Source organism: Phocoena sinus, chromosome 9 (genome assembly GCF_008692025.1).
Source record: "Phocoena sinus isolate mPhoSin1 chromosome 9, mPhoSin1.pri, whole genome shotgun sequence".
NCBI lineage: Eukaryota > Metazoa > Chordata > Mammalia > Artiodactyla > Phocoenidae > Phocoena > Phocoena sinus.
Genome location: NC_045771.1, coordinates 71431531 through 72584963, shown reverse-complemented (window position 1 = coordinate 72584963; position 1153433 = coordinate 71431531). Strand labels below are relative to the sequence as shown.

Genomic DNA, 1153433 nt, shown 5'->3' with positions numbered 1-1153433 from the left:
AACATTTTGAAGAACCATTGACCAAGAAATTCAAAGAACCATGAAATTTACATGCATGCTTTTAATCTTTATTAACTTCTAGTAAATGTTCATTATGTATTTTTATGTGTGTATACATTCATGAAACTGAGGTGGAAATTGATGTTAATTGCTTTAGTTTTTGTTTTCAATTTAAATGAGTAATTTTTTAAATTGAGATTTTAGTGACACCCTTGAAATTAATGGAGTTATTCTCCCATGACACAAAACTAGGATTCTGGGCTTCCCTGGTGGCGCAGTGGTTGAGAGTCTGCCTGCCGATGCAGGGGACACGGGTTCGTGCCCCGGTCTGGGAGGATCCCACATGCCGCGGAGCGGCTGGGCCCGTGAGCCATGGCCGCTGAGCCTGCGCGTCCGGAGCCTGTCCTCCGCAACGGGAGGGGCCACAGCAGTGAGAGGCCCGCGTAACGCATAAAAAAAAAAAAAAAAAAAAAAAAAAAAAAAAAAACTAGGATTCTAATTCTGTATCCTAAAGAGATGCAGATGATGTGGGCAACTCATACAGATTTCAGTGGCACCACCGGTTATACTGTTACATCATATCTCATAACATTCTAGTGATCTGTTATTTAATGCTCTATATATTAACTTAATTTTTATGTGTTTATGTGTTATATGCCCAAAGATACTATAATGTCCTTATGGGACTGTATCCCAGCAGCATTCAACACAATGCCTCACATACAGTAGCATCTTAAGGAAATGTCTGTGGTCTTGGTTTGACTTAACTCTTTTACTCAGAAGGTTCAATTAGGCTAAAAAGAGACAGGGAGATAGAGAGGGAGTGTCGGCAGTGGGGAGGGTTAGGGCTCAAACATCATGAGGAAGGGAATGGGGTAAGGCAAACACAAGTGAAGAATTAGCAGCTGTGTTTGAAGAAGAGGAGACTTATAAGGAGATAATGAAAGGTGAGGCAGAATATAGGTTCAGTGACCACTGCGGTGGAGCTTGGGTATAGGATGAAAGCACACATTTATCCTTTGGATGCATCAGTCAGAAAACCAATGTGACAGAGTTCCAGGGAGCAAAAGGTCATGAGTTAAGCTCACCTGGTGGAGACAGTAGTAGAGCAGAGGCAAAGTGGAGCACATGGTCCATGAAATGGGCACGCCAATACTCAGCTCTAGCAATGAGTGACATTTAGGAATCCAGGCACCGTGCTGTCAGACCTTCAAATCTTTTCAATAGCAGGCAGAAATCTATTATTTTCTGAAATATCCTAATTTTAATTATAACCTTTATTGACAAAAAACATTGTATAGGTCAAATAAAACATATATACAAGCTTGACATGACCCACAAACCATCAGCTTGTGACTTCTAGTACTCGCAAAGAGGAGTTATGGAAGATTTTTTTGTTTTTTAAAAGCACAAGAAGTGACATTTTTACTGCTGCTTTCCTATATAGTAAAAGACGTGATATGACATCACATGACACACTTGGGAATTCAGAAGTGGTGATGCTGGCTCAATGAACAACCAGCAATTTTAGCAATTTGTACAGAGCATTGCCCAAACTATAGGTGGGTCAGTAATCCTTGAATATGCTGAGAAAATGTAGCTCCTTTATTCAACCTATAATTAAGCTGATTCTCTCCTTAAACTCCTACCTAATAGGTGGCTGGGAGGGAGGGGGGAGATGAAACTCGGGCTTTAACTGGTTTAAAACTCAGTCTGATGCACACACATGTAAACAGTCTCTAGGCAGTAAAGTATCCTACCTTATATGACTCCTCAGCACGGCCCCTCCCAGCCCCTATGCCAACCCTCTCCCTAAACTGACATCCATACACACACTGGCTATATCTACTTGCTCCTAGTATAATGCCCCCAATCCACCTGGTTTCTGGGCACCCTGCTGGCTTCTGTTTCTAAACTCCACAGCTGACTAGCTCATTGCCCATTCTTTGGGCCAAGGGGATTTCCCCAGACCACATGGGCCACCTGATCTTTGCTGACCTTCCCCTCAGTTATAAAAGGTTTCATACTCAGGTCTCTGTGGGTCTCCAGCTGGCCCCTGGCTTGATGGCCCACTTCAGCCTCTGCTCTGGCTCACTCCACCCCACCCAACAGGCTCACTGGATCTCACCTCAGCAACCAGACCCATGGGTGGCTGGGAGGCACAGGTGGACCACCAGAACCGTCTATGTTGCACTGCCCTCTTATGAAGTTGCCCCATGCTGGTGTGTCTCTTGCCCAGTGATCTCTTCGAAAAGGGGAACTGGGTGACAGCCTACTCTTCTCAGTGTCCCAGCCCAATTATATAACACAACTCCTCTTCGGTCAGCAGACAGGTGAGAATTAGGGACACATATCTGACTACCTTTCTCTTCTCATTTTCCTCCATCTCCAATCCTTTCCACATTTCCCCGAGGCCAGAGGATATTTTCTTCTGCTCTCTACAAGTCATATCTGTTTTCTATCAGGAAAGTGCCTTGCTTGGACAAGCAGAAGGGACATCGTATCTACACCAAGGCCCAACTCTACGCATGGGTCCTCCAGGCTGGATCTTTGACATCTTAATGTTGAAGTGGAACAGAATACTACGGTCCTTGCCACCTCCTTGCCCCCATCCTCAGCCTGACTTTTGTCTGTGGAAAAACTTTAGTCAAAGAAAAGCTGAATCAGAGAAATGAGAAAATACAGAAACAAAGGAAAACAGTCCAACAAGACTAAATAATAATAGTTCAGTCCTTAAACCAAAGTCAAGGACCTTTATTTCCTCTTCGAGGGCTATCGATAATATCCTGAGCCATATCCTGTGAGCTGTCTTATAGATACTGAAACCCTCACAGGTTTAAGAAGTTAACTACATGATGACCAGACTGTAGCCATGACATAAGCTGCCACAATTCTGAAAATTAGCCTCAAAGAAATACAAACAAAGAGACCCTGGAAGTGAAGACTAACTGTACCTAAAACAATCAAGATGACGCTGGTCAGACCACTGAGGACCAATTTCAAGATGACTGCAGAGCTGACTGTGCTGTTTCTACATGTACCCCCCTCCCTCCATCCATAAGAACTCTTGATCACTGGTTTTCAGTGGGGGGGGTCGACCTTTGGACAGGAGTCTGTCCTCCCTGCGCCCCCTCCCCAACTGGTTGCCGACATCTAAAGTAAAGCAAACTTTCCTTTCCACCAACCTTGCCTCTTTAATGGCTTTTGAGCAGCAAGCAGCTGTACCCACACTTTTGGTTACAATGTGAGCTAAAGAAATCAGGACAATCTTCTTTTCCCCCAAACTCAGCTCTCAAGAGTATTATCTTTTTGCAAAAGTGTAGCTAAATATTGCTTAAAGTCTCTCTCTCTCTTTAGAAATGTGTCTAATCTACATACCACCCTCCACCTCAAGCCCAACCTCAGAGACAGAGAAATGCTCAAATGTAATATGCATAAAAGTCATGTATCCAGAAATACAAAAGGGAAAACCATATCATAAATTTTAAAATATGACCTGTGTTACCTAACTTTTGTGGAGAACAACAGAAATCAAAATTAAGTGAAGCTACATTATCTTCATCCCAAATTTACTAAACCTCTTTTGCAAATCCTGTTTCTCCACTTTAATTCCAAGGCAACTTTTAAACACTCAAGGCTTACACATTGCAGGTATGATATAAATATGCCATGAACTTTTTCTGATATGAGGAACATAGATTCTGAGGCTTTTAGACATATTGAACAATTTATCTTTTCACTCTAACTAATTTCTACTCTCTGAATCTAGAAGGCCCTCAAAACACAAAATGATTTAATACAAATGATGTAATGCCATATATATATTTTAGGCTTATCCTTGCCAAAGTTCCATTTAGAAAAAAAGGAAGAAGAAAGAAAAAGAAATTATTCTCAGAAGACACTGCACATGATGAAAGCTATTTATATCCCTCCACTCCTCCATTGCTCACAATGAAAACCTCCTCTTAAAAGCTTGTCAACAAATCTTTCAGTATGGCATAGTAAAGAATCCTTGTTTTTAATGTGTCACGGTTAATAACAATGCTTGAATTTATTGCCTTCATGAAAAACAAATATTCTTTGATTATGTAAACAAAATCAACATTTGAACCCCAGTGTTTTTATGTTGTTTCAGAAATATACTAGCAAACCAAGATTATATGTTGAAGGATTTGAAGTTAATGTACCTCATTCAAGTCCATTCACGTATAGATATTGATTAGGCAATTAGTGTGTAATCTATACTAATTTAAAGATGTAGATTTATCTTCACAGTGCTATGCAAAATCAATTTTATTTTTAAAGGAGAAAAGAAACCACAATTTCTCTCAATATTCATCCCCCCAGACCTAACAAACTGTTGTTGAAATGAAAACTGCGATGTTATGAAGAACTGTAACTACTGAATGAACATAAAAATAGAAAATAGCAATGTTTAAGACGTTTGCTGTTCTTATTTTAGAAGATGACTACACAAAGCCAGCCTAAAGAGGGGGATAAGATTTCACATTTTATTGGCGTTTAGGGAAACTTTATACCGTCTCTGGAAAATCAGAAAGGGAAGTGGTTATAAGGAATCCACATAATAACGTATGGGAAAGCCAACTAGAATTTACAAGGGAGGGGACTCTGCTGGTGAATCAAAGAGCTGCCAAGTCACATGTTGCACAATTTATTAATCATGAGCTGCTCCACCAGCCAGCAGTTTTCTCCATGTTCTCCTCCTTTATGACTCTATTCCCACTAAGCCACTAAATTATTTTTGGTGCAAAATATGTGTTATGAGTGAAAACACAACACAGGACAAAATGAGAAGAAAGTAAACATTTGGCAGCTTTCGAAAGCAGGTGGAATGGGTCCAGATTGTACATTGTCTACATTTTGAGACTTCGATTTTGTCCAGGGAGTATTATTTTGTTAAATGCTACACAAGTCTCGGTTTGGTCTTCAAGGAACATGGACTCAGCACCGTTTGAAGTCCAATTACTGGGGATCCACTGGCACTAAGAAATGGTATGTGCCCTTGACCCTGCTCCAGGTTCCCAGCTGTGACTCCAAGTAAAGGAAGTTATGGTAGTCACTGACAGAAAGGATTTTTCTAAAAGAGCTCTTAAAGACTTTACTCACTTTGAAAAAGGCTAAATGTTATATATTCTACCTGTGCATGAATTTCTAATTTTAAAAAGTATATAAAGTTACCTATATAATCTTCATCTTTGAGAAAAAAAATATCTTTATGTATGGCCAATATTTTAAGATATTTAATCTCTTAAATGCATGAGAGTCTATAAATCTGGATAACAGAAGAGGTTTGGCTTGGGGTGTCTCACCCTGCATATTAAGATGCTGCTGACTATGGTAATTTGGGCTAAGCTGATGGCGGTGAGGAAAATCCTAATAACTTATCTATACCTGTTCCTCTAAATGAAATGCAACGGATCAAAGAAACATCCTCTTCCTTCCAAGTGATATCAAACACCTTTTGCCCCATGACAAGCCTGCATGCCACTGTGTTTTTCAGTTTTAGTGAAGAGAGCTATGGAAAGAGATGTCCATCTCTCCCTACACTCACCAGAAAGAGTATTTTTTAAACATTCTGAATTATCATTGTCTGCCTAAGTAAACACAGAATATAGAGAGTTCATGAAGGCAAAGACAAATGTAGACACAAAGTAATCTATGCCCTCACTGCTGCTTGGCAATTTTCACTGCATCTCCTCTTGCCATCACATTCCTTAGCAGTACTTGCAGATGTTATTCAGACCCCTCTAGTTCCCTCTCCATGTCCCTTCATTCATGTCCCTTCATTCCCAGAAAGGAAACCTCACTTGTTAGTTTACTGCAGTGTCTGAGCCCAATCAAATATACTACCTCAAATACCTTCTAAAACCCTCCTTATCTTTATCCATCTTCTCTTTCCTCACTGCTAATTACCATGCCAACCTACCATAGCAAATGTCCCCATCTCTGGCTTAGCATGCATCCCTTCCTCCGTCTGGAGGAGTCCTGAACCATATCCACTTCTGTTTTGCTTCATCACTATCGCTACTTCTGCTGACCAACGTCCTTTATTCACAAATGTAATCAAGCCATCTTTGTACACAACACCTCTATATACCCACTCCCTAATCTCTTGAGTTTTTAAGATTCATAGAATCTTAGACTTCAAGAACATGAGAGTTGGAAAGAAACTTGAAAATATGTGTTCTTAACTAAATCATGTTACAAGTAAAGGGAAAAATCTCATGTCCTTTTTCAGTCTTTCCTCTATGCACACAATTTTAATATATCCATTCGTTCAAAGGTAATGAATGACTCAATTACTTTTTCTTAGTCTTTTATCTTTTCTGGCTTTGCTAGTTTGGGTAACTATTCCTTCTCAGAGAAGTTATTTCCTCCCAACCACCTACAGCCATAAACTCATTCCAACACACAGACATCTAGGAACATCCCAGATCCACACAGTCTTCCCATCAAGGGTTTAACCCAAACTCCTAGAACTATCCTTGACTCCGTCCTTCCTTTCATTTTTACTTTAAAAACAACCTGAAATTACATACGTCTTCTTCCTTTTTTCTATTGCCCTTTTGTGGCTTTCATTTTCTCTTCATGAATTGCTACAATAGGCTCCAAAACAGGATCCTCAGTCATTTTCTATCCTCCCCAGTGAAATTCTGATATGGTCAGTTCACCCTTAAAACCATTCTTAAGTTTAGAGCTCCAATCCCTAATGCAGTTGCCAACCAAATAAACTACAATGCCTAGCATTCAAAGCCCCTTGGAATCTGGTCCCAATCTTTATTGCAAGTTCATCATTCACTACTCTTTTTTGGAACCCTATACTGTAGTCAAAATGAGGGCCGGGATGCTCTCTAAATATATTCCATGCTTCCTGCCTGTATACCATGACACACTTTGTTACGTTCATCTCTAGTTTCCTATACTTCCCTCCTTCACCAACATCTCTGTCAACTAAAAGACTCATGATCTAGCAAGGTGAACCTCAAGGAACATCTCACTCATGCAGTCCATCCTGAACAAATAGAAAAGGATTTCTCTATTCACTGTGTATTCTTGTTCAATGTCACCTAGGATATTCTGTCTCACCTTAGACAGTCTTCAATCCTTGTATCATTCCTTCCCTGACAGTAAAATTTTGAGGCTCAGAAATGTTTAATTTTGATTCTTTCAGAACTCTGACCATAGTGGGTTTTTTTAAAGGTATTTAGCTATAGATTTAGGTGTTGTCTTACAGGTTCTAGAAAACTGAACATGTTTTAGACTAAACTCTCCCCCTATGCCCCAACCCCAACTCAGTCCCTCACTACACTTTCTCCATACAAAACATTCCCTACACTGGGCTAATGGTCCAACTAGTGACTCAGTAATCTAATTCAAAAAGCTGCAAGTCTTAAATTTCTCACCTTTCAGTATAATTCCCACCAATCATTTACACTGGTAAACAAGTCTTATTGATGTTCTCTTCAAAATTCCTTATTAATCTCTCACTTCTTTCCATCAACTTGCCTCTGTCTCTCCTCCACATTTCTTACCTGGACCACTGCCATAGCCTGGAAACTATGTCTGACTTCTTTGTAACCTGTCCTCCACACTACCAGAGTAATTTCTCTGAATGACAAAACTGATCATTTTCTTCTCCTTCTCCTGCTTTTTTTTTTTTTTTAAAAAAACCCACATTTGTTTATTTATTTATTTTTGGCTGTGCTGGGTCTTGGTTTCTGTGCGAGGGCTTTCTCTAGTTGTGGCAAGCAGGGGCCACTCTTCATCGTGGTGCACGGGCCTCTCACTATCACGGCCTCTCGTTGCGGAGCACAGGCTCCAGACGCGCAGGCTCAGTAGTTGTGGCTCATGGGCCTAGTTGCTCCACGGCATGTGGGATCTTCCCAAACCAGGGCTCAAACCCGCATTAGCAGGCAGATTCTCAACCACTGTGCCACCAGGGAAGCCCTCTCCTTCTTCTTTAAATCTTCCCAGACTCTCTAACCTACAGAGGCCCTAACCTACAGAGGAGTGTCCAAACTCTTTCTATGGCTTGCAAAGCCTTTCAAAATCTGGCCTCTAACTTCCTTTCCAGATTCATTTTATGCCACCAGTATACATAAATCACACAAACATAAAAAAAGCTTTGAATGCCATTCCCACTTGCTTAAGTAAAGCCTGTTCATTCTTCAAGGTTCAATTCAATCCTCCTCCTAGTACATATCATAAGGCATTTGGTGTCCTTTCTCTGTCAAATTATACAGTAACTATGAGTTTGTCTATTTTCAGGAAAGAATGAGAAATCCCTCCCCAAACTGAAATACTGTTAGATTTTGGTTCATATTCATAGAGCCTAATGAACTACATGGAATAATATAATAATTGTAGAATTAAAAATACATGAATTAATTACAAGCATACAATAATTTAGCTCTGATTTATATCAAAACACATGGTACTTACAATATCCCTTTTATAAATCCAAAAACAAATAAAGCTAAATAATATACTATTTAGGCTTACATATTTAAAAGTAAAAAATAAACAAGGATACATTAAACACAAATGTAAAGATAACTGTCAATTCCGGTGGGAGGACCAGGAGAGATGGGATAGAGGAGCAACACAGAAGTAGATATAACATACTGTTAACCTGCTTCTTTGGCTGCGTAGTAAGTTTACCAGTAAGTTTACCGATGTTCACTTCATGTTGATTAATTATGCTATTTAAAATGTGGCCATTCATAAATCAAGAATGACAGAGTGTCATTAACCAAGGATTGTGATTAATCTAATTTAATGGAGTGTCCAGAAACCACACTGGGCCTGATATTTATTTGGCTACTAATTAACAACAACAACAACAAAACCTGCAATTGTTATTACTTAGATCTTAGTAATCATACTTTTATAAAAAGAGGCAGCTGGATCTTTCCACTATATTCTTTTTGATCTATAGTGCCATGGGGAAAAATATAAAAATATAATAGAACATACAGACCACTACAAATGTGAACAAGTAGGCAAATATATCTACCCTAATATTCAAATTTGTGCGTGGAGCTTTAATTACAAAATGGATCATTTCCCTGAGGAAAAATAACTGCAGTAGAGAGAATAATCACAGAATACTCATTCTCCTTGATACACTGATAAGATTCACTCATTCAGTCATCAAGCATTTATTGAGAAACAACTTTATTCCAGGGTACACCAGACACGAGGGATACAGAGATAAATAAAACAAGGCTCCTGACAAGAAAAAACATACAGAGGCCAAGGCTTCCTCCTTGTGTCACACTTACACTTCGGAAAACTGACTTATCAGCAACTTGATAGAGTGCAATTCACAGAAATAATTTACTCCTGAATCTAGTTCAAGGGGAACTGTGGAAAATTTCAGAAATATTTCTTTATATCAATTTTTTATATCAATTTTTTAAATGTATTGTTTATGACACCTTAATTCCCAAGAGATGAAATTCTTTTTTTATTCTCTCACACAAAGTTTGATCATTTTTTTTTTTATGATTTTTTTTTTTTTTTTTTTTTGTGTGTGTGTGTGTGTGTGGTACGCGGGCCTCTCACTGCTGCGGCCTCTCCCGCCACGGAGCACAGGCTCCGGACGCGCAGGCCCAGCGGCCATGGGTCACGGGCCCAGCCGCTCTGCGGCATGTGGGATCCTCCCGGACCAGGGCACGAACCCGCGTCCCCTGCATCGGCAGGCGGACCCTCAACCACTGCGCCACCAGGGAAGCCCGATCATTTTTAATCTATAGGTTGACTTCTTGGAAAATGAATACTAATTGCAACAGGAGCAATTAGATTTTTAAAGTCTTATTATTCAGTAATTTATAAATGGGGTATTATATAATTTTATTTAAAATGAAATAATAACTTTGGTCCATTGTATAGTGATTTGGCAGATACTGTTTAATATCATGTGAATCAAATGTAAGTACTTACTCTTTGTTTCTGTAATTTTATAGTATATTTATAGACCTTTTAGAGATACGCACTTTACACATCAATTAGCTGTTTATGGGTCATACAGAAGAAATAAAAACAATTCAGATGACAGTGGCATAAAATATATGTACTTTTGAAGATCAGAAATGTGAAAAAGTATAAATAAAACTCATTATAGCTTTTATACAGAGCAATATTACCACTGGGTAATATGCATGTGGGAAAGGTTGTAAGTTGTGTCTAGTATACTGAAGATTCAGCTCAGCATTGTTTAATGGTAAGTAAAGAAATTGAAGGATACGGTGACAAAGTAGAAATTTGAGACTAAGGTAAATTTAAAATGCTGAGTCTTTTTACTTTCATTTTACTAGTATTCAACACATATTTCACAATTACCATATGATTCACAGGTGACATGTTTGGAGGGGGGAATCCATGCTTAATAGATGAAAAACCTCTATATATATAATACTTCAAAATCTACTTATATATAACATTACTCTTTGAAGTGGAAAGTGTGGTCTAAGTCATCTAAGTCATCAAAGCTTCATAGAAGGAGAAGAAAAAATAAAAAGAGGAAAGAAGGGAATGATAGTTTTGTTGTAAGGATAAGCTTATGAAATTTCAGTGATTTATCATAATGGAAAGGCAGTAAGTAAAGAGAGGAAAATGAGAGCTTTAGCAGAAAGTATTCAACATAAAACTTCAAAGAAACTTTCCATAATGTCTGTTATCCTACTTATAAAGAAAAAAGAACAGAAAATAGCCATCCACTTAAATCTAAAACAAATGGTCATTTATATGGCATGAGTACCCTTCGTCCAGGCAAGAGGGTCAAACCTTACAAAAGAAAGAGGATAACAATTCCCTCTTCAGGACGCAAGGAAAACTAGATTTCATGGTTACATTTTCTAATGTTAAAAATGGAATATCTGGGCTTCACTATTATAAATTCTCTGAATTCTCAGTTTTCTGTTTTTTGTTTTTTTGCAATACGCGGGCCTCTCGCTGTTGTGGCCTCTCCCGTTGCAGAGCACAGGCTCCTGATGCGCAGGCTCAGCGGCCATGGCTCCCGGGCCCAGCCGCTCCGCGGCATGTGGGATCTTCCCGAACCGGGGCACGAACCTGTATCTCCTGCATCGGCAGGCGGACTCTCAACCACTGCGCCACCAGGGAAGCCCCTGAATTCTCAGTTCTGAGAACTGAACAAGCCAAATCTATACACATCCTTATGATTTACATTTATACATTTATTTCTATTCCCAACCATAATGTATTGTTATTTCTTAAAACAACGGGAGGTAGTAAGAAAGGACAATTGTGTTTTCCCTCAATATCTTGATGGGTTTATGACCATGAAAAGCGACCTGTGATGATTTATAAGGTGTTGAATACTATTTTTTTAAGAGACACTCACTTTAAAATTTTTACTTGTTATTTATTGTTAGTCTATATCTTGACTGAGGTGATGGTTACAAGAGAGTGAATATTTTCTGAAGATCATCAAATCTGTATTTTCACTTTCAGATATGGTAGAATAACATGTTTGTCCATTTGCCTTAAACACTCAATAATGCAGGCAAACTATAAGAAGCATAATTTCCAGATTTGGACCAAATGTAGCATAAATTAACGATTATTGAGAAGACAAAATAAATAAGCACAAGAACGCAAATAGAGCCTGGCAGCCTCCCTAAATTGGTAATATACAATTTAAAATTTGAGGTAGCCAAAGCATCTATAATTCATAGGGCAGAGTACTGAAAAGAAGTAAGCTACATAAAGACAGAGATCTGGAAATCCACAGAGCATTTCCCTTGAGTCTTCACCTGTACAGTGATCAATGATGGACACAGGGTAACCATCCAAGGTCAGGAAAAGAACCACAAAACAGACAGCAGCAGTAAAATCAGTAGGGACACCATAGGGCCAACTATAATTTATGTTCTCATTAGCCAGAGTAGAAATACCTTCTCAACATATGTAGTAACAAGTAGAGTGCTTTAACAGGAACAGCCTCAAAAATGGGGCCATATATATGTGTTGGCATACGGTATTTGTTTTTCTCTTTCTGACTTACTTCACTCTGTATGACAGACTCTAGGTCCTTCCACCTCACTACAAATAACTCAATTACATTTCTTTTTATGGCTGAGTAATATTCCACTGCATATATGTGCCACATCGTCTTTATCCATTCATCTGTCGATGGATACTTGGGTTGCTTCCATGTGCTGGGTATTGTAAATAGTGCTGCAATGAACTCTGCGGTACATGTCTCTTTTTTTTTTTTTTTTTTTTTTTTTGCAGTACACGGGCCTCTCACTCTTGTGGCCTCTCCTGTTGCGGAGCACAGGCTCTGGACACGCAGGCTCAGCGGCCATGGCTCACGGGCACGTGGGATCTTCCCAGACCGGGGCACGAACCCGTGTCCCCTGCATCAGCAGGCAGACTCTCAACCACTGTGCCACCAGGGAAGCCCCCAATGTATGTAAATTATATGTCAATAAACCTGACTTTTAAATTTAGAAAAAAAAAAGGGGGGGGCCAAATTCGCTATAGATTAAAGGCTGCTCTGGTCCTGCCTAACAAAGCTTAAACACAATCCTTTGGAATATCAAATTATTTCTAAGTTCCTTAAATGAATCCCAGAACCAAGCCCATACATATTTTAAAAAATACAAAAAAAACCAAAATTAAGCTCTAATATAAAAGTATCAAAAATATAATGACTAGCATCCAATCAAAAATTTCTAAGCATTCTGATAAGCAGAAAAATATGACCAACAATAAAGGAGAAAACCAGTCAATAGTGGTAGATCAAGAAATGACAGAGATGATGGAATTAGCAGATAAGGATATTGAAACACCTGTTACAAATACATTCCATATCTTTAAGAAATTATGGTAGAGGAAAGCAAGAGCCTGATAAGGAAAGGTATGGACAATATAAAAATACCCAAATCAAACTTCTAGAGATAAAAATACAATGCCTCAGAAGAAAAATACACTGGATGGCATTAATAAAAAATTAAGTACTGTGCAAGAAAATGATAGTAAACTTGGAATTACAGTAAAAATACTAGAAGCTATCAAGATACATTTTATCTTATTTACTTCTCTTTGTGGGGAGGAATAAATTAGGAATTTGGGATTAATAAATACATAGTACTATATATAAAACAGAGAAACAACAAGGACCTACTATAGCACATGGAACTATACTCAATATCTTGTAATAACCTATAAAGGAAAAAAACCTAAAAAAGAATATATATACACACACACACACACACACACACATATACATATATATGCATGTATAATTGAATCATTTTGCTGCACAGCTGAAACACTGTAAATCAACTATACTTCAATAAAAATTTTAAAAAGAATATTATTTTAAATGTGAATTGGGCATTTTATGCATTGCTATTTCACCTTATTTTGCCAAAGCATATTATGCATATCAACTCATTTGATCATCTTGACAATGCAGTGATGTACTTTGTTATATTACAAATAAAAGCACAATGACAAAAACATTAAATAACTGACCTAAGAACCCAAACGTGTCAGAGACACAGCCTCTTCAATACTCCTGAAGGTCTTCTAACTGTTATTTTAAATCTTTTTTAAGAAATTAACTGTGCTGGTTTATGGAAGCTTAAGCTTTTGGAATCAGTAGACCCAAAAGTGTATGGCCATATGGAAGCCAGAATCTGGGCATCCCCACTTGCCACATTTTGAAAGGGCCTTAAAGTGTCTCCCATTACCATCAGGGAGAATTCAGATGAATTCATTCAGACTTTCATTACTAACACAGGACACTTGCCTTGGGAGGTCACCTCTATCTTCATCTTGTGATTCAGTGTCATGTAACATCCAGGTCAACCTCTTAGTATTTGTGTTCTCCCTCATGCTAGCATCAGATTGATCACACAACTACAAAAATTATGCAGACAGTACATACTGACTATGGAAAGATGAAAATCAAAATAGATCAATCATGATGCTTAGAACATACAGCTGACCTTTGAACAATATGGAGGTTAGGGGCACTGACCCTCCACACTGTTGAAAAACCGAGTATAACTTTACAATCAGTCCCAACCTTAGATCCTGTAGTCCTGTAATACTGTTGTACATATCTAATGAAAAAATCCATGTATTAAGTGGACTAGCCAGTTCAGACCTGTGTTGTTCAAGGATCAACTGTACCTTGAAAGCTTCACCATAAGCAAGGTGGTATAATGTGCAAGTATTACTTAAGTTAAGCCAACTTCCAAGTGCCCACCAAGAAAGCATTTGTGAAAAGTGGTCAACCGACATGCTAATCAAGAATACCCAGTCTAACTATAAAACTCTTAGCAGAAAACACAGGCGGAACACTCTATGACATCAATCACAGCAAGATCCTTTTGGACCCACCTCCTAGAGAAATGGAAGTAAAAACAATAAACAAATGGGACCTAATGAAACTTAAAAGCTTTTGCACAGCAAAGGAAACCATGAACAGGACAAAAAGACAACCCTCAGAATGGGAGAAAATATTTGCAAACGAAGCAACTGAAAAAGGATTAATCTCCAAAATATACAAGCAGCACATGCAGCTCAATATCAAAAAAACAAACAACCCAATCCAAAATTGGAAGACCTAAATAGACATTTCTCCAAAGAAGATATACAGATCGCCAACAAACACATGAAAGTATGCTCACCATCACTAATCATTACAGAAATGCAAATCAAAACTACAATGAGGTATCACCTCACACCAGTCAGAATGGCCATCATCAAAAAATCTAGAAACAATAAATGCTGGAGAGGGCGTGGAGAAAAAGGAACCCTCTTGCACTGTTGGTGGGAATGTAAATTGGTACAGCTACTATGGAGAACAGTATGGAGGTTCCTTAAAAAACTAAAAATATAACTACCATACGACCCAGCAATCCCACTACTGGGCATATACCCTGAGAAAACCACAATTCAAAAAGAGTCATGTACCACAGTTCACTGCAGCTCTATTAACAACAGCCAGGACATGGAAGCAACCTAAGTGTCCATCAACGGATGAATGGATAAAGAAGATGTGGCACATATATACAATGGAATATTACTCAGCCATATAAAGGAACAAAACTGAGTTATTTGTAGTGAGGTGGATGGACCTAGAGTCTGTCATACAGAGTGAAGTAAGTCAGAAAGAGAAAAACAAATACCGTGTGCTAACACATATATATGGAATCTAAAAAAACAAAAAACAAAAAAACAACGGTTCTGAAGAACCTAGGGGCAGGACAGGAATAAAGACGCAGACATAGAGAATGGACCTGAGGACACAGGGAGGGGGAAGGGGAAGCTGGGATGAAGTGAGAGAGTGGCATGGGCATATATACACTACCAAATGTTAAATAGATAGCTAGTGGGAAGCAGCCGCATAGCACAGGGAGATCAGCTCCGTGCTTTGTGACCACCTAGAGGGGTGGGATAGGGAGGGTGGGAGGGAGATGCAAGAGGCAGGGGATATGGGGACATATGTATATGTATAGCTGATTCACTTTGCTATAAAACAGAAATTAACACACCATTGTAAAGCAATTATATTCCAATAAAGATTTAAAAAAAAAAAAAAAGAAAACCCAGTCTAAATGCCTCAAAGATGCAGCATACTATCAGAATGGGCTAAACTTGAAAGGTGGCTACACAGCCTTCCTAAAATTTCTGTCTCTGACCAATAGCCAACATTTCACTAATTAGGTTACTGGATATTGAAAATGGGTTTTTATTGTTGAAACTAGTGACATAGCTTATTAATTTGATAAAATGAGCACTCACTGCTAAAATCAGAGGTAATCAAGATGTGTGAAGGTAAAAAAAAGATGTATGGAGACCGTAAAATAATTTACAACTCTGAGTAGCAAAGGTGTAAATTATTTTAGGGCCCAGCAACATCAACATCACCCAGAGGCTTATCAAAAATGTAAAATCTCAGGCTCAACTCCAGGTCTGCCATATCAGAATCTTCATTTTAACGAGATCTTCAGGTGATTCCCATGCACTACTTTAAAAACATTCCCCACCTTTTATGAGTCAGTTAAAAAGAACTCTAGTAAGGCCTGTAATTTATACCTTTAGGAATACTGTCTCAGGCTCAACTCTGTGGGGTCTGTCCAATCACAACTTTGGACTCTGTTGGCCAAAAGAATAACATAATTCTGCTCTGGAATTTTGCCTTTGCCTTAAGTAAATCTTTCATTCAAAATGCTGAACAGAGTACATAACAGGGCAAAAAGGTTTTATTATCCATCCAGGGCAGCCTTACTTTATGTCTATTGTCCCCGTGTAATTACTAATAATGCCCCATTTCACTCTCAAAGGTGATAACTTATATGGTCACTCTAAGAACAGGTCATGTGAATTTTCACTTTTGTGCTTGCTTGCTTGCTAATAATAAACTTCCACATTGATGGTTTTTATAAGGATAAGAGATGGGGAACTTTTCCTTTTGGGAACCTCTAACATCTATGATGTCTCAAGGTTACCAGCTTATTCTGCCATCTTGATACTTCATCCTATCTAAAAGAATTATCAAAAACGGTGAAAACAGTATTTGTGGATTAAAAGATACAAGAGAAATCAAATGACTTTCAAACTTACAGTCTGTTACCCATTACTCTTTAAGTCAGTTCCTCTACAAAACGTTGTGTAATTTAAAAAATAAGGTACGATGGAAGATACTCCAGTTCTAAACAAAGTATTGTTGATGTGGAAGTAAATCAATATTAAATTTTAGAATGCCTTAACCCAAAAACTTAATCCAAAAAATCTTAATCCCCCAAAATCCAAAACACCTCATTTTTATCCAGTCACATCTATGCAAGTATTAAATCAAACACCAGAATCATATACATTTTAGCCAATATTAAATCTTAATGTTCTGAATCCCATCACAATTTTTTACACAATGAAAGTTAAAATGAGGGAATTTTAATGCTTTCTAAGTGCCAAAAATTGAACCATATCATCTAAACCAAAATGCATTTGTAACAACACAATTCAAGGCCATCACTCAGTCCTAAGTTACTGTTTTCTAAAAGTAAATAAAACAGTTTGGAGCTCTCATTTAAACAGCTTCTAGATCTGTGGTACAGTTTTGGCAATGATGAGTTTTCTTGGTACATCAATGTTACTACCGTAATGGTTACGGAACTGATGAACATAGCATTTGTGGTAACCAGTTTACAACTGAGAATTGAAAGATGCATTTTCAGGATCATAAATAAAGCTAAATACCCTCTTATTCAAGAGAAGGAATATCCAAACCTAACCCATTGTACAAGGATCCCAATTAACTAAGACATTTCTTACTAGTGTGCAGGCCAGTATGTGATTACCCTACAATTATGGAAGAGGATCACTGTGGACTTACTGTCTTACACAATACCCTTTAAATCACAGGGAGTTTCAACTATTCGTGCTTTAAACGTGGCAAATCACTTGAACATTAAGAAATAACCCATAAATTTACGTATCAGGCAAGTCCAAGAACAAAATGTTAAACTGATTGAACTATTCGATTGATCACAGAAGTCTATTAAAAAGATGGAAGTTTCTGAGAGGCTAAGTAATTATATTTTTCAATTCTTTATTGTCCATATTCCTTTCTTCCTACATTTTGGTATGACTTCTGAGTTGCTTAGATGGGTTATTTTTGCAGTGTTTCATGGCCAAAAGTTTCTTTGCCTTCCCAGGAATTAAAGCACAGTTTAAGAGTTTAAAAATGCAATTATACTCCAATAAAGATGCTAAAAAAAGAAAGACAATTTAATTCTCACCATTCCCATCATAACAGCCATATCAAATATATTGAAGACTAAGTTGCAGGTAGGAGTGCCTTCCAAATCCCAAATCTGTGAAGTGCAAATGTTTTTTCTTTCCATTTAGCAAAATGAAAGTAATAGACATCAATAACCTATATGTGGTTTCCACAATAAATTAATACCCTGTAAAGAGCACTGAATCAGGAGTTAGGAGACATCCTAGGAGTCTCATCTCTATTTAACTATTCTTGTTTTATTCTTAACCCGTGAGAGCCCGTGATCTGAATATGTTCATATCCTAATTCAGCCACTTACTGGTCATGGTGAACTTGGGCAAGTTACTCACCCTTCCCTATCCCACAGCCTGCTCATCAGTTATATGGACATAACTTGTAAAGTTTTGTTTTTAATATTAGGCATGATCATTCATTCAAAGAGATTTAAAACAGTGTCCGGCACAGAAAGTATTCCATAAATACTTCAAGTGTTTTTTTACAAAGATTTTAAGACAAGTGCTTTTATAACAAGTTCTAGACTAAGTTTTCCCTTTTCCCTACATCCTCACTTGAATAGATTTGATGATTTCTAGGGTCCTTAGACTTCTAAGAATGTGTACATTCTCCTAAACTTCTAAAAAATATGAATAACATGGCAGTCATCTTCAAACCTTTTATCTTAATATTGCATTGCTCAAGCAATCAAAAAGTACTCTTATCTAAACTTGTATTTTTCAAACAGGATATGTATCTATAAGGAAATACCAAGGGAATATATGAAGCCACAAAATAGCTGTCACACATCTATCTAAAAGTATAATCATAGAAAAAATTGAGGAGAAATGGAAAACCAAATGAATAATTAAACAATTTGAACAGAGTTATGAAGCAGAAATTACTACATTTTATTTTTTCAACTTCTTTTTAAAAAATTTTTATTGGAGTATAGTTGCTTTACAATGTTTTTTTTAGTTTCTGCTGTACAGCAAAGTGAATCAGCTATATGTATACATACACCCCCTCCTTTTTGGATTTCCTTCCCATTTAGGTCACCACAGAGTATTTAGTAGAGTTCCCTGTGCTATACAGTAGGTTCTCAGCAGTTATCTATTTTATACATAGCAATGTATATATGTCAGTCCCAGTCTCCCAATCATCACACCCCCACACACACTTCACCGCTTGGTGTCCATATGTTTGTTCTCTACATCTGTGTCTCCATTTCTGCTTTGCAAATAGGTTCATCTGTGCCATTTTTCTGGATTCTACATATATGTGTTAATATGCTATATTTGTTTTTCTCTTTCTGGCTTAACTTCACTCTGTATGACAGACTCAAGGGTCCATCCACATCTCTGCAAATGGCACAATTTTGTTCCTTCTTATGGCTAATATTCCACTGTGTATATATACCACATCTTCTTTATCCATGCATCTGTACATGGACATTTAGGTTGCTTCCATGTCCTGGCTATTGCAAATAGTGCTGACACTGGGGTGCATGTGTCTTTTTGAATTATGGTTTTCTTAGGGTATATGCCCAGGAGTGGGACTGCTGGGTCATATAGTAGTTCTATTTTTAGTTTTTTAAGGAGCCCCTATACTGTTCTCCATAGTGGCTGTATCAATTTACATTCCCACCAACAGTGTAAGGGGTTCCCTTTTCTCCACACCCTCTCCAGCGTTTATTGTTTGTAGATTTTTTGATGATGGCCATTCTGATCAATGTGACGTGATACTTCATTGTAGTTTTGATTTGCGTTTCTCTAATAATTAGTGATGTTGAGCTTGGCCATCTGTATGTCTTCTTTGGAGAAATGTCTATTTAGGTCTTCCTCCCATTTTTTGACTGGGCTGTTTGTTTTTTTGATATTGAGCTGCATGAGCTGTTTGTATATTTTGGAGATTAACCCCTTGTCAGTTGCTTTGTTTGCAAATATTTTCTCCCATTCTGAGGGTTGTCACTACATTTTAAAGTAAAGCATGAAGAGAGATACTTCTGTAGAATAATTTGAGAATCTCTGCTCAAAATGATAAAGAAGTGTGCCTTTTTAAACATTTATATCTCTATGATTTGTGCAAATAAACTTAGACTATGGATTCTACCACTGACATGGCTGTTGACTTGATTTCAGCAACTCTGCCACTGGAGGCTGAGAAATTCCAGCTGTCATTCTTGACAAACTGCTTCTTTTGTTGACAGGTTCTTCTTTAAGGTTGCCTTTAGATACTGAAGACATACCAATTTATTATGACCAAAGACTCAAGCACACAGGTTTCTATAAAGCCATCTGAAAGTTGCATTTATAAGCTTTATTTTGTGAAAAAATTACTACTAAAACTATGTATTTTTATAAGTGCAGGGTGGTTCAAGGGAAAACACTGTTTTTGTCACCACACAAAGCAAAAGTACCTTTAAAAAAACTTGAAACAAAAAGTCATCCATCAAATTCATCTCACTTATACAGAAACCAGAGATAGTTGTTTGGCAGGGTGAAAGCCTGAACACAGATGAGTTTTTCTCATGCTATAACACATAAGAATTTTGTATAAAATGTAATCATATTAAAACAAACACATGGTGGGCCTTTTAAAAAAAAAAGGGAAATCCTGGTTTCCAGCATTATAGAGATAAATCAAACCTAGAGTGGTAAGCAGAAGAGAGAGCTCATGGGAGTTTCAAACCATGTGTACGTTCAAGGGTGTGATGCTTGGGATCCTACTGCTTATATAGATAAAGGAGATGAGAAACATGGCAAGCAGAGCATCTTTAATGGAGTCTGAAAATGTACTTTCTCCTTGAAAAGGAAACACGATCATTGACCCACAACTAGGGAGGGACTCTAAAAACTAAAGTAAACTAAAATAAAAAAACAGAGAAATCAAAATTCCAGGAAGGAGTCAAACAATTATAAAAGAATAGCAAATAACAGGGACAAATACTAAGCCACTTCAAGAGCAAAGGCTCTGGAACATGCAGAACAGTTCCACATAAAGCAAAAGAACACTAAAGTCAAGTTAATTTGTTATTTTCTACGAGGTTATTAAGATGACACAAAGCAGACAAAACTTTTCAGCATGATAAATCACTCAAGTGATTTTGTTAACAATAAAAGCAAAAAATCCTCCATATATACATACATATATATATATATTTACTTACTTACATTTATGTATGTGCATTTGGGTCAGAGTTGGTTTGTTTTGATCACCCTTGTAAACTCAGATCAGATATGTCTATCATTTGCCTATATGTATTCATAAATATTTGCTGAATGAAAAAATAAATACTTGCTATAATTTTTAAGAATAAGTAAATATAAGGGGGAACTAATATACTTGACAAAAATAATGGGAAAAATAAGATTGAGCAAAGCAGAGTTAAGGCATTCTTGAGTTATTTTATGGTTCCAGAGAAAGGATCAAAAGGGTAATTAAATTTAGGCTTCTTAATTCAAATACAAATGCTTAACTCCCATACCACTAGAGAGAAATTAAAGGCAGAAAGACATGACAAGAGGGGCAGGAAAATAGAGACTGCAAAATAAAATGGTTGAAACTATTCCAAATACAACAGTAATTAAAATAAGTATTAAAAAATCAATCTTACCTATTGAAATATACATAGTTTCAGCCTGGATTTCAAAAAGAAAGTAAAATCCACACATATCATGTTGAATAGAGTATTCCAAAAATGAATAGGAAACACTCATAATTAAACTAGGGCAAGGGAATTAAATAGAAACTATAAGAAAATGGAAAAGAAAAAACTAAATTGTTACTTTGCATAGAAAATAATTTTCTGAATAAATAATGCATAGCTATCTACACAAAAGGGCAAAGTTAACCAAGAAAGGCAAAAATAGCCAAGAAAAGTTTAAAGAAGTAAAATAAGAGTGACTTGCCCTACCAAGTATCAAATCTCATCGTGAAGCAAAAGTAAAATTTAAAAGCATGGTAATAATTCATGTTTTCAACAAACAGGTCAGAATAGGGAATGCAGAAAGATACACATACATTCATAAGAACTTGTTATGTCACAGAGGAAGCATTATAAATCAGCCAGAAAATGACAGGATAGAAAATAAATAACAGTGGGGAAGTTAACTAACTATAGGGAAAAAAGTTGGATCCCTACTGCATACCATCCATAAAAGTAAACTCCAGAGGATCTAAATACAAATGTAAATAAGAAACATAGAACATTAAAGAATTTTTAAGAAAATGTAAGAGAATACATTTATTACCTCAGTATGGAAAGTATTTCTTTAATGCCACAAAAATTAAAATTCATAAAGAAACATTTTGAAAATTATAATGTCTAACATATACTGGGCACCTTCTCCATACTGCTATACCAAAATCTTTGAAGTAGGTGTTATTGTTATACTCACTGTACAAATGAGGCCCAGGGAGGCTAATGGAGTCGCCCAAGGTCTTAGAACTTACATGTAACCAGGACTTGATCCAAAGCCCATGTTCTTGACAATCATTTTATTTTCCTCATTCGACTCCATAAAATGAACATCTTCAGTGTGTACCACAAACTGAATCTAAACACAAGCCAGAAACTGAGAAAATACTGTCAGCCCCAACCCACGTATGATTATTTTTGAAAAACACTAAAAATCAATCAAAAAAAACCTCCTGTAAATGTAGTAAGATAACAGCCATAGTAAACAAAGACACAAGAATTAAAGCTATAATGATATACCCATTTACATCCACTGGATTGGCAAAAATTTTAAAGTATGCAAACCTAAGCATTTGTGAAAAAGTAAAGAAACAGACACTTAAAATTCCATTTTCAACGTGTCAGTGGTAGAATAATGATTTTATCCTTCTCTGAAATAATCTATATGCCTAAATTATTTCATACTTAATTTAGTTTTTTTGTTTCTGGGGTGTTTTTAACTTTTTCTTTTATACTGGAGTATAGTTGATTAACAATGTTGTGTGGGGCCTTCCCTGGTGGCACAGTGGCTGGGAATCCACCTGTCAACGCAGGGGACACAGGTTCCAGCAAAAAAACAAAAACAATGTTGTGTTAGTTTCAGGTGTACAGCAAAGCGATTCAGTTATATATATACGTATACACGTATCTATTCTTTTTCAAATTCTTTTCCCATTTAGGTTGTTACATCATACTGAGCAGAGTTCCCGGTGCTATCCAGCAGGTCCTTGTTGGTTATCCATTTTAAACATAGCAGTGTGTACATGTCAATCCCAAACTACCAATTTAGTTTTAAAAGGAAAAGTCAGAAAGAAAAAGAGAAAACAGTAAGCTCCAGTAAGAGGGAATAAAATTGAAGCAACTCTTCTGAAGTAATGTGGCATGTAGTAACAGTGAAGATCCAGCTATTTACAGCCTTCAGAAATTTAGGGTATTTCTTACTCAAGGAGATGTATACAAGGATTTTTATTAGATCACTAATAATATCAAAAATTTTGAAAGTTAAAAGTCCATCAACACAAGAAAAGATTAAAAATTCGGTTTATTACACAAGGGAATGCTATATACATGACAGTTAAAAAGAATGCATAGGGACTTCCCTGGTGGCACAGTGGTTGACAGTCCGCCTGCCAATGCAGAGGACACGGGTTCGTGCCCCGGTCCGGGAAGATCCCACATGCCATGGAGCGGCTGGACCCATGAGCCATGGCCGCTGAGCCTGTGCGTCCAGAGCCTGTGCTCCGCCACGAGAGAGGCCACAACAGTGAGAGGCCCGCGTACCGCAAAAAAAAAAAAAAAAAAAAAAAAAAAGAATGCATAATTTGTCACCATAAGTTCATCTAGAGCATATAATGTTGAGTGAAAAGACTGCAGGAAAACAAGTACAGTATATCTGCATTAGTTTTTTGTAAAAATTAAAATACACTAAATATACTCCATATTTGTAAATACACACTTTTACGATAAAAAATATAAAAACTAAAGACACGGTTGGGAGAAAGACAAGCAACTTCAGGATGGTCATTACATCTGAGAAGACAGGGCAAGACATGGGTCCAAGACTCCTACTTTATCTCTGATGCTTATCCTTTAAGCACAAAAGGTCTGAAGCAAATATGACCCACAATGTTAGCATTTAAGAAATGTCTAGTAGTGGAATAATGATCTTGTCATTCTCTGAAATGTCTAAACTATTTCACAACTAATTAAACTTAGTTTTCAAAAAAAAGAGGTACAGAGGGAAAAGAGAAAATAGTAAGCTCCAATAAGAGCGCTGTATGAAATGATTTTTAAAAGTCACAAGAGGGCTTCCCTGGTGGCACAGTGGCTGAGAGTCTGACTGCCGATGCAGGGGACACGGGTTCGTGCCCCTGTCCGGGAAGATCCCACATGCCGCGGAGCGGCTGGACCCATGAGCCATGGCCGCTGAGCCTGCGCGTCCGGAGCCTGTGCTCCGCAACGGGAGAGGCCAAAACAGTGAGAAGCCCGCGTACCGCAAAAAAAAAAAGTCACAAGAAGGAGACATTTAAACAACCTAGGAAGTTAGTAAAGGAGAATGAACAAATGGCATGTCCTTCAGGTAATTCTCCATAAATGTAAGTTTTATTTTTCTTGAAAGGGAGCTTTTGATTAATATTAGACATCAGGGATCCCAGTTTTACTTTCTGACAAATAAGTATAGATGTTGCCAGTTAAAGGGAGATTCCTAATCTTAAAAGGAGAGCAAGTTGATATTCTCTCATAAAATAAGACTAAAAAAAGACTAAAAGGTACATAGCCTTCCATCCTCATCAAAGATAACACTCTCAGAAAATAATCTGAAGTTAATTTTAAGCCATGGAACAATGGAGAATAAAGTATCCAATGTTTTATCCCACAAAATATAGATAAATTAATTTTAGCATATATAATTCCATAGAAATCAATGTTATCAAACTATCATTGGAGCCATTCTTTTAAATTAGCAGTCTGAATAAAATTTCATTAAAGAAATCTGAAAGTAATAATTACTTTAAAATATTTTTTAAATATGGGAACAGAATTAGTATTTTATTCTAGAATATCTGCCTTTAAACAATTTTAAGTCCTCAGATACTCCTTCACACAAATTAACTGCAAAAATACGTTCTTAGATATAAAAAATATCTAGTAAGTCTATTAGTAGCCAATTAATTTTTTAAGGATATATACTATGATGGTTTATGTTTTAGAAAAGCTGATCTTAAGGTATCATTAATTTATTTTTTAAGTTACTCCAGGTTCATGTTAATAAATGCTTGTTATCAATGTATATTAGGAAAAGTCCCTCTTGGCTTCTAGATAGTGGAAAAGGAAGAGAGGAGGAAAGCTTGCATTCAGTTCAACTGCAAGCTGGAGCAAGTCATTTAGGCAAAAGAGAAGTGCAACTACAACACAGACATGTTTTATCCCACTGGAAAATACTGCCTTGTTCATCAAAGGACCCTTCCAACCTATATTGCCAATCACTGCAGCAGGATGGTGCAGGTTATTTTAAGAATCACTAACCATTGTCTGTAAAGCTCAGAAAGTCTAGCTTAGTGTTTCTTAAAGTGTCCTAGGACCACAAGCACCAGAAAGATCTGGGGAGCTTGTCAAAAATGCTGATTCTTTGGCATAACACCAAATCTATTGAATAAGAATCTCTACAGAGCTTGGGGGAACCTGCATTTTTAATATGCCTTTCAAATGAGTTTTATGGAAAAAAAAAACCACACCAGAATTTACTAAATGATTCTAACCTGTAATCAGTATCTTTTAAAATTTGACATTCACTACATTAACCAAAGTCCTCAAAGTAAGGTAAGACACAGAGTCTGTGTTAGGAGGACAGAAATTTCTCCATTTAAGAAACCCTTAATTTATTAAAGTATTGTTGCTTTTGTCTGAGCAATAAAGGTATTTTTCTACATGTAAATATAAGCATATTTTAAAAAACAAAATTCTTTATATTTGCAACTATGAAACCATTCCTCTAGGGTCCTATAAGATGACAATTTTGTAATTGTGAAGAGTATTTTGTATTATCACTTCTGTAATAATACAAGATAATTATTTTTACATTATGTGTCCCGACATAATTTAGATATTAGCATCAGAGGCTTCTAAGAGAAGAAAGAACTAATTAAGGTCTAGGCCAGTTATCTAAATCAGATTAGTAAAAGCAAAAGAAAAATGAAAGACAAACTCGCAGACCTGGACCCCTTACTTTGACCTGTGTCTTAAAAATACACTTCCCTGGTTGAAAAGTGATTTGGAAGAAGCTTGAATGGCTCAATATAAATACCAAGAAGTAAATTCAAACTGCACACTAGGCTAAAAGAATAATATAAGTATTAAAATTCAGTCAGTCTAGGAAAGAAAGTTATCAGAAACAGGACAGAGCTAAAAAATCATTAGCCTTTAAAATGTGAAGTTGTAGTACATGGAACTCCACGTGATCAGAGTGGTATAAAAGTAATGACATTTATTTTCAAAACATACAAACAACAAAACAAAACCTGCATATGTTTTTTGAACTTACTGAAATAATTTAACCACTATTCACAATGCTATGCTTCATATTTTCCATTTAGCAAACAATGGAATTTCATTCAAAGGCACAGTACCTTCAGATATGGGCAGAAAATAGAAACAGGAAGACATACTTTTATTAAAAGAAAAAATTTCATGGAACATCTCCCAATCTCATTATAAGAAAAAGAGGACAAACATAAAGATGGGAAATATGGAAGGAAATATGTAGCCACAGAAAACAGAACAAAGAAAAGAATAATACATCAAAGTAATGAGTAATAAAAAATTAGTAAATAGGTTATAAAGACACAGCATATCTTCTATCATTTTATATTTAAGGAAGGTTCTCTGGGAAAAGCATATACTTGTGTCTTGCTATATTATCCAATTTGGCAATCTCTGTCTTAAATGTAGTACTTAGAATATTTACATTTAGTGTGTTTATTGCTTTGTTTGGAATACTATTTGTTTTATATTTGTCCCACCTACTCTTTGTTCTTCTTTTCCTTCTTTTCCTGTATTCTTTTGGATTAACTGAAATTTTTAGGTGTGATTCCATTTTATCATCACCATTTGCTTATTATCTAAATTATTTTGGTTCTTTATTGGTTGCTTTAATGATTACATCACACACATTTAACTTGTCAAAGTCTTTCATTAAAAAATATAACACTTCACAACATTAAAAGAACCTTAAAACAATATACTTCATTTACTTCCTCCCATTCTTTGTGCTATTACTGCTATATATTTCACTTTTACATGTTATAATTTTTAAAATATATTATTACTAGTTTTGCTTTAAGTAGTCAGTTATATTTTAAAGACTTTTTAAAATATATGGCCAAAATCTTTTATATTTAATGACTCATTTATCATTTCCAGTGATCCTTAGTCCTATATGATGATCCAAATTTCAATCGGTTATCATATTTTGTCTGAAGAACTGCCTTAAACATCTCTTATAGTGCAGGACTGCTGACAATGAGTTCCCTCTTTTTTTATTTGACTGAGTTTTTACTTTTTCTTAATTTTTAGAAGATATTTTGCTGCATATACAATTCTAAGATGACAGATTTTTTGTTCATTCAATGCCTTAAGATGTTGCTCTACTGTCTTCTCACTTGCATAGTTCATGACAAGAAGTCTGCTGTCATATTGATATATATATATATATATATATATATTTAACAACTTTATTGGAGTATAATTGCTTTACAATGGTGTGTTAGTTTCTGCTTTATAACAAAGTGAATCAGCTATACATATACATATATCCCCATATCTCTTCCCTCTTGCATCTCCCTCCCACACTCCCTATCCAACCCCTCTAGGTAGTCACAAAGCACGGAGCTGATCTCCCTGTGCTATGCAGCTGCTTCCCACTAGCTATCTATTTAACATTTGGCAGTGTACATATGTCCATGACACTCTCTCACTTCGTCCCAGCTTACCCTTCTCCCTCCCCATGTCCTCAAGTCCATTCTCTATGTCTGCATCTTTATTCCTGTCCTGCACCTAGGTTTTTCAGAACCTTTTTTTTTTTTTTAGATTCCATATATATGTGTTAGCATATGGTATTTGTTTTTCCCTTTCTGACTTACTTCACTCTGTATGACAGACTCTAGGTCCATCCACCTCACTACAAATAACTCAATTTTGTTTCTTTTTATGGCTGAGTAATATTCCATTGCATATATGTGCCACATCATCTTGATCCATTCATCTGTCGATGGACACTTAGGTTGCTTCCATTTCCTGGCTATTGTAAACAGAGCTGCAATGAACATTTTGGTACATGACTCTTTTTGAATCATGGTTTTCTCAGGGTACATGACCAGTAGTAGGATTGCTGGGTTGTATGGTAGTTTTATTTTTAGTTTTTTAAGGAACCTCCATACTGTTCACCATAGTGGCTGTATCAATTTACATTCTTACCAACAGTGCAAGAGGGTTCCCTTTCCTCCACACCCTCTCCAGCATTTATTGTTTGTAGATTTTTTGATAATGGCCACCCTGACCGGTGTGAGGTGATACCTCATTGTAGTTTTGCTTTGCATTTCTCTAATGATTAGTGATGTTGAGCATCCTTTCATGTGTTTGTGGGCAATCTGTATATCTTCTTTGGAGAAATGTCTATTTATATCTTTGGCCTATTTTTGGATTGGGTTGGTTGTTATTTTGATATTGAGCTGCTTGTAAATTTTGGAGATTAATCCTTTATCCGTTGATTCATATGGGAGAAATATTTTCTCCCATTCTGAGGGTTGCCTATTCGTCTTATTTACGGTTTCCTTTGCTGTGCAAAAGCTTTTAAGTTTAGGTCCCATTTGTTTATTTTTGTTTTTATTTCCATTTCTCTAGGAGGTGGGTCCAAAAGGATCTTGCTGTGATTTATGTCATAGACTGTTCTGCCTATGTTTTCCTCTAAGAGTTTTACAGTGTCTGGCTTTACATTTAGGCCTTTAATCCATTTTGAGTTTATGTTTGTGTATTGTGTTAGGCAGTGTTCTACTTTCATTCTTTTACATGTAGCTGTCCAGTTTTCCCAGCACCACTTACTGAGGAAGCTGTCTTTTCTCCATTGTATATTCTTGCCTCCTTTATCAAAAATAAGGTGATCATATGTGCGTGGGTTTATCTCTGGGCTTTCTATCCTGTTCCATTGATCTATATTTCTGTTTTTGTGCCAGTACCATACTGTCTTGATTACCGTAGCTTTGTAGTATAGTCTGAAGTCATGTAGCCTGATTCCTCCAATTCCATTTTTCTTTCTCAAGATTGCTTTGGCTATTTGGGGTCTTCTGTGTTTCCATACAAACTGTGAAATTATTTTTCTAGTCCTGTGAAAAATGCCATTGGTAATTTCATACGGATTGCACTGAATCTGTAGATTGCTTGGGAAGTGTAGTCATTTTCACAATATTGATTCTTCCAATCCAAGAACATGGTATATCTCTCCATCTGTTTCATTCATCTTTAATTTCTTTCATCAGTGTCTTATAGCTTTTGACATCCAGGTTTTTGTCTCCTTAGGTAGGTTTGTTCCTAGGTATTTTATTATTTTTGTTGCAATGGTAAATGGGAGTGTTTCCTTAACTTCTCTTTCAGATTTTTCATCATTAGCGTATAGGAATGCAAGAGATTTCTGTGCATTAATTTTGTATCCTGCTACTTTACCAAAGTCATTGATTAGCTCTAGTAGTTTGCTGGTAGTATCTCTAGGATTCTCTATGTATAGTATCATGTCATCTGCAAACAGTGACAGCTTTATTTCTTCTTTTCCAATTTGGATTGCTTTTATTTCTTTTTCTTCTCTGATTGCTGTGGCTAAAACTTCCAAAACTTTGTTGAACAATAGTGGTGAGAAAAAAAAAAAACAGTGGTGAGAGAGGACCACCTTGTCTTGTTCCTGATCTTAGAGGAAATGCTTTCCGATTGTCACCAATGAAAATGATGCTGGCTGTGGGTTTGTCATATATGGCCTTTATTATGTTGAGGGAAGTTCCCTCTATGCCTACTTTCTGGAGCGTTTTTATCATAAATGGTGTTGAATATTGTTGAAAACTTTTTCTGCATCTATTCAGATGATCATATGGTTTTTCTCCTTCAATTTGTTAATGTGGTTTATCACACTGATTTGCGTATATTGAAGAATCTTTGCATCCCTGGGATAAACCCCATGTGATCACGCTGTATGATCCTTTTAATGTGTTGTTGGATTCTGTTTGCTAGTATTTTGTTGAGGATTTTTGCATCTATGTTCATCAGTGATATGGGCCTGTAGTTTTCTTTCTTTGTGATATCTTTGTCTGTTTTTGGTATCAGGGTGATGGTGGCCTCATAGAATGAACTTGGGAGTGTTCCTCCCTCTGCTGTATTTTGGAAGAGTTTGAGAAGGATAGGTGTTAGATCTTCTCTAAATGTTTGACAGAATTTGCCTGTGAAGCCATCTGGTCCTGGGCTTTTGTTTGTTGGAAGATTTTTCTTTTTTTTTTTTTTTTGCAGTACGCAGGCCTCTCACTGTTGTGGCCTCTCCCGCTGTGGAGCACAGGCTCCAGTTGCGCAGGCTCCGGATGCGCAGGCTCAGCGGCCATGGCTCACGGGCCTAGCTGCTCCGCGGCACGTGGGATCTTCCCGGACCGGGGCACGAACCCATGTCCCCTATATCAGCAGGCGGACTCTCAACCACTGCGCCACCAGGGAAGCCCTGTTGGAAGATGTTAAATCACAGTTTCAATTTCAGTGCTTGGTCTGTTCATATATTCTATTTCTTCCTGGTTCAGTCTTGGAAGGTTGTGCATTTCTAAGAATTTGTCCATTTCTTCCAGGTTGTCCATTTTATTGGCATATAGTTGCTTGTAGTAATCTCTCATGATCCTTTGCGTTTCTGCAATGTCAGCTGTTACTTCTCCTTTTCATTTCTAATTCTATTGATTTGAGTCTTCTACCTTTTTTTCTTGATGAGTCTGGCTAACGGTTTACCAACTTTGTTTATCTTCTCAAAGAACCAGCTTTTAGTTCTATTGATCTTTGCTATCATTTCCTTCATTTCTTTTTCTTTTATTTCTGATCTGATCTTTATGATTTCTATCCTTCTGCTAACTTTAGGGTTTTTTTACACTTCATTCTCTAATTGCTTTAGGTGTTAGGTTAGGTTGTTTGAGATGTTTCTTGTTCTTGAGGTAGGCTTGTATTGCTATAAATTTCCTTCTCAGAACTGCTTTTGCTGCATCCCATAGGTTTTGAGCTGTCGTGTTTTCATTGTCATTTGTTTCTAGGTATTTTTTGATTTCCTCTTTGATTTCTTCAGTGATCTCTTGGTTATTAAGTAGTGCATTGTTTAGCCTTCATGTGTTTGTATTTTTTACAGATTTTTCCTGTAATTGATATCTACTCTCATAGGATTGTGGTCGGAAAAGATACTTGATATGATTTCAATTTTTTTAATTTGCCACGGCTTGATTTGTGACCCAAGATACGATCTATCCTGCAGAATGTTCCATGAGCACTTGAGAAGAAAGTGTATTCTTTTGTTTTTGGATGGAATGTCCTACAAATATCAATTAAGTCCATCTTGTTTAATGTATCATTTAAAGCTTGTGTTTCCTTATTTATTTTCATTTTGGATGATCTGTCCATTGGTGAATGTGGGGTGTTAAAGTTCCCTACTATGATTGTGTTACTGTCGATTTTCCCTTTTATGGCTGTTAGCATTTCCCTTATGTATTGAGGTGCTCCTATGTTGGGTGCATAAATATTTACAATTGTTATATCTTCTTCTTGGATTGATCCCTTGATCATAATGTAGTGTCCTTCTTTGTCTCTTGTAATAGTCTTTATTTTAAAGTCTATTTTATCTAATATGAGAATTGCTACTCCAGCTTTCCTTTGATTTCCATTTGCATGGAATATCTTTTTCCATCCCCTCACTTTCAGTCTGTATGTGTCCCTAGGTCTGAAGTGGGTCTTTTGTAGACAGCATATATACGGGTCTTGTTTTTGTATCCATTCAGCCAGTCTATGTCTTTTGGTGGGAGCATTTAATCCATTTATATTTAAGGTAATTATTGATATGTATGTTCCTGTAACCATTTTCTTAATTGTTTTGCGTTTGTTTTTGTAGGTCTTTTCCTTCTCTTGTGTTTCCCGCCTAGAGACGTTCCTTTAGCATGTGTTGTAAAGCTGGTTTAGTGGTGCTGAATTCTCTTAGCTTTTGCTTGTCTGTAGAGGTTTTAATTTCTCTGTCAGATCTGAATGACATCCTTTCTGAGTAGAGTAGTCTTGGTTGTAGGTTTTTCCCTTTCATCACTTTAAGTATGTCTTGCCACTCCCTTCTTGCTTGCAGAGTTTCCGTTGAAAGGTCAGCTGTTAACCTTACGGGGATTCCCTTGTATGTTATTTGTCCTTTTTCCCTTGCTGCTTTTAATATTTTTTCTTTGTATTTAATTTTTTATAGCTTGATTAATATGTGTCTTGGTGTGTTTCTCCTTGGATTTATCCTGTATGGGACTCTCTATGCTTCTTGGACTTGATTAACTATTGACTTTCCCATATTAGGGAAGTTTTCAACTATAATCTCTTCAAATATTTTCTCAGTCCCTTTCTTTTTCTCTTCTTCTTTTGGGACTCCTATAATTCGAATGTTGGTGCATTTAATATTGTCCCAGAGGTCTCTATGACTGTCCTCAATTCTTTTCATTCTTTTTTCTTTATTCTGCTCTGCAGTAATTATTTCCACTATTTTATCTTCCAGTCACTTAACCATCCCTCTGCCTCAGTTAATCTGCTATTGATTCCTTCTAGAGAATTTTTAATTTCATTTATTGTGTTGTTCATCATTGTTTCTTTGCTCTTTAGTTCTTCTAGGTCCTTGTTAAACGTTTCTTGTATTTTCTCCATTCTATTTCCAAGATTTTGGATCATCTTTACTATCATTACTCTGAATTCTTATTTAGGTAGACTGCTTATTTCCTCTTCATTTGTTTGGTGTGGTTGGTTTTTATCTTGCTCCTTCATCTGCTGTGCTTCTCTGTCATCTCATTTTGCTTAACTTACTCTGTTTGGGGTCACCTTTTTGCAGCCTGCAGGTTCGTAGTTCCAGTTGTTTCTGGCGTCTGCCCCCAGTGGCTAAGGTTGGTTCAGTGGGTTGTGTAGGCTTCCTGGTGGAGGGGTCTAGTGCCTGTGTTCTGGTGGATGTGGCTGGTTCTTGTCTTTCTGGTGGGCAGGACCATGTCTGGTGGTGTATTTTGGGGTGTCTGTGGCCTTATTATGATTTTAGGCAGCCTCTCTGCTAATGGGTGGGGTTGTGTTCCTGTCTTGCTAGTTGTTTGGCATTGTTTTTCCAGCACTGTAGCTTGCTGGTTGTTGAGTGGAGCTGGGTCTTAGCATTGAGTTGGAAATCTCTGGGAGAGTTTTCGCCGTTTGATATTACATGGAGCCAGGAGGCCTCTGGTGGACCAATGTCCTGAACTCGGCTCTCCCACCTCAGAAGCACAGGCCTAACACCCGGCTGGAGCACCAAGACCCTGTCAGCCACACTGCTGTTATATCAAAGGCAACATGTGAATGCCACAGAGTCCAGTTTTTTTCCATAAGCTTCTTTGTCATGTCATATTTATATTTGTTTTATGTGTATAACACCTTTTCTTCTGCCTATTCATAAATTTTTCTCTTTATCACTGCTTTTTAGATATTTGTTTATAATATGATTTGATGTGATTTTCTTCATATGTTTTTTTCTTGGAGTTCATTGAGCTTTTTGGATCTATGGCTTTATAATTTTCAACAAGTTTGGAAAATTTTTGGCCATTATTTATTCCATTATCATTTATGTTCCCCTACTACTTCCTTCTGGGCCTTTAGAACACTTTAATACTACCCCACAAGTCAATTTGTACTATTTTTTTCAGGTGTTTTCTTCTTGTAATTTATTTTGTATATTTTCCATTCCTATATCTTCAATTTGAAAGGACTCTTCTGCAATTTTGAACCAGTTATTCATTAAGGCATTTGAGGGTATTTTTTATTTCAAATATAGCCTTCATCTCTAGAAATTCATTTCAGTCTTTTTCATATCTCTGTTTCTTGCTTCCTAATGTTTATTTTTCCTTCATCTTCTTGAACATATGGAATATATAATAGCTGTTTTTACATCCTTTTCTGCAATTTCTGTCACCTGGGTCATTTCTGGGTCTACTTCTATTGATCAACTCTTCTCTCTTTTTTTTTTTTTTTCCTTTTGTGGTACACAGGCCTCTCACTGTTATGGCCTCTCCCATTGTGGAGCACAGGCTCTGGATGCGCAGGCTCAGCGGCCATGCCTCACGGGCCCAGCTGCTCCGCGGCATGTGGGATCTTCCTGGACCGGGGCACGAACCCGTGTCCCCTGCATTGGCAGGCAGACTCTCAACCACTGCGCCACCAGAGAAGCCCCAACTCTTCTAATTCTTATGAACCATATTTCCCAGTTTATTTGCATACCTATTTTTTATTGGGTTCCAGGAATTATGGATTTTATTTATTGGGATTTTGTTTTATTCCTTTAAATATTATGTGGCTTTATTTGGGAATGCAGCTAACTTCAACAGAATTCTATCTTTTGAGGCTTGCTTTTCAACTTTTTTTAGGAACAAGTACAGTAAAGCCTTTTATTGAGTATAATTTTGTTCCACCACTAAGGCAATACACTTTTGAGGATTCTACTCAATGTCCTATACATTAGATGTTTCCACTTTGGCTGGTGCCAACGTGGATTATACCCAGCCTCATGTGAGCTCCAGAAATTGCTCTACCTACTCTTTTCTGTTGGTTCATTTCTTAGTTACATATACTTTCCTTATATGTATGTACAGAGCAGTACTCAGCTACAGCCTCAAGTGGATTCCTTGCAGATATTTAGAGCTCCATGCCCGTGCTGTGCCCTCATATCTGGAATTTTGCTCTCAAATCTAGGCGACTTGGTCTCCTCAAACTCTGTCTTCTCAACTTCACAAGGCTTCTGAGCATTGCTGAGGTTTCTTTTAACTACACCACCTCTTGGAAACTCCAGGCCACGAGCTGGGGCAGCTGTAGGAATCACATACTTTGTTTTCCTTCTCTCATGGATAAATGTCTGTGTAACCTTTTGGCCATTGCCTGAAATCTGGTGTTTCACAAATATCTTGTCTAGTTTTCTAGTAGTTTAACGTGAGACAGTAAATCTAGTTTCACTATTTTTCCATCACAGTGAAAAAAGGAAGTCTACACTGTTTCTTTTTCTATGAAGGTTACTGAAAGTTTAACCTTAAATTTTAATTACTTTATTTCTATTCTAAGTTCCTTTAATACACAATGAATTTTCAAATAAAATTTGCTAGAAAAATAAGTGTATTTTGAAGGTTGTTGTCATTGTATATTTTCATCATGTCTTAATATGTAATCAAATTGCTACATAAAATTAGTTTTCTTTTGGAGTCAAAAGTGTTAAGTTCAATCGCATTTTTCATTTCCAATGAAAACTGAAAATTCCTAAGATATTTTCATTAATTTTATTTTCGTAAAAAGCAAACAGAATTGGACATCATGCAGACTTTTACAAAAGGACTCCTCCATGTAGAATTACATTTTAAAAATTCCATAACTACTGGGGACTCTTCAAAGGTTTCATATTTGTTATTTCATTAATTATAGGACTTAAATAAACATGCAATGGCTCTATGTTGTGTCTCTCTGCTGTTGGTTCTTCATAAATAAGGGATAGTTTTCCATTCATCTCAGGGCTTGGGAGAAAGACAAGTTGAATGCCATGAAACGCAAGCCATAGCTTGAAAGGAGATGCTTTTGTGAAAATAGGTTTATTTCCAAATAAAACTATACATCTGCTTGGGACTTCTCTGTCAATAACCAGTGAGACTCAAGAGACAGCAACAGAATTGCCAATTTCTTTCAACAGAATATAAAATAAAAGCTACTTGTGGTACCCTATTCAAAAGAGGATCATCTAATCATGCTTGCTTATTTCATTTTTGTTTGTTTGTTTTCATTTGGGGTTTGTTTTTTTTTTTTTTTTTAAAGCAAGCATGAAAGATTTTCTTTGTCCAGAAAACTGGAATGAATCCACTGATTCATCCAAAAAAGAACTGAAATGAGGTAGACCCAAGATGACTGATCCCTGGATTTTAAATCCCCACAGCTCAATCTAGGTCAGCTAAGCCTTAATCTTTCATTTACAGAGTAAGTGCTTTTGAAACACATGTACTAAGAAAAGATTCTCTGGCAAAGAATGGCATGTTCAGTGGTTGGATAATATGCTATAATGACATTTTGATTGTGTGCTACACAAAACTGTTATGTCATTATGAAAACACTAAGTAATATTTGTCAAATCTAAGAGAAGCAGAAATTTCAAAGTTGCACCTATAATTAGTGTAGCATGAATTTTAAAATACTTTCATTTTTACTCCCAGAACCAGATTTTAGAAGTGGACAGAGTGTCTCTTCCAAGGTTTTGAATGAAATTACAGGGCACAAACATTTTTTTTCTTCCTCTTTAAATGAGAGAAAAGGGAACAACTTCTCAATTAGGACAGACCTTAGATATCGACTATTGACAACAGCTCCAAAACTGTTATTTATTACTCCCTGTGATTATCAAGTCCCTTGATATAGGTCTTAACTAAAATTATAATATGCTCATGGCATTTGAGTAATTGACATTTTAATTTAAACCATCACTAAGAAATCTTAAAAACAATTCCTAAAATTCTATGTAACTAAAGTATATTTTTCTGAGTTACAAATTTGAATCATGTGGATTTAGAGGCTGGTGTAACAGAGACTTGCTGTCCACCCAAAGTATCCATAGCTCACTTCAATGTGCTAACTTCAAAGTTTTGTTTGTCTCCTTCCCCCAATGTTTTAAATAAGTCTTGGGAAGTGAATAAAACATTGTCCCTGTGGAAAATCCCAAAGAATGCCAAGAGCTAGCCTTGTTGATAGAAATGAAAAGAAAATGGAACAGTTTTAAAAAGCAACAGTTCCTCAGCCAGAAAATAAAAGTTATAGATAAATTAGAGCACATAAATCAAATGTGATGGTTGTATAAATGAGTTCACCATACATTATGTATAAAAATAAGAAATTTTAATTAAGGAAACTACTTAGGCAATTACTTCTAGTACAAGAAGTGACTATTAAATTAGATAAAACTTTAAAACTCATGGTGTGAGGTTACACATAGGCCACACATAATTCTAAATGTAAATGTAATTGAGGAAAAAGCCAGAAGCCCATATAAGCACCCTATAAAATAACAGGTGCCACAGGCACTTCTATATTTCAGAGATAAAGAATTGGAGCCTGTTCAGTAAAGTCAAGATTAGCTGATGTAGAAATAAAATGTCTTTGCCACATGAATCTCTCCAGTGCTTCATCCATGAACCATCAACACCATTCAGAGTTACTGTGTAATTATGCATATTCAGGTACATTCATGGTTAATGTTTCATCAGAAATGATGTAGTGTGGGGTCTATTTTACTGACATTTATTATAAAAGCATTTATAAATGACTTCAGTACTTTATTTATAGAATCTTTATGCATGTGAGGAGGATCCTTATATTTTTCAACTTTATATTGCTACTTTTCATGGAGGCAGTTATATACTAGATACTTTCAGATTTTTATTTCCTAAGGATGATGGGATAAGTTTTGTAGAAATAGCTGTCTTATGGCACACTTTTCTTAAAGCTTAAAAGTAATTTTTAAATAAAACTGGCAAATAAGATTTGAATATTTACAGCTATGACATACATCATGTATTCAAGTACTAAACTTTATATGGAGAGTAAGAAAAAATAATGTACATCAAGATTTCATTTTTATGATTAAATAAGAAACAGTTTTGAAGAAATATAGTAACAATCAAAATAAAGACAATTCCATTCAAATATGATCAGTTTTACAGAAAGTTGGGGGGAAAATGCTACCTGAGTCTAAATAACCAGGATGCATTAACACCTAGACAGCCATTCACAGTAATGTTAAATAATAGCTTGTTGACGAGCATCAGTTGTGTAACACATGTAGGCCAGATGTCAACTGGCATCCACTTACATCTTAAGATCTCAACTACATTATCTGAACACTCACTCATTCCATGTCCTCTAGATGAGTAATACCTTCCCAAACCTCTGGGAAGTAATACCTTCCCAAACCTCCTATCTGAGTAGCTGCTTCCACTAAATGAACTCAGTTTGGCATTATCGAACATTGAGTTCTCTGTCCCTGTCTACACTGCATCAACCCAGATGGGGTATCAGAACATTCTGTAATTTCTAACAAATCAAAACAAAAACCACTCATTAAAAATAACCACTCATGTACTATAGATTTTCCTGAAGACAGTGAAGGAGCTGCCTCAGAGGAGGTAAAAGTTTCTACTACAACCACATAAATAACTTCAAATAGAAGATTAGACACAACTATTTTTCAAATGGCCTATTTCTCAGAAACCATCCCATCAAATGCCTCTCTTCTAAACCATGGGAGATCTTGAAATTTAGAAATGTGGAAAGCGTTCAGCGGAGTGATTCTGACGTGGGCTGTGGTTTCAATCACATAGTAAATGGAATTGCAACAGGTGGGGACTAGCCATACACTTATGTGTCTTCATGTAGTCTCAAGAGTTTCTCCATGGGGTCTGTCCACATAGGCTAATGTGGACTTCCTCATAGCATGGCAGCCTCTGGGAAATAGAGCTGCTTACACAGTAGCTCAGGGTTTCTTTGTGAGTGTTTGAGGCTGTACCTTTTAGGACTAGCCTCAGAAGTCACAGAGTGTTGCTTCAGTGTAGTCACAAGTCTAGGTAGGTTCAAGGTGAAGGAATATAGACTCACTTCTCAAAATCACAGTGTAAAGCTAGAATATGGAACGGGAGATGTCATGGCCATCTTTGGAAAATACAATCTGCCACATATGTTTATCATATTTTTACCCATTTTTTCTTAACATAAACATCAGAAAGTAATAGATATAAATGCATTAATTTCACATTTTACTATTATGAATACAGTTTTTTAGTCACTAATGGAATGTATAAAGATCTGTAAATCAAACACAGAAATGTATGTGTTTTACAAAATTAAGAGCATCATTAACCTGTCTACCAAGTAAGATTCATACAGCTGCTGCAGCTTTAGTTAAAGACATGTCAATGCCACTGAGGGTATAGAATCTAGAAGGGAATCTACTAGAAGAAGATGATGACCTGAGTTCTACTGTGAGCACTGTGTCCTAAGAAAGACATTTAAACCTTCTGGGCCTTTTGGTTTGATCCTCCATAAAATGTCTTTTTTAAATATTATAATGTTATAACGTTTTCTTTTCCTTTGACTGCATGGTAGGTAGCATTACCTCTTTTATGGATGAGACAATAAAACTCAAGGAGATAAAGTATACATCAAAAGACTAAAATCGGTGTCAAAGTTAAGAACAAAACTCAGCTCCAAGTTCACTACTCTCCACCACATAAACTACTTTGTCAATACAACAAAATACCAACAGGCGAATGCATTATTTTATCTAGAATACAATTAGAGTGGCTACAAAACTGAATGCAAATTTCCATCTGCTTTATTGATAATCACTGATTACTACATTTCAACCATACAGAAGATACAATCAATCCAAGGCCTATCCTGCTCACCTGAGTTTGCCAGGATTCCTGTCTGAAGAACGCCAGAGGGCCCCTCTAGAAAGTTACATCTGTCTCTGGTTTACACAGATATGCCAAACTAGACTGACACAGTCCGCCCTATTGTATATTTGGCACACTCCAGTAGGTGTTCTCCCTGAACATTTAATCTGTTCCCCATCACCCTGAAAATAAATGTACATATGGTTACAGAGTATGCTAACTGCACAGTTATTATGCTGACATATTTGGATGATAATATGCCAACAGGGACCTACCTCAATTATTATTGGCATTGTTTGTTTATTTTTTTAAAAAAATCAAGTTGCAATAACTTATAATGTAAAATTGTGCTCAAATGCCAAAAAGGTAACAAGGTTTGCACGCAGTTGGCAATTTTTGCATACATTGGCCTTCTTAAATCAAGAATGGAAAGGGAAATCCTTTGGCACATGATTTAACAATTGCATACTATTTCCTTTCTTCTCACCTAAAAAGAGAACTTTTGAGATTCATCTGTCACCTATGCACTTCACTCTAAGGGCAGAGCTATCTATTGAATACAATATCATGGCTCCTTCTTGAAATAAAAATTCAGAAGGACAATTCAATGTAATTACATAATTCTCAATTATATTGAGAATTTTGTAGGAGAAAAAAAGCAGTTATCAACATTAACCACCCCAAAAGCATTAGGAAACTTGAATAGGCCATTAACCATGGGGGAGGTTACAAAAATAATTAATTATTTTCACAAAAGACTCCAAAGACAGGGCTTCCCTGGTGGCACAGTGGTTAAGAGTCCGCCTGCCGATGCAGGGGATACGGGTTCGTACCCCGGTCTGGGAAGATCCCACATGCCGCGGAGCGGCTGGGCCCGTGAGCCATGGCCTCTGTGCCTGCGCGTCCGGAGCCTGTGCTCCGCAACGGGAGAGGCCACAACAGTGAGAGGCCTGCGTACCGCGAAAAAAAAAAAAAAAAAAAAAAAAACTCCAAAGACAGAGTTTTACCAGTGACCACTTTAGAACAGTAAAAATCATTTGTTTTGTTATAAAACTCTCTTGTTTTCTCAGTATATAACCATAACTTCAAATAATAAATTGGCTTTCCTTTTTTAAAGAAGGTAGTCTAAATAATCATTACAAAAATGATTACTGGAGTCAGATTGACCTGTTTTTGCATGTTAGTTCCACCATTCATGAGATATGTAACCTTGGTCAAGTAATCTGATCTCTCTAAGCTGCAGTTTCTTCTTCAGCAGCAAAATTAGAAAAATAATAATAGTAGATAAGATAATTCACACAAATTTCTAACAGCACTTGACACACGGTGTCAGTCAATATCAGTTTTTATTCTTGCTCATAACAACACCCATTAACATAATCATTGCTTTATTGGACATTCTGACTAATAATATAAGACATAAAGTGGAAATAAAAGGTATAATTAGAAGAAAAAAGATTAAATAACTATTATTATTAACAAGTATATAATTAATGTAACTCTAATTCTAAGAAAACCGCAAATTTCTTATAATACTATAGATTAGAAAAGTGGCCAGGTATAGACAAAAGAATAAAAATAATAGCTTTCTTTAAGAAGTTAGAAGAGGTACTATAAAAATATTTCATTCCCATATGCAACAAATTTTTCCTGGAAAAATAAACGGAAGAATGCATGTATAACAAATTTGAAAAGAAAAAGAAGGGAAATTTATCTTACCATAAAGAATTGAAACAAAAATTGTTGTAAGAACTGACAAAGAGACCAACATATCAGAAAATCTTAGTTCAGAAATATGAACATTCATGCACACATATGAGTTTACTACATGACAAAGCAAACATTATAAATCAATAATGAGGCATAGAGCACCAATATTTGTTGTTAGAAAAGCTATTTGGGAAATAATCAAGCTAGGCCTTTATCTCTGTAATGATCACTTGCCCTATCGTTTGTCTCCCCAGCTCAAAATATTTCCCCTTCCCTGGTAACTACCCTTCCCCTGATTCTTTGATATGGAATCCGATCCACAGAGAATGGACTCCTAGAAGCCAGAGTTCATCCAACGTGACCTTGTTTCAGGGCAACATGAAGCACCGTATCCAAATTAGAAAAACAGGGTCACTTTCCTGGGTATTTGGGTTGGGAGTGACAACCAGATTTAGTCTTTCTCTGGATGGTTAGATGGTTCCCACTGGGACAAGGAAGTAGGGAAAACAGATGAAAAGGATGAGGAAATGCACTGAGAGCAAAGGCGAGAGAAGAAAAACAGAGACACAGAATCCCAATGGCATGCCCACCCTAGTTCCCTGTCTCTCCCTGAAGCATGGCGGCATCCTGAATGTCCCACATTTCTTACCCACGTTCAGGGTAAGAAAGAGCCTACCTTTTAAGAGCTCCAGAATTCTTGTGACTAGCATTCAGAAAATTCCTAAATAAAATTACTTTATCTACCAAAATAAATTCCAAAAAAAGTACATGCTAAATTTTAAAATGAGGTAAAATGCAACTATTAAAATATTCATCCTGGGAAGGTAAAGAATATCCTAAAAGTAAAAACTCTATGACAAAGAAAGAAAACTACATACTTAGCATTTCATACATATGTAGCGTTAGTACCTTTCATAAACAAATAACAGAAAATATCCACAACAAATATGACACAAATATACGAAAGTTATTTGTATTTTTAATGCAAAAAGGGCTCTAAAAAAATGGAGAAATATGCTAACATCCCAAAGTACAGTAAAAGCAGGCAAATCACAGAAGAACAGAGAAATCTGAGAAGAAATACATAAGGTCATTAAACGTGTAAAAAATAGTCTAGAAATGTAAAGGAATGTTTTCAAATTTAAAATATTGATACATAGTACCTGTCCCAATATTGGTACATAGAAATAGGTACTAAATGGTTGGTAGCACTGTCAGAAATTAATTTTGCGACACAAATAAAGACCTTCGTATGTGGTCATACCTTTTTGAGCTACTGTACTAAATCAGCACTTCTGCTTACAAGTGCAGAAACACAATTCAAAATGCTGTAATGGGAAAAGGAATGGATTGGCTCAGAGAGGTGAAAATTCCAGCAGTGTTCATGTTGGATCCCAGTGCTCTAACTTGTGCTTATGCATCTCTCTCTCTCCATGTCAGGTCTGCTTTCAACTGTGATGGCTTTTTTTTCCCCTCAGGCAAGCTCTCCCTCAGGTGCACTTTAGGTTTCTGTTCTACCAACTTTACTAGCCAGCAGAATGACTAATAAGGACCTACTGTATAGCACAGGAAACTCTACTCAATACTCTGTAATGACCTATATAGGAAAAGAACCTAAAGAAGAGTGGATATATGTACATGTATAACTGATACACTTTGCTGTACAGCAGAAACTAACACAACACTGTAAATCAACTATACTCCAATAAAAATTTTAAAAAGAGGACGTCAAATTCCCAACGGCTTTTTCTAAAATCTAAGGATAACATCTCATTGTATCTTATTGGCATGACTTGGGTCACACTTGCTCCGCTCTGAAGCAATCACTATGGTCAGGGAATCGGTTCAGCTTCCTGGGATAGAAACAAGGTGTGGGGTTCATCATGCCTGAATCAGAGCTTAAAACATAGGAATGGAATTTAGGGTAAGTAGTTAACAAGAAAAAATCCAGGTGCTATTTCCAGGAGAAAGGAAATGGATGCTGTGCACTTAAAGATAACAGATGTCCATCACACCCCTAGACCTAGTAATTTAATTTCTAGGACTCTGGTCTAAAAAAACAATTAGAAGGAAAGAAAAGATTATGGTAAACATTTAAAAACTGTATTTCTTAGAGTACAAAAATGAAAACAATAGTAGGGAAATGACTAAATAAACTATAAATTTATTATTGTAACACTAGACACTGTTATATATATATTTATATATATAAATAAAATGTGACTATGGGGGTAAACACAATAGTATGTGAAAAAGTAGGATAAATATATAAAGTATAATCCCACTTGTGTACATATTTGTATTTGCCTAGAAAAATAAACTGAAAAAAGAAAAAACAGACCACAATGATAATCTAATGTGGTGGACTTTGGAGAGTTTTCTATAGGCATATGTATTAGTTTTTATCAGGTAAAAACTCTCTTAAAAAGTTACAAGAAGCAGAAATCTGGTAGATGATTATTACAGTGCTCAACACCTACTATGCCCAGGCAGCCTGAAGTCAGGAAACACCTCCATGCTGGCCGATGCCTTTACTCCATAAACCTGAACATCACTTGAAATCTCTGAACTTTAGTATATACATCAGTAAAATGGGAATAATAATGTTTGCTCTGCACACCACACATATAATTACTCTGAAAATCAAATAGCATAAGTAAAAAGACTATTTAAATTATAAAGTGCTATAAAACCTGACAGCATCTTGAAATAAAGACGCCAAAGCAATCCTGTGCACCCTTCCCGACTAGCATATTAAAGACCCAAACATGAGTAACATAATATCTAACTAATGCCTCAGTTTCTTAGCTTCCTTTGGACTTCACTTTTTAAGTTTATAAATGGAGGTAATAATACTTATTTGTTTGGTCTTATGTGAGGTAAACCTTGTTTATATGAGGTGACAATGAATACCTACGAGTACTTAACAAAGGTAGATTATCTGCTCACTTTTCTTCTTATACCCTACCTATTCCTTCGTCTGTAAAATGCGCATGGTATAAACGCTCAGGGCGGAGGAGAAGCAGGTAGCTGATGTCCAAAAATCCTTCCCACTTATAAGCTGGATTTTTCAATGAAAGCCAAATCTCTTTCACAGAGCAGGGTATTGAATTATGCAGTACAAATAGCCAAACCAGTGGCCTCACAGATTCAACAGCATCTCTACCTGGAGCCTGCTGGGCAGGTGTGAGAGCACACAGTACTGCTCCACCTGTGTGTTCAGGGGTAGTTATTTTTACATAAAGGACCAATGTGATTTCAGAGCCTCCAACATACCTCTGCCCAGCTTCCTCCTCTAAGAAAACTCGGAAACTTAAACATACATGGATTTCCTGTGGAGTCACAGTGAGGGTGTAAGTATCTGCTGCACTCCCCCAGTTTGCCCAATATCCAAGTTTAACTCAAAAAAGAGCGACTCAAGGAATGATAAAGGAAACTACTTGAGAAAGGCATAGGACCTTCTAAATTTAAGAACTGTGACTTTCCCTCTTCTCTCATAAAATTCAGACTAGCCCTACAACCCTGTCCCACTCCTCACCAGCTGAGCTCTGTCCCCTCCCTTCTCCTGCAGCCCCCAGGGAAAAGCATGCAGAATGCAAGTTCACCAGTGCCCACACTTCCCTTGCTCTGGCCTTGACCCTTTGGCAATTCTTCAAGACTCAAGACAAGAGCTGGTTTCTTTACCCAAATTACTAGAGCCTGCTTAAAATCTGGGGCAGCTGAGAATGTAGCCTGTCCCCACAGGGTAGGAATGTATTAACCACCCTATAAAAGTTATTTTTAAAGTTTTATTTAAGGAACAGCAGCTGGAGAATAAAGGAAAGAAAGGCAAAACACAATTCTTTTATACCCACGCTGCAATCCCCCTCATACCAATCTCCCATGACTCACTGTGGGAATTGCATCCATGTAAATGTTTTAAGTCTGACCTACAAAGCTGGAAACTGAAGAATACAGAAATAAACAGGAAATACAAAACAACCTTGTTCAATCAGACCCTTCTAGTTGCCTTGCTTAGTTATATTAGGGAAGTTTGACAACAGACTTGGAATTCATTCACCAGATTTATTTTTTTGGAGGGAATTACAAAAAAAAATTAAAGAGACATTAAAATACCATCACATATAATGAGCTCATTGCCATTTGGAACTTGTTTCCAATCAACAAACTGTAAATGTTAGCAATGGAAGGTTTTCCAGCAGTCCCTATCCTTTGGTTGGGAGAGTAATCAGAAAAGAAATTCAGCAAACTACAAAGCCATGACGTACATAAAAATTAATGTAGTCTACATGTTATTAATCTCTAAGTTATAATGAAAATTAGTTCTGCGTTTCATTGTTATCTTAGTAATACCACATTCGAAATATATGATTGCTATATTTGTTTATTTGTTTTTTTAAAAAAAGGCACTGCTCACTTGGAATTCACCTGAATTCAACAAGATTTATTGAGAGCACCTATTGTGTGTGCAAGACAATATCTACCTCAAGGAGCTTATACTGTTGTATGAAGAAAATAGATATGTGCACGCAGAAAACTGAATACATGAGATGCAATGTGCTATGAGGCTGGGAAAGGAGAACACATCACATCCAGTCAAGGAGTTTCAGGAACGGTCCACCAGAGATCACCTTGAGGAATGTGTAGAATTCTGACAAAATAGGAGGGAACATCATACGCAAGGCAGCAAGTGGGAAAGCAGTGTGCGTGTTCAGAAAACAGTCAGTAATCTCTCAGTAGCATGAGAAAGTGTGAAAAGATTTCAGGGGATAAGAGGCTCCAAACCTGGATCTATACTTTCTAGCTGTTTGACCTTTGGCAAGTTGCACAGCTTCTCTAAGCCTCTCTTTCCTCCTGTTTAAAACTGAGTTACTAACAAGTGTACAGTGAGAGTATGACCATGCACGTGAAGTACCTATCATGGTGACTAGCATATAGTGAATGCTCAGTGAATGTTTAAAACAAAAGAGAAAAGAAGAGAGGGAAGGAGGAAGAGCATAAAGAAAGGAGGGAGGGAGTGAGAGAAGAACGGAAGGAAAGAGATGGGAAGGGAGGGAGGGAAGTTGGGGGTTTTGACAGGTTTGGGCTTAAGATATATATTTTGGAGCCATTTGCATATAAGCCCAAGACATTGAGGACAAACATCACAAACTAAACAAGGCAGAGGACACAACTTCAGGGACACCTATATTTTGTGAGTGGGAAGAGGAAAAGGCATATGAGGTCACGATGCAATGGAATAAAGATAGGACATGGGTTCAGATTTGGGTTCCACCAAAGTCTGTGTGATTTTGAAAAAATTTCTGAAACTTCTTTAGTGGAAAAATATCTTCCTCACGGAAGTATTCTGAAAAGTAAAAGGGATGAGATATATAAAATCACATAACACCACGCCTTGTATATAGGTAACCATCAGTAATTATTAGGCCCCTCCTCACTTTCTTGCTTGTCTCCCTTAGAGAGAGGAAAAGGAGCAGCGAATGTAAAGGGAAAGAAACCTGATATAAGCACGTGACAGCAGCTATAACAGAATAGAAGAAGATAGGGAATAAGCCAGAAATTCTGTGAGCGTTGTTGTATAGAGTTATCATGCATCTTTTTTTTTTTTTTTTTTTTTTTTTTTGCGGTATGCGGGCCTCTCACTGTTGTGGCCTCTCCTGTTGCGGAGCACAGGCTCCGGACGCGCAGGCTCAGCAGCCATGGCTCACGGCCGCAGCCACTCCGCGGCATGTGGGATCTTCCCGGACCGGGGGCACGAACCCGTGTCCCCTGCATCGGCAGGCGGACTCTCAACCATTGCGCCACCAGGGAAGCCCTCATTCATCTTTAAGATTCAGTTTCAGCAGAAGGTTTGGTGGGAAAAGCCAGATTATAAATTGAAACTATTGAACAAGTAGTGAGGTTCTGGAGCAACCATTTAGTGTGTTCCTACCTGATATCTGGGCACGAAGTAAAGAATTAAGAAAAAATAGTAATATTCATGGATGGTGTTAAAAAAGGGACAACAGGCCCCAAGTGGAGTCACTTGTGCTAAGTCCATGTCATCAGCCCAAGGCTTAATACCTAACCTAATCACCGTTACAACCTCCCTCAGGAATGTAGTTTAAACCAGTCAGTCTGGAATTTTTTGGTCAGCACCAATGAGAGAATCTGCCACATACGTAGGCCCTTTCCATCCCCCAAAGGAAGATGTGGTAATCCTCTCTCTGCCTATAAAAGCCTTCCATTTTGTACAGTTCCTTGGAGTTTCTTTCTATTTGCTAGATGGGATGCTGCCTACTTCATGAATCGTTTAATAAAGCCAGTTAGATCTTCAGACTTCCTCAGTTGAACTTTTGTTATTCAACAGTGTTAGGGTTAAGTGAGTTTTATTTAAGTTATTTAGGTTATTTATTTTCAGGGCTTGGATAACATGAAACCAAAAAGAAAACAAAAGGAAAGAAGAGATTAAGAATGAAGGCAAACGAAAGGGCATGTCTTGGTAGAGATAAATTGAATCTAGAACCTGGGTAAACTTTAGTAAACAAAGAGATATAACTCCTTTTGAGTCAAAGGTATTTGTGGTTGGTAGAGATACCTAAATATCTTGAGAGGGAGAAGATAATGGCTGAGAGAGGTCATGCCAGAAAGCATCCATCTTCTGAGCAGGGTTCTATAAGTGATTCCTGTTAGTGGGAGTGTTGCCAATAGCTAAGGATTCCCAAGTACTAGTGAAAGCCCTGTGAAAATGGCTGATCACGTCATCTCAACAAAGCACATGGAGACAAAACAAGGGTGACAGACCAGGAGAATTTTAAGTATGTGGAATAAAGCCTTGAAAGATCCATGACTTTAACAGACAAGAACAAACCTGACTCCACATTGGATCTATTCCTTTAGCTCTAGCCTTTGTGCTCTGTTTAGGTAGACTGGCAAGTCAATGGGTCTAGAAAGTAAAAGATCCCACAAGAATATTACTAAAAAACAAGGTTGATGAGTTCTAATCCAATGGCAGAGATTATTTCCCTCTTGATCTGTTTTATCTTGTCATATAACAAGGTGGGGATGTAGCCACAAAGATACCAGAATACACAGGCAAAACCTGGCTCCAGTTTGGACATATTTCCAAGTAATATGAAGATATTCCCAGGCACCAACAGAATTCCAATATTCAAATCAATAGGAGGTCTCTTTTTGGGCCTCTTTCAACTTTAGGGGTACCACTCTCTACATTTCTTCACACTAGTCTGACCTATTTTTCAAATTCTCCTTCCCTGGTTCTTCTACTTTCGGCTCCAATTATACAGATAACCCCCATGTCTTGTCCATGTTTTCTCTTTTTATTCATTCAACACATTTATTAAGCTGCCATTATGTGACAGAAATTGGTGAAGGCACAAACATGAACAAAACATATTTAAGCGCTGTTGTCATTGACTTGACATTCTAATGGGGGAAGACTAAAAATTAACCAATAAATAAATTCATACTAAGTTAATGCAGTGGGTCAATATGTGTCCCCCCTCCGCAGAAAAAAAAGAAAAATGATATGTCCAAGTCCTAATCCCCAATATCTATGAATGTGACCTTATTTGAAAAAAAGAAAAAGCCTTTGCAGATATACTTAAGAATCTCGAGATGAAGTCATCATAGATTGTAGGGGAAGCTCTCAATCCAGTGACAGGTGTCTTTATAAAAGGGGAAGATACAGAGACACAGAAAGAAGGCCATGTAAAGAGGGAGGGAGAGATAGAGTTGTACAGCCCTAAACCAAGGAATGCCGACAGCTTGGAGGGAGGCTAGGAGAAGCTAGCCACCAAAAGCTAGAAGAGAGGCATGAAACAGATCCTCCCTCAGGGCCTCCAGAGGGAACTAATCTGGCAATACCTTGATTTTGGACTTACGGCTTCCAGATTTGTGAAAAAATAATTTTCTGTTGTTTCTAGGCATCAAATTTGTAGTAATTTGTTATGGCAGCCTAGAAAACTAATACAGTCAAAAGATGCTGAGAAGTACTATTGGAAGAAGTTAGAGATGTAAGGCTATGTTAAGAAATCACAAATTTAGACATGTGAGTGAGTATATGACATTTGGTCCAAGATCTGAAAGAAGTAGAAATCCATGTAGAAATCTAGGGGAAGACATTTTCAAATACAAAGAACAAGGGTACAGAACATGACTATGCGTTAAAGGAGCAGCAAAGACAGTGTGGGCAAGCTAGCACAAGTGAGGAAAGACAGAAGAAAATAGGTCAGGAATAGAGCCTGAGGCTGTTTCATAGGGTCTCTTGTAGGTAATGTTATATACAATGAAATGTAAGTTATTGAAAGGTTATGTGCAAAGAAGTGATGTGTTATGACTTAGGTGCTGTGTTGTGAATATTCTAGTTTGAAAGGGGGGGGTAAATACAGTAGTAGGAAAAATAGTTAAAAGGCTATTACGATCACCTAATGAGAATAATGGTGCCTTGGGACAGAGTGATAGGACCAGGATAGTAGCAGTGGAGGTGATGAGAGGGGTCAATTCTAAGATGTATTTCGTTTATTCAGTATTATTAAGGTGTATCTGACAAACAAAGCTGTGATATAAAGCAACGGTCCCCAACCTTTTTGGCACCAGGGACCAGTTTTGTGGAAGACAATTTTTCCACGGACAGGGCCGGGGCGGGGAGATGGTTCAGGCTGTAATGCGAGCGATGGGGAGCGGCAGATGAAGCTTTGCTCGCTCGCCTGCCGCTCACCTCCTGCTGTGCAGCCCGGTTCCTAACAGGCCGCAGACCAGTACTGGTCTGTGGACCGGGGGTTGGGGACCCCTGATATAAAGTGTACAACATGCTGATTTGATAAACAAATACATTATGAAAGAATTCCTACAATCAAGTTAATTAAATCCATCACCTCACATATTCCCCTATTCTTTTTTCTTTTTGGTGAGAACATTTAAGTTTTACTCTCTTAGCAAATTTCAATTATACAATACAGTGTTATCAACTATAGTCACCATGCTATATACATTAGATCCTAAGACCTATTCACCTTATAAGTGAAAGTTTGTATCCTTTTACCAGCCTCTCCCTATTTCCCCCAACCCCTGCCACCACCATTCTACTCTGTTTCTAGGTCCTCAATTTTTTTTTTAGGTTCCACATATAAATGATACCATGTAGTATTTGGTCTTTCTCTGCCTGGCTTATTTCACTTAGCATAATGCCCTCCAGATTCATCTGATTGCTTTTTAAATTGTCCTCATGTCTCTTCGTTTTTGATCACTCAAATTGCATATTACAAAAAGTGGCTCTTGACAGACATATATATTTGTTAGGTCGAATGTAATATTTACTAAAATCAATACTGAGAGCATAAATTTCAATCCACAATTCTGGTGTGCACAAAATGAAATTATTTTATTTCTCTATAATTTTATCATCTATTTTAAGCCCAATTCTACCTTAAAATATTTGCTCAGTTCCAGATAATCTCAGTTATTTCAAGTTCTTCCATCTCCCTTGCCACCTTCTACAAGGTTTTATATAAATATCAGAGATTTTTAAATACCTGGAGCTGGAGAAGCTTTATAGTGCAGCACACAGACAATGATGTGACAGCAACCTCGTTAGATCAATGAGTGAGCTGCCCTCTGTCTACCTTCTGTCCAAAGTTGTACTGTGCCTTATCTTGTCTTTAGTCTTATGCATCTATCACAAGTTCTCTTCAGGGCCTGATTTCCATCAGATACTTCTGAATCTCTCTTGGGCAAATTAAAAATATTTTTCTCTTCCCATTGTGTATTAGTTTGCTAGGGCTGCCATAATAAAGTACCACAAACTGGGAGGCTTGAACAATAGAAGTTGATTGTCTCACAGTTCTGGAGGCTAGACGTCCAAGATCAAGTTGTCAGCAGGGTTGGTCCTTCTGAAGGACCTTCTGAAGGTCCTTCTGAAGGCTATGAGGAAAAATCTGTTCCATGCATCTCCCCTAGCTTCTGGTGGTTTCTTGGAAAATTTTGGTGTTCTTTGGCTTGTAGACACATCACCCTGATCTCTGTCTTACTGTTCATATGGCATTCTCCCTGTGTGTATGTTTGTTGTCAAAGTTTCTCCTCATATAAGGACAGGAGTCATATTGGATTTGGGCCCACCCTAATGACCTCATTTTAACTTGATATCTCTGTAATGACTCTATTTCCAAAGAAAGCAAGTTACCCTGCTTAAATAAGAAGCTCAGGTACTTGGCGATTAGGACTTTAACATATGAATTTGGGGAGAAGGATGCACAATTCAACTCATAATACTTTGCCATATTGTACACAGAAAATTAGGAGGTCATTTCATGACCACATACCTAGAAATCCACCCAAAACCATATTTACTCTTCCACTCCCACCTCATTGCTGGATGTGAAGATTACTACAGGGCTTGGTTACTCCCTAGTGTCACCCCAGCAGTTCTTGCTACTTTCAAATCCCAAAATGCTTCTGGAGTTTATATCTCCCAATAGCACTCAATCAGGAAGCAGGTCCCCTTCTCACAGACATACACTGCATCAATCATTTTGCCTTCCAGGTAAGGAATCTTTATATACTCAGAGGAGGAAAAATTGACTATTAACAGCAATGTCCAGCCTTTCCAGCCTGCTATCATAGTATAAATCAGAAACACTGATGTTTTCAGGACTAAGCACTGCCAACTTAAAAGCTTTAACTTCTAAAATTGAAAAATCTTTGTCTTCATTTCTGACATTATCATCTCTCCCTGGTGGCAGTGAATAACTAGTTCAAATACAGGCAAATCCCTGGAATAAAAAGAACTACCAGGAATGAAACTCACACCATTTAACATATGAAAATATCATCCAACTGCATCAACATTCCCCAAAGTGTGATTCTCAAACACTTGTTTCTCAGGGTCAATATCAGGTTATCAGAAATTGAAAAAAAAATAGAAAAGGAAAAGTTTCACAGTCAAATAAATTTTGGAAATGCTGACTTAAACAAAAAAATAGATGTCTAGAAACATGGAAATGTAGATAGGAAAGGGACTTGAGGTTTGGTTTAATTCAATTTTTGATAGATGAAGAATCTAGTCCCACAGGAGAGAAATAACTTATCCAAGACTGCACAGCTACTAATCTAACTCAGTATTTGGACACTCAATGAAAAGTGTTTTTCATCTTTCTGTACTAAATTAACTATTTTATACAAGGAGGGTGGGGAACAGAGAGAAGAAGAGAGAAAAGATGTAATAGAAAAATAATAACCTAAGTAATCCAATTTAATTCCACTAACAACCTTGGGCACCTACCATGTACTAGTAATATTGTACGATAATAGCAAAGGAAAAAACATGATCATTGTGTTTAAGAAACTCAACAAGTGGATGCAGTTTAACCCTACATCCCATATGGGTGCCAACAGTAACCTCTGCACGTTAAAAGAAGGACACAGCTATGTTATAGGATAGAAAGCACTTTCCATTCTCTACACAATATCTATTATGATGAATCGCAACTCAAGCAAATTAAATACACTCTATAATGTGAAAGGAACATAATTCTGGTCAGTGGAAATTACACTTGATTAATCTACTAATGAGTTTATAAAAATTCTTAGAAAAGATGCCAATCCAAATGACATTTATAAGAAACTTCATTCTCACTGATATGGAATTGTTTTAAAAAAGAGGAAAAAAGGTCAGAATAAATAGGCATTTCTCTATTTAAATACATAGAAATAATTTTTCAGACAACTTACAATTCCAATTTTGAGGAAACCATACACTTTCAGGGCTGGATGGCATCTTAGGCATTAACTAGTCCACCCAACTCTTTTATTGAGGATAAAAAGAAGGTGAGAGGAATTAAACTACTTACACGTTTATAATTTTATTGAGAGAGAGCAAGAGTAAATAGTTAAGTAGCAAGAGTAAATCTCCAAGTCTGCAGATAAAACCGTATAGTAAAACAGAATAGCAGGAGGATGAGGAATAAACTCAAGGAAGGATTTAGTGATGCTGCAAGTAAGGCGAAGAGTAACAAACGTATTTCAATGTGATCACATTAGTGCGTTTAAGACCATTAACCCAAACTATTACTATAAAGTGTTTGATTGTAAAATACTGCTTGTGACTTGAAATAAAATCTAGAAGACATTCTAGTCTCTTCTTTACAGAAGTTAACAACATACCATTGCAGAAGAAAAGGCCTATTAAAGCCAATCAACAAGATGGGTGAAAAACAAAAGTTTATCATTCTTACGTAATCTTTTATCAACCCATATCAGACATCTTCACCTATATATTGTTTTATGCAATTCTGGGTGAAATTCAAGACAATTCAAAAAAAGATAAAAATCAACCCCAAAATTACATATGAAAAATAGAAGAAAAATCAAGAAAGGAAAAAACTGATAACAAATATCATGTAAGAGTATTTTTTCATTTGTATAATGGATCAGCATGTGTTGACCTGTTTAAATGGTGACATGACGAAAACAAAGAAACTCTGCAACTTGATCAATGTAATTATGAGATAAATAAAAGAAAGTTCTCTGTTCAGCAACTAGCAATATATGAGGTCAATTATTATAAGGTACAATCAGTATGATGATGCTCAGACTGACTCAGTAGATTGTTTAGGGGGAGAGTTAAAACATGATATTTTATGACATGACTATTAAAAAATGTTGACACCTAAATATTTGCCACTATGCCATGGCACTTAAAGCTTTTAACCACAAAGATGCAGTCCATGAGTAAGACATAGTAAAAAAAAAAAATCTCATACTACTTTATAAGATTTCAAAAAAATCTATCACACATAATTCAAAGGTTTAGAATACATGGATCTCTGAAAAGATAATAAAAGGACAAAATTCAAAAAACCTTGTTTTCCCTCATACGTACTAAATGAAGGGGCCATGGCCTGAAATGGCAGGGCAATCAAGACCACCACAGGATTGGTTTGAAGGCAACTTCTGCCACCATGAAAAAAGGAGGAATAACTCACCCTCTGTGCTGTGGTCTGCTTGGGCACACATCTAGATGTGGTAATAAGAGTCATTATTTCCAGGAACAACAGTCTTTAAAGTCGCACCAGAGGTTCTGGTAAATTCATAGTATAGCTAGATTTGTGGACACCATTTCTTTGTAATTGACTGAAAAACAGTGAGAGATTTTAATTTAAAAAAACCGTCTCCTCAGCCAAAATGAAATGAAAAGTACATTGATGATATGGAATTAGGCCACAAGTCAGATGCCATTATTTTTTAACTAAATAAGAGAAAATGAACATTCAAGAGAAATGAATATAAATAAGAGATACTACTGCCACAAAATCTCACCTTTGGCTCTAAAGCCACTGGCACAGAGTCCAAGAATTTAGGACTTTATCTTTCAGAGTGCTCTATTTTATGTCTTCAAGACTTCTATAACTGAATTTAGTTTTACTCTCAATCTCAAATGTTATTTTAAGAACTACTGAAATTAAAAATAGTGGAAAGCTGATGGAAACTCTCCATGGATAAAACATGTAGTTTTATTAAGCTACTTTACTCCTGGCAACTGTTTTCGTGGTACGGTGGTGGTAGCATTCTTTAAATGCCAACATTCCACTGGTGCTGAAAGTCGGCACTTTTTGCAAATAACTGAGACCTCTGAAGATTAATCCATGTGAATTTCCCACCTCATGCCTGGTAGATGCATAACATCAGGGTAAACTGAATAAAATGATAGGACTTCATAATGAATATTGATTTAGACGTAGATTATCCATTTTTAACAAGTTCCAGGGATGACTCTTACACACATTTGTGACTGGGACACTCTAAGATTTGGTTTCTCACAAAACGCTATGGAGATTTTCCCTTTTCTGGAAAATTTGCAAAAGCTGGAATTCTACCAATCTGTGCTGATTGAATTTTTGGTAGCTTGCTTGTCAGAGATTAGAGAAAAGAGATATATATTTTGGATTCTAAATAGTAATTGAAAGAACATTAAAAGGCAAATCTAATTATGTCTAAAAATCCCTGATTCATTGTCCCTTGGCATGCAGCAAATCTGTTATCACTAGTGAGTCATCACCTATGTAATTGTATTTCACTAATTATGAAGACTCTCCTTGAAGTTATTGATAATTTAAGACTTTATGAACATAAAATTTATCAAATTCATATGCTGACTGGCAAATAAAAGTATCTACTTGCATGTTTGCAGGTAAGAGAAGGCTTTAGCAACTTTACCTTAATTTTTGACATACCTGCCTGCACTCAGAACTAACTTACACATTTTTTGCCCTTACTCTTCATGCTTCCTCTACCATTTTTCAGTATACGAAGCTCTAGTTTAATTATTTACTTTTGACCTGAAAAGCCACCCATCAGCGTGTCTCCCCAGAATTAAGTTGTAATTTATTTACTCTTAGGAAGAAATATTTATTCCTTACTATTTACATTTCCCTAAGGTGGGATTTTCCCCTGAACATTTCTTTTTTTTTTGCAGTATGCGGGTCTCTCACTATTGTGGCCTCGCCCATTGCAGAGCACAGGCTCTGGACACGCAGGCTCAGTGGCCATGCCTCACGGGCCCAGCCGCTCCACGGCATGTGGGATCTTCCCGGACCGGGGCACAAACCCGTGTCCCCTGCATCGGCAGGCAGACTCTCAACCACTGCGCCACCAGGGAAGCCCTCCCCTGAACACTTCTGATTGACAAGATGTGGAACAAGAATCTGACCCTGCATAGTTCAGTTTACTAACTTTTCCTCCTTTTGAGAATGTCCTTGCCTGCAGTGAGTATGCACTTTGGTTTGCTCCTCCAAGCCATACATTTTACAAGAACTCCCATGTGGGAACATCTGTGACCATTTACAGTTGTCTGTAACTTGGTGGGTAAGCATAATTCTGAGGTTCAGTACTAGGTAACTTATCATTGCCACATCCTGTAATACATCATTTACCTGCATTAATCTTACACTTTGCTATCTAGCCACTTGAGTGTTTTTTTTTCCCTCTAAACTGGTTTCAAACTCAGAAGGAAAAGAAGAGCAACATTTATTGTACTCCTTCAAACCCCAACCCATTATATAAGTTAAGTAAATATATGTTTAATGCATAACATATGGCCACTCTCCTTGGATTTTCTTCATACTCCTCTTTATCAACCTTCAAAGTAGACTCTGTGTTTATATTTAAGAAAAGCAACGAGGGGTCTGCAAATAGTACCCAAAGTATTCCAGAATAAAAGGAATATAACAAATTGGAAGGTTAAATGAACAACATGATAAGATTTTTTTTTTAATCTTAGTGTAGTATTATTGGTAATAATCGTTAGGAGAGAATTCCCATTCCCCAGTCCTTCTGTTTCTCTGTGAAGGACTTTCCACTACAGTAAAATCCCTTCCTCTGTCTAGAGGATGGTGCTGGGAGGGGGAACCTGAGAATACACGGCCCAGCCTTCTGAATCCTCTCTTTGGGACATTCCTACCTCAGAGAACATATGTACTCGTGGTTCCCTGATAAGAAGCATTTTGGGGTGGTTGCCTGTGCCTTTCAAGAACTTCTTGTGCCCATGCAAATAATTTGGCTTAAGATTAAGTATAGTGATATAAAGTCCATCATTTCTACCAAACTGAGCCATATTCTCCAAAAGGTTTTGTCGGTAACTTAGGACACATTTTAACCTCAAGTTTTCTTGATTCCTGTGCCTTTCGGTTGTTTTCAAATCAATTAGGGTTGAAGGGGGTGTCATTTATTAAGTGCCCTCAGACCTCAACAATAATATACCTACCATTTGATGAGGGACTTTATTTTTTTCATTCCTATAGCATCAGCACCTAGAATACTGCTTATTGCATATTGCACACTCAACAAATATTTGCTGGATTTGTTGAAAGAATTGGAATTTTATCATTTTCATGCCTTACCTAAGGCAGTAACAGTGATATATGGCTTCAGTTTTTCAGGGAAGGACTCAGAAAACATGAGGAACTGAAATTCTGCTTTAGATATTTATATAACCCCTGCAACTTAAAGCCTTTTGAGGTTCCTTCCATCTCTAAAATCCTGTAAAACATAATGAACACCTATAAAAATGCCTGAAATAAAAATATAATGACCACACTAAATGCTAGTGAGGATGCAGAGAAACAAGATTACTCACATATTGCTGGTAAGAATGTAAAATAGTGCAACCTATCTGGAAAATGGCAGTTAAAAAAAAAAAACAGGCAACTAACATACAACCCAAAATTGGACTCCTGGGCATTCATCAGAGAAAAATGAAAATTTGCGTTCACACAGAAACTTACACATGAATGTACACAGATGCTTTACTCACACAGGCATGAACTGGAAACAACCCAGGAGTCCTTCAGTGGGTGAATGGTTAAAAAACTGGCAATATCCATACCATGGAATATGACTCAACAATACAAAGGACGGAATTATTGACACAATCAACAACTTTGATGAATCTCAAGGGACTAATACTGAGTAAAAAAGGCCAGTCCCAAAAGGTTGCATAATGTGTTATTCCATTTAAACAACATTCTTAAAATGACAAAACTACAGGAATAAATGACAGAATATTAGTTGCCGTGGATTAGAGGCAAGGTGGAGGAAGAAGGTAGATGTAGATATAAAAGAAGGATCCTTGTGGTGCTGGAACTGTTCTGTATCTTGACCACATTGGTGGCTACATAAACCTTCATAAGTGATAAAACTGCTTACAGCTAAATACACACACTCACACAGGAGTACATGTAAAGCTGGGAACTCTGAATAAGATCTGTGGTCTTAATATCTTGGTATAATACTGTACTACAGTTTTTATAAGATGTTATCAATGGAAGAAACAGGGTAAAGAGTTCACAGAATTTCGGAATTATTTCTTACAACTGCATGTGGATCTGTATTTATCTCAATTAAAAACTTGATTTAAAAAGTCTAATTCTTGGGCTTCCCTGGTGGCGCAGTGGTTGAGAGTCTGCCTGCCGATGCAGGGGCCGCGGGTTCGTGCCCCGGTCTGGGAGGATCCCACGTGCCGCGGAGCGGCTGGGCCCGTGAGCCATGGCCGCTGAGCCTGCGCGTCCGGAGCCTGTGCTCTGCAACGGGAGAGGCCACAACAGTGAGAGGCCCACGTACTGCAAAAAAAAAAAAAAAAAAAAGTCTAATTCTTGGGGAGGGGTAGTTAACAGCAACAATCAGATAATAAGCATTTTTTCCCTAAAATAAGTGATCCACACTAACTTCTTTATTTTTTCTTTACATTTTTTCAAGTTTTTTCTAATTACACAATCATGCACATATAAGTCAATAAAGAAGTGTGTAAAGACTATGTTTATAATCTCTTTCTCCCCATCTCACTGTCTGTGAAGTAACAGATGTTAACACTTTTACATATATCCTTCAACACAATTTTCTATGCTCATACAAGCACGGACACACATATGTATGTATATGTAGCTTTTTATGTACAGATTAGGTTATATAACACTTCATAATAGAGCTATATCATATTTTAATCAATCAGTAATAGAAATTCAAGTTTTTCCCACTTTCATGTGGGCTTTGGTATCAAAAATAAGCTGTAATAAATATCCTTTTATATTTATCTTTACATCCTAGATTGTTCAGTCAATATACACACTTTATTTTGATGAATACTGTCCATATTTTGAAAAGCTAGTTACTCAACACTGAACATTACTTAAGGGGATTTACCTCTTCTACTTGAGGTCTTTATAACTATCTAAAGAATTATGAGATGACCAACTACAGATTGGTAACTGTATGTGTAATTTTTCTCCACACAGAGGAAAACAACCAGAATTTCAGCATTTTAACTAGATATTTCTTTAAAAATACTTACACTTACTTTTTATTCTTTGCAAGGTTGCACTTTTTAAAATTATTGGTTTTCTTTACATCTTATATTTCAGGCTTCAATTTTTCTTATGAAAACTTACAAATTTAATATTTTGATAAAATTAAATTTTAAATTATAAGTGCTCCAAAAATCTAAGAAATCTGTGCATGGTACACTATTTCCATTATTATTATGTTTTCAAATATTATTAACTTGAAATGTCAATCTAAAATATCCTTACTGATAATATCCAGCACTTGTTAAACTGCAAGAAAATTCACTGCTTCATAAATCCTTCTGGAAAATAATTATTAAACATTAACAAATAGCTGTACAAATATTCATACCCTTTGAGCACCTGCACTTCTGAAAATTTTGATAAGCAAATAATCACAATGTAAAAATAAATTTTCAGAAAAAATATTTAATAAGATAGGAAAATGTCAATAATATATTGCTAAATGAAACAGCAGTTTGTAGAAATAATATACTAATTAAGGTTTTCTTGATATTAAAAAAAATGGAACACACCCCAGGTCAATTATGCAAAAAAGAAAATGCACCATGAAGACCAAAGACAGGAATTTAGCGAAACCTTGGAAATACACTAATCATGGCCTTCACAGTAATTAGCACCCTCTCCCCGCTTCTGGATCCTGCTCCTTTCTGTTGGCCTATCTTATTCTCTTATCCTGGTGCCACCTGACTTCCTCTGCCTTCTGGTCTATATGTCAGAAAACATTTGGTTTTCCTCTATTCAACAGACTAAGAAGTATGAGGATGGAATCTGTTCGTTCCAACTCCAGATCCCTTAGAGAAAGATTTTATTGGCCCTGATTGGGCCATTTACCCACCCTAGTCCAATCAGCTGTGTGATGTTGTTGGTAGTGGAAAGGAGAGGAACAGAGAAAAGTCATGTTATATGAATACAGACGCAGGTAGTCTTGCCTCAAGATTCATGTGAATAGGAAAAATATATGTATATATTTGTATAGTTAGATGTCTAGCAATTTCATACCCGTAATACATATAGATGAAAAGATATATATAATGCCATGTATATTAATAAGATTACCCTATTTATGAATATATGTAAAACACATCTAAATTCTAACCAAATATTATGTGGTAATTAAAGTGATAAATGATTTTTATTTATTCTTTATTCTTCTATACATTTTTTCATTTTATCAATAAATATTAACTACTTTTATAATAAAGGCAGATATATTAAAATAAATGTGTCAGATAAAATTGAATAATAAAAAATCATAGAATATTCACAATGCTAACCTTCACTTATTGTTTCATCAGTTGATCTTCTTAAGATGTGCATGCAAATTTTAAACTAAACCAATTCAAAATACAGAAGAATTTTTGGAGAAAATATTTGCAAACAAAGTGACCAACAAGAGATTAATCTACAAAATATACAAACAGCTCATGTAGCTCTATGTCAAAAAAACAAACAGCCCAATTAAAAATGGGTGGAAGATCTAAACAGACATTTGTCCAAAGAAGACATACAGACGGCCAAGAGGCACATGAAAAGATGCTCAACATTGCTAATTATTAGGGAAATGCAATTCAAAACTACAGTTGAGGTATCACCTCACACCAGTCAGAATGGCCATCATCAAAAAGTCTACAAACAACAAATGCTGGAGAGAGTGTGGAGAGAAGGGAACCCTCCTACACTGTTGGTGGGAATGTAAATTGGTACAGCCACTCTGGAGAACAGTATGAAGCTGCCTTAAAAAACTAAAAGTAGAACTAACATATGATCCAACAATCCCACTCCTGGGCATATATCCAGAGAAAACCATAATTCGAAAGGATACATGCATCCCAATGTTCACTGCAGCACGATTTACAATAGCCAAGACAGAGAAGCAACCTAAATGTCCATCGACAGAGGAATGGATAAAGAAGATGTGGTACATATATACAATGGAATATTACTCCACCATAAAAAAAGAATGAAATAATGCCATTTACATGGGTGGACCTAGAGATTATCACACCAAGTGAAGTAAGTTAGACAGAGAAAGACAAATATCATATGATGTCACTATATGAGGAATCGAAAAAAATTATACAAATGAACTTATTTACAAAACAGAAACCGACTCACAGACTTTGAAAACAAACCTATGGTTACCAAAGAGGAAACGTGGTGGGGAGGGATAAATAAGGAGGTTGGGCTTAACATATACACACTACTATATAAAAAACAGATAATCAATGGGGATCTACTATATAGCACAGGGAACTCTACTCAATATTCTGTAATGACCTATATGGGAAGGGAAATCTGAGGGAGAATGGATATGTGTATATGTATGACTGAATCACTCTGCTGTACACCTGAAACCAACACAACATTGTATCAACTATACTCCAAAATAAAATAACAACTAAATTAAAAAATATATAGGAGAATTTTTGCAAAGTGAGTGCAAATTCAGTGAAATATTAAGTTTGGTACATATAAAGGATTGACACATATTGCAGAACTAGAATATTAACATTCACTTTGCTACCTTGTGGTGATAAGACAGAGTTTTAATACTGAGAATAATTACTAAATCATGCTGAAAAAGAAACTTAGTGAATAAAGCATTTTACAGACATAAGTGCTAAATATTTTTCTAGAATTATAATAATTATAATGTCTAGAAAATTAATGGGATAATCATTTTTAGGCTTATTTTTATCAACATTTTTTAAACAAATTATAATATTGCCTTTAAAATCATTGAAAAGGGGCTTCCCTGGTGGCGCAGTGGTTGAGAATCTGCCTGCTAATGCAGGGGACACGGGTTCGAGCCCTGGTCTGGGAGGATCCCACATGCCACGGAGCAACTAGGCCCGTGAGCCACAACTACTGAGCCTGCGCGTCTGGAGCCTGTGCTCCGCAGCAAGAGAGGCCGCGACAGTGAGAGGCCCGTGCACCGCGATGAAGAGTGGCCCCCGCTTGCCACAACTAGAGAAAGCCCTCACACAGAAACGAAGACGCAACACAGCAAAAATCAATCAATCAATAAATAAACTCCTACCCCCAACATCTAAAAAAAAAAAAAAAAATCATTGAAAAGGTCTTAAAAGTCAGTAAAGGTACAGTAAATACAGATAATTATCTGAAAAATTTGTGCATGGCACTCTGGCTAGTTTTGTGCATTTTTAATAAATCTCCTTTAAGCTTGAACTAACTGTTCTGTGACTGAATATTAGTACATAGAATTGAGGCCAGAAGTCTGCTGAAATAAGAAGTCTATTCCCAAAATGGGAAACTAGTCAGGCTCTTTAGCTCCAGATAATTTCAGCTGTTTAACATTACTTTAATAATCTTTATTGATTTCAAAAATATAAAACATTATTTCATATATCCATACCAACATATTGCAACAAGAAATATAAATGTAAATTTGATTTCTTGATAGACAGAATCATAATTGAATTACATGCAGTGAATTTGCCATCTTGATACTAGTTATTGTGGCTTCCCTGTTGATAAAATGGAGATTCTACCTCTTGGTCATCCATGTAATTTTAACAATAAGTTGCTCCTAGAGCTTGTGATTGCATCCAGAACCTGTGCCAAGCAGATTTGATAAGGCTCCCACTATAAAGGGATAGGTTACGTTTTGCCAGGTATAACCTGCATCCCAGAGTAAAGAACTGCATAGTTAAGTCTTGGAGTCAGCAGGGATCATACAAATGTTTGAACAGTTTTGAGATCATCTAAGGACTGTGACCGTCTCAGAAAAGCACATCAGTTGTTTTGACTAAAGTAAATCCTATAAAATTTCTCCTGGGACACTTGAAGTTAGTGGCAGACTCTGAAAATACAACTCCCCCAGTGGAATACCATGTAGAGAATACAGAGAATTCCCCACTCCACCCTCCAGTCGCCATCACAGTGTGTACCCACTCTAGCATTCAAATATAACATCCCAAAGAAATGTGATAGAGCCTGGAGCAGGATAAAATCAGCTATGTACACTATGAAATATATGTCATGGTTCTATTTGTTATGTCTGTGCTATGTTGTTTGGTTTTCTTCAAATTAGAAACCAAAACAAATTACGAACTCTAGCTCATGGAAAGACATACTATTACCACATTCAATTGTGTTTTCTAAACTCTACTGCAACCATTTTTTTATGCTATACTATGTCTCTCCCCCAGAGACTTCTTTATTTCTGTAAACTAAAGAGCTGGAGAGCAGGGATGAGATAGATGTGTGATGGTCCTTATACCTTTATACCTCACTAATGGAGGGACCTAGAAGTGCCAAAAGCTGTCACTTTGAGATGTGAATGACAAGAAAAGCTGGAAAGTTATAGAGGGACATGTGAAGCTAGAGGAAGGGATTACACAGATGTTGAATTCAGATTTTTATTCCCTACTCCAAAAGACAGACTGATGGAAGAGGCCCAGGAATCACTGGCCTTGAGCCCAGAGCTGAGCTTAGTTAAAGGGTCCATCAGTGACCTTGAATATAGATCTAAAATCATGTGGGCTTGGGAATGGGAAAACAAGGAAATCTCCTCACCAAGGCCTTATTTTTTTCACAAACTCCTAATAGTTTCAGTTTCTTTTCCTGTCAGCTGCAAATTTCAGGCAGATGTGATTGTTAGACAATTTCTTTCAAGGAGTCTATCAAAGAAATAACATTATTTTATATGTCAATTCTGGTAAGAGAATAAATATATGTCATTACCCAACATCAGTTTAAAAATTAAAAATAACTCAATAAGATGGAAATGCTAGAAATATAAAACCCTTCTATGAAGTTTTATGCCTGCCATGTTTAAAATTACACATTAATCCAATTTGCAGAGTTGGTAATCTGATAAAAATAAACAAAGCTCATATTTAGATATGAACTAAAACTCCCCTATCTGCCAGAAAGCAACTACCATTTAAGCTGCTTTTTCACTGAAATGTGTCTATTTCAGGTCTTGTAACCACTAATGTGCTTGAATCATAAAATGAAAAAGCTTAAAATTTCATGTAAGATAACCTTTCCTCAACATTCAAAATACTTTGCAATGTGATCCTCTTCTTAGCTTAAAAATTAAACTTTGGTCTACATCAAAAGCAGTATGAATAATGAAATTGCTGTATGGTAAGCTTGGAAACAGGTCAGAACAGAAGTGGGAGAAGTGGATGGAGGGGTGCCCTAACTAGACTGCTTCAATCTTGTTTCACCGAGTTGAGCTTCATTAGTCTTATAGTCCTGTGCACCAAGACCACAGAAGGCATCCTTCCCTCCCCGACTCCTGGTCTTTACTTCTATCTTTTTCACCCAGATGCAGTAAAAATAACTAAAAATCACTTAGTGATTGTTTCATGCTAATTGTTATGTTAAATACTAATCAACTAATTTGATTTTCACAAAAAACTCATGAGGTAGGTGCAATATCTGGACTTTAAAGATCAGAAAACTGACAGAGCCAGGTTTCCCACAGCATTACTCACAACAGCCAAAAGGCAGAAGCAACCAGAGTCCACTCACAGATGAAATGGATAAACAAAATGTGGTATACACATACAACAGAGTATTATTCAGCTTAAAAAGGAAAGAAATTCTGACACGTGGTACAATGTATATGAGGCTTTAGAATACTCTGGGGAGTGAAATAAGCCAGTCACAAAAGATAAATACTGTATGATTCCACTTATATGAGGTGCCTAACATAGTCAAGTTCAAATAGATAGAAAGTAAAATGGTTGTCGGGGGCTGGGGAAAGGGGGAGAGGCAGAGTTGTTGTTCAGTGGTGTACAGTTTTAGTCTGGCAAGATGAAAAGAGTTCTGGAGACTGGCTGCATGACAACATGAAGGCACTCAACATCATTAAACTGTACACTTAAAATGGTTATGATGGTAAATTTTGTGTGTTTATTTTCTCATGATTTTTAAAACATTTTTAAAAGACAAGCAAACAGACACAGAGAGGTCAAATATACTCAGAAGTTTTGTTTCTGCAACTGCCATACTAAAATAATTTTAATATTTTAAAACATTAATTTTTTTTAAATGTAAAGGAAATATGTTTGAACAAAGAATCACTCCTGCAGGATATATACCCTTCCATTCAGATACCCAAGCCATAATCTGGGCATTATCCTAATGTCACACATTATTCCCTCTCCTTCTTGTCCAACATCCAGTCAGTCACTAAATCTTACCGATTCAACCAATAAAACATCCCTTATTTCTCTCTCTTCCTTCCTTATCACGACTGCCACTGCTTTATTCAAGGCTGTCATTACAGGGACCTTGCAATCACTTCCTGCCTCATATCCTTGTACCCAAGAAGACTGTTCATTCTGGACTGATCATTGGTGCCTAGACTAAAATCCTTCAAAACCAAACCCTTCAAAGCTTAAAGTCTTTCACATGACATACATGGTGCTGCCAAGCATTGCTTTCATCTCCTATCTCATCTCACACTATCTCTGATCCATAAGCTCTAGACATAACCACCGCTTTGGAGGTCCCTAATATGCCAGGTCACTATTAAACTCCTCTGCTCTGAAATATTTTGTTCTCGCTCTACCTGCAATTCCCTCCTTCCCTTCTCACTGAAAAACATTCCCATTCATCCATGAAGAATTATTTCACAAGTATCTACTCTGGGAAGGCATTCTTGATACCCAAGGCTGCAAAGGACGCCCTCAAAATGATTTATTAGTATTTAAAGAATGTCATAATTATTAGTTTATGTATTTGTCTCTTGAAATCAGGGCCTCTCTTCACAGTGGTCAAAATGTCTTTCTGTGATGACTGCCACCTTCTAGCACAGTGACTGCCTTATTGAAATATTCAGTGAATGTCTGAATGCATGAGTGAATAAGTGATGAATGAATCAGTAAATTGGTGCTTGTTAAGCATGAGTCCCAGCAATACAGCTGCCAAGAGAACCACGTCTTGCTGCTTGAAGATGGGTCCCTAATCACGTAGGCTGGTCTATGCATTGCAGAGGAAAGTAGATGAATTTGAAAAATGCTTCTATGTACTCCATCTCATTAAGGAGACTGAAGACTTGCTAAACAGCACAGAAGAATTACTTAGACAAAAAAACATTAAAGAAACAGATTCTAGAAAGAGATAATTCAAAGCCAGTCTCAAGCATTAGTCAACAGAGAAAATAATAGCTTGACACAGACTGGAAAAAGACAAACACATCTATCCTGTACTGTTGCAGCAGCACAACACATCTGAGACTCTTTCCATAGAAGCTACACTTAGATTTTTTGCAATAGGACAAATGACAACCCATTTTTCAAGAAATGATTAAAAAATGCTGAGCCTCTGAAAACTCTGAGGACCATTATCAGTCTCAAAAAGTAGAGATGTACATTAGCAATTGACAGCTTCCTGCTGAAAAACACAAGGTCAGCATGATGAAGAACTGCTATGGCTAATCAGATATGTTTCTAGACCATGTATACGAGATGTGAATAAAAGTCAATCTTTAGTTAATCAAACCTACCAACTGCTATCAATTGCTGCTGATGCCTGACCCACATAGGAAGGCTTAGCACAAAAGAAATGGGAGACACATTTCTGATGATTTTAAAGTCCTTGTTTAAAAAACTGGAGCACTTGAGGGCATAAGTGGCATCTTCTTATCTTTCAGTTGAAGGTCATGAATTTAGACAGAAAATAATAATGAGGTTGAGAAGTAGCTTGAGTCAGATCACAGAGCAAAGAATTCTGACAGATTTGGAATATACCCAATAAGCAATTAGGAGCCATTGAAGTTCTTTGCAGAGGGAAGTAAATTTACATTCTAACTCATAAGTTAGACTCATGTAAATTGAATTTATGGAATCAATTAAGTGTGACATAAATGCCTCTAGAATATACTAAAACTAAAACATTTTATAAGGCTTGAAAGACAGAGTACTAAATCTTAAGCGGCAATAACCCTACTAAGCTTTATCAGGCCTTGAAATCACTGGCCAAATATTCTTCAGTCCCCTATACATGACCTCTTTATTTTTTTAATCTGAAATGCCTAAGGGTACTTTTGAACAGTGTACATCAAATTACTTGTGTCTTGCAAGAGTGTGAGAATGGTACCCACCCCCCATCTATAGAGCTACATCCAAACCTCCAATCCATTGTTCCTGGCTTCCAGTGCCCATTGAAGCCAAGGAACCAGAAGGTCCAGGATTGTGGTATTAAATTAACTGTTTGGGGGACTTCCCTGGTGGTCCAGTGGTCAAGAATCCACCTTACAACGCAGGGGACACGGGTTCAATCCCTTGTTGGGGAACTAAGATCCCACATGCCGTGGGGCAACTAAACCCGCGTGCCACAACTAGAAAGAAGTCCCTGCACCACAACGAAAAACCCTGCATGCCGCAACAAAGATCCCGCATGCCTCAACAAAGACCCCATGCAGGGGCTTCCCTGGTGGTGCAGTGGTTGAGAGTCTGCCTGCCGATGGCAGGGGACACGGGTTCGTGCCCCGGTCCGGGAAGATCCCACATGCCGCGGAGCAGATGGGCCTGTGAGCCATGGCCGCTGAGCCTGCGTGTCCGGAGCCTGTGCTGCGCAACGGGAGAGGCCACAACAGTGAGAGGCCCACGTATAGAAAAAAAAAAAAAAAGACCCCATGCAGCCAAATAAATAAATAAATAAATAAATATTTTTTAAAGTAAATGAAAACATTATTAAAATAAACAAACTGTTATACTACTGGCCCAACTTTCATCATAATACCTCCTCAAACATATATAGCACTTGCTGTATGCCAGATACTATTCTAAAATATATATATATATATATATATATATATATATATATATATATATAAAGAGAGAAATAGACATATATTCACTTCATCTCCACTTACAGCAAACACACTCTTCATAACATCCTGTAAACTAGGTACTCATTATCCACGTTTTACAGAAAAGGAAACAGAGACACTAAATAACATAGCCAACATTGCTCAAGGAGGAAATGGCAAAATTGAGATTTAATCCTAGGAAGCCTGGCTCCAGAGTCTATTCTCAACCACCAAGCTTTCATACTGTTTCTATAAAGTTTTTATTCCATTTTACCCTCTTCTGTGCTTGTGTAGCACCCTATACATGCCTCTGTCGTGGTGCTTCTCAAATTATGCTAAAACAGTATTTTATTATTTATATATTAATTATTATTATATATTTTATATAGAGAAATGTTTTATTTATATATTACTATACATAGTAATACTATATTATTATTAATACATAGGAATATAATGTTATATTATTACTACTATATCATTTATAGTAATATAATCCAAAATCCTCTGTGATCCTAGCTTGGGCAGGAAGGGAAATTATTCTATGGTAAACACAATAAATATGTGATGAAAACCCACCAAACACCATGGCTGCTCACCACTCTCGGATACCCGTGTCTGCTCAACTGGCATTTGTACTGTCTTTATGACAGCTGACTATCACCTTCAACTTTTGAACCTTGACCCCTGAACTCCTTTCAGATCACTATCCCTGGAACAAAACCAATAACAATATAACATCTGCCACTACAAAAACAACAATGATAATAAGAACCACAATAAAGACAGGAGTTAGTATTTATTGAGCATCAGCTAAGATTTTAGTCTTTGTTACCCTGGGCTGTCATAATGGCTGGGCTCTATGCAATACAGAAAGAATTTTGCACTAAGACTGCTCTGCATGGACCATGCAATTGTCCAAAGAGCACTCTAAAATGGAACACCTATTCAGTAAAAAAAAAAAAAAAAACGAATCAAGAAACATCTGAGGAAAAACTGTAGTTTTTTGCTCTGTGAGGAAACCTACATCAACAACTTTTTTTTTAATCAAGCCACAAGTTTTTCTTCTGCATCACAGACTATCAGCTCTAGCCAGAGAATTCATTAAATCACATGCAAAATTCTACTGCTTAGAATTTTAGCTAAGGTTTCAACCTACCTTAGGAATGCAATTAGAGGCTGTAACAATGAGTCACAATTTATCTCAGTACAATGACTTCTGGCTCTTACATAAAATTTTAAAAACTACCAGAGAATGAGAGCAAGAGCCTTCTTCTTCACAATTAATATTTACTAAGTCTCCAGGGCCGCTGGAGATTTGGTCGAAATTACCTCAGTCTTTTTCTTCAAGTCTACAATCACAGCTGCAGTTTTTTTTCCATTACTATAGCAACCACAGGAATGCAAGCATTGTGTTTCCTTCTCTGTCCAAAACATATAAAAGAGGCAAAGCAGCAACAACCACCAGGAGACAGATAAATACCCTAAAAATGGTCATAATTAAGAATTTACATTTATGGGAGTATTTTGAAAGCACATCTGACTTCAGAGTACTTAGATCATTCAACTATGACAAAATACATATTCATTCAAGTTTATTGAATCAAGATTCATTAGTTTCATTTACAGAGACTTTCCACAAAGAAATCCTAAATTTACCAGTTGTCTTTTTGTCTAAACAAATGACAGAAAAAAAAATCTCCCCCATTAAGGTTATAGAGAACTCTGCAAACTACATAAAAACAATGTCTTATTTATACCCAAAAGGGAGCTAGAAAAGGACCAAAATGTAACAATTTAATGGTTTGATCCCCAGTTTTGTTGTTTATACTTCAAAATCATAGTAATAGTAAGGACATTCCTTCACGCCGACAGTTGTATCTTTACGTTCATTATAAAGTAACACAAGCACAGTATTTTAAAGAGAACTCAGCGGAACTTTCAAACATCTGACTCCTATTCTGTGTATCTATGGTTAGGTGACTTTAGAAGTCAGCCCAATTTTGCTGTAATAGAATGAATTTTAAGGTGAAAGATCTGTGGCATAAATAACAGCATTCTTCATTGTAAATACAGTGACTTAGGTTTTATACACAGACACATCTTCAAGGCTGGCTGATATATACTTATTCGTTGGGGGAAAAGTAGGAGGAAAAAAATTTTGAAGGATCTTCCTCCATCATCTATTCTGGCCTCTTTTTTCAGAAGAAAGAACTGATATAGAGATAAAATGATGTTAGACAGTTAGATAGCCCTCCCAGTTCTCACAAAAAAAGGTTCCTAACACTTAGTAACTTTTCTCTTTTACATTTACAAGGAAGATATGTATCTTAATAATTTTCTAAAGAAATACATATTAAATACTTGCACTAGCCCTGCCAGATTACGTAGAGCTCTTCCTGGGAAGTTGGACTCCTATGACAATACGTATAATTTGCAGAGATAGGTGCAATAATAGATGCATTTACAAAGCATAATGGAAACTCACAGGATGGGCCCTAGTTTCCTTGGAGCAGCTTCACAGAGGTAGGATCATTTTCTGTTGGGTGCTAAACACACTGCACATTCACCAGATGATGGCACAATTTTAGGCACAGGGAGCAACACAGAGGAAGTGTGCTGGAGTCTGGAAGCAGAAAGTGAGCATAAGGCCATTTTGCAAAGGGTCTTGGATGCCATCACAAAGAGTCTAGACTTGACCTTGTGAGGAACAGGAGAACTAGCTTTAAGAAAGTCAATGACAATGGAAAAAGAATAACTGGGGAGATGGACTGCGGTGAGGAGAGACTAAAACAAGAAAGCTGTGCCAGGAAACTAAGGACGAAGTTAAATAGACACGTTATGGTGAAATAGAGGAGACTGATTAGAAAGAGATTTAGAAGGAAGACTCCACATAACTTAATAACCTTGGATAAATCTAGGAGTCAGTAAAATAGACTTGTTGAAGATAACCATAACTTTTTTATTGAGAAATAACTGGTGTATAACATTTTATTAAATTCAGATATACAACATAATGGTTAGATATTTGTACATACAAGTATACCTCAAAGATATTGCAGGTTCAATTCCCAACCACTACACTAAAGCAAATGTCACAATAAAGTGAGTCACACAAATGTTTTGGTTTCCTGGTACGTATAAAAGTTATGTTTACAAAATATTATAGTCTATTCCGTGTGTAGTAGCATTACATCCCCCAAAAGTACTTTAATTGAAAATACTTTATGGCTAAAAAATGCTAACCATCATCTGAGCCTTCAGAGTCACACTTTTTTTCTGGTCTTGTTTCAATATTGATGGCTGCTGACTAATCAGGATGGTGGTTGCTGAAGGTTGGGGTGGTTGTGGCAATTTCTTAAAATAAAACAACAATGAAGTTTGCTGCATCATGGACTCTTCCTTTCACACGAATGATTCTCTGTAGCATGCAATGCTGTTTGATAGCATTTTACTCACAGAACTTCTTTCAAAATTGGAGTTAGTCCTCTGCCACTGCTTTATCAACTAAGTTTATGCAATATTCTAAGTCCTTTGTTGTCATTTCAAAAATCTTCATCCAGGAGTAGATTCCACCTCAGGAAACCACATTCTTTACTCAGCCATAAGAAGCAATTCCTCATCTGTTAAAGTTTTATCATGAGATTGCAGCAATTCAGTCACATCTTCAGGCTCCATTTCTAATTCTAGTGCTTTTGTTATTTCTACTACATCTGCAGTTGCTTCTTCCACTGAAATTTAAACCTCTCAAAGTCATCCATGAGGGTTAGAATCAACTTATCCAAATTCCTATTAATGTTGATATTCAGCTCTTTCCATGAATCATGAATGTTCTCATTGGCATCTAGAATGTAAATCCTTTTCAGAAGGATTTACTTTCAATTACTTTGCCCAGATCCATCAGAGGAATTACTATGGCAGCAATAGCCTTACGAAATGTATTTCTTAAACAGTAAGACTTAAAAGTCAAAACTTACTCCTGATCCATGGGTTGCAGATTGTATGTTGTGTTAGCAGGCATGAAAACACCATTAATCTCACTGTACATCTCCATCAGAGCTCTTGGGTAACGAGGCGCATTGTCAATGAACAGTAATATTTGGAAAGGAATTTTTTTCTCTGAGCTGTAGGTGGGCTCAACATATTCAGTAAACCATTTTGTAAACAGATGTGCTGTCATCCAGGTTTTATTATTCCTTTTATAGAGCACAGGCAGAGAAGATTTAGCATAATTCTTAAGGGCCCTAGGATTTTCAGAATGGTAAATGAAAAGTGGCTTCAACTTAGTCACCAGCTGCACTAGCATCTAACAAGAGAGTCAGTCTGTCCTTTGAAGCCAGGCATTGACTTCTCTTCTCTAGCTATGAAAATCACAGATAGCATTTTCTTCCACTACAAGGCTGTTTCATCTACACTGAAATTCTGTTGTTTAGTGTAGCCACCTTTATTAGTTATTTGAGCTAGATCTTCTAGATAACTTGCTGCAGCTTCTGCATCAGCATTTGCTGCTTCCCCTTGCAATTTTTATATTATGGAGATGGCTTCTTTCCTTAAATCTCATGAACCAAACTGCTAGCTTCAAACTTTTCTTCTGCAGCTTCCTCAACTCTCTCAGCCTTCACAGAACTGAAGAGAGTTAGGGCCTTGCTCTGGATTAGGCTTTGGCTTGAGAGGATGTCGTGGCTGGTTTGATCTTCTATCCAGACCACTAAAATTTTCTCTGTATCAGCAATAAGGCTATTGCACTTTCTTATCATTTCTGCGTTCACTGGAATAACACTTTTAATTTCCTTCAAGAACTTTTCCTTTGCATTCACAACTGGCTAATTGGTTGCAAGAGGCCTAGCTTTTAGTTTGTCTTGGCTTTCAACAGGCCTTCCTCACTAAGCTTAATCATCTCTAGCTTTTGATTTAAAGTGAGACACGCGTAACTCTTCCTTCCACGTGAATGCTTAGAGGCCATTATAGGGTTATTAATTGTCCTAATTTCAATACTACTGTTCCTCAGGGAGTAGAGAGGCCCAAGAACAGGCAAAGAGATAAGGGAACAGCCAGTTGGTGAAGCAGTCAGAACACACACATTTATTGATTAACTTTGATTAAGTCTTACATGGCTGTGGTTCATGGTGACCCAAAACAATTACAATAGAAAATAATACTTTGTTTTATTTTTATTAATTATTAAATTTATTATTAAATTAAATAAACAATTTATTAAAATAAATTTATTAATAATTTATTAAAATTAGATAAATTGTTTATTGATTGATATTAATTATTTGTTGTTAATAATTATTAATTGTTTATTATTTTAATACACAGAAAATAATGGAAAATTTTGAAATATTGTGAGAATTACAAAAAATGTGACACTAAGACACAAAGTGAGCAAATGTTGTTGGAAAAATGATGCCAATAGACTTGCTTGACACAGGGTGCCCTAAGCCTTCAATTTGTAAAAAACACATTATCTGCGAAGTGCAATAAAGTGAAGCATAATAAAACAAGGTATGCCTATATTGCAAAATAATCTCCACAGTAAGTCTAGTTAACATCTGTCACCACACATAAATGCATTTTTTTTTTTTTTTGGTGAGGAGAGCTTTTAAGATATACTCTCTTAGCAACTCTCAAATATACAATACGGTATTATTATAGTCGCCATGTTGTTTAGCATGTCCCCAGGACTTATTTATAACTGGACATTTATACCTTTTGACCACGTTCACCCATGATAACTTCCAACTGGAGCAAAGTGAAGGGCAGAAACAGTGAATCATATATAAACTTCTAGATTTGTCAACAAAATTAAATGTCAGCTTCTCTGCTTTGCGATCTCCTCTACTCTTTATGCTCTATCTTTGCCACCCAGTTTACCATTATAATAGTTAAAAACAGTTTAGGGCTTCCCTGGTGGCACAGTGGTTTAGAGTCCGCCTGCCGATGCAGGGGACAGGGGTTCGTGCCCCGGGTCCCGGAAGATCCTACATGCCGCGGAGCGGCTGGGCCCGTGAACCATGGCAGCTGAGCCCGTGCATCCGGAGCCTGTTCTCCGCAACGGGAGAGGCCACAACAGTGAGAGCCCCGCGTACCGCAAAAAAAAAAAAAAAAAACAGTTTAACAACTTCTCTAAATGACATTTTAACAGAAAGTGGAAAACATTTACCAAAGTAATCCACGTAAAAATACCATGAAAAAGAAAAGAATCGATCTCTTGGTTTCTTAAATAAATCAAGAAGTTAAAATATTTTATAATTATTTTTCCTTAATTCTTTGCCCTCCATATCTTCTCAGAGAGAAGAAAAATGCTTTAAAAATGTAGCAATCCAACAAATATAGTTTTAACTATTAAGAAAAGCTTTTCACAGTCATATACTGTAGGGGGGATATCTATCTTACTTTCTTTTAATAAACTTATTTTAATATCTAGCTCTTCAAGAAACAATTATAGCTTTGGAACATGTTACATAACAATGTAACACTACTACAGGAGCTTCCACTTTGCTAACAGGATAATATAAAACTGTAATCATATTACCTCACTGCCATTAAGCATGAGAAAGAAAAGGGCGTATTAGAAAGTGTAAGTATATATTGCATTCTATTTCTTACCTTTTTTTACTCAATATATGTTTTTATGATTTACTTATGTTGTTGTATGTCACTCAGTCCCTTTGCTTCTAACTGCTGCATTGTAATAATCTGCATCCATCCCATTTATTATATATTTTTATTTTTTATTTTTATATAATTTTTTATTATATAGTTTGCTTGCATTAGACATCTAGGCTTCCTTCGTCTCCCTGGTACCACAAATAATACTGTAAGAGGTAGACTTAATTTTGCTAAGTACTATAAGATTTCTTTCCAGAATGACCACTTTGGTCTACACTTGGACTAGCAGTGCACAAAAATTATGCCCTCCCACGTTCGCCAATAATTAATAATACCCTCTTTCTATAGCAGAGGGAACTCTGCTCAATATTATGTAACAACCTAAATGGGGAAAGAATTTGGAAAAGAATAGATACATATATATGTATACCTGAATCACTCTGCTGTACACCTGAAACTATCACAGCACTGTTAATCAACTATACTCCAATATAAAATAGTTAAAAAATACCCTCTTCCTTAATATTTGCCATTCTGATTGAAGTGAATGATGATTACTGATATAATAATTTGCATCTCTTACATTACTAGTGAGTTTGAGCATTTCTTCACACTTGAAAGCCACTCATAGTTCCCCTTCTGTGAACTGCCCAGTCATGCTAGTTACCCATTTTGCTATTTTGCTTCCTGTTTTACTCATTATATAAATTAAAGTCACATATGCACATAAATTTCATGTTTTACATGGATAACTAAGCATTTTAAGTATCTGACTATGTATATGTCTATACAAAGAAACTGCCTGAAAAATAGGCTTATAAAAGTATTTTTTTCTTTCTAATTTAACCTAACAATTGTAAAGCATTATTTATCAGAAACTCTATTTTTAAATATTCATATTGCCTGAGAATTTACCCTAAGTGAAAAATTCAACTGAAATGAGAATCTATATGCAGAATGATTGGTAATCTCCAAAATTTCCACAATAGGAGAATAGTAAAGCAAATTCTAGTAGAAGAATATGGTAGAATATAATGTTGCCCATGAAATTATACTTTAAAAGGTTGTATAATAATTCATTCCAGAAACATTTATTGAGTGCTTATGGAGTACCAAGGACCCCATTAGGTGCAAGGAATATAGGCATTACATTTCAGGCTCCACACAAAGAGCTCATCATCGAGTTAGGAAAAAAAAACACATGCAAACAATTATTACAGATTACTTGCGTACTGTATAGATATGCTTACAAGCAATGTGCTGTGAGAGCTCAAATAACAGGAAACCTCTGCCAGGTGAAAGGGAAATGCTTTGAAGAGGAGTCTAATGTTAAGCTGCACTGTAAGGGATAAACATTTGACAAATACCTCAGTGGGGGAGGGAGACTGCCTTCTAGGAAGACAAGGAGAGCATACTCAAAGGCACTGAGGTGTGAAAAAGCATTGGCCATTTGGGAAATACCCCACTGTTCTTTACTACTGCACTCCTGGATATGTGTTCAAGTCTTGCCAGAGTGAGTATGGAGGCTGGAGAGAGATGCAAGAGGCATGTGATAATAGATTTTTATGCCCTTCTTTGGAGGCCTCCAGATGCTTGATATACAACTACCAAAGGCACAGATATCAGGCACTGGTCTGGGGGTTGGGGATGTGAGGATGAACAAGACAGACAAGCCTCTGTTGAAGGGTGTGAAGTGAAGAACTGACAACCCTATCTTATGTTTTCAGTGGCTTAGTCTAGACGCAGTGTGGAATAAAGAGCAGGAATCAAGGCACACAGAGGCTAGTTACCTTGCTATTGCAATAACACAGACCTGAACTAAAGCAAAAAGTATTTATGGTATATTCATGAAAAGTAAAACACACAGATACAAAGTTATGATAATTAGCATAATCATCTTTTGAAGAATACTTCACAGTATAAAAACTTTCAAGAGCTGGTCTAATGAACTCTTTTGGTAGCCTCTAAGAATAATATCACTGCCTCCATTTTATAGATGGATACTCAGTATCATGCCAAAGGAAAACAGTCAGGGAATGGAAGAAAAAGGAATACTATCACGGTTCACTTGACTCGAAAGTCATTCATTTACTCACATTCAATGATTAACTTATATGTACCAGACATCATTCTGTGAGCTGGGGGTAAAAATTCCAACAAAATAAAGCCTTCTTCCTGCAAGAGTTTGCAGTCTAGAAGGAGAGACCAGTAAGCAAATAGCCAATTACAATGCAGTGCAACTGGTATTCTAATAAGGGCTAAGCCAGAACTGCCTGTCCACTCGTTAAGTGTACGAAGTACAATGAAGACAAAAAGTTAAACCAGAAAAGAAAACCCATTGTATGAAGGGTGGAAGGACGGAAATTTCTTAAAAGTCAGTTAATGTTATCATGGCACTTTTATAATTTAAAAGGCTAAAGGCAGATAAAGAAAAGAGAATAAGGGTCAAACACAGAGCACACATGACTTCAAGGCAGCCATTTCATTTCTTTCTATTAACATAACTCTTAGAAACAACACACGTGTTAATTCACAGGCAAATGTTTGAAAGGTATGAGATAGCTAAACAGAATCTACCCCAATTTAAAGAGCTCAAGTGTTTAATAGTCAATGCCAGCAAACAGAATGAAAAGGTGAAGCACAGTAAAATATCAAGAACTAAGGAAACTGGATCAGATAACATTGCTTGCACTGAATGATAAACATTGACTCAAATTAGACTTAATTACCAATGATGCTTACAGTTTTGCCAGCTGTATTATAATTCAAATCACTCCTCCACTTCTTTGCCAAAATGTGTTTGAGAATTTGTCTTGTTATATATGAGAACATCATGTAAAAAAGTACCAATTCTAGACTGAGTTAAAAATAAAAGCCACAAATTTATAATGCATGAGCAAATAAAAATGTTCAAGTAAATTAAGAACCGTGTTTGCCTATTAAAGATAAATAGAAAGTTTGGGGTTGGGGAAGTGGAGGTAGAGGTGGTTTGGGAAGACTGTCTGGAGATCAAATCATTATTTTATCATTAACTTCACTGTGTAGGTTTTGTGTTAGTATAATACATGTTGATCATAAGGCTCATCAGACAGAAGTCTGAGGGATAATGTCTTTTTGTCTTTGATGAAGCTGTGGTGGATTTTGGAAAGGGCACTGGATTTGAAGCTGGAATATTTTGATCTACCTCTTACCAGCTGTGCGTCCTTGGGCAAGACACTTAATCACTCTGAAATCCAAATTCCTCAAGAAATTTCACACAAAGTTTTTGTGATGTTTAAGTGCGATAACATGTGCTAGAATTTGCAAAATAATAAAATGCCACATAAATATCAGTTATTTATGACTCTAGGTATTTTAAAGAACATTATTAAACTCTAACCAAAACCAAAACAGAGTTAATGTTAAAAAATTCTTGACTAGAAGGCTTTATCTGCTTTTATTACCTTGTCACCTCATAATATTCATTTTGAAGTTTTTTATTATTTTTTTTTTTAAGATGTGGCGTCGGGCTTCCCTGGTGGCGCAGTGGTTGAGAGTCCACCTGCCAATGCAGGGGACACGGGTTCGTGCCCCGGTCCGGGAAGATCCCACATGCCGTGGAGCAGCTGGGCCCATGAGCCATGGCCACTGAGCCTGTGCGTCCGGAGCCTTTGCTCCGCAACGGGAGAGGCCACAACAGTGAGAGGCTCGCGTACCACAAAAAAGAAAAAAATGTGGCATCATAATTGATGGGGTCCACTAGAACACAATCCAGAACTTTGGAAAACAAGGAAAAGATTAACATTTTTTCAAATACTATGGGGGAAAAAATAAAGAATACATTTTCTGAGAATCTTGACACTCAAAATCCTTATATATCAACATTCCTCTGTCCCTTCTTGGTTTGGTTTAGTAATATTATCCTCTTCTTTACGGAGAAGAAACAAAGGTTAAGTGACAGATACAAAGCTCAAGCTAGTAGCAATCCTCAGATCTTCAGACTCTGAATCCAGGCCTGTGTTAGCTGTGTCACTAATAAACCTTTCAAGTTGCCACTGACTCAAATAAAACCTTCACACCATTGTTCCTTTATCTGTTGTACCTACTTGAAATATTACCTTCCTTTATAAAGCAGGCGCATATTCCTTACATTACCATTTCTGTACTTTGAGAGATACAATCCACATCTAAAAAGCCTCAATGAGAAAACTTCCTGTGAAGAAAAATGACAAAGTACTTCTAATCATCATATAGAAGAAAAAGTTTAGGTGAAAGTTTTTTTACAATTATATAGTCTTATAAATGGCAAGTGGAAGTTTTGGCAGTGGAAACACTAATTGCTTCCTTGAGTTCTTCTATGACAAGCCTATTTTACGGGAAAATACATTTTCTCTGGTTACTACATCAGTAGTTCCACTATACCTTCAAAGAGATTAAAAAGAGCAACAGTGATAATACCTGACAATTACACAGCACTTCCTGTGTATCACAGACTGTTCTATGTACTTTATATATTAACTCATTGTCCCTACATATTCCCAAAACTATTTCCAGGGGACAAAAATGTAGCCAATATTTATCCTGCTGTTACTCTTTAGGTAACAACAATAATCTTTAGGAAATTCTGAAGCAGTCTGTAATAAACAGCTTCCTGACAGTGATACTCACAAGCCCCACCCTCCTAGCAAAACTGCTGCCTAGAAAGCAAGTGAAACAATTTTAATCCCTTCTGCTGCAGCTTGGTGGATTTGGTAACAAGAGGTAGGAAACGTTCCAAGAAACAAAAATTTGCAAGGAATACAAGAAAAAAATTGTCATCCAGGTAACATGCAAGGTAGAACCAAACTTTTCTCTGCCTAAATTGAAGGAGGTCAACAAAGTCCCACTTACCCCAAGTGCAGAAGGCCTTTTTTTTTGAAGAACTGGATTTATTTATTTATTTATTTATTTATTTATTTATTTATGGCTGCACTGCGTCTTCGTTGATGCATGCAGGCTTTCTCTAGTTGCGTCGAGCGGGGGCTACTCTTCGTTGCGGTGTGCAGGCTTCTCATTGCGGTGGCTTCTCTTGTTGCAGACCACAGACTCTAGGTGCACAGGCTTCAGTAGTTGTGGCACATAGGCTCAGTAGTTGTGGCTCGTGGGCTCTAGAGCGCAGGCTCAGTAGTTGTGGCACACGGGCTTAGTTGCTCCGCAGCATGTGGGATCTTCCCGGACCAGGGACCGATCCCGGGTCTCCTGCACTGGCAGGCGGATTCTTAACCACTGCGCCACCAGGGAAGTCTCAGAAGGCCTTTTGTTGCAAGTAAATTTTTGCTAAGTGATCATGATTTTGTGATCAAAATCATTCACAATGCAAAAACGTCTGTTTCCCAAAAGTTACACATAGAAAATAGGAAGAGAAATAACTGGAGCCAGCAGAAATACAGGCACAACAGCTCGATGCTTCACAGATGGCATTTGAGCCAACTGCAGACATAAACAAAGCACTCTGCAATGAGGATATGGGCTGGGGTTCAAGGAAGTGATCAGTAGGATACAGGTCTGTGAGCTGTGTGGGCCAGTACAGATGGTGGAAGTGAAGACCCAAAGCCGGGCTGGTGACTGGAGAGGGTGTGGGACCATGTGTGCCACAAATATTCCAGTGAGTGCACAGGTAGTCAACACCAGACTGTTTGCTGTTTTGTTTGAATTCAGTTCATCTTAAACTAGTCTTTTTGTTCAATTTATAAAACCTACTATCGAGTGTTGCCTTCACGTCTTGTTAGGGAAAAGAATTCCTCAGCCTGTTGTAACCAACCAAAATTGTGGCCACTAACTTGAGATGCCCACACGGATGGGGCAGAGCAGGCAGCAGCCCTTTTGAAAAAATGCTTTCCTTGAATCAGCACACACCCTGCTTGTTTATATCCTAAGCACAGAGCATGAAGAGAGAGAGGGAAGGATTACATATACTAACCCCACAACCCTTTAGTGAGTAAGAAGCAGAAATTACTGCACAAAAACAAATGCACAATAGCTTGACCTAATTCTGAAGCAGTTTTAATTTTTAAAGTACTTATAAACTAAATTTGAAATAGCACCCAACCTTAACAGAATTATAACTCAATGCTTTTTTATCCCACAACACTGTGTTGAATCCAGAAATAAAAGGATAGAGGCACAGTTTGTCTTTTGACTCGCTAAATACTGATGATAAGAGAGTAAAATCATTCCAAAATAGTAATGATAAGTCTTTTGTAATTATTAAAGGCTGTATCAGAGCACAAAAGCCCCAGCTATTTAATCCTATTAAATATCTACTTCATAACGCTAAATGCAGGTGAAGCACATTACTGCTGCTGGATAAAATAAGATGAAATGTTAAGCTCTTTAGAGAATATAAAACAGTGGAGCCAGATTTTCATACTTACAACTCAGTATGACTATTTCTATAGAATAAGAATCTGGCTTAAGTTGTGTAATCATTTAAGAGGTCCCAAAGTCTCCTTCCTGGCTCTCTTCTCACCTCTCAAATGTCAAAAACACATTTCCTTGACACAGCTGAGATGCGTGCCAGCTCCCTGTCAATGAAAAGTAAGAATGAGAACTTTGACACAATGGCCATCAACAACTCTCTTCGGACCGCCACTGTTTGGAACCTGTATCTCTCTCTGGTGATGAAACATCTTCTTGGTCCAGCACCTCTACTCTCTGTTCTACATTATTTTCAAGCAATAGTTTCTTTGTGGGACTTTTTAAGACTCCTAATAAGCCATGCTATTGGTCTCCACTCTTGGCCAAACTTGGCTTTGGAACACAAAATCATTTCTTAAGATGATCAGGCACCAAAATAATCAAACCCTTAATTGTCTAGCATTCCTGTAATTCTCCAGTGACGAGAAACTTAAAAGAAAATACATACCCAAGACTGTGTAAATGTTAAGCTTAGTGGAAGTTTAGAAATACAATGAAAAATAATGGAAAAGTGTATTAGGAAAAAAATAATGTCAGAGATAAGTAGGGCTGTACCATTTTGCCTTGTCATTTTAGTTCGTGAACTCAATATTTATTTACGTATGATAACTAGCATATATGTATTCGATAAATACTTGCTGTTAGCCTTTATGATAATGATTGGGGGGGTTGTGTATCTATAAATAAGAGTGAAAACAGAAACAAAGAAAGGGAAAATATATAATATTAACTTAAATAATGAGGGCAGAATAATAGTTATTACCAGGAGACATTCCTAAGAAAAAAAATACAGTGTCAATGGAGAACACCATGTACAAGAGAATGCCATGGAGAACAGACTCTGCCTTCTTCTTCTCCGCTTAAGTCTGAATAAATGGGAACACTGCCTGCCATACTGAAGACACTAAAAAATATTTCTTGAATGAATGAATGAATGAATGCAATCACTCATACTATAACTCCTTTGTGGGAAACCACAACACACATGAACTAACCAAGGGCCCTGAGAAATCCTGAGGTAAAAGAAACCTACTTACTTTCTTTTTTAACCTAGGATTTTTTAAACTAAAGTTTTTAAAGAGTTTGTAAGTTTAGTCACCAGTTAGTATAGATCCCCACTCAAAAAAGGACAAAAAGCTGGTTAATTATTTTGTGTTTCTTTGCTCATGTTATACACAATATTGTTCCAAAAAATAATTCAGGAAAGCTTACAAAACACATATTCTCCATCATGAATAGCTGTTCAGAGGTGAAGCTGAGATTAAAAGTCAGAGGCATTCTAACTGCCAAGGACTCTTCTCATGCTTATAAAAAGATGTAGCATGTCCCAATCATATGCAATCTCTGAAAGTGTTACTCCATCTTTTTTTTTTTAATATCAGTTTTGAAAACCCTAATGGAACAGCATCTCACTCTATAAAAAGGAATCAGGGCTTAGACTTGGCTAGAGGTGTGAAGCCGAATTCTGGGCCTAGGAGAAGTAAACACATGAATGGGTAATAATGAAAAATGCCAATTATGAAGCCCATGCAGCTTACAAAATACGTCCTGTGTATTACCTCATATTGTCCTCAAAAAGTTCCCTACAAGATAGAAGAAAACTAACATTTGTTCATCTAATAAGCACCTATATTCTAGATGGAATGCTTGAACCTGTACATCCATGATATCATGTAGTCATCCAACAATATTTAGAAGTCCATATGATATCTTTATTAAAAATATAATCATGGGAGGCCTAGAGAACAGGGTGACCATTTCTGAATCTCCTCCTCACTCTTCCAAAACAATAAAATCAACAAGAATAAGAATAAACCCACACAGGACCTATGGCTTCAGCATTAGATAGACAAGACTCCAAACTCAAATTATCCATAAGTAGAAGAAAGAAAAAAACATTCCAACAGAGCTTCCACCACTTGTCTACTCTTGCAACCAGCCTGTGGATACAAAGAGCAATGGAGGGGGAATTGAAAAGGCTCTCTGAAAGAACACAGGGTATACAGTCTAGGGGAAATACAAGCAAAACACTCCCAGAAATAGAAAGTGAAACAATAAATGCAAAAGTGAGGTCAACAGGTCTGGACTTGGTAGTTCATAGCCCTGGCAACGGGAAAGGAGGTTGGAAAATGTGGGGGACCAGAAGTGGTGAAACTGTTATATAGTGACATTTCTGATAGTCTTTAGGTAGGAGATAAGAATGATATCGAAGGATGGCGAGTTTGAGCTTTGTTAAACTGAATAACATAATTTGTTTCATGAGACCATCCAAAGAAGGATGTAGTTTCACCTCTGGCCCCAATCAGGAGAAACAGAACATTCTGACTCCAGACTCTTTCCAATGACCAGAGGTGTTAAGCAGAGAACACTGATGCTCGGGTTAGAAAGTTGACCTATGGTGCTGAACAAACTGAGCAAAGTAAATGCTGGAGTAATAAATGACTCGGGATATTCTGCAGGATTTACTGAGGGGAGAACAAAAACACTTCCACAGTAATGGTATTAATCAATATTTAGAGATCTTAGAGCAATTACAGTAGTATAAAGAATTTTCTGCAGACAGAAACAGGGTCGATGAAACAAACAAACAAAAAATACAACCAAGCATACAAGAACAGAAGATAAGCAAGGTGGGAACACAGAGAAAAAGATCATAAATACCTGTGAAAGACCCAAACTGAACAATTAATTCTTTTCTCCATACTTTCTCTTAGTCGTACCCACTTTAACCAGTTACTGAATAAAATGATGTGAGATCTGCAGCATTTCCTCTGTAACTTGTTATATAATAATATTTAGGTTAACTGAATAGAAATCTATATCACTTATACTATAATGACAAATGGTCATTCTCACCAATTAAGCATACCACCTTCATCAATTCTGGATTAAAAAACACTTCCAAGTATTTATGTTCAGATGTCTGGAGTTGTATGAATGCTACCTAATTACTATAATCATATTTTGGAGCCCAAGGTAAGCAAAACCAGTTAATTTACATCCTTTAAAAATATACCTTAGCCACATTTATTTGTTTCCATGTGCTACATGTGACACCTTAACTTGTTAAGAATTTTAACTGAAATGGAGAGCAGCTAGTTTTGCAGAAAAACGAGTAATGATGTGAACAAATTCATTTCCCTGTATTTATTATGTATCCAATTACAGATACCTATATGAAGTTCATGAGATAAAGATATTCCTTTGTTTTCATCCAATAAAGTTTCATGCCAGGGACTGAATGAAGGGTCTCTTTCCAGGAGACTGTTTTTGCCATTGAAAACTCTGTCTTCTTCAGGCATTTGCTGAATGATGCATTAGCAGGAGCTACAAGGATCACATTGTTTCACACCAAATAGCCTCTACACTTTGATTCATATATCACACATGTTCTGTTTCTTACATTTCTGTTTTCACACCCACTACCTAAGTGTAAAGGGATTTGAAGACAAGTACCACAGTTTTCTAACTTTCAGCTGCTTTAGTTGTATTGATGGAGGAAGTTAAGGAACATGTAGAAAACAGAACCAAAATTAAGGAGATCATATTTCTGTTTTACGCCCTGTGATACAGTGAAGTTCACTAAGTAACAATTACTCAAAACATTCATTTTAGATCACTTAGCTTCACTGAAAATGCCTTAAATTGGCTAATACAATTTTAAAAGATTATTTAGTGTGGAGAAGAGAGAGCCAGAGGTGTGAATTCATAGAATGTGAAGAAGGCTATCAATAATAATAAATCATTGTTATATAAAAGAAATTGACATATAACTCTTCTCATCTTTTGAGAAATTCAAAAAACAAGTGAGTTTAAATGACTCTAAGAAAGTTTGTTTCTTGTAGATACTGAGATATAACAATGAGAACAATTTCATACTTTTCTCAATGGTGTTTAAAAACACATACATTCTATTAATGAGTCCTGGAATTTTCAGTAGTCATATTGCATGGCAATTCCAGGATTCTTAAAAATTAATTAAACAGATATCCTTAGGGAGTCCCGTCTGATAAATTAATTTACAAAATGTGAACTAACAGTAAGTTCCTAATCCACCAAATAATTACGTTAGTAGTAGATGTTCAACTCCCTAAGGTTGTATTCTAAAATAAAATAATAAATTTTACAATGGAAGGGACCCTACTGACCATTTAACTAAACCTTTACATTTTCTTTTTTATGTTTTTGTTTTTTTCTTTGGCTGTGTCGGTCTTCGTTGCGGCACATGGGCTCTTTTGTCGTGGCGCACGGGCTTATTTGCCCCGCAGCATGTGGGATCATAGTTCCCGGACCAGGGATCGAACAGTCATCCCCTGCATTGCAAGACCAATTCTTCACCACTGGACCACCAGGGAAGTCCCAACCTTTGCATTTTATAGAGGATGGAAGTGAGGCTAGAAAATATTACAGACTTTTTCAATACCACACAGTGGTAACTTCCAATTCTATACATCTCAGGAATCCCACTTTCCAAGTCAATGTTTTTGCCATTATATCTCATTGTCACTTTATCTGAAACTCTGCACATTTATTATATGGACATACTGCTATTCCTCAGGTCTACCTTCTAGACAACTTTCCTAACCTCCAGATTGCCTGAAAGGAGACTTAAGTACCTGTTCTCCCACCACCGCACAAAGTTTCTGCATAATTTCTTAATGACCACTATGGAGCAGGTTGAGTAAAACAACAAAAGCAGTACCATGTCAAAGTTAACAAAATGAGAATGAGGAGAATCGAACAAACGAATCAAGTGCGTGAAGGAAGAAGTGAGACAGTGATTGTTGCTGACCAGAGAGCACCATGCCTAAAGTATAGGAAGTTATTTTAAATAAATTAAGAGAGAGATACAGAGGTATCCATAAAGGATAAATGTGGATCCTTGTCAACCTCCTTTTATCCTTCTATCCTAATTTACAATTCCTCCTCAGCAACAGTTTGCCATCCACTAAATATTTATCTGCCTACCATGTATAACAGATGTTCTCTGCTCCAGAAGATTGTTTTCATTTCCCCTCCTTAGAAGAAATACCCATGGAATACAGCTTAGCACTATTATCCTTATCTAATTGCATTCTATTTTTCAACTTTATCAAAAGCCTAAAGAACCTCTTAGAAGCACTGTCTAGTAGACCCTAAGACAGTTAAGGTGTCCAATGGAAAAAATGTCTTGAAATCATACTTACTACAATGTAGAAAAACATTTACACACACACACACACACACACACACACACATCTAGCCAAGCAAAGTAGATGGAGAATAAATATAATATTATTTTGCACATAATACCACTTAACATATTTAAACATATATTAACATAAAAACAAAAATTCTGGGCTTCCCTGGTGGCGCAGTGGTTGAGAGTCCGCCTGCCTACGCAGGGGACACAGGTTCGTGCCCCGGTCCGGGAGGATCCCACATGCTGCGGAGCAGCTAGGCCCGTGAGTCATGGCCACTGAGCCTGTGCGTCCGGAGCTTGTGCTCCACAACGGAAGAGGTCGCAACAGTGAGAGGCCCACGTACCGCAAATAAATAAATAAATAAATAAATCTAATTTTTCCAAGCAAGGATTTAATTAAGAAAGAAATTTAGTTTTCAAAAGTCACTAGCAGTATACACCAGGGATTTTGAAGGCTGGAACATATTTCCTTTAAAGAAGTAGAAAGTCTACACAGAAACCTCAGTTTGTCAAAGATCCCACTATTATGATTCATGAAATCCTCAAAGCTTTTACTAGACTTTACAGGTATAGATACCCCTGGTGCTCTCCTCAAGTAATCACTGACCACTAAGCCACTTGAAAAAGGAGGAAGACAATCACTCTTAAAAAGTAAAAGACCTGGTTGCAAAGGGAAGGCAACTGAGAGCTCCAAAAGAAGGGAAAAGACTTGACATTAGCAAGGCTATGTCTAGAAGGCAACTCCATCAGTGTGGACCTGCCTAAGATAATCTGATTCAAATGAGTTACATTGTTGGCACCCTTCTTTGGCCTCTTATATATTATTAAAACAAAATTCTGAAATTGAATTTTAATGTTGTTCAGAAAAACAGAGCACAGTGTAGTGGTCTTTGGCACCTCCCCACAAACTCAGGGTCCAGAGCAGCCTCTGCAGTTGCCCAACACAAGAGTCGAACCTAGACATCAGCAACTACCTACAAAGAAAGGGTCTTCAATGTTAGGTCATCTTGGGTAACACATGTCTTTGGAGAGAATGAATATACCAATATCTGTATCTTCTCTTGTGAATAGTGACTGGGGAGTCTAAGCAAATCTTAAGCTGTCTAGCCTCTTTAGATTTATTTATTTTAATTAAGGGGAGATTTAGTGGCTTCTAAGTCATTTGTATTAATTCATATATACCTCTATATATTTATGTTTAACCAAAAAGGCACATAGGTACAAAGAAAATTCATTCCTGTCACTTGGAAAACCTAAAACCATTTGGTTAGGGCCATAAATTTACTTTATATGGGGCTCTATTCAAAATTAACATTTGATGAAGACTTATAAGGAGACATATTTAGTCTGAAAGGTAACTTTGCTGTGGTCTTTCCACATTTCATATGTCACCACCATTTTTCCTTATCATAAAATTCTTTTATTGATTTGGAAAAAAATGGTCCAATTCTCATTGAAAAAAAAAAAAGTAGTCCAACCTAAAACAATGTAGAGATTCCTTATATTAGAAGCTGTGTGATTCATTAGGTCCAAGTAACTTCCAACAAATACACATACCAGCTGAACATCTGATAGACAACATTACCTAGGCTCTATCAAGGGGATCCTAATTGATTTTTAAAAGGTATGTTCCCGAACCATCTCACAGGTAATCTCCTGCAAAACAGACACAGAAAATCTTGCTAAATCCTACCTTTAAATCAAATATTTGCATTTGGCACAGATGTTCTTGTCAATGAATTTTCGGTTCTAAGAAACATAATCTAAATGGAATTCAGACACCTGACGACATACGCTTATGAGGAAACCTGTGTAAATTCAGAGGACTTACAGCAACGCCCTAGAAACCACCTTAATGTGATCACTGGAATTAATATCCTTTTGCTTTAATAACACATATGAGTTTTTAAAAAATCAGACAGTGGAAGACAATTCATATACAAGATGTATTCTAATGTCCCTCAGTTGTGTGTGACAGCCAATCCTCAAGAGAGTTGACAAAATGAGAAGAACTGACAGAATCAAGAAAATATGAGGTCTTATTTCTTTCACTCTGGAATCTAGGATCTTATTTGGTTCCACATCCTCCAAAGGATGGATTTTCCAAAAAAAAGGAATTTGTATGTTGTCTCTATATCCAGGCAGAAAATTACGATGTTACCATGTGATTTAATTAGGTTTGCCCTTGATTTGAAGATATCTGGAATAAACTGCATAATACTAAAAACGTATATATGCTTTTGAATTTTCTACTGTATTTTTTAATAACAAGAAACTAACATTTTTGTTTTCTTATTCACATGTGAGGAGTTAGCTACAGCTACACAGACCTCACAGTCCCTCATAGCAGCAAACAGAGTTGAGGCACAAGCTGCACCTTTTAAAAAGAACAAGTGCCTCCTTAATCCACGATTTCAAAAATCTTGCTTAAAAATATATAATTACAAATAGGACATGTTTATCCTTTCCTCTTGGTCTTTAGTGTGTGACCTCAACAGACAGGCATTAGTGTGTGACCTCAACAGGAGGAAAATGAGTTTTTTAATAAAATAAAATAATCTAGATTCTAGCAGATACATAAGAAACTGGTGGGAGGATTGTAACCTAAAGGCAAGAGGGTAACATTTTATCATTGATGAACTCCCTGAAGCCACATCCAATTTTATATGCCTGCTTCTTCTCTACCCACCCTTATTCTATTATCGTAATTTTAATACCTTTAGGGAAAGCATATGGCATAGCTCCAACCATAGCTCAGTAGCCACCTCTCTTTTATTGGGTCTTTTAACCCCATTTTTTATCTCTATCCTGCTTTCTAATTTACTTGTGCTTTCATTCCCTACCTGCTCCCTCTTTACCAGTTTTCATTTATGTTTAAAGTGAATAAAAAGAATTACTCTAGAAAGAATGTGAAAAGTGATACTGGTGTAATGTTCATCCCTATTGCAATTTTGAATGTGCTGTGATGGTTTCCTTTATTTTAGCCATTTCACACACAAAGAAATTGTAAGTAACTACATGGAAGGATGCAAGGGAAAAAATGAACCCCAAAATATGACACAGAGCAATTTACACAAGACTTTATGCTAAAGCAAACAGAGAGTTATGTTCTCAACCCTTTAAAAAAAATAAAGAGTAATCAGATTCTGATGGAATACATATCTGAATGTGAAGTGCAAATAATATAAACTGGGAGGATCAACACATGTTGGGAACAGCATAAAATGCAGCTTGAACTAATAAGGGTTTGGATCTATTTAGTTATGCCAAATTGAAATATATCTACAAAGTGAACTCTGGTTTCCTAAGACTATGGTTTACATGCACTGAATTTTAAGCAGATCTCAAACTTTAATCACTTTAAATCATGCTTTTGTGGATTAAGGGTACTGATGCTCTTGTGCACATGCACAAAACATTGAAGTTAGGAATAATACATGCACATTTAAATTTTAAATCAGTTTAAACTTGTGAGGAGTAATTTTTCTGTTAATTTTTCCTGTAATTGTCTATCTTTTTCTGTTGTTGTTAGTCTCTCTCTCTAAATCATGTAACTTTCAGTGCATTTTGTGTGTACAATTCATTGCCAACTTAAGGCATAGAAGCAAACCTGATTATCAGACCAACAGTGTAGACTAAGGTCACCAAAATATTGTTTATAAATATGTATTATCCTAAGAGTGACTGAGTTTGCTTTTGTGCACATCACAACCCGTAACATGCTCACCTTTCTGGAGGCACGTGTTTGGGGTGGAAAGTCCTAACAGGTTATTTCCCCGAACAATCACTTATATTTTAGTTTACTTAAGAGCACTAACATTTGTTTTACTGACCTTTTCTTTTACCAGCTCAACTTCAAGCTGAATGTTTTTCTTTCAGAAAATGCTAAATTTCCTCAGTGAGACCCAGTGGTTACATATGAAGTTGTTCCTGCAGCCAGAATGATGTGTGGTGTGATTCTCTCGCATGCCACGTCACAGCACTACACAAGCAACCAGCACTCACTGTTGTCCCTAGAAAACCACAGCATTTGGAAGAACTGCCTTCGTGGCTGTGCCAGAATGAGTTCCTGTTATTGGTTCCTGCCTCAGATATTCATTCATGAGCCGTAACTTTACTCCTTGAATATAAGCTTCCTTGTAGTGTGCTAACTACAAAGAAGAAAGTAAGTGTCCCCAAATGAATGTCATCCTGAGCTTACATACAAACATTTCTCCAGTTATCAGAGCTTGTTATTCACACTGGGATAACTTCTCTTACCCCTAACATTTCACAAGCACTCGCTGAAAGGTTGATAAACTGAAAAGATGGCATCTCCTTCTCTGTGTAGTCCTTTGCCAGCCTCCCCAGGATTGCCATGCTATATTATATAATACTTCCTTAGCCAGATTCCAAGAATTCTATAGGCTGTAATTTAATCCTAGGAAAACCAGAGGATATTAAATGATCTAAACTGTCTTAGCCAGTAATCTCTGATTTGGCTGTCCTTTGAAGTTATATCTGAAACTTTTTGATGTCTTAATATTGTTTTAGAAATTAGGGGGGAGAGTTGACTTTGTAAATTATTTTAGGATTGCAAAAATGACATTATGATGATGAATGGCACAAGGCTTTAAAAAAATGTTTCTCTGAATATTAAATTAATCACAAACCAAGGCTGTCTAACATTAGCTCCTGATAACTTATAGATCCTGTAGCATTCCAGATGCTCTATGAAACAGAAATATTGTCTTTATTATAAGCACCTTTCCACATCTGCAATTTTGTTATACAATAAAGTCTTGTTCTTTTGTTGCAAGATTGCCCTGGTTCATTTTTTTATTATTAATTTAAACCATGTGGGCAAAGGGTAATCCAGTAAGCCATAGGATTTCAGATCAGAGCTTTCATACAATCACATGTAACATCAAACATCTGGATATGTAGATGAATAGGGATAGGAGGAAAGTTGACAAGACCTAAAGCATTACCTGAATGAATAGATTTTAATTGTATATAATATTATTCACTTTTAATATAATATTTTCTTAACATACCTTCTTTAAACAATGGCCAGGTTAGAATAGAAATAAAAATTAATAACCCAATTGCATCAGTCACATGTAAATGCATAATAACCAAACAGCTTTCAGTTAAAAAGACCTTAAAGTTATTACTATAAATTGCTTGAGTAACCTACAATCGCTCTTATTATATATAAGTTTAACAATCCATTTAAAGAGAACATGATCTACAAGTTTTCCTGAAGCACTGTCACAATGTTGTCTGTTTAACATAAAATGTGAACCAGAAACATTTTGCCTCTAAGGCACATTACTCATTTATACACAACAATTAATATTTGCCTTCCCCTGTTTTTGCCAGCCCCTGCACTTTTCTAACCCTACTTCCACTAAACTTTGGGGGGAAAAAAGTCATAATCGTATACAGTTGGGAAAAAAAATCTGCTGGCTTGTTTCAAATTTTTACATTTTTCCAAGGTACCTAAAACTTGCAGACAATAAATAAGGGGAATGTTTAAGTATCTTGCTAATGAATGGTTCTCTCTTGAGTTTTACAAACCTGTTTAAAGCAGAAATGGTACACAGAAACTTAAGCAAAACTCATCATTCTTACTAAATATGCTAGATTAGTATTGTTTAGTACTAAAATGATATTGAGAAGAGTAAAAGATGGTATTCAATACCAAGAAGGGAGACATAATAGGTCTGTCCAAAAAAAATGTTAGAAGTTGACCCCACAAATCATATAAAGTGCCTACTGCAGTCCAAATCAATTTATCTCTACTGCGTGAGGCAGATACCAAAGCATATATTCTTAAAGGTTTGCCTGAATGGATGTTATTTGCATTCTGTAATCCAGATGCTGTGTATTTTACTGCAGATGCCAGGTGTGGATATTCAAAAGTAAAAACCTAAAGATCAAAGAAACAAAGGTTGATCCTGTTGAAATATTTAGCCACAAGTCATTCACATGACTAGAGACTTTTTGTTTCATGAGGTGTTTACATCCTTTGTTGTTAAAGCTATTTATTACCTTTGAAAACAGTTCACCTTCCTTTTTGGAATACTATAGAGTGTGACATGGTCTTAATGTTTGTTAAGGGAACATCCATGTTTGAAATGAAAATCACCACCACTATTACTGCAAAAATAAATTCAATCATTTGAAAATATACGAATAGGCTGTGTTAAAATTTCACATATTCTGATAACATACACACAGTCCCAAATAGAGAAAGGAATAAAAATTAATCTGACAAAATAAAAACTTTACAAATCTACAGAGTCCCACAGAGAAATGGTGAATGCTCCCTGTAGGGTGATGACAGAATTTCTGGGAAATGTACTCTTCAACATTACAAGAATTAAGTCATTTTCAGGCTTATCAAATTTATCTACAAACACATTTGTCTCTTTTTCTTTCTAGTTTTCTTTGATCAATAGATCACTGAAATAATAAGTTTCAAGCTTTGTCCAGTCCTTACACTGAGAAACTACTCATTATCTCCTGCCACTTGTCCTAGTTATCATAGATAAAAGTAAATTATTTTAGTAAAAAGAGCACACATGACCCCACTGACACATTTCATTTTCACACAATTGCCATAACATCCCATAAGCCTGAGCAACAATTTGGAGATCAAGTGTTCCTGTTGTCTAATTCTGCATACCTATCGCCTCAAAAATTTAATGGCCTAAAACAGTTATTTATTTTACATTGTTCTGTGTGGGCTGACTGAGCTCAGCTGAAGTCGTTCTTGTTTGGGGTCTCTCACTGGATTACAAAGAGCATCTGAAGGCTTCTTCACCCACATGTGTGATGCCTGTGCTAAGGGAGCTGGAACAACTAGGGGCAAACTAAACATTCACTGGGCTCTCCATGTGGTCACCTGGGCTTCTTCTAAGCATGGTTCATGAAGCGCAATTAGTCTTCTTACATGGAAGCTGGCTGCCCTCAGAATGAGCATTTCAAGAAATTATAATTGGAAGCTGCCAGTTGCTTAAAAGCTAGGCTTGGAAACAGACGCAAGGTCACACTGTCACATTCTATTAACCAAAGAAATCACAGAGGTGCAGAAGAGACCTTACATCTCAATGGGAGAAAGGTCAAATAATCCATGACCACCTTCAGTCTACAATACTAAGCTCCCGCCTGGAAATAAATCCTTAATCTCAAATTTTATTTTGAAAACAAAAATTTACTTCCCAAATTTCTAAAAGAAGTAAAAAAGCAGTGAAATTCAATATGCTTAATCATGTCTATAGTTAGAAATTATTTGCCATTAGAAATTTAAGTTTTAATTAGCTAATCACTAGAGTACATAATGTTGACCAGTGTTCCAAGTGTACTTATTTATGTTAGCCTCTAGTACGAAAATCTAATGGATGGTGTTATTTATAGATCATAAATTCAACTCAGCCCAGGTGAATTGGCAAAGGTGCCCAGGTTCAAGATTATAGAAGGAAAAATGGCAATTCTTTCACAGTACTTAAAATTATTTTTTAAAGTTAGAAACTATGATAGACTGCATAGCAAAAATATGCTCCTTTCAAATAACTTTATAATGATAAACAATTTTCATACACTTCCATGGGAGAATTTTTCTTTCCATAAGTATTTTTTAATGACTATTTAAACAATACTCAATATTCACACAGAATTTAGACCACACCATAATAGTTTTGATTCACTTCATTAGTAAGTCTGTGGGAAAATCAGTGGCCCCTTAATTTGGGATTAAAAGGTTTCTTCCTATGGCCTTTAATTTAAATTCCCAGGGAGAAACATAGGATATGAGTCTTTAAAGTTACATATATGAATGTAGGCTATCTCAAATGTAGCATTAACAGTGCTGTTTTATGCTGAATAAAATTTATGACCCAGTCCATAAGGGAAGTACATGAGGATTGTTTGTGATGATAAGAAATAGGAGATTTCTGAGTCTGCCACTGGGAAATAAGACAGATAAAGTGTGTAAATGCATACTATAAACTACTGTGTGGCAAGAGGGAAAATCCTGAATAGATATAAAAGGAGTAACAGATCTTTTTTAAAGTGCTGAATAGAGAAAAACAAGAAACAAAATTAGATCTATATAACAGTACAATTTATGTAAACTAACAATCCACACAACAATATAGTTTTTAATAAGAATAAATACAAACAGAAGGATACACCTCAAACACGTTCTAAGGTTGCCCATAAGGGTGAGGATATAAGAGGGAAACTGCAGATAAAATGGAATAATTTTTAACAGAGAAACTTTTCACAGACCAATGGCAATAATCTGTCATAAACTGGGTAGTTATGTTTGACTTGGCCCTCTTCACGAAATCTAGAGATTGATAAATACAACCAGTTATTGGTTAAATGACATACTGGACAAATAAAACTATTAGAACATCATTGTACATAAAAATTAGTTATATTAGAATAATAATTTTTAGGATGGAATCAAAAGCGCCTGCTAGCCTTCCATGATTTATTCACCTTTCCAGCTCAAGTTAATGGATTCTTTAAAACATATTTTAAATGTTAGCCTATGTCCAAACAATCACTTCAAGAGACTGATCAAAAAGTCATATTAAGTTGGACAGGATTCTGCGAAGATGGTGGGGTAGGAAGCCCAAGAAATCTGTTTCCCTACCTAAACAATTGTGCTAGTAGATTCTGTCTGACATAACTACTCTGGCACTCCAGTCTACTGAGGGTTTGTAACTCCTAGGAGAAGGGTTGGAGAGTAAATCGCAGTTAATTTTGATCAGTTTCAGCTCTTAGCACAATAACAGCTACCCAATCCAACTCCCAGCTCCACAGCAGGCAGCCATGCAGACTTTCCAGAAGCAGCTTGGGCACAGTTTGCAAGACCCACAGTGGGTTAAAAGGACCTTTTCCTCCAAATGTTGGGGATCTGTGCTCTGACCACTGATTACTACTTCTAATCAAAGAGGTGCAAAAAGAGTCATTTTTATAGTATCTCTGCTCATTATTGCAAGCCCCAGATCTACAAAACTCTTTGAAGAAAACATAGGGCAAGCTTCATGGCACTGGATTTGGCAATGATTTCTTGGATTTGACACCAAAGGCACAGACAACAAAAGAAAAAACAGACAAACTGGACTTCATGAAAATTTTTAAACGGTGTACATCAAAAGAAACTATCATCAGACTAAAAGGGAAATTCACAGAATAGGATAAATTTGCAAATCACATATCTGATCATGTATTAACATCCAGAATATAGAGAAAAATCCTAAAACTCAAAACATACACGCCAATTTGAAAATAGGCAAAGGAGTTGAATAGACATTTCGCTAAAGAAGATATGCAAATGGTGAACAAGCACATGAAAAGATGCTCAACATCACTAAGCATTAGGGAAATACAAATCAAAACTACAATGAGATACGACCTCATATATGTTAGGATGGCTACCATCATAAAAAGAAAACATAACAACTATTGGCAAGGATGTAGGGAAATTGGAACCTTTTGTACCGCCATTGGGAATATAAAATAATATAGCTGCTGTGGGAAACCATATGGTGGTTCCTCAAAACAACTGAAAATTGAATTACCATTTGATCCAGCAATTCCACTTCTACATATATACCGAAAAGAACTGAAACCAAGGCCTTGAGGAGATATCCATACACACATATTCATAGCAGCATTGTTCGCAATAGCTTAAACAAGTATTCACTGGTGGATGAATGGATAAATAAAATGTGGTATATACATACAATGGAATATTATTCAGCCTTAAACGGGAAGGAAATTCTGACATATGCTAAAACATGAATGAACCTTGAGAACATTAAGTGAAGTGAAATAAGCCAGTCACTAAAGACAAATGCTGTACGATTCCACTTATATGAAGTACTTAGAGTAGTCAAAATCAAAGAGACACAAAGTAAAAAGGTGGTTACCACAGCTTGGGAGAGGAAGGCAATGGGGAATTACTGTTTAACGGGTACAGAGTTTCAGTTTTGCAAGATGGAAAGAGTTCTGGAGATGTTGGTGATGGTTGCACAACAACGTGAACATATTTAGTACCATTGAAGTGTACATTTAAAATGGTTTAAGATGGTAATTTTTATGTTATGTGTATTTTACCACAGTAAAAAAAATTGAGGAAAAAAAGGGAGGAAGGGTAAAGGAAGGCTCATATCAATCACAGATCTATTACAATTCTGAAATACAGCTAAATGCATATTTCCAATTCCTTGATTAAATCCAGACCAGTTGCCTAAGAGTGATTTACCATGACCACTGGCCCTGCTTTCTGGCTTGAGTTTACAGCTGAAGAACTTTCTCTGTCTGATTCACATCTGCAGAAGGTTGAAGACCCAGAGACCTCCTTTCATTATAAAATGACTCTGTTCCTTAAATTCAAGTTAGTATAGTTTCTTTAAAAGCCTAGTGGGTTTCTTGCTTATCAAGTTATAATCCATATCACATTGCATATGAATGAATGAGAGCTGAATCACCAAGTAAAGGAAAAGTTTATTTATGACATAACCAGACAGGTATGAGAATTTATGTTTTAAAACTGAAACTGCATAATACAATCACTAATTACACTTTTATATATTTTTCTATACAGATTTTAATTGTTTTTGACAGCATTATGTAAATTGGCTGCAAACCTATTAAAAATTTGAAGAAAACTTTGTTGATAGTGATAAATTCAGTTAATTTTCAATTCTGTAATACCCTTTTTTTTTTTTTTTTTTTTTTTTTTTTTTTGCGGTATGCGGGCCTCTCACTGTTGTGCCTCTCCCATTGCGGAGCACAGGCTCTGGACGCGCAGGCTCAGCAGCCATGGCTCACGGGCCCAGCCACTCCGCGGCATGTGGGATCTTCCTGGACCGGGGCACGTACCGTGTCCCCTGCATTGGCAGGCGGACTCTCAACCACTGCGCCACCAGGGAAGCCCTGTAATACCCTTTTGAATTCAATATTGATACTGAGTTAACACAACAATTAGTGAACTTTCTTAACTTAGACACAGGTTTGAAACTGGTATGTGTTCACGTCAATTCCTCTAAAATAGATGAGTTTCACAAATGTGAATTTTAAAGGAAAATGATTGGGGTTCTCAATTAAGTTTTTTTGAAAACTTTTGAGTATATCTGGAACAATTTGGTTATATGAACTTTCTTTTTAAACTGTAAATTTTATGAAATTTAAATATGGATCAAGTTCATCCGATGAAAATTGTGTCCAAACTGAGATGTCCTGTAAGTGCAAAATATACATTTGATTTTGAATACTTAGTACTAAAATAATGTAAAAAGCTCATTAATAATTTTTATATTAAGTGTTGAAATGGTAATATTTTGATATATCATAGTCAATACGTTATTAAAATTAATTTCACCGGCTTATTTTTATATGTGGCGATCTGTCAGTTATCAACTTATTGCCTCTGAGCTCCAAATACACTCTCAGGACTTGCTCTGTGATAACGGACTGCATTCCTAAAGCATTTTGCCTTTACTGTCCACATACTTTTAAGTTGAGGGTGTTAGAGGAACACTGCAGGATGAAGTGGACTCCCCTTGATTCTGACTGCTGAGCTTTTGTCTTTTATCTTGCTCTCACTGAACAGCCATCAGCAGTGTGGATGTTTGAGGACACCTGGTGACACTCTGCTCTAGATAGATATTCAGAGTGCACAGTCCCTCAGCAACCTCCCTTCAGATCACCTCCCTTCAGATCACCTTCCCTTCAGATAGAGACACTGCATGTTCCATTTCTCACACCCATAAGAGTGCCTCAACTCTTTCTGAGCATCTGCCTACCAACTGTGGCTCTGTAATAGTTCCAAGGATTGCTTCTTGCTGCTCAAAGACAATGGACCACCTCTGGCCCAGGAAACCCAGGAAACTTCTTGGCCATCCAGTGGGCTGAAACCACACTTTCTCCAAGGGAGTCTGAAATTCAGCCTTGGAGTAGCACTCCCTTCCCACCAAGGTTATCCTTCCTTGAGTACTCTCCCTCAGCTCTAGAGTACCTTGTAGAGTTCTCTTTATACCTTCATATTTACTCTCCTTTCTTAGCTTAACAATTCTTTATATTAAACATCCCCTGTTTAAATCACTATGTGATTTCTGTCTCCCAATTGGACTCAAACTGCTATAGGGTATAGGTATATATGTGGCTTGCGTTATGTTGATTTTATATGCTCTAGAGCATATAACCAGAAAAAACAAGGAGAGAGCAAGTAGTAAAAAAAAATCTTGAAAACAATAATTTAAATATTTAAACAAAATTAAGAATTAAAAATCTTTTCAAGCTACACGAGACAGAGTGCTTAAATTGGAAATTCAGAATGGTAGTGAAATATGATTTACCTACTGAATGGGAGTGAAACATGATTTACCTACTAAGATTCAAAGATTTTTGTTGGAAAATTCTGGAAAGTCTTACCTGATTGGTTAGAGTTTTTATTCCACTGAAAGATGGTTTACCTCCCACACCTGAACTAAAGAGAAGAATAGACATAAAGAGGTAGATATGACCCCCAGAAAAATTGAGAGTAAAACTGGCAAGCTAGTCTTCATACAAAATAAATATGTTTTTAAAGGCCAGTGTGATATTGAAAATGATACCAATTAGTACAAGTAAGCAGTCATGCTCAAAATATGAATATCTGGAGGGAAAAATGGTTTATTTGTTTACTCCTTACAAACTGCTAGCCCAGGATTCAAGTAGCATAAATGAGCACAAGTGAAACCATAAGACAAAATGGTATTTTAACTTTATAATGTGAATTCAGGTAAGTAACAAATATTCAGATATAAACAATCTCCTACTTAGAAATCTATTATACTTCTTAGAAAAAGGATTAATCATTATAGCCTATTAAGAATGGCCCCACCAGGGATGGGATAGAGAGGGTGGGAGGAAGATGCAAGAGGGAGGGGATATGGGGATATATGTACACATATAGCTGATTCACTTTGTTATACAGAAGAAACTAACACAACACTGTATAGCAATTATACTCCAATAAAGATGTTAAATTAACAAAATTTTAAAAAAAGAATGGCCCCACCAAATTAATAAAAGTTAGAGAGAATCTCATTATTGATTGTTAAGAAGACAACACCTAATACTGCCTATATGAGCAATGTTATAATAATATTGATTTCATGTTTGATGGGAAACATATCTAATACTATTTATGTCAAAAATACTAATTGATTTTGTTCTACGTGTCTAAAAATGCAATTACTTGCATTTTTCAATATCAATAATAATAATCTTCCTAACATGAAGCAGATTAAAGACCGTCATATTAATCATAAACAATACTCATTGAACAGAAAAGGAAGGGACTTTCACAGCAATGTAAATTTCAACGATCTCCAACTATAATTTCAGTCATGTAAGGACCAGAATATTAAACCATCAAAAAATAATCCATGAGAAAACTGCTGATTCCATGCTTTGGGGACTGAATATAGCCTGAAAAATATGTTTCAGAAAGTTTATTTAGTATTATATAACTACTTCGGTTATGTGGTTTTCATATTTTTTAGTCTACTTACTAAAACCACTGGTCCTACACTTAATTGCTTTCCACATAGAGAGGCTTTACAAGCTTTAAAAATAATAAAATCAACATTAAATTTCATCAAAGTTTAGGATAAGAATTGCATTAGGTTATATACTGAATATAAATGTAACCAAGACATTTCTAAAAGCATGCTCAACATGTGTGATCCACTAAAACAGCGATTTAAAATTATGATATGAAGGCCTTTTCCGGAGTTACTAAAAACAATTAAGGTCATTACAAATTGGATTCCACAACACTCTATCTGCATTAAGTGCTATATATATATATATATATATATATATATATATAAAATCTAAACAACAGGTATAATCTAAACAACAGGTATAATCTAAACAACAGGGTACAAAGCCATCTCACTGAATCGCCAGTGGCACAAAACAAGGAGACTGAATTCAAAAAATGCATAACTGGATCATGGACCAGAATTCTAACCTGATAACTTTTAAGGTTTTGAGAATTCCCACATCTGTACCTCAAGAACTCATCTGTACCCTCAAGCCACCAGAAGCCACACTCTTCCAATTTCCTGGTTTGTGATTCTCACTTTTGGCTGTGCACCACAGTCTTCTGAGTAATCACACCTCTCACCAATTCAGGAAAGCTAGAAAAATACTTCAAGGAAAGTTTTGCCTATTAGGAATACTCTTTTTTTTTTTTTTGGCAAAGCAGCTTTATTGATGTGTAACTGACATTTAATAAGCTGTACCTATTTAAATACAATTTGGTAACTTTTGACATAGGTATACATCTGTAAAAACCATCATGACAATCAAAGTAATGAGTGTACCCATCACCATCAAGTATCCAAATGTCCTTTTGTAATTCCTCCCTCCCAACTACATACTCTCATTCACTGGCAACCAGTTATTTTAGATTAGTTTGCATTTTCTAGAACTGTATATAAATGGAATCATAAAATATGTACTTGCTTTTGCTCAGTCTTCTTTAACCCAGCATAATCATTTTAAGATCCATCTACGTTGTAGTATGTATCAATAGTCCATTCTTTTTTATTACTGACTAGTAGTCCATTGCTGGGATATACCACTGATTATGCACATTTGGATAGTTTCTGACGATGCACATTTGGATAGTTTCAGTGTGGGGCTATTAAAGTAAAGGTGCTATGAACATTTATGTACAATACACATATTTTCATTTCTCTTGGGTAAATACCTAAGAATGAATGGCTAGATCATATGGTAAGTGTTATGTTTAAATTTCTAAGAAGGTGCTAAATTGTTTTCCAAAGTAGACATACCATTTTACATTCCAACTAGCAGAGCATAAGAGTTCTAGTTTCTCCACATATTCACCAAAACTTAGTACTGTCAGTCTTTTTAATTTATCCATTCTGATAGGTATGTAGTACTATCTTTTGGGTTTAATTTGTATTTCCGTACTGACTAATGATGTTGAGTTTCTTTTCATGTACTTACTGTCAAGAATACATTTTCTTTGTTAAAGAGTCCAAAAATTTGCCCAGCTTTTTATTTTTGTTTTCTTATAATGAGTTTTTAAAGTATTTTTAATATATTCTAAATACATTTCCCATGTATTCAGATATGCAATTTGCAAATAGTTTCTCCTAGCCTGCGGCTTCTCTTTTCTTTCTCTTAACAGTATCTTTCGAAACAAAAGTTTTAATTTTGATAAAGTCCAACTTATCAATTTAGTAATTTTATGAATCATACCTTTGGAGTCATATCTAAGAAACCTTTGCATAACTCAAGATCACAAAGATTTTTCTCTTACGTTTTGATACAGAAATCTTATAGTTTCAGGTTTTATGTTTAAGCCTAAGATCCATTTTGAGTAGCATTTGATTTTGTCTCAATATACATAAAATTAAACTTACTGAAGTGGTATCACTGAAGAAATGCATGGTGGTTAGTTAGGTGGCCAAAGTTACAATCACAGGTTGTATGATACAGAAAGACTTTGAGAATTGTTTTAAAATCCTATCTTTTTTTAGGGGCATTAGCTACACAATCTGTATTTATTTCCTACCTGGAGAACTGGGGAAAAAACCCAGAAGAATGTGGTATACCACTAGGGGTGCAGAGAATGCCCCATGTCAGAAGGCCTGGAGAGTAGCTGTGGCCTATCCCAGGAATTTTAAAAGCCCAAGCATGTCTAGAACAAGGTAAAAGGTGAGAGATGAAACTGGAGAGGTTGACAGAGATCAGATTACTGAAGACCTCATATATCACAGATTTCTAATTCCAGCCTAAGAATGGAATCAGAATGAAATGCAAGGTGTTACAGTGGGTTAAGACATTCAGAGACCAGTTAGGAAATGTGAAACATTTCGGGCAGATGCATGAGATAATGTAAGTCACGGGTGGAGGATGCGAGTTATACCATGACCAAAGGCAAATAATCATGAATGAGAAAGTATATTCTTGACATGGTTAAGAGAGAGCACGTGAGATTTAATGGTCAGTTAGAAGACAGAGAAAGTTGGGAAGGTCTTTAATGGTAATCAAAGAATTTCACATCATATGAATAACAGAATTAAGTATTGAGCAAATTTAAGGTTTTATGTGCAGAAATATCAGAGAAGTTATTTAGTTTGATAGTAATATGGTCCATGGATTAAAAGAGATGAAGATCAGTTTCAAGGACATTTGGAGATAACTGCTGAGACTGAAAGCAATACAAGACTGCGATAGATTTGTGAAAATGGGAATTGAAATCACAACAAAAATCTCCTTATCTGGTTTTAAAGCCTCAAAATTTATTCATAGGCACTCATTAAACTACCTAATTTCTCAATTCTGCCTTATTTATAGATGATTGTCTCTTATGAGCCTAAAATATTATTTAGCCCTCAGTATGTTTTATATATATATATTTTTTTTTTTTTTTTTTTTTTTTTTGCGTTACGCTGGCCTCTCACTGCTGTAGCCTCTCCCGCTGCGGAGCACAGGCTCCGGACGCGCAGGCTCAGCGGCCATGGCTCACGGGCCCAGCCACTCCGCGGCATGTGGGATCTTCCCGGATCGGGGCACGAACCCGTGTTCCCTGCATCGGCAGGTGGACTCTCAACGACTGCGCCACCAGGGCAGCCCTGTATGTTTTATATATTTTAAGTACTCTTTGTATAGCATTCTGTAATATTTTCTGTATTGTTCAAATAATTTCTGACTACATTTAGCATTATTTCAGCCCAGATAATTTTGATTAAGCTTAACATTTTAACTATAAGAACCATATCCAGCCACTAATTTATATACCAGCCTGTTTAAGCATTTAATAGATTAATGGCAATAAAAAGATTAATAGTCAAATTTAACAAATTAACATCTTCATGGTTATCATTATTTATCAATGAAGACAATGATAAGACTGATGCATGTACATTTCCCCTTCCCTTTATAGAAAAGATTCTTAGGAAATTGAGCTCTGTGATGAAGAAAATATATTCTATGTGCCATAATTTCAGATTTGGTTTTGGCCACTTGATCCAAAAGTTGTATTATAGAAATTACTATCGATTTTTCCCTCTAAATTATCTAAATTGTCTAAATTATCATTTCTATTGTTTTCAAAGCCAAAAGGCTAGGGACTTTCCTGGTGGTGCAGTGGTTAAGAATCCGCCTGCCAATGCAGGGGACATGGGTTCGATCCCTGGTCTGGGAAGAAGATCCCACATGCCGCGGAGCAGCTAAGCCGGGGTGCCACAACCACTGGGCCGGTGGTCTAGAGCCCGTGGGCCATAACTAATGAAGCCCGCAGGACTAGAGCCCGTGCTCCGCAACAAGAGAAGCCACGTGATGAGAGGCCCACGTGCTGCAGCGAAGAGTAGCCCCTACTCACCGCAACTAGAGAAAGCCGGTGGGCAGCAATGAAGACCCAACACTGCCAAAATTAATTAATTAAAAAAAAAAAAAGGCTACAACACATCAGTGAAATGAATACTCAGGTTCAATGAAATCATCATCACCACAGACTTAAAATTCATAAATGACAATTCAGTAACTATAATAGATAAATATACATCCTTCAGCACACTGTGTGTGGATGCGTGTGCATGTGCATATATGCATTTGAGATGACTGAAGCTAGAATCCATTAAGAAATGATGCGGCATACCTAAGAACCCCAGGAAGTCACTTAGGAGATCACCTGATACACAAACTTATTCAACAGAACATTGATCTGAGCATTGATTATATGCTGGCAATATAAGAGTGATAAGAAAACACTCAACATCAGCTGCAGTAACCAGGACTTTATGCATCAGATTTCCATCACTGACCACAATATGGATTTCCACAATATGGATAAGATGGCTGGAAAAGATTTTTCTTTTCAACTTAAGTGATACTTTAATCACTTTCTTTCAAAGCTCAGGGGGCAATCTTTGGTGAAATATGTCTAAAAACCTATTCCGTTTTTTAGCATAAAATCTATCTAACTTGACTTTAATATGATTGTATTTTTAGTTTTACAATTTATATAAAACAAAGTTTCACAGGCTAGTAGAGCAACACAAATATTCTACTTGTGTTATTATTGATTCTAAATGCAGTTCATCTTTCTTCCTGGAAGTGTTTACTGAACTGATTCTTTGGAATCTAAGTTTGATTAAACCATATACCATAAGGTCAGAAAGAAAGGAAAATCAAAGTAAAGACTTCACTATTTAGGCAATACCGCTCTCCTAATCAATAAATTTCAACTGTAATTGCATACGAGAATCACTTGGGGAATTCAATTTAAATGCTGATTTAGTTTTTCCATAATATTATCCCACTATCAATAGTTTTCAATTCACAGGTGATTCTAATACACAGCCAGGATTGAGAACCACTGTTAGACTTAAGCCATGAATCAAAGTCTTTAACATAAACAACAATGTCCCAGATAGGTCAACCTCCGTGTACCCTCAAACATTCTGATTCCATAACTCTAGGATAAGTCCAGGAATCTACCCTTTAGCTAGCAGGTCATTCTGAGATAGGTGGTCTACAGGTCAAATGAGAATTGTTGTCCTAAGTTCAAAACCAAGCTTTGTATTTTTCCAATTTCTGTTTATTAAGGTCTGTCTAGAGTACACCCCCCCAGCCCCCAGTACCAGAGGGGAAAAAAGACCCAGAGAGTCAGGAAGGAGAGCAAGATCAGAGAGGGCAGTTGACATGTGAGGGCTCCAGCACTCTCATAACTTTCATATAACCTAACGAAGATAAATAAGAAGAAAATACTCAGGTGAGAAGTTCCACCTGTGCAAGTTTTACCCACTAGGACTGTGTCCAATAAAATGTCCTAGAACCTGCACCAGAAATTACATCTAGGGAATGAAGAGGAAGACTAAAGAGAGGCCCTGTGCTCTTCCCAAAGGCCAGTGTAATTACTGTTACTACAAAAAATTTCAGTTGATTTGTTCAGGACTGTAGTAGCACATTATGAACTTTAATTCTTCATAACTTTAAATAAATTAAAACCCTAAAGGTGGCATATTTTAGGTTGTAAAATGTAAAACTTCACCCCGTAATGATTACGACATTCATCAAAATCAACCCACTCTCCTTAGAGAACCTTGAAATAGAACATTACAGGCCAATATTTCACTGAGGTAATAAAATAATCCACTGCTTTACTCAGGTATTAACTATAGCCACATCCTATTGGAAAAAAAGAACTGCTCCCTCTGGGTACTCATGATGAAAAGCAAAACTGATTATTTCAATGCAAGAAAATGCCTTGGTCTGGGCCGAGACATACTAAAGGAAATACCTGGTGTGAAATACATGCCTATAAGGAAAAGAACGAAGAAGTCAACAGTACTGTATCCCACAGTAACCACGCCCTCCCTGCCCACGGAGGGGGGCTCCCACACTCCGCGGAAGCGGACAGTCCTTCTCCACCTCCTTCCCGCAGGTGCTGCGCCACCTCCCACAGCCCCACAGAGGCCGAGCTGCACCTCCCTCTGCGCGGCCGACGCGCACGACGCACGACATAGACCTGTGCCTGGCGCAGCACCTCCGTTCCTCGGCAGCTCCAAAGACAACACTGCCAGGTCCCAGGAGCCGGCCGGTGCTCCGGGGGCCCAGAAGACGTCGCCCACGTCCGTCAGCGAGTCCCTACCACCCTGTCCGACTCAGACCCCGGCCGCCTGCCGCCCCCGGCACCGTGGACCCAACTGAAGACGTGGAGGGCTTCGTGGTCCCTCGCCGCGGCCCGCTGACAACCCCCTCAAGTCCCACCCCGCACTCCCGCTGCAACCCCACCCGGCATGTGCACGGTTAACACCGATATATTGCCAGTCCCACCGCCCAACCAGCAGGCCGGGCTAACAGAAGGCCTCGGCCGTACCCGGAAGTCCCAGGCCCACCTCAACCCCGGCGACGCCGCCCCCCAAAGCCACTCCAAAAACTGCGGCCAAAACCAAGGGACTAACCGGTGGGGCGGTGAGTCAGCCACTCAGCGCCTTGAGCCAGCCCGGTGACGAGGGACGTCAGGCGCCCCCGTTCTGAAACTCCTCAATCCCGAGACGGCCACTCGAGGCCCATCCTGGTCAGCCTGTACCGGGCCAGGTGGGTCGGCGTCCTGCCCGGCTCCCGCCCGCACCTGCAGCGACCTGGCCTACCTGTTCCGCCGGAGCAGCACACTCCTGGTGGACAAGGCGCTCTTCCGCTCTTCCCGTGGGTGCGTGCCTGCGCACGCACGGCTCTCATCTCGGGCCAAGACAAGCGCGAGGAAGGCTGCATGCGCAGGCGCGCAGAACGTGCTTCCGGCGCTCAAGCAGCAGCTGGGCTGTAACCTCCAGGTGACCCTTTTTAAGCTTCATATTATAGTACCAGTTAGGATACAGTGCATGTCCTAATGAAAGGGAGCAGTATGAGTGAGAAAAAAGGCCCAGTGTGGAACTCCAGAAGGGTCTAAGGCACCAGAGGCCCACTCTATTCTAATACTGTATGTGTTCGGGATGTTTATTCTAAGATGAGAGAAAGCAAATTGACAATGGCGAACAACATTATGGTGTTGCTTTCAATGTGGTTTACTTTATTAATAACAAGGGCAGCACTGAGCCAGCTCGTACTTTCCCTACACAGTTTTTCGTTTCCATAGCATGCCAAGTCCCAACCTGATATCCAAACAAGGTCAGAGTCACCAGACTGTGAGCTAGTGTTAGGACAAAACAAATCTTGCAAGTCTTGTTTTACCTATAAAGTACAAATAAATTCACAATAAATTTAATTTAATGATAAATTCAGAATAATAAAGACAGAAACTAAAAAACCATTTGACCATTCTGCTCCAGAATCTTAAAACTAAGTATAGTATCTAATCATTTCTGCTGTCTTCAATGTGTCTACCATATTGTAACTCCACCTTGTAATGAACTGAAAGAAATGTATCATGTTCTTCCTAGTGGATTCTGACTGAAGATAACCAATCTGGAGGTAATGGTCCCAAGAGCCACTTCAAAGGACCATGGAGAGGAATAACAGATCATATCCACAGAACGTAATCATAAATCCAGGTAGGAGTAAGAGAGACTACATTTTGAAGCCTGGAGAGATAGAGAAATAAAATGAGACTGCATACGTTTGTGGGAGAAGATGTAAGCAGACTTGAAAATAGTTCTATTGATGTGGCCACTGGTGGGTGTGGCAACTTGGTTTTAAACATCCTTTAAGTTAATGAGTGTGGGTGAGCCAATGTGGCTCTAAAGGACAGAAGCAGGAGAGGCTCAAATTTGGATCTGAGAACTATGTGATATCCTGAGGAAATATAGTGAAAGAAGTCTAAGAAGAGAGTAACAAAAGTGTGTAACAAACCACTTTGCCAAATACGATGACTGATATGACATAATTGCCACTTAGATGGGGTGAGGGGACACGTGTTTGAAAATTAGAATTTTCTCGTGGCATAGAGCGACACTTGTGAGAATGCTCTGGAGGGTCATCATCTTTCAGGACCCACAGAGATAATGACAGTAATGGCTTCCACCAAGATGATGGTTTTCTCCATCCATGATACTAACCAGTATGGAGAGTCCATAATCCTCAAATGATAGCCATAAGCAGCCACAAAAAGGCTAAAGACAGTGGTAGGATAACCGGAAAAACCCTGCCCAAGGAAGGTTGGTGAGTCAAGAAGCAGGAAAATGGTTAGGGAGCCTTTCACTTCAAAGTTGTTAGTTCTGATACAGCCAGCATTTTTAAGCTTAAGTAAATCACTTAAATTTAGAAGAGATAATATAGGACAGAAATAAATCTAAATGATACCCTTGGTATCCTTACTTTAAGAAAGTTATTTAATGAAAATATCTAGTGTGCTCAATACACTATGCTTCATTGAAGAAAAAGGTGACAAAAGCTTCCAAACAAAATGCAAATAAAATTGAAGGTGTAAATTTCATAGAAAGACTCTGAAAATTGTTGAGGAAATATTAAGTTAGACTCTGCTATGTACTGATATCAGAAAGGTTGCAATGTGAGTTAGTGGGAAATACTGTGACTTGATAATCAAACCCCTGGGCTCTGACCTCTGTTTGATCTTGATGTGAGCATTCACACATTTGTGATCACAACCATTTTAAGACTCATTTGGAAAATGGAAAAATGAGAGAATCTTCTGCATAAGGTTGTGGTATTAAATGAAATAATGCATGCATAGCACTTCACACATAGTAAGTATTCAACAACATTTATTATTAATTATTATTATGGTCTTGAAGAAGCCTACAGTCTAATGAAAAGGGAGATAATTATCATGTGTAATTCAGATTACAACTTTCAAAATCCTGCTTATTTAATGCCTACAACTTGAAAGATACTAGTCAAGGCCCTGGGGATTCAGCTAAGAATCAAAAAGATAAAATCCTGTCCTCATGGAATAAGTCAGTTTGGATCCTTCAGGAGCAGATGCTGAGGCCCAATTAAGAATGAAAAGGCTAATATGTGTGTGTGTGTGTGTGAGGGTAGGGGGTGGGTGGTGTATTGCCTGTGAAATATTAATATAAAGAGAGAGGAAGCAGAACTGGCAAGAAAGCTTTCAGACTGTGGCAGAGATAGGCACTCATGAAAGGAAAGAGCTGAGGAAGCAGAACTGAGTAGAGGGAACATTAGACTGTGATGCAGATGTGACAGTGTCTCAGTCCATAGAGTGGGGAGTTACAGTGCGATGGGAGACTGTCAGCTAACTGCACTCCTCAGAGTTGAATATGTTCTTTCTAGAAGGGAAATCTGAGCACTGCATCTCCATGGATACCACAGTTCACTCTGTGCCGCATGGATTCACCTCTCCATGCGTGTGTTGAGTGGTGGCTCCTCCAGGGTGTCAGTTGAACTCTTTTTGAGCAGAAATTTGGAAGAGAGAGATTAATAGAACCAACTATAACTCCATCACTGCAGTTCTTCTTGTGGTTGCAATGGGTACTCCTTTTCTTCCTCTTCCACTCTCCATTCTAAATTCCTCCCACCCTCAGCTACCATCTCTGCTAGTATTAGAGGCTTATCTAATGATGTAACTCAGACTCTCTTTCCAGGAGTCTGAGTCTGGTAATCTCCTCCTCACTCAAAATTAGATAAGGGATTGCTAAGAGGTACTGAAGTGGATCACCTGAGTTCCATACAATTTTCCTCCTGCTCATCAGAGGACAGTGACTGCGCTTCATATCTGCTGATCCCTGAGCACTCCAAAGGTCCACATGGCACCAAAGCTTGTAAATCAGCAAGACCTTTGCTGTCTTTGAAGATCAACAACTCTAAGAATTGAGTCCTAAATTTGGTTTCCAAATTTTTCTGCTCTCCCACTGATGGAGATAAGAACGTCTTGCCTTCCCACTTCATTTTAAGTCATCTGTAAACTGATTGAAATTTTTATTATCCTTTTTTCACTATGATATCATTGCAGCTTATTAACAGCCAGTCAATTTCATTGTCTTTCGATGCATTGCATCCTTCATACTTTTCAAAAGTCTGCATCATTACACTACCCAGGGTAATCCCTTCCACTAGAATATCCTTCCTAGTCTCTACCAGTGAAAGTTTTAGCAAATGGACCACCACTTTGTACAGGAACTGTGTCTCACATACCACTCAGGATGGCAAGTGATGCACTCCCCAAATTCCAATCCCACTTACCACTTGTTCAGAACACTCTTAGTAGCAACCGTCAGTTTAGATCCTCTAGAAAGGAGATACTGAGATTGAGTTTGAAGTGCAAGAGGGTAGTGGTGGTGGTAGTGGTGGTGGTTGGGTTTTGGGGGAGGAGGGTGGTAACTCCTGGGAAAGATTAAGCGGGCAAAACAGAATTATGCTGAGAAAAGCTTGAGACCATAATACTGATCTGACAGCTATGAAAAAAAAAAAAGATAAGAGGAATGAGGACTGCACAAGAAGAACCTCAAACTATGATGTGGAGCTGACAAAAGCTCAGCAAACACAGTTGGGAGTTCTGGAGCAAATATTCTCTATTGAAGAAGTCCCCCACTGGGCAGAAATGTCCAGGCCCTAGTATGCCTTATGTGCTGAGGCAGGCCAGAAGGAGTATGGCCTCACCTTGAATGCTGCCGTGGCCGAAGGCATTGCTTTTGGATAATATTGACTAATTGCAATCCCTACAGTTAAAAGAGAAATCCAAGCAGTTAATTGCCATGGTTACCACTTGGAGTTCATGTTCTAATGAGGGAAACTGAAAGTAAAACAAGTGAAAAAGTAGATATATACTGTGTCAGTTACTTTGTGCGCAATGGAGAAAGATAAAGCAAGGTGAGAAGGTTAGGGAGTGCAAGGCAGAGGAGGGGGAGTACTAGTTTATAACAGGGTGATCAGGGAGTGCTTCTCTGATAAGCTGGCATTATCCAAGGACCAGAAGGAAGAGATGGGGTGAGCTATGTGGATGTCTGAGAGAAGAGCATTGCAGTCAGAGGCAACAGAAATACAAAGGCACTGAGGCAGATAATGTGCCTGCATGTTTGAGGAGCAGCAAAGAGACCAGCATAGCTAACGCAGTGTGAGGGAGGAGGGAAAATAACAAGAGACAAGTTCTCACAGGTGTTGGGGTGAGACAATAGTGTATCATGTAAAATAGTGCCTTTTAAGACACAGTGATGACTTTTACCCTGAGAGAGGTAGAAACTTACTCAGTGTCTCCACTTGACTGTCTAATAAATACATTAAGTTTAAGATGTTCAAAGCTGATTTCCTGATCTTCACCCTCCCCCAGATCTGCTCTTGCTGGAGTCTTTCTCATTTCAGTTGTCACAACACTTTCCAATTGCTCAGGCTAAAACCTTGGGATCACCCTGGACTCTCTTCTTTCCTTCATACTCCATGTACAATTCATCAGCAAATCTTGTTGAATTTTCTCTAGCATATATCCTGAATATAACCACTGCACATTACAGAGACCACTATTAACCTGGGCTACTGTAAGAATCTCTGGTCAGGTCTCCCTATCTCCCTCTTGTTCCCTGTAGAATTTATCCTCAACACATTATCCAAAGGGATTCTTTTAAACAGTAAGTAAATCTTCGAAAGGCTCCAATGGATACCCATCTTACTCAAAGTAGAAACCAAGGTCCTTAAATAGTAGAAGCCAAGGGTCCTTAAACCCTGCCTCATACTACCACACTGACCTCATCTCCTAATTTTCTTCCTTCCCTCAATTCTGGCTAATGGCCTCTGTGATGTTCCTCCAATATCCCAGGCATTCTTCTAGCCTATCTTCTCTGAAATGTCAGTTCTCTCACTTGACGTGCACTTAACTAGCTCCTTAGTACCTTCAAGTATTTATTCCAATATCACCTTCCAATCAGACTTTTACATGATAACCGTGTTTAAAAGAGCAACCTGTCCCCAACTTTCAGCACTCACGATTCCACTTACACTAAGCAGTTTGTTTCCATAGCACTTACCACCCTCAACACAATAAAGAATTTTTTGTGTTTCCTATCTTGTTCACTGATGTATTCCAAACCCTTAGATTAGTGAGTGCTGCAAGGATCAGGCACATCATAGGCATTCAATAAGAATTTGTTGAAAAACATTATATATAAATTTAGTGTGCAGTTGGGACTTCCCTGGTGGTCCAGTGGTTAAGAATCCACCTGCCAGTGCAGGGGACATGGGTTTGATCCCTGGCCCAGGAAGATCCCACATGCCACAGGGCAACTAAGCCCCTAGTCCACAACTACTGAGGCCCATGTACTCTGGGGCCCACGTGCCACAACTACTGAGCCCGCATGCTGCCACTACTGAAGCCCTCATGCCTAGAGCCCCTGCTCCACAACAAGACAAGCCACCACAATGACAAGCCCGCGCACCACAACAGAGAGTAGCCCTCACTCGCTGCAACCTCTAGTTGAAGCCCGCGTGAAGCAACAAAGACCCAGCATGGCCAAATAAATTAATTAATTTAATTAATTTGGTGTGCAATAAAGTTTAGTATGCAATAGAATAACAGATTATAATTTGTATTGATGTGATTAGTACATTCATTATATTAATATATTTAATTTCATTTTCTTATTAAGTAGGAGTCTGAATATATTACATGGAACCAACTTAAATTGCTCACTTTCTTAGGTTAGAATATTGTTTGATTTTTGGCAGTTACATATGTTTCAATTTAATACTAATAAATACTAATATTTTCCCCATATCATAAATGAATAGTATAATGGCAAAAACTGAAAAATTACTAAATTGCAAAACTACACATATAGTATTAATCTCCAAATATACAGAGAACTTATGGACTTAAGGATGAGTGTCAAACTCCTAACATTTATTACAAAGGAAAGTTACTATTAAAATAACATGCAGGGCTTCCCTGGTGGCGCAGTGGTTGAGAGTCTGCCTGCCGATGCAGGGGACACCGGTTCCTGCCCCGGTCCGGGAAGATCCCACATGCCGCGGAGCGGCTAGGCCCGTGAGCCGTGGCCGCTGAGCCTGCGCGCCCGAAGCCTGTGCTCCGCAACGGGAGAGGCCACAACAGTGAGAGGCCCGCGTACCGCAAAAAAATAAATAAATAAATGACATGCAAAAATATAGTATAGGAAATGAGGAAAGAAAGGAATTTATTTAGGGGTAGTATTTTATAACATCCTGAGGGATATTTTTGCCTTCACACCTCTCTAATTTTCCACGTTTTTCAAAAAGAGGTGAAGAATTTGGAGAGCGTTCAAATGACAACTAATTTAAGAACTAATATATTCAAAAATCTGGAAAATACATTTATTCCAATCGCTAACTGAAATGGAATTATTTCCTATGAAGAGGGAAAACCTGGGGCAAAGAAACTAATAACCAATTTTAAGCAGTTTTTATGTATGATACTTTAAAAATAGATATAAAGTAACATATCTGTCTAATCTTTCAAATCATGGTCTAGTTTTTTAGGTGCCAGCAGAAAACACCACTATAAAAAAGAGATCTGAGATACACTGAAAATATATTTTTTTCTCACATGTTAATCTGTATTTAAGAGGTTCAGCTCTGCTTCATTGAATCATTTCAAGTCCCAGTTTCCTGTTGCTTTGCCATCCTCTAGGGCAGGAGTCAGCGAACTACAGCCTGAGAATCAAATTGTGCCTGGCATCTACTTTTGTAAATAAAATTCTGCTGAAATTCAGCTGCACCCATTCATTTGTGTATTATCTATGGTTGTTTTCACACTATAATGGTAGAGTTGAGTAGTTGTGACAGAGATCAGCAAAACCTAAAATATGTACTATCTGGCCTTCTGCAGAAAAAGTTTTCCAACCCCTGCCATAGGGTGATGTCCTTGTCTATATGGTCAACGCTAGCTCACCACCAAAGCACCCACATTCTAGGCTGTGGGAAGAAGGCAAAGGACAAAGTAGAATGCAAAGGTTTCAAGAGACCAACTTGAACTTGCATATATCACTTCTGGTTTAACCCATTGGCATAATTTTAGTGGGGCTCAGCTAAAATATGTGTGGGTGGGTCTATTACTAAAAGGAAAATGGTTAAGTAGATACTGGAGAACAATGAGCAATTTCTGCCACAAGTTATCTATGGCAAAAAGAGGGTATGTAGGTGGAAATAAGGATGGAAAGGTTAAGCCTCTTGAAACAGCTGCCCTCTTCATTGAATGAATGAATTTTGACAATGAGAAGCGATTCACAAAGTAGAAGCCTGCTCTGTCCAGGAACTTTATCTCTTCCTTACTTATTCCTAGTTAAATGTATTTCACCCACGGCCTAGCAATACTAATATTTTAAAGAGCAGATCATCAGCAGAGCATTTGTTTTCAGTGACTAGAGATAAGTCTTTAATCTCTGCAGTGGTAACTTTAACCTGGTATGTATGCTTCCCATCCAGCCTCTTCTTGTTACTCTATAGCACCTCAGTATAATTTCAAAGACACTAGTTACAGATTCAATTGCTTCAGGAGCATTTTTACACTCCCTGACACACACATATACACACATAAACAAGATATGTGCTCACCAATTTTATATTCACTTATATTTCTGAGTGCCTTATCTTAGCAAGTCTCCCTATTAGGAGTCACAGGGAATGTGGAGATAGGCTCATTAACCAGAGTGAGGATCAGCAAACTAAAGTCCAAGGGCTAAATCCAGCCCACTGCCAAATATTGTAAACAAAGTTTTAGAGAACACAACCATTCTTATTCATTTGCGTATTGTCTATGACGACTTTTATACTAGAAAGGCAAAGTTGACTAGTTCAACAGAGACTGTATGACCTATAAAAAGCCTAAATTGTTTATTATTTTTTCCATTAACAAGAAAGTTTGCCAATTTCTGAACTATGGCATTCTGGGGAGCCCTTGCTTTCATTTGAACTCAGGATTTTAATTAGAATGTTAGTTAAAGGTGTTAATTTGAATGTAAGTAAGAATTTCTTAACTCTAAATGTATTCAAATCATAGAATTGATTTTCTTTTACATTTCTTGAATTTTTTCCTAGAGCTTCTAAAGACAGAAAAGGCGCTCATTTTATTTGGAAATATTTTCATATAGTGAATAAGTTTAATGTGGAAAGGATGGGCTTTCCAATAATGTTGCTGTGTTAATTGGATATCCAATTGAAAACCAAATAAATCTTGGCCACCACCTCTGTTACTCATACCATAGAAAAATCACTTCTAGGTTGATTAGATTTCTAAATGTGAGAGGAAAAAAAAAAAAAGCTTTTAGATGAAAACAAAAAAGAATGTCTTCATCACTTTGGAATAGGTTAAGATTTCTTAAACATGACATAAAGAGTACTATGAAGGAAAAAAAATGATACTTTGGACTATATTCAAGCTAAAAACTTCCGACCAAAATCCACAATACTGACAACGCCAAATGCTGGTGAGGATATGGAGCAACAGGGACTTTCATTCATTGTTTTTGGGAATGCAAAATGGTACAGCCACTTAGGAAGACAGTTTAGTAGTTTCTTATAAAACTAAATATGCTTTTAGCATACAGTCCAATAGTCATGCTCCTTGTCATTTATCCAAAGAAGCTGAAAACTTAGCTCCACACAAAAACCTGCACGTGCATGTTTGTAGCAGCTATATTCATAATTACCAAGACTTGGAGGCGGCCAAGATGTCCTTCAGTAGGTTAATGGATAAATAAATACCCAGACAAGGGAATATTACTCAGTGCAAAAAAGAAATGAGCTATAAAGCCATGAAAAACATGGAGAAAACAAATATATATTACAAAGTGAAAGAAGCCAATATGAAAAAGCTATATACTGTGTGATGCCAACTATATAGCATTCTGGAAAAGACAAAACTATGGAGATAATAAAAAGATCAGTGATTGCTGGGGGGTAATGGGGGATAAATGGGCAGAACACAGAATTTCTAGGGCAGTGAAAATACTCTGTGTTATAATGTTTGCTATATGTTATACATTTATCCAAACCCATAAAATGTATAGCATCAAAAGTGAATCCTAAGATAGAACTATGGACTTTGCTCTAAAAAATTTGTCTTGGGCTTCCCTGGTGGCGCAGTGGTTGAGAGTCTGCCTGCCAGTGCAGGGGACATGGGTTCGGGCCCTGGTCTGGGAGGATCCCACATGCCGCAGAGCAGCTGGCCCCATGAGCCACAATTACTGAGCCTGCATGTCTGGAGCCTGTGCTCCGCAACAAGAGAGGCCGCGATAGTGAGAGGCCCACGTACCGCGATGAGGAGTGGCCCCCACTTGCCGCAACTAGAGAAAGCCCTCGCACAGAAACGAAGACCCAACACAGTCAAAAATAAATAAATAAAATTAAAAAAAAAAAATTTGTCTTAATAAAAATAGGGGCTTCCCTGGTGGCGCAGTGGTTGAGAATCTGCCTGCTAATGCAGGGGACACGGGTTCGAGCCCTGGTCTGGGAAGATCCCACATGCTGCGGAGCAACTAGGCCCGTGAGCCACAACTACTGAGCCTGTGCGTCTGGAGCCTGTGCTCCTCAACAAGAGAGAACTCAACAGTGAGAGGCCTGCGCATCGCGATGAAGAGTGGCCCCCGCTCGCTGCAACTGGAGAAAGCCCTCGCACAGAAACGAAGACCCAACACAGCCAAAACTAACTAAATAAATTTATAAAAAAATAAATAAATAAATAAAAATTTATTTTCATCAAAAGACAATCATTAAGAGTGAAAAAAAAGGCCACAGAGTAGGGAGAATATATTTGTAATACATATATATGACATAGGAGTCATAGCTGAATAGATATATAAATAAATAAATAATTATAAAAATTAGCAAAACAGTTGAGCAGGCACTTTACTAAGGAGCCAGTACCCAATTAGCCAATAAGAAATGGTTTTCAATTTCATTTGTCATGAGGGAAATGCAAGTCAAACCCACAATGTGATACACATGCACATCTTCAGAAAAGCTTGAAAATGCCAGCTGTTGACAAGGATGTGAAGAAACTAGAATTCTAGTACATCACTGGTGACAGTATAAATTGTTACAACCATTTTGGAAAATAATTTATCAATAACTACTAAAGCTGAACATATACATAACCTACTTTAGGTGTATACAAAAACAGGAATGCCTAAATGTTCTCACCTAAGTTATGTACAGAGATAACCATAGCACTGCTATTTGTAATGAATAAAAACTGGAAACTACCCAAATGCCCATAGACAGTAGAAGATATAGTCACACAATGAAATACTATTCAGCAATGAGAATAATATACATGAATCCCATTTTAAAATGTTGAATGAAAGACATGAAAGAGTACACATAGTTTATTTTTATATAATGCTCAAAAATTGGCAAAATTAATCTTGGAAGTCAAGAATAATACTTTGGAGAGTGTTCTGTGACACGATATAGGTACGATGTTGTGGGAGAGGTTGAAATAGTCTCAAGCCATATACTTAATATTTACCTGTTTTTACATAATCTCTAACTTCAGTGGTTCATTCTACTCCTCAATTTGGGCAGAGGTTTCATGAGTATGCTTACTTTATGAAAATTCATTAAGCTGCACATATATGACTGGTGAATTTTTAAGTATATGTATTAAACTTAAAAAAAATAGTTTACCTAAAATAGAAAAATAAAAGAGATGCATATACATTCTCCTAACTCTAAAATCAGCCAAGGTCATAAACCATGCATAATTTGAAATGGATTAAGAAGAGAATGCAGGCCCCTGTCTCTATGTCAGCTAAGGAAGTGTTTCTTAGACTTTTCTCCCTGCAATCATGACAAACATTTACCTTTGTTTTATTTTATCATTTTCCCGAAAATTGCTTAATGATCTGTAAGAATAAGAGAAGGGGCACGAAGAAGGGAAGGAAGGGAAAGAAGGGAAGGAAGGGAAGAAATTAATAAATTTGGGGGAGTTAGGTATTTGCTTTACTCGCTGGATACTTTTTTATCTACTTTTCTCTCCTTAACACTCTTAATCCCATGCTCCAGCCCCCTTAGCAGTTACTGCTCAGGTTATTCCTGGTCATTTGTTTTTTTCTGCTTTGATTCTGAATACAAGATAATAGTACAGCTCTTCTTCAACTTATGATGGGCTTACATCCAGATAAACCCATCATAAATTGAAAATATTGAAAGTCAAAGTGTGTTCAATACACCTAACCTACTGAACATCATAGTTTAGCCTAGCCTACCTTAAACATGCTCAGAATACTTACATTAGCCTACATTTGAGCAAAATCATCTAACACGAAGCTCACTTTATAATAAAGTATTGAATATCTTGTAATTTATTGAATACTGTCCTGAAAGTGAAAAACAGAATGGCTGTATGAGTACAGAGTGGTTTTAAGTGTATGGGTTGTATACCCTTGCCATAGCATGGCTGACTTGGAGCTGTGGATTGCATCCACTGCCCAGCATTGCAAGAGCCATATCATACAGCGTATCACTAGCCAGAGAAAAGATCAAAATTCAAAATTTGAAGTACAGTTCCTACTGAATGTGTATTGCTTTTGCACCATAGTAGTCAAAAAAACATTGAAGTCGAACCGCGGTAAATCAGGGACCATCTGTACACACAAAATGTTTAATGTTTAAGTGGGATGGCCAACAGAGATAAAGCAGGTAATAAACTAAGCAAAACTGTCATTTCGTAATCATTTCCTGAAACATCTTGATCAAAATTTGTTGAGGGCTTATCAAACTCTTTCCAAAAGCCTCCATGTAGGTCACTGAATAATTATAAAACATCTATAGGCCTGGAACCCAAAAGAATCAAGTTTGAATTTAATGTCCTTTAATCCTCAGTTGGGTTTTTAAAAAATGTTTCTCTCTTCTTTCAAATCTAGGAATGAAAATAATAGTTCCTTCCAGTGAAATGAACTGTTTTAAACCATATCGTACTTTACAAGTTTACTGCATTTACTATTTATATTTGCTGTGGAACCAAATATCCACAAAAACCTTTTTTTTAAATAATGTGGATGTTTCAAAATAAGCAGAGAAAGCAATTTTACTTATTTCTGTTCTATAATTAATTATACTTATAAACAAAAAGTAGATTCAATCACGATAACTTAGATTTTAACATTTTTCTCTGATTATGTCACCATGATTAGAACCTTGTAAGATAAACAAATTATTGTGGTACAAACAGAAATGTTTATCTTGGGATTTTGTGATAAAATTGAAGAGAAAGTATTTTTAAATAGTTGCTATATGCATGCCTATTAAACATTTTAATAAATTCTCTAATATTTTAATAGAGAATCTCAACCCAGTTTCAACCCAATCCTGTGTATTGGTTCCTTTAATTTTTCTACAGTTTCTTTTGTGATGTGATTGTTGAAAAATTCATTCCCTTAGATAAAATCATAAAGAATTTTAGTCCAAGAAAAGTGTCTCTTAGAGTCTCATGATAGCTGCTGACATTTATTTTATTAAAATTTAAATTTAAATTTCTACCATATTTCCCTTCATTAAATGTCCTAATGTATGTTTGATGTAGAACTAGATTCTCACTAGGTGAGGTATTTATTCCGCTTATGTATGCATTTAAAAGGAAACAATAAGTCATGAGAAACATTCAACAACTGCAAATCAGCTATAAAATTTATCCAAATGCTTAACAATGCATTAAGTTAAACAAGAGTTAGAAAGAATGTTACTGCTTGTCAAAACAAAAATTAATCTTCCCACTTACTTTTTCCTTAGCCACTGTTGAAATTCCAATTCTTTTTTAATTTTTCAGTCTTCTCTTTGAGAGAAGTTTAGTAAAAACCAAATAGGTAATCATAATCAAAGATCTCATTCTCATTAGGTCTTTCAGGAACATTAATTTTGTTTCTTTTCTGCCTGAGTTATCGCAATGCAAATTGGAGAGTGAAGAGTAAACACAAGCAAGAGAAAAGAAAACTAATTAAAGGACAAAAGAGCAAGGGAGAACCTAGACACAAATGGGTTAAAAAAAAAAAAAAAGAAGAAGAAGAAAGCAAAAAGAAGACTACAAGATGATATTGCTTTAATAGTATCTGGGAGTACTCACCAGAAGGCTAGGAAAAAGAAAAGGAATTGTGCTTACCTGTTAGAAATAAGCGGTTTCTGGGAGCTGTCCAATGTACTAACTTAACCATCATAGTCACAACTTACCTTGTTAACAGGAATTGATGTCCTAGGTATTTCTCCCTTGAACCAAGGCATCTCTGTACTCATCTTTTTAGGCTATTTCTTTTAACACATCTTTAAAATGATTTTCTACCATGTTGTTCTGCTGCCCCACCATGTCTTCTTAAAAATCCCTACACAGAATAATTAAAGATAGCTACTGGCAAAAAAAAAAAAGGAAGAAGAAGGAAAAATGAACCCTTCTTTGTTAGATATATATAATATGAAATCAGTAAAATTTTATTTATGCTATCCAAATTTTAAGTCTTTTTTCATCTCAAAAAAAAAAAGATAACCAAAATCTCTCTTAAATAAAATGCAGTATAGTTTCCACTCTTAAATCCTGTAGGCTGGTAATGAGGGAAACAAACCAGATAGAAGTGTCAGGATTATTCTTTGTTCACGAATACTGATCAGCAATTTGAAATTTGAAAGACTTCTCAACAGAGGGTGAGCTGATCGACCAATTGGTTTATCAAAGGGTGAATCGCAGTTTTGAAAAGAGACTGAAGTTGTTTTATTTGGGGGGGAGAGTTTACTTTGCCTCCCATGCTGGGATTATACAGTAAAGCACACTGGGTGGAAATATTCTGAGCTTCCCTTTTTCGTTTTATTGTCATAACTTTTGCACTCTAAGTAAAATCATTTACCGGGTTGGGAGATAGGGTTAGGAAAGGAAAGTCAAGTACCTCAATTGTTAGACCGATTACAGCAAAACAGATTTTAGAAGTCAGGGTTGGTAAAGCGAAAGGAGAGCTGTTTACGACCCAGTGGAAAGAGAAAGCCGGTTCCAACAGCGACTCTGGGGAATGCACTCTCGGCCCCCCTACCGTGCTTACTTAAGCTAATGGAAGATCTTGCCTTTCAGTAGCCGCTGCACTGGGATACCAGACAAACAGCTCCCCTCGACCCCTGGCAGACAGGGCCCCTCTTCAGGACATCATTAAAAGCACATGCAGTTGTTTCACACCCACTGGCAGCCTAGGGTGGCAAGATTCAGAACTCCTACTCTGAAGCCAAGGAGAAGCCAGAGCGGTGGAAAACATCCTTGCTTTGAAAATCCAAAGCTAAATTAAAGAACTACGTGAGATAAGGAGCCTGAAGAATATTAGTTGGCTGCGGGGGTGTGGAGAGACACAAAAAGCACAGCAGGTAAGGGCTGGGAGTTGTTGCCAAGAAGGAACTGTCCCAGGTGGCACAGCAAAAAGGATCGCAGAATTGGAGGCCTGTCCCTTTGAGTCTTCCATGCGTGCTCAAGCTTGTCTTCTTCCATCAGTTTCGAGAGGAGCGACGTTGTCAGAGCCTTCCCTGTCGGTGCAACTAATCCTGTTATCAGCTTGGTTATAAATATTAATGTCCCCTGGTCCTTCGGTGATGGTGACCCATCAGATTCAGGGCTATTAGGAAGCCCATCATCAACCTCGCCCCTCCCTTCGAGAAACCGATGAGACGCAGGGCCAAGACGACGCGATGGCAGCCTATCCCGAGAGCTGCGTGGACGCCAGCGTGCTGGACTTCGTCGCAGACCTGTCCCTAGCCTCCCCGGGGCACCCTCTTCTCTGCGACTTCGCACCCGGGGTCCCCTATGGAGACCACCAGGACCTTGTGCTCCGAGAGGAAGGACCCAGGAGTCTGGCGCGTTTTGAGGACGATCCAGAAGAAGAGGAGGGTGAAGTAGAAGAGGGGGGAAACGAGGAGGAAGAGGAGCACGGGAGAGGCGCCTCCCTGCTGGGCCGCCCCAAGAGGAAAAGAGTGATCACGTACGCCCAGCGCCAAGCCGCCAACATCCGAGAGAGGAAGCGGATGTTCAACCTCAACGAGGCCTTCGACCAGCTGCGGAGGAAGGTACCCACTTTTGCTTACGAGAAGAGGCTGTCTCGGATCGAGACCCTACGCCTGGCCATCGTCTACATTTCCTTCATGACCGAGCTCTTGGAGAGCTTCGAGAAGGAAACCGGCTGAGCCAGTGTGGGATGAAAGTGTCTGCCCCCTCCTCGCCTGGGCGCGCGCGGGTTTGGGGTGTTTCGGGACCCGGCAGTGGGTGTGGCTGAAAGGCCAGGAGGGACGCTCCAAGACAGAACGTCTGGCCTTCGGGAGCTTGGTTCTGGATTATAAAATTCCCACAGCCCTCGAGAAGCGTGGAAGCCGTAGAGTTAATATATACGCGATCGCTGTCAGCGGAGTGTGGGGCAGGAGCGGGCGGGGCAAGTTAGGACTGATTAAGAAGGAGTTGGGGCAGTCGAGGCCCACGCCCCAAAGCAGCTTTTGTCAGGCGGGTGAGACGCTAATCCTCTCCGAAAAGGAAGACTTCGGGGGCTTCTATGGAGTCCCATATCTCCCTCCTTCTTACGTGTGTGTGTGTGTGTGTGTGTGTGTGTGTGTGTGTGTGTGTGTTTTAATGTAAATATAAAAGAGGCATTACTACTTTTTTTTTTTTTTTTAAGCCTCAAGAATCGGTGCTCAGCCATCCCAGGCAGGCACTCCGCTCCGGCCGTGCTCTTAGGGAGGCCTTGGACCAGAAACCCGCGAGGAGTGCGGTACTGGGTCTTCTGAGAGGTCAAGGGGCTCCGGATCTCTCCTCCGGTCCTCTTAGGCTTGTCGACAGGCAGAATGAAGGAGATGAGAAAGGAAGGGGAGTCGAAGGGACGGGCGACCTCTAAAAAGGAACATTATCCCCCCCCACTTCCTTCCCTCCCCCTCCCTTTCCCTCCCCTTAGGCTCAGAACAGCAACCCTGTTATGGACGCTTGAACCCAGAGGTGACTGCTCCGGCCCACGAGCTGGAGGTGCACCTGGGTTTACAGGGTGTCTTGGGCGCCCCGAGCCTTTACCGCCTGCGGGTGCTTTCCCTTGTCGCCTACTATAGGGGGAAAAGGGCTGGGTCCTCCCAGAGGCAGCGACACCTGAGTGCGCACTTTCAAATTTTTAGCTGAAGGTAGGGAAAGATAGCTATTATTCTATTCGCATCTAGGGACAGGAGAGACAAAACGTCAGAGGAGGAGTTGCATTCTTCCACTTTGTCAAAATGTGTGCGATGGAGATGAGGTTGAAGCAGGACCATGCTGAGGGGCTCCCTCGAGTTTGGACGGTCTGCCATTCCACAGTTCTTCCTTCTGGGCAACCTGCTAACACCTGAACTGGGGTTCTTCAGACAGGAGTAGGTAAGTGAGGAGAGAAAGCGGAATGAATAATGCCCATCTAACTGTAAAGTCCGTAAACCTAAAAATAAATCCTGTTATTCCAACACTTTATTTTGCTCTCACTTCTCACATCCTTGCGCGGAGGCACACAGACACACACAAATCTCCCTATCATACTTTTGGAAATATAATTCATTTTATTAAGAAGTAATATATACTCATCCCAAAAAGTTTGGAAAATAAAAGTTTAAAAAAGAAATAAAATTTAAATCACTCCTCATTACCTCACAGTTAGCATTTTTATCTATTTCCTTCCAGTCTTTTTTTATGCAGAAATAAATTCAATGTGTTTAACAAATTTGGGATAGTTTTGGAATTTATCTTTTTCCACTCAGACTTATAGAATGAGCACTTTTCCCTTGACTTTAAATATTATTCAAACGTAATTCTAATCATTGTATTTTATTGTTATATCCGTGTATCACAACCTAACTCCAATCCTTTACAACTGGATAGCTAAGATATTTTCTTATTTAAAAAAATAAATGATGATGCAAGAGCATTCTTATAAATGTCTTCTCTGCCTTTGATAATTTCCGGATATTAGGTAACTAGAAGTAAAATTTTTTCATCAAGTGAACATTTAAGTTTGTGGCTACAAATGGCCAGATTGCCTTCCAAGCAGATCTGCCAGTTCACACTCCCTCCCACCAGAATTACAGCGATTTTCTTGTCTCTCATACACCTTCATTTAAAACTTTTCCTAGTTCTCCTATCTATAGGAACTGTATTAGCTCTGAAATGACTACCCTCGCAAAGATGATTTCTTATTTTGAGTATCTTTTCACCAGGACTGTTTCCACCTCTACCATAAGAACATCAGGATAAACAGGTAAAAGAAAAAAAGGTAACCAACTAAACCAAACAACAACAAAACCAGGGAGTGTATTTTTTTCTTTAATTCTCTAGCACCTTTACTAAAATAAACTGAAGTTTGGACAATGACCTCTGTATCAGTTTTATAAAATAAAATTACTCATTTTCTCCTCTTTTTCTAGACAACTTTTTGACTCCTCAGACTAGCATATGTGTATTTTTAAAGACACATTTAAAATTACTCATTTTAATGTGTCAAAGAAAAATAACTATTTCTCAACTCATCATCAAACAGTATTCTGCTCCCCAACTTCTTCTGTAGTGCAAGTGGCTCCATCAATCCCTCATGTTTATCCAGTTATTTATTCATTCAATTAAAAAGGTGTGTTGACGTTTTACATATAGGGTGAATGGGTTCAAAATTGAAAGAGGTTATAGAAGCTCCCTTCCTTTTCCCACTTAAAGTTCTCCTGAGAATTAAACATCATTTTTTTAAATCTGCAAGTGATGAATAAGTTTTTCTAAAAAGATTCAACTTTAGGAATCATTAATATTTTGTTGAAAGAGCCAATTTTGAAAATAAGAAATTTTTAAAAACTACATAGAGGACCTCAAAATCACCGGGTCCTGAAGAGTAAATACAACCATCCATCATCCTTAATGCTCTCCCTCATATTCTGAACCATTCTGTTATATTCTTAGTAATCTCATGGTATCCTACAGTGAATACTTCTTATTCAGTATAGTAAATAATACCCAAAGAAGCTCTAAATAAAAAGGTTTTTCCCATTATTATTAGAATTATGTCCATGATTCTTAAAACTGTTACAGCTCATAAATGCTTCGTTCTTTGTTTTTTTATATGCTTAGAAGCTGCTCTGAAATGTAGTCTCTTAAGATTTCTTCTTAATCATTGTACTAACTGAGTAATTTGAAACCAAATAAGGATCAGAAATACAGAGAAATGGGGACTTCCCTGGCAATCCACACTCCCAGTGCAGGGGGCATGGGTTCGATCCCTGGTCAGGGAACTAAGATCCCGCATGCTGCACGGAGTGACAAAAAAAAAAAAAAAAAAAAAAAAAATACAGAAAAAAATGGATTGACTTATTCCTTATACCAAATCATCCATAGAGATAAAGCAAAAGTATCTGCATTTCGAACATGAATCCACACACCTCGATGTCTTGACACTCAACTTTTCTAAACAATGTGATAATTTTAGTTTTCCCATGTTAGATCCATAAATTCAGTGCACTCTTTAATACAAGTGATTTTAGTATTTAACACATCCTATGTTAAAATTGTCTTATTCTTTATTACCTCCTAAACCAACACTGATAGAAATATTAGCGGACATAGTTTTTTCAGTACCTTCCAACAGTTAAAAAAATCCTAAGGGTATCAATTACTTCTGGAAAATTGTAATAATTGGTTTTTGAAATCTTAAAGTAATTTGGACGTTTGGAATGTAAATACCATTTTAGACATTGCTTGGAGGCGATTTATTTATACACTCTTTACTGACTGAAAACTGCCTTTTGGTCCCAAACTAAGTTCCCCATAACTATCAGGTTACTATTAGTATTCAGATATGTAAACCAAAAAAAAAGATCTAAATGAAATCATATTTGAAAGATAATCAGGCTTTCCAAGGAAAGTAAAAATAATCAAAAGCCTTTGCCATCAACAGGCAGCCATTCAGGCTGATCATCTTTTACAGTTACCCAATGTGAAAACAGATTTTGGCAAAATTAGCACTGGAAACTGAACCAAATTTGATGCTATTATGCATAATTCCTGCATGAACATAAATTAAGACCCTGGGATTCGTGTTTATTATTGCATTTGTCAGCATTTCCATTATAAAAACACTATTGTGAAAGGTTTATAACAGCTTCAAAAATTTGAAATGAAACTTGATAAAGCACAGTTTAGCATAACTTTTTTTGTAATTATAAATCTTCAAAGAAAATTTCAAAGTTAATGAAGACACTTAGGTATACTTCACGTGTGAGGTTCCCAAATGTACCTGCAACTTTAAAAACCAAGAGATTCTATTTAATACAAAATATAAATTAGATTATTTTTATTTAGATTTGTTTTTATCAAAAATAGCTGGCAGATTAATATTGAACTTTAAGTACTAACTTTACTTTTTGGGTGATATTACTTGATTAAATTATAGTTTAAATGTGTTAGAAACGTGTTGGTATATATCTATATCTTGGCCCAAGTTCAGTCAAAGGTTCCTGAACTTTCCCAACATTTTGGGTGAAGTTAGTCCCAGTTTCTGGTCAGCGCCCTCTCTTCCTGTGAATGCCTGACCAAAAAAGGTTACAAAACAAGAGTCAGCAGTTCTGACCATTTTGTTTTGACTTTGGGGTTTCTTTGAATCCAAAGCTTAAAACCAAACCTGGCGAAGGAAGAGAAGGAAAGGAAAGAAGCAATGCAAACTGACAGGAATAAAATACCAGGAAGATGGAAAAACTTCTTCAAGTGTCTATAAACCAAAGCCTATAAATTTCCACAATGTTCTCTGTGATACCAAATTTTAGTTCTGTGCCTAAAACACATTCCGTAAGGACATGTAAGGAAATGCAAATAGTATGAATGTATTTTTAAACATTCTTTACGGCTAATATTTGGTAGAATTCCACTCAGTTTTGCAGAAGGCAAAGAACTTTCAATATTCAGTAAAGTCAAGAGTTTGACAAATATGCTGCGAATTATCATAATAAAATGTCATAATTACCATAATAAAATGTTTACTTAGCACATTATTGTTTTCAAAGCACCCTTCGCATACTTTCTTTCATTTGACCCTCTGAATGGATTTCAACAAGATCTAGAGTCTCTCAAGTAAATTGAGGCATCGGTTTACCATCTTAAAAATTCATTCACCTATGGAAATCAGCATGATACTGAGATTCCTATAAAGGGCCAATGGTCACATGTAAGCAACACATTTCTTTGAAAGATATTGCCTTCAAGATCAAAAGCACCTTAACACACTCTATGGATGATAAATTATACAAAAGGCTGGTACAGTCTGGCTCCCTCAAAGGCCACATTTTACAACCTTCTATTTAAGGCTCTGTGAAGGAGATTTCCACCTGCAGCCAGCAAACGTAGATGATCTCAAAGCAGCTGTTATGGACAGCTTTTTATGATTTCCAGTCTTCAAAAAGGAGGAAAATATCTATGAGAATATGGAAATAGAACAAACAGTTGGCGAACAATAGAAGACAACAATGTCATGTAAACATATTTGAATGAATGAATGATGAATGTGATTACACAATTATTTTACTGCAGATAATTTTGTAACTTCTTCAAAACTTCACAGGCTGTATTTGTTACTGGTCAGATCTTAAACTGATTGTATTTAGTCCTAGAGTTTAGTAAAATGTTGGCTACATTTAATCCCATAGTTTAGTGAAATGTTGGAGAAACTAGAAATGGTCTAAAGGAGAACAAGAGAATAATTGGATTATTAGGTCTGAATGGAGTAATAATATCTATAATAATTAGTAATGTCTATAATTACTGTATTGCATGTACTTTAATTACTGTACTTACATGACAGCACACGTTGATAACTATTAAAGTTCTCACAATAATTTTAGGCTATAGACATGATTATTACTCTGTTAGTGATGAAATCACTTTGGAATAAAGAAGTTTAATAACTTTCCCAAAGTTAATCAGCTAATAAATAGTGAAGCCAAGATTTACACACAGTCAAGGATTTCAGAGACCAAACTCTCAGGGTCTGAGTTTATTTCTGAACGATTGTATGATTGTTGTATTTAAGTAGAAATAGTGTGGTAAAAATTAGTAAATGTTCTTCATCTTTACTGATGATCAGAAATGTAGGCATGGGCATATCATGCGGAGGGATTTAATTGCTGCAGTGGAATGGGGAAGGTGGACTACTGATGGAATTTTTTGAAGAGTCTCTGAACTAATCTTCTATGGATATTTTAAAGCCACGACTTTCCTCAGGTGGCTTCAGTGCAATCCTGCCAGAAGAGAAGAGAAAAACCTCTTGATGAACATAAACACAAGCTTTGGAATGTGACAGAGGTGGGTTTGAATCACAAGTACATAGCATAATGCTGTGAAAGCTAGTACAACTTACTTAACCTTGTTGACCCTCGGTTTCTTCATCTTTAAAGATAATAACACTCGTCTCATAGGGCTTTTATGAGAGTTGACTGAAATATGTATACAGACTAAATGGTGCAGGGTGAGCACTCAGTAAATGGTAACTACTATTAAAATACACGTCATCATCACTATAATTATTATTATATCCCTTCCAATTCTATGACAATGAAAACTCAAAGAATAAGACATCAACTTCACCACCAATGGTAATACATGAAAGCATAAAATATATAAAGAGCAGCGCTCATTGTATAATTCTTTAAAATAAGCTGAAAAAATGAATTTTTTTATCGTCCCAAATTTCTTATTCCTGGAATATTTAATTGTCAGCATTTAGTCCTAGTCTATGTATCCTTCTAAGTGGAGCAGTAAACCCTCAGTGTACCTCCAAAACTTCCTAATTTAATCTGCTACTGTAATAGAACCTATATAAAAAGGAAGTGACTTTAAATCTGAAAAAAATGAATGAACTAAATTCATTCAAAGGAGTTCTATTTTGTCAGCAGCCCAGACATTATATTAAATATATGCTTTCCAAATCAGTGTGGATTTATTCAAATCAGCTGATTCCTGATGGAATAGTTCTGTATCTTAATTGCAATGGTGGTTACACTAATACACATGTGATACAATGTTGAATGTGTATGCAGAGCAAAATGACAATTCAGCCTTTTAAGAAGGACTCATGAGAACACATATAAAAGCAACATTAAATAGTTGTCCTGTCTCTCCTAATGAATCAAAGTCTTTCAGACTTAGTCTTTTAGCATGGTATTTTGTGCCCAATTTGTTGCCCTAATAAACTGTTTTTGTTTAGTTTTGTTTTAAAAGCATAAAAATTTAAGGGTAAGGCTTCTGGTCCATGACATACATAATTATAATCTTTGGTCTGCCAGGAAGGTCACTGTAAATCCTACATTCCTAAAATAATCTCTGAATTTTGCATAAAAAGCTTTCATATGAAAAAGCAATAGCTCCATTGGTAAATCCTCTAGTAATTTTTTTTTCTGAGCAAATTCATCTTGAAAGCTGCTGTATTTGTGAAAGTAATTGAGAAGTAGGACTGCCTCATGTACTAAGCATTTATGCATGCCTCATTATGGCTGATGTGAAATCCGAAAACCTGGGACTCACTCAGCCTACTCAACTGGAATGAGGTAGCATGGCCATGCTTTGTGTTAGGTTTTCTGAGGGACATAGGAGTCCTTGTGCACCCAGGAAGGTTAAGTGGCTGCCACCTGCAACAGAGAGGAGTCAGGAAGAAAACAGAAAAGACCCCTATTTGGAGCAGCAGAGGGGGACGTCGGGTTCCAAAATGCATCCTTGGACATCCTGTGTTACTTCTGCCATTTACAGTCTTTGAAAATTTGGCACCTGGACTTATCTTCTATATTCACACGGGTTCCTTTTCACTCTGACACTAGTGGATTTATATAAAATCTCTGAAAAGCTTTGGCCTAGATTTACTTGCAGTTTAAACATCAGTTTTTGAAAAGATAAAGTTGGCCTTAACTTGCACATAATTTCTCAACATTTAAAAATAGGTAACTTTTTTTATATCTACTATTTTATATGAAAAATTTGCCTCCTTGCATAGAAAGTTAAAAGGATAATTATTAAATATCTTGTTCCTTTTAAGTGCTTTGATTCAACTTCAAGAGTCTTATTTGAAGGGCCCTCTGAACTTTACTAAAACTTTTCCGACTTGGGAAACATACCCAGTTTCAAATATTCTCACCATGGGTTCATATTTTTGACCAGAAAAAATGTGGTGACTGTAGTTAACAAGCATTTGACAAGTAGTGGTTTTGTTAATTGTAGATCTTATTGAACATGCCACACCATTTCTTTCATCACTATTCATTTGCCTAATCTCACTGAAGCCCATTAAAATTAGAGCAGATGAGCTCAGTTAAAATATATATATTGGGTGCCACTTTGTTTCAAGATGACACAACTACAAATTAAACTTTAGTGTACTATATTTCATCAAATTCAATCAACTACTTCTACAGTTAACATGAAGCAGGCTGAAAAATGTCCAGAACTCAAAGCATTACACAACAAAACGCAATAAAAATCTTCCCAAATTACATCCACATGAAAATATATACCATACCCCAGGGACCTTACCCTGGACAGCCTCAAAGTTTCTACTTCTGTACCTATAACCCCTCTCTCCATTGTATGATTCACATACATATGAACACGCATACATACAAAATTACTTCCATCAGAATAACTTCACGTGTATATTAGAATGGATGGTATATATGTAAAAATTTTTTACTCCCAGATCAAACCTCTAAAAAGGTTTTATTTTTCTTTCTTTTCCTCCATACGCTGGTAGATTTGCTCTTTTTTTACTAACTGGCATCGCTTTCTTGAATACTTCGTATGTTGTAATATTAATGATTGTTTAATGTTTCCATCACTTGTCACTAAAACAGGTATTTAAGTATCAGTGTCTTTGCATATATTGAAAACAAGCCCAAGAATTACTCCAGGTTTTGACTGAGCATTGGCCCCACGTAGGAATATCAGGCCTGAATATAATTACCAAGACCAGCTGCTAGCCAATTGTAGAAAACAAAGTGTCTGGAATTGCCATTCAGCAAACCTACTGAACATTCATTGATTAGATGAGGGTCATTGACTCAATGAGAAAAACAGAATTTTCCCTGGAAGCAGAGCTACTTCCTCTTGGAGTGATTCAAGAGTATCTGAAGTTCAGGTAATTTACCATATCAAGAAAGGAGTTAGAAAGGATTCAAGAATGCTCTCTGAACCTTGGCTCCTTGGTTAGGAAGATCTAAGCCATATTTTACAACATTAGGACATTTTGTGGATTCTTATGGCTTGCTTACAGAAATTTCACTGGTAGGAATTTAGCCTAAGGAAATAATCAAAATTATGTACAAAGATTAGACTACCAAATATGCATCTCAGTATTGTTTTTGATGTCAAAATATAGAAAACAGCCTAGATGTCTAAAAATGTGAGTACCTATTTTAAATTGTTGCAGTCATTAAAAGGATGATGTACAAAATAGTTTGTGCCATAGAAAGATTATTAACATAAATAAGTAGAAAAGTATTTTATAAAGAAAGTAATATGCGAGACATGATTTCATTTCTGTTTCATATGGGAATGTGTGTAAATATATAAGTTGTATGTAGCATACTTTTATCTATAAATATAAATGTTCTTTTTATACATGCTATAAAAGAACTGGTCATTTTTGTACTTGTTTGTATTTTTCCAGCTTTCTATCATCCTTTTGTAGACAGAAAAACAACAAAATTATTTTAAAACAAGTATGAATACATAAAACTAAAAAGCTTCTGTACAGCAAAAGAAACAATCAGCAAAATGAAAAGGCAATCCATGGAATGGGAGAAAATATTTGCAAACTATCTGTCTGTAAAGGGTTAATATCCAAACTATATAAGGAACTCATACAACTCCTTAGCAAAAACACAAATAATCCAATTTAAAAATGGGCAAAAGACCTGAATAGATATTTTTCCAAGAAGACACACGGATGGCCAACAGGTACATGAAAAGGTGGTTAACATCACTAATCATCAGGGAAATGCAAATCAAAACCATAATGAGTTATCACCTCCCACCTGTTAAATGGCAAGTGTTGACAAGGTTGTGGAGAAAAGGGAACCCTCATGAAGTTGGTAGAAATGTAAATTGGTGCGGCCACTATGGAAGACAGTATGAAGTTTCCTCCAAAAAATAAAAATCAAACTACAATATGATCCAGTAATCCCACTTCTGGGAATATATCTGAAGGAAACGAAATCATTATCTGGAACGGATGTTTGCATCCCCCATGTTCATTGCAGCATTATTCACAATAGCCAAGACATGGAAACAAACAAATTTCCATCAACAGATGAATAGTTGAAGAAGATGTGAATGGAATGTTATTCAGCCATAAAAAAGAAGGAAATCCTGCCTTTTGCAACAATATGCATGGACTTTGAGGGCATCATGCTAAGTGAAATAAGTCAGACAGAGAAAGGCAAATGTATGTTCTCACTTATACGTGTAATCTAAAAAAAAGCCAAACTCACAGAAATAGGGTAGAATGGTGGTTGCCAGGGGTTGTGGGGTGGAGGAAACGGGGAAATGTTGGTCAAAGGGTACAAATTTCCATTTATAAGATGGGTAGGTTCTGAGGATCGAATATACAGCATGGTGACTATAGTTTAAAATACTGTATTATATATTAGAAAAGTTGCTAAGAGAGTAAATCTTAACTTATCACCACAAAGAATGAAAAAAAGAGAAAAATAATAAAATTATTTTGAATTAAAAATAGCCACACAACAATACAATTTGTAAGCTTTACTCTTAGTTGAAGGGCAGGATGCTGTTACTTATGTGAGAACACTTGCCTTTTTAAGCTTAAAACCTTTAGACTAGGTATTTTACAAGCTTAGGAGTGATATTCTGTAATACTTTTCTTTAGATACTAGAGAACAAAACATTACTAGCATATTAGAGGTCCCCTCTCATGATTCCTTCCAGTTATTGCCCTTCTCTTCCTGCAGGAATACCCAGATCCCGATTTCAAACAACCTCAATTTGCTTCCCCATTTTTGTTTTCTTTTATATAAATGAAATCATTGGGTTTGGAGAAACGATCTTCATTTATAAGTCTTTCTTCAATAAAACAAGTATTCCCACAGTCGCCCCAAAAGAGAAGTTTAAGTTAATCAAATACAAAGTTAAAAGTTAAAAATACTTAGCAAATATGACTTTAATTTCATTGACACTGAAATGGGAAATTCAGTTAAAATGCTGAGGTGTTCCTTCTTTTAAACACAGTTGAATTCACCTGTAATTACACACACACACACACACACACACACACACACACACACACACACACACAAAGAGATACATCCAACTAAAATAGCTACAGTAAACTATATTAATGCTAAGACATTATTGATTAGTCAGGAATACACTTCAAATATCTAATGAAATTGCTGGCTTTTAAACAATTAGTATCATAGCTTTGCTCCTATTTAGCCCATGGGAACACAATGTGTGTACGTTTGTATGCATGAGTGTGCATGTGATCGTGTGAGTAAAGGTATATGCAGATTGTGTAATATTTAATATTTATTTTTTAAAGTGTACATTATAACCTGATCAATGTGATCCATAAAAGCTTTATATGATCATATTTGCATGCTCACACACATATTCATTTTCACATACTTTTTATCCTCATTGTTTGAAATCTCTACCATACATCTAAAGAAAAAAATTATACTTCTAACATAAATAATTTCAAAATATTTAAAACCTGCACTGCTTTTAATAACTTTTATTGTTTTTAACATGTGACATTTTATCCCCATTAGCAATAACAGATGTCTAATGCATTAAAAAGGAAAATCCTGCATGCATGTTGAAATAGAGGACTTTACTGAAAGGAAAGCATGTGCTTTGATTTATATTAGTCAAAATTTAGATACTGTACTTGGTGCTATTTCAGGAAATGAAAAGGTGAGGAAACAGTTATATACCAGTAAACCAGAGAAAAAGTCTCCATAGAAACCAAAACAGTTTTGGTGGGAGCCACTTAAGCTAAATTAATACCTAGAATATGATCGTATTAGCCCCTAGAGAGCTAATTCGAACAAAACAAAACCTATCCATTGATTCATGCATGTTACATAGTATTTACAATTTTTCTTTGTTCTCATTTAATTGTCAAAAATTAATCAGTCATCGAGACTGAAAATCTGGGTGAATTCTAAAGAGAAAAGACCACCCAAAACAACAATGTTTACTTACTCTTTTCCAACTCCGTTATCTTCACTACTAGTCAAAAGGAACACAAAGAGCAAATTGAAAAATAATAAGCAATAAGTCCAATTTGATTTGTTTGCCTGGTTTTTGGCCTCACCTTTCATAGGCACCTTCTCTCCTGTGGACTGCTCAGCTGAGTTATTGAACGCACTCCCAGGGCTAAGTGAGGAACCGCACACAAAGCCAGCTGAGACAGGAGTGAGTTAATTGAACAACTACTATGCACTAGCTGTTTACATAAGCTATGTCATCCAATCCTTACAAAATACTACAATGAGTATTTATATATCCACTTTATGAATAAGGAAACAAATTAGTTAAAATATCTTGTCCAAGCTTACACTTAACAATGGAGCCAAATATTGACCCAGTTGCCTCCTTCTCTAGAGGTAACAGTGACAAATGTTGCTATAATGTAGCTCCATGCCCATGTCAATTAGCGGAAGGCTTGCATATTCTCCTTGCAAAGGCAGCCCAGCATTGTTTGGGTGTTCAGCTCAGTAAGGCACTTTCTAAAGCATAAACTGAAGGGCTCCTTTAAGAGTTTCTGTTAGTTCCTATGGTTTCAATTTATACCATCTTTAAAATAAAATAGCTGTTGCTACTGGGATGATTTCTATTTCATGCCATCTGTATATGTACCACTAGTGTCATTTTCTGTATTATTATTGCTTTATGTTCATAGCGTGTGAAAGAAATAATTCCTTGCATCTGAATTGGGCTATTTTTCTAAATGCTTCAGAAATACACGTGTGTGTGTGTGAGATATACATATATAGCTTCCTACTGCCTGATACTATAATAAAAGGGCTACCACCTCAAGACTGCATAATCTTTGGTATTTCCTTCAGGTGCTGCATTTCATTAGAGTCTCTGTTTCATAATTAATCATAATGTATTCTGTCAGCTAAAGACCCTATATATGATATTTATCATATTTATGGTGCTTGGAGTAGCAAAAAAAAGTGGGGAGGCAAGAAAAATATATGACTATTAGATAAATCTATCCTGTGTTTTGGTCAGGTCCATCCCACTAGTCAAATTGGATATAACTATCCTTGTGCTACTGGTTAGAGTTACTTACAGGGTTTTTTCTCCTTTTATTCACTTTATTTTCCTGCTCTTTGACAAAATTAAAATTAAATTGAGATGAACTTCTAAATGTGAAACTTTAACATTAAAGCAGAGAAAATTTGTTTCTAAAGATGTTTATTTCATCATCTCAACAAAAGAAAAAACACAACTTCTGGATTGAAAACTAAGGCTGGTTCTTGTCTACATGCAATACTAGTATAATAAATAATTTGCTAAAGTTATAATGTCACAGCCACGGAACCCAAAACAACGTCAAAAGCAGCACCGAGGTCAGAGATTCTGAGTCTGAGCTTCAAAAGGACAGTGTAGACAAACTCCAAGGAAACATCTTTTAAGAGGAGAGAGTACTACTCACACTAACCTTAACTATGAATCTGAGGGTAGCTGGAAACTTTTCATGGAAGTTTACCATAAATTTATTACCAAACGGATCAAGTGACAAAAGTGAATACAATTCTCAGAGTTATGGCATTTAATTCAGAAATAGAGGTTCTCCTGAAATAAAATTCCAACCATTGGGAGAATTTCCAAGTCAGAAGATATGATTTATAACATTTTCTTCATCAGCTTAAAGTATAATGCCATTATTATGTCTCTGATTTTGCGGATGTTCTTTAGAGTACACTTCACTCTTTCAGAAATCTAATGTTTTTCCTTCATACTCTGATTTTCTACAATTTAGTTATAGTTGCTTTTTAACGTTCCTATATCATTAGTAATTGGCTTCCAATGTATTATACTGTATTACAGTTGTACTAGTTGCTCATTTATCATTCATGTTGCAAGGATAAGTGGCTTCATATAATAAAATAATAATAATAATCTAAAATCATTACAGATCTCTCCTGCTTCCCTTCTCCTCTCTTTCTTTCCCCGCACACAGTCTTTTTTCCTTTCGTGCTGTCACTGTCTGTTGGATTTACTGACTGTATTTTATATGCTAGCATATAAAATTAAAAGTTTATTTTCTTTTTAACATTCTTCTGTAAAAATGCATGCAAATTATATGTTTTCTACAGAAATTATAGAGAAAGAAAACATGAAGATATGTTTTATTACAGTTTAGTGAAGTTATTGGGCTACATAAATATCTCCTTTGGGAGAAAGGGGTTGACAAAATGATCAAGAAGGTGAACAGTTTCCTGACTCCCCTTCCCCAAGTCAAATGTTCATGGTCATTCTTATGTGTAGCCCTAAACTAAACAAGCACATAAATGTCATAGTGAGGAGAGGGTGAAAAGTAGTGATAATGTAGGCTCAGTTTACATTTAAATTGGGTTGGATCCAATTGAGTTTTCTTTCTCTGATCACCGTCCAGTTCTTGTGCTAACTTTCATTACCAATTCAACAAAAATCTATCAAATATTTATTGGATGCTTACTATGGACTTGGCTCTGTTCTCAACACAATTTTATAGTTTGGTTAAGATATTTTGCCTAATAAAGAGCTCATAGTAGAATGAGGGACATGCACTCAACCAACTCGTGCAGATATTGGATGTGGGAGCATTAGAAATAATAGATATTGGGATGGAATGGAAGAAATATAGTTAATATATTGCAAGTTCTGTGTTATTTTATACGTAAATGGCCCTAAGTTGAGGCTGCTGGGAAAAACAGCATTGGCAGGCTGGGTAAAATAGCTGTATACCTAGCGTGCAGACTATGACTACGTCTAGGTCTAAAGGAGGAAATTCTAAGCTCAGAGCCAGACTGAAGCCAAGGATCATGACTGTTTGGGTCACTACTTCATAAAGGACCTAGTTATCTAAAAACATCAATTCTCCCCTTCTTCCTTTAACAGTAGATCCCACGAAGACATGGCTATCCAGCTGACTACATTTCAGTTTCACTTGTAGTTAGTTGTGGCTATGTGACTAAGATCTAGGAATAGAATATGAGCAGAAGTCACACATAATTTCTAGATAGGTCCCTAAAAAGAGGGACATGTCTTCCCCTTGCTTTTCTTCCTTTCCCCTGGCTGGAATGCAAAATGGAAGTGAGACCTGGAGTAGCTATTTGGCCCATGAAATGCAAGGTCACATTTTGAGGATAGTAAAGTAAGAAGTTAAATCTCCAATTTGGCTGAGCCACTGAACCACACCTGTAACATCTAACCAAATTTTTCATAAAACAAACTGCCTTGTTTAATCCACTATATCTTTATTATAGTGCCATATCCCATTTAATATATCTCTTCCTCCCAGGTGCCTTGGGACAGCTCCTGACACATAATAAGGTCTCATTAATATTGTGGACCACAAAGGGACAGAATGACTTCACATTACACAAAAGGTTTTTAAGCCTAAGTCCAGAGTAGATAGGCAGGGGCCAAATTGAAATTGTTCTGAGCATGTTAGGCTGATATGAATGCTACACACTATGCCTTCTCCGCACTCCAGTTTAAAATATACCTCAATTCCACATACTCTAGCCTCATCTTACAAGGTACAATTCCAATGTTTCAGAGGGTAAAAACAGTCTAACTATACAAAATGAAAGAGAAAGTGAAATGTGATAGAATAAAAATCAGCTGTCTACATTATGAAACACAGCTCAAAGTTATTTTCATTCTATGACAGTATAAACAGTATAAATTTGAATGCAATAAAAGTTTTAAAAAAACATAGGTCAAATATATCTAATCTAAAATCACATTTTTAAATTATAAGAAATTTAGCATATTTTTAGTCCATCTGCTGCTGTGACTTTCTCTTTGACAATACAGGGCTAATAGTACTAACGTACAAAAGTTGGTAATTATTAATTGCTATACCCTTGCCTCCAAGTAACTAGGGATAACAAAGCTTTCAAGTTAAGCAAAAGTCTTCCACTTAAGATTTTGCTGGGCTCAATGGTTTTCTCAAGAAAATATCACTTCACTGGTAAACTGTATTACCACATTTTACTACCAAATTTCAGGGAGCACAACCTCAAAATCACTTCTTAATAACTTTCAATATCTCAGCTAAGACAGACAGTATTTACTGAAGTATATGTATCATTCAAGATCTCAAGGTTTAATCTGTAAGAAGATTAAACCACACAATCAGAAAAACATAAGCCTTTGCAAAAAATTACTTTTAGTAAATGACTTTTGCCACCATAATATCATAAAACCTATATGAAATGACATTTTTTAAAAAAGAACAGCCCTATGAAATTTATTGGGTTTAATGTACAGATGTTGTCAAGGATATTGTCCTTTATGATACCCAATGCTTCCTTCTCCAATGAACCTAAGTGGAAGAAACTTTTTTCAGGTCACAGTACCAGGAATAGTTGGACTTCTGGACTCTGTGTGTGTGTGTGTGTGTGTGTGTGTGTGTGTGTGTTTCCTCATGGACCCTGTGGATCTACAATCGTTTGTGATACCTGTTTACATTGTACACTAGTCTTAGAGCCAAGTGTCTAATCTGCCATTAAAAAATACATAGGACAGAAAGATAATTAGCTTCCTAGAGTCCCAGGACTCTTCAATATAAGCTATAAATCCTAAAAAAACATTGCATAGGACAGATATACATTCTTCTGCTAACTTAACTAAGTTTTACTTTATATACCCTGTGTTTTTATTCTTTTTGATTAATTTATCTTACTTATTTTTAATATATGTCTTCTTGCTGGCTTTTTAAAATTTATGTCATCTACCTCAAATATTTTTCTAGAATTAAGTGTATATTTATAAATACATAATATTTTATATGATGTTTTCCTTTAAAAATTTTTTTGTTTAGTTTGCACTCACTCTTGTTGCCTTTTTTATAATAACTGATTAGGCTTAAATTGCTGTGTTTCCTTATATCATTGCTCACCACAGTTCTTGTGTCATTCTCAGTAAGCTAAGAATATACTTGACCTTTCGTTGTTGTTAAGAAGACAAAATGGTATTTTCTGAGTGCTTCCATCCTTGTTCTTATGTGTAAATGTGACTTTGGCTGCGTATGTGAACTTCTTGGACTACAACATACTTCTGGCATGTGTTCGTATGGAGAAGATCTAAGTAGTCCAATTTTTACTCCTTTATAAGTAATCCATGTTCTCTATCTGGATGCCTATAGGATGGTTTCTGTATCTTCAATATTCAAAATTTTTCTAAGAATATTTATGGGTATGAATCTGTTTTTATTCACTTTGCCTGGAATACAATTTGCCATTCCAGTCTATGAACTCTGTTAATTTGTTTTCCTCTCTGGAGAATTATTTTCTTCATGTTTTTGATTATTGATTATTGCGTCTTCTCAATTTGTCCTAGTATCTTCTTAGGAGAATGAATTATCTCTAATTTCACAAATATTATACCCTTCCAATCAATCCCTAAACCCCTTCTCTGATTTATTTTTTCTCCAACACAGTGATCACCATCTTTTTTTCCCCTTTGGTTTTAGTTCTCATCTCTTCCTCTCACACTGTTACTCCCATAGCGATCTCCTTCAGTTACATACCTTAAAAGGCTGTCTATATGCTGATATATTCCAAATTTTATCTCCATCACAGACCTCTCTCACAAACTCCAGACTTGCATGTCCAACTGCCTACCCAACAGTTCCACTTGGATGTCTAACAGACACCTCAAATTCAACATGTCTGAAATTGAACTCTATATCCTCCCTGAAATGTGCCCCACCATGACCTTCTCCATCTCAGTGGTTGCCAACTCCCCCTTTATTTTTCTCAAATAAAAAGCCTTAGAGTCATTCTTGATTTCTTTCCTACACACCTTATATCTTATCTTTAGTGAATCCTGTTGGCTCTACCTTCAAAATATATCTAGAATATAACTGCTCATTTTCCACTTTAAACTCCACTGCCGCCACCCCAGGTTAGGTCACAGTCAGCTCTCACCTAGATTACTAGAGTAGTTTCCTTACTAGTCTCTCTTTCCCCAAAGAAAAGTCCATATGCCACTGACCTTGGCACATTACTGGGTCAGCACTATTCCTGCTACACAGAGATGTTGTCAAGTGAATACTTTTGAGTTCTGACACTTGTGGTGGAGTGATATCTTCATATGATAACCAGAATGGACCACTCCTTAAATGGTTGTGCCATCCTATGGAATCAAGAAAAGGACAGGGTTGACATTTCAGCAAAGAACTCACAACCCTTCCTATTCTAATTGCCACAGCCTCAGATTGGGCACTGTCCTTAGTACTTCCTCCCAACTATTTTATTACACATACCTCTGGCTCTTTGAAATTACATAGCTGTAAGGCATTCCTTCTTTTCCAGCTCAGGGTCAACTGCTTCAGCTTCTTAAAGAAAATAAAATGAGAATTTACAGATAATGTTTGCTTTATTATAGTTTTTTTCCCTCCTCACCAATATTTGTGCATGTCCCTCTGGTGCTCCTATACAAAATAAAATGTTGTCCTAACTATTAGCTACAGCATTTGGGTGAGCAAGACCAGATATGTTTACTGAATAATTTCAGAATCAAGTTAGTAGTAATACTTGATTGAATATTTGTGGGAGGAAACAGTCTCCAAATTAATATTTTCAACTGTTTTAAATCTCTGATCTCTGAGTAATAGATACTACTCGATTTCACTGTCGTTTGAGTTTATTGACTAAAATATACGTTCAGGGTAACACTGAGGTAAATTGAGGAATATTTGACCTATGATAGTACTTATAATTTTTATACTTTTTTAAAAGAATAACAATCAATAAACAATTATTTATGGAGTACTCATTTTGTACATTAAGGAGCCCATCAGGAATATGAGGAGAGCTTAGTTTCTTATGGAAATTAGGCTACTTGGGAAGAAAATACTAATACAAATGAAACACACTCCCATATGAGCCACTCAACACCAAACTGTGGTACAGATAGTCTCAATGCTATGGACTCTGGAAATGCCATCTCTGTTGGAGTTCTGAATGCACCACACCCAAACCAACTTCCTACTATTGCCTGAATACCCAGTCTGTCAGTCTTGGTGGGAGACTGTACTCCTCATGATCACCCGGGTGGAGGAGAGGGTGGGCTGAGGAAAACAGAGGGATTAATGATGGTTCCTAGATTTTTAGGCTAAACTATTAGAAAAATTACTGAAATGTACCAATTTGTAGGGGTGTGAGGAATAAGTTATTTGAGAGTGACGAATCAGTTTAAGATGTCTGTGAGAAACCCACATTGTAGCATCAAGTGGAGAACTGAATATGAGAGTCTCTAGCCACGCAGTACTGAAACTGAAGGGGTCATACACCTCCTCGTAGCATTTCTTGGCAGCTGGTGCATAGATAAATTATTGAACCTCCTCCAATTAGTGTCCCTACCCTGAACTTGGAGTCTTTAGGAGTGAGACAAGAATAAAGGAACAGTTGCTCTTCAAACAGAACTGGATCATCAATTCATTTCTTCATTTACCCTTTAAACCACTCCTTTTGTACTTAGAATTGAGTGCAAATGCTTCATCTCAGTCTGGAAGGTACTGCATAACTTAGTCCTCATTTAAAATAATAGTATAAAACACATATCAAGTGCCAGGCACCATTTAAAATTGTTAGGAGTGATGGCTTTATTTTATCATCACAACAACATAATGATGTGCATCTCCCTTTCACCAGAAACGAAGAAGGGTAAGTAACATATCTAAAGTATACAGGTGGTGAGAAGTTGAGCCATATTTGAGCCTAGGCTGACTGGCTCCAGAATCTGGGCCATCATTCACTACACTGTTCTCTTTGGCCACTCTATCTTGCCAGAAAAGGAAGAAGTGCTCTGGACTTATAAAACTTCTTTTAGCCCTAGTGGTCTGTGATTTTATTCAAGTGATTGAAGCCATTTCTCCAGTTCAGCAATTGTTACATTTTAAGAATTTTATGATATTAAATTAAAGTAAAATCATCAACGAATTTAATTTAATCTAGGGAAATTACCTAGATTCCTATTTTTATTCTGCTTTCATTCTATGAAATTACTCGATTATTTCTAATAATATGATCCTCTGCCATACCTATTAACTAACAGAAACGACAAAAACTAAAGCATACTTGTGATTTCAGCTTCTGTCATTGATGTATTCACATATAAAATCCAGTAGTCATTCTGTTTTACCAAAATTTGCCATGAAATTCTCTCTCTCCCATTTAAAATGTGTTAAACAAGGTACTGTAATGTAAAACAGTTTAATGAATTTCTGTAAATTACCTGAATCACTATAATGAAAATAATTTTCATATAAGAATCAATATAATGAAAATATAGCGAATAAATGTTACATAAATCTAGAAGTACAGTTTATTTTTCCTAATAATTATATCAGACTGTAGCCTATTTTGGAGAAAGGTCCAGTTAGAAAATAAATAAAATTAATTTGCTCTTCAGATAGTCCAAGCCTGCTGATATCTTCAGTATTAACAGCTTTGTCTTTCTCTTTAGTGTATTTTTAACAATTGTTTCTCCTCAGTCCAAACACTAGTCTGTGAAATTACAATTGCCATTAAGGGTGCTTATGACCATTACTCGATATTTTTGTTTTCTCAGTCACTACATATACTTCATGTTCCCTGGAAATGTTTCTACTCTTGAACACAACTACATCTAAATAGGCCAATTATATGTAGTTAAAACAAACAGATCATGGCTTATTGTTTGCTCTTAACGCATATCTGATAGTGAAATAGAAGAGTTCAAGGCCCTAAGACCTTTGATAGACACATTTCAAGGTTCTAAGACCTTGACAGAAATTGAGATGATGAGTCAAGGCCATTGGGCTCTGGTTTCCTCATTATCTCATTGTGCTCCATCTATCTAGAGTTGAGTCTGAAAGACAGAACTGGATAGCTTCAGCCACACTGAATAACAGGCATGGAATGCTCGGACAAGCCCATGGTGTCAGGCCAAGGCCCACACTTGGAAAAATCGCAAAGGCCCTATTACCACAACTTGCCTTTTTTCACAATTTCCCCTGCCTTTCAGTCCGTCCTCTTTAATATGTCCCACTGTCCTTCTGCTACCCTGAGCCACTCCCTTCTTGAGAAAAACATCATACAATATCATTCACTCGAAAGTGTTAGTGACCTAATGTGTTACCTCACTTTGGGGACTTTGCCATCTAAAAGAGGAGCCTGGAGAGGACAATGCCAGGCCCCAACTTAATGAGGAACCAGAGGCAGCCCCTTCTGCCCCCACCCCGAAACACTTCACCACCTCTTTTACTCATTTTTGGCACAACAGTTTAGGACCACAGCTGGCCACAAGTGGTTTCCAGAACTAGAAGGAAACTCATTCTCATCACGTTGGAAAATGCTTTCAGGTTCCAGATACTTAGAGTTATAAGCAGTCATAGAGAAAACTTCTTTATCTATAAAACTGACTAGTCAGACTAGATGATTTATAAAATCCTTTCTACATGTTTCAACTTTTTCAAATTATCTATCCAATTACTTAATTTTGCAGATGAGGAAACTGATGCCTCCAAATCTCCCTAAATCCAGTCATTTTCTCTCAGCTTTATATTATCCTGTCCATATCCCCATAGATACTACAATGGTGTAAGTTCTCATAAGTAAAACAATGTTATTTACATTGTGTACATGGTAGGTTGATGCAAGGACTTGCTAAATCTAATCACATTCCCTGCACTGTCTGTCCACAGACCAAAATACACATCTAAAATATACATCTGATCATGTCCTTTCCCTGCTTAACATTCTTCAGTTTTGGTTGCATTTAGAATAACACCCAAATTCCTTAGCACTGCACACAGTGTTACTGTGAGCTAAACTTTGTATCATTTCTGGCTGCTTCCACACCCATTCTACCTCCAACCATACAAAACTCTTTACAGGTCCCTGAAAAGGCCATGCACGCTCATGCCTCCGTGCTTTGCCCATGCCCCTCCCAGTGTCTCTCTTTCCTCCTACCCTTTCTACTCTCCTGGTTCACCTGTAGCCATCCTTCAAGACTAAAGCTGAGATAAAATGCATTTCAGGAAAACTGCAATTTATGCTTGCTGCATTACTTATGAATACCCAATTCTGCTAAACAGAAGAAGAGCAACAAGGAGAATTGATAATATTAAGTATCAAAATACATAACCTGAGAGACTTCTTAGACATCACTAAAGTAAGTAGGAAGGGACAGAAAGACTATGTAAGCATGAAGCTCTCAGGGAACCCCATATTCATGAGGCACCCATATCTATGAGGTCTTAAATAGGCTCCGTTTGGTGACATCCAATATGGTCCTGTTTTATTTCTCATTAGAATGTGACATGCTTGATGTTAGAGGCTAAATCTTCTAATTCAGAGCACCTAAAATAATGAGACTTTGATGCATTTTGGTTAAATTACAAAAGAATCAATAAATGTGTTGCAAGTAATTAGGGCCAGGTTAAACCAGAATTCAGGTCTCCCAAATGGATCATTAGGCAGAACCAGAACCTTACAATTTCTCAAGGTCTTGAGCAGTGGTGAGTGAAAATAAGACTTATCACTTACTGCTATATCTTTCCCAGAGGTATCTGAGGTGGGGAGGGCAAAGGCATTGATCCTGGATAACTACAGGGAAAAACACCCAGTTTGATATTCATCGTGGAGGTCAAATGGAAAACAAACAATGAGCTAGGAGCCTTAGAAACCACATAAGATTTCTGAAATCCAATATGGTTCATAGCATTTTTCATGGAATAACAGCATCAATATTCCCCCAAACATCTTCCTGCCGCCATCTTGAGATTCAGTGATCACAATATGTTACTATCTTTACTGTAATTCTAAATAACTATTAGATAAAATCAACTTTAATTAAAAGTTTCCTGGCCCTCCACCTTGTTCCTAACATTTTGTTATGATTGGGGTGAAAATGACAGGGATTTTTAAAATTAAATGCCTATACAGAGCAACACCCAGCTCTACCCACCACCAGTCCCTCCCAATAGGAAGCTTGCACAAGCCTCTTAGATAGCCTCATATACCAGAAGGCAGACAGGAGAAGCAAGAAGAACTACAATGCTGCAGCCTATGGAACGAAAACCACATTCACAGGAAGACAGACAAAATAAAGAGGCAGAAGACTATGTACCAGATGAAGGAAGAAGATAAAACCCCAGAAAAACAACTAAATGAAGTGCAGACAGGCAACTTTCCAGAAAAAGAACTCAGAATAATGATAAAGAAGATGATCCAGGACCTAGGAAAAAGAATGGAGGCAAAGATCAAGAAGATGCCCAAAATGTTTAACAAAGACCTAGGAGAATTAAAGAACAAACAAACAGAGATGAACAATACAATAACTGAAATGAAAAATACACTAGAAAGAATCAATAGCAGAATAACTGAGGCAGAAGAACGGATAAGTGACCTGGAAGACAAAATAGTGGAAATCACTGCCGTGGAACAGGATAAAGAAAAAAGAATGAAAAGAAATGAAGACAGCTTAAGAGACCTCTGGGACAACATTAAACACACCAACATTCGCATTATAGGGGTCCCAGAAGGAGAAGAGAGAGAGAAAGGACCCAAGAAAATATTTGAAGAGATTATAGTCGAAAACTTCCCTAACATGGGAAAGGAAATAGCCATCCAAGTCCAGGAAGTGCAGAGAGTACCAGACAGGATAAACCCAAGGAGAAACACGCTGAGACACATAGTAATCAAATTGACAAAAATTAAATACAAAGAAAAATTATTAAAAGCAACAAGGGAAAAAACAACAAATAACATACAAGGGAACTCCCAAAAGATTAACAGCTGATTTCTCAGCAGAAACTCTACAGGCCAGACGGGAGTGGCATAACATATTTAAAGTGATGAAAGGGAAGAACCTACAGCCAAGATTACTCTACCTGGCAAGGATCTCATTCAGATTCAACAGAGAAATCAAAAGCTTTACAGACAAGCAAAAGCTAAGAGAATTCAGCACCACCAAAACAGCTCTACAACAAATGATAAAGGAACTTCTCTAAGTGGGAAACAAAAGAGAAGAAAAGGACCTACAAAAACAAACCCAAAAGAATTAAGAAAATGGTAATAGGAACATACATATCAATAATTACCTTAAACGTGAATGGATTACATGCTCCAACCAAAAGACAGAGGCTCACTGAATTGATACAAAAACAAGACCCATATATATGCTGTCTACAAGAGACCCACTTCAGACCTAGGGACACATACAGACTGAAAGTGAGGGGACGGAAAAAGATATTCCATGCAACTGGAAATCAAAAGAAAGCTGGAGTAGCAATACTCATATCAGATAAAATAGACTTTAAAGTAAAGAATATTACAAGTGACAAGGAAGGACACTACATAATGATGAAGGGATCCATCCAAGAAGAAGAGGTAACAATTATAAATATATATGCACCCAACATAGGAGCACCTCAATACCTAGGGCAAATGCTAACAGCTATAAAAGAGGAAATCGACAGTAATATAATAATAGTGGGGGACTTTAACACCTCACTTACACCAATGGACAGATCATCCAGACAGAAAATTAATAAGGAAACAAAAGAGTTAAATGACACAATAGACCAAATATATTTAATTGATATTTCTAGAACATTCCATCTGAAAACAGCAGATTACACTTTCTTCTCAAGAACACATGGAGCATTCTCCAGGATAGATCACACCTTGGGTCAGTCACAAATCAAGCCTCAGTAAATTTAAGAAAACTGAAATCATATCAAGTGTCTTTTCCAACCACCACACTATGAGATTAGAAATATATAACAGGGGAAAAAAAACATAAAAAACACAAACACATGGAGGCTAAACAATACTAACTAACCAAGAGATCACTGAAGAAATCAAAGAGGAAATCAAAAAATACCTAGAGACAAATGACAATGAAAACATGATGATCCAAAACCTATGGGATGCAGCAAAAGCAGTTCTAAGAGGGAAGTTTATAGCAATACAATTCTACCTCAAGAAACAAGAAAAATCCCAAATAAACAATCTAAACTTACACCTAAAGAAACTAAAGAAAGAAGAACAAACAAAACCCAAATTTAGTACAAGGAAAGAAATCATAAAGATCAGAGCAGAAATAAACGAAATAGAAACAAAGAAAACAATAGCAAAGATCAATAAAACTAAAATCTCGTTCTTTGAGAAGATAAACAAAATTGATAAACCTTTAGCCAGACTCATCCAGAAAAAGAGGGAGAGGACTCGAATCAATAAAATTAGAAATGAAAAAGGAAAAGTTACAATGAACACGGCAGAAATACAAAGCATCCTAAGAGACTACTACAAGCAACTCTGTGCCAATAAAATGGACAACCTGGAAGAAATGGACAAATTCTTAGAAAGCTATAGCCTTCCAAGACTGAACCAGGAAGAAATAGAAAATATGAACAGACCAATCGCAAGTAATGAAATTGAAACTGTGATTAAAAATCTTCCAACAAACAAATGTCCAGGACCAGATGGCTTCACAGGTGAATTCAAATATTTAAAGAAGAGCTAACACCCATATTTGTCAAACTCTTCCAAAAAATTGCAGAGGAAGGAACACTCCCAAACTCATTCAACGAAGCTACCATCACCCTGATACCAAAACCAGACAAAGATACTACAAAAAAGAAAAGTACAGACCAATGTCACTGATGAATATAGATGCAAAAATCCTCAACAAAATACTAGCAAACAGAATCCAACAACACATTAAAAGGATCATACACCATGATCAAGTGGGATTTATCCCAAGGATGCAAGGATTCTTCAATATATGCAAATCAATCAATATGATACACCATATTAACAAACTGAAGAAGAGAAAACATATGATAATCTCAGTAGGTGCAGAAAAAGCTTTTGACAAAATTCAACACCCATCATAGATGTAACCTACCTCAACATAAAGAAGGCCATATACGACAAAGCCACAGCAAACATCATTCTCAATGGTGAAAAACCGAAAGCGTTTCCTCTAAGATCAGGAACAAGACAAGGATGTCCACTCTTGCCACTATTATTCAACATAGTTCTGGAAGTCCTATCCATGGCACTCAGAGAAGAAAAAGAAATAAAAGGAATACAAATTGGAAAAGAAGAAGTAAAACTGTCACTGTTTGCAGATGACATGATACTATATATAGAGAATCCTAAAGAAAACTACTAGATCTAATCAATGAATTTGGTAAAGTTGCAGGATAAAAAATTAATGCACAGAAATCTTTTGCATCCCTATACGCTAACAACGAAGGTTCAAAAAGAGAAATTAAGGAAAAAATCCCATTCACCGTTGCAGCAAAAAGAATAAAATACCTAGGAATAAACCTACCTAAGGAGGTAAAAGACCTGTACTCAGAAAACTGTAAGACACTGTTGAAAGAAATCAAAGATGACACAAACAGATGGAGAGATATACCATGTTCTTGGATTGGAAGAATCAATATTGTGAAAATGACTATACTACCCAAAGCAAACTACAGACTCAGTGCAATCCCTATCAAATTACCAATGGCATTTTTTACAGAACTAGAACAAAAAATCTTAAAATTTGTATGTAGACACAAAAGACCCCGAATAGCCAAAGCAATCTTGAGGGAAAAAAACGGAGCTGGAGGAATCAGCCTCCCTGACTTCAAACTATACTACAAAGCTACAGTAATCAAGACAATATGGTACTGGCACAAAAACAGAGATGTAGATCAATGGTACAGTATAGAAAGCCCAGAGATAAACCCACGCACCTATGATCAATTAATCTATGACAAAGGAGGCAAGGATATACAATGGAGAAAAGACAGTTTGTTCAATAAATGGTGCTGGGAAAACTGGACAGCTACATGTAAAAGAATGCAATGAGAACACTCCCTAACACTATACACAAAAATAAACTCAAAATGTATTAGAGACCTAAATGTAAGACCAGACACTATAAAACTCTTAGAGGAAAACATAGGAAGAACACTCTTTGACATAAATCACATCAAGATCTTTTTTGATCTACCTGCTAGAGAAATGGAAATAAAAACAAAAATAAACAAATGGCATCTAATGAAACTTAAAATCTTCTGCAAAGCAAAGGAAACTACAAACAAGACGAAAAGACAACCCTCAGAATGGGAGAAAATATTTGCAAATGAATCAATGGACAAAGGATTAATCTCCAAAATATATAAACAGCTCGTGCAGCTCAATATTAAAAAAACAAACAACCCAATCCAAAAATGGGCAGAAGACCTAGATAGACATTTCTCCAAAGAAGACATACCGATGGGCAAGAAGCACGTGAAAAGCTGCTCAACATCACTAATTATTAGAGAAATGCAAATCAAAACTACAATGAGGTATCACCTCACACCAGTTAGAATGGGCAACATCAGAAAATCTACAAACAACCAACGCTGGAGAGGGTGTGGAGAAAAGGGAATCCTCTTGCATTGTTGGTGGGAATGTAAATTCATACAGCCACTATGGAGAACAGTATGGAAGTTCCTTAAAAAACTAAAAATAGAATTACCATATGACCCAGCAATCCCACTACTGGGCATATACCCAGAGAAAACCATAATTCAAAAAGACACATGCACTCCAATGTTCATTGCAGCACTATTTACAATAGCCAGGTCATGGAAGCAAACTAAATGCCCATCAACAGACGTATGGATAAAGAAGATGTGGTATATTTATACAATGGAATATTACTCAACCATAAAAAGGAATGAAATTGGGTCATTTGTAGAGACGTGGATGGACCTAGAGACTGTCATACAGAGTGAAGTAAGTCAGAAAGAGAAAAACAAATATTGTATATTAACACATATATGTGGAATCTAGAAAAATGGTACAGATGAACTGGTTTGCAAGGCAGAAATAGAGACACAGATGTAAAGAACAAAAGTATGGACACCAAGGGGGGAAAGCCAGTGGGGAGGGTGGTGGTGGGATGAATTGGGAGATTGGGATTGACATATATACACTAATATGTATAAAATAGATAACTAATAAGAACCTGCTGTATAAAGAAACAAAACAAAAAAAACACTAAATGCCTATACCAAGGGACAGGCAACGACTTGCAATGGTCTCTTTGAGCAGAAACTGAGGCCAATAATCCCAGTGCTTTTCTATTTCCCACTAAGTGCATTAATTTCTTTCTTTCTCTTGTAATTTAAGCCTTTTATTCCCCCTACCTTCTAAGCCTCATTCTCTCTTTTTCCATATCAGTCTTCCTCACTTGGTCCAGCTACCTCTTTCACCTCTCTCCACACTCTGCTCTTTCTCTCTTGATCTCCTTATTTTTACTCTGCTCCTTCTCTCTAGTTTTTTTTTTTTTCTTCTTCTTTTTCCAGGTCTTTTGGTCCCTTCCTCAGTCCCTCCAGCAGGGTCTCAGAGAATGTGATTAGAAATGTATCTGCAAAGAGACACAAATGCAAAGCAAAAGCATTGAGTTCTAACTGAAGCAGGGATTTCCCAGGCTGGTTGTCATGGCACTCCACCAGAACTATAAAATTCTTCCAGATAAATATCAAAACATAATTTACTTTAATTTACCATAATTTATAAAGTAATCAAATACTCTGAAAACTTTTTTTGAGAAAAAGTAGTAAGAAAGAGGAAGGTGATCTTAAATCAAACATTGTATATTATAATTCTGGGGAAGTGTTAAGAGTCAATACGTTAAAAGTATCCTATTTTGCCATATCTTGGAAAAATAATTTTAGTTCTTATATAATTGACAGACCATAAAACGATTTCCATGTAATTTTTCATGTAAAGACATCCCAAGTGTGCCCAGGCAGAAAACTCAAACTTTCAAAGGCACTTTGGAATAGCAGTATATTTTTTAAATTGTTTTTCATTGTCAAACATGGCTCTAAAATTTAAAAAGAAGAATTCCGGGTCACTGAGAATTTTGTACAAAATTTGCTAATATAAAAAGATTTTTTTTCCTTTGAACAAAATGCTGTTTTTTAAAAACATTTGCTAATGTAAAATAAATATTTTGTTAAAATGGTATTTTCTTAAATGTATGCTTTTCTTGTATGCTCTACAATAAAGAAAAAAGACAAAGTCTTCCAAAAAATCTAAAGCCTGAATGCCAACTCATTTTTATGTTTTTAAAAATTAATAAAAGTAACATAAATCAAATAGACATTCCCCAAATGACATTCATTCATTGTGTAGTATTTTTGCTATTTTGTTAGCTTTCCTCTTCTGTGTCTTTTTCAACAAAGTTCTCTGGGAAATTGTGTCCTCTTGTGGTCACTGGCAAAAACAACATGTTTTTGCAGGAAGAATCAATCCAAACAATGGAAATAGGATTTAAGGCTTCAGGAAAAGCCACCTGTGAAAAAAGGAAATCCCTTGAAGTGAAGAGAGATGAAAGCTGTGAGTAATCAGAAAGAGAACTTTAGCTGGAAAAACACAGAATGTAAATCATTCAACTTATATTTAAATTGCTTGATCATCAGATGATTAAAAAGAAGAGAAAAAATGATTACTATGTAGGAAAATTGTGGCCATGATAAAAAGCCTCTATGAATAACTGTGTATTTCTTACATTATTTCTTCAGTCATTTCGGTAACTCTGATATAAGTGAGAGCGTATTTCAACAAGGTTAAGTGGCAGCAAAGCTGGGACACAAACTTTCTAGCATGCATACCCAATTAGGTAATAAAGGGGGTGGGGGGGAGACTCTTGAAGACTCTATACTTTTCCACACTCTGATTCTTCTCTCCCTACAAGTTTGGCATATTATGTCTCCTAATCCCATCCTAATTTTTACTGCAGAATGCCAGATACTTTAAAGATTAATATTTATTTGCATATTCGATTTGCTCATTTGAGGTGTTCTTGGCAACTCAAGTTCTTGTGCTTTATACTTTTCATTTTATTTCTGGATTGAAAGCTTCAAATTTCATAATTTTAGATCCCTATTCTTAAAGAAATTCAAAAAGAGAAAGGTAGAATCAGTTAAATTCATGAATTATACTGTCATTAAAAGAGAAGGAGAATGACCTCTTTAGGGCAAGGTGCACAAACATCCTTAAAGCTACCTGTGTCACTGAAAAAGAATCTGCTTTCACATAGAGTTATCCAAGTCACTCCTGCTGACAAAAATTTTATATTCCACTTTGATAAAATTCTCTCATTTAAATATCAAATTAAGTAATCCCTGTGAAGTGTTCAAAACAAGATGAAATCTGACATGTACAATCTCAACTGAGATGCACTCAAATGCAGCCTTTTCCAATCTGCGCCCCCTTCTGTGTGAATGTTCCAGTGCTTCATTCATGCAATCCAGAGAAATTATTTCACAGAACTCTAAGCCAATAAACAGGTGGTAAGTCATCCAAAAACTGAGGAGAAACAGTAGGAACAGATTCAAGTGCTCGCCTTTTGTGAAAATCCCAACTCCAAAATGTACCAGCTTGCTAACATTCTATAGTGTATGTGTTTTTTTTCCTTCTCTAAAAGTATTTATAAATGTTGCTAGGAGAATGCCAGTGCCTATTCCTACTATAAGAATACAGATATGTACATACTTTTTGCATATGCTGAGTATGAGATTCCTAACTCTGTTATTTCTAACAGTATTCTTTTTTTCATATTTTAACACAGCACACATTCCTCAGGAAGGACTGTGAACATGCCAAGTTTGCAGTTTGAAAACAAAGCTCGTTTTGAATTATCCAAGTGCAAAAGAAAGCTGTTTTGTTTTCAGTTAATTTTTTAGGGCATTTATTTTAGAAGTAGATGAAATTATTTAATTCCAATGAATCCAGTATTCCCAAAGAAGGTAGTCTCCCACTGATGTCCTTTAAGTCAGGCTGAGTTCAGCCCCAAAGGAAAATTCCTAAGACCCCTTTTAAAGAGCCTGAAATTAGGATTTTAGAACTAAGTAAGCTTTCATGTTAAACCAAATATTGTGGAAGGTGCCATTATCATTGCATATACGAAAGATCAAGAATTATACTTGGCTTTTCAGCACATTTAAAAGAGAGTTTGCCTTTATTCTTGCCCCAGCAAGTGTGGATAAGAAATTTGTTACATAAAATGTTAGGTAGAATACAGATGGGACAATCAGGCCAGGAAATGTTGAAGTTTGCAAAGTAGGGAGCATCAAGCCTCAGATGTTTTGAGAGGTAATTCATTTGGCAAGCTGCAACCTTCTGCTTCAATACTAACTTCTTTTTTTTTTCAATACTAACTTTTAAATACTCAAAACCCCTCATCCTCATTTTCCACTCCTTCGAAGAGTACAAGAGAAATTTTTTTTCCTCAGAACTAAAGTCATTCATTGTGACTCCATCAAGAAGATTCCGTGCCCGGGGTAGTTCTGCTTAGTTCATTCATTTTAAACCCTGTTTTAAGCATTCTTGCATCCATAGCATCGCCTCACTCCCGGGGATCCCTGTATTCAGTGGCCGGGAGCTCTTTATCCCCTAGAAGTTGAGTGCCCAGAGAAGGGCTGGGCTCACTTTAAACAGAACTAGTCTTAGAGATTGATGACTTTGCAAGTCGGGCTAACTAATGGCTGCTGCGCTGTTGTGGACTCGGTTTCTCCTCCAGCGTCTGTCCCGATTTCCATCCTCGTACCCCCCGCCCCCAACTCCAATTCCCCTTGGGCAGGTAAGGTTTCCTTTACACTTTGCCCACACTTTCCCGTCTTGCTTACCCATAGCCACAAAGGAAAGAGTCCAATTATTTGATCTCTTTATTTTTGAGTATTCAGCTGAAGGGAAAAAAAAACAAAACAAAATTAAGATTTGAGATTGATCTTTAAAAAAAAAAAACACAGACATAGGTAAAGGATGGAATTTTTCAAGAATCCTGCAGCGACGTTCAAATAAGAATAGTGGAATACTCCGCGATTCCGATTTACAAAAGATAAAAAGATGATTTCTGCCTATTCTCTAACTGCTTCCAAGAGATCAAATCCTATAGGCAGAAGATGCAATCACAGGAGTGAATTATCAGAGGGCGCTTTAAGAAGTGAATTATCAGAGGGCGCTTTAAGAAGTGAATTATCAGAGGGCGCTTTAAGAAGTGAATTATCAGAGGGCGCTTTAAGAAGACCTGACTGTAAACGATTAAGTGGAGGTCAAGTAGAATCTGATTTTCAGACAGGCATTCATTTTAAAATATGGCAGCGACTCAAAAAGCAGGCAAGTTGGCACGCTGTGGTCATTGTCTATGAATATTTGTAAGAATAGTGATAGACAAACTCTGCACGTCGCCCCTTCCATGAAAGCTTAGCCTTGTTCGCCCCCCGCGGAAGGGATCCTGCTTGCTCTCACTTCCCCTGGAAGGCTGAGCTCTTCAACCGGCCCCAGGCGCTCCAGACCCCGGGGTTTCCGGGACCGGGACCGAAGCTGCGAGCCTCAGTGGGGCACAGCCACGTGGCCTGCCCGCGCGTCGCCTGAGCTCCCGCCTCCTCCTCCGGACACCGTGGGCCTCGACCCTCGGTCGGGCCCAGAAAGGGAAGCTTAGCTAAGTTAATTCTCGGCTTAGAGTCCAAACCGTGGAGAGCGTGAGCGGACCTCGGCCTGAGCAGGGTACCCGAGCACAGGGCACGCAACTTCCGCACCCCCAAATCTGCCCCGAAAACTAACTACTGCGTTTGACCTCTGATTTGCTTTGCAACTTGAAGAATGAACATGAAACGGTTATTCTCTGCCAATTCGTTCCAAAAAGGAAAAAAAAAAAATAAAAAAGTCTAGCATTGAAAAGATGGGGTTCTCGTCCACGGTAGCGTCCCTTCCTTTCCAGCTCGCCAACTTTTCTTGCTTCCGACTTAACAGAATCTACATTAACACCCTCTTCGGGGCTCTTCATTGTGACTTATTAGATAGAAACGCTTAAAATGTCAGTGTCCAAACGATTGGAATGCGTTTGGGGAGCGCGGAACAGGCTCACTGGACCTCCTAGGAGTGGGGAGTGGAGTGGGGAAGGGGACTCTCGCAACCATCAGACCCGCGTGTCCAGGCAATGTTGAGCCCCCTTCTCACTCTCTCAGAGCCGACCTTTAGAGGTCACAATGCAGGGCCTTATCTGGGAGTGGGGTGGGGATGAAACGGCCACAGGAACTCCACCTTGGGCTAGCAGCACAGGCAATCAGGGCCGCGGCGAAGACCCCGCGTTGCCCCACTCCGGCCCTGCTGCCTTCTCCAAGGACAGGACTGCCTTCCGCGGGAGAATGAACGTCTGCCTCTTTCTAGCACCTTCGGAGGTGTAGTCCTTTGGGTGTTGGGAAACGTCAGATCGAGACACTGTGGAGGGAACAGAAAGGCCCAGATGCTTCTCGAGGAAGGGTGAGAGAATAGGCCGGGGCGCAGTTCTGCAGTCCCGTGCGCGGCCACGTCTTCAGAAACGCCCACGACCTCAGGACCAGCCACGGTGGTTTGGCCCTTGGGACTCGAGGGGCCCGTCTGGCTGACCATCGGGTGGGCTCCGCCGTTGCCGGTATTCTTGCCAGTCACCCCCGCCCCAGCAGTCCCAAATCGCGCCACGGACTTAGAGGGTACTGAGGCGAGATGAGACTTCACCCACTGCGTAGAAGCTGTTGCCGCCGCTGCTGTCACAGCCACTCCGGGAGGGGCCGACAAGGCGGCGGGAATGGTACCCTCCGGCCGCTTCCCCGGGCTGCGCTCGGGTGCGGGGGCGCGGCCCGCTTGCTCCGGCGCGGAAGGAAATTGCCCCGCGCCCGCGGGAAGAGGGTGGCGGGGAGGGAAGGGGGAGGGCAGCGAGGAGGCGGGCAGAGGGGCCGGCCGCCTGGGCCAGGTCGTTTTTGAATGGTTTGGGAGGACGAATTGTTAGACCCCGAGGAACGGGGGTGGGGAAGGAGAAGGGGGGCTGGAAAGCGGAAACTTTCCTATAAAACTTCGAAAAGTCCCTCCTCCCCACGTCAGGCCAATGACACTGCTGCCCCCAAACTTTCCGCCTGCACGGAGGTATAAGAGCCTCCAAGTCGGCAGCTTTCGTCCAACTCCCAGACACCTCGCGGGCTCGCCGGCACCGGCAGCGTTTCCAGAGGCAGAGCCGGGTGTGCGTGCGGCCGTTGGGCGCTTTCTTTTTGGACCTCGGGGCCATCCACACCGTCCCCTCCCCCTCCCGCCTCCCTCCCCGCCTCCCCCGCGCGCCCTCCCCGCGGAGATCCTCCCTGTACCTCCTCCCGCTCCCTCCTCCGCGGTCCGCACCGCCCGGGCCGGCGCCGTGCGCGAGGGAAGCTGGCGGGCTGAGGCGCCAGGCTCTCCTCCTCTTCCCCGGGCCGCCTTTCTGCCCCGGGCCTGCGAGGCCGCGCGTTGCCGCCCGAGAGATGATGCAGGACGTGTCCAGCTCGCCAGTCTCGCCGGCCGACGACAGCCTGAGCAACAGCGAGGAGGAGCCGGACCGGCAGCAGCCGCCGAGCGGCAAGCGCGGGGGGCGCAAGCGGCGCAGCAGCCGGCGCAGCGCTGGGGGCGGCGCGGGGCCCGGTGGGGCCGCGGGCGGGGGCGTCGGAGGCGGCGAGGAGCCTGGCAGCCCAGCCCAAGGCAAGCGCGGCAAGAAGTCTGCGGGCGGCGGCGGCGGCGGCGGCGGCGGCGCCGGTGGCGGCGGCGGCGGCAGCAGCAGCGGCGGCGGGAGTCCGCAATCCTACGAGGAGCTGCAGACGCAGCGGGTCATGGCTAACGTGCGGGAGCGCCAGCGCACGCAGTCGCTGAACGAGGCGTTCGCCGCGCTGCGGAAGATCATCCCCACGCTGCCTTCGGACAAGCTGAGCAAGATCCAGACCCTCAAGTTGGCGGCCAGGTATATCGACTTCCTCTACCAGGTCCTACAGAGCGACGAGCTGGACTCCAAGATGGCAAGCTGCAGCTATGTGGCCCACGAGCGGCTCAGTTACGCCTTCTCGGTCTGGAGGATGGAGGGGGCCTGGTCCATGTCCGCGTCCCACTAGCAGGCGGAGCTCCCCACCCCCTCGGCAGGGCCGGAGACCTAGGTAAGGACCCGGCGCCTCTGCGCCCCTTCGCCGCTCAGGTGGCAGACCGACTGACGGCCGGGCCGCGGCTCCCTGTCCGCCTCGCCTTCCTCCCCGTCTCCTACTCCCCTCTCAACCTTCCCACCCCACCTGGCACCGCCACCTCATCTCCCGAGCGTCCGTGGAAGGCAGCTTAGTCCCCGCTAGGGAGAGAGGGATGCGCCCTTGTGAGGGGTGTGCGTGTGCGTGAGTGCGCGTGACAGACAGGAGGGAAGACGGAGAAAGAGTCGAGGGTCATGGATAAGGACAGTCTTGCCAGCGCCTCCCTTTCTTTTGGCTTTAAGTTTTCGTTCTCCTTAAAACAAATGTTTCCAAATTCCACCTCCTCCTCCATTCCGCCCACCCACTTCCTCTTGCCCTTGGGCTGAAATCCTTCCAGGTTGTTCAGCGTAATTTCTCCGTGGTGGTGATAAGAACAGTGCTCACTAGTCTTAGAAAACAGCCACAGAGACCTAAACAATAACCAACTTTCCCCCCTCTGGGTTTTTGCAGATGTCATTGCTTCCAGAGAAGGAGAAAATGGACAGTCTAGAGACTCTGGAGCTGGATAATTAAAAATAAATATATATGCCAAAGGTTTTCTTGGAAATTAGAAGAGCAGAATCCAAATTCAAAGAAACAGGGCGTGGGGCGCACTTTTAAAAGAGAAAGCGAGACAGGCCCGTGGACAGTGATTCCCGGACGGGCAGCGGCACCATCCTCACACCTCTACATTCTGATAGAAGTCTGAACAGTTTGTTTGTGTTCCTTTTTTTTTTTTTTTTTTTTTTTACGAAGAATGTTTTTATTTTTATTTTTTCATGCATGCGTTCTCAAGAGGTCGTGCCAATCAGCCACTGAAAGGAAAGGCATCATTATGGACTTTCTCCATTTTAAAATGGTAACAATCAGAGGAATTTTAAGAACACCTTTAGAAATAAAAATACTGGGATCAGACTGACTTGCAAAATCACAGTCAGTTAATTCCTTTTTCATTCTTCCTCTGAGGGAAAAAAAAAAAACTTAAAATACAAAAACAACATTCTATTTATTTATTGATGACCCATGGTAAAATGCAAATAGATCCGGTGTCTAAATGCATTCATATTTTTATGATTGTTTTGTAAATATCTTTGTATATTATTTTTCTGCAATAAATAAATATGGTTGAAAATTGTCAGAACCTTAAAGTTTGGTCTATATTTTTAAAGGATTAAGTTGGAGGTAAAAACCTGCTTGTTTAACTCTGGAGACACCCAGGAGGGTGAGGGAGCACTAATATAAACAAAGCAGTGAAAACCTCAAAACTAGTTACTGACAGGTACAGGCATGTTATTTAGAAAGACAGCTTTATCGTTATTCCTGTTGGTGTTCAGTGGACTTAGCATCTCCCCTTCATCTCTTATCAGGTCCCCAGACAGCAAAAACTTAAGAGTTATTCACCTCTCTTGCTTATATTTTGAGAAGGCAGCTGTAAAACAGTTAAATGCAAATAAGCACTACGAAATCAGCACTATTTTCTCTTTGTTTTTGTCATGATTTCTACTCTTTATGAGGATTTTTAAATAATAGGTTTATTACAGTGAAGGGATGCATAAAGTGTTATCAAAATTACCTGTCTATACACACATATAAATGAACACAAATGTATAGAAAATAAAGTTTAATTTGGCATGACAGAGAATTCCATTTATAAAGTAATTCGCTTAACTCTTCTTTCATGAATGAGAATGACATTTAATGTCAAGTTTGCTAAGAAGACAAGCCAAAGTTAAGAATATTTTCCCATGTTGATGTTGTCCATTTGGGAAGCATGCTTCTTCTTTAAAAGTAAAGTACATACAGCTATGGAGTAGAACACAGTAAAGAACCTGAACTTTCAGTATCTTCGGTAACTATTGGAACAGTTACAATTTTAAATGCTATAGCTATTCATTTTCTAGTCAGTTCATTAGCAACTATATTTTATCCAAAATTACACAGAATTATTCCCTCGTTACTTAAATGTATACAAAATCTGATTTATTAGTTAAGTAAAGGAATAACAGGGACAAATGTTGCTTGATTTTTAATTTCATTCTGGTCATTTCTGGGTCAAAAAAAATACTGGGTTTTGTAATGAATAACATTAAAAATAGTGACTTTGTATCCCTAAGTTCTTAAGTTTTGAATCCAGTTTATTGCCTTCAAGTATAATTAGGGATGCTTTCAAACTGGCAAATAATTTTGCTGCCTAATTCAAATAATGACTGTGGCAAATAAGTGTATGAATCCAAACAGATAGTGTTTGCTCAGCCCAGGTTGAGGTTATTATATTGCCTGAAGGTTTTTTCCCCCTCTCCACACATCATAGAATGCTGACATAACAATATTGTAAATTTATTATTGTGAGTATTTTAGACCATGTTTTACAATAAGGAGCCTGTAGAATTTTACTTATATTAAAAGATTAGTGAAAGCTTAGGGAAATAAATTTTTAGATTTTGATAGTCCTTTACAAAATAACAAGACGGAAACATTATTTGTGGAGTGTGTGTGTGTGTGTGAATGTGTGTGTGTGTGTGTGTGTGTGTGTAGAGCAGAAGTGTAAAGAGGGTGCCCTAGAAGGATGAGGGAGATCATCAAGATGGTAATTCTCTCTTTTGTGTGTGTCATTGAACCACCTCCATTTTCTAAATTGTTCATGGAGGAATCTTGTTACTAGCTTGGCCTGACTATTTGATATTTCAGATTTCTTGATGTACATCAGAATGGAGCTGACCATCCTTGCTGAGAAGGTAATTTCTATCTTAACCTCTGATGATGTAGACACTAGAAGTTTCAAAAAAGGTAGCCTTCCTTTTGCCTTTTTTTTTCTTTGTGTGTGTTGCCTTTTTTTTTCTTTGTGTGTGTTTGTGTGTGTGTGTGTGTGTGTGTGTGTTGTTCTCTCCACTTTTCATATAAGAGAAAAGACTTGGAAGAAAATCAAATGCCACATTTATGTTGCATAATACTAAATACTAAACTGAAGGTAATATTTTCCCCGAGATTTTCAGATAAATAAATGAATGAAAGAAAGGTGGTGAATAGTTTTACTTTGAATGAGAAGGATTCATGGTGGAAAATATTAACTATTAGAATACAGTTTTCAGCTTGCCAGACTATATCTGTACTCCCAACCTTCCCCACCCCATACACACCACAGTGCCAATTCTTTTTAAGAATAGAAACGAAGCGCCTGTGTTTCTATCAATATTTCCTATTTTCATTTTATTTCATTTTATCTTTACTACCTATTCTTATTTAAAGGACATTTAGGATGAATTACCTCTGTTTCAGAAGTGAGAATTTAATACGATTTCTGGACCCAGGAATCTTTACCCTTTAGCCAGAGTGTATTCACTGAAGGGAAAGTATTGTATTAAATTGTCTTGGGTGAATTCTAAACAATTGAATGTTTACTGTGCACGTAATTTTTTAATCTTGCTTTTAATTTCGTTGGATTGACAGCCTTCAGTCATAAGAAAGCGGTAAATTTTTGTTCCCATTACACACATTTCCCCTCTTTGTGCACACACTTGCTAACAAGCACATGCACAGATGATAATTCATGCACAGTTGCAGGTACCCTCCCCAAAGTGGAACATATTAATAAAATAACGTCAAAGAGCAGAAACTCACACAACGTGTGTACTTTTCCCCCACACTCAGCAACCGACACAAGCTTCTTGCTCCTTCGGTCCTCAGGCTCATATTCATAATGGAGCTTTTTAAGGGACATTTGGCCTCTTGCAAAAAAGTAGAGCATTTTGCACATTCCATGGTTTGGCAGACTCAGAGCTGGTTATTTTCTCTAGACCGGTATCAAGTTCTTCTCAGGCATATGATTTCACTTGAAGTCCTGCCCAGGAATCCTTCAAAGTGAGCGTTTGTCCCGCTCTCATGATGTCAGGCGGTTTTCCCTGCATCTGTAATTTGAAGAAAAACAAACCAACCTGCGGGGAACAAACGCCACGGAAACCCAAACAGAACTCCGTGGGGAGCGGGAGTCTCACCTGCGGCGAGCGCGGGAGGGGGTGCGGGCCCGGACTCCCCTGCGTGGGTGGCGGGCGGCCGCACGGTGGGGAGAGTGACCGTGTCCGTGGCCTCCTGGGACAGCGCGGACGGCCCCAGCCCCGGGCCCAGCGTCAGGCCGCTGCGCGGAGGAGGCAGCTCCAACTGTCAGCAGTAGCAAGGGCAGCGGCAGCAAGAGAGTCAGGCAAAGGCCCAACCTCATATTTCCAAAGACAGGACCGCATTAGCGACAAACAGGGGTCGGGAGAGGGATCCACGCGGGCCACTTTTCCAGAATTTTCTACCGGTGTGTCGTAAAGCGTGTCCCACCCCCAGCACCGGCGACTGTGGAAAGAAAGGGTACCGGCAAAGTGGAAGGAGAAATAGGTTTCCTCATAATATCTGAAAGCGGATCACCCCACTATTTGCCAGGCACCTCGAAAATGCAAACAGGATTATGAATGATCCTTACTTACTTAACAGCAAAAGATAGACCTAGTAAACAGGGCATGGGATACATTTTTCCATTCGCTTTTGTCCCAAGGCCCCAGGAGGTGAGCCCACTTAATATTCTTAGCAAATCAAAGCACGTGTCCTTTGAAGAAGGTGTGTAATTGGAGTTTAAGGCATGTATGGAATTCCCAGATGTCCATAAAGTAAGAAGGACCATGTGGCAGGTCACTGGAAGCTGGGGCAGGTTAAAATCACTGGCACAAAATTCCGCCTTTTATATTCTCTTTTATAAGGGCCACGGAGATAAGCCTTGGGGAAAGGATGGGACGGGATCATAATGAATATCCAGCTTCTCGTATCAGAGTCACAGTAACCATGGTAAAAAGCACATGGTCAGAAAACCTCAAAGAAAACACTCAATTATAGCCGGGATTTCGTGGGCGCCCTGCAATGAGATCGTTTGGGGTTTGCTGCAGCGAGGGCCTCCAACTGCCTGCCTTCTTTCTTGTTTACGTGGACTATTTTCTTTTCCTTCTATTTTTTCCCCCCCTCTCAAGTTTGTGGATGTGTCTTCGTACTTATGCGTGCGATTTAGGCTGAAGCCAGAGGAACAAAATTCCAGAGTAGGAAAAGAAAAAGCAATTCTAAAAACATTCATCCTAGAAGGCAGCCTTCTTGGGGGAGGGGAGTTTGCGAGCAAGTGAAATTAAGTTTCTGTAAAAAACATGCAGTTTAAACATCTACCAGAGAGAGCGAAAAGACAATCATCAAAATCAGCTGTTCCCTATTACTCATTCCACTGAGGTATATATGGATGTGTATGAGACGGTCGAATCTAAGCGCGAGTTTGCCTGCTGCTTATTAGGCAGGTTTCTTTGTTTGTTTGTTTTGTTTTGTTTGTTTTTGGTCTAAAGCCAGAATCGAAGGAAATAGGAGTTTTCTCCTTGGGTTCAAGATGGTACCCTCTCTCACCTGCACAGTGGAACCAGAGGCGGGAGACGCAAGGATCGGGGGTCTGCGGAAGAGACTGGCCCTGGCAAAGGTTGGCGCTGGGAAGCGGGCGGTGTGGGACCACCTGGGGATGGGGGTCCCAGCGAAAGGGGCTGGAACAAAGCGTGCCACAGACCTCACCAGTGAGGCAGGCGGAGAGGGGGGGAAGGGACGCGCCTGGGGTGACGTGAGTGCGACAAGTGAAAAGTTAAGCAGGTACCTGAAGGAAGTTTATCTTGCCCAGATGTTAGGGCTTTTATGAAATGTCACGTGAAGAGAACAGATGTACAACTTGCAAATGGGGACACGCCTGTAAATACAAGGGAGGCAAATGCTTGGAGGGAAAATCCAGGCATAAATCATCAACCTCCTTCTCTAGATATCTATTTTCTCCTTTAAATATTTGCTTCCGGAAAGGGAAGACACATCCTAAGTGAGTCTTCCAGAAGTCACGATCCAATCTTCTGGGCGGCACTTCCCCCATTCCGCCCCCCCCCCGCCCCCCATCCTCTAGGTGTCTTGGGTGTGGACGGTTTGGATGGAGGGCAAATTTCTTTCCTGCTCGTGTTTTCTTTCTTCACATTCCCCACCCCCCACGTTACTCTCTTGGCTTCTCAAAGACGTTTGATCCTGAGAAACATATCGGATCTCGGTTTGGAAAACCTGAAACTAATCAATTGCCTTTTTGAAGGGGTAGAGAGTGATAAGAAGAGCGAAGGAATGCCAGGCCTGACAGACCCTAAACCTCCAAGATGCTTGGATGGGCTGAAAGATGAGCGGGTGATCCCTCCCTCCTGGGGTGGGATCCAGAGCTCTGGGGATCCCTGCTGCCGACAGGGTAGGGATTTCACCAAGTTAAATTATTGGTTTGGTTGAAAGGATTTTTTTTTTTAATGACTTGTACAGATAGGGATTTTTTTTTTTTTTACCCTACATGCAAGAAGGAAGTTCAGCTTATAAACAAAATTAAAATGAATTAGCATTTGCCCGGTTGTGGAACAGTCTAATTCCTTTCTCTGTATTTAAGAGAGATGTTCATAGATGTTATTATGAATATTACCATGTGGCACAGGCTTGGGTCTCTGCCCACGTTAAGGTTTTAAATATTTGTTGACAATAACTTTAAGGTTGTACATTAAATGAACTGTGCTGTTGCTCTTCATTTAAATGCAACACTATTCCTAAGTCTTTGTTAAATTAACATTGCACCTGGCTTACAGTTATTATATAGCCACCAATTCAGCTTTCTTCTTTAAACAAAATTTAAAAGTTGGAGTATTTTTTCCACAATATTAAATCTAAATTTACTGTCAGAATTTATCTTATTCCTTTTTGGATTTCCAAAGGTGTGGTCAGAATTGAAATAGATTCAGAGTGATCACATTAGCTTTAAGGGTTGACAGTTTTTAAAACACACAAGACCAGATAAACAGACATATCTTCTCTCTCTATAGCATTTAATCTAAATACCCATCTATCCATCCCTAGAGGAACTTAACCTTGACTTACCACCTTTGGGTGCATAACGTATCTGGTGATAGCCCCCCAAAGTGCCTTGGACAAAGATCTCAGATCCTGACCCTCTGGAATTTGCCCAGCCTAGATGAATGTTGGGTTGGACCCCAACTTGCTGACTCTGCTATGTAAAGCTTTCCTCTGAGGCTTCCAGAACTCTACTTCTAAACATAGTACTGGACAAAACAGTCCACATTTCTTTTCCTCTTTTGTTCCTGAAACTTTACACCAATCAAAGAATTGTTACTATTGTTGAAAGCCAACATGCAGCAAACACAGACCTTCTCAGTCCTGCAAGCTTAGCAATGACAATGAATCCTTCAGAGAGGTCTGCTGATGAACCCTTAAATCTGTGTTGCATTCCTGGGGCAGAACACTACCTTCCAGAGCAGCATTCTTTACAATGTTCTTAAAGCCCTTTTTCACATCATGGAAGAAGGAAATTTCAGTTAGCCTCTTGCTAAGGTTGCCTCTGGCCTCATTCCTCCCTGAGTCCTCTCGCTACCCACCCCATCAACACACACCTTTTACAACTTCTAACTTTGTAACGTATAAAAGAGACTTGGAGCAGAGAATCCTTCTTCCTCTTCCTTTCCTCCAGGCCCCGACTGAGTGAAACTTAAAACACATCTCACAGATCAGTTTTCCTTCTCTGAAGGCAAGTCCACGACCCGGATTTTCAAATGGCCCAGGCTGGAGTCTGCAATATTTAATCCAGTCAGCTATTAAATGTCCTCCGGCTAAATCAAGAGTATAAGGATCCTTACCGGGATAATGATACCAAGAGCATTTTGGTGAAGGAAAGGGGGTCTGGGAGGGGGCAGAAGACTCCAGGGATCCTTTGATTTGGAAAATCCTGTTCTTAGAACTCCTGTCAGAGTAATAACAAAGAAACATGAAAGAACAACTCTTTGTTCCAGAATATGGTTTTAATGAAATACTACTATCACGCGCGCGCACACACACACACACACACACACACACACACACAAATCTACTACTAATAACCGCTTCTGAGACTCCGCTTTTCCTTTACCTATTAGGAAGCAGGAGGCTCTGTAACGTGATACCCTCTCCCCCTTCTCCCGCTGCCTCCTTTCCTCCCCAATTAAGCCAAAGTGGTTGCTCTGGTGAGTACCGGCCCCCGCAGATAACCGTGGACTGCTGCCCTCTGCATCCCGACTCTGGTCCCTTCTCTCAGCAAAGCCAGGCCCCCGGGGAATTAACTACGAGGGCTTCGCCTTCTCCCTTCGAAAGCGGGCCGCCGCACTTTGGGAGCAAGTTCTCCTGGTCCCTGGCTGGAAGCCTTGCTAGGACCCCAACACTTGTGGCACCAAGGGGATGGCGTGCCCCAAATCTGCCTGCCTTGGCTCCCAGCTGACCCTGCCCGGAGCTTTTTTGTTGATTTAAAACACCCGGAGGGGCTGCAACTAATAGAGCAAATGGGGCTGGGGGTAGGGGAGGGGAGCGAAGAGGCAGGGGGTGTGGAATCGCCAGGGAAAAAGAAACAGCATTTGGGAAGTGGGGGGGGGGGCAAACTTTTAGGCAGCTGGGACGAGGCATTTTAGCAGCCGCGTCTATCGTAAGTAGTGGACAGATAAAACCGAGCCTGATCAAAGCGTTTCGTTCGTAAATCACGCGTAAGAAATGGATTGTGAGGAGTGAAAGACACGTGTCGAATAATCTCAACCCCGGTGTCCGCTCGCAGCCCGCGGGGTTCATGACGCCCCCTCTCGCGGAATCCGCGCGCCCAGCGCGTCTCCCACGAGGGAATGTATGTGGGGGGAGGTCTCTCCTGCCCGGTCCTCCCCACCCCCATCCCCACCCCACCCCACCCCCTAGCTTCCGCCGTAGACGCCGGGCCCGGCCATCCGTGCTCCATCCAGACTTGAGATTTCAGTACAATCGGTAGATTTTGGATTGACCAAGGAATTCGTGGGGAAAAGCTGGGGTCTTTTCATTTCCGAGGCGAGAAAATTGCTCTCTCCGAATCGAAGACATCTCCCTTCCAGGACCCCTCTTAGTGTTCTCGTCCCTCTGATGATCCCTCTTGCGAGATCTCGGAAATTTGCAAAGTGTTAGGTGCAAATGTAACGCAGCCCAGGGAGTTCAGCGAGAGCAGAAATTGCCTGGGCGGGTGTTTTCTGTTCGGAGTTTCGCTACGTTTCGAACAACTAGGTTTGCAGCGCTAGAGTTGTATGTAGCGAGTGGTTGCTGTCCTCTAAACTAGCACCAAGCGGATTTTTTTTCTCCGCGTCCCACGTCCCAAACCCCGGACTCTCCCGCACCTGCTCCTGCTGGTTGGAAAAACAAGCAAAAGTGAATGTCCAGTCCCGCGTGCAGAACGCTCCTGCCAGCTGTTCCGACTACTCCAGAAACGTGTATTGGGCGAGTTTAGAAGCGCTGTGGTTGGCTGTCTCCAAGAAAGCAGTTGACAATGTTAAGAAAAGATAGGTTTGTGAATTTCGTGCGGGGGATTCACAGCGGCAATGTCCCTTACCCCTTTTTGTTTCCTCGGTTTTAGCACCCTCCAGATAAGGAGGATTTTGCTTATAATAGGTGTTTATGGTTCCAGGAATTTCACTTTGATCTAGGATTTTGGGGGTGGAGTGTCTAAGGGGTCTCTAGACGCTTGTCTGATTTGAATGCTTTTCAGGATGATTTATGGCGAAAGGCTCCTTTCTGACACTTCCAGATGCCAGAGCTCTTACCTTCCAGGCAGGGGTGAGGGAAACCTGCCTTCATGAGCCGCGCGGACCGGGAGCCCGCGCGCCTACCGCGCCCGCCTGCCGGCCACGCTAAACTGACAGTGTGCACCAGCCTTCTTCTGGAGCAGCTGATAACCTTTCCCCGCCTTCCAACTAAGGAGGAGGGAGGGCCCTTCTTTTTATGATGACAAAGCTACGGAGGGAAACCAAGTCACCCGCCTGTAAAGTTAGTTTCTTGCAGTTAACTATTTTATGCAATTAACCACCTGCTCCCGCCCCGTTGGTGGTTTGGTGTTAATACGATTTGACCCCAAGTGTGAAGCGGAGCGGGAATAAGCCCTCCGTTGGGACCCCTGGTGGTTTCACCCTCCGGCCTCAGCCTCTGGCCGCGGCCGCGAGAATCGCTGTTCTGGTTCCCGCGGGGCGGAGGCCCGGGCGGCGCTCAGAAGCTGCCGGGGCGTCAGGAGGTAGGAGGCGATGTCTTCTCGAAAGCTCCCTGCCGTCTCTGGACGGCGAAGCGAGGCCAGGAAAAATAACCCTCCCGACTCAATTACTGTGAGCTCCACCGGGAAGCTGAAAAGCTGAAATGTGCGCCGCTGCAGGGGGGCAGGTCAGACAGGGCGGACGCTAGCGCGATTTTAGGGGACCCCTAAGGCCGACAGAACTGAGAACGCGCTAAAGACATTTGTCAACCTGAAGCTAAAGGTGGGCCCGACCCACAGTAGCCTCCAGCGGACGCTTTTCCCAGAGGAAACGAGAGAGGTTTTCCAGCCATTTCTTCTCCTTTCGAAGTGTAACAGATTGGGGATTGCGGAGGAGAAACTGTTTTCTTTCTTCTTTCCCAAGGTGAAGGCAAATTACGGAAGGAATTAGCCGCGCAGGCTTGAAGACCAGCGGTGAGGAGGCTCGAGGCCAGGGCACCGCTAGCAAATGTCTGCTTACAGAGGAAGGTTTGGGCCTGAGTGATAGTCTGGTTATTTGCTTAGAATCCCACAAGGCTGGGAATCTGTATATTTGGGGAACAGTGTCTGACCATTTCAGTATTTTTTTTGATGAATCTTTACCCCCCTTCCTCCCATGTCCCTTCGACGATAGTAACTTGAAGGTCAGAGGTTTGTTTTCCCAATGGAAAAGAAGGCTGATTTCCTGGGTGAAAGAGAATGGGTTAACTTGAGAGCCTTTTTAAAAACCTTATTTCCCAATACATAAGCTTTCTTCGTTCTTCATTACCGTCACCAAACAAGGAACCAGATCAGTTTATTGGCTTATGTAGAACCGATCCTGATTTGATAAGCTTAATCATATGACAGAAGGTGTACTGATTATCCCCTCCTCTCTCTCAAAGGGCAGCTTGAGAGTTTTTGAAAGTCACTGCTTTTTCCTTGAGTTCCCATCACCACATCAAAAGACTCAGGTCACCTCTTGCCTTTTCTGTATGTATATATTCAAGAGCATAAAAATATTAAATAAAAAACTTTCCCAACTTCAATCTTATCAAATGTTTAACAGCTGAAGGATATTCATCTTTAGGAGGCAGGCCAAAATGTCAATAAAAATTTAATTATTTCTGAAACATATGGGAGCACTTACAAGACCCAAAATGCGATACTAAGTATTGATATTGAGAGGAAACCAAACAATATATTTTCATATTTGCTGGTCAAGACCTTATACCACCCCCCCTCAAAAAAAGTTTCACAAGCCACAGAAATTTTTATTTTTTCTGACCAGGTTTCTAAAACTAGCATGAAAGACAGGTTGGTGGTCAAAGGGGTCATGTGCATTCTGTGTAAGGAGAAATTAGTGTTGAACTCCTATGTGTTTGGCATTTATTTTCTGTAGAAGACTGTCATGTCTACCATAGCAAATGTTATTTCATTGCGGGGAGGAGGGAAGGTGTACACTGGTGTGGCCATTTTAAATTTTTAATAGCTAACACAAATTGCCTTCTGAAATGTTTCATCCAAATATTCTTTCAACCTGTAATTCTGCCGTGTTGAGAGATGGCCCTTTACACTGGAAGGTGACATAGGTGGTGTCAGCTCTATGGTGACATAGGTTGGTTCTGTAGTTGGCTGTGATGAGCAAGACCCACGTGAGACTTGGAATAATCTCTTTTTCCACTTATGAGCTGCAGCTTCTTTCCCACTTATAGCTTACATAGGACTTTTGAGTTCTAAGAAATGACAGCAAACTTTCACTGCTGAATTGCAGGTTAATCTGCTGGTTGGCTACTGCTTTTGGACCAATCCTTCGATAAATCCTGATATTGGTAGTCGTTTTGACTTCATTGTCATTATTTCCAGTTTTCCCTGTGGTTCATTTCACAGTGCCTTCAAGAGTTGCTTTGGGTACCTGGTTATCTGCTTCCCTAGACAACAGGTTCCCAGGGTCAATTTTAGTCTGATGGTGATTTGCATATCTTCCTTGATTGGTTACCAGTGGGCTCTCTACCATGGCTATGAAGTCTCCATTTCTCTCAAGGTTTAGATTCATTTAATTCAACCATTTAATTTATGGCAAAGGACTCTGAAGTCCAGAGTGTTTAGGATATTTGTCCAAGACTAATTGGGCCTAGTCCAGTGCTTTTTTTCTCTACTTGGGGGTGTGATTTTAAGATTTTAAGCAGGTTAGTAAACTCCAGAATTGGCCTGTGTACTAGAACTACCCATTACTTCCAGCTGAGCAACTATCCTCCAACTATCCTGAGCAACTATCCTCCTCACTATCTTTCTCTTTTACTACAAAGTCTTGCATAAACAAAGTAGACAAGACCACGACTGATAAATGAGGCTGGACACTACTCGGCATAGACATAACACCTGGTAAATTGTAAAGGCCAGGATCCTTTTCCTTTCCTAAGAATGAAAATAAGTATGTCTTTATTTATACTAAAAATTCCAATAGTAATATTATGAATATGTGTACCTTTCAGAGTACTTTTTATTTTATTTTGATTTTTACAATTACTGATACAAAGCCTTGTTTGTGGAAAAATGCCCCAAGACCATTATTTTTGCCTTTTATAAGGATAATTACCACTAAGAATACTCTTATGAATTCAAGACTGTTGGAAAAAGAAAGATAATTTAACTAGCATGTGCAGAAACTGTTTGTTGGGTAGAAAAACCAGGAGTACAGTTTGCCCCATGGAGTGATTATGGAATGAGGCAAAACCAAAGGAAAGTGATCATAAGTGGGTTTTCCTACTCTGTACAAATGTTCCCAGAGGCCTTTTGAATTTGTGATCTGCAATGCTATTCTCATGTCTGACATGCTTTCCTAGTGGGTTTTGTTTTCCTGAGTTACTGATGCAAAGAACAACTTGAAATCAGATTATAGGTAGCACAATTCAGAAAAATAACAACCTAGGTAAAGAGTGTGTGAACTTATTCGAATATATGACCACAAGTGACTCTCACTTACTCCTAGGACATATCTGCCCAGTTGTTGGATTTTACAGCTAGAGTTAAACATCGGTAGATCTGCAGAAGCAATTTCGAAATGTTCACTCTTTCCCAAGCACTTTTCCCCAAGCGACAGGCTGTGTGGGTGGCCACTATGATACTGCGTTAAACAGATGCATGATTATTCAGTCAACAAACATTTCTTGAAGTTCTCTCTAACGTCTGAAGCCTATGTGGAAGTGACTGTGTCATGCCTATCATAAACAAACAAAGGCGCCTCTAATCACAGAAGGCTGGTCTCACCTGTGGCCATTTGCTGCGTGTGCACAGAGGCCCTTACAGTAGTTACTTCGCCCCCAGTTTTGTTTGCTATTCTGAAGCAGTGCAGAAAATTAGGACTTCTCCTAAGTGTGGAGTGGAGAGGCAAACATGGTCCCTCTCCATCTAGCATTCTAAAATTGGAAACTTGACAGAGTAGAGTGAGTCCAAGAACACTTTTTTTTTTGCCTTTGCTATTTTTATTTTTATTTCTTTTCAATGCACATTCATCAATCTGTAGCAAAATCCTATAGATCAATAGTTGCTTATTAGACTTTATACTTTTTGTAGGCAGGTGCCTATGCAGCTCACTATTATAATCCCAGCGCCTTGCTTAACACCTGTCAGATGGCATTTCTGTTGATTTGAACTAACATCACTGTTATACTAATAGGGAAACTGAGGGAGAGAAGCAGAATCCACACGTAAAAGAACCAAAAAAATGACAATATGACAGTCCCATACTCTTACAGCGGAGGAATTCATACACTTGTCTCTCAGGTTTATGTTTAGAATGAAAACCCAAGTAAGCACAAAATAAGACATTTATTAAAACACTGATATTCAGACATTTATTTCAACTCAAGTGTTTTAGAGTGTCTTTCTGTTTGGAGCACATAGCTGCCATTGTCCTATGTGATTTCTTTGTGTGAATAAGCAAAGGGGAGCTTTTATTTTTTTCCCCCACGGCGTATGGCTTGCCTGTAAAAGCAGTCAGAGTAGGGCTGATTTCAGGCCCTATTTCCCCATGGACAAGTGCCTTTGTTCAATGAACATCCCTCACAACTATATGTAGCAGTCTTGGCACCCCAAAAGCAATCATTGTCAAATTTAATAAGGAATCTGGCTAGCTTATTATCAGTGCATTTTCATGTCCCTGAAATTGATTCCACTTGATTTCTATGAAAGGTCCAAACTCAGGCTCTCCACATGTGCTTCTTAACCAAACTGGGGCAGTCTACCCAGAAGGGTATCATCTCCTACTCCAGCCAATTGGGGTTCCATTTTCCTATATTCCTGTGCCATAAACAGCTCTACATTGCCCTGTCACCTCCTAAAACAGCATAATCACTGATAACTAAACAATACATGTCAATCAGTATCTACTGAAAAACTGAAACTCCGAGTTACTTACTTATTGCATGTATGCACACATATTCCAAATCCAAGAGTGGCAGTTTAGAGATTGAAGTATAATTGATTGTGAATTGAAAAGAGGCATTTGAAAAATATTTAAAATTTGGTATGATTAGTATGAATGGAGAAAGCTGCTTCTCCACCCCCATTTTTCTCCTGCCTTCCCCCCTTCACTCCAGGGATGCGGTGAATTTGTGTAATTTAAGGCAGGTGGTCCACATAGTAGGCTGACCACAGAGGATGAGAGAGTGTGCATTTGATACCCTGACTGCTGCTCTTTAATAGACTTTAAATATACTTTGACTATTATTTGGCTTTTGGCTATTACATTTATTTTCACTTTCTTTCAAAGGCTTCTCTCTTTCATTTCGTCATTTTCCACATACTGAAATGTAACCCAGGTCCAATGGCACCAAATAGAGGATTTATCTATATTGTCATCAAACTAAATGCGAAGGAAATATCAAAGGGGAGCAAAGGGCACGGCTATATTTTGGCTTTTGAACACTGACAGAAAAACGCATGCATTTTTCTTTGCCTAGGTAATAACAATACTTTATTTTTATATAAAGCCTTTCATCTGAGAATCTCAAAGTCCTTCAAGATGTCATTTGGGTCTGGCATTCTTCAATTGGCTGCCCTTTGTCTCTTTCAGTAAGGAAACATTCCTGTTGGATGTAGTTTCATAACTGAGCTTGCACTTGGGTATGCACATTCAGAGGTCCAAGGGCATTGAGTGTTTCTTAAATAGATCAAACAAATGACCAGTTATGACATTCTCAAAACAACCCTGAGAGGAAGATGGGTGGCAAAGGTGATTATCTAATTTGCAGGTGGAGCAGTTGTGACACCGCAGGTTAAGTGACCTACCTGAGGGCACACAGTGGAGTCTTTGTTACTGCTGGAAACAGTCATAACATCTACCAGACCATTAGCATGGCTGTCTTTCTTTGATGTCCCACCTATCTGCTTCTTCTCCTTTCAGAATGAACACCTCTAAGAAATGGCACCCTTGTGCATATTAGACAAGATTCCAATGCAAGGGAGGAGAGTAGAGTAGCAACTTCGGAAATGTTGAACATAAAGAAGTGTGTGGGTCTTACATAGAAAGTGGAAGTGTGATCTTTAAGTTCCATTCCTTTTAAATAAGAGAGCGTGTGTTGATCTCAGCCAGGAAGCATAGGTATGATGTTTTATGTATTACATATAAATATATATGAATGAATATATATATATTCTTTAAGCCATGTGCACATTTTAAAACTTAAAAGCATTTTTCATTTATATCTTATTTATGACTATCTTTTTTCTTTCCTGGAATTTTGTTTTGCCTCATTGTCTCCAAACATAGTCATTTGCTTCAGCATCATGGTTATTAGTCTGAAGAGCCCTGGAGTCTGGATTATTCCTCTTTGGCATCACTATATGATTTACTGTTAACTCAGTGCTTGACAGTTCCAACTGTGATATTCTACTTAACGTTAATGTTTTAATATCCTCTTGGGACACCATATCATAATTTACTTTTAGTTTAAATACTCATTGTCATGTTTGGAGCAGGGATCCCAACTCTGCTTTTGCAAGTAAAGTAACTTCTGTATTTTATTCCATTAAGAAGAGCTAATAGAAGGAATATGTAAGTATTTTAATAGAGAGGACTTCATAATAAATGAGACTGTAGTTTTCATCTGAGAATAATTATACATTTGAAACAAAATAATTTATTAGTCAAAAAATTATTTGTTTTGTTTTTCTTTTCTTTATTTACTATTCAATTTCAGTTTCTAAAGTGAAACCTATCTTTCATAAAGGATTATCACAAAAAGTCAGAGCAAGATTCTAGAACAATTCTGATATCATATATCCTAAAGCTGTCATTGGTCCATCTTACTGGTAGCCATATATATATACATATATATATATATATAAATTTTGGGTCTGTGTCTTCCTATTTTTCTAGGTTTAGAAATTCTCAGATCCAAAATATGTAATTTAGACAGTTTGGAAAAAGCTGTTCTGTATATAACATTCGTTTTACCATATCAGGGGTAAAAATCTCTAAGTGATATGCCCATTTTCTTTATCTGTACATACCATCTAGGGTCTCAGCTTAGTTTTGATCTGCTCCAGAAGAAATATGCAGAAAAAAGCAGGAGCAATGATGGAAAAAAGTAAAAAACTTGATTATGTTACTTTGCCTGAGTTTGAGAGTCTAGAATCTGAACTGCATTTTGTCATTATTGATCTCTCTCTGCCACAAAATCTCTATTGCTTAGTGCTCTCTTTATGAATGAGGCCAAATTTGAGAAAGAAGGTGAAGGTTTAGCAATATGAAACAAGGAAAGGTGCTCAAAAAATCTTGCTGCTTTATCATGTAATCTAAGCATGCTTTTTTCTCTCCTCTTTATTGTATAGAGTAATGAAACCCCTAATGCTGTTCTTTTCGTTCACTTATGTATCTTTGTTTTGAAGTTATAACATCCTCTTGCATTATTAATTTACCCCAAATAAAAGTTACACTTGTTAATTTAGAATGTAAATGAAAAACAGAGCAAGTCTAAGCTCCTCCACTTATTAGCTGTGCTGTTTGCCAATTAACTGAATTTATCTGAGCATACGGTTCTCTAAAATTGGGGAGCATGGTAAATTATAACACAAGCATTATCCTTCTGTCATTCTATGATCTAATATCTCTAACGATGCTTCAATAAATACAGTTTTAAATTACCATTGTCAATTAGCTTGTCAAGAAATTTTCTCCGTCAGTTGCCAAACTTTAAATCTACAAGATCAATTAAAATATATTTTCTAAAAGTATCACTTAAAAATTGTGAAGTGGAGGCATTATTTTAAAATCCAGAAACTCTTTCTGAGCTTCAAATTATTTTAATTAAAAACAAAAATAATAATGAGATCTGGGAGCAAATACAATAGCAGTGATGAATCAGTAACATCTCATTGCTTTAAAAACTCATTTGCTACTAGTATTACTTTCTTGTTAAAAAAAATTATTTGTTATAAATCCCTTAAATTGAAGATTGAGTCTATCTTAAATCATAAGATATCTTTACTAGTCAATATGAATCATGCTCAGCAGCTCATAGCTATGCTATATGCCTATGAGAGACAACAACGAGTGTGTGTGTTTACCTAACAATTAGCATGCTTATTATTGGTAATGAAAATGATAGACATAGGAATGTATGTTAGCTTCAAGGCTTCTTTAACATAGCAGTTCGCAATTCTTTATCAAAATTTCCTTTTTCACATATGACATCAAAGTAAGAGTTTAAAACTTGAAACTTTTCTTAGGATTCGTGCTCTGAAGTATTTCTGTTTCTTGTTTTGTTTTGTGGTCACTAACCACAGAGAAATTTGTCTTTTTTACGTACACTGGAAATAATTTACTGCTTTTAGAAATATTAAACCACAAAAAAACCCAATGTTAAAGAGACATTATGAGCCTGCCGAAGCCCTGAAAGAGCCAGGAAATTGAGAGTTAATGTGGAAGTTCTGATCTGGCTCTATGTCCAAGGGACTCTAGGACCTCTGAAGAATGACAGGTAGTGCCTAGTGCACATAGATGTAAGAATTTTTAAAAGAAAGTATTGACAGGACTTCCCTGGTGGTGCAGTGATTAAGACTCTGCACTCCCAATGCAGGGGGCCCGGGTTCGATCCCTGGTCAAGGAACTAGATCCCACATGCATGCCACAACTAAGACCTGGCACAGCCAAAAAAAAAAAAAAAAAAGATAATAAATATTTTTAAAAATAATAAAATAAGAAAGTATTGGCAAGATGGTATGGTAGAGGGTACACATGGTTAGTACAATTCTCAGACACTAATCACATTTCCTTAATATGAAATAAGTCTTTGTAAACATCAATTCTTGTCTAACCTTAATATGTAGACAAAAGTCATAAATTCTAAAATGACAATGTACATTCTGATCTGTAGTATAGATGTATTCAACTATATGAACTTGACGAAAATGATATTCTCCAATGAGATTTTAGAAGTAATATTCACTTGCAGAATCTTTGCTTATAATGTATGGGGGAAGCAATACTTTCAAGTCCTTCTATCTTACTGATCTCACTTCAGAGGCCAGAGATTCAGGCTAGTCACACAGATTAGGTCTCAGGAAAAAAGTCTCCTTTATGTACACAACACAGAATGCAAAAGTTCAATGTTGTAGTGACATATTTTTATAGTTTTTTTCAAACATTATCTTACATATAATCATCTAAAACTGAAATTCATAAATCAGTCAAGAGAGCAAATTTTTATTGATGAAAACATTTCATCTGGTTTGTTATTCTATTGTATTAAATTGCATAGCAAGTTTCCTCAAATGCTTGTTTGCATTTTAAAATTTAATTATCATTTAGTTCAGAAAACATATTTTGAATTTTTAATAAGAATATCAATATCAAGAATATCAATATCAATAAATTATTAAATATACAATTTACTATCACGATTAAGCTTAATTTACAGCAAAATATCTTACTGGATTAAGTACAATGCTTTAAATTTTTAAAAACCACAAATATAGAAAGACTGGCAGTTCTTGACTTATAGGTATATCCTTGATGGCATTATCTAAGTGCATCGTCATATAATGGTAATAGTGCACTTTTAAAAGTATTTCTGTTGAGTTGGAGCTTTGTCAAAAGAATTAAACAATGATAATTAATTCATATATTGCTTCATATACAGGCATATTATCTGCCTTCTTTGTAAATGAAAAAGAAAGGCGGTGAAAACCAACTGAAATCAGTTATTTAAAGTAAACCCATTTGGAATCAGAAAAATAAAGATGAATTTACATAAGTTAGAAATCATAGATTACTTCCAATTTTATTTAAGAAAAATAATTTTTGCTTTTTGATATAAATATTACCTCCCCAAATACAATTTTTATTTTAGAGATCTGTGCTAAAAGCAAACTGACTGTAAGAATGAGACATAATCAATGATATATTTAAGAAATACTGATTTCTTAGTAAACAATTCAATTCATTGAAAACTGATAATTTGCCTCCCTATACTAGTGATTTCAGAAAATACTGGTAAAATAGCAAATAGTTAGTGAGAAATATTTAACAGCCTACTAAACTAGGAATTAAATTATTTTTATACTTTGGGAAGAATTGTTGCATCCTAAAAATACTTTCTATGTTGATTAAATCTTTATATATTAATTTAGATCTAAAATCTTGTTTTCTGTATTTGAATATGGAAATATTTAAAACACATTGTTGAATTAAGATTATACAATAAAGTATTTCCAGATTCAGGGGCATAATTATAATTTTTCATATTACATATTCCAAATCATAGATTTGATTGGGTTGCAGTTCATGTGTAAATAAATGAAATTATTCAACCTGCTTTTCAACATAATTTCCCTCATAAACACAGGAAGCACATCACCAGGGAGAAAAAAGAGTACATGGACAGAAGTTGTCATAATGCACTTCTAAAAATTAAACTTTGTAGGCTTAAAAAAATCACAGCTTTGCAAATAAGAAGCATTTTGCTTTTCTAGGTTTAAAGGAGGACATTTGACACATTTACATGGCAAACTTAGTCAATGTTTGGAAATGCTTTGTAGTGGCCAAAAGCTGTGCATTTCCTTCTGTTGACCTGATTTTTTTTTCTTCCAATAAAGTTAATTAATAGAAGATGCATCAAACAGGATTATTGCAGATGTGCACATACTGCAATGCTAATTGCTCTTATTTTTTACAATCCAGTCCTGCACATGCTTTAATTTATATTTGCCTGACTTAGCTTTTTAGTGAATTAGCGGCACTCTGCCACACACTGAATAGTAATGTGCTTGCATCACTCGATTATCTCAGATGCATTATTGTCTAGAATCCATGCTCCTAATTTCCTTACCACCCACACCCATCTCTTTCCTCTGTTTGGAAGGCTGATTTGTGTTAAGAAGGGACCACCAAGCTATTAACTCTAGGACATAACTAGCATTGTTCATAGAGAGTGGGTCTTATGATCATGTCACATTTTAACTCTTCCACCAGCATTATCCTTGTTTCCCCAATGCTTTCAAGAGGCAATAACTCGAAACGCCTCGCATGGAAATGATAAACTGCGTGTTGTGCCTTTTCTTTGAAGGAGTTCTCCTGCAGAGTATCATATTTAAATAAATTGCCATTGAGTTTAGCAAGCAGCACAATCATGCCCATTGAGGTGGAGTCTTTTGATCATATTTTGTAATGCAATCAAGGATCACATGAGGATTCTGGAACAGGCCAGCCTTGCTGTGTGCTAAATAGGCAACAGGAGAAAGAAAACATTAATTGCCCTGAATCCCCCTCACATAACAAAGCACACCTGTGTCCCAGATACTACAGCCCCCCAAGGCAATGGTTTTACATCTACAACCACAGTAACTCTTTTCACTTGATTGATCAGTAATTTCAATCAAACTACCAGCTTAAAAAATATTGCTGATATATTCACATTGTCTAAAAAGGTCAAATGTATGCACATAAGCACAGCTCTTACGTACTTTTACATGGTTGAATGTACTAGATGGGGAACAGTATACCTGGGTTCTAGGTGCACCTATTTTTTTATTGAGTCAGTTGACATCTCTGCCATTAGTCTACCCCTCTCTCACACCCTCTTAGAAGTCAGCAAGACCTGGACAATAACTACCTACTTACTGAAACAGTTGTCTTGAGGATGATATGAATGAATGGTTAAGAAGTTAGATATATAAAGCACTTCACAAATGTACTACTCTGATAACTGTATGTATATGTGTGGCACAGACTGTATATGATTAGTGTTCCATTCTCATTACCTCTTTGCAAATATTTTGACAGTATTAATCTTTTTGGCAAAAAGGATTTGCGGGTCTTTCATCTACCAAAAATATGGAGTCACTGGCAGGGAACTGCTAACTGCCAGATGAACTGGAGGAAACTTGGGGATACTGTTGAACTTCAGTCAGTGGATTTATTTATTTGTTTTTATTGGAGTATTGTTGCTTTACAATGTCATGTTAGTTTCTTCTGTACAGCAAAATGAATCAGTTATAGGTATACATATATCCCCTCTTTTTTTAGATTTCCTTCCCATTTAGGTCACTGCAGAGCATTGAGTAGAGTTCCCTGTGCTCAACAGTAGGTTCTCATTAGTTATCTATTTTATACATAGTAGTGTATATATGTCAATCCCAATCTCCGAATTCGTCCCACCCCCTCTTCCTCCCTTGGTAACCATAAGTTTGTTCTCTACAGTCAATGGATTTAAAAAGAGGTAGCAGATGTGGAAGGGGGGGCTTGTAAGGAATTTCCTGCTCTGCTGGTCCGGCATTCTCAACTTTCTGTTAAACTCCGAGGTATCCATGAAAAAGAACTAGCTGATACCATCCCAAATCATCACCTGCAGACAGATATAGTTTAGTAACCTGTTACCCTTGTTGCCTGTTTCGGTTTGTTTGTTTTTTGTGGCTAGTACAGGCGAGAGAAATGAGAGAGAAATGAAAATTAAGGAATAATTACTGGACAAAGTTTTTTTTCAATCTCCACTAGGATAGTTTTGCAGTTCAGATTTATCTCTTCCTCTGCAAAATAGAATGTAACTTTTATATTGCGTTCCAGTAAGACCTCGAAAAATCAAAATAGAAATGTCATTTTTTTTCTGAATGATTTTCCTCTTTTATAAAGAAGAAATGTAGAGGCCTAGTCCTAGTCTGATACCTTACCTTTCTGACAAAGGGGGGAAAAAAAAAACCCAAGGGAGTTGGAGTAGGAAAGCACATCTTTGGTTCTAGAGAGTGAAGACTGAGGCTTTTCATAACTTTTAAACAACACTTGTAATTCTATGTCTTTATTATGAGCTGAAGTCAGATAATCTGAAAAGTAAATGGCTGAGTAGGCAAATGGGGTAAATGGCTTTCATATTACTTTGAAGCTCATAATAGTTAGCTAGGGCTTCCATAACAGGGACCGCAGACTGAGATTAAACAACAGAAATTTATTTTCTCACAATTCTGGAGGCTAAAAGTACAAGATTCACTTGGGGTAGGGTTGGTTTCTTTTGAGGACTCTCTCCTCACCTTATAGATGGCCATCCTCTCCCTGTGTCTTCACATGGTCTGTCTTCTGTGTATTTCTATGTATTTCACTTATATTTGAGGCATAATTGACATATTAGTTTCAGGTACAGAACATTATGCTTCGATGTTTGTATACATTGCAAAATGATCACCATGCCATTTCTTGTTAACATCCTTCACCTTACATAGTTATGTTTTTTTGTGTGTGTGATGAGAACTTTTAAGATCTATTTGCAGCAACTTTCAAATACGCCATACAGTTTTATTAACAATAATCACCATACTGTACATTTATCTCATTGACATTTATTTTGTAACTGGAAGTTTATACCTTTTGACCCCCTTCACCCATTTCTCCCACCCTCCATCCCATCTCTGGCAACCACCAGTCTGTTCTCTGTATCTATGAGCTTGTCTTTTTGTTTTGTTTTTTTTTAAGATTCCACATATAAGTGGAATACATATTTTCTTTCTCTGTCTGACTTACTTCACTTAGCATAATGGCTTTGGGGTCCATCCCTGTTGTTGCAAATGGCAAGATTTCATTCTTTTTTATGGCTGAGTAATTTTCTAATATCTATCTACTTTCCTATCAATCTATATCTATATATACCACATTTCCTTTATCCATTTATCCATCGATGGACACTTAGGTCGTTGTTACTCTTCACTTCTTATAAGGACACTAGTTATATTGGATTAAGCTCCACCTTAATGACTTCATTTAATTTTACCTCTTTAAAAACCCCATCTCCAAATAGAGTCACATTCTGATGTACTGGAGGTTAGGACTTAAGCATATGAATTTTGGGAGGACACAACTCAGCCCGTCACAGAGCCCTTTTTTTTTTTTCCTAAAGTCTATTGAGGGCTTCCCTGGTGGCGCAGTGGTTGAGAGTCTGCCTGCCGATGCAGGGAACACGGGTTCGTGCCCCGGTCCGGGAAGATCCCACGTGCCGCGGAGCGGCTGGGCCCGTGAGCCATGGCCGCTGAGCCTGCGCGTCCGGAGCCTGTGCTCTGCAATGGGAGAGGCCACAACAGTGAGAGGCCCGCGTACCGCAAAAATACGAAAAAACAAAACAAAATAAAGTCTATTGAAAAATTCTGCCTCAAATACCTTGAAGAAGAAATCTCTTCCCTTAACTCCAGCTGGCATTGCAGAAAAGTTAAAATGTATTCAATTTACAATCCTGACAATTACAGATGGGATTCCTAGGGGATATCTTGACAAGACTTTTGGATTAAATAAACTAAGCAAAAACTGAAGTAAAATCAGAAGTGGACACCAAAGAAGATAAAATTTAAATAACCTAAAAAACATTTTTTTCATTGTATAAGGGGAGAGTTACTTCAAACATCTGTTCTTTCTTAGATCAAGCCACACAAATAATCCACAACCTCATCTATAACTTTGCCTTATATTTCCCTATAGCCTTTGTTTCTTGCCTCTCCAACCTGCTAGCTCTGACTCTCTCATCCCTATCCATTCCCCTTATGTAAATTTTATGTGGGTAGAGCATTGTCTGTTTTGGTCACCTGTGTAATCCTAGTGTTAGCCATAGAATGAAAGCTAAGTAAATATTTCATGAATAAGTAGCAAGGTTTTTGTTAGACATTAGAGGCTAGAAATTTAGAGTTCTAAGCTACTCTCTATTTCATCATGTATTCCGTATATATTGCAGGAGCAACAAAAAATATCTGGATCTCTCATAAGTCCATTGTTTAGCTAAAGCAGTTCATAATAAAAAAACTTAAAACTGGTAGCAGCCTCAATCAGATCAATGATCATCTTGACTAGCAGACATACCTGTGAGCCAATCAATTCATCAGATAAATGATCAGTTGTTAATATAAGTTAGAGCATATACTAGGCATATATACATTAATTCTTAAAGTAACTCACAGTGTGATATATATAATCCACATTTTACAAATAAGGTAATGTAGTTCAGAGAGATTGAGTAAACTTACCCAGGGTTTCACAGCCCTTAACTGACCGAGCCAGGATTTCAATTTAAGTTTGACAGGTTCAAAGCTCCATGACCTCACCTACACCCAACTTTGTCTCTAGTCAAAATGGCATTCTAATGGGGTTGGGGACACATGGCTAATTACAACCAAATCATATTTTTAAATATCTTGCTTTTTTGAAAAGGATAAAAAATTTGTCAAAATTCTGCTTTCCTTCTCAGTAAAGTCAAACAAAATATTGGCTTGTTGTTGTAAATACAGCATTTGTAATTAAAAGCTGGGTGGTATTTTCTGAAAAGAAAGAGAAATCATCCATCTTTTCTCAACTGATTTTTGCATAACTTGACTTCAGCTTACCTTATTAATCAGAACAATGAAGAAAAAATTCACAAGGTGCATGAGTCAGCCCATTTCAGATTCTCAGTGTTAGCATATGTCCTCAAAGCCCAAACACAGTATTTTCACAGGGTGCATCTTTGACTATTTATTACAGGAGAGGTAGGAGAAGAGGAAAACAGTCTGTTTTGTTATCCATCCAAAATCGCTATTAAGTGTCCTTACCCCCAAAGGCAACTTGGCAGTTCGGGACTTGGTACCTACATTGTGAAAGCTGCATTGTTCTCAAGTCTCTAGAAGGGTTTTTTTAATATTTTAAATGTTCCTGTTTCTTCATGTCCCCTTCCCATTCTCTAGAGGAATTGTTTAAATCATATGATTGACCTCATTTTGGGCAGCGACTCTGCTATGACGGTTCTTCAGCAGGAAGACTTGTTTTCTTTTAATTTTATATAGGACCTGTTAATCATTTTAATATAATTTCTATCAATCTGCAATTCCAGTCTCATCTGTTTTAAAAATGCTTTATAAACTAACTATTGTGTATATGACTGGAAGCCGTTCTTCCCAGCCAAAAGCATAATAAGATCTAAAAGTAAATCAAATAAATTTTTTTGCTCTCCATATTTAATTTTAGTGACTGGATTTTATTTAATTATTTTTATAAATTTATTTGTTTATTTTTGGCTGCGTTGGGTCTTCATTGCTGCACGCAGGTTTTCTCTAGTTGCCGTGAGCAGGGACTACTCTTTGTTGCGGTGCGTGGGCTTCTCATTGCGGTGGCTTCTCTTGTTGTGGAGCGCGGGCTCAAGGCGCTCGGGCTTCAGTAGCTACAGCACGGGGACTCAGTAGTTGTGGCTCATGGACTCTAGAGAGCAGGCTCAGTGGTTGTGGCACACTGGCTTAGTTGCTCCACGGCATGTGGGATCTTCCCGCACCAGGAATTGAACCCGTGTCCCCTTCATTGGCAGGCAGATTCTTAACCACTGCGCCACCAGGGAACTCCCTGACTGGATTTTAATATGGGGTAGAACAAATATATATTCAGGGTTCCATGTATGTAATATTGTATAGAGGAGGCTTTCACTAAGTGGTTGCTGATTTGAACTACTATGTGGCCATCCATATGTCTTGTTCACTTGCCCCAGATCCCCCTTTCACTGTCACGTACTGGTGAGACCCTTAGCCTCCAAAGTCTGTTCCTTCGATTCAAATCTCCCTTGTGGCTGCTCAGCAAGATGACGTTTTACAAGGCACTCGGTCTCTACATTCAGTTTGTTAAGTGGGCAATAATGGTATGTGTCTCAGGAGGTATTCAAATTAAATAGGAGTATCCATGTAAAGGACTTAAGCCAGTGTCTGTCCCATCATACTGCCTAATCACTATTCTATCTTGTTATTATTGTGGTTATTATTATCATCACAGAAGACATGAAAAAAAAATACTCTTAGCTTTTGAGGAAAGGAAGAAAAGCCCTATCTTTGAACTTTTCTTCTCTCAGTTCTACGCATGTTTGAAGTTGAGACTTTCTCGGCTTTCTAACGACAACATGGCTGCAGCACAGTTAACGGTACAAACTTGCTACCCCAAGTCTGAATTCATTATTAGCCTTTCCCACATTTTAAATCCTTTCCCAGCCACACTCACAGATTAAAAAGTGTAAGTGTGTATGTGTGTAGTGAGGGTAGGAGGTTGGACCTCCACTCCTAAATAATACTAGGTCACTGGGATGAATGGTTCTCCCCTGTACCTCTTCCCCTTCCCTTGGTAAATCTGATTCACTTGCAGTCCCTCAGGAGCAGGTGAGGTAAGGATGGCTAATCCTCAGCAATGAGAAGGATTGTAAAACTGTTTCTGACTTAATAATAATAGGAAGGTTTCTTTCTGTTGGGTCAGAGGGGGAGCTAGGCCAGGTCACCTATCTGACATCTAGGACCAAGCATTATCCTACAAATCTTTTATGTGATTCCTTATTTTCAAATATTTAAAACAAAACAAAAACCACCTTGCTGACTGCTTAAGATTTTAGGGCTAACAAAATAGAGCCCCCTGTTTTCTTGGTTACTGACCACACAGTCACTAACAAGTTAGTTTCTAGTTTGATTTAGAAATGAAACTCCCTGGCAAGTTTTTGCAAAGAGTTTTGAAATTGTTGCCGTTGGGTATAGACCTAGGAGAACAGAAAAATAGGAGGATATGAAATATATCTTGTATACCACTCTTTGCAAGCTGTACTACTTCTTTTGAGAATACTCCTGCCTCTTAAATGCATTCAAACACAATCAACAGGAAAAACCTAGTAAACTTTTCAGGTTGAGGGCGACTAGTACATCATTTTATGTCTTGAGGATAATACCATGCTTGCTATTCCAAGAAATGTTTGGAGGAGTGTGGAACGCTGCGGGATCTGAGGCCACTGGTGGCTCCTAAATACCCCTGAGTCAGTGTCTCTGCTTCACTTCGTTTCTACAATTAAACATGAGATTTATAACATCACATTTTTTCTCTTCCCCACTGAGCACCAAAATCACTGTCTCTTCTCCATAGTGCATTTTATTTTTATTACTCTCCCACAGACATAACTCATATAAGGGGGCCAGCAGAGAGTCAGAGTGAGACTAAGCTAACAGAAGCACACACTATGACTGTCCCTCTTGCCTCTTCTAGGAAGTGCCCATGTGGCATCCCTTCTCACCCCCCACCACTGCCCCAGCTACAGGAAAAAAAACTAGTGCAAAGCATGTTTTGGGTGCTATGTATTACTTTACATATGGCTAAAAACTCCAGGCATTTGAACTTGCTATCTTACTCATCAGTGTCACATGTAATCTTGCTTCATCATTCAAACCAAAGGAAATAACATGTTCTGCATTTTTACCAAATGTAGGACTCCCTTGCAATTCCTGAGATCTGAGTTTGGAACTAGAAGTGAACCTTTCCAGAACTAAGTTAAAACTAATGTCGTCAAGCACAACATCATGGTTCAGAGGGAAAAAAGAAAAGCATCCAACCAAGGTTCACCAAATTAAAATCTCATCAGTCCCCTTAGACATCAAATGCCTCCTTAGAAACCATGTTGATGAATTACATGTAAATGAGTCAGAACAGAGTTATTATTAACTCAAGACTTCAAGGGGAAAAATATTTGGCCATAGATTCTTTCAAATTTTCTAAATATTGTTCAGTTCTACAACTGGTATGTTGAAAAGTAGAATTTTTTTTACAGCTTTATTGAGCTATAGTTCACATACCATACAGTTCACCATTTAAAGTGCATACCTCAAAGATTTTTAGTATATTCGTAAATATATGCAAGGACTACAACAGTCAATTTTAGAATATTTTCATCATTTCAAAAATAAACCATCTAGGGCTTCCCTGGTGGCGCAGTGGTTGAGAGTCCGCCTGTCGATGCAGGGGACACGGGTTCGTGCCCCGGTTCGGGAGGATCCCACATGCCGTGGAGCTGCTGGGCCCGTGAGCCATGGCCGCTGAGCCTGCGCGTCCGGAGCCTGTGCTCCGCAACGGGAGAGGCCACAACAGTGAGAGGCCTGCATACCACAAAAAAAAACAAACACAAAAACCCATCTATTGTTTAACTACCATCTCCCTATGCCCCTATATTCCCCAGCCCTAAGCAACTACCAATCTACTTTGTCTTTATTGATTTGCCTATTCTGGACATTTCATGTAAATGGAATAATGTCATATGTAGTTTTCTGTGACTGGCTTCTTTCATTTAACATGTTTTTGGGGTTCATCAATGTCATCAGTGTTCATCAATGTAGCACATAACAGTATTTCACTCATTTTTATGGTCAAATGATATCCCATTGTATGGAAATGCCAGCTTGTGTTTATCAACTTATCACTGATGGAAATCTGGGTTTTTTCCACATTTTAGCTATTATAAGTGACGCTGCTATAGAGATTCATGTACAAGTCTTAGTTTGTAAATATATGTGTGTGTGTGTGTGTGTTCACTTCTCTTGGGCAAATTGCTAGGAGTGGGATTGCTGAGTCATATAAAAACTCTGTTTAATCATTTGAAGAACTGCATTTGTTTTCCAAAGTAGCCTCACCATTTTACATTCCCATCCGCACTGCATGAGGGTTCCAATTTTTCCACATTCTTGCCAATACGTTTTATAATTATGACTTTATGATTCTAGCCATTCTAGTGGGTGTGAAGTGGAATCTCTTGTGGTCTTGATTTGCATATCCCTGATGGCTAATGATAAGCATCTTTTCATGTTCTTACTGGCCATTGTAGTATATCTTCTTTGGAGAGCTGTGTATTCAGATCCTTTGCCCATTTTAAAATTAGGTGATTCGTCTTTCTGTTACTGAGTTGTATGAGTTCTTTGTATGTTGTAGATACAAGTCCCTTACCATGTATATGATTTGCAGATATTTTCTTCCATTCTGTGGGATATCTTTTCCTTTCTTGATAGTGTCCTCGAGGCACAAGAATTTTGAATTTTGATGAAGTCCAATTTATCTCTTTTTTTTCTTTTGTTGCTCAAGTTTTTAGTGTCGTATATAAGAAGTTATTGCCAAATCCCAGGTCATGAAGATTTATTCCTGTGTTTTCTTCTAAGAGTTTTATATTTTTAGCTTTTACATGAAGGTCTTTGATCTATTTTGAGTTAATTTTTATACATGTTATGGGTTAAGGGCCCAACTTCATTCTTTTACCTGTGGCTATCAAGTTGTGCTAGTACTGTCGGTCAAAACAACTCTTATTTCCCCTCTGAATGATCTTACAACCCTTGCTGAAAATCAGTTGACCGTAGACACATAGGTTTACTTCTGGACTCTCAGTTCTATTCATTTGATCTGTATGTCTATCCTATGACAGCACCACACTGCCTTGATTAATGTTACTTTGTACTAAGTTTTGAAATTGAGAAATGTGAATCCTCCTGCTTTGATCTTTTTTTCGAGATTGTTTTATCTATTCTGAATCCCTTGAATTTCCATATAAATTTTAGAATCAGCTTGTCAATTTCTGCAAAGAAGTTAGCTGGGATTCTATTTATTTATTTATTTGGTTGTGTTGGGTCTTCGTTGCTGTGCGTGGGCTTTCTCTAGTTGTGGCGAGAGGGGGCTACTCTTCATTGCGGTGCGCGGGCTTCTCACTGAGGTGGCTTCTCTCTCTCGCAGAGCACGGGCTCTGGGTGCGCAGGCTCAGTAGTTGTGGCACACGGGCTTAGCTGTTCTGCAGGATCATCCCGGACCAGGGATCTTCCTGGACCAGGGATCGAACCCGTATCCCCTACACTGGCAGGCGGATTCTTAACCACTGCGCCACCAGGGAAGTCCCTGGGATTCTGATAGGGAGGGCATAGTATCTATGTATCAATTCGGGGAGTATTGCCACATTAACTATTAAGTCTTCCAATACCTGAATGTGGACCTCCCCCCTCCCCATTTATGTAGATATGTTAAATTTCTTTCAACAGTGTTTTGTAGTTTTCAGAATAAGTTTTGGACTTTTGTTAAATTTATTCCTAACTGTTTTATTATTTTTGATGCTACTGTAAATTGAATTTTCCTTCATTCCACTTTCAGATTGTTCATTGCAAGTGTATGGAAACACTACTGATTTTTGTGTATTGATCTTGCAGTTTTGCTGAACTCATGTATTAGTTGTATTAGTTTTTTGTCTGTATGTTTATTGTTTTAAATTCCTTAGAATTTTCTACAGACAAGATCTGGATGCCTTTTATTTCCTTATAGTACGTAGTTTTCCTGGAGCCTCTGCTATAGTTTTAAATAGAAGTGGTGAGAGTCGACATCTTTGTCTTGTCCCTGATCTTAGGGGGGAAAGCATCCTGTCTTTCAGCATTAAACATTCTGTTAGCCATGGATTTTTTTGTAGATGCCCTTTTTCAGGTTCACAATATTCCCTTCTACTCCTACTTTGTTCAGTGTTTTTGTCATGAAATGGTGTTGGATTTTGTCAGATGCTTTTTCTGAGCCTATTGAGATGATAATGTGGCTTTTGTTTTTTATTCTGTTGACATGGTATATTACACTAATTGATTTTCAGATACTAAACTAACCTTTATTTCTGGGATAAATCCCATATTTCCATGGTGTATAATTCTTTTATATGTTGCTAGATGGCTAGTATTTTGTTGATGAGTTTATGTCCATATTCATAAGAGATATTGGTGTACAGTTTTCTCCTGATTGTCTGGTTTTGGTATCAGGATAAAAATAGCCTCACAGACTGAGTTGGGAAGTGTTCTGTCTATTTTTTGGAAGAGTTTGTGAAAATTAATATTAATTCCCCTTTAAATGCTTGGTAGAATTCAGCAGTGAAGACATCTGAGCCTGGACTTTTCATTGTGGGTAAGTGTTTGATTACTAATTAAATCTCTTCTTTTAGTTCTATTCAGATGGTGTATTCCTGAGTCAATTTTGGTAGTCTGTGTTTCTTTTAAGAATTTGTCCATTTCATCTATGTTATCTAATATATTTGCATACACCTGTTCATAGTATTCCTTTATAATTATTTTTTTCTTTCTGTAAATTTAGTAGGGATGTCCCTTCTGTCATTTCTGATTCTATAAATTTGAGCCCTCAAAATTTTTCTTGGTCAATATAGCTAAAGGTTGGTCAATCTTTTTGATCTTTTCAAAGAACCGGCTTTTGACTTCATTGATTATTTCTTCTCTATCTCATTAATTTCCACTGTAATCTTTCTTTCCTTTCTTCTTCTTACTTTAGGTTTATTTCACTCTTCTTTATCCAGCGTTTTAAAGTGGGAGTTTAGATTGTTAATTTCTTATTGTCCTTCTTTTTTAATACAAGAATTTACAGGTATAAATTTCCCTATAGGTACTGCTTTAGATTCAGCCCATAAGTTTTGATATGTGTGTCTTCATTTGCATTCATCTCAAAGTGTTTTTTAATTTCCCTTTTGATTTTTTCTTTGACCCATTGGTTATTTAAGAGTGTGCTATTTAATTTTCACATATTTTTGAGTTTTCTAAATTTCTCTCTATAATTGATCTCTGTTTTCATTCCACTGTGGTCAGAACACACATACAGATTATTTCTATCCTGTCAAATTTATTGAGGTATGTTCTATGGCCTAACATATAACATATAGTCTATCCTGAAGAATATTTCATATGAACTTGAAGAGAAGGAATATTCTGCTGTTTTTGGGTGGAAGGTTTTATAGATTTCTGTTTAGTCTACAGTGGTCCCTCTGTATCCTCAGGGGACTGGTTCCAGAACCCCCTGAGGATATTGAAATCCGAGGATGCTCAAGTCCCTCATATAAAATGGCATCATATTTGCATATAACCTATGCATATCCTCCTGTATACTTTAAATCATCTCTAGATTACTTATAATACCTAATATAACACAAACATTATGTAAATAGTTGTAATTACAATGTAAATACTATGTAATTAGTTGCCAGTGCATGACAAATCCAAGTTTTACATTTTGGAACTTTATGGAATTAAAAAAATATATTTTCGATCCACAGTTGGTCTAATCCACGATGCAAAACCCAAGGATATGTAGGTCCAATGGTGATTGGGTTATAGTTTTGCTCAAGTCTTTTATTTCCTTGTTCTGCCTAGTTGTTCTATCTGTTATTGAAAATGGGGTATTGAAGTCTTTATTATTGTTGAGTTTTCTATTTCTCCCTTCATTTCTGTCAAGTTTTATGTATTTTGCTACAATCTCACTAGGTGCATATATGTTTATAATTATTTCACCTTCCTGGTGATTTTGCCCTCTTGTGATTAAAAATTTTCTCTCATTATCTCTAGAAACATTTTTTGTCTTAAAGTATATTTTGCTTGATATTCTAGCCACTCCAGCTCTCTTGTGGTTGCTGTTGGATGATATATCCTTTTCCATTCTTTTACTTTCAATTTATCTGTATCTTTGAACCTAATGTGTGTATCCTGTAGACACTGTGTATTTGGGTTGGGAATTTTTAACAATCTAGTCTGACAATTTCTGCCTTTTGGTTGAGTTGCTTAATCCATTCACATGTAATGTTATTATTAATATAGTTGGATTTACATCTGCTGATTTACTTTTTGTTTCTATTATATCTCTTTTCTCTTTTGTTGTACTATTCTTCCTTCACTGCTTTCTTTTACGTGGAATATTTTCTAATGTGACATTTTAATTACTTTAATTTTTTTTCCATTATAGTTTTAATAATTATTTTCTGAGTGGTTGCTTAGGGCTTACTTTATACATCTTAACTCCTCAAAATCAGACTTATACTAACTTAATTTTGGTGAAACATTACTCCTATAGAGCTCTATTCTCTTTCCCCTTTTTGTGATATTATCGTTATAGATATTACATGTATAAATGTTACAAACTGAACAATATATTGTTATAAGTACTACTTCATATAATTTTATGACTCTAAAGAAGCTATGAGAAGGCTAAGAATGTGATGCTGTGATAATAAGGGTTTTAAAGCCTCTTTAGAGATGACTCTGTCTTACTTTGATGATGAACTGATTTTCAGGGTGCCAATTTATCCTTTGAGTAGCACTACTATGGTTGCCTCAATGTTGTTACCATGTAATTGCTTCATATCTCATATTGTGTGGCTTCCAATAGCAAAGACTTAGATGCCAAGAAGGACTTAAGCTATTTAAAAGCATCCTTATAATGATGGGTTCAGATCCCTAGTGAACCTAATCATCAAGATTAACTCAGTCACTCAACCAGTTAATTTTTGTGGATAAAAAAATATAATAGAAATTGAAATGTTAGAAGGAGCCTTGGATTTTTATTTATTTTTTACTTTGGATGGAAGGGAATGTCATGCAAAGTATGAAATCTACCTTGTGCCTTTATGAAGTAGTGTAAGAAGGTAACTGCATGTTCTGTTTTCTGATTTTACATTTTTCCCTCTTAATTACCTATACAATTTATGACACTTTCCAAATATTATTGTTTCGATCTTTCCTAACCTTGAGGGGTTATATCTTGTTTATCTTGGTTCCTCCAGAACCTAATAATCACTAGCACATAGTAGATGCTCAGAAATTGTGTTGAATATTATAAATATTTTAGGTATTGATTCTTTTTTTTTTTTTTTTTTTTTTTTTTAGGTATTGATTCTTAAAGATGTGGATCTGTTTCCCCTTAACAAGTTTTATGCACTCCCTAATTTAATGCTAAGGATGGTCTTATTTGAGAAAGTGCAAATACAATGCTTTTATTTTACAGCTTCTAGTAATCTCACTCATATGATGATTATAATCATAAAGAAGCCAAGTGTGCCTCCACAAAATTGATTCTGTTAATATCTGGTGTCTACATAAGCATATGGAACTGTCTGCTCAGGTATGAGTTTAGGATACATGTTTTAATCAGTACGTAGCATGTGTTTTGAAGACACAGGAGCATAAAGGAACATTTTACATTATAGATATCACAAAATTTTGCTTTTTGTATTTCTGATGCTTAATGAAATCATCTTGTTCCATAGTCAGTTTTGTTGGAAGGAGAATGAAAATCGACATTTAGATGCTTCTTCTAGATATGTTGATTAACATATTTAACTCAACGAGCAGAAGGGGCTAGTAGTTTAGGTATTTTTATGTCCATTTTACAGGTGAGGAAAAGGAAGTTCAACAAACTTAAATCAAGTGGTCAAAGTCACCTAGCTAGGCAGTAGTAAAATTGGGATTTACACCACTCTGTTACACTGTAGTTGACAGAAAATAGGAAATTCGGGGACTTTAGCTTTTTACCATGAAAAAGTAATCAGACCCAGTTGTGCTTTACTTCTATAATGTAAACAACTACAAAACTGGACAAAATATATGAAACCGTAATTTTCAGATGTTGGAGAGCAGACAGTACAGGACCGTGATCTTTAAGAGTAGGGGGAAAAAATGGACCTTAGACTGTACCATGTTTCTACCTGAAGAAATTTTCTGGAAGGGAGGAGGAACCCAGGGAAAGTCTTGCTGGGTAGAGGAAAAAGTTCAGAGTTCTAGGACACTGAGGCAACTGAAAGTACAAAATACCAGAGAGGAGGCGGCTAAATAGAAAAGGAGCATAAGAGTCTGCATTGGGGTGTCTGGAGTCTGTGACTGATTACTAAACCATGCATGTATATGATGAAACTTCATGAGGTCAGTCTCAAAACTACTGGAAGCTCTAAGCTGAGCGATTCCTAGAACTCACATGGGAATGGGGGATATTTGAGTTCCAACTAGCCAGAGACCTTGTTGAACACCTGGGACATTACTAGGTATTAAAATACACTGACTTAATAGTAAAACTAAGCTAGATGCAGAGTAAAGGATACCCTAGCCCTGCCCTAATATGACTTAAAACTAAGCTTTGAGATAATCAAGCTGATCTGCAAATAATTTAACTCCCAAACAAAACGAAGTTCAATACTCTTTAAAGGAAGGAACAAAATTCAGTCAACAACATAATATTTACAATGGGAGGGGATAGTAGAAGCATAAGGCTGTAAAGCTTTTACTTTTTACATGATGTGGTATAATATTACTTGATGGTAGATTGAACTATGTTAAAGATGCATGTTGTAAACTCTTGAGCGACCATTAAAAAAATCAAAACAAAACAAAAACCTTGGCACCAAATTTAAGCAACAAAACAAAACAAAACAAAACCCCAAACAAAAAATAAAAGTATAGCTATTGAGCCAAATGTACAGATTATTTTGAAAACTATAAGATATCACTTAATTTAAAACTAGGTAAGGAAAGAGATAAAAGTGAATAACTGAAAGATAGGAAAAATAGAAAAGATGGTAGACTTAAACAAAATCATATTGGAAAGCACATTAATTGGAAACAGTCTAACCATTCCAATCAGCTTTTGCTTGTCTGTAAAGCTTTTGATCTCTCCATCAAATCTGAACAAGAGCCTTGCTGGGTAGAGGATTCTTGGTTGTAGGCGTTTCCCTTTCATCACTTTAAATATCTTGCCACTCCCTTCTGGCCTGCAGAGTTTCTGCTGAAAAAATCAGCTGATAGCCTTATGGGAGTTACCTTGTATGTTACTTGTGGCTTTTTCTTTGCTGCTTTTAATTTCTCTCTTTATCTTTAATTTTTGTTGTTTTAATTACAGTGTGTCTTGGAGCATTCCTCTTTGGGTTCATCCTGTATGGGACTCTCTGTGCTTCCTGGACTTGGGCGACTGTTTCCTTTCTCAGGTTAGGGAATTTTTCAGCTATTGTGTTTTTCAAATATGTTCTCAGCCCCTTTTTCTCTCCCAGTCCCTCTGGGACTCCTACAATGGGAATAATACTATGCTTGATGCTGTCCCAGAAGTCTCTTAAACTGTCCTCATTTCTTTTCATTCTTTTTTCTATTCAGCAGCAGTGATTTCCACTACTCTATCTTCCAGCTCACTGATCCATTCCTCTGTATCATTTAGTGAACTGTTGATTCCTTCTAGTGTATTTTTCATTTCAGTTATTGCATTCTGCATCTCTGTTTGGTTGTTCTTTGTAATTTCTAGCTCTTTGTTTAAAAACTTCGAACTTTTTGCTCTGTGCATCCATTCTTCTCCTGAGTTCTTTCATCATCTTTATGATCATTACTCTGAACTCCTTCTCGGGTAGATTGCCTATCTCCACTTCACCTAGTTCTTCTGGGGTTTTATCTTATTCCTTCATCTGGAACATGTTCCTTTGCCTCCTCATTCTGTCTAAGTTGCTGTGTATATTTTTACGAATGTGGTAGGTTAGTTACATTTCTCGACCTTGGAGACGTGGCCTCTGTAGGAGATGTCCTATGAGTACCTGTAGTGTGCTCACCCAAGCAACGTGCTTTAGGGGTTTCCCCCTAAGAGGGCTGCGTGGGTCCTTCTGTTGTGGCAGGCTGAGTATGTGGGTGGTCTGGTAGGCTTGGTTGGCCCCAAGCCCAGTTGGTTGTCAGGCCTTGCCTTGTACAGATGCTGCTGGTGCTGGTTAGCAGGCCCTGGTCATGAGGTGGCTGATGCAGAACCCCAGGGGCCCCCAGGGCTAGTGCTGGCTCACTGGTGGGCAGAGTCAGGGTCCAAAAGACACTGGGGCTTTTAGCCCTGCAGTGGTGGGTGAAGCCAGGTTTTGGGGTTAGAGCTGGATTACTGGCAGGCAGAGCTGGGTCCTGGCTGCCAGGCCCAGGGATCCCAGAGCTGGTGTCAGAGGGGTTGGGGGGTCAGTTCCCGACACAGTTGGGCATAGAGTCCGGGGTATCCTGAAGCTTGTGTTGATCTGCTAGTGGGCAGGGCTGGGGCCCAGCTGGTCTCAGGGTAGGGTCTGGCCGGCTGGTGTGCAGGCTGGGTTCTCAGCGGGCAGGATTGTGGTTTTCTTGGGTCTGGTGTCTGCCCTCTGGTGGATGGAGGCTGGTCTAGAGGCTGGTGCAGCCTTCCTGGAGGGCGGGGCTGTGGTCTGCGCACTGGTGGGTGGAGCTAGTTGGCCCTGTGGTGGGCAGGGCCCTGTGGTGGGCAGGGCCCTGTGGTGGGCAGGGCCCTGTGGTGGGCAGGGCCCTGTGGTGGGCAGGGCCCTGTGGTGGGCAGGGCCCTGTGTAGAGGCAGCTATGAGCTCAGGAAGACCTTAGGCAGCCTGCCTTCTGATGGGTGGGGCTCTGTTCCCACCCCGTTAGTTGTTTGGCGTGAGGTGTCCCAGCACCAGCGCCTACAGGCTGTTGGGCGGGGCCCGGTCTCGTTGCAATGAGCGAGAGGGAGGGTCACCTGGTGCAGCCAACACGGCTTCCCACTTCCACACGTGTGTAGAACAAGCTCCCAAATATGGCTGCTCCCAGCGTCTGCGTCCCCAGCCGCCCACCCCAGCCTCTCTGGGAGACTCTCCAACACCAGCAGGTAGGTCTGTCCTAGGTTCCTATCAAATTACGGCTTTTTGCCTTGGGTCCCGGTGCGCGTGAGATTTTGTGTGAGGAAGTCTCTCTTGCCCACGGACTTGTGGGGCTCCTGAAATTAAGCCCCGCCAGATTTCAAAGCCAAATGGTCTGAGGACTCGTTTTCCCGGTGCAGGACGGCCGGCTGGGGAGCCTGACGTGGGACTCAGAATTCTCACTCCTGTGGGAGAACCAATGCACTATGATTATTCTCCAGTTTGTGATTTGCCCACCTGAGGGTGTGGGAGTTAAATATATCAGGAGTTTGCCTCTCCTGGCTGTCTTGTTGTGGTTTCTCCTCTATGTTTTTAGTGGTGGAAGATCTTTTCTGGTAGGTTTCGGCCTTTTTCATAAATCGTTGTTCTGTAGAAAGTTGTGATTTTGGTGAGCTCATGAGAGGAAGTGAGCTCAGGTTCGGCCTTTTTCATAAATGGTTGTTCTGTAGAAAGTTGTGATTTTGGTGAGCTCATGAGAGGAAGTGAGCTCAGGTTCTTTTTACTCCACCATCTTGGGCAATCTCCTAACCATTCCAATTACAAGGCAGAGATTATAAGAATGAATTAAATACATAAACCCAACTATAATGCAGACTATAAGAGATGTCATACAATATGTGAAAATAAAATATATGTATTATTGCAGGTACTATACATTGGATGTTAAAAGTAAAAGGATGGAAAAAGACAATGCAAACACTGAGAACTGTAGTGATTATATATATATCTAACAAAGTAGATTTAATGACAAGTAATATTATCAGGGATAAAGAGGGGCTAAAAAAAAACTGTCTAAAATCCATGATCCAAGCATTCACCTAAAGAAGACAAGAAAAAGAAGAGCAAATTAACTCCAAATTAAGCAGAAGAAGCTAGGGAAGAACAATTGTCAAGAATACGGAGAAGATCAGTGAACCAAAAAGCATGGTGTTTTTGATTTCTAGTATTTTCTTTTATTCTTTCTTAAATTCTCTGATAATTCAAAATCCATGTCATATCTGAGTTGGGTTCTGATGCTTGCTTTGTCGCTTCAGATTATGGATTTTTAGCCTTTTAGCATGCCCTGTGATTTTTTTATTGTTGTTGAAACCTGGGTATGACATATCCAGTAATAGGAACTAAGGTAAATAGGCCTTTGGTGTGAGGTTTTATGTTAACATTAAACAATAAACACATCCCAACTAGGGGTTGGCCTTTTTTCCTTTTCTTCCCTGTTGACTTTGGGCATCCTGAAGTACTCCTCCTTAGAGAGTCTGTCTTGCAGCTTGTTCAGCTGTAATCTACTATTATGCTGGAGCCCTGTTTTATGATGGCAAGGTGTAGATGGGGGGAAAGTGTTCTATAATTGTTTGATTAAATCCATCTGTTAGTGGGCCTGTGACCATAAGCTTTGATCTTCACAAGTGTTTCTTAGCTGTTCCCCTCTCCCTTAGGTTAGACAAGAAGTCTAGAGGGGGCTGGAGTGGGAGAAATGCCCTTTCCTCAGGTGAGATCTGGCTCTGGTAAAGTCTTTTCCCCTGGAGAGTATGGACAGCAAACTTTCTTATGGAGAACACTGAGAGGATATTTCACAATGATTATCCTTCACCTTCCCTGCCAGAGCCACAAAGGGATCTTTCTCAGCTCTTCACCATGAGGACTTAGTGGGGTTCCTGGAGGTAAGCCCATAAAAGTGTGAGAGACCCTCCCCGCCAAGACTGTAGCCCCCAAGGGTTTCTCACTCTCACACTAGTCCTCATTTAGCCCCCAGCAATTCGTTAAAATTGTCAGTGTTACCACCAGTTTATGGCTCCACCTGCTTCTGCTTCAGGCAAGTAGATCTTAGCTGTAATGTTCTGGATTCACCTGATTCTCATCGGATTCAGGATGGTGATTTGCTCTTAGAACTCGTTTCTCTAATGGGTCCAAGAAAACTCATTGCTTTTTGATTTGATTAGTTTATTTTTTCCTGGTTTAATGATGGGAGTGATGACTTCAAAACTCATTACATTTTGCACGTGAAACCAAATCCATCCATTGAGTTTTTTTTTTTTTACTTTGGTTATTGTCATTTTTATTTCTAAAATTTCCATTTGCTTCTTTATATATTCTGCTTCTTTTGAGACTTTCTGTATTTCATTTATTTCAAGTGTATTTGTAATTGCTCATGAAATATTTTAATGATGGCTGCTTGAAAATTCTTGTCAGATAATTCCAACATTTGTGTCATCTGGTGTTGGCATCTGTTGAATTGTCTTTGCTCGTTCAGTTTGAGATATTCCTGATTCTTTGCATGATACAAGTTTTGATTGAAATCTGGACAGTTTGGGTACTGTGTTACAAGACACTGTTCCATTTTGTTTAAATCTGGCGTTTTAGCAAGGTTTCTCTGATACCATTCCATTGAGTGATGAAGGGTGCCACATCATTACTGCCAGATGGCAGTGGGAGTACAGATTCTTCGCTTGGCTTCCACTGACCTCAATGATAGGGGTAGGTGCGTGCCCAGTAGGCGTCCACTTACACCACTCTGGCCATTCCCTGGGTCCTGATGTCACTAGTTGGTGTGCCTTCTCTCCACCTTCTTATGTTTGTTTTATATATAACACCCAGAGTTTTAAATTGTACTTGGTGTGAGGAAAAGTGCAATTATTACATATTCCTGAAAACAAATGTCTCTAAGTTTTTTTATGAGGCCAGTAATATCTTAATACCAGGAACACACAAAGGTATTTTAGGAAAAGATATTTTAGGAAAAGATATTTTAGGAAATATTCCTTCTGAACATAGATGGAAAAAGCTTTTAAAAAAATCCTAATCAATTTAGGAAATTGACTCCAGCAATATATAGAAAGTACAATATATACCATGACTGAGGGATGCACGGTTGGTTTACCATTTGAAAAATTAATCAATGTAACTCACTATATTACATATATAACTACAAAAGAAAAAAAGATCATCTCAAAATATGCAAAAATAAAAATCCACTTGAAAAAATTCAACACCATTGAAGGTAAAAAAGAAAAACTTCAGCAAACTAGAAATGGTCAGGAGCTTCTTCATTCTAATAAAGGGCATCTATTACAAAGCTATAGCTAATATCATACTTGCTGTTCAGTGACTGAATACTATCCCCCTTAAGATCAGGAACTAGAGGAGGATTTCTGTTCTCACCAAGTCTGTTCAGTATTATACTGGATGTCTTAAATATTTACACAAAGCAAGAAAAAGAAATAAAAGACATACCAATTAGAATAAAGAAACACCACCAAGAAAATTAAAAAGCAAGTCACAGACTGAGAGAGAACTTTCACTTTATGTATATCTTACTAACCACTTATATTTAGCATATGTTAAAAACTTACACAAATCAATAATAAAAAGAAAAATCAACCTGAAAAAATGGACAATAGACATTAAATAAATACTTCAAGAAAGAGTTACCAGTGATAAACAAGTGCATGAAAAGATGCTAAACTTCACAAGTTATCAAGGAAATGCAAATTAAAACCCCAATAAGACACCCTATTTACTCACTAGAATGGCTAAATGTAAAAAGACTGACAGTACAAAGTGCTGGTAAAAATGTGGAGCAACTGGAAGTCTCATATACTGTAATTGAGAATACAACTGATATAATTACCTTAGGAAATAGTTTGGTAGTTTCTTTCAGAGTTCATTGTTCTCCTACTATATGACTCATCAATTTTATTCCTAGTTCCCCCCCCCCCCACCGAGAGAATGTAAAAGCATATATAAACCCAAAGTTTTAAATGTAAATTTTTATAGCAGCTTTATTCAAAATACTACCCCCCCACCCACAAAGAAGCAACTTATTTTGGGCATTCCCATCAACAAGGTGGATCTCACACAAAATTGGGTTCAGGTGTTGAGACTGCCGATGCCACACACACAAAGAAGTTAGAAAAGGTTTATTCACGTAATGAGGCTTTTTGGGGCACATGAGTCAGGTGCTTCCTGAAAATGATATGTAAACACAGGAAAAATTTTTAGCCTTGCAAATTATAATAGCATTTGATATATATATAATATATATAGAGAGATAAAACTTAGAAAAAGAATATGGCTCGAAGTGCTTGGATTTAAATCCTGATGATCACTTTCTAGTTAGATTAATTTGGGCAAATTACTTTATCTCTCTGTACCTCTTTTTCTATTTCAGCAAATGGGTCAAATAACAATCAATACCTCAAGAGTTATTGTGAGAACTAAGTGTGTGAATATACTACAATACTTAGAACAGTTCCTGGGAAGAAATAAGCCATTGTTAAATATTAGCTTTATTTTTTCTTTTTTTTACAAGAATGTAGGGAGTTACTTTCATGCACAGTTTCTAGAAATATGAATTATTACATTCTTTTTGAGACCACTACATATGAAATGCCTTTAAAGTATGCATAAATTTGGCCAACATTTCTATCTCTGGGAATGCATATGCAAAATTAATTAGGTGTATGTGCAATGAATTCTCTCCAAGAATATATAATCACATCATTGTTTATACAGAAAGAAAAAAATGAAATAACACAAATACCCAAATTCCAATTATAAGGGATTAAATTATGGGACAATCATATATTATTTCCTTAAATTTCCATGACAACATGCAACAAAGCACACTTTAAACAGAATTCTGAAAAAAAGGGGGTGGGCAAAAGGATGGCATTAAAATATACTATAAAGCTATAATTATTAAAGCAGTGTGATTTCAGGGAAAAAATAGATAAGTAGAATGGAAAATTATAACAAATATATGTTTATCTACTCATATTGGTCTTGATATATATATGACATAAGAGTTTAATAAAAAAGGTAAAATTAAAAACCAATGATGGATTTATTACTAATCATATAATATCAGAAAAAATGAATAGATATTTGAAAAAAAAATAGTTCTTTACCTCATACCGTAGCCGAAAATTTTTTTCAAGGATTAAGGAAAGAATTAAATGATAAAAAGAAAAGGAATATGAATATCTATCTGATCTCTACAGACTTTCTTAACTCAAATGAATGGAAGTAATTACAAAAGAAAATATCAACAAACACAAGTATATGTGTTTGTCTGATATACAGAAATCAAAAGTAATGCATGTCTGATATACAGAAATCAAATGCATGTCTGATATACAGAAATGCATGTCTGATATACAGAAATCAAAAGTAAAATTAGGAAACAAAATTTGAGAAATATCTTTAGCAAATATGACATAAGCTTGAGGGTCTTACTGTGTGTAAATTTTTGCCTTAAAAATGATTCTTTTATAACTCTTCAAGCTGTCTTTATAACACATTATTCTTTCTTAAACATTTGTAGATTTTTAAAAAATAACATTGTTTATTTTATTTATTTATTTTTGGCTGCGTTGGGTCTTCGTTGCTGTGCGCAGGTTTTCTCTAGTTGCAGAGCACGGGCTCTAGGTGTGTAGGCTTCAGTAGTTGTGGCTCGTGGGCTCTAGAGCACAGGCTCAGTAGTGGTGGCACACTGGCTTAGTTGCTCCGCAGCACGTGGAATCTTCCCAGACCAGGGATCTATCACGTGTCCCCTGCATTGGCAGGCGGATTCTTAACCACTGCACCACCAGGGAAGTCCCAAACATTTGTAGATTTTGTAACTTTATAAGAACAAATAAATTAATGAACAATTAATAACAATATTTAGCCTTAGAAACAAGGTGATTTGGGAGAGGTGAAGAAAATCTAAACATATTCTTGACTTGAATAGCAGAACTTCTAAGTAGAGAATCACACATATAGATTGTTCTAAGTTTCTTACTCTGTGTATATAAGTATTTTTAAATTGAGATCAATTGAAAGGAAAAGGAAATCAAGGTCATAAGCAATGAATTGTTGATAAAATAAATACAACTGATAGTGAAAAAATTCAACCCCACTTGTAATCAAGGGAATGTAAACTTAAAAAGTTCCAACTCTCATGTCTTAGATTAGCAAAGCTATCATGATTGTTAAACAGTACTGAAGGGCATGTCAGCAATGTTCACTCTTTCCCTTTTGGGCCAGTAATGATAGTTACAAGACTTTTTTCAGAAAATGTGGATAAGAATTTACATGTAACAGTATTTGGTATATAATTAATTATAATATCAAGAATAGAATTATCTCTAATATTCTATAGTAGAAAATGTTAACATCCAGTCATATGTTGAAATGTTATATAACAAATTATTTTTTGAAAGAATTTTTAATGATATTGAAAGTGGTTATAAGTGAAGAAAAGCAGGATGCAAAATTTTTATTATATGTAATCTTAACTATGAATTTTTAAAGTATTCATAGAAAAAAGGCTAAAAAATATGGGTATGATTATGGGTATTTTTTTCATAATTTGTTTTTTCCAACTATATTACTTTGCATTGCAGTAAAATTTATTTTTATAGCAATGCAAAATATGCTCTATATAAAATTATTTTCTATGACCATCAAATTTTGAGTTAGTATTTTATAAAAATATTTTAGATGATTTGTATAAATTGTTCTGTTTGAGGCTTATAAAAAAGGATGAATTTCATGAATATATTAAATACCTGGTTAGTTGAAGAATTCCAATAATTTTTCATGCTACTTAAAAAATTTTTGGTTTGTATTTAGATGTACTTAACATTAAAAAACAAATTCCTGTTTGTCTCTTTTCTCCTACACTAAAGAAAACAAAGTCCTACAAAGTGGAGGAGACAGGAAACTCTGGAATTGTCTTCTCAAGATGACAGAATTTGTTGTTTAAAAAAAAATTTTTTTTTAATAAAACATTTCATTGGGTGGATACTGTTTAAATGCTAACACCTTGCCAACTGTCAATTTTTGACACTGTTTCTTGTCTTTTTTTATTTGTTTGTTTTATCATTGTACAGTCAGTTTGGATGGCACTTTCTGTTTAGTTTTTCTGTTATTACATGGATTTGCAGCATATTGGGAGCGTTTCCTAAAATGCCCTTAGCATGAGTGATTTTAAATAATATTAAATTTTCTAGTTGCTGAAAACATTTAGAACAACTGATAAGAAGGACTTAAAACAGCAGTCTCATAGCATCATCTTTAGGTATTACTATAAAAGAAATGCAAATTAAAAATAAAAATAATGGTGGGTCCTCTTTGAGCCACTCCCATGCCAAAGGCCCATAAATATTATCATCCATATATAAAACATTTAAAAAGCTAATTATAAGTTTGCATACCTTTTCATATTCGCTAGGGTGGGTACTTAAATCACTCTATGGGATCCCTATTACATTCCTCAATATTTTTCTCTACCTAGGTTTCTTCCCCCATTTTTTGCTTAGTTGGATTTTGGTTCCATGTATTTACCCAAACAGGAAAAATACTACCATAATCCTCTTCCTACGGAACAGAGCAGTTTCCAGTGAAAGAATCAAAGATGCAAAACTAGAAATTAGTAAACAAGAAATCTAGACCAGTAATAATGTATTTATTTAGCATTTATCACTTGCTTGTCACTGTTAACTGATTTATATGCATTCATTTATTTAATCTCAAATCAATTCCATGAAATAGAAAGTTGAAGAAACTGATGACCCACAGAGGTTATGAAATTGGTACAAGGTCATGTGGCCAGTAAATGGAATATCTGAGCCTGGAGTCTGACTCTCCTTGGCCTCAGAGCCCAAACTCTTAATCACTAAACTAACTATGTTAAGAGATTGGGAAGTAAGCTAAAAGCCTAGAAACTGCCCAGTGCTTTGATCTTCTTTTTGTCAGAGGTTGGACTTATCACAGACAGAATCACTTGTTCATTTGATAAGTATACTAGTATCACATCCCAGCTGGTAAACAGGATCCCTATAGTGAGGTCTTAGAACACACCCAGTTCCCATGCAGAAGAGGAAGTATTCATCATGTAGAAAACTCCTGAAATTAGCTGTGTCTCACTGGCTGTTGAATAGTGTAATTGAGTGGTATCTATCACAAATAACATGTGCAGCAAAATCATATTAAGGACGTGTGGACGTGTACAGGTTATGTCAGTCAATGTGGTTGGTGGAATGAGATGGTAGAAAGATAATGGCCTGTGGAGTACAAATCACAGTTGTTCTTTAAAGCTCACATTGTTTGACAAGATACTCTCAACAATCCTTAGTTTTTCATTCTATCGATAACATGGCCTCATAATGCCTGTTGGAAGAGTTATTATGAGGAATAGTGGCACTAGTTTGAAAGCACTCATCTGACAGAATAAATTTTGGCTAGTATTATTGTGTATACTATGAGTAATAATTTACAGAATGAAGAGGGCCTTTGTTCTGTGCGGAGTTCTAACATTAAGAAAACATGTTATGCGTTATATGAGGCAAAGATGCGCAAATGCAAATGCAGATCTAAGCATAAAATGTGAAGCTATGTATCTTGCAATTAAAAGACAATTTTCTCAGTATGGAAGGGTGTGCTGATAATGTGTATGTGAAAAATGACAGCATTGATTTCATCACTCATTCAACAAATAGTCATCCAGAGCCTAGTCTATTCTAGGTGGTAGAGATACATTCAGTGTCTTTACACATAGGACCTACACGTCAGAGTGTCTGAAGGAAAGTAATGTGGGCATATACCCCAATCAGGCCATTTGTAGTTGGCTTGTTCCCATTGCAAAGTGGCAGGCGAGTCCTGCTTGAGAAAATTGAAAACCTTACTTTAGGTCTTAAAAACAGTAAAGTAAAATGTGATATTCATGAATAAGAAAATGTTTAAAATTTAAACTTAATTTACTAAACCCTGACTTTTTTGAAAATGAGGTAATCATTAAAAAAGAGACAATTGTGAATTATTTCTGATTGAAAATCTTAACATCTAAACATTGCTGTATTATGCACTCCAGTAGTTGATGCTATTCTAGTTGTTATATAGATAATCTGCTCAATTTCAGTGATTTAACATAGTAGTAATTTTTATTTTGCACACATAAAGTTCAATATAAGTGTTTATGTGGGTTATTTAAGGGATCTAGGCTCTTTGCCTAACTACATCATCTTCAACCACACGGCTTCCAAAGTCACTGGATAATGGAGGGAACATGGGAGATTTATGTCTGCAGCCCTGGAAATGATGGACCTCTTCTCCAACCACATTGCAGTGGTTAGAAGTTACTGCGAGGGAGACTATAGTCTAGGTTAGTGGTATTCGGTTTGTGGTCCATGTACTGGCTGCCCATCTATAAACTATTTGTTACTAATCGTTGATAACATCAGAAACTTGTTCTGGATGTGAATTAACTATTTATGTCACTAAAGACACTGCTGAGTACAGTTACAACTTTCTTGGTGAAGTTTGTTGATTTACATTCTGGTACAAGCTTTTAGTAGTGGACCAGCACTTTGAGTAGCGCTGGCTTAGCTGTGTGCTCAGGAGAAAGAGGAAACAGATTTGATGACCAATTAGCCAGTCTTTGCTACATCCAACAGTATAATTCAGATAGATACACATGTGGGAGTGATAACTGAGTCTGGGTTTTAAGTATCTTTAAGGTCTTTTAATATTAAAATATATTACTTAAATGAAAAATTATTTGCAAGAGATTAGTTTTTATAATGTTCTTTGAAAATATGAAAGCATGGGCAAATTAAGAATGATTTAAGATAAACAATAAGTTAACTGTACTTGTCCTTACTGTAAATTTTCAGAAACAAATCTTACTGTAATTTTAACATGTAGCAGTTATGTTACACACATTCATATAACTTTTGTTAACTGAGATAACTCAGCTAATTCAAATGTAAAGAAGTGTGACTTTTGACACAAAAAGATGCTACAAAAAGCATTCCAGATTTGGAATGAGGAGTTTTGCATTCTAGACTTTGTTGTGTAGCTAACCGTGTGTTATCAGATAAGGAGTGAGCATTATTGGGAAAAGCATCATTGACTAGATCAGGAGTGTAAAATCGATTTGAATTCTTGTGTTAGTCCAGCACAGCTGTCTGGGAGTTGTGTGTTGAGAAGAATTCTGAAGCAGAATTTAGGCCCATTGGTTAAGAGTTCTGTGATCAATAAGACTACTGTGATCATTGGATAAGCACTAAGGGTGAAGGATAAGAAAATAGCTATATTTGAAGTAAATATTTGCTGTTATCTCAGCTATGTAATTTATCAGATACTTCATATTTCTAAAATAAGGATCCTTTTGAAGATTTTAGACATAACTATCATAAAGTATACCAAAGGGAGGATATGTGATAGGGTATGGATAATTAAACACCAAAAACAAGAAAAAGGAAAACATTTAGAGAGTGACTGGATTTTAGTCTAACTCTGCTATGATGTAGAAAAGTTATTTCACCGATCAAGATTTTGGTTTCTTCATTTGTTTGAAGAGAACTTTCACAAAATAATTATGTCCATATTTAATGTTAGCACAGGGCACATTACAAATTTAAATGTCTTTTGGGTTAGTCACCATTTTGAATTATCCACACCGTGTTTCTTTCTTTTAATGTGTAGCATCAAGTGTTTTCTGGATTGCATGTTGTACCATTATTGTGACTTATTAATTGGGGCATGGAAATGGACTGGCATTATAATACTTGAGAGAGTACTGCCACATCATAAACATGGGTGTATGCAGTACATTTAAGGGGGGAAAAAAGGTGACTTACACTATATAGGAAAAAGCAAAGGTGGCTGCAGATGGAATTAATGAAATAAGATTTAGGCTGCCCATGTAGATGATGTTTGACATTCCTCTCTAAAATATCTCATATGGAAAACCCAGTCTCTTCTGATTAATATAGCTTTGACATACCCAGTGAATTCAAATTTAGATTGCAGAACATTTACATTGCTCAAAGCTCTTTGGACGATTTAGGATGAAATGAATCTCTTGGTCTCTTTGGAATACAATTCTAAGGTGTAGTTTTTCTTTATATTCACACAAGCCACAGATTCAAGAGTGAGAAAACCTGGATTTTAGTCTAACTCTGCTATGATGTAGAAAAGTTATTTCACCGATCAAGATTTTGGTTTCTTCATTTGTTTAAAAAAAAAAAAGTTAAGCAGATGCTTTTTGATATTCATGCTATCCTATGTTTTAATCACAGAACACCAAGGACTTCTTGGTTTGTGATTTATAGGTAGAAATCTTGAGAATCACATGAAGGCAGAAAGCTAGAGCTTAATGGTAATATTATAGGGGTTTTTGGGTATCAATAATTCTTATACAATACACTCAGATATTAAGCCAGAAATCTCAGAGCCATCCTTTATATTCCTTCAAATGGAATTTATTTCCTCCTTTGAGTTCACGCCACTCCTAGCTTCAGTTTTATTATCAGGGTTTATTGAGGCTTCACCTGGAACAATAAGACCTCATTGCCTTTCCTTCAGGCCTCCCTCCTCTTTTCTACCTCCCACTATTAGTGCTTGCTCTTACTCTATCTCAGCAATGCATAATATAATTGCTTTGCTTTTCTCCCTGAAACAACACAAAAGTAGCAAGTTCATCTTCAGCCCCCTCTGCCTCTGGAACATTGGGATCAAAAATAACTGACAGAGTTTTAACAACCAGAGAGACAACTATCTCATGAATGGTCCACATTGACTTCTATCCTTTCTTCTTTTTTATGGTCTTTCTTGGATAGTCAGAATCTCTCGAAAGCTAGAGTTCTCAAACTCTTCGTCTCAGGAATCCTTTACAATCTTAGAAATTATTGAGCTCCCCAAAGAGTTTTTACTTATCTGGGTTATATGTATTAATGTTTACTTTATTAGATAGGAAAACTTAGAACATAGTTTCCTAAAGAATAACTGTATTTTCTAAGAGTAAGAAATGTAGTGGAAAAAAGTGACATGGTATGACAAGTTTTGCAAATCTCATGAGGTCTGATTTAAGAAAAGACAGCTAAAGTCTGCTTCTACATTCAGTTTGTTGCAATGTGTTGTTTTGATTGGCATATGTGGTAAAAATCTGGCTTCACAAAGAAATGTAGTTGGGCAAAGGAGGAGTATTTTACTAGCCTTTTTAGATAATTGGCAACATTCTTCTTTGGTACTATAACAAAACTGAACAATAGTCTTATCTTCAAGATTAGTTTCAGTGTGGAATTTGAAAGCACATCAGTGTACTTTTCCTTCTCTGTTACTGTACGTTAAAATCTATTAGTCTGTCTTGTACTTTGAATAGATCTTTTACCAATGTATGATTTTTTAACATTATGCATTGATCACTTGAAAAATATTGGTTCAAGTCATGCAGAACTTCCAAATGTTGACCCATTTCATTATACAAAATAAAAAACTCACATTCATTAATATCACCAATCTCATCCAGAAAGTCTTAAGTATTGGAAAGCTGTCAAACTCAGAGTGGTTAATGCAAGTTTTCTAGAATTCAGAATTTTTATTTGAAAGATTGAATTTTACCATTGACAAAAAACATTTTCAATTGTTTGGGAGTGACAAGGCCATTTTGGTAAATTTGGGGGAAAATGTCTGCTAAATATCCATGGCCGAAGAGCCAGTTTGTCTGGCAGTCGTTCTTTCAAGTAAAAAAATGGCCCCAACTCGCCCTTCCTATTTCCTCTTTTGCCCAGGACACTCATCAGCAAGAAAGAGTGTTCTTACACCCAGTATCTCACACAGAGGTTGGCACAAAAGAAATGTTGACTATATGGTTTTTAATAAATACTGCATAATGTTGTGATAGCATTGATATACCAGATGAAGTTAGTCAGTTGTCCTTTTGCCTAATGCTAAAGTATCCAACTCAGAAAGTAACCTACCCTCTATTTTAACGTACCTAAATGGATATGGATGCTTCTGTTTTGTATACATATTATTGTTTTTAGGCAACATTTATTTAAGGGAGTTAAATTGCTCAGAAAAATGTATTTCCTGTAAGAACCTGTATTTGCTCAAGTTCTTAATGTATCTCAAGTTTGCTAAGAGATGAAAGCTTAATTATCCCAACCACTAAAAGAAAGGTAATTACGTGATACAATATAGCTGTGAAATATCATGACAGCAGCAATCATATTACAATATACAAATATATCAAATTAACATATTGTCCACCTCAAATTTACACAATGTTATATGCCAAATATAGTCAATAAAAGAATAAATCCAGGAAAGACCAAGAGGAAACTAATTAAAAATTCTAGTGCCTTCTATTTAAATGTTTTCTAATTTTGGATAGAGAGATTTAACATTGTAATATGACTTTAATGATAATTTGTACTATATTAAAAACTATCATTATAAAAATAAATAAGCCTCAAGCATGACCCTGACATAAATATTTATGTTAAGCATTACAGAAGTTTGCTTCCTAATATTTAAGTCCCATAACTCCAGCAAAATCTTAGGGTTTCTTTCATATTTTTTTAATCAGAAAAGAAAAATCAGAAGAAATGATCACTTGGATAATGAGAAACTTAAGTAGTCCATTACTTATGAATTGGGATAATGGATAAATATAATAATTGGAGCCAATTTTTGTCCTTTCTTTGATTTAATTTACAGAAAACTACACGGACTTAGTTTCAAAAAATTTGTAGACGTATAATTACTATTATTGGCTTTATTCTAGATATGTCTGTACAGGTAAAGCAAAATGTAGAACTAAGCACTTAACAAGGGAATTTTATCAATGCAGACAGGCAAACTGAGTTTTGTTTTCCTAAACAGAAAATTTGGAGGTCCAATTTGGAAAATTGCCTCCACTCTTTTTACTTAATTCTGATAAATGGACAAATCATGAATGTCTAATAACAGCTATTTCTTTGGAATAACGGAGTGTAGAGTGATGTGTGTGTGTGTATGTGTGTGTGTGTGTGTGTGTATGTGTATGTGTATGTGTAATTTATCTGGAAGCCAACATAAAGACCTCCATTAGCATGGAAGAGTTGTAGGTATAACCTAGTGTATTATTTCTTATTTTCAGAAAGCTAGGCTGGGAGAAAGATTGCTGGCCTCAGTAAAACCTAAAAATACATTCCAGGTTAGGATTGTGCCTTCAGATCTTAGGTAAATAATATTTTTTACTCTACCCCATCTTTCTTAGAAAATACACTTTTAGTGGCGGTGGCAGTATAATTCTCAACCTAATTGTCATATTCTTCCATTTTCACTTTCACCGACCAGAATTGAGTTGAATGTGAGAAAATATGAACTGTGTCTACAAATAAATGAATCATTAAATAGACTTTGAAGTGACAAGTGAAAGAGTGTAGGAATAGCATACAACTTGTTATTTTTATTCATCAGGGGTGTTCAAAAATTGTGGATCCTAGCTAATACCATATTAACACTTGTTAAAACCCTAAGAACCCATATCTACAAGGAAGAATCAAATAGATTGAGGCTTGCAGTTCACTAGGACTTTTCTTTTTTGTGTGTGTGTGTGCTATGTAATCTCAAGCCAGTTAAGTTCTTTGAGCTTCAGATTCTCCATTAAAAAAAATTTTTTTTTTTGCTTGGTACGCGGGCCTCTCACTGTTGTGGCCTCTCCCGTTGCGGAGCACAGGCTCCGGACGCGCAGGCTCAGCGGCCATGGCTCACGGGCCCAGCCGCTCCGCAGCATGTGGGATCTTCCCGGACCAGGGCACGAATCCGTGTCCCCTGCGTCGGCCGGCGGACTCTCAACCACTGCGCCACCAGGGAAGCCCAGAGATTCTCCATTTTTAAAACATGAGTAATAATATCTTGTGAATATCAAAGGAGATATATGTTTAAATACTTAATATGGCCCCTGACACAGCATAGTTATTTGGTCATTTTCATCTTTTTCTCTTATATTTTCCAAGATAATATTCCAAGTAACAAATGTCTTAATTAAATTGATCGTCCCCTATTCACTGGCATTTCAGAATAGCAGTGGGGCTAAAATACTAGTACCTCAATATCACAGGAATTGAGGGTTTAGAAAAGTAAAAATAAAATTCCTGGTTTGGTTACTTTCAGATGTAGCAGAATCACTCTCCTAATTAAGTGGCAGTTACTGCCATTATACATCATTATGTTTAAATGGAGTATCTGGAAGGTGTCTCAATTAGACAGTCCTCCCAATTAAGTGTCCTATAGGTTAATAGGAATTACTTCCTCTCCCTCGGATAGGGTGGTTTGGGAAAAATACCTAAGGCCCAGTCTTTAAAAGGTCAAAATTACGTTTCTTAGTTAACGCTCCATAAAGTGGAACTGGGAGAATTTGCCATGACTGTCATGGTTTTTGTCAGTCTGGCTGCAAATCAATCAAGACAACTACATTCTGAGTTACAGTATGATATACACTTTGAGGTAAAATAATGCATAGAGAAAGATCAACAATACTCTTTAAAAGAGCCAAAATCTGTCAGTTGTTAGAATATTCACCATATTATTTTTCAGGTTTGGTACAATTTAAAAAATAATTTGTGGTTTTAAAAAATTAGACAAGATAGAGCACAGAGAACAAATGCTGAGGCTATGAATTCTAGAGACAAGAAAGAACAATTTACAGAAGAATGGTGAGCTCACAAAAAATCACACTATGTGCCACAGAAAGTATTTTGCCCTGTGGCATCTAGACACTGGAAAATATAATTTGGCCACGGCATAGAAGATACTGAACACTCCTTGACTGCTTCTCTGCCACTAACTTCTGCACATACTGGTGACTCTTAAGTCACTGGAATCCTGGGATTTGGCTTACAAAATTTATAGATTATAAAGTCTAAGCTAAACATTTTCGATGAATCTAAGACTTGGTATTTCATTCCACTTATCCTACCTCAAGCTATTTATAGTCTGGGAAGAAGTCACAGAAGGCAAACTCGTCTTGCTTTTCAGGGCACACACACACACAACAAGAAAATATAAGGGGAGAACATTTCCCGGGAACATTTATTAATGTAATCTTGCCATAGTCTAGAAATCATATGATATTTGCATCTTTGAAATATCAGCACACAGCAAGGAGTGGAAAATAGTGCAGAAATTTTAAAAAATATTCATTTATTAGATACTCATAAAACTAGGTTTTACATTATTAACAGGAACGTACTCAAATTACACGTGACAGTGGCATTCTTAACAATCCTCCTAACTTACCTCTCACAAGCTCAGTCTACTCCTTGGCCTTGTTTATATGCATCCTTAAAATGCTTGTGATAAAACTTCATGTATTTTATGTAATTTTCTTCTCTCAAAAAGCAGATGTCATTTTTCAGAGTTAAGGAATGTGAGAAAGTCTTTGTTTCCTCATTTGGCAATTTAACTTTTTCTAATTGACTATGTGATGGTGATTCTTTATTTGGCAATTTAACCTTTTCTAATTGACTAGCTGATGGTGATCCTTTATTGGCATTTACTTTCTTTGGCAGAATATACACGTGTACACTTGATAAGGAGAACCTAAATCATGAATAACACTGCAAAATTTGTCAGTAAGATAGGACTGATTTCCAGGGAATTGGGGATTTCAGTCTCTAGATCAGGGTGAATCTTGGCAATCAAGGTGAATCATTGTAGTGGAAGCTTCAGGGATATTAAAAATTGAACCAAAACTTATGTGCCCATCTTCTTAGACTGACATTCTAAAAAGCATGCCCAAGGGCACCTTTCATAGAGCCTAACATGATGTCAGGAATAAAGATGGAGTGCTGTGGTGGACAAGGACATGTGGGCCCAGACATCATTTCATGGGAAGACATATAACCTGTCTGTCAGCAGGCAAACTTCCACTGTCAGCCCCTTCGGGGTTTTCCTCAGCTACAGAGGATTGTCTGGGCCCTAGTCACACTTTTCCAGAGGCAACCCACATCTAGTGACTGGTCACAATGTGACATAAAAGCTTCACCATTTCAGCTCAGTGCTGGATAACTCTGAGGGGCTCTTCTAATTCCAGACCTCGTTATGGGGTTGGCTGAGGCTTTGTAGGACCTGCATGCCCAGTCTGACTTCCCCTCTGGCCCTTGCTGCTTCCTTCCTCTCCCTTCCACTGGTATTAATTCCCCAAAAGTTCATCTCAGCCTGTGCTCTCAGAGAACTTAACCTGCAGTAAGCACAATACAAATTTGTTGCATTTCTGGGTTTCCATATCTCTATTTGCTCCTTTGTTTGTTTGTTTTGGGTCTAATGGCTTCTATTAGATAATACCTTAATTCTCAGGGACTGTTTTGCCTGAAGATATCTGTCCTTCCCTTTGAATCGTGTAGCAAATCCTGTGTTCTCAGGCCAGACATTCTTTGGTTCTACAGAGTTATTATCAAAACTGCATGCAGTAGGATCTGTATGTATTTGCACTGATAAAAAAGTTATCCATAAAGTTACTTAACTCACTTTTTAAAGAGAGGGACTTAACTGGACTTTAAGGGGTAAATTTTTATGTACCAAAGAGAGCCAAAAATTAATGAGTTAAGTGTTCGGCTAGATAACCCAAGGAAATCACGGAAAACTCCCAAAGAAAGTATAAATAATTAAATAAGAGCAGAAATTAATGAAATAGAACAAAGGTCGGCAAACTGTAACCTGTAGGCCAGTTCGCTGTTTTTGTAAATAAAGTTTTATTGGAACACAGCCACATCAACTCATTTAGTATTGACCATGCTGCTTTCACGCCACAATGTCAGGGTTGAGTAGCTGTTAGAGAGGCCATATGGTCTCCATAACACACAGTTGAAAAGATTTACTATACGGCCGTTACAGAAATAGAAAAAACTCTGATTCAGGGAAATAAAAAACATAAAAGTTTAATCTCAGAAAAGACTCATAAATGGACAGACTTTTGCAGAGACTAAGAAAATGAAAGAAGGCATAAATAATCATTATTAAAATAATAAAAGGGATGTAAATATCATATAGTAAGAGAAAATTATCAAGAAATGTATATCATTAAATTTGAAAACTTAACAGCAGTGGTCAAATTCCTAGGAAGGTGTAACTAACTAAAAGTAATACTAAAATATATATGAATGATCTTGATAACCATATAAAAGAAACTAAATTAGTAGTTAAACATTTTCCCAAATAGAAAACATTAGGTCTAAATGGTTTTCACGGGCAAGTTCTGACAACACTCAAGAAACAAAAAGGCTGAGATTATACAAATTACTCCAGAGAAGAGAGAAATAGAAAACACTCCCTATTCATCTTAAGTGGCTTAAATAACTATATTTTCAAATGTAGATAAGGGTACAAGAAAGTAAATAATAGGTAAATCTCACTTAGATAAATGCAAAAATGTGATAAAATAATAGTCAAAAAACTGTTGAGTCGTGTATAAAAATAATTCATGAAGTAGGATTTATCATTAGAAAATCAATTACAGATCATCATACTAACATATGACAAGAGAAAGTCATGGGATCATCTCAGTAGATGAATGTGATGGTTAATTTTACATGTTAACTGGGCCATGGAGTGTTCAGATATTTGGTCAAACATTATTCTGGGTATTTCTGTATGGGTATTTTTGGATTAACCAAAATTAATTAACATTAACATTTAAATTGGTGGACTGAATAAAGCAGATTGCCCTTCATAATTTCAGTGGGCTTCATCTAATCTGTAGAAGGCCTGAATAAAACAAAAGGCTGGCCTTACCCTGAATAAGAGAGAATTCTCTGCCTGATCACCTTCAAACTGAGACATAGACTTTTCCTGGTTCTACAGCAGTCTGTCAACCTTCAGACTCAGACTTGAAGTGGGGCATTGACTGCATATTTTAGACTTGCCAGCCCCCATAAGTGAGTGAGCCAATTCTTATTCCCAACTAATTTAGTTTCCTCTCAATTATAATCCAAATTTCAACGAAATTTTTGTAGAACTTGACAAGTAGATACTAAAATTTAGATGAAAAAACAAATGGCCAAGAAATGCTAAGATAAAACTGAAGGACAAATTGGTACAACTTGCTTCATAAGATACTGAAAGTTATCATAAAGTTATAGTAATTAAGATAGTGTGATATTTGTGCAGGGCTAGAAAGAGACCAATGGAGCAGATATATAGCCAACAGGAGAAATGTACAAAAATGTTCATAACGGTATTTTTCACACTAGCAAAATCTGGCAACAATGCAAGGGTCCATCAATTCAGTAATGGATGAATGGATACAGCAGTCAAAATAAATAAACTACTCAAAGATAAAACAATGTATATGAAACTCAGCAATATGATATATGAAAAAGCCTCAAAATAGTAAACATTTTATACTTTTTATAAATTAAAGAGAACTAAGATAAAATAAGATATACTTTCAAAGGAATCCTTATATATGCACTAAATCTATAAAAAAAGTAATGCATGGGAAGGATGATAAACCTAAAATTCAAGAGGATGTTTATTTTGGGGAGAAGAAGCCAAAAGAATGGAATGGTAGGCAAGCAATATTGTTAGATCAAGTAATTTTCGAGGTCCTAACTTTTGTTTTGGGTGCTGAATTTTAGGTGGGGGCTTATGGGTGATAAATACAAATATATAAATAGCTATATAAATAAAAGCAGACCATGCAGTGCTAAAAGTTTGTTATGAACTAAGGATTATGATGAGTTCAATTTTGCATGCCCCCAAACATAAAAACAATGAAAATAAAATTCTGATTTAATAGTGGAATTCCTAATAAAAGATTTCAGATTCCTTTTGGAACGAAACGCAAATCAAGTTAAAATTGCTAAAATAGATGTTATTTCTTGATCATTGTTATAGTAAGTGGGTATTATCTCCAACTAAACATAATTTAATTAGAATATCTTATACGTTTAAATCCTAGATGCCACGTACTTAGGGTGAGCAAAAAAGTCATTCTGAAAAAAATGCACCTCAATAAGAAAAGATATTGAATCCGTATTTGACACATTTTCTTCACATAGATTCTAGGACACTACCCTCCCTTAATTTTTGTTCACTTTGTTACTCCTTTTCATTTTCCCTTTATGATTCCTTCTGTTCTCTCCAACCTGAGAGAACTCAAAGGCAAGCAGTAAAAACAGAATTTCTGATCTTTCCCCAGGAGTTTCCTCCACCCTTGGCCTTCTCCATCTAATTCAGGGGCAACTCCATCTTTCTAGTTCTCAGCTCCCAAACTTTGGAGTCATCCTTGACTCTTCTCCTTCTCCAGCACCATACATGCAATCCATTAGTAAAGTCCGTTAGTTCTCCTTTCAAAAGATAACTTCACCATCCGGATTAATGGCTTAGCTGCCAAACTGGTCTCCCTCCTTCCAAGTTGTTCTCCTAAAATCTATTCTCAATAAAGCAGCCAAACTGATCCTTTGAAAATGTGATCATGTCACTCTTCTACTCAGCACTCTGCACTGGATTCTCTTTTCGCACAGGGTGAAAATCAAAGTCCTTGGAAAGCTTATAAGGCCCTACAGAATCTGATCTCTCCCCCTTGTTACTTCTTTCCTGTGCTCCATCATACAGACCTACTTGACGTTCCTCAAGTCCTCTAGATTCTGCCTTGCTCTAGCTGCTCTCCCTGATGTAAGCTTGGCTCCTTCCCCAGATGTAAGCGAGCACCTTCAATTTCTTCAAGTCTTTGCTCAAATTTTCTTCTAGAGCCAGCTTTTACCAGTTCGTAAGTGCCAATTATTAAATATTCAGGAATTTACAAGCCAGTTTCAAACCTTTGGTAGCTTGAAGTTGACCATAGTGGGAGTATTTACACCATGGAAATAAGGCCTACCTTGATCACCCTATTTAAAATTGCAGTTTTCATACTCTTATTTGTTATCTCCTGATTCCCCTTGTCCTACTATACTTTTTCTTTTCCCCATAGTATATGCCACATAAGATCTTACCGTTTGATGTATATAAATATACACACACATATGTGTATGTACACCCACTGAAATAATTACATTTATCTAGCTACAAATGGCAAAATGATAAACATATCAAGTTCATTGTTCTTTGTTTGTGTTGACACTATGATATCTTCTTCAAGGTCAGAAAAACAAATGACATTTTGGCAATATTAAGAATTATATTTGTATATTTTATTTTGGGAAATTATAGTTTATATAAACTAGACGTTTTACACAAAAATATATCACACCAAATGGGAAGAAATTCTTTTAAAAAGATAAATCTCTGTGAATGTACCTTACCCTTGTTTCCAGGCACTTTGAAATTCAATTAAATACCTAACATGCCTTTCAAGAATTTTGAATATGTTTCTCAGAAATTGTTTTACTTTTTTAACTTTTCTAAATATAGAGAAGCTCCCCCAAATTCTTCTTTATTTGGCTTATTACAATGTCTGTGGGGAAATATTACAGATTAATAAAGTAAACCCTGGTGTGGGAAGGGATTCATGCAAATCAGATTGCATATCAGAAATAAAACTGAAAATGTTTTGTCATGAAGATACTAAAGTGGTGAACCCTCCCATAAATCTAACATTAAAAAATTTATAATCAGTAAGGTACCTGTCTTCAGTAAGTCTCATGCTTACAGAATTCTACCATTCTAAGTTATTTTTCAGATTACTCACAGTCATTTCTGCCAACATTAATATGGACTCTTTTCAAAATTCTAGGTATGTATTGTTCTAAACTATCTTAAAATCTTAAAGCAACCTGCTAGCCTAAAGTCTATGATATTTCATGACTTAAATGAATAACCCAGGGTTGCTACAAGTCATTTCTGCAGCCCCTCTTTCCTCTGAATCCAAAGGCACAGAGTCTAGCTCAGGATGAGAAAGAGCTTGCTGGTACCCAGGAGTGGGATCAGCAAAAGTTTGGGGGCTTGTGATTTTTAGTTTGATAAATATATCAACAAAGATTGCCTGCCAGCTACATGTTGTAAGGGTCATGTTTTGAGACCTTTTATCAGTCCGCAATATATTCTGCTCCAGATAAGTGAAAATCTACCTATGACAGCTTAAAAAATTAAGGGTGTTTTTTTCCCCCTCTTATAACATGAATGTCAGTGGTAAGCTGCTTAAGGCTGATGCAGACACTCAACGATAAATATCAGGAATCTAGGTCTTTCTGCATCCTTTGTTCATTGCTGTGCTTAGCATGTTGTCTTCATTCTCATGTTTGTCATTTCTTGGTCACAATACAACCTACATACCAACATGTCCACAGTCCAGGCAAGAAGAAAGGAAAAGGAGCAAAGATCTATGCCAGCCATGTCTGTTCCTTTTTTACTGAGAAAGAAAAAGCCTTTCTAGAGCTCAGTGCAGTAGACTTCCTCTTATATCTTATTGGCTAGAAGGAAGTCACATGACTACTTCCAGACTAATAACTGACCAAAGAAAATCAGATAACTACAATGGTTTCGAGCAATGGAGATTTACTCCCTGAGCTATGGTAAGAATCAAAATCTCTGAGGTCAAGGCACCGCAGGCACCATCTGAACAATCTAAGAGCTCTGTCAGTAGGGAAAGGTTATTGACTCTTGTGTAGAGAATGGGCAGATGCTTTCATATCTACAGTGTACCTCAATTCCTCTTCAAATTAAATCGTTAGTATTAGTAAATAGCACATAAAGCCAAAGTATAAAGTAGAGCAGTAGTTGGTTGAGAGCATGTTTTGGCCTCCACCTTCATTTGCAACCTAGGTTTTAGGTATGAAGTGTTCTAAATGACATTCAGACTTATTAATAACTTGATTTGTAAGTATACTTCAGTTCCATAGTAAAAATGAAGTATGATACTGAAGACTTTGGTTTAGATTCTAGATTCTAGTATTTACTAGCTGTGGGACTCTTCGAGGTATGTTAACTAAACCTCAGTGTTCTCATTTGTAAAACAGGAATATTATCATTTGTCTTGGGGACCTATGCCATAGTGTGGTTGAAAGGGTTAAATTCTTTACGTGCTTAACACAGAGCATGGCATTTTGTAAGCTCGCTATAAATGTTTGCAATTGAGATTGCTCAGTTACTACTATTCCTATGTCCATGATTTATTGAATGATTAAAGTGACCTCAACTTACTATTCACAGAGTAGTATAAAAGGTGGGACGAGGGGGAAGAAGCAATAATATGTCCAGTTCAGAAATTCTAACCTCATTTTAGCTAGTAACTAAACTTATTTATGCTTACCTATCATGTAACTACAAAATTTAGGATTAAATAAACAGTTCTTCCCAACAAATTGGGGACGTCATAGGAATCAGGGCTGTTCGAGGAGTTTTTAGAAGACTAGAGAGAAGTGGGATTTTCTTGGATACTCCATAAAGGCAATTGCAAAGTAACTGCATTTTAAAATTTAATGTAGGGGCTTCCCTGGTGGTGCAGTGGTTAAGAATCCGCCTGCCAGTGCAGGGGACACGGGTTCGAGCCCTGGTCTGGTAAGATCCCACATGCTGTGGAGCATCTAGGCCCGTGTGCCACGACTGCTGAGCCTGCGCTCTCGAGCCTGTGAGCCACAACTACTGAGCACACGTGCTGCAACTACTGAAGCCCACGTGCCTAGACCCCATGCTCCGCAACAAGAGAATCCATCGCCATGAGAATCCCACGCGCTGCAACGAAGAGTAGCCCCCCGCTCACCGCAACTAGAGAAAGAGGGCACGCAGCAACGAAGACCCAATGCAGCCAAAAATAAACTAATAAAATTTAATGTAAAACCAAACTTCTGGGCTTCCCTGGTGGCGCAGTGGTAGACAGTCCTCCTGCCGATGCAGGGGACACAGGTTCGTGCCCCGGTCCGGGAAGATCCCACGTGCTGCGGAGCGCCTGGGCCCGTGAGCCATGGCAGCTGAGCCTGCGCATCCGGAGCCTGTGCTCCACTACGGGAGAGGCCACAACAGTGAGAGGCCCACGTACCGCAAAAAAAAACCCACAAAAAACAAAAAAACAAACCAAACTTCTATAAATAAATGACAAATTCTGAGCTGTTGTCTATAAAGACAGATTTTTTTAAATTGAACTATAGTTGATTTGCAATATTGTGTTAGTTTTAGGTATACAGCAGAGTGGTTCAGTTATATATATATATTGTTTTCTGATTCTTTTCCATTATAGGTTATTATGAGATACTGAATATAGTTCCCTGTGCTATACAGTAAATCCTTGTTACTTATCTGTTTTATATATAGTGGTGTATAACTGTTAATCCCATACTCCTAATTTATCCCTACCCCCTCTCTTTCTTCTTTGGTCACCATAAGTTTGTTTTCTACGTCTGTGAGTCTGTTTCTGTTTTGTAAATAAGTTCATTTGTATTACTTTTTAGATTCCACATATAGGTGATATCATATAATATTTGTCTTTCTCTGGCTTATTTGACTCAACATGATAATCTCTAGGTCCATCCATGTTGCTATAAATGGCAATATTTCATTCTTTTTTATGACCAAGTAGAATTCCATTGTGTACATATATACCACATCTTCTTTATTAATCTGTTGATGGACACTTAGGTCACCTTCATGTCTTGGCTATTATAAATAATGCTTCTGTGAAAATTGGGGTGCATGTATCTTTTCAAATTAGAGTTTTAATCTTTTCTGAATATATGCCCAGGAGTGGGATTGCTGGATCATATGGTAACTCTATTTTTAGTTTTTTAAGGAACCTCCATACTGTTTTCCATAGTGGCTGCACCAAGACAGATTCCATTTTTAATGATATTTTAAAGGCAGTCCTGTTAAACATAGAGCAGACCCCACCCTTGGCCCATTAAAATAAGTCACCTGATAGCTTCATTTCTAAGTTGAGCACTGCAGAAATTAGGACTGTTCATCCTTCATAAAATCAAATCACATAAACTGACAGGTATAAGATAAAAAGAAAAATAAAATTCTTCAAAGAGCAAAAAGACATATGAAGCACAGAGATTCAGAGAGACTTGTAGTGATTTAAAGTGAGTGACCTAGGGTGGTACAAGCATACTCATGGCTCTGTCAGTTTCTCTTAGCCTGATTTTATGTTAAAATAACCCTCCTGACTAAACATGCCATGCCACAGGGATTTCACTCCATACCACCGAAAGGTCATTAAGTGGAGAGCCTAGGACAGCCAAGAGGCCATTCATCCAATAAACTTTTTTCAACATCTATTATATGTAAGACACTACGCAGATGTTGTGGAGGGTAACTTTTGGTCTTTTTTTTTAAAAGTTAGTGCTGTAAACTTGTAAGTTATTACCTTCTATTTTTGATGCTAGAATGTAAAATCTGTTATAGTTTTATACAAATTTTCCAAGGGATTAAAACAGGAAAACATTTGAAGCCACAGAACATTCCAAAGCGTGGAAGACAGCTTGCTGGGATTTTCTCTAGAACTTAAAAAATCTAATTACTACATTGGGTAAAGATATGCAGGACTATGACAAGGCCTCCCTATGTCCATTACTTAGACAAAATTTCATATAAAATTTGTTCGTTTCATTGTTTTCCCTAATGTTCATATAACTTCTGTGTCCCCAGTTGGAAAATCTTTCAACTTGTCTCCATCATTCTGGATGAGAGCTCTCCAGTTCAGAATCCAGTTCTTTGTATAGTTTTACTAGTGTTTATTATGTCAAGAAAATTTATTACCACTTTACTTTCTGTGATATTGTCCTTCTTCCAACTTGGCCTCTCTAAACCCACAGCATGCGAATCTTTTTGGGGTAAAGAGTGCCAACAATTTGGGCTTATTCTAGTCAAAAGTTGGTCTTATAAACCCTTCCATATCCAACAGTTATTGCCTTCCCCACCCAGCACCCTGAGTAACCAACTAATTCTGGCCACCCATGCCTGTCTACCATCCTGCTTTCTTACCTCCTCATTCTACCATCGTACCACAATATCAATTTTTTTTCCTCATCAGTATTAACAACCAAGACCTCAAAAAAAAAAAAATCTGTCTTTTATGCTAATACCCAAGAGCTCTGAGACCTTGAAGGTCTAATGGGGACATACTGGAGAAGGCTTCCCATAGCAGTATAGGCTTTTTACTCTGAGGTAACACAAAGGATATTTACAGTGGTTGTATAGAGACCTTGTCTCTGCCTTTGTCATCTAACCTGGGGAATAATTCCATATTAGGAAGTACTTAAATCCTATTAAGTAGTACATAATTTGATGAGTTCTTATTGACATATTCGTAAACTATAGCTTATTTTCTGTTTTCCGTATATGTAGTTTTATATAATTTGTTTTCATTTTCCTTTTATTGATTGGCCATAACTTAAACATGAATTATCTATGTTCTGGATCTTAGGAAGACATTGAGTTTTGCAATGGCAGTAGGACAAGTGATACCCTGTGGCCAAAAGTTATAATCCCACCTCGAAAACCTCTAAAAGAACAGCAAAGTCAACATTCAAGAAGGATGTGAATTATTTAGCTGTTTCCTACTCATATTCTAATTATTTTCAGATACTGTTTTTGCATTGACATGCATTTAATAAAGGTATTTTATAACATCGATTCTCACAACTAGGGCTAGACTGACATTGACATGCACTTAATAAAGGTGTTTTGTAACATCGATTCTCACATCTAGGGCTAGACTGACATTTTGGGTGTCCTAGACGAATTTTTTTTTAATTTATTTTTGGCTTTGTTGGGTTTTCGTTGCTGCACGCGGGCTTTCTCTAGTTGCGGCAAGCAGGGGCTACTCTTCGATGTGGTGCACGGGCTTCTCATTGTGGTGGCTTCTCTTGTTGCGGAGTACGGGCTCTAGGCACATGGGCTTCAGTAGTTGTGGTGCATGGGCTCAGTAGTTGGGGCTCACAGGCCCTAGAGCACAGGCTCAGTAGTTGTGGCGCACAGGCTTAGTTGCTCCGCGGCATGTGGGAACTTCCCCGACCAGGACTCGAACCCGTGTCCCCTGCACTGGCAGGCAGATTCTTAACCACTGCGCCACCAGGGAAGCCCTAGACTAATTGTTGAGAGCTACTTCAAAATGATTTAAAATGTTTCAATATTTTATTCAATTTAATATTTTATGATTTGCTTAATTTTGTATCTTATTTTTAATATTTTTATTTAAATATTTAAAAACATTTCTTTATTAGAGTTAGAGGTAAACAAATTTTCTATTAATACTTTTATCATCGTAATTAGAAATTTATTACTTGGACAGAATATATCATTTCAAATTATTTGGGATTATTTTTGTTCCACAAATTTTCCATTACTCATTATCATATAGCATCAGTCACTCATCATACTCACTAAAGATAGAATGTTTAAATTTTCTTTCCCACTATCTGCTCTACTTCCAGCTTCCACACAGGCAAGGTATTTCTGATTCTTTTCTTCTTTGCTTTTCTTTTATGATTTTCTGAACTAAATTTATTCTTTGGAGACAAATTAAATGGTTTCCATTTTTAAATGAAAATATAAATCACCTGTCCCTGGTAACCTGCCCTGAGGCTGCCAACTGCTGGAAATTGTGTCTTTGTTGGTCCTGGGAATTAAGCCCTATAGTATCACCGCCTAACCTACACATATCTGTGGCAAAAATGCTCAATAGAGACAGGCTAGTGAGGGTGATGAGTGTATGTTATTTCCACTCTGGGATGCTATCTGTTTCAGGGAAATCAGGGCCAATTGACCTCTTGCCAGTTATGTTAGAAGTCCCATGTGGAAATCTGCATTAGCTGGCATCATATTACTATTTTTTTCCAGTGATATTTTAGTACATTTTATAGTTGGCTTCCAAGGCAGCTGCCCAGTCAGACTACCCCTTGATATGATTTGGCTCACAACAATCATAGTTATTGAATTAACATTCCGGACAGTACTTCCTTCTAAACGCAGGAAAACCCCACTGTATCAACTGCCAAGGAGAGAAGGTCTTTGTAGAGAAATCCCCAGCTAATATGCAGTGGTGTTGTATCTATCATATATTAATCTGCACAGGCTTCACAACTTCTTAGAGTCTTGGAAAGTAAGACTGCTTCTTTTCAGTGTAGTTGGCTTCAAATGAAATCATTCAATAGACCATAGACTTTTTTCTTTTTTTTTTCTCTGTGATTAGATGGATATAGGACATTTTTTTCTACTAAAAATTCTTGATTCAGTACAGATGAACAGGAAGGAAAGAGATTCCATTTTTTACTAGAAGAAAAATTATTAATCATAGCAAAGGGTACTATGTAGCTCCTCATTTCAAAGATTTTTCTACAGTGATGGTATACAGAAGTTTATTCTTAGTTCTTTCAGTTTTCTAAAACTGCTGCTCTCCTGTTGCTTTTTCTTCAAACATTTTTAGGTATTTCTATCTTCTAAGTTCTACTTGCACACACTACCCTATAGATAAATGAGTTTAAATTTAATACATGGCTTTCTGTAAGGGTATTTGTACTGTTCCTTATGAAGTTAATAACTTTCCTCAGGTTAAATATATGTCTGCTATATGATTGGGAAGGTGATAATTTGGGGCAGAGGGCTCAATGGCTCTGATGATATAGTTTAGGAATTGCTTTGGCACAGAGTCCTATGTAATAGTCTATCAGACTTGCTGAGTAGATTCTCACAATAGCCTCTAAGGTAGAAATTGGGTCCAGAGAAATAATGAAGCAAAGCAAAAAATTTTTAAATATGGTGATATATTTGAGAATAGAAAACAAATCTTTTAGTCCTTCCTACCAGATACGCAAATGACTTTGATAAGGATTTTTGTGTGGGTCCTAGACTATGGATAGAGACGCTTTCAGCTAGGAATGCCTGTGGCACTACCTCTGGCCACTGTTACTTGTAGCAGGCCCCCACAGACATTTCTGCTAATGTGTGGCTGAAGTGGCCCTTGTCGTTCTTACTATGATTGCGGGATGTACTTCAGCAAAAACCATCAGGGAGGTTTGAGGAACAAGATTTATTACTCACCGGTCCTGGAGGGTACACAGCATGCCAGAGGGCACACAGCAAAGTTGTGAGTAGAGTACACAGACCTGGGGCTCTGCCTTTATTAGGGTCTGAGGTTGGGGTGTCTAGGGCTTTACGAGTTCATTCTTTATTGGCTAATTTAAAGCATAAGAGCAGGAATTAGGGTGCAGGAAGGGAGAAGCAGGGTCACTCAAGTAGTCTAGGTGACGCAGGGTTTTCTGAAAGAGGGAACTTTATGGGTGGGGTGGCTTAATTCTTTATCTGGTTGTTTTGTTTGTAGCTGTGTCATACAGCTGGCAATAAGTTTATTCAAGATGGATATCTTTTGAAATGGATGCCTCAGCAATCAAAAGCTCAATGTCAGGCACTGTTTACAACCAAAAAGTTTAATGTCAGGTATTTACGCTACAAGGATATTTGTTGTGTTAATTCTCATGCATTATTTATAAAGGCCTTTGTAATGTTTATATATATTGTTTGCAAAATAACAGTGCAATAAACAATAATATTAAAAGTATCTTGTGAATACTGGAAATAAAATATTTGCACTATCACCTTCAGAATGTTTAGTCCAGCATCTTACATTTATTTGGACATTAAATTCACTTGGGACAGTGAAGTCAAAAGTTAAATGAGTATTATATCAACGAGCTGCTGCCAACATTCTTTCCAATCTGCCCACCTACAGTTTCTCATTCACCTTGAGTACTCTAACTCTGAACATTTTCCAAAAGTTTTAGGAAAAATTGAGAATTTTTAAAAATTGTGGTAAAATATAGACAATATAAAATTTACCACTTTAACATTTAAGTGCACAGTTCTGTGGCATTAAATATATGCAGATTGTTATGCAACCATCACTACTGTCCATCTGCAAGTGAAACTGTACCCATTAAACGATAACTTCCCCCTCCCTCCAGCCCCTGGCAATTACCATTCTACTTTCTGTCTCTAAGAATTTGACTGCTCTAGGGACCGCATATACATGGGATCATGCATTTGTCTTTTTGTGACTGGCTTATTTCACTTAGCATAATGTCTACAAATTTCATCCATATTGTAGCATGTGTCAAAATTTCATTTATTGTTTTTTTAATAAATTTATTTATATTTTTGGCTGCGTTCGGTCTTTGTTGCTGTGTGCGGACTTTCTCTAGTTGCAGCGAGCAGGGGCTACTTTTTGTTGTGGTGCGCAGGCTTCTCATTGTGGCGGTTTCTCTTGTTGTGGAGCTTGGGCTCTAGGTGTGCGAGCTTCAGTAGTTGTGGCATGTGGGCTCAGTAGTTATGGCACGTGGGCTCAGTAGTTGTGGCTTGTGGGCTCTAGAGCGCAGGCTCAGTAGTTGTGGCACCCAGGCTTAGTTGCTTCACAGCAACTAAGGGCTAGGGCTTAGGGCTAGTGACTAGGGCTTGAACCTGTGTCCCCTGCATTGGCAGGTGGATTCTTAACGACTGCGCCACCAGGGAAGTCCCAAAATTTCATTTATTTTAAAGGCCGAATTATAGTCTATTGTATGTCTACACAAGATTTTGCTTATCCATTCATCTGTCGGTGGGTTTCTTCCACCTTTTGGCTATTATGAATAATGCTGCTATGAACATGGGTGTACCAATATCTCTTCAAGACCCTGCTTTCATCATGAAGAATCTAGGGGCAAGACAGGAATAAAGACTCTGACCTACTAGAGAATGGACTTGAGGACACGGGGAGGGGGAAGCGTAAGCTGAGAAAAAGTGAGAGAGTGGCATGGACATATATACACTACCAAATGTAAAATAGATAGCTAGTGGGAAGCAGCCGCATAACACAGGGAGATCAGCTCGGTGCTTTGTGACCACCTAGAGGGGTGGGACAGGGAGGGTGGGAGGGAGGGAGACACAAGAGGGAAGAGGTATGGGGATATATGTATAACTGATTCACTTTGTTATAAAACAGAAACTAACACACTATTGTAAAGCAATTATACTCCAATAAAAATGTTAAAAAAAAAAAGAGACCCTGCTTTCAGTCCTTTTGGGTATATATCCAGAAGTGGAATTATTAGATAATATGGTAATTCTATTTTTAATTCTTTGAGGAATCAACATACTCTTTTCCACAGTGGCTGCACTGTTTTATATTCCCACCAGCAATGCACAAGAGTTCTAGTTTTTCCTCATCCTTGTCAGCGCTTGTTATTTTCTGTTTTTTTTTGTTTTGTTTTTAATAATAGCCATACTAATGGGTATGAAGTGGTATCTCATTATAGTTTTGATTTGCATTTCTCTGATGACTAGTGATGTTGAACATCTTTCCATGTGCTTATTGGGCATTTGTATATCTTTGGAGAAGTATCTATTCAGGTCTTTTGCCCATTACTAAATCAGTTTCTTTTGGGGACTTCCCTGGCAGTCCAGTGGTTAAAACTCTTTGCTTCCAATGCAGGGGGCGCAGGTTTAATCCCTGGTTGGGGAACTTAGATCCTACATGCTGTGCAGCATGGCCAAAAAAAAAAAAAGGAAAAAAAAGAGGTTCTTTTGTTATTGAGTTGTAGGGTTCTTTATATATTCTGAGTATCAATTCCATATCAGATATATGATTTGCAATTATTTTCTCTCATTCCATTATTTGTGTTTTCACTCTGTTGATAGTGCCCTTCAATGCACAAAAGTTTTGAATTTTGATGAAATCTAACTTACCTATTTTTTCTTTAGTTGACTGTGCTTTAAGTACCATGTCCAAGACATCACTGACAAATTCAGTGTCATGGATTTTTTTCCCGTGTGTTTTCTTGTAAGACTTTTATAGTTTTAGCCCTTAAGTTTAGGTCTTTATCCATTTTTAGTTCGTTTTCACATATGGTGTAAATTAAGGGTACAACTTCAATTAAAAAATTTTTATTTTCTGCATGTGGATATCCAATTTTCCTAACACGATTTGTTAGAAAGATTGTCCTTTCCCCATTGAATGGTTTCATACCCTTGTAGAAAATCACTCATCCAAATACGTGAGGATTTATTTCTGGGCTGTCTATTCTTTTCCATTGGTCTCTATGTCTGTACTATGCCTGTACCACACTGTTTTGGTTACTTTAGCTTTGCAGTAAGTTTTGAAATCAGGAAGTGTGAGACCTCTAACATTTTTCTTTTTTAAGGTTGTTTTTGGCTAGTCAGGATCCCTTGAAATTGCATAAGAATTTTAGAATGTCTTTTTCTTTTCTGAAAAAAACAAAAAAAAATCACTGGGATTTAGATAGAAATTGCATTGAATCTGTAAATTGCTTTGGGTATTATTGACTTCTTAACAATATTAAGTTTTCCACCCCACTGGGTGTTTTTCCTTTTCTGTGTGTGTTCATTACTTTCTTTCAGAAAGTGCAGTTTTCAGTGTACAAAGCTTTCATTTCCTTGGTTAAATTTATTCCTATTTATTTTATTCTTTTTGATGCTCCCATAAGTAAAATTGTTTTAATTTCCTCTTGTATTATTCATTGTTACTATACAGAACACGACTAATTTTTGTGTATTAATTTGTATCTTGCAGCTGTGCTGAATTCATTCAATTAGGTCTAACAAATTTTGTGGAATCTTTAGTTTTCTGCATATAAGATCATGTCATCAGTAGCCAGAGATAATTTTATGTCTTCCTTTCCAATTTGGATCTCTTTTGTTTCTTTCTTTTGCCTAATTGCCCTGGCTAGGTCTTTCAGTACTATGTTGAATCGAAGTGATGAAAGTGGACAGTCTTTTTCCTGATTTTAGAGTAAAAGCTTTCCGACTTTAACCATTGAGTATTGTGATTATTACTTTTATGTGTCAACTTGACTGGGCCATGGGGTGCCCAAACATTTGGTCAGTCATTCTGGGTGTGTTTGTGGGGGTGTTTCTGGACAAGATTACACACAAGTTAGCAGACTGAGGAAAGCAGATTGCCCTCTCTAATGTTGGTGGATATCATCAAATCAGCTGAAGGTGTGAAGAGAACAAAAAGGCTGACCCAACCATGAGCAAGGGGCACTTCTTCTGCCTGAGTGCCTTCAAGTGGGGATATAAGTTTTTTTCCTGCCATCAGACTTGAGCTGAAACATTGGCCTTTTCTGGGTCTTGAGCCTACCACCCTTCAGGCTGGAACTACATCATCATCTCTCCTAGCACTCCAGCTTACCAACTACAGATCTTGAGGCTTGTCATCTTCCACAATCATGTCAATCAATCATCATAATAACAATAATAATAATACACAAATGTACATACATATATCTCCAATTGGGTCTGTTTTCTCTGGAGAACCGTGATTAATGCAAGTCTGATGTTGGCTGTGTATTTTCATATATGGCCTTATTATGTTGAGGTATTTTCCTTCTATTCCTAGTTTGTTAAATTTTTGTCATAAGGGTATTGGATTTTGTAAATGGCTTTTTCTGTATTAATGGAGAGGATCATGTAGGTTTTTTTCTGTTATTGTGTTAATGTCATACATTACATTGATTTATTTTTGTATGTTGATCCATCCTTGTTTTCTAGGAATAAATCCTGTTTGGTCATGGTATATAACCCTTTTAATGTCCTGTTGAATTCTGTTTGCTAATATTTTGCTGAAATTTTTTAAAACCAGTATTCAGAGAGGATTTTTGTCTATAATTTTCTTTCCTTTTAGTGTCTTTGGTTTTGATAGTAGGTTAATGCTGGCCTCATAGAATGAGTTAGGAAGTGCTCCCTCCCCTTCAGTTTTTCAGAAGACATGGAGAAGGATAAGGGTTCTTTAAATATTTGGTTGAATTCATCAGTGTAGCCATTTGTTCTTGGGTAGAAAACCTTTTTGTTAAAAGGTCTTTGATTATTTACTCTCCTTACTAATTATAGGCCTATTCAGATTTTCTGTTTCTTCATGATTCAGTCTTGGTACCGTTTATGTGTTTTTAAAAGCTCATCCATTACATCCAGGTTATCCAATTTGTTGGAGTACAGTTGTTCACAGTACTCTATTATAATCCTTCTTATTTCTATAAAATTTGTAGTAATAGACCCTCTTTCATTTCTGATTTTAGTTATTTTGGTCTTCTCTCTTCTTTTCCTTAGTCTCTCTAAAGGTTCATTAATTTCGTTGACCTTTTCAGAGAACCAACTCTTGGTTATGTTGATTTTCTCTATTTCTTTTCTACTCCCTGTTTTATTTATCACTCCTCTAATCTTCATTATTTCCTTCCTTCTGGTAGCTTTGGATTTAATATGTTCTTTTATTTTTTGTTTCTCAAGATGTAGTTAGATTATTGATTTCAATGAAAGTATTTAAGCTATAAATTTCCCTCTTGGCACTGCTTTCACTGTATCCTGTAGTTTTCATATGTTTTGTTGCTTTATATATTTAGGTGTTCTGATGTTCCATGCATGTATATTTATAACTGCTTTAACTTCCAGGTGAATTGATCATTTTATCATTATATAGTGTCCTTCTTTGTCTTGTGACAGTTTTTGACTTAAAGTGTATTTTGTGTGATGTAGGTATAGCCATCTCTGCTCTCTTTAGGTTGCTGTTTGCATGAGATATCTTCTATCATTGCACTTTCAACCTACGAGTGTCTTCCGGTCTAAAATATGTCTCATATAGATAGCTTGTAGTTGGATCCTGTTTTGTTTTTTTTTAAACCCATTTTATCAATCTACATCTTTTGATTGGGGAGTTTAATCCAGTTACATTTAAAGTAATTACTAATAGGGCAGCACTTTCTTTTGCCATTTCATGTTTTCTATATGTTTTAAAGCTTTTTGTCACTTAATCTATTATTGCCTTTATATGGTTGATTTTTTTAATGACACCTTTTGATCCCTTTCTTACTTCCTTTTATGTATATTCTATAGATATTTTCCTTGTGATTACGATGGGGTTTTCATATAATATCCTAAAGTAATGACCATCTATCATAAATTGTTGGCAGCTTAACTTCAAATGCATACAAAGCTCTACTTGTTTATAGCAACCCCCAGTTATGTTATTGATGTCACAAATTACATCTATATATTTTCTGTACCCATTAATCTAGATTTATCATTTTTTTATGCATTTGTCTTTTAAATCCTGTAGGAAACAAAAAGTAGAGTTACAAATCAAATTACAAATACTATTTTTTAATATTTGTACATTTATTTACCTTTACTGGAGAACTTATTTTCATATGACTTCAAGTTACTAATTTCTTTTCATTTCAACTTGAACAACTCCTTAGCATTTCTTGTAGCTTTAGTGGTAATGAGCTCTTTCAAATTTTCTTCATCTGGGAATGTCTTAGTTTCTCCCTCATTTTTAAAGGATAGTTCTGCCAGACTCTTGGTTGAAAGTTTTTTTTTTTTTCTTTTAGCAATTAACATATATCATTCCACTGCCCTGTGGGTCTATTTGAGTTTATTCTGCTTGGAGTTTACTCTGCTTCTTGGATTAGTGTATTTATGCCTTTCCTCAATTTGGGGATGTTTTCAGCCTTTCTTTCCTTCTTTCTTTCTTTCAAAATTGAAGTATAATTTAAAATGCTGTGTTAGTTTCTGGTGTACAACAAAGTGATTCAGTTATACATATATATACATATTCTTTTTTATATTTTTTTCCATTATGGTTTATTACACGATAGTGAATATACTTCTCTATGCTATATAGTAGGACCTTGTTGTTTATTTTATATATAGAAGTTTGTATCTGCTAATCCCAAACTCCTTATTTATTCCTCCCCCACCCCCTTTCCCCTTTGGTAACCATACATTTGTTTTCAATGTCTGTAAGTCTGTTACTCTTTCGTAAATAAGTTCATTTGTGTCAGATTTTAGATTCCACATAAAGTGATGTCATATGATAGTCATTATTTCTTCAAATAATCTCTCTGTCCTTTTCTTTCTTTCCCTGCTGGTACTCCCATAATGCATATATGGGTCCACTTGATAATATTCTGTAAGTCCTTTAGGCTCTGTTCACTTTTTTTCATTCTTTTTTCTTTTTGTTCCTCAGAACTGATAATTTCAAATGACCTGTTTTCAAGTTTGCTGTTTCTTTTTCTCCCTCTCTGAGTCTGCAGTTGAATCCCTCTAGTGAATTTTTCAATTCATTTTTTTGTATTTTTCAGCTCTAGAATTTCTTTTTGAATCTCTTATAATTTGTGTCTCTTTATTGATATTCTCATTTTGTTGTAATATCATTTTCCTAATTTCTTTTAGTTCTTTGTTCATGGTTTCGTTTAGCTCTTTGGGCATATTTAAGACATTGTTTTAAAGTCTTTTTCTAGTAACCCTGATGCATGTGTTTCTTCAGGGACTGTTTCTGGAGATTTATTTTGTTCCTTTACATTAGCCATGTTTTCCTCTATGTGCCTTGTAACGATTTTAAAAATTTGGGCATTTGAAAAAATTGCAGTCTCTCTCAGTCTTTGTAGACTAATGTGGAAGACCTTTACTAATTAGAGAACTCCTCACTCTTGAGATTAGCCTGTATTGAAGGCTTAAGGTCTTCTCAAACCTTTTCGGGACATGTGTTCTGTCTCTATGCTTTTCTCGCCCCCACCCTTTATTTCCTGGTTGATTTATTTTATTTTTTACAAGTTACAATCTAGTTTTTTATTTTACTTATTTATTTAAAATTTTTTAATTTTATATTGGAGCATAGTTGATTAACAGTGTTGTTAGTTTCAGGTGTATAGCAAAGTGATTGTTATGCATATATCTATTCTTTTTCAAATTCTTTTCCCATTTAGGTTATTATAGAATATTGAGCAGAGTTTGCTGTGGTATACAGTAGGTCCTTGTTTGTTATCTATTTTAAATATAGCAGGGTATACATGTAAATCTCAAACTCCCAATCTATCCCCCCAACCCCCACCTTCCCCCGGTGCCCATAAGTTTGTAGTCTAAGTCTGTGAGTCTGTTTCTGTTTTGTAAATAAGTTCATGTGTTCATTTTTTTTCAGATTGTGCATATAAGTGATATCATATGATATTTGTCTTTCTCTGTCTGACTTATTTCACTTAGTATGATAATCTCCAGGTCCATCCCTGTTGCTGCAAATGGCATTATTTCATTCTTTTTAATGGCTGAATAATATTCCATTGAGTATATGTACCACATCTTCTTTATCCATTCATCTGCCAATGGATATTTAGGTTCCTTCCATGTCTTGGCTACTGTAAATAGCACTGCAATCAATATTGGGGTGATGTATCCTTTTGAACCATGTTTTTCTGTGGATATATGACAAAGAGTGGGATTGCTGGATCTATTTATAGTAGCTCTATTTTTAGTTTCTTAAGGAACTTCCATACCATTCTCCAGAGTGGCTGCACCAGTTTACAGTCCCACCAACAGTACAGCAGGATTCCTTTTTCTCCACACGCCCTCCAGCATTTATTTGTACACTTTTTTTGATGATGGCCATTCTGACCTGTGTGAGGTGATATCTCATTGTAGTTTTGATTTGCATTTTTCCAATAATTAGTGACTGAGCATTTTTTCATGGGCCTCTTGCCCATCTGTATGTGTTCTTTGGAGAAATGTCTGTTTAGGTCTTCTGCCCATTTTTTGATTGGGTTTTTTGTTGTTGTTGATATTGAGTGCATGGGCTGTTTGTAAATTTTGGAGACTAATCTCTTGTTGGTCATATTGTTTGCAAATATTTTCTCCCATTCTGAGAGGTATCTTTTCGTTTTGTTTATGGTTACCTTTGCTGTGCAAAACCTGTTAAGATTAATTAGGTCCCATTTGTTTATTTTTTCTTTTTATTTCCATTACTCTAGGAGACAGCTCAGAAAAGATAATTGATGCCATTTATGTCAAAGAGTGTTCTGCCTATGTTTTTCTCTGTTTTATAGTATCCTGTCTTACATTTAGGTCTTTAATCCATTTTGAGTTTATTTTTGTGTATGGTGTTAAAGAATGTTCTAATTTCATTTTTTTACATGTAGCTGTCCAGTTTTCCCAGTACCACTTATTGAAGAAACTGTCTTTCCTCCATTGTATATTCTTGCCTCCTTTGTCATAGATTAATTGACCATAGATGCATGGGTTTATTTCTGAGCTTTCTATCCTGTTCCATTCATCTATATTTCTGTTTTTGTACCAGAACCATAGTGTTTTTATTTGTTTGTTTGTGTTTTTTGGGTTTTATTCCATGTCTAAATGAGTGTTTATTTTCTCTTGATTTTTTTTTTTTTGCGGTACGCGGGCCTCTCACTGTTGTGGCCTCTCCCATTGTGGAGCACAGGTTCCGGACGTGCAGGCCCAGTGGCCATGGCTCATGGGCCTAGCCACTCTGCAGCATGTGGGATCTTCCCGGACCGGGGCACGAACCCATGTCCCCTGCATGGGCAGGCAGACTCTCAACCACTGCGCCACCAGGGAAGCCCTCTCTTCATTTTTTTAAAAAAAAATTTTCTTGGAGTATAGTTGATTTACAATGTTGTGTTAGTTTCAGTTGTACAGCAAAGTGAATCAGTTATATATATACATATATCCTCTCATTTTCAGATTCTTTTCCCATATAGGCCATTACAGAGTATAGAGTTCCCTGTGCTATACAGTAGGTCCTTATTAGTTATCTTTTTTTTTTTTTTTTTTTTTGCGGTACGCGGGCCTGTCACCATTGTGGCCTCTCCCGCTGCGGAGCACAGGCTCCAGACGCGCGGGCTCAGTGGCCATGGCTCACAGGCCTAGCCACTCTGCAGCATGTGGGACCTTCCTGGACCGGGGCGTGAACCTGTGTCCCCTGCATCAGCAGGCGGACTCAACTACTGCGCCACCAGGGAAGCCCTAGTTATCTATTTTATATATAGTAGTGTGTATATGTCAATCCCAATCTCCCAGTTTATTGCTTCCTGCCCCACCCCCCGCCCCCCTGGTAACCATAAGTTTGTTTTCTACATTTGTAACTCTGTTTCTGTTTTGTAGACAAGTTCATTCTTTCCCTTATTTAGATTCCACATATAAGCGATATCATATGATATTTGTCTTCCTCTGACTTAACTTCACTCAGTATGACAATCTCTAGGTCCATTCATGTTGCTGCAAATGGCATTATTTCGTTCTTTTTTATGGCTGAGTAATATTCCATTGTATATATGTACCACACCTGCTTTATCCACTCCTCTGTTGATGGACATTTAGTTTGCTTCCATGTCCTGGCTATTGTAAATAGTGCTGCAGTAAACACTGGGGTGCATGTATCTTTTCGAATGATAGTTTTCTTCAGATATATGCCCAGGAGTGGGATTGCTGGATCATATGGTAGCTCTATTTTTAGTTTTTTAAGGAACCTCCATACTGTTCTCCAGAGTGACTGTACCAATTTACATTCCCACCAACAGTGTAGGAGGGTCTCCTTTCTCCACACCATCTCCAGCATTTATTGTTTGTAGATTTTTTTGATGATGGCCATTCTGACTGTGAGGTGATACCTCATTGTAGTTTTGATTTGCATTTCTCTAATAATTAGTGATGTTCAGTATCTTTTCATGTGCTTTTTAGCCATCTGTATGTCTCCTTTGGAGAAATGTCTGTTTAGATCTTCCACCCATTTTTTGATTTGATTGTTTTTTTTGATATTGAGCTGCATGAGCTATTTTTATATTTTGGAGATTAATCCCTTGTCATTTGCAAATATTTTCTCCCATTCTGAGGGTTGTATTTTCATCTTGTTTATGGTTTCCTTTGCTGTGAAAAGCCTTTACGTTTAATTACGTACCACTGTTTTATTGTTGTTTTTATTTTCATTACTCTAGGAGGTGGGTTGAAAAAGATCTTGCTGCAATTTATATCAAAGAGTGTTCTGCCTATGTTCTCCTCTAAGAGTTTTATAGTATCCTGTCTTACCTTTAGATCTTTAATCCATTTTGAGTTTATTTTTGTGTATGGTGTCAGGGAGTGTTCTAATTTCATTCTTTTACATGTAGCTGTCCAGTTTTCCCAGCACCACTTATTGAAGAGACTGTCTTTTCTCCATTATATATTCTTGCCTCCTTTGGCATGGATTAGGTGACCATAGGTGCATGGATTTATTTCTGGGCTTTCTATCCTGTACCATTGATCTATATTTCTGTTTTTGTGCCAGTATCATACTGTTTTGATGTCTGTAGCTTTGTATTATAGTCTGAAACCAGGGAACCTGATTCCTCCAGCTCCGCTTTTCTTTCTCAAGATTGCTTTGGCTATTCGGAGTCTTTTGTGTTTCCATACAAATTTTACAAAATTTTTGTACTAATTCTGTGAAAAATGCCATTGGTAATTTGATAGGGATTACACTGAATCTGTAGATTGCTTTGGGTAGTATAGTCATTTTCACAATATTGATTCTTCCAATCCAAGAACATGGTTTATCTCTCTATCTATTTATGTCATCTTTCTTTTCTTTCATCCGTATCTTATAGTTTCCTGAGTACAGGTCTTTTGCCTCCTTAGGTAGGTTTATTCCTAGGTATTATTTTTTTGATGTGATGGTAAATGGGATTGTTTCCTTGATTTCTCTTTCTGATCTTTTCTTCTTAGTGTATAGGAATGCAAGAGATTTCTGTACATTCGTTTTGCAGCCTGCAAGTTTATGAAATTCATTGATGAGCTCTAGTAGTTTTCTAGTAGCATCTTCAAGATCTTCTATGCATAGTATCATGTCATCTACAAACAGTGACCATTTTACTTCTTTTTCAGTTTGGATTGCTTTTATTTCTATTTTCTTCTCTGATTGCTGTGGCTAGGACTTCTGGAACTATGTTGAATAATAGTGGTGAGAGTGGACATCCTTGTGTTGTTCCTGATCTTAGAGGAAATGCTTTCAGTTTTTCACCATTGAGATGTTTGCTGTGGGTTTGTCATATATGGCCTTTATTATGTTGAGGTAGGTTCCCTCCATGCCCACTTTCTGGAGAGTTTTTATCATAAATGGATGTTGAATTTTGTCAGAAACCTTTTCTGCATCGATTAAGAGGATAATATGATTTTTGTCTTTTATTTCATTAATGTGGTGTATCACATTGATTGATTTGCAGATATTGAAGAATCCTTGCATCCTTGGGATAAATCCCACTTGATCATGGTGTATGATCTTTTTAATGTACTGTTGGATTCATTTTGCTAGTATTATGTTGAGGATTTTTGTGTCTATGTTCATCAGTGATATTGTCTGAATTTGATATCAGGGTGATGGTATCCTCGTAAAATGACTTTGGGAGTGTTCCTCTGCAATTTTTTGGAATAGTTTCAGAAGAATAGGTGTTAACTCTTCTGTAAATGTTTGATAGAATTCACTTGTGAAGCCATCAGATCCTGGACTTTCGTTCGTTGGGTGTTTTTTTCGTTGTTGCTGTTTTTGTTTTTGGCCATGTGGCACAGCATGCAGGATCTTGGTTCCCCAACCAGGGATTGAACCCCTTCCCCCCTGCAGTGAAAGTGCAGAGTCTTAACCACTGGACTGCCAGGAAAATCCCTGTTGGGAGTTTTTAAATCACAGTTTCAATTGCAGTACTTGTGATGAGTCTGTTCATGTTTTCTATTTCTTTTTGGTTCAGTCTTGGAAGACTGTACCTTTCCAAGAATTTGTCCATTTCTTCTAGGTTTTCCATTTTATTGGCATATAGTTTCTTGTCGTAGTCTGTTATGATCCTTTGTAATTTTGTGGTGCACGTTGTAACTTCTTTTTCATTTCTAATTCTGTTGATTTGAGCCTTCTCCCCTTTTTTCTTGATGAGTCTGGCTAAAATTTTATCAATTCTGTTTACTTTTTCAGAGAACCAGTTTTTAGTTTCATTGATCTTTTTTATTGTTTTCTTTGTTTCTCTTTCTGCCCTGATCTTTATGATTTATTTCCTTCTGCTAACTTTGGGTTTTGTTTGTTCTTTCTCTAGTTGCTTTAGGTATTAGATTAGGTTGTTTGAGATTTTTCTTGTTTCCTGAGGTAAGATTGTATTGCTATAAACTTCCCTCTTAGAACTGCTTTTGCTGTGTCCCATAGGTTTTGGATTGTTGTGCTTTTGTTTTCATTTGTCTAGGTATTTTTTGATTTGCTCTTTAATTTCTTTAGTGATCCATTGGTTGTGTAGTAGGATATTGTTTAGCCTGCATATATTTGTGTTTTTTACATTTTTTTCTTGTAATTTATTTCTAATTTTATTAATGGCATTGTGATCGGGAAAGTTGCTTGATATGATTGCAGTTTTCTTAAATTTACTGAGGGTTGCTTTGTGACCCAGCATGTGATCGATCCTGGAGAATGTTACCTGTGCACTTGAGAAGAAGGTGTATTCTGTTCCTTTCGGAGGGAATGCTCTATAAATATCAGTTAAGTCTATCTGGTCTAATGTGTCATTTAAGGCCTATATTTCCTTATTGATTTTCTGTCTGGATGATCTGTCCACTGATGAAATTGGGGTGTCAACTCATTATTGACCAGGGGATCTTTGCAGAAACTAATGCCTGTGGCCTGTGATTTTTATTTTGGCTGGCCAAAAAATTAATTCTGTTATTTCACTAACACTCTGTGGGTTAGTACATTCAATATTCACACCTTAGGGCTTCCCTGGTGGTGCAGTGGTTGAGAGTCCGCCTGCCAATGCAGGGGACACAGGTTCGTGCCCCGGTCCGGGAAGATCCCACATGCCGCGGAGCAGCTGGGCCCGTGAGCCATGGCTGCTGAGCCTGCGCATCTGGAGCCTGTGCTCTGCAACAGGAGAGGCCACAGCAGTGAGAGGCCCGCATACCGCCAAAAAAAAAAAAAAAAATTCACACCTGACACACCTGTAAAGTCTAATTTTTGTGAAATGTTGTCTTCAAACCACTCTTCTATAGAAGCAAAGGAGCATTCTCTAGCACCATGAGTTTCATTTTCACTTTCCATATCAGAATCAATCACTAAAGTTTTTTGTCTTTTTATTGGTCTAATATTCACATCATCTGAATCAGAACTATATTCTGAAGAGCTATAATCTTCTGAGACACTAGTATATATGTTGCTTGGACAATCAGAGCAAGTATCTGCATAAAATTCACCGAAAAATTCTTTTTTACTCAAAATTTTGCAATGCGTCGTTTTTGAAAATTTTATGTTTATAATACACACAGGCTTGGAACAAAAGCGTAACAGAGCAAAATGTGAATGATAATGACAATCATAAGTTGTCATTAACTCTTCATCAATTTTAAGCTCTAAGAACTTCACGGTGATGTTAATTGTATCACACTCTAAAAATGTATTGATACGTCTCTGGCCAATAACATTCGGGTATCAAAAGATGTATTAATATGTCTCTGGTCAATAATGTGTTAAAGTCCCCAGCTACTGTTGTAGTACTGTCTATTTCTCCTTTTATGGCTATTAGTGTTTGCCTTATATATTGGGTGCATATATATTTATAATTGTTATATGTTCTTCTTGGATTGATCCCTTGATCATTATGTGGTGTCTTTCTTTGTCTCTTGTAACAGTCTTTATTTTAAAGTTTATTTCATCTGATATGAATATTGCTACTCCAGCTTACTTTTTATTTTCATTTGCATGGAATACCTTTTTCCATCTCCTCAGTTTCAGTCTGTATGTGTTCCTTGGTCTGAAGTGAATCTCTTTTAGACAGCATATACCAGGGCTTTTTTTTTTTTCCCTCATATCCATTCAGGCAGTCTGTATCTTTTGGTTGGAACATTTAATCTGTTTACATTTATGGTAATTATCAATATGTATGTTCTTATTGCCATTTTATTTTTTTTTAAGATTTTTTTGATGTGGACAATCTTTAACGTCTTGAATTTGTTACAATATTGCTTCTGTTTATGTTTTGATTTTTTGGCTGTGAGACATGTGGGATCCCAGCTCCCCGACCAGGGATCAAACCTGTACCCCCTGCATTGGAAGGCAAAGTCTTAACCACTGGACCACCAGGGAAGTCCCCCTATTGTCATTTTCTTAATTGTTTTGGATTTGTTTTTGTAGGTCTCTTTTCCTTCCCTTCCTCTTTCATTCTCTTGTGATTTGATGACTAAAGGAACATCTATGAAAGAAAATTTTGTTTAGTGTTGTGTTTGGATTCCTTTTTCTTTTTTGTATGTGTACCTATTGTAGATTTTCAGTTTGTGGTTACCATGAGGTTTTGATATAACAGTCTCTATATAAACAAGATTGTTTAAGTTGCTCGTCTTTTAATTTCAAATGCATTTCTAATATCCTGCATTTGTGCTGTCCTCTTCTCACAGTTGCTGGTTTTGATATCATATTTGTGTGCAAATGATTTCCCACCTTTATTTTATGTTTGCCTTTACTGGTGAGCTTTTCCATTCATAATTTTCTTATTTCTAGTAGTGGCCTTTTGTTTTCTGCTTAGAGATGTTCCTTTAGTATTTGTTACAAAGCTGGTCTGGTGCAACTTAATTCTTTTAGCATCTGCTTGTCTGTAAACCTTTTGATTTCTCTGTAAAATCTGAATGAGAGCTTTGATGGGTAGAGTGTTCTTGGTTTTAGTTGCTTCCCTTTCATCATTTTAAATATGTCATGCCACTCCCTTCTGGCCTACAGTTTCTGCTGAGAAATCATCTGATAACCTTATGGGAGTACCCTTGTATGTTATTTGTTGCTTTTCTCTTGTTGTTTTTAATATTTTTTCTTTGTCTTTAATTTTTGTCAATTTGATTACTGTGTTTCGGTGTGTTCCTCCTTGGGTTTATCCTGCCTGGGAGAGTCTGTGCTTCCTGGACTTGGGTGACTGTTTCCTTTCCCATGTTAGGGAAGTTTACAGCTGTTATCTCTTCAAATATTTTCTGAGGCCCTTTCTCTCTCTTCACCCTCTAGGACCCCTGTAATGTGAATATTGGTGCATTTAATATTGTCTGAGAGGTCTCTTAGACTGTCTTCATTTACTTTCATTCTTTTTTTCTTTATTCTGTTCCAGGGCAATAATTTCCACCATTCTGTCTTTTAACTCACTTATCCATTCTTCTGCCTCAGTTACTCTGCTATTGATTCCTTCTAGTGTATTTTTCATTTCAGTTATTGTATTGTTCATCTCTGTTTGTTCTTTAGTTCTTCTTGGTCTTTGTTAAACATCTTTTGTATCTTCTCAATCTGTGCCTCCATTCTTTTTCTGAGATCTTTGATCATCTTTACTATCATTACTCTGAATTCTTTTTCTGGTAGATTGCTTATCTCCACTTCACTTAGTTGTTCTTCTGGGGTTTTATCTTGTTCCTTCATCTGGGATGTATTCCCCTGCTGTCTCATTTTGTCTAACTTTCTGTGATTGCAGTTTCTGTTCTGCAGGCTGCAGGATTTTAATTTTTCTTGCTTCTGCTGTCTGCTCCCTGGTGGATGAGGCTGTCTAAGAGGCTGTGCAGGCTTTCTGGTGGGATGGTCTGGTTCCTGCCCCCTGGTGGGTGGAGCTGGGTCTTGTCCCTCTGGTGGGCAGGGCTGTGCTCAGGAAGACATTAAGCAGCCTGTGTGTTGATAGGTGGGGCTGTGGTTCCACCCTGTTGGTTATTTAGCCTGAGGCACCCATCACTGGAGCCTACAGGCTTTTGGGTGGGGCTAGGTCTTGGGGAGGAAACCGCAGCCTCCAAGAGGGCTCATGCCAATGAGTACTCACCAGAATTTCCGCTGCCAGTGTCTTTGTCCCCACAGTGAGCCACAGCCACCCCCTGCCTCCACAGGAGACCCTCCAATTCTAGCAGGTAGGTCTGGCCCAGTCTCTTATGAGGTCACTGCTTTTTCCCCCTGGATGCTGGTGTGCATAGGACTTTGTTTGCACCTTCCAAGAGTTGAGTTTCTGTTTCCCCCTGTCCTGTGGAATTCTTGCAATCAAACCCCACTGGCCTTCAAAGCCATATGGTCTGCATGCTCCTCCTCCTATTGCCAGAACCCCAGGCTGGGAAGCCTAAGATGGGGCTCATGACTTTCACTCCTGTGGGTGTACTTCTGTGGTATAATTATTTTCAAATTTGTGGGTCGCCCACCCAAAGGATATGAGATTAGATTTTATCATGATTGTGCCCATTTTACCATCTTGTTGTGGCTTCTTCTCTGTCTTCAGATGTAGGGTATCTTTCTCGATAGATTCCAGAGTTATTTTTGTCAATGGTTGACCTAGAGGTCTCTTAGACCATCTTCCTTTTCATTCTTTTTTCTTTACTCTTTTCCAGCAGTTCGTTGTTTTTTTGTAGGAAGGTGTGAGCTCACATCCTTCTACTCCATCTTGATGGCCAGTCACCCCTGGTTGTTTTTAAATGGCTTAGTTTCCCAGTCACACATCAATTTCTTCTTGGGACCTTAGATATTCTATTGTATTCCTCTACCCATGATCAATCTCTTGTCTGTAGGTATCCACAAGTCTGCAATCCACCTGCAGTTTTTACACACCATAGTGCCCACCACTGACTTCTGTGGCTTCCAGTCTGATGTCCAAGCTATGCCACCATTTCCTGACTAAGGTTCAAGTCGGGCAAGATAGATTCCAGTTCCTTGGGAATCCCACAGACAGGCCTTAACTTTGCAAGCAAATTTCACTGTCAAGATAGATTCCAGTTCCTTGGGAATCCCACAGACAGGCCTAAACTTTGCAAGCAATTTTCACTCTGTTCTTTCCAGCCCAAGAGAGGGAACTGGGAATTGGGCCATGCCATGGACTGAATGTTTATTCCCTCCCACCCAGTTCAAATGTTGAAACCCTAATGCCCTACTGTGTTGGTATTAGGAGGTAGGGCCCTTGGAAGGTAATTAGGTTTAGATGATGCCATATTGTGAGTGCCCACAACACGAAAAGTGCCATTATAAGAAAAGGAAGAGACACGAGAGCTTCCTCTATCCACCATGTGAGGATACAGCAGGCATCTTCAAGTCAGGAAGAGGGCCCTCGCCAAAGCCCAACCATGCTGACAATATGATATCAGAGTTCCCAGCCTCCAAAACTATGAGAAACAAATGTCTGTTTTTTGAGTCAACCAGTCCATGGTATTTTTTTAAAAATTACTATTTATTTATTTTTGGCTGTGTTGGGTCTTCGTTGCTACACATGGGCTTTGTCTAGTTTGTGGCAAGTGGGGCCTACTCTTTGTTGTGTGTGTGCTTCTTACTGCGGTGGCTTCTCTTGTGTGGAGCATGGGCTCTAGGTGTGCAGGCTTCAGTAGTTGTGGCATGAGGGCTCAGGAGTTGTGGCTCGTGGGTTCTAGAGTGCAGGCTCAGTAGTTGTGGTGCAAGGGCTTAGTCACTCTGTGGCATGTGGGATCTTCCCAGAGCAGAGATCGAACCAATGTCCCCTGCATTGGCAGGAGGATTCTTTTTTTTTTTTTTTTGCGGTATGCAGGCCTCTCACTGTTGTGGCCTCTCGCGTTGCAGAGCACAGGCTCCAGATGCGCAGGCTCAGCAGCCATGGCTCACGGGCCCAGCTGCTGCACGGCATGTGGGATCTTCCCGGACCAGGGCACAAACCCGTGTCCCCTGCATCGGCAGGCGGACTCTCAACCACTGCGCCACCAGGGAAGCCCAGCAGGCGGATTCTTAACCACTTGGCCACCAGGGAAGTCCCCGTGGTATTTTTTTTTTTGGATGCTTGAGCAAACTAAGACAGTCCACTTCCTTCTGTCCTTGCTACAAGGACGTGGAGGGGATGGGGCAAAGGTGAGTAAAAGCCCTGGGAAATTTCGTATCATCTTGCTTGAATGTGGCTTTTTCTTGATTGGGCATTTTCTTGGCTGCTGTAGATTTTTAGCTAGTTTCCAAAGCTCCTGTGAAGTTATCTTAATCAGTGTATGGTTGTTTATTTGATAATTCTGTAGGGAAATGAGCGCCTGGAGCTTCCTAGTTTACCATCTTGCTGACATCAACCGTCCTTTTCATAATTTAGAATGTTTATTTTGGAAAGTAAGGGATAACATATAGTGAATCCAAGTATGATACATTAAAGTGAGTATATTGGTTTACCTGGGTGTTTTGAAAGTTGATATATTTAATGAATATTTAATGAATATATTTAATGAATATTTTAATATCATAATTTTATAAAAATGATAAATTTCTAGTAATTCACGTATTTGATTACATAGTTCACTGTGTTCACTGTCACATATCCTGAAGTGTACATGATAAACAGCCAAGTTTCATGCCTAAGTATATATACATACAGGGATAATCCTGAGCAGTTACAAAATATGGTTTTGTAACAAGCACAGCGTTTTTTCATATATAACAAATGCATTATTTCCTTGTGCGTGAAATGCAAATTTGCAAATTGCATCTAGGAGAACTCATCAGATCTGCTAGATGAATTATGTAATTCAATTTGGCAAAATTTTTGCTCACAGCACAAATAGTTTTCTTTGGTTTTCTTGGATTCTGTTCTAAGAAGGAGGTAGCTGGAAAAAAGTGCAAAATTACAGGATATGATTCATAAAAATCCCACATCTTTTTTGTGTGCTTGTACATTCTTTTTTGAGGGAAAATGTTTTTGTCCCACAGCAATGATTCCTCTTCCTTCTCAGTAAGTACTTTTTAGTTGGACAGATACCCACGAACAGTATATCCAAGGTATTCAAAGAATGGTAGCCAAAATGAGAGGAAGATGCATGTCATTTAGCATCTAGAACATGTAGCATATTCATTAAATCCCTTTTTCACCAGAAAGGAATGTGAAGCCTGAACTTTAACATGGCCACAGTATGTACTAGAGAGCAAAGAAATGAAACCTCAGCTATGTATGCTCCTGCCAAGCATTAGCCCAAATCTTTCACTCTCTGACATGTGATGGGTATCTGTTTCCCTGTCATGTTTTGAGAGAAAAGAAAATATTGCCCATGTAACCCTATCCTTATTTCTAAGGTTCAGGCAAGTGGTACTCACTACTATTTCTTCCTCTTTTCACTTGCAGCCAACAGTGAGATTAAGCATACACACCAAAGAAAGGACTACCAGCACTGCATTGTCAGAGGCAGTTTAATTATTAAGAGTAGTCACATCTCTGCTGATGGCCTATGTGCTTCTTTCTTTTCTCTCTTGAAGCAGCTGTCAAACCCTTTCATCATTTTAGTTTGTGAAAAACTCTTATGGTAGTAGCTACTCATTACCCAGAGTGAGGAGTTCTCTTAAGCAATGGAATGACCAGCAGATTCAGAAACTAAAGTATACATTTCATGCATGTAAATAATTCACACAGTATCCGAGCTAATGGGAACCACACAGATTAGATATCTGATGCTCTCATTTCATAGAAAGAGCCTGAGACCACTTCTAATGCTGTCAGTGTGAAGGACCAGTTAAGCTGCAACACTTCTGTCATAAAGATCAAGAAATGCTAAATGAAATTTCTGTTAAATGTATGGATAAGTTCACCAAAACTAAGGAAACCTCCAAGTACTAGGAATGAAGAAGGCACAGAAAATAAGAGCGGCAGGTGGGAGAGCTAATGCTGCCATTGGCTTGGGATGGGGTTGTGGGGAGTTGCCAGTACAAGTAACCCAAAGGCTTATGTTTTAATACGTATATAGAGATAGTTGAGTATTTGGAACTTCCTGAGGTAGAGAATTGGAACTGTGAAACCTATCCTGTACACACATGTTCACAGTTAACCTAGGATCCTTGAAAGGCTGCCCTCTAAGTGGTAGGGTAGACTAAAAAAAAAAAAAAAGAAAAAAAAGTGCCCACTGACAACAGAATGACAAGAAGGAAGCTGGTGTGGATACTTGGGAGGAAAGAAAATTTCTCCTGGGAAGTGGTAAGCCTGCACATAGATTTATTATTTATATTCTTGTTAGTCATATGGTCAAAGAACCCATAAGTAGCAAAATAAGCAGAAAAATTGTCCTAAGTGGTAAAAACCCCTGGGATCCCTGCCAGAAGAAAATATAATAATGCTAAAGAGGGATATGTCCTCAATTCAGATAACATGGAATTCCCACAGGTAAAAGCCTACTGAAGATGAATTCACAACAAAATTTTTTCAGAAGAGTAAATAAACTAATATGAGCAATGCCTAAGTACTTGAGGCCATAGAGAACTCTGATAGATACTATAAACTAAATGTGTAGAAGATGATTGAAACGTAAAACAGGAAGTGTAAGTAATAAGAAAATAAGACACCAGAATAGTGGAATATTGAAAAAGAAGTGCATGTATCTTTTTAAAATGAATAATATAGTCTTTTAAAGTTAAAATTCATAGTATAGAAATGCATAAAATTAGGCCTGAAAAGATTTGAGGAAATTATGCAGAGGGAAGTATAAAAAGACAATGCAATGGAAAATGTAAAAGGCAAGTTTATGGAGAAAAAGTACAGAGTGAGGCCTATCAATATATGTCTAATAAGAGTTGTATTAAATACTAGAGAAGAAGGGAATAGAATATAGGGGGAGCTATTACCAATATAAATAGCCTAGAATACCCAGAATAGAGGAAAGAATTTCATTTTCAGATTTAGAAAACTCATTAAGTCCCTTGCAGGATAAACACAAAGATCATACCTGCTCACAGAGAAGATCTTAAAAGATCTAGAGAGAAAAAATAGATTACTTTCAAAGGAATGATAATTAGGCAATTGCAGACATCTTGATAGTGAAAGTAGAGTTAGGAATACAATAAAATGATGCTATCACAGTGCAACCTAGAATTCTATACCCAGCCAACATATCATTTAAGAGTAAGGCCCCCAAAAATACATTTTAGACAGGGAAAATGGAAGCTGATCATCACTCCAAGCCTGAAAGAAGAAGGAAAATGGGTGCAAGCAAAATTGTTGTGCCAAGAAGTTGGCAAACATGATGAAACAATAATTATTGACTTGCTACTACTGTTGTTGTAAATGGAAAAATATTAATCACTGATATATAACAATTGTTTTAAATAAGTTTAAGGTTTCGAACAAGGTGAAAGTAAATACTAGACAATAATGAGACATAAGGTAAAACAGGGTATATAGGAATCAATGTAATTTAAGGCTCTTGTATTCTGAAAAGGGAAAGTAGAGATGTATGACTAAGGTAATTGACTTTAAGTCAATAATATGAGTAATCACTAAAATAGTAGAAACATCATGTATAACTTTCCTAAAAGAACAGAAGTAGAATGTTTAACTTTGAAAGCATTAAAGGATGAAAAAATGAAGGAATTAAGGCCATGAGAAATTTACCCATTGTCACAAGCTAGTTCTTTGTAGAAGTGGGTCTGGAAACTAAAAGTGTATATTTCCAGTTCTGCATTATCTTCTCTGGAAATACATCAACCAAATTTGAATTTTTGTAGAGTAAATAAGATTTATGTATTTGCCTGCTTTTAAAGGTTTGTTTTTTAAAGCTCTAAACACTTGACTCAACTTGCTCTCAACAGAGAGGACAATGATTTTGTAACACAGATTATAGTATGGGGCTCCATATACTTTCCCATTCACTTTCCATTGAGCTTAAAGGAGTAGTGACAAGAAGGAACTATTTCATAGCATCTAACAATCCTTTCATAAATATTCACCAACTGCAAATCTGTGTTTATGGCTGTGTCGGATTGCTGGGTTGAACTTAATAGTCTCTTGCAAGAGATGGACATATATGTAACCATAGAAAGAAGTTAGAATGCATTTAGTTAAGTATGGGCCAAATTTTAAACTGGGGAAATTATAACTTCAAAATGGCAGAATAGTTTTAATGGCACAGAGACCCCCTATAAATACATTCTGTCTGATGAGGGTGTTATAGTCTATCAGGGTTTGGGTTCTGATGAAAGAACTGAAAGTACTGCTTATTAAGATTAGTGCTTTGAAAAGTAAAAGAGGTTGAAAATTACGTTTCATTAAAGGGCAAATGAAATAAACCAGAAGTGGTTATTGAAAACTTGATTATCTGGGGCCTGATGTACCAAAAATTATAATTAACTGTTTTTTTTAAAAAAAGAAATACTGAGAGAAATGCAAATGACTGCAATTTAGTAAAGCAATTTCTAAGGGGATTTTTAGGATGTCTATAAATCTAATCTTCTATCTTTCTAATTCTTAACATTAGATATTGAATATTGACATTAAGGATGGTAGACATTAGGGATGAAAGGGACATTAACAACACCCTAAATTGTATCTACTCTCTTAATAGATCTTTGCCCAAATCTTCCTGTGAATATAATGATACATAATTTAGACAACAAATGTTTCTTGAATGTATTCTATGTCTGCCTCTATGTTATAATTCTATGGAGAAAAAAAACAGGTCACAACTTTTTTTAAAGCCTTAGTATCGTACTATTCTAAACTCAAATCTCTGATTAAATTTCTTTTGCAGTTATAGAAGGGGGAGCTTTAATGAATTTTTCATTTCTTTTATATAGTTATATTACCCATTTTCTTGCTATTCTCCATGCTATTACAAGAATACTACTGAATATATGTGACATAATAGGCATTCAGTGAATGTTGACTACATTGGCTAAAATATTTTGGGTAGCAGTAAAGTAGATGGGCTTTTTTTTCCTGGTATTTAAGCCTCAATTTCCTCATCTATTAATTTACTCACCTCACAAGAGTATTTTGAGATTTAAATGGGAACACAGGGTAAGTGTTTAATAAATATTAATTTTTTAAGAATAAAACAACTAAAACAAACGTTAAGCAAAGAGAAAAATTAAAAATAATGTACTAAAAGTATACATTTTTAAAAGAAACAACCACATTTAACATGGACATTAAAGTCTTCACATCCAATTAAGAATAAATCATAAATATATAATTTATTATTAAAATTATTTTTACAGACTTCCCTTGTGGCACAGTGGTTAAAAATCCACCTGCCAATGCAGGGGACATGGGTTCGAGCCCTGGTCCAGGAAGATCCCACATGCCGTGAAGCAACTAAGCCCGTGTGCCACAACTACTGAGCCTACACTCTAGAGCCCGTGAGCCACAACTACCGAGCCCACGTGCCATAACTACTGAAGCCCACACGCCTAGAACCTGTGCTCTGCAACAAGAGAAGCCACCGCAATGAGAAGCCCGTGCACTGCAACAAAGAGTAGCCCCTGCTTGCCACAACTAGAGAAAGCCCATGTGCAACAATGACCCAATGCAGCCAAAAATAAATAAATTTATAAAAAATTATTTTTACTACATCATTAAATTGATTTACTTTATCACATTTTAAGTCTTAAAATCATTTTTGGGAAAAATTCTTTTGAGGGAAAAGCAAAATATATATGTGGGACTATGTAAAATTTTAAATGTACTGTATAAGCTTTCAATACAGAATTAATAGTTCTTTTTTTAAAATTTTATTTTTATTTTTGGCTGTGTTGGGTCTTCATTGCTGTACACAGGCTTTCTCTAGTTGCGGCAAGCAGGGGCTACTCTTCGTTGTGGTGTGTGGGCTTCTCATTGCGGTGGCATCTCTTGTTGTGGAGCACGGGCTCTAGGCACGCAGTCTTCAGTAACTGCAGCACGCGGGCTCAGTAGTTGTGGCACGCGGGCCCTAGAGCACGCAGGCTTCCGTAATTGCGGTGCATGGGCTCTAGGGTGCGTGGGCTTCAGTAGTTGTGGCATGTGGGCTCTAGAGCGCAGGCTCAGTAGTTGTGGCACATGGGCTTAGTTGCTCTGGGGCATGTGGGATCTTCACGGACCAGGAATTGAACCCATGTCCCCTGCACTGGCAGGCGGATTCTTAACCACTGCACTACCAGGGAAGTCCCAAATAGTGGCTTTTCTAGATACACTAAGAACTTTAAATTTTACCTGATCTAAGGTAACTGCAGTCTTTCTTCTATTTATCTCCAGTTTTTAAAAGATTTTAAAAAGGGAATTCATTCATCTCTTTCCCTGAATCTTGTTTCCTGTTCTTACGACATTTGAAAGAAGAACAATCAGTTTTTTCCAAAGTACTTATTAGGATATGTGGGGAATTATCCATTTGTGGTCACCTGGGAGAATCACAGCAATTGATATTGATGTTAATATTACAAAGCTGAGAAGTAATTATAATATTTGGAAGTATTTTGACCTAACTCTAAAAGTGTTAGGTAGAGGAAGAAATTCTTTAGACTTCTATTTTTATTTACAAATCACTTTAAAAAAAGCTACAACATTCATTCTTATTTTTGCTTATACTCCACTTTTGCAATTGCTATCATTTCACCACTAAAACTTAAAAGAAACAAAGAACCATGAAGTAACATTTGCCATTTGACAAATCTGATTAAACCAAAGGTGTTTACCATTGAAACCGACTCTGCTCACCCACTCCATCTCAAGTTTACTTTCTGTTAGACAAAATATTACTGTCTTTTCCCAGAAGGAACCCAAACCATTGTCCATTGGAAACAGTTATGTTTTAGACTGTTAAACATTGCAGGGGGTTATAAAATACAAAAATAAGTATTGGTCGTTGGAATAGATTTCAAAAGTGTTTGGAATATGTATTCCAAAGACATCTTAGAGTTCTTGGCTAGATTAAAGAAAGATGTTGAAATAAGGAGAAAAAAAACTGTTTTGTAACTTGTACTTAGTGTACAAACCTAGCCGCAATTACCAGATCCATTTAAAATGATAATTTAATAAAATCATGAGGTTAGCAGAGAATGAGAGCACACAGTTTATTCTGAAGGTTAGTCATAGTTTTAAAAAGAATGCTTTTAGTATGCCATCTTTGACATGCCATGTTTGCCATTTGCAGAGAGGACAGACTGTAGAGCTAAACAGACACAGGGATTTAATCCTCTTACTATCTGTAACAATGGGCAAGTAAAGGAGTTAGCCTCTTCCTTGCTCCATGCTGTCATCTGTAAATGGGAATAATAATACGTGATGTAGAAGTCATGTGATGGATAATATAATTTTGGTACTCAGTAGAGTAACAGGCACATAGTTGGTGCTTAATCAGTGTTAGATCTTATTATTATTTATCCTGACCAGAAACATACATTCAAAAAGCAACTTGTTGTTTTTTTGTTTTGGCCACAACATGTGGCATGCAGCACTTTCCTGACCAGGGACCGAACCTGCACCCTCTGCAGTGTTAAGTGCAGAGTCTTAGCCACTGGACTACCAGGAAGTCCAAAACAGCAACTCTGTTTTACTTTTTCTTCTTTTGTGAATTCTTACATCACCATAAAGAGAGTTTACTTGCAAGTAACCTTTTAATTTTTTGAAAGTGGAACAGTGTCACACTAATTTATAATTAGTAATATTTATTCAACAAATTTTGTCAAATAACTAGTATTCAGAGTCTAATGGTAGGCACCAAAGAGGTAGAAAAATAAGAACACCTTTATTTCAAATAGCTTTTATTCACACTAGGACTAGAGGAAAGTCTAATTCAGTAGAAAACACAAGACAAAAGGAGATCTTTCACACTCTTAAGGAGAATCATGACATTAACAACATCAGCAATAATCTGGAACACGCCATTGAATTTTCCATTCGATATTTTCAAATACAAAAAAAGGAATCAGATAGAAGGTGAACAGTCCATGAGCATGTTCAACAATGGTATTGTTATTAGGTATTAATCCTTTATTGGATAATTATTTTTCACCTCTGGGAAAACATCACTGGCAGCACGATTTTAAGAAGTTTGGCAACACGTATTTTTTTCAGCAGCTCTGGATGATAGATTTTGGGGAATGCTAGCCAAAAAAATTAAGGGCAAAACCACTGGTGCACAGAGGACAACAAACTGATCTTATTACAGAAACAGATATCAGACCACAATATAAAAAACATTTTAATTTTACACTAAGCCAGAAACTCCAGATTATTGGCATATACATCAACAAGCCAGGTCTAGAGTGTTTAATCACAAGAGTGGTAAATATTGGTTTTCCGCCTGCTCTGCCCACCTTACTTAAAAATATCAGTATATTTGCTTTCAAATGACACAAACTGCCGAGGCTATAATCTACAAAATGATCACTCACTTCTAACAACATGCCTGTTATACCCAGTCACCACTGAAAGGACAGTTTCATAGAACCCAGCTCTGCTTACCCAGAAAGAGTTTAGGCAACTTACAATTTAGAAAGAGCATATGCAGATTTTTTATCTAAAAACAAATCTTTGCACACGTAAGGAAGTGCCATTCCTCCTCAGATTTTAGAATTCTTAATTCTTATGTTTTAAAAACTTGTTCCATTTCTACTTAAGTTAGTAAAAGCAACAGCCAGATATTGTTGCAAGATCTCTATCAAATGTCATAAAATGCCAACTCCAAGAAAGGGCACCACAATGAAGCCTAAAGGGCATGGCCACAATGTCCCACAACACATTTGACCCTCCTTATTTTATTTGATGTTGCAACATTTGGCTCTAATGTACCTAAGGCCCAAACAGAAAAATAAAAGCACTTCCATTTTCTTTGAATAGTCTGGAAATATCTTACTTCCAAATTATATTGATTTAAAAATTTCTCTTTTGTCATTTTTTTCTTATGGTTGGAATTTATGCTTGTGGGTTTGACTCATAAAACATCATCCAGAGGGCAGGAGAAGTCTACATACAATCTTCTATGTGATAACGCACAAGATAATTAGGTAGTACCAAGAACTGTGGAAAACTATATTTGAGACAAAAAAATTCTGTATTAATGAAACAAATGCCAGGTCCAAAACTGTAGGCCAAAACACATTAACCTGATTTATCTTTTAAGATAAGAGTAGCGAAAAGTCAAGTGGTTCTTGAAAGAAAGAGATAAAAAAGAAGATAAAAAGTATCTACTAGAGTGTTTATATAAAATGGCACAAAGAAAGCATACCTAGTGATGTCTCAGAAAATAAGTTGCCAAGGTTGCTTCAACTTAGGAAACATAAAGTAGAGATTTAAGAAATTATTCTGATAGTTTAGATACGGCAATTTTGTATTGGCAGTTGGATAAGGGAAGGAGAGAGGGGTGGAAAGGAAATTATTGGTTAGAAAGATTGGCACTGTACGGTGAATTCACCACATAGTTACTAAGTGTTCCAGTTTGAGAATTAAGATGGTTTGAGAAATTGTTTCAACCCTGTTACAACCCTATTACCCTGTCATTGAGGTCAAGTCGAAGCAGCCCCAGATCAAGAGTCTAAGGTTCAATTGTCTGACCCAACTATTTCCAGGATATTAATAACTGACTCAGGTGTTGCATAAACGATCACATAAAACCTGCCAGGTGTATCATAGAAAAAAACAACAAACTGCAGTTGATTTGGAGAAATCAAGTTCTACAGCCCTGTGTGAGTATACCGTGTTCATCTAAAAAATTTATACTCTGGGGCTTCCCTGGTGGCGCAGTGGTTGAGAGTCTGCCTGCTGATGCAGAGGACACGGGTTCGTGCCCCAGTCCGGGAAGACCCCACATGGCGCGGAGCGGCTGGGCCCGTGAGCCATGGCCGCTGGGCCTGCTCGTCCGGAGCCTGTGCTCCACAACGGAAGAGGCCACAACAGTGAGAGGCCCACTTATAGCAAAAAAAAAAAAAAAAAAAAAAAAAAAAATTTATACTCTGGTCACATGACAATCGTGCCGTGCTTCATGAAGCATTGATGGAGTAAAAGCAAGTTGGTAGGAGGCAGGGGCTATGATTTTCAATGTAAATATGACCAGGAAAGAAGCCACACATAGGCACTTACATATTTTAGTGAGGGTGTTGATGAAGGTGATGTAATACTTACGATCCTTCATTAAAAAGGCAGTGAATAGTACAAAATACTGCTGGAGACCAAAATATACTTGTGTCCTTTGTGAACACAAGACACATTTGATGATGATCGTGACCATGCTGATGATCAGTTTTGAAGACAACAATAAAATGCCTTCATTTCTTAGCATACATCATCTGGTTTTCATTTCTTTTGGAGGTGAAAATGCCCTCTTTATGGAATGGTTGAACAGGTGTGTTGCTTCCTACATCTTCTTTTCTTTTTTGTTTTCTTCTCTTTTCTCAGTAAGTCAAGTGATTTCATTCCTGAAGCAGGAAAAGAATGTTAAGATAGATGCTGCTAGAAGTGACAATGTCCAACTCTTGACAGAGTGATTATTTCAAGCTCCGAATGAATCACTTTTAAGACAGAAAACTTTGGCTTGTTTGTTTTTGTGGTTATTAGGCATTTAATACTTCCACTGAGACAAACTGAGAGTAAACTTTCTAAAGATCAACAGTAAAAAATATTTAAATAAATTGTCTTAAACATAAATGCTAGGACAAAAAATAAGTATAAAAGTGCTGATTGGAGAGAAAATTTCTCCCAGGAGAACTTCCACTGATCATTTTATTTTACTTCCATATGGAATCTGTAAAGAAACCTAGTAAATCCACAAAGCTATGAGAATGACCTTTGGAAATAGGACAGTACTGAATTGTTGGGCAAGACCAGCCCTATAGTTTCTGAAATGTTCCTGTGAGGAGATGTTGTCCTGCTTTTAAATCTACCATGTTGCCAGTGAGAGGTGTGGGAGAATTTTGCAAAGCGTTACAGTCAAAACTGAAGGCAAGATTTCAGTTCCTACAATTGATAATGGAAATGCGATTTACAATAGTTTTTCATAAGTATCTCTGTTTTCTCCAAAAGCTGACTTCTGTCTCCACTGTTGTTGTAAATTTGTTAAAATATTTTAAAATGTTTCATCTCAAGATGTTCTCATTTACTAAGCAATGATTAAATAGCCTCTATTACCATTTGAGGTCCATTTTACTTACTATTTAATAAAACTGTCTGGTTTTCAATGTAATATACAACCCCAGATTGTACTATATAACAGAAAATTTTCTTACGTTTTCTTTTTGGACTTATTATCCAATCTTATTAAAGTCCTGGCATTGTTTAGTTATAGAGTTCTCAAAAACCTTTATTTTTATTCCTCATATATGAGTTATTATGAGATTGTGAGAAAGCCTATGTGATTATCCTTCAAAGCATGGATCAGAAAGAGAGATATTATTGGTAATGCTTAAAGAGGAGTTTTTCTAACAGACTCTTACAGGGAACTATTGTGAGCAATAAAAATTAAATGTATAAGTGAAGAAAACTATACCAAGTGAAACTACCCTTTTAAAAAGTACTGTTCTATTTCAAAAGAAGTGTTGATATTCTCCAAAAGCCTCCATTCTGTCCCTGAGGGCCACATTACATCTTGTAACGATATAATCAAAAAGCGCTGGCATTCTGTTCTTACAACTACATTCAGCTGTGATTAATCCTCTCCATAGTTTATCTGTCTCTGTATGTATCCTAAAGACTCTAACTGCAACCAATTGGGTACCATATCACTTGGAAGGATGTGTGATTAACTCATTAATGTGTCATATTTTAAATCTAAATAACCTTGGAGATGTCCTACTGATTTGGCTTTATCAGATTGATGGCTATGCCTAAGTATGTGGTAAAATAACTGCAGGAAACTTCAGTAAATTAGTATGTTTGCATTATACTGTTTCATTTTCTTATTCAAAATCTAAAAACTATCTGGGAGGACTGAGAGGAATAATGGAGAATTGTAATTATTGATTTTAAATAATTAAATAAAAAGTTGATTTTAAAAAGTCACAATTATGTTTCCACTTACCGTATGTTATAGCTTTCCTTTTTAAAGGGTGGGGGTTGTCTTCTGTTTTTAAGCCTTTGGTTTCCTTAAGTAAAATCTCCTCAAGTAATTACAGCAAAAACAACAAGAGCTAGCAAATATGATTGGCATGAATTTCTCTAAAAATCTCATGGAAAAAATTCATTACTATTGTGAATCTAGATTGACCTTACCCTTATGCAATGAAAGTAATTTTTTAACTAATACTGAGTTACATTCCATTTCAGATTTCCTATTTCAAAGGGTGTCTCAAATTTCTAAGATGTTAAACCAAGTATTGAGCCATTTTTGTATATGTAATAAAAGTCTTTAAAATTAAAATGGTAATCCTAAAAAAACCAAATGCATGAAAAATATGGTCTGACTGTATAACAAAAGGGAGTTATATAATTGTACTTGAGTGAAATCTTTCATCTTTGATTTACAGGTTGGAGTCCTCTTTAACTAAAACCATATTGTCCCATATCTTTCATATCATGGCCTTCCCTAAAACCTTGTTTTAATTAAGGTTTCTTTCAGATTTTTGAATAAAAGCATGACAATCTTCACTTATGGCTTTAATATATCCTTTGAGTTAGGAAAATATATAAAAAGAAACATCAACTCTTTTGAAAGCATTGTCAGATATTAAATACTGCGAGGTATTCTATATCAATGTCTTTAGGTGTCTGAGTTATACATTGAAATAGAAGTTGGAGAGGTAAGGGGATAACCTACTTATATTTAGTAAGTTGCTTTTAATCTCAGAAATAAATGTCCTATATTTTTAGCCTTTAACACTAAGGCAACATGTGTAAAGGTTAAAGTTCGTGTTGTTTTTTTCACGTGAAGGCACAACTTCAAGGATAACTCAATTCAAGGTGACTTCAAATAAGCAATGCCTTCATTAACACATTTCAAAGATCTAGAAAATTCAGTAACATTGTTTAAGCCCTCAATGGTTTTACAGCTAAAAGAACACATCAGACCAAGCAGCTGTGTTAACCTGGGAAGCAAGAAAATAAACTGAGTCCTCAAAGCTCCTGAGTAATTGGGGAGATTATGGGTAATCCTCGTCTTTTTTTTTTGTAGGAAGGAAGGATGAAAGGCAAGAAGAAAGGAAGTGATGGAAAGCAGAAAAATAAAAGTGAGAGAATAAGTTCTTGATAGATTTGGAACAAATTAAGATGGCCTTTGAAAAGTTATGCACTTTTCAAAGACACTGAAAATCCTCCATGGAACATATGCTCAGAGCTACTGTCACCAGAGCAAGGGATGTATGAGGGAGGAAGGAGACTTCATCCTAAATCAACTGCAAATCTCCTGTGTGTGAGAACACAGAGAGGGATGTTAGGGAAACAGGGTAATTTTTCTCAAAAAATGTGATATAAAATATTGCACCATTACATAAAATGTGTGAGGTTACTTTGGCATTGGACTTTGAGATACACTGTGGTTTATTCCACTGAAAAAAGCCTCATCCTCGTTCCTCCATCTTGGACTCTTCCTAGCAAGAGTTGAACCATATGTTAAAACAAAGGCCAAAAACAAACAAAACAAAACAAAAAAAAAAACCCCGTGATCTGTCGGGAATTGCTATCCTTTCATAGCTGAAAGCAAATCCTGTAAACAATTTAAGACTGTGTGACGAAAAAGTTCCCAATAAAAAAACTGATCAGAATGTCAGGAATGAGATTTCTCAGGTTTTGCCCAAAATTTCGCTGGCTGTCATACCATCTGTAATTAACAGTATCTAACGTTGTACTGGGTGTTTCTAGTTCATACTTTGGGCCTGGGAGTGGGTCACCCAGCATATTAAAAGCACTCTGGGAGCAGTTTCTTCCAATCGTGGTTTATTGTAACTTTAGAATCATAGCGGTTACTTTTAAGGAATCTTTAATGCCCTTTCAAGTCCATCCAAAGAACAAGTGAAGCTGCTGTTCAGAATTTTGTGCCCAGTGTTTATGTTCCATGGAATCTGTGCCACCCAGGCAGCAGACAAGACATGTCTGAGGGTGCTGGGGTGGCGGGGGGATATGCAATGATGTCACACACAGGAAATATCGGGGGTGGGGAAGGCTGGGGAGGACTTGGCGCTTCACAAGGCTGGCTCCTCTTCCATAGGCTCGCCAGCAGTTCTGTAAAAATAAACAGGCAATCAGAATACAGCATAAGAGTACACAATGACATTGTAGATTTTCATGCATAATCAAAGCTGATTTTTCAGCTCTCTCTGATGTTTATTTGTGTTATTCCGTTATCCATAAATAGACTTTCTTTCCTAGGAAGTATAAACAAATGTCAAGTGGAAAAACATTTTCGATCCAAGCAATCATTGGAAATGTTCCTGTTTATATTAAAACATGTCAGAATATTTTATAACTCTAGATTCCAAAATGTACATGTTTTGTGTCTAGTACAGTCCAATAATTTATTGAAAAAATTAACTATGATATTTTATTTTAGGAGCAATTACAGTGATTTCCTATGGAACCAGTTTGCTAACGAGAGCAAAGGACCCAGCTAGCTTCTGGAGGAGACTCACCAGGGCTCTGGTTTTTTTGCTTCTGTTCTTTCATAACTGGATTGGCTGCCTGCCGGAGACATTTCAAATCAAATTCTGAATCTGATTAGCAAATCACTGCTACAGACCCAACGTTTTTACAAGAAACGCACTATGGTAGTGTGTAAATAGTTTTTATTCGGCATCATCTGAGGGGTGTTCTGCTCTGGCAAAACCAAAACTAATTGCTTGAAAATTTATACTTGAGATTTAGCCTTAATTTAGTAACACTCTGAGGGTGTTTTAAGGCAAACTTTTAGAATGATTTTTAATTTAGTCAAAAGGACAAATTGTAGCAGGAATCCAAATGCTTGAGGTAGCTGGATTGCTGATGGAAGAACGCTGGGGTTTGAGATGCCGGGAGAATTGAGTATGAGTCTGGGCTCTGCGATTTGCTAATGTTGCAACTGCGAATGTTGTAACTATACTTCTGTGAAGCTGTGGTTTCATGTTTAAAACCCGTGAGGAAAAAAGATGTTCCTTACAGAATTAGTGAAGGTTAAAAAAAATAAAGGAGATGAAATGGACTTCTAAACAATACACACTATGAGGCAGTAGTTATTTAACTCTGGATTTGTCCCCTCATCATCTAACATATGTATAAAACTGTGTTGAATGGTACACAGGTACAGAGTTATGCCTGTGCTACCATAAGGAAATGCAATATTGGGAAGATAGTTCTCTCTGGGTGGTGGAATAATAGGTAGGTGGTTTAAATTTTCTTTTTCATACTGTTTTTCTACTTGCCAGTATTCTATAATGAATTACTTTTCTCTTAGAACAAACTGCTATATCTAGAACACTGTTGTTAATGAAGAAAAATGAACAATTTAGCCATGTTATTTTATAGATATATAAAGAAAAAACCAAGACTTCTGTGTATCTACAAATAAGGTAGTTGCCATTTTAATTTAGCATTTTTATAATAAATTTAAAACACTGAAAGATTTTATCCATGGAACAGTAATAAAAAAGATTTTAATGCATCCTCTAAAGAATGAGAAATATTAGGTATTCATTATTTAACATTACTAAAAGGAGAGAGTTCCAAATGAGTCCATGTGGAATACTTAAAAAAAAATTCTTAGGAAGTTATAGCCTGTCCAACAGTATACTGGATAAGGAGGTTGTGAGAAAGTGTTTAGAGCTGCTATATAAGATAAAAGCTATTTAAATGAGTCATACTCTATTAAAATCTTTCCAAACTAAAATTATCAGCATTCCCACAAGAAAAATTTTAAATTAAGGAAAACATTTAAGTAACTAAACTGATTTATACGTAAACATGCAAACTTATTTACATTTGAGAATATGTGGATTATACAGGTATAGAATCCTCAAACTAGATACTCCAATGGAGACTGAATTCTCCTATTTACTTTTTCCAAACTTTATTGAGATACAATCGGCATATAACATTGTATAAGTTTAAGGCAATGTGACGATTTGATACACATATATATTGTGAAATGTTTACCACAATAATATATCCTTCACTTCCCGTAACTACCATTTTTGTTGTTACGATGAGAACATTTAAGATTTACTCTCATAGAAAATTTTGAGTATACAATACAGTATTGTTAGCTGTAGTAATCATGCTGTATATCAGATGGATATACATCTGGAAGCTTGTACCTTTTGACCAACATCATTCCATCTCCTCTATCTCCCAGCCCCTGTTAACCATCAATCTACTGTTTCTATGAGTTCAACAACTGTTTTTCCAGTTTTATTGTAAATAATTGACAAACCTCACTGTATCAGTTTAAGGTGTACAGCATGATAGTCTGACTTACATGTATTGTGAAATGATTACCACAATAGGTTTAGTTAACATCCATCATCTCATATAGAGAGTTCAATGTTTTTAGATTTCACGTATAAGTGAGATCATATTGTATTTCTCTTTCTCTGTCTCAGCATAATGCTCTCAAGTTTCACCCACGTTGAGCCTTCTTTTTCATGGCTGAATAATGTTCTGTTGTATGTATATACCACATTTTCTTTGTCGATTCATCTGTCACTGGACGCCGAGGTGGTTTCCTTGTCTTGGCTATTGTAACTAGTGCTGCAGTGCACATGAGCGTGCAGATACCTCTTCAAGATAGTGATTTTGTTTTCTTTGGATATATACCCAGAAGTGGGATTATTGGATCACATGGTAGTTCTGCTTTTACTTTCTTGAGGAACCTCCATACTGTTTTCCATAGCAGCTGCATCAATTCACATTCCCATCAACAGTGCAAATAGATCGCTTTCTCCGTACCCTCACTAATTTGTTATCTCTTGTCTTTTTGATGCAAGCTGTTTTAGCACATGTGAAGTGATATCTCGGTGTGGTTTTGCTTTGCATTTCCCTGATGATTAGTGATGTTGAGAACCTTCCCATGTACCTGTTGGCTATTTGTATGTCTTCTTTAGAAAAATATCTATTCTGGTCCTTTTCCTATTTTTTTTTTTTTTTTTTGCGGTATGCGGGCCTCTCACTGCTGTGGCCTGCCCCGCTGCGGAGCACAGGCTCCAGACGCGCAGGCCCAGCAGCCACGGCTCACGGGCCCAGCCGCTCTGCGGCATGTGGGATCCTCCCGAACCGGGGCACGAACCCGCATCCCCTGCATCGGCAGGCAGACTCCCAACCACTGCGCCACCAGGGAAGCCCCCCTTTTCCTATTTTTAAATTAAGTTAATTTATTCACTTATTTATTGCTATTGAATTGTATGAGCTCCATATATACTTTGGATATTAACCCCTTATCAGATATATGGTTTGCAAATATTTTCTTGTATTTCATAGGTTGCCTTTTCACTTTGTTGATTCTTTGGCTGTGCAAAAGTTTTTAGTTTGATGTCATTGCACTTGCTTTTATTTTTTAATAAATTTAGTTATTTATTATTATTTTTAATTTTTGGCCGTGTTGGGTCTTCGTTGCTGCACGCGGACCTTCTCCAGTTGCGGCAAGCAGGGGCTACTCTCTGTTGCGGTGCACGGGCCTCTCACTGTGGTGGCCTCCCCTGTTGCGGAGAGTGGGCTCCAGGCATGCGGGCCTCAGCAGTTGTGGCTCACGGGCTCCAGAGCGCAGGCTCAGCAGTTGAGGCGCACGGGCCCAGTTGCTCCACAGCATGTGGAATCGTCCCGGACCAGGGCTCGAACCTGTATCCCCTGCATTGGCAGGTGGATTCTTAACGACTGTGCCACCAGGGAAGCCGCAGCACTTGCTTATTTGTGCCTTTGTTGCTTTTTCTTTTGTTGTCATATCCAAAAAATTAATTGTGAAGACCAAAGTCAAGGAGCTTTTTTTCTTTGTTTTCTTCTAAGAGTTTTATAGTTTCAATTCTTACATTTAAGCTCTTAATACATTTCCAGTTAATTTTTGTGAGTGGTATAAGGTAGGGGTCCAGTTTCTTTCTTTTGCATATGAATAAATGTCCAGTTTTCCCAACACCATTTATCAAAGAGATTATTGTTAGCCCATTGAGTATTCTTGACTCCCTTGTCAAATATTAGTTGACAATATATGTGAGGGTTTATTTCTGGGCTCTCAATTCTGTTCCATTGGTCTATGTGTCTGTTTTTATGCCAATGCCATACTCTTGATTACTACAGCTTTGTAATATTTGAACTAAGGATGTGTGAAGCCTCCAGCTTTGTTCTTGCTCAAGATTGCTATGGCTATTCAGGGTCTTTGGTAATCCCACTGAATTTTAGGATTTTTTTTCTATTTCTGTGAAAAATGCCATTGGAATTCTGAGAGGGATTGCATTGAACCTATCAGTGACTTTGAATAGTGTGGATGTTTTAACAATATTAACTCTTCTGATACATGAATGTGGACTGTCTTTCCATTTATTTGTGTCTTCTTCAATTTGTTTCATCAGATCTTACTGTTTTTGGTATATAGATCTTAGTTTTTATCCTGAAAGTTTACTGAATTCATTTATTATTACTAGCCATTTTTTTTTTTTGGTGGAGTCTTTAGGATTTTTTACATACAAGTACAGGATCATGTTAAGAAACCCTTGTCTTATTTCTCATCTTACAGGGAAATCTTTCAGCTTCTTACTGTTGAGTATGAATGATGTTAGCTGTGGGTTTGTCATATATGGCTTCTATTATGTTGAAGTATGTTCCTTCTATACCCAATTTGGTTGAGAGTTTTTATTATGAAAGAATGTTGAATTTTGTCTGCTGCTTTTTATGCATCTATTGAAAAGACAATGATTTTTATCTTTTATTTCATTAATGTGGTGTATCACATTCATTGATTTGCATATGTTGAACCACCCTCGCTCCCAGGGATAAATCCCACTTGCTCATGGTGTATGATCCTTTTAATGTGCTGTTGAAATTGGTTTGCTAGTATTTTGCTGAGGATTATTGTATCTATGTTCATCAGGGATATTGGCCTATAGTTTTCTTTTCTTGCAGTATCCTTATCTAGCTTTGGTATCAGGGTAGTGGCTGCATAAAATGAGTTTAGGAGTGATAGATTCCCTAAATCAGTAAATCAGATATTCAGATACAAATGATGAGTCCCTGGTCAGGGAACTAAGATCCCACATGCTGTGGGACAACTAAGCCTGTGCGCCACAAGTGCCGCAACTACTGAGCCTGCACGCCACACCTAGAGAGCCTGTGTGCCACAAACTGCAGAGCTCAAGCGCTCTGGAACCCACGTGCCACAACTAGAGAGAAGCCCATGTGCTACAACTAGAGAAAAGCCCGCGCATCTCAATGAAGAGCCCATATGCCACAACTAAGACCTGATGCAGCCAAAAAAAAAAAGCAAACAGAAACAGATGACCAGAAAGCAGGATTGTCACTTGCCCCAAGTCCCATGGTGAGTCTGGGAGGTGGGACCTTGTGAAAAGGCAGCTATGACAGGTAATGTCTCTCAGATACCAGTTTTTGGGTGGGGAGTGAGGGCGGGCTTTCAATTTTTTGGATGAGTTTGAGAACTGGTGTTAATTCTTCTTTAAATGTTTCGAAGAATTCACCAGTGAAACCATCTGGGACTGGGCTTTTCTTTTTGGAGAGGTTTTGGTTTACTGATCCAATCTTCTTACTCATTATTGGTATGTTCAGATTTTCTATTTTTTCATGTTTAGTCTTGGTAGGTTGTATGCTTCTAGGAACTTACTCATTTCTTATAGGTTGTCCAATTTGTTGGCATATAATTGTTCATAGTAGTCTCTTGTGATGGTTTGTATTTGTGTGGTATCAGCTATAATGTCTTCTCTTTCATTTATAATTTTATTTATTTGAGTCCTCTCTCTTTTTTTCTTGGTAAGTCTAAAGGTTTGTCAATTTTTAAAATCTTTTTAAAAAACCAACTGTTAGTTTTGTTGATCTTTTCTATTGCTTTTCTATTATCTATTTCATTTCTTTCTGCTCTGATTTTTGTTATCCTAACTTTGGGGTTAGTTTGTTATTCATTTTCTAGTTCCTTAAGCTGTAAAGTTAGGTTGTTTATTAGAGGGTTTTTTTTAATGTATGCATTTATTGCTCTAAATTTGCCTCAGCACTGCTTTTGCTGCATCCCATGTTTTGTTATGCTGTGTGTCCATTTTTGTGTGTTTCAAGATAACTTTTGATTCTCTTTGATTTCCTCTTTGATCCATTAGTTATACAGGAATGTGTTGTTTAGTTTCCACACATTTGTGAATTTTCCAATTTTCCTTCTGTTACTGATTTCTAATTTCACACCACTGTGGTCATCAAAGATACTTAGTATGATTTCACTCTTTTAAAATTCGCTAAGACTTGTTCTGTGACCTAACATATGACCTATCCTAGAGAATGTTCTGTGTGCACTTGAGAGGAATAGGTATTTTCCTGCTGTTGCATGGAATGTTCTGTATATGCCTGTTAGGTCTATCTGATATAAAGTATAATCCAGTCCAATGTTTCCTTATTGATTTTCTGCCTGGATAATCTATCCATTGTAGAAAGTGTGGTATTCAAGTTCCCTACTATTATTGTACTATTATCTATATTATTCCCTTCAGATCTGTTAGTATTTGCTTAATGTATTTAGATGCTCGGATGTTGGGTGTATATGTGTTTAAAATTATCATATCCTCTTAATGAATTGATCCCTTTATCACCACATAATGACCTTCTTTGTTTCTTGTTACAGTTTAGACTTAAAGTCTATTTTTTTCCAGATATAAGTATAGCTACTCCTGCTCTATTTTGTTTTCTATTTGCATGGAATATCCATTTCCATACCTTCACTTGGAGCCATTTTCACTTAAAATAATTATTGATAGTTAGCAACTTACTATTGCCACTTTGTTAATTGTTTTCTTGCTGTTTTGTACTTACTTTGTTCATTTCTTCCTCTCTTAATGTCTTCCTTTTAAACTGATGACTTTCCATAGTGGTATGCTTTAATTCCCTTCTCTTTATCTCTACCTATCTACCATAGGTTCTTTTTTATTTTTTTAAATCAATTTATTTATTTAGTTTTGGCTGCATTGGGTCTTCATTGCTACTCGCGGGCTTTCTCCAGTTGCAGCGAGTGGGGGCCACTCTTTGTTGCAGTGCACGGGCTTCTCATCACAGTGGCTTCTCTTGTTGCAGAGCACAGGCTCTAGGCTCACGGGCTTCAGTAGTTGTAGCATGTGGGCTCAGTAGTTGTGGCTTGTGGGCTCTAGAGCCCAGGCTCAGTAGTTGTGGTGCATGGGCTTAGTTGCTCAGCAGCGTGTGGGATCTTCCCGGACCAGGGCTTGAACCCGTGTCCCCTGCATTTGCAGGGGGATTCTTAACCACTGCGCCACCAGGAAGTCCTACCATAGGTTTTTGCTTTGTGGTTACCCCGAGGCTTACTTGAAACATATAATAGATATAACAGTCTAATTTTAAGCTGACAACAACTTAACTTTAATTGCATACAAAACTCTACCCTTTTACTCCTCCTGTCTATAGTATTTTTTTTAACATCTTTATTGGGGTATAATTGCTTTACAATGGTGTGTTATAGTTTGTTTTTTTAAATTTTATTTATTTATTTATTTTTGGCTGTGTTGGGTCTTCGTTTCTGTGCGAGGGCTTTCTCTAGTTGTGGTGAGCGGGGGCCACTCTTCATTGCAGCGCACAGGTCTCTCACTGTCGCGGGCTCTCTTGTTGCGGAGCACAAGCTCCAGACACGCAGGCTCAGTAGTTGTGGCTCATGGGCCTAGTTGCTCCGCGGTATGTGGGATCTTCTCAGACCAGGGCTCGAACCTGTGTCCCCTGCATCGGCAGGCAGATTTTCAACCACTGCGCCACCAGGGAAGCCCTATAGTTTGTTTTTGATGTCATGATTTTTTTTTTAATATTGTGTATCCATGAACAAATTACTGTAGCTGTAGCTATTTAAAATACTTCTGTCCTTTAACCTTTATCCTAGAGTTAAGTGTTTAACACATCACCATATTATATACTATTAGAGTATTCTGAATCTGACTATATACTTACCTTTGCCAGTGTGTTGTACATTTTCATATGTTTTCATGTTAGTAGTTATCATACTTTCTTTTCAGCTTGAAGGACTCCTTTCAGCACTTATTGTAAGGAAAGTCTTGTGATGAACTACTTCAACTTTTTTTGTTTGTTTGGGAAAGTCTTTTTATCTCACCTTAATTTCTAAAGGAAAACCTTGCCAGGTAAAGTAGTCCGGTTGGCAGTTTTTTTCTTTCAGCACTTTGAATATATCATCCTACTCTCTTCTGGCAGGTCTTTGTGTGGGGATAGAGGCTCAGTTCTCCTGTTCTACCGTCTTGGTGTTGATACTCCCTCCATCTGAATTCTCCTACTTCTAACCCAAAGCCACAGCAAGATGATCTTCCTCCCACATCCAGGACTCAATTGTGGCTGGAATTTCAGAGGCAGTGGTAAGTGTCTGTGCATTCTCCAGACATCCATCTTAGGCTTTGAGGAGGTAAGCAGAGTGTCTTTAGCACAAACCATTCACTGCAAAATGGAACTTCTCTTCAAACATGGGGACTTTCAGGTACAATATAAAGCTTTCCATCAGATGCTTCTCTTTGCTTTCCTCCCCTCAAAGTCATTTCATATTAACCACTTCTTTGGAAAATAGTTAATTAACTGCTGCTACATTCTAATGAAACAAATACACATAACCAGCCAAATCTCTCAGTGTCTTGCAACACAGAAGTTTTATTACTAGTATAGCAAGTTGGAAAATATCCTGGATTTCAAGGTAGATTTCACAAGGTAGATGTATTTAGGTCCCAACTCTGCCATTTTTAAAATTTAACTTTGAGCAAGTCATCGTCCCTAGATTCTCAGTTTTCTCTTTAAAACTGAAATAATAATCCATGACCTGCTTTCTGGGTGTTCTCATATCCATAGTTCTCAGTGGATTTAGTATTATCTTTACTTAATCCCTGTCCCTAGGTAACTGTTAAATGTCTACATATTTTTTTAAGTTAATTTAAGAAGTTATCTTCATGAAACACTTAGAAAGTGAACTGGTCAGGGATGACCCTTTAATGGCTGTTTTGGGTGAAAGAGAAGCAGTACTCTTGAAATGTGGGGGGCTCCCCACTTCAATCATTTATAGACAGATACCAAGGTTATCTTGATTAACAAAAACACAGCTCTGGAAAGGGCGGGGTGAAGGGGAGAGATAATCTTCAATATTTGGATTTAATTCCTTTTGCAATTAGGTGAGGTAGAGACATAGGAAGGTCAGGAATAAATGTAAAATAAAACATTCAAAGATAAATAGTACAATAGTTCAGCTGACTGAAAGACACAAACTTCTACTATAGCAAGTAGAAGTGAACATAGATGGTCCTTTATTGATGAAGGGCAAAGATTTCATATATTAAGGGAAGGATCAGTTAGGTCCAGAAGTCATAGTAGTTTAGATAATTTGCAAAAATAAAAAGCAGAAAGAAAGAATTTGAGATAAGATATAACATAAAATTATATTCTTGTATTTTCCCTTAAAGGGATATTTCATTTCCTATGATTTTTAAAGCAGTATCTGTTAATTTATATTAATAATGCTATTATTATTTTTTATTTTATTTTTTTTGCGGTACGCCAGCCTCTCACTGTTGTGGACTCTCCCGTTGTGGAGCACAGGCTCCGGACGTGCAGGCTCAGCGGCCATGGCTCACGGGCCCAGCTGCTCTGCGGCACATGGGATCTTCCTGGACCGGGGCACGAACCCGTGTCCCCTGCATCGGCAGGCAGACTCTCAACCACTGAGCCACCAGGGAAGCCCAACAACATTATTTTTAAAGACACATTTCCTCTTGGTTTATTGATTTAATTTAATCCCTATACTTTCGCAAGCAATCTAATTCCTATTTGTTTGTTTTTTCAGTGAAAACATTTTAATTTTTAGTATTGATTATTTTCTAGTTTCATAGGTTCACAGAGGGGAATTTTTTTTGAATTTTATTTATTTTATTTTATACAGCAGGTTCTTTTATCCATTATATATATATTAGTGTATATATGTCAATCCAAATCTCCCAGTTCATCCCACCACCACCCCACACCCCCACTGCTTTCCCCCCTTGGTGTCCATACGTTTGTCCTCTACATCTGTATCTCAATTTCTGCCCTGCAAACCGGTTCATCTGTATCATTTTTCTAGGTTACACATATATGCATTAATATATGATATTTGTTTTTCACTTTCTTACTTCACTCTGTATGACAGTCTCTAGATTCATCCATGCCTCTATAAATGACCCAATTTCGTTCCTTTTTATGGCTGAGTAATAGTCCATTGTATATATGTACCACATCTTCTTTATCCAGTCATCTGTTGATGGGCATTTAGGTTGCTTCCATGACCTGGCTATTGTAAATAGTGCTGCAATGAATATTGGGGTGCATGTGTCTTTTTAAATTATGGTTTTCTCTGGATATATGACCAGGAGTGGGATTGCTGGGTCATATGGTAATTCTATTTTTAATTTTTTAAGGAATCTCCATACTCTCCTCCATAGTGGCTGTATCAATTTACATTCCCATCAACAGTGCAAGAGGGTTCCCTTTGGTCCACACCTTCTCCAACATTTGTTGTTTGTAGATTTTCTGATGATGCCCATTCTGACTGGTGTGAGGTGATACCTCATTGTAGTTTTGATTTGCATTTCTCTAATAGTGATGTTGAGCAGCTTTTCATGTGCTTCTTGGCCATCTGTATGTCTTCTTTGGAGAAATGTCTCTTTAGGTCTGCCCATTTTTGGATTGGCTTGTTTGTTTTTTTAATGTTGAGCCACATGAGCTGTTTATACATTTTGGAGATTAATCCTTTGTCCGTTGATTCATTTGCAAATATTTTCTCCCATTGTGAGGGTTGTCTTTTTGTCTTGTTTGTAGTTTCCTTTGCTTTGCAAAAGCTTTTAAGTTTCATTAGGTCCCATTTGTTTATTTTTGGTTTTACTTCCATTACTCTAGGAGGTGGATCAAAAAAGATCTTGCTGGGATTTATGTCAAAGAGTGTTCTTCCTATGTTTTCCTGTACGAGTTTGATAGTGTCCGGTCTTACGTTTCGGTCTCTAATCCATTTTGAGTTTATTTCTGTGTATGGTGTTAGGGCATGTTCTGATTTCATTCTTTTACATGTAGCTGTCCAGTTTTCCCAGCACCACTTATTGAAGAGACTGTCTTTTCTCCATTGTATATCCTTGCCTCCTTTGTCATAGATTAGTTGGCCATAGGTGTGTGGGTTTATCTCTGGGCTTTCTATCCTGTTCCATTGATCTATATTTCTGTTTTTGTGCCAGTATCATATTGTCTTGATTACTGTAGCTTTCTAGTATAGTCTGAAGTGAGGGAGTCTGATTCCTCCAGCTCCGTTTTTTTCCCTCAAGACTGCTTTGGCTATTCGGGTTCTTTTGTGTCTACATACAAATTTTAAGGTTTTTTTGTTCTAGTTCTGTAAACAATGCCGTTGGTAATTTGATAGGGATTGCATTGAATCTGTAGATTGCTTTGGGTAGTATAGTCATTTTCACAATATTGATTCTTCCAATCCAAGAACATGGTATATCTCTCCATCTGTTGGTATCACCTTTAATTTCTTTCATCAGTGTCTTATAGTTTTCTGCATACAGGTCTTTTGTCTCCCTAGGTAGGTTTATTCCTAGGTATTTTATTCTTTTTGTTGCAGTGGCAAATGGGAGTGTTTCCTTAATTTCTCTTTCAGATTTTTCATCATTAGTGTATAGGAATGCAAGAGATTTCTGTGCATTAATTTTGTATCCTGCAACTTTACCAAATTCATTGATTAGCTCTAGTAGTTTTCTGGTGGCATCTTTAGGATTCTGTATATATAGTATCATGTCATCTGCAAACAGTGACAGTTTTGCTTCTTCTTTTCCAATTTGTATTCCTTTTATTTCTTTTTCTTCTCTGACTGCCGTGGCTAGGACTTCCAAAACTATGTTGAATAATAGTGGTGAGAGTGGATATCCTTGTCTTGTTCCTGGTCTTAGAGGAAATGCTTTCAGTTTTTCACCATTGAGAATGATGTTTGCTGGGGGTTTGTTTTATATGGCCTTTATTATGTTGAGGTAGGTTCCCTCTATGCCCACTTTCTGGAGAGTTTTTATCATAAGTGGGTGTTGAATTTTGTCAACAGCTTTTTCTGCATCTATTGAGATGATCATATGGTTTTTATTCTTCAGTTTGTTAATATGGTGTATCACACTGATTGATTTGCATATATTGAAGAATCCTTGCATCCCTGGGATAAATCCCACTTGATCATGGTGTATGAGTCTTTTAATGTGTTGTTGGATTCTGTTTGCTAGTATTTTGTTGAGGATTTTTGCATCTATATTCATCAAGTGATACTGGTCTGTAATTTTCTTTTTTTGTAGTAACTTTGTCTGGTTTTGGTATCAGGGTGATGGTGGCCTCACAGAATGAGTTTTCCTCCACAATTTTTTGGAAGAGTTTGAGAAGGATAGGTGTTAGCTTGTGTCTAAATGTTTGATAGAATTCACCTGTGAAGCCATCTGGTCCTGGACTTTGTTGGAAGATTTTTAATCACAATTTCAATTTCATTACTTGTGATTGGTCTGTTCATATTTTCTATTTCTTCCTGGTTCAGTCTTGGAAGGTTATACCTTTCTAAGAATTTGTCCATTTCTTCCAGGTTGTCCATTTTATTGGCATAGAGTTGCTTGTAGTAATCTCTCATGATGCTTTGTATTTCTGTGGTGTCTGTTGTAACTTCTTTTTCATTTCTTATTTTATTGATGTGAGTCCTCTCCCTCTTTGTCTTGATGAGTCTGGCTAATGGTTTATCAATTTTGTTTATCTTCTCAAACAACCAGCTTTTAGTTTTAATGATCTTTGCCATTGTTTTCTTTGTTTCTATTTCATGTATTTCTACTCTGATCTTTATGATTTCTTTCCTTCTGCTAACATTGGGTTTTGTTTGTTCTACTTTCTCTAGTTCCTTTAGGTGTAAGGTTAGATTGTTTTAGATTTTTCTTGTTTCTTCAGGTAGGCTTGTATTGCTATAAACTTCCCTCTTAGAACTGCTTTTGTTGCATCCCATGGGTTTTGGATGGTCGTGTTTTCATTGTTATTTGTCTCTAGGTATTTTTTGATTTCCTCTTTGACTTTTTCTGTGATCTCTTGGTTATTTAGTAACGTGTTGTTTAGCCTCCATATGTTTGTGTTTTTTACGGTTTTTTTCCCGTAACTGATTTCTAATCTCATAGTGTTGTGGTCAGAAAAGGTGCTTGATACAATTTCAGTTTTCTTAAATTTACTGAGGCTTGATTTGTGACCCATGATGTGATCTACCCTGGAGAATGTTCCGTGCACACTTGAGAAGAAAGTGTAATCTGCTGTTTTTGGATGGAATGTCCTATAAGTATCAATTAAATCTATCTGGCCTATTGTGTCATTTAAAGCTTGTGTTTCCTTATTAATTTTCTGTTTGGATGATCTGTCCACTGGTGTAAGTGAGGTGTTAAATCCCCCACTATTATTGTGTTACTGTCGATTTCCTCTTTTATCGGTGTTAGCAGTTGCTTTGTGGATTTAGGTGCTATGTTGGGTGCATATATATTTATAATTGTTATATCTTCTTCTTGGATTAATCACTTGATCATTATGTAGTGTCCTTCCTTGTCTCTTGTAACATTCTTTAAAGTCTATTTTATCTGATATCAGTATTGCTACTCCAGCTTTCTTTTGATTTCCATTTGCATGGAATAACTTTTTCTGTCCCCTCACTTTCAGTCTGTATGTGTCCCTACAAGAGGTGGGTCTCTTGTAGACAGCATATATATGGGTCTTGTTTTTGTATCCATTCAGTGAGCCTGTGTCTTTTGGTTGGAGCATTTAATCCATTCACATTTAAGGTAATTATTGATATGTATGTTCCTATTACCATTTTCTTAATTGTTTTGGGTTTGTTTGTGTAGGTCCTTTTCTTCTCTTTTGTTTCCCACTTAGAGATGTTCCTTTAGCATTTGTTGTAGAGCTGTTTTGGTGGTGCTGAATTCTGTTAGCTTTTGCTTGTCTGTAAAGCTTTTGATTTCTCTGTCGAATCTGAATGAGCTCCTTGTGGGTGATCTTGGTTGTGGGTTCTTCCCTTTCATCACTTTAAATATGTCATGCCACTCCCTTCTGGCTTGTAGAGTTTCTGCTGAGAAATCAGCTGTTAACCTTATGGGTTTTCCTTTGTATGTTATTTGTTGTTTTTCTCTTGCTGCTTTTAGTAAGTTTTCTTTGCCTTTGATTTTTTTCAATTTGATTACTATGTGTCTCGGTGTGTTTCTCCTTGGGTTTATCCTGTATGGGACTCTCTGTGCTTTCTGGACTTGTGTGGCTATTTCCTTTCCCATGTTAGGGAAGTTTTCCAATATAATCTCTTCACATATTTTCTCGGGTCCTTTCTCTCTCTCTTCTCCTTCTGTGATCCCTATAATGCGAATGTTGTTGCATTTAATGTTGTCCCAGAGGTCTCTTAGGCTGTCTTCATTTCTTTTCATTCTTTTTTCTTCTGTTCTGCAGCAGTGAATTCAACCATTCTGTCTTCCAGGTCACTTATCCGTTCTTCTGCCTCAGTTATTCTGCTATTGGTTCCTTCTAGTGTAGTTTTCATTTCAGTTATTGTATTGTTCATTTCTGTTTGTTTGTTCTTTAATTCTTCTTAGGTCTTTGTTAAACATTTCTTGCATCTTCTCGATCTTTGCCTCCATTCTTTTTCCGAGGTCCTGGATCCTCTTCACTGTCATTATTCTGAATTCTTTTTCTGGAAGGTTGCCTATCTCCACTTCATTTAATTATTTTTCTGGGGTTTTACCTTGTTACTTCATCTGGTATATAGGCATCTGCGTTTTCATCTTGTCTGTCATTCTGTGAATGTGGTTTTTGTTCCACAGGCTGCAGGATTGTAGTTCTTCTTGCTTCTGCTGTCTGCTCTCTGGTGGATGAGACTATCTAAGAGGCTTGATGGGAGGGACTGGTGGTGGGTAGAGCTGGCTGTTGCTCTGGTGGGCAGAGCTCAGTAAAACTTAAATCTGTTTGTCTGCTGATGGGTGGGGCTGGGTTCCTTCCCTGTTGGTTGTTTGGCCTGAGGTTACCCAACACTGGAGCCTACCTGGGCTCTTTGGTGGGGCTAATGACAGACTCTGGGAGGGCTCACCCCAAGGAGTACTTCCCAGAACTTCTGATGCCAGTGTTCTTTTCCTCACGGTGAGAGACAGCCACCCCTGGCCTCTGCAGGAGACCCTCCAACGCTAGCAGGTACGTCTGGTTCAGTCTCCTATGGGGTCACTGCTCCTTCCCCTAGGTCCCGATGCACACACTACTTTGTGTGTGCCCTACAAGAGTGTAGTCTCTGTTTCCCCCAGTCCCGTCAAATTCTTGCAGTCAAATCCTGCTAGCCTTCAAGGTCTGATTCTCTAGGAATTCCTCCTCCTGTTGCTGGACCCCTAGGTTGGAAAGCCTAAAGTGGGCCTCAGAACCTTCAGTCCAGTGGGTGGACTTCTGTGGTACAAGTGTTCTCCAGTTTGTGAGTCACCCCCCCCAGCAGTTTTGGATTTGATTTTATTGTGATTGAGCCCCTCCTACTGTCTCATTGTGGCTTCTCCTTTGTCTTTGGATGTGGAGTATCTTTTTTGGTGAGTTCCAGTGTCTTCCTGTTGATGATTGTTCAGCAGTTAGATGTGATTCTGGTCCTCTCGCGAGAGGGAGGCAACAGAGAGCTAATTCCTGTTATGTATGTTATCTGTTCATAGGGTGTTCTTTAAAGCTATATGTTATTGTTTTATGAGCATGTATTTTTATTTTATCTTTATACACACATGTATCATTTCTGTTGCTTACTTCTCTCACCCAGTAGTGTAGTTAGTTATTACATAAACATCACTGTAAGCAGTTATGTTTATCTAGTCTGTAGTGGCCAAGTGCTACATGTCATCTCCTCCATGGTGTACCTTCACCCCATTGTAACCATTTGTTCTTCCCATAATGCACACTGGGTTTGACTCCTTCTCTCTACCCACCACGAAGAAGCGGTAGTGAACTTCTTAGTACATGTCTTCTAATTACTCTAGATGAGAATATCTTCAATATACATTCCTGGGAGCAAGATTACCAGGTTATATGTTTTGTGTATACTAAAAATGGTAGTAAACTGCTTTTCAGTTTGCTGCCATAGTTTACCTGCCCACAGTAAACTGTTTTTCAGAATGCTGCCATAGTTTACCTTCCCACAGCTATGAGAGCTCCAGAGCCCCACATCTCCACCAATGCTGGCATTCCCCGGATTACTGAAGTTTTCATTGATTGAAGAAATAATTACTGAGTGTCTGTGATGCACCCTGGCTGTGTTCTAGGTAGTTGAAATATAGGGAGACAGTATACAGTATAACAGATGGACCTGATCTAAGTTTGTCCAAGAAGAGGAAGTGTATTTGATATGAGATCTAAAAGGTAAGTTGGAAGACAATGGGAAGGCCAGTGAAGGGTCAGTGAGAAGAGAAGGAAGACAAGCTAAGTATTCCAAACAGAAGGAAGGGAGGGTATGTTCCAAGAAGACCTGATCTGGACATAAATATGGCTCTTTGGAGAAAATTCGAAAGCACAATGGACTATCACTACATACCCACTAGAAAGGCTAAATCTATAAGGACCAATTATACAAAGTGCAGGTGAGGATACAAAACTGTCATTCATTGATGGTGGGAATGAAAAATGGTATGGCCATTTTGGAAAGCAGTTTGGAATTTTTTTTTTTATAAAGTAAGACATACGACTTTCCTATAACTTGGCAACTCCACTCCTCGGTGTACATTAAAGAAAATTGAGTGCTTGTGTTCACAAAGTAAAAACCTGTATAAAAGAGTTAGGTTCCTCCAAAAATTAAAAATAGAATTACCATATGATCCAGAAATTCCACTTGTGGGTATATATGCAAGATAACTCAAAATAGGATCTTGAAGAGATAATTTCACATTTATAGTCATCGAAGCATCAATAGCCAAGAGGTGGAGGCAACCTAGATGTCCATTGTCAGAGGAATGGATAAAGAAATGCGGTATACACATACAATGAAATATTAGCCATAAAAAAGGTAGAAATTTTGTCACATGCTACAACAGGATAAGCCTTGACAAAAAACGTTCTACCAAATGAAGTAAGCCAGTCACAAAAAGGCAAATACTGTATGATTCCACTTATTTGATGTATCTGAAGTACTCAAACTCTTAGAAAGTAGAATGGTGGTTGCCAGGAGCTGGGGGGAGGGGAAAATGGAAGTTGTTTAATAGTGTGTCAGTTTTGCAAGACAAAGAAGTCCTAGAGATGTGTTGCATGACAATGGGCATATAGTTAACACTGCTGTACTGTACACTTAAAAATGGTTCAGATGGTAAATGTTATGTGTTTTTTCCACAATGACAAAACTTCATAGCAGCTTTATTCGCAATAGCCCTTAATGGTAGAAGATCTGAATAGCCATTTTTCCAAAGAAGACATATAGATGACCAAAAGGTACATGTAAAGATGCTCAACATCTCTAATCATCAGGGAAATGCAAGTCAGAACTATGTACCTATGGTCAATTAATCTACAACAAAGGAGGCAAGACTATATAATTGAGGAAAGACAGACTCTCCAATAAATGGTGCTGGGAAAAGTGTAAAAAAAAATGAAATTAGAACATTCTTTAACACCATACACAAAAATAAACTCAAAATGGATTAAAGACCTAAATGTAAGACTGAACACTATAAAACTCTTACAGGAAAACACAGGCAGAACACTCTGACATAAATCCCAGCAAGATCTTTTTTGATCCACCTACTAGAGTAATGGAAATGAAAACAAAAATAAACAAATGGGACCTAATTAAATTCAAAAGCTTTTGCACAGCAAAGGAAACCATAAACAAAAGACAACCCTCACAATGGGAGAAAATATTTGCAGACAATGTGACTGACAAGGGATTAGTCTCCAAAATTTACAAACAGCTCATGAGGCTCAATATCAAAAAAAACCTCCAAACAACCCAATCCAAAAATGGGCAGAAAACCTAAATAGACATTTCTCCAAAGAATACATACAGATGGCCAAGAGGCCCATGAAAAGATGCTCAACATCACGAATTATTAGAGCAATACAAATCAAAACTACAATAAGATATCACCTCACACCAGTCAGTACGGCCATTATCAAAAAGTCTACAAGGAATAAATGCTGGAGAGGGTGTGGAGAAAAGGGAACCTTCCTACACTGCTGTTGTTGGGAATGTAAATTGGTGCAGCCACTATGGAGAACAGTATGGAGGTTCCTTAAAAAACTAAAAATAGAGCTACCATGTTATCCAGCAATCCCACTCCTGGGGATATATCTGGAGAAAACCATACTTCGAAAAGATACATGCACCCCAATGTTCACTGCAGCACTATTTACAATAGCCAAGACATGGAAGCAACCGAATGTCCATCAACAAAAGAATGTATAAAGCAGATGTACATATATACAATGAAATGTTACTCAGCCATAAAAAAGAATGAAATAGTGCCATTTGCAGCAACATGGATGGACCTGGAGATTATCATAGTAAGTGAAGTAAGTCAGACAGAAAGACAAATATCATATGATATCACTTATAGTGGAATCTAAAAAATGATACAAATGAACTAATTTACAATACAGAAACAGACATACTTCAGGAATGAACTTATGGTTACTGGGGGGGGAAGCAGGGGCAGAGGGAGGGATAGACAGGGAGTTTGGGAATGACATGTACACACTGCTATATTTAAAATAAATAATCAACAAGGACCTACTGTATAGCACAGGGAACTCTACTCAATATTCTGTAATCACCTAAATGGGAAAAGAGCTTGAAAAGCAATAGATACATTTATATGTATAACTGAATCACTTTGCTGTGTATCTAAAACTAACACAATATTAACTATACTCCAATATAAAATTAAAAACAAATAGATCGTTTGCTCAAGCTATTTTTTGTATCTTGGATGCCTTTGTTCTTATTTACTGCTTGAAATCCTCCATTTTTCTACCCTGGCTCAGTGATCTGTTCCCCAGTTCTTGGCCTATGTTAGGTCTTCTTTTATTCTGGAGCTCGGTCTATCAAATGACCTATCATTTACACTTAGTTGGTCGTTCATGTCTGATCCTGTGGTAGGAAGAATGACAGCCCCCAAAGATGTCCATGTCCTAATCCCTGGAAATTGTGAACGTTACCTGGTGTAGCCAAACTGACTTTGTAGATATGATTAAGGTTAAGGACCTTGAGATAGAGAAATGATCCTGGTGAGTCCAATCTAATCATATGAGTCCTTACAAGCAGAGAAACTTTCCTGGTTTTAAGCCAGTTTTCCCAGCTTTTTTCTTTCAGTCAGAGAGAGATAAAGAGATGTGACTGAAGAAAGGTCAGAGAGATGTAAAGTTGCTGGCTTTGAAGACAGAGGAAGGGGGTCATGAACCAAGGAATGCAGGCAGCCTCTAGAAACTGGGAAAGGCAAGGAAACAGTTTCTTCCCTAGAGCCTCCAGAAAGGAAAAGATCTTGCCAACCTCTATATTTTAGCCCAGAGACTTGTCACCCTTCTGACCTTTTTTGTCATTTTGAGCCACGAAGTAATTTTTTGGTTAAGATAGCAATAGAAAACTAATACAATCAAGTATGTGGATATTTTGAAGATTCCACGGAAGCTTTGTGACCTTGACTCCCAACACTTTGTCTGGCACATAAAAACGAATCAGAAAATGTTTAAAGAATAAATGAACCGGAGTTTCTCCCTCCTCATTCTGCAAGTCGCGGAATAATCCTGTCATCTGTCAGCATCACTCCCATAGCCCCTCCACCTCACCCGAGGCAATTCCTTTCTCCATTCAGACACTTTGCTTTCCCTTCCCACCTTTATCACCTTTATCCTCAGTCAATCGATCTTTATGCTATGAGTACTATGGATTCTGGTTAGCCAACATATCTGAAAATGGACCCTGTCGATTAGTACTATGGAAGAAAAAATGTAAAATACACATTTTGAAAACTCTTATGAAAGATAAAAACACTGATTCCCTCAGAAAACATAGTACATAGAGACAAGGAGACAAAGAAACTTCAGGTATCATTACAAATTGTTCTGTTACCATTTTAACAATGTCTTGTTGTCTGTCTTGTACTCATTCATTCAATAAGTATTTGTTTATTACCTACAATGTATTAGGTATTGTGAAAGTTCTTTAAGTCAGCTAACCACAGCTTAGTTAACTGAATCAATTTATTGCTTAGTGATTATTTATCAATCTCTTATTTTTAATGACTATACTATTGATTTAACCTATGAACAGTTAAACATATAGCTGCCCAGGTACAGCCTCTCTATTTCTAATATTATAGATCCCTGGATGATGAACAATGTATTAATGGAGGGAAAGAAAAGAGCAAACTGAGGAAGCGGGAAAAAGATAGAAAAAAATAACAAAAGCCAACCTTAATATTGAGTACTTACTCTGTGTCAAGTGTTATGTTAAATTCTTAAGATGTATTGTCTCATTTCATCCTCAAAACTCTCTGAAATTTTCCCTTCATTTTAAAGACAAAGAAAGTAAAGCCCAGAGAGATAAGTAACTTGCCACTGATCAACAATTATTAAGATGGAGGTGGGATCTGAACCTCGGCAAGCTGATTCCAGAGTCACGACCTACTCTTCCTCTGTGGTGGTAAGAAGACAGGCCTGAAAGATGAGGATGATGGGAAGCTAAAGTTACCGTGCATCTCATTTTACTTATGCTTCTAGTCCATTGTGTTTCTTTTTTCAAATTAACCACCTGTTTGTAAACAATTCAGAAGGGAACCCTGAAATACATCACACACTGGATTTAATCCCTAACATACTAAGAGTTCACACATGCCCCAAGACCACATGTTAGGCATTGAACACAGGGATAAAATGATGGTCCCAGGAGGAAGAGGAAAAGAAGATAAAGGAGCTCCTTTTACCAGGAGCTTCCAAATCTCAGTCCACTTTTCAACTAAGGTATTGTTGACACTGGATGAAAATGAAGAATAAAACTTATATTGGAATGTTTGCCTGTTTAGATAAACAGGTGCTCACAATAACAGTATCAGAGAGAAAAATCAGAGACCTGAAAAATCAGTGCAACATTTAGCTTCCAGAAGCCTTGGAGAGACAGTCCTAAAGCATGGAAAACAAAGCTGTATTCCTATTAGACACGAATGTGTATTTAAGAGTGGTCTATATTTCTATATAAATCTCCAGACACAGGAAAATGGGGTTATCAATGTCCTTGGCACTACTGATAGACCATTCAAAGCTAAGGCAGATGATACTTAGGATTTTCTAGCTTTTATTATACTTTAAAAAAATATTCATGAATAAGACAGTTATTCAAAAAACAAAATAGCCAATGGGAATATACTGTACAGCACAGGGAACGCTACCTAATGCACTGTGGAAACCTAAATGGGAGGGCAGTTCAAAAGGGAGGGGATATCTACATGTGTATGGCTGATTCATTTTGTTGTGCAGTGGAGGCTAACACAACATTGTAAAGCAACCATACTCCAATAAAAATTAATTAAAGAAATAGCCAGATTCAGAATCATATATTTTTCTCATGCTTCTGTGTCATATAATGACTGAAACCATCTCATTCATGAGAAAAGTTGACAAAAGTTGAAGACGAAATGATTCAGAGACGACCAGATCCTCTTGTATTAAAGAAAATCTAATGTGACTCACACTATAATCAATAAACTGACATTTGAAAACCTAACTTTCAGTTTTTGTTTTGATTAAAAAATGAGAGAGTCAGAAATTCTAGAGTGTAAATATGCTCCCAGTAACTTAAGAGTTGATCATTCTGATGTCTTCATTGCCAGAGAAAACTTTTTCTTGATTTTCAGCAGAGCCCGAACTGGTATCCAAGAATAAACCTCAATATTGAACTGACCTTTTCAAAGTAGAAGCATTTGAAATAGATATCTGAACAATGCAAACTATAATCTTTTAAAGGTACAGTCTCCTGACAATCAAGTAAGAAACTAAGATCACAGTTCTGTCTTCTAAACAATATGCTATATGTGACTAGTCCTATCTGTTTTTTTTGAACATATAACTTGACCCCACTTAGTTTTTTGTCCTTTATTTTTGTTTTGTTGTTTTTTTAACTGAACCACCATTTTGTTCCTGCTCAAGTCTTCTGCCACCTGAAAATTATGTTTTGAAAACTGTACTTCAGTCAATCATCCCCAAAATGAATCCCGGGCCTTTTTCTAATAATTTATTCTTCATGGTCCATCAGTGAGTTATAAAAATGAAATGACTGTTTGCACTGTGTTGTCATCTCCCTCACACCCCCCCGAAAAATGAACAAAAAATACTTACAATGGTTCTTAGCCAGGAGCATTTTATCCCTTATTCACTAGTGGTAAATGAGTCAGATATGAGTTGGCCAGGAAAAGAGCTGCTTTACCCAAAATCTTAGTACAAAATGAGTCATCTCACTCCAAACACCAATATATTCTCCAAAATAACTGGCAAGAATTTCCTATAAAAAGAATCTTGCCTTCACCCTTTTCCATCCATTTAGTTCTCTGATTTTTCTAATTTTTCAATTTCCTGTGTACTTATAACACTGCATTCATAACAAAAGCCTAAGAACATTTCTACCTCTTTACCTCATTGTGAAAGCCATCTTTCCTATACGGAGTTGGGGGACAATTCTGATAGCATTCCCCTTTAAAGAATAAATGCTCTGTGGCTTTTAAGGGTTCTCCCTGTCTGACTCTCTGTGATGAAATTCATGCATGGTTCAATAGAAATGCAAAAGCCAGTTCTAGAAGAATTTTTCTTTTCCTCTGCTGAAAAAGTGAGTTCAAAGCCACCAAAAATATTTCAAGCAAAACCATTTTCCTTCCCATAAGAAAAATCAATCAAAATAGATACAATCTGTCTAAAACTGATAAAGAAACATGAATCCAGGCCACAAGCTTCAACTCTGTTTCTCTGTACATCAAAACACTCCCATTCCCATTCTCTCTCTGCCATCAGATGAAGCTTAAAAATCACGGTGAACTGAAGCCAGGGTCAAGTCCCTATAGATCATCAGGAGTCAGGCACACTATGTACCTGAGGATAAACAAGCATGCTTATAGAGCCAATTCCTGCCAAAGTGCTGAGATTTTTATGTTATGTGGGGCTCACAACAGCACTTATTATTCTTTATTATTCTAAGCCCTGCAACTTAATGGGAAAAATTACTTACAACTCATTTCACTCGGGCTGGAATTTAGCTTCATTTCTCTATACTAAATGAATTCTAAAGAATAGCTACGCTCCTTTTATATCCAACACTAACAGATGTCAGTTTCCCTAGTTTTACAGCCCTCAAATGACAGACAACTAACTGTATTTGGCCTTGGGAATAACTGCAACACCTTTGGATTATGAACTTGGTTTGGTTCTTAGCTGGGAACAGCAGGGGGTTAGTTCCTATTATCAAAGATGTAAAATAAGTTTACCCTTATGCTCCAGATGCCCATATGAAGATGTCTTTTAATACAATATTGTACAACTTTTTTTGTCCTACTGGTAATCTTTTTAAGTGGTTATAGTAAGAAAAAAACAACTGCATAAAAATGAAATCTCTTATTCAATGTATCTCTTGCTCTTGACCAAAGCAAGATGTTAAATCCATTAAACTCTGAAAACCCAGTAAAAGCAAGAAAAACTAAAACTGTTCAAATTTGTGCATTCTTGGGAAAATTGCCAACCTATGTACTAGTAGCAGGATCTGTGTAATTAATGGTGATGTTATTGACGGAGGGAGTTCGATTTCATTCTCAGAAGCAATTTAAAAGTGCAAGCTGGCAGAGCTTTAGCGCAAGCTCACCTATTCATTTTTAAATTGAAGAAACGTGACTTTGAAGTCATCCACAGAGAGCACCAATGTCACTGTCTGTACATTTGGGGTGGTTTTGGCCATTGTAAAAAGAAATCCTGACTGTAGCACTGTCTGCCGAACAGCAAAATGTACAAACTGACAAACATTTCTTAAAAGGAGAAGAAGCAAACTCAATCTTTTTCTTTTCCTGAAAGCTATTCATATGAAGACTATAATTAAAATCAACTCCTTCTTATCATAAAGTAAAATAAAATCAGACCCACAGCCACACATTCCTTTATACACACTCCCATCTTCTTGGAAGGTGACTTTCATCTTTATCGAGTAGTTGTACCTCACGGACAGTCATATAAGGCTACCCAACTGACAAGCCATACCTCCAGCTTCTGCTCTCCTTTTTCCCCTTTGTTATATCAGTAACTTCGAAATGATGAGAGAAAGAAAGAGAACATCTTGAAAAATAGAGATAACTAAGGAAAGAAGTTAAGCCCACAAGAAGCTTTCTCCATAATGATCTGTACTAAATTATCCAACAAGGACCATCTATCTCATCACTCTATTTCTCTGTGAACTGTAACAACATGCTCCACCTCTGTGTTTCTCATGAAGAATGAAACACATGAATTCCTGACAGCCGACAGCATGTGCTGTGGCATCTGTGGCTTCGCAGAAGTCGAAGTGGAGGAGACCGGAGAAGGAGAGCCTAGAGAGAGGCTCACAAACGCTCATGATGAGCCTGGATGTTACCGACCCTGATGATTCCCCCCATGTTGCATTCATACCTGTTGTCTTCTCGAGCAAAGGGCTGTTCCACATCCACCGTCAGGGAGGCCAGGGCAGAAACGGTCTCCGTCTCCTCTTGCAACTGCGCCCCAGCCAGAGCGCAGCCCCTCGGCACACTCACCGTCCTTACCGACTTCCAGTACTTGCCTAAAAAACACAAAGACCCATGCATCATATGTTATAGGAATTTTAGTTCAACAGTGTTAATCAGAAACTTGTATAGGTCTAACTCAGAGTAATTGTTAGGTTAAAATTCACAATGTTATACACAGTTGTAATTTAACTTCTTAACTGTTATGATTAAGTGTTTTTCTCAATCTGGAATGCCAAGTTGTGAAGTGCTCATATTGCCAAGCCTGAGTCTCTCCCTTGCTCAGAAGTTAATAAAGCGAGGAATAATCCACAGTCTAATGAACTCACTATCAGACTGACAGGGGTCTCTGCAACTAGGTAAGCAAACTCTGGGCATCATGCCCTCTGGGTAATCCTCAAGAGACTGGGAGGTCGAAGTCTTATGGAGAAACTGAATGAACCAGTAATGTTAAAAATGGCTACTTGAGCCATTAACTTTTTTTTTTTTTTAATGAGGTTGGAATATTAAAGGAGAAGAAAAGCCCAGAAATGCCAGCATGAATCGAATGGCAACTTTGCCAGAACAATCAGGTTTGTTAGTCCTGGATGTTCTTTCTTTCTCAACCCCAGGGTGTGTACTAGAACAATAACTGATTTAAAACCTTAATATATGCATTGGCTGATGTTGGAGTCCTTCCATAAGTTATACAGATCCAATTATACGGATGTTTCTTTTTTTGAGGCAGGGAAGGAGAATGAGAGGAAAATAGGAGGTAATTTCACGAGAACATGCCAGTGGGATAAATAAGAAAGAGCAGAGTCAACAGCCTTTTTGCAGCCCCTAAGCTATTTTTTTGTGAAGCGTTGAATAGCCCCGTATCAAAGCAGGAGAGTCTCCCTAGGTGCTGACATGACTCACCAGGTAAGCAGTATCTCGGCAGCCTGACCAGTTAAGAGGGAAGCTGGCATGCAAAGTAGCTTACTTCCACCCCACCCCAAAATTAAAATAAAGTTATGCTAGAGTAGAAAAGACAAATGGGTGAATACTGGATTGGGGAGTAAGATAACCCAGTTCTAGACCCAGCTCTGCCACTAACCACCCTATGCTGGCAGGGCTCTTTGGCACTTTATTTTTGCTTCTCAAAAACAGTGGGATGGCCTCAAATTCCTTCCAGCTATAAGTAACATTTCGTGATTGGCCTCTCCTTATCTTACTGCTTCACAGAGGAATGGATGTCATGTCATGTTAGGGGAGGAGACCCAGTCTCCCATCCACTCCCCATGTCGACAGAACCTTCTGGCATAGTTGTCTACTACTACTACTTTACTTGCTGTGATCACCTAGTCTGGCCAAAGTCAGAATCATAAAGCTTTTAATTTGGACCAAATGATACCAGTTCTAACTGAATGAACCCACAAAGTAACATTTTTTGAAAGCCAAGGCTGTGCCAGATGTTGAGGACACAAAGATGCTTCCCTGACACCAAGAAATTCATGGTCTAGTTGAGAAAGCCCATGTGATCCTAAGAGGAAATAAGAAGAACATATACTTTTGATGCCAAGAAGGCAAGAGAACACTTGCCAGAAAAAATAACACCTGACCAGGTATTTGAAAGACCATCAGAAGTTAGTCAAGCTGAAACAGAGGAAGATGGTGGTGATGAGGTATCCCTAGAAGAGGAAATAATGCACACAAATGTGCAGATACTCAAGTCTCTGTTGTTCACTGGGGTACAAAGTCCACTGCTAGGCACAAGTGGAATGTAAGCAGTATGGAATGTAATGCAAGAGACTGCTATGGTGTAGGCATGGGCTAATTAACACACAATCTTGAATAGCATGCCAGTGATCTTGGCTTTCAACCTGTGGGTGATGAGGGGCCATTTTAAACAGAAGAGGCAGAGAATCAGGTTTAAATTTTTCAAAGATCCTTCTGGGGAGATTACGGATGATGGATTAGTAGGTGGTGAGAGTGGTGGCAGGAAAACCAATTTCACCTCCTGGCAAACATCCAGGCAGGAAATGATGACGTCTAAACTAAAAGTAAGTGACAGAATAGAAATGAAGAGATGGACTAAAGAGAGGTTTAGGAGGTGAGCAATGGAAATGCGTCTTGTCTTATTCTTTAATAGCCTCCTACCTCTCTCAGCTTTGAAAGATAACTCTGAATTGACAGTTCCATTCCAAGACTCTAACTTCTCTATATCACAATGTCATTATCATCTTACCCAAGTTGGAAATGTCATATTCTATCTGTAAGTGCCTTCAGATGTAATGAGTTTCACAAAGTATTATTATTAATTGTTATTTTAGCATGTGATATTCACAGAGCAGGTGATTCTAGAAGTCATCATTTCCTTTTTTTCTAGAGTGACTAATATCAGGCCTCTGACAAATAAACAACAGGTGGTTTTGTGGGTTAAATTATGTTACAAATTACAGGAAAGAGAAACTTGTGTTACTGAGCTTCCAATATGTGCCAAGGACTGTGCTAGGTGTTTCCACATTTATAATTTTATTTACTCCTCATGACATTTATAATTTTATTTACTCCTCATGACATTTATAATTTTATTTACTCCTCATGACAACTGTGTAGGCAGTGTTAGGTAATTTTTCTCTAAGGTCACATGGCTAAAAAGCAGAGGAGCTGAAATCCTCACCCAGGACTGCTTGACTCCGAAAATGTTTCTTCCTCTGTAATCGGCTGTCCTCCTTTATTTAGTCCTTCTCTACCACCCTCCCACTACCCCTAAAAATACAAAAATAGACTCAATATAGGAAAATCTCAACTTAAAAGAATTATGCACATGGCAAAACAATTATATATATATATATATATATATATATATATATATATATATTCTTCCCTTTACCAAAGAAATCGTCTTTGGTAACAACAAATTACCCTTGCTCCTTAGATATGTGACTCAGCTGATCTACCTTTTACTGACTTTATGGCATGGGTTTATTGCACTTAGTGAGACAACCATGTTGAGACTAGTTCTTTCTACTCTTCACTTCTCATTACCTTCATTTCTCATAGTCTATTGCAAGTACCTCGTTGCTTCACTGATGAAGCTATCATGAAACTGGAGACAAGTGCTCATTGAAGAGTATCCCTTTTTAAAGTGATGTGTTTCTCACCACCTAGCTGAAGGCACCATTAGGCACAGAGCTCTTTGAACCTGTGGAGCCTACCCCAAGTTTCTGAAGCCTGTAGGGTTGTCCATCACAGACTTGTATTGCTAGAGGTCCTATAGTCCACATGGATCGCTTTCTTTAAGCCAGGTATCTAACTGAGAAGAGAATCAGAGGCTCGTTTCATGCAATTACAGCCAGGAGTTGCCCAGAGTCACCAGAATATCTTTTGACCAAGCTACCCGTGCAAAATTTTTCTCTGAGTATTTCAGGCTCTAAAGGGAGCCCTGGGAGTCGAGATTTATAAATCGGGACCCCATATTAGACCCAGAGAAATCATTTGGATCACTGGAGCACAGTGTCCACATTTATAAAATGATAGTGGTGGGATTGATGATAAGGAAAGGTCTCTTCCTGCTCTAATTCTCAATGATTGTTATTCTTCTGATGTCATATATCACTCTTGGATATTAGAATAAATTTGTTATGGCAGAAAATCTTAGTTTTCTGTGAGCCTATGAACACTTGAAGAGGTCAGTGGACAACTTACTTTTAGATAATATGGCACATCTAGAATAACCAAGAGCTTCAATTTTCAAGAATTGTACTTCTTCCTCAAGAAACATCTTTACTCCTCAAACACAATCAGGACAGAAGGACAATCATTAATAAGAATCATTCAGCAGAATGACTGACAATGATTCTTCAAAGTTTAGCCTTTATGCCTGTGAGTAGTGAGACAGATTTTAAATAGCTGAGACCTTTCCAATAAGATTTAACGTGTATAAAATATCCTGCTAAGATTAAATGTTAGAAGTGGTTTTTATCCAAATGTGTGAGGTTCTTCACTCAGAAATAACCCAAAACTTTAAATTCAACATGGCTTTTAGCAAAGCCTATAAAAACAAGGGAAATATTCTACATTAATAATGCATTTATAGGCCACTATCTCTATTTGTAAAGAAGAATAATTAAAATGGAAGTAGGTATGGCAAGACTGTGCAGCCAATTCAAACCCTATAGTTTATGGGTTATATTTTCATGTGATGGGTATTTTTTTTCCCCCTACAGAAACATATGTGCAAGAAAAATCCTATCTGTTGGCGTGAGAATAATAGCCCCATTAGCAAGTTAGACAAATGAAGTAAGGTGTACTGCCAGAGTTTTCAGGAGCTGCTATTCATAAAGTAGAATACTAGTAACCAGCCACCACTGTGCTGCTCTCCTAAGGCAATAAAACTGGCAGAAGTGAGGGGTTTTCCATTAAACCTGGACACACACACTCCCTCTTTGATCATATCCTCTATCTTTATTCATTTTTCCCATTGCATAAATCTTCCCACTTCTCAGCACTTCTGGGGGGGAATTATTTGGCTTTCATTGTTCTGCATTTGTATTTTGTCTGTAGAGGTGAAGCAAAGAATGAATCTAAAAGGTAAAAACTAGATAGCAGAATGCAGACAGTCAAGAGTTAGAAGTGGGGGACACAGATGGAGTGTCACTGGGTCAGATAGGAGCCATGAAAGGACATGTTGCAGGTACTGTGTAATCAGACTTCAGCATAAACCAGGTTTTTCTTGATAATGATCAATTTGGAAAAAAAGGTACTTGTTGACACGTGAAGGTCTGTGTTAGCAATAACCTATCCACCAAACGTTTTCCCAACCAAAGCCCTCTGAGACTCTGAAAACCTCCTGACCCCACAACCTCCCCCTTCCATCATCATTGGGAGCCTTGGAGTCACTTCTCAAATTTGTTCTTGCCGCTTGAATGATGTCCTCTTTTGTCATTACGTCCCATGTTCCCATAGGAAAAGAAGCTGGCGCTGACCGAAACTTCTTCCTATCCCTTCAACCTTAGAGATTATTAACACCTGTGGGACGTACAAGGGGCCTATGTTCATGGATTCTCCAGAGCTCAGAGCTTGTTAGCTGTTTTTAAAGAGAAATTCTTTTCTGCATTTTTCCTGTCTATTCTCATGCAATCTATCACCCACATTGCTATGACAGTCCTTCTAAAACACAAGTCTGGTAATTTTGCTCCCATTTCAGAATACTAAATCCTCAGAGAAGAGTAAAATGCTCCCACTGGCAGCCCGGGAGTTTCACAATGTGGTCTCTTTCAGGTTCATTAAGATATATTTCTGGAGCTTCCCTGGTGGCGCACTGGTTAAGAATCCGCCTGCCCATGCAGGGGACACGGATTCGAGCCCTGGTCCCGGAAGATGCCACATGCCGTGGAGCAGCTAAGCCCGTGTGCCACAACTACTGAGCCTGCGCTCTAGAGCCTGGGAGCCACAACTACTGAGCCTGCGAGCCACAACTACTGATGCCCACGCGCCTAGAGGCTGTGCTCTGCAACAAGAGAAGCCACCGCAATGAGAAGCCCGTGCACCGCAACAAAGCGTAGCCCCTGCTCGCTGCAAATAGAGAAAGCCCGCGTGCAGCAATGAAGACCCAACACAGCTAAAACTAAATAAATAACTAAACAAATAAATATATTTTAAAAAAGGATGTATTTCTTAGCTAAATGGAGAACTTTCTTGGGATCCTAAGCACTGTATATATGCAAAAATAAAGATATATTGGAAACTGGTGTATAAATAGAGTGATGAGGTAATTTTTCATTCATGTTGGGGCAATCTTGAGGCGAAAATGGGGCTAAAAATAAAAATTATATGTTATAGAACTATTTACTTATTAGTTGACAAATTATACCAGTGGGCCTATAAAATAGTACTATTCAAAAATTGTCACAACTAATTATTAGTTATTAATTCTAAAACATAGAAATAGCACAATTCATGTATGCCAAAGCATAGTAACCAACTTTCAAAATATTATCTAAACATTAGAAAATGACAAACAGTATTATGATTTTTGGTAAACGTTCACATGTTAATCAGTTTTGTGGTCATATATCTCACTGACAGAGTTATCACTGGTATTTTTCTGTTTCAATGTGGTCTGAATATTTTAGACTGTTTCATAAAATTGCCTGAAATCTTCAAAGCAGAATTTTAGAGTTAATAAATTTTAAATTGTGGCATCTTTAATTTACTCTTCTTGAGAGACTATAATATTTTTGGTTGACAAATACTGTCTCTACCAGTGCAGTGCGATCTGGTAAGCTCAGAGCAATATCCGCTAAATGTGAAATATTTTCACTTCCAATTTTCAAAATATTGAAATGAGTATTTCATACCAAATATTTTCATGACTACTGTCTTGTTCCTCTTTTCAGAATACCTTTGGCAAATATTTTATGTAAGCTGAACTTATCAAAAAAGTTTTCTCCGTTTATAACTTAAAATTTTATTTACCAAATTTAGATGCTGCAAAATCATATGACTTCCTAAATTTCATTACATTCCAGAACAGAATGTATTTATCCAACTAAGAATAGTTTTTTGGTTTTGTTTTTTTTTTTTTTTTGCGGTACGCGGGCCTCTCACTGTTGCGGTCTCTCTTGTTGCGGAGCACAGGCTCCGGACGCGCAGGCTCAGCGGCCATGGCTCACGGGCCCAGCCGCTCCGCGGCATGTGAAATCTTCCCGGACCGTGGCACGAACCCGTGTCCCCTGCGTCAGCAGGCGGACTCTCAACCACTGTGCCACCAGGGAAGCCCTAAGAATAGTTTTATCAATGATTCTATCAACAAATATATATCTTTGAAAGCCTAGTTACAGATTTTCAAAATCAAATCTTGTACATTGTTTGAGTTCTTATCCTTCAGTTTGTTCATTTATTCCTTTGCTTTTGTAGGGGTCAATTTAAATGTTTTCCTTTTTGCAAATACTATTTCCTGTAATTGCAGTCCTTTAAAAGTTTCAAAGGCATATTTTTGCTTCATTTCATGACTTTTTTTTATCAGCTTCATTGAGGTATAGTGTATACAGTCAATAAAATTTATCAACTTTAAGGGCAGGTTATGATAACCACTACAACAATCAAAATATGTAATACTTTCTTCAACCCAAAAAGTTACTTTTGGCCCTTTGGAATTAATTTCTTACCCTCCTTCTTAGCCCCTGACAACCACTAAAATTCTGCCACAGTACAACTTTTGCTTTTTCTAGAATTTCATAGAAATGTAACCATATACTATGTAGTCTTTTTTTTTTTTTTTTTTTTTTTTTTCGGTACGCGGGCCTCTCACTGTTGTGGCCTCTCCCGTTGTGGAGCACAGGTGCCGGATGCGCAGGCTCAGCGGCCATGGCTCACGGGCCCAGCCGCCCCGCGGCATGTGGGATCTTCCCGGACCGGGGCACGAACCCGTGTCCCCTGCATCGGCAGGCGGACTCTCAACCGCTGCGCCACCAGGGAAGCCCCTATGTAGTCTTTAATATCTTTCACTTAACATAATACTTTTGAGATTCAAAAGATTTCTTTATTGGAATTCCCTGGTGGTCCCGTGGTTAGGACTCCACACTTCCACTGCAGGGGGCACAGGTTCGATCCCTGGTCACAGAACTAAGATCCTGCGCTGTGCGGCCAAAACAAAAAATTTCTTATCATTTTTTTATCTTATCATCTCTATCTTTGTTTCTTTGAATGTAATATGCTTTTTCTTTTGTCTGGTTTCTTTGATGTTTCTCAGTGTGAGTTTATTCATATTTATTTTGCTGGTGAATCACTGGATTTCTTGGATCTGGGGATCTGTAGTTTTCAGCAAATTTATGAAACATTTTCCCATTATTTCTTCAAATATTCCCCCCTTTCGTAAGACTCCACTTATAGGTATGTTGAACTGACTGATGTTGCCCAATATATAACTGATATACTTTTTAAAAGTATTTTTCTCTCTATTCTTCACTTTGGATAGTTTCTGTTCTTTAGCTTAACTGTTTTTGTTTTTTTTCTTTTGTCTTCTGTAGTTTATAATCTGCCATTAATCCTTTTAGGTTGCAGAATTTTTTAATATCAAATATTTTATTTCTATCTCTAAAACTTCCATTTACATGTTCTGTTTTTCATATTTTTCTGCAGTATGTTTGTACTTTCCTGTTTACATAGGAAGTAACATTCTCATCTGTTAATTTCATCATACCTTGCATTACTGAGTTAGTTTCTGTTAACTGACTTGTCTTCTGGTTCTAGGTCATAGTTTCCTACTTCCTTGTATGCCTGGTGATTTTCTTTTGGATGCCTGACATTGTTAATTTGAACATTTTTGGTTGTTGAATTTTGCTGTGTTCTTTTAAAGCATTGGACTTTGGGCATGCAGTTAAATTGCTTGCAATCAGTATGAACTTTTTGAGGATGCTTGTATTCTTTATTAGACTAACTCCAGAGCAGGCTTTAGTATAAAGTTAATTTAGCCCTATTACTAAGATGAAACCATTTTGATATCTCTACATGATGCCTTGTATATTACAAGGTCTTTCCACTCTGGCTAGTGGGAATGCAAACTACTCCCAGTTCTGTTTGAACTCCTTGAATTGTTTAACCCACTGTTTTCCACTGGTTAGTTCCCCAGCCTTGTGGAGTTTCACCTCATGTATGGAAAGGTAAGACAGTGGTTTAAGGAAACTCTTGTACAGATACCCAGAACTCTTTCTTTGTGCAGCAACTTTATCGCAAGTATTCTGCCTCACAAATTCTAGTCACTTCAATCCCCCCAAACTCTGATCACTTCATTTTCTACTCAGAAAAACCACTACACTCTTTGAATTCTCTCTCCCTGTGCTGCAGCCTGGAACTTGCCTCTTATCAGTAAGCTCCAGCAATTGTAGGAATCATTTTGTTTCTCTTTCCTTGTTTGTTTCCTGCTAGGATCACAGGCCTTCAATGCCTGCTGTCTGGTGTCCAAAAACAGAGTTTCACACTCCTACATTGTTGGTGGGAATGTAAACTGGTGCAGCCACTATGGAAAACAGGATGAAGGTTCCTCAGAAAACTAGAGTTGCCATATGATCCAGCAATCCCACTCCTGGGCATACATCCCAACAAAGCTATAATTAAAAAAGAAACATGCACCCCTATGTTCATAGCAGCACTATTCACAATAGCCAAGACATGAAAACAACCTAAATGTCTATCAACAGATGAATGGATAAAGAAAATGTGGTACATATATATAATGGAATACTAATCAACCATAAAAAAGAATGAAATAATGCCATCTGCAGCAACACGGATGGACCTAGAGATTATTATACTAACTGAAGTTAAGTCAGAAAGAGAAAGACAAATCCCATATGATATCACTTATATGTGGAATCTAAAATATGACACAAATGAACTTATCTGTGAAACAGAAACAGACTCACAGATATAGAGAAGAGACTTATGGTTGCCAAGGGTGGTGGGGGGAGGAATGGATTGGGAATTTGGGATTAGCAGATGCAAACTATTATATATAGAATGGATAAGCTACAAGGTCCTACTGTATAGCGCAGGGAACTATACTCAATAGCCTGTGATAAACCACAATAGAAAGGAATATGAAAAATAATGTCTATATGTGTATAACTGAATCACTTCGCTGTAGAGCAGAAATTAACACAACGTTGTAAATCAACTATACATCAATAAAATAAATGTTAAAAAGTTTCATATGTGTTTTTCCTAGTTTACTTTTATTTCTGATCAACAGGCAATTCCTATAGTAGTTATTCCTTCATATGTGAGTTCAGAGGGCCATTTATTGAATATTTTGATTAGTCAATTCTAAATGATTAGAAAGATGTAATCGAAGTTCAGAAAACTGACTTACAAAATAGTTCAGTATTATTGCAGAATAGTCATTTCAAACATTTCTAAAGTATGGTTGATAATGGGCAGCAAAGAGAAATTTTGTACTGCCATGCTGAACGTGTTTCTTTGTCATCAATATCATTTGTATTTTAAGAACTTTGTATTTCATTTAATTGTAGTTTACCCTGTGTTTATAAAAAATTATTTTAAATTTTGAGAACACCACCATAAACTTTCATTGATAGAATATCAAGCTTATTGAGTTTTGTTTTTAGGGATTTAAAAATACATTTTTATTAAACTTATATCTTATTATTTATAAAATGTTAAGGAATTTGGTATTATGTAATCAATGCCAAATATATTTCTGTTCTTTAAGATTAAGCTATGCTCCAGCAAAATTTAAATTTTCATATTAATATGAAATCAAAAGATTATATTGTCAGTGTTAGATTTTCACTGTAATTTATAACAGCATTCATAGTAATGCCCTAAGTTTTTCTTTTCCAGATTTATTTCCAAAAACTTTAATTCCATGAATTGAATGAAAAATATCAAATCATTATTTGAATTAACTGATTTTTCTGTTTGTAGCATCCTAAGGACACTGCATCTTTAACCAAGATATTCTTCTAGCGGAGTCAACAAATAACAACTATTACCTCACTTTGGAGCTGGGGAAAGAAAAAAAAAAAAAACGCTTGAAATTGAAAACTCATTAAAAAATTAAAATAAAAACTAAATGCGTAGTCATTTTATCTAAATAAAAATCCATGCTTCATAAGTAATACCTAAATGCACCTTCTGCAACTGCACTTGTTAAATTGTCCCCTGTGGCCTTAGTTTTTATTTTTGTTTTGTTTTTAATAATGACTACATTTTAAAGTAGATACTACTACTGATTCAACATCATTGTGTCTTCAGTGTTCTTGTCACTCATCACTATATCCCCATGACGAAAGATCAATACTGATAAACATTTTGTGCAAAGTTACATGTTCATTATCAGCCTTCTTGGGAAACAACAATTGAGCACTAAACTCTGCTCCCTCTCTATTTCTTGAACACATTTTATCTATTCCTAACCTCTGATTCCCCATGTTCCTCCCAACCGCACCTTCTGACAGCTTGGTGACTTCATGCATGTCACAAGCTGTGGCTACAGCATACCTGTTTATGGCATCAGGTGGCAGAAATGTTGAATATTTCTCCCTCCATCTCCCAGGCCAGAAATTTAGGTGTCCTTTACAATTGGTGTTTTGGTTGATGTCTGGTATTTTAATATCACATCCAGATACCACTTGTTTCAGATTTTTCCTTTTTCAGAAACCAAATTGGTCCCACACCCTTTTTTTTAAACATCTTTATTGGAGTATAATTGCTTTACAATGGTGTGTTAGTTTCTGCTTTATAACAAAGTGAATCAGTTACACATATATATATATATGTTCCCATATCTCTTCCCTCTTGTGTCTCCCTCCCTCCCACCCTCCCTATCCCACCCCTCTAGGTGGTCACAAAGCACCGAGCTGATCTCCCTGTGCTATGTGGCTGCTTCCCACTAGCTATCTATATTATGTTTGGTAGTGTATATATGTCCATGCCACTCTCTCACTTTGTCACAGCTTACCCTTTCCCCTCCCCATATCCTCAAGTCCACATATATATGGAATCTAAGAAAAAACAAACAAAAAAAAGGTAATGAAGAACCTAGGGTTAAGACGGGAATAAAGACACAGACCCACACGCTTTTTTTGTAAATAAAGTTTCATTGAAAACAGCCATGTTCATTACACACTGGCTATGGCCACTTCCTTGCTACAATGGAAGAGTTAGGCAGTTGAAACACAGCCTCGTATAATTACCGTCTAGTACTGTACAGAAAAAAATTTGCTGACCTCTGGTTCAAAGCAAGGAGGTAGGGAGACGAATATGCCTTATTTTGTAAAAGATCACTCTGGCAGCACGTTAGAGAAACAAAAATGGAGAAACCAAAATTGGATGTTGGAGACCACTTTGTAGGATATAGAAATGGTACAGTAGAAAGATGATGGAAGCCTGATTTGGGACAGTGGCCATGGGAACAGAAATAATTGGTTGGATAAATGAAATGTTTAAGGAGTACAACAAACAGGTTGGGGTAATGGATTGGATGTAGACAGAAATGGAAAGAACAACAAGAAGGATAACTCCTAGATTCCTCTCCAGCAAAACTGGAAGGATAGTGATGCCATTTACTTGGACCAGTAAACGTGGAAGAGGTTGAGGTTTGGGGCAAAAATAATGACTGGCTTTGGGCATGTTGACTAGACATGCCTTTGCAACATCTAGGGGAAGATGCTGAGCTAGAAGTTTAGGAAACATCTGGAACTCAGGTCTGTGGTCTGAGCTGAAGATAGAAATTTTGGAGTTATTCACGTAGAGGTGACTATGAAGCTATGGTCTGGGATGAAAACAACGATAAGTAAAATGATAAGAAATATTTATTAATTGCCTATGAAAATGTGCTCTATATGTAATTTCATAAAAATTCAAAACCACCTTGTAAGATAATCTCATTTTCTTTATTTTATAGTTGAGAAAACTGAAGTAAAGAGGGTTGAAACAACTTATCCATATTATATACTTAAGACTATGTAGGGTGAAAAGCATTTAGGTAGAGGATGATGGGCCCACTAAGCAGAGGTGCTGCATTTAATGCTGCAGCTAGAAGAGTTAAGAAGGGTTCTAACTTCATTTGTTTGGTTGGCTAAAACATGAACCGAAAGGTGGCCCACAGGAAGTGATTTAGAAACATCAGACCTACCTTGGTTTAATGAAGAGGAAGGGATTCAAAGACTCTGGGAGATTGGAATGTTAGACTGTATTTGTCTGAAGCCAAGTCAAAAGGATATAGGAGCCATCCTGAAAGAGCTCTGAATAATCAGAGCTTGAACAATTTCAACAACAAAATAAATAATGATAGTATTGGATTATAACCTATAGAATAAATATACATGAGTCCATACTGATATAAATATTATAATGAATAAGTTAGTAAATGGAAGAGAAAGGACAGTTCCTCATTACAGATAACTTCCAAGTAAGAAATGTAGACAGAGTAAAGAAAATAGAAAGTCGGCATTGGAACACCAGAGTAATAATTTTTGCAGGCAAGATCTACTGATGGCTGCTAAAGTTAATGGGCAAAAATTTGAGGAGAAACAGTATATTTGCATAATCTCAAAGTATCTTCCCAACGTATTTACTAATTCCAAAGGGAAATATTCTAACTTTATACTGAAGATCGCCTTAATCAAGTGATCCAGGCTAGGGCTAACCTTACCAATAATAAAACATATTGACATTATGTGCTGCAGATCTGATGCACTAAGAACGATACTGAATCACTGCTGTGGTAATCCTGCCAAAAATGCATATCCTCAATCTAATTATGAGGAAACGTTAGAGAAACCCAAGCTGAGAGACATTTTTCAAAATAACTGACCAGTACTCTTCAAAAGTGTCAAGGTCATAAAAGGCATAGAAAGACTGAAGAACTGTCGTAGTTGAGAGGAGACTGAGACATGACAACTAAACGCAATGTGTTGATTATAGACTGAATTCTGGAAGAGAATAAGGAAATTAGTGAAAAAACTGGTAGAATCCAATGAAAGACTATAGTTAACAGTACTGTATGACTATTAATTTCTTAGTTCCTGTAACTGTGATATGGTTTTGCAAGATGTCAACTTAAGGGAAGCCAGGGGAAGGTTATATGAGAATTCTATAGTGTATTATATTTGCAAGTTTTCTCTATACTTAAAATTATTTCAAAATAAAGTTTAATAAAATCACTTTTTAAATCTGGCAGTAAAAATGCCACTGGTGACCACAGTGAGATTGAAACCAGAATAGAGTGGTTCCAATAGGGATTTCTAGCTGTGAAAATGAAGATAACTAGATAGAAACTTTTTTCAAGAATTTGTTCCTGGAGGGTTTGAGAGAAATAGGATGGTAAACTGGGGAAGGAGTGAGGCTGTTGGAGTTTGTTTTTTAAGATGAGAGATTTTAGGTTGTTTAATTGTTGATGAGAATGAAGAATTCAAAGAAAGCAGTTTGGTAGCTGCAATTTACTCCAAGAAAAGGTTATTGCTGAGATTGCCAGCAAAGGTGAAACAGATGGAGGTTTGAGGAGAGTGAAATTTGAAAAAGTAGTTTGAGAGAGGCAGTGAAAATTGACCTGAGAAACACAGCAGGATTATAATGGGCCCACTTGAGTTTGGTGTTCATAAACTTACAGGAAATCAAATTGCTATGATTCGTGACAATCTCAAGCAGACCTGTTTATTTACATCCAGTGTTAGAGAAAGTTCCTTGTAGACTATATTCAGGGTTGAGACTTCATTAGATTGGTAAAGTAAAAGGGCAAGATTTTTAAGGCAGATTAAAGGTAGAAGGGCAAATGGATTTAAGAGTTAGTGTTTTTAAGCTGGACATAGAAGTGAAGAAAGGAAAGGGATAATGAATTAGAAAAAATGACAAATTAAAATAAATGAAATAAAATACAAAGTCTTAGGTGTGTGGGTCAACAATTCTCTATGCGTCTCATGTATCCTTCTCTGGCAAGATATGCCTGCTAGTACTGGTTTAGAATTCATTTTTTTCGGGTCTGCTAAGACAGTAACAGATGGTCATCTGCTCTCCAGGTTCCTATTATTTCCTTTTGCATTCTTCATCCCTATGAGTGTATGTCTTAAAAACAAAACAAAGCAAAACAAAACAACAAAAAAAATCCTCTTAATTTTTAGTGGAGTTTTATGGAGGAGTGAAAGTAAATGAATATTTTAAATCTATTATCATTACTTGAAACTATGCCCCTCCACCATTTTAACCCCACAAATAAAGTTTATTATTCTCTGTTTCTCTTTTCTGCTGACTTTCCCTAGTGGCTTGTGTCCTCGTGCATTTTGCTTTATTCATTTATTTAAATATGTATGTATTTATTTACTTGAGCTCGTATTCTGTTGAATTTGATCTCTGCATATACTGAGGGTCTAAATTAGGGATACTTCCTCCAGAAAGGAATTGTATTTACTTCCTCCAGAATTGAGGAGGAAGACAAAACCTCTTTAGTATCTATCAAACTCATATCCCTAACTTCGATGCAGACTTCAGGCTTTTTTGTGCAGTTATAGCACTGATGTCATCATTTGCCCCAGGGATACTCTCCCATTTTGTGTTACTTATTGATTACTGCTCGCTCCCTATTAAATTTCAGTTTATGTTTTCTTTTTCCCTCATATTCCCTTATGTTCTAGGAAGCCCACTAATGGATTAAAATAGTCTGTTTTAACGTATGCAGAAGCTATTTAGGAGAGGTCTATTCTAGTGTCTATCCTGGGATACTTGGGAACAGGAAGTCTGGTGGAACTCTGTTCTTATCTGTGAAATGAAGTGGGAACAGGAAGGTCATAGCCAGACCAGGGTTCAAATGTTGGTTTTAGTGCTATTAGTTGACAGACTTCCAATGAGTGATCTAAACTTGTTAAGCCTCAATTTATTCATGAACAAGATGAGGAAACTAATTATGCATTGCAGAATTGTGTGAGGACTAGAGATTATATGTACATATATACTTTATTTATACATACGCATATATATAATCTATGTTTGTGCATGTGTGTGTATAATGTATATATAAATACCTAACAAATGATCTTCCCCAAACTTGACCTTCGAGCACACCATAATGGTATTGCATGTGTGAAGTGCATCTGGGTGCTAACAGCTGAGTATAATCAGAAAGCATTTCTGTCCTTAAAGAGTTTTCAGTCCTAGAAAGATGCATAGTTTTATTTAGACTCTTGGTGTGATTAGTTCTGCCTTAGTAGAAACATGAGTGAAAGAAAACTCATAATTATAGATGTAGTTGGAATTAAAAAAAAATTCCAGACAAGTTAAGTCTCTAAGCAGATGGCAGGTTTTCCTTTTAATTCTGGTATATTCTAGTATTAGTGCTCCACCAAACAATAATCAGAGTCTCAACATTTCAAGAGAATGGTTAATTAGGAGTTCAAAATCAACTTTCAAAAAGCCATGTGTACAAGGTTGACCTGGCTCTGATACAAGCAAGGGTTGGCGGGGTTAATAGTGGGAAAATGTCTAACGCTGCTTTTCTTCAATGAAGGTCGGCCTGGCCCAGGGCTGCAACGTCAAGGCCTCTGTCTAAAGCCAAAAAATCTATGACAAATAGCAGCTCACACCTGACAACAGTCAGGGTTTTAAACTCAGCAGGGCAGGGATTTGAAATTCTGCCAATCCTTGCATTTCTGTGTGATTAGATGTATTTTGAAAGTTTACAAGGGACTCCAGAGTGGATTCATAGCTCCATGGCTCCCTGCAACTTGGCACTGCCCTTCTAAAACTGACTGTGGCTAAACCTCAATTAACCAGAATGTCCAAAACTCCAAATCTTCAGAACCAGAATGTCCAAAACTCCAAATCTTCAGTTTAACTGATTTCCCCCCTAAACCTGTCACTTTTGGATGAAACAGAAAAAAGTGCATACAAAAAATTGCAAAAGGAATTAATTTCTTTGTGAGCTAGAATAACGTAATGGCAAACACCACAGACTCTGGAGCTAGAATGCCTGGTTTATGAGTTTGCTTTTGTCCATTTAGTAACTATGTGTTCTTGCAAAGTATTTAACCTAGATGTGCCTCAGTTTACTTGATTGTAAAAGGGGAATGAAAATAGTACCTACCTCATAGGGTTGTTAAGTAGATTAAATGATTTAACTTACATTAATAAGAGTGCTTAGAGCAGTGCCTGGCACACTGAAAACACTCAGTAATTGTTATTTTATTACTTGTTAACAGCTTACAGGGTTTGCATTGTGTAAATAATTTCATCCAATATGCCTCCATAACTTTACTGTGGAGAAAACTGATATTTAAGATGGGTGCTCCAAATTTTAAGCCTTTCAATCAGCAGTTTCTTTTTCTTAAGTCTAATATTCATCTTTCCTTGCAAACCTTTTCTTCCTCTACTGTTCCCCATCACAGGAGGTGACATCAGTACCTACTCTGTTGTCCAAGCCTGAAACTTAGAAACCATTAATCCTCTCCATGCCTATTAATTACATACGAAGCCAGCTCTACTTCTGAATTAAACTGTTCACATTTGACAGTAAGTTCTGCTAAATCTCCTGTCCTTACTGCAGGCATAGTGATCTTCTGAAATGCAGGTTTGATCATGTTCCTTCCCTGCTTGAAATAAATCATTAAATCCTTATGAGTTAAAAGCCCATTTTCAACATCATGCATATCTCTTGTTCTTCTCCCCTGGGTCTGAAGAGGATGAAGGTGGAGGAGAGAGGGAAAGACAGAGAGATAAGGAAAAAAGGTAGAAAATCAAAACAAGAAGGGACAAAAAGAGAGAAGAAAAACTGAGTGTGGGTTAGCATTTGGGTGTGGAGTCAAGAAGCTAGAGAGTTAGTGAAATGATTTATGCAGTGCTTGTTGCCATCTGGGGAAACAACCCTTTAATCTATGCGCATAGCCCCATGAGGTCAAAATCTTGGACAGTTTCCTCACAACAAGAGATGTACACAAATTCCTTTCAGATTAGAAACAATGTGATTTTCTCCTGGATCCTCTGATGTAAATGCCCTTTCTCCTTGGGAAGGGGGTATGTAGAGGGTATTAAAGTAATGGAAGGAGATGGCTGAGAATGATATTTCACATAAAAGAAGAAAATGACTGTCATCTTTAGAGCAAGGTTTATCTTACTTTAATAGCTTTTTTTCATTAATTACTATCCAGATCTCTTAATTACCAAGAGAACTGGATAGCACCTTCTCTGATTATCCACTCTAATACAACATCAACAGTGTCTGTATTTTATTTTTACCAACAGTTATCTCCATTGGAAATAGAGTGGAAATGAAATCAACAAAATTAACATTCCTTTGTTTGTTTCCAACATCAGTTGTTACTTCTAAGGGTAGTTCCTGGAACAGAGGATATAGAGTAATAATAAGAGAAGCAGATTAAGGAAGAGGGGGAGAAGGAAAAGAATAACAACAAAAAGAGGAAAAGGAAGTCATTCATTCAATAACACATATTAAAAACATAAGTTAAGCAGAATTCTGACAAGGAGTTGGTGTCAACTATACTTGCCTCAGATCTCCCAGAGAAAATTTGATTTCATTTTTTTTCCCCCTAGAATGGGTGAAAGGTGTGCTCTGCCCATTGTAGCTGCCTGAACCATGTGGATAACTGACTACCTCATAGTCAATTACATAGTTACATGGTGTATTCTCCTGCAGTGAGATAATCATATCCCTTTTCATATTGGTCTCAAAAGTTGGATAAATTCAGAAGACCATAAATGCAATTCTCATTGCCCTAAATAATAATGTGTGTCCTGTGTGTGGGTGAGTTTTAAAAAATACAGATAAATTTAGCCATAGTGACAAATTTTATATGCAGGAGGCATGGATGTTGTTTCTCCACTGATACACAACAAGTTTGACAAAAACATACGGTGACACTGCAATTACTTACTTACTTACTCTTCCTCATTCTGGCCTATGTCACCAGTTTTCTGTGGTTGGCATAATAAGGAATTCTAAGAAGACCTCAATCTACTAAACAAGGGAAGAATTCCTAGAGTGGGAAAAAGATGAAAGTGGGGGTAAAGGGAAAAACTGCCTACTGTTCTTTTATGACTCCGCTTCTGATCTGCCATCTTGTTGCCACAGTGGCACCACCTTAGAAAATCGGTGTGGTGATATGTCATGTCATTCCTCTGGAAATTCCTTAGGAAAGTTAAGTGGCTAGCTCATCGTCACATGGCTGGTGAGGATTATACTGAAATTCATATCATTTTAAAACCCTCCACACTAGTGTTTTTCAACTTATCAGCTGCAAACCACTGGAGGGTTGCAGCAAAATTTTAAAAGAATCCTCAAATCCTTGTGTACACATATATTTTCTTGATCCACAATTCAAAAGATACTATGATTATCGTTATTATCATGCAGGAGGTCTACAAAATTGGTTGACACTTAAAAGGAGTACTCTTCTTACTAAAAAATTTAAATAAATAAAAGGAAACCATGACTATATACTTGTGGTTTTCATATTTTGAGGTTTCATAGATCAATATCAACATCATTCATTATATGTTTTTCAAACTTAAAATTATAGTCTTTCAAACTAAATAAATTTAGTTTTGTGGAAAACTCGCTTCATGGTTCTTCCCTTCAAAATCAGTGAAAATGTTATCACGGGCCAGGACTAGTGTGAAACATGACATTTGGGAATCTTGCTTCTCACCGTACTATGCAGAAAAAGGTAAGAGTTCAACGGACTGTGAGTTGTTAGGGTGGGTTTCAGGAAAGCCTATATACATATGAGGGTCCTTTATCCTACTCTGGGCTGACTTTTACCTGGCATTGCTTGCTGGTGATTACAGCTGGCCAGTCAACTCTTAGAACTGCCATCTCCAAGCTTAGCGATGGAAATGGTAGCTCACAAGCAGTTCATGTGCTTTCTAACTTAGAAATGATTCATCATTGTGGGTTGTGAAAGAGAGTGAAGAAATGTGCTCTCATATAGATTTTTCCTGCACTTCTTAATCTCTTGTTCTGTATGACCTAACCAAGAAGTATAACCTTAGTTGAAAAGTCAATCTAGGCTAAGGAAAAAAGAGTGTGGCAAATACTGACATACTGGCTGATTCATTCATTCAACAAACATTTGCAGAGCACCTACAACATTCCAGAACTGTGCAGAGGACACAGCGATTAAAAGCAAAGAACACCAGCAAAAACAATCTCTGCCATGAAAGCACCCAGGAAATGCACCTAATCTAGAATAGGGATGAATGGGGATTCATAGACGGCTTCCCAAAACAGAGAACATCCAAGCTAAGTCTTGAAAACTTAATAGGGATGAGGCAGAAGCCTTTGTTAGCAGAGTGAACAGCATGTGCAAACATGAAGCTTCTTGTCCATTACCTCCCTTTTGTTATTTCAGAGATGGTTGATCTTTGTATACACCCACCATCTGAAGATGAAACCAGCCCCTGACCTGTCAGGGGTGGGGGTCTTTACCTGTCAGGAGAAATAGGTGCCCTGCTGTTGCCTTGTAAGGCCTTTTCTTCTCAGCTAAATAAGTAATATAAACAAGAACAGGACAACAGGGATGATCCTGCTGCAAAATACTCACATACATGTGGCCAGGCAAAGGGCCAATGCTAATCACGGCCTCCAGCACCTGCATACCCTCAGCTGTGGGGCTCAGTTCTCAAAGAAATACACATAAGGCCTGTCAGCACCTTGCCGTCTGCCTTGGGACAAGGATATCTAGGAACCTGCCTGAATGTTTCCCACATGCTACAAGGCCTGTTTTTCAACATTTACATACTTTTCTGGTACAGTAGTCCCAAACCCTGGCACAAAAGAATCCTTCAGAACCTGGACTAGGGGGTGAGCTGAAATTCGAACACCTCCTTAAGTTGAAAGGAGGCACCTGGGTGACACTTAGAGACACGTGAAGAGAAGGTTCCTCTGTTAAAGGCTACCTTCAAGGCAGGCTTCATAAACAGGCAACCTGTGCAGTTGCAAAGGACCCCATGTTCAGAAGGGCTCTCAGGCTTGGTTCAATGCTCGGCTGGCATCTTCTTGAAATTATTAATAATTTTTAACAGGGAAGCATTTACACATCTTCATTTTGCACTAGGATCCACAAAGTTTTAGTGAGTCCTGACTACCTACCCTGCCAAAGGCAAAATGGGGAGCCTAATCAAGGGCCTGGAGTTCTACACGAGCATGTGAAATGGAAGTGTGTTATAAAACAGAGAAAAATAAAATTGAGAGTTCAATTTTATCATTTCTAAGGAAATATAGCATTGTTTGTTAAGTCAGGTACCCACAATTTTGATTTTCCAAGCCATTATGAAGTTTGTTACTCTGAAATACCACTTTCTTTTATTGCTTTGTAGACTTTATACAATCCCTTTCTGTTTCTTTAACCTGGAAGAGTAGCCCCAACTAAAAAGAGAATCACCATATGACCCAGCAATCCCACTACTGGGCATATACCCTGAGAAAACCATAATTCAAAAACAGTCATGTACCACCATGTTCATTGCAGCTCTATTTACAATAGCCAGGACATGGAAGCAACCTAAATATCCACTGACAGATGCATGGATAAAGAAGATGTGGCACATATATACAATGGAATATTACTCAGCCATAAAAAGAAACGAAATTGAGTTATTTGTAGTGAGGTGGATGGACCTAGAGTCTGTCATACAGCATGAAGTAAGTCAGAAAGAGAAAAACAAATACCTGATGCTAACACATATATATGGAGTATATACAAAAAAAAAAAGTTCTTAAGACGCTACGGGCAGGACAGGAATAAAGATGCAGACGTAGAGAATGGACCTGAGGACACAGGGATGGGGAAGGGTTAGCTGGGATGAAGTAAGAGAGTGGCACTGACATATATACACTACCAAATGTAAAATAGATAGCTAGTGGGAAGCAGCCACTTAGCAAACAGGGAGATCAGCTCCGTGTTTTGTGACCACCTACAGGGGTGGGATAAGGAGGGTGGGAGGGAGGAGATATGGGGATATATGTATATGTATGGCTGATTCACTTTGTTATAAAGCAGAAACTAACATATCATTGTAGAGCAATTATACTCCAATAAAGATGTTTAAAAAAAAAAAAGAGTAGCCCCAAAGACACACAATTCAGAGAAACACATAAAAATGTACCACACAGTGGTCAAAGCCACAGTACTGAAGCACTTTCTCTGTACAGATTTTCACCCTATGTCCCAACTGGTGAGAGATCACTGTAATCTTGTGTTTATCTTCCCTTTTACAACCTCAACCCACCATTCAGTTCCTTCTCAACCACAACTTGAGTTCTCCTTGTGGTGATGCTACTCTCAGTCTTTTTTGGTAAATATTTTTTTGCATCACCAGCACCTTGATTTTCATCAGGACTGGCTACATAATTAGCAAGGCTCAGTGCAAAATGAAATGTGGGCTCCCTGTCACAAAATACAAATTAGTGAGAATTTTAAGGCAGCAAGAGTAACAGCATTAAACCATGTGTAGGGCCCTTTTAAGTGTGGGGCCTGTGTGACTACACTGGTTGAAAGCCCATGAAGCCAGCCTTGCTTCTCCCCGGCCAGAATTGGTCAAGTACCCACTCCTTAACTAATCACTGGTAAGTGGGTTGACAAGTTTAGCCTTGGACTAAGAACAGCTCCTTTGGGCATAAGTTCATCCTCCCCTGATCTGTACTGTATCTGGCGGCAAGGATTCATGTGTGAAACCAGGCTTCTTCTGAGTAGACATGAGGAACACATAGTTACTGAGTAGCCAACAACAGTACCCACTATACCATATACTGTATCCATGACTCAGGAGGAGGCATTCTTCTTCAGAAGCTCTCTTTGATGCAAGTTTTGTTTCCCTAGGGCCTTGAAGAGTTATTCGAATCAATCCTGCTCAAATCTTCCAACTCTCAATTCCCAGGTTTCCATGCACTTCAAACCTCATCTCTGGTACCAACCCTGCCTGCAGGTAAAAGTGGGGGTGAGAAGACACGGTTCCATCTTCTTGATAATTATCATATAATTAAGGAACCATGACCGAAAGACCATAAAACATACAAAAACTCAGATAATAGAAAAATTTTAAATAAAAATACCACTTAAAATCTACACGTTAGTGCGGAGACTTTACAGAAGTACTGGATTAACAAGCTCTGGGTGGAATCTTCAATATGAGTTTAGGAGGAAATAGATTTTTTAAAAAATTTATTTATTTTATCTTTGGCTGCATTGGGTCTTCGCTGCTGCACGCAGGCTTTCTTTAGTTGCGGCAAGCGGGGGCTACTCTTCGTTATGGTGTGCGGGCTTCTCATTGCAGTGGCTTCTCTTGTTGCGAGCACGGGCTCTAGGTGCGAGGGCTTCAGTAGTTGTGGCACACAGGCTTCAACAGTTGTGGTGTGCAGGCTCTAGAGTGCAGGCTCAGTAGTTGTGGCACACGGGCTTAGTTGCTCCGTGGCATGTGGGATCTTCCCAGACCAGGGCTCGAACCCATGTCCCCTGACTTGGCAGGCAGATTCTTAACCACTGCACCACAAGGGAAGCCCCAGAAATAGATTTTTAAATCGGGGAAATGGTCAGTGTTGGGTGTTTGAAATGCATTTTGGAGCAAAAGACAGAGATTCACAATCCACGGGGGCAGAATTCTTATCTAGCCAATTTTGATAGTTCAGTGAATCCTTTTCAAGAGTCAAACAGGTTTGTTTGGCTAAAGTCGACTGTACAAGTCACTCAAAAATGTCAGTGGTGAAAGGAAAACCATCATGCAGTGGAAAGTCATTATTGGCAAGTTAGATCCAATGCAACAGACAACAGCATGGTTTCTAAAGACATATGTAAACCATGAATTTTTATACCTATGTGAAAATTGAGTCTTTTGCTTCTGTTATTTCCTTCAGAACATTCACTCTTTCTTCATCTGGCCAAAATCCTGTTCAGACTGAGACAAACTGGGACCTGGGACCCTTTGCTGCACTGCTGTAACGCTTGCACCTGGACACACCTCTCTTCAAGCAACAAAATACAAAGAAACTACATGGGACTAAAAATAACTGCCTGCATGCCCAGTTGGGGCAATTCTGGACAAAAGATACAAAGGGACCAAAAAACCCAAGAGCCACTTTTGAAGAGCCTGGAGCAAAAGCAGGGGGTCAGCAGCAAAAGCAGGGTACTGCACATGCTCCCTGCACACACCACCACCTAAGCAGCGGGCCAAACAAACACCTAAGCCACTCTTCTGGCCCGACCCCTGGACACAACCCTATCCTCAACCTCATATAAAGAGCAAGCTTACCCCCCCTCCTCAGCGAGCCAGCAAACAAAGGAATCTGTTGTTTGTTTTTGCTCGGGGCTGCTGCAGCAGGGGCCCCAAGAAAGCCTAGCCTGAATTTCTTGTCTGGCCCCTGATCAATTTCTATTGATTAAGGAGGCCAAGAGCCCTGGTCGGTAATAAGACCTTAAGACCAAGGTCAGGCCCTAACACCACCAACGAGCCTTCCTCAAACCTTCCGTGAACCTTCCTCACTTTGCAGTACTTCTCCTTCTGGCTGCAAGGGACTTAAGAAAACGACTGTTTCTTGTCTATGATCTCAGTGCATGTTGTGACTTCTATTGAAATGATCTATTTTAGTGCCTCTCACACACTGGACTGTAAACTCCCTAATGCTAGAAACTGCCTTATTCCTCTTCTGTGCCTTGCCTTGATAAGTGCTCAAGTTATCATGTATCAACATGTAATAAGTATTTTAAGAATGCTTATTGAAAGTGATGTGATCATAATATACATAGGAACAATAATTTTTAATAGTCTGTGTATATAATGGAAAAACAATACTCAGAAAAAAAAAGAATCGTATGTGTAAAAAGTAGATATTTTTTATGCTGCTGGTCACCTTAATGAAGTATTAGATTAGATTGCATAAGCACCAGATGAACGGATAACATAGAACCCCAGTCACAACCATATCTCCAAGTTACTACTGAGCAAGCAAAGACAAGGACTCAGAGATAGATGGAAGGTGGCTTCTCCAGCGGTGTTAAAAAATGCTTCTATAAAAGAGCAGCAAAGCTAAGGGTTTTCTGATCCTCCTTCACACTTAATTTTGCCATTTGGTTTTCCCATTCATGCTGACTTTCATGTCAATTTGTGCTTGCTTTCAGTATGTGTGTGTGTGTGTGTGTGTGTGTGTGTGTGTGTGTGTGTGTGCGCGCGCACGTGCGTGCGTGAACGCTCATGCATGTTATCATCTAAAAAAGAATAATTCCTGAGAAAGTAACAGTGATGTGAAAGGAACTGGGATAGTAAAAAGGTCTCTGACTTTTCCTTTTTGTTCAGTTGGATTTTCTAGTAGGCTCTCTCGTGAACTTTTTCCTCTATTGACAAACTTAAAACCAGTAAATGACTGGTGAATTCCAGCATCACTAGGAGATAACTTACCTCAGTTAAGACTGGACAATATAATCACAATTTCTATGTTAATTTCATAGCTCTGAGTAGATACTTAGTGGCAGTAATGGAAAAAAATCCAAACACTTTTGGAAAATAGGAGAAAAACAAGGTTCTAAATCTAGAGTCTCTGAATTTCGTTATCAGTGTGAGATAAGATTGCCACATTAACAGCAAGACAACAACACATTTAGGTATGAATACGTAATATGTGGAAATTATAATTACTTTAAATATATTCCTTATATTTGAGAAGCTCAAATATATTTTTCATGTGCTCTAATTCTCAATATAAGCTTAATTAGTACCTTATTAGAAATATTAAAAAAATTTAAGGACATACTTTGAATTTCAATGATCTTCTGTAAAGAAATAACAGCATTCATATTCGGAGTTTGTTGGAGAATATCTTCTGCAAGTGGCTCCAGCTGCAAGAATGGTAAATAATGATATGAGCAGAACATTATGACTTTATAGTAAGTTTCACAGAAGCAAACTAAATTGAAACAACCTAAAAAAACAGCCTGCTCCAAGAACTACTTAACATTTTGCTGATACCAGTTCCAAAAGTGTAGCCAGTTTTATTTTCTGTTTTGCAGCAATGTAATTGAATTCCAAGGGGATTTTCTACTGGTCACAAAACTAATCTATGAAGTCCCTGAAGCAGGTGCATGTCTGTGTATTATTCATTAAAAATCCGAGTTATTTGTGTAATTTTTGTAGGTTCCTGACAAACCAAATTCCATCATGTCTGTATATGCAGCTGGGCCCTGCAAAGGAAACCTCAGGGAAGTTGAAGTAGACAGAAGGTGGGCCGTCTATTATCCATATTTTCATGGTGCTTTTACACCTAACTACCTTACACTTTTGGACACTTCACAGCAGAACGCCACGAGACATAGCTGCTCTTATTCAACTGCTATTGAATAAGTAGTAGAGAAAATGCTCAAATAAAACCAAAAGTAAAATAACTGTACATTTTCATTTAACTTCCACTGTATTCACATCTATGCAGATAGCCATGTGGAAGCACAGGACAAATTCCTGTCTTGCAAATCTATCCTGATCTTCTGGAATTACACTGATTTTTCATGGGGAAGCTCAGCAAACATTGTTTTGCAAGAAATGAAGAAGAGCTTTAAATAATTTATGGAGTGTTCTGGCAGAACTAAATCTGATGATGCATCCCTGGGAATACCTTGGTGATGTGGCTCTGTGTGGAGCAGGACAAACTGCATAGCAAAGCACTTGCAAACAAAATAGCTGTCCAGCTACTGTGACCCAGAAAGCGAGGAAAGTAATAGTAAAAAGGGATTAACAACAACTAAGATGTTTTCTTAGAAAGTTTAAAGTTAGTAGTCTCAAATAGGCCAAACTATTACATGGCAAGAATGGGAAACGATGTCACTAGACACTGTGCTAAAACATGAACCCATCTATGTCTCTTCATCTGTAGAAAAAAACTAAAAAACTCAGGGATTCCAAGTTTCCACAGAATGTGTGAGTGAATCTTCCCCCCAGGGTCTCTCTGAATTGATTATTCTATACTTTAATCATGGAATCTAAAACAATAGCACCTTTCTTCCAGATGCCATAGGATAACAGACTAGCTCAGGGATATTTATACATGGGTAAATTCACTAAATATAACTTTCCAGAGTGTTTTTCTTAGCTGCCAAAGAAAAACATTTAAAACATCAAAAGGTTTACTTGCAGTACAGTTTGGCAAGAGGAAAAAAAAAAAACCCACAGTGTCAGTGAAAGGTTCTGCAATCTTAAACTCTTAAAATTTGTTAAAAATCATTTTTAAAAATCTGGTATTTCAGATAGTATCTTCAAAAATATGTTATCCTAGTAACACCCTCTTAACTCAGAGGAATTGCTGAATCATAAACGGAAGGTTACTTGGAAAACTCTTACTCAAGAATTAGACAGGGCTGAGCTACCTTGCTCATAAATAATCTTTCCTTTCACTTCTCTCTCAGGGCTTAGAGAAAAATTTTAATAGAAATCAGGTAGGCTTTATTAACAAAATGTTCTGAAATATCACTCTATGTTCAAATACTTAAGAATAAAAGCACAACGTAGTATGAGCATATTTAGTTCTTAAACAAGCTTTCCTGAGACTTCAGGGTAAAATGCTGACAAACGGAAAGGTGCTAGCTACTGGAAAGAAAGCTACAGGCACATCATTAATGTAAAAACCTCACTTCTGGATCGCTCTCACATTAGGTCCGTGGGCTATTTTTAGGACCTGAGTTATGTAGAAAGTAAACTTGATGCAGAGTGTTGAGAGTAAAAATACAAACAACCCTAAACCTCCAATTTGGAATTGTCAGTTAGATACGATAAAGTTGTGTCTACTTATGAAAGCAACCTAGAGAATTAAGGCAATTACATTGATAATTTAAGCCTCCCAAACCATTTCCCTGCATATTTTAGGTGAATGTCATTTAGAGGATTTAACCTTCAGTAAATTGCCCCAATTTGTTTCATTTTGAGTGTATACACACAGACAGAGCTGAATTCAGAAAGTTCTCAATGTAGGTTCTTTATTTTTTCTCTAGTAGCTCTGCTGAGAAGGTAATGGGTAATACTCTCAGCTGGCAAGAAGGCAAGCAGCATTTAGTCTGTTTTCATAATATTAAAACCTTGTATAGAGGGACCACAGAATTGAGTTGTCTTTTCTAAACGAGTTTGTTGATTTAATAATTCACAGTTATAAGCACTAAAAACATCTGACTGAAGCATCTGTTTAATAAATATTTGAGTATTGGTCATTATTAATAAAATCTAATAACTAACTGTAATAAAGTAATATTAAACAAATAGTCATATTTTATAACTTTGGAGCAAAAAATAAGAATATACAGTAAAGCTGTGTTATATATCTAGTTTGGCCGATAAGATGTAGCAAAAACACTGGCAATAAGGCTAATCAATGTTAGTAAGAGTTATTAAAAGATAAATAAGGAAATAATTTATGCAAACCAGAGAACTTCTGCATGCAAAAGTTATACTAAGATCAAACAGATGCAGATGTAGGAAATATCACACACTCATCACACCGTCTTTTTGCACAATTCCATCAAGTAATAATAGAGTTATAAGATACACTACATGATTTTAACACAACTTCTTGACATTTGAAGCTCTCATCTAGGTTTCCTATATCTAAAGCTTAAATGCAATCATTACTTACTGCAATTCTTTATATAAATTTTCGGGCTCAGTATAGGGATATTTACTTTTCTACATCTTTTACAGAAAGTTGCAATACCCTATTGATACAACTCAGATGTTTGTTAAGTTGCATATACCATGTAATTTCTAAGTACTACAGCTATTTTAAAACACCATAAAAGTTGGGGCCATTATCATGTTGTGAATAAATAATTTTCAGATTCTTTAGAATCAGATCATTTAAATCATCAAAAATCACTTTAGTTGGCTAAGATGCACTTATGGAAAAAGGCAAGGGTATCCTTGGAGAAGCTTGAGTAGAAGTTTTAAAACTCACTTTGTACTTATGAGACATGAAAATCATCTCTATTATTTTCATGATTGAGAAAAGAACAGAAGAAAAAAGCTAAACAGATTTTGCAAAATATAACAGATACAAGAGGACAAATGCACACATCAACCAAGCAAAGGATCTACTAAGTACTCTTAGCTTTTATATTATGTTTCCCAAATATGCCAAGTATACTTGGCATACTCTTATACCTTTATTTATTCTGTTCCCTCTGAATTGTATTTTCCCTATCCTTCTTTGAATTGGTGAAACCTTACTAAATCATTCAAGGACTAACACAAACACTGCCTGCTCTGAAATCTTTTCTAAAATCCTCTCTGATAGAGCAAACTGCTTCCACTCTTTGTCTCCTTTCCACACAAATTCTCTTGTTTATTACTCTACACATTATATTGTAGTCAGCCATGTGTGTCATTCTCTATTTTGTTGTGAGCAATTTAAAGGCAAAGATAGAGCCTGGTATATAATAGGCATTTAAAAAAAATGTTGAATGAATGGAGGAATGATTAATTGGAAGAAAACATGGGGAGATAGGCTTTATTTGGCTCGCCATAGCTAACAGACCTACATGGAATATGTTCTTCCACTTGGCTGTCTGCCATAATCAGGGTATGCTTTTAGACTAAAAGAATTGGGAAAACAACAGAGATAATTCATTTTTAAATCAAAATAATTGATTTTTAATTGATTTTTAAATTAACCATCCATTTTGTTAAACTAATTTATTAATTCCAATGATGTATAAACAAATAATTTTGTATAGACTTTATACAATCATATCTTCTGTGAATAATCAGAGATTTATTTATTCCACTCCAATCTTTATATTTTTAAATTTCTTTTTCTTACCCTATTGCACTGTCTAGGACCACCAGTGTAATGTTAAAATGAAGCACTAAGAGTGAATATCTTTGTCATGTTTTTTATTTCAAAGAAAAATTCTCATGTTTCACTTTTAAATCTGATGCATAATATAGGATGTTTGTAGATATCCTTTATCAAGCTAAAAGTTATTCCCAGTTTATCAAAAGTAGTTCATAATTGAGTGTCTAATTTATCAACAAATTTTTAAACATCTATTGAAATGGTTATATTTCTTCTTCACTCTCTTAATGTGGTAAATTATAACAACTTATTTTGGAATGTTAATATCCTACATTCTTGGCCTAAACACAATTATATTATGGGTTTTTAAGATAACGATGAACTGCTAATATTTTGTTTAGGGTTTTAACTGCTATGCTTTTGAGAAGGATTTTCCTGTAATATTCTTTTCTTATAACGTTCTTTTGAGCTTGGGTGTCAATAGTATATACTAGCCTCAAAAATCAGTTATGAAGTGTTCTCTTCCCATCTTCCCCTTTACTCTAAAACAGTATAAATTATTAGCAGAATTCACTGCTGAAGCTATATGGGCCTGGTGTTTTCTGTTGGTATATCTGGTATTGAAGATTCAATTTTGTTAATTATGGTAGCATTCAAATTTTCTTTTTGATTCAGTTTATTTTTACAAGAATTTTTCCATTTCAAATAAAATTTCAATTTTCTTTTACATGAAGTTTTTTTTTTAATATTCTCTTGTAATCATTTTAATACACTAAAATCTGTGGTAAAGTCTTTTTTTCATGCAGAGTACTGGTAATGTAGGACTTTTCTTTCAATCAGTCTTTCTAGAGTGCTATCAATTTTGTTAATTATTTCAAAGAACTAAAATTTGACATTTTAATTCTTATATATTATATGCTTATTTTTATTTCATTGTTTCTTTATATTTAAGTCACTCACTTCATGTTTAATTTGTTGCTTTGATTTCCTAATTTCTTGAGTTGTGTGTTTCTATCTGTAATTTTAAACTTTCTTCTATTCTAGTATATACATTTAAAGCTTTACATGTGTTTCCAAATTCAGCTTATACATATTACACTTTTTTTGATATTTCATATTTTCATAATTATTCAGCTCAAAATACTAAATTTACTGTGATTTCTTTGACACATAAGAGATTGAATTTGAAATCTCCAAATATATGAGATTTTCCAATTATGTTTTTATTTCAAATTATACAACCACTTTTTTAAAGTTTTGTTTTATACTTCATCTTTTTATTTTACATCACTGGTATTTTATTTTTTAACTTAATTTTATTGTAGTAAGAACACTGAACATGAGATCTAACTACTTAAACAGATTTTTTAATTGTATAGTACACTATTAATGACTATAGGTACAATGTTATAGAGCAGTTCTCTAGAGCTTATTCATCTTGCTTGACTGAAACACTATGTCCATTGATTAGTAACTCCCCAATTCTCCCTCTCCTCATGTGCTGACAACCACCATTCCACTCTTTGATTCTATGAATTTGATTATTTTATATACCTTATATAAGTGGAATCATACAGTATTTGTCTTTCTGCAACTGGATTATTTCACTTAGCATAATGTCTTCAAGGTTTATCCAAGTTGGTGCATATTGCAGAATTTCCTTCCTTTTAAAGACTGAATACTATTCCATTGTATGTATATACCATTTTCTTATTCATTCATCTGTCAGTGAACATTTAGCTGGTGTCCACATCTTGGCTATGGTGAATAGGGCTTCAGTATTCATAGTGCTAATATCTCTTTGAGATCCTGATTTTGATTCTTTTGGATAAATACCCAAAAGTGGGACTGCTGGATCACATGGTAGTTCTATATTTAATTTTTCGAGAGCTCTCTATACTGTTTTACATAGCAGTCGCACCATTTTGTATCCCCACCAACAGAATGCAAGCATTCTAATTTCTCCACGTCCTTGCCAACACTTCTTGTCTTTGGGTTTTTTTTTTTTTTTAAATAATCGTCATCCTGATATTCTGACAGATGTGAAGTGATATCTCATTGTGGTTTTGATTTACATTTCCCTGATGATTAGTGATGCTAAGCATTTCTCATATACCTGTTGGCCATTTGTATGTCTTCTTTGGAGAAATGTCTATTTAAGTCCTTAGCCCATTTTAAAATCAGGTTTACTATATTTTACTACTGAGCTGTTAAGAGTTCCTTATATATTTTGGAGATGAACACCGTATCAGATATATGGTTTGGACATATTATCTCCCATTCCATAGATTGCCTTTTTACTCTGTTGAATGTCTTCTTTGTTGTTCAGAAGCTTTTCAGTTTGATGTCGTCCCACTAGTTTATTCTGTTTTGTTGCCAATGCTTTTGGTGTCATATCCATGAAATTAATGCTGAGACCAAAGTCATAAAAGTTGACCCTTATTTTTTTTTAAGGATTTTTATAGTTTGAGGTCTTACGTTAAAGTATTTAACTACTTACCCATTTATTTTTGTGCATGGTATAAGATAAGGGTACAGTTTCATTCTTTTACAAGTGGATATCTAGTTTTCCTGATACTATTTGTTCAAGAGATTATCCCTTCTCTATTTTGTATTCTTAGCACTCTTTTGAAGATCAGTTGACCATATATGTGTGGATTTATTTCTGTACTTTCTATTCTGTTCCCTTGGTCTGTATGTCTGTTTTTATGACAGTACCCTACTGTTTTGATTACTGTAGCTTTGTAATATATTTTGAAATAAGGACATATGATGCTTCCAACTTCATTCTTCTTTCTCAATGTTGCTTTTTTATTTGTGGTCCTTTGTGATTCCATATGAATTTTAGAATTTTTTTTCTATTTCTGTAAAAAATGCTACAGTATTGGGATTTTGATAGGAATTGTAATTGCATCTCTTGATTACTTTGGGTAGTAAGGGCATTTTTACAATATTAAGTCTTCCAATCCATGAACATGGGATATCTTTCCATTTGTTATATAATATAGATTCTAGTTTAGTTTCACTATGAGAGATTATACTCTGTTTGAGATCCATTAGCTGAAACTTACTGAAACTTGCTTTATACCCCCAAATATGGTCTATTTTTGAAAACTTTACATGTGTCCTTGAAAAGAATGATATTCTGCAGTTACTGGGTAAAGCCTATTATTTATTTCAATTAGAGCAGGTTTATTAAGGTGTTTAAGTCTTATACATACCCCCCTTTTTTACTGTCTTCTTTCTCTATCAGCTGCTGAAAGAGGTGTCCTAAAGTCTGTCACTATGATTGTGGTATTAACTATTTTTCCATTTGTTTCATTCAACTTTTGCTTGATATGTTTTGAAGCTGTGTTATTAAAACACAATTTTAAGTTGTTTTATCCTACCAGTTAACAGAATATTTTACCACTATGAAGCATCTCTAACTCTAGTTCTTTTTTTGTCTTAACATCCACTAAAGTGATACTGATGGAGCCATGTAAGCTTTCATTCAGTAAGTTAATGTAGTTTAATTTTTATTCATTAAATTTTTTAAAATTAATTATTTTATCCTTGGCTGCATTGGGTAGTCATTGCTGTGCATGGGCTTTCTCTAGTTGCGGCAAGCGGGGGCTACTCTTCGTTGTGGTGTGCGGACTTCTCACTGCAGGGGCTTCTCTTGTTGTGGAGCATCGGCTCTAGGCACGTGGGCTTCAGTAGTTGTGGCAAACGGGCTTCAGTAGTTGTGGTGCATGGGCTTAGCTGCTCCGCGGCATGTGGTATCCTCCCAGGGCATGTGGGATCCTCCCGGACCAGAGATCGAACTTGTGTCCCCTGCATTGGCAGGCGGATTCTTAAGCACTGTGCCACCAGGGAAGTCCCTTTTCTTCATTTTTTATATTCAAACTTTATCACTATATCACAGAAAGTGTCCCTTTAAACAGCACTTTTTATTACTATGTGATAATCTTTGCTTTTATTGGTGAACTAAATCCATTTATATGTGTCTTGTGAAATTGCACAAGGTGATTCTAAAATTGTATATGAAAACACAAAGGGGACAAATGTAACCAAGACTGTCTTGAAGAAAAACAAACTGGGAGATTTGTTTTACTAGATATCAAGATTGCTTATAACTCTATGTAAGTGAAGACAGTCTGATAATGTCTCAAGGATAGATAATGAGACCTGCAGAAAGGACTAGAGTCTCCATGTATATATGGATAAAGATACCACTGCTGAGCCATAAGGAATGAATGGCCTTTTCAATAAATGGTACTTGATCAACTATGCATCCACATTAAAAAAAACTTGACTTCTAAATTATGCCATACACATATGCAATTCCTGAAGAACTGCACATCTGAATGTTCAAGTCAAAAATCTTTAAGAAGAGAATAGAGAGAATATTTTCATGATTTTGGGTATACAGAAAGAATATTTAAACAGAATACAAAAAGAACTAATCCCAAAGGAAATGATTGATAAGTTACTACATTGAAAATTATTTTTATTTATCAAAGGACATGATTAAGAGGGTAAAAAGACAGACAAGGTATTTCAACATATGAAACCAACAACAGAATCTATAAAGAACTGCTCAGGGCTTCCCTGGTGGCACAGTGGTTAAGAATCCCTTTGCCAATGCAGGGGACAAGGGTTCAAGCCCTGGTCCGGGAAGATCCCACATGCTGCGGAGCAACTAAGCCCGTGCACCACAACTACTGAGCCTGCGCTCTGGAGCCTGTGAGCCACAACTACTGAGCCCACGTGCCACAACTACTGAAGCTCGTGTGCTTAGAGCACATGCTCTGCAACAAGAGAAGCCACTGCAATAAGACGACCGTGCACCACAACGAAGAGTAGCCCCCACACTCTGCAACTAAAGAAAGACCACACAGCTACGAAGACCCAGCACAGCCAAAAATAAATAAATATAATAAATAAATTTATTTTAAAAAAAGACACTGCTCAAATAAGTAAGAAAATATCCATCTGAAAGTAAACAAAAACTTGAATAGGTGCTTCAAAAATGGTATGTACAAATAATAAATAGATGAAGAGCTGTTTTAGTTAATGAGTATTCTGGAAGAGCAAAGCCATGATGATATACTACTACACACACAACAAAAATGTCTAAAATTTTAAAAGACTGCTAATACGAAGTTTTGGAAGGACACAGAACAAAGGAAATAGTCATATGCTGCTGATAGAGTATGAACTGTGACAACCCCTATGGAAAGCCGTTTGGTATTATCTACAAAGATTAAATGCACGCATACCCCATGACCCAGCAATACTACTTTTAGATATATACTCAACAGAAATGTGTGTACAAATGTACCAAAAGACATTTATAAAATGTCTATCACAGTACTGTTCACAACAGCCCCCAAACTAGAAAAATTCCCTCTACTCATTAAAAGTAGAATCGATAAACCATGACATTGTCCTGGAAAGTCTTTTTATGGAATCTAACACTATATAATGATGAAAATGAATAAACTATAGTTTATTGCGCAAGTATGGATGAATCTCACAATGTTGAGCAAAAGAAGTTATATATATATAATCATATATATACGTGTGTGTGATTTCATGTGTACAAAGCTCAAAAACAGATAAATTAAAATCTTATGTTAGAAACCAGAAAATTGGTTACTTTCAGATAAGAGAAAGGAAGTACTGCTTGGGAAAGTGTGTATGTGATCTACTGAGGTGCTGACATTATTCTGTTTATTGACCTGGTTGACAGTTATATATGTGTTCTATTTGTGATATTTCATTGCATTGTACATTCACGTCTAATGCAGTTTTCTATATGAATATTATAACATCATTAAAAGCAGTTTAAAAAGAGGATATGTTTTATGACATAAGGGAATAGGGAAACTAAGTCTGGTTCTTGAGTCCATGCTTCTTCTACTATATTATGGTGCATCTAAGAAAAAAAGTGAGATTATAGGTTTTGCAGCAAGAACAAATTACATTCTTAGATACAGGCCACAAATTCACTTATAAAGGGAACTGAAAGTCCCCTATAACATGCAAAGCAACTCAGAAAAAAAGTGCAGAAAAGGTTCAGTTGTCAGGGTCAAAGATCTTGTGGAACACTGGAAGAATATGATGATCAAGACCAAGAGGATAAGGGAAGCAGAGTGCCATGAAGACCTGACTCTCCATGCTGAGGAACTATTCTGGATTCCCTAGTGAGGAGGGATTGGTGGTTAAAACTCAGCTCTCATTGAAATAATTATCTTAGAGATGCCTGCAATTAGTTGTATATGTTTAATTTGATTGCTTAAGTAAACCTGGATATAATTTTATCCATATTGTGATTCATGAGTCATTCTCAAAATAACCCCTTTTACTCATTTGGAGTCGTTAAAATTCTTGACCAAATAGATGCGAAACAAAAGTAAATCAGAATAGATTCTACTGATAATCAAGTTACTATACTGACACACTATTGCGATTGTTCAGACTGAGTCTGCCTGCAACCTACCTTCATATAGACAATGGTGATATCACACAGCAATAAAGATACATCTCTGGCCAAGAGAAGTGATATAAACCTAACAAGTCTTATGAGACTATCAGGAGGACCAAGAGGCAAAGGGTACAGTCATGGCCATTCAGCTCACAGGAGATACTGAAGGAATTCCCTTAATAAAATATGAGGGACAGCGGGGCTGGACTCTGAGATTATTACATGGTTATCATTCTATTAGTTGAGTTTTATCCAAAACTACCCCAGCCTAGATAAATGTAGGTTATACAATATATTGGCCAATGAATGGAAGGAGGAAGACTATGAGGAAGTGCCTCTATCCACTATCATATCCAAATAGTATACCACAGTTTCCATGGCACTTAACTATGGAAAGTTTGGACATGATGGCGTATTTAAGCATCTATGGCAATAACTAGCTAAATAATTAAAAATGAACTTAAAGGTAAAAAGAAGGAGGCATGGTGGTCTATTAGAAAGAGGATAATGAATACAATTAGTTGGATAATTCACACTATCAATATTTTGTTTAAACATTGAGGTAAGAGTGTAAATATGCAATATAATGAGAAAATATTCCAAATCACCCAGTTGAGTTAGGAAAATACTATATATATTAAAAGGTGCATGTTAAACTGAAGCTTCAATAACATTTAAGAGATGTGCGGTCAGTGCTTTATGTGTAGTTTCCTAATGTAATGCCCATAGTCTAGACATCAATTGTTATAAAAAAAGGCTTAATTCATCCTATAAGCAAAAAATCTTGTTTCCTTGTCCCTGTTTTTCAGATAAGTTTAAATCTGATAATTATACTTTGTAACTCCTCATGTTTCACTGTCTTATTCTTGTTTGTCTTACCCTCATTTGCTTTTTTGTTTTCTCTATTTAAATCTGCTGATATGCATGTTTTAAACTGTTTTCCCTCAATTATTTTGTTACGTAAAGGGATTTTTACTATACTGTGTTTGAAATATTGACTTTTCTGCTAAGACCTGTTTCATATCATGCAGCAGTGGTACAGTGGTAAATGTTTAACAGCTGACTGTCAAAAAAAATAGTTGTAATTTGTAGCATTTGCTGATTTCCATGGTGTAAATACTCCCACCATAGCCTATTTCAAGCTAACAATGTGATATCACTGAACTCAGATTTGAGCAGAGATGCACACACTTAGCACTCACAAGCCATTAAGAGACAGCTCTAACATATCACTAATAGGCTATTATTTTGTTTGTTGATAATTTTGGGGAAATTGTTCCTAACAATTATTTCCTTAATAAACTTTTGTTTTCTCGCATGAGATTGCCTTATTCAAAATGCACACACTGTTTTGTTGTTATTTTACCACAAAGGATGGGACTCATTTGTTCAAGTCTTCCATATTGTCCACAGGAATTCTAATTCCTTACAGTATTCCATTCCACTGATCCAATCTCATAATTCACCTTTATTCCACTCAAAGTATCCTCTCCTCTGCCACACACAAACAAGCCCAGAAAAGAGTCATCCACAATTCCAAGAAGTCTTAATGTCTTTATCTATGTTATCTCCACTACAAGAGAGAAATTCTTTGCTTTGATTTCAGCTTGTCAAATTATCATTTTTATTCAAGATCAAAGTTAAAAGTTACTTCCTCTATTAAAATACTCCTCCATCCTTATAGTTAAAAATAATGGGTCCTACATTACACTCCCAAAGTACTTTGTTTATATTTCTTTTACTTTTACTTGTATCAGAACTTACAGGTATAAAATTGATGTCCAATAAAAGACTACTGAATGAATAGACAGACAAATGAATATCATAACATGTTTACTTCACCACTGAAAAGAAATGTTTTCTCTCCTTTATTGGTAACCAGAACCCTAAGAAGTGTCCAGGTTCCCAGCCCACATTCCTTTTAACACCTTCTAAAAAGCCTAAAGACAATCAGTACAGAAGATCTGCATGATGGAGTTTTGAGTTATCCAGATAACTTCTAGTTTATTTGGCATTTGCTAAAACAGATAAACAGAAAACTCCACAATCACTTTGGCTCTACTACTCATAAGCTTTTAAGAAATGCAAATTCATAGGCTTTATCAATACAACAGAGAATATCTTCAAATAATATTTTCCAAAACATTTTAACTCTTTAGATTATCCATACACTTTTTCAGAGTGCGGATACGTTTCAAAGTCTAAGAAAAGACCATGAAAGACATTACTCTGGATTATCACACATTTTCCCTGTAGTCACTTCTCCCTCTCTCGACTCATGACTTGCAACTATTTAGGAGCTTGTAAGCTTTCCCAGATTCACACCAGTTCCCCGATGGAGTCAGCCATACATCATCTAAAGGATGAAAAAGATGGTAAAATGGCTCATCCATTCAAAATCTAATACAAACAAACCCCTGATGAGCAACTCAGACAACAACATCTCAACAGTTCACCTCAGCAGTGGTTGTCAACACTTAAGTCAATTCGAGAGATTTTTCAGCACCTTTAGAGCAAAAAGTCATCTTGGAAAGATTATAAACATACACAATCACTAAGTGTAGCCACTGTAGCTGAAATCAAGTCAAATAAAAGCAGCTGAGCCTAATCAACAGGAGAGAGAGAGAGAGAGAGAAAGGAGGGAAGGAAGAAAGGCCTAGAAGCCAAACCTTAATAAGAGTGAGGGAGATCAAGAAAAGACATGCTATAGACTCAAATGTTAAGTGCAGAACCTTCAGTACCAGAGGCTGTAGCATCATCTCAACAGCTTCCATGTCTATGGCAATTTTTTTTTTCTCTAACAAGCTTAAAACAGTCATTTATTCTGTTTTGACAGGTGGTCTTTTAATGGCCATGTTCTCAAGTCACTACTCAAGGCTCTTAGTGCTATATGTACTCTCCTTTCTTTTACCTATCTTAAGTTTTTCAATGTTTTTATTTTAAAGTCCATAGGAATGCCAACTGCTTAAGCTTTTCTCACCTCTTAAGAAAATTTCTTTCAGAGGAAGCAACCCAGGGTGCTGCTAATTGGCTTTGCATAACAGTAGGCAAATGTGGCCTTAAAGCAACTGTGACATTGTTTGCCAGCCAGCACAAATGCAGATTACCAAAATCAGTGTCTCTGAGAACCTCACAGATGTTTCTATTACTACAACTAACAAACGATGTGACTATTCACATAGGTATCTCTGATGCTAGTCCAAGCAACCCGATTCTTCACATTTAGATAGTCACTTTAATTTCTTACAATCCTCAAGCTGGAGTTTCTAAGTGCTTCATTAAAGAAGTTCAAAAATATTCATCATACAGTGACTGGACTGATAAATCTAAGTCCTGAACTTTGCCAACAAAAAGGAAAAAAATGGACTTCTGGTATGTCTTCAAAATCAGTTGCCTCGAGGCATTTCCTGTATCATGCTCAAATTAGTTTTAATCCAATAGTATATTATTTTGACTGACCTTCTGCATATTTCTTAAAAGAATAGTTAAGAGATGTTTTGCTAACTAGATCACTTTCATGATAAAAAAATATTTAAAAAGAAGAAATGCCTATTTTGGGTGTAACACTCAGATAACTTATTTTTTTTTAAAAAAAATCAAGTTTGTGGTACCCATCTATGTATCTACATTGAGATGCAGAGCCAAGAGTTCCTGCTGATTTTACAATCCCTTTGGGTTATGTAATACATACTATTCTGCTGATAATAAGCCATGTGAAGCAGCATTTTGCTGTATTGACATGGCCTGGCCAAGAACAACAAGGAAAAGAAATAGCATTCAAAAAACTGGCAAAATGTTTATGAACTCTAAATCCTCTGCACATGAATAAATACATCTGACAAAGTGCAGAGTCTCTCAAAAAAGCCCTTCTTGACCTTCCTAATTTGAGTTCAATTGCACGTTCAGTGTTGAGAAGCCAGTGTATGTTCTGCCAATGTTTTAAGCTCAAGCTTTACTACATTTTGTTATTTGTAAAAGTGAAATCCCGGATAATAAGTTATAATTGCCCTATTAATCACTTGAAAAGGGAGTTTGGAAGGAAAATGGGATTTGAAATTGCAATAATTGGTATCCTGAAAGACATCCTTTTTTATTTTCTTACCTAGAGCCTACAACATACTACTATGAAAACGACATGTATGCACTTTTTTTCAATGGTGAGGTACAAGCACTATGCCTTATATATTAGTTTTTCTAAGGGAATGAAACTTAAAACTTCAGTGTAGTGATGCTGTTAGTCATGATGACCTTTGAACTGGAAAAAAATACAGAAAACCAGGCCATGGATTATAAATTATATTGTCAATGAAAGAGAGAAGAACTTTTTGTTTCATAAGTTGTTTCAAGTATTACATTTTCATTTCCTTTTTTCAAATGAATTATAATGTACAACACATATGTATTTTTCTTCCATTTTTCATTTAAAAAATCATTCTTTCTCTTAGCTTTGTTTCTCTGTGTATTGATAGACCTGACACACCAAAATTTACCTTTCAAAGTTCAATATACCAAATCCATCTGTTACCCTTTAAGTATTTTGTGAAAAATCTATATTTTTGCTTATATCCCTAAGATATCTCAATTAAAAAAGAAAGACATAGATTACTTAAATCTCTCTTGTTTAGTTCATAATGAACAAATTTTAGATTGTGCTTGTGTAATTGAAGACAGCCAATGAAAAGGAACAGGTAGCATTTAGGGTATTATAATAACTAAATCAAATTTACTATAAGACATCCAGATAATTGAAGTTGATTAAATAGTCAATGTAGCCAAAAAAAATCATTTAGTTTATCACTTACTGGAATTTTTAGCATTTATACACACACGTGGGCATGTTTAAGATTGGCCAATGGTACTTTTATCCCTTCCTCTATTTCAAGCCTGGTCTTTCTAAAAACATAGAGAAAAGGCATAGGTCTCAAACTTTAAATTAGGTGACATCCCTCTAATGTCAGTAAGTGTTCTATGAAAACAGTGTCTTTGATCCCCAGGTATAGCTTATATAATAAAATGATCAAAGACATCCCAGTCAAATGAGCATACAAGGGAAGGAAGGTACAAAACACATCCATTTTGCTTTTTTAGTAAATTCAGATAAATTAAGAAAAACATGTAACTCCATACAACTGACCTGCATCTGTTCTGAAATACAATCATCTTTTAAAGAAAGAGACCACAGGAAAAATTATTCCATCTTCATTGGAAGTCCTCCCTTGGAAGAAGGGAGTGGGCCAAGTGCAGAGATTACAAGAGCACAGAGATAGAATGTCATTTGAATGAATGTGTTCAAATAGAGCCAGTGAAATCCATAATTTCTTTTCACACAGTTGGAAAAGTAGTTGGCTTTTGCAACTGGGTAACATTTCTTTCTGGGCAGGTAAATCATCCATGGAGCCACAATCCACACCATACTGTGATTTTCTGCACATCTGGTGTAAGCCTTTGCATGCAAATATTAAAACCAGTCTACTTCCTTAAAATGTTTCTATATTTAAAATGAAATAAGTAATTTGAGAATATAGGTGAATATGCAAAATACGTTATCTGGTAGGCAAATAGAACAGCCCAACATTAACTGATAAGGTAGAAGTAGTATTCATTTTTTGCACTCCCTTATTTCAATGAAAAACAAAAAAAACAAAAAATAAAACCTCACCATTCTGTTTGATGTTATTTGTTCATAGGAATCTCAGAAATATTCTAATATTTAGAAAATCTTAGACACCACGACCTATGTGTGATATGAATTAGCAGTCCACTAATAACAACATTAATCACCAGATAGTTACATCCTTTGAGTTACTATGCTAATATTACACAACAGAGTAAAGACTTGAGCAGTGCTCAAGTTTTCTGTCTCATATTTTCCTTCAAATTAAAAATGTACATATTTACTTAAATAAATATAGCACAATAATCATATTGAAACATCATAGGTTTGTAAGATAATGACAATAAAACTTATGTGTTCAGTGTGCAGAAGAAAATATACTTTTTCCCCTTCATAAATACTGCGGGTGAAAACATGAATTACTTTTTTGAGATACACGGGCCTCTCACTGCTGTGGCCTCTCCCGTTGCGGAGCAGAGGCTCCGGACGCACAGGCTCAGCGGCCGTGGCTCATGGGCCCAGTCGCTCCGCGGCATGTGGGATCCTCCCAGACCGGGGCACGAACCCGTGTCCCCTGCATCGGCAGGCGGACTCTCAACCACTGAGCCACCAGGGAAGCCCATCATGAGTTACTTTTAAAGAATAGTATGAATTACAGATTTTTAAAATGATTTTGTATATGTTTATTTTATAAGCAAAGTAATATTTTGAGTTTGTGAAAAAAGGCAAAATATATAAAGTAGCTGTAACATGCTGTACATTCACTATAAAAATAAATGAATTGATATGATAATATTAATGAATGCATATGAACTTTGAAATATTTGTTGAATTGCAATTAATTTGTCCAAAGCTTTCCATGGTCTGGAAGTGAACCTAATGGTAATTTGATCTGAAGTCTTCTCCAGAGTAGTCAGGAAAATATGTTGCAATTTAGTTATGTGATGTGAAAGAAAAAAGAATGACCTTTGGCAATGTAAATTCAAGTTCAGGTCTTGGATCTATTGCATTCTGGCTGCATGACTTTGAATGGATTTCTCAAACCTCTTTGAGACTCGATATCACCATCTGTAAGATGGAAATAGTATGTATCTCTCAGCCGAAAGAATTTACAAATGGTGACCGAAAAAAAGAGTTTATAAATATTTTTAAGACTCCAGACCAAGATGGTGACACAGGAGGCTCTTGAATTTTCTTCCTCCCATGGATGCACTGAATGTATAGCTACAAACAGAGCAATTCCCTTGAGATAAACTAGCTGAGTGATGACTACACACTGAGCAAATGAGAAAATACCCATATCAAAATGGGTGGGAAATTCTTAGATACACTTTTGCCATGAACACTCATTTCCCAGCTTCTCCCTGAGGAGTGAAGGGTTTGGACTATACATCTAGCACCCCAACTTTTAAGGCTCCCACCAGAAGAATGGGCTCCCAAAATACTTAGCTCTGAAAGCCAACAGGGCTTGGTTTCTTGAGTCCCATAGGACCATAGCAAACAAAAAAGCAGTTCTTAAGTATGTGAGCACATACCATCAATACTATAGCTATCCTCCCAAGGATCAGTGCAGAGGGAGCAGGCAAAAATGTTCATCTCCCAGTCTTTCTCTGCAAGGGATTTGACTACATACTTTACAAGCTGCTGCCTGAGGGGTCTGGCTTCTAATTAGTTCACATCAAGATGCTGACTGTGATTCTCCCCAGAGCGTTCAATAGCTGGTGGGCACTTCTCCTGCCTTCTTCTTCTGGTTCCCTCCAATAATAAAACCAAGTCACCAAGTGTCTCCATGGAAGGAGCTTGTTCACATATCTAGCACCACAAGTTTTATGGTTGTGACCTGAAGGATGGGACCCCAAATCACCTAGCTCTGATAGCTAATAGAGCATGTGTTTATTAGTCCCATAGGACTGTAGCAAACAAAGAAGTTTTAAGTGGGCACAGGAGTACCCCTCATGTCAACATACCCGAGCTCAGTGTAGAAGGAAAGGCAAAAATTTCCATCTCACAGTTTCTCTTTGGAAGGGGTTTGACTGCATACTTTCCAGCCAGCTTCTAATCAGCCTACTTCTAGGTGCTGACTGTGATTCTTGCCTTATGGACACTTATAGGTCTGGGCACACCCTCAACTACTGGGAGCCACTAACAATGAAGACTGTGGCTTGCACAATCACAAAGGTTTGAGAGGTAACCAGGAGCCTGGGCTGGGCTGATAGACAAAGTTCATCTCCTAATGATACCAGTCTATCAAGACTGGGAGAGGTGGGTGTTTTTATAATGTGCAGAAACCAACAAAGAAAGTCAAGGAAAGTGAAGAAACATGGGAATACATTCCAAACAAAAGAAGATAAATCTCCAGAAACTAATCTTAGTGAAATGGAGATAAGTGATTTACCCCACAGAGTATTCAAAATAACAGTCCTAAATATGGTCACCAAGGTCAGGGAGCAATGCATGAACAAAGTGAGAATTTCAACAAAGAGAAAGAAAATATTAAAAAATACCAAGCAGAAATCACAGAACTGAAGAATACAATAAGTGAACTGAAAAATTCAATAAAGGAGTTTAACAGCAGACTAGATCAAGTAAAAGAAAAGATCAGGGAACTCAGACAAGGCAGTGAAACTCATCAAATCAAAGCAGCAAAAGAAAAAAGAATGAAAAACAATGAAGATAGCTTAAAGGACTTAATGAACACCATTAAGCAGACCACCATATACATTTTAGGTTTCCCAGAAGCAGAAGAGAGAGAAAGGGCCAGAAAGTGTATTTGAAGAAATACTGGCTAAAAACTATGCTAACCTGGGGAAAGAAACAGACATCCAGATCCAGGAATCCCAAAGAATACCAAATAAGATGGATCTAAAGAGACACACACCAAGGTATATTATAATTAAATTGTCAAAGTTAAAGACAAAGAGAGAATCTCAAAAGCAGCAAGAGAAAAGCAACTTGTTACATATAAGGGAATCTCATTAAGATTATGAGTGGATTTTTCAACAGAAAACTTGCAAACCATAAGCGAATGGGATAATATATTCAAAGTGTAGTAAGAAATAACTGCCAACCAAGAATACTTTACCCAGCAAAGCTGTCCTTAAGAATTCAAGGAGAGATAAAGTTTTGAAGACAAACAAAAGCTAAAGGGTTCATCACCAGTAGATTTGCCTTACAAGATATGTTAAAGGGAGTTCTTCAAGCTGAACTAAAGGATGCTAACTAGTAACATGAAAACATAAAAGTATATAAAACTCACTGGTAAAGTATGTATATATTATAAATATAAATATATATATATATATATATACACACACACACATTCATGTATATACATACATGTATATATATACATACATATATATTTTTATACTTAAATTCAGAATACTCTTATATTGTAATGGTGGTGGGTAAATCACTTATAACTCTAGTGTAAAGGTTAAAAGACTGAAGTATTAAAAATAATCCATAACTACAATAATTTTTAATGATTACACAGTATAAAAATGTATATTGACATCAAAAACATAAATTGTGGGAGGAAAGTATAAAAATGTAGAGCTTTTCTAAGCATTAAAAATTAAAATGTTATTGGCTTAAAATATTATACACTATTAAAACTATAAGAAGTTTTATGTAAGCCTAATGGTAACCACAAAGCAAAAACCTATAGTAGATATGCAAAAGATAGAGAAGGGAATCAAAACATACCACTACACAAAATCATCAATTCACAAACGGAAGACAGCAAGAGAGGAAAAACAGAAGTACGAAACAGCCAGGAAACAACAAGATGGCAACAGTAAGCCCATATATACCAATAACTTCTTTAAACTTAATGGACTAAATTCTCCAGTCAAAAGATATATAGTTGCTGAATGATTAAAAAAACAAGGCTGAACTACATGCTGTCTACAAGAGAATCACTTCAGGTTTAAGGACACACAGGCTGAGAGTGAAGGGATGGAAAATATATGCCATGCCAATGGAAACAAAAAGCAGGGCAGGTATACTTATTTCAGAAAAAATAAACTTTAACCCCCAAACTGTAATATAAGACAAAGAAGATCATTATAAAATGATAAAGGGGTCAATTCACCAAGAGGATGTAACACAACGGATAGCTCAGATAGAAAATCAATAACGAAACACTGGACTTAAACTACATTAGATGCCATAGACCTAACAGACATATACAGATCATTCCATCCAACAGCAGCAGAATATACATTCTTCTTAAGCACACATGGAACATTCTCCTGGAGAGATGATACAGTAGGCCACAAAACCAGTCTTAGCAAATTTTAAAAGACTGAAATCATCCCAATTATTTTTTCTGACCACAATAGCATGAAACTAGAAATCAATTACAAGAAAACACTGGAAAATTCACAAATAGATAGTAATTTAACAACATGCTACTGAACAATCAATATGTCAAAGAAGAAATCAAAAGAAATAAAATAAATCTTGAGACAAATGAGAATGCAAGCACAAATTACCAAAACGTATGGCATGCAGCAAAAGCCATTCTAAGAGAGTTTATAGTGATAAATGCTTACATTAAGAAAAAAGAAAGATCTCAACGAAACAACCTAACTTTACACCTCAAGAAACTAAAAAGTGAAGAATAAACTAAGGCCAAATTAGTAGAAAGAAGGAAACAACAAAGATCGGAGTGGAAATAAATAAAATAGAGATTAAAAAGACAATAGAAAAAAATCAATAAAACTAAGCTTGTTTTATGAAAAGATAAAATTGATAAACTTTTACCTAGACTAAGAAAAAATGAGAAAGGCCTCAATTAATAATGCATGAGGAGACATTACAATTCATAACAGAAATACAAGGGAACATAAGAAACTACTATGAACAATTATATGCCAACAAATTAAATAACTTAGAAGAAATGGATAAACTTCTAGAAACAAAAAACCCATCAAGATTGAATAAAGAAGAAACAGAAAATCTGAACAAACAAATTACTAGTAAGGAGATTGAATTAGTAATCAAAAACCTCCCAACCAAGAAAAGTCCAGAATCAGATGGCTTCACTGGTGAATTCCATCAAATATTAAAGAAGAAGTAATACCAATCTTTCTCAAACTCATCCAAAAAATTGAAGAGGAGGTAAGATGTCCAAACTCATTTTTGGAGGTCAGCATTTCCTTGATACCAAAGCCAGTAAAGAACACTACAAGGAGAGAAATTACAGGCCAATATCCCTGATGAACAGAGATCAAACATCCTCAACAAAATACTAGCAAAGTGAATTCAACAGTACATTAAAAGGATCATATGCCATGATTAAGTGGGGTTTATTCCTGGGATGCAAGCGTAGTTCATCATCTGTAAATAAATAAATGCAATAAGCTACATCAACAAAATGAAGGATAAAGACTATATAATCATCTTAATAGATGCAGACAAAGCATTTGACAAAATTCAACATCCTTTCATGAAAAAAACTCTCAATAAATTTGGTATAGAAGGAAGGTACCTCAACATAATAAGTCCCGTATATGAGAAACTCACAGCTAACATCATACTCAATATTGAAAAGCTGAAAACTTTTCCTCTAAGATTAGAAACAAGATAAGGATACCCACTCCTGTCACTGTTATTCAATATAGTACTGTAAGTAAATACTATCTAAAGCAATCAGGCAAGAAAAAGAAATAAAAGGCATCCAAATCAGAAAACAAGTAAAACTGTTATATTACAGATGACATGATACATATAGAAAACCCTAAAGATGCCTCCAAAAAGCTGTTAAAACTAAATGAATTCAGCAAAGTTGCAGGATAAAAAAATCAACACAGAAAAATCAGTCGTGATTCTGTACACTAACAATTAACTATTTGAAAAAGAAAACAAAATCTCATTTACAATGGCATCAAAAACAAACTACTCAGGAATAAATTTATCCAAGGAAGTGAGAGATCTATACACAAAAATCTTTAAGACACTGATAAAGGAAATTGAAGACACAAATAAATGGAAAGATATCCTAGGTTCATGGAACAGGAAGGTTAATATAATTAAAATGTCCATAATACCCAAGATGAGCTATAAATTCAATGCAATACTTACCAAAGGGCATTTTTCACAGCAATAGAAAAAAAATCCTAAAACTCATATGAAACCACAGAAGAACCCCAAATAGCCAATGCAATCTTGAGAAGGAAGAATAATGCTGGAGTTATCACATTTCCTGATTTCAAACTATATTACAAGTAATCAATACAGTATGATATTGTCATTAAAAACAGATATATAGACTAAAAGAACAGAAGAGAGATCCCAGAAATAAACCCATTAATTAATCTTCAGGAAAGGAACCAGGAATATACAATAGGGAAAGAATAGTCTCTTCAATAAATGGTGCTGGTAAAACTGGATAGCCATATGCAAAAAATGAAACTGGATCCCTATCTTATACACAAAAATCAATTCAAAATTGATTAAAGACATAAATTTAAGACTTGAAATCATAAAACTCTTAGAAGAAAACACAGGGGGTAAGCTCCTTGACATCGCTGTTGGCAATGGTTATTTGGATTTGAGAACAAAAGAAAAGACAACAAGAGCAAAAATAAACAAGTGGGACTACCTCAAACTAAAAAGCTTCTGCACAGCAATGGTAATCATCAATAAAATGAAAAGGCAACCCATGGAATGGGAAAAAGTATTTGCCACATATCCAATAAGCAGTTAGTATCCAAAATATACAAGGAATTCATACAACTCAATAGCAAAACAAACAAACAAACAAAACCAAATACCACAATTCAAAATGGGCAAAGGACCTGAATATGTGTTTTTCCAAAGAAGACATACAAATGGCCAACATGTACACGAAAAGGTATTCAACATCATTAATGATCAGGAAAATGCAAATCAAACCATAATGAGATACTTCCTCACATATTGTTAGGACGTGTATTATCAAAAAGGGAAGAGATAAATGCTGGTAAGGATGTTGGGAAAAGGGAACCCTTCTGCATTCTTGGTAGTATAGTCACTATGGAAAACAGTAGGAGGTCCCTCAAGAAATTAAAAATGGAGCTACCATATGACCCAGGAATCTCACTTCTGGGCAAATATCCGAAGGAAATGAAATCACTATTTCATTATCTCAAAGAGATATCTGAACTGCCAGATTTATTGCAGCACTATTCACAATAGTCAAGGTTTGGAAACAACGTAGGTGTCCATCCACAGATGAATGGATAAAGAAAATGTGATACACACACATCCACATACACAGACACAATGGAATATTTTGCAATCTTAAAAAAAAGAATGAAATTCTGTCTTTTGTGACAACATGGATGAACATGGAAGGTATTATGCCAAGTGAAATAAGCCAGACAGAGAAAAAGAAAAACTACATGGTATCACTTATGTAGAACCAAAAACAAACAAACAAAATAGTTGAATTCATAGAAACAGAGGGTAGAAGGGTGGTTGCCAGGAGCTGGGTGGTGGGGGGAATAAGGAGAGGTTGGTAAAAGTTTTTAAACTTTCACTTATAAGATGAATAAGGCTTGAGGATGTAATGTATAACATGGTGAATATAACTGATAATACTGTCTTGTATAATTAAATTTTCTAAGAGAGTAGAACTTAAGTATTTTCATCAAAAAAAAGTAACTGTGAGGTGATGAATGTGTTAAATGAACTCAATGGAGGGAATCATTTTACAATGTATATGCATATCAAATCATAACTGTATATGTTAGATATATGTATTATAATTTTATTTGCCAATTATACCTTAATAAAGCTGAAAAAATATTTTTCAAAAGCTTTTTTCTCCCCTGAACTGACATAATCCTACAGAAAATATTAAGAGAACTTTTCTTTGAGTTATTTCTTTTTCAGTGTTTCATTGCTCATTAGCCGGATCAACATACAAACCATTTCCTCCCAAGGGTTATCTTTACTTATTTATTGACGTCTGCCAATAACCTGATCAAGGGGAGTACTATATGGATTCCATAACTGGGCAAAAGTTATAGCATATACCATGAGAATATGTAAACTTTTCTTATCTAAGGCTTTCCTTCTTCCTTAAAATTGTAAGAGCTCCATTGTGTTTTCTGAGTTCACGTGATTTTAAAAAAGACAAGAAATATGCATGCATATATTCCTGGTCCTTTACCCCTACTCTTTTGTACTTTTAGTTTTTTACCTCATTTCCTAGAAGGGCATTTACACAGGCTTCTGATGCATCGCAGATGGCTGTGAGATCATGTCCTCCTTCTAGAGCCAACACCACATGTCCATCAGCCAGTGTCATCAATTGCTTCGTCAAATGACCAAAGCCTAACATAATGCAAACAGAACATTTCAAAGTATAAATTAAAAGTTAACTGACCACTAGAATCTAATATTGATTGAGCATTTAGTCTGCATATGTCCTTTCTCAGCACTTCCCATGTGCTAACTTGTTTAATACTCACAATAACTTGATAAATTAGGTCCTATTAGTATCTCTATTTAACAAATGAGGGCACCAAAACCCAAGATCCCACAGCTAAGAAGTATCACAACTAAGATTTGCAACAGTCGTTTTGGTTCTTCACCAGTGCACATTACTGCCTTTCACAACACATTCTATGTGTACCTGGATGAAAAACTTGAATAGTGTTTCGCTGTTAATAAGGTAAAGAATTCCGTTTCCTTAATATTTCTTTCCTGTTTCCATCATCTGCCTTCATTATAAAAGGAAGTTTTCTATATATCACCTCAAAGTAGTTAACTATCACATTAGATTTTACAGACATTCTTTTACTATGAAATAGTTGATAAATGCAAAAAATAATATCTATTTATGTTATAAAGTATAATATGACAAACACCTGGTCACTCACCTTCCAATTTAAGGAAAATACTTTTGAAGCCCCCTGTATGCTTCTCTCTAATAACATAACTCCTCCTCACTATGGGAAATCAGGATCCTGAGTTTATGTTTATAACTCCTTTGCTTTCCATTATTAATTTGCTTATTTTGGAACTTTATAAAAATGGTTTTATACTTTTGCACCTTGCTCTTTTCACACATTTTGTTAGCTCATCTCTGTTGATACATGTAGCTACAGTTCTATGCTGTCTAGTAGGCCATTTAACAAGTATAGAAGAATTTATTTACCCATTCTCCTGTTGACAAATATTTAGGTTTTGTGTTATTACAAAAAATGCCCCTATGGGACTTCCCTCGAGGTCCAGTGGTTAGGACTCTGCGCTTTCACTGCCGTGGGCCCGGGGTTCCATCCCTGGTCAGGGGAACTAAGATCCCACAAGCCATGTAGCGTGGCCAAAAAAAAAAAAAAATGCCCCATGAACATTCTTATACCAGTCTTCTGGTGTACATGTGCAAGAGCAGAGTGAAATTGTCATGACTTAAAACCTGCTGAATACTACCAGATCATTTCCAAAGGACTCTTATCAATCCCCACTCTGAGAAGCCGTATATATTAGAATCCCAGTTTAGTCACATCCTTGCCACCATTTGGTATGATGTGCCAACTGGGTGGATGAATGATAGCATCTTACTGTGGTTTCCTTCCGTATAAGGAGGAACCTTTCTATTTCTACTCCAAATTAGAGTTTTTATTATAAACAGATGTTGAATTTAATTATTTTACTATACCAAATGAGATGGTTTTTCTCCTATAATTTCATAGTGTTGTGAGTTACATTAATATTTCAAATATTTAGCCATCATTGAATTTATGAAATAAAATGTTTGGTCGTGATATATTATCTTTTTTATACAAAGCTGGATTTGTTTGACTAATGCTTTGTTTAGAATTTTTTTTCACCTATGTTTACGAAAGGGGTTAATCTATAAATTTCCATTCTTTTATCGACCATGTTGAATTTTATTATGGTCAGACCCTCTTTTTCTATTATTTGACCCTAGAATGTTGGGTAGAAATCTTCTGTAAAACCATTTGACTCTTGTGTTTTCTTTGAGGAAGATTTTTATCTATTGAGAATTTCTTTAGGGATTAGAGGACTATTTGTGTTTTCAGTATCTTCCTAAGTTATATTTTTCTAGAAATTTCTATCTTTTGTGTTCAAATTTATTCAGTAAAGTTATTTATTACCTTTATTATCATATGTTGGCACTCCGATTAGATGTAGTCATTGTTACTGTATCCTCAACATCTCTGAAACTTTCTTTCATATTTTCTTTCTGTCCTGCATTATGTGTACTTTTATTTCAGATCTATCTTCCAGACTTTCTCTCTCCAGATGTATCTAATCTGCTATTTATACTTCTACAGATATTTTCATTTCAGTGATTACATTGTTCAATTCTAGATGTTCTATTTGGTTATATTTCATAACTTCCTAGTCATTTTTATATTTTCTTACTTTTAGTTCATGTTTTTATTTCTTTAGGCATAATTATTTTATTTTCTATATCTGCTATTTGAAGCCTTTATGGCTTAGTTTTACTATTTTTTGTTTCTGATGATTCAGACTCATGATGTCTTAATTCTCCTTTGTTTTTTGAATTTTTTTGAGCTCATATTAATCAGAACTTTATATGTGAGAAAGCTTGGAAGCCTGAGTTGAATGTGATATTTATCTTTGAAACCTGAGTTGAGTGTGATTTTGTTTGCTTCTGCTGGATGGCTGAAACATTACCAACCAAGATCAATTTAAAACTTTTAGACTCAAGGGCTGTTTTTTTTTTTTTTAATGCACAGATAATGTAAATATGGACCCCAAAACGATTACAAATTGACATAGAAAAAAATATAGGTTTTTTTTCCCTTTCCATTCCCTTTAAAATTCCCTCTACTGATAGCCATATCTAAGATCAATTTGTTGTTTTACTCAGCAGTATTTCCTTTTCTCCTATTTATCCTTTTCTTTAGAGTTGGCCCTTTGACATTCCCTTTTTTATTCTGGTCTCCAATCAAAACCCTTCCCTTCATAGACCCAAAGCTTCGACTCCCCTTTCTAGTATGCAGTAGTCTATTAATGTTCAAGCTTTCACCAACTGAACACTTTGGGATAGCCCAGGGTGGCCACCAGCTATAGTATTTGCTCACTTTTCTTCATCTTTTTGGAAGTCATCCATAAACTTAAAAGAGTAGTCTTGATATTTTCATGTAGGAGTATTTCAGTATATGCAGTCACTCATATTGCCAAATGTAAATGTCTCTCAATTAATATTTAAAAAATTTTAACATTTCATCAACCTGCTCAATTTCAGGCACTACTGAAAAAAAAAAGGATAAATGAAAATATATAAAACCATGTGTTTGGGCTTCCCTGGTGGCGTAGTGGTTGAGAATCTGCCTGCCAATGCAGGGGACACGGGTTCGAGCCCTGGTCTGGGGAAATCCCACATGCCGTGGAGCAACTAGGCCCGTGAGCCACAACTACTGAGCCTGCACGTCTGGAGCTTGTCCTCCGCAACAAGAGAGGCTGCGACAGTGAGAGGCCCACGCACCGCGATGAAGAGTGGCCCCCGCTCGCCGCAACTAGAGAAAGCCCTCGCACAGAAACGAAGACCCAACACAGCCAAAACTAACTAACTAACTAACTAACTAACTAACTAAATAAATAATTAAAAAAAAAACAACCATGTGTTCAATATGGCATTTCATTTTTTTAATAGGCTTTAAGAACATGCAGGACATAAACATTTAATTTTTAAAACAATTATATTTTTAAAGCAGTTAACAGATGTGTTGCTACAGCATAACACATCTGGACTGGGCTCCCAGATCCTCACATGCTCAGCGGCCCACAAGTTCCTGAACCGACTTGTTGCAAACAAGTGGCCAAGATTGCGGAGTAGGAAGACCCTGAGCTCACCTTCTCCCATGGGCACACAGAAATTACAACTATTTACAGAGCACCTATTGAGGAGAAAGACTAAAAGGATATCAGAAAAGATGTACAACTAAAGATATAAAGAAGGAACCACAATGAGATGGGTAGGAAGGGCAAAGATGTAGTATAGTCAAGACCCATATTCCTAGGTGGGCACCCATAGACAGGAGGCTAATTACAATTACAGAGGTTCTCCCCAAGGAGCAAGGGGTCCAAGGCCCACATCGAGCTCTCCAGCCTGGGGGTCCTGCACTGGGAAGCCAAGATCCCAGGAAGTTTGGCTCTGAAGGGCAGTGGGGATTACTTTGGGGAGAGCCAGAGGGCTGTGGGTAATAGACTCCACTCTTTTTTATTAATTAATTAATTTATTTATTTATTTATTTTAGGCTGCATTGGGTCTTCGTTGCTGCACGTGGGCTTTCTCTAGTTGTGGCGAGCGGGGGCCACTCTTTGTTGCAGTGCATGGGCTTCTCATTGTGGTGGCTTCTCTTGTTGTGGAGCACGGGCTCTAGGCACACAGGCTTCAGTAGTTGTGGCTCGCGTGCTCAGTAGTTGTGGCTCACGGGCTTAGTTGCTCCTCGGCATGTGGGATCTTCCCAGACCAGGGCTCGAACCCATGTCCCCTGCATTGGCAGGCAGATTCTTATCCACTGCACCACCAGGGAAGTCCCTAGACTCCACTCTTAAAGGCACACACAAAATCTTACACTCTCCAGGACCCAGGGCAGAAACAGTAATTTGAAAGGAGCCTGAGTCAGACACACCTGCTGATCCTGGAGTAATAAAAGGGAGAAACCTACAAACAAGAATACTTTACCCAGCAAGGCTTTCATTCAGATTTGATGCAGAAATCAAAAGTTTTACAGACAAGGAGAAGCTAAAAGAGTTCAGCACCACCAAACTAGCTTTACAAGAAATGTTAAAAGGACTTCTCTATGTGAAAAAGAAAGGGCCATAACTAGAAATATGAAAATTATGAAAAGTTTTATTGGTAAAGGCAAATATATAGAAAAGGTAGTAAATTAGCCACGTATAAAACTAGTAGGAAAGTTTAAAGACCAAAGAAGTAAAATCATCTATATCCACAATAAGTACTTAAGGGATGCACAAAACAAAAAGATGTAAAATATTATGTCAAAAACAGTAAACATGGGAAGGGGAGTTAAAATTCAGGGTTGTTAAAATGTGTTTGAACTTAAGAGATCAGCAGCTTAAAATAATCATATTTATATTTAGACTGCTATATATAAACCTCATGGTAACCACAAACCAAAAATCTACAATAGATACGCACACAAAAAAGAAAAAGGAATTCAAACATAATTCTAAAGATAGTCTTTTGGCTTTAAAAGACACATGAGGGCTTCCCTGGTGGCGCAGTGGTTGGGAGTCCGCCTGCCGATGCAGGGGACACGGGCTCGTGCCCCGGTCCGGGAAGATCCCACGTGCCGCGGAGCGGCTGCGCCCGTGAGCCATGGCCGCTGAGCCTGCGCGTGCGGAGTCTGTGCTCCGCAACGGGAGAGGCCACAACAGTGAGAGGCCCACGTACCGCAAAAAAAAAAAAAAAAGACACATGAGACCCAATGCACTCAACAGATATATAGAGAAAAAGATATCAGGCTTGCAGTTATCAGAGGTGGGGTTTAGGGGGAGGGGGAATTGCATGAAGGCAGTCAAAAGGTACATACTTCCAGTTATAAGATAAATAAGTACTATGGATGTAATGTACAGCATGATAAATCTAATTAACACTGCTGTGTGTCATATATGAAAATTGCTAAGAGAGTAAATCCTAAAAGTTCTCATTGCAAGGAAAATATTTTTTTCTATCTCTTTTATATCTACATATATGGGATGATGCATGTTCACTAAACTTACTGTGATTATCATTTCATGATTTATATGTCAATTTATTATGCTATACACTTAAACTTATACAATACTTGTATATCAATTATATCTCAAAAAAACTGGAAGGGAAAAAACCAAAACATTAACAAAATTAATAGACTGTTTAAGAGCAGTTTTGGGGTTATCAAAAATTTAAGCAGAAAGCACAGAGAGTTCCAATATACTACCCTACCCCCTCGCTGTGGTTTCCCCTATTAATAATATCTTGCATTAGTGTGGTACATTTGTTACAGTTGATGAACCAGTATTGATACATTATTGTTAACAAAAGTCTATGACCAGGATTTACTCTTTGTGTTGCATAGTTCTATGGGCTTTGCCAAACACATAAAGTCATGTATCCACCATTATAGCATCATACAGATTAGTTTCAAGGTCCTAAAATTCCCTGTGCTCCACCTATTCATCCCTCCTCTCCGCCCCCCAATCCCTGCAAACAAATGATCTTTTTTGTCTCTATAGTTTTGTTACTCATTTTTTCAGTGTTTACATTAATTCCAATTTTTAGCTTCTTGTATTAACCATTCTAAGTACAAGACTATTTCATTCTCCCTCATTTATATAATACTTATAATATTTACAATACTTCTATATCCATGAAAACTTGAAAGAATTATCACGAATGTGGAAATGCATGGTCTGCAAGCCTACCTAGGCTGCTCTCAAGCCTGACCTTGTTCTCCTCTTAGGTATTGTGGGTTTCTGCTTGAAAAGAAAGTAAATTTTCAGGATAAGGTTGGTAGAAGTAATGCAAGTCTATAAAATTGTCAAGCAATGAGACCCTAAAACCAAACTAAGTTGCTTCCATTTTAGAACAATGAAATAGTATCATCTTAATCCTTGGAATGCATTGAGATATCTACTCAATAAACCAGAGCTGTCCAGAATTTCAGCTCTGGTCTAGCACTTGAGGTTAACTATGAACAAGGTGAGATCATTTCCCCATTACCTTGCAGCACTTCAATGTTGATTCTGTCCACTTAGCTACTATTTTGATGGAAGTCAAAATATTCACTTTATAATTACCCTATGTTTCTAAATACTTGGCAAAAACTATTCTAAAAAAGATTTAAAAATTAAGTGAAAACTGTTTTTTTTTTTTTTTTTGTGGTAATTGGGCCTCTCACTGTTGTGGCCTCTCCCGTTGCGGAGCACAGGCTCCGGACACGCAGGCTCAGCGGCCATGGCTCACGGGCCCAGCCGCTCCGCGGCATGTGGGAACTTCCCGGACCAGGGCACGAACCCGTGTCCCCTGCATCGGCAGGCGTACTCTTAACCACTGCGCCACCAGGGAAGCCCAGGTGAAAACTGTTTTTAAGCATTATTGTGTTTTTCACTTCTATGGACCTCATGATGATACCAATAAGAATCTTTTCCACAGGCCGTTTAGGAATGAGGCTGAACACATTAAGCTCCACCTTCTTACCTGACTGCTATAAAAAGAACGGTAAGCTTACAGAAAATGTGTAATACAGAGTCCTGATTCTAATGCTTAGAAACGTACTTGGCCTAAGTCAGGGTTAATAGCACATAGTAAGTAATTCTATTCTAGAAGATAAATGAGCCAAGAAATATTCATAATACTCATAGACAGATATTTCTACTAATCATATTGTTAAATATTCTGAACAGCTTTTCCTGTAACCTAAACCATGGCTACAGTGATAACTTAAAAAGAGACAATAATAAATCAAGCCTGTATGCCACATCTTTCATACTGAAGGTTCCTAGCAATTGAGAATTCAATTATCTAAAGTTACTACTGAGTGAATCAAATCACATGGATTAAAAAAAAGGAGGTGGGGGGAGGGATAAAGTCTCAAATCTGATTTAAGTTCACTCTTTCCTTTGGGAATTAAAAAAAAGTCCCGTAAAATACCAAATTTAGAGGGGATAGTAAAAAGTGGAAGGAAAGAATGGAATGAAGCTAATCTTTGATCTCTATCCAAATTCCTCTTTCTTTTACCTACAGGGTTTATTTCCATTCACATGTTACCCATGTGATCTCTGGAGCCACAGATTGAGGCAGCTGAACTCTGCGTTATCCTTGCACAAAACGTTCAAGCGAAGTAAAGAAATAAAATTTCTACGAGGTCTAAGCTCTTTCTTCCCATCAAAGTAAGAAATTTAAGAACAACATTTTACTTCTACTAACCTGAGTTCTACTGTGTCCATTACTGCTGTACGTATATAAGAGGGATTAGAAAAGCTAAGTGTGGCTACCAATGTCAAGGTATTATTTTTCTGGACATGAGAAAAAGAAGATTCAGTGGTGTGTGCATGTGTGCGTGTATGTGTGTTTATTTGAGAGGTTTTGTAACATAATTTTAATGGGCATAATTACAAGTTTCATTTAATAGTTTTTACTTCCAGCTTCACAAAAGCACAGAAGTTCACCCTACTTGTCACAACAAACTGAACCCGTACAGCTGAAAAATTATAGCAGAGAGCATAGCGCCAGCAACGTTTTTCTCAAGGAGGTTCGAGTGTCTGGAGGGTGAGGGTTGATGGGAAAGAAGCGATCAAGTGAGAAAGTAAGTCTGTATAACACGGTGCACGTTGAGCTCAAGCAATTAGATATGAAATGGGGTGGAACTGGGTTCTTAAGGTCCACATATACCTTTTGTTTCTGAATTTTTTTTAGAGGGTGGGGTACTTAGGGAGGAGCCTGGTTGCCTGGGGCAGCAAGATGGGCAGTATCAGGTTAGTGACTGGAAATGATACATATTCAGTGAAAATCAGCCTCAGAAGTTGTCCCTACCATGTGCATTGACTGTGACAGAATACTCTAAGAAATATTTTTCAAAGTGAAAGTTGGCACCTTAAGCTCTTCTGAGAAAATCTTGTAGAATAAGGCATTAACAAAATACTATCACTACTACTTACTGTACTACTGCTACTGCCACTACACTAAAGAATACTCTATATAACCTGGTTTTTTCAAAAAGCATTAATTTAATTAAATCAGCGTTATTATAAGCATAAGAAGGAAGGTACACTGTAACAAATCTTTTTTTTTGTTTTTTGGTGACCGAACATACTGAACTGGTAACTACCAAGACTGAGACAGCACTGAGGAAGAGAATTGCAAGGGCATCTTCAGCTAGAAATCCTCTGATTCACTGGAAGCAAACTTAATTTTCTTGCTTCTGAAAAGAATATTAACTAAGAAGTAAATATGGTAGTGCTTCAAATGACCAATTTCACTGTGATTTCCCGAAATTCTATGAGGGTTCATTTCTGCTAAAGAAGTCATATCGTGTCAGCATTTTTATTAAGTTTGGAGAAATTGTTTGAAACGAAAAGTTGCTCGAGGAAGCCTCAAAGATTAGACTTTAGATATATATTTCATAACTAAGCCATTAGGACACAAAAGGATTCACCCTTCAAAATGGCATGTCTCATATGCTTCTCCCTAATGTTTCCCAAATAGTTCCAGAATATTGGTAGTGTAAGGAAACAACCCTAACTTTATTTTAATGTCCATTTGAAAACAACTATTTTCAAAAGAAAAATTAACACATGTTCATTGTGGAAAATATGGAAATAGAAAAAAAAGGCAAATAAAATTATGTAATATATAACAAATATGATATATGTTGTTATACATTATATATTTTTTAATAAATAATATTAATAAAAGAATTATAATTTATATAATTATAAATCCAGTCCTACCAACCAGAAATAGCCAATCCCACTTTTGTGGTATTTCGTGCTTATAGTTTTTGTGTATTTTTAAAATAAAACAGGATCATATTGTAATTTTTAAATTTACATTTACAAATACAAATATAGTGGAAAACATGTTTCATATACTCTGCAATATCATTTTAAAGGTATTAATATACCAACTAATTCTGTTTTTAGATATTAAATTATTACTAGTTTTCAGCTTTATATATAAGGTTGCAAATAATATCCTCCTGTATGCTTGAAGCACTTAACTGATTCTAGTGTTATTACGTATTATTATAGGATGAAAAGAGGCTTGCTTTTTTTTTACTGCTAACTTTTCTTTTTTACCAGAGTATGAGATAGAACATAAATAGTAAAGCACATGATGGCAAGATGGGAATGAAGGTCCTAAACTTTATAAACTTCATTCATGTGCGTTCAGCAATGCCTGTAGTGGATAACTGAAACATTCTTATAGAAGCTCAGAGAAATGAGATACTCTTAGAAAGTCTGTTTTTATTATGAAATTGAAAACATGTAGTGTATCAGAACTCTCTAGGGAGGTCAACACTGAGGGACTTCTGCTGTAGGTTGAAGAGGGACTTCTCAGAGTGTAGTTAACCATTGCTATTTTGCCATCCTATAAAAATCACACTCTAGAATCAGCAGCCAACCCCCAAGAAAGGTAGGTACCTGGGTCATGATTCACTTGATTAATAAAGAAATAGTGACACAAAATGACTGATTAGAAATCACTTCACTTCTACTTGTAAATCTCCTAACTTTTCTGATATCAGTCTCCCATTCACTACAAGTGCTTCTTCACTATTATTTCCTATGTCCGCCTAGGAAAGCTTCAGGTAAACAAAGCAAGAATGATAGAGGCAATCCCTCACCCCATGGTGCCATTTAGCAGAGGTAGTGGAGAGTCAGCAGCAGTGACAGTCTCTTTAGAAATATTGACACCTAATACATTACTGATTTATGTAATTTTTGTAACTCTTTCTGATATGGTAAAGAAGCCTCAATAACAGTTTTACTCATTTTTTAACAGGTTAGTTTCATTTGGTCCTAAAATATTTGTGAAGACTTCATTGCAAATTCAATATAGTAGGGATCAATGGAGTCAGACACTTTTGTCCCGTTTTCATTTGCAATTTAATTTTGCACATCCACTGGCAAAATTTCCGTAGTTATGTCCAGGAAAGATCAACTGAAGAATGAACATACGGTAAAGTGTAATTACAAAAATTGTAGTCATTTTCCTCTCTAAACCCCTTAGTCATTAAGTTACCATGTTGTTCTTTAGGAAAATGCAGTCAAACTCAAGTTGAGAGAGAAGTTTGGGTAGCATGTGGCTGGCTCATGTATTGTGAGGCTCCCTAGCAGGACTTCAAAGCAGAAGCTGATTGTTGCAGATGGGAAGAATGGTCTCCACAGAAATACCTTTTTAAGAATTATGATGCTGTAATTCATATGGTAGGCACTTGTGATTCGTTCCTCATGATGTTGGGATCATTTAACTCACAAAACCATTGTCGCTACCATAAAATCCTTTCATCTGTAGCCAAAAAAGGTTTATTTCATGCAAATGAAAATTTTTCATTAAAGCATCACCTTAATAATGGGAAAGGTATATATATTTTCTGGTCATGTTTAAAATGTAAATTTATGAACATATTTTGAAGATTCATTTCACATTAAGATCTTTATTTATTTGATGCCCTAGGACTCTTTTAAAATTCATTGAAACTGGAAATCAATTTTAGAAGAACTAAGGAGATTATTATCATTAAATCTTTCAGTTGGCTTATTCCAAGCAGGCCTATAAATATTGCATATGTTTTAAAGAAGGCACTTTCAAGTACAGTAAAAATCCTTTTACTGTTCCAGTCAGTGATGCTCCAGGAAGTAACTTTATATTCTCAGCACCTTTTGAAAACAAATGAATAGTTGGTTTGTATCCTAAACAGAATCTGAGACAAGAGAATACTTCAATGCCAGTATTTTGGAAAAATGAAATTTAAAAATATTTATCCTCAGGAATTCCTGAGAATAAAATGGCAAGAAAGGTTGACTGGCATTTTGACCATCCACCCTTCCATCTGTCTCTCCATCCATGATCCATCTATCTACAAATCTACAGTTTATTTACTAAATGCCTACTATGTGCCACAGTTTTATATATAAATCTTATACTTCAAATACATGAACCTCAGTTTTCTCACCTGTAAATACAACTACGGATTTATTCTACCTCACAGATTTGAAATAAGTATCTAATCATAAAAAGCCACCTCAATATATATATAAATGCTGTATGTTGAACAGAACCTGGCACATAGCAGGTATTCAGTTTTTATATTTTTGAATAAAAGAGTTCAACCATAGAACTTAAGACCTAGAAATGAATTTTAAGATTAAATACTCCAATCCTTTCGTTTTAAGGTTGAGGAAACTAAGACTCAGAAAGGTCAATTATCAAGGCAAATGGTTAACTACAGAGTTGGGGTGAGAACCCAAAGCATTTCCCACTATTCAGCCAACCTAATAGATATTAAGACTGCCCATTTTTTCAGACATGATTTCCAGTTCAAAAGGAACTTTAAAAAGAGTTCCTAGACACCAAATGGGTTTTACAAATCATTGCTTTGGTGTGTTAAGTGTAAATGATCCAGAAACATGTGAATTAAATTTCCCTTAAAATACACAAATATAAAACCAGTGAGGAGATAAAAATCCCTAGAAAATGCTTTTGGATATCATAGGACCACTCCTTCCCACCCCTCAACAAAATTGTTTTTGCCAAACCCCAACTGCAATTTGATTTGCCAATCACTAGCTTTTACTGCTGTTTTCAATAATGCTTTAAACACATGGGATCTATTCTCTCATCGATGCTCATGCAAAATTGGCCAAGTGGGATGGAACAAGACCAGGACAGACTCATGCTAAGCAATGATGATCCCATTACAGTACTTTGCACTACTCAAATTCAACCAGTATTTACTGAGCACACACTCTAACAATAACTAGGGAAATACGTGGATGAATAAGATATAGTTCCTGCTTCCAGAGAAATTACATATAAGGGGCACATACACGGATAAATAAAATTTGACATAGAAAAAGATAATTGTTATAAAATAAACACATTTTTATAAAGCTTAATAGATGGAAGACACACATCTGTTTAGAAGAAACTCAGAAGATAATAGAGGACATATTCAAACGTTTGCAGTGTTATGCATTTGTATATCTTTGCCTCAGCTTCCCACTTCTGATACAGGAACAGTCATGTTGGTTAGTTTCAGTGAAATAATATATGTAAAATGCACCCACCCAGCACTTCACATCTAGGCAATATCAATAACTATTACTTCCTCACCAGCCCATCAGCCCTCTTCGTGATTCAAAAGCTCTCTTAGGTAAACAGTCAAAGTATTCTAAATGGTATCATTTTTTTCATTCATTTGGTTTTTCTACTAGTAAACTTAGTTGTAGAATTACTCAGTTATGCTCACATAGGACCATATATATTACAGTTCCAGACAGCAAAATGGGGAATGGAAAAATAAGTTGGGAGAACAGGAATACATATTTCCAGATAATCCTACTCTTTAAAATTTTTTCTAAAATATGAATTGCCAGAATTAAGACATTCAAATCTAGCACCTAGCTTGGTACATAGTAGATGCTCAGTACATGCTACTGAAAGAATGAATGAATATGGAATGAATGTATTCTAGTTAAGTTTACTTAATTCCATTTCAATTAGTATGGTAGGCAGAAATCTCAGAATGACCCCCAATAACTTTTGCTCTTGTATAATACAGTCTCCTCTGAGTGTGGATGAAATCTGTGCATATAATGTATACTCCTGTGGTACGGCAAAAAGATGTTTCAGTTGACTTTGAGTAAATCAAAGGGAGGATTTCAGGCACTGTCAGGGGGAACTGGAGGGGGCTGGCTAAGATAATCTAATCGCATGAGCCCTTCAATTTTTTTTTTTAATTAAAAAAAAATGTTTTTTGGCCATGCCACGCAGCATACAGGATCCTAGTTCCCAGATCAGGGATCAAACCCATGTCCCCTCCAGTGGAAGCGCAGAGTCTCAACCTCTGGACCGCCAGGGAAGTCCCGCATGAGCCCTTTAAAGCAGAGTTTTTCTCTAGTTGGTATTATAAGAAGAAGTTAGGGAGATTTGAAGCATGAGAAGGACTTGATGAACCACTGATGGTTTGAAAATGTAAGGGACAATGTGAGGAGAAATGTTGGTAGCTTCTAGCCAACAAGGAAATGGGGACCTCAGCTCTACAAATGCAAGGGACTAAATAAACTCAAAAGAGGATTGTTCCTTACAACCTCCAGCATAAGGAGTCAACCTGGCTGATATTTTGATATCAACCTTGTAAGACCAGAAGCAGAGAACCCAGTTCTTGTGACCTAACAGAACCGTGAGGTCATAAATGGATGGTGGGGCTTCCCCGGTGGAGCAGTGGTTAAGAATCCGCCTGCCAATGCAGGGTACACCGGCTCGAGCCCTGGTCTGGGAAGACCCCACATGCCGCAGAGCAACTAAGTCCATGAGCCACAACTACTGAGCCTGTGCTCTAGAGCCCGCGAGCCACAACTACTGAAGCCTGTGTACCCAGAGCCCATGATCCGCAACAAGAGAAGCCACCGCAATGAGAAGCTCGTGCACCACAACAAAGAGTAGCCCCCGCTCACTGCAACTAGAGAAAGCCCGCAGGCAGCAATGAAGACCCAACACAGACACAAATAAATAAATAAATAATAATTTTTAAAAAGGATGGTGTTTTGAGTTAATAAATTTTCACATATCCCTGAATATGCTATAGGCGTAAGATAAATCGATAACAGAATAACAGTTCATGAGGTAAAAGTGAAAGTGTAGGGAAAGTTGGAATAGTAATGGTAACTACAACAATGAACAATTCTAAAATAGTTATCCTGTGCCAGGTGCTGGGGTTCATACAGATGTTTCATTCAGTCCTCACACCAACATTATGAGGTAGCTACAGACAGTATCCAACTTTCTAGAGGGGCAAACAAAGAGAAGTTGAGTAACTTTCCCAAGGGCACACAACTACAATATAGTAATGTCAGGACTCAGGCTTTAGACTCTGAGGCCTTAACCACTGACCCTACTGCCTGTTTAAAATAAGTGAGAAGAGCCCCAAATAATTTTTTAAAAAACCCACACACATAAAGCATGTTTACTTTTCACTTAGAATAAGATGAAGTAACCAATGCACGTCACCATGTGCCCAAAGGGTTCATCTGTCCTCTCTATTCTCCACCCATTTCCCCCAATAAGTGCCAATTGCCAGTATGCTGAGGAATAAGACACATACCTTGAAAATGCCTGAACAAAGTGTCTGCTGGATCTGGAAGAAGTGGGTTGTTAGAAGAAAATAAGGTTATGATGCATTTTCAGTCATGATGAGATGCTTCAAATAGAGTCAGTGCTGCTAGCTTCTCTGTTACTCTGAACCAAAGCCAAAATCTGTGGGTCACTTTGTTTAAAAGATCAGGAGAATCCCAGTCCTGGATGAACCTGGGTTTATGTAAATTAGGTGACCTTTTCCAGGCAGAGAGATTTCGAGAACTGTGAACTCTTCTAAAGAACCAAGGGCTCTGTATGATCGCTGGCCACGTCAAATTGGACATTGCAAGCCTTTTCTAACTAACGCATCTTGTCTCAAGGAACTATGGGAGGGCTTATACAGCTGAAAGAGTGTACAAGTTAGGAGAAGACCCTGGGCCTGGAGATGGGCAAGCATCCCAGCAGAAAGCTCTAGGCTCACTTTCAGAGAGCAGTGACCTCCATACACCAGCCACCCAACCACTTGTCGTTGGCTTCTCACATTTTTCAGGATTAAATTCAAAGCCTTCAAGACATGGTCTCTCTCTCCAGCCCCATCTTCTGTCATGTCCCCACATTTACTCTTCCCTTGACGTAACTATTTATACAATTTGATGAACACAGCAACCAAACAATGCCCACAGTTCTGAGCTTCCACTGATGAAATGTCCTGTCCGCATCCAGCTAACTCCTACTCTCCTTTTAAATTTAGTGTAAGCAACATCCTGAGCCCCGTGGGCAATGCAGAATTGTTCCTATGTGCTCCCTTCACACTGATTTCTCTCTATAGTCCTTAATTTGTGAGTTCACCCTACAAGGTTATAAACTGCTAGACAACAGGGACCACATCTTGCCTGGCTTTGTATATCCAATGCCTAGTACAGTGCTTGGCATTCTCAGTATGTTAATTAAATGACTGATGTATAAATAGTAGAGAGACCTGAAGCTGACTTTATAGACCTGGATGAATGTGTGTTAACAGCTAAAGTGTATGTGGAACTTATTGCAGGGTAGGCTCTTTACAACTTATTTAATGTTCAGCACAGCTAACACACACACACACACACACACACACACACACACACACACACACACAGATATGAAAGAGGTATTACCATTATTCTCAATTTAGAGATGGGAAGTAAACACAGAGAGGTTAAAGCACATTGTCCAAGGTAAAACAGCAAAGGTAGGATTTAAACCTTCTGGCTCTGGAGTCCACACTCCTAAATTACAATACCCAACTTTCTGGATTCAGGGCCAATGGTGATACTGGAGAGCAATGTTTGAAGAAAAGTAAAGAAAAGAAAAGCCCTGAAAAATGTCATGCTCTTATAATATACCGACTACAGAATAACTATTTTCCTTTCTTAATGTTTTAAAAAATATACTGTGGCCAGTACACGTAAAAAATCTTTCTCAAAGATTGGCTGGGGGAGCAGCCAGGGGAAAAGTTTAGGTCCAAAGAAATACAACAAGCCACAAAGAAAACTCAAGTCCCTGTCACAGACTGTTTCTTACACAGTTCTATGAAACTTGTAAGCAATTTCATTAATTCAGTTTTACAGAGTGAAAGTAGAATACAGGAACTGTGCTGGCCAATGAGGATATAGTTTTAAGCATAACAAAGACAGTCCCTTTCCTTACATCACTTAGGAACTAATGTTAGTGAGAGCTACCATCACCAGGTACCATGCTATGTGTTTGAAACACATTATCTCATTTAATCATCACAACTGCCCAAGTGGGAGAATGAGTTAAAAAGAAATTAACTTGCCCAAGCAACACAGACAATGGCAAAGCTGTAATAAGGAAGTGGTTTGTTGATTCCAGCAGGTGTCCTTCAAACCTCTCAGCTGTGTTTGAATCCACATACTGAAGTACTAGTTCAATGTATTAATGCTACAGTCACGGCACCACGGCACCAACTGTGCCTGAATAACACTCCTCAAAAGTTAATGACTGTTACCCATTCTTCTTAATCAAGCTTTAACTTACATTCATAAAAACTGATTTTCAGGAAAAAAAAATTCACTTTGATTTTCTGATATTATCACTTCGAAAAGAAATCTATTACTTGCCCCCCTGCTAAAACCCCTAATTTCTTTTTGAATTAACCCTTGGAACTAAGCTTGCTTTTCAACGTTGGTTATAGCATTAATTCATGATGGCACTCCCCAAATCCAGCTCAGATAATGATGGTCATGGCAATTCTTGTAGTGACCACTGCCAAAAAGTCTATCCACTATACGTGTCCTTGTGTTTACTTCATGACTAATTGCTTTTTTAAAAAATAAATTTATTTATTTGTTTATTGGCTGTGTTGGGTCTTCCTTGCTGTGCGCAGGCTTTTCTCTAGTTGTGGCAAGCGGGGGCTACGCTTCATTGCGGTGCGTGGGCTTCTCATTGAGGTGGCTTCTTTTGTTGCAGAGCACGGACTCTAGGCACACAGGCTTCAGTAGTTGCAGTACGCAGGCTCAATAGTTGTGGTGCATGGGCTTAGTTGCTCCATGGCATGGGGGATCTTCCCGGACCAGGGCTCGAACTCATGTCTCAATGGACATAAGTCTCATTGCCAAAAACATTTCCTTGGAATTCCATTTCCCAAATGACCCAGGTTTTTAAGTTCAAAAAAAAAAATACCTGATTTTCAAAGATAAGTTTCTACCCTGGGGGCAAAACTGATGATTTCTTATTTTTCTTGCCATAAAAGGAGGTTCAGGAAGCCTCTGAATTATAGGTTTCAAGCAACCATTTAATTTAGATTAAATTAGACAGCAATTGTATGTTAAATAAATATGAAATGGTTCTGAATGTATTTGTCAAAGATTAAGCATTCTGTAATACTTGGCTTCTATTACACATTTGTTATTGCTGATTTTTAAAATAAATCACCATTTAATTGAAATATTTAAAGAACATTTACAAAGGAAAGTATAGTATTTAGCAAAACCCATGAGAATCTAGTAAGACCAGTAAGGTAGCTCTTTAAAAAAATAGTAGCCTATTCTCCAACATTGTGGTAGAAAATCTGTAGTGCAATTGTGGCCAGAATCCTATACAATCTTTACAAATGCCATGATTCAACTTGCCAACGTGCCAACATGAAACCAAAAAGTGTTTATTTTAAATATTTATTATCAAAGTAGTTTTGGTCTGTTATAGGCTCTTCTCACCTGCCATTAAAAAAAAAATCATTAACTGAATTACAGGTAGATGAAAATAGGAACTTCCTCACATATCCATCAGTATATGAGTATAACTATCGTTTTGGGGTGGCGGGGGGGAGGAATGAAATATTCCAAAGTACACTGCATCATGATTTTTATCCTGTACTTTTTTCCTGCTTTCCCGAGCTGGAGATGTGGAACATGAAAAAGGAGTCTTCCCTAGATCATGCTAGAGGTCTTGCATCTTAAGGCACAATGAAGCCCAATATCCAACTTACATAAGATACTCTAAAATGTGGCAAAAACAGAGTATTTCAGGGAGCGTGGTGGCTTTTTAGGTCAAATACTTCAAGGCACTTAAGAGACCTGAAAGATGACAAGACTGTAGCATTGAATGTTGACACAGTGAACTAAGCAGAGGCCAGTGTCAGAATGGGTAGATCAAAGGTAAAGAAGAGTTTTCAAGACTTTGGGGACTAGCTGGAGTCCAGCTACTCCAAAGTCTGGACTACATATCAGAATAAATGAAGGAGCATAATCTGCTGGTAATTCCAGAATCATTAGAACTGGGAGGTCATGGATGTCTTTCAATAAGAGTCTGTAATGAGGGACTTCCCTGGTGGTCCAGCGGTAAAGAATCTGCCTCACAATGCAGGGGATGCGGGTTCGATCTCTGGTTGGGGAACTAAGATCCCACGTGCCGCGGGGCGACTAAGCCCGCACGCCATAACTACTGAGCTCACCCACCTCAACTAGAGAGCCTGTGTGCCGCAAACTACAGAGCCCACAGGTCCTGGAGCTTGCACGCCACAACTAGAGAGAGAAAACCCACACGCCACAACTAGAGAGAAACCCGAGTGTGTCACAATGAAGAGCCTGTGCACCTCATCAAATACCTTGCAAGCTGCAACCAAGACCCGATGCAGCCAAATATAAATAAAATAAATAAATAATAAATTAAAAAAAAAAGAGTCTGTAATGAAATTAGGTAACCGATTTTCAAACTAAAGACCATTACAGATACACTAGGCTGGGAGTCAAGCTGGAATACACTTCAGATATGCACCTGTCTGGTCTATTGCTCCTCCCTTAAAGTGTCAGTACAGATTTACCAAAAATAGTTAAAATTGCAGAATCTGGATATTAACAGCCTGATCCACAACTGAAAAATGTGGGAATTTTATTAAGGTACGACCACTGGCATTCTCCTTATCCCAATCAAAAGCGTCATAGCTTCAAGAAAAAAAAGAACTGAGTGACCAAAATTACCTAACTAATAACAGATGACTAAATAAATTTAAAATGACTGTTAAAGGAATGTGCCTTTTATCATAACTATTATGTCTCAAAAGAGTTGTGTAACTCATCATAAAAACTTTCAACCTCAAATTCATTAAGGAAAAATGACTTCTCTTGAGAGATACCCAGATGTTCTCTGCCAGCTCCTTAAATCCACCCAAGACATCTGTTGAGTCTTACTGCCTAAGGAATGTTAGTTTCTAGAAAAGATTATCTAGTCTATCTTGTGAAACATCAGTGACAGAGCCAGTGTGGCACTACTGATTCTGAGTTTGGGTAACATTAATCAACAATAAAAATGAATGTTATCAGGTCTTCCCTGGTGGCGCAGTGGATAAGAATCTGCCTGCCACCACAGGGGATACAGGTTCCATCCCTGGTCCAGGAAGATCCCACATGCTGCAGAGCAACTAAGCCCATGAGCCACAATTACTGAGCCTGCGCTCTAGAGCCTGCGAGCCACAACTACTGAAGCCCACGTGTCTAGAGCCCGTGCTCTGCAACAAGAGAAGCCACCGCAATGAGAAGCCCACACACCGCAACGAAGAGTAGTCCCCGCTTCCCATAACTAGAGAAAAGCCTGCATGCAGCAACAAAGACCCAACACAGCCAAAAAAAAAAAAAAATGTTACCAACTAAATTCGAATTCTGCTGGATAAAGCTAATTCCCATCTCTAGGTTTTAATTTCTCTATGGGTCAATTAAAGGGGTTGGATTAAGTATTTCTTAAAGTGAGGTTAACCTCTGGCTAATCTGAATCATGTAGGTGTTTATTAAAATGCAGATTCCTGAGGCTCATTCCCGAACAAGTTAAAATCCAAATCTCTGGGGTGAGACCCAGACTCTGCATTTAAATTTATTCATTTTTGACTGCGTTGGGCCTTCGTTGCTGTGTGTGGGCTTTCTCTAGTTGCAGCGAGCAGGAGCTACTCTTCATTGAGGTGAGCAGGCTTTTCATTGCAGTGTCTTCTCTTGTGGAGCAGGGGCTCTAGGTACATGGGCTTCAGTAGTTGTGGCACTCGGGCTCAGTAGTTGTGGCTCGTGGGCTCTAGAGCGCAGGCTCAGTAGCTGTGGCACACGGGCTTAGTTGCTCCGCGGCATGTGGGATCCTCCTGGACCAGGGATTGAACCCATGTCCCCTGCAATGGCAGGCAGATTCTTAACCACTGCACCACCAGGGAAGTGCCCCAGACTCTGCATTTAAAATAAGGCCCTTGAATTACGTTTCAGAGCCATGTGACTACAAGATCGCGAAGGGTCCTTCCAGCTCTACCATTTGGGTTGATCCTTTGATATTTGTAGTAGTCAACAATTTAAGCATACCAAGACACAAGCAAAATAGATCCAGTTTTATTTTGCTTATCAACAAGACAAACAGACATCGAAATAAAGATAACAGACTTCATTGTTACTCCAGGTTTGGGCTGTCATGAAATTGTATACAAAGTAGAATTTCAACCTGGTATTTCACCCTTTCCCTGCCCTGTGTTGCACCCCAGTCTCCCTTTTTTTTTTTGCGGTACGCGGGCCTCTCACTGTTGTGGCCTCTCCCGTTGTGGAGCACAGGCTCCGGACGCGCAGGCTCAGCGGTCATGGCTCACAGGCTCAGCGGCCGTGGCTCACGGGCCTAGCCGCTCCGCGGCATGTGGGATCTTCCCGGAACGGGGCATGAACCCGTGTCCCCTGCATCGGCAGGCGGACTCTCAACCACTGCACCACCAGGGAAGCCCTAGAGAATATCTCTTGAACAATACTGACTTTCCGTACCAACATTTTTTCTCCCCTGCTTTATAAAACGCTCTTCTCAACTGGTCTTACGCCATCATACTCTCAGGTGTCCCTCCTTCCTTTCCTGTTCCGAGTCTAGCTGCTGGCTCCTCTACCCGCTTCCTCCTGAGAAATGTGGGTACTCCCAGAGTTCTGCCCTCAGTACTCCACTCCTCCTCTGCAAACGCTGTCTATCAGTGAATCCTTTCACTGCTACATCATTTACATCCATAATCACTAAGTCAAAGACTGGAATCTCCATCTCTCCTTACCCTCCTTTTCTAGATTTAATTCTCATTCACAAATTGCCCAGTAGGGCATTTCTTTATACATCCACACTCGACTCTAACTGAACATGTCTAAATATTATCCATGATCCATCTTCCACAGCTTCTCCTCCTAAAATCCCCTTAACATCTGCCAATGACAATGCTCAAACTACCTGGTTTGGTAATCCAGGCCCCAATATGCCATACTGTCAAACTGACGATCCTAAAGATGCTTTCTTTCCGGAGACTGCTTTGGGTAAGAGCCACCAGTGACATCTCAGGCATGTTCTTTAATTTTCCTGGGTCTCCATTTCTTCTTCTGTGAATTCGGAGTAAATAATACTTGAGATTATGGTGAATACATGGAAGACTGCACATTTCTGCTTAAGCACAATGTGAGGACACAGCAAAGTGCAACAAATGGTTGCTGGAGAGAGCAAATGCGATGTGTTTACTTATGTCTTTCTTTCCATCTGCTTTCCCTTCTCCTCTTATTTATATTTAATTCATCATCCAAGAGCCAGCTCTGCTGCCCCCTGTCACTACTTAGAGAACTTTCCCTGATCACTATACATTTTCCCTGCAGAATTCACTTAACCAGGTACTGTCTTTTCTTGCATGTCTTTTTTATTTTCAATTTAATTGTGTAATTCTGAAGGAGTTGTTCAACATCCCAATTTTTGACCTGTCATCCAAACCAAAACAGTCGTATTTACTGAATAAATAAAAAGCCAGTGTTCCTCATTCTCATGTCCAAAGGGACATTGAGATTGAGCGGTGCCTATGCTTGGATCTGAGTTTTTAGTCCTGACTGACTGCAAACATTGTGACAGTCGAGCCAGGGAGATCAGTGCTTTGGCATTCTCTGTGCTTTTGCCCAAGGAATGTAGGAAGATTTCCTATTTGTGAACTTTGAAAGCATTTCAGCTCACCTTTACTGACTCGTTTCTCTCCACCACGTGTGCTTGCAGAACTTGAAATGTAACGTGAATACTGAAGTGGATCATCTCCTTCCTCTGGAGATGTGACTTAACATGAACAAAATGTGGACTCTACCCGAGCCATGCTCAGGAAAGCCTCTCAGGTCCGGAAATAAACATTCTGGGATACTCTGCAGGCCAGATGTGCAGACTGTGAGATGGCATGTGAGAGATGAGAGAAAGAACCCAAGCGCATTAAATCTAGCGTATTCCCAGGGTGGCTTGCTTTTCTTTGCAAAGATGTGGCGGGGAAGCCCTTTGCTCCTGGCTGCTGTATGCCCACATTTCCTGGCCGTTTGCTAATATCTATTAAAAGGTAGGTTTGAGAATAATGGTTCCGATAGGGAGGTAGAAAGCACCACCTAAACCCAAAATGTTTATGTGCCCCTTTCTCTCTAAAGCCCAAGAGCCACCTCATTAGACATATGATATAGAATTCACCAAAATTCGACACCAGTGTACTGTGTTATCTTGAGCAAATCATGTTGCCACTCTGAGATGCAGCATCTTCACTTTCTCATTTGTAAAGGAACTAAAACCTAGTTCCTTTACATCCATGATTCTTCCCGAGTGAAAGATTCATCTATACCCCCATGCAGCAGAGCTCTCCAGGTCAAACTCTAATTACTCTCTTCGGAACTCCAAGAAATGGCTGCCAAATCTCTGGCTGCTGACTGACGTTTCATATCCACGCTAGTGCACTTTCAAACACAAACCATCCTGAGCCTGTCTTTGTTCTTTGGGATGTCTGTTTCCGTCATCCCAAGAAAATGTAAGAACAGTCAAACACAGGTGTTTGGGCATGGCCTAACAACTATGGTTCTTTGTCTTTTTTTTTTTTTTTTTTTGAGGAGGGAATCTGTTTTAACGTATAGAAAAAGTCACAAAGGCTGATCCCAAAGTCTTGACATCCTCTCTGGTTGTCTGAAAATTCTCTCTGAAGTCCATGAGAATGCTGCACTCCATGGACCCAGGCCCGTAATTGGCAAATGAGGAAATATCTGAGGGGACAGAATTTTAAAGTTAGCAAAGAAAAAAAAACAAAAAACTCTTAGTACAGAAAAGGTGATTTTGTTGTTGTTGTTGTTGGAAAAAATGGGAGTTTAAACAGCACATTTATTTCCTTTTAATTTCTGGGCTGTCAGACATCAGCTCTGAAGCTCTGATTCGGAACACATGCAGAGTCCCTTTGAAGTTCTGGCTGCCTTTTTTTTTTTTTTTTTAACAATGGCAGAAAGATATAAAGAAATTAAACTGCAACATAATCATGAAACAGAACTTCGGGACTCCTGATTTACAAATTGTCATTCTTTCATTTTTTTATGGGCTCTGTTTTCAAAGCTTCATTGTGGCACATAGTTTTTTGTAATTTTTTTCCCTTTAAGCTCGATCTTCAGTTATTCTTTTCTCCTCCAAGATGAAGCACTCTACTTTTATTTTAATCAACTAAAAAATAGTTCATTGTGGTTTTCTGAAGACAAGAAAGGAACTGGAAAATCCAGAGTAATACATGGAAACTTTTTGATAAAAGCCATAGCAATATAGGGTTTAGCTCTTAAAGTACCCAATTCTCTTGGCAGAAAGACAAAAATGTACCTTAAATTTTCAGGCAGTCTAGAGAAAATGCCCACTTCGTTTTCATGCTCTAATTGCAAAAGATCATTACTAAAGGTTTCAAGGATTCTTAATAAAAACTGCATTTCAAATTTTGTCTGGTAGATGCCAAATTTGAAAACAAACACACACATACACACACACACACTCACATACACATAAACACACACCACACACAAACTGATTTAATGTTGTCATTCAGAGGTCATACCTATTTACCTGAACAAGGTGCACATGAATTGTGTAATCCAACAGCCCCTTTAAAATCTACATGCAAATATGAATAGGCTAAAAGATTCTTAGTCGCCCCCGTCATTTTCCTCCTTCTATATTTTTTCTGTAGATCTTGTATTGGTTTTATCATATAAAGTACTGTAATATTTATAACCTTTCTTAATACTGCTATACCTTATTCTACCTCTTTCCATTGTTAGAGTGAAATTTCTCCTGCAGGGTTTCTTCTCTGCTATATTTTTAATGGTCAAAACTTCAAAAACGATGATTTCATCCAAAGTACTGACCTTCAGTGACTACTCATCATCTTTTATGTCAAGTTCCAACTCCACAGAGCAAAGTAATGTGGGAAGTTGGAAGAACTATCCCCATCACTGGTCAGCTTATACTCACTTCTGAGAACTGGTGGCTAAATTTTCAGAGACTCTGCAAGCACAGCCATTATTAAATATTATATAAGCTTACAATTTAAAACATATTAAAAACAAAGGTATTAAATACTCAAAACTCATCATTTCCTAATTTTTCAGCACAGTTGCTACTGTATATGCTCCTGGGGTTATTTATATCTATTGTATTCCTCTGGTGGAAATACTATGTAACGGTTTGCTACTGCATATCTCTTCTTAACTTGTGTTAGTGACTTCACTTTGGTAGCTGAAATTGGCCACGTGCAAGTATTACACCACAGGCCTGTTTGTCTGTTTTAGAGAGCTACCTTTCAAACATTTACCTGCACCACTAATTGACCTCTGTACCTAAATTATTCAAAATACCTAATTTACAACTTACAATGATCACTTTATATTTTATCTTGGATAAATTCAAGTAAGAATTGGAAGCTGGAATTTATTTTTGTCAGTCTTCCTTTTGCGGGGAGCATGGAAGGGGAGAATGAGAATACGTGTAATTATTTCTACTATTTCCACTTGCCTGCAGCCTGAAACTCCTCAAACCTCCTTAACTGCGTGCTATTTTTCAATCTCTTCACTGTTTTTCAACATACTGACTTTCTTTTTACGTTCCCAGCTTCCAGGGTTTTAACTTCTTTTCTGCCTAGAATAAAACTGCATTTTCATATCTACTGAACCACCTCTCAAGGCTTTAATGAAAATTTACATACTCTGTGATGTCAACAGTAATTAGGAAGGTTGGTATAAGATTCCTCTTATTTTCTGGCACAGGATCAGGCACACGTGGTCCAAATGAAACAGAAAGAAAACTGTACATAATTTCTTTTTTTAAAAGGAGAGGGGAGTAAAGTGTCTATTGCTATGTCATTACCTTAGAATCCTGGACTGTTAAGTGTCTGGAAGGGGGGTACCAAGTATGTCAAGTAGCCTAATCCCTTAAGTATTAAATAATCATCAGATGGGCTGCCAAACTTCCTCTCATTCTACTTTGACAGCAGCCTCCATCTACAAATGAAAAACATTTCTCTGTCAAGTAGTTTAAATTCTATTATTCTGATATGAATGACTGTCTTGAATACAAACAGATTTTAGACAGAAAATTAAGATCTCTTTCTCCAGAAGGGATGTGGAAGAGATTTGGATAAGAACTGGAGAAAGTTTGACCATTGAAATTAGCCATGTGTTGAAAAGACTGCATTATTTATATATACTTACATAGCCTTTGGTCTAGTTCTCAAGAATGCTAGATTCCCCTCAATGCCCAAAAGACAAACAAAATTTCTAAGCAGAGAAAATTTCAGTTGTATGTGCTACAACTAAATAGAACTTTTTCACTGAAAATTCCTCTTTAGGTAGTTTTCTAATATTTAAGACTAGTATTATTTGTAGTACAGGGATGAGAACATCAGTATAAACATACCACCTAAGCTCTTGTGTAACATCATTTTTAGAGAGCATGAGCACATCCTTAGTGAAACTGAAATACCTAAATCTCAGGCCTGCCTAGGTTCAGCACAAATCTGTCTTTTCCCAAATTCTAGCAAGGAGATTATTCTAATTTTTTAGAATCATTACAATTAATGACACATACAAGTTTTTTTTGTTTGGTTTTTTTTTTGCGGTATGCGGGCCTCTCACTGTTGTGGCCTCTCCCGTTGCGGAGCACAGGCTCCGGATGCGCAGGCTCAGCAGCCATGGCTCACGGGCCTAGCCGCTCTGCGGCACGTGGCATCTTCCCGGATCGGGGCACGAACCCGTGTCCTGTGCATCGGCAGGCAGACTCTCAACCACTGCGCCACCAGGGAAGCCCACAAGTTTTTTATAATTAAAAATTAGACCAATATTTCTCAGCCTCCACACTACTGATATTTTGGATCAGATAATGCTTTGTTGTAGGGAACCGTCCTGTGCCTTACAGGATGTTTAGCAACATCCCTGGGCTCTACCCACTAGATGCTAGTAGCACCATCTAGTTGTGTCAGCTGCAATGTTTCCAGACATTGCCAAACATCCTCTGGAGTACAAAATCACCTCTGGTTGAGAATCATTGAATTAGACTGATTTCCAGTGAAAATGTTAACTTGACACATAACACACTTTTAGAGGTTTCTTACCTACTGATGAAGAAGAAAACCGCATAATAATAATAATATTTTCACCCACTTTTAAGATACTTTCGTAGTTTTTAAAAAGCTTTAAAACATTATCTCATTTAATTCTCATAACCTAAACATGTGGGGTTTTACGACAATCTTCATAGATGAGGAAACAAAACAGAAAAAGAAATACCTTCCCCAAGATCACTCAGCTATGGTGCTAGATGCAAATATATTCTAACGTTCATATCTATATAGTCAATGAAAAATTACCAAGCACTGACTATATAAAAACAGTGTAACTGGTGTGGCTCTTAGCTTTTATATTACGCTTACTTCTAGAATATTAATCTTCTAAAAAACATACATACATTTGTGAGGTGCCAACAATTCCGTGCAACATTTACAAACGGGCCCCATATGAGGATATTTTCCTGCCATATGTTAAGAGACAGTGTAAGAAAGTATGTCTTTTCCTTTAGAATAAAATAAACTATCATGGAAAATATTGTAAAAATATCTAAAAGATATTAGATACGTATACTACATATGAAAAGTAAAATATACTATGACTATGGCATACATTATAGGTACAAATTTGATCAGAACCAATTCTATGGAAGTCACCTTTAACCTTGATTTTCAAGGTTATGCTGTATCTGGATGATGCTGAAAATGACCTTAAATACTTATACCTATTCTCAGGATATCACTATTCTACCAATAGTCATTACACTACCAAGAGTAGAGTAAACTCTAAATGCCTCATATACCATGCATGTTGCCCTTTGGTGCATTTTGTTTTCTTTCCAGGATTATCTGGTTTCACATCACTGGGTTGCATGACAGAGGATCACTGGTCTACTCTTCTCCAAGGAATAAACTAGCTATGGCTCCAAAGATCTATGGCCTTTCTCATAAGGATGGACCACAATGACATCATTGCTGGATTCTACTTTGCTCTTCAAGGTTGCAGTATGACCCACCTGTAATCAAATTTGGCTGTCAAACAATAGGACACCACAACATTTGTGGGGAATTCTTACACTAGCAGCATGACTCAACTTGGAATAACATGAGTGATGTACTCTTGATATGCATCACAGCATCTTACGATGTGTCCCTCTTTAAAAATCTTTTTAGACAAAACTTCATCACCTGCAAATTAACTAATTTAAAATTCCTATTATTCCTCACCTAGTGACAAACGTTTTTAATAGACAGTTAATCTGTGAATTGTCTATTTTAACCGGGAAACATTTAACAAATCAGAGTGTTCTAGTGATTTGTGGGAGAACCTCCTTCCTTCTCTACCTTTTCCATCTGCCGAATAGAACTACATCCTGCAGGATGGATTCTATACCCTTGGGATCATTTGGTTTTTTTATTGGAGCTTGTTTTTATAGCATCTGCCTGCAGTTTCTAAGTCTTTGGATGCACATGGAGTTGGTTTCTTCTTTCACGTGAGGATGATCCTGATGTGAAGATGAAAGAGAGATCTTTCTTTCATCCCACATTCTCTCATTCCCCAGGTTTACACCTAAACTCTCCCATCTCTAAGGCAAGAGTTCTGGTATTCACTGATCCCAATGAGAGCTTTCCAGAGCTTAAAACCTTTAAGACATCTTAACTGAAACTATAAATATCCCACTAACCTCACCAGAACAAACCTAGATACTTCATAATCTTGAGGAGAGAAATGGGCTTGCCAAATTCTATGGAAAGGAGCTTTGAATACATCTTATCTATCTTATAAGAGTCAAGGTATTCTTAGTGTACATTTACCTACTCTAAGATGCTGTATTCGATTCCCAAGTGCTTGCAGGCCAATAAGAGACAAACGGCAAGGTCGTGGACTACAACAACAAAAGATAAGGGGATGAACAAGAGAAGAGATGCCAACAGTATCATGAGCAGTTAACAAGAGCAAGTTCTTCCAGCTGGGAAATAAGGAGGCTCTTCAAGGAGGTGAGGACATTTCTGCTGAAGCTCAAGGATCGGATGATTTGGCCAACGTGGGAGGAAGGGTAGAGAATCCACTGAGCACGTTACAGAGAAAGGAAAGGCTGAGGATTTGAGGTCGTTCTGCTAAACAAAAAGGAGAACTTTATGTAGAAGAGGGCAAACATCACAGTAAGGCGAGTCTATGACAACCCATAGAGTCTCTGGAATGTCATTTCTTCATAAAACCTGTCCTATTCCTGACCATCTTGACTTGAAGTGATCTTCCGAAAGCCTAGAGCACTTATTTTTGTCACTCACTTATCCCACAAAAACCATAAATTCATAGAATTTTAGCTCTGGAATAAATGCAAATATATATGATAAAACAACCGGAGTTAGTAAGGTTTAGTTATCCTGTCTACTATTAGTTTAAATTTTCTTGCAGATGTATATGGAAAAACAATCTATTAAGATGTTAATTAGTGCCTTTTCTTCCTTTTGGGAAAATGACAGTATTTTCTTTCCAGCACCTGCTCCCCCATCTCCCACCCCTGCCCCATACACACACACATACACGCTGCCCACTTCTATTCACAGAGAAATCCCAGGCCTTTGGGTTCTGAGTGCTAGTTCTTTGGTTTTCAGAGGCTATTGATGGCTTTTATGGTTCAGAGGAAATGAGAAGCTGCCAGATACCAGAAGACAATCTCCGCCAGATTTTTGTTTGGAAGTCCAGCCTTACAAGATGATTTAATATAGATCATCATGAGAGGGAGGGAATTAGGGATTGGAGCCTGAGTTGAAAGGAGAGAAACTGGCCCAATTCCAGGCATGGTTTCTTAGAGATGAAAGGGAGAATCCTGAACCTAAGGTAGCCATTGTGTCACTCTGTCATATCGCCTGATTTTATTTTTCATTTAGCACTTAATGCTACTAATACCCTCCACGTTTAACTTTTTGTTTGCTAATTGACTCCCACACCCTCACCACTCCCAGGAAGTAAGTTCCATGAGGACAGTGAATTTATCTTTCTCATTCTCACCACTGCATCCTCAGGAAGCAGATGGCATCTCAAAGGGTGTGAGAACAGAGTTTAAAACAAAGGGACGGGGATCCCCTGGTGGAGCAGTGGTTGAGAGTCCGCCTGCCGATGCAGGGGACATGGGTTCGTGCCCTAGTCCAGGAAGATCCCATGTGCCGTGGAGCGGCTACGCCCATGAGCCATGGCCGCTGAGCCTGCGCCGTCCGGAGCCTGTGCTCCGCAGCGGGAGAGGCCACAACAGTGAGAGGCCCGCGTACCGCAAAAAAAACCCAAAAAACAAAAACAAAGGGACGTTTTACTGAGGCTAGAGTGATACTTGCACGAGTGGAAAGCCACTGCAACGTTCAGGGCTGGGGGGCAAGGAGACAGAGTGAGACAATCTGGAGCTGTGGGGAAAAGGCCCCCTGAGAGAAGCTGTGATCTGAGGCAGAAGAACGTTGCGCCTGCCCAAGGCCGGGTGGGTAGGAGGAGCTGTCAGGGAATAGACACTCCACTCTCTCTCTCCTCTTGCCGTCTGAGCTCCTGCCAGTACCGGCATAGGCTCCATGCATCTGGCATCAAGGGATCCTGAGGCTGCAGACTGTAAAGGTTGATCTCCGTGGGCACAGAGCAGGTTGGAGATGTGAAGTAGGGAGCAAACAGAGAATAATGCATGCATTTAAAATTCCCTAAATGAGGGACTTCCCTGGTGGTGCAGTGGTTAAGAATCTGCCTGCCAGTGCAGAGCACATGGGTTCAAGCCCTGGTCCGGGAAGATCCCACATGCCATGGAGCAACTAAGCCCGTGCACCACGACTACTGAGCCTGTGCTTTAGAGCCTGTGAGCCACAACTACTGAGCCTGCGTGCCACAACTACCGAAGCCCGTGGGCCTAGAGCCCGTGCTCCACAACAAGAGAAGCCAACGCAATGAGAAGCTCGCGCACCACAACAAAGAAGAGCCCCCACTCGCCACAACTAGAGAAAGCCCGCGTGCAGTAACAAAGACCCAACACAGCCAAAAATAAACAAATTAATTAATTTAAAAAATAAAATAAAATAAAATTCCCTAAATGAAAGACTAGGTTCTTGAAATGATAGGGAATTTTATCTTCCCTTGACAGTTTTTCTGGAAGTGGCAGGAGTGCTGATGGGGCAGCATATGCATATTGACAGCAACAGAACACTCCAAGAGCTTGTGAAATTCGGAGCCACAGGACAACAAAAAACATCCCTGTGCCCTAGCTTGGCATGGAGTGAGTGAAAATACATGCCTTCAAATGGATCACATCAGCCTGGACAGTGGACAACAGCAACTGTGATGGACTGAAGGCTACAGCCCCCTGTGAAACTCCTTAACTACAGAAGCCCCCTTTACCCTCTCACTCAGGTCTCAGCATGACTTTGGGGATGGTTAGGGGGATCCCCAATGACCTTTGTTGAGGATCTAGCAAGTGGGAAACCCAAAGCCAGATCAAATTTGATTCAGAACAATAAATCAGCACAATATTTTATGAATCCAAGGGTGTACAGCAAATTCATCCCTGCTATATACTGCTTATTCTTTCAAATAGACATTAATCTCCATGAGGAGATTATGGGCTGAACTGTGTCCCCCATCAAATTCATATGTTGAAGTCCCAATCCCAGTACCTCAAAATGTAACCATTTTTGGAGATAATATCCTTAATAGGTGATTAAGTTGAAATGATGCCATTAGGTGGGGCCTTAATCTAATATGAATGGTGTCCTTATAAGAAAGAGAAACCAAGCCAAGGAGAGAGGCTCATTCTCCTTTTGTAATATATTGGGAGTGTGAAGAACAGTGTGTCTTTCATAATTATCTTCTACTTATATGGTAGGCACATGTGAAGTAGAAAACAAACCTGACCATTTCAGTCAAGTTCTACTTCTTACTAAATTAGATAATAACTTTTATCTATTTTTAAAAAATAGGGAAAATAATATTTTTTATTCAAGGAATTTTTTTTGTTTTAATTGGTAGGATTCTTTTCTTCATCTTCTTTTTTTCCTGAAGTATAGTTGATTTACAAATTATTCAAGGTATTTTAAAGCTTGTACGTGTTCCAATTGTTGGGTGTTTTTGGAAAGACAGGAATCATGCTTATTGTAATTATGAGTATTTCAGTCTCGGACATTCAGCAGAATCTCTGTTCGCAGTCACAGCCAGCATTATACTGATTCTAGATCCTTTGCCAGTTGTGTAAAGGTCATGTGGAGGTGAGCAGAATATGAGGTATCTGGCTCCAATTCCACTTGAAACATTAAAGTGACTCCAGATTGATAAAATAGAGGAACAGCGTGCTGGACTACAAAGATTGCAAACCAGAGCGAGTCAACCGGTACATTCTTGACTAATGGTGACTGACAATGAAAGGGAGAAGAGACCTTAGGAATGAATAAAAGCTCCATTTTAGTTTAAGGTGTAGTTAAGACGTACGAGAGTATTTCGTAGAAAGATGACTGAAGACATGAGAGTGAACGGCTGGCAAGGACAAGAAAACAACGCTTCCTGCCAGGATATGAAAAGTCACCCTTTTCATGGTCAAATACTGGCACTCAGTGAGATAGGGATAAAAAAGGAAATTAAGAAAGTTAAAGACAGAAACTCTATGCCTATCTTCAGAAAGTGCAAGAGAGGAAATTCTACTGGAGGTCTGTTTGTAAGACTGGCAAGAGGAAGACCATGGAGTAAAGAAGTTAAGAAAGATGAAAATGGATTAAAGCTTGAGAGGAACATTATCGATTTAGTAATTCTGGTCTAACTTACCACTGCTTAGGCCCTATGCAAGTGTTTTACATGGACTATGAGTATAGTGTTATTTCTGTTTAATAAATGAGGAAACTGAAGTTTAGAGAGGTTAACAATCAGCCTAAAGTGACGTAGCTTACACAAGGCTGTCAGGACACAAATCCAGGTTTGCCTAGTTTCACAGACCTTGCTGTAATCAACCCCCAGGCTGAAAGTCCATCAATTCTCAAAGTGTTCCCTTTCTCCTACCGTGATCAACAAACTTATTCTCTGGCCTAAACATGTAAAATTGTTTGCAAATAGCTCATGCAAGCAAACTGCCGAATATATTTGTTCCTTTCCCCCTGAATAACTCTGTATCATGCTTTATTATATCAGACTGACCTTTCCTACAAGCAGGGGTTATCTGTGCACAACTTGTTTTGTTCATCCCTTGCACAATACCACAGGTAAATAAGTGCCCTCACCGTAGATGATTATTCTCGCTAGAGAACACTCCAAGGAACGAGATCAGTGAGACTCCTGAATTGAGAATGCTAACACATTTAGGGTAGAGAAGTGTTTCACTTACAGTGTGAAATTTCTTTCTCCCAACCTTTCCTATTCCTCGGGTACTAAAATCGAGTGTTTTTCTTTTGTTATGTGCTAGTTTGATTACTCAGCAAAATTATTACATTCTAGGAAATCCAACAAGATGTCTAACTGAGGTAAGTATATTTTTATTTATTTCAACGATGTAATTTATTCAATAAATATCTTCCCCTGCCCTTGTTTCAGCTGCTCACAGGCAATTCTATTAGGAGTGAAATATTATTAGAGGGGGTTCTCAAAAAGTGCTTTATCTTCATTATATTGAAAATTCTATTCCAAACGGATCTTTGGGGAAATCTTTTTTACTGACATACTTTCTTTCATAGTTTTGTTTCAAACATGAGGAGCTTTTCCTGCCAAAGCCTCATTTTTCTCCTTCTTTTTGGCTAAAAGCTGTTTTCTGGAGACTGTTCCTATCCCCCATCCCTTGGTGGCTCTCCCCATGATGACTCTCCACAAGACACATTAGAGCGCTTTGCCCTAATCCATATTTTACTAAATAGCCCCAGGAGTGAGAAGGACCTCCACGAGGATTTGATTAAACAAATTCTTAAAGCTAATAAAACGTTTTCAAGTTGTAAGAGAAAGCAGCATAGTGCACATGCCCAAGGAGAGCAGATGTCTCACTTTTCAGTCATCCTTAAGGAATATGGTTTGGGATGGAGTCTATTCTCTGAGATCAGTTCCAGAGGCTTCCGCCTGAAGGGGCAGTCTCTCATGAAGGTAGCCTTATTGAACAGCGCAACACAGTTGTGACTTAAGCTATTTCTACACTTTTCAGAGCAATTTTATGTTTTTATTGAAAAGGTAGAAGAAAATAAATAGGTAAGAGCAGGCAAAGCTTCTGATTAAGCGGAGTCTGACGTAAAATCATGTGACTTACCCCTGGGAGAAATGGAAAAGAAAGCTACTTGTTAAATACAATAGATCAGAAATGTATACATGCAGGTCTGAGGATGAAAAAGATTAGATTAAGCATATTAGACTGATACATGGAGCCTATTTTTATAATTAAATAAGCTTGGTTATGAAAACAATCCTATTGAATGTTCAGGAAATGGTTAAAATGAACCAAGTTGGTTGAAACATAGGTAATGGTCATATTTATATATGCTAAAATACCTATATTATCCAGTGGGGAGAAGTCTAGCAACTAAGTGGTTAATTTGGTCCCTATCCATAGTCACAGAGATTTATTTAAGGGGAAAGGAAAATCCTGTATAGGCATAGGATTCTCCCAGCTGACTGATAATAACAAACAGGCTCACTAGAAACAAATGGTTCTAAAATCTCCACTATAATATGTGTTCAATAGACATAGTTTAAATATCAAGTCTAGCTTTTCTTTTTCCTAATGTCAGCAATGCAGACAAATAACAGGCCTTTAGAGAAGAATTTTTAAACTTTGAGATATTTTAATTCTGCCCCAGCAGAGAAACAAAGAACCACAGAAAAAAAAAAAAAAAAACAAAGAACCACAGAAAAAAAAAAAAAAAAAAAAGAACCACAGAAACAAAGCACACACACACACACATATGTAATAATGAGTGTCTGATCTGTTGCAGTATGGGAGCCCTGGGAATAAAACATCTTGTTGAGAATCACTGTAGTATTTTATTAGACAATCATGATTAATGTCACAGAATTTAAGCAATCTTTGAAAAGAAGTCAAAATGTGCCACAAAAATTCACTTGATTGTGCCAGTGGGAATATTTCCTAACATAGTCCCAAACTTCAAAAATAGTATAAAGCATGCAAATGGAGAAAGGGGCAGGGTCCACCCATTTCTTCCCAAGTATATTTAATTTATTTAACAGAAAAATGGTGGGAAAACTGTGACTCTCATTAGCATGAGAAAGGAGCATCCAGTGGTATCTATACACTGGGCTGTTCGCATTTTGTCTTTCCCAGGGCAAGGGAGGTATCTGAATTTCTTATTGCTTTATGTCACCAGTCTGTAACCCAGACTGTAACTTTAAGATGTTATCTCCTGGCTGCTCAGATAAACAGCCCATTATGTTTTTATGGTGGGCAGTTCCGAATCCTCAGGGGATTAGAAGATATTGGCTGGAGTTTGTGGTTTCCTGCTAGATTATCAAGGGGTCCATGGGATCTTGTTCAGACTATATCTTTAAGCAAACACCTCTCTCATAATGGTGTCTCACGCTGCCTTCTTGGCCATGGACTTCAAAAGCTGATTGCAGGGAGGGCCAAGAAGGCAATAACCCCTAATATAACAGAACCAGCCTAGAAGGGACAGACAGGGCAAAGGTAAGGCGTCTCTGAGGTTGGCATTTGTGTGTTTAGCCACATGGGGTGAATAGGGGCCATCTGTTCTTGAATCAGCTAACTCATCGTTTTCACACCATCCCAGGATCAAGTACATTTCATGGCTACAGCTGTCACCAATAAGAGCTTTCCCAATCCTAATGATACATATTTTACATAGTTTATTTACCTTAATGCTCTAAATAATGATAGTATGTATAGACGTAAGAGAGAGAGAGAGAGAGAGAGAGAGAGAGAGTGTGTGTGTGTGTGTGTGTGTGTGTGTGTGTGTGTGTGTGTGTGTGTGTTGGGGGATTTGAGTTGTTCTTTGTAGATTTAAAAGACTATCACAATTAAAACAAAACTCAAGTATGTATTCATAAAACTCATACAGCCTTTTGGCAAGGGAAACACCCTGGAACGCTGTGCTGCTGGAATTCTTTGCTTTCTTTTGAGTGTATTGTGTGAATTTTTTTTTTTTTTAATTAGAGAAACTCCCTGTTTGAGATCTATATGCAAAGAAATCCCTCCTCTGTCATCTTTCAAGTAGTTATGTATGCTATGAACATTTCAAAGAATGCTTCATTTCAGAAAACACACGAAACAGTCTCAATTTTAGAGATCTGGAAATGAGAAACAGAAACTTGAAATTTTTGTTAATATTTCAAACTCAATATAAAATTGTTTATTACATGGGTGTGTAGCCTATTAAATATTAAATGTGATTAATGTGGATATGTGTCTTTATCCACACAACTTTGTAAGTGACAAATTACACTGAATAATTCAAGGCTTATACAATGATTTTAAATATTTTTAACCCATTGTATTCATATTCATTATTTTGTAAGTTAAGTTAGCCACTGCATCTTCTAAAGGATATATTAAAATGCTACCAATTTTAAGTTTGGACCAAAACAATTAAAATTTGTATCTTCCAGGGCCTATAAAACTATGATTTATTTAATCAATACAAGTCAGTTGAAATTTGCTACTAGTGGATGACAGTCTCCCTTTAGTAATATATTTAACACAACTAGCCTATGCTGTCAGATTCTTCACGAATCTCAGTAAAGATAACAAAAAAGAAGAAATCAGGCTCATATTCAGGTATAGAAGAGTGAGTTACTTTCAGGATAAGTGATGCCAGTGGTAACACCAGGACTTTGAGTGAACTCAATCATACTGGTTGCTGTTTACCAGAGTTCAGTTCAAACCTAAACACAACAAAGAAAGTGCCCTCTATTGATAGGACAATGAATTAGAATTTTGATTCTGAGAAAGAACAGTCTAGATAGCTCATCCAAAAGTTATGTTTTCAATCAGCGAAACCATAGCAAATACATCCTAAGATTAAAACATGATTTCTCATTAATAACAGTTTGCTTGGTGGAGATTCCAAAACCTAAGTCCATACTTTGGAAACTTTCCCCATGCAATAACTTTCTAACTCAGCAATCTTTATACTTTTTGGTAGCATAATCTTAACAGAATTTTAAAAACTCTATACTCTCTTGTGTATTTTAAGAGCATGTCTAATATTTTTAAGAGCTAGTAATTTTTAAAGGATGCATTTTCAACATATTGTATAAGCAGTTCAAAAATATTTCTTCAAAATATTAGACCTCTTGATCCAGCTTATTCATTCAATGTATGGAAAATGTCCACCATACAACAGAATTGGCAATACCAGTCCTATTTGTCACACCAATTAACTAAATCAGAGTCACTTTTTCTTTTCCAGGAAAAAGTATTATTCCCTTTTTCAATTCAAATATTGTATAAGTGAATTCCAACACAGGTAGAATGATGACAGATGGATGGACGAATGGATAAATAGATAAGATAGGTAGGTACATACATACATATGTACATACATACACATATATAGAGAGGCACAGAGTCTTTTTGTGAGTTTGTAACCTAAATAAAATAAGATACTGTTTCCCTCAATATTGCTTACCAAAACTCACTTTGTTTTGTGATCACAAAAAAAATCCCTCAGAGATAATGCATTTTCTTAATCATTCTTGTTCACATACTCCAAACATTATCTACAGGAGGTCACTCATTATTTTCATGAAAATATTAGAATTTTTTTTCATTTATGTGAAGTTTCCTTAGCTGTCTGCCATTTGGCCAAGTACCACTCAACATTTCATGCCATACTTAAGTTACCTTGTCAGCAAGATCTTTCTTTCCTCAAACAGGTAAACTGATCAACTACTTCATCTGTTTTCCCATAGGTTATTCTAAGTATTTATTTACATCTATATTACCATAAATGTATACATATCTCTCTTAATATGGTTACTTATTGTATTTAAAGACTTACTAAATGGTTTTAAATGAAACAAAAGAATCAACAAATGATTCAGTAGTTAAGAAATAGTTCCCTGGTGGAGTGGTGGATAAGACTGTGCTCCCAATGCAGGAGGCCCAGGTTTGATCCCTGGTCAGGGAACTAGATCCCACATGCATGCCACAAGTAAGAGTTCACATGCCACAACTAAGGAGCTGGTGAGCCACAACTAAGGAGCCTGCCTGCTGCAACTAAGAAGCCCGCCTGCCGCAACTAAGGAGCCGGTGAGCCACAACTAAGGAGCCCGCCTGCCACAACTAAGACCCGGTGCAACCAAATAAATAAATAAAATATTTTTTTAAAAAAAGTAGTAGCTCCACCAAGAAATGTCTGAAACAGTGCTTCGTAAGGACAGTAGTCACGTCTAAGTTCATGCTCCAGAAGAGGTGATTTCCCTAAATGCGTAAAATATGCTTTGCTGATTTCTACACATACAAAAATTTACATGGTATTATCATTCTTCTTTATTCCTAAAGAGATTAATTCAGAGGAGACATTTCAAGAATGACAGTAAAAAGCAATCTAGGAAGACCATACGTGGACATGGTCTTTTAATATTTAGCTTTAGATCCATGCCATTGTGCACTGGTGGCAAAGGCTTATTAGCTGGAACGGGGGGGACAATGTTTTCTTAAAAAAAATTTTTTTTAAAGGATATCTGAGTGGGGAAAAAAAACATTTGTCTTATCGTTTCTAAAATTTAATTATATCCATTTAACATATGTAACAAATTGCAAATACAATTTTAAATGGAAAATAATTCAAAAAATATTATACAGAGAATTATAGCCCATTATTCATCCTTTTTGGTTGCTCAATCAAGCAGCTTAACCAGACCTTCTCCAGTAGAATATGGTCAAATTGTACGTGACCTACAACTTTGATCATTTGATATTCTGCAGGTGAAGGTAGCAGAAGCCCTCACACAGCATCCTTTAAACAATTTGTGGTAAACTGTAACACTGGATTTTAGGAGTCATGTGATATTATCTATTCTCTTATAGATATATCCTAAGAAAACAAACAGAAAATGTGTAAAGTCCCAGAGTTTTGATAAACCATGAATTCTCCCAAGTCTGAACACTGTTTAGGTTTCAGAAATTACTCAATAAGTGATCAGTTAAGAAATATTATTAATTTCTCTCCAAATGGCAGCCAAGTTTCAATAGACGTCTAACATATAACAGGACTTATATTTTCATATTTATTTATCACCCTGTTATAAATATGTAGAAAAATATCACTAAAGCCATTTCTGAAAATTTCAGTCAGACCAGATTTTGTTCAGCCAGCATTCTTTTCCATGATTTAAATTTTAAAAATAGGAAATGTTAATGAAAACAAGCTTTGAGACATTCAACGAAGTCACAGGTCATGATTTTATACTAGAAAAATATTAGCATCTGAATTTTGTGCATTGAATGAACATATGTTGCTAAATCTTTTAGAATGTCACTGAATGTAGAGGTAGTTTAAATCACTTTATTTTCCTTTGTTCACGTTTATGGTCTCAGGAACTGAGAATGAATTCCTTCATTGGACACATTAGAGCTTAATTTACCTACCTTCATCGTTTCTCAATAGACATCCTGTGTACTGAAAATTTCAGTAATAGAATTTGCACTTTGAATGTACTGGGTCAGAATTGGTAACTGTGAAGCAATGTTCTTTCTTCTCTAACAAGCCACAGGTCCTCAGGAGTGGTATGTGACCCGTTTTCACCATCACTAACAAAAAGTCATTTTACACAAAAGGAAAAACCTTTATAACTAAAAATAAAATCTTGTGACGCATTGTGAAAATTATTTGGTCTGACATTGGGTTTTATTATGCTTTGTGTTATTCGTGAGGAACAAAGAAGATCATGCTCAAGATTGAAAAAGAAAACACTTAAGGAGGTCTGGGCAGTTTTAACAGCATGAGTGAAATACAACACCAAACAGGATGTCTCTATTCCCTTTGAACTTGAGGCATCCCATGGACCCTAAGCTACTGAATTCTCTGGTTATGTGGTGCCAGACATTCAGTGGCACTTAATGAAGATAAGTTTCTACCTTGTACTTTTCAAGGTAATGGTGGATGAATCCTGCCTGACCAAATTGAGTGTTTTATCAAAGTCTTTGTGAAGTTGGAGAAAATGTACACATTTTTCTTAGGTCTTAAAGCAATTGTCCACTTTCTATTTTTCTTCACTGACTGCCAACAAATCTTCAAATCAATAGGCAGAAATATGTCCACATTTACGTCTCAAGAATAAATGTATTTGCTTGTTCATTTATTTTATTTATTTTAAGATTTTTTTTTAATGTGGACCATTTTTTTTAAGTCTTTATTGAATTTGTTACAATATTTCTTCTGCTTTCTGTTTTGGTTTTCTGCCCACAAGGCATGTGTGATCTCAGCTCCCCAAACAGGGATTGAACCCACACCCGCTGCATTGGAGAGTGAAGTCTTTAACCACTGGACCACCAGGAAAGTCCCTGTTCATTTATTTTAAAACGTAAATAAGACGCTAATGGAAAATAAAATTTAAATTTAAGCATCAACTGACTGTATCTCATTATATTTTCCTTCTTTTATAAATAACACTTAGAACTTCCTACATATTAGGAAAAGTGTCTTCTTGATTTTTCCCTTTTGCATTAATGAAAGAGGTACCTGTTCTTTTTTGAGGTTTCCCTGATTACACAAATAGATCCATAGTTTCTTTATAGTTGTACAGTCAAGGAGTACAGAATCCACACTAGGACACTGCCATTCCTCTCTTTTAGAAATTTACTCATAAAGAAAGTAGCTAAGAATAATTAAATTATGCTTATAATTACTCAGCTTGTATTTGAAGTTTCTGTTCTGAAAACTCTTGGAAATTGAGTGGAACAAGAAGCTTATTCTGATCAAATGCAAACCCCAACATTGCACTGTCTTGCTTCACAACAGAACAGGCCAGAGATCCATCTGATGCTACCTAAGGGGAACATGCCACCCTATTATTTTTGATTTTTAAATGTAAGCATCAACTGACTATATCTTATCAAAATTTTCTTCTTTCATAAAGAGATTAACACTCTAATTTAGACAAAGTGTGCATTGAACTAATAAAAATTTAAAGTAACTCTCTACGTGAACTGATCTTTAGAACAGGATTTAGTGAAATCACTCATGATCATGCCTGGATCCTCTTATTCAGCAATAATTAGAACCCTTCCATAATATCAGTTCTAAGCACTCTCGTCTCTTATCATCACTGCCTATCTTTTCAGTTTACTCCTACTACTACAGCAACTGCAATAATTTTGAGATCGGCAATTCATTGATCCTATCCACTTTTCATTCCTCTTATACTCATTTCCCTCCTTTAACTGGTTTAGAATTCATAGTACATAAGATAGTCACTGCCTTGCCTCTTTCACTCTAATTCAGCCTTGGTTAAACTCTATTGCTCAACAGGGCTGGTGAAAATGACACAGCTTATGCTGAACTGTCTCACTTTGAAGCAATGCCCATGAAAATTATGTGGGCCCTCAAAGTTGCTCTGTGTCACCTTCTGCTAGTAGATACCTTTTTACTCTCCTAGCTACTTATGTCATTATCTTCTCTTCAGTTTTCAAACCCCCAAAATTTCCTCCCTGATGACCTTGGTTCCTATTTCACTGAGGAAGAAGTCAATCAGAAGCACACTTCATCAATCTCCTACCACTACGTTCAAGCACCTGCCAACATCTGGACCCATGTGCTCTGCTTTTCCTACTGTTACCATGGACAAGCTGTCCATGTATCTAAGATCTCATTCCCTTCTTAAATTCAAGGAAATTTCCCCAGAAATTAATTCTTTCCTCTCTCTATAACAGTATCAATTTTTCACCTTGTACTAGATCATCCCCAGCATCACATAAATATACTGTTATTTTACTAATATTATGTTTTTAAATGCTCATTTATTTCCTCTCTCCACCTACTGCTCCATTATTCTGATCCCCTTTAGAGCAAAATTCCTCAAAAGATGAGGAATCTATACATGCAGGCTTCAATCTCTCTCCTCCAATTCTTTTGTCTAATAAGGATTTAACTCATCAAACCCCTTAGTGACAAGGTCAGCAGTGTCCTCCCTGTTACTGAGCTTAGTGACCCGTCAACAACATTTCACAGGGCTGATAATGCTTTCCCCTTTGAACCACTTGCTTCAGTTGGGTTCCAGGACACTAGCTAGTGAAAATCAACCAATCCTCACCTGGCTCCTCCTAACGACTCTGATGTTATAATGCTGGAGCATTCTAGGTCTCAGTCTTTACATATCTTCTCTACCTACCTATACTTGCCCCCTAGGTGATCTCATCTGGGCTCATGGCTTTAAATACCATCTACATGCTGATAACAACTACATTTATATCTTTAGTTCTGACTTCTACCCTGAACTCAAAGCACATACATCCAACTGCCTTGTAGACAGCTCCACTCAGATGTCTAGGAAACTTTTACAAATCTGTGTGCAGAGCTGAACACCTGATCATCAGCTCAAACCTGCTTCCATGACCTTTCCCATTTCAGTTACCATCAATTCCTTTCTATCTGGTGTCCACACCCAAGACCTTGGAGCTATGCTTCCCCCGCTACCCTCATCCCCTCTGTTAGTCCAGAGCCAGTCTGTCAGCAAGTCCCGTTCACTTACCTTTAAAATAAATCAGAGCATAACCACTCATCACTTCGACCTTCCTCTCCCTTGATCACTCTACCTCAGTGCCCCTTGCTTCTTCGCTCTTTGAGCGCTCCAATGGACCTCTGCCTCGGGGCCTTTGCCCTGTCTATTCACAGGACTAGAATGCTCTCACAGTTTGCCTCCTCATTACCTTTGGGTTTTCATGCAAACATCATTTATGAGCAAGGCCATCTCTGACCATCCTTTTCAAAATCGCAAGTCTCACTTCTCCCAGCATAACCTGATCCTTCCCCGACTTTAATTCTATTAATAGCACATCAACTCCTAATGTACTGTATGTTTACTTATTTATTTGGTTCAGTCTTTAGTAAATGCTCTATGAAAGAACTTTCCACGATGATGCAAATGCTCTATATCAGTGCTGTCCAGTGTGGCAGCAGCCAGCTACGTGTGGCTACTGAGCACTTAAAATATATAGTTTAATTAATTTAAATTAAAATTATCACATGTGGCCACTGGGTACCCTTTTAGACAGCACAGCTTGGATATATAAGCTACATGAGCTCAGGGAGTTCTGATTTTTTTAGACTGATGTAACCCCAGGACATAGTCAATGCCCAACATATATCTGTTGAATGAACTAAGCAATTTTTCCATTCTGGTTTCATTTTCCTGATTAAACAATGATGCAGGCCATGGTATTTGGTTGATGAAGGGAGCACAGGTTACATGGTTTAGCTCCCGCTCACCCTGCAGCCCTTTGTGCAAATCCTGAACTGTGCAACAACAGGTGGTCATCCTGAATGACTTGGTTTTGCAGATAAACACCAGTTGTTTAGAGTCTGTAGCTTTCCCTCTGCTTTCTGACACAGCTATCACCAAAAATGTGAAAAGAACAGCAAGGACACAGTGAGAGAGCCCTAAATATGCCTGTCTCTGTCTACTGTCACTGCCTTGATGAAAAAGATACTTAGGGTTCCTTTTTTTCCTTCAATGTTTTTACCTACTTGAAACCCTCTGTAGGTTCTAAACACTCAGGTGAGAGAAGAGCCTCAACTCTTGAGTTGGAAAATGGCCAAATATGAGAAGAATTAAGTAACAGGCTGGGAGAAAAAAAATAAAAGATCAGACATAAATTTAATTTCTTAAACTCAATAGTAATTATCCTTAGAATGTAAATTTCATCTCTCTACCAAGAAGGAAGCTCCATCAATCTTACGTGTGGAAAATTTAACATCATTATATGTCTGGGACAAAATCAAATACACTTTCCCTAGCCCTCTGAACTTGTTTCTGTGCAAAAAATCTCCTTTTCCCACTTTGTATTGCTCCTTTACTTATCTTTTACTAAAGCATCATGAGAGAATAGATACACAGGGACCCAGGTTTACCTCTTTCTGTCCTAGCAGGGAAGGGCCCAAGTCCTTCATGTTGGAGAGTTTTATGCTTTCAACACCCAAAATCACTTTCCAGGAGAGAAAGGAAAAGAATAGGAAAATGAGAGGGGGAGTGGGGGAGGGAGAGGGAGAGGGGAGAGGGGGAGAGGGGGAGAGAGGGGGGGAGAGGGAGAGAGAGAGAGAGAGAGAGACAGAGAGAGAGAGGGAGAGAGAGAGAGAGAGAGAGATGTAGCCAAAGGGGTGAACTTAATAAACTTGGATCCCTATGTTGATGCAAGTCCTAAGCATGTCCTGGCCCTGCCTCTCCTTGTTTTCAAGGTCAATTTCTGATATAAACATATACAGAAGAATACATTTGACCAGCTCTGAAGCTAGACCACCTGTGAATCCTGACTGTAGCTCTTTTACAAATCTGGCATTTCTTATCCTTTTTATGCTTTAGTGTCCTCATCTATAAAATGGGGATCATAGCAATATTGCTTATCTTGCAGTGTTTTTATAAAGATTAAAAAAGTAAATGTAATGTGCTTACTATAGACTGAAAGTGCTTATTAAATGCTTGCAGCTCTTGTTATTCTAGACAGAGAACTTTAAAGCATTTAAAGTATTTGGTTGGTCCAAATACTTCATTTTACAGGTGAGGACTGGAAACATCAACTCTTTTTTTTTTTGCGGTATGCGGGCCTCTCACTGTTGTGGCCTTTCCTGTTGCAGAACTCAAGCTCTGGATGCGCAGGCTCAGCGGCCATGGCTCACGGACCCAGCCGGTCCGCGGCATGTGGGATCTTCCCGGACCGGGGCACGAACCCGTGTCCCTTGCATCGGCAGCCGGACTCTCAACCACTGCACCACCAGGGAAGCCCTCCTGGAAACATCAATTCTTTAAACAGATATTTAGTGTCTGAATAAGGATGAGAACATAGGTCGCCTAACTTCCTAGTTGGTGTACTTTCCAATATACTACTCTAATATTCACTGTGTCCCCTTATTCCTTTCCCTCTTTTTCTTGATTGTTACATGGAAGTAAAAGGAGTCATCAGACTCCTTAGGAAAATTGGAGGTGGAAATGGTGGCTTTGGTTGAAAACAAAAAGTTACTTAACATTGTGCTCTTCACATTTTTCCTTCTCTGATGTGGGAGTCATCAAAATCAAAGCAGACCAGTGGAAAGTCTCTGCCTCCTAACCCCAGAGAGAACAGATCCATTCACAGATCTGCCAGGCTGCTATAGCACCAATGCCTCTGTTCTACATGGAAGGTGGCTCTAGGGTTGCCTCTAGATGGATAGATGAGGCAGGCCTACTGGAAAGAGTGAGCAGATGGCTCTTGAACAACCTTGGGCTATTCTCTGGCCAGGCACTTATCAGTAATTAAGGCTGGTACTCAACGATTTACAGAACCTGCAGTGGTGTCTTTTCCCAATTGCTGAGATCCCATTTTGCACCCTAGTGCCAAAGAGTCCCCCTGACACTACCGAGTAAAACAACAGGAACAGTCCCAATAACCAGCACAGTGCTTAACAAAATGCAGCTCTTAAAGTAGATGACCTTCCAGGAACCGACCCAAGTAGCCTGACACTCCTCTGTGTTCTTTAGGCCCTTCACGAGCCTCTCAGTTACTGAAATTAGCTACATGTAATAAACGTTTCCCTCTGCTGGCTACTTGGAAAATAAAGTGATTTTAGGACCTCTTATGTGTGCCTTATTTAGATGATTACCCTGAAACAGGAAGGAAATATTGTGCATAAGGACAGTGCTGTGGGGAGAAGTCTTTGAAAGAAATAAAAACACCTGAGGAAACTGTTTATATCCAAAAAACTGCAAATAAATGAACAGAGCTGGCAACACATTTTGAATTTGAGATAAGTGATTGTAAATGAGATGACTGGATTTTATACAGTGCTCAAATATGTGCTATGAAACCCAGATCAGACAGACTTGCCGAAATACCTACACTGTTACAGTTAAGTAATGGCTGGCCAAATAAATTAAATCTTGAGTGCACCGCTAAATTAAGTCCGGTCTCTCTAGGCTTACCTTTGTCTTTTCATCTCGACCTCTATCTATGCTATTATCTTTCTATCTTCTGTCTTACTTTAAAATATATATCATAGTACTATCAAAGATAAATTTCCATAGTATTGTTCAAAAATAAATATTTTCTCTTATACTGTAGTAAATTTCCTTACTTTATATAAAGAAAACCTGCTTCTGAAAAGATAATCAGTCACAATGGATGTGGTATAATCACAATCATCACTAGAAATATTCCCTCAGTTTTTTTTTTAATTAAAAATTTTTTTTTAAATTTTTAAAATTTTATTTTATTTTTTTATACAGCAGGTTCTTCTCTTTTTTTTAACATCTTTATTGGAGTATAATTGCTTTACAATGGTGTGTTGGTTTCTGCTTTATAACAAAGTGAATCAGTTATACGTATACATATGTTCCCATATCTCTTCCCTCTTGTGTCTCCCTCCCTCCCACCCTCCCTATCCCACCCCTCTAGGTGGTCACAAAGCACAGAGCTGATCTCCCTGTGCTATGCGGCTGCTTCCCACTAGCTATCTATTTTACGTTTTGTACTGTATATATGTCCATGCCACTCTCTCACTTTCTCACAGCTTACCCTGCCCCCTCCCCGTGTCCTCAATTCCATTCTCTAGTAGGTCTGTGTCTTTATTCCCATCTTACCCCTCGGTTCTTCATGACGTTTTTTTTTTTTTTTTTCTTAGATTCCATATATATGTGTTAGCATACGGTATTTGTTTTTCCCTTTCTGACTTACTTCACTCTGTATGACAGACTCTAGGTCCATCCACCTCACTACAAATAACTCAATTTCATTTCTTTTTATGGCTGAGTAATATTCCATTGTATATATGTGCCACATCTTCTTTATCCATTCATCTGATGATGGACACTTAGGTTGCTTCCATCTCCTGGCTATTGTAAATAGAGCTGCAATGAACATTTTGGTACATGACTCTTTTTGAATTATGGTTTTCTCCGGGTATATGCCCAGTAGTGGGATTGCTGGGTCGTATGGTAGTTTTATTTGAAGTTTTTTAAGGAACCTCCATACGGTTCTCCGTAGTGGCTGTATCAATTTACAATCCCACCAGCAGTGCAAGAGTGTTCCCTTTTCTCCACACCGTCTCCAGCATTTATTGTTTCTAGATTTTCTGATGATGGCCATTCTGACCAGTGTGAGATGATATCTCATTGTGGTTTTGATTTGCATTTCTCTAATGATTAATGATGTTGAGCATTCTTTCATGTGTTTGTTGGCAATCTGTATATCTTTGGAGAAATGTCAGTTTAGGTCTTCTGCCCATTTTTGGATTGGGATGTTTGTTTTTGTTGTTATTGAGTTGCATGAGCTCCTTGTAAATTTTGGAGATTAATCCCTTGTCAGTTGCTTCATTTGCAAATATTTTCTCCCATTCTGAGAGTTGTCTTTTGGTCGTTTATGGTTTCCTTTGCTGTGCAAAAGCTTTTAAGGTTCATTAGGTCCCATTTGTTTATTTTTGTTTTTATTTCCATTTCTCTAGGAGGTGGGTCAAAAAGGATCTTGCTGTGATTTATGTCATAGAGTGTTCTGCCTATATTTTCCTCTATGAGTTTGATAGTTTCTGGCCTTACATTTAGGTCTTTAATCCATTTTGAGCTTATTTTTGTGTATGGTGTTAGGGAGTATTCTAATCTCATACTTTTACATGTACCTGTCCAGTTTTCCCAGCACCACTTATTGAAGAGTCTATCTTTTCTCCACTGTATATTCTTGCCTCCTTTATCAAAGATAAGGTGACCATATGTGCGTGGGTTTGTCTCTGGGCTTTCTATCCTGTTCCATTGATCTATATTTCTGTTTTTGTGCCAGTACCATACTCTCTTGATTACTGTAGCTTTGTAGTATTGTCTCAAGTCTGGGAGCCTGATTCCACCAGCTCTGTTTTTCTTTCTCAAGTTTGCTTTGGCTATTCAGGGTTTTTTGCGTTTCCATACAAATTGTGCAACTTTTTCTTCTAGTTATGTGAAAAATACCATTGGTAGTTTGATAGGGATTGCATTGAATCTGTAGATTGCTTTGGGTAGTAGAGACTTTTTTACAATGTTGATTCTTCCAATACAAGAACATGGTATATCTCTCCAACTATTTGTATCATCTTTAATTTCTTTCATCAGTGTCTTATAATTTTCTGCATACAGCTTTTTTGTCTCCTTAGGTAGGTTTATTCCTAGATATTTTATTCTTTTTGCTGCCATGGTAAGTGGAAGTGCTTTCTTAATTTCACTTTCAGATTTTTCATCAATAATGTATAGGAATGCCAGAGATTTCTGTGCATTAATTTTGTATCCTTCTACTTTACCAAATTCATTGATTAACTCTAGTAATTTTCTGGTAGCATCTTTGGGATTCTCTATGTATAGTATCATGTCATCTGCAAACAGTGACAGCTTTACTTCTTCTTTTCAGATTTGGATTCCTTTTATTTCTTTTTCTTCTCTAATTGCTGTGGCTAAAACTTCCAAAACTATGTTGATTAAGAGTGGTGAGAGTGGACATCCTTGTCTTGTTCCTGATCTTAGTGGAAATGGTTTCAGTTTTTCACTATTGAGGACGATGCTGGCTGTGCGTTTGTCATACATGGCCTTTATTATGTTGAGGAAAGTTCCCTCTATGCCTACTTTCTGCAGGGTTTTTATCATAAATGGGTGTTGAATTTTGTCAAAAGCTTTCTCTGCATCTACTGAGACGAACATATGGTTTTTCTCCTTCAGTTTGTTAATATGGTGTATCACATTGATTGATTTGTGTATACTGAAGAATCCTGTATTCGTGGAATAAACCCCACTTGATCATGGTGTATGATCCTTTTAATGTATTGCTGGATTCTCTTTGCTCTTATTTTGTTGAGGATTTTTGCATCTGTATTCATCATTGATGTTGGTCTTTAATTTTCTTTTTTTGTAGTATCTTTGTCTGGTTTTGGTATCGGGGTGATGGTGGCCTCGTAGAATGAGTTTGGGAGTGTTCCTCCTTCTGCTATATTTTGGAAGAGTTTGAGAAGGATGAGTGTTAGCTCTTCTCTAAATGTTTGATAGAATTCACCTGTGAAGACATCTGGTCCTGTACCTTTGTTTGCTGGAAGATTTTTAATCACAGTTTCAATTTCAGTGCTTGTGATTGGTCTGTTCATATTTTCTGTTTCATCCTGGTTCAGTCGTGGAAGGTTAGATCTTTCTAAGAATTTATCCATTTCTTCCAGGTTGTCCATTTCATTGGCATAGAATTGCTTGTAGTAGTCTCTTAGGATGCTTTGTGTTTCTGCCGTGTCTGCTGTAACTTCTCCTTTTTCATTTCTAATTTTACTGATTTGACTCCTCTCCCTCATTTTCTTGATGAATCTGGCTAATGGTTTATCAATTTTGTTTATCTTCTCAAAGAACCAGCTTTTAGTTTTATTGATCTTTGCTATTGTTTTCTTTGTTTCTATTGTATTTATTTCTGCTCTGATCTTTATGATTTCTTTCCTCTGGTAACTTCGGGTTTTGTTTCTTCTTCTTTCTCTAGTTCCTTTATCTGTAAGGTTAGATTGTTTATTTGAGATTCTTCTTGCTTCTTCAGGTAGGCTTGTATTGCAATAAACTTCCCTCTTAAAACTACTTTTGCTGCATCCCATAGGTTTTGGATCATCGGGTTTTCATTGTCATTTGTCTCTAGGTATGTTTTGATTTCCTGTTTGATTTTTTTCAGTGATCTCTTGGTTATTTAGTAATGTATTGTTTAGCCTCCATGTGTTTGTATTTTTTACATTTTTTCCCCGTAATTGATTTCTAATCTCAGAGCACTGTAGTCAGAAAAGATGCTTCATATGGTTTCAATTTTCTTAAATTTACTGAGGCTTGATTTGTGACCCAAGATGTGATCTATCCTGGAGAATGTTCTGTGCACACTTGAAAAGAAAGTGTAATCTGCTGTTTTTGGCTGGAATGTCCTATAAATATGAATTAAATCTATCTGGTCTATTGGGTCATTTAAAGCTTGTGTGTCCGTATTAATTTTCTGTTTGGATGTCCATTGGTATAAGTGAGGTGCTAAGGTCCCCCACTATTATTGTATTACTGTCAATTTCCTCTTTTATACCTGGTAGCAGTTGCCTTAGGTATTGAGGTGCTCCAATGTTGGGTGCATATATATTTATAATTGTTATATCTTCTTCTTGGATTGATTCCCTGATCATTATGTAGTGCCCTTCCTGGTCTCTTGTAACGTTCTTTATTTTAAAGTCTATTTTATCTGATATGAGTATTGCTACTCCAGCTGTCTTTTGATTTCCATTTGCATGGAATATCTTTTTCCATCCCCTCACTTTCAGTCTGGATGTGTCCCTAGGTCTGAAGTGGGTCTCTTCAGACCTATATATGGGTCTCATTTTTGTATCCATTCAGCAAGCCTGTGTCTTCTGGTCGGAGCAGTTAATCCAGTCACGTTTAAGGTAATTATCGATATGTATGTGCCTGTGACCATTTTCTTAATTGTTTTGGGTTTGTTTTTGTAGGTCCTTTTCTTCTCTTGTGTTTCCCACTTAGAAAAGTTCCTTTAGCATTTGTTATAGTGCTGGTTTGGTGGTGCTGAATTCTCTTAGCTTTTGCTTGTCTGTAAAGCTTTTGATTTCTCCATCCAATCTGAATGAGATCCTTGCCGGGTAGAGTAATCTTGGTTTTAGGTTCTTCCCTTTCTTCACTTTAAGTCTATCATGCCACTCCCTTCTGGCTTGTAGAGTTTCTGCTGAGAAATCAGCTGTTTATCTTATGGGAGTTCCCTTGTATGTTATTTGTCGTTTTTCCCTTGCTGCTTTCTATAATTTTTCTTTGTCTTTAACTTTTGCCAGTTTGATTACTATGTGCCTTGGTGTGTTTCTCCTTGGGTTTATCCTGTATGGGCCTCTCTGTGCTTCCTGGACTTGGGTGGCTATTTCCTTTCCCATATTAGGGAAGTTTTCAACTATAATATCTTCAAATATTTTCTCGGGTCCTTTCTCTCTTCTCCTTCTGGGACCCCTATAATGCGAATGTTGGTGTGCTTAATGTTTTTCCAGAGATCTCTTAGGCTGTCTTCATTTCTTTTCATTCTTTTTTCTTTATTCTGTTCCGCAGCAGTGAATTCCACCATTGTGTCTTCCAGGCCACTTATCTGTTCTTCTGCCCCAGTTATTCGGCTATTGATTCCTTCTAGTGCATTTTTCATTTCAGTTATTGTATTTTTCATCTCTGTTTGTTCTTTAATTCTTGTAGGTCTTTGTTAAACATTTCTTGCATCTTCTTGATCTTTTCCTCCATTGTTTTTCTGAGGTCCTTGATCATCTTCACTATCATTATTCTGAATTATTTTTCTGGAAGGTTGCCTATCTCCACTTCATTTAATTATTTTTCTGGGGTTTTATCTTGTTCCTTCATCCGGTACATAGCCCTCTGCCTTTTCATCTTGTCAATCTTTCTATGAATGTGTTTTTTGTTCCACAGGCTGCAGGACTGTAGTTCTTCTTGCTTCTGCTGCCTGCCCTCTGGTGGATGAGGCTATCTAAGAGGCTTGTGCAAGTTTCCTGATGGGAAGGACTGGTGGTGGAAACAGCTGGCTGTTGCTCTGGTGGGCAGAGCTCAGGAAAACTTTAATCTGCTTGTCTGCTGATGGGTGGGGCTGTGTTCCCTCCCTGTTGGTTTTTGGCCTGAGGCGACCCAACACTGGAGCCTACCCAGGCCCTTTAGTGGGGCTAATAGCGGACTCTGGGAGGGCTCACGCCACGGAGTACTTCCCAGAACTTCTGCTGCCAGTGTTCTTATCCTCACGGTGAGCCACAGCCACTGCCGCCCCCCCACCCCATGCAGGAGACCCTGCAACACTAGCAGGTAGGTCTGATTCAGTCTCCTATGGGGTCACTGATCCTTCCCCGGGGTCCTGATGCACACACTACTTTGTGTGTACCCTCCAAGAGTTGAGTCTCTGTTTCCCCCAGTCCTGTAGAAGTCCTGCAATCAAGTCCCGCTAGCCTTCAAAGTCTGATTCTCTAGGAATTCCTCCTCCCGTTGCCAGACTCCCAGGTTTGGTAGCCTGACGTGGGCCTCAGTACCTTCACTCCAGTGGGTGGACTTTTGTGGTATAAGTGTTCTCCAGTTTGTGAATCACCCACCCAGCAGTTATGGGATTTGATTTTATTGTGATTGCGCCACTCCTACTGTCTCATTGTGGCTTCTCCTTTGTCTTTCGATGTGGAGTATCTTTTTTGCTGAGTTCCAGCATCTTCCTGATTGTTCAGCAGTTAGTTGTGATTCTGCTGCTTTCGCAAGAGGGAGTGAGAGCACATCCTTCTACTCCAGCACCTTGAACCAATCTCCAGTTTTTTATTTTTGGCTGCGTTGGGTCTTCATTGCTGTGCATGGGCTTTCCTAGTTGGGGCCAGTGGGGGCTACTCTTCCTTGCTGTGTGCAGGCTTCTCATTGTGGTGGCTTCTCTTGTTGTGGAGCATGGGCTGTAGGCATGTGGGCTTAAGTAGTTGCTGCACGCGGGCTCTAGATTGCAGGCTCAGTAGTTGTGGCTCACTGGCTTAGTTACTCTGCGGCATGTGGTATCTTCCTGGACCAGGGCTCGAACCCGTGTCCCCTGCATTGGCAGGCGGATTCTTAACCACTGTGCCACCAGGGAAGTCCCTTCCCTCAGTTTTATTCCTTGTTTTTATCTTAAGCAACACGAAGAGTCTTTTTTTTTTTTTGCACATAAAAATCTTTTAGGTGTTTATGGAAATTCTTACTAAATGAAGAAGTTTGCTGTTTGTCCCAGATATCATTAGCCTGTAGTACCAGAGCTTGTCTAGATAGACTGACTCCTTCTTATGTAGGTGTCTGGGAGATTTGTTCCACCAACAGATGTGATCCCCCCAAATCTACAGACTCATGCATTTTGTTAACAATTGCTAATTATTTCTGTTTTCATCTGTAAATTAGTTTGAAGTATTTAAAAGCCATATAGTTATATTTTGTTATCAAGACACAGATCCAGAATTGTTCAATTCCAACAAGCGTAGTGTTCTATGAATGTATTAAACTTGTAATCCAAAGCACTTTCAAGGCACATGAAACTTTTAACAGTATATAATTCTGGCTAAGATTTGTTGAGGGCCTACTAAATGTTAGTTTTTAGGGTGAAAATGGGCTGTTTTTACTTAATCTTCACAAATCTATGAAATAGTCCCATTTGCAGAAGAGAAAATTGAGTGTCACTAAGGTAAAATAAGTTACCCAACGTCACCCAATTAGAAAAGTGTCAGAACCAAGTGCCGATCCTAGAGAGGTACACTTCAGAGCCTGCTTTTTTGAACCACTATCTCATACTGCCTGCTAGTCTGGTTATGGTTTCTTTTCTTTCTTTTTTTTTAATAGCAACAAACATGGTTCAACTTGGATGCTTATGAAAGTATCTTGAATATACACCCATTTACCGAACTTTTCAAGTAAAAGAAAAAAATAGATTGACTTTGCAGAATTTAAATACATTTTTAAATGAGGTCATTTGATTTTTTTAAGAGAAAAAGCATCCAATAAATGAAAGTCAATAAATATCTTTTGAGTCCGGACAGTGAGTGAGGAGATGTTTTAGGCCTGGGGATAAATAGTTAACATACAAAATAGCCTCAAATTGCATAGTTTTGGCAAATAGCAATTAGGGCAAGCAGTAGAGGATGATGGGGGAGGCAGGGGTGGACACGTGGTTAGGGAAGAACTCTCTGAGAGGATAATATCTGAGCTGAGAAAACAGCCAGGGAACACTGAAGGGGAGAGCGTTTCAGACAAAAGGAATATCCTATGCACAGACCTGACAGGAGTCTGGCCAGTTTGAGAGATGGAAAGATTTGCAAGTCGGGAGCATAATGAACAAAGAGGAGGACCAAGGAGAATAGGGTCACGTAGAGAGAGAAAAGAGGTCATGTATGGTAGGAAGTACAAATTATATTGTAGTTGCAGGAAAAGAATATTAAGCATAGGGATGACCAGTAATAGATTGTCAATGATTTGGTAAAATAATTTCTGAAGCAGACAGCTCCTCCAGCTACAGACACATTCTGTCAAGGCAGAGAAAAGAGGAAAACAGTAGGGAATGAAGACCTTACCTATACATTTATATCATTATATATGACTCCACCTAAGTCATTCCTGAATAAAGGCTGAACATTAGAGAAATATGCAGTAGTTGAAGCAGAGATTTACAAACTGATGTTCCTAACCCTAGGCATTTCTCTTTCGCTTCCAACGTGAAAATAAACATCAAATTATTTTATGCAGGTGACTCATTTAGATTGAAAAATTCTACACATTAAAAATCTGAAGAAATGATAGGAAGAGATAAGAGATAACAATCTGGTTAGATCCATACAATTTCTTATGGAACAAGCTGGTACTAAGATTTAGAGGTAGGTTGGGGAGGGGATGAAGAAACTTCTTTAAAATAAGTATGGCATTTTAAAAACAACTTGGAAGAAAAGTCTCTATCTCATCATCTATCTATCATCATCATCTCTATCTCATCACATTTCATATTGTTTGATTGAAAATACATCAAATTCTGGGGGCTTCCCTAGTGGCAAAGTGGTTAAGAATCCACCTGCCAATGCAGGGCACACGCGTTTGAGCCCTGGTCTGGGAAGATCCCACATGCCGTGGAGCAACTAAGCCCGTGCGCCACAACTCCTGTGCTCTAGAACCCACGAGCCACAATTACGGAGCCCGCATGCCACAACTACTGAAGCCTGCATGCCACAACTACTGAGGCCTGCACACCTAGAGCCCGTGCTCTGCAACAAAAGAAGACACCGCAATGAGAAGCCCGTGCACTGCAAGGAAGAGCAGCCCCCACTTGCCGCAAGTAGAGAAAGCCCACGCACAGCAACAAAGACCGAACGCAGCCAAAAATAAATAAATAAAATAAATAAAATTATTTTTTAAAAAAAGAAAAGAAAATACATCAAATTCTGAGATCAGGAGAAAGCTTATTTCTTTTTTTTTTCAACCACTTCTTTTTTATTGAAATATAGTTGACATACAACATTATGTTAATGTCAGATGTACTACATAATGATTTGACATTTGCATATATTACAAAATGACCACCATGATAAATCTAGTAACCATCTGTCCCCAGACAAAGTTATTAAAATATAATTAATCATATTTCTTATGATTACATAAGAATCATAAGATTCTTACATTCTGTGTATTACATCCTCATGACTTATTTATTATAGAACTGAAGGCTTGTACCTCTTAATCCCCTTCACTATTTCACCCACATTCTCATCCCCTTCCTTCTGGCAACCACCTCTTTGTTCTCTGTATCTATGATTCTGTTTTCATTTTGTTTTTTTTGTTTTTTAGATTCCATATATAAGCGAGATCATATAGTATTTGTCTTTCTCTATCTGACTTCTTTCACTTAGCATAACACCCTCTAGGTCCGTCTATATTGTCGCAAATGGAAAAATTATTGGTATTATTTTATGACTAAAATATTTCATTATACATATACCCTACATCTTCTTTATCCACTAGTCTATCATCGAACGCTTGGGCTGCTTCCATATCTTTGCTATTGTAAATATTGCTGCAATGAACATTGAGTGCATATATCTTTTCAAATTAATGTTTTTATTTTTTGCAGGTAAATACAATACATAGAAGTGAAATCGCTAGGTCACATGGCAGTTCTATTGTTAATTTTTTGAGGAACCTCCACAATGTTTTCCATAGTGGCTGTACCAGTTGACAATCCCACCAGCAATGTTTGAAAGTTCCCTTTTCTCCACATCCTCACCAACACTTGTTATTTGTTTAGGAGAAAGCTGATTTCTAAAGTACTCTTTCTACCAAGGGACCTGGTAGAGTTCATTGTACTCTACTGAGTAACAATTATGTTATTTAGGTGAAGAGATAAGGGGAAGTCCATGGAAGTGACTGAGGGAAATACTGGGCAGAGGAGGCTCATTAACTGTAATGCTCCGGAATCATAAGAATTTGTGTTAAGACAGTTGCCACAATTCCTGGTGACTTATCTGTGGCCATGAGCCCCAGTGTCACTTGGGACAAGTCTGGAGGTTCTGTTGAAAAAGATTCAGGGAGAAAAGAGATATGTGGGACTCCAGCCATCTCCCTATAAAAAGCAACCTATTTCAGATGTTTAAAAATATCTTTAAATATTTAAATATGTTAAACATTTAAAAATAACTAAATATTTAGAATATATTTTCATCTAAGAATGCAAAGTTGTTTTGCCTTAGAATTCTGAACCCAGCTTACTTGTATGAAAACAACAATATCCCCAAATTTAATGGGTACAATATCACTGATATCTTCTCATATTTACAGTATCATATATTACAAAGCATCTTTTCAAGTTCATTACCTCATTTGATTCTCATAATAGCCCCATGCTTAGCCAAAAGAAATATAATTTGTACTGTTTCTGTTTGAGAGACAAGAATATTAAGTCACAGAAAAGTGAGTTGGTTGTCAATTAGACCCAAAATACAGATCAACTAATTCCAAGTCCTGTGTCCTTTCTTTATATAACTAGCCCCATGGTTCTCAAAGTGTGATCCCTAGACTAGGAGTATCAGCACTCACCTGGGAACTTGTAGGAAATGCAAATTGCAGGTCCTACTCCAGACATAATGAACCAGAAATTCTAACAGTGGGGCCCAGCACACCTAACAAGTTCCCCAGGTGATGTTGATGCCTGCTAGTTCGGAAACCATGGTACTAGATGGTAGTGATTCTCCAGCCCATGAGAGCAGTGGGAGGAAAACTTCCTGTAAGAGGAAAGTACACATTCATTCCCCATAATTTCCATGATAACTTCATCAGCCTCACATGTGCTAGCAGATGATTATCAGTCATGTAGCTGTGGCCCAGGCCCTTATACTACTGGCTCCGACCTATGACATTACTTAATAAATCGTTCGACTACCTGACTCTTCATTGTACTGATTTGATTTGTAAAATGAGTTGGAAACCAGTTTTACTTAGCGTGATCATCACGATAAAGGGTCAGAGCCTACGGTCATATAGATTTCAGGCCAAGGAAAAACAATTTTTTGTCTGAATTAAAAGCAAACCCATTAAGAGAATGCACTACCTGAAATTTCTCCTTGATAATACTTTTGGTTGTTTTATATTATATTATTATTTTAATTTTTACCTTCTCAAGACTCTATTCAATCATTGGAAGTCTGTAAAGGAAATATGAAATGGAAATCTAAGCTATAATTTTAGTATGGTCTTTGGCTGGGATTTTTAAAACAACATCTCAAAAAGTAAAATACTACATATTTCATTTAATCTAAGGTGTCATCAATTACAGCACAAAATAATTGTGACCATGTTTTTACAAACCACTATGTAAATTAAAAAAAAAAAACAACATTGCCCACCCAACAATTAAATGCCATCAAATGTAAGAGGTATCCCGATTCAGACATGTTAAAGTATGAAAAAGTATCAATGAAATATAGCATGTATTTTACTGTACAGTTGCAGCTGTCATCCTCCCTCAGGATGTATGTATTTTATTTTCAAAAGCAATGTTGACCTGGCCCCAGTTATGGTACAGTTACAGTAATTTTGCTCTTCAAAGTTAAGCAGTAGTCATCGTAGCCTAAGGATTGTTTCATGACATCAGTAACTAAGCACTGCAGATGGAAAATATTCTTCTATAATTTGGTATCTGAGCTGTCATGTGGTATAAGGAAACAGGCAATTGAGTGAGAAAATGAAGGCAGGGTAACAGTAAAACGTGGAGCTCTCACTGAATAAATCTTTTGCTTGTCATTTAAAAATAAAATCATTCCCAAATCTAAGATTTGTAATTTTTCATATGCTGACATTTTCCCTTCTTAATTAACTATGCTGCTTCTTTATACTGACTGTTAGTTACATATAAGGAAGCCGTGTTGCATAACACATTTCTGAATATAAATGTCCTGTAAATCCACTTCCCCCTGTCTTTGCAGGGGGCAATGTACTTGCTTAAGAGCACAACAAAGAGATGTACTGGTATGCAGAAATTTTGAGCCAAGGACAAAATGAGTCCCTAACTAGTTCTTGCACAGAAAGCTTCATGAAAAACAGTGCACACGGTCTGCAAAATGGTAAGCTCCCATATGTTAAAAGAGCTCTGGTTACTTTTTTGACTTGGAGAATTTTATTTAAATAAGAACATTTTTGTTGTGAAAATTTCCTTTTATTTTTTCTGTATTTTCTCAATTTGGAATAAGCTTCTACAGTAATTAAAAACTCTACTTATTTATCTGGGATATTTTTAATAACCCATTGAGCCAAGTGGAAAATATGCTGAGCTGGAAGTTAAAAGACATGAGATCAAGGTGTGGCTTTGTTATTCCTCAGCTCTGTGAGCAAGTCACTTAATTTTTCTGTCACTTTTTTTAAAATTTGGAAGTTATGTGACTGTTAAATCCATGATTGCAGGGTATAAAACAAAAGAGTGCTTCATATATATTATCTCATTTAATCATAAAAATGAAATGAGAAAATGCAGGGAAGTATTGTGTACAGTGCCTAGCACAGAGTAAATACTCAACGATTTCCAGTAGGTATTATTACTGTACCAACAATAAAAACAACACTGCCAGAACGAAATTAATGTTACCTTTCCAGGTAAGAAAACAATCTTCAAGATGTTGAAATGACATTCCTGTGGTCTTCCTAAGGGCCCAGGCCAGAATTATGACTTGTCTACTGGATGACCAGCCTGTGCTTTCAACCTCAGAGCCATGGTGCCCTCCACAGTCATTCACAGCATAGCCAGTCAAATGGGCTTTGAGTAGCCCATCTTTTCGATTTAAATTTAATTCCCAAAGTACTGCTTAAAAACACCTTAAAATTATAATATTTTATCTATCACATGATTTCTAGCCCATTAAAGTTTGGATGAGACTTGAAGAATTTTAGTACCCAATAGCCTCTCTGCCAATTTTAACTTGAAAGGAAGGGGTGTATATACAAAGTGTAAAATGGTAAAGAGAAGAGGAAAGAGCAGATTTGGTGGGTGTATGTGGTTGTGAGACAAGGGACATGTACTGCAGTTTGAGGAATAGTTATGGAAGGTAGAAGGCATTCCTTCCTTCTTCAGCTGCCTCCCTCCATGTTTGTAAGTGCTTCATACTGAAAAAGAGACAGAAGCCCAAACTGACTAGAAAAGTCAGGTAAGGTAACATCCAGGCAACAGGAGACTTGTGAAGGGATGTTCACTTCCACACTGTTCACAATAGTGAGAAACTAGAAACAACGTAAAGGTCCATTGATAGGAGGATAGATAACGTACACTATGGTGTCTGTCCATAATGGCCCAGTACAGAGAAATTAAAAGGATATATAAACATTCATGAGCATATGTCAAAACAAAGATATTAAAAGTGAAAAAAAGGGGGGACCTTGAAGATGGCGGAAGAGTAAGACGCGGAGATCGCCTTCCTCCCCACGGATACACCAGAAATACATCCACACGTGGAACAACTCCTACAGAACTCCTACTGAAGGCTGGCAGAAGACCTCAGACCTCCCAAAAGGCAAGAAACTCCCCACGTCACTGGGTAGGGCAAAAGAAAAAACAGAGACAAAAGAATAAGGACGGCACCTGCACCAGTGGGAGGGAGCTGTGAAGGAGGAAAAGTTTCCACACACTAGGAAGCCCCTCCGCGGGCGGAGACTGCGGGAGGCAGAGGGGGGAGTTTCGGGACCGCGGAGTAGTGCACAGCGACGGGTGCGGAGGGCAAAGCGGGGAGATTCCTGCACAGACGATCGGTGCCGACCAGCACTCACCAACCCGAGAGGCTTGCTGCTCACCCACCGGGGCGGGCGGGGCTGCGAGCTGAGGCTCGGGTTTTGGTTTTGGACGGAGCTCAGGGAGAGGACTGGGGTTGGCGGCTTGAACATAGCCTGAAGGGGTTAGTGCACCACGACTAGCCGGGAGGGAGTTCGGGGAAAAGCCTGCACCGGCCGAAGAGGCAAGAGACTTTTTCTTCCCTCTTTGTCTCCTGGTGCGCGAGGAGAGGGGTTTAAGAGCGCTGCTTAAAGGAACTCCAGAGACGGGCGCGAGCCGCGGCTAAAAGCGCGAACCCCCGAGACGGGCGCGAGCCGCGGCTGAGGGCGCGAGCCCCCGAGACGGGCGCGAGCCGCGGCTGAAAGCGCAAACCCCAGAGACGGGTGCGAGCCGCGGCTAAAACCGCGGACCCCAGAGACGGGCGGGAGACGCTAAGGCTGCTGCTGCCGCCACCAAGGGGCCTGTGTGCGAGCACAGGTCACTCTCCACACCCCTCTTCCGCGGAGCCTGTGCAGCCCGCCACTGCCAGGTTCCCGGGATCCAGGGACAACTTCCCCGGGACAGCGCACGGCGGGCCTCAGGCTGGTGCAACGTCACGCTGCCTCTGCCGCCGCAGGCCGGCCCCGCACGCAGTGCCCCTCCTTCCCCCATCCCCCAACCCCCGGCCTGAGTGAGCCGGAGGCCCCGAATCAGCGGCTCCTTTAACCCCGTCCTGTCTGAGCGAAAAAACAGACGCCCTCCAGCGACCTACACGCAGAGGCAGGGCCAAATCCAAAGCTGAGCTCCTGTGAGCTGTGAAAACAAAGAAGAGAAAGGGAAATCTCTCCCAGCAGCCACAGAAGCAGCGGATTAAAGCTCCACAATCAACTTGATATACCCTGCATCTGTGGAATACCTGAATAGACAAGGAATGATCCCAAATTGAAGAGGTGGAATTTAGGAGCGAAATCTATGATTTTTTTCCCTTTTCCTCTTTTTGTGAAGGTGTACGTGTATGCTCCTGTGTGACATCTAGTCTGTATACTCTAGCTTCCACCATTTGTCCTAGGGCTCTATCCGTCCATGACTTTTTTTTAAAAATTCTTTTTCTTAATAATTAAGTTTAATTGTAATAACTTTATTATACTTTACCTTCGTTCTTTCTTTCTTTCCTTCCTTCCCTCCCTCCTTTAGACAACGAATCACCCCAAATTGAGGAGGTGGTCTCAGGGAGCAGGATTTATGATTTTTCCCCCTTTACCTCTTTTTGTGAAGGTGTATGTGTATGCTTCTGTGTAAGATTTTCTCTGTATAGCTTTGCTTCCAACATTTGTCCTAAGGTTCTATCCGTCCCTTTTTTTTTTTTCTAAATATTTTTTAATTCAATAACTATATTATACTTTATTTTATTTTTACTGTATCATCTTTCTTTCTGTCTTTTTTTCCTTCTTTCCCTCCTTCCTTCCTTCCTCCCTCCCTCCCTCCCTCCTTTCTTTCCTTCTTTGCTTCTTTCTTCCTTCCTTCCTTTCCTCCTTTCCTTCTTTCTTTCCTCATACTTCTACTAATTCTCTCTACTTTTTCTCCCTTTTATTCTGAGCCGTGTGGATGAAAGGCTCTTGGTGCTCCAGCCAGGAGTCAGGGCTCTGCCTCTGAGATAGGAGAGCCAACTTCAGGTCACTGGTCAACAAGAGACCTCCCAGCTCCACATAATATTAAACAGCGGAAATCTCCCAGAGACCTCCATCTTAACACCAGCACCCAGCTTCACTCAACGACCAGCAAGCCACAGTGCTGGACAACCTATGCCAAACAACTAGCAAAACAGGAACACAACCCCACCCATTAGCAGAGAGGCTGCCTAAAATCATAATAAGGCCACAGACACCCCAAAACACACCACCAGATGTGAACCTGCCCACTAGAGAGACAAGATCCAGCCTCATCCAGCACAACACAGGCACTAGTCCCCTCCACCAGGAAGCCTACACAACCCACTGAAACAACCTTAGCCACTGGAGACAGACATCAAAAACAACGGGAACTACGAACCTGCAGCCTGCAAAAAGGAGACCCCAAACACAGTAAGATAAGCAAAATGAGAAGACAGAAAAACACACAGCAGATGAAGGAGCAAGATAAAAACCCACCAGACCTAACAAATGAAGAGGAAATAGGCAATCTACCTGAAAAAGAATTCAGAATAATGATAGTAAGGATGATCCGAAATCTTGGAAGTAGAATGGACAAAATGCAAGAAACAGTTAACAAGGACCTACAAGAACTAAAGACGAAACAAGCAACGATGAACAATGCAATAAATGAAATTAAAATCACTCTAGATAGGATCAATAGCAGAATAACTGAGGCAGAAGAACGGATAAGTGACCTGGAAGATAAAGTAGTGGAAATAACTACTGCAGAGCAGAATAAAGAAAAAAGAATGAAAAGAACTGAGGACAGTCTCAGAGACCTCTGGGACAACATGAAACGCACCAACATTCGAATTATAGGGGTTCCAGAAGAAGAAGAAAGAAAGAAAGGGACTGAGAAAATATTTGAAGAGATTATAGTTGAAAACTTCCCTAATATGGGAAAGGAAATAGTTAATCAAGTCCAGGAAGCACAGAGGGTCCCATACAGGATAAATACAAGGAGAAACACGCCAAGACACATATTAATCAAACTGTCAAAAATTAAATACAAAGAAAGCATATTAAAAGCAGCAAGGGAAAAACAACAAATAACACACAAGGGAATCCCCATAAGGTTAACAGCGGATCTCTCAGCAGAAACCCTACAAGCCAGAAGGGAGTGGCAGGACATACTGAAAGTGATGAAGGAGAATAGCCTGAAACCAAGACTACTCTACCCAGCAAGGATCTCATTCACATTTGATGGAGAAATTAAAACCTTTACAGACAAGCAAAAGCTGAGAGAGTTCAGCACCACCAAACCAGCTTTACAACAAATGCTAAAGGAACTTCTCTAGACACGAAACACAAGAGAAGGAAATGACCTATAGTAGCGAACCCAAAACAATATATAAAATGGAAATAGGAACATACATATCGATAATTACCTTAAATGTAAATGGACTAAATGCTCCCACCAAAAGACACAGATTGGCTGAATGGATACAAAAACAAGACCCTTATATATGCTGTCTACAAGAGACCCACTTCAGAACTAGAGACACATACAGACTGAAAGTAAGGGGATGGAAAAAGATATTCCATGCAAATGGAAACCAAAAGAAAGCTGGAGTAGCAATTCTCATATCAGACAAAATAGACTTTAAAATAAGGACTATTAAAAGGGACAAAGAAGGACACTACATAATGATCAAGGGATCGATCCAAGAAGAAGATATAACAATTGTAAATATTTATGCACCCAACATAGGAGCACCTCAATACATAAGGCAAATACTAACAACCATAAAAGGGGAGATCAACAGTAACACATTCATAGTAGGGGACTTTAACACCCCACTTTCACCCATGGACAGATCATCCAAAATGAAAATAAATAAGGAAACACAAGCTTTAAATGATACATTAAACAAGATGGACTTAATTGATATTTATAGGACACTCCATCCAAAAACAACAGAATACACATTTTTCTCAAGTGCTCATGGAACATTCTCCAGGATAGATCATATCTTGGGTCACAAATCAAGCCTTGGTAAATTTAAGAAAACTGAAATTGTATCAAGTATCTTTTCCGACCACAACGCCATGAGACTAGATATCAATTACAGGAAAAGATCTGTAAAAAATACAAACACATGGAGGCTAAACAATACACTACTTAATAATGAAGTGATCACTGAAGAAATCAAAGAGGAAATAAAAAAATACCTAGAAACAAATGACAATGGAGACACAACGACCCAAAACCTATGGGATGCAGCAAAAGCAGTTCTAAGAGGGAAGTTTATAGCAATACAAGCCCACCTTAAGAAGCAGGAAACATCTCGAATAAACAACCTAACCTTGCACCTCAAGCAATTAGAGAAAGAAGAACAAAAAAACCCCAAAGCTAGCAGAAGGAAAGAAATCATAAAAATCAGATCAGAAATAAATGAAAAAGAAATGAAGGAAACAATAGCAAAGATCAATAAAACTAAAAGCTGGTTCTTTGAGAAGATAAACAAAATAGATAAACCACTAGCCAGACTCATCAAGAAAAAAAGGGAGAAGACTCAAATCAATAGAATTAGAAATGAAAAAGGAGAAGTAACAACTGACACTGCAGAAATAAAAAAAAAATCATGAGAGATTACTACAAGCAACTCTATGCCAATAAAATGGACAATCTGGAAGAAATGGACAAATTCTTAGAAATGCACAACCTGCCAAGACTGAATCAGGAAGAAATAGAAAATATGAACAGACCAATCACAAGCACTGAAATTGAAACTGTGATTAAAAACCTTCCAACAAACAAAAGCCCAGGACCAGATGGCTTCACAGGTGAATTCTATCAAACGTTTAGAGAAGAGCTAACACCTATCCTTCTCAAACTCTTCCAAAATATAGCAGAGGGAGGAACACTCCCAAATTCCTTCTACGAAGCCACCATCACCTTGATACCAAAACCAGACAAGGATGTCACAAAGAAAGAAAACTACAGGCCAATATCACTGATGAACATAGATGCAAAAATCCTCAACAAAATACTAGCAAACAGAATCCAACAGCACATTAAAAGGATCATACACCATGATCAAGTGGGGTTTATTCCAGGAATGCAAGGATCCTTCAATATACGCAAATCTATCAATGTGATAAACTATATTAACAAATTGAAGGAGAAAAACCATATGATCATCTCAATAGATGCAGAGAAAGCTTTCGGCAAAATTCAACACCCATTTATGATAAAAACCCTCCAGTAAGTAGGCATAGAGGGAACTTTCCTAAACATAATAAAAGCCATATATGACAAGCCCACAGCAAACATCATCCTCAATGGTGAAAAACTGAAAGCATTTCCAATAAAATCAGGAACAAGACAAGGTTGCCCACTCTCACCACTCTTATTCAACATAGTTTTGGAAGTTTTAGCCACAGCAATCAGAGAAGAAAAGGAAATAAAAGGAATCCAAATCGGAAAAGAAGAAGTAAAGCTGTCACTGTTTGCAGATGACATGATACTATACATAGAGAATCCTAAAGATGCTACCAGAAAACTACTAGAGCTAATCAATGAATTTGGTAAAGTAGCAGGATACAAAATTAATGCACAGAAATCTCTGGCATTCCTATATACTAATGATGAAAAATCTGAAAGTGAAATCAAGAAAACACTCCCATTTACCATTGCAACAAAAAGAATAAAATATCTAGGAATAAACCTACCTAAGGATACGAAAGACCTGTATGCAGAAAATTATAAGACACTGATGAAAGAAATTAAAGATGATACAAATAGATGGAGAGATATACCATGTTCTTGGATGGGAAGAATCAACATTGTGAAAATGACTCTACTACCCAAAGCAATCTACAGATTCAATGCAATCCCTATCAAACTACCACTGGCATTTTTCACAGAACTAGAACAAAAAATTTCGCAATTTGTATGGAAACACAAAAGACCCCGAATAGCCAAAGCAATCTTGAGAACGAAAAAAGGAGCTGGAGGAATAAGGCTCCCTGACTTCAGACTATATTACAAAGCAACAGTAATCAAGACAGTATGGTACTGGCACAAAAACAGAAAGATAGATCAGTGGAACAGGATAGAAAGCCCAGAGATAAACCCACGCACATATGGACACCTTATCTTTGATAAAGGAGGCAGGAATGTACAGTGGAGAAAGGACAGCCTCTTCAATAAATGGTGCTGGGAAAACTGGACAGGTACATGTAAAAGTATGAGATTAGATCACTCCCTAACACCATACACAAAAATAAGCTCAAAATGGATTAAAGACCTAAATGTAAGGCCAGAAACTATCAAACTCTTAGAAGAAAACATAGGAAGAACACTCTATGACATAAATCACAGCAAGATCCTTTCTGACCCACCTCCTAGAGTAATGGAAATAAAAACAAAAATAAACAAATGGGACCTAATGAAACTTCAAAGCTTTTGCACAGCAAAGGAAACCATAACCAAGACCAAAAGACAACTCTCAGAATGGGAGAAAACATTTGCAAATGAAGCAACTGACAAAGGATTAATCTCCAAAATTTACAAGCAGCTCATGCAGCTCAATAACAAAAATACAAACAACCCCATCCAAAAATGGGCAGAAGACCTAAATAGACATTTCTCCAAAGAAGATATACAGAATGCCAACAAACACATGAAAGAATGCTCAACATCATTAATCATTAGAGAAATGCAAATCAAAACTACAATGAGATATCATCTCACACCAGTCAGAATGGCCATCATCAAAAAATCTAGAAACAATAAATGCTGGAGAGGGTGTGGAGAAAAGGGGACACTCTTGCACTGCTGGTGGGAATGTGAATTGGTTCAGCCACTGTGGAGAACAGTATGGAGGTTCCTTAAAAAACTACAAATAGAATTACCATATGACCCAGCAATCCCACTACTTGGCATATACCCTGAGAAAACCAAAATTCAAAGAGAGTCATGTACCAAAATGTTCATTGCAGCTCTATTTACAATAGCCAGGACATGGAAACAACCTAAGCGCCCATCATCGGATGAATGGATAAAGAAGATGTGGCACATATACACAATGGAATATTACTCAGCCTTAAAAAGAAATGAAATTGAGCTATTTGTAATGAGATGGATAGACCTAGAATCTGTCATACAGAGTGAAGTAAGTCAGAAAGAAAAAGACAAATACCGTATGCTAACACATATATATGGAATTTAAGGGAAAAAAATGTCATGAAGAACCTAGGGGTAAGATAGGAATAAAGACGCAGACCTACTGGAGAACGGACTTAAGGATATGGGGAGGGGGAAGGGTGAGTTTTGACAGGGCGAGAGAGAGTCATGGACATATACACACTAACAAACGTAGTAAGGTAGATAGCTGGGGGGAAGCAGCCGCAAGGCACAGGGATATTAGCTCGGTGCTTTGTGACAGCCTGGAAGGGTGGGATGGGGAGAGTGGGAGGGAGGGAGACGCAAGAGGGAAGACATATGGGAACATATGTATATGTATAGCTGATTCACTTTGTTGTAAAGCAGAAACTAACACACCATTGTAAAGCAATTATACCCCAATAAAGATGTTTAAAAAAAAAAAAAAAAAAAAGTGAAAAAAAGCAACTTCCTTAAACTATATGTACAGAATAATGTAAATACTTACCTTTTGCTATATATGGTAAATTAAAAACCATACTCACTAAAATAATATTGTATAGTGTGTGTTTGCATGCGAGTGTGTGTGTGTGTGTGTGTGTGTGTGTACAGGAAAGTATAGAAATTATGACAGTCGTATGAGGGGAATGGGAATAAGACTTAGAGACAGTGATTCAGTGATTAAAGGGAAGTCCTCACTCATCTTCAATTTTTATTTCTTTTATAAACAAAAGATTTGGAGTAAACATAATAAAAATATTTAGCTGCTGCCAATTCTGAATAGTGGAAGTAATAAAGTTGTTATATAATTCTCTGTATTATACATCTTTTAAATCGCCCAAAATAAAAAATATTTAGAATGGATGCATGATTTTAGATAAAATTTCTGATTTCCCAAATTACACTAGTTTATTCTCTCTAAAATGATGACATATCAATGTGCAAATCCTTGATATGATGTTTATAATGTCGGTGTGACTTCCAGTTATGAGACATGAAGATTAGCTTGCCCTGCAACACATATCTGAAGTTTGTTTTACAGATAAGAAATCTTTGGCGAAACTGAACACTCATTTTTTTTATTGTCTACTTCAAAGTTCAGTAATATATAACAAAATAATTATGCCAGGCATAATGGGAGAAGCAAATCAGCAAGTAGAAAGAGACAAACTATTCTCTGTGCGTGAGTGTGTGTGTGTATCTGAAGTGAAGCCTATGGACCCCTTCTCAGAATGTTTTAAAATGTACACAATAAAGTACACAGAAAATAAAATAAACTACTATAGAAAGGAGCTACCAAAATATGGAGGAAAGCCAGTGTAATACATCTAATTCTATATTACTGCATCAAAGAACTAATTGAGCAGCTGGTCTGACATATATCATCACTTCAAAGTAATGGTGAGAATAACTGATCATTGGAAATATCTACACAACAGTAAAGTGATATGAAAATAGCTGCCATTTCTATTGTTGACAAGGCTACCTATTTTACTGATATAGCTATGGTTTGTTGCCTATATTTATAATGGGAGAAAATACATTCCTAAATTCATACAGCTAATAAGCGGCAGGATTAGTAAAAATAATGCAATTTTTTCCCATCCAAGTTCATGAGCCCCATGAACTCTATCCATGGATTCCCAGGAGGCCTGCAAACTCAAATTTAAGAACGTCTGAGACAGAAATATGCCCACCATCCATTCATCTACCTCTACTTCCAAACTATTGCTTAAATTTGCATCAGTTGGAAAATTAGATAATCAAGTATGCTAGTTATATACATAAGGAATTAAGCAGAATCTCAGTAAGGGCAAGAAGGTATGTCTATACATTTATAAGTGGACCTTCTGCATCAATTTTTGCATTTCAGAAGTTCTTCTGTTTGTTTTCTGATTCTTAACTGTGTTTCAGATAGTTCAGTTGCTAAAAATGCACCACTGGATAATTTCTTCTGCATCAGCATGTTAATAATGTCAAGATCCAAGCACACCTCAATATACCAAGACAAACTGCAGAGTTTTTAGGCAGGCAGTGCCTGAGTTATCCTCACTACAAAATAATGATGTCTCATTTTTAAAAAAAGAATTGTAATTTATTCCAATCGCCCCAGACTAATTACAATGTGAGAATGCATGTGGATATGAAAATGTGGGACAAAGGTACTTCTCCTCCTAACCTGACTTTTAACTGAATGGACATATGCTTTTTATTCACCTAGAATCCTGAATAGCTTCCTAGGACCATTCTGACCATTTTGTTCAAATAAGAGTATAAAATTCTTCTTACATTTGCGTTGTGTATTTTGTGTTCAAATACCTCATCTAAAATCTCAGACTTCTGTTGAATGTTTAGAATTGGTGAAATGATATCCACAATAAAATTCAAAACTATTACCTCACAATGCTTAATCATTTATTCCTTATGTTGTAGGTATAATTATTATTTCCCTACTCTCCTACTTTTTTTTTTTTTGGCTGATTAAGAAACTAACTTGATTACAAAATTAATTAGGAACAAAGTTGAGATTTAAACATAGAGCTTCTGACCCCCCAAACGAGCTCTTCTGCACTCTCCCATACTTTTTCACACTTATTTCAGGTATATTATTTAAAGGAGTCACTCTCCCCCTGTCCTGTTTTTCTGAGGAGAGATGAAATGAGTTTTCTCACCATCTAGATTCTAGTAGTTTTTAATACTCAGTGCTTCTGCCCAAGGCCCATTATTAAGGAAATCATTACTTCCCATTTAATATTTACAATATTTTCAATAATATTTCTATTAAAGGAAATATTGAATAAGTGACCATTGTCAGAAACACAGGTTTGTGTTCATTAAAATATTATAGGAGTTATGAATATGTAGTCTAAGACCTGGAAATAAGTAGCAGTGATAGAGGGATAGCAAAACCAAAAATAATCATGAACTCCCAATTCAAGTAGCATCAAATATACTGGAAGAAAGGGTCTGAGTTAGCTAAGAAATCATGGGTTCATTTTACCTTTACTCATTAAAAAGAAATAATAAAATTACTTAGACTATGTGCCAGGTGCTGGTCCAGCTTCTGAGGACACAGCACACAAGTATATAACAGAGGTTAATCTGATGGTAGATGGATGGGAGGATACTTTGAATAATCAACCGGCATGATATTCCCCCAATTTCCACCCTAATATAAAAGAACAGAAGCAGTTCAAGTTTAAGGTTGATCTTTCATGAAGTGACATTTGGTAGGTGTCTTCCAGACACTTCTTTTCTCCACACCTGTTTGCTGCGGTCTGAAATTCTATTATGAGAAGACAAAGCATTGTTGCCACAATTGCAGAAAAATAATAAAAGATTCAACTGCCAAACAGAACTAACACACTAGCTGGAATGTACTCATTTAAAAAAGTATAATCAGGTAATAAAACACACAGTGAATATGATCAAGTCCTTTACAGGCTTTGATAATGGGGAGAAAATTAGAGACCTCAGACAGCCATGGACATTTTAAGGTAAAAGCAGAATCATTAGTGAGGGAAGAACAAGTAAAAATGAAAATCTACTTATACTTCTGGCTCAGTCTGCCTTCAATTCTATGGACAAATAAAATGCATAGGCAGAGGACATTGTGAAACAGACCCTCCTGAATACGCACGAGAGAAGCACAAACATCCATCATTAGCAGATGAAGTAGATCAGCATAGCCTCATATGTTTAACGAACTTGTTTCCTGGCACTGATTTGTTGACTGGCTTAGCACTCAACTTCTTAGAGACTTATTTCTGGAGAATTAACCAATGAAGGAATTTTTGTCCTTCCCTGAGATTAACTCACAGCTAAGTACCAATTCATTTAGACAGGTATCTGCCCCACAATAGTGTATCTCCCTGACAGACATTCCACAAGGGAAAAAGGAATGAGAGGGTCACTAAAAAGAATAAAACATCCTATCAAGGAGAAGATGGTAATTCAATACTCTAAGACATGTTATTTGATTTTTTCCCCAACTATTATCTATTCTTTGTTTGTCAAAGTAACACTTGGGTATTGGCTGAGGGAAGTGGTTTCTATCTCAAGGACTATAAAACTACTCTCTGTTTATAAAAAGAGCATGTGTTTGTTTTAATCACACATGGCTATCATCTCACAATGATTTTTGCATTATTCCAAAGAAAGGAAAGTTCCTACTCACATGATAAAAGCAATTTGCACATATGAGTTCACTACCTGAAGCCATGGAAAACAGAAAATATACAGATGTATTGAAAAGAAAGAAAAAATATGTTTTGTTGTAAAATGAATTTGAACTAAAACTTTTTTTTTAATGGTGACAACACTGTTAAGCCAGGGGGTGCTGCAATACGGTGAATCCATTTCACTCAATTTTACTGTTTGAACATGGCACTTAGTTGTTTTATGCCAAACTTCTTAAACTGTAACCTGTAGACAGTTCCAAGATCCAAACAAGAGTATTTAAAAAGATAAGCTGATAACTTTAAGGTAAAGTTTGATGTAAGGTTTAGGGTAGGACACAAAGATACTCATTCCATTCAGCTTGGGCCTTAATCCTGGTGGTTAATTGGAAGAACAGCATAGATTTCAAACAACTAATTCAGCTAATTTATTTAAAACTTCAGCACAAACAAATCTGAATATTTGTATTCTACTCTCACAGCAAAGAACGTTCAATATGTGAAGAGATGAGAGGAGAAAAGAGGAAGAAAAATACTACTAGCCAAGAATCAACTTTAATTTTAAATTACCTCTATATGTGAGCTGAGACTTTTGTCAAAGTATCAACCAATACTTAAAAAAAAAAAAAAAATCAGGGAATTAATCAGATGTTTAAAAACAAAAAAAAAACACTTTCATTTTGACTTATCTTTTCCTTTCAGAACTATCAAACAAAAGTTTTTTAGAGGATTTATTCAATGTGCTAAGACAAAATTTTGGCATCTCTGACAAGACAGTATCCTCCAAACTACTCTCTAAAATCCTTAAACATTCTACTTCGGGCAAGGGTGGGTTTTGCAGGAATGGGAAAGAAGTGTGTTTCTTTCATTTCTACCTGCTTTTTACTTTAGGTTTTAGCCCATTTCTAGCCTCATTTTGGGCCTCCCCTCAAATGGAGAATGACTTCTGGTATAGGACAGTGAAGGACCAATATTAATTGTCTGTCCAGACCAAAGCAATATAAATGCATTTGACAGGTGGTTAGAAAGGAAAAAAAAGAGACCCAGGTGTGTGCTGTTTGGGGAATAACTATACAGTGGTCCAGTAATCCTAACCTCTACCCAGTTAGGATGGCAGCATCTCTAGAAAATATAGCTGGCAAACTGAGACCTGTATGAGATGATCTATACAAAAAGTTGCTCATATATGATGTCCTGCTGTTTTTCATTTAAGTAGCAAGGAACTAGTCGGTGTCTGTCACAGACTGCTTGTGGTTAAGGGTCTTGGGCACCAAAATGGCCTCTGTAGTGTGCACACAAGTTCTCTATTCTCATACATTAAAAAAAATTTTTTTTTTTTTTTGCGGTACACGGGCCTCTCACTGCTGTGGCCTCTCCCGTTGCGGAGCACAGGCTCCAGATGCGCAGGCTCAGCAGCCATGGCTCACAGGCCCACCCTCTCCGCGGCATGTGGGATCTTCCCGGACCGTGGCACGAACCCACGTCCCCTGCATTGGCAGGCGGACTCTCAACCACTGTGCCACCAGGGAAGCCCCTATTCTCATGCATTTTATGAAACATTTTTCTTTGTGGAAAACATCCAGTAAAAGCTTATGCAATTTCATCTAACTACAAATTCAGGATAAGCACTTGGGTTTTAACCCCAAATATATCAGATGGCAAAATAAATTCATTTTCTCATCTATGAAATACGTGAACTGTTTTAGATAGCCTTTACCACAGCCTCTTTGGGTTCTAAGATTGCCTCTCCTCATTGTGTTTCTTTTCCTTATTAAACTGCATATACTCAACAAAGGGTCAATTTTTAAAATTTGTATCTGTGTTTTTCTTAGGAAACAAGTCAGCTAGTAAGGAAGCAATGTTCTGTTGAATAGAAAAGACAAAGAAGAGAAGTAATAGATGGGGGGGACTGGAGAAATTATAGATAAACTTATCCTGGGATAGAAAACAACGAAGAGCATCCCCCCAAATTATAAAGGAAACACAACATAAAGAAGGTCTTGGTGCATTGTATTAAAGCTAACAAGAGGTAGAAACTTCCAAGATGACATTTGAGATTTGAGTTTGAATTTGACTTGGCAAAATATGAACAAATAAACAAGCAAACAAAAAGATTAGTTCCTTCCAGCTAGTTCAGACTTGTTACAACTTTTCCCCTTGGCAGGGAGAAAGACCCAAATATAGACATTCCTCCCTCTGAGGGAGATTCTTGGATTTAATGGCAAAGGACACCTTTTCTAGATTTCCATCTTTGCTCCATGTGTTTTCTATTGTTTGGGTTTTTCTCAATTTAGGGTACAAGCATTTTTTTCCCCTTTATTTAGAATAAACTATTCACCAGTCTTGACCCAAATGAGGTTTATCTGCAGTGAAAAGACTGACTTCCATGTGAGGGGGATTCCACAAAGAAAAAGGATAATAAAGATATGTGATGTGAACAAACACCTCTCTATTCAATTTTACCAAAATTGTGAATTATGCTTTGTTTGTGTTTGTAGAGCTGCCTCTTTCAATATATTTTCAATAGACAACAAGGCACCAAGAACGCTGAGTAAATAACAGATGTTAAAAATAGCTACTACCTAACAACGTTACTGGAAGAATTAAAGTGCAGAAAACTCTGTCACATGTAAAGCCAATTTAAAACAAAGGCTGGCATAATACTGGTTCTTTGGTTCTTTTCAAATTAATAAAACACATTAGCTCCAAACACATCTCTCTCACTTAAAACTATTTGGGTTGTTTTCAGTTTGTTTCTTTTCAACCCCCACTAAAATACACAATAGTGGATACTATTCTTGGTGTAATTTTGCTTTTTTTCCTTCATCTTTTTTAAAAAATATATATCCAGAGTGCCAGCATACATCTGCATGTGTGGACTATACATATGCCTTGTTTTCATACTTGGAGAGCACGGAAATTCTTCTTAAAGAAAGACTCTTTATACCAGATTCCATTAGGTCATGTTATTCAAATACAATATGACACAAAATTCATTTGTTCATTTGGTGTCTAGCTGCTAAGGAATACAGCCAAAAGGTTAACCTTTGCAGAACAACAGAATACCAGTAGAGATCCTGATCATTGCCCATAGGCATGTACAGAACCTCTGAGCAAGGGGAACTACACTTTTGTATTAAAACCTAGAAGAGCATAGCATTATTGGGAAACTGCTATTTCTACCCCATATACAATGAAATAAATGCAGTGACTTCCATTCTATTTGCAAAAGCCCAGTAGCTTTTCTAGACCTCTCAAGTCATTTAACATATTTTAAACAGAAGCCCTATCACTTCTGCCTTTAAATAGCAAAACACAACTCCTGAAAAACCAAAGGTTCTGAAATGTCCCTTCAAGCCCACCAAAGGCAACGATTTAACTTTGTTTTTCTTAAAGGCCAATTTCTACAGAGGAATGAATCTGACAAAGCAGTGAACACCATCTAAACTCATTTCTGAAAGTCTCACCTAAGTTACTATTCACATGTAAAAAATGCTGTCTATTACTTACATTTTGCTGTCACTTTGTAGCCCCCCAGAGGAGGGGCGTGGCCTTCTAATGCATCAAATCCAGCAGAAACCAGGACCATGTCTGGATCAAACTCTTTGGCCACAGGCTTCACTATAGTCCTGCATGGTAAAAAGGCAACCAGTTACCCATGGGAATGGCAAATACCTTTAAAAATTGTGCAGTGAAAATGACTTGGTACAACCTCAAGAACATCCCAAGAATAAAGAAAAGGGGAAAAGAAAACACTATTTGAATGGACCAAAAACTTATCATTTTCTTAATACTGAATCACTGTTATTTTAGCATCCCAATTCAGTCTTTTTTTCTCCAAATTAAAAAAAAAAATGCTTTGCAGGTACATTCTAAAGCCCGTCATATTACATGAACATCTGTGGCTGTTTTATCCCACTGCCTATAAAAAACTGCTTCTTCCAAGGGAGTGACTAATGTTTTACAGAGGAAAGTCGAAGCTTTAGTGAAAACCCGGCTTGCTCCAGTTAGTGAGAACTTGGTGTAAATTTGAACTATAAATTTCTTTTGGGAAAAAGTTGCTTTTCCAACTTTTTTTAAGAAACATTTTAAAATGTTTGTCGTGGTAGGGGGTGACTCTTGCAAAGGAAAAACACGAAATTCCTTTAATAGAATCCAGATTATAATGTTAAGTGAGTCCAAGGTCAGAGACACCAGGAATGTGGCAGTCTCATCCCTGACAGCAGCCCCTGCTGGTCCCACTCAGACACTTCAGCACTTACCTCCTCAGCCTTCTCAGCCTTCCCTAACCCCTTCCTCCTCAGAGCTGGATGTGAGAGAGAATGACTAGTGGATGCTACTGGGCTTTATAAAACCAAATGGTTTTTTGGTGCAGGCTTCAAGACCAGTGTGCCATCATTTAAATTCAAAATTTCAAAGACTATTTAATGAAATGGGAATAGTTCACACTACCGTGAATTTAAAAATTAGTAAGTTCTCTTTTGTGTGTTTGGGAGAAACTAGACCAAATATTAAAATAGCTATCCTTGAACGATGACATAATTAAGTTCTTCTAACTTTTGTATATTTGCAAATTTCCCATATTTTTTACAATGACCACATATTAGTTTTATACTTAAATCTTTTTGCATATAAACAAGAAGTTGTTCACGTTATAAAATTTGAAACTTACCTACATAGAGATAAAAATGAATTAAATATCTTTCATAACTGTACTGCTGTCATAAAAGTATAAAAGTTCAATCCTTCAAAATCATAAATGTACATGTAAGTGACTTCCATGATAGCCTGCCAACATTTGGAAAGCTACTTATACCTGAATTGGCCCATCTGTGAAAGTGAAAATTTAATTTTGTTTACCATGTACCACTTCATTATTTAACTCTTCAGTAAAATTAAGAATCTCTAATACAGCTACATTATCAGGAGAGATATTCAATACTGTTCCTTCCTAATAATACCAATAATTTTTTACAAAAGTGTCACATGTTATGAAGTCACTACTTTTCATATGTGTGAAATAGCCATGTTATGTATGTTGTTGGAATATTAGATGTTGGAATAAATTGTCTCAAAGAATCAAGAGTGTTTTACCAAGGTACTCCACCTATTTAGCTTGATTAATCCTATGTACAATCTTAGAGAACAAACACTACTCTTAGGAAAATATGGAGGTAGATGATTAAGCAATGCTGTCCCTTCAGTCATATGCATTACAGTAACCATGCATTATAGTTTTCCACCTCCTTTCCCTCTCTTTGGAAGATTTCCTCCCCTACTCTTCTTTCTCCCCAGTCAGTCTATACTTGTAAGATTAATTGAAGGGTAAACATCCTTCAAGGCACAGCTCACTTACTACCTTCTCCATAAAGGCTTCTCTCTACATATGGATATAAAATATATATGTATATATTTTTGAAAGACAAAGATAGAACAGGAGACAAGGTCTGCAAACATAATTTTAGAATATGGGAAATTTACAGATGATGTACAGAGGGGAAAGCTGAAGCATAAGTGTAAATCTGCAGAGAGGGAGCCACAAAAAGCAAGCTGACTTTTCTCTGTCTTCCTGGAGGAACAAACTGGCCAAAGAGAAAATACCTAGAGAGACTGACATTTCTGAGTCACTCAGACCAACAGTCAGGTTTTTTCCTCTATTTTCCTATAGTGAATTCACCAGTCAAAAAGGCCCCCTCAGTTATACAGAGCTCTCACTTATCTTTTCAATGCCCCTTTCTCAAATATGATGGACTGTGTGAAGAAAGTTTCTAGCATGAAAGACAAGAAATGTAACATGCAAACAAATGAATAAATGAAAGGGAACTCTGCAAACAAGAGAAAATGCAGGGAAGAGACTATAATTACAGAAATTTTGATTATCCTCAAAGACATAATACATCTATGAAATGAAAAGAGGGTGCTATTAAGAAAAAGAAGAAACAGGAAACAAAATTGTGTAATAGACTTTTTAGAAGATAAAGTTGACAAATTCTCTCAGAAAGTACAACACAAAACGGAGATGTGAAAAATAGGCAAGAAACCTGAAGGACCCATTTAGGAAATTATGTTATGAAGGAAAGTCTAAGGAAAATATTTTAAAAATTATAATCTCATATACATCCAAGCTGCAAAACTGAGATAGAGTTTCAGATATTTAAAATATCAAACAAAAAGATATTATCTCCCACAAACATTATCAAAGGAAGGTATTGGATGCCTCCATCAAAATGAAGGCATAAACTAAAAAAGAGAATGAGACACAAACCATTCCCTCCAACAAAACATTTTTATAAATGTCCATTTTTGCCATAATTAAAAAAAAAAAAGATCTAACCTTAGAACAAAATAGAAATTTGGTCTGCAATTGGAAATTTGATATGGACTGGAGTAGGTTTTAATTCCAATGCAACTATTTTGTTAATAAAGACCTTACCCACTTACAGAGGAAATATGTTTATTTGGAGATACGCCACGTATCTCCAAATATACAGAATCCACTAGTTTCTGTCTGAAGCAAATACCACATTTGTTATGTATGTTATTCCTGAATATACAAACATGGATTTTACAATTTCACACAGACTTTCAAAATGCTCTATTTCACAAGACTAATCCTATACACTTGAATTCACTCCAAAAATAAGGAAAAATGGAAAATTTGAAAAAAAATATACTACTTGATAAACTCCTTCCATTTAAAAATATACATGCTTAGAATTGTGTCCGAGTAGTAGCTGTTTGTTGAATGAGTCAATGATGCACAATTATAAGAGTTGTGTAATGCTATGCTACAATAGATTCTGGGTATTGAAGAACTCTATGATAACAGGTGCTTATTGGTGGTGATATTGATAAGGTTCATTCAGGCATTTTAACAAGTATGGATTCAGTGTCTACCATGTTGCAAATACTGTTTGGCTTAAAGATGTGCTAAATTTTGAACTGAAATTTATTTTCCCATTGTTAGTATTAAACTCTTTAATCCTCAGTTCTCTGATAAACTGATGAGACTAAGACTCCACAGATCTCCTTATTGTGGCAAGTATTTTAGCAATGTACGTGGAAGTGTTTGTACTCTTCTTTTTATGTTAGTCTAGATTGATTTTTATTCAAAAGATCTATCATGTTTGAAAGACTGAAAATATATTGGGCGTACTGAGTGGGGAAAATAATATAATTTTTCTTAAATAGAACAAATCCTCAAAGGCGTTTATTTAATATTTTATCTGAATTATTGGATTTTATGGTAAAAGACAGCAAACAAAGCATATGTGTTAGTCCCTCATTATTTCCCAATATCCCACTGGAAGAAAATTATAAAAATATACATATGGGGGCTTCCCTGGTGGCGCAGTGGTTGAGAGTCCACCTGCCGATGCAGGGGTCACGGGTTCGTGCCCCGGTCCGGGAAGATCCCACATGCCGTGGAGCAGCTGGGCCTGTGAGCCATGGCCGCTGAGCCTGCGTGTCCAGAGCCTGTGCTCCACAACGGGAGAGGCCACAACAGTGAGAGGCCTGAGTACCACAAAAAAAAAAAAAAAAAAAGAACTCATGGCTTTAAATATATATCAGGTAAAGAGACTCAGAAAAACCTTTAGATATGTGTGTATGTATGGGTTATTACGCATTTCCTAAAAGCAATGACAGTGCAGTAGCAAACAGCACAGTTAGCATCAATCTGCAAAAAAAGGATCCAGGGGAGGAGCTTCAAGATGGCAGAGGAGTGAGACATGGAGATCTCCTTCCTCAAAACAAATACATCAGAAATACATCTACATGGGGAACAACTCCTACAGAAAACCTACTGAAAGCTGGCAGAAGACCTCAGACCTCCCAAAAGTCTGAGCTGTGTAAATGACAGGCTCTTTGCGCTCCAGCCAGGCATCAGGGCTGTGCCTCGGAGGTGGGAGAGGCAAGTTCAGGACACTGGTCCACCAGAGACCTCCCAGCTCCATATAATATCAAATGGTGAAAATCTCTCAGAGATCTCCATCTCAATGCCATGACTCAGCTCCACACAATGACCAGCAAGCTACAGTGCTGGACACCCTATGCCCAACAAGTAGCAAGACAGGAACACAACCCCATCCATTAGCAGAGAGGCTGCCTAAAATCATAATAAGGTCACAGACACCCCAAAACACACCATCAGACATGGGCCTGCCCACCACAAAGACAAGATCCAGCCTCATGAGCCATAACAAAGACACTAGTTCCCTCCACTAGGAAGCCTACAAAACCCACTGAATCAATCTTAGCCACTGGGAACAGACACAAAAAACCGGAAACTACGAACCTGCAGCCTGCGAAAAGGAGACCCCAAACACAGTAAGTTAAGCAAAATGAGAAGACAAAGAAACACAAAACAGATGAAGGAGCAAGGTAAAAACACACCAGACCTAACAAATGAAAAGGAAATAGGCAGTCTACCTGAAAAAGAATTCAGAATAATGATAGTAAAGATGACCCCAAATCTTGGAAATAGAATGGAGAAAATACAGGAAACATTTAACAAGGACCTAGAAGAACTAAAGAGAAAACAAACAATGATGAACAACAAAATAAATGAAATTAAAAATTCTCTAGAAGGGATCAATAGCAGAATAACTGAAGCAGAAAAAAGGAATAAGTGACCTGGAAGATAAAATAGTGGAAATAACTACTGCAGAGTAGAATAAAGAAAAAAGAATGAAAAGAATTGAGGAAAGTCTCAGAGACCGCTGGGACAACATTAAATGCACCAACATGCAAATTATAGGGGTCCCAGAAGAAGAGAAAAAGAAAGGGTCAGAGAAAATATTTGAAGAGATTATAGTTGCAAAGTTCCCTAATATGGGAAAGGAAATAGTTAATCAAGTCCAGGAAGCACAGAGAGACCCATACAGGATAAATCCAAGGAGAAACATACCAAGACAAATATTAACCAAACTATCAAAAAGTAAGTAAAAAGAAAAAATATTAAAAGCAGCAAGGGAAAAAGGCCAAATAACATACAAGGGAATCCCCATAAGTTTAACAGCTGATCTTTCAGCAGAAACTTTGCAAGCAAGAAGGGAGTGGCAGGGCTTCCCTGGTGGCACAGTGGTTGAGAGTCCACCTGCTGATGCAGGGGATATGGGTTTGTGCCCCGGTCCGGGAAGACCCCACATGCTGCAGAGCGGCTGGGCCCGTGAGCCATGGCCAATGAGCCTGTGCGTCCGGAGCCTGTGCTCTGCAATGGGAGAGGCCACAACAGTGAGTGGCCCGCATACTCAAAAAACAAACAAACAAAAGAAGCGAGTGGCAGGACAGATTTCAAGTGATGAAAGGGAAAAATCAACAACTAAGATTACTCTACCCAGCAAGGATCTCATTTAGATTTGATGGAGAAATTAAAACCTTTACAGACAAGCAAAAGCTGAGAGAATTCAGCACAATCAAACCAGCTTTACAACAAATTCTAAAGGAACTTCTCTAGGCAGGAAATACAAGAGGAGGAGAAGACCTACAATAACAAACCCAAAACAATTAAGAAAACGGTAATAGGGACATACATATCGATAATTACCTTAAATGTAAATGAATTACATGCTCCCACCAAAAGACACACACTGGCTGAATGGATACAAAAACAAGACCCATATATATGCTGTCTACAAGAGACCCACTTCAGACCTAGAGACACATACAGACTGAAAGTAAGGGGATGGAAAAAGATATTCCATGCAAATGGAAACCAAAAGAAAGCTGGAGTAGCAATTCTCATATCAGACAAAATAGACTATGAAACGAAGACTATTAGAAGAGACAAAGAAGGACACTACATAATGATCAAGGGATCGATCCAAGAAGAAGATATAATAATTGTAAATACTTATATACCCAACATAGGAGCATCTCAATACATAAGACAATTGCTAACAGCCATAAAAGGGGAAATCGACAGTAACACAATCATAGTAGGGGACTTTAACACCCCACTTTCACCAATGGACAGATCATCCAAAATGAAAATAAACAAGGAAACACAAGCGTTAAATGATACATTAAACAAGATGGACTTAATTATTATTTATAGGACATTCCATCCAAAAACAACAGAATACACATTCTTCTCAAGTGTTCATGGAACATTCTCCAGGATAGATCATATCTTGGGTCACAAATCAAGCCTTGGTAAATTTAAGAAAATTGAAATTGTATCAAGTATCTTTTCTGATCGCAACACTATGAGACTAGCTATCAATTACAGGAAAAGATCTGTAAAAAATACAAACACATGGAGACTAAACAATACACTACTTAATAACCAAGAGATCACTGAAGAAACCAAAGAGGAAATCAAAAAAATACCTAGAAACAAATGACAATGAAAACACGATGACCCAAAACTTATGGGATGCAGCAAAAGCAGTTCTAAAAGGGAAGTGTATAGCAATACAATCCTACCTTAAGAAACAAGTAACATCTCAAATAAACAACCTAACCTTACATCTAAAGCAATCAGAGAAAGAAGAACAAGAAAACCCCAAAGTTAGCAAAAGGAAAGAAATCATAAAGATCAGATCAGAAATAAATGAAAAAGAAATGAAGGAAATGATAGCAAAGATCAATAACACTAAAAGTTGGTTCTTTGAGAAGATAAACAAAATTGATAAACCATTAGCCAGACTCATCAAGAAAAAGAGGGAGAGGACTCAAAGCAATAGAATTAGAAATGAAAAAGGGGAAGTAACAAGTGACACTGCAAAAATACAAAGGATCATGAGAGATTACTACAAGCAACGATATGCCAAAAAAATGGACAACCTCGAAGAAATGGACAAATTCTTAGAAATGCACAACCTACCAAGGCTGAAGGAAGAAATAAAATATATAAACAGACAAATCACAAGCACTGAAATTGAGACTGTGATTAAACATCTTCCAGCAAACAAAAGCCCAGGACCAGACGGCTTCACAGGCAAATTCTATCAAACATTTAGAGAAGAGCTAACAACTAATCTTCTCAAACTCTTCCAATATATAGCAGAGGGAGGAACACTCCCAAACTCATTCTACAAGGCCACCATCACCCTGATACCAAACCATACAAAGATGTCACAAAGAAAGAAAACTACAGGCCAATATCACTGATGAACACAGATGCAAAAATCCTCAACAAAATGCTAGCAAACAGATTCCAACAGCACATTAAAAGGATCATACAATATGATCAAGTGGGGTTTATCCCAGGAATGCAAGGATTCTTCAATATACGCAAATCAATCAATGTGATACGCCATATTAACAAACTGAAGTAGAAAAACCATATGATCATCTCAATAGATGCAGAGAAAGCTTTTGACAAAATTCAACACCCATTTATGATAAAAACCCTCCAGAAGTAGGCATAGAAGGAACTTTCCTCAACATAATAAAGGCCATATATGACAAACCCACAGCCAACATTTTCCTCAATGGTGAAAAACTGAAAGCATTTCCACTAAGATCAGGAACAGGATAAGGTTGCCCACTCTCACCAGTATTATTCAACATAGTTTTGGAAGGCTTAGCCACAGCAATCAGAGAAGAAAAAGAAATAAATGGAATCCAAATCGGAAAAGAAGAAGTAAAGCTGTCACTGTTTGCAGATGACATGATACTACACATACAGAATCCTAAAGATGCCACCAGAAAACTACTAGAGATAATCAATGAACTTGGTAAAGTAGCAGGATACAAAATTAATCCACAGAATTCTCTTGCATTCCTATATACTAATGATGAAAAATCTGAAAGTGAAATTAAGAAAACATTCCCATTTACCACTGCAACAAAACGAATAATACCTAGGAATCAACCTACCTAAGGAGACAAAAGACCTGTATGCAGAACACTATTAAGACACTGATGCAAGAAATTAAAGATGATACAAACAGATGGAGAGATATACCATGTTCTTGGATTGGAAGAATCAACATTATGAAAATGACTATACTACCCAAAGCAACCTACAGATTCAACGCAATCCCTATCAAACTAACACGGGCATTCTTCACAGAACTAGAACAAAAATTTTCACAATTTGTATGGAAACACAAAAGACCCCAAATAGCCAAAGCAGTCTTGAGAAAGAAAAAGGGAGCTGGAGGAATCAGGCTCCTGGACTTCAGACTATACTACAAAGCTACAGTAATCAAGACAGTATTGTACAGGCACATAAACGGAAATATAGATCAAACAGAAACAAAGATCAACAGGAAGCCCAGAGATAAACCTATGCACATATGGTCACCTTATCTTTGATAAAGGAGGCAAGAATATATAGTCGAGAAAAGACAGCCTCTTCATAAGTGGTGCTGGGAAAACTGGACAGCTACATGTAAAAGAATGAAATTAGAACACTCCCTAACACCATACAGAAAAATAAACTCAAAATGGATTAAAGACCTAAATGTAAAGCCAGACACTGTCAAACTCTTAGAGGAAAACATAGACATAACACTCTATGACATAAATCACAGATCCTTTTTCCACCTCCTAGAGAAATGGAAATAAAAACAAATATAAACAAATGGGACCTAATGAAACTTAAAAAGCTTTTTCACAGCAAAGGAAACCATAAACAAGATGAAAAGACAATGCTCAGAATGGGAGAAAGTATTTGCAAATGAAGCAACTGACAAAGGATTAATCTCCAAAATTTACAAGCAGCTCATGCAGCTCAATACCAAAAAAACAAACAACCCAATCCAAAAATGGGCAGAAGACCTAAATAGATATTTCTCCAAAGACGGTATATAGATTGTCAACAAACACATGAAAGAATGCTCAATATCACTAATCACTGGAGAAATGCAAATCAAAACTACAATGCGATATCATCTCACACCAGTCAGAGGGGCCATCATCAAAAAATCTACAAACAATAAATGCTGGAGAGGGTGTGGAGAAAAGGGAACCCTCATACACTGTTGGTGGGAATGTAAATTGATACACCCACCTGGAGAACAGTATGGAGGTACCTTAAAAAACTAAATATATAACTACCATATGACCCAGCAATCCCACTACTGAGCATATACCCTGAGAAAACCATAATTGAAAAAGAGTCATGTACCACAATGTTCATTGCAGCTGTATTTACAATAGCCAGGACGTGGAAGCAACCTAAGTGTCCATCAACAGATGAATGGATAAAGAAGATGTGGCACATATACAAAATGGAATATTACTCTGCCATAAAAAGAAACGAAATTGAGTTATTTCTAGTGAGGTGGATGGACCTCGAGTTTGTCACACAGAGTGAAGTAAGTCAGAGAGAGAAAAACAAATACCGTATGCTAACACATATATATGGAATCTAAAAAAAAAAAAAGTCATGAAGAACCTAGGGGCAAGATGGGAATAAAGACGCAGACCTACTAGAGAATGGACTTGAGGACACGCAGAGGGCGACGGATAAGCTGGGACAAAGTGAGAGAGTTCTAGCATATATATGGACATATATACACTACCAAATGTAAAATGGATAGCTAGTGCGAAGCAGTCACATAGCACAGAGAGATCAGTTCAGTGCTTTGTGACCAGCTAGAAGGGTGGGATATGGAGGGTGGGAGGGAGGGAGATGCAAGAGGGAAAACATATGGGGGTATATGTATATGTATAACTGAATCACTTTGTTATAAAGCAGAAACTAACACACCATTGTAAAGCAATTATATTCCCATAAAAATGTTAAAAACAACAACAAAAAAGGATCCAGGGATCCCTGGAGCAGTGGTTGATTCTAGGCCTGTGTCAGGGAAAATACAAAGTATTTCTGGAATATCTTCTGGTGACAAAAAACAATGAAAGGCTCAAAGAGACAGGGGCATGTCAGTAGGGCATATAAGGCAAGGTGAAAGAGCTCCCAATGGCCAAAGCTGTGACAATCTGAGGAGCAAAATAAACAATGATAGTACTGGATTATAAGCCATAGAGTCAAGTAAGTATCTAAGAATCCTTACAGAGATTAAAAAATAATAGAATAAATACAGAAAAGAAGAAATAGCTCTGCCTAAGGAAAACTTTCAACTAATAAGTATAGAAGAAATGAGGGAAATAGAAAATAATCACTTGACCAAGATATTGTCGTAATAAAGCGATCAAGGTTTACATCTCTAGTGATACGACATATTAACCTCACTACTCCCTGAGATAGTCAGATCAGTTCTGTAGTATTCTTGCTAAAAACATACAACCTCAAATCTAATAATGAGAAAATATCAAACAAACCCAAATTGAGGGATATTTACAAAATAAACTGACCAGTACACTTTAAAAGTCATGGTCAGGAAAGACTAAGGACTTGCTACAGGTTGGAGGAGACTAAGGAGACATGACATCTAAGTGCAACGTGAGGCTCTGGATTGGATACTGGAACAGAAAAAGGACATTCATGGGAAAACTTCGGTTCCATATAAAATCTGTAGCTTAGCTAACAGTATTATACAAATATTAATTTCTTAATTTTGATAATTGTGCTGTGGTTATGTAAGTATTAACATTAGAGGAAGCTGGGTGTAGGGCATACAGGAACTCTGTGCTATTCTTATAACTTTTCTGTAAGTCCAATAGTATTTTAAAATAAAATGCTACCAAGTATCAGAATCCAAAAGAGTGAATAATAGATGTATAACAAAAAGTGAGGATGTGAGAGTTGTCAACAAACAGATATTTTAAGTAAACTTCCAGAAAAGGGAAATTCCAGAAAAGGTGCATATTAAAAGAATGAAACAAAAAGAAGGCTACCACAGAAGAGATGGGAGACACTCTATCCAATGGAACCCCACTGAAGAAACAGGTATGGTGAAGGAAAAAGAGGCAGGACTGAAAACAATAAATTTAAAAATGTCAGCTGGTTAAGAAGGCCAGGACTATAGCTCAACATCTTAATTACCTTTCCTCTATGCCAGCAACCCAGGGAAAACATTCAGATGATTCTTTCTTAAGAAAAGGATGTGTCTGGAGAAAGCCAAGCCCTCTAATGTAGATACTGTCCCCCACGTACAGTCATTTAGGAAGATACAGAGACCATGAGCCATCTTCTGGAATGCTAACCCTAAGTGGGATTTGGCGGTCCATACACTCTAACCCACAGTGGCTGACACAGAGTTCCCAGTTGACCCATTTACACAACCACAGGGAAAACTGATACCAGTTACTACTTTCATAAATATCAATGGCAAATTAGGAATATCCCAGCATATATAAGGAGACAAAATATTATGAAGAAAAACAAGTTTAAAATAAACATAAACAACTCTGGACAAAACAGAGATAGTTCAGGAACAGAAATAATAATCTCAAAGAGATTCAAGAAAACATTTTATCTAAAACGCAGATATGCTGTTATGAAAAAGAACAATTAAAGAACAAGGGAAGCACTTAAAGATAAAACTGCAATTGCATAACTTAGTAAGGTATCTGAAAAAGTAAAAATTGAAGTAGTCCCTTATAAAAGGAAGCAGATAAAATATATAATGACAAGTGGGAAAACAGACATAAATGATCAATATAGAAGTCTTGTATTTGAATAATAGGGTTCGTGAGAATGCTGAGAAAGAGAGAGGAGAAAATTTTCAACTAGTAGCAGGAGATAATTTTAGGAACTGAAGAATGACTCAAGTCTCCAGATTTCATAAGTCTAACCACTGCCAAACTCTACGTATAACAACATATACACGCTTAGACATATTCTCATGAAACTTCAAATCCCCAGAGATCCTTAAAAAAAAAAAGTTATCCTCAAAAAGAGATGAAGAATGAGATTGGCATCAAACTCCTAATCAGCAACACTGAATGTCCTTACATTCTGAGGGAAAATTATTTTTTATTTTTTGCGGTACGCGGGCCTCTCACTGTTGTGGCCTCTCCCGCTGCGAATCACAAGCTCCGGATGCGCAGGCTCAGCGGCCATGGCTCACGGGCCCAGCCGCTCCACGGCATGTGGGATCTTCCCAGACTGGGGCACGAACCTGTGTCCCCTGCATCAACAGGCAGACTCTCAACCACCACACCACCAGGGAAGCCTGGGAGAATTATTTTTAATCTTTAATTCTACCTCTAGCTATTACATACTAGGATTAAAGTATGTTAAACATACTTTAAGACATGTAAGGACTCAGAAGTTTAATTTCAACATACTCTTTCTGAATAATTCATTTGGGAATGTACTTCTACAAAGCAAGGAAGTAAAACAAAGAAATAGACAGGCATAGGGCCAAAGTAGTATATATATCATAGGAAAATGATAAAGAGGGCCCACTGAGGATTTGTACATGTATTTCTTTGCTAGAAAACAAATGACTGGACAATCACAACTAGCTGCTGGACAATCATCGACAGGAAGACACTGGAACTCAACAAAAAAGATACCCCACATAAAAGACAAAGAAGCCACAATGAGATGGTAGAAGAGGCGCAATCACAGTAAAATCAAATCCTGTAACTGGTGGGTGGGTGACTCACAGACTGGCGAACACTTATACCACAGAAGTTCACCCACTGGAGTGAAGGTTCTGAGCCCCACGTCAGGCTTCCCAACCGGGGGTCCGGCAACGGGAGGAAGAATTCCTAGAGAATCAGACGTTGAAGTCTAGTGGGAATTGATTGCAGGACTTCAACAGGACTGGAGGAAACAGAGACTCCACTCTTGGAGGGCACACACTAAGTAGTGTGCGCATCGGGACCCAGGGGAAGGAGCAGTGACCCCAGGGGAGACTGAACAGGACCTACCTGCTAGTGTTGGAGGGTCTCCTGCAGAGGCGGGGAGTGGCTCTGTCTCACTGTGGGGACAAGGACACAGGCAGCAGAAGTTCTGGGAAGTACTCCTTGGGGTGAGCCCTCCCAGAGTCCATCATTAGCCCCACCAAAGAGCCCAGGAAGGCTCCAGTATTGGGTTGCCTCAGGCCAAACAACCAACAGGGAGGGAACCCAGCCCTACCCATCAACAGTCAAGTGGATTAAAGTTTTACTGAGCTCTGCCCACCAGAGCAACAGCCAGCTCTACCCACCACCAGTCCCTCCCATCAAGCCTCTTAGACAGCCTCATCCACCAGGGGGCAGACAGCAGAAGAAGAATTACAATTCTGCAGCCTGTGGAACAAAAACCACATTCAAAGAATGATAGATAAGATGAAAAGGCAGAGGCCTATATACCAGGTGAAGGAACAAGATAAAAGCCCAGAAAAACAACTAAATGAAGCGGAGATAGGCAACCTTCCAGAAAAAGAATTCAGAATAATGATAGTGAAGAGGATCCAGGACCTCGGAAAAAGAATGGAGGCAAAGATCGAGAAGATGCAAGAAATGTTTAACAAAGGCTTAGAAGAATTAAAGAACGAACAAACAGAGATGAACAATACAATAACTGAAATGAAAACTACACTAGAAGGAATCAACAGCAGAATAAATGAGGCAGAAGAACGGATAAGTGACCTGGAAGACAGAATGGTGGAATTCACTGCTGCGGAACAGAATATAGAAAAAAGAATGAAAAGAAATGAAGACAGCCTAAGAGAACTCTGGGACAAAATTAAATGCAACAATATTTGCATTATAGGGGTCCCAGAAGGAGAAGAAAGAGAGAAAGGACCAGAGAAAATATTTGAAGAGATTATAGTCAAAAACTTCCTTAACATGGAAAAGGAAATAGCCAACCAAATCGAGGAAGCACAGCAAGTCCCATACAGGATAAACCCAAGGAGAAACACACCGAGACACAGAAAAATCAAACTGGCAAAAATTAAAGACAAAGAAAAATTATTGAAAGCAGTAAGGGAAAAATGACAAATAACATACGAGGGAACTCCCATAAGGTTAAAGGCTGATTTCTCAGCAGAAACACTATAAGCCAGAAGGGAGTGGCATGATAGACTTAAAGTGAAGAAGGGGAAGAACCTAAAACCAAGATTACTCTTCCTGGCAAGGATCTCATTCAGATTGGATGGAGAAATCAAAAGCTTTACAGACAAGCAAAAGCTAAGAGAATTCAGCACCACGAAACCAGCTCTACAATGAATGCTAAAGGAACTTCTCTAAGTGGGAAACAAAAGAGAAGAAAAGGACCTACAAAAACAAACCCAAAAGGATTAAGAAAATGGTCATAGAAACATACATATCGATAATCACCTTAAACGTGAATGGATTAAGTGCTTCAACCAAAAGACACAGGCTTGCTGAATGGATACAAAAACAAGACCCATACATATGCTGTCTATAAGAGACCCATCTCAGACCTAGGGACACATTCAGACTGAAAGTGAGGGGATGGAAAAAGATATTCCATGCAACTGGAAATCAAAAGAAAGCTGGAGTAGCTATATTCATATCAGAGAAAATAGACTTTAAAATAAAGAATGTTACAAAAGACAAGGAAGGACACTACATAACGATCAAGGGATCAATCCAAGAAGAAGATATGACAATTTTAAATATATATGCACCCAACATAGGAGCACCTCAATACCTAAGGCAACTACTAACAGCTCTAAAAGAGGAAATTGACAGTAACACAATAATAGTGTGGGACTTTAACACCTCACTTACATCAATGGACAGATCATCCAAAATGAAAATAAATAAGGAAACACAAGCTTTAAATGACACAATAGACCAGATAGATTTAATTGATATTTATAGGACATTCCATCTGAAAACAGCAGATTACACTTTCTTCTTAAGTGCGCATGGAACATTCTCCAGGATAGATCACATCTTGGGTCACAAGTCAAGCCTCACTAAATTTAAGAAAACTGAAATCATATCAAGTATCTTTTCTGACCACAACGCTATGAGTTTAGAAATGGATTACAGGGAAAAAAACATAAAAAACAGAAACACATGGAGGCTAAACAATGTGTTACTAAATAACCAAGAGGTCACTGAAGAAATTAAAGAGAAAATCAAAAAATACCTAGAGACAAATGACAATGAAAACCCGATGATCCAAAACCTATGGGATGCAGCAAAAGCAGTTCTAAGAGGGAGTTCAAGCCTACCTCAAGAAAAATCTCAAGTAAACAATCTCACCTTAAACCTAAAGGAACTAGAGAAAGAAGAACAAACAAACCCAAAGTTAGCAAAAGGAAAGAAATCATAAAGATCAGAGCAGAAATAAATGAAATAGAAACAAAGAAAATGATAGCAAAGATCAATAAAACTAAAAGCTGGTTCTTTGAGAAGATAAACAAAGTTGATAAACCATTAGCCAGACTCATCAAGAAAAAGAGGGAGAGGATTCAAATCAATAAAATTATAAATGAAAAAGAAGTTACAAGAGACACCACAGAAATACAAAGCATCCTAAGATACTACTACAAGCAACTCTATGCCAAAAAAAAGGACAACCTGGAAGAAATGGACAAATGCTTAGAAAGGTATAACCTTCCATAACTGAACCAGGAAGAAACAGAAAATATGAACAGACCATTCAAAAGTAATGATATTGAAACGGTGATTAAAAATCTTCCAACAAACAAAAGTCCAGGACCCGATGGTTTCAAAGGTGAATCTATGAAACATTTAGAGAAAAGCTAACACCCATCCTTCTCAAACTCTTCCAAAAAATTGCAGAGGAAGGAACACTCCCAAACTCATTCTATGAGGCCACCATCATCCTGATACCAAAACCAGACAAAGATACTACAAAAAAAGAAAATTACAGACCAATATCACTGATAAATATAGATGCAAAAATCCTCAACAAAATACTAGCAAACATAATCCAACAACATATTAAAAGGATCATACACCACGATTAAGTGGGATTTATCCCAGGGATGCAAGGATTCTTCAATATACACAAATCAATCAATGTGATACACCATAGTAACAAACTGAAGAATAAAAACCATATGATCATCTCAATAGATGCAGAGAAAGCTTTTGACAAAATTCAACACCCATTTATGATAAAAACTCTCCAGAAAGTGGGCAGAGAGGGACCCTACCTCAACATAATAAAGGCTGCATACGACAAACCCAGAGCAAACATCATTCTCTGTGGTGAAAAAGTGAAAGCCTTTCCTCTAAGATCAGGAATGAGACAAGGATGTCCACTCTCACCACTATTATTTAACATAGTTTTGGAAGTCCTAGTCACGGCAGTCACAGAAGAAAAAGAAATACAAATTGGAAAAGAACAAGTAAAACTGTCACTATTTGCAGATGACATGATACTATACACAGAGAATCCTAAAAATGCCACCAGAAAACTACTAGAGCTAATCAATGAATTTGGTAATGCTGCAGGATACAAAATTAATGCGCAGAAATCTCTTGCATTCCTATTACACTAATGATGAAAAATCTGAAAGGGAAATTATGGAAACACTCCCATTTACCACTGCAACAAAAAGAATAAAATACCTAGGAATAAACCTACCTAGGGAGAAAAAAGACCTGAAGGCAGAAAACTATAAGACACTGATGAAAGAAATTAAAGATGATACCAACAGATGGAGAGATATACCATATTCTTGGATTGGAAGAATCAACATTGTGAAAATGACTCTACTACCCAAAGCAATCTACAGATTCAATGCAATCCCTATCAAATTACCAATGGCATTTTTCACAGAACTAGAACAAAAAAATCTTAAAATATTTATGGAGACACAAAAGACCCCGAATAGCCAAAGCAGTCTTGAGGGAAAAAAACAGAGCTGGAGGAATCAGACTCCCTGACTTCAGACTATACTACAAAGGTACAGTAATCAAGACAATATGGTACTGGCACAAAAACAGAAACGGATCAATGGAACACGATAGAAAGCCCAGAGATAAACCCAGGCACGTATGGTCAACTAATCTATGACAAAGGAGGCAAAGATATACAATGGAGAAAAGACAGTCTCTTCAATAAGTGGTGCTGGGAAAACTGGACAGCTACATGTAAAAGAATGAAATTAGAACACTCCCTAACATCATACACAAAAATAAACTCAAAATGGATTCGAGACCTAAATGTAAGACCGGACACTATAAAACTCTCAGAGGAAAACATAGGAAGAACACTGTTTGACATAAATCATAGCAAGATCTTTTGTGATCCACCTCATAGAGTAATGGAAATAAAAACAAAAATAAACAAATGGGACCTAATGAAACTACAAAGCTTTTGCACAGCAAAGGAAACCATAAACAAGATGAAAAGACAACCCTCAGAATGGGAGAAAATATTTGCAAATGAATCAACAGCAAAGGATTAATCTCCTAAATATAGAAACAGCTCATGCAGCTCAATATTAAAGAAACAAACAACTAATCCACAAATGGGCAGAAGACCTAAATATACATTTCTCCAAAGAAGACATACAGATGTCCAAGAAGCACATGAAAAGCTGCTCAACATCACTAATTATTAGAGAAATGCAAATCAAAACTACAATGAGTATCACCTCACACCAATCAGAATGGGCATCAACAGAAAATCTACAAACAACAAATGCTGGAGAGGGTGTGGAGAAAAGGGAACCCTCTTGCACTGTTGGTGGGAATGTAAATTGATACAGCCACTATGGAGAACAGTATGGAGGTTCCTTAAAAAATTAAAAATAGAATTACCATATGATCCAGCAATCCCACTACTGGGCATATACCCAGAGAAAACCATAATTCAAAAAGACACATGCATCCCAATGTTCATTGCAGCACTATTTACAATAGTCAGGTCATGGAAGCCACCTAAATGCCCATCGAAGAGCCCACATGAAAAAAAAAAAAAAAAAAAAGAAGTTTTGGTACATATATACAATGGAATATTACTCGCCCATAAAAAGGAACAAAATTGAGTCATTTGTTGAGATGTGCATGGATCTAGAGACTGGCATACAGAGTGAAGTAAGTCAGAAAGAGAAAAACAAATATCGTATATTAACTCATGTATGTGGAACCTAGAAAATGGTACAGATGAACCAGTTTGCAGGGCAGAAGTTGAGGCACAGATGTAGAGAAGAAACATATGGACATCAAGGGGGCAAAGCCGTGGTGTGGTGGGGATGCTGGTGTGATGAATTGGGCGATTGGGATTGACATGTATACACTCGTGTATAAAATGGATGCATAATAAGAACCTGCAGTATAAAAAAACAAACAAAAGAAACAACTAATACTAAACTTTCTTTGGGTTACTTGTATGGAAATATGTTAATATAAATGTTTCAGACATTACATGAAATTTCTAAAAATCTTATATTTTCTGGTATAATGTTATGTCATAATTCTAGTTATTACTTGAAAATACGTATCTCAGAAATAACTGAATTTCCTTGTCAATTGCATTATTATGAGCTTTCATCAAATCTTTAACCGTGGTCATTTTTAAGTCTTTTGTCATTTACAGACAGTTCTGGGTGTACTGTGATGCTTTTGCAAATATGCTCCTATAACAGGGTTTCATCTTCAAGGAATTCAAGGAAAAGACTCTGACAAGTACAGGTTTCTGGTAACTGACTATACTGCTGAACTGAATGAATAAGCATTTTCCGAACTCTAATGTAAAACTGATGAACTCATAAAAGTGCTAACAAAAGATCAAGACGAAAAAAAACATTAATTGCATGGGACTGAATGAACTGATGAGGATGATTATAATTTTTGTGACTTTCTGTTTGAATTAAAAAAAAAAAAAATCCGGTAAATGTTTTCTGCTGCTATCATGGTTCGTCCGCTAAACTGCATCGTCGCTGTGTCCCAGAACATGGGCATCGGCAAGAACGGGGACCTGCCCTGGCCCCCGCTCAGGAATGAATACAGGTATTTCTAAAGAATGACCACAACCTCTTCAGTAGAAGGTAAACAGAATTTGGTGATTATGGGTAGGAAAACCTGGTTCTCCATTCCAGAGAAAAATCGACCATTAAAGGACAGAATTAATATAGTTCTCAGTAGAGAACTCAAGGAACCTCCACAGGGAGCTCATTTTCTTGCCAAAAGTCTGGATAGTGCTTAAAACTTATTGAGCAACCAGAATTAACAAATACAGTGGACATGGTCTGGATAGTGGGAGGCAGTTCTGTTTATAAGGAAGCCATGAACAAGCCAGGCCATCTTAGACTATTTGTGACAAGGATCATGCAGAATTTGAAAGTGACACATTTTTTCCAGAAATTGATTTGGATAAATATAAACTTATCCCAGAATATCCAGGTGTTCCTTCTGATGTCCAGGAGGAGAAAGGCATTAAGTACAAATTTGAAGTATATGAAAAGAACAATTAATGTGAAAGTGTTTTCTGATCTATTTCAAGCCTCCTCCTCCCCCAGAAAAATTATGTATTTTTTGTTGTAGTGACTTTTGTTGACTTTATATCTATGGATAATTATCTCTAAGCAAAGTACTTTTATTCCCCATTAATCTTAACTAGACTGTATCAGATACCATCTGAACATACCATCAGAAACATTTCTTGCTGTAACTTCCTGAATGCTCATCAAGAGTCAAGAATAGGTGACCAGCACTTGCCTAGGGTAGAATATCTACCAAGACAGCCCAAAGTGGGAGAGTGCCCTGGTAGCATGAGTTGAAACCAGAGCCTATAGTGCTAGGAGCTAGGCAGATGGGTCCAAAGGTCAGAAATGGATTACAAACAGAAGAGCTAGCATTCAGTTATTTAAATTAGATCAAAAGAGGGACTGTGAATTACTTTATATCACACTTCTGAAAAAAATTCTCTTCACTCAGACCAGGAGTCAATAAGTTGAAAAATCCAGGATATTCCACAGGGATAGTAAAAAGGCAGGTATGAGACTACCTTTTCGGTGGTTAAAGGAGAAGGTTTGAGACCTTAAGAAACTTTGTTCCTGATCTTCATTGAGATTGCATGGGATGTTACAATGACAGAACAAGAATTGGCTGCTCTTTACAAAAAAGAATAATCTAATATCAAACATAATGGCTAAAATTAAAAATTCAAAGAGGTAATAAATTGAGAATGAATATTGCTAGAAACCAAAATTAGTAAGTTAGAAACTAAACTTCACAGAATTAAAAAATGAAAATTAAAACATGTTTTACCCATCACGTTAGCAAAGATTTAGATTAAGTATCCCCAAAAATAGCATTTTCTGCCTTATAAATTGGTACAACCTTTTTAGAGTATAAGTTAGCAATATCAATTAAAATTCAAAATATTCTGGGTTTGGACCCAGAACTTCCACTTCTATAAATTAATCCTGAACAAAGATATGGACCCAAGAGTATTTGTTGCAACTTTTTTTTTCAAACTTAGAAACAGCCCAAGTGTTGATTAATAAGAAATAACTAACCAATATGTCTATAAAATGTAACATCTGCAACAGTTAAAAAGAATGAAGTACTGACAGGAAAATGCCAAAAATTGCTAAATTAAAGAAGCAAATTGTGTATAATACTCAAAATGTTTAATAAATGTTCATGTGTGGGAAAAAGCATGCTGCAAAAAAAAAAAAAATCCCACAAGGACTCAGAGGCAAAAAATATACAAATCAATTTTCACTGCAAGGTAAAGGAGCTGTTACAGTAGAGGATTACTGGACTGAATGTCAATATTATGACATAGTATGAGAGTGTTTCATGTTTGGTAATTGCAATCATTGTTGCTTTTGTTGTGGTCATCCATTTACAATGCTTGGCGTCAGTCTATCTCTTGTAAAAACAAAATACAGTGTGTGTGTATGAAAAAAAAGAGGGAGGAGATATGGGGATATAGGTATATGTATAGCTCATTCACTTTGTTATAAAGCAGAAACTAACACACCATGGTAAAGCAATTATACTCTAATAAAGATGCTTAAAAAAAAAAAAGAAAACAAATGACTGAAGCAATAATAATGGCATCTATGCTTTCTCATCTTCACCTGATCACTGGAGATTGTCATGCTCTCCTTGGAGGCAACTTTCCTTCTCTGTTACTGCATGTCCTCTCCCCAGGTAAGACTCATGCTAGAGAGAGTACATTGAGCTTATAAAAATAAATGGAGACAAGAATACTACTACTAATAATAATCATAATAAAAGGAGACACAGATCATGTGATTAGACACTAAACACAGTAAGGAGAAAAGAATCCCATTCTGGATTTCTTTCCATGAAATGTGATTCTAATTCAAAACCTCCTCAGCTAGAATCAGATCTCTGGATTTATTTCATCTCTAGTCAATGGCCAAAGAACTGGTGGCACTGACGCTGAGTCATGTGCTGTGCCTAAACAGAACTCCACTAGTGATTTCCCAAGACTCACCTTGGCATGTGCTGAGTCAGCAGTATACTATGCTGCCCACTCCTTCAGCATGCTCTGTGCAGGGGAGCATGCTTTGCTGTGGCTTTAAGGAAAACAAAAAACTCGGTTCCACAGCCTTCAACTCAAAATTTAAAGCATTTCAAAGCATTTTACCTTATAGAGTTACTCAACAATATTTTTATATTCATTCAGAAGTCATTTATTGAGCCCCTATTATGTGAGAGGCCCTGGGTTTGTGGCCAGATTCATATATATGAATAAGTTGAAGCTCTGCTCTCAAGGAGTTCATAACTTAGGAGGAAATGCAGAGGGGAAACATGTCTTTGCAGTATAGCGCGCTACGAATTCAGGCACAAACAATGTACCAAGAGACATAAGGGAGTGGGTAGCCAATAGGGAGGAACGCAGCATGAAGAAAGTTCACCCAAAGAAGGGACATGAAAAGTGAATTCGGACACCAGTGTAAGAGGTTGCCAGGAAGAAAAATTAGGCAGGACAGTTCAGGCAGATGGATTAGCAAGCACAAAGGCACGGACATCTGAAAGGGCATGGAGGCTTGTGAAAATAGTCTGATATTTCTGGAGCATGTGGAGCATATGAGGTAGAGGTAGCAGAGGAGTGTGTATCCCAGATCCCAGGCCCTACATGTCTGAAACAGAACCAGAAGAGCCTGATGTTGAGGAAACCAGGGGCTGAGGGAGGGTGGTGTCCAGTATTTCCAGAACTGGAGTAGACCACAGTATAAAAGCATGACGAAGGTCATCCCACTGACTTTCCTCACTCAACAAATCTTAACCAGCCACCTGCAATGTGCCAGGCACTGTTGCAAGGCTAGGGTTAAGAGCAAAGTCTCTGCTCTCTTGCCTTCAAGGAATTTGCATACTAATGGAGAAGGAAGTGTACAGATAATAGATAATCAAGTGTGTAGTAAGGACTAAGAGGGAAAATAACATAGACAAAGTCATGGGAGGTGGTGCACATTTAGATGTGGGTATACAGAGAAGGATGCTCTCAGGTGGGGACAGTGAACAGAGCACTGCACTGTATGAAGTGAGGAAGAAGGGCAAGCGAATCCTGGGGGAAGAGTACTGCCCTGTGGGAATAGTGAGTGCACAGGACCTGAAGTGGGAGGGTCTTCAGTGTCTTCAAGTCGGCATAAGGAGGTCACTGTGACTGACACAAAGTGAATAAAAGGAAAGATGGCTGGAAGTGAGGCCAGAAAAGTGACATAAAGCTAGTTCGTGTAGGGCCATTTTAAGGACTTTGGATTTCGTTTTGAATGAGAAGGGAAACTGGAAAATTTTGAGCAGGACACTGACATGATCCGGTTTATATTATTTCTGTCCTCATCAATTAAGCAAAGTATTTAAAAGTGTCCTTTAGAATGATGAGGTCTTTTTGACCTCTGAGATGGCAGATTCTGATCCCCTGTATAATTTATAATGGCACATTATAATCATGCAAATATGAATTATAGGTGAAAATCCAAGCCTACATTTTTCTTTATAGCTTAATTGTACGTCATTGCTTAAAAGCATCAGATTATAAAATTAAACATTTTCAAATGCTACAAAGACTTCTTTTTAGATTTTTCTTACAAAATTAAAACGCACATTAGAGCATGCATGCTTTTTCATCCATCTGTACATGTTTGTGTACAAAGTGCAGTAGAAGGATGCTCCCAAGGAAAACGCCTCATGACAGTTCATGCTTGGAGAAGTGGTGAAGGCAGCACATCAAAGAGCAGCTGCTAAAAAGATCCCGGGCAGCGGTTGTGGTTGCTGGGCTTCAGGATGGCCCCCAGCACCTCACTCACCACTGGACCAGTGCTCTTTTGGGAAGGCACCAAAGGAAGGGATTATCATGGGCATTTGTGGAAGAGGGTCAGTGCTGGGAGCTCTAAACACACCAAGTATAACTGGTGTTCTCCACCAGCACCAACCAGAGTAAGCCCTGCTCTTCTTCCTTAACCTTCACCCTCCATCTCCTCACACAGTCAACACACACACACACACACACACACACACACACACACACACACACACACACACTTTGTTCCTTTCTCTCTTCCACCATCTTCCTTTTTCTTTATTGATTCGGTTTTCCATCTTTGGCAGCTCCCTTTCTCTCTTTCAGACCCATGTCCAACCCATCAGGACATCCTGTTGTCTACACTTTCAAACTATTCAGAAACTTACCACATCTGAACACCTCCATTGTCATTACCCTGGCCTAGGTCTACATTTCTTACCTGGATTACAGCTACAGCCTCCTAAGAGGTACCCTATTACCTCCACGTCCCCCAACCCACTCTCTATTCTTTCAACACAGCAGCCAGGTTGACATACTTAATTAGGTCCTCATCATATTTCTCAGGGTAAAAGCATTTTTAAATGACCTACGCCTCTGCACAAGGAGGCTGACTAGCATCTCTCTGAGCCCATCTCTTACCACTCTCTGCCAGAACTCTATTCACAAATATGCTAGACGCATTACAGCCAGCGGGGTTAACAATAGCTCTTGCCTCTGCCTGGAGTGCTCTTTCCCCAGATGACTAACTCCCCCACCTCAATCAAATCTTTGCCCATATATAACTTTCTCATTAAGACATTCCCCAGCTCTGTCACTCCTAACTCTTTTATTCTGTTTTTTTCCCCCCATAACACTTATTATCTTCTAAAGTGATACATGAGTTACTTATTATGTTTATTGTTTATTGTCTAATTCTCTCTACTAGACACAAGCTCCCCAAGGGAAGAAACTGTTTGCCTCTTTGTTCACAGATGTACCCCAGGGACATAGAAGAGTGCCTAGCATGTGTTAGATATTCAATAAATAGGTGTTAAATGAAATGTCAAATGATAGTTCCTGTGATTTTTTTGTGCTTTCAGCTCAGGTTTTCTTGGTCTCTCATCCTTCCTGAAGTTTCTGTACATTTCACAAATAGATATTGAAATGAGGTTTCTCCAAAAGCCTTCAAAGAAGGGGACCAAACTCTGCAATGTTTTCTACTGCCTGCCATCTTGAAATTGAATTCTTTGGCTTCAACTGTAGTGCATAGAAAGACTCCAACTCAAGACATCCAGTTTCTATTCTTGGCACTGCTCTTAACTGTATGACCTTAGTAAACTTTCTTCAAATATTATTTTCCTCAACTGTAAAATGACAGGGGTGGGGGGGGGTGGGCAGGGAGAGGAGATTCACTTAAATGGTCTCTAAAGTCAAATGCAGCTCTCACATGATTTGTTATGTCTCAGAGGTACTACATCTAAGTGATGCTTTTTCCCCTTCTTATTCTCTTTCTCTTGCATTTGATAAGAAAAACCACTGCCTGGGTTGGGGGAGCGGGGGTGAGGTATTTGGGTGAAGGTGGTCCAAAGGTATAAACTTCTAGTTATAAGATAAATAAGTTCTGAGGATATAATGTACAGCATGGTGACTATACTGTATTGAATATTTAATAGCTGCTAAGAGAACAGATCTCAAATGTTCACATCACAAGGGGGAAAAATTGTAACTATGTGAGGTGATGGATGTGAACTAATCTTATTGTGGTGATCATTTTGCAATTTATACCTATATCAAAACATTATGCTATACACCTTAAATGTATACAATGTTACATGTCAATTGTATCTCAATAAAACTGAAAAAAAAAAAGAAAAGAAAAACCATTTTCTCAAGCTCAACATCCTTTCTGATCAAAATCTTTGCTACATATCAACCTATCTGCCCTTAGCTTTTCAGGTCAACTCTGAGGTGTGTCTTTCCTTTGATGACTCTGGACTCTACAGTCGAGAGCAAACTACTTCACAGCAAGAACAAAGTATTTATGAGCTAAATTCCTAGAGCGGAATTTTTTAAATTTTGTAAAACTAGTACTTTTAAAGAGATTAGAGTTCTAAATATGCCATCTAATGAGTTTATATTATTATTTTGCTACAATAAGATGTTAATTACAGTATGCTGTGTTTTTAAAAGACTGAATCCTTGATGAGAATAAGGAAACTATTTAAAAACAGCACATTTCAAAAGTTAGTGTAATAGGTCTAAATCTTATTATATTACTTCATTTAAATGTGTGTGTGTATATCAGAATACCACACAATATATTCTAACTAGGAAAATATAAGTATATATATTCAAACTAAATATATATGTGTGTGTATATATACACATATATGTATATAATATCTAATTATATATATATATATCCCTAGTCCATAAAGTTAATTCTTTTAATTACAGTTTTAAATGTGACATTTAGTAAGTTTATATTGCTTTAGTACATTAAAATGTCAATGTTAACTTTAGAATTCTGTTAAAAAAAAGAGTATTTTAAGGGACTAAGGGACTTTCCTTGCTTAAGATGTGTCATAGAACCAGTAATAATTCTGACTAATTCAGAGATATTACTCAATGTTTCTCTGAGCTGAGAGTTCAGAGAAATATCCTTCTCAATGGTAGCTCTTCCTGGTTTGGGACACTGTCAATGAGTGTCATGTTATTATATTTATACCATTATATTTGGTATTTCTCTGAATGTGGAGAGATGCTAGCTTCCCAGGCAAAAATCCTATACTCCAGTATAGCAAGCTGGGAAAAATTATAAGATTGCTAGTCTATCAAAATGGATAAAGTGATTCTTATCTAATTACCATATAAAAACACAGTGGTAATAGAATTAAGAGATTTGCTTTTGTTGAACTCTATATTGAAATTTGGTTTAGAAAAATTAACAAACCGGTATTAGGAGACATAATTAGTTTGGAGTTTTTAGATGTCATTTAAGAGTTAATATTTAAATTTTATTAAAATGAACATTCTTTTGCTTTGAAATATAGAAAGAAATGTACATATGTTTATATGTGTCCCTTTCTAGTCATTATTCTATGAAAGTATATAAATACCATGTATTTTAATATGCCAAAATGTGGCTATAATTTTGCAACAGTGATTTTCAAGAAATATTTTATTCTGATGCCAAATGTGGGTCCAGTAACTTACAGATGGTCTTATGTCTTTAGTTTTATAAGTATTGGTAAATCAGTTCTTCCTAATTTGTAAAAGCTAGGGCTGGAAAGGAACAGTTGCTGTGCCACTCTCCAATTAACAAAGTACCCACTCGCAGGTAACCAATGCTGAGCCCAAATAGAAAGAACTAGGATCTTCCCTAGGGTAATGCACTGCAATAACTGATTCCTTCATGAATCCCTTCAAAACTGTCTGTGGCTATACAAGTAGAATGTGGTTTTCCCTTGTGGTTAAGTGGGCACCTACAAAGATGCTAATTCCACAGCATACTTTACACTCTCTCTCACATCTGCCTACCTTATTACTCCTTTACTCTCTCCCCTCCTTTCTTCCTCCCCTCCTCCCTTCTTTCCTCTCTTCCTTCTTTTTTCTTTCCTTTCTTTCCTTTTTCTAATCTGTCTGTCTTTTTTAGACCGATTTATTCTTAAAAGACATGAAAATAATTTTAAAAGAATTTGGAAAAACATATCGGAACACAAATTTTTCACCTTTGTGCCTTAGGTAAAAACCAACTGAATAACTGAGGAAGGAAGTCCATTCAGAGAGAACACAGTCCACATACGCAGGCAAGGGAGGCAGAACAAGCCCCTGCAACATGTATCTTTCCAAACCTTTGTTTATTTTCATTTCTATAGCAACCTGGTGGTTGTAAAATATTGCCATAATGAAAATAGAACACAAATGACAGTAAAATGTTCTTATAACTCAAATAGCAGAGAATTGTTTACAGAATTCGGAAATGCTGATTTTTTTTTTTAAATGGGCTCATAGCAGGAAAAATGTCTACCTAAGTCAATAGTAAATTTCCCCTCCAGAGGGACAATGAGATGCTCGTGACACGTGCACTTTGGAAACTTAATTTATGTGCCCATTTCTTGCTATTACTTTCTTTAACCAAAAAAATCCCTAAAGAGGTTTTACTACCATCAAATCAGTCATAGGGATTTCTCTGCTTTCAGTGGGGTGCAATGTGGGGTTTAGTATACATGTTGCATTTCCCGTCACCCTATGAGCACAGAATATTCTTTTTTGTAAAGTTTTAAATGAGTCTCTCTTTGGTCTTTGCACAAGTGATTGCATTCCATAAAATATTACATAAAGCCAAAGCACCCTGGCTAGACATTAAACTCAGTATTATAATAAAATCCAATTGAGAATACACACACACACACACACACACACACACACACACACACAGACACACACACCACAAGCACTTTGAAGAGAATTTTAGCCTTTACATTTCTTCTCAAAAGAAGAGAAGATAGGGCTTCCCTGGTGGCGCAGTGGTTGAGAGTCCGCCTGCCGATTAAGGGGACACGGGTGCGTGCCCCGGTCTGGGAAGATCCCACATGCCGCAGAGCGGCTGGGCCTGTGAGTCATGGCCGCTGAGCCTGCGCTTCCGGAGCCTGTGCTCTGCAACGGGAGAGGCCACAACAGTGAGAGGAGAGGCCCGCGTACCGCAAAAAAAAAAAAAAAAAAAAAAGAGAAGATAGAGCTTTGTAGGCATAAAAAGAAAGAAAAAGAAAGGTCAAACTTTACTGTAACTAAATGTTCTGTGGTTTGCAGAATTCACAAAACAAATTACAGCATGACATCCTTTTCAAGGAACTGTTTGTGTCTTCGGAAAAAGTGTGTATTATTTTTGGGGAACTCTACCTTTTGATGTGGCCTTTCTGAGGGAAGCAGCATCGTCAAGATTTTTTCTTTTAATTGCATAACACTACGAGATGAACAAGACAAAAGGTAAGTTCATTTAGTAATTTAAATCCCTGAGGCACAGCCAGAAAGAGACTGCGAAGGAAGGACCTGGGAGCTGAATGGAGCTCTGAAGTGCAAGTCATTATCTCCTCAGTCAGGAGACCAGTCCAAGATCAAGGAGTTCTAATTTTATTCATATCTAAAATGACAGGAAGGTAGGATTTACCCCAAAGATAAAGAAATAGTTCATTTATGTTGAAGGCAAGCTAACTCTTTACTTCTAGCAACAACGATAAAATTAACAGCCATTTTGACAATGTACCATATGCCAGGCATGGAGTTAGTTTATACATTATCTAATGCTATAATGCCTAAAACATATCTGAAATTATGTATTTTTATTCCTCATTTTATAGATAGTGGAAGCTCAATGAAGTTAAAAAAGCTTTATCCAAGGTGACTGAGCAGGTAACAGCATGAATTGGGGTTCAAACCAAGATCTGTCTGATTCCAAGGACCATATTCTCAGGAACTTGACAATTTCACTTCTTTTAACTTCATTATTGGATGAAAAATTAATGTTTCTAAATGCTATGATTCTATGAGGAGATAAAGGCATATCACGTGTATCAAACTAATCACTTCAATGTTTCTGTGAATTAGAAGTAAAGCAGGTAGGTCACGCCCCATTTTACAGGAGACGGTAGAACCAAGGCTGGCTGTGAACATTTAATCAGCAGCAACTTATTTCCAGGCACATCCAACCACAATGTTCATTCCATCAGTAAGTATGGGCTTTCCATGGTGGTCTGAGAGATTAATTGACATTTACTGTTTTATTAGTTATGACAAAAGTATAACATACCACTGATGAGTTAAACTATGGATTGTCATTTGAGTTAGTAGAAGACAATCTGTAAGTACACTCAAAAATTCCATATAAGAAGTGAAAAAATATCTGATCATCCACTTTTCCAAATAACCAGATGTCTGGCTCTGAATACACAAATAGCTAGCTATCTGACTGATTATTTTAATTTTTTAAAAAAAACTGGTTGTTATGGTGGCTCATGGATGCTACTATAGTGGTAAAGAGACATACTGAAGGAGCTGTTGAATACCTGGCAGAACCCCAGATACCAATGGATAAAAAGCTTGACGACTAATCTTCTTTTGTGCATGTATATTTGTCTTACAACCAAATAATCCTCTACAGTCATCTGTACAGCAATTCTGCACCCTCATATCAAAAAAGATTTAATTTACTTTTAAAAATCTTCCCAAGTAGCAGATATCTAAAAATATTTCAAACTGGTTTTACATGTCACATTCCCATTTGAAAACAAAGCTGAAGCTAACTCTGCCAAGGTCGTCTATTCATCAATTTGTTCATTCATTCATTTATCTGGCCAAGCATTCATTGAAGATCTACACTGAATCTCTTTGCAAAGGGCTGTATTCCATACTATTAAGACAGGTTCTTATACTTAAGCTCACATGGCACGTGTGAAACAGATCTGTAAACAAATTTCCCCCAGTTCAAAGTGATAAGTTCTTTTATACAGATAAAGATTTTTTTCTCCCATTCAAAATGATAAGTACTCTAAAAAACATAGCTATGTATGTAGATGAAGAAAAGGAAGTTATTAATTGTCCCTTGGGAATAGAGGAAAGGCTTTATAGATAAAATAATATGAGCTGGGTGCTTAAACAGTGGCTCAGTAGATTTCAAAATTCTTAAAAAAACAACCAACAGCAAAAAACACATTTCACTTTGTAAACCAATACACACACACAGCTAAAACATAAGTTTCATAAAATAATACTTACACTCTTACGTTTTCTACTATATTCCATTCCATTCCCAGAATGCCAGTCTTGACCCACTAAATTGACTTTATAACCTTTTAATGAGCTGCAACTCACAGTATAAAAAATACAAGTTCAAAGGAAGAAAAGCAGTTATCCATTTGAAGAAAATATATCCAAAGGGAACAGCTTGTGTAAGTCATGGTATTACAGAAGCCATGACGTAGAGAAAATGGTAAAAATTTCAGTGGAGTTGAATCATGACTGGCATGGGGGTGAAGAGTTGAAAACTGGATTGGAAGAATCAAAGAGAGAAAGGAAAAGATAAGGCTGAGAGGTAGGAGAAGAATGTAGGACCAGACTGTGAATAATCAGACTGTTATTTACTTTTGAGGAATATAGGCTTTATGGTGTGACAACAGTGATAGAGCAGAGATCATTAAAGTGGGAAACAGCATGCTACCCTTGCTTTAGGGAAAGACAGTAATGGCGAGAAAAGACCAGACTGCAATGAGACAGGTGGCAGGGAAAATAATAAAAGCCTCAGCCAAGGTAGTGGCAGTGGGGATGGATAGCAAGGAGCAATTTTAAGAGTTATTCCTAAGAAGGGATTTGAGTTAAAACAACAACAACAACAAACAAAAAAAAAACAACAAAATAACTGGCATTACAGCACACAGTCCTAGTAAAACTGGAACAAAATATATAGCATAGTTAAGACGAAATACAAAATAAAATTGTTCTCATTTGAAAAATTTAAAGCAACCATTCATAAGAATTTATGTAATCAACTAAATATTCTTAAAAATGCAAACAGTTCTTTAAAACTACTATTCAGAATTGACATGGAATGAATTCATATGAATGGCCATTAAATATTTGAAAAAATATCCACCTTATTAGTAATCAGAGAAATTTAAATTAACAAAAACTATGCCACTTCCTGCTTATCAGTTGGTAAAGTAGTTTTTTTTTTTTTTGGTACGCAGGCCTCTCATTGTTGTGCCCTCTTTTGTTGTGGAGCACAGGCTCCGGACGCGCAGGCTCAGCGGCCCTGGCTCATGGACCCAGCCGCTCCACGGCATGTGGGATCTTCCCGGACTGTGGCACGAACCCACATCCCCTACATCGGCAGGCGGACTCTCAACCACTGCGCCACCAGGGAAGCCCAGTAAAGTAGTTTTTAAAAACACGAATATTTTATATTGGTAAAGGTGAGTTGAAATTGGGACTTGCATGGGTTACTGATGGGGTTATAAATTTTAAAGATCTCTTCTGGAAATCAATTGGGCAGTCTGTATCAAGAAACTTAAAAAAATTATATCTGTTAACTCATAACTTCTACAATTTTTTCTTTAAGGAACGAGTCAGATTTAATGAAGACAAACTTAAGTCTGATCAATATTTTAAAAAATGAGAAATTGAAAATGGGCTAAATGTCCATCATTAGGGAAGTGATTAAATAATATTATGTAGCTCTTAGAAATTATGTTGTGATTTGACCTAAATAATAGAAGGGTTTATATTCATAATTTGAATTTAATTATGTTTTAAAGAATAATTAATGACATGTAGAAAATGCTTGTAGTGCTGATGTTAAAATGCAGGCGTCAAAATACATGTGAAAGATAATGAAAATATACAAAATTATTAGAGATTACACCTATACTCTGGGATTCCAAGAAATCTTTTTATTTTATTCTTTATACTTTCCTTTATTTTCCACATTTTCTGTAATGAATATTACTTTTATAATCAGATAGCATAAAAGATTTGTCAGTATTATTAGTAATTAAAAATTACAATCATTTTACACATTTACTAATAAGCAGAGATTTTAAATTATATTTTCTCTTTCATTAAATGGGGATGAAAAAACACTACTTCCCAGAGTCTGGGAGATTAAATGTGATCATATAAGAGAAAATGCTATTTTAAAAGTCCTATACATTTCCATAAAAACATTATATACAGATTTTTCTACTATTACATCTTTTAGCTGAGACATTAGATTAGTATGACTAAGATGGCTTCTGAACAACAAAGAATTTCTCCAATGGGCATTTGCAACCAGAATCAAAGTCAAAATTCTAGAAATCTTACAAGGATTCCAATTTAATTTCCTCAAAAGGAACATAATTTAAATGAAGGTTTAATATTTACTCAAAATATAATTATATTGTTAACTAAATGTCAGAATTTTTATATTGTCATATTCATCCTAAAATCATTACACTATCTTTTGTGAAAAGGATTATGGGTGATGATCCTTTTGTATCTCCGTTTTCCAACTTTTCTCTAACATAATTATATTCTCGGTACCAGCCCGAATTATGAATATAAGCCCTTCTATTATTTGGGTCAAATTCCTAGACATACAGGGAACCTGAAACAAAACGTTGGGCACTCTACCTTTTGGGGAGCAGAAGGAAGAAGTCAGATAAGAAAGAACAAAAGACAATAAGCCTTTAAAATTATAGGAAGAGATCCAGGAGACCACAGCGTTATAAAAAGCAGGAGGGATACAAATTTCAAGACAGATATTATCAAATTACCGTGAGCTTGAGAAAGATGATAGTAGGCCAAAAAAAGTCATTGGTACTTTGCATTTGATAAACAGGTACTATCCTAAAGAATAGTTTTCATATACAATGGAAGCAATTTGAATGAATATGATGGTATCTAAATGACTAGACATAGGGAGCTATTTTCAAAACAAACACACTTTGGCCTAAAACAATTCTACAACAACACTCACTTATAGCCCATGATACATGTATATTATGTATATATCGGTGTGCATCCTCATGGATTCTAAAGAAGCCCTAGAAGCCCATTATAAGGTATGGCTGAAGCAGGGAGAAAATGTCCTGGAGAAGAGAAATCTCTGGTTACAGCCCCTTTCAGGCAGTCTTTTCTGAGGCTTCTGACCCTCACAGTGTATTTTTCACCTAATTTCCAGGAAGATTTACACTTTATGTGACTGAGAATTGTGATACCCTAATGTGATGTGTAATTCTTAGAATATATAATACTGCATACTATAATATCCAGGTATAGCTTTTAAAAATGTATTTGTGGTGATTTCCATTAAAAGTTGGAGATCAAGTCTTTAATCAATTAGCATATTCTTTCTTGAAGGAAAAAAAAAACCTCTTTAGAATCTTTGCCAAGAACAAAACATCCTGAAAGATAGGAAAAGAACAGAAAATCTGTATTTTGCTAGTGTCCTGATAAAAATAAACCATAATTCTTACACAGAGGCAAAGCACTTAGTTGATTAGATCCTTAAATGTATGTTGATATTTACTATTAAAGATTAGAAGCAATATAAAAGCAGAGTACAAGACTTAATCTAAATTCTTCTCTAGGTATTTATTGTAAATATAGAGTGTGGCCTTAACACTTTAGAAAGCCTACTTCAAAATAGTAGTAAGAACAGCAAATGGCACTGAATTTGTGTCAGGCCCTATTCTGAGTGCCTCACTTATATAAATTCATCTATTCCACACAGAATCCTGGAAAGTATTTCTATTAATTTTGCAGATGTGAAAAAGTGAGGCACAGATGGCTTAACTAACTTGCCCAAGGTCGCAAAGGCAGTAAGTAGAGGAGCTGAGGTTTGAAACCAGGCGGTCTGGTTCCTAAGCTCAGGATCTCAATAATTTAGGTAATTAGGTAACCTGTTCTACAATACTGTGGCAAACTAGAAAATGGTTCCCCAAACAGAAATAGTTTGAACCCAAATTGACGTTACACTTGATTATACTGTTCACATTAACCAGAAAAATGTTAATGGAAAACAACTGATTAAATTGCTGTGTTATCTCCAAAGGAAAAGGCACATGAAATTCTTTGTTTCCTATCATTTATATTACAAACTAACAAACTGAAATTAAGGGAAGATGCTAATGCTTTGTAGAAAACAGACTTCTTACCCACTCAGAGTTCAGGAGAAAAAAGAAAAATAGAGGTTTGTATCTACATAGTTTCTAAAATCAATCACAATGACACCCTTTGGAAGCCGTTTCTATGTAGTGGCCGTGAGTGGTGAGAAGACTGCCACGTGGTCAACTCTGACTGCTCATCATAATGTCCAAAATAGCAAAACGCATTCTGATTTTTAAGGTTTGTTTAGGGAAAGGATTCTGATTTTTAGGGTTAGTTTATGGGTTAGATTCAAAATCTAACCAGTTACTCAGTTTCTTGGGGCCTACAAGTCTTTTGCCTGAACCTATGATGCAATAACTCTCAAGATCAAAATGTTATAAGAGCACCTTCTGTTTAAAATATGCATTTTAAGAGAACAGCAGGATTCAGCTCCCCTAACCAACAGCCCTTACTACAAAGATACAACAGATGTTGGTCTGTGTGCAAAGCAAACATCAGCCTTGCTAATGTGGTCTTTGCTGAATTCTTGGTAATTAGACATTTATCCCAGTGCAGAGTCAAGGTCATTAGAGTGAAAGGCTGTAATGCTTACAATTATTTTGCCCCTCATGTTTCTCTGCATGAAGTCAGGGACGGCAGTGCACAGGAGTGAAAGAAGAAATGTTTCCATTACTGCAAAGGTCTCTTGGTACTACAGAGGCTGGGAAACAGAGACTGAGTCAGTAGTAGAATCAGCTACCGTTTGGTTAGACAGCTTGACCTGAATCTGGCCACCCTTTCCCCATTTTCTCCCCTCCCCCTATGCCTTCTGACCTATACAAGGGAAACATTAACCGACAGAATGGCAAGCAAAAAAGTAAGGGGCTAGCAACCACAGCCTAATTAAATTTAACATATTAAGAAGTGGTGAAACCACAGGCAGCTGAAAAGGAGTGCTCAAGTTCAGCACAGCCACCATTTCTAAACACAGTGGGTGCAGTGAACTATGAACAGTATCTGCAGAGGGCAAGCAGGAAAGCAGTGCTCACGGCGAAGTCTTACAGCACAGCGGTCTCTTCAAATGATAGGAACAAGGAGACTAGGGCTACTGACAATGGCTGGATTAAAAAACATATATATTGCAGCTTTTTTCTCTACATAGAGAATATGTACAATTATGTCAGATTCACAGAAGATAGCCACTAATCAATTAGTCAAGCTTTCAAACTCCCTTCTTTACAAAAACAATGCTGGGGAACGACAGATCTTTTGGGGATGCACATTTAGAAAAATGTGCTGTGTGTAATCTAGTTTAAAGAGCCCTGGGCTTGAAGTCAGGCAGCTGTGTTTGAAACCAGGCTCTGCCATTCACTGGTTGTGTGATGGAGGCATGTACTTTTACTTCTCTAGTTTCAGACTCTGCCTTTGGAAAGAAGATTGTAGTGGGATTAAAGGATCCCTTCTAGCTAATTCCATCCATCTCTGAAATCTGACATCAATCACTTCAGCAACCAATTGCATCTGTTTTCCCATTATGTTATAAAAGCATTATTTTAAACGTTGATGATATTCAAAATATTTAACAATCACAATATAAGACTTGACTAATTTGTACAGACACTGACCACATTGCCTTCTTTGGAGGGTTTAGATGCACTGACAAAATATACAGACCATAAAAGCTGTGATGTCAATGACCATGATAAATGCCAATGACCAATTTTTATAAAATGTAGCAGTAGCAACTGAAAATAATGGTATTTAATATTTTTGCTTTTTCCTTGCAGTAGTGGGTCCTTACTCTCACTCATTTTTAAAAATTACCCCTGATTTGATTATTTACTCCATTAGGCTTTTTACATCTTCCTCCATTAATTTGCTTTTATTTTAGCATTTCATTCTTAAGTGTTTGTACTCTATCCTCACTTCCTTTTGTCTCTTTCCTTTTATTGGTCTTCGCTTAGACATTTCTATCCTTTCTTTACTCACCTACTGATGTCCTTTTCTGTCTAAATGATAATGTTCTTGAAGTGTCATAGACTTATTTTCTATGCTATAAGATACAATAACAGTCTCAGGACACATTAAATGACCATCACCAACATCATTACAATCACCATCACTCCCACAAGTCCCACAAGAATATCATTCTCTTAATATCTATAAACATCAAAAACGAAAATATAATATTTCAGTTGCTAATGGATGGCAGTGTAATGACATATCGACCAGCAGAGAGAACTAGGCATTTCTCAGCAATGTGTTGTAAAAGTTCCTTTTCATTTTATTTTCTTGTCCTGCATATTGGTAGGTAGCTGCTACCTTACATGCTTACCAAGTAGCCAGAGATAAATCACATTAGGCACATTTCTGGTACATATCTGGTAAAATGTGCCCACATCAATGGACAAAAAGATATTTAAAAATAAAAATATTATTCAGTTTTACTCCCTTAATCTTTACTTCAAAAAGTCTTCCAAAAATAGATTACTGTTTACTCATACTAGTGGATTAAAACTATGTCAATATGTTCCTAGCGAGTAAACTTTTTCCTTGGCTAATTCTGTTTTTTCTAAATGTCACAATCAGCTGGATAAATTACAATTCAATCAGCAGTTAAGATAACCAGACATGTGAATTATTCTTTAATGTTTTTTCAGTTCCATAACTTCTGAGAAAAATTCCAATCAACTGATTTTTTTTAAAAAAATCTATTCATTTGACTAATTTGATTTCCATGGAATTAATTACTTAATAGTGCTATATAGGAATAGGTAAATATACGCTATTGAAATCTAAGAGTTGAAAAGAGTCTTTCTGCTGCTTTATAAGTTCTATTAAAATGACTAGTTCTGGGCTTCCCTGCTTGTGCAGTGGTTAAGAATCCGCCTGCCAATGCAGGGGACACAGGTTCGAGCCCTGGTTCCGGGAAGATCCCACATGTCCCGGAGCAACTAAGCCTGTGCACCACACTACTGAGCCTGTGCTCTAGAGGCCACGAGCCACAACTACTGAGCCCACATGCCACAATTACTGAAGCCTAAGCGCCTAGAGCCCATGCTCTGCAACAAAAGAAGCCACAGCAGTGAGAAGCCCACACACCCCCAACGAAGGGTGGCCCCCACTCGCCACAACTAGAGACAGCCCGTGTGCAGCAATGAAGACCCAATGCAGCCAAAAATAAATGATAATAAATAAAATAAACATAAAAAAGTCTTAAAAATGACTAGTTCTATATTAGTAATAACAAACACTAGAAACTAAACTCTTAAATTGTAACATTTCCAAAGAGATCCTTTAAAGGTAAATATGGGGCTTCCCTGGTGGCGCAGTGGTTGAGAGTCCGTCTGCCGATGCAGGGGACACGGGTTCGTGCCCCAGTCCGGGAAGATCCCACATGCCGCGGAGCGGCTGGGCCTGTGAGCCATGGCCACTGAGCCTGCGCGTCCGGAGCCTGTGCTCTGCAACGGGAGAGGCCACAGCAGTGGGAGGCCCGCATACCACAAAAAAAAAAAAAAAAAAAAAGTAAATATGACACTACTTAATTTCCAAAGAGGTAGTTAAGGAGGCTTAGTATCAGATTTATAAAGATGCTCTGAATATATTTTGTGAATCATGATTTGGGGACTAAATTTGCAGAACCCAGACAAAAGAATATTCAAAATTACAGAATAAATTACCTTAAAACTGATGCTCATTGTCTGATCTTAATGGCTATTTAGAATTTTCAGAATCAGTAAGGAACCCCCAAACTCATTTTTTTTTTCCTAATGGATTTAACCCTACCCAGGGTCACCTACAAATTTATTCTGGAGTTTATTGAAGTCTTCCATTTGTTTTAATAAATATAATTATACAAAAGTCCTGGACATATTTATTTAATATTTTTAAAAGGAGACTAGGATGTCAAGGGTATTTTCTCTGTTTCATTTCATTAACATAAATCACTCTGGCTAAGATGAAACTCCCTACACGTGAACTGCATTAAAGCAACTCTACCCCTTCGGAGGAAAGTCGGAGTCAGGCCAGCTCAGGGACTTGCCTCAGTCCTGGTTTTGAACACGTTCACAAACAGGTGCAGACCCTTCACACCAAAACCAATAGGAAAGTGTGCGTTCCCCATGCAAACACCAATTGCTCGCCCCACCTGCACTTTGATTTGTTTTGTTTGAATTGACTTTATGTTCCCTTGATGAATCCTGTTTATTTAGGAAAAAAGTCTGCCTTAACATACACTGGAAAGAGAGAAAAAAATCCTTTACTTTGATCTCCTTGGCATGTGCCCTAGGATGAAAAAGGTATCCCAGTTGAATTTTTATGTCAAGACCATCCTCTGTCAGTGCAGTTTCTCTAAGAAATTCTCCACCTTTGTAGAGTTTCTCTGCTTCCCATCCCTAGCTAGATTAGCCACTAAATTTATCTGAGGCTCATTACATGATATGTTGTACACTGTTTCATTCTAAATAACGGCAGTACAAGGCATTAGGGTTAAATAAACCAAGACATATTTACCATCAAACTAAGAAGATTAATTTTCAGAGTCCCTCATTCACATGAACCCTTTCCAAGGCCTTGTACCTATTTAAAATTTTTTTCCTTGGCATTCTTTCTCTGAAAGAGAGCACTCATAATCATAGAAGACTGAATGAGACCCATAAACTGAGGTCTGACTCTGAGTAGAAATGAGAGCATGCCTGTGTTGTGTGAAATCATCCTTCCCTGGACACCTATAGAAGCGGGGGCTACTTATAAGGCTTGGAGTAGCATCTCTTTCCCTTATATGTGTTCTCCTACTGCATGGTCAATATTTTATCCTTTGTTGATTCTCTGTCTCACAGTAACTTTCACTCCCAACTAGGATTGTATACTTCTCCAAGGAAAATGCTGGATACTTCTGCATTTTCCTCCAACAGCAACTAGCCCAGAGTTGAGCCCACAGTACGTCAGTTACTTGTAAGGCAGCTTTATGCACATCCATACCTATGACAGATACCTCAAGCCCCAAACGCTGAATTAAGAAACTGATCAGTCTGTCAGAACACAGTTGTGCCATTTTTGCACCCCTCAGCAGCCATGTCAGAAGAGTTGTATCTGGGAATAAGTTTCCAATAAACCTCAGTTTCTATGGTATTTCACCCACAGGCATATACCTGCCTGGCAGAAGGGAAGAAGGCATTGCTGAGTGGCTGGTATATTTCTAAAGATATATATATTTCTAAAATAAGTATAGGGCTCCCCTGGTGGCACAGTGGTTGAGAGTCTGCCTGCCGATGCAGGAGACACAAGTTCGTGTCCTGGTCCGGGAAGATCCCACATGCCACGGAGCGGCTGGGCCCGTGAGCCATGGCCGCTGAGCCTGTGCGTCCGGAGCCTGTGCTCCACAACGGGAGAGGCCACAACAGTGAGAGGCCCGCGTACCGCAGGGAAAAAAAAAAAATAATAATAATAATAAAATAAAATGAGTATATTTCTAAATCCATTCATGTTTGTCTTGGGAATACACTTAGATTCCCATTTTGAATGAATGGTGAGCAAACATCCAAGCTTTTCTTTTAGCCCTGACACTAGCTTCCTGTGTGATCTTCGTAAGTACCTTGCCCAATTAATAAGGATGTCTGAGGACAAATAAAACATTACAATAGATGCAGGGCTTTTGAGCTTTGGGAAGAAAGATACTTCTTTAACATTGGGCCCAGGAAATATCTATTGACGATTCATGGAGGAAAGCATTATGTAGGTTTATTCTAGGGAAAAATTCTTCCCTCAACTGTCATTTTGGGAAGAGAAGTGTCACACTGCTGCCTCTCCCAGAACAAGAAGTACAAGAGTCTGCATTACATGGAACACTGCACATTACAGCCACACCACAGTTTCCCAAACACATCCCATACTTGGCATATTAGAATCAGGGTCAATTCAGCCAAGGAAAGCTGCATTCTTTGTTATTCAAGAAAATCATTTTCTCCTTTTTTTGAATCTATTAAACGTCACAAAGGTTTGTGTGTCATAACGTTATTAATGACTTCTGAATGTTTTTTTTTTTTTTTTTTTTTTTTAATGCGTTACGCGGGCCTCTCACTGCTGTGGCCCCTCCCGCTGCGGAGGACAGGCTCCGGACGCGCAGGCCCAGCGGCCACGGCTCACGGGCCCAGCCGCTCCGCGGCACGCGGGATCCCCCCAGACCGGGGCACGAACCCGCGTCCCCTGCATCGGCAGGCAGACTCTCAACCACTGCGCCACCAGGGAAGCCCTGAATGTTTTGATATAAATAATTTTTGGTTTATTCTTGTGTTTTTATTCAGGCGTTTTTCTTTCACTTATATAATTCAACCTACATGGATATCCTAAAGACACTGGTTGAGTACTTAAACACCCAGTAAAACAAAAGAGCATTTTAAGCAAACAGCTGAGGACTTTGCTGATTTATTGCTCTGATAGCCATAATTATCTTTTGAATAAATATGTGATAACCATAGCTGTGGTTTGATAAAGTTCAGGACATATGTACATCTAGAAATATTATCTTTGGAAACAAAATGACATTGCCACACCATGACACCCCAGGATCCACTCCCAAAGCCACTTTCTTTTTTAACCAGGAAAAGTAATATAGTTTAACTCTTACTGCCTTATTTCAGGGTGTGCTTTCTTATCATGAAAGGTATTTACTTAATTGAAACTCTTCTCTTATTGACATAAAGGCAAACTAATATACCCTCTTCTCCCTCAGCAAAATATAGTCATGAATAACAAATGAGGCTTTAATATTTCTTAAGTCCATAAATGGATTTACCCATAAAACCAATTATATGTTCACACTGCAATTAGTTGCTAATTTTAAGAGTTAAAAAAAACCCAATCCATGTTTTTAATGTGTCATATCTGATCTAGTAAGTTTGGGAGATATGTGCACATATTTAAACTGAAACAAAATACACACAATGACTGTAAAATATCACCAATTTGCTATAATTCTGAATGGCAGTAACGTTACCCTAAGAAAATTCACTGGATGATTTAATAGTGATATCAAAGGAAACTGACCCTCCTTTCCCTTTTCCCTCTCTTGTTGCTTCTCTGTTTCTCATTCCTTCTTTGTCTTTATGACCATGTGTTATCTAAGAACTATCTAGATGTAACCAGTGAGAAATGGAGAAGACAGTCTGTAGAATATGGCTCACCCAAGTGCTCAGTTTATCTGATAATGAAATATTATATTTTATATATAGCACTTGTTTATATTAGATTGATTGCTGGAATCTAAAGGGTAGATATATTTTACTTACTTTTATATTATCATGTTTATTTAATTAATAATGAACTGTCTAAAGTGCCAACTAACTTTGCTCCCTCTATATCAGGATTTCCCAAACTATGTTCTATGGAATGCTAGTTTCTGTGGTATTTGCAGTTCTTTTGGGGGAAAGAAACTGGGGAAATGGAGAGTTCCATGTTCAAGTAATTTGAGGAAATAATGTGTTAAATAATCTAAGATTTCCTTACTACTGGAATTCTAAAACTCTTTAATATGCTTTTGCAAATTATCAAGAGGAGATTTTTCACCAAAGGATACTTCTTATTGGTGATAAATGCATATTATTATCCCCTGTATCTCATGTTTAGCAGAACATAGTGTGGAAGATACTTCTACTGGTATCTCAAATTTAGAGCTATTATTGGACTGTCTTGCTCTCCCAGATCTTTGTGTTGCCTGTCTTACTCTACTTAGGCCACCATAACAAAATACCATAGACTGAGTGGTTGAAACAACAGAAACTTATTTTCTCACAATTCTGGAACCTGAAAGTCTGAGGTGAGGGTGCCATCCTGGTTGCATCCTGTAGAGGGCTCTCCTTCTGGCTTGCAGATGGCCACCATCTCGCCATGTGCTCACAGGGCCTTTCCTTGGTACATGCATTCAGGGAGAGAGAGGGAGAAAGCTCTCTGGTGTCTCTTATAAAGACACTAATCTCGTCAGACCAGGGCCCTGCCCTCATGACCTCATTTAACCCTAATTACTTCCCAAAGGGCCAATCTCTAAATACCATCACATTGGGGGTTAGAGCATCAACATATGAATTTGGGGGGGGACAAAAGCATTCTGTCAATAACCGTGCCTAATAAAAAAAATATATTTTGAATTAGCTGAATACTCTAAGACTTTTTTTTCTTTTGATCTGAGCAGACATGTTCATCACTGACAAAAAAATCTGTCAAGGCCTCCTTAATTTCTCTTAGGAGGTTAGGAAGTGGACGCTCAGTCTTGTTTTCTCACTACTGCTTTCCCTGGGTTCTCCATATGGTTACTTAGGCCCAGACACATCATCCTTGTGGAGAGCTAATGCCCAGTCCAGCCTGTGCATAAGAATACTCAGATAGGAGTACTGGATGAATGGTCCCCAGGATCGTGCGTGAGATCAGAACACATTAATGTCAAATTAACATAAATAAGGCAAAAATAGTTGTTTTTATTTCCAAAAGAGCTAAGTCAGATGGTATCACTCATGACTTTCCTACCCAAGACGTGATAAGTAGGGCAAGAAATAGGCCTGAATTCCACGTCCCTTGGCTTTCATAGCATGACCAGATCTCCTTGTCGGAGAGGGCTAAGGCTTGAATAATTATTAATTCGCTAAGATGCATAATCCATCTTTACCAAATGGACCAAAAGCAACAGCGCAGCAGCAAGCTTGCAGAGGACAGAATGCTTGGTGACACTGCAGCCAACCCCTAGGAGGGAGACTTCCTCATTTCTGCTTCTTGGCTTTGAACTGGATTGAGAGCACTTTTGTATAACCCCTTTGTGAGAGATTCTAGAAGCTGGGATTTAATTTTGTAGAGTCTCCTGAGGGGTCTTTATTCCTCAGGGTGTCAGGACAACTCTCACACCACAGGAGGGTTCCTCACTTATTTCCACTTCAAAGGAGCATTAATAATAATCCTCCTTATTACAGAATCCAACCAGACCTTTCTGGTGTGATGATTAATTGGGAGGTGTTACTTTTTTTTTTTCCTCCAATATATCAGGTGCAATCATTTCAGCCCCTAAAAATAAATGTTCTCTCTGCAAAAGAACAGCAACAAACAAAAATGTTTTGAAAAGTAATCACTTGTTTAAAAAATGGAAATTGGGCTTCTGTGTTGTAAGGAATGTATGGGCATAACGGTGAAATCCAACACTGGTAAATGATCTGACTACCTCAAAGTGAAGTTTTTGCCTTCCTACAGTGGCCTTTAACCCTGCCCTTTCCTCCAATCTGAGAAGAGCTGATGTTGATGGAACATATAATGGCCCCTTTCCTGTGTAGTAAAGTCAGCAATAAAGCTTAGTAATTAAGGGTACCAGGGAGGCCCAGCCCAGCAGGCTAGTGGTGTGGCGAACACTTTTAGAACTTCAAACAATATCAAAGTCACTAAGAAGCGGGCCTAGCTCCGTTCTGGTTTGAATTAAGCCTCACTTCCACACGCACTTTTCAAATCCAAGCTCAAACAAGAAAGCCAAGGCCTTCTGGATTTCATTAGAGCCAATTATCTTATCTGTTTCATCTCAGACCTGACCCTAAGGCTGGCAAACAGCTATTCAGTGCATTTGTGTGGTTGTTTGAGAAAGCCTCCAGTCAGCCAATGGCCCGAGGACCTGCTAATTAAAACACCGTTGCCCCCTGCCTCTAGTGATTAAATATTTTCAAGCTTTTGTAAATAATTTTTCCATTCTTTGCCCCAAGCCTCAAAGGTCCAATACATGCAGTAATTTATTTAGTTTGTCAGAGAAGACTGTTGGAAATAGGGTCATAATGGAACCTTTGGAGACTTTTATGTCTTGGTACTTCTGAAAGTGACAGTTTATAAACCAGCCAAATGTGTATACTGTTCTGATGTAATTATGGCCTAATGGCCTTTCTCCTTTTGAAGTGATATAGTGTATAACAGGCTTACATTTTGTCAATAATCATATTTCCTCAAATGTCAACATGATACCTAGCATTGGAATTTAATGAGATCATTTAAGTCCTAGAAATTGTATCAAGGTACATTGCCTTCAAGCTTCTTGCCTGAGGGTGGGTCACCGTCAGGAAGACTAGCTTGGGAAGACTAATCGAATTCTTGCTTGCTCTTTGTGGCAAGGACCTGCTGGAGAACACTGAATTCTTTCCAGAGCCGACTTCTGAGAAATCAGTGAGTGATACGATGATGCCACTTCAGACAAGAAAATATTCAGGGAGAACATTTAGAATTAAAATCATTGGATTAATAACTTTTTCCAGACCTAATTTCTATTCAGAGTGATCTGAGAACTTCAGAATGATACTTATCTTACAACTGGATTGTGGGGAGGGGGAGGACATTAAGAACTTGCTTTGTAGCTGCGACGTACACTACAGCATACATGGGTTTGCTAAACACCCCAGGAAGCCCACCATGGCCCTCCTAACACATGGACTTCCCTGCCCCCCAAGCTCCTCGGGAGTGACCCGGCCATGTGTGCCAAGGTGCATGTAATGCCAGACTAGCTCCTCCTGGACCAAGACACAGACAGAGCAGTGGGTGAGCATACACAGCCGACAAACACCTCTCTTCCCTACTGCCCTGGGCACAGCCATTCAAACTCACAGCTCTTCTGGCCAGCGCAGTCATGTTTTATGGGAGGAAAATAAAAATCCCGGGTTTTGTTTGTTGTTCTTGTTGCTCTTTTTGAAGTATTACAAGAAAAAATGTTGGCAGGCTCATTAGCTGCATCCAGTGTTCACTAACGCACCTATGAAAAAGAGCTATGGGACGGAGCAGCTCTGCTTCTGCTGTTCTTAAAATGACACTTTGGTCTTATCCTAAAGAATAGGCTTTTAATAAAAACATCCACCAAAGGCAAACAATTAAACAATATATAAAGCACCAGGGGGCAACCTCGTGGTTCAGTAACAGTCTGGAGCCATTCCAAAGCAGAATATGTGGGTATTGTACAAGGAACAATACACTTTTCCAAAGGTATTATAAAACAACAAAATTTTAAAGTGGGCCTTCAAACTTGATACAGGATTTCATGCTCAGCTCTGACAATGGGATGATCTTTTTACATTCTAATTTCTTCAAAAGCATGTTTAGAGAACTGTGTCAAACATTATGTCTGTATATCTATATAGAGATATCATTGCTTTTTTAGAAGACACAAAATAGTAATTTGTTTACTTTCAAAAAATTGACACTAGTAAACTAACAAGTGAGTGATCCTTCTTTCATAATTATTATTTTTCATTTGGATCCTGTATTTGATTTATATCAATTGTCATACCCTCAAATAACTAAACAAAGGGCAATATATTAAGCTTCTGACAGACTTCAGTCTTCTGAGTAATTTAGAATTTAATCAGATAACTAAACTGAATCAATAAAATAAGACACACCCCAGATTTTATTATTTCTGTCCCTGCCTTTTTCACCTGCTGAGTCACTTGGAAAAATTATGTTTATTGCAGAAAAAGGCATCACTGAATAATTTCTGCAAATGTATTTTCAATTTAGAAGTCCTGGAATATGAAAGGGAAGTGATAGTATCAGAAACTTATACAAGGGAGAGGACTTGGGTACACAAAGCAAAGTCAGAGACCCAATGCGGCAACTTTAACATTTAAGAGACTTCTGAAACTGAAAGCACAGAAGATCAAGCTTTCTTTGGGCTATAAAACTTTTAAATTATAAATCTGTGCCAGCTCCATGCTTAATCTGGATTGTAAATAAACTCCCCTCCACATCTTAGCTTTCACTATTATTCAGTCCATTTCAGTAATTCCAATATTGCTTTAATTTCAAGAAGTTATGAAACAACAAAAAATATACATCCTAGGTGAACCAATATTCTGTTTTCAACTACAACAATATACATCTTTAATACATAAGATAATATGTAGAGGCTATTTTTTGACGGCCATTTCTGCAATTATTTTGGGATGCAAAATATGCCCAAGTTGAGATGCAGATGGATTTAAAATTCTGCTGAGATTGAAAGGTGACTCACGCATCCATCTCCCCCTTCTCCAGCCCACTTTTTTTTTCTTTTGGATAAAATGTCTAATTTTTTCTCCAGAGGCTCAGACTGTGTATTCTCAAAACTTTTTTTTTTTGGCTGCTCTGCATGGCTTGTGGGATCTTAGTTCCCCAACTAGGAATCAAACCCAAGCCCCCTGCAGTGGAAGCGTGGAGTCCTAACCACTGGACTGCCAGGGAATTCCCCTCTCACCCACTTTTTAAATTGCAAAATATGAATTATAATGGCAAGAATGTTACTTTGCTGAGCCTTTCCCATTAGGAGTTACGCAGTCTATAAGCCTGCTGACCTCCGTATGGCTTCACAACAACAGGGCTGATCTTTGGAGTAGAAGATGTTTAGACAACAAATACCCAGAACTGGGGCGCCCATAAGAAAGATGGACAGATTTATAAGAGTTACAAGGACAAGTCCTCACCCTTCTATAAAAGTGCCAGAGAAGTTTAAATGTCTATATAAATGGGAACAAATGTTGACAAGTTTCATCTACATGACATCAAATCATTGGGATGAAATATGGAAAACTGAATCTATCATTCAGATATCTGATGTCATGCAAAGACCTGGACTACTATCTGAAAGTCCTGCCTATCAGAAAATGGTGTAAGCTTCAGCCGTGAACCTCAGACGTAATATCTGAACAGACTTCCTATTGAACACAAGTTTCCCAAAGTGGACCCTTTTACTTGGAAAAGTTAATAAGTAAATTTCTATTAGTAAACATTATATTTATCTAGTTCAGAAAAAAGATTACAAATTTACATTTATGGTATATTAAAACAAAGTTCTATCTCTTTTTTCACATTATTTGTCATCTCAAACTTAGTTACAGTAAACTTTAGGTGTGAAATCATGGAAATGGAGGGGAATTATTCAGTTTCAAGATAACACATGAAGAACAAAAGGCATTGAAATTTGGTTAATAAATAGTTGTTTAATGAAATACAGGATAAGTGACTTTTATTTGGCTTTATCTTACCAGTAAATGAAGCATAATCTTAAAATATTCACTAAAACTGTGAAAAAAGTGTGACTCCTTAGTTTATTAATTATATTTATCTTCCATTCTGGCTATGCCATAATTAACTGCACACCAATTCCATTATTACTACATGAGATGATTTAAGTTGATGAATTGATCTGAGCTGCTTGACAGTCCAAAAGATCTGCTATTTCTGGCCTAAAATGCTTCACAATAATATTTCGTAGAAAGCTTTCATTTCCTGATATCTCTGAGTATTACACATATGTTGGGAGGATTTTGTGCAAGGCAAGGGTTTTGTAATCCACTGTTCCATCTTGAAAATAAAAACAAATCGTTTCTAGTCACGCAAACTGCTTTCTTTCTTAGAGAGAAGTACTAAGGAAAAGTTAATAGAACATAGCTACTCTTTTAATTAGTCCTTATTATTTGGAAAACTGTATAATTGCTACACAAATTCCTGGAAATTTCTGGCTTTAAAACTGTTCTAAGTCAGAAGGGAAAAATGTCTTAAAATTTTTACAGTTGATCTGACCTTTTAAAATAATAATAAAAACTATGCCTTGCATTTGAACTATTTTAAATAGTTCTTCACAGAAGATAATATAATTCACATTTCAAAACTTCAAGCACTTCAAGATACTTCCTGGACTTTTTACCTGAGTTCTATACTGTCTAATAATATCATATCTCTTTGATGCTCAGCTCAAAAATGAAGTTTGCAAGTTTCCCAAGGAAGACAGGTGTGCATAAGATCAATTTACTCCCAGGGTCAAAGAGCAAAATTCTAAGGGTATCTAGAGACACACACCTATAGAAATTGTAATTTTTTGATGAAAATTGGTACAATATGTTGCACAGATGAAAGAGAAAAAATTATTCTTAAACTATACTTATTGCTGAAACTAAAGAGCAGATAGAGCTGACAGCTTTCTAAAATTTATTCCTATGGATCTTTTTCTTCTGACCTATTCTGATAAAACTTCTTGAAACATCTCTATATGCTGAATATAAAAAACAGAATCTGGACAATGAATAAAACTGTAGATCACTCCAGCAGTAATTTCATATGTATCGCTCTTCATTGAAATAAAATATCAATAGATGAAAATCATTACTGCTTTGTTCCCAAGATTGATTGACAAGTTTGGATTTGAAGCCCACATCTTCTTTATTAGCCAAGTCTTTCAGAAAGAGAAAATGTGGGCTTGATTTGTGAGCTATGATAAATGGTCTGAGAAAGATGGTAGTAGGGCCAATTTGATATGTACAGTATTTCATATTGGCAAATTGCTTCAAGAAATTCCACCCTCTTTCCCAAAATGTCTTCAACATCCTTGGGAAAATACATACTATCATGAGCATAATATATTTGGTTGTCATTAACAATTGAAAATCCATTTCAAGACTGGGAAGCATCAACCACAGTTCTTATAGACAAAATAAGACCCCAAATCATTTTGCAGTATTGAGTATGATTTTTAGATGACAACAAATCATTCTTTATTTCAAAATTGGAGCTAAGCATTCATTTATCAGTCTATGTTCTATCAAAATTTAATTTGGGTTTTCTCAAGTTCAATCACATACCCATTCCAAAAACATCTAAATGTGTACATAATAAAAAAAGATCCTTGTTTTAACAAAAAAGGAAAAAATATATTTTCCATTGTAAACAGTCTCGTTATCAAAAGGAAGAAAAATTATAGGGGTGTTATTTGATAGGCTTAATGTGGCACATGAGGAAAGGCACAAAGAGAAGTGGCTTGGAATTATTATATGATACAAGGGTAGTGAGAATCAGGGAGAAATTTTCAATTTTAAAATAGTATTACCAATTTAGATGTCGAAGATAAATGCTGGATAGACCAAAATGCACTGGCAAAGAATTTCTCACTTTATTATTGTTTTGTTACCCCTACTCTTGACAGAGGAACTACAGTTTATAGCTCAGGGCCAAAGGAGTACTGTCTCTACACTCACACTTTTTGCCACCCAGTCCCTGATCACCGTTAACCAGCTATGTGACATCAGATAACCAACCTACTGAACTCAAGGGGGGCTTGGTATCCTCATCTGGAAACTGGGGGCACTTAATTCAACAACTTGTAAAGATGAAAAGAAATGAGCAACTAGCAAGTCCTCAATGAATTTCTATATTACTATGATATTATTATCATTATATTGTTATTATTTTTATAATAGTTTTACTTTACATTCTCTTACCATGAAATTTCACTAAAATATGATAAAAATAAGAATAACCATAAAAATATGTACTTAGTTGTCATTACCAACGAGAGAACATAAATATTTACTATGATCCCATCTCATTTCTCAGACAGAATTAAGCAACCTCTAAATTTCAGACTATGCATATGTCAAGACTATTTAGAAGTCAGTGCTCTAAAATTAGTTATTACAACAATGATATGTTTGATAAAACAAAAGAAAATAAAATATTGTACTTATTTATGTTCACTGCCCAAAATTATCTACTATCATTCCATGGTAAATTCAACCACTCTAAGAAAACTCCAAGCTAACCATTACTGACTAGTTGTCTGAGGAATAGCTGCTCTATGAATATGACAATTAAGGGCTCTATTCTCTGCTCTCAAGTTAAATGCATATGTTTCTATTTTTGCCACAAACAGGAGAAGTCATAGGAAGCTCTATTTTAAAGATGCTGTATCTATAATAGAATTGACAGTGTGACAGATGAACTGAGAATAGATGTTATCTAGTCAAGTTTCCAGTCACAGTTTTGTATCAATGGATTTTAAATTTGCTTATATCATTAAAGCAAACAGGTATAAACCAAAGACAACGGAAAGAGATATAGGCTGTTTGGGCTCTTTGTATATGTCCAACTGATTCAGCTGCTTTGACTTCGTAATAGATATGCTAATTTTTAAACATTCTATTGGTTATATGGTCAAAGTATTTCAGCAAAGGCTACATTTGTAAGCATAAACACATTTTGATTAAAGAGATACTTCATAAATCAATGAAAAGAAAAAACAACTAGTTTACAATAGAAATAACAACACATTTTTTTTTTTTTTTTTGCGGTACGCGGGCCTCTCACCGCTGTGGCCTCTCCCGCTGTGGAGCACAGGCTCCGGACACGCAGGCCCAGCGGCCATGGCTCATGGACCCAGCCGCTCCGCGGCCCGTGGGATCCTCCCGGACCTGGGCATGAACCCGTGTCCCCTGCATCGGCAGGCGGACTCTCAACCACTGCGCCACCAGGGGAGCCCACAACACATATTTTGACTATTTATTTTCTAGAGTAGATAACTTGCTCAAATCCTCTTTTTCAGTTGGCATACTGACAACCTTGGTGAAACAGAATCATTCTGTTTAGAAGTTTTCCCCCAGAGGTGAACATGCCCGAAGACCTGATATTTACAGACCCTTTGTATTTGGAAATCCTTACCATTAACAAATATTAATTATGGTAGCTACAGACTATAAACACGTTAGCCTGGAGAGCAGTAATTTTTTAAAAATCACAACTTGTTTGCATCTAAGGAACCCAGATCAACAGCTCTAAGCCAACCTCTTAGCTTGTTTTCAGTGTGTGCCAAATGAGTCATTTATTATTTCATCAATACCTTCCAAATGTAAGGGGCTTAACCTTTTTTTTGAAATTAAAAATCCAGAGATCATCATTCATTCACTCATTCATTCATTTATCTATCCAATAAAATATGAATAATTTGAAGGACTATTAATATTTTATTTCTACATTGGAAATTGCTACTCTTTTTTTTAAACACGTGGAGATGTTTTCCTCATTAGATTCAATTAGAAGCATGAGATACATATTATCTTGCCCAGTATGATAATACAGTATGAACAGACTACTAATACTGTTAAAATTACCATACTACCCAAGGTAATCTATAGATTCAGTGCAATTCCTATCAAAATACCAATGGCATTTTTCACAGAACTAGAAAAAAAAACTCAAAATTTGTATGGAAACCCAAAAGAGGCTGAACATCCTAAAATATCTTAAGAAAGAAGAACAGAGCTTGAGGAATCACTCTCCTTGACTTCAGACTATTATAAAAGCTACAGCAATCAAAACATTATGGCACTGGCACAAAAACAGACACATAGATAAATGGAACAGAATAGAGACCCCAGAAATAAACCCAAACATTTACGGTCAATTAACCTATGACAAAGGAAGCCAGAATATACAATGGAGAAAAGACAGTCTCTTCAATAAGTGGTGCTGGGAAAACTGGACAGCTACATGTAAAAGAACGAGATTAGAACATTCTCTAATATCATATACAAAAATAAACTCAAAATGGATTAAAGACCTAAATGTAAGACCATAAAATTCCTAGAGGAAAACATAGGCAGAATACGCTTTGACAGAAATCATAGCAATATATATTTTTTGGATCTGTCTCCTAAAGCAAAGGAAATAAAAGCAAAAATAAACAAAAGGGACCTAATTAAACTTAAAAACTTTTGCAAAGCAAAGGAAACCATTGACAAAATGAAAAGACAACTAACTGAATGGGAGAAAATATTTGCAAATGATATGACCAATAAGGAGTTAATATCCAACATATATAAATAGTTCATACAACTCAACATCAGAAAACCAAATAACCTGATTAAAAAATGGACAAAAGAACTGAATAGACATTTTTCCAAAGAGGACATGCAGATGGCCAACAAACACATGCAAAGATGTTCAACATCGCTAATCATCAGAGAAATACAAATGAAAATCACAATGAGATATCAGCTCACACCGGTCAGAATGGCTATCATCAGAAAGAACACAAAGAACAAATGTTGGCAAGGATGTGGAGAAAAGGGGACTCGCACACACTGTTGATGGGAATGTAAATTAGTGCACCCAATGTGGAAAAGAGCATGAAGGTTTCTCAAAAAATTAAAAATACAACTACCATATGACCCAGCAATTTCACTCTTGGGTACACATCCCAAAACAACCAAAAACACTAATTCGAAAAGATATAGGCACCCCAATGTTCACAGCAGCATTATTTACAGCTGCCAAGATGCGGAAGCAACCTAAGGGTCCATCAACAGATGAATGGATAAAGAAGATGTAGGGGGGGTGTGTGTGTGTGTCTGTGTGTGTGTGTGTGTATGCACACAATGGAATACTACTGAGCCATAGAAAAGAATAAAGTTTTGTCATTTGCAGCAACATGGATGGACTTGTAGGGCATTATGCTAGGTGAAATAAGACAAGAGAAAGACAAATATTGTATGAATCACTTATATGAAAAAGCTAAAAAAATACAACAAACTAGTGAATATAACAAAAAAGAAGCAGACTCACAGATATAGAGAACAAACTAGTACTTACCAGTGGAGAGAGTGAAGGGGGGCAATTTAGAGGTAGGGGATTAAAAGGTACAGACTATTATGTACAAAATAAGCTACAATGATATATTGTATAACATAGGGAATATAGCCAGCATTTTATAATAACTACAAATAGAGTATAACCTTTAAAAATTGTGAATCACTATACTGTACACCTATAACATATAATATTGTACAAAAAGTAAATTGTTTTATATAAATAACCACTTTAATATCTATAGAACTCTTAAAGTATTAATCTTTAGAAAAACTGTGTCCAGCACTCATCTAGGGATTATGGATAAGACAGAACCATTGGAACAATATTTTGAAGTGACTGGAATAGAAGCTGCTAAGCAGGCATTTAGCAAATTTGTTGAATGAAGAGAAGACATTTGAAATTGTTATAAGCAAATGAATGGGTGTTCAGAGTACTTTGTGAAGCATGCTCCTTGAGGGACCAAGAGATAGAATTCATGCAGGTCCCTCACGGGTTTCCAATGCTTCTACTGTAGTGTATTACTCCCCCTTTCTTCTCTGATTTATTTATTTATTAATTGTTTCATTCAGCCAGTATTACTTAATAGCTCTTCTCTGCCATGCTGTGTACTAGGCATTTGTGATTTAGGTTTGGGGTAGAAGGCCTTATGTTTCAGTATAAGTTCACTATGCTTTATCACACCTTAGTCTTTTAAGTCATGAATAGTAGAAAAGAGTAGCAGTGTGGTGGTATAGAAAGAGCACAGATTTTTTTTTTTTTTTTTGCGGTATGCGCACCTCTCACTGTTGTGGCCTCTCCCATTGTGGAGCACAGGCTCCGGACGCGCAGGCTCAGCGGCCATGGCTCACGGGCCTAGCCGCTCCGCGGCACGTGGGATCTTCCCGGATCAGGCACGAACCCGTGTCCCCTGCATCGGCAGGCGGACTCTCAACCACTGCGCCACCAGGGAAGCCCTAGAGCATAGATTTTAGAGCCACATCATGGCCCTTCCATATAGTAGTTCTGTGGCTTATACAGACCACTTAAGAAACAGCCATGATGTCTATAAAATTTATAATCTAGAACCGTCATGTAAGACCTTAATACAAATACCCATAATTATTTAATAAAATGATAACCTTAGAAATATATTTTAGGTGAACATAGAAGATATTTGAAATTATTTGAAGATTTTAAAAACTCTTGAGAAAAATCTGAATCATAACCTTCAATTATTTCAGAGATGAATGATAACTACAGGGAAGAAACAACTAATTATCTGTACTAATTTAGATATTCTATTATATTTTTAAAACTATGTTTAAAACTTATAGCAAACATGAAAATGTTTGGTTTGCCTGCAATTTTATTTTTGCCACAGAAAAAAACACATAATAGAGACCACAAAGGCAATATATATGCAAATTTAAAATTAGCAGCCATCTTATATCCTATTATAAATGGAGTTTCAGAGAGGCTTTCCTTACAAAGATACTTATCATAGTCCAGAAACAATTAAAAATTGAGAAAAAAGAAAAGGTACCATTTACTTTTCTCCCAACCTCTGTATTCTGCACCCAGGCACAGATGCCAGAAAGAGCTTTAGTTTCAATACTTAAAAAAAGGATTCTATTAAGAAGGATATGCTTATAAAATAATACTACATTAAAAATTATTTGGGAGTCTATCGCACTAGAGCCCCAAATTAGAAAGAAATTAATATATTTAGCTGGGCACTCTTTGCCTGCAAAAGACTTTAAGAAGTATGATCTGTATACCTGCCACACAATCCCCCCCTCACGCTCTTGAGCCCACAGAGCAAGGTCATTTTATGGCTCCATGCTTTTCACACCACAGTCTATTCTCTCGGCCTAGTATGAATCCCCCTACTCCAATTCTTTTACCCCTTAAAAACTCCCACTCATCTTTGAATGCACAGGTTGAACAATACTTGATGAAGCCTTTCCCGAAACCCTTCAGGAAGAATTCATCATTTTATCCTCTCTATGTCTAACCAGAACAATAAGTATCACTTCTATTAAGTTCCCTGAGAGCAAACTGGCTCTAAATTCCAAGTGCTCGCCATTGTTCCTGGCACATACTAAGTGTTCAATGAATATTTTTTGAATGAAAGACTTACTTTCTTGATTCCTCCTTACAAAGTTTACAAGTATTTCTAGTTATACACATTGAGCAGCAAGCAGACATGGTATAGTATAGTTAAAAACTGACAGAATTATTATAGTTTAAATCTGGTTCTTAAATAACTATGAATATTAAAAGTCACAATTTTACATTTCTGCAGCCTAGATGAATAATGCTGCTTCTCCTCTAATTAAGCCTCGATATGGTGACCACACGGGGAAGTTTAAAAAAGTTTTCTAAAATAAAGTGTCCACATTCCAGGCAAAGAGAAGGTGCCATTCTTGGGGACGTTCAAACACTTTCAGGAGCACTTGATTCACTTAACCATTTCAGTAAAAAATCAATAGTGTACACTTAATATCTGTTTTCACATTATTTAATGTAATTGTTGTGTTCAAAGGGGTTCTTTTAAAAAAATCTCATCTACCATTAACTTTGTCATGAGAGAACAAACAGATACAAAATATTAATTATCCTTCCCTGCTGTGAATGCATAATGCATTCTTATGTAAAGCAACAGTACCACAAATAGTATTGTGATAATAAAAAACTAGTAATTCTATGTTGCAGACCAATGACTATGATCACATGCTATGGTAAAGTTGAGAACTTAATGTGTGTATCATGTAAGCTACTAGGTCAACTTGGTAAACAGACAAATATTCATATGTGAGATAATGTAAAAATCTATTATCCCATTAGAGTTCCTTTAAAACATTAATACTGTTTTAAGTTGCAAAAAGAATTCATAATATTGAAACCCCTATAGTTTCTTAATATAGTTGTTTACTTTTACTGCTAATTAACGCAAGATATCTTCATAGACAACCTAAGTCAAAATAAATAAACTTATTTCACCTATTTTTCCTATAAATAGTAAAGATACATGTACTATAGAACATGTACATTTTTTTCAAAGTACAAATCTGAAATATGAGTAGAATTTTCCTCAAATATCAAGACAATACATTTATTTTAATGTATATTCTTAAAAATAGCAATTTTCTATCATTTTTCTTGGGCCTGTTTTCAAATGAGAAATGACTCTCAAAGGAGAAATTGAAGTATGAATGATACACAGGACAACAGAAACCCATCAAACCTTTACTGACTAAAAAATTTTCTTATCTATTTCAGATGCGTTGTCAACAGGATTTTTCCCTTGGGAATTTATAACTGGCAAGTTAGCCAAAGAAAAGAATGCTTCAAAAATTTCTTATCATGCAGTTGTTTGCTTTTGCTTCAAATAAACAAAACATCCAAAATTCATGCAGTACCAATAGGTTAAAATCTCCTAAAATCTTGCAAGTGAGGCACATATTGACATAATCTTCTATTTTCCTTAAAACATAGACCTTTCCAAACACGGAACAAAATTTTAATTCCAGAGAATAAATGCCTTAAAAAACTATATCCAAAACAACAACTTTTAATTTATTGTATTTCTTGTTTCAACTAATTTTTAGAGCTCTTTAGAAAAATAGTAGCAATGTGTATACATTAATATACACTTTAATTACTGCCTGCATTTTCTGAAGAAACTGGCAACAACCAATTAATCAGTTGGTGTTTTAATGTGAGAAGGAAAATACACATATTACGATAGGGAAAAGTCACTTACTTAACCATGAAATGAGACTGCCTAGGCCAATGTTCCTTGGAACTAAGAATGCCAAGTGGTGCTGTGTGTAAAAATATGTGCAAAAAATTCTTTAGTCCAGTGAAGTTTGCGAAATATCTGTTCAAAAAAGTTAAATAGGTAGTAAAGGAATTCCCAGAGCGGTTAATATGCTAATGTCCATTCTAAATCACATCATATGTCATAATAGGCAGAATTTTCCAGACTACTTAATAATAAAATCTTTTTTTCCCTTTTTTTTTGGTAGAAAGAGGGGAACATTCCTGGCCATTGACTACAACTAGGTCTTGATGTACCTTTTTTTGGTACACATACTCCTTAAGTGGCTTTGTAGCAATATTCAGGTCCCTCAAACCAAACATTTTTTGGAGCTTTAATAGAATGACTCCTTTAGCTACTTTACCTTAGTTAGAAATGTACATTTCTCTTTTACATTTGGTGCTGTTTCATTTGTTTTCTAATTTTCCACTTTCAGAGAAAGAAGTACCAACCTGAACGCTTCAAGGTACTCAGTATCTCCCATGGGGGGATCAAGGCCACCTGTCCAGGCAATATTTATATTGTATCCTTCTCCAAGGCCTGTTCCAACCTAGGAAGAGAAAAACCACACCACAGTGGGTAGAGAAGAGCACAGGGAAGAAGCAAGAAGAGAGGAAAACAAACACATGTGAGCTCTTGAAATAAACATCAAACAACATGTCAAATCAGCCCAACTTTCCTTGACAACCAGGGCTCTGGGTTATGCACTTGTTCTGCACTGGTTCTTGGTCCCGTGGGACAATTCAGTAATCTCGTGTAATTTAAAACACCAGCAAAGGACAAGAAAATTAGGGGTAATCATGCAATGCAATTACCTGAAAGATACAAATAAAAGTGGGGCTCTAAAGAAATAAACCGAACCTCATTTGGGGCTCCACTGCCAGGGAAAAAGTTCCCTTCATCATAGCGATGGAGTGAAATATACAGGATGCTGGGGTCAGCATAAAAGGCCTGCTGTGTACCATTTCCATGGTGAACATCCTACAGGGGGGAAAAAAAAAAAACCAGATGACAAATACAGTCGTGTCTCACTCTGTGTGGAGACAACTTTTCTAATTTCTAGTTCCCTGTCTTTCTACCCCACCCTCCTTCTCATTCGCTGTCTTGTATGTCCCTCTTTCTTTCTCCTGTTCAGCTTGCTTCCACACCACCCCCTTTACTTCCTGAACTTTCAGGCAAATTACCCTTTAATGCACTCATTTTTTAAACTGGCTTCTAAAAATCAGGAAACCACAGCAAACATGCCCTGGAGACTCCAGATGAGCAGTCATTGAGAAAGCCCAGTCCTTTGGTACAATTAGATATTTATACACCGGCCCTTTGTACTCTTTGCTTCAGTGATGGAATCTCGCATCCTGTTTTATGGAGGAATTTTATGACTTATTAACTGCCAACAGTTCATAACCCCTTAGGCTTAATTAACTAGCCTCATTGGCCTCTGAAGAAAGACTAATGTTTAAACTACAAACTAGTATTTTGCAGAAGGATCTATGGCTTACAGAGCATTTTCGCAATTCTTGACAGAACACTAAACATACGTGTATGCATTGATTTGCCAAGTCCCACCATTAAGGTCAAAGGCTTTGCAACCAGCTGAGTAAATTGGTTTTCTTGAAGCGTTCAATTCAGTTAGCAGTCCCTCAGCAGTTAGAATGACTTCAAAAGAGATGCCAGATGCAAAAAGGACTTTATACTTTATTTTGGTAAAATCGTGAAGGCAAGAGTCAAAGACACAGGAGCGTGAGCTCATTAGCTATTAAATCATTTGGGCCAAAGCAGAAAGATGGCATGGGCTTTTATGCAATCTTGTCCAATCTGCCTAATTTTAATATTATATTATGGCTCTCTTCCCAGCCTCCTTCTTCCTATTTTTTCTTTCTCCACACCACTCCCCCTTCCCACAGGAAAATAAAGGGGCCTGTTTCATTAAAATGAAAGAAAAAAAATTCTTAGGACATTTGTATTTGATAATGATTCAAGACTTAATACTTCTTTTTTTCTAATTGTTTTATGATATAAACATGCTGGAATTGATAAAAGATATAGGAAAAATAAAACCAATAGCATTTTAAAAAAATCCTTACTAAAAGACCCCAAGTGTCAAGAGTCTCAGTTAATATGGTTCCTAATAGCTTCTGAACAAGATAAATGACTCATAAAAGTGAATAACCTATATATTTGTATTTAATATAATATTACTGCTACATGTGTAACATTTATAGTTTCAGGTTCTGTTATAAAAAAGTATTGGTCACTTGTAACTACTTACTTACACTGTATTTTATATGAGTAAGAATCACACTATTTTCAACAATGATTCCTACAATTTTTGAGTCAGGTACAATATTAAATATCTTACATAGATTATTTAACACTTATATGAGGTATATGATATTATTGCTGATTTAAAAGGTAAATAGACTGAGACTTGGAGAGCTTCAGTTAGTTTTCAAGACAGCGTCTTGAATCCACTTCTCACTCCAAAGGCCAAACTCATAACCATTATGCTGTTAACTTACACTTACATTCATTAACTCTTTGATCTTCTTAGCAAACCTATGAAGTGAGACTGGTGGTCATTATTGCTCCTTATTGAGGTTTATATAACTTGTCTCCACTTCAACCTCCAGCCCAGAACTCCCTCACTAGACACCACCAAAACCTCCTTTTGGTGGGTTCTAAAAGTAGTGAGCTTGCTATCCACAGTGTAGACATACACTAATCTTCCCCCCTTTTACATAGTACACATGTCCAAAATCAATTAAGGAATCATAAAATATTTGGAAAGAAAGGCATCTTTCCAGAAACTTGTACTGACTAAAGGCATACACACACATCAGGAAAAAAAATAGCTTACTGAAAAATATATATATTAATTCCTGGATTTCTGAACGTTTAAAGGAAAGGAAGGAGGAAATAGCAAAACTTGTCCTTTATGAGAACAAAAATGATACAATTTAACCCACAATGTCTTGAATTTGCTACTGGATACCTAGAGGATGGACAAACAAAATACCTTGAAAAATAACAGTGACAGAATGTTTGCATTGCTACTACAGGATAGAATTTTTAGTCAGCGTTGTAAGAAAAATTTTTTGCTGGGCCTAGATACATCCACAGTTTGCAAACCAGAAAAATATTGCCTTGATGTTGTAAAGGTTTATCTAAGAAGGTCAAATAAAAGATCATTTGTCTTAGATATAAAATAATATGTTCTTCAAAAATGTGTTGGGTGCTTATTGTTGCACAAATTTCAGAATAAGAAATATACTCTTGCCCACAGCACAATAAGGTTTCAACAGACATTATTCATTAAAATTCACAAACCCATTCTAAAAATACTCGGATAATTCTTGATTCCATATTTATATTCACAAAGCATTTAGAGATAAAGGTAAGTCCAAATGTGCCTTTTGTTTTGGGCAACAACTTATAATCTTGAGAGTATTTTTCCAGTTTCTCTGAAAATATAAATACAAACTACTTACTGGTCAGATATCATCTGAGGATTTTTTCTCCACAGCAACAAATATATACTAGATCAATATAAGACAATTATTGGTGATTATGAGGACTTACTATAGTAAGGAAATGAACCAAATCATGAACAGCCTCAAAATAGATCTTGTATCTAAGATTTGCTGGGAAATACTGAAAAATAATTTCGCTATTTTGCTGGTTAACGACATACTGTGAAAATTTATTCTATACAAGGATTTAGAGCCAACATGTTTTCACTACAATGTTAAAATAGCTCTGAATAAATTATATATTCTATCAACTAATGTTATCACTTATAATTATTTAGTACGGGCACTTGCGACAATCCTTTGGTCAAGTTTGGTGCTTGACCAAAAATGGAATTGCCTAAAATCTATGGACATTTGAAGTGTCTTTTTTTTTTTTTTTAATGAAAATAGCCTAAAATATATTATTTTCAACTGAAGGTCACATTACATAAAAGCTACCTGAGTCATTCAGGCAAATCCTACTTCTAGGACAGGTTCACGCCCTGAACACAACGGCCAGTCTCTTGCAAGCTGAAAAGCAAGTGCACCTGCTCTCTTTCCTCACCAATCTGCGTATCTTTGGAATCTTCCCCAGAAGGAGAACTGGAATGAATAAGCTCCACAGATCAACTAGAATCATTCCTGCCTAAAATACTCAACGCCTCTGATATTTGGCTGTGGCTTCAAATAGGGGGTGAATTAGAGCTCTCTGTTACTAGGCATCTAAAAAATGTGGAATCTAGCTGCTCAAACAATGGAGTAGCTCTGCCTTCTGTTGGCCTAGGAATTGATGGAGCTGGTTCATACCATTTAGCTAAAGTTAGTGACTTTGTATATGCAGGAATGAAGTTCTTCTGCCACTGAAGAACCTTCACTTTTCTTCTGTTAACTTGCAGAACAGACCTGTCAGCCAGGGAGAACGGATGTCTCAGCGCCACGTGGCACTTTAAAACTTCCTTCTCGGCAGCTGGAAGAAACAGGGGAATTTCCTCAAAGTATCCCTGCAGCTGCAGAATTTGGAAGACTTGAAAGTAAGAATATGCGGGCTGGTGGTGATCTCAGAGGCAACCCTTTGGACAGAACTTCATATGTTTAGAGAATATAAAACAAAAACTTCTCTTTTACTATAGCCTGTTGGGAAATCAGTATCCTTTACGTGGGATAATGGAGCAAATTCATAATCAAAGGCCAGTAAGCTTACAGGACACTCCTAATAGCTACCAAGCAACTTAATTTATAAATCATATCAAATTACATCCAACAATCTTTTATTCTTATATTCATGTACAAAAACAAAACCTTACACACAAATCCTCTGAGGTACAAAATATTCATCTATCACAAGCCAGGCATTTTAGCCTTCAAGTCTCTTGTACAATTCATTGCTTTAGAGTTTGGATGTCACAAATGTGCTTTTAAAGAGCCTCTTAACAGTTATTATCTTCATAGTAGAGGAGATTCCTCAGAAAGTAATACTAAAAAATTCTTAAGGATAGGGTGACAGTTTAACAATCTCCTTCCTGAATAATTGTGACAAATTTAGAAAGCATAGAAAAATTTTCCCACAATCCTTGGTCTTCGTCTGCTACCTTTCTTCAAGTTTTTTGCTTATCTTTCGAGCAAAACTTAAGAGTTCTAGAAACATATTAAATATTTTTTAAATTTACCATCTTATAAATCATGCAAGCCAATGATTATTAATTATTTAAAACGTCATTTTGTATATACATGGGAAAATAGGTACTGATGTCCTCCTTTTTGTAAAATTTTAAGACCTTGCTGCTGTAGTATATCTAGGCCTTCAACACGTTTCTTTAATGTTGAACTATGACCTATACTGAAACATAAGCATGTTTGGAAAATACATGGGAAGTTGGGTTTCAATACTCTCAGCACCAAAGAACTTGCAGAAAGGCTACACTACAGGATGTGGAAAATAACCATTCCTACCAAACAGTACAAATGGTTATCAGTCTTTCATTCCTTTTATCTTCATTTTAACTTGACTAAGTATTTCTTCACATGGCTTGGTTTGTGCTCTCTCAACCCTTCGGTGTGCCTGCTTAACTGAATCGGAGGGCGGGACAGGGAGGCCACGACTTCCCAATAAGATTTAATTATGAGTGCAGATATGAACAAGATTTAGACTATTAAGGCTTGCACTTCAAAAAAAACTTTTAACCTATTTTGCCTTTAAATCTTTTATCACCTGCAAAAATTAATTAAGTGCAGATGTAGCAGGTTAGCTTTGGATGCCAGGGTTCATTTCCTGTCTATGCTTTGTCAGACAACCTATTACACCTCCTCGTGAACTGGAGGCAAACCGAAAACGGGGCTCATAAATCACCAGTCAGCTCTCTTTCGCCCTTTCCTGGGTTGGTCCTTTTGTATGGGGCAGATCTCCAGCTCATTATTCACAAATATACTATAGACAACCTGCCAAGTGTCATCTGCATTTAAACAAACCATTTGTTAAACTAATTATAACTCCATTGTGTAAGAATGCATCATGTTAAAATGCAAGACTAATCTAATGCCTCTGACTTTTAATCACTCAGGGTTCCTGCCGGGAGTCATCCCAAACTGGCATACATGATCTGAGATCTTTTCAGAAAAAATGACATGCTGACTTGTTTTAATAATACCACTGTTGCACAACAAGCAATATGATTGCTAACCAGGGGAAGTGGCCAATTGGTTACCAAAGCAACAGCATTCTTTCCAGCACATCTGACTATTTAAAGTCTATATTCTGCAGGGAAAAGTAAATTCAGGTTCTGTTGGGTTATTTTAACTGTGGAAGTATCAATTCATTTAAGCATCATAAAAGTTGCCCTGATCTGCGCCTTCTTCTCATTAAATTGCAGTTAACACCATGAAAGTGAAACGCGAATGTTTATGGTTTCAGAACTGCAATCCTGAATTTAATGAGTTTCCACATTCAAAGGAAACACACCCTTCAGTTGTTTGCAAGTGCGAAAAGCAAGGCAACCTAACAGAGAAATACAAATACACTCCCTTTTATCTAGAGTCACTGAAAATGCAGCTCTGGCCAGGAATACATACCAGATCTACAATCAATATCTTGCTTATATTTAGTTGGTCTCTCAAGTATTTGGCGGTAATTGCAACTGAATTAAAAAAGCAGAACCCCCTGCGGAATAGAGAAGAACAGAGAAATAAGAAAGCAAATCAGCCAGGAAAACCATTATAAATAATGTTCAGAGCATTTTTTAAAATGCTATATGATCTCTGAAGCCATAAATCTGCTTCTGGGAGTACCTCGCAAGATTTCTCAGTCCATCTGCTAACAATTAGAGGCTTCAGAAACATGCACGGGGCAGGTGACCGCCAGGAACCGTGGCGCTTGGAGATGGGCAACAGTCCCTGGTACTTACATGGCTGTGGATTCTTCAGCGTGATGGCCTGGGGGCCTCACAACAGCAAATCCATTCTGTAAGAACAAGACAGATTTTCATTGATCAGATAGGAGAGGCTTGCTTGGATCGCCATGTACTACAGAGCATCAGGCACACACAAAAAGACTGAAATCTGTAAGAGACTTCAGAGCTTGTTTTCTTGCCCCCATTACCATTTCACAGAATGAACAGAAACAATACATATGATCACATTTTCTCAGATCATGTCTCAAAAAGAAGGCTCCCACAGAGCCAGGGGAAGAACGGGGATTTGGGAGTTGTACCTAGCTGGCAAATGTGTACATCAGCTGTTATACTAGCATGATTCATTTTCAAGAACAACTTCTTATTTTATGACACCAGCATCCTAGAGAGGGAGAACAAATTCATTTTTGGTGCAGGTTTGGGTCAAAGTTCGGAAAGACCACGGAGGATCCAAAGTGAAAATTCTTTAGCTGGATTTCCTCAATGATTATTTCTACTCCAACGTCAGCAAAATGATAAATTTACACTCACACACTCACATACACACAAAAGAAACCCAGAAAGGTGAAAAAGAGAACAATGGAAAGCCCATATTTCTTCCAGTCTATAAATTTAGCTTGGATGACTGCCAAGACTTGCAACTTTATTGGATTCCCTAAGTCAATTTCTAGCCCACGTTCTGGAATTTTATAAAAATTCCAGGGCTGAGTAGCAATCAGATCTATCCATGATCAAGGAATGCCTTAACCTCCAGATTAGTTGGAATGCATCACGGAAAGCTGAAGTAACTCCAGCATGAAGGCAGGGAACTATAAATCCTTGCAAAGCCAGCATGCTCAGAAAAGCTGGGCTGCTTGACGTGAAAAAAGAAATCATTTATCAGATGGCTCACACCACCTTTCACTTAACTATGATACAAGTAACATGGCTCACGACAGAATGTTTCTTTAATATACAATCCTAAAACTTTTGAAATAATTTTAATATACCCCAGGGATATTTTTTCCCAGATATTACCACAAGCATAAAGATAGTCTCAAGAAAAATAACCTATTCCCAACGGCTGTAAATATACATAAATTTTTCTAGAACATAATGGTAATTAACACACAATGAGTTAATTTGCTATATATTTTGATGGGCATATACATAATGATAATCCCAGAAGCAAATTAGAAGTCAATCACACAATACCAATTACAAATCTAGGAATAATGATAAACATACTCCCTATGCTTGTTCTCAAGCAAGTTACTATCTCTGTGGCTATAAAAGATTAATATAAAAGAAACTATTAATGAACAACACAAGACAGTAGAGAGTGCAATTTTAAGATTGTGGAGTGAAACTCTAGAGTGCTACCTGACTTCTGAGAATGGAGAATTCTGTAAAGATTAGATATGTGCGAAATGTTTTACTGCAAAAACAGGAGTTAGGGTGAAAATAACAACCAATATAACACAAAGCAAGATAATTAGCATGTAACAAAATTTTACAATTAGATTAACAATACTAATGATCTTTTATAATTCAATTAAAAATACTACGGTTTGTGTATTAAAGGGCATGACTAGACAATACAAAGAAGAAAACATCCAGTAATCAATAACTATAAGAAAAAATATTCACCTTAATTAGTAATCAAATACAAGCAGATGAAAATCCCAATGGGAAGCCATTTTTCCACTTAGGACAATAAAACTTTTAAAAATATTCCATGCTGACAATGGAGGGGTGCCTATATACTGATAAATGATGTCTGCAGGAGGATAACTTATTATAGTCTTTCTGGAAAATAATCTACCTCTATACATTTAGAGCCTCTATAAAACATTTACCCTTTGAACTAGTAATCTACTTAAAAGATTTTTGCTCTAAAGGTGTTATTGTATAGACAAGTATTTATGTAAAAGATAATGTTTTATTTACAATAGGAAAAATGGGAATGATCTAAGTTGGTTAATATTAGGAGAATGGTTAAATGAAATATGGTACATCTATACCATAGAATATTAGAGAGCCATTAAAATTTTGTTATAAATATTTAGTGGAACAGTAAAGACTTAGCAATTTACAAGTACTGGTGTTGAAAATAATACATACAGCATGATATATCTGAGTGATAGTATTATGTGGATTATATTTAATTTATAATTTCAAGTATTTTCCAAATGGTTTTACAACAAACGTCAATTATTTCAGAGTGAAAAAATACTATAAAACAAAGAAAGTTGAGAGGTAAATTTTAAAGGGTCTTACAAGAAGAGCTGTGTTCATAAAGGTGAAAAAGGAATTAAATGGTACTCTGGGCAGGGGGAAAAGCATAAACATGGCTCAGAGAAAAAGAGTTTTAGAAAGTATTATGTACAGAAAATGAACCTGAATAGAGTTCATGTTAAGGAAAAAAAATGGAAGTGAAATAGCACAGGTAACTAGCTAGATTATAGAAGACAAAAAGCCAAATAGAATTTAATTCCATCTTCTTCTTTTCTCTTATGGCCAAATTCCTTGAACAAAAGGTCTGCCTTTCACTTTACAGTTGTCTTCAGTCACCTCTACCACTTTGCTCAACTACTTGATTTTAGATCGAAAATTATCTTCTTGCCAATAACAAATATTTTCTTAGTTATCATGATCCACCCAAACATTCCAATGTGTTCTCAGGAATGGCAAACTCCCCTACATTTTCCAAGTCTCTTCTGAGGGGCCCCTGCCTTTCCTTAGTTGAAACCTGGCAAGGCTGCTTCTCCCATAATATGCTCAGGTGGTAGTTATTTCCTCTCTCACATCTCACCAACCTGCCTGCAGCAGAAGATGGAGCTTGTGTTCTCCTTTCTCATGGCTGCTTTGAGACCATGAAGCCCACTGCACCAATCCTCCACAACACTTTCTTGTAAAAAAGGATTAGATCACCCAGAAAGAGAGAAGATAGAACACAATTAAGATGACTGAGTCCTGGGGTAGTCCAGCTCTCTTTCCCTCCTGTTGGACTAGAGGAGTTGTTAGTCCTCCTAGAATCTATCACCTGTGGTTAGGATACCATCCCCTCCTACTTTTCCACTATCATTTATGTTTTCCTCACTAACATATTAAATTCGTATTAAAATTCCCAATTATATACATTTCATCAAGATTTAAATAGGCTCAAGTTCCTGCCATCTTGAAAATAAAATTATATATATGTTAACTAAGATAATACAAATACACACACCCACACTATATATATACATATATATGTATATGGATATATATATATATATATATATATATCCATCCTTGCTTTGAGTGACCCTTCTAACTGCCACATGTCTTTTCTTCCCCTTTAAAACTCTGGAAAACATGGTTTAACCTGCTTTCTCTTTTTGCGTTTTCCTCACCTCTGCCTCAGTCACCTATCTCTAACTTATCTTCCACCTCCATTAGTCCATTAATGAAGCTTTTACTAAGGTCACCAATAGCCTCCATGTCATTAAATCTAATGAGATTTTTATGCTCTCAGGCTACTTGGTCTCATTAGCTTTCAACACTACTGGCTACACCTTCCTTTTTAAAAGATTCTCTTCCCTTGGCTTCTGTGACTTCATACTCTCCTGGCTTCTTTATCTCTCTTTCAACTTCCTAATCAGTCTCCCTTAAGGCTCATACTCCTCAACCTGTTCATTAAATACTGAAGTTACTCAAAGCCCAGTCTTAGGCTTCTCCTCTCCTCTTTCTATACTTACTTCGTAGGCAATGGCACAACTCTCGTGGAATTCAATTACCACCCATCATCAGATATTTCATAGATTTTTATTTCCAGGATGAACCCTGCTCTGAGTACCAAAATACCAGCCCACTTCCTTGATACCTTTGCTGGGATATCCCAAGGTCACTTCAAATTTAGAATATCCAAGATCAAACTCCTGATCTTCTCACAGCCTTCCCTAACCTACCAATGATACCATGATTCACCCAGTAGCTCAAGTCAGGGACCAGTGAGTTATCCTTAATGGCTCCCTCTCCCTATTGTTCTTCTATCTCATTTTAATTCATGACCAATTCCTGTTGATTTTGCTTTTAAATATCACTCAAATCTATGTACTTATATCTATATCCATTCCTTGAATATTTTGCCTTTGGAATTTCTGCCTTTGTCTCCATCACTCAGTTTATTTCTTAGCAATTTCAATAACCACACAGAATATCTATTCAATATCATGATTTCTTAGTTCTCTGACTCCTTGCCTTCCATAAATCTGTCTTCTATTTACAGCCATACTCTTAGACCTTACCATTACCAATAAATAACGACATCTCCTCCAAAATCTCAATGTCAAATATCCTACTCTCCTACTCTCCTATTTTCCAGTTGAGGCTTCAGCAGCACTGGGTCTTCCAATCCTTTGACGTTACTTAACTTTAAAAAAAATTTTTTTTTTTGATGTGGACCATTTTTAAAGTCTTTACTGAATTTGTTACAAGATTGCTTCTGTTTTGGTTTTCTGGCCACAAGGCATGTGGGATCTTAGCTCCCTGACCAGGGATTGAACCCGCACCTCCTGCATTGGAAGGTGAAGTCTTAAGCTAGGCTCCCAAAATAAAATACCACAGGCTGGGTGCCTTTAACAACATAAATTTATTTCTCTTAGTTCTGGGGGCTGGAAGTTGAGATTAAGGTTTGGCAGGGTTCGGTTTCTGTTGAGAGCTTTCTTCCTGGCTTGCAGATCCATCTCCTTTGTCCCTGGAGTCCTCACTCAAGGCCATTCTCTGAGTGCATGTATACAAGCACAGAGAGAACTACGGTGTCTCTTCCACTTCTTATAAGAACACCAACCCTATTGCATTAAGGTCCCACCCTCATGAAATCATGCAACCTTTATCATTCCCTCACAGACCCTTTCTCTAAATTTGGTCACATGGGGAGTTAGGGCTTCAACATATAAATCTTGGGGGACACAAATATTCAGTCCACAACATACTTTTAGTCACTTTGTCCTTTTCTTCCTTCAACATACTCCCCTGGTAAAACTGTAACTCTGATTAAACACAATTTGCAACTGCTCTGTCCCTGCACCTAAGCATATATAAAACCCACACGCCTGGTCTTCCTTTAAATTCACGATTAGAAACCTCGGTAGGCTCTTCATGGTGCCTAGCAATCATACTATATTCCTTAGTCGATTAACTCTCCAAGCCTTTCGTATGGTATTTCTACCCTCTTCTCTTTCTTCAAATCTCCACTAACCCCTACTCACCCTTTACCCTTTGTGATGACTTTGCTTCTTATTTCACTTATAAAATGGAAGCAATTAGAATAAAATTTCCTCATCGTTCCATAATAAACTCTATCCACTTACTAGTCCCCAATAAGATCTAAGGGCAATTAATTTCCCTGTGCTGCTTCTCTTACCTATTCAAAGACAAAGTACCTATAGTTTCCCCTTCTCTCTACAATATCATTAATTATTTCATCTGTTAGATTATTGCCACCACAGTAAAAAACATATTTATTTTTCCTCTTAATATAAACAAAACCAAAATGACAAATAAGAGTATTATATTATAATGCTATAATGTAATACATAACACAAAAATAATATAATGCAAATAATAATATGATAGATAATAAACTCCAATATTTGATATTCATTTAATCCAAAAATATCTGAGGGCAGATAATATTATTATTCCTATATCACAAATGAGGAAATGAAGGCACAGAAAGATTAAAGAACTTGCTTTAGGTTCATGTCTAGCAAGTGACAGCTGGGATTCCATTTCAGACACTCTGACACCTAAGAACAAGCATTTAAGACCAACAACATTGCACAAATGATCTGGCCTCTGCCCACCTATTTTTTGTTTTTTTGCATTTTTAAAATTTATTTATTTTTTTAACATCTTTATTGGAGTATAATTGCTTTACAATGTTGTGTTAGTTTCTGCTGTACAACAAAGTGAATCAGCTATATTTATACACATATCCCCATATCGCCTCTCTCTTACGTCTCCGCCAACCGTCCCTATCCAACCTCTCTAGGCGGTCACAAAGCACCGAGCTGATCTCCCTGTGCTAGGCAGCTGCTTCCCACTAGCTATCTATTTTACATTTAGTAGTGTATATATGCCTATGCTACTCTTTCACTTCTTCCCAGTTTACACCTCCCCATCCCAGTGTCCTCAAGTCCATTCTCTACATCTGTGTCTTTATTCCTGTCCTGCACCTAGGTTCATCAGAAGCAGTTTCTGGTTTTTTTTTTTTTTTAGATTCCATATATATGAGTTAGCATACAGTATTTGTTTTTCTCTTTCTGACTTACATCACTCTGTATGACACACTCTAGGTCCATCAACCTCACTACAAATAACTCAATTCCGTTTCCTTTTATGGCTGAGTAACATTCCACTGTATATATGTGTCACAACTTCTTTATCCATTCATGTGTCCATGGACACCTAGGTTGCTTCCATGTCCTGGCTATTGTAAATAGGGCTGCAATGAACATTGTGGTACATGACTATTTTGAATTATGGTTTTCTCAGGGTATATACCCATCAATGGGATTGCTGAGTCATATGGTAGGTCTATTTTTAGGTTTTTAAGGAAACTCCATACTGTTCTCCATAGTGACTGCATCAATTTACATTCCCACCAACAGTGCAAGAGGGTTCCCTTTTCTCCACACCCACTTCAGCATTTATTGCCTGTAGATTTTTTTGATGATGGCCATTCTGACCGGTGTGAGGTGATACCTCATTGTACTTTTGATTTGTATTTCTCTAATGATTAGTGATGTTGAGCATCCGTTCATGTGTTTGTTGGCAATCTGTATATCTTCTTTCGAGAAAGGTCAATTTAGATCTTCTGCCCATTTTTTGATTTGGTTGTTTTTTTGATATTGAGCTGCATGAGCTGTTTATATACTTTGCACATTAATCACTTGTCAGTTGCTTCATTTGCCAATCTTTTTTCCCATTCTGAAGGTTGTCTTTTCATCTTGTTTATGGTTTCCTTTGCTGTGCAAAAGCTCTTAAGTTTCATTAGGTCCCATTTGTTTATTTTTGTTTTTATTTCCATTTCTCTAAGAGGTAGGTCAAAAAGATCTTGCTGTGATTTATGTCAAAGAGTGTTCTGCCTATATTTTCCTCTAAGAGTTTTAGAGTGTCTGGCCTTACATTTAGGTCTTTATCCATTTTGAGTTTATTTTTGTGTATGGTGTTCTAATTTCATCCTTTTACATGTAGCTGTCCAGTTTTCCTAGCACCACTTATTGAAGAGGCTGGCTTTTCTCCGTTGTATATTCTTGTCTCCTTTATCAAAGATAAGGTGATCACAGGTGTGTGGATTTATCTCTGGGCTTTCCATCCTATTCCACTGATCTATATTTCCATTTTTGTGCCAGTACCATACTGTCTTGATTACTGTAGCTTTGTAGTTCAGTCTGAAATCAGGGAGCCTGATTCCTCCAGCTCTGTTTTGCTTTCTCAAGATTGCTTTGGCTATTCGGGGTCTTTTGTGTTTCCATACAAAAATTGTGGAATTTTTTTTAGTTCTGTGAAAAATGCCAGTGGTAGTTTGATAGGGATCGCATTGAATCTGTAGATTGCTTTGGGTAGTATAGTCATTTTCACAATGTAGAGTCTTCCAATCCAAGAACATGGTCAATCTCTCCATCTGTTTGTATCATCTTTAATTTCTGTCATCAGTGTCTTACAGTTTTCTGCATATATGTTTTCTGTCTCCTTAGATAGGTTTATTCCTAGGTATTCTTTTTGTTGCAATGGTAAATGGGACTGTTCCCTTAATTTCTCTTTCAGATTTTTCATCATTAGTGTATAAGAATGAAAGAGATTTCTGTGCATTAATTTTCTATCCTGCTACTCTACCAAATTCATTTGTTAGCTCTGGTAGTGTTCTGATAGCATCTTTAAGATTCTCTATGTATAGTATCATATCATCTGCAAACAGTGACAGCTTTAGTTCTTCTTTTCCATTTTGACTTCCTTTTATCTCTTTTTCTTCTCTTTGTGCTGTGGCTAAAACTTCCAAAACTATGTGGAATAACATCAGTGAGAATGGGCAACCTTGTCTTGTTCCTGATCTTAGTGGAAAAGGTTTAAGTTTTTCACCACTGAGAATGATGTTGGCTGTGGGTTTGTCGTACATGGCCTTTATTATGTTGAGGTAAGTTCCCTCTATGCCTACTTTCTAAATAGTTTTTATCATAAATGGGTGTTGAATTTTGTCATAAGCTTTTTCTGCATATATTAAGATTATCATATGGTTTTACCCTTCAGTTTGTTAATGTGGTGTATCACATTGATTGATTTGCGTATATTGAAGAATCCTTGCATTCCTGGGATAAACCCCACATGACCATGGTGTATGATCCTTTTAATGTGCTGTTGGACTTTCTTTGCTAGTATTTTGTTGAGGATTTTGCATCTATGTTCATCAGTTATATTTGTCTATAGTTTTCTTTTTTTGTGACATCTTTGTCTGGTTTTGGTATCAGGTGATGGTGGTCTTGTAGAATGAGTTTGGGAGTGTTCCTCCCTCTGCTATATTTTGGAAGAGTTTGAGAAGGGTAAGTGTTACCTCTTCTCTAAATGTTTGATAGAATTTGCCTGTGAAGCCATCTGGACCTGGGGTTTTGTTTGTTGGAAAATTTTTAATCACAGTTTCAATATCAGTGCTTGTGATTGGTGTGTTTATATTTTCTATCTCTTCCTGGTTCAGTCTCGGAAGGTTGTGCTTTTCTAACAATTGGTCCATTTCTTCCTGGTTGTCCATTTTATTGGCATAGAGTTGCTTGTAGTGATTCCACATAATTCTTTGTATTTCTGCAGGGTCAATTTTTACCTCTCCTTTTTCCTTTCTAATTCTGTTGATTTGAATCTTCTACCTTTTTTTCTTGATGAGACTGGCTAATGGTTTATCAAGTTTGTTTATCTTCTCAAAGAACCAGCTTTTAGTTTTACTGATCTTTGCTATTGTTTCCTTCATTTCTTTTTCACTTATTTCTGATCTGATCTTTATGATTTTTTTCCTTCTGCTAACTTTGGGGCTTTTTTGTTCTTCTTTCTCTAATTGCTTTAGGTGTAAGGTTAGGTTGTTTATTTGAGATGTTTCTTGTTTCTTGAGGTGGGATTGTATTGGTTTAAACTTCTGTCTTAGAACTGCTTTTGCTGCATCCCATAGGTTTTAGGTCATCGTGTTTTCACTGTCATTTGCTTCTAGGTATTTTTTGATTTCCTCCTTGATTTCTTCAGTGATCTCTTGGTTAATTAGTAGGGTATTGTTTAGCTTCCATGTGTTTGTATTTTTTACAGATTTTTTCCCTCTAATTGATATCTAGTCTCATAGTGTTGTGGTCGGAAAAGATATTTGAGACGATTTCAATTTTCTTAAATTGACCAAAGCTTGACTTGTGACCCAGGATATGATCTACCCTGGAGAATGTTCCATGAGCACTTGAGAAGAAAGTGTATTCTGTTGTTTTTGGATGGAAAGTCCTATAAATATCAATTAAGTCCAACTTGTTTAATATATCATTTGAAGCTTGTGTTTCGTTATTTATTTTCATTCTGGATGATTTGTCCATTGGCAGAAGTGAGGTTTCCCCTACTATGATTGTGTCACTGTCTATTTTCCCTTTTATGGCTGTTAGCATTTGCCTTATGTACTGAGGTGCTCCTATGTTGGATGCATAAATATTTACAATTGCTATATCTTCTTCTTGGATTGATCCATTGATCACTGGGTAGTATCCTTCTTTGTCTCTTGTAATAATCTTTATTTTAAAGTCTATTTTGTCTGATATGAGAATTGCTATCCAGCTTTCTTTTGATTTCATTTGCCTGGAATATCTTTTTTCATCCCCTCACTTTCAGTCTGTTTATGTGTCTCTAGGCCTGAAGTGGGTTTCTTGTAGACAGCATATATATGGGTCTTGTTTTTCTATCCATTCAGCCAGTCTATGTCTTTTGGCTGAAGCATTTAATCCATTTACATGTAAGGAAATTATCAATATGTATGTTCCTATTACCATTTTCTTAATTGTCTTGGATTTGTTTTTGTAGGTCTTTTCCTTCTCTTGTGTTTCCTGCCTAGAGAAGCTCCTTTAGAATTTGTTGTAAAGCTGGTTTGGTGGTGCTGAATTCCCTTAAGTTTTGCTTGTCTGTAAAGGTTTTAATTACTTGGTTGAATCTGAATGAGATCCTTGCTGGGTAGAGTAATCTTGGCTGTAGGGTTTTCCCTTTCATCACTTTAAATATGTCCTTCTACTCCCTTCTGGCTTGCAGAGTTTCTGGTGAAAGATCAGCTGCTAACCTTATGGGGATTCCCCTGTATGTTATTTGTTGCTTTTCCCTTGCTGCTTTTAATATTTTTCCTTTGTATTTAATTTTTGATAGTTTGATTAATATGTGTCTTGCAGTATTTCTCCTTGGATTTATCCTGTATGGGACTCTCTGCCCTTCCTGAACTTGATTGACTATTTCCTTTCCCATGTTAGGGAAGTTTTCAACTATAATCTCTTCAAATCTTTTCTCAGACCCTTTTTTTTTCTTTCTTCTGGAACCCCTATAATTCAAATGTTGCTGTGTTTAATGTGGTCCCTGAGGTCTCTGAGACTGCCCTCAATTCTTTTCATTCTTTTTTCTTTATTCTTCTCTGTGGAAATTATTTCCACTATTTTATCTTCCAGGTCACTTATCCATTCTTCTGCATCAGTTATTCTGCTATTGATTCCTTCTAGAAAAATTTTAATTTCATTTATTGTGTGGTTCATCATTGTTTGCTCTTCAGTTCTTCTAGGTCCTTGTTAAACGTTTCTTGTATTTGCTCCATTCTATTTTAAAGATTTTGAATCATGTTTACTATCATTACTTTGAATTCTTTTTCAGGTAGACTGCCTATTTCCTCTTCATTTGTTTGGTATGGTTGGTTTTTACCTTGTTCCTTCATATGCTTCATATTTCTCTGTCTTCCCATTTTGCTTAATTTACTGTGTTTGGGGTCTCCTTTTCACAAGCTGCAGGTTCATAGTTCCTGTTGTTTTTGGTGTCTGCCCCCAGTGGGTAAGGGTGGTTCAGTGGGTTGTGTAGGCTTCTTTGTGGAGAGGACTGGTGCCTGTGTTCTGGGAGGTGGGGCTGGACCTTGTCTTTCTGCTGGGCAGGGCTGCATCCAGTGGTGTGTTTTGGGATGTCTGTGACCTTATTATGATTTCAGGCAGCATCTCTGCTAATGGGTGGGGTTGTGTTCCTGTCTTGCTAGTTGTTTGGCATGGGGTGTCCAGCACTGGAGCTTGCTGGCCGTTGGGTGGAGCTGGGTCTTAGTGTTGAGACGGAGATCTCTGGGAGAGCTCTCGCCAATTGATATTACATGGGGCCGGGAGGTCTCCGGTGATCCAATGTTCTGAACTTGGCTCTCCTACCTCAGAGACTCAAGCCTGACACTCGGCTGGAGCACCAAGACCCTGTCAGCAACCTGGCTCAGAAAAAAAGAGAGAAAAAAAAAGAAAGAAAGAAAAAAAGAAAACAAGTAAAATATAATAAAGTTATTAAAATAAAAAGTATAGTATTAAAAAATAAAAAGTAAAAAAAAAATAATAAAAAGAAAGAAAGAAGAGAGCAAAGAAACCAAAAAACAATCCACCAGTGATAACAAGTGGTAAAAAAATATACAAAAAAAAAGAGAAAAAAACGGACAGACAGAACCCTAGGAAAAATGGCAAAAGCAAAGCTATACAGACAATATCACACAAAGAAGCATACACATACACACTCACAAAAAGAGATAAAGGAAAAAATATATATTTTTTGAAAATGATGAGAGCAGCCAAATCAATAAACAAATCTACCAATGATAATAATCCCTAAATACTAAACTAAGATAAACATAAAACAGAACACAAATTAGATGCAGAAAGCAAACCCCAAGTCTACAGTTGCTCCCAAAGTCCACCACTTCAATTCTGGGAGGATTCATTGTCTATTCAGGTATTCCGCAGATACAGGGTACATCAAGTTGATTGTGGAGATTTAAGCCGCCGCTCCTGTGGCTGCTGGGAGACGTTTCCCTTTCTCTTCTTTGTTCGCACAGCTCCTGGGGTTCAGCTTTGGTTTTGGCCCCACCTCTGCATGTAGGTTGCCCTCAGGCTTCTGTTCCCGCCCAGAGAGGATGAGGTTAAAGCAGAGGCTGATTAAGGGGCTCTGGCTCACTCATGCCAGGGGGGAGGTAGGGTTACAGCAGTTATAATTAGAATACAGGGAGAGCCTGCAGTGGCAGAGGCTGGCCTGATGCTGCAACAGCCTGAGGTGCGTCGTGTGTTCTCCAGGGTAAGTTGTCTCTGGATCATGGGACCATGCCAGTGGCAGGCTGCAGAGGCTCCCGGGGTGGGGGGGAGGTGTGGATAGTGACCTGTGCTTGCACACAGGCTTCTTGATGCCTGCACCAGTAGCGTTAGCACTTCATGCTCATCTGTGGTGTCTGAGCTGATAGCCATGGCTCACGCCAGTCTCTGGAGCTTGTTTAGGCGGTGCGCTCTGCCTTCTGTGGGTAAACAGGGGAGGAATCCCCTCTCCTCATGCACCCTGAAACAATGGTCTCTTGACTCTTACACAGGTCCAGACTTTTTCCCAGACTCTGTCCCGGCTAGAGGTGGCACACTAGCCCTCTTCAGGCTGTCTTCACGCAGCCAACCCCAGTCCTCTCCCTGGGATCTGAACTCCAAAGCCTGAGCCTCAGCTCCGACCTCCCACCCGCCCTGGCAAGTGAACAGACAGGCTCTCAGGCTGGTGAGTGCTGGTTGGCACTGATCCTCAGCACGGGAATCTCTCCACTTTGCCCTCTGCACCCCTGTTGCTGTGCTCTCCTCCATGGCTCTGAAGCTCCCCTGCCGCCACCCCCCTGTCTCTGACAGTGAAGGGAATTCCTAGTGTGTGGAAACTTTTCCTCCTTCACAGCTCCCTCCCAGAGGTGCAGGTCCTATCCATATTCTTTTGTCTGTTTTTTCTTTTTTCTTTTGCCCTACCCATGTATGTGGGAATTTTCTTGCCTTTTGGAAAATCTGAGGTCTTCTGTCAGCGTTCAGTAGGTGTTCTGTAGTTGTTCCACATGTAGATGTATTTTTAATGTATTTGTGGGGAGGAAGGTGACCTCCACGTCTTACTCCTCCACCATCTTGAAGGTCCCCCTCTCTGCCACCTCTTCAACTTCATCTTATACCACCATCCACTTTGGTTTCTCCACTCCAGCTACACTGACCTTCAGATTCTTCCAGCATGCCTTGTTTCCTCTAGCCACAACCCCTTGCACATGCTCCTAGTTCTATGTGGAATGTCTTCCACTTACCTACCCTCTCTTTTATCTGGATAATGCCTCCTGATCTGCACACTTCAACTCCAACATCATTTCCCCAGGAAAACCATCTCTGAACCTCCATAGGTCACCAACAGTTTCCTGTATAAAGTGCTCTTAGAGATCTGCCAAGCCTTGTTTGTGAGAACTCATCTTAATTTGTAACAATACACTCATTAGTATGATTATCTGATTTATTATTTTTGATTAATGTGATTTATACGGTTAGTATCCACACCCCTACTCCCCATAGTGGGGTCACCACTTTATGACTTGGCTCACCTTTTTATCTTCTAGACTTACATAGTGCCTGTAGACTTAACACAGTGACTACTGGTCAATAAAGAAAGATAAAACAATTTGTGAATACATATTACCCTGGTTTTTATCCCTCTGGTCCTTTGTTCTCACCTCAACAACTAGTACTTCCTTCTTTCAAGGTTCCAGCTTTTGCATCCCAGCTTTCTCTGGGACGCTGCCTATTAGACTACGTAACATCTTCTTAGAAGCACATAAAATATTTTGTTCCTTACACTTAATGGAGTCTTTGATTTGATGAACTATTGTGGAAAGTGCTTTAAAATGACTTTTTTATTCTTATGGAAATATCTGATTTTCACATTGGATTCTGAGTCTCTTGACAAGTTTTTTTTATATTTTTCTATATTTTTTCCATTTCTTTTGCCTTATTGTCCGGTACAGATATTTGTTGTACATGATACCGCCTGACTGAGGTTTTTCCGTAGCTCAAGAACATATATCTTCAGGAAGAAACAGCAACTATGAATATACCAATCACAAGTACTGAAACTGAACTTGTGATTAAAAAACTTCCAACAAACAAAAGTCCAGGACCAGATGGCTTCACAGGTGAATTCTATCAAACATTTAGAGAAGAGCTAACACCTATCCTTCTGAAACTCTTCCAAAAAAATGCAGAGGAACACTACCAAGCTCATTCTATGAGGTCACCATCACCTGCATACCAAAACCATACAAAGATACCACACAAAAAAAATACAGGCCAGTATCACTGATGAACACAGATGCAAAATTCCTCAACAAAATACTAGCAAACAGAATCCAACAACACATTAAAAGGATCATACACCATGATCAAGTGGGATTTATCCCAGGGATGCAAGGATTCCTCCATACATGCATATCAATCAATATGATATACCACATTAACAAACTGAAGAATAAAAACCATATGATCATCTCAACAGGTGTAGAAAAAGCTTTGGACAAAATTCAATACCCAAATTGAGAGTTACGACAAAAACTCTCCAGAAAGTGGGCATAGAGGGAATCTAGCACATAACAAAGGTCATAACAAAGGTCATATATGACAAAAAGTCACAGCTAACATCATTCTCAACAGTGAAAAACTGAAATCACTTCCTCTAGGATCAACAACAAGACAAGGATGTCCATTCTCGCCACTATTATTCAACATAGTTTTGGAAGTTCTAGTCACGGCAATGAGAGAAAGAAAAGAAATAAAAGGAATCCAAATTGGAAAAGAAGTAAAACTGTCACTGTTTGCAGATGACATGATACTATACATAGAAAATCCTGAAGATGCTACCAGAAAACTACTAAGAGCTCATCAATGAATTTGGTAAAGTTGCAGGATACAAAATTAATACACAGAAATCTCTTGTATTCCTATACACTAACAATGAAAGATCAGAAAGAAATTGAGGAAATAATACCATTTACCATCATATCAAAAAGAATAAAATGCCTAGGAATAAACCTACCTAAGGAGGCAAAATACCTGTATCAGAAAAGTATACAATGCTGATGAAAGAAATCAAAGAGGACACAAAAAGATGGAGAGATACACCATAATCTTAGATTGAAAGAATCAGTATTGTCAAATGACTATTCTACCCAAAGCAATCTATAGGTTCAATGCAACCCCAATCAAATTACCAATGGCATTTTTCACAGAATTAGAAAAAATATTCTACAATTTGTATGAAACACAAAAGATCCCAAATAGCCAAAGCAACCTTGAGAAAGAAAAATGGAGCTGGAGGAATCAGGCTTCCTGACTGAAGATTATACTACAAAGCTACAGTCATCAAAACAGTATGGTACTGGCACAAAAACAGAAATATAGATCAATGAAACAGGATAAAATGTACAGAAATAAACCCACGCACCTATGGTCACCTAATCTATGACAAAAGAGGCAAAAATATAATGGAGAAAAGACGGTCTCTTCAATAAGTGGTGCTGGGAAAACTGGACAGCTACATGTAAACAAATGAAATCAGAACACTCTCTAACGGTATATACAGAAATAAACTCAAAATGGATTAAACACCTAAGTGTAAGACCAGATACTATAAAACTCTTAGAGGAGAACATAAGCAGAACACTCACATAAATCACAGCAAGATCTTTTTTGACCCACACCCTAGAGTTATAAAAATAAAAACAACAATAAACAAATGGGACCTAATGAAACTTAAGAGCACAACAAAGGAAACCATAAACAAAACGAAAAGACAACCCTCAAAATGGGAGAAAATATTTGCAAATGAAGCGACCAACAAGGGATTAATCTCCAAAACATACAAACAGCTCATGCAACTCAATATCAAAAAAACCAAACAACCCAATCAAAAAATGACTGGAAGATCTACATAGATATTTCTCCGAAGAAGACATACAGATGGTCAAAAAGCACATTAACAGATGCTCAATACTGATAATTATTAGAGAAATGCAAATCAAAACTACAATGAGGTATCACCTCACACCAGTCAGAATGGCCATCATCAAAAAATCTGCAAACAATAAATGCTGGAGAGGATGTGGAGAAAAGGGAACTCTCCTACACTGTTGGTAGGAATGTAAATTGGCACAACCATTATGGAGAACAGTATGGAGGTTGTTTAAAAAAGTAAATATAGGACTATAATATGATCCAGCAATCCCACTCTTGGGTATATATCTGGAGAAAACCATAATAGGAAAAAATACATGCACCCCAATGTTCATTGCAGCATTATTTACAATAGCCAGGACATGGAGGCACCCTAAATGCCCAGTGACAGATGAAAGGATAAATAAGATGTGGTACATATATATATATAATGGAATATTACACAGCCATAAAAAAGAACAAAATAATGCCATTTGAAGCAACATGGATGGACCTAGAGATCAACATACTGAGTGAAGTAAGTCAGACAAAGACAGATACTATATATCACTCATATGTGGAATCCAATTTAAAAAATGATACTAATGAACTTATTTATAAGACAGAAACGAAGTCACAAATGTAGAAAACAAAACGGTTACCAGGGTGGAAAGGGGGAGGGATAAACTGGGGGATTGGGATTGATATATACACACTGCTATATATAAAAGAGATAACTAATAAAGACCTACTGTATAACACAGGGAACTCTACTCAATACTCTGTAATGACCTATACAGGAAAAGAATGTAAAAAAATAAAAGTGGATATATGTATATGTATATGTATAACTGATTCACTTTGTTGTACACCTGAAACTAACGCAACATTGTAAATCAACTATATTTCAATAGTTGATTTTTTTATATTCCAGCAAAATAAAGAACATATATCTTCAGTGAATATTTTTCAGTATTTTCAATGAGGCTTTAAATAATAAACTGTATTTTCCAAGACCTCAATAATCTATAAGTGTAACTTATAGATTATAACAATATAATATATATAACAATAATCACAAAGTATAACTATGAGAAAATCTGTACATAATAAAGGATTCAGAGGCTCGGTTTATTATTTTCTCATCTAATGCTAATAGTATAGATAGCCATTTTCATGTTTTGAAGAAATATTCTGTTTTCTGAAAATTTGGAGTGTGTATGATGTTCTTAATCTCTTTTATTTTGTGAGCATCTCAGAGTACAGTAGTAAAACCTACAAATGTCGTATTATTCCATACAATTGTGGATATTTTTCTACCTTACTCAATGAAAAAATTATTTGCTCTATATTTTACTCAAAATTACGCAGACCAAGCAGTTAATCTAAGAAAACGCATGCCAAACCACTTTTCTGTGGATTTATAACAATTTAATGGTGATGTAATTTTTACCTTAAGAATCTAATTTTTAAAATGTCTTTTCAAGTTTTACATTCTCTTCAGTCATGAACACGACTAATCATAGAGCTTTGGCAGTGTCTGAACATCACTAACACTAACAATTAACATTTCAAACACTGAGTGTGCTCACATCCCTATTTTGTTGTTGTTTAGATGAGTGTTGCCGATGCTTCCCTTTCGTTAAAGAAGAATGTGTTCTCTGGTGTTATCCTATGGGAATATGCAGGAGACTATTTGCTCACCATAGATAGCCATGTGACATCCAGGAAAGGGAATCGATGACACTGTCTATATGTAAAATGGATTTGAAGGAGATGGAAAGGAATCCAATCATTTAAAACTAGTCTATTGGGCTTCCCTGGTGGCGCAGTGGTTGAGAGTCCGCCTGCTGATGCAGGGGACGCGGGTTCGGCCCCAGTCCAGGAAGATCCCACATGCTGTGGAGCGGCTGGGTCCGTGAGCCATGGCCGCTGAGCCTGCACGTCCGGAGCCTGTGCTCCACAATGGGAGAGGCCACAGCAGTGAGAGGCCCGCCTACCGCAAAAAAAACTAGTCTATTTTCGTAACAGATGTAATCTGTACTTTCTGTTCAAATTTCTTAAAATGTCAAACTTATTTGTGTATTCCTTATACGCATAGTGAAACCTTCCCCAGGCAGGTAAAGGGCTGGCAGTAAGCAAATCACTAGAACCGTTTTAAAGGTTCTTTTTTTTTTTCTACTCAGCGAGACCAAAGTTCAAATTCCTCTACATAGCACAGTTCATTCCCATGGAAATGATGGGAACTGAAAATTTGCGAAGTACAAAATAATCTAATCATTTTACTTGTTGCATTTAATAAGATGGACAGCAGAAATATATATTTTCATTTCTCTGACAACCCCATGGCCTAGCAGATATTCAATGGATAGTAAGAACCATTACTAATTCCAACCTCTATAGAGTAATTTAGGTTTCAGAAATCATGGAAAATGAGGACCTAATCACCACTGATAAGAATGAAGTAGAAAGTTAATAACTTGTTGTATAGCAGAATTAGCCAATCCAGAAGAGAAAGCAAAGATTATTTATACACTTCCAAAGATATTAAGCTATGAACCAGAGCTTAAACTAATACTACCTGTAATACCCAGTAGTCCCGTTAGCCACTTACTAGTTTTGACTTATATTCTTTATAAAAGCATAACTGCAAAGCAGAGTACAGAATGCGTACTCTGTGATATTCATAAACTGACAAGAGATGAGATGATTGTGTTTCTTTGTTAGAAGTAGTTGATCAAATATTGTATTTTTACTCAATATTTCAAATGTAACTCTATTTTGGGAACAAAATCAAAGAAACCTGTCCTGCTGAGAAAAATGTTTCATGTATAATATAACTGCCTACTATCCAAAGACTAATTGAGCATGTCAGACCAGTTGATTGCGATTCTATTTTTTAAATTTCTCTTTAAGTGCATTACTAATTTGGAACTCAGTAATTACCTCCCAATGCCTAAGTATTACCACCAAAGTATTTCTAAATGTACTAAAGTATCAATCCTCAGTGAAATAATATGTATCAAAACCAAGCAGAGCATGGAAAAACTCTGTGATGGTTGAATTATTACTTCCAATACATTTGCTGAATTGGAAATTCATATGCAATGATTTATGTGCTTGAAATATTTCACTGGAAACCAAAATCCCAGATTTATACTGATGCATTATCAATTTTGAAACTGACTTTAAGAAATATTTCTTTACCTATATGTAGGCTGATTTTTTTAAGAATAGTTGGAGATAGTTTTGAATATCAAAGTAGATAAAAATAACTATAATTATCAAATATATCAGAGCATAAGCTATTTGGCTCTAGTAAAATGAAGAGCTGAAAGCAGCTAGAATCTGCAATTTACATGACAATACTAGGAGAGCATAATTTAGCTCCTAACAAATCAATTTGCTTGAAAGTGCCCTTTCTAACTTCTCAATAAATGTGTCTGCCAAGTGTTCAAGTCTTTTGCCTGATGACAGATCAAACGAGTAATGAAAATAAGCATGTATTAGCTGATTTCACACATTTAATAAAATTATGTATAGTAAGAAACTTCTGGTTCTTTATATTAAGTTGCACAAAGATCACGAAATCAGAAACATGGTAAAGACATAATGCTTTTAAAAGATTTAACTGGATAGAAGATCCTAAGTTCTCCTATTATACTAAAACTGTGTTACTAAAAAATCATTCTTTGAAGTATTTGTGTCGTCTGTTGTATATGTTTGGGGGTTTCAGTTGTTGTTTTGTTTTGTTTGTTGCTGTTCTTTTGTTTTGGTAGAGGGAGGTGGCTAATGCTATCTGTTGTAACAGGGAATTAAAACATAAATAATACTGCTCATCTTGCTATAGTAAGCATTTCATTTATAAGGATTCCTCATCTCCCACCCCCTGCCCCCTCTTAGGTAGAGCTGAATAAGGCAAAAGCATCCATCAGAATTCCCTAGCACCTTGGGGGTCACTTATGATGGTTCATTTGAACTTGACTCAACTCGGCTTCCTCATCCAAAATGGTGCTGGTTACACTCAACATTGTTGTATGAGAGTCCATTTCTTTAGGCTAAAGAAACTGAAAATTGTTCAATGGAAATTGTTCACAGTGTCTTTGTTGATATCACTGAATGTTAAAATTTTAGGTGAAGGTCATACATGAAAGTTGAATTAATACTACCTTCCCTGCCTACCACTCTCTGGTAATGGACGTGGGGATTTAGAAGATCAGAAACCAACTTAAGAGCAGAGAAAGGAAAAACAGATAATCACTCTCCTGCCTTGCTTCCCCCACTTCTGTTTACCTTGTAGGAACTTATGCAACAATTGGCTCAGAGTCCACTTTTCAGGACCAGCTCAGGGACAGCAATGTTGTTAATGAGCTGTTAAATAACCTGCAATCTTGAGCTGACTGACAGGGATATGATACAGCTCATCATTTGTTTAACATGCATTATACCAGGTCCCATTCAAAGTTGCTACTGAATAGCAACTGTGAATCTTCGGTGTATTCTGAGGTCTTTTTCTTCAGCTACACTAATTATCTGCAATGAAATAGTTCCACGTGATTTATAGTATGGCAACAATAGTGTGAAAGTAGAATATTTCCCCTTCCCAGCTTTAAGTTCTTGGAATAAAATCTTATTTAGAAGTAAAAAAAATTGTCTATTAAATGTCATAAATAGTTGGTTTGCCATACCCTGTCTGTCTTTATCAGAAAGAGATAGGGGATCAAATTATATCATCCTAGGGACGTATTACTAACAAATGCTACACTTTATCCACTTCTTAATTTCACAAGTCTCTAATAAGTACTGTATAATACCTTTATTACTAATTCTCTATATAAAAATTAGAAATCTAGTGTTGTGATTCTTTTTGAATAGAAGGAATTTAACAGGAATATGAGGATAAAACACTATATGGCAAAATGCCTGAACTCTCAGTTAATGGGTACCTCCTAATGATAACTGAACCAACTCTAAAATTTGACATTCAAATTAGTAAATCATTTTGGGTTGCCTTTAACTGCAGTTCACCGGGATGCATATTTTTGTAATACACTATTATAGTCCTTAAAACTAGTCAACTTCAGCCTCAGAAAAGACTTTCTAAAAAGACACTTTGCTTTAGAATCAATGCTATTATAGTCTACAGTGTCTGAGGGAAGGAAGTTTGACAAAGAAAGTTTGTCTCTTACATACTAGAATCTGGGAGGTTAAAGGAGGTAGGGAGATTTGCCAAGAAAACAATAAGGGACATATGGGAATACCATTTTGTTTCTTTGAGTGAACTCAAGGGAGCCAGGAAAACAGGAGACTAGCATTGGCAGTTTAACTGAATGGTAGACCCCAAAGCATATGCACAGCTGCCAGCCCTGTTCCCTGAAGGAAGGAGCTTGATGACAGCACTGGAAAACAGTTCTGAGGAAGCCTGGCATCTGTGGCCCATAATGCCTACAGCCTTGAGCCTGGCAAAGATGTGGCTATAGACAGGAATAAATACATTCATGAAAAACCAGTCTCCTGGTGGAAAGAAGACAGGGCATTTGATGGTGCTTATATTACACATAATTTAAGTTGAGCCCCATATGAAAATAATAACAGTGGATCCACTATGAAGAAGTTTTTGTTGAGGAGTAGGAATCATCAGGATGTGGGTCTTGGTAAGGCAATAATAACCTACTAAAAGCAATTTGTTTAGTTTATCAATCAGTGGTTTCAGTTCATACAAGACCGAACAATTCAATTCCCTGAACTTTTTGAAACATGACTGGTTTTTGGACCACAGTAACCAAAAACAAAAACAAAATAACAGGTATTTTTTTCATCATGTAAATAGAACCTCAGTATGAAAAATTTCTGAAAAAGATAGAATTAGGGCAAAAGAACGTTTGTTTTTGTTTTTAAGAACCGGGAAAAAAAATTTTAAGACAGATGGTCACAGCCTTCTAAGAAGGTAATAGCACAAAATAATATTATGACATTATAATAATAGTAATTAAAACAGTATGATATTATAATAATAGTAAGATAATAGTAATGACCAAGACCTGAGCACAGATAACACTGGAGGACAAAGACTGTATCAACAAATGCCCCATGATAATACCACTTTTATCATTATACTCACATCTTACTACAGCAGATTCGCATTCAATCAACAGCGGATCTAATATTCCTGGTATCTTTTGGTGTAAACATACATTTATTCAATTATATATATGAGCTTCAAAAATTTTAGGGTAGCAATGTACACTTAATAACTATTATTAAAATGTCTAGGTTCTTTACATAGACGATTTTTAACTTTGGCCATATTATTCTTCCTCTCACTGTAAATTTTCTTCTTGTATTAAATTCTAATTCTCCATGGCCATACACTATAACAAGAATAGCTACCAACAAGTAAATTGGTCAATTCAGTCAAAACTATGCAACTGAATCAAAATTTCAAGCAAAGAAATTAAATTATATAGCATTATGTACTAAGAACACCAACTCAATTGACCAGACTTTTCATTTTATAAGTTCATATGTGTGTGTGTGTGTGTGTGTGTATGTGTGTGTGTATGAAATTTATTGCCATATAAAATTACAAAGGTGTAAAAGACTTATGTTCACCAAGTATGTATGATACGTGTGATTTGAACACTGGTATCAAAAAGCCAAACAATGTATTTTGCAGAGATTGAAACAAAAAAGGAAACATCTGCATTATACATAAACCAGCAGGTATCAAATTTAATATTATTAAAGATAAAAAACATAAATTAGTTGGAAGATTTTTTTTCCCTTACATATTATTTGTTCTATACTTTAAATACTGAGGTGAATATACAGCAGTAAAAAACCTTGCAAGCAAATGCTAAATGTGAGACTGGAATTTACTTCAGGAAGCTTTCTTTCCCATCTAAGTTATTTTTAAAATATCATCAGGACTTTGACTAAAATTATAAAGTTAGTGTCAGGGATAGAGAAGAGCTCAGCACGGTTTAGAGGGGAGAGAGATGTAGATAGAGTCTGAAGGAATATGTAGCAATTTTTAGTCAGTATGAGCTAAACCACATACAAGTAATGAAATCTGGACAGTCCAAAACCATGAACCAGATGGAAAGACTGGAAATAGGCAGATTCAATTACCATGGGGCAAGCAATTAAAACTGCAAACTAGAAATTGAAATATTATCCATCAGAAAAGCAGATAGGCAGAATAAAAGCCTAGAAAGAAGCAAACTGTGCAGTGGGAACACTACAGGTAGGTCAACTAGGCAACAAGTCTTGGTTCCTGAGCAAAGAATATGAGTAATAGGTAGGCTCACCTTTTACTTAATCTAAGAGCTTTTAACTATTTCTATGTTTGTCATTATTCAGAGGTATAAATGAGTCCAAAGTTGGCTAATTTCAGAAAAAGTTGGAGCACTTGTTGTAACAGGAGGTGAGAAGGTCAAGAACAAGGCAGTTTTCCACAAGAGTAAACGTTTAACTGCCAAGGTTTCTCCCTTTCTGTGATGTTTAGATAGCCATTTTCAGTGGATGTACAGAGAATATATCAGTAACATATTTGTCCTTTCCTTCATTAATGTTGAAAAACCAAATGGAGAAATAAGTCAATATGATCCCATCCTAATCATCTACATTTGTCCTTCATGAGTGTGAGAGAGAAAATTTGCAACAGGAAAGAATTTCAACATCCTCTCAAAAATATATTTGTTTTGGAGGTCCACATCTGATTAGAAGGAAAAAGGATGTGTAAAACTTCAGTCCTGAAAAAGTAAAAATAAATCAGTGAATAAACCAAAAAAAAAAATGCTCTTCTTTACCAGTGAAGAGCTTTGGACACAAATAAATTTTTAAAAGAATTAAACTCCAGAGAAACGAGCCCTGTGTAGCCTCTACTGGATTTTAAACACAATGCCTAGCATATAATCAAATATCACAAGACATACAAAGAAGCAAACTAACAAGACTTATAATCAAGTAAAAAATATGGTAATAGAAACATACAAGCGACTCATAAATTAGAATTTCTAAAAAAAGATTTTAAAATAATTATGATAGATATATTAAAGAATCTATGGGAAAAGATGATGAAGAGAGATATAATGGTAAAGAAGAGAATTTCAAGAGATCTAGAAGCTGTGGAAAAGAACTAAATGGGAAATGAAGAAGTATTTGAATGGGATTAGTGGCAGCTTAGACGCAACAGAAAACAAGGACAATGAACTTAAAAATAGGTCAAGAGAAATTAGCCAAAGAGATATACAGAGAAGGAAAAAAGACTGAAGAAAATGAACAGACCCTCAATATCCAGTGGGACAGTGTGAACTGGTCAAGTAAACATATAATAGGACTCTAAGAAACAGAGGATATAGAGAATGTGGTAGAATACAAATTTTAAGAAATACTAACTAAAAGTTCTCCAAATTTTATCAAAAAGAGCTAATACAGGAAGCTCAGTGAACTCCATCCAGGATAAAAACAGAGAAATCTATATGTAATCACAAAACTACTAAAAAACAAAGGTAAATTTAAAAAGTATTAAAAAAAATACTGGAAACTGTCTTGAAGACAGAGAGAAAAAAAGATGCATTACATCATTAAATTATACAGGTCAATGATAAGAATGACAACTGATTTCTCATTATCAAGAAAGAGAAAAAATACCAGAAGGGTATCTTTAAAGTGTGACATAACTGTCAACACAGAATTTTATATCAAACGATATTATCATTCAAAGATTAAAGGAAAAGAAAAACATTTTCTTATAAACAAAAGATGAGTGAATCAGTTGCCAGTAGAACTGCAATACAAGGAATGTTGAAGGAAATTCTTCAGCCTGAAAGGAAATGATACCAGATGGAAGCCTGGATCTGCCCAAATGAATACAGAACACCAGAAATATTAAATATGTGGTCAAATATAAAAGACATTTTATAAGTTATCTTTATATCATATATGTTGACCATATTCTCTTTCTCTCCCTTTCTCTCCCTCTCTCTCTCTCTCACACACACACACAAACACTTTAAATTTGTTTAAAAACTGTCAACTATTAAAGCAAAATAATGATAATTTACTGTGGAGATATCTAATATGTGTAAAAGTAAAATATATGATAAAATAATGCAGAGGTAAGGGAAAGATAAAGAGAAGTACACTGTTATGAGTCTCAATAACTATAAAATGATTCAAGTCATAAAAAGTATATTTTCTGGCTCCAGTAGAATTCAATCACACATCAATTAGAGAAAGATATCTGGAAAAGTCCCCAAAGAGTCATTCACTAAGAAACACACTTCCAAATAATTCATATGTCAAAGAAGTAGTCAAATGGGAAATTAGAAGATATTTTGAACATAATGAAAATGAAAACACAACATGCCAAAATGTATAGTATGCAGCTGAAGTAGTATTTAAAAAGAAATTTAAGCTAGTTAATAATACTGTTCTGAATACTGGAAACTTGCTTAGAAAGTACATTTCAAGTGCTTTCACCATTAAAAAAACCCCCAAATCAATATGTTAATTAGCTTAACTGTATGGACTGTAAAAATCATTTCACTGTGTATATGTATATCAAATCATCATACCTTAAATATATACAATTTTTATTAAAGTAATAACATTTCTAGCACTAAATGCCTATACTGGGAAAAAAAGAAAAGTCTCAAGTCTGTGAACTCAGCTTCCACCTTAAAAAACTAGAAAAAGAAAAGCAAATAAAACCCCATGTAAGCAGAAAAAAGGAAATAATAAAGGTCAAATCAGTGAAATAGAAAATAAAGAGTATGAATGAAACCAAAGGCTGGCTCTTTGAGAAAATCAATAAAATTGATAAACTTCTAGCCATGCTGATCAGAAAAAAAGAAAGAAGACACAAATTTCCACTCTCAGGAATGAGAGCGATGACAAAACTACAGATTCTATAGATAAAATAGTAATTACTTCGGAGAACAGTTTATCATTTTCTTATAAAGCTACACATACACTTACCCTATAACAATTATTTCTGTCCTAGGCATTTAACAATGAGAAATAAAAACATAGGCCTAAAAAGAGACTGAAAAATATCTGCATTGCAGTTTTATTCATAATAGTCCAAAACTGGAATGAATTAACAAATTGCATAATATTCATAAAACAGAATACTGCTTATTAATCATAAGAGAAATGCAACTTAAAACTACAATGAGGGGGCTTCCCTAGTGGTGCAGTGGTTGAGAGCCCGCCTGCCGATGCAGGGGGCACGGGTTCGTGCCCCGGTCCGGGAAGATCCCACATGCCGCGGAGCGGCTGGGCCCGTGAGCCATGGCCCCTGAGCCTGCGCGTCCAGAGCCTGTGCTCCGTAATGGGAGAGGCCACAACAGCGAGAGGCCCGCGTACCGCAAAAAAAAAAAAAAAAAAACTACAATGAGATATCACCTCACACCTGTCAGAATGGCTATCATCAAAAAGACCACAAATAAGAAATGTTGATGAGGATGTGAAGAAAAGGGAACCCTCGCCTCGTACACTATTGATGGGAACATAAATTGATGCAACCCCTATGGAAAATGGTATGGAAGTTTCTCAAAAACCTAAAAATAGAACTACCATATGAGCCAGCAACTTCACTCCTGGGTATATATCTGAAAAAATGAAAACACTAATTTGAAAAAGTATATGCACCCCAATGTTCATATGTTCATAGCAGCATTATTTACAATTGCCAAGATATGGAAGCAACCTTAGTGTCCAACAACAGATGAATGGATAAAGAAAATGTGGAATAAAACACACACACACACACACACACACACACACACACACTGGAATATTACTCAGCCATAAAAAAATGAAATTATGCCATTTGCAGCAACATACATGGACTTGGAGGGTATTGGGCTAAGTGAAATAAGTCATACAGAGAAAGACAAATACTGTATGTTTTCACTGTATGTTTAGATTTCACTTGTATGGGAAATGTAAAAAATACAACAAACTAGTGAATATAACAAAAAGAAGCAGACACACAGAAAGAGAGGACAAATTAGCAGTTACCAGTGGGGAGAGGGAAGGAGAGAGGGACAAGATAGGAGTAGGGGATTAAGAGGTACAAACCACTATGTACAAAATAAATAAGCTACAAGGATATATAGTACAACACAGGGAATATAGCCAATATTTTACAATAACTATAAATGGAATATAACCTTAAAAAATTGTGACTCACTATGTTGTACACCTGAAACATATAATATTGTACATCAATTATACCTCAATAAAAAAATTAATTTACAATTTGGCAATAGATTAACTTTTAATGAGGTAAGTCAGCAATTACCAAATTGGGAGTTAATAGCTCCTACCATTTAAAATTATCACTAGTTTTTTTTAAGAGTATAGAAACTTTAATTTTTAAACTAAGGGGAAATTATATTGTTTGTATCTTAAAATAAAATTTAAATAAAAATAGAATACTGCTAAGCAATAAAAGTTAGTAAGCTAAATGATGCACGCAATAGAATGGATGTATCTCAAAAACACTATATTAAGTGAAAGAAGCCACACAGAAATTTCTACATACTATATACTGCCACAGATATAAAGTTCCATAATAGGAAAAATTAGGTGACTATCAGAAAAATCATATCAGTGTTTGCCTGAGCGGGAAAATGACCAAAGGGCATGAGCAAACTTTCTGGGGTGATTTGAATATCAGATAATTTGTGGTGGTAGTCAGGTATAGACATTTGTCAAACAACCTCATACACTTGAAAATCTGTACACTCAATTCAATGTACACTATACATTGATTAAAAAATAAATTATATTATCTATTTTTGAAAAATCTCAAGTGATTACTAAATAGCTTACAGCCATATACAGTGAGAATATTAAAGAAGGAATCTACTTTGAATTTTGAGTAACTGTTTGTGGAAGACATGTCACCCAAAAATGTCTACCTCCTAATTCCCAGAATCTGTGACTATTACCTTCAATGACAAAAGATATGACTGCACATATGATTACCGTGACAGACTTTGAGATGGAAAAGGTACTCAGCATTATATAGATGGTCCTGTTCAAATTATATGCATTTTTAAAGGGTTAGAGAGAGTTGCAATGATAGAAAAAGTTCACAAAAATGACAGCTTGAGAAGGGTTCTAGGCCCTCTTGCTGGCTTTGACACATAGGGGCTATGTGCAAAGAATGGAGAGAGCCCTGTAGAAGCTGACAGCAGCCCCCAGCTGATAACTAGTTAGCAAGTGGGGACCACATGGTCTCCACAACCAAATGGAAATGAATTCAGCCAAAACCTGATTAAGCTGGAGAAATGTACAGGCCTCACTGGGCTAAAATCAAGGTGTTAGCGGGGCTGCAGTGAGACCTGTAGAGTTCTGAATCTGACCTCTAGGACTGAAAATAATAAATTAGTGCTGTCTTAAGCCAAGAAATTTGTGGTAATGTGTTACAGCAGTGATAGAAAACGAATACACCCATATATTAGGGTTAAATTAGGAATGGTATAGAAAGGAAATGGCATTATTTCTCTCCCAGCACTAACCTTTCTTTAGTTTTTATCTGATATACTCCAAAGCTTTTCAGATCACTTTCAGCTATAGGAACACTCTCATCTTTAGATATTAAAACGTCCAGTTCAGTCTAAACTCTTTAATGTTAAACTCTTTAATGTCACATCTTATTGAGAGTGTCTCCCCACTGACCTGCTGACCCACAGAATCAGGGACCAGCAGTGGGTGAAAATCTATGTGTGCTGGGGGAGGAGGCCATACGGTTTATATTTTTTCCTTTCTTGCTCTACTACTTTCATGCTGTGCTTATGGATCTTCCAGCTGTGGAGAGTGGGAAGAATAAAAAGGATGAAGACTTTGGATTAGCAGTGCAATCTGGAGATCTCTATGGATTCTTCAAATGCCCTCTGTCATGGCAGATCCAATGCTGTCCCTCTTCCAATGGGAGCACTCACAAGTTCTTCAGGGACACTGTCAGTGACCTCCAGTCTGCAAAGTTCACTAATGTGGGCAATGCACTCATTAGTTGACCTTACAAGCCATCATCAGCTTTTTCAAACATCTCCAGTCATATTCTCCTGAGGGCCTTTTGTCTTGAAAGGTAGACCTCTTTGGTGAGATACTTCCGAGATGATCAGATCTGGCTTCCATCCAAAGTGTCCACTGGTCCACAAGGAAAAAAAGTCCTTAAAGTCCTTGCCCTACCAACAGTGTGAGTTTCACTACAGCTGCTCACACCCCTCTCTTCAACCTACCCACATGAAAGTTTCAGCCAGCTCTCTACTTTGCCCTCTCTAGGTGACAAGCTTGGACATTCTTCTATCTTTATACAACTCCCAAACTCCTGATACATATATCAGTCCCCCTAGTGAACTCTTTCATGCCCCACCCTGGTAGTAGTCTAGAATGATCCTACAAATTTCTGTAACTCACCATGTATCAAGCTAAGGACTGAAAAGCCACTCCTCCCACTTTCAGACGTAAGCAATTTCCTTGGACTCCTTCACCATTTGGCTTATGTTGGGGAAAGCAAAGAAGGGAACAGAGCAAAATTGCCAAAATACTTAAATTCCTTTTAAAGAATCTTCCATCAATGACATCTCTCCTATCTAGTCTTCTGGTATATAAACTGGATTAGGTAAGATAACTGCAGGCCTATTTGACTATCTTTTCATGAATCCATTGAAGAGGTGTCTATCATACATAATTAACATCGATTGTCCTCAGCTTGGGACCTTGGTCAAAATTGGGGTCAACACAAATATTCCATTTCATACCTTATTTGATGTACAATTTTAGGTTAGAAAATAGTATAAAATTTTAAGGAAGGCCAAATTCATGGCAAAATGTATTTGAAATGGCAATTCAGTTTCTTTATCTATAATCAGAAGTTTAAAAATGTAATTGCTATCCTTATCCTCAAAGCTAGAAATACACTCTTAGTTTTTAATGGTACCTATATATGCATATATATGTATGCTAAGTAATTGTGGCGGCGGGGGCGGTGCGTGCGTGCGCACGCAACCCATTATCTGGCTCTTGACTATCTCTCTAACATCATCTCTTGCTAGCCCCTCTGCAGATAACTCCAGACACACAGGCCTCCTTGCAGTTCCTTAAACATGTCAAGACTTATTTAGTCCACTCTACAAGAGAGATTCTGTATTTGCTTTTCCCCTTGTCTGGACTACTCTTTCCCACTTCTCTATACGATTCTTCCCTTACTTCATTTACCTCAAATCTCTCCTTAACAATCTTTAAGGCCTTGTTGACAACAAAAACTAACAGAGGTAGCCCTCTCCCTCAGTCTCGCTCTAATTCTTTTTCATGCTTTGTTCTTTCTCCATAGTACTAATTTTCACCTGAAAATATGCTCTACATATATTTGTTTTATAAATGAATAATTAATGACTGAAAATCAGCAAGGTTACTTTTAGTCTGATGCAGGTGACTTATCACAGTGTATCCTTACAGGGATAATATAAGGATTTGTATGTATAAATGTAAGGATAATGTAAGGATTTATATGTAATGTATCCAAAAGTTACATTAAACTTTAGTTTTGTTAATATATATTTTAAACAATTTTGAATCAGTAAAATCCACTATTAGACACATGGAAAGCAAAATACAAATATCAAAGTCGAAAGAAGACATTAGAAGCAATCAGAGAGAAAAGACACAATATCTACACGAAATAATAATTAGATTGGTAACTGCTATTTTACACATCAAAACTGGAAGCCAGAAAAGCATGGAGGATCTTTAACGTGCTGAGAGAAACTGTCAACTCTGTGTACTTAACAGAACTATCTTTCAAGAATGGGGGCAAAAAGATATCATAGATAAACAAAAACTGAAAAACTGTCACTAAAGAAACTTCTAAAAATGTGCTGGAAGAAAGAAAACAAGAAATGGAAGTTTCAGATACAAAGATAAATGTTGAATAAGGAAAATGGTAAATATATGGGAAATTAAAATGAAACACTGATGATATAAACAGGTTAATAATGTCTCACTGCTGATATTACTTTTACAAAAGAGATAAAGCTAAAGTACTATACCATAATAGCATAAAATTAGGACAGGATAATTGCCTTTAAAACATTCTAAAGTTCCTGTGTTGTTAGTGAAGAGAATAAAGTAATTAAGTTTAAGATTTCTTAAATAGGTTAAATTTATAAATGATAATTACTAAAATAATACAAATAATTTGTGTATGTTTTAAAAATTAGAGGTAACAGAGAATGAGATATTTCAATTGAAAAGAAAGCAAAGGGTGAGTGAAAAAAGGGTGCACACAATGGTAGGACAAAGAAAAAACAAACTATGATAGAAATACATTTATGTATACTATTGACCATAATAAATTCAACTCCTCAGTTAAAATATACAGTCAGATTAGAAAGCAAAATCCAGCCTAAAGTTATTTATAAGAGATAGACCTAGTATACAGCAAAGACAAACTCCGCAAGAAAAGGGATGGTAAGTAATGAACTAGGCAAATACTAGGAGAGAAAAAAGACTAAAAATGCTATATTAATATCATACAAATTAACTGAGGACAAAAGGCTTTACTTGAGATAAGGCATAAATATTAATAAAAGGTTAAAGAAGGATATAACGATCTTATTTTGTCCATATATAATAACAGAGGTTCATTATAAGGTGACATTTTATACCTACAAGGTTGGCAAACATTTATTTTATTTTAAAAATTTGTTATTATTTATTTCAAATTTATAAATACATATATTTTAAATTTATAAATACGTAAAAATATATGTTTAAAATATTTTAATTTTTTGAAGTATATTTGATTCACAATACTATATTAGTTTCAAGTGTACAACACAGTGATTCAAGATTTTACAGATTATACTCCATTTAAAGTTACCATGGGGCGGAGTCAAGATGGCGGCATATGGGAGGACGTGGAGTTTGTGTCTTCCCACAGCTAGGGCACCTGCCGGACACTGGTGGGGGACCTTGACGCCCAAGGAGACGGGAGGAACCCCAGAGCGACCAGGTAGGATGTGGGGGGGAGTGAGGGGGTAGAGAAGTGGAGGATGGACACGACTGGTGCCCCTGAGGGGTGGCTGGGAGAGGGGAGGGGTTCCCACACATCGAGGGAACCTGTGGAGGTTTGCAGGATCAGGGGGCAGTGCACCTAGTATTTCCCCAGTCCAGTCGCCCCGGGAAGCCTGCTGGGCTCCCGGGCCTGGTCCTCCGATCTCCAGGGCCCCTTCTGGCCTCATGGGTCCTAGGGGCGTGGGAGGGAGGAGGGAGGAAAAGGAGGAGAGGCAGATGGTTGGGGGGGATCCTCCAGGACCGGAAGATTAGGAGAGGCGTGGCGGGCGTTTCCCCTACCCACTCAGCCCCGGGAAGCTTGCTGGGCTCCCAGGCCGGAACCCCAGCCCTCCGAGGCCCCCTCTGGGCCACAGTGATCCTAGGGGCATAAGAGGGAGGCAAGGGGAGAAGAGGAAAGGCAGACGGTGTGGTGGGGGGGACCCTCCAGAACCGCGGGATCAGGGGAAGTGCCCTGGGCATTTCCCCTGCCTACTTGGCCTTGGGAAGCCTGTGGGGCTTGAGGGTCTGGTCCCCTGCCTTCCGGGGCCCCCTCCAGCCACAGGGGTCCTAGGGGCATAGAAGGGAGGGTGGGGAAGAAGAAGAGAGGCCAATGGGGAGGGACCCTCCCAGATCAGAAGATGGGGGTGGGGAAATGTGCCTAGCATTTCCCCTGACCACTTTGGCTGAGGGAGCCTGCTGGGATCCAGTACCTGGTCCTCCACCCTCCAAGGCCAGAGGCACTCCTGGGCCCCTCCTGCTGTGTTGAGCCTAAGCCCCATGCCCGCCTCCACCCCCGCCCAGGGATTTTTCCAGCTCTGTGGGTCCTAAACATAGGCCCTGCCCACAACCAAAACCCAGCCCCTGACTAAACCCCACCCCCTACAGCCAAGGCCTTTTCTAGCTTTTCTTTTTATTTTTTCTTTTCTCTTTTATGTTATTGTGGTTCTGTTTTACCTTCTGGTTGTTGTTTCATCTATATTTTAATTTTTTCTACCATATCTGTTAGTTTTCCAATCTTATTTTATTTTTTACTCTGTTATTTTTCTACTCCTTTTTTTTTCTGCCACCCTGCGCAGCTTGCAGGACCTTGGTTCACAAGCCGGGGGTCCAACCTGATCTTCTGCAGTAGGAGGTCCGAGTCGCAACTACTGGACTAACAGAGAACCTCAGACCCCAGGGAATATGTGTCAGAGTGAGGTCTCCTGGAGGTCCTCATCTTAGCAGCAAGACCCAGCAAAAGCACTTCGAAGAGGGAAGTTTATAGCAATTGAAGCTCACCTCAAGAAACAAGAAAAGTCTCAAGTAAACAATCTAACCTTACATGTAAAAAAAAACTAGAGAAAGAACAAAGAAAACCTAAACTCAGTAGAAAGAAAGAAATCATAAAGATCAGAGCAGAAATAAATGAAATAGAAATGAAGAAAATAGCAAAGATCAATAAAACTAAAAGTTGGTTCTTTGAGAAGATACACAAAATTAATAAAACTTTAGCCAGACTCATCCAAAAAAAAAAAAAAGGTGGGGGGAGAGGATGCAAATCAATAAAATTAGAAATGAAAAAGGAGAAATCACAAGTGACACTGCAGAAATACAAAGGATTAAAAGAGACTACTACAAACAAGTATATGCCAATAAAATAGACAACCATGAAGAAATAAACAAATTCTTGGTAAGGTACAATTTTCCAAGACTGAACCAGGAAGAATTAGAAAATAAAGCAGACTTATCATAAGTCATGAAACTGAAACTGTAATTAAAAATCTTCCAACAAAAGAAGTCCTGGGCCAGATGGCATCACAGGTGAATTCTATCAAACATTTAGAGAAGAGCTAACTAACACCTATCCTTCTCAAACTCTTCCAAAAAACTGGCGAGGGAGGAACACTTCCAAATTTGTTCTACGAGGCCACCATCACCCTGATACCAAAATCTGACAAAGATATCACAAGAAAAGAAAATTAGAGACCAATATCACTGATGAACATAGATGCATAAATCCTGAACAAATTACTAGCAAACAGAATCCAACAACATATTAAAAGGATCATACATCATGACCAAGTAGGATTTATCCTACGAATGCAAGGATACCTCAGTATACAAAAATCAATCAACGTGATAAACAAAACTAACAAACTGAAGAATAAAAACCATATGATCATCTTAATAGATGCAGAGAAAGCTTTTGACAAAATTCAATACCGATTTATGATAAAAACTCTCCAGAAAATGGGCACAGAGGGAACCTAGCTCAACATAATAAAGGCCATATATGACAAACTCACAGCAAATATCATTCTCAATGGTGAAAAACTGAAAGCATTTCCTCGAAGATCAGGAACAAGGCAAAGATGTCCACTCTTGCTACTCTTATTCAACATAGTTTGGAAGTCCTAGCCACAACAGTCAGAGAAGAAAAAAGAAATAAAAGGAATCCAAATTGGAAAAGAAGTAGTAAAACTGTCACTGTTTGCAGATGTATACATTAAAAATCCTGAATATGCCACCACAAAACTACTAGATCTCATCAATGAATTTGGTAAAGTTGCAAGATACCAAATTAATGCACAGCGATCTCTTGCATTTCTATAAACTAACAACAAAAAATCAGGAGAAATTAAGGAAACAATCCCATTTACCATTGCAACAAAAAGAATAAAATACCTAGGAATAAACCTGCCTGAGGAGGCAAATGACTTGTACTCATAAAACTATAAAACTGATGAAAGAAATCAAAGATGACATAAGCAGATGGAAAAATATACCATGTTATTGGATTGGAAGAATCAATATTGTGAAAATAACTATACTACCCAAAGCGATCTACAGATTCAACGCAATCCCTATCTAACTACCAATGGCATTCTTCACGAAATTAGAACACAAAATTTTACAATTTGTATGGAAACACAAAAGACCCCGAATAGCCAAAGCAGTCTTGAGAAAGAAAAACGGAGCTGGAGTAATCAGGCTCCCAGACTTCAGACTATACTATAAAGCTACAGTAATCAAGACAGTATGGTACTGGCACAAAAACAGAAATATAGATCAATGGTACAGCATACAAAGCCCAGAGATAAACCCACACACATATGGTCATGTAATTTATGACAAAGGAGGCAAGAACTTACAATGGAGAAAAGACAGCCTTTTCAATAAGTGGTGCTGGGAAAACTGGACAGCTACATGTAAAAGAATGAAATTAGAACACTCCCTAACACCATATATAGAAATAAACTCAATAGATAAAAGACCTAAATGTAAGACCAGACACCATAAAACTCTTAAGAGGAAAACACAGGAAAAACACTCTTTGACATAAATCACAGCAAGTTCTTTTTTGACCCACCTCCAACAGTAATGAAAATAAAAACAGAAATAAACAAAGAGGACTTAATTAAACTTAAAAGCTTTTGCACAGCAAAGGAAACCATAAACAAGACGAAAAGACAATGCTCAAAAGGAGAGAAAATATTTGCAAATGAAGCAATGGAGAAAGAATTAATCTCCAAAATATACAAACAGCTCATGGAGCTCAATATCAAAAAAACAAACAACCCAATTAAAAAATGGGCAGAAGGGCTTCCCTGGTGGCGCAGTGGTTGAGAGTCCGCCTGCTGATGCAGGGGACACAGCTTCATGTCCTGGCCCAGGAAAATCCCACATGCCACGGAGCGGCTAGGCTCGTGAGCCATGGCCACTGAACCTGCGCGTCCGGAGCCTGTGCTCCGCAACGGGAGAGGCCACAACAGTGAGAGGCCCGCGTACTACAAAAAAAAAAAAAAGGGCAGAAGACCTAAACAGACATTTCACCAAAGAAGACCTACAGATGGCCAAGAGGCACATAGAAAGATGCTCAATAGTACTAATTATTAAAGAAATGCAAATCAAAACTACAATGATGTATCACCTCACACCAGTCAGAATAGCCTTCATCAAAAAAGCTACAAACAATAAATGCTGGAGAGGGTGTGGAGAAAAGGGAACCCTGTTGCACTGTTGGTTGGAATGTAAATTGATAGTCACTATGGAGAACAGTATGGAGGTGACTTAAAAATCTAAATATAGAACTACCATATGACCCAGCAATCCCATTACTGGGCATGCACCCTGAGAAAACCATAATTCAAAAGGACATATGTACCCAAATGTTCACTGCAGCACTATTTACAACAGCCAGGACATGGAAACAATTTAAATGTCCAACGACAAATGAATGGATAATGAAGATGTGGTACATATATACAATGGAATATTACTCAGCCATGAAAAGGAATGAAATTGGGTCATTTGTAGAGATGTGGATGGACCTAGTCTTTCACACAGAGTGAAGTAAGCCAGAGAGAGAAAACCAAATATCATATATTAATGCATATATGTGGAATCTACAAAAATGGTACAGATGAACCTATCTGCAGGGCAGGAATAGATGCACAGATGTACAGAATGGACTCCGAGGGGAAAGGGAAGGTGGGACGAATTGGGAGATTAAGTTTGACATAAATACACTACCATGTGTAAACTAGATAGCTAGTGGGAACCTGCTGTATAGCACAGGGAGCTCAGCTCGGTGCTCTGTGATGACTTAGATGGGTGGGATGGCGGGGGAGGGAGGTCCCAGAGGGAGGGGATATGGTTATACATATAGCTGATTCACTTCACTGTACTGCAGAAACTAGCACAACATTGTAAAGCAATCATATTCCAATTTACAAAAATAAATAAAGTTATCATAAAATATTGGCTATAATACCTATGCTGCACATTATATCCTTATACTTTTATACCTAGAAGTTTGTACCTCTTAATCTCCTTCCGTTGTTTGGCTCCTGTCCCCACTGGTAAACACTAGTTTATTTTCTGTATCTGTGAGTCCGTTTCTGTTTTGTTATATTTTCTTGATTTTTTTTAGATTCCCCAAACAAGTGAAAACATATAGTATTTGCCTTTCTCTAACTTACTTCACTAAGCACGATACCATCCAGCCCCATCCACATTGGTGCAAATGGCAAAATTTCATTCATTTTTACGGCTGAGTAATATCCCATTGTGTATATATACCACATTTTCTTTATCCATTCACCTGCTGATGGACACTTAGGTTATTTCCATATCTTGGCTATTATAAATAATGCTGCTATGAACATAGGGTTCAATGTATCTTTTTGATTTAGTGTTTTTGCTTTTTTGGATATATACCCAGGAGTAGAACTGCTGGATCCTATGGTAGTTCTATTTTTAATTTTTTGAGGAACCTCCATACTGTTTTCCATAGTGGCTGCACCAATTTACATTCCCACCAACAGTGTACGTGGGTTCCCTCTTCTCCACATCCTCACCACCATTCATTATTTGTTGCCATTCTGACAGGTTTGAGGTGACATCTCATTGTGGTTTTAATTTGCATTTTCCTTATGATTTGTGATATTGAGCATACTTTCATGTAAGATTTGTAAACATTTAAAAATGTGAAAATGCCAAATACAGACAGAAGTGGAGAGCCCTGGAAATTCTTATGCGCTGCTGATGGGGTTTGAAATTGGCACAATGACTTAGGTATTTGTTCTCTATATGTCACCTTTTTTTGTTCCTCAACTCCTCCATTACACTGTCTTCTTTTAAGTTAAATAGGTATTCTCTAGTGTAGCATTTTAATTTCCTGGTCATTTCTTTTAATATATTTTTGAGTTATTTTCCTGCCTGTTGTCCAGTGGATTATACTTAGCATCTTAACTTTTAACAATCTAGTTCAGACATGAGCCACATTTTAACAGTATCCAAAAACTTTGTTTTGCTATTATATAGCTCCATTCCCAATCCCCTACTTCATGCTTCTACTGTTATACAAACTACATCTTTATACACTGACTTATGGCTATTGTTTTATGCAGTTGTCTTTTAAATCTGAGAGAAGAATAAGAGTTACAAAAAATACAATTATACTATCAATTATATTTATTTATGTAATTACTTTTACTGATGCTCATTATTTCTTCATGTGAATTCATGAGCTTCTTTGCATCTCTCATAATTTTATGTAGCAAACTGGGCATTTTAAGCAATATAATATGACAATTCTGGAAAGCAGATTTTTACCACTCCCTAGGGTTTGTCATTGTTGCTTTGTTCGTTTGTTGATTCTTCTGAACTAATTCTATAAAGACTGTATTCTATGTTGAGTGTGGGACTGAAGTCTTTGTTTGCTTAACTCAGTGGTTGGTCAGTTAATAATCAGATAGAGATTTCCTTAAATGCCTGGAACCAACAGTTCCCAGCCTTTTATAAGGGGCCCTGCCCATGTGTGTTGGACACACTTTCAATACTGGGTCTGCGATCTGACAGCTCTTCCTTGGCCTTTACTTCTGGTTTGAGCAGAGCCTCAAAGTCAGCTTGAGATGAGACTTTAGGGCCTTTCAATCTTTCCTGAGTGTGGTGTGAACACAGCCCTGAGTATGCACACAGTCCTATCAGACACATGACCTTCTAGATTCTTAGGAGTCTGATAGGGCTTGCCATAGCGCTTATGCACATCTCATTCCCCAGTTTTTTCTGGAAGCTTTTGGTTAGTTTGTTGTTTTCTCTACTGTTGTCCACCACTTCAGGCAGCCATAAGTTAATCAATTACCTTTAATTTTTTTCAACAAGTGCTTCTGAGGAAAGGCTTTTCACTCTAAGTCCAGACAAATAAAGACAACTTTGTAACTGGGGACTTGTACTAAAGGACCAGACGGGCCAAATAGTGAAAATTTTCTGGGAATGAGGCTTTGAAGAAGCTTCAGCCCCATTCTGCCCTGTCTGGAGACTGCTAAATTATTGGTTTTCATTTGGAATAAGACTATTGGGGAGCTGGAAAGGGTTAAATGAGAAAGGGTGAATTAAAACACCACGAAGTTCACTGTTCTCATGAAGATGTAGCCAGTTTTCTTTTGAATACATGCTTCCTGAGATGTTACAAGCTTTTGGTTAATTTCCTGGGTTTTTAAAATAATTAATTCTAATTCTGCGAAAAGTGCCATTGGTAATTTGATAGGGATTTGCACTGAATCTGTAGATTGCTTTGGGTAGTAGAGCCATTTTCACAATGTTGATTCTTCCTATCCAAGACCATGGCAAATCTCTCCATCTGTTTGTGTTGTCTTTGATTTCTTTCATCAGTATCTTTAGTTTTCTGAGTACAGGTCATTTTCCTCTCTAGGTAGGTTTATTCCTAGGTAGTTTATTCTTTTTGTTGCAATGGTAAATGGAACTGTTTCCTTAATTACTCTTTCTGATTTTTCATTGTTAGTGTATAGGAATGCAAGAGCTCGTATCCTGCAACTTTACCAAATTCACTGATGAGCTCTACTAGTTTTGTGGTGGCATCTTTACGATTTTCTATGTACAATATCATGCCATCTGCCAACAGTTACAGTTTTACTTCTTCTTTTCCAATTTGGATTCCTTTTATTTCTTTTTCTTCTCTGCCATGACTAGGACTTCCAAAACTATGCTGAATAACAGTGGCGAGAGTGGACATCCTTGTCTTATTCCTGCTCTTAGAGGAAATGCTTTCAGTTTTTCACCATTGAGAATGATGCTTGCTACAGGTTTGTCACATATGGCCTTTATTATGTTGAGGTAGTTTCCCTCTATGCCCACTTTCTGGAAAGTTTTTGTCATAAATGGGTGTTGAATTTTGTCAACAGCTTTTTCTGCAACTATTGAGATGATCATATGGTTCTGATTCTTCAATTTGTTAGTGTGGTGTGTCACGCCAACTGATTTGCGTATATTGAAGAATATTTGTATCCCTGGGATAAATCCCACTTGATAATGATGTATGATCCTTTTAATATGTTGTTGGATTCTGTTTGCTAGTATTTTGTTGAGGATTTTTGTGTCTATGTTCATCAGTGATATCGTCTGTAATTTTCTTTTTTTTCCTATCAAATTACCAATGGCATTGGTAATTTTTTTTACAATTTTTTTTACAATTTGTATGGAAACACAAAAAACTCTGAATAGCCAAAGCAATCTTAAGAAAGAAAAACGGAGCTGGAAGAATCAGGCTCCCTGACTTCAGGCTATACTGCAAAGCTACAGTCATCAAGACACTATGGTTGATAGCACAAAAGAAGAAATATAGATCAATGGAACAGGATAGAAAGCCCAGAGATAAATCCACATACCTATGGTAACTTAATCTATGACAAAGGCGGCAAGAATATAGAATGGAGAAAAGACAATCTCTTCAATAAGTAGTGCTGGGAAAACTGGAGAGCTACATGTAAAAGAATGAAATTAGAACATTCCCTAACACCATACACAAAAATAAACTCAAAATGGATTACAGACCTAAATATAAGGCCACACACTATAAAGCTCCTAGAGGAAAACATAGGCAGAACACCCTTTGACATAAATCACAGCAGGATCTTTTTTGACCCACCGCCCAGAGTAATGAAAATAAAAACAAAAATAAATGGGACCTAATGAAACTTAAAAGCTTTTGCACAGCAAAGGGAACCATAAACAAGAGGAAAAGATAATCCTCAGAATGGGAGAAAATATTTGCAAATGAAGCAACTGACAAGGGATTAATCTCCAAAATATACAAACAGCTCATGCAGCTCAGTATAAAAAAAACAAACAACCCAATTAAAAAGTGGGCAAAAGTCCTAAATAGACATTTCTCCAAAGAAGACATACAGATGGCCAACAAACACATGAAAAGATGCTCAACATCACTAATTATTAGAGAAATACAAATCAAAATTACAATGAGATATCACCTCACACCAGTCAGAATGGCCATCCCCCAAAAATCTACAAACAATAAATGCTGGAGAGGGTGTGGAGAAAAGGGAACCCTCTTACACTGTTGGTAGGAATGTAAATTGGTACAGCCACTATGGAGGACAGTATGGAGGTTCCTTAAAAAACTAAAAATAGAACTACCATATGACCCAACAATCCCACTCCTGGGCATATACCCGGAGAATAATTCAAAAGATACATGCACCGCAATGTTCACTGCAGCAATATTTACAATAGCCAGGATATGGAAGCAACCTAAATATCCATCAACAGAGGAATGGATAAAGAAGATGTGGTACATATATACAATGGAATATTACTCAGCCATAAAAAGGAACGAAATTGGGTCATGTGTAGAGATGTGGATGGACCTAGAGACTGTCATACAGAGTGAATTAAGTCAGAAAAACAAATACCATATATTAATGCATATATGTGGAATCTAGAAAAATGGTATAGATGAACTTATCTGCAAAGCAGAAATAGAGACACAGACATAGAGAACAAACATATGGATACCAAGGCGGGGAAGGGAGGTGGGAGGGATTGGGAGATTGGGATTGACATATATACACTACTATGTATAAAACAGATAACTAATGAGAACAGACTGTATAGCACAGGGAACTCTACTCATTGTTCTGTGGTGACCTAAATGGGAAGGAAATCCAAGGAAGAGGGGATACACGTATATGTGTGGCCAATTCACTTTGCTGTACAGTAGAAACTAACACAACATTGTAAAGCAACTATACTCCAACAAAAGATTTTTAAAAATTAATTCTGATAAATTTTGCCAGTTTCATCACTGATTTCATGGAGTGAAGAATTTTCAGAGGTTTAAACTGTTATTTTTGCTCATGTCATTGTGGCAAAATGACTTCGGAATTCTACCTTGCATTACTCTCTGAAATTTATTATGTTTCTATCCTAGGAGCTTACCATTTTACTCTTAGTTATGTCATAGTTCAAGAGTGTTCACAGCAGCACTGATCAAAAGAGCAAAAGCCTGTAAACAACTATACTGTCCAACAGAAGAATGAATAAACAAATTATGATGTACAAGGAAAATGAATAAATCACAGCTATGTAAATAGGATAAATCCTCATAACATGATTTTAAGTTGGGGGAGAGAAATCTGAGAAATAAAACATTCAATAAGATTCCATTTTTTATAAAGATCTACAACATATGGTTAACACTATTAAAGGGAAAGGAATAATTTAAAAAATACAACAGATTAATAATTACTCCTGGGTCAAAAGATAGGAATGAGATAAGTACTGAAAGAACTTTAATAGTGTTAGCACAGTACTATTTCTTTAGTTGGATGAAGGGCTCACATCCAACCATATTATTATGATTTGTAAGTTATTAATGTAACTCATTTTTTGTATGTATTAAATGTTTTACAGTAATAAAAAGGAAAGAATCTAGACTATTTTAAAAAGATAGCTTTAACCCCTTTTTTCTTACATATTTGTGCCACCTCTACAAGAAATTCCTTATAAAGTGTTGAAAGAGAAGAGAGAATTGTGACACTTACAGGCTTTGCCATTTATTAAACTGTGTGCAGGATCTTAAAAAGTTACTTGATGTCTCTGAGCTGGTATCCTATTGGTGGTACTTACTTTTGGTGGACACTGTGAGAATAATGACAAATTACATGTAAACTGTCCAATCTATAGTAGATACTTAATGAATGGCAGGTATTATTAGCAACATGATATCACAATATGCATTCAAACCGTAAAGAAATCCATACATTTTTCAGATAATCAGATGGGAATTTTCTTGACAAAAATTTCCAGACAACTAAAGCAATTTTTACTTTTTTATGAAATTACAGCATTGCCAAAATGGCATCAAAGGGCATTCTTATAGTAAAACTAGATAACCGTTGAATCATTTTTTCCCCAGATATATTGAAGCATAACTGACAAATAAAAATTATATACTTTAAGGTAACATATTTGGCACCATTTTTTGAACAAAATATTGAATATTTATAACTTGAAAAATGCTCATCTTTTAAAGATTTCTATTTCTAGACATACTTCCTTAAATGATCTTTAGAACAATAAAACCATTTTGAGATAACTATTCTTCCAATTATAGTTTCCAATACAACAAACATGTCAGCATTTCCAGAATATTTATGTTCCCTAGTTCTAGATTCTGAGAAATAGCCAACTTGGGTATTTGTAGGTTTGAGAAATTTCCACTTGCATGGATTTTTTAAAAATATCTTGTTAAAAACCTGGAAAACTTGAAAGTCCCCACAATTTCCACTGAACTCCACTGAGCATGTCCATGCTGTGCAAAAAATACACCCACTTACTGCTGTAGTTTGCTGCACACGCTTAGTTTAAGCATCAACATGAGACCCACTCCCTGTGCCTGGATTATACCTCTAATTCCTTTAGCCCATTAGTATCTGCAGGTGAAGAAAGGACAGAACCTGTCAAAAGTTAGGGGAACAATCATGATCGAGCTTAATATCAAGGAAAAATTCCAGGTAATGAAATTTGCCTTTGGCATTTTCCTTGTTTGGGCGCCCTTATTATCTCCTAGGCCCCCAGCCCCTAAGAACTCTTAGTTTGGTGACCTCCCTCCAGCTATCTCGAACCTCTCAGTTCAGCACCCCATCCAGGCCCACCCTGTTTGAAATAAAGCTCTTAATTCTTCTCTAATTTCCAAGCAAAATGAGTGCAGACTCACAAAATGCAGTCTTTTAATATGTCAATGTTGTTTCAAGTTACAGATTTACTGGGAGAAAGAGGTAGAACATGTGAGAACTGAATGTAGATGCAGAAAATGATAAACAAAACACTGAAGTTTTCTTTGTTCACATCTCTTATCAGAGGATAACTTACCAGTGTCCTCAAATAAGCTTCCCTATTTTCTTCCTAGATCTGAATGAAGTGACTCCACAGCCATGAGTGTTAATGCTCCTGGCCAGCAGGTGTACCTGTCCAGTCATACTGGAGTCTGGAACAGGTAGACACTGAGTAACATTTTTGGTTAGCTAGAGGTCCCTGAACATGGCTATCTACCACAATTCTTGGCTATCTACAGTGGCATTCCCATAGGCCTCATCAAATTATTAGCAACAAAAGGATTCAGTCTCTTGGTCTGTCAGCACTAGTCCATTTGTTATGGTCCTGCCTGTCTTGGACTTTTACTTTGGGCTAACAATCAGAGAGATAAACCAGCTACACTGCCTGGAATATTCAGCAAAGGAAGGTGAAATCAGTTGTGGAATATCTACTATTTGGTATGTCATGGTGTATATAACTGATAACCAGATCCACTTCTCATTTGCAAATAGCTCAGAATGTCAAAACCAGGTACAACCTTCAACATTATCAATTCTACCCTACTGATTTTGTGGAACGAGATACTGAGGCCCAGAGATATTAAGTGATCTGCCACAAGTGACACAGAATTTAAGTGGCAGAGCCTGGATCAATGTTTCTTGATTTTTATGCTGGCTCTTTTTCCCTATTCTTCTTTTTTAATCATACTTGCTGATTTCTCAACCAAGGGGAGGAAAAGCATTTGTATGAATCCTTGATCTTAACATAAACAGCCAATGCTAGTTAGTACAGCTGGTGGTCAGCATGTCCATACTATTGTTGACACTCTGTTTTTAACTGGCTATTTTAAATGACTACCTCCTAAAAAATATAATTAGGTTTTTGTTCAACACTCTTCACACATACATTTGGCAATTCTGCACTCCATGAGGTTAATAGCAATAATGATTTTGAGTGTAATATGTGGGCATTCTACTTGAGAAGGTCTCAGAATGACTGATTAAACTTCAACAAAATCAAAACAATTAGAAACTGTGAAATGCTAACAATAATTTTTGTTTTTTATTAAGTGGGTCTGTGCTGGCATCATCTTTTTAAAATTATAATATTGTGGCCTGGCTGTTGTCTGTCATTTGAATTCTTTTGAAAATAAGACTTAAATACTTCTTTTAAAATGTCAATTGATTCTAGTGCTACAAGTGACATATTCAAACAGGAAGAATTATTCCTCAAGTGCTACTGGGAGAGAGCCAAAACCTCTCCATAAGGCTGATTCCTTTCTTCTTTTCAATAAATAGCTCATTATCAAAGGTAAAGACTGAGTATTAAGCACCACATTAATGGCCTAAGAAATCTCCTGAGATGAGCAATTAATATCCTAATGCTGATCGTGTCAACTTAACATGAGGTGCATATATATATATATATATTTAAATATAGCCCACCTTATCATAATGCTATTTCTGTAGGTTTTGACTTAAAGAGTTAGAGCAAAGACTTCTGGGGCAGACAATGTGTTGTAAAGTGCACATTCCTACCCTGCATTTTTAATCACAAGTGAAATAGTCAGGTGTAATTGAATAAAAATTCATTAGGCATAAAGAAAAATAATCCTAATTAGATTTTATTTTAGATGAACAAAACTCACAGTGCCTATATTGTTGGTTACAATATATTTCCCCTAAGCCCCACAATTACTAAAAATACCAAATCAATCACTGCCCAGATTTCATTATGAAGTGTGTGAACCAGTGCATTAAAAAGCTATGTTAGCACCAACAAAGTTTATTGGGGCAACTGCATTCAAGATGCACATGGTATACCTTTAAATAGCACTGTTAAAATACCAAATAAAATGTCAACGTCTGTCAGGTCTCTGGCTTTTATAAATTGTTTAGACTGGGAAACGTTGGGGTTTGGACATTGTTCTTTTCACATGATGTAGAAAGGAAGAGACCATAAAAAGAAAAGAACAATAAAGCGTAGTTCATTTCTGAAGTTCTTTCATGGAAAAACATACTCTGGATCATTACCCTTCTAGTCAACAATTTCCTTCTTCCTCCCAATCCTTCCCATCTGATATTTACCTTTCTCCCCACCCCCACCCCCTTCTCTCTGGGTGGTATTCTGAGCTTATACACAGTACTCAGTAATCATATGTTTTATGTCGCTTCAAAAGAGAATCCCAGGAGGACATGACTGGTATGTATATACTGGGTATTTTTAACCTGGACCATAGCTTTACTCACCATTTCTATGCTCTTAAAAATACACCAGAGTGCCCTAACCGCAGAGTTTCCCCAAGGAGAGGAAGACCCTGGGAGCACGATCAGCTACTACCTACCTACACACTAGTTATTATCACACCTTAGTGGCCATCTCTTTGCCCTCTTCCCTCCGCCCCTTTCCTTTTATTACCACACCACACTCCCCACAATTCCCAAACAACAACATCTCTGTTTCAGCGTCTTCTCTGGATTTCCCACACTTAATGCAATCCAGACCTCACCTTCAGCTCTCCTGAGGCCACTTTGGAAGCCAGCTCGATGACACAGCCAACAGCCATGCGTGCAGCACCGGACGAGTGCAGCTCATTCCAAATGGTGTCACTGTCCACCTGAGCAAACAGTGAGCAGAGCCCGCAGAAGAGAGAGGAGGAGAAAGAGAAGGAGAAGGAGTAGATGAAAGAGGGAGGAAGGGAGTTCAGGAGAGGGGAGAGAGAGAGAAAGCAAATTTGTGAGGAAGGGCTGGCACAGTAACAGCCTATGTACAATAACATTAGTCTTCCGTCTTGGCCAGCTGAAAAGGCCTTCTGCACACGGCTTTGCTTATACTTTTTCTCTACACTGACTTCTCCAATGGAAACACATTCCTGCCATGCCTCACTGCCATTCCCTGTTTAGATTTCTCATTACAAACAGCATTACATAGGCCAGATCTGGCGTAGCTACAGGCTTGCTAGAAACCAGGCCCCAGTAGTAGATAGAGTAAAAGCTAAGAGCACTTAGCTATACATAAAAATCGGATTTGCAAGTGCTAGAGGGGGAAAATTCAAACACCTTTCTGGCTGCAGGTTTACGGGGAGCCAAAAACAATTACTAGGCAGGTAGCAGTAGCAGTCAGCGAGTGGGAAGGAGTAACCGCAGTTCAGGTTCTCCAACTAAATGGAGGGAGTGTGTGGTCCTCACACTTAAAATATTCTCAACACTCAACTGCAAGGAGAGATTTGACTTTCAAAGCAGAAGCGTAACATTTAGTACAGTTTGGCAGCTAGTCTTAGTGCAAACTAGTATTATTAAAATTAGATAGGCAATAAAATATATGGTTGCTCCTATACTAGAGAACATTATTATCAAAACAAAGCATGAACCAATATTTTGGATTTACCTTTATAAAATGCTGTTTACTCTTTTTTGTGCACACATTAAGAGAACATTTACAACAAGGACAAGAAAAGTGCAATAGTAGTGGTTTATAATTGTCATTTTTTTTTTTTTTTTTTTTGCAGTACGCGGGCCTCTCACTGCTGTGGCCTCTCCCATTGCGGAGCACAGGCTCCGGACACACAGGCTCAGCGGCCATGGCTCACGGGCCTAGCCGCTCCACGACATGTGGGATCCTCCCGGACCGGGGCACAAACCCGCATCCCCTGCATTGGCAGGCGGACTCTCAACCATTGCACCACCAGGGAAGCCCTATGTTACATAATTTTAATGTATAAATATGTCATAATATAAAAAAATAACAGTATCAAGCTGTAGAAGTCTATTATTTTAGGACACAGTTGGAGCACTGGGAAGTGCAATAAAAAAATTTGACTGTGCAAATATCAAGACGTCTCAAATGGCTCAAAGAAGGGAACTCTGACACAAAATACAGAATTTTTTTAAAAAGAAGAACTAAAGTGAAGAGGCTTAATGACAGGGAACAAACACAATAAATAATAACTCATTCACAACGCACTAAGCAGTTTCCTAAGCATTTTCACATGCTTTTTGTCATGAGAGCCTTAATAACTTAAATTCTGTTGAGACCAATGAGTAAATACATAATAAATGAGAACACTAAATAAATAAATAGAATATTAAGATTCTCCCAATAACAGCAAAGTGGTAAACAGAGAAGATTCTGGAATTAAACTGTCCAGGTGAAATTATGACTTCACCACTAAAAGGTGATTGACAATAGGCAATCAATTAATTAACAACTCTGTGCTTTGATTCTCTTACCAATGAAATAGCAGCTTTTTAAATTGCCATCTGCATATTAGGTTGGGGAGGATTAAATGAGTACGTGATATGCAACTGTTAGCTACTACTATTTCAGCTATTACGCTCATTTTTGTAATGCCTAACACATAGTTGAGGCCTAATAAGTGGTTAATGAATGAACATACTGTGGCTTAGAGAGGCTACCCAGAAGGTCTGAGGACCCTCACACAGAGCTCTGACCCTAACACATGCCTTTCTACCATACTACTGAAATAACACTTACTTTCTAAGAACATTCAGCCCATGTCATAGTCAACACCATCATGGTCAACACTATGAACTAAAAAGTAAAGGAATCATCAAATGAACCCTAGAACCTAATCATTTACCCTCTAAATTGAGACTTTTATTTTTTTACTAAAACACTGTAAGTAGTTATTTCAGCTTCATGAGGATACAGCCTTCAGGAAAATGGCTGTTCAAGCTAAAAAATAAAAACCAACATTGAGGGGAATTGGGAAGATGGCGGAAGAGTAAGACGCGGAGATCACCTTCCCCCCCACAAATACACCAGAAATACATCTACACGTGGAACAACTCCTACAGAACACCTACTGAACGCTGGCAGAAGACCTCAGACCTCCCAAAAGGCAAGAAACTCCCCACGTACCTGGGTAGGGCAAAAGAAAAAAGAATAAACAGACAAAAGAATAGGGACGGGACCTGCAGCAGTGGGAGGGAGCTGTGAAAGAGGAAAAGTTTCCACACACTAGGAAGCCCCTTCACGGGCAGAGACTGCGGGTGGCGGAGGGGGGAAGCTTCGGAGCCGCGGAGGAGAGCATAGCAACAGAGGTGCGGAGGGCAAGGCGGAGAGATTCCCGCACAGAGGATCAGTGTCGACCACCACTCACCAGCCCGAGAGGCTTGTCTGGTCACCCACCAGGATGGGCAGGGGCTGGGAGCTGAGGCTCAGGCTTCTGTCATTGTGCAGGGAGAGGACTGGGGTTGGCGGCGTGAACACAGCCTGCAGGGGGTTAGTGCACCACGCTAGGCGGGAGAGAGTCCGGGGAAAAGTCTGGACCTGCTTTAGAGGCAAGAGACTTTTTCTTCCGTCTTTGTTTCCTGGTGCGCGAGGAGAGGGGATTAAGAGTGCTGCTTAAAGAAGCTCCAGAGACGGGCGCGAGCCGCAGCTAAAAGCGCGGACCCCAGAGGCAGGCATGAGACGCTAAGGCTGCTGCCGCAACCACGAAGCCTGTGTGCGAGCACAGGTCACTATCCACACCTCCCTTCCGGGGAGCCTGTGCAGCCCGCCACTGCCAGGTGTAAGGCCAACTGGCCCGAGGCAGGGGAACACAAACAGATTCACAGGTTGCATCAGACCGAAATTCTCCGGACCACCCAGTTCCAGAAACTACCCTGGAGACATTCCGGACCACCCAGTTCCAGAAACTGCCCTGGAGACATTCCGGACCACCCAGTTCCAGAAACTGCCCTGGAGATATTCCGGACCACCCAGTTCCAGGAACTGACCTGGGGACTTTGAACCCAGCCCAGCCTTCCCGCCTTTCGAGGGGCGGGACCAACGGTCCCCCAAGGATACCCAAAAAGACCACCAAATAAGGAATACCCTGTGCCCTCCCAGATTCACCACACCCCTTTCCCTCTTCCCCTATAAAATCTTGCCCAACCCTCGCCCAGGTGCGACTTCTCTGGCCCCTTTCTCTCGGACCAGTGAACCTCGCCCCGGAGCGCTCCCTAATAAAGCTCACTTGAAGCTTTCCTCTGTTTCGCGGTGTCATTTGTTAAGATCCGACCTTACACCAGGGTCCCGGGATCGAGGGACAACTTCCCCGGGAGAACGCACGGCGCGCCTCAGGCTGGTTCAATGTCCTACTGGCCTCTGCCGCCACAGGCTCGCCCCACATCGTGCTCCTCCCTACCCCCCGGCCTGAGTGAGCCAGAGCTGCATCAGCGGCTCCTTTAACCCCATCCTGTCTGAGCGAAGAACAGACGCCCTCCAGTGACCTACACACAGAGGCGGGGCCAAATCCAAAGCTGAGCCTCGGGAGCTGTGCTAACAAAGAAGAGAAAGGGAAATTTCTCCCAGGAGCCTCAGAAGCAGCGGATTAAAGCTCCACAATCAACTTGATGTACCCTGCATCTGTGGAATACCTGAATAGACAACGAATCATCCCAAAATAAGGAGGTGGACTTTGAGAGCAAGATTTATCATTTTTTCCCCTTTTCCTCTTTTTGTGAGTATGTATGTGTATGCTTCTGTGTGAGATTTTGTCTGTATAGCTCTGCTTTCACCATTTGTCCTACGGTTCTATCCCTCCGCTTTTTTTTTCTTAAAAAATTTTTTTTTCTTAATAATTATTTTTTATCTTAATAACTTTATTTTATTTTATCCTTTCTTTCTTTCTTTCTTTCCTCCCTCCCTCCCTTTTCTTTTCCCTTCTTCCTTTCTTTCTTTCTCTCCTCCTTCCCTCCCTCCCTTTCTTTCTTTCTTTTTCTTCCTTCCTTCCTTCCTTCCTTGCTACCTTCCTTCCTACTTTTTCTCCCTTTTATTCTGAGCCATGTGGATGAAAGGCTCTTGGTGCTGCAGCCAGAAGTCAGTGCTGTGCTTCTGAGGTGAGAGAGCCAACTTCACGACACTGGTCCACAAGAGACCTCCCAGCTCCACATAATAGGAAACGGCAAAAATCTCCCAGGTATCTCCATCTCAACACCAGCACCCAGATTCACTAAATGACCAGCAAGCTACGGTGCTGGACACCCTACGCCAAACAACTAGCAAGACACAAACACAACCCCACCCACTACCAGAGAGGTGTCCTAAAATCATAATAAATCCACAGACACCCCAAAACACACCACTAGACGTGGACCTGCCCACCAGAAAGACAAGATCCAGCCTCATCCACCAGAACACAGGCACTAGTCCCCTCCACCAGGAAACCTACACAACCTACTGAACCAACTTTAGCCACTGGGGACAGACACTAAAAACAACAGGAACTACGAACCTGCAGCCTGCAAAAAGGAGACACCAAACACAGTACGATAAGCAAAATGAGAAGACAGAAAAACACACAGCAGGTGAAAGAGCAAGATAAAAACCCACCAGACCTAACAAATGAAGAGGAATTAGGCAGTATACCTGAAAAAGAATTCAGAATAATGATAGTAAAGATGATGCAAAATCTTGGAAATAGAATACAGAAAATGCAAGAAACGTTTAACAAGGACCTAGAAGAACTAAAGATGAAACAAACAATGATGAACAACACAATAAATGAAATTAAAAATACTCTAGATGAGATCAATAGCAGAATAACTGAGGCAGAAGAACGGATAAGTGACCTGGAAGATAAAATAGTGGAAATAACTACTGCAGAGCAGAATGAAGAAAAAAGAATGAAAAGAACTGAGGACAGTCTCAGAGATCTCTGGGACAACATTAAACACACCAACATTCGAATTATAGGGGTTCCAGAAGAAGAAGAGAAAAAGAAAGGAACTGAGAAAATATTTGAAGAGATTATAGTTGAAAACTTCCCTAATATGGGAAAGGAAACAGTTAATCAAGTCCAGGAAGCACAGAGAGTCCCATACAGGATAAATCCAAGGAGAAACACACCAAGACACATATTAATCAAACTGTCAAAAATTAAATACAAAGAAAACATATTAAAACCAGCAAGGGAAAAACAACAAATAACACACAAGGGAATCCCCATAAGGTTAACAGCTGATCTTTCAGCAGAAACTCTGCAAGCCAGAAGGGACTGGCAGGACATATTTAAAGTGATGAAGGAGAAAAACCTACAACCAAGATTACTCTACCCAGCAAGGATCTCATTCAGATTTGATGGAGAAATCAAAACCTTTACAGACAAGCAAAAGCTGAGAGAGTTCAGCACCACCAAACCAGCTTTACAACAAATGCTAAAGGAACTTCTCTAGGTAAGAAACACAAGAGAAGGAAAAGACCTACAATAACAAACCCAAACAATTAAGAATATGGGAATAGGAACATACATATCTATAATTACCTTAAATGTAAATGGATTAAATGCTTCCACCAAAAGACACAGACTGGCTGAATGGATACAGAAACAAGACCCATATATATGCTGTCTACAAGAGACCCACTTCAGACCTAGAGACACATACAGACTGAAAGTAAGGGGATGGAAAAAGATATTCCATGCAAATGGAAACCAAAAGAAAGCTGGAGGGCAATTCTCATATCAGACAAAATAGACTTTAAAATAAAGACTATGAGAAGAGACAAAGAAGGACACTACATAATGATCAAGGGATCGATGCAAGAAGAAGATATAACAATTGTAAATATTTATGCACCCAACATAGGAGCACCTCAATACATAAGGCAAACACTAATAGCCATAAAAGAGGAAATCGACAGTAACACATTCATAGTAGGGGACCTTAAAACCCCACTTTCACCAATGGACAGGTCACCAAAAATGAAAATAAACAAGGAAACAAAGGCTTTAAATGATATATTAAACAAGATGGATTTAATTGATATTTATAAGACATTCCATCCAAAAACAACAGAATACACATTTTTCTCAAGCGCTCATGGAACATTCTCCAGGATAGATCATATCTTGGGTCACAAATCAGCCTTGGTAAATTTAAGAAAATTGAAATTGTATCAAGTATCTTTTCCGACCACAACGCTATGAGACTAGCTATCAATTACAGGAAAAGATCTGTAAAAAATACAAACACATGGAGACTAAACAATACACTACTTAATAACGAAGTGATCACTGAAGAAATCAAAGAAGAAATCAAAAGATACCTAGAAACAAATGATTATGGAGACACGATGACGCAAAACCTATGGGATGCAGCAAAAGCAGTTCTAAGAGGGAAGTTTACAGCAATACAATCCTACCTTAAGAAACAGGAAACATCTCAAATAAACAACCTAACCTTGCACCTAATTAGAGAAAGAAGAACAAAAAAACCCCAAAGTTAGCAGAAGGAAAGAAATCATAAAGATCATATCAGAAATAAATGAAAAAGAAGTGAAGGAAATGATAGCAAAGATCAACCAAACTAAAACTGGCTCTTTGAGAAGATAAACAAAATTGATAAACCATTAGCCAGACTCATCAAGAAAAAAAGAGAGAAGACTCAAATCAATAGAATTAGAAATGAAAAAGGAGAAGTAACAACCAACACTGCAGTAATACAAAAGATCATGAGAGATTACTACAAGCAACTCTATGCCAATAAAATGGACAACCTGGAAAAAATGGACAAATTCTTAGAAATGCACAACATGCCAAGACTGAATCAGGAAGACACAGAAAATATGAACAGACCAATCACAAGCACTGAAATTGAGACTGTGATTAAAAATCTTCCAATAAACAAAAGCCCGGGACCAGATGGCTTCACAGGTGAATTCTATCAAACATTTACAGAAGAGCTAACACCTATCCTTCTCAAACTCTTCCAAAATACAGCAGAGGGAGGAACACTCCCAAACTCATTCTACGAGGCCACCTTCACCCTGATACCAAAACCAGACAAGGATGTCACAAAGAAAGAAAACTACAGGCCAACATCACTGATGAACATAGATGCAAAACCCTCAACAAAATACTAGCAAACAGAATCCAACAGCACATTAAAAGGATCATGCACCATGATCAAGTGGGGTTTTTCCAGGAATGCAAGGATTCTTCAATATATGCAAATCAATCAATGTGATACACCATATTAACAAATTGAAGGAGAAAAACCATATGATCATCTCAATAGATGCAGAAAAAGCTTTCAACAAAATTCAACACACATTTATGATAAAAACCCTCCAGAAAGTAGGCATAGAGGGAACTTTCCTCAACATAATAAAGGCCATATATGACAAATCCACAGCCAACATTGTCCTCAGTGGTGAAAAACTGAAACCATTTCCACTAAGTTCAGGAACAAGACAACGTTACCCACTCTCCCACTGTTAGTTAACATAGTTTTGGAAGTTTTAGCCACAGCAATCAGAGAAGAAAAGGAAATAAATGGAATCCAAATCGGAAAAGAAGAAGTCAAGCTGTCACTGTTTGCAGATGGCATGATACTGTACACAGAGAATCCTAAAGATGCTATCAGAAAAGTACTAGAGCTAATCAATGAATTTGGTAAAGTAGCAGGATACAAAATTAATGCACAGAAAGCTCTGGCATTCCTATACACTAATGATGAAAAATCTGAAAGTGAAACCAAGAAAACTCTCCCATATACCATTGCAACAAAAAGAAAAAAATATCTAGGAATAAACCTACCTAAGGAGACAAAAGACATATATGCAGAAAATTATAAGACACTGATGAAAGAAATTAAAGATGAAACAAATACATGGAGAGATACACCGTGTTCTTGGATTGGAAGAATCAACATTGTGAAAATGACTCTACTACCCAAAGCAATCTACAGATTCAATGCAATCCCTATCAAACTACCACTGGCATTTTTCACAGAAGTAGAACAAAAAATTTCACAATCTGTATGGAAACACAAAAGACCCCGAATAGCCAAAGTAATCCTGAGAACAAGAAATGGAGCTGGAGGAATCAGGCTCCCTGACTTCAGACTATACTACAAAGCTACAGTAATCCTGGCACAAAAACAGAAATATAGATCAATGGAACAGGATAGAAAGCCCAGAGATAAACGCATGCCCATATGGTCACCTTATCTTTGATAAAGGAGGCAGGAATGTATAGTGGAGAAAGGATAGCCTCTTCAATAAGTGGTGCTGGGCAAACTGGACAGGTACTTGTAAAAGTATGAGATTAGATCACTCCCTAACACCATACACAAAAATAAGCTCAAAATGGATTAAAGACCTAAATGTAAGGCCAGAAACTATCAAACTCTTAGAGGAAAACATAGGCAGAACACTCTATGGCATAAATCACAGCAAGGTCCTTTTTGATCCACCTCCTAGAGAAATGGAAATAAAAACAAAAATAAACAAATGGGACCTAATGAACCTTAAAAGCTTTTGCACAACAAAGGAAACCATAAACAAGACCAAAAGACAAACCTCAGAATGGGAGATAATATTTGCAAATGAAGCAACTGACAAAGGATTAATCTCCAAAATTTACAAGCAGCTCATGCGCTCAATAACAACAAAACAACCCAATCCAAAAATGGGCAGAAGACCTACATAGACATTTCTCCAAAGAAGATATACAGACTGCCAACAAACACATGAAAGAATGCTCAACATCATTAATCATTAGAGAAATGCAAATCAAAACTACAATGAGATATCATCTCACACCGGTCAGAATGGCCATCATCAAAAAATCTAGAAACAATAAATGCCGTAGAGGGTGTGGAGGAAAGGGAACACTCTTGCACTGCTGGTGGGAATGTGAATTGGTACAGCCACTATGGAGAACAGTATGGATGTTCCTTAAAAAACTACAAATAGAACTATCATATGACCCAGCAATCCCATTACTGGGCATATACCCTGAGAAAAGCATAATTCAAAACACACACGTACCAAAATGTTCATTGCAGCTCTATTTAAAATAGCCAGGAGATGGAAACAACCTAAGTGTCCATCATTGGATGAATGGATAAAGAAGATGTGGCACGTATATACAATGGAATATTACTCAGCCATAAAAGGAAACGAAATTGAGCTATTTGTAATGAGGTGGATGGACCTAGAGTCTGTCATACAGAGTGAAGTAAGTCAGAAAGAGAAAGACAAATACCGTATGCTAACACATATATATGGAATTTAAGAGAAAAAGAATGTCATGAAGAATCTAGGGGTACGATGGGAACAAAGACACAGACCTACTAGAGAATGGACTTGAGGATATGGGGAGGGGGAAGGGTAAGCTGTGACAAAGTGAGAAAGTGGCATGGACATATATACAGTACCAAAGGTAAAATAGGTAACTAGTGGGAAGCAGCCGCATAGCACAGGGTGATCAGCTCCATGCTTTGTGACCACCTAGAGGGGTGGGATAGGGAGGGTGGGAGGGAGGGAGATGCAAGAGGGAAGAGAAATGGGAATGTATGTATATGTATAACTGATTCACTTTGTTAAAAAGCAGAAACTAACACACCACTGTAAAGCAATTATACTCCAATAAAGATGTAAAAAAACAACAGAAAACCCCAACATTTACATTGTGTTGGATACTTTGAAACCAATTTTCAACCATTACATAGCTACAGGTGCCATAGAAGTCCTCATTCTTCAGATTTAAAATTACTGGGGGAGCAAGCAAACATGAAACAAATCAATAAACCCCAAAAGAAAACTAGAAGCTGGTTCTTTGAGAAGAAAAACAAAACTGATAAACCTTTAGACAGACTCATCAAGAAAAGAAGGGAGAGAACTCAAATCAATAAAATAAGAAATGAAAACAGAGAAGTTACAACTGACATCACAGAAATACAAAGCATCATAAGACACTAGTACAAACAACTATACACCAATAAAATGGACAACCTAGAAGAAATGCACAAATTCTTAGAAAGGTACAACCTTCCAAGACTGAAACAGGAAGAAATAGACAATATGAAAAGACCAATCACGAGTACTGAAATTGAAACTATGATTTTAAAACTACCAACAAACAGAAGTCCAGGACCAGATGACTTCACAGTAGAATTCTATCAAACATTTAGAGAAGAGTTAACACCTATCCTCCTGACACTCTTTCCAAAAAATTGCAGAGGATAGAACACTGCCAACCTCATTCTACGAGGCCACCATCACCCGGATACCAAAACCATACAAAGATATCACAAAAAAAACTACAGGCCAATATCTCTGATAAACATAGATGTAAAAATCCTCAACAAATTACTAGCAAACAGAATCCAACACATTAAAAAGATAATAAACCATGATAAAGTGGGATTTATCGCAGGGATGCAAGGATTCTTCCACATATGTAAATCAATCAATGTGACACACCACATTAACAAACTGAAGAATAAAAACAATATGGTCATCTCAATAGATGCAGAAAAAGCTTTTGAGAAAATTCAACACCCATTTATGATAAAAACTCTCCAGAAAGTGGGATTATAGGGAACCTACCTCAACATAACAAAGGCCATATATGAAAAACACACAGCAAATAACATTCTCAATAGTGAAAAACTGAAAGCATTTCCTCTAAGATCAGGAATAAGACACGGATGTCCACCCTCACCACTATTATTCAACATGGATTTGGAAGTCCTAGCTATGGCACAGAAAAGAAGAAATAAAAGGAATCGAAATTGGAAAAGAAGTAAAACTGTCACTGTTTGCAGATAACATGATACTATACATAGAAAATCCTAAAGATGCTACCAGAAAACTACTAGAGCTCATCACTGAATTTGGTAAAGTTGCAGGATACAAAATTAATACACAAAAATCTCTTGCATTCCTACACACTGACAATGAAAGATCAGAAAGAGAAGACAAGGAAACAATCCCAGTTACCATTATATCAAAGAGAATAAAATACCTAGGAATAAACCTATCTAAGGAGAAAGAAGACCTGTACTCAGTAAAGTATAAGACACTGATGAAAGAAATAAAAGATGACACAGATGGAAAGATATACCATATTCTTGGATTGGAAGAATCAATATTGTCAAAATGACTAAACTACTCAAAGCAATCTACAGATTCAATGTAATCCCTATCAAATTACCAATGGCATTTTCCACAGAACTGGAACAAAAAATTTTACATTTGTATGGAAACACAAAAGACCCTGATAGCTAAAGCAATCTTGAGAAAGAAAAATGGAGCTGGAGGCATCAGGCTCCCTGCCTTCAGGCTATACTACAAAGCTATGGTCATCAAAACAGTTTGGTACTGGCACAAAACAGAAATATAGATCAGTGGAACAGGATAGAAAGCCCAGAGTTAAACCCACACACCTATGGTCACCTAATCTATACAAAGGAGGCAAGAATATACAATGGAGAAAAGACAATCTTTTCAGTAAGTGGTGCTGGGAAAACTGGACAGTGACATGTAAAAGAATGAAATGAGAACACTCCCTAACACCATATACAAAAATAAACTCAAAATGGATTAATAACCTAAATGTAAGGCCAGACACTATAATACTCTTAGAGGAAAACATAGGCAGAACAGTGTTTCATGTAAATTTCAGCAAGATCTTTTTTGATCCACCCCTAGAAGTAATGAAAATAAAAATAAACAAATTTTATTGTGGCCTTAGGGGAAGAAGTGAGAGAGTGGCATGGACATATATACACTACTAAATGTAAAACAGATAGCTAGCGGGAAGCAGCCACAGAGCACAGGGAGATTAGCTCAGTGCTTTGTGATGACCTAGAGGGGTGCAATGGGGAGGGTGGGAGGGAGGCTCAAGAGGGAGGAGATATGGGGATATATGTATACATATAGCTGATTCACTTTGTTGTACAGCAGAAACTAACACAACATTGTAAAGCAATTATAATCCAATAAAGATGTAAAAAAAAAAAAAAAAAAGGATATGGTTACTGATTAGTGCCAGGCACACAGATGTTCAATGGATGCTTGAAGTTTTGACCACATCCAAAATTTAGGCTTATCCCTAAACAGGTCCTATTTCGGAATCTATGGGATTTATCATTCATTTATTTGCTTGTATTTAAACATGAAAAAACATTTCTCTAAATACTAATTTAACCTATATTTTATGTACATTTAACTTATAACTAAGTAGTAATAGTGGTAAGTTTTGTAGGTATAATCTATTCATAAATGAGTAATTGTATTTAATTCTGAATGTATGAACAAGGTTTTCTTAGCTTGAGCTGCCACAACAAAATACATACACTGGGTGGCTTAAACAACAGAAATTTATTTCTTACAGTTCTGGAGGCTAGAAAACCAAGATAAAGGTGCCAGCCAATCTAATGTCTGTTCTATTTCTCTTCCCAGCTTGCAGATGGTTGCCTTCTCACTATGTCCTGACATGGCCTTTCCCCAGTGAGTGTACATGGAGAGAGACTGATCTCTCTCTTCTTCTTCTTAGGATGCCACCAACGCTACTGAATTAGAACCCCACCCTTATGACCTCATTTAACCTTAATAGCCTCCTAAAAGCCCTATCAAATTCAATCACTTAAGGGTTAGGGCTTCAACATATTCATTTTGGGGGAACACAATTCAGCCTATAGCAAGGTTACACCCCCAAAGCTTGTTTATAAGTCAATTTATAAGCATATTTCTCTAAGACATTGTGTTCCAAGTCATGTTTCAGGGACATCAGCTGCCAAAATTAGCTACCAAAACCTATCCACATGTATTTGGCATATTATAGTTTAATAAGAGTTCTAAGGGTAAAAAAGGATGCATGACTCATGAACTCTCCCTACATAATCCCTGCCATTAGAAGAGATGTCCAAATACATTTCCTGTCATTCTTAAAGGCAAAAAGTTATTTCTTCTCCCCCTATGTCCCTCTTATTCGTTGGAGAGATTGCCAAAAACCTTCCCCTATATTTGTGATAGTGTCAAGAAGATCTCCTTCATACGAGAGCTGATTTCAACTGTACAAGACTTCATGACAGTAGGAAAAAACTCTAGGTAAGAAAGGATGGTTGACTCCATCAAATGATGGTGGTTCCTGGCATGGAATGGGATATTGAGTGGCTGGACAGGAAAGGAAAAGAACAAGAAAAACTCACCTCAGGTGGATATACATAAACAGGATTAAGGAGCTGAGCTGGTAATACAATAATTGTGGAAGTAGAGACCAGAAGGGCTTAGAACTGTAAGAAGACAGGTGCCCTAGAATTTGGAAGTTGAAGGTAGAGCTATTAGAAAAGTGGCATAGAGCTGGCTCTGGACACATAAAATAATGTAAATTATAATAGATTAGGCCTGGAAAGGGGAAAGAAATGGCAGTGGAGCAGAAAGCAATCCTTCTGACCACACTAGCTTGTTACTAAGATCTTGCTAAAGTTCTTAAGTGAGGCAAGGCAAATTTTTAAAACCAGAACTATTATAATCTGAAAAAAATCAATGTGTTTTATCTTTGTTTTTGCCACGCACCACGTTTACTTCCCCTTGGTCTGCCCACCAATTCATTCTTCTGCCTGACATGTATGTGTGTGTGCATGTACAAATTCACATACACACACACATACATGTGCATTATTTTTTTAATTTAATTTTTTTTATACAGCACGTTCTTAGTAGCTCTTTTATACTTATTACATGTGCATTATTATGGGGCAGTGGTACATGAGATCAAAGGGAGATTCGGATTGATATAAAAGAAATATAAAGAAATTGACATTCAAAACAAAGATTTTTCATAAATACACATAAAAATCCAGATTTTGTGGTAAAAGAAGATTTTTTTTCCAAACTCCTTCACATATTAAAAACTAAGCTTGGTGCTCTCAGATTATAATCCTATGTTAGTGATAGCATCAAGACAATGCTATCACTGCTTCTCTGAATGATAGTTCAGAGAAGAGACTCTTTCTACCTATGACATCCAGGCAGAGGGCTTGCTGACCTAGGCTATAGATAGGATATGATGACAGGAAGAAAAAGCTGGAAGCCATCCTTTATGGTGATGAGATATTGGAGAAAGGCAAACTGAAGAGTTGTGACAGAAGCAGGGGAGGTAAAGAATGATAAGTGAGCACATCTCAGAAAGAGGAAAATGTGTTAGGTAAATTGACAAGATAATAAGCAAATCTTTGGTGTCATTTACACTTAGGACTTTTGCAGTCCATGTCTATACCAAAGTGTGGGCACCACATTAAAAAGGCTAGGGAGTAGTGTGAAAAGTAAATGGAAGTTCCGACTGAAGCATTCCTAAGATGCTCTTGGGTCCTGTGTGGTAGCAATGGAAGCCTCAAGTTCCCACAGTCTTCCAAGTGTATGCTATGGGAGAACCCCTGAAATGGAGTAACTATGGTTGGAGTCAAATGAAGTCCACAGCAGAAGCTCAGGAAGATCCCAGCGCAGGGAGAGCCGAGGTGAGGCTGTTGGAGCCTGCAAACCGCACCAAGCTCCATTTCGCAGTGAAATCAGAAACCAGGAGAAATTCAGCTGCTGACCTCAGTTTTAAATGCTGAGAAATCAGCACCAATCAGGTAGATTAATGAGGTTGCCATGGAAACCTGAATATTCAGAGGACAGTGACTATCCAAGGACCCCATCAGGTCTCTCTCTTTCCCTCAGACACCCAAACGCCATCTCGAGAGAGGAAGCTGACAGAGCAATTACCTAAAGAGAGACCTGTCTAATAATACGTGTCTAATAATACGTTGATCATGAAGAGACAGAATTTTAAAACTAAAAGGAGGCTATTCAAACTTAAAGAGACTGATATATTATTAATAGTGGAGAAGATCAGCATAATTAGGAGAAAAAGAAAGAGCCTATTTATCACATATATGAGTAAGCACAGATCATTCTGTGTCCCATTTTCAAGGTCAGGAATGTACTCTGTTGGATGACAGGGAAAAGAGTCTAGCCAGGATCCTGGACAGAATTCTCCAAGGATATGCTGCATACATGGTTGGTGGTGTATAATAGTATTTTAGCATTAACGTAGCAATATGCAACTTATTGCCCCCCTCAGAATTCACCTGGAATGTGCACCAAGCTTTTCCTTGTGTACTATTCTAAAAAACAATATGCTTTCAACTTTCACATATTTCTGACAATGTAACTAGTGTACAAAACATGAAGGCAGCTTTAGCAGTCTGCTGAGTAACTGTCCACAGAGGTCTTATTTTACTGCCAGAGTTAAAATCTTTCAATCTGGAAACAGTTCCCCAACAGTTCAAATCACTTTATAAATATGTAGGAGGGTCTGGACCTAACATGTGTCCAAAACTGAGGTTCAGAAACATTAGTTTCTGAAGGTGTCCCACAAAAAGTCTTTCTGTGTGAGAAACTGAGCAAATGTGGTGAGATAAGGTGGTAATATGCTTTAGGGTAGAGAATCATACAAGCTTGGCCCATAAGGAAGATTAGTTAAAAGAGGAAGAGACACAATTCTGCAGACAGTACAGAATCCGGCACTGAGATCCTCCTGCCTCTTACTCCCAGCCACTCACGTCTATTTAGCAGGATAGAAAAGGGTAAAGTGATAGAGAAAGCTGTAAGGAAAAACTGAAATAGGCAATACATTTTAAATTCTGTTAAAAGAAAATGAGATTGGGGCTTCCCTGGTGGCTCAGTGGTTGGGAGTCCGCCTGCCGATGCATGGGACGCGGGTTCGTGCCGCGGTCCAGGAAGATCCCACATGCCACGGAGCGGCTGGGCTGCCACTGGGCCCACAGCCATGGCCACGTCCGGAGCCTGTGCTCCACAACGGGAGAGGCCACAGCAGTGAGAGGCCCGCATACCGCAAAAAAAAAAAAAAAAAAAAGAGATTGAAGTAAAACACTTTCTTATCAACTTGGAAAATTATACTGTTAAAAGAGGTAATATACACATTCTCCACTTCATTATGGACCTCAGAAAATCCAGAGCAACTAGCAATGTGAAAACCTCGGAATAATCAGCAGAGGCCAACAGACCTCACTGATTAAAAAAAAAAAAAAGAAAGAAAAGAACAGGATATGGGGGGGAAAACCAGCAATTCAGAAGTAGACAGTGATTATTCATATTAGCCATTTCTGAAGCTCCTAAAATAATTAGGAAGGTGCTCTCTCTAAGGAGACACGTAGGAAGTGTAGTAGGAGGGAGAGTAAGGGCCAATAATGCACTAGTTACACACCTCTTTATAAAGATGTAGCCACTAGATAACACTCTACACATCTGAAAGAAGAACATCATGTTGTAACCTCTCTCAGTAGTAGTGAAGAAGGATGAGGGGTGATAAGAAGGACTGCTGACTCAAACATGACTTACAGAATAGGAATGGTAGAAATGTGATCTCATTCACTTGAAGTCAAAGCAGAACGCAATTCAGGAAATATACAGAGAAAGCAATAGAAAACTAACATGGACATTTCTCGTTTTCAGTTTTATTATTCTTATTTATTCCCTTACTCTATAAAGTTCTGGTCTTTATTATTTATAAATAATAATGACCACAATAGTAAGAGTTGCCATCTCATAGAGTACTTATTACGATCTAGCCACTGTGCAAAGCTCTTTGCCTGTATTAACTCATACAATCCTCACAACAACTACTGACATAGATGCTATTATTAAGCAGTTTTGTATATGAAATTCAGAGAGGTTATTCAGCTAGTAATTAGTGGAGCAGAAATGAGAAGCCAGAAAAAAAGAGAATAAGCTCTTAACTCATATTGATTTTTATGCTAGTCAAATCAAAATCTAAAAACTAAGTTAAAAAAACAAATATATTTGTAGAATTAAAAGATTTTCCTAATGAAATGAATCAGCTAAGACCTACATGAATGTTTTATCTTTAAAGGTATTGAACTTCTGTCATGTAAAGTTGCTAAAATATTCAAGAAATTTAAATACCCCAAATTGTATCTGGAATAGCTGGGCTTTTCCTGAGTGTTGTGATTTGCTTGCCATTTTTCTGAAGCAGTGTCCCAATGGGGATAGTTTTGCCCCCCATGGGCCATTTGGTGGTTTCTGGAGACATTTTTGGTTGTCAAAAATGAGGGGGCAGGTGTGCTTCTGGCGTCTATTGGGTAGAAATCAGGAATTCTGCTAAACATCTTACAGTGCAACAGGACAGTACAACAAAGGATTATCTGGCCAAAATGTCAATAATGCCAAAGTTGGGAAATCCTGCCCTAGAAACATTGAGAACCTTATAAACAACAGTGCTGTTTTCTTCATACTGGCTTCTAGAAATCTCAAAGCCAAATCTGTGGTCCTTCTCTAGTAAAAGCAGTAGATACCACAGTGCACACTTTATATGCTAACCTCATTCCTGGTTCATGGTATTTTCACCTTTGAATGATTACCACTCCTACTTTAAAACATACACACACACACACACACACACACACACACACACACACACACACACACACAGCTCATGTTTGCTTTAAAAGCTGCTTCAAATCTTTTATGAAATATGGCAGGAATAAAAGGAAAAGAAAGGAAGGGAGGAAGGAAGGAGGGAGGGAGGGAGGAAGGGAAGGAAGAAAGAAGGACAAGCAAAATGAGAAAGCAGAGACAAAGCCCAGAGACAACAGAGAAGGATAGGAGAGAGAGGGAACAGGGAGGTAAACACTTCATATTCTCACTGTTACTTTCTAAAGTTGTGCTTTGTCTCTTGCTTTTTTATTTGGAATACAACCAAGAATAATTTTTATCCATGTTATCCTTTTCCTGAATTTACCCAAATAATTCTGTCCACCGAATAGAATCAACACTAATATAAACTTATTTTTAAGGATTGTTCTGCTCTTTTCAGTTTCTTAAGTTTCACAAATGTTAGTGACAGAGCCAGTAAAAACTTTTCACAGTTCTTCCCATTCTTTTGCTCCAATTTCAATTTATCTTTCCTTAATATATCAAAGAAAGCGACTGCAATTTCTTTAAAGATTTCAAAAAGTAAATAATTATACAATATCAGTGGCAAAATAAAACATCAAGGGAAATCATGTGATTATTGGCATCTATACCAAAAATAAGAAAGGAAGGGAGAGAAGAAGGAAGGAAGGAGGAAGGAGGAAGGAGGAAGGAGGAAGGAGGAAGGAAGGAAGGAAGGAAGGAAGGGAGGGAGGGAGGGAGGGAGGGAGGGAGGGAGGGAGGGAGGGAGGGAGGGAAAGAAAGGGACAATTTCTACTTGTTAAAAGCCAGATCCTTGATGAATGGTTGTTCATAAGGATGCTGGGTTTGTCCCTGCACATATGGCAGGATGGAAGTACACAGATAGCCTGAGGCCTTTGAGAGACCATGATTCATTTTGTTGAGTACACATAAGGAAGTGCTGTTTCCGAGTATATCCACCCTTCCAAATGCTCACTTCCTTTGGAATAGATTCTGAGCATCTGAGAACTAGGTATAACACTTCAAAAACCACTGTTTTCACAGTTTCTTTATGTCACTATTAATTAGAAACATGAAGTAAAATGACCAAAAATCCACAGTCAGGATTTTCCAAGAAATGAAGATGTTTCCTGAGTGCCCTGCCTTATTCAGAAGTCTCTGTACTTCTGAAAACCTTTTGGATAAGCACCTAATGGCTTTCAGTTTTTTCCTTTTCTTTTTTCTTTTTTATTGTTTGCTCTGAGAATGGCCATATAAAAATGGACATAAAGGGCTTCCCTGGTGGCGCAGTGGTTGAGTCCGCCTGCCGATGCAGGGGACACGGGTTCTTGCCCCGGTCCGGGAAGATCCCGCATGTCGCGGAGCGGCTGGGCCCGTGAGCCATGGCTACTGAGCCTGCGCGTCCGGAGCCTGTGCTCCGCAACGGGAGAGGCCACAACAGTGAGAGGCCCGCGTACCAGGGAAAAAAAAAAAAAAGGACATAAAAAGTGACACATGGTTCACCAAATAATCAGAGTCCCAAGTAAGTGAATTATCCATAGATAGATCTGTCACTGGATAATATACACTGTCATGTAATTTATGATTTTAAAAATAGCAATAATAGCAGCAATTTTTTTCCCTAAAATACTTCTTCAGATCTGCAGCATGTATAATTTAAATATTAACTAGGGTATAAAGAATTTTCTTGGTGTTAAAGGGATTGATGACCAATATATAGATAAGTCGAGTCCATAAACAGGGACAAAGTACCAAAAATGAGCCTGGAGAAACTTGCATATAGAAATGATGCAGAGTAGGACTAAAGCAGTAGCTATATATTCTAATGACTCCCAGGGCCAGACTGGTAATGTAGACATAACATAATATAAGGTAAATGGGGAAAGGGTGGGAGGGCCAGGTACAATTTTTCAATCTTAACTGTTGACAAGAATTCACTTAAAAAAATTCACAGCCAGGCCAAAAGAAACCTATTAGTGTGCTGAATTTGGCTACTGGGCTGCCAGTGCATAACTCCTGCTGTCCAGGGTGACTTATGTTTTACACAGTTTGAAACTTCTAAGGCAGAAAAGGCAAAAATGTATCTCTAAGGAACTAGCTGGGTTATTTCTTGTGCACAAAGATCACGGCCTAACTCAAGGAGATTTCTTAGGGTGGGGCAGTTGGAGAGTATACTACACCTGGTGTGTTTATAAAGGACTCTCACCTCTGCCTGAGAAAAAGACTAGAGTAAGGATGCTCAGGTTAACACCTGAAGTAAATGTTCAAAATAGTCACAGCACTACAGAAGAGTTTAATTGCACTATTAAATTTTGTTATTTGAGCAATGTTTCATGGTGAAAGTTATCCATAATTCAGCAATGATTTTAAATTAATTTCAAGCATATTAATTGCAGCAATACCTACATGCATTTGTAAATGTAGCCCCATATTTTTGACACATAATATTTATTCAGTCCATGGACAATGTTGGGTGTGTATATGAATTCACAGGCTTCTTGTAATAAATAACTCACGGCCCTTCAGCAGTTTATGAACACAAGTTAAGAACAACTGGTTTACATTTAATCTATTGTTTAGAATAAAGAAAGCTACAAAAAATGATACACCCAACCTAAAATCAGTAAAAAGAAAAATGCTGATAAATATTAATTTGGGAGGTATTTGGGAGCTGAGGTCACAAGACAATCAATTAACCTCAAATGTCTAACTCAGGTATAACTGGATTCTTGGAAGGAGGAAAGAGAGAGAAAACGAGACAGAAGAAATACTGAAGGGATAGTGACTGAGAATTTCTCAACAATAATGAAACCACAGATCCAAAAAATTCAAAGCATAACTAGAAAAAAAAAAACTCCAGAAAATCAATTACACAAACAAAAAAAAACATACTTAGACACATCACAAACTGTTAAAAGCTCAACAAAAAAATCTTAAAGGCAGCCAGAGAAAATAAACACATTATATAAAATTCAACAAAGATAGGAATTATAACAGATTTCTTAGCAGAAAGTATTTAAGATAGAAGACAATGGAATGACATCAAAGATTTCAAACAAAAAAATGTCAACCCAGAATTATATACTAGCAAAAATATCTTTTAAAAGTATCTTTAAAAGGTAAAATAAAGCTTTTTCATAAAAATAACAGCTGAGGTACTGTACTGCCATCAGACCTCAGTTACAAAAAATGGTAAAGGAAATCATTTAGGAAAAACGGTATAACACCAGATGGAAACTTAGAATAACACATTATAACAAAGAAATAAGGAGTGATAATAATGAAGGCACATATAAGAGACTTTTCTTTTCTTTTCTTTCCCTTGAAAAAGATAATCGACTATCCCAAGCAAAAATAATAAAAATTTCTTGTGGAGTTCATGGCACATGTAAAAGTCAAATGTATGACAACAAAGACACACTGAGTAAGAGGAGAGGGTTGCAAATAAACTGCTGTAAGGTTCTTACATAATACATGAAGTAGTGTGATATTAATTGAAAGCACACTGTGATAAGTGTTAATAAGTGTAAATGCTATGAAAAAAATAAAGAGGTATAACTACTAAGCCAATAGTGGAAATAAAATGAAACAATTAAAAAATATTCAATTCCAAGGAAGGCAGGAAAAGAGAGAAAAAGGAAAAAACAAACCATAACAAAAAACAAAAACCAAGATGGAACAAATATAAAACAACTAACAAGATGGCAGATTTAAATTCAACCATATCAAGAACGACTGGTCTAGAATACTGCTACTCAAAGTATGGCCCGGGGAACCACAGTGGGCCACAGACTATTCCCAGTCTGCAAGATAAACACAAGCAGGTGTCTAGAAACTTTTGCAGCAATCCATTTAGAATAATTTTATACCTGTTGAATCTAATAAAAAATAACCAAATTTTTTATTTTGCATATTTTTGTATCTCAATTTTAGTAATTCCATTCTAACGCATTTTACAAAAACATTACGACAGGTAGGAAATAAAGTATAAGCAAACAAAAATCTTTCTTCACCATATAATTTTAGAAGTATTGATTTCATAGAGAAAGGAATTTCCTGCCAAATTGTACAAAGAAAGAGCTCTATTTGGGAAAGAGAGGAAGAAAGAAAAGCTGAAGCCAGAGGTAAAATTAGGAATGTGTTAGAAGTTTTATTAATAAATTAGCCCTATCAAGGTAAGTTGTCCCAAGAGAGAATGATTACCAATAACTGTCTGAGCATTACACTAGTAGTTTGTACCTAGAGGTTTCCATAACCCAAGGATTTGGAGAAATTGTCAGAATTTATAATATTTTTTTTATAATAATTTTTCCCCTAACATCTTTATTGAAGTATAATTGCTTTACAATGGTGTGTTACTTTCTGCTTTACGACAAAGTGAATCAGCTATCCATATACATATGTCCCCATATCTCCTCCCTCTTGAGTCTCCCTCCCACCCTCCCTATCCCACCCCTCTAGGTGGTCACAAAGCACCGAGCTGATCTCCTTGTGCTATGCAGCTGCATTCCACTAGCTATCTATTTTATATTTGGGAGTGTATATATGTCCATGCCACTCTCTCACTTTGGCACAGCTTATCCTTCCCCCTCTCCGTGTCCTCAAGTCCATTCTCTACATCTGCGTCTTTATTTCTGTCCTGCCCCTAGGATCTTCATAACCCTTTTTTTTTTTTTAGATTCCATATATATGTGTTAGCATACGATATTTGTTTTTCTCTTTCTGACTTACTTCACTTTGTATGACAGTCTCTAGGTCCATCCACCTCACTACAAATAACTCAATTTCGTTTCTCTTTATGGCTGAGTAATATTCCATTGTATATATGTACCACATCTTCTTTATCCATTCATCCACTGATGGACACTTAGGTTGCTTCCATGTCCTGGTTATTGCAAATAGAGCTGCAATGAACACTATGGTGCATGTGTGTTTTCAATTATGGTTTTCTCAGGGTATATGCCCAGTAGTGGGATTGCTGGGTCATATGGTAGTTCTATTTGTAGTTTTTTAAGGAACCTCCATACTCTTCCCCATAGTGGCTGTATCAATTTACATTCCCACCAACAATGCAAGAGGGTTCCCTTTTCTCCACACCCTCTCCAGCATTTATTGTTTGTAGATTTCCGATGCTGGCCATTCCGACTGCTGTGAGATGATATCTCACTGTAGTTTTGATTTCCATTTCTCTAATGATTAGTGACGTTGAGCAGTCTTTCATGTGTTTGTTGGCAGTCTGTGTATCTTCTTTGGAGAAATGTCTATTTAGGTCTTCTGCCCATTTTTGGATTGGGTTGTTGGGTTTTTTTGGTATTGAGCTGCATGAGCTGCTTGTAAATTTTGGAGATTAATCCCTTGTCAGTTGCTTCATTTGCAAATATTTTCTCCCATTCTGAGGGTTGTCCTTTGGTCTTGTTTATGGTTTCCTTTGCTGTGCAAAAGCTTTGAAGTTTCATTAGGTCCCATTTGTTTATTTTTGTTTTTATTTCCATTTCTCTGGGAGGTGGGTCAAAAAGGATTTTCTTGCTGAGTGTTCTGCTTATGTTTTCCTCTAAGAGTTTTATTGTGTCTGGTTTTACATTTAGGTCTTTAATCCATTTTGAGTTTATTATTGTGCATGGTGTTAGGGAGTGTTCTAATTTCATTCTTTTACATGTAGGTGTCCAGTTTTCCCAGCACCACTTATTGAAGAGGCTGTCTTTTCTCCATTGTACATTCTTGCCTCCTTTATCAAAGATAAGGTGACCATAGGTGCGTGAGTTTATCACTGGGCTTTCTATCCTGTTCCATTGATCTATATTTCTGTTTTTGTGCCAGTACCATACTGTCTTGATTACTGTAGCTGTGTAGTGTAGTATAGTAATTCCGGGAGCCTGATTCCTCCAGCTCCATCTTCCTTTCTCAAGATTGTTTTGGCTATTAGGGGTCTGTTGTGTTTCCATACAAATTGTGAGACTTTTTGTTCTAGTTCTGTGAAAAAGACCATTGGTAGTTTGATAGGGAATGCACTGAATCTGTAGATTGCTTTGGGTAGTAGAGTCATTTTCACAATGTTGATTCTTCCAATCCAAGAACATGGTGTATCTCTCCAGCTGTTTGTATCAACCTTAATTTCTTTCATCAGTGTCTTATAGTTTTCTTCATACAGGTCTGTTGTCTTCTTAGGTAGGTTTATTCCTAGATATTTTATTCTTTTTGTTGCAATGGTAAATGGGAGTGTTTCATTAATTTCTCTTTCAGATTTTTCATCATCAGTGTATAGGAATGCAAGAGATTTCTGTGCATTAATTTTGCAACCTGATACTTTACCAAATTCATTGATTAGCTCTAGTAGTTTTCCACTAGCATCTTTAGGATTCCCTATGTATAGTATCATGTCATCTGCAAACAGTGACAACTATACTTCTTCTTTTCTGATTTGGACTCCTTTTTTTCTTTTTCTTCTCTGATTACTGTGGTTAACACTTCCATAACTATGTTGAATAATAGTGGTGAGAGTGGACATCCTTGTCTTGTTCCTGATCTTAGACGAAATGGCTTCAGTTTTTCACCATTGAGAACGATGTTGGCTGTGGGTTTGTCATATATGGCCTTTATTACGTTGAGGTAAGTTCCCTCTGCGTCTATTTTCTAGAGGGTTTTTATCATAAATGGGTGATGAATTCTGCCAAAAGCTTTTTCTGTATCTATTGAGATAATCATATAGATTTTCCCCTTCAATTTGTTAACATGGTTTATCAAATTGATTGATTTGTGTATACTGAAGAATCCTTGCATTCCTGGGAGAAACCCCACTTGATCATGGTGTATGATCCTTTTAATGTGCTGTTGGATTCTCCTTGCTAGTATTTCCTTGAGGACTTTTGCATCTATGTTCATCAGTGATAGTGGCCTGTAGTTTTCTTTCTTTATAACATCTTTGTCTGGTTTTGGGCTCAGGGTGATGGTGGCCTTGTAGAATGAGTTTGGGAGTGTTCCTCCCTCGGCTATATTTTGGAAGAGTTTGAGAAGTATAAGTGTTACCTCTTCTCTAAATGTTTGATAGAATTCGCCTGTGAAGGCATCTGGTCCTGGGCTTTTGTTTGTTGGAAGATTTTTCATCACAGTCTCAATTTCAGTGCTTGTGATTGGTCTGTTCATATTTTCTATGTCTTCCTGATTCAGTCTTGGCATGTGCATTTCTAAGAATTTGTGCATTTCTTCCAGGTTGTCCATTTTATTGGCACAGAGTTGCTTGTAGTAATCTCTCATGATCTTTTGTATTTCTGCAGTGTCAGTTGTTACTTCTCCTTTTTCATTTCTAATTCTATTGATTTGAGTCTTCTCCCTTTTTTCTTGATGAGTCTAGCTAATGGTTTATCAATTTTGTTTATCTTCTCAAAGAACCGGCTTTTAGTTTTATTGATCTTTGCTATTGTTTCCTTCATTTTCTTTACATTTATTTCTGATCTGATCTTTAGGATTTCTTTCCTTCTGCTAACTGTGGGGTTTTTTGCTTCTTCTTTCTCTTATTGCTTTAACTGTAAGGTTAGGTTGTTTATTTGAGATGTTTCTTGTTTCTTGAGGTACGATTGTACTGCTATACACTTCACTCTTAGAACTTCTTTTGCTGCATCCCATAGGTTTTGGGTCATTGTGTGTTCATTGTCATTTGTTTCTAGGTATTTTTTTGATTTCCTCTTTGATTTCTTCAGTGATCTCTTGGTTATTTAGTAGTGTACAGTTTAGCCTCCACGTGTCTGTATTTTTTACAGATTTTTTCCTGTAATTGATATCTAATCTCATAGCGTTGTGGTCAGAAAAGATACTTGATACGATTTCAATCTTCTTAAATTTCCTGAGGCTTGATTTGTGCCCCAAGATATGATCTATCCTGGAGAATGTTCCATGAGCACTTGAGAAGAAAGTGTATTCTGTTGTTTTTGGATGGAATGTCCTATAAATATCAATTAAGTCCATCTTGTTTAATGTATCATTTAAAGCTGTGTTTCCTTATTTATTTTCATTTTGGATGATCTGTCCATTGGTGAAAGTGGGGTGTTAAAGTCCCCTACTATGATTGTGTTACTCTCGATTTTGCCTTTTATGGCTGTTAGCATTTGCCTTATGTACTGAGGTGCTCCTATGTTGTGTGCATAAATATTTACAATTGCTATATCTTCTTCTTGGATCGATCCCTTGATCATTATGTAGTGTCCTTGTTTCTTGTAATAGTCTTTATTTTAAAGTCTATTTTGCCTGATATGAGAATTGCTACTCCAGCTTTCTTGTGATTTCCATTTGCCTGGAATATCTTTTTCCATCCCCTCACTTTCTGTCTTTATGTGTCCCTACGTGTGAAATGGGTCTCTTGTAGACAGCATATATACGGGTCTTGTTTTTGTATCCATTCAGCCAGTCTATGTCTTTTGGTTGCAGTATTTAATCCATTTACATTTAAGGTAGTTATTGATATGTATGTTCCTATTACCATTTTCTTAATTGTTTTGGTTTTATTGTAGGCCTTTACCTTCTCTTGTGTTTCCTGCCTAGAGAAGTTCCTTTAGCATTTGTTGTAAAGCTGGTTTGGTGGTGCTGAATTCTCTTAGCTTTTGGTTTTCTGTAAAAGTTTTAATGTCTCCATCAAATCTGAATGAGATCCTTGCTGGGTAATCTTGGTTGTAGCTTTTTCTGTTTCATCACTTTAAATATGTCCTGCCACTCCCTTCTGGCTTGCAGAGTTTCTGCTGAAAGATCAGCTGTTAACCTTATGGGGATTCCCTTGTATGTTATTTGTTGCTTTTCCCTTGCTGGTTTTAATATGTTTTCTTTGTATTTAACTTTTGATAGTTTGATTAATATGTGTCTTGACATGTTTCTCCTTGGATTTTTCCTGTATGGGACTCTCTGCGCTTCCTCGTTTGATTGACTATTTCCTTTCCCAGATTAGGGAAGTTTTCAACTATATAATCTCTTCAAATATTTTCTCAGTCCCTTTTTCTCTTCTTCTTCTGGAACCCCTATGATTTGAATATTGGTGTGTTTAATGTTGCCCCAAGGTCTCTGAGACTGTCCTCAATTCTTTTCATTCTTTTTCCTTTATTCTGCTCTGCAGTAGTTATTTCCACCATTTTATCTTCCAGGTCACTTATCCGTTCTTCTGCCTCAGTTATTCTGGTATTGATTCCTTCTAGAGAATTTTTAATTTCATTTATTGTGCTCTTCATTATTGTTTGCTCTTTAGTTCTTCTAGGTCCTTGTTAAACGTTTCTTGTATTTGCTCCATTCTATTTTAAAGATTTTGAATCATGTTTACTATCATTACTTTGAATTCTTTTTCAGGTAGACTGCCTATTTCCTCTTCATTTGTTTGATCTGGTGGGTTTTTACCTTGCTCCTTTATCTGCTGTGTGTTTCTCTGTCTTCTCATTTTGCTTAACTTACTGTGTTTGAGGTCTCCTTTTCACAGGTTGCTGGTTCGTAGTTTTCATTGTTTTTGGTGTCTGCCCCCAGTGGCTAAGGTTGGTTCAGTGGGTTGTGTAGTCTTCTTGGTGGAGGGGACTGGTGCCTGTGTTCTGGTGGATGAGGTTGGATCTTGTCTCTGGTGGGCAGGACTGCATCCGGTGGTGTGTTCTGGGGTGTCTGTGACCTTATTATGATTTTAGGCAGCCTGTCTGCTAATGGATGGGGTTGTGTTTCTGTCTTGCTAGTCGTTTGACATAGGGTGTCCAGTACTGTAGCTTGCTGGTCATTCAGTGGAGCTGGGTCTTAGCGTTGAGATGGAGATCTCTGGGAGAGCTTTTGCCGTTTGATATTAGGTTGAGCCGGGAGGTCTGTGGTGGACCAATGTCCTGAAATCGGCTCTCCCACCTCTGAGGCTCAGGGCTGACATGTGGCCAGTGCACCAAGATGCTGTCAGCCACACGGCTCAGAAGAAAAGGGGGAGAAAAGAACGAAAAAAATAAAAATAAAATAAAATAAATTTGTAAAATGAAAATAGAAATTATTAAAAAGTAATAAAAAAGACAAAATAAAAGAAAGAAGAGAGCAACGAAATCAAAAAAGAAATCCATCAATGATAGCAAGTGCTAAAACTATACTAAAAACCAAAAACAGAAAAAAAAAAACCAAAAACGGACAGACAGAACCCTAGGACCGATGGTAAAAGCAAAGCTATACAGACACAATCACAGAAAGAAGCATACACATACACACTCACTAAAAGAGAAAAAGTAAAAATATCTATGTATCTTTTGGGAAGTCTGAAGTCTTCTGCCAGCGTTCAGTAGGTGTTCTGTAGGAATTGCTCCACATGTAGTTGTATTTTTAATGTATTTGTGGGGAGGAAGGTGATCTCCACGTCTTACTCCTCGGCCATCTTGAGGGTCTCCCCCACAATGCACGTATAATTATAGCTTACTGAACCATCTTACCTGTTGTGTACTTCTGCCCTCAATGTCATTATGATATTGCTCATTTTTAAAGGAAATCTGCACCAGATCACATGGCCGACCAATTGGAAAACAGCATCTGAAACTGGGACGTGGTACCGACCCTTCTAATTCACGCTGAGCACAAGGAGAGTGGAGATGGGAGAGGATGGACGGTCTGTTTCCAGTTTGTTCCCAGACTGTCCCAGGGACTGAGTTCCCGGGGCTCCCTCCTTGGGGGGCACTGTAGGGACCCACGCTAAGAAGACGCGGTTAGCTGTGGCATTAAAACCTGGCAGGCCAGAGATAATATTTCTTTCTTTTTTCCGCACCACGATCATTAGTCCATGCCCACAGCATGCTGGCTTAACAGAAACTAAGGCAGATGCCACAGAAACAAAACCACAGAACCTGTGGAGCCAGAAGGGCCTGAGAGGGCAACAGTCCTCTAATAAACTTTTTAACAGTTTCCAAGGAACCAATCTTCAGACAATGTCTCCTCTACCTTATCCCATTCTTTTGGGTGGTAGCTTTTGCTTAGGCCACCATCAATGTTTAGTACAACACCACCTTATTTATTTTTGTTGACCTAAGAGTTAGAGACCTTGAAAACTACCATTTCCACTTAAAAGCTGTTCAAACTTGGGCTAGTTCATTAACCATTCCAAGCCTTAAGAAAAATGGAGATAATACCACTTTCCACCTTTATTAGCATTAAATTAGTCAATGCATGTAAAGTGCTTACCACAGTACGACACAATGGTGAAAGTATAGTACAGTAAGCTCTGAGTAAATGCTAATAACTAAGAAAAAAAAAAATTCCAGAGTTTTGTTCCAAAATTACTTTCTATTCTGAAGTACACCAAAAACAAAAATCATATGTGATAATGCTGGAAGTCAGAAACTACCTCCAATCACAAAGCTACATTTTTTTTTAGCTACATATGGATCTAGTTCAACTAGAGTTTCCTGAATGAATGTGGGCCTTTTCCAAGCACATCCAGCATAGCTCAATCATTGGCACCCGAAACAAAGCTCAGGCTCTGAAAAGCTGCACATGATAGAAATTAAGCTACCTGTACTGAAAGTATTTAAAAGGGAAAGAGAATGACTTAGAAGAAAAGGAATTTAGGCACAGTCTCCTTTATATAATCTAAATGCAGCTTGTTGATTCCTTTCAGAAATATTCCCAGAGTTAAATGTAATACTATTGTGCCCATTAACAGAACAAGTTTCATATGCACTGTGCATGGTTAATGTGGTACACGACTGCTCCTTGGATTCCTTGAATATTTCCCCTTGAACGTTGGGAATCAAAACTCCTTGGCTACTACTAAGCAGTTTAGTAAGCTCTTGCTGCTATGCTATGCTGCTTCTAGGGCCACAGGGCATTTCTGAATAATTGAGTTTAAACTTTAAATAATGATCAGATGCCCCTAGAAACCTCCTGACAGACACCAGACTCAACAAAGAAACTGAGGTTTTTCATCATCGTACTTATTCTGTACCATTTTAGGTATGTTGTATAAAAGTTTAACTGTAAAAGAAATTCAATATCTTTTCAACTTTTGCATTGCATCAGGTAAAGTGTAATTTTTAAATGAATCATCTATCGTGGACCAGACATTTCTGCACACAGCATCTTAGTAACTTAGAAATTATCAAATATTTTAAAATCACTGAAATTGTTTTAGTGTGGTTTGATTTCTAAGACATTTTAGCTTTAATATATCTACATAGCTTAGTCAGTTTTAAATTCTACATTACATATAATGGAATCTGCAAGCCAAATTTCTTATTTGTCCGTTTTGGGAATAGAATAACTACCTTTTATCCACTTAAGAGATATTTGAAAAGTTCAATATTTTTCTATCATCAAGCCTCCACTCTTACAGCTAGAACTGAAGATTCCAGTAGATATTTTCTTTCTGGGAATACTGATTGTGGGGGTGGGAGTAGGAAAGATTCGAGAGAGAAAAACCGAATTTATTAGTAGATTCAGTGCAAGAGGTAGTAAAATCAAATTTATTACCCAAAGAAAGGAAAAAGGAAATACCTTTGGTCAGCATCTAAAGAAACAGATATGGGGCAGTAAGGATACCTAGTAAGTGTTGGGCCCTGTGTTAAACATTTTACAAACATAACTCAATTTATTCCCCATGATAACTTAAAAAATGTATTACAGTCACTTTTACAAAAGAGGAAACTGAGTTTAGGAGGTTAAGTAACTTGACTAAAGTTACATAGTTGATAAGGCACAGAGCTGGGATTTCAATCAAAGTCAACCCTAGACATGGATATTGTTATGGATTGAATTGTATCCCCCCTGCCCCACCCCCAATTCAAATGTTGAAGCTCAATGTGACTATATTTGTAGACAGGGCCTTTACAAAGGTAATTTATGTTAAATGAGGTCACCAGTGTAGGTTCTTAATCCAATAGGACTGGTGCCTTATAAGAAGAGGAAGTGACACAAGGGATGTGTACACACGGAGAAAAGGCCCTGTGAGGACACAAGAGAGAAGGCAGCCACCTGCAAGCCAAGGAGAGGCGTCAGTAGAAACCAATCCTTCCAGCACCTTGAACTTAGAGTTCTAGTTTCCAGAATTGTGATAAAATAAATTTCTGTTGCTTGAGCCACCCAGTCTGTGGTATTTTTTTATGGCAGCCCCAGTGGACTGACACAGATATGAACTTTAAAAGAGATTCTTTAGAAAACCAAAATTCAAAAAGAGTCATGTACCACAATGTTCATTGCAGCTCTATTTACAGTAGCCAGGACATGGAAGCAACCTAAGTGTCTATCATCAGATGAATGGATAAAGAAGATGTGGCACATATATACAATGGACTTTTACTCAGCCATAAAAAGAAACGAAATTGAGTTATTTGTAGTGAGGTGGATGGACCTCGAGTCTGTCATACAGAGTGAAGTAAGTCAGAAAGAGAAAAACAAATACCATGTGCTAACACATATATATGGAATCTACAAAAAAAAAAAATGGTCATGAAGAACCTAGGGGCAAGACGGAAATAAAGACGCAGACCTACCAGAGAACGGACTTGAGGACACGGGGAGGGGGAAGGGTAAGCTGGGACAAAGTGAGAGACTGGCATGGACATATATACACTACCAAAGGTAAAATAGATAGCTAGTGGGAAGCAGTCGCATAGCACAGGGAGATCAGCTCAGTGCTTTGTTACTACCTAGAGGGGTGGGATAGGGAGGGTGGGAGGGAGACACAAGAGAGAGGAGATATGGGGATATATGTATATGTATAACTGATTCACTTTCTTATAAAGCAGAAACTAACACACCATTGTAAAGCAATTATACTCCAATAAAACTGTTTAAAAAATAAGAGAGATTCTTTATTGTTTGTTCTGTAGATCTCTTCTTAACCATATACCATGAAAGCTAGTGTTAAGTGCCGTGAGTGCAGGGCTACGGGTGTCTGTATCTTCAGGGTCTGACACATAATAGATGGTTAATAAATTTTTGTAAAGGGAATAAATTAATGAATGAAAACAAATTCATTCCATAGTGATATATTTCTTGACAGTGTTCTCTTGTGGCTAAATAAAGATAAAATGTGACATAAAAATCCCTCTTCCATTTAGCTCTTGTATTACATATACAGCTGAGTGAAGAACCATTCTTTTTTCCTCAGTCAGTGTCACACCTAGACCTGAAGCTTTCATTTGCCAGAATCAGGTGCCTCCTTTCCCTGGCATGGCATCCAGCATCACCTGGAGTTTCCTCTAGCACCCCGGACCTCTGCTGTCATGGTTCACCCCTGCCCCTCATAGAAACTTCCTTGCCCTGTAACTATTTGCCCAAAGGAGACAGACTGCTTATCTAAGTCTTAGTCAACTGGATCCCCAAGCATGTCACATTTGTCCCTAAGGAGAAAGATAAAGCACATTTCATTAATCACCTCCACTTAAAAGAAGTAAAGAAACTGAAGCACAGAAAAATTAAATGATTTGTCCATTCACCGTCATATAGGATCTTGTCACTCAAACTGTGGTCCATGGGTCAGCAGCATTGACATCACATGGGTGTTTGTTAAAAATGCAGAACCTCAGGCCCCATCCAGTACTGTTGAATCAGATTCTACACTTCACAGTCAGAGAAACACTTTTCAAGTTTTGACAGTGTGGAGATCTGAATCCAAATATTCCAATTCCTAAATCAAGGTTCTTTGTCCATGTGCTTCATCATAGAGGCTTCTAAAAACAATGGCCTCCCCCTCCTTATTAGTCTCCTTACAGTGCCAGGATTCTAATGGTAGAACATCAGTTGGGTAGGTGCATCCTATGAGACCCCAGGGTTTCAGAGCTTTGAAGCTTTTAAATCACACCCTTGAGACAGCAGCCTATTTATTCTCTGCAAAAGGAGAAAAAATTCGGGCCACGTGTCAAAGTGGGGAAGTGGCCAGTCTATAGACACAGCTGTCATTGATAACCTACATCATTACATTTGATCTTCACAATAACACAATGAGAGAGGCTTCATTATCCCTATTATACAGATGAAGAAACTGAGACTCACATGAATGAAATAATTATTAACAGAGACTTTGCATCGCTGGTTTCTCTGACTCCGGGGCTGGGCAGAAGGACATATCCCCTAAAATCATAAAACCTCTCAGGGATAGTTCTGCAGTCATCTAGGTAGCAGCACCTCTTGAGAGGCCACTATAACTCTGGGTTATCATCACTTTTCTCCTCCATAGTATAATGATGAGAGACCTACTTCTGGGCTGAGGAGCTATGGTATTCTTTATTGGATTCTTCTTCATTTGGCTCTGCAGCCTGTAACAATGGGTGTTCTCTCCTCTCCCATGTGATACAACATGCCAGCTCTTCGAATGTATGTATTCATTTCATGTTAGATGTTCTGCTGAAACCCTGAGACCTTTGAAATGGAGCTGGGATGGATTTATGATGACAATGGGTGGGTGAAACCACATGCTTTCTCTCTTTTGTTCAACACTGAGAGAAACACATGAATGACAGCCCCGTTCCCTTGGGATCACTTGTAGGTTATAATGCCCACACCTTAGCTTCTTTAGTCACGGTGAGATGAAAAAGAAACAGAGCAACTACAGGGAGGACCTTCAGATTCCAAGGAAAACCATGGATATGATGAACGAACACTGTGACCAACATTCCATATGGAAAGAAGGCGTGAGCTATTAATGCAGCAGCTGGAGGAGACAAGGGGCAGGCCATGTACGTTAATGCTCTACTACAAACCCCCTCCCAGTATGATCGACTGCTTTCTGGCAGCTCTACTGACCTTACATGTGCAATTTTTAGTCACTCTTCATCTTCAGAAAAATATCCCTTTGCTGTTTGCGTGCCAATAACAAGAATAATTGAAGTAACATGTTTGTTGTGGCAAAGTGCTACATATTGAGACTCAGGATCTTTAGTTAAGATACTGGTGGACTAAAGGATTTGACAAATAATATATGGATTCCTGTGGGTTATGTGGTCAGTGAAGGAACGTGAGAGTTCCCATTGTTGCTATTCACAATTTCAGTGACCTGCTGATCAGTCCTACCAAGACTGAGTTAGAGCTACAGCCAAGTAATATCATGTTAGTATTTTCCTACTGCTTCTTTATTTAATCTGATGCATATACTGTGTAAAGGGTATTTCATAATCAGCTGATCTTTTTATTCACTAAACAATGCATGTTAGAGCCCCATTCCTACCAAAAGCAACTTAATAAAATTAACTCTGACTCAGTCGGTGTGTGAAATGAGATTCTCTCTAACCCACTCCACAGTGGTTTCCTCCAAGGCCAGAGATTCTTCAGTGGTCCAGTTAGAGCTGAAATGCTGTATACAGCTACATAATTTTTTACCTCAAATTAATGATGCCTGAGTTCATGGATTTAATACTTTATAGGAATTTCAATTAAAAAGAGAATGTTCTTGGCAAAAGGAACAATTTTGCTTTTCTTACGGTTAGGGTTATTCTCATTTGGGAAAGGAGTGCTGACAATCATGTGAGGTTGAAATTATGGTGAGTTGTGTGTGCACAGAACTGTGGTTAAGAGGCTGGGAATCAGGAGACTTCTATTATATTTCACCACCTACTAACTATGAGACTTGAACAAGTTACTCTCCTCTCTGAGCCTCAGTTTCCTTTTCTGTAGACTACAAAGCCCCAGTTACACAGTTAGTACTAAGTCTCCTGGGACTGAATGATTACACTTCGGAATGGTATAGAATCACTTTGAGAAGTCTAAAGATTGTTATAAAGGATAACAATGTATCCACAGTACATATTAGAGACCATATAAATCATATTATTTAGAATATGATAAAAGCATAAATAAACCAAATGGTTTGGGATGTGTATCATTCTCAAATGTATTAGCCCTTCAATAGTCTTATTAGCCTCAATAAAAACAATGAATTAATGTATATGCTTCATTGCTAAGGTGTGTCATCACTCTGTATTTCAAGTCCTTTATTTTACTTATTATTTTATATTTAAAAATAAAACACGACCCAGTGATAATGATGCTGCTGGCCTAGGAGTTGGGAGCTATGGATTCTACTTGGGGGTTTGGAATGATTAAGTCCTAGGAACTCTGCTGTGAACTGCCTACTATGGCTCAAGCATTCAGTCAACTAATTTATTTTAGTTTTGGATTTTGTAAGAAAAACTATGTGTATTGTTTGAGAATCATAATAGTTATACTTTATTAAACTTTCTGCCAAAATACTTGGCAAAGACAAATCCAGTAATGATATATCAATACTATGTATTAGATATTAGTTACAGGATGAATATCTGGACCCGAAACTATCCAGGGTAGAAATGTGACAAGGGGAAAATATAAGTGTAGTTTTTTCACATCAAAATGAAAGTCTGAGGTGAGCCTGGATTTATCTGCATCTCAGGCTGCACAGCACAGAAGCTGTCCCAAAGATTCCTTTTTCCTAGGTAGTCTCATTTCCTTTGTCAACTCTAAATTTTTGTTGGAACTAAGGTTTTATGTTTTCTTGATAATCAGAAGTGACAATCAGTGATGTATATTCAAATTTATTCTAGTATGTTTTAATTTCTGAATTTTTGTTTCATAGAATCATAGATTTCCTGAGTTAGGTAGAAGCCCGAAGTTCATCAAATCCATTTACCTTCAGCAACTGCAAACTCTAAGGTGCAATTTTTCTTGTCTGAATGTTTATAATCAAGAAACATAGGTCAGTAAAGAAAATGAACAGAGTAAAATGACAGAAAAAGGAATTCCAGAAATGAATATGTTTTCTTCTTCCCTACTACTGACACTACTTTGGTTGACATAGTTGCGTATGTCTTTTTTACAGGTGTTGTAGCCCCGAGTGTAAAAAACACATGTGTAAAGCTTTGATGATAGCATTTCTAAGCTATCTCATTTTGACAACAGAAGAATTTTAATAGTTTTTTATATTCATTTTTACTTTAAATAAGAAAATGAAAATGAAATTTCAAAATGCATGCTGTTGTCGGGACTTCCCTGGTGGTACGGTGGATAAGAATCCACCTGCCAATGCAGGGGACACGGGTTCGATCCCTGCTGCGGTAAGATCCCACATGCCGCGGAGCAATCAAGCCCGTGCACCACAACTACTGAGCCTGCGCTCTAGAGCCCACATGCCACGATTACTGAGCCCGCGTGCCACAACTACTGAGGCCCGCGTGCCTAGAACCCGTGCTCCGCAACAAGAGAAGCCACCGCAATGAGAAGCCCACGCACCTCAACAAAGAGTAGCCCCCACTCGCCGCAACTAGAGAAAGCCCGCGCGCAGCAACGAAGACCCAACGCAGCCAAAAAAAAAAAAAAAAATTAAATTAAATTTAAAAAAAAAAAGAAAAATTAAGAAAAACCCATAAAAAAACCCCAAAATGCATCCTGTTGTGTTTAGCCATAATGTCAAAGCAATCGAAAGAATTTAATCACTGATGGCATGCTACAGTTGAGTGAATTAAGGAGGAAGTTAAGGTTTTCATTTCTAATTTTCCTCTTCCCTGCAATGGACATCATGCATTTAAAGATTCTAGGGCTTCCCTGGTGGCGCAGTGGTTGAGAGTCCTCCTGCCAAGGCAGGGGACACGGGTTCGTGCCCTGGTCCGGGAAGATCCCACATGCCGCGGAGCGGCTGGGCCCGTGAGCCGTGACTGCGCGTCCGGAGCCTGTGCTCCGCAACGGGAGAGGCCACAACAGTGAGAGGCCCGCGTACCGCCAAAAAAAAAAAAAAAAAAAAAAAAAAAAGATTCTATAAAATTTTACAGTTCGCAGTAAACACAGAGTAATGTATGTATGTCTATCTCTGTGGGGAATGTTGTCTATTTCCCTGCAACTACCATTGAGTATACACAATTAGCATAATTTATGCAATACTGGAAACTTCCTTTGTTATTTAAAAAGAATTTCCTGGCTTGCATAATATTTTGTACTATATTTTCCAAGTCTGGGGCAACATGATCTTTTTGTGGAATCCACAGCATGAAACAAATTCTCAAAACAATTTCATTAAGGCCACTTATCTGTTTTACTTTTTCCAGGTGCCCTGGGGTGTTCCTGCTAGTATCATTTGCGTCAAGTTTAAAACTAATGAAAATCCAAATACAATTAGAAAGGGAGATGAGGAAAAGAGAGATTCCAAATCAGGGTGGATCCTCTTATTGTGCTGGAGGGAAGAGGATTGTGATGCATCTTTGATAGCAGCAGTGGAGGAAATGAAACACTGATTGCAAGCCAGGTTTGAGCTGACCATTAATATGAGAGAAATCAACATTATCCTGATTACTGCATGTGAGAAACAGATGGCATTCCCTCCTCTTTCTGCAGATGTAACAAAAGGCATTGTGCTCGCTTGGGATAACTGGGTGGGAATAACACATGATGCATATACTTAAGATAAGAGGAAGGGGTTCCTGAATCATTATCAAAATTTCAGGAATATCCAAATTTTGGCATAAGCATTAGGTTTTGGTTCTGTTTTTATCTGAGGAAAAAAATTTTCTACTAATCGACAACTGCTTAGTCCGTTTGTCAAAAATACGGTGTGTTACGAGAGCCTAAACAGTTAATGCCTGGACGCCTCCCCGCTACTCCACGGTTGTAACCCACCCCGAACACACACACACAAACACACACACACACACACAAGTTCATTCCTAACTGTTCTCGAATATTCAGCTTACAACTGCTGGAGTTAACCTCCACACCCCTCTTCTTTCTTTTCTGTTCTGGAAGCTCCCTCCTCTGTGCTCCCACAGCATAACGTTTATCCAGATCAGCCCACTGCAAAGGCTAGGAGCAGTGGGAAAAGTAGTCTTGTCTCATTAGTCTTTGCCTTCCTGCTCCTTGTCTAATCACTGGCAACGAGCCTTATCTTATTTTTTCCTGCCCTTCACCCCTCTTATGATGGCACATGTTATGCCTCCTAAAATACTGATTTTTTTGTTTCAAAGAAGACCACTGCAAACAGCAGAAAAATGTATTAACCAAACCTTTCTGTTATGTTGAATTTAACCATATGTCCATAGATTTGGTCATAAAATAAATCATTCCTTGATATTATAATACATTATCATTCCTTGATAATATAATATATGATAATATAATATACAGAAAGCTGTTTTTGAAAGGCTTGCCACTGGAACTTTTTTTAAATTGTCATTGGGGGAATGAATGTGGAGGACCAATGTGCTATATAATAAATGGGAAAATAATATGAAGTTATAAATGTAGTGAAAGAATAGAATTTGCTTCTGAAAATATGTGTGTGTGTGTGTATATATATATATCATATTTATATATATGTACATTTCATATATCAGAGGGGAGAGCTTACATTTTTAATTTGACGAAATTCAAGAAAATTTGACACATTTCACCCAAACCTGCCTCCTCTATAGGGAGTATAGTTAGTATATAACTAAAATGTCTCCTGAAAACCTCTGAGCAATTGAAATGAGCCTCAAATTACCTCCACACAATCACCTAATCCTTCTCCCTATTTCCCCCTCCCAAAAAATCACAAAAAAATGACATCCATAAGCCTCACAGGGTGCCAGATCTAGGTGTAATCAAAGAGAATATGGACAGAGTAAAAGTTTGTAATAAAAAGCCAGTGTCATGTTCACGGACTGACTGAGCTGCTGCTGGAGAAGGTGCCTTGATTAAACCTCCCAGAGCCTCATTTTTGGCACATCTTTGACCAGTTAGGCAGGCCCAGATTCTACCCATGCTCTGCAATTCCTCATTCCTCCCAGGGAATTGTTCTGCCTCTTCCACAGCTCCTCCTCCAATCAAGGGTCTGACACTGCCCATTGACCACGTTTATTTTTCTGCCTTTTGGCACTAGGAGCTTGTCTGTTGTAGGATAAAAGTGGAATTCTCTGCTGTCTGCACGGCTTTCCCCAGGGAACAGAGCATGAAACCCAAACTTATATATAAAATCATATCCTGTTTGCAAACATCATATTCCCTTTGCTTCTCGCTAATCTGGTCCTGTAAACCCCAGCACAGCTTGAGAGCCCATTCCTCATCTAAACAAATGCCATAAGCCCCTTTATACTTTTACAACCATGTCAAAAAATAATATTGCCTGCCAATAGTGATGTGATTGGAGTTGCCTCCTCCGAGCCATAAAAGAAGTGCAGAGTCTGTTATCAATTTCTCTAAGTGTATCAGGGGAATTATGGGTCGATTCAGTTCCAAGTTATAAATGACAACTCAAAAGCCGCAGAAGCGTTTGAAGCTGGGAGCTGATGACGACATTATCATAAAAGCCTGCTCGTCCTTGCTTTTGTGGGTTTTTTTGTGGCCTATCAAGTGAAGAGGGAAAAATAAGGCTGAGAAATGACTTCAAGATTTCTTCACACAGCAGCAGGTCAGATGGCCAGGAAAATGATCACTATTTTTAGTGATATACCCTGAGGAGTGAGAACTAAAGTGGTCCGGCACTGGCTTTTGTTTCCAGAGTCCCTTAATTATCTGTTTCACTATATGACTACCAAGGCCCAGGATTTGGTAAAATGCTCTTTTCAGTTGGTGCATTTTCTTGCAGTGCAATCACACAGTAATCAGAAATGAGTCATGCCATAGTAACTAAACAAAATGAGAACCAAACACAAAGGAATTTGGAAACCTTGAGATTGTTGTCCAAAATGCAATTCTGGAGAGCACACTTTAAAGCAACTTATTACCATTCACCCATTGAGCTACTTGACCAAATTATCACCTGCAATTTTACAGGAAAAGCTAATAAGAGGTAGAGATTTTTAAAATTTCATAATGTCCCAGGCAGACCCCTCAAAAGCCAATTAATCCATCAGCATTCAGTAGGTATAAATTAAACCCATCTGGTAGGAAGGTATATATTCTAGGCAACTGGGGTTTATCCCAACAACTGGGGAGCATTAAGTGTTTTGGAATTTAAACCAATGGGTTCATCTTAGATAATATGAACCGGAAGAAATGCCTTAAGACAAAAGTGATTTTAGTGGTTTCCAAGCTTGCTGGTGTGCGCCCATGTTGCCAAGCTGGGCCACTCCATGTTCATACTGGGTATCTTTTGTATACTTAATATGTCTTGGACTGTCCTGGAAGTAAAAATTTAGATGGATACAAATCCACAGGACCGAGTTTCTCTTAGGACTTATATCAAAACCAAAGATCTTAGGAGTCAAGATGGTTCCTGAATGTCTAAGAACACAATCTGATTCCTAAAAAAGCCCCAAAACACTGAATCAAGCTAGTTCTCTAGAGCATCAACAAGCATAGGTATACACAACACAACACATACACACTCACCTAGACCTACATAAACACCACCAGGAGACCTATAGGCCAATTTGAAAAACAGAGGTGCCTCTCTCCAGCACTTTCCAGCAGTGATGGAGTCAAACTAGTCCAGTCTTACTCTTCCTGCTTCTGCTTGTGCAAGCTAGATTTATCCACCACCTTTGCTACCACCATACTGATTAGGTGTTATTCTATGACACCCACTGTGCCAGAAGCAGCAGTCACTATTCATTCCTTGGGTACTTCTAAGAGTTTACTAGAGCAGTTCTTGCTAAAGAATAAGAAGTTTACTTGGTATGTGTTTAGCACAGTTGAGTACATGTATTTTATGTTCAAGGCATAGTGAGTCATAGGCACAGCAGAGGTCAGACTTGGGAAGCGGGTCCTAGCGAACTGTCCTCATTTCAACTCTGCATCATGAATTAAATGTACTTGTTATGTGAGTGGGAGTTTGATGATCACCACTCTTTTCACAGCTTTGATTTCCTCCCCATTACCATCCCCACTAAGTAGTCATGAACTTTGCTTCATTCTTTGCCTCATTTGTAGGTAATCAGCCATTCTCTAAAAATGGCCACTTGGGATGTCAGAAAATAAGTGCAGAAACCAATGAAACCCATTTTAAAAGTCAGTAAATTCTCTGCTTTCTAGAATGACTCTGTAAGCTCCTGGCTTCACTGGAGGTTTGCAAAAAATGAGCATGGATTAATGTGGGATGGTGACTGTCCTGTCCTAGGAGTCAAAAAGCAAAGCTCACTGGTGAGCTGCCATCAAGGGGACCACACTACCATTAGCCACACAGATGCACTGCTAGGCTCCAGGGGCTGTGCTGGTCTGTTGAAGATGAGAGCGCTGGAAGGACCTAAAATGCTCTTTTGGAACTCCTCCACATGGACATGCATGTCAACCTCATACCTTCAGCCTTTCAGCTTTTACTAAGTAACTTCAGCAAAATAACCTCACTTCTCTGAGCCTTCAGGTTCTCATTGGCAAAATGGTGTTAATAATTATGACTACGTTATAATTACAAACCTCAGGTGCATGTTGGTAAACTGTAAAGTCCAAATGGATATTGGTTGTAGTTGCCATTTTTATTTCTAGAAGGCAGAGTCACAGGTGAAGGAATAGAAAGATTATCCTTGCAAAATCTAGCATCACTAAAATGACAGAATTAGCTGAAAATGTATGGGATTTCCCTGTATAAAATTTAGTTATAGCAAAATATCACCTAAAACGTACTCAGGACTAGTTGTGTTCTTTCCTTCAATATCTAAGAAACTTAACTGACTTAAATTCCTTAGTCCTTGGAGACCTGATCTAGAATTACTTTGTCCTAACATGAGTTAGCACTCAGTTCTACAGGATGATGGCTTGTTACTGGTAAGGGTTAACTTTAAATAGACTGCAGGTTATAGGGTATGTTCTAATCATCCACAAAAATGCAGACATTTTTCTTCATACATTGTTGGATTTGAACAAATTTGTCCTTGAAATATGGTATAAATATCCTGGGTTAAAAAGGCTTTGTTAATTATTGAAGACAAAAATGGCCTCAGGAGGTTCACAAACAAAATGTCCCACAATGCAAAGTGCTTTGTGAAGTTCATGCCATTTTCACCAGGAATATAATGCATATGCATACTCAGTATGACTCTACTGAAAACTGAATTCTGCTATGAAACTACGTTATAAACCCTCTCATATTACCTTTTCTCTAGCAATATAAAAGTCTAGCAAAGTGGCTTCACACAGGAACCTGTATTTAGCAGGGCCCCAAGTTTGGATTACTTTGGTATTTTTGCCATCTTGAAATTCTTAATAATTTCTGAACAAAGGGATCTCTATTTTCATTTGGCATTGAGTCCTACAAAGTATGTAGCCATAATAACCTGAAGTCCAGCATAACTTTTACTGAGAAACAGCCTTAAACACAACTGACCAGATAAACCAAAGGATATATTTTTGGAATTTTATGTTATTTAAAAGCAGTAAACAGAAACAATTCCATTTACCAACACATCAAAAAGAATAAAATACCTAGGAATAAACCTACCTAAGGAAGCAAAAGACCTGTACTCAGAAAACCATAAGATGCTGATGAAAGAAACTGGAGATGACACAAACTGATGGAGAGATATACCATGTTCTTGGATTGGAAGAATCAATATTGTCAAAATGACTATACTGCCCAAAAACAATCTACAGGTTAAATGTAATCCCTATCAAATTACCAATGGCATTTTTCACAGAATTAGAACAAAAAATTTCACAACTTGTATGGAAACACATACAAGTAGCCAAAGCAATCTTGAGAAAGAAAAACAGAGCTGGAGGAATCAGGCTGCCTGACTTCAGATTATACTACAAAGCTACAGTCATCAAAACAGTATGGTACTGGCACAAAAACAAATATAGATCAATGGAACAGGATAGAAAGTCCAGAGATAAACCCACGCACCTGTGGTCACCTAATCTATGACAAAGGAGGCAAGAATATACAATGGAGAAAAGACAGACTCTTCAATAAGTGGTACTGGGAAAACTGGACAGCTACATGTAAACAAATGAAATTAGAACACTCCCTAATACCAGACACAGCAGTAAACTCAAAGTGGATTAGAGACCTAAATGTAAGACCAGATACTATAAAACTCTTAGAGGAAAACAGGCAGAACACTCTTTCACATAAATAGCAGCAAGATCTTTCTGGATCCACCTCCTAGAGTAATAAAAATACAAACAAAAATAAACAAATGGGACCTAATGAAACTTCAAAGCTTTTGCACAGCAAAGGAAACCATAAACAAAAGAGAAAGACGAATGACAGAATGGGAGAAAATATTTGCAAACGAAGCAACCAACAAGGGATTCATCTCCAAAATATACAAACAGCTCATGCAGCTCAATATCAAAAAAATAAACAACCCAATGAAAAAATTGGCAGAATATCTAAATAGACGTTTATCCAAAGAAGACATACAGATGGTCAAAAAGCACTCAAAACTACAATGAGGTATCACCTCACACCAGTCAGAATGGCCATGATCAAAAAATATACAAACAATAAATGCTGGAGAGGGTGTGGAGAAAAGGGAACCCTCCTACACTGTTGGTGGGAATGTAAATCGGTACAACCATTATGGAGAACAGTATGGTGGTTCCTTAAAACACTAAACATATGACTACCATATGATCCAGCAATCCCATCCCTGGGCATATATCTGGAGAACACCATTATTCGAAAAGATACATGCACCCCAATGTTCACTGCAGTGTTATTTACAATAGCCAGGACATGGAAGCACCCTAAATGCCCGTCGACAGACAAATGGATAAAGAAGGTATGGTACATATATTCAATGGAATATTACTCAGCCATAAAAAAGAACGAAATAATGCCATTTGCAGCAACATGGATGGACCCAGAGATTGTCATACTGAGTGAAGTATGTCAGACAGAGAAAGACAAATACCATATGATATTGCCTGTATGTACAATCTAAAAAAAAGATGGTACAAATGAACTTATTTACAGAACAGAGTCACAGGTGTAGAAAACAAAGTTACGGTTACCAGGGGGAAAAGGGGGCAGGGATAATTTGAGTGACTGGGATTGACATATACACACTACTGTATATAAAATAGATAACTAATAAGGACCTACTGTATAGCACAGGGAACTCTACTCAGTACTCTGTAATGACCTATATGGGAAAAGAATCTAAAAAAGAGTGGATACATGTATAACTGATTTACTTTACTGTACACATGAAACTAACACAACATTATAAATTAACTATACTCCAATAAAAATTTTTTTTAAAAAAGCAGTAAACAAACTCATACTTACCCCAAGTCCACCACAAGGTAATGAAGAAAAAAACTTTTGAGAAGAGTCACCTACACAGTAAGAAGACATGAAAAAATATATAAATTGGAATATAATTATAGTTTAAAAAATGTTTGGTGTTTATTAACACATAATATGTCACATCGTATTTATCATTTGACTCAGAAGGAAACTGATCAAATTTTAGATAGTTAAGAACACAAAGCAAATTAATGCATATATTATTACATGTAGAGCCTTTTACCCCACATGAACAAACACATACTTATGAAAGTTGAGTCTCAAGATTTTTTTCAACTGCCCTACAGGATGTTTATCACAATACCTTTTTTGTTTATAACTTATCATAAATAACTCAGCTGTTCATTACGTGTATCCTTCCAGTGTAATGTTTTGAGCCACAAAGTTTATGAAATACACTGTCAGTTTTTACATGCTCCAAATATTAAGCATTTCTTTAAGTATACAGACCTATCTTTAAGTTCTACTTCAGATATAGCTAAGACCAAGTATACTATAAACCTCTCCAACATTCACAATTTTTTAAACAAATAAGTCACAAATCACTATAAATAGGATAACCTTTTGGGGATCTATATAATATACATATAAATGTATCTTTAAAGTAAATGCCAAAATCTTACTTGTGACTATCTTTTGGAATTGAGATTTTATGGAATTTTTAATTATTTTTGTTTACCTGCACTTTGATTTTCTACATTATCTACTACATGTATAGAGAAAACAAAAAATTACTACTCCTAAACCTCCAAGACTAAAATCTGTCTTGCAAAGTAATTAAAGGAAAGGCAGTGGACATTTCTATATCACAGTTAAACAGCTCTGAAGTGACGCATATGGGTCACTCAGGAGATTCGTGGTAAAACCAGGTACAAACCTCAATTTCACTTATCCTAATTCATTTGTTCTACTGATGATCAATGAAATAAATAATGAAAATTGAAAACAGGTTTGTGATGGAATTCACATCATGTCAGTAAAAGTCTAAATAGATTTTACTGTCACAGAAGAAAGTTTATTTTGAAAACAATAAATTGTATGAGTTTTCACATGCAATTGCTAACAGATGGAAAATGATAAAAATGTAAGTGCAAATGAAAAAATAAGATATCTCGTTATATATAAGGAGCCTCACAGAAAAAAGATGAAAAGTCAACAAAAAAATAAACAAATCATGAAAAAATATTAAAACTGGAATACTGACATCAGTAAAAGATACATAAAAAATTTTATGGGGGCTTCCCTGGTGGCGCAGTGGTTGAGAGTCCGCCTGCCAATGCAGGGGACAGGGGTTCGTGCCCTGGTCCGGGAAGATCCTACATGCCGTGGAGCAGCTAGGCCCGTGAGCCATGGCCACTGAGCCTGTGCTCTGCAACGGGAGAGACCACAACAGTGAGAGGCCTGCGTACCACAAAAAAAAAAAAAAAAAAAAATTTATGGATTGCTTGGGGAGGGGTAAAAAGTTTCTTAAGTTGTTCCTTATAACAAAGATATTTCTGTATCACTGAATATTTTGCAAGGATGTATTCATATGTCATATGTGAAATTAAAATATATAATAATGTATATTTTAATGTCTGAACTCTTCATTCCATAGTCAGTGAAAAAGGTTAAAGATAATATTACAGTGTACTGAAGTAATTTTTAAAGTAATCTAAAAAATTCTTAAACTCTAAGCGAATACAGAAAATAAATGATTTAATACTTGAGGAGAATCTAGTTTAGTACTGTTTAAATAATATTAAACAACCAAATTAATCAATAATTTAAATTTAGTAGTATGCAAAAAATGTTTATTTCACTGAATTGACTCAATTTATTTTTTAATAATGTTATATTGCCTCACGCATGGACTGAGCTCTGGCTAGCCACAAGATAACGAAAACTGGTAGTAAGAATGACAGGAATATTAATGCTAAGGAAAAACCTCTCACCAGAAATGACTAAAGAGAATGTTTGAAAAGTGTCACCTTACAGGGTCTAGAGTATTTAAAGAGATAAACACTGCCCGTTTTCAAATCTAATTATTTTATAAGCTATAGATGTCTTTCAACATACGAAGACTGATGTGTACGGTCATAATGAACTTTTGTTTAAATCCTTTCTCCTAACTCCAGAACATAACTATCAAAAGTAGTAGTATCAATTAAATTCAGAGAATTCATAGAATTGAATAAATTTCAGTTTACTTTGTGTGTGCATTGACAACCCCTCCCTCACCATCTGTGTTGGGAGGGATCAGAGGAAGAAGAGGATGTGTGAGAGAAAAAGAAAGGGATAAAGAGAGAGAAAATATCTTGATGGCTATGAATTTCTATACATTCATACAAGGCAGCTTCAATCTGGTCTTTTAGATACAAACAACAAGCCACAAGAACTCAAATTTCACAAAGAACAAAAAATTATGAAAAGTTAAACTTTTAAAAGAATGGGATTTTTAACTGAGACCCTGAATTGAGGAAAATCGGCCAAGTTTCTGGATTCATGAGAGAAACTGATACAGTTCAGAAGCATCATCAAAGAGGAATTTAGTGCTCAATACCAAGACCTAGCAATGCAACATCCTTGGTTACCTCTACTCCTGCAGCTTGCACTCAAGGCTGACATCGTTGCACTGATCCCTGAGAGGTGCCTATGGAACTCCACATGTGTATCTAAAGTTGACTCTAAAATCATCAATTGTATGAATTTTATCTCACATTAAATATTCAGAACTAATGAGATAAATGGCCATTTGGATCAAAACTATAAAAATTAAATAATTGGTACTTGGTGTTTTCATTGCATACATATTTGAAAAGGACCTCTGTCCAAGTTCTAAATTATATATTAGAATTCATTTCTAAATCATCAAATCTTTAAATGATATGTGTTTTGAGAAAATCTGTTTTTCTCAAAAGTGTCAAATTTCTTTTAAAAAAAAAGTGGTATTGCCATGTTTCATAAGTAAAACAGTTCAAAGTTGCCGGAGTTTAAATTTCATTTCTTTTACAAATATGTCCTTTCTCTTAAAATGTGGAATAATGGTGGTCTTGGAACATCTAAACACCTATGTGTAAATTTATCCTAACTAAATCCAAAGTACCTAGTCCTATGCTTAGGTTGAATAATAGTTTGAGAGCTAGTTTAAAAATATATAAAAGAAAAGAAATAGGGAAGGTTTTCTACTTGTTTTCTCTTAACTAAATTAACAATAATCAAAATGGACATAGCTTCCTATCTTTAAAATGCATCAGTATTTCGATCACAGAAGACCATGAAAGTTATTGTTTGGTTTACTTCATCATTTTGGTAAACTGGGTGGAATTATTAATTCATGTTAAAATAAGGACATTTATGACAGTATCCACAGCAAAAGAAGTACTTTATGTAAAGATCTGCATGTGCAGAGATGGATTCCTTCAACAGAAAGAAGAAAAAAGCACAGATTATATATGTTTAGATTGACTCACTGTCCTTTATGTTACTATATAACTTTAATTCTTTTTTAAAAGAAATTTGAATATTTATTTTATTTTATTATTTTTTTAATACATTTATTTTATTTATTTATTGGCTGCATTGGGTCTTTGTTGCTGCGTGCGTGCTTTCTCTAGTTGCGGCAAGCGGGGGCTACTCTTCATTGCAGTGTGTGGGCTTCTCAGTGTGGTGGCTTCTCTTGTTGCAGAGCACAGGCTCTAGAGCACAGGCTCAGTAATTGTGGCGCACGGGCTTAGTTGCCCCGTGGCATGTGGGATCTTCCCAGACCAGGGCTTGAACCCGTGTCCCCTGGATTGGCAAGCGGATTCTTAACCACTGCATCACCAGGGAAGTCCATATATGACTTTAATTCTACTATACAAATTGATTTTCATCATCAAATTTTCATAATACGCTTTCTAAAAATTGAGTAATTTTTCTGTGTTCCCTTTTCTGTCAGTTTCTCCCTACCTTGCATGCATGTACATGCACACATACACTCAACCGTATACCTTTACTTCATAAATTTAGGGATGCCTGTCACTTGTTTTAAAAGGGCAGATTTTTAGCGTTATAATTGGTAACTGTTAATTTCCCCTTATAATTGCTTTCCAAGATGCCTGCCTACTACATGTCATACACTTGCTTTTGAATTGTTTAGGACCAGTTAACATAAAATCATTTTGAAATAATACTGAATTGTGTGAAAGAGTCCAATACTTTGGAACTGACACAATAGGCTTATTTGAAAGAAAGGGGCAAGAAAAAAAAAGTCCTCAAATGCCTTTTTTAGTTAAAACACTTAAAACATGATCTTTCTGTCATACATTGCCATGTCATGTATTGTTATTGCATTGTAAAAGATTATGAATAAATGTAATTAATAGATTGTTTCCATTAAAATACGGTTTTATCATGAACTTTCTTCAAAATCTGTTGTTTCTAACACTCATATAAAGTCTATATAAAGCGTGAAACATAAATTTGATTTTAAACTCTGATAATATTAAGATTTAAAATGCAATCTTACTATAAAATACAGTGTTCTAGGTGTAGCAGTAAGGAGTTTTCACTTAAAATAAGTTGTATTATACCCTTTGTCTGTTAAGGTCATAGAAAAAAGAACTGAAAGACACAAAATAAATGTGAAAGGTGAAGATAAATTTGCATAAAGAACGTAAAAACTGTTTTTTTTTAGTCTAAAAATGTAAGCAAGCAAACTCCACAGTGCATTTATTCCTATCAGCTAAAACACAGTGAACAAATGCTATTCAAATAAAAGTAAACATCATGAAACTTGCAGTGTCATTTTTTCTCATGCGGGATTTTCTTCATCTACATTGACTTCTATTGTAAACGACTCATTCCACAGAGCAGTGCTGTTGGAAAAGCTGATTTTTTGTCTCACTGCTTGCCAAGTATTTTGAACTGACAGCAGCGCTGACTAATGATAGTGCTGGAATGTGCTGTTCTCAGTAGAATGGAGGCCCATACAGACCTAGTAGTGTCCTGGGGTCCAGCTTCTGTCCATCCAGGGGGTTGGTGCCATACAACAGTGAGTGATGTTCAGAATGAACAAGCTGTATTTCCTCCAGGCTGGCTTTTCGACCTTGAATTCGCTGAAAGAAAACAGCAGAGACCTACAGTACTTCACTGACAACATTTAGGAGAAAATAAGACCCCAAGTCACATTTAAGATGATTAATAATGGTCGGAGTTTCATCATGTAGGAGTGTGACACGGAGTTGCATTAACAAGGTACCATAATAATACTTGAAAAATAAGTGTATGCAAGGTTCAGATCCAATGGATTGCTTATGCCTAAGTGGGCAATCGACATTAAGCATATTCTTCTTTGGCATAAAAAAAAAATCTATAAAAAAGATTGGGATTGACACATATATACTATTGATACTATGTATAAAATAGATAACTAATGAGAACATACTGTGTAGCACAGGGAACTCTACTTAATGCACCGTGGTGACCTGAATGGGAAGGAAGTCCAGAAGGGAGGGGATATATGTATATGTATGGCTGATTCATTTTGCTGACAGTAGAAACTAACACACTGTAAAGCAGCTATACTCCAGTAAAAATTAATTTATTAAAAAAAGAAGATAACATCTACCTTATAGTATTACTGTGAGGAACAAATGAAATAAAATAATTATGTAAAGCATCAAACAAAAAAGTTAATAATAATTAATTAATAGTTAACTCCTTTGTAAAAGTACCAACTTAAAAACAAACAGGAGCTATTGCTTAGCTAACAAGTAAATTCAACTCTTACTTTACACACTCACCCAAAGAACTTGTTGAAACAAATTCCTTATTGTTTCTTAAAGGACATAAGTAAATACCAACACATTTTAATGTATTTGATTACTACCCATATGCTGATCACTTCATGTGTGTGCACCACACAACAGTGTTCGTCTAGACCAATGTCACTCAAAATATGTAACACTGGGATCAGTAACAGTTCAGGAAGTGTTTATGAATGGTCTGTGATGAGGTCTGCATAAAGCTGAGAATAAATATTTAGAAACTTTTATAGTAATCTGACAGAGTATTTTTATGTCTGTTGAATCAAATATAATCTTGTATGTCTTCAATTTTTATTTCACTATTGTAGTATCTCATTTTTAATTTATTTTATATAAGCATTAGTCTGTGACAGAATGGAAATTAAACAAAAACAATAACTGCTGTTTAATCAGAGACAGTTTGAGACACTCTATAGACTCAGTCAATATTTTTACACCCATGCTAGGCAGAAACGTTCACTTCAGCGAACAAAGAATGGCCCTTCAACACAGACAAAACTGTACATAAATTAAATCTCAGTCAGTCAATGGACAAAGTGTTCTTCCTGGTCACATTTCTCAGCTGGCACATCTCTGAGCCCAATAAACGTGCTGGTGTATGAAGTTAATTAGCCTTATTTTAAAAATCGCTGTGCTTTCCTAAAATTACCCAAACCGTGTTAATATTTTACTTAAAATATCTATCAAAACAAGACACTTGTAAGGTAATATATTAGCAGAGAACTACAGTAAAATTCAGAGAGAATCTGTTCAGGGAATCCTGTCCTTTCATGTTCCTGACCATGAATTACCAGTTGACGTGGAAACGTAAGGTGACAACGACACCTCTCAGGACCAAGACAATTCCATGCTCAGTCTCCCTAGTTTAAGGTGATGTGGCTGCTGCTGCGTGGTTCCCTGAGGGGGCAGGCAGGGAGAACCTCGATACACTGACACTTCCTAGAGCTTTACTGGGTAGAGGTGCTTGTCACTGAAAATAAATCATCATGTCACAGTGAGAAAGGAATGGTGAGGGACCCAAGGGGTAACAAGAAGGTAACAGGAGTGATGTAAAACAGAAACTTCTTGACACTATGCCATTATGTGCTGAATAAACAAATGCTTATGGAATTTCTTTGTGATGGCACTGAAGTTCCCTGTGTTTGACACCCCATTTACATTTCCAGAAAAATAAAAATACGCTTTAGAGAAATTATTCCCAGGTAGGCGTTGAATGTTAAAATTAAACCAGGTAGGTAATGCTGAAGACTAGGGCAAATTTATGATGGCCATCTGGTCAACCATTGCTCTGATCAATAAACAAACATGTTATTGACCTAGATGGCCTGCTGGTAAACATTAGATTTGGAGACATTTATGGAAGACCAGAACAACCAAAGAAGCAGAATGACAAGTAATGAGAAAGAGAAAGTTCTAAGTCACTATTAAAGGGAAACATTTTAACTGGGAGATTTCAGCTGGAGGAAAATCCCCCAAGATAAGTAGTAGTAACTCCATGGTCTGAGTCATCTAATGTTAGAATGAGCAGCACACTGGAAACCGGACTGCGGCAGCCGGTCCTAGTCTGGCAGAATAGTGAACACCATGAAATAACAGGGCTTCCAGCTCTCACTTCTATGAGTCTATGAAATCCATAGCCACTACCATCTTATACGCTGATACAGTGAAACATCTTTATCTTAAACAATGCCAGCTCTGTAGCTAACTATCAGACCCATGTTTGGACTACGGTCATAAAGCTCCATCATTTTTTCCCTTTCTCCTTTTCTATAAAGATATTTTTCAGCTCTACATTGAATTTTTGCCTCTGGTGTAACATTAAATACCATTAGTAATAAATATATCTTTATGTTTTCACAAAGTAGTCATATATATTTACATAGCATACATTCCATGCTTGTCCTAACTCCTTTCTCATTCTCCCACAATCCCACTAGTATTCAGGCTGAATGTTCAACCACACATTTGAAAAATAATCTGCTAACAAGATTCAATTATTGACAGTAGCTCAAGAACTGACAAATCTTAAGAGAACACCTGCTGAATCTCAGTCATTCCCTTGTGTAATACCAGTTAACTAACACTAAGGATAGAGCATCTGGCCCAGCCTATTTAGCTTTCACTTACTCTAAGAGTATTACTTTTTAGTATACTCAAGACCTCCCCTTCACTACTAAAATGTAACAAAGTATACAAGTATTTCCTTTGATTTCTTCACCTCCCCCCACCACACTTCTTTTTGATTCCCAGGAAGTATTTTACAATGACTCTTTTTATTATTATAGAATATGTTTCTTTAAAAAATATTTACGCTAAATATAAGCACTAATTCTTGACAATCACTTTCTGCGTTTAAGGCCGCTGGAGAACAAGACCCACAAACAGGGTGTACATGTTTCTACAGAAAGAGGGCAGTGAAAACCAGTTCAATATGAAAACATGTTTCTACCTGGAGAAAGGATCTGGAGAAAGCATGCTCTGAGATTTATACCTCCAAGAGGCACTGCTGTGGGAACTCCGTGGATGTCTAACTAAAAATTCTGAAATAGCACCAGCTCTCCTTTCTGATTAGTTCGTTTTGCCTCACTATTATCAGATGTCTTAAAATTGTCACATTCTACTTTTCCTCTCAAATTGAGGTCTCCAACAGTTTTCATTTTCTGGTATCATCATCAGTAATTTATTAAGTTATGTGTTTATGCTTAAATATAGATAGTTCCGTTTAATCCCTTCCCATATTTTCTATTTCCTGTGTACCCTTTATTCCTTCAATTTTGTCTCATGATGTGCTTTTGAGCCAAAGGTCAAGAGCACAATGAGTCAGAAAATAGGATAAAGTGCTCTGATAACTGTAATTTAGGGAGATACTGATTTCCGTTCTCAGAGATATTTAGCCTGCAGGATGCCTAGCTAAAGTCATCTATGAGTCTGACCAAAAGAATTTTTGAGAATCGAGTATATTCGGACATTCAACGCATATAAAGGATGGCATGGGTCTCCACCTGGGTATTTCTCACTTGAGACGCAAATATAGGTCTTAAGTAACTTGCCAATATAAGTCTAAGAAAGAAACCTTACAGCTCTTCCTTCCATTTCTTAGTAAAGAAACGCTGTCATGTAGGAGGTATTCATTATTCTATTTCCATTCTCCGTGACTTGCACTCAAGTAGTTTCTTCCTTGAAAGCAGGAAAGGAACTCATGCGCCCTGAGCGCCTACCCTGTGCTAAGCACCCGAGGAATATGATCTTATTTATTAGATCAGAGCCCCAAACAGTATACATTCACGTTTGAAGTTTGACTAAAGTTGTTCAAAATGACCATATCATTGAGTATCACAACACACCGTGGTTTTTTCCTAAAGAAGTAGTCTTTCTGAATTAAAGCCTGTTAATGCAACCTGATTATAGAAGGAATGTTCTGAACATGATCTACAAAGTCATACTGTGACAGGATAAAATGCAGCCTACCCACACACAGAGCACACACACGGTATAGATTCATATTTTTTTCTGCCAAGGAGCAGGGAAAAAAGGAAATAGTTCTATTCCTTCCCCTCCTCTGTTCAAAGCCTGGATTGAGGCCAGTGTCCTAATCAGTTCTCATTGGCCCTGGAGGAATCAGAACCTTTTGTAAAATATAATAAAGGGCATAAAATCATGATAAAATGCATGAAAAAGCAGTGCCTTTGGTTAGGGAACTAGAAATAATTTAGCAGAACAGATGGATTGCATTGGTTTGGTATTACTGAGGACATGAAAGGGCTTATTTTGTGGCAGTTCCAAACTAAGAGAAAATGTCCAACTTAAATTTGACAAGTCAAAGTACCTGCCTCTGCTGGGGGAGACCCCATTTTCTTTAAGCATTTTCAAAGTGGTGACATATTAGGCAAGAATTTCCACTGAGGACTTCCCTGGTGGTGCAGTGGTTAAGAATCCGCCTGCCAACGCAGGGGACACAGGTTCAAGCCCTGGTCCGGGAAGATCCCACATGCCGCGGAGCAACTAAGCCCGTGCGCCACCACTGCTGAAGCCCGCATGCCCTAGAGCCCATGCTCCACAACAAGAGAAGCCACTGCAATGAGAAGCCCGCACACCACAACGAAGAGTAGCCCCCATTCGCCACAACTAGAGAAAGCCCGTGCACAGCAATGAAGACCCAATGCAACCAAAAATAAATAAATAAATTTATTAAAAAAAAAAAAAAAAAAAGAATTTCCACTGAAATATCTCATTTTCTGAAAATATTTCATCCAGTGTCCCTAAATATAGGGATGCGTTTTTATTTTTTTCTACAAAGATCTGCAGGGCTGCAGACTTACAGAGTTAAACTAAAGAATCATAAATGACTTATGACTGTCAAAGTTACCCTCTGTTACAAACCCCATTCTTAATATTTAACAAATCAGTTCACACCTATTCATTATTGTCAATACTCTTTCCTCTCTTAAACAAACACAAAAAAACCGGTCTCATTGCTCATGCCCAAGCTTACCACCCGGAGTTTTCAAATGCTACAACCAACTGCTTCTTTAAATGTTACAAAGAAGATAGTTTCTATCCCCTCCCCGCACTGCATTCTCTCCTTCCATAGATCCCTCATCATCTAATAACCTGTTCTCCTCAGAGGCTTTCTTATAAGGAAAGGGGAATGAAAGAAGGAAGGTGGCTACTAAGCCGGCAGGCAGTCCGACAAGCTCTTGGTCCTTTCTGTCAGTCATATGAAAAGAAAGTGAATTGCAAGTCAGGAGCCCTGAGTTCTGGGTTCTGACTGTCACATGTCCTTAACGTGCCCATAGCCTGCTATGAGGTACCTTTCTGGAGCTTTGTTTCTTCATCTATAAACATAAGGAGATTTAACCAAATTACTTTTAGCCCTAGAATGGTAAGTGAAAATGGTAAGCCCTAAAATGGCTATGAGAAATTACCTTATACACAACACTCAATAAAATATCCTTTATTTTGATTTATAGATTTGCCTTGGGCAAGCAAATATCATAATTGAAATGATAGATTACCATGGTTGAAGCAAGAGAGGAGATCTCACTATGAAGGTTTTCAAAAAGATGCCAGGTTTTCCTTGAAGCCCATTTTTAAAAAATGCTTAATCATATTTAAAAAATAAGAGTATTTTTTAGAACTCATTTTCCTATCCCATGACAACTTCAAAATAAAGAACATTTTTCCCAATTTAAAAAAAATTTTTTGCATGAAAACTTCTGAGTTAATACCACCTTTGTTTCTCAGGTAAATGTTTACTTTTGTTACTCTCCCATCTCCAAATATTTGACTCCATTCACCTCTTTGTCTCTACCTCATTAAGCTTATGTTAAGAAATTGAGTTTCTGTTGATTTTTAACATTGGTGAACCTTGGAATCAGCTGCATAAGTTTAAAAGGTATTAATGTCTGGGTCATACGTTTAGAGCTCCTGCTTAACTCTGGTTACAACCTAGGCATCTAGAAACTGAGACCCACCCAGTGGATTTTAATGTGTAACCTAGGTCAAGAACCACATTTTAGAGGGAGCTGTCCATTCTTCCTGCTCATAAGTGAATTCAAGATGCTGACCCTGTACTAACCAACATTTGGGACTATGGAATAGCTAAAATAAATGGCTGGCAGAGAGAAGGTTGGAGAGTAAAAAAAAAAAAAAGTTTATCTGGTCTTCAAAATAACAAGTGCCATCTACTTGCATGTAATACTGCTTGATTCAGTCATTACAATTTATTTAAAAGTAGTTCAGGGCATAGAATAATTTCAAAAGTACTTCAGAAAACAGCAAGTCCATTTAATAACAAATGTCTGGGTGGTAAAAAGCGTATGTACTATGTATTTTTTTTCCAGTTTTGTGTCCACTCATTTCAAACCATTATGCTCATCAGAAAGTAAGAAAAAAATGTTATGCCTTAGTGTACTGGCTCAATTTTCACAATTTTTATGCAACTGAATCTCCTATGTTGTAATTATTTTTTTAAACATTGTAATGAACATTTTACTGATTTGGGTTGAAGCTTTTTTTATACTAATCATGTATGAAACAAATTTGTCACAATAAATATTTTGTTACTTTAGCACAACTTTCAGACAGTTCAAATCCATATAACTAGTCATTTTTTGCTAATAAGCTTTAATGCTGCTGTTTAAAAAAAAAAATCCTGTATCACTTTCCAAATGGACTCAGAAGGGCAGCCTGTCTTACTTCCTTTTATTGGTTGTTTTCCACATTTTTTTTTTTTGCAGAAATCAAAATCAAAAAAAAATTCCACATCATCTTAATTCTGATTATGGGCTGCACAGGTATTTTTAATGTTATTTATCTGCCAGGGTTCACTCTACTGGGTAATACAAATTTCTCTCAGAATAATGACACCTTGGTTTACTCATCACATCTAGATCATCTGCACTTCTTTCCATAACTGCCATATCCTTTAGAGACAATTCACCAGATTCCCTGTTTGAGTTTCTTATTGCTTTGTGGTTAGATTCTAAGACACAAGCACACACACAAAAGTTTTTTGCAAACTAAACAAAACAGTAAGCTGTTATGTGCTGCCATCTAGTTAGATTAGTCCATAAAACAAATGTTTAATTGAATTTCCATTAACTTGCAATGTTTAGTACTTTGTAACCTTCAAGTCAGAAAACTTGCACACTTCAAAACTGAGTTTTTCTAAAGAGTATTATATTTCTTTATTTCGATTTACAAAAGGTATTTTAAAAATCACTTGTGTGTGCAGGAAAGTGTGCTGGAGACCCTATCCCTGAGCTCCCAGGCATCTTAAGATTTTACACTAAACCTGCTCTCCACTTTTTTCACTGGAATGGCTGAGAAGTCCCAGAAGGGGCAACAGTAGCTTGGTTCTGTGTCCCAGAATTGTTTGTAATTACTTTGTGTTGGCACTTGAATAAAGCAGTTAAACATTTCAGCACAGTATGTTGCTTATGGTTTTTACTTATGAATTAAGCGAAACAAAGTTATTCAATATTAGTCACAAAGAGGCAATGCAAATTCCATATAATGTGTAATCCAACAAAAGCATTATAAGATGTTATTATTCTCAAAACAAATGTGAGAGCAAGCAAATGTCTGTGGGTGGCGTGGTGGGGCTGAGAGTCATGAGCACTTCTGGAAAAACACCTGCAAGTGCATTTCTAACAGATGATGGGTCAACCTCTGCAATTTTTTAAGCACAGAAGAGCACATCTTTTTCTTCAGGGGTACATACACTTCAGAAACCTGGCTACCTAATCCAAGAGCTTATTCCCAAAGAGGACACAAAATGACCCCTCCAGACCCATTTCTTATGGTGACAAGAAAGCTGCTGGTTTTGCTTTTTACTCCCAACAGAATCACTAAACTCAGTGTGAATGATTCAATAGGGGAAACAACTAAATGGTATTGGCATGAGGGACTATTAACTACTTCAATTTTTTTAAAACAGTGCCACGTCATGCCAAGAGAAGTTAACCCATGTAACCACTGTAATCTAATATAATAAGGACTAATGTTTTCTCTGGCTGCCAATCAGGACTGTAAGCACAGCCAATTTACACTATAGCTTGCAAACTAAAAGCAATATGTTTACTAAAACATCCTAAAAGTTTTGTCTACTCTTAACCAAAGAAAGTGTTATGCTCCAAATTAACTTCTTAGGCATCTAATTTCATATTATATTAGAGCTGAAAGATCCTGCAAATATCCTGCTTAACACCCTCATCTTACATATGGGAAAACCAAAGATCACTAAGGTTAAATGATCTGACAAAAGTACACAGATAATTAATGGCAGGACTAAGGTCAACTCTAACACTGAACAATAACCTTTGAAGGAATCCATTTTGATTAATTTTCTACATTGATAAATGAATTGAAACGATACATAAGTTTGATTTGTGGATCAGACTATTGTTTAAAAACAAAGAAGCCCTTTCAACGTTTTAAAATTGCCATCTTTTCTATCATAATCATTGTTTAATTGCAACATTGACTACTCCATTGGCTGAGGGAAGCATTTTTTTCTCTGTACGCCAGCAGAATTGAGACTCCTTACCTCTTGTCCCAGTGAAATTCTATGGTGTGTTTTGGATTAGGTCAGCATAAGTCATAGATGTTTTGATAACACAGGAGCAAATAAATATTATGGGCAACAATTCCATCACTTAGGAAAGCAAACACCTGCTGAACTGTTCTTAAACTATGTTAGGAAAAAGAGTGTTCTGTTTGCACTTTTAAAGTTTTGGATCAGACTTTTGTGCTTGGTCTTCATTAAGAGCCAACCTGCCAATCTGGGCTTTCAAGTGCATTATTTGTTAATTGTGTGATTGTTTGCTAGAGAGACTCGTCTTTGCTCACTGGACTGGAATAGACTCACTCATTCTCACTCAACTGTGGGGTGCCCACTGTTCTTCTAACATTTCATCCTGGGTCTGATGTCACATCAGCAGTGCTGTTGTATAAACTGAATTTCATGGTTTCAAATAATACAGAACTAAAATAACGTGATGTACCAGGAACAGAAGAAGAAGACTGATCACAAAGGAATAATAGACTTTTAAATTTTAAGACCAGTGTGAACCATATTACATTCCATTTACTTCTGCACTTTGCTCCTTTCGTAAATAGTGTTCCTTCAGGTAACAGATTTAAGGGATATCACAAAGTAACAATGCATTTCAGGCTGTGATCAGGCACTGCTAATTTGGAGCAGTTGGGGCAGGGCTTCAGGATATAACAAAGACTTGAAAGTGAAAAAAATGTAAACAGCAATGCCTCAGCTTGCAAAAGTAAAGAGAGATAGCCAAGCTAGAAAACATCTATAGTAGATGCGAAGGTGAGACAGGAACACTCTCATGAATAAATATCCATTAAGGCTAGTCTACCACAAGTAAGTCTCCTTGATGGTTTACTTTACCGGCTCCATATAGGATTGTGCAGACAATAGAGTGGTTTGGCTTCCAAACTGCATTATCAAAATCATGAAAACCTTGAAGATAACTCTAAAATTTACCAAAGAGTATGAAAGCCTTCTGCCATATAATATGGATGCTACTGGAAAAATATGAATAATAGACTTTCACTCAGGAAAGAACCAGAGAAATAAATCTAGCTGAAATTCTGTCACTTTGGGGTTTCTAGGTAAAGGATACATTTAATCAACAGCAGAACTCCACATATGAAAAACATTTGATAATTCTATTATCAACACATAATAAAACTTGTGAAACTAAGTCTGTATACACTGCTCTGACGTATTCATTTACAATCCCAACTGCTGAATGACCCATCGACATTATCTATATTTTGATGTAAAGAAAATAACCATTTAATTCCTTTGTAAGATGAGATAGACAGTTCATCTTCAAAAGAGAAAATCAATAAAGAAAATAATTTATCCTTAGAAATGCATACAACAAATGAATGAGTTTGCATCTTTAAAAGTCAGTTACTTTTAGTACTTTGCAGAGAAGAAAGATCAGACTGAATTAACTCCTGCTATCAAATAGAGGCAAGTGCACTGACTCTAAGAAATAGTCTGTCTGCTTTGGCATGTCTATTTCAACTGAAATATTTTACAGGTTCACTTTAAAGTAAATTGGCTTTGAATAGAATTTTATTGACTACATTTTCGATTGTCAAAATCAGTTAACTCAATTAACTCAAAAGTACTCACAAAAGATTGTCTTTATTTTATCAAAGTACAGTGAATTTAGTATGGTTTCAAAGTATTAGTTTCCTTCTGACATAACTACGGTCAAAATATCAATATTATCCATTTACGTTTTTCCCAAACTGGTAAGAACTAGTTAGATTCCCTTCATTGCTCTATAAAGAAGGATAACAGAACCAAATATGTTCCGCAACATGTTAAATTATCAGTCTATAAGAATAGGGACCATGTTTGCCTTGTGAAATTCCATAATTCTAGTCCCTAGAACACATCTGGAACAGAATATAGACCCAAAAAAAAGTGCTTTTGATCAATAAATGTTAAGGTAATGTAAGAAAACACATGGGGGATATTTTTCTTCTAAAAAAGTTTCAGACTCAAATATAGACTGTTACTGGATCTTAAGCAACTTTGGACATTAACAGCAACTAAATCAAACAACTGCTGGTTGTTATATATCTTGCAGATTTGACAATGGGAGTCTTTTTGACCTGATAACATTTTTACTTTTAACTTTTGAAAGCCTAAAGAAACTAATTTTTCTAAATAAAAAATGAGACTCACCAAGAATCTACAGAAATGAATCTAAACATCAATAAAAAGAAGTGACTTTTCTTGGTAAGAAGACAGTTAATCTTTTAAAACTATTCATTTCCACGAGGCAAAATCGGCATATACGTTAGTTCAGAGTATCGCTTATAACAAGAAATAACAACTACTGAGCACTTAACAGTTTGCGAAGAGTTTCTCAGAAAATTAACTCAATAAATGATACCTAGAATACTACCGTGTGTACAGAAAAACGCTGCAGTAATAGCACATACATCAGGCAGCTGCTCAGTCCATCAACACAGACTGAGTACCCACTGTGTGCCCAGCCCAGTGTCAGGTTATAAGTTCTATGCTACTAATGTCTACGATGGTTCATCAATCATGGTGTTTGTACTACAGAGTTAACATTTTTCTACACCTACCCAATTGAATACTGGCCTCTTTACATGATTTATTTAAGTAAGTAAAAGAGTGTGGCCAATTCAGGATTACCTCACATTTATTTAGCAACCCAGTTTCTTGCAGCCGTGACCAGATGCTCTGTATGCGTCCAGCGTGCTCAGGGTGGGTGGTGGAATTGCCACAAATGCACTGGTGTTTCAGCATCAGAGGATCATAGGCAATTCCTTCAGGACAAAGAAAACACAGCACAAGATGAGTAATGATACAAAGGAATGATACAAGTTACATGACAATATGATTGCTCCAAAAAAGGCATTCTTTTCCAAATAAATTTACAAATGGAGAAAAAATACATATCCACAAATTCCCAGGAAGCACACAGAGCTATTTAGCTCTATGGATCTGGATATATATGCAAAGAAGTCAACTCATGGATTAATCAGTACTCAGACCCTAGCTTACTTAGTAGTAAAGTAATAAAGATGGTGATACTTAAGAAATTTCAGGTTCAAAAAAATACTGTAATTTTACCAGTATCTTAAATCATTATGAAGCATTTTTAGACAGATAATTCAATTCAGTAGAGGTTTCAATTTTATCAGTGAAGCCACAAAATGAGCTGACTCTTTAAATTGTGAATTTATTTCAAGAGTAATCTAGCCTTACTTTAGATCATGTGACATCTGTAATAAACTGGAAGAGTTTCCAACTGCTTGCCTATTCTGCTTATCAATTTCTTCAAAGTTATGCAGAAAGAGCTTCTTCTTATTTTATAATAAAATAAAATCTATAATTTAGATTGTGGAACACTGAAGTGTTTCTTTTAAAAAACGAGTAAGTCAGCTGCAATACCTTTAGTAGAGATCACATAGATACTTAACAAACTCTGCTTTTAAATTATCATGAGTTAACACATTTCATATTTCAGTTAGACCCTTTGATGGGGAAGATTTTATAAACATCTGATGAAATGAACTATTAGGGATATATAAAATAGGGATCTTTAAAGCAACAAATTAGATAATAATTACTATAAAAACGTTTCCACCCTTAACCTGATTCCTTGGGGCGGGGGGACATGTTATTTACAAAATTGCCTGACATAAGACATTATTTAACCAATCAAATATTCCAATAAATTACCATCAAAATACATTCTCTGGGGGCATGGAGTGAGGGCAGAAGAATCCATCATAAGAAATTTCTAAATATCTATTCAAGAACAGATACTATACAAGCAATTAGTGTTAAAAAGTAGGTTCAATTAATGCATATTATTCTCCCTTACATTATTGTGTTAGAGGAATGTTACTCAACAGGGAAAAATACTTGTCCCTGTTACTCAAGAGGGGAAAATACTTGTCCCTGACTGTATTAAAATCATGCAGCAGAATGACATGTGTATTTGGAACCATGTGGCAAAAATCATGTCTAGGAAAAAATACCATTTTGCTGGTCCAAATAACATCCACTATTTTCTATTAATTGAAATATAGCTGACATACAATATTATGTTAGTTTAAGGTGTACTACATAGTGATTCGACATTTGCATACATTACAAAATGATCACCACAATAAGTCTAGTAACCATCTGTCCCCATACAAAGTTATTACAATATTTTTGACCATATCCTTTATGCTGTGTATTACACCCCTGTGGCTTACTTATAACTGGAGGTTTGTACCTCTTAATCCCCTTCACCTATTTGGCCCAACCCTCCAACCCCCTTCCCTCTGGCAACTACACATTTGAGTCTGTTTTCATTTTGTTTTGTTTCTTAGATTCCAGATCTAAACATACAGATTTTAGATGATAGGGTATTTGTCTTTCTCTGTCTGCCGTGTTTCACTCAGCATGATACCCTCTTGATGCGTAACATCGACACAATGGCTTCAAAATCCCTCCTTGTGCCCCTAACTCTCACATTTTCATCTTCCCTTCTGAGCAGTACACTTGCACACTTGTCTAAATTGCCCCTCCAAAATCTGCATTTGTTTTCATAAAGTGAAACTTTCACAGATTTGAGCTCATAATCTTAAACTTCACACACTGTTCCTCATTTCAGTAAAGGATATCATAATCCACCATTGCTCATATAAGAAATCTTACAGTCCTCTTGACACTCCCTCTCCAACGAACCAACAAGTATTGTCTATTTTCCCTGGAAGATACATAATGAATCACTCTCTTAACTCCAATGCCAAAACCATACAAAATCCAAGGTGCTATTATCTTTAATCTGAACTCCTGAGATAGCCTTGTAACTGGCTATCTGACTTTCACTCTATGCTATTTGCCACTTAACAGTAGCCACCTTTGCTTAAACCCTTTGGTGACTGCAAAGATGAGGTTAAAATTTCTCAAGACAGCATACATAGGCCCTTCCCCACCTCTCCAGCTTCATCTCACACTCTTCCCTCACTTGATCTCTATTTCTCCCACAAAGGTTTACCTTCCACTCCTCAAAAGACTCAAAATCATACCAGCCTTAGGATCATCATACATGCTATCCCATCTATGACCCAAATTCTTCCTTCTTGCCTCCATAACTCTAGCCTTCATTTGGCTTATACCTATTCATTCTTCAAAATTGTTTTACGGAGCACAGGCTCCGGATGCGCAGGCTCAGCGGCCATGGCTCACGGGCCCAGCCGCTCTGCAGCACGTGGGATCTTCCCGGACCGGGGCACGAACCCGTGTCCCCTGCATCGGCAGGCGGACTCCCAACCACTGCCGCACCAGGGAAGCCCCAAAATTGTTTTAATGTCACTTCCTCAATAAAGCATTCCCTGGGATCTCTAAATTAGATCTCCTACTATGTGCTCTACTAGTTCTTCTAGGTCTTCCTCGGAACATTTAGCACAATTCTGTAACTGTTGTATAATATTGTTAATTGTATATTTTCTTTATTATCTGGTAAGATCTATGAAAACACAGACTAGAGTTGTATTGTTTACCTCTGAACTTTTCGTGTCTGTAAACCATGCTTGGAATATAGTAGATCCTCAAAAGTACTTTTAATGAATGAAAAACATAAATCAATGAACTGATGTAAGAACTAAGTCAGATATCTCCATTATAAAGACCTCCTTGATGAACCTACTTGGTGGACCTCATTGGACTACTGAAGTTTTTATAGCCTTATTTCTTTAATGTTCTACCTTTTATTTTATTTGCCTTATCTTCCAACTGGCCAGTGCCTCTAATACAGACATTTATTTTACTCATTATATTTCTACATGGCATTTTGCATAAACAAGAGATGAATAAATATTTTTAAATAAAGTCAAAAGGGAGACAAGAGGGAAGGCAGGAAAAAAATAAGGAAGCAGGCATAAAAAGAAACATTAAAAATACAATGATAGGGACTTCCCTGGTTGTGCAGTGGTTACGAATCCGCCTGCCAATGGAGGGGACATGGGTTCAAACCCTGGTCCGGGAAGATCCCACATGCCGCGGAGCAACTAAGCCCGTGAGCCACAACTACTGAGCCTCCGCTCTAAAGCCCATGAGCCACAACTACTGAAGCCCGTGTACCACAAATACTTAAGTCCACACGCCTAGAGCCCGTGCTCCGCAACAAGAGAAGCCACCACAATGAGAAGACCGCCGTGCACCACAACGAAGAGTAGCCCCCCCTTGCCGCAACTAGAGAAAGCCCTCGCACAGCAACAAAGACCCAATGCAGCCAAAAATAAATAAATAAATTTATTTTTAAAAATACAATGATATATAAGACATGTCTCCACAGTTCAGATATATCAAGTATTTATTTATGAGTTGCTACTACATAAAAGGAACTGTTTAACATATTTTCAACCACAGTTTTGCACTGCATGAAGGATATATTAATGATTAACATGGAAACATAAAATACAGTATTTCCCTCATTTTGAAAACATATTCTTTAAGAGTAGAGATTCTAATCATTAAGTTGCTTATTTTTTTCACTATTTCATCTCTTGACATATCTAACTTCACCTCCATAGTAATCATTCCTCTTTTAACAAAATTTTCTCCATAAGCCACTGCCAAAAAAAATTTATTAAACAGGTTATGGTAGCTGAAATTTATTGCCAAGTATCTGGAGATTGTAATACAAAGTCCAGGAACTCCTGGAAAGACATTTGAATTTAAGAGAAAATAAATAAAGTCTGGAACCCCAAACCTCCACTTACTCATCTTAATGACCTAGCAATGAGGTGTTAACAGGTACACTGCAAGGTGAGACTTAACCTCATCCTTCATCTCCATTCTTTTCCTCTTTTTTTTTTTTTTTTTTTTTCCAGTAACAAAAACTTATAGGGTGAGAAACAAGCCTGATCTTCTCTTCGGGATTCATATGGAATGCTACTTTTCTTTGACCCTTTCTGCCTCACTGGTTACCACTTACAACATAAGCCAATGGATCAATCTCTCTCAATCAATGGGACAAGAGTTAAAATTAGGTTTTGAGAAAATATACAAAGGAGTCTTAACATAAAGGCTTTACCTGAATTTTAAACTCTAGTAGTTTATTTTCTACCAAAAAAACTCTTAAAATTTTTTGGTATGTTTTTTTAGATAAGCTTGGACTTTGTGCTTTCTCTGGCTTTCAGTTTTATTAAATGAGGAAGCACATAGTGCAGCATCTTTCCCTTTCCTTAATCATTGCGTGTAGTTAAGTCATTATTTAGCCACAGAAGCCATTCATATCTTCAGGTTTATGCCCAATCTTATATGATTGCGAGGCTGAGTCCACCTTGGTCTATTAGGAAAGTTGAGCCTAGAATCTTTAGACCTAAAACTCCTGATCCTGATCACAAGTTCTTAACATTCAGCTTCATATTGCTTTTCTGGTTAAAGCCTGAGGTTTCATACCTTCCTAAGGATTTGCTCAACAACACATATTAAACACTTTTCAGGGCCAAAGAACTGAACCAAGCACAACACAAATATATATAACATAGTATCTTTCCTAAAAGATGCAGGTTCAGTAAACAGTCACTGAATGCTCACAATGATCCAGGCACCAGCAACTTCATTTTATTACATTTAACTTATGATCTAGCAGTAAAGGTGAGGTACTTACGAATATACTTTTATGACATGTTTTTTTTAAGACTCTGTATGGTAAGGAAGAAACAAAAATACAGGGTGGGGAGGTCAAAGATGACCTTTTAAAAATAAAAAAACAAATCTTTAAAAAATGGCCTGCAATTGGTAGAATTACTAAAATGGATACAAGGAGCTATTCCGAAGTAAGGGTCATTTCTAATAACCTCTAAATCATACCCACAGCAGCTGTTATACTTTCTAACCATAATTCTAACCTATCCATGAGGTTTATCTTGCCTAATTTTTTCTATTTCTACTATACTCTTTACATTCTAATACCTGAATTATTTGTTATAATATCTATTAACAGGAACACCTAAAACAAAGTACCAGATAGTACAAAATTTTTGTTAATATCTTTATTGGAGTATAATTGCTTTACAATGGTGTGTTAGTTTCTGCTTTATAACAAAGTGAATCAGCTATACATATACATATATCCCCATTTCTCCTCCCTCTTGCATCTCCCTCCCTCCCACCCTCCCTATCCCATCCCTCTAGGTGGTCACAAAGCACTGAGCTGGTCTCCCAGTGCTATGCGGCTGCTTCCCACTAGCTATCGATTTTACATTTGGTAGTGTATGTATGTCCATATCACTCTCTCACTTCGTCCCAGCTTCCCCTTCCCCGTGTCCTCAGGTCCATTCTCTACGTCTGCATCTTTATTCCTGTCCTGCCCCTAGGTTCTTCAGAACTTTTTTTTTTTGATTCCATATATATGTGTCAGCATATGATATTTGTTTTTCTCCTTCTGACTTACTTCACTCTGTATGACAGACTCTAGGTCCATCCACCTCACTACAAATAACTCAATTTCGTTTCTTTTTATGGCTGAGTAATATTGCATTGTATATACGTGCAACATCTTCTTTATCCATTCATCTGTCGATGGACACTTAGGTTGCTTCCATGTCCTGGCTATTGTAAATAGAGCTGCAATGAACACTGTGGTACATGACTCTTTGAATTATGGTTTTCTCAGGGTATATGCCCAGTAATGGGATTGCTAGGTCGTATGGTAGTTCTATTTTTAGTTTTAGGAACCTCCATACTGTTCTCCATAGTGGCTATATCAATTTACATTCCCACCAACAGTGCAAGAGGGTTCCCTTTTCTCCACACCCTCTCCAGCATTTATCGTTTGTAGATTTCTGATGATGGCCATTCTGACTGGTGTGAGGTGATACCTCATTGTAGTTTTGATTTGCATTTCTCTAATGATCAGTGATGTTGAGCATCCTTTCATGTGTCTGTTGGCGATCCATATATCTTTGGAGAAAGGTCTATTTCGGTCTTCTGCCCAATTTTGGATTGAGCGGTTTTGTTTTGTTTTTTTACATTGAGCTGCATGAGCTGTTTGTAAACTTGGGAGATTAATGCTTTGTCAGTTGCTTCATGTGCAAATAATTTCTCCCATTCTGAGGGTTGTCTTTTCATATTGCTTATGGTTTCCTTTGCTGTGCAAAAGCTTTGAAGTTTCATTAGGTCCCATTTGTTTATTTTTATTTCCATTTGTCTAGAAGGTGGGTCAAAAAGTATCTTGCTGTGATTTACCTCATAGAGCATTCTGCCTATGTCTTCCTCTAAGAGTTTTATAGTGTCCGGCCTTACATTTAGGTCTTTAATCCATTTTGAGTTTATTTTTGTGTATGGTGTTGGGGAGTGTTCTAATTTCATTCTTTTACATGTAGCTGTCCAGTTTTCCCGGCACCAATTTTTGAACAGGCTGTCTTTTCTCCATTGTATATTCTTGCCTCCTTTATCAAAAATAAGGTGAAAGTATCTGTGTTGGTTTATCTCTGGGCTTTCTATCCTGTTCCATTGATCTGTATTTCTGTTTTTGTGCCAGTACCATACCGTCTTGATTACTGTAGCTCTGTAGTATAGTCTGAAGTCTGGGAGCCTGATTCCTCCAGCTCCATTTTTCTTTCTCAAGATTGCTTTGGCTATTCAGGGTCTTTTGTGTTTCCATACAGATTGTGAATTTTTTGTTCTAGTTCTGTGAAAAATGCCATTGGTTGTTTGATAGGGATTACACTGAATCTGTAGATTGCTTTGGGTAGTAGAGTCATTTTCACAATTTTGATTCTTCCAATCCAAGAACATGGTATATCTCTCCAGCTGTTTGTATCATCTTTAATTTGTTTCATCAGTGTCTTACAGTTTTCTGCATACAGGTCTTTCGTATCCTTAGGTAGGTTTATTCCTAGATATTTTATTCTTTTTGTTGCAGTGGTAAATGGGAGTGTTTCCTTAATTTCTCTTTCAGATTTTTCATCATTAGTGTATAAGAATGCCAGAGATTTCTGTGCATTAATTTTGTATACTGCTACTTTACTAAATTCATTGATTAGCTCTAGTAGTTTTCTGGTAGCATATTTAGGATTCTCTATGTATAGTATCATGTCATCTGCAAACAGCAACAGCTTTACTTCTTCTTTTCCAGTTTGGATTCCTTTTATTTCTTTTTCTTCTCTGATTGTTGTGGCTAAAACTTCCAAAACTATGTTGAATAACAGTGGTGAGAGTGGACAACCTTGTCTTGTTCCTGATCTTAGAGCAAATGGTTTCAGTTTTTCACCATTGAAAACGATGTTGACTATGGGTTTGTCATATATGGCCTTTATTATGTTGAGGTAAGTTCCCTCCAGATAGTACAATTTTTAATTATGTGTTAAACTTGATTTGTCGAGCAGGCAAAGGAAATATGCAAAAATAATTGTTTAAAACTTGCTAAATTGTGCCTCTGAGTACATAAGGAGCATTTTCTAAGACTTAGATTTGTTTGTTTATGTAAATCATCGTATCAGCAGCTAAAAAGGAAGTGGGGGGAAGAAATTCCATCCTAGGGCTTCCAACTAACACTATATGCAAGTCTGTTAGAACCTGGGAACTAGATTAAGTGTTGCCATTCAACTATATAACTGAGAAGGAGATTCAACCAGTATGTAAGTTGGCAAAAAGTGAAGTCAAACAATTCACTACGTATTTACTGGCAAATATCTAGAAAGATCACTCTACATTCAAGCTTTCAAGAATAAGTGAGCACAGCAAAGGAAATCATAAACTGAAAGAAAAGATAAACCACAGAATGGGATAAAATATTGGCAAATGAAGTGACCAACAAGGGATTAATCTCCAAAATATACAAACAGCTCATGCAGCTCAATATCAGAAAGACAAACAACCAAATCAAAAAATGAGTGGAAGATCTAAAGAGACATTTCTCCAGAGAAGACACACCAGATAGCCACAAAGCACATGAAAAGATGCTCCACATCACTAATTATTAGAGAAATGCAAATCAAAACTACAATGAGGTAACTATCTATCTCACACCGGTCACAGAATGCCCATCATCAAAAGGTCTACAAATAATAAATGCTGGAGAGGGTGTGCAGAAAAGGGAACTCTCCTACACTATTGGTGGGAATGTAAATTGGTGCAGCCCCTATAGAGAACAGTATGGAGGTTCCTCAAAAAACTAAAAATAGAGTTACCATACAATCCAGCAATCCCACTCCTGGGCATATATCTGGATAAAACTTTAATTCCAAAGGATATATGCACCCCAATGTTCATAGCAGCACTATTTACAAGAGTGAAGACATGGCAGCAACCTAAACGTCCATCAACAGATGAATGGAGAAAGAAGTTGTAGTGTATATATGCACAATGGAATATTACTCAGCCATAAAAAAGAATGAAATGCCATTTGTAGCAACATGGATAGACCTAGTGATTATCATACTAACTGAAGTCAGACAAAGACAAATTTCTCATGATATCACTTATATGTGGAATCTAAAAAATGATACAAATGAACTTATTTACAAAACAGAAACAGACTCACAGACATAGAAAACAAACTTATGATTACCAAAAGGGAAATGTGAGGAGAGAGATAAATTAGGCATTTGGGATTAGTAGATACAAACTACTATATATAAAATAGATAAACAACAAGGTCCTACTGTATAGCACAGAAAACTACATTCAATATCTTATAATAAACTATAATGAAAGGAAAGTCAGAAAATATACATCTGAATCACTTTGCTCTACAGCAGAAATTAACACCAAATTGTAAATCAACTATGCTTCAAAAAAAATTGTTTTTAAAAGATTGAGTGAGCAGAAGAAAATAAAAAACAAAAAAATAAAAACTGGGCCTATGAGAATATGCTACAGAAACTGTAAAGGAAACATCATTCCTACTACTTAGCTCAGTGAATTTGATTTACTATAGGAAGAAAAATTAGATTTTAGAAATTTTTGAGATGCTCAAATGTCAAAAGACACTGATTCTATAAAATAGGAGCCAACAGCTAAAAGGAGAAATCAAGCTAAATAAACGAGTAAAATGAAAGATGAATAAGGTAAATGAGGATGGCAAGAAAATTAAATACATAGTGGCAAAATTAAAATCTACACTGGAGAACGAAAAAGGAATTCACATTTCAGAAAACCAGATAAGTGCCATTAAATAAAAACTTAGAGATTTACAGAGAGTATGGAGGTCAGAGAATAGACAACTGAACAAAAAGACTGTTCTTGAGGAAGAAATCAGATTTAACTGAATAATTGGAATAACTGAAGAATTTTTCCATAAATAGAAAGAGTCAATGTACATGAGTATATAACTGCAAACGCTCATCATAAAGACAATTTGGGGTCTTTTTTTTTTGGTTTTGTTTTTTTGTTTTCTGGATTAACAGGATAAAGAAAATATACTATGAGGCACCAGAAAAGAATGAACAAGTTGCCCACAAAGGAACACATACTAAGATGGCCTCTGAATTCTCCTCAGTGCTAACCTCAGACTTCTCCTCTTGAATGTCAAATACTTGAGCATTTAACCACATTTCCAGACAAAAAGTGTGCCCCAATAAGTCTGTGCCCAAGTGTGTATGAAGGTAATAGGATGACTTTCTCAGGCATGGAAAAGCCAAAACAATTTTTTAAATTAAAAAAAATATATATATACATATATGTATAACTAATGTATATTAATATATACTTTAAAAATATATGCTATAACTTAGGTTAATAAATGTTATAATATATATGTGACCAAGTCCATTTAATCTCCTAAATAAAAAAGATAGCTATTTTATCATCGTCAGTGAGAATTAGAGAAACAAATTTTGGAGGAATTTTTCAGGAGAAATTTCAAGCACATATATTTGAGGACAGTAACTTCAAAACTGATTATCTACCCAAATGAAATTAATCTCTCCATTCTGATACAGGTGGTAACATTAGTTACTCCTGAGAGGTCTTAAAACACACACATAAACACACGCACATACACATATATATACACACACACGATTACACACGCACACATATACGTATTTACAGATATACATGTGCACACAGACATAAACACAAACACATATAACTTTTCTTTACTCTGTTAAAGAGGCACATAGGAAGAGGAAAAAATACTGGAATAAATAAATGTATATTTTACTTATGGTTACCTCTGAATGATAGAATAATAGGTGATTCTCCTTTACAGTTTTCCAAATTTACCAAATTACTTTCAATGAACATTTTTTTGAATTAAAAAAATATAAGTGTTACTCCCAAATTTCACTTAATGCACCAGTAATCTTTTCTGTGTGTAGCTGCATGTAATTCATGTCTATTTACTCTCATTTCATTCGGATATTCATTTGTTTATTATACAGTAAGTACATACACTGAGTACCCTCCTTGGGCCAGCCATATACCTATGTGCTAGGGTTAGAGAGAAGAGAAAACACAATCTCTTCCCACACAGAGAGCCCATCTGAACACAATCCCCAAAATAAATAATTACAATCTTTCAGGGAGAAATCCAGTTTGTTATGAGGGACCATAATTGATTTAATTTGGATTTAGCTGGCCAAACAAGGCTTCATGAAGGAAATAACATGTAAACTAAAACCTGAAGGATTAACGGGAGTTTGCCTGACTTGGGAAAATATCTTTAATTAAAAAGCAAAAACAAACCAAAAAAAACAGGAAAAAAGGCCAGTTTTGCTATTCTCACACTGAAATATTCAAATGTATTTCACTTTCTGTCACAATGTGCCACCCACTAAACATCAACTTAAAAATTCTTTTAACTAAACTATTTGTAATGGCTTTCAAAAATATTGGTTTAGTTTGAGCATTGTAATTCTACTTCACATTAGACACTGACTTAAAAAGATAATGTTACAAAGAAAGAATTTACTCACAGAATATGTAAAGGAACCTAATGTTGGCAGAAAAAAGACCTTAAATGGTACTGGGTGATGGGGAAGATAAAGCCAATCAAATTTATTTGCCATTAAATTCTTCTGTCAATGAATCCCATTTGGTATAAACTTAGCACAATTATATCATCTACTCTCAATGGTCTCTTGTGAGCCATGACCAAGCCTCATCTCTGTTAGGAACAGCTGAGTAGAAAGGAAGACTATGGCAGAGAAAATGACATACATTGTCCTTTCCTTAGTCATCAGAACTCATACAAACACCATGCCTTGGCTTTCCATAGAAGGAAAAAAGCACTTCTTAAATTCAATATGATATAAAAGTTGAATATTATTACTCATTTTCCAATATAACAAAGTTCATCTGAATATGTGGCAACCTGGCTCTACAATACACATTCTTCATTAGCACTACAGCAGGTGCATCATCTTCTTGTCCATCCAGAAATATCCGCAACCAGGCTCTCTGTAGGGCCACCAGAGAGTGGCTGCATCTTAGTCTGCTTCTTGGTCCATTCAAGTTCTCACAGGAAATGGACTAGAGACATCATCTTTCAACAACTGACTGAGTTCAGACCACATTTTTCCCTTGGACCACTGCTTTGTTCTTTACAAAAAGGGGATGGTGTGGCTACTCTAGTTGACTGTTGAGGATCACATGGAAGGTAAAGGTTTGAATGTTGTGCCTTGATAATTATGTGAGTTTAGTATTGAGTAACTTTTTAGTTGTTTCAAAATGTATAGCTCTTAGAGAATGAAATTAAGCAAATCGCCTACCCTTACAACTTGTTTTCTCTTCCTTACTTTTTAGTGGAACAACCACTGAGTATTTAAGATTTATGACTTTCTTTTGAAAAAAAAAAGCTAAATATTCTCAAAGAACATGTGACTTCAAAGTGACTTAAATGTCACTTGATTTTTCTTGATGTATCTATACCAGATATTAAAAAGCCAAAAGAAACGCATTTAATGCTTAAAAATTTTGTTTTCAAACATACCACAAATGAAAGCCTTAAGAGTTCTCCTCTAAAATAAATATCGTTAGAAATACTAAAATGAATTTTGAGATCATGTGGATTGTAAGAGTATGTAGCTTACAGGGGAAATTTAAGTTTGAATTAAAGCCAGAATAATATGTGGAAGAGCAGATTGAAGACAGTGCATTTCCTTTCTTTTGGATTTGGAAAAGCACTAAATGAAAGTCACCAATCAAATATATATTTTTAGTCCCAATGACAGTGGAGGGGCTATTAACAGATACATAAATTATATATTTTGCATGTTTTTAAAAAATATCTAATATTTTTACTTTAAGTGTTAGGATGCAACATTCTTAAGGTAAATAAGACAATAAGAAGGTTCTTCTCTACTGAAGGATGTAACTTTGAAATCACTTAGTCGTTCTTTACAGAACAATAATTACAAAGTAACTTTCATTTTCTATGTTTTCAAATTTGAACTAGTAAATTCCTAAGGGTTTACGATTTATACATACATATATCATGTACATATACTACAAATTAGTATTTGTTCATTCAACTAAAATTTATTGAATACCTACTAAGTATAAAATCCTGTATTTTTTAAAATATAAGTTTATATAATCTCTCATTTAGGCAAGAAATGTGCCTCATCACGTACATTAAAAATGAAAATAAACTCAAGCTGATTTCCCTATTTGTGTTTGGAATAAACTCTGATAAATACTAGGATGTTGACATTATGAGAAAGAAACTAATCATGTGAAATGACCCAGTCTTCAGTCTGAAGGATTAGGTTATGTTTATGTCATGCTTATGTTATTTGGTTTGCAGTCCACCCTTTCACCTGATTCTTTTAAGGCCTACAAACCCTGTTCAACATGTTTTCTCAAACTAGTAGGATCATTCTAATATTCAGAGATCTTGCTTCGTTCATATGGAAGGAACATATAAAAGTAGAGGAAAAAAAAACAAAACAAAAAAAAAAAAAAGTAGAGGAAACCACAGCATGTCAGGAAAGGGTCACCCCTCTTAACCAAGAAAAGAAACTATCAGTAGGATTACAATAGTAGACAGCAGAGCACATGGAAACAGCACCACAAAACTTTATAATCAAGCTCACTTTTAAATTAAGGAAATGATTTTGAGTGAATGTAACCTGTATTACAATAGGCTGCCTGTGTCTCTGAAAACTTATGGATGAATAAAAAACACTTTCAGTATAAAGAATTGAGAAGTATCTAATTCTTAAAGGCTGCTGTTCTCACCACCTACAAAAAGTATTTCTCTACATCATGTAACTGGCTTTGAGCAAAAATTCTCTGAAGACCAGGGATAGAACCAGGCCTGACTGATCCAAGCGGCTTCTGCTGACAGTGGGCTACAGTCCTGGGTTGTCTGGGATACCAGGACAGGTCTGCTTTGCTCCAAGTTATAGAGGGATCAGCGGCAGTGGCTAATGTGGTGAAGGAAATATATCCAAATATAACGACTGTAGCTCCTAGTATGGAATGTTGGCTTATGGTGTAACACATTATAAAAAGTAGCTCCTATGCATACTTATTAAGATGTCTGTCAAAGTTAAATAACTTGGCCATTTCATTCATTGATTTTTAAATAAAAGATGATATCAAAGCTTGGGAACATGATTTCAGAAAAAGTATTTTAACTTTTCCAAGCACAAAGAGTTGCTTGAGGTCACAAAAGCCACAAAAACAAACTCTGAATCCTAAAAACTGCTTCAAAAATAAATCAGATAACCTGTGAGAGACTTTGGGGGAAGGTACATCTGAATTCTCCCCTTGCTGCATCCAAGTTTTGAGCCCTTAGGGCTAGAATATCTTTCATTTGATGAGCCACAGTTTGAGTGCATGGAACAAGAACAGGGGCCAGAAGACTTAAAGGAATATTTATCCACATGGATATTCATGGTACAGCTCCTTTGTGAGAGAACAGCACCCTTTTTTTGTGTGTGTTCCGGACTTGACCTTCCTTTGGCCTTGGAATTATCTGGTTTGTTTTCCTCTGTAGCCAGGTTCTGAAATATCAAACACAGCTGTAGGCAAAGGAAGAGGGTAGTCAAATAGCCCACCCATAGGTGCCATAATAAATGGAAATGGAACTCATGCATGTAGAATTAAACAAGGTTTGCCTTGGCACCACTGTCTCCTATGAGTCATTTGTATGCAAAGTCAGAAGAAAACAGGGACACCAACAAAACAGCAAGAAAAACAAACTGGAAGAGGGGCACTCTTTAGACTCAAATGAAGCCAGCATCATAAATTTCCTAGTGGCCAGGACTACTAGAAGGAAGAGATTGAGGAACACTGCTAAAGAATGTTGTAGGGATTTTTGTTTCCAAAAGGGATCCATGCACCTGTTGATGTGTCTTCCAGGCCCTTGAACGGTAACAATTTATGAGGCTATTAATACTAAGCCCAAGACTTATCAGATGTGCTGTTTGTCTTGTGGCCAATATAATCTCATAAAATTTGGGTTGCACTGGGTTAAAATGGAGTGTTCTGCTCTTGGAGTTATTCAGAGCATTTAAATCGCTTAATCCTACAAGAACGGTGTATTTAGCCTGCCTATTAGGGAGAGTCTTTAGGGATTCTCACCAGTTGCAGAGCCAGGCAGGAGGTGGCAGTCCATTGCTGGGTGAGGTAAAATGCAGGCAGCAGGGGAGGAATGAGTCCTGGAGACAAGACGATGTTTCTCTAATCCGTCCATGCCATCCGCAGCCAGTTGAGCTGGGCGCACCGAAAGCGCACGTGCGTGCTGCAGCTCCAGGAAGGGCTGCTGCCAAGAGAAGAGCACAGTAGAAAGAAACATGAGACAAGCGCTAAGGGAGACACGGAGAGCGACATGGCAACCAATTAAGTTCATCAGGTCAGAGACATAATAAAGGGTGTGAAGGAAAAAAAATAGAGAAAGGGAGAAACAAAACACGATCTAGTCAATAAATCCATTCAACAGATGTTTTCACACTGACGGCCAGGGCCTGTCTGCCTGGCTAAGGAGGAGGTGATGGCAGGAGGCCTGTCAGTTTGAACTGACTGAAAGAAACAGACCTTTAACCTCAAGAGGAACATTGACTTAGACTCATTTCCTACCTTGATATCAACGTTTTGAATACAGCCCCAGAATTGTTACAACGCAAAGTGGGAGAACAATTCAACTGCTTTCAAACCGCCAACGAGGCTCAATTCTGAAAACCCTATCTTGAATTTATTTCAGTAATATTGTCAATGACATTTATGGGAGCCTAAAAATTGCCAATTAAATGACTATATTTGACAACTTTCAGTCTTCATATGATGGTACAGAATAAGGATGTTTTCATAGGGTGCATGGTATAATCTCAATACTATGAAAAGTTTTAGTTTCTTTATAAGGTATTAAATACAATCTCAGTGACTTAACAACATTATCATTCTTCCTACTTCTCAAGTTACGAAATCAAAGAGCCAGAATTTGGAAGCTCCTGAAAGATTCACTTGGTCTATTCCTCTGTCTCCAAAAAAGACAATCTCTAAAATAGAGACAGGTGGTTAATTTAACCATCAATGTTACACACCGAATATTTCCTCTCTTCAACATCAAGGGATTCATAACCTTCGTGTTGATTTTTATGTTTGTTTCCTTTTCCATGTTCCCAACAAACGTGAAAAGTAGCTGAACAGTGATACAAAGGATGATCATCACATCCCATGGATAAGGAAACGAACACTCCAAAAGGTTAACAAAGCCTTTAAAATACAAGCCAAATTGCTATAATTCTTAAAATGTACATGCTGGGCTTCCCTGGTGGCGCAGTGGTTGAGAGTCCGCCTGCCAATGCAGGGGACATGGGTTCGTGCCCCGGTCCGGGAAGATCCCACATGCCGCAGAGCGGCTGGGCCCGTAAGCCATGGCCGCTGAGCCTGCGTGTCCGGAGCCTGTGCTCCTCAACGGGAGAGGCCGCAGCAGTGAAAGGCCCGCATACCGCAAAAAAAAAAAAAAAAAAAAAAAAAAGTATACGCTCTTCTGCTTTGGTCTACCTGCCAGGCACGTACGGTTTTAAGACTGAATGCAAACATCACCTCTCCTTAGTAAGGCCCTGCCTTAACCTTCCTGTTAGGGTGCTGCTCCTCTAGCACAAGGCTTGGTACATCCTTAGTGTACAAATTATTTACTTAGTGAGAATGCTAACAAATCTACATACAACACAACTGTATTCGATGCATATTACATGGTTTTATGTCAGTACGACTTTCTCTGTATGAGTTAATGCTGTATATAAAAATGAGCTATGATTATGAACATATATTTAGTTATAGACCATAGACAGAGATTCCCCAATTGAGAAAAAAGTTAAGAATCCTTTAAAATTAACTTTAAAATAAGTTATAATTGATGTATGTGTATATGGTGTTACTTCAGCTTTGCTCTGCAGAATAACTGAACCATCAATCAATTGGAAGGCATTTGTCACGTCATTGAGCTCTGGGCATTTGCTTTGATGATCAGAATGATTTGGCCAGGATGTAGTACTAGCTCTAATAGTTTTAACACATCTACAGGAGTCTAAGTCTCTTGTTTTCTTGAGCATCTCCATGTTCAATTCCCTAAGGTACAGCAGTAGGATGGACATGGTTTCTCCTCTCATGAAACTTATACAGGGAATGTAAATGTGTAATTATGACTTTGGGAGTTTTCTATAGAGAAAATGAGCTCTTCTGCATATGATCTAAAATGCCTGGGTAAATATATACCTGGATGCTTGTAATATCTATCCCTTCTGTCTCTTTCTATTATAATCTAAACTAATGCAAAGGCCCTTGATTGATCACCGTACCTCTAAAATCAACCTATCCAATTCTTTGCTGCAAGAATTCTCTTCCTAAAGCTCTCCTATAAGTAAAAAGCTGATAGAAAGTCTGTGAAGGTAAAGCAAAGTTTGAAGAACCTCGCCAGCCTGTCATCTGGAATCTCCCTAAGTGAGGCCAACTTGAATTTCAATGTTAGATCTTCTATTCCTTTTTCAGATTCCAGCTCAAATCCTATCCACTGTATAACAAATACCAACCCCAGGGCTGTATTCATGGGCTCTTTCCTGTATAAAAAGAATATTAAAAATTAAATTTTATGCTAATATTGGCATACATTGGAATCATTATTATAACATTCATTCTTCCTGATTAAAAATTAACATTTAAAACATTTTGGGGGCCCCTTAGAGTATCATGGGTTCTGGGCACAGTGTCTGCTGTGTCTAACGGATATGTTGGCTCTGATCATTCGTGCTTCCAATCTATCTTTTCTGTATCACCCCCTCTAGGTGTGTCCATGAAGCTTCACATTCAGCAACCATTCACTACCTCTAAAGTCCTCTTTAAATTCTACATGGAACCTTTTCAAGCCCATATATTACATGCTCTTTCCCTCTCCACTACATTCCCATCACACTTTGTTTTTCTCTCTCCATTTCCCTGCCACCATCTTTCATATTTTAGAGTTACGGCATGCAGTAACTACTTATTGAGGTCACACTCTGAGCCAGACACTTTGCAGGTGTGTTGAGCCTTTTTTATGTTTATTGTCTAGTGAGGAGACAGATACTAAATATTTCTAAGTATAATGTAATTATAAATATAATGAGTGCTATATGGGAAAAATGCAGAGTACCATGAAAAACTGTCAAGAAGAACCTAATTTAGAGGTTGAGGGAACTTTAAGAAAGTGACATTTAACTTGATATGTAAAAGATAAATTCCATTAGCCAGATGCAAAGTGGGGAGAAGGCTCTAGATAGGTTGTGTGTGTGTGTGTGTGTGTGTGTGAAAAACCATCTTTCCATGTATAATATTGAAAGCTCTTTGAACCAGGGACTGGATCTATATCATCTGTGAACTTATATTCTGCTGCATTTTATATCTTTTCTTATGATTTCTCAAAGCTAAATATTTATTTGCGCATTAAGAATATGTAACATGGGACTTGCAGTGGTTAAGAATCCGCCTGCCAATGCAGGGGACACAGGTTCGATCCCTGGTCCGGGAAGACCCCACATGTCACGGAGCAACTAAGCCCGTGTGCCACAACTACTGAGCCTGTTCTCTAGAGCCTCCGAGCCACAACTACTGAGCCCATGTGCCACAACTACTGAAGCCTACGTGCCTAGAGCCCGTGCTCTGCAACAAGAGAAACCACCGCAATGAGAAGCCTGTGCGGCGTAACAAAGAGTAGCCCCCGCTAGCCCCAACTAGAGAAGGCCCACGCGCAGCAACGAAGACCCAATGCAACAATGCTAGATTAATTAATTAATTAATTTTTAGCAAAAGCATATGTAACAGATATTTGAGAGTTAAAGGCCATGGTTTTTTCAAATAACATAACCATGTTTTAGATGACTGGGGTTACTAAATGTTTTACCTCTTAATGAATAACTCAATACTGTAAGAGCTCCATGTAAATACCACTGCCACCTTTTTCTTTCTTTGCTAATAAAGCATATTTATTGCTTTACTTGGACTTCACAGGAACCTTTGAGATAATGGAATTACAGTTTGCTACCTCATAACTAAGATACAAATGTTACACCTCAACACAGACCCTTACAAACAGGCAAGCAAATTCTACTTATTCAATTCTACTTATCTAATCTACTTATCCATACTATTAGGAATACGGCAATATAGGTAAGAGACAAACAATTACTTGTTCAATAGTAGTTATTTATTCATCACATGTAAGTGTCCTTCCAACATCTACTGTGCATGCAGATAGAAAATACTGATAGATCTCATGCTGGCTTGTATAGATAGGAAAGTGAGTTAAGCATGGCTCCTGACCTTATAGGTTGAAACCCAAATTCAAGCACTTTGTCCATAAACAGTAAGTTCCATAAGGATATGAGCTTTGCCTACTGAATCATATATTCCCATGCAGTGTTTCACACATAGAGTAGGTGTTAACAAATATATGTTGAATAAATACATGAATAGAAAGGAGATACATGGCCATCTTTCAGATCTCACTACAAGGATAAAACAAGGAAGCGTTTTATAAGCAATCATTATATAAAGAACCAAGGAATGGCTAATGAAAATATAAGAAAATGGAGAACAGACAAAACAACTATCAAAGTACAATACTCTGAAGTTATTTAGTGATGGAGCCAAGAGCTGAGGGAAACAAGTGATTTGAGAATTATTTTTTTCCTTTGTGCTTTTATGTGGTTTCCAAACTTTCTGCATATCACAATTAAGAAAATTGGCAAATGCTATTTAAAATAAATAGTTGAATCTTTCAAACACTTCACTGGGACAGATTCATAATCATTGGTTCTAAGAGCAGACATGGATCAAATATTTTTGAACCTTCTACCAAAAAAGGACTATAAAAGAGAGAAAAGTTTATTCACTTTCAAAAGAGTTGACTACAATTATATGCCTTTACAAATGAAGTATAGCTTTTAATGTATAGGGCAAATCTTGACAATCCAGTAAGGCACTGATTATTATGGTACATATTAGTGACCAAAGTATCACAAAACAGTAGGCCACTTTAATTTCAGATGGATATTACTCCTCACCAATAAAAGGCTTCCTTCATGAGGCTGAAAACTGAGATAGTATTTTTATAGCCAAAAAAGTGTTTCATTAAACATTTTTTTCTATTAGCAATTTTAATGAGAGAATTTTGTTCATGGTTATTTCCCATACTTCGAAGTAAGGACAAAAATGCATGTTTCTCTCTTGCATCATCAGAAAAATAAAATGTCTAACAGTTCAGAACCTACTGCTACTAAAAATTGCATGGATACCCAAATTAACCTGTCATCTACTGACTGCCTTTGGAAAATGTGTCATGCCCAATAAATGAATAATAAACATGCCCTCATCCCCCGAAAGCATTCTTATTTAAAATACTTTTTAAATACATGTAGTATTTTGAGCCTGTTTCTTATGCATACATGGTCTTTCTTTTTTCAGGTGATTTAACTAGGGACTTGCTTTTGATTGGTTACTTTGCCAGACTGTTGTTCAGGGACATTCTGTCAGGCTACTGAGATGTGTAGGACAACCTTTTCTATATGAAGTGGCCTAAGGCCACTACGCCTGGACATCATCTGTCTCCTCCTACTGATCAAAGTTGCAAAGTACTTTCAGTGAAGAGTTATTATGCCCCTACTTTATAAATTCTTCAATGATACCTAGCAGGATATCAATGTCACTGGGGCCTGGGCCTTCCTAAGCTGTGGGGCATAGGCACTGCCATCTATTTGGAAAGTGGGTCTCTATATATAGGTCTCTGTGTGGCAGGCACAATATTCTTGCTTAGAGTTAAATATTTGGGAGTGGCTTGCTGATGGAGATTATGAAATGATAAAGCCCCTGGGTTGAGGAGACTTCAAGGTTCTATTTTTCTGTGATAGCAGTGAGTTTTTATTTTGCTGTTTGGTTTTATTTTGCTTTCTTGTTGCCACTGCTCAGGGATCTATTTTATGGCTTCTGGGTTTTCACTTTGTTCTGGATGGTTACCTTTGCTTCCAGACATATCACTCATTTTGTGCTATAATCAATATCATCATGCAATCTCAGCAAAAGCAAATACAGAAATCATAAGTTATAGTGTTTAATCTTTGAAATAATCAAAATTATTTGAATTACTTTAATAAAAGATATGACCTAAAAATAAAGGAAAAAGGATCATGGGAAAATAATTAGAAAAAATATTAAAATTCTGTTTCTAAAGCCATTTCTTTAAAGAATATGTTCCTCCTGGTTTGGCATTATGAGAAAATTGAATTTTCTTTTTGGTTTGCAGTGCTTTGAATTTAAGAAGTCTCGCTTTTACAGAAAATTAGAATCATAAATATCCCTAGAGTTTATCTTATAAGATGCCAAGGGCTAGAGAGAATTTACATGTTCTAAAGTCTTTGTATTATTCAGTATGGGTGTAGAAATAGTGGTTAACTTTAGACTTTTTAAAGCTAAACATGCATGTTAGTAATTTAAAAGTAGCTATTAAATAAATAGAAATAACATGCATAACTTTAAAGTAGACATTTTTAGACAAAACGAAGAAGCAATCAGTCTAAAAATAAATGGAGAAAAAAATGAAGCACTGAAAAAGCTGTACAAATATAATTCACAAAATAAGATGCTACAAACAAATTCCCACATATCACTAAACACAGTTGATGTGAATGTACTCAATTTGCCAGTTAAAAGATGAAGACAGTCAAACTGAATTTCAAAAATACAAAGGCTATATTCTTTGGCAGACCAAGATTAAATTAAAAGGTTCTATGATATAAGAAAATACTAACAACACAACAACAAAAAGACGTAAAAGCCTTGTGCAGCCCTGTTAAAACCAGATGAAATAGACTTTATGGGGAAAATATTAGAGACCATATAAAGGTATATATAAAATAATACAGAAGTTCAATTAACCAAAAAAAAAATTCTAAAACTAATAACAGGGGCTCAAAATGTAAAAAGCATAAATTGGTAAAACTATAAAGAAAAACTATAAAGAAAAATCAACATCATGGAAGGAGATTATCACAAACGTATAACAAAATGAGTGAGGTTACAAAAGATTTGAATTAACACAATTCCTTGGTGATATACTGAAACTTGCAGCCAAACATATTCTTTCAAGCATACATGTTAACAATTGCAAAATTGACCAATACAATAAAGGAGGTGTCAACAAACTTTAAAGAATTAATATTTAAAATGGAATATTATTCAGCCTTAAAAAGGAAGGAAATTCTGACATATGCTACAACATGAATAAACCTTGAAGACACCATGCTAAGTGAAATACGCCAGTTACAAAGGACAAATACTGTGTGACTCCACTTATATAATACACCTAGAGTAACTAAATTCATATAGACAGAAAGTAGGATGGTGGTTGCCAGGGGCTGGCAAAAAGGGGAAATGGAGAGTTATTGTTCAATGGCTACAGAGTTTCAATTTGGGAAGAGGAAAAATGTTCTGGAGATGGTTCGTGGTGATGGTTGCACAACAATGTGAATATACTTGATTGCCACTGAAATGTACACTGAAAAATGGTTAAACAGTGAATTTTCTGTTACATATATTTTACAGAAAAAAAGAGAAATTGATATTATTCAAATCATATACGAGGAGCACATTATAGTCAGAGATGTAAACTAGGTAGATGAAAAGATACACTATATGCTGTGATAGAATCACTATCATAAAGATGACAGTTCTTCCCAAAAGAATCTATAATTTCTGGAATGTTTCAGCTGATTCTAAATTTTGCATAGGAGAGCAAAGGCAGAGAAAAGCCAAGTGAATTTTGAAAATAAAGAATAAGTTGGGGAGATATGCCCAACCAGATATCTATACATACTAAAAACTAAACTATTTCAGACATATTAGCACAATAGATTAATGGAAGAGAATAGAGAGCCTAGAAGCAGACCCATGAGTATATGGAAACTTGTGATATATAACAGAGATGATCTACAGAGTAGCAGGTAAACAAAGAATAGTCAATAAACGATGTTGGGAACACTGGTTACCCATAAGGGAACAACGAATTTAGATACCTACCTAACACTACATGCAAAAAAACAACTGAAAGTGGATGAAAAAATGTAAATGTACAATTTTTAAAGTTTTATGGAAGTAGATGGAGAATATCAGTCTAAACTTGAGGAAGGAAAGAAATTCAAATACTTCTGTTTATCATAAGCCAGAAAAACACAAGCCAGAAACTGGGTAGAAATATTTGCAAAACATAGAATAAGGCAACGTTTAATGTCTACGTTACCTATATAACTCCTAAAAATAAATAGGAACAGAAAATGGACAGAAAGTATGAACAGGAAATTCCCAGATTAAATAATAAAGTATTTCAATAAATCAATAAATACATGAATAGAAAGCCCTCACTAGTAATCAGAAAAAGGCAAATTAAAACCAACATGAGATATCAATTTATACTCATGAGATTGACCAGAAATTTAAAAGTCTCATGATACCAAGCATTACAGAAAACATAGAGCAAAAGAAACTCATAGACTGCTTGTAAGAGAATAAACCATTATAACCACCTTAAAGAACAATGGACTAATATTTAGTAACAGTGAAGATGGACAGTAAACGTACAGTATAAATGGTGAATGAGTGAAAAAAGCAAGCAAAAAATGTATATGAAGTCAATTATTTAAGTTTAAAAATATGCAAGTTAATATACATTGTTTAAGTATAAATGAATATAATAAAAATATAAAGAAATGCACAGGAAAAATAAAAAGCAAATTCAGAAAAGAAGGAATGGGAGGAGGATGAAGTAGGAAAGAGAAACATAGTAAACTTTATATATATTATGTTTTATCTCTCAAGCTGGATGATATTATATAATCTTTATTATTTTTTTCTGTATATTAATACATTTAAAATAAGTGTAAAATGTTTAATAAACTGGCACATATAAAAGACCAATATTATTATAACATAAAATTGGTTTTATTGAAAAGATTAAGTTTTTGTAGGGAGGGAACAAAGATTCACTGGAAAATACAAAAAAGAAAAAAATAAGAGAAAAAAATAAAGTAAAAGTAGGTGAGAAAAAAAAATAAGTATGAAAAATTATTTTTTAGTAAGTTTAAGAACGCTAATTTACTTTTAGGTCATATATTCATAAGAGACCAATTAATTTGTACTATACTGCACTGATTGATAAATGAATACAATAAAATGTACAATTAAGTATATTTAGTCTTTAGAATTTCAACATATTATCATTAAATTCATCTCAATGAGAAAACAATGATACTTAAAGGACTGAGAAATTAGTGCAGAAAAATGTAAACTGGAAACTTGAAATGATGATTTGGAACAGAAGAAAAACAAATTTAAATGTGCCAACTTTAAGAAACTAAAGAAATATGAAGACACTTAAAAGCAATCATTTCTAAGTACTGATAATATGACTGATTTATTGTTATTTTCTTAATATTTTGGCTGACCTGTATTTTCCAAATTGCCTAATAAACAGCATTTTTAACTCTATTTTTAAAGTTATTTTCAAATGTTACACTTTATTGTGATATCAATATTTTAAGTGGTTAAATATGCTAAGGGGATTAGAATGGATATTAATTTGGACTTGGAAAAAGAGAGACTACTAGATACCTGTGAACAGAAACCCAACTGTATTTTCATACTCTCAGTCCTAAACCTAGAGCCCAGAACACAAGGGCTCACTAAATGTTGAGAATGTATATATTATACCATAGAAATATAACTGCTTCTAGCCTAAGATTAGGGGAAAAATCTGACTCTCTAATGTATTTGACTGAGCTGATAAACCTACCTAATTTTTTTCAATGTAATTTAAATTTCTTGTTTTCTTCTTCACATTGTGTCAGAAAACACTTTGGTAAACCCAAACCCATCAGCAACTCTAGGTCACTAAGATTTTCTCTAGTATTTTGTTTTTAACCCACCAGTGTAGGGGAATAATCATTTTATCCACTTGGAACCATAGTTAGAACAGAGTGATTGAGATGAAGTTTCAGAGAAAGTCTACTCTCCTGGAGATGTTACTGGGTGTGTACAAGTAATTCAATATTACCTTGGGGCATGAAGTAGGGGCGGGCCACTGGTTGATTACATTTGGCTAAAAACTGGAATAGTGCCTAATAGAACCCAAATATGGTACCTGAGAGGAGTGGTCTCCGAAGTTGGGAGTACACATGCACCCAGTGAGTGCAGAAGAAAATAGCAGAGGTGCTACTCGTATTTAATTTTTAAATAAAAACACAAGAAAGCAAATTAACTATATTAATATTTGATATATGGATAGACAGTAGCATTTACACCCAGTCCCTGCATCAAGGATCATACAGCACAAACTCTCTGAGATATCCTAAGTTAGGGATGAGAGTCCAATTTCAAACCTTAATACACAGCTACAGAAATCAAAACCGTGTGCATAAGGATAAACATACAGAATTGGAATTGAACTGAAAACCCAGAAATAAACCCTTCCATTTATGGTCAACTGATTTTCACCAAGGGTGCCAAGACAATTCAAAAGGGAAAGAACAGTCTTTCAACAAATGGAGCTGGGACAACTGCATACCCACAGGCAAATGAAATTGAACCACTTCCTCACACCAAACACAAAACTTAACTCCAAATGGACCACAGAATAAATACAAGAGCTAAAACTATAAAATTATTAGAAGAAATACAGAAGTAAATCTTCGTAGATATAAGGCCCAAAGCCAACAGTGGCCCCCACAAATACAGATATAATCAGAAGTAAAAACTTTTATGCTTCAAAGGACACCATCAAGTAAATAGTTAATACACAAATCAGAGAGAATCTCTGCAAACCATATACCTGATCAGAGACTTGTACCTAGCATGTCTGAAGTATTCTTATGCGTCAATAATAAAAAGACAACCCAGTTTAAAAATGAGTAAAGTTTCTGAATAAACATTTCTCTAAAATACATCTACAAATGGCCAATAAGCACATGAAAAGATGTTCAACATCATTAGCCGTAAGGGATTTGCAAACCAAAACCACAATAAGATGCAGCCTCATACCAACTAGAATGGTTTACCATAAAAAAGATAGCTAAGGGCTTCCCTGGTGGCGCAGTGGTTGAGTCCACCTGCCAATGCAGGGGACAAGGGTTCGAGCCCCGGTCCGGGAAGATCCCACATGCTGCGGAGTGGCTGCGCCCTTGAGCCATGGCCGCTGAGCCTGCGCGTCCGGAGCCTGTGCTCCGCAACGGGAGAGGCCACAATGGTGAGAGGCCAGCATACCAAAAAAAAAAAAAAAAAAAAAACAGGTAGCTAATAACAAGTGTTGGTGAGGATGTGGAGGAATTGGAACTGTCATACACTGTCAGAGGGACGACAAACTGATGCAGCCAATTTGAAAAACAGTTCTGCAGTTCCTTGAAAAGCTAAACTTAAGAGCTACCATATGACCCACCAATTTCAGTAATATGTATATACCTAAGAGAAATGAAAATATGTCTCACAAAAACTCATACATGAATGTTCATATCAGCACTATTCATAATAGACCAAAGTAGAAACAACCCAAATATCCATCAACTGATGAATGGATAAATAAAATATGGTATATCTGTGCAGTGGAATGCTATCCAGCCATAAAAAGGTTTTTTGTTTTGTTTTTTCCTCATTTGCAAAACCACAACCATAGTTGCTGTTTTCAGCGGAAAACTTAGGTATTAAACTGCAAGCTCATAAAATACAAATACCTAAAAAAGTATAAATATCCTCCTAGAATAAATTTTATTGCATTGATTCTTATTATCTTCAGATCTTAAAAAAGACAAGTCTACGTATTATGCCAGGGTCGGAGATCAAACAAGGGCAAAGTGGCTGGCAGCTCCCCACAGGGGACACCCCAAAGCCAACGGCAGGCCGCCCTCCTCCTGGGGCTCCACTGGGGAGAACTGGTCTGCTGGTGTTTCAATGTGTCCTATAGAAAAACATGTTATAAAATGTTGAGGCCAAACATTTATCATACAACAGACCTTACAAAGAGGAGGACTTAAGTCCTAGGTTCTGAAGAACTTGGTTAATCAGGTTTGGGGGGATAGAAAAGAAAAAGGGGTACAGGCAGAAGTCTCCAGAAGCATTTGAAACTAGATGGGTCACAACCTCTGACCTACCTGCAGGCCGCCAGGGTGATCAGTGTGCACAGCTCCCCTGGGAAGCCAGAGGTCAAGAAGCAAAGAGCCACTCATCTGGGCCAGGTCCCCCAGACTCTTGACAGTCCCCACGACCCGGTGAGCCGTCTGTTCTCGAAGCAGGCATACACAAGTTTTTCTAGGAATCCAGAAGCCAGGCCCCTGCCCCGACTTCCATCCCAGGCCAGACAGAGGCATATCGACAGGGCTACCAGCTCCCCCAGGAGCCTGGGGGTGGGAGAGACGTGGCCAAACTTCTGCCTCCCTTTCCATGATGTAACAAATCATTCCAAAATGGCGCAACACTTGCAGGCATTTCTAAAAAGTACAGACACTGGGTAGTCTATGGACCCTGGGAAAGGATGCAAAGGTCTCTCGCCAGGAAAATACACAACTGAGAAGGCTTGACTGTGATTCCAGGCCTGGGTCCCGGTGGAGGAGCCTGGTTCTGAAGGAGGCCCGGCCCCAAAGCAGAGACGGGGGAGTAGTGAAGGCGGAGGCCGCCCCTCTGAGGAGCGGCTCGCAGAGGCCGGGAGAAACCGCCACCTGTTCCCACCTGGGAGCCTGACCGCGGACCAGGACTCAGTCCCCGGAGCCACCGTGCTGCGGCCACTGCCTACCAGGGAGGCCCACGCTGCATGACGTACTGTATGTAGCACCAAGAACGTCGCCTTTAATGATTTTCGGTGATTCAGAAGTTTCAGGCCCGGGCTGCACTTGGAAAAACCGAGGGAGGGCCTCCAAGGGACGCCCGCCGCTAAGCAGGCTTCCTGTTCAAGGGCGCATGCGGCCTTGGACGGCTGGTCCCGTGGCGCAGCACCAAATTGAGAGGCAGAAAAGGACTCACACCTGGATCTCCAGGCAAATCGTCAAACGCAGGTCTCTTCCTGAGAAAGTGGTTCGCTGCATCTCGGGAAAAGATAAAAGACTTCTTCGGCTGTTAGCCCTGTGCTTCTTACATCCTTCTTGCAAAAATCCTGCCTTTCTCGCTGGGCTCACTGTGGTGCCGGACAGCGAGTCTTGCAGCTCTTTAGAGGGCACGCAGAGAAACTCGTCCTGGTCTCCACTCCCCCAGTTGCAGGAAGAGCTGATGATGCCCAGGTGCTCTAATTTCCCGCCCTCATACATGGTGGGCGCCACCTGCGTGAGCGCCTCTTCAACTGAAGCCGGCGGTACGCATGCTTCACCCGTACCTGTGATGGTCTGCTGTCCCATTCTCTCTGTCCTTTACAAGTGTCACTAGTGAGGTGATGTAAAATTCCGCGTCGTCCTCCGCGAGGTCTTTGTTAATGACCAGCTTTCGGAGTCTCAGAGAGTTTTCAGCACGGGCCCCAAACAGGTGCGCTCGCTGTGGGTTAAATAGGCACCGGTTGCATCCTTGTCGGAGTCCAGGTCGGGGTCAGCCTGGCACGAACGGTATAGGAAAGATTTCAGGTCCCGACAGTGCATCCGGGGGGTGTTGAGGAAGTAGGTGCCGCCTACGTTGGACGCAATGCGAGACGCTGAGGCGGGGGCGGGGCGGGAAGCCGGGCGCTGCTGCGACTGCGCATCTTCCCCCCACCAGCGCCCCCAGGAGGCCTCTGGAGGCCCGGAGTGATTCTCCGTCAGGATCCCAGCAAGCCCCGCCAGAGTGCCACAGAGTACACGTTGGTGGGTGGCGGGGAGGAGGCAAAGGCGGTCAAAAGGTACAAACTTACAGTTATAAAATAAATAAGTCCCGGGAATATAATTAATATACAGCATGGGGCCTACAGTTAATAATACTGTATTGCATATTTGAAAGAAAAAGTAAGTAATGAAGCACTGGTGCATGCTACCGCATGGATGCACTCTTGAAAACATTATGCTAAATCAAAGAAGACAGTCACAGAAGACCATGTGTTGTACAATTCTATTTACGTAAATGTCCAGAATAGACAAATTTATGGAGACAGTAGATTACTGGTTCCCTAGAGTTGAGGCGGGGGCATTGGGGAATTATTGTTATTGGGCACAGAATTTCTTTTGGGGGTGAGGAAATTGTTCTAAAATTGACTGTGTTGATGGTTGCACAACTGTGTGAATATACTAAAAGCCACTGAATTGTACACTGAAATGAGTCAACCATATGGTCTGTGAATTACATCTCAACAAAAAACTTGTTAAAAATAACACTTGGGCTTCCCTGGTGGCGCAGTGGTTGGGAGTCCGCCTGCCGATGCAGGGGACACGGGTTCGTGCCCCGGTCCGGGAAGCTCCCACATGCCGCGCAGCGGCTGGGCCCATGAGCCATGGCTGCTGAGCCTGCGCGTCCGGAGCCTGTGCTCCGCAACGGGAGAGGCCACAACAGTGAGAGGCCCGCGCACCGGAAAAAGAAACAAAAACACTATTTTCATCATAGTATAAAAGGTTACCTCATAAGATAACATTTATTTACAGATGATGATTATTTAATTTTTACCACACCTTTCTTTCTGTTTTTGTGCATGCTTTGTAATATATATAATATACTGATACACTTATATAATTTGTGAAAATGTATTTTATATTTCTTTGTATATCTATATAATGATTATGTGTACAAGTACACGCTAAAATATTTTTTATTGCTTGTGATAAAAAAATTTAGACCTGTGCATAAGAGTTGAAAGGTGGAGGGCTCCTTTTTTGTTAAGTAAAAATTTGATTAGAGGGTGCCTTTAACAAACATGTAAGACTTTTATTATGCCCCCTCTCCCCTAGCAATGGGCAGTATTTCTGAATTCTAGTATGCAAGAGCGAGTGGCACACAATCCAGGAAAAGGTGGATTAATAGCTGGATTAATAGTGAGGTTACTGCTCACTATTTCTCTGCGAACCTTCCTTCCAGTGCCAATGGTGGCCCCTTGTAGCAGAGGTCAGGCTCAAGGTAGCTGACTTACTGCCCTCATGTACTCACTGGTTATTTCCAGTGAGGTCAGGTCAGTCTCACTCCCTTCTTCTTAGGTTCTTCTCATTCCAAACAAGAGTCTTTGTCTAGCACATTTTCTCATGCCAGCAAACAATTATACAAAAAAAGCACAAAGAAAGGGTACAATTTTGTATATTAAATAATATCCTCATTTTCAAATCATGAGGAATCAATAAACAATAATATGACTCACAAGGCAGTGCTGTGGGTATCCAAATACTACAAAGCTTTCAGCTAAAGCATCAGCAGCAGAACCAGGGAACTGATTTCAGGTGTAACCAGTGTTAATATCTAGCACAGTGGGAATGCGTGTGGTGCGTAGTTAACCTGTGATTCTGGATTGAGGCTTAAAGGTTTATTCTAATACTGCTATTGACCTGCTGTGAAGCTGAACCTATTAACATCGTTCCTCAGCTGGGTAGAATGTTGGTAAAACTTACTACCTATGTACAGAGTATATAAATTGCTTCAGATTCATTTATAGATATCCTCAGATATGAGTTCCAGGAGAAAATAAATTACTAATTCAGTTGCACTATATCTGCATTTATATATGCATTATATCTATTTTCACAGATATAAATGCACTACATATGCATTTATATCTGTGAAAGGCTGGTTGCTTTAGAAATGTTTAAGACCCAGCCACTTTGGAGCAATCATGGAAAATGACCATTTTAAACCAATGGGGATTTTACTCCACTACAGAAAACAAAAGAAACCACATTTGAATTTTGAAATTAAATAAGTAACAAGTCCATAATGAGTAATTTATTTCACAATAAAAAGTAAAGAAAACAAGTTACATTTTTGTTCTTTTATTTGCTTTTCAGCTTCTACATTTTTACAATTGCCTGTAGGAAAAAAAATGTTCAAGAGAGTGGGTTGAAATTATTGTAATTACATAACAGCCCAGAGGAAGATGAAATTGTGCAATGGCCTAGACTAGTATCCTCTGTCTGGTTGGTAGACAGTGAACAGTACAGCATGAACAATAGAGCTCTGGTCTAGAAATAATAGCCTGAAGATAAAGAAAAGGGAGAATGAGGTTTCTTTTGACCATGATGAATCTCTTGAGCATTTCCTTTCTTCTTCCCCCTTTGATTATTAGAGTCCAGATATAAAACAGCTCATAAGGAGAGAGATGACAAGCAATATAAATCAATGCTACTTAAGACACATGAAATAGATGGATTTATGTTGGATAGGTGTTCTCAGTCTAAGATCTCTGGAGGAATTCTAGTGGAAATAAACCCCTGAAATTGTGTGCAAAATTGTATGAGTATGTGCCTGTGTGAATTTTCTGGGGACACAGTCATAGCTTTCATCAGAAAGTCCTTAATTTTTTAAAAAAATGTTGTGAATCACAGCTCTAAGAAAAAAAATGCAGTAAGTGCCAAAATAATATCCCACTAACTACAACTTCTGGGTGTCTCTATTAATAAGCCAGTTTTAACCATATGTTGTGAATGGATTTTTTGGAAACCCTTGGGTTCAAACATATCACTAGTTTGGTCAAGTGAGTAGGATCAGAATCCTTGCAGAATCAGGCTTTAAAGTTTTAAACCCTCATCTCTCAGCCTGAGAAAGTATCTTATTGAACTCAACATTAAGAGAGTCACCATATTTCACCACTCGTCTCCAGATCCAATTGCTTGTGTGCAAATTACCAAAAATGTCAACTTCCAGGATATGTGTAACGTTATGTCCATTTCACTCTTTCTCCCAAAGCACGCATGAGTCAAAGGCAAGGTATTCCAAGTCTCAAGTCACTGAACTAGAGCCAATTACTGGTAGCTTCCTGCTAAAATATTTGGCTAACAAAAAGAGAAGGAGAAAGAATACTGTTTAACCTGTATTCCTTTTGGTATTTTACCACATGCATCCTCTTAAAGCAGAAAGTTTTCTGCTTAAAATAGACAAGTGTTTAAGGAAGCACACAGCTCAAACTGTAGCATGTAAAAAAGCATCTTAAATAGCATAAACACTTGTCACTGTAGGTTTAGAACTGAAAATTGCTGTTTCCTCCACAACTAGACCTTTAACAATAATCCTAGGGTACATTTGCTAAGATGAATAAAACATAGCACACCTCCAAATTTGATGTTTAATTTTTGAATGGAATGCCTTTGTAAATATTTGCTCAAACCTAAAAATAAATATCACAAAAAAGGCACCGGAATTTAAAACAACTCTGTAATCATTTCTTGACTTCGGTGGAATTTAATTAATTTGTTCATTCATTCACTGTACTAAGAGTCTACTAGATGTTAGGCACTGTGTCAGATACCAGAAGAAACAATGGTGAACAAGACAGATAACAGTCACTCCCCTGTGGAGTTTACAGTCCAGTGAGGGAGACAAATAGTCATCAAAGTTCTGCACAAAGAGATATAAAAGAGCAACCAAGGTAAGGCCTGAGAAAGGGTGGTATAGAGTCCTAATTTAAGAGTCAAGAAAGGCTTCTCCAAGGAAGGGATATTTGAGCCAAAGGATGAAGGATGAGAAGGATTTAAGTTGACAAAGAGAGGAAGAAGAATGTTCCATGTGGAGGGAACAGCATGTTCAGAGTGGCCCTGACGGTAGGGTACCTGGTAAGTACCATGGAACAGGTGCAGGTCAGAGTGGCTATTCATAATGAGAGGAGGCCACTGAGGCTGAAGGAGGCGTTCTATCTGAAGCGGCTGAATGTTAATCCTAAGAGCAATGGCAAGTCAATGAATAGTTTTAAGCTCCCAAGGATTTGGGCCTGGGGGTTGGGTATTTAGTGGAGCTGGTTGATAAGAACAGCTTTGTATTTTGGAATGATCATTCCAGCAGAATAATAACCTATATTTTATTTAGGGTAGATAACTTAATTTTCAAGCACCTTCTTTAGCAAACTAAAGTTCATAAAAAGAGCATGGGATTCAGAGTAAATGTACAAATTTCATAATGGTGCCTCACATATATTGAACACTGCATAATGTTAGCTGTAGTTATAATGGTTTGGTCCGTTTCACCAGAGCATAGCCACAATATCAGACATCATTTGGAATTAATTCCTTAACCTTGTAATGTGAAACTAATAAGCAGGGCAATGTTTGTTAATAACATTCTAATGGTATATAAGAAGGCCTTCCCGTTTGCAGCTTGAGATAACAAATGAGTACTTAAGTAGGTACAATCATCTTATTGCCTGTTGTAAGAATTTTTTGTTTATATCAGAAATGACTATTTTCATACAATTTAAAAGCAAAATGATAATACTTCTCAATTCCAAAAAGTTTTCCCAGTTTTCTTTTTACTCTAGATCTTCAATGATTCTATATTCCCTGAGATTGTCCGATTTGTTACACTTAACTCATTTAAAATGTTAATTGATCAGCATTTATCCATTCCTACTTCTATGAATATAGACCAATAGATTTCTTTTTCAAATTCAAAAGGGCATACAGCTATAAGTATCAGCAAAAACCTTAAAATGCCTACAAAGAACAAATGGATAATACAATATTAGACAATGCTTAACAATTTAGTTTAAAATCTTGTCCGGTAATTTGGCTTTAGTATAATGGAATCAGTTCTAAACAGAATGAGCAGAGACAAAGTACATTCACTAATATAAATTCCTGGCTTACAGGAATAAACTCTTCAATTTAAAAGTTATTTTATCTCTGAAAAACTTAAATAATGTTATGACTATTCACATTTATGCACATATTATACATTCAGAATATTAAAAATTGCTACTGAAAAATTATATTTATAATACAAACCTGAAAATATGCAATAAATATGAATGAGATATTAAAAGCAGTTATAGTCAATTATCACCAAAGTTATTATATTTGATTTATGTCAATGAACCTGCAATACCTAGTGTTTACCAGTGTTATTTTTCATCTGCTTGATTCTTTACTTTTTGGCTTGATTCTTCAGCCAAAAAGTAAATAATAATAATATTTGTTCACAAGGCTGAAAGAGTTCTTATCACTATTAGATGGTACATTTGTTATTAGTTATACCCAAGAGAGATTTAAAATCATGCTTTTAGTAAACAGTAGCTATTTTTAAATTGACAAAAAAGAGGCATTATTGTAAATTTGCAGAATTGGTAAATATGGCATTCTACAATAGCTCCATGAACTGCTATTAGCCTGTCCTATAATGATTCCACCTGCCATAATCGAGTCCTTCTCTAGAACATGGGGTTTGAAGTAAGGTTGTTGGAGGAGGCTGCAACAGCTGAGGGAGGAGAAGAAAACTGAAAGTGGTTAACGAAAAACCTTGTTAACCATTTTTAGGAATTTTAACTTCATTCTGAAGACAGTGAGCACTCATTGGTACGTTTGAATCAGTGCAAGAGCATGATTATATTTGCATGTAAGGAGGACTTAGGGGATTCAAAGACTGGCCGTTGGCAGAGCTGATGAGCCACGACCAGTGGGTCAGTGGGTAAACCACATAGCTTCACCTGCCCATTGTCCCCTGTATCCAATGGACCTTTGCACTGGTTGATACGAATTTGCTTTGTGTTTGTTTGGTGAAGGAAAAAGGAATTCTGGTGAGATCTGAGAGAAGAGATGGGAAAAGATGAGGAATAGAGAGAAGCAAACCAGTCTGCTCTTTGGCCCTCGTGGGTGGTTATTTGAGCTCCAGGAGGCCAGGCTTTCAGGTTGAGATTGAATGAGCTGTTTCCCTTTGAGATTTAGGTCAGAAATGCTGTTCTTTTGTGCCTCCTGCGGCAAAATGGGGCATAGAATTCGAAGGAGGCCACTGTCCTCATTTCTGGCTGAAGATAAAATTGAGGGGCTAAAGGCAATGAAGAGCCATTTTGCACTCTGAGGACTGTAAGGCTTTGAGGACCTGCGAGGCAGCAACCAAAGTGTGGGTGGTGGGTGTAGACATGGCAGATCATGGCAGGTGTTGGTGGTTCTCAAGTGAGCAGAGACTCATTCCTGAACACATGCGAGACTCCCTCAAGGAAAACCCAGAAGTACGTGAGAGGCAGTGAGTCAGGCTCTTTTTCCAGAATGATGGTGCTAGGGACTATCATGATAGCAGAAGGTGGGTACTTGATGCTAATGCAACCTAATTTGTAACCACTGGCCAGACTCATGGGTCACAGATGAACCCAAGGAGTCAGACTACCAGAGATAGGCATAATCTTTTTGAACATGGTCAGAGCCAGGATTGCAGCAGTGGGTTGAAGACAGGAAAATGGACCCATGAAATATTTAGAAGCAGAATCCACAAAATTTGATGAATTGGGAAGATGATGATGTGGGGGAGATGGGGAGCAATGATGAAGGGCCTGGGCTCTGAAATCAGACTGCTTTGGGTTTATCACTCACCAGATGTACAATGTTAGGTAAATTACTTAACTTTTTGAAACCTCAATTGTCCCATTTTTTCAATTTGTAAATTTTGAATAATAATAGTAGAGATTTTTGTCACAGTTAAATGAGATGATCCACTAAAAATATTTAACACAGTGCTTGGCACATTCTGGGTACTCAGAACATATTAACAATTATTACTATACCTGCAGAGAGTAATCAAATTACAAGTAAATAAAATCGTTAACATTAGAAAGTCCAATTTGTATTCCAATTGGAAATGTATGCTATTTACAAGCATTAGTTTTAAACTCATATGTATTTATGTGAATAAATAAACACATGTACATACATATGTATACCTGGCTAACTTTACCACTGAATAGTTAAGCAATAAAATGTGCTACGTGGACTTTTCTCTCTATTCTGTGGGCTCTGTGTTGCTAATTAAACTCAGTGGTTTTGTTAGAGGCATGCCTTATAATTTTTCACTTTTCTTAGCTCATCAAAGAGCATTTGACATACTTTCAACTCCTAGGTATGAAGCTAGTCATCTATTAGATAGACAGATGTATTTAGATGCTATCTCTAATATGCTGACGACTGATAGGCTAATATTCTGAATATTCAAAATCTTTTAGGCTTTGATTATACTTGAAGTATTTCCTCCCAGAATATGTATGTGTATATATGTATGTGTGTATGCATATACATGTTTATATGTGTGTGTTTGTATACATTGGTGCATGTGCCTGTGTGTATAGGCGTGTGAAAATAGCAGCTTGGAAGTGAGATTATAAACTTGCATTCAGGATTTCAAATAATCAAATAGATATAAAAGTAATATAAGAGGAAACATTAACAAATTGTGATCACAAATATTCAAAATCCTTCATCAGGAGACATATCTGTGTCTAGGAGGGCCCTGGCAGAACCCCAACATAAGTCTTGGGATGCGGTAGGGAACAGAATCACAGGACAAGGAAGGTGTCCTGTTATTTGTACAGTAATCTTTTAAACTCCCCCATTTGCTTCTAAACCTGTGAGGGAGAGGAGTCCATCTGTTTCGTTTTCTGTTAGATTCTCCAATCACATATTGTAGTGCTCAAGAAATATACACTGAATTAAACTATAGTATTTGGAATTTCTAAAACTGAGGTATATTTTAAACTTTTGATCTAGTTCTTTGAAGAAAACTTGTTAAATCGATCTAATTTAACCCATTTTACCAATGAGATAATTGTTTTCTAATGTGAACGTGACTTGTTCAAGATATAGAGCAATTAAGTGTATGGAACTGAAACAAGATCCAGTGTTCTTTTTGCTTGGTGTGCAGTCTGTTTTAACATCTATGCTATTTTCTTAATAATATTCCAAATTATATGCATACGTGTGTGTGTGTGTGTCTGTGTGTGTGTGTGTGTGTGTGTGTGTGTGTGTAAAGAGATTGACAGAGGGAGAGAGAGAGAGAGACAGAGAGGGAGGGAGACAGTATTTTAATCTACATGAAATTTTTGTCTGATTGTATAAGTGTTTCTGCATTTTACATATGACCAGAAGTTGTGTTTTCACTGTCCAGTGAGCATCCTAGCAGGGAGAGTCCATGGAGACACCAGCTGACCTCCACTCTCACCTCCATGTGGTAATCCTTCATCCCTAGAATCTTACCTCCCAATACCCCATTCTTAGCCCAACCTCCCATTATTCAAATTCTCTCCCTCCCTGTCTCCCCCTCCTTCCGTTTGTAGGCTTCATTGCGACCTCCATTCCCTTCAGCGCTCTTCTGGCTTGATTTCTGTCTCTTTATTTCCAGCGTAAATTCCATTGTTTATCACGCCAAGCACTCAAAATAATGGTGTTTCTGCAGGGCCTCCCCCTAAATCTACAACCTTCTGATCAGTCTATTTACTTTCTTAATTTTTAGATTAATGTTACAGAGTGCTTCTAGAGAAAGCCACATGGTTACAAAAGTAGGTGCCCTTCGTTCAAACCTCAGTCTTCAGCCTCAGCTGGTCTTTCAAGTTAGCTGGACAATCTGTCTGTGTGTCCCAAGTCCCCTGCCTCCCTCTTTCCCCTTAGCAGCCCTTCCAAATCCCCATCATTCTCCATAAACCCTTGACCCCACTCAGCAAATGACCTCACCTTCTACTTCACAAAGGAAATAGAGGCCAACAGACAGCAACTCCCTCAACTTCCTGCCCCCTCCTCTACATTCTTATCAGCACCCACATCCATCCTTACCTCTCTTCCTCATTTTTCAGTTGAAGTGATGTCACTCCTCTTAGCCAAGACTAATCCCACCACCTGTGATCTGGATTCCATCCCCTCCCGCTCCTTCAGGGACGTGCTCCATCAATCATCCGTGCTCCTGTATCTACAACCTCTCAAGGTGCACGGGCTCTCTCTCCTCTCCCCTCAACAGACAAAAATGCTCTCATTGCTTCCAACTCAAACACAGACACACACACACACACACACACACACACACACACACACACTCCTTAACCCTCCCTGTATTCTCTTCAAGTTACTGCAAAACTTTCTCTTCTTTCTCAGCCAAGCTTCTTAAAACATGTCTTCCCTCTGATTTTAAAGGTAATACACACTCATTTTAGAATATTCGGAGAATAAAGATTTTCAAAGAAAATAAAGAAAACTACCCATAATATACACCACCCAGGGATGACAACTAATATTGTTAGTTGTCAATATATTGCTAATATTGTGGTTTTGTTTCTTTTGTTTTATTTTTCACTACCCGTAAAAAAAATGGGCATCATATTGCACAAAGTTTCACATCTTGGTTTTTTTTTCACTTTTGTGACCATTTTTCCATAGTCTTAAATACAAACATGTCTGTTAGTGGTTGTATATTATTGCATTGTATTTGTAACCATTTAAATGCCTTCTTTATTAGACCGTTAGATTATTTTCAATTTTTCTTTTCTATAAATAATCATAAACATGCTTCCTGAAGACAAATCCATACTTTTGCTCTCCTCCCATTCATGTCTCTGCCAAAGACAATCTATCTTCTACCTCCTTCCCTTGAGATTTCTCTCATTAAAGTTACCAATGACTATTTACCAGTGTTAAAGAGACTTTTCTGGTTTATCTCACTCAGCCTCTCTGAGGTACTTGACATGGTTAGCGATGATTCCCTTCTTGAAACCATCTTCTATCTGGCTTCTGTTTCCCTTGGAAAGAAACCATCTTCCTGCTTTCCGCCCTTCTAGTTCCTCACCATCATCCCCTTTGCGCGTGCTTCTTCCTGGCCTTGCCTGTGAAAGTTTGCTTCCCTGGAGCTCCATCCCTACCTCTTGGCTCTATCTCTATACTTTCTTCCTGGGGGTAACCAATGCCTCATCCTTCATTCTCATATGCTGCTGGTTTCAAACCTGCACATCCAACCTTTGCTTATCTCCTCTAGGGAGACTTTTCTCCCTCTCAGTCATGCACTCTGAACGATTTCCCTTTTCTAAGCTCTTATGGCACCCCATACCTAACTGTATCATGGCATGTACCGCTTTTAATTTAAACTGTTGGTGACTCGCCCTCCTCTTTCCTGGGTTTCTCAACCTCAGCACTATTGACATTTGGGGCCAGATAATTCCTTGCTGTGGGCCTCTGTTTTGTGTATTGCAGGATGTTTGGCAGCATCCTTCACCTCTACCAGCTAGATGTCAGTAGCAACCTCCCGGCTGTTGTGAGAATGCAAAATGTCTGAAGACATTGTCAAGGTACCCTGGATACAAAATCCCCCCCAGGTTGAGAACCACTGTGCTAGACTGTGAGTTCTGCAAGTGTAGGACCTGTGTATTCATCACTTTTTGCCATCACCCAGCCCAGTGTCCAGCATATAAATGATTCAATTTTTATTCACCCACCAAGCAGATATCATATTGTTAACAAGTTTCCTTAATCCATGGTGGATATTAAAAATTGGCAATGTCCTTAACCTCAAGGAGCTTACAATTTTGGAGGAAAGAAATGAGTCCAACATGCAGTCAGCATGCATATGGAAACTTAACTATACAAATGCAATGTTTAGGTTTTCTGCAGCAATTTGGAAATTTATTACAGTTCAGGGAGAGGAAAGCAAAAAGGGAAAACTTTCAGGAGAGCTAGATCTTTTACCATATGTGAACAAAAGACCTGGTTGGCATGGAGGCAAGAGGGATAGGATGTTTTCCAATCATATGGGAAAGACTGGGGAACGGTTTCAAACAGATGGATTAGGGTCTAGGTCTTCAAGGACACAAGACTGCCCAGACATCAATGAGATTATTCCTTTCAACTACAGGATTAATTTAGCTACTAAGTGTAGGTTCATGTTTTGCTCCAGTGAAATACATTATAATGCCTAGCGGTATAAAACGCTTTAAATTAATTCAATTCAATTAATAAGCATGGATATATAAGTTCAGTTAATCATTGGAATACAAGATGCAGACCTATTTAGATAAGCAGATGTGAGCAAATGAGAGGAATCATACTCCACACAGTCCAGCTGTTCTCAACGGGGGAGTGAATTTTGCAACCCAAAGAACATTTAACAATGCGTAGAAATATTTTTGGTTGTCCCAGCTGGTGAGGCGATAGGGAAGAGGTGCTACTGGCATCTAGTAGGTAGAAGTGAGAGATGCTGCTAAATACTATAATGTGCAGGAGAGCCCACCACAACAAAGAATTACTGGGCTGACATTTTGGAATGTCAGTAGTGCCTAGGTTGGGAAACCCTGTTCTACCCCACGCTTATGGATCCACAACGCTAATTAGCATGTTAAAGGACCTGGACTCCTGTAGTTAAATAAATAAATAGATACGTAGGTAGATAGATAGATAGATAGTAAATATTGATTTAATGTCTTTAAACACAGGATCTCACCAGGTTATTCTATCATGAAACCTGACAATATATTAGATGTATTGGGTAAAATATATTGAGTAAAATAGAAATACATTATTTAAAAAAATTTTACCTGCTTTTCATTTTTTAATGTGACTACTAGAAAATATAAAATCACATATGTGGCTTCCATTACATTTCTATCGGATAGCACAGATCTGTCCATTTCTTCATAGTAATTAAAAAGTATTCCAGTAAGAACCTGCTGTATAAAAAAAATAAGTAAAATTCTAAAAAAAAAAAAAAAAGTATTCCATTGTCTATAAAATGTTGAAAGCCTTTTAACCAATGGAAATTGATCTTTTGCTCCTCAGATCCCTCTATCTTAATTTATTATACTGTAGTTCAGTAATTAACTGCTAGTCATAGGTGGGCTATATAGACTGTTAAAAAATTATTATCTAATCTGTGTATATGCAAGAGAATACCGCTCCTACTGCTGAGACATATAAAGTGAGGTTTAGAGTGTTTCATCAGCTATTGAAATCACTGATGTGTTTAGATTTCAGGCAAACTCTTGACTTTCTACGTGTTCCAAATTCTGTTTTTGTCTTACTTTTGAAGTACCTAAAAGGAATAGAAAATCATGGTTGAAGCAGAGGAGAATGTCATTTGTGAATATCCAACTGTCACCCAAGGATGTGGCTGTCATTGAGAATGTGTCAGCCATTCAAGGAGAATCTGGACCTACAAATGCAGTTAAGTAGTTAGAATCCCTTCTTAAAATTCTGGACGAAAAAATGGATTGCAGTAAGGCTTTATGTAGTACATGGAAAAATGCTAACTCTTTAGAGTCACAGAAGGTAAGGAGACCCCGCAATATTCCTAGTATTTTTAAACAAGGAAAGTCCCAAATCTTCCAAAGTCAACAAGTCATGGAGGAAGAAGAGTACGAGAAAAAGTAGGGGCCGCTTAAGAGCTTTGCCTTTGCACTCCTAAGACTCCTTTTTTCCGTGTGTGGCAAGTTAGATCTTGCTAAGGCTGTGCTTGCAGGCAGGCCAGGAAGAGCTCGCAGGTGCCACTGGGTCCTAATGACAGCATGGACACTCCTGGGGTCTCGAGAGGATGTAACGGATGCTACATGCATGGAAGCAGGGTATGCTTCTTGTTTTAAAGGGCTGTTTTTGATATGGTTTCTCTCCGGCTGCCCTCCTGCCCCAGCCCGGGAGTGGCAGGGTTGCCACATTAGTCAAGGCAGGACAAGGTCAGGGTGTGGCGGGGGTATATATAAAGGAAGTGGCTAAAATTAGTAATGGACTGAATGTGCGCCTGTGTTGTGGAGAAAGGGGAAACAGTGGAGGAGCAACTCCAGATCACATCTGGATTGTTCTGTCTGGAGGAAGAAGTAGGAATATAACTGCCAGAGGGGAGGGAGAGGTCTGGGGTGTCAATGTCACAGTCTTCCCGCCTTTGGTGTTCAGACCCGTCTGCTAATCTCATTGCAACGTTTTCTCTCCAATGCTTACACTCTGGAATCCTTTGTAAATACGCTATAGTATTTTATGCCTTAGCTCATTAGGTCTTGAAAAATTGGATGATAGTAAAAAGATGGAATTGCGAACATACCAGTGTGTGCCTCTGTGTAGAAAAGTGGGCCAGAACTTCAGACAAAGCAATGCCAACATAGATTTGTTCTACCGTGTCTTTATCTTCTTAAAGATCTCATATTAGTTTGCACAGTTGGACATCTAACAATGGCCTTTTACCCTCATTGTAACTTTTGATGTATTTTATTTAATTTCAAAATTAATTATTTGTGCATCCTGATATATGAATATCTATTACAATGTGATGAAAACAGGAAGTCAGGGGTATAATTACATTACAGCTTACAAAATACCTTACAAATATCACGATTTGTTGGTGTCCTCTGAGCTTCCGTTCAGAAACAAAACATCTATTGTTTTATAGTGAATGAACATTAGAGAATCAGAATTGTGGTTTTTTTAACTAAGAAAACATATATAATATAGTCAGACTATCTGGTTTTCTTTCATTCAATTTAGAGAGTTTTAAGGAAAAAATAAAGTGAAAAAGGTTTTGCAGAAGAGGTCATTGAAACAGATGTCATCTACCGTAAAATAATATTTTCTTGAATTCTTAAAGCATTTGTGATTCAGATGGAATAAGTGTAGGATTCAGACAGTATGTATATATTTCAAAATATGTAATTGTCATTCAAATGGAATAAGTGCAGTATTCAAATGGGAGGTAAGGTTTTCAAAAGATGTAACTTTACTCTTGTAGCAGGCAGTGCCTATCTTACAAATGGATGTTTACAATTAGGCAACAGCTTACTAAATGTTAGGACAAAACCACAGTTTTTGTTGCAAAGAGTAAAATGTGGGCAGAGATTCTTGATAAATGTCAGAGTGAAATGTTAATTCTAATTGTTCCATCGAGTTGTCCTTGATTTGTGACAGGTTTGTTACTATGCAGATTTCCGAGCTGCCACCGCCCATGTGGGGATTTCACCTTGTGAAGTAACCCAGACACCCACTCTTCTCCATCTCACCTCTTTATTCCTAATTAGCTTGTCCCTGGGTTCTCTCAGGGTAGCATTATGGTTGTCCTGAAGTGTTTTTGATTCCGACGCACCGACAAATTAAGCCAGCTAATGTTTAGCGAAAACACAAATTTAAGTCACAGAAACGGTAAGGCCTTATAGGCGGCATCCCAGACTGTCGCCGGCTCTCATCCTGTTCACCCCGTCCACTTTCTGGAGGTGCTGCAAGCACTGCTGTATCCATAAACTCCCTTAAGGCTTTTGCTGATGTGTTTTAAGTTCTCGTTATAGCCCCAGAGTGCCTTTTCCTTGAAGTAATAATAGCACTAGGGGCAGGCAGAGCAAGCTGGTTATCAGTATGCAACAAAATTTAGCAGTCTCTGAAAAAGCAGACACAGGAAAATTGGAAGGAGGAGGAAACAGCCATGGAAAGATGGGTCTGGCACTGGCGCCAACAGCCCGTCCCTTGACTCAGGCCAGGAACGTTCAGACTAACCCAGAGTCACCCTCCCGGTCTCCTTCTTTGCTCCCAAAAAGCCTGACGTGCAACTTATCAGGAAGTTTTCAACTGCTTTCAGTAGATGAAGTCAATAAATAGTAAAAAGAAAGAGTGAAAAAAGGAGGAGGAAAGGCAACTAACACTGAAAATGTCTACAAACCCTTTGAGTTGCCACATATTTAACTCCACATCAGCCCTGTGGAAACACAGAAAATTAGAGGATTTTGCTCAAGGTTACAACAGTAATTAACAGAGCCAGAATTTTAACCCAAGTCTGTCTCCAGTACACATGCTCCTCCTTTCCAGATGGGTGTAGGGAAGTCGTATTGACAGGATATCACAGATCTGTGGGAATCTAGAATGTCTCCGGACATCTAATGGATGTTCCCTATCGATTTCATATATGAACTAGGCATGTTATTGAGAGATGCCTTTATCTACAAATTACCCAGGGTTCTGTCTTCCCAAGATGGACTATTTGTAATTGACTCTAATAAGGGAAAAATTACAACTTTGAAACAGCATAGCATTTTCTGTTAGGAAAAACATACACACACACACACACACACACACACACACACATATATAAAATATATTTAAGAGCTGCTAATGAAATCATTTATCCTTAAGAAACTGCCTTCATCTAAAACTACACGTAATCAGTGGAGTTTCACAGCAGTAGTGTACAGTAAATTGTATTTTTTTTAAACACATGGCATTACAGGGTAATTTCTGTTTATTTAAGAGATTTTAAAATGTCTTTCTGCTGTGCCAGATCACAGTTGTGTTAAAACACATGCATTCATTATTCTCCTAAGAAGCTCAAATGACTAGAGTGATAGGGCAAAGCTGGGAGAAAGTCTAATTCTCTCACAGGGTTGGGATTTTTGTTTTGTTTTGTTTTGTTTTTGCTTGAAGAGAAAAAAAACACTATGCCATGTTTCTTCTCAAAAACAAGTTTCTATATATTCAGGTGCATTGACCCTCATGTGAATTTTGCAGAAACATAAATGAAACAATTATTAAAAACTTAAAATTAGGTCCTGTATTTGTCTAATTGAAATGGATTTCAGAAATTAAGGAGACAGTGCTGGTATAACGTAGAAGTAATGGCCCCAGTGAATCACCCTTTCTATATACGTGCCGTGAAATAGCCCCCTCCCATGGTGACTCTGAGCTTGGCCATGCGATGCGCTCTGACCAATGAGATAATACAAAGCAAGTGTGATAGAAGCACACACTTGTAAAGTGCTTGCCCACTGGGACATGTCGCTTCTGGGTGCTGAGAACCCTTGTGCCACACTGTATGAGCAGGCCAGGGCTAGCCCTCCAGAAGCTAAGAGACCATGAGGAGAGAGACCCCAGCATTCCCAGCCATGGCTGTTTTCCCAGAGGGACAGTGAGGGAGGCCATCCTAGACCACTCCACCCTTGCTGAGCTGGCTTAGAACAGAAGACCCACCAGCTGATCAGCAGATTGATGAGAAATAAAACGTGTTAACTGTTTTAAGGCACTGTGTTTTAAGCTAGTTACAGAGCAAAATGTAACCAACTCAATACTGTTCCGCCAAAAATGTAAATATAAATCCAACTAAGGCTTAGGGTGCTTGAAAAACTGTTCCTACCTCACAGAGCTAAGAGACGACCTCACTCATCATCTTGATAAATACATTAGCTATCTCAGTTAATTTCAGGAAACTAAATTCTAGAAAGACAACCCCATGGTCACCAATCTTTATGCCAAAGGCTACAGGGGATGTGGAGAGGTTTCAGAGAGTGTCAAGTTAAGATAGTACGGACAAGGCAGTTCATTCATAAGACTCCGTGTGTTTCACATAAATTAAAAGACTTCAAAAATACTCTCTCTCTGTTTCCCTCTGTCTCCTGTCTGTCATCTGTCTCTCTCTCTCTAACATACACACATGGCTGAGCAAGTAAAGGAAACATCCAAATTCCCTAATTGCTCTAAGACCTCAAAATGTTCAGAATTGGTACTTCTTCATCAAGGAGACACTTTTTCTTCTTCTTGTAGCTTCCAGTGCCAGGACAAGCTTGCCTGTTACTCTATCACCATCATCTGTGAGACTTATTTTTTTAATAGGTATTCTGACAATTCCAGAGAAACATGGTTTTAAAGAATATTTAGTAACATGAAACAATGCTAAATAAAGTGGATACAGAAAAAAACCCACTTTATAAGATTGTACATTTAACATGAATTCAATTTTGTAAGGATCCTATGTATTTTATGTATAAAATAAGAAAAAATAAAGACTTTAAAGAAAATGCAACCAAATAGTAAAGGACTTCATGGAATTATAGGAGGTTTTTTTTTTCTAGTTTTAATCCTCAGTAATATTAATATATATAATATATAAAATAAATTAGCATAAACTGGAAATCAATGGGAGACTATCTATAAAATGATATTCTAAGAACCATTTAGGGAAACAAATCAAGAAATTTAGATAAAATTATAGATCATGGACATTCCCAGGGGTGAGCGGATGTTCATTACAGTAGTAAAAGCATGTACAGATTTTGTATAAATAAATAGACTGATAGATGAAATTGCATGCCATACAAGTACTTCTACGTTTGTAATCATGTTCTTCTACACACTGATTGTTTTAAATACACACTTCTTGCTTGTGTTAAGAACCCCTCATTGGTGACTTCCCTGGCGGTCCAGTAGTTGAGACTCCGTGCTTCCAATGCAGGGGGCACGGGTTTGATCTCTGGTTGGGGAACTAATACCCCACATGCCACATGATGCAGCCAAAAATTTTTTTAAAATTTAAAAAATAAATAAGAAGCTCTCATTAAAAAAGAAAAAAAAAACTAACAACAAAAAAGCCCTCATTGGAAACATATCAAATCGCTTCACAGCTCTTACTAATATTCTATATTATTTCTGTCCCCCCTCACCGCATTTCTCTCCCTTTTAAGATTCTCATGCACAGAGAAGGTAAGAAATTATTTGAGAACAACTCAATTATTGGAACGTTTGGAAATGTTATCCGTTTGCCAGACTTCAGTGTAAGCCGGTAGTCTAGAAATACATTCATGAAGTCCCCCACTACCGACTACACAGAAGACATAAACATAATGGTGTTGAGGAATTCAGTTTTAAAATAAGGCATGAATCAGAAGTCCTGCGTCTCAATGGTTGCCCCACTTGACAGAGTTACAGGACAGAATCTGCAGGTTTGCGATTCCTCAATTACTGCAGTACCACGCATTTGTGTGTGCTTTTTAGATCCTGTAGGGTAACATATTCTGAAGATGAATTCATGTGCGCCATCAAAAAGTAATCTTCCCCAAAGGTGCAAATGGGGAGTTTACTTTTTTCCCAACAGATAGGATGACTTTATGAAACTTGTTGCTAATCCTTTCAGCCTTCCTACGTGACAGAGTGGACCCTTCCTTGATGAAATATTTTGCAAATGAAATGCGACTTGGATTTTTAACAGCTCATGTGATACAAGAAGAGTGAATATTGTAACACAAACCCAGAGAAATCAGAGTTGCCTCCTCCCTGAATATCCACCTATTACTGACCACTGTGACCTTTCTGGGAAAAGTCACTTCCATTGGACAGGGCAGTGGCCGCAAGGCAGCAAAACACCACTCGGAGTAATTCTTTACAGATGCTAGGAACCGGAAGTTTCAAGGGGAAAAATGAAAGCCATTCACTCTTCCAATGACATAGGCCTTTGATACCACGAAGCCGTTTGGGCTGAGAGCTGCAAGGTCAGGAAGGCACGTAAAGATTGGTGATTAGAGAAATACTATATCGGCAAAGTGTGGCAAGCTATTAAAAGAAACTATAGCTTTTATGATTGTGTCGCTGAAGCTCCCCAGGGCTATTTGTATTAGATATTGAGTTAAGCATAACTTATTTAGTCCCAGCATTCCAGAAAACATTTTGATGTCAGCTACTGCAGGAAAGTAAACACAAAGTGAAGGAGGAAACAGAGCTGATCTCGAACAGATAAAAATGGTGTAATTTAATTTTCTGAACCCGGGCATTTTAGAGCATTAAGAATGAGGAATTTTAGAAGGTCCTTTCAACTTGCAAAATAAAGTTTATTTAGGCATTCACTGGAGAGGAAGAGGGGGAGCATAGGGCTTACATTATCAACTTGCTGAGCATATATTAACTTCTGATCAAAACATACTTTTGATTGTATTTAGTGAAATGTTCCCAGGGCTGTAGTCTGTATTTATGATAATGGATGAGTTTCTCTCCCGCTTCAACGATTTAATAATCACATAATTCTTGTTTGTGCATCTTTTCCTAGTGGCTCTAATTTTAGCATTATTCATGATATCATTGGTTCACGAGGTGTTTAGGGTTCACCAGACATTTCCACGACTACCGTTAAAATTCTTCTTTTTAAGACAAGGCTTTAACACTGGCCACACTCACCATGTGCTCTCCAATCATAAAATGAAAATGTTGGCAGTGATGAGCATACCAAAAAAAAAATCTGTTTATTTCCATTTTGGACCAGAGAAAGGAATGCTTGAACTCTGAACCTTGGCTCATGCTAAGATCCCTGAGAGGAATTTCCTCACAGGTGCGATGAAGACTGAGCAAAACTGGTGACTCAGGGGACAGATAATAGACATCTGAACACGTTAGGAATATCAGCGTCTCAAAGATTAGCCACTTTAAACAGTCTTACTGTAGGTGGCATTGCAGTTGAAAGGAGTTGGAAGGGGACAATATTTTTACCAAAAACTTTAGATGTGACTCAAAGAAAGAAATATTCCCCATCTTTGCAAAACAATGAGGTAAGGAGAGAGAGAAAGAGAGAGAAAGAGAAACATGAAAAAATGTTAACAGTGCTTGCCTCTGGGTAGTGGGATTATAGGTGATTTTTCACCAGTTTTTATACTTGTCTGTTTTTGCCAATTTTTCTGCAAAGATTATGTGCTCCTTCTGAATAAAAAATAAAAGAGGAGGAAAATACACAGACGAGTAGGAAGGCACATAGGCCTTTTGAATGTAAAAGGCATGCCAATGATCCCAACTCTTATAGGCTAGGCCTTGCCATGATGAACAACTGCCTTGTCATACTTGACAAAATCTCAGAGAAGCTGCTCCAGGACTTACTGGCTGCTGAAGAGAGACTGCCAGACCGTTTCGAGAAGGCTATTATTCCAAGTCCAGTATTTCGGATCTGAATGAAAGCATACCTCAGGCAGTCTTTTACTCTTAGTCCAACTCTTAAGACCTTGCATTTGGGTCTTCATTAGCAAAAGAGCTCTCTTGATTTCTGTTATTTCTCCTCGCAAAGTTGTTTTTGTTTGTTTGTGGGAAGAATGATAACTCCGTCAATATTTTGTAGTCATATCTCTTGCCCAAGGCTGATGGTGTTCAACGAGCATGTGAGATTGTTACTGCTCCTATCCGTTTAGTTTGATCACTGCCCATGCCAAATGGTTGTTAAGTATTGTGAATACCACCTGGAATTGTGCAGCCCCGTAATTCCTCATTCAGGTAGTAATAAGAATGACCTCAGGTTAACCATCATAGTGGTTATATAACTATAGGATGACCACACAATATATACTATGTTCTATTCTACTATGTAATAATTACAACATATAATTATAATACAGTTATATAAATATGCAACTATAATAGTTTTATATTTTGTGGTGCTTTAAGATAATTTAATTACAATTTCACAGCCAATCTATTTCAGTGATTAGTTTGAAATAAAAGTCTGTTTGGTTGAAAGAAGTGATCATTTTGGAATACTGTGTAAACATATCCAGGGAATGATCACTACCTGGTTGAAAACACAAAAAAGATATTAAAAGCGAAAGCATTCTATCACATTTTAACTATATATTTCTTAAAGCAGTATAGTGTTGGTAGAAAAGATATTAAAGATTCTAACTTTCAAAGATAAAGTAACAGTTTGAGTGCATTCCGCAGAATAGCTGTCTGTGAAATATTCAGAGGAACATTTCACCACCTAGGTACAATATATGCGAAATACTAGCAAGAAAATAAATACAAATGCGAGAGAAAACTGAGACATTATTCTTTAGATAAGTGATTTTTCTCAGGAAAAGGAACAATTCTTAAGGTTGTGCTTTTCTCTTCTTTTTTCTTTCTTTCCTTTGTTTTTTTTTTTAATTGTTAAAGTTCAGGTGAGGATAAGCTTCTGTTACACAGTCATAAACCACCCATTCATTCCAAATTCAGAATACTAAAGAACACGGACCTGACATCAAGGTAAAAATAAATCTTGTATCTCTAATGTTGGCAACATTTTGAAAACACCAGAGAGATTATTGAGCAAACTCTATTCATTCTTTCACCATTGCTCTCAAAGTCCCATTCTGGTTATTGAAAGTGTCACTAGGCTGTGTAACAGGCTCTTTCTGTGTATCTCGAGGGAAACATACACTCAAAATCAATCTGCTAAAACGTCGAATAAACATGGACTGAGTCAGGTAAACACAGTCCTCATCTATTGTCAACATTTTTATGTTGATGTTATTTGGTAAATGACATGGCAGAAAAGATAGGGAAACACAAAGCTCCCCCATGATTCCAATATTTCCTCCGTGTACATTATCTCATGTTCCTTCCCCAAAGAGTCCCTGTACAGACATAACATGATTCATTTCTAATTAGGGTGGTGGCCCAAGGTACATCTGCGGGTGTAATTGCTAATGGCGCTATCATTTTTGCCCTCTCACCCTAAGAACGCCTGTTCAAGTGCAAAACTCAATTTCCTCCAGTCACCTCGGTTCAAGAGACCCAGTCCCAAGTCACTAAAGTGCGTGACTTCTTTTGTTTAGAATAATGTTTATGCCTCACTTATGTCCTTGCTAATTCCATACAGCAATCTTCAAACTAAATACGATTTGACTTTCTTAGATAAAACATCAAGAAAGCTTTGGGTTTAAAAAATAAAGAAAAACAAAAGCTCACCCCCATGCCTACGTAAATTAGTGAAAACAAGGAGTAGAACGGAGAAAATATTGAACACATTTTATTAATACTTTTAAATAGCAAAGAAACTCTTCCCAGGATATGGTCTCTTTGAAGATAAAGTTCCATTTGCATAAACTGGATGGGCCTCTTTAATGCAGTTTTCATTATCTTGACTCCAAAGTGACTGATGTCAAGATCAAGGGAGTCATCAGGGCAGATACACTCCAGGACACCAGGGAGAAATAAATCAGCCCATCATCTCCACCCAGGAGAATACCTCTCCACCAAGGGGATTTTCCAATCTCCTTTCTGAAGCAGGAGGCCAAGTTCCATTATTGTGAGGACTGACCCTCATCCCTTAGAAGTCTCTCATTCCTTACGTTAATTGGGGTCCCCTGCATCGGTTATCTAATAGGCTAATGAAGTTTGGAGATAAACCAGTTCTTGACCACTTCTTGCCCTCTGAACACTCCCGGGACACTAACCCTATTCAGCCTTTTATCTCATTATGTTAAAGAGAGAAAATTAAGTCTGAAGAAAATGAGATAACAGCCCCTTGGGTGTTAGGTGAAGTGGTTTGGGTCTTCTTGTGAGGAGAAGAAATCATCACATTCATTAGATTCTATGTGACAATTAACCCTTTGTCTACCTCAGCCATTTTCTTCCATCTACAGTTGCATTTTGGCCATAGAGGGTCTGTCCCTTGGCCTTTTCTTTACTCAACCTCGGTTTTCCAATTTATTCCATGATGCCTCAGGTCTCCCCAGTCATCATAGGTGTGGGTGAATTTAAAATACCATCATTGGGTCTTTATTTCACAAGTTTGACTTAGTGCTGTTTTCACTTGCAAAGTACAAATGTGAAAACTATAATTTATTATGGTACTAGCAATTCAAGATGTTTTGCTTGGATCCTGTGTCCACAATCGGTTACCAACATTCCAGCCTGTTTTGCTTTAGTTGGCTACTAGTTTACTACCCCCCATTTCATTCTCTAAATCTGTGTTTAAAAACAATTTAACAACACTTTGATTCTTTTTGGAAATGCAGTTATGTGGTGTGTAACATGGCATTTTAAGGCAGATGACAAGATGCAAATGACTCATTTAATGATTCTTTAATTTTATACATACTGTTTTATTCGAGTAGTTATCAGAGGCTGGGTCACTTCAGGAGTATGTGAAGAGGTTATTTCAAGTACAGACGTTGGAGTGGCCTTGAAATCCCAGCCTCCTTGAAGTTGTGAAACATGTAGCTAGAAGAATCAGCCTTCCTGCTCTATGAGCAGCCCCTACTGGACAACGGATTGATGTGTGCGGCTGCTAGGCTACAAGCATCTAGTCTTTCTCCTTTTTTTCTTCTCTCTCCTTCCAATGGGGGTGAGGGGGTGGTACTTTTTACTTTTCTCTTTAAAAGTAAATTATGTCACTTGCTTTTCTAATATTGAATATTTGGTTGAGACAAATACACCACATAATCCTATAAAGACATATTGACCTTCTTGATATGAATGGTATTACATTTACTCAATAATTCAATTAAAAGTCCTAATTTAATCTGTTCTCTCATTCAAGGGTATTTTCTGTACACAATAATCAAAGAATGTTGTTGGTTTTTATAAATGTACTTTAGAATTCTAATAACATTAGGAAAATGTTGCAATAGAGTAAATAGAGAAATAGAAATAAAGATATCTTTGTTTGATTTGGTTGTCTCTCCTTCTAACCAATAAGTCTCAGATATGACCCTTATCACAATTTATTGTTTCCTACGGGTCCCAAGGCTTTAATAATATCTAAGTCGATCTAGTTTTCATTCTCAGCTACCATTTAAAAATAAATTACTTTATATGTTTTGTATATTTTGCCACAATAACAAATTAAAAAGCCAAACAAATTAGCAGACAAGATATCACATTGAAAATGTGTTTATCACCAGCTAGTGAATATGGCTATTTTCTTTCACTGCAAACATCTAACTATAAAGTAGGATTTTTTTTCTCCAAAAAATGGTAGGACAAGAACAATTCATTATTTACTAGTACCCAAATGATGCACTTCCTTTTTCAAGATAAAGTATAAATAGGCACTTTTATAAACTGCTTGCAAAAGATACCAGACTGTCAGCTCTGGATGCTTTAAGTGCCCTTTTTATACAGAAAATCAGCAAACAACCAAACTTAGCCACACCATGCTGAGAAAGTATTATATACTAACCAGATCTCCATTTGGTTTTTTTTGTGGCCCACAAAGTCTCTTTAAAGAGAGATTAACGAGGAATGCCAAATGTGGTCTAAGATAAATGGACTTACACCCAAATCTTCTTTTTCCCACATGCCACAAGAAAGTTAAGAGAGGTGGTTTGTTGTAGGTTACATTTCATTTCAATTACAGGTTACCTAAAGACTGGGACGGGAGGAGCTAACGTCCTAGGTCAGTGTTTCAAAAAGTATGTTCAGTGGAACAGTAACTTTGAAAAATGTCATGGTCATATTTTTCAATGTCAGATTAAACAACATGAATAAGTTGCTTTGTTGCAGGACTTATCAGAGCCATTAATTTCCTAAAGTATATTGGGTGTCTCCAAAAAGCTTACATCAAATGCAGACTTTCCAAAACTCTCTCTGGACTGATGTTTCAAAAAACACAGTTTGAAAAATTAACTCTGAAGTCATCCAGCCTTTCTACATCCGTGTGCTCCTAAGAAAAGTGATAGCTCATTCATTTCCAACCTGGACTTACCACACGGAGCACCAGTGTGGTAAGTCAGTGTGGTAAGTTGAGGTAAGTGTGGTAACCTGAGCCTGAAATATGCTGTCTCATCTAAAGCTCACATCGACCTCAGGAGGATAAATGTTATCAACTCCATCTCATAGAGGAGGAACTTGAGATTGAGAGTTTAAGAGTTCTGAGGACAAGGGAGTGACGGAGCCACGATTCATACAGAAGATGTGCTCACTGCAAAGGCCTCCCTCCTTCCCTTAAACTGTGTTGCAAAGAACTGTTCTTTTTTGGTGAAACTCTTTAGTGGCTTCTCCGGTGTGCCTAGGTCATGTAAGGTCATTGGGATTGAGATGGTTTACCCTGCATTTGCAATCCTAATGGTTTGACCTTTTATCACTGCAGACTATGCTAATTTGAATCCTCTCTAGCATGGACAAATCAGTACAATCGATGATAATTTTACTTACAACTGTACCCATTCTGAAGGACTGCCATTTATAACACACAGAGTAAGATGGGGAATGCATACATGTTAAGATACTAATCAAAGGTAAATTTGGAAACAACCAAAAGAAATTTATGTTAAAGAGCAGTTGGAAATCAGCATTCATGTCAGAGGTGGTCGGTGTTTTCCTCCTGTTTACCTACAAGCCAAATACTACCAAGCGAGAAACCACCAAGCAACTCCTTCCATCTCAAAGTAACAACATATTAATATCCCATGGAAAAATCAACATATAATTTAGTTTCTGTTCACTTCAGTCCCTCTACTCTTTGGTACTAAAATGGATATAAAATCAAAAAGAGCAATGCAAAGTGACTAACCCCTCAGAAAAGTTTTGGGAAAACGTATTCAAACTTCTGGATCATCTTCTCAGCATTAATTGGGACATGTTAAATTCTTACATTGCAGATATTGTTTTTTTCTATTAGGATACAAAAGAGAACCCTCACATGCAGAAAGTTGAGTTTGAGTCCACAAATTGATCTGAACAGTTTGCCATTTCTCAAAACCTATCTCAGTCACTTTTTCTTCACCACTTATTATGTAGGTCCCATTCACAGGTAAGAAAAGACTTTCTACACATGTGTCAGTATTGTAAACTAAATAAAATTACCATTTTTCCCCCTCAGGATTCTCCAAGATAGGAAAATTTCACATGAATCATTCAGAAATAAATATGGATTAAACAAATGTCTTTTAATATCAGTAATTTTTAAAAAATTTCCCCTATAATTCCTTAGTGGAAAAGTATAATCACTTGGTACCAGATAATGTGGAAATATGCCTTTTTCATGAGTGAGAACAGGCAAATTTCCAAAAGGACATTAATCAACTTAATTATCAAAGCTGATGTATCTTTTAATAGGAAAAAAAGGCACGATGCTGAAATATGCTAGCTTGTCTTGTTTGCAAAATTATTTACATTACCCTATCTTTGTTCAACTTTAAAGATCAGTTTTTCAGGGGGGTGGGGTGGTGGTGGGATGAATTGGGAGATTGGCATTGACATATATACACTAATATGTATAAAATAGATAACTAATAAAAAAAATAAATTTAAAAAAGATCAGTTTCTCTCCAAATAATTACAATTGTTTTTTCTCTAGGAGGAAATTAATGCATAATATATATTATAGAAACATTGTTTTTGCATGGGTGGTACTTTAGCAATTTGACTTTAGTGAACAGAAAGAGAGCTTCTCACTTTCTGAACAGCAGCAAAAATCCAAAATGATCTCTAAGTGAGGAAGAGAACATGGACATAGCCTTCAAAACAAAAATGAAATATCCCAATAGTCCTATCATACAATCTATGAACAGTTGTGGGCTATGATTTGCAAATACTTGAGTTTCATAACATTGCAAATTGCAGCCAATGCATCTTGGCATATTATTGCCAGTAATGTCTCCGTACTACATATACTCAAAAGCTAAAATGCACTTCAGTTCACATCTAGCCTTCCTGAATATGGAATATGAATAAAATGTTCCTCCTTTACCATCAGATAAGGGGGCTCTTGCAGAAAGATGACAAACAGGCAGCGATGTGCTGGAAATGAACTGGCAGGGCTGCTTATCAATCGGTGCCTCATTCCAGTCATTGCCTCTATGCCTTTCTCAAGGATGTTCAGGCCATAGGATGAAATACTACTGTTTGATGTCAATAAATCTTGATTTAAGGTGATAAAATTAACCATGGAAGAATGCCTTAAACACATCATGATGGAATTCTTATCCTCCTTTACACAATACATCCAAGAATGTGATTCCTTTTCTTAATAACATTTGGACAATTTGGATTATTCCCTCTCCCTAGAGATAGAGTTGGCAAGTACGTTAAAAATGCTTATTTGAAGTCAGCCATAGCCACAGAAAAACATACCACTAACCAAACCAACGATATCCTGTTTAAATCAAAGGAAACTAGACTGCTCATGATCCTAATGGCCATAAACAAAACACCGACCATAAATCCATCATGCTAAGCACTAGTCTTTATTGCTACCATGGTTGCACACAATTGGCTAGAACCAACATTGCTGTAAACCCCTAAACCAACAAAAGCTTTACCCTTAGTGTGAAAATCTCTCCAAGAATAACAAGCACTGTCCTTTGGTTAGAGCATTTTCAGCGCATTTCTAAAATGCTCTGATGGGATCCTTTGGTTATAACTATTTTTCTTCCTCTCTGAATTTGAATCATTCCACTCTGACCATTTAGATTTTCTGCAGCAATTACCATTGACCCCTGTGAAACTGCTTCGCAGCCAGACCCTATCAGAAAAGCCTACTTGAAAATTCAAAATTTTTGGATTTTGAAAATCGTAATGGAGGCCATAGTCCTTGGAATCTCTCTGCTGCCTCCCATGTCTTAATTTAGCTCATTATTTATTCCACAGTGAACGAGGAAAATATATTTATTGGGAACTTGTTACAATGTTTAGAAAAGAAAATTCCCCAAATCCAAATTAAGGATTCCTTCCTGGAGGTTCAGGCAGGCTCTAGCAACAAATGTTTATGTATTAATGGTGTTTATGTTTATGACAAGCTACTTTTCAATGTAAAATATGGTTTGTGAACCCTATTTTTAATTTAGCTGCTCCTACATATTAGTTTTAAACTATGTGAGAGAATGCAGGTTTAGAAGCAATAAAATGAAATCAATTTTAAAGTAGACTGTAATTGAGACTTCCATTAAGTTAGACTACCTTTCCCTTATTTTTTCTAAGTCAGTGATATTTTAATTTATTTCAATAGAAAATGGTCTGTGCCAGATAGCTAACAACAGTCCAAGAGTCTCATGGAAAGATATTTACTTGTCTTAACTTTTCTTTGCAACTGTTAGGGTCCTTGTCATTTTGACTTCCTTTCAGCTAGTGACCTCTGCCCTGCTCCAATTTAAAGATAAACGAAAAGACATTTCCCCTGGATGTGTGCTTCTTCTAGTTTTTTGGTGGAAGCAGTTGGATCTAGTTGTCTAACCAATTACCTCCTATTTGAAAGCACTTGCAGGGTGTGTAATTGTGTATTGGAAGAAGGAAACTTACAAAGAGGTAAATACAAAAATATGATGTGCCATCTCTAAGAAGTGAGCCCAGAATTCAATATCAAAATAAGTAAAGGAAAACTATGAGATAATATCAGCAATATATGTAGGCATGTGCTAATATTTCTAAAACAATCGATTTAAATATGTGACTGGAATTGGAGTTAAGCAAATCATCTTTTGTACACGTACATATTATTCATAAAATCTGTCTATAAATACACTAGAAATGGAGCGTTTATTATTTAGGTTGCAGGAAAGCATTTCCTGTGTCACTGGTAGCTTTATACAACAGCAATTTCCCTCCATCTTTTCTTGATCTCTGAGAATATTATACTTCTTGGTATTGCTTTTGAAATTCTATTGTTTATTCCCCTTTTTGATAACAAACTTAAGAGAATTAATAATAGAATAATATCAAAATGACAAATGGAAAAAAAGAATTACTCTATATAGTATACACACATATATACACATAATGTGTGTGTGTATAGATGTATATATACATAACCTCACACATATTGTTACTTTTATTCAATTTTCAAGTTATATAGGCTGTTTGTGGGGTTTCCATGTTTTTAGTTAGCTTAAAGAGAAATCTGATAGCCACCTCATTCCTTCACACATTACACTATGGAAAAACTCTATAAAGTAAAGAGTAGCTAGCCAGACTTTATAGTAGATAATGGGGAAAATTTATTGGGTAAAGACTAAAACGATCTTTATTACAAGAGACCACACCTCAACATGCAATGGAGGAAAATGTCTCCCTTGTGAGAAAACATAATAAAATATGTCCATCCAACTAGCTGTGAAACCCTGAAGAAATACACAGCTTCCCTGCTCCCTCCCTTTCTGAATTCCTTTTTATTTTGAGTCAGGCTATCTTAGGCCATTAATTAACCTTTGGGCCCTTGAGGTCACCTCTTTGGATCTGTTCTCCATATCCTGAAAAGTTTTATTTCTCAGTGAATATTAAAGATATGTGAATACTGACTAGGTTGCCAAAATAATGATTTAGTACATCTGCTAAAATGCCTTGAGTTGTAAAAATGAAAGAATACAAAATTCACTAAAGTAATTTTGAATAGCACAGGTGTTATTTACCCCAATATAGAAATTTCTCATCAATGGGAGTTCTATGATAGGATCAATTATAACTTAAAAATATTGTCATAATTAAATCTTACATCTTTGAATATCTGTTGTTTCAAGAATCTTAAACTAGTCTGTGGTTTTGCATGCAAATATACATAAAGGAAACCAGCATGTCGGGTGACATGAGTGGAAGGTTTATGTAAATTATATTTACTTAAAGCAATTGAGGTAAGACTACTTACTAGCTCATACACTGAACGGCTTACTGCCTGTGCTGGAAAGTGTGTTGACCTAGGAAATGCATACACATACAAATAACATTGACAAAGCTAAATTAAGAATTTTGATGGCATTGAAAAGCATAGATGTTCATTAACTATTTATATTAAATCAGAGGGCATTTGGAAAATTCAATCTTTTAACAGTTACGTTATAAACAGATGAACTCCCAAAGTACTACTATACCCGTACCTAGCATACATACCCAACTTCTTTTATCTGGTAATATTTGTATATGTGATGTATCTGCTTCCTACCAGATTATAAACTTATTGGAGCCAGGCAGGATCGTACACAACACTTAAAACAATGTCCTACACATTATGGATGCATGATAAGGAATTAACAAACAAAGAAATGAAGATTTAAACTAGCTTAGTTAACATTGTTTCATGAGTACTTTTACATGCAAAAGAGAGAGGATTCCAACCTTTCCTTTAAACCTAGTGCTTCATAATCATGAACAGGAGAGAGGGAACGGTTTTGTTTAAATGTTGGTAGACAGAGTTAAGGCTGCATAATCCCTTGGGCACGTTAAGGATATCTGAGCCAATTGCGAAGAAGTTATGCCAAGTTAAGTATTTAAATTTTTGTTTTTTATATATGTTGAGGCAAAGGGAATAAACGTATATTGTAAATCAAAAACATATTTAGTAAATAAAGTAATCTCACATCGAGTATGAAAAGTAAGCATTAAAGAGTTGAGGATCCCATAAATGACATTTTGCAGTGTCTTCTAAGCCATGACCACTAAGTTTTATGAACTAGAGTTAAATAGAAGAATTAAATAAGGAATATATTTAGTACGAAGAAAAGAAGCAGGGCTACAACTGTGAAGACATACAATGACATCCTGACTCTAATTAGCTTTCATTTTTCACCTTTGACTTTTCTTTCTACAAGTGCTAGCACATTCTCATCAAAATAATTGGGAGGAGTTAGAAAGACTTGGTTAAAAATTTAACGTAGTAGGAAATGGCTTTCTGATATGCAGATGAAGGAATTACGAGTTGAATTTATTCAATGGTCTGTGAGTCAGATCTTAGTCTCTGTTACATTATCACAAATTGGCTGTGAGACTCCAAACCATCTCTCAACCTCTCTGGATTTGGACTGAGGTTGAAATCTGAGCTCTATCATTTTCTAGATGTATGACTTTAGGCAACTGTTTCACTGATGAAGCCTACATTTCTTCATTTGTAAATAAGAGATGGTGATTAAATGATACATGTAAACTGCTGGGCCAGGTGACAGGCATTTAATTAATTCTCAAACATACTACCTTTATTGTTATTTTCATTATCTAACATCTTTGCCAATAATAATATTTTGTTATTCTGTACTATTTTTACATTGTTTTCTATAAAACTTTAAATACAGGCACACACTATTTTTGCATATATTTTATGACTAATTTAGTTGGGTTATTTTCACTCAGGAATATCAAAAACTCTGTCAGTACAGAATGTGTTTCTCCCAACTTCTCTTCTTTAGGTGAAAATCTATTTGTCAATTCTGTTTCAAAAATAGTAAATCAGGGCTTCCCTGGTGGTGCAGTGGTTGAGAGTCCACCTGCCGATGCAGGGGACATGGGTTCGTGCCCCGGTCCGGGAAGATCCCACGTGCCGTGGAGCGGCTGGGCCCGTGAGCCATGGCCGCTGAGCCTGCGCGTCCGGAGCCTGTGCTCCGCAACGGGAGAGGCCACGCAACGGGAGAGGCCGCAACAGTGAGAGGCCCGCGTACCGCAAAAAAAAAAAAAAAGTAAATCAGTATTCACTTGACCTTTTTTATTATATTTAAACATTCAACAGCCTTTTACTGTTTTTTGGGGGGAGGGGGTTTTTTGGGTTTTTTTTTTTTTTTTGCGTTACGCGGGCCTCTCACTGTTGTGGCCTCTCCCGTTGTGGAGCACAGGCTCCGGACGCGCAGGCTCAGCGGCCATGGCTCACGGGCCCAGCCGCTCCACGGCACGTGGGATCTTCCCGGACCGGGGCACGAACCCGTGTCCCCTGCATCGGCAGGTGGACTCTCAACCACTGCACCACCAGGGAAGCCCTCAACAGCCTTTTAAAAAAAAAAGAAGAAAAAAGAACTTTGAAGGAAATCATATGAAAATAAAAGAAAAAAGAAATTTTAAAAATAAAATGGACATTCAACATGGTCTATCTGCCTGATAGCTGTCAATAAAAGTGTAAATATTTTTTATCTTTATATGTCAGGCTGGGTTACATATATACACATACATATACAGACACACACATGCACATATATATACACATACATATGTTAATATGTATTCATATATGTATTTATGTGTCAGATTACTTTATATGCCAACTGTCCTTTGCGGGTAGGAAATAAGATTCCCAAGACCAATGAAGAATAACCAATCCATATCAGCTTTTAGGACCTTGATCTTATGTTTAAAATTAAGAAAGGCATTATTTAAAAATTGGATAACTTACTCAAAGAAAAAACACAATTATTAGTACATAGTTCAAAAGATGCCTTTAAATCACCTAAAAAGTATCAGTTGCAAAGCAATTATACCCCAATAAAGATGTTAAAAAAAAAAAAAAAGTATCAGTTGCTGTGTTAATCAAGGTGCTTTCAGTAACTCATTATAGCTTTGATGAAAGTTTAGTTGGCAATAAAATTGATCACAATTGCTTTTCTGATCTACATGAGTGAGTTATTGCTACTCTCTTACTTTAGAGTAAATAAAACTTGAAAAAAAATTGAAAAGTTCCACAATCACAGGCAATAAATGTAAAAAACACTCATATTGGACTATATCAAACTTAAAAACTTCTATGAAGCAAAGGAAATAACAGAATGAAAAGGCAATCTATGGGAGAAAATATTTGCAAATCATATATCCAACAAGGCATTAACATCTAAAATATATGAAGAACTCCTACAACTCAACAACAATAAAACAACTTGATTAAAAAATTGGCAAAGGACTTGAATAGACATATCGCCAAAGAAATATACAAATGGCCAAGAAGCATATGAAAAGATGCTCAACATTTCTATCATCAGGGTAATGCAAATCAAAGCCACATGAGACACCACCTCATACCCAACAAAATGGCCACTATCAAAACAAACAAACATAAAGTAACAAATGCTGACAAGGATGTGGAGAAATTGGAACCCTTGTGCACTATAAGTAGAAATGTAAAATGTTGCATCCCCTGTGGAAAACAATATGAACTTTCCTCAAAAAAAAAGAGTAATCATGATGTGATCCAGCAATACCACTTCTTGGTAGATATCCCAAAGAACCGGAAATATGATCTCAAAGAGACAATTGCACACTCATGTTCACTGCAGCATTTTTCACAATAGCCGAGAGGTGGGAGCACCCTAAATGGCCACGAATGAATGCATAAAGAAAAAAAAAATGCAATGGAATATTATTAAACTCTAAAAAAGATGGAAATTCTGTCACATGCTACAGTATGGATGAACCTTGAGGACATTATGCTAAGTAAAATAAGCTAGTCACAAAAGATAAATACTGTGTGATACCGTATATGCGGCACCTGAAATAGTCAAACTCATAGAAACAAAGTAGAGTGTGGTTGTCAGGGGCTAGTGGGTAGGGGAAGCTGGAGAGTTCTTCAATGGGTATAGAGTTTCAATTTTGAAGAATAAAAAACTCTAAAGAGCTGTTGTACAGCAATGTGCATATCATTAACACGACTGTACTGCACACTTAAAAATGGTTAAGAGGTTAAATTTTATGTTGTTGTTTTTTTTTTTACCACAATAAAAAAGTTCCATAAATGGAAGCATATTTACATATGCTTATACTTAATTACACTTAGAAAACTCAACCCCCATATCTTGGCTCAAATTTTGATAACTATACATTGTAACAAATAGAGTTGAAATATAACAATTAAAAATGTGATTTCTTACTGTATGTTAACACACATATATGGAATCTAAAAAAAAAAAAAAAAAAAGGTTCTGATGAACCTAGGGGCAGGACAGGAATAAAGACAGAAAAAATATCTATTTGAAATCTCATAATTACTTTCACCGTGGTTATTCGGGTTTTTTTTGTAAAAAATACCAGAATTTTACAAGGGTTACATTTTCTAGATGAAACCAAGTTGTACCAGGTTGTACCTATATTCAAGAGTCTTTGTTTAAGTTAATAACAAATACTCTTTCCTTAGAAAATCTTTAAAAGATCTCTATTTCTCAGTTAACTGTCACTTCATTGCTAATTTCATTTCAAACCTCAATCATGTTATAGTCTGTAACATTTTCAACATCAATACTGAAAAACAGAGCTTTATGAAAAATGACTGTATTTCTGCCGTAAGTTTATTTTCTGTAGAGAGTATGAGTGTTTCTTGATACTAAAAATATATTCATTCTTAAAAAGTTACCAGCAATGTGGATTCTCTTGAATGGATACTACTTCAGTCTAAAATCAATGTGTGGTGGTGTGTGTGCATGCCCTCAGAAAAATCACACTCTTAACATAGATTTAAAAGAAAATTAAGTGAAAAATTAGTCATACATAAAGAATAGGATATAATAATGAATCTGAAAATAGATACAATACTGAATATTTAAGTACAATTACATTGAAGAACTGATCATGAAAAGCATTACAAGATAAAAAGCACAGCTTTCACTTTGTTGTTGAAGTTTTCTTGCCCTTAAACAAAACTCAAAATTTATGTAGCTCATAATATGGGACCCATGTTAACTATGAGGCCATTATAAATGTCTGTATTGTAAATGTAAATTATGTTGTAAGCATCATGTTGGTTAAGAGGATTTACCTATTTAGGTTTTAATTCCCTTTTTCTTTACCACTTAACTTTTTTTTATTTAAAAAATGATCGAAGGTAAAGATCTTATTTGCAAATTCTATCAAAGTGAAATGTGCAATAAACTTTCTCAAAAATTCCTCATCTACTCAAATGTAATAGATCTATTAGCTTTAGAACAAAGATATTTCCTTAGAGACTGACTGTCATGTATTCAGTATACGTCCTAAGCATTGCTCCAAAGGCCAAGCGATGTCAGAGGGTAGGTAGGGGCTATATCTTGACACCTAGGACAGTAGTACACCCTGACTAAATGCTCAGTGTAATTGAACTGAACTCTCTCAGTGCATTATTAACCATGCAAATCCTCTTGAAGTTCTGAACTGTGCATGTATCTAAATTAGTTAAGAATCTCAAATCTGGGATACCTGATTTTAAAATGTGGATATTCAGATATGTTTATTGCCTTGGACAAGTCACTTTGACTCATGGAAGTTGCTGTTAATTCAGCTGGGAATTTAGGCAAAAGTCCTCATTGCAAATCAGTTGCAGAATATAATTTTTATTCTTCTGTTTCTTTTCAAATATTCTTCACTAATTTTAAAGCTTGAACAATATTAGGAAGAGTGACTTAAATATAATTAAAGATAATTGTTAAAATTTGAACGCATCAATTAAAGAAATTAAAAATATCTTTGACCTTGAAAGAAAGACTAAAATATTGGGAACAAGTCTTGACGTAATTGAATGTTTTAACCACTGTCCTTTCTGTGAAACCAAAACTAAACTAAAATATTCTCGTTCAAAATATCAAATGAAATATTTCCTTCTTCAACAACAAATTCACAATGAAAGATTTAGAGATTTTGCAAGATGAAAAAAATCACATTAAATATATTCATGAACAAAAAAAGGGAAAAAAAAGCTTGATTTAAAATCACAGTTTTTCAGCCAAGTTAGGGTTAAAATAATTCAATAATAATTGTCTTGAGTTTCTACTAACAAGGTAGTAACAAACTAACTAAAAATTTCTGATTAGAAAATGATAACATTCTCAACCCAATATTAAACCACGATTCTTCGTATCCTCAATATTTTTTTTCGCCTTCCCAAGGCCAAAATGTCATCATTTTTTTTTTTTAAAGAAAATCAAAGCCAAATGGTAAAAATGCAAAGATTTGGTTAAACAAACAGTCAGAATTTCAGTGGTTTTATCTGCAGCATGCGGAGCAACCAAACAAAGCCAAGATATTGTCCATCTCTTTGACAGACAAAGAGCCTCAGAGGTCCAGAGTGACATGCCCGAAGGCTGGCACGTGATTTGGCTAATTAAATTAAATAGCAGGAAACAGCTTTTCCATATGCCATGGCCTGGCCACACACAAACTGTAACAGTAAATCTTTTATACTAGTCAAGGAAAATGTAACCATTAAAAAATATACAGTATCAACACACCATCCAAGAATCAGAAGTTGCATATCCACATAAACTCCCTGGGCCTGGACTTTAACACCAAATGCCTATGAACTTCCTAATTCACTTTAGGAGCTATCGAAAAGCCCATGGTAATTAAAAAGGATGAAAAAGAAACCCCCCTAAGGTTTACCAACATTTTTACTTTAGCCAATATTCTGATTGCTTTAAGGACGCATTTCTACACAAAAATAAATCAAAACCTCAATACTTCTGAATCAGAGTTAAAATTAAATCTATTGCTCATTTTCCACCAATTTTATATCCTCCCTCCCCATTACACAACTGAAATTAGGAGATCTTTTGAAAAAGGAATAGAGCCTTTGGAGTCTCTTCAGAAAACTCTTCTTCCATGCTTCCCACAATTTCTCACCCAATACCATAATTTTCTCTAAGTTTGCCATTGAGTTCTAGGCTTTTGTTCAAGACAATGATCTAATAAGATTATAGTATAATCTTTAACTACAAATACACACTCAATATATTGGGATTCAATATTATGCAGAAAAAAAAGAAAGGCAGGGGGTCAGTTGGGGAAAGGGAGGCAAGGAGGGAGGGAGTGAGGGAGGGTGAGACGGGTGGAACTAATTCTTTAAACTGAGGTTTGAAAGGTGTTTGAAAATTAGTTGGTATTATTATTTTTTAGTTGGTTTATTCTATGTAATTGTAGGATGCCAAAACTCATTTAATATACATGGGTTAGCAATGCCCATTCAAACTATGTTTGTGTATATATGCCAGAAATAGATGAGAAATTATTAACAATTGTTCCCCCATGTATGCCTCCAAAATTAAGAATTGAGTGTAAAGATAGCCAAAATTCAAGAAATTCAAAGCCTAAGAGAAAATAGTCAAGCCAATAGAAGAACTGACTTGATAGAAGCCAGTAAGTGACCAGCTTCTAAAGTGAAGCCAAGGCCTAAGAGTGAGCTAAAGCAGCTCTTTCCGCCTCCCCAAGATAGTTGTATTTATCTCTTCATACCTTTACTGAGTCCCATCCTCCCTTTTCCATCCTCGTCCCTGCCCCAGGGCCCTAGGCTAAGATTGATAACTCCCTAGGGTCATTCATCCCTGTAAACATCTAGGACTGTTCACTAGAGGCCCAGAGTTCACCAATTAGTGAGAGAGAAAAACCAGGATTAGAGTCAAGGCTACTATATACCTGCACCAACAAAACTTAAAAACAAGTCTTGAAAAGGTTTAAGCGATCAATATTGTTTAAAGAAAGACAAATTTAAATTATCTGACATCTAATGAAAATTTACTACACAGTATATGGTGTAGGACGACAAGAACAATATTCAAGAGAAAAATTAAGCAGCAGTAGCAGACACAGAAATGGCAGAGAATAGAATGAGCAGAAACAGACTTTAATAAAACAAATACATATAAATATGCTCAAGGATTTAAAAGAAAACATAAATATAATGAGGAGGTAAATGGAAAATATATACAAGAACCAAATGAAACTTCTAGATCTGAAAAACGCAATGTCTTAAATGAACAATTTATTGGGTGTGACTAAAAGAAGTTTATTTACCAGGAAGAAAAGATGAGTACAGCAACAGAAACTACACAAATACAGGGAGAATAAAGAATAAGAAAAAAATGTACCGAGACTTAGAGACCTGTGAGACAGTGTCAAGCAGTCTATCCTGGGTGTAACCGGAGTCCCGAAAGAAAGTGAGTGAAAATAATATTATAAAAAATAATGCCTGATATTTTCCAAAATTAAAAAATAATGCAAATCCACAGATACAAGCTCAGTGAACAATAGCAGGATACAAACAAAGAAAACAGCATTGAGGCAAGTTATAATCAAGTTGTGGAAAACCAGTGATAACAAGAAAATCTTAAAAACAAGCAGAAGAAAAAATACACTATCTGACTTCAAGACTTGCTATAAAGCAACATTAATCCAGATTCTGTGATCTTGGTGTAGAGTTAGACATATAGATCAGTGGAATAAAGGAAAGAGTTCAGAAGTTTGCTCACATATATATGTTCAATATTGATTTCTAACAAAGGCATGAGAATAATTCAAAGTTCAATTGCTTTCTAACAAAGGCATGAGAATAATTCAAAGGGACATGATAATCCTTAACAAAAACTGGTATGGAAAACTTTGGTTACCTATATAATATAATGACTCTCAACCTTTTTTTAGTTCATACACAAAGTTGTATGGCTCAAAATGTTTCTTTGCCCTATATGTAAAAACTAAACTAGAACGAGAAAATATAAAAGCAAATCTTTCTCGGATAGGACATAAAGCACTAACCATAGAAGAAAAAATTGACAGAATGGGACATACCAAAATTAAAACACTCTACTCTTCAAAACAAAAGACAAGTTATATGGTTTAGGTAAAAATATTTGCAACATATACATCTATAAATGGATTGTATCCTGAATATATGTTACTCCCATACCCAATAACAAAAAGACAGATGCTCCAAGCAAAAAACATGCAACATAGCTGAATCAACAGTTTAGCAAAGGAGCTCTGCAAATGGCCAATAAACACATGAAAAGATGGTCAACATCATTAGACATTAGGAAAACACAAATTAAAACCACAGTGAGAATACACTACACATCCACTAGAACATATAAAGTTAAAAAAAATCTGACAATACCAAGTGTTGACAACGGGAACCCTCATACATAGCTGACAACACTGTAAAATACCCCATCAAAAAATTCTTTGGCAGTTTTTTATAAAGCTAAACATATACTTCACATACAAATCAGTAATTCTACTCCTAGGTATTTACCCAAAAGAAATAAAGCAACTGTTTACCAAACCTTGAATATAATATTCATAGCAGCTTTATTTATAATTGTCTATACCTGGAAATAACTAAATTTCTGTCAATGAATGAACAAATCGTGTCATGTCCATACAATGGAACACTACTCAGAGATTAAAAAAAGACCGTGTTACTGATACACACATGCATGGATGTCAGAAGCATTTTCTGACTGAAAAAAAAAATTGAAAATATCACAGAACCTTTTTATATAATTCATTTATATGAAATTCTAGAAAAATCAAAACTAATGCACAGTGCCAGAGAACAGACGAAGGATTGCTTGTGGCTGAGTGGAGAGTGGGGGTGAAGGGTTGAGTAAAAAGGAGCAAGAGAGAACTCTTTAGTGTGCTATTCTACACCTAGATCGTGGTGTACACATTTGTCAAAATTCATCAAATGTACATATATAAGTAGATTTTTGCATGTAAATTATACTTCAAATAAAATAGATTAAAAAACCAATATGGTTTAGGCAGTTAAAGTAACCAAAGTAAAATCTCATTTCAAAAATTTAATCCAAATTATGATGGAAAAAAAATCCAGACCTTTAGAAGTGGAACATTTTTTAAATCTCCAGGAAAGCCTCTTTCTGGGCGGGGAAAACAAAACCCAGCTTTTTAAATCTGCTTCCCTATCTAAAAGAGTATTATATTGATCTATGACAAAGGAAGCAAAGATATACAATGGAGAAAAGACAGTCTCTTCAATAAGTGGTGCTGGGAAAACTGGACAGCTACACGTAAAAGAATGAAATTAGAACACTCCCTAATACCATACACAAAAATAAACTCAAAATGGATTAGAGACCTAAATGTAAGACCGGACACTATAAAACTCTGAGAGGAAAGCATAGGAAGAACACTCTTTGACATAAATCCCAGCAAGATCTTTTTGGATCCACCTCCTAGAGTAATGGAAATAAAAACAAAAATAAACAAATGGGACTTAATGAAACTTAAAAGCTTTTGCACAACACAGAAAACTCTGAACAAGATGAAAAGACAACCCTCAGAATGGGAGAAAATATTTGCAAACAAATCAATGGAAAAAGGATTAATCTCCAAATATATAAACAGCTCATGCAGCTCAATATTAAAAAAACAAACAACCCAATTAAAAAATGGGCAGAAGACCTAAACAGACATTTATCCAAAGGAGACATACAGATGGCCAAGAAGCACATGAAAAGCTGCTCAACATCACTAATTAGTAGAGAAATGCAAATCAAAACTACAATGAGGTATCACCTCACACCAGTTAGAATGGGCATCATCAGAGAATCTACAAAAAACAAATGCTGGAGACGCTGTGGAGAAAAGGGAACCCTCTTGCACTGTTGGTGGGAATGTAAATTGATACAGCCACTACGGAGAACAGTATGGAGGTTCCTTAGAAAACTAAAAATAGAAATACCATACGACCCAGCAATCCCACTACCGGGTATATACCCAGAGAAAACCATAATTCAAAAAGACACATGCACCCCAATGTTCACTGCAGCACTATTTACAATAGGCAGGTCATGGAAGCAACCTAAATGCCCATCGATAGACGAATGGATAAAGAAGATGTGGTACATATATACAATGGAATATTACTCAGCCATAAAAAGGAACGAAATTGGGTCATTTCTAGAGACATGGATGGATCGAGAACTGGCATACAGGGTGAAGTAAGTCAGAAAGAGAAAAACAAATATCATATATTAATGCATAAATGTGGAACCTAGAAAAATGGTACAGATGAACTTTTGCAGGGCAGAAATTGCAGGGCAGAAATTGCGACACAGATGTAGAGAACAAATGTATGGACACCAAGGGGGGAAAGTGGCGGGCGGTGGTGGTGGTGGTGGGATGAATTGGGAGATTGGGATTGACATGTATACACTGATATGTATAAAATAGATAACTAATAAGAACTTACTGTATAAAAAATAAAATAGAATTCAAAAATTAAAGAAAAAAGAGTATTATACTGAAGTACAACTAACCACTGTACATAAAGCTGTAAGATATATAAAAATACTTAAAAATGTGTATGAGGTAAAGAAAATAAAAAAGGAATCAAGTTGGATATTCTTACAAGTTTGTCAGGCCATTCAAGCAATAAAATAAAAATCAAACCATTTAAAATATGCCCCAGAAAACTAAATGTTACATTTACTTTAATTCATAAAGTATAAATAAAAAAAGGGATTTGCTAGCACCACCATCATGACCAAAACATACCTAAGCTACTAAAAATATAGTGTTAAGTCATCTTTATCATGTTAAATGAAAGTAATAGAGAGGACTAATGACTATTCAAAGTTAGCAAGCAATTCACTTAAGATGAAGAAATCATTGCAGGATTTCTTGTTCCACGATGGATTGAATTTAGCATTCAGCAAACTGGAGACAACAGAAACCCCCTCGTGCCCCCTCCCACACCAAAGGAAAATGCTCTCAGAGCATTTTGTTAAAAAGCAAAGACACAGAAATTTCACTACTCTTGTTTATTTCATGCTACCTCAAAAAAGACACAGCCCAGTGAAAATGTGAGAAGAGAATCTGTCCTGTAGGCTACTGGCAAGGCAGACTTTCAGAGTTTTGTTTCCTGGTGCTGATAACGGGGTGGGAATTAACGGTAGAGGAGGGCTGGGCATAGACAGCTTATCCGAAGACCCTCCCTTGATCAATATATTTTCTTAATACACTCTTGGGCACGAAGATCATGTGGATTGTTTTTACCTAGAGTTGATTTAAATTTGATGAATCCTTCGTTGAAATCTGAAGAAAAAAGTCTGGGGTTCTTTTTACGGGAGATAAAAGGAGATAGATTGAAAGGGGATGAGAGGAAGAAGAAAAGTCATGTACTCACAGGGTCTCCCAAAGAACAATCCAAACTGGGTATTGCCCGACGAGTCATGAAAGGGTTGCAGTTCAATCACTTAAATTCTGGACTGTTTACTCGCAGTCCTTGGGACAGGGAAGGGCAATCCAAGCAGCCTCCTGCAGGGACCTACGCTGTATATTTATTGCCATTTTTTGAGTGTGCTGGGACATGGAAAAGGTGGGGAAGTATTGTTCTCTGCTTTTTTATTTACTGAAGAGAAAGTTATGCATTATTAACAAGTGAAACTGAGTGTGAGGTAGGTTCCAGCCAAGGAGAAGAAAGTAACTAAAGTTCCAAGAAGGTCTTAGTAATGTTATTAATAGTGATATTACTAGCTTTTGCTAATTTTTATTCTGCTTCAATTTTGCTAGCACACATTGGTATTTACACGGACTAACCCATTTAAATCTCTTAACACCCTAATAAATATTACAATTGTTAATCACGTTTAACAAACCAGTAAACTGAGGCTTGGCAAAATTAAGTAATTTGGAGGTGGAGTTGCTGGTAGATGAAGTTAGAGTTGGAACTCCTTCAGTCAGTCTATAGAATCAGCATTGTCACCACTAGGCAGTGACACCTATAATGTAATTTCACACATGGATCTCAAAGACAATGAGAAATGCCACTGTTCAAGTTTTTTGTATACATAGTCAAAACAACGCAATTTCCAGGTTCAGAAATAGTTTTCCTTAATTAAATATGCATAAAGATGAGGTTGATTTACTCTCTAAGATTAGCACGAATCATTTTGTTTTCTTTCCAAGCTCCAGCTTTCAAAAATTATATAGATTACATGGATATAGAAAAAATAATGCAGGTATACCTCATTTTATTGGGCTTCACTTTACTGCACTTCGAAGATAGTGTATTTTTTACAGATAGAAGGTTTGTGACAACTGTGCCTCAAGCAAGTCTACTGGCGCCATGTTTTTTGACAGCTTTATTTTTAAATTAAGGTATGCACATTTTTTTGACATAATGCTATCGCACACTTAATAGACTATAGTGTAAACATAACTTTTACATGCACTGGGAAGCCAAAAAATTCATGTGACTCACTTTATTGTGATACTTGCTTTATAGCAGTGGTCTGGAATTGAAGCCACAATATCTCTCATATGCCTGCTATTATAAAGAGCCCGTGAAAATTGAGATATTGTATTTTTATCTAAAAATGTGTGTCAGATATTATAATAGAAGTAATAAAGATTGATATAGAATACAAATTATGAAAAACAATTAGTAAGTTTTGAGTAATATCAAATAATAAATTCATCAAGAAAAAAATTTCCACCATTTACCCCTAGTTGAAAATGAAAATTAAACAGTAACAATTAATACTAGAGCCACCTTAAAGAAAATGTTACTAATGGAGACATTCAGCACAAGAAATAGTCCAACAAGTGAAAAATGAGTCTACATTTCACATTAGAAAACAAAAGTGAACCTGTAATCATAATAGGGAAGAAAATGTCCTTTAGCCATTAAGGAATCTGAATAAGAGTAATGTAAAACAAAAATCATTCAAATGGCATTTAAGTGAGAACTTCATAGGTTCCTTGTGTGGTTCCAGGAACCCTGATATTTTTTCCCTGGCTTCAAAAGGCAAAAGGTAATAATGAAAGAAAAAACGACATGATAAATTGTATGGAACTGATTTCTAAATTGACTGAATAATTCAGGCGGGTTAGAGAAATCAGAGATGGCACAAAGGAGAAAGCAAAGAAAGGTTTGAAAAAGGAAGTTAAGCACTTTCCAGATAGTGAAAAAAGCTTGATGAAACTCATGCAATTGGAATCCCAAGTTGGAAATTTGCTTTGCATGGAAAGTGATTAAGTTAGATTGGGAGGGATAAGTGCCTGGTCAGAATATAAAGGTCGAATTATGAGGACTGAAGTTCCATGGTAACATTTAGATAAAGATATTAGGAAGGTATCACTGTATGTTCTGCCATAGAGAATGGGAAAGTGGTATTGGAATTTCACAGTAAGCTAACTGAATTAGTGTAAAGAGGACACGGATGTGGAAGGAAGCTCTTGCAATGATAAAAAAAAAAAATTGTTTTAGTATTAATTATGTTAGTGACTAGGGAAAGCAGAGCCAAAGAGAGAGTGAAGAGATATGATGGCTGGAAATCAGAAATAGGAATACCAACTGCTTATAAGAGATAAAGAAGAGGAGATGATCAAAGGTGGCTTCACGATAATCCATCCCAGAGTCTAAATGGTGGTTCCAAAGACAGAAATGGAAGAGTGAGAAAAAACAGCACATTTTACAGAGGATGAACTTTTACTAACTTTGAGATGAGAGTGGAGCAATGAGTGTACTGCCTTTAAGACTGACAGTATTAATAAAACATGTGATAGACTTTGAGTTGTCTTTAAGGTAAAAAAAGAAAGAGATCTTTAAACCTTTAAACCATTAACATGCCACAGATCTCTTCTAACACAACATTTTATACCTTTATGTTAGACTAAATTACAGCAATAGAAAGATACTGGCAGGAGCAAATACTCATTTGTTCAGATTTTATAGCCTACCTATTTCCGAAATGATGTAGTGAGATCTGTCTATTAACATGAGAGGAAGATGATCTAAAAGCAGTGTTGTACAACATTAATGTAATGTGAGCCCCAAATGTAAGCTACATATATAATCTTAAATTTTCTAATAGCCACATTAAAGAGGTAAAAGAAAGCAAGTAAGATTAATTTTAATAATGTTATATAACATTTAAAATATACTATCTTTTAATATGTAATGAATATATGTCATCATTACTTAAGTATTAATATATTTCTATACTATGTCTTTGAAATCTGGTGTTTATTTTACACTAAAGCATATCTCAATTCATACCAGTCACATTTTAAATTCTCACTAGCTACATGTGGCTACCAGTTTGAAAGTACAAATACACAGTTCTTTGCAGAAATTCTGTCAACAGAGGAACAAAGATCAAAGACTTGAACGTAATAACTTCAACATACAATTTAAGTGCAACGTAGACATAAGTATAAATGAGTAACCAGGGCAGAATTTTAAAGCCACATAAATGAAGAAAAATAACTTTGATTTTAGCTTTTAAAGGTCACCAGGAAAAATAAAAAGCATTTCTTAATGGAAAAATAAACTTAGTATTTTCCTCAGTTTATATTAGCTATATTAAACATCAAGATTGTAGCATTTAATTGAGAAGAAAAAAAAAAAGAAGCACCATCAAAAGCTAGAAGGCAACAAGAGACAACATCAGGAACGGTGCAAAAGCAAGACCAAAATCAACTAGGAATGAGGAAAATGAAGATGATGGATGAGCAAGTGGAGTTCATTAATCAGTAAGTTCTTATCTCTTTAAAAATAACACAAAAGCATGGAAGAATACTTTAAAATGTACATAACTCAAAACAGATCGAAGACCTAAAAGTAAGTTATAAAATACTTGGAAGGAAACATAGGTGCAAATCTCTGTGACACTGGATTAAGCAACATATTCAAAACAAAAGAAAAAAATAGATGAATAGACTTCAACAAAATTAAAAATAATTGTGCATCAAAGGACACTATCAAGAAGATGAAAAGACAACCCACGGAATGGGAGAAGATACTTGCAACTCATATAGCTGATAACGGTCTAGTATCCAGAATATATTTAAAATCTCTTACAACTCAACAGTAAAAAAGACAAACAAGCCAATTAAATAATGGGCAAGAGACCTGAATAGACAGTTCTCTAAAGAAGATAAGCAAATATCAGCAAATATCCAATAAATAAATGAAAAAACTGTTCAACATCATTAGTCATTAGCGAAACAGAAATCAAAACAACAATGATCATTTCACATCCACTAGGATGGCAACAATTTAAGAAAAAAAAAAAGGAAAATAACAAGTGTTAGAGAAGATGTGGAGAAACTGGAACGCCTCATAGATTGCTGGTGGGAATATAACAGGCACCGTGGAAAACAATTTAGCAGTTCCTCAAAACTTAAACAGAGTTACCAGATAACCCAGCAATTTCACTCCTAGCTATATACCCCAAAACACTGAAAACATGTTAAAATAAAAATCTGTACACGAATTTTCAGAGCAGCATTACTCGTAATACACAAAAAGTGAAAACCACCCAAATGTCCATCAACTGATGAACGGATAAACAAAACATAGTATATCCATACAACAGAATATTGTCCAGTCATAAGAAGTACTAATACACGCTGTAATGTGGAGAAACCTGAAAATATTATGCAAAGTCAAAGAAGCCAGACACAGACACATAAAAGGCCACATAATGTATGATTTCATTTATATGAAAATGTCCACAAAAGGAAAATCCATAGGAACATAAAGTAGATTAGTGGCTGCCAGGGGTTGGAGGAGTGGGGGATGAAGAGTGTCCACACTTAACTGGTACAGAATTTCTTTGAGTTGATGAAAATGTTGTGGAATTAGGAAGTAGTGATGGCTGCGCATCATCGTGAATATACTAAAACCCACTGAATTGTACACTTTAAAATGGATAAAATGGTGCATTTTATGTTATATGAGTTTTATCTCAATAAAAAACACAAAAACAAAAAACAACATACCACAGTAGCTCAGAAATTCTGAGGAAAAATAATTTGCCACGTTTTGGCAAACTCCATAATAGACTAGGAAATTATTCTATTAGAAGAGAGAAGCAAAACAAACACTATCAAAGAACTAATAGCAGTAAATACAGTAACCTATATTTATACTACAACTATACTTGACCTACAATTAACATGCAGGTGAAATATACAAGAAATAGAAGACAGTCTTATGAAAACAATGAATCAGAGAATCAAAGAATCTTAGGTAAAAACTATTAAAAATCAAGACATATTTTAAGAAGTGGTTTAGGGCCCTTGGCCATCTCCAGAGCACTGTTTCTGAATCAGACTCTCCCAAGGGGCTGGAAAAATGTAGATTGCTGGGCTCCTAGTCAGTACAACAGGAGCAGAACCTCTGCAGGGTGTGGTCAGGAATCTCAATTGTCAACGTCTTTCCTCAAGACAATTTTTATGCACTTTTCAATAGGAAAACCACTTAGGAGGCCTAGAACTCAAGAAAAACATCCTTATTTATTTATTTTTTTAACGATACTATATACAGACTATTTTATGTCAAAGTGACTATCAAGTGCATCCTTGATACGTCAAAAAAGTTTTTAAAGGCAGTGTCCTGACTGCTTAGAAATTGAAGTCTCCTCCCCTTCGCTGGGGAATGAAGGTAAGAAGTGGCAAGGGAGAGCTGTGAGCTGGTTGAAATCTTGTCTCTTTCACTCTCCCCAAAAGTTAATTCCAAGTGCAGTCACTGTTTCACCCCATCTCAGGACTGCCTCTGGTCAGAAAAAAAGGGACTCACAAATTTTCATGATTCTAAACAGTTGAACATAATGTACAAGAATTAGATTGCTCATCTGTGAATTAGAATAAAAAAAGAGTCCTGATCTCCTAACTTACAGCAATGACTGAAAGAGAAAATGGATTCAAAACAGTTTGGAAACGCTGATGGGCAAGAGAGAGAGCGAGACTTGGACACGTAAGAAGAACTGTTGCACAAATACAGCTCAGTGGTAGAGGCTGAGAACAAGGGCTTCAAACTGGAGCTAGACTGTCACTACCTGGGTGACCTTGACCTGATTTGACTTCTCTGGGCCCCAGCGCCCTCAGCTCTACAATGAGACAATAATATCTACCCTGTAAGGTTGTCGTGAGGACTAATGCTTTAAAAGATGTAAAGTGCTTATAACAAGACCTAGTACATTACATATTTGCAATAGTTAAAAGTCTTTTTGTAAATCAAGATGGTCCCCCAAAGTTGCATTTTCTACACCCTACAGTTTATAAGCCTTAAAGAAGTTACTTTAAATGAGAATAGAGACCTTTTAAAACCTAGATAGATTAGTTCTGTAAAGTCACATTCCCAATATCCTGCTTCATTTGCCTGAGTTCTTTGATTGCCTGCACACACCCACCCCTTACTTTCCCTTTAAAATCCAGTTGGAGGGATGATCAATAATAAAGGGGATGGTAATCTACCTCTCAAACTCCTTCTCTAGTATCTCCAAGTCCCTGGTTGTAAATGCTTATAATTTGTACACCTGGATTACTTATCATTGTTCACCCATAATTATATACCCACAATTGTATATTTCCATTAGTGGAAAAAAAATCACAAAGGAATGCCACATTTTAAAAAATGCTGTTGTCCTCCTATATATCCGTTGAGTACCAGGCTTCAAGAAAATGTTTAGTGTCTGAATTCCTTTTTAACATACTTTAGAAAAAAAGAAGTATGAAGCAACATAAAAATTTCTTAAAAACTGTCTTTCTTAGAACTATGAAAAGTAGCAGTCTCCATTTCAGCAGCCACCTTCACCAGGGAGAAGGCAGCTCTTGACTATCAGAAGAGGAAATCTAATGGCTATTCATTTCAGGTCCTGGCAAAAACTATTTTTCTGAAGAAGAAGTTTCTAATATTGATGCAGTTATCAGTCCCTGTACATTCTGGAAATCAGACACACAGTATAAAATCATTATCTAATTGATTCTTCCAACTCTTTTTTGAGGATCTCTAGTACCAAGTTAATTTTGTAATTTTACCATCCAAAGGCAATTTTCAGGAAATTACGACTAGCATCAATGGTATTTCCACAATTCTGACCAAATTATCTAGTTTACAGCATTATGGAATGATAATCCATTTCATAATACTCAATGATATTAGCTCCAGAATTAGAGTAGCTTTACCTCATGTGACACTATTGAAGTTTAAAGAGAATCAAAGAATATAAAACAAATATTTTTAACCTACTGAACCAAATACACAGTAACACATTATGAAGTACTGACTAGTAAGTTTTGCTTGCAACTGACCAGAAAAGGAAAAGGAACCCTTGGAATGTACATGGTCCGGTTCCCTTCACTTGAGTCAGGCTCCTTATTCTTCACACTACTGTTTCCATATAAGGGGAGGTCATTTAATTACTCTTTTCTCTTTAAAGTTACGTACTGTCACTTTATACTTGTAGGTCAGGTCCTTACTGTAATAGATATAACTATTATGATACACAGAAAATTATTCATTTTAATATTTTATTGAGTGCTTGACATCTTCAAGGGATTATATTAACCTTTTTAAAAATAATTTTTAAGTTGAGCAAAGTTAGGAACTGATATCTATTTATATAAAATTTTATATTTAGAAGTTGACATCAAAGATGATAACATACGAAAAAGGCCACGCGGGGAAAATAAAACTGCAACAAATTTTACATGTGTTTGCTATGTGACAATGGCTGATGTAAACAGGTTAAAGTCACTATTGCTGAATTTATTATTTTTAATGGCATTAGAAGTAACTGCTCGAAAGATCTTTATTTTCTTGTTTCAACAAAGAATGGCAATATATTTTGGTATATGAGACCTAGTGCATGAGCTTCAAATTCGATTAAATATATCAAGTTTACACAAAGCCATATGTATGAAAGGGGATCTTTTAAAAAAAACTTTATTTGAGAAAGGAAGAGACTTATAACAGAAGGCAAGAAGAGAAACATACAAACAATATATTTACAACACAAAACAAGAGATCACCTTCAAGGGTGTAAATTATAATAAATACAGTAGATTTTAAAAGAGACATTTATCAATTAGCTCTAAGATTATTTAAGTCCAGCTTTCCTTTTCACTGGTTCCAGGTAGTTTCTTGATTAAATTCAAAGACTATCAAATTCAAACAATTAACGTCCACCAACTGTACTGATGAAGCTCTCTCAAATGACATTATAAAAAATAGGGTTTTTTTTTGTTTGTGATTACATATCTTTGCAGTAATATTATACAAAAGCCTGCTCAGCCACATGTTCCTCCCCAAATAAAATGTATTTTAAAAGATGCACTATCCCTTTTTTATGAGATTGAAAAAAGACTTTAAAGAAAATGTATATTTATGAGATGGGAAAAATAAACAATTTTATCTTAGGAATGTCATACTTTTAATGCAAAACAACTGACAAAAAGTCATTTTAATCTGAAGGAATATACTAACCAAAATATGTTGGTAGTAGGAAGTGTTGCCTATCACAGCTATTTGTCAAATTATCAGGACTTTCATTACATGGAAATGTTTTAAACTTTCTAACTTCTAGTTATGTTAATTTAATTTGAATGGAGACTTTTTAAAAAAGGATAATGTATCTTTAGCAGTAACCTTTTTTAAGAAATATTTTAAAATGTCACAGCAAAATGTAAACAACACGTGCCAGTAACATACAGTTGTACAAGGTCTACATTTGGCAAAACTGCTATATCTCCTTTGAAACAGGATACTACACCTTAAAATGCCTTGGATTTAGAAATATAAATATTTTAATAGAAAAAAACCTCACAAAGATTCTAGGTCAATTTGGATTATCCATATTAAAGGGGTCTTAATACAACGAATCTTTAACTAGCTTAACAAAAGTAAACCTATAAAACAAGGTAAACATATCAAAAGGGAGTATGAAGGAAATGTTCCAGTGAAAAGCTTCCTTAACAATTTCCCTACTTGTGGTGTTATTTTCTTAGACAATAAATCAATTCATAGAGTGCCCTTTAAAAACAGAGAGAGTAAAACACTATCCTCCGTTTTTTTTTTTTTTCCCTACATTCCTCAGTACATGAATCACTTGGACTTCCTGTTTCCACAAGGCATTTCCTGTTCGGCCTCATAGAATCAGTTTTCTGTAGAACAGCAGGAACCTGACAAAGAACTGACTTAAATAAACAGTCTACTGTTGCCTTCAAAGTTGTTTGCATTTCATAACATCAAAGGACATAGTCCTTCTGAAGGTGCATTATGTACAAGTAGATTCTTTTGTTAAACCTAACTTTCCTAATTTTTTATTTGCCAAAAGAGTATGGTATATGCCGTGTCATTATGGAATTATATTAAAGAGATCCTAGTGACAATGATTATCAAACATGATACACCTTCTTCTTTTAAACACGATTTTGACTTCATATCAGATAATAATCACACCGTTACTATGTTTTCCACAACTGTAGATACAATACAGTATCTGATTGGACCATAATGCTGCACATTACTTCTTGCCAACGTTTGCATCTGCTTCATTTGATCTTTTTCAACAAACAATGTCATCAAATAACACAGGATAAAAATGAAATGAGCAGTACTAGGTGAGACATAATGTAATATTTAAAATAGTGCTGTGCTGTACTTTGCATCTATATATTTAAAACCACCTCTATTCCTAAAATTTTCAGTTGCAATCTATACAATAACCTAGGACTACTGGCATAGTAACCAGAACATTTCACTTAACAAAAAAAGAGAGGGGAAGGAAGGGCTGACTACCTTTAACAGGGTTCAAGACTGTAGTATGATACATTATGTACAACAATGTGAAAATTGAATTCTGCATATCAAAAAAATCAAGAACTAATAGAATGTTTCATTGACCAGACTGGGAAACTATATCCAGCAGTCACTGATCTCAACAGATAAACTAAAAACAACAGTGATTTCGTTTTCCTTAGAAGTAATTGGTGGGGCAGGCTTTGGGATGAATTAAAACCCTATTACTTGGATACTGATGTAGTATAATTTTAGTGTAACAGGTATTTCCTTACCAGTAGAGTTTCAATGAAACCTTGATATCTATATAGAGATCAGTATATAGAAAGATCTATATATAGACATATCTGCATTAGAATCCTTAAACACTAAAGTCAAATCATTCAGAGATATAATAGGATAGGAAATTATATCCATTTACCAAGGCCTGCAATGCATTTCATATTCAGATAATGACTTTAATTACAAATCCTGGAGCTAAATCTTTGCCTATTACCTGTTGCATAAAAGCAGCCTGCTCCCCAGATTCCATTTCCTGGATCTGAGCATCTTCATCACTGTCCACTGGTTCCTCCTTGACCTTCACAGCCCCAACTTGTCCCAATGTGTCATCCACACAAGCACTGCTGTCACTCCTAGTGCTGTTGCCACTAGAGGGCGCTCTGTCTTCCTGCATCGCCTGGTCCCCCTGAAGCTCTTCCTCCGCTTCCTCGAGGTGACTGCCTGGTTGCTTCAGTTGTTCAATAGATTTCGAAAGCAGCTAGAAGAGAGTGTTCAGGGGTTCAAAATTCAATAGTTCTTGGTGGTAACAGAGCAGCAATAAACACTTTGATTTCTTATGACTCTACTTCAGTACACTCTGATGTCTAATCTCTGAACATTCCTTTCAGAATGAATTTGTATGCAACAAACTTCCTCAGTAGTACTAAATCTGAAGCAGTCCCATCAATTCCATATTGTATGGGTGTCCTAGACAGCGACTGAAGTCTTTAAGTGGTTTTTAAAGATACATCACTCTTTTGGAAAAAAGTAAATAATAAACTTTTTCTATGGAAACCACAAAACTTTCACAATCTCATTTTCCAACAAATGGCAACCACTGTAAAAGGCAGAAGCACAAATGCTAAGAGTTCTTCTTGCCTATTCATTTTCCTATACCTAAATGGTCAAATGATAAAAGACCTTCATATATACTTCTGAAACATGGATATACTGATTTTGAAATCCTGAACTTTAAAAAGATGTGGAATTAAAAAAAAAATTGACAGCACTAAAAATGTTTTATAAACATATCCAAATGTAAATTAAATAACAGGAGAGAGACAAAGAATTCTTTTTAATTTGAAAATTATTATTTAGATCTTTTATTTTGTAAATTAAATCATACTTAATCTTCAGAAGTTATGAATTATCATTAAAAAAATAATTGACAACACACCTATCTTAAACAATAGCAAAATGCCATAGTATAAAAGCTCAGTATATGGGGAAGAATTCTCAAGATGATTCCATCTCGTGTAGGCTTTTTGTTTTATTTGACAAGGACCCTATTGACTGATCATCTTCAGATCTTGAACTGTGTTTTCAAGAGTGGTTAGAATTTTCTGCTGAGTCAGTGCCCATGTAAGCAACACACCAATTATTATAATGAGCAGCACGGTTAGAATACTGCCACAAAAATCATGAATACAGATTTTTCTATGAAAAATTCAAATTTACCTCCCACTCACACCTAACTAAACACATACTGTAGAGTTAGAATACATAAGAACTCAAACTTCGCAGGGTGTCTCTAACCCCTCAGATCATTCCTCCAATGCCCTGCATACGCTGACAAAGCCTTTCAATTTCACTGTAGTAGAATTATCCTGGGGGTTTTCATTCATTTGTTCAGCAAATATTTACTGAGTGCCAACTATGTTCAAGACACCCTGCTAGGCACTGGGAAAACAGCCACTGCCCTGCCCTCATGGAGCTTATAGTTTAGAGTGTTAGAAAGGCACCAAATAGATACATAAATTTGTTCTTCAAGTGTGGTAAATGAAAAAAAAAAAAGAAACACAGGGTGTTAAAAGAAAACAACACACTAGTTGGTATAGGAGGGGAAGTGTGGAGTATGAAGGAAAGTTTCACTGAGGAAGGTCTATGTTTAGGCTGAGACATGAAAGATGAAGGATGGACAGGAGTCGTTGGGTGTGTGTAAGGAGTGGAAATCAGGAGCACTTCTGGCAGAAGGCACAGTGCGTGGACTGACAGAGGAGCCCCATGCATTTGAGCCATTGAAAGGCCAGTGGGGTTTGAGCACAGGAAGACAGGGAGAGAAAGCTGGAAGATGATTTTGGAGAGGGTAGCACAGTTTATAATATATTTGGGTTGTGAATAAGCTTCTAGAGAAATAAAATCTAACTTAGGATAAACCATATATGAGACCTAAACATCACTAATCCTAAACTAGACATGATCAAGCGAAGAGAATACATACCAATCAAAACTCATATCAAAATGAAGAAGGTAAACTTAAATATTAATTTCCTTCGTCCCTACAATCTAACGTCTATTGTTCCTGGACAGTTAGTATAAGGAGAACATTCATCCCACCATGCTTTAAATGTTTTTAGGTACTTTTTAGGAAACTATCTGCAGAACTTTTGTACCGATCGTGAACACTGACCAGCTCTTCTTGTCTTAAATACATAATAACTTGAACACTGCTGAGATTCTGGAGGAAAGAGACAATGTAATATTCCTGGACTCTGACTACACAATTGTAAAATTCCATTTAATTGGCTAGGGAAAAAAAACATCTAACACCACAGAAAACGAGCAGGGTTTTAATTGAAAAGCTCCAGTTTTAGCTGGGACACCAGAGATAAGAACATTCGGTGACCAACACCCACTCATTTTTTCAGAGAGAGAGAGAGAGACAGAGAAAGAGAGAGAGAGAGAAAGAAAGAGAGAGAGAGAGAGACAGAGGTCATCAGCCAGGCCTGCAACTTTGACCTCCATCACTAACCTAGGATGACATACAAGAGCAGGTTAGAGGATTTTGTGGGGACAAGAGATTTACTTAGAAAAAGTACTAGTCAGGTGAAAGAGACTGCAGGAGCCCCTCAGAAAGACTATCTGCCAGAAGACTGCTGCAATTCATCTTACGGATGGATGTACTGAGCTGTAGAAAGGCCCCCTCTTGCTACCAAAGCTTCACTGGAAACGTTCACGGGAGCTATAGCTTATCAGAGCTGATGGGCCAAGGATACCGGTGGGTCAGAGACGCCTCCACAAGGTGGTCAAACAATCCTGCCCATAAGAGCCTCTGTGAGGGCAAAAGAAAAAAAAACTCTATGGGATGTGTGGCCACAGGACAGGAACTAAAGGCCATTCATGAAAGGTCAGCCAGAGAGCACATGACCAGTGTCCAGGAAATGCCACGTCAAAAGTTCCTGCTGGGTTTCCCTGGTGGCGCAGTGGTTGAGAGTCCGCCTGCCGATGCAGGGGACGCGGGTTCGTACCCTGGTCTGGGAGGATACCACATGCCGCAGAGCGGCTGGGCCCGTGAGCCATGGCCGCTAAGCCTGCGCGTCCGGAGCCTGTGCTCCGCAACGGGAGAGGTCACAACAGTGAGAGGCCCTCGTACAGCAAAAAAAAAAAGTTCCTGCTTCCTGTGGGTGACTCTGCATCTTATCCGGCTTCTGGATGTTTGACTACAGGGAGTATTTAATAACCAAGAGGAAGTTACAGACGCCACCCGCTAAGTAAAAAGACGTTCCTGTTGCTATTTCTCTCCTCAGCTTCAGTTGCAGCGTGGCCTCTCACTGCCTTGACCCCCTAGCCTCCAATGGTCTTGTCCTCCACCCTACCTCAGCTCCCGATGACCTGGTCTTCGTTGGTAACTGTACACTCTCCTAAACCTCAATTTCAAACATCGTTTCTTTCTTCTGGCTCACCCTCAGAATATTCTGACCCCAATCATTCCTCACCGCTGGAGGGTCTTCCAAGCTACTGAGCCTGTCACATTCTCACTGCCCATCACCGCCACCGCCCTCGTTCCCCGACCTCCTTCCTTGCTGGACTAGGTTCCATTCTCCTTCGATAAAAATCACTCGCTTATTATCTTCAACTCCCCTGCCCTTTTCAATATGGATTTCACTGTATAAGTAAGACTTCTAACCTTGGTTAATACTAAATCCCTGCCAAACCCAAGCAGCTGAATAAGCTAGGAAACAAATAAACAAATTACAGTCACGCTGAGTGTTTTTCTTCAAATTTGTGATCATAACCCTCAAATGGACCCTCAGTGCTGCCTGGAAATCCTAGTACATTTCTCTAGTTAATTTTCTCCCACTCTTTCAATGACTATTTCAAATTACTTCCTCTCTCCTCAAACCTCTAATATCCAGACCTCTTCCTCACTCCTGCTACCTTTGCTTCTTTATTTCGGTGAGCAAATAGAAGCATCACCAGAGAAACTCAACATTCTTCTACCAAGCTGTCCCACTCACTCTTCCTCCTGTTCCAGTGAAAGAAAGGTCTGTGCAGCCCTATCTTAGTCAACCCCTCAGCTTAATGCCCTGGGTCCTATCCATTCCTGCAGTTATCCACTCTGCCCTCCATCATTCATTTCCCTTCTCTGCTGCAGTACTTCCACTTGGACACCTTCAGTCTTATCATCCATTTAAAATGAAACCTCCCTGACCACCCCCACCCCCAAACCCATTATGTACCTTCCTTCACAGTAAAACTTCTTGAGTTATTTCTCTTCATTGTCTTCATTTCTCTTGTCCCATTCTCTTTAGAATTCTCGCCAACTAGGCTTTCATCCACACTATGTGACTGAAATCTCTCTCGTTAAAGCCAATAATGACTGCATAAATACCAAATCCAGTGGCACTTGAAATAGGTGCAGTCAGGATGAAGCATTTTAGAAAAGAAAACATGACAAAATCATAGCATCTTTGAAAGTAAGAGATTGATATTACTCACAGTGGTGCAGCCAAAGACCAGACAAGATATATGTGAATTTACTGAAATATAATTTCCTACAGATAGCAAATACATCAAAGAAAATCTTTAATACTGACAAAATGCTGAGTGGTTACAGAATAAATCATAAGTACATTTTAACAGAAAACCTTTAACAGAAAATCCGATCTGTTAATGTATTTCTGAGGTCACCGGAGTGCCCAGAAATCATATCATTTAGTCCATGAATCACATTTGGTATTTACCACCGCACTGACACAGCGACATACATGAAAGTGTGTATAACAATTTCCAGTGTACAACACAGAAACAATACTGTTTGTTCCGGTGCCTCTGGATTCATCTACACTTCTGCTGGACTAAAGGAAACACGAGGGAGAAAAGTGCCAGAATGGATAATGCTATGATAACTGGACAAGAAGGCCAGACGGCAAAATGATCTCTTCCAAGGGCAGAACTCCCTACGGGTTTGTAAAAGAAATGCTTCTTGACACAAAACAGTGACTTATGAGTGGAGATCGTATAGACGTAAAATGTTGGAATTGGAAATTTTCTAATAACATTCTTCAAATCCTTATTTTATAGAGAAGGAATTTCATGCCCAAGTAAAAGCCGAGTCATCTACAGAGAAGAGAAGACACCTAGAACTTTTTATACCCTTCCACTCTGCATTCTCCTCTCAAACGGCTATATTCCAATGACAACTGAATTCATATAAACAATTCCAATGTCTCCCCTGAGCTCCAAACTTGCATATTCAGCTGCTTACCTAACGTCATCACTTAGATCTAAAATATCCAACAGGCATCAGAAACTTTAAGTAGCTCAAAGATAACCTTTATTCCCATTGCACCCAAATGTATTGATCACCTAATTTTTCTCATCTGAGTAGACAGCATTACCCAGTGGCACGAGTCTAAAATCTAGGATTTATCCTTGTTTCTCTCTCACTTGTCTTCATAAGTATCTGAAAACTTAATTAGTGCGTAGCAACAAAGCTTTGAAACGTTTTTTCCCCCCAGGTTATGAGGCGAATGCCAGTATCCACGTGAATAATAACTACTACTTTTTCACCGTTTATGGAATAAAACGTGCTCTTTGTGAAGTTTCAAAAAATACAAAAGAAATAAATGGGATCTCCTGGAGACTGGTTTGCAAAATATAAATGCACAGAGGGAGTTGACCTGCACTTATTTTTTTTTAGATATTTGACTCAAGCTGTTTTTATTTAAACAGTCAAATTTGCCGGAGTGGAAAAATCAGCAATAAACATCAAGAAGATCTGCAAACAAAAGTCACAGAAAACCTGCCTGCCAGGTTTGACTTATTTCAGATTTTTAAAGTGAAAAGCTACTTGTTGTTATTTGTAAGTTTCTGACTATTTACTAGGAAATCCAGTGTTTGGACTACGTTGTCTTCTATGTGTTTTTGAACTACAAATGTGACCATTACAAAGAAGGTATGAGCAAACCCTTTTCTAATTTGTACTGTTGGTGAGTGGCCCCAGCTGCAGGGAGGAGCTGTCTGCTTACTCTCAGTGGGGTGGCAGGGTCTCTCTTTGGTTGAACATCTGGAGGTGATCCCCCAGCAAAGCTGAGCTGTTGCCTTGCTGGCTAGAAAACACAAGAAGAAACATCTGTGTGACAGATAAATGTGTAAGCCTGCGTGAGTCTCGGCTGAGGCCCCATCTGTAAAACACACTGTGTGTCATTCGTCTGACACCAGGTGAGTTACTTTGGTGGGGAACCCAGCTGAGATGAAGAAGATGATGGCTGAGCAGCTTCTTCTACTCCTTTTATCTGTGCTTTTCCTCATCTGTCAGCATGTCTCTGTATTCTCCATGCTACTGTACAGCAATTGTACCAAACACTAAGAATGCTGCAGGCGGTCCATCACCATTTGGGTTTGTAACACACACACTATACACACTTACACTGGAGAGTTTATAGACCAGATAGCATGATAATTTATCCAAACTGCTCACAGCTTCAAGTATTATAACTCGACTCTTGAATTCTTATCAATCCCTGCTAGGGTCATAACTATAGCAAGTCCACAATTTCAGTGGTTGGACTTTGTTATATTATATCATGTTCAACATAATTCCATGTTGAACATCATATAATCCATTGGCAAATGGTGTAAAATTCATTAAATAATATTTAAAGGCTGTGCTGCTAATCTTTACACATTGACCCATTTAAGACCATCTCTGTATAAGTTACATTGTTTGATAAAATTCTAGAAACCAGCATTTATATTTTTAACTTTAGCCACAGAAATCCTTCATGTCCCCACAAATATCTTTAGATATGGAATATCAAACTAAGAACGGAGTATACAAGGAGTAAATCTGTTTCTGATAGACATCTGATTTTCTGAAATTGCCAACAAACCATTCAGCACAAGTGTTTGAATTAAACCATGCAAAATGACCTTCAACCCTATTCATCACTTTCTTATTTTGCCTCAGATTTTAAGACAGATTTTACTTGGGGAATGGCAATAGCATAAGTTTTTTTTTTTTCCTTTTAAATAAATGTAAAATACTTCTTTTGGAAAATAAAACCCTTCCCTTAAGCTCCAAGGAAACTAGATTTAAAAATAATGATAAAATTCTGCCTCAATTCACAAATAGATTAGGTATGTACCAACTGTTCTCAAAAACAACCAGAGCTTGGAGGGCTTTCAAATCAAGAGGTCTTCTTAGAGAAGAACTCCGACTCAAGCCAAAATACTACATGCCATTTTGCTTCTGTGAATTTTAGGGAAATAACCAGCAGAAGCAAAGTTAAATAACAAGAGAGAAAGATTTTCTAAGTACTGGTCCATTATTCACATAAGTTAAAACTCTAAACTGAAAAACACCCTTTCTTGCCAATACTGAAGAGATATAAAATTAATCTAGGGATCAAATGAATTCTTAATAAAAATGCGTTTATTTTTATAATGCTAAACGACTATCCAAAACAATGCCAGCAATTAAAATATCCTTTCTTCGGCTCTCAAAACATCCTGATATTCCAATAACTCAATTATGTGTTCACTTCCAGAAAGGAGACTGAACATTTCCTCCTCCCGGCTAGTTAGAGAAACTTACCCACTCTTTCATTCATTCAACAAATTTTTACTGAGCACTTGCTATAGGCCATGACCTGGGAAGAGAGCGGTCAATCAGGCAAGATTCTGTCTCTCAGGGGGAAATAAAAAATAAGTAACTGAAGATTGGAACTAAATGTGATAGGGAATAATGGGGGAAGGAGTGGGTGTCTGTGTCCAGTTTGGATGGGCAAGGAAGGCCGCTCTGAATAGCTGAGGTTTGAGCTGAGAGAGACTCCAAAACCAAGGTCGAATCACAAGAACACCTGGAGGTCGAACATTCCACACAGAACTGTGACTCGCAGTTCATTCCAGGAGATGGAAGGAGACTCCTCACACACTGGAGAGAAGGCCAATGTGGTGGGAGCTCAGCGAGTAAGGGTGGGGAGTCGGAGATAAGGTCAGTGAGGGGGCAAGAGCCTGTGGGCCATGAAAAGATATTTGGATTTTATCCAACAAACAATAAGGAGCAACTGGGGAGTTTTTAGGAAGCCCTTGACATGATTTGATTTGCATTTGTAAATGATCTCTCTGGCTGCTACAGAAGATTGGATTTAGGTGGGGAAAAGTGGAAACAGGAAGACTGGCCTTTCAGAACATAAAATCCTCAGCAAGAGAGTGTAACAAGACTATTAGGGGCTTTTCTTAACTAGAACACAAATGAGCTATTTTTCCTTCTTTTAGAGCACTGTGTAATTTTATGTCCTTTTATATTACATAATAGGATTTTTCCCTGATAATCTCCTTCTTGATCTTCAGTTGACAGTGCATTTTCTTTTAAAGTTTTATTTTTTCCTTCTTTAAGGGTAATGAAGAGAGGCACAGTGAGGAAAGGCATGCTTATTTTCTTTGCTAACTCTTGGTGATTTTGGACTGTGTCTCAGAATAGACAAGATCTCAAAGCCAGGGAGCTCCTGATCACTTGACTCATAAACATCTCCCTTTCTCCCTTCAATCCCTTGCTTGGGTAAACTGGATAGCAGTGCAAGCGATACTTAAAAAAGACAACCAAGAGTAAACCCCAGACAATAATTGCCACATGGAAAAGTGGGCCCAGTGTAGCCAGACTTTTCAGGCAATGCCAGAAATCCAGATTTGTATTTGAAATGATTGACCAAAAACTTGAATGCTTTTTAAGACACCAGGCAGGCCAAAGACATCAGTTCAATGGAATGGATCCAGTCCATAGACTATCAGCTTGTGACCTCCGCAAAGAATCCCTTATGTCTCTTCTTGCTTGAACATTTTATGGTTTAAATCATTTAGGGCTGATGTCTGCATGCTCTTAAAATACACCATCCCTCATACTTGTGATTCGTTTTATGTTCCCTACATGGTCAAAAATTCAAGTACTTTGCCAGGGGTTGGAGGTAGGAGTATGGATTGACTACAAAAGAGCAACACAGGGGAATTTTGGAAGTTGAGGGAATTGTTCTATATCTTGATTGCAGTAATTATATGACGATATACATTTGTCAAAACTCATTCAACTGTGCGGCAAAAGGAATAAATTTTACAGTGTGTGAATTATACCTCAATAAAAAATTCAATAACTAACCATAATATTGTTCCAAAGAGAAAACAAGGTCAGCTTCATGATGAATACGAAGATGCAAGGAAGGGCTGGAACAACATTTCATGGTTTGGTTTACAACAAAGTAGCTTGATGCAATACTGAGGCAAGTGAAAAATGTGTGTCTTAGAAATATTCTACACTTCCAGAAAGCCATTTCCATTAACATAACTGGGAAGATATAACTCTTGGTGCTATATAAGAATATAAATACTGTGTTAAATGGAAGGATTTCTTACTTTGTTTACAAAGCACTTTCAATACATCCTCTCATGGAATTCTCACTATAAACCTCTAAAGTGTGCAGATTAGAGCATTAGTGGAAAAAGAGGTTTGACACTTTGGCCAAAATCACAAAACAAATAAATAAGTGTGCAGGGCATCAGAAACTTCTCTTGGAAAGGCTACCCAGCATTCTAGATTTTGCAATTCACATGAACTATGCCTTCTGTAGAACTATCTTTGATTAAAATTATCTATCTGCATGTCTATGAGCCATTCAAGGGGAAAAACATGCCTTCTCTGCCTTCACTTCCAGGACGCAGCAAAAGAGTTGCTAATAAATCTTTGTGGAACACCAATTATTCCATGCCAGGAAATTATGTTTTAGAAGTGAGTTTTTATTGCTGGTTGATACAACTAAGTTGATAGCAAGAGAGTAACGGTATATTTAGGACATGGGAGCAGAGCCCTGGATGCAATTCTGCCTGAAGGAATGGGAATACTCCAGACTGTATGACATTTCAGGGTCACTATAATCCCTCAGTCTTCATAAATATTTAGAGAAAGAGCAGAAAGATACAGAGGAAAAAAACCCTAAAATCAGGAACTTATAAGCAACCAAAATCTGTAACAAAGAGACTGCTACACATCGGTGGTTTTCATGTCCACAAATCACTTAGTTATATTAAAAATTCCTTAGTAAGACTTAATTATTTCATTCTGTCAAATGAAACTATTTGTCAAGGTTGGGAAACAACCAAATTATTTAGCTTCCCTCTCCTTTTGAACTCCTGGAATCAACATCAGTCAAACCACTCACATGGCCTAATTCCCCAGATACTTTTCTTTCCCCTATTTTCTTACCTCATAGTCATGTCCAACTATTGTTTTTCTCATTCAATAAAAGCGTCTCTGACTAGATTAAGAGTGCAGAGTGAAAGGGAAAGGTCGAGGTCCTTCCCTTGGTCTTCAAGTTATGAAAGCAGCCCTGGGAACGTTTATGAATGTTACACATTAATCCACTGAAATGGTCATTTAGTTTCTTTTCCAAACACAGGATTTCATCACATCTAATAATAAAGCAACAAGCCATTTTCTGTATATTATAAACCATCAACTTGTAATTATATAGTGAAATGCTTCTATATGAATTCTCTATGATGATGTAAGCCGGTATTGCAGCATAAGTAGTTTTTTTTTTTTTTTTAAGCCCAATACATACCTACAAGGATCTATTTACATTGGGCTAATCATGTCGAAATAGCATCTATTTAAGGGTAAAGTCAAAGTTTCTTTTATAAATCTCTATAGATAGATAAATAATCTAGGAGGCATTTTACTGTTATAAAATTAAGACTGCCTTTCAATGCCTGCTAAAGTTTTTGGACATACTATCCATCTAATGGGCAAAATGTAATCCTAAATTGGTGATTAAAGACTCTGCATGGAAACAAGCTGTCAAATGGATAGAGAGAAATTAAACCTGACAACGGTAATGCCTACTTTCCTAAATGAAAGCCCAGTTCAAGTTTCTACTCATCCATTTTTCAAAACTTAAAACAAGGCATTTTCCAAACCACCCATAGATGAGATGCCAACATTTGCATTTCACTTGAACTTGATGAAGTCAGTTGACTTTCAGCTTCAGGCTTGCTCAGAACTCCTGTGAGAAGATGTTTGCCCAGTCTAAAAAATATGGCAATGTTACAACACAGAAGAAAGGAATGAAGTGCGGCCTGGCTGTAGTTGGCTCTGTACTGCATTCACACTGCATTGCTGGAAAGTCAACAGGATATCTGAAAGTCCCGCCATCGGGTCCATATAAAAAGACATCCAAATGAATAACTGGATGGAGGGCAATGAGTGGAGAACTGGGAAGCAAGGTCAGCAAATGGGATTTCTCCTTCCTGGCAAATCCAAACAAATACCTTAAAAATAAGATAACCCTCCTTTTTCTTGTTTGTTTGCCTTGTTTTTTTATTGTAAGTTTCCTACTTTTTGGCAAAAATAAAGCTAGGAAAACCTTGTCTCCTGCTTAGTGATAAAAGCAACATTGAAATCATAAGCCTAAGTTTACGTTAAGGACAGGTTTTTGTGTCATGCAACCTATGCTGGAATCCCAGCTCTGTCAACTACTAACCTAGCCACCTCAGTCAGCTTACTTAAGCCCTTTTAAACTAACTTTCTTGATAGTAAAAAAAAAAAGTGTGCTTATAGTTTGAGGAGATGATACACATAAGAATGCCAGCATAGTGTCCCAGCTCCTAGAAGATCCTACACATAAAAGAGAGCTGGCATCATTTAAATGATCCTAACCCTAAGGTCCCTATGGGAAAGGTTCTGGAAAGATGCATGTTGCATAAAAGATGGGGAGGAAAAGATACATTAGGAGAAATAGGTGTAGCAAAAAAGCAGAAAGCGGTACCTGGTCCTTACCTAATTATCCTTAAAATATTAATCTTCTTACAAGTAAGGCATGGATAGAAATACCCTTATTAAAATAAAGTAATATGAAGTGTGACTTCAAAATATATAAACTCTTGGGATTGTAACTGTCTGTATAATTGTCGTTCACATTAATTTCCTTGGGAAAATATACACTTTGCTTAATAGTGCACAAAACAGTTATATTTTAGTGCTGCCTTCAAGGATACTTTATAAGGAAAAATACACACACACACACACACACACACACACACACACACACACACACACAACCATGCTATGTTTGCATGTGACCACAGGCATGAAAGAATATTCTCCCCTGAGTTGCTCTGGATGGATTGTTGGGGACAAGGAGTGGGTATGAATCATGAGGGGTTATGGAGAAAATGTAACATTTATGTTAGAAAATTGTGTCAAGAAAAGGAATACAATAGATACTGCTCAAATAAAGGGTCAAATTCTCTTCCAAAACTGATGAAAGCTCCCCATTAGCTCCGTGCCAGCATTTGAGCTTACCTATATTCATGCCTTGCTTGTCAGACATAAAATCTACCTGTTTTAATAAGGGCAATGTAGGACATCTGCCCACCCTCCCCTTCACTGCTCTTGTCTTAGATATATTTTTATTATGATAAAATAGCACTCATGTCAAAATGCCTAAGTATCATAGTAATAAATATATAATAAATACTTATATCTAGGGTGAACCTTGACACGTATAAGATATCATCTCATGATTTATGTGGGTTTTTTTTTAAGTGTTGGCTGATATCCAGTCATAGGAATGCATAAGGTATTTATCACAGAGCATTTTACAAAGAAAGAAAGAGAGGGAGAGAGGGAGGGAGAGAAACAGAGAAAGAGGCAGGGAAGGAAAGAGAGAGAAACAGAGAAAGAAAGAGAGAGAGAAGGGAGAGGAAAAGATGTAAAAAGGACAAGATAATCCTGAGAAGAACTAAACAAGTCTCAAATCTTGTTTCCTCAAAGAAAACAATTTCCTTCCTCATGTCCCCCATCCTAATACTTAAAACATTGTATTGTATTACTGTTTACTGGAATATTTCAGTCCCCTGCTCCCCATGTGGTAAGCTCCATGAGGATAATGAATGTTGTTTTCTTAGTGCCTAAAACAGTGTCTGGTACCAAGTAAGAATTCAGTAATGATTTGCTAAATGGATACTTGCATAGATTATTTATACATAAGTATTGAATGAAGAAATAATTTTAAAATTTCTTCTCATATGGATTTGATGGAATGAATATGAAAAATATAGGTATTAGAAAAGTTATTAAAATTCTAATTAAAACAGAAACAATTAGGCATCAACCAATGCTATTCTATTAATGCTATAACTGAGAAATAATTCAAAGAATAATGTTGTCATTTGGAAGGGGTCAGAGATCTATGTCAAATTATTTCACAACAAAAATGCCTGAATATACTTTGGAAAATTTCTGTATATCATTCAGAGAGTGATGTGACTAGAGATCTACCCTTCTGGTAATTAGGCAGTGGTCAGAATACTCCTTCAAAAATCGTAAAAACGTCCAAGTAACTGTGGTATTTTGTTTTCATCATAGTTTTTACCAGATAATCTGTGGCGATATTTAAACTTGAAAACGGTTCAGAAGAAAATTATCAATACCCTCCTATATTTTTGTTTGCTATTTTGTATTTACAAGGAAAATTCTGTTTTAGAAACCATTTTTTTCTAATAAAAAAATCAAAAGATACTGGCAAAAGCAACAGTTTTCTTTTGAAATCCTCATATTAAAAAACTTGGTTTTTTTTGAAACATGAAGGTACTATATATTAGTAATATAAATTGTTTAAATGCATTTCTGAATTTTGTAAATGTCTCAAAAAAAAAAAATCAAAGAACAAATGTTGTAAGCCGTGGTTTTCTTATGGTTAAGTTTCCCAAAACTCTTTCAGTGAAAACAGAATATACAAACTGATAAGCAGAGATAAATCATTCTGACATTTTTCATTCATTTTTCAGACTTGCCCCATTATTTACTGGTAGATACAGCAATACAAATGCTACACAAACCCATTCCTGGGGTATTTCTGCTAAGCTATTAAGCACTTACAACATAATTACATGAGGCTTAACATCTTACCACACACAAATTTCCCATGTAAATGTCATTAAAGTATCAGGTAACAGGTAGGTAAATTGTTTAGTATGATTAATAACATTTACATTGTATAGTTATAACAAGCATGAATGACCGCTTTCATAAATGCAGTCAAATAATAGCAAGATATGAGAAAGTTTTTAAAATTTAATAAGCCAATCATTGTATAAACTGTTCTGAAAAGTATAGCTTTGCTTCTAATTCTTCTAAAGATTTTTAGCAATTCAAATAAATCATTAAAAATTTCATACCAGGAAGCCCAATCATATTTAATATGATGTAAGTTTAGAGATAAACCTACTTATTTTTTTCTTTCTTCTCACTCCATTTTTCCTCAAAATTCCTAAATTCCTCAAAAAAGAACCATAAAGAAAAGCTGAGGGAATAAAAGGAAAAGACATTCTAAAATATGTCATTTGCACACCTATGTCTTCATGTATGCCTATATTTCCTGCTGGAATAAGTATCTCAAGAGTAAGAACCATGCTTTTATGATGCCAACTATTTGGTTCCAATTTGAATGGATTCAGTAAAGGTTCTTGCATGATAATAGGAAAAAAATGACATATATTAAAGTTTCTGTGGTAATTTCTCATTAATGGTTATTCTAAATGGTTAGAGTACACATAAATATATTATTATATAGAAACTTGTTATCTTTTGGCATCTAAGTTTGGCCTTCTCCTAATGTGAACTAAATGTTTTCATTACCTCATGGGGCAGGGTGAACAGTAGCAATTCATTTATTAATGGTTCTATTGTGAATACCATGGAACAGGATGGAGTTCAAGATTTATTTAATAAGATTCTTCTCTATTTCCTTAGACAATTGAGGGCAAGTGAAATATTTTCAAATCTGGAGAATACCCAGTGTGCATATGCCATCTTGATTAAACATATGGAATATATACATGGAGAAAAGCCAAGTAGAGACCTGCTTGAGTAATCTAAACACCCAAGTTGAGAGAGGTTAATATATAAAGATCAGCTTTGTACTTTGAAGTTTTCTGGGCTTCATTTTGCCTAATTAAGACAAGATTTAATAATCAAACCACTGTACAAACATGTACCTAAAAGTATAGGTTTGTTTCTAATTTTGGGAAGAATTCTTAACAGATTCCAAGGAATCAGCTCCACATGGGAGAAGGTCTCTGATAAGATTTGCTTTTCTCATTGCTAAAATGCAAATGCCTGCTTTCCATCTTAGTTTCTTCCATGTGACTGAGGTTAGCATCTGCCTGTCAAAATCTCCACTGTGATACTAATATACAAAGATTCTGATATTAACAAACCATCTGAGTGTGAAGCAGTGGCAACTCTAGGTCATACAAAATGTATTCCAAAGTATTCTTAAAGGTATTCATAGAAATCATCTGTAGATGATGATTTCAAAGGGATCAATTTACCTATAATAGAATATGCACATCCACATATTTCTAGGAAATAGAACCGAGTAGCAGAAAGTATACTTACAATCCAATACTACTTTTCTAAATGAACTTAATTCCAGATCAAAATATTGTGAGGTGAAAAGTAGAATTCCCAGTCTTTCCTCTCACACTGGACAATGTTTCAAGAATACCTGGTAGTTTTAAGTAGTGCTAAGATACCACAAAACAAACAAACCAACGTAACTCTACCATAAGATAGTACACATGCAGAATAACATTCAAGACAAGGAGTATTATATGCCATTATACAAGAAGGAAATTGGTTCTCCTCTGACAAGACTGTTTGTACCCAAAACAATTTGATAAATTTAGAGAAATGCTGTAGCAATAAAACAGGCATTAATGTGATGATATAGAAAGAGTCTGAAATATAGTGAAATACAACCTGCAGTACAGCAAACGATAACAGGAGAGGCAGCTGGCACAGCCAACCACCCTGAACCCCGATATACACACATACACGTCATCTTTGAATGCTGCAAAGGGTTGGACTGGGAGAATTTGTGTTCAGTATTGTGGTCTTCAGCCCATGCTCCCTTCATGGCTCTGCCTTGTTAAGATGGAGGCCAGGGCTTCCCTGGTGGCGCAGTGGTTGAGAGTCCGCCTGCCAATGCAGGGGACACGGGTTCGTGCCCCGGTCTGGGAAGATCCCACATGCCACGGAGCGGCTGGGCCTGTGAGCCACGGCTGCTGAGCCTGCGTGTCCGGAGCCTGTGCTCCGTAAGATGGAGGCCAAAGAGGAGAGAAAATCTCTAATCCCACCTGCAATAAGGTGAGCACATGATAAACACCCCCTTCTCTTGCTATTAGAAAGATGATTAGACCTTCTCCCATGAGATTTTGTTTTGTTTATATCACAATACAATAAAGCATTTAAATACTATTTCAATTTTTAGCTATCCATTTATCAGTAAACAGGAGATTGTTTCTCAATATAATGTCTCTACAAGATATCTGGAGGTGATATAGTAACAAAGGATAATAGAAAGAATTTTGATATTCAGGACCTTTCATTCTCCAGAAATGAGAGGATTCTACTTTGAAACAGAGAGTAGTGGCAAAACTGTACAGACCAGTTTTGCTTACAAGTTCACTAAAAATGCTTTGCTGGCCCGCCTGCTACCATTATTTTAGAATGACTGTGGCTGCCTCAGCAGGAGGGCTCCTGAGGATGTGCTGTGACTCAGGCATTTGCTGTCCATTTCAGCCACAATAAGGCTGCCAGAAAGAAACTACCACAAGTTTCTGAGAAACCGCTTCAACACTGACTGGAATAAAGTAGGGCATATTAAAAAATAAATATAACATGCATACATAGAAGTTGCTGAGAAATACCTAACTGGCCGACCTTGGCATAGCTGCTAGCACCTGTGCAAACTTCAACTCTGCCTCACACCTTTACTACAATAACAAAAAATAGGGCTCTGCACACATGTGCCTGCATGTGCTTCTGTATTAAGATAGGTACCCAATCACAAGAGACTTTCTAATCTAGGAGCTCAATTTTGCTACAGATGTCCTACGCATGTAGTGATGGAGAAAACAGTGATAATGTGATGGTGCCCTTGAGCCCTGACAGCACGGCCAGGAGGGCAATCTCCGTTTGGCTGTGATGGATACCAACATTCTCTCTTGTATGCACACGTCAGTGAAGAAAACCCCAATTTCCACACCAGTGGTTATGGCATGTGGACGTGGCTTGGGGACTTACCTTGTTCATGTGGATCTGCTGCTGGTATTGCTTCTGCTTCTCCAAGAATTGCTGGTGTTGCTGCTGAATGACCAGCTGAGCCAATGTGCTCTGAGGCAAAGGTGCAGACTGGGTTCGATTCAAGGGTCTGTGACGGGGTAATTTGTGGGTACCTCTAACGCCAGGTGAAATTCTCTCTTTCGTTGCCAAGGGAGACTGAGGATGTAAGGGAACTCCACCTGAAAAAAACAAATATGTACATGTATATATGTACACACACACAGACACATACACAATTTAGGGAAGAAGCTACAGAAAATAGCTATGGGGTAAGTTTTACGAAAAGTAGTATACTACCGGGCAAATATCAGAAGGCTAGGTTGGGTGGGGTGAAGGCAAAAGTGCCAAAGCATTGGGCAGATATGCAACTGATCAATGACTCACCAACAGTCCACTCTGGTATGTATGAAGGTTAAATAAGGTGAGTTTTTTTTTCATGGATCTAGAGGAATAAATAAAGACAACAGTCTTTCCACAGTAGTAGGTATCAGGGAGACCTATGTATGACACTGAATCTTTACTAGGTCTTGAGTTAAAGAGACATTACATTGAATTGCTGATAAAATGAAAGCCCTAAAATAACCTGCAAATGGTGCCGTTATGAATTACCAGCCACGAGAAGCTTTTGCTGTCGCATCTGTTCTTTCAATAATAAATGCTGCAGGAGAGCTTGGTGGCTGCTGTTGGGCTTTCCCTCCAAAGTGACATGGGGATGGCTTGAAGATGCCGGGATGCTGCCCCCATACTGCCCAGGCAGAGGAACGCCTTGCCTGAGTGTCTGGGTCTCACACTTCTGTTTTTCTTTGAGCGAATTTGAAGCCTGTGTCAAGAAATAATACTGATGTTAATCCACTTTCATCCATATGGGTCATTAGGTCTGTAAATCATTAGATTAGTTTCTTATTCCATAATTCCCACCCCCCCTAACCCCCGACCAAAAAGCCCTACCTTATCCAATGGCTGAGTAGGGAAAATGGATAACACCATGTCTTGTGAACTAAGTGAACTAACAAAGGAGAAACAAAAATAGAGCTGAAGCACTGGAGACAATTTAGTATTGGGTATCATTATACGGAACCCAAAATAAAACGTTTTTTAACATTAAAAATCATGCTAATTTCAGGCTTAATAACTGGGACAGTTATTTCTAAAATAGTTTAATACACTTCTGTAGTAAAAGGTATATTAGAAAAGTAGAATTTATTCAAATCGCTGAGCTAATGGCTATACAATAGGGATTAAGAAGCTAGAGATAAAAAGATCCGTAATTTTGGAGCTTCAAGCAGAAGGAACAATTCACCCTTTCTCTATACGTCCTCTAATACGTTCACAGAGTGTGGGTTTCCAGTATTTAATTTTTAAAATAAAATTCTTGAGATAAGTCAATGAAAGGTTATATAAAATATGCAGGAATTTGATTTATACATGTATTTTATATTAATTCATAACAGATTCCCAAATCCTTAAATATTGAAAATGACACTCCAGATACTTTTGTTTAATAAAATAAACTACAAGTGAAATTAGATATCAAATAAAAATGCTATTAAGAACTTGAAATATATGATAACACAATAATAAGGCAATAATATTTATATCATCAACAGTAATAATGAATTCTCCTATTCAAAGAACTTAATGAATGGTGGTCATTTTGGTATTACAAAAGCAGAGGTCTAATACCTCAAAATTATGTGGCATGTTTCTTTTCAAAACTCATGTTTCATCTTTCAAAATTGCTGTGTACCAGGGAAGCAAAGCAATTTTCAGTGACGGAGAAATTGAAGGACAAAGAGGTAAATGGTTTGTCTTAGTCACACAGTGAGTCAATGCAATGTTTAATCTAGAAGTGATTCCTTCTCCTGGCCTCTTTTCCTTAAAATTTACCACTACTCAGTGGGGAACCAGAATATTAGAGATCCCTTTGCCAAAGCAATGCTAAGCTTGAAAAATTAATTGTGATGGCCTCATCCACACCAAAATGGAAGCAAAGAAAAATGAAACTTCAATCCAAACCACACTGGTTTATTCATCCAAAGGTACCAAATTGTATTACCATTGAAACATTAAATGGTCTGGTTTTTAGTACTTGGTCCTTTGGGAAAAAATTCTCCCCGACCACATTAAAAGTGGTGTATGTTTGTGTTAGCTGGTAGGAGTGACTTAGAACATGCAAAACAAAGAGTAGGAAAAAAAAAGCCTATTCACGTGTCATAAGTTTATGTGTTAGCATTTGCTTATCATCAGAAGAGATAGGAAAAAACAGGAACAGAAGAAAATAATTTTTAGTAAGTGAAGATTTGAAAATATCATCCATAAATATGTATGTTTTATTTCATCCCTAATTTCTTTCTTCTTTTCACTAGAGCCAACTGTTTACAAATGCTTCATGTGGAATTTCAGGGGCATAGCTGAATTCAGTGTTTTTAAGCCTGTCTTCTTTAATCTCCAAATATAAAACAACATCCAAATTTTGCTTTCTCCTCACTGGTATAAGATTACTATATCACGTAAGATAACATTCTACTCTATTAAAAATACCAAATACAATAAGGTACCTCTTAGAGTGGTCTTATAATATGTATTGAACACAATCATAAAATGTATCATTTAAAAATGTCACCTGTAGGTGTGCTTGTGCATAAACTAGTAGCATACGATAGGGTTCATATTTTGAAAATAAATTAGTCACAAAATGGTCAACTCTTTATGATTTCTTAATGTTAGCATACCGTAAAAGATGTGAATTTGACAAGATGGACTCAGTGGAAGACCTGCATCTAAAAATTGGCAAAATTGGTGCCAAGGGTTGGAACAAATTTCTCTTTAAACCAAACGTATCATATGACCTCTGCATAAGTACAATTTAATTTACTAACTTTTCACAGATAAATTAGTCTAGGTAAAGTTTATAAATCTTTTACAATGACTGAAATTTACATTATTTTAGGGAATATGCATAAAATAATTATTGCTGTCTTCTGTTAGTAGGACAATTACCTCCAAAAGATCCTATTTCAGTTGTCAGGACTTTTAAAGTAATGGATTCATTTTGAATCTCCAGGCAAGAGTTTCATATTGTTCTTAGAGAGGTTTTCCAGATATGTATTTTTCAGTACCACAGAGTCAGGAACCTAAATTCTCAAAATAAAGTCATTCACAAAATAAATTCTTTAAACATATGCTGCTGCGCTTCAGACGCTGCACCTCTCAGCAATGGCCTGAGTTGAGGTTCAGGTCTGCTACTTGCTGGGTCTGTGATCTTGGGCTTTTATGCATTCCAAGTCTCAGCTGCTTCTTCTGTAAAAATGTGTCCTGTAATCTCTGTTTCATAGGACGGTTGGGTGGAGCTACCAAAATAATATACCTGGAGAGTGCTTTCTTTTTTAAAAGCTATAAAGCATTATACAAATGTTAGTTATTATTTTTATATATTATATGAACCAGCATGATTCTTTAATGTGAAATTAAACTGAACATCTTTGAACAACTCAGCAAACAGTGAAGGAGAAGTAGACTACCAAGTTTCCCTGAAGTCTAAATATACAAGAAAAGAACGAGAATTTCCCTATGAAAATATCCCCTGGGCTGGTTTAGGCTGTTGCAGGGTAATAATGACTTACATTCAGCTGGGCTGGCACTGCTGGAAGTCCCAGGGTAATGTTGGGCAAAGAGGGAGAGGTATAAAGACTGAGCAGGTTCATGGAATCTTCGTGAATTAGAATGCGTTGCTGTGAAACCATTTTCTGGTAAAAAAAAAAAAAAAAAGTGAAAGGGAACTCTCAAAATATTACACAATATCACATATTTTACTGTAACGTTATCATTTCAGAAAACAGATTTTATATTATCATAATCTGTCAAAACATTTAAATATTTTAATTAAGAACTTATAAGTATTTTATGACATCTGTATCCAAAAATGTTATATGTAATAAATTAAAAATTTCTTCATCAGTTGTAACTATAAAATCTGAAGAGCAAGCTTCTATGTTCGTGTGGAAAAAATTCATTTTTAAAATTCTACCTTTATGGAATATAATCAGTGTGTTTGTCATCAATTGGTAAAGTACAACAATTAAATTGAGTAATTCTTATGAGTACAGATTTTTGTATTAATGCATGAAGAATATGTATGTAACGTTGCTATAATCATTATCCTCATATGGATTAAACATCATTTTGCTGATGCGAAAACTCACACAAGAAAATCTTAAATATCACCATACAGGACTTCCATAACAATTAATTATATCTTTTTTTAAATATAAAATTTGTGAAAAGACAACTCTGTATGGTGTTTTTTAAATCATACATATTCAGAAACTAAAGTAAATGTTAAAATGTTGTGAGTTCCCTGGGCCACAACAGTCTTCACTTACACTGAAATACCCTGAAAATTTTGGCATCAGAGTCCTTTTTACAACAAATAAACCTTTTTTTTAATCCAATACTAAGAGTCATGTTTTCCCACATGTGGCCTAATATAGTTGCTTGAATTACATTTTCTGTTTAACTCTTGCTTCCCTCCCAGAACTCTTATACAATAAGAGTTACAAAGGTCTTATTAGACTAAGGAACTCTGGCCTGATATGGTCCCCAAGGGAACAACATCCCTGAAAAAGAATACTCCATGTAACAGTATGACACAGTGACTGCTTTCTTCCCAAACAAAAAGCATATGGGACTCCAATAATAGACCACCTCCAAGAGGGATATTGCACACACGGGCTTTGACTAAAGTAAATATAATAACTTGTCAAGTATGTTTGGGGGAGCGGTAGATTTTCCCCTGGACAAACCTGGGATATCAATTAACTGGGGAAAATATCATGTGCTAATACAATGCAACCTCAGAATGTCACTGAAGAGTGATGCGCCACCAAAACACAGGATGTTATTCCAAAACATCACCTCAATCATACGTTTGTTTGGAGATGAGTCGTAGCCCTAACATAAGAGCAGAAAGCTAAAGGTGGAGTTTTCTCATTGCAACTTGAAATTCCAAACCAACTCAGAGTTTGTTTTTTTCTCAGAACAAGCCAGATACTTGTACATGGAAAGCAAGAAGTATATTGAAATTTTTAACATTACATTGAGTATATATGAAACCCTTTACAAAATTAAAGTTGTCAAAAACCCATGAAGACTGTTGGAAAAGATTTTATCATCAGAATGTATGAGACTGCAATTTTATTTAAGGAGTATCAACGACAGCTGCATATTTGCTCTAATTTAAAAAGACAAGTTATTTTGCTTATACTGATATGTTTTTACCATGATTTTTAAATATAAAATATATACCTGAACAAATTAACAAAAGAACGTATGAGGAAGTAAAAATATTTTAACCAGCTCATTGGCAGTAAGCAGCCATTTATAATAAAAGGATATCTCATCTGTATTTATGGAAGAGAAATAAATGTGGAAAAATAATTACTTTAAATCATGTACAATATTCATTCAAGGTTGTATCTGCTTCCCACAGCAGGGAGACTTGACAGGCACTGTGGGAATGACACCAAAAGTTATCCCCAACCTCACAAAAGAGGTTATCTTTGTTTTCCAGTCAGAACTTGGGCGATATCCTCCTACCCCATCGCAGGAAGCAAACCTATACTAAAGTGAAAAAAAGGTTTCTTCTCAGGTGTAATAATTGCAGTAGCATGCTGGCTGCTCACAGGGGCTTTGACAAAAGTGAAGGGACTTGGGAATGTTCTTACTATGGGACTTTAGGCCCCTGTAGCTTCATAGCAAAACTGAGTGGTGCCATTTCCTAGGATAGCACTGACCATGTGCCAAGCCCTATGCCAGGGAGTTCTGGGACATTAACCTAATTCCTAGTTCCTAATTCCAGGCACTCTCCAGCAATCTTATGCTCTTGTTATGGATGAAGGAACTGAGTGATTTCCCTAATTCTGGTTCCCCGTGGGATCAGCAATAAAACTTTTAAACCGATCAAGGCTGGATGATTTGTTGTCAGGTACTGCTGCAGAAGCTACACACCACTCTGCAGCCATTACTGAAGGATAAGGGAACCATAAAAAAGTATGGAGAAGGAGGAAGCTTGAGAGAAAAACAGGAAGCACAATCAGGCCCTGGGGCTTATGGAAAAGAATAAAAGTGTACAACTGGGAGCCAGCTAGTCTGGCGTGAGAAGAAAGCAAAAGCCCTGGTGGCTTTATGGACGTGAGGATCTTCAAGTCATGGAGACAATTCCTGAGGAAGTAAGGAAAGTCCAAAGTCCCCCAAGTTGGGGGGTACAGTTGGTTCTTCCCACAGAGGCTAACTGGTATATATCATATCACGGAACTTCAGAGACTTGGACATAATTTATTTCCTTCAATTTACAGATAAGGAAATAAGCACAGCATTTACATAAACTTCCAATGGATAAAATCACAAATGACTTAGCTGAAATAATGTTCTTCTCAAATTATCTCCTTTAAATATAACTTTCCTCAATTTGACTTTTTTTTAAAAAATTTATTTATTTGGTTTGCATTGGGTCTTAGCTGTGGCAGGTGGGTTGCTTAGTTGCAGCCCGCTGGCTCCTTAGTTGTGGCATGTGAACTCTTAGTTGTGGCATGCATGTGGGGTCTAGTTCCTGGACCAGGGATTGAACCCAGGTCCCCTGCATTGGGAGCGTGGAGTCCTAACCACTGGGCCAGTAGGGAAGTCTCCTCAATTTGACTTCTTGATAGAAGCAGGCTACCTGTTCCAGGTTAATGTTTCTTAAAAAGAAACCGGAGCTGTATGGTACACTGCTAAAAGGGTGCAGACACACTTGAAGGTCAGATGAACAGATGGTGAGAGGGACCATTTCACTGAGACAGTGAAGGATCCTGACCAGCACTCTTGCAAGGCTGGAAGGTTACCCCACCTTAGCACTGTGGTAAGCTTACAAGTATTTCCACACGAGGCCAGGATTTTTCCAGGAAGCAGTTTTGAAACCAATGCAGCCCTTAAATCAATGCTGTGCTAAGATGCCAATGTTTCATACCTTAGAACATGCGGAAGATAGTTTTAATCTAAAAATTTTTCAGAACCAGAAATGATTGCTGTAGTCAGATAAAATGGAAATATTAAATATACAATGGCTATTGCTTAACATTCACAAAACAATTAATTAATTACAATTAAGTTAGATTAATTGGGTGGGAGGGGTACAAAGATGCCCTAGGCCACGTAAGTTCACATGCTACTCGGGTGCACAGAAAAGTAGAGAACTAGCTCTAATGACCCGTCATAATCACTATAATTAGAGTATGGTCAAAACGCTTCAATGGCACAGAGCAGGTTGTCGATTTTAAACTAGGCTTTGATGGGTAACTAGCATTTCACCAGAAAGAGCATGATGTTGGGAAGAGGGATATGACTGAGCCAGGCGTTGGGGCAGGGGAGGCCTATCCATATTTTAATAATGACCTTCAAATTTTAATTACTTTTCTCACCATCATGGTAATTAGAACCCTAAATTATGGATAATATTTGAAATTCAGGTGAATAAAATACACATAAACTGAAAATTACGTCTCTCAATAGAGCTATTTCTTTAGCCATTGACATCAAGAAGACCTTAGTTTGAATCAAAAGATTCAAATTCTCTTACGAAATGGACACTGGCAAAAATTAGAAAAATGGACAATATTAAATGTCGCAGGGATTTAGGAAAGTAAAAACCATCACACATTACTGGTGAGACTGTGGACTGGTATAGCAATTCTGGTGAATATTTCAGCACTGCACACCATGACCCAGAGGTTCTCCTGCTGCTCAAGAAATTCTCATTTAGCTACAGAGTGATGAGTGTGGATATACACTAAAGCATTTTTTGGTGGTGGGTGAGAACTGCAGGTCACTGGGGAATCCAACTGGAGAACAGGTAGGTAAAATGGAGGAGTACCCACCATGGATTATTACAGTGATTAAAAGCAATTAGGCATATGCATCCATTATGATGTGACTAGCTCTAAAAAGAGCTAGTCTTATTTTTATCACATGCTTAGTGATAAGAATAAGAAATGGAATGAGACTGATAACACCATGCCATTTAAATCCCCTAAAATTCATGAGTACAAAGCAAAAAATACATATATGATGTAAGAACCCATGCAAACAAAAATGCAGGAGAAAATGACTGCATATAGGGGCAAGGAAAATGCCTGTGGGGACAGAAGATACTGAGGAAGAAAGGAAGGAAGGAAGGGAGGGGGGAGGGAAGAAGGGAGGGAGAATTCCTTTCCGGCTCTTAAGAAGACAAAGAAGTCAACAGATGACCCTTGACAGAATACTAACTAATCACCCACTTTTTAAGAGGCTCATAGAAAAAGTGAATGTAGAATTTTCAAGTTACTGCATGCTCAAAATTATCTACACTATGCATAAGCATCAGAAACATTAGAAAAAGAATATAAGTACCTACCAGGTTTTGGTGAGCAGCAGTCTGTCTGGACTGGTGTAAAGGAGAGTGGTCTAAGCATCTTACACTTGAGCTCTACCACTCACTGGCTTATGACTCTGGGTAAGCTGCCTACCTTCCCTGGACATCAGATCCTTCAGCCTAAGACTGGAGCACCTCTGACTAGATCTATCGGGAAATATCTGTTCTATTAGAGTGGCATCTAGGAAGACATGCTTGTAAGCCTCAATCTGGTTTGGCTTTAAAAGGTTCCAAATCCCCAAATCTAGATTATCTAAATAAAAAGAAGAACCACATTAAAAACAAACAAGTAAACAAAGAAATAAAACTCTTAATCATTTAATGTTTGCCTACGGCTTTCATGGTATTTTTCAGTATAGTATTTATTTTCCATTCTCCTTTCAGATAGCTGATAGAAAATTAAAATCTCCATATGATGAATAAATTTTTTAGGCAGTAAAAATCTCTAAGTTTTCATTTTTACTGGACACCCAAGAATGTATTACTAAAATGGTTTGGAGGAAAAAAAAATTATCATTTGACAGGGCTTCCTTTGCATTTAAAAGTCACTGATGTTTTGTTAAAGGCCTTGGCTTACATTATTGACTCATGTTATTCCTAGTAAATGATTCTTGTGTCATAGCAACCTCCTTTCCCCTGGGGTGGGGGGAGGAGGGTCTTATTTGCAGCTATCTAAAACCATAGCTTTACACCCACACAGAAGGGAGCATAACATTTACAGCAAATGTCACAACAACTATTATGAAACAACAGGCAGATGAGTCATGTGAGATTGGGGCAAAACAAGTGACATTTCAGATGATTTTAGAGTACTTAACCTTATTATTAGAATCCATTTTTAAAATCGTTTGTATCTGCTGGAAAAAATTATTTAAAAAATAGCATAGCAGAGCCAGCCACTAATGTTCAACTAGAAATAAACCAGCGGCTTGGCTACTGTTAAAATAGCTATCAAATAAATCTACCAAATCTAAAATAATGGTGTTGATATTCATGGAAACATATTTGAACCCACAGGCCCACAGTATTAACAATAAAGTAACTAGATAGGTAAAGACATCTCTGACTGGAGTTGGAAATAGAAACTCCTGAGGTTTCAGCTCCCCAACCAAGTTTACAAATGAGTAAAGCAAGTAGCTCCAGTGATCCGAGTTCGGGACTGAGCATATGTAAGAAATTGAAGAAATGGAACAGAAGTGGCCAGAGCAGATGGAGGCTCAGTCTCACGTGAGATTTGCTGGCTTGGTGACAAACATACTAATGAGTTTTCCCTACTAGAAGCCAGTATTGATACCAACAACAAAAAATGAACTTGTTCTGCACTTCACAATTTAACACCTGCCTTCCAAACACCGATTCCCCACCACAAAGCTGCTGGGGTAGTCATTACCACCTTTCACTAGATAAAGAATCTGAGGTTCAGGGCAAGTTCAGCAATTTAACCAATGATGACAAAGTAGTTGGTTTTGCAGCCAGGTTCCTTGGGAGCCTTCTGAATGGAAGACCCATACATCTGAATGCAATGTGCGGTTTCCTTAGCCTGGACTTACGAGTAAATTCTCCCCTTACTTCTGTCTTAACCTTTATTTAAATTATGCAGAACACATGAATTATGAGAGAGAAAATTTTCTGTTTACCTAAGCCTCAAGATCAGCCTGAAATACAGCCTTACTTTCCTATTTCCTAAGCAGCAAAAAGGGAGTAGAATCCCATTCGTTTACGTGGGATCTGAAAGAATTAGGTGACATGCTTTTCTACTTCCCAGTCACAGAATAGAGAGTTGATTCAAATGTACACTGTTACACTATGTTAAGCAAAGATGGTAGAATAAGCCTATTTTATAAATGGCAAAGTATGCAACCAATTTGATTTTTGAAAGTATAATGATGTAAATTTTTCATATCCCCAAATATTTCTGTTGATATGACATCACATGCTATTATTAATCTTAGATGTCTGTAAACATCATACTAAATTCAAAATGATTAATCCAAAATTGGCTGAAAAACATTGTTTTTTTCCTCTTTTCTCTAGTTTAGGTGGAAATATTTGGTGTTACAAGGCGAGGATATTAATTTGCTGACAGTTTCAGTCTGAATTCTGCTGTCTCCTCACCTCTCCAGTATGAATTATGCTACAGACCTCTGTAAATGCAATGCAGCAGAAAACCACATGTTAGCCATCAGGGCTGAATTTTTTGTTCTGGGCCACGGAGAGGCTACCCATCAGTGCATAAAGGTCTGCCCACCTGGCCTTTTGGATCATAGTTCAGACACACAATTAATTCATTATGAGGTAAGTCACTGCTTGCTTTTGAACTAGTCTTTCCAGCTTTGGAAGTGAACATCCTGTCACTGACCTGAAGAAATACCTCTACTCTTTCAAACTCCATTCAATCACATTTCCTTCTGTTTTGTTTTTTTTTTTTAAACTGGTGGGGGTGGAAGGAAAGAATATGTCAACAATTAGCTGAAAAGCTGGGGCATATAAACAGATAGTTGTGTTTAGGTATCAGCAAAAGGTTTTAGGAATATAAAACAGATTAAAATAGTAAAAGCAAATTCCTTTAATTTACATTCTCCACTGTATATATTTTGAAATTTAATGACAGGGTCACACAATCTGGGACACTCAATTTAATTTAACAGGTTTTAAAAAGCTTGAAGTAAAGACAAAATCTCACCTTTTCCCATTTATATCCAGTCTCATGAATATGTATTGCTTTGTTGTTTCTTAATGTCGTACTAAGTGCTATATGCATATGTTTGTATTTATAATGAAGGGTTATATGTATCTTCATCTTTAGTAACAAACCATGTCCCCCACTGCCTTCCTCCCCCTTGAGAGGTAACCACCATGCTAAATTCTGTGTTCATCACTCCCTCGCTTTTTTAAAATATACTTTTATTACATACGTTTTTCCAATCAAAATACTGTACTGCCTGTTTCTGAACTTAACAAAATACTATCAAGCTGTAAGTGGTCTTCCACACCTTTTTGTACTAACAATGCTTTTCTAAGAATCATAAATACTGTTTAATGAATGTGGTTTAGTGTGTTTTCATTTTCCAAGGATACAGAATTCATCCAGAACCTAGTTAGAACCCAGATCTTTTAGTGTTTCTGCAATTGAAACTCATTCTTCAAACTGAGAGGAAATGGAAATCTAAAGTTTTTTAGAAATATCTGTGACCAAGTTGTTCTTTTCCTGGAAAACTGATTAAAGGGTTGCAGAAAACTGACTGATATTGAGATACAACTGCACTAACAGAAATACAATGCCTGTCACCAATAGTCCAAGAATCCCACTTACATCTATGGCCACAAATACATGTGAAATATTTATTCCACCTGGTATCATGTTTTACAAGGAAAAATGAAGACGAGAAAGGGACAATAGGATGGTAAGAAACAAGAAATAGATGGAGGACAGGAGAAAATACAGCAGCCTAATTGTATTCGTCACATAGCTGAAAGATGAGCATAAGCAACGGAGCATCTATCTCTTCTGCTCATTTTCCTTGGAAAATTGAGGGAAAATTTCGAAATCTAAAATGAATGTGTATTCCTCTAGAAAGAATTTACTTTTGCTTTTTCCAGATACCTCAGGGAACTAAAACTCTGGGGCACTTTAAATTAACAGTTTGAGGTTATGAAAATTCGGGCTACAACGAGCTTCTGGTTACAACTTCTCCAGGAAAGACTCTGCCCCTGCTCTGGTCTACATCAAGACACCTCCATGGGTGGGGATGAGGGACTCACCAATGTAGCACAGATATAGGTCTTTGGGTTTGAATGGTTTCCTGTTAGATTATCCTCTTTGGTCAGTACTGGGCTTTGCCTTCTCTCTCCCTTCAGAGTTATGTGAGGCTCTGAAAACCAAAACTCAAGTATACAAATGTCCTCAGAGAAGAAGTGACTTCACTGGCTCCAGTCCTTTCCTTATCAGGGACAACCTTCCCTTATATTTTGGCCAGATAATTTATAAATAATTTATTATACATGTATGTGTGAATGTATGAAGTTACAGACACAGATGTTGGCATAATGTACAGAAGACATTTCTATCAGTCAAGCTAACCGTCCAAAATCAACTAGGTTGCCCCAGGAGACAGTGAAGCGAGTTCCCTTTGAATAAAGAGTGTTCTGGTGGCAGTCTGATAATCACATATCAGGAGAGCTACACAGATGGTTCAGGAATCAGAGATTTGATCAGTCCCTTTCAGCCCCAAAGTATCATGACTCTATAAAACACAATGGAAGAAGCATGTCACAGTTATATATGAGAAGTTACTACACCAGCTTCCTCTGCATAGAGCAATGCATGGTAAGGAGGCATTATAATGACAGAAAAGAAATATTGAGAATTTCAGTCGATTGATGGTGACTCCAAAACAGCTGATTCCACAGGAGTGGCTGTTGCCTTTGCTTAGCCTACTACAGAAACTACATAGACAAATTCTTGCTGACTCACAAATTTACTTTCCTCTATTGTTGTATCACTGGTTTCAATAAATCATATGCCAAAAAACAAATGTTATTAAAGTTGACCGCATACAGTCAGAAAAAAAAAAATCATGTGTTATTTCAGACCAGTTTCCTTTAATCTTTCATTTTTCAAGGTCAGACTTCATATATCATTTATCTTTATAGCCCCACTGCCAGGCAAAATGACTGGCACATAGTAGGTCCTTAATACATGTTTGCTTAGTGGAGCTCTGTGTTCCTCAATTATGATACTTCAACAATTTTCTCATTACTCTTCAGGTCCATTGGATAAAACACCTAACTTGTTTTGGGCAACTGTTCTTCTGAGAGGTTTGCATGATGTTGTTTTACTTACTGATGGGTCTATTCCCATCAGGATAACCAAGAACGATGCAGAAGGACTTCCGAGTTGCACAACTGCTGGGCAGTATATACTCAGCATCACTAAGAGTGGTTTCTTGGAGGATTATACTTCAGTATTTTCAAACCATGACTGTCATCCAAACTTTGTAAATCAGATTGAGTTTATTCAATTCCACACATTATAAACCTATCAGAAAAATAACTAAGAACGGGTGGCTTTAAACTTCAATTCAGAAATATCACTGCATTTTAGGGGGCTAATCGAGGATTAACTTTGAAAAGAACCAAAATAATGAGTCTTACCTCAGCCTGAGGAGTAGGGGGCAAAACCGAAGTCTCATTTTCAGTAACATTACCAGTTGGCCCATTGTTTGGTGAACTGGGACCAGACCCTGGAGAACTGCTACTGACTGAGGATTCTGAAAAACATTGTGAAATACGAATACACTCATGAAAAACATACAAAGATGAACTGCAGTTATACTCTAAGTAATATACAGAAGCGAACATTGTTTCTCTTCCCCTACGTGAATGACTAAATAAAAAGAACTGTGAAAAATTTTGGAACATTTCTGAATTTCCATACCACGTTTCTTCCTTTGCTTTCACTGCTAAAAATACAACATAGTCTTCATTAATTTTAGAGAAGTAGAGATATCCAGTTAGAGAGGATTGTAGAAGCTTTCGATTGGGGGAAGAAAAAAAAGAATGTAATCTCCTCTTACTTGCTCTTGTGCTACCATAAATAATCACAGTAATAGAGATAATGGACTTGCATAATTCATAAAAACGTGCCATCAACAAATGAGGCCTGGAGTCATTCCTGTCGTGTGTGGAAAGATTGCTTATATGCTATGTTATAAATGGCTCTTTATTTAATTTACTAAGCCTGTACCTTATTACAGCACATCTTAGTCAAAGTTGTATGAAGAAAATACAACATAAGATAAAATCTCAATATTGTATTGATGGCCTTGTACAACGTTGGCTAACCTTAACTCTACCCAACTTATTTTCCAGAAGATGGTAAGTTGTCTAAATTTAATATGTTCAATTTTAAACATCAATGTAACAAACTCATTTAAGCAAGAGTTGGATAACAACAATATAGATCATCTCTATCATCTTCAGATATAAAATTCACACACATTTCAAGTTACAAAGGAAGCAATGCACCTACTAAAATATCTAATTAATGAAATAGAAACTTTCATTTCCTAGAAATATAGCTAAGAGAGGCCATCTCATCAAGCCTTGGCAAATTACCTGTTGAGCTCTAATCAATCCCCTATCACCTCCCATAGTTCATTCATTTGAACATTTTTCTAGGTGCCTCATCCTTATACCTTGTCTACTCAGCTCTGCACAGATGATCTTGGCCTCACACTTCTCAGAGACTGACAACTTCTGACATGATTCCTATCAGTGACTTTTCTTTCTACCTCGTGATTTTGTCATCCACACTCTCCTTGCCCGTGTCGAAGTGAAAGCATTTCTCTTCTGCTCCCCGCTCCAATGCGGGCACAGTCACCCTCACCCATGGCCCAGTCCCCTTAGCACTTGCTCTAGAATTCTGCTCCAGCAATTATTTTGAATCTTCAGGTCCTCCTTTTCCACTGGAATTGTCCCTCTAGTCTGAAAGCATGCTAGTAACCTGTGAGAAGTAGTGTGCTTGTTCTTTGAGACCAGGCCGTCCAGCTTGCTCACTGTGGACTGCAATTGTTCCCTTGAACACCCCGAAATTTGAAGGCTTTTGACAAAACAGTTCTCATTCTCCTCATCCTTTCTACAAGAAGATTCTCCACTTCCATGTTTGTTTTTCCATCTCTCTGGCTGTTCCTCCTTCGACCAATTTCTAAATGTAGATATTCACCGAAGTTTGTAGCCTTACCCTATTTCTTTCCCTTGTCAAAATCACTCAAAATTATGACATCATACTATCATTTTTACGCAGAATACTCCCATAAAACTTTTATTTCTTGTCTTTCCTTTTCATAATTTCTAGCCTGAATCTCTTTGGAATACTGGACATTTTTCATCTCTCTCTTTTTTTTTTTTTTGCAGTACGTGGGCCTCTCACTGTTATGGCCTCTCCCGTTGCGGAGCACAGGCTCCGGATGCGCAGGCTCAGCAGCCATGGCTCACGGGCCCAGCCGCTCCACGGCATGTGGGATCTTCCCAGACTGGGGCACGAACCCGTGTCCCCTGCATCGGCAGGCGGACTCCCAACCACTGTGCCACCAGGGAAGCCCCTTTCATCTCTTTTTATATGTGTATCAAACTCAGTGTATTTCAATATTAAATGTGCTCAGCTTACCTCTGTTTATCACTACCTTTACAGTCATTCTCATTCCCTTCCCTACTCCAAATCTAATCAATTACTAGATTATTTAGTTTTGTTCTTTACATCATTTCTCATCTACTTCTGACTACAATGATTTCAGCTTAATCCCTCAGCCCTCATTATTCTCTCATGGACTATAGCAAAAGTCTCCTGTATTTCTAAGTTGCTACAGCAGTCAGTCTCTCCAAACTTTCCTTAAACTGTTGCCAGATGGATCATAGCAAGACAACTTTCACTATGTTCCTCTGCTCCAAAATGGAGCCTAACATTATTTCCTAATATTGCCCTTTCTGAACTCTGCACTCAGTCAAATTTAAATCCCCTACTCTCCGTATGTGCTGCTTTCCCATTTCATGCTTTTTTATCCTCCTTTTCCTCCACCTACTTCATTGAAGGTCCAATCCCACCTCTATGCTCAAAGCCTGGCTCACATACCATCTGTCACCCGTGAATGGAAGCTCCCAATTTTCAGGCTATAGTTGCTTGCCCTCCCTTGGAACACCTATTACTTTCAACTTTCTATTATAAATATTTCTCTACTCAGAAGTGCAGTACCAATGGAAAGAATGTGAGACTGGTGGCAGAATTCTGATCCTGCCACCTACCGACTGTGGGATTTCATCAAGTCAACGATATCATAAAATTCTTAAATACATATTGCTCACTACCTTTCGGTCTATATGTCTTGCTTACATTTGATTAGTCTATTTTTATATTTGCCCCTTTCTTGTTTACTTTTCTTTTAACAAAGAAGATGCACATTAAAAAAAATACTTCAAGAGCTTCCTTCCCCTGGACTCCTAACTCTTGTCTTTCCTGTATGACTACACACTGACTTCTCATTAAAGTCCCACTTCTGTATCCTGTCTTTAAAAGAACAAAAATAAAAATGAAAACTATTTTTAAACATTCTGTCTTGTCAATTTAAAATTACGTTATTTATATTATTTTATGTGATACTTACACAGACGTATTTCCTTATGTAGAAATCACTATGATAGGCACTAGAATTCAAGGCAACAAATACTACAACAGGATTCTACAGCATCACGCTGGATAGGGTCTGGGAGGAGAGGTAGCAACTGATTTTCTGGGAACACTGACAAAAATCTCTGAGAAGAAATAATATCACAACTGGGGTTTGAATAAGAGCAGCTCATGAAATGGGGTCAGTGGAGAAGGGAAGAGTGGAGGAGAAGACGTTGCAGGCGCAGGGATGTTAGAATTTTAAATTAACATGGCTTTGGGGGTGGGGAGGGGCGGAAAACTCTTGGCTTTGAAAAAGAGGAAGATGATAAGTGGTCCCCATATCAATTACTGGGAAGAGAGAGGTGGCATGGGTTTGGAAAAAGCAAACACTTGAACCTATGGAACAAGGAAGAGAGAGGTAGAGGTGAAAAAAGAAAACCAGTGGGAATTCAACTGCTATGATGCTATGGTGGTCTCTGACTCGATAGCAAAAATAATTAGTATTAAGATCCAAACAGAGCTCATCCTAATTACATGAAAGCTGGCAAAGAAAGGGGAAGGAGTACAGGTGAAGAAAGCTGTGTGTCCAGTAGTTCAGATCCTCCAAAGATATTTAGAATAACTGCAACATACCAGTTAAAAATATCTACCAAAGCATTCGTGAGTCCTAGCTTATTGATCAGAAATGTGTGTCTAATAAATGTACAAGTCTCTTCAAGTACATGTTTTTTTCCTCAGTTGAAAAGGGGAGTTATTATATCACAAAATTAGAAAGAGAAAATTATGATATTTCACAAGTAAAGAAATCTTAGTAGAACTCTAGCAAATCATAACCCTTACAAATGAGAATTAATTGTTACTCAAATAAGCATTGAGCTAAATCCCACTGAAATTTGGTAAGGATGAGAAAGTGACCATGGGAAAAAAGTTATGATCAAGAAAAAGATTAATAGGAAAATAGAAAAGAAATTGGGATAAATAAATATGACCTTAAACAATAAGATTCTAAAAAAAAACAAACGAAAAAGCAATATATATGTTTTTCTATTTTCAAGTTTTTCTGTTATGAGAGAACCTACTCTCTCCCACTAGAAAAATCACCTATATTTCGTTACATGAGACAATTGATATGTTCATTATTGTTTACATTCATTAAAACATTCACTCCCCAACTCCCCAACCCCACCAAAGACCTCTATTATGAAAACTTACTTAAGATTTTTATTCACTGAAATACATATAAGTTTCTTGGCATAAAAAGTCTATAACTCTAAATTTAGAATTCAATTGGTCAAAATTAGTGATTATATTTGATACTGGAAAATAAACTCTAGTAAAGTAATTGTTTATTTAATATTTCTTATCCCTCAAGAAAAAATTTTCCCACCAATACTTTCCCTCAGATAAACATATTAATCTGTCAGGACTGAATAGAAGACTAAACATTTTTTTGCCCTAGTAGCCTGTCAAAGCACTGTTTCATTAGTATTCTGTACTTTTCCACCTCTGCCTCTACCTCTGCAATCTTCTCCATACTGTCTCCCTAAACTAGAAACTATCATGACCAAAGAAGACAGAGAAAACAAATAATTTGTTAAAACTTGCTAAGAATAAGATCTGATATTGGAGAAATAATACCAACTGACTATATTGGTATAAGCACAATTTTCCTTGGGGATGGAGACAAATGGTTGTAGACTACCATTTCTTTATTGATGCAACTAAAGGAAATGACCAGATACAATGCATAGCTCTAAGTAGGTACTCGATAAACAGTAGTCAGTATTGTTATTCTGGCTAGCCTTTTTGGTTCTGGTATCCCTATGTCTTCTCCAATTTCAGACCAGGTACAAATGGGACTAGCGGGCTTTGTAAGACATCAGGTTGAATTTCCTAACCTGTTCACCCCACTACTAACCAGGCAGCTAAAAAAATAAGAACTCTTCCATTTGAGACTAGTGAAAATCACAGTTTTTTTCCCTTCATAAAAGGCAGTATATCCCCCTCCTGCCATAAGTCCCAGTTCACTAGTAAACACATAAAGTCATTTATGAGTTCTGTAAATTTGTTGAAAAGTCAAGGTTTTGCTGTTCCACGTAGTTTAATTTTCCCAGATGTATTTTGTACATTCATGTCTGAGTATGGGGGAAGTGTTCTTCTTGGACCTCCCTCTGCTCATTTCTGATCAAATTTCATTAAAAGTTATGTTCTCTTGGCTGGCATTCCCAAAATGGACTGCTTGTTTCTGAAAAGATTAAGGTGAGCTTTGGCATTCCCTAGTTATGCCCACTGACACACAGTTCTGTTTTTCATTCATTTCCTGTTTAACACGGTGAATGCATGGCAAGGTTTACTGAACTACTTGTGAGTTTTCAATATAATTTCCTTTCAAGAAATGTTTCTCCTCAAAATAACTTTTAATATACAACAGGTATATTTTTCTAAACTTTTTTTGTTCATTCCTACTAGCAGCATTTTTTAGTGTATATCTGCCCAGTCCTCAATTACCTGTCACCTCAAACATTCGCTTCTTGAATGAAGTGACAACATTTCCATCCTTCCGCCTGAGTAAGGGGCTGCTTCTCCTCTCTGCCACTTTCTGTTTTAACCTGGACCGCACCTTCAAGTTGGGCTCAGAGGCTGGGGATTGAGACAAAGAAAATAGATAAAAATTAAAAAGTGGAGAGCCAATCGCTCCTGTGTATAAAAAACGGCTCACCCTTTTCATAGTCCCTTCTCATCTCAAAGTAAAACCCCAAGCATGTAAATAAGGCATTGACTATAAATTAATTAAACAGACAAATGTCATAATTATTTTTATGAAATATGTGAAACGTTCTTCTACTTCTCTAAATGTAAAGTGAAAAAGGAGAAAAAATATGTTTCGACTTATTTTACGTAGCAGAATTGGGATTGTTAACGGGAAGTTAAATGACTGAGTGTGTCTGGGTCAGAGTAAGATTTATTACACTTCATTGTCAGTTCTCTCAATTCTCTCAAGGGTGAAACTCAATAACCACAAAAACAGTACCTTAATGTGATTTTAGAGACTCTAGGCTGACTTCTGGTAATAAGAAGACACCTCTGCAGCATATAATTTATGTCTGATTCTGACTCCTGAAATATTTCATTGTCAGTAGTTTCGAACCTGAAATCCTGGGAAAATATACTCGGTATAATAACACAAAACCAAGTAGAATCACTATGAATAAACCTTTGTATACAGTGAGTACACAATCAATTAGAAAGGAAGGGTAGCCAAGTCTTATTACTAAAGTTCTGAGTTAGGTTGTATGTTCCAAAATACAAATGCACATTATTCATACATACGTTACTATTTCTTTGGTTGAACTATCCTAAATAGCGATGCTCTATAATTAGTCATTATTTATTAGGTTTTTAAGTGATTATACTTTAGAAGAATGGAAACATTGGACAGAGTCTGTAGTAGAAATCGGTGATTATGATGGTGCTGGTGGAGATGATAATGATGATGATGATTAGGGAAACAATGTTTCTGACGACAACTAACGTTCACAGAGTGATTATTATGTTCCACTACTGTCCTAAAAGCTTTGTCAATATTAACTTCTTCAAACATAAAAATCCATATGGGATAGATTCTACTTACACCTTGAATATATCAATGAAGAAACCAAAACCCAGACAGGGAAAGTAACTTACCAAGGTCACAAAGGTAAAAAGGGATGATGCCAGGATCTGTACCCAGGTAACCTAGCTCAACTCTAATCTTCTAAATACTGAAAATACTGCTCTTCCACCTTTCTTTATGTATGAACAGTATAACAATTATACAACTGCTTTTCCAAAGCATTACTAATCATCTACATCAGATACAATGTTATAATGTAGCTATAATTCTTGATCAGATAAAATGATTTCTTTGAAGGAATTTTATAATTCTGCCAAACTACAGAGAGTATCGAAAGTAGAACTTACAATCTTTTATTACTCATTTATTTATTTTTTGTTTTTGACTTCAAAATCCTATACTTTACTTTCCCCTTTGTTCTTCTCTTTTTCCCTTTTCTTTAGCTCTGCCTTGGACTGAGAACCCGAGATTTTCTTGGAACTAGCTAGGTAAAATAAAAAAGTTAATTGTTTGTGTTTTACACCTGATTTTATGCCTGAAAATACTGAAAGTGTAAAAATAAAGGGGTGGTGCTGAAAATATTGTAAAAGTATAAAATGGGCAGGAGAGGTGGGCAGAGATCAGGACTGAGTACTGAGTACTGACTAGAGACCTGAAATGTCTTACTTCCTGGGCCTCCCACCTTGAGGCAAAGAAGGGAAACAGTCTGGGGGAAGGATTAAGGTTCTTGCCAGACCTTCCAGGAGTCCAGAGCTTCCTTCAACTCATTTTATCTTAGTAGAGAAGGCTGAGTCTGAATTACTAGCATACAACTTACTCATGAATAAGGGGAAAAAATGGAACTGTATTAATTTACTTAGATTCCACCCCACCCCCGCCCCATGGTATGTATGTATGTATGTATGTATGTATTTGTTTGTTTGTTTGGCGGTACGCGGGCCTCTCACTGTTGTGGCCTCTCCCGTTGCAGAGCACAGACTCCGGACGCGCAGGCTCAGCGGTCATGGCTCACAGGCCCAGCCGCTCCACGGCATGTGGGATCTTCCCGGACCGGGGCACGAACCCATGTCCCCTGCATCGGCAGGCGGACTCTCAACCACTGCGCCACCAGGGAAGCCCTATTTTAAAATGCCTTTAAAACACCAATTTTGTCTCTGAAAAGCTGTAGGTTAATAAATATATTCCATCTAATACCCAGAAAGGAAAAAATGAGGAATCCCCATGTGCTAACTAGATTGGTATCTGCTGTCACCTTGCTTATAACCCTAGGACAAGAATCACAGAGTCTCAGACTTTAATCTAGACATGACTTTATGATGAAGCCTAACAGATTCAACACTACAGACTGGCTCTCCAGAGGAAGTACACCAACTGATTCATCACATCAAAGATGGAGGAGAAAAGGCACTGTGTTTTCAGCGGGAATATGTGGAGTTGGGACCACACTTCCCAGCTATGCGATTTTCAGCGAGACTTTAGTACTATCTGAGCCTGACTCCTCGTTTGTGAAACATGAAACTCTAATACCTTCCTTACTTCACAGAACTGTGGCCACTGGATTAGATACCTGAGAATAACTGTGAAGATCTAGGTGAACACAAAAGGGAAGAAAAGGTTTACGGAATTCTTATTGCTGCTACTGCTGGTGGCGGGGGTGTTACACTAGGGATGGCAGAGCCAGGACCGGGCCCTGGATCCCCTGATTCCCAGTCCAGTCCTCCTGTTCCTAACACATTGCACCAGCTGGGCCCGAGTTTCTGCAATCAAGATGAAAATGTGCCAACAGCTTGGAAAATCAGCATATGCCATTTAAACATTCTACATGAAACCTAGAATTCCATAATCTTTTCAGAAAAGACTTTACAGGCGGGCAGATAGCTTTTGTTCCTACATGTCTATGAGAATGGGCTGGATATACAGCTCTTAAATATCTTTCAATGACAACATAAAAAAAAGTGAACATTAGAATAGGAATGAGAACTGGGTCCTGGTTTTGCAACTTTCAGCTACTGTCCGTCCGCTCATTCATGCAAATAAGCAATGAAGACACCTTTGTAGTGCATGGAGTGAAATAGATGTGCTTTAAATGCCTGGATGAATTACTTTATATCTCTAAATCTCAGTTTCTCATGTTAAAATGGAGATAGGTTTGTTTTTGTTTTGTTTTTTCCTCCATATGCTCCAACAGATTCCATTTCCCTTCTTTCTCTGAGTTCATGGGACCGAATCCTGGGACTGCATCACTCCAGTCCTTTGCTGGTTGGATTTCATCTGGACTCAACCTATTGGTAGGACTGGCTAGTGATCAAAGAATTAAGGAGTTAGAGACCAGGTATCCTATGCTCTCTCTGCTACAATGCTGCATCACCAGGTGTAGCTTTGTCTCTTCCTGATTTCATCTCCCTCTTGAGGGCTCTGCTCCACAGCTTCAGCTTTCCCAGCACTCCAGCAACATTATTTCCTCTCCTTGCTTCTTTAGCCCTGGCTTCTCACTGTTGTTATTTTCTGGGTGCCTCAACATCCCTAAGCAGTTGTAAGCAGTCCCTTCATAAAAGTCTACGACCCATACTGTGGAGGTTCTGTTTCCTGCCAAGACTCTGATCAACACAGTCCTTCATATTTTACAAGGTTATTGTAGACTCAAACAAAATAATGTCCAGTAGAAGATAAACCAGTGGTTCTCAACCAGCAAAGATTTTGACACCGAGGGACATTTGGCTATGTCTGGAGATATTCTGATTGTCAGTATGGGGAGTTGCTGCTGGAATATAGTGGGCAGAGGCCAGGGATGCTGCTAAACATCCTACAGTGCACAGGATAGGCCCCCATAGCAAAGAATTATCTGGACCCAAACATCAGTATCATCAAGTGTGAAAAACCTTGGGGTAAGCAATCAGTAAATGCAAGTTGTTAATAACTGTACGGATGATCAAAGGAGATAATAATATCTGTTGGAGATTCTCAAAGAGGATGTAAAAGAGTCTGGGAAGAAAAGAAATATTATCAGAAATCAGGGAGTGCTATAGGTGGCTTAAAATATTAAATATTTCAATACACTTTATACTTAGAAATTTATTTGAAAACATTCAAAGCAAAGCTAGTCGACTTCTACTGGTTATGAAGATATGCAGAAGGATTCTCAATTTGGGGTAGGATAATATTTGAGGCACTGTGATATCTTTATCAACTGAGGACACACCTTTGTAAAAACTAAGAATCACATATTCTATAAAGTGCAACATAAATTTATTTTCTCAAAATATACGATATACAACTTTTCTAAGTAAAGGTCCAAATCCATTGGTTTTAGCAAAAGCTTTTGCCTGCATTTCAATTCTGATTTTGAGTCACCAGAGATTTTAGTATCTAAGTGGTGAAGGCAAAGGTAGGAATGATAGATAACCATCATTTAGTCCTTGCAATGCTTTATAAACTCACTCCTAACATTTCAGAAGCCCACACACCAAAGCTCAGCATGATATATACCCAAGCAGTAGAATTAATGACCTACTGAGCTGACTCAGTTTGCAGTTAAGAGTTAATTCCATGTTTAATGCTCTGGTCTCCCCAAAGGCTGAAGATTTCCATTCCAGTGACTTACTAATGGGAGGAAAATCCTCAAGAGCCCAGAAAGAGATCACTAACTGGGGAGACATTCTGCTTGCATTTGAATGTATGTCATGCCTACCTGCACTAATTGCATTTCTATTTTTACCCCACACCCATCACTCTCTACATCTCAATTAATCACAAAAACAGAAGGCAAGCTTTTAGTGCATGTATGCCCATCTGAATGCATTTGTTGGCTGAGATGAAAACACGGCATGAAAAATTGATTATAATTATTTAAATGAAAACAATGGTAAAGAGAGAACTAAAACCTTTTTCTCTTTTCACTTAAAAAAAAAGTAAAAGAAGGAAAGAGAAAACATGTGAAGAATGCCTTATGAGTTAAATATATTTGAATCTTTCTTCTCATACTGATCTCCATGGTGCAGAATGAACTTAGGTGTCAGCGGGTATGAAAATAAACAACGGGAAAGAAATAGAAAAGTTAGGTAGGAGAAGCACAAGTTAAAAAATTAGGATTCTAAGACACAGTAAGTGACAAGGCCCAGACCTGTCATTTCACTAAGAGATTGGTGTGTTGAGCATGTATTTGAGTGTGGAGGTGTCATTTTTGCACATGTACACACATAGGAACATGAAAACTATCTTCTGCAGGAGCAAATGGGTCTCTGACACAAACAGACTACATTCAGCTTTCAATGCTAAGTTTTTCATGTACTAACACCCAGCAAACCTGGGTGAGTTTTTTGATCTCCATGAATCATTTTGTCATCTACAGTAGATGATATATATGGGTACATCACGGTGGTAGATTAAAGGGGTGGAATGAAGTTCCTAGCTCAACTGGCCATCACAAAAAAGTTGCTCAATAGAGAGATGTTGAATAAATGAATGTTTAATTGTGTCCACATATAAGACTATGAAACATATTAAAATAAAACAAAATGAATAAAGCTAAAACGTAAGCAGAGGGGTAGAAGACTAAAAGTGGTTTACTCCTTTTGCTTAGGGCAATAGTATCTATAACAACAACAAAAATAGTGATGGTCCTTTTCTGATCTTTCACTTAGTGTATTTAAAATACTTTATGGTTAATAACTGACTTTCCATACTTTCCACACTTTTTTTACTTGCCTGTTTATAATTTCTACTCTATTTACTCTATGTCTTAAATACATCACCTTTTACTATGAATGATTACCTACTTTGTGCATTTTGTTTCTGTTCTTTTTATTTATTTATTTATTTGCGGTACGCGGGCCTCTCACTGCTACAGCCTCTCTCATTGCGGAGCACAGGCTCCGGATGCGCAGGCCCAGCGGCCATGGCTCACGGGCCCAGCCGCTTCGCGGCACGCGGGATCCTCCCGGACCAGGACACGAACCTGTGTCCCCTGCAACGGCAGGGGGGCCCTCAACCACTGCGCCACCAGGGAAGCCCCTGTTTCTGTTCATTTTTAGTCTTAACTTATGAATATTCTTTACATCAGTAATTTAGACAAAAATTCAATAACTATGTATCATGGTATAAAGTTCTTCATTCTCATTGGATATGATAAGGAGAAAAGAAAGATGTTTCCATTGAGTAATGATTAATGACATTATTAGGATCATTAATGATCAAGATTAAGTACTAGATTAAGAAATGTATTTTAATATTAATGAATATTTAAGATACTCAACAATTCCACCTCCATGTTTAGCACTACAACCATAGGTGAAGGTCAAGCTTCCATAGCCAGTGTCAGATCCCTTCTCTGGCATTGTCTATTCTTTTCTACTGGACTAGATATCTATCAGTTTATCAACCTAGCCTCCCTCTCTCCTGGATTTCTCCTGCTATTTCCAACCCACAGGGCTACCTTGGAGCTGCCATATTCTGACACTCTGTCACTTAGAACCAAGCAGGTATAACCTATGACCCATTCACTCTATTTTGAATGCCCTTTCTGAATATTAGGTTTCCTGGAGTAGTTCCTGCCCAAATCACTTTTACACTAACACTGTAGTATTCCCTGTCATGTGTGAACTGTTCAATCAAATGACCATTACAATTATGAAAAGACACTTTGGGAACACAAGTAAATTCTCTTATCTAGTTGATCTAAAGATATAGTGAGGGAGACCTTCAAGATGGTGGAGGAGTAAGACGTGGAGATCACCTTCCTCCCCACAAATGCATCAGAAATACATATACATGTGGAGCAACTCATATAGAACACCTACTGAATACTGGCAGAAGACTTCAGACTTCCTAAAAGGCAAGAAACTCCCCACGTACCTGGGTAGGGCAAAAGAAAAAAGAAAAAACAGACACAAAAGAATAGGGATGGGACCTGCACCTCTGGGAGGGAGCTGTGAAGGAGGAAAGGGTTCCACACACTAGGAAGCCCTTTGCGGGCGGAGACTGCGGGTGGCGGAAGTGGGGAAGCTTCGGAGCCGCGGAGGAGAGCACAGCAACAGGGGTGCAGAGGGCAAAGCGGAGAGATTCCCGCACAGAGGATCGGTGCCAACCAGCACTCACCAGCCCGAGAGGCTTGTCTCCTCACCTTCCGGGGCGGGCGGGGCTGGGAGCTGAGGTTCGGGCTTTGGAGGCGGATCCCAGGGAGAGGGCTGGGGCTGGCTGTGTGAACACAACCTGAAGAGGGTAGTGCACCACAGCTAGCCGGGAGGGAATCCGGGAAAAAGTCTAGACCTGCCTAAGAGGCAAGAGACCGTTGTTTCGGAGTGCACAAGGAGAGGGGATTCAGAGCACCACCTAAACGAGCTCCAGAGACGGGCACGAGCTGCGGCTATCAGCGCGCACCCCAGAGACGGGCATGAGATGCTGAGGCTGCTGCTGCGGACACCAAGAAGCCTGTGTGCGAGCACAGGTCACTATCCCCACCACCCCTCCTGGGAGCCTGTGCAGCCCACCACTGCCAGGGTCCCGTGATCCAGGGACAACTTCCCCAGGAGAACGCATGGCGCTCCTCAGGCTGGTGCAACGTCACGCTGGCCTCTGCCACCGCAGGCCCGCCCCACATCCATACCCCTCCCTCCCCCCCGGCCTGAGTGAGCCAGAGTCCCCGAATCAGCTGCTCCTTTAACCCTGTCCTGTCTGAGCGAAGAACAGAGGCCCTCAGGTGACCTACACGCCGAGGCGGGTCCAAATCCAAAGCTGTGCCCTGGGAGCTGTGCAAACGAAGAAGAGAAAGGGAAATCTCTCCCAGCAGCCTCAGGAGCAGCGGATTAAATCTCCACCATCAACTTGATGTACCCTGCATCTGTGGAATACCTGAATAGACAACGAATCATCCCAAATTGAGGAGGTGGACTTTGGAAGCAAAGATATATATATTTTTTTCCTTTTTCTCTTTCTGTGAGTGTATATGTGTATGCTTCTGAGTGTGATTTTGTCTGTATAGCTTTGCTTTTGCCATTTGTCCTAGGATTCTGTCTGTCCGTTTTTGTTTTGTTTTTACTATAGTTTTTAGCACTTGTTATCATTGGTGGATTTGGTTTTTGGTTTGGTTGATCTCTTCTTTTTTTAATTACTTTAAAATTATTTTTATTTTTAATAATTTTATTTTAATAACTTTATTTTTTTAAATTTCTTTCTTTCATTATTTCTCCCTTTTCTTCTGGGCCGTGTGGCTGACAGGGTCTTGGTGCTCTGGCCAGGCGTCAGGCCTATGCCTCTGATGTGGGAGAGCAGAGTTCAGTACATTGGTCCACCAGAGACCTCCCAGCTCCATGTAACATCAAACGGAGAAAGCTCTCCCAGAGATCTCCATCTCAAAGGTAAGACTCAGCTACACTCAACAATCAGCAAGCCCCAGTGCTGGACACCCTGTGCCAAATAACTAGCAAGACAGGAACACAACCCCACCTTTTAGCAGAGAGGATTAAAATCATAGTAAGGTCACACAACCCCAAAACACACCACCGGACAGGAACCTGTCCACCAGAAAGACAAGATCCAGCCTCATCCACCAGAACACAGGCACTAGTCCCCTCCTCCAGGAAGCCTACACAACCCACTGAACCAATCTTAGCCACTGAGGGCAGACACCAAAAACAACAGGGACTACAAACCTGCAGCCCTCGAAAAGGAGACCCCAAAAAGAGTAAGTTAAGCAAAATGAGAAGACAGAGAAACACACAGCAGATGAAGGTGCAAGGTAAAAACCCACCAGACATGACAAATAAAGAGGAAATAGGCAGTCTACCTGAAAAACAATTCAGAGTAATGATAGTAAAGATGATCCAAAATCTTGGAGATAGAATGGAGAAAATACAAGAAACATTTAACAAGGACCTAGAAGAACTAAAGAGAAAACAAATGATGAACAACACAATAAATGAAATGAAAAAATCTCTAGAAGGAATCAATAGCAGAATAACTGAGGCAGAAGAATGGACAAATGACCTGGAAGATAAAATAGTGGAAATAACTACTGCAGTGCAGAATAAAGAAAAAAGAATGAAAAGAATGGAGGACAGTCTCAGAGACCTCTGGGACAACATTAAACACATGAACATTCGAATTATAGGGGTCCCAGAAAAAGAAGAGAAAAGGAAAGGGACTGAGAAGATATTTGAAGACATTATAGTTGAAAACTTCCCTAATACAGGAAAGGAAATAGTCAATTAAGTACAGGAAGTGCAGAGAGTCCCATACAGGATAAATCCAACCAGAACACCCCAAGACACATATTAATCAAACTAACAAAAATTAAATACAAAGAAAAAATATTAAAAGCAGCAAGGGAAAAACAACAAATAACATACAAGGGAATCCTCATAAAGTTAACAGCTGATATTTCAGCAGAAACTCTGCAAGCCAGAAGGGAGTGGCAGGACATATTTAAAGTGATGAAAGGGAAAAACCTACAACCAAGTTTACTCTACCCAGCAAGGATCTCATTCGGATTCAACTGAGTTATTAAAACCTTTACAGACAAGCAAAAGCTAAGAGAATTCAGCACCACCAAACCAGCTTTACAAATCCTAAAGGAACTTCTCTAGGCAGGAAACACAAGAGAAGGAAAAGACCCACAATAACAAACCCAAAACAATTAAGAAAATGGTAATAGGAGCATACATATCAATAATTACCTTAAATATAAATGGATTAAATGCTCCAACCAAAAGACATAGAATGGCTAAATAGATACAGAAACAAGACCTATATATACGCTGTCTACAAGAGACCCACTTCAGACCTAGGGACACATCCAGACTGAAAGTGAGGGGATGGAAAAAGATATTCCATGCAAGTGGAAATCAAAAGAAAGCAGGAGTAGCGATTCTCATATCAGACAAAATAGACTTTAAAATAAAGACTATTACAACAGACAAAGAAGGACACTACATAATGATCAAGGGATCAATCCAAGTAGAAGATATAACAATTGTAAATATTTATGAAGCCAACAAAGGAGCACCTCAATATGTAAGGCAAATGCTAACAGACATAAAATGGGAAATCGACAGTAACACAATCATAGTAGGGGACTTACCCCACTTTCACCAATGGACAGGTCATCCAAAATGAAAATAACTAAGGAAACACAAGCTTTAACTGATACATTAAACAAGATGGACTTAAGTGATATATATAGGACCTCACATCCAAAAACAACAATACACTTTCTTCTCAAGTGCTCATGGAACATTCTCCAGGATAGATCATATCTTGGGTCACAAATCAAGCCTTGGTAAATTTAAGAAAATTGAAATTGTATCAAGTACCTTTTCTGACCACAATGCTATGAGACTAGATATCAATTACAGGAAAAAAAAATCTGTAAAAAATACAAACACATGGAAGCTAAACAATACACTACTAAACAACCAAGAGATCACTTCAGAAATCAAAAAATACCTAGAAACAAATGACAATGAAAACACGATGACCCAAAACCTATGGGATGCAGCAAAAGCAGTTCTAAGATGGAAGTTTAGCGTAATACAATCCTACCTCAGGAAACAAGAAACATCTCAAATCAACAACCTAACCTTACACCTAAAGCAATTAGAGAAAGAAGAACAAAAAAACCCCAAGTTAGCAGAAGGAAAGAAATCATAAAGATCAGATCAGAAATAAATGAAAAAGAAATGAAGGAAACAATAGCAAAGATCAATAAAACTAAAAGCTGGTTCTTTGAGAAGACAAACAAATTGATAAACCATTAGCCAGACCCATGAAGAAAATAAGGGAGAAGACTCAAATCAATAGAATTAGAAATGAAAAAGGAGAAGTAACAACTGACACCGCAGAAATACAAAGGACCATGAGAGATTACTACAAGCAACTTTTTGCCAATAAAATGGACAACCTGGAAGAAATGGACAAATTCTTAGAAAAGCACAACGTTCCAAGACTCAACCAGGAAGAAACAGAAAATATAAACAGACCAGTCACAAGCACTGAAATTGAGACTGTGATTAAAAATCTTCCAACAAACGAAAGCCCAGGACCAGATGGCTTTACAGGCAAATTCTATCAAACACTTAGAGAAGAGCTAACAACTATCCTTCACAAACTCTTCCAAAATATAGCAGAGGGAAGAACACTCCCAAACTCATTCTATGAGGCCACCATCACCCTGATACCAAAGCCAGACAAAGATGTCACAAAGAAAGAAAACTACAGGCCAATATCACTGATGAACATAGATGCAAAAATTCTCAACAAAATACTAGCAAACACAATCCAACAGCACACTAAAAGGATCACACAGCATGATCAAGTGGGAATTATCCCAGGAATGCAAGGCTTCTTCAATATATGCAAATGAATCAATGTGATACACCATATTAACAAACTGAAGGATAAAAACCGTATGATCAACTCAATAGATGCAGAGAAAGCTTTCGACAAAATTCAACACCCATTTATGATAAAAACTCTCCAGAAAGTAGGCATAGAGAGAACTTACCTCAACATAATAAAGGCCACATATGACAAACCCACAGCCAACATCGTTCTCAATGGTGAAAAACTGAAACCATTTCCACTAAGATCAGGAACAAGACAAGGTTGCCCACTCTCACCAGTGTTATTCAACACACTTGTGGACATTTTAGCCACAGCAATCAGAGAAGAAAAAGAAATAAAAGAAACTCAAATCAGAAAAGAAGACGTAAAGCTGTCACAGTTTGCAGATGACATGATACTACACATAGAGAATCCTAAAGATGCTACCAATGAATTTGGTAATCAATGAATTTGGTAAAGTAGCAGGATACAAAATTAATGCACAGAAATCTCTTGCATTCTGATACATTAATGATGAAAAATCTGAAAGAGAAATTAAGGAAATACCCACATTTACCATTGCAACAAAAAGAATAAAATACCTAGGAATAAACCTACCTAAGGAGACAAAAGATCTGTATGCAGAAAGCTATAAGGCACTGATGAAAGAAATTAAAGATGATACAAACAGATGGAGAGATATACCATGTTCTTGGATTGGAAGAATCAACATTGTGAAAATGACTATACTACCCAAAGCAATCTACAGATTCAATGCAATCCCTATCAAACTACCAATGGCATTTTTCACATAACTAGAACAAAAATGTCACCATTTGTATGGAAACACAAAAGACCCCAAATAGCCAAAGCAATCTTGAGAAAGAAAAATGGAACTGCAGGAATCAGGCTCCCTGACTTCAGACTATACTACAAAGATACAGAAATCAAGACAGTATGGTACTGGCACAAAAACAGAAATATAGATCAATGGAACAGAATAGAAAGCCCAGAGATAAACCCACACACATATGGTCACCTTATCTTTGATAAAGGAGGCAAGAATATACAGTGGAGAAAAGACAGGCTCTTCAAAAAGTGGTGCTAGGAAAACTGGACAACTACATGTAAAAGAATGAAATTAGAACACTCCCTAACACCATACACAAAAATAAACTCAAAATGGATTAAAGACCTAAATGTAAGGCCAGACACCGTAAAACTCTTAGAGGAATACATAGGCAGAACACTCTATGACATAAATCACAGCAAGATCCTTTTTAACCCACCTCCTCGAGAAATGGAAATAAAAACAAAAATAAACAAATGGGACCTAAGGAAACTTCAAAGCTTCTGTAGAAAAAAGGAAACCATAAACAAGAGAAAAAGAAAGACCACCCTTAGAATGGGAGAAAAGATTTGGAAATAAAGCAACTGACAAACGATTATTCTCCAAAATTTACAAGCAGCTCATGCAGCTCAATATCAAAAAAACAACCCAATCCAAAAATGGGCAGAAAACCTAAAGAGACATTTCTCCAAAGAAGATATACAGACTGCCAACAAACACATGAAAGGAAGCTCAACATCACTAATCATTAGAGAAATGCAAATCAAAACTACAATGAGGTATCACCTCACACCAGTCAGAATGGCCATCATCAAAAAATCTACAAAAAATAAATGCTGGAGAGGGTGTGGAGAAAAGGGAACCTTCTTGCACTGTTGGTGGGAATGTAAATTGATACAGCCACTAAGGAGAACAGTATGGAGGTTCCTTAAGAAACTAAAAATAGAACTACCATATGACCCAGCAATCCCACTACTGGGCATATACCCTGAGAAAACCATAATTCAAAAAGAGTCATGTACCACAATGTTCACTGCAGCTCTGTTTACAATAGCCAGGACATGGAAGCAACCTAAGTGTCCACTGACTGATGAACAGATAAAAAAGATGTGGCACATATATACAATGGAATATTACTCAGCCATAAAAAGAAACGAAATTAAGTAATTTGTAGTAAGGTGGTTGGACCTAGAGTCTGTCAATAAAGAGTGAAGTAAGTCAGAAAGAGAAAAATAAATACCATATGCTAACATATATATATGGAATCTAAAAAAAAAGTTCTGAAGAACCTAGGGGCAGGACAGGAATAAAGACGCAGACATAGAGAATGGACTTGAGGACATGGGGAGGGGGAAGGGTAAGCTGGGACGAAGTGAGAGAGTGCATGGACTTTTACATATTACCAAACGTAGAAGAGAAAGCTAGTGGGAAGCAGCCGCATGGCACAGGGAGATCAGCTCGGTGTTTTGTGACCACCTAGAGGGGTGGGAGAGGGAGGGTGGGAGGGAGACGCAAGAGGGAGGCGAAATGGGGATATATGTATATGTATAGCTGATTAACTTAGTTATAAAGCAGAAACTAACATACCATTGTAAAGCAGTTATACTCCAATAAAGATGTTAAAAAATAATAAAAATAAAGATGTAGCTTACTCTAATTTAAAAATCTCATAACTAGACAAAGGCCATGTATTTTCAAATTAGCATTCAGAAAAATATAGTAAATCTAATACAACTTATGCTTTTTTGGGGGCTTGGATAATATGAATCTTCAATGTTATGAGTCAGATTTTATACATTTTTTTTTTTTTTTTTTTTTTTTTTTTTTTTTTTTTTTTATGCGTTACGCGGGCCTCTCACTGTTGTGGCCTCTCCCGTTGCGGAGGACAGGCTCCGGACGCGCAGGCTCAGCGGCCATGGCTCACGGGCCCAGCCGCTCCGCGGCATGTGGGATCTTCCCAGACCGGGGCACGAACCCGTGTCCCCTGCATCGGCAGGCGGACTCTCAACCACTGCGCCACCAGGGAAGCCCCAGATTTTATACATTTTGATATTGAGAAGCAAAATTTCTAGTCTACCTCTTTCTAATTACAATCATTTAATGATATGTAATTCATATAAAAGTTTTTAGAAACCATTTATTGGGAAATTTTAGCTTCTAATAGCTAGCCACATTTATGGTAATATATAAATGCAATTTCCTGTACACATTATAATACTCTTCTTTTAGCTTCAGAAATATTAATGTAGACAACCATCCATCTTCTTATTTAGAACATGCTAATTATGTCTATTTGTTCAAATAGAATTATTCTTCAAAAAGCACATTGGTAAATGTTACATAATTTATAGTGTGATCTTCTGAAAAGTGTTTTGTAATTACATTTATTGCTTTCTTCTGATTATGTGAATCAGGCAGGTTTGAAATTTTTGGAAACAGGACAAACTGAGTATATATCCTACTCACGTATCCTTTGCGTTGTATTTATAAAAGTAGTTGAAAATGAGAATATTACATTTATAATAATATCCTGTTTGTTCACTTAACAAGGTACTATGTAATTATCCCAGTAATTATCTATGCCTTGAAATGATTACATTTATTCTGTTTTTCATTTAAAAATCTATCATGAATCTTTTCCCAAGCAATTATATATTCTTTTAAAAATGCATTATGTGGATATACCATATATTATTCAGCTACATTTACATGTGAATATGTAATATTTTATTTAAGCATTTGAAAACATTTGGGCATTTAGGTGATCTACAATGCTTTGCTTTCAAAGCACAGTAGCACACATCACTGTGAATCTACAGGTCCATTTGTATTTCCTTCCATCAATGTAAACAGAAATTTAATTCATATGATAACAACAATGACAACAACTTTCTTGTGAAAATAAAATCAGTGGGTATAAAGGGCAGACAGTATTACAGAGTCCTGGGAAGTAGCTCAGAGGAGTATGGGAAAACAAAATGGAGGTCCTGGTTAACAGAAGCTTGGTCTAGAATGGAAGGGTTGCTAGCTCTGGGTTGGCATTCTCCCTTAGCGTCCGTGGATGCTTCATCTCGTGAGCCAGAGCAGGCACCTCTAAAGCTCAAAAACCTATGACAGGGCACAGAGTTTCCTCAGCCCAACAGCAGGACTCTATGCTGAATCCTGCTTCCTTTTCCTCAGTGTTTCTCCACAGTGCCTGGTACTCAGCTGGCTTAGTCAGCACTCAGAAAAACATCTACTGAGTGAATGAATACACAAATTGCTACTCAATGCTGGGTTTTTGGTTTTGTTTTTAATACTAGCACAGAAGAAGAAATAATTATTTAAAAAATTTTTTATGACATTTAAAGTACAAATTACCATTTTTAACAGATAAGATACTTTAATCAAACAACGTGATTCTGGACAGAAACAAATAATAATAAGTGATAATAAGCAAATAATAATAATGAGATATACTTCATCACTTTTTATAGTTTAAATGAATCTTTCTATTCAGCTGGTTCCATTGTTTAATTAAGTTTAAGAGCTATTAAATAATACTGAGAACCAAAGTTGCAAGTTCCATGAGGAGTGGGAACATGTCTAGTTATGTTTCCACTGTTTATTCGGCACGTATACAGTACCTACCACATAGATTAAACCCATTATTTATTTATTGAATGAATGAATCAATGAATGGGAAAAGGGGTGTGTTAAGTGCTGAGGCAACTGTCTCAGAGATAGACCAGAGAGCCTTTTTCTCGTAGGCATTCCTGGTCTAACAAGACCAAATGACACACTGTCATCAATGCCATGTGATAGGTGTAAGCAGAGCTTTGGGGCTGGGAGGCAGAGATTCATTTGCTTTGAGGGGAAATCCTGGGGACAGAGAGATCCTGACAGGCAGAGGTGGGAGGGAAGTGCAGTTCTAGGCAGAGGAAACAACCCTGTCCAGGGGAAGATGCTGGCAAATTTAAGGGATGGGTATTAAATATTCTAGCAGGGTGGGGAAAGGATACTAAGTGGAAGACAAAGCTTCAAAAATAAATGTCAGAAAAATAAAAAAAAAAAAAAATAAATAAATGTCAGGGCTTGCCTGGTGGTGCAGTGGTTGAGAATCCGCGTGCCAATGCAAGGGACACAGAGTCAAGCCCTGGTCTGGGAATATCCCATGTGCCGCACAGCAACTAAGCCCGTGTGCCACAACTACTGAGCCTGTGCTCTAGAACCCATGAGCCACAACTACTGAAGCCCACACGCCACAACTACTGAAGCCCTTGTGCCTAGAGCCCGTGCTCCACAACAAGAGAAGCCACTGCAATGAGAAGCCCACACACTGCAACGAAGATTAGCCCCCGCTTGCCACAACTAGAGAAAGCCCACGCACAGCAACGAAGACCCAATGAAGCCAAAAATAAATTAAAAATAAACTTAAAAAAATTAAATGCCAAGCAAAATTTAGCTAAGTTATGTAATACTAACAGAGGCTACTCAATCTGTAACTTCTAACTCCCTCTCTCTGCTGGCTTTCTTCTCAGCATGTAGACATGCTCATATTTTTCCCATTCAAATAAAAATAAGCCCTCCTGAGATACTGATATTATTAGCTACTGTCTGCATTTATACTTTAATTCACAGTCAAGTTTTTTTTTGTTTTTTTTTTTTTAAGTAGCTTTACACTTGCCACCACTGCTTCCTAACCTCATACCACTGCAATATGGCTCTAACCATCACTGTTTCACTGAAATTACCACACATAGCACTCGGAAGAGTAAATGCAGTAATTACTCCTGTGTCTACTCTCAGGACTGAACGACTACATAGACTCATGGTGGGTCTCAGTAAACAGCTGTTGAATGACAAAAATGAATGCTCGCATATAGCCAACATGAAATGAAACTTACAGTAAAAGACCAGGTTTCAAATGTTGCTGAGAAGAGAACTAGCTGAACTTCAACTTCTTTAATTTCTAAGAATTTCTTGATGCTGAACTTTATGGCAAGAGGTCTTATAGATCAGGTGTGGAATGCAGAAGGAATTTCATTTTTCTGGCAAGCATCAAAAATACCAGGTTTTGGAGTCAAGGAAATCCATATCCTATACAGTCTAGAGTACCTTCAAAGTTAATTCCTTTATACACTTTAAGTTTTTCAACTATAAAATATTTTACCTACCTAAGCAAAAATAAATTTTGAAAATCTGTATTTTGAAAATATAGCAAAATTTTGAATTATGACTTCAATAAAACAAACATGATTAGGAGCACGTTTCAATCTTCTTCAATACAGTTTCTAAAATAATGTTTTTTAACCTAGAGCCTGAGGGTTTATAATAAAGTCTTAGTTCTGAACAAGTATTTCACAGCTTAAATAATGCAGTACTCTGGGGGGGGAGTCTGTATTTATAGATATATTCATATCTTTTTTTCTAAAAGCCCTCTTGAGTTCTAAAATTTCATACTGAAAAATAGAATTGAAAATTAATTACATTATTAATCTTCTTTAAGTAATGAACTAATCCGGTCTATGTATACATACACAAAAATTACACTGTGCACTCTATAGTTTTATTCACCTCCTCTACTAGATGTATCTTTTATATACTCTTTTGAATTCAAGAAATGTCATGAAAAGTAGTTTTATTTGTGGATGTAAAACTTGTAACATACTCTCTACCCACATACTTCATAAGAGCTACATGTATAAACATAGGTGTGAACTGCTTTCGTGGCAGGGCAAGGACCATCTTAGCAGGCAAGATCTGCACTGGGGCAGCCCTGTTATTTTACAGGGGTACATGCTGGAACAGCACACAATTTTTCCCAGAAAACAACCTTATAGTTGGGATGGTATGGTCCAGAAAACTAACACCTATCTCCTAATAACTACCTGAGTACACCATAAACCTAAGGTTTATTGTACGCATTTGTGCTCTCAGCATGAACTTACCTGGCTATATTCATAAGAGTCTGAAGTTGTTTTTCAGTCTTGACTGTGCCACTTAACTGTGTGATTTGGGTAAAGCATTATTTAATGTCGCTGTGCCTCAGTATTTATGCCTGCAAATATGGACAATATCATCGATTCTCCTGACCTTAAAGAGTTCAGGAGTATTGATTAATATGACAAATAGTAAAAAGAGCAAATCACTGTCTAATTTTAAATGCCATACAACTTACTTTCTTCAATTGTATGACTTTTAATTTTTTTGTCTCTGATGTTTACCTGAAAATTTTCAGTTAATTCCCATAAAACTATATCGTTCTCTAACCTGTTATTTTGTTTACTTTTTCTTCTGACTTGCCTAGTGATAGCCATCCAAAAGCAGTCAATCTCTTCACTACAAAATATTACTGCAAATTAAATTTTTTTTTTTTTTTTTTTTTTTTTTGCGGTACGCGGGCCTCTAACCGCTGTGGCCCCTCCCGTCGCAGAGCACAGGCTCCGGACACGCAGGCCCAGCAGCCCTGGCCCATGGGCCCAGTCGCTCCGCGGCATGTGAGATCCTCCCAGACCGGGGCACGAACCCGCATCCCCTGCATCGGCAGGCGGACTCTCAACCACTGTGCCACCAGGGAAGCCCGCAAATGAAATTCTTAAAAATTATTTCATGAAGAATCTTCCCATATTTTTAAATACCTAAAGAGATGTATATTAGCTCCTATCTTATTCTATATATTTATTTATTCCTATAAGAGAAGTTTATTCAGTACATAATATGAGCTCTCTGAAGATGCTGGGGATACAATACAAAACAAGCTATAGATATTAACCTTAAGAAACTTCTCAGCTAAGTAGAGAATTTTAATATTAATATAGACATATATGCACAGAGAATTGTCCAGGTATATTTGGGCATATATACTGGCATAAAGAATGTAGTGAGTATTTAGGTGATGGGGTGATGGGAAGACACCAAGCCTGGGGTGATGGGAAGACACCAAGTAAAGCTTAACAAAGGGAAGCATGTATCAGCTGAGCACTGATAGATGAGTATGAATTACTCAAGCATACATTTTAGCAAGGATCTTGTGGAAAACCAGGTATAAATGGCTTGTGTGAGTGTGAAACAGAAATACTTATTCATGGAACTGTAAACTGTTAGGTACTGTTAGGACAAAGGAGAATGAGGTGGGGGAGGGGGGAAGGTAAGGGAGGGAGGGTGAGAGAAGAGAGTTTGTGCTTGCCATGGAAGGACTTGAGCCTTGTACATAATAGAAGAGGTATTAATTGACATGTAAGTAGGAGGATAGGAAGACTAGATTTAAATTTTAAAAAGACAGAGGGTTGACTGGACAAGGCTATGCTGAAATCAGAGAATGGTCAATACTTGGAATGGGGATATGACTAAATGGGTACTGAACTACAACAGAAGACATGATGAGAAAGAGGAAGTCTAAGAGCAAGCAACGACGGAAGCTTGTATCTGATGAGATGAAGGGGAACCAGTAGCTCAGTGTGACTGCCAGATTTCTGGATTAGGTCATATGTAGAAGTGGTTCCATTAGTCTCTTTAGGGAATCACATTGTTCAGTTTAGTTTTTACTGGCTTTCTGGTCAGTCTAGTCATGTACATATATTTTAATGCTTAATTACTGCTGCTTAGAACTGTTATCAGCTTCAATATAATTTCAAGTCTTTAGGTGCAACCACTAGTCTTTTGGGCCCTTTAGAACCCCCTGAGATACATCTAGTTGCCATGGCTCAACATCACTGACTTCTGGTCAACAGGAGTTTGTCCTCCACCCAGCTCAAATGCCAAATTGCTTCCTGCTCTTCTTTTCCTGTTTCAAAACTTTCCAAGTCATTTGGGCAGGTCTTGTTATTATTTATTTTCTTTTGCAAGTTTGACTTTGTAAACTTCATGGTTCTGGATTGTTCTTGGTAATTCACTTCTGCCTTGATGGTATTCACAGCTTTATTATCTTTATCACAAATTTTCTTTATAATACATATTTACAAGGAAACACTATTATCTATTTGAGAATGATGTAAAAGGTAGTATTTTGTCTTTGGATTTATTAAGGTCACCCAGAGACCTTCTCTAGACAGACCTTCCGTTAAATACCTTCTATTTAGCCAGTTTTCTCTGGGTGATTGTCTGGATAAATAAACCTCAAACAAACTTCAAATAAAAAGGTAAAGAGGGAATTCCCTGGTGGTCCAGTGGTTAAGACTCCACACATTCACTGCCAAGGGTGTGGGTTCAATCTCTGGTTGGGGAGCTAAGATCCCACAAGCTGTGCAGCGCGGCCCACCCCTCAAAAAAAAGGTAGAGAGGTAGTAAATCCAAGTATGCTTTAGCAAACATCATCCTATAAAACTCTTAAGTAGTTGTGGTAGGCAGAATAATACTTCCAGGACAAAGATGTCTATGTCCCACTCCCCAGAACTTGTGACTGTCACTTTACATGGCAAAAAAGATATTAAGGCTGCAAATGGATTTAAGAGTGCTAATTGGCTTATTTAAAGATGAAGCGATTATCCTAGATGACGCAGGTGGGCTCAATATAATCACAAGGGTCCTTTCAACATATGGAAGAAAGAGGCAGAATAGTGAGTATCGGAGTGATGCAATGCAACAAAGACTCACCTAGTCATTTCTGGCTTTGAAGATGGAAGGCGGGCACAAGCCAGAGAGTGTGGGTGGCCCTAAGAAGCTGACGAAAGTGGACAGACTTGCTCCTAGGGCTTCCAGAAAGGAACACAGCCTTGCTAACACCTCAATTTTAGCCAAGTGAGACTCATTTTGGATTTCTGATCTCCAGTATAGTAAGATAATAAATATGGGTTGTTTTAAGTAACTAAGTTTGTGCTAATTTATTACAGGAGCCATAAGAAGTCAATAGAGCAGTCTAATAAATTCCCAAGTTGGCACTGCTTTGGAAGTCTGAATATCCTGAAATACTGGTTCTGACTAGATCACATTTCACTGTGCTATATTTTTTTGTATTGTTTTTAGGTAAGGAAGTAGGATATTAAAGAAAACTATTAATGATATATGCTCATTGCTTAGCAAAATTACCAAGACAATAATTTCCTTAAAATTAATATTTAACACTTGATCAGATATGATTTTTTATAAAAAGTAAAGCTTTTATTAATATAATTACTTATTTGTAAAAGTATCCAAAAACGAACAAAATACAAAAATGTAGTTTTCTCTTTTAAATTTTTCTGTTAATGTTCCATAAGTGTGTAAGTTAAGGACCATTTATTTTAACCCCCAAATGCTGAGTACTTTGTACATTCTAAATAGCGTCAAAAGCAAGCAATTTCCAAAACTCACTGAAGTGGGAACATTTTACTCTTTTTTTAAAAAAACATTCCATTTGAGTTATTAAGCCAAATAACAACTGTATGGTAAGGCCCATTTCTAAGAATGATTTCCCCTTTTGGTGCAACGTAACTAAAATGAGTGAAAAAAACCAGTTTAGACCTCTAATTAGTCACTTTCAAAATGTAGTTAATTAAAATATTTTTACCTTTACATATGATCTTTATGGTATGAGATACAATTCTACTCTCCTACAACTTCACATCAGCTAAATATAAAATGTAACCTTCCATCTGGTAAATCAATTTAACAGACATAATTGTGCCCTACCATAACTCAGTAAGACACTGAGGAAAACCACTGAAATGCTATTTCCTTTTCTTTAGAAGAGAATTATGTACAATTTCAGCATGCTTTGCATTTCTAAAAGTTAAAGTCAACAGGGAGGTATCACTCTCCTTTACATGAGTTTCCCATGAGAAAATCAACAGCAAAGTATAAAGCTTGTGCTGTTATTCATGAAACACTCCTTAATACTAACTTGGCTTTAACCAGAACATATTATTTGGCAACTAAAACCTTTAATTAGAGTTTGCTTTGAGCATATTTTCACTGAATTTATGTTACATAAAGGCTCGAGGAACAGCATTGTTTTTCTAACCAGTTGATTCGAATTCAGGTGGTTTAAATGTTGTACTTAAGCTATGGGTAGAAAAAAAGAGAATGTTACTCCGATTCTCATTTTATTGGCTTTAATTATGACTCAACATTTCTGAACAAGTATTGACAGAAGCTAGACAAGAAAGAGAATGAGATGCTCCTTTTACTGAAAATTTCCTGAGCACCTGCTCTGAGCAAGGTTGTATACTAGGTATTAAGAGGGGTGGGAAATTTATCTGAAAAGATGATTCCTACTGTAAAAAAGTGAAAGAGCTGGTAGGGGAAAAGGTCTTAACCTGGTGATGGATTGGACAAGAGGAGAGAGGAGATGATGGAGTCAAAGTGGAATCCAATGGTCAAACCTGAATGATTCAGGGAGGGCTATTTGCAGAACTAAGGAAATCAGGAAGAGGAGCAAGCCTTGAGGTAGAAGATAGGAGGGTCAACATTTAAACCTGGTAGGTTAAACCAATTGCAGGACATCTTGGAAATGTCAGCCTGGAATCTATGAAAGTGTTGAGAATTAGAGATGTGGATTTAGATCACAAAAGAAAGAACTTAAAGGAAAAATGTGAAGATGGTCCTGATCAGTCTGTTCACTGTAGGAATGAGAAAGCTGGGTTAAGCCCTACCATCAGAGATACCTACTGATTAGAATGAACAGAAACTAGAATTAAAGAAGAGGGTGATGATAATTAAAACATGGGAAAATTAAAACTTGCAACTTTCATGACTACATCCTTTACATCTGCAGCCTATGAAACGTAGGATTTCTAGAGTCCAGTTGTCTCTTCTCCCATGTTTCATGGGCTGCAGATGTAAAGGATATAGTCATGAAAATAGAGACAGCACTCAGATGAATGGAAGTACAACACATAAAGTTAAAATCTGAAGGATGAAGAGTTGGTCAGTGGGGTCAAAAGCAGCAAAAGATAATAAGGAAACCTGAGAAAAATCCATTGACTTGGGGATTCGTAAATTACTGGTGTTCTTTAATACTGATACAGAAGAGAAAAAGAGCTGAATCAGATGACACACACACTTCTATAACACCATAACCTAGCAGAATAACTAATATAGAATAGATGCTCAGTAAATGTTATACTGATCTCATTCATATAGGTGATGATGAAATAAGCTCAAATTTTGACAACAAAAGGTTAGAAAAAACTGGAAGAATTTAAAATTTTCTTTCTTTTTAATTCTTTTTTTTAGGAGAAGGATTGATTTTGAGTGTTGGAACATCACAGAAGAAGCTTGTTAATCAGAAGACTTAGAAGATGCTTGCATTAGGGGGATATTTGAGCAAAGTCGCTTAGCTCCTGGAAAGCAACCATGGTCTCTTAATCAGACTGAGCACAGTTTCTGGACCAGAGTAAGTGCTGAAAACAAATTTGCTCTCATTTCTCCCTTCTCCCATCTCATTAAGCAAAATTGAAAGGGGCAACTTTGAAAATTACCTCTTTCTTTGGAACAGATTAAATTAGAAGGTTGCTATTGAAACTGAGAAGAATGACAAAACTTAAGAACTGATCTTCCCAATATTTTTAATCCTTTGCAATCTCCATTCTGTGACGTAGCAAAGCAGACTACATTGTCAGAGGAAGATGACTCCCTGACCATCCATCTCAATCACTAAACACCTATTCAACCCTTACTCATCTTTAATTTTCTTCCAACTTTATTATTATTATTAGTTTTTAGTTTTCTCCAATATTTTTTAAATTTTTATTTATTTTTTGTACAGCAGGTTCTTATTAGTCATCCATTTTATACACATCAATGTATACATGTCAATCCCAATCTCCCAATTCATCACACCACCATCCCCACCCCACTGCGATTTTCCCCCCTTGGTGTCCATTCGTTTGTTCTCTACATCTGTGTCTCAATTTCTGCCCTGCAAACCGGTTCATCTATACCATTTTTCTGGGTTCCACATTTATGAATTAATATACGATATTTGTTTTTCTCTTTCTCACTTACTTCACTCTGTATGCCAGTCTCTCGATCAATCCACATCTCTACAAATGGCCAAATTTCGTTCTTTTTATGGCTGAGTAATATTCCATTGTATATATGTACCACCTCTTCTTTACCCATTCGTCTGTCGATGGGCATTTAGGTTGCTTCCATAACCTGGATATTGTAAATAGTGCTGCAATGAACATTGGGGTGCATGTGTCTTTTTGAATTATGTTTTTCTCAGGTATATGCCCAGTAGTGGGATTGCTGGGTCATATGGTAATTCTATTTTTAGTTTTTTAAGGAACCTCCATACTGTTCTCCATAGTGACTGTATCAATTTACGTTCCTACCAAGAGTGCAAGAGCGTTCCCTTTTCTCCACACCCTCTCCAGCATTTGTTTCTTGTAGATTTTCTGATGATGCCCATTCTGATTGGTGTGAGGTGATACCTCATTGTACTTTTGATTTGCATTTCTCTAATAATTAGTGATGTTGAGCAGCTTTTCATGTGTTTCTTGGCCATTTGTATGTCTTCTTTAGAGAAATGTCTATTTAGGTTCTGCCCATTTCTGGATTGGGTTGTTTGTTTTTTTAATATTGAACTGCATGAGCTGTTTATATATTTTGGAGATTAATCCTTTGTCCACTGATTCGTTTGCAAATATTTTCTCCCATTCTGAGGGTTGTCTTTTCATCTTGTTTATGGTTTCCTTTGCTTTGCAAAAGCTTTTAAGTTTCATTAGGTCCCATTTATTTTTGTTTTTATTTCCATTACTCTAGGAGGTGGATCAAAAAAGATTTTACTGGGATTTATGTCAAAGAGTATTCTTCCTATGTTTTCCTCTAAGAGTTTTATAGTATCCGGTCTTACATTTAGGTCTCTAATCTATTTTGAGTTTATTTTTGTGTATGGTGTTAGGGAGTGTTCTAATTTCATTCTTTTACATGTAGCTGTCCAGTTTTCCCAGCACCACTTATTGAAGAGGCTGTCTTTTCTCCATTGTATATCTTTGCCTCCTTTGTCATAGATTAGTTGACCATAAGTGTGTGGGTTTATCTCTGGGTTTTCTATCCTGTTCCATTGACCCTTATTTCTGTTTTTGTGCCAGTACCATATTGTCTTGATTACTGTAGCTTTGTAGTATAGTCTGAAATCTGGGAGTCTGCTTCCCCCAGCTACGTTTTTACCCCTCAAGACTGCTTTGGCTATTCGGAGTCTTTTGTGTCCCCATGCAAATTTTAAGATTTTTTATTTTAGTTCTGTAAAAAATGCCATTGGTAATTTGATAGGGATTGCATTGAATCTGTAGATTCCTTTGGGTAGTATAGTCATTTTCACAATACTGATTCTACCAATTCAAGAACATGGTATATCTCTCCATCTGTTGGTATCATCTTTAATTTCTTTCATAAGTGTCTTATAGTTCTCTGCATACAGGTCTTTTGTCTCCCTAGGTAGGCTTATTCCTAGGTATTTTATTCTTTTTGTTGCAATGGAAATGGCAGTGTTTCCTTAATTTCTCTTTTAGATTTTTCATCATTAGTGTATAGGAATGCAAGAGATTTCTGTGTATTAATTTTGTATCCTGCAACTTTACCAAATTCATTGATTAGCTCTAGTAGTTTTCTGGTGGAATCTTTATGATTCTCTATGTTTAGTATCATATCATCTGCAAACAGTGACAGTTTTGCTTCTTCTTTTCCAATTTGTATTCCTTTTATTTCTTCTTATTCTCTGATTGCTATGGCTAGGACTTCCAAAACTATGTTGAATAATAGCGGTGAGAGTGGACATCCTTGTCTTGTTCTGATCTTAGAGGAAATGCTTTCAGTTTTTCACCATTGAGAATGATGTTTGCTGAGGGTTTGTCGTATATGGCCTTTATTATGTTGAGGTAAGTTCCCTCTATGCCTACTTTCTGGAGAGATTTTATCATAAATGGGTGTTGAATTTTGTCAAAAGCTTCTTCTGCATCAATTGAGATAATCGTATGTTTTTTCCTCTTCAATTTATTAATATGGTGTATCAATTGATTTGCATATATTGAAGAATCCTTGCATCCCTGGAATAAATCCCACTTGATCATATGTTGTTGATTCTGTTTGCTAGTATTTTTGCATCCATATTCATCGGTGATATTGGTGTGTAATTTTCTTTTTTGTAGTATCTTGGTCTGGTTTTGGTATCAGGGTGATGGTGGCCTCATATAATGAGTTTGAGAGTGTTCCTTCCTCTGCAATTTTCTGGAAGAGTTTGAGAAGGATGGGTGTTAGCTCTTCTCTAAATGTTTCATAGAATTCACCTTTGAAGCCATCTGCTCCTGGACTTTTGTTTGTTGGAAGATTTTATTTTTTTTTAACATCTTTATTGGGGTATAATTGCTTTACAATGGTGTGTTAGTTTCTGCTTTATAACAAAGTGAATCAGTTATACATATACATATGTTCCCATATGTCTTCCCTCTTGTGTCTCCCTCCCTCCCACTCTCCCTATCCTACCCCTCCAGGCTGTCACAAAGCACCGAGCTAATATCCCTGTGCCATGCGGCTGCTTCCCACTAGCTATCTACCTTACTACGTTTGTTAGTGTGTATATGTCCATGACTCTCTCTAGCCCTGTCAAAGCTCACCCTTCCCCCCTCCCCTTATCCTCAAGTCTATTCTCCAGTAGGTCTGCGTCTTTATTCCTGTCTTACCCCTAGGTTCTTCATGACATTTTTTTTTTTCTTAAATTCCATATATATGTGTTAGCATACGGTATTTGTCTTTTTCTTTCTGACTTACTTCACTCTGTATGACAGACTCTAAGTCTATCCATCTCATTACAAATAACTCAATTTCGTTTTTTTTAAGGCTGAGTAATATTCCATTGTATATATGTGCCACATCTTCTTTATCCATTCATCCGATGATGGGCACTTAGGTTGTTTCCATCTCCGGGCTATTGTAAATAGAGCTGCAATGAACGTTTTGGTACACGACTCTTTTTGAATTTTGGTTTTCTCAGGGTATATGCCCAGTAGTGGGGTTGCTGGGTCATATGGTAATTCTATTTGTAGTTTTTTAAGGAACCTCCATACTGTTCTCCGTAGTGGCTGAACCAATTCACATTCCCACCAGCAGTGCAAGAGTGTTCCCTTTTCTCCACACCCTCTCCAGCATTTATTGTTTCTAGATTTTTTGACGATGGCCATTCTGACTGGTGTGAGATGATATCTCATTGTAGTTTTGATTTGCATTTCTCTAATGATTAATGATGTTGAGCATTCTTTCATGTGTTTGTTGGCATTCTGTATATCTTCTTTGGAGAAATGTCTATTTAGGTCTTCTGCCCATTTTTGGATTGAGTTGTTTTTTTGTTATTGAGCTGCATGAGCTGCTTGTAAATTTTGGAGATTAATCCTTTGTCAGTTGCTTCATTTGCAAATATTTTCTCCCATTCTGAGTGTTGTCTTTTGGTCTTGTTTATGGTTTCCTTTGCTGTGCAAAAGCTTTGAAGTTTCATTAGGTCCCATTTGTTTATTTTTGTTTTTATTTCCATTACTCTAGGAGGTGGGTCAGAAAGGATCTTGCTGTGATTTATGTCATAGAGTGTTCTGCCTATGTTTTCCTGTTGGAAGATTTTTAATCAGAGTTTCAATTTCACTACTTGTGATTGGTCTGTTCATATTTTCTGTTTCTTCCTGGTTCAGTCTTGGAAGGTTATACCTTTCTCAGAATTTGTCCATTTCTTCCAGGTTGTCCATTTTATTGGCATAGAGTTGCTTGTAGTAGTCTCTTAGGATGCTTTGTATTTCTGTGGTGTCTGTTGTAACTTCTTTTTCATTTCTAAATTTATTGATTTGAGTCCTCTCCCTCTTTTTCTTGATGAGTCTGGCTAATGGTTTATCAATTTTGTTTATCTTCTCAAAGAACCAGATTTTAGTTTTATTGATCTTTGCTATTGTTTTCTATTTCATTCATTTCTGCTGTGATCTTTATAATTTCTTTCCTTCTGCTAACTTTGGGTTTTGTTTGTTCTTCTTTCTCTAGTTCCTCTAGGTGTAAGGTTAGATTGTTTGAGATTTTTCTTGTGTTGAGGTGGCTTGTATAGCTATAAACTTCCCTCTTAGAACTGCTTTTGCTGCATCCCATAGGTTGTGGATCATCGTGTTTTCATTGTCATTTGTCTCTAGGTATTTTTTTTATTTCCTCTTTGATTTCCTCAGTGAACTCTTGGTTATTTAGTAACGTACTGTTTAGCCTCCATGTGTTTGTGTTTTTTACATCTTTTCCCCTGTAATAGATTTCTAATCTCATAGCATTGTGGTCAGAAAAGATGCTTGATATGATTTCAATTTTCTTAAATTTACTGAGGCTTGATTTGTGACCCAAGATGTGATCTATCCTGGAGAATGTTCTGTGTGCACTTGAGAAGAAAATGTAGTCTGCTGTTTTTGGATGGAATGTCCTGCAAATATCAATTAAATCTATCTGGTCTATTGTGTCATTTTAAACTTGTGTTTCCTTATTAATTTTCTGTTTGAAAGATCTGTCCATTGGTGTAAGTGAGGTGTTAAAGTCCCCCACTATTACTGTGTTACTGTCAATTTCCTCTTTTATAGCTATTAGCAGTTGCCTTATTGATTTAGGTGCTCCTATGTTGGGTGCATATATACTTGTCATATCTTCTTGGATTGATCCCTTGATCATTATGCAGTGTCCTTCCTTGTCTCTTGTGACATTCTTTATTTTAAAGTCTGTTTTATCTAATATGAGTATTGCTACTCCAGCTTTCTTTTGATTTCCATTTGCATGCAATATTTTTTCCATCCCCTCACTCTCAGTCTGTATGTGTCCCTAGGTCTGAAGTGGGTCTCTTGTAGACAGCATATATATGGGTTTTGTTTTTGTATCCATTCAGCAAACCTGTGTCTTTTGGTTGGAGCATTTAATCCATTCACGTTTAAGGTGATTATCGATATGTATGTTCCTATGACCATTTTCTTAATTGTTTTGTTTTTGTTTTTGTAGGTCCTTTTCTTCTCTTGTGTTTCCCACTTAGAGAAGTTCCTTTAGCATTTGTTGTAGAGCTGGTTTGGTGGTGCTGAATTCTCTTAGCTTTCGCTTGTCTGTAAAGCTTTTGATCTCTCCATCGAATCTGAATGAGATGTTTGCCAGGTAGAGTAATCTTGGTTGTACGTTCTTCCCTTTCATCACTTTAAGTATATCATGACACTCCCTTCTGGCTTGTAGAGTTTCTGCTGAGAAATCAGCTGTTAACCTTATGGGAGTTCCCTTGTATGTTATTTGTCATTTTTCCCTTGCTGCTTTCAATAATTTTTCTCTGCCTTTAATTTTTGCCAATTTGATTACTATGTCTCTCGTTGTGTTTCTCCTTGGGTTTATCCTGTATGGGACTCTCTGCCCTTCCTGGACTTGGGTGGCTATTTCTTTCCCCATGTTAGGGAAGTTTTCGACTATAATCTCTTCATATCTTGGGTCCTTTCTCTTCCTCTCCTCCTTCTGGGACCCCTATAATGCAAATGTTGTTGCCTTTAATGTTGTCCTAGAGATCTCTTAGGCTGTCTTCATTTCTTTTCATTCTTTTTTCTTTATTCTGTTCTGAAGCAGTGAATTCCACCATTCTGTCTTCTGGGTCTCTTATCTGTTCTTCTGTCTCACTTATTCTGCTATTGATTCCTTCTAGTGTATTTTTTGTTTCAGTTATTGTATTGTTCATCTCTGTTTGTTTGTTCTTTAATTCTTCTCAGCCTTTGTTAAACATTTTTTGCATCGTCTTGATCTTTGCCTCCATTCATTTGCTGAGGCCCTGGATCATCTTCACTATCATTATTCTGAATTCTTTTTATGGAAGGTTGCCTATCTCCAGTTCATTTAGTTGTTTTTCTGGGGTTTTGTCTTGTTCCTTCATCTGGTACATAGCCCTCTGCCTTTTCATCTTGTCTATCTTATGGTGAATATGGTTTTTGTTCCACAGGCTGCAGGACTGTAGCTCTTCTTGCTTCTGCTGTCTGCCCTGTGGTGGATGAAGCTATCTAAGAGGCTTGTGCCCTAACTTTAAATTAAGCATATAAGCCTTTTAGACTATGTATTTTAATATAATTTCTACCAACAAGTTTCAAAAATACTTCCTTCTAATCAACCTAAAGTTTCAACCTTTAACATACTGCAATTTTTTAAAATTCAAAAGTTCACTGTAACCATCAACTTCCTGAATTTTTTGTCTTTTGCATTTTCATTAAGAGCGAAGAGACCTCAATAGTCATGGTCTTCCCTCATGTGCCAGCATCTCCATTCCTTTTTCTGATGGAATATTTTCCTGTGTTCTCACGTCATTCATCTCTAGGATTAACCCAATACTGCCTCTGCATTATATGATTTACTTACTTATTTATAAACAAATGAAAGTTATTTCCAATACCTTTCCTTGAAATAACCAAAATTTCATTGCTCTTCTTACCTTCTGTACCAGAGCTCTTCATCATTGAATTCTCCACCTCCTTACCTTCTTTCTTACCCTGCAGCTTTCCCTGAGGCTTTTCCCTGCTCTATTCTCTGAACGTTCATATTCATATCCTTCCTCACTTCCTCTCGGCCTCTTCTCTGCTTCTCTCTCTCTCTCTCTCACACACATACCTTTTCTCTTCTAAAGAGGTCAAAAATTCCCAAATCTTATTAAGTTTTCTACATAAGTGATCTGAGAAAACTCCAATTTTCAATCAGTGATCTTTAATTCTATTTTGTATTTTATTCCCACCTTTCATCAGCATAATAAAAAAAATCATCAACTTTCCTATCAAGCCAGAAGGAATTACCTTCTGCAACACCTTTACCTTTACACTGATTGTTTTTATCATCCTTTCCATCTTTAGTGAAATCTACAGTGCTATGCTAATACCTACACTTTTTAGTGTCAGAAAGATTGGAATTAGAATTCTACCTTTTTTGTTTACTAGCCGTGTGAACTTGGATACCTTTAGAAGTTCTGTGAATGTTAATTTTTATAAAAGCTAATTAGCTACCCTCTCTGCTTTCCATTCTCTCTTTTTATTCAGACTGGCACACAATAACCAACACATATCTCTCTCAAGCTTTTATTGTTTCAAGTTAATCTCATATATACAAATGTATTGCACTGACTTATTTGCTCCTCTTCTTTCACTAGGCTTCAAGACAAAGTGAATTCCTGCAAACTGGGTCGTGTGTGGGCTTCCATGATCTGGCACTACACTATCTAGCAAAAGTTTCTCTCCTTGCTGTATAATATAGGTCCTCTACCTTAAGATGCTCACTCCTTAGCACTCTGCCTTTTTTGCTTTTCCCTAACTCTCCACCTAACCATTACTGAGGTAATATTGTGAACCTGTTCTCTCCACTAAGACTTCACTATCTGCTTCTAAAACTTTCAAGAACTTTAAAAACTTTAAACATGTTACGATCTTAATCATATAATATTCTATATCCATAATGAAATCTTTTGGGGGAATAAAATTGGTAATGATTAAAAAAACCAAATAAATACATAAACAGACATGTCTTCCATTTGTATTTATTCTATGTGTTTTCACAAATAGACTACTTATCTTGAAGGCAGAAATTAGTTTAATATGTCACCTGAATCAAAAAAAGCATCATACTTAGCTATAAAAGCAACAGAGAAAACATTTCTGGAGTTTTTTAAGTATAAATTTTATACGTTTACAAATTATAAAATCTGTGAATTCCACAATTAGGAACATTTCTCTATTAACATTTGTCCACTCAAGAAATGTCATATACCATTATTTCAGATTTTTTCCCTGTTTCTGCTAAAACTGCCATGGCAATCTTGTAACTTATTTATGTTATGCCACTGTTAAAGGAATTTTAAGATGCTCTCAATAAATGGTATACATTAAACAGGCAATTGAAAAAAATAATGTCACTCAGGATAGCTTAGGGTCCAGGGATATAGACATTTTCATTCACTGTAGTTAGGGGTGGGAGGTTAAACAAATCTTATTTAGTAGATTTGAGGCAGGAGACAGATGGGCCCTCAGGGTAAATGGTTTGAGTTCGTTCCTGTGGACTGATACTCCAAGACGGGAATAACAGAAAAATTGAGAGAGGAGGCTGGGCTCTGCCCACATAGAAGATTAAGAGACCACATATTCCTCATTCTCGAAGTCAGGAGACCTTCCCGACTACACATATGCAGAAAGGCTCCTTGGAGGTCAAAACAGGAGTGATACCAAGTGGCCAAACCTACCTAGGCCTCTTCGGCAGAATCCATCTTGGCTAAGAGATGCGTACACACATGGAAATATCCTGAGATACACCAGATATGGACTCTGAACCAGGCAAATCAAAATGAATGGTCAAAGGAAACCCAGAAGAAATGCCCCACAGAAGTGATTCAAATTGCCACAAGGGCACGACTCTCTCTCTCTGAGCCTGCCATGTATCTATCCACATGTACTGTACTCTTTTCTCCTAATAAATACTTTACTTGTTTCACTACTTTCTGTCTTTGTGGGAATTCTTTTTCTGCAAAGCCATAGGGCCGGGGCCTTGTCACTGACCACTGGTCTAGCGGCTAGGATTCAGCGCTCTCACTGCTGTGACCCGACCTCAGTCACTGGCTGGGAACTGAAACCCTGCTTCAAGGCACTGCAGGCTGAGGCCACCTGAGATCAGATAGAGTTTGAATCAGAAAATATACTGTTAGAAATCTATCCTGTAGAGATAATAATCAATTTGCCCAAAGAAGAACTCGTATAACGTTAACTGCAAAATTATTTCCAATAGTACTGGAAATACTTTAAATGTCCAACATGAGAGAACTGTAAATAAATCTAGTTCAATTTACTTCAATTCAATGAAGTAAATAAATACTTCAATTCAATGAAGTAAATAAATCTACTTCAACTGAACAAGTTGAATAGCTTAGTTTCTGACGAGCAAAAGGAAAAGTACAAAGAATTATATAGTTGCAGTAAGTATATTAATTCTTCAAGAAACACAAACATGATCCTAGTAATAAATCCAAAGGAAAGTTATTATATATACATATGTAATGGTAATGGAAAATATAGTGGATATGTCTTTAAGAAACATTTTTAAAGCTAGAAAAATATTCTTCATATCTTTTTTCTTATAACTATATTATAAATGAATAACATGACAAGTTTAAAAAATAAAATTGCTTCTATGTGGAATATTCAAATTCATATAAATTAATGTCTATTAGTTCATCTGTGTCCACAAGCTTATCTATTCCCCTAAAGAAATATAGCAGATATTATTTTCTTGTATAGTGACTTCAAAGTATCATATTTTGGTACTAACTTTATATTTTCAGTTTCTCAGAATTCTGTCATTCATCAATAAATTAGCTCTTGTATTTGTGGCAAAAACATTTGGAAGATCCAACTTAAAATGATATTTAACTTCTGGAATAGTTTATCTTTTAAAAATGTTTAAATATTTAGATGCAGAAAGAACACATCAATTTGTGGTTTTAAATAATTTGCTTTTAATGAAAAATGCCTTCGTAGTTGAAATTATGAATAATCAAAACATATTATTTCTAAAATATTTGGAACATTATTCATCATTGGACTGAAGTTAAATTATAAATGGTACAGTCTAAATTGTTATAATTCACTACATTAAGATGAATCAACGTGGTGTTTTAACTTTAGCAAAACTGCCTTTTTCAATGATACTAGATACCACTTATTTATCTACAAAAAACAGGGGCTGAAAGACCAGGTTCTGAAATAAAACTTCCTTTCTTTGAGCCTGGCACTGCACTTCCTGCTCATATAAATAAAACGAGCACTGAGGAAAATTACTAACCTCTCTGTGATTGTTCCCTTGTCTATAAAACTAGTGAGAAATAATAAGATGTATTTCAAGAGTTATTGTATGGAAACCAGTATGATATATAGATAAGATACTTAAAATGGTATCTAGCACGTGAAACCAATATTACTACTACATAAATTTAACTTTTTTTTTTTATAAATTAAGCAATTCTTTTTTTTTATTGGAGTTAAATTTAACTATTACAATAATAGATTATAGAGGGCAGTGTTTATGCAGGGCATAGGTAGCAAGGGCATTTTAAGGGAGATGAACTGTAAAAAATTTCAACATCGGGGCTTCAGGGCAGGGAAGGTAAAGGATTTGGAAAAAACTTCCTATAAATTTAAGTGTTTAAAATGACTTTTGAAGAACAGGTAGGTATCCCAGATCTGAAGAGTGCACTGAGGCATTTGTGAAAATCCACACATAATTTTCAAGAAGGGAGTTAATAGGATCAGAGCCGCCCTTTAGAAGGATGAATGCTGGTTAGAGGTTCATTCTCAGTCCAGGCCATCTGAGAGCTGCTGTATACTCCATCCAAACTTCCAGGGTGGGCAAGTGAGGCAGGCTCCCCACCTGCTCTCCTCGGTATAATTTCTCTGTCTCTCAGAGAGACTGACTCAGGGCTGGTACATGACCCAAGCTATTCAGGTGAGTTAGTCCTGGGAATTATCAGAATTACAATAGCAAGATACGGACACAACCTAAACGTCCATCGACAGATGAATGGATAAAGAAGACGTGTGTGTGTGTGTGTATATACACACACACACAGAGTAGAATACTAGTCAGCCATTAGAAAAGAATGAGATAACACCAATTGCAACAACGTGGAGGGACCTAAAGATAATCATACTAAGTCAGAAAGAGAAAGGTAAATACCATATATTATTTATATGTGGAATCTAAAATATGACACAAATGAACTTATCCATGAAACAGAAAAAGAGTCACAGACATAAGAGCATACTTGTGGTTGCCAAGGGGGAAGTGGGGTGGAGAAGGGATGGGATTAGCAGATGCAAACTATTATATATAGAATGATAAACAATAAGGTCCTACTGTATAGCACAGAGAACCATATTCAATATCCTGTGATAAACCATAATGGAAAAGAATATGAAAAAGAAGGTATATATATGTATTACTGAATCTGCTGTACAGTAGAAATTAACACAACATTGTAAATCAACTATACTTCAATAACAATTTTTTTTTTAAAAAGGAGTTACTTGTGGGGAAAGTGCTTGTTTTTGCTCTTCTTTCTAAGCAGGGAAGAGGTAAGCCTAGGGCTGTACTTGGTTATCCTTGTCACCATTAGGAGAGAGCATTACTGTATGTAAAGTCAAGCAGAAGCAGGATAGGAGCTCATATGTCTAATAACAACGTGTGAAAACATTGAACTAACATCATCTAAGCACCTAGACACTAAGAAAATTTAGTTAAGTGAATCCTCCAAATCCTCTCCTTTTTTTTAAACTAAGCTTTTTTGTACTGGTTTCTTGCTTCTTAAAAACTGAGTCCTGAAAATACAGTGCTGCTCAGACATTGTATCTTTTTTGCACGATATGATTTAGAATGCTTCTAAGTCTCTGTCCGAACTTCTAGGGGAAGACTTTGCTGTGACTGGGATGTCTGCCTTGGGCACTGAAGGGATTTTGTAGTGACACTCAGGCCATATGTATGCCTGCCTTGGTCTATACCACCTGTAGTGTCCTATATGATAGTCACTAGCTAGCTACATGTGAATATTTAAATTTAAAATTTATCAATGAAAATTTATCTCCTCAGCCACACTAGCCACATTTTGTGTTCAATTTCAAGTGGCTACGTTTGCCTAGTGGCTACTGGACAGTGCAGACAGAGAAATTTTCCCATTATTACAGAATAATCTATCTAGCAGGACTAGTCTATTCTATTTTCAAAAAACCACATATGGGGACTTCCCTGGTGGCGCAGTGGTTAAGAATCTGCCTGCCAATGCAGGGGATGCGGGTTCAAGCCCTGGTCCAGGATGATCCCACATGCCACGGAGCAACTAAGCCCATGCGCCACAACTACTGAGCCTGTGCTCTAGAGCCCGTGAGCCACAACTACTGAAGCCCATGTGCCACAACTACTGAAGCCCTCATGCCTAGAGCTCGTGCTCTGCAACAAGAGAAGCCACCGCAATGAGAAGCCCGCGCACCGCAACGAAGAGTAGCCCCCGCTCGCCGCAGCTAGAGAAAGCCCGCATGCAGCAACGAAGACCCAACGCAGCCAAAAATAAACAAAAAAACACATATGCACAGTTGTAGCAGGCTAATAAATTCTCTGAGAATTTCTTTTGTGTTACCTACTTCAAAATGTGATAATAAAATTAATACAGATAATTCCAATTAAATACACTGAAAGCTTAAAACTAAAAAATCTAATATATCAATGTCTTCTCTTACCTACATTCTTCAGGTGGTTTGGATCTTTGCTTTCACTCAAGAATGTTTATAATGTGGAAATATGAAACAGTAGTTTCTTAAGAAGTAAGGTGGCTCAAAAGCTAAATTAAACTAATTGTCAATCAACATGCCTCTCACTATGAGGACTGTGAGCTCCTTAATGGCAAAAATCCTTTGTTACTCAGATTAATTTCTTTACTACCCACCAATAGGCCCAGCACAAAGTGTGGTTTGTCAGATAAGGAATGAAGATGTGACAAACACTCTCTTCAAGGACATTTTTACCATCCTGTTGGGAAGAACAATATAAAAACAAGAGGATGAAATATGATACATAATAATTGACATATGATTGCCAGCTTTTATAGCAAAAATTACAAAAGTGAATACAGATAAGGAAACTGTCAGAATGAAAGTTTTATGAAAAATGACTTTTGAATTTATCTTGTATATGGATATGTAGTAAAGAATGGAGGGATCAGTATAAACATTAAAATAAATGTAAGCTCAAAAGCAAACAGTTTTATAAAAGAAGAAACTGGTAGACAGAAATAGAGACAACTCTGGGCAAATTAAGGTCACCTGATGAAAAATCTAGCATGCAAGGGTAAAACTGTTATTATGTGCTACCTTAAATACTAAGAAGGTTTTTGAGCAAACAGATAATCGTTTCCAGCAGATTTCTCTACCATAAAGGACACTTGCATTTCAAAGTAGCTCACCAGGGGGCTGAAAATTTAAAGAAAATATAACTACCAATATTTTATCATTTATTTTTTCATCTTTTAATTTATTTCATTAGATATATCTAGAGATATAAGTGCATATATTTGCATAGAATATTTTCCCAGTTTCAAGTTATATAACTGTGAATATTACAAATTAGGAGTCATTTTTCAATCATTCTCATGATTATACAACAGATGGCTAAATGCTTTTGAAGTCTTAATTATTATTTTTTGCCAATTTCTCATTCCAATCTTATCTAAAATGTCCTGCCTGTTTCTAATTGACCATTTTATGGGGAGTGAAAAATATGTCATTAGACTTTGTTACAGTTAATTATAATGAATTTGAGATACAATTCTGCAAAAGCACCATCATTTATTTCTTATTTATATGTTCTTCAAATCATTAACGTTTTCTTATCTTACTCTTCATGAAACATGGTGATATAGTTCCTTTTTAGACTTATACACAATATTAGGAATCATTTGGTCCAAATCTGTCATTTAACCGAGAAATCTGAGATCCAAAATCATGAAGTAATATGTTCAAGGTCATATATTAGTGACAAAAGACTACAACTCTAGACTCCTTTTGCCATTCCAATTATTTTACAATTATACTATGTCGCTACTACTACTAATTCCTACTACTAATGCCACATCATTCTTCTCAGTAACTCACACGGGCAATATGTACAGAGACTCTGCTATGTCAGACACTGTGCTGAGCAGGTTCATGAAGTATCTTTATTGCTTATGATAATCCAGCAAGCCAAATATTTTCCATTCTTGACACTTTAAAAATTGAGGCTCAGAGAAGTCCTGTAACTTGCCCGCAGTCATAAAGCTCTAACTGGTAGCACCATGCTGGAATTCTCAGCCAGATCTAACTCCAAACCACGCGATTATTTTCCAAGCTTTGTTTTTCTAGGCTCTATTAACTTTTTCACACTAGTTTCCGCGCAAGCAAATAATTTTAGTTAGATGTTCAAAGGTCTTACAAGGTTGATTATCAAACAATTCTCAACTGACACTTGCTCTTAGCTCTAACTAGTCACCATACATACCACATATACAATCTGCGAGACCAGCTTCTCTTTTATCAAACTATGAAACTTAAACAATTTGTCCCTTGTTTCTAATATAACCATACATCTAACTCTTGAATCAAAAATTCTTAGGAACGTTAATTTCTATTATGCTTTAAAGTGAAAAATCACGTTATAAATTTGTATTCTTTTTCTATCACAAGGATTCTTACTACTCTACACCATTTAATTCTACTACAGTAATTTATCAATTGTAACAGGCACAATTACCTTGTGTACCACTAAAGAAAAAATGCAAAAGTAAAAATCAGTGCTAGTTAAACTGTAGAATATTATCCATTAGATCCACTCAGATATGTTTGTTTAAAAAATGAGCAAGTAAGTCAAATCATTCTGTTGTACACCTTAAACTAATACAGTGTTGTATGTGAGGTATATTTTAATAAAACTGGAGAAAAGTGTGTATCAGTGAAATCATGGTAGTTGAAAATGGCTAACTTTTCATAATCTAAATAATTAAACCTATCAAAAAGCCTTCTTTTAAAAAGTAATTTTTCTATGTAAAAAATTAAATCTTATTTTAAAAAGGAGTTGATTTTTCTACATTTTGGAGGGCCAAAAAGTGGTTACCTCATCAAACCTCTAGTGTTTGATATGAAGAGAAAAGTAAGAAAAATACAGGGAAAAAAGTCCTTATAATTCCCAAATCTTGCTTACACAGTAGTTTATACTCTGTTCCAACCCAATATTTCAACAAACTTATTCTCAAAGTAGCAAAAATCAATGCAGTGTTTGATTCCTATTAAGGAGAAGAGAAAGAGGACATATAGACGAGGGCACAGAATAAAATACCATAGACTGAATCATTAGGCAAAGACTTTAACACAAAGTATTGCCTTCCTTCCAAAATGTGATTTGAAATTATTTTAGTCTATCCTCTCTCTGTCATAGTATTTTTAGCACATGGATTTGTTAGTCATGATCACACTGAGCAGAAGGAGAGTCAATCCTTGATGACTTATAATCTTATAAAAATCGATTATAATTAATTGGTAAGAATTATATTGCTTAAGTATGAATCTGTCACTTAAAAAAGTTATAAAGTTGTGTTTTAAAAATTTTTTCAAAGTATTTTACCGGTTTAAAAGTCAATGGCTGACTTTTGGTATCAATTCCAAAACGTAAAAAGCTTGGAAATCTTCACTGACATCCTCACCACAAGAAGAAAGCTGAGCAAATTAAAAGCCAAAGCGATTTTCTTAGATTCATCAGAGAATTGAGGTCTCAGAGCAAACCGCCACTCCAAAATCTGGAGAGACAGAAAAATACTGAAAATCACAGCTGAGATCAACTTACTGAGAACAGAAGCCACTGGAGCCAGTAACTGGTAGGAACACTTAGATGTTAATTTTTTTTTTTGCGGTACGCGGGCCTCTCACTGCTGTGGCCTCTCCCGCTGCGGAGCACAGGCTCCGGACGTGCAGGCTCAGCGGCCATGGCTCACGGGCCCAGCCGCTCTGCGGCACGTGGGATCTTCCCGGACCGGGGCACGAACCCGCGTCCCCTGCATCAGCCGGCGGCAGACTCTCAACCACTGCGCCACCAGGGAAGCCCCTAGATGTTAATTTTGATGAGTTGCTGGAGCCTGAGTGTGGACTAGCTTGAGAGTTAAAAATTCCAGGGGCCCAATCTCAGGGGGGGACTGTACACATTCATAGGTTTGACTTACAAGAACCCAACCAGGTTCTCTCAGTGAAGATCAGTGAAGAATCCCCTCCTGTATAAGTGATGGTAGGGAGTAGAGGTGTAGGAGGAGAGAAAAGCAGTCATTCTGAAATACACCAGGAGAAAAGTACAATTTTCAAATATACCTAGAGCATTCTACATAACAAAACCTGTCTTCCAAAGGAAAATATCTTACCAGAACTTTATTTGACCTGGAGGGTACGGTAATTAGCTAACCGCAGCCTCTTCTACTTTTCCTATCTCACTTATTAAGGGAAATATTGAAAAAAAGAAGCTAAGAAACAGCTCTGGAGGTCACAGACCACAAACTCAGGTTCCACTAAAAAGAACCTGAGATTTAATTATAAGATTATAGAACACTGTCCCTCCCCAATGTCTTACCACCATTTTAACAGGGTTCCAGTATAGTAACAGTGGATTGCAAATGCGAGAGCTGCAAGACACTGCTTATGAAGGAGTTCTTAGGGAAACCCCAAAACGGGGAATAAAAACAAAAACAAACAAACAAACAGTAACCAAGCAAACTAGAAGGAACTAAAGCCTCTGGCACCCACGTCTATGCAAACGTTAAACACAGCCCAGTTCCAGTTACATTGACATAAAATCTCACACCACAAGCTTAACCCATCAATCTCTGTTTTCTAATATACCATGTCCAGCTTTCAACAAAAAGTTGGAAAGCATGCTAAAAAGCAAGAGAAAACAGTCTGAAGACACAAAGTACGCGTCAGCCTAGATCCAGTTACGACAAAGATTTCAGAATTGTCAGACAGAGAACTTAAAATAACTATGAGTAAAATGTTAAGGGCTCTAATGGAAAAAGCTGACAACATGCAAGAACACATGAGTAACTGTAAGCAGAGAGGTGGAAACACTAAGAAAGTACCAAAAGGAAATGCCTGAAATCAAAAGCACAGAATGAAGAATGTCTTTGATGGGCTCATTAATAGACTGGACAAGACTGAGGAAAGAACCAGTGACCTTGAAAACCTGTCAACAGAAACTCCTGAAGCTGAAGGGCAAAGAATAAAAGAATGACAAAAAGAACAAAATGCCCCCCAATCTGGGACAGTTACAAAAGATGTTAACGCTTGCATAATGGGAAACCCAGAATAACAAGGAAGAATGAAGCAGAAGACTATTTGAACAATGGCTGGAATCCACAGATACAGGAATCTCAGGGAACATGAAACAGCATAAATAACAAAACTGGACACCTGGGCACATCATATTCAAACAGCAGAAAACCAAAGACAAAGAATATCTTAAAAGAAACCAGAAGATATGAGAAAGCATCTTGCCTATAGAGTAACAATGATACAAACTGAAGCAAATTTCTTGTCAGAAACCATGCAAACAAGAAGCCAGTGAAGTGTTTAAAAGTGTTGCAAGAAATAACCCCAGCAACCTACAATTCTGTATTCAGTGCAATTATCTGTTAAACATGAAGGAGAAATAAAAACTCTCAGACAAACAAAAACTAAGGAAATTTGTTGCCAGTAGACCTGCCTTGCAAGTAATATTAAAAAAAGTTCTTTAGCAAGAAAAAAAAGGATATAAATCAGAAACTCAGAGCTGTATAAAGGAAGAAATAAATGAAGGTAAAATGAAATGTTTTTTCTTATTTTTAATTGACTAATTGACTATCCAAAATAAGAATATCACTATGGGAAAGTGAAGTTAATGACAGCAAAATTATAAAAGATGGAAGAGAGGAATTGGGAATACTCTGTTATAAAGTACCTATGCCCATTAAGCAGTATAGTGTGATTTGAAAGTGGGTATAGATTTGCTACAAACGTGCACTTCAAACTCTAAGGAAACCACCACAGAAATTTTTTTAAGAGGTACAGGGCTTCCCTGGTGGCGCAGTGGCTGAGAGTCTGCCTGCCGATGCAGGGGACGCGGGTTCGTGCCCTAGTCCGGGAAGATCCCACACGCCGTGGAGCGGCTGGGGCCCGTGAGCCATGGCCGCTGAGCCTGCGCGTCCGGAGCCTGTGCTCCGCAACGGGAGAGGCCACAACAGTGAGAGGCCCGCGTACCGCAAAAAAACAAACAAAAAAAACACTGGCATGCTAAGACAGTAGAGAACATGGAATCATATACAATGTTCAGTTAAAACCAGAGAAGGCAGAAAAAGAAGGGAAGATTAAAAAAAAAAAAAAAAGTACAATGATGAGAAAACAGTTACAAACATGGTAGACATTGATCTAACTATATCCATTACCACTTTAAATGTGACTGGTCTAATACACTAATTAAAAGAGACTGTCAAAGTGGGTTAAGAATTGTGAAAATGACTCTACTACCCAAAGCAATCTACAGATTCAATGCAATCCCTATCAAACTACCACTGGCATTTTTCACAGAACTAGAACAAAAAATTTCACAATTTGTATGGAAACACAAAAGACCCCGAATAGCCAAAGCAATCTTGAGAACGAAAAAAGGAGCTGGAGGAATAAGGCTCCCTGACTTCAGACTATATTACAAAGCAACAGTAATCAAGACAGTATGGTACTGGCACAAAAACAGAAAGATAGATCAGTGGAACAGGATAGAAAGCCCAGAGATAAACCCACGCACATATGGACACCTTATCTTTGATAAAGGAGGCAGGAATGTACAGTGGAGAAAGGACAGCCTCTTCAATAAATGGTGCTGGGAAAACTGGACAGGTACATGTAAAAGTATGAGATTAGATCACTCCCTAACACCATACACAAAAATAAGCTCAAAATGGATTAAAGACCTAAATGTAAGGCCAGAAACTATCAAACTCTTAGAAGAAAACATAGGAAGAACACTCTATGACATAAATCACAGCAAGATCCTTTCTGACCCACCTCCTAGAGTAATGGAAATAAAAACAAAAATAAACAAATGGGACCTAATGAAACTTCAAAGCTTTTGCACAGCAAAGGAAACCATAACCAAGACCAAAAGACAACCCTCAGAATGGGAGAAAACATTTGCAAATGAAGCAACTGACAAAGGATTAATCTCCAAAATTTACAAGCAGCTCATGCAGCTCAATAACAAAAAAACAAACAACCCCATCCAAAAATGGGCAGAAGACCTAAATAGACATTTCTCCAAAGAAGATATACAGAATGCCAACAAACACATGAAAGAATGCTCAACATCATTAATCATTAGAGAAATGCAAATCAAAACTACAATGAGATATCATCTCACACCAGTCAGAATGGCCATCATCAAAAAATCAAGAAACAATAAATGCTGGAGAGGGTGTGGAGAAAAGGGGACACTCTTGCACTGCTGGTGGGAATGTGAATTGGTTCAGCCACTGTGGAGAACAGTATGGAGGTTCCTTAAAAAACTACAAATAGAATTACCATATGACCCAGCAATCCCACTACTTGGCATATACCCTGAGAAAACCAAAATTCAAAGAGAGTCATGTACCAAAATGTTCATTGCAGCTCTATTTACAATAGCCAGGACATGGAAACAACCTAAGCGCCCATCATCGGATGAATGGATAAAGAAGATGTGGCACATATACACAATGGAATATTACTCAGCCTTAAAAAGAAATGAAATTGAGCTATTTGTAATGAGATGGATAGACCTAGAATCTGTCATACAGAGTGAAGTAAGTCAGAAAGAAAAAGACAAATACCGTATGCTAACACATATATATGGAATTTAAGGGAAAAAAATGTCATGAAGGACCTAGGGGTAAGATAGGAATAAAGACGCAGACCTACTGGAGAACGGACTTAAGGATATGGGGAGGGGGAAGGGTGAGTTTTGACAGGGCGAGAGAGAGTCATGGACATATACACACTAACAAACGTAGTAAGGTAGATAGCTGGGGGGAAGCAGCCGCAAGGCACAGGGATATTAGCTCGGTGCTTTGTGACAGCCTGGAAGGGTGGGATGGGGAGAGTGGGAGGGAGGGAGACGCAAGAGGGAAGACATATGGGAACATATGTATATGTATAGCTGATTCACTTTGTTGTAAATCAGAAACTAACACACCATTGTAAAGCAATTATACCCCAATAAAGATGTTTAAAAAAAAAAAAAAAAAAAAAAAAAAAGTGGGTTAAGAAAAAAAAGATACAACTGTTAAGTTGTCTATGAGAAAACCATTTAAAATATAAAGACACAGATTAAAAGTAAAGGGATGAAGAAAGATATACCATGCTAACAATGGGAAATTACAAATTAAAACCATTATGAGAAACCATTATATACCTACTAGAATGGTTAAAATCCAGAACACTAAACTGAAAATACCAAGTGCTGGTGAGAATGTGGAGCAACAGGAAATCTGATCCACTGCTGGTGGGCATGCAAAATAGTACAGCCACTTTGGAAGACAGCTGGGCAGTGTCTTACAAAACTGAACACAGTCTCACCATAAAATCCAGCTATTGCACTCCTAGGCTTTTACCTAATTGAGCTGAAAACCGACATCCACACAAAAACCTACATGTGAATGTTTAGGGCCACTTTATTCATAATTGTCAAAACGTGGAAGGAACCAAGATACCTTTCAATAGGTAAACGGTTAAACAAGCTGTGGCCTGTCCCATATGATGCAGTATTATTCAGTGCTAAAAAGATCTTTCAAGCCACAGAAAGACATGGAGGGATCTTAAATGCATAGCGCCAAGTGAAAGAAGCTAGTCTGAAAAGGCTACATACTGTATGATTCCAAATATATGACAGTCTGCAGAAGGCAAAACCAGAGAGACAGTAAAAATATCAGTGGTTACCAGGGGTTGATGGAAGGAGGGATGAACAGAGGGAGCACAGAGGATTTTTAGGGCAAGGAAACTATTCTGCATTATATTGTAACGGTGGGTACATGGTATGACATATACATTTGTCAAAATCAATAGACCGTTACAACCCAAAGAGTAAACCTTAATGTAAATTATGGGTTACATTCATAATAATGTATTGATAGTCATTCATTAATTGTACCAAATGTACCACACTAATGCAAGATGTTAACAAGAGCGGAGACTACAGGAGAGAGGGAAGAGTAATATGGGAACCGTCTATACTATGGGTCAATTTTTCAGTAAATCTAACTGTTCTAAAAATTAAAGTCTATTGATTTTAAAATGAAGTCAATGGCAGAAATTAAAACTCTGTTTGGCTCTAGTGAGGACAGAGCATTAATAAGAGCTCCTCCTATGGTGAAGGAAAGGGACAAATCTGCTGCTACTTTTTGACACCATACTATGCTCCCAAATGCCAGCAAATATGCAAAATTAACAAAGCCCTTTATTCCCATCTTGAGATTAGCATTGTAAGCAGCAGATAGCTTAAAGTGAAAATGTTTATCACTTGCTCCTCAGTTTTCTCATTTTATCAATAAGGTGGCAGAATACAAGTCCTTGAAAAGACCTTCCACAAAAATAAGCAATTTCGTTTTCACTGATGAAAATAAATGAAACTCAATTCCTTATCAACTAGAAACGCAAAGTTAAGATTTACTAAGCCCTTCCTAAGTCCTAGGTATGATCCTAAGTGCATGACATGCATTACTTAACTGAACCCTCAAAATAACTGTATGAACCAAGTACAAAAATTATTCCCATTTTACAGATGAGAGAATCACAACCTAAAGAGGTTAAGTAAATCTCCCAAGATTGATGATCCAGATTTCAAGCTGGTATGTAGATTCAAAGCCTGTGTTACTGTGCCACATTGCTTCCCAATTCTGGGAAAACTAGTATAAGACTTATCACAAAGATTACATTTCAATAATTTTAAGCAAGAAGAGCCACTACAATGGAACTAGGATCGCGTACTAAGATATATAAAAATACTCCAGCTTTGGCCAATCTGGAATAAGATTCTGAGTGAATATTTTTATAAACGTTAGTGCTATCTGTGCAAAAATGTGTGTGCATGTCCATGTGTACACATGCATGTGTGATTGTGTATTATGAGAAAGACACAGAGCTAGAGAGAGAGAGAGAGAGAGAGACAGACAGAGAGAGAGAGCAAGAGAGCAAGAGAGATTTTAAAACATTGTTTAAAAACCTCCTTGTACTAATTCTGGATCATAATAACTTGAACAGGTCACCAAGGTATCAGAACATAACTTCTAACTGCTATACTGAGGGAGATGTATAAAGTTATATATCTCATCTCTGCCTTCCTTCCAATTACTCAGTGTGGAAAATGACATTGGTCTTCTAAAACCTTAACTTATGTTTGGACCCCTTCCATCTTTGAGTCCTATTCTAGTGCTGCTGACCATTAAAATGAATATTTCAGTGGGGCGGGAACAGTCCTATTAGCCCAAGCCAAGCTGTAGCTTTACATGGCTTGTGCTCTTTAAGAGGTGAATCTAGCCAGCCAGCTCACTTTGTTCAGAAGTATTAAGTGGAAAGATTGTGACACTCAAAGAAAGGCAAAGTTCACTGGGTAAGACCCCAATAATACAATGGAGCATAAAACCTCTAGAATGTTTTACCATAATATTTTATGAAATATATGCACACACTCTTTGTAACAGAATCCAATTCAAATGGTTTTGGAGGTCAGTTCAAAGTCACCACATACGCAGCATCTTTGTGAGAAATATGTACTATTTCAAAAGTACCCGGACCCAGAAGCTTCCTTTCCCTATTTTATAGTTCATTATCAGTCCCGCAGAGCATTATATTAGAGGAAAAAAAAATCACCTACTACAGCATGATATAATTTGCAGCCAAAACCTAAAGTTCAGTAAAATAATCCAAATTTCAGAATCAACAAATTCTTGTGTTATGGAACAAAAGTAATCACAGAGGGTAATTCTAAAAGGAAGTGCTACTTTAAGTGTGGGCAATAAATATAAAAATTTCGAAAATTATTTTATTCTTAACTTCAGAACCAATTATGATAGCCTTTGACGGTCATTCATTGTTACAAAAGGAGCAAAAGACTCTCAACTCTTACATTTAAAAGAAAAGTGAATTCGGAATGGGCCTGATTAGAGCTAACTATTCATATTATTCTGAGGTTTCCAAAAAGCCCAAATGCTATGAACAACTATGATTCTCCTTAGGGGAAGGAAGTAAAGGTCCACTTTGCATGACAAAGGTCAGATTTCTGCAGGCAAATGAGACTTCTATGGTTGACTGTTCCTAGGCTGTCACTGTCTGAGTCCTAAGAGGTCAAGAGAGGTTCCAAATTCTGCTCACTGCTTAGGGAACACCCCTGGGGCCACTTTAATCATTTTAAGGTCATTAGAACTTTTCTTACTTTGGTTCCAGCTTTACTCCCGTAAATCTTGCTAATGCATATTGGCAATTCAGTACTGACATAGGTTAAAAAGAAATTGAAAGTATTTAGTATTATATGCAGATCAAAAGATAGAATCCACTTAAAAACTTCTTTTAAATCTAAGATTGAAGTCAATGAAATTCAAGTAGACCTCAGAGAGTGATAATCAGGGCCCAATAGAAAAGTTACACTCTATTACGGCTGTACTGGTATTTGTACTATATGATCAATGCCACTCCTCTAGATTTCATTTAATATGATAAAGCTTTACTTGAAAATTATCTTATACAGTTTCCCTAATCATCAAATAAGTTTAACTGTGATAATATTTTATTGTTTACTTTTTTGTAATAACTATTGAGCCACTAAAATACAACAAATGCTGAAGTAAAAATTATTTGACTATATTTCAATGCTCTTCTATTTAGTGCAAACATACACCTAAACTTTCTCAAAGTGCACTGGAAATACACCAAATGGATTATATTTATAAAAGTTGGAAGAGTTTCGCCTATCTGTAATTAATGAGGGGTATCTCTAAGTATTTAGATGTGTAGAAAACATCTGTATTTAATTATATCATACTTTTCTTAGACAATAGGAATTGAATTAAGGAATATTTTGAAACCCCTATAGAGATATAAAAGTATTAACGGCTGTTCAAGAACTTTATTGGTACAATGCTTGAAAATGTTTGGTTTTACAGATCAGCAGCCTGACACTTCATAAATATCAGATATTCAATATAAAGGGAAGAAACTTAACGTAATGGGCAAATACAGAAAATACACCACTAGAAAAGACAAGGGCTGTACCTTTTCGCTATCATTACATATCACATAAAGAGATACAGAAGATGAGTTTCATATTAGTACAGATTTGAATTAAATTTTGTAAGGTATATAATAAGCAGGATTTCTCTGAGAAATTCTACAAGAATAAATTAACAGCTTGCTATTCATTCTTCAGAGGAAAAATCCTAAGCCGTTCTCAGGGAAACAGTGGGACACAAAAGTATGGGCTTTTAGTACTTGTCCTAAGTATTGAAAAAGATCAAATTTGCTTCCTGGATGGTTACCGGCTCCAAATGCCACTACTTTTCAAACTCAGTGTCACTTCTGCAGTCAGTTTTCAATCTCCCAGTGGTAAGAATATATTCAAAGGCTATGTGCACAGCAGGGTAGAAGTCTTTCTCCCTAAATGTAACTATATCACTCATCAGTAACCTCCTGCCATAAGGGGACTTGTGTTTTCTTTCCTTTTAGTGACTCCTTAGGCTCTTGAATGCCAGTCACTGCCCTAAGACCTGGGGCAATATTCACATAATCTCTGTCAATAGTTCCTACACATGCCATTGGTGCAACTAAATGTCAAGGCTGCAGATCAAAGTCCCCACATTCTAAAATCCATGTCCTTTATGGATCAATTTTCATAAACTATATGCCATGTTTTAGAAATATGTGGAGGCTCACTCTTTACTTTGTTCCTTTTATCCCAGAGAAGTTTATTTACATGAAAGGCAATCTGATTTGTAGATAAGAGTGTGAAATTCTCATGCAATACATAAAACTCACTCTTTCCTTTGCACAGCCTTCCATTGAAGTATCTTACTATATCTGATATCTTATAGTAGAAATGTGAACATCTTTCGGCTATTAAAATAAAAAGGCACAAATTGCTTTACAATACTTGGCCATCCTTCCTCAGTGCCTGGTACAATACGGGCTAGATGACAGAATAAATTCTTACTCATGATTGATTTTATTTTTAAATCTTCATTATGCTAGAAGTAAATTATAAGACAGAAAATAGCTTCAGCACGTGTTTTTACAATCTATATCCATTTTAATTATTCAAAATTCCTTGGGAAAATGAATATAATTATTGGAAATAATTTTCACTCTGTAGATTTTATATACAAATTAAACAGATCTATAGTTCTTCAAGTAGATCTGAGTAAAATACAATGGACCAAACTCTCTGCTCTGAGTATCTCTTCACATCAATTGTGGTTATAAAATTTTTTTAAATTTACAACTTCCTCTAAAGAACTATATTTAGAAAATCTCAAAATATTTAGAACATAATGTATACAACTGCTATTTATGCTTCTACCTAGCTAAAATTTAAATATATTTATTATAGAGGTAAGAGCATGTAACACATTAAATATGCACATACCAGAGGGCTAAAAAGGAATATGGGGAAAACAAACATAGACTGTAAAGCTATAGAGCTGTTTACTAAATTCCAAATTTATTACAGATTCATTGTCCCAGTTCCCCTAAGCAAATTTTAATACAATTACATGAGATTATTAGCTACAAAGCTTCACCATGAGTTCTCCTGTAATCTGTGAGACACTAGGCAAGTCACTTACTCAGGAGCTAGCCTTGGCCTTATCTGTTTTAGTAAACAATTAAAATTTAAGGTTTTTAAAAGTGGGAGGAAAAGATTATTTCCATTTTTGTAGTAAATGGCTGCGGCTCAACAGAAAATCAGAAAAATGGAGGAAATTACATGGAGGAAATTAACGGAGAAGATTTAAATTTTCTGAGAAATCAAATTTCTATTTTCTTTAATTCTTCTCTTTATTGCTAATAAGAAAATAATTTGTCTAAAACCCAAATGTGACTAACCTTTAAATTAAAAAAGCTACTTTGATAATATACTGAATGAACTGATATAGAAATAGGAGTGTGTGTGTGCGCGTCTGCTTATGCTGAGGGCAGAGGTGGAGAGAGCCTGATGGCTATGATTCAAATCCTTTGACGCTCCCCTAGAGGTATGGCAAAATAAAGCTGCAGGAAGGTCATGGAAGAGCAAGTGGAGTCTTCTTGTGGAACTGACTTACCAGTTTTTCGAAGAGGGAAATCGTCCTTTGCATCTTGTGCTCCTGGTAATGTGTATTTGTAGGATGGAGACGTTCCACTCAGGGGTGGAGAGCTTTGATCCAATGACGTGTGGTGGGCAGCCCTACAAAAGAAAAAGAGGGTTCACCATTTCCCCTTGAGTTTTTACTGCACATTGGTCAGCAATAATCGGTTGCACATGCTGTAACACGTGTCTCAGCTGTGTTTATGTTCTTTCTTTTCAGTGTGTACAAACCACAGCCTCATGTAACCAAGTTCAATTTAGCAGTATGTTACGGAATGATGCAGGATGCCCAAGAATGCCCACTGTGTGTTTGGTCACACAGTCACATAGAAAAGTTTGCTTCACTAAAGGAGAGAATTTACCCAGAGCCTGAGATTTGACATCTGAGATTATTGTGTATGTTTTCTTAAGAGCCATATTAGTGGAAAAGTCATCACCCGAATCCCTTTTAGTCAATAATGTAGAACAACCAAGGTAAAAGTAAACATACAGAAGGACTTCATTTAAAAAAAACTGCTAGGTAGTACATGAGAGTACATGAGGGTGCCTTTCTACTGGAGAGACAGTACTGTGCGTATAGCCTCAGGTTTCCAAACTTCTACAGCAGTTTCAAGGTAAAGGCTGGAGACACATCCTTCTTCAATATGAACCTGACCTTTTAAAATCTTTTGTCTGTCCTGCATTAATACAGTAAAAGAGATGCAATTGTGCTACTGGAGAATAGCTTAGGACTGAACATAGATTACCCAGTGGATATAAACATCTATAATCATTATATATGGAGAAAATATAGATAGGGCGTAGTATCACCACCATGATGATTCTACCAATATTATTTATTTGAATCAACATTCTCAAGAATTACCTGGTGTAAGGATATTTTATCTAGCCATAACTGGCAAAAAGTATTAAGTTCAGATTTCATAAATTAATGACTTATGGTTGTCCAGGAGTTGGACCCTACTGAAGTTCAGTTCAGTACAAAAAAAAGGATTCCTAAGTAACATTTGAGAGCCATGTCGAATATACCCAAGGGAACAGCTAAAGAATTTTCAGCTGACAAGTTGTTTGCATGTAGTTGTTTCCACTTAACAACAACAACAACAAAGGTATTATCTTTTCTTACAACAGGTTTTAACTTAGAAGGAACATGAGTTAGTTATAAATTATGTATGTAATTTTAGGTAATAAGACAGAATTTCTTTTTCAATACTTTTTGATGTTGATTGAACACGTGAAAATTTTCTTCAGGGACTGGTTTCTCAAGTCAATTGACACGCATGGTATAAATTATGTAAACCATTAAAAAATATTTATATAGCATTCTAGAATCTGCCTCATCTTTTTTTCTGGATGCAGAGAAGGGAAGATACTTATAATATAGAATTATAAGAACAATAACTCTTTTAATAGAACTCCTGGCATGCTTGAAATGTCAATGTAACAGAGTATCAAATAATCAAGTTTTTACTCCCTTATCATTATGATGTGATTAAAAAATATGTAAGTGTAAAATCCTAAACATATTTTTTAAATATGAGAGAGATGAAACTATGATCTATTAGTCTATTATCCAAATATGCTTTGCCTATCAGTTCTTCCCCTGATTTTTAAAAAATATCACCTCCTTCATACTTTACAGAAGGAAGAATTGTGTGTTGCACAGTATCTCTTTACTAGACTTGGAGAAAGATGGTTGCATAAAAAACTGTAATACCGCAGTATGTTATGTTGTCAGCTTGTGTGTTAAAAGCCAATCTACTCTCATTTTACAGGGTGGGAAGAAATGAGATGAGGTGGGCACGGGTAAACTAGTCACTGAAGACTTAGATATATCAGTTACTTTTCTTTTTCTTTCTTTCTTTCTTAATTAAGTCAAAAATCTTCTGGACTTTTAAAAATAATTCAGATCTCCACCTTATTTCAAGCCAAGTAAAATAAAATCTCAACCAGCCAAATCTTCAGAAATTATTGTAAAGATATCAGATGCACCATCTGAGAATAGAAAAATGCAAAATATGAATTAATTTCTATGCCCCACCCTACATTTGTCAGCTATTCATTTGGCAAAGAACATGTATAATACTTTCTAGCCCTCAAGATGATACTTGCTAACATTTATTTAAGAGCTGGTCTCTGTTACATACTTTACCACATTGTTTCACAGGACCTTCCCAGAAACCCTAGAGGGCAGGTACTATTATCGTCCTCTTTTTATAGAATAAAAACCTGAGCCTTGGAGAATTTGAGGAGCTTGCCCATGGCCTTATAGCTGAGAACTTGGCAGCCCAAGGATTTGTGCCCAGGTTGGCTGAATTGAGAACCTGTGATCTTTACCCCTGGGACTGAAAAAAGCCAAACACTGAACATACGTGTACCAGAGCTTGGGATGGCGGCTCACGGAATGATTTTTTCCATTAGTTGGAGTGTCTTTTGTTGCTGATTTACTCAACAGGAATTCTTGAAGCTTCTGCTTTACTTCTGTACTTGCCACTGCCCCTGAAACACACACATACAGAAACAGATGGTGATTTGCGGTTCTGTCCTTTCAAGCCTCTGGAATATTTAGCAAAAATTAAGAAGTAACACCACTCGTCACGGCATATGAAGTTTTCCTATTAAAAGAAGAAACCAGAGTCTAAACAGCCTTTAGAAAATGACATAGTAATATTTTGTGACTACTGCTTCAACTGCCAATTTTCAAAAGACCTTCGATGATTTCTTTAATTGCTTTTGCAGAAAGGGGATTCCCAGAATTAATACTAACTTTTTCCTAAGCTTTAAAAAATACTGCTGAGGAACAGAACACTGCTTTTTAAAAGTCAAGAATCTTGGGGGACCATATAAGTGATTAAGCAAATTAAAATGAGCTCTTCTGAATTGCTAGTTTGAAAAACTTTTTTAAAAAGCACTTTTGCCCATTAAACAAATAAATATTGCTGACAATTCCAGTTTAAGTCATCACATTTTAAACCTTGCTACGACCTGATTTTGAACTGACCTCATACAGGGGAATTATTTGGATCTGTCTCCCTCTTGTGGATAGTTGCTTTTTTAAAAAAAAAAAAAAACAAAAAAAATTCTACCTTAAATCTTCTCAAAGTTTGGGTACTTGAAAACTAAATGAGACAAGGCTTGACTTATTAAAGAGCAATTATTACTTGAGCAGGAGGAAGGTATGGTGGAGTAATGAGGAAGTGTTTATTATTAAACACAATGGCATAGCTATATTGCCTTAGTATAACATTATTTTTAAGGTTCAAAACAACAGAAATTAGCATCTTTGCCAAACAATGCTATGTTTACTTCTGGAGATGCTTGTAGACTAAATGCAGAGAGCTGATATGTGAATGTCAAAGCCTTACATTTGGGTCCATAATGTATTCTTTTGCTTAAACACAGACAATTTTGACAAGTTTAATTCCACTCTTTATCAGGCTCCTTTCTGAATGACCATCAGCTAAAGATGAGGGAAGAGATCCGTCTTTTACCCTGGTGCCTCTTACTTTCTCGTCCTCTATCTTTGCCTCTGAGAGGAGGAAGCTGCTGTTCTCTGCGATGCCTCTCTACTTCCTGTTCTTGCCTCTGCTGCTCCAGTTTCTGCTCCTTTTCTAGCAGTTCTTGTTGCTGTTTTATGGCTAGAAGTTCCTGTTGCAACTTGCGAGAAGAGAAAGACATGAGAGTGTGCAATTTCTTTAGACTTCATAGTCATCAATGACCAAAATCGAAATGTTATGAGCTTTTGGAAATTATTTGTATTTACTTTACATTTTACCCATTTTTTGGTATATTATTGAAATCTAAAGACAAGCAACTAATGCCATAAATGGTCTGAAGGTCACTAACAAGAAAGTTTTTAGGTAGTTTCAACACCTATGCCGTCCTATCACAATATTACCAAATTCACTCAGATCTTCAGTTCCTTGAGTAACTTTCCTTTGTGCATCTGAAATACATGATACAGGCAAAGAAAGGCAGGAACTTCCCAGAAGTCTGTTTTACCAATTCCCTTGCAACATAAACAAATGAAATCTTCACTTCTTATCCTGAGAAACTGTGTGAACATAATCAAATTGAATAGAATAGTGAGATATGAGTTAATTTGGGGGAAAGCTACCTGAAATAAAACGAAGGCTAAAAATTTCAAAACCTTCCAAGAAGGTTTTCAAAAGATGAATGCAATCTGTATATCCATAACAAGCTCTTCTCTCAAAATAGCAAAGTCTAATTAGTTCACTCAGTGCACAAAACCCTTCAGATTAGAGACTGGTCAAGAAGAAATCACTTCCATCAGACTACACTTTGATGCACTGTTGTTTGGCTGTCTGAATCCCTTGAGTTCACTTCCAAATAAGGTACATCATGAATATAAAGCATTCTTAATAACCATTTTGAGGGCTTCCCTGGTGGCGCAGTGGTTGAGAATCTGCCTGCCAATGCATGGACACGGCTTTGAGCCCTGGTCCGGGAAGATCCCACATGCCGCGGAGCAACTAGGCCCGTGAGCCACAACTACTGAGCCTGTGCGTCTGGAGCTTGTGCTCCGCAACAAGAGAGGCCGCGACAGTGAGAGGCCCGTGCATCGCGATGAAGAGTGGCCCCCGCTCGCCGCAACTAGAGAAAGCCCACGCACAGAAACGAAGACCCAACACAGCCATAAATAAATAAATAAATAAAATTTAAAAAAAAAACACAAAACCATTTTGAGATGTCAATTTTCTCTCAGACTAAGAAACAGACATGGAATAATCATAAATGTGCCCACTGAGGAATAACTCAAGACTGAGTTCTACTAGGCTCTGACATTACTAGATACGAGATCTAGACAACACTAAGCCACTCAGAGAACTGGTTCCTCATATATAAGACAGAGGAATAATCTCCACCATGCATCATGTTCATAAATGCATATGAAATTTAAGTTGTAAGTTTGAACAATACTAATTTTGCTTATTATTACTATTTTAAACTCTAAATACTAATGAAGTTAGTATAATTTGCTGTTTATATGAGATAGGTGCCTAAAATTCTGAAATTTACACAGCACAGTAACAGAACAAAAATAACAAGTTATATGGAATGGCATCAGAGTCACTGTGGAGCAACAGGAAGCCAACTCTGCATGTCAAGCATGATAGCTTCACTAATCCCAGAAGGACATGGCTAGAAGCATTTCTGGTTAATTTTCAAATTACAGTCTTTGACATTTTGGATTTGATCCACCAGTCTCTTAATAAGTGTTTTTAGATACTCCATTCTAACAAAAAATTTCATAATTCTGCTTAAACTTTGCCTTAAATGTTAATTCTATATAGATATTGGGGTTGATCAAGTTGATTTATTGCTTCACTCAAAGCCCCAGTGGAATTGAATATTAATCTCTCTTAGGAATTAGAAAAGCACACAATTTAATTTCCACAGCTACTATTCATTATCAAAGATTGCAGGAATGAGGTTTAAAAAAAAAAAAAAAAAAGAAACAAAACATCACTCCTCCAGTTTCATGTTCTAGTCCAAGACAGAGGCAGAATGAAGTAGTAGCTTTGGAGGTAGATGAGGCAAGATTACAAATCCTGGAGGATCCACTTACTGGCTGTGTAGCCTTGGGCAAGTTACAGTGTTTCTGCCTCAGGTTACTAGGTGGAAAAATGGGATAACAGCATCTAACTCAACAGATGATTATAGAAGCCAAAGATTCCAAACACTAATATAAGTAAAGCATCATGCTGTGTCTTCCTCATAAAAGTAAAATCTAGATGAATGTTAAAAGCATCAACTTTTAGTCCTATGCATAAAAAATATAAAACAATAAAATTTAAAAAATTTTAGAGCAAAGAAACTTCTTAAACTTAAAGGGAAATTTTAAGTATGACTTTAGTTTCCAAAAAAGCAACTTAATACTTTAGAAAATAATTCCAAACACTAAGTTTTCCTTAGCTATCTCAGAATCATTTTTCTCCCTCCCCTTTTCCAATATTTGCTAGGTGTCAGTAAACCTGCTATATACTACCTTGTTTGGGCTAAAGTAACAATTACGTACTTGATACTATTAACTTTTGAGTAAAATAAACAATTAATTACTTTAAAAAATTTTATGTTGATCTTTACAACTACAAAAGGCATCAAACATAAATGAAAAGAACTATCTAAAGCTGTAACTTATCAGTATTGCCCTATATTCAGGGCAACACCACTTGCATACCACAGCAAAACGAAACAAACCTTCAACAATGGGGAAGAATATAAATTTTACTCATTCATCATTGCCATTTTAACATGCCTAGAATGAATGAAGAAGGAAATCTGGACATTATTGTTACTATTATTGTTTCAAAGGTCAAACTGAAATAAATGTTCCAGAATCACTCAAAAATAAGTCTATAAACTAAATGAAGGTTTCCTATACTGCAAAATACAACCAGGATTCCATATGAGACTTAAAACAAAATCCTCACTCTTATTTTTAAGGTATCTTATGGGTCAATATATTGTAAGCGTCTTTTAGTAAAGTTCACTAGTTAAAGGAAAAAAATACCACATTTTACATCAGGTATCAAAGAGCCTTTTTCTGAAAGTAAGTTAAAATAGGTCTTCCAGGCTAAGGAAATATAAAACAAGGAACATAGGAAAGAAAAAGCATTTTTACCCTCTGAGACACTGTAATATCAATGTGGTAAAATTATATAATATTAACATAAATTAGTTATCTATATTAACCCCACATACATGTGCTTGTATTTTACTTGCAAGTGAGTAAAAGATCAATTTCTGCAGGGCAGAAATTGAGACACAGATGTAGAGAACAAACGTATGGACACCAAGGGGGAGAAAGGGGTGGGGGTGGTGGTGGCGGTGTGATGAATTGGGAGATAGGGTTTGACATGTATACACTGATGTGTATAAAATGGGGATGACTAAGAAGAACCTGCTGTATAAAAAAATACATTTAAAAAAGTGCAAAAGGAAAAGAAATCAAGTGTCTATAACACAATATAATAAAAATGAAATAATATAACATATACTTTATTATATTAATAAGTTAACATAAGTTAAGTCACTTTTGAAGGAGTTGGACATAAAAGTAGACTTTTTTATTACAAATATTTGCTACTTTATATTACTGTCATAATAAATTCAAATTAAACATCTACTAAGTCAGACCAAAATAGCTTTGTTTTAATTAGTTTTGTCAAGAAGTTGAAAGACATTTTACAAATAAAGCAGAAGTAATATTTATCTCTGAGGGTACAAGAGACTAAATAGATACACAGACACTGATAATAAAATACTCCATCATACATAATTGTGGGATATGGACATATTTCTCCTAGAATAATTTAAACAACTTGGGTCTCTAATTGTCAACTACTCCCAAAACTGTTTCAATAAATTCTTATCTACAGTCTATTAGACTTATATAAAAACACTGAAAATATATGTATCAGTTTCTTTATATAAAATTTTGTTGAGCTTTTCATTATGCTATTATTTTGAATGTATACATTATGAGGTCTTTTCCATAAGGAAGATTAGGACATACTCAGAACATCTACTTATAGAGCACTCAGAATATCTACTTATAGACCAAAGACAAAAATAAAAAAAGGCTCTCTTCACATAAAGGGATTAATTTATCCTCTCTGGTGAATAGTATATACAGATTCTTTTTTTTAAATTAATTTTTATTGGACTGTAGTTGCTTTACAATGCTGTGTTAGTTTCTACCGTACAGCAAAATGAATCAGCTATATGTATACATACATACATACATATATATATATGGCTCTTTTTTGGATTTCCTTCCCATTTAGGTCACCACAGTGCATTAGGTAGAGTTCCCTGTGCTACATAGTATGTTCTCATTAGTTACCTATTTATACATAGTATCAGTAGTGTGTATGTGTCAACCCCAATCTCCCAATTCCCCCCTCTCCCCCTCCCTTTCCCCCTTTGTATCCATACATTTGTTATTAGAAATATAAAATGGGTCTTTCCATGCTCGTGGTTCTTCTTGGTGGAGAGCAGATGGGGCAAATGGACAAAAGCATGTAGAAGAGAATCTTAAAAAGGGTGGGAAGTTACTATTCCTTACTATTGATGCTGTAAACTAACAGAAAAAAGAGTGGTAGAGGCTCCTCTCCAAAAAGCAAAGCAGGTTTTTGCCAGGATTCCTTTTACTTACCCAGGTTTTTCACTAGTACAATCAAAGTTTCCTCCCAGCCATGCATCCATATCTTTTCATAGTGAAATATCCCTCCACTGCTCCCTCTTATGCCCATGTTATGGTGCAGGCTCCCTGAGTCAATGGTCAGAGACAAAGAAACGTTTGCTACCTTGATGTGCTCCTGAAGCTGAGCCTGGTGCTGCCGTGTCAAGTTCTCATGCTGTTTCTGAAACTCTGCGATCAAGAGCTGCTTCTGGATTTGCTGCTGTTGCTGGATGAGGAGTAACTCCTGCTGAAGTTGCTTCTCACGGACTACAGGGTCCACCACGGGCATCATCATCCTGAGGTCTGTCCTTAGGTCTAAAGGCGAGATGGGCTCCAGGCCCACAGGAACCTCTGATTTTACATCAACTGGAGAGACAGAAAAAAAGGATGGAGGATAGAGGACAGAAAATTAGCACATTGACTTGGAAACAAATGAAAAGTGAAAGACACTATATCCCATTAGACAAATTTTACATCAACAAATCTAGTCTTTTTTTTCACAAGGATGGTAAAAGGTCTTCTGTATATCAGGCTTGATAAAATGAACCACAGGCTAATTTTCAGCCAGCAATTTGTACTCTGCTGTGAAATCTTCCACATTTCCCTTTTTCAAAGAGATGACTCCAAAGATTCACGGATATCAAAGTTGTTCATAAAACTTATTCTACTGGACCACTTACCAAATTCAAGTCAACTTAGGATAAAAAAATGCAACTCTATCGAGGAAAAGATGTCATGTTATATTAGAAAACTTCTAACACAACTAAATTTGCACACTTGCAAACATTTTTGTTTGTAATCAGAGTCAGAAAACATATTCTAAGATATATTCCTTATGAAGTAAACCTTTTAAAATAATGTATTTGTAGGGCTACTGGACCTACCAAAGAAAAAGTAAAAATATGCAAGCTAAAACGTGGGAAATGGTGAGTAGAAAGAAAATACAGACCCAGGGTAGACAGAAGTCACCTAATTTTCAATTTCAAATCATTGTAAAAATTTAAAAACTATTGGAACAACAACAACCAAAAATGCTTCTATAAATCGACTTTGATATTCAGGCTGCCAATTTTCAACCTCTGCTCTAAATCGAAATGCCTAGAACTTCCCTGGTGGTCCAGTGGTAAAGAATCCGCCTTACAATGCATGGGACGCGGGTTCGATCCCTGGTCAAGGAACTAAGATCCCACATGCTGTGGGGCAAGCCGCGCGCCACAACTACTGAGCTCATGGGCCTCAACTAGAGCCCATGTGCTGCAAACTACAGCGCCCGTGCGCCCTGGAGCCTGGGTGCCACAACTAGAGAAGAGAAAACCCACACCCCACAACTAGAGAGAAGCCCATGCACCACAACGAAGTGCATGGTGCATCCAGAAGCAGCTCTGATGCAGCCAAAAATAAATAAATAAAATAAATAAATAATAAATAAAACCTTAAAAAAAAAATCTAAATGCCTGTTCCCATAACTTTTAAAAGGATGTATCACCCTCAGGGTAACTGTGTTATCCTGAGTGTGTTATTTAAGTTCTCTAGGTCTCAGTTCCCTCATATGCAAAATGGAGATAATTACCATTAACAATAACAACACAGAGTTGTTAAAAGGATTAAATGTGATAATCCACTCAAAGATTGACAACATATATCCCTCAATAAATGCTTTTTCTAAAAAAATTATGTAAAAACAAATTTCCTGTGTATTAAAATAAATCATCAACACTGTGGGGCTAACCAAACAAAAATATGGAGCCAGTATGAAAATAAAATTGTTTATGATTTCTATTAAATATTAGAAAATAGAAACACTAAAACATCTAGAAAAATTATAAAACAAGAAAACAAAGAAACATAGCCAAACTAAAAAAAAAAAAAATCCACCTTCACTAGTAAAGATATGCAAAATTTTAAATAAAAATAAGGCATTTTCTAATGATTAAATATCATATATATGATTCACATATATGCATATGTGTATGTACAACATTCGCTTGTATAGGGTAAACATATGACCAAGTAGACAATTATATGTTGCAAGTGGCACTGCCAGTTGGCTTAAAACTTCTGAAAAAGTGATACGTGATATCACAATCTGGTGACATCTGTCAAGAGACATTAAGTATTTCTACCATTTGATTCAGGTTTGCCAACTCTTGGAATATATCTTAAAGAGATAATACTAACAGGAAGAAACAGTTCAATGTCATACTGTTTACTGAAGTATTATCATTTTAATTGAAATCACCAACTACAAGGAAATGTCTAGTAAAATATGTCACATCCATTTCATGGAAAAATATGCAATCATTAAAAATAATGTTATGGGAACATGAAAAATGCTGTTGTAACATTAAGTGAAAGAACAATAATAAAAATGACATATACCCTATGATAACTCTTTAAAAATTAGTTAATTTAGTCAATGTACATTTACTGAGAACCTTAAATTCCCAAGGTGATTCTAGATGTTTGGGTTCGGTAGTAAAACTAAAAGACAAAAAAATTCTAGCCCTCATAGAGCATATATTCTACTGGAGATTTAATGGTATTAAGTCCCTGAATTCTACCAGCAAAGACTGGTGAGATAGGGAACAAAAGAGAGTTGTATTTTGGGTGGAAATATGAATAATTTTCCCCCTTCTACTTTTCCATATTTTTACAAATTGTATCTAATGCTGTGACTCCTACTCTGAGTAACTTAAATTTGAAGACTCCAGGCTGGAAACTACAAAGTTAATATTCCATGCAAATTTAAGAGATATTTTCAGGAAGTCAATAAAGCCTAACATAAATTCTGTCTATAGAAGTTAAGGCTTCAAACACTAAATGAAACGTTAATGTCTTGCTTATCATCTGAATTGTGTGTACACACAGGCATGTGTGTGTGCAGGCACGTGTGTGTGTCAGCTTGTAGGGGTGGAGTGGGGGAACTGATATCAACCTTGGTTGCTGACACTGGTGATTTTTCAATGTATAGATCAGAAGAGCTTGCACTGACAGTGCTGTATATGCCAGTTTAATGAAAATGGGAAAACAATATCAATAAACCATAGTTTGGGGGACAACGTCTTCTAAAACATGATATTTACAAAAGGAAAAATAATAATTGTGACAGGTTTGGAACTAACTGAGGAAGATGGCCTGTAAGATCTCTTGGTCAAAAGGTCCAATGTAGAACTTTCAATTAAGGCTCTGGAGTATCATGAGATTTTGAGCATTAATTTATAGAGTTGGCGTTATTCCAACCAAAAGCAATGGCTGTTAAGCATATATTTCACTTTTACATTAAAAAGCCCAGACTAAAACCTCAGTTTTTACATGGACATCTCAGTAAACAAATTTAACCCTATAAAGGCAAAATGTAAAATTTCAAGAGATCCTGGGGTCTCTTGCTGCTGGCATTCTTATTATCCATAAACTAAAACCGTCAACCCCCCGCCCAAAAGAAGAACAAAACCCAAAAGAGATAAGGAAAACAGACCCACAGAACTCTCCAAAACAGCTAGTGTAAGCCTCAAAGGGTGATTTGACTTCTTAACCTGCTATCCCAACAGAAATGATTGTGTCTAACTGCTTGCCTTTGTTCAGAGACTAATCACTAAATTGTGAAAAATCACCCTCAACTTACAAAAACTGCTCTTGATTATAAATAATTGCCCAAGACTGAGAGAAAGAGGCAGGCAAGATCCCAGTCTTTCATCCAATTTATTCAGCAGCAATCCACATTCCATTTGTCTAGACTAAATATAGCAGCGTTTACACAAGAAATCAATAGTGCTTGCAGAGAGGAGAGCGAAGGCATGAATATTTCATCAAACTCAGAGAGAAATGGCAATCAGCAAACTGATGGTTCTGTGTAGGTCATCTCTGGCCTGCTGGATTAGTTCCTGTTACTTGGACAATAGCTCATCTCTGGTTAATCATAATCATATCACAGCCATTCTTTCTATTTTTAAAATTAATTGCATTGTGGGTGACAAAGGCTCATCGTATTCCAAAAAGAATGAAGGATTTTTCTTCCATCTTCTGTGACAGGCTAATAAGCCTCCCCAGGAGCAATAATAGTAACACAATACCAGGGCTGAGTTTCAACAAGTTACAGTCACTTACACATCACAGAATGTGAAAGAAAGGGCATTGTCCACAGCTGCTGTATTATCATAATTAGAAATAATCAACTAACAAGGAAAAATTAACAACCAATTTTAACAGGGAGGAAATGGGATCATCACTGTTCACAACATTTCTTGTCTAGGAACATGCAAATTACTTAGAACAGGTGGCCAGAGATACGTAAGTTAGAAGGAAGTTGATGATAACAGCAGCATTAATGTTACTTATCAACAAATCCTGTTTTCTTAACACATCTCATAACTTTATTTAGACTCACCTTATTTGAGATTTCAAATACATGTGACATATACATGTATATTATATGTTTATTGTTATTCTAATAGCAAATACCCAGTCAGAACATTTCCACATATATTTAGTCTTATTATCACTTTACAGAGTTCTGCTCGTTCTTTCCTCAGTGTCTTTTCTTACTAACTCTTTGATAGTTATTCCCTCCTCTACTTAGGACTTATCAACTCATGCAATTTTTTTTTTTTTTTTTGCGGTACGCAGGCCTCTCACTGTATGGCCTCTCCCGTTGCGGAGCACAGGCTCCGGACGCGCAGGCTCAGCGACCATGGCTCACAGGCCCAGCCGCTCCGCGGCATGTGAGATCTTCCCAGACCGGGGCATGGACCCGCGTCCCCTGCATTGGCAGGCGGACTCTGAACCACTGCGCCACGAGGGAAGCCCAACTCATGCAATTTTTTAGAAATAGTTTTTACTTTAAGAAACATGGAAACAAAAAAGCTCCCATTTCAAAATAAAAATCTCAGTTCATATAGATGCTTACGATAATTACATTTATTTCAGCAACATATACACCTGTTCAGCTGTAACTAAATTCCTTTGATAAATACGTTTTTTTATATACCAAGACCATTAAAGAGTTAAATCAAAGTACTAAGGATACCCTAAGTAGTCACGGCATGTTTCTTAATTTTTCACTTTAGATGCTATTATTTATAGCACAGGTATGTAGGGAGAATTTTTGTATGTTCAAAAACAGGAATCTTTGGTTGCTTCTTTATCACCTGGGTTACAAACAAGAAGCCATCCATTTTAAGAATGTTTTCAGTGAATAACTTGCAAACCTCATGGATGGAAAAATTCTAAGAATGCAAATTTTGACCATTTACAACTATCACAACAATGGTGAAGACTGTTCACGCTGTTCCTCTGAATGAGATCCCGAAGCAGTGCAGTGTAAAGCACAGGCTTTCACACACAGAAAAAAGGCACAGGCACAATCTCGCCACCAATTTGTATGTGTCAATTCAGTTACAAGTTGAAACTTGAAAAAATGTGACAAAAAATGGAACCATGTTTAACTATCTCAGTTAATATTCACAATTACAGCAGCTATAATAATATTCAGGATACAGCATCACCAGTGCTGCCCAGAGCCAGTTTATATGGAAAATAAGTTTTTACACCAAGAAATGGGTGACCACAACCACTGGCAGGTGGATGTATGAATAACGATTTCCAGATCTGGGAGAAACAAATGCTGCTCTGATCATCTGCTCAGCTCTTTTGTTCCTCCTTTCCTGCACAGAAATCTTTGGGCCTGCAGACTCCGCCCATGGGAAAAGGCTGCCTGTTGTGCTGTTTTGTGCTTTAACATCATCCTGTCAAATATGTGGGCCTGTCATTAGTTCAGGGTTCAGAAAAGAATGTGGATATGGAGAACAGTATGGAGGAGGTTTTCTTCCTTAGAAACCTGAAAATAGAACTACCATGTGACCCAGCAATCCCACTACTGGGCATACACCCAGAGAAAACCATAATTCAAAAAGATACATGCACCCCAATGTTCACTGCAGCACTATTTACAATAGCCAGGACATGGAAGCAACCTAAGTGTCCATCAACAGAGGAATGGATAAAGAAGATGTGGCACATATATACAATGGAATATATTACTCAGCCATAAAAAGGAATGAAATTGGATCATTTGTAGAGACGTGGATGGACCTAGAGACTGTCATACAGAGTGAAGTCAAAAAGAGAAAAACAAGTATCGTATTAACACATGTATGTGGAATCTATAAAGATGGTATAGATGATCTTATCTGCACAACAGAAATAGAGACACACACGTAGAGAACAAACATACGGACACCAACGGGGAGAAAGGGGTGGTGGTGGGACGAATCGGGAGAAAGCGATTGACATATATATATTGTCGATGCTATGTATAAAATACATAACTAATGAGAACCTACTGTATAGCTTAGGGAACTCTACTCAGTGCCCTGTGGTGACTTAAATGGGAAGGAAATCCAAAAAGAGGGGATATATGTATACGTATAGCTGATTCACTTTGCTGTACAACAGAAACTAACACAAAATTGTAAAGCAACTCTACTCCAATAAAAATTAATTTTAAAAAATGAAAGTGGAATATCTCTCGGATACATGTAATCCACACTTTTTCAAAGTATAGCCTTTAATAATAGTTTAAGTACATGGGAAACGCTGCAGGAATTTATATGAAACTTCAGCAGGAATAGACATCTTTCACTAATCTTTCCCTACTTGTTTCTTTTTTGCAGCCTTCGCCAGGACAGGCTGGTTCTATTAACCTATGTGTACACGTATCCTAATGATACCGTGTCATCTATGAAACTCTGCTCAATACCAAGATGTTCACTTATGCTGGTTTGACAGGTAGTGTCAGAGAGATTATTACCTGCTCTGTATAGTATGTACTGCCTTGTCCTGTCATTTCTGTACTTTCTGGCCAAACTGAAATCAATATGGAATAAAAACAGTGACACCCACTACCAATTAGGAAGTTATCTGGTTTACTGTGTCTTAAACTCTTCATATGCACATATGCAATTCTACTGATCATCTGGTCAGCTAACGCTAGTACAGTTTTCACTGTGAGCCTTCTTGAACAGAAACTGGAGAGGTCTTGGAGAATGGATGGAAGAAGATCCATAAGTATCACTTACAGTCTTTGTGCTACTGATACAACTTTATATGTGGGATGTCAATCCCACCATGAAGAATCTTAAAGTTTGCTCTGGTACAGCAACGGGGGATACCTAGCTTTTGTGATTCTAGCTTCACTGCCACTTCCTCATCATTGGTTACGCTGATCACCAGAAAGAGTTCTTCAGGTAGAATCCATGGGCTTTGGGAAAGAAACAGAACTTAAATGTTTTTCTTCCTTCAACTCCATGAACTTGATTTACATCCATTTAAACCACCTTCCCTTTTCTGAAATCCTGCTACCACCTCTCACCCCCTTTCTTTTAACACTGATTTGGAACAAAAGAAATCCAATTTTGTAATTTTATTTACACTTTTATCCATTATATCTTACTTGTTATATCACAGCATAAAGCTAACTGAGGGCTGGCCCATGCCTGATGGCTGTTTGTATTTTGTTCCTCTAGCTCTTTGCCTCAATAACTACATTGCAGCATAAATTCTTAAGTATGATATAATTAATACTATCTAAAGAAAGTGTCAGACTGTTTAGGGCTGTGTATACCTAAAATAACATTGAAATCACTGTTTTTAAAGTATCATAGGTTAACATATCACTTTTCATTTACACCTTTATTCAGCAAATATCTGTAAAGCCATATTAATTGCCAAAACAGTTTTTAGTCAACAGGAGAAGGCACTGCCTTCAAGGAACTCACGCGTTGATGCACATCAAGCCATAAACTGATGTAGAAAACATGACGCATCAAGGGCAATGATGTTGGTCCTCTAGAATCCCACCTGGGCCCTCTTCTATTTTCCCTCCAGGACTCTCAGTGGTGGTATTTTCCATTCCCAGGACTTTATTTGCTTCCTCTATGGTCACAATTCTGTCTCCAGCCTAAACATCTATTCTAAACTTGCCATCGATATGTATAACTAGTACTGCTACTCTTCATTTACCTGTCTTACTCTGCTCTTTCTCCAGTACCTCTGGTCTCAGTCTGTGCAGCCAGAGGAGAACATGAAAGTGATATTTGACTCTTCTGTCCCTTTATTATCCATACCAAATCAACATAAACAATCTTTTCTACTCTTAAATATTTTTTGAATTCATCAAGCTCTCTCCACTACCACTGCCTATTTTACTAAAGCAGCCCTCTGTCACTTTCCTGGGTGACACCCATCAGTGGAACCCCAATCTTTAACATGATGGCCTATCCCTCTATGATGTGCTTTCTGCCCGTGTTTTCAGCTTCAACACCCCCTACTCTCCTCCCTTCATTTGAATCACACCGATCTTCTTTCAGTCTGTAAACACACCATGCTCTCCGAAATCTCAGAGATTTCTCATATACATTATCTCTTTCTAAATTCCAATCCCACCCCATTTTTCTATACTGAGTCTGATTTGATGTAGGATGTCCTTCTGTATCTTATTGTATTTTCTCATTAAAATTTTCAATTCATTTTCATAATATTTGTTTAATTGACTCCCTTCACCATTATTCTAAGTTCCTTGAGAAGAGGGACCACATTTTCAGTGCCTGGCACAGCATAAAATCATAGTAATGCCTCAGTGCATACCTGAAATGAATGAAGGAATAAATGAATGAGTGATAGTGATGAATCATATGGTAATAAAATTAGAAACACATATGTACATATTCAATTAAAATCCTAAAACAATTACTTATTAGTTTTTTTTCACTGTCTGAATCCAGGTAAACATTGACTGCTTATTGATAAGTGAATGAGTTTCTGGCAAAAGTGATTAAGTATTTGAAAAAAGCAATCTCAAAAATTTTTCCACCTAAGATGTCATTTCACATTTCCCAGACCCCAAGTTACCTCTTAAAACTCAGTGTGCTGACAGGTGACAACCACCAAAGTGCAGGAAGGGAACGCTGAGTAAAATAAAACTTACCCATCATGCTGTTTGCCTCAGTAGAGATCACCAAGAAAAAGCCACAATCCTGAGTTATCTAAACAGTGAGGCCTAATTCATGAATGATTACCCCATGTTACATTATGAGAAAATTAGAACAGAACCGATAAACTATAAGCTAAGAATTTTTTTCAAATCTCCAATTTGAAAAATGAAGAATTACTAAATTAATAGAAAATTACTAAATTAATAGAAAAGATAGTAAATTAATTAATACTAAATTAATAGAAAAGAATAAATCATCTTAAGGTTATTTAATATTTTCTCTAAAATATCCAATAACTGATTTTTTAAAAAATATTGAAGTGCCTTTTATTGAAGGCTCTTCACTGAAATGTGTAGAGTCATTGCAGGCTTGGAAGGCATATTTTTTTCTGAAAATTACTCAATTTGAATGTGGCTAACATCAAAAATGGGAAATGCAAAAACAAGCAATACAATGTCAGTTTGATGACAATGTTGCCCAAATTTCACTTTAGTAATACAAATAAATATTCTTAGCTTATTTTCCACTGTTAATATTTATATCATAATGAAATAAAGAATAAATTAATCAAACTTGAAAAAATAATTTCTAGAACAAGAATACTTAAATTGATTAGTCCAGAAATACAATTCTCCCTGATAGTGATTCTGTTCAAGTTATACATGTTTACTGTTTCTTTAAGGTGCACTAATACATGGCATAAATGAAAAGAAAATAAATGCAAGAAGCAATCTGAGCTTTTATTTACTATTCTCTTATTCCCAGGGGTTTGAACAGGAAACAAAAATAACCACAAATGACTAAAATATCAGTAGGCCTTGAAATATCAACATTTAAGCTAAAGAAAGCTAACTTTTTAATCAAAGCCTTACTATTTTGATTTACTTAATTCAAATTCCTTCTCTGCAAATATGCTTTTGAATTAAGGAGTCATAACAAACCATAACACCAACATGAACTGCCAACTCACATGTAATACCCACTTAGTTCTAAAGTATCGCAGTGTTTGCTAGTTCTTTACTATTTGAGAACCAAGTAGAAGCTTCACTGAGCTTCCTGCAGTATGGGGACAAAATCAAACCAATTTACGTGACTTCAAGGTAATAGGAGCTAAGAACCTAATCCATATCACTTTGTAATTTGAGACAAAAATTTAGTCAGATATAATGATACCTGGAAATGAAACATTCAGTAGATGAGAAATGTTAATGCCGTGAAGTAGGGAATACAGGTATTTATCTAAAAAGTGTCACTTATTCAGCCATGTATACCACTCATCATCTAGGATGTACAGCAAACTGACTTCTATAAGAACTATGACGAAGGTGGGACAAACTGTCTCCTCCATATTTTTCTCTACAACTTATATTTTTTTCTAGGTTACAGACAAGTACTAAATTATTACTATTTGCAAACAGCTAACACAACTTCCTTCTCATTACGAAAACTTAATATGTGAGGCAGGGGATTCCCCTCTGACTCCAGAATTTAGTTCATCACCTGACACGTAATGTAAGTTTAATAAATATTGGTGAATAAATGATTCTGTCAGCAGAGACCTCACTCTAATAACACTTTTTTTGAACAAATTACATTTGTTTATTTGGCAAATAGACTTTTTTCAAAGAATATGTTCCCACTCCTCTATCAGGAACGCTTGTGTGCAGAAGTATGTAACCGTATTCTGTTTTGAGAGAAAAGAAGAGCTTTTATTGGTTTTGTGTACTGCCAGCAAGAAACAATTGCCTTTAACCTAAAAAAATTCCAATATTTTCTGAAAGCTTCAATGCTTAGTATATTTAAGACAAGAGCATATATTAAAAGTTGCAGGAAGGTATGAAAGAAAAAGAGCAGAAATGCCACGCATGATGCTTCTCTCATTTTCCTCTTCGATTTAAACCATGTCTTTTCCTTTTCTACTCTCTAATCTTCAGTCTTGCATAATGGGACTAGGACTTCAACCTTTTTTTTTCCCCCCTTCTCCAGATCGCAGTTGTTTTCTAAGCTCTGAGGAAATCTTTATTACAAAACAAAAGTCTTATAGTCCCACTAAAACGTTCTAATATAGGATTGCACTCACTTTTAAAAACAAAAACATTTCTTTATACAGCTGGACACTTTCTTCAAATAAAAACTTATGAATAGTCCCAACGTATAAAGCCAGCACGAGTGCAACTATTAAGTAGGAGCCAATATCCCACCCACTCACTTCCTCCCTGGCCTGTTCCCCTGGGAATCCAGACTCCATGGAATTCAACTGAAAAACACTGCTCTAACGGCATTATTTCTTTATTTGCTAAATTCAAATCAGAGGCAAATTACATTAGTCCTCTTTCAAAGAAAAATGCACTACTGTTTCATGAAATTATGAGAATTTGGAATGTATGATTTGGAAATAATAAAGTTTCACTTTGTACATACAATTTGGGGGTGAAAGTTAATGTTAAAAAATAAAAATTCGGGACTTCCCTGGTGGCACAGTGGTTAAGAATCCGCCTGCCAATGCAGGGGACACGGGTTCGAGCCCTGGTCCGGGAGGATCCCACATGCCGCGGAGCAACTAGGCCCGTGTGCCACAACTACTAAGCCTGTGCTCTAGAGCTTGCGAGCCACAACTACTGAGCCTGTGCCTGGAGCCTGTGCTCCGCAACAAGAGAAGCCACCGCAATGAGAAGCCCGCGTACCGCAGCGAAGAGTAGCCCCCTCTCGCCACAACTAGAGAAAGCCCAGGCGCAGCAACAGAGACCCAACATAGCCAAAAAAGAAAAAAATCATCCAAAATTGCACAATTTCAAACCTAGCCAGATAAATGCATTGGCACCCATGTTTATGTTATTGCCACATGGTGGCACCACTCTTGTTCATAAGTAGAAATACCCACTATCCTTTGTCAGAAGTGCTTCAGATATGAGTTTTAAAATAATTATGCAAGCTTGGAATTATGCAAAGTTCTCAGGCCTTGAGCATTTTAATGAAATGTGACTTCCCTATGCTGATTCCAAATTTAGCTTTCTAAACTTGGGTAAGAACAAAGACTAATACCATATTGTTGGTTGGTCTGGAGAGTTGTTTTGCTTTAATTTAAATTTTGGAGCCAATACCAATATAGCACTTACTATGTGCCACACACCGTTCTGAATGCTTTAAAAGAAATGTTAACTCATTTATCCTTCTTCACAACACTATAAGGTTGTGCTATCTGGTAACCCACGGGGTAGAGACAATTATGAGCCTCACTTCACCAATGAGGAAAATGTAGGCCACAGAGGAAACTGGCCAAGGTCACGCGGCTACTTAGTGGTGCAACCGGAATTAGAACATACACCAACCAGCTGCAGAGTCTATGGTCTTGGCCACTCCACTATTATTCTTCTTGACTTCTACAAAACAGGTATCCAATTTAATTTCTACACAGTTCACCTTGAAGTTTGCCTTGATGTAAATGAGAATGAAAAGTTTTTTGTTAAAATAATATTACATATTTTTTAGAGGTAAAAGGAAAGCATTTGCGTGTAACAGCCAATATATACCATAGAGAAATGTGTAATGGAACACATTTCTGCATATTTTAACACATTGGTGAATTTTCAGGTGTTTCAATGCTCTCTTTAGAAACAATTCTGTATTTAGGAATTGCAAATTTAGTATTTCACCCTTTTCTTTTAGCTACAGAAATTTCTGTTGAGTCTATACAATTTTTAAAAATTCATCTTACTCTCTAATCTGAAATCCACTAACTCACAGGTAAAGACAGCCTAATAATGAAGTTATTATTAGTACTTGATTAACTAAATAACATTGGATTGTTTCAGAAAGAGATACTGAATCATATTAACTGTAAACTGTTAATGAGACTTGAATGTATTGTTCATAAATTTTTAGATTACTTTTTTAATTGAAGAAAGCAAGCAGTAACAAAAAGGAAGAGGCAGCTGTTTTTTGACAGTATGAGAAAAGATTTGACAGGATAGACTGTGGTAGTTTATCTTTTTCTTATTTCAGAGTTTTTTTTGGTTCATGATTCCTTGTGCGTTCTAGAAGATGATCACTAGCCATTAAGGCACAACTTGTTAGGTAAGTGGAAGGGTCTACCTAAAAGAAGAGCCTAAAATTGTCAGAAAAATCTAATTTTTTAAAATATATAAAGAAATCAATGTGACAGTATATGTGCCTTAAAGATATTCATAATTTGGCATAAGAAAATGTAATAATTTTTCTCTTCTGTTTAATTAGACTGTCATTAAAATTTCTATTCCTGGTAGAACTCATAGTATCTGTTTATAGAAATAGGCTGTATTCAGAGAACTGTCAGCATTACAGAATGCTTCTCAATATTTTAAGCACAGCTTTGAGATAATCAGTCTACAATTTGAAGCGGTATATACAATTTGTACAAACAAAAGTATAAGAAATAATTTAAAGCATTAAAAATGAACATAACTGTGTAGAGCCGGGGTAAGCAAACTATGGCCAATTCCAGCCTGCCTCCTGTTTTTACTGCCTGCTACATATGAATGATTTTCATATGCTTAAATGGTGAAAAAGTAAAGAGAAAAACCTTTCATGACATGTGAAAATTATGTGAAATTCGAATTTCAGTGCTCACAAATAAAGTTTTATTGGAACACAGTCACACCCATTCACTTATTTATTGTCTATGGCTGCTTTCACACCACAAAAGGAGAGTTGAGTGTGCCAGACGCTGTACAGGCTGCAAAGTCTAAAATAGTTACTATCTGCCCTCACTGAAAAAGTCTGCCAAACCTTGTGGCAGAGAACCTACATCTACTTTTTATTCTCATACAGTGATACCTCCCATTGACAATCCAATGCCTAAGCTACCTCTCTACTCTCTACCCTACTGGCATAATGTAGAAGGTTAAAAATTACCATAGCTTATTTCATCTAAAATAAAACATAATTAGGAAGCAGATTACGCTGACAAGGAAAATTCCATGTAAAAGTAGCTCTAAAAGTAGTATTTTTATTGGACTAATATATTAGTTTTAGGCTTTGTTGCTTGCTCTTTGCATTAAGCAGTTAACTAGAAAACAAAAATATAAGAACGATAACATTTTAAAGTGAGGGATATATGCTGAGCACTAGCTACAATTTTTGCATGGAGTTTTTTCATTTAATATAGCAATCATTATTCCGCTTTTACAGGTGATGATAATGAGCAATAGGCAGGCTAGAGTGAAAACTTCCAAGGTCACATACACAACATTTTCTTAAGTGCTACTTTTTTTTATCTTGCTTACTTAAAATCATGGTAAATATTAACTTCGAATGATGCTAAATGAAAGTCACTGTATCATACTCCATATTAAAGATTCAGGTGGCTTCTCCTTCTAACTTAGCTCTTTTCTATGAGGAAAGATAACAGACTCTGCATGTTAGAAGCTAGATCTAGAACAAATATTTGTTCAATTGAAATTTCTTTTACTAAAAAGAAAAGGACACAGACTGCTCCCATCTGTGTAGCAGTTGATATATGATTCCTCATACTACACACACACACACACACACACACACACACACACACACACACACAAGGCCAGTACATCTTACAGAAATCAACAAGGCCAGTACATCTTACAGAAATCAACATGTGAACATTTGAATGAGTTTAGGAAAGGAATGTTTAGAAATTACAGGAGATTGTGTTTATCTGACGTTAACATTTTTGTTAACAATGTGTGGGTTGATTTAGTTTGTACTGAATATTTTAAAACCTTGAGGTTTTAAAGAAACAGCACATGTACCTCAAAGCTACAATAATACCTACTACAAGGTTGGCTATTATATCCTAGTGATAGATCTGCAGCCAAACCACTAAGGAAATGTGGTGCCTCAAACAAAACAGACTTACTAGTTAGGCACTGTACGAAAAAAACAACTTATGGAAAAAAATAGTTACCCAAATGTCCTTCCAGATATTAATGTAATTTTAAATTAATGTAACCCAAGATTATAGGAAATATATTGCTAATCATAGAGTTTACCACAGCCATTCTGAATCCAACGGTTTCATTTTATTTTCCGCAGAATTCGTAATATAACTTAGATCAGATGAGTTGAGATTCAACAACTTGAGAACTCATTTATTACACAGAATTTTAAGTTCTAGTTTGTTTTTAAATGCTTTAACTCAGCAGTTTGGTATCTATAATCCTTCAAATTAAAAAAAAAGTAAATATTACCTTGGTTAAACAAAAGAGAACAAAAACACATGAAAATTTTCTTTATCATAAGAGAAAAGACACTTTTATAGTGGTTATTCAGGTTTCCTCTCCCTGCTGGGGTAGAGGGAGAGATAAGGAGACAGAATCCCATGTGATTCCTTAGGTCAGTGAGGAAATTCAACCTGCCACGTTAGGCATGCTTCTCTAAGATTTATGGAGGTCATTCAGTTGGGTTTATTCCTCTCAAGGTAAATTTGGCAGGATACAGGATTTAGTCAAAGTCAAGGTTCAGAAATTTCTGGGCATGTCTGGAGAGCAGGTGGGGCTGGCACAACAGATGTCCATTTGCATAAATGACTAAGGCACCTCCTAAGAAAAACTCATCTTCAGCAAAGAGGAAGCCAGGCCTGACACACGTGACCTGATAACCAAGCCTCAGGGCCTGAGTGATTCTGATTCTCAACACAAGGTGCATCCCTCCTCTGTCTACTCTCACCTCCAGGTCCCAGGGTGCAAACCTAGATCCCACCTTCTATGCTGCTCTGAAAATGCTCTCACCAAACTCATCAGTAATATCAAATTGTTAAAACCAAGCCTTGGTGTTACTTGATTCTCACAATCATGGGACACAGTTGTTTTAGAGAATAGATAAATGAATTGATCTATCAGTCCATCTTCTTTCAATCACTGGCTAATACCCACGATCTTGCCAAAGGAGAGAAGCAGGACACGGCCGAAAGAAAACTGAGTCCTTGGTTCTAATCTTCATCACTCTACTTCTACGGGCCTTGGGTTCTTCATGTATAAGACAAATAAAAACTAAGAGGCTGAAGTAATGATCTCAAGGCTTGTTTTAGGGCCAAGGCTATTCTTTCCCAACCTTCAAATATATAGAATATATATTAGTCTCTATTAGAAAGTCTGTCTCATGAGATAGGCAATTCCTGTTGCCTTCATTGACTTCTTTGGGTAAATCAACAACCAGCAAGGCAGGGTCTGACCATAGAGAAAGCAAGGGGTCCTAGGAGGAAAGAGAGGGATGCCTACCAAATAGAAGAAAATGACAAAGAATGGAAAGCAGGAACTCCTTTAGAAAAGCTTTATCTAATTAAAAATTATCCTAGGGCATGCCTTGCCTGAGATATAAAACTCAATTATGGTCAAAATTATTCTATTCCTTGATTGTGGTGTATGGAAACTTCTCAAACCTTCCATTATAAACAGCAAAACACACTTTCCATTTTCTATTTCAAAGAACATATTTATTTTCCTACAAGAGTTGTTTCTCAGTGAGGTATAGTGAACACAGTATTTACATTTTGTTTTATTAATTACTTATGAAAGTAAGAATAAACATTTTCCTCAAAAGTGCTACTACAGAGCAATACAGTACTCAATTTGACAAAAATCAGAAATATTATTCTGATCCCATGAAATGTAATGGATAGTCAAATGTGCCCACATTGCTTAATAAGGTAACAGAAAATTGCCAGTAATTAGGAAGGAGAAAACCAACTAAAGTTGAAAAGTAAAACTGAAAAAAAAAATTACCCACAATTTAAATATCTTAGAATTTCTTTTTTAGGTTAATGTATAAAAATAACATTACCTGCAAAGGTTTACACAAGTAAAATTACCATCACACATCAATTTACTTATTTTAATTATTTCAGCGTATTTAGATACGAACTAAGCTTTGGGTTTCTTTTTTTTTTTTTTCCTAAAACAATCGTCCTTTTTTTTTTCCTCTACAGAAGTACCCTAACTGTCCAAAGCATTTGGTCCTGTTCAATAGTTAAAGAACTCTTTTTTTTCTCCTCTCTCTAATTTGGCTTCAAGTCAATGCTGTTTTTCTCCTTCCAACTGTTTTGGACATATGCTGGCCCAACTAACAATGGTAAACACAGCAAGCTGTCTCTGATATGGTGCTGATTAAGTCATCTTGTGAGCAAGCAGAGTTTGGATGTTAAGATGCTAAGAAAAAAACTACTTTCAGAAATTCTCCTCCCTTTGAAAAATATTTGGATTTTCAATTTTAAATTATATGATAAACAAACCATGGGATACTTTGAAAATACATTCACTCAATGCTGGCCTAGGCATTTGAGAAAAATAGAAAACGAAAACATGGTTCTTATATTCACGGATTTTACAGTTTAAAAGTATAAGGGAAAGCACAGGGAAGAGTGGAGCCCAAACATGGGCTTAAAAATAACTTTCTAAAGAATGGCACTTGCATGTCTTGCAAGAAAAAAGGTACAAAATTAAAATCATGAATACTCTGAATTGCATTTTTATATTCTATTAGTAAAATATTAGTACAAAACTAGTACCTTAAACCAAAAGATTCAGGAATAGAGATCCAATGAATACCATAAGCATGTGGTACAAGATAATTGGAAGGAATACAAATATTGTAGAGTACGTAATTGTTATTCAGAATGAAAAATTATTTTTAAATATTGGCATCTCAGATTCTGTTTCTGTACATGTGAATCGAGCACTTATTTTTTACTTAGCTTAGATAGCTAAGTGCCAGCTTCCCCTCATTATGCAAACAGATAAAACCAAATTGTTAAATAAAGCCAGAAATACAATTCTTCTCTTATATATTTGGAACCCTAAGAGGAGTAAGCAACTCAAAAACGGGACCACCTCAAACTTAAGAAAACTGTAATATTTTATTTAACACCAAAGCTCTCACCAGGTTAATACTATCCATTATTTGACAGATGTGAAAGCAAGACAGATTAATTAATTTATAATCATGGACAATTTGTTTTTCAGTTTTACTCTTAAGACTTAACTCAGTTTTCTTACCTCTAAACAATGCAGGCCCCCAAAATAGAAAGGTGAGGAGTAATAACTAGTTGTTGTTATCAAAAGATTTACAATCTAAGCAGGGTGGGTATCTGAGGGAAGAAATGGTGAGAAAACAAACAAAAGGTATAGAATATGATAAAATCTACACTTAACGATCTGAATAGATAATTAGGGATGTTGATGGGTACAAATTTTTGAGAGTTTTCTCTATGAAATGTATTGTGCTAAGCACCTTAAATACATTATGAAATCGCAGAAATAGTAACAATTCTTTCTATAGGGGTCACAAGAAATGCTCCTGAGTACAAGATATTAAGAGGATGGTGGATGGAGAAATAACTAAAAAGCTAACAGCAACAACAAAAGCAGACAAGAAGATAACCATTGAATAACTAAGGTACCGAACACAGAATAGAAAGGGATGAATTTAAGAGATGTCTCCAAGGTACAGTCAGCAAGACTGGAAGACCAACTGAATGAAACAACTAGGAATTCTTTTAAAAAAAAATCACTGATATATTTAGATTATGGTAGCATTGTTACAGCAACACTGAACTATTTTGTTAATTTTAAAATTATAGGGCAAAAGAACATATAATTTTATTTTTTTTAAAGAGGCAAAATATTTCAATGGCAAAAGTGGGGAGCACATAAATGGCAATAAACTATTTTGTAGTCATCAATATGTTTTCTAACTGTACAAAACCATATTATAATATATTTAGAAATTCTGGGAAACTTTTGATCAGTAAATACAATCAAACTAAGTAAAAGGTCAAAAAAAATCTACACATCAAGAAAGAATAAAATTCTTAGGCAGAAATTAAACAAAATAACTGCAACACTTGTACAATGAAATTATAAATCATTTTGGAAAGAAATTAAATGAGATCTAAATAAATTGAAATACATCCCATGTTCATAGATCAGATGACTTAATATTACTAAGATAGCAATATCTCCCAAATTTATCTGCAGATTCAATGCAATCCCTCTAAAATTCCTACTTTTGCTTTGTTTATTTGCAGAAATTGACAAGCTGATCTTAAAATTCATATGAAAACGGAAGGGACTCACAATAGCCAAAACATTCTTGAAAAGAAAAAACAATACGGAGGACACATTTCCTGGTTTTAGAACTTACTACAGAACTATAATAATCAAGACACTGGCATAGAACATGTGTATATATCAATGAAATAGAACTAAGTGTCTAAAAACAAAGCTTTACATTTACGGTCAATTGTTTTTTGACAAGAGTGTTAAGACAGTTCATGGAGAAAGAACAGTATTTTCAACAAATTGAACTAGGACAACTAGGTATCGAGATGCAAAAATAATGAAGTTGGGACACAGACATAGAGAACGGACCTGAGGACACAGCAGGGTGAGGGGAAGCTGGGACGATGTGAGAGAGTGGCATTGACAATATATACACTGCCAAATGTAAAATGGATGGCTAGCGGGAAGCTTCTGCATAGCACAGGGAGATCAGCTTGGTGCTTTGTGACCACCTAGAGGGGTGGGATAGGGAGGGTGGGAGGGAGACTGAAGAGGGAGGACATATGGGGATATAGGTATACATATAGCTGATGCACTTTGTTATACAGCAGCAACTAACACAATGTTGTAAAGCGATTATACTCCAATAAAATTAAAAAAAAATGAAGTTGGAACCCTACCTTCCACCACACACAAAAAATTAACTCAGAATTGATCACAGACGTTAAGTGTACAGCTAAAACTATAAAATTCTTAGGAGACAACACAGGAGTAAATCTTTGTGGCCTTGGATCCTGGCAATGGTTCTTAAATAACAAAATCAAAAGCACAAGGAAAAAAAAAAAAGATAGATTTACATTAAAGTTAAAACTTTTGTGCTGAAAATGATAACATCAATACAAAGAATGGGGGAAAGTATTCACAAATTATAAATCTGATAAGGATCTAGTATCCAGAATAAATAAATTTGTAAGAGTTAAACTGAACAACAAAAATACAAACAACCCAATTTAAAAAATGGGCAAAGAACTTGAAAAGACATTTCTTAAAAGAAGATATACAGGGGCTTCCCTGGTGGCGCAGTGGTTGGGGGTCTGCCTGCCAATGCAGGGAACACGGGTTCGTGCCCCGGTCCGGGAAGATCCCACATGCCGCAGAGCGGCTAGACCCATGAGCCATGTCTGCTGAGCCTGCGCATCCGGAGCTTGTGCTCCGCAATGGGAGAGGCCACAACAGTGAGAGGCCTGCGTACCGCAAAAAAAAGAAAAAAAAAGGAAAAAAAAAGAAGATATACAAATGACCAATAAGCACTTGAAGATTCTCAGCATCATTAGTCTTCAGGGCAATGCAAATCAAAACCACAATGAGACACCACTTCACAACCACTAGAATGGCTATAGTAAAAAAGACAGATTATACCTAGTATTGACAAGCACTTATGACCCAGCTATTCCACTCCTAGGTATATACAACAAGAGAAATGAAAAACACATCCAACAGAAAAACTTGTACAGAAACGTTCACGGCAATATTATTCATAATAACCAAAAGACAGAACAACCCAAATGTCGATCAGTGGATGAACTGATAAATAAAATGTGGCATATCCATACAAGGGAGTATTATTCAGTAATACTAAATAGTAAAAACAAGTGAAGTACTGATACATGCCAACGTGGATGAACCTTAACAACACTATACTGAACAAAGTAAGCTAGCCACATAAGACTAGATATCGTGTGATTCCATTTATACCACATGTCCAAAATAGGCAAATTTACAGAGACAAAAAACAGATTAATGATTGTCTATGGCTGGGAGAGGGAAAGTGGGAATGAGAAATGATTGCTAGTGGGTATGAGTTTTTTTAGGGTAGACAAACGTATTCATAGATTGTGGTAAGGGTTACATAACCCTGTGAATATACTTAAAAACACTGAATTATACATGTTAAATGAGTGAATTTTTATGATGTATCTCAATTATGCTGTTAAAATAATTGAATAAAAAATTTTAAATATACTGAGATCTAGAAATAATAAAAAGTTAATATATAGAACAAAATATTTCTTCATTTCGGAAATATAAAAGACAATCACTTGGGAACTGTTATATTTCCAGAAATGTAACATACAGAATTTTAAATTATGCAAAGTGAAAGTTGCCAATGCCTTATTAATATTTTCCCTTAAGCTATTAAGATTATATTTTTAATTCAATACATAATATCGCCAGCTTCTTTGGAGCAGAATGTGTGAAAACACGGACTTAAAATGCCACCACAGTATTGACTCCATCCTTTTAATCAAGGCATCAGACTTTTCACGTGATCGAGAAAAATGATTCATTTTCTTGTTCCTTTTCCCCCCTGACACTTTAGGTTTTCTGGGGCTAACTGATACAGTATGAAGGAACACATGTGGTCTGCTTCAAGCCTCCAATTTCTTAACTGAAAAGCCACTTTCTTTCTAATGCCTGAACAAGAGGATAAATCAAGGTTAAGGTCCAAGCAAAACTCCTAAATGTATACTCAGACGTTCAGGACCTTCCCCCCTGCCCCCTACCTTCTCCTTAACAACCCTTTTCTTCCCACTCCCTTGATGTTTCCTCTGTGACACTAGGTGAGCTAAGTCCCATGGTCCCCACACACTCATGTCATCAATGTAAATATTTCAGCTTTGTCCATTTCCCCACTAGCAAAACAGAAAAGGCCCTCGGCGAGGTTGCTTTATTTGTGCATCCACTCATTCCACAAATACATTCTGTTTATTAAGTGGCAATCACTGAACCGAGTTACAAAACATTGAACAAAGCACTAAGGTGGGGAGAAAAATAAACAGTATTCAATTACACTACAGTGAGGAAGCATGATATCAGAGATACGCACAGGGCACCGTGGGCATGCTTTACACAACAAAGTTTTGGAGCTGGGTATATGCAGGAAACTTCAAGTAATTATTGTCACAGAGGCACACAAAGGATGTGGATGGCAGTGTTGAGAGGAGGAAGTGGAAGCTAATATTACATGACAAAGAGTTTGAGACAAAAAATTAATATTTATTGAGTGAATACTCTGTTACAGAAACTGTACTACTGCCTTTCAATCTATTTTGCTTAGTTAATTCTCCACAACTCGGTAAGGTCTTTAGTATTACGATTTCCATTTTACAGACGGAATACCAAGATTTAGCACAGTTATGTTCCATACTCAACACTTCTCAGCTGAGAGGTAACATACATGGAAAGCTAAGTCAAATCAGTCTGAGCACAAATAGGACATCCACATGACCTTTAAGATTTCTGCAAATGTTAGGCAAAATAATTTTTAAGTAACTAATAAATAAAATATTTGCCTCTTGGTAAGGCAGAGTGATTGGGATGTTCAAGCACAAGGAAAATGCACTTGTCATTATATATTCTTCTACGTTTTTTAGATGTCATATCATGTTATGTATTATCTATTCAAGTGAATGAATAATCAATCGAAATAAATACAGGACAATACCTGTATTTATGGATCACCTCTGCTAATCTCTGGTGTCTAAGCTTATATTTAAGTAGGGCAGCTAGCATGACCGGCTCCGACAAGCACGTACGAAACAAACAGACTTTAGACTGAGATATTTGATTGAAAAAGTATCTCCGTACGAAACAAACAGACTTTAGACTGAGATATTTGATTGAAAAAGTATCTCACAGACTACATTAAAGTTTTTCAAAAGTTATATTCCCAAAGCTGTTACTAAATAGTTGTCTCTACTTTGGCTGAGACCCCAGGAAAATGAGTATCAACTACTCCCACATTCTAGATCACCCATGCAGGAAGGCAAAGGTATAAACAAAACCAGTGTGGGAACCCATGGCTCCTCAACACTCAAAGGTATAAAAGAGCTGCAGTAAAACTGGCCAAGACATTGGAGAAAAGAGATGGAGAGTTTCTTGAGGAAGAGTGTCCATGTATGTATTCCCCAGCCCATCCCCTCCTCCTTAGTGATGTAGGGCTTGCCTGTCCCTCCCCTTAAGATTAATGAGAAGGGCTTGAAAGAACACACTTGGAGAACTTGATATGTTTCCTGAAGTTCTGGAGACAGGGTGGACTGGTTTCTGACTCAAGTCTGAGAAATCTAAAGAATAAGAAGGTAATTGAGCCCACCTGGAGAAAGAAGGCACACCTTATGAGCAGGTCTAAGGTGTATATTGTGTAGAGCAGATTTAGGCCAGTAGAGAAAGAGGCTGACAAGACTGGCCCGGGATTGTCTTACAATCTGCCTGTGAGGGACACGTAACTGGTCGAGGACACTTCAGCAAGAATACTCCAGAAGCGTACAGGCTGGTACCCAAAGAATGAGGGAGCATGTAATTGGCCAATTGTGGGGTGTTTCACTTAGTTCAGGAAACTGGGTGAGTGAACCCTAATAAGCACCTGTAAGGCAAACAGGCAACTTTAATCATCTGTCCTAAGCAGGGATGTCAGTTCACAGGAGAATCCAACACAGAAGGCCGTTCCTGCATCCTTACCTCTCCTCCCTGCTCCCCATAACAAGCTGACAGAATAGGGATAAAAGCAAAAAGCTGAAGAAAACAGGGAAGGTGACCATGCCTTTCGTTTCTATTTCAGGCTTATCGATGCAGCTAATCTGAGTTGAGAAACTTTTACTTTGAATAAAGTTTGATTGTTACCATACATTGATAATTACTGAACTGAAACAATCTAAGGCTAAAGTGTGTTGAGTACCTTTAATTATCTGATAATGAACAGAAAAGTCATGGTTCATTCCCAGTGTTGGGTCAGACATCTCCTCCAGTTCTAGTTTGAATGGGCAGAGCGGAAAGAAATTTAAGTTGGTTTTCTGCTGGTACCCTACAAACCCCAAGTGTTTAATGTAAAAGTTACAATAGTTGTAAGGAAAAAAAATTAGCCCATATGATCTTGGCATTATTAGAACCAAGTATTAGTGTGTTAGGTAAGGCACAAACCTCAGTTTCCACATCTGTAGAGTATGGTGTAAAAATTCAGGGGATTAGTCCTGAAATAGTCTTGAAATGAGCCCTGATATATAGCTGTCAGGTGACCTTGGCAAAACAAAGTTTCAGGACATCATTCTTGTCACCTTTTACCCCGCTATCTCTCCAGTTCCTTTACTTACCATAGCCTGTGAAAGAAACACCAATAACAGGAAATACACTATACTTAGGAATAAATTGTTATGTTTGTTTATTTTTAGTAGTAGGAAAATGAGTGTGTTTTCTGAGGATTCTGAAAATGAAATATGTAAAACATGAGAAGAATAACCATTAATGACTGGGTCAGAAAAGATGACTGATTACATGAAATTCTACATGGCAAAGATTATATCCAGTAATTTTGGTTTATTATGAAAAGAAATGCTTTTAGTATCTGGGGGCCAAAGTTGAACAAACATGAGAATATTCTTTAAACAGCTTTTGTAAATGTCTAAAGTATTTGTGCTTGTTTATTCCAGGTCTCATATATTGTTAAAAACTTTTTCATGCTAGATCCTTTCAAGTTCAGCAGATGGTAGGCACACTTGTAAAAATAAAAATAAATGCAAATAAATGCCGAAATTTAATTATTTATTAAGCTCATAACATGCCAAAAGCCAAATATAAACTTATAATTTGTATATAAATAAATAAATAAAAATTTGCCTTTTTGTTTTAAATTATAAAATTAATAGTATATTCATGGCAAAATATGTCAACAGTACAAGAAATATAGTAGAAGGTCCAAATCTCTCTTTCTCAATCCTTACCTCCCACTACCACTCCTAGAAGAAATCTCTATTAACAGTTTCTTGTCTATGCTTCATGAGGTCTATCTTTCATGAAATGTTAAGTTTCAGTCTCTACGTATTAGGGACAAAACAGATAACCACTGCTGAAATAAAGACCAAGCATAATAATTAGATTTTTATTTTCGCTTGTAAGAGAGAAAATTTAGAAAGAGATGACTTTAAAATTTACCAGGAGTATTTAGGTTAGATATTAAAAAGACTCATCATCCTGCCATTGCTTTAAAGTTGTCAAAGCCCCAGGATAAAACACTGAAAGTGTTTGCAGAATCTCCTTTGACCTACATCTGCTTTTTAAATTTTAAGTCAATATCACATGGAGAATAGATCTAGAATGTTGAACTAACAAGCACTCCAAAATAGCTTCTTCTAGGTTTAAAAATAACCATAATCATACTATTCCTAAAGTAGCTGGGAAATGAGCACAGAATATTCTCTCAACTTAAAACTCAAATGTTAATGAGATCCATTAAAAATTCCTCCTGAATCTACTGGATTCCATAATTTTCTACTATTCCTAATAGATTTTTCTCATTAAAAGATATTCAGAAGCCCTGTGAATAAATAGTAATATTAATAGGCTTACCATATGGGAAGTAAATAAAGGTGGTTAAACCAACAAGAAATCAAATGGTACTTATTAGATGTATTTAATTACTCCAAAGAATGATCTATCACTTTACCCTTAAAACCATTCTAAATGAGGTAGAATCCATTTAGTTTTCTGCTGAATTATGTAGCATTACCAACAATTTAACAGACACATGAAAATCTGTAGAGCAACACTGAGAAACAGAAGTTTTCTTGAGTTAAATATTAAGATAAGTGACAGTAAATTTTAAAATATTCAATTTACTTCCAGAGGAACGTTTTTCCATATGTGGCATTTGGCTGCTGACTTCAACACTGGAATGAGACAGAAACCAGGGAACCTAATTAAAGAGCTAGGAGAACATCTGGAAATTCAGTAAATATTACTCAGATATAGTAAAGGTGTTTTGGACTTTTGATCACATACAGTATTGCTGTCCTAAGAAAATTTAACCTTTCAATTCTGGGGCAAAAGGTAAGACAATTCAATTTTATGTCTCCTCTTAACATTTCTTATTTCTGAATACCCAGCACTAAAATCCATGTTCTATGAGCAATCTGAATGAGTGAATGAATGATTTAATGAAAAGTAGTATTAAGGAACCTGCCTTTATGCTGAATTTACACAAATCTTTGTAACCATTTTTGCCTATACAAAGTTCGTAGATTCTTACCCTATCCTTACAAAAGACATAATATAATTCCCTCCTATATATATTTTTAGTATGAAATGTTATTTTTATTTAAATAGTCATGATTTGCAGCTATAACTTTTTTGAACTTCTTAAGACAATATCCTAAAACTTCTGAAACACATACTAGAGCTCTTCTAATAGAATTTTTGATGATATATATTTTTTCTCCAAATAAAAATATTATATATTATAAAAATTTAAAAATACAAGAAAAGAAAACTCCATTTTACCATCTAGAAACAATAACTGTGAGATCTATTTTTGAAGTATGTACATAATGAGACCAAACCACATAAAAACTTTTTCACCTTGCTCTTTTCACTGTATATTATGATAGAAAGATTTTTATCATGCTGCTAAAGCTTCTCATAAATGCTGTCTTTAAATATAATGAAATAATCGAGAACGTAGAGCTATAATAATTAATTTAACCATTGTGAAGCTATTGCACTATTATTTGTTTTCAGTTCCTTGTTTTTAAAAAATATCCTTTTATTATTATACCTGTGTAATGGGTATTGTAGAAAATTACAAAACACACACAAAAAGCCAGAAAACATAAACATCAATTTCTAACACCTAGAGGTTACTATGGTTAAGATCTTAATATATTCTATTGAATCTTTTATGTATATACGTATCTGTATGCATTTGTGTATGTATACGTATATTATAATGAGATAATGTATGCATATTATTTTATAGCTATATTATTTTTATGGGTTAACAATCTCCATCTTACTTTTTCAGAATAATTTCATCTCATCTAAAAGCCAGATCATATTCACACATAATTCCCCCAAATTGTCCACTAGAATTGTTTTTTGAAAATTAAGCAAAGTCCCATTTTTATTACCCAGACTTCTTAAAGACTTCCCATTTTTTTCTATTAGTAACAGTGCTGAAATGGAGACTTTTGTGCATAAGGCTTTTTCTATAATTAGAATTGTTTCCTTAGGAGAGGTTCCCAGAAATGGAATTAATAAATCAAATGCCATGAACTTGTAAATCTCTTGATACCTACTGCCAAATGACTTTCCGAAAGCACTGTACCAAATTACATTTCCAACAGCAAGGCATGAAAATTTTCTTAAAATGAGCATAGTTAAACATTAAGGAGACTCTGAAACACAATTTAAATTTGATGTCAAGAAACAATGAAACTACCCAACTTCATGTGCTTCCATCATTTACCTGTCAAGTTCAAGTCAGCTCATTAAACATGTACTCACCACAGAATTTAAATCAGTAGGAAGGATGTATAGCATAGTTCCTGCCCACAATAAGCATACAAGCTACTGAGCCACCAGAACTGACTGATCCATAAGAGATGATGTCAACATACTGACAAAGACAATGGTAGAGATACGCATTGGTATGAGATGCGTATCTCTATCAATGGTAGAGATACGCATTCCTAAAGGTAGGAATCACCCAACCCCATATCTGAGAAAAGAGAAAGTTACCAAAGGTTTCTAGGAAGCTATAACAATGCAGTTTATCTTGATGATTAAGTAGGAATTTGCCAGGAGAATAAAAACTAAGGGCCAAAAAAAGAGGACAGTCACAGCAGAAGGATCGTCATGGGCTTCGAGAGTAATCTGTAATATAACTTGGTATGAATAGGTGCAGCCTTTTTCCCTGTTTTTTCTAAACTTTCATGGTATGTATCATTCCTTTAACATAGTTTCAACAACAGAGTTCTATAATCACGTTCTATCCATATAGGGTATACTTTAGCGCCTCCAACTGTTCTCAGGAGGAAGAGGTGTAGTTAACAGCCTCTTTAGGGGGCATTTGATAAATATACGAATACATTTTTCACTGTCACCATAAATAATGGTACCACTGACATTCACTTGTCAGAGTCCAGGGAGGCTTAACTTGTGAGGAACACTCCCACAAAAGAAAGAATTGTTCCACCTAAAATGCCAGTAATGCTCCACCCTCCCTTCTTAAGACATGCTGCGCCAGACAGGAAGTTCCTTGAGCACAAAAATGGTATTTTACATGTTACCTTCATCACACCTAGAACACATGGATGCTAGATATGTAATAAATGTAAATACCTTTTGACAGATTAACATGAAAAGTAGTAAGATTTCAAAAACAATTAAAAGGTTCAAGGCACTTCACTGTCTCATTATTTACTACTTACCATGCATCACCATGAGGGGCACTGCCAGAAAATGATGAGGCTGTAAGCTGCCAGCCTCTGCAATAAAATCAATGACAGCCACCTAACTGTTTACATCCGCAGAGAAAGCAAATCGGTATAATTCCCTCTATCACGTGCCACAGGGGGAAAATTCCTAGAGACATTCAAGATCTGCGAAAACTTATTTTTAACTAATTGTGGCTCCAATCCTCTACCAATGGTCACCTGGAATTGAAGCATAATCTTCTGAAGCTTAAGACTTAACACATTATGGAAAGTGCAGAATAAAACGATTCGTTCACACAAGTACAGTTTGTTCTTAATTGTTTCATTGGACTTTTTGAAGTCTGCAGCATGTATGACCTTTAAAAATTTCTTCTTAAAACAAAATTGCCTTGATTTATTTTTTACTGAATCTTTACATACCGTTAAAACACAATCATTTAGCCTTTAAGACGACCGTACTGTTCTTGGGAAAAAAACACCCTAAAACATAGGGTTCTTAAGATTTTTATTTCACAATAAAACAGGCCACAGGCAAATAAACACAGTTCTGAGTTAAAAGTGGCAGGAGCATTAGGTTTCAGAATTATCGTAAAACAGGAAGGTTGTGAGGGTATAACATAGGATGAAAGCAGCCTCAACCCTGGAGCCTTCCTGCTGACTTGGGCCATGCCAAAATATACAAGGGTTTATACACAACACAAATACACACAAAGGGACACACACACACATACAATACTCAAAAAATAACTTAATTGGGAGAGCTATTATCTTTCCAAAAGTCCAGTTCAAAAGTAGAAAATAATAAAAGGTTGAAGCAGTTAATTCAACCACGTCTGAAAATAAAATGCTGCCAGTACACTTGGATTAGAAATGGTTTTCACGCATGTGCATATTAGCAGTTTCTATGAAGGTAATGCCATCTGGGAGAATCATCTTTTCTCCTTGATGATAATTCTACAAGCACACATACACACACTTAAATGCCTGGAAATGGTTGTACCTCCAGCTTTAGTGTCGGATTTCTCTCTGAACAATTGCTTCAAGACTACACCTCAGACAAAAATTATATAGCTTGCATCGGTAAATATGGTTCAAAATATACACTGTGGTAAAGAAAATATACATTGTGGTAAAGACTACCATACCTACAGTTATGCCACATTCCAATAAAAGGAGTGGGAGAATACACCAAACGGAGGTAGCAGTTAAACTGCTCACCAGAAAAATAAAGAAAACCGGGTCATTATTTTCCCTTCCCTGAAAAAAAGCAGCAGCTTCTGCTTAGTTTGGAACAGTCACTGCAAAAAGGGAAGCTTGTGTTTATTCAGCTCTGTTCTTCTCAGCAGTCCAGTTCATTAGGTTTGTAGGTTTTAAAAAATTTTAACTTTGTTACAGTAATTTGTGGGGAGTGTAAAGCCTACTCATGAGGTGGCAACTCAGAAGCCTGCACTGCAGAATACAAGCCAAAGGCAACATAAATATACACAAAATGCATGCAAATTGATTGTAAAATATTCTGCAGGCTCAAAAAAAATTTTTTTTAAGCCTGAGAATCTAGCTGTTTTCCTAGATAGCAAAATTGCATTACTAATAATTTCTATTTTCACCTATCATCCTTCATGTACTTGGTATATAAATACTTGATATCCCTGAATAAAATATATGGAAAATTCAATAAGAAGAATGTAAACTTCCATATATTAGTCACTGCTTGAAATAAATTCCCGTATAATTTTAAATCACAGTTATTACAAAGGATTATTTGATAATTCCAAGTCAAATGCTTAATCTCTTAACATGTACAGGCACAAGAGAAAATGAAACACACAAAAAACTTATTTATAAAAGATGCTAACAATAACAAAAATTACCATAATAAAAAGATAAGAAGCTTAATTTCTTTTCCTCAAATAATTACACAAAGAGTACATTTCAATTTAGCCTCCTAAAATAAGTGTAATGGGCTTCTTATCAAGACCTCACACCATCATTTACTGTAAATATCGGGTCAAATAAACACAGAATCACTATAGAGAAACTACTAACACCAAACCCAGTTCTTAAAGCAATTTAAATTAATGTTGATTCTGTGTTTGAAACTTGAGCAATAAAAGAACAAGAATTTAGCATGATAAATTTTTACAACAACGATCTTGTTTCCCAGGATAAAAATAGAATTTTTTAAAAGTAGGGGTACAGCAAAACTGAATCACATCATGCCCATTTACACTGATGGTAACAGATATACCTTAGTATTTGGAAGCCTTTTGATACACATACTTCAATTGGCCTAGAGGACACTGTACCCTCAGGTTTCCTCCTGTTGGACTGGCTGCTTCTTCTTGGTCCCATTTACTGTTTCCTTTTCTCCACCCCCCACCCCACCCCCGACCTCTTAATTCTAGAGTTTCCCAGGGTTTAGTCCTTGGTTCTTTTCTCAATCTATGGCAACCCCTTGATAAACTTATCTAATCTCATCATAAATATCACTTTGTGTTGGCAACTCTAAATTACATATTACCGTCTGGACCTCACTCCTGAACTCTACGCTCATGTACCCACCTGCTGACAAGCAATGTCTTCTTGTATCAATATGTTTAAAATATACCTCAGAGTTACCATATTTAAAAGTGAACTCCTGATATTCTCCTCAGACCACCCCGTTTCTATCGTTCTCCACATTTGTTGACAACTCTATCCTTCCAGGTGAAAGAAGGATAGAGTTCCTTCTCTCCATTCTCTCATGCTCTCTACATCACATTAATCAGGAAATTCTATTGCCTCTATCTTCAAAATACCCTTACTTTTTGTGAGGGGGTGGGTGTCAATAATATGACCACTTCCGTAACTCCACTGCTAACAGTAGGGTGTAAGCCAGTGTGTTTCTCAGTGAGATTACCATGGTCCTAAACTATTCAGATCACGTGGTCCTCTGCTGAAAACCCTACACTGGCTGGCCATTTTGTTCAGAGTAAAAGCCATGACCCACACAAGCCTGGCGTGATCAGATCTCATTTTTCCTCTCTGACTCCGCCTCCAATTTATCTCATCTCCCTGACTCTGCTCCAGCCACAACAGCTTCCCTGCTGTTCTTTAAACATTCCAGACACCTCCCATCCTACTTCCCAGAAAACTCTTCCCTCAGTTCAATTTATGGCTAAGTCCTTTACCTCTCACACAATTTCTCATAACTTATCCTGTTTGGAAATTATAACCTTCCCTCCCTCCCGACCCTATACCTCCCATCTGCTTAGCTTTTTCTTTTTCTCCATAGCACCTACTAACTTATATTACAAAGTTTATTTATGTGTATTTTATTTCTGACTCCCCTTCTTGGGATATAAGCTTTAGGAGAGCATTTTTTTGTTTGCTCTGTTCACTGCTACATGCCAGGCCACCTAGAATAATACCTGGCACATACCAGATGCTTAAAAAACATTTATAGAATAGAATGGATGGAACAGAATAGGCTGGGAAATCAGAGAATGGAATGGAATGGATCAGAATAGGGTGGTATGGCAACTGTCTATTCTGTTTTGCTATCTACTCCAGTTAATATCACTGACTCTGCTTTTGTTTCTAATCTGTGAAAAAACAAATGAAACAACAAAAAAAATCCAGCTAAGTACACAAAGAACAGTGAAATACCTCTGAAATGGTCTAGAGTTTTCAAAGGAGCCATATATCCAAATTATAATCACAATAAAATTAATTAACTAATGGTAAAAAATGTTGCCTTTCTAAAAGCAAAGGCACTAGTCAGAAGGCCAGAACCAGTGAGGGCATATTCCTGAACGAGAAAAGGAAGAACTCTCAAAATCCTACACAGAAACAAACAATTTTGGCCAGAATAAGTGAAATAACTACACTCCCCATTTACTTCAAAGTAACCCTTTTCCAACAAACAATAGTGTGTGTGCAAAGAATGGCTTAAAAAAAAACCTTTTTATTATGAAATAATTTTAGAGTCAAAGAGAATTGCAAAAATACTAGAGAGGATTCCTGTGCACCTTTCACCCGGTTTTCCCCAGTGATTATATCTTACATAGTTACCTCAAAAGCAGGAAGTTAACCCTGATATAATGCTATATAAATGGAATTATACAGTGTGTTGTTTTGACCTTTCAGGACTGCTTTTTATACCCAGCATAATGCCCTTAAGATAAATCCAAGACGTTGCCTGTATCAATAGTTCATTCTTTTTCATTGCAGTGTAGTATTCCATGGTATGGACATACCACACAGTTTATTTAATCACTCACCTGTCGGGGGACATTGTAAATGTCCTTCTTTTGAGCACTTACAAATAAAGCTGTCATGATCAATTGTGTACAGTTTTTATTGTGTAAACATGAGTTTTAATTTCTCTAGGATAAATTCCGAGACGGGCAATTGCTGCATCATACAGTAAGTGTATTTTCATAATTTTTAGGAAAATGTCAAACTGGTTTTCAGAGTGGCAGTATCATTTACATTCCCATCAGCAATATCTGAGTGATCCAATTTTCCTGTATCCTTGTCAGCATTTGGCACTGTCACTAGTTTTAATTTTAGCTGTTCTAATAAGTGTATATTGGTATTTCGTTGTGGTTTTAATTTCATTTTGCTAATGGCTAATGATGTTTAGCATCTTTTCATGTGCCTATCTGCTCTTTGTATATCCTCCTCAGTGAAATGCTTCTTCATGTCTTTTGCCTGTTTTCTAATTGAACTCTGTTTTTTCTTACTGTTGAGTTTTGAGAATTACTTATACATTCTATCTAGAATCCTTTGTCATACGTGTAGTTGCAAAAGTGTTGTTTTTTAATATAGTCAGCGTTTTGCACACATTCTCATATTATACACATTTATTAATTTAATAAACACAAGGTCTCATTACACAACAGATAACAACTATACTGAAATGACTAATAAAAATCCCTCTTTTTTGTTGTTTTTGCCTTTAGTCTGTCATCCACTTATTTTATCTCTTAAACCTTTCTCTGCTTCATCAGAAAAACATTTAAGTAAAAATAATTTTAAATAAAAAGTATACATAAACGTACATCCTACTTTCATTCATGCACATTTATTCTGTAGATGCATGTAGTACATATTATTATAAAATTATATCCACCTACCCCCAACACACACACACACATACCCCACACACCATTCTGGCTTTTAGATCCAAGGAACAAAAAACCTTCAGGGGCAGATCGTCTCCTTTTGTCACTCGGTAGAACATGGAGCAATGGATTCTCTGTTAATATATTTATAAGGTTCAACAATAGTTTCTATTTTACTGAAAATCAAAGTTACTTTCTCACTGTGACAAATACCTCACATTCTTTTTGACAATTTTAAAGCTTTTTATTTACATGAATCCTCGGTCACAAAATTAAAACCCGTCTATCTTAGCAACTTAAACCTGTGTTTATGAGTAAGGTTCCAATCTCTGTGTTTTTCCTAAATTTATTTTGAACGTTAGGTCTTCTGATCCTTCAATCACACTGCTCATTATCAGCAACTGCAGAATCATCATCATCATTGTATTAGTTAGGGACCACTCAGGGAAACAGAACCCATGCGAGGTGATTCAATAGAGTAATATGGCAGAATTACTTGAAAAATGTTGGAAGAGACAAAAGAGAAAACAGAGGGAGGCGAGGTAACCCAGAGACTTAATAAGTGCTACTGCCTCAAAGGATCAAAGTGACAAAGAGAAGACATGTGACGCTACAGCCCAGAAGCTGGGTTTGGCATAAGGGAACCAGAAACCCAGGCGGCCACCAAGGTGCCACCCTTAGTTGGGACAAGGCCAGAGCTGTGAGATTAGGTCTGGGACCATGGAGAAAATGCAGCCATTTGGACAGATATGGAGCCATGGAGGGAAGAGCTTCTTGGAGAGAGAGAAGGGGTCAAGGTGGGAGCTCTTCCATCTGTCCTTCAATCTCCACCCAGTACTTCCCACTGGCTGAACCTAAGAAGGAAACAGGTGGCAAAGGAGCCTGGGAAACGATGTTTGCCAGCATCAGCTGAAAGCAAAACAGCAGAGCAGGGGAAGGGCAGTGGAATTGTCACCAGGGTTAATACATGGTAAACTCTTCTGAGGAAGTTCAGTAAGCCAGATTTCAGTCAGGCTGCATTTTAGCAACTCTGTAAGAAGAAGACTCTGTAGAAGTTAGACCTACTATATAAATTTAGCTTTACTGATGATTTTGGAATATTATTATCTATGGGGTCTATGATTCTTCCAGACTATAACAACTGAGCAAGACCAAGGGACAGAGAAATAGGCAGAAGTTTCACTGTGAACGCTCTCAGGTGGGGAAAACCGGAATGAGTCCCTGGTGACACAGCCATTCTCCAACTCTGCTCCTGCTGGAGGAACTTCTGTGGATGTGTCTACATTTTCTAATGCACTACTGTTTCACTCGGTTAAGGGGAAACACACCATCAACCACCACCAGATACCAAGAAAATTAAAATCTTGTCTATTCTAAAATGGTAACATGTTCTATTGGCTTCATCGTAGATTAAGTCAAACAAAAGAAAGGAGAAGGAAGGTGCCAGGATGGGTCAGGTTGAAGGACAGAGAGAAGCTACAGTCTATTCAGTATCTCCTCTGGGGTCAGGCTCAGGGCTGGTACTTGCCATTGGCTAACTTGTTTAATCTTTACAACAACTTTGAAAGGTAAGAATTTCTGTTCCAAGTTTACAGATGGCAAAACTATGAACCAAAGAGGCTGAGCATCTTAAGATGTCCCTCAGTGAGTGTGGGATGCAGAGGACTGTTGATACTCCTTTCCAAAAGCCAACTTCTTTCTGCTACACCAAGGGTTTTTCTGGAATTTTATAGTCTTTAATCTTTTTCTTATACTAAAAAGATTCTTTTTTACTTCAAACAAAATAAAATTACTAAGTCTAAGGAGAACATCTCTTTCCAGCATCTATGTAATCACTAGGCAAGGGCATGTAGTGCTTGGCAAAAAGGGACAGGAAGAAAAGCAGCCAGAAATTTAGGAGATATTCAAATTGTTCCCTCTTACATATTCTTACAGAATAAGATCACAGTTGTGTCAATATGCATAATGAAAGTGAGAATAGAAATCTGTAGTGGTAAGAAAAAAAAAATTCAATGTAATCTGAGGAAGTAAACTTACAAGTACTAAAATCAAGAAATTATAATCTAGAGATTCACAGGCCAAAGAGTAAGTAAGCCAAGCGTTTTTTTCCCTGTATGTTTTTGACCAAATATAAAAATAGGGATAGTCAGTATATCTATATCTTAGCATACAGTGAACCAGTAGGTAGAATTTCACTAGTTACCATATCCTTACCTTGACATCACAGTGCACACGTGCCCCCTTTATTCATTTATTCCATGCCCGCCAATCTATATTTATTAAATTTCCTACAACCTCCACTGGATGTCCACTTGGCATCTCACACATCACACTTGAACCATGACTGTGCTACGTGAGGGGGATATAAAGTACTAATATAGGTATCTATTCCCAAAGAACTTTCAATCTAGCACAGCAGTTCCCAACTTTCTCCTTCATGGCGCTCTTAGCGTCTCAGTAATTTTTTTTAAACTATACTCCTAAGCCAAAAGAAACACCTATTGATTGAGTTTACTGAGTTGCCAGCTCCAAACAACTTAATAACTATTTATGTCCTAACAACCTAACACCTTTTGGGCTCTGCACAACTTCTCAAACCTTAGAATCAGATTAGATCCTGTACTACCTTCAGCTGGTAGTGCACGTGGTGTTTGGCAGATGTCTTTGTGTGTTCATTCAAAATTGGAAATGTTGATTGACTCACTTATTCCTTCCATCAAACCCGTGAATTTCAAACCGGGGCAATTTGGCACTCCAAGGGACATTTGGCAATGTCTGGACACATTTTTGATTGTCACAACTGAGAGCGGTGGATCCTACTGTCTTCTATTGGGTGCATCGCTGCTAAACATTCTGCAATGTACAGAGAAACCCCTAGAACAAGAAATCTCCAGGGCCAAATGTCTGCAGGGCCAAAGTTGAGAACCTCTGCACTAAACCTACAGTTCCCAAACTTACAGTTTCCCGTGTGGACCCACAGGGTGCTATGGTAGATTTCAAATTTTGAATAGCAGAATAGGGGAATGCATGAATGAATGAACAGGTCTGCATGCTGTGCCACACGAGTACAGAGGGAAAAAACACGTTAAGTCTGAATGGGGTGGTGCATTAGGGAAAGCTTCCTACAGCAGCTGATGCTTTACGGCGGTCTTGAGCAGAAGACAAAAGGAGAAAGGGAAGAAGAGCTCTCCAAGTTAGGAAAATGGGTTGGCGGGTCAAAGCTCAGCAGGGTGAATGAAGCAAGGTTTGTTCGGGAAACTGTAAGCAGGCCAGCGGAGCTGGGGTACTGGGCAGCAGCCCTCAGTCCTTTCGTGTCTCCACTCATACAAATTCACTGTTCATACGTCCAAGAGAATCTTCCCTGTGGTTCTCAAATACAGATGATGCCCCTCTATTTATGGTGTATCAGGATTTCATAATGCGTGGGTGTTGGGAAACTGGGAAGGAAACCCAAGGAGAATAAATGGCTAGATAAGTAGGCAGAGGGGTTGCCAACAACTAACTTTAAAAGGTAAGTGTTTAATGTGTGCATGCTACTGCATACCTAAAGATTTTTTAATGTCTATCTTGAAAGTGAGGGAGGCATTCTGAACCAGGAATTGCCCTACAGCATTTGTCCAGTTTTATAAATATTATTTGAAAATGTGATACCTACTTAATATATGACAAACACAAGATGAGTTATTTCATCATTCCCCTATTATTGAGTTTTTAAAGTTGCTTCTAATTTTTGCCATCATAAATAACAGAGTAATCAACATACTTCTTTATAAATTTTTGAGCACATTACTCCCTCAGGGTAAATTTCTAGAACTAGATTTACTGTTAAAGGCTATAAATATTTTAAAGCTCTAATATGTGTTGCCAAGTGATCCTCCAGAAAGAACATAGCCACACATTCTCCCAACAGTGTATAGGTGTCTTTCTGCTATACAATTACTGATACAGAGTATTTTTTAAAGCTTTCCAACTTTAATAGATTTAAATAGTACATCAGGATGCCTCTTAAAAATTTTCTGGATTATTAATGATGTTGAACATTATTTCATCTATTTATTGTCACTTCAGTATCTCCCTTTTTAAATTGTCTGCACACATCCTTTGGAAAGAAGAATCAAGGGTTTCCTGTATGGTACAAATATTGCTAACATTTAACAGTGTTCATTTATTATTGCAAACATTTATTAACTTAAGCATACTGTGTGTCAGGAAGTGTTCTAAATGTTTTACATGTATTGATATTAATTCATTTAATCATCACAACAGTCATATGAAGGGGGTTTTATGACTATATTTGCAGATGAAGAAAGTAAGGTGTAGAGAAGTTAGTACCTTGATCAAGTTAATACAGTTGTATTAAAGGAGAGAGCTAAGACTTGCCTCACATATGCTATTTTTTTTTTTTTTTTTTTGTGGTACACGGGCCTCTCACTGTTGTGGCCTCTCCCGTTGCGGAGCACAGGCTCCGGACGTGCAGGCTCAGTGGCCATGGCTCACGGGCCCAGCCGCTCCGCGGCACGTGGGATCTTCCCAGACTGGGGCATGAACCCGTGTCCCCTGCATCGGCAGGCGGACTCTCAACCGCTGTGCCACCAGGGAAGTCCATCACATATGCTATTAATTCCTCTGGAGGAGAAGATCTGAGGGAGAAAAATGCGTTGAGTTTTGTACGTGTTTACTTTCATAAGCCTCTAGAATATTTAAGTTGGTGGTTCTCAACTGGGGATGATATTGTTCCCTAGGAGACATCTGGCCATTTCTGGAGACATTTTTGATTATCACAATTGAGGAAGTGGGGGTGATACTTGCATCTAATGGACAGAGGCCCAGAATGCTGTTAAACATCCTGCAATGTAGAGGACAGCCCACCCACAACAAAAACTGGCCAACCCAAAATGTCAGTAGTACTGAGGCTGGGAACCTCCATCTAAATGGATATATTTAATATGGAGTCTGGAACTCAGAAAAGTGGTCTAGGTCAGAGAGAGAGATTTGGCATGAACAATATAGAGGCACACCATAAAAGGGTTATATTTTCATGGATTACTGTGAACGTATGCTGTTATCTACATCTCTGTTCACTGGCAGCTTGTATCAAATTTGTTATTAAGCTTTCAGAATTAAATAGACTATAAAAATTGAACATTTAGCCACATATAATTCATTTATAGAGCACCCTTGTTTTGCAGTAATTGTACAGAGAAATTAGAATTCCTGTTTTTGTTCCAACAAAAATAATGCAAAACAAAATCCCGTATAATTAATTGTTATGTTTGTCACCAAAATGCTTGCAAGCAAATGGGTCATTGCTGAGTAACACAAAATGGAATTATTTCAGACAAATTAGGCAATTCCAACAAAAAGAAACACAAAATTAAGGAAATAATGTATTAGAACTACAAACACATTGTGAGCAAACTAAGAGACAATTAAGCCACACTTAGAACCATTAGCTAATGAGCCACCTCGTAAAAGGACTATTGCCGTATCTATGGACGTGTCTATGGACAAGGCCAAGGCATACTTAGGGGTTCAAAGAGTTTCTTCAGGAACTTAACTGCTACTTCTGCTATTTGGAATCTTGGCTGGCACGCCAGGCTGCCAAGGTCATGTTCTGCTGACAGGAAGCAAAGTAACAGGCCCTCATCCATGCACGTTAGCAACGAGCAGGGTGCCAAACGGAGGGCATGGCAAAGGCTATTTGCTTCCAGAAAAAAAAAGTGTGTTCTAAGTAGATGTATTTTAAAGTAGTTTTTTTTTTCCCAGAAAAATCAGGGTTTCTTGGATAGCTGAAACATTTCATGCTTATTTCCAGCTTAAAAAAAAAAAAGGAACAAACCATGACTATCAATGCCATGTATTTTAGTGGGGTGGGGTGTATGCTCCGGCCTGAGGCACCTGGATTCAAATCCTGGTTCTGCCACTTACCAGCTGTACGATCTTAGGCACGTTATTTCACTGTCTGACAACTCAGTTTCTTCCTCTCTAAATTGAGGGAAATAATAGTACCTATCTCCTAGGGTTCCTGTAAGGATCATGTTGTTAATACATGTAAAATCTTTATAAGAGTTTTACTATACTAAATGCTGGTTAATATTGGTTATTCTAATATAATTTTTGTCTTAGTCTGCCTGGACTGCTGTAACAAAATACCACAGACTGGGTGACTTAAACAACAAACATTTATTTCTTATAGTTATGAAGGATGAGAAGTCCAAGATCAAGGTGCCAGTGTCTAGTGACGGCTCTCACCCTGATTTGCAGACAGCTGCTTTCTTATTTTACCCTTACGTGGTGGAGAGAAAAAGAGCAGGATCTCTGCTCTCCTTTTATAAGGGCACTAATCCTTTCATGAGGACCTACCCTCATGACCTCTTCTAAACCTAATTACCTCACAAGGCCCCACCTTCTAATAAGATTACCTTGCGGGTTTTTAGGCCTTCAACATATAAATTTAGGGAGACAAAAATATGTAGTATAAATTTTTGAAACAGAAAAAACATTATGGTGTTTAAATGTTCTTTTCCTAAATATAATAGTCTGAAACCACAGACAAGGAATCTCTTTTCAAAGTTCTATGTACCTCCTTCGTCAAAATTCCCTATTCATCTAAGGATGTTGACATCTCCTCTGAACTTATGTCATGATAATTTACTTTGCTTAATATAGTACGTTATCTTGAAATATTTTGTAAATATTTATGCCAATTAACTCCTCATAAGCGTATGCCCTGATTCCTCACAAGAATTTTTTATAATATATATTGGCCTATGTTGGAATAAGGACCTATTTTAATATCTAGAACATGTCCAGTTCTTGTGTACCTCCAAGCCTCAGCACGGTGTCCAACACATCACTGAGATTCAATGAATATTTGTTAAATGAAAGAACAAAAATATGTAATAAGGTTTTGTCAGTTTGATGATGTTGGTGTTATATAATAACAAGGCTCTAACTTTATAATCTATAATTTTTTTCTTGTACCCTATAGTATATTCTTCCCATTCAATTTTCTTTCTTTCTTTCCTTCTGTTTTATTTTTTAAATTGACATGTGGTAAAATTGACTCCTTTGGTTTGTAGGTCTACGAATTTTAGCACATGTATAGATTAATATAACTATAGGAGATTGGGATTGACATATACACACTACTACGTATAACACAGATAACTAATTAGAACCTGCTGTATAAAAAATAAATACATGAAATTGAAGCTTTTAATAAATTTTTTTTTTAAAAAAGAACCTACTGTATAGCACAGGGAACTATACTCAATACTCTGTAATGGCCTATATGGGAAAAGAATCTAAAAACGAGTGGATATATGTATAACTGATTCACTTTGCTGTACAGCAGAAACTAACACAACATAGTAAATCAACTATACTCCAACAAAAAATTAATTAAAAAATCTTAAGTGCATATTGCTAAATGAAAAAAAAAAAACTATAATCACAATCAGGATACAAAATAGGTCCATTACCCCAAAAAACTCCCTTATGCTCCACTTACCCCAACCACTGGCAACCATTGGTCTGTCCTCTGTCACTGAAGTTTTACTTTTTAAAAAAAAATTTTTTTAACTTTTTATTTTGGAATAATTTCAGATGTGCAGAAAAGTTGTCAAAATAATACACTGAGTTCCCATATATGCTTCTCCCAGCTTCCCCTAATGTTAACATCTTACATAACCATAGGATGTTTGTCAAAACTAAGAAATTAATATTGCTACAATACTATGAACTAAACTACAGATTTTGTTTGGATTTCATCAGTTTCCCATTAACATCCTTTTAACTTCAAGATCCAGTCCAGGTCCCAAGTTACATTTAGTGGCTGGGTCTACTTAATCTCTCTGATGTGTGCCATTGTCCAGTCTTCCCTGGTTTTTCATGATCTTCATGCTTTTTAAAGATTACTGCTCAAGTATTTTGTAGACTGTTCCTCAAACTGAGTTTGTCTGATTTTTTTTTTTTTTGCATTATTAGAATGAGGATATGAATTTTGGGGAAGAACATGAAGAGGTGAAATACTCTTTTCATCACATCCACCTAAGTATAGGAGACCCTCATACTTATCACTGGTGAGGTTCACCTTGATCACGTGGTTAAGGAGATTTCTGCCTGGTTTCTCCACTGTAACATTACTCTTTTCCCCTTTCTGTACTCCATTCACTGAGACAGCCATTGAGTCACTAATTTAACATTCTTATTATGACTAACTATTGCAAGCCTAATTTATCCACAACCTATCATGTGAAAGGTGCTTTCCATTTCACCACATACACCAGACAAGTACTATCATCCTGATTTTTTATGAGAATTGAGGCTTGTTGGAATTAAATAGTGCTTAATTAGTAAGAGGTAGAAGTAAAATTCAAGTCCATGAATATCTGATTCTGAAACACATGTTCTGACCTTACCAGACTGTCCTTTCATCTACCCCAAAATAAGTGTCAACAAAAGTGAAGCAATTTATTCCTTTCACTAAGTATGCAAGTCTTATATTTTACCTTTCCAACTCAACATACCAACATACTTGAACTAGCGTGTTTATTTCATAAGGCTGTGGCTGAGCTATGTGGTGATTAGCAAACTGATAGATAGGACCTGTCATCCATGGGGATACCAGACAACAAAGATAAACATCACCAAACCTGGGAGAGGAGGACTATGGGTAAAGAGAGATCCCATGGGAGAATGAAAGTGAGTGGAAGACCAGAAGAGAAATCCAGAGGGTGAATGCCAAAGAAGTACAGAAACTAATAGCAGAGAACTGTCAGGGGAAAAGATAGTATAGCTCTTTTCTCTCCGTACAATCAAGGCTATAGGGGAATGAGTGGCCTGATAGCTTGCAGAGCACAGCATAGAGCAGAGATCATTCCAGGCACTGAAACCACAGCCTTAGAGTTACAGAGGGACTAGAGGTGCCACCCGCCCATCAACTGAGGCCTTAAGAAAGATGACAGTCCATCTCTTCAACCTGTGGCTGAAAGTGAAATGCTCAATTTCAGGATTTGGGCATTTTCAAGACTTGTAAAGTCTGTGGACACTGAATGGTTAAACACTCAGATATTAGCCACGTCTCCCAAACCCTTAAATTTTCCCCCCTATAACTTTTAGGTCAGATTGGATTGGACTTGTATTTCCCTCTATACGCAAAGTCCAATGATGTTCCCTCCTATTTAAGGGAATTCCCAGGGCCATCTGGCTTTAACTTCCTGTCGCCACTAAATTATTGTTTTCTGCTGCATTTTTCACTTTCATCCATGCCCTGGCATTGATCCTGTTGTTAACATAAATTTTTAAAAAACCATTTATCCTTTTGATCCCTATAAAAACAAACCCACTCACTCGTGGACTTTTTGTGGGCATCTGATTTTCTTGTAGAGTTGGGGATAAAGAGTGAAGAAAAACCCTGTGAATTATGAATATGCAACAAGTCTATTTTTAGTTCATTGGCTTCGCTCTCTCATTACTTCTCTATGCCTTCTCTGCCTTTTTCTCTCCTTTTCATTCATTTACATTCCTCTAGAAATAACAACAACAAATAAATATCCTCCATTCTCCTGGCAGAGAGAACTGGCTCTCTTTTCTACTTGTCCCAAAAGTCTATTCCTCAATCTCTTCCACCCTTTTTCAGTTAGAAGATGAGATATCAGGAAAAAGAAGCACAGAGGATAACTCATTCAGGTTACACTTAAAATGTTTGCCCTACAATTATTCATGTTAATTAAATTTCTGTAGTTGAGTGAAAGTATGTTTTGTCCCATATTTCAGATAATCCCAGGAGGATTAGCAGAATGTGGAAACATGTTGGCAATAATGATATTTTAGGAAACTAACTTCCAGGAGAAGCTGAGGAAGAGTGCACACAGATATACTCACAGTGTTTCATGTCAGCATTTATTTCATAATAAGTGTACGACTTTAAAAAAACTTTTTTTTGAAGCTTCTGTAGTGAGTAGCAAGTATATGATTAACTTCATTAATACCTTCACTAGCATATTTCCATGAATTTTTGGAGGCTTAGGCAGGCTTTTTACTGAGCACTGTTAACGATCCCCAATTTATTAAAATACTTTAACATTCACACGTTTTAATTATCAGAATAACATCTTGGATATCTAGAATTCTAATCAAATGAAGTCATTCAGGATGATTTAAATTTCTGTATAGATAAAAGTCAAACACTGGACCTGAAATAGATTAGCTATTTTTAAATGGGAAATCTTTCTTAAATATACACATAATTCTCATGTTCTTAAACAAAACATATTGAATATAACTATTTCCTCAGTGACTGTGCATCATCTGAAAATTAGATATTTTACTTTTTGTACATATCACACTGTCCTACTGAAGAATATATCATTGTTCCCCAACTCTAAAAGGTCCTTACTCAGTTCGGGTTCTCCTAACCTAAGTCAAAAATTGTAGTGCAGGGCTTCCCTGGTGGCGCAGTGGTTGAGAGTCCGCCTGCCATGCAGGGGACGCGGGTTCGTGCCCCGGTCTGGAAAGATCCCATGTGCCGCCGAGTGGCTGGGCCCCTGAGCCATGGCCGCTGAGCCTGCGCGTCCGGAGCCTGTGCTCCGCAACGGGAGAGGCCACAACAGTGAGAGGCCCACGTACCGAAAAAAAAAAAAAAAAAAAAATTGTAGTGCAAGTAGTTTATTTGGGAGATGATTCTACAAAACGCCAGTAGGAGAGAAGGGAAATGAGACAATAAAGGCGGGCAGCAAAGAAATAAGTAAATCACCACGGTGGACAAATGGAGCTTCATCTCTCTGGGGGCCTCTGGTTGCCAGTGCACAACACATTCTTTAGACTTACTCAACCAAGAGGCAAGGAAGCTAGGATATTTACACATCAACTCCTGTCAGTCATTGGTTGTGAGCTAGTTCCTGGTAGCATTAATTCTCTGGCACTTCTGACCTGTCATGCACCTGTAATAGGCATGTGATGTAGGCTCAAGCTACCGGAGAAATTATTTAGGCAGAGAGAGATCTATGCTGGCAAGAGCCCCACCAGCGGACATAAAATGGTAGAGCCCTGGTAGATTTGGGCAGGGCACCGAGAGCTTCAATTACAAGCTCCTAACAGGAATTTGAGTTCCTCTGTTTATCAGTTCTAGTTCTCCTGTCTCTTTGCGGTGGAGCATTTCATAGATCATTTCTTGCCTTCTACCTTCTGGAATGCTTTCCTCTCATTTGCTTGTATTTTGTTTTCTAACTTCTGCGTATTTGGAATGTACATTTCAAAAGCTATTATAACGGGTTATGAAATAGAACTAAATGCTTTTTTGCTTAAGGCCCTTACAGGCTATCCCCAGAGGAACATTTGCAGACTCAAATGCAAACTTGTGTTGTTTCAAAGCCATTTCTGATACTTTCTTTGTTCTGGCATTTGTTACCAATAAAATGAGATTGCTGGAGAGCTGAGTTCTGGGTGGATGAGCTTTTATAAAGAAATGATGTATGGAGATATGAATGCATCATTGATAGAGATCACAGATGTCCACCACAAACTTTAATCTTAGGACATCCTCCTTAAAATTACAGATGTTGATAAGGTCCATGGCTGTAACAGGCTTCTTCAGTAATTGATTTTAGAAGATTTCTTAGAAACGTTCCAGTATTATTATCTTAAAATACCTCGTGCTTCAAATAAGAAGAAGAACATCAACTATAATATCAATAATGTTAATTTTGGGTGATTTAAAACTGCGTGACTTCTGAATAAAAGTGACAGATTGACCGAATACTTTTACTTCTGTTCCTTTCAGAAATGCCATAAAATGGCAGTGGAAGAATTAAAATTCTTTAAACCTACAGTGGAAAAGAAAATGGCAGAGATAAGAAAAATAAGCAGGAGAGTTCAATGAAATCTGGAAAGGGGAAAGTGAATCGAACGGTGATTGATTAAGAGCTCTGCTGAATGGAGCCGGCACCACTGATGGAACCGCAGGAGGGAGCAGCTGGCAGTCCCAGGCCAGAGAATTCCCAGAGGCTCAGAGCTTGCAGGCATGGGCAGCAAGGAAGCTGAGTGGTCATGTGCAGGGTCAAATGCAGAGGGACTGGTTTCAGGTCTGATTTCAGAGCACTTAAACTGCCATGTCCTCTCTCTCACAGCCAAGAGACTTCTCCTCCTCTCCATGCCCCTTTCCACCCTCCACATGCACCAGGCCCATTACCGCTAAAAGACTAGAGAGTTATTCTCCGGATGAACTGAACTGGGCTGGGTCCCCACAGCCCTAACAGAAAACATGGGACACAGGTAGAGCTGAAAAGCTGCAGACCGAGTGCAAGTCTGCCTAGTCTACTTGCCAATCTACTCCCTGAGCTCTGGTAGCCAGGCATATTGCCCTGAAACAGAAGCCTGGAAGATTCTTTCCTGGGGACACTGAACAACTCAGGAGAAGAAAACTAAAGATACCTGTATGCTAGTATTTCCCCCTAACTACATGTACACAGACACACGCACACCCAATCAAAGGACTGCTAACCACTCAGGCCTCCTGTACAGAAAGCCCTCTAGTCCAAAAATGCCTGCATTATACAAATGCTCACTCATAAATATGAAATTTCCCAATGTGCAGGAGAGAGCAAAACAAATGTGAAGTTGGGCGCTGGGGGAGCCGGGGGCAGGCGTGGGAAGCACAAAGTACAGGTAGAAAAATAAACATTTGATTGACTATAATATCTTCTATCTAATAAAGGAAGTTACTTCATGCATTAAAATTAGAACAGGACCCTTGGAAAAGGATGATTCTCAAAAAAAAAAAAAAAAAAAAGAGAGAGAACTCTGCAGAACGTGAGCCTCCAAACTGAAAGGGTCCACAGAATTACCCAGAAAAATGAATAAAATAAGACTAAGGCTAATGCTTAAAACTTATACACTAAGAATTTTCTACGTGAAATTTTAGAACAGAGATAAGGAGAAGATTGTAAAAAGCTTCCAGAGAGGGTGGGGGAAGCCACATATAAAGGAAATAGAATCAACTTGGGATCGGAATTCACAATGATTTTCGACTAGTATTCTATGCCCAGCCACACAAATCTATCACTTATAAAGAGAGAAAAAATGACATTTTCAGACAAGTAAGAATTCAATAAATATAAGATACCTTAAGATGTTCTTCCAAAAATAAAAACAATGGGGAAACCAATAAAGAAGCCATAAGGATCCAAGAAAGAGGGGATCACTGAAACAGCCAAGGAAAAGACCCAGGATAGGCGCAACGCCTAGAGAACAAACAGTTCGCAACAGTGGCAAAAGGTAGGAAACTCCAGGAAGAGACAGAGTGGAAATGTTGCAGGTATGGCAAATATCTTTTATAAGCACATAGCAGAGGTATTCAAGCACAGAAAATCAGACAAATGGGGGTAAATTTACAATGAACTCCAGGAAAAAGGCACAACTGAAAAAGAAAACAGGCACAGCTGGCTCAGCAATAAGCAACATTTTACTAGTCGTTTAAACACTAGTTGATTTTACTTAACACTTTGATACAACTGCTGGGGAGGGTGGAGAAGAAATGTGCCTGTGTGCGCACGTGTGTGTGCATATGTGCATGGACATGTGGCGTGCGGACACTCGTGGGTGTATATATAAATGGGTATTGGAAGGAACTTCCTCATCTCCCTGGGCAAGGAAACAATAATACATAATGCTTAAAATTTATACACTAAGAATTTTCTATGTGAGCACATTATGTAGAAATTTTAAGGTAGGCGACCAGAAGAAGGAACAACTGCTAAAGGTAATTACCCCTGTAAACTGGAGAAAGAAACTGAAGAGAGGCAGAGGAGAGGACAGCTATTTTCATTATAAGAGATTTTTTACTTTTTAAACTAAATATATGTCTTATTTTGATTTTTAAAAACTATATAGAATTAATATATTACATTCTAATAATCTTACTCAATTCATGGAGAACTTGAAATTCAAGTTGGTGTTAAGGCCTGGACAGCTCTCACTATGGTTAACATCAGAGCTGAGAGAGAGGAAGGATAAAACGAATGTTTATGATATTCCATGAAAGCTGCATTATTTAACTTAAAAGTACAAATTAATTTTGAGGATCAGTATATTTTAAATAATTAAACCATTTCTCTTCCCATCCCTATACTCTGAACTAATCAAAAATTTTAATCTAGCTTTAGAAATATATATTTAGGAGAACTCATGATATCATTGCAGACAACAGAATTTCTGATATAGTAGCTGAAAGGTGATCATTCAGCATGGAAATACTTTAATTCTTCAAATATAAAAACACAATAGCAAACAAAATGCTTTGGACCAAAAATAAATCTATTTTACAATATTTTCTTTCAGAATCACCAATATTTTGACAAAACAGAGTTCATTCTTTATCACGAATCAACTTTTGGAACATTTCCTTTACTTGTTTGTACTGAAGTTGAGTTCAATATAATTCAGAGAGCAGAAGGGCAGTTCTGGGAGGTTAAAGGTATTGAGTCGTGCTTACACAAGCACATAAAGACAGAAATACATGTGCAGAGTTGATGCATAAGAAGAAAAGTAGGAAGGAAAGAGAGGATTTTATTTTTCTACTTCCCATTTTCTTACTTATAAGAAATGAATCAATTTGGCTACTAAAGACTGTCAAAAAGCAACATATAGCCCATGCATTAACTTTAGGGGTGCTTGCTTTTTTTTCAATCATAGAAGAAAAGGTGACTTTCTTTTAAGTTTATAAAGTTTTTTTTTAAGAGTCCATTTCTTATTTGGTTCTCAATTACATGCACATCAGAGAAAAGAATTTGAAGAAATTAAGATAAATCATTTAACAATTTCCTCTAGTTTATGTCAAGTGGTTTAAATTCTTTTCTTATCTAAAATAGTAATGTGAGTGAAACCACATTCCTTAAGAAAGCACATTTATATGGTGTTTACAGTTTGCTAGTCTACTACATTGTAGTTTTCCTTACATTCCAAATCATTCAAATTTGCATATAACCTCAGCCAACTGAAGACCTGAGAAGAACCTATTGTTCCTGGGTTTACGAAGCTTCAGTAAAAAATTAAAATAGTAATAATAAGCAGAAGAAGTAAGAACATCAATATAACTATATTATGAAGTGGGGGAGGGAAGAGGAAAATTAGTGAGTTATTCTCATGACCATCAATAAGTCAACAGACACATTTAAAGTAAATAAATCAAGCAGATTATTTAAGAATATAGAGGTCATGCAAAGCATAAAAGTCAGAAATTGCTAAAATTGGCCAATATGGACTAGGAGTAAGGTGAAACTGGACAGAGAACAGTTTCTTTTTATTATAAGCCTTTCAACACTGATTGATTTGATTTCTTAAAACTATATATATATACATCTATATATATCAATACATACATATACATCTTTAAACTCTCAATATTCATGCAAGTATTATGTACATACATTTTATTTTATATACACACACACAAAAATGCCCATTATATATATAAAATTAAGCACCCAATACCTTTACAAACATGAAATACATCTTCAGAAGTTTGTGACATTAGGGAAAATCCCTCAGAAAGCTGGGTGGACCCAGGTGGTAAGTTTATTATGCATGACCAATAGCCTATTTCTGAACTTTGAATAAAATAAAAAGTTAACGAGTGTAAAATAAGAAACTTCACACCCTTTCAGAGACTTCTCAACAAGAGTTTCTTTTTTCTTTTTTTCCTAGATTTTACATTAGCTGAAAAAAATCCCTGAAAAAAATCTCACTAAATGTACAAATCATTTGTTGGAGCCACACAGCAGTAGAAGTGGCTTTCGGTAAGGTTATCATTTTTCATTCAACACTACTAGTATGTAAAATGTTATTTATGTTCTGAAGCAGTCATGGCACTGGCTAACCTTACATGAACCAGTCTCCCTCAATTCCAAGAGCAGCTTCCATAGGATGTTAACAATGTTGTTTTCAGGTAGAATATATACTATTATATAATTGGACCATGCTGAAAGCACTAAGTGTGTATTTTTTAAAAAGTAATTAGAAGTTAGATTAAAATTTATGGATAAGCAATGTGATGAATGGAGCAAAATGTTGAATTTATAGTTCATTTTAAAAGGACGAATGTCATGGCAAATCATGTACCACATCAGATCAATGGAAACCAGGTAAGGATTTTAAAAACTGGTCACTCCAACTAGTACAAGTCTCTTTCCTCAAAAATATATGAATGGACTTTCTTCCAAACTCTAAAAACAACTAAAGAAATAACTGAGAAAAAATAGGCCTATTTATGAAACAAACTACGTGATGGGTATGAGCAAAAATACACAAAATGCACAATCATCAGTTCTTTTTCTGTTAAGTTAAAAGCATCAGTGGAAGATTCTCAAATTCCTTTAACAAATCCTAGGGACTGGTCCACTAAGTTTCTCAATCTGCTTTGGTTTCTATATTGGAAATCTAGAGGAGCATTCACGTGTTAACCACTGATTCCTCCAAGCTAAGTGTCTCATGGAAACTAAACTCAGACTCAACTAAAGTGGTATCTCTGTCCTCATTCTGATCTGGACCATCCCTCCCCTTCTTTACTTGCTGATTTCCTACCACCTTCTGATTTGCTTTTATGTCCTACATCAACTGAAGGCCTTCAGAGGGTGATGAAGGTAAAAAAAGAGGAGGAGGTGAGAGGTATCTCTCCCTGCAGGGTTACCTCAAGGACATCTCACCACCACTCAAACGTTTTTTTTCCTCTCTGGTTATTTCCTGCCTCCTATTATTAATTTTCTTCTTGGCTACAGACATTCTTCAGTCATTGTTATTTTGCTTAGCTGTTTAAAACCCTCTTATATTGAGTCTTATATAAGGAAAAAGGCTTTACAGCCAGATAAATGTTTGGGGTTTAAGAAATTCAGAGAATGGAAGGACAAAAGACATCAAACAAGAAAATAGAGAAGTCATACAAGTACCCTAGTAAAACTCCGATGACTGAAATAGCTATTTACCTCAGGTTTTTTACTGATGTGGTTCCTTTGGCAATATCTATCATTCCAAACATACGTGTTCTAGACTGGGCAGAAAATTGTTGAAGTTGAAGGGAAGAGCAGAGGAGATGGAAAAATATTACCTTCTAATGCTTCATATGCTGAAAGATGATAAGCTATATTCCATATTAAACCCCCAGTAAACTGATTCCTATCTTCTGTGTATCCATCACTACCATAAAATTTACTGTTATTATTAATATTATTAGTGCAAAATTACTTATATATTGGAAACACTCTACCACTTTTAAAGGTGACTTTCTAGAATGAAACTCCTACCAAAGAGAATGGTCCTAGTATATAATTATGAGTTCATTAAGTCATTTTTAATGCTCAATTGGAGACTATTACAAAGCAAGTAGAGGGCCAGAGAAGAATAAGCATTAATCTTACAGATTGTGTCTCAGAATTTTCAGTAAAAAAACAGAATGTCGGGCTTCCCTGGTGGTGCAGTGGTTGAGAGTCCACCTGCTAATGCAGGGGATACAGGTTCGTGCCCCGGTCCGGGAAGATGCCACATGCTGCAGAGTGGCTAGGCCCGTGAGCCATGGCCACTGAGCCTGCGTGTCCGGAGCCTGGGCTCCGCAACGGGAGAGGCCACAACGGTGAGAGGGCCGCGTACCGCAAAAACAAAAACAGAAACAAAAACAGAATGTTCATATGGTCTGAAGAACCAGAAGAGAATTTATTCCATTTCCTCCATTAGGGTTATGAATATATTGGCTTACCTTAATTATTTTTGTTTCTACTTATATATAAGATGCTTCACTAATGTGCTACACAACACTTCTAATATGCTACACTTGTATTTATCATTTTTACTTATCAGCTCCAAAAATCTACTTTCTGAAAAAAAATTTTGACTTAAAATTATTTTAGAGAATAAGTCATGAAAACTATAATCTGTATAGAAGACAGTTTCCATGAACTATTATTGGAATGCCATTTTTAGTCAAAATTATTTTTATTATCATCTATATAGAGACATATATAAGATAAATCTCCCAGTAAGTTCAGAACTCAAAAAATAATATATTACATTTCTTACCATTTAAATTTTACATAAATATATCAATACAGAAAATCATACATTGGCTCCCTAAAGATTTTTATTTTAATTTGGTGGAACATTTTCTGTAAAAATCATTTACCAAAAATAATTACCAAATTCTAGGCAAAATATCAGACTTTTTAAATGCTAATTACAATTCTCAGAATGACTTTTGTATTGTGAACCTTAATTTAGAGAAAACCAAACTACAGATTTTTTTCAGTAGTATCACAAACCTAACTTCCTTATTGAGCCACAATATTTCTTTCAGTGACTTTCAAATCTAATTTTGTGACATTACCCAGAGATTCCCCCAAATTTTCTCAATGCTTAAAGTTTTTTCAAAAATGTTAATTTACTTAATTAGACATAGTCTATAAAGCAGGAGGAGAGGGAAGAAAAACGGGAAGAACAAAAATGACAAAATTTAGATAATTCAGCTTTAACTAAAATTATGCAAAAGACATGCAAGTCTCCAACAAATTTTTCTGAAAAATTAGTGTAAGCTATAGCTTCAAAGAGTAAAAGATTAGAACCACTACCACGCTCTAATTCTTTCTCTTAATGTTCCTCCATTATTTTAATTGTAGTCCTAGAAACAGAATTAGACTCAGAATCAAAAACAAATGATCGCTCACTATCAAATCCATGTGATTTTCTATGTATAACCTCAAGAATTCTTCTACCCCCATTCTTCTAAAAGTTCACCTTTTTCTCTACTAAATTATTGTATATTACTATTGCTGACTTTTACTGTTATAATCTCTAAAATGTAGAATGTTGTTCTACATTCTGGCTTACCTTTTTTCAAACAAAATTTCACTGAATATCTTATTGACTGGATAGAACATTTTTTAAAGCTCCACCTAAGAGCTCTTTGCCTTTGAGTTAGTTACTATCCCCCATGCTCCTGACTGACCCCCTGTATCTTTTTCTCTCAGGCTGTACTTCAGGATACTGTTAAGATCTAGTTGAGTTTTTTCTGTTTAAGTTATGTAGGCTATCCTAAGCCACAGATCCTTTGTACTACAAATAGAACTGATGCAGTTAATTGAAGGCTTCCTGCTGCTGTATGTAGTCAGCTACTGAGGGTAGTTTGATATTTCAGTCAGTTCTTATAACATGGAGCCAAAGGCAACTTTAATTTCTCTGACACCCTTAAGAGATTAGCTTTGATAATGTTTGGTGCCACATTGACAAGAATTGGCTTTTCCCCACCTTTTACACCTATTGTATTACAACTACTTTAGTCTAGGTCTTCAGATGTAGATACAGAATAGTAATAAAGACAGTGTCAGTTGAAATTTCTATGACAATATTTTCCACTGCTCATAAAATACCATCTTTTTAATATTTCAGTACCTTTACATAATGGCCATTGAACTCTAATAGTTTACTTTGCAGTCTTCACAACATGCTTCTTTTCAGTGTTAGGAGTGGTCAGTGGAAGGAATTATGCATCAGTTTAGGAGAAAGATGATTCAGGACACAATAATTCTCAAATAGTAACTTTAAAATATTGCTATATAGGGCTTCCCTGGTGGCACAGTGGTTGAGAGTCCACCTGCCGATGCAGGGGACACGAGTTCGTGCCCCGGTCCGGGAAGATCCCACATGCCACGGAGCGGCTGGGCCCGTGAGCCCTGGCCGCTGGGCCTGCGCGTCCGGAGCCTGTGCTCCGCTACGGGAGAGGCCACAACAGCGAGAGGCCCGCGTACCGCAAAAAAATAATAAAAAAATATTGTTATATAATTCCAACGAAATGTTATGTAAAACGAAGTTCATATAATAATTATCCATTATATACTTTGTGAACCTTTCCCGTGAAGATTGCAGCATCCCGAGGGAAGTGATTGTTCATGTGTCCCTTAAATAGTGCCTAAAACAGTGAGTTTCATCTGGTACAGAACAATTCAATTTTTTTTGGACGCGCAGGCTCAGCGGCCATGGCTCACGGGCCCAGCCGCTCCGCGGCATGTGAGATCTTCCCGGACCGGGGCACGAACCCGTGTCCCCTGCATCGGCAGGCGGACTCTCAACCACTGCGCCACCAGGGAAGCCCTGGTACAGAACAATTTTGAGTGATATGCAAAGAGACAAAATGGAGCAACCACAGAACATTATGTCTTAGGTAGCAAGGGAGAATGGATTGCAGGCGAGGCAGGACTGGCAGTTAGGACTGAGGTGAACAGAAATCATTCACAGAAAGTCAAAGACACCTGCAGAGAAACAGTCCAGGAGCTATACGTTCTCAAAGTGACATGGAACCAAAACCAAAGAATCCAAACTTTAGAGAATAGGCAGTAAGCATCCAACTCTGCTCTCCAAGGCCAGACTCAGTTTACAGGAAACAAATAGTCCTATATTCAAAGAGCGATCCTATTTTCACCACACCATTAATATATTCTGCAAAACAATTCAGTGTTCACAAAAACATGAACTGTGCAAAATAGCTAAGAAGGAACATTATTTACTATCCATAGGAATTATTTTACCAAAGACTGCAAATGAATTAAAGGATTACAGTTTTTTGGGCAGAATTAGATTTATTTTCTCAATACTCAACCTCAGTAATTTAAAAGATATATCTTCTGTGATCACCAAATTGATTACAAAATTTCAAGTAGGGAAAGGACCAAAGAAACAAAGGCTTTGGTATTTCTGTCACTTTAAAATATCTGCCCCAGGGTTTCCCTGGTGGCACAGTGGTTGAGAGTCCGCTTGCCGATGCAGGGGACGGAGGTTCGTGCCCCGGTCCGGGAAGATCCCACATGCCGCGGAGCTGCTGGGCCCGTGAGCCATGGCCGCTGAGCCTGCGCGTCCGGAGCCTGTGCTCCACAACGGGACAGGCCACAGCAGTGAGAGGTCCGCGTACTGAGAAAAAAAAAAAAAAAAAAAAAAAAATCTGCCCCAATGACATTTTTTAATCAGTGGTTTTTAAGTCCCCAATATTATTTGCTATAGTGTTACATCTGGTCTCCGTCCAAGTCATTACATGTCCTTTCAAGCTGTCAACACCTTTTTTATGAGCTTAAATTTATCAAATAATTAGTAATTTTTGTCCTATAAGAACAATGAGGAAGCATACTATGGCATGCAAACCTATGACGCTTTACTGATTCAGGCTGATTTATTAAGCTTTTCTAGTTTGTAATGAATGACACATTAAAAACGTACATGTGTCACTATCATTAAATCTCAAAATGATTTTGGAGTCTCCTAAGACTTCTTGGGTAGTGTATTAAAATTTCTTGGGTAGTGTATTACATAATATTTAGAAAAGCAACCTTCTGTCTGTATACATACTTTTCTATCTTTATTTCATATACGTTTAAACCTCTATTTTATCACAATCTCCTTTTACTCAAAATCTTTTACTAGAACTCTTCATGCATACTATAAGCCAGGTGTTGAGGTGGTAATATTCTATTAAGCAGTGCTATAATTCATGTCTGTTCACTCCAATTCACTCTCTAAATCTCAATCACAAGAGACACACAGAGAGAATATACATGCCTACTCTCTTCCTCCTCCCCCAAGCTTGAATTTTATCTTAAATTGCATTAATACTTTAAAAAGTATATTTTATCCTATTAGCTTGAGGCTGAAATATCTTGAAACCACAAAACATAATAACCTGTTATCCTGAATCCAACCTGTGTACAAGTTGTGTACTTGCCTTAAGTTGGACAAACTACTAATAATAGAGAGTGAGCCCCACTCAACTACAGCTCTGATAGCAGGCCTCATCACAAAGTAGATGGATGGCTGAAGCAATTTCACTTCCCTTCAATGAGAAAAGCAATAGTCTGCATCTGAAATTTACAACTGACTAGTAATTCTGAGTTAAAAATCCCTGCAATTCTTAAAGACTACAGTTAGTTTTCTTCAAGTATAAAAAAACTGTTAACTTTCAGTCCTCAAAGAAATACAGCAGTTAATTATATATGTATTAGCTTTCTCATATTCACTATACATGTAAATATATGTATACATGTAGATATATGTGTGCATGCCAAAACCCGATTTCCACACAGCTTTCATATCTGACTACTCTGATATGCTGAACCCAGCCAGATGCTGCAGTTTCCACAGGGCTTCTTTCCCCTCTATGATTTCACTGCTTAAGGTTTTTCTGCTTTCATTCTTCCCCAACCCTCATTCAGTGAAAATCGGTCAATTTTTCCCACCAGCCTCCACTGTACATCTGTCAGTCTAGATGGGTTGCAAGACAAGCAATGGGAAGAAACACACACACACACACACACACACACACACACGTAGATTTCAAGTTCCATGGGGGCAAGCGTACATACAAGTCTGTTTTGCTCCCTTGTCTACCTTAGGCACCAAGACAATGTCGGGCACATACAAAGCACTCAAAAAATGCTTGTCAAATAAATGAATAATGGCTCCGCATCTACCCAGTCACGAATGTTAGAAATCTAAGAGTCATTCTAGATTTGTTCTTCTACCTTTTGCATCAATTCCCAATTTCTCGATTTCTGTTCCTTCCAGTTCCCTTTCGTTATTCATTCACTATTTCTGCCCAGACACTTATAGTTAATAGTTAACAGGCTGAATGAAAGTTACACAACCCATTTTAAGGGGTGTCCTATACTTTACACTGCAGCCAAAGTTACACTTCCAGGAAGAATTTCTTATTGTGCAGCTCTACTGCTTAAAATGCTTTAGAGGTTCACAGTCACCATCTTTGCATGGAATTAAAGGTCCTTAATCATCTTTTTCCTGCCTGTTTTACAGCTTCATCTCCTACCACAGCAACAGTATAGATCAAGCCCTCCAGCCATCCTCAAACACACAGAACTTCCCTTCAGTGATCTTCTTTGTAAGGTTTTCCAGTTCTCAATCTTGCATATTCTAGTTTGGGCACCTACTGCATTCTGTTTACTTTGCCTGTTTTCTCCATTCTACACAGTGTGCTCCAGAAGCAAGACATTGCATCATGCACTTAAAAAATTCAGTGGGCATCCATAAGTGCTTCTTTTTTTCTTATGGTTTTGTTAAGAAATAATTGACATACATCACTGTATAAGTTTAAGGTGTACAGCATGATGGTTTGATCTATACATATTGTGAAATGATTACCACAATAGGTTTAGTTAACATCCATCATCTCATAGAGATACATTAAAAGAAAGAAGAAGAAAAAAATTCTCCTTGTAATGAGAACTCTTAGGATCTACTCTCTTAGCAACCTTCCTATATACCATACATCAGTGTTAACTACAGTCATCACGTTGCACATTACGTACCTAGTATTTATCTTATAACTGGAAGTTTGTATCTTTTAACCACCTTCCTCCAATTCCCTGCCTTCTGCAACCCCGTAAATACTTCTTAATTTAAGTTGCTCAGCCTCTATGAGCTTAGTTTCCTCACTTTTTTTTTTTTACCACCAACAAAAAGGATCCTAGAGAGAAACAAAAGAAATACCATACATTTAAAGTTCAAAGCGCTTAACTGATATTCATGGAATGTTATTATTACTTTTTAAGATACATCCTTGTCCTCATTCCAACTGCTTCACCAGAAGGTCTAAATAAAAATTAGGTGGGGCAAGAAATGACAGACATATGTTGTTTGTTTGTATATAACCTATTTCTCCTTTCAGTATTAGCAAATGAAGTTTACGATTCATCTGAGTGAAAGCTAAGGTACTATGGCCTGTCCTGTTGTAAGCCTGGGAAGAATCTGACTAGGCGTGGGTGATCAATCCTCAGGATCAAGAGAAGAAATGAAAATGTGGCCAGACGGCTGGGAATGAGCTCTGAGTGCATTGTTAGAAGGTTCTGGATCCTCAGAGTTTCTCAGCCTGGAGCTTTACCCCTGAAGTTTTTCACCTTCCTACCATTTCTTTGTTAAAATTTCCATCTTTGTATTTAAAGATGGACTTACTTATCAGACTTTTTATGATTTAAAATCTTTAAGTGTGTGGCTGTTACTTCTGAATGGCCCTAAGTGTTTCTTTGTGCTTGGAGGAGCCAACTTAGCCATTCACAGAGAGGCAGTCTCTCTATAAACGAACAGATTTCCACACGTGGGCTGTAATATATGCATAACACATTTCTCTTGGTGTTAATTTTGGTCTAACATCCTCCTGATGGTCTTGATTACCTTGGAGACTTACATCCTGTCTTCTGTATGTATGTAGTTGTTAGTCACTTCTACTAAGTTGTCGCACCACCATTTCTCAAGAATGATAACAGAAGACACAATATTTCAATAACTGATTTTTCCTTTCAACAAATGTTTATTCAACCTCCTGTTTCAAGGCACTTTGCTAAGGCTTAGCTGAATCTGAATCTCATGTAAAATGGAAAAATTCTGTGACAGTCCAACTAACTTTCTAGTAAAAATAACAGGAACCATTTCAAAATATTAATCAAAAAATTTTATTAATCTTATGTTTTCTTTTAATTTATAAGTAAAAAGAAAATATCTTAATATAGCTTTCTTTAACTTGTTTTATTGTGCTTTTCCTTAAAATTGGAAATCCTAGAATACTGTTTATGGTCATTCATATTATTGATATGGCTACAACTCAAACACTATGTGAATCGAAAGCAATGGCATACAAATATACATGGTGAGGCAGTGTGGCGATAAATGCCATTGGGGACAGCATATTAAGAGTGGAAAGTAATAATTTTTTGAAAAACTGCAATTGTTAAAGGCTTTATCCACTTTGCTTATTTTATTCACGGTGTGCTAATCAAATAGATGGAGGACTGGTCACTGAATCCATATAAAAAATCTCATGTTGTGACAAATCTCAAGGCATCTGGTTAAGTCAGATATCTCCCTTTGTGAATTAAAATGAAACAAGACGTGTTTTGCTCCTAAAATCTGTGCCCTAGTAGATAGGCTCCAACACAGAATCAAACATCCCATCTAACTTTTCCAATGCCATGTTTCCAAAAGGAAATTACATTAAATTCCTCCATTCAAAATGCAACCAGCAAGACATCCAAGAATGAGATTTCTAGCAGAATGTAACTTTAAATACATGGGTTTTTTTTTTCCATTACTGGAGATATCAAACATTTTAAAAGCCTGTTCTTTCATACTTGGATTCCAGATCATTATTTTTTTGGCCAAAAAGAAAGGTTTTCTGCATTCCTAAAATAATTAGGCAAGATTTCAAATCAAATTATCCAATTTCAAAGCTCTATTTTTCTCTCTAAAATGCCTGTTAGAGAAGGACTGCTGATGACTAAGCTTTGTGTCATTCTCATGGCTTTATTAGGAGAATGTTCTAAGTCCTTCACTTTCTATGTAATCAGAACTATAATTTCTTCAGGTTATTTTAAGACCCAGCTATGGCTAAAGCAGGAAACTCAGTTTTATTCTGAGCTCTAGACATGTCAACACAGCAGAGCAGGGCTCCAGCTATCCGGGCTATCTTCTTTAATAAACCCCCTAGTGCTTCATGTCCAACCAACTTGTACTCCACTTTCTGGGTATCAAGTAACTCTTTCCAAGACATTGAGGGTAGTTGGACCGTTATTTTGGAAAATGTGTGTTGACATATTATCACTATACAAATGAAGATCTATTTGTCCAAAGAGTACTACTTATGCTTCCTAGCATCAATTTGAAAACCATATTCAACAGAAGGGCAGTTGAGAAAAAAAGTAGAACAGAAAGCTCTAACTACATATGTCTACTTAGTTCATCATACTCCCTTAGAATTTTATAACTTAACCAATTCTACTTAAGCAGGCTGGTTGCCTCTAATTATGCTAAAATTTTTTCTGTGCTGGAAAGTGATATTAATAATGAGTGACATTTCTGCAAGTAACAGGTAACCCACTTCTATAATTGTGAGCTCCATCTAAAGTAAGGAAGGGAGAATAAGATAGTATAATAAACTGTAAGTAAAGATCTGTGAGAGGTGGTCTTCAGAATGAAAATTAAAACATAGCATCATTACTTTAGTATTTTGATGTATATCAAAAAGGCTCTCATAGGTATGTATAAATCTTATTACTGAGGTAAATTTATTAATACTTTCAATTTTAAGTTAACATACTGACATAAAAATAATTTCTTACTTTAAATTTATATATCATGGATTTTTAAAATTTCTCTTTAACTGGTAATTCTTTTTTTTTGCAGTATGTGGGCCTCTCACTGTTGTGGCCTCTCCCGCTGCGGAGTACAGGCTTCGGAAGCGAAGGCTCAGCCGCCATGGCTCACGGGCCCAGCCGCTCCGCGGCACGTGGCATCTTCCCATCCCGGGGCACGAACCTGCATCCCCTGAATCGGCAGGCGGACCCCCAACCACTGCGCCACCAGGGAATCCCTAACTGGTAATTTTTATTCAGATTAAAATACTCTTACAACTTTTCTATGCTCCTACAACAACAAAGATTAGTTGAGCTTACAATCCTATATGTATATGGTTATACATTTTGAAGTTTTTCCCACTCAACAATACTCCTTTTTTCCAATTTTTCCATTCTTAATATATTCAGACATTACTTATTAATTTTAATGACATCTAACATTTCAGAGTATGGGTTAAGGCAATTGATTTTTGTATTATGCAATACTTAACCCACTTTCAATATTTCATTACTTTAAATAACACTGCACATAAATACCCTAGTACACATATTCTTGTGCATTTGGACAAGTATTTCAGTACAGCATTTAAAGTGGAATTATTGGATTGCAGAGTATGTACATTGTTTATGTTGACAGTACTGCAATTTATGTACCTCCAAAATTTCACCAGTATGCTCTTCCAATAATATGAGGGTGCCCTTTTCCTCTAAACCCTAATTAATGGATATTATGAGTCTTTTTATTTTTACTAGTATAATGAAAACAAAAGTGGCACCTCATTGATGTATTAATCAAGACTTAGACTGATCATCTACTCATTTATTTATTGGCCATTTTTTATTCTTTTTCTGTGATTGTGTTCTTCACACATTTGACCATCTTTCTGCTGAGTTACTAATATTTTTAAGTTTATTTATAGTTTGTATTTGTACCTTACAGTTTAACCTCTTGAGTTTTAGATACATGGTAACTCTCTTCCATCTGTCTGTCATTTAGTGAAACATAGTGGCATCATTCGTCATATAAGTTGTTTCTGACTTAATGCCAAGTCAAACATCACTCTTTTTTTTAAACTCTCTATAGATAGGATTACACTGGCAGAGATATTTCCTAGAATGAGTTGTGATAACCTCACTCATAAGCTCATTAATATAGATAGAAATATTTTCCCCAACACATAATATCTAAACTATAGTTTCTGCTAGCACCTTTTTCATTTTGGTCTATGAAGTAGGGCCTCAAAGCTAAGCTTGAGATTCATCCTACACAAAGTATTTCTCAGTCACTTAACAGAGCCCACAAATGTGTATAAAACTAACAAACCAGGCACTGGGCTTCTGGCCGTAAAGGTTCATCTTCCATCAGGTGGCAAGTGACACATTCCTCAACCTCATATACCCATCTCAATTCATATGGGAATAGCATTCCAGATGGCTGAAAGGTTTCTCTCAAGTATTGGGTTGGCCAAAAGGTGCATTCATTTTTTTCCCATAAGATGACTCTAGTAGCACTTAGTTGTCTTTAACTTCATTCTAAACAATTTTGTTAGATTGTATGTGACAGCTGTCGTATCAGTGTGCATTTTAAAAAGAGACATCAAAATTGGTGATTTTTTTTAGCCACCTTAATATTGAAGATGGAAGAAAAAAAGCAACATTTTCAGCATGTTATGCTTTATTATTTCAAGAAAGGTAAAAATGCAACTGAAATGCAAAAAAAGATTTGTGCAGTGTATGGAGAAGGTGCTGTGACTGATCAAACATGTCAAAAGTTGGTTTGCAAAGTTTTGTTCTGGAGATTTCTTGCTGGATGATGCTCCAGGTCAGGCAGACCAGTTGAAGTCGATAGCGATCAAGACATTAATTGAGAAAAATCAATGTTATACCACTCAGAAGATAGCTGACATACTCAAGATATCCAAATCAAGCACTGAAAATCATTTGCACCAGCTTGGTTATGTTCATCACTTTGATGTTTGGGTTCCACATAAGTTAAGCGAAATAAACTTTCTTGATCGTATTTCCACATGCGAATCCTACTTAAACGTAACAAAAACGTTCCATTTTTAAAACAAATTGTGACAGGTGATGACAAATACTGTACAATAATGTGGAATGGAAGAGATCGTGGGGCAAGCGAAATGAACTACCACCAACCACACCAAAGGCTGGTCTTCATCCAAAGAGGGTGATGTTGTGTATATGGTGGGATTGGAAGGGATTCCTCTATTATGAGCTCCTTCCAGAAAACCAAACGATTAATTTCCACAAGTACTGCTCCCAATTAGACCAACTGAAAGCAGCACTCGACGAAAAGCATCCAGAATTAGTCAACAGAAAACGTATCATCTTCCATCAGGATAACGCAAGACCACATGTTTCTTTGATGACAAGGCAAAAACTGTTACAGCTTAGCTGGGAAGTTCTGATTCATCTGCCGTATTCACCAGACATTGCACCTTCGGATTTCCATTTATTTAGGTCTTTACAAAATTCTCTTAATGGAAAAAATAGCAATTCCTTGGAAGACTGTAAAAGACACCTGGAACAGTTCTTTGCTCAAAAAGATAAAAAGTTTGGGAAAGACGGAATTATGAAGTTGCCTGAAAAATGGCAGAAGGTAGTGGAACAAAAGGGTGTGAATACGTTGTTCAATAAAGTTCTTGGTGAAAATGAAAAATGTGTCTTTTATTTTTACTTAAAACCTGAAGACACTTTTTGGCCAACCCAATGGTTTTTAAAATTCCATTTTACAGTTTTACTCTCTTCAAAATAGATCAGATATATTCCTGCTTTATAAAATGCCCACAGTTTGGAAGACACATCTTTGAGCCCATCGGTTACAGCACTGTGACACAGTGGTTCCATTAGGACTTATTAGGCACAATGGTTGGCCTTCATGGAATGAGGCTTAGTTCCACCTCTTCTTTCTCAATATTTGGGTTGAGGGTGGGTTCTTCTTGCTTGCTATTGTGCCTTGTGGCTGTGGGTAAGCCCCCTAGCTCTAGGACCCTACCCTGCCTTTTAATCTGTGTCTTCTGATCTCGGGTTTGAGAATCCAAACAGCCAAATCTGTTATCACCCCTTCTAAAAATGATTACTTACATTTACTGGGGTAACAAATTTCTTTGAGAATCACACAAGAATGGACAGTCTCCCAAGAAAAATGCACATTTACACAAATGTATTAGTGTGTGTACAATTTCACAGGATTCAGGGACTGCCTAAAGCCCATTTATGGAAACTTGGGCTCTCCAGGTCCTTTTTTGATTCACCTCAAATCCCTGATTTTGGTTCAGATAGAAAAGTTCCCAAACAAGTGAGTCATTTATAGAAGTCGGTGTGGTTAGAGATGATAGATCCCAATAAAATGAGAGATTATGTGAAATCATAAGGAATAATGCCCTTTTAAATGCTCAATTAAGACATACAAAATATGTGACTGTGTGAATATGTGTCTATGGTGAAATTTTCTCATGTTATTTCAAAAGGGAAAACGATGGAAAATATATGTATACCATAATGGAAAATATACTGTATAACACTGTAAATGTGAGCATGTGAGTATAAGAACTGAGAAAAGAAAATGAAGAGAATCATTTGTATTTTTAAAACAAAAAAATTGCATTTCAGCCAGAAGAGCTGTCATTCCAATGTCTACTTCAGAAGTATAGTCAGGAGTTCCTTAGCATGTGAAAGAAGATTCTTGTCCTCACTGCCCTGCTTCTTGTCAAATCGGCTTAAAAAACCCACTTTCCACCCTGCTGTCATAATCCTTGCAGGAAACAGATGGGTAAGAATGGAAAAGAGGAATAAAGGCCTTTTCTTTAATTAACCCTGGTTTCACTTGTACTCCTCAACCTGCAAGGTCTTGTCCCTAGAGGTTGACAAATGATCTAATTAGCAGTAAGATAAGCCTGGTTGACAACAAGAGAACACCAAAGGCAGAACACAATATCTAATGGATAATAGCTAATTCTTTAGAACAAATGTATAGAAGAACAATAAGAGCAGTTGTGCTAGACTCTGCGAGTGGCAGAGAGGAGGCATTGATGGTAGGAAATCACTCAAAGCAGTCACTGAATCTAGAGAGCTGGCCCTTTCATTCACTTCCAAAGTTCTGGCTTCTTACCAAGTGCAAGTGATTGTGCTTTTACATGAACCTCTAAGTAGAGAGTAGCAAGGAAATAAAACATCCTCAGAACTCATTTTCATAATGCGTTCTTTGAGTTTTTATCATTCACAGAACCAAAGGCAAGTAGCTCATTTTCCAATCTCTAAAATACTCTATTGGGGCCTCCAAATGGACAGTGGGAGTTGTTGTTAGCCTTTAGATCTAAAGGCTAAGGGGTGAGGCTGGGGATTGAGCTAGAGATTTGTGAGTTATCAGCATAGAGCTGGTAGCTGAAACTGAGTAGAAGGAAGAGATCACTTCAGAAGAATGTATAAGACGATAATAATTTTTTAAAAACTTACTGTGGAAGGCATAATTGTAAGATGGTTCACATGACATTCCCTACCTGGTGTTATTCCCATGATTATGTTAGGTTACCAGCAGATGTAATTAAGGTTAGTAATCAGTTGACTTTAAGATGGACTACCCAAGTGGGCCTAAACTAATCATATTGAACTTTTTTTTTTTTGCAGTACGCAGGCCTCTCACTGTTGTGGTCTCTCCCATTGTGGAGCACAGGCTCCAGAGGCGCAGGCTCAGCAGTCATGGCTCATGGGCCCAGCCGCTCCGCGGCATGTGGGATCTTCCCGGACCAGGGCACGAACCCGTGTCCCCTGCATCGGCAGGCGGACTCTCAACCACTGTGCCACCAGGGAAGCCCCCATATTGGACTTTTTAAAAGAAGGGAGTTTTCTCCTGCTGGTAGAAGAATAAATCAGAGAGATCTGATGCTTAAGAGGGATTCAACAAGAGAGAATTTCTTCATTGCTAAGGTAGAGGGGGTCACATGGAAGCACCTGAGAGTAGCCTCTAGTAGGTGAGAATGAACCCAGCTGACAGCCAAGAAAAAGCCAGGGGTCTCAGTCCTACAACCACAAGGAACTCAATCCTGCCAACAACCTGAACTAGCAAGAAGAGGGTCTTGAACTCCAGATGATAATGCAGCCCCAGGCAACATGCAGATTTCAGCCTTGGGAGCTCTGAGGATGCAGCTAACCTGTGCTTAGATTCCTGACCTATAGAAACTGAGAGGTAGTAAATTGATGCTGTGGAAGGAAGGAAGGAAGGAGGAAGGAAAGGGAAAGGAGAAAGAGAGAGAGAGAAAGAAAGAGAGAGAGAGAGAGAGAAGGAAGGGAGGGAGGAAGGAAGGAAGGAAGGGAGGGACGAAGGAAAGGAAGGAAGGAAGGAAGACGGAGGGAGGAAGGGTGAGCAGAAGGAAGGAAGGAAAGAAGGAAGGAAGGAAGGAAGGAAGACAGAGGGAGGGAGGAAGGGCGAGCAGAAGGAAGAAAGTCAGTCAGTCAGAAAGCAGTGAAATGAAGCAGTCATGAAGGCAAAGCCTACCAATGCTCATAAGCACTTGGTGCTCTTCACATCATAACCTTTCCAAATATGTTTGTCTTTAAACATTAGAAAGTGAATTTTTGCATGTGTGAAGTCAATTTTGAGCCAAGAAATTAGGAATCAGACTATATATTCATGTTTATTTAAAGAGAAATCAAAATTATAGAGAATGCTGGCTGATATTTTTTCAGAGAAAGAAGCCTGAAATCTGATGTTGGTCTTTTAAAATTATCTTTCTATGTAATTTTTTACTATTATGCCAGAAGATGTTTCATTTTTCAGCTATGCCAGATCAGATGCTCAATTTACTATTCTAGAATTTCAACTTGACACACAAAGCACTCTCTAGGGCTCTTTTTTGAAGGGGTAGAGGAAGGTTGAGTTGGGCTTCTCCTGTTAGTGTTTTCAGGTAAGTAGGTTACTGAGTAGGACTGTGAGGTAATATTCTCTTTTCTGGAAAGATACTACTCTAATAACTTCAGCTACCCAGAACATACTAGAGACTCAAGCATTTGGCCTCTTATGGGCCAAATTACATTTTCTATGGATATGAACTTAACTGAATATATTTCACACAAAAGAAATTCTTCCAAAGGATCTTTTAACACTTGCTTTAGAAGCTAACGTAAAAAGCATGATCATCTGATTTTTTATTCACTAACTATATTATAAATAATAAATTTGGATACCATAATGTGGCCCACTAGAAGGAGACCTGCAGGACAAAGATTTTAAATCACAGCTGCAAATGCCACTTTTCTCTGAAAGAAACAGCCCCCCAAAACCTTATGTGTTATTGAAGGATCTCCACATTTGAAGTATAACATACTTAATATTCATAAAAATAATAATGTATCCTTAATAAAAAGATCATGGAAAAGGAAGAGAAGCTCTTCCTTATTTCACTTAAATTAAAGATTGATTCTTAAAATATATTCTTTGTATATATCTTTATGCTTAGATAACGCAGTATAATGCGCTGAGAAACATTCAATACAAAATTCAAAGGTGCGTGTGCAGTTTAAATATCAGCTGCTGTAAATGGATAATTTTCAATTCATTCATTCATTTACTCATTCCACAAACATTCACTGAGTAATTTTTATTTGTGAGGTATTCTTCTAAGTCTTATGTTTTCTTACTTGAATTTCCATGTCAATTAATTCAGGGATTCTATTTTTATCTTATAGATATTTTCTTCAAATGTCAATGAATGTGTTCAGAGATGGAACCGATTTTGTTCTCCAAAATTATAATGAATTTTTATCTCATCCACAAAATAGAAGACTGATTAACATCATTCTATTAACCGGCTACAAATTTTGGTCTAGAATATCATAGCCTGCAGGGTCCAACATATCTAGAATGCTACCTCACACACCGGGTGCTAATACTTAGTCCTAGATTCCAAATAATACATCTAACACTGTGGCTTTAGAAATCTTTGCAAACTGGCTTTCACCAACTACACAAGTAGCTAAATAAATTTTCATTCTCAGAGTACTGAATATTTGTGAATGACTGATGTGTTTTTGGCAAAGAAGTGAATACTTCAGTGAGGAACACTATATTCAGCAATGAGATACACTTAACATATGAAAAAAAAATTCCATGCATTACATTTCAAAAGATTGGAATGAGAAAGAAAGAAAAAATACTGTTGTTATCTTGAATGCAACATGTAGCTTTGGCATCATTTAAATATCACCCAGAGTAGGTGTAAAACTCAATAAAATATGACTTTAGAACCAGTAAGCAATGTAATCTCTCTCTCTTTTTAAAGTCTACCTACTATGAACTATAAACTGGGGTTAGAAAAAATTATGAGTAAAACAATTCCTAAGGACTCTGTAGCACTTAGTCCAAAACATTGTTTTTTACTAAGAAAATTATTTTGATTTAAATGAATGTGCAAAAAAGACAGCTGGAAATGATTCCTGATCTTTTTAGCAGCTGATGTGCAGCAATAATAGGTAATATTTATTGAGGTATTTAACAAACTTTCTGCTTATTTATAATAATTTTTGTTATGGTGTTATTTAAACTGAAGTTTCTGCTCTATTTATTAATCCAAAATAAGATCTAATTTTAAAAAGTGAAATGCAATTATAAGTGAGATCTAGAAAATTCAAATGTAGTCACTGGGTGGATATAAAAAGAAAAAAATGAAGACTGATGATAAAACCTTACATTTCTAACAGTAAAATGATAACCTTCATTACTAAAAGAGAAATAATAACTGGTTCTAAGCTACAAAGAGTTTAGTACAGTCATATTTTTCCTTCTCTTCTATTTCTATTAGAAGAATGCCATGACTCTCGCTACCGGAAAATAAAAAATAATTTAAATGCTTTAAACTATCAAATTAAGCGAGATAAATCATAACAATTAATGAATAATTCTTTGTAAACAGGTCTTTGTAAACAGGACCACAACACTTTTGTGAAAAGGTAAGACATTCAAAACTTGTCAGACGCAGCACAAGATTCAGAATAAAAGTTAAAATAAGGTAGAACAGAATGAGTTTCTAAGCCTAAAATATAAAGTATTATAAACTGACAATATCAGACCAACACATTACTGTGGCAATTTGCCTGCTGAATCAAAATTACTTTTGGTATACAAGAAAGTCTGTGGTCTGATCTATTTCACGGAATTAAAAAGGCAAAATCTCTGACATTTTTAGAACTAGTGGAGACCCTAAAAGTAATCTAGGCAACCCCCTCATGGTTTATATATGCCAAGAGCAGTCAACTAAATAACTTACCTTCACACAAAGAATGGCAGACCCTGAGCTAAAACACCCAGAAAGTATATGCTCCTGAGACCAGACACTGGTATTTCTTCATCAGTTATACTATTCCTGAAATCTTTTAGTACCTTTACTAGGTTCATAAAAATATGAATGAACAGGCCTTCCCTGGTGGCGCAGTGGTTGAGAGTCCGCCTGCCTATGCAGGGGACACGGGTTCATGGCCCGGTCTGGGAAGATCCCACATGCCACGGAGTGGCTAGGCCTGTGAGCCATGGCCGCTAAGCCTGCGCGTCCAGAGCGTGTGCTCCGCAACGGGAGAGGCCACAACACTGAGAGGCCCGCGTACCGCCAAAAAAAAAAAAAATATATGAATGAACAGCTAGACCAGTCTTCCCGATTTCATATCTACTATGTCATGCAATACTTAAATTGTTCCTGCATGCACTGGCACTAGAATTAGATTCAGTATGTTTCTAGTATGCATGGAAAAATAAAAAGATAAAGAACCTTCTGTTCCTTCAGCATGCAAATGGTGCTTTCTGAAGACAAACTATCAGATATTGGTGTAGGACCCTGAAGCGCTTATGAATTTCTGAATTAAGAATATGAAAAATAGGTCATTTTATGGCTATTGCAAAAGACAGTTTGGATGCACTATTCAAGTAGCCCCTGCCTAACCATTCATCCTTCCTCTCCATATTGTTGAAAATGCAGTGGCTATGCTAGCCTTCATTCTGAAAAAAGCCAAATATATATTTTAAATTTGGGCCCTTTGCACTGGTTTCCTTCTGTCTGGAATGCCTTTTCTTAGATCTTTGTATGGTTGGGCTCTTCTAGTTATTCATGCCTCAGCTTAAAAGTCACTTCCTGGGGAGAGTTATGGTTACCAAGACGGTGTCATAAGTCATTCCTGACTCCTCTCCCAGTCAGAAGAAAAAAACTTAACATATATTCAAGAAGACAGCACCGAGAGAATTCTAGAGCACAGGAGTGAGGCCGAAACACCCTCTGCACCTCAGAGACCAAGAGAGACTGCATGAGAAGGTAAGAGAAGCAGCTACATGTTGACCGCATTGCCCTTCCCACAGGCTAGCACAGCAACACACAGAGAAGTCTCCCCTGAGCCTCCTGAGCCTCCAGTGGGAAAAGAGAATGCAGGGAGGACAAAGAGCCTCCCTTAACATTGTGAGTCACTTTGTGGGAGCCCCTACTCTGATCTCACACCATGTCAACTGCAGGGAAATCTATGGGGCTCAATCACCGGGAATCTCAATGTGATGGAGAATGGGGGAGGGGCTTGCACCAACCAGCACAGGAGTCTTGAAAGACTGCGTTCGTTTCTGCAGTGCCAAAGTGTTAATCTCAACCAGCAGCTCTGCTCATCTGCAGAACCAAGTCAGTGGTGCCATCTGACCAGGTATTTGGTGGGGTACAGATCTGCCTCATTCAGGCCCTTAAACAAAGAGATGTACAGGCCCTAGAGCTTGGTTTGCCAACTTACAGGCAAGGTTCTGAGTCACAGCTCCATCAACTGTGAGGAGTGCCTTCCAGCTCCATCTGACCATAAGGGCTGGTAACAACTTCTGGAAGCTCCAGTGGCACTCCAGCTGAGAGGCAGGCAAGCAGAGCTGATCTCCCCTACGGCAAAGGTAGTACTAGGCATGAAGGGTTCCTGTGTGCTAAGCACAGGCAGGGGGATTAATTCATACCAAGGCTGAGGGTAGCTCCTAGCCCATCCCAACTGGAGAAACCATTTGGGAAACTGAAAGTAGCCTGGAGTGTCCCCTCCCACCCACACATAGGCAAGGGGGCTGAGACATACCCGCCCCCCTGCTGTGGAGTCAGTATTCTGGCTCCATCTGACCAGAAGAGCTGGCGAAAACACTTGAAAGCTGTGCAGTTCACTGGCACTCAAACCAAGAGGAAGGTGGACAGAAGTGATAGTTTGCATAGCAAAGCCAGTGGACCTGTTCCACTAGGGAACTTGGGGTGAAGGTCAGCTTGAGTTAAGACAACAAACTGCTTTACAGGTTTTAGAGCTGCTTCTTCCACTGCACCCAGGCAGGAAACCTAATAGCTCCTCCTAGCGCATTCAATAGCCTTACATATGGTGTAGCCCATTCAATAGCCTTACATACAGTAGCACTTGAGCAGAGAGCATGATCTGTGGCAGAGCAAAGCTAGTGGCCTCACCTGAACAGGGAATTCAGTATATACTCAGGCATGATACAGGCCCCAAAGCTGTACAGCCCCTGGACCCTGGCCTGCTGCCCTGCCAGGGCAGGAAAGCTCATTCATAGTCCCATCTGCTACTGAATATAGAACCCAACCTCAAACATTTAGCAAGCCTGATGAGAACCCATGCCACCTTGGAGCCCATCCTACAGACTCACTTGGGTAGGAAACCAACCCAGCAGTCCTATCCAACTGTTCTTAGCCCCCATCCCCAACCTCAGAGCTGAAACAGTTGCCTTGCCCCAAAACAGATCATAATAGCAGGACCCACCTGCCTAAAGACACTACCAGCAGACATACCCAGAATCCAAACTGAGCTGACTGGTGAAAAACTGACTGCCAAAGCAAACTTGTAAAGTCTGGGGGATGAGCCCTATTACTCAAATGTGCAAATCCCAACACAAGGAATCAAGGATTATAAAAACTCAGGTAAATATGATACCACCAAAGGAAACTAAGACAGCTCCAATAACTGAATCTAAAGAAATGGAGATCTATGAACTGTCAGACAATGAAATCAAAATAATTCTCTTAAGGAAGTTTCATGACCTGTAAGAAAGCACAGATAGACAACTAAATGAAATTATGAAAATAATGCATGAACAAAATGAGCAGTTTGATTAAAACAACAAAACCCCCAGAAATCCTAGAGTTGAAAAATACAATCACTGAAGAATTCAATCATTTCAAAAGTAGACTTGACCATTCAGAAGAATCAGTGTCCTGAAAAATAGGACTGGAAATTACCCCGTCAGAAAAACAAAATGAAAAAAAATGAAAAAGAATGAAGAAAGCCTACAGGAATTATGGGACACAATGAAAAGAAACAATATTCACATTATGGGAATTCCAGAAGAAGAGAAAGAGGAAGTGACAGAAAATATATTTAAAGCAATAATGGCTGAAAATTCCTGAACCTGGGGAGAGAAATGGACATCCAGACCCATGAATTCCAAAGGATCCCAAATAGATTGAACCTGAATAGGGCTATACCAAGACACATTATAACTAAATTTTTGAAAGTCTAGGACAAAGAATTTTAAAAGCAGCAGAGAAAAGAGAGAAGTTACATACAAGAAAACCCCTGTAAGACTATCATAAGATTTCTCAACAGTCTTTTCATGCCAGGAGGGAATGGAATGACATATTAAAAATACTGAAAGAAAATAACTCTCAACCAGGAATTCTATACCCAGCAAAGGTGTCCTTCAGAAATGAATAAGGGATAAAGACTTTCTTGAACAAACAAAAGCTGAGGGAGTACATTGCCACCAGACCTTGCTTATAAGAAATGCTTAAGGGAGTTCTTTGAGAAGAAGTAAAAGAATGCTAATCAACATGATACAAAAAAAAAAGTAGAGTAAATTTTACTGGTAATGGTAAATATAGAGTCATAGTTAAATTCTGCAATGTGTTAAAAATGTTGCATAACTCACAACTCTAGTTTAAAAGTTTAAAAAAGAATGTTACAAAAATAACCATAAACAATAATCTGTCTTCAGACAATTAAAAAACATGTAAATTATAAGAGAAATAACCTAAAATGTGAGGGAGAGAAGAAGTAAAAGTATATGAATTCTATTAAGGTTACGTTTTTGTAAGTTTAAAATTAGTTGTTATAAGTTTAAGATGTTTAATGTAAGCCTCATGGTAACCACAAGGGAAAATACTGTAGTAACTACACAAAAGAACAGGATAAAAAACCTAAAGCACACTGATACCAAAAGACATCAAAACACAAAAAAAGACACAAGGATAAGAAACAAGGAACAACAGATCTACAAAACAACCAGAAAACAGTAGTCTTTACCATCAATAATAAAATGGAAACAGTAGTCTTTACCCATCAATAATTACTTTAAAAGTAAACAGATTACATTCTTCAATCAAAAGAAAGTGGCTGAATGGATAAAAACACAGGATCCAACAATATGCTGCCTACAAGAGATTCAATTTAGCTTTGAAAGCACACATAGACTGAGTGTGAAGAGATGCAAGACATTTCAATCAAATAGTAACCAAAAAAACCTCAGAGGCAGCTATACTCATATCAGACAAAAAAACTTCAAACTACAAATGATAAAAAGAGAAAAAGAAGGTCATTATATAATGATAAAGGAGTCAATACATCAAGAAGACAAACTGATTGTAAATATTTATTTGCCCAACATCTGAGCACCTAAAAATATAAAGCAAAAACTAACAGAGCTAAAAGGAGAAATAAACAACAAGACAATAATAGTTGGAGACTTTAATACTCCACTCTAAACAATGGAAAGATCATTCAGACAGACAATCAGTAAGAAAACAGTGGATTTGAACAGCATTATAGATCAAATGAACCTAACAGACATATGCAGCACAGTCTATCCAAGAAAAGCAGAATACACATACTTCTCAAGTACACATGGAACATTTTCTAGGATAGATAATATGTTAGCCCACAAAACAAGTCTTAGCAAATTCAGGAAGACTGAAATCACAACAAATATCTTCTCTGAGCATAATAGCATCAAACTAGAAATAATAAAAAGAGGATAACTGGAAAATCCATGAACACATGGAAATTAAACAACACTCTGCTGAAAAACCACTGGATCAAAGAAGAAATTGAAGAGTACGCTAAAAAGTTTCTCAAGACACATGAAAATGGAAACACAACATATCAGAATTTATGAGATGCAGCAAAAGCACTTCTACGAGGGAAAGGCATAACAATAAAAGCCTACATTAAGAAGCAAGAAAGATCCCAAATAAATAACCTAACTACATGCCTTAAGGAACTAGAAAAAAAGAATAAACTGAGCCCAATGTTAAAAGAAGAAAGGAAATTATAAACATCGGAACAGACATAAATGAAATAGAGAACAGAAAAACAATAGAAAAGATTAACCAAACTAAGAGTTGGTTCTTTGAAAAGTTAAACAAAATTGCAAACCCTTGGCTGGACTAAGCAAGGAAAAAAAAGAAAAGACCTAAATCAATAATATTATAAATGAAAAAGAAAACATTACAATTGATATCACAGAACTTCAAAGAAGAATAAGAGCCTACAATGAACAATGATATGCAAACAAACTGTACAACCTAGAAGAAATGGAAATAGTTTTAGAAACACACAACTCATCAAGACCAAATCAGGAAGAAATAGAAAATCTGACTAATTTAAATAGACTAATTACTAGTAAGGAGATTTAATCAGTAACAAAAAACCTCCTAAGGAAGAAAAGTGCAGGACCAAATGGCTTAACTGGCTAATTTCACCAAACATTTAAAGAAGAATTAACACCAATCCTTCTCAAACTCTTCCAAAAAAAATCAAAGAGGATTTTTTGGGAGGGAACATTTTGAAACTCATTTTAAGAGGCCAGCATTATCCTGATACCAAAACCAGAAAAGTACACTACCAAAAATGCAAACTATAGGCTCATATTCCCAATGAATATAGATGCAGATATTCTCAATAAAATATCAGCAAACTGAATTCAACAGCACATTAAGAGGATCATTCACCATGATTAAATGGGTTCTATCCCTGGGATGCAAAAATAGGGCAACATATGCAATGAATCACATTGATTGAACAGAGGAAGAATCATGATCATCTCAACAGATGCAAAAATCATGCAACAAAATCCAACATCCATTTGGATGATAAAAGCACTTAACAACTCAGGCACAGAAGGAACATATCCCAACATAATAAAGGCCATATATGACAAATCTATGGGTAACATCATACTCAAGTGATGAAAGGTTGAACCTTTTTCCTCTAAGATCAGGAACAAGAAAAGGGTGCCCACTCTCATAGCTTCTATTCAACACAGTACTGGAAGTCCTACTAAAACACTGAGGCAAGAAAAAGAAATAAAAGGTATAAGAATTGAAAAGAAAGAAGTAAAATTTATCTCTGTTTGCAGATGAAATGATTTTATGTATAGGAAATCTTAAACTCAACAACAAAAAAACTGTTAGATCACTGAATTCAGTAAAGTCGCAGGATACAAAATAAATGCACAAAAATCACTATCATTTCTATACATTAACAAAAATTTTTGTTAAAGAATATAAAGAAATTGATCCATTTATAATAGCATCAAAGACAATAAAATACTTAGGAATAAATTTAACTAAGGAGGTAAAAGATGATTGTGCTGAAACTACAAGACATTGATGAAAGAAACTGTAAAAGACACAAATTAATGGAAAGGTATCCCATATTTATGGACTCAAATTAATATTTTTAAAATGTCAATACTACTGAAAGCTATCTACAGATTCAATGCAATCTTTATCAAGATTCCAATGGCATTATTTTTACAGAAGTAGAAAAAAGTCAAAATTTATGTGGAACCACAAAAGACCCTAAATAGGCAAGGAAATCCTGAGAGAGAGCAAAGCAGGAGGTATCACACTTCCTGATTTCAAGCTATAATCTAAGACTACTAATAGTATGGTACTGGCATTAACAAAAATGACAAGCCAATGGAACAGAGTCTGGAGGCCAGAAATAAACCCAAGCATACACAGTCAACTAATATTTGACAAGGGAGCAAAGAATACTTGATGAAGAAAAGTCTCTCCATGGTGCTGGGATAATTGGATATTCACATGTAAAAGAATGAAACTGTACCCATATCTTATACCTTTCACAAAAATTAACTTGAAAGGGATTAAAGACTTAAATGTAAGACTTGAATCCATGAAACTCCTAGAAGAAAACATAGGAACAAAGTTCCTTGACATGGGTTTTGGTAATAATTTTTTTTGGATATGACACCTAAAGCATAAGCAACAAAATAAAAAATAAACAAGTTGGACTACATCAAACTATAAAGCTTCTGCACAATGAAAGTAACCATCATCAAAGTGAAAAGACAACCTGTGATAGGAGAAAAACTATTTGCAAACTATACATCTGATAAGGGGTTAATATCCAAAACATAAAGAACTCAAACAACTCAACAGCAAAAAAACAAATAACAATTAAAAATGGGCAAGGGACATAAACAGACATTCCTCCAAAAGAGATATTTGAAAGCACAAAAGGTACATGAAGAGACATCCCACAACACCAGTCATTAGGAACTGCAAGTTAAAACCACCATAGAATATCACCTCACACTTGTTAGGATGGTTATTATCAAAAAGACAAGCAATAACAAATGCCAGCGAGGATATGGAGAAAAGCAAACCCTCCTGCACTGTTGTTGGTGGGATTGTAAATTGTGGACTACAGTGCAGAAGATCCTCAAAAAATTAAAAATAGAACAACCACATGTCCAGCAATCCCACTTCTGGGAATACACTCAAAGATAACAAAAACACTACCTCAAAAATATATCTGCACCCTCATGTTCAGAACAGCATTATTTACAATGGCCAAGACATGGAAACAACCTAAGTGTCCACAGACAATGAATGGACAAAAAACTTGCACATACATACATTGGGGTGGCGAAAAAGTTCATTTGGGTTTTTCTGTAAGATGTTACAGAAAAACACGAACAAACCTTTTGCCGAGCCCAATTCAATGGACTATTATTCAGCCATAAGAAATGAGGAAATCCTACCATTTGCAACAACACAGATGGACCCTGAAGGCATTCTGCTAAGTGAACAAGTCAGACAGAGAAAGACAAATAATGTATGATCTCACTTTTATATGTGGCATTTTAAAAAACTCATAGAAAAAGAGATCAGACCTGTGGTTACCAGAGATGGTGGTGGCACGGGTTGTGGGGGAAGTGTTCTGGAGGAAGAGGGGGAATTGCAGGAAGGTGGTCAAAAGGTACAAACTTCAGTTATAAGATAAGTAAGTACTAGGGATGTGATGTACGATGTGATGGCTTCAGCTATCACTGCTGTGTGACACACACGAAAGTTGTTAAGAGAGTAGATCGTTAAGAGTTCTCATCACAAGGAGAAAAAATTGTTTTCCTTTATTCTTTCCTTTTTTCTTTTTTTGTATCTATATGAGAAGGTGAATGTTAGCTGAACCTATTGTGGTAATCATGTCACAACAGATGTAAATCAAACCATCCTGCTATATGCCTTAAACTTATACAGTGATGTATGTCAATTATTTCTCAGTAACACTAGGAAAAAAATCACTTCCTCATGGGTCTTCTTAGGCACTACTCAGCAGCTGCTGTATGATGAGGCCTCAGGACAGTGCTGCTATCTACGTTTTTTACTTGACTGCATTATTATCCCTCTATTTTACTCAATGGTACTCTTAATCTGAACTTTTTATTTAATTTAATCTTAAATTATCTTTTGAAACTTGGGGAGCTATATAAACACTGAGTACTTCTCTCACCTAATTTAGTTAAATTAACTAAACTTCTTCCCATATCTTCATAAAATTACTTCTCATCTCTCCATAAAATGCAAGACCCTACACACATTACACAATACATTGGCTTTACAGAAGTTGTAACCTGTCCAACAGGACAGGATGACAATGGTATTATAAAAATAGAGTATTGAATATAACATCATTTGACTGTAATTTTACAAGTTAAATATATTAATTGTTCCCAAAACATTTAATTAATAGTCTGTCCTCTGACATTGATCTGTGATACAAACTCTGCCTGCCATACACCAAGATATTAAAAATAATTCTGTATTCTTGTCCTTTGATCTATGCAACTGTGTCCCTGCCCAAACCAAACAATCATAATTAATATAACTTTGTATAACTTGGTAGCTACCCTTCTTCTCCTAATCTGTTGTTTTACTAAATTGCCACACTTACTCTTACATTAGCATTTTAGAATTTAGTATGCCATGTTCTCTGACAGACCCTGTTAGGATTTTATCTGAATTTGTACTAACATACAAAAAACAGAAGAAATTGATATCAGGCTATCTGAAGCATGGAACTGAATGGCTGCTGGAAATGGAAAAGAAGTGAGAATTACAGACTATATAATAACACATAGGTTACTTACTATATAATCATATTAAGTACATTTGACTTTTGAATTATGAATGGTCTTTTTTTTTTAAGTTAGCTGTTTTAAAAACAAAGAGATTTATAGATGAATTTTGGAATAACTAATTTTTAAAAGTAGTCTTCCTATTCATGGTCATGGAATAATTCAATTTTCTTCTAGTTTTCTTATATGCCTTCAATAATTTTATCAATTTCTCCATAAAAATTTCAGTTGGTATTTATAAATGCTATCATTTTTATTACATTTTGTGCTTGGTTATTTCTGGCATAAAACAATCTTTTCAATTTTTTATGTTGTATTGAACTTGTACTGAGCAATCTAAACTGAGCTCTTTATTAGTTCAATTAGTTTCTTTCCCTTTAAAAATCTTATATCTCTTGTTGAATGTTTATGTTTTAGAACATTGACTAGGACCTCCAAAGACAAAGTTCTTGACATAAAAGAGAATGTGTTTTAATTTTACCATTAAATATAAAGTTTCAGATAGGGTTTTGATTTATAACATTTACTTTTTTCTTCTATTCTTAGTTTAATACAGTTTCTATTCTGGAAAGGTACTGCATTTTATCAAATGTTTTTCTGCATCTAATGAAATGATCATATTGGTTTTTCCTTTAGTCTGTTAACAGATGACATTCACTGATAGACTTTTTCCCTTTAAGCATTCTGGTGAAATTATTTCTCCATAAAAGAAAATCCAAATGGCTAATAACATATGAGACCCGTTCAGCTCCACTAGTAATCAGTGAAATTCACATAAAAAAGTAATGTTGTGCCATTTTTCATCTCTCAATTTGGTAAAAATATCTAAAATCTGACAATATTCAGTGATGGCAGGGATGTGGGAAAAATGGTTCTCACATATACGATTGGTGAAGCATAAAAATAATCTCTACCCCATTTTGGTTCAGTGCCCAAGGAACATGACTGGGCAGTAGATAATGAAATAGAAAGATGTTCTCTTCCCTTGTCTACAAAGCAATTTAATATATTTTCTAGTCATCTAAAAATGAACTCATAAGGTTTTCTAAAGTTATATCCATATTCAGGTTTAGCACTATCTGCTGGAAAAAAAATTTTTTTTAAAAGAATCATTACTCTTTCCAGGATAATGATGTAGAGGTAATTTCCATTTAATTATTGGGATAATGAATAGTGAGAGTTGACTCTTGATTAAAATCTGAAGGAAGTGATTTTAAACTAAGGGTGTTGTTTTTATTATGTTTAATCATTAGTTGCCTGAGATTGTTTACACTGTTTTCCTTCTTACAATATACAAGTTAGGTTAAGTTGATACCAAGGCAATTTTTTTTAACATTTTTTGTTCATCTTCAGAAAAGAAAACAAATGAGTGTTTTCAATTTACTGTGTTTATAGCTTTAAAATTATATTCCTTTGGAATTTTGCTTGAACTGATCCTTATTTCTTGGTAATGGTTAATATAAGAATGAGAAACTTCTGAATCCAAGATCAACCAACCTTGATTTGTTCCATCTCAAAATGATTATTACAGCACTTAGAAACTTAACTTGGACTAATGATGAGAAAATACAATTGGCAGCATTTGCAAAGTCACTGAAAGAACATGGGCATGCATTCATTCCCTGTGCTCTACTAAGCTGATTTCAATGGCTAGGTTGCAAAATTTTGTTTTATTATCCAACTCCTTTTTTGGCTCATACTTATATTTTTAACCAACTCAATTAATTTTCTGAGCCTTAATGCCTTTAATTTATCCTAACTTGTGCTGAGTTCAAGCCTAAACCAGGGCAAAAGGACTACCACAAAAAATTATGTGTCTTTTCCCCCACATATGTTATATCTATTCTTTTCATCATTCCTCTCCCACTAAGACATAAATATATTTATTTCATTCTTCTCCTTGAATAGCTCTGTATACAGATTGATTCATTCCATCCATCTGTTTTTCCTTAGTATCTCACTCTGTGAATTCCCTGTTCTGACATTTTACTTCAGATAATTTTTAAAATTACTGATACCTTTGGCATTCAAAATTTGATCAGTAAAGTGTTTACCAAAAAAAATCTTCTTTCATTGCCCCCTTCTCAAAGAACATAGCTAATTAAATAGTGACTGAAGAAATGAAGATGAGTTCTAAATAGCAATGCAAGGTGCAGAACTGTTTCAAATTGATACTGTTGTTAACCCAAAAATCCATTCATTTTTGTCCTTTATCTAAGAAAACTGTCTTTACATAAAAAGTATCACAAAGAGAAAAATAGGATTAAATGTGAAATGGTGTTTGAATAATATAAAAGTACACCTGTAATCATCTGCACAACCAAATTTACTCTTCTCCTTGGATAAAAAAGAGTGCATTTACATTCAGGCATTCTTAAATCAGCTATTTCACACAACATTTTGAAAGCAGACACGTATCTTATGAAATTTCTATTGGTATTATTCACTGAAAAATCAACTCAAGTAAGAATATTCCAAAATTCCCTTTGTTAAGAATAATTGAAACATTTAAAGGTTCATATACATATTGTCGAAGCACTGGGGATCATTCTCGACTTACATTCTGTAATGAATAATTTAAATTTTTGAGTCAAAGTTTCTAACATCCTCAAAAGTCTGTATTTTTCAAATTTACAAATAACTGAGGACTTATTTTCTACATAAAAGAAGGAAACATTTCAAAAAGTCAAAAACAGACTGTGTACAATACCACTGTACTGTTTAATCATTCATTCATTCATTTTAAAATAGTCTCAGGGATCAATTATGAGCTAGGCACTGCAGGGAATAAAAACAGAAGTAAAACATGATCCTTTTCCTCTTGGAGCACATAACTAATTGGGGGGGATGGAGACACAGGTACATAAATAACCACAGTGTAAGACAGAAAATGGGCATGTTCTAAGGGAGTAATAAAGGATTATTGGGGATGGAGAGGAGAGAGAAGACAGAGAGGAGAGAAGAGAGATTAATATTATGACTGGGGAAGTATTGCAGGGGTTTGGGGAAATTTTAGAGATATAGAAACATTTGAACTGGGCTTTGCAAGAGTTAGAATTTCTCCAGTGAATACTAGGTGGAATAAAGCAGAAGGGTATTTCAGAAAAAGGAAATAGCTGATTAAATATATAAACAACAACAACAGATAAACAAGAAATCTAGCTTAAAAACATAGCTGTCAAGTACTCAATAAATATTGATTGAATAAGACAATCCTTGGAGAAAAAAAAGAAGGTAGCTATTAACTATTTTTCACAGCTACACTGTGAATCCAACAACGCATATTGGCCAGGAGTCTGGCTCAGTCCCAGTCTCCTTGAGGCTAGAGAAAAATTGTAGCTGACAGCCTTCCCCTGGCTCTCTCACCTACCCGCTAATAAAGGTTTCCCCATCCCTTCCACAAGGCATGTCAGTGGAGTTTAAAATAGCCTCAGAACACTTCCTGCTCTATTCTAATTGTGCTTTCATTCCATTTGACTTAGACCAATTGGAATGTTGAGGGAAAACCCCATGAGGCATCAAGCATGTGAGATAATGTGTCAGTCCCTCAAAAATGTTTGTGCATTCTCCTATGTGTAACCATCATTGTTCCTTATCCATGAGAGAGCAGAACATGTGGGGAAAACAGCTCCCAGCACACTGCTGTTTCTTCTTTTTTAAAAATAGGTCTATCACCTCCATGAAGTACTTCCTTGCTCAACTATTGCAACAATTTGTCACAAATCTATTCACTAGCCAACACAAGGAAGATTATGTATTCCAAACATTTTATTTGTAAGTTACAGTTCTACAGCCACCTAACAAGGTTGCTATTTGACCCATGATTTCCCTGAATTAAGTACCTGGCATACTATAGATGCTCAATAAACACTGTAATTTATACTGTATTTTATACCCCTTAAAAAATGTGCAATATTGTGTTCATGAGAAAATGTTCTCAGACTTCTCTTCTTCCCTATGAGGACATATTGTTCCCCTTCTTTTTGGCCCCCAGGGAAGAGGAATTATTCACTAAACTACTAGGATGGTTCATACTGCTTGGGTAAGAAGTTTCAGCACAGTTGAGGTAAGAGTTTGAATAGGGGCGAAGATGAATCTTTAGGAAGGAGCAAAGGTAAGGAGTTCTACAAAGTCCTTAATTTCCAGTCAACAGCATTAATCCTAGGAAGAGCTCAGCTGATTCCCCAGTCTCTTTGGAAACTAGAGAGAATCATAGCCAACAGCCTTTCCCTGGGGCTTTCTCATTGACATGCTGATAAAAGTTCCCCCATTCTTCACATAAGGCAAGCGGAAGCTACAATAGCTCCATAATATTTTCTGTTCTTTTCTAACTGTGCTTTCATTCTATTTGACTTCGCCCAAATGCAATGTTGATGGAAAACCTACTTTCATTGGGAAGATGTTCTTCATATCTTAGCATCCTCAAAAGGCTTTACTTGACTACCATAGCTAATACCACCCCTGCTACCAGTCACTTTCTATCCCATTTTTCTATTTTGTTTTCCCTTAGTACTTATTACTATCTGAAGTAGCCTTATCCATCCGTCATTCAATTGAACAGTCTACCATGTGTCTCCTTGTCCTGTTTCATAGGTAGAGCCTCTATTCCTAGAACAGTACCTGGCTCATGGATGACTCTCAAATATTTTTGCGTGAAAAGATGGACAGATGAATGACTGTTTTGCCTCAGCTTCCAAAGCTTCAAACAATTACATCACCCTCCCCAAACCTTCAACCTGCTAATTAAGAGTGGTTGGGATGCAATTGGTTCCTATAATTGCTTCTACTTCCACCCCTCTGAATTTATTTACATCTTGGCTTCTTTGAGAATACACCTGAATTGCTGTGTGTTTCCTGTTTTTGTCCATCGTTTTGCAAATTCTTAATGATCAGTGGATTCCTTATATTGAGCACAAGCACAAAAATATTTATCTTTTAAAAAGATAATATGTTTTTTCAGTAAATAATTGGTAACAAAATTATGAATATTCCTACAGAGCTCTAAATTATTCATTCTAAAGCATTTTGACTAAGGTGTAATATGAAACATACCACTTTAACATTTTCATCATTTAATGATGAGTTAATAATCAGGAAACACGAAATGTAAATTTAACAGATTAAAATCACAATTCTAATTTTAAAGCAAAATAGCAATTACTAAGTTCTGAATTAAGTGCACAGTTTAAGTAAGATAAGAGAACAGTTCTCAAATGTGAAACTGTACATTTTACTGTACATGAAATCTGTTGGGCTCATCAAGAGTTAGGTATACGAAAACAACTAACAGAGGCTTGTATCAACTTTTTAAAAAATATATTAAGATTTTATTTCATCTATTTAAAATCAGTAATGTACATGAATGCATCATAATTATAATCTTTTATAGCTTTATTTTATATATTGCCACAATAAAGCCAGAAGCACAGATGATATATTTTACAGGCATTGTAACGTATTATTAAAAGGCATTTAGGATGTATATTCACCTATTTTTCCACACCTTACAGCCAACCTGTATATTCACTGTACCTAAAACATTGAATTGTCTTTCATAAGCCACCTCTTAAACCCAATCTTCATGGGATTTTAAAAATAATCTATATCTACTAGAGAATTTAATAGAATTTAGACTTACTAGCTTTAAAAATTTCTAATATTTTTCTTAATAACAAGAGTCATTCTTGCAAAGTAAGAAAAGAAAAAAAAAGGTTGTGCGTGTGTGTATGGGTGTATAAAATGCCATTTTCACTGGAAGGGTCAACAGCGAGGAGCCCTGTTTATGAGCCATATTAACACCAAACAGAGAGCTTAGCAATGTCTGTTTCTAAAAATAAACCCTGAGTGTCTCATGTTGTCATCATCAACCAGGGTCTTCTGTGCTCTGTGACAGAAAGCATCAAGGCTGCCTCGCTGCCTTTCCATAAGCATTATACATCACTATCGAAGGCCTCCCCTTTCTGTCAGAGTGGCAGTGATAAAAAGAATTCTGCAATCACCCTAAGCACACATTTAAACATTATTGCCCCTTAAGCAGACAGTTATCATGTTGTTTTGGCAGCAGGAAGGAATCTGTGGTTTCACTTGAATGTTATTCTTCTTTATTTAAACTACTAGAAATAACCCAAAAATGACAGAATGCTCTTTCTATAAATAATCATTCCAGTGTAGAGTTATATTAGGAGGTAACTCAGATGGCATGATAACGCCTAACAAGCTAATCTTAGACCTGCGATGCCATAAGATAGAAATACGGAGCTAAGAATAACTGACCCAAAGGAGTCGGCCTGCTAAAGAGAGCCACAGACATGTGGGCATTTGCAGATTTTAATGCATTTAATGATCTTCTGAAAGCTTCTTTCCCTTAGGAAGGCAATAAATTATGTTGGTCATTAACATGACAATCAATAATGCTTTTACAATGTATTGATTCATAAAGATGGCTTGAGATTCTCAGAGCAAATAGAATTGTAAAAATCAGTTGATGGAAACCAAAGAGTTGGGTCTTGAATAACTGGATTAGCATCTTAATTGGTGAATTTTACGCATAAGCCACCTATAGAACATACAATATTCATCCAAAGAAATAAAATTTAACTCAAGATAAAGAAAAATGTAATATCAAATTGGACACTTCCATCCAATTTTCACCCAAAATTGGACCCAAATTGGACCAACATATATTCAAAATAGGCAGAATCTAAATTTTGTTAAGATCATTCTTTGGTTCAAAAATTTGACATTGCATGTTGAAAGCAAGACTTGAGTGGAGACGCAAACTTTATTAACCTCTCCTTGCCCCTATTTCTAGGTAAAGACCAGGGTGGGTATAATTCAAATACTTTGGTTGAAAGAAACTGAGCCCCACAGTGCTAACATTTGAAAAACAAACTTTCTCCAGCTAAAATACATTAATAATCGTGTTCTTTTGAAGTGGTATAAACCTTATCTTTATGCTTTGTGAGATGTTACTGTGAGCAATGGCAAACTGCATGTGGAATACTGGTTCTGTCCACAGTGTCTGCTCATTACTCCATGTATTATCAATCTCGTGGAATTCTGGAGGTTGCCTAAGCTGGTCTCACCTCGGAATCTTGTTAACTTACTCCAATTTAAATATCAAGCTCTGGAACTGTGAAGTAAGGCTGTTCCAGAAAGCCTTTCAACAGATTTGCTTATGTGGGCTGTAAACATCCCAGGACTAAGAAGTGTACCTAGATGTTTGTCTATAAGTACAGTTGACTCCACATTTTTAGCACCAAACAGGTGTGAAAAACTTTATCCTATGCTAAGTATTTTTCTCTTTGAGAAAAAGTGGCAGGGACATGGTAAACAAGCACAAGTTCATACCTGACCCTGCCAGCTCCTAGCCACGATGACCATCTGTAAGTTCACTGAAACTATGTCCTCATCTGCAAAATATGCTACAACTATTGCATACCTCTTCAAGCTGTGGAGAGTATTAAATGATAAAACAATGCCTGGTACAGAAAAAGCTTGGAAACATTAGCTCATTATATCAATAATAAGAATGACAATGATTTAAAAAAAAAAAAAGGTGAGAATATATAGGTCCAATCACTGACCTCCTAAACTGAGACTAAACAACTGGATCAGAGGGGAATGTGGCAGAAAAACCATAAAAATGTTATCTAATACTGATAATTGTTGTTTCTAATCTAAATGAGTAGTTCCTGATATAAAATCACAGACTCAAAATACATACTTGAATTCTATTTGAAAGCAGATTCAAAAAACATCACAAATAAAACTTAAAATCGAGTTCAATTCACCAACAGCTTTTCTAGTTCACCCTATGTGGGGTTCCCTGAAAACTTTCTGGGTAAACATGTTTCTACTAAAGCAAGAACTCCCAGGCCACAATGTAATTTAATGGAAATTCAGTGAAATTTTCCCAGGTTTCTTTTCTTGCTTGCTTTTAATTTCAAATTTTGAAGAAACTACATGACATTCTCATATTTTAACCGAGTTTGGAAATGTCATGCCTTAGCCACCCACCAAAACTTACCTCGAATAATTGAAAATGACATCCACATGGCTACAATTGTGTCAATACTGCATATAACTTACAAATTGAACATCTCAAACACAAGTGGTAGATCATGAGGGGAAGAAGCAAAAAAGTGAAGTTCTGGGGTATTTCCAACCTTATCAACATGCAAAGAGTTTAATCATAAGTAAATGACTAGTTACACTCTGTGGTTTGGTAAATTTCCTTCTTCCTTAAATGTAGTTTTCATTGGATTTAATTATTGGGTATTTTTAAAACACCATATATAAAAGGCCCATCACTATTGAAAATTTAACATGGAAATAATGAATAGAACTGATATTTCTATAAAACATAAGAATGACTTAGTTTTGTATTTATGGAGCACCTAAACAAAATGTTCTCTGATAACACTTAAAAGTATACTTCGTTTAGTACTGTAAAAACACTTGTTTAAATTAAATTTGTTTTGTGCAACTGACTTAGTGGAAGAAGAAGAGAACTAGTGGGAATAAGGTATTTTCTTGTCCTTTCATATCCCAACTGTCAATCTCCCAAGATTACAAAAGGGAAAACTGTAGTTGTAAGGGCATTTCGCCTCTCAAGCTAATAACCACTAGAACCTCAACTTCCTTTGAAGAATGGGATAGACCATGGCATTGACACACTGTTTTGAAGCACGTGCCAAAATATCTTTGAATTTCATCTAAAGAAGGTTTGTTTTAAAAGTCATTTTCATGGGCTTTTATTCCAATTAAATTGTTTTCAAAGTATTCCAATTCAGGAAAAAAAAATGTTAAAATGTAGTTACAATTCCAGATTGTTAAAATTGTTCATTACTCTGAAAATGTAATAACTGTAACAACATACTGGCAAAGAAACTGCATTCTGAATATTTTAAAGAAAACCCTCCTTAATATACCGAAAAGTTTACATATTATGCCATAAATTTCTGTTAATGTTTTCTGTATCCCTCAAAGCCAACAAGAAATGAATATTTTACTCAAATTTCCAATAAATGCTTGTAATGCACCAGTTCACAATGTTGATTTTCCTCCTTTCTAAAAAAATGACTTGCAACCTAGAGGCATCCAGTCTTCTTCCACAATTAATTTCTATTCAAGACTATTAAAAAATTTTATTGGTGTTTAAATGGATGCATATCTTCATGAAAATGAAGTAACACAATTCAGTTGAAAGAGAAATTACATAGCCCACTTCCTTCACTTATTTGTATTTTGAGAAATTACAAACAAGAAAATTCCAACCATCAACAAACACTGTAGCAAGTACTGTGGTGCCTAGCCAACATCTATTCTGCTCACCCTTTCTTCTTCCTTATAGAAACTAGATTATTAGCTGTAGCCTCCACCCTCCCTGGCTCAGTCATGGTCCTAAGGAGCTATCATAGGGGTCTCATTCTTCTTTTCAATGACTTGCTAATATAGGTGATGCTCTTTTGGTCAATGAGTTATGAAGGAAAACCTGCTAGAGAAATTTTGGGTAAAAAACTTCCTTTCTTAAGAAAACATCCAAGGAAGCAAACTTTTCTCATCTATGTCTCTGGAATTTACCATGCACGTAGACAACGTCTGGAACTGCTACAATCAATTTTAGACTATTGGAGGAAACAGACTTAGGACGATACAAACTCTCAGGCCAGCAGAGAAGAACAGTTTGAAGAACCCGTTGATATTACTGACCCCCCGCTGCTGCCTGAGTACCATGCTATTTCACTAAATGATAAATTCCCTTGTCATTGTTACTTCGAATACGATTTTCTGTTACTCGCGATGGGAGACAACCTAGCTTATATACCTACTACTTACAGTTAATCACTGTTAGCATTTTGGCACAGTAGCTTCATGTGTGGGTAGAAACACTTTAGAAAATATATGCATATTATAAAAATTCATACACAAGGCAAAAACTCATGACAATGGAAACCAAAGCTCCCCTCCGACCACCTCCACACACAGTTTTTCCTGATTTCCTCCTACTTATATATGAATTATTCTGGGAGATTGACAAATAAAATATACTCTTATAAAAGGAGATCATATCACCAAAGTTATTTTTATTTAAAAAACATTAAATTTAAATGAATTTAATAATGAAAAACTGTAACTGAAGGGACTATAAACATACTAAATGCTTCCTTCCTATATGAGGTACTATTTCCAAAAAGATATCTCTAAGATTCCTTCCTATATGAGGTACTATTTCCAAAAAGATATCTCTAAGATTAAATGAAGACACTATTTAGATCTTTTTTTTAACCACGTGTTTCTATTTTAAGCAGCAGGGAGTCTGTCCCTGCTCAGAAAGGAGATGATATTAGCACTTTCACACATCCTTGCATTTCACCTCTCCCCAGTGCCTCATATGGATGAGAGCTTTATGAATATTTTTTCATTGCCCTACTTCATAAAATTTGCTTTCTCTCCTACAAGCACAATCTCATAGTTGTTTAAAAAGGATTCAATTTTTGCCCCATTAACCTTACTATGCTTTCTCTACTTCTGACTGAATTTCATTTTTTGCTTTTGTTTCAAGCTCATTTTTTCATTGAGTGGGTTTCCCTGTCAAGCAGTCTAGGTCATGTTTGAGAATGTCGAACTTGCCTACCTATTTTCTCTATACTTTAATAACATCTGCCCTGGGTGGAACACTGTGTTGTACTTCTTTTTCAGCTTCAGAGATTTTTCTCCATTATCTTCTGGCACTGAGTGCTGGATAAGTTTGATAAAGCTTCTAGAGTTTCACACATTCCCTTCCTCCCCCCTCTCCCTCACTGTAGATCTTTGCCTTACCTGCCTGAACCCCTGAGGAATTATTTATCATTTGAAATTCAATAGCCCAGTTAGGCTGTGTCTCTGTGATGAGCACTTGCAGCAAATTTTCCTAAAAGACAGGAGTTCTTTCAATCTGCAGATTTTTCTTTTTTCCTTTTCACTGAAATAATCTTTCTTCATTTTTACAAAGTGATCTTCTATTTCAACGTTTTGGAATATCAACTTCAAGGACATAAATAATCTTTTTGTTACGCTGTCTTTGTCTTTCTTACTATTGACTTCTCTCCAATTGCTTTAATCCATTTTCCTTTTTCATCCCTGTCTCCAGCCTTTCCTCTTTGTTGGTAAAGATTGTCACTGGTGCCTATTGTTTCCCGCTGTTTCTAATGAGTATTTCTCTTCTATAATCATCATGTTTTCATTCTAAATTTGTTTCCCTAGACCCAAAATATCCTTTTCATCCCATTCTACTGTTTTATCAATATCATCTCATCTCTGAGCTCTTATTTTATGGAATTTATTTTCCTATTTGTGGGGAGCAATTATTAGACAATTCCATGGATTCAGTGAAGTTGATTTTTTTTTTCTTGGTGGGATCTATAAGATTAGTTGGGGAAGGGTATTTCAATGCAAAGAGCTATGGGTCATTTTCCCAATTTAGAGTGTTGCTCTGAAGTCTTCATTTCTCCAGAGACATAGTGTTTGTTCACCTTCCTCCATTTCACCAGTTTCTCTTCCAGAATCCTTTCTACTATTCCTCAGTTACAAGAAAAAACACCACTGCCACCAAAAGCTGAGGATATCCACTCAGTTTGCTTCTCTCCAGATACGGGAACGTTAGTGAGAATTTTCAGGAAGTTGTCCTCTTGTCAGTAAAATTCTAAGGAGGAACAGGATTCAGCCCTGTTAAGTCTCTCTGTTCTGATCAAAGATCCCTGCCTCCCTTTTCCCCTTAACTACCAGTTTCTGAGATATGTTGCATTAGGTCATATCATTTTCTTCGCTCAGTCAGTGCTAAGCATTGTGTATGGGATTGGGGGTGGGTTGCTGGCTTATACTATTTTAGGGTCACTTCATCATCTATCTGTGGTGAGACATTATGTCGTACATTTACAAATTTCTCATCTCCAAAATCAAAACTCGCCACTTTAAATTCAGAACTTGGGCTTATTATATTCTTGTGAGGGGTTTTATTGAATTTTCTTACTTAAAGCACATAGCAACAATTATGCCACCTGTGTCACCCACAGAAAAAGAAAATACTCATTCTTGTCCCCATCCTCAATGGGCCTACTTATATCTAGCTTTTTGATTGCTACGTATCAAATATTTCAATTGATAACAGCCTTGTAAATGAAGATAACCTGAGTTAGAGAACAGCAAAAATAGTAATTATGGGGAATACCAGAAGTGATTCTTGACATGACAGGAGCATTTCACAGACTTACATTTTCATAATTAGATTCTGCTTTCCAAGTAGACACAAATGACTACTGAATCTAAAATGTTCCTTTTCCCTCGACAATACACACCACAGAGATAAAAGATTCTGAAAGGGTAAAGAAACATTTTCCTCAAAAGAAATTCAGAATTTAGATTTAAATGTTTTTCTTTTGTACCCAAAAATAAGAATGCATAGTGAAAACACGACTTTTCCTTATTGTAAATGTATTTTACACTGATGCTGTACAAACTCTAGGAAATTCTTTCATAATAATCATCCCAATATTGTCTGGAAAGCTCTGCTGTCCAACGCATTAAGCAACATGCCTGGCAACAGAACACCCCGAATTCTGCCAGCTACTGCTGAGTGACCTGAGTCAATGTTTGCACATGCTTCAGCTTCTGCCAGTTATCACTTATATTGGCCCACACAGGCCACAAAAGTGGAGACCGACCTGGCAAAATGTGTCACTCGTACCAAATTCCGAGATTCAATATTATAAAGCTTTTGATTAAAAAGATATTAACAGACTACATTGTAGAACCTAATTCTACTTTAGATGTCTAGCCTGACTGGGTCAGTATTAGGAAAAAAATGGAACCATATAAAACACTTGCAATTTAATCGCATATAAAGAGCCCTGAAGAAAAAAGTCATCTAGCTTAATGCACAGTATCCAACACAACTAGAAAAACAAATGGGAACTCTAAAGCAACGACTAACAGCAGAACAAAGCTTTTTAAACAATTAATCTCAAGAAATCTGCTGTTGGGATCTCACTGTTCAATTACATATTCTGCAGCTTCTTTGCCTTTGACTATTAAGAAGACATTTCACAGAAAATACACACATACCCATGCTACTCTGATTTAAAGTCACCATTTACCCAAGGAAAGAATTTAATTCTTATCAGAGCAGGGAAACAAAACAAAAAGCTGATTTATAAGATAACTAAAGAAAATTTATCAAAACTAAAAGTCATTCCCCCATGTGACATGCAATCTAGCTCATCTGGCTCATTCAGCAAGACAGACCTTGGTATTGAAGAGCCAGAAACCCAGATTCATTCATTAAAAATAGCAATAATAACAGTGAGTGCCCACGTTAATGACATGTTACCTTTGAACTTCACAGAAATGTCAAGAGGTAAGCAGGAGGACATCATTATTCTTCAGTTTACAGGTGAGTAACCCAGTTCCACAACTGGCTAGCAGCAGAGCTCTAGCTAGAACACAGAGCTTTCCACTCCTCGAGCGGTGCCCCCTCCACCCTGCACTGCCACAATATATCTTTTTCTCTTTCAGATCCAAAGACTCCAACCATTTCTAAGCCTATCAATCACATCCCTGCCACTGGTCCAAAAGCCAGCTGAACAAGATTTGTAGCTAAATGTGGACAAACACACCCCTAATTTAGCAATTAACTTAAAGGGCCAATCCTATTGATATGGGTCACCAGCATCCCATCACCTCCCCCTTCTCCTGTATCAGTGATACCCAAAGTTCGCTGCATATTAGAATTGCTCAGGATTTTTAAAATCCCAATGTCCAGGATGTTTCTAATACCGTTTAAATCAGAAACTCTAGGGGTGGACCCAGACATCGGTATTTTGTAAAATACTCCTGGTGACGGCACCTTTGAGAGCCACTGTCTCAGCAGTATACAATAAAAACTAGGGGAATTAAATTTAAGGGCATATAATAATATATTAAACAATCAAATGTTACAGGACATGGTGGGAAGAATGCAAATGTTTTTATGTTTCAAATTTTAAAAATAAATAGAACTTGGAGTTTTTCCTTATTTATATCAGACAGGTTTGGGAGTTGATGTCAATTGACATCACTTTTCGTTTAACAGCTGGTGCTTAAATGTTGCTTCCTGTAAAACTGACAATAGCACAGACAGTCTCAAGCGCTTCCCTGCTTGAAAATACTGTTGCTTTGTATAAAAATCATTAAATGTCAGGAAAATGACAATCTCAACTGAAATTGGAGTAAATTTATGTATGATTATCAAAGACGCTGAGAAACAGTGAAGCTTGCAAACACCTGTAGCAAGGTTCAATGCCAGCAGACAGTATCTGCTTGAAAGGCACAGCTTTGTTTCTACCACGTGAAAGAAATAGTAAACTTGTAATACAGAGGTAAGGACTAGAAGGATAAAGTGTAGTACTGAAAAGACATCTAAAATAGTAATTTTTATAGAGTTGGTGGATATTTAAAAAATAAAATGCTAAGTGACCAGTTCCATCAGAGACATTCCGGTTGACCCCTGCGCAAGCTTTTGTCAACTTTACAGCCGCAAAGATAATAAGCCATAATGAAATTCTGGTACGTTTGCTTTCCATAAGCAGGCACTACTAATTAATGTAAGTCCTGTAACTTAAGTGTAAACACACCAAATTACACAAAATTGATATTTTATTCTGATTCATTGAAAAATTGGGGTCAACAGAAGCACCTTAAAATCATCCTAAGTAACCAAGGTTTAAGAAAACTTGCTTCAAACATAGATCCAGAGATGAGAAGGTGTTCAATACTAAAGCAGACATTATGCCTACCTGTGGAATATTTCTTTCCATTCTAGCTCTACCAAGTAGACGCTGCCTTATGCCGCATTCTTTATCATGGAAACCTAGGTGGTGATCTATAATTACGAGTAAGTGCACATAGAAACACAGAAGATGTGAGGGAGAACTTTAAGCCAATTTAGATGGAAGAACTCAGAAGAGAAACAAAACAAAAAGTCCCCCCAAGCTTTAGGAACTAGCTGTAGGGAATAAATATGAAAAGCAACAATTACAAGTATGTGTCATCGCCTGGAGAGTCTGCTCTTTTAACAAACAGAAATTGATGAAGTTGACAAGCTTCATCTTCCATCAGCACAGCTCCTTGAAGGCACAAGCACATACACGGGGAAACTAAAAATCGGAATCTGTTACTGTTATTCTTTAAAACGTTGCACCTGCATATAACACCTTTATATGTGCCTTATGCCCTCGCATCTGCCTGACAATGTAGACTCCCCAAATGTTTTGAAGAAAATTAAAATAACCATCTGCTAATAATAATTTCATCCTTAAGCAGTTTCATTTTGGGCTTAGGAGAAAAAGCCACAATTAAAACTACCTTCAGAACTCCTGTAGCAAACACATTTCAGAAGGTAGGTCTATAAATAGATGTGCTTCTGTAGACACGCTGTAAATATAAAATCATCCAGCTAGAGGAGACTGCAATGTAAGCCGCAGCCCCGACATGAACTTACCTGATTATTTTAAAGTCCCATCAGAATACCCTTACAATCAGTACTCATCTCCTTTTTCTAGTGGCATAGTCAGGCAAAACACCCCCAAGTACATTTTACTTATCTCAGTCCCATCCTTCATCAGAAGCTTAGAGATTTCATTCAGAAGCAGCCTGTCCCTGAGCACACTGAATATTCACAGAAACAGTAATGGAAGGGATCTAAAACCCTCCTAGACGCCAAGAAAATAGCAACATCAACACCAAAAAGCAGCAAACCCTTAACAGAGGTGCTTTCCAGAGCTTCATTTCCCATGTCAACCCCTTCTCACACGTAAAAGGTCTCAGTTATGAAAAAAGGGTCTTACCTGAGCTGATCATACTGTGCATTCTCTGCTGAGCCAAGAGCTGCTCTCGTCCAGCCACCCCATCTGAAGAAAAACACGAGTCAGTCTCATAAATTGTCTGCAGCATACTCCAATCACTCTTACTTCAGCTACTGAAAGATTCATAGCTGCTCAGTGTACGGGCCCCAGGAGTTACCCTGGCTGGTCCTCCCTCCACCCCGAGGAAAAGAAGCAGAGGATCAGCTTCAACAATGGTTTCCTCTCTGTTAACACACACTTTTCAAAAGACCTGGACACTTTTCCCACGTTACCAACCTGTGTACAAAGCAGAAAGGACCGAGTGGATGCTAAGGCTCTCTGGAGTTTAGGCTACACCGGAAACTAAAAGCAGGTGGGAACTAGGAATGTGCTTCGGGGTTATTGCTTTGTCAAAATAAGTAGAAAAATATTAACTCTACCCACGAGAAAAAGAAACCAATTAAACCTGGCTTTTAGTTCCTCAGGCTGCTAGAGTTTCGTTGTGAGAACCGTCAGTCAGTCCTGCAAGTGGCTTCAGCCGGTGCCCTTCTCCTATCTGTTTGTGTGTGTCTCTTCCCCCTCTCTGGTCTCTCTCAGCTCAAGTTGGCTAAAGCTAGTGATAATGCATTTGCATATGAATCAACAACAGCATGGCCCACAGGCACAGAAATAGAACAATGGTCGGCCTGAGCCAAAAATAGGTCAAGCATGGCCGAGTGATTGGAGCCTGCATTAATGCATTTAAAAATACCCCAGCAAACCCAGCTGTCCAGCCTCTATCTTTCAAACCATAATTCTCTATTGCAGGGCCTTAAAAGCAATTAACTCTTTCCTCCCTCCAAGCTTGCTTTTACACACTGTTTCCATACTGGCGATTCGCTTCCAAAGAAAGGAAGGGGAAAAAAAAAATTAAGAATCATAGTTCTAAGAGGGCAAATGCACATACATTTCATTTCATTTTATTTTTGTAGTATGTGTTTTTGGAAGAGAGAGGAGAGAAGTGCAGAGCTCTGTATTGGTTCTAAAATAATACTGGAAGCTTTTGCTCATAATGTGGTTTCTGCCTCACCCACGCTCAGCAATCCTGGTGTTCTATTTTTGTTGCCTGTTTCTCTGGCTACACTGCAGTTGGCTGTAGCACTAGAAGCTTTTCTGCCTTCTAGTTTTAAGACTGACAGGAGATTTAGTAGAGGTAGTTTCAGAAAACAAGCACACCCCAGAATAAAATGTTTATGAAGGACTAGCTTGATTTTTTACTTGCTATTTTTGTAAGGCAATTGTCCTGTTTCACAAATCTTAATGTAATCTTAGTACCACCTATCAATTTTATTGCATTCAGTTTCTATTATATCTAATATATATATATATATGTATATACTACACAGCTTAGACCTAAAAACGTTCCCTCTATTTCAGCCTCTCAGACTAAATTCAATTCACCTGCAAAAGTAAATGTTGATACTTTATTATGGATGGTGCAGAATTACAGATTATATGCACCTGTGGATCAATAAATAAATATGGTCAGTCCCCAACTATGAATGTTCTGCATTCATTTCTACATTGATTGCCTGAAACACAGACCTCACTTTTCTATAGAAATAGCATTTATAATAGTTGATAGATTCCCAGACCAACACACATTGTGGAATTCACCTGTACATGAGCTATATAGTATTTAGTACTAAAAATTCTATGGTCTCTGGTGTACAGTTAACATCATTTCTATCTGAGAAATAAATTCTGCATCACAAATTGGGCTGCTAGCATCTAGCCACTCCCAAGAGCAAACCCCAAAATGAAAAATCCACTGGTCATGGGAGCTCTTCTCCTTTTTCTAAACTAGATCAGCAAGAAAAAATAAAACTCCTAAAGCATTAGTAGCAACAGAAAAGGAAGGGGAAACAGCAGAGCGTTTCAAGGTTCCCAGGATGATCTGGTGAAGGAGGGATCTTGGTCAAGCAGAGTGTGGGGCAGAAGAAAGAGAACACGGAGACAGACTTTTGGTGAAAAGGAGGAAGCATGTTATGTCATTAGGCAGATAACTCACTGCTGAAGAAAATGGCACTGAATTTTCCTACTTTCATAGATTAACTCCTACTTACTGTGCAATTATATTTGAACAGATAAATTATAAGAATTTTTATAAAAAAGTTATTCCAAATTACATTTGACTTAAGCTAAACATGAAAATCTTATGTTCCTGTCAATGGGTAAAACTGTTTAATTCCATCTGCTTTTGCAAGTAAACTTTCACTCAATTAAGAAACTGGTGTATAAAATTACAGGGATGGAAATACTGTGGACCTGGCAATTTATCTCAGAGATTATGTAAGCAACCACAGCATTTTAGACCTGGGAGGAAATTTAGACATTGTCTATCTATAATGATGTCCAAACTCTCTGTCCCCCAGGATGCCAAGGTACCTGGGAGTGGACTCGGTGTTCTCCAGAAGACGTTCTTCCCTGAACCAGGGCAGCTTCATTTTCATCTGTTTACATTTGCGTATGTAAGATTTGTTTTGAATAATGACTTCTTATATTAAGAAAAAAATATGGTGTATGGTGATAGATGGTAACTAGACTTATCATTGCTATCATTTCGTAATGTATAGAAATATCCAATCATTATGTTGTGCACCAGGAACTCACAGTGTTGTAGGTCAATCATACTTCCAAGTCAAATAAACTCATAAAGAAAAAAAGAGATCAGATTTGTGATAACCAGAGGTGAGGGGTAGGGGGATGGGAATTGGATGAAGGTGGTTAAAAAGTATAAAGTTCCAGTTATAAGATAAATAAGTACTAGGAATTTGTAATGTACAACATAATAGTTATATTATTATATAAAACATAATTAATATATGATTAATATAATTAACACTGCTATGTGTTATATGAAAGTTGTTAACAGAGTATATCCCAAGAGTTCTCATCACAAGAAAAAATTTTTTCCTTTTCAATTTATCCTGTACCTATATTAGATGATATATTAGATGAATGCTCACGAAACTTATTGTGGTAGTCATTGATGATGTATGTAAGTCAAATCATTATGCCCTACACCTTAAACATACAGTGCTGTGTGTCAACTATATCTCAGTAAAGCTGAGAAAGGAAAGGAAGGAAAAAAATAACTGAAATCCACTCCCCTAGTACAAATGATCTCCCTATTTTACACATGAAGAAAGTAAAGAGACTTTTTAGAGGGTTATGAAAGATGCAAAAGCACTCATGAATGGAGTTATGACTGAAGAGACTTGCTTAGTTTCAAACAGGTACTCTAGCTAAGTAGGTCTAGCATTCATGTTTTCCAGTCCACCATCTTGTCCCTTACAATGCAAATAATTATCGGAGATATTGAGAATAAATTTTAATATTATCTACTTATGAAAAATAGAATCACTCTTAATTGTCTCAGAGTGGTTTTAAACAGAATATGTAAAACTAGTGATAAACATAAGAGGGACAGCAAAAATCCTAGTACAGATCTTCCTTGACTTAAAATGGGGTTGCTTCCCGATAAATCTCTAAATGAAAAACATCATTAAGTCAAAATGCATTTAATATACCTAACATCATAGCTACCAAACATCATAGCTAATCCTAACCTACTGTAAACATGCTCAGAACACTTACAGAAGCCTACAGGAGGACTAAAGCATCTAACACAAAGCATATTTTATAATAAAGTATTGAATATCTCATGTAATTGAATGCTGTGCTGAAAGTGAAAGACAGAATGGTTTTAAGTGTATCAGTTATCTACCCAGTGATCACCGTGGCAGACTAGGAGCTGTGGCTCACTACTGCTGCCCAGCATCTTCATAGAATATCGAAATTTCAACTGTGGTTTCTCCTGAATGCATATTGTTTTCGCACCATAGTGAAGCTGAAAAATCGTAAATGGAACTGAAACTCTGGGTAATGATTAGCCAAATCCATTTCACCTGCCTGGACTAATCAAGGTGTTTTAAGATTTGCATGTCCTCCAAGAGCAGGTGGTCTACACAATAAGATGTTTGCCTGAGTAGTTTTCCAGGAACTTGGAGTCAGCTGCATGTGGTTTGAGCTGAAGTGGTTAAGACTGGGTAAGACCACGGACTCTTCAAATGGGCATGCCGAGGGCCAGTGAGGTGACCTTTTGAACTTGCAGAGGCCTGTAGCTTTGTTATACCAGCACCTAAAGACAATTCCCGCACCTTTTTCCAATCACCTTTCCCATGCTCCCCACGCTCCCGAGGCTCCCCATGCCTCGCATGCCTCAGACCACCCTGCTTCTTTATTCTTTATCCCATTAATACCCCTAGCCCTTGGCCTTTGAGATTTGTTTTCCTGCCTCCTCGCTGGGCTGCCTTTCGAACAAGCCCTCTCTTTGCTGCAAATCTCCAGTGTTTCAGCGTACTGGCTTGCTGTGAGTCGGGCAGGACGAACTTGGTTGGGTAACTGAACCATTGACACTGGGGACCATCTGCGTTGACGTAATACACATCTCTTGTCGTTTTACATTTAAATCATGCCCTCAATCTACAAAAAATAGTCTCAAAGCTTTAATAATAATAAAAAATAAAATAAAATAAAACTCAAAAGAGTTAGTAATTCTCCATTCTCAGAGGTACCAGGAGAGGGCAATCCACGTAGAACAGTATAAATAATGGGTCTTCTTCATTTTGACCAAGTTATTTAATTTGAGGTTTATTCATATTTCATCCCTGCATTCTTTCAGCATTTTTTGCCATTAGCAGTCTTGTCTTTCAACTCTTGATAATGAAAACTTAGAGTGAAAAGACATTGGACGCTTATCATAAAATAGACACCACTTGTTTCTGGGAGGAAAAGATAGCATTATTAAAACCTACCACCAAGTATATTGATTACGTCTATTATCCAAGAACTTAAATATTAAGAATGTTGAGGTAATGCTTCTCATATCATCTCAACAATGTTGGTAAAGAAATGTGACTAAGTTTCTTTCTAGGTATTTATAAAACCAATTTACTGACAAGGAAAAAAGATAATAAGTTTTATATTATAAGAACAGTAAGAAGCTAATACAAATGTCAGCCTAGAACAGCTGGGCAGTTTTTGAAATTGTAATATAATAAATTTTAATTCAATTAATAAACATTTTGGAAATTGATCTAATTATATTTTACATTTATTTAAATAATAAGTGAAAAAGAATAGGGCAAAAAACCAGGTTCCCAATTTAATAAAAAATGGGAATGGGCATCGAATTCTAATGCAAAATGTCATTCAAGAATAATTATGATAATTCCAATTCTTTTTATGGGTATATAGGCAAAACAAAAAAAATTAAACATTTAAATTCAATTTTAATTAAAATTTAAATTATGGATTAAAAAAACTACATGTCATCAAAATATTTCCACAAATAACATGACTGAAGACTCCACTGGAAAAAAGCAAAGGAGGTAGTAGAACCTAATTTATTCTACCACAATAATACATCCTCTGTTCATCTGTAATCAAGCACAAACTTTTCATGCAGTACCAAAACTTATGGTTCTAGAATCCAGGTGCAGTAAGATTTAAAACTTGTTTGCCTGAAGTACTGAATTGTGCTTTACAAGAAAGCTACAAATTACTCACCAAGAGCTGTTAAGTCCTCCGCTCACTCTTTCTCACTCATGTTGCTGTTGCTCCCATCCTCACATTTCTCAAAGTACTGTCACATCAGTAAAGTTAAACACACTTGCCTGCAGGCAACTGACTTGATTCCTAGATCCCGGAGGAACAGGAAGGAGAGGGAAAGTATAATGTACTAATTTTTACTCTGAACTAAGTAGCTTATTTTTCTGAATTTTTTGTCTCTTATTAAATAGTGGACACTAATTTATGAGTGATTCCTCTGTACCGTAACAACCTAATTGGCTACCAAATGATCTTCAGAAAAGGAAATCTTGCCTGGACCCAAAGGGTCTGCGAAAACACATTAGCAGTGAAATGCCAGGAGACTGTTCCATAAGAAAACAAAACAATAACTTCAACAAACCTCTAGAATTATTTGCCTTGCTCTGATTGAAAATCATTTCTTCTCTAACTCTTCCCTTCAAATTGGATGTGCTGATCCATGATTTATTCTATTTTTAGCAGATTAAGAGCATCAGGATCATCAGGGAACTTGTTAGAAATGCAATTTATTGGGCCAGAACTACTAAATGAAAATCTCTGGTGGGAATCTGAATTTTACAAGCCCTCTCAGTGATTCTGATAAACAGTGAAGTTTGAGAACCAGTAGATAAGACCATTCTTTCCAAAGCAATGATTAGATGGCTAAAGGTATAAATAAATTATCTATTTTGGGTCCAATTTCAAATTAAACATTATTATTACAGAATACTTTTTCAAAATGAAAATAATTAAACTTGCTAATAGACTGAAGAAGACCACTTAATATTCAAGGTATGAAAAGACCATTTTCTCTTTTTAACAGCATCTACTTTGAAATACTGGTTTGTATTTCAAATTGTATAAGCTTGGCTAACCTATGCTATGTTTACCAAACTGTATGTACAAGGTATTTATAACACCACAAACTATTAGTACAAATGTTAGTTTCAAGACAAAAACACTATTTTGGTCTATAGGGCTATGAAAATAAAAATTCTGGGAGAATTCCAATTAAGTAAAATTAGCATTCTAACTTTGCTATTTGGTATGCCTCAAATTTTTAATTTTATATTATACTACAAAGTGTGTTTCATTATTATGTAGCTGTACCTTTAATATTTATCATTTTGGAAATAAATGGGATTCTGATCACCTAAAATTAATAGCCATAGTTAGCATCTGGGTGGATACTACATTTCAGAGCTGTAATAAGACTAATTTCCACATGCTAATAAAAGTATAGCAGACATCAGAAAATAAACCCAGAAACATCATTTCTCGCCACAAAGATCGAGTGGTATTTACCATACCAAACTATTACCTATCACCAAGTTAAATCAAGAGAATGCTGGGATGCTTGCTTCCAAAAATAGCAAGAACATTTTCTTTTAATGTTGCAATTAAATTCTGACTTCAAAATTCGATCTAGTTGGGTGCCAACTACCAAATTTTAGAAATAGCAAGCACCCAAAATATACTGTACTTATTTTTTGACTGATCAAAACTGTTTATAGCAATGGCATATAATTAAAGTACAAACATTTGCAATTGGCTGTATCACTAAGTTCATCAGACATCCCATGGATATGGAATCTTTCCCATTTCAGGACCCTTAAATCAGTGCCAAGAACAAAGAACCATGGCCTCCAAGGCCATTCAGGTTCTGACCACAACATGACTTAGTAACTTGATCCTTTACTTTCTTTTTCAAAATTCACGAACATACAATTTCTTGGTATTACCCACACAAATCTTTCATTCTTCCATGCCTTTGCACATGCTGTTCTTGTAATCCAGAATGCTTTTCCGCTCTTTCCCATCTGGGAAACTCCTTTTCATTTTTCTTTTTTTTTTTTTTTTTTTTTTTTTTTTTTTTTTTGCGTTACGCGGGCCTCTCACTGTTGTGGCCTCTCCCGTTGCGGAGGACAGGCTCCGGACGCGCAGGCTCAGCGGCCATGGCTCACGGGCCCAGCCGCTCCGCGGCATGTGGGATCTTCCCAGACTGGGGCACGAACCCGTGTCCCCTGCATCGGCAGGCGGACTCTCAACCACTGCGCCACCAGGGAAGCCCCATTTTTCTTTTTTTTTTAAATGACCACAGTTAAAGATTTGATGAAAGTTCATAATAATGCAATTGACAAGGAAATTTAGTTATTTCTGAGATATACACTTTAATAACTAGAATTATGACTTATAACATTATACCAGAACATATAAGATTTTTAGAAATTTCATGAAATGTCTGAAACATTTATATTAACATATTTCCATACAAATAACCCAAAGAAAGTTTAGTATTAGTTGTTTTGTTTGTTTGTTTTTTTATACTGCAGGTTCTTATTAGGCATCAATTTTATACACATCAGTGTATACATGTCAATCCCAATTGCCCAATTCAGCACACCACCATCCCCACCTCACAGCGGTTTTCCCCCTTGGTGTCCATATGTGTGTTCTCTACATCTGTGTCTCAACTTCGGCCCTGCAAATCAGTTCATCTGTACCACTTTTCTAGGTTCCACATACATGCGTTAATATATGATATTTGTTTTTCTCTTTCTGAATTTATTCACTCTGTATGACAGTCCTTAGATCCGTCCACGTCTCAACAAATGACTCAATTCCGTTCCTTTTTATGGCTGAGTAATAATCCATTGTACATATGTACCAAAACTTCTTTGTCCATTCGTCTGTCGATGGGCACTTAGGTTGCTTCCGTGACCTGGCTATTGTAAATAGTGCTGCAATGAACATTGGGGTGCATGTGTCTTTTTGAATTATGGTTTTCTCTGGGTATACGCCCAGTAGTGGGATTGCTGGATCATATGGTAATTCTACTTTTAGTTTTTTAAGGAACCACCATATTGTTCTCCATACTGGCTGAATCAATGTACATTCCCACCAACAGTACAAGAAGGTATCCTTTTCTCCACACCCTCTCCAGCATTTGTTGTTTGTAGATTTTCTGACGATACCCATTCTAACTGGTGTAAGGTGATACCTCATTGTAGCTTTGATTTGCATTTCTCTAATAATTAGAGATGTTGAGCAGCTTTTCATGTGCTTCTTGGCCATCTGTATGTCTTCTTTGGAGAAATGTCTATTTAGGTCTTCTGCCCATTTTTCGACTGTCTTCTTTGTTTGTTTAACATTGAGCTGCATGAGGTGTTTATATATTTGGAGATTAATCCTTTGTCCATTGATTCATCTGCAAATATTTTCTCCCATTCTGAGGGTTGTCTTTTCGTCTTGTTTATGGTTTCCTTTGCTGTGCAAAAGCTTTGAAGTTTTATTAGGTCCCATTTGTTTATTTTTGTTTTTATTTCCATTACTCTAGGAGGTGGATCAAAAAAGATCTTGCTGGGATTTATGTCAAAGAGTGTTCTGCCTATGTTTTCCTCTAAGAGTTTTATAGTATCCGGTCTTACATTTAGGTCTCTAATCCATTTTGAGTTTATTTTTGTGTATGGTTTTAGGGAGTGTTCTAATTTCATTCTTTTACATGTCACTGTCCAGTTTTCCCAGCACCACTTATTGAAGAGACTGTCTTTTCTCCATTGTATATTGTTGCCTCCTTTGTCATAGATTAGTTGACCATAGGTACGTGGGTTTATCTCTGGGCTTTCTATCTTGTTCCAATGATCTATGTTTCTGTTTTTGTGCCAGTACCATATTGTCTTGTTTACTGTAGCTTTGTAGTTTAGTCTGAAATCAGGGAGTCTGATTCCTCCAGCTCTGTTTTTTTCCCTCGAGACTGCTTTGGCTATTCGGGGTCTTTTGTGTCTCCATACAAATTTTAAGATGATTTGTTCTAGATCTGTGAAAAATGCCATTGGTCATTTGATAGGGATTGCATTGAATCTGTAGATTGCTTTGGGTAGTATAGTCATTTTCACAATGTTGATTCTTCCAATCCAAGAACATGGAATATCTCTCCATCTGTTGGTATCATCTTTAATTTCTTTCATCAGTGTCTTATAGTTTTCTGCATACAGGTTTTTTGTCCCCCTAGGTAGGATTATTCCTAGGTATTTTATTCTTTTTGTTGCAGTGGTAAATGGGAGTGTTTCCATAATTTCTCTTTCAGATTTTTCATCATTAGTGTATAGGAATGCAAGAGATTTCTGTGCATTAATTTTGTGTCCTGCAACTTTACCAAATTCATTGATTAGCTCTAGTAGTTTTCTGGTGGCATTTTTAGGATTCTCTATGTATAGTATCATGTCATTTGCAAACAGTGACAGTTTTACTTCTTCTTTTCCAATTTGTACATTTTATTTCTTTTTCTTCTCTGATTGCCATGGCTAGGACTTCCAAAACTATGTTTAATAATAGTGGTGAGAGTGGACATCTTTGTCTTGTTCCTGATCTTAGAGGAAATGCTTTCAGTTTTTCCACCATTGAGAATGATGTTTGCTGTGGGTTTGTTGTATATGGCCTTTATTATGTTGAGGTAGGTTCCCTCTATGCCCACTTTCTGGAGAGTTTTTATCATAAGTGGGTGTTGAATTTTATCAAAAGCTTCTTCTGCACCTACTGAGATGATCATATGGTTTTTATTCTTCAATTTGTTAATATGGTGTATCACATTGATTGATTTGCATATAATGAAGAATGCTTATATTGAAGAATCCTTGCATTCCTGGGATAAATCCCACCTGACTGTGGTGTATGATCCTTTTAATGTGTTGTTGGATTCTGTTTGCTAGAATTTTTTTTTTTTTTTTTTGCGGTACGCGGGCCTCTCACTGTTGTGGCCTCACCCATTGCGGAGCACAGGCTCCGGACGCACAGGCTCAGTGGCCATGGCTCACGGGCCCAGCCGCTCCGTGGCATGGGGGATCTTCCCAGACTGGGGTACAAACCCATGTCCCCTGCATCGGCAGGCGGACTTCCAACCACTGCACCACCAGGGAAGCCCCCTGTTTGCTAGTATTTTGTTGAGGATTTTTGCATCTATATTCATCAGTGCTATTGGTCTGTAATTTTCTTTTTTTGTAGTGTCTTTGTCTGGTTTTGGTATCAGGGTGATGGTGGCCTCATAGAATGAGTTTGGGAGTGTTCCTTCCTCTGCAATTTTTTGGAAGACTTTGAGAAGGATGGGTGTTAGCTCTTCTCTAAATGTTTGATAGAATTCACCTGTGAAGCCATCAGGTCCTGGACCTTTGTTTGCTGGAGGATTTTTAATCACAGTTTCAATTTCATTACTTGTGATTGATCAGTTCATATTTTCTGTTTCTTCCTGGTTCAGTCCTGGAAGGTTATACCTTTCTAGGAATTTGCCATTTCTTCCAGGTTGTCCATTTTATTGGCATAGAGTTGCTTGTAGTAGTCTCTTAGGATGCTTTGTATTTTTGCAGTGTCTATTGTAACTTCTCCTTTTCCATTTCTAATTTTATCGATTTGAGTCCTCTCCCTCTTTTTCTTGATGAGTCTGGCTAATGGTTTATTAATTTTGTTTATCTTCTCAAAGAAACAGCTTTTAGTTTTATTGATCTTTGCTATTGTTTTCTTTGTTTCTATTTCATTTATTTCTGCTCTGATCTTTATGATATCTTTCCTTCTACTAACTTTGGGTTTTGTTTGTTCTTCTTTCTCTAGTTCCTTTAGGTGTAAGGTTAGATTGTTTACTTGAGATTTTTCTTGTTTCTTCAGGTAGACTTGTATAGCTATAAACTTCCCTCTTAGAACTGCTTTTGCTGCATCCCATAGGTTTTGGGTCATCGTGTTTTCATTGTTATTTGTCTCTAGGTATTTTTTGATTTCCTCTTTGATTTCTTCAGTGATCTCTTGGTTATTTAGTAAAGTACAGTTTAGCCACCATGTGTTTGTGTTTTTTATGCTTTTTTCTCTGTAATTGATTTCTAATCTCATAGCGTTGTGGTCAGAAAAGATGCTTGATATGATTTCAATTTTCTTAAATTTACTGAGGCTTGATTTGTGACCCAAGATGTGATCTATCCTGGAGAATGTTCCTTGTGCACTTGAGAAGAAAGTGTAATCTGCTGTTTTTGGATGGAATGTCCTATAAATATCAATTAAATCTATCTGGTCTATTGTGTCATTGAAAGCTTCTGTTTCTTTATTAATTTTCTGTTTGGATGATCTGTCCATTGGTGTAAGTGAGGTGTTAAAGTCCCCCACTATTATTGTGTTACTGTCGATTTCTTCTTTGATAGCTGTTAGCAGTTGCCTTATGTATTGAGGTGCTCCTATGTTAGGTGCATATACATTTATAATTGTTATATCTTCTTCTTGGATTGATCCCTTGATCATTATATAGTGTCCTTCCTTGTCTCTCGTAACATTCTTTATTTTAAAGTCTATTTTGTCTGATATGAGTATAGTTACTCTGGGTTTCTTTTGATTTCCATTTGCATGGAATAACTTTTTCCATCCCCTCACTTTCATTCTGTATGTGTCCCTAGGTCTGAAGTGGGTCTCCTGTAGACAGAATATATATGGGTCTTATTTTTGTATCCATTCAGCAAGGCTGTGTCTTTTGAGTGGAGCATTTAATCCATTTACGTTTAAGGTAATTATCGATATGTATGTTCCTATGACCAATTTATTAATTGTTTTGGGTTTGTTTTTGTAGGTCCTTTTCTTCTCTTGTGTTTCCCACTTAAAGAAGTTCCTTGAGCAATTTTTGTAGAGCTGGTTCGGTGGTGCTGAATTCTCTTAGCTTTTGCTTCTCTCTAAAGCTTTTGATTTCTCCATCTAATCTGAATGAAATCCTTGCCAGGTAGAGTAATCCTGGTTGTAGGTTCTTCCCTTTCATCACTTTAAGTATATCATGCCAATCCCTTCTGGCTTGTAGAGTTTCTGCTGAGAAATCAGCTGTTAACCTTATGGGAGTTCCCTTGTATGTTCTTTGTCATTTTTCCCTTGCTGCTTTCAATAATTTTTCTTTGTCTTTAATTTTTGTCAATTTGATTACCATGTGTCTCAGTGTGTTTCTCCTTGGGTTTATCCTGTATGGGAGTCTCTGTGCGTCCTGGACTTGGGTGGCTATTTCCTTTCCCATGTTAGGGAAGTTTTCTACTATAATCTCTTCAAATATTTTCTCGGGTCTTTTCTCTCTCTCTTCTCCTTCTGGGACCCCTATAATGCGAATGTTGTTGCATTTAATGTTGTCCCAGAGGTCTCTTAGGCTGTCTTCATTTCTTTTCATTCTTTTTTCTTTAGTCTGTTCCGCAGCAGTGAATTCCACCATTCTGTCTTCCAGGTCACTTAACCGTTCTTCTGCCTCAGTTATTCTGCTATTGATTCCTTCTAGTGTAATTTTCATTTCAGTTATTGTATTGTTCATCTCTGTTTGTTTGTTCTTTAATTCTTCTAGGTCTTTGTTAAACATTTCTTGCATCTTCTCCATCTTTGCCTCCATTGTTTTTCCACAGTCCTGGATCATCTTCACTCTGATTATTCTGAATTCTTTTTCTGGAAGGTTGACTCTCTCCACTTCATTTAGTTGCTTTTCTTGGGTTTTATCTTGTTCCTTCATCTGGTATATAGCCCTCTGCCTTTTCATTTTGTCTATCATTCTTGGAATATGGTTTTTGTATCACAGGCTGCAGGATTGTAGTTCTTCTTGCTTCTACTGTCTGCCATCTGGTGGATGAGGCTATCTAAGTGGCTTGATGGGAGGGACTGGTGGTGGGTAGAGCTGGCTGTTGCTCTGGTGGGCAGAGCTCAGTAAAACTGTAATCCACTTGACTGTTGATGGGTGGGCCTGGGTTCCCTCACTGTTGGTTGTTTGGCCTGAGGCAACCCAACACTGGAGCCTACCTGGGCTCTTTGGTGGGGCTAATGACCTACTCTGGGAGGGCTCACCCCAAGGAGTACTTCCCAGAACTTCTGCTGCTAGTGTCCTTGTCCCCACAGTGAAAGAGAGCCACCCCCCACCTCTGTAGGAGACCCTCCAACACTAGCAGGTAGGTCTGGTTCAGTCTCCCCTGGGGTCACTGCTCCTTCCCCTGGGTCCTGATGCGCACACTACTTTGTGTGTGCCCTCCAAGAGTGGAGTCTCTGTTTCCCCCAGTCCTGTCAAAGTCCTGCACTCAATTCCCACTAGGCTTCAAAGTCTGATTCTCCTCCTGTTGCCAGACCCTCAGGTTGGGAAGCCTCATGTGGGGCTCAGAATCTTCACTCCAGTGGGTGGACTTCTGTGGTATAAGTGTTCGCCAGTCTGTGGGTCACCCACCCACTGGTTATGGGATTTGATTTTTCTGTGATTGTGCCCCTCCTACTGTCTCATTGTGGCTTCTCCTTTGTCTCTGGATGTGGGATATCTTTTTTGGTGAGTTCCAGTGTCTTCCTGTCGATGATTGTCCAGCAGCTAGTTGTGATTCTGGTGTTCTAGCAAGAGAGGAGTGAGAGCACGTCCTTTTACTCCATCATCTTGGTTCCTCCTTCCTATCCTCCTTTTCATTTTAAGAGAATATAATATTTTTCTATGTTCATTAAAATGTTTGTCTATTTTGCTTCTAATTAGTATAACAGACTTTCTTTTAGTGCACATTTATTTGCCTGATAGTTTTCTGTGTGTGTGTGTGTGTGTGTGTGTGTGTGTGTGTGTGTGTGTGTAGTTTATCAGTTGCATTCTACTACTGGCTTTTCTTTTTTCTTTCTTTAATTGAAGTAGAGTTGATTTACAATATTATATTAATTTTAGGTGTATAGCAGTGCTTCAATATTTTTTGCAGATTATACTTCATTAAAAGATAATTACAAGATAATGGCTATAATTCCTTGTGCTATATAAATATCCTTGTTGCTTACCTATTTTATATGTAGTACTTTGTTATCTCTTAATCCCATACCCCTATCTTGCTCCTCCCCCCTTCCCTCTCCCCACTGGTAACCACTAGTTTGTTTTCTATATCTGTGAGTCTGTTTCTTTTTTGTTATATACATTCATTTGTTTTAGTTTTTAGATTCCACATATAAATGATATAATCTAGTATTTGTCTTTCTCTGTCTGACTTACTGCACTAAGCATAATATTCTCTAGGTCCATCCATGTTGCTTCAAGTGGCAGGTTTTCATTCTTATTTTACAGCAGAGTAATGTTCCATTATATATATGAGCTGTTTATATGTTTTTGATATTAACTCTGTTGATCATATCGTTGGCAACTATTATCTCCTATTCCATAGGTTGTCTTTTCTTTTTGTTAGTTGTTTCCTTTCCTGTGCAGAAATTTGTAAGTTTAATTAGGTCCTATTTGTTTAGTTTTGCTTTTATTTCTTTTGCCTTAAGAGACAGACAAAAAAAATATTGCTATGATTTATGTCAAAGGGTGTTCCACCTATGTTCTCTTCTAGGAGTTTTATGGTTTTAGGTCTTTAATCCATTTTGAGTTTATTTTTGTATATTGTATGAGGAAATGTTCTAACCTCATTTTTTTAAATATAGCTGTCCAGTTTTCCCAGCACCATTTACTGAAGAGACTGCCTTTTCTTTGTTGTACATTCTTGCTTCCTTTGGTGTAGACTAATTCACAGTAGGTGCCTGTATTTACTTCTGGGCTCACTATTCTGCTCCTTTGATCTATGTGTCTGTTTTTGTGCCAGTACCATGCTGTTTTGATTACTGTAGCTTTGTAGTATAGTCTGAAGTCTGGGAGGGTGATACCTCCAGCTTTTTTCTTTATTCTTAAGATTTCTGTGGCAGTTTGGGGTGTTTTGTGATTCCATATGAATTTTAGGATTATTTGTTCTAGTTCTGTGAAAAATGTCCTAGGTATTGTGATAGAAATTGCATTAAATCTGTATATTCCTTTGGGTAGTATGGCCGTTTTAACAATATTAATTCTTCCAATCCATGAGCATGGGATGTCTTTCCATTTCTTTGTACCATTTTCAATTTCCTTCATCAATGTTTTATAGTTTTCAGAGTACAGGTCTTTTACCTCCTTGGTTAAGTTATTCCTAGGTATTTTATTCTTCCTGGTACAGTATTAAATGGGACTGTTTTTTTACTTTCTCTTTCTCATTATTAACATAGAGAAAAGCAACAGATTTTTGTACATTAATCCTGTATATTGCAACTTTGCTGAATTCATTTATTAGTTCTAATAGTTTTCTAAAATAAATTTATTTATTTATTTGTGGCTGCATTGTGTCTTCGTTGCTGCGCATGGGCTTTCTCTAGGTGCAGCTAGCAGGGGCTACCCTTCGTTGTGGTGCACGGGCTTCTCATTGCGGTGGCTTCTCTCTGTTGCACAGCATGGGCTCTAGGCACATGGTCTTCGGTACTTGTGGCATGCAGGCTCAGTATTTGTGGCTCACAGGCTCTAGAGCACAGGCTCAGTAATTGTGCCACACGAGCTTTATCACTCCACGGCATGTGGGATCTTCCCAGACCAGGGCTCGAACCCATGTACCCCGCATTGGCAGGTGGATTCTTTTTTTTTTTTTTTTTTGCGGTACGTGGGCCTCTCACTGTTGTGGCCTCTCCCGTTGTGGAGAACAGGCTCCAGATGCGCAGGCTCAGCAGCCATGGCTCACGGGCCCAGCCGCTCCGCGGCATGTGGTATCTTCCCAGACCGGGGCACAAACCCGTGTCCCCTGCATCAGCAGGCGGACTCTCAACCACTGCACCACCAGGGAAGCCCGGCAGGTGGATTCTTAACCACTGTGCCACCAGGGAAGTCCCTAGTTTTTTTGTGGAGATGTTAGGGTTTTCTATGTAAAGTGTCATGTCACCTGCAAATAGTGATTGTTTTACTTCTTCCCTTCCAAGTTGGATGGCTGTTATTTCTTTTTCTTGTCTGATTACTGTGGCTAGGACTGCCAAAAATATGTTAAATAGAAGTGGTGGGAGTGGGCATTCCTGTCTTGTTCCTGATTTTAGAGGAAACGCTTTCAATTTTTCACCATTGAGTACGATGTTAGCTGTGGGTTTGCCATAAATAGACTTTATTATGTTGAGATATGTTCCCTCTATTGCAATTATGATGAGCGTTTTTATCATGAATTGATGTTGAATTTTGTCAAATGATTTTCCTGTGTCTATTGAGATGATCATGTGATTTATAAGCTTCCTTTGGTGAATGTGGTGTACCACACTGATTGATTTGCAAATATTAAACCATCCCTGTGTCCCTGGAATAAATCCAACTTGATCATGGTATATGACCCTTTTTATATATTGCTGGATTCAGTTTACTAATATTTTGTTGAGGATTTTTGCATCTATATTCATCAAATATATTTTCCTGTAGTTATGTTTAGTAGTGTCTTTGTCTGGTTTTGGTATCAGAGTAATGGTGGCCTCATAGAATGAGTTTTGGAGTGTTTCATCTTCTTCAATTTTTTGGAATAGTTTGAGAAGGATAGGTATTAGATCTTCTTTATATGTTTGGTAGAATTCCCCTGTGAAGCTGTCCAGTCCTGGAGTTTTGTTTGCTTGGAGTATTTTTAATTACAAATTCAATTTCACTACCAGTGACTGGTCTGTTCAAACTCTCTATTTCTTTCAGATTCCTTGATTGGTCTCCTCAACTACTATGATAGATCATTTTCTATCCCTTTATTTTTACTCTTTGAATCCTTTTAAGTATGGCTTTAATAGACAGCATATTCCTGAATTGTTTTCCCACTCATCTCATAAAATCTCGTATTTGCTAAGTTCATGGAAGTGAGATAGTGGCCCTTGCTGGTTCACCATCTTCTCAAGAGCAAAGAAGTAGTAGATCCATTTCATCCTTCAGAACTCTGCCCAAAGTTTATCTCCTTAGAAAAGCCTTCCCTGACCTGAGCTGCCATGAACGAGAGGACTTAACTCTGTCCTTACTTCTACCATAACATAAGTCATTGGATATTTTAACATTGGTTACATGTCTGTTTCCTGCACTAGACCTCAGAAAGTCAAGAATAGAGATCTGTCATTCATCTACATGCCTAAGCCACTGCCCAACCTAATGATAAGTACTCTATGTGTGTTGCTTAAATGGATATATGTGAAATGAAATTTCAGAAGTTTTAGCAATTTTTCCTATGCTCTTAAGGCTCTCCTTGGCTCTAATGGCCAGCTTGGATCCTGTTGCAATTATTCTACAGGACACAGTGAAATGACTCTTCTAAAAACATCAAAGTGGGACTTCCCTGGTGGTACAGTGGTAAAGAATCTGCCTTACAATGCAGGGGATGCGGGTTCGATCCCTGGTCAGGGAACTAAGATCCCACATTCTGCGGGGCAACTAAGCCTGCGTGCCACAACTACTGAGCTCATGCACCTCAACTAGAGAGCCTGCATGCCGCAAACTACAAAGCCCACACACTCTGGAACCCACGCACCACAGCTACAGAGCCCACATGCCCTGGAATCTGTGCACCACAACTAGAGAGAAGCCTGCAAAGAACCCGTGCACCACAACAAAAGATCCTGCATGCCTCAGTGAAGATCCTGCGTGCCGCAACTAAGACCTGACACAGCCAAAAATAAATAAAATAAACAAATAAATAATAAAAGCATCAAAGCTCTAGTCAAAAGAAGTTCCACTTTATATTCTCATTGACTTGGGTTCCTTTTCAGTTTTAAAGAGATGCTACATGGTCTAAATCTTTTTAAGGAGGGGCTTTATGTTCACATATTTTCTAAATGAAAGAGAGATATATTCTGTAAACTGGACACTTAGACTTCAGATATTAAGTTATATTTGATTCATGAGGACCATGGAAGCTCTTTTACATGAAGGGCAACTACATAACATTCTAAATCATATGACTTATTAAATGGAGAAGAAGCTCTGGATTCAGACAGAATTTGACTTGAATTCTAGCTCTGTCACTTATTAGGCAGTCATGAGCTGTATAGCTTGTATAAGTTACTTAACATTTCTGAGTCACAATTCCCTCATCTTAAAAATGGGAGTATTAACATCTGCCTTGCAATGTTGCTTTAATATTTAGAAATAGTGAATATAAAATTCCTACCATTATGACAAGAACATAATAGGTACCTGGTACACTGTAGTTATTATTATTATTTTTGCACATTATTAATATTGCACACTATTATTATGTAAATAAAGAATAATTGAGAGCCTACTTAGATTTCTATATTCTGAACTAAATTCCTATTTCTCAAGATCAGCTGTAACACTGTAAAACAGAATATAAACATCATTAGTTTCTGCTGTTTCCTAAAGGAAAAAAAATGAGTATATATAAGCTAGATCAGAAAAATTAGAATGGAAATTCTCATTATATTAATTTAACTCTCTAGACTAAACAAACCATGTGTATTCAAAAACTCACTGATTCCTAACTGCAAAATAAGAAATGGAAATAATGAACAAGAGGGTGATTGGTATATGCCAGGCTATTTCCTATGTTTACTTTGTAAGGTCAAATCAGATACTTTAATATAAGGAACAGAGATTAATAACAAAACTCACATGAAATACAGACCCTTCACTGGGTACACTGAATTACATTTGTGCTTGTCATTTAATCAAAATCTAGGAATATCTTCAATCCACAATGCATTCCCCCCAGCTAATGTTTTTGTTCCAGATGGCAGTGACTGTGTATTTTAAAATCAATAAGCTAATATTAGTAATTTCATCTGAAGCTATAACAACCTGTTTTTGGTAATGAAGTGGGGACGGTTGTCTTCTTATTTTGGCTATATCTGAAGGAAATTTTCAAAAGTACTTCTGATAAGCAGAAGGGACCATTTGGAAGCCAAACTGAATTATTTTAAAGTCAATATCTTACTTGGATTAAAATTTACTACTTTTGATTATGTGAATTATTAATAATTAAGTACTGACTTGATGGAGCCCAAACCTAGTTAAAGGAAACTAAAGTCTGAGGACTAAATGATAGGGAATTCTCCAACATAAGTTAGTATTTCCCCTTTATAAGCTAGGAGACAACATTAGTAGGAAATGGCATTTAAAACCCTCAGACATTTCATTTAAAATATGTACATCACTCAAAACAGGATCAACCAGAGGAAACTGGTTCAAGATGGTGGAGTAGAAGGACATGCTTTCACTCCCTCTTGTGAGAGCACCAGAATCACAACTAACTGCTGAACAATCATTGACAGGAAGACACTGGAACTCACCAAAAAGATACCCCACATTCAAAGGCAAAGGAGAAGCCACAATGAGATGGTAGGAGGGGCACAGTCACAATAAAATCAAATCCCATAACTGCTGGGTGTGTGACTCACAAACTGGAGAACACTAATACCACAGAAGTGCTCGCACCAGAGTGAAGGTTCTGAGCCCCACGTCAGGCCTCCCAACTTGGGGGTCCGGAAACAGGAGGAGGAATTCCTAGAGAATCAGATATTGAAGGCTAGTGGGATTTGATTGCAGGACTTCTACAGGACTGGAGGAAACAGAGACTCCACTCTTGGAGGGCACACACTAAGTAGTGTGTGCATCAGGACTCAGGGGAAGGAGCAGTGACCCCATAGAAGACTGAACCAGACCTATCTGCTAGTCTTGGAGGGTCTCCTATAGAGGTGGGGGATGGCTGTGTCTCACCATGAGGACAAGGACACTGACAACAGAAGTCCTGGGAAGTACTCCTGGGTGTAAGCCCTCCCAGAGTCTGTCATTAGCCCCACCAAAGAGCCTAGGTGGGATCCAGTGTTGGGTCCCCTCAGGCCAAACAACCAACAGGGAGGGAACCCAGCCACACCTAACAGGAGACCAGCAGATTAAAGTTTTACTGAGCTCTGCCCACCAGAGCAACAGCCAGCTCTACCCACCACCGATCCCTCCCATCAAGCCTCTTAGATAGCCTCATCCACCAGATGGGAGACAGCAGAAGCAAGAAGAACTACAATCCTGCAGCCTGTGGAACAAAACCCACATTCACAGAAATCTAGATAATATGAAAAGGCAGAGGTCCATGTACCAGATGAAGGAACAAAATAAAACCCCAGAAAAACAACTAAATGAAGTGGAGATAGGCAACCTTCCAGAAAAAGAATTCAGAATAATGATAGTGAAGATGATCCAGGACTTCAGAAAAAGAATGGAGGCAAAGATTGAGAAGATGCAAGAAATGTTTAACAAAGACCTAGAAGGATTAAAGAACAAACAAGCAGAGATGAATAATACAATAACTGAAATGAAAAATACACTGGAAGAAATCAATAGCAGAATAACTGAGGCAGAAGAACATAAGTGACCTGGAAGACAGAATGGTGGAATTCACTGCTGCAGAACAGAATAAAGAAAAAGAATGAAAAGAAATGAAGATAGCCTAAGAGACCTCGGGGAGAACATTAAACGCAAGAACATTCTTAGTATAGGGGTCCCGGAAGGAGAAGAGAGAAAGGACCCGAGAAAATATTTGAAGGGATTATAGTCGAAAACTTCCCTAACATGGGAAAGGAAATAGCCACCCAAGTCCAGGAAGCGCAGAGAGTCCCATACAGGATAAACCCAAGGAGAAACACACTGAGATACGTAGTAATCAAACGGGCAAAAATTAAAGACAAAGAAAAATTACTGAAAGCAGCAAGGGAAAAATGACAGATAACATATGAGGGAACTCCCATAAGGTTAACAGCTGATTTCTCAGCAGAAACTCTACAAGCTAGAAGGGAGTGGCATGACATATATAAAGTGATGAAAGGGAAGAACCTACAACCAAGAATAGTCTACCCAGCAAGGATCTCATTCAGATTTGATGGAGAAATCAAAAGCTTTAGAGAGAAGCAAAAGCTAAGAGAATTCAGCACCACCAAACCAGCTCTACAACAAATGCTAAAGGAACTTCCCTAAGTGGGAAACACAAGGGAAGAAAAAGACCTACAAAAACAATCCCAAAACAATTAAGAAAATGGTCATAGGAACATACATATCGATAATTACCTTAAACGTGAATGGATTAAATGCTCCACTCAAAAGACACAGGCTTGCTGAATGGATACAAAAACAAAACCCATATATATGCTGTCTACAAGAGACCCACTTCAGACCTAGGGACACATTCAGACTGAAAATGAGGGGATTGAAAAGATATTCCATGCAAATGGAAATCAAAAGAAAGCCGGAGTAGCAATACTCATATCAGATAAAATGGACTTTAAAATAGAGAATGTTACAAGAGAGAAGGCAGGACACTATGTAATGATCAAGGGATCAATCCAAGAAGAAGATATATGCACCCAACATAGGAGCACCTCAATTCATAAGGCAACTGCTAACACCTATAAGAGAGGAAACTGACAGTAACACAATAATAGTGGGGGACTTTTAACACCTCACTTACACCAATGGGTAGATCATCCAAACAGAAAATTAATAAGGAAACACAAGCTTTAAATGACACAATAGACCAGATAGATTTAATTGATATTTATAGGACATTCCATCCCAAAACAGCAGATTATAGTTTCTTCTGAAGTGCGCAAGGAACATTCTCCAGGATAGATCACATCTTGGGTCACAAATCAAGCCTCAGTAAATTTAAGAAATTGAAATCATATCAAGCATCTTTTCTTACCACAACGCTATGAGACTAGAAATCAATTACAGGGAAAAAAACCATAAAAAACACAAACACATGGAGGCTAAACAGTACGTTACTAAATAACCAAGAGATCACTGAAGAAATCAAAGAGGAAATCAAAAAATACCTAGAGACAAATAACAATGAAAACACGATGACCCAAAACCTATGGGATGCAGCAAAAGCAGTTCTAAGAGGGAAGTTTATAGCTATACAAGTCTACCTGAAGAAACAAGAAAAATCTCAAGTAAACAATCTAACCTTACACCTAAAGGAACTAGAGAAAGAAGAAACCCACAGTTAATAGAAGGAAGGAAATCATAAAGATCAGAGCAGATATAAATGAAATAGAAACAAAGAAAACAGTAGCAAAGATCAATGAAACTAAAAGCTGTTTCTTTGAGAAGATAAACAAAATTGATAAACCATTAGCCAGACTCATCAAGAAAAAGAGGGAGAGGACTCAAGTCAATAAAATTAGAAATGAAAACGGAGAAGTTACAACAGACACCGCAGAAATACAAAGCATCCTAAGAGACTACTACAAGCAACTCTATGCCAATAAAATGGACAACCTGGAAGAAATGGACAAATTCTTAGAAAGGTATAACCTTCCAGGACTGAACCATGAACAAATAGAAAACATGAAGAGACCAATCACAAGTAATGAAATTGAAACTGTGATTAAAAATCTTCCAACAAACAAAAGTCCAGGACCAGGTGGTTTCACAGGTGAATTCTATCAAACATTTAGAGAAGAGCTAACACCCATCCTTCTCAAAGTCTTCCAAAAAATTGCAGAGGAAGGAACACTCCCAAACTCATTCTATGAGGCCACCATTACCCTGATACCAAAACCAGCAAGGATACTACAAAAAAAGAAAATTACAGACCAATAGCACTGATGAATATAGATGCAAAAATCCTCAACAAAATACTAGCAAACAGAATCCAACAACACATAAAAAGGATCATACACCATGATCAATGGGATTTATCCCAGGGATGCAAGGATTCTTCAATACACGCATATCAATCAATTTGATACACCATATTAACAAATTGAAGAAGAAATACCATATGATTATCTCAATAGATGCAGAAAAAGCTTTTGACAAAATTCAACACCCATTTATGGTAAAAACTCTCCAGAAAGTGGGCATAGAGGGAACCTACCTCAACATAATAAAGGTCATATACAACAAACCCACAGCAAACATCATTCTCGATGGTGGAAAAATCGAAAGCATTTCCTCTAAGATCAGGAACAAGACAAGGATGTCCACTCACACCACTATTATTCAACATAGTTTTGGAAGTCCTAGCCATGGCAATCAGAGAAGAAAAAGAAATAAAAAATACAAATTGGAAAAGAAGAAGTAAAACTGTCACTGTTTGCAAATGACATGATACTATACATAGAGAATCCTAAAAATGCCACCAGAAAACTACTAGAGCTAATCAATGAATTTGGTAAAGTTGCAGGACACAAAATTAATGCACAGAAATCTCTTGCATTCCTATACACTAATGATGAAAAATCTGAAAGAGAAATTAAGGAAACACTCCCATTTACCATTGTAACAAAATGAATAAATCTACCTAGGGTAGGAATAAATCTACCTAGGGAGACAATAGATCTATATGCAGAAATCTATAAGACACTGATGAAAGAAATTAAAGATGATACCAACATATGGAGAGATATACCATGTTCTTGGATTAGAAGAATCAACATTGTGAAAATGACTATACTACCCAAAACAATCTACAGATTCAATGCAATCCCTATCAAACTATGAATGGCATTTTTACAGAACCAGAACAAAAAACCTTAAAATTTGTATGGAGACACAAGAGACCCTGAATAGCCAAAGCAATCTTGAGGGAAAAAAGTGGAGCTGGAGGAATCAGACTCCCATACTTCAGACTATACTACAATGCTAAAGTAATCGAGACAATATGGTACTGGCACAAAAACAGAAATATAGATCAATGGAACAGGATCAAAAGCCCAGAGATAAAGCCACGCACCTATGGTCAACTAATCTATGACAAAGAAGGCAAAGATATACAATGGAGAAGAGACAGCCTCTTCAGTAAGTGGTGCTGGGAAAACTGGACAGCTACATATAAAAGAATGAAATTAGAACACTCCCTAACACCATATTCAAAAATAAACTCAAAATGGATTAGAGACCTAAATGTAAGACCAGACACTATAAAACTCTCAGAGGAAAGCATAGGAAGAACACTCTTTGATGTAAATCCCAGCAAGACCTTTTTGAATCCACCTCCTAGAGTAATGGAAATAAAAATAAAGAAATGAGACCTAATGAAGCTTAAAAGTTTTTGCACAGCAAAGGAAACTATAAACAAGACGAAAAGACAACCCTCAGAATGGGAGAAAATATTTGCAGATGAATCAATGAACAAAGGATTAATCTCCAAATATATAAACAGCTCATGTAGCTCAATATTAAAAAAACAAACAAGCCAATCCAAAATGCCTGGAAGACCTAAATAGACATTTCTCCAAAGAAGACATACAGATGGCCAAGAAGCACATGAAAAGCTGCTCAACATCTCTAATTATTAGAGAAATGCAAATCAAAGCTACAATGAGGTATCACCTCACACCAGTTAGAATGGGTATCGTCAGAAACAAACAACAAATGCTGGAGAGGGTGTGGAGAAAAGGGAACTCTCTTGCACTGTTGGTGGGAATGTAAATTGATACAGCCACTATGGAGAACAGCATGGAGGTTCCTTAAAAAACTAAAAATAGAATTACCATATGATCCAGCAATCCCACTACTGTGCATATACCCAGAGAAAACCATAATTCAAAAAGACACATGCACCCCAGTGTTCATTGCAGCACTATTTACAATAGCCAGGACATAGAAGCAACCTAAATGCCCATCAACAGATGAATAGATAAAGAAGATGTGGTATATATATACAATGGAATATTAGTCAGCCATAAAAGGGAAAAAATTGGGTCATTTGTAGAGACCTGGATGGATCTAGAGACTGTTATACAGAGTGAAGTAAGCCAGAAAGAGAAAAACGAATATCGTATAGTAACGCGTATATGTGGAACCTAGAAAAATGGTACAGATGAACCGGTTTGCAGGGCAGAAATTGAGACACAGATGTAGAGAACAAACATATGGACACCAAGGGGGGAAAGTGACCATGGGGGTGGTGGTGTGATGACTGGGCGATTGGGAATGACATATATACACTAGTATGTATAAAATGGATAACTAATAAGAACCTGCTGTATATAAAAATAAATAAAAGAAAATTCAAAAAAAATATTTTTTTAAAAAACAAACAAACAGGATCAACCATATGTAGAGCATTACATTAAAAAAAAAAGGAAAGAAAAACACCTTAAACCAATATAAGGGATGAGAAATGAGAACCCGTAGTTAATCTCAACAGCTATGGTAACGTGGCTACCTTTGCATCTTACGGTATGACACCTATAGTCATATTTTTTAATATGCAGTCTAGGGTAAACCTTAAGTAGTCTTTTTGCTATTTTCAAATGAATCATGGATTATCATGACATCTCAAGAATGTTTAACTAGCACAATTATTAAATAGTGGATTATATTGGCTTTCAGACATCCAAATGTATATGATCAAATCAGCTGATAAGAAACAGCAAGATTAAGCTGATACTCAAAACTTTGAATCTGTGCCCTTGAGTATAATGTATAGGCATTCATGATATATCTTCTTTTCTAATAATAAAATCTATTAACTTTGAATTTTTAAGAGATAGCAATGTAGCATCAGTCTTAGAAAATTTGATGGAAAAGACAGAAAGAAGTTGGTTTGTAAAAATTTTAAATTTTATTTCTAGAAAAATAAAATCTCCTAGAAGTTGTTATGTATATCCAAGAGCAATTCTGATTTTCCAGGATAAAGCTTCTTAACATGGGAGTAAATTGAATAAGACACATTAGGTAACATGGACACTCTTACTTCCAAGAACACTCTTCCCAGGGTTTTCCTAGGATCATGACAACGATGATGTCTATTGACACATTTCATAAATCAGAACACATCCACTTCCAAATAGATCTTTTTAACATTCATTTTCCTTTTTCTTTTAAACCTGCCACATATTTCATTAGGTTCTTCAAAACCAGTGTCCCAACAGTGATTATATCAATGCTTTTTTTAAAAATTTAATTTATTTTTATACAGCAGGTTCTTATTAGTTATCTATTTTAAACATATTAGTGTATATATGTCAATCCCAATCTCCCAGTTCATCACACCACCACCATCCCCCCAGCCACTTTCCCCCTTGGTGTCCATACGTTTGTTCTCTACATCTGTGTCTCTATTTCTGCCCTGCAAACCAGTTTATATCACTGCTTCTTAAAATGTCCTTTCTAGTTGCATAGAATGATCTCTCCCTCACTTCAGGAATCTTAGCCTGCTCTTTGGGACATTCATTCACACACCACCCTTTGATGCCTTTGTTTTCTCACATAGAAATCAGAAGTCAGTTTTTTTCTTGCCTCAAACCTAAGCACATATTTCTCACCCATTAGCATCCATACTGCTTCCCCCTTCTTTCATCTTTCTTTGTAGCATATATCAAACACATAATTCAGTGTCTTTTTCTTTGGATAATTTTCTTACTGGGAAAACTGCAGCAGTAGCAAAAGTAACACTTCTGATCAATCCCTTAAAAAATATATTAGCCTTTGTTCTGTTTTTAATTTTAAGAGTTTCCTATATTTATACAATAAATACTGTTTCCTTTGACAAATATTCGTTCTTTCAAAGGCTTCTCGGAAGTAGGGCCTTAGGTGTTCAAGCGAACGGAGCATGACCAGAAGTGAGAACAGGTAAAGTTCATGAGGTGCAGAGCCAAGCAGACCTGGGTGTCAATGTTCCCTCTGGAACAGTGTGATCTTGTGGCTTAGGAATGGAAATCATGTCCTTTGAATCCTAAAACTATGTCCTTAAAAATGTGTCATGTAGCCCCAGAAAAAAAAATAAGATAAAATAAATAAGTAGGGGTTCAACATGAATTATGAAGGGGTACTATTCCTTCATAATTATGGAGGAAAAGTATTCCTTCATAATTCATGTTTTTAATCCCCTAATACTATTTTTTTGTCCTTCTGTCACATTAACTTCTAATATTTGAATAGTAGACTAACATCTTAAGTATTTAGTGCTGGAAGATAGCTGAGATCAAGATAACAATACATACAATATCCATATAGAGGGGAAATAGTTAAAAATATATCCCTGAAATGTGGCAGCCAGGGAGACCCGTTAACAGTGTGGTAGGGCATGCTGGCATTCATTACAAAAGATCAGGGGCCATGGTTCTGCCCCTGTTTTCAATTCAGACTCTTTCTCTTCTTGCCAGAGAGAACAGAATCTAATCTATTTCGTTGCCCCAACTTTACAGAGAAAAATGCAGAGCACAGTCAGAACTAAACAGGCTCCTGGCTGTGTGATCATGCCTCAGGAATACTCAACTTGCAATCAGGCATTTGATGAACATATTGGAGGAAAACAAAACCCTTTTAGAAATGCTAGTGGTGGAGAGTTGGCACTTAAAATGACCCACAGGCAATTACAGACACAGAGGCTAATCATTTTTCTGCAAATAATAGCAAGGGTCTTGAACGTGGGGAAGCAACAACCAGACAAAAATCATCAGGCCATAATGTGGCCCACCCAGACGAGAAACACCAGCCTTCAGACTGTACAAGACAAGAAATCTAACCTGGATTTGGCTCCACATGGTAAAGGTGAGATAGGAACTGAAGATTCCTATAGGAATCATCATTTGTCCCATATAATTTTCCTTCCTTTATGTAGTAAAATAAATCGCTGTGTAGTTTATCAATTCACATTCAAGGATTTTATGATTTTTCTAAAGCCCTGCATTAAAAAGAGATTTTCTAGGTTTTGTAATGGATGCTGGGGATAAAATCTGACTACTGGAGACAAAAACTCTGGTACTGTAAGTAAATAGAACCAAGTACAAACCTTAGACGTAAAACTGTCCCATAGAGTTCAGTAGTTCACAGCCGTGTTTGGTTAAGGATATGCATTTGATTAACCCAAGAGTAATATCCAAGTAAATTAAGCCTTGTATTTATAAGTTTTGAACAACAGGCCCATAACAATGCATGCATCAGCTATAACACAATAATTGAATTCCAGAGAAAATTAATATTCTGTTAAATAGGCACCCTTGATAACGAGTTTATGAGATGATAGGGTTATCAGGAAACTGTTCAAAGCCTACGTTATTTTGTAAATGTACCACGAACTTCATCATCATCATTGTCATCATCTAATATTATTATTGATATTTATCATTATTAATTGGGGAAACAAGTTGGACCCTCTCGCCCTACCCCCCTGAAAACACCAAAAGCACAGCTCAGCTTGGCCAGAAGCTACTACAATGTGGACAAGTGCACAAAACAATAGACGGGGATGTGCGTGGAGGGGTGGTGGGAGCTGAGCCAGCACTGAGGGAAGCAGAACACCTGAGGAAGAGCCTCCTGCCGCGAGCTGCCAGCTGAATGAAGCTCGGCAAGTGCATCTGCGGTGAGGGACGCAGGCACTAGTTTCATTTTCTTAAATAGAGTCACGATGGCTCCTGTTGGCAACATAGCCCCCAATCAATAGCTTTTTCCTTTCCTTTTCTTACTGCAAGTTATTATTCTATTTCTACTCTTCCAGTTCCCTATGCCTGGAAAGAAAATCTCATATGAACCAACATCCACTTTATATTCTTATTATCCCCTATTTACCAAATTTGATTTAATTTTTGTTACAGGAACATGAGTTGTAGCAGAACAGACTGAGCATCTTAAAACTCCCTTTATTTTCTCCCCTTCAGTCCACTGCTCTGATGGGGGTGCTGTCCCCAGCCCACCACAACCACCTGTGAGAGACTCCTCCAGATCTAGCCCCATGGTACCTCTTTCCTTCCTACTCACCCACCCTTCCTAGAAACTGTCTAGCAAATCAGGAACTCCATGGTCACAGGACAGGGGAAGGTACTGATCCCTCCTCAGGATCAGGCTGTCTGGCTTTAGAAATATTTCATCACAATGTCTCTTATTAAACTTCAATTTCAACACCTTGTTATGCATTAGAGGCAGGCTGGCGCAGGGAGAAAAGCAAAGACGCAGATTCAACACTGACTACAGGGAATTTTGACTTTGTGATCAGGGGCAAATTGTCCTCGGTTTTACTGACACATTGGCTATTACCATAGGTCTCTAACAGGAGTGTTGCTATGATGACATATGAAATGTCTAACACAAACGCTGGTACGTAATAGTTAATTAATGAATAGTAACTAATTACTTATTATGTCTTAAACCCTTACTCAAAATCAATTTACTTTTAGACAAAATGCTAACAAGTTGGTTGACAAGCGATCAAAAGAAAAAAAGAAAACAACAGAAAGAGGAAAAGGGTGCTGCTAGAAACAGATAATTTCCAATTTAAAAAAAGTCAGAGATGAATTCATAAAATAAAGGATAAGAAATAGCTTTATAAATATAATGAAGAGTTATAATAATAAATTAGAAGATTTAAAACTTCTCTAAGCCTTGCAATTCAGTATAACTGAGTATTGGCACATACGGGCCTACTTACCCAGCTCAAGACTGTGTAATGTAATAAGCCATTAGCATATTACATAACATTAAAATATTAATAATAATATTAATAAGTGCCCTTAGTGATGGTTAAATTAGATAAAGTGCCCTTCAATTAAAAGTTGTAGATGAAAGACAAGAAATAGTATGTCCAAGGAGAGAAAAAAATAAATAGAATAGTAATATCATTCTTAACAAGCTAATTCTAAAATTTATATAAAATAGCAAAGCTCCAGGGAGAGTCATTAAAATTTTGAAGGAGATCAAAATGAGAACATGTACCTTACCACTCTTCAAGACTTATCTGTTAAGTTATGATAAAGAGACTATATTATTGGTTCATAAAACAAATAGGTAAGATAACAGACCAACAAAAATTAGGCCTGCATATACATGATAACTTTACACGTGTCAGTGCTAGCACCATAGATAGGTGGAGATCCTCAATAAATGGTGCTTAGATAACTTGTTCTCTATGTTAAACTATTAGATCCCTTGAAAATAGAACCCTGTGAAATTAAACTATATACACACACTCACAAAATCAACTCCAAGGAGATTAACAATCTATACACAAAGAGCAAACTTTAAAAGTTTTAGAAGAAAAAAAATATAAAAGAGTATTGTTCACATCCTCAGATTAGGAATACATTTGTTCCAAAAAGACCCAGAAAAATCACAAATCATAAAAGATTCATAAATATGACACAAGAATACAATTGTTATGCAGACACACTATTAAAAAAGAAAAAAAACACAAAATTATGACACATTGGGAGAAAACATTGTGCATTTAATCAACGAATGATTAGTATTTAGAATATAATGACAATATTTACAAATCAGTTAGAAAACACAAAACCCAATAATAAAGTAGGCAAAACATAAAAAGATGCATTCACTGAAAAGGAAACTCTGATGTCCAATCTAAGTATGAAATATGTTCAAGATTACTAATAATCAGAAAATAAATTAATCCACAATGAGATACAATTATAAATCTGGCAGATAGGTAAAAAATTGAGTATAATAATACCAAGTATTGGTAAGAATACTGAGTAATAAGAACTTTTACACATTGACAGCCAAAGTTTACATGTGTTACAAACACTAATGAAACCTTAGATTTTTCTGAAGAAAGTTCCATTCGAAGTGGCAAAACTTTGTATTTTCTAAGGCAACTAAATATTCTGGGTAAAATCCTAAATTGAATCTTGTCTAAGCGTACCTTTCTCTTTTCTTTTTTGCTTAATTTAAACTAAATATGTTCTTTTCAAGATTTTTCTTATTGTAATTCTGTCAACAATGAGAAATTACTATGGCACCTGAAATAAAAGTTGATTCCCAAATTAAATAATGTAACATAAAAGGAAAGAGCAAATGTGCAGCCTATCATCTTGAGAATGCAGCACAGAATTAGTAAATGCATAAATTGCACTTAAAAGTACAATTTCTTTGCCAAAGATGATTACTACTTTAAGGAAAGCTTCGTGTCTGTTGATAGCCCTCAGGCAATTAAAGTATTGACTGACCTTTGTCTCTAGTGTCAAAAGCAAGAATTATTAAATGCAGGTACAGCCATGATAGGCAAACACATTTTAACTTAATAAAATAAAAACAACTGGGACCACTATTTAAAATATCTGAATAAATATACCACTGGGGGCTTCCCTGATGGCGCAGTGATTGAGAGTCCGCCTGCCAATGCAGGGGACGCGAGTTCATGCCCCGGTCCGGGAAGATCCCACATGCCGCTGAGCCGCTGGGCGCGTGAGCCATGGCCACTGAGCCTGCGCGTCCGGAGGCTGTGCTCCAGGACGGGAGAGGCCACAGCAGTGAGAGGTCAGCATAGCACAAAAAAAAAAAAAAAAAAAGAAAGAAAGAAAGAAACAAATACCACTGGCAGAAAGGGCAGAAGGTAGCAACATGCTGTGAAAGATTATTAATAGATCAAAGGAAATTTATAATTATTCTAAAGTGCCTTGATTTTCATGAATGTCTGAGATAAACACAATTTGAAAATAATGGCAAATAGTAAAAACCAACATAACATTAAATTCTGGAAATCTCACCTCTGTAATCTGTCAAGTGATAAGCTCCTCACCAGTTTTCAAAGATTCATGGCTGCTCGGAAGTGTAACCGGAAAGGAATTTTGAGACCATCTAAAAGCTCTTAAAGTATAAAAATGTACTTTACTAGTAAAAAAGTATTTTCTCCATAGGTACACAGTTTTACCTTAATAACTACCCCATTTCAACTATATTTTGTAAATATAGTCTTCTGGTTCCTGAAATAAATATGTATGTATGTGTTTGTTTGCTTGTTAATATGTATGGAGAACTAATTACCTCCTCTGCCAGCCTTAATTTAGAAATTTTGACATTGAATATCAGGCTTCCCTGGACAGCTTTTAGCCATCTATTGTCCATTGTTAAACTGTCAGTTCATGGGGGCCAAGTTAGCTCTCGGAGGCTAGTATTCTCTCTTATATTCAAGTTCTTAGTGAGCTAACCCAAACATGATAATATATAATAAACTCTTCAGGTTAGTATCAGTTGACTGTAATATAATTAATTACCTTAATCTACTGAATGAAAGATCCATTAGAAGGGATGTTATGTTATCTTTGGAGTCAGAGAAAACATGGAACACAGAGGTGAACATTGTCTGGGCCCACCTAAGCTCAGCTCTGGGGCGGGTGTTCAGTCCCAGAGACTGGTAAATTCTTATAATTAGGAATAGGGAGTCCTATTTTTCTTAGCAGCAGAATGTTTTCCTAGGAATTATTAGGTGACTGCTTTGGAAAGTGATTTGGCGTGGAAGATGAACTCTCCAGGTGGCAAACTTAAACAGCCAAAGTTTGAAAACAAAAGGAGGATTTAGCTAACTGCAGGCTTTGCTTTTCTGGGTGGGAATACAAAACTGGAGCCAGAGCTTAATTGCTTAGGACAATACAATATATTCCAGGGGCTGTGTGGATAGAGAATGAAACAAACAAAAAAAAGACATAAAAAAAGAGATAATGTTACTGGCTGCTAATATTAGAGGGGAATATTAGGGAAAGAAAGATATTTAATAAGGATTTTTAAATGAAGTTTTATTGTGTGGTATTCATTAGGCTCTTCTCTCATACTCTGTAGCAGTCTGAAATACTCACGAATGCTTTGAAGTGTAAGAAGTTAAATTTGCCTTTTTGGGGAATGCAGGGAAGTTTGGAAACAGTCATGTTGAGTTTGGGGCCAGACACGAGGCTCTCTGTGGTGCTCTTGCCACATCTGGGTTCCACAGAGGTAGATCCATCCCATCACCTTAGCTTCATGCTATTAAACATTCAAGCCATATAACTAAAAGGCAGGGGTTTCGGTCAAAATTCTTCCATCATCCTTCTAATTATAATCCGGTTTCCCAGAATTTGCTGTTCAGAGGTCATGAGGGTACTGTTCCCTGGTGTAATACTGTATATTGGGATTATTTATTTGACATTCTGGTTGAATCCATTTGTCTTTGTGGGCATTGCTGATGTGAACCTGCCAGGGTAATGCTACCCTGTGGGGATACCCTCAGACACTTGTAGTTGATAGTGCTACCATGGCAAACAATCTTGAATCAGTGTTTTCTAAAAACATTACCCCTGCAGAGTGACATAATTGAAATATACCTGCTTCTAGTTAAATAAAATAGCATTCAAAATCAAAAGTTTGAAGTTTAAGTTTGGGACTATAATAGAGAGAATTCTTGATTTCAAAGAATTGGCCTATCACCCATAATGGGGTCCAAATAATCAATGAGAGTTTGCCTTATAAATACACAGTTGGCTTTCAAGAGACGAGACCTAAACTGTGCTATAGAAAACACACACGTAACAGGGCTCCATTGCATATCATTGTACCGGAACATTCCTAAGTAGGATATTTTCATTTTAAGATTACATAGAGCTACATGTAGAGTAAATAATGCTGAAATCACAATGGGATGCTCTGGAATATTAGTGATCTTAGTGAATTTTGCTTATATTTTGCTGTTTATGACTGACATTCACAGAAGCTAGAGCCTAACAGTCATTCCAGAAGAAAATTTCCCTGCAACGAACAAAGCCCTTTTGTGCTTCTGGTAAAACATGACTCCACTAAGGCAATTAGCTGTTTTAAAAATAAACTAATTCATTTTGGAGATCTGATGTATAATTATGCAGCTGCATGGACTGGGGAGGCATGGTGACTGGCTAGAGCGTTAGTAAGATTAGAAAAAAAAATGCATCTCCATGCTGACAGCTAAGGCATTGATTTAATGTCCAATTGCCACCTTTGCCTTGTGTGGAGCTACAAAATGAAGCTCTTTATAAAATAATCCAAACAAATTCTTATAATGATAGTAGGATACCTCCAGAGACAGAGGGGATGGTAACTAAAAATATTTATCCAGAGCCTTGCTTCTAAGAAGCATGGTACCTTCTGTAAAATTAATTCTTACATCTCCATTAAAAATATGACTCAGAGGGCTTCCCTGGTGGTGCAGTGGTTGAGAGTCCGCCTGCCGATGCAGGGGACACGGGTTCGTGCCCCGGTCCGGGAAGATCCCACGTGCCGCAGAGCGGCTGGGCCCGTGAGCCATGGCTGCTGAGCCTGCGTGTCCGGAGCCTGTGCTCCGCAACGGGAGAGGCCACAACAGTGAGAGGCCCGCGTACCGCAAAAAAAAAAAAAAAAAAAAAAAAAAAAATGACTCAGAGAATTTAACTCACTCATTCCAAATACAGAGCTGTTCCACACTAGTTTCAGAAGCAGAACATTTGGTGACATGACACTCTGTGTGGGTTCAAGGGTACTTCCAGAAGAGTAAAGGGATCTTGGTCCATTTTCAGAGATTTGTTACTAAGGCAGCAGCTTCCTTGGGTGGGAAGATGAAGGCCTGGCTATTAACCAAAGCAGGATCCTTCCAAGCTTGGTTAGGCAAAGGGCTCTAACTGATCCTGACACTGTCCCTGGCTTTGCTAGCAGCCTGAGCTTCCATAAACCTGCAGGGTAAATTCACACCATATGATGAACATCATTTAAAAATTCTATTAATACTTATTTGATTGCCTTTCAATTACATTATATACTTCCTATTAAGTGAAGACAGCAATATTTTCACACTGTGTCTTTATGGATTTCTCTTTCTTGTGATCATTTCTTCTTTCTTTCCTCTTTTTCCTCCTTCCCGCTCTCCTTGTTTCCTTCCTTCCTTGCTTCTCTCTCCCCACCTCCCCTCCTCTCTCCATCCCTCCTCTCTCCTTTCTCCCTCTCTCCTTTCCTCCAGTAGCAATTCTCATTCACTTTTCTTCCTTTTGGTATTCCAGATTCTTGTTATGCATCATTTCAAATCTCACTGTTTTTGTGTCTCTGACTTTCAGGTTTCTAGTGTTGCCTTTATTAAAAAGTAGTCCTCTAATAACCTGAAACTAGAAAATAGGAATTTCAGCTCAAAATAAACATATAAAATAATCATTACCTATTTCAAACTTGCTTTTAAATTATTTGAGAATGTAACAGCTTATTAAAATTTGGTAATAAATCTGCCTACCTACCCCAAAAGAAAAAATTGTAGGTCAAAAATAATAAAATGTATACAAAGAGAGGAATATATTAAAATTCTATTGTTATAAAATTTAACTTCCTCTGCATCATTTTGATGCATTCTAAAAATTAGATAGAAATGTTTGTTTCTTTAAATTTCATTTCCATAGGTCTCTGATTTCATCAGCTTAGCAGAGCCTTCCCGAGAGATTATTATGGCTGGGGATCTCCCAGGGAAAAACAGATGCTGCAGGGGCTGCTACAGGTGGATACCTGAGATGGGAAAGCTCAACCCCGACTGCCCTGAAGATTGCCAACATTTTGTTTAACATCTTATCTAGATCATTTAAAACTTGTAGAAAAGGTACAAGAATAATACAAAGAACTTCATACTCATACGCAGATTCACCAATTTTTAACATTGTGCCTCATTTTATTGCTGTTTTTTTCATTTAATTTAGCTTACTTAGAATATTTCCATACATGCATACACAAAAAAGTTGTGAGATATAGCCAAGCCTCATATCAGTATTGGGCAAAAAGACAGAAATAGTCTTCTCAGGACAAATAATTGGGATGCCATCAGAAGGTCTAAAAGAACACAGGATAAGAAGCTGAGAAGCACTTGCGCCTGGCAAGTTAAGATCTAGTTGTTTATTTCTGCATTTTAAGTGATGTGTATGGAACACCATAAACTCATACACGAGCCTTATTTACTCTACATTATTTATTGTGCAGCTAATACAGCATAAGGTCCCTCTTACACTCTTTCCAAACAGGCCAAAGAGTTTGATTTCTGAAGTATTTTAAACCCATTTAAAGCTATTTAAAATAATTTCACCAACAGGTTGACCCATCAGCATGAAGCTCTAAGGAAAACATTGTAACAAGGCTCTAGTCAGTGAGAAGTAAACGAATTATACATTGAAATAGCTATGAACAATTAAATATGCTGCCCAAGAATAGCTATTGGGGGAGGAAAATCAAGGTTGCTAAAGAAAACTCAACATATCTTTTGTCCTTGCCTTTAGCTCAAAATTTTCCAACATAATTCCCCCTTATAAGGTCAGAGGTCATTTTAGTGGCTTAAGCCATGGCTAGGCTTGTGCACCACTTTTCAAAGGTACAGTTGCTGGTCTGTGTGTGCACTCACACGTGCACCTGTACATGAGTGGAAAAAATATTGTCCCATAGAGACCTGTGAGGCTGCTGTGTAATAGGTACTGTCAACCAAGCAGAAAATAGAAATGTTTGGATCTTATGAAAGGATGCAACAAAAATAAGTGCTCTTAGTTAGTCAGAGGTATGCCTTGTGCTAAGTTTCCATCACACCTACCACATTTTACTTCTTCCCAGCCTGGTAAAATTCTCTGGTGAGCTCAGCAAACACAGAGCTGGCCCAAATGATGAGAAGGGTGACCCAAGAGCATAGGTATAAAAGTTGCTGCAAATGCCCAACATCTTTCTTTGAATGGATGTTTGTTTCTGGGACCAGAGATTCAGTCAGTCCAGTGATCTTAGCTCCCCACAATCTAAAAGGTGCTGGTTGCTTAACTTTGCTCTCCCTGGCTTTGATACATTCCATATGCACATGGATTGTTTTGCATCAAAGATTATTTGGAAATTGCAAATTGGCCTTAATTTGTTCTTTTGATCAATGAGCACTTACTATATACCAGGCACTGATGTAAATACCTGAGATAGACCAGAGACGAAATTCACGCTTTCAGGGGGCTTATATTCTATTGGGGGGAAGCAAACAATGAATATGTTCACAAAGAAGTGGGATTCCAGATAGTGATCACTGAAACATTGAAATAAAAGAGGGTAATGGGATATAGAGTGATGTAGGAGGCAGGGACCATTCAGAAAGGGTGGTGGAGAGGGCATCTCTCCCTAAAGTAGGTGATGAACTGAGATCGAAAAAATATTAAGGAGCCAGCCTTGTAAATATGTGGGAAAGGCACATTCCAGGCAGAGAGACTAGACCTCTGTGTGTCTGCAACAGAAAGCAGGCCAGTGGAACTACAGCACAGAAAGGAGTGGGGAGGGGTACAGAAGATGCTTTTGGAGGGGAGAGCCGTCAGAACCTGTCAATCCTTGCAGATTACAACAACAGAATAGAGAGAGGTTGAGAGGTTGGGTATGGGGCAGACAGGGCTATAAGTAGGAAAGAACTTTGTTCTACGAGCCCTCATGCTGCAGAGCAGTCCAGTACCATGATGGGGCAGCGACTGTTTGGGTGGCCGCTAATCAGGGACAGAACCTGAAATGAATAGATTGGAGGGAGTGGTCTGAATATTATCTGTGCCATTTCTTACCAAGGAATTTGATTTGAGACCTGCCAGTAACAGTCTTTTCTTATAAGTAGGCAAGGACAGATACTATAACTAAATATAATCTAAAAGCAAAAACAGGACTGAAAATCAAATTTTCCAGCTAAAGGCAGCTAAAGTAGTGCTCCAAATTAAATCTTCAGGTCTAGAGGAAGTCCACAGCAATTACAGAAGAACACCGTCCACAGCAGAGCAGCAGAATAGAGAGAATATTGGCATGGACCTCTCACAGGTCTGCAGCCTGGTTTGTGTTAGTAGCAGAATTTAACAGGCTTTAGAAAACCAGAGTCCAAATAGTCATTTACGGGTTTTTCTAAAAAGGCACCAGAATTAGCCTGTCTAAACTAGCTGAGTCTTCCTAGCAACTCTTTATCCCACTCCCACATCCTTTTGGTAATAGTCTTTGATTTTCTCTCCACAGAGGTGATTACTTAATGGTACCCCTGATCCAGTGGCTGAGTAATTAAACTAAATAACAGGCACCTGACCTTAGCTGGGTCAATCCCGATCTCGCTCCAGGAATTTAAAACTGGCTTAGAGCACAGCGTGTGCAAAGACCCAGAGGTGGGAAAAAGCTGGGAGCTGAATTATGTTGGGTGGCATTCTAGAGAGAAGGTCCACAGACCCCTGTTGCTGAGATCTCACTGAACTCATTTTCCTAATAGATACCTTTTCAGTTAAGTTGGTCATATTGATTTCTATTGATCACAGCCAAAGATCTTTAATATAATTATCACTGCTTATAAATGTCATCCTGCTTTGGAATCATGAATGTTGGAAAAACACTATATTGGAGGGCAAGATTCATAAACCCCAGATTACTCAAAAGAGATGGAATATTGGATAAGAACTAGAACTACGGTGTAAAAAGAAGGAAAGGGGGCTTCCCTGGTGGCACAGTGGTTGGGAGTCCGCCTGCCGATGCAGCGGACTGGGGTTCGTGCCCCGGTCCGGGAAGATCCCACATGCCGCGGAGCGGCTGGGCCCGTGAGCCGTGGCCGCTGAGCATCTGGAGCCTGTGCTCCGCAACGGGAGAGGCCACAACACTGAGAGGCCCGCGTACCACAAAAAAAAAAGAAGGAAAGGTATGGCTAGAACTCGACTGCCTGGATATCAAATACAGGGACAGTCAAATCACTTGGATGTAGGGCATCATTGTGTGCTGAGAGTGAAGCAATAGGAAAGTGCGTTCAGTTCAATCTGCAAATATATATTTACCAACACCCCCCTCACACACACCAGGCACTGACCCTACAGCAGGAAATGGGAGGAAAGATCTTTGTTCTCTTAGAGTTTCCATTTTTAGGCTTTAACTCAACAGACATTTTCCCTTCATATTTTCTCTGTCAATTATTTAAAATAGAGGTTCCACCTGATAAACATATGCTCCACAAACTTCAAAGTAGTTAAACTAAACGTAAGTCCCTCAGGGATACTGCAGAGATACACTGCTGTCTCAGGTATCCCAGGAAGTAAAGGAGATGAAAGTTCTCAAACTTAAGTGTAAATAGTAAACAATAATAATATTGGCAACTGGGTAAACGTGCAGGTTCCAAGGGCTTATCTCTCTGGAATCTGATTCAGGGAGGTATGAGAACTAGGCCTTTGCATTTTTGACAAATGCCATTAAGTCAGGGGATTGGCAAACTGTAGCACATCTACACCTCTGCCAGTTTTTCTAAGTAAAGTAGTATTGAAACACAGCTACACTCATTCATTTACATATTGTCTATGGTTGTTTTCCTGCTAAAAGCAGAGCTGAATAGTTGTGACAGAAACTGTACAGATCACAAAGCCTGAAATATGCGCTATCTGGCCCTTTATAGATAAAGTTTGTCAACCCCTGTCTTTCCTTTTTTTAAAAGGTTTATTTATTATCTATTTATTTAACTTATTTTTGGCTGCATCAGGTCTTCTTTGCGGCACACAGGTTTCTCTCTAGTTGTGGCATGAGGGTTTTCTCTTCTCTAGTGGAGGCAAGCAGGCTCAGTAGTTGTGGTGTGTGGGCTTAGGTGCCCTGCGGCATGTGGGATCTTAGCTCCCTGACCAGGGATTGAACCCACATCCCCTGCATTGTAAGGCGGATTCTTTACCACTGGACCACCAGGGAAATCCCCTGTCAACCTCTGTCTTAAGAGACTCTCATGCGGGCTATCTAATGTCTGTTGTGAAAGTTTCTTCTACCTCTGCATTTTAATGATTTTTCAAAAAAAAATCAATTTAAATGTAATACTAAGAAACAGAAAATCCATAATTGGCTAATAAGCACAGTGAAAGTAAATTCAAGGAAACATAAAGATATCCTTGCAAATTTTAGAAACTTAAGTGACTTTTTGTTTTGTTTTTTTATTTCTCAAATTAAAATAAATATATACTTGTTTTAGAAATCATAGAACACATAAAATCACTACTAATTAGCAAGAAAGGAGATCAGCTCTATTAAGTTTCTGACATATCTCCTTGCAGTCCTCTTTGTAAATGGTTTATTAAATACAAGAAGACACATTATCTAGGTGACATGACTTCATTCTCAAAGTTAATCTTACCTACAGCTCATTAGTTTTAAAATAAACAATATGAGTGATATACCTATAAGAGCTGAGTTCTCCCCATTAAACTCAGCCACACACAGGAAGGAATTGTACCATACTTTCATTTTCACAGCAAACAGGATCCTACCTGGTACTTAGTAGGGACTTGTACAGTGTTGGTAGAATGAATGATAAAGAAAGCTCCTAGACACTTATGTCCTTGCACTAGGTCCTATTTGTGGGAACTTTGTGAATTGCTCTCATTCATGAAATACAATGTGATACCACTAGGTTGTTACTATTGAACACCTACACACTTTCTCTTGCTCTTTTAAGCCCACTGTTAGATGTGTCACTGTTTAAAATGTGCTTTTTTCCTTGTTAATGTGAGTTTTACAAGGTCAACCCACAGTTTCCCAAAATAACACTGTATCTGGTGTTTCCCAGAAATAGCATATACAAATATGACATTTAAAACTGCTCTTTGATTTATGAGATCTGTACTTGGTGAATAATAGAAGTTCCCAAATTTGAACATGAAAATGTACTGCTCTTCCCTGAAGGGGAAGTGGCAGAACATTGTAAATAAGCTAAGACTATTCCTCTGTCAACACATAGCCAACTATGGATATATATATTGCTCCACAAAGAAATATCTTCTCAGCTTCTTCTCAAAGTCACCAACCAATGAAGTGGCCAATTTTGTCACACCGGCCAATTAAGTAAAACCAAACCATCTACAGAAGAACACTGAGGCTACCACAATTATACTTGGGTGTGAATCAATATAGAGTAGGTGACTATAAAACTTGAAAGAATGGCAGGATGACTAAGAAGTACAAATAAAAATCTGAAATGAGACATACCCAAGAAAACAATGATCTTATCCTTCTAAACGTGTAGAGTCTGACAATACAGAGATTTACTTGTTTTTCAAATTTTTGTATCATCTGACTTTCCCCTATACAGTAGCCTGGAAGCTCAGAGGAATTGAAAAATAACCGAGCACTTAGAAAATGAAGATAACTCAGGAATCATTGAAGACTAGATAAGTTTAATGGGTTTTTTTTTTCATTTTTATAAGTTCCATTCATTCATCAGTCATGAACTGATTTTGTGAGAAATAAATACTGATTTCTACTAGGTGCCAGGCTCTTTGCTAACCTTTTCGGATAAAGTGGACATCATACCTATCCTCACAGAGTTTATATTCTAACCAGGAAAAGAGATATTTAAAAATTTACACCTCCCAATGACTTAACAATTTGAGCAAGAAAATAAGTAAGATAGTATTGGATTGTAACACAAAGAATAAAGTAGGAATAAAAAAGAAGATAGCTAAATATTCAAACATACTGCAAAAGGATTTCTGATAAAAAGAAAAAAATGGAAAATTTAAATTAAATGGGCAAATCACTAGAAAAGCAAAACATAGAAAACTGACACATGAATAACTAAGAAAATCTGAATAGTCATATAACTACTTAAAAAACTGAACCCACAATTTAAAATCTTCCCACAGAGAAAATTCCAGGCTTCACCAATTAACTGTACCAAAGTATTAAGGAAGAAATAACACTAAACTCTTCTAGAAACAGAAAATTCTGAAAACACTTATTATGCAGATATATCCTGACACTAAATCTAACAAGAGGATTTCAAGACAGGAAATTATAAACTAGCCTCATTCATGAACATAATAGCAAAAATCCTATAAAAATATATGAAGTGAAATCCAGACATAAATAAAGAGACTTGAGCATCAGATTTTGGTATCTGATGGGGGCCCTGGAACCAACTCCATGGATACTGAGGGACAACTGTATGTTTTTTCCTATACTAGTGGGAGGGTGGGGAATACAGGCAGGGCGTATATGCCAGACAAAGGGATGATTTATCTCCTGAGTGGGACAGATGGGATCGGGGAGGGATTTCATCACGCTACTCAGAAGGGCTTGCAATTTAAGACTTATAAATTGTTTATTTCTGTAATTTTCCATTTAATATTTTTGGACTGGGGTTGACTACAGGTAACTGAAACTGTGGAAAGCAAAACGGTAGATAAGGAGAGACTACTGCATCAGGGTAATATCATGCAGTTACATAAAGAATGGATAAGAACAGGAAGTCTAGACACAAGAAAGATGATATCAGAGATTAAATTCTGGGGGGGGGAATGATTGTGTAAATGGAATTTCTATAACATTACTTCAAAGGTTAAGATAGATTTCTATATGACAGATTTATAATTTCCAGCCCATTCTTTTTTAGATGTTAAGAACAGAAGTCTCAAACTCTGAGGCTTCTGATTCAATACCAGGAGAGAGACAGTATTAAATGATAATAAGAGGTACTTAGTAAAGCATGACCACTTGCTAATACAGTGACCATGAGCACATTACTCAATTTCTCCAGGCCTCAGTTTTCTCACTCCAATATAATAACACTTGGGAGGAATAAATGAGATAATCTATGTAAGATGTTTAGCACAATGCCTGGTACATAATAAGCATGCCTATTGTGAGCCATTATCATCATCATCATATAAAACTGACTAAAGTCATATTAGTTTAAACATATAGTATCATAAATAATATTTTTTTAATCAAATAACTCAATGTATTCAAAATTTATTACTTTGTTTGTTATACAAAACAAAAAAAGTCCCATGCATCCTAACCACAGTTGAATAAACCCTTTACCCAGCCATATGCACTTTATAAACAATAAATGGGTAAGGAGAGACAGTTATTTCCCCTAAAAGACTGCTCTTGCTAAAATTGCTTAAATTCCACTTAATCCTATGGTTAGACAGTACTGATAAGCTCCCCAAATAAAGCAAAACAAATCACAGAAGTTTTGAGTTTGGCTTGATTGAAGAACAAAAATCAAACAAGGAAATATATTTCTTCCAAAAGTTTATGAAAAAAATCTTTTAACAGTAGTGCAGTAAAAGTGATCTTAAAATAATTGGGAGAGCTCTTCAGATGCTGCCCTGGAGATACAAGTAGGCAATGTAACTGTTAACAAAGTGACAATTTCATTACAAATTTGCCAATAAAAATAAGATGATAGAAAAAGCAGTTGCTTTGCCTAGTACCAATTTAAGTGTTATTTTTATATAATAAAGAATAGGAATCCTATTATCAGATAGCAGATAGCATAGTACTGCTGCTAACAAAACCATGTGCAAATGTTATGTCACTAGTTTACAATTTTGTAAACATGTTAGGAAATATCAAATTTAAAGCTTTTTTAGTTCTTTTGTCTTTCTAAAAAATTATAAGCAAAATATTTTTAATTCCTTCAATTTTAGAAGAAACAACTTTCATTCAAAGTCCTCCTTTTATCACTTAAACTTATCTAAAATTACCAATATCCACTTCAGCACTGACTGCATAACAAATTTTTATTTTTTAATTGCTTGAATTTTACAACTTCATAATAGGATCAATCTGTGTCCAAAAAAATGTTAATTTACATTCTATAAATCAATTTGGTATTAGTTTCCAGCATTTAACCAAATACTTAGGACTCCAAATTTATTCTGACTGCAAAATCCATGTATGTCTGAGAGAAGTATGTGTATGTATGTACGTAGACACACACACACACACACACACGTGAGACTTTTTGCTACACTTTGTCTGACTTTTGTTATTCTTTTCCACAGTTAACAGGGTTCCCCACAGATAGAGTGCCACTAATTAGATTTTCTCTTTTCGGCTTTTTCACTCTTCTTTAGAAACCATTGTTTATTTTCCAGAGTCTATTAAACATTTTGAGTTGCAAATGTTAGTTGCAGTAGAGCATTAGGTTGTTTTTATAATTTTTCTTCTGAATCTCCCTTACAGGAAAAGATAGTGGTCTTTCTCTCTAAATATTTGCTATTAGGATTCAGGAAAATCCACTCTTGATACCATAGAATAAAGTTGAAAACCATAAAATATAGAAACCTATGAATTTTGCCCTCCAAATGTGGTTGTTATATACCATAATTCCACAAAATTTTACGTAATTCAACAAATAATTGTTTATTTCGCCCTGAAACCAAGCCTGGACACTGTCCAAACCTTTGTTTCCTTTTTATAGATACTTAAAAGTTAAACTACAAGCACAAGTGCAAGTAATACTCTAAAGTATCATCTGTATGGTGATGGACTAGATTTATACATTGTACCCATGAACAACTGAGATTATCAGAAGCAAACATACTGTTGACTTTCTCAATCATTTTAAGTTAACTTCATCCATAAGCACTGTGCAAACTGAAGATCTGAAATATTTTGATACAGGAATATCTATGAGGTTTGAAGATTCTAGGGGTTAGACGGATGCCTTTCTCAAATATGAGGACTTGATATGCTATAAGAAAACTAAAAGGCAATTTCCTTTCACTTTAATAAGGAAGTTATATGATGTGGCCCAAGGGGGCACACCATCCTCAGAGAACTTTATTAGGCTTCAGCACAATCCCCCAAATCTACACTTGCAAATGTTAATTTGTAATTTGAACACCATGAAAATTAAATCATCAACCTAGGCAGACTGATTCACTGGCAAGGGAGCAAAAATTGGAGGCCAAGGGCCATTTTCTATGGTTACCATTAGTCAATTATAGTCACTAAAGAAGCTTATCTTACCTGTTTAAAAAATTGCCTCTCCAGAAAACAGCCCCCGCAAAAAAACAGGGAAAATATTTGAGCGCAAACATTTGAGCATGTATATTGCCAAAAAGCAATTTTATTTATTTGTTCATCTTCTCCTTAGAAATTTATTTTATCTCACTCTTACTATTTTACTATAACTTTTTGCTTTCCTACCAAATTCCTACCCCTCTACAGTATCTTTTTAAAATCATCTTAGCAGTTTTACCTCTGTCTGACTTATTTGTTTAAATTTAGTAGGACGTAACAGATTTCAGGCACTTGGGACTAAGGGGAAGAAGGAATCTAAGGGCCTGATGTAAGAGGTAAATAAAGAAAAAGAGTAAAGAGAGGTGAAAAGACCCTAAAATACACCTAACCAACCTGAGAGTTTTGCCCAGCTGGTGACCCTGCTTCTCAGATTCATGCCAGCTTCCAACAGCAACCCCTTGGCAGAACTGGGTCAGGCATGTCTTAGCCAAAGTTGGTACTGACCACAGCTTTGACCAATAGCCTGGGAAAGAAAATCACCCATTCATGCTCAGTTCAACTCCCAACCAACCAATGAAACAGGGTGAGGTCTGCATCTACCAGGGAAGAAATTACAACAGAGAGAAGAGAATCCATAGGAGGTGTTTTTTTTTGTTTTTTTTTGTTGTTTTTTTTTTTGCGGTACGCGGGCCTCTCACTGCTGTGGCCTCTCGCGTTGCGGAGCACAGGCTCCGGACGCGCAGGCTCAGCGGCCATGGCTCAAGGGTCCAGCCGCTCGGCGGCATGTGGGATCTTCCTGGACCAGGGCACGAACCCATGTCCCCTGCATCGGCAGGCAGACTCCCAACCACTGCGCCACCAGGGAAGCCCTTTAGGAGGTGTTTTTTAAAAATATGTTAAATTTACATAGAACACCAGTTTAATGATTGATCAGAAGTGCTGTCAAACTGATTCACTATGTTTGAAATCCCAGATTTTCAGGTGATAAGAACTTCTAAGTTGATTTTTCTTGCCACTGAGCAGGTCTTACTCTGACAGCTAGGAGCTAGATCCTGGAATAATATGTTATTTCTTACTTAAATTTATGGAACAGGTTACTGGTGAAGCCTGGAATTTTCTTTGTGAGAAGATTTTAAATTATGGGGTAGGACAGTCAGCTTTAATAAGGAAACACCCTCCATGGGAGTGGCAGCCCAGAGCCAATATCCTTAGTTCTTTGTTACTGCTTCAGGTAGAGGTCAAGATCTTAACATATATTAATTCGAAGTCTTGGCCAACTAAACAACAAACACTTATTTTTATGTCAAGATATTCTTTTGCTACCTTTAGAAGACTGCAATAGGACACCAAAATTCAGTCAATAGCATTGGTTATGAACTTTGAGTTAAATCCAGTCTTTTCAAATTGCTATCTAATCCTTAAAAGGACAGTAAATCTCACTTGCTGCAGAAACAAACCTCAAGAGTATTAAGAATATTAGCAGGTTACTTAGTACTGCTTTTAGAACAAAGTGATCTGAATTCTCTATTTATTGGTATAGCCTGGAGATAACGTAATTAGGGGTCTTTTCATAGTTTCCTAGTAACCATTTTCTTTTAGAAACATTAGCCATATATTTCACATATGCTCATCTAAGTTACCAAGCCTAAAAGAGCTTCCCTCTTATTCATTAGAGATGACTCTGCCTAGTTAAGGTTTTCACTTCAGTATATTCTTTTGATCATTTTCTCCCGAAAATCATGGTCAAATGTCCACATTTTAATTGCCAGCACACTGGCACTGCTTCTTTTGATAATGTAACACTTCCCTGGGGCAAAATGCCAAGGAGTTGTCAGTGCAACTGCACCTACTCTTTGAAGGTGAGGCAGCAAATGTCACAGCAAAACAAATGTGATTCATCCCTAACATTTTTATAAAACCCAACCCCATTTGAGGCATACGTGCCCATACCCAACCTCAAAGTGAGAGAGAGAAAGAACACATGCACTTATTCCTCAGTGTCAGTATTTGCATTTGCATTTGTGTATACACCTGTCCTGTTCAGCTAGACATGTAGGATCTCTTCCAATATCAGAGATCTAGCTCCTATGTGGCAGAATAAGACCCATCCAGGGGCAAAGAAAAAACAATTAAAAAATTCTTATCACCTGAAAATTTGTGAGTTCAAACACTGTGAAGCCAGTTTAGTAATACTCTTGACCAATCAACAAAATGGTGCTCTTTGTAAACTTAATAATTTTTAGAATTCACTAATGTCTTAACAAAGATGTCAAATTCAATTGGTATAAGAGAAAGTTAATTAGAGCAGATTTTTATCTCATATAGTTACGAGACTATTAAGGTCCATATGCAAAAGTCAACCAACTGGTAAATATGATGGGTCACCTACCCAGAGGCAGGCAGTAACTATTCAGAAAGAAACAAAAGCCAAAGAAAAGTGAGATTATTCTTTTTAAAACCATACATCACAATTAATTTGAAAAGTTAAGTTAAAAATTCAAAAGCGGGCTACCCTGGTGGCGCAGTGGTTGAGAGTCCGCTTACCGATGCAGGGGACACGGGTTTGTGCCCTCGTCCGGGAAGATCCCACGTGCCACGGAGCGGCTGGGCCCGTGAGCCATGGCCGCTGGGCCTGCACGTCCGGAGCCTGTGCTCCGCAACGGGAGAGGCCACAACAGTGAGAAGCCCGCGTACAGCAAAAAAAAAAAAAAATCAAAAGCAAAGCCCTTCCTACTGTCTCATAAATTTTATTCCTTAACTCATACATTCTCTGAGAAGCCTTTTCCCTTTCATTTAATGACAGTTCTTTCTATTTTACCCTAAATTAAAAGAGTAAGGTGGTAGAAATTGATGGGATGCACATTAAATAGTTCACTCAAAACACTGTAGAAAAAATGAAAGCAGAACTGCGTACACATTTTCCAAAATCTGAAAAAACTATTTTTTTCTTGCTCATTAGAAAAGGGTTGAGGAATGGACATTGAGTTAATCAGAACCTCTGAGACTCAGGAGCATCTGCAAGGAATCCTGGGAAAGGGATTCTTATTTTTCCTACTAGTTTAGGATCTCAGAAAGTGTAGGCACTTGACTTGTACTGCATCCTTACTACAACATAAAACTTGAGTGTGAAGCCAACACCACAGGTAGCAAAACTGAGCATGGAAACAACCATTTTGTGACCCCTGAATATAGCTATATGTGAAGCAGTTTCCACGTCCAGGGCTTTTGGTCATGTGAGCCAATAAATACCCTTTTAACTTTAGCCAGTTTGAGTTGGACACTTTTTGTTTGTTCGTTTTTTCTTTTTTTTAAAATTGAACTATAATTGACCTACAATATTATATTAGTTTCAGGTATACAGCATAGTACTCGGTATTTTACATATTACAAAATGATCACCATGGTAAGTCTAGTTACCATCTGTCACCATACAAAGTTATTACAGTATTATTGACTATATTCCATATGCTGTACGTTACATCCCTGCGACTTATTTTTTTTTTTTTTTTTTTTTTTTGTGTGTGGTACGCGGGCCTCTCACTGTTGTGGCCTCTCCCCTTGCGGAGCGCAGGCTCCAGAAGCGCAGGCTCAGCGGCCATGGCTCACGGGCCCAGCCGCTCCGCGGCATGCGGGATCCTCCCGGACCGGGGCACGAACCCGTGTCCCCTGCATCGGCAGGCGGACTCCCAACCACTGCGCCACCAGGGAAGCCCCCCTTGCGACTTATTTTATAGCTGGAAGTTTGTACTTCAGTCTCCCCTACCTATTTCACTCATCCCCCCTTCTCCCTCCCCTCAGGCAACCACCAGTTTGTTTTCTGTATCTCTGAGTCTGTTTTTGTTTGTTTGGTTTTCTAGATTCCACATACAAATGAAATCATGTGGTATTTGTCCTTCTCCTTCTGACTTATTTCACTTAGTATAATACCCTTTAGGTCCATCCATGCTGTCACAAATGGCAAGATTTCATTTTTTTTATGGCTGAATAAGATTCCATTATATATTAAATATATGTATATATATGTGTGTGTGTGTGTGTGTGTGTGTGTGTGTGTGTGTGTACACACACACATACATACCACATCTTCTTTACCCATTCATTTATAGACAGACACTTAGGTTGCTTCCATGTCTTGGCTATTGTAAATAATGCTGCAATGAACATAGGAGTGCAAATATGTTCTCAATTATCTTTTTTTGTTTTCTTCCGAAACAGAAAGAAGTAGAATTGCTGGATTGTATGGTAGTTCTATTTTTAAAGTATCTCCACACTGTTTTCCATAATGGCTGCAGCAATTTACATTCCTACCAACAGTGCACGAGGGTTCCCTCTTCTCCACACCCTCAGCAACACTTCTCATTTGTGGTCTTTTTGATGATAGCCATTCTGACAAGTGTGAGATGATGTCTCACTGTGGCTTTGATTTGCATTTCCCTGATGATGAATGATGTTTTCATAAGTCTGTTGGCCATCTATATGTCTTTTCTGGAAAAATGCCTATTCAGGTCCTCTGCCCATTTTTAAATTGGGTTGTTTTGTTGTTGTTGTTGAGTTGCATGAGTTGTATATTTTGGATATTAGCCCTTATCAGATATAACATTTGCAAATATGTTCTCCAATTTAGTAGGCTGCCTTTTCATTTTCTTGATAGTTTCCTCTGCTGTGTAAAAGCTTCTTAGTTTGTAGTCCCACTTGTTTATTTTTGCTTTTGTTTCCCTTGCCTGAGGAGACAGATCCAAAAAAATATTACTAAGACTGATGTCAAAGAGCATACTGCTTATGTTTTCTTCTAGAAGTTTTATGGATGGTTTCAGGTCTTACATTTAAGTCTTTAATCAATTTTGAATTTATTTTTGCATATGGTATGAGAAAGTAGTCCAGTTTGATTCTTTTGCAAGTAGCTGTCTTGTTTTCCCAACACCATTTATTGAAGAAACTGTCTTTTCCCCATTGCATATTATTGCCTCCTTTATCATAGATTGACTGTACAAGCATAGCTTTATTTCTGTTCCATTGATCTATGTGTCTGTATTTGTGCCAGCACTACAGTGTTTTGATGACTTAGCTTTCTAGCATAATTTGAAATCAGGGGTCTTAAAACCTCCAGCTTGTTCTTCTTTCTCAAGATTGTTTTGGCTACTCAGGGTCTTTTGTGTTTCCATACAAATTTTAGAATTATTCGTTCTAGTCCTGTAAAAAATGCCGTTGGTATTTTGATAGGGATTGCACTGAATCTGTAGATTGCCTTGGGTTGTATGGTCATTTTAACAATATTAATTCTAATCCATGAACACAGTATGTCATTGGACATTTTTAAACTTGCAATCAAAGAGACCTTAAATGGCACATTGCTCTATATTCAATTTAGAATCTGAAAAACAATTTTGACTGATCTCGCAGCTTACTGATCATCTCATTTAAAGTAAGCAGAGAAAAGTAGTTGTTATTCCCATTTTTATATACACAGAAAAAGAGAGGGCATGAAGAAAATCATAAGCTAAGCAGAGTGGCCAAACCTTAAATTTAGTGTAGTGTCACTCATAATCTTATTTTCTAATATCTTCTACCAACTCCATTTCAGATTCATGAATCTTATTAATGAAAGTGGTGAATATATATAGCTCAAAAGCTAAATGTGGAGTGATAATGCAAGTTGGTTAATTTATGTTATAGAATGAATTGTCTTCACAAAATTTATTCTAGTTTAACTATGCTTATTTCACAACAGATGTCAACATGGAGATGAAATCTGGGGACTATATTTATGTAATATGTTATTACATTTCTATCCTAAGGAAGTTTGGGATATAGAAACACACAAATATTTCATTAGTAAGTTAACTCTCCTTAGCAGGTTAAACAATATGCTTCTGCTTCTTTTAGGAATAATTTCCTTGCTTCTTTATTTTATCTTTTGATTTCATGTTTTCTGGTTATAGCCGATGTTTTCAAAGTTGACACTAATTGATGATGAAAGAAAATTTTAAAACAGAAAGGAAAATACTTTCTAAAGATGCTTTATAGCTCTCAGTAATCTAATTTGTGGGAAATGGAGAGTGGAGCACCACAGAGTGCTTTTCAATAATTTATGGTGGAGATTCATCTCCTAAGTTTAGAAACACAATTTGTGACCCAACTGTGCTGTGAACCTATTAGTGTAATTAGGCGGCTGGCTACATCCCCAACCTGGCCCTTTCTTCTCACACTCTCTTCTGGGTCTACATAGATTCTGTACTCAGATCCATCCCTTGGAAAATAAGTACATGAAAACATTTATTTATAATATTTTTTATTCTGATTATTGCCAAAGCACAGGGCTGGCTGGCAGATCCTCATTGTCAGAATTTTTTCTTCTGAGTTTAGAGAAGAAGTGATAAACACCAATCCAAAATTCTTTGGTTTGTTTTCATTTTGTTTACATGCTTTAATAGACCAGGAATTTTTGATTGTGCAATGAAATCAATGACCTGGCTAAATTTCATATTTAATGGGAAAAAGGACTCAGGATATCACAGTCGTAAGTATTTCTAGTTCAAGTTTTACAGGAGTCATTGAGTTAGACTTAATATTTTAAAAAATATTTTAAATATCAACTTGAACTTGAAAAAGCAGGAGTTATTTTGTTTTTATTTTCTTTACATGACTATACTTGAGTTACAGAATATTAAGTTTCTTACAATAGAGTTCTCATCTTTTTCCTATACTCACTTCCATATCCCTGACTCCATTTTATTATCCTAATATTGGGCTTTGAATGAAGCAAATAGACACTCAGATTTAGAAGAAGAAAAAGAAAGAGAAAACTTCAGACAACAGAAGGCAGTGAATTATGTATAACCTGTGTGCTCAGGGACAACTAATTAGCAATCAGTTAAGAAGAAAGTAAATTCTGATGCCATCCTCCTCCATTTTTAGGTTAAAGAAACCTTTTATTTTGACTATTTGTTGTCAGCAAGAACCAAGATCCACAATGAAAATTGATTTGTACTGTTCTACCTCGTACAGTTAAAGAAAAATGATTATATTTAACCTAGTAATGAGATCAACAGAATTGTTAAATAAAACTTGTATAATTAGTTAATTATCAAATGGCACTTTTTTAGGATAAATGCTGAAAATTACATCTGCATAATAAGGTGGAAGACAATTTTGTTTAATTAGGAAATTAAGCAAGTTTCCTGTTATCCACAGGTTCTCAATCGAGTAATTAGTAAAGTGTATATTTTTAACTGTTTTCAAGAATGTATTATGTTGGACTTAAGGTAACATAAAGAAAGAATTTTAAAGTAAAAGTCCAAATACTTGGGTCTGACTTCCAACTCTACTGGCTTTGTGAACTTGATAACTAATTTAAACTTTCTAAGGCACAGTTGCCTAAAATGGAAAGTGGAGGCAATACTCGACCTATTTATATTTGCAAGTATCTGAAAACAGAACACTTTGCAAATTGTAAAGCATTACTCAAACATAAAATACTGCTATTATAAAAGCTTCCAAAGCTTTAATCTAAAAATTATAGTGACCCACCGAAATTAGGAGGTTAATTACATTGCCCAAGAAGAACTGCAATTCATCAAATTATTAATTCAAAGGCTTTTTTTTAGCTCAAAAAATTTTAAAAACCTCTGATTTTGTAAATCTCTGGTATTTTTATATCTGGTATATTCATAAGTATTAATACGCATAATACTTTTTGTTGTACACTTTATTTTTTTTAACATCTTTATTGGAGTATAATTGCTTTACAATGTTGTGTTAGTTTCTGCTGTATAACAAAGTGAATCAGCTATACGTACACATATATCCCCAGATCTCCTCCCTCTTGCCTCTCCCTCCCACCCTCCCTATCCCACCCCTCTAGGTGGTCACAAAGCACCAAGCTGATCTCCCTGTGCTATGCGGCTGTTTCCCACTAGCTATCTATTTGACATGTGGTAGTGTATATATGTCCATGCCACTCTCACTTCATCCCAGCTTACCCTTCCCCCTCCCCGTGTCCTCAAGTCCATTCTCTACGTCTGCATCTTTATTCCTGTCCTGCCCCTAGGTTCTTCATAACCATTTTTTTTTCAAGATTCCATATAGAAACACATAATACTTTTGTGCAACATCTCTTTCAGTTCCACACAGACCTTAACATCTAGGGATATGCAACTACCATAAGGACTGCTGGACTGGGGCAGATTCAGTGAAACCACCATGCTGATTCCAAGTTCAAAATTCCCTCCAGTGGCCCAGCTCCCCCCACTGAACCCAGGTTTCTGATCCAGACTTCTTCCTTTGGATGAATTCTTTCCTGGGGCCACAAAGTCCTTCCTAAAATTTGTCTTATGTTCTCTAAGCCACCCCATATCACACAGTTGACCAAATACACCAACAGGGCTGAATGGCAGATATTTTTTCCCAAGAAGTATAGCTATATCCAGATAAATCAGTGGTTACAAATAATGTGAAAATGTGTAATGTGTTCTGTCTGGGAACTCCACATGTGGATGTATACACTCTTTACTCTGGTCAGCTGGGATTCCCCATTATTTATGCATGTCTACCTACCTATGTATATGTGTATACACTCAAACATACACATATACATATACAAGTATGCATAGCTCACATGTTAACATATATGCACAGGGAAACACATATTTAACCTCTACTGCTTTCTTTCTCCTTCTTGATACCTTCCCCTTCATTGTGTATGTCTCATTGCACTGCACTCAAAGGGATATGTAATCAAAACCCTCCTTTTCTTCTGATTGAGAAACTGATCCATTGGACTATAATCTCTGGAGCTTTACTTCTTCTCAAAAATATAAAGAAAAGAAGTATAGAATAAAAAGTTCTTTAATAATAGTATTAGTTATGTTGTAAATATGAAGAAACAATGAAAGTACAGTTCAGTGTTGGACCTCCATGTTCAGTAAAACAGAAAAAAAGAACACTCTTGAAATAAGAAAGCACTTACTTCTTAAAGTCTTAAGTTCATTCACACATGGCTAAGTGAAGAATGAGAATAATGATGGAACCATAGCTTACGCTTACAAAATACTTGGGTCATACAAGGAAGGTTACTAAAAGTATCTACCTTGTAACTAGTACTATGCAAAGGTGATGGAGAATAAAAATAAAGTGTACAAGCTCTGTTAAACATTCTTCTGCCACTGAGATAAAGCTATTTTTGAGACAACTTATCTGCCATTTGCCAAAAGCAAAGGCTCCCAGTAATATTAACGGTGCTGATCTTCTATCTCTAAAACAAAGGCAAAGTTGAAGAATAAATATCAAAGCACTGGAGTTGAATCAGGAATCATAGATGTGGATGTCATAACTACAATCAGGCACCGTCATACTCCGATTAGCCTCAGTTAGTGACTATTTCACAATATTTTTGTTGATTTTGCTTGCTCACATATCCTAGGCGATCAGAGTTGGAAGGACTTCCAAAGACATTAATTCATTCCACAGACATTTTTGAAAAGCTTAACATTTGTTAGGCACTGGAGTGTCAGTCTGATTCCCCGTACTTTTCCAATAAGTGGCCACTAGCCTCAGTTTGAACGTCTCCAATAAAGGGACCACACTCTTCCGAGATACCTGTTTCATTTGTTAACATCTTTGTTAAAAAGTATTTCTTCAACTGGAAATAATTTGTTTCCCAAAATAAGGAAGTGGTAAATACATTTTGGTACTTTCAGTCAATGAAATATTTAATATCATGGAAAATGGCAACAGCAGAATGATAGGTGAAACTTATATATAAAAAGTATGATATTTGATATATTGGCAGAATAAATTGGAGATTTTAATTATCTGAGATACCAGAGGTGATTAGTGAACACAAATTTCACAATAAGATGGGGAGGAGGAAGGGGGAAGGACCTTCTCTCAAAAGTAAACAAATACACAAATAAGTTGATTTTAATATATGGTCATTAAAATTTAGTTAGAACTCTGAGCACCTTTTTTTTTTAAACATCTTTATTGGAGTTCAATTGCTTTACAATGTTGTGTTAGTTTCTGCTTTATAACAAAGTGAATCGGCTATACATATACATATATCCCCATATCCCTTCCCTCTTGCGATTCCCTCCCACCCTCCCTATCCCACCCCTGTAGGTGGTCACAAAGCACCGAGCTGGGTCATATGGTAGTTCTATTTGTAGTTTTTTAAGGAACCCCCATACTGTTCTCCATAGTGGCTGTACCAATTCACATTCCCACCAGCAGTGCAAGAGTGTTCCCTTTTCTCCACACCCTCTCCAGCATTTATTGTTTCTAGATTTTTTGATGATGGCCACTCTAACAGGGAGATCAGCTCGGTCCTTTGTGACCACCAGGAGGGGAGGGATAGGGAGGGTGGGAGGGAGGGAGACGCAAGAGGGAGGAGATGTGGGAACATATGTATGTGTATAGCTGATTCACTTTGTTATGGAGCAGAAGCTGGCACACCATTGTAAAGCAATTATACCCCAATAAAGACGTTAAAAAAAAAAAAGCACCGAGCTGATCTCCCTGTGCTATGCAGCTGCTTCCCACTAGCTATCTATTTGACATTTGGTAGTGTATATAAATCTATGCCACTCTCTCACTTCATCCCAGCTTACCCTTCCCCCTCCCCATGTCCTCAAGTCCATTCTCTACTTCTGCATCTTTATTCCTGTCCTGCTCCTAGGTTCTTCAGAAGCTTTTTTTTTTTTTTTTTAGATTCCATATATATGTGTTAGCATATGGTATTTGTTTTTCTCTTTCTGACTTACTTCACTCTGTATGACAGACTCTAGGTCCATCCACCTCACTACAAATAGTTCAATTTCGTTTCTTTTTATGGCTGAGTAATATTTCATTGTATATATGTGAGCACCTTCTTATAACGAACAAAAAGTGACTAAATGTTGTGATTTTTCTGGAGGGGATGTGATGAAGTTTTTTAAATATAAACTCTCTTATTCTAATGCTACATACGTACAGAAAAGTGAATAAACAATACCTGTAGATCTCAGTGAATTAACACAAAGCAAACACACTCAAGAAACCAGCCAGATCAAGAAATAAAACAGTTTGAAAACCACAGTAGCCCTCCTCACGGCCCTCTCTGTTGCTAACCCTCTCTAAGTAACTACTAGCTGGACTTTTAGCACCGTAGATCGGGTTTGCCTGTTTTTTAACACTGTAAAACTTAAATCATATATTAGGCAGTTTTGTGTTTTGCTTCTTTTTTCAACATTATATTTTAAGGTTCATCAAATATTATTGTATGTGATAATAGCTCATTCATTTTCATTGCTGCATGATGTTTCATTACATGAATATATCACAATTTATCCATTCTAATTTTGAGGAGCATTGGTTTTTTCTGCTTGTTGGCTATTAGTAATATAATGTGTATAAATATACTTTACACATATTTTTCGTAAACACATCTTGGTGTACACAATTCTACTGGGTATGTAGCTAAAGGTGTAATGCTAGGTCATAAGGTATGCATATGTTCAGATTTAGTATAAACTGTTTCAAACTCAACTGTATCAGAAAAAATGGTGAGTTCCATAACAAAGTTTTCAGTTTTGCCAAAATACTCTAGGGCTCTATCAACTTCCCCTAGAGTTTTCTTACTCCTCTTACAAGCAAATTATTCTCCCTGCCCCTCACTTTTCTTTTTAAGCATCTACCATGCCACAAATACTGCAGGTGTCCTCTTATTGGACTATCAACAGGTTAAGTTCAACCAGAATTTCAGAAGCTTTGCTGTTCAAACTGTTTTCCAACATCATTCTCAGCGAGTTAATAAAATCCTTAATCTTTTCCAAAAACCATAATTTGACTTTGCACCTATTTGCATTATATTTTTGAAAACAGTCCTTTCTAACTTGTACACAAAAATCAGCAGAACACTGACTAAGAAGGAAACTGACTGAATGGGTGAGTTTAAAAAAAAGTGATGCTAAGTAGGAATTTTTGAGTGGAAATAAACGTTACAAATATTCAATTTGCTGAGAAATAATGTCTTCCTTTTCTTCCCTATGCAACTAATAACTGTTAGAAGTCTAATAATGACCACTTAATTTGAATATTGTACACGAATAAAATCTTGAAAGAAAATATACCAAACTATTTCTTGGTGGTGGAATCAAAAGTAATACTGTTTTATTTTAGTACTTTCTTGTATTTTGTACAATAAATACATATTATTTGTATAAGCAGAAAATATCCATAAGCATTAGACTAAAAGTGAAATTTGCTCCTCTTTCAACATCTACTCATTGGTCTTTTTTTCTGCTTTATGCATCTACACAGAATACATTTAGCTTATTTTCCACATGAGAGCTCTTGAAATAGTTTTAAACAGTTATGGTTGTTTCTTCTTCATAGGATAAATACCTCCAGATCATTCTACAGTTCTTTCTATGACATAGTTTCAGGACCCTCTGTAATGTAACTACTCTCCTTTGGACATACTCTAGTTGTGTTTTTCCAGTTATATATTGTAATAGAAATATGTACCTGATAGAAGCCAATGGAGACTTTTAAACAACCAAACTTACGGATTTCCTAAAATGTGTGGTAGTTTTTTAGTTGTATATGGTTATTAACAATAAAATTCCTGCTACAGTATTCAGTCTGGATAATAAAATATAGTTTATAAGCACTGAAAATATAAACATTTCTCCTATTTATGAAAATAATTTGAACTTCCTAATTTAAATTTGCAAGACTAATAAACTCATTACATTGATGTTTGCTTTAATGTATTTCAAATTCTATGCTACACATGAATAAAAGGAGTGGTGGGCATAGCTGCATTTGTTTTTCTCCCAAATGGACTAATAACACAAACGGTTCTACAATGATTAAATTCAATACATCGTATTCTCTTCTGTTTTATAAACAGCATAAGCTTATCAGTATTTATTTTTACCTCCAAAACCAAAAATCTAGTTAAAAAAATAGGGTAATATTATAGACCATGATTTTGGCAAGGGATAGAAATGTTTCTGTGAAATATAAGAATAATATTAAAATAAACAGCACGATGAAGTATTTCTTCACATAAGGCTATTTCAGGTGTCAATATATTTTATCACAAATCATTTTAAACTCTCTCCTATTTTTATTTTCATACCACTGACTCATATCTAGATTTGGATTTTCAAAAGGTCAACAATGCCGTAGATACACTAAGGTCAATAAACATTTTCGTTATTTTAAATACATCAATAATCCCATACTATTTTTAGGGTTGCAAGAAAGAATCTATCAACATGGGAATTCAACATTTATCCAAACATCTGGGAATTTTTTTTTAATGTAAAGCTCACGTGCTCATAAGCATTCACTGATTAATATTCACTGGGGCAATTTTTTGTGTGTAATAGAGAAACACTGGAGACAGACTAAAACCCAACATTAGGAAAAAATTTAATCACATAGATAACATGCAACTGTTAAAAACTGAGAGTATTTACAGCTTTCAACATACAAGGTTGCCCTTGATATTTTACTGAGTTAAAAAGAAAAAAGCATCTTGCAGGAAAATATACATATCACAAACACACACAAACACACACAAGCACAATTGTATATTTGTAAATGAATAGCAAAAAATTTGAAAGAACCATATTATTAACAGTGCTTTCCCCAAGAAAGTAGAAGTACAGACAGAAAGAGGGCTTTAGTTTAGTTTTGTTTTTACTCATAACATGATTTTTTGTAATACACATCTATTATTTTTATAATTTAAATAATTTTAAATTACAAAATTTAATAATTTAATTTAAATACCCCAAAATATAGTTTACATGAAGAGCAGGTTTAGAGTAAAGGAGAAGATTTGACTCCAAAATGTATCCCTACCCTTTTTCTTTTTTCGAGTCTTGTCAAATCTGTGCTAAACACATTCTTTCTTAATCTCTTTATTAAACCCACCCCCAACCTTGGCATGTGAAGGAATAGTGACCAATGCTGATGAATGGCTGGCTTTAGAGAAGTGATGTTATACACACCAACCGAGAAAGCCATGAATAAAATCTGAATATGACAATAAACTATTTTTGGCCATCTTCTGAATTCCAAATTAGATACAGTGCTCTAACTTTAGTGGAAGCTCTGTGTATGTGTCTGAGTGTGGGAGCCAACAAAGGGTAGTGTTTGTCCCACTGAATTTAAATGTCTCTGCATATTATCCTCTTGGCTGGCCCAATGACAGACCCTTGCCAGGCCTACTCTTTTTAAGTAGAGAGCTACACTTTTTAAATAGAGCTTACTTGTAACAGGGAATAGTTCTCTTTCCTTGTGCTCAAATTTTGTTCTTTAAGGAGCAAATGAGCCTTTATGCCATCAGTAGCTCACGCACAAACCCAAGATGTGTCTGACTTGTAAGCAGGTTTTTGTTCAAAAGGTTAAATAAAAGTCTTCTTTTTATTCTCTCTTTTTATTTCCAGCACCTAATGAAAAGGTCAAATCACTTTGTCAGGATATTTCCATATATTTCTGTCAACTATCTTTTTTACCCATTTAACTATCCATGCATAAAAGGAGTATTTGATTCAGGCAGGCTGAAGTTTCAAAACAATGCCTTCATTTCTAACTCTGTAAACAGCTCTGCTCCAGGCATTTGGGAAGAGATAGGCCTGGTTATAACACACACACAAAAACAACTGCTGGCACTGATGAACAGTACTGAGTTTAAATTTTCGTTAGAAAAAGGCTCAGAAAGTTCTGTGAACATCAACTCATATTACCACAGGTACTTCTTTTTTTAATAGTGTTAATATGCAATGTCAACACAATTATAGGGGTCACCCAGCATTATATATTTTAGCATTAATTATATGCATAACAACATAGGGAACTCATTTAGTGAGCAGAAAATGTCAAATACGTAAAGTCGATTAACACCACCATATAGAACATAATGTAAATATATAAACAAATTACACAACTCATTCAAAATAGCTTACAGTGAAAACAATGGAGTAATCACCAAAAAAAGTTAAAGTAACTCAATATAATTGGATTTATATTACTACTTAAAGAAAGTTGTGACTTGAACTAATAGAGCTAATTTTACCTTCCATGACTAGTGAAAGCTGATTATAGTTAAGTATGTAATCCGTTGCCATGATATGATTATTGTCTTAAGAAAATGCGTAATTCATTTTTCTGCAGCTGTGAATTCTTATACAGTGGATATGGCGAATGCAACTGCCTGCTTTTCTGTAATACAAATACAGCTTTTCCCAGCTGTCTGAAAGTGGAGAGGTCCTATGAAACCTTTAGTAAGCTGTAATAGCGTAAAGCAAAAAACAATCACCTTAGAATACATCTTGCTAACTGACGCACAAATTAAGTGGAGATCAAGCACAGACACTCACAGACACCATTCAAAGCGATAACTGATTGAGGCTGAGACACTGAGTGTGGTTCCCTGGGAAGGAGCTTGGTGGCGCCACTCTCACTGCTCCTGCACTACTGAGACTCACTGCAAAACAAATGCTGAACGCTGTTTGGTTTTAGCTTTTCGCCTTTTTTCACAAAAGTGAAAATCCTCTTCAAATTTCTTTTGGTTAGTGAAAACAGGTATGTAAGTTTTTTGTAATAACGAAGTGGAATAAAGCGAACTTTGGAAAAACAGTGGTGTATTGTATTGGTAATGGGGGGAGCATAACCTTCTCAGGTCAGAGAATGATTAAGCTCTTGAACAATTTGAGAAACTCACATTTAACTAACATGTTCAGTCCTGAATCTTACATTGGTTGTATATTCTAGGGAAACTTAATCATTAAATGAAGGAGATGATAAAGATAATACGTTCTATTCTCAGTACCTACAAATTAAATGGCTGAAAGTCTTATTATGACAAAAATGATAAACAGTACTTGATTCTAATGAAGAACAGGAGGGGTTGGTAAAACGCCACTTTCTGAACAATGACAACAGAATTGTGGTATCATTCACAGCTTATATTTTGGTACCAAACATTTATCTTAAAATCACAGTTGGCACTATTTTATTTATTCACTAGTGCTTCCTCTGGGCATGACATAGAGTGAAGAACTATTAACATGCAAAGAAAAAAAGAAGTTCCGACAAAGTCAAAAAACCAGACTCTGCTGTATCTAGGAAACCATCATCTCATCCCATATGCTTAATAATAATAAATATATTTGGAAATAGCAATTTAAATACTAAAATAAGTATGGGATATACAGTGCTTGGAGGATAAAAATATAGTGATCTAGTTTCCCTTTTATTTACAAGATATGCCACTTAGTATGTAGAAAATATTTCTTTATTGGTGTTGATAGTAAATCACTCTCTTCATTAGTAACTGCCATAGCCAGAATGAAGCTTTTCTCCTCCTGTTAGATAGATAGAGACATACATACATACAAACATACATACATACATTTGCATATATATGTGTGTGTGGGTATATACATGTGTGCATAAATATGTATATATATATGGATTGTAACATCTGCGTGTGTGTGTGTACAAATTCACACTGGATTCTATTGTCATACAAAGCATTTTTAAGTTCCTACATTCTATTTTATAAATGAAGGGTGGTGTTCTGCTAGTTGACTCAAGAGTTAAACATTTGGTCTTAATATATCTATCTATATCTATCTATCTACACATATATCTTGAGAGCTTCACTAATATTTACTTCCAGGGCTAATATTATTATTATTAAAGCATAACATGTTTTTTTTTTTAGAATGGACCATAACTAACACCTGAAAAGCCAAAACTTAAAAAAAAAAGCATCCTCAACGTATCACTAGTGCTTACTTCCTGTTTATTTAACTCTATTTCCTTCTGTGAGGTATATGTGTGTGCTCCCTGTAATATAACCATTTCCAACCTGGTTTTATGAGAGAAATGAGACTATTTACCCATTGGTCTTCTTCAGTTAAATTTTCTGTTAGAGAAAATACAGTCACATTAAATTACTAAATAATTTTCCCTGATGTCATAGTACACAAAATTAATGCTAAAATATAACATCTGATCCCTGTGGAAATTATAATCAAAAGCAATGAGAGGAGTTTCCTTCAGAAAAATGTCAAGTCAATAAACCACTTTAAGTGAAGTTGGGCTTTATCATCCCTGGCTAGTCAGTGATTACTGAGATTCTACCTCAATTCTATGGATGTGAGTTTGTATCAGGGCAGGGACTATTGTGAATTCTTTATCTGTGGTACCCTGGCAAATCGGGGTTTCCGTTGAGTTGTACTGGTTCAGGAGAATAATTCAGATATTAGGAGTCAATCAGCCATCAGCCTGGGTACCTGGGGCATACACTGTAGCTGAATCCTCAAATATGCCCCCTTGAGAATCATATCAGCCCCACATCAAAGTCACCTTCCCTGGTTTGAAGCTGTACATTTGTGTCTGGGCTGGAACTGAATGAGCCTCTGGGGATGTGGACAAACCAGCTGCTAATTAACCAGGCACTGTCTTGACTACCCAACCATTGAAAAGCCTAGAGAGAAGGAAAAAATATAGATTTCCCATGGTGCTACAGCATAAAAAAATTATAAATAGATATTTCAAAGTAGTAGTATGGTGTAAACTTCCACTCAAAAGGATAAAACCTATTATAGACATAGTTTAGTTTTATTACTCTGAGAATTGCAGTATTTCAGGTAATGCAGGCTTTTACAAACCCATTGAAAATCTAAGGTATTTAACTGACTGTGGACACCCGCTAATGAAGATAAAGATGAATACAGGAATATATTAGGGGAAGTAGGGGTGGGAAGGCAGAGAGGAGGATGTACCACGATCACTCGTGTGTAAGTCTCAGCTCTGCAGGAAAGTGAGTCTAGCAATTGGGGAGGAGGGTGTGTGTGTTTGGGGGTGTATTTGGCCTTTTCTATTCTTTCATATTTCTTATTTCCAAGCATCAGTATGAATCTTAGTCTGCTTGAAGTAATGTATCTTGTAAGAGAAATGAGTGTGACAAAGTGAAAAAAAATAGTTCTTCCCACCCAATCACGACAACTAATACAGGGGTGGAAAATGCTAAATGTTGATAGGAAAGAAATCCTGTGTATAATATTAATGTACATAAGGATAGTCATTGGTCATCTATTACCTTTAATTTTCTCTCACTTTGAAGAGTCCCTGCATTGGGAAATGAAAATTTGTGTGAAAATTAACTTCCCCTGGGTAACTCTGCTGCCCTTTCAAACTTACAAATGCCTCTCTGGATAGAAGATGGATAAAAGAAGAGGGCTCTTAAATAGTTTGTTTTGTTTTAGATTTCTAAAATGTAAGTCTCCTAAGAGGCTCACCTCAAAACAGGTGAATATTGAAAAATGTCAGATAATTTGCAACCTATATTATGCATGTGTGAAAGTAAAAGCTGAAATAAATCACAACACATTATTTCCAAGGAAGTGTCATACTACTATGTTAAAAAATAGATTTTATATGTGCATATACGTGTGCATTTGTGTACTTTTAAATCCTTCTAAATATATTTATTTAAGAATTTAACATTTTGCACACAAGTGCTAAATTATATTTTTAAAAAAACTCACAAAAGATAAGAGTAAATCCAAAATGGAGAGAAAGAAAAATGACAAATGTCCAAGTAAAATACAGTAAGAGCTGACAGATGATATGGGTGAAGTGATCTAACAGTTTAAAAAGAAAACTGGCCAAATGTCTACATAGCACTGGATATGAAAGAGCTTATGATATTTTCATGTGCAACAGAATGACATGGTCTTAGACACACAAATGTTAGACCTAGAAAGGACTTTGATTCATTATCTGGGCTACTCCTTCAGTTTTTACTTTGATTCATTATCTGGGTTTCTCCTTCAGTTTTTATTAACATTTGATATTACTCTATCCATTCTATATATGAAGGACAAGGTCCAGAGAAGTTCATCGTGTTGCCAAAGTCTCCAAGAGCGAAGAGAGGTTAAGTTGGAACTAGAAGCCAGATCTTTCTCCTAAGGCACTGTCTATATGGAATTGGCTTCCAAAACATTAATAAGGAAGCCCAAAGGTCAAGCAGCTTTCATAAAAGATGGTACTTACATAAAAGAGTATCAGGGCTCATAAAAGATACATATGAGGCTGTAGTAAGAAAAAGGATCAAGTAGATTCTAGCTTTACATATTTTGTGTCTGTTTATTATGGCAAATGTAGTTGTTATGGCTTTTGAGAATCATCAGCATCAGAGAGAAAAAGGGTGAGAGAGAGAAAATAAAGTTTTATAAATAATACTTCCCTTACAACACGTTGTGTGCACTCTGTTACTTTCGATCCTGTGTTTAAAAATGATGGTCTCAACCCACTAAATTGATTTCTCAAACTGTAATACTAATAGGTCTCCTCATCAGTGAGAAGACAATAGTAATGAAGGCCAGGACCTCTCAGGTTGTTGGACAAAGAAATGCCCAGGGTTTCTTAGAGGACTGAAGAGGAAACAGTGGTAGTGGGCATATTAGCATCTTCACTGCAGAGGCTCTTAGGAACCTGTTGGAGTAGAAATGAACTGGGCAAAAGATCTTGAGTCTTTATATAAGTGAGAGACTATAATAAGATTGACAGTCAGTCAGGGTTTAATTTGTTGCCTTGACTTAACCAATTTTAAACATTTCAAAGTTTAACATTACTGTTAGGAAGTCAAATTACAATTTTCTTCCAGTATTTATATATGACTCTCAATATTTTTAGAATTTAAGAGAATGAGAGAAGAGATGAAGAAAGAGGCAGAATGGAGCAAACAGAGCGCACAGAGTTACAGAGAAAGTGAGAGAGAGAAAGAATGAAAAAGACAGAGAGATTGACTGAAAACCCCTATATGTGGCAACTTTCCCATTTTAATTCTCTGGGATTACCAGAAGAGAAATTTTAGCATTATTCAAAACCAACAGATCCAATTAGTAGTGAACTATGCAGTATAAATTAAGTGCTTGTCAATTGGGGGCTATTCAGATTCATCCAAAATTACATGATGCACATTCTACATAAGTCCAGATAGTAAAGATGAAGTCATACCATGACGTGCATACACTTTATACCTACTATTTGGTAACTGCAGTGTTCAAAAATAAACTTACATTCAGTAATTCCCTTTGACCTTAATAGCATATAGGCAGGGGTATAGGCAGGGATAATATAGAACTTCTGTTGGTTTCTAAAATATTATTAAAAGTTTAGCCCTGTAAAGTTAAAGCAATTTAGAAGTTTAGGGAATAAAAAGAGAAATTACTCCCCTCCCAAAGTTAACAACTGTTAAGTTTGCTGTGTATGCTTCCAGATGCCCCTTTCAACTAAGCATTTATGTGCATACACACACACTAAATAGACAGAAAGATTGATAGATAGATAGACAGATAGACAGGTAATAGACGTAGCATATAGTTTCTGTTCACTTCTGCAATGTCTTGGACCTTTCCATGTCTAGATACACATCTCTATCACATCCTAATTTACAGATATGTCATAATTTAACACTTCTCCAATCACCTTGTGATTGTAAATAAAAAGCCTATGTGCATGAGTTTGCACAAATGTATAAATATGTAGATGTATAAGTAGAGTTTAAAAAGTCCAATTGCTTGCAAAGTATTATATTTAAATTTTTAAATGACAAATTGGCCTGCAAAATGTTTCCAATAATATATCAGAGTACCCAGTTCCCCATACCATTACCAACACTGCGTCATACCAATCTTTTAAAAAGTTTTACCAATGCTCAGGGTGAAGAAAGGTATCTCATAGTAATGTTTTCTTCTTAAGTGTATGTCATATGGCCATTTGCATATCTCCTTCTATGAATTTTGTTTGCATAACCATTGTCCATGTTTGCATTGAGTTTGTCTAGTGATCTGTAGGAACAATTTATGTTATTTATAGATTTATGGTATATATTTACCCAGCATCTAACATATATGTTACATATATTCTCTGTCAGTCTACAACATGTCAAATTTGTAATCTTTTTCTATATGGCTTTTGAAGTATATATTTTGATGGTAGGAATTAAAAAAAAAATTACAGATGAGCACAGAGGAACTCAAGGGTTTAAGTGATTTGTCCATGGTCACATGGGTATACACTGGTGACTCAGAGGGTCTGACTTCAGTTGGCTGGAGTGCCTTTGGTTGGAGCTCAAATGAACTACAGTAACAAAAAAGCTGTATGATATTTCTGGCTGGCTTTATCTTAGTGTTCTCGAATATATTATACATATATAAACATGCACACATACCCCCCCCACACACAAACCCGTATAACTCTTTTAAAATTCTTCTTTTACCCTCATACATAAAAGACCACTTTCCACAGACCATTTTAGCTTCACATGAAGTGACATTGAGCCTAAAATCAACTTTAATTAAAATCAGCTCAAAAAATCTGATACTGAATTGCTAGTGCTAGGAAGAGATTTACAGGGTTTTAACTAGTAAATAAAGCCTCCAGCCTCATTGGAAGAGAGCCTTAGAAATCCCTCTTGCTCACATTAGCCTCATTCTATAGAGAATCATTAGTTAATAATATGTATGTAAGTGGTATCAGTATAGTTAGATTTATTCATCAGTAAATGATATGTACCAGAGTTTGGATTTCAGGACCATCAATCCTATTATTTGCATCATATCAAATCTATTCCTTATCCATCTACTTCTTGCCTCAATAAATAAACAATGCTAAACCACCATCTACATTTCATTATCTGGCTACTGCTAACACATGGATGATTTGGAACTATAAATTGTATATAAAAATAAAGCCTCATTTAGCAATGCAAATTTTTATGAAAACATAATATACTGAACTTACAATTTACAAGGTACAACCATTTGTAGCAGATGTTAAATGTTTTATACCCCTTTGCTTGCAAAGAAGTTAAATGAAATATTTATTGTATATGTGAAACATCGAACAGTCCCTCATGATAGTTCCACAACTTAAAATTAAGACAGATGGATTTCTAAAGATCAGTCTGTCTTGAAATCAGTATGAAAACGAAACAACTACATATGAATTTTTTAATGAAAAATGAATGGAATTGAGGAATCTTTTCCTATTTACTGTACCATCATTTCACAAGAGTTTCTGATAGATTTACACCAACTTCCAACAACTACAGACTTTTTCCATTAAGATCACTACCTAAACATTTGAGATAGGTGACCAAAAAATAATCTTTGCACAATTTTATTTGGAGTAGAAATCTCCTAAAAAATATCATTTCAATCAAATTGTGACTGAACAATAACGGACTTCAGCAGTAATAGATTTTTTAAAATTTACTTTTTCTCATATATCACTTCAATATCTTCAAAGAAAATATGTAATAGCCATCAAAATAAGTATTGTATATTTATTATTAGTAGTACTTCTAGTATAGCACAAATATTATTTATTTAAATCTTGTTGACATAATCCATATAACCACAGACTTTGATCCTCTTGTGCAGAACCCTTCCTTCTAGATGTTTCAAGCACAAAAAATGAACATTCACATTTCCAACATAATCCTCAGTGTTCACTATGTGGAAAGTAGCATTATTCCCAATTCTAGGTGAAGATGCAAACAGAAGTAAATCAGAAAGCCCCAAATGTGAGAGGCTGAGGATAGCTTGCATCACCAGGCTTGTGATGAGCAATCTACGCCAATTTTCACAAAAGTTTTTCCATTCATTAATTTAGGATTTACTGGTTGTCTACCACGTGCAAGACCCCTTACTAGGCACTGGAAATTCCACCCCCTCCCAGATAAGTTAAAGTATATGCCCTCATGGGAGTTCATAATCTATCAGAAGAAACAGATAAGTATGGTTACAAAACAACATGCTCAACAGAGGAATGGAAGAGGTAGCTGGCAGTGGGAGCAGAGAGCAAGAAGGTGCTTCCCAAGAGCAGAGACTCTGTCACGATGGCCGCTGTAACACCACTACCCAGCTCAGAGGTGGAGTCTAGTGGATGATCAATAAGCATTTGTTAAGTGGCTAGATGGATAGATGAATGGAAGCTTGACACTCCCTTGGAGAAAGAAAGCAACAATTGATAGATATGGATTTTGAAAGACATAATTAGATTTGTCAGACAAATAGGGCTAAATAAACAGTTGGGCTTAGGCACAAAGGCCTGGATGCATGTTTTATTCAGAACCCTTCAAATAGCACTTGTTCAGCGAGAATGTGAGCAGAAATGCACAGGAGGTAAGACTGAAGAGGTAAAAAGGACACACTAAAGAATTCTGATTTTATGACAAAGGCAGTGGAGATGGAATTCAGCACAGTGTTCTTTCTATACCTACCAAATTCTCAATAAATCTTCATTGAGTAAACTGAATAAATGATTTTCTCACAATACATAAAGAAATTAATGCTGAAATACGGAGAAAGTGATATGTAATTCACAGTCACTCACCACCAAATGTATCATACAGTATTGAAACCAGTATGTAATTCCTTCATTCATCAGTACAGCAGGCAGGGATTTAACATTTATTTTTTAAGACATCATAGGGGTAGAAGAGAATAATAATAATGCTAGCAGCAATGATTATACATCAGCAAAGATTCATTGTATGTATTTAGCTTTCTGTTTTCAAAACCCATTCACAGTTAGTATCTCATTTGGTCGTTCCTTGATTTGGAGTTCACAGTGTTACTGGGGATATAATGCATAGGTATTAAAAATACCCACAAAATTAAAGCATAACAGCTTTTGATTAGGTATCAAAGTGAGTGTCACGGACTTGGAAGAAATAAATGGCAAAGTTGCATAGCCATGGTATGCCCATATTATGGGAGTCATTTCCCCAATTCTCCTGGCTTTATCAGGCTGGGACCCTTAAAAATATGAGAGGAGGGCTTCCCTGGTGGCGCAGTGGTTGAGAGTCCACCTGCCAATACAGGGGACGCGGGTTCGTGCCCCGGTCCAGGAAGATCCCACATACCGCGGAGCGGCTGGGCCCGTGAGCCATGGCCGCTGAGCCTGCGCGTCCGGAGCCTGTGCTCCACAACGGGAGAGGCCACAGCAGTGAGAGGCCACAGCAGTGAGAGGCCCGCGTACCTCATATATATATATGAGAGGAGACAGGACTTCCCTGGTGGCACAGTGGTTAAGACTCTGCGATCCCAATGCAGGGGGCCCGGGTTGGATCCCTGGTCCAGGAACTAGATCCCACATGCATGCCACAACTAAGAGTTCACATGCCACAAGTAAGGAGACAGTGAGCCGCAACTAAGGAGCCCCCCCCGCCGCAACTAAGACCCAACGCAACCAAATAATTATTTTTTAAAAAATATGAGAGGAGAAATCCAAGGAATCTCTCCTACTTTTTTAACCTCAGAGAAGTAAAAAAGTCAAAGGCCTTTGAAATTTAATACATTATTTTACATGATTACTATATCTAACCATTAATTTCTTTCCATCCTCTTACAGGTTCCTTAAGGTTTCATTTTGTTGCGTTTTGTATCCACAGTGCTTCATGAATATAGAGGCAGTTTCTAGAACAGTGTGTGCATCACAACACTGATACAGTGGGTTGTGGGACAGGATGAAATGGGGTGGGATGTGATAAGAAGGGATGGAAGGGAAGGAAGCGGGAGGAGATGGGAGGGACAGAAGAAGACAGGAGAGAAAAGGAGAGGCAAGGCATGGCATGACTTGGGGAGGCTAGGCTAGGCTAGAACAGAATAGAAAATATCAGAGTCCATTACATATGGTGAGGGTATTATATTAATGAAACTTACGCTGCAATTATATGTATGTGTGCAAGTAAACAGAATTTAAAATTAGTTTATTATTGTATGTTGTGGTCACAACTTTGAGAAACACTAGTTTAGGAGAAGAAGCTTTAAATTCAGACTCAGACAACTTCCAGCTTTTGCATTCCTGGCTCTCGGCCTTTGACAAACTAACTGCTCAGAAGCCTCAGTTTCCTAATGTGAAATAAGGATGATATTCTTACATTTTAGAACTGATATAACTTTTAAAATTTAAATGAACTAATGTGTGAAATGCCTATAAGAGTTCCTAACACCTCAGAAGCAGTCATAAATTATCGGCATTATTTTACATAGTAATCTCTTGGGAAATTTTACTTGAATGCAACTGAAATGAGTTCTTCAAATATTTTAATTAACTACTGAAAATATAATTTAAAGAAGAATCTAGTGTATTTAGAAGAGTCTATATTTGATGTCAGCTCTCAGACTCAATGGGAAATGCATCTATCAACAAATAGCATAGGAATTCCATGATTTGGTTCAAAGAAATTTTGAATTTTTGCCTCTCCAAGTCTAAACTACATGCCTTGCATTCATTCTTGAATTTCTTACAACATTATGGGGAAATTATATCAAAGACATGTAATCTATATTCCTCTTTGTTTTTATTACAAACATTACAGTGTAAAGAAAGTTTAAAACACACACAAACTCAAACTTCCACTGGCCATCTGTAGTTGAGAACATGAAAAGAAGTACCAATATCCAATGAAAAGTAACTTTTCGGGACTTCCCTGGTGGTGCAGTGGTTAAGAATCCCGCCTGCCAATGCAGGGGATGTAGATTCGAGCCCTGGTTTGGGAAGACCCCACATGACGCGGAGCAACTAAGCCCGTGCACCACAACTACTGAGCCTGTGCTCTAGAGCCCACGAGCCACAACTATTGAAGCCCGGGCGCCTAGAGCCTGTGCTCCGCAACAAGAGAAGCCACTGCAATGAGAAGCCCATGCACCGCAACGAAGAGTAGCTCTCGCTCGCCGCAACTAGAGAACGCCCATGTGCAGCAACGAAGACCCAACGCAGCCAAAAATAAATAAATAAATAAATTTAATTTTAAAATGAAACATTAAAAAAAAAGAAAAGTAACTTTTCTACAGGCGTGGAAGGATGGGTAATGCATTTGTAAATAAAGAGAAACAAAATACCATGAGCACCGGCTGAATTAAAGAAGGTGGTGGTGGGAGGCATAAGACGAAGGAAAGAAAATGAGGAGAAAGTAGACTAATTCTTATCAATTATTCATTTCTTCATGGCAGATATTTTTCTAGGCATAGGGGATACAGCAGTTCCAAAACAAAGTCTCTGCCTCTGTGAAGTTTATGTTCTACTCAGGGGTGACAGACTATAAACAACCAAATAAATACATACCCTGCTGGTTGGTGAAGAGCACAAGCACCGTGGAGAAACCAGAGTATGGGGAAAAGGAGTCTGGGGCGGGGTAGGGTGTGGTAGGGGTAGCATTGCTATTTTATACAGGGCAGTCAGCAAAAGTCTCTCTAAGAAGGTGACAATTGAGCACAGCTCTGAAGATGTATGCAGAGAGCCACACAGGTATCTGGGATATAAGGTCTATCTATCTGACCAGCAGGAGTAGCACGTACAAAGGCACCAAAGTGGGTTGTACTTGGCATGTTGGCAGTATGGCAAGGAAGCCCGTGTGGTAGGAAACAGTGGCAGGAGATGAATTAGAAGGAGGGGAGCCACAGATTCTTACAGGCTCTGGGATACATGTTTGTTTTTTACTCTGAGAAAGATGAGAAGCTACTAGAGAGTTCTGAGCAGAGGACAGACATGGTATGACTTCTGAAAGCGCACTTGGGCTGCCAGATTTAGAATAAACCAAGGCAAGGTGGGAGGCCACGGAATTTAGAATAAAAGCAAAGAGATCAATTAGAGTATTGCAGTAGGAGCTAATAGAATTCAATGATAGATTGGGTGTGGAATGGGAAAACTGTCCCAGTTAAGGTAGATATAGGAAAGTGAAATTCTAAAATGAATAAAAGAGTGAATGAGTAAATTATTAAGTAGAGAAGGGAGGCAGGAAGACAGGAAGAAGGAAGAATTTTGCATGCAAATATTTACATTGAGAGAACTCAGAATAAATCCTATCCCTGATAATGACTAAGTATTCACCGGCAGCTGTGGCTGGGTGACTAGGCAAGGTACTGCCTTGGAAAAGATGAGACTCTAGGCATGAACAAGCACCTATGTTTCTTTAAGGGCTTGACTTAACTACAACAGGAATTTACGAATAGAACAGAGCCTTCAATTTGAAATAGTCAGTCAGTTACTAGAGGGAAAGCATATTAGGATGTTGTCGTGTCTGCAACAATTGGTTGTTACTCTCCAGCTGGCTAATACCAGCCAGGTAATGAAGGTAATTGTACTAAGGATCAGAGTTGAGCTCCTACAGAGAAGCAAGTGCATTCATTGCCAATATTTCATCATTCAGAGCTACTTTTCTTCTTTTCCTAATATGAAAGCTATGAAAGGAAAAAAAAAAGGCCCCTGAAAGTGCTATTGTTAAGACCAAAAACTAATTAGTCATCGCTTCCCAAAGTGTTATGTGAAATGTCTCCAGAAATAATGGTCTGCTTTCTCAGATTTTACAGGTTTGCTGAGTCTAGCGTTCTCTGGAATTTCCTGTTTCCCTTGCTAGGGAGGATTGAGTAAACTTTACAAGTCATCTTGAATAACACAAGCCCTTCAATAAAGGCAATCATTTGTGGATTCATAAAGTATACAACTAGACTTGAAATAAGGATGAGAGTGGTAAATAAAAGTAATTCCAAGATTGTGTATATGAGTGTGAATAAACTGTATGGTTATTATAGGCCTGTGGTAGTCATTTTATACTCTTTGAAGATACTGGATGAAAAATTCACATTTCCTTTCAGGGTGTTCAAATGTCAAATAAATTATCGCCTAAATATGGTAACCCAATGCCCCAGTGCTTGTAAATAATTTGGGCCAATTCAATTTTAAATTCTATAGACATCCCTAGATAAAAGCTGCTGCTTGATATTAAGTACCATTGTCACTGAACTTTAGTAAAATGTTCAGATTCTATGCTTCTCACTAAGATTAAAAAAATTGTACTAGAATTTGTGTAAATGCTGCCACTGATGTGGAAACTCACTTGGCAAACTAAAACTTAGAGAGAAAGAATGACAAATGACTTTGGCACAGCAGCTGTCTTCAGAGGGTCCCATGAACAAAAGATAATAAATATAAACCACTGACAGTTCTTTTCTAAAACTCTCGATGTATGCCAATCAATTCCCTGAAATCACCCTTCCTGATTTAGTCACATGTGGCTCTTAATTATGCCTGACTTATTCAGAAGAAATATTATATATGTTTTAATACCTAAAATAAAATGCAAAAAATGAATCTGCGTGTTGGCAATTGTGTATCCACATATCACCATGCTAATTATATGGGGTCTATTCCCCACTGAGAGCCAGCAACTATTCAGTCATGTCCAGAGTGCAAAAGTATTTCTCTTTTGTTGTCTCTTCCCAAAGTTGAAAAATATATGCTGGCCTGGTAGAAGGCAAGTTGACATGAATTCATTACGAGGGGATATCATTACTAATGTACAAAAAGGACCCATTATAGGACATATGATAATTCAACCTATATGCACAGATCACAAGGACAGTGTTAAAGAGACTTGCAGTTGATTCTAGAAAGACAACCTTGGATGGAGCTTGCCAGGGAGAAACTTCCTCTTAATATTTTCTATAAATTTAATGTATAATGAGTATTTAAATGTTAACTCTCCAGAATCATAACCCACATAGCACTTTATTCTTCCTGCCAAAGCACTGATAATTTAGTATTAACTGGAAAAGGGAGAGCCTCCTCTGGAGCCATGTGTAAGACTTAGTTAAATGTTAAAATTTGCCAAAGAGGTCATCTACTTCGATATTTTCAAAATCTAAAATTCAATTTAGTTGACAAGCTTTATCAGGAAAATCAGAAAGCAGCTCTCTCTCTAACATGTGTCACCTGCCCACTCAGCTGTGAATGGAGAAATGTGTCACGCCACCTTCAACTCAGCATTTTTCTTTCATGATGAGATGAGAACTTGCTGGATAATCTTAGCTCCTATCCGATTTCAAAATAGAGTGCTTGTGGTACATCTTGGATGTAAACTGTCATTTTACAACTATTTCTATATTTGCTTGAACAAAATTTTCTGCAAAAATAATTTTGTCGATAATAATTTTGCCTGTTTCTGAAATTTTTTAATCTACCTGGACACAATCCTGCAAGCTGTCTACAAATTCCTGTCCAATTAATTTTACTAAAAGCAAAAAGGTTCAACTTCCTGAAGGCTGTCTTTTCTCACAAGAAATGAGAGGGTTTACTATCCCTAGAGACTAAAATTCATAATGATATTTTCATTGTCTTTCTTAAGTAAACCACAGATAACTTTGTCACATAACATATAAGAAATATGAATACAGAATAAAACATTCTTAATTGGAAAATCACAAAATATTTTACTATCATTGCTATCATTTCATTTAACTATTAAAGCCTAATGGGGGGAATACAACATTAGATTTTTTGATGACCTTTTTGTAAAACTCATATAATCATACAACATCTGTAAAGGCAAAATAGAAATAATGCTAAATGTTTTCCTCTTCTGAGGAATGTTGTCATTATAAAAGAAAAAGAACTCTGAAAAATGAAACCTCCATATAAGCACTCTATATCAGTAAGCATAAAAAACTAAAACCTCTAGAATTTATATCAAACTTTACATTTTTCCTATTCATTTTGTCCTCCAAATATTCAAAGCAAAACATAAACAGACTCACAGATATAGAAAACAAACTAATTACCAGTGGGGAGAGGGTAGGGGGAGCGATAGGATAGGAGTATGGGATTAAGAGATATAAACTATTATATATAAAGTAGATAAGCAACAGGGTATCTTGCACAGCACAGGAAATTATAGCCATTATTTTGTAATAACTTTTAATGGAGTATAATCTATAAAAATACTGAATCACTATGTTGTACACCTGAAACTAATAATGTAAATCGACTATACTTCAATAAAAAATAAATTTATAAATGAGAAAAAAGAAAAAATATTTAAAGAAAAACTATTATTACTTGTGCCTTGTAAAATGAAACTAGAAAAACCAAATCCAAAATGGAGGAAAGCTCTATTTCTCCAAAATCATCAAAAAAAATTTTTACATAGGATATTTAATTACTACATTGAAGGAAAGTAGGGAAAGGGAAAGTCTACTATACCCCAGCACAGTGTCCCAGTAACTGTAATATATGAAAATAGTCGTTAATTAAGTCTGTTCTTTAAAGCAACTGCTTTAAGCATCTTATACTAATTCATGAATAAAGCCTTCTCCTAATGGGACATCTAGTACCTAGAAAGTAAACTCTCTCAATACTGTCAGAGAAGAAATAAATTCGGATTACTGATTTTCTAAAATTCTTTACATAGATAGATAAATATAAATACATAGGTAGAATATATAAATATATGATAGAGTATATATAAATATATAGTGTGTATATATATAGTGTGTGTGTATATATATATATATATATATATATATAGAGAGAGAGAGAGAGAGAGAGAGAGAGAAATATATAGAATAGAAAATTACTATGGTACAAATGAAGCACAGCAACTTACCCAAAAAAGAAAAAAAACAATCAAGACTACTTGCTGAAATTTTCACTTGGCAAAACCATACAAAGCTGTTAAAAGTTTTAAACATTCATAAAAATGATCAATGTCTTTTTTGAAATAAAAAGATACCAGTTTGGAATAAACTGTAGTGTTCCGGGTAATTGGATCGTAAAAAACAAAAACAAGTATTAATAAAAACCACTAGTTTAAACCTGTTATAATTTTAGTAAAGTGTATCTCAGTTACCCAATAGCAGTCCGCTATAAAGTAACTTTTGACAGAAAACTGATGTATTCGTAGCTATTAGCTCAGTAGAAATCTTTCCACATTACACTTTGGGGTCATATACAGTACTATTCGATTGAAAGTTTTAAGACCTAGCCCCTCCTTTCTCAAACTCAGGACTGTAGAGAAGCAGTGAAATTATTAACATAAACTCCAGATAGGAAGTGAGTCTAGAGAGGGGAAAAAATAACCTTCAACTTAATCCATTCTGAGGTTAGTGGCAGTTTTTTGTTTTTGTTTTTGTTTTTTTTTTTTTTAGCTAATGACAGGTTGGGCTGTGGACTGCTGCTACTTCTTTCTCCAAGTCCAAACCCCATGGTGATTCCTTCCTTTCCCATGACCTCTTGCCAGACTTTTGCTGTCCTTCCCCACAGGCTTGGTTTCCCCCTCCTTTGAAGATTCTGTTTTATAAAATCAATGCCTCATTCTTGCCTATTAGAATGCTCTTTGGAGACCACCACTAGAAGTCAATTGACGGAAACTGGGTAAAGTGGAGTCGATTCAGATTTTCCTCATGTGTATAATAAGTATTTGTTTATAATCTATTCACAATTTGCATATGCATTCTCCAACCAGGCTATCTTACCTGCCAATATTAAATCTCTTTTTGTGATTACTTGGCTGACTATTAGTTGTCAATGGCTTCTCCTTAATATCCTTTCTTCCCAACAATCACTCTTCATATTTCCTTTACTAAAATGGCATAGGATTGAAAAAAGCGGCAAAATAGGGACAAACTGAGGAGAATGGGAAGAGTTTTCAGATTCTTTTCTCACCATTTTATTGTCCATTAGAAGACCGACACTAGGGAAGAAAATGTCTTTAGTGTACTTGGAGGGAGAATATACCAGAACTAAAGCATGCACTTCCAAATGTGAGAATGTGTCCTCTTTCTATCATCTGGGAAAATAAGTGGACTAAAAGTAGATTGATAAGATCTACATTTAGATACACTGAGAAAATGCAAGAACATGTTGTGACTCCTAAAAATAGATGACAAAGAAGAATGACATTATGCCAGTCACAGAAAAACAGGGTCAAGGCATTAAAGACAATACCCAAACCAGGACCCACCACCACCATGATCCCTTCTGGGGTTGGTCCAGGATTCAGCCTCCACAAACAATAACAACCAGACTTTCAAGATTTAGTGCCGTCCTTACAAGAGACTGTTTTCACTCAGGGCCCTCATTAATCTTTTGCACTCACTCTGAGTTTAATCACGTGGCAAGCTAAGGTTAAGAGTCTGTTCTTGGGGAGCTAACTGCTTACTTGTGAGGTAAACTCACTCATCCGTGACACTGAGCTACCAAGAGGGCAGTGAAAGAAATAATTTAGGAAATTATGCCCTGGGAGTTTCATGTTATGAATGTGCGAATCTGTCTCCCAGCTTCCAAGTTACCTCATTGGGGAAAAAGTTCCCTTTATCTTTCCAGATAGAAAAAGCATTTCATTTTTTTCTTTGTTTCTGTTTTTAAGAGACATTACATTTGCCAGTTTTAATGAAAGTTTGGAGATCAAAGATTTGGGGGGAATTGTTTTGAAATCTACCTATTTCTCATGTAGCTACTTTTAAATTAAATCATTTTGTAAAATTATTCTAAATGTGGAATAATTTCCTGAAAACACTACAGAATCAATTAGCTAAAGCAGTATTTTTCCAGTCCCCTAATAATATAGTTTTTATTAAGGATACACAAATTTGAAGGGGGAGAGGGAAGGGACAGAGTGCAGAAGGAACATCTGAACAGTAAAAGTGAAAGCAAATCAGAGTAAGAAGTCAAGGTAGCCACTAGCCACATGTGGCTACTGATCAAATTGAGAAGTGCTGTAAGTGTAAAATACACACCAGAGTTTGAAAAGTTAGTATGAAAAATGATGTAAAAATCTCATTAATAATTTTATATTGATTAACCACTTAATATTTTGGACATTATCACAATAGTTTCTACATTGACTATATGTTGAAATAATATTTTAAATAGTAGGTTAAATAAAATATATTACAAATTAAAAACAAAAAAAAGAAGTCAAGGTGACATGATGTGTGTCTCACCATGTCCACAGTATAGCTATATCCTTATACTAGCTGTTACATCTGGCTGGGATGCTCCTCCATCAAATCTTTGCACAGCAGTCTGTTTCTCATTCAGGCATTACCTTAAATGCCACCTCCTTGGAGGGGCCATCCTTGATTGCCTGATTGAAAGCAGGCTTCCGGGCACACTTGACTTCTTCACTTTGTTGTAATTTCTCCTGAGCAACATTCCTACCTGATATTTTCTTGTTCATTTTACTCCCCTCCACTCTACCCCTCAATTAAAACATGAGCTCTACAAGAGCAGGACTCATCTTTCTTTTTTACCACTGAGTCCCCATGATCCACAAAAATGTCTGGCAGAGATTAGACATATTATAAAAATTTGAGAAGTCAAAGAATAAACAAATAAATGAATGAGTACTCCAAAGAGTTTACTTATCCTGCAGCATAAATTTTACAAGTTATCATGAAACTATATGAAAAATCTGTATCAAGAAGAAACTGAAGTATCACTGATACAAGGTTGTAGATGAAACCATAAATAAAGCAGGAACCCTGTTCATTGTGAATTATTATGCCATGACCTAAACTTCAAATCCAGAGTGATTTACTATGATTTTACTATTATAGATGATATAGCACAGTATAAACTTCAATACTGTTAGCTCCAGCAATCACAGAAAGTAACACGAGAAAAGTCAGTGATTTCTGCAAACAAAATAACAACAGGAAGTACACCTATTCCTGGGCCTGAATTCAGACTTCATGTCAACAGCCTAGAAAGATAAATAAATCATCCTGGGTAATCAGATAGTATGCTTGTCCCAAGTGCAGGGAAACTACATTTAGGAAGAGAATGTTTGTTCCTGCCTGGCCTTCTAAACAACTCCAGCAATTTATCTAATCTCAGTGGTTTATGGGTTTTGTGTATCTCACTGAGGTTCGCTTCTCTGTCCTCAACATTTCTGTAGAAGAGCAGACCTTTTCGTTTTTACAGAATGGGGGCTGTTCTCACAGTGCCTGTTTGTGCCTGTGGCTGGAATCTGCAGGTGCAGGTCTCCAAGATTCATGGGCAGCCATCACTGGAAAGCTGCACCCTTCCCCAAGTGAAGGAAACAGGCTGCAGGAACTTTTCACGGTAATGGTGAACACTCGTAATTTTTAATGAAACTACCCAGTGACATATACTTGCAGCTATTTTCACAAAGAAACCAGAATGCGTTTATAAAAATGGAAATATTTTTAGGAGATCTTAGTGAAAGAAAAGATTAAAAAAAAACAACAAAAAAACAGGGCTTCCCTGGTGGCACAGTGGTTGAGAATCTGCCTGCTAATGCAGGGGACACGGGGTCGAGCCCTGGTCTGGGAGGATCCCACATGCCACGGAGCAACTAGGCCCGTGAGCCACAACTACTGAGCCTGCGCGTCTGGAGCCTGTGCTCCGCAACAAGAGAGGCCGCGATAGTGAGAGGCCCGCGCACCACGATGAAGAGTGTCCCTGCTTGCCACAACTAGAGAAAGCCCTCGCACAGAAATGAAGACCCAACACAGCAAAAATAAATAAATTAATTAATAAACTCCTACCCCCAACATCCTCTTTAAAAAAAATAATAAAAACAGGTCGTGGTCATGCTTCTTTTGGAATGTCTGTTTTCTTTGCTTTTCAAGCCTTTTCAGGATATATGTATATGTATGGCTGAGTCGTTTTGCTGTGTACCTGAAACTGTCACAACATTGTTAATCGGCTATACTCCAATATAAAATAAAAAGTTTTAAAAAATTAAAAAGTAAATAAAAGGTTTATTTCAACAACAGAGTATAATTTATCATTAGCAACATTCTCCTCTTTAAATAAAAAGCTCTGTATAATAACAGAAGCAATAAATAGTGCATAGAAAAGAGTCATTTGCTCCTCTTTGGAGATTCTGAATAGTGTCTGGAGAGGAACATATTGCCACAATTTGGAAAACACTGAAACTCATCTCCTCACTTGAAGGCAGTGGGGTACTGCCTTTTCCCAACACAGAGCTGGAGTCTTGTCTAGAGCTTTACCTTAGCTGTGACATCTTGAGCAGTTACTTACCTTCCTTAAGACTTAATTTCTTTATTTGTAAAATAAGAATAATGATGGCCACCTCACAAAGTTGTTTTATTATTATTATCATCATTGAAATAGTATTATCATTACTGTTATCATTGAAAAGATATTTTTCTCACTGGCTGTGATGATTAATTTTATGTGTTAACTTGACGGGGTTAAGGGTTGCTCAGATAACTGGTAAAGCATTATTTCTGGGTGTGCCTATGAGGATGCTTCTGGAAGAAAGTAGCATTTGAATCAGTATACTGAATAAATAAATACTAGTGGGCATTATCCAATCTGTTGAGAGCCCAAGTACAGCAAAAAGGCAGAGAACAGGTGAATTTGTCCTTTTTAGCTTCAGCTAGGGCATCCATTTTCTACCTTCAGACATCCTGGTTCTCAGACCTTTAGACCAAGGCTCATCCTACAAAATAGGATATATATAGGATATAGATGGATATAGATATATGTATGTATCTCTATATATATATTTGTATGTATCCTATTTGTTCTCTTTTTCCAGAGAATTCTACTATACTGGCCAAATGTTGATGTCAGAGAGGGAAGAAACCAAGTCAATTCCTGGTTTCTTGTCATATAATAAAGAGAAACAATACTGGGAAACAATGAAAATCAATCATCAGTCTCTAAATACTGCTTATAAGTACTGAGGAAAGAATTGAGTTGCATTGAGGAGTAAAGAAAAACAAGGAAACATAAAGATGACCCAGGTTGGCCATTCAAATATGTCCCCTTATCCACAAAGATTCTATGAGCTGTACATAGCAAAACATACTATCCTCAAGTAAAAGGACGCTCAAAAAGAGAAACTTTACCAGCTTTCCTGAATAAAGTTTTATGGTAATCACTATTTGTATAAAAATGAGTAGAGCTAAAGTATTTGCGCATAGCCAAACAGGTATTTCCAGACTATTGGAGTACCCAGAGCAGTAAAATGAAAATTTTATGGGGAGTGAACACAGGATGGCCCACTCGTACTTTTGCCAAGTAATTACTTTAAAAACAAAACAAAATACCTTGCCATCCATCTGCTATCATAATAAATTCAATAAAGCATGGAACTTTATCACAAAAAAGGTAGGAAGGACATAGTCAAAAATAGTCTTTGAAATGGAATAAATTTAGTTTTATGAAAAACTATATTTTTCGTATTCTTCTATGGTCTGGTGAAAACATCCTTAAAGATAAGTACTCACCCATGAATATGACTTTGGGAACCACCTACATCATTTTTTAGATTGCCCACTATCACTTTATTTCATTAATTCATTGAAGAAAACTTTAGATGTTCATGTGGCTGTAGTTTTTTGGTTTGTACGTTTCTATAATTTTTTAATGAACTTTTTATTTTCTGAAAAAAAATTAATATAAATACTTATCCAACAGCCAAAATACTAGGATTTATTCTCCCTAGTTTTACTTTCTGAGGCTGAAACTTTGGTATCCAGTCCCAAAGTTTTCCTACTTCAGCTCTGCACCAAGTGTCAAAGAACTTCAACTTAGATGAATTAACAGGAACTGGATTTATCCTTTTGCCTGGAACAACTAAAACCCTGAAACAAACAAAATCAAAAACTGAAAATGGTTTTCAAGATCCTGAGCTCAAGGCAACAAAGGATAGTAATCCTAAGAGATGGAAAACAAGTGAGGCGAGACCTATAACTGTCCAAGTTTGTTGCCATGAGAGAGTTTCTAGGCAACAGCACAGAGAGGGAAGGCCCAGGAGGAGCCTGATGGACTACCACACTTGAGAAGACAGATCTGAGATTCCATGGAGAATAAAGCAGCTAGACTTTTCAGGACAGAGTACTGGAGGGAGGAGGGCTGCACAGAGATGGAACTCTGAAAATCAACAAAGGGTTTCCATTAAGTATTCAACAGAGTTCCAATCATTACACATATGTGAAGAAACTGCTTGAGTCAAGGAAAGAACACTTGAAAACCTAGAGGTAACAGTGACTGGCACACACAGGCTAGGAATAGTGCCTGATCCCATCATCCAGGCCAAAAAACCTCATAATATAAAGAGCATTGGGAGGAGTTCCCAAAATGATGTTGTGTCAGTATTGTGAAATAATTCCAAAACTAAACACTGATCCACCTCTACCAAAAAAACCTTAAAAGTAATACTTGAAAGGATAAAACTGTTTACATGTAACAGTTTATTGTATCCCAGAACAAAGCAAGATTTATAGGAATAAAAAATATTCAGCATCCAACAAGTTAAAATTCACAATGACTGGCTTCCAATAAAAAAGTTATAAGCAATCAAAAAAGCAGAAAAGTATGACCTATAGTGAGGAGAAAACCCAATCAATTGGAACTGACCCAAGAACTGAAACAGATGTTAAAATTAGCAGACAAGTGATTAAGACAGTCACTAAAACTGTAATCTACATGTTAAAAAAATTAAGTGGAAATATGGAAGATATAATAAAGACAAAAATTGAACATCTAGAGGTGAAAATTACAGAGTGAGATGAAAAATACACTGGATGGAATAAATGACAGAGTAGACAGTGCAGAAGAAAAGATTAATAAACTTGAAGGCATAGCAATTGAAATTATCCAAAAGGAAACACAGAGAAAAGAAATAATAATAAAGCATCAATTAGCTATGGGGCAACTTTAAGCAGTCTAATACAATATGTGTAATTGGAATCCCCAAAGGAAATGGGAAGGGGACAGAAAAATATGTGAAGGAAATTATCCAAATCTGATGAAATCTGTAAGCCCATAGATCCAAGAAGCTCACTGAACTCCAAGTATAAGAAACATGAAGAAAACTACACCTAAATACATCATAATCAATTTACTCAAAATAAATTATAAAGAGAAAATATTTTATAAGTCCAGAGGAAAAGACACACAACATACAGAGTAACTAAGATAAGAATGAAAGCAGACAGCTCACTGGAAACAATATGAACAAGAAGATAGTGGAACAACTTGTTTAAATTTGGAAAAAGAAGATACAAAGGTGACATCACTATAGATTCCATAACTATTACAAAGACAATAAGGCAATATTTTGAACAACCTTTTTCAAATAAATTGGACACATTAAAGGAAATTCCTTGAAACACTAACAAAATTCACTCAAAAAGAAATGAGTAACCTATGTCTATTACAGAAATTGAATATTTAGTTTAAAACATTCCCACAAAGGAAACTCCAGGCCTAAAGAGCTTCACTTGTGAATGCTATCAAACATTTAAAGAAAATATAATATCAATTCTACATAACTCCTTCATAAAATTAAAGAGGAGGTAATACTTTCCAACTCCTTCTATGAGGCCAGCATTACTTTGATACTAAAACTTAACAAGCACGTTACAAGAAAAGTATAGATTAATATCCCTTATGAATTTAATGGTAAACATTCTAAATAAAATTTTAGCAAATTGAATTAAAGAATATATAAAACGAATAATATATCATGACCAAGTAGGGTTTACACTAAAAATGCAAGGATGGTTTAATATTTGAAAATCAATCAATATAATTCCCCTATTGACAAACTAAATAAAAACAAAGCAAAAAAAAAAAAACCCACCAATAACACATTAAAGAGACAAAAATATTTTGATAGTGAGAATCATATATATATATACACACTTTGAGTTACTTCAGAATCAAAACATTTAAATGATCTTTGAAGGGAACACATTTGCAAAACTTTAAGTAGATATAGCTGCTAAAATGATCTAGCATGATAAGTCTCTGGACACTGCTTTCACATCTCTCACTGCAAAAAAAGGAAAGAAAAGGAGGAGGAGGAGGAGGAATCAAAACAAGCAAAACCTGGAATCAGCATTATTTTAGCAGATTAAATTTTCCCTCTCATCATTATAAGAATGAAACAAACCTAAAAGACAAATATGTTAGTGAGTGTAGCTCTGTACACCTGAAGTGCCTCACTAGTCCTTTTATCTAACTGTCAGCGGCTAAATGCCTCACTTTGATTGCTATTGAGCCAAAGTATGAGGGTCTTGCAGATTGGGGAGTGGTCCCTAAAGGATATTCAGGGGCTGCTGAAGCAAAATGAGGTACAATTGAGAGGCTCCTTGCAGCAGCTTCTTTACTTATTAGCCAGTGTGAAAATATTTCAATATTTTAACAACTGGTACAATTGTGCCTGTGTGAACTGGCTGAAATTAGTTCTATGGAATTCTAGTTTAGACAGGAAAACTCATACACAGTAAGCAATTGGGAAAACACCACAATCTATCAGCATCATCTTCTGATCTAAGCAATAACTCCATTAGAAAGTCAAGAAAAGCAGTACCAGGAGACAGGAGATCAGAGTTCTTGCCCTAGCTTGGACCAATTAACAGCTGTGTAAACTCTGTCAAGCTACTTAATGCCTCTAAGCATCAGTTTTCTCATCTGTAAAATTAGAGGAAAGAGATGGGAAAACAAAGAGAAGGATGGGAAACTACAAAGCAAGGAGAAAAGAAAGGCACACAGCTCATAGGAGGAAGAGGCAAGGTAGAAAGGCATGAAAAACATAGAATTGGGATCAAATATAAAGGATTCAAATAAGATTATTCTCTAAAATGATGATGGAGCAAGCAAGAGGTTTAGATAAAAAGCATTAATATCAACTATCCTCTATATCTCCATTAAATATAAATGCAACCAGGATGGTCTCCAGAAATAACAAAGAGCCTTCCTTCTTTATTTGTTATATTTTTTCTTGATTTCTTTTAAGAAATGTTTGTATCCACTGTACTAATGTTTTTCAGTATATAAAAGTAAATGTTGATATTGTTAATATACTGCCCAAATAACTTGTTTACTCATTACAGACTATTTAACTAAGAAAAAAACATGCAAAAATCTGTGATACCTCAGAGATCATTTCTTTACTTACAATTCATTCCTTACACAGATATAAAAGATATTTTAGGTAGCTTATACAATCAATTCTAGGTAGTTTATACAAACCATTTTTGGCCAAGACAAAAAAATGGAGAGTAAGGATGGAGAAGACATATCTCCCACTATATGACAAGAAAAAACTACAAAATTTACTTCTTTCTTTCCTTTTTTTTTTTTTTAGTTCCTTTAATAGAACAAATCCCCCCATCCTGAATTTAAGAATTTATCCTGCGAATATTACAAAAGGGACACCATGTAATGTAACGGTCAATATCCTTGCTACATCTTTACGAAAGTACAATGAAATTAAATTTCTTTCTTTAACAAATTAAGGAAATATGAAAGTTCTGCTTAACTTACATATTTTTCAAGTTTTCACTTCAATACATTTAAAAAATAAAAGCAAATAACCATGTTTCTAAAATGCCTAAGTATTTTAATATCTTAGCAGCATTCTAGTTGTGATAACTCAGTTTTAAAACATCATTAATTTACTCCTAATTTCTTCCCTCTGGCCTTCTAATTTCCTTTGAGCTGAAATTTCGCATGTGTGATCTTAGTCTGAAGTGAGTTTATTAGCACTGTCACTTAAATCTCATCACAAGTGGCTTATACAATATTGAAGAAAAAGTGCAGAATATTAAAGTATGCTTAGCTTAATAGTAAGACACAGCAACTACTATAGAGTTAATGATTATTAACCAATAACCCAAATGCTAAATATCTGGAGTTTTATGCAGCATAAACACCAGCCTCGGTTCTACAGAGATATGAGATGTTATTTTACTCATTTAAAGTCTAAGCGTCCAGAAGAGTGATTCCCCAGCCTTTTCATTATACCCTTTATTATTATCTACCCCTCTATGTATACATTTATTTTGAAGATTTTGCCTAGCAAGCAAATTTTGTAGAGTAAGAATTAATACAGTTTTATGTGTTTTATAAATAAAGACACATGTAACAGCCTATCAGAGCTTCTACCATACATGAGAGAGGTTATCATACTTTGTTAATGTAACAATAAAGAGTAAAAAAGCTCAACTGGTTAAGTCCTGAGTAGCCCTAACTGGAGTAAAACAATTAATGTTAGGACTTTTAAACATTAATAAGCACACAAAAAATCTTAAGTTGGTGGACGCTTAGGGATCCAGAGATGAACTCCAGGTGGCAATCATTAGTTCCAGGAATTCTGCTCTTTTTTCCTATAGTTTTTTAATTAAACCTAGAGAACTAGTAGTATATTGTAATTATCATATACTTTTTCCTCAAGTTAGTTTGATATGCTTATACTTCCTCCTGCTCTACTTTCCTTTTGTGATATCATTGCATGAAATACCAAGTCATAGTGGAAACTGGGTATTATTATTTTGCACGTCCTTCAAATAATGGTGATAATTAATAGTTAAGTTGATAGTTAAACCTAATAAATGCTTTCAGATAGATACAGTAGCAGATATATATTACTGATTCATAAGTTTTACAATTTGCTTCTTAAGCTAAATCATATTTGTCATTAGTTAATCTGACAATGGCCATATTTTAAAACCTTGAAGTGACATTTGTTATTGACATAGTTTAAATTCTTTCATATTATGCTAGTTTCTAAAGGTTTTCAAATCAATACTTTTTTAGGGACTTCCCTGGTGGTCCAGTGGCTAAGACTCTGTGCTCCCAATGCAGGGGGGCCCAGGTTTGATCTCTGGTCAGGCAACTAGATCCCACATGCCACAACTAAGAGTTCACATGCCCCAACTAAAAAGGCCCCGCGTGCCGCAACTGAGACCCGGCACAGCCAAATAAATAAATAAATAATTTTAAAAATCAATAGTCTTTTAAATACAGATAAAAAGTTATCCATATCATTCTATTGTTTTAACTTTTTTTCAAGTTTTCACTAGATGAAGAGTCTTCATTTGTCAGACTGCCATTTCTTCTAATTTGTATATAATTTTAATTCTCATAGTTGAACAATGAAAACACAGGATATGTGTCCCTATCACATGTGGCATATATTTTTTATTTTGCATAACATTAGCTTTGTTTTCTGCCACATAGTAAAGAGCTCAGGCTTTGAAGCAAGTCAGCCATGAGAATGAGTCTCTTCGGGATGCAATGCCGAGCAGGCTACCTCACTCAACTGAACTTCAGGGTCCTCATCCAGCAGGACAAGCATTTCTCCATCATAGGTTTCCTATAAGACTAAGTGGTGAAAATAAGCCATTATAAGGCACACAGCACAAAGCCTGCCAAAAAAGCTGCAAGCAATCACCACCACTATCCTTTAGAGCCCCGGGGAAGCCATCTTTCAGTGAAACCCTTGCCTCAGCCTCCTCCTCTGACTGGTATACTCCATCTGTATTTCTTTTATATTTATTACAGTTTTCTCATTGAGTTATTTTTTTGTTTTTTAGTTTTCCTGGCTAGGAAATAAAGAATATATAATGTAAGATGAGACATACCCCTGTCAGCTATTTTTAAATAAATTTTTCTCCCAGACAGGCACCCAGTGAAAAACACATATATTGAAAGTAGGTCCCCAGTAACTTTTGTGGACTGACTCGGATCTTTGCCAAAGGTGAGGTATCCACCACCACTCTGTGGATACACCAAATACCCTGAGCTGGAATTCTTGGCTTATTAGCTTATTAGCACTTCCCAAACGTTGACAGACAAGCCTCTGCTGCAAACTGCTTCTGGCGGAGCAGCTTAGCACCTTTTCTCTTGGCAAGAGATGGATTTCCAAAACTAGGCTTTGATTCACAAATACTTCCTTGACTAAATTCTAATTCTCTGAAGCTGACTTTTTTTTACATCTTTCCCACAAAAGGGAGTTTGCTTCCCGTACCTCTCACCAAAAAGAGGGCACTTTTTGTAAAGCTTATATTTACCATTGTTCTAAGACTATCAACTTGATAAGAATATCATTTGGAGTACTTTTTCATTTAAAAAAGTTTTAGATAGAAGTCTTGAAATGCAACCCTGTTCTCATCCTCTTGCACTTCATCAGGTCGAAAGAACCTGTAATTCTTCCTTCCTGAAGCGAAATATCCTTAAACAAAAACTAAAAGTAAGTAAAAGTGAAGGGAACAAGTATTTAAAAGAGTTATATTCCTTTCAATTTTAGTGTACACTCTATTGCCACACATTTGAAAATGAGGTTTTAAAAACTAATTTAAAGAAAGCCATAAAGTTGATGCTCAAGTCCTTATAAAAATATATTATCTTAACAGTGTTACGTGTGTGTACATGTGTGTGCGTCTGTGTATGTTTAACTGCCATGCTCAGAAAGCATTCTTTGTCAAAACAAACTACAAAGCTTTGGCACACAGAGTTTTGGAAACAGGGTTCTTATGACTGGTATCAGAACTAAAAGCCCCAACAGGAGTGTCCATCCAGCACAAGTTTCTTTCTTCATTAACACTTACCAATGCCCTACTGCCGTCCTGGTCCTCAGTGTCTCCACAGCGTGCCGCCCTGTCTTACATCTCCATCCCCTGCCCCTGCCCAATCCTACCATCCTTGCCTGTTTTTCTTTCTCAGCAACACATACAAACGGATGCAGCACGTTCAAACTAAAACATTATATTGATATATTCACCAACAGAATGAAAAAACTCAATTATAATCTAATGTTCCAAAAGAGTTATTTTTAGATGATGATTTAACCCTAGAGAAACAAACAGAATCCACCCTTGGCCACAATGGGTAAAGAGAAATGTGAAATTAAAAATGAAAAATAAAACAAATATCTTCTATTGTTCATTTTTCTACCCTTTTCTTAACTAAAATTAATTCATTTCACTATTTCCCCATGCTAAAACAAGCTATAACCTTAATTACAAAGAGCTACTTCTAAGTTTGGTGGGGGGAAATGCTTAATTTAGCAAATATTTGAGGGCTTTTCCCCTAAAACCACATGTAAAACATAAGACAGTATAGCTTTCAGAAAACTACAATCACATTACTTTCTCCAAAATTTAGTTTATTGTGTGGAATCATGTCGCTCACCACAGTTCCTGATGAAAAGGTGGAGTCAAAAAAGGAAGTATGCTAACATTTAAATATAACACAAGTGTAATCAAGCAAACACTGTCTTCTGAGGAGAAAAATCAAAGCATGAGATTTACAGCACTTCATGTAGTAGAATCAACTTCAGAAACAAGGGCAGTTTCCAAGGGTTGAGAGGTGAATGCAGAGGGTGTCACTAAGCTTTTAGTTAGTCTCAAAGAGGTACCATTGTGGCTAATTATTTTCTTCTATGCTTCTGTCTATAAGCATTACACTTTTCACTTTTCTATGAAAAAAGACCCATAGAGTTAATGAAAACCATAAAGATTCCTTAATCAGCTTATATTGTGAAAGAGTATTAAAGTCTCCACTTTCACAACAGGCACATGAAATACACACTTTTATGATATATTACTAGCACAGGAACTTACATCTCTCTCCTCTTGAACCACCTGCAAATTTTAATAGTCATGTATTGCCAGGGTACCAGAAACTCATAAAAGTTTAACCTGATAATTAACAAGGAGGTAAATTCCAGCCCTGTACCATAATTCGTTTCCTTGCAAGGCTTAGTCGGCAAAACCTAGAAAATATTCCCTTGGATTTTTTTCCCAAGGCAACTATATTCAAAGCCCGAATCCTTACCCAGGTCATCAAGAAGTAAAAGCACACAGATATATATCAAAAATCATGTCCTCACGGAGGGCAAAAAGTTAGTGAAAATGTGCAGGTCTAAAAACAGATCTGATTATCTCCAAAAAGCTGCTACCCGAAGGATTGTACTTGGATTAGGTCACTCTTGTTTCAAACTCAATCTGTACCTTTCCTAGTGTTACTGCACTACAGGTCTGTGCCTTGTTTCATTCTCTTTACCTAGGGGCTGCATTAGAAATTGTTATATATGTGTTAGGACTGTTTGTTCTTACATAAATATCCAAACCATGGTCTCAAATGTGGGGCCCACAAAACACAGAAATCTAAAGAAAGCACTGCAAGAAAGAAATAGCCTCCCAATTTTTGCCCATAACAATGGGGATGGCTACTAATGACATTCCAATAAGATGACTTCAGGCTATGTAAGTTTCATAAAAGGCCCATTAGTGTCAGGGCCCTTGGTTTCAGTCCCAGCCCAGCCAATCATACTAGGAATTACTACCGTATTAAGAAATTGGTTATTTTTCTGAACTTACAATACCAGGCAGAGCCATTTTATTTTTCTGGTGTTTTATTTACATGAACTAGCCTCATAAGAGGGTAATTAAAAGATTTATGCCAGAAAGCTAGTAGAGGTATTATATGATATCTGATTTTTCTATGGCTGAGAGAATATCTGCTTATGTGAAAGCCAACAGACAGACACAAGTTAAGAAGTAGTTCTTTCATTTACTCTTATTTTATTGAGTGCCTTCTGTAACTCAAGAACTAGGTACTGTAGGTACAGTGATAAAAGAGACAACACAACCTGGCTCTCATGTATCTGATAATCTAGTGAGGACAAACCATTAGGCTAGTTTTCAAATTTGCTGATTTTAAGAGAATTCACTTCTTTCTAGCGTTAAATTCACACACACACGACACACACACAATAACTCATTATATATAAAATGAGATTATATATATAATACATTATACATATATATAATCTCATTTAATCCTCCCAATAATTTCATGCAAATACTAGGTAAGTATGAAGTTAAGTAACTTGACCTTTGGTACATAATTGAATATGGTAGAATTCAAACCCACTTCTGTTAAACTCCAAAGCATTTGTCCTTGTGACTTCACTATCTCTGTCTGAAAAATAATTTAGGATCTAATCTTAAAGGATCTCAATCTACCCAAATAAAGAAATTTTCTGCAGAATTTATTTATCTAGACAAAAGGAAACACAATCAGATTTCCTTTAACAACTGAGGATAGCATTATCCTTTTCCTTAACCATCTCTAGAGCACCGTCCCAGGTGAAATCTGAAAAGTATTTTTGCCAGCTTTACTATTGTTCTGTGGAATTGATGCATCCCCGATATTCTTACATTTAACTCATGAATGCTTCATAGAGTTTCAAGAATTTGAACCCCATGTAATTTACTAAATGCCTAGACACATTGTGCTAGGACTGTGTGAGCGATGGGTCTTTTTTTAATTTTGGGGGGGGGCGGTCAGAGTATTACTCCCTGAACTGACCAATCACAGAAGGCTGGGCACTGCCTTTGAATCTCCTGTTCCTGTTTGTTAGTCACATATTTTAGGGTTCTTTTTAGCCTAAATATATGTCACCCTTTTAGATTTGTTACAGTAGCTTAAGACCTCAGAATGGAATCAATAGAAAAGCAAAAATTTAACATACAATGTTATTTGTCCCTAGTAAACAAAGGATACCTACTGCAGGGGATATTCAAAGTATACTTTCCTTCTGCAGAGAAGAAATGATTCTTGGGTCACAAAAAGAGATGATCAAGTAAAACTCAGAGGTCATTCTAGAAATAGAGCAAAGAACCCAATATATAAGTCAATAAAATCTGAAAATTAGGAAAGCTGGGTCTTCTCCAACAGATTTAGATGGAAGTGAGATCTAAAATAAAAGAAACAAGAATCAGATCTTGGACTTTGGGAGATTTAGACAGAAATATTGGGTTGGCCAAAAAGTTCATTTGGGTTTTTTGGTAAGATGTTATGGACAAACCCAAATGACCCTTTGGGCAAACCCAGTATATACAGTGATCAGAGATTTCAATAAGAGACCATCTAAGCTGTGTCCTACATTTATTGATGTATCTTTAATTGTTTACAGACATATAGTTTATATAGTTGCATGACTATTTTTAAGGCATGTAACCAAGCTGTTTCTTTTGATTCATCTAAGAAGACTTATGTAGTATTCCTGGGAGCCTATTCTGGTGAATAATTTGAAACCATTAATATTTATGTATTTTCAGATAGTCATTCTTGATGTTTTGTTTCTAGCAGCCAAAGAAAGAGATTGAGATAGAATGAGGGAGAGAAAATCGTATCCACATATAGTGCCTCACCCTTATTATTTTCTGATCAAGCTCCATTCCCTTTGTTTTCTATATCAGCCTTTCCATTTCCCTAACATGCTACATTCCTACAGTCCTCAACCTTCAAAAAAATTTTCCTCTGCCCGAAAGGTCTTCCGTTCTTCATTTAACCAACACTTACTCATTCTTCAGGTTTCAGCTCGAATGCTACTTCTTCAAAAAAGCTTACCTGACCTCCTTAGGGTGGGTCAAGTCTCTGTTAAGTACCCTCATAGCAAGCTCTTCTTTTCCTTCACAACATTTATGGGATGTCTTAATTACATAGTTTCTTCTATAATTATTTGATGTGTTGCTCTTGAAAGCAAGAACTCTAAAGGTAAGAACCATTGGTGCATCAGCTCAGAGCCTGGGACATCGTAAGTACTCAATAAATGTTTATGAGTGAAGCCAATTCATATACAGTTCATTTACTTATTCACTTATTCATTTATTTATATGTATTTACTCAATTCATTTTGCCATTCGCTTTTAACAACTATATAGAGAGCAATTACTTGATGAGACACTGTGCTAAACTCTGGGGTTAAAAGCAAATATATAGCAGACCCTGCCTTCACAGTACTCACGATCTAGATGAAAGATACAGGAAAATAATGAGTGTAATAAGGTGCTTAAGCTTTATGACAGAAACATGGGAACACGTGGAAAGAAATACTTAAAAAATAGTTGTCTGTTCTTCTTCCCACAAATAAATTATTACTGATCAAATCATAAGACCTAACATGCCATTCTACAGTAATGACGATTTAACTAACCATAAGAGTAACTGAATTTCGTTATTGTATCTTGCATATGTTTCTATTTGAAATTAAATGGCAAATTAGCAATATCTTACCATGTAAGGCTATACCTCACTGGATTTACATACCTAACTGGGAAACTTAAGTCTGTATGCACACACAGTCAATATAATTCCCTACTCCAAATCTGTAAATAAAGAAATTTTGTATCCAAATCTCAAAACATGCAATCAGATGTACAATAAGAAATGAAATGTAAATATATTTCCCTAAGCCACTAATTTGCTATCAAGCAAGGACTCTAAGGACCAAGCTGACTCTGACTCATAGCTGTGCAATTCTATGATTGCGTTTGCTTAAGCCACAAGCCAGCATTTTATATAATCACTGTGTTTAGAACATCAGATTTCCCGTGGATTTTATTTTAGACTAGCTATGCCACCCCAAATTTTCTCTCTGAAGGTTAACATAATCTATATGGTGCTTTATTGAGTTTGTTCTTGAAAGAGATGCCTAACCATGAAGAAGGGCAGAAAAACAACTTTCCATTCAGCTTTTTTAGGTGCTGTTATAGCTACAAATTCATTCCAACCATCAGCAGTCACAAATATGAACCAGTCCCCCTATCTCCAGATCCATTATCCACCTTGCTGCAAGAGGGAGTTCTCTAAACCAACAGTCTTATCATGCCTCTCACATGTCTGAAACCTTCTGATGGTTCTCCAGCACATTCAGAATAAAATTCAAGTTCCTTGGCTAAGCAAACAAAAGCCTGCATAGGCTCACCCACTACCTCACCCAATCTTGCATTTTATACTCTGCCGATTCTGAAAAGTTCATGGCTGCCTTTACACACTATAACGTCTCATGCCTTTGTGCCTTTGCTCGTGCTCTTTCCTCAGCCCAGAACTTGCTCCTGTCCTGACTGGTATTCCTATTTAACCTTTAAGATTTACTTCAAGAGTTCTTTCCTGTAGGAGGCCTTTTCTGAGCTTACCACCCAGGTGAGGTGACTTAGTTTCTTAGAACAATTTGAGATGCCTATCTTGTTATACTTATTATAATACATTATATTGATATGATCTGCTTACCTGTCATACTTCTGGCTAGACTACAAGATCCTTGAGAACTGAAGAACAGGAAAGCATGCCATTTTTTTGTATCTTCCAACCCACATCAGCCATGGTGTTTCATACAAGATTGGTGTTTAATAAATATTAGTCATTTCCTTTCTTAAAAAGATACTTAAGGAATTTACAAAAGAGATTGGCAGGTGAGGAATTAGACAACTGTATAGTCATAAATTGGGAAATAAATATGAGAAGTGCCACAAAGGAGTGTATGGATAAAGGCTGATAGGAGTTGAAAGAAGAAACTGATTGAGAAAATCAAGGAAGCCTTCCTACACAAAAGTTCTCTTGAATTGGGTCTCTCAGAACGGGTAAAATCTTGATAGGATGCAAAATGGAAAGAGGGTCAGAGGAAACACCTGTATAAATAAATCCCAGAAGCAGGTAATGACAGACTGTGAACTATGAGCAGTCACTCTGGCCAAGAGAAGTACAGGGAGCTGGATGGCGTGGAACAAAAATGAAGAGGAGGATAGGATAGGGTTAGAGCAATGGGGTTCTTTGAAGGCTCATGCATTTTATGAGTTTAGCTTCTAAGATACAAGTAAGGCAAAACCATTGCAGATTGTTGAGCATGGGTTTGACAAGAGGACAGAGCATTGTTCATTGTCTTTGTAATACTTGCTGAGGCATTAGAGCTATTTCCTGTCACCATCACGACCACGCCAGCTCTATCACTTTAAATATGTCTAAACAAGAGACACTAAGTAGTACTATGCAAAGCACAAAGATCCCAGGTTAGAGAAGGTCCAGAAGAGCTGGGTCTTTTACAGAACAAGGCCATCCAAACCTCCAGCAATTTGCTCCCACCTCTTCTCCCCAACTACATCTCCAACTGAGGTAAACAGCTGTAGAATCCTTCAAAGCGACTACACAAAGGTGAAAAGGCAGGCCCAGTAGATGCATAAAGATTAGGGAGGAGCTGTCCTTTCTTTGAGTACAAATCCCTTTCAGGGATTCATCCCTGGAAGAGACCATCAGGTCATTTTGTTTTAGCTTGTAAAATCAAAACTGTGTCATACTTTAAATAAATGCACAATATTTCATTAAAATTCCAATCCCAAGTAGTTTTCAAAGAGCAAATATTTGACATGCCACAACCAAAAGGACTAAAAGTAAGTAAAGCTGGGCAAAATATAGGAAGACTTATTTCCCCCCAGAACAGCCACAAACAGCCTAAAAATGATTAAGTTTAGATTTAAGCATTTCCCATCATTTTCATACCACAACTAAGGTTTCTCAGCCTAGCTTACGCAAATTGGACTGCTGTGTTTATTTAACATCTGATCGTTTAAACTAAACACTCATGCCCCACTCCATTAGGGAAAGAAAAACTAAGGGCAAAGTTATTTTTGCAAAATGCAGACTTGATTTACACGACACAATCTCCAGTTCTTGAAGGAGCTGATCAACGAAGGCTACTCTTCCTTTTCCAGGCCTAATTATTTCCATCACATTTCTAAGTTCTCCTTCCTCTGCCTCACCTATCCAGCAGAGCCCTAATTCATCTCCATCCTGCTCTACTTGACTCACATTATTCCATGTATAAATTGATTCAGGGTTCTTGATTTTTCTACGTCTCACTGTCAGCATCCTCCCTCATTGCAGAAACTGTCCACTAAACTCATCCACTAACTTTCAAGTTCCCATTCACACCTCGTGGACAACCTCTCAGTGAATGTCCACATGTCTATTTCACAGAGAAACTAAGAGGTCATCTGATGGGAGGGAACACTGCCAACCTCGGGCTCCCACAACAATACACTTGTCTGACTCCACACCCATCCTTACCACTTGTCTCCCATATCAGTAGAAGGATGTGTCCTTCTCCCTGCCAATGACTATCCCAATCAATTCTATAGCTACTAGACAGCAGTGTTTCAGAAATTTATGTTTCTAACATGATGATCAAAAGTCCTTCTCAGGCTTCCCTGGCGGCGCAGTGGTTGAGAGTCCTCCTGCCGATGCAGGGGACACGGGTTCGTGTCCCAGTCCAGGAAGATCCCACATGCCGCGGAGCGGCTGGGCCCATGAGCCATGGCTGCTGAGCCTGCGCGTCTGGAGCCTGTGCTCCACAATGGGAGAGGCCACAACAGTGAGAGGCCCGCGTACCGCAAAAAAAAAAATAAAAAGTCCTTCTCACAATTGCACACCACATGCCTTTACTTTTTTATTGTAAAATTGAATTTTAAAACGGGAAATAAGTTCTTTAGTTACATTCCACCAAAGACCTTATAATTGTTTTTGTTTTTTCACTTTCATCCAAGACATGGTTCCACAGTAGCATGTTACTTCTTCTATCGAATACTGTCATTTCCCAATATCCACAGTAGTCATCGAAATAAAAATAATCCAAGAAAGACTCACCTACAACCTCTCCAAATCCTGCAGTTTCTAATTCTTCCTTTGGGCTCTGAGGGGAATAAGCCAGTGTAAGGATGCCCTGGGTGCTTTTACACAAGGATGGTTTAAAAAAGGGGATCCATTACCCCCTAAGCAACATTGCTGCTGCTCATTCTTATGATTGATTCCCCAGCCTGAAGAAGTAGAGAAAGAAATGTGACTTCAAATTTACTGGGATCAGAGCTGCCTACTATACAGGTGCCTGGGTGTTTTACGCAGCCCTGCTCCCCAGCTTCTTTCCTGGAAAGTGGCCTGTGAATATCCTGGAGAGACAGAGGGGTATGACGTATCTTGCTGTCATACTTTGCAAGACACACAGCAAACACTGCTGAACCTAAAGGGAAGAAGCCCGATTTTTGTTGATTAGAATGTTCTCATGACGCTCCTCTGAGAAAATGTGATGCTTGGGGAGAAGGGGCCTTGTGGAGGAGAGAGCTGAATGACAACCACTTTCTGGGTTGCTATGATATGTGTTGCCTCATTCACGTTTACTACTATGAAGTTTCCTTGTCAATAAACAAGTGAAAGCTGAGTTTTATTGTGTCTCAAACAATGAGTGCCATTTGTGTCAGATTTTAAAATCTATATTTATCTGAAATTTTCCATGCACTTTAGTTTTTCCTTCTGTACTCTTTATATCTCAGAATTTTTTGTGGTTGTAGTAGAAATCTGGAAGAGAAAAGTGTCATTTTCCCCCCTTTCTGTGACACTGGGAATAACTCTCACCCTTGTAAATTTAGTACAGAAGGGTGGGTTTTTTGGTTTCCCCATATTGTTTTACTCAGTACCACCTGATAAAAAGCTCATAGAAATTAGCTTTGCCACACACCACTGACCTGGGGAGTTATTTTTCAGCTTCATGAACAAGTCCAAAGGAGAGGAAATTATTTTTTATTAACCAGGTACTAATAACTAAAGCCTTTCATAAGGGCTGCTTGCTTCTTTCCACTGAGACCAGTAGGCAAAGGAAAAGAAATCCAACTGCAATAACTTTGCCCATAGGCAGCTTTATTAAAATCTATAAGGTGAAATTTTTTAATAGAATCAAATAATCATAAAATATGTTAGGTATTTATGGTACATACAACCATTATTATACACCTTCCTCCTGTGACACCATCCTTGGGAGAAAAGGGTTTTGTGTGTTTCAAAAAGTGTACTATTGTAAGTTCCATTTGGGCTCCTGTATTTAAGGTCAAGTTGCATTTTCCATTATAAACCCGTTTCCAGGGGTTCATTACTTTGTCATAAAAATCTGCTTGAGGCTGAAATATGGCATATAGAGTCTTAGCTCAGCAGCACATTCTCCTTAAAAATGTATCAGAATTGGCTAAACTCAGCGCAGTCACAGTTAAATGATAAAATTATGGCTGAAATATATCCTAAAGAATCCAGTGGGCTAAAGAGCTCAACCATTGAGTTGAGCACAGAATCACACCCTCAATCTTATATCTTTCCACTTGTCAAATCTAAGGATCTATAAAGTCCACCACAGTGCTTCTAAGCAAGGAAGCTGGCAAATATTTTAAGCTGTTAAAAGACAAAAGAAAAAAAACAAGAAAAATAAACTCAACTCTAAGGCAGTGTTTTACTTTCTGGGGTTTAAAGTAGGAGTTTTCCAAGAACAAAATCTTCTTTTGTTTCATTAAAGTTCACATTGAAAATACTTTCTTCTCTACAGGGAAAATTAGAAGACAATTAAAAATGTGAAAAATACTGAATCAATCAAAAACCTGATGAGTTCCTTATTAAATAATGCTCATCTGTGATATGCCTTTTTTGAATAGTGTTCTGAATAGTTTTTGCTTACTTTAAAATACTGTTAGTTGAAGGGCACGGTTCTTTGAATCAGTTGTGGAAAATAGTCATAAATTGAAACCACAAGGGATATCTTCTAGGATTACGGTTCAGAAATACAAATTTACTTCGGAGTAAACTTGGAATTTAAGATTTTGTATTGTAACCTTAGACAATCACTTAATCTCAGTAGGCTTCAGAATTCCTTACCTGTAAGATGATGGAGTTGGATTCATTATTATCAAAATCCCTTCCAGTTTCCTCATCCTAGGATGAAATATTTTACACTCTACCTGGTTTGGAGGCTTGCTATTTTGTGACTTTGTGAAAATTACAACTCAGGAAGCTCCCTCTCTGGCCCTCCTGATTGATTTAGTACTACATATGGAGTCAATAATAATTGGGCACATGGAATTTTTTGTCATTTCTTTTCTGATGTAAACCTCATGACAACTAACTTTTGTTATCAAGTAATAAAGGGGGAAATGTCAGAGAGAATGTATGTCCATAAAGCAGAATGTTTAAAATCACTTATATTTTAATTTTTCCATATATTTCATGAATTTTTAAAAGGATATTGCATTTCTCAATGATGTCTGGCTTAGGTTAACATTAAAAGAATCTTGCATTCTCAAAGACATTGATTAACATAGAGAGGAGGGGAACCTGGATGTATTCTCAGGAGGTGATAGTATTTAAATTTTCCTAAAACACTAAATAAAATGAATGATCCTCCTGCCCAAAATCCACCTAGGGAATCATCTCTATGGTGATGATACTTAGCGAGAAGTTTTATTGATTTCAGACTGCCACTTCCAGATTCTGTGACATGTTTTCCTTTCTGTAATAAACAAGTATTTGCTTGCCTGTCAGTGCACTCTGAGTTGAAAATACACGTGTTTTCACCAACAATTTCTTAATCAGCTTAGTGCTAATCTTTCAGTTTCATTTTTCCTTTCTTGAGAAATGAAAACTATATGAACAATAACATACAATGACTACCCCTTCTGCCCTTATTCTCTTTCACACACCTTCAACCATTTATATCTGAATGCTTCTATCTCCATTCATATCCATTATCTCCCTTAATTACCTACTTTCCCGCATCCCAAATCTATTCTCTCTGTTCCCTTCTTGTTTCTGCCCAAAGATAGGAAACAAAAATGCTTTTTTTCCCAACATAACATTGACTTCTCTCCTTAGAAAAGGGAGGGGGGAGTCAATGAGGGAGGGTGGGCATTACATCATAAGATTAAAAAAAAAGAAACCAAAGGAATTTGTTTTAGGACAAGATGACAACCGTCAGCCCAAGTTAATTCTACCATCAAAGTAAAGCAAAAATGAATCAGGAGAGCTTGCATTTCCAAGGAGAACATGGTAACTGAAGTACTTTTCCCAGGTAAAATTCCAGTATTTAGCTGTCTTTACTGTATTGGCTGAGCACAATTACCACCATTAATCAGATACCTGGAACTTTTAAGCCTGGTCTCCATAAAGGAGTGTGAGAGTTAAGGGCATCATCTCTGACTAGTGCCAGTCAGGGGTAAAAATTAACACCTTGACCTCCATCCTTTAAAACAACTTACAGGGATAGAATCAAGTTCAAATAAAAAGGCAAGGGAAGTCTCAAAGGATAAATAAAGTTACAGAGGAGAATGTATGGGGAGGGTATGAGAGAGGAAACTATCAAATCCTCTTTGATTTTAAGCTGTTGGGGATACTGATGACCTATGTGCACATCCCGTGTCTCATGCAGTGGCATGAGCTCCTCTATACTATTCCTGTTCCCTCTATAACAGCACCCTGCTAGTACCTGCCTAGTCCTTACCATTTCTGCAATCATCTTATACATAATTTTAACCTATTTATTGTTTGTCTCCCTTGTGAGAATGTAAGTTCTATATGAGCAGGAACTTTGTGGTTTCATTTGTATGTACCCCCAGTGCACAGTATAGTGCCTGGCACACAGTGTCCCTCAAGAAACATCTGTGGAAGGAAGGGAGGGTGGGGAATGAGAGGGAGATTTGGGGAAATGACAATTTGACAGCCATTGTCAGGAAAATCTACTGAGGTAGTAATAGTACCAAAAGATTGCCTTTTCCCTACATCCTTCCTAACAGAATAAAGTATAATTCAAAACATTGTAATTCAACATGTGAGAAAACATAATCTAAGGTAGAATCAACTACTAGGCCAAAATATAAATTTTCAAAAGAAGGTCTCTCCCAAGGTTTTCTCACTAAAATATTTTTTATTGAATATCACGGTGTCAACACAAAATTCTACAATTCTAGAACTGTGAAGCAAAATTAGAAGCTTCAGTCTTCTCTGAAATATAATAATGGCCTTGGGGAAGCAGTGGTTGAAAGATTCATGTTAAAAATGTCTGATATGTGGGGCTTCCCTGGTGGCACAGTGGTTGAGAGTCTGCCTGCCGATGCAGGGGACACGAGTTCGTGCCCCAGTCCGGGAAGATCCCACATGCCGTGGAGCGGCTAGGCCCGTGAGCCATGGCCGCTGAGTCTGAGCTTCCGGAGCCTGTGCTCCGCAACGGGAGAGGCCATAACAGTGAGAGGCCCGCGTACCACAAGAAAAAAAAAAAAAAGCCTGATATGTGTTGGCAATGTCAAGTTTCCAACACATAGAATACATCTCTTATGTAATCATAAGTAATACTGAAGAAATCCAGTCTCGGAGAACCACACCTGAGAATGTTCTAACAAAGAATGCTCTCCTTCCCAAAAGAGTGCAGAGATATTTACAACAATTCCCTTTTGGAAGGCTTAGGTTGCTAAAAATGTAAATGTGAAAATGTCTGGTATAATTAATTTCTTCTGCAATTCCACAACCTACATACACATGATACACCCAATACATATGCACATCATCTTCCAACATGGAAAATGTACAAAATGAGTCTCAGTCCAAATAGTTAATGATACTGCTTTATACTTATGTAGCATTTCATACATTACCTCATTTAATCTTTAAAATAACTTTGTAAGGTTGACAAAATTACCCCTATTTTAAGGTTAAATTACTTGCCCGGTCACACAGCTAGTGGTAGGACCTTGATTCAAAGCCTGAACTTACTTCAACTATCACGTTTGTCCAGTTTATTGTAACTGCCTCTATACCCCACAGTATTTTAACTGAAAGGATCCTCTCTTGATAGGATGTCAAATATAGTGCAATTATCCATTTAAATCCACATTGTAAAATTACTATCATTTTTACAGAAATTTTTCTTGTAAATCATGTCAACTATCACGTTAATCAGAATATTACTAAATTTCACAATATTTGTATATTTAACTCAGGGATGTCTTTTTTTATTTTGTTAAATTATGGTAAATAAAATTTTAAAAACTAAAATACATAACTGTTTAAAAATACATAAATAACTATGCTATTGATGGATTTGTAAAGTGTCCTTTGATGTAAGAAGCAACACACTCATACATTTAACAGTTCTGCTAAACCTTTACTTTGCAGTCTCATAAGTAGTAGTCCTATTACAACTTGGCATGCATGAAATCTGCAGAGTGTAGCTCTGAAACAATGAATTTCCGCAGAGAAGGAATTTAGTATATTGGTAAACTTTGATCCTTGGATCTGCTTCACAATAAGCTGTGGAATTTTCCACACATAGATACAGACAGATACACACACACATGCACGTGCACACACACCCGGGCCCCATCCCCTTGAACTACTAAATTGGAATTTCCAAAACCCAGCCCCAATATACATATTTTTAAGAACTTCACAGGGGATTCTGATTAAGAATCAAGATTGAGAACCAGTGCTACAAAGTATAACATTAATTTCCTCCAAAAATTTTTGGAATTAATATTTTATGGCATTACAGAAAAATGATGCTGAGCAGTATCTTTAAGGATTTCAGCCTTTGCTGCCTCTCAGCATTTCACAATCACACCACTCCCAATATGCACAACTTTCCCAGCCTTCATTTTAACTTGTTAAAATCAACAAGACACCTACAGAATTTTAGTAATAAAATTAAGACAGCCCCCACCTCTCAGCGTCCCCTTCACAAACAAGGTATGATTGGAAAGGATAGCCTCTTCCTAAATATCTAAGGCCCCTTGTAGAAAAGCTAAGTGGAGATTATTTACAGACTTAAGTACACAGAAACCTGACACACTCATTTTTAATGGGGAGGTAGACTGTTGTTTATTTAGCTTTTGAAATCTATCCTAAATTTGGCTTTATGGAACCAAAAAAGTCTAGCTTTAAATTAACAGACTGCCTTCTACTGTCCAAGGGATAATTTGAACTTCACTGAGACATGTCTATGAATGGAAGTAAAAATAACTCACATTAAGTGCTAAGCACTTCCCCACATGCATTTCACTTCCCACAAGGCCCATTGTTCCACGCATTGCTTTTAAGCAGCCTGTAGGAAATTTTCACTGAAACAATTTCCCATAACAGAGGAAAGCAAGGCCAAAATGATTTCACTTAAAAAAAAACAAAACAGAAGAAACATTTGCAAGCTTTCAGCATCTAGGGTATTAAGAGCAACTCTGTCAGAGTAGCAGGAATGGGAAATGGAAGGCTCACACAATACTCAAAGATTCGGCCACTTTAATTTTGGCTTACTCTCCTCCTGCCCTTCTAAACAAAAATCTACCCCAGATGAAGTGTTCTGCTTCCCATCCCCACCTCACTTCATCCATTCTTTTAAAAGCTTAGTTTTAAACTTAGAAATATTTCAAATATCCAGAAAGGTAACAACAATAATATAAGAAGCATTCCTGATTTAAAAGAAGTTAGTATCTTTGCCTATTTCCTTCAAATCTCTGTTATCCGCCCTTCTCCTTTACTCTCCAGGTCGAATCTATCTTATGGAAACGTCCCTAATCATTTCACGCCAAAATGATCTCTTCTCCAAAACTCTTTTTTCTCCTAATTCTAATTTTCACCAATTCTACATTTTATCTTTCATCCAGGATAGGTCTTATGAACTTTACTAGTCTAATTCACTCTCTACCTTGGCCTGAATTAATTTCTTTACTGCTTGCTGATTCACAGGCTTTCTCTTTCATCTTGAATCACTATATGTTTTTCTTTTTAAAAGATCAATTTTATCTGTTCTTACAATTATTGACACATAGCTTTTCTTATGTCCCTATGATTTTAATATCCTTACCAAAGTATGATTATGCCCATCCCCTTTCCTAATGCTATTTACATGTATCTCCACACATTTTAAAAAATAAATCTTGGCAGAATTTTGTCTATTTTATTACTCTTTTCAATTATTTTTTGTCAGTCATGTCTAAACCTACATTCAGCACTTACCGTCTTTCATGCCTTTTGAGCCTTCTACTAGACCGTTTACCCTGAATGTCACAGTCCAGCAAACAAAGAGGGTCAGCAGGAAAGTATATTCAACTGTTTCCCTTGGCCCTCCTCTGGCTCTTTTTGAGGTGAAACTACATGCAGTGGAGCCCTCCTATGTGAAAAGTAAAATGCCATGTCCTCTAACAAAATAAAAAGCATGAAATGTAGGTCCCTAACTTCAAAGCCTTTGCTGATAATAGGGCAGAATATTAAAAATGCCAATAATAAAATGATGCAGATGTGTGACACACAGAAGTTAAGCTCTTACAGTTCTGAGAAAAATCACATTACTTGGACAACAGTGGTCAGGAAAAGTGACAACATGAGACTAGGATTTAAATTAATAATATAAAAATTACAATAATAGCCACAGTCTTCATTTTCCAAACACCTATATGTGCCAGTCACTGAGATTAGTGCTACCTACACAGAACACATATACTGTGTGTGTGTAAGTGTGTATATATATAACAGAGGATTCACAGCCAACTTGTAGGTCATGATAATAATCCCAGTTTGCAGGGAATCTACATCCAAGGTAGACTGAGAAACGCGCTCAGGAGACACTACTTGTAAATTGTGGTGCTGGGATGAGAACATACATCTGACAACCGCTCTCTTTTCACTCTATCTTGTTTACCTCATTCAAGAAGGTGTCAGCTAAATTATGAGGATGAGAAAGTCATTTATTGTAAGGGAAAATACATAAGTGAACGTAAAAGTATGGGAAAGGAAAAGTTACATGGAGGAAATAGTGACTAATAATAAATAACAGGCAACATTTACGAACGGCTTACTTCATGCTGGGCTTCATGCTTGGCTCTGAGCATTGACTTGGATAAATTCACGTAATCCAGAAAACAACCTGATGAGGTACTATTCCCCTCATTTTACAAAGTGGAGACATTTTTGGAAGGTTCTTAATGCCGTCAAATGTAGTTCACTAGTGTGTCTACTGGGGATGCTAATTTGCTTGTAGTATCAATAGTGATGTGTGAATAAAAGGATTTGATGCTCAATCAGTGAGGAGGATGCAGGGTTAAATCCAGGTAAACCGGTCGCTTTGTGTCAGGGCTTTTCAGAACCTTTAAAATATACTATCATGCAATCTTATATTACTAAGAAAAAGATACAGTGCACAATGTTTTCTAACTTCTTTGACCAATAAATAGTTACTTTTTACAGAGTGGCTGGTGACACTTAGATTCTCCTAAGTGACTTCTCCATGGTCATGCAGCTGATTGCCATGAACCTGAAGCCACAATTGAAGATCTCTGGCTGCTAGGCCATGCCTTGCCTAGGCACAGATAGTGAAAAATCTTGTAAGGTATCCTATGGAAAATATACAGTAATTTCAGCTTTAATGAGCAGGAAAAAGCAGGGTGCAGAATACACTGAAGTGGAGACACGTTAACCGCCATTACAAAACTACTGCTGGAATTCAGAGATGACATGCCAAGTCGCCTAGACTAGGAGGTGGCAGAAAGAAAAAGCAAGAAGCAAGAATAAAATCAAACATTCAAGAACAGAAGTAAATAAACCTTCAGAGGTTCCGTGAGAGACAGAACCTGCTGACCTACTAGGATCATAGACAAAATTCTGCAGAAACCTAAGACCTCCTCTCCAGTTCTATCAGCTTATTCCAGGTAGTAGTCAGCTGCCGAGAGCCACACAAACATCATCTCATCATTATTTAAGAATTACTTTTAAATATAGCTATATTCTTTCCCCACAAAAACCAGGAAAGTCATGGTCAAACCTTTGAAGAAAATTTTCATTCTCATGCTTGCCTCATGCCCCTCTGCCTGCCTCCTCAATCATTCTTGTGTGTGTGTGCGTGTGTGTGTGTGTGTGTGTGTGTGTGTGTGTTGTCTTTCTTTCTCCAGGGGCAAGCACAGTTGAGACCTTAAAATACCTTATTTTTTCAAAACAACTACACTAATTGATGTGTGTAGAGAACATGTTAGTCATATTCACAAAATGCCAAAATAAATAAAACATTATATCCTCAGGAAGTCACACACTCTTTAAAGCATATAAACATAGAGACTAACTTTTATTAACCACCCTTTCCTTTGCTACATTAAAAAAATCAGAATAGTTATATCTTCCAGAATATCACATGACAGTAATCATTACTTCACAGTTTCTTTTTTGCCTTTTGGTCCTTTATCATCTAGTCACTAAGTCCAACTGCCATTCCAGTAGTCGTATTCTTTTTTCTTACGCATATCCTTGACACACTTAAATTCTTTCCCAACATCTTGTGGCAGAGACTACCAGCTAATTACTAAAAGCTCCTCTCCTCCTACTATACGCATCCCAGCCTCCCTTGCAGTTACATGAAACAACAATATTTTCTCCTATGGAATGTGAGCAGAAGTGACCTGTGCTACTCCAAATCTAGCCTCTACAGAATGACCATGAGTGATCCTCCATATGCTGTCTCTCTCCCAGTACTTGGGTAACACTGGAAGTATGTGTGAAAGATTTCAAAACTACCAACACTATGGGTCCATAGGAGAGGAAAGATGTACTGATTTAATCTCCTATAACCCAAAGATTCTGATGTCAATGAGAAATAAAATCTTATTGAAATAATCCACTGACATTTTGGGGTCTCTCTGTTATCACACCCAGCCTAGCTTCACGTAGAAATTAATTGACCACTGGAAATGGAATGGGGCCATAACAAAGGCCCAAAACTTTAATACTGGCTTAGTGGTCAGAATCAAGTAGCAAGAAAACAGATATAACAACTGGAAAGCTGGTGGTTCATGCTACCAAAAAAACATTTAGTAAAACTGGAGCCCACAGTTTCTCAAAAGGCAATACAACTGCCTAGTGAACTTGAAGCTCTAGAGGAAGAAGCTGCAAAATGCCATGACATCAGCGTCTATTATTTGTTCCTTGACGCTTAGTGCAAGGTATGACAAGGAAGAGATGAGCTCAGACAACACTTAACTACTTTGAAGACAGAAATGAACGGGAGTAGAGAGTTCAGAAATTTAGGACTACACAGGATTGAAAAATAAGACTGCTTCTGATCCCCAAATACCAAAAATAAATATAACTGTACAAGGCTTTAAACAAAAAAATCAATTAAAAGTTCCCAATTAAACAAAAATACTTAACCCTGTGACGAAAATAAGACCGTAGCTAGTGCCACCCCTGCCACTTTCCCCAGCCTTTGTTTCAGGTGGATTCATGATGGCCACCACTGAATTAAGAAAGATGCATAGAGGACCTTCAGGATGGCAGAGGAGTAAGACCTGGAGATCACCTTCCTCCCCATAAATACATCAGAAATACATCTACATGTGGAACAACTCCCAGAGAACACCTCCTGAACACTGACAGAAGACCTCAGACTTCCCAAAGGCAAAAAACGCCCCATGTACCTGGGTAGGGCAAAAGAAAAAAGAAAAAACACAGACTAAAGAATAGGGATGGGACCTGCACGTCTGGGAGGGAGCTTTGAAGGAGGAAAAGTTTCCACACACTAGGAAGCCCCTTCACTGGTGGAAATGGGAGGTGTGTGTGGGGGGGGAACTTCGGAGCCACGGAGGAGAGCACAGCAACAGGGGTGCAGAGGGCAAAGCAGATAGATTCCCGCACAGAGGATCCGTGCCAACTAGCACTCACCAGCCTGAGAGGTTTGTCTGCTCACCTGCTGGGGCGGGTTGGGGCAGAGGCCTGAGGCTCAGGCTTCGGAGGTCGGATCCCAGGGAGAGGACTGGGGTTGGCTGCGTGAACACAGCCTGAAGGGGGCTAGTGCACCACAGCTAGCCGGGAGAGAGTCCGGGAAAAAGTCTGGAACTGCCTAAAAGCCAAGAGACCATTGTTTCGGGGTGTGTGAGGAGAAGAGATTCAGAGGACTGCCTAAACGAGCTTCAGAGACGGGTGCAAGCTGAGGCTAACAGCGTGGACACCAGAGACGGGCATGAAACGGTAAGGCTGCTACTGCAGCCACCAAGAATCCTGTGTGCATCCCATAATGGAAGCGGTGGACTTTGGGAGCAACTGTAGACTTGGAGTTTGCTGTATGTGACTGACTAGCTTCTGATTTTTATGCTTATCTTAGCATAATTTATAGCTCTTGTTATCATTGGGGAATTTGTTTATTGCTTTGGTTGCTCTCTTTTTTGTTGTTACTTTAAAATTTTTTTTATTTTAATAACTTTATTTTTTTTACCTCCATCCTCCTCCCTCCCTCCCTCCCTCCCTCCTTTCCTTCCTTCTTTCTCTCTTTCTTTTTTCTTTCTTTCTTTCTTTCCTTCCTTCCTTCCTTCCTTCCTTTGATACTTCCTTCCTTCTTTATTTCTCCCTTTCCTTCTGAGCCATGTAGCTGACAGGGTCTTGGTGCTCTGGCTGGCTGTCAGTTCTGTGCCTCTGAGGGGGGAGAGCCAAGTTCAGGACATTGGACCACCAGAGACCTCCCGGCCCCACGTAATATCAATCAGCGAGAGCTCTCCCAGAGACCTCTGTCTCAACTATAAGACCCAGCTCCACCCAACGGCCAGCAAGCTCCAGTGCTGGACACCCTATGCCAAACAACTAGCAAGACAGGAACACAACCCCACCCATTAGCAGAGAAGCTGCCTAAAATCATAATAAGTTCACAGGCACCCCAGAACACACCACCGGACTTGATCCTGCCCAACAGAAAGACAAGATCCAGCCTCATCCACCAGAATACAGGTACCAGTCCCCTCCACCAGGAAGCCTACACAACCCACTGAACCAACCTTACCCACTGAGGACAGACACCAAAAAACAATGGGAACTACGAACGTGCAGCCTGTGAAAATGAGACCCCAAACACAGTAAGTTAAGCAAAATGAGAAGACAGAGAAATATGCAACACATGAAGGAGCAAGGTAAAAACTCACCAGACCAAACAAATGAAGAGGAAGTAGGCAATCTACCTGGAAAAGAATTCAGAGTAATGATAGTAAAGATGATCCAAAATCTTGGAAAAAGAATGGAGCAAATACAAGAAACTTTAACAAGGACCTAGAAGAACTAAAGAGCAAACAAACAATGATGAACCACACAATAAATGAAATTAAAAATTCTCTAGAAGGAATCAACAGCAGAATAACTCAGGCAGAAGAATGGATAAGTGACCTGGAAGATAAAATAGTGGAAATAACTACTGCAGAGCAGAGTAAGGAAAAAAGAATGAAAAGAATCAAGGACACTCTCAGAGACCTCTGGGACATTAGCTCACCAACGTTCGAACTATAGAGCTCCCAGAAGAAGAAGAGAAAAAGAAAGGGACTGAGAAAATATTTGAAGAGATTATAGTTGAAAACTTCCCTAATATGGGAAAGGAAATGATCAAATCCAGGAAGCGCAGAGAGTCCCATACAGGATAAATACAATGAGAAACATGCCAAAACACATATTAATCAAACTATCAAAAATTAAATACAAGGACAAAATATTAAAAGCAGCAAGGGAAGAGCAACAAATAACATACAAGGGAATACCCTAAGGTTAACAGTTGATCTTTCAGCAGAAACTCTGCAAGACAGAAGGGAATGGCAAGACATATTTAAAGTGATGGAAGGGAAAATCCTACAACCAAGGTGATGCTACCGAGCAAGGATCTCATTCAGATTCGATGGAGAAATTAAAACCTTACAGACAAGCAAAAGCTAAGAGAATTGAGCACCACCAAAGCATCTTTACAACAAATGCTAAAGGAACTTCTCTAGGCAAGAAACACAAGAGAAGGAAAAGACTGACAATAACAAACCAAAAACAATTAAGAAAATGGTAAAAGGATAACACATATCAATAACTACCTTAAATATAAATGGATTAAATGCTCCAACCAAAAGACATAGACTGGCTGAATGGATACAAAAACAAGACCCATATATATTCTGTCTACAAGAAACCCCCTTCAGACCTAGGGACACATCCAGACTGAAAGTGATGGGATGGAAAAAGATATTCCATGTAAATGGAAATCAAAAGAAAGCTGGAGTAGCAATTCTCATATCAGACAAAATAGACTTTAAAATAAAGACTATTACAAGAGACAAAGAAGGACACTACATAATGATCAAGGGATCAATCCAAGAAGAAGATATAACAATTGTAAATATTTATGCACCCAACATAGGAGCACCTCAACACGTACGTCAAATGCTAGCAGCCATAAAATGGGAAATCAACAGTAACACTATCATAGTAGGGCACTTTAACACCCCACTTTCACCAATGGACAGATCATCCAAAATGAAAATAAATAAGGAGTCACAAGCTTTAAATGACACATTAAACAAGATGGACTTAATTGATATTTATAGGACATTCCATCCAAAAACGGCAGATTACAGTTTCTTCTCAAGTGCGTAATGAACATTCTCCAGGATAGATTATATCTTGGCTCACAAATCAAGCCCTGGTAAATTTAAGAAAATTGAAACCATATCAAGTATCTTTTCTGACCACAATGCTATGAAACTAGATATCACTTACAGGAAAAAAACTGTAAAAAATACAAACACATGGAGGCTAAACAATACATTCTAAATAACCAAGAGATCACTGAAGAAATCAAAGAGGAAATCAAAAAATACCTAGAAACAAATGATGATGAAAACACGAAGACCCAAAACCTAAAAAGCAAAAGCAGTTCTAAGAAGGAGGTTTATAGGAATATAATCCTACCTCAAGAAACAAGAAACATCTCAAATAATCAGCCTAACCTTACACCTAAAGGAATTAAAGAAAGAAGAACAAAAAAACCCCAAAGTTAGCAGAAGGAAAGAAATCATAAAGATCAGATCAGAAATAAATGAAAAAGAAATGAAGGAAACAATAGCAAAGATCAATAAAACTAAAAGATGTTTCTATGAGAAGATAAACAAAATTAATAAACCATTAGCCAGACTCATCAAGAAAAAAAGGGAGAAGACTCACATCAACAGAATTAGAAGAAAAAAGGAGAAGTAATAACCGACACTGGAGAAATACAAAGGATCACGAGAGATTACTACAAGCAACTCTATGCCAATAAAATGGACAACCTGAAGGAAATGAACAAATTCTTAGAAAAGCACAACCTTCCGAGACTGAACCAGGAGGCGATAGAAAATATAAACAGACCAATCACAAGTAATGAAATTGAAACTGTGATTAAAAATCTTCCAACAAACAAACGTCCAGGACCAGATGGCTTCACAGGTGAATTGTATCGAACATTTAGAGAAGAGCTAACACCCATACTTCTCAAGCTTTTCCAAAAAATTGCAGAGGAAGGAACACTCCCAAACTCATTTTATGAGGCCACCATCACCCTGATACCAAAACCAGACAAAGTTACTACAAAAAAGAAAATTACAGACCAATATCACTGATGAATATAGATCCAAAAATCCTCAACAAAATACTAGCAAACAGACTCCAACTGCACATTAAAAGGATCATACACCATGATCAGGTGGGGTTTATCCTAGGAATGCAAGGATTCTTCAATATATGCAAATCAATCAATGTGATACACCATATTAACAAACTGAAGGATAAAAAACGTATGATAATCTCAATAGAAGCAGAAAAAGCTTTCAACAAAATTCAACAATTAATGACAAAAACTCTCCAAAAAGTAGGCATAGAGAGAATTTACGTCAACATAATAAAGGCCATATATGACAAACCCATAGCCAACATCATTCTCAATGGTGAAAAACTGAAACCATTTCCACTAAGATCAGTGCCCACCCTCACCACTAATGTTCAACATAGTTTTGGACGTTTTAGCCACAGCAATCCAAGAAGAAAAAGAAATAAAAGGAATACAAATCAGAAAAGAAGTAAAACTGTCACTGTTTGCAGATGACATGATACTATACATACAGAATCCTAAAGATGCTCCCAGAAAACTACTAGTACTAATCAATGAATTTGGTAAAGTAGCAGAATACAAAATAATGCACAGAAATCTCTTGCATTCCTATACACAAATGATGAAAAATCTGATAGAGAAATTAAGGAAACACTCCCATTTATTATTGCAACAAAAGAATAAAATACCTAGGAATAAACCTACCCAAGGAGACAAAAGACCTGATAAAAGAATAAAATACCTAGGAATAAACCTACCCAAGGAGACAAAAGACCTGATGCTGATGAAAGAAATTAAACATGATACAAACAGATGGAGAGATATACCATGTTCTTGGATTGGAAGAATCAACATTGAGAATATGACTATACTACCCAAAGCAATCTACAGATTCAGTGCAATCCCTATCAAACTACCAATGCCATTTTTCACAGAGCTAGAACAAAAAATTTCACAATTTGTATGGAAACACAAAAGACCCTGAATAGCCAAAGCACTCTTGAGAAAGAAAAACTGAGCTGGAGGAATCAGGTTTTCTGACTTCAGACTATACTACAAAGCTACAGTAATCCAGACAGTATGGTACTGGCACAAAAACAGAAATATACCTCAATGGAACAGGATAGAAAGCCCAAAGATCAACCCATGCACATATGGTCACCTTATCTTTGATAAAGGAGGCAAGAATATACAATGGAGGAAAGACAGCCTCCTCAATAATGGTGCTGGGAAAACTGGACAGCTACATGTAAAACAATGAAATTAGAACACTCCTTAATACCACACACAAATATAAACTCAAAATGGATTATAAACCTAAATATAAGGCCAGACACTATAAAACTCTTAGAGGAAAACATAGGCAGAACACTCTATGACATAAATCACAGCAAGATCCTTTTTTGACCCCCCTCCTAGAGAAATGGAAATAAAAACAAAAATAAACAAATGGGACCTAATGAAAGTACTTTTGCACAGCAAAAGAAACCATAAACAAGACGAAAAGACAACCCTCAGAATGGGAGAAAATATTTGCAAACGAAGCAACTGACAAAGGATTAATCGCCAAAATATACAAGCATCTGATGTAGCTCAATATCTAAAAAACAAATAACCCAATCCAAAAATGGGCAGAAGACCTAAACAGACATTTCTCCAAAGAAGATATACAGATTGTCAACAAACACATGAAAGGATGCTCAACATCACTAATCATTAGAGAAATGCAAATCAAAACTACAATGAGGTATCACCTCACACCAGTCAGAATGGTCATCATCAAAAAATCTACAAACAATAAATGCTGGAGAGGGTGTGGAACAAAGGGAACCCTCTTGCACTGTTAGTGGGAATGTACGTTGATACAGCCACTATGGAGAACAGTATGGAGGCTCCTTAAAAAACTAAAAATAGAACTACCATATGACCCAGCAATCCCACTACTGGGCATATACCCTGAGAAAACCATAATTCAAAAATTGTCATGTACTACAATGTTCATTGCAGCACTATTTACAATAGCCAGGACATGGAAGCAACCTAAGTGTCCATCAACAGATGAATGGATAAAGAAGATGTGGCACATATATACAACAGAATATTACTCAGCCATAAAAAGGAACGAAATTGGGTCATTTGTAGAGATGTGGATGGATCTAGAGCCTGTCATACAGAGTGAAGTAAGAGAAAGAGAAAAACAGAAAGAGAAAAACAAATACTGTATGCTAAGACATATATATGGAATCTAAAAAAAAAAATGGTTCTGAAGAACCTAGGGGTAGGACAGGAATAAAGACGCATATGTAGAGAATGGACTTGAGGACACGGGGAGGGGGAAGTCTAAGCTGGGATGAAGTGAGAGAGTGGCATGGACATATATATACTATCAAATGTGAAATAGCTAGTGGGAAGCAGCCACATAGCACAGGGAGATCAGCTCGGTGCTTTGTGACCTCCTAGAGGTGTGGGATAGGGAGGGTGGGAGGGAGATGCAAGTGTGAGGGGATATGGGTTTATATGTATACGTATAGCTGATTCACTTTGTTATACAGCAAAAACTAATACAACAATGTAAAGCAATTGTACTCCAATAAAGATGTTTTTTTCTAAAAAAAACCAAACAATTGTTACTGGTTTGCAACGAGAGGGGGATAGCACCTAAGAGCAAGAGACAGAAACATTGATAAAAATTTGACACAGTCCTTTTATATCTATCGAATCTAACCAAAAAATCAAGGCTTGAAAAAAAAAAAAAGATGCATAGAAGGCAGAAGGAAAGATAAAAAGCAGAGTTAACTGTGTTTAAAAAAACGTTGAGAGTGGTCATGGAACTGACTGGAAGCAATATATCAGAAGCCGATTAAATTTCTGAGAGAACTGTTAAAGAAACTAGGAGCCTCTGGTAAAAGAAGTAGCTATCTGAATTTCTACAAGGCACTCTGACTCTAGTCATCAAAAACTTTTCTTCCTTCATTTCTCTTCTATCCTCGGAAGCTGTGTGAAACAATACTGGGACTCCAAACTTACGTTAATGGGAAGTGGGCTGGGAAATCTACGTAGCCCTGACACTGGGCACCTTCCTCTTTGCCCACTACAGATGTTTTCGTGGAGGCTCATGAACAGGCAGAACTTTCCAGAGGATTGCAGCAGGAGCCATTGAGAACATAAATAAAATACGCTGGGGACAATTTGAGGAGAAGTACCATTTGATTACCTTAGCCACATAGACAAACACACCAGGGTGTTTTTGGGTCAGAATATTTATATTGTTTTCATAAAACAATCCCACATGGTTAAGTTGGTTAAGTAAAACAGATCCTTCTCTCCTGGATAAGATGAACTCCCACACCTCCTATGTACAATTTAAAATATTCTTACTAGAATTTAAAACTAAAATTTCAGTAACCACTGAAATAATTCAGAAATCACTAAGTTACTTCAATCTAATGTGAATGGAAAGCTTTTTTTTTCTTTTTCCCCAGTAACCTAATTTTAAAAACAGAAAAAATATTAAGGTTTTTTTTTCAAATAATGAGTTGATATAATTGGTTATATTACTCACATATACACAATCCCTAACAAAGCATATAACCACATCATACTATTGGGATTAGTATCAAAAATGCCAAGACAGGAGATGCTTTTATCAATAATTTATCCCTATATACCAACTACCATTATTATCATTTCATCATTTTCTTTTGCCACTGATAGGAAAGGTTTTAAAAAATTCACACTGCCTTAGCTATTTCTAAAATTCTAAAGAGAAGCAATGTTCTTACACCACTGATTTGGCTAGAAGTACTAATTTCAGTTGGAATTTCTCTCTGTTCAGCCTACCTCCTTCCTCATTTTCTATGAGTAGTCAAAATAGCAGAGTATCACTTTTGGAGTGACATGGCATTTCAGGAAAAGCCCACACGACAACTGTTTAAAATATTTTTTGCAAGCTTCTGACTGAGAAATACAACACAGACAATTTGGAGAAGGATTTAATTATACTCAGATTCTATAATAGCAGGAGAGAATAAGATGTGGGAATTAAAAAAAATGGACAAGATTATGAATCCAGCATTTAATTGAGCACCTTCTACGTGCAAGACTTCTCATTGGGAACCAGCTGGGAATATAAACATGAATAGAGCAAGACTAGTTATGAACAGAAACGATGTGACAGAGCAGGCTTCCCCCCTGACCCATCCCATGCTGAAATATAGAAAAGGTTAAGGTTACAAAAAGGGAACTTTTTAAAGCAAAGGTAGAGACAGGCACTCTTTTGAGCAGGAGATGCTCTTCCTCTTTAGGTCTCCTTTTATCCTCAGAAGCTGAAGGTCACCACTCCTTATCTATCAGCAGAGACAAATCTGAGACTAACAATCTCCCTAAAAGGCCAGACACAACAAGCATACAAAGACATAAAAAAATTGATGACTGCTGGGTTGAGGGAAGGGAGGAAAATGGAGAGAGAGCTAAAGGGAGAGGACCCAGGAGGGATGTCTCTGCCAAAAGCAGAGAATGGATTTTGCCACGTGGTGTGTCTCAAGAGACTAGGACTAAATTCCATGAGTAGAACTCAGTAAAAGAGCTGAAAAGGCTAAAGAAGGAAGTCTAGAATCTTCTTCACCCTGGGGACTGAATAGGAGTGGGAACAGATTGCTTGAAGCTGAAGAGACTGAACACTCTCCTTTCCAGCTGGGAATTCATTAGAAAAGGGCACTTCTATTACCCTAATGAGGCTCCACAAAGAGGACTGGGGAAGCACTTCAAATACCGCAATGGCAATGTTAAGTGGGATATTCTCGTAGATGTTTAATTCCCCTCCTCTGGTAGGTGGGGCCATGCGCAGGGCAGGTTCAAGGTGAGAGTTACCTGGGTCTCAAGTTATGGTTTGGTCTCAAGGTCCTTCTGGCCTCAAAAGGCATAAATGACATGCACAGGGCCAAAGACGTCCTGGAGAGACAACTTCTAAATAAGAATTACAAAATGAGATCTCCAATGAAAATAAGACCTCATTTAAAGATGTAAAACTGGAGTGAATGGAAAATACAAACCAAATGAGGTAAGGAAGGAGGAATTATCTTATGAAATAAAAAAGAGAAAGAAGTGGGAGAACTGCAGATACTCAATGGAGGGGCCCAGGGTGTACAGCATGGGGCTGTCACAGGCTTAGCTGGGCCAGAAAGAGAACTTACAAAGCGTTTGAATCTGGCATAAGGTATCAGAAGTACAAATAAGCCATGAATGGGAATTCAGAACTGGGAATGACAGGAAGCTTCATGATGAGTTAAGCCAGGCCAGTAAGGCACGTAAGATCTCACCAGAGAGAGATGGAGGAAGAAGATACACCAGGAAATCAAAATCATAATGACCAAAGGAAACAGAAAATGAGTACATCTGATCAGCTGAATATTGAATAGTACAATTTTGCTGGAACAAAGGGCACATTAAATAATAAAAGTGGTTTGAAAGGTAGCCTTAGGGTACATGAATTGTGACCTTTTTTTGACAAGCAGTGGGGAAGTTGTTAAAAATTTGGAAGGAAGGAAAAAGCTTAGCAAAAGCCTCTGTAATGTCAATAATGGCTGCAATGTTATAAACTGTACTTAAAAGTAAAAGGATCAGAAGCTTCAGTGCATTGGGTTTGTTTGTGCAGGTTGGGAGGCTGTAAAATACAGTGGTCACAATCATGCTATTTAGAAATATTTTCTAAAGCCAATTTAGAAGAAAACTGCCATCAGCAAATAGTTCCAGAAAAACAATATCCTAAATATAACTATGATCCTTTTCTTAAGCAATTTGAAATTTGTAATATCTAGTTAGATGTTTTCAAATAATGTTCCCCTGTGAACAGAAGAACAGAAAAGGCCCCAAACTCAGGCCAGAGAACAATAAAACATATCAATCATGAAATACACAAAATTATTTCCAAAATATATGCAAATTTACCTTAGTAGACTAACATATCCTAGACTCAAGCTGTAAACTGGCTACATTCACTAGCATACTATAACATATTCACTTCTTTATTCTCCAAAAAGAAAATGATGGGATTTGAGAAAGTATTCATGCTGAGAGACGAAAAATTTACTGAAGATACACCCACCTAGTAAAATTAACTATATATAATACCTCTGCATTTGAGAGTGCTTATTTTTACCTGGAGCTGTAATACATGCATTTGTTTCCATCACTTTGCCGCTTTTTGCAGCAAGGTGCCTATAACATAGAATTAAAGGCTCCAGAATGTCTTTTTCAATACTAACACTTTTGCAACCACAAGAACTCAAATACAAGATTTACAAGTTCGTGAGCCAGAAAAAGAAGAATCGAAGGATCATCTTCAAGCATAGACTCATATTTGCAAATGGTAGATAAGAAAAGAAAGAGCTCACTTTTTACCCAACTGTGATATTTTGTTTCCAAAAGCCTAACACCATCTATAGGAGACAAGCATCTACCCTACACCCCCTTGAAGGACTACATGGAGGTATGTGGAAGGAATTAGGAACAGGCACTGAAAGTAGGATAAAATAAGCCCCTTTCTGCTGTTGAAAGATCAGGCCTGAATTTCAGCTTAACCTTTTTTTCCTTCTATCTAATTTTGACACCAAGCAGAACAGAGATCCATAACTGATGCTGGGTAATGGCTTATGAGATCAGATAAACATTTGCTTCAGACCACAACTCTGCTTCTTCCTACCTGAGTTATCTTGGGGCATTTATTTAATCTCACTGAACCTCAGGTCCCTGAAGTTTAAAAGTGGAATATTACTACATACTTCAAGAGGTTGTTAAGGGAATTCAGAAACGATGTATGTAAAAATTACTGAATATTACATTTCTTAAAATATGAATTTCCTACATTTCCTTTCACAAATTTGATACATACTCCTTTTTAGGATAACATATTTATTGTAGAAATTTAAAAAAAAATAAAATTATCCATAATTTCGCTACCTTAAGTGAATGGCTGAAAATACTTTTGTATGTTTCAATCTAATCTCTTCAGCATGTATGTGTTTGAGTATATATACACATTTTCAAACAATATTTTACAAAATATGGTAAAACATTCCAAGTATGTTTCGTAAATAGTACATTTAAGACTTACAGAAATGAAAAATTTTGGAGTACTTTCATCTCTCCATCCGTTCTTTTACTGATTTCTTCCTTCTCTTTCATGCTAAAGAGACCTACATTACTTTGATGTTAGATAAATATCTATGTTATCGTCAAGCTCTTTCCTGCTTTCTTTTTTACATTCAATCCTTTGATCCATCTGGAATTTATTTTTATAATGTGAAGTAAAGGCCTAAATATTCTTTCCAAAGACAGCCAGTTTTTCCAGAACCATTTCCGAAATAATCCTTCCTTTGTTTACTAATTTAAATGCCACTTTCATCACATACTTGAACAAGAACAAGGTGCCAATATGTTTTAACTCATGTACCAACTTTGATAGCCTAACAGTGCCTGCCTGGAGTATTCTGAGACCATGTCCAGGCCCAGCAGGGAAGGGCGCCCAGGTAACTTATAACGGAATGATTGCCATGGGGAGGAAGATAGGAGAAGATGGTAACTATGCCACAAATGTGCCATCCTTGCACTAGTTAATTAGTTTCTGCATTTTCCAGCTCAATTCCCTTGCAGCTTTTTGATATATTTTAACATCTTGTAGCCCAGGTGCCCTTTTATATTCCTTCTTAATCAAATTATTTATGGCTGGCCTTTAATGTTTATTATTCCAGATGATTGTCATATTCTCTTTAAAAGTGCCCTGAAGAATGTTTTTAGGATTATAGTAGCAGTAAATTTATTTTAAGAAATGAAGATTATCTTTGCAACAATGAGCCCTTCTAGCCAGAAACATAAGTTGCTCCATTTATTTAGTCATGCATTCTCTTAATTTAAAAAAGTGTGTGTGTATTCATACATGATATACGTATACATACACATTCATAACTAGATTTTTTCATTATATGTCCAGTACTTGTTTGTTAAGTTTGTTCCTATATATTTTATATTATTTGTTGCTATCATGAATGGAGATATTTTTTCGTTACATTTTCTATATGATTATTTAAAACTATCACTTTTATACATATGTTACATCCTTCTAACTATTCCCTAATGTTATTTCTAATAATTTTCTGCTGACACATTTTGACTTTCTAGGTAGGCAATGACATCGCAGTTGAAATCATTAGATCTCTATCTGGAATCTTCTCACGTGTCTCCTTCTTTATTGCCATCTTCCACTTACCCACTTTAAACTACACACTCCATGGAAGGGGACCTTTCCCGTCCTGTGCATGACTTGCTCTCCAGTGCCTAGAATGGTGCTTGCCACATAGCAGAGGTTCAATAAATATTTGCTGAATGACTGTTGCTTGAAATAAAATAATCTTCCAAAAATAACAGCAATGTCCTCTTCATATTTCTAAGAGTTATATCTCAAAATTTTGATTCCTGACTTAATACAGAGACTAGAACCTCATGAATACCATCATGGAGGTAGCTATTTTTTCTTGTTCTTTACCAAGAATGTCAATGGTATTTCTCTATTACATATGACTGATGCTTAAATATTGGCTTGGGAATAACCTGTTACTGTTAAGAAAGCATCTTTCTATAACTAACTAACTAACGAATTTGTTTCTTGTTTTTTGGTTTTTTTTAAAATAGAGATTTAACATGGACTCCATTTTGGAGATTTCCTAAAAGATCACCATGTAGGTTTTCTCTTTTCATTTACCAAGGTGATTTACTGTTTCAATGAAAACAATTTAGGAGGGAGGGGTTTCCAGACCATCTTGAGGTGTTAATATTGATTCTACCCAGAAAAACATCACCCACACACAAATTTGTATTTAACCTTAGAGATCCACAAGTTTGTATAAAATTTGTATAAAAACAAGTTTAACGTCTTTTAATGAAAAGGCATTAAATATTTTCATAAACTATCCAAGAGTCCATATACCAGAGTCAAAAAACCATGAAACGGGTGACTTCCCTGGCAGTCCAGTGGTTAAGGCTCCACGTTCCCAATGCTGGGGGCACTAGTTCGATCCTTGGTCGGGGAACTAAGATCCCATATTCCACGTGGCCAAAAAGAAGAAAAAAGAAAAAAAAAGAGAAGAAAAGAACCCCCCCATGAAACAAGCAACCTAAAAGCATGTAAAACATTAAAATATTTTCTAATATTAAATATACTGCCAAATCCTCAAATAAGACACATAATATCAGGATGTATTTTTCCTAAAATGCACTCTTAACTTATTTGACTTCTATATTTGTCTCTAATCAACATTTATTTTGAAAATGATTTCCTTCATATTTTTTCCATAGCATTATTTCTAAATTTTAGTATTTAGTTTATAGTTTACTTTGTCTTTCTTACCTTTTAAGCATAGTCTGAAATGTGCCTATTAATTGTAGTTTTATCCCATCCCAACATTTTGATACATGATCTCATCATTGCCACTATTTTTTTTGGCCGTGCTGTGTGGCTTGTGGAATCCTAGCTCCCTGACCAGGACCAGGGATCAAACCCAGGCCCTCGGCAGTGAGAGCGCAGAGTCCTAACCACTGAACTGCCAGGGAATTCCCAACACTATTTTCTTAATTGTCAGTAATTACAGTTTTGATTTCCATTTTGATCCAAAAATTTAGAAAAGAAGTTTTCTTTTCATGTCTCCATGATTTTTTATTTAAACCTTCATTTTAATTTCTACTTTATTGCTTTGTGTTAAGATAATGTAAACTGTGCTCTTTCTAGTTTGAAATATTTATTCAACCACATTAATTACATCCTCCAAGCTTTTTCCTAAACCATTTGTCAAAGACCCAGAATAATTGTGTTTCCAACACAATTAATCTACTTTTTCAGAAGTTTTACTTTATAAATATGAAGAGACAGCTTTCTAGAACTCCAGAGAGCTGGAAGTAAAGATATTTGGGGGGACCCCAGGATACTAGGTGTTCTTTCCCCCCAGATGATGATGCAGCTTTGCAAATAACACACTTGTTTAAAGAACAAAAGCCCCTTTAAGAGAAGCTTATAGAGTGTCAGTGTGTGTTCTTCTGGAATGGTGATGGAAGCCCGTGTGCAGAGGGATTCCAACATAGCAAGAATTCAGCCTCCCTTTGGTCTCTGTGAGGACTGTATCTATGCCAGGAGAGTCAAGGGCAACTGCGTTGGGGGCAAAGGAAAAACTAAGCACAAATTTGCTGCATCCTTCCTCTCTGTTCAGCCAACTATATTCTGCTTAATCATGAACCCTTGGCAAACTTACAACTAACGTTTGGGTCTCTTCCTAGCTTTTCTGAATCACTGAACTGTAGCAATGCAACTTAATCAATGCAATTTAATTTGCTGCTCTTTGTATTTTTAGTATATAAAGTGTCACACTTGTGTTTTCACTGTGGATGCTTCTTTAAATTATATAAAGTAAGTCCATTTATTTCTCATTTAATGTCTTTTTGACTTACATTCTATGAGTTATTATATCATTTTCCCTATTTGTACTTAGCTTATATATTTTCACCTATTATTTGATTTTCAACTTACTGTGTCATTTGTTTTAGACCTTTTGGAAACAGGCTATTTTTAAGCCTAATCTGAGAGATCCCCTTTGTCTTTTAAAGTGGAAATTTGATGCATTTGTATTAATTGGCATAATTATATGTCTCATTTTACCTAGGGATCAAACACTTTATTTTAGGAACTCAACTGGTTTGAGAGCAATACTAAAATGAGTTACGTCATTCATTCTACTCCAGGTAGGGAAAAGCATGAAGGACATCACTTCTACTTTTTGGTGACTTTCTTGGATAAGAGTTAGTCACAAGATACAAATCCAAGGGTGTCCAGGCAGTTCAAACTAATCCTCTCCATTCCCCAGAGTCTATATGGAATGGAGATCCCTTAGATCTGTTCAAAAAAACCACAGGTGAGAGTCAGGAAACAGAGACACTGTAATTATTTACCAATAATGCACTGTGAGTCCCAAAGAAATAACTACACAATGAAAAAATACAGTCCTCCCACTAAAATAGAAAAATAAATATTAAAAAGAAATCAGTAACCTTGTGACAGATTCTGAAACTAAAGACAGAAAAGAGTTGCATACTTAAGGTTAATCTTAAAATTTAAAAACTGATTGTGAAGTTAGATTTGTGTGTGTGTGAGTTCAACAAAACATAATTGGTGGGGTACCCAATTTCTTACCTAATTCGGTTCAATTTCTGATATAGAGCAGAAAGCCATTTAGAGCTAGGATACTGCCATATGTTCAAGGATCCATGAAAAAATGATTTCCCTAAGAAGATGTTCACAAGATAAACAGGTTTCTTGTTGTAAGACAGAACAGTTATTTCTCTAATATATATGAATTTGGGACCTCTTTGCTACATTGCAAATTTAAATGTTTGCTCTACTGAAAGAAATACTAGGAACCAAACAGCAACTACTAACAGAAGATAATATAGTTACAATTTCAATCTATATTTATCTAAGAATTAATATAAACTGATCAATGGCATACTAAACACAAGGTAGCTCTTATATTCATTCCCTTAAGGGCATCTTCTATTATTAAGAGACCCAAATTTCTGAGTGGTGATTTTCAAAAAAGTATTACTAAAAAGAGAAGTCATTTATGAGTTATAAAATTATAAATTTCAATAACTGCATGTCAAGTAAAAACACAGGTCCCTATGTGTAGTAAGAATAATGATTTTTAGATATAAATCTTTCAAAAAGCAAGCTTTGGTTTCACTTTGGCATTTGAAAAAAAACTAATGTGACCTTAGCTCAAATAACCAATTACAGCTTTAGATAAAATTGAATTAAGAGAAGGCTTTCCATATTTAGTTCTACTAAAAACAATACAGATGTCATTTAATAAAAACAAGATCTCTTTGCTATCTGCTTTATCACTTCAATTGCTCAGACATATTGAAGTGAAGGCATTTTGTTTTGTTTTCATATGAGCTCTGCTTTTATAAAATTTATGTTTACTCAAAAATAAAGACTATACATTTACAAAAACATATTTATATGTATATAAACACATGTGCATAAATAAATATATATCTACATTAGATATAGATGTATATAAAATTCACTTTATTCTGGTAAACATCCACAGGGAAAAAATTAGATTACTAAAATTCAACTACTATGGTTAGTCTCCTTTCCTCCCTAATTCTTTTTTCTTTTTTTTCTTTTTTGTGATACATGGGCCTCTCACTGTTGTGGCCTCTCCCGTTGCAGAGCACAGGCTCCAGACGCGCAGGCCCAGCGGCCATGGCTCACGGGCCCAGCAGCTCCGCGGCGTGTGGGATCTTCCCGGACCGGGGCACGAACCCGTGTCCTCTGCATCAGCAGGCGGATTCTCAACCACTGTGCCACCAGGGAAGCCCATTCTTCTTCTTTTTTTTTTTTTTTTTATAAATTTATTTATTTTTGGCAGCATTGGGTCTTCGTTGCTGTGCACGGGCTTTCCCCAGTTGCGTTGAGCGGGAGCCACTCCTCACTGGGTGCACGGGCCTCTCACTGCGGTGGACTCTCTTTTTGCCAAGCACGGGCTCTAGGTGCGTAGGCTCAGTAGTTGTGGTGCACAGGCCCCGCTGCTCCGCGGCATGTGGAATCTTCCCAGACCAGGGCTCGAACCCGTGTCCCCTGCACTGGCAAGCGGACTCTTAACCACTGCACCACCAGGGAAGCCCCCTAATTATTCTTAATATGAATATAATCCATTCTTAGCTATTTTTATCTGGCATTATTATAAAAGCACTATATTATAATATGATCAACAATGAAATAAAATAAATATATATTTTCTAAACATAAATGAATACATAATATATATACAAAATATGTATACACAAATATATATCTATCTGCACACTAAATGATTTACTCTCCCAGATATTCAGCTGTGGCATTTTTTAAACTAAAAAGAACATTTATATTTGCTTTGACATTCGTACAGTTGAAACTCCTTTGACCTGTCACCTGCTAGTTACCTTAATAATCTCTTTTATGTTTTCCTAAACCTGCACTAAATCATCCAGTCATATTTGCTAGTCCCTAGGTGCTACCAGTAAGGGCTCAGTAGACAAAGAGTGGCACCTAATTTAGCTATTATGTCCCCCTGTTTTTTCAAGTCTCTAGATTTACTAGTTTTGTTCCAGCTACTGAGGAATCTGAGACCTTCCTTAGGTTTTCTGGAATTAAAGTTACTTATTTTTCAACGTGTAAAACTGAACCACTTCCATGTTCCCTTGTCTATTTAAAAGACCAAGTTTCTACTTTAAGTCTAGAGAACAATAGGAGAAATAATAAAAAAACAAAATCCTTCTCATTATATGAATAACTGTAGATTTAAAAATGCTTAATGTATTGACATCTTTAACAATGAATCATTACATCATTACTATCCTTGGAGGATGAAACATAAAAGACTGATCAGAATAGCTGTTCAATATATATCCACAGCCTGCCTGATTTACTAAAAGAATAAAATACACCTGAAATCTGGAGGCTGATATCTAAATTTCAAATCATACTAAACACCTTTACCACATCCACTCTGATAAGAGGATTTAAGACTTGGAATTATTATCTTTACTATACTTAAGCTTTGACCAAAACAATTATCATGCATATTTGTGGACATTGAGTATATTTTCCATTCTTAAAGAAAAAAAATAGAAGAAATATTCCTAATAAGGAATTAATGTAATTAATAAATATTACTGACAAGTAAAACAGCTGCAGCATTTTGTAGGTAAAACTACTGCTTATTTTAAAGGAAGCCTCCAGAAAATCAAGATACCAATTTTTTAAAGAGGGAAAGCAGTATTGATGAATTAGAGTGCCTGTAAAGTAGGAGTTCTAGGCTAGAGATGACCAAAGCGTTGGCCCATAAGAAATTTCCAGGCTATGGATTGGATCTTAGTTAGCCTCAGCAACTCTGAGAGCTCTTGCTTAATTCAAGCAAAAGGAAGGGAACATTACATTAGCATTATGGTTAATAGCCAGAAACTACTGTCAGTGTGGTGCCAGAATTATTTAATGATTTCCAGGATCCAGCAGCAACAGAAATATACGATAATTTGTTCAATAATTTAATGGTAAAAATGGAAATATGTGTCAATTTAGGGTGCCAGAGTGTGCAATATGGCAAATATAATGAATCAAAGCATTCTGCATGTGAAACATGAGGGAAAATATGCATTTATTCTGTGGAATAATTATGGCATGAAAGCCAGTTTAGTCTTATTTTTTATAATACTTATGTCTCAGATACAGAATTATTATGAATGGACACATTTCACATCATATTTAGAAGAGAAACTATAATTCTACTTATAGACTAAATTTATTTTGATAAAATTTGTAACTGAGCAGAGTACCTCTTCCTTCGCAGTGTCTTTTGGCCCAAGCAACATCCATGTCATGTTCTCTAATCATTGCCCTTCGTGTTGACCTCTCATGTCTCTCACTCCCTCGAGGGCCTTACTTCTTAGACCACCTCCTCCTTAGGCTCGTTCCCAATCCTCGCTTAATCTTTGCACACAGCAGCTCTGTCCCAGAAGAGTCACCAAGATCTCCTGGCCTCTTTTTTAAAATTACCCAGCTAACTAAACAATAATTCTCCATATCAATAATTGAAACATTTGTATGATCTTGCCTATTCTTCATAAAAAATAACCTGTGTTACACAGGAATTTGCATAAAACATTGCTTTTATATTTTTTCATAGATACTATGCTATTTCATCTTCAAAAAAATGACATCAGGATTAGCATTAGAGGACAGATATTAATGCCTTCTCTATATATTGAAGGAATGGATACAAAGTTGTGAAGTGACGTGACTAGGGTCATGTAGCTGGTTAGAACCAAGCAGGATTCAGTCCTGGATTCAGATGCCCGTCTCAGAGCTCTAAGGGGCAGGGCCACCACCAGCCCATGCTAGTGTGAGTGCAGCTCCACACAGGGTTTGAGGCTGATTAAAAAGAGGGCAGGCTGGATTTTAGCATCCACTCAACCCTTAGCCAGGTGCCAATGTGCAGGGTCCCATCTGTACCACCTATGTGGTGGCTCAACTAAGGGGAAAGGAAAAGGACAATTTATTAAAAGCCTGATATATATCAAGCCCATTATATAAATTATCTACTTTATTCTCACAAACGACTTTACATAGTAGTTGTTATCCCACACATTTTATAGAGGAGGAAAATAAACTTCTATGCGGTTAAGTGATCCTGTTCAAGGGCACACGGCTAATAAATCATGGAAAAGTAAAACTCAAAACCAGGTAAGCCTGACTGCTTAACTTTGATGCCCATCCTCTTTCCTTGGAACGCTGCTGCCTCCTATTACATATGCCACAGGAGTGAGAAATATATATATATATATATATATATATATATATATATATATAGTGATTTAGTGTATAATATACATGCAATATATAGATAGACAGAGGTAGACAGAGAGACAGAGACATAGTTTAGTGAATAAACATTCATTCAGACTAAAAGAAACATATCTAACAGAGAACTAATCACATTCTAACTCCATTTTATGATTTAAATAATGCATATATTCTAAATATTTTTACAGCACCAATAATTTAATATCTGCCATTATTATTAGAAGTACTAAGCTCAAATACCTAATTATAGAGTGCTTTTCATATTTCTAAAAATATCAAGTATCAACCACAAAAAAAGTAATTCAAAGGCTCACAAGTGTTAAGTCTAGTATTTCTCTTTAATAGTTAGCATGTCTTAAATGCCAGAGAAAATACATAAATTTTTTTCCAAAACAAATGAATTTCCAAGGCAGAGCTGAAAAATGTCAATGATCTGTAAAGAAGGGTTACCTCAAGAGTTCAGGTTTTGGTGTGTTCCTTTTGAAGCTCCATCAGTTTCACCTGGATTTCAAGGGAAGCAGCATTGCAAATGTGGCACTTACACCTCATTTCCTGCATGGAATCTCTAAGCTACTATGAAATCCCATTAAAGTAGAAAAACGTCTTCAAATAAAAGGAAGTGCATCAGAATTTCTGAATTACTTGGACACAAAATTCAACAGAATAGCTGTTAATATCAGCATTATGACCCTCCAAATATATATTTATGTATCATAATAACCTCATAAGGTAGACACTCTTATTATTCCCGTTTTAGAGATGAGAATAATAAACTGAGAAAGAGAAACACTTAAATGATCCTTTTATCTTTCTCATGTTAGAAAAAATTTACTATGGGTTCTCATTAAAATTTTCGGAAACAAGATGGACTTTGCATAAATGATAACTTTAAATAAGTAAACAAACACACCCACCTTTTCTCACTATACTATAAAAGTAACATGTTCAGTAGAGCTCAACTACAACTGCAGATAAAAAACTCAAGACTTTTGGCTCCAATTTATTTATGTTTTGAACCAAAGTAAACAAATGACTATTCAGATATAAAATTTCTAGTTTGTTAAAATACACAGCTTTGGATAGAATAATTAGTTATATGGCTACCTGTACAAGATGCCTTACCCTTCTTATAATCCATAATATCTAGCCACTATCGTAGCATTGCCAACATAATCACCACAGTCATCTAACAAAACCAAGTCGGCCAGAAGCTATTCAGCTGCTCAAGAAAGATTTTTCTATTACTGGTAAGTCATGGGCTAGACTAGGTCTGGTCTGAGTCCAGGTTGGTGTCATCTTTAAAATTCTGCAGGAAATAATTACAGCTCTGTCCCTCTTGTCCTTCTATAAAAACCTTTTCAACCATTCAAGAATGACCCTAAGAGTGTCATTAGGACATATAGGAAGGGGTGCCTATACTAATCAAAGCCTTTAAAGGATCAAAACTTTTATTTAACTCCTGAAGTGATCTTGAACTAAGTCTAAACCCAGACCTGGCAAGCAGATCACTCTTGCCTCATAAGCTCTCTGCTGTCAGTTCAGCCACTGCTCTGTCATGCCTGTTCTGGGTCTCAGGATTGAAAAGCCCTCTGAAGATCAGCAGGGCAAGCTACTGCTCTGTGCGGCTCACTGGTGTCCATGTAATTCATTCTTGCTGGACAGTCTGATATTCCCACAGCCGCAGCCACTGTGTTGAATCTTCCTAGCCCAGTGGTTCTCAAATCCGTCTGCATATCGGAATCACCAGGAAAGCTTTCAGAAATACTAACGCTTGGGCCTCAACAAAGACCAAACCTGAATTTGTTAGGCATGTGTTACTTGGGGCTGGCTGAGCTCATTCAGATTACATGAATGCCTCATCTGCAGTGAAAACTGATTCAAGGAGATAATCAGTGTCACTGGAGGGTCCCATTCAATTTCAATTCAAAAGGTTCCAAAAGTTGGCTTAAGATCTTCTCCTACTTCAAGAATCTCATAACAATAGCACCAGTACTTCAGTGTCCAAATTAAGCAAAGACACATGACGCTGTCAAAAGATCTCTGAATTGTTTTTGCCCATCACAAGGTAAGTTAGTCTGGGAAATGGAACCAATACATATTTTCTTGACCATAGCATCATGTCAGTGGAAACTGATTCAGAGTTTTTAAACCAGCTGAGACACAATAAGGAGGAAAAAACAACTTTCATTCCATAATTATTAAAAAGGTATGAGAGAAGAGAGAAAGGATCACTGTGAAAGGATACAGCAATTAACAATTCACCCATTTATTCTGCTTTTGTGCCTGTATACTACTTTCAACATAATTAGTTCCTAATTTTGTTTGTTTGTGATTCTGTGGTAGAACTCCTAGTGTGTCCTAACACATATAATAGACATAATAGATACTAAAACAGTATCTATTTATCTTACTATCTTATACTAGAATACAGTATAAATAGTACACTGTATACTTAACTAGTATCTTACTAGCTTATACTAGATACTAGTATCTTACTATCTTACCTTGTACTAGAATACAGAAGTCAATGAGATAAAATACACACTCAAAAATATAATGCATCCCAAGCATTCATTTAGTTAACTCCTTTCATCAGAATTTTAGAAAAAAATTTCATTTAAAAAAATTCATTAATCTTCTTAACATTAAGTTTAACAGTTAATAAAGGTGCTAGATGCATTCTACAGAATAAGCAAATAAAATAAAATCTTCTGCACCTAAACATCTACATTAAAGTTGTTTTTGAAAGTAAAAAATGTATACCTACGTATTGTTAAACTGAAATCCACACCTTGATTATTGCTGCAGAGCAACTGGCAAGGTTTGTTTAGCAAATTTCATGCCAAGTTTCTGAAGTATGCACCCTACCCCTTTCCACACATAATTCAATATAAACACTTTTCTTCTGACAGACATCTTTAAAGATCAAAGTGCAGAACAAAGGCAAAGAGTGACATGAAGCGCGAGTTCTGGACCTTTGAGATGAATGGATGGATTAGCCAGAAAATTCACGATGACACCTCGGACCTGCAGAAGTGGTTCTGTTTATGTGATTACAGTTTCAGTGCTTAGGAGACCCAAAGCTCTAAACAGCAATTTTCCTCTATGCCCCAACAGGAAACCCTGCAATATTTCAACAAGCTCATCCATCAATGCCAATCAGTGCAATTCACCTGACATCTCATTATAGGTTTTAAGCAACTGGCTGTCATCTAGAAGAGGACAAATAGTTCATTACACCAACCATTATGGACCAAATAGAACCCTTATGCAAAATGCATCACACAAAATCCAGTATATTGCCAGCACAGGCCAGATAAAAGTTAAATAAAAAAACCTGACTATTGTGGAATATGCTTCTTATAGAGCAGAATGATCCAATTGCCTCACACTTATGATTTACAGACTTATAAGAAGCAGTGTTGAGCTTGCTAAACAAAAAAATATGGTTTTATGCCTATCTACTCGAAATAGAGAATTAGATTAGCAGTGAAGTTTTAACTACATAGACTTCTCTGATCTAGGGGTAGAAAAAAAAGGAGACTGTTTGGGTTCACGAGCTGGAGTTCAATATTTTCAGCAATTTCCAGCCACCCTCTACATTAATGTTTTCAGCAGTGTCGTATACCATCATGCTGATTTCAGAATATGGGAACACATCAAAATCCTGGCCCGTGTTACTCCTTTCACTGCTAGCTTGAAAGGATATGCAATTAATTATATTGCAGATTTATGGCATTCTAACTAGAACCACACTGACTGGCTTGCTAGTGAGTACAGGAAGAAGGTAACCCACTTGGGGCTTGAAGAACCTACAGGACTACATGCACAATGGTTTGCAGGAATAAATTACTTTCTTGATAGCTTGTGCTCCAAAAAATTCATACTTTTTTTCCATTTCAGTATCATTATCTCTGTGGACAAGTTATATTGTAGATACAAAAAAAAAAGGGAACTGAAAAAGCAAGGCTTGATCTTAAAAAAACAAACAAAAAACCTCTTCTTGGAATATGCTTTGAACCTACAAAAAAAATTATTGCATTGGCAGGTGGTGGGAAAGGTGACCTTATAATTCCTTCTACCCTAGAATGATTTAAAGATTCTCTATAAACCTTGTTTTCCCCTCAGAGCAACAGTTACACTGATGCAAACAATCCCATTTTGGGATAATGGAGGGACAGACTCAGTGAGAGGCACACTTCCTCAATCATTCCTCTGAGTCTCTCCTTCACTGACCATGAAACACTTTTCAAGACCTGCTCTGCAGCATTCTAAAAAAATTTTTTTAGTATAACATACTAGCTATCTTGAGTTAATTGGTCTACTGTACAGCTTCCTTTAGTGCAAAGCCCACAGCATTTAAGGGATATTTATTCCACTCATAATTAGAAATTCCACTGAAGGAGCCATTATAGTTATAAAGACTGGATATGAAGCTTGAGATAAAGTATTCTCAAGATTTCAAGGTAAGGATGCAAACTCAAGGATATTTTAAAAAGGAAAGGAAAGAGAAAAGGGAAAGGAAAAAAAGAGAGGCTAGATCTGTAATCTAACCCTCTTGGTTAATTTTCAGATAACATGATAAGCATATCATTACAATAGTCTAAATACTCCTACAAAATATAATGTCATAGGTTGTTAATTATTTTTTCCTGAATTTGTGCTCACTAAAAGGGAATTTTTTAAAGTGCAAAAAAAAATGGTTTTTGCAGCTCAATATTCTACTGTTCCATGAGACAGAACAGACTCAAAATAGTTCACTAACAGGATTTCACTTCTTTTTTAATTCAGAAAAGTAGAGGACACGTAGCATGATCTAGTTAATTTTTTTATAGTCTGAGATATGGGAAATATTGGAGTACTTTTCACTTTGAACACATAAAGCATGCTAAAGTAGAACAAAGGAAAAAAATTAAGAAAACCCTAAGTATCACATATATAAGTAGCGTGAAAGCACTTAGTCAGGTGGTAGATTTTCAGGGGTGAAAAATGGGTCTAGTAGATTTTTAAGCTCATAGCAGATGGAAAAAAAGATAATTGATAATCACTGTGTCTAGGTATTTATAAGGATTTGTGTCATCAGTATATTCAAGCATAAGGCTGTGCCTGCAGAGTGAATTCAACAATTGGAAGCCCGGTTCCTGCTCACAGGAACCACAGAGAGGCACGTCTCTCCTTGGCATGGGCACTGGATATGTGAAGGCTTCAATGTTCAGTTTTCTTGCCTTGAATACAAGTCTGAAACCTGGATATGTTCTTTCTTCCTCAACAGAACTCAAGTGTATCATCATGAAGCTCAGACAGTGGAAAGAGTGAATCCTTATAACCAAAAAACAAAGGGGAAAGAAGAGAACAGGCATGGAATTAAACTGAAGGCCTTTTTTTCCCTAAAATTAATTAAAACTTATTTTTCAGAAAATAAAACACATTTTAACAAAACAGTATGCTTTGCTTTATAAACAAAGAGTGTATGTTCTCATCAATGAAACCAAATGGAGTTCAGAAACAGAACCATGTGATTGATGCGTGACAAATTTGATATATGGCAATGGTAGCACTGCAGATCCCGAATTAGTCTGGGACACTCACTCAGTTAACCTATGCAACACAAAAAAGAAATGGGATCGCTACCTCATACCAAACAAAAAAATCCCAGGTGGATTTAAAGGTAAAATATAATAGGTAACTTAAATTTTAGAGTAAAATACAGGAAGATATCTTTATGACCTTTCAAATCAAAGAATGTTTAAACAAGACATAAAAGACTATTAACCATTAAATAAAAATAATAAGTTTGAATTCATTAAAATTAACAACTTCTGTTTACCAAAGGAAATGATAAAGGGAAAAGACAACCTACAACCTGGGAAGAGATAGTGGCAGCATAAAATGGACATAGGATTAATATCAGACTGTTCTAATGACTTCAATAAGTCAGTGAGAGATAGAAACAACCCAAAAGAAAAGTAGACAAAAGAGGCATTTTTCACGAAAAGAAACGCTATGTTGTATAAACACATCTAAAGATGCTCAATCCCATACTAATAGGGAAGTGTAAATGAAGAGCACATCAACACACTCCAGACAACAAAAATTAAGAAATCTGAATATATAAGTTTTGGGGGAAAGCATGAAGCAACAGGAACTCTCAGTCACTGATGAGTGTATAAACTGGTTCCAACCATTTCTGAAAATGATTTGGAATCATCTCATAAAATTTGATGTACCCATTAATTTTGTATCCTGCTACTTTACCAAATTCATTGGTTAGCTCTAGTAGTTTTCTGGTAGCATCTTTAGGATTCTCTATGTATAGTAACAGGTCATCTGCAAACTGACAGCTTTACTTCTTCTTTTCTGATTTGGATTCCTTTTCTTTCTTTTTCTTCTCTGATTGCTGTGGCTAAAACTTCCAAAACTATGTTGAATAATAGTGGGGAGAGTGGGCTACCTTGCCTTGTTTCTGATCTTCGAGGAAATGATTTCAGTTTTTCACCATTGAGAATGACGTTGGCTGTGGGTTTGTCATATATAGCCTTTATTATGTTGATGTAAGTTCCCTCTATGCCTACTTTCTGGAGGGTTTTTATCATAAATGTGTGTTGAATTTTGTTGAAAGCTTTTTCTGCATCTATTGAGATGATCATATGGTTTTTCTCCTTCAATTTGTTAATATGGTGTATCACATGAATTGATTTGCATATATTGAAGAATTCTTGCATTACTGGGATAAACCCCAATTGATCATGGTGTATGATCCTTTTAATGTGCTGTTGGATTCTGTTTGCTAGTATTTTGTTGAGGATTTTTGCATCTATGTTCATCAATGTTATTGGCCTGTAGTTTCCTTTTTTTGTGACATCTTTGTCTGGTTTTGGTATCAGGGTGATGGTGGCCTAGTAGAATGAATTTGGGTGTGTTCCTCTCTCTGCTATATTTTGGAAGAGTTTAAGAAGGATAGGTGTTAGCTCTTCTCTAAATGTTTGATAGAATTCGCCTGTGAAGCCATCTGGTCCTGGGCTTTTGTTTGTTGGAAGATTTTTAATCACAGTCTCAATTTCAGTGCTTGTGATTGTTCTGTTTATATGTTCTATTTCTTCCTGGTTCAGTCTCGGAAGGTTGTGCTTTTCTAAGAATTTGCCCAGCTCTACTTACAATAGCCAGGACGTGGAAGCAACCTAAGTGTCCATTGACAGATGAATGGATAAAGAAGATGGGGCACATATATACAATGGAATATTACTCAGCCATGAAAAGAAATGAAATTGAGCTATTTGTAGTGAGGTGGATGGACCTAGAGTCTGTCATACAGAGTGAAGTAAGTCAGAAAGAGAAAAACAAATACCATATACTAACACATGTATATGGAATCTAAGAAAAAAAAAATGGTTCTGAAGAACCTAGGGGCAGGACAGGAATAAAGCTGCAGACATAGAGAATGGACTTGAGGCCATGGGGTAGGGGGAAGGGTAAGCTGGGACGAAATGAGAGAGGCATGGACATATATACACTACCAAACGTAAAATAGATAGCTAGTGGGAAGCAGCCACATAGCACAGGGAGATCAGCTCAGTGGTTTGTGACCACCTAGAGGGGTGGGATAGGGAGGGTGAGAGGGAGACACCAGAGGGAGGAGATATGGGGATATATGTATATGTATAGCTGGTTCACTTTGTTATAAAGCAGAAACTAACACACCATTGTAAAGCAATTATACTCCAATAAAGACGTTAGAAAAAAATTTTGATGTACCCATCTATGACTCAGCAATTCCACTTCTAGGTATATCCTAAGAAAAAGCTACATGTGCACCAGGAAACATGCATTGGCAGTATGTTCAGAAAAGTACTGACTATAATCGCAAAAACGTAAAACAACATAAATGCCTATTAAGAGAAAAACAGATAAGCAAATGTGGTGTAATAAAATATTAAAGTACAGTAAAAATTTAATAAATTCCAGCTATAGCTAATAACCTTAGAATGAATTTTAAAACATAAAATACAGTGAAAATAGCAAGTTACAGAAGACTGCAGTCATTTTCATGCTATGCTTACGAAGCTCCGAAACAAACAAAACTAAAGATTGTTTTGGTGTACATGCAGATATAGCACCTTTTTATAAAAAAAGCAAATGGGAATGAGAAATTAGAATTATGGGTAGTGGTTAACATGGAATTGGATTGTTATAAAACACAAGAGTAGTGCATGTATTGGTAATGTTCTTAAGTGTAGTGGTGGTATTCATTTTATTATAAATTACACATTGTATACTCACAAAGTATGTATAAAACCTTACACTAAAACTTACAAACATAACTGCACTTCTAACATTAGATTTTATACATACAAAAGAAAGAATGAAAAATGTCTGCATACCTGCTCTGTTTGGTTTGAATACGGTCTTTACTAATTTTTATGTCATTCAAACTTCGAAATGAGAAATTTTATAAAAAAAAACCCTGGTACTCTTCTCTCGAAACATGGTAATAACTGGTGACCCTGGGCCCACGTTCTCGCATGGTGTGAAAGCAGCGGAGCTATAAGTAAAAATTGCCCCATCCAGTCCCAGCATCCCTATCCAGCTTGATTTGCTCCTTTGTTATCACCCCGGCCCTTCTAAGTATCTGAGTTTGCAGTCCCTTAGAATGCACTAGAATTAACAATGGCTCTCTCAGAACCATGAAATTAAATATGGTTTTATTTCTTCTTTTTGCTTATCTGTGCTTATTTGTCTGTAGTGATATCTATCACTTATGAAAAAGAAACACAAGCCTTATTTTGATGGATATTCCGAGAAAAATGATGAAATCTTATACAGATGGGACGAGAATGTGAAACAAGTTATCTAGAAAAGTAGTCAATTCTACATGTTAAGAATTGCATGTTAACAAAACTAGCCAAGTTTATGACATTTTAATAAACATCTTTAATCCAAAACATTTTCTATATTTTTTTCTTATTAAACTAAGCAAAGTAAACAAAATATAGACGATATGACTATTTAACTAAAAGCATCACCTGTACATAAAAATAAGAGAGTCATTTCATTGGAATTTCAAACTGAGAATGGAATATGAGCTAGGTGAATAGCTATGAGCATTTCTTTTGGAAACCAAGTTAGAACTTTGCAATTGCAAAGATGGAAAGCTGCCTTGTAGCAAGGGCCTAACAGCCCTGCCAAAAATGTCATCATCTGTCAGTATCATATGTTCTTAAATTTTCTTGAAGAATAAAAAGAAAAAGGTAGTTGTGGAATTTATGCATACTACCCTTTAGCTCTCAGCCCTGCTCCTTTGGAGTGTATTCATGTGAAAGTTCATCAGCCAAGGAGGTCCTTAGCCAAGTGTAACTGAAAGATCTGAGCCCATGGAAGAGTAAGCACAAATCTTGACTGGCACTGTAGCAAGTTATTTGGGGGCACATATCTTCCACTGGAGCAAATTCTAGATTTTACATCCAAGCCAGCTGCCATGATCTAGAAACCTTTATTCTCAAGTTCCAAGGCTAAGTCAGCCATTATTTTCTTCTCAACACTTATAAGATACTGACCCCGTGTTCCGTGATGGAACCTCTACTTCTAAGAGGCACTTGGTAAAGAATTTATTAGTTTCTGAAGGAGCCTGGCTCACAACTATTCTGCAAAGCAATGTCACCCATGATTGATTTTCCTCCAGTTTATCTCCATATAACACATGAAGCAATGAAAGTTAAGGAGATTAAGAATTAAAGTACACTAGTGGAGAATGATCATGGGAATACCAGTCTGCCACTTTATTATTCAATCCTAATTCATGATTCTTGGTTCTCTTGGATGCTCAAAGAAAGTCAGAAGAAACAGGAGAAACTGACAGAGAAAACAAACAACTGAAAACACAAAAGGGGAAAAAGAACTAACATGAGATAATTCATCAGGCATTATATTACATTCATTTGACTTCTCTTGAACTCTATTTGGAAATTAATATTATTATTCCCACTTTAAAGTTGAGGAAAATGAGTTTTTCATTTTAGCAATAGGTTAACTATTTACCAATTTACCAATGACACAGCTAATAAGTAGTTGATCTGGTGTTCAAATTCCATACTATGTGTTTTTCCCATTAGGCCACAATTTCTTGAGTGTGGAATCATGCAAATTCAGGCTTTATTTGTCTCTGCATGAAATATGGAACTCATAGTCAGGCATTTCAAAAATAAACTCATTATTGCTTTATTCCTTTGACTGCATTTCCTATTCCTAGGCTAAGTGTTATTGGAGAAAGATCAAATAATACTGCACAAATGATTTACCATAAATTAGTGTTAGAGTTATTCCTTCATTTCTACCTAATAATTTTCATACAATGCCAGGAGATCCTCTATACCAGGGTTGGCATATGTGTGGAGCATACACTGCTACTTCTCCCTGATTATGAATGCCAGGAACCATTCATCAAGCACAGCTCTCTTAACTCTTTATACTATATTGGCTTTAGAATCCTTCTCAAGAGGATATCCCATGCAGCCACTACCAATCAATCAGAGTTAGCACTGAATCTAAAATTTGTGTAACACTCTAGTTCTATCTCACTTACCACAATGGTTCCAAATCCATCGATTGTATTCCTGCCCTACTTACCTCTAGCAAATAGCCTTGAATCCTGTAAGACATCTAATTAGAACACATACGACTTTCCTCTTTTTGACCTCAAACTCTTTCCACTGTTGCACATGCCTAAGAAGAGGTATTTTTCTCAAATTTGCCAGTCATCAATGTTTTTCCTTCTTGTCCCATCTCTTAGTTGTCCTTGCCTTCATTCATTCATTCCTTTTCAAATCTTTCGCCCACTACGTGATACTCTAACTCCATGTGTAAACACTGCTCAACCTTTTCTTGCTCATAAAAATAAACTAATTTGCCCTCAACTCTGTTGCATTTTAAAAGTTTCATTTAACTTTTTTCCAACGCTGATTAATTTCTAATCTCCTTGAAAGAATTATCAATAACTCTCTCTTTTATTGCTACCTATTCTTTCTTTCCTCTTTTCCACTTAAGGTCTAGCAGACAAATTCAATCATTTGTTTAGTCTAAATCCCACTCAATCCCAATCTGCTGCTTTTCAAGTGCATTCCCTCAGGAATCTTGTTAAAGTGCAGATTTCGATTCCTTGGGCCTTGCTGGGGCCTGAAATTCTGAATTTCTAGCAAGTTTCCAGGCAAAGTCAATGTTGCTGGTCCATGGACCACACTCTGAGGGGCAAGGCTATATACAACTCTCTCATTTTTGAATAATTCTATTTTTTACTTCCAAGACACACACCAGGCTGGTTCTCCCCACTTTCTAATTGCCCTTTTTCTGCCTCCTTATTGACTTCTTTTATTCTTCCTTGTGCCTCATTTTTTAAAATTTCTAATATTAATACAAATAGTAATATTATTTTGAGCATTTATTATGTGCCAGTCACTATGCTACAAACTTTATGAATTATCTTAATTAATCCTCAGAAGAATCCATGAGAAATTTTTTCATTTAAAGATGGTAAATTGAAGTTGCATCACGAACACTGTATAGCCTGCTCCAAGCAATTTAACTCGAAAGCCTGGGATCTATACTTTGGCAATCCTGCCTCATGCCAGTGTTGTTCAAGAGGCCATGAGCAAGCCAGTGATGCCAACTTGCATCTTGAAAATAAGTGACTGAAAGGTGCCAAAAGAGGGATTATATACTCTTGCAGGAAATCTGATAGAACAACATGAGAGGGGGAGTGGATTGCTATTGCAAAGAAATCTGATATAGCCCATCCATTCAGAATTAAATTTCTGAACCTGAAGAATCTTTATGAAAAGTAGGACTCAACAAAATATTCATGATAAGGCATTTCACCAGGAAAATAAACTCTCGGGAAGTTCATATCTTTACAATGCAAATCTTTGAACTAACTGACAAATGTGATGTCCTTTATATAAAAATGCAAAAGCAAGACTCTCAGAATTGCGATCAACCACATACAAAGAAGAGGAGACACCTGGTGATGTGGCCTTTGTCTGTATTTATGCCTTCCTCAATGCTCAGTCTACTGGCCTTCTCTAATTAATCCTTACAACACTACACTTCTGAGGGGCAAATTAGAAGCAGAAAACATCGCCATTTTGTAAATAGAAAGCAGATGCAGTGACTTAGTAGTACTTAGTGAATCAATAACAGAACTTCAAAATCAAGCCTAACTTAGATTCCACTGATTTATCTACATAACATAGCACCAAATGTAAACTTTAAAACACAAAAACAAAAAACGATGCTTCCTTTCTTAAGAAATTGAACAACCAGGAGTCTCCAAAAATTCTTTTTTTTTTCACTAATGTAAACCAAAACCTGAAAAATGGGAAAAAATGTATCAGTTCTTTCTCTAGGATTAACATGTTTCTTCTAAAACACAAAATTACTAGACAGAAGTCTTGCCCATTAATCCTCACAATTAGCTTCAGAAGTATCTGAGATCAGACACCAGGAAGTTACAAAAGATATATGTACCTCATCTGACATTAAGAAAAAGTAGCTAAGGAAATTATATGAAAATCCACTGTGGCTAAAATAAAAGCCATGGATTAAAGGCTTTATGAAAAACCACCTTATTAAATCCTATCCTTCCTTAAGAAGGATAAACAGAATTAGTATAATTAATAGTTGTAATTACTTTCATAATGTGCTTTTCTTAACATAAACATTCTTTAATCAATCCAAAATGCAAAAATGCTTATTAGTGAGCTTACTATTTTAATACATTTCATCAACACATGTCAGAAATTGGCACCTTTGCGTTCTTTAATCAATCTACGATAAAAATTTTTTCCCCATAAATTCAACACTTCTGGTAATTGTCAGGCATAGATTTTTACTAAAAGAAAGATATAAACTAAACATAACCATGCATATTTTTCTGACATTTAAAAACATAAGCCAGGACTCTCACTATTCAGGATTGCTCTAAATTCAAATATGAGACTCACAAATAATTTTTGCTAAGAGATAAATGCAGCATGAGAAATGGTACATGAAATTTAAAATCATCAGCATGATAAGTTGATATATGATGTGAAAAAGCGTGCACAAAAAAAATTTCGCCATTCATTGGTCACTTTTTAATCATTTTTTTAAAGAAATATCACTGCTTTTAAACTTAATACTTGTACTCATAATAATTCCAAGCTATATATCAATATATACATATACGTCTCTGTGTGTATATATACACACTCACATACTGCTTTTTCATGCCTCTATGAGTGATAAATATCCAAATTCCTCAACATTTAGAATCTATACCATGATTTTGATGACTAGGCCACATTCTACCTAAGTAAGTTACAAAGATTTATGTTTTTAAAAACCAAGCAAAAATTAAATTCACAGAAAAACTATTAAAAGCAGCAAGGGAAAAGTAACAAATAACATACAGAGGAATCCCCATAAGGTTAGCTGATATTTCAGCAGAAACTCTGCAGGCCAGAAGGGAGTGGCAGAATATATTTACAGTGATGAAAGGGGAAAACCTACAACCAAGATTACTCTACCCAGCAAGGATCTCACTCAGATTTGATGGAGAAATCAAAAGGTTTTCAGACAAGCAAAAGCTAACAGAATTCAGCACCACCAAACCAGCTTTACAGCAAATGCTAAAGAACCTTCTCTAGGTGGGAAACACAAGAGAATGAAAAGACCCACAAAAACCAACCCAAAATAATTAAGAAAATGGTAATACATATCGATAATAACCTTGAATGTAAATGGATTAAATGCCCCAACCAAAAGACACAGACTAGCTGAATAAATACAAAAACAAGACCCATTATATGCTGTCTACAAGAGACCCACTTCAGACCTAGGGACACATACAGACTGAAGGTGAAGGGATGGAAAAAGATATTCCATGCAAATGGAATTCAAAAGAAAGCTGGAGTAGCAATTCTCATATCAGACAAAATAGACTTTAAAATAAAGAACGCTACAAGAGATAAGGAAGGACACTACATAATGATCAGGGATCAATCCAAGAAGATATAATGATTATAAATATTTATGCACCCAACATAGGAACACCCCAATATATAAGGCAAATGCTAACAGTCGTAAGAGTGAGGGATTTTAAAACCCCACTTACAAATGGACAGATCACCCAGACAGAAAATTAATAACGAAACACAAGCTTTAAATGACACGACAGACCAGATAGATTTAATTGATATTTATAGGACATTCCACCCAAAAGTGGCAGAATACACTTTGTCAAGTGCACACAGAATGTTCTTCAGGATAGATCATATCTTGGGTCACAAATCAACCCTCAGAATATTTAAGAAAATTGAAAACGTATCAAGTATCTTTTCTGACCACAATGCTATGAGATTAGTAATAAATTACAGGAAAACAACTGTAAAAAACACAAACACATGGAGGCTAAACAATACATTAATAAATAACCAAGAGATCACTGAAGAAATCAAAGAGGAAATTAAAAAAATGCATAGAAACAAATGACAACAAAAGCATGACAACCCAAAACCTATGGGACACAGAAAAAGCAGTTCTAAGAGAGAAGTTTAGAGCAATTCAATCTCACCACAAGAAACAAGAAAAATCGCAAATAAACAATCTAACCTTACACCTAAAGCAACTAGTGAAATAAGAACAAAAAAACCCCAAAGTTAGTAGAAGGAAAAAAATCATAAAGATCAGAGCAGAAATAAATGAAATAGAAATGAAGAAAACAGTAGCAAAGATCAATAAAACTAAAGATGGTTCTTTGAGAAGATAAACAAAATTGATGAACCTTCAGCCAGACTTATCAAGAAAAAAAGGGAGTGGACTCAAATCAATAAAATTAGAAGTGAAAAAGGAGAACTAACAAATGACACCACAGAAATACAAAGGATCATAAGAGACTACTACAAGACAACCATATACCAATGAAATGAACAACCTGGAAGAAATGGACAAATTCTTGGAAAGGTACAACTTTCTAAGACTGAACCAGGAAGAATTAGAAAATAGAAACACACCAAGCACAAGTGACAAAATTGCAACTGTGATTAAAAAATTTCCAACAAATGAAAGTTCAGGATGGCTTCACAGGTGAATTCTATCAAACATTTAAAGAAGAGTTAACACCTATACTTCTCAAACTCTTCCAAAAAATTACAGAGGGAGGAACACTCCCAAACTTGTCCTACGAGGCCACTATCACCCTGATACCAAAACCAGACAGAGATATCACACAAAAAGAAAATTGCAGACCAATATCACTGATGAACATAGATGCAAGAATCCTCAACAAAATACTACCAAACAGAATCCAATAACACATTACAAGGATCATACACCATGATCAAGTGGGGTTTATCCCAGGGATGCAAGGATTCTTCAATATATGCAAAACAATCAATGTGATACACCATATTAACAAATTGAAGGAGAAAAACCATATGATCATCTCAACAGATGTAGAAAAAGCTTTTGACAAAATTCAACACCCATTTATGATAAAAATTCCATAGAAAGCGGGCCCAGAGGAAACCTACCTCAACATAATAAAGGCCATATATGAAAACCCACAGCAAACATTATTTTCAATGGTGAAAAACTGAAAGCATTTCCTCTAAGATCAGGAACAAGACAAGGATGTCCACTCTCACCACTGTTATTCAACATAGGTTTGGAAGTCCTAGCTATGACAATCAGAGAAGAAAAAGAAATCAAAGGAATATAGACGGGAAAAGGAGTAAAACTGTCACTGTTTGCCAATGACATGATACTATACATAGAGAATCTTAAAAGACGCCACTAGAAAACTACTAGAACTAATCAATGAATTTGGTAAGGTTGCAGGATACAAAATTAATGCACAGAAATCTCTGGCATTTCTATACACCAAAACGAAAAATCAGAAGGAGAAATTAAGGAAACACTCCCATTTACCATCACAACAAAAAGGATAAAATACCTACGAATAAACCTACCTAAGGAGGCAAAAGACCTGTATGAAGAAAACTATAAAACACTGATGAAAGAAATAAAAGAGGACACAAACAGATGGAGAGATATACCATGTTCTTGGATTGGATGAATCAACATTGTGAAAATGACTATACTACCCAAAGCAACTACAGATTCAATGCAATCCCTATCAAATTACCAATGGCATTTTTCAAAGAATTAGAACAAAAATTTACAATTTGTATGGAAACACAAAAGACCCCGAATAGCCAAAGCACTCTTGAGAAAGGAAAACACAGCTGGAGAAATCAGGCTCCCTGAATTCAGACTATACTACAAAGCTACAGTAATCAAGACAGTATGGTACTGGTACAAAAACAGAAATATAGATCAATGGTACAGGACAGAAAGCCCAGAGATAAACCCACACACCTACTGTCACCTAATCTATGACAAAGGAGGCAAGAACATACAATGGAGAAAAGCCAGTCTCCTTAATAAGTGGTGCCGGGAAAACTGGACAGCTACGTGTAAAAGAATGAAATTAGAACACTCCCTAACACCATACAGAAAAATAAACTCTAAATGGATTAAAGAACTAAATATAAGACCGGACACTATAAAACTCTTAGAAGAAAACATAGGAAGAACACTCTTTGACATAAATCACAGCAAGATCTTTTATGACCCACCTCCTAGAGGAAGGAAAATGAAAACAAAAATAAACAAATGGGACCTAATGAAACTACTTTTGCACAGCAAAGGAAACCATAAACAAGACGAAAAGAAAACCCTCAGAATGGGAGAAAATATTTGCAAATGAAGCAATTAACAAAGGATTAATCTCCAAAATATACAAACAGCTCATGGAACTCAATATCAAAAAAGCAAACAACACAATCAAAAAATGGGCTAAAGGGGCTTCCAGGTGGCGCAGTGGTTGAGAGTCCGCCTGCCGATGCAGGGGACATGGGTTTGTGCCCCGGTCTGGGAAGATGGAGCGGCTGGGCCCATGAGCCATGGCCGCTGAGCCTGCGTGTCTGGAGCCTGTGCTCTGCAATGGGAGAGGCCACAACAGTGAGAGGCCTGCGTACCGCAAAAAAAAAAAAAAAATGGGCAAAAGACCTAAATAGACATTTCACCAAAGAAGACATACAGATGGCCTAGAGGCACTTGAAAAGATGCTCAATGTCACTAATTATTCACTAATTATTAGAGAAATGCAAATCAAAACTACAGTGAGGTATCACCTCACACTGGTCAGAATGGCCATCAAGAAAAAATTTACAAACAATAAATGCTGGAAGGGGTGTGGAGAAAAGGGAATCCTCTTGCACTGTTGGTGGAAATTTACAATTGATACAGCCACTATGGAGAACAGTATGGAGGTTCCTTAGAAAACTAAAAATAGAACTATTATATGATCCAGCAATACCACTACTGGGCTTATACCCTGCGAAAACCATAATTCAAAAAGACACGTGTACCCCAATGTTCACTGCAGCACTATTTACAATAGCCAGGACATGGAAACAACCTAAATGTCTGCTGACAGATGAATGGATAAAGAAGATGTAGTACATATATGCAATGGAATATTACTCAGCCATAAAAAGGAACGAAACTGAGTTATCTGTAATGAGGTAGATGGACCTAGAGTCTGTCATACAGAGTGAAGTAAGTCAGAAAGAGAAAAACAATTATCATATGTTAACGCATATATGTGGAACCTAGAAAACTGGTACAGGTGATCCTATTTGCAGAGCATGAATAGAGACGCAGACATAGAGAACAGATGTGTGGGCATGTGGGGGAAGGGAAGGGGGGGATGAATTGGGATATTAGGTTTGACATAAATACACTACCATGTGTAAAATAGATAGCTAGTGGGAACCTGCTGTATAGCACAGGGAGCTCAGGTTGGTGCTCTGTGATGACGTAGATAGGTGGGATGGGGTAAGGGGAGGGAGGGGATATATGTATACATATAGCTGAGTCACTTCCTTGTACAGCAGAAACTAACACAACATTGTAAAGCAATTATACTCCAGTAAAAAAAAAAAAAAAAACCTCAAGGTTCTTCTGTATACATTGTATAAACACTTACCACTTGCCTCTAACACAGATATATAGGGAAACTAGGGTTGAACGCATAAACATCACAGATTTCTATTCTGTGACAACAGAATCTAATTTCTGCAATTCTGTAGCAAAATTTGGAAAGGAGAACTGAACATCATAAATACTGAAAGTCCATATAGCCAAGTATTAAAGGTTAGCTCATTTGCAGCCTAACAGCTCATTCTATTCTCACAGAAACAATTCATAATCAGTGAGGAGAGCTACGACTCCTAAGAGAATTGGGGAATTTGCTGGTGCTTCATTTGCTCCCCACAAAGCGACACCTCAGGAGCAGCACAAAGCACTAAGTTAGTTCAAGACGGTGGCCCATGCTGAGTCAGCACTTGTCCTTGAACCAAGAAATTCCAGAAGGGTGGGGAGCTGGAAAGGAGAGCAGGGAAGAAATAAGGAGGACTTGGAGGAAAAGAGCATATCATGTACTGACAATGAGTCTCCCAAGTGTATCAGTAATAAATTGGCTTTCTGCCAAAATGTTTTTCTCTCTCTCTCTCTCTCTCTCCAATAAAGGAAACAGTACGTTAAAGTGTTTCATAGACTATGGACAATTTGGAAAATTACACATTTGCAGCAGTATTGCTCTATGAATTAAAGTCCAGGTTTTTTCCTTAAGCAGAAGTAGTATTAACTATATATTCAACAGAAATCTAACTCTCAGTAAAATTTTATGCCTATTGAGACAGTTAAAGTGTTTCCAAAATAGAGAAATGAATGTTTCTTTTGGTTTCCCTGGTGTAATATAACTGAATGTAATTATTTACCAAGTGTACAAAATGAGAATGTTTAAATTGAAATTTAATTTAAAGGTTTAAGTTCTTCTTGGGGGGAAAAAATGCTACACAAACAAGAAATCAACATGCAATAGACTAGATGTTTCAAAGGGGTAGAAAGCACTGGTCTGGGTAAGTTCAGGAGAGAGGCAGGGCTGGAGTAAAGGCGATCAGCCATTGTCTACTTGCACTTGCCTATGCATCGAGATTTTCAACTAGCACTTATTATTTTAGTAAGTTAGTATTTTAGGAGAAGAAAACCCAGTTTCTCTCCTTGCTTCTCTTGACCAGAGAAAAGAATAAATCCCCCCAGCTTTCAGAAACCTTAGTATATTCTATAAATTACACTATTGTTAATAGTTAGAAGGTACAGAGATACAGAATCAGCTAGGGGGATAAAACAACTTTGCTAACTAAAACACTTTCTTACAATTCTCAGAAGAGAAGAAACATCATTTTACTCCTAACAACTAGGTTATTTGGGAATACACCTAATGAACTGAGCAATTGCTTGAAACTGTGACATGTTACAAAACTGGCATCAGACAAATATAATTCTTCTGCCACTTTTCAGGTGTGAGAGTCAATCCATCAATCAATCAAGAATTACGTACAGGGCTTCCCTGCTGGCGCAGTGGTTGAGAGTCTGCCTGCCGATGCAGGGGACCCGGGTTCGTGCCCCGGTCCGGGAAGATCCCACATGCCACGGAGCGGCTGGGCCCGTGAGCCATGGCCGCTGAGCCTGCGCGTCCGGAGCCTGTGCTCCGCAACGGGAGAGGCCACAACAGTGAGAGGTCCGCGTACCGCAAAAAAAAAAAAAATTATGTACAAAGAAATGGCTAGACACTGTGGGAGTAACTAAGCAAGTAGAAAGTAATCATCTGGGCCCTTGGAAAGTATATGCTTTTATTGGTAAAGCAAGACAAATAACTAAAAAATGTAGTGTGAAATAACTTTGAAATGAGTGGGACCAAGAGTGCTGTACTAACTAAAGAAAAGGACAAAATTATTGTTTGAGAGAAGGACATAGAAATCTTCAAGAAGGAAATGAGATTAAAGTGGACCTTGGAAGAAGTGCAGAATATAGTACATTGAAGTGACTAGGAGAAGGGCATTGGAGAGAGGACAGAGAGGGGGAAATGGCGATTCTGAAACTTTTCCTTTTTCCACAGCAAAAGGGGAGGCTCTAGAAACTTTTGGCTAACACAGTGTTTTAGGAATTCTTGGGGAAATGATTAAAGCAGGGATAACAATCAAGAGGTTAATAGTAACATAATAGTTTAATAGTCCAGTAATGATGTTCATACATGTTTCTAGATAGAGCAGGGAAATAAATAAGGAGAAGATGCTAAAAACTGTTACCAATGGAGACTGGGACTGAACAACTGATGAAATATGAAAGCAGAGAGAAAGAACTTAAAACTTTCACTTACGGGAAATGAGGAGAATAATGACACAAAGGAAGTCCACTTGGTGAGAGAGGTGATGAGTTTGTTCAGAAATGTTTAAAAGTTATTGAAAATGTAGAAATATATTCAGGGTAGGAGGCCAGGACTGGAGATAAGAGTAGTCTCCCCATCTAAATTGGAATTACAGTTGAGTCCAAGAAAGTAGAAGAATGTTCTTAGAAAAATCTAGAAAAAGAAGAGCAGAGGGACAAAGTAAGTAAAAAGTTGATAGAAGAGGGAGGATCTGAGGACTGAGGAAAGTGACAGGATAGCACAGTGCTGCTACAGCAGGAGGAGGGAGTGCTGGACAGCAAGACCCTGTACTGGAGAGGATAATGAGACTGAGAAAATGCTCTTGGGTTTCCTAGGAAACCACCAAATCTACCTTGGTAGATCACTAAAAACAGAAAGCAGGTAGTGGGGGTTATGGCTACATGGAGGGTCATTGTAGTATTGTCTATTTGTTTGTGATTTTGTAAAGTTCTTTCTTAAGTTTTAGAAAATGTGAATAAGTCAAGGAAATGAAAGTGAAAGGAAGAAGAGAAGTAGAATGATAGTTCAGGAATAACAGTAAATATCTCTTCTTCCATCTCCCCTCACCACCCCAATATAAGGAAGAAGTATAGCTACAGTGTAATCTTTAAGGTGCAAGCTTTGGTGCCATTGTGGGTTCACATATTAGCCCTGCCACCTGTTAGCCAATGTTCTGGGGCAAACCACATGATCTCGAATACTATGAGACAGGTCCTTTGCATATATTATTTCATTTAATCTTCACATTCTTATAACATGGAGGATCCGGGAAAGTATATGTGTCTGAAGTTATAGATAGTAAGTGATGAAGCCAACCTAGCTCTGTCAATCCTAGAGCCTGTGTTCATAACTCTAAATGATCCAGAGAGGTAACAACTGAGAGTAGAATGTATTACACGGTACTCCTTGTTGGGTTCCTGAGCATCAGTACCATACCCAAGATGAGAGTGCCTTCTGGATCTTTGCGTCTACAGCTCTTATTAACATGTACTCAATCGACAGCTGTCCCAAAGTGGAAGTCACATGCCTGCAAGAGCCAGGTAGGTAACACATGAGTATAGGGGGCTGGAGAGCTCACCCCAGCGCATCTCAACCACAGTTGAGATGAGTTGAGCTCATCTCAACTGTGAGATAGTGTTTGAGAAGTAGTCACTGCTCAGTACCAGTCAATGCAGCCATGTGGAAAAGTGGGTCCATATTTACAGATCTTTAAATTTTTTGAATTTTGTTTTGTTAATTGAAGTACAGTTGATTTACAATGTTGTGTTAGTTTCTGGTGTACAGCAAAGTGATTCCGTTATGCATATGTATATACATTCTTTTTCAGATTCTTTTCCATTATGGTTTATTACATGATATTGAACACAGTTCTCTGTGCTATACAGTACGACCTCGTTGTTTATCTATTTTATATATAGTGGTTTATATACAGATCTTTAATTTTTCAAAAGAGTATTGAAATGAGGATTTTTACTCTGACAACAAATTCAAAGTATTCTAAAACTAGTATGTAGAGTAAACAAAATATGCATGTCCTCAGGGCTGGGTCACAACCTCGGCAGGACCAGGCAAAGGTCCACTTTTACTCTAGTGGTCACTAAGAGAGCAATACTATTCATAACTCCTGCAGTTTCCAGCAAAGGGAAGAGATGCCCAGAAAATGGCATGTCCAAGGATGGTGCCTGAAACAGTAAATCGTATGTTCCCTAAGAAATAACCTGTAGCACCTGGTGACACATTTTGGGTTGTATTCAGCTTAACAAATAGCCTTGAGTGACTAACTGATGCCACTGGGATACTACCAACATACAGTGCTTCAAATGTGCCAGATACTGTTCTAAGTGCTTTTCATTTAACAACTCTTTCAGTCGTCCCAAGGACTGTATGAGATAGGTGAATTTATTATTCCCATTGTACAGAGCAGAAAACTGAGACACAGACAGGTTAAATAACTTGCTCAAGGTCACAAAGTAAGCTTCAGAGGCAGGATTTGGACCTAAGTATCCCACCTCCAGAATCTGAGCCCTTCAGCTCTGTTAGCACTATATTCCTGATTCTGAATGGGGGGAGGTGGGGGGTGATGATGCTGGATGGAGTTTGTCCTCTGGTCCTCAGGAGGGGTGCTGCAATGGAGATATGTGATACTTTTATTTTTAGCATTACATGTCACATTAACCACCTCAGCAGAAAGAAATCTTGTGTGGTAAGTATAAAATATCCCATATGTTGTTTCCCATATCATTTCTTTTTTTTTAATAAATAAATTTATTTATTTATTTATTTTTGTATATATGTATGTATGTCTGAGCTGAGTCTTTGTAGCTGCACGCAGGCTCTCTCTAGCTGGGGCGAGTGGGGGCCACTCTTTGTTGCAGCGTACAGGCCTCTCATTGTGGTGGCTTCTCCCGTGACGGAACACAGGCTCTAGGCACGTGGGCTTAGTAGTTCTGGCTCATGGGCTCTAGAGCACAGGCTCAGTAGTTGTGGTGCACGGGCTTAGTTGCTCCACAGCATGTGGGATCCTCCCGGACAAGGGCTCGAACCCGTGTCCCCTGCATTGGCAGGCGGATTCTTAACCACTGCACCACCAGGGAAGACCTCCCATATCATTTCTGCTCATGTCAAGACCACCAATATATACTTATACAACAGCTAAGCAGTATTCACAGAGGTACTTTAGGCATTCATGAATATAAGTATATATGTATTTGTAGATGCACATGCATAAAGTCTGCTTGGAGTTTTTAGTTTTATTCACAGGGCTGGCATTTTTCGACACTTTAAATCTCAGCAATCTATTAGTGTATTTGATTAAAGAGAAGTTCCTAACAAAATAATATTAAGGGGCATGTAAACATACTTACCAAGTTCTTAGTGTTCTCATCCGTTCCCATATTTCATCAGCAATTTTAAAAAATTCTAGCCCTCAGAGAGAAAACACTCATTTGAGGATATTGGATTGCCTCAGCTTTTTACAATCAATGTCATTTTGCATGAAACTAGAATACGAGATATTAATGTTTCCAAGAGTACTTTTAAATAGCCCACTTATCATTACTCTCTCAATGTAGCCACGCTTAACAAGCTGAAAACTATACCTTTAAAGAAACAAAAAAGAGCTTTCTCCTCTACTTCCAACATACAAGTGAAAGTCAATTACAAAATCATTTGTGTCTAGATTTCTGCAATCACCTACTAACTTCTCCCACATTCACTTGAGCCCGTCTCCAATCCTTTCTCCATAGAGTAGCCAGAATGAGCCTTTCAAAAGCTCGATCAGATGATGATGCCACTGGTTTTTCCTTTCGCCCTTTAAAAACCATCACTGCACCTAGAAACAAATCCAGGCTCTTCACAGAGACCTATCTGACCTGGCCCATCACCCCTCCAGCAGCATCTCAGCCCCCTTCCTCATTCACAGTGAGATACCTAGACACCTGTTCAGCTCCTAGAACAAGCCGAGCTCTTTCCTGACTCAGGGCCTCCCATCCTCTGATCCCCTTCCTGAGGAGCTCTTCCCCCAATCCTTTATGTGGCTGGGGCCGCCTAGCCTCATCTCCTCAGAAACAGCTTTCCTGACTACTTAGCCTGAAGTTGATCCCAAGAGTTATTCTCACTGTTACTTTTCCTTCTCAGAACTGATTTCAATCCATAATGACGCATTTACTTTTTGTTTGTATGTAGTTTTGTCTGCCTTTTCCACTGGCTATAATTCCACGAAGGCAGGAACTATGCTTGTGCTTTCTCCATTGTACAGGTGGAACTTAACAGAAGGCCTAGCACACAATTAGCATGCAATCAAAGTTTACTGAAAGAAATGAAGACAGGAGGAGGGAAAGGAGAAAAGGAGGAATCGAAGAAGAAAAAATTAACTGCTAGTTTCACTCAAATCTAATTTTTTATCATGGGACTGTGAGGTTTATTCGGACAATGTGAATGTCTGTTCAGACAATTCTCAAGTTTCTTTCTTTCTTTCCTTCTTTGTCTATTCTTTTTCACATATAAACTGGGTTGGATATGTAGGAAGAATTTCAGAACCAAAGTAAAGTTAAGACACAGTGAGGGGAGCCTAAAATTGTTTCAGATCCTTACACCAAAATCAATGCTTATAAATCCTGTGTGTTGATGGGATCCTACAATGGTGTAACTTTGTAGGTATTTTTTAAATTAAATTACCATAGGAAAAATGCCATCAAGTGGCAAAAGAGGAGCCTAGTCATTTCATAAAATGACCTGACGTTTATAACTTAATGCTAACTAATTTACCCTTTCAATCATTGTTGATTTCTACTGTACATAGTTAAATGAAAAGAACAGGGGAAAAAACCCAGAATGCTTATGTCTCACAATACAAAAAATTCTTACAGATTTTTAAGCCCTGCATCCCTAACCATTCATACATTGATGAGAATACCGGCATTGCTTTTGCCTTGCTTTTGTCATAGCTCATTCTTCTAATGTAACCTTATAAATTTATAAGGTTCAGGGATTTGTATCACAATTTCCTGGATCTTCCCACTCCCCCAATGTGCAAATACTGAGTCTGTTCTTTGTTGTCTTTACCTAAAAACCAAGCCTTACAATGGAAAAATGTTGTGAAAGTCTCAAGTGAAATGTCTCCTACGTGCCCCTGTAGATTGGGCCAAAAGATGTTTCTAGGGCATAAATACTGAGAGGTGGAAAGGACAGCTGACAAGGAGGAGGGAATGACTCATTCCAGCAAGCCGCTGAACGAAGACCCTCCACTGTCCAGGTCCTTAGGATAAACTCCTGAAATCAGAAGGTTCATCTAAAGCAATCTGGCTCTCCTACTGCTTGCAAGTTACTACTGTTTGCTTGAGGAAGTTATGACTTCTGAGAAGACATTGTTCTTTCAAATAAAAACACATGTGCTGCCCTCTAGAGGCTACAAGGAAAATGATTCAACTTGAAAATACCAAAATGGAAAAAGTTGAAAGGAAAGAAGGCAGAAGGCACTGATGTTTATCTTTACTGGTTTTTGACCTAATGTATTGCGTTTAGTGTCAGACTTTAAATTGAGAAGTAAATTAATATTATACGGAGGAAGTTCTGAATCCGATGCAAATAATAGTTCTCTCCGGAAACAATTCTGGATCTTCTTTCTTTTTTTCTTGATTTCTACCTGCATTTTTAAAGGATTTTATCAAGGTTACATACAATAAATTTACCCATTTTAAGAGGACAATTCAGTGATTCTTTTTTAGTAATTTTAAACCAGGTTGTACAACTATCAGCATAATCCAGTTTCAGAACATTTCCATCATCCCCAATAATATCCCTCCTGCCAATTTACAGCTAATACCCATTCCCCACCCAGCTCTTGGAAACCACTAACCAACTTTGTATCTCTATGGATTTGCCTCTTTTTTCATTTTTGAAATACAAAAGTCTTGAATTAAATACTCCATAACATAACTATTAAGACAAGTCTTCCTTTTTGTAACACTTCTCCTTCAAACCCTCCTGCTTTGATCAGTGTCATGAAAAGGGGGTTAAATCCCTTACCAAAACAAACTTTTGAGAAGTAAATATGCACTTTTAAATGTCTCCCACAGTGTATATTTAACCTTCCACAGTTTTGAGAGTGATGCTAAATCTGTCTCTAATATCTATGGGAAAATTGACCATGGATATACTTTTAACACATGAGTCAACAGTCCATTTCAAAACAACGTGTCACATCCCAAGGTTTTATAAAGGATTAATAGTTTTTAGATTTGCCTTCATTGGGTGTGAGCAATCAGTTTTCAATTGACTATACAAAAATCCTAAATTATTCCCTAAGTATTCTTTGCTAATGAGGTTTCAAAAAAAAATCTCCATTTTGAGTCTGTCAAGAACATTTTAATCCTAGTGGTGCAACACAGACCCCATGCTGAAAATTAAGATTCTCTCAAGAACTCAGATTCTCTGGAGATTAGGTCCTGGAGCTCCAGACTGTCCTTTGGAGCAAGCATGCTGCTCTCAAATTTATCAGATTGCACTGGGAAAAGCACTTAAGTTTCTGAACCTCAGTTTCCTCACCCATACAATGGTGATAATAAGAGTTTATTTCAGATGCAAAAGTTCTGAGATGTGTGCCTGGAGCATAGTTCACAGTGACTGCAATCAGTATTATCTGAAAGTTATTTTACCAAGGATAATTATCATCACTTCTATTTAAGAGTAAAGAAAGCACTTGTGATTGGTAATATTATGACTGGCAATAGGCAGACTGAGGATTTTTAACCATTAATTTACAATTACTTATATCATATGCTTTGTGGATCTTCAAGGTCAAGCTGTGGTTTCAGTTCATTTCCAAGCCTAAGGACCAAACCAGGAGAAATTCAAAGGCTGATCTCAAAGAAGGTAACAATTCATTTCTGGGCCTATGTGCCAAGAACGTGCTTACCTCCTCTAACACTTTTTGTATTCTCTGTTTTTTATTGCCTTCCTAAGAGCTTTTCCCTCGCCTCATCCGAATGGTAAATTGCCTATTTCACAAAGGTCAGATTATGGGATCATAGCAAGGCGGAAGTAGAATAAATTCAGGTCTGCATAAGTAAAATAAAATAAATTAAACCAAACAAGAAAGCAAAGATGGGAATTAATAGTTTGATTTTTAGGTTTCTTTTTTTCTAAGCAATTTATACTTTAAGGCATTAAGTTAGGAACAGTACATATCTTTGTGAATCAAGACCAGTGGAGACTCAAACCACTATAATTAATATAACAATGCCTGCTGACTCACCTCCACTGAACACAGTTTCTAAAAGCCCAAATCTGCACACTAATTGTGATTAATGCTTCTCTCCTCTTTTAAGCACCGTGGAGCAGAGTTGTATAAACAGCAAAGTGTTTTAATTTAAACAAAATATAAAAAACTAGTTCTTTCTAGGTGGTAAAGCTCGGTCTGCATATTTTCATTATTGCATAATGGTTACCTTTAGCCCATAAACTACAAGGTCACAGTAAGGTCACAATGAAGTGGCAAATGCAATAACTGAGAAGAAAAATAACTAGAGACCATATTTAAGATGATTTTTTTCCCTAAGTAAATGAGCATTCTTTTAGTGTCACTCATTCAGTAGTGCTGAGTTAAAATAGCATTTCTATTTAAATCATTCACCTATACTCTGTATTATAATAAAATTTCTAAAAAATTTCTTTTTAGTGCTTTCCCTCCCCTCCCCCCTTAAAACACACAATCCAGAATTTGCTGTGGCCCAAATGGTGAGATTTAACTTAAACGTTAAAGCCATCATTGGCTTCGAATGTGCATATACTAACAGTCAAAATAAAATAATATGAAACTGGTCACTGTTCTGAATGTGAATACATTAAAATAAACAAAGAGGAACAAAACAAAAAGAATAAGTCCAGGCTCTTTGTGTTTCTAAAAAGCTTATCCCTTATACTGGGTGATGGTAAACTAATACTAGGTATTAGTAATTTTAAAAGTTTTGTACCTGCTACTTCACGTAAAATGCAAAAGTGTAAAGTCTGCTTAGGCAGGAAACAGCTTGAGACCTTTCTATCCAAATGTGTTGATCAGTGTGATAACTGTGTTTCTCATTTATATGCTGTTGATACCCAAGATACAGAAAATAATGTCATCAATTTCCTTCAATTACCTCATAAAGGATTCATTTGCACTCAGGGAATAAAAAGGTTGTGACAGTAGCTTCAGGATCACTCAGCAGCAAGAATCGACATTAATAACTATCCTCAGAGGCACAGAGGGAGGGAAAAAAGTCATTTACTTAACATTCTTTAATTCTTTGTGGTATAACAAGACTGTGTCATGATTTAGGGTTGAAAAGCACATTTGTTGTGCTCACGAGGCAAGTCATAATCTACATATTTTTTGTGACACTTGAAGTTATGAGATCTTAGGCAACCTTTAAATGCGGTATCCCCCTGCTGAAAGCTCTCAAATCGCCTTCAGAGGAAAAAGAAAATCCTGATATTACTTTACTCCTGAGACTTCAAATAGCCGAGGCTTCATTGTATAAAGACATTTCTTTATACAATAGTTAGATAGTGCTGAAGAAAATAACTTTTTTATGCCTATATTGTAACATAGGGTCACGTACAGCTAATTAAGCATTCTTCCTTTAGTTTGATTACATAAAGAGTTGGTTTTGTAATTTAATAGCACGTGAAGGTCAGTATGGTTATGAGAGAAACCTTAGATGCTGTGACAAATCCAATAACTACCAGGGTATTTTGTTCATAAAAGTAAAGCATTTCTCAAAATATTTTGCTGATTTGTTAAGGTACTGGGAGATATTTTGATGCCTATGGGGCTGACCTTCTCCAGGACACTATATAGTGTCAACAGATTTGACAACTAAGCAGTGTCATCTGTCTAGGCTGTCAACAGATTTCCACAGAAGGTCAGATTTGTATTTCTGAATAAGGAAGAGACCAAAAAAGGATAATTAACTTGAGGTTCACAGGTATTTGAACCAAGCAGAAAAAAGACAAATATCAGTTGGCCCCTTATTTATACACCCAGCTTTACCAGTTTGGTGTAAACAATGCTGAAACACTTTTCATATGGGATTTTAAAGTCCTTTTTCAGGTAACGTCCCCTCCCGCAATCTAACAGGATAACCATCTTAGCAGAAAAGACTTTACTTTCACATTTATATCTCCTTTGCGTGTTTAAAAGAGAGAGTGATTCGGGTCTTACAAGGCCAGGAATCTTTGAAATGAACTTCAGGAAAAGTTTTAAACTACCTGAAGCTCCTGAAACAAATATAAGACTGCACTGCCCTCCAGAGGTAACTCTTTGGCAAATACTTTTAATCAGTTAATGTGAGGACCGAATGCTTAGGTAATCCGCATTGTAATTTTACTCCTGTCGCCTCAAATATTTAAAAAAATACACATCTAAAAATCAACTTACTGTTTTCCCCTAAGAAGAATATTACATTTTCTTGGCTCTTCCATCTTACCTCATTTCCTTTTGTCCTGTTCAAAAGTAATATTTGCCTCAGCTTTTGCTAAATGTTAAATATTAATTTTGCTGTTATTGTTTAGCAGAGTCTATTTATTCATATATATATTTTCAGAGAAATCAGATTAAATAGGTAGCCTAAGGAAACCTTAACAAAACTGAGAAGCCTCAGAGATGACAAAGGAACACTTGAATATTTTACAGTCTAATTATATTGTCATCACTTAACTAAGACTTGAAGGGTACCCACAGCTATTGTGAGAAAAACATAAATTTATTCTGAACTCTTTTCTTCCTGAGCTTTTGTTCTCCAAAGGTATGTAAACTATTTCTGCCCCATATGCCACCTCAAATAAGGAACAATTTTGTGGATTGTCACTTTCCCTTTATTCCCTATCAATTCAAAATTTTCAAGATTTAAGACAAAGCTAATAACTTCATAATAAAATTGTGATAACCAGTACGAATGACTCAAAACACATTAATGAAAAGTATCAAATCACAAGTATTTAGTTGGGAAATTTAAACTTTACCTCTCTACATAACAAATTTATGTAGGGCCTTGAAAATATTAACTTTTTTAGTTATCATAACACCTAAGAGATCAGTATTATTATTACCATCTAACTTTTACAGATGAGACACAGAAAGGTTAACTAACTGCTCAAGATCATGAGCTGGGATGTGATGGAGCTGAGACTCAAGCTCAAGGACTTTGCCTCCAGAGTCCTGATTCTTAATTTCTTGAATTTAACTTAATTTAAATGGTAAATTACATATATACGTTTTTCCCTCACATCATAAAAAGCATTAATAAGATTTAAAATAAAGGTAATACTTTTTAGGTTTTTAAAAATCTAAGGCACATAGAAAGCTTTAAAAATATTAAAACCCTAGTAGATGGAAATACTGGAAGGTAGAACGAAATTGTAAATCATTATTTTGTGATGACTTGCAAATATTTACTAAGTCATTAATCTTAGAGGGAAGGTAAGAAATGAAGAAAATATTGAAACATTATGGAAAAAATATCTCTCACAGTAAAAATAAATTATATAAGTAAATCAGCCATTGACTTATCAGTCAATATCAAAGATATATTTTATCCTATAAATATCAAGCCACTGCTTACTATTTTTCAAAATAAGTAACTGTGATTATTTTCTACATTATAACAGGAAAGAAATGTAGAAAACACATTATTTATAAGCAAATACTAAACTCATTTTTTAAAAAAGAGAGCGTTAATATGAGACTTTAGACTCAATCACATAGCCAGCATCACAAACCAACAGTCATTTAACGCAGACAGGGGTCATAAAATATACTTCAGATTGCACTTAAAAACAGTGTTCTTGCACCAAGCACGAGCTGGCCAGCTAACTACCCAGCAGCTGGGTTCAGAAACTTAAAGGCCTCTGGGAAAGCAGCTCGGTAACAACAAAGCAAATGTGGTCAATGCCCAATGTCTTTATGGGGATTAGACCAGGGTCACGGCTTCGCTGTGGCACCTGCACAGCTACAACATAAGCTTATATCCTACATAAATCGTAACCCCTCTGTTTTGAAAGCAAATAATAAAAGAGTTGTTCCATGTCTATTGACCTTTATTTCTGGGAAACTTGGATTTTTCCCTTATAGCTATGGTATGCACTAACCATCTCCAGTGGGACAGACTTAGAAACCCCTGTCACCAAACACATGTATAAATTTACACCTTCTCACTTCCAAAGTGATTTGCATCTTAAATATCACTAAATTATTACTTTTTAAAGTAGCTTAAATTGAGGAGAAAAGGGAGAGTGAGAAGGAAAAAAAAACAAAAAGATACCTGAAAGAAGAAATTAAAATACCAGTATTGATGAAGACACATAACTGACCAGGTAGGGATAAAGGGAAGCCAGATGGATGTTGCCACTGACAGTTGCTAAACACTGCTTTGCACAAATGCCAATGAACCTGGTGCACAGTTAGCTCCTGAGTTCTCTTTTTTGTTTGTTTCATGGAATTCAAATACTCAAAACTACTGCCTCCCCAAAATAAATTATTTTTCAAAAATTAGCATTAACACTACTTGAGATATCAATGAAATGATGCTGTTAAAACTTGAGAAAAAAGGTGGCTAATTACCCTTAAATCACTAAGTTACATGTACAATAATTCTGGACACCTATACATCCAGTTTGTCATAGGGCAAACTTCAGAGTAAAAGTAATGACAGTTAAAAAAACCCTAGAAACCCATTGAATTAGCGTTACCACACATATATGATAATGCTACCAATAATAATGACCCAAGCTAGCACATAGGAACTTTCCCTCAGCACGTAGAGTACCACCTAATACTGGGATAATGCTTAATTCTCACATAAATTCTAATGCTCTAGCTTCTAAAGGAAAGAGTAAGGAAAATGTACTGAGTATTAATACTGAAGAGCGACTAAGTTACTTGAATAGGAAGTCTTATAAGAAAACTCTTTCATTCCAGACATTCTATCTAGAAAAATATATTTTATTTTCTTCATAGTGATATTCCTGTTGGTACAAAAAGTGAAATCCAACAATATATTTTTTGGTCAGGAACTCTGTTATGAAAAGTAAAGCTAATACAGATGATATTAGGATAATTACCAAGACATCATCTATGAAGCTGTAATGCTGTGAAAATTATAAAATGACTAATATAATGAATATCAAATACATCCTCCAATTCAATGTTCAATATTCAAATATTTCCCTGCTATATGCTAGGCACTGGGGATGCAGCAGTGAAAATAAAGCCACTGTTCTTGAGGACTTATACTGAGGAGAAATACAAAATAAATTTTAAAGTGCATAGCACGTATTAGCTATTGATTCCTGCTGCAGAGCAAAAATCAGCCAGCAAGGAGAAGGGGCAATAGCTGTGTGTGTATGTCAGCAGAAGCTCTCTTACGTAAGGTGATCTGGGAAGGCATCTCTGGTGAGATGAGGCAGAGCTGTGCGGTCTATCTAGGGGAAGTTAGCTCCAGACAAAGGAAGGGCAGAGGTTCTTGAACACATAAGGCATATCGTTTAGCGCTTTGTGGGCCCCCCGTAAGAACTCTGAATTTCATTCTGAGTGAGAAGAAAGCCAACGAGAAGCCAATGTGAGAACTGTATGCTCTAATCTTGGGGAAAAATAATTGTACTCAACTTACAGAAGTAGTTTATATGGCTTAGTAGCCAGAACTTGAGCTTGAAGACAGATGTATCTGGGTTAAAATAATTTCTCTTTTTCAATGTCATAGCTATAAGATTCTGTCTTAATTACTGCATTTATCAGCCTCCATTTAAATGGTCATAATGCCTATATTGCTGTACTATTGTGAAGATTAAGCTACACATCTAGAAAAATTACACATCTAGTAAAGTGTGCTCAAACCCAGTCCATAGTAAGTGCTCAATGAATGTTTCTTAAATGAATATATGAATCTTTACTACGAATCTCAGGTCTAAATTCCTGATATTGCTGCTACAATTCATTAAACCAGGTAAAAGTTTCCCAAATTCTCCTGATTATAAGCATCATCTGGGGTGCTTGTGTTTCTTCCTATGTCCCACAGCAGGACCCAGAATCTTCTGTGGAACAGCCAAGAAATAGATATTTTAAACAAGGGATCCAGAGGATTCGTATGACTAAGGAATTTTGAGAATCACTGGATAGTGACTGTACCACGCTCCATTCAATTCCATTACTGCTACCCAGACTTTCTCTCTTTTAGAAAGGGGGAGAGAGGGATAAATTGGGAGATTAGGATTGACATATACACACTACTATATATAAAACAGATTACTAATAAGGACCTGCTGTAGAGCACAGGGAACTCTACTCAATACTCTGCAAGACCTGTGTGGGAAAAGAATCTAAAAAAGAGCAGATATATGTAAATATATGTATAACTTACCTACTTTACTGTATACCTGAAACTAACAACATTGTAAATCAACTATATTCCAATAAAAATTTTTAAAAATTTAAAAATAATAAAAAGGGGAAATAAGAATACATGTCCATTTCAACTCTCTACCCATTTCAAAACCCTATACTTATCTTCCTACTTCGTAAAGTTACAGCGGTTTGATATACAGATTTTTAAAATGTTGCGATGTATCAACTATGTCAAAGATCCCTTTGTTGATTTTAACTGAATAGCAATAAAACAATGTACATGGGGTTTCTTTTTAGAAACCCCCTGCAGAGGGTTGTGATCAAGGTCTCACAATATTTAGAAACTTTTTTCATGTTTTATTTCTTGGTAACATAATTAAGAGTGTTGCTGATGAAGTGCTCATTTTCCTTTCCACTTTCTGGTAAGAGTGGGAAAAACAGACTTCATTTGGAAAGTTTTTAATATGTTTTAAAAATACACATTGCTGGGCTTCCCCAGTGGCGCAGTGGTTGAGATTCAGCCTGCCGATGCAGGGGACACGCGACACAGGTTCGTGCCCCGGTCTGGGAGGATCCCACATGCCGCGGAGCGGCTGGGCCCGTGAGCTATGGCCGCTGGGCCTGCGCGTCCGGAGCCTGTGCTCCGCAACGGGAGAGGCCACAACAGTGAGAGGCCCGCGTACCGCAAAACACAAAAACAAACAAAAAAAAAACACATTGCTGTATATTTGAAAACTGCTGAGTGGTATATATTTTGCAGTGCTGGTAACCAGGAGTGGATGGCATTACATTAAAATGGTGAATTAGTATTTTTTTTCCTACAAAGTTTTGTGTTCTAAAAAGAAGTGCTATAAAATATTCATTCGGCATGATGCAGAGAACAAACGAGAAGTTTTTAAAACTCTCAATCCATTGTATGATGTAAAAAAATTGACTGGTAGGTACCATATTATCTTTGTGTGCCACCAGACCCTCCTATGAATGCCACACCCATGAATTAGGAAAAACTTTACACATAGGAAACAAAGTAAAGTGACAGACTGGCTATTTAATTCTCTTTGGACCAAGAAAAATGATCTGAACTGTCATCCTTTGGCTCCCAAGCAAATAGTGGGATATACCTATCTTCTCCTGCTTTGAGATTTCAGTGACTATTAATGATGAGAGTCACTAATCAAACATATGGATGTCTATTATAAATGTACAAGATAAAAGTATCCTCCAATCCTATTGACCATTACCTATCAAAAGCAGCAACATCCGACAGATTTCAAGATGGGAAGAAGATTCTGAGAATATTTTTCCTAAAAAATATGATTTCCTGGTCAGATGATTTTTTTTTTCTTTTAATAACAACAAAAGAACGATGTGAAAAGTGCAGCTCTTCTCTTCAACCTAAAGGAAATATCTCTCAGGAAATATTCATCTTTTAGTCCAACAAAAATAAAAGGAAAAAAAGTAAGTTGTGTAATGGAGGTTGAGGCATCCAACAAAAGCAAAACTACAGAGGCTACAATAGCATGTAACGATGTTTGAGATTTAGATTATCCAAATTCTCTCATAAAGAAATAGTCATAAAGATTTAATGACAGTGGGTGGTACTTGTTTCAAAGCATTGTCAAAGTAAATGTACTTTGAAATCATCTAGCTCCATTTACTCATATCAAGCTATCTATTTCAAAGGTTTTATGAATCTTTTAAAGTGCAAACAGTTTTCTTTTTTGCAGCACAATTACTGCTATCTTAAAAGGAAGAAACTTTCTTCATTATGAACAAAAACATAACCTTTCTTTAGCAAAAGACTTTTAATTAAATCAATTACATCTTGCAATCAGAAATTCAGAATGTCTTTTCTATATTTTCTAAATTAGCATCAATGTACTCTAGTCTCTCTAGGAAATTTTTAAGAAAAAACGGTGCCTAAAAACTTTAAAATCTACCCTTAAACTTCTGTGGTTGCTGCTGTGTTTGGAACATAAATATTACTATACATAAGACGTGAAAAGAAACAGATAGGAACAACTTAACTGGATTCCTTGGAAAGGATTCAAAACTAATGCATGCCAGGGGCCAGCAGGGGGAGTAAAATCCCCAAAATATAGGTAAAATAGAAGAAATATGCTGAATGAAGGTATAGACAGCACCAACCTGGAAACAATCTGTCACCCAATCAAATAAGAATAATAAATAGGCTCTTAAGCGCCTTAGCCTAGAGATAAAATAAAGTTGAATTATACCTCAACTATATATTATGGGGAGCAAAATAAGCTAATCGGAATTTCTTCATTAGTCTACTAACACTCAAACAATTGTCTTTTTTTCATCTTCTGTTGACTAATAAAGATAATAATCTACTAGAGGACAGTCATGTACTTTTTCTGTTATGACGATTTTAGAGCAGTTTTAGTTTCACCTACCATACACTTTTATTAAACAAGAATTTATTAAATGAACAATTTATTGAATTCCACTGTGTGATTAGCTAGGAAGATCATAATTTCTATTGTCAATGATCTTTTAATCAGACATTTTTCTAGCACAAGTGAAAATGATGCTTAACATGATCTGTATGAATTAACAACTCCTGAAACACAGAGGAGGGAGAAATTTCTAAAATCTATGAAGAAATAAGCCAGGAGAAAATTTTCAGCAGTAAGTTAAAATATATTCCGTTGTTCATAATGTTTCTTTGGAAGTCATTTTATCCATAGGGACACAACATTATCTAGAAGAAAGGAAACCCTGGCCTTTGGAAACAATAACCCTTTCAGTTTACAGAATTACCAATGCATCTGATTAAAATACTACCTGTCAAACCTCTCAGGAGCACCTACTACCATCTGACGGGTGTTTGCTGGCTGGTTATTTCACTCACTAAGGCGGTGAAGGACTATGAACTCCATCCTCTCTTATTCCCATTAAGATGTGAGGGCATGTGGTTTTAGGAGAGATGCCAGATCATCCAAACCCCGATTACACAAACTCTCTGTGGAATGACCTTACTGATTATCCTTTAATAAAAGACTGTTCATCAAACACCATAGCTCCTTATGGATTTTACTTATCAACCCTCAGAAGTTGGTGAAAGAATTTTTTTAAGTTAAAAAGAGATAGAGTTTTGCTAGAAAATCGTCAACTGTGCAGTTAACACTGAATTTGATAAACAGTACATTCCCAGTAACAGCCACCAAAATTCCAAGTTAAATCTGTGCCCTTGGAACATTGCCAAAATGCCACAGCATATTTGCACTTTGAACAAATTGCACATTTTTAACTCCTATTTTTTTCTGCCAAAACAAAAGCTCAAAATATGCAGATTCTGTCTTCCTTGAAAACTTTACAATGGTAATTTTGGATGCAAAGAAAAATGCTTTTTTTTTTTTTTTTTTGGTACGCGGGCCTCTCACTGTTGTGGCCTCTCCCGTTGCGGAGCACAGGCTCCGGACGCGCAGGCTCAGCGGCCATGGCGCACGGGCCCAGCCGCTCTGCGGCATGTGGGATCTTCCCTGACTGGGGCACGAACCCGTGTCCCCTGCATTGGCAGGCGGACTCTCAACCACTGCGCCACCAGGGAAGCCCCGAAAAATGCTTTTAAGACCAACAGAATGATAGATTAATTTGACTTGTTATTTTAGTACCTAAAACTACCTGAACTATTTCTGGAGGTCACATGTGAACATAGATATCCTGAAATTGTCACTACCATCATCTGGCTTGAAACTAGACAACTTTACTAGAATTCTTTCTTTGCTACTCGGCCAATATCCATAATCTCTCAGCCTCAATTTCTTTATCTGTCAGATGGGGATATTAATACTTTATAGGCCTGTTGGAAGGAGTTAATGATATAATAAACGTAAAGTACCCAACCTAGCTGCTAATAGTAGCTAATCAATAAATGATGTCCCTACTCTGATATCCGATTAGACATTTGCACCTATGGGTTCAAGACACTAATCACGGACTTGTAAAAGGAAAACAGTTTTTTAAAAGGTATTTCTAGCTTTCACTTATAATCTGAAACACCCTTATTTTGGACAGTGTCTTAATAAGAGAACTCTGTAAAAAACTGAATATTTTCTGTCAAGTATACCATTCCCTCCCCCTCAAACAATTACTCATTAAGACCTTGCTAAAGGACCTTCCTATTGAATTGCCCACTACAAAATAAATTCTAGTAAAAGTAGATATAATTTGGTTAGGACCCAATAGAGGTGAGTTACTGAAAAAATTAAGTTTCCCCAAACTATTTTGAGATTATATTAGACTACTACTTTAGTGATAAATATTATCTGTTCCTACTTTTTGATAAAAGAACACCATGATTCCTTTTGGTGGAAATAAATACACGTATAAAGGTGAATTTACTAAAATGGAAATAATTCTTTTGAGGAAATGCAGATTAGTATAGATTAAATCTATGCTAAAATCATCTTTATTTTACTGAATCCAAGAAAAGTGGAGAAAACAAAAGAGTCTTCTAGCTAGGACCAAAACAGAAATTTATATTTTGTGTTTTACATTTTTCTGTCTTTTAAACTATATTCTATTTAAAAACAAAAACATGAAAGTATGGATTTGATTTTTTGCTTTAATTTTGATATAAGGAATACCTCCTTCTCCTCATTGTCCACATTCTGCAGACACATCCGAGCTGCACACACCATACACACAGGCAACCTTTCCTGTAGACAATCTGAATGCTACAATGATTTGAATTGTGTCTAATACTATTTCCATTAAATTATGTCTAATATATTATAACTGATTATTAATAATTTATATACCATAAATTCCCTTGGAGGTTTTTAATAGCAAGTTACTAATTACCTCTCTTGCCAAAAGTTCATGAGACATGAAGTATTTACTATTAAATATCTTCTATATTTCACCTTTGGGAATGCTGAAACGTTTCCCAATGACGTAAGCATAAAAAAACCTGATGAGTAAGATACCACAGAGATACATTAAAAATCCCATGATACTGAGTTTGTTTTGGTTAAAGAGCCCAGCTTTAATTGAGAAAGATAGGATTAAATGTACATCTTTACAGGAGGAGATTTTATGCAAGTAGGGTACAGAGATGATCCAAATCACAAATAAATGACTTGGTGAATTGTTACTGAGAATCTTTTGTCTGCATAGAGGCTTTCATTCTCATAAGAATATTCTGAGCACCATATTAAGGGTTCTTGACAACATTTCTCCCAAGAAACTTTACCCAACTGATTATATTAACAGTTCCCACCTGTCTTTCAAGACATGATTCTTCTCTCTCATTCAGTAGATTCATTTAACCCTTGCTTGTGTATAATATAAATATTAAGCTTGTTTAACACAAATCAAAAATTAATCAAATTAAGTGGACATGCATTTGAAAGTGAGAGATTGTTTCATGTGATTTGTAACCAAAATAATGATAACAATAAAATAAGTAAGTTAATGGGGGCTTTCCATGTGCTTATCAAATGTTTTACAATGCTGTCTCATTTAAATCTCTCAACAACCCTGAAAGTAGGCAAAACTATAATTCTAATTTTATGGATTAGGAAAGTGAGGCATATACAAGTTAAGAAAATAGGCTTCTTAATAAAAAGGAGGAAAATAAGTGACATAAAAATGACTATGCATCAGAAACTTCCATCTCCTGTCAAGATGCAGTAATGGACTAGATTTGCTCTCTCACCTGAAACAACCAAAAGTGGACAAAACATTTGGAGCAACTGTTTTAAGACACTGGACATCAGGCAACAAAGTATACTGATTCCTGAGAGACGTGAAATATACAAGGTAAGCCTAAAAATTACTCTAGTTTATTGACTTGAAAGATTTGCTAGTGATGGTACAGTGAGTGAAAACCCAGGAATAACTCAGCCAGCTCACATATTTGAAGAGAAAAAGCTGAAAGTCTGGGAACACCAAAGTATTCACAGGAGAGGGTACTAGAGAGAAGAAGGCAGCATGAAGTGATAAAGAGAACTCCAGAGCTATATACAGAAGGAGTGATCGGCAGAGTACTCATAAGTATATGTATAAGGAAACCACAACATTAGAGGTAATAGTGTGCAACGGTCACAAAGGGTTGGAAACAGTGCTTATTTCCACCAACCAGAGCGGTATATCTCATGAATCATCAGAGACATTGGATACAGCAAATGGAAGGGGCTTCTCACAATAGTGAGAAATAGTAAGGCCTAGAGAGCATTACTCCAGTCATGCCTAACTGGAACCAAAAGAATAAAACTGCTTTCAATAACTTAACTGTGTCCTTGAATAAAGCTCAAGAATATTTATAGAAAAACAAAAAATATTCATCACTCAAGAAGGTAAAATTTACAATGTTTGACACATAATAAAAATTACCAGGCATGCAAAGGATGAAAATATGACCCCAGCTAAGGAGAAAAACCAATCAATCAAAACAGATCCAAAACTGATAGACTCTACAGTTAACAAGGAAAGAAAAGTAAAACAGTTATGAAACTGTATCCTATATGTTCAAAAAGTTAAGTAGTGACATGAAAAATATTATTTTTAAAAACCGAATGAAAGTTTTAGAGATAGAAACTACAATGTCTCAGATGAAAAATACATTGGGATAAGACTAACAGCCCATTAGACATTTCAGAAAAAGAGATTAGTGGACTTGAAGAAATAGCAGCAGAAACTACGGAAATAAACACACAGAGAAAAAAGAATTTTTTCAAAAAGCAGAGCACTGTTAACATATGGGACCATTTCAAGTGGCCTAAATTACATATATTTGAAGCCTCAAAAGGGTGGGGAATATTTGAAGAAATAATGGCTCCAAAATTTCCAAATTTAATGGAAAGAATATGCTTGGAGATCCAACAAGCTCAACAGAACAGAAATAAGGTGGGGGGGGATATTAAAAGCAGCCCAAGGGGTGGGAGTGGGGGAAGACAAACTTTAAGTATAGAGAAACACAGATAAAGAATGACAGCGTATTTTATGTCAGAAACAGATAGTGGAGTAATATCTTTAAAGTACTGATAGAAAAAAATGTCAATATGGAATGCTATACCCAGTCAAAATATATTTCAATAATGAAAGTGAAACAAAGATTTCTTTAGACATAGAGAAGCCAGAAGAATTCATCACCAGCAGATCTGTACTTCAAGAAATGTTTAAAAAAAGTCCTTCAAACAGACAGAAAATAATATCACATGGAAAAGTCTGATGAATCTACACAAAGAAGTGAAAAGCACCTGAAATAACTCTGTGGGAAAACAGAAATTTTTCTTATTATTTAAATCTCTTTTAAAAAATTTCTAATGTTTAAACAAAACTCATCACAATACAGTGTAGGGTTTATCAATCAATAATGTAAAAAAATAAAATCTATGACAATAACAACCAATGGTCAGGAAGGGGAAATTGCAAGTATACTTTTGGTAACCTTCTTATACTATATACATGAAGCAGTATAATATCACTTGAAGACAGACTATGACAAATTAAAGATGTATCTATAAACCCTAACATAACAACTAAATAAAACAAAAGGTTGTAGATGGTAGGCTAACAAAATGAGATAAAATGGAATCATTTTGTAAAAATCAATTAATCAAAAAGAAGGTACAAAAGGAAAAAAGGAGACAAAGAACAGATAGGAAAAGTAGGAAATAAATAGCAAGGTGATAGATTTAACCTAAACATATTAACAGCCACGCTAAACATAAAAGGTCCAGCTCTCCAATTAAAAGGCAGAGATAGCCAGATTCGATACCAAAGCACAATTCAACTCTATGCTGCCTTCAATATACTCACTATAAATATAATGACACAAATGGTTTAAAGTAAAAGGATTGAAAACTACATACCATGCTAACACTAATAGAAAGAGACCTTGAGAAAAAAGTAGATTCCAGAGCAAAGAATATTATTAAAGAAAAAAACACCATTTCATAATGATAAAAGGATCATTTTATCAATATGGTATACCAATCATAAATGTCTATACACTAATAAAAGAGCTTTCAAATATATGAACCAAAAAGTAATAAAATTACAAGGAGAAATAGACAAATACACAGTTGTAGTAGATTGTAATATTCTTCCTTCAATAAATGGTAGAAAAAGTCGATAGAAAATCAGTAAGGATATACAATAATTGACAGAAAAAGCAGATAGAAAATCAGTAAGTTGAGTAGCATTATTAACAAACTTGATCTTATTAACATTTATAGAAAACAACAGCAGAATGCACATTTTTAAAGTGCACATGGGACATTTATCTAGGAATGTGGTACCATATTCTGTGTTATAAAACAAGTCTCAGTAATTTTAAAAGGATTCAGTTCATACAAGTTAGGTTTTCTGACCCAGTTGTAATAAATTAGAAGTCACTAACAGGAAAATATCTAGGAAAATCCTCAAGTATTTGTAAAACAAATAACATATTTCTAAATGGTTCATGGGTAAAAGAACAAATCAAAAGGGAAATTAGAAAGTATTTTATGATACAAAATCAAAGACAACAAAAGCAAAAATAAACAAGTGGGACTACATCAAACTAATCTAAAAAGCTTCTGGTCAGCAAAGGAAATCATCAAATAAAAAATGAAAGGGCAACCTATCAAACGGAAGAAAATATTTGCAAACCACATATCCGATAAAGGGTTAATATCCAAAATATATATGGAGCTCAAACAACTCAATAGCAAAACAAACAAACAAAAACTATCTAATTAAAAAATGGGCAAATAACCTGAATAGACATTTTTCCAAAAAAGACATTCAAATGGCCAACAGGTACACAAAAAGGTGCTCAGCATCACTAATGATCAGGGAAATTCAAATCCAAACTACAATGAGGCATTGCCTCACATCTGTTAGGGTAGTTATTATCAAAAAGACAAGAGAGAACACATTCTGTAAAAAATATTTAGAAAAGGCATGTCTAATGTAAACTGGTATAGTTGGTGGGAATGTAAACTGGTATAGCCACTATGAAAAACAGTATGTAGGCTCTTCAAATAATTAAAAATAGAACTACCATAGGATCCAGCAATCTCATCTCTGGGTATATATCCAAGAAACCATTATCTTGAAGAGATATCTGTACTCCATGTTCATTGCAGCATTATTTACAGTAGTCAAGGTATGGAAACAACCTGCCTGCCAAATGGTGAATGGATCACTAATATGTGATGTGTGTGTGTATGTGTGAGTGTGTGTGTGTGTGTATGGAATATTATTCAGTACTAAGAAAAGGAAAATCCTGTCATTTGTGACAATATGGATGAATTTGAACCTGAAGGGCATGATGCTAAGTGAAACAAGCCAGACATAGAAAGGCAAATAATGCGTGGTGTCACTTATATGTGGAAACTATTTTAAGAAGTTGGACTCACAGAAACGGAGAGTAGAAAAATAGTCACCAGGAGCTGGGGGATGGGGGAGAAAAGGAAGAGACTGGTAATAGGGTACAAACTATAAGATGAATAAGGTCTGAGGTTCTAATGTATAACATGATGACCACAGTTGGTAACACTGTACAGTATAGTTGAAACTTGCCTAGAGAATAGAACTTAACGGTTCACTCACACACACTGTAAATGTGTGAGGTGATAGATGTTTTAATTACTTTGATGGGGGAATTCCTTTCATAATGTATACATATCAGAGCATGACATTATACACGTTTTTTAAAAAAGACACTCTTCTAAACTGAATGAAAATGAAAACGTCAAAATCTGTGAGATATAACTAAAGCAGTATTTAAGGGAAATTTTACAGTACTAAATAAATATATTATAAAAGAAGGAAGGTCTCAAATCAATTATCTCAGCTTCCACCTTAAGAACTAGAAATAGGGGAGCAAATGAAACCCAAAACAAATACAAGAAAGGCAATAATGAAGATCAGAGTGGAAATCAATGAAATACAAAACAGGAAGATAATACAGAAAACTAAATAGTTATTTAAGAAAATCTATAATACTGGTAAAGTTCTAGTCAAACTGATCATGAAAAATAGAGAATAGATAATAATTACCAATATCAAGAATCAAATTTGTGACATCACTGCAATTTTACAGATATTCAAAGGATTATAAGAGAATATTACCAAAAGCTTTCTGCCTATACATGTGAAAATTTATATTAAATGGACAAATTCCTTGAAAAATACAAATTCAAGAAGAAATGGGTAGTATGAATAGTACTATACCTATTAAATAATTTGCATGTGTAATAAAAAATCTCCCCACAAAGGAAGCTCCAGGCCAGATGGAGTTCACTATTGAATTCTACCAAATATTTAAGGAGAAAAATAATGCAAACTCTTTCAGAAAATTGAAGGCAAGTGACTCCTTCCCAATGCATTATATGAGACCGGCACTACCCTGATACTAAAATCTGATATTACAAGAAAAATATATATAAACTAATGTTCCTCAAACAGAACCCATCAATGTATAAAAAGTGTTATATACTTCGACCAAGTGGAGTTTATCCCAGTAATGATAGATTGGTTTACCATCAGAAAATCAATTATGAAAGACAACATATTAACAAAATAAATGACAAAAAACACATGATCATCTCATAGAAGCAGAAAAATACTAAATAAATTCTTCATGAGCTACATGGAAACAAGTGCAAGTTTTAGTTGTATCTAATAGTAAACGTTATTCATTCAGTAATATCATCAAATATTCATTAATACCTACTAGGTACCTGAGCCTAATTCTTGGCTCAGAAAACAACAGGGAAAAATAGACAAAAACCTTCTCTTATATCTTTTTTTTTAAACAACTTTATTGGAGTATAATTGCTTTAAAATGGTGTGTTACTTTCTGCTTTATAACAAAGTGAATCAGCTATATGTATACACATATCCCCATGTCTCCTTCCTCTTGAGTCTCCATCCCACACTCCCTACCCCACCACTCTAGGTAGTCACAAAGCACCGAGCTGATATCCCTGTGCTATGCAGCTGCTTCCCACTACCTATCTATTTTACATTTGGTAGTGTATATATGTCCATGCCACTATCTCACTTCGACACAGCTACCCTCCTATATCCCTGTGTCCTCAAGTCCATTCTCTACGTCTGCATCTTTATTATTATCCAGTCCCTAGGTTCTTCATAACCTTTTTTATTAGATTCCATATACATGTGTTAGCATACAGTATTTGCTTTTCTCTTCCTAACTTACTTCACTCTCTATGACAGACTCTAGGTCCATCCACCTCACTACAAATAACTCAATTTCGTTTCTTTTTCATGGCTGAGTAATATTCCATTGTATATATGTGCCACATCTTCTTTATCTATTCATCTGTCGACACACACTTAGGTTGTTTCCATTTCCTGGCTATTGTTAATTGAGCTGCAATGAACACTGTGGTACATGACTCTTTTTGAATTATGGTTTTCTCAGGGTGTATGCCCAATACTGGGATTGCTAGGTCATATGGTAGTTCTATTTTTAGTTTTTTAAGGAACCTCCATACTGTTCTCCATAGTGGCTGTATCAATTTACATTCCCACCAACAGTGCAAGAGGGTTCCCTTTTCTCCACACACACTCCAGTATTTATCGTTTGTAGATTTTTTGATGATGGTCATTCTGACCAGTGTGAGGTGATACCTCATTGTAGTTTTGATTTGCATTTCTCTAATGATGTTGAGAATCCTTTCATGTGCTTGTTGGCAATCTGTATATCTTCTATGGAGAAATGTCTATTTAGGTCTACTGCCCAATTTTGATTGGGTTGTTTTTTTGATATTGAGCTGCATGAGCTGCTTGTAAATTTTGGAGATTAATCCTTTGTCCATTGCTTCATTTGCAAATACTTACTCCCATTCGGAGGGTTATCTTTTCGTCTTGTTTATGGTTTCCTTTGCTATGCCAAAGCTTTTAAGTTTCATTAGGTCCTACTTGTTTCTTTTTGTTTTTATTTCCATTTCTCTAGGAGGTGGGTCAAAAAGGATCTTGCTGTGATTTATGTCAAAAGTGTTCTTCCTATGTTTTGTTCTAAGACTTTAATAGTGTCCAGTCTTACGTTTAGTTCTTAAACCCATTTTGAGCTTATTTTTGCGTATGGTGTTAGGGAGTGCTCTAATTTCATAATTTTACATGTAGCTGTCCAGTTTTCCCACTACCACTTATTGAAGAGGCTGTCTTTTCTCCAGTGTATATTCTTGCCTCCTTTATTAAAACTAAGGTGACCATAAGTGCATGGGTTTATCTCTGGGCTTTCTATCCTGTTCCACGGATCTATATTTCTCTTTAGGTGTCACTACCATACTGTCTTCATTATTGTAGCTTTGTAGTATAGTCTAAAGACAGGGAGCCTTATTCCTCCAGCTCTGTTTTTCTTTCTCAAGATTGCTGTGTCTATTCAGGGCCTTTTGTGTTTCCATACAAATTGTGAAATTTTTTGTTCTACTTCTGTGAAAAATGCCATTGGTAGTTTGACAGGGATTACACTGAATCTCTAGATTGCTTTGGGTAGTATAGTCATTTTCACAATGTTGATTCTTCCAATCCAAGAACTTGGTATATCTCTCCATCTGTTTGTATCATCTTTAATTTCTTTCATCAGTGTCTTATAGTTTTCTGCATACAGGTCTTTTGTCTCCTTAGATAGGTTGATTCCTAGGTATTTTATTCTTTTTGTTGCAATGGTAAATGGGAGTGTTTCCTTAATTTCTCTTTCAGATTTTTCATCATTAAAGTATAGGAACGCAAGAGATTTCTGTGCACTAATTTTGTATCCTGCTACTTTACCAAATTAATTGATTAGCTCTAGTAGTTTTCTGGTAGCATATTTAAGATTCTTTATGTATAGTATCATGTCATCTGCAAACAGTGACAGCTTTACTTCTTTTCCGATTTGGATTCCTTTTATTTCTTTTTCTTCTCTGATTGCTGCCTAAAACTTCCAAAACTATGTTGAATAATACTGGTGAGAATGGACAACCTTGTCTTGCTCCTGATCTCAGAAGAAATGGTATCAGTTTTTCACCATTGAGAACGATGTTGCCTGTGGGTTTGTCATATATGGCCTTTATTATGTTGAGGTAGTTCCCTCTATGCCTACTTTCTGGAGGATTTTTATCATAAATGGGTGTTGAATATTGTCAGAAGCTTTTTCTGCATCTAATGAGAGGATCATATGGTTTTTCTCCTTCAACTTGTTAATATGGTATATCACATTGCTTGATTTGCATATATTGAAGAATCCTTGCAGTCCTGGGATAAACCCCACTTAATCATGGTGTACAATGCTTTTAATGTGCTGTTGGATTCTGTTTGCTAGCATTTTGTTGAGGATTTTGCATCTACATTCATCAGTGATATTGGCCTGCAGTTTTCTTTCTTTGTGACATCTTTGTCTGGTCTTGGTATCAGGGTGATGGTGCCCTCATAGAATGAGTTTGGGAGTGTTAGGAATTTTTTGATTTCCACTTTGATTTCCTAAGTAATCTCTTGGTTATTTAGTATTGTTTAGCCTCCCTGTGTTTGTATTATTTACAGATTTTTTCCTGTAATTGATAGCTAGTCTCACAGCATTGTGGTCGGAAAATATACTTGATACAATTTCAATTTTCTTAAATTTACCAGGGCTTCATTGTGACTGAAGATATGATCTATCCTGGAGAATGTTCCATGAGCACTTGAGAAGAAAGTGTATTCTGTTGTTTTTGAACGGAATGTCCTATAAATATCAATTAAGTTCATCTTGTTTAATGTATCATTTAAAGCTTGTGTTTCCTTATTTATTTTCATTTTGGATGATCTGTCCATTGGTGAAACTGAGGTGTTAAAGTCCCCTACTATGAATGTGTTACTGTCGATTTCCCCTTTTATGACTGTTAGCATTTGCCTTATGTATTGAGGTGCTCTTATGCTGGGTGCATATATATGTATAACTGTTATATCTTCTTGGATTGATCCTTTGAGCATTATGTAGTGTCCTTCTTTGTCTCTTGTAATAGTCTTTATTTTAAAGTCTAGTTTGTCTGATATGAGAATTGTTACTCCAGCTTTCTTTTGATTTCCATTTGCATGGAATATCTTTTTCCATCCCCTCACTTTCAGTCTGTATGTGTCCCTAGGTCTGAAGTGGGTCTCTTGTAGATAGCATATATATGGATCTTTTGTAGACAGCACATATATGGGTCTTGTTTTTGGTATCCATTCAGCCAGTCTATGTCTTTTGGTTGGAGCATTTAATCCATTTACATTTAAGGTAATTATCAATATGTATGTTCTTATTACCATTTTCTTAATTATTTTGTTTTTGTTTTCGTAGGTCTTTTCCTTCTCTTGTGTTTCCTACATAGAGAAGTTCCTTTAGCACTTGTTGGTTTGGTGGTGTTGAATTCTGTTAGCTTTTGCTTGTCTGCAATGGTTTTAATTTCTCCATTGAATATGAATGAGATCCTTGCTGGGTAGAGTAATATTGGTTGTAGGTTTTTCCCTTTCATCACTTTAAATATGTCCTGCCACTCCCTTCTGGCTTGCAGAGTTTCTGTTGAAAGATCAGCTGTTAACCTTATGGGGATTTCCTTGTATGCTATTTGTTGTTTTTCCTTTGCTGCTTTTAAATTTTTTCTTTGTATTTAATTTTTGATAGTTTGATTAATATGTGTCTTGGCATGCTTCTCCTTGGATTTATCCTGTATGGGACTCTCTGCACTTCCCGGACTTGATTGACTATTTCCTTTCCCATATTAGGGAAATTTTCAACTATAATCTTTTAAACTATTTTCTCAGTCCCTTTCTTTTTCTCTTCTTCTTCTGGAACCCCTATAATTCAAATGTTGGTGTGCTTAATGTTGTCCCAGAGGTCTCTGAGACTGCTCTCAATTCTTTTCATTCTTTTTTCTTTATTCTGCTCTGCAGTAGTTATATCCACTATTTTATCTTCCAGGTCACTTATCCATTCTTTTGCCTCAGTTATTCTGTTACTGATTCCTTCTAGAGAATTTTTAATTTCATTTATTATGTCGTTCACCATTGTTTGTTTGCTCTTTAGTTCTTCTAGGTCCTTGTTAAACGTTTTTTGTATTTTCTCCATTTTACTTCCAAGATTTTGGATCCTCTTTACTATCATTACTCTGAATTGTTTTTCAGGTAAACTGCCTTTTTCCTTTTCATTTGTTTGGTCTGGTGGGTTTTTACCTTGCTCCTTCATCTGCTGTGTGTTTGTCTGTCTTCTCATTTTGCTTAACTTACTGTGTTTGGAGCCTCCTGTTCACAGGCTGCAGGTTCGCAATTCCCGTTGTTTTTGGTGTCTGCCTCCAGTGGTTAAGGTTGGTTCAGTGGGTTGTGTAGGCTTCCTGGTGGAGGGGACTGGTGCCTGTGTTCTGGTGGATGAGGCTGGATCTTGTCTTTCTGGTGGGCAGGACTGTGTCCGGTGGTGTGCTTTGGGGTGTCTGTGACCTTATTATGATTTTAGGCAGCTTCTCTGCTAATGGGTGGGGTTGTGTTCCTGTCTTGCTAGTTGTCTAGCATAGGGTATCCAGCACTGTAGTCTGCTGGTCGCTGAGTGGCTGGGTCTTAGCACTGAGATGGTGATCTGTGGAAGAGCTTTCGCCGTTTAATATTACGTGGAGTTGGGAAGTCTGTGATGGACCAATGTCCTGAACTCGGCTCTCCCCCCTCCGAGGCACAGGCCTGACACCCAGCCGGAGCCCTGTCAGCCACACGGCTCAGAAGAAAAGGGAGAAAAAAAAGAAAGAATGAAAGAAAAATAAATAAATAAAATAAAATAAAGCTATAAAATAAAAAAATTTAATTATTAAAAATAAAAAAATTAAAGAGTAATAAAAAAAAGAAAGAAGAAAAGAAGAGAGCAAACAAACCAAAGAACAAATCCACCAATGATAACAAATGCTAAAAACTATACTAAAAAAAAAATTGACAGACAGAATCCTAGGACAAATGGTAAAAGCAAAGCGATACAGACAAAATCACACAAAGCATACACATACTCGCAAAAAGACAAAAAGGAAAAACATATATATATATATAAAAGGAAGAGAGCAACCAAATGAATAAACCAATCTACCAATGATAATAAACTCTAAATAATACTGAACTAAGATAAACATAAGACCAGAAACAAATTAGATGCAGAAAGCAAACCCCAAGTCTACAGTTGCTTCCAAAGTCCACTGTCTCAATTTTGGGATGATTCGTTGTCTATTCAGGTATTCCACACATGCAGGGTACATCCAGTTGACTGTGGAGATTTAATCCGCTGCTCCTGAGGCTGCTGGCTGAGATTTCCCTTTCTCTTCTTTGTTCGCACAGCTCCTGGGATTCAGCTTTGTATTTAGCCCCGCCTCTGCATGTAGGTCGCCTGAGGGCATCTTTTCCAGCTCAGACAGGATGGGGTTAAAGGAGCTGCTGCTTCCGGGGCTCTGGCTCACTCAGGCCTGCGGAGGGAGGGGCACAGAGTGCGGGGCGAGCCTGCGGCGGCAGAGGCCTGCATCACGTTGCACCAGCCTGAGGCGCCATGTCTCCCAGGGAAGTTGTCCCTGGATCACTGGACCCTGGCAATGGCGGGCTGCACAGGCTCCTGGGAGGGCAGGTGTGGCTAGTGACCTGTGCTTGCACACAGGCTTCTTGGTGGCTGCAGTAGCAGCCTTAGCGTTTCATGCCCGTCTTAGGCAGGTCCAGACTTTTTCCCAGACTCCCTCCCGGCCAGCCGTGGCACACTAGCACCTTCAGGCTGTGTTCACGCCGCCAACCCCAGTCCTCTCCCTGGGATCCGACCTCTGAAGACAAAGCCTCAGCTCCCAGCCCCCGCCCGCCCCAGCGGGTGAGCAGACAAGCCTCTCGGGCTGGTGAGTGCTGATCGGCACTGATCCTCTGTGCGGGGATCTCTCCGCTTTGCCCTCCGCACCCCTGTTGCTGTGCTCTCCTCCGTGGCTCCGAAGCTTTCCCCCCAGCCACCCATGGTCTCTGCCCGCGAAGGGGCTTCCTAGTGTGTGGAAACCTTTCCTCCTTCACAGCTCCCTCCCACTGGTGCAGGTCCCGTCCCTATTCTTTGTCTCTGTTTTTTTTTTTTTCTTTTGCCCTACCCAGGTATGTGGCAGTTTCTTGCCTTTTGGGAAGTCTGAGGTCTTCTGTCAGTGTTCAGTAGGTGTTCTGTAGGGGTTGTTCCACATGTAGATGTATTTCTTATGTATTTGTGGGGAGGAAGATGATCTCCACGTCTTACTCCTCCGCCACCTTGAAGGTCTCCCCTGTTGCTTATATCTTTATTGTCATTATCACTGCAATGTTATTGTCATTACTTTTACATTGTCGGGTAATCTTTCTTTGAACAGCAATGGCACTCTACCACCCATTTTGACTTGCCACATAGTAAGCTGCATATCCAATTGATTATATAGAGCTTACCTTGTCTCAGTACAGACCTGTGCACATTGTATTTTTAATTTCTTAAACCTGAACTACCGTAAACACAATAGTTTTCTATTTTCCTTCTTATTTAGCAGTAAAATAAAGGCACTTTAGTGTAGTTCTAGATAACAAAACAATAATGAGAAATCATAATCCCTTAAACTTACAAAATGCTTTACACTTTTCCAAGCATTTCACATTGATTTTACCATGGTCTGATTTGGAAAACTCTGTAAGCTCACTAGAGAGGGTAATAATATCTTCACTTTATAAATTAGAAAACTGAGATCCAGAGAAGTTAAGTGATTTATCCATCACTTATAGCTATATAATTTCTACACAAACATAGATGGTATTTTTCCATCTCCTTTAAGTTTCAGAAAGAGAGATGATTTCATAAATACACACCATCTTTCTTGAATGTAGTTGCACATGCCAAATTATTTCCTAAATAGTCTCCTTCAAATACACCCAATAATGAAACACTTCTAATATGGTTACTAAGCTTTCTGCCCAGTAGTAATAAAGTCCATCATAGAATGTACACACTCCTAAAGTCTTACACTGCTACATGATCAGACCATCTAAAGAGTGAGGAAGTACCCATGTGAGTAAAACTCTAGATCAGAGAACTGAGAATTCACAGTACTATAACATTAGAATCCAAAATATAAATAATATTCATTGCACTTCCACAAAATTAATCCATTAAAATAAATTCCCTTTACTGAAGGAATTTTTAAAGTTTTATTTAGGAGTGCTTTAAAAAATAAGCTGCTCCATATCATCTTAGCTAGAAAAATAATCATCTTAATTTATTTACCAGAGACTAACTCAAAGTGCTAAAAAGTGTTCTGGATATTCTTTTACCCAATTTCAGTAAAATTGCCTCTGCACAGCTGACAGGAACAAATGAAGAAAGTTTTTCCTCTGCTATAAATAAAATACAGAAGTATGAGAAGGAGAGGGGCATTTGAATTTGGTTAATTTGCTCTTCCTCTTTTAAAAGTCACTGAATTACATGTGAAAATAATTCAACATAGTAAGTTGTTCATGAATGTCTCCAAATGGTTGCATATCTCTGGAAAACAACCTTACTCTGCCACTATTTCTGAAATAAATTATATATATATATATATATATATATATATATATATATATATATATATATAAAATCTTACAAGTAATATCATTGGAGAAAAACTAACAAAAGCATTAAGAGATTATGTTTCTAGGCACATGCAGAGCTCATTTTACTTTATACAGTTCTTTAATTTGGTAATTATAAAATATTCTCTGACTAATTAGTTTTAGTTACAAACTTAGGCATGTAAATTTCATACAGCTACCACTCTTTCTGACACACTGTCAGAATGTCACAGTTTTTAAATAATGACAGTACGTGGTATGGCACCACTACTTTTTAAAGAAATACATCCACAAGAACTTAATGTTCCATTGGCTTCCTCAAAAGAAAGTAGATGAGGAATAAATAGTGGAATCATTTGCCAGCTTATGAAACATGAAATTATCATGGTAAAATTTCAGATTTCACTCATCATCAGTCTTACCATCTACATCCATACCATCCTCAACTTGGAGAGAGACTTTCTACAAATCTTTAGCATGAGATTAACCTAGCAATAATAATTAAATCTCTCCCAAATGGCTAGGATTGCAACCAAATTTCTACCACTGTAATTCCTTAAAATACAGTGAGAAGAATTTTACATATATTCATAGTGAAAATTACCTATGTTGAAATGAAGATATTATTATTTACTATATATAGGATGATATGTTAACAAGCTTCTGTTTATAGAATTCATCTCATAGTGCCTTGTCTGCTGGTATATAGTTATATACATGGACTGCATTTACCTCAGTGTTTGAATATTAAAACATGAGAAGTAAAAAGAGAGGTTAAGATACAACAAATGAATAATCAGAGCTAGGCAACATCTCAAGGGGAAGATAAAATGAGGAGACCAAAATGTTTATTATAAAAATAATATTTTATCCTGATACCACGTGCACTATGTACTATTATTATCTCAATTTTGCAAGTGAGGAAACTGAGGCACAAGCAGTTAAAACACTATCCAAGGTCCAGTAGTTAGCAAGTAGTTGGGTGAAAATGCCATCCCAGGCACTCTGACTAGAGAAGGTGAATTCCCAACTTTCCTAAAAAAACTTGAAACTGCTTTGAGGTACATATTTTTTAAAATTATATAATTTATATCATTTGTATGACATCATGAACAATAAGATAAACAAGTAAAAAAACTGCAAACCCAAAACGTTTGTGTGGCTGAACAGCTTTTTGAATTATACTAATTCATGACTGACCAACACTTGCCCCTTACATTTGGATTAGCTTCCCAAACATAAAAAATTCCCTCCCCCATCATTGCATCTGCCATGATCCCTTCCCCACTCATCACTTCTGCTGATAGATAGGAATGTAGTGAATTGGAATCATTCTATATACAGCATGGCTTGTAGTCCTGCCCTATCCTCTTAACCTCCTTCTATGAGAAGGATGCTCTAAGCATTCATAGAAAGATAAACAGCTCAGCATTTATCCCCACCCCTTACCTGAGAATGTCTACTTTCCCGATTAATCTCTTCCATAATGTTTTTCCTACATTTTTGAAATTAGAAATGTCTAATTCTTACCCTTTTCTTCTCCCAGTCTCTAGTAATATCTTAGAGGCTAAGGCAATCAAAAACAGCCATTCTCCGTTGGACTAGGGTTTTCAGCAAATCCATCTATATCAGGACTATCTTGCGCCTGATCTACTCTTAGAACACATCCTTGAACAATCCAGGAGGACTCAGAAGATGGGAATCTCTCAGTCTCAGTCCTCCCAGCTGAAGAAGCCACAAGACTGGAACCTAGGATTGTTGGTGGCATAAAGATTATGTAGTACTAAGAAGTGGAAAGATCTGAAAAGAGTCAAAGAAAGAAAGGAAAAGAAAAAAGGATCTATGGTAGGACAAAAAAAGCATCCTTTTCTTGTTTAATGAATGTATTTCTTATCTCTCTGAGGCTACTATTAAATTGTTTAAATTTTCTTCTGTTCCCTGCATTAAATATATTTTTGAGTTTTTTTTTTTTTTTTCCTTTCCTGTTTGTGAGGTTTTCTTTCTTTCTTTAAAGTTCAAAGTTCTTTTGAAAGATCAGACCTTCTGGCCAGCAGGTGGGAAGTAGGTGGACAATTCTCACACTTAGTATATAGAGTTTCACTTAATCCCCTATTTATCAATGCCTTTCCTCTCCCCAGCTTTCCATAACCCTGGTGTCCCAAAGTCTCAAGACTCTATGGATTAATTTCTTCAAATAATCAACTTCCCCAAACCCTGCTGGGCAAGTAGATGAGTAGTTTCCTGACTACGTAGGGTGGTGAGGCCAAGAAGAGAGAGGAGTGAACTGGTGAACTACTACTTAAATATTAACTTTCAACCAACCATTATATTCACCCCTTTGCCTTATCCCCCACCTATAATCCTTGATGATTTAGGGGAACAAAATATCTTTCTTCTTAATGTCACCCTCCCTGTAGACACTGAGTTTGGGTTTCCTCCATGGTTCTAAGATAGTCACCACTCCTCTACCATCCTCCTATCTTCCAAAATTTGTTGGCCTCCCTTCTCCACAATTACTCCTTTCCTATTCTCTCCCTTCTGTGGGTTTATACTTTTAGATTTTTATTGCTACTTTAATCGGGTTTCTGGAAATAATGGAGACAGATGTTTTCATTTATACACTGGAAAAAAACCTATTGGATATTTTGAAAAAGTAACTATCACCAATAATCTTTAATATGTCATCAAATATAAAAATACCCTGATTTTGGCAAGAATGCCTCTGGCATTTCCCTCTGTGATGCTGTCTGATTTAGATACATTTTCTTACATCATGAAGGTTATTTTATTTCTAGTTTATTAATATTTTCACCTAGGAATAGGTATTGACTTTTTTCATGCTTTTTACTCATCTCTAGTGAGATTTTTTTCTTTTGATATATTTCTGTAATTAATTATTGTTGAATTCCTGACATGAAGCCATCCTGGTTGAGGTGAATTATTCTTTTAAGATATTGCTAAATTTAATTTGCCACACTTTGCTTAGACTTTTGGCCTATATATTTATTCAAAATTCAAAAGGGATTGATCTACAGATATATATTTTTGTGATAATTTCTGTTAGATTTTAGATTCAGGATTATGTGACCTTCAAATTTTTAATTGGAACACCTTCTATCAATTTCTATTCACACAAACAAGAATTTACTTTTTTAAAAATTTGAAAAACTTACTGGTAAAAACACTCTGAGGATTAATTCTTAAATAAGGTTTTAAAAAATTTCTTCCACTTCAGATATTGCCCATTTTTACTCCAAAATTATAAGTGGCCATCCACTGAATTTTTCTTGCTATCAAGTTTCACAGAGAATTAGCTTATAATTTCTATTTTTATTAAAATTTATATTTTATTTCAACCTTTTCATTCACTTAAAAAATAACCATGGTTCATATTTTCCCTTAGTTTTATTTCCAAAGTTTTTAAAGTATTATTTTTAAGAACCAGCTCTTGTATATACGAACTCAACCTTTCACTGGTTTTTTCAATTTTTGTTTTTTATCTCATCCAATTTCCCTTTATATTTCATGTTAAGTTTCATATTTTTTAAAAGTTCCTAAAATATTTTTTATATTTTATAGTTTAAAGTGAAATTATTTAGCACTATATATTTGCCTGTGAGTACAGTTTTCCTGTATTTCAGGAGGGTTTTTTTCCCCTGAATAGTGTTATTATTTTCTAAATGACTCACGATTGCAGTTTTAATTGCATCTGACCCAATAGGTTTTAATGGCTTATTTCTTCCAAGTAACTGTTTATTTTTGTGTTATAGCTTGTTAATAATTTTTGGTTTTATTACACTGTGATCAGAGAAAACTGTGGTAGTATCTTTTGGCACATAACTTAATACCTAACAATACAAGCAACTAAATTTGACATGATAAACAGACTTCTCACTCTACAGTAAACATATTGTGTCAAGATCTTTGTGTAAGTTTATCTCCTCACATTGGATGTTTTGTTAAAGGGTCCTCCAGTTCTGAAATAAAGAGCAGGTCTCTACTTTCTCAGTGTTATAAGGCACATGTTGATTTCTCTGCCCATAACAAAATTATTAGCTCACATTCTACTGTACATGAAAAGGGATAACTTCCTTTAGCTTCGACATAAAAAGCAGCCAAAATGAGGTGTTATTTTTCAACCACTTAAATAACCATCATTTTAACTTTTTAAAAAGTATTTTACAGATGCATTAATTGAAATCTACATATGTTCAATGATTTGCATACTGTCTCACTCCCTGGGCAGGGTAGCCGGGGCAGAAATTTTTCTTTGGATTCTGCCGCCATAGTCCCCTTCCAACATTCTCCCAGGTTTATTTGGCCCAGTTATGGAATGTATTCACTAATTTTAAGTATTTTTCATTAATTTTCTTAGAAAAATTGTATGCCAGAAGAAAAGCAACAATCAAGTTTAAGTGACTAGGGAGGAGATTTTTAGAAAAATCATACATACACACACAGCTATAAATTACAGACTTCTGAAAAAATGAAACATTGTCTTAGCTGGGAAGAGGAAGTCTCTCAGGGGAACTCTGGTCACTCAGTCCATGGTATAATATTTACTGGTCAGCTTTGTTTCCACAAGAATACTGTGGTTGTTAGTTTGAAAATGTTTAAGTAAGGGAATAATCAGGAAAATTATTTAGTATCTGTATAAAGTCCTTACTCCTCTCCCAGAAAGAATTTTAGTGAGAACTTTAAAGAAAATAAATGGCACCATTTTTAAATAAGCTTAAACTTTTGAACGCTTGGAAAATATGGTCACGAAAGGTATACTGAGGCTGACCGAACTCTGTTATGTGTGTTCCAGTCCTGGCTCTCTGACCTTAGTTAGCATCTAACTCTAGAGGTTTCTCTAGACCCCCCTTTCCTGAGACACTTTGCAATGACGGTCCCCACCACACCGCTGAACTCAATTTTTGTGAGCCTACTAAATTTGCAAATGATATTGTTCTTTATTTCAGGTGATATTTATTGAGTCAAGTGCCAGACTACAGAGCTAGGTAGTGGAATATGGTATGATAAAGGGTAGTTATGGTGCTATCTCCAGTGAACTTGTACTAAGTCATCCACTATGTCTTCACCTTGAATAGGATGATTAATTTATAATCATTATTCTAATGGGTTTTTCTTGTGCACACAACAGCCATTTTGTACTTCTTTGGGAGTTACTTAAAGGTGATAAGAACAAAAAGGAGAAAAAGTTAAATATTTCCTTTACATCCTACAAGCCATAGTACAGGTCCAAAAGGTTACATTTTACCATACACCTAACAAAAGGTATAGTCCTCAGCTCCACTTCTGTCTGTGATTATTAGTGTGATTTTAATTGAAAATGTGTATTTCCTAAAAATAAGTTAACTGAACATGTTGCCTTTTCTTTTTATTAAAAATAAAAACTTTCCATTATGACAAAAGTATCAGCGATTAATAACAAAAGTAAAAGATAATTAAGCAGGGATATTTAAAATAAATGGGATTCAAAGTGTATCACATGCTTGATTATTCGACTAATATTAAACAACTAATCTGAATATGACTGATAGGCATGATGCTGAAGGAACAATTAAAGCAAAGCAACTTTGATAACTTCAATCAGTTTAGGTCTTTTTTTATTTTCCATTTGCCTTTTGTTATTTATACCTGCAATGTGAAACTTTATGGTCATTTTCTCATTTCTGTTTATGGTTGTGGTAATAGGGAAATCAATTGTTAATTGGTCAGCTTAAGCTGTACTCATTTACTTATTATGTCCATATCTCTCCCTCCTTGATCTTAAATTTCCCTATGATTCTCCTCAGAGTGATTTGCCCTGTGTTAGTTAAACAGGATGCCACAGTGCTAAACTTACTCTTCTGCCTTTTATTTCAGATTATTCTCCCTACATGCCCCAATTTGCATAACTTTATTGTTTTGTGGATTCTAAGCTTGTGAATTTATTACCAAGTCACCTGCCAGTGTTACTGTATTTAAGGAACTGTCAGCAGTTTCTATTTTGGGGTTCTAAGTTGGCTACAAAAATTCATTCGGAGCTGAATTTTGGCATGTGTTATATAGGGTAACAAACCAAAAGTGAATTATTTTCAGAAAGGGGGGAGAGGGTGGAGGGGAAATAGCTTTTTGGTTGGCTTTTCTTGAGGTATAGAAAAATAAAATAGAAAATGGAAGTTGGTGGTTTCAGAAGAATTTTGAAAGATTAATTCTCTTGGGTTTTTCTGAAGCGGGTATCTTTTTCAACCCATTTGTCTACACTGCCAACTCATGCTTTAAGGGATTATGGCAAAATACTAAAATTATCGGTTCTATTTACATGTCAGATATCTTGTATATGCATTAATTTCAATAATTGGACAGTGGTTTTAGGAGAAAAAAATCATCCATTTAGTGAAGATTAAACTAGGATCAACAATAAGTTTCAAGTCCCTGAAAAATGACTAAGAATCTGAAGTATGACTTTCAAGAGTTCCAATGTAGTTTCTCTCTACCTACCTCTGCAAAACACACATACTCACTATCATCATAAAGAGCCGCACTAAATTGGGATGACTTAGGGATACTCTGAGTTTCATTTAGTTTTGAAGCTATGTCTCTAGAAAGAAACTTCATGATCTAAATCTTTATTTGGAAAGTAAGAAAAAAAAAGAAAGAAAGCATAAGCATATCCAGAACTTTTGCAAAATAATAAAATCAGAAAACATTTATTTTCTCAAAGCATCAAGGCATGGAAGGTATCATGCCCTTCCCATTAGACGCATGTACACACACACACACACACACACACACACACACACAGACCTTAGAATGAAGTGATAAACTATACCCAAAGTAGCTCAGAAGTAAAATATGTACTATTCCTAAAGCAAAAATAATAATTTTGTAGGTAGCTAAATGGTAGTATCAATTTATTAAACTTGAGGTGCTTTATGGGGCCAGGTACTAAGTCTTAGGTTAGTCAACTTATATAAAATACTGAGGCAGGGAGGAAAGTGTAATGTGAAATTGAGAAAAGTAAGGGAATTCTTCTAAAGAAGTAATCTACATGCGAGCGCTGTTTACGGGAAGCATAATCTGGTCCAAAATCTTGAGCAATCTGGTCCCTCTGGCAGGTGCATCACTGTGGTAGAATTGGAGGCATCAGAATGTCAGAGACCAATATCAAACACTGAATCATACAATTCATTCCATTCCCTCTTAGGGCCTTACTACCAAGCAGCCTTCTGGTTATAAGTTGATTTTCCCTGTAGAGTAACTTTCAGTGAGACAGTGCTGAGTAGGTTCACATGTGCATTCTAAATCATATGTAGCAAAGACCCACTGTTTGTAAATCAATATTTTTGCATTTTGGTTTATACCTTAACATCTTGTGAGTTTGGTTAATGCAAGCCTTTCCCTGCATGACTGCTCTAGTCCAAATATGCTAACCAAATAAGTGTCTAGATCTCCCCTGCTAAGGTCCACATCCTAGAATCTGTGAGACCAGCCATGACACATAACAGGCACTTAATAAATGAATGAGTAAAGGCAGTGAGACACATTGTGAAAGCCCTGGAGGGTAGCCATCCTCTCCTAGTAGCATACGTAAATCGCTATGTGGTTTTCTCTCCAATTTCAACAGGAACTAAAGTTCAAAATGAAAAATAGTCATGGTTTAAGTTTTTACAATTTCATTTTAATGAACTCCAGAAAAAAGCAAAACGGCTTCTAAACCATACCCCATTTCCACTCTGATGTTTTCCAGTCATAATTACTGCTTAAATAAATAGTCCTTAAACCATGTTAGATTTTTTCCTATTTGTATGACATCCTATTGCTGAAAGGCACCTTAGAGTTCTTCTAACACAACCTCCTCTTTTACAAAGCAGCAAAAAATTATTTCATCTAATCCTGTAGCAATTGAAAAAAGGAAATAAGTACCAAAGTAGATTAAAATAACCAGTAAGTTATTCCACACTAATTAAAATCAGGAAGTTTAGTTAGTTTGATGTTAGCTAGGAAACAAAAAATTATTTGAGAGAAACTCAGATGTATTTTTTTACATGTATCCAACTTTTGTTGATACAGGCTTTTCAACTTTACCTTCAATTTTCTGGTTATTAATAGTTTTGATTAGCCTTTTCACATTTATGTGATGATAATAAAAACAGCAATTTCCTCAGGAATATGTTTTTCCTTTAGCTTTTATTTTTATTTATTTTTTTTTTTTATGGCGGTATGCGGGCCTCTCACCGTTGTGGCCTCTCCCGTTGCAGAACACAGGCTCCGGACGGGCAGGCTCAGCGGCCATGGCTCACAGGCCCAGCCGCTCTGCGGCATGTGGATCTTCCCGGACCGGGGCACGAACCCGTGTCCCCTGCATCGGCAGGCGGACTCTCAACCACTGCACCACCAGGGAAGCCCCTAGCTTTTGTTTTTTAAGCATAAAAATGTGTACCCCAAGAGTGAGGTGCTGCCCATTCCATGTTTTGTTTTTTTATTATTTTAATTAGTGTAACATCCTAAGTTTGGGCTTTTAGTATTAGACTGAACCATATGCAACTGCCATCTCTGTAAGTCAAAAATGGTCAAATATCAGACATTTCATATGGCTCAAACTAATATTTACTGAAAAAATATAGCTTTCACTGCAGATTATCTATATGATTAGCATAATATTTTTACCAATTATATCTAGGGTCTCATACACAAATCAAAAAATAGTAAAATTTTAGTTACCAGATTAAATTTAATTTATAGCAAGTAACTCTGTTGTCCTAAGAAATAAGTGTATTTTCCTAAAAACAACTATTTGTAATCATATAAGAGCTTCATGTACTAATCAAAAATGAAAGAGATGTTTCTTTACTAAAGTCAGTCTAATAAATAACAAGTCAAATGTAAAATGAGTTAAAATAAACATAGATATATCATGACATATCTATATTAATGGGTCATCAACACATGGGGAATATGGGGAAGAAAAGTCCCTCAACTCTTGTTTTTATAGATGTCTTGAGGTATCCAAAATCATAAGAATCTGGTGAAATGATGAAAAATAGGACATTGAAGGGAAAGATCTGTTTACCTGAATATCCTGCATGACTCAGGCATTCAATTAACTACCTAACATCAGCTCTCATCTAGATTCCAACTGTGAAGACCTCAGCATTCCACAAAATGTCCATACTCGACAAAAGTTTAGAAAGAAATGGCTTGCCAAGATGAACTTCTATCAAAAAACATGCTCCACACTTATACAACTTTTAACTAGCCCTTCTAACAGTTTTAAAAAATCTAAACATTTAATAAAAGTGCTGAAAAATCCAAAATATATATTCATTTTGGTGGTGACACATGGACCACACGTATTGTGAACATGCTCCTCTTCCTAATTAGACCCTTTGCTCCAGGTACCAAAAACATACCAGCATGTTTTGTTTTGTTTTGTTTGCGGTACGTGGGCCTCTCACTGTTGTGGCCTCTCCCGTTGCGGAGCACAGGCTCCGGATGCGCAGGCTCAGCGGCCATGGCTCACGGGCCCAGCCGCTCCGCGGCATGTGGGATCTTCCTGGACCAGGGCACGAACCCGTGTGCCCTGCATCGGCAGGCGGACTCTCAACCACTGTGCCACCAGGGAAGCCCCAGCATGTTTTATTGCTTGATACAAAGTCAGAAATATATAAGTGGTGAAGAGGAATTGAGAATCTGTAATTCCTAAGGAGAGAGTGAAGCATCCACTGAATATGCATAAAATAGCCAAGAAAATAATATACTTTTCAATATCTGTTATCAAGCTTCCCTTAACCAAAATAATTTGTAAAAAAAAAATTCTAAGAATGTTGTTATCTCTAAGACAAATATATTATTTCAGGAAATTTGATTCAAATATACATTATTTGAAGAATGTAAGTGGGAAATTTCAATTTGAAATAAGTTCTGGAAAGTAAAACCATTACCAGACAAAAATGCAATTTGAAATAAGACAATAACAGGTCTTTATGTTTACTAATAAAAAAATAATATTAAATAAAATTAACCATGAACATTTTCACTTCCGCTATATCAGAAGTCCATTGGTCTAACGTGTCACCTGAAAATTACTTTTACTATTTACAACATCTCTGTATTGAGAACAAAACCCAGCCGAATTGATTCACTTTCATCAAACACCATTAATTACAGTTGACCGTTGAACATCACAAGTTTGAGCTGCATGGGTCCACTCATACTCAGATTTTTTCAAATAGTACTACATGATCCATGCTTGGTGGAATCCACGGATACAGAATTCTAGATACAGAGGAGGCACCATACAAAGGGCCAACTGTAAATTATGCACAGATTTTCCACTGCAGGGAGGGTCAGTGCCTCTAAACTAACCCTCATTGTTCAAGGGTCAACTGTTAGCCAGTGACAAAAAATTAAACAGTGATTTCAAATTATTATTTCTGCTTTATATTATACTACGCCATGTGGTTTCACCACAAATTGAAGTGAAATATCCCCAGACTTTAAAATTTTATATGCTCACTTAAAGAAGCAAAACATATGTGCTGTAAATTCAATAAAATGTAATGATACAGTTAATATTACTGAAATAGCCTTCAAATTCAAAGAGATCTGCTTCTGCATAAACTCAATTTCCATTTCATCAGGGGAAGGGACTGAATCATTCCAAGTGATGGAAATTATTTTTTCTGTCTTAACTTAGCCTGTGTCTCCTTTAGGTTTTTTTTGGAGGTGACAAGAGTAGGATAATCACTGCAGTTTTTCTTAAATCCCACACACAACACATCTCTGCCTCAGATATACTAAATGATGCCCATCTCCTTCTATATTTTGATGATCACTCTAATTCATTTTGCTAATACTTTCAATAATAAGTACATTGTAGTGATTATACAGAGTTTAATCACATTCTTTCACTAAATTTCTTTACTTCTGACTGTTCTGGTAACTTGCAATGGTAAACTTGATGAGATGAAATCAGTACAATCAAAAGGAGAATAATTAATAAATCAATGTTTTGCTCTTAATGTCAACAGGGGAAATTATAGGCCAGTTTTGCTGTTTTATTCATTGCTCTTGAATTTTAAAAGTAGGGTTTTATTTTCAAAAGCACTGAGCATCAAAACTTAAGGTAACTGTACTATTTCCATTCACCTGCTTTGTCTTAACCTTGATCTCTCTCTGGGGAGTCTATTTCAGCTGTGAGACTTAACATTAGTGGGTCATTTTTATTACCTTTTGGCATTTTTGTTCCTTTCCTCTCAGGCAATGACTCAACTGGTAGGTCAAATGTCCTAACAAGCATAAACAAACGTAGCTTTCTACTTACATATATGTTAAGCTTTCCAGTTTATAGCATTTGGAGGATGGCAGAAAAGGAAAAGGGCTCATTGTAACTTTAAGAACTTTCAGGCTTTATCAGTAAGAAAAGGAACTTTATACTATTTTCAATTTGAGCTGCAACAATCTGTGGTATTTTAGCATTTGGCGTGGATGCCTCATGTCACTTATCACATTATACCCTGCATTATAATTATTTCTGTAAATACTAAAGTTGTTTTAGGGACCTCTAAGCTCCATAAGGGCAAGAGCTATTTCTTATTCATCTTTTTATGCTTTACAAAAATGCTCCTCAAATTTGAGGTGCACACAGATCACCTGGGGTTCTTACTAGCATGCAGACCCTGTTCACTTGTTCTGGGATGAGGCCTGAAGCCTTGCAATTGTGACCAGTTGCAAACTTATGCTGACCCTGCTATTCTGAAAACCACCCTGTGAGTAGCAAGGGTATACAGCCCCCTACACAACCATGAACCACTTAAAGGTTAGCTTTGGTAGGAAGTTAACATTACTGAGCACCAACAATGTACCAAATACTGTTAGTAATTCTCATCCTTATGAGGTGGGTATCTCCATTTTATAGACATAGAAATTGAGCACTAAGAGGTGAAGTAATTTGGCTAACTAATTGAACACAGTTTTGCCTGATTCAAAGACCTCGGGTTTTTATCACATCAACACATTTTCTCTTAGCATCTCAGAGCCATAATAAAGGAGATTGTCCTGGGCACACTTGCTCCCCTTCTCTCTCAGGGAAAATCTTCCATCCTTCTAGGCCCAGCAGGATGCCACTTCTTTGACATCCTTCCACTGTGTGTAATTTTCTGGCTTCCTCTGGGCCTCCCAAGAAATTTGTTCATCTTATAAGTGTAGCACTTGCCTCAGGGTGGGGTACTCTGGTCTTCCCTGTCAGGTGTTAAAAGCTTGAGAGTTGAAACATGGCCTTACTCGTTGTTGCTACTCAAAAACTTGGAGCATGAGAGCTTTTGTAAGATACAAGGCCCAGGCACCACTCCCAGGGATTCAAATTTGTCTGGTCTGGGTTACAGCCTAGGTATCAGCATTTTGGTAATTCTTGCAATATTTCCAACATTTTCATTATTATTATATTTGTTACTGTGACCTGTGATCAATGATCTATGATGTTACTACTGTAATTGTTTTGGGTCACCATGAACCACACTCACATAAGACATCAAATTCAATAAAGGTTCTGTTTGTTTTGACTGCTTCACTGTTTGTCTGTTCCCCTGTCTTTCTCCCTCTCCCCTGGCCTCCCTACTCCCTGACACAAAACAATTTTGAAATTAGGCTAATTTATTATGGCTTCTAAGTGTTCAAGCAAAAGGAAGAGTCACAAATCTCTCCATTTAAGTCAAAAGCTAAAAATGATTAAGCTTAGTGAGGAAGGTACGTCAAAAGCCGAGACAGGCCAAAAGCTAGGCCTCGTGAAAAGCTTAGCCAAGTCGTGAATGCAAAGGAGAAGTTCTTGAAGGAAATTAAAAGTGCTGCTCCATTGAACACACAAATGATAAGAAATCAAAACAGCCTTATTGCTGATATGGAGAAGGTTTTAGTGGTCTGGAGAGAAGATCAAACAAGACACAACATTCCCATATCCAAAGCCTAATCCAGAGCAAGGCCCTAACTCTCTTCAATTCTGTGAAGTCTGACAGAGGTGAGGAAGCTGTAGAAAAAATGTCCAAAGGTAGCAGAAGTTGGTTTATAAGATTTAAGGAAAGAAACCATCTCCATAACATAAAAGTGCAAGGTGAAACTGCAAGTGTTGATATAGAAGCTACAGCAAATTACAAGAAGATCTAGCTAAGATAATTAATGAAGGTAGTTACGCTAAACAACAGATTTTCAGTGTAGACAAAACAACCTTATATTGGAAGAAGATGCCATCTAGGACTTTCATAGCTAGAGAGGAGAAGTCAATGTCTGGCTTCAAAGCTTCAAAGGATAGGCTGACTCTCTCTTGTTAGGGGCTAATGCAGCTGGTGACTTTAAGTTGAAGTCAATGCTCATTTACCATTCTAAAAATCCTAGGGCCCTTAAGAATTATGCTAAATCTAATCTGCCTGTGCTCTATAAAAGGAACAACAAAGCGTGGATGACAGCACATCTATTTACAACATAGTTTACTGAATATTTTAAGCCCACAGTTGAGACCTACTGCTCAGTAAAAAAAGAATCCTTTAAAAATATGACTGCTCATTGACAATGCATCTGATCACCCAAGTGCTCTGATGAAAATATATAATGAGATTAATGTTCTCTTCATGCTTACTAACACAACATCCATTCTGCAGCCCATGGATTAAAAAGTAATTTTGACTTGCAAGTCTTATTATTTAAGACATACGTTTCATAAGGCTATAGCTGCCACAGACAGTGATTCCTCTGATGAATCTGGGCAAAGTAAATTGAAAACATTCTGGAAATGATTCACCATTCTAGATGTCATTAAGAACATTTGTGATTCCTGGGAAGAAGTCAAAATATCAATATTAACAGGAATTTGGAAGAAGTTGATTCCAACACTCCTGGATGACTTTGAGGGGTTCAAGACTTCAGTGGAGGAACAACTGCAGATGTCATGGAAACAGCAAGAAAACTAGAATTCGAAGTGGAGCCTGAATATGTGCCTGAATTGCTACAATCTCATGATAAAACTTTCACAGATGAGGAGTTGCTTCTGGTGGATGAGCAAGGAAAGTAGTTTCTTAAAATGGAATCTATCCCTGGTGAAGATGCCATGAAGATTGTTGAAATGATAACAAAGAACTTAGAAAATTACATAAACTTTGTTGATAAAGCAGCGGCATTACTGGAGAGGGCTGACTCCAAGTTTGAAAGAAATTTTACTGTAGATAGATGTTACCTAACAGCATTGCATGCTACAGAGAAATTATTCATGAATGGAAGAGTCCATTGATGCAGGAAACTCCACTGTTGTCTTATTTTAAGAAACTGCCACAGCCTCCCCACCCTTCAGCAGCCACCACCCTGATCAGTCAGCAGCCATCAACAGGGAGGCAAGACCCTCCACCAGCAAAAAGATTACAGTTCGCTAAAGGCTCAGATAGTTTTTAGCAACACAGTATTTTTTACTTAAGGTATGTATATTGTTTATTAGACATAATGCTACTGCACTCTTAATAGACTACAGTATAATGTAAACATAACTTTTATATGCACTGGGAAACAAAAAAATTTGTGTGGCTCATTTTCTTGCCATATTTGCTTTATAGTGGTGGTCTGGAACTGAACCAACAATATCTCCGAGGTATGCCTGTATCCATATCTGTCTGTTTTCTTCTCCTTGTGCCCCTAACTAGAAAAGCAGCTTTGCCCCTGTGGAATCAGCAATCAGCAGATTCCACACCAGCATACTGTCAAGGTAAAAACAAACAAAACCCACTCTGCCTCTGTTAAAAGAATTAAACCTTTTCAATATGAAAATATAATCTCTTGCTAAGTCGGAGATAAGACCTGCTGTGTATACAAAGTGATATGCTCACATTAAGTACACCCTGAAAATTATTTTCCTTGACAACCAAACATGTCTCTAACCACACTCCTGGAAGGAAATTGGACTCTGTGGTATCTAATGTGGTAATCCACAAAAATTAGCTACCTTTGATCATTTATGTTCATGAAAATTACACTCCATACCCCCTCCTCAATATCCAAAAACACTTTTTCCTATACCCAAAACCTGTGATTATGATAAAGAAACAAGCTAAGTAATCCAAATTATAATGCTTATATATTCAAATTCTGAAGAACTAGACTACAAAAAATTAATTTTTTTTGATTATTCAACATTACAGGAGAACAGTGTTTAATGCTGCTAAATCTACAGAAAAGAAGGGATGATTTTCTGTTAGTTTTACTTACAGATGATTTTTTTTTTTTACATGCCATTGTTAGAAGATGTTTCAACTAAAAGAGAAAGGACCTTGGGAGGCTTAGTGTTGTGGAAGATATACATTTCTTCCACTAGAAATCTCAAAGGAATTCTCACCTAAAAGAAGAGTGAAATAAATTTAACTAGTTTGAAATGTTAAGTATCCCTTTGAAATTGAGGATAATACATAATGGAATGCAGAAATACTTCCATTTTTGCCCTACTTATAAATTCTAAATGAAATATTCAAAGCCGCAAAAAAATTACAGCTCTCCAATTTAAAAAAAAATGGATACCAACATTTATATGGTTCTATTGTAATCAGGGTGCATCTCACCTGAGGCTCACCACACAATTTGAGTGGAACTTGGCTCACTTCAGGAAGGAGAAGTTAATAAGGCAATTATTCATGTGCTACCTAAAATCAGACAGGAATGTGAACCTTGAAAAAAGCCACAGTATATAAAGTTACTCTCAGAAGGACTCTCCGTTCTGGAACTCACCAATAACTGCCATTTTAAGAGTGCTCTCTGAACCAAATCAAGAAACCACTTTCCATTTAATTTCCTTAACCCTGTAATTCCACAATCATACACACACATAATCTTTAAAAGCTTATGAAGTGATTCTGTGGTTAAACTGGAATTCTCTTTAGCAACATTAAGGCAAACCACCTATTTCATATGGCCTGTTATTGAGTTTATCATCAGTTTTGAGCTCTTCTTGTTGTATCTCACATAGTGCATGGAATATGATAAATGTTGAAAACACATGTGAGACACGTAAGGAGATGAATGAGGTAGATGGACTGATGATGAATGGATAAGATGGGAAGATCATGAAGGTTTTGAAGGCCTGGAATTAACCTGGGAAAAAAGAGAATAATACGAAAAGAAGAAACATAAAAAAATAGTTGTAGATACTAAGAACAATTTCCATCTGGTTCAAAATGTAGACTCAAGTCAGATCTGACTGTGACAGTAGGAAAATCACTAAGAAATCTGTAGAACTTGTTATATATATATACACACACATACATATATATGTGTGTGTATATATACGTATACATATACATATATATATATATATATATATATATATATATATATATATGTATGTATGTATATAAATATCCCTAGGCCTTGAAGTGTGGCTAGTAGAATCTATTACAGTTGACCCCTGAACAACATGGGTTTGAACTGAGCGGGTCCACTTATATGTGGATTTTTTTCCAGTTAATATATCCTATAGTACTACACGATACTAGCCTGGTTGAATCCTAGGATGTGGAACTGCAGATATAAAGCACCTATTGTAAATTTACAGGTAGGTTTTCAGCTGTGCCCCTCACCCCCACATTTTTCAAGGGTCAACTGTATTTTAAACCATATGAAACTGCCTGACCTACAAAAATGGCCATTGCATATGGTTCAACCTAATTTTTTTTTTTTTTTTTTTTTTCCGGTACGCAGGTCTCTCACTGTTGTGGCCTCTCCCGTTGCGGAGCACAGGCTCCAGACGCACAGGCTCAGCGGCCATGGCTCACGGGCCCAGCCGCTCCGCGGCACGTGGGATCCTCCCGGACCGGGGCACGAACCTGTGTCCCCTGCATCGGCAGGCGGACTCCCAACCACTGCGCCACCATGGAAGACCAAGATAAATATTTTTATAGTCAGTGCTAGTTACCTATCCTCTCTCCTCCTGCCAACCATGACTTAGATAAATATGCCAGGAATTGGGAAATTGGAAAGTTCCTCTAAAGAGGTTATGGGACTGCTTGAGATCACACTGCTAGCTACTGGCAGAGCATGGGTCAACAATCAGGGCTTACCTCTAGCCCAGTGCTCTTTCCACAACACCATTTTGACAGTGAGAAGGTCCAAAGAGAGAAACAAAGTGAAATGAAGAGCAAATGTCACACTTAGCTGCCACTCAGAATTTCACTGAGGGACAAAATTACAGCTATCAAAATAGAGCACCCTTCCTCCTCATGCACCAGAGAACAATGGGGGAATAAAAATGAGTCAGCAAAAGGAATGACAGTTCCCTTAATTTCCATGACTTAGTGGAAAAGTCATTTTTTAGAGTAAATAACAAGTTTGCCAAATTCAAGAGTCCTCTATTGGTGATTAGTCAAAGTGACTGACAATAAGGGATGCTTTAAAGAGTTACGGTCCTGCCATGACACATCTTTCAGGGTTGGATAGGAGAGCCAGTGCAAAGAATTTTATATTCTCAGCCATTATTGCTGTCCTGAAAAATTTTAGATTCTCAGCCATTATTGCTGTCCTGAAAAATAAGAGTTCATAACATTCACAATACAGCTCCTCTTTTATCTGGGAGTTAAAGACAGATTTCCAAGTTCCATGGAAGTGTCACTAGCAGATTTAATAAGAGATCAACCATGGAGAATATGGAGGAGAGAAGATAAAGAATATAGCCAAGTATCTGATCAACCCAAACTACTCACAGAAGCACAGAATATGGGCTGGGGGTGGGGTGGGGGTGGGGGTGTGTTCAAAGCTGATTTGAAACATCTTCACAGATCTCTCTCTTTTCTTTGCAAATAGATCTTTATTGGAGTATAATTGCTTCACAATACTGTGTTAGTTTCTGTTGCAAAACAAAGTGCATCAGTCATATGCATACACATGTCCCCATATCGCCTCCCTCTGGAGCCTTCCTCCCATCCTCCCTATCCCACCCCTCTAGGTCATTGCAAAGCACCAAGCTTATCTCCCTACGCTATGCTGCTGCTTCCCAGCAGCCAACTATTTCACATTCGCTAGTGCATATCTGGCGATGCTACTCTCACTTCGCCCCAGCTTCGCCCTCCCGTACTTGTCCTTGAGTTCATTTTCTATGTCTACCTCTTTATTCCTACCCTGCAACTAAGTTCATCAGTACCTTTTTTTTTTTTTTTTTAGATTCCACATATATGTGTTAGCATATGGTATTTGTCTTTCTCTTTCTGACTTACTTCACTCCGTATGACAAACTCTAGGTCCATCCACCTCACTACAAATAACTCAATTTCGTTTCTTTTTATGGCTGAGTAATATTCTGTTGTATATATGTGCCACATCTTCTTCATCCATTCATCTGTCAATGGGCATTTAGGTTGGTTCCATGTCCTGGCAATTGTAAATAGTGTTGCAATGAGCTTTATGGTACATGGTACATGACTTTTTGAATTATGGTTTTCTCAGAGTATATGCCCAGGAGTGGAATTGCTGGGTCATATGGTAGTTCTATTTTTAGTTTTTTAAGGAACCTCCATACTCTTTTTCATAGTGGTTGTATCAATTTGCATTCCCACCAACAGTGCAAAAGGGTTGCCTTTTCACCACACCCTCTCCAGCATTTATTGTTTCTAGATTTTTTGATAATGGCAATTCTGACAGGCGTGAGATGATACCTCATTGTAGTTTTGATTTGCATTTCTCTAATAATTAGTGATGTTGAGCATCTCTTCATGTGCCTAATGGCCATCTGTATGTCTTCCTGAGTGAAATGTCTATATAGGTCTTCTGGGCATTTTTAAACTAGATTGTTCTTTTGATATTGAGCTCCATAAGATATTTGTATATTTTGGAGATTAATCCTTTGTCAATTGCTTCCTTTGCAAGTATTTTCTCTCATTTTGAACATTGTCTTTTCTTCTTGTTTATGGTTTCCTTTGCTGTGCAAAAGCTTTTAAGTTTAGTTAAGTCCCATTTATGTATTTTTGTTTTTATTTCCATTAATCTAGGAGATGGGTCAAAGAAGACCTTGCTGTGGTTTATGTCAAAGAATGTTTTTCCTATGTTTTCCTCTAAGAGTTTTATAGCAGCTGGTCTTACAGTTAGGTCTTTAATCCATTTTGAGTTTAGTTTTGTGTATGGTGTTAGGAAGTGTTCTAATTTCATTCTTTTACATGTTGCTGTCCAGTTTTCCCAGCACCACTTATTGAAGAGGCTGCCTTTTCTCCATTGTATGTTCTTGCCTCCTTTGCTGTAAATTAGGTGCCCATATGTGCATGGGTTTATCTCTGGGCATTCTATCTTGTACCATTGATCTATATTTCTGTTTTTGTGCCAGTACCATACTCTTTTGATTACTGTAGCTTTGTAGTATAGTTGAAGTCAGGGAGCCTCATTCCTCCAGCTCCGTGTTTCTTTCTCAAGATTGCTTTGGCTATTCGGGGTCTTCTGTGTTTCCATAAAAATTGAAAACTTTTTTGTTCTAATTCTGTGAAGAATGCCAATGATAGTTTGATAGGGATTGCACTGAATCTGTAGATTGCTTTGGGTAGTATAGTCATTTTCACAACATTGATTCTTCCAATCCAAGAACATGGTATATTTCTTCATCTGTTTATGTCATCTTGGTTTCGATCATCAGTGTTTTACAGTTTTCTGAGTACAAGTCTTTCACCTTCTTAGGCAGGTTTATTCCTAGGTATTTTATTCTTTTTGTTGCAATGGTAAATGCGAGTGTTTCCTTAATTTCTCTTTCTGATTTTTCGTTGTTGGTGTATAGGAATGCCAGAGATTTCTGTGCATTACTATTGAATCCTGCAACCTAAGCAAATTCATTGATAAGTTCTAGTAGTTTTCTGGTGGCACCTTTAGGATTTTCTATGTATAGATCATGTCATCGGCAAACAGTGACAGCTTTACTTCTTCTTTTCCAATTTGTATTCCTTTTATTTCTTTTTCTTCTCTGATTGCTGTGGCAAGGACTTCCAAAACTATGCTGAATAAGAATAGCGAGAATGGACATCCCTGTCTTGTTCCTAATCTTAGTGGAAATGCTTTCAGTTTTTCACCATTGAGTATGATGCTTGCTCTGGGTTTGTCATATATGGCCTTTATTATGTTGAGGTAGGTTCCCTCTGTGCCCATTTTCTGGAGAGTTTTTATCATAAATGGGTGTTCAATTTTGTCAAAACCTTTTTCTGCATCTATTGAGATGATCATATGGTTTTTATTCCTTAATTTGTTAATGTGGTGTATCACATTGACTGATGTGCGTATACTGAAGAAACCTTGCGTCCCTGGGGTAAATCCCACTTGATCATGGTGTATGATCCTTTTAATGTGCTATTGGATTCTGTGTGCTAGTATTTTGTTCAGGATTTTTGCATCTATGTTCATCAGTGATATTGGTCTATAATTTTCTTTTTTTGTGATATCTTTTGCTGGTTTTGGTATCAGAGTGATGGTGGCTTTGTAGAATGAATTTGGAATGTTTCTCCCTCTGAAATTTTTTGGAAGAGTTTGAGAAGGATTAGTGTTAGCCCTTCTCTAAACGTTTGATAGAATTCGCCTGTGAAGCCATCTGGTCCTGGACATTTGTTTGTTGGAAGATTTTTAATTATGGTTTCAATTTCATTACTTGAGAAAGGTCTGTTTATATTTCTTAATTCTTCCAGGTTGAGTCTTGGAAAATTGTACCTTTCCAAGAATTTGTCCATTTCTTCATGGTTGTCCATTATACTGGCATAGAGTTGTTTGTAGTAGTCTCTTATAATCCTTTGTATTTCAGCTGTGTCAGCTGTGATTTCTCCTTTTTCATTTCTAATTTTATTGATTTGCATCCTCTCCCTTTTTTCTTCATGAGTGCTGCTAAGCATTTATCAATTTTGTTTATCTTCTCAAAGAACCAGCTTTTAGTTTTATTGATCTTTGCTATTGTTTTCTTTGTTTCTATTTCATTTATTTCTGCTTTCATCTTTACGACTTCTTTCCTTCTACTGATTTCGGGTTTTCTTTGTTCTTCTTTCTCTAGTTGATTTAAGTGTAGGGTTAGATTGCTTACTTGAGATTTTCTAGTTTCTTGAGGTAGGATTGTATTGCTATAAACTTCCCTCTTAGAACTGCTTTTGCTGCATCCCATACGTTTTGGGTTGTCATGTTTACGTTGTCATTTGTTTCTATGTACTTTTTATTTCTTCTTTGATTTCTTCAGTGCTCTCTTGGCTATTTAGTAGTGCACTGTTTAGCCTCAATATATTTGTGTTTTTCACAGTTTTTTTTCCCTGTAATTCATTTCCAATCTCATAACACTGTGGTCAGAAAGAATGCTTGATACAATTTCAATTTTCTGAGGCTTGATTTCTGACCGAAGATGTGATCTATCCTTGAGAATGTTCCATGTGCACTTGAGAAGAAAGTGTATTCTGCTACTTTTGGGTGGAATGTTCTATAAATATCAATTAGAGCTATCTGATCTATTGTGTCATTTAGAGCTTGTGTTTCCTTATTTATTTTCTGTTTGGATGACCTGTCCATTGGTGTAAGTGGGGTGCTAAAGCCCCCTACTCTTATTGTGTTACTGTTGATTTCTGCTTCCATGGTTGTTAGCATTTGCCTTATGTATTGAGGTGCTCCTATGCTGGGTGCATAAATATTTACAATTGTTATATCTTTTTCTTGAATTGATCCCTTGATCATTATGTAGTGTCCTTTGTCTCTTGTAGTAGTCTTTATTTTAAAGTCTATTTTGTCTGATATGAGAATTGCTACTGCAGCTTTCTTTTGATTTCCATTTGCCTGGAATATCTTTTTCCATCCCCCGCCTTTCAGTCTGTATGTGTCCCTACATCTGAAGTGGGTCTCTTGTAGACAGGATATTTATGGGTCTTGTTTTTGGATCCATTCAGCCAGTCTATGTCTTTTGGTTGGAGCATTTAATCCATTTACATTTAAGGTAGTTATAGATATGTATGTTCCTATTACCATTTTCTTAATTGTTTTGGGCTTGTTATTGTAGGTCTTTTCCTTCTCTTGTGTTTCGTGCCTAGAGAAGTTCCTTTAACATTTGTTGTAAAGCTGGTTTGGTGGTGCTGAATTCCCTTAGTTTCTGCTTATCTGAAAAGCTTTTGACTTCTCCATCGAATCTGAATGAGACCCTTGCTGGGTAGAGTAATCTTAGTTGTAGGTTTATCTCTTTCAGCACTTTAAGTATATCCTGCCACTCCCTTCTGGCCTGCAGAGTTTCTGCTGAAAAATCAGCTGATAACCTTATGGGGATTTCTTTGCTTGTTATTTTTTGTTTTACCCTTGCTGTTTTTAATATTTTTTCTTTGAATTTAATTTTAGTTAGTTTGATTAATATGTGTCTTGGTGTGTTTTCCCTAGGGTTTATCCTGTATGGGAACTCTGTCTTGGACTTGGGTGACAATTTCCTTTCCCATGTTAGGGAAGTTTTCAACTATAATCTCTTCAAATATTTTCTCAGACCCTTTCTTTTTCTCTTCTTCTTCTGGGACCAGTGTAATTCAAATGTTGGTGTGTTTAGTGTTGTCCCAGGGGTCTCTGAGATTGTCTTCAATTCTTTTCATTCTTTTTTCCTTATTCTGATCCTCAGCAGTTATTTCCACCATTTTGTCTTCCAGCTCACATATTAGTTCTTCTGACTCGGTTATTCTGTTATTCATCCCTTCTAGTGTATTTTTCATTTCAGTTATTGTGTTGTTCATCTCTGTTTGTTTGTTCTTTAGTTCTTCTGGATCTTTGTTAAACATTTATTGAATTTTCTCAATCTGTGCCTCCATTCTATTTCCAAGATTCTGGATTATCTTTACAATCATTACTCTGAATTCTTTTTCAGGCAGATCGCCTATTTCCTCTTCATTTATTTGGTCTTGTAGGTTTTTACCTTGCTCCTTCATCTGTGACATATTTTTTTGCTGTCTCACTTTTTCTTTTTTTTAATGAGTGGTATTATATTCCTGACTTACTGGTTGTTTGGCCTGAGACTTCCAACACTAGGGTTTGTAGGCTAATGGGTAGAGCTGGGTCTTGGTGCTGAGATGAGGAACTCCATGAGACTTCACTCTGATAAATATTCCCTGGGTTCTGAGGTTCTCTGTTAGTCCAGTGGTTTGGAATCAGAGCTCCCACCACAAGAGCTTTGGCCCGATCCCTGGCTCGTGAACCAAGATCCCACAAGCTGCCAGTTCACTTTGGGGTTCCTCCCGACTCCTTGGGCATCTGAGTCCCCCACCAGCGGCCGGCTGGTGCCCTAGTTGTGGGGAGATGCTAACTCTGCATCTTCCCACATCTTGACTGCGCCCTTCACAGTTCTCTTAATAGACTCAAACTTGCTAATTAAATGTAATAGGCTGTTACTGTAAGTATCCTTGATGATCAGTGGGCACCTCAATGTGGTTGAATGTCCTCAAGACTTTTCTCCCCCAGCTTTGCTGATGAGCCTGTTAAAAGCTGATGAAAAGCCAGGCTGCCTGTGGTGAGCAGCAGGCGCTGAAATAACTTGGGCTGTAGAGTGAGAGAAAATCTTTTGTTCCCACCACCATGAGTTGTTAAGGTTATAAAACTTGGAGCTGAAAATCAGTCAACAACAACAAAAACCTGCTGCACTAACTAAAATAGATTCTATATGTGAAAAAGAAAATTACTTTTCTCACTCAGTTTGTGTTCCAAGATAAAAAAACCAGAATACTGGGTGAATGTTGCAACTTTCTGCTGTTAATGGCAATGCTAAATGGCAACATTATTATTTTAAATAATTGCAAAGATTTTTAAAAGCCTTCAATAATCGTTTCAATAATTTTTAACCCTAGCTCTAAATTGCAAATACATCTTTATCTTTTTTTCAAAGTTGGATGACTAAAAACTTTTCTGAGGAACACAATAGAAGTGACTCTTAAATTTAGTCTTTTCTATGTTTTTCCCAGGGCCAAACTGCAAGTACTACATTGGTGACTTGTAAAAGTCAAATAAAGAAATTAAATTTAGCACAGTGTTTACAATGGTGATTTCTCATTCCATAATATTGGAAACCCATAAAAATTTAAGCTGTGCAAATATAGCAGACTTGTTAGACTTATTTTTAAATTTATGGGCATCAACAAATAGCATAATTTGCAAATATTTTATTTGATCTGATTTCTAAAAATCTTCCTGGCAATTTGCTTAAAACATTCACAACTTTCCATTTTATTGGTTGCTACATGAGCTTTTATTTGTAAATACACTATGTCCACTTTTAAACTGTTTCTTTGGCTTTAGAGTTTATGTTTAAATTCACAACATAAAAACGAAATAACTAAATGCTATTTTAAGATCTGAGAGGTAATTTTGAAAGTTTTACTGAACTCCAAACTAATCTCCACCAGCAACAGAAACTCTTGTTAGTAAAGAATAATAAAGAGAAAGTATAAAAAAAGAAAACCCATAAAATATTTTTGTTTCAACCATCAAGTGTTTTTAAGGTTATTAGCTTAGAACTGTAAAGCACCCAACAATCACGACAACCACTACTAACATTTAATGTTCGTCTATTATGAGCGCTTGTTATACCTGAACAACGGAATCTCTCCCTCTTCTCCCTGAATGAGAAGTTGTGGGAGGGGCCTGAGATTCTGCATTTCCAGCATCTTCCTGGTGTAATGCGGTTGCTTCTGATCCAAAGGCCAGACTTTGAGTTTCAAAAGTCTATTACTGGGGAGATCTTCAAGATGGCGGGGGAGTAAGACATGGAGATCACCTTCCTCCCCACAAATACATCAAATATACAGCTACATGTGGAACAACTCCTATAGAACACCTACTGAACACTGGCAGAAGACCTCAGACTTCCCAAAAGCTTTGCTTTTACTATTTGTCCTAGGGTTCTGTCTGTCCATTTTATTCTTTGTTTTTCCTATGGTTTTCAGTGCTTGTTATCATTGGTGGATTGGTTTTTTGGTTTGGTTGCTCTCTTCTTTCTTTCTTTTTTGTTTTTGCTTTTTTTTATGCTTTTTTATTTTTAATAATAATTTTTTTTATTGTAATAACATTATTTTCTCTTCGTTCCTTCCTTCCCCCCTCCCTCCCTCCCTCCCTTCCTTCCTTCCTTCCTTTCTTCCTTATCTTCTGAGCCATGTGGCTGACAGGGTCTTAGTGCACCAGCCGGGTTTCAGGCCTGACCATCTCAGGTGGGAGAGACAAGATCAGAACATTGGTCCACCAGAGACCTCCCAGCCCCCCATAATATCAAATGTTGAAAGCTCTCCCAGAGATCCCCATCTCAACGCTATAACCCAGATCCACTCAATGACCAGCAAGCTACAGCGCTGGACACCCTAGGCCAAACAACTAGCAAGACAGGAACACAACCCCACCCATGACACAGAGGTTGCCTAAAATCATAACAAGTTCACAGACACCCCAAAACACACCACCGGACTCAGTCCTGCCCACCAGAATGACAAGATCCAGCCTCATCCACCAGAACACAGGCACCAGTCCCCTCCACCAGGAAGCCTACACAACCCACTGAAGCAACCTCAGCCACTGGGGGCAGACACCAAAAACAACGGGAACTACGAACATGCAGGCTGTGAAAAGGAGACCCCAAACACAGCAAGTTAAGCAAAATGAGAAGACAGAGAAATACATAGCAGATGAAGGAGCAAGGTAAAAACCCACCAGACCAAACAAATGAAGAGGAAATAGGCAGTCTACCTGAAAAAAGAATTCAGAATAATGATAGTAAAGATGACCCAAATATTGGAAATAGAATGGAGAAATACAAGAAACTTTTAACAAGGACCTAGAAGAACTAAAGAGCAAACAAATAATGATGAACAACACAATAAATGAAATTAAAAACTCTCTAAAAGGAATCAAAAGCAGAATAACTGAGGCAGAAGAATGGTTAAGTGACTTTGAAGGTAAAATAGTGGAAATAACTACTGCAGAGCAGAATAAAGAACAAAGAATGAAAAGAATTGAGGACACTCTCAGACACCTCTGGGACAACATTACATGCACCAACATTCGAATTATAGGGGTCCCAGAAGAAGAAGAGAAAAAGAAAGGGTCTGAGAAAATATTTGAAGTGATTATAGTTTAAGATTGCGCTAATATAGGAAAGGAAATAGTCAAGTCCAGGAAATGCAGAGAGTCGCATACAGGATAAATCCAAGGAGAAACATGGCAAGACACATGTTAATCAAACTATCAAAAAATAAATTCAAAGAAAAAAATGTTAAAAGTAGCAAGGGAAAAGCAACAAATAGTATACAAGGGAATCCCCATAAGGTTAACAGCTGATCTTTCAGCAAAAACTCTACAGGCCAGAAGGGAGGGGCAGGACATATTTAATATGATGAAAGAGATAAACCTACAACAAAGATTACTCTACCCAGCAAGGGTCTCATTCAAATTCGACAAAGAATTTAAAACCTTGGCAGACAAGCAAAAGCTACGGGAATTCAGCACCGCCAAACCAGCTTTACAACAAATGCTACAGGAACTTCTCTAGGCACGAAACACAAGAGTAGGAAAAGACCTACAATAACAAGCCCAAAACAATTAAGAAAATGGTAATAGGAACATACATATCAATAACTACCTTAAATGTAAATGGATTAAATGCTCCAACCAAAAGACATAGACTGGCTGAATGGATCCAAAAACAAGACCCATAAATATCCTGTCTACAAGAGACCCACTTCAGACATAGGGAGACATATAGACTGAAAGTGAGGGGATGGAAAAAGATATTCCAGGCAAATGGAAATCAAAAGAAAGCTGCAGTAGCAATTCTCATATCAGACAAAATAGACTTTAAAATAAAGACTACTACAAGAGACAAAGGACACTACATAATGATCAAGGGATCAATTCAAGAAAAAGATATAACAATTGTAAATATTTATGCACACAACATAGGAGCACCTCAATTCATAAGGCAAATGTTAACAGCCCTAAAGGGGAAATTGACAGTAACACAATCATAGTAGGGGACTTTAACACCCCACTTTCACCGATGGACAGATCATCCAAAATGATAATAAATAAGGAAACACAAGCTTTAAATGATACATTAAACAATATGGACTTAATTGATATTTACAGGACCTTCCATCCAAAAACAATGGAATACACGTTCTTCTCAAGTGCGCATAGAACATTCTCCAGGATATGTCATATCGTGGGTCACAAATTAAGCTTTTCTAAATTAAAAAAACTGAAATCATATCAAGTATCTCTTACAACCACAACTCTATGAAACTAGATATCAATTACAGGAAAAAATCTGTAAATAATAGAAACAAATGGAGGCTAAACAATACACTACTAAATAACCAAGAGATTACTTAGGAAATCAAAAAATTCCTAGAAACAAATGACTGTGAAAAACAATGACCCAAAATCTATGATATGCCACAAAAGCAGTTTTAAGAGGAAGTTTATAGCAATACAATCCTACCTCAAGAAACAAGAAACAAAAACCCCCCAAAATTAGCATAAGGAAAAAAATCATAAAGATCAGATCAGAAATAAATGAAACAGAAATGACGGAAACAATAGCAAAATCAATACAACTAAAAGCTGGTTCTTGTTGACAAGATAAACAAAATTGATAGAACATTAGCCAGACTCATCAAGAAAATAAGGAGAAGACTCAAATCAATAGAATTAGAAATGAACAAGGAGAAGTAACAACTGACACTGCAGAAATACAAAGGATCGTAAGAGATTACTACAAGCAACTATATGCCAATAAAATGGACAACCTGGAAGAAATGGACAAATCTTAAAAAAGCACAACCTTCCAAGACTCAACCAGGAAGAAACAGAAAATATTAACAGACGAATCACAAACACTGAAATTAAAATTGTGATTTAAAATCTTCCAACAGGGCTTCCCTGGTGGTGCAGTGGTTGGGGGTTCGCCTGCCGATGCGGGACAAACGGGTTTGTGTCCCGGTCTGGGAGGATCCCAGGTGCCGCAGAGCGGCTAGGCCCATGGGCCATGGCCGCTGGGCCTGCGTGTCCGGAACCTGTGCTCCACAGCGGGAGAGGCCACAGCAGTGTGAGGCCCGCGTACCGCAAAAAAAAGAAAAAAAAAATCTTCCAACAAACAAAAGCCCAGGACCAAATAGCTTCACAGGCGAAATCTATAAAACATTTAGAGAACAGCTAACACCTATCCTTCTCAAACTCTTCCAAAGTAGAGCAGAGGGAGGAACACTCCCCAGCTCATTCTATGAAGTCACCATCCCATCACCCTGATACCAAACCAGACAAAGATGTCACAAAAAAAGGAAACTACAGGCCAATATCACCGATGAACACAGATGCAAAAATCCTCAACAAAATACTAGCAAACAGAATCCAACAGCACATTAAAAGGATCATACATCATGAGCAAGTGGGGTTTACCCCAAGAATGCAAGGATCCTTCAATATACTCAAATCAATCAATGTGAGACACCACATTGACAAACTGAAGGATAAAAACCATATGATCATCTCGACAGATGCTGAAAAAGCTTTTGACAAAATTCAACACCCATTTTTGATAAAAACCCTCCAGAAAGTGCGCATAGAGGGAACTTCCCTCAACATAATAAAAGCCGTATGTGACAAACCCACAGCCAACATCATTCTCAATAGTTAAAAACTGAAAACATTTCCACTAAGATCAGGAACAAGACATTGTCGCCCACTCTCACCACTATTATTCAACATAGTTTTGGAAGTTTTAGCCACAGCAATCAGAGAAGAAAAAGAAATAAAAGGAATCCAAATTGGAAAAGAAGCAGTAAAACTGTTACTGTTTGCAGATGACATGATACTATACATAAAGAATCCTAAATATGCTACCAGAAAACTCTTAGGACTAATCAATGAATTTGGTAAAGTAGCAGGAGGCAAAATAATGCACAGAAATCTCTTGCATTCCTATACACTAATGATGAAAAATCTGAAAGAGAAATTAAGGAAACACTCTCATTTACCACTGCAACAAAAAGAATAAAATACCTAGGAATCAACCTACCTAAGGAGACAAAAGACCTGTATGCAGAAAACTATAAGACACTGATGAAAGAAATTAAAGATGATACAAACAGATGGAGAGATATACCATATTGTTGGATTGGAAGAATCAACATTGTGAAAATGACTATACTACTCAAAACAATCTACAGATTCAATGCAATCCCTATCAAACTACCAATGGCATTTTTCACAGAACTAGAACAAAAAATTTCACAATTTGTATGGAAACACAGAAGACCCCAAGTAGCCAAAGCAATCTTGAGAAAGAAAAATGGAGCTGGAGGAATCAGGGTCCCAGACTTCAGACTATACTACAAAGCTACAGCAACCCAGACAGTATGGTACTGGCACAGAAACAGAAATATTGATCAGTGGAACACAGAGAAAGCCCAGAGGTGAACCCACGCACATACGGTCACCTTATCTTTGACAAAGGAGGCAAGAATATACAATGGAGAAAAGACAGCCTCTTCAATAAGTGGTGCTGGAAAACTGGGCAGCTACATGTAAAAGAATTAAATTAGAACACTGCCTAACACCATACACAAAAGTAAAGTCAAAATGGATTAAAGACCTAAATGTAAGGCCAGACACTATCAAACTCGTAGAGGAAAATATAGGCAGAACACTCTATGACATAAATCACAGCAAGATCCTTTTTGACCCACCTCCTAGAGAAATGGAAATAAAAATAAACAAATGGGACCTAATGAAACTTTAAAGCTTTTGCACAGCAAAGGAAAACATAAACAAGATGCAAGACAACCCTCAGAATGGGAGAAGATATTTGCAAATGAAGCAACTGACAAAGTATTAATCTCCAAAATTTACAAGCAGCTCATGCAGCTCAATATCAAAAAAACAAACAACCCAATCCAAAAATGCACAGAAGACCTAAATAGACATTTCTCCAGAGAAGATATACAGATTGGCAAGCAACACATGAAAGGATGCTTAACATCACTAATCATTAGAGAAATGCAAATCAAAACTACAATGAGTATCACCTCACACCGGTCAGAATGGCCATCATCAAAAAATCTACAAACAATAAATGCTGGAGTGGGTGTGGAGAAAAGGGAACCCTCTTGCACTGTTGGTGGGAATGTAAATTGATACAGCCACTATGGAGAACAATATGGAGGTTCCTTATAAAAGTAAAAATAGAACTACCATATGGCCCAGCAACCCCAGTACTGGGCCTGAGAAAACCATAATTCAAAAAGAGTCATGTGCCACAATATTCATTGCAGTTCTATTTACAATAGCCAGGACATGGAAGCAACCTAAATGTACAATGACAGATGAATGGATAAAGTAGATGTGGTACATATATACAATGGAATATTACTCAGCCATAAAAAGAAATGAAATTGAGTTATTTGTAGTGAGGTGGATGGACCTAGAGTCTGTCATACAGAGTAAAGTAAGTCAGAGAGAGAAAAACAAATACCATATGCTAACACATATATATGGAATCTAAAAAAAAAAATAAAATGGTTCTGAAGAACCTAGGGGCAGGACAGGAATAAAGACACAGACGTAGAGAATTGACTTGAGGACACGGGGAGCGGGAAGGGGAAGCTGGGACGAAGTGAGAGAGTGGCATGGACATATATACACTACCAAATTTAAAATAGATAGCTAGTGGGAAGCAGCTGCATAGCACACAGAGATCAGATTAGTGCTTTGTGTCTGTCCACCTAGAGTGGTGGGATAGGGAGGGTGAGAGGGAGACACAAAAGGGGGAGATATGGGGATATATGTAAAGTATAGCTGATTCACTTGGCTATAAAGCAGAAGGTAACACACCATTGTAAAGCAATTATACTTCAATAAAGATGTTTAAAAAAAAGTCTATTACGTCCTAAGCACTATGTTAGGCATATGCTTTTACATTTAACCTTCTTAACCACCCTGTGATAGAGGTAGTATTATTTCCACCTATCACACGAGGAGACTGAGTAAAAGAGAGACTTCAAACAACCAGTAGGTGACAGAAGCAAAATATGAACCGAGGTCTCTTTGAAGTCAAAGCCCCTGGTCTATAATACCAATATTTCACTGCCTTCTCTCTCAAGAAAAGGATTTCTAATTATTATTAGTTAATGCTACCTACAAACAACCTTCTAATTCAGAATGAACTTTTTCAAGTCAATGGTAGAGCAGTTTAAAAGTCCACATGCTTAGGCTCCACGGCAATATACTTCTTTTTCAATAAATGTGGTGAGAATTGAGAAGTCTAAATCTCCTTGCATCTCCACAGGTGACTCTTGGAATCGCTGAAGTTATTCGTTATTCCGTCTGAATAAAAAAACTCACTGCAATAAATGCCATCTATATTCCAGTTGTTACTAAAAATGGCAAAGTATAAGGTGTGGATGTAGATCAAGTGTGTTGGCTTGAGGGAAAACATTTCACCTTTAGAAAAGGTTAGATGTTTATTTAGCATTTTATATTGGATGACACACAAAGTATGATCTTTCAGTTAATCCCTAGACCTGCACTACAGTCCTTTCAAATTCTCCCTTATTTCATGAAAGGCTCTGATCCAAAAGATGCTGGTACATCAGTGCTGTGTGTAGACAACCATTCTATTCTAAAAACTCCCAAGGAGGCCAGGACATTGGAATGAAGCTGGCTAGGATACGGTTCTTTTCCTAGTTTCATGCTATTTTGAAGGCAGGCACATTCCGTCAGAAGATACATGATTTGTGACAGCCCCTCCTGATGACCATTATCATATTTTCTAGAGTTAAATAGGACAGCAGTCTTCACTCTCCATTTCCACTTTTACAGGCAAATTTTTCAGTAGAACCAGTCATTTTAAAGGACTTTTACACTAAGCCATTTGTGCAAGGTGGAACAATAACATTTATGAAGAAATCTCAGCAATACAAAAGTATAGTTTAATGGAAAGAAATGAAACACAGAGTGGGGCCTTACACCATAGATTTTCCCTAAAGTAGAAAGTTCTTAACTAACACATCATTGTTAATCAACTATACTCCAATATAAAATAAAAATTAAAAAACGAAAGTTCTGCCAGACTTCACAATTCCCCAGGTTACCAGAAGCTTTTCACCTGCCTCATCATTACTTTTAGGCAGTGGTTGATTCAGTAGTTATCAGAGAAAACAGACTCAGCAGCAGGGTTGCATGTCATTAGTGATAAACTGTAACCAGTTAGCAAACACATGCTTGGAAAAGATATATGTAAGTCAGAGATTCTACTATTTTGTTCATGTTGGATATTCATATATAGTCTTTCTTTTTGTGTCTTCAAAAGTCTGCTTTAAAACTCAACTTTACCAGACAGAGATCAAGCATACTTAATGTTAGCAGTTCCTGATTCAAAGTATACAAAGAGCAGTGCTCTTGAGAGAAGATAATAAACCTATTTTTTAGAATAATCATAAATTCATGGTAAATTATTGCTGTACTCAAAAAAAATCTAGCTGTCAGAAGGAAATACATGACACAAAGGCCTCCAATCACATCTTTAATTCACTATTACACACACAGAAATATTTTAACATGGGTAAATTTTAAAGGGACTCTTATTCCAAAGAGGACTCCATATTGATTTTGGGGGGTACAGTGCAGCACAATACCAGTCCACAATGCATTACCTCCCAATGAGAACATTCCAAATGTCATAATTCTTAATATATATGTATTTTATGTACACATTTTAGCAGATAACCCCAAACTGAGCTCGAAGTTATCAATGAAAATATTCTGTTAGTATGACACACCTAAGAGTACTTATTAATAGAAACATCTCTGCATATTTTGTAGAGAAAATATTCAAAGTGTGGCCCCTGGAGAGCTTGTTAGAAGTGCAAAATTTCAGGCCTCACCTCAGACCTACTGAATTAGTGTCTGCATTTTAACAAGATCCCCAGGTGACTCATAGGTACCTTAAAGCTTGAGAAACACTGGTGTAGCAGTTATCCAGCTAGGCATTTTATATTAGCTAGATATTATTCTTTTTATCATTACCATTTTATGGATGAAGAAACAAGACTCAGTAATAACTTTCCAAAGGTCACATAAATAGGAAGGGACGGAAGCAAACCCAGGGCCACCAGATACAAAAGCCCAACTTGTTTCTCTGCTGTGCTGCCTTTAAGGTGAATGTCTTCACACAGAACCTACAGATAGATGTTGAATAGTATGCAAAGTTTAGTGCACCTTTCTCAGGAGAAGGCTCAGAGTTTTCAACCGACCTTCAAAGGAGTCTATATCCCCCAAAAGTTTAATACTCTCTTCTTGAAATTCTTGTAAATAGGCACAGAAGCAAACAAACAACTGAAAGGCAAACTGCAAAAATTTATTTTCTTAACATTAATCCTTTAGTCCTGGAAATTTGAAGAGAACCACTACAAATGATAAAGTCATATCCCAAGCAGCAATTTTCATTTTTACATTTCCTCTGAAAAATCTGTGGTCATGCAATTTTTTCCCCTGCTGATTTAAGGATGCTTCAGAACTTAAATAAAAGGAGAAACGAGAATGAAGGACACTTTGTGCTGAAACTTTAAGCCTAAATGAAATTCAGCTCATCACTATGGGTTTTAAAAAGCATGGTGGTCAAAAGCATAGCTTTTAGAATTCATCCATTATTTGAGTTGCAATTTTAGCTCTACCTCATGTTGTATATGCAATCTTGAGAAAGTCAGGTGGTTTTCTAAACCTTAGTTTCCAAACACAAAATGAAGATAAGAATAGTACTGATCCCTATGCTTGCTCTTTTATTACGTGAGATAACATAGACAGTGGGCCCTAGTGAAGTGCCTGGCAATGTAGTGGGCACTCACTAAATGCAGTCAGTTATTATTAAAAGTGCTATATCTTATCAATGATTATTATATTATTAAGAGACTTACCAGAATTTTTCTAGGGTCCATGAAAGCTGTTCATGAGGTTTTCTAATCTTTGTAAATAAAAGGTTGGGCATTTAAGGACTGAGCACTGGCCTAAAAGCAAAGAGAAGGAAGGGGAAGGGGATCCTAAACTCCTTTCAGTTACAATTTTACGGTGAATCAGTAGCTCTCAAAGTCTGGTCTCCAGACCAACAGCTTCACCTTGACTTGGTACTTCTCAGAAATCCAATTCTCTGGTCCCTCCTCAAACCTACTAAACAAAACTCTGGAGGCAGGACCAGTAATCTAGGTTATTTTGCAAGTCCTTCAGCTGACTCTGATGCATGCTGAAGGTGGAGATTCGCTGGTACAGATGAAAAGGAGAACTGGGCAAGGACCATCGCTGAAAGCAAATATACCTCCGTGCAGTCTCTAAACGTCCCTGTTTAGTGTGTGGACACCCAAGGCTGTGATTCAATCTCCTGTGATCTGTGACACATGTAATCATAAAGATCTTCCCAGGAAGAGACAAGACTGAGGAGGCAGAGGAAATGCACATTTGCATACATACACATCTCTCAACTTCCTAAAGTTAGGGGGTTATCCTCCTAGAACTCCCCCCACCTCACCAAAGGGGATTAATTTAATCACTAAATTATGTAGTGCTGTGAACACTGGCATCAAAATAACATATCATCATTTTCTACAGAAATAAATTTCAAGCATCTGATCCTAGCTTAAGGCCTGTGTTTTACCAGGGCAAACTGAACACCTATTTAAGCTTAAAGCAGAGAGGTGTCAACTAATAAGAAGCAAAATGAGAGACAGTATAAAGCATGGAGGTGAAGAGTGTTGATTGTTAACTCCTGCTGCCTGTTTCCTAACCCAGCTCCCTCAGTTATGAGCTCTGTGACCTTGAGCAACTAATGAATCATCGTTTGCCCCAGCTCCTTTATCTACTCCAAGGGGATAATAATAGTAGTACCCGTCTCATAAGATGTCAGAGATTAAAGGAATTCATACATGTAGAACACATAAAACAGTGCCTGATAGCTGGTAAATGCTCAGTAAATGTTCATTTTAAGAAGGTACATGAAACAGAACAAAAATGTTGGTTTCTTCTATCTTTGTTAGTCTTATAAAAAGGAATCCATTTCCTTTAACACAGGGGTTTAGACAAATACCTTATGTTTTGATATTCTGCATGACACCTACAATAAGACCACAACCTTTATATGGTTATTGTTACTTAATCATTTCATGTACTTTTGCCAGGTTTTTTTCAACCAGATTTCTGAGAACCATTGAGGACAAAGGCCTTTCTTATGTTTCCTTGAATCCTCCACTGTGCCTTCCTCATAATAGCTGCCTAACACGTATTTATCTGTGATGATATGACATGAACAGTAAAAATATGAATTACAAAATGCAGATGTCACAATTCATTTATTTTTAAAAAGACAGCCACAAAATTAGAAATATATTCATGTAACTTAAATATTACTAAACTTATTTTAAATTTATTGCTAAAAAGGCATCTACCCATCAAGTAATTTCTATAGTATCAACCGTAAGAACTCAACCCAGTTGTTTCATGGAGCTAGAGTCAAATCACCTTCTTTAAACATTGTAAAAAACCTACTTCTCAGTGACATAAAAACCCGTTGATGGCATTGAACATAAAGACTGATGAAGGTTATACCATCTAGCCCTTCTAAAACTCCTTTAGGTTGTTTTACTCATGCTCCAACAGAGATAAAAAGAAAGTTATTACCTGAAATAAAACCTCAGCTTCAATTTACTGCCACATTTCCAGGCATCCCTTATCAAACATAACTATAAATAGTATCCTCAAACTGCAAGTCCATTCTAATTTATGATTCATTTCCCTACTATCCTATCTCTCTGTCCTGTAATGCTTCAGCCTGAAAGAAGCACCATATCATGATTTACAAGTTTGGTTTAGAAACAGTCACTGCAGATCCACTGCAAATGGGACATTGTTTCCTTGGCTGGGCTGTGATGTGGAGATAGGGCAGGCATATTACTGTCTCCAGAATACAATGGCTTCCTTGCCCACATTCCCTTCCCCTCTGTCTCATCTGCTAACAGCACAGCTACGAGTTTCTATAGTGCCTGTCACCAGGGAACTGTCCAACATAATTTGGCAAAGGAGTTACTTCACCCTGTAAGAAAAGAGGATAGAAAGATACTAAAAAGAATAATCTCTTCCTTGGATGCTGGCCATCTAATTAAATTCAGAGGGTTATTGATTCTGTCCACTTAGATTAACTTTACTTCTGTATACAACCAAACTATAGGTTTAAATTAACCCATATAGGTCCCTGGAACGTGTCCAAAAATGTATCAAATATCTCTAAATCAAACTTTGCATGTGAAGGTGACTGCAGTCCAATCTGGACTGTTGATTATTTTCTATTTTAACATGAAATTCCTAGCACAAAAAGGATAAATTGAGGCAGTGTATTAAGTATAGTGGAGGCCATATGATTTAGCAAAGAAAGCAGAAACCTTCTAATGCTCATTAAGGGTATGTTATTATTCCAGAGATTTATAAAATATTCAGGAGTAGCATTTTAAACTGTTGGCATGTGTAATAATTTTTCACCTAACACATAACACATTATAAACACATTTGCGTATATTAAAATCCAAATATTCCAAAGTTCACACATGGTGACAAGGATATCAAATCTTGAATCACAAGCTTGGCTAACCAATATCTGTTTAGTGTGTTCTACATCTTTACTAAATGCTGAGCAAGAGGAAATGAACCAAGTATTTGGATCTGAGCCTTAATAATTTTCAATGTCAGGTCATAAATCTCCTGACAGGAAAATATTAAATTCTGAAATCACTTGTCAAAGAATTTGCAGCATTGTTTTCTTCAGAGTATGTGCTACATAGCACCAATTTTGTTATCTATGAGTTAGTGTGAATATAATCAAGTCAGAAAAATGTAGGATGGACCAAATCACTCATCCATACATTTCTACTAGCCTTCCACTTTATTGCCTTGCTGGCCTATTTCTCATATAATTATCACTCATATTGAATATTCTTTGTCTGAAACTGGCTAAAACATTCTTAAAATACACAGATGATAGAAAACTCAGAGAGTGAAGACACATTTTATTTGCAAACTTGAGCAGTTCACGGAACTGTCTTCAAAGAGTAGGACAGAGCAGTAGGTAATCATGCATTTAAGAAAATACATATCTTCCACATAATTTTCCAAACGTCCATGAATAATAAGAAAATAAATCTGAAAAAGTTTCAGTGGTTGTGAAGAATAAAGCAGATAGAACTTTCTGTGCACAAACATTTTGTCCTTTTGGAAATAAACACACAACCTCCCTAATCAACCCACTAAACTGTTAGCAAATTGTCTTCCTTGAACCCTTTCACAGGGACCACTTTATCTTCCAAGAGAAAATTGTCTAGGGCAAGATACAAAGATTTCTTACCACGATTACTGTTCAGAAGCTAAAAATAGATAGTGAATAAAACTGAGATCAAGCAACTTCCTGACACAAACCTGACTTATTCAACAATCTGAACTTCATCAGTCCCTGTTGAAGATGTAGAGGGCTATGAATCTGCTTCTAGGAATAAAAGACCACAAAGAGGACTCTGAGCCCTAAGGGCAATTTGCATGTAAAATAATGAGGCTTGCAAAAGCTTAGAAGTTACCTAATGTCTGTTCATAGAAAACCTGTTAAATTTTAGAAAATCCATTCAAGGAAATACTATGCAGCTGTGAAAAAGGAGAAGGCAGGGCGGCACTTCTACACATGGAACAAACTCTGAGAAGTACTATGAGGGGAATAAAAGCAAGGCACAGAAAATGTGTTAAAATATGTTTGCATTTAATGCACACACACACACACACACACACACACACACACACAGAGCACAAGATTCTGAAGGACCATACAAGAAACAGGTAGCAGTGACTGATTCAGGAGAGAGAAGAGGAACAACCAAGGAAAAAGGGGGAGAGACACAGACTTTTCACTCTATGGCTTTTCTATCTTTGCAGTTTGTACCTGGATATCTAACACCTATTTTAAAATCATATCTAGTAACACTAGGGAAAGAATAATGTCTGTGTCCAAGAATATTCAGCCAAGTTAGCAGTCTTTCACATTTAACTATATGCCCTAGGAGGAGTCAGGACAAAAAGCCTGACAACTATGCAAATAATTTCCATTTCATCTTCTCTTCACTCACCAGGAAACTCCACATACCAAAGACTGTTTTAACTTTGAGTAAACATCTTTTCTACCAACTGTTTCTTGAATTATTTAAATTTCCCGAGGTAGCACAAAGAAGGTGGTTTGGTGGCAATAGCCACTTCCCTTCCATATTAATCTCCATCAGCCTCTTTACAAAAGCTTCCCCAAACAAGCACATATTCTAAGTTTTAAAAAGGTGTCTTCAGGAGAGGGAGGGTGGGAGGCAGATGCAAGAGGGAGGAGATATGGGGATATATGTATATGTATAGCTGATTCACTTTGTTATAACTCACCATTGTAAAGCAATTGTACTCCAATAAAGGTGTTTAAAAAAAAACATGTCTTCAATGGAAAGGTGGCTCCAAAGCCACTCCCTAGCCAATGTTTACCCTTCCCCTCTAAGCCCTTCTACTTTGGTACAGTCCTCCTTGATTGTACCACAATCTAAATGTTCTTAGTAGGCAAGACAGACGTAGTGTTATGAGTAAGGGCTTTGAAGACAGACTGCCCAAGTTTGAACTCTGGATTTGCTACTTAGTAAATCTGGGTAATTTACATAAACTCTGTTATGTCTATCTCCTCATATGTAAAATAGGGATTAATAATACTACCTAATCTGATAGCACAGTTTTTCATTCTGCAGGTTGCAACCCATTAGTGTGAGTAATAAAATCAGTTTGCTGGGTCACAACTGGCATTTCTTTAATTGAACGAGACAGAATAAAATAAAATAGAATAGAAAAAAATGAGTTTTAAACATACTAAAAGTTTACCATGAATTTTTCCATTCATATACAAGATACACATAGAGGGATCACATACTACTAAGTCTCAATTTCTCACTGGGGGTCATGTTCAAAAGTTTAAAAGCCTCCGTTATATGTTGACTATGGGGGAAAAAATGTATTAATAAATACCAAGTATTTAGTATACTGCCTAGCACTTAGTAACCACTCTGCTACCTTCTGTGATCTTTGTTGTAATAATGATAACCTATTTTGTCATCATCATCATTATCATCTGCAGAACTCAGAAAAGTAAACAAGTAAAATCATAATATAATTGATGGTAGCAAAAAATTACATAGAAACATAGGTCTTATTAAAGTTTAATTAATAATATTAAAATATCTATAGAAATAATTGTAAACGATAATTTGGAAAGTGTTTAAAAACAGAAAATAGACAGAAATAATATAGTAAGTTTATATATCATGGCTTCAAGTAAGAGAGATACTGAATTTAGGGGCCCTCAGCAATCTAGTAAATAATAAGTGTGTGTGTGTGTGTGTGTGTGTATGTGTGTGTATGTGTATGTGTGTGTGAGAGAGAGAAAGAGAGAGAGAGAGAGAGAGAAGGAGATTTATACAGGTTCATGATGACCTGGAGAAAATATCAGATTTTCTTGCCTTTGATTCTATGTTTCAAAGGAACAATCCATTATTAATTCTACTCCTCACCTGCAGCACTCTGCAGAAGGTAGGGGAGTGAATCAGTTTCACCAATCACTGGACAAGTATATCCCCAACTCTAAATGTTAACTTGTGCACAGTAAGAATAAACTAGAGAAGTTAAACATGAGTATTGTATAATTTTTATTTTTATGCTCCTCATTGTAATTTGAAAAATAAAACTGGCATTCTGATTTGCACATATGTTCCTTAGGAGTCTGGTGAGCATGAAGCTATTGCTGAGACACACAGCAATTCTTTCTTTACTAGCCAAACCCAGTTTCAAGAGCACATGGATAGAATAATATGAGCACAGTAAAGAGATACTATTACCCTGAGAAGTCTTTCTGGGCCAACAAACACTGGCCTCCAAAGAAAGATGTATCCCAGTGGTTTTCAAGACGTTGTTTAGTGGCAGAACCCATCTAAAACCTTGTGATAGAAAACCAAGACTCTCTGAGGTGACACAGGTCAGGAGCTGGAAGGAGCCTGGAAAACTTCCCTCATCATTCCCCACCAATTCCTTCTCTTTCCACATCGCAGATGTTGAAGAAGCTCCGTGGGATCATTTGAAGAAGACCTAAAATAGCTCCTCTGTTCTATCTCTGTAGTTCTCAAATTACAGTGTGCCTCAGAACCATCAGGAAGGCTTGATAGAACCCAGATGGCTGGACTCCACCATTGTCTGATTCACAAGGCCTGGTGTGAAGCCTAACAATCTGCATTTCTTCCAAGTTTTCCAGGTGATGCTGATGCTACTGGTCCAGCAGCTCCATTTTGAGAACCACCGCCTTATCATATATCTTTAACATATTTGCTTAAAATAATGAAAATGCAAAGATCACTTGTATTTTATTCCTTTGCAACTGATTTGAGAAATTTAAATATTTTTATTACCTTAGCATTCTAAAAATTCAAGATATAAAAGTAATTGGATTTGAGGATTTTTTTCAACCAGTTTTTAAATCCTAGTGATTCAGCATCATTAATAAGAGCACCCTCTCCAGAGCATGAGAAAGCTCTGATAAAGTGCTATAGCAACAAACCTTCCTAAAAGTTCTTTAGGTGCTGTTTGCTTACAGAACAATAAATGTTCCCTGTTTGGAAATAATCCCCAAATGTTCCCTCTTGTTTTAACTGCCTGAATTCTTAACATACGCGGTACACATATTGTAATCTATGACTGAATGGAGCCCCTTCTTTTCTCAGGGAGAAGGGAAGGATGTTATTTTCGGGAACATTAAGGCTACCTTTACCATTTTTTTTTCTAACTGGCAAAATACTGCAATAAAGTATTGCTCAACTCAGACTGAAACAATTTTCCCATCTGTCAAAATATTTTAAATAGTATCAAGCTGGTATCACTTTGTCAAAACATTTCATCAGAAACAGTATCTAAATTTAAACAAGCAGTTCCTCGAACTATGCAAGTAAGGTGAATAAACTGTCACTGACACAATATATTTTTTGGAAAATCCACAAATTCTCATTAGAAAGATCTTGAAGGAAATGGGTGTTTAAACCAAGGATAAATGTCCAGTGGGTAGAAAAAAATGAATACTGCCTAAAGGACTGAACATTTCATTGTCCTAGAAATGACACACTTCAATTCTTCCCAAACAGTATAAAACAAGCCCAGCCTTACAGCCTTACAAATAACTCTAGTCAGTCTCAGTAAACTTAAAATTGTGCAATAAAATACAGGCAATGTGGATTGATGTAGAGACATCAACAAGCATAAACAAGAGCATGGGATTTGGAGTTGATGCTAATTCTCCCCTCACCAGACGTGTGACTTTGGACAGGTTTCCTGAGGTTTCTGGACCTCAGTTTCTACATCTGCACACACAGGTAAAACCTGCCTTATGAAGTGGCCTTAAAATACCAAGAAGGTATTTGATGGGCTCTGTTTTCTTGTCTTCATGTTCACCCATAAAAACTCACATTAATCCCCAGAATTTGAGTTTAAATTGGGGACCAGTATGAGTAAGAGGGAAAATAATGGCTAGCAACTTTTCATATCAATAATATACATAAAGTATTCTGGCTTTAGGTAGTCTCTACTTTTTGTTATAAATCTAGCACAAGAAAAGGATTAACAGAACATCTCTCCAGGTCAGACCTAACACGTTTTCCTCACAAAGTAGTATAACTTCAATCATCTACAGAAGCTACCAAAACTTTTAAATCTTCAGAATGTTTAAAATCCACTATCAAGTACTAAATGCAAATCAAATGTCACTTTAGGAGGAAGTAGGTTGTATTCATAGCCAACAATAAGGCTGTGAACTTTCCACAGGTTAAATAATTACAGATCAGAGCTCAAGTTTATTTTTTTCCTTACAGGTAAAGTTTTCCTTTCTTGTAATGTGTTCAAACAAACCCACATGACTATGAAGAAAAAAGGGCTAAAACAGTGAATTTTTTCCTCTTTAATGTTTACGATATTCTATGTAGTCTTGGTTTTGCAAATTTCACATTCTAAGTCATCTAGTTGACCAGAACCAAGTTCATTAGAAGTCTTTAACAACCAAAATTGGTTTACAACACTGTTAAAATGTTAAGCTGGTCAGGAATGTAAATATAAACTAAGACAACGCGCTGAAATTTTTATTTAAATTGAAGAAGTTGTCTATGCATACATAAAGAATTTGTTCATTACTCTTCAGAATCATAGGATAACTTTTAACAAAGAATCTAACTTGTTTGTAACATTTTCATGTATACGTACTTTGCTAGTTTCTGAAATATTTCTCTTCTGCTTTTTGTAGGACTTCAAGTATTTTCATTACCTAGAAAGCGTATCTGGTGAGATGGAGAATCACAGATGCATAGCTTTCTTTTCCCACAATGATCTTTGGTGTTCAAGATCATTGTGGGAAAAGATATATATTTTTATATATCTTTTATATAGCAATGAAAATGATATATATTGGTCTTATGTATGTGATTACTGTTTTTAAAATATCACTATGATTTTGATTGTTATGATTTTATAATATTAGAAAATATTTTTAGAATATAAGGATGGCTAAGCACTTAATTTGAGAAGATGATTTAATATAACAAGAAGGATTCTGGCTTTCTTTTAATGGCCCTAAATAATAACCTTCCTTCCACACAAGTCAACGTTCAAGACGATTCTCACAATAAGAGACTTTTCTAATACGTATCAGGCAGATGCTTCACCTATGTGCATTTTTTATACTCCCGGATCGATCACTGTAAATGCCCATGCTTTTGAGGCATCAATTACTTGCCCACAGACACAAAATTCATAAATGGTGGAACCTGGATTTGAACGCAGGCAGTATGGTTTCAAAGCAAAACTCCTCCACCCCAAAAAGGATAGAACTATCTCTCTCAAAGAGTATACAATCCAGCTGGGGAGCCAAGACATAAGCACACAAATAAATTGAATAATAAAGGTTAGAAATAACAATTCAAGTTAATAAACAGAAGACGTGGCACAATGTGAACTGCGCAGTAGGGATAAGGAGTGAGGCCACTGCTGGCTCATACGGCCATGACAGATGGCTATGAAAGAGGATTGCTCAAATGGATAAGGAGAATGGGAAGAATATTAGTAAGTGGGAGATGTTCCACATGTCCATAATAACAGGAGGAAGGTGAGTAAACAATCTGATTGGAGCGAAGAATTTATACTGAAAAATGTCAGTGAAGCAGTTGAAAAGATTGTGGAAGTCTTGAATTTAAGTCTAGAGTTAAGACTTAATCGTACCAGCATTGGTATCCATCCAAGGATTGTGAGCAGTAAAGTGCCTTGATCAAAGGCATATGGGAGAAGCATTCAGCAGTAGCAATGATTAGAACAGTATATGAGGAGGCACCAAAGCTGTGTGTGGAAGGACCACAATCTACTGGTCAATTTCAAACTATTCCCACATTACTCAGTGTTAGGTAAACTTGTCTTACTACCATCTTTTATTTCTTTACAAATGCTGCTACCTCAGAACCACATAAACACAGTTTGGGAACATGTCTAAAGCCACTTCACTCAGATTTGCTTCTGAAAACGTGCTGTAGCAGATGCTGTTGATGGTCCCTCCCTACCTATTTGCCTTTACCATTACAGTATACACTGGGTAGACTTTGATTTCCAACTGCCTGCACCTGTATTTCCTTTCCAGTGGCCAGAAGTGCTGGGGACAGAACACTCCCACATTCACCCTAAGTTCTGATCAGCAGTCCTCAACCAATGACTAGGGTCATGAGTTGGCATATAAATACCTCTGCTCCTTTACCCCTGGGTGGAATATCTCTGGCGAGCATGTACACTGTTGTACACTGTTTCCCTCAGTTCCCCAAGTACAATTAAGCCTTAGTTATTCAGGGTAGCAACTTACTTGATATCATATTACCTTGGGGGCTGCTTTCCATTCCCTTGCTCATTTCCCTTATTAAGAGTTTCCTGGAATCTCCTCCCTAATAAAGGACTTAAACTTGATTCCTTGCCTCAGGGCCTGCTTAGGGTTGGGATGAACCCAAACTAAAACATATCATGGTCTTTCAGCCCACTCACCTTGGCTCAAGTTACTTTCCTTGCTCTAATAGTCTCTCAAGGCCCAGAAAATACCTCCCTCCACCCCTACTCCAAGCCTCCCTGATCAGCCCAGCCCATTGTGCCAGCTCCTTTTCCTGAACTTCTAAGCAATTATTGTCATTGCCTTTTTTTTTTTTTTTTTTTTTTTTTTTTTTGCGGTACGCGGGCCTCTCACTGCTGCGGCCTCTCCCGTTGTGGAGCACAGGCTCCGGACGCGCAGGCTCAGCGGCCATGGCTCACCGGCCCAGCCGCTCCGCGGCATGTGGGATCCTCCCGGACCGGGGCACGAACCCGTGACCCCTGCATCAGCAGGTGGACTCAACCACTGCACCACCAGGGAAGCCCTGTCACTGCCTTTTATTTGTTCTACATCACATGGTGTGTTATGTGTATGTGTATGTCTTATCCTCTCATTGACTAGACCTCCACCTAAAGATCAGAAACTTTGCTTCTCTGCACCCTCCACGGGGTAAAGCAGAGCTTTCTGTCATTCAAATGACTGTTGATTAACTACTTCTCTCTGTTGGCCTACAGATCAGAAAACCTGCTGATAAAAGGGGAATCACACTTTTTCTGGCTTAGAGTTTAGATATGGTTCTCTGTAAATACATGGCTTGGAAGAGTAAGAGCACTTTTGTCAACATATGGTTGAAGCTGGCTCAAAACCATTTGAGGTTCCAGCCACCAGGAGAGAGAAAGAGCATGGAGAGTGACAAACAAAAGTCTTAAAACACAGATCCAGAAGTGACACGCATCACTCACATTCTGTTCATAAGAACTTAGTCACATGGCCATACCCACCTCAAATGGGGAATGAGAACTGTAGTGCCTAGTTGGTCAGTCATGTGCTCAGCTACAATTTTATTTCCATGGAACAAGGGGAAAAGAATTTTGAAAAGAACAAAAAGGATTTCGAAAGCTAACATTTTCTGCAATAGACTCCAACACCTATGCTTTTCAACGAAAAGAATCTAAGGTCTCACTCCACAGCTACCCTTTGCCATCTCTGAAAACTTAACAGCTTATTATGCTAGTTACTTGACTATGTTACAGTGGGGATAAATTTACCACACACTTAATTACATTAACTCATGTTCTGCCCTTTCTATGAAAAATTATCAACCTCTTAGTGGCTAATTTTTGCCACTGCATCCAGTGAAATCATATGCCTTTAGGAAAAGCCATGAAAAGACCAACTGACAAAATCACACTTAATATTGTATTATGTGGGAAATTAGGACCCCCACCGCCAAAATAAGTTACTGAACTGAAGTCTTTGACGATTGTTAGCTAGTAAATTGAGATATAGAACTCCAAAAACAGAAAAGCATGGAACTAATATTTCTTCAACACCTACTCTTCTAAGTGCCTTAATTAATTCAAACAAAGAATTACTGAGTACTTATTAATGCCCCAAACACTGTACTAGAGACCAGACACTGTCTATGCCTTCCAGAAGGTTAGTTTCTAGTTTTACATAATTATTTCATTTTACCTTTACTATCATCTTATAGAGTGGACACTGTAGATGAGGGAACTGAGACTCATAAAGTCAATTTACCTATGTCTTCTGGAAGGTTAGGCTCCAGCTTTATATAAAGTATTTCATTTTACCTTCACTACTACCTTACAAAGTAGACATTATAGATGAGGAAACTGAGACTCAGAAAGGTAAACTCAATTTGCAAATGTCACTGAGCTAGTCAAGGATATTGTTTATGTTAAAACCCAGATCATCTTGGCTTCAAGACCAATGCCCGTTCCATGATGTCTCAAGCCCCAGCTCCAATCACACCACACATTAGCAATGACTTAACCAAAAAAATCACATACTTGGTATCATCATCTGGATTTTTTCTCATGGGCTGACTGAAATGATGCATAAAAATTACATATGCCAAGTGAGTCCCCATCGGAACCATTATTAGTGAACTGTGCACATGGGCATACGCCACAAGTGGCAATTAAGTGCATAAAATCAGCAGCACTGACCCAAGAGTGTAAACAAACAAGGAGACTGGGGAGTATTATTAATCACATGCACATTGTCTACTTAATTGCAACTTGAGCTCTTAAAGTTAGAAGAGAAATTTCCACTTAAGGAAACTGCCAACTGGTGACACCTCTGTTCTTAATATCTGAGTACTGTAGATTTCAGAGACCTACACATATGACTTCAGAGTCATCGAAACATTAAAGTGAATCACTTAATCAAATGCACATGCACAAAAGTACCAAAGTAGAAGATTTATACAAAATCCATCTTCTTAAGTACTGAACTCTGTGGCAGTTGAGAGGGAATAGGAAAACATACATGTGCTAAGACCTTATCACCTGAGAACATCTAAATAACAAGGTAGACTTTTCCTATTGCATCATTCTCTCACCTTCATTATTGAACAAGAGTACCTGGTAGAGAAATGTGAGAAGGGGATGGCACTCCCCACTTGAGAGCAGATAATTTTGATTTCTTTATTTTGTATTTCATGAGTTACAAATAAAAATAATATTGTGACGCATTCTATACACGTTTATTGTTGTATATTTATACACACATATATATAAATTCATATATTCAAATGCAGTAGGAGTCAAAGTTTTGGTCTCTTTCTACATTTAAATGCTTAGATAGTAATATGAAAGAAAATATTAAGCTATTTACTATCTCAGTGGGATACTAAATGAAAACTAATGTCTCTGGAATAAAATAGAAGATTAAAGCACTTCAAGCGAAAAAAAAAAATCTAATGTGTCTGGATTGTTTTTTCCTATAATTATATTTAGTGTAAATTCAAAATAAAGAAAATTTCATGTTCTATCATAAAACATAATTTCAACTACCACACTTAAATTAAATTGTTCCCTTTGAGTATATAGACATTATATCTATGCACTTAGACAACAGCTCATGATAATATGACCTTAAAATATTCTGATACCTTATGTTGAGAAGCTGGTAAGTTCCAACTGAACATTTAACTTGAGGTAATATTTCTTTAAGCAATTTTACAGAAAATGAGTATGATGTGGTCTTCAGATGCATATGCAATAAACAGTTTATTTTTAAAAAACTGATTGCAGGGAAAGTGTTTTTCCCTAAAGGACAAAAATGTTTGCATTTCTTAACTTCAGTTTTGAAAACCAAATTAAATTATTTAACTGTACTGAGTTCTTTCTTGACAGTATTTTTCTCAGCATGGTTCATGAAGAACTGTGCAAGCAATTCTTTATTATTATTACCTAGAATCCATGATTTCAGAGTTTTCAACTGCTGTTTCATAACCATTAGTAAAATGGTTGTGTTTCTCCTAAAAGTAATTTTTTGTCAATTACATATATGAAATCATATTTGTCTTCCAAAATATGAAGGAAATTTTTTTTCCTGGCATGTACAGCCAAGATAAGGCTTTGTCTAACTTTAACCTACATGTTTACTTGGAATACTTTGTGTTGTATATAGTTCAAGAACTTTAAAATATGTATTTATTAAAATATTTACTTATATTTACTTAAGATGATATTTGCAAACTAAAAAACTGAATCAGTTTGTTCTTGTGGATGTCTTAATTTTATTTTGGAAGAAAAATCATCCATATATAATTAATATATTGCTTTATAATCTGATTTATTCTACTTAGCACAGAAACATATTTTATATACTATTAAATATATTTTTGTAGTGGCTTACCCAAGCTGCTTTTTTTTTTTTTTTTTTTACGGTACGCGGGCCTCTCACTGCTGTGGCCTCTCCCGCTACGGAGCACAGGCTCCGGACACGCAGGCCCAGCGGCCATGGCTCACGGGCCCAGCCGCTCCACGGCATGTGGGATCCTCCCGAACCGGGGCACGAACCCGTGTCCCCTGCATCGGCAGGCGGACCCTCAACCACTGCGCCACCAGGGAAGCCCCCCAAGCTGCTTTTAAATCATCCTTCAGTTCATTGTATTTCTTCATTAAGGTATATGTAAGTCAAAGCAAACCTGACATTTACAGAAGGACACTTTCCACTTGTTAAAATCAGATCCTATTTTTGACATTCCTTGGAAAAGTCAGTATAGCATCTAGAGAGAGACAGCAGTAGAAGGAAGAAGACTCAAATTTTAGGGTGGTGATATCTGAGTTCCTGGGAAAGTTGCTTAATATCTCTCAGGACCTGAAGTATTTTAGCTGTAAAAGTTTACATAATAAAGACTATTTTACTTGTCAAGAGAGTCTCTTGAGAAGCCTTCAAAATTTAACACCTATGACTAAAACATGCAGCTCACTGGAATCCAGCAGGGAAAAGTGTTTGCTAAGGTGAAGGTGAACTGGTATCCTTTCCTCTCCATTACAAAGCCCCACATGACTGATCCTGGAGATTTTCCTTTACTACCAGATCAATCGTACTTTTCAACCAAGTAAGAGTTCCTTCCAGCTTTCTCTAGCTGGCACCAACCCATTTTTCGAATTGTGTCAGGCCATGCATTTTATTCAGTGACAATCTTTCTTTCTCTAACCTCTCAAGATGAACAAATACTTTTTTTTCTGACTTTGTAAAAAATCAAATTATGTCACCTCATTTCAAGGAAAAGATCTGCAATGACAGCCAGACCAAAACACCATTTGTATGCAAAGAGAGTTAAACTACTTGGAAAAGTACGCTTACCAGTAGAGTGTGGTATCATTAAACACAGAACTAAATTTGAAGCAGAAGTAGTAGAAAAAAATATATCTTGAAATTCGATAGGGTCCATTATGCTTCTTGATGAGATTACTTGCCTCTCCAATACATTACCCAAGGCGTTTACAAAACTGAGGGAATACATTACATTGGAATTATCAGAACTTTTCTAAGTAGGTCAAATTTTGAAGCAAAAAATGCTTTAAATTTTATGCAGTGTTACCAAAAAAAAAAAAATCTTAGGAGCTGTACATCCAAGGTGCTAATCACTTTTTAAAATAAATTTTTTATAAAAACTCTTACTCTTGCATAAACATTAAATGTACCACTTTAAAATGCAGAGTCAGATACCTGAGGCTGTTCTTTCACTGTCATCTTAATTCAGTTTTTAATAACAAAGTGATTTTAATTATTTAAATATCTTTATTCTTTTGGAAACAAGAAATGTTAGGCTCCAAAAAAGTTTAAAAATCTAACTCTTATCATCTTGAACCAAACAGATTCAGTTCTAACTGTAAATATAAAATACTATTTATCCTATCTACTGGGTTTTCACTCGTGGTGTTTTTGCAAAACCACAAAATTCTGGTATAATATTTTTAATAAAATTTTAGTTTTCTTATAGATAAATCTAAACTAGCAGGTTTACTATTTGTTTATATAACTTTTCATATGGGAATAGTTAAAACACCCAGCAGCTGTAGCATATGCCTAAGCCTGTCCTATGCGGGAACATAATAAACATAAAAATTGACTTAATAACCTAGTTCATTAATTCAAGTGTAAGCTGAATAAAAGAAAGTTAACCACTTTCAAAGTAAAAATTTCTTCTGAAAAGCATATCACGTAAGAAAGATGTAAAAATTTAGGTCTTTCTTAAATTTCTATCGTTATGTTGATAAAGGTAGATAAATATGGACCAAAAAGGTACTTGTACAAAGAAATAATACTAATATAGACCTGTTTGGCTTACATCTGCCACAGTTCCTGAATAGTCCTCCACTAAGCTCCACTTTAGGTGCAGACATGAAGACCCCAGTGAAGATACCATCTGGGAATGAATACATTAGGCCAATAATAGCGTATTGTGAATTACTGTGAATAATACAGACTTGACACATTAGCATTAGTAACTAGCAGGCCTCTGAGAAAAGGGAATGTAGCACTGCAACATTTAAATTGGGTGTGAGAGAGGAAAGAGCAGAGTGAACCCCTTAGGCTTAGGCCCTAACAGGTAGGAAGAAGGTTCATAAAACGAGAAACGCTCAAAAGGTAGAAAAAATGTCTTTAAATGATTTTCCACATTATTTAGATCAACTTCTTATTTTGAAGAGGTAAAAATTTAGGATCAAAGAAACCAATAAAAAAGGGAATGGCAGCCCCAGAAACAAACATTGCTGATGTCACAATTTTACCTAGCACTGATGCCACTTATGGCTCTTCCGATAAATTACACTCCTTTTCGAACAGGATTAAAAACTTGTTCCAAGTAATATAAGAATTCCAAATCAAACCATATCATATGTCTCGTCACAAGAATCCAACCTAGTTTTGAATGTTAATCCACTACAAGAATGCATATTGTGAAGAGAGAAAGACAGAGGAAGCATATGGAATAGAAATAAATTGATAAAGGATTTTAAAACAAAAATAAGCAAAAAACAATAGAAAAAGCTCATAGTTTTTGTTTTTGTTAATCCCACCATTACCTATGGGCACTCACCAAGCGTAAAATCCCTTCTGTCCCTACTTTTCCTTTCATATGGCTTCAACTTGCACCCCACACTGAAGACTCGCAAATATCTGTCTCCAGTTCTGGCATCTCAACAATGACTATATCCCTATCTGGAATTGCTCTGAGAGAGCAAACTCTTAGATGTCCTGTTGCCATAGCAAAGAGAGGTCCAGATAATGAACATGGTACTTCGATCTTCTTGAAGGAAGGCAAAGAGTACAAAATCAATCTCACTCTGTATGTTTCTTGTCCCCTGTCTCTTTCTGTACTTCTGTTAATAAAACCTCCATTCTACCACCATGTTTAAAACAGTCATTTTGATCTTAGGCTCATCCTTTTCCCATGGATATAGTCACAAAAGATGTCTAATCCTTTCTAACAGTGCCACTGTTCTCACCCTTGGTGCAAAGCCTCACAGCCACGTGTCTACATTTCTAAAACAGTCCTTGACCTCATTTTATTCTTTCCACTCTTCCCCTTGCCAATCCATCCTACAGGCATAGACATTTTTTTAAATTGTGGAAAAAACACTTAACATGGGATCTACTCTCTTAACAATTTTTTAAGTGTAATACTACACTACAGTATTTCAATTCTTCTGGATAAATACCCAGAAATGGGATTGCTGAATCACATGGTAGTTCTATTTTTTAACTTTTGAGAAACCTCCATATTGTTTTAGATAGCGCTGCATCATTTTACATTCTCACCAATAGTACGTAAGGGTTCCAATCTCTCCGCAACACCATCAACACTTGTTATTTTGTTTCTTTAGTGTCCATCTAACAACTGTGAGGTGATATATCATTGTTTTGATTTGTATTTTCCCGATAATTAGCAAGAGTGATCATCTTTTCATATACCTGCTAGCCATTTGTATGTCTTCTTTAGAAAAATATCTATTTAAGTCCTTTGCCCATTTTAATCAGGTTACTTGGCTTTTTTGCTATTGAGTTGTAGGAGGTCCTTATATTTTTTGGATATTAACTCCTTATCAGAGCTTGCAAATATTTTCTCCCAACCCATAAGCTGCCTTTTCATTCTGCTGATGGTTTTCTTTGCTGTGCAGAAGCTGTTTAGTTTGATGTGGTCCCACTTGCCTATTTTTGCTTTTGTTGCCTGTGCTTTTGGTGTCATATCCAAAAAATCATTGCCAAGGCTGATAATGTGAACTTTTCCCCCTATATTATTTCTTTAGAGCTTTATAGTTTTAGGTATTATGCCTAAGTCTTTAGTCCATTTTGAGTTGATTTTTGTGTATGGTGTAAGATAATGTTCTAATTTCATAGACATAAGCATTTAAAAAACTCTAATTTCATACCTTGTTTATATGTAAGTACATATATATATAGTAAAACTTTAATATGAATTAAAGAAACAATAAACAAAAATTCAGAATCGTGTTTACCTTTGGGTGAGTGAAGGGGATGAGAAGTCACACGGGAAGCTTCATTGGTAATGGTCATATTCAGCTTCCTAAATTGGTTATGTGTTCCTAGTAGTTTATTATATTTATATATACTTCCACACAATTTTAGATATATGAACTTTTTATAATAAACTAAAAGCAAAAATGTTTATTTTTAGAGAAAGGGATGGGACCTTTTAGGGTTTTTAAAAATGGATCTAATAACTTTCAAAATTATTTTTTAACATTAAGACTTCCTTAATATACACTTTAGCATTGGAACTAACTCTACTTAAAGGTTCCAGCTCTGATGTAAAATTCTAACATCCATTGGGTGGAGCACTGTCTTCTACTTCTCACCACACAGACAAATTCTGTTAAAAGTTAATTCTGCAGAGGCAGTTCATACAAATGCACTTTACTTTTATTGATTCACTTCTTTCTACCAAGTCTCAGGATAAAAATGAAATTCAAAGATTACTTACTATACAAACTTACTGGTAGACCATGAAAAACACAGTAAGAGATCCCTACACTTTTGCAGAAAAACTCAAGTCAAGAACTATGACTGCCAACACCTCATGGTAGGCGCTGAGCAGGTCTGCATCATAGTCAATGTCAGGTTTCTCAACCTCAGCACTATTGATATCTTGGACCAAATAATTCTTTGTTTTGTGAGGATGCCCTGTGTATTGTAGAATATTTAGCAGCGTCCCTGGCCTCTTCCCACTAAAAGCTAGTAGCATATTTGGCCCCAAACGTGACATTCAAAAATGTCTCCAGACTTTGCCAAATATCCCCAGAAGATAAAACTGTCCACAGTTGAGAACCACCTGACTATGTGAATGGCACCCCCTAGAGGTGCCCTCAACAGTACCTAGCCGCCTTGACATTGAAAATACAAATAGGAAGAAAGTGCTGAGTTCAAGCAATTTACACTTTGGGGGAAATAAATTTAGACTGGCATAAATACTTTATTATTATTCCCTGAATACTGTACAGTTACGTGAAAATAAAATAAGGAAACATGAATATATTGCCACTTAGGGAAATAACATGACTCAAATAGAATTAATCTTATGTATTAATTGAATTAGTCAATAGTAAATTGATTAGTCAGTATGTCAAAATGTAATAACATCTTAAAGAAATTAAATGTTCTGTCTACTTATTGTATGCCAATGAGCTTTACATTACCAAATCCCATGATGTTTTTTGATAATTTATTAGCTCTTTAATTAGCATTGGATATGGGTAACCATTCAATTCTCCTGAATATTCTATGCTTTCTGGTTTTCTCTTTTCTCTGGCTACTACTTATTCATTCCTTTACTGTTTACTTCTCCTCTACATGTCTTTTAAATTTCAGAGTTTTCCATGGTTGAGTACTGAGCCCTCAGCTTTTCTCACTTCATACCATCTCCCTAGGTGATCACATCTATTTCTATGGCTTCACATACCATCTACATGTCACTTGACATATTCCCTTGAATCTTTCAAAAGCATTTCAACTGAGATGTCCAAGGCTTCTCTTCTAGTTTGCCCCATCTTCATATATGACAACTCCATTGACCCAGCTGCTCATGTCACAGAATCATAATTGTCATTTTCCTCACTCTTACTTTCACATCCAATTCCCTACCAAATCCTATTGATTGGGGCTTCCCTGGTGGCGCAGTGGTTGAGAGTCCGCCTGCCGATGCAGCGGACTCGGGTTCATGCCCCGGTCCGGGAAGATCCCGTGAGCCATGGCTGCTTAGCTTACCCTGCGCGTCTGGAGCCTGTGCTCCGCAACGGGAGAGGCCACAGCAGTGAGAGGCCTGTGTACCACAAAAAAAAAAAAAAAAATCCTATTGATTACACTGGATCCCTCAGCTCTGTCCACTGGCACTATTTATTCCAGGCTACTATCATCTCTAGACTAGGCTACTCTAAGGGTCTTCTAACCTGTTTTCATGTGTCTTAATCTTGCTTCTTGAGAATGTGTTCTCTACTCTGTAACTAATTTAAAAATAATATTCAGATCATGCAACTTCCTGCATAAACTTTCAATCACTTCTGATTGCACTTAGAATAATATGCAACCTCTCTGCCATGACATACTAGGCTCTGAACAATCTGGACTCCTTACACCTCCAAGCAACTTTCCCCCTTTTTCATGTTTCAACCACACTGGCCTTTACTCTCTTTCTCAGAGAGGCCAAACTCTTTACCATTTTGGCACATGTAGCTCCCCTGTGATTAGAAGGATCTTTCTATGTCATTCAGACTCATCTTAAAGTGAACCGCTTTTAAGAGAGAATCTCCCTGAACCCCAAAATTATATATGACATGTTATATAAATATTTAACATGTATCATACCATATGATTCATACAACACTCCTAGGAGCTCAGTATCATTTTGCAGGTAAAGAAATCAAGGCTTAGTAAGGTTAGTAAGATACCCAAAATCACAGAGTAACAGGATTTGAACCGTGGCTCTCTTATCTCTTATCCACACACGCACTGCCTTCCCAGTGTAGTTGGTCCAAGGAAGATAGAAAATATTTTATGAACTATAGCTTCACTCACTTCATACAACTTTGTTTCACCTACTGGTCTGTAAGCTTTCTGAAGGTAAGAGCTGTGATTATTGATCTCTGAAACTGCAGGGCAGGTGACACTAAAAAATTGTGACTAAATGGCTGAAAGAACAAAAAAGAGAGAACTCATCTCAAGGAAAAATAATGCTTTAGTTATTTAAGACTTTTAATAAAACTTTTAATCCCCAAACAGCAGTACCATAAAAGCAGGACAAATGTTAAATATTAGGACAGAAATGGAGGATTTGGGAGCATGAGGCACTCACTGGTACTGTCATCCAGTGGGGATGACCAAACCCATCAGAAATCACATTAGTGCATACAGACTTAGGGGACCCTGACAAGCTAAATGGTACTTCTGAACCATAGATGGATACGGAAATTTCCAACCCAGAATCCTACTTTTCTCATTGTGAATCATGTGTTCTTATGAGATAACGGATATTAGAGGAAAAACAACCACACACACAGTTAATGGAACAATTCTGGAAAGAATGGTTTGCAGTCGCCAGTACTAAACTGCGTCTTTGCTTTCTCCAAGGTTTAAGAGTCCAAGGACGCTTTATAACAATGATCCTTCCCACTTCACTGCCTCCCCCACCGGCAGCCTCAACTCCATTTATTCCCCCACTTCTCTGCAAAAAAGATAGCAGGATTTCAAATCTCTTCCAATGTTTCTATAAGGAAAGCTTGGCCGATTCTATCAAGATGACAAAAGTACTGCACTCAATGAAGGAAAGATAAAAGTAAAGGTGAAAGATTGCTGAATGTATCCAATTGCTGATAAGAGAAGTCAGTCATTTTATATCTGATGTTTTCATTTTTATCTGGAAATTCCAGACAGTGTCCCTTTCAGTGAAGGAAATTTTCTTTAAACACCATTACTCCACTGAAGGGAAAAAAAAAAATTCTCCCAAGTTGTGAAATTAACCTCTCCCTTCATTCACACATTTGGTTCTATTTTTACAGTTGTACCAGTAATCTAAAAGAAAGAGCACTGAAAGTTAATTCCAGGTTTCTAAAATGTCTGACTGTGCATGTCCCAGTTCTCTGCAGCACCTCCCAAAAGATTCGGCCAATTTTTATTTCTGCAGCACATCAGTGTTTATCATTTGTTTTACAACAGCACTGAATGTTCTAGAAAATTGACTTAGATGAATTTCACCCATCGTTTACAAAAACTCAAGAGAAACAAATGGCGGCGACCTTATAAACAAAATCCACCACTGAGGTATGGTTAATTTACTAAAAGAGCATTTCTTTTTTTTACCCTCTCAGTTCAATATTTACTTCATTACAGTGGTAATTCCACCCCCACCTCCACTAGCCTCTGTATTTGTCAAGATTTCTGACAAATTTCCAGCTTATAATTAGGCATTATGAAAATTCACTGTGGGAAAAAATTTTGTCTATTGCTAGACAAAAGCTTTTCCATTCAACTTGCTTTAAAGGATTATTGATGACTTTCACCTTCAGGAAGGCTACGAGCAAAATCGTGGATGCACTTTGATTGCACACGTATGAGTAAACTGATTCTTATGGACAGATGCTCTAAGAAGTGGTTAAGTCAGACAGAACTGGAACAAAATCCTGGTTGTCTCTTATTAGCTGGGTAATCAAAGTAAATTGCTTAAAGTCTCCGTGCCTCAGTTCCCTTATCTATATTATATATGTTATCTATGAAAACATCACCCAGTGCAGTATCAAGCACATAGTAAATGCTGAATAAATAGCAGCCATTGGGGGCTTCGCTGGTGGCACAGTGGTTAAGAATCCACCTGCCAATGCAGGGGACACGGGTTTGAGCCCTGGTCTGGGAAGATCCCACATGCCACGGAGCAACTAAGCCCGTGTGCCACAACTACTGAGCTGCGCTCTAGAGCCTGCGAGCCACAACTACTGAAGCCCGCATGCCTAGAGCCCGTGCTCTGCAACAAGAGAAGCCATCGCAATGAGAAGTCTGCGCATCGCAAGGAAGAGTAGCCCCTACTCAGCGCAACTAGAGAAAGGTCGCACTCAGCAACAAAGAGCCAATGCAGCCAAAAATAAATAAAATAAATAAATAGCAGCCATTAGTATCTGTATTAATATTATGGAGAAGGAACAGAATAGGGAAGGTCCTCACTTCTCATTTGTTGCCATCTTTAGAATTTCTCCATCTTCATTACTAATGAAAACAGTATCTGGGCAGCTTGTGGCCTTGGAGGGTGGAGTCAAGCATGGAGAGCTCTGTCTCTGAGAGGAAAGGACATGAGCTCAGATGTGAGGCAGCCTCCCAGGCTCAGCAGGGCTGCCCAAACCGAACTACAACACACCCCCTTTCAGGGATTAGAGAAGCCCATGACTCTTCCCTCAGATCGACTACTCCTTGCTCTGCGAGCTTAGACAAATTTCTACTCCCTCATCTTCAAAGTGAGAGGACGGACAAGACCAGCTTTGATCTTCTTTTCAGACAGAACTAATTCAGGGTTGGTGGGGAAGAGTTTTCTGGACGCAGGAGCTAGAAAGACATCTCAGCGGACTTTTTTCTTAGCCTCACATCATCAAATAACCAGGAGAAAAACAATGGTCAGAAGACAACCAAGTATACTCAAGCATGCGTTTGCTTCCTATTTGAATGAATCTCATTCCTACTATCCCTCTAATAATTTCAGCAAACAGCTGTGGGATTAACCTACAATGAGCACTCTCTGCTCTCAGCAAGTTGCAAAGTCTTTACAGGCACTGTCTCATTGTTTTCTAACCTGAAAAGATCAGTTCTACTATTATCTTCATTTGTCAGGTGAGGAAACCAACCAGGGCATTAAGAACATTGTGAAACTTCCACAAGGACACTGAATTGCAATGGAATCAAAATTTGAACCCCAAACAGTCTAGCTCCAGAGTCCATGATCTGAACTACTATCCTCTACTCCCAATCCCACTGGTAAAGCAGCCACTGGAAAATTGGTTTTGCTTTCTCTGACTCATAATTGAATTTTCTAAAAAAATATTTCTCTAAAACTTACATTACTGAACTGGTATAAGCCTTCAGGAGATTCTCGGCCTCTTTCATTTAATGTTCACAATGGCACATTTCAAATATGGCAATTCAGCTAGACTAAAGTGCCACAGAGGTGTGGATGAAACAGCATGGGTGCTGACTTCATAACTCTTGAAGCTGTGTGATAGGTGCACGAGGTATCTATACACTGTTCACTCTACTTTTGTTTGTGCTTGAGATTTACCAAAATAAAAAGTTAAAAGCAATAAACTTTCAACCACAGAGAAGATAACCTAAGATCTTAAGCTGTTACAGGATCCAGAAGGACATTTGAGCTCAGTAAGTCAATGCCTCTGCTGACAATTCCAAAGTCTGGATTTCAAGAACTAAGGGTGCAGGAACTTACTTGTCAAAAATTTTATGAATACAAGAATCCTCCCCTCAGAATATTTTAGTCTTGTCTATCTGGAACAATAAAGACTTTCCTGGAGTTGAATCTTTTGCTCACTCGGATGTCTGTTGTTGTTAGAGCTACGGCTGCTGATTGGAAAACCTTTTGCTTCCCTCCTCCTAACAGGTTTATCTTTCCATAGAAATTACTAAAGACTATTTGTGTAATCAAACTTTAAAACTTCCACCCCAATATCCTTTTCACAGTTCTCTTAGGAGATTAAAAGAAAGAAACTTACCCGTTCTGTTGTGCATTCCCTCTTTGCCAAAGTGTGCTGTGGTTTCGAAAACTAGCCCAGTCCTTCTGAACTTTTCTGTATCCGTTATAATATTAAAGAACCACAAGGAAGGGAAGTGGTTAGTCAACTTACTAATTTTATCAGTCCCTCCCACTGGTTAAATAGTACCTGATGCTACAGACACAAAATCAGTTTTCCAGCTCACTTCCCTGCTACAGCACGACTTCATAAAAACAGCATAACTTGAGGGGAAAGACACTGATGATATCTAGTTCATAGACATGAGACAGTTACTGAATGAACATTTTATTAGTATTAATAAGAAACCTAACAGATGACAGAAACCAGTGATTCAACAAAATGAAGAGGAGGAGAAGAGAGAATGTATGTCAGCTCCATACTCTACGCAAACTCCATCAGTTGGGTGGGAAAGGGAGTGATTTTTAATGCAGTCAGAGGATGTGTGGGAAGTAGCTGGTGTTTCATTTGTTGATAAATTATTCTGTCTGGAATGGAGCCAGTCTACCGGATATAGATACTTCCACAATGTGAGGCCCTGGCCCGAATGATTCTCTTCCTCTGGAGTTTAGCAATTAAAACACATGACAAAGTGGTAGATATGTGCCTCTGGATGAGGGAAAATTTAATGTCCTCTGAGGAAGCTATAAGCAGTTTTCTAGGTGAAAATATCTGCAATAAATGAGAAGAAAATGAAGGACGTAAGACACGTTTTAATGAAATAAAATACTTTTTATCTGTTGATCCAACTCTAAAAGATTGCAACGTACAAAATGCTGTCACCCAAGAACCATCAGCAGCCCTATCTGGCTCCCACTAACTTCGGGCAAGCAGATTTTGAGCACTGCAAGGCTTCCCATTTTTCTTTCTTTTTTTTTTTTTTTTTGCAGTACGCAGGCCTCTCACTGTTGTGGCCTCTCCCGTTGCAGAGCACAGGCTCCGGACGCGCAGGCTCAGCGGCCATGGCTCACGGGCCCAGCTGCTCCGCAGCATGTGGGATCTTCCCTGACCGGGGCACGAACCCATGTCCCCTGCATCGGCAGGTGGACTCTCAACCACTGCGCCACCAGGGAAGCCCCCCATTTTTCAAGAGAAAATAAATAACTGGATTTTTATGTGAAATCTCCTTTTTCAAAAGACTGGCAAACACCCTTCAGATTACATAAAATTTGTCTGCAGGCTGACATGATCTCTGCCTTAGGTATTAGTTGCTCAATAAAAAACACTATAATGACATTTACAAAATACATATTTTCAAAGATATGATGTAACATGCAGGTGACCAAGACTTTGGTCTCATCTTGTAAAAACATTCATAGATGAATGATACAGAATAGACTCTGGAGTAGCTGCCAATGTGTTAACAGGAATTCTCCATGAATATGGTTTTTTTTTCTATTTTACTCTTCAGTATTTTCTAATTTTCCCAAAGTGAACTAAGGTTTTATAGTAAGAAACAAGTGCTAGAGAGTTTTTAATTTTTAAAAAAATCAGAGGAAAGTAACTATGAAAACTCTATGAAGATATTCATAAAGGACCACAGTTGAAATGCATAAACAAATGAAGTATCTCTCAAATACTCAATTCTGCTCCATCTCGGGAACTGGCTAAAGATCAGATGTAAAAATTAAGCTGTCTGCAAATCAGAAGAGGGATGTAGCCAAGTAATAGGATTCATTACCTTGTGTTCCAGGTAATGGAATATAGGTCATTATTTTATCTCCTTTATTAGATAGCCAGAGCTCACACAGGCAGGATTTAAGACTGAATGAATAACACAGAAAGCACTTAATAATTGTGTATTGATCTAAGGCTTTAAAAGAGGTAAAAAATAAATTTCCCTATGAGCTACATAATAATTTAACCTTTAAAATGGTCTTTAATAATTTAATTAGCTATTCCCTATTTACAAAATTAATATTAGAAGCTGAGTCATGTTTGAATTCAATAAAATTATTTTATTAATTTCCTCTAAGGCTTAAGAAATACCTTATAAGACCTCTCTTCTTTATAAGCCAGTCTTATCCTTCAGTCTGCTGAAGACTTGGATCACATTTTACTTCTTTAAAAACTTATTTTTGGGCTTCCCTGGTGGCACAGTGGTTGAGAGTCCGCCTGCCGATGCAGGCGACACGGGTTCGTGCCCCGGTCCGGGAAGATCCCACATGCCGCGGAATGGCTAGGCCCGTGAGCCATGGCCGCTGAGCCTGTGCAACTTATTTTCCCCCAAATTAGACTTATTTAACTAGAAATGTTTCAAAGCTGATCCTGCTGGGCATCAAGATTGACATCCTGGAAAAATAAGCTAACATCTTTTTAAAAATCATACCTAATAAGACCATTTAAAGCATGCTCTATACACCCTAAAAATTCTGCAATTACTACTGATTTTTTGCAAATTATAAAAATGTATCAGTGACTGTATAGAAAGTAACTGTTAGAATCATAGTAATTGGTGTGGAAGTGATGATATAATTTTGGAGATGTTACCTCATTTTCTGTTAGGGAGCACAGTCCTGCTGGTGCTTACTTTGAAAGCAAATTCACCCTTTCTCCAGTCTTAAGCTCTATGTTTACTGAAGCTTCAGTCCTTAAACATGTTTTCAGGTTTATTCATTTCAATTCTTCAGAATCAGAAGACTATACAGTTTGTGAAGTAAATCTTTCCTTTCAGTTATATCTTTCAATTTCGATGACAAAAGCAGATGGCTGCAGGTTCAAAAGTTGCTAGTTCAACATTTTTGGGGAACCCAGGGTAAACACAACAAAATTACCAATTGCCCAGCATAAAAGGAGATATGAAAAGCTATCTCATAAGCCTAGTATCATGCAACACATCTTTCTGAGGGAAGCATCCCAAATGTAGTCTCTTTTAAATGCTTTAAGCATTTGATTAAACTTGCTGCTAAAGTGATTATTTTCAGCCAAGATTTTGCTTATTGACATATATTCAAATAATTTTTATAACTGCCATAAGAATACAACATATCTAATACTTGCTAAAAAGAAAGGGAAACCATCCTCGGGTCTGTGTGTTTGTGTGTGTGTGTGTGTGTGTGTGTGTGTGTGTGTGTGTCTTCCTCAATAATATAACATGTAGTATTCAACTTCACTAGTAATCAAATAAATGCAAATTATTAAAGATTAATGTTTTTACCTATCAATTGATGCTAATGCATGATGATGACAGCATATGATGTGAAAAGGACTCTTGTATACTACTGATGAGAGTGTAAATTGGTACACCTTTCCTGGAAAAAAAAACTGTCACAGTATATCAAGAATCTTTTTAAAAGTCACACTCTTTGAGAGTGACTGTATTTCTAGGAATCATTTCTGAAGAAAAAAAATTAAAGATGTGGATTTATGTAAGTGAATGTCTATCACACTTATTTTAAAATTTAAACAACTGCAAACCGTCTATATCCTGAATATAAGGGGAATAATAAAGGAAATCATGGTATAATTATAGGTTGGATTATGATACAACTTCTATAAATCATGACATTAAAAATATTTAATGACACTAAAAACGTTCATAATACAATGTTAAGTAAGGAAAAAAAGATACAAAAACATGTATGTATTATTATCCATATCTTGGAACACAAACACACACACCACTCACACCTTCAGACTTCACATGTAAAATGTATCCACATATTAGATAGAAAACAGAATTTTTTTAAAAGCCCAAAATGTGAAGAAGGATTATCTCTGAATGGTATGATTATAGATAAAATTTATACTCTTCTTTTTACCTTTTTTTAAAAGCAAGTTTTCTACTTTGAACACCAGGGCAAAAAATAAATAAATATATCTGAAGACATCAAAAATATTTGCAAAAATATTTGTACTTTTCATGAGTGCTAGAATCTTATGTATCACAGTGCCCTTTAATTGATCTTTTGGACCAATTTTATTTTATTGTTACTTTAGCTTTGTGGATTTTTATTTTCTCCCTTGATAAAGTAAAGGCTGCCTGACAACACAGAATACTTAGGCTGAAATCAGCCTCACATTAATGAAGAAAAGATTGTCAGCTGGTCATCTTTCTAGTAACTCCACAAGAGATTCAATTACTCTTAAAATTAGCAGACTGCTAAAATTCACATCCAATTTATCACAAAACTAATAAGCAAAATTTTACCTGGGACAACAGCAATACTGAGTACTAGATTTAAACCAAGTGAAAGAGAAAGTAATTTATCTTTATCTAGTCTCCATAATACCAGATGCTTGAAATTTTTAACTCATTTAATTATCACAACAATTCTGAGGGTTCAGTTTTCTTACATTTATTTTACAGATGAAGAGACTAATTTACCAAAAGACTAAGTAAATTGACTAAGTCTTCATATTTGGTAAATGGAGGACCAGAATTGACTACAGATAATTCTGTAGTGCCAATGTCCAGCTCTACAGAGAGAGGTTTCTTCTGGAATCCAGACAGTTCACCTACTATGGTAGTCTTAAAATTACAGACAACTTAAAGAACAAAATCCTTGAGGATCATGAAATTAGGAGATTAAAAATGGGAAATAAACATGCTTTACTCCTCTACAGTGACTATAGTGAAAGATTAAATAAGACCTAATAAATAACTGGAAAAACTATGCAATTGAATATATAACAGTGGCCATCTTTTCCAAACCAGGAGTCAGAACACAAGATCTAAACATATGAAATAGGAGTAATATGTGTGTGTGTGTGTGTGTGTGTATGTGTGTGTGTAAATTGACATCTTAACATATTATTTCTAAATACTAAATAAAATTCAAAATTATTTTTTACTTTAAAGCGGGAAAGTTTTAACTGTTCGACAAATAACAATTTGATCACAAAATCAAATAATACAAAAAGTATATGAGGACGAAAGTAAGAACGGCCTCATAATCCTACAGTGCAAAAGTATTTAATAGCTAAGTGGTAGCTTCCCAGAATTCTTTCTATTCATGTTCACAAGATCATAGTAGCACTTAAGAAAACAAAGGTTGGATAAATTGGCCAAGCTGTATAGTGAGTGACATGAGGCAGAGTTTGAACAGATATCTGTCTAACTCCCACAGTAATGGTTTTCTGCCTCCTCATTTTGCCTGGGATGGTGGAGGGGTAGGTGGAATACTACACAAACGTGGGAATTGAGAGATTTGTTTGGATTTGCTTTTAATACTTTTCCAAAATTCAAAGTATTATATGGCTGATCCTGCCATTTACTACTGTTTCCCTTTGAACAAATCATTTAATCCCCCAGGCTGAATGTTCCCATCAATAAATAATGGTGATAACCTCCAAAAGTTCTGAAAAAAGTCTGACTCAGTGACTAAATGGAATTATATCTTAGTACTTAAAAATCTCTGTTTTATAGCAATACAACATAGTTCACATAAAAATTTAGTGCTATCCTTTGGAACTGTAAACAAAGAATTAAGATATCATTTACGTGATGTGTACTGACAATCCATTCTGCAAAGAAGAAAGATAACCATTTCACCAAATAACAGTCAGCTGTTATACTTTCTGCTACACAAACTTGGTATTCCACCCAGTTTAAAAATAAATCTCTAACTCACCTTTGATTTACTCTCTCTCTCTCCTTACTATGCCCTACTATGAAATGTCTCCCTATGCTGGGTTGAAATGCATTTTGAGCATTTGGACACCAAGGATCAGAAAAAGGTCAAAGGGTTTCACATGTTCTTTATTCCCTTCTAAAAGTAGTGCCTAAAAATTATCCAGAATTTCCAACAATTCTTTCAGCTCTAATTCCAAGGGTGAGAAAATTTGATCATTTAAACAGTCCTGGTGCTGTTCACAAGGAGACTGGGCTACACTAAGTGAAGACATGCCCTCAACCAGGCAACAAAGAAGAGGGAGTGCCCAGGCCGATTTATAGACCCACTGTGCAATGCAGTTACAACATCCTTTTGCCTTGTGGGATATAAAGGGATAAGTTTCTCATCAAGTCACATACAATCCAAGTGAATTGAATTCTTCAAGAAGTTTTCACCAAGTGATAATCCCTTTCCCTCAGTGCAAATATGTGACTTCCCTTTTTGGAAGGGGTCCTGGGACCTTGCAATGTCTTGTTTAAGACTAATAATCATGACGTATCACTCTCATCTATTCCCATAAGAAGTGAAATATTTTCATTTTTCAACACGAAGGAGCCTTGGCCACCATTTCGGGATTTTCCTGAGAAATAACCATAACATACTATTACTCACTAACTATATTGTCTTAGGAATGTTATGAAACACTCTGGCTTTTATTTTCTCATTTATAAAATGGGGCTTATAATGCCTATTTCATAGAATTGCTGTGAATATTCAATAAGGTCAATTACATAAAAGGCCTTCAGGCCATGACTAGCACATTGTAAATGGCCAAAAATTGAAACCTACAATTACTATAACTAGTCAAAAACAATATTTAAATAGTTTTCTCCTCCCCATTCTGAGAGGGATATTATAATGCCTCTTCATTGTGTGTGTATGTGTGTGTTCTTTCAATATTTTTAAGGTGGCTATAGGCTCATTATGGTCCTTTTTCTAGAAGCTTTACTATACAGTTTTTAAAAGCCTTTTAGGATTCATAATCCTATTGAATCAGGAATAAAACATGTACTTAGATTCAGGGAAACAATTGTTCAACAGTAGCCCCTTCAATTTTTAATTACTCCTTCTTCCCTCTCCAAGTTCACTGTTATTCTCTGATTTTTTAATCTTGAAAGCCAGTCAGGGTACATTATTTATATTATATTCAATAGGGAGAAAAAAAAGAAAAGGAATTTTATTCAGGACACTAACTCTAACCTTGAAATGTTATTTTCTGAACATTTGTTCTGCTCACTGAGCAAATTTTAGTCTTCAAGTCAGATGTCTAAATACAGTGCTTGAGCTCTGCTTAAAGGCTAAAAATACAGACTTCTGCACAAGGTGATGGTTACAAAGGAAGGTGTTTAGAATATAGCTCAATAGAAGCTAAGGTAATTGAACATTAGCTATACAGTTCACCCAGAAGAATTTCTCATCTCCACTGAAGCTTTGGAACCAAATCTTAGGCTATTATCCTTTGAAATACATTTTACTTGAAAAGAGAGTCAATTAAGTAAGTGGTTTCCTGAAATCCTTCACCAGGTGCTCAGTTTTCATCATTTGAAGACTGGAAGTTATGGAAGCCTTTGTCAGCCTCTCTCTCAAATAGAGTAACAATAAAAGCATGCTCCACAAAGCATAAGTCTGAACAAGAAGAATGGCCACAAAACCCATGCAATATTTTCCTCATCTTAAGAAAAATCTATTAATAGAAGTCAGTGGATAGTTATGATGCTTTCTAATAACACAAAATGCACGGCCACCGTTTAAAAAGTTCATTATCTTTCATGAAACATATATCATTGCCTGATCCTGTTTCAGACTCACAGACAAAGCTCTGTTCCATCTAGAACCTCAAATTTGGTCTTCCTCAGGCGTATCTTCCTGAAAGTAAAGTATCAATAAGGTCCAGATGGGAATGGCAAAATAAAACAAAGGCCTGAAATGGATAATCCTGACTCTGTTTTCAAGTGATATGTGAAGTCCACTTAATTTTTAAAATGTTATTCCTTTTGAAAAATTGGAAAAGATAAAATTGGATGAAGAAAGGGAGATTAGAGTACATAACAAAATTTTTGATCTGCTCATGAGCAAATACTGCATGAATGAATGATTGAATGGAAAGAGTCATAACAGTATTAGAAAATCCCAATAGGTTATTTTATTATCCAAATCCCTTTAAATATTTATTATATGTAAGTTTCATGAGGCTAGTCTGTCTTTTTCAATACTTTATCTCCAGTGCCTAGAAACATATCTGACAGAGGTAGTTCCTTAACAAATATTTGCTGAATGGATGAATACATTTTTATTTGATTTTTATTTCCCTTCTAACCTTTCAATCATTTTTAAGGCTGATTCACAATTATTCTCCTGAACCTCTGAGAATTCCCCTTCAATACTCAGAGTTCCCCTTTCACCACTGGGCGGAAGAGATAAGTGAAAAATGAAGTCATAATTCCTTAATAAAAGTTTCATGCAAGAAATAATATTTGACCAATTTACACATAGTACATGAATTAAGCCTTTGAGAAAACTAGTTTCTAGGCAACAACTGTCCTTATTAAATGGGTGAAATGTGAACATACACACATACTGGATATACATTTGGCATCAACCTCATGATGAAGTAACTGGGTAGAAAAGATCAGAGCGTGAAAATTTCCCTCATCATTTCATTTATAATTATAACAATCAAAATTGTCTACATGCCTACTTTTTAGTAAGAACAAGGGTCAAATTGGTGGTGTGAAAGCCAGGCAGGCAGGCAGCAAGGCAAAGTAACTAACAAAGAAGAACAAAATTTTTTTTTTTTTTTGCAGTACACGGGCCTCTCACTGCCGTGGCCTCTCCCGTTGCGGACCACAGGCTCCGGACTCACACGCTCATCGGCCACGGCTCACGGGCCCAGCCGCTCCGCGGCATGTGGGATCTTCCCGGACCGGGGCACGAACCCGTGTCCCCTGCATCGGCAGGGGGACTCTCAACCACTGCGCCACCAGGGAAGCCCCAGAAGAACAAAATTTTAAAGTCCAAAGAAGGTCTCTATCTAGACTATGCTGGGTCAAATACGTTTAGGAAAAAGTATGTTATGTTTTTACACTGACAATTTCTCTCTTTTTTTTGTTGTTGCAGTTTAGTTGTGCTTTATTGAATGGTGAGTTAAATTTTATACATGCCTGAGATTGGAGTTCAATGTTTTTCTAATTTATTTCTAAAATGACAAAGTTTATTTTAAAACTCCCAAAATTCCACATCCATGTTTTTGAGTTCCAGATTTGGACTTTCAGAATAGAATATCTACTTCCATAGCAGAGGCAGCTCTTGTTACAGTGGTTAAACATTCAATAGAAAAAAAAGTCATTTTTCTTTCTTGAATTACCAAACACCTCTTTCATACCTTTCAAAGTGACCTTTTAAAATAGAATGTGAAATGCACAAAAGATTATGTCTTTCTCCATAAGCACATATTCACAATGCCCAAGGAAAATTCCTGATGTTCTAAAGTCAATTTTAAAAAATGCTAAATAACTCTATCATATAGAATTTAAGTACTTCTCTTTTACCACATTACATAAAGGGCATATCTAAATTTAGACATATGTAGATAAACATTCCAATCCTTGAAAAACCCTAGACCACAGAGGTTCTAGGGAAAGGTCTGTATTATATTAAACATGAGACTCCATTTCCTTGTTTTGAATTATTGGTGTTGCTGTGGTAACAGCACAATAGAGAACTTTGTTGCATTCTCAGCAGAGCTATTTATATTATTTAACCTCTTCCCTGGGAGTTCTTCCTCTACCAAGTTCTTCCATTATTTTAATAAAGCAGTCCATTCAAAGTTTTTTTTTAAAAATGTTGCTAAATGCGAACAAACAAGACTTAGCTTTGAACTGTTTAGGGCAAACATTCTGGACATAAAACTAACAATTGAAGTGTTTTAAGCAACTGAATACCCATTTCACAGATCACAGAATTCTGAAATAAAAGGATAATTTCCTGAAACTGAAAGAAATGGCATATGATTTCTAAATGCTCTGAAAATTTACCAAAATATCCAGAAATGGGAAATGGCTGGTTAAGTGATCATTAGAATCCTTCAAAGGAGAACTTTTCAAAGAAAAGTTCAAGATGATGCTCCTTCCTGATTGTAGGATGAAGCAAGTACAGTGACATAGACCTGGAAAAGGACTAAAGTCAACTAGTTCCATGAATTTACACATCACAAAATTTTCTTTACTAAACTCCCCTCTAGAATGGTTAAATTAACCAAGCAAGAAGATGAATTAATCAATTTGATTTAAATTATTAACATGTTGAACTATATAAAAAGTTTCCTTTTAATTAGTAAATTGGCTAACCATTTAGTTGAACCAAAGGTAAGATGTTTTAATAAAATCTTTTGAATTAAGTAACTGAAATGAATTCCCATATTTGGAAATGACCAAGACAGTGGAGAGGAGTTCTTAGGAAAGGAGAAAATGAAGTAGGAAAATTAACCACCAGTGAGTCTCTTCAAATGACTGAGAAATGTTTGGGGGTGAGGGGTGGTGTAAGGCAAGATATTAGAACCAGGCAGAAATGATCAAAATGGAAGAAAAGAACTACAAATCCTATGTACTAATGAAAATTCCACTTCTCCAGTTTCATCTGTCACTTTCTCCCAACACCCACTACTCCACGTACATCGCACTTCTCATTTTTCTTTCAACTGGCCAAGACCTTTCACTCTTCTACTCATCTGCACTTGATGCTCCACCTATCAACCACTTCTCCCATCCTTTTTTGCTAGCAAGCTCACACTCACTGTTTTGGACCAGCTGTCTTTGTCCCCTGCCTACTGTCTCCCACTCAAGCAGAGCTTGCTGCTGTTTCTTCAACGCGACCTGCCATCATTCCTACTTCTGCCTGAGTGCTCACATCTTGCCATTATGAAGTGTTTTGTCTAGTTCTCACACTAAACTGGGCCTCCTCTAGGGCAGAATCTATAGAAAATGCATTCATTCATCTTTGTACCTCCATTTATTTTAGAACTGTGCTATAATTACTGAATAACTAGGAATAATGGTATCAAAATGAATTGAAAATGAGTAATAAAAAACTACGTTTTCAAAAATTACATGTTTCAAAATGTAAGTTTGCTCATACAATTGAATGCAAGAAGAAATTTAGAGTATGAAGAAAAGTGGAAAGGATACAGAAAGAAAAATTTAGATGAAAAAGACAAAGAAGCCACTTTCGTTACTGTTTACTATGACTACAAGCAAACTTATTTAGTAAATATTCTCCTATTAGAATTTATCTTGAAGTGAGTATTATAAAGCCTAAACTAATAAGCATTATTTCTAGTTTTATATTTGGCTTATAAAAAACGTAAGGTGATAAGCTGTCATTTCAACTATTCATTATTTCATTATAAAATGTAACACCACCCACTTTCTATGGAAAAAAATAATAATATATTCTCTTATTAAAACCTATGCCCTCTAGAGGTGCTTTGTCAAGCTGAGAAATGGCATGTCAGTAGACATAATATGCTGCATAGACAAATGTCCCTATTCAAAATGCATGTACAGTGATCAATTACAACTCAGAACAGTCCTGAAAACTCAAGTGCCACACTTAAAAAACAATTACAGAAAGACATGTTAAAATAATATGAAGAAGCTGATATAGGCTGAATGCATCACCCAAGAAATTCAAAAGACTATTTGCACAACGAGAGGATTTTGTGTTTTGCTAAGGTTCCATGTAGAAGTTTAAAATGTATTGTAATAAATGCTGGAGAGGGTGTGGAGAAAACGGAACCCTCTTGCGCTGCTGGTGGGAATGTAAATTGATACAGCCACTATGGAGAACAGTATGGAGGTTCCTTAAAAAACTAAAAATAGAACTACCATACGACCCAGCAATCCCACTACTGGGCATATACCCTGAGAAAACCATAATTCAAAAAGAGTCGTACCACAATGTTCATTGCAGCTCTCTTTACAATAGCCAGGACATGGAAGCAACCTAAGTGTCCATCGATAGATGAATAGATAAAGAAGATGTGGCACATACATACAATGGAATATTACTCAGCCATAAAAGGAAACGAAATTGAGTTATTTGTAGTGAGGTGGATGGACCTAGAGTCTGTCATACAGAGTGAAGTAAGTCAGAATGAGAAAAACAAATACCGTATGCTAACACATATATATGGAATCTAGAAAAAAAAAAGGTTATGAAGAACCTAGGGGCAGAATGGGAATAAAGACGCAGATGTAGAGAATGGACTTGAGGACATGGGGAGGGAGAAGGGTAAGCTGGGACAAAGTGAGAGAGTGGCATGGACTTATATATACTACCAAATGTAAAATAGATAGCTAGTGGGAAGCAGCCGCATAGCACAGGGAGATCAGCTCAGTGCTTTGTGACCACCTGAAGGGGTGGGATAGGGAGGGTGGGAGGGAGACACAAGAGGGGAGAGATATGGGGATATATGTATATGTAGAGCTGATTCACTTTGTTATAAAGCAGAAACAAACATACCATTGTAAAGCAATTATACTCCAGTAAAGATGTTTAAAAAATTAAATAAATAAATAAATAAATAAAATAAAACGTATTGTTAGAGGAATTATTGTGCCAAGGTTCATACTTGCTATTGGGTGAGCTCCCCCTTGCCTCACCCTACTTTTCTCTGAGCTATCCATTCAATATACACACCTTACCTGTCATTAATTCCATTTCTAGTTTCATAAAGCATTTAGTATTTATTACTCTTAAACATGCCTTTGATTTTATTTCATATGTATGTAACCCTAAACAATACAGAGCAGTCTAAACATATTTTTGAGACTCATCTGTGATTATGAATACATATATGCATGTATATAATATGCCTAGTTCATTCGTTATTAAAGCCACATAATATTCCATTGCATGAAAATACCTCATTTATCCAATCTCCTATTGATAGTTTGATTCCAGTTTTTCAGTATAATAAACAATGATGAAATAAACATTCCTGTACATGTAACTTTGTGTACAAAATGAAAGTATCTCTTTGGGATTATACTTCCCACTGGAATTGCTAGGCGCTTATGAAATACACAACTTGAATACGTATGTACGAATAAATGACTTTTTTTTTTTTTTTTTTTTTGCGGTACGCAGGCCTCTCACTGTTGTGGTCTCTCCCGTTGCGGAGCACAGGCTCACGGACGCGTAGGCTCAGCGGCCATGGCTCACGGGCCCAGCCGCTCCGCGGCATATGGGATCTTTGCGGACCGGGGCACGAACCCGCATCCCCTGCATTGGCAAGCGGACTCTCAACCACTGCGCCACTAGGGAAGCCCATGACTCTCTTAAGTGGTACTAACTTATACTCTCCAGTATTGTGAAATTTTATACTGCTCCATATCCTCACCAACACTTGGTGTTGGTGAACTTTTTGTCAGTCTGATGGGTGTATGAAATTAAACAGTATTTAGTTTTAATTTGCATTTCCCTGATCCGTATTTTGGCTTTTAGTGGCCATTTGAACTTCACTTTATCAGAACTGAGTAGAATTAAATTCTTATTTGTCTTGTTTTCCAGTGGGTTTTTGTCTTTTTCTTTTTCTTTTTTTTGATATCCTGAATGCTAGTCCTTTGTCATATTTATGTGACACATATCTTTCCCTGGTCTTTGATTAATTTCTTTTCTCTTTCATTGTACAAATTTTAAATTTAATATTTATAATTATTGCTGATAATTATCAACCCCTTCCTTTGAGATTAGGGCGTTTTTTGTATTTTGTTTAGAAAATTCTCTCATTCTCTACGTCATAAAGATACTCTCCAATTTGCATTTCAAATGTAAATCCTTAATCTGGAATTGCTTTTGTGCTTTTATGAGGTAGGAATACAATTTCAACATTTTTGTCCCAGTGCCATTTATTAAATAACTCATCCCTTTGATGATCAATGATGTCACCTCTGTCATATATCTAGTTTCCATGTATAAATTGGTACTTTCTGGGCTATCCAGTCTTGTCCAATTGGCCTTGTACATTTGGTCCAATGTACAATATTATGATTTCATAAAACGTCTAGGTATGTTATAATGCCATTCTTCCTACTTTGTCCTTTTTATTCAGCATTATTTTTTCTCTCCTTAGCCCTTTACTCTTCCACATGAATTTAAGAATTAGCTTGTCAAATTCCATTAAAACTTCCATTAGGGTCTTGATTAGAATTTGATTGAATCCATAGCTCATTTTGGGGAGAATTAACAACTTAACAACACTGAGTATTCCAATCCATGAGAACAGTATCTCTTTCCATTTACTTAAATCTTCTCAAATGACTTTCATTAAAGATCATTTTCGTACATGAAGATATTTTGTACGTTTTATTACATTTATTCCTACATTCCTTTTATTTCTGTGGCTAACATTAGAGTTATCTTCAATTGTATCTTCTGATTATGGAAATACATCTTCTTGATACCTGTATCCATATCTCATTATATATTTAGTGCTCCTTATATGTGTATAGATTATGAATAAGTGAATGGCAAACTAACCCCCTTCTATAAAATGTTGTGACATTTACGTGAGAAGTAAAATTCTATAATATTGGTGAACTATAAACATACTATTGGGTATAATTTTGTTTTAACTTCAACTGATCTAAGATTAACATATGAAAAAAATTCAGCCAAGAATTACCCAAAATTTTAGATATGATTTCAAAACAAACTGTCCAAGGAGGAGAAGAAAATGTTGCAGAAGGCTGCCTTTCAGACAATATGAAGAAGAGAAAGCTAAAACCAAGGGAGAAAAAATTCAAACATTTTAAAAATCTGACTCATAATAAAGGGTCTAGTATTATTTATCAGAGAAAAAAATTACTCTTACTCCTTGAAGATGTTTTAGTATAACACACACAGACACACAATATATGTATATGTGTATATATGTGTGTATGTATGTATGTATGTATGTATGTATGTATTTTAATCTTAACTATGTCCCTGTCAAGAAAGGATTAATACGTTTAGCTGGTTAAAATATAATCAGGAGACTCAAAGATGTGTTACTTTCCAGATGAGGAAAAGCACTCATCCAACACTGTTAAGATTTTAAAATAATGTTTCTTTTAACAGAGAAATTTTGATCCGAACGTGAAAACTACAATTCTTAGTATAGCTAGAATTCATCATACAAAAAAATAAACGTTTGGAATATTACTATTCTATAACAATTTATTGTGCAACTAAAGTTCACATGTTTCCAAAGTTCCATATAATCCAAATCAAAACACTTGGTAGTAAAAGAAAAACTGAGCATTTGATGCCCTCTCATTGTTGAGCAAATGCTGTACTACTCTACATTATTTGGGAATTGCCTCTGATGCATCTTACTCTTTCCTCTTAAAGAGGCTGGAATTATGATTTCTTCATTCAGGCATGCACTGATTCATCAAACACTTATTAAATTTTACCTATGTGCTGGGCACTTTCTTAGATGCTAAAATGGTGAATGGAATGTTCCTGATTTCTACTTTCACAGAAGTTTATAGGCTCCTAGAGAAGACAGACATTAAAAAAGGGACTCATCACCCTGTATTAAAGTGCTGTGACAAGGGACATACGGGGTGCTATGAGCACAGTTAGGGTTCCAAGAGAGAATCTTGAGGAAGTGCTGTTCAAACTAAGGCTTGAAGTAAGCTTAAGAATTAGAGAGAAAAAAGTGTTCAGGCTGAGGGAAAGGCATGAGGTGCACGAAATGTGAGATCACAGCACCTCTAGGATCCAAACTTAGTCTATACAGTTGGGTAGAGGAAAGCAAGAGGGAAACTAGTGCCAAATGTTTGATTTTTGACTTCTTATTCAAACATATGGCAGCCTGAAATACATGAACTTTCAGGTTCAACATGATGCTGAGGAGTCAGAACTGGGAACTCCGAATGTTCTAAGCTGTGGATCGTTCTAAGAAATATGCAAATACCTAAAAGGTCCTTCGACAAGAGAGCTTGGATTAATCCACAAATAGCTCCAGTACCATCTCACTTAAATGTACACATCTATACCTACAGTATACGTGCAGCTAGACTGCCACATAAGTGAATCTCTCTAATAAATGAGAATGTGTAACTCTTTTAAAAGTCACACATTGTATACTTGCAGCGTCTACATTTCCTTCCCTAATTATAGTTTCTGCAAGAATATTTTACTGTAAAATACTGACAGGAGTAATGGTAGGAGATGATCAATATTACACAGGGATGTTTGCAATTCAGACAAACTATGTAGAAATTGTTTCTTCTACATTTTAAGGAACTTCTATACAATAGTTACGAAATACACTGGGTATTTTTTCCCAGTTATGTTTAGTATGCCAAATCAATTTTAATGCTACATGTGTTCTTGCCAAATAACAATGTTACAACAAAAATCAAATAATATAATTATAGGAAAATTTGGGTAACAATTTCAGAAATAGTAAGTAGAGCTTGCAATTCATTCTTAGCTTTTCTTTAAAAAATGAAGAAAATGCCATTTCAAATGACTACATAAAATCCACTCAGACTTAGCTGGTTTTCTATTCCTTTCATTTAGATTTTCTAAAGACCAAAGAAAAAGAAGGCATCTTGTAAATAATGACTCAGAAGGTGTACAGAAAATCTAATCATAATGCCAGAAGCAACCAAGACTAATAATTTAGCATTTATCCTGTTGTTTTTTCACCTAAAAATTATATATATATATATAGAAATCATTCTTTAACTTTATAACCTACTTTTTACAAAAATAATATTATTTAAAAGGTTTGCTAGGTAACCTATTTTATGAATGTGTAATATTCCACAGCAGAAATGCACCATATTAACTTGGCCATTTTCTACATTAGTAGGCATTCAGATATTTTTCTGATTTTTTCTTTTTGCTCTTTATAAATAATGCAGCATTGAGCCTTTTTATTCTATGCTTTTCTACTAATAATGTGGGAAATCAGTGGCAGAGAAGGTGATAGTAAAATACGTTACCTTTCTTCTCTAAGGTATCTTTTTAAAAATTTATGCAATCCTTTACTGAGGTCCAACTCTATGCCAGGCACCTTGATAAGTACTGAGGATACAGAGTTGAGTAAGAACCAATATCACTTGCCAGGAGCCCTCTATCTAGCACAGTGGTTCTCAGCTGGGATTACTTTGCTCCACAGGGGACATCTAGCAATGCTTGGAGACAGTTTTGGTTGTCACAACATGTGGGGAGGGCACTATCGGCATTTAGTGGGTAGATGGCGGAGATGCTGCTAAACCTCCTGCAGTGCACAGGATAGGCCCCCACAGCAAGGAATTATCCAGTCCAAAAGGTCAATAAAAAAGGTGCTGAGGTTGAGAAACCCTGACCTACCCTTTCCTGTAGTCTGCCCACCTCTATCAAACTCAAGATACCTTCTCACCCCAATAGTAATAAGTTATAAAAATCAATGAGTACACCAATAATCTCCAAGAAACTACATATTTAGGTTAACAGAACGGCGCAGTTCCCGTACTCACACTTCAAACACAATGACTCCACGTACTGATCAATGAACTCTGGAGACTGGCAAGTGTGAGGATTTCACGTCTGGAGCATACGCTTCAGGCTCTATTCAATATAACTTCTTCCACTCTCTTCTAAACCTTTAGACTTTAGGATTTTCTCAGGCAAGGAAATGAAAACAAGGTATTTTTAACTACCTGCTCAATTGCTTGGAAAATTATCTCTTAAAACATTTAAACACCCACTTCTCGTTTTTTCCAAAGCCCTAGAGTAGCCAAGTGATATTAATCGCTGAATTCCTTGATTAGGAAATGTGATTTTTCAAAGTAGTTAGGACAATCTGTTTTGTTTTCAAGCTGTTTACTTTCAGATAAATATAGCTATAGATACAGATGCCCATCTGCAAGACAAATAATCATGAATTTGCTGCAAACCCTGCAGCAGCACCTTCTCAAATTCTACAAGACTCAATTCTGATAGACCTACGTGAGATTTCAAAGAGCAGCAAACTCATTACAGCAATGGAAATCTAAGTAATTATAAGTTTTTCAACTACAAATGCAATATTTAATAGGCAAAAGAATCCCGATTTTGTATAATGCTGTATAGAAAGAGATTGTACAATTCTTTTAGTCTTCTATTTGTTCAAATAACCATAGCACAGCTAGTGGCAGTAAAAGCTACTCAATTGTCTTCTCTCTGCCCAAACCTGGAATAAATGGTCCAGCTCTAGAAAAGAAGTTGTTCTTTTGTCTGATAAATTCCTTTCAAGTGGTTGTCAATTTAAGGAAGAGGTCAAAGCAGCCCATCAGTAAATACCTCATCACATAAAACATCAAATGCCAACCACCCCATCCCCCCATTACTGAAAACACTGGTTGGGAAGATAAGTGCAAAATGGCTCACTGCTTTTAATTAGTGTAATGAATACCATTAACTCAAACTGCAAACTCCCTATTCACCAGAAGTGAATTATTTAGTTCCAATATCTTTCCAATGGTTTCTTTTTCTCTTTAAACTTTAATTAAGTCAACTACATTTAAAAATTGAAGAGCCTAAACCTAACAAAGATTTTCAGCAACAAAAAAAAAATTTAACTTTAGTTCTGACAACCTCTCTGACATGTGAAAGTTCTTCAACTCAGTTGGAAACACAATTCTTATAACTCAAACATCCATAAAGGAAGATACAAAATTCAAGCTATGCAACAAACTTTTGTGGAGAAAATTCAATGCACTAAGCACTACAGGTACATGACAGACAACATGTAGTCATCAAAGAAAGTATCAGCTCAAGCAATTTATACATCAATTATATGTTTGTTAATGAAACATGGAAATTGGTAACAAGTTCTTAAAAAATAACTATAAAGTACAAAACATAGTTGATATTTTTTAAGAATATTTTAAAAGATTTTCTACTGTTCTCTTTGATTTCTGAATATTCTAATAGGTTTAGTGTTTTTATTAGCTCTTTTAAATATCCAAGTTCTCATGAAAATATTAATTGATCAAAAAATGTACATTTTAAATTACTGCAGTAGCCGTGAGTAGCACTAACATCGATTAAGACTGACTGTGTTCATTCACGGTGCTCAGCATTCTATCAAGTTCTAAGAGAAGAATAGTAAAATTGGAAATGTACTATAAGACTGTCTTCATAGGTTTTTTTTGAGGCTTTCATAGTATTTATGTATCCACCTAATACTTATTGCCTGCCATGTACACAGCTATGTAAAGACAGAACCAGAAGCACAAAATATTTCCAGTTGAGGAAACAAATGACAAAAGAGCTTTTAATAGGAATATAGTGGATATCATGAGGGAAACAAGCCCCCAGACTAAAGAAATATGCATAGACTCTCTTTCTGACCCAACTAAAACTTCTGGGTGTTTATCAGCCATACCACAATAGTTTTGTCAAAAAACAAAACTATTTGTAAATGGATACAATATTCCTTTTGGATTATTATTTAGATTAAAAAAAAAAATGACTGATCTCCAAACTTAAAATTCTTTGAAAGAAAATAGCATGTGCAGATAGCTCATAAAATATTGCTTCCACAAACATTTTTGTGCATATTGTGATTTTTGCTTTGGTCTCCTGTTTCAACAATCACAGAGATTATTAATTGAAAGTAAAATACCATTCAACTCAAACACCCAATATTGATTTCTACTTGTTCTGAAGAAAGAGTAAATTTTCTCTGAATAATTTTGCAGGATGCATTTTTTCACCACCTGACACAGACTGAAATTAAATCAAACTCACTATTTATAAAAGCGAATCAGCTGTGTATACGTATAGCTGATTCACTTTGCTATAAAGCAGAAACTAACACGCCATTGTAAAGCAATTATATTCCAATAAAGATGTTAAAAAAAAAGTTCTTGCTGTTCTTCAATAAGCTTCAAGACTCAAACACATGTGCTTGGAACTTAAGGATGCATTATAATGGACGTGCATAGACACTACTGTGCGCAATGTTTGAATATCTCCAGAGTAACTAGTTTTCCCTTAATGGCACTAAAGTATACAGCAAAAAGTAAATGTAAAAGATGTGGCCTAACACCATTTAGATGGAGTCAACATTTTTTAAGGACACATAACCAAAAAAAATTTTTTTAAATCATACTTAGCTAAATTTGTAAATTCACTTACATAAACAGCTTTCTCTTACAACTTAAAATTTTGTCTAATTAAAGCCAAGATTTGAAGCAAAGGCTTTGAGATGTCAGTGAAAGAGTAAATTATTCTTCCTCATAAGAACTAAGTCATATATCAGGCATACATGGGTAAGACCGTCTTAAAATAAATCATCTTTTCTAAAATAGAAGTAGGTTAATCCTTCAAAATGAATTGCCGGCCTCTACATTCATGCCCCTCTTACATGAGTATATGTACAGTCATTTTTAGCAAGCTAAAATCTCTCATACCTAATTTTACCATTGCTGTAAACAAAGTACTTTGCTAGTATAATAACACAATACATTTTTTAAAAACCCTGATATGTCTACAGCTTCTTTAAAATTAATTCATTAATATTTATATATGTAGTTTATCCCTTTTTTGTTCTTCTTTGACCCACTGGTTATTTAGGAATGTGTTGTTTAATTCCCACCTATTTGTGAAGTTACCAAATTTCTTTCTGTTTTTGATTTCTAACTTTATTCTTCTGTGGTTGGAGAATATACCTTGCATTTCAATCTTTTAAAATTTGTTGAAACTTGTTTTACGGCCTAGCATATATGGTCTACCCTAGAGAATGGTCCTTGTCCACTTGAGAAGAAAGTATACCCTGCTGCTCTTGGGTGGAATGTTTTATGGATGTTCGTGCTATTAAAATCTACTATTTTCTTGTATATCATCTGTCTAATTCCTCTATCTATTATTAGAACTGGAGTGGCAAAGTCTCCAACTACTATTGTTGAATTTTCTATTTCTCACTTTACTTCTGTCAGTTTTTGCTTCATGTATTTTGAGGCTCATTATTTGGAACATAAATGTTTATAATCGCTATGTCTTCTTCATGGATTGACCCTTTTTTCATTATGAGAAGTCCTTTTTTGTTTCTAGAAACAGTTTTTGTTTTGAAGTCTATTATGCCTGATATTAGTATCGCTACTTCAGCTCTCTTTTGGTTATTGTTTGCATGGTATATCTTTTTCCATCCTTTTACTTTCAACCAATTTGTCTTTGTATCTAACTTATATTTCTTATATACAGGATATAGATAGATGATGATTTCTTATCCATTCTGCCGACATCTCCCTTTTGATTGGATTATTTAATCCATTTACACTGAATAAATTACTGATAAGATTTATGTCTACCATTTTGTTATTTGTTTTCTATGTCATGTCTCTTTTATTCTTCTCTTCTTCTATTACTGGCTTCTTTTATGTTAGACAGATATTTTATAGTGTACCATTTTAATTCCATTGTTGTTTCTTTTAATATATTTTTTGTTTCCTTAATCTCTGTGGATTAAAATTATCTTATTTTACAATCTAATACTAACTTAATTTCAATAGCATATGAAACTTCTGCTACTACATAGCTTTGTTCCTTCCCCTCTTTTTTGTGTTAACATTGTCAAAGAAATTATATCTTTATAGACTATAAGCCCATTAACTTGATTTTATAGTCTATGCAGTTGTCTTTCAAATCAGGAGAAAAAAAGGTTATAAACAAAAATAAATTTATACTGTCTTTTATATTTACTTACATAGTTACCTTTATTAGTGTTCTTTATTACATTAGGGGGATTTGAATTGTGGTCTAGCATGCTTTCATTTCGGCCTGAAGGAATTTTTTTTTAGTATGTCTTATAGGGCAGGTCTACTAGTGACAAGTTTTCCCAGTTTTTGTTTATCTTGGAATATCTTAATTTCTCCTTCATTTTTGAAGGACAGTTTTGCTGGATATAAAATTTTTGGCTAATTTGTCTTTCAGTACTTTGAGTATGTAACCCACTGCCTTCTGGTTTCCATGGTTTCTGAAGTGAAATCAGTTGTCAGTTTTATTGAGGAGTCCTTGATTTGATGAGTCACTTACCTTTCGCTGCTTACAAGATTCTGTTTTTTCCTTCATTAGTTTGATTATGAGGTGTCTAAGTGTGATTCTCTTCAAGTATTTACTATGTGGTTTTCTTGAGATTCTTGGATGTGTACAGTAATGTTTATTATCAAATCTGGGGGAATTTTCAGCCATTATTTCTTAAAATATTCTTTCTGCTCCTTTCTTTCTCTCCTGTCCTTTTGAGACTTCCATCATGCACATGTTTGTACAGTTGATGGGGTCCCACAGCTCTCTGAGGCTCTGTTCATTTTTCCTCATTCTTTTACTTCTCTGATCCTCAGAATGAATAATCTCAATTGACATATCTTCAAGTTCACTATTTTTTCCTTCTGCCAGCTCAAATGTGATGTTAAGCTCCTTTAGTAAATTCTTCATTTCTGTTATTATACTTTTCAACTCCAGAATTTCTACTTTTTAATAATGTCTAGCTGTTTATTGATATTCTCTATTTGGTGACAAATAGTTGTCATACTTTAATTCTTTAAACATGATTTCCATTATTTTTTAAACATATTTATAAATATCTGATTTAATTTCTTTGTCTAGCAACTCCAATGTCTGGGCTACATCAAGGTCAGTTTTCACTGACTTTTTTCCCTGTGTATGGGCCATAGTTTTCTTTCTTTCTTTTTTTTTTGCATATCTTATACTTCTTTTGTTGAAAACTAGACATGTTAAATAATAGAATGTGGTAACTCTGGAAATCAGATTTCTCTCTCACCCCCAGGGTTTGTTGTTTTGGTTGTTTGTTGTTGTTACTGCTGCTGCTGCTTCTGCTGTTGTTCGCTTAGTGACTTTTCTGAATTCTCTGAAGTTTGCATTTTGTCATGTGTGGCCACTGAAGTCACTACTCAGTTAGATTTGTGATCACCTAATGATTAGAAAAAGATTTATTTAAATAACTTGAACCAATATGTCTCCCAGCCTTAGCCAAGGGGCTCTGTGTGCATTTTGGGGCATGGATTCCCTGCTTTGGCAGACAGTTTACAACTCTGCCTTAGCCTTCACTTCTTGCTTGTACAGAAGCTCAAGGTCAGGCAAATGTGAGAGATTAAGTCCATCTCAAGCCTTTCCTGAACATGTGTACAGCTCTACACATTCTCCTAAAGTAGGCCCTGACAAAAGTTCCATTTTTATATAAAGCAAGACACTGAAGTATACACCATATGAATTCTTATTAAATGACACAGAACTAAATTTACTGTGGATCTGTCCTTTTTCAAGTAGCTAATATTTTTCTGGCTGGCTCTGAATGAATCATGGTCCTATGCTCATCAGAACAAATTTCTCTCTGCATATTTTATAGATGATTTAAAAAACACAGAACCCAGTCCAAGCACTAAAAGTCAGAATGTTACAAAGTTTGCATATTTCAACAAAACCTTGAAGATGACAGTGTCCAGAAAATGCCAAAGTGCTTCTTTCTTCAAATTAAAATTCTAAAGCTCCCAAGATCAGCATCTCCTCCTGTAGCCTGCTCCCCCACCAGAATTTCTGTGGTTTTCACACATGCTTAGCACACACAGCTTATTTAGAAAAGGAGTTATATTACCAAAGTCTTTGACTTCACAGGCTTGTTCAGTGACCTTCCTTTGAAATGATAACTTAATCTTTCCAGTGCTGCTTTCTTACTCAGAGACCATCTTAAGAGTGCTCTCCATGAGGATGAGAAAGAGCACAGAGGTACACCAAACAGACCCAATTCTTTTGCTAAAAGTCATCAGAGACTCTGTACTAGGATATTTCTGGGATGTTTCAGTCATCTTTCCATTTTGTCCCCAGATATAGCTAGGTAAGAAGGGGTCAGCCAAATAAAATTATTATGTTTGGAGATTGACATATCAAAATCAATTCACATATTTCAGAATTTCCACTTGACTAAATTCCTACAAAATGAGAGTCTGCTTTTAAGATGAGTCATTGGATTTCATGTTATGCTGATGAAAATTAATGTGTGATATTTTTCATATGAAAGCTTTTAGTTAATAAATAATATCTGGCTTAAAATTAGCTGACTGATGATCAAAGTTGGATATAATAGGTCTTTCTAAATTTTATTAAACCTCAACAGGTTTAACTTTCTGAAATAAAATTAATTTTATTTTTTAATTAAAATTTTTAATTTTCTGAAATAAGTAAATTGACTCTTATCAAATGATACATAGTTTTAGCAAGAGATCATTACAACACTACTCTTATTTTTAACTCTTTGCAAAGGAAAAAAGTTTCATAAGTGAGAAAATCTACTAATGAAATGTAAAGTGCAAATTTATAAACAAAAGAGCCAAGATAGGGAAAAGTTAAGGGCTTCAGGTTAACAACCATTCAGTTATGTTAAACTTAGTACATGTTTAATTAGGCTATTAAATATGCATTTTAATGTGCCACAGGTGAAATGCAGAGAAGTTAATGTTTTCTATGAGAATTTAAATTTTCCACTTCCTCACTCTCCCATGTTTAAAAATGCAACCTTTGAGTTGGGTTAATACAGCCCTTTGCAGTTAATTGCTTTGTCTTAGTTTTATTTTAAGAAGAAAAGAATAAAGCAACTGACAGTATTTAGTATTATTTACTATTATAACTGACAGTATTTAGTATTATTCATGTCGGTCCTTGTTGGTTTTAAAAATAATACCTTAGTAAAGGGAATACACTAGAGGATGTGTTTATATCTTTTCTAGTGCCAACCTGCTTGCCTAGAGATCATTTCGGGGGTTTTGTCAGATTGTATTAATAAGCAGCAAATCACTATGTTAAAGTGAATCAAAAGAAATAATCGCTTAGTTTGTATTATTTTATTTTTAGAATAAGTAGCCACAGTGCACACATGAAATCCTTAGTGTCCCCACTCACTTACTGCAGCAAGAAGAACAAAAAACCTAAGGGAGTATACCTTTGACTTCACTGCCTTCACTCCACAAAACTTCTGAACACCAGCAGAAAAGGAACAAAGTTCCCTCCCTGGTGTTTATGAAAAGAGTATGCCTTAGGAAGCCGATCTTAATCCTATGCTTGCGTTCTCATGCTTGTTTTCTTTATAGGCCAGCAAACTTTTTGTTTGTGCTCTCTATTGCATCTTAGATACCGAGGGTATACCTTATTTTACAGGCAGAATGAAGATGGGAATCCTACCCGTTAGTCCCATGGAGTTACAGCCTGATAGTTCCGGGACTTATGTGATTATCCTGTGAGAGACTGACCCAGTGGACTGGACTGTGATGCCTACATTGTGATCCTTTAGAATCTATCCCTAAATAAATAGGAGAGAATGGCAGTGCCAGATTCAGAGAACTGGAGTAGGGTTCCCATTAGCATACATTTTGTTAGGTCAGAAACAGCTATAAAGCGTCCAACATGTCCACTTATGTTTTAGAGTCATAAATTGCCCATGCTAAGGCTGATTCCATTTATTTAACAGACTGACTCTTACCTTCTCTGTACACAGATGTTGATCTAGCTCTGGATGATGATGATTTCCCAAGCATAAGCCTAGCCAAAGTCAATTTCTAGGAAGACAGGACTATAATGTCCCAAATCAGCCTATTTTGTATATTTATGCTCTTTGAGAATAAATGGACTGGTCATTCGTTACCTCCTAGTCACTCCTTTACTCCTACCCTTGTACAATAAGCAGAGCTTTAAAAGCAAATCTAAATCCCAGCTCCACCACTTACTAGCTCCATGACTTTGCATAAATTGTTAATTTCTTATAAACCTCAGTTTTCTTATCTCCAAAGAAGAGAAAATAAGAATTTCTCCTGAGATTGTTGTACTGACCAATTGAGATATAATGTTTTTAAAGTTCTCACATATAAACGCTACTATATATAAGATAGATAACCAACAAGGACCCTACTGTTAAGCACAGGGAACTCTACTCAACATTCTTTGATAACCTATGTGAGAAAAGAATATAAAAAAGAATAAATATATGTATAACTGAATCACTTAGCTGTACACCTGAAACTAACACAACACTATAAATCAACTATACTCCAATAAAATTAAAATTTAAAAGAAAAAGCTTTAAAAATAGTACCTGAGAAAGAATAAGCACCCAATAAATGCTAGCCTTCTCCACAGCAGTACTGTAAATGCTCAAAAACACTGTCAAAGAACACCTTCGATTAGCAAGGCTTTGACCAGGTTAAAAAGGCAGCTATTGGGAACAGATTAGAGGCATAGGTTGCTAGAATAGATTTGACTAATAATTATTCTAGTAATCATCATTCACTGTTCATTCAAATATTTACTAAGTATCTCCTGAGTGCTAACTAGATTCTACGCAGGAAAGAAAAATACGACAAATTCTCTGAAAGGCTTACATTACTGCAGGAATATAAGACAAATACACATATCAATATAACATGGGGGAAATTGTAGCCAATGTCAACTGAAATATAAAGTGCTTAGAGGTGGAGAGCTCATATCTGGTAAAAAGGATTATGGAACTATGAAATATTTCTAAAGAAGGTAAGATTTTAAAAATTAGGAATATATTCCTTTGATTACACTTGCCTGGTAAAATTGGGATCCAAAGAAGATTTCAAGGGTAAATATTAAATTCTTTTATTTAATCAATATATATTGAGGACATACTATCTGCTAAATACTTCAATCCACTAAATCTCACACAGCACTCAGGGATAAAAATAGCTTGTCTTCCTATATCAATAAAATTTTATGTTTATTTCAGAGAAAAAAACCCTGCAATCATGACACTCTCTTTATTTTGGCAAAATTTTAATTACTACTTGAGGAAAACTGCAGGATTCACTTCAGTTTACATTAACTAAAAACAGCACTTGCTCTTAAAGATGTGAATCAAAATTATTACATTGTCTGAATAGTGAACTTGAATGTAGAAGGCTACTGATTTATGACTATTTTCTCACTTTTAAAATGGGTTTCCCTTCTTTTTTTCTTTTAAGAAGCTGTATTTTAAAAGTGTAAACTGCATTTAAGATCACACAGAGTTTGAGTTCAATTGTTAGCTAAGACAAGTTATTTCTCTGAGCCAAGTTTCCTCATCTGTAAAAATTTATAGAATAGGAGTAACTATCACAGCACCTTGTTTGTACCTTGTGATTCTTATTTCATTAGGTCAACTTGTTTACAACTAAGTCTCCCTGCTAGATTGCTTCTCAGAAACAGTTACCATGTCTTGTTCATCTTTACAACTCTAAAGTACCTAAACATAGTGCTTCACACATATTAGGCAATAACTAATTATCTAAATGTCTAAAACCTTTCCCCCTACTTGGATGATGTAAAAAAATCAGATCTACCCTTAACCAGTAAAATAATACATTTCTATTCCATGTATTTTGTCAGGAAGGCAATCTCCAAATCCACTGCTATATAAGGTCTAACTAAAACTCATTTAAGAGACTATTTTTAAATTTTTTTACTTCTTAGTTTTCGACAAAAATTGTATATATTTAAGATGTACAACATGATGGTTTGATATACTACATATACACTGTAAAATAATTACCACAATCAAATTAATTAACATATCTATCACCTCCCATAGTTACCATTTTATATGTGAGTGTTGAGAACACCTGAGATCTACTCTCTTAGCAAATTTCAAGTATACACTATATTATTACTAACGATGCTTACCATGGTGTACATTAGATCTCCAGAATTTATTCATCTTATAGCTGAAAGTTTGTGCCCTTTGATCCATAAAAGATTATCTAAACATCCAGTAAGTCATCTGAGATACCTGAAATCAGCATTCCTCAATAACCCCCTGAAGATTCTCAGTAGATCTGAGATGTCTGAAAGTCTGCATATCTAACAAGCCCCCAGGTGATGCCGAAGCTGCTGGTCAGCAAATCACACTATTATTGCCCTGGCTCAAAATTACCCCCAGTCTGTGCCTGCTGTTCATTCTTTGGACTCTACAGAAGTGTTTTCCCACACACTATTTAAGGCATTAAACAATTAGCCAAAATCATTATAAAAGCATACTTTTAAAAGTCTTAAGACAACCTTTGTCCTATTTACTTGTAAGGATGTTTAAGAGGACATTCAGTATTTATGACTCCTGTGGAGCTTCTCTTGGAGGACCAGTCACAGAGATTTCTCCCTGCACCTGGCATTAGGAAGAGTGGTGCTCCTTCTGAGAAACTGGCTTGTTCTTATACTGCAGACAATATCAATCTTATAAAACTATGGTCTTTCCCCTTTTCTGTGGCTGCTAGAAAACTCAGAGACAGCTATGTGGGCTCTTTATGTATAGAAAATGGGTAGTACCTTAGCACCTGGATTTTATGTATAACCTCATCTTAATTAATTCATCCATCTTTTTCTTTCCTTATTTTTTACTGGCCCTTATTTCCCTAAATTTTGGCTTTTGTATTGTTATTTTTATATATTTTAAACAGACTTAAAATCCTGTTCAAAATGAGAGAGGAATGGAAGTAGAAAGGGAAAAAAGGACATATTTTAAGAGGCAGAAAACACATGCATCACAGTTCTTAAACATTCCGCTATTATCTATTATAAAAACTATAAATCAGCTAACTAAAATTTTTATTAGCTGACTTAAAATTACTTTTAAGAAAATCAGGGTCCCAAAAGTCATCACTACCATTCCCATTACTGATGGCAATGGATTATCCTAGAGCAATAAGACAGAACGCTGGTTGGAAAGGTAGAAGTGGCTCGTCATTGGCTGCCTGATTCACTTGAAACTCTCTGATAATATACCGTCAATCTCATCACTCAGTCTGGGGGTTAAGAGCCGTTGCAATTCTCCCACCTGTCTTCTCTGAAATCTAATCACAACTCTGAACTCCCAAAGAATATATTTTCTATACTATTTTTTGCTATCTCTCAAATGCTATGCAGGGTTGTTATTTTAACATAATATTTTTATATTTTTGTGTGTGCCTCACTTCACCTAGCACCCTACTTTCCATGCAGTCAGAATCAATATTACTTTCTGCTTACTAAGTAACACATTACTGTTTCTGTATAGGAACCGTACAATGGTGGCATTGTATAAGAATCTCAGACACTCAACGCAGTAGTAAGAAATAAAAATCTGGGGCAAAAAAAATAGCCCTTCAAGTTATTAAGAGAAAAAAAGCCCTCAATTTGCTAAGATGACAAGGTTTCTGAAGAGTCAAGTATAATTGTGAAGTCACCTAGGGAATTAAGAGTTTTTAAATAATGCTTTCAAAGATCTCTTAATCACTTCACATCATTGTAGAAACTCATCAATGTCTCATCAAAGCTGTCCATAAAGCTGCCTGGCTTTTAAAGCTATCTAGGGTATGGCCACCACCTGTTTCCAAGCTGAATGATTTCCCCAAATTCTTTTATGTATCTAATTCCCCAGCCAAATCAATCATTTTACTCATTGCCAATGGCTCCTCTAGCATCCCTTTGACTTGCTCATGCCATATTCCCTGCCTGAAGTACTACTCATACCTGTCACACAGCTAAATCTTAACCATCCTCCAAGAACCAATGAAAACGTTCCTTCCTCCTGATGTTGTCTTTCCCTGTTCTCCAACCTGAAAGGAATCTCACTCTGCCACATTTATACCACTTATAATCTGCCTCCTGACTCCTTAAAAAAAAATACTGCCTTTGACTACATTTTTTTTCTGTATATAATATCTGCAAACCCTGAAGAAACTTACAGCTACTTTTTGTTAATATCCTGAAAACACTTACCTTAATCCCTACAACTTAGTCTTCAAATGTCTATTGAATGAACCCATCAACGAACTCCTGGTAGACACGCATCAGCAGGTCATCATAAAGCAAAGAGAGGACTGTCTATTTGTTTGACTTATGAAACAAGCCTCTTTTAATCACAGTTACCATTTATGTGTATGTGTGTGTGTGTGTAAGCATACATTCATAACTTTTCAAAATGCATGTTAAATATATAAATTGTTTCATCTGTGTATTCCAGTTTTGATTATTCATGGCACAGTTTCCTTCACAGAGGTTGGTAAGAGCTACTCATAAAATGCAACTCTACATAATAGTACTTGCCTTGGTACTACTGCAGTTAATAAAGCACTTCAAAATTCATATCAAAGTACAGAGTGCTCTGAGCTACAGGATTCAAATTATTTTAGATGTGTGATTAAATATGCTATAAAATTATTCTTCGGAACACTTATTTGTTGAAGAACATATTTTCTTCCTCAAAATAACATGCTATTTTTGAACTATTACTCAGCCACATACTTCCTACAAGCAGCAACGGTTACCTCAGATAAACCTAGATTTTACAATATTTGAAAGACTTTCCTCTGCTACTCTATGCCAACTGAAAATTCATGAGTCACAGGTGAATGACAGGAGCAGTCTTGGAGGTAATGCAAGTAGCCTGAAATAAAACTTGTTTAGCAATTAGTATTTTATAAACCCCCTCATATAAATGATTTTGTTTGCTTCAAAGCAAGGATGAAAACGAATATCAGTATCATCTCCATTTTTCAGAGGATGCAATCAAGTCAGAGCGATTAAGTGAATGGCCCAGGATGCATGTCCAGTTAATGGCGATGCCCATATATCTACCTCTTTACAGTATCACACTTAGTTTAAGAGTTGAGGCACTGAATTCGTCACCTTTCATTTCTGTTTGAACTATCCGTTTGGATAGTCATTTCTTTAAATATAGCTGCTTCCAAATTGGCCGATTAACTTGATATGTCTCCCTTCTTGTTAGGTTTTTGGTCACTCCTCTTTCATATGATCCACTGACTTCATGTTAAGTTGGAAAATTCTGAAGTATTTCAACTGATCAGAAAGTTTTGTTTCGTTTTTTAATTAATTAGTTTTTTACAGTAGGTCCTTGTTGGTTATTGGTTATCGCTTTCAAACATAGCAGTGTGTACAGAAAGTTTTAAATCAGTGCAGCATGTTTAAACACTCTGGCCGAGACCATGCTGTGTTTCCAAACCCTGTTTCCTTTTCTTCTAGGGCATAGCACTAGGTTACATATCCCAGGCTCCCTTAAGTTCAGTGGAACCATGCGCTTAAATTATGGCCAGGAAAAGTATTTAAAAGTGATGGCTGGCACTTCCACGTCTGGACTAAAAAGGTATTCCCTTCAATGCAATGCTCCACATTCTCCTCTCTTGTTTACAGGCCAGATGCAGATGATCCACTGGGGACTCCAAGGCCTTCCTTGACACCAAAGCCACTCAGTGAAAGAAGCCAGAATTCCTAAATGACGGAGGACAGTAAAGGCTCCCAACAACTGCCCCACTACCACCAACACTAACTTGAATTGGATGATGACATGGTGAGAAATAATCCTTTATTGTATTAAACCATCAAGATTTGGGACTTCTTAGTTGTACCCACCTACCCTAATTTAAACATGAATAATTTAATTTCTCTTTTAATAAATATATTATAAACCAAGCATGTGATTTCTGGTACAAATTCCCCAGATATTATTACCTTTCATAATCAGTTAAGTGCTTTTATGAGTGTGTTTTGGTATTAAGCAGGCTTGAGACAAATAAGTTCAAAGTGTTAAGTAGTGGATTATACAGCACCTTCAGAACATGGCAATAGTAAATTATTCTTAATTTTGGTATTTTTAAAGTCATTCCTGACTATGTTTCATGCACCTTAGGATATATACATATGAATAAATGTCCTATACATAGGATAGGGTAGGTTCATTTCATAGGACATATAGTTAAACTACTCTTGGATCATTATATTGAGTCTAATATTTAGATGTATGCTGTTCACATTTTAATGACACAGCAAATACTATCTGTCACCCATGAAGAGAAGGTTGACATAGTCCTCAGCTTTCAGATAGCTGGTCTATGACTCTCCAAACCACTTTTGGAATCAGCGACTGCACTGCCTGAAGCCACCCCTCTGGATTTGAGGATCACTGCAACTGGTTGTAGTTACACATTTCTCTTGTTGATGACCTCATATATTTCACAATTTGGGGGGATCCAACTTCTTTATTGAAATATTAACTTCATGAAGGCAGAGACTATTTTTTACTTATTTTATACTGCTCTGTGCTGGTAAATACTGAGTGTTCGGCAAGACCAGCTCACTGGCATATAAAACAATTTGTAGATATTTTCCTATATGACCGTATTAGAAGTGAAAATCTAGAGGAATATAAAAATGCAACGAATCATTTTTGGAAAGTGTACTCTCAAGGGATATAAGTATATACAATGTACATAAGTTCTTTTAACTCATACCTCAACTATAACAAAATATGTTTCTGATGCTAACTTCATAGTAGTTTGCAGAATTGGTAAGTATCTAAACCTGTAAGGCACAAACACTACGAAGTCATTCACCTGTTATCATTCAAATTGTTAAAGCTCATACATTAAATGGAAATTTCATGAATGAAGGTGACAGCGCTGACTTGACACAATATTAAAAGCTGTCCATCATTTTTTTTAATTGCAAGTAAAGTCCTATCAGAAAAGGTTCTAAGTATCAATTGCTAATGTAGCTTCCATTTGTTTATACTAGTATCACAAAAATTCGTTCTTAGAACCTTCTGCCCTCTAGCTGCCCCAAATTCTACCCTAGAGCTTAATATGTAAAGGCTTTGATATCTGGGTGGTAATACATTCACTAAAAAATATTTATTGAGCACTGACTATATGCCAGGCCCTCAGCTAAGTGCTAAAGGTACAGAGTAGTCTACTGATCTTGCCTTCCTGTTGGAGACAAATTATCAAGGAAGGTGCACATTAAGCTCATAATTAGGAGTGAGGAAAGTGAGATGATGGAAAGGCAAGTGTTAACCACAAATAGCAACTGAAGGTTTCAAGTACATAAAAGCTGAGAGGTTGCTGAGTGAGAATCATCCTCTTTGCCTTTTGCTGAGGATTCAGACTGTACTGGAAGAACAAGCAAGGTGTTTTTTTAGTCACCCAGGAAATGTATTCTCTTTTACTAAGAAACTAGTTGGGAGCAAATAATCACTTCCTTCTAGATGTTGCCTCTAAACTCAATGCTGTTTTCTCTTATGATCCTTCTTATTTATCTTACACAGGTCCATCCCAACTTCGAGAATATGATCATTCAGAGAAATAAAAGCATTTTCACAACTTTACAGAAGTATCATATCTAAACACGGAATGAATTTTCCTCCCTATTTCAACAGTCCATCGCTGCTCCCATTTTTAAAATATTATTGGCAATTCCACCTAAATAATGTGTGCTTCTACATTACCACTAGATTGTTACCTCCTTCAGAGCTGGAAAAACATTAGTTTTCTTTGGATTTCTTCAGCTCCTAAGGCAGAATTTTGCCTAAAATTAGCAGGCATATTTATAATGGATTAAATCCTTATTTTAAAAATATTTACAACATCTCATCTGCACAGGGGGTATAACCTATTTTTTAAAAGGAAGATTACATGTATTAAAAAGAAATCTTAAAGACACTAGTACCTAATTACCTACTTAATTGGTGTTTCCTCTCAGAAAAACAGAAAGATTATTCATCAATAAGGAAGAGTTAATTTGGGGGTGGGAGGGTAGATGGTTTAAGCAGGTGCAAACACTGACAGGTTTGTCCACTTCAAGGAACTTTAAGAAATAACCCCTCACCTGTAAAACTACCCACTTAAAAAAGATACTTTAGAAAGATTTTATGAAAATATTGTTTTCTATTTAAAATCTATTAAATTTTTGCCTGTTTTAAAAAATATATCCTGAAATAGGGAAATATAAAGAACATGAAATATTAAAAATAAATTAAGATTTTTCTTCTGAGTTTTTTTTTTTTTTTTTGCAGTACGCGGGCCTCTCACTGCCGTGACCTCTCCCACCTCAGAGCACAGGCTCCAGACGCACAGGCTCAGCGGCCATGGCTCATGCACCCAGCTGCTCTGCAGCACGTGGGATCCTCCCGGACCGGGGCACGAACCCGTGTCTCCTGCATCGTCAGGCGGACCCCCAACCACTGCGCCACCAGGGAAGCCCTCTTCTGAGTTTTATGAAAACAGATGTAATAGCTTTTTCCCCAACTGTATCACTAAGATTCCAGCTGCAGTAAGTTTGAATCTTAGATTAAAACCAGAAATGTAAGTGATATCGGGTAGCATGGCAGTTTATTTGATTAAATTACAATCCAAAAAATGTCTTATTTCTATTTTCAATTGCTGCAGAATGACTGCCTTTAGATAGTTGTTTGAATAATCCAAATGATGCTGAATATATGTTGACTGAATGAATAAATAATTACTGAATGAATAAATCTAGCTCTCATCTTTGCATCACAACATTGAATACAATGCTTGGCACATAACTACTTGTACCCAATAAATGTTCAATAAAATGGACTCTCCCTCCCACAGCCTGGTGAGAAGATTTTGCAGAACCATTTCTCTAAGACTTCTCTTGAATCTCATATTTTGGCCTCCTCCATCTCATGTAGTGGATTAAAGAAATTGACCTTCATTTGGAAACATTCAGGTTAGAAAACAATTATCAAATGAAAGAGTAGAGTAGCATGCCTCAATCCAGTAAAATCCTCAGTTCCCAAGCACCCATAAAATTATCCGTTAGCATTTATAAACACTCATTGGGCACTTAAGTGTGTAAATGAACAAGCTTGGCATGAAACAATGCACCAAAGGATACTGTGGAAGGTGATGGGTCAAAAACTGCTAACAGTTCAACCAAGTTGCATGTCAAAATAGCAAGTCCAGTGAACGTAAGGGTTCCCTCCCCTTTATTGTATAGCTACTTTCCAGAAAATTAAAAATTTTTAACTTCATAAGAGGAAGAAACTAGTTAAAACAGCACGAGTTTTTGTAGTACTAGTGTTGATGGTTATCCAGGGTTCATCTGCTTTTCAGCTACTAGAACATATAAGAAAAGTTAAATTATTTTAACCTCAGCAACTTTAGAACCCTATTTATGATTTTAAAAAATTAGAAACATCAAATAGCAAATTCAATTAATAAATTTGCAATTGCTTTCTTAATCTACCATATTTTAAAAATTTAATTATCCCAGACAAAACTTTATTAGCTAAGTTATAAATAAATTAAGCATTGTAAAGGCCTTAAAATAAGCATTGCATATAATTTCCTTTTTTCCCAAGGGGCTCGGAGGAAAGACTATTCAGTTTTTCTCCATGACTTTTACATTTTCCAAATGTTCTTATTTTTTCTGGAAATATTTACAAACTACCTATAAGAAGTACATGAACAAAATCTTTACTGGATAGTTTTTTAAAATGATTGTACTCAGTAAAACACTACGTGATTCAGAAAAAGATTAGTGATTCAGAAAGAGAATCTTTCTCTTCCCTCAGGTCTGTTTCTTACCCCTCACTATCTGCTCATAAACTTATGTTTCTTTTTAAATGATAGGGATTGTCCTGAGGATCTGTGAGGAAGAAAATGAAATGATGCTTTGCAAAGAAAAGTATCACTCCCATGAATTAACTATATAATTATGTTATATATAAAATAAGAGATGATGATTTCTTGTAAAAGTGAGGAGCTGAAGAAGGGGGTACACCTCCATTTCCTTCAGCCCTTTTCCAAGAAAATCCTCCAAATAGTTGTCTCTATTCACTACTCCAGTTCCTCTTTTCCCATTTTCCCTTAAACCCATTCCAATCTGACTTACAAGCTACTCACACAACTGAAACGGCCTCACAAACTGCTAGATCCAATAGTCAGTCAATTCAACAGCATTTCATTCAGTTAACGACTCTCTACTTGGTTCACTTTCTTCACTTGGCTTCCACAACACTACATAACCATGATTTTCCTCCTACCTTGGTTCCTCCTTTCTGGTTCCTTCTGTGTATCCCTCATCATTTAAGGAGGATGCACCCCAGTGCTCAGCAATTGGCTTCTTCTCATTATCTGTTCACGTTCACTTCCCCGGTGACTTCTTCCACTCTCATGGCACTAAATACCATGTCTCTATATTAATGACTCCCCAGTTTTTATCTCCACTGCAGGCCACTTTTCAGAACTCCAGACACACGCATCTAACCATCTACTTGACTTTTTCATTTGGATGAACAGACATCTCAGACTCACTCTGCCGAACTGTTTCCCTGATACCCCCCACCCCTGAAACCTGCTCCAGCTGCAGCTTCCCCACCTCAGTTGATGGCAACTTCATCCTTCTAATCACAAAGGTCAGACTCAACATGGAGCAATCCTTGATGTCACTCTTCTATCACACCCCAAATCCAGTTCATCAGCAAGTCCTACTGGCGTTAGCTTCAGAATATTTCTAATATTCTGAATCCCCTCCTAATCCCCTCCAACCTTGCCAGAGCCATTATCTTCTCTCACCTTTTAGTCAATCTTCTTCCTTCCAACCTTGTCACACACACACACTTCCCTCAATCTACTCTCCCATGGAGCTTTTTTTTTTTTTGCGGTACGCGGGCCTCTCACTGTTGTGGCCTCTCCCGTTGCGGACCACAGGCTCCGGACGCACAGGCTCAGCGGCCATGGCTCACGGGCCCAGCCGCTCCACGGCACGTGGGATCCTGCCGGACCGGGTCACGAACCCGTGTCCCCCGCATCGGCAGGCAGACTCTCAACCACTGAGCCACCAGGGAAGCCCCCATGGAGCTTTTTTACCCCTCAGTTTAAAATTCTGGAATGGTTCTCTCTTTTATTCAGAGTAAAAATCATATACTTAAAATGGCTGAAAGGGGATTCAGCTCTTCATTACTTAACTGACTTTCTCCCCTCCTAAGCTCCCTTCCACTTACTGTGCTCCAGCCCACGTTAGCTACTCGGTCTTCTTCAAAATGCCAACATGCACGTCAACAGAAGCAGAAAGCAGAGTAGCGGTTGTCAGAGACTGGTCGGAGGGGAGGATGGGGGTGACTGCTTAATGCGTATGGAGTCTCCTGGGGTGGTGAAAACGTTCTTGAGCTACATAGTAGTGATGGTTGCACACTGTGAATGCACAATGCCACTGAATTATATACTTAAAATGGTTAAAATGGTGAATTTTATGTTATATGCATTTTGCCACAATTTTTAAAAATACCAAACACACTTCCAACCTTTGCTCTAGTTTTTTCCTCTGCCCAGAGAGTGTTCTTGCTCCAAACACCCACTCGACTAACGCCCTTCTGCCTATACGTGGTTGTTCAATACCGCGTGCTCAATGAGGCCACCTCTGACCACCCTATTTAATACGGCAAACTGCCCTTTACTCTGTATCTCCCTTACCCCACTCAAACTTTTTATTTTTTTCCCACAACACCTAGTCTCTAACATACTTGATAACTTTTCAATACATGTACTGGTTATCATCCCCTTTGCTCAAACAAAAGCTCAATGAGGGCAGGGGTCCCTGTCTGTTGTGTTCAGTGATAGATTCCAAGTGCCCAGATAGTGCCTGGTACATATAAGCACTCTGTAAATATTTTTTTGCATCTTCCCATCTCCCAGAAGGTAACCATAAAAGCAACCTCAGTATCCTTGAAGTTGGTTATTTTGAATTAGTCTGAAAAGATGGTCCAGATGGGTGGTTGCCCCCAAGACAAATCCCAGCTGGGCCTCTGCATTGTAAGGCAAAAGCTACTGAGCTAGAGTTTTGTGTGAAAATGGAGGAGTGGATGAGGCTCAGTGTTAGAAGTGGCCTCATCCCTTGGGGAGGTCTAATAGTTTCCAGGTACTTAGAAAAGATAGGGATTGCAGTTCTACAGGGTGTAAGATGCATGAGCCCATCTGATACTATAGCTTCTGAGGTGACAGTACCACAGGAGGATGCCTGCTGGCAGCCTATGAGGGGGAAATAATTTGTACTAAACACTAAATTGAACTGACACCACATGCCTAAGTGAAGAGCCCAGGAGGAATGACCAACATGGACTGAGGATTGAATCCCATCCCTCCTCTAGAACCAAACAAGCCTTAATATGCTTATATACATGTAGGAAGCAGGAGGGATCAAGACGGAGTAAGATTTTTTTTCTGGTCTATCTTGGCTACAAGAGAAAAACTGACTTTTGTATAAAACAGATAACTAATGAAAACCTACTGCATAGTACAGGGAAGTCTGCTCAGTGCTCTGTGGTGACCTAAACGGGAAGGAAATCCAAAAGAGAGGGGATATATGTATACGTATAGCTGATTCGCTTCACTGCACAGCAGAAACTAACACATTGTAAAGCAACTATACCCCAATAAAAAATAAAAATTAAAAAAAGAGAGAAAAACTGAAGATTAAGCTCTTTCAACATCTTATTAAGCAGTACTGATCTGTAAGCTCACAGAAACCAAGGATAACATGCCATTTGTCTATAACTGCTGTTGTAACTAATGTAGCCCCTTCCATATAGCAACTGTCAAGCCACGAATGAACAATGACTTAAAACAAGATGAATGGGAATCTGTTTGCATTTTGCAGTAGTTTAATACTTCTCTAGAAGAATAACACTTCAATTCAGCTGCCAATATGTATGGTAGTGAGGTTTTGTTTTTGTTTTTATTTTGGTTCCTGGAAATTTTGTCTCCTAATCCCATCTCCACCCCCTTAGGCCCCCACTCCCCTGCACAATTTGCTTTTATTTTACTGTTGCTCAGCTGTTCACTTGCTCATATTTGGGAAGTTACTCATTTTATTTTAAAACTTACTTTTAAGACCTTGCTTCGAAAAAGAAAAAGCCTTACTGTCATGCTGGGTTATTCAGCAAGAATCTATTGCCCTCCATGGGATAAACTCAGCCTTCACCCCTTCATCTGCTTTGGGAGCTGGATTACTGCCTCATAAAACAGCACAACAGTCCTATTATCACATAATCATTATCATTACCTCACTTTCAGCCATACAGATTCTTCTAATCCTGAACATCTCGCCTCTCTAGTCTTGCTATATCTATCCTCTCCTGCTGTGAAACTGGTGTGTTCCATTTTCACGGAAGCTTAATGTAATCACAAACAGAAAAATAAAATATATTTTTTAACCAAGCTGCATTTTATTGATACCATTGTGTTATATAGGAATTTAAAATAGCTCCTTGTTTCATTCAAGTAAACAAAACAAATATGTGGGTAGCAGTGAGTGTTGATCTTACCCTAGCTCTATGTTTTCTTCCCCAATCTCATCTTTCTGGCTTTTGTCATATTCTTTAGGACAGATTCAATATGACACTCCCAAGTGGGGACCCCTCAGTCAGCAACAGAATTGTCCCCACCCTGAGTGGAGTTTGGAAGAGGCACTGCCATTCTACTGAGATTTACTCAGAGGCTAGAAGTCATCACTGTTTAATTATGCCTTCTCCAGGCCCATGTAAAGTCACAATTGATATCCAAAGTGAATTCCTTCCTTGATCACTTTGGCAAAAAATGGGCCATTCTAACTTTATGAAAAAGATATAATCCATGCCCTCCAAAGTTTAAAAGAAGCAGGCATTAGACTTTTAGTCCTCACAACCAAAGAAAAGAAAGTTAAGAAAATTTTATAGCCCCATCAATCAAATAAAATAATCAGAGTTCACATTTATTTATGTCCATAGAACTTTTCTTTTTTTATATGCTTTCCACTTAGTGTTTGTTTTTAACACAAATCATACAGAAAATTCAAAAATAAACATTTAAAGGATGAATTAATGAAATAGTGGGGAAAAAAAAGAAAACTATAATCACCAAAATTCCAACTATTCTCAAACAATCACAGTTAATATTTTGGTATCTAACCTTCTACATCTTTTCATACTTAAACAAAATATTTATTTTCCAGAAAATTGAATCACCCAACATGTATTTTTGTGTGCTCCTTTACTCGGCTTAACAATAGAGGATGAAGGTCTTCTCTGTCAATAAATATGAAACAGACAAATTTATGTTTTCTAATGAGACTCATATTCTAAAGGTACATAACAGACCAAGAGATTCATAGGAACTGTGCTGTATAGACTTTGCAGCCAACAGAAACATTTAGGGAAAATGTGAGAAAAGAATTTCACGTGAGAATATAGGGAAAAAGTAGAAGGCAAAAAAGAAAAATATAAAAAGTTATTATTAGCACACAAATTAAGAAAATTTTACTCTAATGTTACTCTGAAACACAGATTAAAGAGAAAATAATTATAAGGGAGGCACTTTTTCAGTAGGGGAAAATGCAGTATAGAATGGGAAATCATCAGACAACGCAAGTCCAGCACAACAAAAGATAAGACCCAAATCACAACTGAAATCTAAGAGTATAACCTAGTCACTTCTGCTTAAGGCTTCCATCAATATTCAAGTGGGAAGAATCATGAGGAATACCATGGTAGTTTTAATTGTATAGTATTTGCAGGTACAAACCTACAAATAACTTGACGTTTTTAAAATAATTTACTCTAAAGTGCTTGCATTTAGATCCCAAATAGTATTTTCCACTACCTTTATAAATTTCCAAGTTAAAAGATCTCTTCTGACATTGTCAAGGAGATGAGAATGACCACATGCATAAGGAACACTGGAATTTGCTGTCTTGGATGAAGTCCAAATTATCCAGAGAAAACATTCAGCACATGTCATAGAAAAGGCAAGCCGTATAAGGAAGGATTACATCCATTTAAATATGTTGCCTCTTACATATCATGCAATATTCCTTTAAATGTTATTTGTCTTTATTTACCTTGGAACTTTTACACTGTATTATGATAAAAGTAGATTAAAATTCTGGGAACTATTAACTGTTCCCAAAAGGCACTCCCATTCTCCTGTGGCAACTTAATATATTTGAAGCTGAGCCCGTTTTTGATTAAACTATAAGAAGACTCTGCCAGGTCTCTGCTAAAATTTATCACTCTACTTCTCTTTCCTATCATCTGAAATGTTTTTGAAGAAAATCAAAGGTACATCTAAAATAGAACTTTATTTTTAACTTCTTTTACCACTTGAAAAGAACAGGGTCGTCAATGACGCTGATCTATGAGTGAAGGAAAGAAACCAAGGTGGTCAGGAAGGCAGCTCAAAGTTTTCACAAAGTCCTTGGTCAGCTTTTATGTACATCAAAATGAAACCTATGGCCCCTGGTGACTGAAAGCCTTCATCCACTCACAGCCTCTCTCGAACCTCCCCTTCATGCTGTGTGGTTGCAGGGCCTCTTCCTTTCCAAGACAGAATTCATATTCCTCCTTTGTGAGAGTAAGGTCTGTTCAAAGCAATCCACATAAAATGGGGTTCCTTCTACTTCTCATGGCAGTTTAAACTATTTTAAAAGGATGTGTCCTTCTGTCTGCACACGATCCTAATTTTTCTCCAGCCTGCTGGGGATATTCTGTCACCTTTTATTTTGGGCTTTGTCTTTCAGGGAAAAAAAAAAGCCAAATTTGACACTTGAAAGTACTGTGGTAAACTAGGCAATTTCCAACTGTGAGTGAAAAACCAGTGAAAAATCTTTAAGATACACTTAAAATACCCATTAGTAGGAAAAGGACTGTACCCACGGTTAAAAATTAACAGGCAAAACAACTTGTAAGCATTACCATTACAAAGCTGAATGCCTAAGGCAATATTCCTGACCACCACAAAAGCTGGTGATTTGCTTCCGGAGTCTGTTCCATACTTCCCTAATAGGCCTGGAAGTTACAGACAATTAATTATTAGATTTTGTAACTCCCACTGCTTGAAGTTAGCAGAACATTCTACGGTTTTACTGCAAGTGAGCTGCTTTTCAGTGAGGGCTGCAATTTCATCAGCTCACTCATCTGCGTCTTTGTGCTACTTAATCCAGCCTTCCCAGGGTTTTTCTCTAATTGGCTCAGCCTTCTTCTGCCCTCAGTCAGCCTGATTTTATTCATGGGTTCCCAGTGAAGATGACTGAATCTGAAAGTTATGGTGCCAAGGTCTTACAGCAGCAGTGTTAGACAGAGGTATTCATCTAAAATTTCTACAATCAGAGGGTCTTTCTGTGATTAATGAAGGCACATTTCTGCAAGCTTCTGAAGTCTACACTGTGCTACTGAAAAACTGGAAGAAACTCAACTACACCACAGTTATGTAGTTGTGATCAGCAGCGTGCATATCTGGCTCTGTGGAAAGCACATTGGCCAAGGAACCACAAGATCTGCCTTGGGTGCAGATTATTTCACCATATGGCTTCGCAGGCAATGCCATCACTCTCAGCGTCAGTTTACTCACCTGTAAAACGGGGAAAAAACCACCTATCTCAACAGGTTTTGGTCAGAGATAAATGAAATAATAAATGGTCAAATGCTTTGCCAATTATGAATGCTATAGAAATTAAGGGACTAAACTATTATTGGTATTCTCAAAGCCTAATTTCCTTATCATTGTGGCAGTAAACAGCTCTTGAGAACTTGATGATATTTTTATTATTAAAAAGTTAATTTAAAAGACCTTCATTAGCATGTGCAAACAAGTTCACTATTCTAATTGCTTCACCAAAATTTCTACTCCTGATTTTGGGAGACCTTCAAGATGGCGGAGAAGTAAGATGTGGAGATCACCTTCCTCCCCACAAATACACCAGAAATACATCTACATGTGGAACAACGCCTACAGAACACCTACTGAACGCTGGCAGAAGACCTCAGACTTCCCAAAAGGCAAGAGACTCCCCCACATACCTGGGTAGGGCAAAAAAAAAAAGAAAGAAAAAGCAGAGACAAAAGAAATAGGGACAGGACCTGCAACTATGGGAAGGAGCTGTGAAGGAGGAAAGGTTTCTACACACTAGGAAGCCCCTTCACGGGTGGAGACTGTGGGTGGCGGAGGGGGGGGAGCTTCAGAGCTGCGGAGGAGAGCGCAGCAACAGGGGTGCAGAGGGCAAAGCAGAGAGATTCCCGCACAAAGGATCAGCGCCAACCAGCACTCACCAGCCTGAGAGGCTTGTCTGCTCACCCACCAGGGCGGGCGGGGCTGGGAGCTGAGGCTCGGGCTTCAGAGGTCGGATCCCAGGGAGAGGACTGGGGTTCGCTGCATGAACACAGCCTGAAGGGGGCTAGTGCATCACAGCTGGCAGGAAGGGAGTCTGGGAAAAAGTCTGGACCTGCCCAAGAGGCAAGAGACCATTGTTTCAGGGTGTGCAAAGAAGGAGGATTAAGAGCCCGCCTAAATGAGCTCCAGAGATGGATGTGAGCCGCGGCTACCAGCGCGAACACCAGAGACGGGCATGAAATGCTAAGGATGCTTCTGCAGCCACCAAGAAGCCTGTGTGCAAGCACAGGTCACTATCCACACCTCCACTGTAGCCTGCCACTGCCAGGGTCCCGTGATCCAGGGAAAACTTCCCTGGGAGAACACATGGCGCGCCTCAGGCTAGTGCAACATCAAGTTGGCCTCTGCCACCACAGGCTCACCCCGCATTCCGTACCCTTCCTCCCCCCAGCCTGAGTGAACCAGAGCCCCCGAATCAGCTGCTCCTTTAACCCTGTCCTGTCTGAGCAAAGAACACGTGCCCTCAGGTGACCTACATGCAGAGGCAGGGCCAAATCCAAAGCTGAACCTCAGGAGCTGTGCAAACAAAGAAGAGAAAAGGAAATTTCTCCCAGCAGTGGATTAAATCTCCACAATCAACTTTACGTACCCTGAATCTCTGGAATACCTGAATAGACAACAAATCATCCCAAAATTGAGGCGGTAAACTTTGGGAGCAACTGTAGACTTGAGGTTTGCTATCTGCACCTAATTTCTTTCTGGTTTTATGTTTATCTTAGTTTAGTATCTACAGTTTATTATCATTGGTAGATTTGTTTATAGATTTCGTTGCTCTTCATTTTTTTAAAAAATATATATAGATACATATATTTTTTTTCCTTTTTCTATTTTTGTGAGTGTGCATGTATATGCGTCTTTGTATGATTTTGTCTGTATAGCTTTGCTTTCACCATTTGTCCTAAGGGTCGGTCTGGTTCTTTTTTTCTTTAGTATAGTTTTCACCTCTTGTTTTCATTGACAGATTTGTTTTTTGGTTTGGATGCTGTCTACTTTCTTCTTTTCTTATTTTATCTCTTTTTTAAAATTACTTTTCAATTTTTAATAATTTTTATTTTAATAACTTTATTTTATTTATTGATTTTCTTTCTTTCTTTCATTTTTTCTCCTTTTTCTTCTGAGCTGTGTGGCTGACAGGGTCATGGTTCTTCGGCCAGGTATCAGGCCTGTGCCTCTGAGGTGGGAGAGCCGAGTTCAGGACATTGGTCCATCACAGACCTCCAGGCTCCACATAATATCAAACGGTGAAAGCTCAGCCGGAGATCTCCATCTCAACGCTAAGACCCAGTTCCACTCAACGACCAGCAAGCTACAGTGCTGGACACCCTATGCCAAACAACTACCAAGACAGGAACACAACCCCACCCATCATCAGAGAGGCTGCCAAAATCATAATAAGGTCATAGGCACCCCAAAACACACCACCAGATGTGGTCCTGCCCACCAGAAAGACAAGATCCAGCCTCATCCACCAGAACACAGGCATCAATCCTCTCCACCAGGAAGGCTACACAACACACTGAAACAACCTTAGCCACTGGGGGCAGAAACCAAAAACAAGGGGAACTATGAAGCTGCAGCCTGTGAAAAGGAGACCCCAAACACAGTAAGTTAAGCAAAATGAGAAGACAGAGAAACACACAGCAGATGAAGGAGCAAGGTAAACACCCACTAGACCAAACAAATGAATAAGAAATAGGCAGTCTACCTGAAAAAGAACTCAGAGCAATGATAGTAAAGATGATCCAAAATCTTGGAAATAGAATGGAGAAAATACAAGAAACAATTAACAAGAAGCTAGAAGAACTAAAGAGCAAACAAACAATGATGAATAACACAATTAATGAAATTTAAAATTCTCTCGGAAGAATCAATAACAGAATAACTGAGGCAGAAGAATGGATAAGTGACCTGGAAGATAAAATAGTGGAAATAACTACCATACAGCAGAATAAAGCAAAAAGAATGAAAAGAACTGAGGACAGTCTCAGAGACCGCTGGGACAACATTAAATGTACCAACATTCAAATTGTAGGGGTCCCAGGAGAAGAAGAGAAAAAGAAAGGGACTGAGAAAATATCTGAAGACATTATAGTCAAAAACTTCACTAATATGGGAAAAGAAATAATCAATCAAGTCCAGAAAGCACAGAGAGGCCCGTACAGGCTAAATCCAAGGAGACACATGCCAAAACACATATTAATCAAACTATCAAAAATTAAAGACACAGAAAAAATATTAAAAGCAGCAAGGGAAAGGCAACAAATAACATACAACGGAATCCCCATAAGGTTAACAGCTGATTTTTCAGCAGAAACTCTGCAAGCCAGAGGGAGTGGCAGGACACATTTAAAGTGATGAAAGGGAAAAACCTACAACCAAGATTATTCTACCCAGCAAGGATCTCATTCAGATTCAGTGAAGAAATTAAAAACCTTTATGGACAAGCAAAAGCTAAGAGAACTCAGCACCACCAAGCCAGCTTTACAAAAAGTGATAAAGGAACTTCTCTAGGCAGGAAACAAAAGAGAAGGAAAATACCTACAATAACAAACCCAAAACAATTAAGAAAATGGTAACAGGAACATACATATCAATAATTACCTTAAATGTAAATGGATTAAATGCTCCAACCAAAAGACACAGAGTGGCTGAATGGATACAAAATCAAGACCCATATATATGCTGTTTACAAGAGACCCACTTCAGACCTAGGGACACATACAGACTGAAAGTGAGGGGATGGAAAAAGATATTCCATGCAAATGGAAATCAAAAGAAAGCTGGAGTAGCAATTCTCATATCAAACAAAATACACTTTAAAATAAAGACTATTACAAGAGACAAAGAAGGACACTACATAATGATCAAGGGGTCAATCCAAGAAGATATAACAATTGTAAATATTTATGTACCCAACACAGGAGCACCTCAATACATAAGGCAAATACTAACAGCCATAAAAGGGGAAATCGACAGTAACACAATCATAGTAGGGGACTTTAACACCCCACTTTCACCCATGGACAGATCATCCAAAATGAAAATAAATAAGGAAACCCAAGCTTTAAATGATACATTAAACAAGATGGACTTAATTGATATTTATAGGACATTCCATCCAAAAACAACAGAATAGAGTTTCTTTTTTGTTTGTTTGGTTTTTTGGGGGATTTTTTTTGTGGTACATGGGCCTCTCACTGTTGTGGCCTCTCCTGTTGCAGAGCACAGGCCCCGGATGCGCAGGGTCAGCGGCCATGGCTCACGGGCTCAGCCACTCCGCGGCATGTGGGATCCTCCCAGACCAGGGCACGAACCCGCGTCCCCTGCATTGGCAGGCGGACTCTCAACCACTGCGCCACAAGGGAAGCCCAGAATACACTTTCTTCTCAAGTGCTCATGGGACATTCTCCAGGATAGATCATATCTTGGGTCACAAATCAAGCCTCAGTAAATTTAAGAAAATTGAAGTCATATCAAGTATCTTTTCCAAGCGCAACGCTATGAGCCTAGATAGAAATTACAGGAAAAAATCTGTAAAAAACAGAAAGAGATGGAAGCTAAACAATACACTACTAAATAATCAAGAGATCACTGTAGAAATAAAAAGAGGAAATCATAAAATTCCTAGAAACAAATGACAATAAAAACACGACGACCCAAAACCTATGGGATGCAGCAAAAGCAGTTCTAAGAAGGAATTTTATAGCAATACAATCTTACCTTAAGAGACAAGAAACATCTCAAATAAACAACCTAACCTTACACTTAAAGCAATTAGAGAAAGAAATTAAAAAACACCAAAATTAGCAGAAGGAAAGAAATCATAAAGATCAGATCAGAAATAAATGAAAAATAAATGAAGGAAACAAGAACAAATATCAATAAAACTAAAGCTGGTTCTTTGAGAAAATAAACAAAATTGATAAACCATTAGCCCGACTCATCAAGATAAAAAGGAAGACTCAAATCAATATAGAATTAGTAATGAAAAAGGAGAAGTAACAATTGACACTGCAGAAATACAAAGGATCATGAGAGATTACTACAAGCAACTCTATGCCAATAAAATGGAAAACCTGGAAGAAATGGACAAATTCTTAGAAAAGCACAACCTTCCAAGACTCAACCAGAAAGAAACAGAAAATATAAACAGACCAATCACAAGCACTGAAATTGAAACTGTGATTAAAAATCTTCCAACAAACAAAAGTCCAGGACTAGATGGCTTCACAGGCAAATTCTATCAAACATTTAGGGAAGAGCAAACACCTATACTTCTCAAACTCTTCCAAAATATAGCAGAGGGAGGAACACTCCCAAACTCATTCTAAGAGGCCACCATCACCCTGATACCAAAGCCAAAGGTGTCACAAAGAAAGAAAACTACAAGCCAATATCACTGATGAACATAGATGCAAAAATCCTCAACAAAATACTAGCTAACGGAATCCAACAGCACATTAAAAGGATCATACACCATGATCAAGTGGGGTTTATCCCAGGAATGCAAGGATTCTTCAATATACGCAAATCAGTCAACGTGATACACCATATTAACAAATTGAAGGAGAAAAACCATATGATCGTCTCAACAGATGCAGAAAAAGCTTTCGACAATATTCAACACCCATATCTGATAAAAACCCTGCAGGAAGTAGGCATAGAGGGAACTTACCTCACCATAATAAAGGACATATATGACAAACCCACAGCCAACATCATTTTCTATGGTGAAAAACTGAAACCATTTCCCCTAAGATGAGGAACAAGACAAGGTTGTACACTCTCACCGCTATTATTCAGCATAGTTTTAGAAGTTTTATCCATAGCAAGCAGAGTAGAAAAAGAAATTAAAGGAACGCAAATCAGAAAAGGAGAAGTAAAGCTGTCACTGTTTGCAGATGACATACTATACATAGAGAATCCTAAAGATGCTAGCAGAAAACTACTAGAGCTAATCAATGAATTTGGTAAAGTAGCAGGATACAAAATTAATGCACAGAAATCTCTTGCATTCCTATACACTAATGATGAAAAATCTGAAAGAGAAATTAAGGAAACACTCCCATTTACCACTGCGACAAAAGGAATACAATACCTAGGAATCAACCTACCTAAGGAGACAAAGACCTGTATGCAGAAAACTATAAGACGCTGATGAAAGTAATTAAAGATGATACAAACAGATGGAGAGACATACCATGTTCTTGGATTGGAAGAATCAACATTGTGAAAATGACTATACTACCCAAAGCAATCTACAGATTCAATGCAATCTCTATCAAACTACCAATGGCATTTTTCACAGAACTAGAACAAAAAATTTCACAATTTGTTTGGAAACACAAAAGACCCTGAGTAGCCAAAGCAATCTGGAGAAAGAAAAACGGAGCTGAAGGAATCAGGCTCCCAGACTTCAGACTATACCACAAAGCTAAAGTAATCCAGACAGTATGGTACTGGCACAAAAACAGAAATATAGATCAATGGAACAGAATAGAAAGCCCAGAGATAAACCCACACACATATGGTCACCTTATCTTTGATAAAGGAGGCAAGAATATACAATGGAGAAAAGACAGCCTCTTCAATAAGTGGTGCTGGGAAAACTGGACAGATACATGTAAAAGAATGAAATTAGAACACTCCTAAACACCATACACAAAAATAAACTCAAAATGAATTAAAGAACTAAATTTAAGACCGGACACTATAAAACTCTTAAAGGAAAACATAGGCATAACACTCTATGACATAAATCACAGCAGGATCCTTTTTGACCCACCTCCTAGAGAAATGCAAATAAATACAAAAATAAACAAATGGGACCTAATGAAACTTAGAAGCTTTTGCACAGCAAAGGAAACTAGAAACAAGACGAAAAGACAACCCTCAGAATTGGAGAAAATATTTGCAAATGAAGCAACTGACAAAGGATTAGTCTCCAAATTTGCAAGCAGCTTATGCAGCTCAATATCAAAAAAATAAACAACCCAATCCAAAAATAGGCAGAAGACCTAAATAGACATTTCTCCAAAGAATATATACAGACTGCCAACAAACACATGAAAGGAAGCTCAACAACACTAATCATTAGAGAAATGCAAATCAAAACTACAATGAGTTTTCATTTCATCATTCAGAATAGCCATCATCAAAAAATCTACAAACATAAATGCTGGAGAGGGTGGTGGAGAAAAGGGAACCCTCTTGCACTGTTGGTGGGAATGTAAATTGATACAGCCACTATGGAAAACAGTATGGAGGTTCCTTAAAAAACTAAAAATAGAACTACCATATGACCCAGCAATCCCAGTACTGGGCATACACCCTGAGAAAACCATAATTCAAAAAGAGTCACATACCACAATGTTCATTGCAGCTCTGTTTACAATAGCAGGACATGGAAGCAACCTAAGTGTCCACCGATAGATGAATGGATAAAGAAGATGTGGCACATATATACAATGGAATATTACTCAACCATAAAAAGAAATGAAATCGAGTTATTTGTAATGAGGTGGATGGACCTAGAGTCTGTCATACAGAGTGAAGTAAGTCAGAAAGAGAAAAACAAATACCATATGCTAACACATACATACGGAATCAAAAAAAAAAAGGTTATGAAGAACCTAGGGGCAAGACAGGAATAAGGATGCAGATATAGAGAATGGACTTGAGGACACGGGGAGGGGAAAGGGTAAGCTGGGACGAAGCGAGAGAGTGGCATGGACTTATATACACTACCAAATGTAAAATAGATAGCTAGTTGGAAGCAGCCGCATAGCACAGGGAGATCAGCTCAATGCTTTGTGACCACCTAGAGGGGTGGGATGGGGAGGGTGGGAGGGAGACACAAGAGGGAGGAGATATGGGGATATATGTATATGTATAACTGATTCACTTTGTTATAAAGCAGAAACTAAGACACCATTTTAAAGAAATTATACTCCAGTAAAGATGTTAAAAGGAAAAAAAAATTTCTGCTCCTAAAATAACATGGATGGGGGACTTTCCTGGTGGTTCAGTGGTTAAGAATCCAAGCTTCCACTGCAGGGGGGCACGGGTTCGATCACTGGTCGGGGAAATAATGTCCCGAATGCAACACGGTGCGGCCAGAAAATAAAAAAAAATAATGTGGAAGGAACAACAATAAAATCCTGAATAGATGTTAATTACATAGCATCAAAATATATTGAGGAATAACAAAAAGATTTATGGCCATTGACATGATTCATCTCAGCTGCCTGCTCTTGATACTATGATACCTCCAAGGCTTCAAGCATTACCTTTGATTAATGAACACAAAGGGGCATATGCAGCCCACTCTTCCCTGAGGCCTTAACCCCAAACCTCGAACTGCTTGGAATAATCTGAGTTCCTGACAGTTACCAATACAAAAACAGAGTTCAATTCAATTGTCTAAATTTAGACTTGCCTATTTTTTTTAATCAATGGCATCATCAATGTCTCAATCACCCAGGTTAGTACTTCATGCATTCTTTATTCGAAATATATTTCAATAATTATTTTCTTTTATTCTGACCATTAACTCCCTATTGTGCCTTTATCATCTCGGTCCTGACATAATAGATCTGTTTCCTTATATGCCTCTTCACCTCAGAACCCCTGTATTCTACTCCACAAATGGCAGGATTAATTTTCTTAAAATCCCACTTTCAGGTATCACCAAACAATCAATACCCCAGTGCCAGGCCAAGGTTTTAAATTCTAGTCTTAGTGATTTTCCTTAATTGAAGTCACTCAACAGCAAGAAGATGTTTCCAAGTTTTAGTACATTGCAGTTAGTAACCTGGCTGTGTCAGTAATATATGACTAGATATCTTCAAAACAGTAAGAGATATTTCACGTGGCGCTAAAAGTAACTACTACTCACGCCCTCTACAAATACTAGTTACGAGTTCAAGAAGTAAGTGACTGTTTCACAGGGATTCCCAATAGCCAGTTGCCCTGTAGTTCCCCAAGAGTAGCAAAACCTGGGATCACCAGCCTGTCAGAGACGTGGGATCAACCTGCACCAGTGAAAAAAGCAAAGGAAATGCCCAGTCATGGTCTCAAATTAAGAGGGTTAAGATTAGGGTGACCAACTGTCCCAGTTTGGCCAGGACTAGGAGGTTCCAGGGACATGGGACTTTCCATTTCAAAACTGAGAAAATTTCACGCACTCTGGGATGAGTTGGTCACTCTAGTTAAGACCGTGGTGAGATGCCATGCTGAAGGAGAAGCACAAAGCACAATCAGGTCAGGGAAGTCAAAGCCGGGGGCTGGGGGCAGAGTCACAGTGCAAAGGCCAAGGAAAAGTGACATGGATCATATTTTGCCATGGCTTACTATTTCATATGCTTTACCCCCACCCCACAGCTGTACATAATGAGTCTTAATTCCGTATGAACTGCAATCTGACACTATATGATGTATGAAGGTCTGTGTGTTCACTTCAACTGTTTGGTTCACTCCAGCACAAAATTCCAAGCGCATCCAAAGTGTAGGTAGAAAACTCGATTTTATAAGCCACAAACCCAGATGTGTATGCAGTTTAATTTAATTTCCCTTAAATGAAACTTAATTTCTATCTTAAATCCCCAATTCCAGCTAAGAGTAGACAACTTAATTGAGTAACTTCAAGTAAATGAAATCATATTACAGTTATTTCTGATTTAAACTCTGTCAGCTTGGAATGAGACACCCAGGTCTTCTCTTCTTTAAGATCCTCCAACCTCTCTAGGGTTCCTGGGTCTGGGGAAGGGGAAGACCTAGGGCTCCTGTCAAATTTCAGCAGGCATGAGAATCACCAGGAGGGCTTGTTGATTACAGATCACTGACATCAGCTCCAGTTTCAGATTCAGTAGTTCTGTGGTGGGAGGCCCAAGAATTTGCATTGCCTACAAGTTTCCTGGTGATGCTGATGCTGCTGGTCTCAGGCACCACACTTTGAGAGCTACTGGCATATGTTTAGAGTTCTTCTAGGTGACTTTAGTGCCTCATTAGTTTTCTTCCACTCTCTGAATTGTTTTCCTTGACCTTTTGGTCTTTCCTTGTGGCTAGAAAAACAACTGTTAGTGAGGGTGGAATGAATGCTTTACCTGTCTATTCTTGGGACACTTTGGGTTGTAGAAGTACTTCAACTAAGATCTCAGAATTATCCTTTTGTTACATCCATAGTATCATTCTGTCAGCATTTACACGTAGCCGCCCTTGGATGCATCCTGTAGCTTAAGTAGTAGAAGCGTAGAGTATAGGAAAATGATTTGAGCAGTAGTCTAAAACTTCTAAATCAGGCTTTGCATTTTAATAGCCATGTAACCTTGGAAAAGTCTTTACATTTACCAGCTCTCAGTTTTCTCAACTATAGAATAAAGCTGATATTATCTTCCCTTCCATGGCAATCTCACAGAGTATTTGCAGGACTCAAAGGTAATGTTTGAGAACATGCTTTGAAAATAATTAATGGTTATATTTAAGGTAAGATATCTGTTATCGTGTACATAACTTCCCATCAGCCTATACAGTTACCTTTAAAAACACTGAATAATCATCCCTCGGTATCCGTATAGGATTGGTACCAGGACCCTCTTCCCCATACAAAAATCTGCAGATGCTCAAGTCCCTTATATAAAATATTTTAGTTCACCCTCTGTGTCCATGGGCTCCGCATCTGTGCATTCAACCAACCACGGATAGACATTCTTGTTTCCAACTCCAAGTTTGGACTTGCATGCGGTTGGGTTGTTTACTTTCAGAGAGCTAGTTCTTAAACATTTACCTGCATATCACTGTTTATAGAACATACTGGGCCTTTGATAGGTATCTTTCCAGTGTTAGTTTTTGATAAAGTGAAAAAAATATACTTTTTTCTCCTTTATACCACACAAAAATTTTATAATCTAAACAAAACATATTAAAATATATACAAATATGGTGTGTTACCAAAGTCTCTCCTTTACCTGAAATTTTCAACCTAAAGTGGGATAAGAATCATCTGGGGCACTTGTTTAAAATGCAGATTTCAGGGCCCTACCCCTAAGAATCTGAACAAGAGTCTGAGGAAGGATCCTGAAGGGGTATTTTTTTTCCAAGCTCTAGGGGCATCCCAAACAGGTGGTCTTAAGATGACATGTGGAGCTGTTGATGAAACATAAACCCCATATTCTGGCTTTTAAATCCTCTACCACCTGGTCACAAAATCCCTTCTCCCCATCTCCAACTGCTCCCCAATGTACACCTGTCCTGAATTGAGAAGATACCATCACTCTCCTGCAACAGAATCCTTGCAATTTTGTTGGACCTATTTGCCAAGTTTCCCACAATATGGCTTGAGAGCTCACCACTGTGGACCCTGGGTTGAGAAGATAAAATAGATTTCATAGTCTTTTATATTAGCAAAGTTTGTAACTGTTTCAAGGGCACATGCTGGCAATGAATCAGGACCAACTGAAATCTTGTAAAAAAATGGCAAGAAAAGGGGATCAAGAGAGAAGGATGAAGGTCTGTGTATGCACTCCCCCACAGACTACAGAATAATGCTGAGCATTTTTGTCAAAGCAATTTTACTTTAGTCACAGAAGTCTTACTATATAAAAATAACTTGTTTTATAAATTAGCTGTCAAATCCTTGGAGAAGCCAACCATGAACAATTGGTTGTTGGTTATACTTCCATTATTGTCACTATTTAATCCACAGTTTAGTGATTAATGATTTTCTAAGAAAACTTGTTTGAAGTATAAAGAATGAAATCTGCTACCAGAGTAAGACCCAACAAGATTCATTTGTCTCAGTGTCTCATCAGCAGTGAAACTACCATCGCATAATTAATGGTACAAGAGATGAAACAGGACTCCTGTCATGACTCCTCTATTTAAGTCTTTAAAGATGAAAAATAATGAGTTAAGGTGTAAAACAAATTGCTTGATATGCCAAGAAGCAAGATAATCCCATTAAAATAATTAGAATTTCATCTCGAATTATTAGGCACTGCTGTTTCATTGGAGAAAAATCCCAGTCTGGGGTGATCCCCTGATATATGTGGCCATAATTTATGATACTGCCATTAGAAAGGTTTGAAAGGATGTACTTTCTGAAGCTTGATAAGCCTCTATAAATGCTTCTACTAGAATTAAAAGGCTGATTTGGGGCAACAATCGCAAAACTTTTATACTTATTGACCAAAAGTCCTTGTTTCTTTAGTTTAATTAAGTCTCCTACATATCTGAAAGAATACAGAACTCAAAACTGAATATATATTATGAGCCTATGCTCATAGATTCATAGAAATTATGTTTATAAACATACAAGACTGGAAAAGGCAACAGAAAATGATGATAATAGTTTATTTGTTCAGGAATAGGAGATTGGGCATTAAATTTTCCACTGCACAATGAAAACAAATTAAGAATGCTGACAAGAATTCAACTTGGCTCTACAGCATATATCTGTGTCCCTGAACAGTTCAGATAAAACATTATTTTAATCCAATCTGATTTCATGTTATAAACTTTTTTTGAGCACCAACTATGAAAAAGGCATTTTGCTAACATCATGAGGAATAGAGAGCTGAGGATTCATATGAATCCATGACATCAGGGAACTTGAAATCTAGTGGGGAATAAACACATGAATAGAAATAATTGTGATAGAAAAGTAAAATATGAAGTGCCCTGGAAAACACTTGGGATGAAGTAATTAGCCCCAAATAGGGGAATGGGCAAAGATTTTAAAGAAAAGATAGCAAAAGAGAGAAGCCCATGATTTTCCCAAGATATGGAGCCTTGCAACAGTGGTTGAAAGGTGCATCTCGGAAAGTATTGAGGACTGCAGTAACAAAGGGAGAAAAATTGAGGACAGGCTTTAATCATACCATGTACTAATCATACTGCAACCCTGGGGCTTTCTGGTTGCATATCCTCTAGCACCATGCTGGGCACACAGCAAACACTTCACATATTTTGTGGAGAGGCAGTCAAGCCCAATAGTGTCAAGGAGGAAGAATACTCCAGCTAGTACAGCCATGCAAGCGTAAGATTCTACCTAGACAATAACTAGTGTTTTAAATGTGAAAGTGCAGGCTAAGTCTCACTTTATATGTGCTTAAATGTCATGTCTCATAATTATGATGAGCAAGCAGCACAAATCACAAATGTGCTCAGTATTTTATCTTCAATGGAAATTAACTTGTTCTCATTTTGCTATAACAAAAATGTTATCTAATTTATCAGTGTGTATTTTTCCATGTGTTCATATATGATTTTACATGTTTTTATCAGTGTTAACAAGGAAATACAAATATACTTTCTTTGATACCTAAAGGATAAGAAAAACTCAGAGAATATTACTCTCAAATCAAATAGTACTTCAATTAACATATACAAGTAATATTTCTTTTTTATTTTATTTTACTTTTTTTGGCTGTACCACATGGCTAGTAGGATCCTAGTTCCCCTACCAGGGACTGAACCCAGGCCCTCAGCAGTGGAGTCCTAACCACTGGACCTTCAGGAAATTCCATACAAGTAATATTTCGATTAACAAATATCTTTAGAAGATGGTACCTAAATCTAAGCCAAAGTGGTGAAAAACACTGTATCTATTTCACTCTGCATCCACTTCTCCCATTCCCTGGTCTCCAACTCATATAAAGGTTCTGGCTCTTCACACACCACAATCTTATCAAAAAGTGAAGAATCACTACTCTTACCATTCTACTTTAACCAGTACTCATTCACGCTGAAATTAACTCAAAATGTTTTTATTTTTAGAGCTAATTGGAAATAATTTTTTTTCCAATAAGAAACGGCATTTTCTCACTTTAAAGGACTTAGATTCTCTACTATGTCTACTTAGCTGGTTCTTAGGTTGTCCTAAACACCAGCTCGTAAGGTGCCCCTTCTTGCAGGGGGCACAGCCCCATGTGAGGGGATACAGCTTGGTCATCATAAAGTGGGGAGGAATTCAGATGCCACTTGCCTAACACCCAGTGGATCTGTGCAGTGAAAAACCTTGCACAATTGAACATAGCAACCCTGCTTGAAGGACAATCCAGTTTAATTCTTGTGGGATGACTTAGGGAGGGAGGTCCAAAGCACAGTCTCCATAACTGGTTCCTTGCTCTTCTGGGATCTTGGCTGAGGCTGCAGGAAACTTTAGGGAATAGAAGAGCATATGTTACGTCTGAAGGGAACCTGTATCACCCCAGCAAAGGGCTGTCTGCCAGCAGATCCCTTCCCTCTAAGCTTGTCCCCAATGGATTTGTCTTGCCCAAGAATAAACCAAGCCCCAGCCTTCACTTCCTTTAACCTTAACTGCTTAAGCTTTTGCTTAAGACTAAGAAATTTTTATTGCTATTTAAAATTGCTGATGTGTACTCTTACTTATCTGAAATGCATCCTCTGCTTCCCAGATTATTTCTGCCTGAGATTGTGACGTCTCTAACAAATAATTATGTTGTTGGAAAACATTAATTTCATTAATAGAGCTATTACTGCACCCAGTAGATAATGTTGATGATGACAGGCTTTTTAAATCAACTTTTGAAACCACTTTTAAGAGTGTTGCTCATTTATGCTTTTTACCTACTTCCAAGAGAGGATTTGAGGTGGCTTCCAACACAAAAGACCAAAACCTATTAACACTGCATACAAAACCAAAGTCAAATAATAAAGAAGAAATGACATCAGAAAATCGAAACTGAGGAGCCCCATTTGAGCACAACACTGAACTCTTTCATTCAGAGGAAGCTTACAGGTCATTTAGGGTGACAAACGTTATTCTGGTACTGTGATCAAAGAGGAGCTTATCACATGAACCTTTCTGTATAATTGACCAGGCAACATAGTGAGTAAGGTCTTTAACAGCAGCTTTCACAAACCACGCAAAGGCATCTTGCAGGGTCAGCTTCATGGGTGTGTGATCCATGCAGCTGCACAGCACAGCACCTCAAGCTTAAAAGAGCCCCACACTTGGTTTAACATTCTGCTGTTGTCGTCTTGAAATTCTTAATTATTTTTTAGTAAGGGTTCCCACATCTTCATTTTGCACTGGGCATGGCAAACTATATGGCCAGTCCTGTCACCTTTCGTACAACTAGGTGTTATATCAGCCCTTAAATTTGTTGTTTTAGGATGTTTCTCCTTTGGCAATATAAATTACAGTATTTGCAGAATTTATCTTACATTTTTCTGAATATAAAAAATAATTCACCACGGATATATAACATCCCCCTACCAAACCTGCCAATCTTAAATCCTGTAAATGCTAAACACAAGCAATAGCATTCTTTTATTTTAGGAAAAGAAGAAAAGCCATTGTTTTTTCTCCTTTCATGTATGTAAGCTCAAGACACCTTTCATCAGAAATAACATATTTATTATGATGTTTTAGATATAGTTAGATGTCTTAGCTATAAAATCTGTAAATAGGCTTCTGGTTTAAAATCAGTTACCCAGTTAGATGAAGTACAACTTCATCAAATGGAAGAATTTGATCTCTGAATTATGCCTTCCATGTTTTTTCCCTTGAACTGATTGTCTTAAGCAATAAATTTTTAAATGTTTTCAAAGAGAAGTAAAATATGGCCATTTTGTACCTTACTCCACCTTCAGATGTGTTATAGTTACTCCTTCATACCAGAGGGATGAACTCCTAGCCTGTTCTTTATAAATTTTTGGGCATAGTTGAACGACATCTTTCCCATATATAACACATCAAGTAAAACAGAACTCATCAGCTGCTCTCCATATGCTTGATGAGAACCGTTTCTGCATGTAGTAGCACTAGAGGCCTCTGTTAGCACATCAAGTACACCACCAGAGCTGCTGTTGGAACTTGCTTGAAGGTACCATGATCCCAGCAACACTCCATTCTAGTTTAAACAACTACAGTTTTCCAAACACAGTGCTAGGCACGAGAGATATATCACTGGGCAAGACATCTCAGCCTGCCTGTAGCTTAGAATCTCGCGGGCAACATAGACAAACAAGTGTACAGTTACTACACAGTGTATACGTGACATAGTGGAATTACAAAGGAAGGAATAAGGGAAGGTTTTCCTAAGAATGTGACATTAAAATTTATTTTAAAATATTTAGCTTTATTATCAGTTCAGAATTTAACTTAATAAGTGAAGTTTTATTACCAATTCAGAATAGAACTTAATATGTATGAGGTTAGAGGTAGATTTACTGTGAATTAATGATGGTTAAGTTCAGGGCCCTTTACTTGCACAGGCACCTTCCAAGACTTTTCCACTAATTTTTTATTTGTATTTTTTTCTTAAACAGAGCCCCAAAACTATGTAAGAGCCACAATCTACAAAACCTGGGTCCTCCTCTGCATGAGTCATACTGACTTTTGACCTCCCCACGGAGTCCCTTTCAAAATGACAGGCTCACACAGGTGTATGCTGTAGGCTAATGGTAGTTCCATTTTACTACCTCATGGACTCATGAAGATAACAGGACTAGTTTAGTTTTAGTTTGCAAACATTTTCATGTTCAGCTAAATTTTCTCTGACTAAACTCTTCCTGAGCTCGAAGTCATAGTGTTAATTCTAGCCTTTCTCCTACTGAAAGCATAAAGACAAGAGCAGGAGGGCATGCATTTTCATGTTGATCCTAGAACCAAAGAGAGGGAAAGGGTAAAAGGAGAAAAAGGCGTGCAGGGAAAGAAAAAGTCATTAGACTGCAGCTCCTCTCTTGAACTTCTCAGTTCTTGGTCCCACCCCACAGTCGGCTTGAGCTTTCAAGACAACCTCCCTGGAGGGAAGGAAATATAATTTGCCTGTTCTTCTCTAGAAATATTTCTCTCTAATATCACAGGTTTCCTTTATAACAGTGACAGAGAACCACAGGATGGCTGTATAGGTGAAACTGTGTTTTAGGGGATGTGGTGTGATAAAATGCTTTTTAATCAAAGGAGTACGTACTGATAACAAAAATTATTTCAAGCATCATTTTTAGTAAGCTCATCTGCTTTATTTAATGATGAAGTGATCTATAAATAACAATGAAATTTATAAATATAATTTTTCTTTATAAAAAACAATTGGAAACAATAAAAATAACAAAAATAGAACAGGAAGGGTAAATTCTTGGAGCATTCAGTAACCACCTTTATTCTACGAAAGTTCATGTAACTAAAGGTGGGTTTAAAGATGCTCGTAATTCTACTGCCATCAAACGTTAACATTTCCATCAGATAAAGCAGTGTTTAGGAACTGCAAGTTAAAGAAATTCAATTCACATGATGCCATGTCCAGCAAAATTTATTTTGATTTAATCTGAATAGGCATGCAAATAAATCTTTTCATCACATATAGACTAAAGAAGACTGCCATGAGACTTAAATATAATTATTATAACACAAGGTAAGGTAAATTTTAAAATGTATTAGCACAATGGCTTAGAAAAAGTCACTTCAAAGCATACAATTCATCTGGTAACCACTAACAGGTCACACTGTCCCAAATCAAGAGCGCAAAGTTCTCAAACTACTAGGAAAAAATTCTTTGGAAGCTATTATAACATGACACAAAAGCTGTAAAAATAATAATATGATAATATTCTCATAGAGGAAAAATGACAGCAGGCAGCAGGCTGCATTCTTAGCTGATGCTGAGGGACCTTTGGCTAGGTAGCATAAAATTATCTTTGCAAAGGACTTTCTCATATAAATTAGGAAGTTTTATCAGATACAGTCCCGGGCTCTTTATCTGCACCTAGGAAGAATGCAGATAATAAATTTTCATCTTTTGAAATAGTGCAGCCTTTAAATAGTTGTATTTTTGTAGCGTCTAAGAAAAACTGGCTGGACAACACATTTCGGGTATGATTATGCACTTTTAGCACGTTCAGTTTCAATAGAAATGTGCCTTCTCAAAAACTTAAACTTTCCTTTGTTCTCCCATAAACCAGAACACTTACAAGACGTCAACAGCACCCTGTAGTAAACAGTGAAATTGTGTATATTCTTTCAAAAACTGTCTTAAGAAACTTTATTCAAATAATTGGATTCTAAAGAAAACCAAAGAAAATATTCAAAAGTATTAGAAAGTTTCTATCAGAAGGTGAGAAGTCTAATTAAATTCACGGCTGCCCTAGCTTAACATAAATTCACTGATCGATATTTTGAATATAAAGCATTCATAACAGATTTATTATGTATGCGCTCCACTAACCTTCTCTCTCTACTTGAATGCCTGGCCCTTCAAAGGCAAAATGTACAAAATTATCCTAATCTTCTACACATCTCCTGCTACAAACCTCCTTTCCTTGCATATCACTAACAGGCCTCCCTCTTTCCACCTTTACTTCCCTCCAAGCTATAGCCAGAATGAACTTCCCTCAAACACAAATCTGATTATGTCATTGCTCTATTTGAAACTCTCCAAATGTTTACAGTTGCCCTTCATCCACCTGCATTTGGCTCACAATGAACTTTGAGATTTGGGCACAGGTTACACACCTGCTGCATCACTCTCCACTTCTTGTCCCATAGTCTAGGCTGTGACCAGCCAAGCTGAATTGCTCTGAATTCCATAGATGTATCCAGATGTCTCTCACCTTGTCCAAAAAAATCTTTCCCCAATACAACCCCCTTCTCCTTCTGCTTAAATCTCACTTGCACTGAAGTCCTAGACTAGCTTAGGTTCCCACAGCAGTCCATATTTCCTTTCTCATCAACCCCTAACTTACCAAACATTATTACTGTTCTATCGTTGCAGGGAGTGGGCGAAATGCTTCTTCTCTACTCCTGAAGTTTCTCTCATATGGAAGGAGCACTACCAGTGTGACACTCTGACTCTTTCCCCATAAAAGGAGGAAAGACTGACCTGGTGAATTTTATTAAAGGGGCAACACAGACTCTCTTTCCTTTTTCTTCCTGGGAGCCATTTTACCTACAGGGAACATATGCTTTGCTTCTCAGTGCTGTATGCCTCACAGGGGCCAGGGGCTTCTCTCTGTAGAGGGGCCTGCAGGTGCCCACCCCTCCAGGAACACTATGAGTAAATCTCTCATAGTATTAGAAAGCCCACTTGCTCCTTGATACAAGCTGCACACGCAAACACCAGCTTTAGCAGTTTAAAGATGATATTTTTGTTTCTCATCCTCCATACTCTCTTCTTTCATTTCTCACTTCATTCAGAAATCAGGCAGGGACAGTGAGTGATTTTATTGGGAACACTCAACCCCCCAAATTATAATTAATTATGTGCTATCTTTGGTAATAATCTATAAATTCTAGAAAGACAAGCATTATATGTCTGGTTTGTTGTTATAGCCCTACATAACCCAGCAAGTGCCTGGCCAGTAGTAGGTGCTCCATAAATTGTTGTTTATTGAATAAATAAATAAATAAACAGATGCCATTCTTCCCTATTATCCACTATTCTGGCACTGCTATTACTACCAATTAAGTTGTAGCTACTCTTAACATATTTCTTACTTCCAAACCCATCCAACATTTTCTATCTAATAAATTTTAGACTCTTGCCATCAATCTGATATACTTTTTAAATTCCTATTAATAGCATTCTATTTAAATAAACCCTAAATTGGAAACCAATCATCTAGCACACTAAAGATTCAATAATTTGAAGGTCATTTTCATCCATTTGTTCACTGTAGAAAAATCACACATTATACATATATATATTCAGTTATACATATATATGTATAACTGAATCACTGTACTGTATACCTGAAACTAACACAACATTGTAAGTCAGTGATACTTCAATTAAAAAAAAGTCTATAATTTTATGATGAAATCTAACAGGAAAATACAAATCATATAATAAAAATATCTGTCAGGAAATGTTTTTCCTTGTAAAGTATTTGTTATTTTAAGTGGAGAATGCCTGCATAAACTAATTTGTGGCAACTTCATTTTTATTCATTCAATTATATTTAAAAGTCCATGTATATGCATGAATACATAATTAAACATTCTTGTAAGATTTTTCTCTACAGTTGAAGAAAATGTATATATATTCTCAAAATTTCAGAATTATGATGCTACTGCATAAAACATAGTAAAGGATTATATGTCAATATCTTCCTTTTGTATTTATGACAAAAGGAAAAGCATTCCACAAAGAATTGTAAATGAAGATCTAACTCATACAGGACAGGAACAAAATGTGCAATAAGCAGAAGTCTTTTGGGATGTATTTTTACGCAGGAGGTTTTGAAAAGTCCAAATTTAGCTTCATAAAAAGAGGTAGTGCAAGTGTGAAGCATGTGGTCATTTTGGCATACTCTGTGTATAACTTCTCTCTTTACCTATATAAGGATATAATAAAGCTTCAGAAATGTGCAAAGCAGAAATCCTCCAGTTCTGTTTATTCACTTTCAGTCAGGTAGTAAAATATCCTAATGTTCCATGAAGAAATCTTCAAAATACAATACTAAAATAGCTTGCTAAAGAGAAATCAACAACTTCTCTTTAGATACAGAGCAGTTTAAAGGAAAGGGTTGGTGGGGTTTTTGTTTTTCAGTTGTTTTTTTTTTAAGCCAACTATATCTGCAAGGGTCAGTAAGTTTTACTAAATTTTCATCATCTTTGCTGCAGTTTTTTCCTGCTGTCATGCCCCTCTCTTCCTCTTCTATCCCCCATACCCTCCAACTTCCTCTCAAGCATTCTGTGGGGGGTTGGTGTAAGGGGGGGCATTCAATGTCCTTCATCTTTTTCTCCTTTTCATTTCTTCTTCATTATCCTTTCTCCTCTTTCTGGCTCCCTCTGGCCTTCTTTCACTACTATAATTACTTTCCAGCCTCATATTTCTTTTTGAAATTCAATTTCTAAGACACTCTCCATTCACTTCTAATTCTACAGCCTTTGGTAATGCTTTGTGAAGAAAATGTAAACTAAGGCCTCCTTTCTCTTGGTTTTCAGAGACACAGCAGCAATGGAAAGAATAGCAAAGAGTTTCTAGGTGTGATGTGTGTGTGATGTTACTGTGGTCCTCAATCTCAAGGGAATCCTGAATTCTTCCTATAACCTACATATATGGCAAAAGCATCCACAACTTGGAGAAAAAAAACTCAAACCTGTTCACGTAGAACTACTTGTGCTGACAATTTAAATGTGAAATTCTGACTATTTTAATGGTTCTATGTGACTTTCAGTTGGATTTTGAAGAATTTTGGTTCCTAAAGACCACTGTGGTTTCAAATATAATTTTCAATGGCTATGCAGAATCCAAATCAACCAATAACTATGAGCACATGAATAAATCATACAATCTACAGGAAAACTAGATTTTCAGATGCTAGTAGCTCATTAAGTAGAGTCTTTGGCCATCACGATACTGAAACCATTCCTCACTCTCTGACACAGTATACAAAAAAAGGACATCAACTACTATAATAATCATAAGATAGAAATCAAATTAGTGAACATTAAGGATAAGTAACATACACCCACTGTCAAAATGGCAACAGTTATAAATTTGAACAAGAACCAGCACAATCAAGATCTAACCCAGGAATATACTTAAAATAAAATGTCCAAAACTTAAATGAAGAGAATCATACAACTTTACTAAAAATGTTAAGTAAAAGATATACTATTTTCCTGAATAGAATGATCAATATTGTAAAGATGCTAATTGTTCAATTAGAATTATTACAATTACAAACTATTGTAAAGGGAGAATTTGCAAGCTGAATTTAACATACTGATTCTGGAAGAAAAGTATATAAGAATAGTCAAGAGGAGTTTTAGAGAGAAAAATGATAATGGAGACTTTCCCTTACATATGAAAATTACTCTAAAATGAGAGTAATTTAAATAGTATAATACTAGCAAAGAAATAATATGATTATTACAATAAAAAAGAGAGTCTACAAACACGTGTATGTATAAATTTAGTATAAGATGAAAATGAAATTAAGCAGATTCTTAGCTCACAGTATTAAAAAAGATTAATTCCATAGCAATTATTATATTTAAAAATTTATACATAAAATCAGAAGTAGAAACAACAAAGGAAGTTTTGTTGTTTGTTTGTTTCATTAATCTTGGGGTTAGGGAGGTATCTGACTGCCTGTATTTGAATTGTGGCGCTATCGTTTAAAACTCTATAATCTTGAATAAGTTACTTACTCAAGTTACTTACCCATAATCTATAAAAGGAAGATTAACAGTATCCTATTCATAGAGTTGCTGTGAGGATTCAGTGAGAATGTGCACACGAAGTGCTTAGGTACCCAACAAAATTAGTTGTGATTTTTATTCTTAGCATGGAAACAAAAGCCAGAAACCATAAGCAAAAAGAATGACATATGTGCATATGTCAAGTTTTAAAGTATTTTTTTTTGCAGCAAATATCACAATAAAAGTATAAGAAAAAAGTATGTAAATATAGTCGGCCCTCTGTATCCACGGATGCAGAATTCCCAGATACCAAGGGCCCACTGTAGCAGGCCGATTTACATAAGGGACTTGAGCATCCACGGATTTTGGTATCCACAGGAGTCCTGGAACCAGTCCACCACAGATACCAAGGCACAACCATATTTACAACATACTTCAAGAATATATTAAAAGTTCCTTAAATCAATATGAAAAGTAAGTACCTTAGGAAAAATGTGGCAAATGTCATAAGCTGTTCCCAAGAGAAATATAAAGGCTCGCAACGTGACATTTTTTCAACCTCACTAATAATCAGAGAAACACATTTCTTTTTTCTCTTGTGATTAGCAAAAATTGATTATTCACAGTACTGTATAACAGTAAGTCAAAAAGCTTTCTCATACAATACTGATGAGAGAATAAATTGGTGAAACCTTTTAGAGGAGGAGTTACCTTTCCATTAACAATTCTATTAGTATGAACTTAGCCTAAAGAAATAAAGAAGTGTGCAAAAACATACAAAACAGGTATTTCTTCACACTGCTGTTAAAACAGCAAAACAAATCAATGACCTAAGAGGTAAATCTGTAATTAATGAAGCAGGAAGTAGATAAATATTCAATAAGAAATAGATCAATAGATCAATATTCAATAAGAAAAGGCAAATTAAAGAATAGTATATGTAGTATGTAAATCAATCCTATTTAAAAGATGTATAGATAGCAATATAGATTTATGATTGCAAAGAAAAAATTCTGGAAGAATATATATTAAACTGTAATCAGTGGTCATCTTGGTAAGGTAAGATTATGGGAAGCTTTCACTTTTCAATTTATTCTATTCAGTATTGTTTGAATACTTTTTAACATTTAAGAATTGCTTTTATAATAATAAAAAGGGACATTTCCATTTCGGAAAAAAACAAAAGATTAAGAAACTCATATAATAATTACTCTCCTAGTTTCAGATTCTCACATAATGCTAACAGCTACCTGCCTTTTTAAGAAACCTTTTACTTAGGTTCAATAAGGTCCTTGTCAAGAATTAATATATACTTAATTGTTAACTTCCTTTTTAAAAGAACTGCAATTAAAAGAGCCACTTATAAAGGAATTCACAAGCATGTTTCTCAGTTCTGAGTTTAATATGCAAGTAACATCTCCATTAGTACTTGAAACCAAGAATTATAACCCATAGCAGGCAGAGCATTTAAAGAAATCTTAATAACAATAATAGGTTCAATTTAATTCAACTTTCAAGATGTTTTTTATACTTTAGAAGCTAAGAAGTTTCCTACAGCTTACAAAACCTGTACTTTTCACCGTAATTTTTAGGAGAGTCATTTCTTATCATTAATAGTAAACTAACCTGTTTTTTCAGAAACTACAGTTATGTGGAAAATTCATGATTATTACAGTAGAAATAAAACTTGATAGTCTTTTTCATCAATGAAGAGCATTAGAATCTTAAGATCAAATGTTTTGCATTTTCCATGGTTTTTAACATTTTTACTAAAGCACAGTATTACTATATTTAAATATGGAAGGCCACCACCAAATTTAGTGAAGAATTTCACTTCCTCAGGAAGCAGAGGAACAGCCCTATGACCAGATACTATACCTCACAGTAAGAATTAAGTCGGACTCCTCCAAGGGAGACTAACTTCCTTATCTCTATGGCATAAAAAATGAACAATACCATTCTTAGTTTAGGGTTCATTCCTCCTGCCAAAAGTTGTGCAGCTCCATATTCTCTTAGGAAGTATCATGTTACAAAGCAGAGCATTCTGCACCAACACTCACTAGATGTCTAATTTTGAGAAAGGTTAGTGTATACATCAGTAAATGGGAGTAATATCACCTGCTTTATAAGGATGTGTGGAGACTAAATGGGATGCTGAGGCTAACACGCATAATACAACACAGGGGCTCAAAAAATGCTACTTCCTTTCCAGCTTGTCTGCAGTCATGATAATTCATAGTGAGCACACCAAGAAAGAAAACAAATTGTGAAATATTACAGTAATTATAACTGTATAATTACATAATTGTCAAAGCATACTTTTTCCTGGCCTACTTGAAAAATAAAGTGCTAAAAAAAAAGTGCAGTCAACCAAAGGTAAATAACCATTAACCAACCATCTCACATTTCAATTTCCTTATTTTTTTCCTTTTAAACAATATATTCATAAGGGAATAACAAGAGAACACCACTGGAAGTCTCTTGAGCAGAAGAGAAGTAATGGTTCCAGTGTTTGGAATCTGATCACCGCATCCCTGGGTTGCTGAGCTGACTTTCAGCATGCATCTGCATATCTGGATTATGACAGAGACACTGTATCACTTCTCCCCAAGTCCCTCAAACACTAGTATCATCACTTCTCCTGTTCCAGAAGTTTCCAGTGATGGTCTATGTCTGCTTCATCTCTTCTGCCTGATGATCAAGGTTCTCAGTATTCTGATTACACCTTCCCTATCCATACTGAATCCCAAACACAGATTCTCTACTCGAGGTTAGGTCAATTTACCTGCGGCAGAACAAGGCATGGATATCAGTTTCTGTGCAGGTGTCCAGACCTTCCCCACACTTAGGGCACTCCTTCTCCCTTACTCTTGTGCAAGCCAATTTATTCTTCAAATCCAGTTCAAGACCTGTCTTGCCCTCAGTGAAATCATGAATGTAGATGTATTTATACTTTAGAGCCAGTGACACAGAATTTATCACATCTATCAGTTTCATTTTTATGTTCATAGTCTTAGTCTATGGTTTGCTTTCCCTGGCATCATCCTCAATTCAGAATAGAGATCATGGCAACTATGAATCTCTTCTGAATCACATAGAAAACTTTTATAGTAAGTATAATAATAGCAAAATTCTTCACTAGTACAAAAATAATATTTGTCCATGCCCTCCCCTATCACATAAATTCTTGGTCAGAATTATGGCATAAATTCAATATTTACATACAAATCCCTGAATTTTTCATTTTGTTTAGGTCTGATTGCTTTCCAAGAATAGCATATATTTCTGTAGTTATTCTTGTTGCTTCATACACATATCAGGCACTTGTGTGTGCCAGGCACTATGTGTATATTACATAATTTTGAAAACAATGTAGCAAATTAGGCATTTTTACTCCTTTTTTACTGGTAAGAAAACAGAGGCAGAAACGGCCAAGGCAACAAAGCAAGTAAGCAAGCGCTGACAGTCAACTAAGGACCTTCAGATTCCAAGGTCCCTCTGCTATTCTTCCGCCCCCCAGCCAGTGTGTTCTTATATTATACCCCTGCTCAATGCCTCAACCTCGTAATGATATTTAAGTTTAAAATCAATTATTATCAAAATATCAAATTAAAATTTTTTGAGATCCAGAAAACTGTTGAGCAGGTTAATTTTTTTGGTACAACACTGGGAACACCAGTGATAGTGAAAGTGCTGGACAGGAAATTTTTTCAAGTACTAACAGTCATTCTATCACCTGGAAATACTGAGTGCTTTTTTTTTTTTTCCTGACTAGACAACTCTCAGTTATGCTTAAGCCCTGTAGGAATGTTCTTCAACACTCACCAAATTTTGACAGATGGATGATTACAACAACAAAAAAGCATCTTCTCACTTTTAACCCATTATTCTAGAAAATGTTCAAACAATAAAATATAAGTTTGGGAAAATTTACTAAACATCAAACTGATGAGCACTTTGAAAGTGCCTCAGTTATCCAATTATTTTCCAATATTTCTAGGTTCACTGCAGAACACTCTTATAGTGTAGGCCTAATGGAAAAGTCCAATGATATATATTTTCAAAGAAAACAAAACAACATTTTTCAAAGAGAACTATTTACACCTTTGAAAGTAATTATGAGGATGACATACTTTTAAAAATCAAGAAAAAATACAATATAGGTTCAGGAATAAGACTTTTAAAATGATTCCCCTACCTTATTAGTAATCCAAAAATAAAAATTATAACTGCAGTTAGATACTATGTTCCCTATCAGGCTCTTATTATTTTTCAAATATAATACCTAGTATTAATAAACATACAAGAAGCCACGTACTCTTTATTATATCAATGGGAACATAAATTTGGTACAAATTTCCAGAGAACATTTTGGCAGTATATGTATAAAGTCTTAAAACATTTATATGCCTTGACCCAGCAGTAATATTTCTAACAGTTTATTTTAGGTAAATGGTAGAAGATGTGTTCAAGGATTTATGGGCAAAAACATTTAATAAACAATTTATAATAGTCAAATACTCAAAAAAAAACCTAACTATAAAACAGCATTAGTAGATTAGTAAAAATAAATTATGGCATGCCCACACAATGGATGCTAAGCAAACAGATAAAGATCCTATTTTAGAACACTATTTCATAACATAAAAAATCTTTATGATCTTCTGTTTTGTGAGAAAAGATTATATGCCCTAATTTGTTTTTTTTTTAATGTTCAAGATCATATCTGCATTGGGATGGGGAAGAAAAACCTGGAAGATCCACTGTGTGCGGATGCTGGACTTAAGGTAATTTTTTTTTATTATTATATAAGTTTCAAGTGTAGCACTGTAGTTTAACAACTGTACACATGCAGAGTGATCACCACCACAAGTCTAGTTACCATACATCATCACACAGTTGGCCCCCATTAACAATTTTGCTCACCCCCAACTCCCTTCTCCTCTGGTAACCACTAATCTGTTCTCTGTTTCATGAGTTTGTTTTTTGTTATATTTTGCTTGTTTCTTTGCTTTGTTTTTTAGATTCTGCATATGAGTGAAGACATAGAGTATTTGTCCTTCTCCTTCTGACTTATTTCACTTAGCATAATATCCTCAAGGTCCATCCATACTGTCACAAATGGCAAGATTTCATTCTTTTTTGTAACTTAGTAGTATTCCTGTGTGTGTGTGTGTGTGTGCGTGTGTGTATATCACATCTTCTTTATCCATATATCCACGGAGGCACTTAGGTTGTTTCCATATCTTGGCTATTCTAAATAATGCTACACTGAATACACGGGTGAATAGATCTTTTCTAATTAGTGTTTTTGGGTTCTTTGGATAAATACCCAGAAGGAATAGCTGGGTCATATGGTAGTTCTAATCTTAATTTTTTGAGAAATCTCCATACTGTTTCCCATAATAGCTACACTAATTTACAGTCCCACCAACACTGTACAAGGGTTCCCTTTTCTCCACATCCTCTCCAACATTTGTTATTCCATTTATTGAAAAGACTGTCCTTTCTCCATTGTATGTTCTTTGCTCCTTTGTCCTAGATTAATTGTCCATATATTGTCCATATATGTGTGGGTTTATTTCTGGGCTCTCAATTATGTTCCATCGATCCATGTGTGTTTTTGTGCCAATACTGTATTGTTTTGATTACTACAGCTTTGTAGTATAATTTGAAATCAGGGAGTATGATACCTCCAGCTTTGTTTTTTCCCAAGATGGTTTTGGCTACTTGGGGTCTTTTGTGATTCCATACAAATTTTAGAATTATTTGTTCTATTTCTGTGAAATATGCCATTGGCATTTTGATAAGGCTTGCATTGAATCTGTAGATGGCTTTGGGTTAGAATGGATCTTTTTTTTAAATTTTTTTTTAAGAGCAATTTTTAAATTTTATTTAAAAATTTTTTTTGGCTGTGCCACATGGCATATGGGATCTTAGTTCCCTAACCAGGGAACCCGGTCCTGCTGCATCGGAAGCACAGAGTCCTAACCACTGGACCACCAGGGAAATCCCTAGAATGGACCTTTTAACAACATTAATATTCCAATTCATGAGCTTGAAATATCGTTCCACTTTTTGGTGTCTCCTTCAATTTTTTTCACTAGTGCCAGAGTTTTCAGTGTAAAGGTCTTTCACCTCCTTGGTTAAATTTATTCCTAGGTATTTTCTTCTTTTTTGATGCAATTACAAATGGGGTTGTTTTCTTAATTTATCTTTCTGATAATTCATGAGTGTATAGAAATGCAACAGATTTCTGCATACTGATTTTGTTTGTATCCTGCAACTTTATTAAATCCATTTATTAGTCCTAATAGTTTTTTGGTGGCATCTTTAGGGTTTTCTATGTACAGTGTCCTGTCATTTGCAAATAATGACTGTTTTACTTCTTCATTTCTGATTTAGATGTCTTTTATTTATCTTTCTTAACCTAATTGCTGTGGCTAGAACTTTTAATACTATGTTGGATAAAAGCAGTGAGGGTAGGCATCCTTGTCTCGTTCCTGATCTTGGAGGAAAAGCTTTCAGCTTTTCGCCACTGAGTATGATGTTAGCTATGAGTTTGTCAGATATAGCCTTTGTTATGCTGAGGTATGTTCTCTCCATACCAACTTTGTTGAAAGTTTTTATCATAAATTGATGTTGAATTTTGCCAAATACTTTTTCTGCATCTATTGAGATGACCATATGATTTTTATCCTTCATTCTCTTAATGTGATGTATCACATTAATTGATTTGCAGATGTTGAACCATCTTTGCATCATTTGAATAAATCCCACTTGATAGTGGTGAACAATCCTTTTATATATCATTAGATTTGGTTTGTTAATATCTTGTTAAGGATTTTTGTATCTATTCTCCTCAGGGGTAATGGCCTGTAGTTTTCTTTTTTTGCAGTGTTCTTCTCTGATTTTGGTATCAGGGTAATGCTGGCTTTGTAAAATGCATTTGGAAGATTTCCTTCCTCTTCAAATTTTTGGAAGAGTTTGAGAAAAACAGATAATAAATCTTTTTATAATGTTTTGTAGAATTTGCCAGTGAAGTCATCTGGTCATGGGCTTTTGCTTGTTGGCTCTCGTTTTTTATACATTCAGCTACTTTATCTCTTTTGATTGGTGAATTTAGACCGTTTACATTTAAATTAATTCTTGACAGGTATGTACTTAACTGCCATTTTGTTCATTGTTTTCTGGCTATTTTGTGGTTCCTCTCCGTTCCTTTCTTTTTCTCTTTCTCTCTCCCTTTGCATTTTGGTGATTTTCTTCAGTGTTATGTTTAGATTCCCTTCTCATTTTCTTTTGTGCATTTATTAGAAGTTTTTTCCTTGTGGTTACTGTGAGGTTCACGTATAATATCCTTTGTCTTATTCTTTTGACTGGAACATATTACTCTACCTCTTCACTTTGCCTAATTCTCTGTGTTTGTGTCTATGTATTAGGTAAATCAGCTACCCATCCCAGTACTGAAGGAGCGATTTATGTAGATGTCCTATGGAGCTCAAAAGCTCAATCTCGCTTGGCCACCAGAGCCAGGCATTCAAGGGTGTCTTCTATATGGACTATGTGAGCCCTCCTGTTGTGGTGAGGCATGTCTGCTGCCAAGCACCTGGTGGGTGAAGCTGGCCCCCAGAAATAGTTGCAGGGTCCAGCCATGGTGACTGCTGGGTGTTGATGCATGGGGCTTGCCCACAGAACGGCTGTGGGGTGGGTCTGCAGCTGCTGCTGCCAGGTGCTGGTGAGTGGGCTTAAGGCCTTGCAGGCCCTGCCAAGGCACAGGGGTGGGCACGGCTCTTAGTGGGGTGCACCTACTGGCATTAATAGGTTAGAGGGAGAATTCCAAAATGGTGCCCGCCAGTGCTGGTATTAGCAGGATAGCCTGAGATCACAAAAATGGCTCCCACCAGTGTCTCAGACCTCATCCGAATTCCAGCAGACACTCCAGTATCTCCAGCAGACACTTCAAGATTAGTGAGTCCTCTTCACCTAAGGCCCATGCACTTTTCAATCTGATGTTCTTGGGCTGGTTTTCATGTTGAATAAGTCTGCACTTGAGCCCTTTAAGAGCAGATTTTCTGTTCCCTGTAGTTCTATAGTTTTCCTGGATATATTCCCTATTGGTTTTCAAAGCCAGATATTTGGGGGGCTCATCTCTCCTGTGCAGGATCTAAGAACTAGGGTGCACGATGTGGAGCTTGAATTCCTCAATCTGCACGGAAAATAACCATGCCTTCATGATCCTTCCTGATGTGGATTACTGTAGCTGGCGTGTGGTTTTCCCCTGGCAAGTTCTATCTCTTTCTTTTACCTGTCTCAATGCTGTCCTTTTATCCTTTGTTGTGGAGACTATGTTAATCCAATTTTCAAAGAGAATTATTCCATATGCAGCTGTAGATGTGTTCTGTCCGTGGGAGCAGATGAGTTTAGGATTTTCCTACACCACCATCTAGATTGGTAGTTTCTCTAAAGAGTTCCATAAGGTAATTTACTATCCTTAGGTATGTCTGGTAACCAGCTTTCAAGGTGATTCAATGATCCCCACTTTCTGGCATTCATTCTTATGTATCATAACCTCCTACACTGTATCAAGGTTGGTAAGTGGGATCAATAGAATACAGGACAAGGGATAATACGTCACTTCTGAAGGTAGTTCATGAAAGACACTCTCTGCCACACATTCTACCTCACTCTCTCTTGGATCACTCACTCTGGAGGAAGCAAGCAGCCCTGTGAAGAGGGCTACATGGAAAGAATCTGAGACCTTCTGCCGACAGCCAGTGAGGAACTGAGGCTTCCAACCAATAGCTATGAGTGGACTGTATTGCAAATGGTTCCTCCAGCCCTGCTCAAGCCTTCAGATTACAACAGCCCCAGCCAACAGCCTGAATGCAACTTAATGAGACACAGAGCCAGAAAAGCCCAGCAAAGCCACTGCCAGATTCCTAACTTTCAGGAGCTGGGTACAAAAATAAATGTTTGTTGTTTTAAGTTACTAAATTTAAGGGCAATTTGTTACACAGCCATGACAACTAATAAAGTATGTTTCTCTATATATTGCAAATTTCTATGGATAATGTATACTTCTTTTAAAATTATAGAGAGAACAAAATGTCATTTTAAAACACTAAACATTATTTGTCAGTGTAATCCTGATGCAGACTTTTAAGATTAAATCCACTGTCAATTTTTCAAGCTGAATTCTTCCAAAGAATTCTAACACAGGTAACATACATGTGCTAATCCAGCAGCGGAGAGGCCCTATGTTAACAATTAAATTCTTCAGTTACAGTAAATTAGAAAGCCTAAAAAGTAACTGGAATGGCCATTTGCAAATAAAGAATAAAAATAAATTAACTAAATAGTCAATGCAGATATGCAAATACTTTTCTTTTTAAAAAATAGATTAAACTATATCTAAAAAAAGCAGGAGGAATTACCAAAGATAAAAAAATTATTAATTTTTTAAAATAGTAAAACATGTATATTCTAGTAAATAAAGCCAAAGGTATCTGGAGAGGGAAAGAAGAAGAAAAGAAAAGGCAAACCTCCATACCTAAGAAAAAGACCAAAAAGTAAAATAAGAAAATTAGAAATAGATAAAATCACTAACACAGAAGAGATTAAAAAAATTTTAAAGAGTGCTATGTATACTTGGTTGGTAAAAAAAAAAATTAAATTTCAATGAACTTAAAAGATTCTTCCAGAAGAGCAGAACATATACCTAAACAGACCAAAAGTTTTGAAGAAACTGAAGTAAGGAACTATTGCCAAATAAAGTTTCCAGACCACAATGATTTTATGTTAGTTCTTTTAAACACTGAATGAAGAGAGAAATATGGAGATATTTTTAAAATATCTATTTTAGGATGTTAAAGTAACCCGCACTCTTCAGCAAGCTGCTATGGTAAGTCTATGTTAGAAAAAGTCCCTTCCTCAAGATGCTTTACTGCCTTCATCAGGAAAACTGTCACAGCTACACAAATTACGATACAGTAGGTGACAGTGTGCAAGCTGTACAATCAGAAGTGATGGGCCTAGTAATAACCCTTACACTAAAACCTGAAAAAGAGCTGAGAAACCATAAGACTACAGGTCAGTATTATTTATGAACACAGAGGCAAAGAGTTAGATGAAATACACATCAAACCCAGCAGCATATTATAATAATAATAAAACACATCCAGTTGAGTTTATTTCAGTAACCCCTGAATGATTTACTATTGGGAAATCTACTAATAAACTTATGACATCAATAGGTCAAGAGCAATTAAAACAGAACCACCTCCTCAAAAAACATATGTAGTCATCTGGTTCCATGTCCATACACTAGTAAGACAGAATAGTTCAATAATATAATAAAGACTCCCTGTCTTTAACCTAGAGTCAGTGTGCTATTAAACATTTAGCAAAGTCATTTTCAATAAAGCCAGATGTACATATGCCCTTCACTAACATTAGGATGAAATTCTGACAATCTTACCAACACAACAGAAAAATCTTACCAACACAACACTAAGATTTATAAATTTTGGAATGGCAGATTATATGTGCATATAATATTGCTGCTTATCTTTAAAAAAAACAAGAGATTTAACTGAAATCCATGGAAAGTAATGAGATTTTGGTAACCTTTTCAATATGCCAACCACAGCTGTAAAGTTTTCAGGAAAAAGCCTTATTCACATACATCCAACCAACCATTCAATCATTCAGTCAATCTTCTTTCTTTCTCCTCTTCTCTTTTTCTCTCCCTCTACACAAACACACACACACACACTCACTCATACATCTCATACTGTTACACACCTAGAAATAGCATTATGGTCATCTAATGAAAAAAGAAAGGGGAAATAGGCCTTTGGAAGAAGTGCAGGACAAAAGTCATGGTGAAGAAATGACGCAAGTCTGGAAAGCCACTCTATATCTATTAATCTGATGTACCAAGATGAGTGACACCTCTCTTTTCAAAGAACAGGAAATGTTTCTGAAATTGCCTAAATGTGTATGTATATGATTGACAATAACAGCTTGGAATACACCAATGGAGCCCAAGGATATGTAACATACATTTTCAGGCCAATACTTGTCTTTTCTTCAGGAAGGCTAAGGCAACAAGTCTCCGATACGATGAAGAAAATAAAAGGTTTCCCTTCATCTACCTTATTTTCTTTGGAGTCACTAACCTCCAAAAGTCACAATATTCTGGGACCATATTTTAAGTCACATAGAAACAAAGCTTCCTTTTGTTGCCAAATGCCAAAAGCTCTTTGAGGACAAGGACACAGTCACTTCATTAGATGCTCAGTACTTCCTTATTAAATCATTTAAACAAAGCGTACTAATTCTTAAGCTACTAAACCTTCATATAGTGAAAAAGGAACAATCCACACACATTAGCGTAAATGTGGATGCATTTGGCAGTGAATGATTATCCTTTTCCTTCCACTGCACCAACGACAGCACCTCACACATTAACAGAAAACTGATATATGTTGACTCAATCAGCCTTGTTGGCTCATTCCAAGCTACACCTCTCCACGTAAAGAAAGAGCTGAGACTTTCTCCTGGCCATTTATAATGTCTCATCTAATAATGTTAGAAAGCTTTTTCAACTGGGCCAAACAAGTATCAGATTTCATATTTAAATCCGTATCTTAATTGACTACAACTGTGTGAGATATGAAAAAAGGGGCTAAGTAATTATTTAAATATAATTTTGTATAATAAATAGAATAGAAATAATTACTTTATTAGAAAATAATATTTTTGATCCATTTCTCCCTTTCATTTCCAGGCAAAAACAAATAACATCAACTATTCACTAAGAAACAGCATATGCCCATTATTAAACCATAGTGACTTAAGTACAAGCTTTTCTACTATTTTGTATTATCTTTCAAGAAGTTCCATATGTAAATAATCACAACAATATAATCTCCCCAAGCAGTCAGGAATAATAAAATCTTTTCCATGACCCATCAGTTTGCTTTGCGTGGACAGAGCCACAACTAAGGTGTTTCTATAAATAATGTTTTGCTTTATTTCCTGCTGCATGTGACACGGTATATAGGTATGACCTGCTGCATTCATTACTGAATTTCTTTATCTTATTACTTTGTTAGATAAAGTCATAAAAGCAGGATTTAGCTTTGGTGAAATACACAAACATTCACCTCCTATGCTGTTTCATGTCACACAAGTGCTTACAAGTTTCTCCAAGTACCACATATCAGTATAATCCTTATGTACATATTGGAAAAGCACCAAATTGAGATTTTCCTCATTGATATGACTTTTAAAGTGCATCAGTTATAGTGTATCTAATGAGGTGGAGTGAGAGAGATTAGACCCTTTCACATATTAATCGGGGCTTAAGGAGAGGCATGTGTTTATCTCTGAGAAAAAACAGCTCTGGCTAAGTCAAATGCCACTTTTCATAGCTAAATGGGTGGAATTAAAGAGCATGAGTCAGACAGACCATTGAAACAACAGTAGCTTCAAATCCTGACTCTGACACTTTCTGTATGAGGTTGAATAATTATACTCCAGAGCCACTGGTTCCTTATCTGTAAAACAGGATTAAAATATGCACCGTGTAACGTTATATTGTTGTGAGGTAATGTATAAAGTGATTAGCAAAGTTCCAGAAACTACAGGAAGAGTAAATAAACCTGTAGCTATTATTATAGCGAAGTTTATGTTCTAACACCACTAATCCCATACATGAAATATCCTCTCTTCTTTAAACTGGGTAAGAAGGAAAAAAAAAGAAACACTGCTGGGAGACTGCTAAATGAAAATGCTGGTAGGCTTGGAACTATGGAAAATTTATGACACAGAGACTTTTCAGAGGTATTTAACAATCTATTATTTGCTGCCTGGTAGATGTCTCAAGAAATAAAGTAGAGAATACTTCATCACATGTAATGGGAGAGGAGGG

At 37.0% G+C, this 1153433-nt stretch overlaps 4 protein-coding genes, 1 long non-coding RNA gene and 1 pseudogene across 35 annotated transcripts; 4 read left to right on the top strand and 2 right to left on the bottom strand.

Moving 5' to 3' along the window:
• Positions 1–121169: 121169 nt before the first annotated feature.
• On the top strand, positions 121170–121661 carry FERD3L (Fer3 like bHLH transcription factor). Its single transcript, XM_032642216.1, has one exon. The coding sequence runs from the start codon at positions 121170–121172 to the stop codon at positions 121659–121661; it is 492 nt and encodes a 163-aa protein (XP_032498107.1).
• A 34071-nt stretch (positions 121662–155732) lies between these two features.
• Positions 155733–157913, top strand: TWIST1 (twist family bHLH transcription factor 1). The gene is made up of 2 exons (XM_032642198.1): positions 155733–156718; positions 157250–157913. Exon 1 carries the CDS (start codon positions 156059–156061, stop codon positions 156674–156676), a length of 618 nt encoding a protein of 205 aa, XP_032498089.1. The 5' UTR covers positions 155733–156058; the 3' UTR covers positions 156677–156718; positions 157250–157913.
• A 93802-nt stretch (positions 157914–251715) lies between these two features.
• On the bottom strand, positions 251716–1076788 carry HDAC9 (histone deacetylase 9). Of its 31 annotated transcripts, XM_032642337.1 has the most exons (26): positions 1076727–1076788; positions 840775–840837; positions 748054–748295; positions 743227–743377; positions 742093–742219; positions 739698–739819; positions 689616–689747; positions 684098–684213; positions 674124–674246; positions 671110–671320; positions 670462–670679; positions 653335–653598; positions 588612–588792; positions 573756–573889; positions 562213–562333; positions 557235–557284; positions 513447–513554; positions 467235–467290; positions 466903–466990; positions 461189–461308; positions 460780–460877; positions 404004–404122; positions 330151–330284; positions 305854–305938; positions 280528–280675; positions 251716–255906 (listed from the first exon to the last, which is right to left on the bottom strand). In XM_032642337.1, exons 1-26 carry the CDS (start codon positions 1076740–1076742, stop codon positions 255867–255869), a joined length of 3267 nt encoding a protein of 1088 aa, XP_032498228.1. In that variant the 5' UTR covers positions 1076743–1076788; the 3' UTR covers positions 251716–255866. The 31 variants fall into 31 exon arrangements, with proteins under 31 accessions (XP_032498228.1, XP_032498199.1, XP_032498198.1 ...); XM_032642308.1 differs by lacking the exons at positions 653335–653598; positions 1076727–1076788 and adding an exon at positions 841238–841380; XM_032642307.1 differs by lacking the exons at positions 653335–653598; positions 1076727–1076788 and adding an exon at positions 841069–841366.
• LOC116759053 (dihydrofolate reductase-like) lies at positions 423162–423752 on the top strand. Its single transcript, XM_032642338.1, is given in 3 exon segments — positions 423162–423439; positions 423442–423576; positions 423579–423752. Coding segments are annotated over 3 exon segments (447 nt in total). The 5' UTR covers positions 423162–423267; the 3' UTR covers positions 423719–423752.
• On the bottom strand, positions 754577–755742 carry LOC116759695 (annotated as a pseudogene).
• On the top strand, positions 816650–845330 carry LOC116759054. The gene is made up of 3 exons (XR_004351343.1): positions 816650–816773; positions 838296–838343; positions 843186–845330. It is a non-coding gene; the product is annotated as an uncharacterized LOC116759054 (long non-coding RNA).
• Positions 1076789–1153433: the final 76645 nt, after the last annotated feature.

Bases quoted from the DNA above. Each gene is read 5' to 3' on its own strand.
- FERD3L (XM_032642216.1), top strand. From the start codon at position 121,170: ATGGCAGCCTATCCCGAGAGCTGCGTGGACGCCAGCGTGCTGGACTTC.
- TWIST1 (XM_032642198.1), top strand. From the start codon at position 156,059: ATGATGCAGGACGTGTCCAGCTCGCCAGTCTCGCCGGCCGACGACAGC.
- HDAC9 (XM_032642337.1), bottom strand. The intron at 689,748-739,697 runs GTAAGTCAGTTC...CTCAATCCCCAG, and splicing joins TTTCCCTCTTCGAAAAACTG to CCTCTGAGCCCAACTTGAAG. The intron at 513,555-557,234 runs GTAAGTATGAGT...CTGTTTGCTCAG, and splicing joins TACCTTGTGGTGGACTTGGG to GTGGACAGTGACACCATTTG.